The sequence below is a fragment of the Prinia subflava genome, chromosome 7, assembly GCF_021018805.1.
Source record: "Prinia subflava isolate CZ2003 ecotype Zambia chromosome 7, Cam_Psub_1.2, whole genome shotgun sequence".
In the NCBI taxonomy this organism is placed as follows: Eukaryota; Metazoa; Chordata; class Aves; order Passeriformes; family Cisticolidae; genus Prinia; species Prinia subflava.
Genome location: NC_086253.1, coordinates 27572776 through 28726208, shown reverse-complemented (window position 1 = coordinate 28726208; position 1153433 = coordinate 27572776). Strand labels below are relative to the sequence as shown.

Below are 1153433 nucleotides of genomic sequence, written 5' to 3'. Positions count from 1 at the left end.
TCGCTGCTGTCCAGGGGCATTGGCTGCTTCGCCGCTGAGCCGGGCGGGGGGAGGGGCACCTGTTCGCGTGGCTTCTCCCGGTGCTGGGGCCCGCGCGCGCTGCGGCGGGGCTGGGGCCACGTGTTGGCTCGCTCCGGGACTGCCCCGCGCCGCGGTCCCGCTGGGCTGGGGCCGCTCCTCCGCCGGGGCCGTGCCGGGCCGGGGCCACTCCGCCGCCGGTTCGCCGCCCGCGCCGCGGCTGCCGCGGGCCAGAGGGTGCCGCGCCGCTGCCGCGCAGCCCGCGCCGCCGAGGCCGCGCCTCCCGGCGGGGCTGCGCAGCTCGCGCAGCGCCGAGGCGGGCCGGGGCCCCAAGGGGCCGGGACCCGGGCCCGCGCCGGGCTGGTCGGCGGTGGTGGGACGGCCGCGTGGTGGCTCACGAGGTCTCTGCGCGGTGGAGGAGGGGCCGCCCCGGGCCGCGATGGCCCAGAACGGCCGCTCCACCGGAGACGGCACAGAAACGGAGTTACCATGGTCCGTCTTTTCTCAGGGTCGCTGATGCTGTTGCCCGACGTTGGTGCGTCATCTGTTGTTGTTTAAATTTATGGGGGGTCCCCGGGGAGTGCCCCCCGGAGACCCCCGGGGTCTTTTGGGGTCGTGGTGTTCCCGTGCTGGCAGGCAAGGAGACTTCAGACGCCGGTGGAGTGCTGATGAGGTGAGGGTTTATTCACTGAGGGAGTGGGGAAGGGGGGGAGAGGAGAGAGGAGCGTCCGGACGCCTCCAGGGGTAGAGGGGCAAGAGGGGGGGGCAGAGCCTTCTGCCTTAGCATTCTTATCACAGAGGTTCAAAGGGGCGCGGTAACATTCTCCAGCCAATGAGGTTACAGATACAGGATACTGCAGGGAGGGAACAGACTGGGGATAAACCATACATTTTCCAAGGGTGAGCCAGAGCAAACCATTTCCATAAAATGCAATCCCACACATGTTGCCATGTAAAAGAAATGAAAAAGCAGAGAAGCCTTGAGATGTAATAACAGAAACAATTTTGTAGGAGAGTTTGAAGAAGCCAGCAGTTATGGATCCCATTTTTATAAATGTCATGTTCCCCATCAGTTTATCTGTTCACTACAAACAAGAATTGCTGTCAGAATGTGAGTCAAAGGCAGCAGTTAATGAAAAACAAACATCCAGAGAAAGGCAGTCAAGACGGATGAGCAGCAAAGACAGATAAGCAGCTTCACAAGAATCAGTGCAAAAATGGCTGTGTCATTAGTTGGGCAGGCTAGAAAAGCCTTTGTTCTCTCCAAGCTTGAAAGGTTTACTCTTCCCAAAAATGACAGCCTAAATGCTGAAGGTAAGCAAAGTTAAAATACACTATTCTCAGGAAACAGAAGTGGTCAGTTTATCACCAAGTGACCCCAGCTGGAAATATCCCATAGAGAAAATATTCTCAGCAGAAAGGTTTGTGTTTTACCAGTGGATGTGGTGCAAAAGTAAGAGATTGAGCAAAAAGAGCTCTTGGAAAGGCTCCTCTGGATAGACAGGGAACTGAAAGGGCTGTCTTGAGTAGAAACAGGTTTCTGCCCATCTAAAAGAGGTCTTTCTTGAGTGATTTTTAATCAACAGCTCTGTGATAAAGATACTCTCACAAAAAACTCCATTTCAGTAGGGTTTACTGCACACCTTATATCTCTTCTTTTTCCTCACAAGAAGAAGAGAGAATTATGGAGAACAAAACAATGGAAATGAGCTTAAAAATACAAAATTAGTGTTTTATGACCTAGTTATATGCTTCCTCTAGCTCCTCAATACCACCAAACTCCTTCATATTCACTTTCAGTCAAGTGTGGCAGGTAATATCCATGACATTAGTCAGGTAACTACACCACATTTCCAGGCATAATCAGAAATGCAGTGATATCAAGTGATGTTAGGGATCATAACTTACATGTCAATCACATATGTGATGTGGCTATTTTTATCTTTTATGGTTGTATCAAATTGCATGCATTTCTGAGAGAGACAATAGCATGCAAGTTCATCTAGAAGAGAACTCCAGCATTCTTCAGAGTTTTTTCGAAAACTAAATCTAAAATCATAGAATCATAAAGTCATTAAGGCTACAAAAGACGTCCAACATCAATGAACTTTTGACCAAACACCACTGTGTCAACCAAACCTCAGCACTAAGTGCCACATCCAGTCATTTCTTGAACACTTCCAGGCATGGTGACTCCACCACTTCCCTGAGCAGCCCATTCCAATTCCAATTTTTTCAGTGAAAAATTCTTCCTGATATCCAACCTGAAACTCCTCTGGTATAGCTTGAGGCCATTTCCTCTTGTTCTGTCTCTTGTTCCCTGGGAGAAAAGGCCAACCCCCCACCTGGCTATAGCCTATTTCATGTCGTTGAAGAGAGTGATAAGGTCACCCCTGAGCCTTTTTGCCTCTAGCCTAAACAAGAGGCTTTTTTTTTAGTTTTTTTTTCCTTTCCATATGTAGAGTATCTTCTTAAATTTTTTTTTTTGTGAGAAAGAGAAATTGAGTGATTGATTTCATTTGCTTGAGTGATTTTAGTTTGCATTACTGTAGATATTTGTGTATTTGAAGTCTTCTTTTTCTTTCTATTAATATAAGAGTTGTTAATATTTATAAATCTGTTGTAAATATCCAGAAAACTCTTAGGATTCTCTGAGAAAGAGAAAAAGAAGTTTTCTGCAGGAGGCAGAACTGCTGCTGCAAACAACTCACTGGCATTAGTTCCACAGCCTCCTGAATAACAGCCAGTCCCAAGAAAAATCCTATCACCTGATCCAAATAGTTCCAGGATAGTTCCATAGTCCAGGTTGAGCAGATTACTTTTTTTTTTCTTAAAACAATGTAGAAATTCAAAATCCTGAACATACAGTCTAGACTTTAATAGTAATTCTATGACTAACTCAGCTCTATTTTTTTATCCTACAATCTTTCCCAGTAAAATGAAAAGATTTAATACATTGAGGTTTTCATTTTTTTATGTCATCAAATTTTAAATACAGACCTAGTGGCCCCTGTGATTGCAGGCTACATTTGCTGAAACAGTATGTCAGAAGTTAATAAATGTGATTGGCAAGAACAAGAAAGGTCTCCCTAGTGCAGAAATTCACTTTCACATGAAACTGGACAGCTAACACAGGTGATGGTAGAGTTCAGAACAGTAGTGATGATGTAGATGAGGTACAGTGACCTATGTGAGGAGAATGTTAGAGCTCTGAATGTACCTTTGAAGAGAATTGGGAGTTTGTAGGCTCATATAACTCAGATGGGGTGCAGCAGGAGCTTTTTCTGGTTTTGCTCTACACAGCAGGAGGAAAGATAATGCAGTTAGGAAAAAAAGAAGAGTCAGTGCAAAAAGTAGCAGTTTTATTTGTGGCATTTCATGTGGACTAATGGATGTTGATGAACAGTGGAACAGATTAAATGTTTTCCATTATTTTGCTGTACCTACAGGCAGGTGCCTAGGGCTTTTATTTTATTTGTTCTACTGGAACCCTTGGGTTGTGTATAAAATTTTACTAAAGCTGATACTGAGGCAATTAACAATGAAATCATTAGCCAAGGCTAAAAAAAATATAGATAACTATTTAACTTGGCTTGCTACCAAAACCTCACATAATTATTGTACCAATAACGCAATACTAAAATTCAGCAATGAATAGATAAAATATACAAAAATGAGCAAAAAGAATGACCATTCTCTCTCATTTCAGGAAAGATGCAGATGCACTATTTATTAAATTGCCAATGGGAAAACCAACCCTGAAAAGATGTTTGTCTTTTTTTGAAAGTGAGAATAAATATCTCATCTAATGGGTTGAGAACTAGAAAATAACAAGAGATACAAGCAAAACAGAGTGAAAGAAAATATTACAATTCTTTAGAATACAGCAAAACAAAATAAGTGTATATTTATGTTTATATTTGTATATAAAATTCTGCAGTATAAAACAGGCTGTAAAGAAATTGTTACCCCTTAACCAGAGCAAAGAAAACAAATATCAATACTGCAACATGTTTCATGTAAATAACCTGCAATTATTAATTTTAAAGTACCTTTAAAAATATGACTTTATTCTTGGGAAAATGTTCATAATTTGAATTGTTTTTCATATATAAAATTTATATATTATTTCATAAAGTTTTTTATTATTTGCTTGTTTGGGATTTTAATTCATGCTTGTATTTTTGGAAGAAAAATCTATAGAATGCGAACCAGTCTTTTTTTTTTTTTCAACACAGTTAATATTATAACACTGGGGATTTTCCCCCCACCTTATATTTTGAAAAATATTTGGTCCTTAAAACTTTCTGATTTAAGGTTCTCTAATTGTACTGTGAAAATGTTGCAAATATATTCTTAGCACAAAATTTTCCTCTATGCAGGTTGAAAGCTACACAAAAAAATTCATCATAAAGCTTTGGGAAAAGAAGATGTATCCCTGGCCATGGAAGTTAGCCAGACCACAATAACACATAACTAAGGACATCATCGGACATGGAGAGATGCCAGGCCCAATTAAGATGGGGCCCAGCCGTGAGTAGTCACTGACAAAATTATTTGGGAGTAAGCAAAGCTCTGGGTCTCCTTACAGGATGGGAATGCTGAGAAAATTGAGAGTGTTTTTTATTTATGTCTGTTGTTATTAAGAGTAATCTTACAGTGGGTTATAGGAATGGCAATGGTGTTTGTGCTAACAATAAGGTTTTATAGAGAGGGATTTCTGGGCAGGGTCACTGCCTGGATGTAGTTCAGAAAAGCTCTAAAGCCCACGGGGGATGCATTTTGCCTGAAAGAACACCTCTGAATTTGAACGCAAACATGGATTTTTTTCTGTATTAAATACTTGGAAAATTATATAAAAATCTTTTTGAAAGCTCTGAGGAGAATGAAATTGAGTTATCAAACTACGAATCCAAGGCTGAATAGCAGGTGTGAAACTCTAGAGTTTCTACATGTGAAAAAACCACAGCCCTGTAAGTCAGCTATAGCTCAATTGGCTTCAAACAAGGAAAACTACCTGCTGTGGAAGTGCTTGGCTTTCTGCTGCACAGCTTTAGTGAGATGCCCCTTATGGGCAGTTTCTTTCTGCAAATCTAGATGCACTAGGTGTTAAACTTACTGAAACTCATGTGTTGGTTTCCTTAACATTATGAGAATTACATTGAGCTCTGCTGAGACACTCACTCTGTAAATGTGCAGATGGTGAAATAATGAACCAAGCTGTGATCTTGTGCCTTCAGAGAAGTTTGATTGTTTCAGTACATTTTCAATATTTTAAGCAATAAAGACTAGGAGTTCTGCTCTGTGGGTGCTTCCTATCACGGAACCCCTTATTTCTATATTTCTGAGCAATGCTAAGACAGGTCAAGATACAGATGGACTCTTGTCCATGGGTAAGAGCAACCACCTGATTCCACTGCCTGCCAAAGATTATGGAATGCACACTTTTATTCCTGAAAACTATTGAAATTATCAACCAGTAAAGAATTTGAATGACTGTAAGTATCTTACATGGTGAGACTGGGAGGAGAAATACAAATTTAAATTTCCATTGCTTTCATTCTCAAACTGCCACTCAACTGAAGAGTAAGCAGTAAGTACCTGGCTAAAGAGGCACCCAATTTTTGGCAGCTGTGAAGGATATGAAGCCAGAAGAGAAGAGCCTGCTCCTGAAGTGAGAAGCAGCAGCTGATAACATAAATTACTGCCATGATATTTGGATATGAGTAATATGAGTAGATGGAATCAAATCTTGTTGGAAAGCTCTAATCCTGAAAAGAAAGAAGCAATTCACCAAAAATGTGTGACAAGTTCTGAAAGACTAGAAATAAGCTCATGTTATACAATTCTTGTATTCCATGGTGTCTTAGTATTTTTTAGCCTAGTAAAAAGATTATTAAGGCAAAAAAACTAACTACTTACTGGAGATTTTTGTTGGTTTGTTTTTATTTTATTTTACTTGCAAGATCATTCTCTCTAGGTTTTGTGCACAGCATATTGTTCTTTATATAAAGGAATCATTTTTTAAAAAAATATTGCTTTTCTTTAACAGAAGTAAATTAAGGTATTCCATATGTGAAATATACTTCTTTTCCTGCATCACTTTACTAAAAATTAAATTGTGTTTCTCAAAATAGTATCTCACTGCCTGTTGTTTGGGGCTGAATTTTGCTTGAGATTTAAATTTTGCCAGAGCTTTAAATTTTGCCACACTAGAATAGTTCTGAACTGCATAGTTCTGAACTATATCTAGTCCCCTTACACCTCTCTATAATATTTCTGAATGTTATAACAAATAAGGGAAATAACTCCATAAATGCAGTTATAAATAGAGATATCAGTAGCTTTTAAATATTTTAGTGCTACCTGACTATAAAATGTTATCCCTTCCTGAGGGTGAGATATTGATATTTCTATCAGCTTTTTATTGATGATTGCCCATGATACATGTTCTGGTGCTGTATTTTTGAAAGTTGTCCAACGGTGATGCTGGCTTGTGTAAAGCGAAAAACCTGCTTGAGAATATGAGAAAAGTCATGGGAAATCTGTAAGGGGCTGGAAGGTCAAATGTAATTCTGCCTGCTTCCAGCTGGCTTCCCACTGTGGAGGCTGCTGTGAGAAAAGTTCCAAGAAGGATGGAGTTTGGGACAAAGCAGAGCCCTGTATGTGTGGTACACACAAGTCTTGCCACGCATATTCAATGCTTCAGGCTGGAACACAGATAGGAAACATCTGGCCATATGGAGCAACCAACATTTGGTATCTGACTTGCAGAAACTAATGGACCAAAAATATCAGCGTAAAGTCACTGTGTTATCCTGTGATAGGATCAGCATTGTGATGCTGATTTCTTAATTAAAAAATACTCAATTTTTTTATGGTATGTATTTGGGAAATGAATAAATTGTACCTTGTCCTGGTGCATACTTTCAAACCCCAAACACCCTAAGAAGTATATAAAAAACCAAAATGGTTTAGTTTTGTGAACTGTTATCCCTGAAGTGTTATCCTTGTTATTTGAAAAGGTTTCTATAAAAAAGGTTAAAAGGTCTTCAGTGTTATTTTCATCTTGTTTTTTGAAGATATAATTTGTTAAGTATACAAAAGGCTGCTCAAACTTCTTGTATTGGAGCAGATCTGGTTCATTTTAGATTGTAACTTTTTAGAATTGCTAGCTTCTTTAATATTTTAACAGAAATACTATGCAAAACAAAGTTTAACCACTGTTTTGAAAATGCTTACACAAGCATCTAGTGTCCATTTTCAAGCAGACAGTAATTTGAAATCCAAAGGGTTTGTGTGCTAAGTGTATTATTTTGTAAAAGATAAATAACTCTGGAGTTGAGTAACTGTAAATATTCCTTTATCAAGTTCATTTCAGCATAAGTTGTTAAAACACATTTTATTCTTAGAGACTACTAATTTTTAACAAGAGTATTTTCCTTTCTGTGTGTGGTATCTGGGTAGGCAGCTCCCTAGTATGACAAGACGACACAACAAGAAAAAATGAAGTTAGATTGTTTTTCTTGGATTATTCTGACAAGTGTATAGCATCCCATAATGCAATTAATGAAATAACTTTCTACCATGAAGACAAAAATATGCCATATGTCTCCTAATGCTACATTCTCGTTAATCTATTTCAACTCTCACTTTTTCTCCTCTATCCCATTTACTGTTCAGATGGGTAGCAGGGAAGTACTCCCTTTTTTTTTTTCCTTTTGTTCTAGCCTGTTTTTTGCTCTTGCCTTAACATAGCCTCTGTACATACCCTTCAAATTAAATTTTAGGATTTGCAGTTACAATGTGTGGTGATACTGGGGAGAGAATGTATTCCTCACTAGCAAATATGGTTTTGTCAGCACTCAAAATCCAGCTGTGCACATGCTGTGAACTAACCAGAAGACATCATGCCTAGGACCTGTGAACTTAATGAATAATCCTTTCATCTCCTGTGTTGTCAAATGATGAGTCCCGTATGCATTATGAGTCTTTGGGCACAGTATGATGCTGCAGCCCTAGAAAATATAAGCCATTTTTCTTCTGTCACTAACTACCCACCTGGGGATTCTCTGAATATTATGATGACCTAGGAGATTCCAAGTCATAAAAATGGCTCTTGCCACACTGGCTTATATATATCTGACAGATGAATAGCACCAGTTGAATTTTCTAAGGAAAGAAACAACCAAACAAATTAAAAGTACTAAACTTGTGTCTCATTTTATAGATAAAGCTGTTGAAAGAACAATACAGTCTTCGTAAAATAGATCAGTGTGCACATGTGTTTTAAGACCAAACTTACAGATAAACATCATTCAGAAACTTATGAGTTCTATTAATACTGATATGTGTCACTCAAACGTGACTCTTCCAGGACTGAAAGGGAGAGACATTTAATTAGAGTAATTAAAATCCCCCCGACTTCAGTGTAGCGTTAACTTTCTAAGAAAGAAAGAGGATTTAATAGAGGGGCTCACATGCACTATTTTAACTCTGCTCAGGGCTTTTCTGCAACTTTAGAAGTATTATAATGTGTTCAGAGTAGAAGGCTTTATAATTGCTTCAAAACCTGGCTAGGTTCTAGTGTTTGTCGACTTTAAGTTATTGGTTAATTCTGTTCTGGTGTGGATTGTGGTTATGGGGTGGGGTGTTTTTTTATTTTTTCTCTTTTTTCTTTCATCTTTCTTGTAAGAATATTTTCCAAGGAAATGTTGAAAGTTCAAGCCCAAATAAGAAATAAATTAGCGTTTCGACTCTATGCACCCTGCTTTAAATGCTAAAAAGTTAGTGTGAAGGATTAAAAGATTCGCAGACCTTAAACCAAGGCACTAGCAGGGACTTCCAGGAGTGTGTTGCTGGAATCTTGCCACTCGATGGCACTCTCTGTTCTGCTGTTCGATCGAGGCTCAGCTCCCCAAACTCCTCCAAGTCAGCAGCAAAGCACAAGTCGCTTTGAAGTGGTCTGCAACACGCAAGGACCCTGGGGAGAGGAGATGTGCTTGGAAGGGTAGGAAAGGGTTTCCTTTTCGCTTTCCCCCCCGCCATGTGAGGAGTCAGGAGTTGTTACTGATTCATCCCGTGGAAGGAGCCACTCTGCCCCCGCTCCGAGCCAAAGCAAAAGTATAGGTCTTCCTTCTTGAGAGCCAAAATTTTTCATTTGTTTTTGCTTATGACTGATTGACTGCTGCCAGCCAGAGAAGGTGAGACTTGCACATGTTCTGCTGTCTCTTAGGTTTTACAGACTAGTTTAAGTGACTTTCCATCGGAGTACTGCTAGGGCAAATGCTTAAGCATTAAAACAAACATGAAGACAGATCTCAAACATTTCTACTTCTGAAGGAATTTGAGCATCTATTTCTTAAATAACAGTCCCTGTAAACAAATATGCACTTGGATTTTGGCCTACTTCATTAACCCAGTCTCGTCTAGAGAGGAGAGTTGTGCAGGGAAACAGGAGGGGGGCAGGAAGGGGAAGGATGGGGCACAGTGGCATGGGATGGGGCTAATAACTCCCAGGTAGATAGTTTTGGCTTTAGCTTTAGTTTTAGTTTTACTTTACACACTGTAATCTCATACCAAATAATTCAATATAAGCTTGAGCCTTTATTAAGGAATCTTAACCTAGAGCTTTATAACTATTTTCTTTAGAACTGACAGTATTTTTTTTTCTGGTTACCTCTGTTTTTTATGGATTACTATAACCTTGTCAGTCAAGAAATATTGACTCTTCTGATGTGTTTCGTTTTCCCAGGTCTTAGTTGAATAGAATACCATCAGATCAGAATAACGTTTTATATAAGTTGGTGAGACTTGCCAAAGCAAATGTGGTTATGTTACTTTGCCTATGAAGCTTTTTTAAGTTAGTGACCAAATTGCTGTGTTTCAAGTAAATGAGTTTTGTGGCCCTTCTGCAATGAGTCTCAGCTGTAACTTCCATGAATACTAATGTGCAGGGCCATCTTGGAAGTATTTGTTTCCTCCTAATACAGTCGAGTTTGTGTTAGTAACTGCTGAAAGACGAGTCATTAGAAATAAGCCTTTTTATTGATCTTTTGGACTATATATATTTATGTATCTAATTTACAAGCTGCATTGTTCTAGGCTTTTATTTGCGTGTAAACTTCCTAAGAGTAAAGTTAGGACATGCAGATATTTCTTATTGGTAAAAACATGCCTACATGCTTGGTAGATATCATAAAAAGTATAAAAATTGTAAATTTAAGAGTTCCTTAAGGCAGCCTGGATATGGTCCTACGATCTAGCCCACTATGTGACTGCCAGGACTGTAATACCACTGAGATGTGGTAATTCACTCTGGATGTGGCTAAGACCACCCAGCCTGCAAAATGTGACACATTAGCTCAGTGTCCTGCTGCTGTGTTTAACAGTAGGAGGTGGCAAAGAGCATGTAGTAGTTACTGGAGCTTAGAAGGTTACCTCATCACTACCCTTGTTTGTGACACTTGAGCTGAAAGGCCTTCAGTTGTGCACTCAGGTCTGAATCACAGAGAATTCTGTTTCATTCAGTGGTTAAATCCAAGCCTTGAGACTCATGATAACTACAGAAACTGGTTTATTTGAGCCAACAAAAGATTATGAAGTCTGAAGCTTAACTTGAGGACAAGAGGGCAGGAATAACGGTTATTTCTCATCTTGTCAGCATGCTAAGATGACAGTGATGACAGATGATTTCCAGACGTCTTCTGGTACAACTTCACAAGAATACCTTTTCAATACTATCTCTTTTTAACTACAGCTGAGGGAATATGTGTGCAAACATCGCTTAAAATTCAACTGATCTTTGAATGACAGAGCAGTTCTGGAAAAACTTTGGTGTGGCACCGTCCATGCTTTGCCAGAGAAACTTAGTTCTAGAGTTCTTTGTGGAAGAAACAATGTCTGCATTTGATAGATCATTTAACAGCACTCACCTTTAACTTTTTAGAGCAAATCTCAGAAGGATTTTAAAATTTAGGATTTTAATAATCAGATAATACTGGAAGAAACAGTCATGAGCACTGTTGCTGTCAGCTTGTTAAACTCAGGAAACTAAACTTGGCACTGAGAGGAATGGAAGTTTCACATAGGGCTAACCAAAATGTAAGCTAGTACTGGTAAGTTATGAGCTACACTGCATGTTACATAATGTCTTACTTTCACAAAGAAAAAATGTGTTCATATTAACAGCAAAAGTACACATTCAAGCAGTAAACAAACATGATTCTGTTACACTCTTTGGCAGCTGAGACAAAGTGATATCATCAACTCTGCCTTGCATGCCCCAAGTCACATGTTGTTTGTGACTCATTTCATTTCTACAACTGCCTCTATTGTTCTGCAGAGCACAACAGTATGAAGAGATGTCAATGGAAAAGCAAGAAACAACTATTGCATTGTTAGATGGAAAAAATAAATTTATAAGTAATTCATGCTTCTCTCTTTTATCATCTCTCTCTAAAGACTATGAAACTGTTCCTGGTAAGAGATACTTCTCTTGTTTCTCATGAAGACAATAAATAAACCCTACATTTTTTACTTTAGTTATAACTATTCCTATGTTAACTTATTTTCAGTTAGTGGTTACTGCAGGTAAAGCAGTTCATGAGGGAAGGGAGGTGGACTGTGATTACATCTGAATGACTTGCAGCTTGTGTCTTCCCTTGAAAGCACTAGTAATGTGATGAAATGACTATATGAAAGAGGAGTTTCTTGCCTGGTAATTGTGGTACTGTAAAAGAAGAATCACATTACTGCTTTGCTTTCTACTAGGTGGTCTACATTTTTGGCCAAAACCAAGAAGCTTTTGGAAGTGAGGCAGAAGCTGAGGAGAATTCAGTTCAGAATTTATGAAAGATATATATTTTCCTAAAGGATTTGCCAGAATAGTATAAATTGCTTGCATACTTTGTCACTTGCAGAAATACTGATTTTGGTTAAATGTAAATGGTGGTAATTGACACCAAAATATGGTTAGGTTGCAGTTCAAACAGCAAATCTGCCTACTCAATATCTAAAGGAGAACAGTATCAGTATTGTCAATGTTGGCATATGAGAGATGCTTTGCTGTCATACCTTTTGCAATGGTGATTTTTTTGCAATAGCTGTAGGTAAATGCTTTTAAAAGGGAAGTAATTAAAATGACCACTAAGTGATTAAAAGTCACTCATAAAAGACTTACAGCAGCCAGGATATGTTTCTGGGAGCTGGAGTGTCAGGTTCTGTCTAATATTTGCTCCAGTTATTGTTATGTCAGGTGTCAGTAGGTGTCTTAGAAATAGCCTTTGTGTCCTGACACAACAAGCAGTGATTGCAGAGTGCTGGGTGTCATTTTTGCTTTCCATTACACACAGGACTGGAGGATTTAAGCTGTTCTACGGAAATACAGATAAGGAGCCACAGTAGCACTGGCCATAAGGCTCAAGTCATCTTGGTTTAGTTCTTAAACCATGTTGTAACATTTTAAGAGGGCTTTTCAATATCTCAACATATCTGTAGCCTGTCCCAGTAGGTTTGATGCTTTTTGTTAGTGCTTGTATCAATAATTTTTTAATCCAGTTTTCTTAAGTCATTTTCCAAGTGTTTAATCACTTCAGAATAAAGGAGTTAATATTCTTACTACCATCTCATAACTTACAGGTAGATATGTATTTAAAGTTGGAAAAAGGTGCTACTCAACTGGAATTTAACAATTGTGAGTAAAAAAAAATCTATTTCTTATATCTTGCATGATTGACACTTCAGAATGAAGATGATTGAATGAAAGACATACTAACAAAGATGAAGTATAAAGATATTTTGTGTTGGAATATTCTGAAGATCTGGGTCACAATGCTATTGTAAATTGCACAATGATATACATGTTTGGCATATTCAATATCACTATTAATTTATATCCTTCAATTGCCAGTGAAAGTGATGTACAATGGATATTTGGCAGGATGTGTGCAATAAGGTTTAAAACTAATAAAAAACAAGCAAATATCAACAGCAGAATCTTCTCAATAATTATTACTGGACAGGCTTTTTTCATGTATCTTCTGAAGAAGGTCCTTTCCTACTCCAGAGTTTCCTTTTTGCTATAGCTGTAAGAACTCAGAATAACTATCTTAAAATCTATTTGCCTTAAATCTTGCTGGAAAGGAAGCTGAACTCTAAGAATAACATCATTAATTACCATTCTTCTAATCTGTGTTGACTTTTTTAAAGATTTGAAACTACAGGGTCTTTCAGGATAGGTGGCAAGGTGTTAAATCTCAGAGGAAATGTCACATGTTGGATGATCTCTGTGGGATCACAGAGGTTATATCCTGATTAGACTGCAAGATCTTCTTGAGCAAGAGCAGATAGAACACAGTGTCCTGGGATAAAGCATGTAATCAAAGTGAGTTTTTTGTATTTGAAAACCGTGTAAGTAACTTCATATTTCTCCTCTACCTCAGAATCCTGTCACATGAACCTAACTGTATGTGATGATATGTTTCCACTTTGTTTCTGACACTTGAAAACTGTTGTGGAAAAACTACTGCAAATCTAGGCAGGAGGTGGACATGTAAATACTATCTGGTAGGAACAACTCTCTTGGGAATGTGAAGCGCTGTACAGAGTTATGTGAAAATAAATTTGGAATGAAAAGCAGAGCAAGTAACAATACAGCTCAATGGATAAAGTCCAGATGTTCGTTTGGAACACAACTCTCTAAGTTATAATTAGAATATGAAGGCCAAATACATGATGAATAAAACTTATAACAGTCCTTGTCACTAAATAAAAAATATTTCCTTTCTAAACTTCCCCTTATGTTCTTTATCTTGCTTGTTTCATCTATGTTTTGGTCTTGCAAGCTATGAAGTTGCAAGATGTCATGTTACTATGGAGTCCCCCACAGAGCACCTGAAGCTGTACCTTTTAAAAGATAAATAGATAATAATTCTTCTGTGCAGTCTTGTGACTCATTGAATTCTGAGTTCAATAAATAATGAAGGAGGGGAGAGAGAGGGAAAGGGGGAGATGGAGGAAGTGCCAGACCTGCTACTTCTAGGCCCCAACCTGGTTTCTTAGAATATAAAAGCAATCTAAGCTTTCTTTGGTTTTCCTTCTCTGGGTTTCTTTTTCTTCCAATAAGGATAGCTCAGTAAAAATCAGTTTGGCAAAAAACACTAAGACAGCTTTTGAAAATATGATGAAAGTTATGGATACAGCCTCTTTCAGGTAGGGTGTGTACCTAGGAGCAATGTTCAGTAGTACACAACTGTATTTAGGTTGCACTTTGTAGCTATCAAACAGATAATGTCTGCTAATAAATCAAGTGGTAAATCTGATGCTTTTTTTTTTTTCCTAAGTCTTCTACAGTTATATTAGCAACCTGATGCTGGGTGAGGAGGGCACTGTGTGGGAAATATCCACTCCAATGAAACCCTAAGTGTCCTCTTTGGTATGGTTATGAAGCAGTTCTGATGTATAGTCTTGGAATCTTGGGAAAAGTCAGGGTGGAAGTGACTTCTGGAGCTATCAGCTAAAGCTCCTTTTTAAAGAAAGGTTCATTTTCAAGGTAGAAAGGTTTTTTCAGTTGTCTTGCAGCTCTTCAGATATGGAAAATCCAAACTGCTCTGGACCCTTGCTTTGGTGCTTAACTACTTTCATTATTTAGATGATTTTCTTTATATCCAATATAATTGCTCTTGTTGTTACTCACCACTGTCACCTTGACCTTTTGCTCTACTTGTCTGAGCAGTGTTCAATTTCCTTTGTATCTCTCCTCATAGAATGCAATGAGTTTCTCCTTAACCACCTCTTTTCTGGCCTCCACAGGCTCCATTCCCGCAGCCACTCCTCACCAGTGCCAGGTGGAGGGCAGTGACCCATTCCCTTAGAACACTTAGTCACTCCCAGTGAGCACAGTCATTATACTGCTGAACCCAGCTCACTTTCTCTCTTGTGTCTGGAGGTTTTATTCACTGCTTGTTTACACACCACCTCTTAAAGAAAGTCCACTCTGTGTATTTAATTAAAAAACACACACAAAAAAACCCAACAAACAAACAAAGAAAATCCAAAAACAAAACAAAAATCCCCCAAAAAACCCTTAAAACCTGCCAAACAAACCTGAAAGAACCCCCAGCAAAATACACCATCACCTGTTACACGTTTTTCAGTCTTTGCATTGTCTGCATGTTGTGCAAATTTTTATATTTTTTTCTTACTGTTTCTTGGAATACTGTTAAGGTATACTAGAAAATTATTTCTTCATTATTTAAAATTAATTTTAATGTATTAATTACACAGAATATAAAATCTTAAAATCAGTTAGTCTTCAACAGCTTAATTCAGTTAGTTCCCTCAGTCCTAGAATGACTGTGAAATGAATGTGTTAAAGATTATGCATATTTTAAAAATGCACTCAAACCAAAACTTATCACAATAAAAATCAGAGGAATGACAAAGAGAAGAAAAAGAAAAGAGAAGAAAAAGAAAAAGAAAAGAAAAGAATCTGTAAATATTTGGCTTAGTTCTTGTTTTGGCTACATTAATTTTCACAGAAATGAGGAGAGCAAAAAATTTCCCCTTCTCAAAGGTCACTAAAAGATTTGAGATGGAAGTCATGGGAAACAGGAAACTCAGGGAATGTTTCAATATTTTGATATCAGTCTATGAATATCAAAGTGAAAGTATTTATAATCTGTTGAGTTATTCATGAGAAATACAGCATCTTCTGCAGCATCAAGAGTTATGAATACTTTCCAGCGTTTTGAAGCAAGATAGCAAAACTGTAGTCCATTCTTACTTCTGCCACATTGCCATGGGTTTAGATTTATTCCATGGGGTAATTATTAAACTTACTTTTGTCTCAGGGGTATTTTGTTTGAGTTGTTTGTTTGGGTGTTTGTTTGGGGGGTTCTTTTGTGGCTGCAGGTGGTTGGGTATTGCTCATGGGGTTTGGTGGGGGTTTTGTGTTTCTTTAAGAACAAGTACTCCGAAACAGCATGATGGCTGAAAATCTGGACCTTTTCAAATCAGTGACAGAGCCCTCCATATCACAGGGTCATGATTTTATCCAATAATTAGAGTTCTTTATCCTTACTTAAACTGCCTATAAGTATTTGAAAACTGGAGCTTGATTTCAGCAAGATGGCCTCTCTTGAGTTTAATCTCAACCTGTCCATCTTTCCATACAATTTCAAAACTCTCTTCCTCCTCCTGGCTGAGCTTTCACCTCAGCAGATGATTTGGACTGCAGTCTGTACTCTGCAGTATGATGTATGGTTGAAAGCTTTGCCACTCTACACAGCTGTCCAGTGATGGTCAACAGTAGTACTGTGGATGAATGCTCTGCTTGAATTTGAGCTTTTTGTCCAGCAGAGACTTAAAGCTTCAAGGATGGAGACTGCAGTGTCTCTGGGTAATTTGCTCCAATGTTTCCTGAGGGAACAAGATGTTTTTACATTTCAGCTTGAACATGCCCGATAATTTTTAGCTATGGCAGATCATTCTTACTATTCTCAATTTCTCTTGCGTGCAAAAAAGTCTTAATGCCTATGCTGGTCAACACTGATGAGGGAAAAACAAGAAGCTTATATTCTGATACCTGTACAAACCAGATTTTTTTGTGAACTAGAGTCTCCACTGCTAAATGTTTAATATCTAGACACGTAAACATTCTGAAATATCTTTTTTTGTTAATATTTTACTCAGTGTAAAGTGACTACATATTAATTTAATATGTAGAATTTTTTTTCTTCTTTTCTAAGCCTGGCAGTTTTCAGTTGAGTTCTGGTTCATGTCCTAATGAATAAATAACTTGAAAACAAACAAAAAAATTGTCAGTATGAGATTAGGAATTCCCCTATGTTTTTTCCTTTCTAATTTATTTGTCAGCACATGCTCAGCAGAAAAAGGAAGTGAGGATGCTTTCCTGGATGTCACCTTAGCAGCATTTTGAGAATGGTAATTGTCCTCCACAGTGCTATCAGAAGTGAAGCAGTTCTCATCTTGAAATGTTAAGTTATATAATCAAAGGAAACACATCTGGTGAAACACATCTGGTTTAATTAAATGTGACCTTTGTACAAATAATATAGATAACTTAACCAGACAAAGTGAATGCTCTGAGTAAGTAAGTAAAGATGCTTTCACTCTTCTGTATTCTTTCTAATTCATTATTACCCTGTGGTAGTTTAGATATAGCAGTATTTTCCTTATTTCTGTACCAGTCTGGAACCTAACAACCATCCTCTGGCTTGGTAAAAAAGGAAAATTTTTAAAACAAATGATGCTTAAAAGAACAAAAGCTATCCTATTCATTTTAATTATTGTTGAACCATATCATATCTTTTCATAAAGTGTAAGGAAAGGTGGTTTTAATGTCCTGTCATGAGATAGGACGTTCCTCTTGTAGCAAGGAATCTCATTAAAGTGTATTGGGTTGCTCCCATTTCAGTGCCTGGTTTTGAGAAGAGATGAGATAAAAGTATTTTTGTTAACAGTTTTACTAGGATGCAAGGACAATGCCCTTGGTGCTGGTAAGAACTGATGCTGCCATTGAGATATTAGATATGATTCAAAGAGAGGAAGCACTGCCCACACATGGAGGGCAGGAGAGGTTAGATGTAACTATTCAGTAAATGAAAAAACAGGGGAGCCTCTCAAAAATGTATGAAAATTACTTCATCCACAAGCTGTAAACAAACTTATCCTAGCAACAGGAATGTATTAAGAATTGTATTGATATAAACATCGTAATACTTGGGCTTAAGAGCTGTGTTCTTAGTAAAAGTTTGGAAAGAAGTTTGTTCAATGTGGTAAGCAGTACATTAGTGCAGCGATGCATCTCCAGAAAAACTTTAGGAACGTTTTAAGAAAAAATATCTTTTTGTTGAATTCTCTAAGATATTAACTAAACACCACACACCAGGTCAGTCATGAAGTCAACTGAAAACTGCAGAAGTCTTTCCTAGTCTTCTCTGCAGCACCTTATGAGACTTTTCATTGATTCATCATTGATCTTTTATTTCATATACAGTAGCAGAGAAGCACAGTTAAAAAAAATAATTCTGAAGACTGCAACCTCTTAATGGAGCAAATAGGCACAGACATATTTATTAACTGTTTCTCAGTACAATACTGTTTGATGTAGCCCAGACTATTTGTAGCCTTTTGGTCCATCTTGTATTTTTTTCATTATCTTCTTCACTACTGTTATATGACTTTCTAAAATTATTGTTTCTGTGAGAAGTATTTTTATGGTAAATATGTTGGCCTAATCTCCCCAAATGTTATTACTAAGGCTGTATTGCCAAACCTCTGCAGCATACATATTTTTTCAAGGTATTTATATTATGGTAAAGGATGGCATTTTTTAATAGACTTTCTCAAAAACACTTCTGCAAGGTACACTTCTGCAATCTCTAAAGAGTTAGATAACTCTGAAGTTAGATACACCAGGTGACTCTCCAGAGGGCTGCCCCAGGTTGTCTTTTAACAGCCCTTGGTGCAAGGAAATAGGAAGTATGCTCCATTTGAGCATAATGAATAATAGCAGTGGTACTTTTTACTCTGGAGAGGCAACAAGAGCTCTGCTGTTTTCCTAATGATCAGAAGAACTCACTACACACAGAAGCCTTTATATCACCAGAGTAAAAAGCTGACAGACACAACACCTTATCAATATCATACTGAAATACAGAATCCATGTTCGCTCAGTGCCAGTTGTCCATATCAGCTGTGCTTTATATCATGGAAGAGTGAAGAAAACTGTCTGAGATTTTGTGTACTAGAGATGCAAACTGAACTTCTGTCATTGGAAGGGGTAAAGGATAGAAAACACCTCTGTGAGATGCTTTATTCGTGTTAGATGCCACTGAGCCATGATTCTGCTCAGATTTGTTTCTGACAATCGGTGTGTCTCTTCTCAGCTTGCAGGTGAAATGCAGTTTCCACTATCTAAAGTGCTTTGTGTCTTTCCTCCAAAAAAATAATTGGTTTGATGATGTGCAGGTATTGCTAAACACTGGTCACAGATCTACAACACAATATCAGTAAATCCAATCACTGTTTACAGAAAAATGGTATTTTATGGAATTTAATTTCCTGTATCAAGGGACATTTTCTACTTAAAAAACACTGCAGTTTAAGTGATTGAAGAACAACTGTATAGAAGAATTTTATCCAATACTGACTATAACTAACAAATAGAAGAAGTATAGCTCCAAGTCTGAGGATCTAACAGTAGCAAAGGGGACTGCATGTAATTTATTTACTTAAAAGACAATATCTTGGCTATCTGGCATCACTTTTCCATGGAGTAGTCAGTAAAGTAGGTGAAAACAAGTAATTTAATATAAGCAATGCACAGGCCAGAAGTTAAAACAGGCTTTCAACTGCTTATTAGATGAATAAAAGAATATCATAGGTAAAATCAGCCTGTTAGGTCAGAATAATTAAGTTTAAAAAAATAAATAATTATATTTAATAAATAATAGCTCTACTAGGCTGCAATTACTTCTTATAAAGAGCTTAACCACAGCACTTGGAGAAGTCTAGTACATGTGACCCCCCCGTTTTGTTCTGTCAGTATGAAATGCAGTCTTACATGCTCCTAATTTTTGCATCAAATTGAAAAAGGAAAACTTTATTTTAGATAAATAGCCTGCATTCTTTTAGTTGTTTTTGGGTAAGGGTAAAAGCTTTTCAAATAATGCATCAAGCATATGTTTAAAATTTAATTGAAGTGATAAATTAGTGTTATATTACTTTTAAATGTCTTATTAGCAGAATGGCATTCAAACTTCTATTGACATAATTCCTGTCAAAATAATTATTTTGAATATTTTTACAAATTAAAAAATGTATACTTGTGCTTGGATAAATCTATTTCTGACAGCAACATGCTTCATTTCTGACATCAACATGCCTCATTTCTGACTCCTGAATATTCAGAACTTGTACAGAAAAACTTGTGTTCAGATCACCTCACTCAACCAAGGTAAAATTAACTCTTCCCAGATTATTTATACTTTTTTTAACCTATTCTTAAAGGCTTACAGGCCAGTAAGAAGGCTGAGAAGTCTCCCTGTTTACTGGCAGATCAAAGAATTAGGTATTGGAAAGCCTTTTTCCTGCAATTTAAACTTCTTCCTTGTTATGTTGTCTGCTATAAAGATAGAAAACATCTCTGCTCTTGCTTTTGACATAGCTAAATATTATCATTCTTTGCCCTCGCTGTTGTTCCTTCACCTTCTGCCCTTTGAGTTGAGCAACTGTGAATTCTTTTCATTTCTCTGGAAATGAAATCCTCAGAATTCTACTTTAGATAAAGTTGTTATCTGCTATCCAGGTAACATTCACATTTGAACATTCTAGGATGATGTTTATTCTTTTGGTTTGTTGTTTAAGTAACTCAGATTCTTGAGTGTGGCATCCCTGTTGGGACAGTTTCAAAAACAGGTGTGGCAAGCACACAGACCACTTCATGACTTACAGGTAAGGGCAGTTGCATGGAGCTGAGAAATGCAGGTTGTTTTTGAAGGGAAGGGAGTTGAGTTTGTCTTTCACACCCTGAAGGAATGCTGGAATTTATAGAGAAGAAAGCTATGATTGTTTGTACCTCTTGTGAGTTAGCTAACAAGAAGGCTGTAAGAGTGATAGACAAGTGGAGTCACTGGAAGGACTGGCCAACCTGATTGACTTTTATGGTGAAACAGCCACCTTGATGGATGAGTGGAGAGCAGTGGGTATTATCTACCTTCACACTATCTCTCACAACATCCTCATAGGCAAACTCAGGAAGTGTGGGCTGGATGAGTGGACAGTGAAATGGATTGAGGACTGGCTGCATGGCAGATCCCAGAGAGTCATTATCAGTGACACAGGGTCTTCCTGGAAGCCTGCCACAAGTACTGTCCCCAAAGGTTCAACACTAGGCCTAGTACTAATTTATTAATCAGTGGCTGGCTCAGAAGGCAGTCTACTCCTTCATCCAAGTTTGATGCATCAAAACTGGGAGGAGTAGCCAATACCCCAGGGTTCTTTGCTTACCCTTCAGAAAGACCTTGACAGGTTAGAGAGATGGACAGAAAGGAGCCTTCTGAAATTCAGTAAAGGCAAATGCAGGGTCCTGCACCTGGGGTGTAATCCCAGACACCAGCATAGGCTGGGACTGACGTGCTGGAAAGCAGCTCTGAGGAGCTGAAAGTCCATGAGTCAGCTTTGTTTTGCTTTTTATCTGTAAATCAGATCAGGGAAGTGCTGGATGATTTAATAAAGGCTGATAGGCTCACTTAGTCCAGTAATCGGGTCGTATGACCGTCATTCTTACAGCTCCACTGAGGTGACTGGCTGACTACTGGGACCCTTCGCCCTTTGTCATATTCACTGCCATTACCTTGCCAGATACCTCTCTCTTTCATCCGAAGCATCAATTTGTGCTCATATTTGTTGTCTACTATTTCAGCTGACCACACACACTCTCCAAGGATTTTTTTGCTCATACATCATAATAGTAATCACTGTAAACATAACTGTTCTTTGTTGGAGAGCTCGCAGGAAGCTTTTTTTTTTATGTTATTGGGTTAAAATGTTACAGAGCTGCTTCATTATGTCTGAGCTGCCACTCTACACGGGAAATTAGTGATAGGCAGTAGGGTGGGTGTGTATCTGCTTTTTATGCTGCTTATCATTTAGGATTATGATACAAATATCATATGATAAAAATATCCTTTTTAGGTAAGGATTGACATGCTTGACTTGGAGTTTCTCTGATTAAATGGTTAGAATCACTAATAAACCCACATATGCTATTCTGCCACACCCCTACCTATAGACTGAATTAATAATTTCCTCCTAATGACCTTTTCTCTCTCCTTTTAGCATATATAAAGTGTAAATATGTACACACACACACACACACACACACACACACTTTTTTTTCCCTGTACAGCTTGCTGCAGTTTGTGTCCTGTCAAAGCTTTGGCATATAAGAAATATTTGAATCTGCATCACTTCATGTGTGTACATGGACTTACTCTCCACATCTTAACCTAATCATCCAAAAGCTTGTGACAGTAAGCGTAGGGTGGTTTCCTTGTCTGCAGCAGCATTCTTTCAAAGGGAAGATTCCCTGGTGAATTCATTATTACACAGAAGTCCCACCCCCATGAAACTGCTGTAGACACATAACAGGATTACTGTTTAATAGTTTACTAGGATGCAAGTAAAATTGTTCCAGTCAGTCAGCAGCAAGCATCTTTGACTAAGGTAGGAAAATGCTTTCTTTTACATACCTCATGAAAACATAAGGAAGCATTTCTATTTATTTTCTGTACATAAAATTACTTTACATATTATATTACCGGTTCACTTTATATGACAAAAAAAGGTAATGTTTTTAACTTGTCTGAATCTGACTCTATAAAAATAGCTTGTTAAGGTTAGTGCAATCACAGTCAGTCAAACAGTAGATTTGTCAAACAGCTTTACTGTTTGGAGAGGATATATAGTTCAAATATATTTTAAAATACTAAAGGGAAAGGTTCTGTAGTTAATATATCCAATGATTTTGACAGCTAATGTTTGATGGGTTGTTGCTTAACATTATTTCCTTGTTTCTTGTAGTTTCATAGCAGCAATAAAATGAAAAAAATAGTTTCAAAATATTAGCTTTTGTATATTATGTCTTGAAAAAGGATACATTTTTTGTCTCTGAATTGGAGTGTTGATAATGGTAGTTCTCAGTACTTACAGAAAGGATTTGACACGAATCTTCTAACTTCATTAGCTAATGAATGTGTCAAATATATTCATGTAATTCTCAGGAAAGAAATTAGCTGGATCTAATAACCTAATGGGATAGAAGTGCTCTCAAAATGTAGAGCTACCTAATCGATGTGGTGACAAATGAAATGATCTGTGGTCTGCAAGGTTAGGAGTTAATTGAATGAAGAGACAGTATTGACAGTATTTTATTTTTTTAACAGCTGTTCATATATTCCTAATGGAAAGCTTGGTTTTATTTTTCCTTAAAGTAATTGCACATTCATCCTTAATTGAAATTCACGAGTTTTATCTAACAAATTGCTTTTCGGCAGAGCAAGGGTCTTTGACATTTATACATTGGAGATTTAAGTTGTCAATGTGATATATAGAGCACCTAATTGTAACTATAAGTGGCTAAAAATAATTTTAACCTGCACTGAAAATTTTCCTGTAGTCTCAGATTCTAAAAGCTTGTGTGAGTGCTGGGAAATAACTCAATTTATGAAATATATTTAATATTTTAGATACTGTTTGCTCTCCACATTACTGTATGAGGAAATATAACACATTTTTATTTTGCTGAAGCAGGTTTTCATTCGTTTGCATAGACAGGTACATACAGAATAAATTATTTAATTGACAGCTAGATTAAGACTATTTAATGACATCTAGATCCTTACTAGAGTCCTAGCCCAAATCCTAGTAAGTCTCCTTACTAGGAGAGATTTAGACATCAGAAATGTCACAAGAAGTCATGTTTAAGTAATTCTCCAGGTCTCAAAAAAAAAAAAAAAAAAAAGGAAAGCCAGCTGCTTTTCCTGCACTCCCTACTACTGCTCCATCTTTGGGGAATAAAGTCCTTTTTTCTGACCACAAACTCAGCACACCTACTGAACTCAGTGAAAGCCCATATCTGCCAATTGGTTCTGTACTTGAAGTCCATGCTCTTTACAGGGGGTTGGACTAGATGGCTTTTGGACTTCCTTTCCAGCCCAAACTATCCTATGATTTTTGTCCTTTCATCGCACATCCAGCAGCAGCTATCATGAATGTCTCAATTTTAATACCACCCAATACTGAGAAAAGGAGGGGGAAAATAATTCAGGAAAAAAAAAAGTGCTTCAGCTGCAGAAACATAAATGGTGTCATTAACTCATGTTTAAATAAAGACATGGTGAAACAAAATTAAAACAAGCTGGATAGGAGTTTGGCATGAGGTAACAGCATTGGTATCACCCTATGCTTTACCACAGGGGTGGTTGATGAACTGACAGCACAGGTGATGTCATGGTCAGTAATAGGTGTGAAGGCATGCCCAAACCCTGGGATATAATTTTAATATGGAGATATCTGAAGAAATCCAAGCTGTAGAAGGAGAGAATGTCTCAGTGATAACCACAAAAATGACTGCCATTGAAAAGCCTGGCAACCAGAGCCCTGGTTTCACCCTTCAGACCTAGGACCTCTGGAGTGACCTGTACATGCTGTGATTCACTGTGCAGGGGCATGTGGAAGCGTGTCAAGCAGCCTTCCAGGCAGATTAGATTTGCTGCCTGTGGTTTTTGGGAGTCAGTTATGCTAAATCCAGAAAACAGTAGTTAATTCATCACATACAAAAGTTTGTTATACTGTAGATATGTGACAAGCAATTTTCTTCATCACATGAAGCTTTACACAGGGAATAAAGAGTTGATAAGGAACTAGAAACTGTTTCTCAACAACCAAGTTCTTTTTAGGATGTATCTTTGGCACATGAATTTTTAGCATGTTTTTGGAGTGTATGAATTTTAGACAACTTGATTCTACTATTGCAGGGTCCAGCTCTTACCTGCAGGGCTCTTGAGCAGGGGCTTATTAAGTTTCAACTATTTGATTTCAGGGAGATACTGTGCAATGCAGCAATATGAACAGTGTTCTCCACTGATACTAACGAAGCTGTCCTGAACAAGTAGCTCTTTTCTTTCCTGATTCATACAGAGTTTGGACATATTCAATACTAATAGGACTGCCTGCTAGCCTTAGTGGGTTTAATCTATAATCATGCTTTGGCTATTGCTGAAATAATTTTATTTTTACTACAGCTTTTGATTCTGTGTTTTCCCCCAGAAATCTCACTTGTCCTCCAATGCTTAACACATACGAACTGAGCAGGTCCCCTCCATTCCTTTAGCTTGGGAACAAAAAAGCTTTGAGAATGGTATCTCAGAACTATGCGGTGAAAAAAAAAGCCTGCATCCTTTGAAACTTGACCATGAACAATAATCTGTCTTTTTCTTCTCACACTTGAGTGTCAACCATATTAAATAAGTGAAAAGTTTCTACACCGCGTGTTTTATCTTTCTTGGGTTTGTTTCCTACTCTCCCTCTCTGAAACAAAGCATAAAACATCCAAGTGCATGACTTGGACCTGAGGTGGATTTTCAGAGTAAGGTACAAAAAGAGAAAGAAAATGGAGGAGGGGAAGAAAGTGTCTAAAACTTGTATCCACAAATATTTATTGCATATAATTCATGTTTTTTTAGTTACAAAAGTACAAAGAAAAGTAACTCGTTCTGACCAAAGTGCAATCTGACCGTATAGTGAGGATATAAATCCCATATCTTAGAAAATTAGGAGGGATGCAAAACACAAACATCTTGTGTGGGGAGAGAGGGAAGGAGAAATCCTTCATTGCCTGGCAAAGAAAGAACTTATGTTACTACTTTTATTTACTGTAGAATTAACTGCTGTCCTGTCCCTACTACACAAGTCTTACAGTAGGATAAAAGTAAATTGGCCAAAGGGGACTTCATGATGAAATTGCCTTTTGCAATCCCTTTTATTGCATTTTTAACGCTATATAATAACAATTAAAAACCAGAGGGCACTATGAAGTGCACTTTGGAAGGGAGAGCAGGGAGGGGCTTTGGGACAGGCTTTTTTTGTGGTTTGGGGTTTTGTTTGGATTTTTGTTTTTTAATGTGTAGGAGTTTTTTGAGTTTTGGTTTTTGTTTTTTTGTTTAAATCTACAAAAAGCTGCTTCAGTTATGTTGTTAGAAGGTTTGAGAAAAATTAATAGCAAAAATTTTAACACACTGTTGATAATATTATGTTCCTAAGCACCTCAACCACTTTTTCACTAGAGAAGCAGGTTTGAGCTCCTAAAGTTTCTTTCTTCTGAATTTCTGAAATAAGTCCATGCTGACTGTGATAACATTGCCACAGAGGCAAGGCTTGGAGCATAATGGACTGATATTTTTTAACCTCCACTTCTCTCTCTATTGAGAGCTGGTGAAAAGAGGGAATAATATTTACAGGAATAGAGATTTTACTGATACTGTCGTGCAGGGCCTTGAGGACAAACAGTCATCATAGAGTACATTGATAGCATCTTCTTAATAACTCCCCTATACCTGCTCACACTGACCTGGCTAGTAGCTGGTAGCTAATAAGGCTGCTAATCTGCTGGGTCTGATATATGCACCTCTGAATGACAGGGGGACTTTCATGCTAATAGTTGGTCTTATAAATGCTTGTTGCAGATCACCAGAACAAAATCCCTTTGCTGTGCTGAATATTCTGATTTCAGTATATATTTACGAAATTACAATACGATACTTTACCAGGAGTGAATCATACAGAAATTGAGATACATAATAAAAAGAAGCCTTTTTGGAACAACAACATAACAACATAACTGCAGCAGCTTTTTTCTTGCTGTTCATTGGGCTGAGGAAGACATATGGCTATCAGTTAAAAAAAAAATAAGCCATAAAACCAAAAATATACACAAGTCATAAGTTGATTCCAGACTTTGTGTGTAGAAGGGCAACTATATTATTTTAAACTAGGTCATCTAGATCATGTGCAAAATATTGATCAAGATACTGTACTGCTAAATAGTTATTTTCTTAAATGCTATCTCATACTAGCAATCTGAGTCTCTGTCAAGGAGGGAGAAGGATTGTGAGAAGAGTAAGAAGAATTATTTTGATTCTTGAAATAAATGAGGAAGAAAATAATATACTGTTAAGATACTATCTCTTCTTTTTTTGTTTGTTTGGTTGGTTTTTTCCCTGATGTCAAGACACAGATCTGTGACTTTGACACAAAAGAGAGGCATTTTCTTCCTTTCTTATCCAAGAGTCATCAAATAAATCTCTGTCAGGTGAATCTAATGTTTGCAGAAAAGCAGCTCCTGTAAGAAGCATCCAATTAGCCTACTTATGTCACTTAGTACTCTGTGCTTTAGTGTTCTCTGACTATAGATTAGTTTCTGTGCTCTAATTCCTGCTATTAATATTCACCCACCATAATCTTGCTTTGCTGTGCATTATTTATCAAGTTTAAAAGGTGTTATAGCAAGTTTAACTAGGTAACATGAAAAAATTGTTGTCCAAAAAGTGTTTTTAACCTGAACAGTTCACACACTGGAGAAGACATGAAAGATGTTATTTAAAATGAGACAACTTTACAGATACTAGGGACATGTTCTTTGGCTTTTTTCCTGTCTGTATAACCATCTGTTTCTTTAAATGTTAGGAATGAAACTAAATTTCTATATAATTTAATTTTAAAAAATTTAGAAGTTGGAAATTTGAAAAAAAACCCTGTAAGTATACCAAAGGGAATCTTCCCTACCAGATGGGGACTCAAGTTACAAACTATAAAAGTGGTTCCTACAGACACTTCCATAGTCTGTTGGGCAGAAGTGCTCTTGTAGATGCTTCTTTAAGAGCTATTATTTCTTTTAGGGTAGAAAACAGTCAGGATGGCCATGGCCAGAGCGGGGTGGTGAATGTTGCTACGTCCAGCTGGCAGCTGGTCACCAGTGGGGTCCCAGGAGGCTGGATGTTGAGCCCAGCCCTGGTTAATAGCTTTGACAGGATTCTGGGTGAGACAGTTGAGTGACAGTCAGTCAGTTTGCAGATGACACCAAGCTGGGTGGGAGTGTTGATCTGCTGGAGGGCAGGAAGGCTCTGCAGAGGGATCTGCACAGGCTTGATCAATGGGCCAAGGAAACTGTATGAGGTTCAACAAGGCCAAGTGTCAGGTCCTGAGCTTGGGTCCCAACAACCCCCTGCAGTGCCACAGGCTGGGGGCAGAGTGTCTGGAAAGCTGCCCAGCAGAAAAGGACCTGGGGGTGCTGCTGACAGCAGCTGGACTTGAGCCAGCTGTGGCCAGGTGGCCAAGAAGGCCAATGGCATCCTGGCCTGTGTCAGCAATGGTATGGCCAGCAGGAGCAGAGAAGTGACTGTCCCCTGTACCCAGCACTGGTGAGGCTGCACCTCAGATCCTGTGTCCAGTTCTGGGCCTCTCACTGCAACAAAGACATTGAGGTGCTGGAGCATGTCCAGAGAAGCTGGTGAAGGGTCTGGAACAGAAGTCTTGTGAGGAGTGGCTGATGGAGTAATTTACACTGGAGAAAATAGAGTTCAGTGGTGATTTTCTCTCTCTCTACAATTATTTGGAAGAAGGTTGTAGCACGGAGTAGACCAGTCTCTTCTCCCAGTTAACAAGCAATAGGACAAGAAGAAATGGCCTTATATTGTTCTAGGGGAGGCTTTGATTGATTATTGCAAAAATTCTTTACAGAAAGGGCTGTCAAGCCTTGAAATAGGATGGCCAAGGAAGTGGTGGGGTCAGCATCCCAGAATATATTACAAAGCCATGTAGACATGATTTGGTGGTTGTCGTGGTTGCTGGGGGAGGTGAATTTCTCCAGGGAGAGGTAAGCAGGCCAATTAGTAATCAGCTTTCTGCTGGCACCTGGATTGGTCACTCGGAGGTTTGGACACGCCTCTGAGGACACAGTTAAAAGCAGGAGTCTAGGGGGTTCAGTCTCTTTTTAGATCCCGGTTTCAGCAGAGAGACGTCTCAGGCCTCCTTTCCCCTGCCCAGCCACGAGACTGGGTGGGGGAGGGGAAAACATGTGGTTGGGCTCAGGTAAGCCAGAGCCCCAGGGGGAGAGAAGAGAGTGGACAGGACTAGAACTGAGCTGCCCCGTCCAGGATGGAGGGGTGGAAAACTGTAGAAGTGCCTTCTGTGTGTGCTCACCCCCCTTCCCCCCAAACTCCGGGAGAAGGTGCCCAGCCACGTGGGGGTTGCCGAGCCTAGGAGTGCCTGAGCCTGCACCCTGCCAAGAGCTAGAAACTGTTAACCCTTGCTTGGCAGAAAGAAACTTTTCTTAGACATTGATTCTCATGACTGGTGATTTCGGAAAAAAAAAAGGAGAAAGAAGCGGCCTGGGACCGAGGTGATAAAGCACGATTAGAAGGAACCTGATAGGCAAAGAATGAGAGGAGTAGCCTTCTGAGCTGGACTTTTCTTGCATAATGTCAGCCATGGACTGAACTTGAGTCTCTTTTGAACATAAACTGCATTTTGGGTGGATACAGCTGCCTTTGCCTTTGCTACAGTGACTGGCACTTGAAGAGTGGAGCGAGCAGAGAAGAGAGGGGGAGAGGGTGGTGGCGCCCTCTGCCCTCAGGGGAGACCTGCTCTGAGAACCTCGGCCCCTGGGTGAAAAGGGGAGAGCTCGGCACGCAAGTATCCTTAAAAGAGCCCTGTATGCAGTTTTCAGCCTTTAGACAGCGGTGAGAGCGCTAGACATAGGAAAAAGAGAGTGTCACCCTGGCAGACTTCTCCGGGCGGTGCTATGAGTGACATAGGAACACATAAGGAGTAGACCCGTGTTTTCTGGAGAACAGTCTGTGGTGCGAGAGAGACTCCTCTCTCCCTTGCTGAATTGAAGATTAGTTTGTTTTTGAGTGGTGATTGTTTGATCTAAAACCCAAAAGTTGGTCTGTGAAGAGTGATGTGTGGAGAAGTAGAAACTGGGAGAAGAAATGTTCTAAGAAGTTTTTATTTCTGTCTCTGTGTGTGTTTAAGAGTATTTCTGTCCCTGTTCTTATGTAATGTAATAAAGTTTTGGTGGTTTTTTGTTTTCAAGATTTAAGCCTGCTCTGCTCTGTTCCTGATCACATCCCACAGTAGCTGTTAAGAAAAAAAACATATTCATAGGTGCATTAACATCTGGCCAGTGCCAACCCATGACAGTGGTGATTTGGCAGGGTTGCAGGTTGAACTCCATGATCTTAAGGAAGTTTTACAAATCTATTAGTTACTCTATGGTATTTGCTAAATAGCATACATAGTTTTGATAAATAGAATTATTGTCATAACAAAAAAAAAAGTTTGATTTTTAGGAAGGGTATTTGGATTGGGTAAAAGAGTATGCAAAATGCAAAGGGGGATTACAAGCTTTTGCAAGGGCACTGGATTAGGGAGACAGTCCCTGAAAAATGTGCTGAGAGTGTTTTGGTGCACATTTAATCTGAGACCTCAGATAATATTAATTATGAAAAGACAAGGGAACAAGCAGGGGACTTACACTCCTATGAATATCATGCAACTCTCCTGTAGAAAGGGGAACAGCTGCCTTCTGAGAACAGGGTAGAAATATGGGCCAGTCAGATGAGTGAGAGTTTAGGATACATTGCTGTTTTCAGGAATTTATATTTTTTCATGAGTTTCTTCATGAATTATTAACTTTCAAAATTTACCTATTTGAGTATTCAACTAAAAGTAGGCATGATTCCCACTGAAGCTGTTGCATCAGGTATCCATTACATATCAAGTGAAGAGCAAGCTAGCTTTGTAAACGTGTCAAAACTGTTATGTGAAAAAATAATTTGATTTATAACTACTTATTCATATTTAAATGAGTGGTATGGTTCTACATAAGTAGAGAAAAATGTAACCACCAGGTATTATATACATATATATGTATATATACAGACACAGAGAGAAGGGGAGAGAAAGAAATTGTATAGTTTTCTTTCTCAAAGAATAATCTAATCGTTAGAGCAGTAAAGTAAGGAATTGGATACTTTTTTCTGTTCTTTTTCTTATTTCATGCAGAAGAATATGAAATATTTGCAACAGCTATAGATGTAGTACATGTCAGTATCTACATTTTTTCATAAGTTATATGGCTGGTGATTCTATTGATCAGGGACACTACTGAAGGTTTAACCTCTACACATATAAACTAAAAGTTCAATTTCCATCAAAAATGAAGGGGTCTGAGCTGAAGGTACTGTGGGAAGTTGGACACACAGTATCTCTCCTTTTACTATATTTGCATTGACTGGAAAAAAAATTCTAATTCAGAATATCTGACATTTGAGGAAAAGTATGTGATTTGGAGAAAGTGAATAAAGTTTTCTGGTCATTAGTTTAACTTTAAACTCATATAGAAATATCTTGGAGCTGATGTAATGCATGAGTTGAGGGAAATTATAAATTGCTGGAGGATATTGTCATGGACTTATTCAGACTTGTGGTTAAGGAATACATCTAATGTTGACTTTGTAAAGCCAGTTGGCTTCTCTGAGTCACTTTTAAGGCACTTCATATTCATATGACAGTAAATTTGATTTTTACTGATTCCTCTCTTTTCTTCAGCAAATAAGTTATTTATTATAGATTATATAATATTTAGCCCCAAAACATCGGTTTAAAGCTATAAAATTAGAAATGTTGAATTTCTATATATGTGGTAGTCAAGTACTCTCCAAATGAAGCAAAATAGAGTTTTTACACAGTCACACCATTAAACCAGTTAAGGAATTAAAAGGTTTGTGTTACTTCATTTATGAAGATGCAAATATGTTTTGTGCAGAAACATTCCTTATTCTTTTTTCTACTTCTTCCATGAAACATCTGCTTCAACATCATAGTTATGCTTCAGTTGATCAAAATCCAAAGTTTTAAAGATTTAGGTATATAATCATGGGGCACAAATGAAAGCAAATCAGTGATGCCTGGAAATGAAAGGCTTTATGCTTCCTCTGTGACCTGCAGTGCACCCTGTGAATCATTCATTTTCCAAGTATTAACCTAAAATTATTTTTTTATAAAATACATCCTCTTAGTTTCTTTGTGTTTTTTTTAACCTAAAACAGCAAAAACACACTTTATTTTCTCTGAACATGGCCATAAATAATGCTAATGTTAGAACTAAAGTGGGAGGATGTGGAATTGCATTTTATGGAAATGGTTTGCTCTAGCTCACCCCTGGAAAATGTATGGTTTATCCCAAGTCTGTACCCTCCCTGCAGTATCGTGTATCTGTAACCTCATTGGCTGGAGAATGTTACCGCGCCCCTTTGAACCTCTGTGATAAGAATGCTAAGGCAGAAGGCTCTGCCCTCTTTCCCCCTCTACCCCTGGAGGCCTCCGGACGCTCCCCTCTCCTCTCCCCCCTTCCCCCTCCCCCCTTCCCTTCCCCTCTCCCTCAGTGAATAAACCCTCACCTCATCAGCATCCCACCGGCATCTGAGTCTCTTTGCCTGCCAGCACGGGAACACCCACGACCTCAAGGACCCCGGGGGTCTCCTGGGGGACCCTCCCCGGGACCCCCCATAAATTTAAACTACAACAGGAGGAGATTATCTGTGCCTGGACTGAATATATTTTACTTTTGAGGTATATCTATAACCTTACCATAAACTCCAAGCCTGTACTAGTAGATGACTGTGATACATGTGTGATATTATAATGGACAAAACTTTGCTTTTTCTTGTCAGCTCTATAAGACTCATGCAGCAGGATGCTTCTGTCTTTGTTCATAACTGGCAGCCTTGAAACCCTGAAATTCTAAGCTTGTTTTCATGGGACATCATGGTGACCCTGCAGTCCCAGTGATGAGGAGGGTTCATCTGGTTCAACACTGGAGAGAATCCTTTGCTTCTCAAAGGATTACATCCTCATGTGCAATGTTCAGCAATGTTCTGGATACATGCAGGGTAAGCAGCATAAGGAAATGATAAGTGTTGGTTTCAATGCTTTTTCCAATTAGGTTTGATAAAGGATTGTTTACAAAAGCAACCGTCAAGGGCAGTGGGGAGCTGCTTTAGAAGAGAAGAACAGATGCTGAAGACAGATTTATGCTCCAGGTGATTGGTGTAATAAGCTTCAGGAAATAATGCAAGAGACAGCAAAGCATTTTAAACAATTCTGTGCATATTTTTTCTGTGGTTTTTTATGCGTGGGCTTCATCATTCTGTGGAACGTCTGACATGCTGCAGTTCTGAATGTACCTGCACCCATCCTGGGAGAGAAGCTGAACTGAGACACTTAATCATTAGCATATGATGTATACTGAAATAAGGAATGCATTTCTTACCCTATTAGCACTTTTCTATTTGGATGGAACTGGGAGGCCAACTTGAAAATCCAAGGATATCTTTTTAAAAGATATTTTGCATCTTGTATTTTCAATTTCTCTCCTTCTAAATTGCCCTAAAAAAGCATGAAACAAATTATACCAGTGTGATTGTATATGTGTTTCCCAAAGCTTACAAGAACTACTGGTTGAGGGCCTACTTCCCCTTGCCCTTAGTTTTGAGGATCTCTATCTTCTACTCCTGGTGTGCTGGAAGGTGTTCATTCTTGCCATATGCCTCTGCTGTGCTAAAAACCATCCAATAGGGCAGGAGTGGACAGACACAACAGGACAGTGGGGGTGATTTAAGTAATGATGAGCTAAAGGCTTTTTGCTGGACATTGTCTACACCATTATATCTTTTTGCTATATTTTTGTGATTGTGTCCTCATGACATGTCCTCGCTATGACATGACATGTCATTTTTGCTGCTGCAGGACTAGGTCTCTGGTATTGCTGCACTTTGGGATGCATCATAAGAGGACATGGCTGCAGCCCACAGCCTCAGCAGTCACTCTGAAATTTCCAAGGTTCTTCTCTCACCATCCCATCAGTCAATTTTTCCATGAAAGACCTCACACCATTTTCAATGGGGTAAAGAAATGATTTGAATTTAGTGGCTGTAAATACACTGCCTGAGAAGATGTATTTGAGAGTTTACTACAATATGGCGTAAGCCCTCTGAACCAAAACCTTACTGGGGAATTTCACACCACTTTTGTTAGTATTTTGGGCAATCTATCTACCATTGGAGAAAAGACTGATGATATAGACCATTTGCGTAGGGAGAACTCCTTTTTTCATGCTTTAGAGTCCTTTGTTCTGAGGCCATGAGATAAAAAGATGGATGGACAGCTGCTGTGCCACCATGCTGAGGTGACCAGCAGCAAAATATTCAGCATAACAAAATGTTCTCTGGTGAAGGTCTGCACAGAGCTCACCTTGGAACTGCAGAGCAACATGAAATCTTCCCAAGCAGTTCAGAAGCACACATCTCTCAGTGTATGAAAGATCACTCAGTCTGATGGCAAAATGCCAAAACATTTGATACAGCCAGTGCAGTAGGTATGTTATGTGGCTTAATTTCAAGATAGTGGTGCCATCACACTACTTAGCAATCCCCAGTCCAATTTTAGCAACCTGAGCTACTTGTAACAAAGGAAAAAACAAGACATTAAAACTTCTGCAATATAAATAGCACTGTGAGTTCTCCTTGTTTAGGACGGCAGCAGGGAGTCTTCCAGGACAACACACAAAAGAAAAACAAGTAATTTATTCATTACTTCCCATCAGCAAGCAGAGGTTTAGCCACTTCCTGTAAAGCTGAGCTTCAGAAAATATAACAGCTACTTTGGAAGATATATACCATAACCATGCCCCCCTTCCTCCTTCTTCCCCTGAGTTTTAACTTTTGAGCATGATGTTGTATGGTGTGGAATATCCCTTTGGCCAGTGTGAGTCAGCTGTCTCCTCCCAGCCTCTTGTAAGCTTAGCTCTGTTCTCTGAGGGAGGCAGAGTTGGGGGGAAAGAAAATCTCAGTGCTGTGTAAGCACTGTTCAGCCAAAACTTTAATGCCAAAATGCCAAACACTGTATTGGTGTGTTATCTACACGGTTATGGGGCTTTTATTTCCCACTTTAGGAATACAAGAAGCTGTGGCAACATGAGGTAATACTGTTGATACAGCTTGGTTTCATGCTCAGGCTTGCTGAGGGTGTACTCAATTCCACTGTCCATGTCGCTGCAAAGATGTTAAATGGTGTCAGTTCCACCCCTACCCCTGAGAAACAACACTTGCCACTGCTCTCCACTTGGACAACGTGCTGCTAACCACAGCTCTGAGTGCAGCTATCCAGACAGTTCTTTATTTATAGCGTGGTCTGTCCATCCAATCCATAACTTCATTTTAGAGACAAGGGTGACAGGTGGGGCAGTGTAAAATACTTTGCACAAGTACAGGTAGATGTCAGTCACTTCCCCCATCCACTACCTCTGTATCTGTCATAGAAGGCCACCAAATTTTTCAGGCATGATTTGCCTTTAGACAAGCTATGTTTGCTATCTCCCATCAAATCTTTATTTTCCATGTGCTTTACAATAGTTTCCAGGATGATCTGATCCATGATCTTGCCAGGCATAGATGTGAGACTGACTGACTTGTTGTTCTGTGCTTGTGGAGCATATCTTGCTGCCAAAATGTTGCAATTAAAACAAGCAGAGAAAACACTAATTAGACAGATTCTATGACACACCTTTCATGTATTATAAGAATTAATCCACCACCCCACTTCATAAAATTAATTTGAGCTCTGCCCAAAGAGGATATTGTTTCAAGTTTGAGTAGAGGAAACAAAGAGATAGTGCCAAGAAAGTGATCTGCCTGCTGATAAAGACAAAAGGCTGGGTAGGATGTACCATGTGGTAGGAAATAATTGCCATGAAGGTGGTCCGTTTGAGGAAGTAGGAGAGCAGCAAAGACTTTTTATGGAAGGAAAAACAGGAAAGCAGGTAAGAGAAAGAGCTCTTTATGATTATTGCTTAGGTTCAGGCAGAGAACTTCTCTGAGTACAGAAGAAGAATGTGATTCTATATAAATCCTACAATCTAGCTGGTCTTTTGCCACTTATACCGTCTGGAATCTGCTGTGGTACTTTTCAGAGCATAATGCGGAAAAATAAATGAAAGGTATTAACTCAGCATAAGACCACTTACTTATAATAAAATCTATTCTATCAAAAGGTAAATAGCTATCAGCTGACACATCAGGGGAAATGGGCAGTCACGTCCACTTTGAGCTCTATGGTACAGCTTCTTGCATAACGGGGAAGTTTTGGCTCTTAGTCAATATTTCTTTTTCAGAGTCAGCAGCTGTCTTCATCTTTTCTTCCTTTGCCTAAATTGGTCATGTCTGCCCAAACCTCAACCTGTAGTGTGTCTCACAGCAAAGTCTGCTTAATGTGGGTAGATTGTGGGAATATTTTTATGGCTAGATTCTCATTCTTGTTGAAATCAATGCTTTTGATTTGGCAATAAATTATATCCTGGTTATAACCCCGTCCTTTTAGCAGCTCTCTCAAGTCTGTTTTGGTTCTGTTTCATTTCAGGAGCTTACTGAATCTGAATGTTCTTGGAGTCTGTGGAATTTTATCTGCAGTTAAAGTTACAGACTCCAGATTCAGCATAATCCAAAATCTAATATTTACTTTTAGAGCAGGTACCCCTCATAGTCTACTCTTGGCTGTAAATAAACATGAAAAGGGGCAGGTGGCAATCCAATTATGACTTCCAAAGAGGAGACACTACTCTTGATGTAGATTAATCCCCCCTACAGGGATTGAAGAACTATTGAATGACAGCTGGAGGATGCACAAACATAAGAACCTATCAATTTCAAATGCTGTGGTCTTCCTGCACTTTCAAGCACAGAATAGACCTGTACACTGATAATACTATGTGTGATACCTGAACTAAGAGTGATCTGGGTTGCACGTACATGACTATTCATGTCCTCCTGTAAATTTCAAATAACTGAAATATATTCACACTGATTTTCCTGTGGGGTGTAGTGACAGAGCAGCAGAGTACACATGGAGAATCAGTTTCAACTTACCATTGATCTCAAGATAACTTCAAATGCCAACGGCATCATTACAACAGTGTTGAGTGAGACACATCATAGAGGTGGGCAGGACCAGGTTCAGCATGATTTTTCAGTATTTTGTTGGTTTGAGGTTTTATTATATATTTTAGCTGCCTTTCTTTGTATTCCTGGATTCTGTCTCTCTTGAGATCCTCAATCCTCCTTAATAAATTAATGATGCCTTACTAATCATGGAATGGTTTGGGTTGGAAGGAACATTAAAGACAGTCTAGTTCCAAAGTTCTTGCCATAGGTAGGGACAACTTCCACTAGACAAGGTTACTCAATGCCCCATCCAACCTGGCTTTGAACTCTGCCAGGGATGGGGCATCCACAACACATCTGGACAACTTGTTCCATTGCCTCACCACCCTTACAGGTAACACCTTCCCTCATTTTGCTGTTTGACTTTACTACATCTCTGGGATTTTTGCAGTTAGCAGAAAGAACAGATTCACACATGCCACACAGTTTTACAAATCGCTTTACAAGAGATTGGAACAGAAGGTTTATTTACCCTGCAGTTTGATGGAAATAGAGATTTACTGTTTTTACCTAAATCCCCTTTTATTGAGGCTGTGTTATAATTAAATAATTTTGCAATTGTCCCCTCATGTCATGCTTTCTTAGTTTTTGTAGGTAATATTTTTGGAACTCTACATTATTAATATATTTGTCAGCTATCAAAAATACATACTTATCTCAATCCTTCTCTTTTCCATTTCCAGTCTCCTTTGCAACTCTTGACTTTTTTTCTCTGAATTCTGTTGGGGTGCTCACTCAGAGCCGACGGCTCTATCACCGGCCAGCCCAGATGCCGCGACAGACGTTTGCAAGGGTCAGCCTGCACGCAGCGCAGGCAAGGCTGACTCCTGTGGGTTCTTGTCTTATCAGGGGCTCGGGTGAGTGATGGTAATTTGACAGGCAGTGGAACGAAAGGAGGAAACAATTCCAGACGAACAGAGGGTTTATTACAAACACCTCTCCAGCCCGGGACTGTTCGGGGGGAGGAGGGTACAGTGGGTTTTTGTCAGGGGCGAGTCAGGGGAGGGCAAAGGGAGTGGTCAGTCACTGCTGGCCAACCAGGGCAAGTTACTAGGGGACCCGGGGGTAGGAGAACATGACTTGGACCAATCAGGAGAAAATAGGAGGGATTTACAAAGGCGGGAAAAAATAACAGACAGCTAACCATGTGCCGCATAACAGGTGCAGGTGCAGACAGGAGTCATGTGAGTTAAACAAAGGGACCATCAGGGGAGTGGGGTACAGAGAACCAAACGAGTACAAAAATATACAAATCATAACCGATTAAATTAATACACTGCCACAGAATTCCCGTCAATTTGCAAACAATCGTGTGGTGACAACAATGCACCAAAGTAGTTCCTGACTCCACTATTTTGGCTATATGACTTTGAGAGGAAGGGTTATCAAGAATAAACCATGCAGGGACATGCTTAAAATCCAAAGGGATGGGAGATTTTTTACTGGTTTCCACTTTTTCCATACTGACCGCATGGGACTCTGACCAGTCAGACTAAAGTCTGTTTGAAGCAGTTAGAAGTGCCTGTATCTTAGTCATACTGACTGGCCACCCACAAATCCTCAAAAAAATTTTTTAAAATTTCATCCACTGTTTTTATTGTCTTGAGTCCAGCGAATGGAATGATCTGGATATTAGTCACAGATGTCTGTGCTACTTCATACTGAGTGTGGGCATTGCCCAGATGTTGTGTGTACATGAGCTTTTTGGACTTCCATCATCCAAAGGGGGAGGGGGTGAAGGCACACTAACACACATGTACATAAAAGTTCACTTGTGAGTGAGCTCATCCTCCAGTATTTTTTGATGATGGGCTTTGGAGTGATTTTGTGGGGCAGTTATATTTAGGTATGTTTAACTTTTTGTGGGCATGCACACAAATATTTGCTATAGCTCTATTTCACCTTTCACATACTATAGTATATTAAACCACAAAACCACACTGGCATAGTTAAAGGGTAGATATTTAACATTATGCTCTTCTTGGAATAGATGTGTTTGAGGAGGAATGGGGGGGTGGTTTTGTGTGTGCTTTTTTGGTTTGTATGTTTTGGGTTTTTTCCCTGAAACTAGGGAGGCAGGCCTAGTAGAAACTTCAATATTTAAAATTAAAATCTTATCACTGGTGACACTACAACTGAGAGGTTCAATTACATAGGACAAAATTTAAAAATGTCATCCTAATTTTATAGTGGCTCTGAAGATGGCAATGCATTGAGACATTTTCTCATTTAACACTGGAGCTTAATGCAAAAAAATTTTAAAACTTACATTCTGTGTTTATTTGCAAAAAGATCTGATGTGACTATTGTTCATATTGATTTTTTATGAACATTTTGAAAAAAAATTAACTTTAATACCAGTAACTTACATAACAGCCACTCAGTTAATACTAATTGGTACCAATCTTAATCTATATTTGTAGTCAACTCTGAGTTTGTTTCATTGGAGAAACAAGCATGGAAGAAAGTATTTCCTCATTAGGTTGTTGCTGCATTAAAATTTGTGTCTTTGGCTCTTATTTCTTAAGTGTCACTACTTAACAGGGAAATCGAAGAGAGAAGAAATGCTTATATTTAGTAAAAGAGACCTTATTCACCAGCAATGTTTTCTGTAAAATTTTTGCATTCACCTTGGGAACAAACACTGCTAACAACAGCTCACTTAGTTTTACTTTTGCATCACTTACAACTTTCATTCTTGTGACACCTCCTTATGTCATTTCTGCTGCTGTCTTCTGGCAGCCTCACTCTCATCAAATAATTTCCTTGTCAGACTCTCATGACCCTTAAAATACAGGAGTATTCATTGATACTGTCCAAGTGTTCTTTTAGAATCAGTCACAGGCTCCTGCTGATCTCATCAAAACTTATTTTCTTTGCCAGGAAATTCATCAATCAATAAACTCCAATTCAGGAGGAAGCAACAGGGAAATTTATGCTGTACATTATGCTGATTTGCTATATATATTTTTTTTTTTGTGTAATAAAAAACCTAGGTCATGGAGGTTTCTACTTACCTGGACTTAGCTTAAATCTGGAATTTGACAGTGCATGTACTTTTATATTTCCACTAAATAACTATTCTAAAACCCTGAGTGGTCCAGAAACAGTGCCTGCTGATAATTTCAGTTAAATCCTTAAAATATGTAAAACTTTCCTAAAGTATCTTCAGTGTTGTAAAAATTAATAAGTTTCCTTTGAAATTACTTTATTAGAACTGAATCATTGCTAATAGCATAGGAGACTAAAGATTTATTGTTCTTATGTCTCTAAAAGCTCCAGTAATACATATGAAGCTAGATATGACACTGAATACTGTGCTATAACAGAGCTCTCTACACCTTATCTTCCAAACTGAATTGCATTCCTAACCTTATATTTTGAACACTACTTTGTGCAAATGTCTTGAAAGTACATTTTAAGAGATGACACAGGCAAACTATGTGTTACAGTGCATAGTATGTATGACACTTCCATTGTTCATTTGTATTTTTTTGACTAAACAGCTTTTAAAAAATCTGTAGCTTCATTCTACTGAATGTTACCCAGTCACATCAACTGCAGCACCTGACAAACTGGCATGTGATTATCAGAACAATTCATAAACTCATTGCCAATCTCTGATTTATGTCACAGAATCATTCTACATTAGACCTTATTTTGCCATGCACAAGAGATCTTATAAGAAGGATATTTATGAATTAAGAGTGAAAAGAAATTACTTTTTCTTCTAATAATAATAATAGCAGGTAGTAGGTGCTATGTTAGCGAGTAATGTTTATGCTTTAGAAAACTCATGTTCCTCTATACATTCCCTATTTATGTACTTTCTTCTGCATTAACAGTAATTTCTTCAGTAAAACAAAGCTGGCTGTGCTACACCAACTAGGCCTTGACTCATAGCATGATTCATAGCATGGGAATCTAAATGTGTTATTGGGTATAATCCAACATAGCTCAACATGCTCTGTGGCATCTGTGGAGTTTGTTGGGTGCTTGCAGGACCCAGTCCTCAGGATGTGTGTATTGCACACTGTGTACCCATATGCATTTTGGAGCTTAAAATAAATCCATAGTTGAAAAGTGTGGCTGGACTGGATAGGTGAAAAATTATGGTGAGGTGAAGTATGCCTGCTATCTGTTGCTGCTGATTATGATCTGACATGTTTAGACTTAGCTTGTCCTCTCTTTCTGCCATCTAAATTTGAAGAATAAAGTAACTGGCAGAAAACAGAGATTAGATGAAACTATAATCTCAGGTTCATCTGATAGAAGATTGACCCTGTGCCCTATGCTCTAGCAGTTACTTCATAAATCTTTGGAGAGCCTGCAAATAGCAAATATTTTCTCCTTACTCCCTCATCATTAATTAATCCTGAAGATTTGAGAAGCTTCCTTACTGTTCCCATAGTATTCCCTTGTTCTGTTTAATCTGTACACTGACTCAACTTCTGGCTTTTAGTCAGGTGGCAAAAGCCAAGTCACTGATGGAGAATGAAAATCTCCATCTATTCTGGATTCACATGGCTTGGGTATGCACATTGGACAGCTGGTGGATAATACGCAGAGGATCATTTAACCTTTCAAATAGGTGGGAGACCTTAAGGGGTTCTTTGAACTGGATAAATGGAGCAAGATGTGAAGTGTGTAATTAACAAACTTTTTCCACGACAAAGTAGAGACTAAACCTGAACCTGAATTATAAATACTGGTACCTGAGGAAAAAAAAAAAAAAACCAAACAAAAAAAACAAAAACCTTTTTGGTGGGAAAGAAACCTTTCAGGATTGAAGATCTGCCCCCCAAATTCATCGTCTTTCTAAGGATGGTACTGGGAGATCATTTAGTTATATACATCGGGATTAATCTCCAAATCTTCCTGAAGTTTCCTATTATGAATAGGCTTTAAATGTGCTGATTCCAATCTGAACCATGCTGGAATGGGAAAATTTTATTGCAATATGAGCAAAATCTTATGAACTGAGAAACTGGACCTGAACACTGAGCTTGTAACTCAGTTGTTCTCAAGATTTTTCATCTTGCAGACCAGCTCAGTTTTCTAGTTCTCTCAAACCCCATGTGATATATGATTGTTTCCATCTGTTTATGAGGTTAAATTTCTGAACTGCAAGTGTGGAAGGAGAAATTCAGTTATGCATGCTTCTAGCTGAATAAGTCTGCTTAAAAGAGAAAAATGTTTTGGTAAAACTTTATTTTTTTCTTCTCGAATTGTATTCACTGTAAGTCACTGTATTAATTGCTTACTGTGACATAAATTTCAGTATAAATCTACATCCTTCTTTCTATGTTTTAATAATATCTGTCATGTCCTCAGAAATGCCAGTGAAATTACACCTTTCTGAGCAGAGTTATCTAGGCATGACAGTCCTTTATGACAGCTGCTCTGACTCATGACCGTTTCTCTCTTACTGAGGAACATACCTTAAAGTTCTGAGATTCACAAGTCTTAAGATTTGTGTTACTTGGGATGCTTACTTCTCAAAAATATTAGTGTTACACATTTGGCAATTTTCTCTGACTGACCTAACGTAAAAAAATAACCCCTCCATTTATTATGATTATAGAAGGAGTTGAGATTTTGATTATAAAATTTGAGTCAGTGACAAAAATAAATGTAAATCATTATATATGGCAGTATTTAGCTGTAAGGCTGTTAATGAGGTGCTGAAATATTTCAAGTGGCACAGTTGTACTTTAGTTGGAGAAGAACTTGTTTTGCATCACTACAGTTCCTTTTCAGAAGGAACTTGTCTTCCTATGCATTCTTAAGTACTTTTTCTAGTTGATCTCCATTATGAACCCTGCTTCAGTAACTGAACTCTTGTCAGACTTGGCTGTAATAATTTGCAGATCTTCCTTTTAATCCTTTAGTATTAGGATTTTCTTCCCTTGTTCCTTGAAGCTCATCTAGGAAGCACATGAATATGGGAAGCACACCCAAGAAGGCAGTACTGACTAAAGTGAACAGGTCTTTATATTCACCTTTTCAGGTTATCAAATGCATTTTATGTTTTAATCGTAAGGGCCACTGTGTACCAGGAACACCTTCTCTCCAAAAGGGGAAGTTTTGCGAGAAGGCTAGTTCTTTCTAACTGCAAGATGGGAAAAAGATTTTAAAAATCACTTTGATCTTTAGAAATTACACCTAATGGGCTTTATGGGTTACCCAGATATGCAGAACAGTATATTTTAGTGTCTCCATTTGTGCTCTGCTTTGAATCCCCCTTAGATTATCATAATAACTTTGTGCTAGCCCTGTTCTTATCTTTTGCTTTTAGATGTCTTCTAGGTAGTTATGACAGTCAGCATGGAATCAATACTTACTCTCTTGAATTGCAAGGAAGTAAAAAAATGACGTCTCCTTAACACACAGAGGAAACCAAGTAACTGAAAATTTACCATAATATCTTCTTTAAAACTAAGCTGTCACATAATAGAAGGGGTGAGTTCTCTGAAAATAGGATACCTATGAGCCTAGCCAAGACACACTGATCTTGGTTAGACAGATAAGAGTTCATGTCTACTATAAAATACTGCCCGTTTCTATTGCAAAATTTGATATATTAAAGACAAGAGAAACTACAAAAAAAAAATTGTGGAAATCATCGGATATGAAAGTGTTTGATAAACCTTATCTTGATATATATTTGTATGTCTATGTTACTAAACATATGAATAGAGGAAACAGCTTGAAATCAAAACTCCATATCCTTGACATATTTATCACCTTGAACACCTAGAAGTTTTGTTTGAAAAATTTCTGTGATGTCTGGGAAGCATTCCAATGCCTGTCTCTCTCTCAGAAAAGCTGGTTTGAATCTCTCCCTTTTCCGGTATGTAAACTAATTTTACAAATCTAGTGTGTCGTAAAGGACACGGAAGTCGGACTCATATCAAACACTGATAATTTTGTATTTTTCTTCTTTGACTAATCAGAGGACAAAATAAGGTTATCCAAAATTCTTCTCTTGGTTATGTATATCTCTTTTATCTTATGTTACCTTTAAATATCAGTGTGTCATGGGAGGCAGAATAAAACAGATCCTGTTTTTTACTTTGATATGTCATCTGCTGAATCTTCAGGTCTGATTCTGACCAATTTTAGGTCAGCAAAACTGCTGGAGTCCTCAGATCTTGACAGAGCATATACTCCTTTTTTAACTTCCTTTCATTTTTACCTCACTTTTTTTTGAAGATACATAGCTGGTATCTTTTTCCCTTATATGATATCACTCTTTGATCTTCCCCACAAATATTTGCTGTGTATAGTTTGTCACTCTTTGTCAGGTATGTTTTCATTACCATCTTCTCTCAAGTGACTTGAAAAATAATACTTTTTTCATTTTTACCCACTGTTATAACAGGATGAAGTTTCCCTGTTCCTTTGACATTTATAAAAATCTAATTAGTAAATCAGGTAATAATTTTTTAAAAAGAGTTTTACAAGCAATGCTGAGTTGCACTGTATGTTGATGTTAATTTTGGATTGTTTTATAAGCATAAACTTTTGTTCCAAAGACTAAATTCCACAGTTATCTAATTGGTTCAGTGGGGAGGTTCCTTGCAACTTTAAAATTTGTTTATACAGAAACTCTAATTGGAGTTGCTTTTATAAATGATGAAGTATTTATCTTAAGTTTCCATTTCCTTTACTCTCACTCTTACAATGAGAAAAAAGGTACACATAATGCTATTATTTACCCTGATATGTTTTGTTTCTCTTGTCCCTTGTAATGTGAGATTGCTTCTCTCTGAGGAAAAAATTGTTGTTTCTCAAATATTACACACATTCAATGCCTACTGTTGTGCTTATCATGGTTTGCTCAAGTTAACATATGATCTTGAAAAAATATGTGAAAACAGTCCTTATCATTGTCAATTTTGCCACTTCTAGAAGGAGTAGCAGCTGGGAAGCTCAGAACAATCATGGTAGTCAGACTAAGAAAACTAGGGAATGTGAGAGAGAGGGAAAAAATGTCTTACTAAGCTAAATTTGGAGAAATGTTCTCTATTTTAGAATACCATGCAAGAACCAAATACTGCCAATGAAAATATCAAGAATGGAAAGAGGAAGAAAGCATCAGCAAGGGATGAATAGAATATTTATTCTGCAAAAAGGGAAGCAGAAACCCTTCAAGATGAAAGCTGTATGTGATCTTTCTACTCAGAATCAGCAATGCAGTTTTAGTGAAAAATATCATAGGGGTAATTATAATGAATTCAATAAAATCTTTAATGCTATTCTTTAAAGAAAGATTAGCAAAGCCCTCTAATGTCTAATCAAGATCAATAAAGGCTAAGCTTCCAGTCCCCATGACAAAACCAGTAAAACCAACCAAATCTTTCCTTGAGAAGGGCTATTGTAGAACTCCTCCTCCTACTGAGGTCTCCCCTTTTTCTAAATTCCTAATATAACTACATTAGCAGGTTAGTACAAATCCAAAGCATTTTTTGAGGCAAATCTCCTAGTCATCCTATTTACCATGTTTTAATAGCAGGCTCTAGGAGCACATGGATGAAAGTCAACTGCATCACATGCAGCACACCTAATACATCCAGCCCAGGGCACCCCACTAGTTAAAGAAACACAGCCTCTGAAATGCATATAATGTAGATCTCACTTCCTCAGCTGTTTCCCTTTACAGGTTTACTTTCATTGGTCACTACTCACCAATGCAGACATAAGTACTGTGGGCCAAGACCAGACTAAACAGACCACAAGATCATGTAGACACTGGTACAGCGAGTGTTGCATGAAAGGCTCCCTGAATAACTGATAGCCTTGGCTTACAGACATTTTTTAAAAAATGGAACAAGCCTTGCCAGGACATAAAATTTTATAGGAACAGAATCAAAGCATGTCTCTCTCTAGTTTTCTCATGGTATTAGATGTTAAAAACAACTAATAAGGAAGCTTTGAGAAATAAAACCATTGGGGTGAAACAGCTTAAATTTCCATTCTAGAAAAGTGTGGATAAGAGTTGTGGTCTTTGAGTTTTTTATTCCTTTTTTTCCCCTAATAGTCTCAATGCATTTTGGTTGCTTAGTCTTCTTTGTTTTTTGAAACCAAGTTGTTTAGGCCCAGCTCTTTCTTCAAACTCCTTTCTCTTTGAGGTCAGTTTCTCAGATTAGTGAGATATATTCAGAGTTGCATACATCTGTCTTGTCTTTAAATTTTGGCTGGTTGCTGTCAGTTTAGGATTACTTGTCTTGGAGAGTAGAAGGAGAGTGAAAGTTACTGAGAGTATTCTGTGAGTATTCTGTGAGTGCTTTTTAGGCACTGAGAAACTAAGTGTTAAGAGACAATACCATAAGAAATCTCCCTTAATTATCACTGCTCTTTATGAAGAGTGAAATACGGAACTAGCTAAATGATGTGCAGAAATGTTAAATTTAACTCTTAGTCATCAGCAGTTGTACATCCGATATTTCATCTCATGGCGACTTTACTTGCATTTTATTCTCCTTATATGTTCTGTGGTCAGATTAATGTAGAAACCACCAAATCCTTTGGTTTTAATTTAAATGTTGAAGGGTTTCGAGTTTTGTTGGGTTTTGTTGAGTTAAAAAAAGAGAAACTAAGAAATATATAGCTCAGCATAAGCTGAGATGTATGCAATGTAGTTGCACTGGTGCATAACATATGGTTATCTCCCAACCCAATTGGTGCAGATATGTCTCTGTTCATATTTATAAAAGAAATGAGCACATGTCCTTATCCCCTAACAAAATTAAGTACTGCAATCTCCCAATACTGTCCTATCCCATTCCTGGATGGAAGCCACCTTTGAAAAACTTGCTGCCGCAATTGATGCTCTCCTTATTCTCATTACTGCATCCTTCTAATTACCATTGCAGTTTTAATACTTGCTGGGAATAGGGAAAAGAGAGAGAGAAGGAGGAAAAGCCAGGGAATTTTCTCCCAGCATTATCTAGCTGTCTGCTCTGTGGATCAGGTCTCTCCCTTCATACAGGACCAGAGACTGGAGGACATCTTCCTCTGGAAAGCATATTGAATTCCCTAGGGGGGATGAACAATTTTACTTCCCCTGCAGAAAGAGGCATGAGGAGTTACCTTCACCACACATCTGCACAGAGTCAAGATATCTCACTTGGGAGGGAGCAACAGCCATCCTTCTCAGCACCAGCCCAGATGTTGGAGTGACCAAACACATTCCTGCCACTGCAACCTCATCCACAGTTCATTACTCAGTGTGTGCATTTGCCCAATAAAATAAGGAAGCTCATCTCTTCTCTGAGTTCCAGCAGACCCAAACTTTACTGTATTCTATTTTCAGAAAGATCAATTAGGAAAAAAGTTGTTCATAAAAAGTTAAGTGTTCTTGATTTTTAGTAAATTAGGAATCAGGCAAAATAAACACAACTAAAATGCTGACAAATATTGTAGCTTTCAGCTTTTACTGTCTCTCCCAGGGGGAAATAGAAACAGGCATAAGGTTGTCAGAAATTCTGGGTTTTCTTGAATTTGAATTGACTATTCTGTACAAGGACAGTCATAAGAAAACATGACATAAGAATGATGGTACTGTATAGCAAGGTCAGACCCAATATTCTGTGTCTTACAGTGGCCAGGAGCAGATTCCTAGTAGTGGTGAGTCATGAAAGATTATAAGAACAAGACCAGAACACCAGAAGGATTTTCCTGCTAGTTCTTTAGTCTCCCAGTTTCCCTAAAAGTTTAGATGAGGAACTCAAGCCAGTATTTGTATCTTTGTTTAATAGCCCTTAATATGTGTATGTAAAGATGGAGGAGAGGTTGTTCTCACTGTGCTGCCTTAGCTAATACAAACCACAAATTAGGACCTTCCTTAACTCATCAGAATTCTGAATAAACTATAGTAAGATTAAAGACCAACATGCAATCTCATTTATACTTTTTGTACAACACCTAAATTATGTTTAAATGCATATCTTTGCACCCTGGAGGCTTTTAACATCTGTGATATTATCAAAGTATTGATAATATTTCAATATATTGGTAAAATATACTAGTAAAATGTTAGGTAAATAGTAAGTACTTAACGTATTAAGATTATTAAAAATTTACAAATTTTACATCTGTAATATTAGTAAAGTGTTATGCTGGGGATTTTTCTCCCACAAAATCTCATTTATCTTTATGGTGACTATCTTCACTGTTAGAATGTTTAAAGACAAACTTTTTTCTTCTAATGATCATGCAAACTGCTTTAAATCAGCATAGCTAAGGTTAATGGTACTAAAAAAAATGATACCAAGAAGGTCTGAAGTAAGCCAATAATTCCCTATTGTTTGGTAAGTCTGTATTTATTTTATAGTAACTGGTGATTTCTACGAGAAAATGGTATAATTATATTTGTCTCCCAAGTATTTTCTGAGGAAACAGACAAACAGCCTTTCTTGGTTTGTTGTAAGAATAAACACATTGCCATTATAAGTATTTTCTTATTGACTCTGAAGATGAAACAGGTTAGTTTTGGAATGAAAGGTGATACAGAAAGGGGAAATTTTTAGGGTATTTTGCAAAAGAGAAAATAAAAGCAGACTTTTTGCAAACTTTATAGATTCTGTAGAAATATTAAACAGAAAGTGCATATCCAAATAGAAAAAACAGAGCCCTGTGTTTCTCCAGCACCATCTTTCACCAACTACAAATTTACTTGTTATTACAATGAGAAAGAATGATAAGTTCCTAGGTGTTATTGAATGCTCTTATGCGTCCAGCCACTCAGAGAAGGTTAGGAAGTGTATCAACAACTTTTATATTTTTCATTCTTTATGTTCTTTTATATTCTTATATTTTAGATGGGTGGACCAATATAAAATAATTGATAGTAAATATGAATACAGAGATACCACAAAACCAGTATCAGTAGAGGGGGAAACAGCCTCAGGTTCATCCAGGGGAGGTTTAGGTTGAATATTAGGGAAAATTTCTTATCTGAACCATTGGAACTGGCTACTCAGGAAAGTGGTGTAGTCACCATTCCTGGAACTGTTCAAAAGATACGTGAATGTGGCACCTGGGGTATGGTTTAGTGGGGAAACACAGTTGTGCTGGATTAATGGTAGAAATTGATGATATTAAAGGACTTTTACAGCCTTAATGATTCTAAGGTTCTAGGTCTGAAAATTCCGATGTAATTTATGTTGAGCAGACACAACCCTTGAGAGACTGGCACTCCACAGGTCTGAAAGCAATTAGGAATGATGAATCCAAACATCTAGCACGTGTCTGGAACAATGGGATCAGATCTTCAACTACTTTAAATTGGAGTATCTTTCCTGAGGTTAGGGCAACTATTTCAATCCCATCACAAGAACATTAACAGCAATAAAATTTGACTTTTCAAGTAAATGTACGTTAACATCCTTCCAAGAACATTCATTTGTATGAGATTTAAGGAAAGTATTGTCTTCACTGAGAGATGAAGAATGTTGAAGAACCTGGCTGCATATTGTGTACTCATACTCAATATTTAATGGCACAATCCTTAATATTTACCATATGCAAGCATGTATTCTGCTTTATCAGTGCTTGTCAATTCTATGGAAATAAAATGTACCACCTGCACCCATGAGATCATTTTTAATTCATCTTGTAACCACAATACTTTTGTACAGTACTTGAAAACAAAGGGCAGTTAATATATCTTCATACTTTTGCTTGAAATTTGGGTTCTTTAAAATAAAAACTGTCTTCACAGGGGCTCGATTTAAAAACTAATAATTGCTTGAAAGTTATTTCCAAAATAGAAGATACAGTCCTCACAGCAAGAAATGTAAAATATAGTTAAGCAATACACAGCTTTCTGAGTTTCTTGCCAAGTTATGACAGATATACTGATTGATTATGGAAAGGTAGAAGCAAGGTCAAAATCTGGATAGCATATTCCAGTGAGACTAGAACTACTTATTCTTTGATGAGCTCTTGAAAATGTGCTTTAACATGTTTATATCATTGTGTAACGTTGTCAACCAAATAGCTTTACAATGTCTTGGTGAACTTAGTTGTCTAGAAATATGAAATTTTAGATTGTGACAGGTTTTATTTCCACAAGGCCTGCAGTAATTGTAATTTTACAAGTTTTGTCATCAATTTGCCAGCACAAGAGAAGGTGTGTGCATCAACCAGCATGTCCACTAACAGGTACACTTGAGACCTAGTTTGAGGAAAGTTTGAACATTTAATTGCTTCTATGTTTGGCGTTTCTAAAATGTTTCTCTCTACTGAAACAGAGCAGCCTAAAAGGATTTCCTATAACTATTAGTGAAGAAAAGGGTTTTTTAAATACTGACACAGATATTTCTACCAATATTTGAAACTGGAAAACAAATGACATCTATTTGGAACAATGGCTAACAATCCATGTCAGGGAAAATGTAACCAACCCTGACAAACACTCTTAAAATAGCATACTATGTTATAAACAAAATCCTCCTTTTGATCATTCATACCTGAATGTTAATGATCAAAAATCCTAAAATGGGAAATAGAACAAACAGTTCTAAAAATAGGTAGTCTGCCTGACTGTTATCATCTACCCATTTGGGAAGTCACTGTATTCTTTTAATCCATGTTAATCTTCATTTGGCATATTATTTTGATGCTTGGGCCTGCCTCAACAGCAACCTCAGATCTGAGAGTTTATCTTCTGTAAAAAAATAAGAATCTTTGAATAAAAACTAAAAGGGCCTTAACTTTCTTTTTACCTTTTAATGGCTTAATGATAATCTTCATTAACTCATCACTGAGAACAAGAATGTATATAAATACACGCAAGACTAAGGGCTTCTTTAAAATATGGTCTTAATATTTCTGTCTAAATTATTGAGTAAAGTCATTGATAATTAGAGTTCAATGTTCCAAATTGCATAAATGTAATTAGCAAATTGTGTATTTAGAAGGTGTGTTTATTTGGTATGGTTTTTATTAAAAAACCCCAACATTATTTCTCATAGTGATGCACATAGATATTATTGCTTCTCTTAGTGATTTTGATGAGGATTTTTTTAGTTCCAGTTATATCCTGTTCATAAAGTCTTGGCAGTTAATCATTGTTTATATAGACGTAGTTTTAGTATATTCGAATTAATTTCATTTTGCAGAAATGCTCGTTTGTAAATTTATTTCAGCTCAGAAACCATAAAGAGCCTTTTTCAGACTTCCTCTTCCAACATATTTATATTGCAATATACACTGACTGGGACCTAGCAAGGATACAGGAGATATGGTCATGTCCCTGAACAGGGCTAGTACATGAAATCTGTGTTCCTCCCATGCCTGATCCCCAGGCATTCTGTTATTCCAGTCTGTGTGGGCCTGATGGATGCTTCTCTTTCCCTCCACTTGCTCCCTCTTGTGTTTTATAATGATTTCTTCAAATCCAAAACATCTCCTTAAAATGTCTTGGCAAGAACAAAGTCATGCACTTGATACCTATGAAATGTGAAAATATGGAATACCACGTGAAATCAGCTAATTCCACTGTGAAACAAAAGCAAACATTGTAAGTTTGAAAATATTTTTTTTTAATAGAGCTGTTCATCTCTGTCTTACAGTATTTCAGCAGTTGCAGGTGTATTTAGATAAAATAGAGTTTGGGTTTTTTTCCTATTCTTCGGTTTCTAGGGGAAATATATCAGGTTTAAATATGCTCTTTAGGAAAAAAGGAAGATGCTAGCGAAAGCCATCATGGTTTTCCTGTAAGGCATATGGCAACTTCTACTTCTTAAGACAAATAAGAGTAAGACCTCAAGTGCTCTTTTATTTAGCACATTACATTCTCAACAGGATTGCTTTCTAAGCATGAAAACAGGATACATCTGTCCACAAAACCTGACAATACTTTTTCACAAAAGTTACCTGAATTTTGGATTCAGTAAACCATAGCTATATTATGCTAATATATAATTTCCTATAATTCCTATAATAATATAATTTCCTATAGACCAGCTGCAAGATTTGGATAACATCTCATTGTTTTCTGTAGGGATTTGACTGAGCAAGAACTAAAATATGGAAGACCCTATCACCATGTGCAGTTCAAAGTCTAGAAAAGACCATCAGATCTTCAGACAAATAAAGAGTGTCTGAAAATATCCACATCTGGATTATCTTAATGTCTGTGTACTGCTACAACAGAAATTGCTTGACTGCTTTGAATTCTTCTTAGTTTTTAATTATTTTGGTAGTTCATTTTATATAGGATTGGGAAATAACATATTAGTTTCTCTTTCCACACTATGTCATGGAGTGTACTCAGCTTACACTAGTATGACAAAAATATTTTGTGTTTGTGAATAAATAATATATGTGTGATTTTTTTCTAAATTGATTTTATTTTATAATTATTTTCGTTATAAAATATAACCATAATAAGAATAGAATATTATAATTCTTCAACTCACATTACCTAAATGAAAATTTGAGTTATTTAAACAACTGATTTATATAGCCTAGCTTTGAGACTTACGGTTTTCTGAGTTAAGATGTGCCAAGAAAAAAGACCACCTTTGTGTTTGCTTTAAGCTTAGAAATAGCAAGGAGATAAAATTCTATCATTTTAGTATAATCAGTCTGATCACAATGGAAGTGCTGGTCTTATAAGGAAATTACCTTTTTTCTCATTAGTACTTCATTCCTCTATTTATTTTTTCCATTCTGTTTATTGTTCAAGATCAAATAGAATTATCAAGATTTCAGACTTAAATGTTCTGATTTCACATGTTCTTTCTATTCTACCATTGTAAAGTTTTATTAAAGCAGCTTTGAATAAGTATTCAAACCCTGGTTATTCTCCTCCTTTCTGCATATGTGATAGCAGGAAAAAATAATTTAGGAGACAGTCTGCCCTCAGTTTTCTTACGTAGGAAATGCACAGACATTGTCTATGATGGTCTTTTCTCTTTTTCAGCTGTTTATCAAACACTAGAATATTTGAAATAAGTTGGGGTTTTTTTGAAACTGTTTCACATAGCAGATCATGTTCTAATAATCTCATACCTTTTAAATATGTCCCCACTTATAGTTTTTTTCAGTCTGTCCTATTCCTTGTGACTGGCTTCTGAAAAAAATAAGAACACCTTATTTAATTAAAATCAAAAGGTTTATGATAGAATATTAAGCAAAGTTTAGCTAAAGAAAAATATTTCTTAAAAGTAATTAAAATTTTGTCTTGAAATATTTACTTTTTTTGGAATACTGTGTTTCACATTTTCATCATTTTTTGTTGGTATTATAAAGCCAAACAGTTTTAGTAAATTTTAACTGCAAGGAAACTAAAGGCTTTTGGGGTTTTTTTATTCTCATAAACATAAGTTTTAAAATTGTGCAATTTGTGCAATTGCATAATTGCAAATAAATATGCCCCTTCACAGCTTGTAACTTATTCACTAAATTCCAAACCGAAATCTTGCAGGGAAATAGTATAAATCACACTTCACAGTAGAGTAAAAGTTATGGATTCAGAACTGAGAGCAGCCAAATGTAGTTAAAAATAATCCTGAAAAGTTATTTACCTCTGGGGCTGTGCTTCTGGCTGTTCTGAGTTTACCAGCACATGTGCTGTTTCCTTTTATGGGCTTCAAAGACCTCCGTCTTTGAAGATGCAGAGGTTAGGCTGGGAAGTCATTCCACTTAAGGCTGCCTACCTCCACCATCCATGTACATGAAAGCTACTGGGAAAAATTTCAAACCCACTTCCATTTGGGCCTGCATAATTTTGCAACTAACTTTTAAAGCTAATACTGTAATTTTAAGGCTGAAAACTGCATAAATAAAATTACACATGTGACAACAAAGACCACATTCGGCAAATTTAGCAGATTTTAGCCCAAAGTTCCACATGCTCAGGAACTAAAGCTTGACAAATTAGCTCCAGATATGGCCATATTAGTGGAAGCTGGAGACAGCCCTACAGGGCTGGCTTTTCTTTGACTTAAGAAATGCCCTTGAGAAGATTCTATTGCGCTAATGAAGGCATTATATAAACAGTTGAAAGCAGTTCTTAGTAGAAACTCATGTATCAGCAGTTAGTAATTAAGATCTTCTATCTCCTTTCAGAATAAATATCCTGTCCTAGTTGTGGCAGGCCTGCTGAATGCAGACTTCCTGGTCAGTAAATGTATGAAAACATCTGCAATGTCTTACCTCTGTAGCTCCCTCTGAAAGATAGACAAAGTTTCCAATGAATAACCAAATGAATAACTATAACATCATTTACTCAGAGCAAAAACTAATAAAGAGGGTTTACACCAGCTGAAGGGGTCATGAGGGAGTAAGTGATGTATGACTGACCCACCTGGTAAGATGAATAAACTCAGCACTACTTTATGTCTTGAAAGAAAGTGTAAAAAAATATTGGACATGTTGATTACTATTACGAGTCACACTGACTTAAATAAAATAAATACTAAGTTATTTTACCTAAATATGAAACCAGTGGCCTGAGATGGGGATTTGCATGTGTTTATTAGTAGAATTTGTTACGTGAATAGCTAATATTTATTCCTAATAAATACACTAATTAAAGCCATACTAGTAATTTCCATTAGCTTACCCTCAAACTTCCACGGAGCTGTCCGTCTGGTTTTAATCAAAACCAAATGGTAATCCAAGTTCTCAGGCTGGAACAGCTAAGAGGAAGTCGTTCAGAGAAGGCAGAAGAAAGCAGAAAAGATAAACAGACGATATTCACTAAATTTGTACAGAGCAAAGGATGTAGATGCTGTGGGTTACTCTGGAGACATGATTCAGGCACCCTGTCAAACTGGAACGAAGTACTTACAAGTGTTTTATGTCAGCAAAATACTAATATGATCAAGATGGAGTCTGTCCTTTTGCTTTTGCAGAGCTGGATTTGTGTGACTCTGGAGGATTCTCACAAGAGGTAAAGCAACATATTCCACTGTATGCAACATCACTATTTAAGCTGTAGCATTTGTTTTCTCAGATCCAGCTTATTCTCTTGAGTAGGAACGCAATTTTAACATATATCTTTAAATAGAATCTATCTAACTGTGTATATTTGTTCGACAGAATAGTACTAGACCTTTTGTCACGGTGATGTGTTAATTTTAGACCATGTTTTTCACTACCTGATGTCAAAGACCAGGTGTTACAGAAATGTTTTCATATCGTTCTGGATAACTACCTTTGCTTGAGCATTAGAGATGCATAAATTTTTTTTTAAAAGGCAAAATACAGGAGGGAGTGGTTTAAAAACATTTTTTTACATTATGTAGCTGTAGTACAGACATTTTTCTTTGGCAGAAGTAGCCCAGCAGTGTATAAAGCTGACTGCCTTGAAACACTCGGTCTTGACATTTTCTTTTCCCTCCATTTCTGCGCTCTCTCCCTGGCGCAGGCAGGCAGGCTTGCTGTCTCTCTCCCTCTCTCTCTCAAAGGCAGGAAATACTTTTCAGGCAATCTGGGCCTGGTTGTTGAGGCCCCCTCTCACAAAACATCAGTCTGAATTTAGTAGACAGAAGTCACTGGGAAAAGCTTGACAGGCTCGTGCTTAGCTAAGGCTCCCTCCAGCTGCAGAGGGTGTTTTTGTTAGAATCACACATTGAGCAAAACTGCTTAGAATAGAGCAATGATCTCAGTAGCGAAATCTGAACTTTTCTGCTAGCAGGAGCTAACTGGGACTGGGCTCTTTTGTTTGTTTGTTTGCTTGTTTGCTTCTTCTGCTTCTTTGTTTTGTTGTTTGGGCTTTTTTTCATCTTCTGTTGACCAAAGATTTTAGGGAGGTCATGTCTGAATTCCTGATTCTCTTCATCTAGGTAAGGCTGTCTTGAAATCTTTCTGTACTTTAAACTATTAAAAAAAAAAAAAAAAAAAGAAAAAAAAAAGAAAAAAAGGAGGAAAAAAAAAAAGACAGTAAGAAAAACCTCAGAAAAGAAACAAACAGTATCCAGCACTGGAGTGTTCTGCATTCAGGATCTCAGCACTAGAAACAGAGGTAAAAAAAATTATAATCTTTAAAAATATACTTTTACTTGTAAACTGTGACAATTCTGTTTATCAAAATATGCCAGATCTATAAAAAAAATTGATGTGCATTTTTCTTCATCTTTTAAAAATATCCTTGAAATGCTGAACTTTATTTGTATTCTTATATAAATAGGGCTGTAGAGTCTTGCTTGCGTATTTTTTAATGTACATTAAATAGGAAAGCTAGATGTGTGAGTGATTTTTGGTTTTTTCACCTCATTTAACAACAGGGAGGGCATTTAGGGCTATGTTTTTTTTTCTCTCTCCCCACCTTCCCCTCCCTCCACTCCAGCGGTAATGATGGTGAGAAGTGTTTTAGGTAGATATATCAGCTATACCTCTGCTGGGCTAGGTCTCTAGCTTTCCCTCAGTGCTAGATAAAATTTGTTGTAGAAGTGACAATACAGTCTTAAAGATGTACACTCTAAATCTGAAGTTCCAAGGTTTATTTGTTGGCTTTAGCTAAATTGGGTTATTTTTAGTAACATATGATTAGATACAGAGATTGCTGTGTGCTGTGCTAGCATTTAGAAGAGGTAAAGTAAGATTCAGTAAATGTCAGCTGACTATAATTTTTGGATGTATGGATTTTCTCTTTTTTCTTCTTAACCTAGTAAACATGTAACTAACAAAAATAACAAGAATCTGCTGTTAAGGAGTTCAGGGAGAAAAATAGGATAATATGTGAATGCATTTATATTTTATGTAAAGTTGTGATTTAATTATGAATTTGTTCTGGATATGAGAAGCATTTTTTTATGTCAATCTGTATAGTGTTCTTTGTCTTCCTGAAAACTGATGCTTATAAGTGAAAATTTCTTTAAGGCTCCCTGTAGTTATTGGCCAGATTTGGTAACTAAAGAGAAGTCATCTGTTCATATATTTCAAGAAGTTTTTAACTTTGCTTTTACTATTTTTCAAAATTATTGCTGTGTAAGGAAATTACTTTGTGGTGTGAAAGGGTGTGAAGGATATTCCAGAATGGGGTCAAATATCTCCTCTGCAATAGACTGAGAATTGTGCACTTTGCTGCCATTTGGGGAAAGTTGCTCAGGGTGGTCAGAATTTGCTCTGGGTTGTGAAGAGAATGTGTCTGAACTGGACAGGGAACAAGCAATAGGCAGTAAATTGTTCCTGAGAATATTCTGGGATGATTTTAACATCACAGTCACTTATTTGCTCATGGACAAGTCTTCTCAAGTGAGATGTTCTGGTCTGAGACAGCTGTGATACGTAAGTGGTGGGACTGAGAACTTGAGAGGAATTTGACTGGCTGAGTCTTTTTGTCATTCTCGTGAAATTTGTGCTACAACATTGATGTCTCAAAGGATTTAGCTTTAGTGGCTTTTACTGCACTGTGTTCCCATGCTTGCTGCTGCAAGTATATGTGCACGTATTTAGTATTAGTGAGTACTCCAGTGAAACAGAAGAAAATATTCCCTATTAAGCAGTTATCTTCTGCAGCACCACTTCTGGGGTTTAAAGCATATAATGACCTCATCTGACCTCACTTGGAGACAAAAATACTTGACACCTGAGGCAGTTGAACTACAGGGTGGACAACAGAAGAGAACCCAGAAAGTATTTTCTCTCTAAACTCTGAAGTTTCTTCAGACTATAAGAAAATATAGCACTGATATAACCTGCATTTTTTATTTAGAATGTTTACATGGAAGTCCTGGAGACAAATCACTATTCAACTTCTGGTTCTACTTAGCCTAAGTTCTCTGTTATGCTTACCTTGTTTTGGTTTTTTAAGATATGGTTGTTCAAGAAGGATTCACAGAAAAGTTACAGTCTAAAGAACCTCTGAAAAATTATTTTATAGATATAAAACAATAATGAATTTTGAAAATGAACATCTAGAGTTTTTTGACCTTGCTGTGTTCCTTCAGAAATGTTAAAGTTCTTAATTTGAAACAAGAAAATAGCCCAAGTAGTTGGATCAAATTACTCCCTTGAAGGAAGTAATGAATTTATGTCTGCAGCCTTGAGAAAAATTAACACAAATGGCTACATCCATGTAATAGGAATTATTCAAATAGCTTTCCCTCATCATAAATTTATGTGCCTGAAAACATTCTTTCAAATTTGTACCTGCTGATCTTCATGTCAAATTCCATACTCAGAGCACTGGAAAAAAAAGTTTGTATATTGAGGCCTAATTCACAAAGACCTCTTTAACACAAAGAAATCCCTGTTAAAGGAAAATTAGAAGTAAAGACATCAGCTTGGGTGTGCAGTTTTTAAACAGGCAAGGCTTATAGCAATTCTTTTAAAGTGCTGGGCTTAATTTAAAAATTGTTCTTTAGGTGATGGAACAATCTAAGGATTCCCCTTTTGGCTTTTTCGTAATTCTCAAAAGTTACTCTTATTATTCTTGATTGTCAGAAGTATTAAGCCACATATTATATAATAGGTTTCTGTTGTTCTTAATATGCATTTTGTTGCTTGAATGCATCTTCTTTGTTATAAGGCTTCCCTGAGGACAGCAGTAGCAGAGGGAGGAGGAGGATTTACCAATGTTTTTCGCTCTTCTCAAAGAGGAGATATATTTTAGAATATTCTCCTTTTTCTTTCATTCCTCTGGTTCCATTTTCTATTTGTTTGTCTGGAGAAAAAAAAATAAGTACGGGGGGGTTGTTGGTGTTCTTTTTACAAAACAAAAAGCAAAACCACAAAAATAGAGTAACATAAGGGCCAGAGCAATTGAAATATCATATTCAGAAGCTAGATCTTGATTTCCTTCCTGTTAGGAGACAGCCTCTGGAGGTCTCTGATCCAACATGCCACTCAAAATGGGGTCAACAAGAGACAGTTGCTCAGGTCCGTGTCCACTAGGGCTTTAAATATGTCATCCAAAGATGATGATCACTGTGAATTCCCAGTAAGGGCTTTAAGACTGGCTGGATACACAGGTGTATTTCTAATATATGTGTGTATGCATATGTACATATACATGTGTGTGTGTATATATATATATACACACATATGCGTATGTGTATATATGCATAAATTATACCTCAAACCAACATTATCTATACTTTTTACATGTAAATCCTATGTTTATCATATGTGAACATTATTTTATTGTAATAACTGCTGATATTGAACTTCAACATGTTCTATGTTATATTTAAACATTGATATTTGTTGATGCTTTCAGTTACTACTTATTTAAGAACAGTCTGTAGATAGATTATTTAAACTCTACTATTACCATAGTTTCTTGTTTCTCTTTAATGAGAAAAATCACTTATGTTGAGATTAGTAATGCCTGGAGTTTTATCTCTGGTGAATTTTAAATCAGTCACATCCCAAATGCAAAGTTTGCCTTAGGCTGTGTTTATCATTAAAACCAATTTCACTCATAATATGTACACTTTACTTCCAGCCTTTACTTTCATCTAGGCTGTCTTCTTTTTTTCAGTGATTTGTGATACTTCCTGTTGGTTATTCCACTATACCCTGTGTCAAAATCGATTAGCTTTAGATGAAATGCCCTTGAACTTTAGGAAATTTTATAATCAATTTTCTTACCTCTGAATCTCTGTTGGTTCTCCCACCCTCTTTCTCACTCTCTATGAGTTGTAGGGTTTCCAGCTAGATAGGTCTTATTGGTGAGAGTTTCACAATAGGATTAAACCACTTTAAATACTCTTTAATGCTAGAACAAATAAATGTTCCAAGTTGAACATCATAGCGCTTGTGGAGAGTTCACCTTATGATAATGTATATTGGGATGAGAGTTGGTGATGAGTTTGACATAAACATCATTGGACTAAGAAATAAGGAAAATTTGGAGTAGAATGGAGGATTGCTGCAACTTGTTCTGCTAAAGCAGCTAAGAGAAGATGGAAGGGGCAAGAGGAACCAGTGACAAATTTGCCAGGCCAAAGCAATTGGGGTTACATCATTAAAGCTGTATAACTGCACCTTATTTAGGAGTGTTCATAACCTCAATATTGCGTTGCTAGCACCTTTGCTAACACTGTCACAAAATATGAAACTTTTTTAACCTCCTCATGAATTTTCTCATGCATAACACAGACATGTGAAGGAGAACTTGCTTTGGATTCACTTTTTCAGGCTGGAACACTTAACAATCCACTTCTCAGTAGTCCTGAGAGGCTCAACACACTGGAAGTTGTACTTTTAAATTCATTAAAAGTTTTTTTGTCTGCAGCTAAATGGAGATATCCCTTTTCATTTTGTTAGAACTGTTTATCTTCAGAGAAAGTTGATAGCTTTCAATAATAACTAAAATGAGATGTTTATTCTGAAAGGATGGTCTCTAAGAGCTGTATCTTCCATAGCAAAACCTGGGTTTTGAGGATTCCATATACAGAAACAATTTTACACTCTAGTACCATCAAATACCTATGTGCAGATGTCACTGACAACTTCCAAATCTTGAGTCACTCTCAGCTTAATTGGGTATACCATACTGGATATAAAGATTTTTTAAAAGCTTTTGCATGTTGTGAGAGAATTGGTAGCCAGATAAGGAAATGGATCTGAATTAGTTTTAAAATCAAGGGAAGATCTCCATGTGAGCTCATAAGTCATCTGTTTTATTTTTCCTGTAGCTATGTACTCTGAAGCAACAATTTCCAGGGCTGAGCATATCTTTCCAGGCAGGCCACAGATGCCAAGTAGAAGAAATTCATTATAAAATCAGGAGATCAGCTGATGAGTTTGGATTATAGGCACTCTGGAAAATACTGTGGAGAATGTCTATTGACTATAGCATAGATATTCCCGTTATGCCTATGAGAGGTGGAGAGAAAGGGGATACAGAGTGGAGATACATATATTCTGTAAAAGTCCTTTGACAAAAAAAGAACTTTTTGAATTCCAAAATAAGAATAATATAATGAAAAATAATCAATTTCAGGGTTAGGTTCAAATGCAGACTTTTTTCCTACCAATTTCACCAACCTGGAGGATAAATTAAATTTTACATTCCCTTCCTTGGAGGAATTGGATTTAATTACGTTCTCCAGTGCATTTAGAAAGCACTCAGTGTACATTATGTTATTTCTCTCTCTAGTTTCAAAGAAATAGTGGTACAGCTGCCATTTTGAATAATTTTTGCTTTTCACATCTTCAGTTACATTCCAGAAATACTTGCTTAGTTTGGTCTCAGTAATTTTTTGCAGGTGCAAAAAAATGGGATTCCAAATGATTCTGCCAATGGTTCGCTCCCACCAAAAAAGCACAGTCTCTTCAGTAGTCATTCTCTGTAGACTCTTTATATAAAATATTTGTCTTTCTCAACGTGAGAAAATAATTTTCAGCTCTTTATGTACAAAGCATAGGCAAAATAATGTCAAAAATATTTTTTAGTCGTGTCTACACCAGGACTGAAAACAGGGCCCCTGCTATTCAGTAAGGAGGCTGGTTGCCAAAAGTCATTGTCCGTAGTGCTTCATGCTGCAAAGGTTCCATAGCTCATGTCTATAATGAGCACCAGCCACTTTTTTTTTAAATAGAAACACCATATTAGAACCTTAAATCTAAAAGACAACAGGAATACAATCTGTTTAATTTATATTGTTTTCAAAAAGACCTCCTGAAGTTAAAAGATTCCTTTTTCACTAGAGTTGGCTAGAAAATGAAATGTCTTTTAGCTAGGGGAAATATTTGTGGAAAACATTTCCCTAATTCAGGACCAAAAATAGTACCAACAGTTTTCTGTGTTGCCATGTCCCGTGGGATGACCTTTTGTCATTTCATGTCTTTTCAAGATGCTTTCAGTTCAACTAGGGAGTGAAAGAAGATGTAAGGAATCTAAAAATTATTTTATCTTTTCTATTTTCTGGGAAAAGAGAGCCAAAATTATTTGAGGGTGGGAATTGACAGAGCAATGAATTTTCCACATGAACCTCCTATGGAAAAATACTTTAAACCTTTAGATCTAAGAATACTTTTTTACAAAGAAACAAGAAATTTATATTGTGGAATCAAGACAGTATCTATAATAACTTTAGCAGTACTAAATTTTGAAGACCAGCAGACTCATAAACATGAATTGCTAGATGGATCTCATTTTCTTCTTAAAAACTCTATGCTAGAAACTATGTTTTGCCTAAAACTTTTTTTAGTTTTTACTGGGCAGTTATAAATTTGATGGCTGTTGTCACTTTGGAATGATGCTGTGGTGAAAGGGATGGATGTTCATAACTGCTAAAATGACTTTAATGCTGAGTATTAATGTATTAAACAGTATTAACAAAATTACAGTAAAATGGTATCACTGTGCTATAAATTCTTGAGAAAATAATATTTCACAGTTTTATTGACTATTCAAAAAAAGAAAGAAACATAAAGTTGGGTCTTTAAAATGTTGTGTTTAATTGGTTTTGATTTAATAATTAAATTGGGTGTAAGCTATATAGCTCTTTAGTAAGCCTGGATAACAGTGGATCAGTTTGGATCCAGTCATTTCCCCTTTCTCATCCCTGAGGAAGAGCCTTGGCTGATCTGAGGCTCAGCACTGGAAATGAACCAAATACAAATACAACCAAGCTAAAAGCCACTGTAATCACAATGTTGGCTACAAGTAAAAGCTTTTTGTTGTGTGATGATGAGCACTGGTAATGCAGCTGCTTTTTAGGGAAGAGAAAATAAAAGAGCTTCATGATGGTTTATGTTTTCTAGCTATACGTTAAGGCATATTGACAAAGTTTGGACTCACATCTTGAGAGCCAATAACATTTTCACAAAACTTCACAAGCAAGACTTTCGAAGTCTCTGAATGAATAACTTGCCAACTTGAATTTACATTTTGTGTTGTCCAAGTATTGAGATCTTATAGCGCTGCTGGACAACATCAGTTTTTATAACATGTTAAATATCTTCCAAAGGAAGGAAGTTTACACCCTTAAGTGTGTTAGGCATTTCCAGTGGCAGTAAGCTGTAATAAGCTTGTATGACATATATCGAAATCTGAAAAGAAGAAAATAAAACAGTTCGCTAAAGAGATAATGAAACTGATCCCTGAAGGAAAGAGGAAATACTTATCAAGTCAGAAGAATGCTTTCAGGTGCATGGCTTGATTAATTTCTTGTGTGGTATCTCTTATATCAGAAATAACAAACTTTTTGCAGTACGATTTATATTTATTATATATTATAGCTTCTATTTGCTTACATGGACAAACAAAAAAAATATTTTTGTTCTGTTTTAATATTTCTGCTTTCTCTACTTTAGACTTTTGCAAATTCCTGCTGTGTGACGCATGATGAATAAATGTTCTCCTTTTTCACAATACACTTGATTTTTATATGGCTCTAAATTCTCTCTTTTCCAGTCAGGAAACATTCATGTATTTCATGGCTCTTCAGACAGAAGCCATATCATACTTTTAATCCTTTGTGTTGTTTTTTGCTGTATGTTTTCCTACCCTATTTCTCTTTCTGAGATGGAATTACCATCGTTATATGTAGTTTTTAGTTCATTACATAATAAGAATTTAGAAAATATTTTTAATTATGCCACCTTATGCTCAGCTGCTCTTTTGCCTATTGTGCTATGTATGTTCTAATTTTCACTTGAAATTCAGTTACAGGTTAACAGCCACAGCAACTTAGTTTGGGGTTTGTTTTCCAGATTGGTAGACAATATAATAGAGACTTTTAATGTGCATTTATAATTAGAAGTATTTTTAATCACTGCATGCCATTTTATTTAGTACAGAGAGTTTCATATGCAGTTTTATCTCCTAGTTCTTCATTTCCATTTGGTGAAATTAGCAAATTTCATCATTTTACTCCTTTTCTTGTTCTGAGTAATTTAAAAAACACAGGTTTTAATACCTGTTGTCCTGGTTTAGGGCAAATTTGGGAGGAAACAAGCATCATAAAGTCACCCTAGGACACCTGCCTTCACAAAATAGTTAATAATCTGTCTTTATATCAAAATAAATCAATCAAACACATATTCTCACTTCTGACTTTCTTTTAGTTTCTGGTCTCTGTTAATTTTTATTTTTGACATTAGTTAGATTTTTTAGGCAATTAACTGCATATGGAAATCAGATTTGCAAGTATGTAGTTCACAACTAAGTGGTCTTTTTTCATTTGATTCTAAACCAGCTTTTGTTGCATCCAATCATTGCTCACAGCATTCCAAAGCTCAGGGTGCAGAGAAATTCCCCGTTCCTTCCACCTTCTCACTCACTGGAGATACCACTCTTGAGGCCTCGTAGGGAGGTGGGGAAGTGAGGGCCAGAAATCCCTCTGCTTTGTCTTCCTTTTAATGATCAGAGAGAGGAAGACTGAAGAAGTCTCTTATCCTAGGAAGGCTGTACTTCCCACACCTACCCCAGTCCCTGCTCAGGATCCCTTCTGGCTCTGTGGCTCTCTCTCAAGTAAAGCTCATCTCTGACCCCAAAGGCATTTGCAGTTAGCTTGGAAGAATGTCCCTCTTGCAGTTCCCCACATCTGCCCTCTCTACATGTGTCTCCCCTTCCATTCCTTAGTGTAAAGAGGATTATTTGGATACCTCTCAGAGTTACAAGTTCAGTAACATTTCATTTGAGTATTGTTATGCAATTCTAATATTTGGTTCCCGATCACTTTATTTTCTTGGAATCTCTCCTCATGGATGCTTCAACAGGGGTCAGTTCCTCAGGAAGGAACTTATCACGAAGGTGTTAGCAGTTGTGTCCTGTTTGATCTATAGCTGGGCAGCAATTTTAAAATCCTGTATGGTAGGGTATGCTGGAAGGAATGTTTGTATGTTGGTCTTAGTACTATTTGCCTCTATTTCTGTCCACTGATTCATGGCTGGAAGCCAATGGTAAGATCTCATCAAAAAAAAGGACAAGTATCCTGTGAAAAGACCCTATCGGGATGTATTTCTGTTTATCTGTACAAAAAATCAGCAACACCTATATTTAATAGTCTGTGTTCACATTTATAAGTACATCAAATGCATGCACATGAAAACCTGACCATTAAAAGTTATATAAAAGATTTAAATTGTTTTATTAATTCATTCTGAAAACATACTTGTCTTAAAAGTACTATGCTTTTTCTGATTTTTAAAATAAAGTTGTAGATATTTTTAAATAATTATAAGTTCAAACTGGTTTTAGCATCTGATTTTACATATTAAAGAAATTGGAAAAAATGCATCTGGTATTCACTAGATTAATACCCCACAACCAAACAATTCTTATATTTCCACTCTACAACAGCAGGGTTTAGCATGGTCTAAACCTCTGCACTACAAAAGTTGCTTATATAGAAACTGCAGACAAGGTAAGCCTCCACTTGAGTGAAATCCAAAAGGTGGCCTATGTCCAGGATTGCATTTTAAAAGCAGGAGATCTTTTAAAATAAATAGCTGAGAGAAGACCTAGAGGCTTATGTTTTATCTCAAATTATTTGTAAACAACATTCTGTGTCAGAGATTGGTATGGAGTTACTAAATGAGCTGTATGCAAGCCAGACCAGGAGATGTGAGATGAGTTTATAGGAAACAGACCCTGTTCACTTAGACTTCCTTAAACAAAGTTCACTGACTGGGGTCACAGACCAATGGAGATAAAATAATGATAACAAAATAAATATTTCTGCTTGATCTCCACTGCTTACATACTCCTGCTAAGTAAAAAATGTAACAAAAGTCTTTCATCTTTGTTTACATTCATAAGCTAATGCTTTGGGTTTTGGTTTTTTTTGGGGTTTTTTTGGTTTGTTTTTTTTTTGAGAAAAGATTTGCATCTCATGCAAAACATTAGCAAAAATTAAATTCCACTGTCATCATGGTGAGGCTGTACTGCCTGGGTTGCCCTTTCAGAAACTTTCCTGCCACAGACTTTGTAAGCTGTCCTGTGTTCTCTGCAACTTTTCTCCTTCCAAAGCTTTTCTATGTATGGCAAGGTGGAAGTTGGAAGTTGCCCATGGTGCAATGGAGGAATTGGTGGAGGCAGCAGGGATGTCACATCTGTGTCAGTGGCAGTGCTTTGGCCATACAGGGGTGCCACCAAGTGTCCTGCTCAGCAGTGTCTTACTTAGGACTGCTTTTGCCGTAGTCCTTCCCTCCTAATGGCTTGGGGTTCACTGCCTCAGCTTGTGTGGTGGCTGCTACTGCTGCACGGCCCTATGTTGCTCTCCTTATATCCTTTTTGCACTCTGGGAAAAACAGGGATCCACTCCCGTCTCCTGGAAGTCTGAGGGGCAAGATGTAGGACCAGAGAGCCCTGGTTGTGTGCTTCTGCCCTCACATCCTTCTAACTGGGATGTTTATGTGTCCTGTCCTAAGCCCCAGAAGGGAAGCTGCTCTGACAGGTCTGGGTAGCCACAGTTCCGGATAGTGGAGTAAGTGTCCTTCCTTCCCTTTCCATTCTCCCTCTAGCTCCAAGACTTAGTTCTTCCTGCTGCAGGTTTCACAGATGTCAATCCTAGTATTGAGTTTGTGTAAGGATACACTTCTTGTAAGGTGTCATTTTTCCTTGAGGAGGGAAATAAGAGAAGGTAAAATGTATCTTGAGAAATGTGTAGCACAGCCAAATCTGAAAGGAATTTCAAGAGATAAAAAACAATTGTCTGTCTGAATTTTGAAAGCCTGCTGCAAGCAGTTTAATATGAGATTTTTTGTAAAAAACAATCACAGGAAATGAAGGAAAATATTAGACAGTCTAATTAAAAGCAAGACTACCAGTTCATCATCATTTTGTGCTTTATCAGTTGTAAGGTCACTCAGTCACACATAGACACAAAATTTCCAAAAATAAACTAACCTAAAGGTTTGCCCTACTTTTCATTAATGCTATATTTTACAGTAAAAGGAGATAGGCAGTAAATTATTACAAAATCCATCTAAATTCACATCTAGTTTTGTAAACAATGTAAAGCACCATAGAAGGTTCTTGAATGGGTTTCTGCTGCAGTATGGTGACCCACTGCTCAGTTTCACTTTCTGTAGGTCAAGAATTACCTATTGAGTCAATATTGCCAATAGTCCTTTCTTCAAACCCAGGATCAAGAAATTTTGCCTAGAAGTCTTATCCTTTGTATTTTTGTTTCAAACTTTTATTCTTCAGAAAGTTAATAGTACTAAGCAATACCAAACAGTGCTATTGAAAAGTAAAGCAAAATATAAGTCTGAATTATAGTAACAGCTGAGTGGACCATATCATATTGATAAATGTTTTGATCAGAAGAAAAGGTCTTTTCACTCTGCAAAACATTTCAACAGACTGATGATGGTTTATCTGACAGCCTTAAAATTCTGCAGAAATCAGATAAAAAGGTTTCTAGTTTGGCATGGCAAGAATAGGAAGTGAGAAAGGGGAATGCATCTTCCCTTGGGGAGAAGTACAAATGGACTTGAGAGGGGCATTTCTCAGAGAGTAAAAGATAATGCATGTCAAGAAAAAAAAATGAGCAGCAATAGCAGAAAAGCAGTGATGAAGACATGAGTGCTTTCTTCTGCAAAGTGGCAGTGCACTTTGTTCTCTGGCAGAGAATCTCCTTCAGAGGGCTGGAGCAGTGAACCCTCCAAGGCACAGCTTATGTCCTTGCATGTGAGTGGAAGGAGATAGGTTGTCCTAAATAAATAGGTAGAAAAGAAAGAAAGTTTCTTGTCAGCCCTTAAAGTGTCAAGCAATTAAAGCAGGAAAATAATTTCTAAGCTGAATTGTTCAACGCAGTCTTTGAGGAGTGGAGAGGGAGCAGAAGAAAAGTAAGCTGTCACCAAACTGAGCTCCTTCATGCACCATGGGAATGAGGGGATTTCAGGAACTGCTGGTGAAGTTGCCTGGAGAGGTGGCATAAGTACTGTAGATTTTCATATTAAGTGCCAACATACACCCATTTGTTTGAGAACAATAAAAGTGCCCATGTGGTATAGATATTTGTCTTGCACTTCAAACAGAGTATTTTATATTTTCTGTTTAATAATTTTACTGCAGTCTATGAGGCAGCTGAAACTAATGATAATGCAAGTAACACAGAAAGGTTCCTAAAGTAAAATTTGTTTTTCATCCCCTATGAAATATAACTCACCACATTCAAAAAATGAAAAACAGTAACAGATTGTTCCCCCATTTCTGTAACTCCATGTAGCAGCAGCAAGATTAACACACACCCATTAAGTCTCTGAGAGCCTGCCTTCTGCACATTAAGAGCAGCCTAATATTAGGTAGGTGGATGCAGGCATGCCACTAAGAGTTGCAATTTTTTTAGGTTTTGACACTTAACATTTCTAGTATCTTTATTGATTGTTGTCAGAAATGTCCCTATATGGCTCTAGCAACCACGTTTGATTTTTTCTAAAGCAGGTGAGGGTAGTGTTCGAGTAGGGGAAGAAAGGGAAGCTGCCAATGTGTTGCACCCTCGTGCAACTCCAAATATTGCTCATGAAGGACAGTAGAAACCACTGAGCCCTTTCTAAACATGCCTCTTTTCAAAGATCAAAACAAAACACAGTGGTGACTGTAAAATTAATTCAATTGAAGAGCTTTAGTGTCCCTCAGGAAAAGGTGCAGCAGAAGTTAAAAGTATTATCGTTACTGATTTTTCACTCTGGTAATTTTGGACCACACACACTTAGAAATAAAGATTAAATCAGAATAAGAATGTGATGCAAATTTATACAATAATTTGACTTTAGATTTTAATATTTAAGGTTCATCTCATATTTGCCCAGGAAAGAAGAGAGAATTATAAAATTGTATTAACTTTTTAGTACTAAAATTTGCCACTGAAAGCAGATAATTTTTTTGGCCTGGCTCTGTGTGTTATTTTCCATTTTGCTCAGCCTCCCACACGCTAATGACTTGTCCATGGAATTTCATATACTCTATGAATATATGTTCATTTTAAGCAGAGTCTCCACAGAGGTGGAAAATGTGAATGTGAAATGAAGCTTGCCATTCCCAAAAGAAGGTTGAAGATCTAGGACCGTGTACAAGTCTATCCTGAAAGTCAGTTTGTCAAGACATAATTTATGGAGGTTCAGTTGCCCAGGCATAATTCTGCATTTCTTTCAAGATAAATACTATTATATTTTCAGGCATGTGGTTTGTCAAGGCAGCTTTGTGGCCTGGTGGACGATCAGAATTTGCCTTAGTGGACTGAAATGACACAGAACAAACTCACTACTTAATCTTCTTTATTGCTGAAATCAATAACCAGATCCATGCTAAGTGCTGACAGATCTTGTGTAGGGAGTGAAAAATAGAAGTGTCTGCTCCTTGAACTTCTAACATTTTATGAGCCAGAAGTTTTGTTTTCTTCTTTGACAACGAACTTGTTAACTTTATTTTATAATTCATAAATTAATATATTTTCTTTTTACATATGCACATGCTAATATACACATGCAATGACACAAGGTTAATGTACCTCAAGTGCGATCATACAGAATGGCTAATGCAGCAGCCAGTGCAAATTCCCCACATAGAAACCCAAGCAGGGACAGGGGCCTCTGGCAGAGCCAGGCACCCCAGGTGAGCAGCAGAGCTACAGCCAACCACGCTGGCTCACAGTCTACCCCTCTGGAGAGCCCTGTCCTAAATAACAGCTTTCTTCACGCCTTACACTAGATCATGGATATATTCAACAAGGGGAATGCATGGCAGGGTTTTATCATGTATTTGAGTGAGGAAATACACCAAAAACTTGGAGTAGTTTTCCAAGGGTTGTATTTTAGAGGGTACGATTATATGACTTTTAAAGGCCCCTTCAAACCCAAGCTTATCTAGGATTCTATGATTTTTTATTATTACACAACAACTGATTTACTCTGCAATTTCTTGTAACACTTGTAATTACAACTTGGCCTGAAGAGAATGAATAGTAGCAATAAAAATAAGAGTCACTGAATGGGCCAAAGATACTCAGAAGATAAGTAGTTTATACATTGGACATTTGGTAAATTTGGAAAAACCCTACCAAAGAGGTAGTTGTCCTTACCTCTTTGGGAAACAGAATTCTGCACTCCAGAGGTATCTGTGGATGAGGAAGAAATAAAGTTACTCTGTATACAAACCAACTAGAAGATATAATGTAATTTAGACCCATTTAAATTATTATCTTATGAGAGACACAGTTAAGCTTGTTGTAAAATTTTGTCCCTGAAGCTGCTTGCCATCTACCTGTTTATACTATTTTTGTTTACTTGATATTGGAAAGTAATCATAAAAAAATGTTATACTGAATTATAAGTCCTGTCAAGTTTTGTATGAAAAGTATTAAAACTTTAAACAAAATAATCTTTTAAATTCCTGTCCTTCTGGTCCCACAGTCTTATCTTGTTTTACACTTTTGTTTAAACTGTTCCTTCCATTTCTTTTTTTTTTTTTTTTAATTGGGAGTTGATTCGATAACACAGTCTTTTTTTTATTTCTTGCAGATGTTAAAATGATGAAACTTTCTCTCCCTCCAGAGCAGTGCACAGCAGCCATAACATCTCTGGCCCTCTGTGGAAGGTACATTGCAGTCTGCTGCTGATCTGCTATGACATGTCTCTAGCAATCAGAAAGAAAAGCTGGGAAGAGCATGTGACCCAGTGGATGGGATTGGCTTTGGAGCCTGTGGAGTATAATACAGCATGTCGTCACGGACTTGTAGCTGATAACTTGCAGACAGGCATGGAAAAAGATGAGGTTTTGAGCGTGGACCGGAAAGAAAAATGTGCTTCATTTCCAGAATGCTGCTATACTGGAGAGGGGATGGGCTTCCCTGAAAGGCAGCTGGGAAATGTCTCAAAGGAGGTGGATGAAAACGATAACCATGAGGACGAGGAACGTTTTCTGAAGGCCAGCACAGAAACTCTAATCCATGTGTCTGATGACGATGATGACTGTTCTGCACTCAACCTGGATAGTGTTGATTACCACATCACTGCTCTAGGAAGTGAACCCAAAGAGGAAGGGCACAATTTAAATGGAGCAGGCTCCTTATCACAGGTGGTGCCAATAACAGAGGGTAACAAGGCAGCTGAATCATCTGGAAGCAGTGGAGATATAAGTGAGGAACCTGGCTGTGACACAGTTCCTAAAGAGGAGACAAAAAAAGATGTTTGTGGCAGTATTGGCCAAAGCCTGGAGCTTTGTAATTACGAAGTCTTAAATGAAACAGTAGATGTAGAGAAGGAAAATTGTATCGACCCTCCAAATGTGGAAGAAGTTATTATGTCTGGGAAGCAGCTGCTTCATACTGCTGTAATTGCACAACAGCGCTGGAAATCTGATGCTTTCAAAGATGGGCTTGGAAAGTCTGAGTGCAATGTGGTAGAGAGTGGGGTTTCTTCTGAATCATCCACCAGTGGTGATGGACAGCTCTGTTTAGCAGTGCAACCCAGCAACAGCCTTATGCAATCTCCTCCTTGCCCTTGCATCCCAGCAGTGGAAAATGGTCTGGATGGAAGTGGTTTCACAGAACCTCAAGTGGCCCTTGAAAACAAATGCCTTTCAAATGTCAGTTCAGCAGAAGACATTCAGTGTTTACATGTAAGGAATCACTTGACCACACACGAAAATTCAGACAATCAAGTGAAACTGCGCAAAAGAAAGGTAGGATGCTTACAGACTGCAGAGTTTTTTCAAATATTTTCCCGCAATTTCTGATGATGGTGATTGTTTCATTACTTTATCAGGTTCAAACAATTTCATAACAAACATGTCTATATAACAACTAAATTTTAGGAGCTTTTATTAAGGTCTGAAAATGGCTGAGGTATGAATTTGGATGGTACCTTATATTCACTTTATTTATATTATTTTTTATATTTCTTATATGCAGTTCAAGGATAAATGAGTATATGTCGTCTTCTTTGGTTTTATTTTTGGTTTTCTGCTGTTATCATTATCTGATTCCTCATAGGAAAACAGATTGTGTCCAGAGATTTGGAAGCCTTGTTGAAAAAGAGAGTACAAGGAAAAAGTCCAGCAAGATTTTAAAAGAGAAGAAAAGGAGTGGAAATATTTTGCAGTAGTTCTTTGGTCTTTATCTCAGCCCTATGAGCATATGTTCTTGCAAAAACAAGTATTGCTGAGTCTGAAACAATATTTTGTAATTTTAAAGCAACCAGAGAGTTTCACTGCCTTAATCGAGTAAGGAAGGGTATCATTACAAAATTTTTATGGAGAGATTCCTTGGCAACAAAACACCCATTGGCTTTAATGGAAGGAGATGTGCTGATTGTGGCACTATGGAATTCATCTTAAAGTCTGGCTTTCCCAGTCATGCTGCTTATTCTAGCTAATAACCAATTTATAATTGTTTACTTCTCTCTGCCTTTTTTTATTTGGCATCATCCAGCTTCTTTTGTCTGGTTTTTTTGTACATCTGGTTTCTTTTAATTGTGTGGGTTTTGTCTGTCAGCTACAGTGCTTCAGTAGCTGTTTCACTAAAGCACAAATTCACATATCTGAAGCACTCCATGCCCACACTGCATCCTGCTGGCCATTGCTTCCTTGTGCAGACCCTTTGGTAACAGTAGCACCAGATTAACAGGGTGAGAAGATGTAAGCAAGTTTTGCCAAGGGTTTCAGAAGCCCTCAAAGGCAGTCTTCTTTTGGTAGTCCATCCAGTCACAGTTAATGCAGTAACCATTCAAATGTCTCAAAGTTACAAATAAGAAACAGAAATATGACTACTGGTACTAGAAATGCTAATGAAAACAGCTCAAGTTTAAAAAAAGAAAATAAACCAAATTGACGTTGTAGTTGAGAACTGATTGACTATTATAGCCATTTCTCAGCTGCTTTACTTTGACATCAAATTTTCTTTTTAAGTATAATTATTGATATTGATGTGTATATTTCATATCATTAGCAAGATGCAGCATGCTATATTTTTAATAGCTTTGATTTGAGGCTAGTTTCCATGTATCTCCTTGGATCTTGTTTTCAGGTCACACACTGATCTTTTAAATGTGCACTCATAGGAATAATATTTGAGAATGTATGTATGATTTGTGTTTGTTCCATTAACTATTTTAAAAGACAGAGTATAAAAATTCCACTGAGATTAACAGTAAGAAAAACTAAGAAAGATGATGAGCATAAAAGGAGGAAAACAAGGTGTTTTTTCAATTAAGCTTGAGCATTACAAGGCTGCAGCAACTGCAAAATTGTGTGTAATGTAAAAGGGGATGGCATCTGTATTTCTCAAGGAAACCTCATTCTACTTTGGTTAAAGAAATCTTTGCCAACCACTGTAATGTGAATGGCAAAAGAGCAAAGATATGATCCGCTATTGTTTGTGGTTTTATTTATCTCTAAGTTTACAGGACACTTCTACAAACAACATTCCTGCATAAGGGATTTTCTCCCTTATATCAAACCATGCAGTATTTTACAAAAGCCTGTCTGTGGTGGTAATAGTGTGCAATGAAAAATGTGCCTATGTTTACAAACTTCCCCTGAAAGCCACTTTTGTAATTTTAAGAAAACATTAGAAAAGCTGCAGACTTGAAACTGAATCCATCCATAAAAGCCACGTATTTGCTTTGCAGTGACAGGAAGACTTAAGGGATTGGGAATGGTATATAAAACCTTTTCTCTCAAGGTCAGCAGTTCAAACAGTGCAGTTAAGGCCTAAAACACACCACTGTCTGATTAATGTTCAGTGTCAATTATAGTGGCACATAATCATGTGCCCATAAAGGTCAAAATATGGGAAAAGGCACATGGAAATGAACTGCTAAAGGTATTTGGGCACCCAAATCTCGAGGTAGCACCTTGAGTGATCGTAGAAAGGTACTGATCTTCAGGCATTTTCATGACAGTTATAACTTAGGACCTTTGAGTAGACTTCTGTTCTTTCTGGTACTAAATTCTTTTGCAAATCTGTTCCTCATTAACATATTTTAAACAGTTTTTAATTGTGGCAGTACAGCATGACCTTCCCTCTAATCTTTAGATCAGCTGTCTTCAAACTAGAGCTGAGGTGAGAGACAGTGTGGGTCTGATACGCTCGCTCTGCAGACGGACGCAGGTTTGAGGGCTTAAGGGCTCAAAGTTCAGCATCTTTGGCCAGCACTAACTCCATTGCAGTAAATTGCTTTGGTCATGATGGATGAACTGACACTGAAGATGCTTTTTTGCAAACACGTCCAGCTGCTGCAGCATTCTTGGCTCCCTCAAGTCACCAGGGTCCAAATGTTTGAAGCACAGCACCCTCTTTTCCTTTGCTTTCTCAGAAAGACTTCCTATGTCTCAGAAATAGGAAGGACCTGAATTTAATTGTGAGAAGTTAATGATATTAGGTCTAATAGAGAGATACAAAATAATCAAGCTTTCCTGTTTTTCCTGATTTGATAATCAATTCAATTCATCCACAACATTAAGTTTATGGTTACTAATGGCTCAGAGTAGCAGAAACATAAGTGGATTAACTATATGTGGATAAACCAGCTAGACCTTTCTGTATGTCTTCCTGGGTTAAATAAATTTAGATTTCAAAATAGCCACTTCACAGACTTGTACATGGGATCATCTTTGGAACCAAAGAGCAAACTGTGGTGCTTAGGGTATCAAAATAGCTCACATGTATGTTCATATGTAAAAATCTACAGAGCTTTTAGCCAACAGTATTATACAAAACCAGAAGAGCACCAACTATTTAAAGAATACCAACAAAAGGAAACTAATTATTATGCACTGATTTGTGAATGGAAGAAAATGGCCATTATCTCATACAGAAGCTGTCAAATTTTTGTGTGTGCTACATTTTATATTTTCTTCAAGCTGCTCATCTCATCAAGCTTAAGTAAAGACAGGAAAATCCCTGCTGGGTCATATTGAGAAGGTTCGCAAATACAGCAGAGCTATAACAAATTAATTTCAGTTGTTTTTCAACACATAAAAGGAACTATTTTATTCAGCACCAGCATAAAAAGGTAGGTTAAGGCCTATAGTTTGCCAGTAAGTTCTCCCCATTCACTTCCTAAACACAACTGCAGCTGTGCTGTAGCAGCCAGTGATAACCACCATTTTGTAAAAGTAATTTTTAAAACAAGGCTCAGACAGCTCTTTTAAAGGATAAATCAGTAAAGGTAGAAAGGTAGAAAACCAACATTGTAGAATGTGGCTCTAAATAGTTTGAATAAAAATTCATGAAGTTTAAAAAAAAGTGAAACATTAACCAACTCCACTAACAAAACAAGTTTTGGATTGTTCCATATATTTCATTGTCCTTCCACCATCCCCTCCTCTTAGATTTTATTCCTAGAAATTATTCAACATAAATGAGAAGAAAACAGCTACAGAAACAACTGTGACTGTTCTCTCTCCTGTAGGGCAATGTAGTTCCTCATGGCAGTCTGCTTAGAAGCTTTCCAGTTTCAAATAGATGATGTAATCTTGAAGTCATTCCTGCAAGGCCAAAGAATATAAGAGTCAGGGCTATTCCTAACACAAAATATAATAGCTCATTATTATTGCTACTACTTTAATCCAGATTTCTAGATCAAATACTGTGTGACTTGCAAGGGATGCTTAAGGACGCAGCAAACGTCAGCACAACAGCAGCTGCCAGTGTCAATAAGGTGTAAATTAATTTCAGAGTAAGATTAACGGAAGAGTAGCAGTAAATGTCAAATAAAACCTGGGTACAAGGTTACCTGGAATGACACATGTCTGTGGCCGAGTTTCTCAGGTATTGTGGGCATGACATGCTCACAGATACCATTTGAGCTATTCCAAACTAGGCCGAACTAGGCCTCAGGCCTGGGTCTAGTAGGCCGCAGAACGTCCAGCATACGTAGTAGCAGATAAACTTATCTGCTACTAGGAATGTGTTAAGGTATGGACACTCGCAGCATAGAGGTAATGGCACTAAGTCTCCGTAGCTACCTTAACCCTGGATTGTTTGCATGCTTCTGTATGTCCACTGCCTATCACAGTGCACCTGCTAACTGTAAACTATTCAATCTGTATAAAACCCGCCATCTCACGGAATAAAGCGGAGTTCGTGCTGGAAACCATACTGGTTGGTCTCACGTTACTCTAGTCCCCAGCTTTACCAGAGCTTGGCTTCAACTGGCGCCTGAACACAGGGCTGAGCACTGGATGAATACTGAAATATAGGGCTTAAATGCTGGATTATAGGGCTTAAATGCTGGATTATAGGGCTTAAATGCAGAAAAGACCCTGCTTGATTTGATTTAGGACGTGTGTGTACCGCTTGCGGACTCCTATCCTGAATTTGCGGGGCAAGCCGGGGAGCGTCGGCTGATTGGATTGCTTAGAAAGGCTACAGTGCCACCTGCTGTCAGCGGAGAGAAGGTAAGAGCAGCCACGCGGATGGAAACATTAATGGAACGCAATTTCATAGCTGCTACGCAGCTTTTAGCGTCCATTGTCTCGAAATGGGGCGAAAAAATCAGAGACTCTGATATAACTCAGCTGGCCCAATGGGCTAAAAAGAAAGGGAAGTTACATCAGCCCTCGCTTTTGTTTAGCGAGACGGAATGGAAAGAAATCGGAGACTTACTGTGGGATTTGGTAGTTTCACAAGGGAAAGACGCGAAACTCTGCTCGGAGTTAGGCGTAACTTGGAAAAAAATTATAAACACGTTGCAAACCTTTGCCGCGGAGTGCAGAGCTGCCCAAGCCGCAATTTCCGCTTTGGAGAGAATGACTCCTTGCTCTCCTGATCCGGGGGCTGTCCCCCCCCAAGCGAAAGAGCAGAAAAAAGTATCCAGAGTAGCGAGATTTTTCGGGATTAATTCCACACATCCAGTGAAAGGGAATGCGGCCCCTCTCTGCTCGTCCCTCCGCAATGTGGTAGATGTGGCCAGCCATGCGGCCGAGAAAATGAGCGAGAAGCCAGAAATGCCCTTGCCGCGGTTTGGAGAGAATGGCGCGGGGGAGGGGACGAGCCAGTCGCCAGACCCCAGGGGCGTGGCGAAAGAGGAGGAGATAGGCGGAGCCGGCAGCGGCGCGGGGCGGGCACAGGTGACGCAGCAAGGAGGCGGACTTAGAGGCGGTGCCACCGGCGGAGCGGAGTCAAACCCCTCCCCACCGGAACGGGAGCTGACGTCAGCTGCCCACCTGACCAAAACAAAAACAGAAAACATGGCGGCGCCCATGTCCGGATCGGGCACCGGGAGTTCAGCTCAATCTGAGACCCCTGCGTCCTCGCAGCCTGCATCAGCGGGACCCGATACCCATCCACGAGCGTCCTACTGTCCTCTGCCGGAATCTGATTCGGATGAAGAAGTTTTGGAACCTGGCGGCCGTTGTGCGGCACAATCGGCGGAAAAGCCGCAGAGATCAGCGGAGCTACAGCAAATTATAGCCGAGCTTGCTAAGCTCTCAAACCGGCAAAATCAACTAGAGCAAAGGACAATCGAGCTGTCTCAAACATTCCCACAGAAAACTTATAACGTGCAACCCTTGTCATCTATACATAACCAGCAGACACTGCCATCCAATGCCCAGCAGATGGCGCTGCCTGCCAACCAACCTGATCCACTTCTGAACCACTGGGCAGAGGTAAAAAAGAATGCCATCCTAGATAAGGACTTTGAAGAGGCCAATGTTATAGCTTGCCCTGTGGTGATCGAGCAAAACGTTGCTAAATGGCAACCACATGAATGGAAAGTATTGCAATCTGCGAAGCAGACGGTTAGCCAGTATGGAATTCGTGCAGAAGCTTCTAAAAGTATTATTCAATACATTTTTACAGCTGACCTCTTGTGCCCTGCTGACAGTTCCAATATTGCAGCACTTCTGCTCACGCCATCCCAATTTCTCATCTTTGAGAGAGAGTGGAAACGACTAGCAACTGAGGAAGCTAATAGGCATCAAACAGTGGGAGATCCATTTTATGGGATCCAGCCGGATATGCTGACGGGCCAAGGAGCTTACGCTACGACGAATGTACAGCTGACTTTTCCCATTGAGATTCATCAGCTGTCCCAGTCACTAGCCTACAGAGCTTTGCTGCTGGTGCCAGACAAGAAGAAGCCTCCATCCTATGCTAACGTCAAGCAAGGAGCCACAGAATCGTTTGCACAGTTCATTGATCGTCTTTCCACAGCTTTGAAAGATGCTCCAGATTTGCCTGATGAGGTGCAGAACCATTTATTTCGCTCTCTTGCATTTGAGAATGCTAATGCACACATGAAAACCATATTAGCCTCCCTTCCCCAAGGCTGTGGCGTGGACGAAATGCTAGTGAGAGCAGCGAGAGCAGAGCAAACTAACCAAACAGCAGCTTTCACAGCAGCAATGCAAAATGCAATGCAGCAACAGGGACATGTTATCGCAGCTGCATTGACAGGGAAACCCTTTAACCGTTTTACTAACAGCAAAAAACCACCAACGAACTTCCCTTGCCACCGCTGTGGTGAACCAGGTCATTTTAAGCGGACCTGCCGGAAGCCTGTTTGGTGTCACAGATGCAATGTGGACACTCATGCTACAGAGATCTGCAGAAAACAGGGAAACTTCACGGCCAGCGCGTCGAGGCACCGCGCCAAGACACAAGTCGATGCCTCAGCCCACCAGACTCCAAAAACGACTCCTTGAACCAAAACAGACCTGCTGTGTGGAGAAGTGTTGGTATAGACATAACAGCAGCAGAAGAAGTCACTTTGCAAGATAAGGAAGTAACCTTAATCCCCACTGATGTCTCTGAACCCATCTATAATACAATTTCTTCAGCTGGAGGTTTGATATTAGGAGGAGCCTCCACGAGCAAACAGGGTATTATGGTGGTGCCAGGAGTCATCAATGCAGATTACACTGGACAGTTAAAAGTAATGGTTTATGCCCTGCAGCCTCCTGTGACAATCCCAAAGGGGAGCAGGATTGCTCAGATCATCCCCTTTGAGAACATCCTGCCACGTCGTCAGTCCCAAAAGCAGCCTGCGGAAACCGAAGGCGGAGCTAGCAGCTTTGGATCTATGGGACACAATGTTTTCCTTACAGTGGATTTACACGAGCGGCCATGTATTGCAGTGAAACTGCAACGAGGCGACGAAATTATTGACATGGAACCACTTCCAGACACCGGCGCAGGCATATCTTTAATTAATAAACTACATTGGCCTTCTCATTGGCCTCTGAAATCCCCCTATACCCGCGTTGTGGGCGTAGGAGGCCTGACTGTTCCCTCAATAAGTGCAGATCCTATTCGGATCATCTTTGAAGATGGACAAGTGGTTGTGGCTCATCTATATGTTGTGCCAATGCATGAAGAGATTCTGGGACTGCTAGGAAGAGATGTGCTTTCCCAAATAGGGATGGTTTTAACTACTGACCGGCATTTTCCTTAGTGGCCACTGCAGAGCAGCCACCCATTTTAAAAATCACCTGGTTAACTGATACCCCTGTGTGGGTTGAGCAGTGGCCAATGACAGAGAAGAGGCTGCGAATTACCAAGCAATTGGTGCAGGAACAATTACAAGCGGGTCACATTCGACCCTCAGTGAGTCCATGGAATACACCGATTTTTGTCATCCCTAAAAAATCAGGGAAATGGAGACTATTGCATGACCTTCGCAAGGTCAACGAGCAGATGCAAGCAATGGGTGCCCTGCAACCAGGCTTGCCAGCACCGACTATGATTCCTCAAGGGTGGGACATTGTGATCATCGATTTGAAGGACTGTTTTTTCACTATCCCACTCCATCCTCAAGATACTCAGCGCTTTGCCTTTACTGTGCCATCTATTAACAGAGCAGCTCCAGCACAACGGTATGAATGGGTGACTCTTCCTCAGGGAAGTCGTACCTCACCTACCATGTGCCAGATTTTCATCAATTGGGCTTTGCAGCCAATTCGTCAGCGTTTTTCCAATGCAATAATTTATCATTATGTTGATGATATCCTCATTGCTACTAAAGAGCCTCTGCTCACAGAGGAATTAAACTGGCTAGTCACACAGTTAAAACATCGCGGTCTGACTGTGGCCCCGGAAAAAATACAACGATCAGCTCCGTGGAAATACTTAGGATGGTTGATCACGAGTGCACGTATCCGGCCACAGAAAATTACTTTACATACCAACATTTCTACATTATATGATGCTCAGAGACTCTTTGGAGACCTGCAATGGGTTCGCACCATTGTAGGAATTACCAATGATGACTTGCAACTGCTTCTGCGGTGATGATGCCAGTAGCCCTCGACAATGCACCCCTGAGCAACGACGAGCCTTAATAAAGGTGTCAGAAAAGCTACAACGTGGTTGGAGCATTCGCCGTATAGAACACCTCCCACTGTCACTGTTCCTCTCCAACGCAGATGCCTGTCCGTTTGCCATTATCTTTCAATGGCAAAAGAAAAAGGGGGAACACCAGTCTAGGTTACAGTCGACAGCTGGTGTGATTGAATGGGTGTTCTTGTCTGTACAGCCGAAGAGTCATGTTATGACACGAACAGAAGCCCTTGCCTTGCTCATCAGGAAAGGGAGAGATAGGATTTTAGAGATCGATGGGGAAGAACCGGCAGATATCAGTGTTCCGATCAGAAATGAAGATCTGGACTGGAAGCTGAGACATTCTGTGGAGCTGCAAGAAGCATTGTTAGGTTTTACAGGTGTGGTTCACAACCGACAGCCAAAGGGTCCGATGTGGACTCTGATTGTACGCCATCAGTGGCTGGAGAAGCCTCTGTGTTCCATGACACCTGTGGAAGGCAGAACAGTTTATACAGATGCTGGCTGAAAGACACAAAGAGCTGTGTGTGTGTGGAAACAGCAAGGAGAATGGAAGCAGCATTTAATCCACAGTGAAGCCGGAGACAGCTTGCAGACCCTGGAACTGGGAGCAGTGTGTTGGGCTTTGCAAACCTGGAATAAGGAACCTCTTAATGTGGTGTCAGACTCTTTGTATGTGGTTGGAGTGGTACAAAGAATCGAAGATGCACTCATTAAGACCACTCAGAATCAACGCCTCGGAGAACTATTTCTACGACTGAGGAGTATACTCAGACAGCGTCAGCATGCCTTTTGCGTGATGCACATTCGTAGTCATCAGTGCAGCAATGGTTTGGGAGAAGGCAATGCACGGGCAGATGCTGCAGTCAGTTGCGTTGCCCATGTCCCTCCTGAAAGCAAATTTGTAAGAGCTCGCAACAGCCACGAGAATTTCCATCAGAATGCTAGAGCTTTGCGTCGGCAATTTCAAATATCTATGAACGATGCACAAGGGATCGTGCGTGCCTGCCCTCAATGCAGTCATCATGGGCCAGGTCTTGGCCTAGGCACGAATCCTCGAGGCATGAGAGCCCTGGAACTGTGGCAGATGGATGTAACACACATCCCAGAGTTTGGAAGGCTGAAATATGTTCATGTCACTATTGACACCTACTCCAAATTCATTTGGGCTACGGCACAAACTGGGGAAAGAGCTCTGCACGTTGAGAGACATTTGACTGTTTGCTTTTCAGTGATGGGAGTGCCTGCAGAAATCAAGACTGACAATGGTCCAGCCTATGCAGGACAACAAGTTGCTAGGTTTCTGCAGAAGTGGGGAGTCAAACATACTACCGGGATTCCTCACTCTCCTACTGGCCAAGCCATCGTGGAACGGGCTCATCGGATGCTGAAAGAGTATCTCGCAAAGCAAAAACAAAATAATGACCTAGATGTGACCAATCGCTTATCTAAAGTACTGTTCACTGTAAATTACTTATGCCTAGCAGAAGGGCGAGAAGAGCCTGCAGTTGTCATCCACCACCAGGCTGTGAAAGAAGGGAGACCACAAGCAATCCCAGGACTTTACGTATATCATAAGGACATGCGAACAGGTGAATGGCAGGGACCCAGTCCAGTCTTGTTTAATGGTTGCGGTTATATGTGTGTTTCCGCAGGAGAAGCAGGACCTGTCTGGGTGCCGAGTCGCTTTACCCGTGCGTGTCCGCAAGAAAAGATACCAACCGGCGGTGACACTCCTAGAGACACTCACAGAGACAGCGACGACTTACCTGAAGCACCTCAAGAAGACGCGGAGAGTGCTGAAAATTGACTGTTTTAATAATAATATCTCATTGCACTGCAATAGCTTGACACTTAGAGACACGATAAGTTATTGGTTAAGGTTTTAAGTTAATAGCCTGTGTGCTACACTGTTTGCTTTTCACAATGGGTGAAATGTTAAGCTTGAGGGTGTTTGTTTTAATCAGCATGGTAGTAGAAACAAGAGCAGGGATGTTTAACATTGACACGAGGGAGAACATGTGGGTTACTTGGGCCAAACAAACTAAACAGGATTCCTTTTGTTTATCTCTAGCTACGCCATCCAATCCTTTTAGAACTTGCTTGATTGGAGTTCCACTGACCTCCATGGCAGAGTTCAAGTTTTCAACCCCCGTCAGCATTGACCCAAAAGGTGCTTTAGGGCCACAAGCTGCTGCCATAGCGCGAAACCTTAGAACTGCTGGTCCAGAGCCTCAGGAGTTTGATCTTTTAGGTTCTGTGCCAGGAAACTATTGTCTTGTCTTTGGGCACTTTGCAGTAAATTCAAGTCTATTGATCATAAACGAGCAGCAGTTGAAAAGCCATGATATGTGGTTGTCTCCTCATTCACCATTGTATTACAATTACACTGAGTATTGTAATAATTGGGTCAGATCTGTCACACAATTGACAACAGCTGCTAAGAGATTGCCACCAGGAATCTTTCTAGTTTGTGGAGATAGAGCATGGTCCACAGTACCTCCAAACAGTGTAGGAGGACCGTGTTATTTTGGTAAACTAACCCTGTTCGCACCTAGTATTCACCAGGTTCTAGGCTTGCCAAAAAAGGCTCAACGAGTTAAACGCAGTATGTCTCAACTAGGCCCCAACTGCAGAGATCAAGTTAAGTTATGGCAGCCTGCAGCCGTGATCTCAGCATCCGTTTTTGCCCCAGGAGTTGCTTCAGCACAAGCCCTCACACAACTGAAACATTTAGCCTGCTGGATGGGGAAACAGATTAACATAACGACAAAGTTGTTGAGTGAGCTTGCTGAAGATGTTAGTGGCATTCGCCATTCAGTGCTCCAGAACCGAGCCGCGATTGACTTCCTTCTTTTGGCTCAGGGGCATGGATGCGAAGAGTTTGAAGGCATGTGCTGCATGAATTTATCAGACCACTCACGGTCGATACATCAGCAGTTAGCGCAGTTGAGGGACAACATGAAACACCTTGTAGTTGAAAACACTCCGTTTGACAATTGGCTGAAGTCTTGGAATCTCACCGGGTGGATTGTGGATTTAATTCGTTTTGGTATAATGATTTTTATTGCTGTCATAGTGGTTTTAATAATAGTGCCTTGCTTAATACAATGTATGCGCAAATTAGCCAGCCGTGCCTTAACGTCGGTTTGGATATCCCAAAAAGAAAAAGGGGGAACTGTGGCCGAGTTTCTCAGGTATCGTGGGCATGATATGCTCACAGATACCATTTGAGCTATTCCAAACTAGGCCGAACTAGGCCTCAGGCCTGGGTCTAGTAGGCCGCAGAACGTTCAGCATACGTAGTAGCAGATAAACTTATCTGCTACTAGGAATGTGTTAAGGTATGGACGCTCGCAGCATAGAGGTAATGGCACTAAGTCTCCGTAGCTACCTTAACCCTGGATTGTTTGCGTGCTTCTGTATGTCCACTGCCTATCACAGTGCACCTGCTAACTGTAAACTATTCAATCTGTATAAAACCCGCCATCTCGCGGAATAAAGCGGAGTTCGTGCTGGCAACCATACTGGTTGGTCTCACGTTACTCTAGTCCCTGGCTTTACCAGAGCTCGGCTTCACATGTCTTTGGAACAGTGCCTTTTCCCCACAGGAAAGCTGTGAGTTTTTAAAACTTGGTTTTACATTTCCTGTACTGTTCCAGTAAATTTTATTTCTTTATCTCAACAATTATGATTATACTAATGTGAGAAAGCAAAAAAATTACTTGAATTCAGACTTTTCCATCCATATTTGCTTCTTGAGTATTACTCATGTTCATGGGATGTGAAGGCTGACTCTCTTCCATTACAGTCAGAATTACATTTTGTTTCACAACACTAATGATTTTTGGGACAAGTTAGAAAGTTAGGCTCTTCCAGGGGCTTCTGTTTATATCGGTTAATTTCACGGGAAACTTACAGAGCTTTGCTTGCTGGCTCATACTAAGGTATGTGGGAGAGGTTGTAGGAAAGCTTCACAAAAAAGCAGCAAGAGGTACCTGTTTTACTGAAATTGTTTCTTTGAAATGCTTTCTGTCCCATTTCTTCTGTTCTCATTGTGTGATCCTTTTCAACTGAGCACTTAAAGGCAATATGATGTTGTTGTGAACAATATCAAACATTGTAGGTATTTTTCTTAATTTATTGCTGTTTCTATACCGGAATTTCCAGCCCTATCACCAGTATGTCTCTCTAAAGCCTTAATCTCCCTTTAACTCAATTCTGTCTTTTTTGAATGGTGCTGATCTGAACTATTGCTACATAAGTAGTAGGATGTCAGCTTGTTAGGGTTGCATAGCAAAAATAACTTGGACAGATCAACATAGAAAAAAAGGATAGAAGATAAAAGCTATAAAAACAATAGGAACGTGCAGGAAGTCTTAATTAAAAATGGAAATATGCATTTTTTTGTATTCTGATTTTGAAACAGGGAATTAAATTTACCTTTTTCTGAGACCTAGACAGCAAACATGTGTCAGTCAGCTTTAAAAGTAGGTGATTTTCTGAGTCAATTATCTTTAATTATTCCTTTGCAAAATATGATAAATAAATGCAATCATTTCTCACAGTTTGTTTTCCCATTGAGTATTTTGAGAGATAGTCATCATGCAATTATTCTAGTGGAGGAATCCAAAAACCAGGGAAGAAATCTGTCCTCTAAAGTCATAATGATCATTAGAAATTCTGAAGGTGTTGAAGTCATGAATATTGTTTGGATGGTTGTTAGAAGACCAACTCCCTGATGCTTAGATCTAGACATTGAAAAAGCATTAATGCATGTCAGTGGAACTACTGTGTCCTTAGAGTGTGCTTAAGTGCCTTGCTGAACTTGGGTGCTATAATAATTCATAACTTTAGAGACAACAGAAGCTACTTACTATAGAGGTTTTATCATAGTAAAATTATTCTCAAATCATGTGGTTCTCTAACTATATTTCCTGTACAATTCAGACCTGCACTTATGCCAGAGTAACTTCATTCTGATATACAGAGATAATACATTCTTGGCATCTAGGACATTATTTTCTTAGTTTTGTAAAGGACAATGGCAAATGCAAATATTGGAAATATGATAATCTCTTTTTAAAGATGATCTTTCAAACAGTGGAAATCTATTTTATCAGGTGTGAAATTTGGATTTGTTTTTGTTCCGTTTCTGCATCTCTTACAATTTTCAAACTTTATTTAGGTTTTTTAAAGATTCTCAAACTTTCTAAAGGTTTTAGAGAAGAGCATTGATCTGTTTATTCAAATTCATGTGAATATGAGCATCATCAAATATTGGTGAGAGGTCTTAAGCCACAACAGCTTTTTGAAAGTTTAACTCCTACCCGCAACTCAGAGCTACAGTCTGTAGTATTAGTACAGTGGGCAATTATTATTGAAATCCACAATTGCTTCACCACAAGGAATTTGCTGCATTTGCACATTGTTATTAAATAGTCATGGTTTTAAGGCATTGGGAAGAATCTGGCAAGAGATGCAAGTGAAGCAAAACAAATAGTATGATTTCTTTGAAAAAAAAAAATGAAACCTTCTTGGCTGTCATGAATATTTGTTTCTCTTCTCTGCAGTGAAAACTTGCTTTCTAAATTTACCATGTAATAATGAAAATGTGGTTCAAAAATATAAATGGACTGAAACAGTTGAATTTACATTTTTTTAAATTATGGTGTATTTTCTATGGTAATTAGTAGAAAGTGATAGTCATAAAGCACTCCTATTATTGTGGTTACATGACCACAAATATTGTGTATTACTTTCACAAAAATACATATCATAAATATTATCTCCATCTGGGAAGCTAAAGAATGCTTTCCCACAGACTCCCTTTATGTTTGGACTGAAGTATGATGTATTTCAAACAATGTGAAAAGTTTTTAAAACAAATGCAGGACTGGATGGGACAATTGCCAGGCCATTACAGTATAACCTTTATGCAAATTTTACTTTGGCACATTTTTGTGACAGTGTTCAGCAATAAATTTTCAAGGCTGACAGTGTTGTCTAGACTGCAAACCAAGAGACTGTTGCACATCAAATTATGCTTAGAGCTGAGCTACCTAAAATGGTCATGAAAGTATTTGTATTTATATCAGTTTGTAGTCACACACTACTGCTTCACCAAAATCATCTACATGCTTCTAAGGACCAGTCTAGAGAGCTTCAGTTCATGCAGTGTGTACTCAGAAATTTCTAATTTTGTCCACTTCTGCAACACTGATTGGAAGAAAATTTCTAAAACATTTTTTTGTTTTGTTTTTGAAATGAATATTTAAAAACTCCTTACTGCCCAGTTATTTACTCTCTGCACTCTATAAATTGTCAGTGGTAGGTCATGTTAACTGGGCCAATGACCACTTGCTAAAATGACACCGTATTTTTAATTAACACCAAACTTCTGAGGGAAGCGGTTTTGGAAGGCATGAATAGTATGTAAAACCTTTAAGAAATGGGAAGTGGAGTTAAGACACTTGGACAAAACACCCTGGATTATATGACAGCACTGTCCACAACACACTTTTCTGTTGGTTAAATATTTTTTTATATATAAAGGAATTTGCTTCCTAGAGCTGTTCCTCTGGCACTTTCACAAGCATAATGTTCAGTTTGAATTAACCTTCAAGTGAAAACAGAGAGATCCAAGAGGCCCACTGAGCTTCCATCCAAAAACTGTACTTACAGCAGTAACCAGAAAAGACAGTATTAGAGCACTGTTGCCTATATTAAAGAGCCTTTGATGCCATAGCTATGGCAGAACTGCTTTTTTAAGCACAACAGTCTACTACACACATGACCTCTGCTAAAAGTAAAAAGCTTTTGGTGTTGCCGTGTCAAAGAAGGAGACAGAGAAGAGCAGCCTACCCTGGCCAGCTCTGGGAGCTGAGGCTTTACAGCAGTCTAGTCGTTGTTATCAAGCAGTACTTGACCATACATAGAAGTTTGGTGGTGCGTTAGTCACAGGTATCCGACCAATTCCCATGCAACAGGTAAAAACGCACAAACAGAACCACTCTTGTGAGCTGAACTGCAGCAAGTGGGAGCCAGCTGCAAAATTTGTTGTGGGATTTTTTTCTTGGTGTTTTACTTTGGTTGTGGCGTTTGGTTTGGTTTGGTTTGGGTTTTTTGCTTCTGTCGTGGTTGGGGGGGGGAGGTGAATTTTTCCAGGGAGATGTGGGCAGTCCAATCAGTGATCAGCTTTTCTGCTAGCACCTGGATTGGTCACTCGGAGGTTTAGACACGCCTCTGAGGACACAAAGAGTTAAAAGCAGGAGTCTGGGGGGCTCGGCCTCTTTTTCAGATCCCGGTTTCAGCAGAGAGACGTGTCAGGCCTCCTTCCCCTGCCCAGCCACGAGGCTGGGTGGGGGAGGGGAAACACGTGGTCGGCTCAGGTAAGCCAGAGCCCCCCGGGGGGGGGAGAAGAGAAGGGACAGGACTGGAACTGAGCTGCCCCGTCCAGGATGGAGGGGTGGAAAACTGTGGAAGTGCCTTCTGTGTGTGCTCACCCCCCTCCTCCCCCCCAAACTCCGGGAGAAGGTGCCCAGCCACGTGGGGGTTTGCGGAGCCTGGGAGTGCCTCCGCCGGCAGCACCCTGCTGAGAAGAAACTGTTAACCCTTGCTTGGTAGAAAGAAACTTTTCTTAGACATTGATTCTCATGACTGGTGGTTTTCGGAGAGAGGGAAGCGGCCTGGGACCGAGATGATAAAGCATGATTGGAAGGAACTCGATGGAAGAATGAGAGGAGTAGCCTTTTGAGCCGGACTTCTCTTGCATAATGTCAGCCATGGACTGAACTTAAGTCTCTTTTGAACATAAACTGCATTTTGGGTGGATACAGCTGCCCCTGCTTTTGCTACAGTGACTGGCACTTTGAAGAGTAGAGCGAGCAGAGAAAAGAGGGGGAGGGTGAGGTGGCACCCTCTGCCCTCAGGGCAGACCTGCTCCTGGAACCCTGGCCCCTGGGTAAAAAGGGGAGAGCTTGGCATGCAAGTATCCTTAAAAGAGCCCTGTATGCAGTTTTCAGCCTGTGGACAGCGGTGAGAGCGCTGGACATAGGAAAAAGAGAGTGTCACCCTGGCAGACCTCTCTGGGCGGTGCCACGGGTGACATGGGAACACATAAGGGGTGGACCCGTGTTTTCTGAGGAACAGTCTGTGGTGCGAGAGAGACTCCTCTCTCCCTTGCTGAATTGAAGATTAGTTTGTTTTTGATTGGTGATTGTTTGATCTAAAACCCAAGGGTTGGTCTGTGAAGAGTGATGGGTGGGGAGGTAGAAACTGGGAGAAGAAATGTTCTAAGAAGTTTTTATTTCTGTCTCTGTGTGTGTTTAAGAGTATTTCTGTCCCTGTTCTTATGTAATTAATAAAGTTTTGGTGGGGTTTTTTTTTGTTTTCAAGATTTAAGCCTGCTCTGCTCTGTTCCTGATCACATCCCACAGGAGTTGTTAGAGAAAAAACATATATTCATGGGTGCACTAACATCTGGCCAGTGCTAACCCATGACAGCTTCCCATCATAATGGTACATATGATTGAAACACCTGAAATGTGTTGCTCATGCTTATCTCTTTCTACTGCTCTCTCTCAAAGGTGACATGAGAGGTTTGTAAAGGCAAGGAGGTTTATGCCACCGAAAGTACACATGGTGTATTGAATATGGCTTTACAACATGAAACAATACTGCTTCTGCTGCCAAAAGCTATTCCAAGCTCCAGAGGATATGGCCAAAAATGGTTATGAATTCCAATTTAGAGGGATATTCTTCCTTCTTTGAAAAAAATCTAGACAGCAATACATGTGTGAGCATCTGTGTGTGCTGAGGTAAATGTATGGCAATGTACACCAGATCCTCGCTGCTTTCCATAACTCTGTCACAGCCGATGTCTAAAGCTTTTACAACACAAGAACTTGGCTTATGCACACAACATTAATGAGAAATTGCCTCACTGTAACAGGAAATTGTCCTTCAATATTACAGCAATAACTTTCATATCTTAAGTTTCATACTCTTTGCAGTCTCATCTTACATAAGACTTAGAATAGCAAATGCAGTATGTATTTATGTTAAATAGAACCTTTTCTTCACACAGCACATCCAGTTAAACAGAGGTTTCCATTTGAATATCCTGAATATTTTTTTAGTGTATTATCTCATCCACATAGCAAAAAAGATCTTTAAGGAGCTGATTATATTCTTGCACTACATGTTTCAGTCTCTTGCATGGTATCTTCAACCTTCTTTAAAAAAGATGGTTTGCATACACTACTAATCACTGATATGTGATTCATGGCTGTTTGATATGAAGGCATGAAAAAATCCAGCAGTGCTAAAGCTCATGGCTTGTGTTGCGTATAATTATAGTTTCAAAATATTTTAAAAGCCTTTATTACATTGAAAATGAAAAAACATGGCCAAAAGCCAAACCTTGGTAATATAAATTGAACTACTTCCCTACATCCAGAGTCCCTGAAAAACACTTCTGATAAATGCCAAATTGTATTTATCTCACACAGATTTAGTAGTGATTCTATGTGCCTATTTACACTTCAATACATCTACTGAATTTGTTCTGGCATATTAAACTCATCTCTTTACAAATACTCTGCTGCTTGGTAGATGATGACAAGATGATCAAGAGGTAAATGAACACTACTTTTTAGGCTTTCTATAGGAAGCAAATTGCCAGAGATTAAATAAGAGAAGAGATAGTCTCTCAAGACCTGTCTTTTTTCCACTGTCTTAGAGATGGGATGGGACTAGAAAATAACGATGTGAAAACAATTGATTTTCTATGTAAAGTGATAATTCTACTCTTAATTGCACAAAGCTTTCTCAGCTCATGAAAATGTCTCCCAGTTGACCACTCTGTTCCCAGGTCTTTTTCAATATTACTAGTATGAAAGATAATTTGTGGAGAGCATCTTCTACATTAGTACTGTGATTAATATTCTTGTGCATAAATCTTCTGCAGGAGTCATAATTTATCACATTTCACAAACATTTTATTAAGTTTCTAGGAATGTTGTGTTTTTATTTTTACTGTAGCTTCTTTTGCAAGATATGTTTTAAATCAATGGATTGTGCTTTTGCAGACTGAAGCCAATGAATAGTTATGACAATGGGGAAACAGGCTCTAATCAGACTCAGAAGAAATACATGTATTCCTGAATTTTTCTCTCTTGGGAATGGTAACAGTAGCCTTAGATTTCAATGTCCAGGGTTTTTTTTTTCTCTAGGTCATCCATACTCTCTGTCAGACACAAAAAATCCTTTTTCATCTAGAGTTATCTAGTCAGGGTGTTAAGAACACCGATTTTTCCATCTATTTTTGCCTTTTCACAAAGCCTTTGTTTGAGTTTTTTCACCCCACTTCGTGTACAAAGCTGAGTGCAATACTGAGAATTTTAGCCATTTGGATCTTATGTTCATATAAGGTAAATATTGAAAACACATGAAAATAATGTGTATTTTATTCCTTGCAAGTGTCATCATTTCACAGGGCTTGATTTCAAGGCTGCAGCCAAGCAGAGCTCTGTAATCACATGCAGAGATTAGGAAGGGAATGTGAAGTTGTTGGCGAAATGGGTGAGTGACTCCCATGACTCTGCTCCACTTTGTTATGAGGGGAGAGTCGTCCCAAACACTCTCAAATGCTACATCAGCGGTAGTGGTAGTGGTTCCTAGCCCTCTTGTCCAGCATTCATTCAGTTGCCTAAAATGTGTACTCAAGCCTAACTATTATGTGTTTTTTCACAGCTTCTTTACTGGGTAGAGTCTGCAGTGACTCAGTCCCTGATTCTGCTCTCTCTCTTCCTCTCAGTCCTTTCCATTATGCTTAGCTCATGGAGGACAAACTCTTCTGTGTGAAAAGCATTGCCTCATGAAGCATAATAATGGCATTTTAAATGTCAGCACTGTAAGTCACTGATGATTGTCTTAGGGTTTAAATAGAAATTTCTTACCTTTTAGCCACACCGTTCAGAGGGAATGTTTACCAGCAGCAACATAGAGTTGTGAGCTTTGATCTTTGTTTTGAAATGTCTTTTTGAGTGTAAAGAAAACTCATCTATGCTGAGAACAACATTAGAAGCTATTTCTGGATTTAGACCAGGATTCTGAAGGTGAAAGGACACTTCTCCAGCTCTCTCAACAAGTCCTTGGGAAAGTTAAAAATAAGTCTTGCTGAAAAAAATTTGGCACTTGTTATTTGAGAAAATTTCTTTATTCCAGGAACTGCCTCCTGTAGCAGAAATTTATTTACCATCTGTGTAAACTTGAAAAATTTTCCATCTTACCAGATACACAACTGAAATAGCAACAGATTTTCCGTCCCAATGGTTTCTACCAACCTCCATTTTAAGGGAGTGTTGTAAAAACTGTGTTGTGTAGGAAATTTTTGTGCTCTCCGAAGAGGGGCAGCTCAGTTAATAGACCATCTGTCAAACTCTGAGTTCTGATTGTGACCTCTAATAACACCACCTCACTGTTGCTAAAGCATGTCACTTGGGGGAGGGTAAGGAGGAACTCACAGACCTAACAGCTGAAAATTTATTAGGTTTTTAAATTATAGTTCCATTTTTAGTTGATCTTACAGTACTGACTTTAAAAAAGTGGTCACTTGAGAAATTTATTTACTCTGAGTACAGATGTATTTCCTTAATTTCAGAATTCTGCAACAGCAGCAGGAGGAAAAAAAAGTTAGAAAAAAATAATAGGTGCCACTACCAAAAATATCCTCACTGGTTCTTGAAGTAACTCTGGTCCTTTAAAATATGAAGCAACCTGTCTGTAAATCTGAATATCACTTCTGAGTATCCATATGAATACACAGGCTAGAAACCAATGCAAACAATTCCTGGGAGACAGAAAAAGAAAAATGCGTTCAGGAAGAGATGTCAGAATACAGAAGATTAACTTTTGTTTGTTGCTTCTGCATTGATTTCTTTCTCTCACTTATTTGGTGGATATATTTTATTTTGTTTTTAATAAACACCAAGAATCCTCAAGAACTATGGGGGCTGATTCTTAGTTGATGTTTAGATGGATTAATTTTTGATCCCATCTACCAAAATAATATTCATGTGATTTGCAAGCTTGGTGTTCAAGGCACTTGTCAAAAGTTTCCCCTCAATTTAGAGGTCTGATTTGCTGAAAAAATTAAAACCCCCTATCAACCATTCTTATTATAATTGAAGGGCTTTTCTGCCTTATCTATTTTTACCTGCCACTCTGTTCAGGGTGTTTGCTTAATCCTAAACAGACCTATCAAAGATGCTTTTGCTTTCATAATTCTGAGTCTCTGAACTAGAAAAATTGTACGGTATGTGATTTTTTTTTTAACTAAATATTTTCATGAATCCTTTAATCTAGCAATTCACATCTGTATTTTACACTTCTTTTATTTTGGATATCTGTATAACTTTTCTATTTGACTGCATGTGATAAGGTAAGATACTGTTGTTTCAGCAAAATCATATAATTATGAAAATGAATAGGCCTAAGTTTTAAGCCATTCTGTATTCTATATTCTGTCTTGCTGCTGCTAAATCACCTACAATCCCAAAATGAGGAAATTACGGTGTACATTATCAGCATTCCACTGAAAGTTATTCAACAACCTGAACTTTAAAATGCAAGTTGCAGTGTCCAGGGAAACGGAATGGGTTAAGGTACATATGCACAGTCATGTTTATTTTAAGCCAGGAGCATTCTTTTGAAGGGACTTTGCTGAGTGGCATGATATAAAGCCTGAGAGGTGAATCATATCAGATTGTGAGATTAGTGTGCACTCTCTGACTTGATAGCTGCAGGGCAGACTTGATAGATCTAATGCATTGATTCACAAAGAAAAAATGTGTTTTGGAATTATCAATAGTCTGGGAAAATTTTTCAGATATTAGGAAAAAAAATGTACCTTGAGGGTAGTAGATTCATATCTGCACAGTGTAAGAAGTATGAACTCAAAGACAGAGTCATAGGACTTTACATTCACTTGCAATGTAAAAATGGCAAACTCTGTCCTCCACCCCAAGATACAGAATTATTAAATCTTTGAGGACAATGGCTACAAAAAAAAAGTCTTGTGAAAACAGACGTTTAAAAAGGATCAATACATCAGAGTTTCCTTTTAGGTGAATTTATTTGATAAATATTCCCTGCGAGAAGAATGTAGATTTCTATCTATAGAATATAGATTTAGCCCCTAAACAAATTAGGCAGTCTCTTGAGATTTTTATAGGTCTTGCTTTGTCTGTCTGAAGTATATCAGATGCAGTGTAAAACTAGTAAAGAATGTTTTCCTCTTGTGCTTGTGCTTTCTAGTTCTCAGTAATTCCCAGTGGTCTTGTGGTAATGTGTTCATTCTGTTGGCCAGCTGTTCGGCTCTCCATGAATGCATCCTCCTGATGTGCATTTCCCAGCATTTTGCAAGACAATGTCCTGTTCCACTTCAATATAAAACTTTTTTGAAAGCAAAACTGTGTACCATTGGGAATCTATACAGGGAATCTAATGTAAACATAATCAAACTCAGTGAGGAGTGAAGAAATAGATATTACACATTATAAGCACTAAAATGGTTTTAATATGTGTTTGAAATAGAAGTAGTGAGAAGACTGTCTTTTGTACTAGGGTTTTGGGTTGTTTTGTTTTTGTTGGAGTTTTTTAGGATTTTGTTTGTTTGTTTTTTGGTTTTGGTGGGGGTTTTTTGTCTCTGACAAAATTACCTTTATTCTGCTCTTACTGCCTATAGTAGAAAGGAACACTTTGGTTTCTTTCTCTAGGCCCTTGGTAGTAGCACCCAATAGTAAAACAAATAAGATCCCCCACCATTGCCACTGATATTAGCTTCAGATTTTGGTAAGGAGAGTGTTGTGAGCATCAAAGGTAAAGTTTCTCTGTACAGGAGGAATAGAAAGTGTACAAGCACAAAAACAGCGTGAACTGATTTCTTCCCTCTTGAAACATGTTCTTCACCAAAAATAGCTTGTGGGATTATTAAAGACTTAGTATTGAGAGCTGAAAATGGGAATAGTTTTCTCCCTCGTACTGTCCCTGATTCTTCAAGACAAAAGAGAAACTTAGCAGCTAGAAATCATTGTATTCTCTGGTCATCCCAAGGCATTTGGGGGTGGGATGTGTGGGGCTGTGTTAATCAAAAATGCAAATGAAATGTTTGTGTACAATGTATTTTAGGAATCTATATTTGTTTATTGTGGTGAAGCCTAACATTTCATTCATTGGTATACAGCTCTTGGATTCAATTTGAAATTTAATTCTGTACAGACAGGGAAAAAACTGTTGTACGTAGGACTCTGAAATAGCGTAATGTAGTTTATGGAGGGTATTTTGAATTTGGGCCATTTATCTAATTTGAATAGCTCTTTCTTATTTAACATCAGCTGGGATTTACACCCAGGCCAAAGTTTCAGCAGGCAGAGAAAATGTGGAGTGTGACTTAACTCAGTAATGCGTGTGGAGGCTCTGTGTCAAGAGGAATCTATGGGATCTACTTGATAACATTGTTTTCCATTCTCTGCCTGAGTGATTCCCATTACTCCATGACAAATAGTAAGATTTGTCTTCCCTACCATGACCAAAGCATAAAATTTTGCCTTTCTCTGTGAGTCCCCATGTCATATGCACACATATTATGTGGCAGTGTCTTTTTTGAACATTTTTGGCAGTTGTGGAACAGTTGTTTTGTGATTTTATCACTTCACATGTTCTGTAGGGAAATAAGATGACTCATTTGTTCTAGCTTTTTTTGGTCCTGCATAAATGCTCTCCATCTGTGTATTATTTGTGTTTTAAAAGGCAGCATAGGAATTGCAAGAAATAATCTTTGTAGTAGCTTTTTGTTAAAAACAGTATATAATATCACAAAATCTCCAGTAAAAACCCTGAATTTTTTGATTTGTTGTTTAGGGAATATAACCAAAATTTAGCAGTCTGAGAGAAGAGTTCCTGATAACAATATCAGTGCAAGCATGAATAAATGAAACCAGAGGAATTACACATTCTCAGTCAAAGGCAGAGCTGGTGTAAGGACTTGGCAGTTCCTTGAATTCCAATATTCAATAGGCTTTGAGAACATAGCATTCAGATGAAATAATTATTTTATTGTTATGCATATTTTAAATAGCCAGTAGAATAATTTTAAATATGTAACTTATAAAATAATATCTCAGTTGAAATAATATAAAGTACTGAAACTATCAGAAAGACAGTAGAAAGAGAGTTTGAATGTGTCCTGGAGATTTTTTTGCAAGCTTCAACCTATTGATTGGCCTTTTGTTGCCTGAAACTTAGGCCCTGAACCTGGGTCAGGGCAATCACAAGCACAAGTACAGGCTGGGCAGAGAATGGATTGAGACCAGCCCTGAGGACAAGGACTTAGGGGTGCTGGTGGATAAGAAGCTCAACACGAGCCAGCAATGAGCACTTGCAGGCCAGAAAGCCAACTGTATCCTGGGCTGCCTCAAAAGAAGTGTGACCAGCAGGTCAAGGGAGGAGATTCTCCCCTTTTACTCCACTTCCATGAGATATCCACCTGGATCCAGTGAGTTCTGGATGCAACATAAGCACTCTCCAACATAAGAAGGACATGGACCCACTGGAGCATGCCCAGAGGAAGCCAAGGAAATTCTCAGGGGGCTGAAACACCAGCTGTGAAGACAGGCAGAGAGAGCTGGGGTTATTCAGCCTGGAGAAGGCACCATGGAGACCCTGTAGCACCCTTCCAGTACTTGAAGGAAATGTACAGGGAACATGGAGGGAGATATCCTACAAGAACATGTAGTGATAGTATAAGGGCTGGGGATTGAAACTGAAAGAGTGTGGGTTTAGATTGGACATTAGGAAGAAATTCTTTAATATAAGGGTGATGAGGTACTGGAACTGGTTGCCCAGAGACTCCTCATCCCTGGAGGTGTTCAGGGTCAGGTTGGATGTGGCTTTGAGCAGCCTGTTGTAATGAAAGGCGTCCCTGCCCATGGCAAGGGAGCTGGAACTGGATGATCCTTAAGGTTCCTTCAAACCCAAACCATTCTATAATATGATTTTTAGGAGTGCTTTGATTACTTCCACTTTTGCCAGATATTTATAGAGTTGTCTTGGCAATTGCTATAGCCTTCCACATTGCCTCCACAGAGAGTCAGAAAACAGGTTTTCTAGATAGTGATGGAGATATTTAAGATAGGTTGTATCTAATGTCAAATGAACCACCTCACCCAGGACAAAATATGGCTATTTGCTCTAGCAGCACAAAAACTGGGTGTATTGGTGAGGAGGATAGGGATGAAAAATACAAGTCTGGAATGGTGCCCATTTATTGTCTCAGCCTCACCGTACCTTGGGCATTCACATCAGCATAAGTTATACAGAAGAATCCTATTCTTTGTCACGTGCTGGATTCATTTGTATAACAATTGCACTACAATCTTTTTATAAACAGTGCAAGGATTTTGTGACTATGACAATATTTGCTGATAGAAGAACACAGGAAAATTTATTAAGAATGATCTGAGCATTTTATTTAAATGAACTGCCTCATGTGAGCCAGAGTTCCCACAATTAGGCAGTCTTTGCTAAAGTACACTGCAGTGGAATTTACTAACCAGAAAGATAACGCTTGTTTCTTGAAAGAAAAACCCAAAAGATTTGATAATTAACTCTCAGAGGACTCCACTGGTTATTTTACAGCTGTGGAAAAAACAGTAGAGACCTATTTATTGACGTAGCTATCTGACAAATCAGAAAGAGATCAGTGTCATGGAATCTTTTTGAACAGACCACCTCCTGACACTGGGAAAGATGCAGATGAGGTCAAAACCCTCAGCTTCCTGTCTCAGAGAGGAAAAGAAAAAAAATCTGATAAACATAAAGCTAAACAGAGTTGCTTTGGAAATCTCTAGAGATAAAGGGAGCAGGGGAAAACATTAAAAAAAACCCTTCTCTTGTTAAATGTAGCAAGACAATACATACATTCAATAAACACAAAACCCACCCCCACCTGATTTTTTTTTTTCAATTTGATTACAGTGTCAGAACTGAGCCTGAAACAAGACAAGCAGTAATGAAACATCCCCACCAGTCAAAATCATAGCAAACATAGTCATTAGCCCACTGACCAGAGCATTAAACACACTTAGAAATGTTACCACTCCATGGATGGATCAGGGAAACAGGATTCAAAATAGAGGGGTATTCAGCACTGTTACTTAGGTCAAGTTCTTCTTTAGCCTTGGGAAAATACTTACCTTGCCTGTCATTTTCACATCTTTAAAACAGAACTAATATTTTCCTTTGTCATGTTTAATGTGAGTTTAGTTGTATTAAAGATGCACAGAAATGTTGTAATATGAACTTTTCAATTACCTGAGATGCACAGGTAAAAGTGCCCCAGGAGCCTTAAAATCTTTTAGAGCTGCAATGTAACTCCTGCTTGTTGCACTTCCTTCTGTTCTATATTAAACCTCATGGTTTGTTCCCAGTGAGGATAAGTCTCCTGTTTTTACAGTGCCTGTGCTTTAAAATCAGATTTAGATGAAATTAGGCAGTTCCATGTAAAATATCTCATAGGTGTGCCCATACTCGTTTGCATGTGCTTTCTGTGTCTCTGAGGTCTTCATACAGTAACTTGAGGAAACAGCATTTTCCAGTGCCATTTTCTGTCATTCTCTGTATGAGCAGTTCCTTTCAGCTCTCTATTTGTCTCTCTTCTTCTCAGGAATAATATAAATACTCAGCCTCTTTTGAGGTTGTATCAATATAACCATTCAACTTAATTGCACATTTAGAGATATTTATCTTCTTAAGCATAAACACCTGCAGAGCAACTGTGTCCTGGACACGAGAAAGATAAAGTCATAGAATGAAAAGGCTCCTCTTGTTTGCCCGGGGTGAACAACATAGCAGAAGGATGCAAATCAGATTGGTCAAATCCTAATTTTGTTGCTAGCAAAACCTAGGTGATTTCATAGGGCCTCAGATTTGACCAACAGACATCAAGTTGACTAAGCCTGATAATAAGCCTGATAATAAAATCTATTATGTCATATTTTAAACAAATAAGAGACAAATGGTATTTTGTTCCCATTAATAAACTCACTGACTTAGTGAAACAGCCATATTGTCTTTTATGTCTCACATTGTTATGAGTCAGAGGAAGCAGGATTTAGCTAAAGCAGTGATGGAACTGCAGTTTATATTTTATTGGAAATTCTATAACAATTATGCTTTTCCTTTCTCCTCTGTGCAGAAGGATGTGTTTGATAATAGTGATATTCATTTCAACATTAAGTTTCTGTACAGGAAAGAAGAAATACTTTTAGATTACAAATGTCCTATTCTTCAAACTGAGCAATCACCAGTCCAGCACCACTCACCATCAGATGCTTTGAATGCACTTGAAGTCCACAGTGCAGCTCTTCCTTGGGGAGGCCAGCTGCTTGTGACCAGAAATTCACTACAGCTGCTCTCAGCGCTGGCTGTGGGCTGGGTCAGGTCCCTTCTCCAGACACATATTTGTGTTGTGTTTCTGAGACTGGAGTTTCACTCTTTTGGCCTCACTAGTGAACCAGTAGCCAGAGTTTTCATGCGTTCCCTTCTTCCCCTGAGCTGATTTTATCGTGGTGTGTTAAGTCAGTAAAAGTTGGCATATACCACAGATAAATATCAAGCCAAATAACCTGATATTAAAATATATATATATATATATAAAACAGTGTAGGGTTGGTAATTCTTTAATTCCACTGGGATAATGCAGTCATACCTCATGAGATAATGCTTGATTAAATTGGAAAATAAAATACTGGAGTATACTTAAACACTCTCAAGCTGGTTATCTCAAGTTCTCTAATAGAAACATTTTGATTGTATGAGGACATAGGCTAATCTGTGCCAGCTGTTCTGTAGTTAACTACTCCAAAAATCTCATTCTCCCTTCTCAAGCAATTTTTTTTCTCTGCAGACATATTTCATGCAAAAGCTATGCTGACCTTTAAAGATGTTTTATGTTTTTGTCACAAAATATGGTGACAATGCCTATTTATTTCAATATTAGGAAACATCACATCTAAAAATGTTTTTTAAAACTGTAGCAAAAGTTTAGTTATTTCTAGCTTTTTGAAGGGTAAATAACCACAACAGCTGTATGATTATTATATAAAGGGGAATGTAAGGAAAGTGTTGAGATAGTAATGTTAGTGTTTCATCATACAGAAAAGAAGTATTATTTTTAAAGAAGTCAGTAAAGTTGCAGTCAAGAAGGTATCCATTTCTTTGATTCCTCACCACATTTACTGGAGATGATGGCTATTGTTTACCTTATGGATATGTGTAGAAATAATAGATAGAGAAAAATATTGCTCTGCTGACTTAAGTGATTTTCAAAGATCTGACTAGCAGATATTATTTTTTTAAAAATGTACAGTGTTACTTTTGCACTTTTAAGTACAGAGTATGAGATATATGTAGACATAGGTTTGAAAAAAAAAATCTGTTCAAGAAATATCCCATTACCAAGGCTCAATATTTTCTGTGGTTTGCATTATTTGCACTGGGAGTCTTCTAATATTAATTTTTCTGAGGTGTAAATCATAGTAAGATGAGTCATATTTTAACCCAGAAAAATAAGGGATCGAGTCTAAAATCAAGGGCATTTCAGTTTGTTATCCACAAACATTATTTTATGATGAATGAAAAAACTTTAAAAATTATATAACTGCTTCCATTTAGGGCATATTTTTAAACAAATGTGTAGACTCCATTCTATGGTGGGCTTTATAACTTTTGGTGAGGACATGCTATTGTTACTGCATCATGTCTTCTTTTCTGTACATGGAAGCAGACAGTGATATACCCTGGGTTATTGCATAGCTTCCTAAGAGAATGAGTCACCTGGAAAAATCCAGCTGAAATAAAAGTGTGCAAACTTCATTTTTGTTTTGCTTTAAAAAAAGCTTAATAATTAAAATAGCTTGTGCATATTAAGATAATGAAAAACAGAACAACCAGACATTTCCATGGAAATATAATTATATATGCAAAATTTTACTCAGACTTTGACATTTATAGATATATGAGTATAAAAGTTTGCTTAAAATATTTAATATTTGAAATGTACTTTACTGCAATCCACCTAAGATGGAATATGCAGATAGGAAACTATAATGCATACAGGCTGCTTCCTATCGCATGGTAATTCTTCCTTATTCTTCAGTAATTCGCTTTACCAACACTCACTGAATCAGTTCTACAAATAGCTGTTGTATGCATCTGATGGTGATACTGTCTCCATTGTCAGTACCTAGATGCCACCAACCTGCATTTCATTCACCAGATCATATTCAGAGACTAGTCTCACTGATTTCAGTAGCACTACTTGGGAGGAAATGGCAAACAAATTATTTTATTCTGTTAACTCCAAGGGTTGAACTACTGAAAATGCAATTCAAGCAAAATCTGAGGATTTGTGGAAAACAAACCAGGTTAACTGATGGACTTTTAAATCTCACTTCATAGTTACAACAAAAAATGTGATCATTCTTATCTTCTGCAGTTTCTTACGCTTTAATATTGTAAGATTAGGGTATCATTCTCTTGACTTAATTAAGGGCCAGAAGACATAGTCCTTAATATTTCTGCTAAACCCAGAATTACAATAGTTTCACGACTTACTTACCATCCGTCTCTAAATGCATTGAATTTCTATAGTGCCATCATTTTTATTGAATGGTAACACCATATAGGCCCACTAAAGATCCAAAATTGTAACAATATGAATTCTTGGAAGTTATATATTTGGATTTCATAGAGCCGGTAAGGGCTTTCCCATGATGCTAATAAACAATAGAGAAAATATTTCTACATCCTTTACTTCCATCAGTTCTAACATCTACTATAATCTGTTCCATCCTCTTGTAGTTACAGATTACAGTAACGTTTTGCACTGTTTGAAACATAAGTAATACTGCAGAGGCCTAAATTTTTTATTAAATATCCTGGTCACTGAGCTAACTGATCACATACCTTTCTATTGCTTTACTCACTGATTTTCCACCCCGTTTTTAATCAGCTGAGGTTTCAGTCACACACTAACTGCAGAACACAAGAGATATGACTGACTCAGCAGGACCATCTTGCACACTGGACCTGGCAAGGGCTTTCCTGCTGTGCCCACAGTGCCCATGTTTATACCCAGTCCAGCTGACTCATCTATGGACAGTGTTGACCAACCTGTCCTTCTCAGTTTCCCTGAGACCTGGGGTTGCCTTTGAAAACTGGCAGCTCTTCTTAGAACAATCCAATTTTTCTGCTTAAATCTTTCCTGCAATTAAATCATGAAATTATTAATAAACCACAAATGACAGTAATACTCTCAATAACACAATACGGACTTTTCCTAGAGCACATAACTCAAAGAGTCGAGGCAAAGTCAAGATAGACTTATAAAAATGATTTTCCTTTGACACTCTTGAAAAACCATGCTCTTAAAATTTTGAGATTTTGATAGTAGAATGTTTCATGAGAAATGTTTAATTTGCAGAAACTCTTTTATATTCCAAACTGAGGAACTTAAAGGAAAGTTAATTGTGCAATTCTCCTTGTATTTGGTATCTCTTCCTTAAAAAGGAGAACACTGTTGTGGAATTAACTTGAGGGTAGGAAGGCTGAATTAGAAAGCCATGATTTGTGATCATTGCCTATATAGTCTTAGAGCTTTTGCAATCTATGTTACTCCTAGCCCAACTGGCCCTTCAGCCAGACCAGATGGATCATTAAGGACTTGTTTAGTCAGGTGGGCTCATTTCAGTTAGGGATGGATATTTTCTACTGGCCTGAAGCATGGATGAATTATGCCACGGACCAGCTAGAATTTAAGAAAATGCTTGAAGAAAATATGTACTTTTATTTATTTACTTCTCTTTGAGTTGAACTGTTGATATGGCTTTCATGCCATAAAGACATGGCAACCACACCAGGCTGAGTTTCCCAAACAGATACAATTAAATCCAGAAGAATAAATGTCCCCTGCAACATATTCAAACTAAGAGTCTTATTGGATCCCTACTCAAAACAGTAATGTTCACTATTTTTAAAATATTCCTCACAATTTGATGCTCATATCTGAACATTTTAACACTTCATTGATCACAGGAAGTGTCAGGCAACTTGTGAAGAATATCAGAAAGCCCAAAATTAGGAATTTGATATTATTTTTTTCTTCTTGAATGCTACTTTCTATTAGGCCTTATAAAAATGTGTTTGTCCCAATAACTATTTTGGAGAAGAGTTTGGAACTGAATCTAAGTTTGTTGAACATTAGTTAAAATATGTGATTTAATCCTGGCCCAGATATGTTTGTCCTTTTTATCCTATCATTTCTTTGTGAATAAGGAAGGATCTCTTTGTGATAACTCTTGAACACAAACCTCCTATTTGACTTGGTAAATTCACACTTGGAAATAACATTGACTTCTGAATCTATTCTCCCATCCTTTATATGCCCATATAAGTAATGTTTGTATATGTGTGTGTGTATCTCCCGCAGCACTGTGGGTATATTTACAGTATAAATATGTTGGGTGTTAGTCAAAACTAGAACTTGCAACCAACCTCACCTCCCATTCAAATTGCCCAGCTCCTAAGCATGGTCTGCTGTGTGCTTTGTGGACAGACATACGGACACAGACTGACCACTGAACCGATTTGGGCAGCATGACCTTCCTGAGCTTCAGGCACTTCTGCTGCTCTATTCCTGGGAGACAGCAGCTGTGATAGGAAGCTGTCAGTCATCAGCTTCCCAAAACGGAGGAGGGATGTGCAGGCATGTAGAGGTGCTGTAGGCTCAGCCGGGAGGCAAGAGCTCACCCCCCAGCTGGGTCCAGAGCAGGACACAATGCTTTTCCTTCCTCCCGCCTGTCACAGCTGAGCGCTCATTACCTGCAGCAGCCTGGCTGAAACTTTCAGGGCCAAGAAAAAAAAGGAAAATGCTGTGGCCACAATCCAGTCTCAGCTGGACTCTTGTCCAGCTAAGGCATCACCAGTTAGCTTCCCCCAGGGGGTAGGGCCTCAGTTTTCAGCTCAGGCTGTCATTTACTGCTCAGTTACTCCTTATTACCCTCTTGACAGTGATTGACACTTGATTGACAGTGTAAACATATATATTTTTCAGATAAAGGTTAAGAGCTAAGATATGATACACAATAATCTGTCACATCAATATTACTTATGTGTTTTTTCCTTTAATTTTTTTTCCTCACCTCAGTATATTCATCTGTTTTCAGATTTTATAGTAAGGAAATCTGAGTTTTCCTTCTAATACTGATGCATACAATTTGGAGTCATATATTTTGGTTACTCCTGATAGAGAAAGCGAAAGTCATCAAACAGTCCTTGTAAATATCACACAATACTGATCATATCTGAGCTATGCTGTGAAAGAAAATAACAAAGTGGTAACCCCATGAAATGCTATTGGTGCTGAATATTCACTTTAGTTGCAACAAATTGAGTGCTTTTAAAAAGATTATACCATACTATTCAGTTTTGAAGGTATTTTTCTTATCTTCCGAAGAAGATTATTTATCCTACAGTGTAGTATAATTCATTTGCTGGAAGGTGTGGCTCCAGTGTGTGACTGGCACACATCCTGTCTGTGAAGGCCATATGCAAAACAGCAGTACCTATCCAGCAGCAATGCAAACACTAAGTGGAATACAGTAAAGAGGTAGGTCACTGAGCAAAATGCTTAGCTGCATTCAATTATAATACTTCCTACCCAATCTGATTTCACCAGTAATTTTTGTAGATAATAATTAATTTCCATCCAGCAATGGAAAGATTAAAGATAACCCTAGTAACTGGGTTGGAAGGGACTTCAGGAGGAGTCTACTGAAGCAGGAACAGATTTGAGATCAGACTGGATTTCTCAGAACTTCATCCAGTTGGGTCTTGAAAGCCTGCAAGTATGGAGCCTGTAGAACTTCTCTCCAAGTTTGGCTATACCAGAGTAGTTCCTGGCAATCAATCATTCATCTCACCTGTTTGTTGCATGCCTCAGTCGGCTGCCAGCAGTTTTGACCACAAATGCTGGGAGGTGAAACTGACATTTATTTGCTGTCACAACAGAAAAATGCCCTGAAAATTGTGTGTTTTTCCATCCTAAAGATGTGCTTTTTACATCAGCTTCACCTGTAGTGAAGACAAAGGGCTTTGCAAGTTGCTCTTCAGGAGGGGAGTCCAAGAGAGACTAAAGAATTGATGTGAGTGAGAATGTCCAGAGATGAAAGAATGTCCCTGCACTTGCATTGTAGAGGGAAAGAAATGCCTCTGAAGATGGGGATGGAGGGAACACAATATCATTTCCAAGGAGAAAAACCTGTCATGCAGAACAAAAATTGGTAAAAATAAGAATTAACAAGTTCAAGCTAGAGAAAGTTTGTGATTTCATGTTAGAATTAGGTTTTTAGTACTAAGGAAGGTAACACTGGAATAAGAACTTTTTTGCTTAGGGCTGTTTTGGTGGTTTGTAAGTAGAGGTGGAGAACTATACATCGAGTATGACAGCCTTGTCATCGAAAGACAGATGACATGACATTTCAAGATCACTTCCAGTTGTATATTTTATGATTCTATGACTTCCTGTTGTTAGCTCATGAACAGAGTATCTAAACGTGTAATATTTATTATTGTGTTGTATTTCAAGTAGTTAGTGTTGATGATTTCAGATTAAAATAGTCACTAGTCTTAAGAAGCTGAAAAAACAGTGAATGTTAAAAACGATCATACCAAATGTATTCATTTAAATGTCTATGAAAAAATCGCTTAAGTATCAATTATTGATGCAACTTTGGACCTCCTAAGGATTTAGGATAGAAATGAAGAAGAAAAATGAGCACTTAAAGTAAGTGACAGAAACGTATAAGCCACACACTTTAGGGGAAAATGAACTCAAGGTTTCACAAAGGTAGTTGCAGAAGAATGAGGTTTTCAGGCTAGCTTTGTCTTTTGGTTCTGTGTTACATGGGCTCTGTCCTTTGATGTGAATGGAGAGTGAGCCCTAAAGGCTGGTCTACAGGCCAGTGCATGCGTCTGAGCAAGCCCTCAATGCTGGGCACTGTGCACAGATCAGTCCCCTTAAGTAACATTTCATAGCTAGAATAATTCCAGTGTGCATAAACATATTTCAAAGGCATACATGAAATAGCTGAATATATTATAAAGAAAAGCAGAATACCTTGTCTGAACCACAGACTGCTCCAAAATTCCAGTCAACCACTTACCACATGGTTAGACACTTAGCTTTGATGAATTTCAGACAACAATATACAGAAGACAGATGCTATTAAGGGGAGTCTGAGGTAAACAAGGCAGTTTGGGGTTTTTTTTATCAAATTTGGACCATTATCAGCTCCTCAGAATCATCTCTGCAGAGATGGTGCAGTAATTGTTGCAGAGTTATAGAAAAGCTTGCATGACTGCAACATCTTGGTTATTTATTTGGAGAAACATCTTGGATGTAAAATATGGTGTGTGACATATAAAGGGTGATCCAGTTTCCTTTGATTCTGTATTTTCTCAAAACCTCTAATTGCCATTCATTACGATTTGCTAAGAATTCAAAGTGAAAGAACAAACGTGCTTTTCTATGATTTTTTTTTTTGAGCCATCTAGAATCTTTCTAAATGTGTCTGAAAAGGAACTACAATTTCCTTGATCAACATTTTCACTCCCAACATGTTTGATCCCAATCCCAGTTTGGGGGGCTTTTCTTTTGCTTGTGACTAAGCTTCCATGCAGTTAAACCAAGAAGTCTGATATGAACACCTAGTTTTGTAACCCTTTTGTTGAAACCCTTTTATTGAGGCAAGTTCTGAACATTCAAGTTTATTGAGCATTTTCCTGAACATCTTAGTCACAAACAAAAATCTTATCCCCATTCAAGCCCAAGGATTTTGCTACCACTTCCTCAACAGCCAATTACAGCTCTCATAAATACCAGTGTGCAGTGAATTGTGATACAAAAGTAACCTTAGTTTAAATCTCACTGTGCAGAAGTAATTTAGTAAGAAGGTAATTGTCACTGGGACAATCCAATTTTCACATGGGAAAGAGTGAGCTCTTTCCCAAGAAAACAGAGCACTTAAGCTTCTTCCTCTGAATATAAAAAATTAGCGAGGGTTTTTCTCATGCTATCATGTTCTCTTACAAACTACTGACATAAAAATATATATATCTGGCATTTTTTCAGCTGCATAGGTTGCCAAAGCTAAGGAATAAATGGGTGGATTAAGAGACAGAGGACAGCAGTTTGCTGCTGCTTTTTGACAATACACCTCTCTTTCAGACCCTCAGCAAATTACATGTACACACTCCCTGAGTTCTTTGTATTGGTATACTGAAGAAAAACACTTGAGAAGACATCAAGACCCTACAATATCTGTAAAATCAGCTTAATCCCACCAACAAAAAAAGTTACAGTTAAGTGATCACTTTGCACTTTGCAATTAAATTCTAAGCTTTTTCAAGAAAAAATAAAATTCAGTACAGCTTTTTGTCCTGCCTTTTTTTAGTCTTCCTTGGCCAGCACTGACATTTTTAAGGTTGCACAGAAGACCCTGATAGGCACTATACCTTTCCTGGGGATTGTGTTCAGCTGGACCCCCAATGGTTTTCTGGAACTTTCTAGAAACCAGTGCAAGGAGAACTGAGGGGTAGCCAGGACAAATAGATGAGAGAACAGGAACTTGTTAGAACCAGGACTTTGGGGAAAATTAAAATAACCATATAACCATGACCTGTGTCAGATAATGATTTAGATATCTATTTTTTAAAACTAAACTTGGAGTGCAGCTATAAACAGAACAAAGTACAAAGTTACTGAACAATTGTTTTCTGATCACCTCTGATTTTTGAAATACTAAACTGTTATTAATATCATGTGAGGTGAAAGTGTATTTTTCATCATTGTCTACTGTAAGGTTTTATAGAGGATTTACTATACAGTAGCAAACATCCATTAGAGTTTGTCTGGCAACAAGAGTGGATTGATTTTCAGGGTCTTCATAGCAATAATTTATAGCTCTGTAATCTTACACGCAGGGTGCTTATAAGAGTATGAAACTCTGAATATTCTGGTAAGAATGCAGAAAAATATCTTGCTTACCTGAATATGTCTTTGCTAATATTTGGTATCTCAGAGAATCAACTGAGTAGCCTGAAGTAGCTTGTGGGATTCAAGAGACCTCACTTACTTCTCTATGTCTATTTCATGTTGTTTTCTCATCCATCTTAGTTCTAGTGGCACATCTACTTTATGGAGAGAGGAATATTCTTTCTCAGATTATTGTCTTTCTCCTCAATATGCTGTATGCTTACACAGGTACGTGTTTGAGTCACCATCCCTGAGATATTTAAAGGACGTGTAGATGTGACACTTAGGGACATGGTTTAGAGGTGGACTCGAAGGGGCTGGGTTTATAGTTGGACTTATTAATCTTAAAGATCTTTTCCAACCAAAATTATTCTCTGATTCTACCTAAAACAATTGTGTCATGCAATCCATATGCAAGGGTAAGTAGCATTCTGAGAATCTGTGACAGTGATTTTGTTGCAGAAAATATTCTGCCTCTGAAAGAAACAGTGCTATTTTGAAGGTCACTGTTTCTAAAAAATTCAGTCTTATTAGGGAAAAGTTTAAATTCAGAGCATCTCTATTTGTCTTGAAATTTCAAGAGAAAAACACGACTGTGTTATAATTTCTGCAAGTTTCCAACAACCTTTATCATGAATTGCTACATTTGCCATACTAAGAAATTCTTTGAATAATTCTCCCAGAGCCCTTGCATGACTTTATAAAGATCTTCAGTTAGTGCATTGTTTTCTGATGAAATCAACCATATGTAGCACCAAAATATTTAAAGAGATTTCCCAACAGCTCTGCATGTCAAAGATTTTCTGTCTATGCAGGAGTGCAGGAAAGTTTTGCAGCATAACAAAGAACTAAACAAAACCACCAGCCCAAATTACATCTTACATTTTGCCCATCTTGGCAATGGGATCATAATCACATCTTGTCATGTTATATGTAGATCAACCCACCTTTCATCACATAGACTCAACTCTTCTGGTCTCCATTCTTAACTTAATTCTTAATTTAATACATTTAGGCTTTTTAACCATCTAAGACAATAATTTCTGCTTCTCACCTGGCAGGGGGAGAGTGCTTTATGGATTTTGATTTTTATGTGGTGCTCTGATACTTTGCCACTGAAAAAGGCAGGTCTCTTCTTCAGTAGTGTAAACTAACTGGTGACATGTTTAAAGTAGGTCTTATGCACCTGGTTTGATACTTTTTGTGCCTTGATCCTATGTGTCCTTTCAGACACAAGATTGCTTCAACTCCATGAGATTCAATATGATTGGTTTATACCTGTCTATATCCTCTAGTTTTCTATAGGAGAATTATCCCCTTCTCATTCTTTTTACCACGAACTCTGAAGTTCCATTTTTTATTTCTTGCCTCCTTACAGAGATGTTCATAATCTAGTCATGCTTCAGAGTACAGGGAAGAAAAAAATCCCTTGTTGAATGCACCATATCTCAGCTTTCCTTGATTCCTTTTCTCTTCTACTGGCCTCCTCCAGATATGACATGTATTGGAAAATGTTTATGTCTGGCAGAGAATCCTAGTGAATCTCTCATGTAAACTCCTAACCTGAACAAGACTACTAAAACCAGAAAGATAAATGCAGACTGTTCTGTTACTATGTAGATAACTAAATAACTTACCAGTTTCTCAGAAGCCATAAGCACTGGGCTGATTTCAGTAAGTTGCAGGCTATGACAAAGTCTTCCTATCATTTTGTCATTCAAGATATAAAAATTCTCAGTCAGCTCCTGATAATGAGCCAACCAATCTCTCTGGTTAAGTGACCAGCTAAACCCATTCCTCTTGTATGAGGAATTTTTAATTGATTTTTATAGGACAAAGAAAAGTGAATAAAGGAAATTTTCTGTAATGTGTTACCTGGACTTGAAATGCTCAGTGATGAATCTTCACCACCACCTCAGCCCCTCCACACTCCCACACATGAATAACGTGCAAAATTAAGGTATTATTAGCATACCTTAGGGGGGTATTGTGTTATATATTTTTAATAGGCTGTTTTTTCATTTATTGATGTCACAATCATATGAATGAAAAGATAAAGTCTAAAAAGACTGAGTTGACAGTGCAACCTGTATTCTCAGAACCCTTCATTTACTAGGGTAGCATGAAAACCATACAGGACAAGAACTCCTATTTGTCACCCATTTTGAATGTGTAGAAGTTTGTTTGTTTTAATTCTGGTGTCTGTATTGAGCATGAATCAGAGGCCTTTGCAATTGTGGGAAGAATTGCAATACTTTCAGGAGGCTGCTCAATACTACTCCTGCTCTGCCTTCAGGTATTGTGGGGTACAGTGTCAGTAACAGACTTTGAATAGATACCAAGCATTTCCTAGATTGTATGTTTTCACTGGTAAACTGAAGGACAAACTAGGCTTTATGTTCATTCTTCTTCCTCCGTTCCTTTTGCACTGTATTCAGTGCAGTGCAAAACAGAAACTATTCAGTTTGCTTTCCATTTGTAAACAATTCCTCACTTCCATGTTTGAAATGCACTAAATGATAAAGATATATCAAGTTTGTGTTGGAAGGGACCTTTAAGATCCTCTAGTTCCAAAACCCCTGTCATGGGCAGGTATATGGTACAGTATAGCATAAAATTTAGAGAAAGATAAAACCCTTAGGTATTTTCCAAAGTTTGTGAACTCTAAGTCCTATGTAGAAGGATGAAAATACAACTTTATTTGCTTATCTGCTAGTAAAAAATTATCAGACTAATTTAAAAATAGCATATCTTGCATTCTTCATTTGTTTCTTTCTATGAAAACTTTTATAGCATTAAATCAGTGATATATAATAAAATTTTCTTTTTTCAGAAAGGGTATTTTTAGCAAGGAAAGACAAGAATGAGTAACTTAATGCCATCTGAAATATATAGCATTAATATAAGATCTTAACTCAGTCCAGCTGGCTGCAGATCAAGAATACCAGGCAAAACTCAGCCAGCTCTTTCCATAAATGATCTCTTTCTTTTGTGTAAAAATCTTGCCTCTAAAATCCAGGTTTTCCTTTTCAAAGCAATTATGAGCGTCTTGACACAAGAGTGTCAGGAAGGAGGTGGTGCCCTGATGGCCCTGGCAGGGGGATGTTTAGAGTGGGGCATTGTCTCCCCTCCTTAACCACAGGGGACCACACTGGCACTGAGCGGGTCTGCTCACTCTGGAATCAGCAGATGCTTTCCAAGAGAGAACCTACAGGGAAGGGGGGGAGTGACTCCATCCCCCTGAGGGAATTAAGAGAGAGCACAACCTTAGTTTTGAGTACCAATTTTTTCTGTACAAAATTTATGTTATGAAAATTAAAATAGGTTTTACACTTAACAGTCATTTAACCCTTTTCAAAAGGTACCCTTTGATTCAGCTCTACTCAGCCAAAAGAGGTATGTGGGCAAAGGGACTGTGTGTGCCATGTAAAACAGTGGCTAGAGGTGAAAGGCAAAAACACACTTGGACAAATATGAGGTTTAAGAGAGCAAGGAATTGAAATGCATCCAGTTCCATTTTGCCATGCCTGGGTAAAACAGAATGAATGTATTAAATCCAAATTTAGGGTCATACATTTTAATTGGTTTCTTCTGTTTGAGTTCAATTAAGTAATTGTAATGTATTGCTAATATGGGTATGAAATTCTTGAAACCATAAATGAAAAGGAGGGGGTAAGTTCTTTCTAGAGGTATTCTGATTAATGCTGCCTTCATACAAGGATTTTTATTCATCAAGTGTTCAAAATAAAAATTATAAAATTATGTGCAGAGAACATTATATTAAGAAAATGCCAGGTCTTCTCACACGTTGCACAAGGCAACTTGGTAGTAAAAAGACACACAAACACTTGAAGACATGGGAGTACACAGTGGGAAAATGTAATGTTATTCTTGTCAATAATGATACGAGCTCCAAATTCACAAAGGCGACTAAAAAACTGGCTAAATCTCATTTGCAGGCATGTTCTCAAAAATGTTTTCATTCTATTAACATTGTTTACTGATGATAGCAACAGGACTTGTAAACTGTTTTCCTTGTAAAAACATTTGGGGTTTTATAATTTAGGCGTAATTCAAGCATCCTTCATTCTAGGAAGAGTTACAATGTTTTCTGTTCTAAACATATGGATATATTCAAATTTAACTAGCTTCTTTATCACACCAGTGAGGATACAAAGTAAAAGAAATATTGTTTTTTCCAGTTCATGACCTAGACTATTTCCTCCTTATGTGGAGACATGTTAAAAACAAAATTTCCAGACAAATAACATCTCGAGTTTGACCTACACTTTATGTTTGTGATGTATGCCTGAATTGCTCTATGCAAATGCCTCAAGGCAGAAATTAAGGTTGTAAGGGGGTTCTTTGACCAGACACTTCTAATGCCCAAGTTTTGACTTCATAATGGCAAAGGCAGGATTTATGTATAATTATATAAATGTAATTTATATTTTTGCATTCTAATTTGGAAGGTAAATATCTATCAGTGGGAAATAATGTGAAAGACTGGAAGCAAAGGAACTACTGTGTTTTCAAAAGGAAACAAATTAATTGCTAATACCTTGCTGGCTATAGATCATATCGTACTTCAGTAATAAAATCTCAGAATATAAACAAAAGGGAGATACAAAAAAGATAATAGGGTTATAAAGCTCTTGGAAATTCATTGGAGACTATCAAGACTAAAACTGTCTCAACATAAATTAATCTGATAATAATATTTGTTTTGTGTTGTGATGAGTTTCCTACTCAAGATTAGTCTTTTTTATTTTATGTATTTATTTTTTTTTATAATGCTTAGACTTGCATGTATACAAATTGATAGTGCCCCAGAAAAAAAGATATTTAATAAGTTGTAAAAGCAGAAACTATAGTTAAAATATTAAATTTCTTATGTTGATGTGAACAGCAGCCAGAACCACAAAGTTAGGACTTCTAAACAGACTAGCTAAATTCCATAATGATAATATTATTGTTTTCTGAAAGCAGTGTTTCCCTTTAAAGCCAGCATGTTGTGTCAAGCCTGAGTATCACATTGAGCAATATTTTGCCACCTCTTCATTTCAGCATCCTTCTCAAGCATTCTCAATCTGCTCCATGCAAAGCAAATTTATACTAGTATAGCAGGAGGAATCAAACAATTTTCTAGGGGAAAATTCCAATTTTATTTTCCTTTGAGTGAAATGCCTCATATCTTTCTCCCCTGAGGAAAAAAAACAAAAACAAAAACAAAAACAAAAAATAAAAACACAAACCAATCACAAAACAAACAAATTGAAATACCTCACCCAGGCACCACCACTTTCTTTGTTGTGGCAATGAATTTCTGGATTTTAAGTCAAGTGTCAGTTTTAGGTTGATTAGCCTTTACAGTGGTGTATTTCCAAGCAAAAGCAATAGAAGTAAAGCCACAGTGAGGGGACTGTGTAGGCAGATAGTTCAGTACCAGCACTGGCATCCTCTGGATGTGTAAAGTGGTGACAGTCGTGCTCACCATGGCAAACACGGCCCCTGCAACAAAGGAGAGAATTTCTACTCAATTAGCAGAGGCTCAGCTGCACCACTGGGCTTTCTGTACCCATGCAGATTAGATGAAATAACTGTTCTGATATTCATAAATCTCAGGTATCAATTTAACATCATTTAAAATGAAGATCCACGCAGTGGCAATGAGTCATTTGGGACACTGTGTTTTCAATTTGGAAGGAAGTGAAACTTAACCCATTTTGGTGATCTCTAAGGTATTTTGAGGTGATATTCTCTCACAATCACTCTAAGCTCAGTTCAAATTCATCAGAGGATCCTGCAAATTCAGCAGTTTTTTTAGAAACTCAATGCAAAATATCCAGTTGCAATACAAAATGAAATACACAGTTTCCTTGGGTTTGACCTTTACATTATACATTGTTCATTACTCTGCTATGGACTGACAGACTTGTATTTCTACTTTTCTAAAATTTGATTAAGTAACCATCACATCTGTCTTCACCTAAAGATCACGTAGACCATGGTTTATGTGACTATTTTATCCTTTAGTTCTAGCAGGAATCATCTAATTCATGTTTTTCAATGCCTTTAAAGCAGTCTACAGAAATCCTTCTAATGGAATCCTAACAAGAGAAGTCTGTATAGCCTGAAAACCAGTTTAGTTACTATAAACTAAAGAGCTAATTTGGACACTTATATTGCCTAATTCTTGGGCACAATGGTACAATTGTAACATCTTTACATCTGTTTCTTGGGAAGGATTTATAAAAATATTATTTCATGTGAGTTAATGGAACTTCATATTTTCTAAGTTCAAATTATGAAAATCCATGCAGGAGGTAGTAGGGGTTTTCATAGTCCTGAATTTTGAGGGAGGCTAGTTATCTAAATTTTGTGTTAAGTCTCTCTATAAAAGGAAAAGGAAGGACCTCCTCGAGAGCATTATTTAGTGCATCTAATTGAAGATCTTGCTTTGAGTTGTACTTTTGAGGATCTGCTCTGCCTCCTTTTTCTAAGGAGTATAGGGAATTTAGCTGCATAAACTAGGTATTTGGGGCTGTGATGTGAATACCCCCTCATCCTGTTCTCTTTCCAGTGAGAGGATCTATGATGCTGTGTTCATTATTACCCTGATATACCTCATGTTTATCAAGAATTTCCAACCAAGACAGAAATCTCTGCTGCAAATCAACAAAACATAGTTAGACTAATGAGTTCCACAAAGACAAGAAGTTGGGGTTGTTCTCAGCTGGGAAATGGTCTCTTTGAACTTCTCACCTCTTTGCATCATAGATTAACCTCCATCATTTGTACTTCTACAATCAATTTAATTAATTTGGGGTGAATATTTTGAGGATTGTTTAGAATCTGTAGCTGTTTTGAAAGTATGTGTATACAGGTAATGATGCATTTATTCCAAACAATTGTGCTTTTAAAACATTTAATTGCTATAATGGATGTATATTAAATGTTAATATAAAATGTTTTCCCAGCAGTATGTCAATAGTCAGTAAGCTGGTTATGTAAAGCAGTATTTTTTTTAAAAAAATCTGCTTATTTTTAGTGTGCTTTCCTGGCAAATGAAGAAACAGATCTTTCATAATTTCAGGTTATTCTTTCCAAATAATACCATTTCAGATTTATCAGTTGTGTTTTCTGTTCCTTAGGAAATAACAGAAGATCGGGATCGTTCACGGCTGGATTCAATGGTGCTGTTAATTATGAAACTGGACCAGCTTGACCAGGATATTGAAAATGCTCTCAGTGCAGGCTCTTCCCCATCCAGCACCCCAACATACAAACGAAGGCATATACCTGTAAGCCAGTGTGGTCAATTTTTTATTATTATTTTAAATAAAATCTTTTTTTGTTTCACCTTTTTCTTTAAGTCCTCACATTTTCAGCTCCTTGGTTTAGAACTAAAGCTATTTTGTAAAGAATCTGACTCGTATTATTTTTTGTTTGTGTATATATATATATATGTTTTGAAGGCAATAATATTGACATCCATTATTTTCTTTTGGCATCCCTTCATAAATGAGAGCTTCAGAACTCCCAGATAAAACAAAGGAAGATCAACAAGATTCAGAAAATGTCTGGCTCTCTAATTATCACCCACTGTAAATGCAAAGTCAGCACAGCCTCAGGGTCACACCAGATTCAGAACACGAGTGTGTATCATTTGACATTGCATAGAACTGAAAGTACGTCTGAGCTACAGGTCTTGTTTTTCTGCTAGGGGAAGGCAGAAAGTCCGTAGTCATTCAAAGTAAGATTCTGAACAGAATTTGAATTATTTAATATAGGGGGGAGTTATTCACTTAAAAGGATCATTCTTTGGTGAGAGTAATCCAAAAGGAGATGGGACAGCTCACAAACATGACTGATGCATTCTTTTTTTTCTTTAACATGTTTACACATGTAACTCTGAAGAACATGAAAGGGCTGATCCGAGGTATTCTTTTGCAGACTTCCTGTTAATTTCACCCACATGTTCTGCAGATGTTTTTCAATTCAAGAAACTTGAGAAACACTGCCCCAAGATCTCTAGACTAGCATTTGTACAATTTGTTTTTGTTGGTGATATTTTCTTTAAATAACAAGGAGTTTTTCCTTTGAAAACCAGGCTTCATTATTGCTAACTGAGTGGTCTGTAGATGAGAAAAACTGTATTTCACTGGGTTTGACCAGCTGAAAATTATATAATGTGGCATTTTTTAGAGAAAATCACATAATTTTATTTTTCATCATTAAACATTTTCTCACTGAATATCAGTGTTCTCACAATATCTCCTTAAACACTGATGACACAGGAAACATGAAATACACTGTTAACATTTGTTCTCTAAATCTCACCAATCCATGCCAGCACTTTAGCTAATTTCTTGCAGCAATAAAGGGAGTAGAGGCAACATGTATAAGTAACCCTGCCTGATAATCAGACTTGGTACCTGTTCCCATGCTGCAAAGCAGCCCTGCAGAAAGACAGCTTGCATCAAACATGGAATATGTGCTATCTGTGGACAGTGATTTCCTAGGAATTTCCTAGGAACAACCTTTGATTGTTGCGGGCCAGAAGATCAAAAGCTCTGGTTTTCAAGATATGTAAGTGTAGAGTTCAGGCTCATATTTATTCTATAGTAAGAAAACATTCAAATATGATGTAAAAACCTGAGCAATGAAGCAGGGATCATGGTTCTGCACTGTGGCAGCACAGCTCTGCTAACCAGAAACTTGTGAGAGCAGCTGTAGCCAAACTGCTGCAGAGGCTGCTCCGTGGCTCTGCTGCATTTCCCAGAGCTTCACATTGCAGATGACTCACTGGCAGGAAGTACCTGACTCAAATACACGGTCCTACCTAGAGTCCAGCTCTGTCCCGAATTTCTAACCCTTTTCAGAAGACACTCATGTACATGACATAGAGGCATGTGCCCAAATGGCAGCTTTGGCTTGGCAGACCAGAGACTTAAATGGAATTAATTAATCAAAGGGTGTTGTATCTTTTCAGTTCAGCAGCAGAACCCCTGAGATGACTCTGCCCCATATTTCACCTGTTCTAGGAATCTGGCATTAGGAAACTGAGTCTTCGCCCTTTTTCTGAGATGAAGAGTTCAGGAGGGTTTTTTTGCACAGTGTGTAGCTGTATCCATGCAGGCTGCACCTCAGCTAATAATCTTGCAGTGTATGTCTGGTTCTACACATAGCCAGGTCTTTGCCAGACGTGTCACAATTTATCTGCAAACAGTATAATCCCTTGCCCCCACCCTACGCAGTAAATCAAGCACGTGCTAAATTTTTACTTCCTTAACAATAAAACATACTGTATGTCTTCTTTTTATTCTCAGAAAGAGGAATGTAATCAGTGTCATTAAAAGCAAGGGCATTTTAACCAGAAATGGTATTTGGCTGATAAGTGTCTGGTGATTCAAAAAACTAAGGAGCTGTACCTCTGAATTGTATAAACTGCTGGATGGTGAAGTCATTTCATCTGCATAATGGCTTACAGATGTTCACTAGCTAGCAGGGCTGCAGAGACAGAAGGTGGGAGCACACAGGAAATACTGAATATCAGAGAAAAATGTCAAACTTCTGCAGTCCTTAACTGATTTTTCTTATATTGGATCCTACCCTTTAGGGGAATTATAGCTTTGATGTTAGTGGTAGCTAATGCAGATCACCACCTTGAAAAAGACAGCAAGCATGTGTATTTAAGTGAGATTGCCTAAATATTTCCATTATTTAGCAGAAATATGATTTTATTTCACATTCACATTTACTAAAGAGACTTGCAATATTTTTCTACAGGATGTTGAATCTGGTTCTGAAAGTGGAGTGGATGTTGCTTCAGTAAATCACATGCAAACAAACTTGTCTTCTAATATCCATGCTCCTGACCTAGCATCTCCCTCTTCAGTTGCCAGCTCTGGAGCTAAACCAAAGGCTGGGGTGAGTACAAAGGTTATATTTTTTAAGTTTCTCTCATGATTCCAGATTGGAAGTAAAATTAAAAAAATATTATAGGATTCATTACTTGGGTTGTACAACAGAAGGTGTGAGACAGTGAGAACAAAAATGAAATTGGTCTCAAAGGGTCATTTCAGTGGCAAACAACACTAGAAGTTTCACATTTAAAAACACACTATTAACAGCTGATGATTACAATAAGCTGAGTATTTTATATGAGAAAATAATTTAAAGGAGCTATGCTATTTAGGAAGATATGTTTTTCTGAAGTGGTAGCACACAGAACATTTCCTAAATCTCATAACGGATGCTGCCAGAGAAAAATTGTGGCTGATTTATGATGTCCAAATCCAGTCGTCCCAGTCCTCTTGAAGGTATCTACTACCCTACTGATCTGAGAATGTCATTCTAAGGCAAAATTTGGCAAGTGGCTCCAGCTGCTAAGGATCAGAGGGGAACCTCTGAGCAAGCAGACTCTTTTCTGCTAGTCCCAGTGCATGCTAGGGGGTGAGGAAGGGCTGGCCTGAGAGCTCAGATATGGCAAGGAACCTTCTATATTCAGAGATACACAGAACTTCTCAAGCATGGTTCTTTCTTTCACTGTTTTCCATGTTTTGAAGAACTCTTCTTTATAATACTTCAACCATCAACGTGTGCAGAAATGCTCAGATGTCCTAGAAACCCCTGACATACTGTTCCCTCTTGAACTTGCTGTTTCCACTGCCTCAAGAAAAACAGAAATCTAGACTTTTAAAGTCTTAGCATAACTCCTACTCCATCTGTTCACTTATTGAAATGCTTCTGGTTACCAGACCAGCAGAAAATCTGGGGTAAAATATTAAAATAAAAAATGTAATTACCATAAATACATGTTTAGAACAAGTCTATAAAAAGTAAAATAGAGGGCACCTGTCATTTACTGCACTGCAATAATAGCAAGTTAACTAATGCCTTTGATTGTGGCTAACAGAAGTTCTAATAAACATTTACATTTGGGATTGTTCACTTGTACAAAAATAAATTCACTTGTAATTTATCATCAGTGCATAACTATAGCAAATAGAGAGCTCTGCACTCTGTCACTGCATACATAGCAGCACAAATTCTCAAGTAAGTACATATGTGGTGCTGGAAGGTAATATCCCATTTTACCACATCCTGAGAAGCACACAGACACTTCTTCACTTTTTAAGGTTTTATTGAACGTCCCTTTTAAATTTTGTTTTCTCTGCTAGTATTTGGGGAACTCTTAACACCTACCTTTGCAGAAAGGTGGGTCACTTCCTGGGAGTTAGATATTATGTGTTAATTCAGCTTCAGCAAGTTGATTTTTTTTACTTTTGCTGTGATGAATATGTCATGCTGAACATATATGCAAATGTTACTTTATTATATAATTCTATAATTATTTCATAAGGGAAATTAAAGGTTCTCCAAACACAACTCTCTTCTAAAGTTTTGCAGCCTGCAACTCCTCATACTGTGTAGCAATCTGTGTAGTGATCTCCTCTGAAAATCCACAATGTGGTGTTCTGGTGTTCTGTCTATAAAGGAGACTGTAGTTTGGAGGGTTTGAGGAATTCTTTGTTTTGTTTTTCTAGTTTTGATCTGGATTTTTTTTGTTGTTTGTTTTTGGTTTTGGTTTTTTTGTCAGACTAGCTATAGGAATAAAATTATTCTGCACTTGAAACTCAGTGTGCTACTTTTTAATAGCAATGGACCATTTCAAAGATTTTACTCCCTGTTCAGATTTTGTAACTGCAGATCTCCAAGGATTCCAGATGCTTAGTCTCCAAGGACAACTTCTTTTGTTGTATTTATTAATTGTATGTAAACATGAGTGCAAGGGTAATTAGTTATATTATGGAGTGATTTGTGGGACTTTTAAACAAACTATAGCAAATAATTTACTGCATCAAAGTCAAGCTGTAAAGTTAAACACCACATCATATGCAGACCTGGGTAGTGGGAATACCAAGGCAGGGCAGGGAGCCATGAGTTTTGATCTACTTCCTGATAAAGAACTTGTAAAGCATATTAATTACACAGGCTATAGCTCATAGATAGAAAATTTGTGTACACACAGACCATGTCCCTCATGTTCATTCAGCTTTATACGGATTTAAACCAAATAATTTCAAACAGTGTCACAATGTCTTGGGATATCCATAAGCATAATTTGGTTTGATAGTTCTAGTCGAAATTATACACTCCTTGGTTTGCGGAAAGTACGACATTTTAAATTTTCATGAGAAGATTTTATAAAATGTTAAACAAGAATTGTATTTAAAATTCAATGTCAATTAGAATTTTCTCTGCAAATTAATAATAGCTATTATTTTAAATAAAATTAAGGTTATGTGTATATATTTTCATGCACAAGTTATTTAACATTTCATGAAGGTTCACTGCTGGATAGTCAAAGCCATTCTGGTCAGTGTGAATGCCTGTGTACAGCACATACCCCTATGTACAAGCACACACCTGCCTGCTCACACACACACAGAACTCCTTACTGGATACAGGTATCACAAGGAAGAGCAGGATTCTCCACAGAGCACTATGGAAAGGCTTCTTTGTGATTCTGCAGGGTGCAGCATGAAGACCTTTGATATGCAGATGTACTTGGCATTTTGGGCTTACAGGAAGCATACAGCTGAATTATCTCCATCCTAAATTTAGGATGCCACTGTTAGATCTCATGGTCAGGGTGAAATAGCATCCTGTGACCATTTGTGTTTGAGCCACAAACTGTACATGTTTGGAAATGTGCTTATACGGACAATCCTTGCAGAAATAGGGATCCATATGACTGAACAGATACATTTCCTACATAATTTAAGATGGGTTAGTAAGAAATTGTTTTGGCATCCTTATGTTACTTATGTTTGCAGAGTAGAAAAGTATTCATGCTTCCATAATTAGCACATCTTTATGTTCTGGGAATTTATTAATCAGTCTCCAAAACAGACAAAGGTTTTTGTATATTAACACTTGAGGATATATGCTTGGCTAGCATTAATCACATGAGAGTTGAAATCAGGTTAAAAAAATAAGAAATCAACTGTCTTTTGCCCCAGTGGCCATGAGAAACACTGGAGAAAGAGAGTGTCTTGTCTGGATTTGGAGAGAAAGGAATGTAAATATTCTATATGTCATTGTCTTCTACAAACCAGTGCTATACATCTGGACAATTACAATATTCTTAACAGTAAAGACCAGAAAGTATTTATTTTTAAATGTGGTTTTATTATTATAGAAACAATATGTGACTAGAGTACTTAAAATGTGTTTTAATAACTAAAAGGAAGTTATAGTATCCTTCTCCAATACCCAGCTAAAAGCTAACCAGTTAAGGAAAACTTGAATCAATTATCATTGTCCTTTTTTTTTTTTTTTAACTTCCTCTGTACAAAAAATTGGCTAAAGGACAACAGCAACTAACACCTAAAAGCTACAGCCAAAATTTTGTCCTTGAACATCTGCTCTGCAAAGCCTGTTTATTTTCTGCTCAGGTGAAAAAAACCCAGCCATGATTATTTTCTACTCCTTGTCTTGGCAGTCTTATCCCTCCTGCTTCAACAGTGTCCAAGTTAACCTTAATCACTCTGTACAAAGGTAATCAGGCATCTATTATCACCAGAATAGCTGGTACCTAGGAGCAGATTGTTTTTCAGATTAGCTATAATAACTCATTTAAGATGCATTCAAGTCTCAAAGTGATTTAAGACATCAGTTATGCTTGCAAGTATAAAATTACCTGGTCTGACTGAGCACTGGAATGGGCTTCAGGCTTAGCTGCTGGTATCATTGAAGCCTTGGATGAGCTCAGGAGTCCACTTTCACAAACCTTGTTACTGGATTGGGACCAAAACTTGAATTATCTAGATGACAGATTTGCAAACTTTTAATTTATATGTACTAGAATAATTTGACCAAATGCACTTTTGATTCATAATCATATATTTTAAAATTTGAGCCTTTTAAAGCCAAATTATTTTGTGAAAAAATAATTCTGAGATTTGTGGATTAAGGAGTTCAAGTTTCTTGCTACTTAACTACACTATGTTTAATTATGAAAGACGATGAAATGTATTGTTAGTACAAGGAAACTTTTATTTCAGATTAAATATTAATATATGACAGAAAATTATCAAATTATTTCAAGGGTTTGAAATGTTTGAAATTAAATTTCCTACTGCATCAGGTTGTACAGTAAATTCAATGAACTATGAGGTATGCAAATGCATACAGAGTATGTCAGTGCATTTGCGCTGACAAATCTTTAGCAGTGGGTCATGCAGTTGGAAAGATGATAGATTTTGGTCTCTGAAATATCCCTTTATATTATATTTGCCTATTTATCAAAGTCCTCATATAACTTTTCTAAGTTTTGCTGCCATTATAGTATTCCTTGAATTCTTATTTTATTCATTCAGGCAGACTGAAAGTTAATCTGGTAAGCATCAGAGAGAAAGACCCTTAATGTGCAACATTAATTCAAATACTGTTTCTTTAAAAATTTGATAATTTTTATGACTACAAGATGAGAAAATTCTTCTCAGGACGTGATTAAGTTGATTAATTTAGTATTGTCTTTCATATCTATGTTTAAAAGAAAGTGTTTGAGAAAACAAGGTAAGGGAATCAATTATGATATGAACTTTTCACACAATCACAATTTCATTTGAATTCTAACAGCCTGTTATTTTACCCTACAAACAGTAAAATACCATAAAGTTACATTTGTCAATCAAGTATAAGAAAACAGCAAAGGTGATCCTTTTTTTTTCTTGTTTCCTTTTTTTTTCTTGTTTCCTTTTTTTCCTTGTTTTCTTTTTTTTTCTTTTCCCAATGAGCAAGCTACTCCTACAATATGAAGCAAAATCACTGAATCCAGTTACAACATCTTTGAGAAGTGTCACCTCTGCTTTGGTCAGGGACAGTCTCTCCTTCTCCGACTTTTTCTCTCCCTCAATATTAAATCCCAAGTGACCAATATAAATTGACTTCCCAGTGAAAGGTTTGCAATTCTATACAGGTACAGCATGACCCAGGAAATACACATATTAGGCTATCTGAAATACATGTATTAGGCTATCTACTCTCTGTTCCAAGTTCAATCCCAACAAAATATTTGTAATCTAAATAAATACCCAGCTTCTGGAGTGCTAAGCATGAAGGCTTCTGAGGCTTGCCAAGATGTCCAGTTGTACATTTACGTTTCTGTCTCTTCTTGCAACGTGTTTATGGCAGCTGTGCTTATATACTGCTTTTTTTTCTCGTGTTTCCTGCCTTTTGTAGAGTTGCTGACACTGTCTTCAACACTGTCTCCTTCTGGTTGTGTTTGATAATCATTTTTTTATAAACTGAAGAAAAAGTTTATGACTTCAGCTGTAACACCTCTAATTGTGCTGCTAGAAAGGTACATTTTTTTTCACTGTATGCTGCCACCTGGTGTTTTGCTCTTTAGATGAGTGGTACTTTATCAAGCACTTGGGAACATCAAGCACTTGGACATAGGCAGATATGTTTTTACAGAATTAAGGCATTATGCCACAGTTAAAAGATTTAATGATCACAATTAATTACCATAGTCTATTTTTAGTTTATATTTAGAAATGACGTATTGTAACTTTGGTAACAAAATGCTTTGACTGAAGAAAAAACTGTAAGTGAAAATTTCTACGTCACTTACTGACTTAGAAGTTGTTCCCAAAGCAATGTTTATATTGGAAAAATAAAGAAATATGCAGGCATCAATTTGCAAGTGGGGAAAAAAAGGGGGTTTTATCTACTACACATGGATAAAATAACCTGTTTAGTTATTTGCACCCCTTTCAAGCAAATAGATACTTCTCATGATGACACACATATTGCCAGACAGGTGTCCTGGCAGCCTTGTCTCCTTCCAGTGGTTTGTGGATATGACTAAACTGTCTCATTTAGTTGAACCTTCCAGGTAAAAATTATGAGTAAATGACTTCTTCTAAGAGCTATTTCAAACCATTAGGTTAAAGGGTTAACTTTAGTATTAGGGTGATGGTAACACCCTAATAATGGGTGTCCACCCTAATGGGTGGACATTGATGTTCCCTTGGTTTAAGACAAGAGCCTAAAAAAGCTTTTGAAGCACAGTGAATAGCAAATTTTAGATGGGTCTGCATTAATGCTATGTTGAATACTCTGTTTTATCATACACAGTCTGATTTTACCAACTAGCAGTGCTGGGGACAGGGATTCAGCCTACCACATTAGATATAAACCTGGGAAGGAACAAAGCAAAACTATGCTGTGTATAAACTTAGGTGCAGTTGCACTTTAAAAAAAATTAAAGATTATTCTTCATCAGTAAATCTACTCTTGTGAAATCAACAGTAGAAGGCTCAGTTTCTCTAGACATGCTAAGTTTGATAGAATGTCAGGATATCAGCATCTTTGTTAGTTAAACAACTCTGATATGAAGCTGGTCAAGCCCAAATTTTTGAGAGTTTGCTGGGCTTTGCTTTCCATGACAATATGTTCTGACTGCCATATGCTACATGAAATTTTACCATTTGTTGTCCAGTTTTAATGCTGGATAAGTTCAGTTCAAGTCTGTCTTCTGTGCTCTTCCATATGGATTGAGTTGAATCTATCAAGTTTCCCTTTTTCCCTGAAGCTGCTCAAATATGTTTAACTGTATGTCAGTATGAAATTTTAACTCTTTCAACACCTGCCAAGAAAAGCTTGCATGACATTTATATCACTAGGATTTTTTAGAAAAAAACTTTGCAAATTTTCTGTCAGTTATGTAATCTAAATAGTGCACTTCTGCATTGAAGAATTTCAGTTCTGAGATGGAGTGTGGCATTCGTGTTGCCATGAGAAAAATTCTTAAATCATTTTCAGTCAGAAGCCTGTGAGTGCTAAATTGCTGCAACATATGTAAATTGTTTCTTAATGTCAGTGGCATTATGAATTTATTTCTCTGAAGAAAAACAAAATCCACTAAGCACTGAAAAATTTTATTAATAATTTGTTTTTGTTTTAATTGCTACAATGCAGAGCTGTATACATCTGTATGGAATTGCATTATTTTTAGTATCAGCCAACACTTGTAAAATGATAACTTCAGGAGATGGTGATTGGAAAGGTGAGGTTTACAAGGAAAGGTGAGGATTACTTACTGATTACACAGTAAGTAATCACTACTTCTTTAAAACAAGGGATAATCTTCTTTAAGGATTAAATCTATGAAAATTACTGATATTTTGGAATTTAAAAGTAAATTGATCTCAAAATGTGCTTTGGCATTCTTCTGGGAAAAAGTTTATAACCCATCAAAACAACAGATGGTGCACATCGTCATCGCAAGATTACTGTCAGCCATGCAATGAAGTCCTAATGCAGGACCTGCATTTTACTCAAGAACCATAGTTTGTCTTTGGGATTTCCATGTTTTTGTACACATCCTCTAGTCTACTGCAGGTCTGGGGAGAGGAAAGTAGTCTAGATGGATCCCACACAGCTACAGACATGCTCTGAACCACTGGCAGCTGTACATGGAAGCCCCTACTGGGCTATTTCTCTTACACAGAAGCTGTTTCTCTTGCACTGAGTTTTATCTCAACATAAGTTCTCCTAGTTACACATACTTTCTCTGTTTCATGCCTGATAGAGCCTTTCACAGCAAGTAATAAATGCCAAATATTTCTGGGAAACTGTTGAAAAGAAGGAATCTGAAATTTCCTGCTAAATTTGTACTGAGATATACTGCATCAGTTATTACATCTGTACATTTCACTTTTTTTAGAATTCTACCTCTTTGAAAGGAAATAACTTTAGGATATGATGGGGGATTAATAACACCACATGCAGACTAGCATAAGGATTTTAATGATGTAATTCCTTAAATAAGCGTTAAAGATCTGTGCCGAAATGAGAAAAAAATGTTCTGTGTGAAAGCCTTTAACAGACACCATAGAATAAGAAGTATTCGTGCATTTGTGAGTGCTTCCATCCTGTTCAGTAATAACTCAAGACATCTTCAAAATCACCCAGAGTAGACTTGCAGAATGGTTAGGTAGGTCCCCTTGCTGGACAGTATGAGGGGATGGAAAGCAAGAGAACTTGGAGACTTGCTGCAGAAAGCTGGGTTACAGATTTAGTGGGAACTGGGGTAAGGGGCTTTAAGCTATGAAAAAAATTTCAACTTTTTGCTAGCAGACCAATAGGTGACAAAAGGCTGCAGCTTTATACAGTGGGCTGCAGCCCAATAGTGTTGCACAAGACTTTCAGCTGGGACAAAGTGTTGTTAGAAGCAAAATTGCTCGTTAACTAGTAATTTGCCAAGGACACCTTTAGTTTTAGTTTTGGATAGCTCTATGAAAAATCCATTTTACTTCTGTTGGACTCTATGAGTATTTATTACATCTCCAAGGACCTAGATCACTGGGAGACCAGCAGTCGAACTAAATAGCACGGATTGAATACCGTCTTGTGACTGGGAGCCTTCACCTTATCCCTCAGCAGTTCAGGAGAACAGAAAGATGAGAGTGCTTTGAAGATGGAAAAAATAGTGTCATTTCAGAAGTTCATTTGTAAGATAATGCTTAGGTTTAGGGGTGCAGTTGCTTTCTGTCTTCTCCTTTGTGTGATTCAAGGAGAGGGTTCAAACCACCCAGGTGTCCCATGCCATACTGCCATGCATAGCAGGTCAGATACACAATGATTGCAGGCAACTATATCTAGCTGCCAAAAAATTACTGAGGAATCTACTGCTTTGAGTATCTGCTGTGCTAATCTCCAAAGTGATAACAACTATTAGTGACCATTTAAACTAATATTAAAAAAGTTGTCTTGGTAAGATAGGAATTGTTCTATTTATTGTAAAGTAGTGTTACTGAAAGTATTTTTGAGTAATCCTCTATAATTCATATCCAAAGGTTTGGTGCTTGATGGGATTTTGGCCTATGTTGAGATGTTATGAAATTTAAATCCCTTTTGGCATAATTGTGTATATAAAACCAGGAAAGATCAGAATTATTGTAAAATGATTATTTACTTTAGCTTAACTATGCTCCTGAATCATTAAATTGTCTTTTTTCCTGTTTCTTCTTCTTTCTTTTTTATCTCATTTTCCTTGTTGGTTTGGTTTTTTGATCCTTCCTTCCTTCCGCGCCTTCCTTCCGCGCCTTCCTTCCTTCCGCGCCTTCCTTCCTTCCGTCCTTCCCTCCCTCCCTTCTTCCTTCCCTCCCTCCCTTCTTCCTTCCCTCCTCCTGTATTCTTTCTATTTTCTTTGCATTTTCTCACTTTTACTCTGTCTCTGCATCTTGCCTCAAGTCCCTAAGTTACACCAAATTGTACCCACCCTGCCCCAAAGTACAATTTTCCTCCTGCGTACTCCATGGCTGTCTTCTGCCAGATCACTCCCAGTGAGATCACTGGAATGGTTGTGCAGCCACAATCTTGCTCATTTCTATAACCATCTGAATTTCTTCCCTTCTAATATACATCTGGACAAGTATACCTGTGACTTGAACAAGGGAGAATATTTGCACTTAGTGCAGAGATAGATATTTGATGTTTTCCCAGCCTTGGACTGAGGACCAGTGCCCCTGGGGGACAAGTACATCACTGATAATTGTTTATGCTGTCCATCTTGCTAGTATTGAATTCAGACTCCATAAATTCACGTCTCTGCTTGCAGTTGTGGTTAAGTGTGATTTGGGGGGAGGAGAGGGGGAGGGGAATAATGTGTATTTAGCTGAAGAGAGAATATGCAAAACCTCAGGAAAGAAACACTGTATTAAAGGGGAAAGAAACAATGTAATATGTAAATATGTCTTTTGGTGAGAATTTCCTGTGTTTTATCTAAGAAAGAATTTCAGGCATGAGTCCAAGACAAATAAAGGCACACAGAACGAGGGAATGAAGACAGAAACTGAGTTAGAAAGACAGTGACAACAGTTTAATCTTTTTGCCAGTAGATGGAGAGCACAGGAAAGTAGAAGCACACACATAAAGAAGGAAGGAAAAAACCTTGCATCAGCTTCTTTAAGGGGGAGTGAGAAATGAAACAAGAAAAAAGCAAGAAGCAGAGACGGGGGAGGGAACAGATTGTAAACCAGGAGGAAATTGGGGAAAAAAATGGATTCTGAAAAGTAAAGAGGAAATGACAATTGCTGAAGTATTAGCTTAGTCAAATCAGTTTTTTGGCAGCAAAAAAATAATTATCTTCTTTTATGCTTTGTACACAGTATTCTTTACTTCTGGAACATGGTTTGAAAACGTGGCATGAATAGTTTGCATTACTGAAATGAAATAAATCTATGTCTGCCTTTTCAAGTACTATTCCAGACACAGACATGCTATGACTGACATCATGGAAAACCTTTTCTTTTTGTCCTTTACATATACCTCTCTTGTAAGGAATTTTCTTCCTCCTGAGCTCTCCTTCTTCCTGTCTCTCTCACTCTCTTCCACATCTCACTTCTTGCTTTTTCTTTTTTCTTTTTTTCTTTTTTTCTTTTTTCTTTTTTTCTTTTTTCTTTTTTTCTTTTTTTCTTTTTTTCTTTTTTTCTTTTTTTCTTTTTTTCTTTTTTTCTTTTTTCAACTTCAAAGCCAGGATGGAAGCAAGGAATTTGGTTAGCTGTTTAATAGTTGAAAGAGCGTGGTTTGGGGTTTTTTAATGCACAAAATTCCTCTCAGTGAGACATGCCACACATTCTGATCTCTCCCCTTCAGGCAGTTCCACACTATTAAATATGGGGTTGGAAATGACACGCGTCTGGGAATACAGAAATGAAACAACCTTCCACTTTCTGCACTGCACTATACAATGAAGGTGTTGTAAATTGTTAATTGAATGGCATGGGCTTCTAGTTAGTGGAGCTTGCTATAAATAGAAACTGTACATTCCAGTGTGTTGCCAATTTTTTTTTTATTTTCTGCAAACTGACTGAAGAACCTGTGTTACATAGAGATTAGGAAAGTATTTAGTTTGTCTGTTTTTATTCCCTAACACATAGTTTGTGCTCTGAAAGTTTGGTCTATTTACCTTCTGTTACTGAACTGTCTTTATGACATTTTTGTACTATCCCTGTTTTAAAAGAGAAGTAAAATCCAAACAACCTGTAATGGTACTTGATACTCCCTGTATCCTATCACCCAATAAATGGTGAAATATGATTACTGTATTTTAAATAATACTGCACATATTACATAGAAAATAATAGTGAAGTATTGCCATGAAGAATACAGAAAGGCAGGGTACTGCTTGAGATGGAAAGATGGGAGATCCTTTGACCTCCCAAAGTTACTCTGAAGTTTTGGATTCCCACTCTGAGAAGACAATATTGTCTGTATGTGAATGGCACTGGACTGGGAAGCTTATTCTTACACAGTAGTTTGGTAGGTGACAAAAAACTGCACGTGGGAGACATCTAGTGAGGAATTATAGGCTATTGAGTCTGAAGACTGCAATGTAAAACCGAAGTAGTGTTTAATTTCATAGAAGGGAGGGGAGTGGATGGTAGAATTAATCACTCAGTAGTGTGTCATCCTTCAAAATGCACTTTCTTTACAAAGCCATCACTCTTACTTCAGCATATTTTAACCGCAGTGCTGTAGCCCTAGGAGTGTGAACATGGCTTACAAGTATCAATGAGTAAATGCAAGATTATGTGGGATTAAATATACTGTTCCTTTGAAATGGGATGAGTTTCAAAATAGTTCAAAAGATTGACTGAGATGGGTGTCCTTGGAAGCCTGATGGAACTTTCAGATAGCAATATTTTAAACTTAAAATATTTAATATTTAAAGTGTTTAATACTTAAAATTCTGAATTTTTGGCTGTTAAATTCCACAATTCAGTATCTGATTGGAGAATCCACGGGGTGACAGTTTTAAGGCAGATAGCAAAAACATGAGAGAAAGTGATAGAGCCAGTTTCTTATCCAGCTTTCAGACCATTAAACAGAATTGTGTTGGCTCATTGTGGTGGTTTGTTAGAGCCATGTGCAATTTGTCTAATTCTTCTTTTTCTGCTTTGCCAGTACAAAAGCAATTCAAGAAAGATCTAGTTTTGCTGCTGCCAGCACTAAGTGATGTTTCAACATGCTTAGAGATTTCAGGGTATTTTAAAACCTCTGTATTCTTAGGAAACGAAAAATCTTTAACAGGTTTCTCAGTTTAGTGCATCCTGTGGATCATGTCTTGGAGATACAGAAATTACAGGGAAATTTCAGAGCATATGGATCTTATATAAGGAAAAGATAGACCTTTTTTTTTTTTCCCCAAATTCAGAGACTCTATCTACCTGTACTTCAGGAAGACAAGTAATTGTCAAATATTTTGAAATATTGCCAAGAAATAAAGGAGTTTGGGGATTTATATGTTCTCTTCCTTGCACTTTTAATGAAGAAGAATTTATAATTTCTTCCAAGAACCGAAGTTCTGCCTTGAAAGCATAAAAAAATTTTCCGAAGTCTAGCTAACTTGATGTTAAAATTTTTCTTCTGTAAGCTGCCTAAATGTTTGCGAGTCAATGAGATTAGGCTTATAGATACTTCCAATTTATGTTACTCTTTTCTTCTTTTTCTTCTCATGTCCCAGAGATATTTGCACTTTTCTGAAGTAGTTGTTCCCTTCATACGTCTGAACACAACAATAACTACTGAATTCAAAACATAATTTTCTTTATGGGCTGAAATTTATGCATACATAGAATGTAGGGAGTTGTTCCAAATGCTACCACAGAGAATCTCTGATAATATTTCCCAGTCCCACATTATATTTATTCCACTTTTTTTTATATTTTTATACAAAATTTTGATTTTTTTTTCCTTTTGTCCTTTTTTTTTCTGATGGATCCTTTGACACACCTATTTGAAAATGTTTAGCTGATAGATGAGATTATTCATCAAAGGAATTTTGAAGACCAAGAACATTTGAAGAGCAAGACCTTGAGTCACTGAGACAGAACCAATATGTCTTGTAACTTTATTCAGAATTTCACAATCCTTGCTAAACAGCAAGATAAGGGCCAAAGGCAACAAACCAGCAGGAGCCAACCCAGAATGTGCCAAAGTTCATAGAACAGTTGCTTCAGGCTGAAGTTTGTTGACCCTTAATCACTCGGGGTCATCAGTGGTTCTGCTGCAGGGCCCTGCAGAACGTGAGCTGGGTCAGATCTCCCCTGCTCCTGCCCAGGCTGCCCGTGGGGTGGGGTGAAAGCTGGGATGCACGAATTCCAAGGCAGCGTTTCATCATCGGTGCCTGCCTCTAGGAATGCTTTTTTGGGCTACCATCCTTCCTTAACACATGTGTTTTCTAATTCTAAACTTCCTTAATCTCTTGCAAATGGTGTAGGTGGGGTTAATCACAACACAGGCAAAAGATTCCTTCCAGTTAACATACCTTGTGTGCTTTGGGTACTGTGTTTTGTCATTGATTGATACTAATGTAAGCACATACATACACAGTTTAAGTTTTAAATCATTTTTTGTTAAGTCACAGTGATAACATTGTTGAGAAATGCCCTTTTCCTGTTAAGTCTCCTTTGACTATTAGTATCACCTTCAATAACTGCATTATAATGAGTGTGTTACATTGCTGCATAATCCTGTGAAAGACTGGCTTCAAGAGAAGCAACTGGCATTTCACACTCTAATCTTGCAACAAATTCAGCATGCAAGCATGCACTGACAAAAAAACATGCTTCAGTCTTGTGGTCTGTAACAAGATACCCAGTAGTAGCTACTAATGAGTATTGGTTAATGTAGCAATGATGCCATTCATGATATAATTAAATCTTTAATGCATATTTTTATGAGCTGTACTATATATTTGGACAGTTCACATAGAACAGCTGTACTATATATTTGGACAGATAATTTTTGCAAATATATTCTTTATGACAATGATAGGACTTTAGAAAATATTCCTGCAAGATAAAGGCATTTCAGTATAGTCCATGAAGAATATTAATTGCATTAAAAAGTTATTCAAAAGCTCCAGAATTGCCTGTGTTTCTCATAATCATTTATATATGAAAGCAGAAAAAGAGAAAAGAGGCATAAGGGCATATTGAGCAGCAGTTGGCTGATTTTTTTTGAAATGGATGTTCCTCTTTAAAAGGAAAGTGGAAATGGGGAAAAAGGAACAACAGTTCCTGTTTCACTAAAAATAAAAAGATGAAACAGTTAATGAAGAAAAATACCCCAAAATATTCTATATTTTGTAATGTTCAAGATTATGAGAGCCTAGATGCTTCAGAAAAATACTTATAAGGTAAGATTCACAAGTGTGAGAAAAGCCAAAACACAGGAGGCTGGCATCCTTCACACTTTTCCTCATGAGGGTCACACCCACGTACATCAGCAAAGTTGTCTTATTGACTGTTCCAAGAGCTTTCAGTGCTGTACTGTTTTGCTGGGGTCAAGATCCAAGACTGTTTTCCTATCAGGCAAGATCCCAGTGTTCCCAGAATAATTAGAATGTTATTTATATGGTCACAAACGATCATTTTCCTTGTGCTCCCACATCGGTCTGCATGAGGATTGTTGCTTTATGCTGGTTACATTCCTTCTGGTGTGTGGGTAATTCTTCTGCCCTGTTTGCACAGGATCTTTCTCAATGAGGTTGTGGTCCAAGTCTGTGTCTTTTCAGTGCTTCAGTACCACAAATAATGTTGTCACTGCTTAATATAGGTTTGTGAAGTGTAATCATGTCTGATCTTGATGAGAACTAAAGCAAAAATATTAGCAGGCTATCAATATTGCCATTATTTTTATTTTTTCAATTGCTGGAAGTATTGTGTTTAATTTAAATAACAGTCCTATTTCAAGAATATTTCAGTCTAAAGACCAAGGTAAGGCAGTTCACACTAAGAGACAGACAAAAAAAAAATAACAGAATTGTTAATGAGTAAACATTTTAAAAAACATCCTCTCATAATCTTGTCTTAAACTAAGAGTGGGCTAGGGGGCAGCATTTGCCATGGGAAGGTATCACCGTGGAGGCCTAGCCAGAAAACAGACTGGGGACACAGATCTGGGTGCAACAGAGCATGCCAGGCAGAAGACCCAGTTTATTTACAAAAACCTACTTTTATACTTTTTCTATGAGGCCTGTGGATTGGAGGAAGGAATTCCCACCTCCACACCACATTGGTCCAGGAGGCTGTCAATTACCTTTTCTCCTCCCAACTAGAAATATGTATACAATGGGAGACAGTTAGGAAAACATGCCAATGTTTACATTAGCAAGCGGGAGAAACTGCACGTCGGCTAGCCAGGGACAGAGCCTCATGGCAACATCTCACCCTTTTAAGTATATTAAAAAAGAAAATAAAAAAAAAGAAAAATGAACAATTCTATGACAGGAAAAAAGAAAGAAAAAAAAACCTGTATAAAGTTCACCGACCTTCATTTAGGTAACGGTGTGAGGGCTACATGTTGGTCTGATTCTGCCTTTGCTACCCAGGGTTTCACCCTGAATCCCTTGCCATAACCTGCTCAAAATATCTCGAGCATAGTCTAACATAATTTAACCAACACCCTCATATTTCTAAATTTTTATAAGATACAAGGGAATATACGGTGCAAAAGGCAGGAGCATTCCAAGAAAATTTTACTACTCAATTCAAAATTCTGAACCCCAAAAGTTCTGTCCCAAAACCACAACCCCCAAACAACGTGCACTTTCCCCACAGAGGTCACAATGGCTACAGTACATAAAACTGAACCATAGCAAACAATTCCTCTGAGTCCATGATTAACAGTCCGTTGGCTCTCAGCATCACACTGCTTCAGTCTGTCCTTGTCCAGCAGCTCCACAGGATCCAAAGTCTCTATGGAGGCCATATAGGAAAAGAGAGGATGCCAGTCCGTGTCCATGTCAATCAGATCTTGAAGAGGCTTCTGTGATGGGTGGCACTAGGGTGGCACAAGGTTTCAGGATCAAACAGGATCAGTCCAATGCACCTGAGGCAGCTCAGCAGACTTTCAGCGGCCGCCTTCTTAGCATGGATCGCAGAACTTGAGGATAGAGAACTCAGAAAACACAAATTGAGCAATTGACTTTTTCTCAAAGAATGCATGATATATAGGATGTGGACGTAGAAACCCACTGCAAGGTCCAAGGAAAACTGACCATAGCTATGTGGCAACATCAACACTTCCTACACTTGAGATGATGGCTGTAAACCAGCCAGAGAATTTTGCTCTTGTTCTAGAGCTTGGGAAACTGTTTCGTCCCCCTGATGTCTTTGTCTTTTTCTTCTTCGCCTCCGATTTTTCGGGCTTGGCAAGGGCTCGGCATGACCCACTGCTTTGCATGTTTCTGCAGTATGGTCTGGACCCCCACATTGTGCGCAGAAAAACAAGGGAGTCACTTTCTGTGCCTCCTTTTCCTGTTCCCCACTAGCCTGAATATCATGTCCAGCATTCTGCCTCTGTTCAGCCGGCTGTGAAGCAGCCGTTGGGGTAATCACCATAGACTCACAGGTGTTCAGAACTGCACAGGTCTGGATCATTTTCAGGACATTAGAAGTCTCTGGAATGATTTCCAGGAGCCTCTGGCAAGCAGAATTAGCATGGCTCCGTGCTAATTGCTCCAGCAGTATCAATCTTAAGGTACTATCCTGAACTCTCATCTCTAAAAATTTCACCAGACGCACTCTAAATTTATGAAAAGCTTCCTCTGGCTTCTGTGCTATGTCTAAGAAGTCTTGCTTTGGGGAGAAGGATAACTTGGTTTTTATCAATGCAGATATCCCTATGTATCTGCACGAATCTAAGACAGTGCGAGAAAGGCCAGCTTGCACATCAGGGCAAGCATATTGACTCCTCCCCATAAGTAGGTCAGCTCCGACCCCAAACAAGGGATCGTCTCGAGGCAGGTGGCTATTTCTGACAGCCATTTTTCCAGCTAGGATTTTCCAACTTCTCTCAAAGGTAAAAACCTGTTGAGGTTCAAGCATCACTGTTGCAAAACCTCTTATCTCATAAGGAAAGATCAAATTCTCAAATTCTGCACTTATCCATTGAATTGCCTCAGAGAAGCTTGTATTATTTTTTGCCACGTCCCTTAATAAGGGAAACGGGACTGCCCATGATGGGTCATCATGGCTATGATGCTGTAGAACCAAACCCACAGGCCCCTGAACTGGCTCGGGCAAAGCTGCATCTGCAGGCAGCAGCTCTGTTATCTCAGCAGCCTGACTCACCTGGGATGCAGGACTAAAAACCTCATCCGATTTCATAACAGGAAAAGCGTGCACATCAGACAACGCTTTTGCCCCGTTATCATCTCCCACAGCCAACCCGGCCCCGTAGGGGGGGCGAGCGGGGGACAGTGACACGCTCAGACTCCTCTCTGAGCGGGGGAGTGATCGTTGCGCTGGGCAGAGGGGCGTGGCCTATGGGCCACAGCTTTCAGCTCCCGCCCGGCCAGCCGATGGGTCGGTGGCCGGGGCTGGAGTCGGCGGCAGCTCTGCGGTGTCAGCGATCGGCCCCTCCCCCTCTGAACGGAGGGGGCGCGCAGCGGGGCCATGCGGCAGCGCGGGGGGGTCGCACGGCACGGGGGGCCCCGCAGCAGCGGGCAGCGTTGCGCCCAGCCCTCCCCCCCCGGCGCCGGACCGGCACCGGACGCGTGGGGCGGGGCGCGGCGCGGTGGGCGGCGGCGGCGACCCCGCGCGCAGCATTTGGCGCCGCGGGGGGACGGGGCAAGGAGGGGCCGTCCCCGCCGGCCTCGCCTGCCGAATCCTGCGCGGAGCAGGTCGCGGCGGGGCGGGGCGGGCTGGGGAGGCGGCGGCAGGGGGTGGCGCCGGCAGCGCCGGGGGCGGCGCGCACGGCGGCCCCCCCGGCTCCCCGCAGGGGGCCTGAGGCAGCGCGGCTCCGTGCGGCAGCTGCAGGGCGGACCCCGCAGCGGCGGCGGGCAGCGGGGGGGTCACCGCGGCATGCCGGGCCCGTGAGGGCCGGGGAGCAGGGCCGGCGGCCGCGGCGGGAGCGGCGTTGAACCGCTCTGGCTCGGCGCGACACGGGTGGATGCGGCGCGCGCGCGCCAGCGGCACCGCCCTGGCACAGTGGCCCAGCAAAAAGGCTCACAAAGGTCCCAAAGCCCTTCCAAGACCCGCGCTGGCCACGCCCAACCCCCGACGTGGGGGTGGGGGTCTCCTGCATGGGCTCGAACTTTGCATCAGAGCAATCATCGTCATAAGAGACGGAGCTCGCAGGGGAACCAGTCCTGGTTCCTGTCGAAAGCCCAGAATCAGCTTCGAATTCCTCTCCAGCCTCTTTTAAATGCAGGAAAACTGTGGTCCATGCCCGTAAAAGAGTGCCTGCCTTAGAGTTTCCGTCAAGGACGGATGAGAAAAGGCTTTTCCCTAGGGTTCTCCATGGGCCAATATAAAGTGCCTTTTCAGCAGTATGAAAAATTCCAAGCTTTTTTCCCCAGCTAAACAGTTCTCTCACGTGTTTCCTGGTCAGGTCAGCGTCACGGGACATCAGAAGGGTCTGGAACAGTTCCAACAGAAGTTTCTCCTCTGAGAACATCGTGGGTTTCCCGCAGCTTGTGGAAGACAGTTTGTTTTTTTTTTTTTTTCTTTTTTCCTTGTCTGACGAGCTTGCTACTTGACCACGTGGGCGCCAGTTATCACCGTGGAGGCCTAGCCAGAAAACAGACTGGGGACACAGATCTGGGTGCAACAGAGCATGCCAGGCAGAAGACCCGGTTTATTTACAAAAACCTACTTTTATACTTTTTCTATGAGGCCTGTGGATTGGAGGAAGGAATTCCCACCTCCACACCACATTGGTCCAGGAGGCTGTCAATTACCTTTTCTCCTCCCAACTAGAAATATGTAAACAATGGGAGACAGGAAAACATGCCAATGTTTACATTAGCAAGCGGGAGAAACTGCACGTCGGCTAGCCAGGGACAGAGCCTCATGGCAACAGGAAGGGACACTTACAAGTCTTGGGGAAATAATTGCTGGATACAATGACTGACTGTATTTGACAAAATAAGCCAGTGAACATAGCATCTATGAGCATGTTTTTGATCCAGGAAAAGAAGACATACTGGGAGAAAGAAATAAGCATGGTAACAGTCTTTGTAAGAGCTCAGATTAGAAGCAGGGAATAAAGCAATAGCAATGAAGATATGGATTTGGACTGTGCTAGGTGAAATATGAAGATGATGATCGATAATTTTCATCTGAAATTGTGGGTGTTGACTATCTCTACAAGTGAAAATCAAAACAGTTTTAGATAGAAAATATGATTAATAATTTATATAATGCTATGAAAATGGCATAAATATAAGTAAAAGCATCATTTGAGAAACATACATGTTATGTAGCCGTGATGTGAAATTATATATGAAAAATTAAGTAGAAATTTTAAATACAAGACTATTTTTATTGATACAGGATGGACTGAGAAATTTATAAAAAAAGAAAATTGTCTGCACATAATTTTTCCTAGTTTGAAAGGGTTTTTAAAGATTCTCTCCCCAAGCTATTAAAGAGTGGATTTTTTTTCATTAATCCATGTGAATAAATTATACCTTTATCTCCTTCCACACATTATTGTCATCTTCTACCAGGTAGTCTTTAAGATTTACTTGAAAAAAAAGGCACAGATTTGCATTTCCTGCTGTCTGCTGATCTTACTGTACTATTAGCAAATTCTACCCCAAAAATACTACAATATCACCTTTCAAAATGAGAAATTGACTCAGTTCTTCCCACTGATAAATCACCTTCCTATGTGAATCCACATGGAATATGCAACTTCCATAAAACTCATGGAAAATTCTTTCTTAATTCCTGTTGAGGTCTGTGTGGTTATCTGAAGTTCCCACAGAAGCTGTATGAGCTATTAAATCTCTCCTTACTGTTTTCACTGAATTCTAACAGCGAGAATCAAAGCAGTGATCACACTGTTCCTATGGTTCTGTCCCATGGGTTGTGTATGTGTGTGTAAAAGTTCCCACTATGGCAAGCATTGGTGCAGGTCGGCTCAAATATCCAGCACTGGGAGCTCTGGTGTTTACCAGGCATTTCTCTTCCACCTCTTCAACAAACACATCTGCTCTGCCAATTTCTAGATTCTCTGGAACTGACTCACTCTCAGCCAAATAAGATTTTCCCAAATAGTGCAGCTGTCCTTCCACTAAAAGGCAGTACCTGAAGAAAATTTTACCAGTTCTGCCTGTGACTCTTAAGTCTTGGCCCCATCATTAAAACCATGCTGATCCCACTGTGCTAGAGAGCTGTGTTCCTCACCTGCAGGAAGAATTCAACCAAATGAGAGAGACATTTCATTGTAGGATTCCTGCTCCACTGCCTGTTTTATTTTGGGCTAAAGTAATTTTAAAAGATTTTGGTAATTTCATTTATAGGTAAGTTGTTCACACCAAAGTTTGTGTAACACATAAAAAATAATTCCATTTAATAAGATCCTCAATTACTTTGAGAAAATTACTTTCAAGTAGAATAATAGAATCATTAAGATTGATCATCTAAGATTCAACCATGAATCTAACACTGCAAGTTCCCCCACTACACCATGTCCCCAAACACTACGTCTACATGGTTTTTGAACACCCACAGGAGTGGTAACTCCACCACTTTCCTGAGTATCCTGTTCCAATGCTTGACCACACTTTCAGTGTGGAATTTTTTCCTTATAATCAATCTAAACCTCCCTTGGTGCAACTTGAGGTCATTTCCTCCCATCCCATTGTTTGTTATTTGGGAGAAGAGGCTGATCCCCACCTTGCTACAGCCTCCTTTCAGGTAGTTTTAGTATCAGAAGCTGTATTATGTTACTAGGCATTTTAAAAAGAGGTTCAAGATTGCTTTTAATCTGGTTGCTCTAACTAATCACTATAAAGGCTAATTAATTTTGTCATGATTCCTTTCTGTAGTTGGCAGTAGGAAATGGACTTTGTCTTGTTGGGTTTGTGACTTAGGTAACAGAAGTCTTCCTGAGCATGAGGTGGCCCAACTGTTTGCTTCCTTCTCACATGAGGTACAACGTGACACAGGTGTGTCATGACCCTTCTTTGATGGAGTACATTCAATTGGTTCCCAGGCATTAAAATTGGTTCTCAAACTTCATTTCAGTAGCAGCTTGTAAAACTGATAGGGCAAATATAGCATCTGATGAAAATGAGATTAATTTGACGAAACATCAATTTCTTTAATATTTGAAGTCAGAAAAGATATGGGAAGATAGTCTTCAGTGATCTGGGAAATGATTCAGTGCTTGCCAAAGTCAAGAAAGGCTTCCCACTGATTTCTTTTAAGTCTAATTAACAGAATTACTGTGGTGGATGTGTGTTCAGGGTTTTACATGGGGTCATGACCAGTGATAACTCCTGGGAAAGTTCATTTGCCTACTGGTAATTCAAATTAAATAAATACTTACAGATGGAATTGAGGTCGATTTTGTTACTTCAGAAGTAAATGCTTTTATAATATAACATATCTTTCATTCCTGGCAAGCACTTGGTAATCAGCCCAAAGTATAGCAAGTGGTTTGATAACTGTATGTAGGAATGTGGAAAAGATGTCTAAGAGTGACTGGCTTTTAAGTCTTGCCAGGAAAGGCGTAAGAAGATTGAGTCATTTGCTACAGAATGCAATCAAATATTCAACCTTGTATTACATTGACAGCAAAAGAACAGTTAATTGTCACTCCACTTACAAGAGAAAGTTGCAGATTGGAATCATCTCAGGTCTTTAAAACAAATTAGATTACTTCCTAGGAAACAAGATTGGATCCATCTTTCCATGTCTTTGGAAAGATGGGACATGATTTCAGAAGTCTCTCATTCCAACAGTTCCCATCCACAGTCATTTCTTTCTCAGGTTATGAAAAGACTGAGATTTGTTCAGGAATCAGTATGTCAGCAACTTCCTTACTTTAGTTTTTCAGGAAAATAAGAATTAAAATAAAAGCTCATACTTTATTTCTTCACCTCTAGTCATTGGAACAGAATAATTATGCTAGTCAGAGGTTTTCAAAGATCAAAAGGCTGGCTATACTTTTGTCTAAAGCATTCATCACAAATAGAAATAGGATACAGAAGCCTGGGGATGGTATGAGGACTCTCTGCTCTTCTGTTTAGCATCCAATCACATTATTCAGCAAATCTACCAGAGGACTTGCTAGACACAACTGCCTGAAACACTGATTTTTCTTTCCCTTCATCATAATGTCCTACACAAAATTTTCTTTCTTTTTTCTCTCTGGCTTATTTAAATGAATTCAATAAATTAATTTACTGCCAAATATTTTTGACCTGCAACCTGAATCTCTCCTGAATGCTTTAGACTCCTGAAGTCTACTTCCTTAAAATTCATGGTAGATAATTGCCCATAAAATATAGAGATCCAACTACCTGCACTCTTCTACTTTGTTTCATTCCATTTTTGTGAGAGGGAGAGAGAGAAGAGGAGAGGAGAGGAGAGGAGAGGAGAGGAGAGGAGAGGAGAGGAGAGGAGAGGAGAGGAGAGGAGAGGAGAGGAGAGGAGAGGAGAGGAGAGGAGAGGAGAGGAGAGGAGAGGAGAGGAGAGGAGAGGACTAGGAGAGGACTAGGAGAAAAGCTAACTACATTGTTGAAATCCTTTAAATTTTACAATACATGAGTATCTAAATTTGCAAAAGAAATAGGAACAACAGGAAGTAATAATTTTCAGCACTTCCAGTACTTTTTAATCAGTGATGGTCTGAACAGTGTCTGACTGCTTTCAGAACATTTTGATTTTTAATGGAAGCCAGAAATCTGTAGCTGCAGCACCCTTTCTATAGCTTTATAAGAGAGAACAGAGTTATTGAAGATAGAGGCTATCCTGAAGTGCCTCCCTAGTAATGAAATACTAAATCAATCTTTTGTGACATATTTTCCTTAGTCTGAACTTCCTATTAACTTAACTACAGAATTTTCAGCATAAGAGAAAAAAAAAATCAGGAAACTTGCTGCAATGTATTTGTTTGTATGCCAGGATTGTTTCTAGGTAAATACAAACCACTTATGGTTTCTCCAGAACTTGGTGTTTCTAGGATTTCAGGACTGCTCTGTTAGGAACATTCAGGTTTCATAACAATAACAACAACATACCGATCAGGAGAGCAAGCATTAAAAAACATGGTATTTTGTGTGGTGCTACTCTGCGGGAGGTTTGGATTGTTTAGTCCTGTTCAAATCTAACTTTGAATCTACGTACACTGGTAAATACTGTTACATTCTCATAAACATAAATTGAGTTTCCTCAAACTGCTTGGAAATCCATGGAAATTTATTACTACTTATGTCAACACCATCTCCTGCCATTATTTGTTTTCTTGATGTCTGTGGAAAATACTTCAAGTCTGTCACATCTGCAGCAACAGTAAGGGTATACTTTGAGCCACCATCTTTTTCCTGCTTAGATTTCAGGCTTGAATTTATGCATTTCCTTGGTATTTTCACAACAAATTCTTACACTATGTAGGACTCACTGCACATAGCAGGAGATGTATCAGCTTCCAAAGGTTCCCAATCCTTCACATTTTGTGGATCTCCCTGAAATATCACTGATTCCAGTTTTCATAGAATTTAATCTTTTCCTTGGGCTGAGTGCACAACTGCTCTGTGTTCAGTAGTGTTTGGCTGAATTATCTTCTCAGCCATTTTGTCCTAAAAGGGGCATCCAGATTCCACTAGGAACTCAGAAAAAATTCCTTCCACCACATTCTAAAAACTCTAAGACGTAAGCTGGTTTTCAACTAGATACCTTAGCTAAAGATGTTTTAATGGCTTGGCAATTTTGAATTATGTTAATCCAGACAGTTTTCAACCCATTTCACCATCTGCTGCTCCAGCTCATACTTCCAGCTTTTAAATGGGATGGGATTTCCAGTTCCCAAATGCTTTGGGAGACACTGTAGAAAATCTTATGAAAGTTAAGGTATATTAACTGCTCTCTTGTCCATGTAGCCAGTGATTACATCTTGAGAGACAAATCAGGTTGGTCAAGGATGATTTGTTCTTAGTAAAGTGATGTTGATTGCTCCTAATTGCCTTCCTGTGACTCAGGTCTTTGTTAATGGATTCCAAGGTCTGCTCCATGATCTTTCCCTGGTCTAAGATGGACTTACAAACTTAGAGTCATTGCTTCTTTTCCTCCTTTGAATATAGGTGTCTTTCCCAGCCATCAGGAACACCCCACAGCTGTCATGATTTTCCACTGATGTAAGTTGCCCTGCAATCATATCAGTCATCTCTATCAGCATGCCCGGGTAGATTTCCTTCAGTCTCACAGGTTAGAATACATTCAGTTTCTCTGAATAGTTCCTAACCTGTTGGGTTCTCACATCTGGATGTTCCTCTCTTTTCTAAATCATGTTAAGCCCAGAGGTTAGGGGGTAGGATTTGACTATGAAAAGTGATCAAAGTGGTGCAAATTTTGACTAGACTAGAAGTACAAAACAATAGAGAAATAGGCATTAAAAAGGTAAACTGAAATATCTTGATCCAATTTATCTGTGTGTTAGCTTATCACAGTTATCACCACATTACTTTAAAAACAGGCAAATATAAATAAAACTTTCATTTTATACTGGTATTTTGAGAGACACAGCAAGTTTGGCAATTTGCTGCATACACAGCCTGTTCCTTCCTGAACTGAGTTCAGGTCACAAACACTGAGTTTGGAGTCTAAAGTACATGGGTGGTCAAGGGTATTGCACTCTCCCATTCTCTCCAATGAAAAACAGGCACTCATACAAAAATTAGTACAGTGTTGTTGTTTTGTTTGTTGGTTGGATGGTTTATTTTCACTAAGCCATATTCCTGCTTGCTTTGCTGCCAAGACACAAGAAAGAAAAAGGGGTTTTTTTAAGAGTTGTCTACTCTTCCTGCAGCCAGCCTGTAATTGAAATTTACCTGCAGAACTAGGGATTAAGAAGGGTGGATAGAAAATTTTATACTTATCTTACTCATATAAATCTTTCCACAAAATCTTTTTTATATGAAATACAGCTATTTTGTCATAAATCTGCTCCACCAGCCAGCAGACTAACTGCTTTTATAAAAGCACCTCTTCTTTTTTGTGTGATTAAATAAGATTTGCAGCCTTTAAGGGTTTTTTGCATTATTGTAGTGGCCAGGATTTTTAAGTGCTTGTGAAAAATTGGTTCTAGAAGAGTTGAGTGGGAACATAAGATTCAGTCAAAAGTGTATTGGCAGAAAATGCTTCATACTTGTAATAGTCCCTCTTAACTAAAATGCAGAATAATTCAAACTCTCCTCAGGGAATTGGTATTGGTATTAAAGCCAAAAGTGTACTTGGACTCTTGTGTGCTGTTTCCCTCTGGAAAGTTTTGAAAGCTTAGAAACAATATATTTTTGTAATATGCCACACAAAGTTTGGGAAAGTTGGAACAATTCAGGAAGAAACTGTGCTAGTAAGGCATGATCCTGGGGAAGTACAGGAAATGCTCAGCACTTCACAGAATTGGACCCTCTTAGTACTCTCAGGATCTGCAGTGCATCTGTCTGCAAGCCTGAGTGAGGTTTTCATGGGAATAGCGTGGGAACACAGACATTGATGAGATACCTCCTTGCTCAGAAACCAAAAATAAAATTCAGAGCAAAATAAATAAAGCAATCTGGAAAGAAGAACAATTTTAGAACTTCTGGAAAAGAAGGAGTTTAAAAGGGCTCTTTTCATAGTAAATGTAGCAACTAGTAAAAGTTTTGATGGAAATCCTGCATTTTAAGAGTAGATTTTTATTTCCTTTTATGCCTATGCATATGCTTCCATATATGCCTACACAGAACTGTGTTTAAAAAGGAAATGGACACAACACAGACAAGAGGATTATGAGCCAGATTGCCTCAGCTTGAGGCTTCACTTACTACAGTTCTGTATTGTGCTCTGTATCAGTAACAATTTCGTTTTTCCCATGAATTAAAAATGTATCATGTACAGAAAACAAAAATGTTTGGAATTTATGTTAGATAAATGAGTGGCAGTATTGAATCATCTCCAACTTTTAAGTGCCCCATATAAAAATTTATAAAATAAGGATTTTTCAGACAAAGAATATCCTTCACCAGCTCTAGATGGCCATTCTATAAATACAATATTATTACACCTGTTAAATAAGATTAAAATTGCAGTTTCATTTTTTTACATCACAGTGATATATGAAGCTGTGTCCACTAACTCTCACTGATTCTAACAGGCAAAATCTTATAAACAACTGAACTAAAATATAGAACTTCAAAACATTTTGATATCAGAATGCAAGCTACAGAAATACAAAGCACACTAGATCATTTAGAATAGGAAAGCTTAATAATTGTAAGAAAAAAGTGTATATGTTCAAAAATAAGATTAATTAACTTTTTAAATGTGTTAATCTTGCAAAATACTACATTTTATGCTTGAGGCATAGAAAAGTCTATCACAACAATCAGAATATTTCCAGAACTGTTTTTTTAGGCACTTGAAAGCCCCCAAACATTTCTTTTAATGGTAAAGCATTATTATTTGCATTTTAAGGATGAGGAAAAATGAGATGTTTGAAAGATTTGTAAGTGGTAAAAAAGGTTGTCAGACTACTATTAATGTGTTAATAGCAGACCACGACTATCCCCAGTAGTCTTGCTCCAAGAAAAGGAATAGCTACTCTGCCATCTTACCCATGAGGTAAGCTCATCCTAACTTTAACCTGCAGCACGTATAGCTGATTATTAAGGTGTGGAATGGAACCCAGAATCCCCTGCAGTCAGTTCCAAAACTCCTCCCTCCTCCCAGGTTTTTAAAGCATGTCAGCAGCATGAGCAAAACTTCACAGATGTATTTCTCTTGGTTTCTGCATTTTTATGGCATCAGAGATCCCAGCTTGGTACCTGAGAATAAAATGCAGAGATGGAAGAAGTATAACGTGTGTGTTGTCTGTGCTGGTGTCTTCCCATGTCGGTGTGTACTAGGAAGTGTTGGTTCAGACATTACTCAGTTTAACAAGGTGTTAAAAGACCCTGAAGACATGTAACAGGAGTTGATCATATCACAGACCTGGAGCAGTGATCTCACAGTAGTACTTCCAGCTGAGGAAATTATACGGCAGAAGAAACATATATTTCTCTGATTTATTAACTGTACCAGAAGAATCAGGTATTGGGGGCTTTGAGCAGAGGAAATTTGATACTCGGTTTGACAAGAGTTTAGATATTAAAATAGAAATGACTATAATTGTTGGTTTGTTGGGGTTTTTTTGAGTTTTTTTTCCTCAAAGAAAGGAAAGAGAATTAGGTTTTCAGCATACAACAGTTGTGCTGACGAATTTTTTGCTTTCCAAAGAAGTTTTTTCAAGGGCTTGGGGTATTTTTAAGAGCTTTCATTTTTATATCTGGATTAAAAAACTATTTTGCATCCTTTCCACATTCCCTTTTTGAAGTCAAAACTCACCTTTCTTTTCAGAAAAAGAAAGTTCTCATGTTTGCTTGTTACATGATTTTGTTTCTTTTTTTCTGTCTTTGGGTTGTTTTCATACAAGTAATAGCTTTTCAAAGATCATTTTTTGGAACTTAACTATATTGAAAGAAACAGAAATTTTTGAATGAACCTAAATGCCAATTTTCTACTTTTCACCCAAAACCTGTGGTTTTGATTTACTGACTCTGTCACCCAAAACCTTGACAAATGTTTAAAGGTTAATGGACTAGGTATGCAAGAGCAAAAGAACTCATTTCATTTAATCTCTTTTTCTCTGGAATGACCTAGAAATATACTGATTTAGTAAGGTCACAGTATTGGTGTTTGGTTATTTTTTAAGCTCATGCTTGTTACATGTGCATGTTCATGAAGCATGAACAAGCTGAGATTTCAAAAATATGGACAAATAAGCAAATGAGGTCCGGGTAGCATATTTGAATTTTTATTCCCCTCCTTTTTACCTCCACATCCTGCCCAAGACAAAACCACTGTCATCTTGTGTGTTTCTAGTGCTTGTCATTTTTCTTCTCACTATAAAAGAAAATAGCATGGTTTATGTTAATCTATGTTTCTCTATCTTATAGTAAACCAAAAACAAATACGATAATTACCACATTTATCAGGGTTGGTGATAACTTACTGAAACACATTTGTTTGACACTTAGTCTCTTATGCTCAGCCCTGCTACCTTGCAAAGTTAGATGTGATTTTTTTCCTCAAACACCCCCTTGATGCTCTCAAACCTGATTCTCAGTCATGCTCCTCCTCTCCTGTTTCTCTCATCCCATGATTAGCATCACTTTTTTGTGAATGTGCAGCTTTCTGAGCAAAGAACTGTGAGACTCTGCAGAAAGTAAAGGTTTCATCATCATAGAAGAAATGTAAATCTTTTAGGAATTAATTCTTTTATGCCTGAAATAAAGATCAAGAACCTCCTGGAGGATTTGCTTTAGATCTTTTCCCAGCTAGTCTAACAGAAGTAATATCACAGTAACTAAATACCCATGAGACTGTAAGCATCAATACTCATTCCAAAACATACATACCATGTCTTAAAAACTAGCTTCTTGGGGTTTGCTTTTTTATTTAGTTAGTTAGAGAACTCCAAACAGTTGTAATAGCCTGCTGTAGCTAAAAATGGGAAGAGGCTCTGCAGCTGGGATTATCTGCAGAGATTCAAGAGCGCAAACTCACACAGGATCAGTTTCAGTAAATCTCAATAGTTGCTGCTGTCCCAGGAGGTGTCAGGTGCTGCAGTGCTCCAGAACTGATTTTCTTTTGCAGAACATAAAGCTGAACACAGTGAGGTCACTTTGACCATCATAAATACCCACCCTTCATACATTATGTTCCAGAAACTCTTGCAGAGTTATGGCCACTAACCTCAGTGATATCTGAATCCAGGAGAAAAACATCAGTGGAATACAAAAATGTAGGTAGCAATCAACCACTGGATTTGGGCTGAGTACCAGAATGATCATTAAAGTCAGATTGCTCACTTACATAGCTAATGATCTCTGCAGCTAAGCTTTTTCCAATTAGATCATGAAGGTGCAGCATTGGTGTTATGATAGATTCTGGCACTTGCAGCCACAGGGTGAGCTTCCTCATTTTCATATCTGCACCCTCCAAAATTAATAAGAGTGACTTGCTTTTCTTAGGATGAAGGGCAAAGGACTCCTTTGTTTTCTTTGAGGTGGCTAAAGAAAGACAGGAATGGTAGAATTTTGCTGGGTTTAAATTCCATTTTATTCTGCAAGTAGGTGCTCACAATTGATGTGTAACTTAGACTTATAGTGTAACAGATTTTAGTTTCTATTACCACATGATACTACAAATTTTTTGTTTACGTGAAACAAGTTCTAAGGTTGTATTATGTATAAGGGGATGAGTAGAACCTGAAATCACCTGGGATTCATGTCAGCCACATAGAAGCATTCCTCAGGCTCCGGGGCTTTAAGGCAAAATCATATTTGTAGACATTACATGATGTTGAAACTAGTGTGAAACATGAGACTCTAATTATCTTTTACTGTTGCCTCATAGAGCTGCATGCCTTCTGGTTCCCAAATTGTTCAGTTTTGCCAGTGTTGTGGGGTTTATTGATATGTTTGTTATTGTAAAAGGTTTTATAAGATAAATATTAGCCAAAAAAGAAGTTACTTGTGAGCTTGGGAAAAAGCTCTCTGTGTAAATGAATCTTAATAGAACAACTGGTGATTGATGAAAAGCATGAGCACTCTTGGGGCTGCTCCAGTTCTAGACAGAGTGTGTCACATCTCAGCTTTGGTGTTAACATTCAAGTTATGTTTTTTTAGGGAAGAGATACATATGTTTGGGGGAATGGAAGGAAGTGCAGATTTTTGTTGTTACCAATTCCTTAACACTGAATTAAAATTTAACTGATCCCATTTTCAGGTACTGTATGTCCATCCCAGAAAGATGAGGGCAGTTTAAGCAGAAATCAGATTCTTATTTCATGAACTCCTGGGAGATATAAACATAAATTAAACCTTTGCTTTTATTTCAAATTGAGTCCTTATATATAAAGAAGCTGAGGTCTAGCAATTGCTAATTTGTAAAAAAAATTTTTCTTGCAAAATGTGTGACAGTAACTCTTGGGGTATTTCAGAACCCCCAGATGCTGCTGTGAAGTCTTTAGTATCCCTATAAAGAAAGAAATTAATTCTTCATTATGGCCAAACTCTCTTCAATTCTCTGGACAAGCTGGAGACAGGCTTTTGTCTCATCTGTCAAATGAAACAGCTTCATGTGGTCCTGACAGATTTCAGAGCATTGGGAGCTTATCCTGATCCATGGGAAGTCTGTGATAACACCACACAGAGCACAGGGCAGTTATCCTACATCTTTGTTTCGTGCTTCCATTCTGAGAAGAGTCACACTCTGCCAGCTGAGTGATGAGACAGAGGAAATTATCAGACCACCCCAAATGAAGGCTCTTGGCAATTGCCTCATGGAAGAACTGCCAACCATCCAGCACTAAGTAAAGGAGGTCTCTGTGCGTGACCTGAGTGGCATAAAGAGGCTCAAGCGAACAGAAATATCTAGGCAGAAAACGAAGTGTAGAGAGGCATGCAACAGACTGGAGGATGACACATGCAGGCAAGCATGTGTCATCCTCCAGCTTTGTACTTCCACTAGAATTAAATTCATAGTGTTGTCATAACCTTAGCCAGACACATCTGAATGTGACATTAATTTCTTTTTAAAAATTAGATAATTGATGCAGCTTTATTATTGGGTGGATTTTAATTGCCTTCCGCTCTGCTCTTCAGTAAAATTAAAGACCACAAAGAAAGAACTTGCTGAATTCCCCTTTTAAAGCTAGTCTGTCCTGAAAGTTGATGGTTTTATTTTTTCTCTTTCCTTATCCTGACGGAAAAAGAAAAAAATTGTGGGTAACTGAAAACTTAGTTTTAAAAACTGCTGGTTTAAAAAAATGTTTTGTAAATAAGTCTGAAAGATAAACTAATCCTTATTGGGGTTTTTCTATATTATTGCTATGATTTCTGTTCATGAAAATACTAACATATAATGGCTCTTTAAATTAATTAGAATTTTTGCAAGGGTTTTCTATGGGCTTACTCTCTTAATCTGATTCATTAGCATGAAAGGCTTTGCTTTCAAAAGATCAGAATTTACCATTCCAGAATTCCAAACCATTTGAATGATTATGGATTCTTTTCTTTTGTAAAATAGCCTGCTTAATTTTTAATTAACTACTTATCCAAATTAAGAAAATTGGCACATACCTTCTAAATAAAATAAAATTAAAATAAATTAAAAGTCTATTTAAGGACTCCAGATTATACAAAACATACAAACACTGTTTGATGATAAACTGAATAATACTTAAAATTTATTCTTTGTCTGAGCATTTTTTACCTCAATTTTCAGGTACAAATACTTCTTGTTTACTGGAATAGAGTTCTCTATCATTTGGTTCATTATCCATCCTTGATAATTGTACATTGTGTTGATGTTACCTCCTTTCTTTCCTGTTAGGAGCTCAGTACATCATCCATGTTTAGAGGAGTTTAGATTTTTGTTTTGATCAGTTGAGTAGAAAGAAGACTGCAGAGATATATTTCAATCTACGTAGTTGTTTCTGGTCTTAAAAAAGATCCACTATAAAACATAAATATAAAATTTTCTATGATTGTTGTCTTTGGAGGTTGATCTCTTTTCTGTTTCTATTGCAATATAAAGCTTCTAGTTGTATAGATTAGAAAGTGGATATGGCCTTGAAGCAAATTATTTCAGTGAAAACCACTGTTTTTACTATCTCTATTTTTCATAACAGAAGCATCTGCTAGGGTTAGAATTTAGACTATGATTTTTAATTCCAGGAATAATAATTTAATTTAATAATAAAAATTATTCCAAAAGTAGGGTAAGGTATTTATAATATCTTGGGGTCAGCAACTGTGTGTCACTTGTGAAGGCTGTATTTTCTCCTTATAGTCAAATCCCCATATGTTAATCTTTGTGCTGGAGTTTTCCCTTCACCTTGGACACTCCTTATTCAAAATTATAGAGAAATCCTTAAAAATCAAGATTTATTGAATCAATAACAAGGAAATTTCCCAATATTTCTATTCAAATACCTGAAAAAAGCTGAATAGCTGACAGACCTTTACAATGGAAAGATTTCATAGAATATCCATTGTCAGCTGGATGGCAGTAAATAAATGTGATTTGCATAATGCCAAATGCATTTTATCTCCTGTAATAAAAAATATAAATAAATGTGGATTTATTAACTTTTGAATAGAGATGCTATATCTTTTCTGTAATATTGAAATATAGAGACATTCTAATGTGTTTATGAGATAATACAACAATAAACTATATATCCAGATATAACTGGATAGTTATTTCAGAAATAGTATACTATATACTCCTGTGCAATAACTTTCCAGTTTACAGAAATATCTGCCATTTAGTGCAGCCCTTTGCAAACCAGTTAGTCATGATAAAGTTATTTATGTTATGTGAGTGCAAGGAACCAAAACAAAAAGCTGGTTTGATTTTATTCATTGTGGTATTCTCTGCAGGTTTGGAGTCAGTATACAAATAACTCAGCTTTGCATACAACTAAGGGAAAGCCACGCTGTGTTCAGGTCAGACTGGGTGTGCCTCAGCTTTTTACAATGGCAGTCTTGCAGCCCAGCATACCCTCACCACTGCCCCCCAAAATGATCTGTCTTCTTTGCAGGTGGTGCTTCTTGCTTTCACCACCAAGACACTGCACACATTTATCGACTACACTGCTTCTAATCTGGAAAGCTGTGGCTCCAATTTTTTATCCAAGATCAGAGATGAAATATGACAATGCTGACACTATAATGGAAGGAATCTAATTTGGAGTGTGGGGAGGGATTTTTTTCTTGCCTGATTTCATAGCAAAGAACTGCTGATGGTAAAAATGAATGGTTTCTCTATGAAATTGTGAGCTTTTTTCTCTTATTTAATACTCTTTTTTCACGATAAAATATTGTTCAAGGCTCGGAAAAAAATTTTACTTTTGTCAAAAAAAACTTTTAGTTTGTCCAAAATTTTTATTTTATGTTTTGATTTACTAGAATTTTCACCATTTTTTTCTTGCTGGAAGACATCTTTTCCACCAAACATCTAATAAAACTCAAAGGATGTGGCTATTTAACCCAATATTACTAGGTAATAATATCTATATGTTCAAGGTAACAGCAGTTTTAAAGAGAAATGTCCAAAATGTTCAGCACAGGTTCCCCAAGGGCAAATTTTGCCTGACCAACCTAGCTGACTTCTGCAATAGAATGACTACATCAGTGAACAGGGACAGGGCTATAGATGTCATTTATCTGGACTTCTGTAAAGCCTTGGACTTGTGTGTTCCCTCAGTATCCTTCTCTCTACATTGCAGATAGATGGATTTGATGGTTGTACTGTTTGATGGGTAAGGAATTTGTTGGATGGTTGCATCCAGAGAGTAGTGGTCAGTGTCCTGGTGGACATCAGTGATCAGTGGTGTCCCTCAGGGGTTCACATTGGAACCAGCATGGTTTAGTGTCCTCATCAACAGCACAGACAGTAGAATCAGGTGCACCCTCAGCAAGGCTGCAGACAACACCAAGCCAAGTGGTGCTGTTGATACACCTGAGGGATGGCATCCCATCCAGAGGGACCTGGGCAAGCTTGATGACTGGGTCCTTATGAAACTCATGGGGTTCATGAACACAGGCTGGGAATTGGACAGATCAAGAGCAGTCCTGCCAAGAAGGACTTGGGAATGCTGGTGGACGAGAGGCTGGACATGAGCCAGCCGTGTCCGGAGCTGCATCCAAAGCAGCATGGGCAGCAGGGTGAAGAAGGGCATTCTTCCCCAGGTGAGACCCCACCTGGAGCACTGTGTCCAGCTCTGTGGTCCCCAGCACAGGAAGCACATGGACATGCTGGAGCCCAGACTAGAGCCATGATGATGGTGAGAGGGCTGGAGTACCTCTCCTGTGAGGAAAGGTTGAGGAAGGGCCAGGATTGTTCAGCATGGAGAAGAGAAGGCCTCATTGTGGCCTAAAGTACCTAAGGGGTCTTATAAGAAAGATGAGGGCGCACTTTTTGGCAGGGCAATGGTATTGAAAAGAGGGTTATTTTAAATTACAAATAAGGAAGGATTTTTTTAGAATGAGATGGTGAAATACTGGAGCAGGTTGCCCAGAGAGGTGGTAGATGCCCCATCCCTGGAAACATTCAAGGTCAGGTTGGACTGTGCTCTGAGCAACCTGATCTAGTTCAAGATGTCCCTGCTCATTGCAGGGTGGTGACCTCTAAATGTCCCTGCTGGCTCAAACAGTTCCATGATTCTGTAATTCTATAGCTTTTTACATACACTTTACAGTCGTATTTGCACACACAATATATTTTCACATAGTTACAATACAGCAAGGATGCCCACAGATATTTCATATAACATTTCAAATAAGATTTTCATAATTTAAAAATCCTATCCTCTAATTTGGAAGAAAAAGCTGAATATATTTCAGCAGTGGTCTAGGTTTTTCCTTTTTTTCTCTCCTTTTTTGTCTCCTTTTATTTCTTGGTACTGCTAAGAGCACATACTATTAGAAACAGAGAGGAGCCTGACTTTGGGAAATGTTTGTTGAAATCTTTGAAGGGTATGTGTCTGCTTTTTTCTAAAACACATGTGATCTGATCATGCAGAAATGTCAGTCCAGTTCTTCAGTTCTGTGAGGAGAGTAAGAAATAATGTGAAGTTACAGTGAACCCATCTGGTCAAGCAGGAAAATCCGGTTTAATTGCTCTATTGCCAGAAATGTTAAATCACTTCCTGGGAATGCAATTCATTTGGAACATATGGAACTCATTGGAAGGTCTCCAGTGAATTCAAAACTGCACTGAAGATGAGAGCATTTCTCATAAGTAACAATCATGTTTTCCCACTGGGCAGCATGTAAGCAGCATGTGTAGCTGTATTAACAAAAAACTAAACAATAGGAGGACTGTCTGAGATCTTGTTCAACAACATTTACTCGTGGTTTACTTTATTTTAAATTTTCAAGGGATGCCATGTCCATTTAGGCTTCTTTCTTTTAACATTTGAGCTGCTAAAGAATGTTCTGATGAAACTTTTAGCTCATTTTATCTCTTAATTCAAAAGCACTGCACTCTTTAGAAAACAGATATTTGAAAGCACTCTACCTCACTCTACCTTTCAATTTTCTGGAACTTTAAATGCTTCTTCAACCCACTTCATAGAAGCAGAAATTTTGTGACTTACACATCTGCCCTGAGGCCGGATGATTTTATGTATTTCCTGCTACAGATTTTTACCTGGGTTAAACCCACTAAACCCTAAGCAACCTTTAAGACTGCCATCTAACAAACTCACTAAAATATTTCATTGTAAATCACCATGTGTTAATGATCATCAATTAGAAATATTGTATATTTCCAGGAAATAAATTGATGTGACTAGTGGCATTATTAAAAATATCTGATATGCCAATAGGAATAAAAATCTACATGTTGAAGTGAATGATGACAGCTTTTTAGGAAGAGTTCATTCAGGCACTTCCAGCAACTCACAGTGCAATTATAAACATAACCAAAGTCCACTCAAATCTATCATAAAGCCAGCAGAAAATGATCTGCTCTACTCATCATTATCATTTCCCCATGGAGACCTGTAACTGCTTCCCCTGAGCTGTTCATCTTGGCTCTGCATTTTAGACCTTCCAGAGGCTGTTCCCATCAAACTGTTACCCTTTCCTATGACACAGCTTATAATTTGAGTGCAGACACTTATGGTTGCCACCTCTTCAGCCACCTCAGTGTTCCCTAAGCTTTTTTTAGAGCTAGCCTTTCTAGCTAACAAAACTCAACATTAAAGTGTGATGTTAACCTGTTCTCATCTTTCCTTCTTTTGTCCAGACCCTCCCACCAGATTCATACTAAGGTTCTCTCTTTCTTTCTTGTGCCATTAAGTATTTTTTTTTCCCGATTTGCTTGTTTCTCACCTTCTTCTCTATACAAAGTTCTGTCTTTACAAATTTCTTTATTGGGCTAATGTGAATATATAAATATAAATAGTGAATCTGAGCTTTTCTTTCTTATTTTCTTACTTATCTTAGCCAGTGCAAACACTTAAGTCTGGGAAGGAGAAGAAAAATACATACTCATTTTCAAAATTATATCAACTTTTTATAAAAATTCATACATGATACACTTTTTCTTTCTTTGAAACTAAGACCTTGATTCACTCTGTGATTTTGTTGTTTCTTTGTTATGTTAATTTTCCTCAGTCCATGTTTCCTCAGATTTTGTTGCACTACTGGTCCTTCTTTTCAACAAATACGGGTTTGCAAAATGGAAAAAAAAATGGTTTTCTAGCAAGAGGCTATTATTGGTTTGAATAATTTTAATCTGATTGCATAATACTTTTGAATGTCACAGTCAAACAACACACATTTTACCAGACAGAGTACAGGTGAAACAGAAAGAATCACTAAAGGTATATAATAATTTATATCATATAAGACATGTTCTAGTTGAAATTATATCCAGAAAATTCTATGAAACACTATTGTATATAAAAGGACAAATCAAATAAAATTAAATTCTCAGTCTGTTTTGAGAAATTCTATAGCAATTCCGAAACTGTTTTTTTTATTTATCTCTCCCCTTCTTCTTTTTATTTTCTTTTTCTTTTCCTTTCAGTCTGCAGCAGGAAAATCTGATGAATAAAATCTAGACTAACATAAGTGAAAAGCAGGTAAAATTGATACCTTAACTAGTGTGGCAGTTGTGCATACATTGCATGCCCAATCTGATTTCTCATCCAGCCTTTCTTGCCTGTATCCCATATATACATTTTAAAATTCTTTTTATATGTTTGACATATAAATTTCACTTTGCTGTTCATTCAATCTATAATCTCTTTTTTTTAGGGAAAATACACTAAGAAAGTTCTTCTATATTAGTCTGAAAGGAAAGCATAATATGAAAAAGATTTTGGATCCATTGCAAAGAAAAAAAAAAGAAGTCATACTATTTTCCAAGTCCAGAAACAATTACAGCTGATATGAAAACAATTCTATTACTTGTCTCTGAAAATTTTTATAAAAAGTAAAGAACTGGTATATTATACAACAGCACATATTTGAGCCTACAGAAGAAAGGTTTGGCATTTCAGTCTTCAATCTTCAGCCATACAGATTTTGCCTTCCTCCCTCAAAATTATTAAGTAATTTCCCACTGGAATTTTGTGATCATGTGTTCGAGGACGATTATTTCAAAATGTAATCATACGAATATCTCATTAACTCCATCTCCTCCCTTCTCTCCTAGTTCTTTCTAATGGCAATTAGTTGCACAATAGCTTATAAGACACTTAAATGGGAACTGTATGTTTCTCTCCAGAGTGCTTAAAACGGTAAGACCTCAGTTTTTTCCAGATCTTCTAGACACTCACAAAATTTACCAAGATTTCATAATGTTTCCCTAATATTGCTGGTATCCTCAAAATAGTCCCTAATATTTTTTATAATAGTATTTTTTTTCTTCTTTCAGGCTATGCCAGTTATTTCAGAGAAGGAGAAGGCTGGTGAGTAAATACTTACTCATTTTCTCATTTCCTTGTTGTATTTGTTTTTGGAATACCCTGTTACCTAACTAAGTGATAAAAGACAGGCTTCAGCTGTGGCTTTCAAACATATAGGATTACAGACCTGACCAATGTCTATGTAAAGACTATCTGTTGTTCCCTCAACAGGGTAATTTCTCTTTCTAAAAATCAGTCCAGTTTTCTGTGTCATATTAATAAAGATGTTTGAAGCTGTCCTACGAAGTTGAATTGCAGCTGCTCCTTACACATCAGTATTTCTGTAGTTACTCACTTGCTTTATGTTAACGTGTATTATGATTTATTAAATGTCTCAATTAGCAAACATGGATGCAAATGGGTTTTCTCAAGTCAGTGGAATTTGACTTTTGACTTGGTGTAAACTTTACTGTCTATCTTTAAATATGGCAAGAAATTTCAGTTACCTGGAGTATTTCACTGGAGATAATAACATTTGTTTTGGCTAAGTATTTCTAGAATATTGAAAAATTCTTTTTTCTGTTCTCTTCTGTTATATATGTGTCTTCCGAACACTATATGTGCTTTGGTGCTGGTATGTGAAATCTATTACTGATTGCCTGCTAGACACTGTCAAATTGGTGTACTCTTGTGACAAACACTAGGGAACACTCCACTCAGCACTATCACACTCAAGAATCTTTGTTGGTTGCTTGTGTTTTATTTTAATTGATAATTTGCTACTGTACTTTGAATATAGCTTGAAAAATACCTCAAAATATTGAAATGCCACCTGGCATTCAGATTTATGTCTGTTTTTTATTGGTGATGTTTTCTTCCATTACCTGGTTTGGATTGTTTCTTTTCCTTTTCTTATTAAAGGAGAGGAACAGGTTAGAAAAATGTTTCAGAAAAAAAACCAGAGTAACAGTCAGTACCATAAAAGCTAAGGAGTTGTCTGTTCAGGATGTTGCTGCTTTAGCTGTTGAAGTTCAGAAATGATCCCCAAACTCTGACCCATATTTAATAAGATTTTTCTTTATAGATTCCACAGGCAGCATGATTTGGTGTTTCTTTTTCTGAGGTTGTTCATATTTGGCCACACCTAAATTATGTCAAAACATGCAAATTGCTTATAACAGGCTGTACCATTTGCAGCTAATGTCAAATAAAACTCAAAGATCTATGCTTAATTCTTGGTGTCAAAACTACCTATCGTGTCAGTGTTGGTAATGATATAGAATTAATCTAATTTTTATATAAACTTTATAACCTGTACATATGCATATGAACCTCTCTCTCCTCTCTTTTCTGTCTTTCTGGTCAGACTTCTGTGCTATGTTTTTCTGTGGACAGTATTATATTTAATATTACAAATACTAAGTGTAACTTCATGTCACAGGAAGTCAGTTTGCTGACATTTTCATGCACATGAGCAAAAGTGAGACTGAGATTGAATATATGGTTTGCTTTTAATCAGTTTTGTCTTTCATTTGGCTCTGCAGCTCACGAGTTCCTGAGGTTATGATGGGTTGTTTTGCTATATTAAGAATGCATGAGGGAGATGATTATTAAGATCAGCCCTAATCACTTAGTTCTAGGTGCAATAAGTGTTATTTTAGTTAAGTTCAATTTGATCTTGATTCAGACAGTCAGATCCTATGCTTTGCAAGGTAACTTGCCAGTGTTTCATCATTGTTGCTTTCACTTCACCAGACTGATATTACCCATAGTCACGAATGACAAAGACATACCGAAGGTGTGAAAGTCTTCAAAATAATATATTTGCTTGCCTGCAGTAAGAGAACAAAAGAAATACTAATTTTGATATTTGTTTGGAAATACTAACAATCAAAGTTTTCTAGTTTGTATTATCACAAGCAAACTAAAATGTACCACAAAATATTATAGAACAAAAAGAAGTTGTTTATTTTATTGTTGGCAAAGCTAGTAACATCATAGGTAAAGAGACTGAATGGCATTGTATTTCAACTGGATTGAAATGTACTCAAAATTTCTAGTGAAACACCTTTCCTCATTTTGAGAATTTGAACTAACATTCTGTTGTAAGTCCCTCACTTCTACTTAGTACTATTTGATTCCATCTGGGACTTGAAAAAGAAATACAAGAAACTGGAAAGGCTGTTATTCTAAAATTTCTAGTTTAGAAATTTTTTATATACAGAAATAAAACCTTGTTTTAACAAGACTTTCTCTTCTGTAGACTCCAGATACCTTGATATCTTCAAATGTATTTCCTATAGGCAACCAAACATTTAGATCCTTAAATGGACTAAGCTGCCTAAACGGCTTAGAAGTTCGCAAATTACTGATTACGTTTATAGAATTTTTTAATCCTTGAAATTAAATATTTTTTTCAATTTTATATATTTTCCAACATACAGTAAATTTTGGCATCAAACACAAACTCCATAAGACGGAGTACTTATTAAAAAGACCCAAAACACTCACATGCCATTTTTAGATTTGGAGCAAAGCCAAACATCTGAAAACATTGTTGCTTTTGTCAATTAATGACTCAAGAGTTGCATAACAAATTTAATTTTTTTTAATAGTGGAAAGTGCAGTAAAGCATGCAATTGCAAAGTGCCTTTGGCAAAAATCTATAAATTATCAGTATATTGAGCAGAACATTGGTCCTGCCTAAACACGTACACAATTACTTCCACTTGTGTGAATTAGGGCAATGCAAATGATGTACTATGGCATCAGCTATTTCTGAGTAATGCATTTTTATGAAGTCTCGATATTGTTGACATTTCTGGCAATGTTGAAAAAATAAATGTTTCAAAATAATATTTTGAGATAGAAGTTAAGATCAAGCAGTATGCACAGTCAGAGAAAATGGTGACTCAAGCCAAGAGATGACTCAGGACTAGTAATGTTGGCACCTACATTAAGAATGCAAGCCAGAAACCAGATTAAAACCACTGTTTTTTCAGACTCATCTGTTTTTCTTTTGAGTAAATTATATATTTGTATTCCTTTACTTACCTTGCTGACTGTTGTGATTTATATTCTCAAATTCTGTCCAAAAACTATGAAGAAATTTGAAGTCTGGAAAATTTAGCACACCTGTCAATAACGGAGGTGTCTGTGTCAGGGTTTGTAGTGCTGACTCCATTTATAGTCTAAAAATAATCAACTTCTGAACCTTTGGTTCTGATAGCTATATATCATCATCTGTTTTAGTGATGTGAATCACATATGAGACTTCACAAATGGTATTGGTTAACTTGCCACTAACTACAGACTCAAGGTTGGTCCTGACACAGATATCAATATTCAGTACAATGAATCCACTGTGAGCTTCCTAGTTCAGGGCTAACTTGTGTTTCTGGAGCAGTGCTCCCAAAACAAAGGTGAAATTACTTTAAACCAATATTAGAATTATTGTGTAAGACTCTTTGTGTACCTTCTTCATGCTTTCCCAATTTATCCTCAAATATTTGTAGGGAATAGTGAACTCTGTAACTCAGAAGCATTGCTACAAGAGAGCCAGTGGGAGAGGAAGAGCAAATATCTACATCTGGTCACAGACTAGTACAGCTTATTTCTCTTGAGGTGATGGAACTATGTGCTACCAATAAACAAGGAAGAAGGTTTAGTCTAGCCCTAAACAAATTCTAACATCTAAACAAATATTAACATCATTGGTCCATGATGTTCAGCATTATAATAAATACACTTTTCCCATGCATAGAACAACTGCCCCATGGTTGTTTTTTGCTGAGTGTACATTTAGAATAGTTGTTGCTCTAAAAGGAAAAAAAGTTCTTTTAAGTGAGAATAGCAATTGAACATGCTTTTGAGTTTTCATGACTATCAAAATATTCTCTTATGCTTTAAAAATATTCTGTGGGAAAAGTGCACAGCCTCTGGGTAAATCTCAGTATTCTCTCTAACTAGTAGGTTAGAGAGATCTACTTCAGCACAAATAAGTGTCAGACCGTGATGTGTAGGAGAAGAGATCTGGTAGCCCATTTCTTATCTGTATTTTGATTATCAGCTGACGAGAACCTTGGAAAGACTGGGGACTAGAATAACGTGCGTCCACACCAATATGGTTCTAAGCACGTAATTCGCTTTATTCTGTGAGATGGTGGGTTAAATACAGACGGAATAGTTTACAAGAACAGGTGCATTCTGATAGGCAGTGAGAATACAGAAATATGTAAGCTATTGCAGTTTAAGGTAGCCACTGTGTCTTCCCAGTAACTGTTCTATGTTAGTGACACTACTACTTTAAGACATTCCCAGTAGTAGATAAGTTTATCTCTCAGTACGTATACTGAACGTACTGAGGCCTGCTAGACCAGGCCTGAGGCCTGGTCTGAGGCCTAGTTTGAGGCCCAGGTGTGGATAGCTCTACCTTATGATACAAGCTATCCTCCTACACATCCCCCCTTTTTTCTTTAGAGCTATCTAAACTGGGTCTGTGACACGGTTGGCTGCTTTTACATATACTGTTATGAGCAAAGCACTACTTGAGTTACCCAAGAAAAACCTAAAGATCTTAGCTGCTAAAAGTAAAACGATGAGAGCACACTATATTCAGTCTTTGCTCTTCATTCATACGCAGGTTCTAAGTTAAAGTTTCAAATCATCTGCTGTCTCCTCTTCTTCTGCGTTGCCTGATGGTGTTTCACAGCTGAAGACTTCTCTGCTGTCACTGGGCAGCTAGGGTTACTTCTGTCAACGCAGCTGCAATGCTGCATCTGTGTTGCTGTATTCTCATCTGGTTCAGCTTTTGTTAGTATCTAATCGAGTCTACAGTTTGCAGAAAAGAAACTAAAACAGACCTGGTATGCGAATTGGCATTCTCAGAGACAAGGAAATAGAATAGGAATTTTGCTTACTAATGAAAGTGATAAGCGATTATCAAACTATTTCTGCTATCACCCCAGAGACTGCAAACTGCTGAAACGCTTTTCTTTAGTGAACCTTGACATCTCCTCCCGGGTAAAGATGACAATCTTCACTCCAAGCTGATTCAGCTGTCATTCTGATCGGATCAAATTGTCAAGTTAAGATAACTTGCATATTATTTTTTGGAGCAGAAACCTCTGGGCTTCATTAACAAACACTATCTGTCCAAGTTAGAGTTAGAGTTTGGCCAGAACTCAAACTCTAAAATGGAGTGATGTTTTTAGCATATCTTTTAAAGACAATTTCTAACAACAATAAACATAAAATGCTTAAAATACAACAAACTGTCATAATATCATTACATAAAAGAGACATTTAAAAGCTAAGATAAAAGATTGTTCCGATTACTCGGGAACTCGTCTTTTCTGGAACTCTTCTTGAAGACAGTTGAGTACCAATTGGAGCAATCACAGGATCAGCAGCTGATGGAAAAATCATCAGTGATGCTTCAGGTATCTCTCCCCAAGACCTTCTGAAAAACACTTAAGGATTTAACAAACTGAAATGCAATGTCTTGACTCACACAAGAGGTACTAAAACAAGCCTAAAATCTTATTTCAATCGAAATGTGTAACACAGTTAAAAGAATCAAATGAAGCTTCAAAAGGACATGCTAAAACATTGCATAAAACATACAAGATTGATTACAAAAGAGACAAACTATATACTTAACATGACACTTAAGAAAAAATTCTGACTTGCACCTAATAATACAACCATATCTGTTAACAACATTCATGAAATATTTAGATGGCTAAAAAGATAAATAGAATCATTTAAAATGACAAGTACTTGTTAGAAAACTCTATAGACAAATAACACAACATAAAAACTTGAACATCAACTTACTAATGCTACCAATTTATATACTTAACATGTCATCGAATTATATTTTAAAACTCTTATCTTTTACAACTCTCATACACTAAGACACCTCACAACTAACAATACAATCAAGGATCTAACAATTTGCATCATTTTAAACCTTCTTTATCAATGTTCTGTTATTATCATTTCAGTTAAACCTGTTTCTTCTTTCTTTCTCGCTTTTTTTTTTTTTTTTTTTTTTTTTTTTTTTGGTTCTAAGCACAGTTATAACATTAAACTTGTTTTCACTGGGCAAAACTGTTCATTTACTCATTGCCCTAAGACCTTCCTCAAAGAATTCTTGGCTCTACTGCTACTGCTGGCAGGATTATCAGTGAATTTCTGCTGCCCTGGCATCCTCCTGCCCAGGAAGATTGCTGGCTCTCTCAACTGCCTCTTGAATGTCAGGTAGTTCAAAATGCTGTGAATCATGTTTCCAAACGCTCTTATGTGGCTGACAAACGACAAACATGGACTTTACAAGTACAATTTCAGCTTGTAGATTACTTAGCTGTTTTAGGAAACATTATTCTCAACTCATTGGCTGTGGTCGAAGCTGGGAAGATTTGCTATTTGGAGAACCTGGGAGAAGGTCACTCAGCTTGAGAGAATTTGTGCCACATGACTTTGCTCAGCAGAAGGCTGGGCCGTCATGGCTCTGAATTCAAATTACCTCTATTATAACTTATCTTGATCTTCTCAAAATTCACACTGACTGAAAAGTCTCACTGGCTAAAGTCCCTTACCCTTGTCCCATTCTGTCAGGCATGGGGACATCACGGCTCTCAGCTCTCTCACTAGTGCTATCACTGAACAAAACATACTACCACAGTCCTCAGGCTCTGAAACTCATCCCCTGAGGCACACTACTGTGCGTCCCCATCGCTGCAGCACAGGACATGCTCGCCTGGGACTAAGCCAGCACAAACTCCCTGAAAAATGACCTGCTGGTCACCGCCTTAACCCGCCAAGGAGGGGTCATAAAAACAGATTCTCTCAGGCCATTCACTCCCCAGCCTCAGGAGTGACAAAGCACTAAAAGCTAATGTGCAAGACAGCTTTCTCTCATCTCTCTCCCTAGCACAGAAGACCAAATTCAAGAGCAGTAGCACAGCCTCTCTGCCTAAACAGATGTGCCAGAGGCTGGCTTCAGCCAGCTGCACCCACCTCTCTAGGCAGGACAACAACGCTGAGAGTTCTGAGATGAGACTTTGTTCAGCTCTGAGAATCATTCTCAAAAACAACTACTAGAGTACCTAGCAGTGAAGCAGGGGACCACTCCAGCTGGAGATGTCAGCTAGAGCCCTCTCAGCACCACTTACTCAAATGCAGCTAGCATGGCACTAATAACTATTTTCATGTAATTTTAAATCTAGTTTCCTTTTTCTCTTTTTTTTTTTTTTTTTTTTTTTGGTTCTAAACTTTACAACTTAAACAACTATACCTTTTACAAATTATAAAACACTCTTTAAATCAACTAACTCTTAAATCTAACATAAGTAAGTCTCAACAACAATCTACAACCTTCATCAACCTTATAAACTCTATATGTGTGGTAACTCACTGAAAATTTATTACTAATTAAACTCCTTAACATTTAAATATAGACTTAAACTTAACTTAAACTTATCAGGGCCTAAATCCTAAAAACAAGCTTTAAAATTATATGTTTAACAATAATTAACTCAAACTCAAATTAATTCACACAAAAATTAATTTTAACAACATCAAAATGTAGAAACAACTCATCCTTACACAGAGTTAATAACTCTAGCTAAGAACTCATTTCTATTTCATTTTTTGCTTTATCTTTTTCATGATAGGATATATCTTTCTTTTTCATGTTGCATTTCTCACACAGCGATGGATTTTTTCACAACAGAGGAACAGATGACTATTTTCCCTTCTTTTTCTGGTGTTTTTCTTGCAATGTCTACTTGTTGCATGTTTTCACTGTCTCTGTTTAACAATCTTGAAAGCTTCCTGGGTAATAGCACGACACAGGGTTGAGTTACGATGCTTGCTTATCTTCAAAGACGACACTGACATGCCTCTGCACTCAGCGAAGGGGGGGGGTAAGAAGATTTCAGAGCCCAGTCCGTCGGCTAGTGCAGTTGATTGGCAGACTGCAGGGGCATAGGAGCTTCTAATTGAGCTGACGGTGTGCTGGCATTCTCATTAGTAGACATCTTGTTTATTATATTTTTGAGCGGGACAGAGAAAAAAAAAAAAAAAAAAAAAAACACGACTCAGCCAGGAACACTGCCGGTCGCTCCGCTGCTGCTGCTGCCCTGAGATCTGCCTCCTTGCTGCATCACTTGTGCCCTCCTTGTTCCGCTTTCGGCCCCTCCTGCCTTCTCATCTTTCGCACCGCCTCCCGGGTCTGGCAGCTGGGCTACTTCTTGTTTGTTTTCATTCGGCCCGAGAGGTGCAGGGAGCATTTCTTGCCTTCTCCCTGCCAGAGACGAACAAAGGGAGGGGCAAAGCGGAGCTGCATTCTCACTCTCGGAATGCGTGGAATGCATGGAATCTCCACTGAAGCGTCTGGCTACCTTAGATTTTTCCTGTTGTTCTTTTATCTTGGAAAGGGAAGCAGAGGGACAGGGAATCTGTTTTTCTCTGGCTAAAATTACGGTTTTGCTCTTTTCTGCGAATGTTCGCAAGGTATTTATTGCTTTTTCCCAAATTACGCTTAACTCTGAATGTCTCTTTGCTCTTTTTCCGGGTAAAACTACAACGTCCCATAGCAATCTGCCTTTCTCTTTCTGTCCTGCTTCTCTGCAAAGAAATGCTGGCCGCTTTCGCTTTCCTTCTTCCCGAACCCATAGGGTTACCTGATTTCTATCAGAGTCTTTGATATTTTCGCCTCTTTTCGAGACAATGGACGCTACAAGCTGCATGGCAGCCAAAAGGTACCGGTCCATAATTGAATCCCTCTGCGTCTGCCGCTCTTACCTTCTCTCTGCTGACAGTAGGTGGTACTGTCGCCTTTTCTGATCAATCCAATCGACAGACGCTCCCCAGCCTGCCTCGGAAATTCTGGACTGTAGGTCGCAAGCGACACACACATGTCCCAAATCAAGCGAGGTCTTCCAGCATTTAAGCTAATTAATTGACAGCATTGAAGCTAAATAATCCGCAGCATTTAAGCTAAATAATCACACAGCATCGAAGCTTTATATTTCATTAAAATCTAGGGCTCTGTCCCTGTTCGGGCGCCACTGACGAGAACCCTGGAAAGACTGGGGACTAGAATAACGTGCGTCCACACCAATATGGTTCTAAGCACGTAATTCGCTTTATTCTGTGAGATGGTGGGTTAAATACAGACGGAATAGTTTACAAGAACAGGTGCATTCTGATAGGCAGTGAGAATACAGAAATATGTAAGCTATTGCAGTTTAAGGTAGCCACTGTGTCTTCCCAGTAACTGTTCTATGTTAGTGACACTACTACTTTAAGACATTCCCAGTAGTAGATAAGTTTATCTCTCAGTACGTATGCTGAACGTACTGAGGCCTGCTAGACCAGGCCTGAGGCCTGGTCTGAGGCCTAGTTTGAGGCCCAGGTGTGGATAGCTCTACCTTATGATACAAGCTATCCTCCTACAATCAGCAAGCCAAAAAGAGGACAAAACATGAAGTACAGTAAAAAATAGCAGAATCAGTGAATCTCTGGCCAGCATACAGTGTTTGAAAGTTCCCCAGTGCCAGTATTACAATATGGGCCTAATAGTGAACAACTCTTTTTGTTGGTGGTGTTTTTTTTGTTGTGTTGTTGTTGTTGTGGTTTGGTTTGGTTTAGTTATTGTTGTTTGGTTTTTGTGTGGTTGGTTGTTTGTGGGTTATTTTCTGTATCAGATTTAGATTTCTGGCAAAGACACTATTTAATAAGGTACAGGTTCTATTCTCCTTTGGTGTTAATTTTCCTGGTTGTCTTTTGATTCGGAAGGAACACAAATACAGAGATGATTAAAGAGACCTTAATGGCAGGGTTTTCCTCTCACAGGCTCTAATTGTTAGTGTCAGGCAGCAGAGGACACTTGGTGCCCAGCCCCATGGCGAGATGAGCTGCAGGACAGGAGGTGATGGAGCGATGACAAGATGGGTCGGGCTGTCTGTGAGAACTCACAGCAGGAGGACATGGAAAATCCAGTGTGACAGGTTCACTATCATATAACAAGGCACATAAAAGAGCAACTGCTTGGCTCATTAGGTAGAGGTCTTTTCATTCCATTTAATTTAACTGCAGCTCTAATCAAAAGGGGAAAAAAATACAATCTGCACTAGTTTTTTCAAACGTATTCTATATCTAGAGAAAGCAACTCTCTGTGAGCAGTACTCACTAGATGCTCTGTTTTCATAAAGTCATTAAGAGCTCATGCATATATAAGTTGTTTTGAACCTAGAGCAAACATTAAAAAATTCAATTTGTCTCCAAGATATCAATTTCCACATAAACTGGAGAGAAATACAAGGTAATTGGCACAGTTACTAGTTTTCTGGCTGCCTTACAAAAACTCTAGCCAGTATTGTAGAATAAACTGGGCAAAATGAATTATTAATTGTACTATTTAGCAAGTGTTTTATCTGGTTTTAGTAGAACACTCTTACTAGAGTTTTTGTGAGACCTTAGCATGAAGTACTAGTTTCTAGTTAGGTAATCCTTCTTTATTGTCAATATTGCAAGTTATAAAATTTGGTGTTTGTTTTCGAAATAACAGTGTCAGATGAGCACTCATACTTCAATCTGTGTTACTGAAAAACAATTACAATAGCTTGGCCAGAAAATGCATGGATGGCTGCCAGACACTAATAGATGTTAATAGATATATTTTTATTCCACTGCTATTCATTTCATTTCTAGAAAAAATGATGATGCCAGTAGATACTGAAAGCTGACCTTTCATTCTAAGACTCCTAATTATTTTTGGTTGTTGAGTTTTCTTTATTTTTTTCTAAATGCAATAAAATAGCTGATGTCAGGATTTTTGGTATTTGATTTTTAGTGGCTTATTAACCACACACTAGTGTAGTTGTTCTTCTGAATAAATTACTTCACTTTTAAAAGTCACACCATATTCACTGTAGACATAAACATACAAAATTTAAAATGCACATAGCACTGTGTGAAGCCAAAGGTGCTGTTGCCATTTTCTTTACATTTTGGAGGAAACAGGAGATCCTTGGACTGCAAATTTCATTAAAAAGTCCCCTTTAAAGCATGCTAAATGGACTAGGAGCAGGATGACACCTCAAACTCCTCATGGTTGTCTCTAGTATATTACTTTTTCTAGTCTTAGAGAGTGAAGGGTAGGGCCAGGTAGTGAATGTGCTCTGAGGGGAGTCAGTGATAAGAAAGCTGTGTACCATGGGAGGACACAAATGTTCAGGTACCAGCCTGGACAGGAGAACAGGTACTTTGTGGAAGGCTAAAACAATTTCCATTAAAAAGTTTTATAATGATTAAGTACATCTGCAGTATCTGGGAACTAGCAGAACCTGTTGTGCATAAAATTCCTTAGTCAGCTTCTATTTTCTTTCTCCACCTGCTTTGTGGAGAAAGTATGGACCATTAGTATGGACCTGCTTTTACATTTTTTGGAAGAGCTTCTTAAATCAAAATGTGCAGTTTTTAACTTTAAATTTTGTTCTTATCTTTAATATAATCTCATTTATTCACGTTTTCGAATGCTTAGATAAGAAAACCTAACTGAATTATGTCAGGTTAGTAACAAGGATAGGCCATTATCTTTACATTGTATTATACATACATGTACTTTATCATAGACTTTAGGGATTTATTAGTCATATCTTTCCAAACTCCTCAATGATTTTGTTAATTGTGGAAACAACTTTAAATATTTCTTTGATAAATATTCGAATGCTATTTTTCATTTTAGAGGAGACAAGCTGTGCCCAAGTGCCTTATATTCTTGTGGTGAGCATTCAAATTTTGATTTCTCTGCCAGTTTAATGTTTTTTCTTAAGTAATAAAATTACCTTATTCAAATCAAGATAGTTCCCTGATGGGAATAAACCTTTGTACAATACCAGCTGAGTGATTACTGCTCCCGGTCATCATGCTGAATCTTTTAATCCAATGTGTTTCTAAGGCAATATGTGCTTTCCTATTTAAGGCAAGTTGTTCTTTATCACAGAAATTATGTTATTATAAAAAACCCCCAAGCATTAGCATTCAATTATTTTAAAGATATTTAATAATAATAATATTTCATCACATTGATAAATTGTAAGAATGTATCTCATAACAGACTTCATCACCTAGTAGTGAAATACAGTTAAACAAAGAATAACTCTCTTCAAGGAGACCTTTGGAGGTTCTTTCTCCAACTTTCTGTGCAAACAGGACAGCCCTGAGTTCAGACAAGATTGCTCAAGTCTTTGTCCAGTCCAGTTTTGAAAACTTCCAAGACCAGAGCCTGTGGAGCCTCTGTAGGCTATGTGCTCCACTGCTGTCTTGTCTCCACAGAGCAGATATTTTCCTCATGTCCAGCCTGGTCCTTTCTGGTTTCAGCTGATGCCTCTTGTCTCTTCTGCTGTCATCCTCACATGCACAGTATAAAGAGCCCACCTCCATCTGTTTGTTGCCCTGCTGTGCAGTCCTGGGGGGCTGCTGATAGGAGCCCAAAAGCCATCTCTGCAGGCTGAGCAAGTCCTGCAGCCTCAGCTCACAGCCCGAGTGACCCAGACCCCGACCACCTGCTGGCCGTCCCCTGCACGTCCCTTTTATCAATGTCCTTCTTGCACTGGGAGGATCCTGAAACTGGACTCACTGTTGCAGATGTGATCTCACAAGCACTGCCTAGAGAGGGATAATCCCTTCCCATCTACAGGCCATGCTTTTATTGATCCATCCCAGGCTGCTCCCAGCTCATTTTACTGCCAGGGCACGCTGCTGGCTCACGCACATCTCACTGTCTGCCAACACCCCAGGGCCTTTTCCACAGAGCTGCTCTCCAGCTGTCGGTGTGCTCACAGAGAGCCAACGGGCTCTGTCGCCGCTGGCCCAGACACAGCGACAGGCGTCGTAGGGGGGTCAGTCTGCGAGCAACGCAGGCAGTACTGACCCTGTGGGTTCTTTGCCTGGCAGGGGCTTATGCGAGCAATGGAAATTCGACAGGCAGTGGAAAGAAAGGAGGAAACAAATTCCAGACGAACAGAGGGTTTATTGCAAACACCTCCTCAGCCCGAAACTGTTCGGGGGGAGAGGGGTGCGGGGGGTTTTTGTCCGAAGGATTCGGAGGGGGGGCAAAGGGGGTGGCCAGCCACTGCCAGCCAACCGGGGCAGGTTGCCAGGGGATATGGGTGTAATAGAACATCGCTTGGACCAATCAGGGGAAAATAGGAGGGATTTACAAAGGCGGGAAAAATGACAGGCAGCTAACCGTGTGCTGCATAACAGGTGCAGGAGTCATGTGAGTTAAACAAAGGAACAATCGAGGGATGGGGTACAGAGAACCCAACCAGTACAAAAGTATAGAAAGCCTAACCAATTAAATTAACACACTGCCACATCCAGCCACTTCTTATCATTTATTTATCCACCCTTACAGACTGTAAAATCCCAACTTACGAGCAAAAATATTGTGGAAATTGTGCTCTTTGTTGACAAAACAGAAAATAGAGCAGGAGACCCATGAATTTGTTACTTTCAGCCAACTCAATTCTGTATTACATTATAAGTAATTCTAATATGTTCAGATTTTAGAACACCACCAAACAGACTGTAAACTGGTACTCAGTATATTCTACTAGTGTCATATAATTCATTTTAATCAGGTGACTTCTCAGTATAAAGTTAGGTATCAGCTACACAGTGACTCAGTAGCATTTACATTACCCAGGCCACGTTGTAGTCTCTTTTTGCACTGGACATCAGAAACATTCTAAAAGAGGTGTCCCTGACCAAAAATAGCTTTTAAATCAAATCAAACATGATCAAGTTGTTCTTTCTTTCCTTTTTTGGCTATAACAAGAGTAACAGAGAATGGTGATAACCAATTAATCAAGTTATTTCTAGGCTAATTTTCTTCAGACTGAGTTCATGGCAAAGACATGTGTTGATTCAAATGAAATATAAACTAGTTCACTTGGTCCTAATTGATACTGACATGCAGTCATTACGTTGTGGTTTCCAAAGTAATGATGGGACTGTTGATTTGGAAATCAGGTGATGGTCTTTCTTTTTCAGTGTCCAGAAATAGAGGCAGCTTCTGAAAAGCTGAGGTGCCTACAGCCAAATTTTAAAATTACCTTTTGGCTATATTTTAATAGTTATTTGGGTTATTTAAGATGAAAAACAAGCTCTCTGGGACACCTACTAATTTTGAACCAAGTCCCTGTCAAGGTAACTTCTGGGCAGTAAAGTCTGCACATGGCACAAAATTATGATGATACCTTGTCATTTCTGAAAAATTTAAGATGCTCTTCTTTGCTTCTTTGGGTTCCTAAACAACATTCAAAACATCTGGAATATATTACGCTCCTGTGTTCATATTGGAAAACAGGACTTGAACTGCTGAGTTGTTTCAGAGTTGTTCAAGTTGAACCAAAAAAAATACTTGAGCAATTTTAAAACATATTTAATATGAAGAGCCTTGAGTACTTAAAATCAAGTGTGACAAGATAATCTCTTACTGCATCTGTTAAAACAGAAGGGTAAAAAATTATTCCAGTCCCAAATCACTGGAACGTGAGCTTGTGTTTTGTTGCTTATACACTTGAGGAACTTACATATTCACTTCACTAGAATAAAAAGTTTCTATTCAAAAATTTTTAGGGAAAAGAGAGAGGTCTTTGGTGTTTGATGAGAAGACATGATTATTTATCTGTGATTCTGTGACATGATTATTTACATTCCTCTAAGGACATGCTGAAAACTCACATGAGAGACACCCTATCACCGTGGAAGCCTAGCCAGAAAACAGACTGGGGACACAGGTCTGGGTGCAACAGAGCAGCAGGGCAGAAGACCCGGTTTATTTACAAAAGCCTACTTTTATACTTTTTCTATTAGGCCTGTGGATTGGAGGAAGGAATTCCCACCTCCACACCACATTGGTTAAGGGGACTGTCACACAGTCTTTTTTGTCCCAGCAAGGAATGTAAAAACAATGGCTATGTTTATAGAACATAGCTGATGTTTACATTAAAAGAGCGTGAGAAAGTACGGACTTCTCCTTTAATATGAACGCTCAGCCAAACCAGGAAAAACTCATGGCAACATCTCACCCTTTTAAGTATATTAAAAAAGAAAATAAAAAAAAAGAAAAATGAACAATTCTATGACAGGAAAAAGAAAGAAAAAAAAACCTGTATAAAGTTCACCGACCTTCATTTAGGTAACGGTGTGAGGGCTACATGTTGGTCTGATTCTGCCTTTGCTACCCAGGGTTTCACCCTGAATCCCTTGCCATAACCTGCTCAAAATATCTCGAGCATAGTCTAACATAATTTAACCAACACCCTCATATTTCTAAATTTTTATAAGATACAAGGGAATATACGGTGCAAAAGGCAGGAGCATTCCAAGAAAATTTTACTACTCAATTCAAAATTCTGAACCCCAAAAGTTCTGTCCCAAAACCACAACCCCCAAACAACGTGCACTTTCCCCACAGAGGTCACAATGGCTACAGTACATAAAACTGAACCATAGCAAACAATTCCTCTGAGTCCATGATTAACAGTCCGTTGGCTCTCAGCATCACACTGCTTCAGTCTGTCCTTGTCCAGCAGCTCCACAGGATCCAAAGTCTCTATGGAGGCCATATAGGAAAAGAGAGGATGCCAGTCCGTGTCCATGTCAATCAGATCTTGAAGAGGCTTCTGTGATGGGTGGCACTAGGGTGGCACAAGGTTTCAGGATCAAACAGGATCAGTCCAATGCACCTGAGGCAGCTCAGCAGACTTTCAGCGGCCGCCTTCTTAGCATGGATCGCAGAACTTGAGGATAGAGAACTCAGAAAACACAAATTGAGCAATTGACTTTTTCTCAAAGAATGCATGATATATAGGATGTGGACGTAGAAACCCACTGCAAGGTCCAAGGAAAACTGACCATAGCTATGTGGCAACATCAACACTTCCTACACTTGAGATGATGGCTGTAAACCAGCCAGAGAATTTTGCTCTTGTTCTAGAGCTTGGGAAACTGTTTCGTCCCCCTGATGTCTTTGTCTTTTTCTTCTTCGCCTCCGATTTTTCGGGCTTGGCAAGGGCTCGGCATGACCCACTGCTTTGCAAGTTTCTGCAGTATGGTCTGGACCCCCACATTGTGCGCAGAAAAACAAGGGAGTCACTTTCTGTGCCTCCTTTTCCTGTTCTCCACTAGGCTGAATATCTGCTTGTGTCTCATACCCATTATTCTGCCCCATATCAGCCGGCTGTGAAGCAGCCGTTGGGGTAATCACCATAGACTCACAGGTGTTCAGAACTGCACAGGTCTGGATCATTTTCAGGACATTAGAAGTCTCTGGAATGATTTCCAGGAGCCTCTGGCAAGCAGAATTAGCATGGCTCCGTGCTAATTGCTCCAGCAGTATCAATCTTAAGGTACTATCCTGAACTCTCATCTCTAAAAATTTCACCAGACGCACTCTAAATTTATGAAAAGCTTCCTCTGGCTTCTGTGCTATGTCTAAGAAGTCTTGCTTTGGGGAGAAGGATAACTTGGTTTTTATCAATGCAGATATCCCTATGTATCTGCACGAATCTAAGACAGTGCGAGAAAGGCCAGCTTGCACATCAGGGCAAGCATATTGACTCCTCCCCATAAGTAGGTCAGCTCCGACCCCAAACAAGGGATCGTCTCGAGGCAGGTGGCTATTTCTGACAGCCATTTTTCCAGCTAGGATTTTCCAACTTCTCTCAAAGGTAAAAACCTGTTGAGGTTCAAGCATCACTGTTGCAAAACCTCTTATCTCATAAGGAAAGATCAAATTCTCAAATTCTGCACTTATCCATTGAATTGCCTCAGAGAAGCTTGTATTATTTTTTGCCACGACCCTTAATAAGGGAAATGGGACTGCCCATGATGGGTCATCATGGCTATGAGGCTGTGGAACCAAACCCACAGGTCCCTGAACTGGCTCGGGCAAAGCTGCATCTGCAGGCAGCAGCTCTGTTATCTCAGCAGCCTGACTCACCTGGGATGCAGGACTAAAAACCTCATCCGATTTCATAACAGGAAAAGCGTGCACATCAGACAACGCTTTTGCCCCGTTATCATCTCCCACAGCTGACCTGGCTCCGTAGGGGGGGTGGGCGGGGGACAGTGACTCACTCAGCCCCTGCTCTGTGCGGGGGGGGGGTGATAGGCAGGGGGGCGTGGCCAATGGGCCACAGGTGTCAGCTCCTGCTCGGCCAGCCGATGGGTCGGTGGGCGGGGCCAGAGCCGGCAGCAGCTCTGCGGTGTCAGCGCTCGGCCCCGTCCCCTCTGAATGGAGGGGGCGCGCGGCCGCGCCGGGCGGCGGCGCGGGGGGATCGCACAGCACGGGGGTCCCCGCAGCGGCGGGCAGCCTTGCGCCCAGCCCTCCCCCCGCGGCGCCGGACCGGCACCGGACGCGTGGGGCGGGGTCGCGGCGCGGTGGGCGGCAGCGGCGGCTCCGCTGCCGGCGCCACACGGGCCGCCGCCGGCAGCGACCCCGCGCACAGCATTTGGCGCGGCGGCGGGACGAGGCAAGGAGGGGCCGCCCCCGCCGGGCTCGCCTGCCGAATCCTGCGCGGAGCAGGTCGCGGCGGGGCGGGGCGGGCCGGGGAGGCGGCGGCAGGGAGCAGCGCCGGCTGCGCCAGCGGCAGCGCGCACGGCGGCCCCCCCGGCTCCCTGCAGGGGTCCCGAGGTGGCGCGGCTCCGCGCGGCAGCTGCGGGGCGGACCCCGCAGCGGCGGCGGGCAGCGGGGGGGTCACCGCGGCATGCCGGGCCCATGAGGGCCGGGGAGCAGGGCCGGCGGAGCGGCGGCCGCGGCGGGAGCGGCGTTGAACCGCTCTGGCTCGGCGCGACACGGGCGGACACGGCACGCCCGCGCCAGCGGCACCGCCCGGGCACAATGGCCCAGCAAAAAGGCTCACAAAGGTCCCGCAGCCCATCCAAGACCCGCGCTGGTCATGCCCAACCCCCGACATGGGGGTAGGGGTCTCCTGCATGGGCTCGAACTCTGCATCAGAGCAATCATCGTCATAAGAGATGGAGCTCGCAGGGGAACCAGTCCTGGTTCCTGTCGAAAGCCCAGAATCAGCTTCGAATTCCTCTCCAGCCTCTTTTAAATGCAGGAAAACTGTGGTCCATGCCCGTAAAAGAGTGCCTGCCTTAGAGTTTCCGTCAAGGACGGATGAGAAAAGGCTTTTCCCTAGGGTTCTCCATGGGCCAATATAAAGTGCCTTTTCAGCAGTATGAAAAATTCCAAGCTTTTTTCCCCAGCTAAACAGTTCTCTCACGTGTTTCCTGGTCAGGTCAGCGTCACGGGACATCAGAAGGGACTGGAACAGTTCCAACAGAAGTTTCTCCTCTGAGAACATCGTGGGTTTCCCGCAGCTTGTGGAAGACAGTTTTTTTCTTCTTTTTTCCTTGTCTCACGAGCTTGCTACTTGACCACGTGGGCGCCAGTTATCACCGTGGAAGCCTAGCCAGAAAACAGACTGGGGACACAGGTCTGGGTGCAACAGAGCAGCAGGGCAGAAGACCCGGTTTATTTACAAAAACCTACTTTTATACTTTTTCTATGAGGCCTGTGGATTGGAGGAAGGAATTCCCACCTCCACACCACATTGGTTAAGGGGACTGTCACACAGTCTTGTTTGTCCCAGCAGGGAATGTAAAACAATGGCTATGTTTAAAGAACATAGCTGATGTTTACATTAAAAGAGCGTGAGAAGGTACGGACTTCTCCTTTAATATGAACGCTCAGCCAAACCAGGAAAAACTCATGGCAACAACACCCAAAAGCACAGTTTGGATTAGGCACACCTGGAGGCAAAGTGTCTTCCTGATGCAGAACCATCCTTGGCAGGACAATGTCTGTATGTAATTGCAGTGTCATAGGTGGCTCAGCCTGGTATTTTTTTCCCTTGATGGAAATGTCAATCTGTGCTCTGAATGTCTTCTGCTACAGCAAGTCACATTTGAGAGAATTGTGGCTTCTGCCCATAGTGTGTTCAGCCTGAGAAAGACTTTTCATTGTCAATGTACTGAAAGATACCAACACTGACAAAAAGTTTGTCATCATTCTGAAGATTTTATATACCTTGTGGTACCTAGTCATCAAGTTTAACCATTTTTCAAACCTTCTCTCCAAATACTCTTGTAAAATTAGATTGCTTTTGCACATATCAGGAAATGGCAAGTAAATTAACTGCTGATTCTCTAACCTGTGGTAGATGCCCATGGTCTTTAAAATGCACCAATGTACAATTCTTATATGCAAGGTCAGTCACTTGCCTCATGCTTTTTTAACTCTGTCAATCTACCTCTGTGTTAATTTTGACTGGTAATGAATTTCCCCTTCATGACATTTTAGGAAAGCATCAGACTTGAAATTGTTGCTTAATTTATAAGTATTACAAATAAAGAAGTAACTGAAAAAAAAGTTTATTGATAGACAAAACTGCCAAATTATGTCTAAACTATAAATCTGTGAGCAATTATTCCTGCAGAGAATCATTCTAGTAACATGAGTTTGGATGAAGCTTCGTAGCAGAAATTTGCTAAATCCCAGTCAAAAATTATTTATTTTAAAGTTTCTCCATGTGAATATTCCCTTTAATTCATTTGGTATGTCATTAATTTAAATCCCAGTCTGTTCTGGATTGAGTTGCACCTGCTGCTTACATTGGCCTAAAAGAAGAGGAAATATTTGGTAACCAATTTCAGAATGTTAGCCAGGTATACCATGTCTCAGTAGCTGCCTATGAGCAGAATTGAAAGGCAAAGAGGAAAGTAACCATGGATTTTAATACATATCAAAATATACGCTTGAAATTAGAGAAGAGCAGTTGAAATATCTGTTGAAAGGCAAGGAAAATAATTGAATAAACCACAACATCCTCTAGGCAGGTTTCTTTACAGTATTATCCTGCAATGTGTTTTCATATTGCAAGGAAGGAAAAGAAAGACTGAGACTTTAGTCAAGAATTCATGTATCAATTGGTTAACATAGAGTATTGTTTACAGAACAACCTATTCATACACTAGGAAATTTTTTCTCATGTAGTGACCACAGGAGATTCTCAAAACAGGGATGAAACTACAGAATGCTCAGAGAATGCCAAGTCTTTGTTTTGGTGGTATAGCTCACACTAACTCTTTGTGTAGAATAACATTTTTTTGTGTCAGCACAAGTGTGCCTTCAGCAAGTCTGTGCTCCATATTTGTAACTCACATACCTGGTCTGGTACAACTTTAGCATGTGTATGAGGCTGATCAATTTTATCAGGTATAAATTAATCCTTGTCAGTGAATTTGTGACTGGAAAATGAAAACTATATAGTTTTCCTGAAATTTATTTTCCCCCTTTAGAGGATGTCAGACTAGTGTTTTTTATACAGACTGCCCTTAGGACTTAAGTCTGGCCCTGTGTTTCGAACTATGGATCCAGCCTAGCATTTATAGGAAAAATGTTTTTTAGCAGCCATTCAATGAGCTGTTGCAGGATCAGACAATAACAGTGGGTGATACAGAAGACTATTCCTGGCAAACTGGTTAGAGTAGGATTTTCTTCCCCTAGCTTGGAAGTGGTGCTGGCTTTTTCAGTCATGGAATGAATTCCTTTCAACAGTTAGTTTTTGCACCTCATCTATTTTTTGTCTCCCAGTACAATAGCTGTCCATGTTTGATTACTCTATGTTGAAAAACATTTGACTTTTATGTGCAATTGCTTGTCTCTTCCTGTAAAAGAATGAGAGGACATCAAAGAGAGGTAGCAGATTTAAAAGAAACGGGGAGGCAATCGAGAACTGATCTATGGAGCCTCACCTAAGTAGATTGCAGGTGCTAAACTTGTAAACAGCTTTAGAAAAAGACTAGACAAAGTAGTAGCAGAGAAATTAACTAGTATAACCCTTTCTACAATAAAATTAATACAAGTTCTCACCAATTACTTTTGCAGGAATTACCCAAAGCATAACCCTCTATATACCAAATCAAAACTTGCCTAGAATGTCAAATTAGTAATGCGATACATGCTCTAAATATTGAGTTCAATTTTAATGAGTCAAAACTGGTATTGTGTAGTAAAAGTATACTGAATATTCAGTCCCAATATGTACACTGAATATACTTTTATTGCATGGGTGTTTCTTTTCTTCTCGTAAGAGGAATGGTTTACCCCCAGGAAAGAGTACCAGTTATCCATCATCAAATTAAGAATCCTATATAACTTATACAGCAACAGCAAAGTCTTCTATGAAAAGCTAGAGGGATCTTAAAATTTGCAGTGATCAGAAAAAAGTAAATGCAATTCTTCAGCTTAATAAATAGCAGAGAGAGAAAATATGAGTGTATCTCATAAGAATATAAAAACACAAACATAACTAAAGAACATGCTAAAAACTATAAAGAGATAGATGGAGATATATGTATGTGTGTATATATATATACATATATATAACAGTTGTAATCAAAACTTGGCATCATTTTGTCTTTAATGAGGAAATTGACATTGGAAAACTAACCAAGAAAGTTTCCAATCTAAGAAGTTGCTACATGTATTAACTTTTGCAATACATTTCAAAGGCATTTCCAGAGAGTATGGAAACTAAATTAGAGAAACTAAGACAAATAAGAAACAGACTTCTTTTCATAAAGCAAATCCAGATAAAAATCTTCAACAAAGTAAATAGCATTTATTTATATTAAAAGACTGAGAGATAAGAAATGAGCCATGCTTTTCTTTTTTTATTTTTTTCTCAAAATAATCGTTGTAGCTTAAATTAAGCTAAATCTACTGATCCATAGAAAAAAAATCCACATCTGGAAAATCTTTGCTGCATCTGTGTTGGGGTTTCATGCTTTTTGCTGCTTTGTTCACCAGTTCCCATGACTCTAACTTAAACCTCTCCCTTATTTTCTTAAGAGCATTCCAATTCACCAAAAGATATGGTGATGATTTCATTTCCTGAGATATGTTATTTAAGCTTCCTTACCTGTTTCCCTAAACAAAGCAAAACAAATCCAAAACAAACCAAAAAAAATTTAAAAAGAAAGGACAATGTATCTTTGTAGCATGCTGCAGAACAGTCAATTATTTTAATAGATTGACATGATGTCATGGGTTGGCACTGGCCAGATGTTAATGCACCCATGAATATATGTTTTTTTCCCTAACAGCTACTGTGGGATGTGATCAGGAACAGAGCAGAGCAGGCTTAAATCTTGAAAACAAAAAAAAAACCCACCAAAACTTTATTACATTACATAAGAACAGGGACAGAAATACTCTTAAACACACACAGAGACAGAAATAAAAACTTCTTAGAACATTTCTTCTCCCAGTTTCTACTTCCCCACACATCACTCTTCACAGACCAACCTTTGGGTTTTAGATCAAACAATCACCACTCAAAAACAAACTAATCTTCAATTCAGCAAGGGAGAGAGGAGTCTCTCTCGCACCACAGACTGTTCCTAAGAAAACACGGGTCCACCCCTTATGTGTTCCCATGTCACCCGTGGCACTGCCTGGAGAAGTCTGCCAGGGTGACACTCTCTTTTTTTCCTATGTCCAGCGCTCTCACCGCTGTCCAAAGGCTGAAAACTGCATACAGGGCTCTTTTAAGGATACTTGCATGCCGAGCTCTCCCCTTTTTACCCAGGGGCCGGGGTTCCAGGAGCAGGTCTGCCCTGAGGGCAGAGGGCACCACCACCCTCTCCCCCTCTCTTCTCTGCTCGCTCCACTCTTCAAGTGCCAGTCACTGTAGCAAAAGCAAGGGCAGCTGTATCCACCCAAAAATGCAGTTTATGTTCAAAAGAGACTCAAGTTCAGTCCATGGCTGACATTATGCAAGAAAAGTCCAGCTCCGAAGGCTACTCCTCTCATTCTTTGCCCATCGGGTTCCTTCCAATCGTGCTTTATCACCTCGGTCCCAGGCCGCTTCCTTCTCCTTTTTTCCAAAATCACCAGTCATGAGAATCAATGTCTAAGAAAAGTTTCTTTCTGAGCCCGACCACGTGTTTTCCCCTCCCCCACCCAGCCTCGTGGCTGGGCAGGGGAAGGAGACCTGAGACGTCTCTCTGCTGAAACCGGGATCCAAAAAAGAGACCGAACCCCCTAGACTCCTGCTTTTAACTCTTTGTGTCCTCAGAGGCGTGTCCAAACCTCCGAGTGACCAATCCAGGTGCCAGCAGAAAAGCTGATTACTAATTGGCCTGCTTACCTCTCCCTGGAAAAATTCACCTCCCCCAGCAACCACGACACATGAGGTCAAGAATTGTAATTGTCAAACGTAACAGAGAAGTCAGTATTTTGTATGGCAGACTTCTAGCTGTTTTTAGCAAATAGAAGCAAGTTTAGACACACTTCAGCACCAAAATCTCCTATTTGCCATGAACCATTCACAAGCAGCACTGCTTAAAATCTGAATTAAGTATTGGCCAAATGTACACAGTGCAGAGAACCAGAAAATAATTGCCTCCTGTATTCCCTTCTGGTTGTTTCCTATATAGTACTATACAATTGATTACAAGTACTCTTTGCCTCTCTATTTAGAAATCCAGGAAATAGATTTAGAAATATAATTATGAAATATTGAAGAAGATTTGTAATATAATTATAAAAGTAACATAGCCAAAGTACTTTCCAACTGGGATTTTTTTCTCTTAAAGGAGCTGCGGGCTGGGTCACAAAGATTTGTTTCACATGTATTGTCAGAAGAAGGTATGGGATAAATGACAAAATAATTTGGAGTGCACACATCCAGCTGGCAATCAGTCGCCAAAGTTCAAAGGGCTCCTGTTCCAAGAACAGTCACACAGCAGCATCTGAAAAAGTAAATTAAACAAGACAAGGACTCCAGTAGTGGCCTAGAATTATCCCAGTTTTTTAGTTATTATGCTTCCTGCTCTAGTTTTGGCCCATGTCATCTGGTAGTTTTCTGGAAAAGACCATGAATTCTTGGAAGATATGAAGATCCAGGAAGTGTTTGAAACCAGCAGTGGTAGGAGATTCACACGTACTGTCATTGAGCGGTCTTGATCAAAAAGGTCAAAGAGATTAATTCATTCTGACATCCTTTGTCTACCACAGACTTCTCCAGGTTTAGTTTGCTTAGAGAAATCAAATAAGAACTTATGAGCAAATCTTCCTCTCAGTGGAAAGATCTTTAACCTCCTGTAATGCATGGAAAATATACCTCAGTGATATTCTAGCACAAGAATTTGAACCACTGCTTTCACCTACCTCTTCTCTCCACTTTCTCTCCTTCTGACAAACTTCAGGGTTTTTATGTTTGAACTTTTACTGCAATGGAGATATAGGAATTTTTTTTTGTTTGTTTACAGACAACTGGATCTAATAACTGCATTTTTTGCCTTTTAATTTTTTACCTATCATGCAACAGTTACTAGCTCAGGAGGGGAAAAAAGAAAAAACAGAGACAGAAAATTAGCTCTACTGCTGCTCTGTTACAAGTACCTGGAAAGTGGGTCACAAATTACTTTTAGCAGCTTCCCTAAGTGTCAGGGCAAGATAATCCCCGGCATAACTGTAGAGAAAGGTGTGGCTGGCAGGCATTAGCAGCTGTCCCAGATTATACTCCCTGTAGAGCAGCTTTTTGTACCAGTGATTGCTGCTCCAACACTCCCCCTCCTCTGAGGCAAACCTGTGGAATGGGCAGAGTGGTGCTGAGCCTTGCTTAGCACTTGCTACTCTTCCATCACTCCCAAACCATGCTGAGTTATCAGAAGGGGTAAGTGGAAGTCACTGTAGCCATAATTATAGCCTGCATGCAAATTGTTATCTGCATGAATGCTCACCCTAACAGCAACCTAACAACAAATTGATGAAACTAGAGAAAGCCTTACATGTGTCTGACAGAGAATAAAGGAGCTCAAGTACAGAGCTCCACATTAATTCAGTAGAAAACCATCCCACTTTTAACATCATGACCCTATCAACACTGAGTCAGCACTGCCTTACCAATGTCCTCACACAGCAGGAGTCAGGATGGAATTTGCTTTTATTCCTAAAGGACCTTTGAACAGCAGATCTCACTGATAAGAAGCAGAAGATTTCACTGATTCAGTCAAGTGATTGTCAAGTGAACTTAAAAGCATATTATTTTCCTGAGCCTGCAACAATTAGACACTCACCCATTCATAGAAGAGTCCTTAAAGAAACAAGAAAAGTGTGCTGTGTTCTCTGGTTTATCCTATAAATAGTAAAAATTTTGGAGCAAATTACCTTGATCAAGAAAAAGCTAATTCATATTCCCAGACATGAGAAATATCCCTATGTTAACACATAACACGTAACACAGAGCCCATCAGCTGACCCTATATAACTGTAACTGAGGGATAAAATAATTTCAGAGGAGCACTTTTCACTGAACTGAAATTTAAAAGCTGCCAAAATATAAATAAGGTTTATTCCTGAAGAGCATCCAAATAGATTATGGTAAGAAAATCAAAGAGGCATATTTCTGCTCTTCAATGTTGTTAGAAAATAGGTATACCATTATGATTAACTATCCCTTCATTTTTGTAATATCTGGTTATCCTTAACTGACTTTGAAAGTGCAAAACTGTATTTTTTTCTTTCCTACTTTTGCCTGCACTGGATCTGTTGAGAGAAACAGATTTTAACTTGCAGTAAAAAATCAGTAAATTCTTCCACATCTAACTCTGAAAGGATACATACTTCTCTGTAGCTTAGGCTGCAGTGCTTCATGTTGAGAGCAGTATTAATTCATGAAGGTCACTGATTCATTTCTATCGAGACTTGGTTACATTTCCTGTGCTCCCTTCTAATTTATTCTGGGCATTTTGTGACTTTTTGGATTTAACACCTAAATGAATTTCATAAAAAATAGGGGCTTTGTTCTCACCCTCAACAATCAGGATTGAGCTCGACTCCAGTCCACAGACCCTTGAACTCTGTGCTCCTCTCCATGCCACTCTGTCTTCACTGCCTTACCCCAAACATCTCCTGATGGATTTTTACAAGACCTGTGCTGTTTCCAGCCTCCAGTTCCAAAGCTGACCCCAGCTAGCTTGCCAGACCTCTGACTACAAACTCACATCTTCATTCTAAGGGACAGTTAATTCTTCTAGGATAGCTAATTTTTTTGAATGAACCAATCAGTTTTGCATAGTGTGTCAGGTATTTTTTAATAATATTCTTTTTAGTTAGCTCAGATATAAACAAAAATAACAAACCCAGCATTCTTTTTCTTGAATCACTTTCCCTGCTTTTGTGATGTATATTTTTGGCTTAACTCCAGTCACCTTGAATAGCTTGGGATCTTACTGTAGGTCATGTTGTGTCACTTGAATAGGGGAGTCTTTCCAGCTCATTTTCAGAGAATTTTCAGATTCACTAGTGCAATCATCAGCAAGCAATGACTCAGTCTGTGATAAACTACCACACTAGGTTTGTCTCTACCATCTACTGCTAGAGTTTTCTTGACACTTGTACAATTCATTTCATTCATAGTTTCTCTTTGACAAGTTTCCATTCCTTCAAGCCTTTTCCTCACAGCTAAGAAAGAACTCTAGTTCCCCTGGGGCTATTTGTCATAAACTCTCTACCCAGCAAGAGCATATTTAGAGTCTGAACCAGAGCCTAGAATGAAACTTCCTCATTCAGTAGCACCTACAAAGGCTCACAAGCACATTCCTCTGTTAGCACATCAGCCAATAGTCAACTGATTCTCATAAAGTGTATGTCTTGTATCCCTGGTCTACCTTTCCTGTATGCATTTTTTCATGGTTCTTTTAGGGTGTTCATTCAACACGCAACCAGGTGAACACGCTTAATTATCTTGTATTTCATATGGAATAGCTTACCAGCTGGAGAACATGCAGCCCTTCAAGGGGGCTTGAACACTTTTCTCCACATTCTTGCAGTGTCTATACTTCATTTTTCATCTCTTGGTGTTACAGCAATCAGCTGTAGTATGTTCAGTCGCCTCTAGGGAGTCTGTCTACCTGAAATGTTGGCATAGGCATGTGAATCCTTAAAAGTTGTACTGATTGCTGAGCTACATATCTCAATGTGAATTTGTCTTCAAATGCATGCTGTCAGTTTTTAAATGAAATTTATAGTCTGGCTTACAGTCCAAGCAATAATTCCTGGATTTCATTATGCATGAATCTGCTATGTTTGCAAAATATATATATCCCTCTTAATGTATTCTGTGGGCCAGACTGTGATTCACCTTAGCACAAATAGATTGGAAGTCATAACTGCCTGAAAGAGAGCTTTGTTTTGAAGGTGAGTCACAGTGTTGCATCCCCAACATTATTTCACTGCCTTCTAAGTTCAGGAATTCAACCATTTGTTGTAAACTGGATCATTGAAATGATTGATATTAGGTTTATTTTTTACCCTATGTTGTTTTAATGAGCTGACTTTCAGTGAGCTGTGCAAACAGTTGTCCCAGTACCATATGAGAGGAAAGTTTGGTGCAATAAAGGACACAGGCAAAAAGACTGAAAAATTAAATATTTCTTGTAGCAGCCTTCTGTTGCTAGTGTCTTGGGAAATAAATGTCTTAAAGAGGCTGCACAAACTTAGAGAGACATAGAGAATTTGATACAGAAAATGTATTTAAATACTAAAATATTCAGTTCTAACTGACCAAGAATTAGGACTATGTGGCTACACAGCCATTCAGACTCTGTTATTTAATAGAAACTGTGGAATCCCTTCAGAAATCTGAGACTGTTACAGAATGTCTTTTGCAGACTAAACATCTCCCCTCCTACCCTCATATTTGCGGTGCTGGTGTATATAAGCTGCACAGACATCCTCATCTGGACTTTTGGCACATGTGACTTGCCTCTGTTCCACTGCCTTTTGTGACTCTCCAACCTGTACAGTGCCCATTGCATTGGTCTCCTAATCTGTTCCAGCTGAACTGATTTTTCTGTCAATCCTTTAGCATGTCCAAAATTATGTCACACACTCACAATCAAACCATGTCTTTACATAGGCTGTTGATATATTACCATGCTCTTGTCCTTCCTCTTCTTGCTAAGGTCTACCATTCCTAACAGAGGTCCCCATCATTAACATCTTTTATTTCCTTTCAGGCGTATAAAGATCATGTGACCTTGGTGCAGAGAGTGCTTTGCTGGGAACTGCAAAAGCCGTGTGTGTTTACAGTAACACCAGACACTGTTTCAGGAGAAACCAGCAATTTTTGCCCAACAGGGATCCAGCACATTGATTCTCAGGCAAGGAGCAGAGTGGACCTAAGGCCAGCATGTGCTTGCTGTTAATGCACAGTTTCGTTCTTTGTTTCTAGCTTCAGCCCCACACTTACCCAGCCTTTTTTTGAGCTTCCTTGTTTGGTAGATGTTAGGAGTTAACAGCTGGTCTCCCCTTATTTTTCTGAGAGCTCCTTTCATGGGGTTGTCATTGATAAAATAAATATAGTAATTGCAAAGTTTTGCATGACCTTTTCTGAGTTTCACGGATTCATTCATGTCTTTATAAACCATGAACAACAATATGATAAGTCAATTTTTGTCCATAAAGGGGCATGGAAACATCTAACCTTCAACAGATTATAAAGTTTTGTAACTTAGCAAGAAGTTAGATCTGACAGGTGAGCAAGGCATTTATAGAAGAAATTACAATGTTTTAAAAAATTGATACAGTCTAGACTTCCTTGGTCAAATAGAAAAGATTTCTTTTGGATATATTTCCTTTACTTCGTATTGCCTCTTCGAGAGAAAAAACATATCTACTGAGGATCAAAATATGCAGTGGATTCTGATGATTTATACATGTTTAATATGTCATAGATAGCTGTGACACCTACATACTGACCTGGTTTTGGTTGATGATCAGTAGTACTTTTCTGAAAACATTGTACAAAGTGCATGGGCACACATGGGCAACGTACATATGAAGGTCTTCAGTTGAAATTAGAGTAAAAACACTTTTTCTGCAGTCTTCTCATCTCCAAGGCATGGTAAGGTTTAAAAATGGCATCATTCCTCTAGATGAAGACTAATAAAAGTGTTTCAACTTTGCAGGCCAAAATCTAAAATCTAATTTACCTTTGATCTCAAATAATTTTCAGTATCTGCCCAGGATGTATTTAAGAACTTTTTTGAAATGTATTTTATATTACACATTATTAGTAATCCTAGCTGCCAGAATTTATCTTTTAGTAATTTGGTTGTTCAGATGCTGAAATCTTACAGTTCTTACATAGAGGAGGATGTCTTAAGCATCAAATAACTTTTTTATCAGTACACTGACAGGTGATCTCTTCAAATTTCAAACACTCTATAATCAGTTTTTTAAGAAAAGTGCATCAAGGGTAGAAGGGGATACTTGCTTGTTGTACAAGAGTACATTTTCTCCTATAACTTACTGTTGTAGTTTTCATTTAATATAAAGAAAAATTTAATCCCTCCGTACGCAATTTTTCTAGTACTTGACTAAAGGGTAGTAAGTTTGGGTTAAAAAAAATTAGCAACATCTGAGTTTTGACATCTAAACCTGCCATCATTTTGTTGCATCTTCTGAAGAATTTTGATGTTTCTGCTTATTTTGGTTCCTTATGCATAAAGTGTTATAGAGAACCAATGACATTCAAAAAAAAATCTCCTGGATATCTTTCAAACATCTCCTAAAGACACACTTATTCTATATATATTCAGAAAGTTGCCAGTACCAGAAAACAGGGCTGATTTAAACCATAAAAATAATCCAATTATGTTTTAATTAATCTTCAAGTTATGAGTGAAGTTTTGATATGACAAATTTTATGTCAGGTCCTTTTCCACAGGGAAGGAAAGCAGGTTATCAGGGAACTACAAAACTTTCTGGGCAAAGCAAACCTACTTTCAGGAGACATTTTTTCTAAAGAAGTTATGTACTGTGGTACTGATATAGGCTTCCTCTAAAATTATATTCTGCTAATTTGTCACATTAAATCTTTTATTTTCAATTTTGAACTTTCTAACTCCTATGTTTAAATATATTCTACATCGAGGACTTGCACCACAGCTGACAGAGGAATCATTCTGGTTTACATTTGCACAGGGTTTTTTCTTGTATTTTTTTTTTTTTTTGTCTGTATATGCTCCACAGATTATTTAGCCCTAGTTTGGAGGAAAAAAATACACAAACACACAAAAAAATACACAAACACAATACTCTCCCCCATATCAAGTCAGTAATTTGAAACCTTGTACCACCTTAAAACCTGTCCATACTTTCCTTGATGTGCTCATGCTTTAAATACTTGTTGGCTCTTATCATTACTCTTCCCTTGCAACATTATCTGTCATTTAGCTGAGCAAAAGAGATTTTCATCTTTTCTTGTAAATCAAACTCTCTAGCCCATTAATCGTTTTTGTTGCTATTATCTGAATTCCTTCAAAACTTGCTGGTGTCTTTGTGGTACTGGAGAGACTAAAACTACATGCTGCATTTGAGAAGCAATTCATTTGTGCCAAACAGAGTATATCTGATTGTCCTTTATGGAAATACTGAGAAAGTAAATAACAGTTATTTTATATAATACAGATGCACAAAAAAATATGTTGAAAACTTCAGAAATATTAAAGAAGAAATTACATATATTGTACCACACTTCTCAGTCAAATATTTGACATTTTCTTTTCACCATTACTGCAATACCATATTTTTAATAAATATGCCTTTAAAATATTATTTTAACATATCAGTCTCAGGTGTAAGCCTTGTTTTCTAGTCTATTTTTTTCCTCAACCTCTTCGGGAGTGTTTTGTTCCCTCCTTCCAAATACCACATTTTCCTAAGGAATTTTTAAATCATCTACTCATAAATATGAGGTAACTTTTCCTATATTTCACCAGGTCTTTCATTGCTTCCCTCTCTTCTTCTGCTATGAAGCACTTAAAGAAACACTTGTACTTACTTGATTCTAGTGCACGTCAAGATTTATAAGTAGTTTTTCCATGTATGTGTTGCAGCTGCTATTTTAAATGCATTTTTTCAAGGCCTTATTTGGATTCTTTCAGTCATTAATATCTTTCATTGAACCTGAGTACAAGGCTCATTTGTTATTTTATTTAAGAAGTTCATAAATTCACTATTGTGAGGATGTCTAAAAACTGTAAGTTTACAGAAGGTAAATAGAATTTTAGGTTCTGCTATGTAATCCACCTCGTCATCTAGATACCTTTTTAACAAGAAATGACAAAGTTGTGTTCAGACTGAAGAAGAGCAGAGCAGATAATTTTCATCACATGGGGATGCCACCATATATGTTTATTTTCAAAATTACTTGACTATAGAAAAATATTAGGTCAGATACAACAAAATACAGATGGGGCATCCCCAGCCCTAAAAACACAAGGTACACATTTTCACCTTTCTTTGGAGACTGTGAAGTGTACAGTTTGCTTAATATATACTAAAAAAATGACCTAATAAAATAATTCAGGGGAACTTGCCAGCCAGTGTCTAGTCTCAGGACATAAAAGTTAGGCTAAATAATGCTGTATCCTGTCAACCTCCTTTTCCTCAAACTGTCAATTCCAAGCCCACTTTTTTTCCCAATTAGCCTTCAAATACAAGTGTCATAACCTGAACACTAAGTGAAGATTTTCTACACACTGCAGTGGGACTCCAGAGGGCAGATATGTCATGGCTGAAAACAGATGCCAGCAAATTTCACGCAGAAGAATTTTGGATGATTAGCTGTGAAATAAAATAAGTAAAGATATGGAGAAATCCAGTTCCTAGAATAGGAAACCAGGGTGTCTTATTAAAACCTCATTTAATGGTGTTGTTAACTTCATGAAGCAAATACAAAATATTGACATCTAATAATGTCTTTAGCTAGAGTTTTAGATTTCTTTTGTAAGTTTTTACAGTACGCTGTGTACATTCAGTATTCAAAAAGACTTTATTATGGAAAACAGAATGTATGTTTCAGTCAAGATGATGATTAATTTAATCTCCCAGATAATTATATTTGACACAGTCCCTATAAAGCTTCAACGTGCATGTGTAATACATTAAACTTACAAAAGGTAAAGGAAAATATTGGATTCCTTATCTTTGAAAGATTAAGCATTAGATCTTGTATTCAGAAAGATTTCAGTTCAAATAACAAAACCTAGAAGAAAGATATCCTACAAAATTGCATGCAACATTTGGAAAAATCATGAGTTTGCTTTTTTGATTCTTCTTTTTTTAGAAAAATTAATCTAATTGTAGCAAATGTTCTGGGGAAAAAATCTGTTCAGGGCAGAGCAGCCAATTGTTTGAAATTACATTTATTTAGTTCCATCAGAGCAGAACTCAAGGAAAGTTCTCACTAGCTATGTAGTGGCTGAATATTAATCCCAAATGGAAGCATGCAATTAAAGCTACAGTAGGTGAAGTTACATCTGCACTCTCTTCCCCTTGCCTCTTTCTCTGGGTTCTTGTCTCTCCACAAAGCAGAGTGTACCCCTTTCCCTCTTGACCCTAGCACAACTTTCTCATTCTCCATTAACATTTCATGAGGGACCAACCCTTTTCCACCCTTCTGTGAAATGAAGGTGGGGCGAGTGAAAGCCTGGGAGAGACAGGTTCTGTCATTCATCTTGCAGGGCTGGCAGCAGCCCGAAGCTGTGTTTGCAAATACTTCCCAGGCTGTACATAACCCAGGAGAGAAAATGCCTTCTGAGCTGTTGGTCACTAACATCCAAGGCTGCACAACTGCTGTGAAACAGATCTTCTCAGAGGCTTGCCAGTGGCTACAACAAATGAACTTCCAGAAAGATGAAAACTGAATATGTCTACAAAAGAGCAAATTGCCTTACCAAATCACTATCAAGTATTTAGGGATAACTTACTAGAATTTCTCAATACCAGGAAAATAGCATATCATCTCATTCATTTCCCAAAAAAATGGTTTTAATATGAATACACAAATAGAGCACCTCAAAAAAATCATGTCACAAGCAACTCCAGGACAAAGACTTAAAGCATGGCAGATATCTCAAACAGAAACCCAGAGACTGAGGAAGTTAAGTAGCTTTAAAAATAAATTCCCAACTATGTAAATGAACATTTGCACCAAAATGACACAAGGAGGATTTACCATTAACAAATGGTGCAGCAGTGCCTTAAAGAGTGAAATCTTGAAATCTATTGAAGGTTCAGTCCAATACCTATTCAAAAGTTTAGATCCAGTTTGGATTCTACTTTCTATGTCTTTGCTCCCTATGAAAATTACAGTTTTTCTGCTGTTTTCTCTACCAGTGAAGCCAAAACCCAGCAATTCAAGGATGGTTATTACATCCTGCTTGTCTTCATAGTAACAAACTTTCTGTAGAGACTGTGTTTCACAGTGCTGCAGTGGCAGCAGCAGGGATGAGAGGCAGGAAGACAGCTCTGCCTCTTTGCATCACTTAATAAAACACACATTACACAGGGCAATGATAATTGAAGATGACTTACATGAGACCCCTAAATCTCACTAAATCTTCTCAGAAATACACATTTTCCATCTTACCCTGCTAGCGTTGGGACTTTCTCTTTGATTTAGAATTTCTTGCCGCTCTTTGATCTCTCTGTTCAGAATGATCTCTGTACTCTGAATTATCTGCCTGCTCACCCTCTGGCTTCGATGAGTCCAGCTCACATAACACTCCTCACTCTCCCATTCTGCTGCCTGCTCTGCACACAGACACCAGCCTGCCACCATTAGATTATACAGAGCTCATGAATCAAATCTGCTCTATTCGCAATCACTGTTCATGTTGGTCACTGCAGACAAGCTCAAAGGCTTTGTTTTTTTGGTCTCTCATTGTGCCATTTTGTATGAGATGTGTGAAGAGAATGGCCTGTAGCTGGAGGAACTTACCATCTTAATATGACCATGAGGGACAGAGAGAGTGGAAAAGAGGAAAAAAAACCCAGAAGAGAAGGAAGGAAAATTTCCAATTATGAAAGAAGATTGTAGAGAAGATTTTGAATAGGGAAGGACAATAGTGAGTTTGGTTTGTTTGTTTTTGGTTTTTGTTTTTGTTTGTTGTTTGTTTGTTTTTGGTTTTTTGTGTTTTGGTTTTATGTTGTTGTTGTTGGGGTTTTTTGGTGGTTTTTTTTTTTTAAGTGTTGGGCTTTTTGTTTGGCTTTTGAGTTTGGGGTTTTTTTTGTGGATTCTGCACTTTTCTATTACTGCATTTTTACATACAACCTAATTTGCATTTCCACTGGAAAGAAAAAAGTACCTTATGCCGTGCCTTTTATTCTATGAAATTTTATTCATCCTGCCCTAATTCCAGTGATGGGACCAGTGAAGTTGTAATGTGTTACTCAGGTAACAAAAAGCTATGTGTGGGCAGTTTGCCTGTCAGGTCACTGAAGGAAGGGTAAGCAGTGGTGTTTAATACTCTTGCTGTGGTGAAGCATAACACATGGCTAATGCTAAAAACTAATCTCAGCTCACAGCTTATTGCCATCAACTTTTTTATAACCAAGAAAGATCTGTTGCTCAAGTTTAGATACTTGTAAATGTTTGGACACTCTCATAGATTAATACTCCCATAAACTTCTCAAGCAGGTGCCTCACATATGGCTAAAGAGAATGAAGTTTTAACACTTCCTTTCTCATTTGAATTTTAAACTATGGCACCAGCACTAATGTCTCTTTTTTTTTTCTTTTTTCTTCAATATTCAGTATTTCAGAAAGCATTTGGCTACAGGGGTAGAACTTGTGGGTTTGGTTTTTTTTAATAACAAGCATAGTTTATAACCAGTTGCATTAAAAACAGGTTAAAATGGAGCGATGTGCAAATGAAACTGGAAGTATATCTTCTTTCATGTTATTCAGTTAATTATTATTTTGCATTTATGGCTGTGATTAGGAACGCTTTCTGCATTCCTGTGTTGGTGTATTTATTATTCTTGGAGCACACAGTGATAGTGAGACAGCAGTTCAGAAACAGCCAGATAAGCTTACACTTTGAAGTGCACAGAACTCTAATTAAGCTGTGGGGCTGTTTACAAAGCAGGGCCATAATCACACCATGAAGATTGTTAATATTTACTTGAGACAATATTTAATTTGAGGCTCATGGATGTATATTAGAAGGCTACGCTACTCAGTTTATATGCATCCTTTAGTATGTATTTAATTCACAACAAAAGCTAATTAAGGTAGATATTTCGACTAGAGCTTCTCAGTGTTCCACCAGAAGAAGGTTTAGACAGTGAAAAGTTCATGAAAGCAACACGAAAAATTTTATGAAAATAACAGCTGTAGTTTGCATCACATACTGCTGCCGGGGGTGGGGTGGATTTTGAGCATTTTCTTTCTCCACATTATGCACCCTTGTTATTAAAAAATGCAGGTGTGGACCATGGCATGAGGGTAAAAAGCAGGTACATCTTGCAAAAGCAGTATGTGCAGAGGCAATCACGGTGACCTGGAGAGAAAGTGATTGTCCTTGGGGCTTCTCCACACCTCTCCTACCACGGGGAAGGAGAATGCAGATATGCCTGGCAGTGCACTCTTGACAGCATGGAGGAGACTCAGGAGACTTTCTCTGTTGGTCTACTCTCTCCTGGCCTATCTCTTCTCCAGACTGCAGCCATTTAGCCCCCTAGGCTGTTCAAAGGTTAACACCAGGGCGTTGACACAAGTCAAATGGGCACTTTTCTGAATGCACAATACAGTAGGACACATAAGGTTGAGTCCGTGGACTGATAAATTGCCCAGATATTTGCACAGTTAGAAAAGGACACATGTTTGCTAAGTGAAACTTCTGGATATTTTTACTTTACTTAATTGAAAAATGGAGATTTTTTTTTGAAAAAACAAATCCAAATGAATCAAAATGTGGCTTTGTCATATCAAGAAATTTGTTGAGATTTGCCAAGCTTCTATTGAATCTTCTATGTTTAAACAAAATGCACCTTATTTCTCTATCTTTCCATAGGAATTTCTCTAAATCTCTCCAGTCAGGTCTGATTGGTGGCTGCTTCTTAACCTGATACATGTGAGATTTCTCAGATGCTGTAGATACTGCAGAATCAGATTTTCTTTTGGAAAGCATCACATGTAAAATTCAAAGTGCTTCTTTCCCAGCCTGGTCTCTTAGATAGCATTTGGAGACCACTCCTGAGATATGAAACAATAACACATGCCATGTGCCCAGCAGCTTTTTATAATTAGATATGAAATTCTGATTCTGAATAATTTCTTTTGTTTTGTGATACTTTTGGAAAATTATGGCATTGCTTTTTCTGCTTCCGTAACAAGGGGAAAGATGTTTGCATGCATCAGATCAGGCAGGCTGCATAAACCACACAGCAAAGATGCTCTGGATTTGCAACACCATTTGTTACAGCCTGTAGAGAAGTCACAGCAAAGCTCAAACTGTCATCATGTTTAAAAAACTATGTATCTCTGGGTGCCTGTGCATATTTCGGATACATACATCCTTTCAGACCCAAGGGGCCAGAATCACACAGAGACATACGTAAGAATTTGCACATTCATGAAGAGTCAGAGGGGAATCAATGTACTTTAGAGCATGCTTGAAGAGCATGAGGCTTGCACAACTGTTAGTTTATTTCCTGAGAGCTGGACTTATTTGCCAGAACTAAAAACGATACCACTGTTCCTGTCCATCCTAGTACCCAATGCATTCTGTCTGGTCTTTGCCTTGAAGAGCAGAAAGGACCTTTGCTATTATCTTTGCAGACCAGAGTATGGATAGAACCACTAAAGGACAGAAAACAGATAGGTTTGGCAAGTGTAGGTCCTTCAGCTGGAAATGCTGAGCAAGGGTAAGGTAATAGGGAATTAGCCTCTGCCTCCTGCCCTTGGCTGGTTTGAGAACTGTGTGTTAAAGAGCAATGAGCAGCACTTTACAATTAGATTCAGCCTCGAAAGGAAGACTGGAGAAGCACAGCTTTGCTTATGCTAACAAGAGGTTTCTAAAAATATTTCCAAAAAAAGAAGAGGAAAAGTCAGCGGTTGCAGTCCCAAGGCAGGCCAGGCCTGGGGGACACCACCGCCCGTGGACAGTCAGGAGTGGAGCTGGTCTGAACCAGTGAGAGGGTTGGCAGGGCAGGGAAGGTAGGGTCTTGTCTGCTCCTGGCATTACACAGAGACTCTTCCTCAGCATGCATGCTGCTCCTCATGCATGGAGTGGGATGCTGTCTCTCTCTTGAGGATGTACTATCACCTCACTCCCCTAACACCAGCTGCTGCAATCCCATCTTGTCAGAAATAGAGCCCTCTCCTTCAGATTCCCCTCATCTTATTTTTGATTCAGCACACATCTTTGTTGACTCATCCCATTTTTAAGAATTTACTTTTTTGGGGTTTTCATCTCAGCCATTAAACAGAAAACACTGAATAAAATGAAATTATTCTGTAAGATAGCTGGAGTACTGACTGCACTATGATTGTGGTCAACACTAAAATTATTCAAATACAAAAACCTGTGTCTGAGGGTGATCATTCTTAAGTTTCCAGACACAGTGAAGCCAAAAGATAGAGCTGCATCATAAATTTTACTTAGATGCTGGTTGGTGGTTTAAGACTTCCCTTATTTTTGCATGCATTTTGCTGTAACATCTGTATACAGCTAATTGAATTGAAAATGTAAGACAAGGAAGGGTGTGTTTTTCTAGTTACAGAAACGATATTTGTTTTCAGGAGATTTTCCAGTACATTGTCAAATAGAGCAGCAAAGCATTTTGCCATTTTCTTTAAAAATATATTCCTTGCCAACCCATAAGTCTAAACATTAAAACCTTTTGCCCTTAATGTCATTCACAGTGTTCCAGTTTAGCTGTTTGATTTAATAATAGATTAATCTAGTACATTCATGTTGATCAACATCAAAGATTCACCTGGTGAGGTCTGTGCCATGTCCTTGGTACCTGTGGCCCCCTCTCCCAGTCCAGACTGTAAGCACGAGTTTACCAGAGAAATGCAGAAAGTTATTCCACACAAACAATCTGCAAACAACTGCAGGCCTGTGATTCACATAGATGTCTCTGTGAAAAGAGCTTCACCTTCAGGGGGAGAGGGAACAAGCCCGAGCTGAGATGGAAAATATCCCCACATAAGCAGGCATCATTTGGGCAGTAGCAACTGGGGATGTGAAAGGAGCTTTCCTGAGATTCAGGGCAGGGCTCTCAACAAGAGTGTCGAATAATGCACCACGGTGGTGGCAGCTCAGTGGCTTCCCCCTGAGCACATGGGTGTTCTCCAGCACAGAACTCCTTGTCACTGTCACCCTGGCCCTGTTGCCACCAGCTGCCTCTACACTGGGCTTGGGGGTGCCTTTTCAGCATCATGTGGGTAGTGAGAGGTGCAGACCAAAACTGAATGTATTGTTCCACAAGGGGCATTTCATAAATAATGCAATAATGGAGATTTGAGGCACAGCTCTGCCCCGATACCATCTTTTAACATGATTTAAAAATCCTTTAAAAGCATGTGCTTTCATATTGCATGGTAAATTCTTATCTCATTTTGTTACTCCATTGGTTGTCATGAATCTCAGATTTCCTTTGCTGATCATATGTATTTGCTTTTAACTGTTTTCTCCATTATATCTCTGTCTACACACTTCTAAAATTAATGTCTTTTATTTTCTATCCATACTTCTTGCCTATCTATATCTAATTATTTATCTGCCCATGGCCATTAAAAATTTTCTGACATTTAATTCTTTACACAATTTTACTTAAACTACCTATTTATTTGTGTTGTAGCATCACACAAACAAATGCTTTTAGCAGTATTTTTCTTCTTCATTACAGTTTATTCCTCCTTTGCCCTTTGCCATTTTCCAGACCATTTTTTAACTGTTTGTAAGAACTCTTTTAAATATTTAAAGTATATTTATGTTGACATATGTAGTATAACCCGCAGTAATCCTCAAATAATCAAATCCTAATTTTATATTTATATATATATGTTGCTGATTTTATTTTTAAATTCTTAAAAGTTGTTTTAGTTTTTAAAATTAATAATGGTCGGCATGTTTTTATTGACATTGTAGCCTGGACTAGGCACATGATTTTGAAAAAGTTTCCGCAACACCACTCTTTGATTCATATCTCCAAGTATGTGAATTGGATGGCTTTCAAATGAAACTAAGCCAAAAGATGCACCCTGGTAGTGTGCCAGTGATCTCCAACCCATTCATGAAACCCCAAGGATTCATTCAGTTCACAAGATGCAGGTAGACATAGTTCAACGTAACTCTACTTTGAAATGTGTCAAAACTTTGGTACCATTTATTTTGCTGTATAAATCAATCCTCCTGGGCTATGTTGTTGGTAGACACGGTCAGTGGTAGTTAAAACCTTGTTGAGACTTGTTACATCCCCCTGGGGAAATGGTTTCTTCTCCCTCAGGGACCCCTGGAACTCCTGTCATGTAGTCTGACCCTTCCTTCCCCTTCTGACCCCATTGGCTGTGTGCCAGCTGGCCCCTCCCTCAGAAATCCTGAGAAAAAGGGACCCCTGTCCCCCGGGAGCTCTCTCTCGCTCTTGGGACATCATCCTGGAATAAAGACTTGCAGCTAAAAGGGTAAGAGAGCCTCTTTTGAATCCTTTTCCTGTCTTTCTTGATATAAGCCTACTAGGCCTGAGAAAGGCTGAGCTAGCTGAGACACTTTGAAAGATATAAGTTTGTATCAGAGACTGTCTTCATCTTTGTTGCCCTCTAAAATAGAGAAATTAATCTCCTGACTAAGTTACCGCTTACTTTATCTTCTTTTAAAAATGAATAATTCTCTTCTGAGCAGTTCACTAATAACAACAACAGCAGATCTCATCTGAACAGAGTGTATGTGTTTCAAAACAGACACGTTGTGCTCTGGTCATGACATCAGCATTTGCCTTGTAAGCCTATGTCAGTATTTGCCTGTGCAAGCATTGCACTTGCTCTACCAGGAATTTCTGCAAAAACAATAATTAAGAAAAAAACAAAACACAAAAAAGAAAGAAAGGAGAAAAAAAAAAAGGAAAACATAACCATGCAATAGTGTGTTATCATATGGAATTTCTCTAGAGAGTTGGCTGCTTCTTTCTCCATCTGGCCTCAGAAAGAAGGAGGAGTATAATAAGGAAAGCAACTGCAAACTATAGAGATCACTCACTGTTGTTTTGTTCAAAGACATAGACAGGACATTAGTGTTTGCAGATGCTCTATAAAGATAAAAGACTAAAGCCAAATGGGAAGAAATTATGATGTGCATTACATAGAGGGTGAGCCAGTTATTCCCTCAGTTACACCATTGCAAATCCCATAAATTTATTTTCATTGTCAGAATGAGATAATGGTTGGTCTTAAAGGAAATGAGGACTAGTGAAATTGAGGGGAACTGAGAAGACACCAGAAAAAAAATTACATCAAATAAGAAAGTGTGAAATAAATTATGCTATGAAAAGAAAAACTATTTTGTTATAGAAAGAAATTCAAAGGGAGTGAAAATCCCTTTGTTAAGGGTTAAAACTCTCAATTCTGTAATTTGGTCTCAGTATGCAAACCTTGTGAGAAGTTAATCAACCAGTTTTAATGATAATACTTCTAAAGAAAATAATAGTATCTAATCTTAGTAGCTCTAACTGCAGTAAAAAAAAATTTAAAGACTACCTGTAGAATGAACATGAAGACAACTTTGAGTTTTTCCTTTCCTGTATAACAGAGGGCATTAGATTTTTGAACTGACATCTCTCATCTCTTCACACATTACCACATAATAATTAAAAAAGGAAAGAAAGTCTCAGGCATTCTTTAATTCTTCCCTTTCTCCCTCAGAGAAGCCATGGGACACAGTAATCAATTTAAAAGGTCAAAATAAGCAAGGTCAAATGGCTCCATTTATTGTTACTATTAATCTCAGTTACATTTGTAAATAATTTTCATATGGGAACTTATCTTTCTACTCAGCAAAGATGTGGCGGTTTAGTTCCCTCACCTTTTTTATTATCTCCCCTTTTCCTCTCATTTTTTCCATCCTTTCATTAGTGCATTGTCATGAAGTACTAAATATAAGGAACTCAGAATTGGCCCCATTGTCTGCTTTAACTAGGGTAAAATGCAAAAAAAAAAAAAAAAAAAAGTAACAAAATAAAATACCTGATCTCTAAATATTTGAAATTACTTTATCTCTCTTCTATTTTTTACCTTTTTCATGTCTAAATATGAAAGATTACCTGAAATATCAGCTAAGCAGGGAAATATTATCCTAATAAATGAGCATGCAAGTATGTGCCTGGTAAGTTATTTGATTAAACAGGAAGCTAGAATCCTATAGCTATCCACAAATAAAGCCCCAAATCTAAATGACTGTATCGTTAGCTCATTTGTAAACTGTTCCAGATGTAAGATTTTGGCAGCTTTCCAGTAGGCTGGCTGCAGTCTGAGCTTTCCTGCATCCGCAGTGAGAACTGCACTGCCTGACTCTTCAAGGAAAAGCTGCACAAGGCTGATGACAAATTATATAAAGTAACAACCTGCCTGCCTGGCAAAGAGGAATCCAAACAGATCCCCGGGCAGAGAATGCCCTTTTTCCTGGGGCTAAGCCGTGTGACCTGGATGAGTGATCGATCTGCATTATGCATCACCAGGTGAAAGCCCCTCTGAGGAGATCATTAAGTGATCATATCAGAGACTCCACTGCTAGAGCCTTGGATGTTATCTGGAAAAACACGAGGGACAGACGACTGGCAGGTGAGAAGGACATTACACAAATATATTTTAAAATTCATAAGGGATCAAAACCTATAACAGTAATTAGTGGTACCATTTGCATGTGTATCGGTGTAGCCTCTGAGCGTTTCTCCACCCTTTTGTTTGTGTGTCGCGTTACATCTGTGCTGTGCCTAGGGTGGAACTGCATGTGCTCCTCTAACTAAATGAGACAAACTTTGGTTAAAAGAAAAACAACGCTGAATTTTGGTCCAGTGCTATGGCAAAAACTCCTCAGACTGAAGTGTGCTGAAGCATTTTATTTTATTTTGCTGTTGGGTCAGACCCTGTGCTTTACTGCTGTGGTGTGCTTCAGTGAGTGGCATTAAGGAGCGTTTTGTAGCCAAGGACTGTGTCAGTTGGAATATCTGGGCTGTGCACTGAGCAATTACTGGTATTTCCTCTGGCAAGGACTGCGGTGCTGTGAGCTTCGAGTGAGTGTCAGGTATGCCAGAGCTAGGCTTCTGAGATATAAATTACCAGCCATCTATATAGTTTCAGTCCATATTTTTAGTTTGTCTTACAAATATTCAAAAACTCAGGGTAAACCCTAACAGAGGGCTAAAGAAGATAATTTAACTCTATTTTTCTCTTCTATTACTGTCTGCTAGATCAATTCTTCTTATTCATCCTGCTGGGGTTGTTACTTTTATTTTGCAAAAGGTTTCAAAAAAGGCAGCAGAAATGGGTGTGACTGCCAGAGGGATCATTTTGGTTTGTTTGTATACTTACAGTGGGGGTGGTTTGTTCCAGGGGGAGGGAAGGAGGGAGGAGAAATGTGAATAATGATAAGATCAAGGATGGGATGACCAAGAGGCAGACTTTATGGCTTACTAATGTAAACTGAACTTTTACATCACTCTCCTGCATTTATGTTTTGGAGGAATAAGAGTAGCTAAGTGCATAACAGACATTTGGTTGAGTACTGATTCCAAAACTGATTACATCGGGTAATCAGGCAGTGAGTGGCCCTTGTCCGTAAAGAAACACGTGAGCAAAAACCACCTCTGGATTAGATCTACTCATAAAAACCTTGTTCTGCCCACTTGTGTAAGTAACTGGATTGATTCTGTGCCTGTTCCCATAGGTGGCAAAGGAAAGTGAGTTTCCTAGGCAGAGGAACTCAGCCTTACACTGTTTTACAGTTAAAACTCATGGTCACAGGAGATGGGGGCATCATATTTACTTCAGTGCTCTGTAGGTGGTCACAAATATGGAGTGTCATAAAGCACTAGACATTAACCTCTCTTCACAGCAAACAGAACTGGGCAGACAGTCCACTTCACCTCTCAAAAGCGTGTTATAAAACTGGGATCCTTTGGTAGCCTAAACCACTGCAGGATATGGAGCAGCAGTCACAACAAAGGTCTTGATGTTCAGGACATTGCTGAAACTCCACGGGAAGCAGCACTGAGAGGAAAGAAATTCTGAGTGAAAAGGCATGGACGTTACAGAAATCCATAAATGGAAGCCTGTGGGGCCAAGTCAACCACTGTTTAATCTGCATGTTGCCTGGTCAGCTGGACACTTGTTTATCCTGACATTCATTGCCATTCTACCTGCTGGAGATGTTTATATGAATGCTTTGAAGTAAGCTTTTTAATTTATCATCAAGTTCAGAATGGCATTTGCATCAACAGACTCCAAGTACCTCTGGCCTGTATCCACCTATAACAACTGCTACCAAATGTCTTCTGTAAAATTTTTTCCCTCTCATCAGCTGACATGGGAAAGCATTTAATGATATGTAATTTATACCTTCAGAATGTGACCTACATATGAAAGTATGCAGATTTTATCAGGATACAAACAGAACTTGATAAATGTATATATTTAACCTTGCATATGATTATCAAATATTTGGAGGTTAAACAACTGCTAATTATATTTCTGGAGACTCTGTCACATTCCTAGAAACAGGGAGTGAACGTGAACCCTTTAGCCCCTTGAGCTACAGTGATAAGGGTCGGCATGTTTTTATTCTACTTGGCAGCTGGTTATGAGCCATCTCAGTTTTTATCAATACAAGGCTTAGTTTTAGAGAACCCTTGAAAACAGTGACAGTTCCATTTTCCAGGCTGTGCTGGTGATGTAGATTTGTCAGTCCACTAGTATATTAAGGCTGCTGTCAGCCAGAAAATCTAAAAATCATCAGGTTAAACCCCCAGTAAGAAGTACAGTATGTAGTTGGAGTAGATATCAGGGTGTATTCCAGAAAATACTTCATGATTAACAGAGATTCAGGAAGAGAAACAAAACAGTAAGTTGTGTTGCTATTCTGTTTGTTCTCTGAGATATCAGCAGTTTAAACTGCTGACTACCTGAAAATGGTCAAGAAGGGTCATGACACTGAAGGAAGAAATCCTCTTAGATCAGCAATTTGTGTTATCAGGACACGCCTTGACAAAAACACATTATTTGCAAAGGAAAGAAGAAAATCTGAAACATGCATTCTTCATGGCATATTCAAGTAAATGTTTTGCCTTCAAAAAGACTTCCAGCCTGCAAACAGAAATAGTACTTCATGAAATGTAATTTGATATAATCATCATACAGGGAGTACTATCTACTTCCTAAGTAGGAAATACATAATGGAAAACATTTTTTTCCATTAGATAAGAGTGGGTGGAGAAGAGAAGACTTTGGGAAGTTCTTGTAGCAGCCTTCCAGTATCTAAATGGGGTTTACAAGAAAGCTGGAGTGGAACTTTTCACAAGGGCATGTAGGGAAAGGACAAGGGGTAATGGACTTTAGCTGAAAGACAGTAGGTTTACATTAGATGTTAGGAAGAAATTCTGTACCATCAGGGTAGTGAGGCACTGGCACTGGCACTGGAGAGGCTGTGGACTCCCTGTCCCTGGAGGTGCTTGAGACAGGGCTGGATGGGACTCTGAGCAACCTGGTCTAGTGGAAGGTGTCCCTGCCCATGGTAAGGGGCTGGAAGTAGAAAATCTTTAAACTCCTTTCCAACCTAATCCACTCTCATCATTCTAGGATTCTATGACTGTGTAGTCTTACCTACACAAAAGAAAGAGAGCAATAGTCGTGTACAAAAAGCATCAAAAGTACTTGAGATGTTGTTAAAATTGTATGGAATTGAATGACTGTAGCTAAGAACACATTGATTTTGAGTGGGTGCAGTAAGGGAATGCAGACTCTCAGGTCACCTCTGTCTGCTCTCCTACACAGGGCACTGTAGAACAGCATCCTCATGTTATATTCAAACCCCAATACCAGTCTTGAGTTGCTGCCTCTGCCATCTTATCATGTGGCAGAACAGCCTGTGGTTCAGCCAGCTGGGGTGGAGCACACTCATATAAATATGCTATATGTCATACTATATTATGGTACAATGACACAGTTGTATGAATTTGGTATAGTATATCAATATGGAATATATTTATAAAATACCTACCCTGAGGAGCAGTGAGCTGCAGTTCATCATAGCAGCACAGATCATGGTTTTCCACTCTTTTTCCCACCTTGATTTACTTAGGAAAAGAACATCTAGACACATGTATGTAGTCATATCTGGTGATCTTAAAATGTGGGAAATTATTAACTAGGTAAATCATTAAATATTTTCAATTTCTGAGACATCTAAAATGCCCACTAGAGGTGAGGAAAAAATTGGAGTAACAGGTAATGGAGTGAACAGCAAAAAAATAAGAAGACTTAAGTTGACAGAGCCTCTAAATAGGTAATAAGAAAATTGTAACTTTTCCTATTACTGCACTCACAAGAAATAGATGTGTTTCCTCTGGCGTTCTCAGTTAACTGCCCTTACCAATGTCAGACCACATCTTCAGCTGGGAAGAGAAGAACATTCTGGCCTCTTCACTGGACAGACCTCCCAAAGAGACCAGGATTTCATGCACAAGGACAGCAGCTCAGAATGAGCTTTCACAGAACAGAAAGCATAATTCTCAGCTCTCAAACACAGACACCTTCAAAATATTCTAGACAGATTTCTCCTGGTGCCTTCACTGTTGTGTGAATTTACATCACCCAATATAGCATTTATATGCATTATACTAAGAGCCATTATGTGCACCATGCCACATGACTGAAGATCCTGGATTTTTCATTTTCACCAGCATTTTTGATCATTCAAATACAAGCAAAACATTTTTTGAAATTCTTGATCAGACACTGAGTACAACTGACTACTATTGTGCCTCTCTCTTAAACTGAGGGGTTTTTGTTTATGGTGCAAAAGTTATGTTGTCTTCGAAATTCTGATATTATAGACAAGAAGAAAGAATGTGTAAGTTGTCCGAGGTTAGTGAATTACTGACAGTTTTGCTGTAGTACCTTAGTCATTGAAAGTCTGAGGCAAAAAATTTCTTATTTGGTATTTTAAAAATAAACTTTCAGCTATTCTAGTTGAAATTATTTTGCTTATTTACCTACTTACCACTTCTCATATTCAATTGTGGTTTTTCCCTGATCTAAAGGTCACTAAAATTTCTCAGTATTGTATTTAACCCAGGAATAAATTTCATTCATACTTTTTAGTCTACTTACACATGCTTTTGCCACCATTGTTTTTATTAGTTTTGTTTTCTGTTCATTGCTAAAGAAATGCAAAAATACTCAATTTCCAAGATCTGTCACAGACCAATTCTCATTATGCCTACTTTGCTAGTACTTGAATCATCCAGAAAGATTCTATACATCTTTGTAAGTTACTGCTGAAGATATAGTCTGAGAGGGAACTCTGGGGTTGGTGAAAAAGCAATTCCATCAAACAATTCATTTCCATTTAGATTACTTTTAGAACTATCAGTCAGCTTTCATCTAGTTTTTAGGGATTTAGTTTTTCTGAAAAGTTTCTCTGAAGGACTTTTTGGATAGACCTTTTATTCTTTAATTCATGATGATTTGCTGAAATTATACCGTTATTGAAGTTTTTCTTTCTACTGGCCATTATCAATTTGCAGGACTTGGCAAGGAACACTGTGTGCATCTTCTACAAACTCTCTGTTCTTGTTGATGCCTTTGCTCTCCATTATCAACATTCCTGTATTTCCAGTGGATTTATAATTGCTGTTTTCTCTTATACTTTTCTCTTACTCTGATGCCTTAAAATATACCCATATAGTGATTGTGAGTATGTATACTTAATAATCCTTAAACATTTCCCAGATATTGCTTATACTTCAAAGCAATAGTTGTCTATAGCAAGGAAAGGAAGGAAAGAAAGGAATTTTTATCCTTTGAAATTCTTTTTAAGCCCCAAGTTAAGGTGAAGAATTTTGCACTATATTTCAACTGTCCCCAAAATTTATGCTCATGCAGAAGAGAAATTACTTCTTGAAGTGTTTGCTTTGTTCTGAGACTGGAGAAAGATTTTACAGTGTGTGTAGGTGAAATAAGCTCTTAGAAAATGGATATGTTGCAGAACCCATGACCACTTGATATGTAGCTTCAGATATATCACTGTTGGTCTTTATCAGCATTTTTAGGAAATTACTTACCCCCAATCTGGAGACAATATTCTACAGGTTTGGTGCTTTACTCAGGTTATTATACGAATACTAAACATAGCCACCTACCATGATGTAGAGCATGATCAGCTATTGACTCAATACATATAAACCAAATAAACCATAATTTATGGAAAAGAAACAGGAAAACAGTAAACAATTGTCTGATAACTAAAGGAGCTGTGTCTATAATAAAGCAAGTGTAGCATATCCAGTGCAAAATATATAAATAATTTATTTTGGTTGAATGGTTAGATATCATTATCATATATAGTTTCCTCCCTTTAAGAGTGCTCATAAGCTTTGCTGTTATCTGTATAGTTACTAAACAAGCTTATAGTGTAAGCATGTTTTTTGACAAAACATCAGTTACATTCTTGTGGTTTATTACTCTTCACATATTTCAAATTCAGATATCAAATGCAACCAGAAATAATGTATTTCATAAATAGCACACGCTTGTCTAGTTTTTGAAAATATTGCCACACTAACTTCCAATAAGATATCTAGAGCATTGTATGCATTTTTTAGCATTGGTGTTTTTATCATGGAATGACTAATTCATCTAAGGCAAAGTCCTTCAGTCAAAATACTCACTCAAAATTGCATTGGGAATTAAATGCATCATTGGTTTCTTCTTCCATATTCTGTTTCTTAACTTCTTACTGTCTATATGAAAATGTAGAGAAGTGCCAGAAAGGTTGTAGGTGCCTGTAGTGTGAAACTGGTGTTTATTTTCAGCTACTGGAATGTCTTGTTTCCAATTCTCTCACGCTTCTAATTTGAAGTCTAATACCAAGAGGGGTTGGAACACTCAAGGGGAAGAGAATGCATGCATACACTGTCATATTGCCTATTTGTAATAGATATTTTCATACAACAGAGCTAGATTGCACTGTTGGGAGACTGGACAGTGGGAAAGTTCTATATATGACTTTCCCATTTTCCTCCAATAGTGACATTTTAAACATTTATCTCATGGAGATCCACCACCATTTCTGTAATCAGGCAACAAGTTTACAATAAGAAGAACACAGTATACTAAGCATATTGTAAAAGTGGTTGCTACAAAATCCTCCTGCATTCAAATTACAACAGCTGCAGAGGATTATGGAAATAAAACCTTTTTTAAGAGTTCTGTGTTTTTCTGCAGTCATCAGCCAGCAAGCCCATGTCTTGTGCTGCCTGAGATTTTAGGGATGTGCAAAGAACCTAGTCCCCGGACACTCCAACGATTAGCAATATTTAGAAATAACTTCACTGTTTTCTTGGGGACCCCAAACTGATTCCTTGTTAGCACAGGTCGAGGAGGAAGGGAGCACACCAGAGCCATCCACAAATCATGTCCAAGAGGAATTGAGCAATCGTGTCACTCTGCAAATGGAGAATGAGCATCCAAATGAGAAAAATATCACTGTTCCATCAGGCAGCTCGGATAGGAGTGGCAGGAAAAATGCAATACACCTGGCAACCACCTGTTAGGAAACCAGCCTCATCATTTATATTTTTCAGCATACAATGCCTGTATGCAGTACGTGTTGTCAAATGGTGATTAAAAATGAGTGAGAAAGATGAAAATTATGGTCTGCTCTCTCCAGGCTCAATTTTGTAATTCATCATAGTGGATATTGTTAAACTCTAGTCTTAAACACTGGATACCACAAGATAAGCAGCACTGTGTCTCTACTAGAAGTCTATGCTAATGACAGAGAACCAGAGGGCCTCATCTTCTCCTGTTCTTTGAACATTCATGTGCACTTATCAAAAGCAGAGGCTCACAATCCCCAGACCCGGCTCCCCAGACTGTATATTCTTTCACCACTGAGCAGGCTTTTTGCACATCTAAAAGACCACTATATATTTGGAACATTCCTGAAAACTGCTGAAAGTGCTGAACTGCTTTCCATCTGATTGTTTGGAAAGAGTCTTTCTCTCAAAATATTTCAACTGCTGCAGTTCTGCTAACATCTGGACATCTTCCTTACGTCAGAGGTGGATGATGAGATCCAGATGCTGTGACTTACTGATGTTTTCATTAACTTCTTAGCAGTTTTGTCTTTGTTTTGTTTACCAACTCCAACTTCTTAACTCCAACCCACATATGTGAGTGTTACTGGGTAGAGGGGGGAGAAGAGCTGGGAAGGAGGAGGGCAGCTAGAAAAATTAAATTAATCTTTGGCTCAGATCCAAAAGAACTGATTTCTCCTATTACAATACTCTGTTCCAGGATATGCAGACTGTGGGAAGGTCAGCCCCAGATAATAAAAAACATTTTACCAAGATGCTATTTTCAGTAAAAATGAGTTATATGATTTGCTAATTATGTTCTAATTTAAGAATAAACATGTTAAGCTATGAAGACAACAGGAAACGAAGATGTAAGATAATATTAATGGCAACCTTTTGAACTTTGCATTTGCAATCATGCCTAAACCTAATTGCCACATAAAGAATATTTTTTATTGTAAACTACACATTAGGAACTCATTGAAAAATTCTTTGTCAACAAAATGAGGAAAAAAAAAAAAAACCAAAACAGAAAAACTCCCAACATATCCAAGAAGTTGTATAGTGTCTCTTAGGAAAAAAATGCCTTATATTTTCTAATTATAAAAATATTATTCTCTATATATTTTATAGAATTGCTTTTATAAGAATTTAAACCTTTTCCAAAGACTAGTTCCTTCAGCTTTTTATCACTGAAAATAGAACCAGTGCTGGCAGAACAGCTTTCCTTGCAATGTACATCCTTTGTTGAAGTGCATTTTCAAAAACTGACTAAACTTGCATTTGCATTTTATGTATCCATGCACTTATAATTTTTGAGGGTGATGAAAGAGAGAGAAACCTCACAGTACATTGATTGTCTGACTGATCAATACTCTTATTCACTAAATGTTGCAGCACTGTGAAAGAAATTGAGATCAAGAAAATCCTGTTTTGAAGAGATTATAATCTGTTGAACAATCACTGTTAGTGTTCAGTAGGAGAAGGTAAATTGATAATCCATGTAAATATGTATTACATACCCCCAAAAATGCAGCAGCTACTCAGACCAGCACAGGGAGAGAACTTATCAATCCACTGATCTTCCCCCTGCACTGCCATGTTCACCAGCTTGCAGGAATATCGGAAAACAAAAAATGGGCCAAATTATCCCAGTGCAGCAAACATTTCCCTGTACTGGAATTTGGTCATTGATATCAGTATTTCCAGACTGTTAGAAGGTCAATTAGCAATATGGTTTATTTTTTGATTTATGGATGTGTTTGTCTGAGACTGCACATATCTGTGTTAATCTTATACAGAGGCAGCTAATAAAAATAATAGGAGAGAAATGTTTAGGCAGATTCTACTTCCAACTGGTAAATTAAACATACAAAAAGATAATGAACAAAAGAAATTGATAACAGCTAGCAGGTCAGCCAATTAGTTGGGCAGCAGAAAAAACCACAACAGCACAAGTAGGTAATAAGATCTGAGAAGCTTTTTTCAAAGCAATATATTAAAAAGTTGTGACCAGATATGCAAAGATGTTACAGGGTAACATTTTACTTCATCCTACTTCACACCTGTGTCTCTTGTGATTTGACTTCAGATCCATGTTCTCTTATGTGAAAATAGAATAGAGCCCATCCATAACTGTACCTTTTGGATTATACTATGTTAGAAATTAGAGTGGTTTCTGTTTTGCAGATTCTCACAAACAAGGAAGAAAGTTTGGCACATTTTTCTGAGAGACCTGAACTGATAGAAACTGATTGCTAAAAAGGCATAAGGAAAAAGGAGACCTGCATTCTTCTTTTCTTTCACATTTTGAGATCTCTCTTGTGTATAAATACAATTTCATTTGGCAGAGAGATAAGACAGAACCCAGAAAAGGCTGTTCAGCTTCAGATGATCTTTTTGTTGATGCTCCAAAAGGCTCTTAGCCTCTCTCAGTATTCCATTCGAATTTCACAGCATTCTTTTAGAGTTTCTGCAAGAGTTACTTGATGATGAAGTTCTGTTTTTGCAGCCATCCTGCAGCAGCAAAGTATCTGCCATGTGATCTGAAGGAACAGCTTGGCCTGCCCTGATGAGCCATGGGCAAGAAGGGTTTGGTGGGTAATAGCCTGTCACTGCCAGTCACTGCCAGCAGAAAATCTCAAGGCTTTAAGCTGATGCTGGTCCATAAGAATGAGAAAAATAGAAATTTGTGTTGTCTCATGTATGTAATACACTTTATGTATTATTGAATGTATAAGATGGTAATTTTTGCTTTTACTTTGTTTGTTAATCTGGTAGTCTTTCAGGTAGCTATCTGTGAAACACACAAAAGAAAGAATGATTTCAAAAGGCTAAGTAAGCAGTTCACTTCCATCCAAGATTCTTGTATAACATCTTGTGCTTTGAAATATCGTTTTTCCATCCTTGCAGTCAGTATTCAGAGCTGAGGGACAGAGACATGACTGTGAAGTGTTCCCAGAAGACTGGTGCACAAGAAGCCTGACCTCAATCTTATATTTCCTCTCCATATCTTCCACTTATCAAGACATCTCTTTTTCCCTCAGTGAGGTACATAGCTTCTTGGTGTGTTGTGCTTACCTTGACACACTAGCTCTTACTGTGTCTACTTCTCTTCATCCTGAACACGTTCATTTAAAGATGGTAAATTAAATCTTCAAGCATGTGAGATTCATCTGCCGTGATGTTTCCTCTGATCAGTATTTCATCAAATATTCCTGGTTTTTGTTGAACCCTACACAAAGATAAAAAGCATAAAGTTTTTCAATGCAAATGGAAGCAACTTTACTGAGCAGCCTGATTAAGAGAGGGTTTACTTTACTATCAATTAGTTTAAGAGCCCTTAATAATTTGGGGGAGATATAAATTTAAGTGATCTTGCTATAAAACAGTTCAGATTAAACTGAAATTTTGTAGGTTTCAAAATGCTAAGAAACCTTGGATAATAATTTTGAGGCCAACTGCTAAAGTCAAGCAGAACACCGATTCTGTTTCCTTCTGCTTTTAATTGATGACACAGTGAAAGAATTTCATGTAATGGATCTGAAGAAGAAAAACTCTTGTCTTTTTCCTAACACGAGAAGGTGCTGCCTGAAAATCTCTCATTGTGCAGAACCAAGATGAACAGATATTTATGCTGATGAATTTGTTTGTTTTTCTGCCGCAAGAATTTGCTGAATGGACATATTCACAACTCCAACTTCTAATACAGAAGTGCTGACCATATTCTTCTGTGCACCATACATTTTAGAAGCCTTAGAATCTAATGAGACTTAACAGTATTGTGAAAATCCTGACATCCAATCTTTTAGCCAGAATAAGAGCGGGGTTTTTTTACAGTTTTATCAACAAAGAAAAGGAAAATGATGATTTCCATATGATTTTTTCAATCTAGTAGATATTATCACATACAGTGCATACATAAACACACACATGCATACACACATATGTATACATATCTGTATATGTATGCTTTTTGCTATGTTGCTTAATCTTCTGGATTTCTACAATAAAATGAATGTGATTGAAGAATCCTTAAGTAAAAATAATCTCATAGTCAGAATTTTTAAGGTTCTCTAATAAGACTGTTCCTTGGCTTTAAATCTAATGTTGAGGTCAATCCAGAATTCCCTGAGAGTTCTTTGCTAGTTGACTGAGACTTCATCTTTTTGTGCCTCAGATCATATAGAATAGCCACTGTTTCTTTTCTGAGGCCAAAAAGAATACTATGATGAGCAGCTCTGACCTTCTAGATTATAAATCCCATAAAATCTCACGTAGTAACTTGGACAGTTGAGAATCCTATATGTTTCATTTTAATCTTTGAGTTCAGATATCCATTTTCTGAATTTTCATACTCTAGTAGAAATCTCTATAATTTGAATTTGAGTCTTTTGTTCGCTGGAATATGAAATTATCTGTGGTCTATTAGGACCCTCAAGCAAGCACTCAGATACTTCAAGTGAGAGGGAAAATGACTGCACAAATATTTATCACTGGCATCAGCACTAATTTTATAGAAACACAGATTCCTTGGCTTATTTCCCAGCCATGGCAGCTTTTAAGATAACTTGAAGCCACTTTTCAGTTTGAGTCTGTCTTTAGAAAGTACTTGATAAAATCTGTTCCATTTCTTATGGGCTTATATTGGCATCTATAGGCTTTAAGAGTTTGGCCTGCAACCTGACACAGTAAAATATTACATATGTTCACTTTGTATAATTTCAAAAGAAACTTCCTTCTTAAGAGGAAACCTTACAAATGCTGTGATGCAGTAAAGTATATACACGCTATGTTCCACAGTATGTTAATCTTACTGAAGCTGGACTGGTGTACATCTATGTTATAATCCCATGGAGATTTTTTCCCTCAACTGAATATGCAGAACAATAGACACTCAGTGAAAGTGGAAAGAATGAGTTATTAGGTTAGAAATGGAACATCACAAGTTATTGATCAAATAGTAGGCATTACTAATGAATTTAACCTGGGAAATTTCTTAAGGATCTTGTAGTAGGCAATTGGATGTGAAGCAATAAAATTAGATGATCTAAAATGGAAATACTTTCTCATTTCAGAAAATTTAAATAGTTTCTGACTTACTAGGAGTAAGGAATTTTGCTGATGTGAAAGCAACAATAACTTCACTAAGGAAAGAATGTAGTCCAACAGAATATCAGTGTATTGAAGATAGGTATTTTGATGAGATTTCAAAGACCTATAAAAATGTCCACATATCTCAATCTTTCCAACCACCACCAGAAGTAGAAATGATTTAGCAAACCTAAGTAAAAATGCTTCTGACATGTACCCTTAAACTTTACTGCCATTGCAACATTTATGGGTGACAATAAAACCTAATTCCCACTATCCAGCTATCTGAATTCCTATATTGTTCTGTCATGCATCAGATCTGTGTGTTTAAGAAGAGAAACAATGACAATCTCCCTTCTTTATTTTTTTTATTCAGACTGCAGAAAGCTGATTGCTAAGAAACTTGTCTTACTTACTTCACGAGTTCATCCTCTTCTTCCATGTTTTAATTAGTACTATTTATAGCACTTCTTTTGCTCATAAGACATCTTATATTTTAATTTCATGGGGGTTAGCATCCTCACACAGCCTGTTTGAAAGCTGAAACCAGTAGTTTCTGATCCCTGAGAGCCCACCACTTCTTTTAATAAGATCTACTGAAGCTGTTAGGAATTAAAGGTCATTACAGCTTTGTGTATATTTGGGCTATTTGGCAAAATTAGCTTGCCATGGTGGCCTGATGGGTAATGATGAGCACATCTGGTTCCATTTCTTCAGAGCTACCACACCAAGATGTAATTTCAAACATGAGGTTTCAGTATTTACCACCTGGGGAAATCCTCCACAGGGATTTAACTCTTCTCTGCCCACTTTAAGATAATTTTCTTTGGTTCTTCCTTTGTCTTCAGTGCATCAAACCCTTTAATTCCCACCATTTCTGTTTGCTGCCAGGGGTCAGTTCACAATATGAAGCAGAAGATTGTTTGTGACAAGGATAGACAACACCATATGTTCATGCGATTCCTGGAACAGGTGCTGGGCACACTCTAACTTAGATGTCTCTCCATAGAGTGACAGTGCTGTAGGTGAAATTTTGCTTTAGGACAGAGGGTTCACAGCAATAAGCAAGTCTGACTTTTTTATGAATGGCAGAAAGCTTACATACTGTATAATGTGTTGCAAGAAAGAGATAAGAATTAGACCACCAGGAAAATTTGTCTTCAATAAGTAAGCATATTTAAAGAAATAATTTCATTAAAAACATGAGAAACTATGATTTTTTAATATCTATTTCAAAGACAATTCAGTTAAAATGTAAAGTCCAGTACCACAAAAGGCATAGCAAAAAAAACCCCACAGATGACTATGGTAATATTTCATAGTGCTAGAAATACATGCAATTACCTTTATTATAAAAATGGTATCAAAATTAAAATATTACTAAAATCTACTATTCTGTACATCATGTGCTTATTATTATTATTAATAATAATAATTTTGCTGGTCATAACTCATTAAATAAAAAGGAGTGTACACATAAGAGTACACCAGGACTTCCACTAATATTTTCCTATATTCTCAAAGTAGATAAGGTTAGATTACACACATGCCTGTTTTACCATTATTGCTTACTAGAAAGCATGAGAAATAATAAAATATTATTCAGATGTATAAGAGGAATTTATAAAAAACAGGGACAGTTCCATGGGACCAAAATTATTTTATGGTTGTTCTTGAAAAGCAGATTGCATTTTATACCCAGCAAGTGTGGGCTTTTCATCTTTTGTTTCAATTATTTTCATGTTTCTAAATTGTCATGAGAGCTGGGGAGTGGAAACCACTTCTCCTGTACATTTAGCAACATAACTAAAGTCTCCACGTGGATTTGTTCTCGCTATCTTTCTATTTGTGTGAATGCTGGCATATAATAAAATTAAAGGCAAGACCAAAACAGGCACTTGGTCTTGAAGCAGTAAGCAAGTAAGGTCATCATCACTCTTATGGGTAATCCCATAAAACTGGATTTGACTTCAGGTCCTTAATTGCCATCAAATACCTGGTGACTCCTGGAATGTGGCAAGAACCATGGTGCTTTTAGCAGAAAGGTGCCCCAGCTGAGCTTTTATAAGAAAGCTAGAACAACAGAAGACTGATAAATCATTAAAAAAAAAGGAAATGGAAACAAAATTCCTGTACTGAGACTGAATCTTTTCTACCTGAGACTTGCTCTCCCATTTGCCTAACACTTTTCAAAAAGAGTCTCGTGAAACATCTGCAACCTGCCCGAAAAACTAGTCTCAGAGGAATTTGTGTAACCATCCTGAAAACACTTATTGTACTTATGACTAACACAAATCCAGATACCATATATATCACAATACCAGAACTAATTTATAATGAGAAAAAAATCACACTTTCCCCCCTCCTCGGATGTTTGATTTGTTTATTAGATAACATCATTCTATTAAAAAGCCCAATACATTACATAAAAGTACTTATGGGTACAGAATAATTAGCACTTGGAACTGGTCTGTTGGGGTAAGAAGGAAATAAACCTTGCCTTTTCATTAGCAAGGCACCAATTTCAATCATATTTAAATTTTCTTCAGCATTAAGGGATTTTTAATATAATTCACAGCTTAACTGAGGTTGGGAACATCATATGATCCATTATGTTGTGTTGCATATTGCAGGGAAGTACTACTTCAAAGTATTTTACCTTTTCCCACAGATTCAATCTGAAGCATACCATACACCATACCGAGGCTGAACTGGTTTTCTTGTCAGAGAGAACTTCATTAATTTTAATGGAGTTACAACAAATATTCAATAGCCAAGTGATAGTAACACTAGAAGAGACCCACAATACATGAGCAAGTCTTCATTTTCTCTTGTCCAGAATCAATACAGAAAGTCCCTTCGTGTTGGAAGCCCCCTGTGTAGTTCTGCTGCCATTCCAGTACTCCACACACGTACACAGAAATACTCCATCCAACTCTGAAATGCAACTGTCCAAGGAAAGATAAAGAAGAACAATCTTCACATTCAGCTACTTTGACCTTTTAAAGCTAACACAAGCCCACCCTTTGCAGAAGAGTTTTCCTTGCAAATTCCACACTGTTCAGCAGGACCTCCTTTCTTAATGCTTTCCCTGCAACATGCATATGTAGTGACATCATCCCATAAAAATTCTCCTGGTTCAGTCTGCTCCCAGTGTAGGTGTGCAGGATATGAGTATGGCCACAGCTCCAGAGAGCTCATCTTCTCACAGGAGGGTAGAGGAAATTTTGTAATGATTATCTGTAGCTCTGTCCTTTAGTTACTCTCTGTTACACAAATCAATTCAGAAGCAATTTTGTGTGCATAATGGTAAAAGGATTCAAACTTCTCACCCACACTTGAGCCCTTTTAGCAGTTAATACTTTGCTTCTTTGTAGTCCCTTTAAACTCAACAAGTTGATAGAAACCACAGTGAATCTCCATGCAGATTTAGAAACCATCCTTCTCTTTGCTCAAGGTGAGGATGAGCAGTGGTAGCAGTGGCTGGCACTGCATCTTTTTAGTCAGAGTAACTCTTTTTAAGAAGAGAATAAAACTGCTGAATCTTTATAGCCAGTCACAGACATGCTCAGCTGGTACCAGCTATGTCTCAGTCTTACCTTATTCTTCCCCTTGTGGGGACAGAGTAATGAAATTCTGATCTCTTGGCCTACAAGCAGGCAAGGGTGAAGGTGGGTTTTCTTCTTTTTTCCCCACAAACTCAGGGTGAACTGATGGCTTTACCACTGAATTTCTTGTATGCAAATGAATGCATCCATGCTTCACTGGGTATGAGAACTCAAAGATGCAAATAGCCTTGCATAAAAAAATATACAGTAGGGTTCAAAATAAAATTTTATAGTCAAAATATAATTCCACTATGTGGCAACAAAATAGACTTACAGGAGAATCAGAGTCTGTTTTCTGCATTGTAATCGTCTATATGTTTGTCATTTGTACCTTAATTTTAACTCAAAGCACATTTTGAATATTACTGTAGTCTTAAATAATTTGTAATAAATTGGAATGTCACTGTAGGTAACAAACAAACAAACCTCTGCTGAAACATACCTATTAGGCAGTTTTGTTAATTAAGGGTGAAAGAAGAAATTCAAGAGCAAAGTTCAACATGACATACACAAGACACAAACAAAAATCTTCCAGCATTGACATTCACTGTAGGAAAATAAAAGGAGCTCACTATTCAACTTTTTGCTTTCTGTAAAAACTTTTGAAACAGCAATAAAATCAAGAATCCAAATAACCTATCTATTTCAGCAACAGCTAGTAAACTAAACAAACAGCAATGTTGGTAAGTCTCATTTTATCTGTCTTTGGCATGACTGCTCACAATTTCTTAGCAGCTGCTACGTTAAAAAGCACTCTGGAGAGAATGTGCTTTGAGGCTCTGCAAGTGTCTTTAAAATTCTGAACTTTAAAACTGGCCGACTGACTTCAAAATGTATTTTGTATGTATGTCAGGACTGTCATGAATTTGAGACACTGTGTGTGGTCTTACAGGTCTCATTGAGTCCTGTGACTAGATGAGCTAACTACATGCAATGTACTATACTGATAAGTGTAATTAATAGGAGTAAATAGGACGCCTTTGACTTATGCAAATAAGGCATTATTAGTTTATTCAGCTATCTGTTCTGATTTCAGTAGGCATTTCCCTGTATGTCAGAAGTTACATTCACTTTAGTTTTCTGCAAAAACGATTATGAATAATTCTGACTCATTCTGAAGAATGATTTCTTTCTTCTCCCACCTGAGTTCATTCCTTACAGATAAGTAAAGATCAACTCATCTAACAGAGCATTACCTCTGTCCTCACCATTCACACTCTTTAAATATCATCAAGAAATCATAGCAGCTGTTTACAATGCTATCGCACTCAAGGCTGTGAGACATGAGTGCTTTATAGCTCTGCATTTACAAGATATCAAAGTGGTTTCTTAGAGAGTAGTGCAATTTCCCTTCTGCTCTGGGTGCATAAAATCGGTGAACCCAATAAACTAGAAAAGCCTCATTAATGGAATCAACTGTCCTTTGTAAGTGAGCAGAAGAAGCCAGCAGATCAAAGGTGCCCCACTTCCTTCAGTAGTGCCTGCACATCTGTTTTAGTTAGATCAAATATGTGGTTAAGCTTTCTGGTTGACAACAACAAAGCTTTTTGTTATTACTGTTTTTCTAATATATGCTGACTCCAGTTTTCAGCCCATCTTTTTCTATAAATACATAAGCGTTTTAACATGAAGTTATGGGTCTGATTGATATAAGCTGTGTCTAAGTTCAGCTACAGTATTAGAAGAGATGTGATGCCCCTCATCTGGCTCATGTAAATAAAAGGATTAGACAGTACTTTGCTGGAGTTAAGTTTCCTTCAAAATAATGCCAGTTGCTGGTACTTTTGCATCAATATGCAGCTACAAACAAGCCCAGGACTGGATATGCTATTCTATCAGTGGGTGTGCTCTTGCTTTTGAAAAAGAGGTAGAAATCATAAAGAATGGTATAACCTCTCCATAGTTTAAGAAAAAACAAAATAAAATCATCACTTTTTAAGAACATATTTAACTGGGACCAGATTTGAAGAGTTGAGTATTAGTAGACAAAAATCAAATTTGTTAACTTTTTTTTTAATGGGAAAGAACCTGTTTAGATACTGAATACTATATTTCAAAATATAATGGTTTTTAACAGTAAACTCTAAGAAATGTTTTTTTTTCTATTTTTTATCAAACAGAAAAAAACACTAAAATTAAAACACTGCATACCCAACACTGTTCTTACTCTCTTTTGTATATTTTTCTAGAAAAGATTTTGCAGTAGGTCATTCTTTTTGAATAGCACCTATATCCCACAAGCACAGACTACCCCAAGATATTAGACTGGTAATTGGAAAATGTACTAGAATATACTTTGTGAGCAACTGTTTTAGCACTGAAAGTGGTTATGTATATATATGTCGCCAGCAACCCACTGAAATTGTAAAACACTAATCTGATTGTGATGAACTTTAATTATAATGAACAGGGACAAAAAAAAGTGAGGGAAAGGCCAGTCTAGTAATGTCATTTACAAAATTTTCTCTGAGAGGACAGTACCAGGAGTCCTTTAAGTTTTTCCCTCTCCCTCCATCTGGCATGCAGAGTTGAGGAAGCTGATCAAAGAGAACAAAAAATGCCACATATTTTTGTGTGGTACTGCACATGTGTGATTAAAGGCAGTGCTCAGTGCCTGATGCTGGTGTGACCTGATGCCCATTGGAGTGCAGCTGACTCCTTCCTCCTGCTTTAGCAGATAGTTGAAACAGTATTTACAAGAGGGTGAATACTGCAAACCCCTGAGTTAATCCAGTCTTCAGCACAGAACTTCATGATCAAGGTGATTGCATTACCCACAAAAAACAAACAAACAAACAAAAAAACAAAAAGGAAAAAAAACCCCTGTCCTGTTTATTTGTTGCAAGGCAGGAATAATCTGAACAATTAGAAAAAAACAAACTTTGTTATATATGTCAAGAAATCCTTCGCTCTACTCAGGAAGGAAAACAGATAATTTTAATTCCAGTGTTTCTATTTGTAACCTAACATATTTCTTCAGCAAAAGGAGACAAGCAGTGACTTTAAATAGGTCTGCTTGTTTCCTCTTGTTCATATCACTCCACAAAGTGCCTCTACCCTATCCTTTTCTGAGTGATATCTTTATTCATTCTTATTTATGAAAGCTAGGTTATCCAATTCACTTATGAAATCAACAAGGCAACTTAACCAGGGCTTTAGATCAATAGCAATTGTCACATTTCATATGTCCCAAGAACAAACTAGAAATAGCATAAACATTTATAAAAGGGTTCGAGGAAAATGGATGTATGAAGAGCGTTTATTTGTTTGCTTATTTAGGTTTCCTTTGTTCACAGATCCCTTGGTATTTGTTTAAAACTATACAGTGGTTTGATTCTTACCATATAGAGATAGTGCATAGATGTTTATATAAAGCTGAATTATCCTCCCCAAAGATGGAAACTACAGCCAAAGATTATCCTAATGGAAAACTGACCTCTAACAAGATTTATTCTTCACACTACGGATCAAGTATGGAAGATAATGAGCATGCAATCCTAAATTTTGCAACTAGTTTTTCTAACTGCATTTCATTTTGCATCCTTGTCTTTTAGTGAGTCCAGCAGGGTTTGGGCTTTGTGAATCTGTGTATAGAATTTAGAGCAGAATCATAGAATATGTTGAGTTGGAAGCGATTTATCAGAATCATTGAGTCAACCCCTGGCACTGCACAGGACATCCCAAGAATCACACATGCCTGAAGAGCCTTTTCCTGGTATCTACTCTAAATCTTCCCAAACTCAGTTTCCTGCTGTTTCCTTGAGTCCTGTCACCGATCACGAGTGAAGAGATCGGTACCTGCCCCTCCACTTCTCCTCGTGAGGAAGTTGCAAACTTCAGTGAGGTGTTCCCTCAATCTCTTTTTCAGTCTGAACAGAGCAAGTGCCCTCAGCTGCTCCTCATGCAGCTTCCCCTCAAGGCCCTTCACCATCCTTATGGTTTTCTTTTAGCACTCTCTGAGAACTTAATGTCTTTTTTATATTGTGGCACCCAAACATGCCCCCAGCACTCGAGGTGAGGCTGCCCCAGCTCAGAGCAGACGGGACAATCCACTCCCTTGCCTGGCTGGTGATGCTGTGCCTGATGCACCCAGGACAGGGTTGGTCCTCCTGGTTGCCAGGGCACTACTGATTCACATTTAACTTGGCATTTACCAGGACCCCCATGTCCCTTTCCTCAGCTCTGCTCTCCAGTATCTCATCCTTCAGTCTATACACACAACCAGGTTTTCCCTGGTTGCAGAACCCAGCACTTGCCCCTGTTAAATTTCTTACGGTTGGTGATTTCCCGTCTCTCTGATTTGTCAAGATCTCTCTGCAAGGCCACTCTGTCCTTGAGGGAGTCAACAGCTGCTCTCAGTTTAGTGTCATCGACAAAATTACATCATGTTCTTAGTATTCCTCCAAGTTTTGTGTCCAAGTCATTTATGAAGATGTTGAAGAGCACAGGGCTGAGGATGGACTCTGCAGAACCTCACTAGTGGCCAGATGCCAGCCTGATAACACCCCATTCCCTATAACTCTTTGTGCCTGACCCTTGAGCCAGTTGCTCACCCATCACAAGATGTGTTTATCCAGCCAAGTACTGGACATTTTGTCAAGAAGGATCCTATGAGAGGCAGTATCAAAAGCCTTACTGAAGTCTTTCTCTCCTACATCACCTAGGTGGGATACCCTGTTGTAGAAGGAAGGTTCAACAAACAGGACTTTCATCTCATGAAGCTGTACTGGCTGTGACCAATGACTGTGTTGTCCTCCAGCTGTTTTTTGATACTTCCCAGAATAATCCTTTCCATGACTTTACCAGGCACTGAAGTGAGACTGACAGGTCTGTAGTTTTCAGGGTTCTTTATTCTTGCTCTTCTTGGAAACTGGGATGATGTTTGCCAATTTCCAATTAGATGGGACCTCTTTGGTCTCCCAAGACCACTCAGAAAACATCAAGAGAGGTTCGGTGACAACATTAGTTAGCTCACTGAGAATTCTCAGATGAATCCCATAAGACCCCATAGATTTCTAGGGATCCAGCTGGAGAAGCAGATTCTGCAAGCTCGGGGTCTTGAGCATGCCTTACACTTATTGAACTGCTCACAAAGAGTGCATTTAATTCATCAGCAGAATTAGGCCAGAACCTAAAAGTGTAAGTCAGTAACATGATTATTGATGTGTTGAAAGCACACATTTAACAATCTGAATAATCCAGTAAAGAGCATTTCTTTTCAGCTATATCATGAGTGTTAAATAAAATCCATAACATTTCTGTAATCTGCTTTTTCATTTCAGAACTGACCATTTAAATTTACACCCAAGTGATAGTGCTAATTTATAGTTATTCTTATAGCAGACTTAGCAAGATATTACTTTAATGAGGCTTTTTTATGTAGTATTTTTTACCCAGTTTGGGCTAATCCCCATAACAGATTAGCAGTCTGTCCTAGAAAGCAATGTTGGAACATATGAGAAAGAAAACATGAAGATTTTTTGATGTAGCATTGGGGTATTGCTAGAAAGCAGCCTGCATTCCAGTAGTGATACTTAGGACACAACTTGAGTAATCATCTCTTAGAGATTTTCGTTTCTCTTAGGATCTTCAGAGGAAAGACTCCCAGTTTTCAGTCTTTTCCAGGAAATATTATTCCAAAATAGTCTAGTTCAGGATTTATTTTGTATATATCAGTGTGGTTTAGGTGCACCCCTTTCTCAGCAAGGGAATCTCCATATGCCATCTTCTACTTCCACAATGGGCCAGTCTAGGTATTTCCTGACAGCACTGATTTTAGATGCCAAAATTTCTACTCTTTCTCTAATGAAACATTTCATTTTAAACCCTATTGCATTGAAGGGAGGGGAACTTTGCCAGGATTTCATCCTATCTGCTTTCTGAGCTACCCATGAAAATGTACTACATCACGTGACATTCCCAGCACAGCGTTGGGTGGGCTGTATCCTGCAGAATGGCATTTTTGTAAACAAGATTTAGAAATCTTGGAGGGAATTTCCTGTTGCTGGTCAGATTGTTTTGAACACCATTGACCTTGCTGCAGATTTCTATTCTAAGAGCAGCTATTCATCTGTGTCCCATCCAATTGCTTTGATGACAGTAACTGCTGGGGAGGTGGATAAGGAAATCTAGAGACACTCATTCCAGTTGTGAGGCCTGCTGATAACCAGGCCAGGCTGTGCTCTGGCTGGTCTGTACCAATTTAAACAGTTTGGAAGGAAATAACTTCACTGAGGAAGGAAGCAAGGGAATGCGGAAAGCAAACCAAAAAAATTCCAAGTACAGTGCTAACCCAGACCACATCATTTGCCATCACACTACCAACATTCCACACCAAAACACAGGCAACCATGCCTCAGACTGCACAAAAAGTGTATTTCTGAAATGCACTGGCACTCAAGGCATTCTCAGACACTCTTCAGATTGCCAACCCTTATTAAGCAGCTAAATCTTCACCATTTGTTCCTACTTTGCAAAGAATGTTACGCTCGTTAAGAAGAAAAAAAAAATTCATACACTTAAAATTGTAATGACTCATTCATGGATTTTTCTGAATATAAGGAGGATATCAAGGCACAAAAGTCAAACCACAGGGAGCAAAACTGATTTACTTAGTTCATATCTTCTAAGTCAAAACCTCTTCTGGCTTCTTTATCTCTACTCTATAAAAATGAATTTGTGTAAGACTTATATTTCAGTGGACTTAACTTCTGGATAGTATTCTTTTTTTTGGTCTCTTTTGATGGTATGACTTCACAATCATAAAGTGGTTTTCATGTTTCAAATAACTCAGAGGTCTCACCAAGTGAAGCCTCTCCAAAAGCAGTACCTAATCAGATCATAGACATTTAAAGTAAAAAAGAGACAATCAAAAATTGTGTCACAATCACACCACATGAGGAGTATCTACTTAGCAAGTTTCTCTATACAGTCTCAACATTTAATAGGAAATCCCTCCATTTTCTGTCTGTTTTACTATATAATAAACAGCAGATATAGTCTGAAACAACCTGAAGTTATTAGAAATGTTAAAAAACTTCCATAGCCCAATGAGGATCAAAGACTTAGTAAATATTCAATATCATCATTTGATATTGAAACCATCAAGTTTATTACATAATTTTCAATGTTTTAGACTTTTATGGAAAGAATAAAATTATTTCTATTTTATTTTATTTCTAAAATAAAATTATTTTATATTTCTATACAAAATTATTTCTATATTTCTATTATTTCTATATATTTCTTATATAGCCCTAAGAGAACAGAATGGAGACTCAAGGTGTCAGTCTATGTGGGTATCTAGAGCTGGAGTTCTGAGTCATATAAGCTAAACTTCAGTATGTTTTTATTTATTGTGTTTAGTGCATTACAGAATGTAAATGTTTCTTCAGTTCTTCAGAAACCCTCCCATAAGAGTTTTGTAATGACATCCCAGCTTAAATTTAACATCATGTAAGATCTGACTCAAAGACTCACTGAAATCACTGATCATACTTCCACTGACCCACAATTTAAGAGAGTGGCAAAATTATGTTCTAAGTTTGCACATCTAAGTAACCTTGGCTGAAACAGAACAAAAAGTTCTTACAGAACTGCTTATGGTCCCAAATGATGCTGATTTCTGAAGTTAAAAGTAAATAATACAAACAAAACAGCTTAGATATAGCTTGAAACTTGCAGGGTATATAATGCAAAAAGTACGTAAAGAGAAATTATATTTGATATTCATCCTGAAATTAAGTATAGAAGGATAAGGATAAAATATTACCTATAAGTTGAAGGAGACATGTTTCAGAGGACAGCAAGGGTGATGCAGTGATAAAGGACAGCATAAAAGCAAACAGCCTATTCTACTGTCTTCTTAACTTTTCAGCTAAGAGTCAGATACTGAAGCTGTATGTTTCCAGTTTTGATTAAGAGGATAAGAACCAAGTTTAAACCTGTATCACAATTTTCCCAGTTGTTAAACAACAGGTCTGAAGAGTTCCTTGTGGATGCAATAGATATTTTCATCTTAGGTGTGCAGAATAACCAATTTCTAGTGTGACTGAGCTTTCTGTGGCCATGGATCACATGTTTTAAGAAGTGTGCTTAACTTCTCTCTAAACAGGTTCGTGCAACCTAGGCCTGAGTACATGATTTTGGGCATGATTTCGGTCTGCATTTTCTAGAAGGTTTAGATACACAATCAGCTGGGCTCTTTTAAGATCCCTGACAAATAACTGAGCTTTGCCTTTCTTTCTCACAGACTGCACTGTCCTATGGATAAGGACATAAGAGATGATAAGGACATAAGAGATGATTAGTGTATGATTTTTCTAAAATTACTGTTTAGGAAATTTGATTTTCCAGCAGTTTTCATGCATTTTTTGGAATGGAAGCTGAGCCTGATCTAGTCATCTTGGTCATGTGTTTAGCTGTCCTTTTATTAGGGTTTGTATCTCAGATTGAGGTTAATTTAACCTGAAATAACAGTACACTCCTTGGATGTAACTGCATGAAGAGGGACCCCACCACACTCTTGAGCACGTCGAATCCTCCCTGCATCATCATGGCATTTACAAAATATGTTTGATTTTTTTTTTTTTCCAAAAACCCTTATACTAAGAACAAATGGCTTTCTAGACATTTTTGTTTTAAGGAACCTTCTTTATGTCCCCCATGTTAAGGCTACTGAAAGTTTAACCTGTTTTGAAATATCTTGTACTATTAGAACGCTGCACAAGCAGGACAGAAAAAACCCAAGAGGCACTGTCTATACTTTCCTCTGTGATGTTTCCATCCCGATATAAAGCTCTTTGTTAGGCTTACATAACAATCAGCTATCACCTTGCCTTGTTTCTGTGTTTCATCACTCTGTTTCCCTCTGGTCTTGCTGACACTCCTGACACACCTTCCTTGCAGTCACTTGCACATCAGTCAGCAGCTGCTTTCTCACACATCCCAGCCCTGACGATCTGCTTGTGACGTGCTGGCAGATACAGCTGGGGGTGAAATTCAGTAATACAGCCTATCAAAGGTTGATCATACACTGTAATGCTGTAAATGTTAGTGTTGTCAGGTGAAGTAGGAAACTGAGTTAGCTCAAAATAAGTAGAGGGTTACTGGACATGGGGTTGATTTTTTTCTTTGTTTGTTTGTTTGCTGTCAGGTTAGTTTTTAGCCACGATAATTCCTGATCCAAGCCATTGTGTGGCTTTGTGGACTTTTCTGGTAGAACAAAGGCAGGAATGGGAGTGCATAGGTGGGGATGGAAAGCAAAGGAAGGAGGCAACATTTTAATTCCAGCTCTCATTTATTTTAAATTTAAATTACTTTGAAACCACAACCACCTTTACAGAGGTAAAAAAAAAGTCCAGGACATGAGCACCGCTGATGAAATGTTATAACATTTCTCAGAAGTGCAAACCAAATATCATTCCCATCCCTGGCCTCACCACTACCTAAAGATTAGTATCAACATTTGCTACCAGCAGTCAGAATCTCCTCTCCATGTCATCCTCTTCACTCTTCGTATTACCCATATATATGCATAACTTAAAACATCCATTGCACAGGATAAAATCTGTGCTACAAGAGGATCCACACAGTTACTCTGCCTTGCATCTAGATTTTGGTAGTCCTGTCACAAATATCTTTGAAATGGATTTTGTGATGTAATGCAATGTATATGACTTGCCGTGAGCCCCTGCTGTATGAGCCTAGGGTTTGGGTTTTTTGTATGACGTCTGTTTATAATGTTCTTAATCAAATAAAAAGCCCAAATAATTCCTTTTCTTTTGAGATTATTAATAAGCCATTTTTAAGATAATTTGTCAGGCAAAAAGGGTAATACAAGTAGATAGAAAATAAGATAATAATCATTGCAATCCCCACCCTCACAAGTGGTCGTTAATCAGTTTTGTGCCACAGAGACACGTTGTCCTTGCATTAGAGAAAATACTGCCTAATTCCTCCAGTGCGCACCAAAGAGTAGAAGGCTCTCGAGTTTTAATAAACATGCACACACAAACACACTTGATATGCAAGACAGGAGGCCCGGAGTATTTGAGACAAGGCGGCAGCACCAGGCATCAATCATGCAGTTTGTGTTGCTGGCAGCACTGGCATGCCACTGGCCAGGACTTCAAAAGTGTCCAAAAGACCAAAGAAACTGCTGCAAACAGAGAGCAACTTTAAATGCCGATGGAGGACTTTGAAGTGATTATTAACAATGCATCCCATAGCGCGAGGCATGAACAAAGTATGTCTGTACACCAGGCTGTTGAATGGAACAGAATTTGTTTATCAGCCCCTCCACCAAGACCACAGAGGCTCGCTCTGAAACAATTTATTCTCCTCATCTCCTGCAGCTCAATGTGCTTACAGGCATTTTCTCTGGGACAGATTCAGCTAACAAATGACTGGGTCACTGGAAGTGGTAGTGAGTCCTATCTGGAGAAAGCTGTAGCCATACTCCACACCAGAGAGAAAGAAGGTCCAAAGACAGTATTGTGTGCTTGTGTTTGTGTTCCACTTCTGGCAACACTGACTTGAATTTTTGTGGCCAAATGCAATTTCTGTGCAAATGCTGGCTCCCTGGATGTGTTAGGTGAGTACAGAAGTACCAGCAGAAATCTGACCTGTCACAAAGGGAGTAGCAAGGGACTTCCTCTAATTACTGTTAAGATTGGTGCAAACCATTTTCCTTCTGCAGACTTCTGTTTTTCTGCTAAACTTTGGCTGTTTTACTGCTGTCATGCAAGCTCAAATTGTGCCTTCATCATTTGTCTGTGTGTGTTTTCTGTCTTTTCCTGGGACTCATACAAAAGGCTTTCTGGGCATGAATGGCTGCTTTGTTCCCCTGCTCTGAAGAGACCTTAGGCAAATGTAGTCAAACTCCAAGTTTGGTAGAAAAAAAACCAAAATTGACCAGGTTTGTAGACTTCAAAATCATGGCTGAATACTTTGAAGTTAGGATAGAATTTTTCCTCATGTCTTCTGTTCTCTGTGAAGAAATTCCTTCATAGCTATTCTTCACTGTGTGGCTGGAAAGTCATAGCCAGGCATGAAATGAGAAAATTACTATAAAGAGGATGACTTAGGATCTCATTCAAAGTGAATATATCCTTTAAAGCTCAGTGAAGCAAATAATGAAACAAAGAAACAAGATTTATTGCAGAAGTTGAAGTATAAAGACTCAATAATGACAATCTCTGGTTTGGTATGCCTGTCAAATGTGTACTTGTAACCCTGTTGCCCTATGGATAGATACTGTATCAAGATATTTTTGACTAAAACATACAACCAAGCCACAGAGCTGAACTACATATTTCAGGAAAAGGGGAATTGGTCACATTTAGCTTGCAGTGTCCTTTTATTCTTTAAGACTCTTTTAGCTGCCTAAAAACAGAACTAAATTTTTTTATTAGAAAACTAACTTCAGCTTTTGCCCATTTATTTCAACGTATTTCCAAGAGAAGTCAATAATGAATGTTTAAGCTCCATTTTCCTCTAATAGGTGAAGTTTAATTAAACAAATATCCTGTTTTAATATGTGCTGCTACATTGAGGCCTGAGCACCTGAAAATATTAGCTAAAATAAAATGTCAGCATTTGATTTTGTTCACTGGTTACTAGCTAATATTCAGAAGTATAAATTGATTTCAGATGGGAATGTCAGCTGCATGCTCTGGCTAGAAATGAAGCTCTTACTCAGAGGGGTAGAAAAGACATTACAATCCAAATTTCTCAACTTAATTTCTTCCAAGTAGGGGAATGACACCAAGGGGGAATTCATCCTGTATCCATTGAAGTATTTTGTTCTACCCCTAAATAACTGCTAACTCTTTCTAAACAGTGCCATAGGCCATTGTGAAGCCTTTCTCCCCAGACCGCTCTTCTCATGCCTTGCCTAAAATCATCCCCCACCATGTTTTTCAGGGTTTCCCACAATCTTGCAGACTAGTATGGTTTTTAATCATCAAAGCAAACAGCAGGAGGATGGATTTTGAGTAAAACAAAATAACAATTTGGGGAGAAATGTCTGGTTTATGCTAAAACAGAACAGACTTCCTTCACTTTGAATCAGAAAATCATTTGTTTCTAGAAGTTTCATACAAGACATCAGTCACAAGAAGGAAACAGCAAAGAAGGCAGTGGTGACATTAGTCCCAAGTGCTTTTAATCAGCAGCCCAGCAGTTATGGTATTTATCTAAGATAATTAGGACACATGCACAGCTCCTTGCACTGTGTTGTGTGGTTATAGCGGCTCAGGACAGCACAGCTCACACCTCTGCACCTCTCCCCAGCTGCCCTCCACTGAACTCCAAACCTTCCAAGGAGAGCACCCATGGGTGTCAAGTTTTCAGAGCCAACCAGCTCTTAGATGTTTTGTGCAAGTTTCATCCTCACATGAGCTATGCAGTCCCCAGTGGGAAAACCCAAGCTCTCTGGAGTGGTCTGAAAGCTGTGGGTCCCAGTTCTGTCAGGTCAGCAAACCCACACACAGTCAGATCACATTCTTTTTAGTGCTGAGGGGTGTAGGTGAACATTGCTGGGTTAAACTCCTTCTGTGCACCTCTGTAAAAAATTGATCAAATATCTCTCCTGAGATGTGGAGAACTGAAACACAGCTAGATATTCTTTTTCTTGAATCAGTAACATTAAAGGGCCTATGACTTATAACTTGGGTTTGCAGGGAATCTGGAGCAGCTGCAGACATTGTATTTAATTTGGCTGTTTGAGGCTATGTGTACTTCCTCTGGTCTCCAGTGCCCAGAGCAGTGCGCTGTAGTATGGATGTAATACCTGGCATGATAATATTAATACCATTCACTAAACAATAAAATTCCATGTGAGACTGTCTTGACCTTATTTGATGTTGAGGCTGACAATTTTTCCTTTGAAAATGACTATCAGGCAAGTGGCAAGTAACAAACTCTAGGTTCAATTTGCAGCTTGAAAACAGGCAAATATGATATCTGGTTCTGAGCTAAGCTTGGTCATCTACTGACACTTTTCAGAACCTATTTAAAAAAAGTCTCATCCCAAATTTAGCTCCTAACAAACCCCCTGTTCCTTTGAGTGGCATATTTTATTCATGGCTTAAGTGTGGCCTAATTCTGCTAAATGATTAACCACCACAGGATTTAACCATATGAACATAAGTGTGTGGATCCCTTCAAAGGCCTTCTAAGTTTTCTTCATCCTCTGGACAAGCCCTTAAGGGCCAAGTCACCAAAAGATGTTTTTGTCTTTCCTTCCCCACCCTGTGCCTTTTTTTCCAGTTCTAAACAACCATAAAATATGTGCTACACACTTCTGTGATGCAGGGAGGATAATAAGCTGCCCTGGGCCAAGTCACTTACAGAAGCAATAGAAGAGTATTTTAACTGAGCAGGAAGCTATTTATCTCCAAATTACTTATGTTCAGGCGTACTTTAAAAAATCTTCTTCTTTTGACCAAATCAAAACAAACCTCCAAACACAGATGTTCACTAAGTATTCAAACATGAATAAAAAGTATTCAGAGATATTTGTGGGAAAGAACTCTGAACCTAAATCCAAAAGCCCTTACACAGATTTTATTCAGTGTTGGGGGTTAGATTTGGTTTTGTTTTTTTTTTCCCTCTTCTCACAGAATTTTTTCCCATAAGTTTCCAAGAAGCCTTAATGACTACTTAGTCAGGACAAAAAGAGTGCTTGAGGGATATAGCAGCACGAAGCTACACCTATTGTTTTTGAGTCCCTGGGAGTGTCCCTCAGACGGGAGAGATGATGAGCTTTGGGGAAAGGCAAAAAGACAGATCTGGGGGAGGGGGAGGCACTCTTGCTCTCAGCGCCGAGGAGGACGGTCAGGCTGCCCTCTGCCTCTGCCTCGTCCTGGGAAAATCTATCGTCATCTGCTGTGTACCCGGGAATCCTGAACTCGCTTTCTCCAGCCTCTTCCCCCACCGCCGCTGCTTCTTCGGACCTTTGAGGCTCTCCTGCTACTCTGTAGCCCTGCACTGCCCAGCCCTGCCGGGACACCCCTGCTGTTCCAGCGGCCAGCGCAGAGCTCCTCATCTCATCCACCAGCCCGGGACTTTTCCTTCCTTCCAGTTCGGCCTCTCGGAGTCCTGCAGGGGCACCCAGATCAAACTGCTCTGGGCTTTTGTAAAAGAAAGCCCTCAAGGTTCTTGGTTCTGTTTATTATTGATGCTGTAGTTGTTGTTTGTTTGTCGTTTTGTCATATATACTAGTAAAGAACTGTTATTCCTACCCCCATACCTCTGCCTGAAAGCTCCTTTAATTTTCCTTTTAATTGGAATAATTTGGAGGGAGGGGATTTGAATTCTCCATCTCTAGGGAGGTCCTGCCCCTTCCTAGCAGTATCTGTCTTTCAAACCAAGACATTCAGTCAGAAATTGCTCTTAATTAATTGAGGCTAAGCAATGAATAAAGCTTTTGGAATTGAACCATCTCCTTACATAACTGCATTTTTTTTAATTAGGCTTTTTAATCTGATACTTTCATACAGCATTGCACCAGCAAACTCACAAACTATAAACTGTCTCCGAAAAGCCATGAAATTGAAGCCATGGGCTTTTGACTAACTTGAAATTTGCTGCTGCAAGGGATAAACGTGCCAGATCCTCGTATGTGGGTCACTTGTTTTGCCAGACCATTCAGTGTATGAACAGATTTGTATTTCTTATCCTGAAGAGGGCAGAGAATAAGTATTTTCACCATTTTTCAACTTTTTGTGTTTTACAAGTAAATGTGTGGTAATCAAAAACTGGAATATAGAATTAATTATATCCAGATCATAACAGTGAATTTTGTCTTTCTTAATATCTGTGCTGTCATTTCCCATCCTAACACTTCAGTATGCACATTGCAACATCTACCTAGTGCTAGAACAGGCACTAATTGGCTGAAGAGTATGGATCAGAAATTGGATTACTGCCAAAGCACATCAACACAGGGTGAAAGACTATCTGCAGAGCATTTTGAACAAACTTCCAGGGCATTTGGAACAAACTTGTATAGCCACTGTCTCTGCTTTTCCTCTGCTGTCAACAAATGCAGAAATTCAAATAGCAAAGCTCTCAAGAAATTTCGCAACTGATAGAAAAATCTAATAGCCATGGTTTTAGTTACTTTTCTCTCTGTGCATCACAATAACAAAGAGTCCTATCTTTGCAAAAGGAAATATTCTTAGGATCATGAATTAACAATATAATTTCTTACTCATGTAATATGAGAGCCTATCACATAACTACATGCTCTGGAAAATATGAATCTGAATCAAATAATGACTAGGCTAAAATTCTCCATAGCTCAATTACAATAGCTAATCATGCTTTTTATTTCCCATTTTCCTTGATAATTAACTCTGTTGAGCATTAAAGGTGCACTGTATAAAAATCTTTCTACTTTCAGAGCTTAAGAAAGCAAGACAGGAAAAGATGTGGAAGAATCTGGTTAATATAGTGAAACAATATTTTGTGCAAAAAAAGTTGATGAAATTTGGGGTTGTTAAGCATATTTTTGTAGAAGTTTGTTTTGTGGGTTTTTTGGGTTTTGTTGTTGTTTTGTTTTGTTGTTTTGATTTGGTTTTGGTTTTGGTTTTGGTTTTGGTTGGGGGTTTTTTGTGCTTTGTTTGACTGCATTAGTCCTTTATTGCCTATCATGCACAGGGCAGCTGTTCAGATTAATAGCTTTGAGGCTGGGTTATTCAGATATGCAAGGGTTTTGTTTTCAACTGCAATGTTTCTGTGTTTTGGGTTTTGAACATGTAACATGTGATCTTTGTTAAACCCCTGCTGTGGAATGCTGACACACACAGAGGATTATTTTCCCTGCCAGGGGTTCATATAGATTTATATGAAGCTTGAAAAAAAATGCAGACTCAACTTTTATTTTCCATTCAGAAAGAAACACAGCTGTCATGTTGGTGACAAATAGCTTTTAATTTTAAACTTTTGGATGAAAGCAACAGGCATCTTTCCTGACCACACTGTGGCAGGATAAAACTCATTACTATGAGTTACAAACCATGTATGGTATCTGTAGGTAACTGAATATAACATTTTACCAAAAACTTCAGACAAGAGCTATTCGTAAGGTCAGCTTTCCTAAAACTAGGCCATGCACACTGCTTCCTCCTATAGTGGGGATCAACTGCTCTTCCAAACCTATCTGGCATTTCTATCTATAAATACAAATCAAAAAGGAATTAAAATGAAGATTTACACAAATATTGGGAGTAAGGCGTGGGTGTCTTAGTCAGAAGCTAATAAAAGCAAATGTTTTCTTCACAAGAAAACTCCAGGCTAACATACTGTTAGTGGGAACATTTCACAGGATAAAGAGAAGGAATTGTTTCTCAAACCTTGGATTGATGGCAGGGCCAGTCAAGCCTTGCAGAAAATGGTCTCAGTGGCAGTGTATAATCTGAACTAACTGACATAATTTCTGTGATAATCCCCTAAAATCTTGCCCTTGCTGGAGGGTTTGCACCTGTAGAGTGCCAGATTTCCTCCTTTGTTTCTTTTTTTAAACCCCCACCCATTCAATTTGCTGAGACAATGCAGTGGCGAGAAGGCCACAATCCAGCACTGGGGTGTGGAAGAGAAAACCATGTGTGAGCCATCTGTAGGGCACTGGGCTCCAGCATCTGCTACCCACATTCCAAGGTTATAGGGCCACATCATCTCCTGAGGTCCATGAACGGGACGTGCCTTGCAAAAGGAAGGGAATTCTGCTGCTGCTGCTGCTGCTGCTGCTGCTGGGCTTCCTCTAGCTGGGAGGCTGGATGAAATAATTCCACCCTTCCCACCACAGGGAAATATGGTCTCTGTAGCTTTTGTTGTTTTCCGTTTTGAGGCGTAAAGTCCACTTGGATGTGGTTTTAGGGGTAACCACACAGGCAGTGTCCCTGGCTGGGTGGCTCACAGGGGCCCACAGCAAGAGGAGGCATCTGAGCTTCAGCCCTGTGACTCTACAGGGGAGAACCCCTTGCTGGGGTCCTCTTACCCCCAGCAAATCTCTCAGTACTGCTGTAAGGAATATTATTCTATCTGCCTGCCTGTCTACCCTCACCTGTACTTAAGACTCTCCTGCCACTGAAGGAAATCAAAGAGATTTCCTGGCTCAGAAAATCAGTCATTATAAATAAATGTGTTTTCTTTTATGATGCTGGCACTTTGCCACTTCACAGCAGCTAAAATCTGTGCCTACTACTCAAGACAGATAGAAATGTATACATAATCTATTCCCAAGCTAAAATATAAAAAAATAAGTAAAATATAAAATTATATTAATATATTATCAAGCCTGAGCCTGTGCAGGGTATTTCTCTTGTGTTGGCTGGAGAGATTTCTCTGTGACAGTTGTAAATACTATTTTTGCTATGTGGAGCTTGGGAATTTTCCTGCACAATAGATAACTGTAATGCAATTAATGAAAATGAAATTTTATTCCATTGCCACCACACTCACATCAGCGGGACCATCCAAGCACAAGACGCAGAAGTGAAAACAGTTTCTTTGGTCTTTTTAGAAGTGCATTGGCCCCCATCCAATTTAATTTCATGTTCAAAACCAAAGCTTAATTTCTACAATATAATGCAATTTAATTAATTTTTATAAATCATCATAGTAGTTTCCTTACCTCAGAAAAAAAGTACAGTGGGAAAATTATCTACCAAAAACTATTCCAGTCTTCTGTGAAACTAATAAATAAGTTAATAATCTGAATGACTGAATGCGGTAAACAAAGCATACCTAATAGCCCTTTAAAAGCTTTCAAATTTTCTAAAATGCCAGTTGCCTGAAGTTTTATTTTACTCATAAAGTATTCTATCTGTAATGTAATAGGAGCATCAAATCATTATACATTTTATGTAATACATTTTTTATTTGTTCCAGGAACTGAGTAGAGTATCTGTAATGAGAGGAAAATATTTCTCTGAACTTACTCCTTCTCTGGCTATATATTTCTAGGTAAAAAGTCAAAGGAAAGGAGTTTGAGCTTTAACCTATCCAAACTTAGATGCAAAATATACTCAGATGTAGTTTGACAGTCAAAGACAAATAGTGTGTTTAACCTTAGGAGGTGCTTAGGTTTTCCCTAATCTCAACCTGCCACATAGCTCAAAGTGGAAGACTTTGAAATGTTTTTACAAAAATATTTACTTTTTTTTAAAATTAGGAATGGTGAAGATTAACAAGGCTTTTCCTCTCCCTTTCTTTTTAAGCTTGCAAACAGTTTAGTCATGAACCTCTGCAGGCTGGCATGTTCTGTTGTGTTTATTTGATAGTGACAAAACAAACTTCAAATATCTCAAGGGCTCAGTTTAATCCATTGAGTATAGAACAGCCTTTTATCTAAAGATGTCTAATTAATAGACCAGTCATTCAGCAATGAGCCCTGCATCATGTTAATTTCTGTAGGAACTTCTTCATTACAATTATTCATTAAAAAAGAGAAGGGAAGTGCACAAAATGACTCGAAACTGCAGGATTTGACATCCTGGAATAATGTATGCTTAAAGCCTGAATGCTAAATACACTGTGCATCTGCTTCTCTTGCTGATATATTGACTGGCTATGTGGAATATTTGGGTTCATATACTGGGAGGAGGAATCAGCACCCAACACAGCAGTCTTAACCATACAAAACTCTCCTTGATCCCAGTGTTGCTGTTCCAGATACTCGGTCTAGATTTGCTGCCAAGTCAAGTAAGGACAGGAAGAATGAAATCCTCAGGACTGAAAAGGGCAGTTACCTTGGTAAAGAATAAACTGGAGGGAGTATGCAGGCATTGTGCAACTGGGAGAAGGAGTAAGAGTACCAGCACTGGGGCACAACTTAGTAAGAACTGTAGGACTGCTTCTTTATACAAGAAACATCTACAGCTTACTAGTTCTTTGTTGTGAGCATGTTTCTAGCAAAAGCTCAGCTCCTATTTAGTATCTTCAATCATTAGTAAAATCTAAAAGTGCCAGAACTAAAAAAGAAAATGCAGGCTGAGAAAAGGAGGAAAATATCTTTTTTCTTTAAAAGAAGAAAAATCTATTGACAGCAAAATAAAACAGAAATTTAGTACCATTCTCAATGCATCTTCATAAGAAATAACCACACTGCAAATTAATGACACCTTGAATATTTTTGGCTATTTCAGTTCTTTTCAGTAGCCCCATTGATATTTTCATAAGCCTCTTGGCAGCAGAGTCGTCTTCTGCATTCCAGTTTGCCCCAGTTTAAGAGTTCATTTTCCTGTTGCTGATCATCCATAATCTTCCATAACCCTCACTCATTACATCAGTCTCCCAGCTAGCTAAGAAGCTGATGACAGTGCACAATGCCTGGCATCTCCATGGTATTCCTAGATGCAATAGTCATCTTGTGTCTCAGCCAAAACAACAAATACTAAAATGACTCTTTGAGAAACAATTAAGAAAATAGAGGATTTGATGCCTGAGTAGATGGTAGAACTTCAAAGGTGCGTAGGAAAGCTTGAAATTTCCAAACAACCTCAGTTTATTTTATTTAACATTCTTTTCTTTCTGTTTTAACTCCTATTGAACCATGATGATACAGTTCTTTGTGTACCAAAGAAAGTACTATATTTGAGGCTTTCTTTCTCACAGAAAAACTTCATTTTTCTGTTCAGTGATGAACACACAGGTGGCTTGTAGAATGATTCACTTGGAATCAGCATTAAGCTGGCCCACATTTCTCATAGAACCCTTGACCTGAGGACTCCCTGCTCCAGCAACTTGAGAGGAATGGATTTTCTAGTGCTGTTTCCTAGCATTCATTTTGTTGGTGTGGCTGTTGAGCTATGTGAAACACAACTTGAACTGCAAGTCAGCTGTGGAAATACTTGTCTTAAACATGTTAACTCTTTTCCACAGTCATGACAAAAGCCCAAGCCAACTGCTAATACATATTAAATAAAGACAGGTGGTTGAGTTTTATGTTCAATTTATTTCCTAATTTATTATGTGGCTTAAAAACTTGAGATGAAATTTTTACAGGTTTTATCTCAATTACATGGATTTAAATACCAAATAATATCCCTTTCCACTAATAATAGCAATCATGAAATATTCCAAGCTTTTTCTACATGCTACTTTTACAAAATGTACTTAAATGTAACTAGTTAGTCTGGACAGATGCAGAAATGAACATGACTGGTCCAATAGGTCATAGCAGTAACAGTAGCAGTAAGCTTTAATGAACATCACTTGGGCACAAGGCTTTGGTTGCCAATGGAAGTATTAAGCATATATTTTTTCAACACAATTCTCTGAAAAAATCTGGCTTATGGGAGACCATTGGTCTTTCATCCATACATCCACTGGTACCCATTTCTCCAACTGGATACTAATTTCAGAGCTAACATGCAATTTGTATATCCATTATTTTCTGTATTTAAGGGTATAATATTTGAATTATACTCTCAGACACAGCTCCTCCCTTTACATAATCCTTTTCCTCCTTGCTGCCTCCCCAGTGAAAATGATGGCCTATTTTGGTAGGTTATTTACAAACATTAAAAAATTATTCCCATTTCAAAGAGAACTGAAATTCCGGGTTCTCTGTACACTTTCTTTTTTTTTTCTCTCTCAGTCTCTTTCTCCCCCTTCTTCCAATTTTTAGTCTGACAAGACCTTGTTTCAGCCTCCTATCTAGATTTTTCTCCCTTCTTTATTTTCCCTTCCTGTTATGTGATGCCCACCAAGCAAAGAAGGAAAAAACATTTGACTTCCTTCTGAACAGGACTTCTCTTCAGAGATGGTACAACTCCCCTTGGGTGCTACAGTATTACACAGTTCCTAAGGTGCTCATGCCTGAGCTTGCTGGATTAAAGCTCTCTGAAGACTGTCTGCATGAGTCACTGTTACTACAGTGTTAACAGCCATCTATGCTGACATGTTATATATTGAAATATTATTCTAGCTAGAATCACTCCTAGAGTACCCAGGGACTCCATATTCCTCTTAGTATATTGAGCTCAAGTTTTCCTCACTATGACAGTGATGAGGCTCTGGAACAGGTTGCCCAGAGAGGAGTTTAAGGCCAGGCTGGCTTGGGCTTTGAGCAGCCTGGTTTAGTAAAAAGTGTCCCTGCCCATGGCAGAGGGTTTGGAACTAGATTATCTTTAGGTCCCTTCCAACCCAAACCATTCCATGATTCTAACTGATAATATATTTCAGGTCTTTCACAGAGCAAATTTCTGCATTTTGCACACTAACACATCAGATGGGTAGTAATCTTAGGGAATTGGGGATCTCTACCACTTTGGTTGAAATATTTCTTAGGAAGTAGTATGGTCAATACTGCATTTAAGGAAACTCTGTAGAAGCTGTCTTTTGTTTTTCTAAACAATATAAACTAAAGCTGCATTTTCTATTTTCAAAGCAGTAGCATTGAATTATTTTGAATACGTAGGGGATTCCTCTCTGCGCTTGTGATATTGATTGCTCTGCTTTTTAATTAATTCTGATTTGCAACATTAGATGATAAGTAACATTCATGAAGAGCTCAAGATCCTCCACTGGCTTTGAAACATGGAGAACTCCATCAGCATATTGGTCTCATCCCCATTGTCTCAAATTAAATGGGAGGATACAACAGTGGGAAGATATAGAGGTTACTTGAGCGGTTTCCTCCATACATTGAACAGAGCTCATTTGGCATCACCTCCTCCTGCACCAGGAGAAAGTTGCAAAATTTTATTGTCAACCACATGCCAACAAACAAAGAAAATTTTAGTGGCTGCTTCTATTCATGGCTGGCTGTGGAGGAACAGATAGCTCAGCATTTTCAAACCACCCAGAAAATTAAACTGTCTGCTGGTAATAGCTAGATCTGAACTGTGGAATGGACTGTGCTTATTTGCACCACACACATAATGCTACCCACTGCTACACACCCTAACAACAGAGTTTTCAGTGGTTATGCTAACTTGGCTTGTGTTATTGTATCACAATTGTCACCATTGTCCTTCTGTAGAGACTGGCAGACAATATTTTAAGGTCAAATAACCAAACTGATTTGATTCTTCTTTGTTGTGGAGTTAAAATAAATTCCTCAGTTAAAATTCTCTTTCTGCTATCTATATATTCAAGAATTATCCAAAAACATGGATCTAGCCCTGCAAACCATTATTCACATGAGCTAATTCCTTAACTTTATGGAATTACTCATAGGAATGTTCCTTTTGCAGAATGCAATCCTACTATTGCTAAGAAAATACAGCTAATTTAAAAAAGATTAAAATACTGGTTTTTGCCAAAAAACCAAAGAGTTTACTTGTATTTGTAAAAGTAACATTTATTATAGTTTTCACAAGAAACATTTAAGCTAAAATTTTAGCTAAAGCAAGCAGCAGTTTTACTTTGTTATTGAACATCTTTTGGGAAAAAAACTCTTGAGGTCCTGAAAAATTCCAATGGTGTCTTGTATTAAAAACATTAAAACCTGAATTAAAGAACATAATTCAGATGGAGTTCTGGTGACTGTGCCAAAGATTACATCGTTGGCTGCTGACTGCATCCAGATTTTTAGAGCAGGTGTGTTGACTCACTCTCTGAGAAGCTGAGGAGAAATGCTGGCCTCACTCCAACCCCTGGATGCAGGGCTAACCCAGCTCCATCGCTGCTTTGGGACAAACCATGGCTGTCAGCGCAGTCTTCATGGAAATGCAAAATATGGCTTTAACATGATATTCCAGAGAGATTAGCAATGGTCTGTATGAAAGCTGGAGAATGATTTACATCCCGAGTTTAGTCACTCCACTGCTAACAGCTCTTGTGTTTTGGGAGGTTTACTGTGATTGCAAAAGCAGCAGCCCCTCAGATGGCCATTTTTCCTGAGAAAGTTTCTGAATGCTTGGCCTGTGACTCCTAACTGGTTTTGAAAAACACATGCCTTTTCCAACACATTTTGAGCATTGTTGCCATTTCTGTTGGAGGTTATCCATGCTCACTTTGGTATTTAACATGGCCTTTGTTACCCAGTGTATTGTCAAAATCACCATATTTGTCATCTTGCTGGTAGTTCCCTGTTTACCTTTTCTTACCCAAATGATGTGTGTTACAGGGCACACAGAGTTAATAAGGATTTTACCTTACAAGTTATTTTTTTTAATAAAGAGATGCCTTTTTAGCAATCTGAAGAGCATATTCATATGCTGAAAAAGAGTTCAGAGACAATATCTGTCTCCTGTCCCCTTCCCTCTTTATTTGCAACATTTGGAAGAACCCATAGGCCTTACTGAAATACCTCAAAGCAAACAGTAATCAAGGAAAAGGTGCCTTTACAGAAAGGTTTCCCTAAGCTAGCTCCCACGTAATTAAATACAATTGCTATTAGTGTCACTGCCTTAATTATTTCTAAAAGTAGCAGTTGTATCTATCTGAAGTGCTGATGTTTGGGATATCCAGCGTCATTTTTCCATTAAAGCCTCAAGAGCTCAGCAGGTACATCCAGTTGCACAGAGAAGGATGGTGGAAACCAGAGAGCCATGCTCTGGACTAGTTGAAGTTCATGGTATAGCTTTCTACCCATTTGGAAAGAAAGCAGGTAATGAAGTAACAAAACCCTGTATTACAATGTTGTTTACATTTGTGCATAGGCAACAAAAGTATGCATTTGCCGAGTCTGCTGGCATGTGGCAGAATAAAATTGGGACAATAATCAACAGCTCTGTCACCTTTACTGAAAGCCATAGCTGACATTTTTGTTGCCAGTATCACGATATCCAGGGGAGGCTGGGTCTTTTTCTATAGTTTCAGTGCAAACATAGAGCACTTCTATAAAAGTCAGGAGAATGATGGCAGTCAGAACACTAAATTTGCTTCAAATAGGAGAAGCTATTCTAGCAGCCTCATTATAGTAACTGATAAGGACTAGGTTTTCTGGGGAGATTTATACAGCCCTCACAGATCTGTCAGGTGAAGAAACAAGACTGTGCAGAATTTTCAAGCATTCTCCTTTCACCCTGTATAGAAAATACAAGCACTGGAAACAAATCACTGTTATCCCCAGTCATTAATTTTGATAGCTTTAAATTTCAGAGTAGAAACTGCCTTTTGAAACATATTTTTAACCGCTGAATATACAAGATTATTTTATTCAAGGCATCTACTTGCTCAAGTAATACTTACCAACAATGTTTTGTATTTTTGTGAAGACTAGTAAATTAAAAAAACAAAACAAAAAATGTTTAATAGGCTGATGCTACATTAGGCTCACCTTGTATGCTTCTTCTGAGTCTCCTCTCCTTTACACTCTTTTGCTTCTACAATTCATTTTCCAAACTCAACAGGGATATTTGAAATAAGAAATCAAGATATGAGAGAAGATGCTTGGTGTGGTTACTGCATGGCAACCCACATTCCAGCTCACAGCTAATTACAAGCAATGCTGACATCTGAGAGCTGGGGAAAACTGGGAGGTTAGATCTGCTTATTTGTACAGTAAAATCTTTTCTACAAAGTATTATTTCACTCCTTGGAGCTAAGGGCAGTCCACAACATCAATGCTAGCAGAAAATTAACGTTGTGTTAATATGAGATGGTAAAAGGCAATGTAGCTTTAATAACTTAGCACAGAGATAGCCCATGGACCAAAACATTAATCATAAGCATTCTTCTATTGACCTCCTGAAGAGCCAGACTCCTCCAGCTAGGCTTATTAATCCTCATGAGAATAATAATATCCCATTTCAACAGTGAGAACAGAACACTTGTCTTGGTTTCAGTTGACGGATGGCTTAATTTTTTTTTTTTTTTCAAGACAAATAGCATCCCTCTCCTTTTTTTGAGATCAGACAGCATGGTTACAGGCAGAGTCTGAGAATATCTGGTGGATGGGATCATTTGTGATGTACTGAGTACTCCCTCTCATTTACACCAAGTTTTTTTTTCTGCTGGGCACTTTCTTTTCTTGATGCTATTTCCAACATATGGAAAGCTCATTGTATAGTGCAACAAGGCCAATACTTCCCTCTCCTTATGTTGTATCCAAAAGTGATCTAAACATAGTGAAATAATGACCCCACATTTAATAAGATTGTAAGACTATCAGCCAGCTGCAGCAGATTTTCAAGAGGGTATATTGACATCTTGCATATATGGTTGCAAATATACTGTTTTCATCTTCTCCAAATTTTATGCATTCATGACTAAACCTTGTCAGAGAAAATACTTATAGCCTATTTATTTTTACCAACATTTAAAAGTGAGTTCCTGGGTTTTCTGGAAATGTAGGAGAATCAGATTCTGTTTCCTCTAAAGCACTTAAATGATATATCAGCAAGGAAGGGACTGGCACAACTCTTCAATAAGTCATTTTCTCTTCACTTTTTCCAGCTGTCTCTTTCACAAGATAAGGGAAGAAAGCTGAGGAAAAAGGATGCATGCTGAAGTATTTCCCATCTCACACTTGTATTTAAATAGTTTCCTTGTTGCTTTTCCATGATCATTATTCCAGAGAAATAATATTTTTTCATTTGTCTATTTTTGTTAAACATTTCTGTTTGCCCTAACAAAAACACAAAAACTGATCACAAGCTACAGAATAATGTTAAGATCAAGCTTTCCTTAGCAAGTGTAATCAGTTCATTGTTTATGAGATGTGAAATATATAAGTTAGATCCTCTCCCAAGCCAGTGAGACATAATAAAGAGTTTAAATTATTCCTTACTTCTGGACATTATTAGGATTATTACAGTTATTAGTAAGCCCATGTGCACTTTTCTGTAGCCCTCATAAGCTCACATCCCTGTGATTCAGGAACAAAAAAAGAGATTTCTTCTCTTTCCCTGACCAACTACCATTCAGTTTCCAACCTGTGACCATCGCTTGGCCTGTGGCAAAGGTTTAATGAATGTGTCCTTTACCTAAAAAAATCTCACTTTTAATCTAAATGATTTGGGATGTGCAATAGACAGTTCAGGGGTTGAACCCAGCATGTTTCCCTGAACAGCAGAATAATACCCGCATGTATTTTATTTACTCTGCTTTTTCCCCCTCTTTTATGTATATGTCCTATCCTATTACAGCCAATTGGAGAACAGATATTTGCATCAATTTTCATGCATCAGCTGTGCACCAGCCCCAACAGAGACTCTTCATTTTCTTCTCTCCTCATGCAGAAGGTAGTATTTTTAAAAACATCTAGCTAGGTGCCATGAGATGACTTCATGGAAATCGCGTGGCTTCACTATAACCCTGAGCACATACACAGTAAGGGAGAAAGGCATTCCTCTTGCAATCCAAGTTTTGGGAGGGTGGAGAGGGAATGCTGGAGGTACAAATCCAAGGTCCAAGATCAGTAAATCAGTCTGCAGTGCAGTATCCCTCCCTCCTTTCTACGCAAGCCTCCTGGCTGAGACAGTGCCCAGAGCTCCCCGCCAGTTCTGTGGTGAGAGGACCCTGGGCAAAACTTCAGGCTCTCGCAAGGGCTCTGGGGGAATTGCAGGCTGTCAACAAAGTTTGCTTGGAAAAAAAAAGCAGAGTATGAATAAGCCACTTCCCTTCTGACAACAGAGAGATCCAGAAACAGAGAAGATTTTTTCCAGCAATTAGGCTGTGAGAAGACTCTATGCAAGCATGACAGCAAACATGGCTGGGAAGCAGTGTCTGGAGGAGGGCCACTTGAGTTTGGAGCAAATCAAAAGCCAGGTTCTTAACTCCATGGTAGATCATGAGGGCAAAAGACACAGAGCCTGTGGTTCCCTGTGGTTAATAATTCAAAGTAATTATTAACTCCTATGTCTACTCAGTGCATGTGTCCATCTCCCAAAACTATTGTGCATTCAGTGTGTGTGCCTGCTGCCGTGGATGACCCTCATACAGAGTCTCTACAGGCAATGAATTGTGAAAGCCTTTTCCTCTGTTTGTGCTACAGGAAATGCTTTCAGTGTGCTTCCTCATGTCCTTTAAGCTGTCATCTAAAATTCTCTCTGTTGTTTCCATCATTTTGTTACCCCTTCATGCACCCTACAGAGTTTCTGCAGTACTATTTTTTACTTTGTTTTGGTACTGCATCAAACAGCCAATTTCGTCTGTTACCACAGGGTGCCTGATGCTTTTGTTTTGATGCACAAGTTTAGCTCTGAGAAAAACCAATTATTTGCACTTTCATAGAAATTTCTGCAAAACCTTTTGAAAGTCTTCACTCAGTTTTTCACGTAAGATCAGCCCAATCAAATACTGTAACATTAAAGGAAGTAAAAGTGGCTCTATTTGGAAATCTTACAGAGAAGTCAAGTAACACACTGACTCCTTGAACAAAATAACAACTGCAAAAAGGGAATGACACAGACTTTAAATGATATCATTGCATAACCATGAAGAAATTGTAATTTGATTATGTTTAATTAACTTCCATTAGAAGAAAAATATATGTGCTACAGAGCATTTCAAATCTAATTGCCTCAGTAAGACTTCTATTTTTTGTGGAAATGTCAAAATGTCAATTACACATTCATAGGCCTATGATGAAGAACTGATTTATCTATGCTTAATCGTTCAAGACAAAATACTATACTCTGTGTGCAAAGGAGATAAAATCATTCAAGATATATGAAATTGTTTTGCTGTCCTACTCTTGCAAAATGGAGCAATTAACATTTTCCTAATGGTTAATAGCATGGAAGTTGTTACTAAAAAATCTCCTTTTGCAGCTTGTGCTCTTCCCAGTTGACATGGGTGGCTAGTGTGTAACAGGAGGGTTTCCAACACTTGGAAGACTCCTTCTGCCATGCCTCAAATGAAGTTCCTTCTGAGTCTTCCTGAGAAATATTATAATCATAGTAAATTTGAGCACCCCACACAGTCCTTATTTTATTTCAAAACCAGTCCTTGGCACCAGTCTGCATATAGGTATTGAAAAGAGATGCAGCTCATTACATAAGTAGCCTGGTGTTGAGTTTGAGAAAACTTAGCTCTAGGAATCTGAGTTCTGGATATTAAGTTTGAACTAAATGGATGTACAAACCTTTTGGAGATTCAGCCATCTCTGAATGCCAGAAAATATGAAAGTGATCTATCTTAGAGTACTTTGTGTTCCTGACAGGGAGTTCTGGGGACTCACTGTCTTATTGCATAATATTGAACACTAGTAACCAAACATCTGTTAGCAGAGAAAGGAAGCTGCAGATAACTGTGGTATTAAAATGACCAAGAAATAGATATCCTTGTATGCTTAAAGTTATTTTGGTAAACTGGTACAGAATAGCTACACTGGCAAGATTCTGTCTTGCATCAAGGATTCCAAATAACACAGCTTAAACACTAAGGTTATCCCTAGACAAGAAAACTATAAATGTAATTGATAAGGTAGAAAAAACCAAGTGAGATGCATACTTGAACACATATCTTGCACCAGATGCTAGGCCATAAATCAAATTTGTTCTGTATTTTCTCCTTCTCTAAAACAACACAGAACTTGAATTTTTAATGACATCCTATATGAAATCATTATATTTGATTGTACCCTCATGACTCTGACTTGCATTCGAAACAATGTGCAGTCACCCATGTGAGCTCTCCCCACTGAGGTAAAGAAGATGTTCCCTTTCCTGAACTCTGGTAGCCCTGGAAGTGTCAGAAGCAGACTGAGCACAAAAACTTCAAGCAGTTTTGGGTCTAGTACTGGAACCAGTAGATTTTTCCTTCTTGCTACAATGGTGCAAAAGTAAGGCACAAGCCAGTCTTGTCCTGGAGTGTATGGGTTGCTGTGAGTGGTGCCAAAGGGCAAAGCCCAGAAAAGGGGAAAATACTGGCAGATTTTGTTCACAGTTTTCTCAGCCAGTTCAGAGTGCAGCTGTGGAAAATGCCCATATCTTCTAGTGTGCTTCAGTCTCCTTAACTGTAGAGTGAGAGCTTATGCATTAAAGTTACTTTGAGACTAAAACATTGTTTGCAACCTCAGTTGAAAGTGTCATAGTAGTGCAAATGTGTGCTTTTTCATTTAGTATTGTTGGTATCATCATCCAGGAATAACACAGATGTTTGTAAAAACATTATAAACAGTATATAAAAACATGGATGTTTTCATCATCTTCTGCCTTTAAGTTCCTAATGTACAATCAAACACGGAACAACTCAATTTTCTGAACTCAATATTTTTTTGTAAACATTTTTTTTTCTTTTCTTTTCCCTAGGGAAGCTGTAAAATACTTAGGCAATAGCACTTAGGCTGTTAATGATCTCTAAGAAATTATTGTCAGTAATTATGAATTAATGTTTTTCCGTAACATATAATCAGTAATCAGAAACTGCTAGGAAAAACTGTGGCGATATGAAATCAGTCACCATAATGTGTTTTGACAAGTCTTCTAATTAAGAAAATAATTATCCAAACCACTAAATATGTAGGGCAAAATATATCTTGCAATTCTAGCAAAAGATGAGCATGTTCCTTCTAATTTCCACCATTTCTTTCTATGAAATGGAAGAATCTTCTGTAATATCTGTAACTGGAACTAAACCTCCAAAGGGAGGTTATCCAAGATTGTTATTTCTAGTGCCAAAAGAAAACAGATAGTTGGCAGTCAGAGCACACCCGCCTATAAAGTACATTTTGGTCAAAAGGAGGCAATTCCATTTTGCCTCCAAGGCTCGCATCCCATCCTTAGCTCATCACAGATGGGCGCCTCATCAGTCACAGCTGTCTGAAACATCCAGATATCTCAGGCCCAACAGGGAGTGAAGAGATTGCTTTGTGTTTTGGTCAGTATGAACTTGCTTTTTTTTTGATATCTGTTGTCTACCTTCACATAACACTGACCTGATTTCCAGCGTTTTTTGGAATTTTCTCATTTTAAATCTCTGCTTGGGAGATAATCCCTAATTTTCACTGTGAAGTCAGTCTCTAGGCAAGGGAGTCCACATGGTTTAGGATTTTTGTGTCACTCTTTTACCTCTTTCTTCTTCCTCTTCCCATGTGATTTTCTGTAGAAGTCATTTCTCACATTCTTCATATCTTGGCATAAAAAAACAAAACTCAAAGTTATATCAGATTTGGTTAATCCTTGAATTGTCTGAGGGATTGGGAAAGAGTAAAATATACATCTGTGTCATCTAATAAAGCATAATTCAGTATTAACTTGGAGCTGCACATCTTCCAACTGCAGATGCTATCAATCATTCATATCTACCTTTAGCATGTTTCTGAAGATTTTTCACATGCATCTTTCAGATGTGATGTTTCACCAGGTCTGACTCTTCTTGTTTTCTTTTGGCATCACTCAGCTACAAATGCACACAGCAGCCTTCTCTCATGAAGTGTCGCTCTTATATCCCATTCTGGGCAACTTCAGATGTTAGTAAGGAAAAACATACAACCACAAAAACTAAATAGAAGAAAGTAACAAACTGGAAGGCAAGAAAAACTGGTAACAACAAACAAAAAAGAAACCAACCTGGGATCAAACCCTAATTAAAAAAAAAAAAAAAAGCCAGCTGTGGCAAGGTTCTTCCTAAGAGCACAAAAAATTCCCATTCATCAGCTTGTCATTAAGCAGAACTCAGTCTTGGAAGAGTTCAAAAACTGAAAATTTTTGGGCAAAAAAGCTGTTTCTATGAAGATTAAATTTTCATGTGCAAATGTTAAGTAAAAACTTTCCACCTAGGGCAAGGATTGATCATGGGTTGAACACATGCAAGACTCAGGAAATGGGATGCACGTTCCTCTGATATGGATGGCCTCTGGCAGTCCTGTGGATATCCTGCTTGTTGTTCAAAGGGTTATAGCAGTACACACATATTTTTCACACATTTTCCTGCTGGTTTTGCAGAGGGCATGAAGAGAGTTGTAATCACAGCTTGTCACTTGCCTGACTTGCATTTTAGATATTTTCATATTGGCTATATATAAAGGTGTTGACAGGTTACTAGTTTGCACTATTTAGGATTGAGAGGGCCTACTACATTGTCATTTCCATTCCACCAGAAAATGCACAACCATCTCCTTTGCTCATTTCCCAGCAAACTTATCTCATGTCTTGTTCCCAGCAACTTACCTGGTATCTTGTTCAAAGAACTGTTCATTCCACTTTCTTTCTGAGTTTATTTCACACTTGACTGACTACCATTGTCAAGAAGTCAAAGTGAACACAAACTGGACATAAGAAAACCTCTTCTTGAATTTCAAAATAGTTCTTTTTCTTTTCTTCAATATTCATGCATCTCCGACTTGCTGATTATCTCCCAGATGCAGAAGTTCCAAATTTACTTCTGAGAAGACTTTTCCTGACCCCCAAAAGCAGAAGATACAGGGAATTGTATAAAAAGTGTCCATGCAGCTCTCACCATGTTTTCCAGGCTGGAAAATGAGAAGAAATTTTGAGAAAATTGAGTTGTTTCTCTGAAGAGATTTTTCTCAGTCTCATGCATGAAAATGATACTCTAAATAGTTTTACATGTAACTTTTGCAGTTAATGTTACAGAGGAGTACTTTGACATTTTTATGATCTGTTTTAATTAAATGAAGCAAAATCCGCTCTTCTGAGTGATTCATTTATCCTATCAACCTTTCTATTTTTGTAAGCTTAAATCAGGAAGTTCGCATTAAGCTTCCTTTCCTGGAATTCCAGTTGAACATTATTACCCTTTGTTTAGACTGTATCACTTATTCAGCTGATAAGAGTAGACTATTCCACTGGAGAGAAAGAAATTCAGCAATTTAGATCTCTTAAAGAGCATTCTGTATTTTCCAGTAAATTACATGTTTCGGGAAGCTGCTGAAAATTATAGCATTTTTTAAATCTTCAGACATGAAACTGTATGCTAATGTAACCATATGTCTCAGCAAATCACACATGATTTTTTTGTCCTTGACATTAGAAGGGATGTTATAGCTTTGCACCATTTAGTTCTCATTGCAATCCCACAGCTTGATTGTGATCTCCAAGATAATACAAAAGAACCCTGGTGAAACAACAGCTACTGATTCAAAGAGGATAAAAATTTATACTAAGACACACATTTTAAATTCTGAAGTAATTTGTCATGTTTTACACTTTGAAGTTGTCATTTGAAATCTTAAAATCAAGGTGCATTCTTAAGGGAGGCATTTTAAAATGCCAAAGATTCAATTTGAAGCAGGACACCTAAGCAAGTGGTTCAGGTTGTTATAGTGATCTTTAAAATCCATGATCAGTGATATAAAAGTATATACGCACTTTAATTCTGGACTGTTTTCTGAAATTATGCTGCCTACATTCTTTGACTATATTCTTTGGTTTACTCTGTAGTATCTTGAATTCTGGTATACGTGTGAAAACTGCCTAGATTTACAATGTATTTAAGTACTCAGATTGATTTGCTTTACTTTTTTGTGGAGATGGTTTTTGGTTCAGTGGTTTTGGAATTCGTTGGTTTTGTTTACTTGTTTGTGTTGTTTTGGGTTTGGATTGTTGGGGGTTTTTTTGCCTAGGACCAAGTCTAGCTTTGCAAACAAAGAAAAACCCATTTTTTTCTTAAACTAACACCTGAATTTCTTGTTATGTTTGCACCACAAACAGGTAACACTCCAGTTATGTTTCTTAGTCTAGCTGAATCCCGAATTCTTATTTTCCAGTATTTCCTTTGGTGCCTAGATCCAATTTGTCTTTCAGCATGAATTAAAGGCTGCTTCTCTCCACAGCCTGACATATTTACCAGTACTCATAAATGAGAGCACTGATCTATAGCCTTATGCAGAGTACAGATTTTCCAAAACATCTAAACTAGAGGCAAGCACAGTGTGATAAGCATTCCCAAACTGTTAGAAATTACATATAGATAACTATATATGTATTTATACAATAGACACAGACAGACAGAAAATAGGTGTTTACATCTTTTCATGTATTTTATGTTCTAACATTTATAAAATATTAAGTAAAATTAAATCTGCAGAAAAAAATACTTTTCATCTTCCCCAAATCTATCGCTATCTAGTTCCCTTGCATATTAGGCAAAATATCCATAAATTAAAGCAAATAATAAAAACTTAATAAATGTGGTTGTTTGCTGAGGCCAAATAATTCATATTCATATTAACTAAGAGGGGGCTAAACCTGAAAGAGTTCGTAAAATAACTTAGCGTCTAACCCTAATTATTGCAAACAAAGATCAAAAGAAAAGCTTATCAAAAGTGGAGACAGTTTATTTCCATCTTGGAACAAAGGACAAAAGACACAGTGTCTTGTCCTTCCTTTGAGGTTCCTCTGTCAGCTCCTTTCCACTCCCTTTCCTGATAGATTGAAATATCTTGATGGCTGTTCTGTTGACTAAAACACAATAATCAATTCTGGGGAACTTGTCAGCTACTTATTTTTATAACAGGAACAATGGAAATAGCATCACATTGTTAATAGAGGTAAAAGTGATTAAAAATACCCTTTTGAGTTTTCCTTTCTAGTTCCCAGCATCACAATGCACTGGAATTGATCCAGAACAAACTATGAGTGTAGATACACACATTTTTACAGGAATCAGAGAACTTCAATTCATCTTTAGTCTATGAAGGAATGCCTGTTTTTTAAAGCTGCTGCTATATGAACCAAGAATAACTAGTTTGCCTTTTTACTTATATATTAATTTTTTCAGATTACTATTTCAAATCTAAAGCAAATAAGAGGCATTTGTCTCTAAATTAAAGAGCATATTTATTTCTTTACAGTGTATGCATACAGTTGTAGCTGATTGACTGCTGGTCCTTTTTCCTCCTCACCAAAAATTCAATTAAGGCAAACCCAGGACAACAGTCTATGTCAAGCTGCTACAAGGAAAATTGACTAAGAGGCTTCATTTGCCAACACTGCAAATTGCAGAGCCACATTCTGTGACGTCACATAGAGTTTGCATAGTACCATGTACTCAAAATGATACTTAGTAATTAAATATAGAATGAAAAGGACATCATGCTCATTGACAGCATCTTTAAAAGATATATTAAACTTGCATAAACTTCATAATACTTGCTGGCTTAAAAAGATAGCACAAATTCTTCCAAAATTTTAAACAGACACAAAGTTTTGTTCCCTGTCCAACAGAGAAATGCTATTGAGCACATCAATGTACCTATCCCTACTGTGTTTTTATTTCCTTATTAAAAAAATTAATCCCTGTGTTGAAATTGAGGATATCATATCCCGAATAAGCTACTTGATATAAAGATGGCTAAGAAAAAGATCATTCAAATAGATGAAACCTATTTCAGAGTTACAAAGATCAGATAAGCAGTGTTTGATGCACTCTGTTGAGACAAACCACTCATTCAGTGCCAAGAATTATTAAAAATTCATTTTCTTAGCTGACACATGGACTGTTCATGCAGAAAGACCATTATGAAAAGCCTTGCTGTTCTGATAATCTGTACTTCAATTTCTGGCATTATCAGTCAGATCAGAAATAGTAGGTACAAGTGGCCAGAGGATAATGCATAATTTTTTCATTCTTGGGGAGATATGCTAAAAGGAATGAGTTTAAGAGTTTCAGATGAAGAGTGGCTGAGAACATAGAAATGGTGTGTTAAAGATCCCGGAAATCCATCACCAAAAAATTAAACACATGATCCTGCAAGCATTTATGCACTCCAGTTTCAATATACTCTTCAAACCAAATAGGATGGATTTGTACAAATGAGGTTTAAATTCCTTTCCATTGTGAAATAAACAAAAGTCCTTTCTAAGCAAGGAAGGAGATCCTGTAAGCTGACAAATGCTATTTCATGTCAAACAGAGCAACCCATCACAATTATCTGGGCTTTCCATAGTGCTGTGCATTGCATTATAGAGTAGCTATAAAGTGTTAGGTAGCTCTCATATTGGTTTATACTCAGTATACTCACATAACGTTTGTCCTAACAAAGCTAATTGCTATGTAAAGCAATTCTAGCAGAAATTCATCAGCATACTTGAAGACCATTCTCTTTCCTCCTTCATTTAGTACATTTGTTCATATCAAGGGTTCTGAGTAATGCATATCAACTGGCTCCACAGAAGCAATAAAATAATTGCTAGATTTGTGTTACTACAATTGCAGATACTTGGTCACAATTCACTCAGTCTGGCAGTGATCTCATCTCTCAGTCTTCCAATATTTACATTTTGAATTCTAGATTCTCAGTTCCTTCTAGAGAATCCAGAAGCTCACCTCTCAGATCCTCCTTTTGTTCTGTATGTTTTTCCCTCATTGAGGATCACTGTCCAACAGCTTTGGACCTTATGTTCTGCCTGCTCATTACCTGGGTTGGCCAAAAGAGAAGGAAAAGATCTAAGGAAGGCACTTCTGCCTCTTGCAACTGCTATTAGTAGAAGCTATCTATAAAAGGGAAAATAAGACAAAGACAGAAATGGAAGGAAAGGAAATGGGAAAAAGAGGTGGAGAAGCTGGCAGTAGATGAACTAAATACCCAGCAAAGGTGCTACGGACAGGAAGATGAGAAATTCTTATTCAAAGTACAAAGTTTTTATATGGCTTAGTGGGGGAAAGAGTGTTACCATAAGGCAATGCAGGAAGTTACTTTGCCCTTTATAAACAGATGGAGTACCCAAGAATCCTAGGTTAGCTAAAAGATCACCTTGGTGGGCAGTAACTCATTACCGCAGAAATAAATCTAAGGATGAACTGCCCCTGTTCTCATTCTGTATGCTAGCCAGGAAGTTTTCCTCATGGCTCAAATCTCATTATGAAATCAGCTGGCTTTGTGAAGGGCAACAGAAATAGCAAAGGAGATAAGCTAATGAATGTTTCTGTCCAACGTAAAGGTGAACACCAGTTTGAGGATTTGGTTCATTTTTTACATACTTGCAATCACATAATCTTCTAATGTTTTATATAAAACCACATTTAAAACAGTATATGATCTTGGGATATCTGGCTCATAATATTTTCACAAGAGGGATTCTTGCATCCAAGGCCAGGTGGCATGTGGCTTTTATTTCCAAACCTTTCTCAAATACTTCAGTTCACTTCATCAGCTGAGAAATTCCATATTCTGACCTGTTGGCATCTACATTTTCAGGATATTTTTTACAGATTTTTCTTAGTGCTAACACTGATTTACATTAAGGGGCTAAGAGGCAATCATAGTTTCTCAGATCCTAGGTTATTAAGTTTGTAAGGTCAATATGCACAACAGATTACAAAAATCTACTGGTAAATCAGATGAAAAGTTCTGCCTATACACCTTTCAAGTCATTGTTTATACTTCCTGACTAAAAATCTGAGGCCAGAAGGAGTGTTAATCTTGAGATCTGTAGTTGGAAAAATAAAGATTCCTCAGCAAAGAAAATTGAGAATATTTATGTACTCTAGTGCTGCTCATGAGAAATACAATTCTACTGAGTGATGTAAAGGCTCTTGTTTCAAAGGAGGGAAAGTTCTGGTTTGAGCATGAAAGGTTCAGGATATCCTATCACTGTTAATCCCTTGCCCCATTGATCCTAGCACAGGTATGTCCCTGGCTGCCTTGAACTGTCTGAAGCTGTGATCAAACAGAAAGCAGGTTAGCTCAATTAAATTTTTCCCTGCATTACTTTTCTCATAATGGGTCCTTATCATTTTAAAGTGAAAGACCAGAAATTATCCAAACCCTTGTTAGCACTGCATCCTATAAATAATGTTGTTCATAGTTTTAACTTCATTTTCCATGAAGAAATATTCAAGTTCTATATCTACTTATTATTTTCTACCTCCCATCATATGTATTAATGGATCTTCAGTAAAATCAATGGAAACAAAAGACACAGAAAATCCAACATTTTAAAAACATTTTAAAACATCAGATTATTTGTTCCACGTATCTAACTTTTCAGATCCCACAGAGAGCATTATATTACTGGTGCAGCTGGCCACTTGGTGGTCATGGCAAATGACAGGGGTTCTTCAGAACACATTTGCTGCTATACTAAAGGTGGCACACAGAAATGTGAAACATTTGCTGTAGAATAAGATAAATTTTGCCTTTTATTAATTTCTCGTGTCTAACAGTAACTCCAGTAGATGCATAGCTCTTGCAAATTACTGTGCAACCACAGACTTTAAAAAAGACCCACTACAACATGAAAGAATCCATTTCACAGCAAGTTTGATTTAAAATAATAGAAAGCAAGTACAGGGATTACTTTGTTGCTCTAGTGACAGAGCTATTGTAAAATTTAATATAACAGCATGGTAGCCTCAGTTTATCAGGTGTACTAGGAAAAGAGATTTAGGTTAAAGCACTCTCCATTCACTGCTATCTGTATTTACATTTTGAAGTTGAATGCAAAAAAACCAAAAAAGACATTTCAGAATATGACAGAAGCCTGATTTTCTTTTCTTTAACAAAAATAATGATTTTTCATATATTTCCAGTCATAAGAAATAGGAGTTTGAGGGTTTTTAGTTCAGAATGTAGGTATTCAAAAACTGCTCTGGGCTAAGATTAGATATGAGACCTACCTCTCTCAAGAATTAACTAATTTACCATGTCTCTTTGTAAAATGATATGAAGACAAAAGTAAAACCTCAGAAACAAGGAGAGTCAAAAAGGTAGCCCCTCATAATGTGACAGTGTTGAAATATGAAAGCACACTAACCACTTCCCATGTTTCTTTTTCTTGTGGTCATGTAACAGAATGTGAGACTTTGTTTTTAAAACACAAAAGCTCCTATTAATGTGTCAGTCACTTCTGTGCATTGTATCATGTTCACAAATAGCATCATGCAATACTTTCACTCTCTAACATACTGGCATAAAAGGAGAAATATAGCAAGAAGGCAGAGGAAGCATTTTTCAGCTAAACTGGCCATCCATTTAGAATTTATAATCTGATATAAAACCTATTTCCCTCAAAGGGTCTCAGCTAGCTCAGCCCTTCTCAGGCCTAGTAGGATTATATCAAGAAAGACAGGATAAGGATTCAAAAGAGGCTCTCTTACCCTTTTAGCTGCAAGTCCTTTATTCCAGGTTGATGTCCCAGGAGAGAGAGAGCTCCCGGGGGACAGGGGTCCCTTTTTCTCAGGGTCTCTGAGGGAGGGGCTAGCTGGCACACAGCCAATGGGGTCAGAAGGGGAAGGAAGGGTCAGACTACATGACAGGAGTTCCAGGGGTCCCTGAGGGAGAAGAAACCATTTCCCCAGGGGGATGTAACAATAATCCTAAATTTTAAGGTGATGAATGAGCACCCCAACCACTCTGTTACTCCTCCTAATCCTCATCAGGTCCTGAATCTGTTGACAAAGTCCAAACAGCCACTTCTTTCTGCCTGATCCCCTCCCCTTGCTATTGCTGGCTCTCATTCAAGTCAGGATCACATTTATCTGAGCAATATACACCTAATAAATCTTCTCTAAGTCAGTTTGTTCTTGCTGGCATGACAGCTAGCTTCCCCCTCCACTTCTCTTGTCTTTCCTCAGACATCATTATGGGTGCTGACACTCTAGCAGGTTACTTAAGGTGCTCTTAAATAACTGTCTGCATGTACACATCTCCCAGTAAAAGGCAAGGTAATTGCTGCTATAAGCTGGGTTTCAGTTACAATAAGCTGGAGCATGGGCATGGACAATGAAAGAAGCAGCCAAACTAGCAGTCTGCAAGAGGATTTTTATTAGACATAAATAAAAATAATTTCTTACAGTACTTTTCACAGTACTTCTCACACTTTGCAAAAAAAGCGTGTACTATTCTCCCTAATTTATCTAAGGAAAGATGAAATATGAAAAGGGGAATAGATAGACCAAGGCTGCCTGATAAGTTAAAACAAGACTGCAGATAGGTATTTTGGATCTCTTTCTACTGTGCTGTCAAGAACAGGACTAAGGATTATGAATCTATTATGACTTACACCAGACCTCACTTTGCTCACTGGGCTTATTAACTTATGTTTTCCTTCTTCCCTGTCTCTGTACCTTCACATGAGGTTAACAATATCTACTCTCCATGCTATAGTACCGAGCTAGTACCTCCTCCAATGAATGCTGATGTGAAATTAGCCATCGCCATGTATGTATTCTGGTTGCCATAGCTACCATGTTTTACTGAGTCATAGGTTTAAAATTATTTCCTGAGCCCTGGAGATTTCCCCAAGGCTAAAACAGCAACAGTCTCTCTCATAATGGGTCAAGTGGTCCAGGTGGGTGCATGTGCTTATTTCCTCCAGAGGAAATAAGTTTAATGAATATAGAGTTCATTTAGGTAAAAAGCCTTGGATCTCACAAGATGGAAGATGGAAGTAAGAAAAAAATCGTTTTTGAAAAGAAATTTTTCATTGTTCATAATTTTTTTACTAAATATAATTAAAAATACTACAAATCAAGAAAAAAAAAAAAGTCTTTATTTCCTTTCCCCTTACTCCTTTTAGCTCCAGCTGGGCACTGCATGGCTGACACAGTCCCAGGGTCTCATGCTGAAAATTCTAGCATCTCATGTGTACTATAACAACACAGCTACTCCATAAACCAATTTTTAACCACTGTTTTGACATGTTTAAGGCACCGATCTTTCAGTTTTCATCTACTTTAGTGGGCAACTTACATCTTATATCTTGTTTAATGAAAGGTTGCTGTTGTCTCTCTGTAAAAGCTGACCTTTTTTCTTCATCAGACTGGAGGTCATGTGTGAACAGAGAATGAGGTTTAAAGAAATGCATCTTTACATTGGAATTCCTTGGAAAGTGGTGGTTTTAAAGGTGGAAGGTAAAATCTACTTGTTTTGAAAATGAAGAGTGAAGAGCAGGTTGATTCAGTAATGATACAGCTGCTGTCACTAGAACACAGAGTGAAGACAAGAGCATTGTTCTAAAAAAAAAATTAATTTCCCAGGCAACACAAAGTTGAGCTTTATTTCCTGCCACCATTTTACACCATCATCAAGTTGCTCATCTTTTGATCATTTTGTAATATATATTTTGAGTAAAGGCATCCTTTGTGCTGTCTTCCTCTCGCACTTGATTGCACACTGTGATTTGTAATCACAGAGAAAGAGAACTAAGGTGAGACTGGGGCACCAACGTCACTTTTTAAATGACCCACAAAGAAAGGAGAGGGCTCAGGGGTGACTGCTGATGCCATGGAGCTCTGCTGACACACAGCCACCAAGGCCATTACCACCACTACACCTAGGGATGGTGCCTTGGCCGAGACAAAACTTCTTTACAGCTTTGCCTAATGCCATGTAACAGTCAGTCCCCCTTAACCTGCATATCCATTAGGTCTCACTTACATAACCATGTTTACCATTTTTACCATTTTATACACATGCAGAGGTTTTATTCCTGATAATTTCAGGTTCAGATTCCTTTTTGTGAAGCAGTGATCAATTATGGATGCCATCTTTATCAGTAATAGTAGTTATTCTGAATTTTTCTAAATATAAGGAAGAAGGACTTCTACGTGTCACAAACCATACACTTACTCTGGATCATCTCTGTGCTCTCATCACAGGTTGGAAATTCTAACTATGCTTCTCTAAGCACTTCTAGATAAGGTTTAGTTTACCTACTTTCCCTACTTTCTTGAAAAATAAATTCAGTTGGTTATTTTTGCAAAGGTGAATCGACTTTCTAAGATAAAAAATATAGCTTTTAATTGAAGGAAAGGCTGAGAGCAGAAAATTCTTCAGTCTTTAAAAATAAACCTTCACCTGTGACACCATCTTAATGACAATATGGGAAAGTTACCCTACATCTCCACCAATTTCCATAAATCAATGGTATTTCATGTAAGCCAAAGAGCTTATCGTCTCTGTTTAAAATTGAACAAAAATACTGATTTTTCTCTCCTATTTTATTTTCCCATATTTATATTTTATCAATTTGTGTCTTTGTCAATTTAATTCTATTTTTGTTTCTTGTTCTGTTGTGCCTTTATAGAATAGAGTCTTTCTTAAATACAGTGTGAACTTGGTTATTTCATATCCAGCCTGAACTGTTGTACTCACAGTGTTTGATGGCATTCAAAAGTAGGCAGAAGCACAGAGCTCTGATCTCTTGTTTTAAAATAGCTGCTTACATGGACCACAAAGAATAAAGCAAGTGTAATTTTCTTTATTGTTTTTACTGTTTAAAACAAGGGAGGAAACACCCAACTGAATGTTGCCTGGGATCAGCTACAAGAGGGATCAGCTACACATGACTAGATGGTGACATTTCTAATAGTGTTCATTTTCATAGAAAGATTTCTAGAGCAGAGAGCCCATAAGTTACACACTGTAGAGCAGCACCTCTGTTTGTGAAATATAGTGAATTTACTACATATTTTGTTTCAAAGTATTTTGGGTAGATGCTTTCTTTCATTTTGTGATTCTCAAGTAGGTGAAACCATGTCTTTCCTGCTTCGGAAGCAAGGCACTGTTAGTATCACTTATCTCTGCAAAGTGATAGTGCAAACACTCTCTGTCAAGAGGCCTGAACAATTACAGACTTCTTTAAGTAATTACTTTCAGTAAAGTCAAGTGCTAGAAAATTCAGGCTTAGTTATTTCACTGACAATGACTGGAACATGAAAAGCCTTTGGACTGTGGAAATACTTTCATACAAATATACCCCAGTCGAGAAGGAATCCAAGCCCAGAACCAAAGGCCTGGAAACTCAGTTTGAAACTGCTCCATAATCTATCATGCTGTTGCTAAGAGGATATTAATACTAGCATTTAGAATTGCAGTCATGTGGCTGACAATCCTGTGTTTGTACCAGCAGGTCAGTTGACTAATTGTGAATTGGAACTTCTCTGTGTACTGCACTATTTAGAAGAAGAAGGATGACAGGGGTACAGTTAACCATTAAGGCATTTGGGCCTGGGAGGGAAAGCAGAGGACAATCAAGTCCTTATTATTAGATGCCTCCCTGCAAATCACTCCCTTATGCAGTTACAACAGAAGGAGAATTCACCTTTTAAACTGAGTAATTGTGCCTGTCGGGCAACCCTTTACAATTACTTTACCATCCAGCAAGAGCTCATTGATTGCATTAGGGATAACAGTACTCCACAGAAACAATCCTATTAGGCAGGCTTCTTCCAAAATCCTGTGTCTCTGTCAGGCAGCTGCCTGCTCTTTGAATAGCCAGAGAGATAAAGAAATAAAAATATTAAAGGCCAAAGCTCTCCTGATTTCACAACACTCTTTAAAGCCGGATCAGTGATTAGGGTGGTAGTAGCCTGTTAAACACCCATGCCTCAGGTGGAATGCTCCTCTGAGCACGTTTTACAGCAAATGCGAGACTGGTGCCTTGCTTCAGCTCCAAAAATATGCCTGCTTAAGCAGCCCTATAGAATTCCAAGTTAAAATGCAAGCCCCAGTGGCTGTGTTTCTCTGGAAGTTGATAACAAACTACAATCAAAGCCTTTCTCTTGTAGATTACCAGCAAGAATCTAATCCAGGTCAGTGATAATCCTCCAGCATCTATTTAGCAATGATCCCAACAGACAGACTGCTCCATCACAAAAGTCACTGCTTCTGACATGGCTGCAGAGACTGAATGATAATGGAGATTCCTCCTTTACTCTGACAGCTAATTAGATTTGCAAGTAGAACAGGAGTGAACTAAAGCACAAACATAGTGTTCCATTGTCAGCATCATCATTAAATAGCATTCATTTGTTATTTAACAAAGTGGTAAAGGGGAGAATGCTAACCCTTGATTGAATTACTGAGAGTTTCCCATCTTCTGTGTCACAGACACATTTGTCAAGTATTCACCAATCTTATCATTCATGCCTCTCAGAATCCTCAAATGAAACTCTGACTTCCAATTCTTGATTTGATATCACATAACTGTTTCAATTTGGATTTTACTTCACTATTGTACGTGTCTCCTCTCATATTTAGATTTTTTTGAGGTCCCTTTCACAATGCCAAGTTCTCCCAACCTTTCCCATTTTTTTCTGTGAAGTCCATTCTCTCCTCTTTCAAAAACTTCCTGAGGGTCCTATACAAAAGCTTCCTATACAAAATGAGGGCTTGGTCCAGGAAACAGCCTAAGCAGTCTGTGTTTACAGGAACAAACCCTGATTTTTACATGCAGAGGGTATTAACTTGTTGTCTTGGTTTGAAAGACAGATATCTGCTAGGAAGGGGCAGGACCTCCCTAGAGATGGAGAATTCAAATCCCCTCCCTCCAAATTATTCCAATTAAAAGGAAAATTAAAGGAGCTTTCAGGCAGAGGTATGGGGGTAGGAATAACAGTTCTTTACTAGTATATATGACAAAACGACAAACAAACAACAACTACAGCATCAATAATAAACAGAACCAAGAACCTTGAGGGCTTTCTTTTACAAAAGCCCAGAGCAGTTTGATCTGGGTGCCCCTGCAGGACTCCGAGAGGCCGAACTGGAAGGAAGGAAAAGTCCCGGGCTGGTGGATGAGATGAGGAGCTCTGCGCTGGCCGCTGGAACAGCAGGGGTGTCCCGGCAGGGCTGGGCAGTGCAGGGCTACAGAGTAGCAGGAGAGCCTCAAAGGTCCAAAGAAGCAGCGGCGGTGGTGGGAGAGGCTGGAGAAAGCAAGTTCAGGATTCCCGGGTACACAGCAGATGAGATAGATTTCCCAGGACGAGGCAGAGGCAGAGGGCAGCCTGACCGTCCTCCTCGGCGCTAAGAGCAAGAGTGCCTCCCCCTCCCCCTCTGAGGGACACTCCCAGGGACTCAGAAACAATCGGTGTAGCCTCGTGCTGCCATATCCCTCAAGCACTCTTTTTGTTCTGACTAAGTAGTCATTAAGGCTTCTTGGAAACTTATGGGAAAAAATTCTGTGAGAAGAGGAAAAAAAAAACAAAACCAAATCTAACCCCCAACACTTGTCACTTGGTGGTCTCCTGGTTCCAGCATTACTATTGTGATAGAAATGCCTTTGGGCCAGCATGTTTCCCTACATGTTCCTGGTGATTTTTTTTTTCCTTTTTTTCCACCCCTTCCTTTTGAGGATACTTACTGGAGAAATATCTGGGTTTTTTTTTTTTTCCCCTGGAATTCAGACTGAAAAATCACACAGAATATGCAAAGAGTATATTTCATCTCGTCAGAACTAGTCTGACACTTACCAGTCTCTCGACTGCATAAAATGAAAGACAATACACACAGAAAGCCAATTAGATTGGGATTACTTTGGCTGTTCAGCAGCTGAGGCATAGCATATGTCTGTCTTCCCCACGCTAGAGTTAAGAATTAATATTTTATGTGCCTGACCTATCTAATAAACATATATCCTGACCTTACAAGAAACATTCAAAAATGAAGGTAAATATGGCTATGCCAAAAAGTGCACGAGCCAGGATAGATACGAAGAGGTAATTGATCAAGCAGGTAATTTATGTAAAGTTAAGCTCAAAGATATAGTGCATTTCCATCCTCTTCTGGGCTATTAAAGTAAATTAATGACCTAGAGCTGTGTAGGGGTTTCCAGAAACAACACTATAATGGCCAACTGGCTACAGTTTGCAGCCTCTAGAAGGGGGAGATGTTTATTCTTCAGGAAATTGCCAGCTCAAGCCTCTCATTATGTATACTTTATATCTGCATTCACAGTGCAGAAATGACAACTGAACACTAGAATAACACCAGTGACAATAAAATATGATGTTGGCTTGGAAGAAAATGAACCAATCATAATCTTTGACAGGGTCCAGATATTTTCAAATTTTCGCAATACTATTTCCATGCTTAGAGTTTGGCAGCTGCTCAAAAGTACCTGTTTTGTGCCATTTTACAGTCTGGAATCTGTCAACCAAGCAACAAGCATTCAAAAAAACTGCAAAATATAAAGGGGAGTAAGTGCTGTAGGGAGCAACTCCCAGACACAGAGCTATGAAGCCAGGCTTTGCTTCACTATCTCCAGGACATGCCTATCAGTGTGCTGCGGTCTCCATAGGAAAAACGCTTGTTTTTCATCCAGGTTCAGACTGAGACTTTGATGATGCTCAAGAATTCTAAAATTTCATAGCACTCTTCACCACCATGTCTGGAGAGGGAGGGACTGGCATGCCCTGGCCACCCTGGGTGGCTTGCTCCTGGCTGAAGGCTCAGCATCCCCCACGCCTTGGGCTGCTCAGGCCATTCCAAACTTCTCCAATTTATAACACCGAGGAGCCACGATGCCTTTTCAGTCAACACTCTTGTCTGTGCTTCCTGGAAAAAGTATTGAGAGCTTTGCTGATTGCCTTTTATGAACCTGGCCACCGCCAAGAGCTGACAGCCGAAAATGAAGACTCTCAAAAACCAAAGGAACAAAAGGCACAGAAGCCTTTAGGTCGTCTTTGACCGCATCACCTTTGGTTTGTGTTATTCCCCTGGACTCCCCAGACGTGCGGTGGAGGGACAGGGGAGAGGGGTGCGTATGTGTGTGTGCATGTTGATGTGAGTGTGCATGTTCGTGTGTGTATGCACATTTTTGTGTGTGTGCACGTTCATGTGCGTGTGCACATTCTTGTGCATGTTGATGTGTGTGTGCACATTCTTGTGCGTGTGTGTGTGCCCGGGTGTGTGCAGGGCTGGCTGCGCTGTGCCCGCGTGTGTCCCGCTCTCGCCCTCGGGGGCCGTGAGCAGGCGGGGCCGGCCAGCGCTGGTGCCGCTCTCGGGGGGTCTCTGCGGGGCCGGGCCGGGGCGGGGCGGCCCCGGGGGCGGGGGCGGTGGCGGGGCCGGGCGGGCGCTGCGCTCTCCGCGGCCGGTGTCACTTGCGAGCCGCCGCCGCCGCGCAGGCAGGCGGGCAGGCAGGGACGCAGCCAGCCGGCCCCGCAGGCGGTGCCGCGGAGCCTCCGCGGCCGGCAGAGACCATGATCCTCACACGTAAGCCCCGGGATGCCCTCCCGGCCCGTTTCGGGGGGTGGTGGCTCCGCGCATCGCGGTCGGCGTTGCCGGGAAGTGCCGCGGGGCAGCGCCTGGGGCAGACGGGGACGGATCCCGCTCGTGTTGTTCCGCGGCACCGGGGGGCAGCGCTGGCGGGGGGGCTGCCCCGTTCCGCGGTGAGGTGCGCCCCAGGCGCGGCTCTCGGCCCCGCCGCCCGTCCGTGTGCGCGGGTGGGGAGCGCCGTCGGGGCGGCAGCAGCCCCAGGGGAGGCGGGAGTGCTGCCGGAGCCCGGCATTGCGGCTGTGTCTGGGGAGCGCCCGCGGCGGCTGTGCTGGGATGCTCGGCCGAAAGGGTTAACACGGCAGGAGCTGAGGCGCGGGGGAGCCGCGGGCGCGGAGCGCCGCTCGGGATGCGGCCGCTGCCCGCAGATCATCGTGCCGCATCTTTCTTTGTCGGTGGTTTGCTTTTTTGGGTTTTTTCCGTTTCCTTTTTTTCCACCCTAATTTTCGTCTCTCTGTGTTTTGGGTGGTGTTTTCTTTTCTGGGAGCCCTTGCGAGACGGGAACCGTCGAGTTCCTTTTGAAGTTTTCCGTAATTAGCCCGATGGCCTCCAGGAGCCCGGTGGCTCCCCCTGAGCGGCGGTGGCCAGCCCTGATGTCACCCCCGGCGGCTTTGATCCCAGTGGAGGAGCAGCACCTCCTGCCAGACGGGCTCACCCCTACCCCCCTCTTCCTTTTTCCCTTCCCGAGGAAAACTGCAAGCCGATGCCGTTTTCCAGTCGGGCAGTTTTACGTTCCGTGTCACCCTCCCTTTCTTTGCAAACCGTAGCAGCGACTTAGTTCCACCGAAACTTGTGAAGTTGTTGAGAGATGTGTTGCCATTAAGCTAATGAGTTCTGTTGCCAGTCGAGGCACTTACTGTTGGTACAAGAAGTTTCTTTCGGGCTTTTTCTCTTATGTTCTCTTTGGGAAAATTTAAAAAAAGAACTACATTTAAACAACTAAGTCAGAAGGTTCTGCCTGATGTGTCACAGTACTTAACACACCTGATCTGAAAGACTGAGGAATGCAATTTTATCTTAGCCATCAATTATAGATGTTTTTATTGGTGTTTTTTGTTTTTGTTTTTTTTTTTAACAGGAGTAAGTGTGATCTATTTGAATTGCCCTGCCCTGATCAAGGAATTCCTAGCAGCAGTTCAGTAACATTTCTCTGAGTCAGGTTATGTTTTAAGGCTGTTTGTAGTGAACTTAAGGATGATAATAGGCAGATTTCTTATGAGCCTCTGAGTATGAATCTGTCAACAGCTCGGTGCCAGACTGATTCAGCATCTGTCTGGCAAGCAGGCCGTGGCTGGCTGACAGCACATGGAGTTGGTATTAGGTGTGTCTGTTGATTCCACAGCTGTAGCCCAATATCTTGTCTTCCCAGGTATTATTACTGCTGTCCTCCAGGCATCCTGCTTTGCATCTCCAGTAGAAGCAACAAAAACAAAAAGAAAAAGGCTGAGCTGTCCAAAAGTGGGATGAATGTCTCTCAAATGAATGGGTTTGGGTTGCTACTTCAGTTTGCTGATGGGATTGTAATTAGGACTGAGATTCTTTGATTATAGAATACAGTATATGCAAGAGAAGATGTAGATATTGTTTTGACAAGATTCCTTTCACCTACATGTTCATAAAAATCAGAGCATTTAGAGCCACGTTTTGTGGCCTCTGGGACTTCTTGATCCCATCTTCTTTCAAAATAACTTGGGTAGTCAATTGATACTTGTTTTAATCAAAAGGAAATGCTGATACATTGTTTTAAACACCATAAGGCCTAAACTTCCTACATGTCATAAAATGTCATTTCTAAGTGGTAGTTAACAGCAAGAACATGTCTGGTGGTTTTATTTGGTTTTATTTCTCAGTAGTCTAGTAGTTCAGTCTAGTAGACTGAATCACCTAGATTCAGTCTAGGACTTTTAATTCTTGAGTCAGGGTCTTCCCAGCCACTTCTGCAGCTGCCCTTGCTGGGCCAGAGAGGAAGACTGATGCTACTCATGGAAACTCACAAGTGCCCAGTGTATTTTACCTCTGGTAGAAAAAAGGTACTGTAGTTGTACTCATGCACTAATCTCAAATGTTTATATTAAGATTCCTAGAAAAAGGAGATGAGGTGGCTTGGTTTTACTTTTCTGGTTCTTCTGGTTCATTACATTCTAGGCAGTGGTTTGTTTGAGCCATGTGAATTTATGAGTTCCGCAAATATTTAGAGATGCAAATATTTAGAATTTGCACCATAAAGTGTTTTTTTTTCTAGGCAGAATACCACAGTTTGTTATGTTTGGGCTTCTTGAGAGATTGAGACTTCTTTTCCAATTCTCCTCTGATGGGAGTTGTGCTACTGGCTTGAGCATAAACACAATACACCCTCGGCTGGTTAAAAGGAGATAGAGGAAGAGAACTCATGTGCTTAACAGGATGGTCCTGTACTGTAAACAAGCACTTTTAATGCTTAACTATCCTTCCTAGCAACAGGAAGAAGGAAATGAGGCTATGCAAAAGGACCCTGACACATTTCAGACAATGCCAGACCCACCCTAGCATTCATACAGTATAACCAGAAGACTTGAGGAAATAAAAATAACTTCAGATGTTTCCCCTTCTTTCTTGTGCATGTTATAGAACTATAGCAATCAAATGATATGCAGTGCACAGAAAATTTGCTGGTTTGAGCTCTACTAAATAAAGAGATGATTTGTAATCATCTGTATAATTTATATATATTCCTTGGGTATCATTGTTCTGCTTGCAGTTTGAATCTCAGTGTTTCAAGGTGAATTAATTACAGAAGTCTGTATTCTTTACAGTAGTGTAGTAAGTGTGGATATACAGTAATATTGGCAATTTCAGCAATTCCAGGCATATTTCTTGCTTGTACCTAAGCAATCAGTAGTTCTGCATGGTGCAGGGCATCAGGATTGTCTTGCATGTTTTTTGATTTCCAAAGTTTTTTGCCAAGGTTTTTCTTCGTTTTTTGGTGGAGTTTTTTCTTAGGGTTTTTTTTTTTGTGTGTGTTTGTTTGTTTTTAATTTTCTCATCTACTTTCCCTCCTTCTCCTGTTCAAGGGAAAAAACTAATTCTGTCTTCAACGATGAGCAATTCTCATGCAAGGGGCACAGGACTGGGCTGTGATTGGAACTTTCTGGTTCTTTTTACTGGACACTTACTCTGCCATTCTTGCTGATGGTGCTACCCAATCCCACTCAGCATCTTTTAAATCAGTAGATCTGCTAGTACAGTATACCATGGGCAAAACTGGCAGAACCAAAAGAGAGTTGAGAATAGCTTAGCCAGATAGCTGTAATTCACAATTCATTGAGTTTCATTATCTGAAAGTTACATGTAATACTACAGACCACTCTGAACTACTTTCGTGCCTTTAGAAGAGCATGACAAGCATTTTTATCTCTTAGGATGAATATTCTTTCAAATATTGTCTAGTACTTGTTTCCCTTGGGAAGGACTGTGGTAAGTGAGACAAGATCAGGAAAAATTTTATCTGGTCTCTCTCCTAATAAAGACACAATACAATGGCTCACTTATTCCTTATGGGGCATTTTTTTAAAGTCTAAAAGGGTGCAGAGTTCTGTCAATTTGGGTTTAAATATATTTATTTTGCAGTTGTCTAAATCTTTCTATTCAAATGCAGTAGTCTGTACTAAGAATGATTCCTGAGGAGATGCATGAAAGACATTTGCTGAAGCTGGTGGTGGATACAGTTTGACCTTCCCAGACCTGTTCTTATAATTTACTGAAGTTTCAGGAATAACAAAAATATATGCCCCTCCCAATCACAGTTTTGCATTTTGGGGATGTTCTCTCTGTGACCCTGTGGACCCATAGAATTGGATGCTCTGCTGACCACCCTTCCCTCTGTTCTCCATGAGTTCTAAGAACAGATTTCCTGTGCACATAAGATACAAGAAACTTGCCAGTGTAAAGCTTCATGATCTGTTTTAACTTTCCTTCTTCTTCCATCCATACAAAATGTGACCATTGGATCTTGTACTGAGAGAAGCATTTTCAGGTATGCAGTATCACAGACAATACTGTTACTGTATCTAATATTTGAAAACAGGACGGTCATAGTAATATTTGCTTTGGGAAAATCCATGTTTACATCTTTAATTCTGCATCAGGGAAGAAGGCATTTGTCTGTGATGCAACTAGCTTTGTGCAGGGCTGTTCACTGCCACTGGTATTTTGTATCTGGTGTTGTATCATCCACACAAGATGTAGTTTGGGACTGGATCATCGATGGGGTTGGCCATAAATGGTTATCATGTAAAGGTAGTCATTCTTCCATACAGCTCTTCCTACATGTGTGGATAGTTTTGAGGTTGAGGCTTAACAAGCTCAAAGAAGTAACTGTCTAGAAAATCTATTTTCTTTTCTATGAGCCATTGAGGCAGCTCAGATCAGTTCTTACAGCATTGTTATTTCCTAGATCTGAACAGGTAGCCCACATTTTGTGCCTCTTTTAGATGAAGTATCCATCATGCTGGGCCTACTCATTTTTGCCTCCCTCTGGAGCTGAATGAGCCTTTGAGCTGAGCTTTGCACACCACGAGCTTGCAGGCAGGGGCAGCTGGAGGATATTAATGCTGGCCTTGGGAGTAGCAATGGTTAATGTTTGCCCTTCAATATGTTCTCTAAGGTCATGCTAACCAAGTAATTTCTGAGAGAAGAGAAGGTTAAAGTCATCTTCTATTTCCCACTCTTTGGAGGAGGATTTGCTTCTCACTCTGGAATCTGTCAACATGACCTCCATCAGAGGATTTGACTAACTGCTTTCTCTGCCCCAAATAATCCTCCTCCAAGACCACCCTGTGTTAAGCAGGCCAGATAAATAACCCATGTGCCCAATTATTTCTTGAGGGTTTTTTAAGTCACTTGACATCTTGTTCTTCTTCATCTGTGAACCTTCTTAAAAATAAGAAGAGAGAAGACCATCTTTAACTTATAAAAAGTTATTTGACAGGAAAACTGCCACATCAAGCTATAGTTTTCCTATTAAACAAAGTTAGTTTTTATCTTCAGATCACATTGGTTTTTAAATTTCTTTCCTAATTCTCTTGTTTATGCTCAAAATGCAAAAAAAAAAAAAAGGACACAAAACATCAACAAAACAAAACAAAAACCTATTTAGGAATAAATTATTAATTTGCAGTGTAAACCGAGAGTTGTGATGATTCTTCTTTGTCCTAGGACATGCTTTCCCAAAGTCTTCTACAAGTTAAGAAGTAAAGCAGCTAACTTTTGGACCACTAGAAACATATTTAATTTAATTATAATTAATAATAAATATTTAATTTATTAATATTAATATTTAATGGTGTGAAAATAAGCAGTAAATGCAATCTGTTACAGGGTCTATAGGGAAAGGGCTTGACAGACACATGGGGAATGTCCTTTTTTTCAGTAGCCCTTTATTAGGTCCTGAAATTATGTTGATTTGGTGCTTTTTGGAGCTAATCAGATGTTCTTGGTCCTCTTGACAGAGGGAAGAACCTCTTCTTACCAGCCGGGGCAAGCTCTAGAAGTGGTGGTTGTGCCCTCTGACTCCTGCCATTGGTCACTGTCCATCCTTGTGCTCTGATGAAAGCCTGGGTTTCTCCCCACGCTAAAAATAGTGAAACTGACCCCATTTATTCCTGGGAAAGTTTTGATGGGTTTTAGAGACCCACAGATCCACACTGAGAAAGTCCTAGTTAAGTCTTCTGATATTTATGGAAGTTTCCATTGATTTTAACAAGTTGTTGGTTCAATCTCAACACATTTGAAATATTTTCAACAAATGTTGTTTCTCTTTTTATGTTTTGAGCTGAAAAAGTTCTGAAGTGACTTTGATATGCTGAAGACTGTGAAAAAGAGGTCCAAGTTTAATAATTAGATTTTGACCCACAAAAGCAGTATTGTGCTTGCTGTGCTAGCAAGAGTATTAGTGAGCAATTAAAAGTACTATATTCTGTAATTTGGTATCATTGGGAAGGACGGAATGTACATACAGCCAACATACACCTCTGTAGATATTTTGGAAACCAATCACATTCTTTTTTATTAATATTATTTTTTAATTTAGCTTTCATCAATAAAGAAATAAACAAACTTAAATGCTATCAGTGGAAGTAAGCCAAGTAAGCCATTTGCTTTTTTCAAAAGTTCTGCTGACCAAAAAAAAAAAAGGGTGTTCAAGCTTCCTGCTTTTTTTTTCAGAGAAAACGTCAATATATGATCTTAAACATCTGTTTCCTTACTTCTTCATCTGTTCCCACACAAATTCCAAACATACTCTGTTTCTTCTCCCAGTGTCCTGTGGTTTATACATAACATCAACTGCATAGTTACTGTCTTGCTTCAAGGCTCTGTAACTTGAAAAAGCCAGTCAGTCCCTTGTTTAACCCAAAGCCAGCAGGAGACAGAACAAAGAGTGTTTTTTTAGTCGTCATCATATACTTGAGGAATATCTGAGTAACATTCATCACAGTTTCTAGGGGCTTTTATGACTACAAAGCAGTGTATGTATTTGGTGTCATATATGGTTTCCCTCAAGAATTTGTGAATTCCCTTCTCCCCATCCCTCTGAAAGTTTTTAATAAGAGCTATTTTCTTTAAATTGCACATCCATCCATCCTGGCTTAAACTAATGGCTGAGGCAAGCAGCAGTAAGTGGAGGTCGCAGCATGTATGGTTTGACTGTAGAAGTTAAATTGAAGCACAGTGAAACACAGGAGCACATCAAAAAAAAGCTGAAATTGCAAAATGTAACTTGCACTTTGAAGGTGAAAAGAGAAAAGTTACTCTCTTGGGTAGGTTGTTAGCTTTCACTTCAAAACCTGCAAGCTCATAATCAGTTCAAAAGCTGTGCTTTATATTCTCTTGATCTCACTGGTTCTTCTAGAAATGCATCCTTCATGGGCTGAATGTGTTCCTGTTATTCTAGAACAGTTGTATAAGATTAGGTTGTTCTCTTAGAAGTAGAAGAAATTCCAAATGTAGTAGAAATTTGAACACTTATTGATAAACCTCCCAAGTTTGTGTTTGAGAGCATTATCCACGTAAAATGCTGTTCTTCACTAATTATATTTTTGCTTTCTATATTCCTTGCTATGTGCTGCTTTCTTGAAAGGTGTGGAGCACTAAGTTAATGATAGTGCCTAAGGAATATTTAACAATACAAGTTTGAGGAAAAACAGACTTATGAGAAGGAATTTAATTATTTCCAAGCAACAGTCGCATATCTTCAAAGTGAAAACCATCTGAGGCCATGGACACATAAAAGGCTTACTCCTGGGAAGTCAGTCACTCTGTCCCAACTTTAAAGGGCTGCAGGCATATGACATTACACAGAACTGATTTATCATTTTCAGTGCCTAGACGGCTCATTTGTTGACAGCTGCCACAGTGCAGTTATTTCCCCGGTTTGTCTCAGATTTCACATCTGTGTTGATGTATCTGGACTGAGTGGTTGGATAGTGTGATCAGGTCTAATGCTGGGACCACAATTCACACGTCAGGGATGCAATTCAAGCACTAGGAAAAATGATTACGTGTACTTGGGCTGTGGAATTCTATCCAAACAAGAATATTTATCACATATACCACAGCTGGTCTTAAAAAATATGATCCTGAATGATCTCATGTTTCTTAATAGCTCGGGACAGTGTTTTTGAGTAGAACAAAAATTTTGCAAAGCACCAGAAGTTTCAGAGAGACATGACAGAGTCATGTCAGAGGGAGAGGTAATTTCTGACATAGACAGAGAAAGAGCATGTGCAGCCATTAAACTGGACTGTCCATCCTGGATGGGGAAAAATCCTTTGTGGTCTGTGTGCTTCATGTGCTCCTTTGTGCCTTAGCAAACATGCAGATAGTTTATGGAGTTTTAGGCATTAAAGTGAGGAGATAGTGTGTTCATCTCCAGCTTTCATGAAAATCTGGAATCATTCTCTGCACTGTATAGGAGAGCCTCTCCCACAAGCTAATTCAGGAAGATAATTTTGTATTCAATTTCTACAAGTTTATTTTTTTCTGTTCTGAGAGAAAAGTCAAATAGTGAATTTCAACAAGAATAACTTATATAAAAATCAAGATCAAGATGCAATTAAGAAGATCAAAAAAACCCCCAGTTGTTATGTATGACATTGAAGTGAACCTTCAGAAGTGAAGCCCAGTTTTTTCTGAAATTTGATTTTGACAGTGCTGATTTTACCAGTCTCGCTATAGATTTTTACAGGCTGCTCTCTTAACAGAGCCAAAAGGTGAGATGAGTAGAACTGATGTGTGGAGGTGCTAATATGATTGTAAAGGTGTCTGAATTGAGGCAAGAGGAAACCATCTGCTTGGAAAAACTGTTCATAAGATGTTTAGCACTTAGGTGAAAATTGAGTCAATGCATGACTGTACAAAGATACATCTGCTTTGCGCCTTCTCCTGAAGACCATGAAAGAGCTAGTGTTTAAATTGCATGTTATTTGATGGAAGCAAAAAAGAAGAATGAACGTAAATGCTGTTGCTGTCTTAACTGGACTGCTATGATGATTTTTTTCGGAAAGAATGTTATTGCAGCATCACTGTGTGGTTTTTCTTTTCTATGGGAGAGAATGTATCATTAAACCAAAGACTACGGACACCTTACAGTTCTCCCTTCTGCAGCTGCAGTTTCAAACAGGGTGTTATTTGAGATATTTTTACTCTGAAGGTCTATACTTGCAATCTTACAAGGCCAGGAACCAAGATTAACCAAAGTTTAACAAAAAAGGAAATTAGACTTTCCCATTTTCATTTACTACTCTGGGGAATGTCCTGGGGTGACAGGACATTTTCATGCTTTGTATCCCAAATCGTAGTTGTTTTTTTTTTTCTGTTCCCGTGTTCTCTGTTTTGTCTGTGGCTGAGCCCCTTCCCCGGCTGCTTGCTTTTGGCTTGCTTGCTGCTAGCTTTAGGCTGCTTTGCTGGCTTTGCTCCCTTGCTTTCTGCTTTTTGCTTGCTTTTTTGCCATTTTTCTGCTTTTGTGTTTCCCCTTCTTTCCTTCCTCCCTTCCCTGAAGACATCGGACCTGCTTCGGGCCCTGATTTGGGAACATCAAGGGAAAACCCCCTGGAGTCTGCACCTGAAAGAAGCTTTGGCACTCTCCCCAGCAGAGACTGCTCACCCTCTCTTGGACTGGTGAAAACATTTGTTGTCATCTCAGACTGTTTTCCTTGTGTTGGGGAGTGTTTTTTTCGTTGTTTCTCAATAAACAAGTTTTTTCCACTTTTTTTCCTCTGAGGAAATTCCTCCCAAACCCGGTGGTGGGGGAGGGAGTTGTGGGGATTTTTCCCCTAAATTTGTCCTAAACTAGGACAGGAAGAATTGAGTTTTCCTAATCCCTCTGAAAGTGGGTAAATAAGGACTAATGGTTCCCACCCATACACAAAAGGAACTCCTACCCCTGATTTGAGCATGGAGGACTGTTGCTATGGTTTTCGGACGGCACAGAAATAACAACATGACTCTCCATGATGGTAAAGATGAGAGCAAACTTTATTCTTCTAAATTCTACTTTTATAGAGTAGTTCGGTACAAAGAACATGATTGGTTATTCAGCGTCTACACCCTTTAGTAAACATTTCTTTCCAGTAAACACGTTGGAAAAACACCACCTGCGGATGGTTTCTCACTTCCCAAGGTTTGTTTGAATTCCTCCTTTAGATTTCTCAGGCTAACATGAGAAAGTTGCTCGCCTGCCTTTCACACAGACACTAGCAGAGCCTGAAGCCTAAATTCAGACCAATGTCAGGCCCACATCTCCCCCTTTTAGTTTTTGCTGAGGGCGGCGTCTGTGTCTGTGTCCTCTCCTGCAGGGCCCTTGCAAGAGAAAAAAACAAACATGACACCAGAAGTCCCTTTAGTAATCAACCAATCACTAAATAGAACTTTCATTGGGCACCAACTTAAATGGTCAGGGAAGTTCTGTGGCATTTGGTGTTGACCCTTCATAACCATGTCCATGCACCAGTGTCAAGCTTAGCTATTTACTAATTCTAATACAGAAAAAAACAAAACATCATTAGCCTGCTCAAAAATGGCAGTCTAATTTGTCAAGATCTATCACTCTAGGAATCATCCTTTCAGATAACAAGGGCTTTTTCTGCCTTTTAGCAAAAGACAGTGGTCCTTGCATCACACCTGCAACAGCAAACTGATTTTAATTTTCCAATTATTTGGACAACCTGAGTTGACCCTTTTTTTTTTTTTTTTTTTTTTTTTTTTTTTTTTTTTTTTTTTTTTTTTTTTTTTTAAATGCAAAAATGCATGTGATGTTTGAAAGGGCAAAGACCCATTGCAGGATGTGCAGGACTGGTCCACTGGTCACTCAATTGGCCCATGATATCTGTAGGATGTCACCTAGAAAAAAAAAAAAGAATAATAAAATTAATAAAAATATCAATAAAAAGATATCTGACTCCAAAAAAATCTACATGATCCCAAAGACCAGAAAGGCAAAAACCACAAAGTGAAATAACAGCCCTTAATAACTACAAAACATACACCGAAGGCACGTGAAATATTACCTAAAATACAACTACATCTATGTAGGAAACTTAAATGAAACAACATCTACTATAAAATTAAAACACATGAAAAGAAAAAGTCCATTGAGACAAGATGTTGATCCTTAGCATCACTGGATGTCTTCTTGAAGCCTGGAGCAGGGAGTGACTCGAGGATGATCGATGAAAACAGGACCATGCTGCTGACACAGGACTTCTGTTGTCTCCATAACTTCCAACCACATGGTCATCTTTGCAGTCTATGTGACAGCCACTAAGGCTATGCAATGTCCCTTTTCACTCCTCAAAGGTGATGGGTAACACGACTGCTGAACCTGCTAATGATAAAACACAGGCACATCTTCTCCTTAAGTTAACAAACTTGTCAGGCTCCATTGTCTAAATTCAACATCCAGGTTTCATATTTACTCTTTCTTCAGGTTCATAACATAAATGTTACATTGTTGCAAGTTATCTTTTTAATAATAATTTTGATCAGCCCAGGAACTGCAAAAGCTGAAGTGCTTCTTTACCAGTGAGATCCTGTTCATCCTTCCCGGGCAGGAATTCCAGGTTCACCTCAAAGATCAATTCAGCTATTATATTTAAAGGTCAAATTGTTGAGTCAAATAACTCATATGTAATTTTTTGCTAAAACATCTGGGCAAACAGGCAATTCCCATCCAGAGAGAGCCAAGGCATGGCCAGTGCCCAGCTCTAACTGCAGAGGAATCCCTTACACCAATTTTAAAAGCAAACTTCTTAAAAATCTTATAATAAGAAACTAATATGGTAATTGACACCTCCTAAATTTGTCAGGGTAGAGATGCTCTGAGCTCAGCAGGCTCTTGAGATGGTCTGTGACCAGGATTGGAACTGCATCCCAAACCGTCAGGACAGAGGAGGCATTCTTACAAACTCAGATAACCTTGTCTGGAAATCTGAAAATATTTAGAAAATCATGAATGCAAAGCTAGCATAGACAGCTAGAAAACAAGGAAAAATTCTTGGGTGACACGTGTCTTACAGGCAATTATAGACAAATAGCAAAGTACATGAGAAGAAGAAGCAGAAGCAGCAGCCGGCTGTAGAACTGTGATAACTTTATCATATCTGTGAATTCACATCAAATATCTTAAAAACTGAGATAAATCTCATAACTGATGGTTATACTGTAGAATTATTAATAATACTTGTGTTATCTGCGAAAGGCAACAAAGGTTGCTTATTTGTTTTGTATTTCTTGTCATTTTTCTTCTATTATGAACAGGCATCTGTTCACAGAGACGCCTTGAGAAGAAATGTTTTGAGGGAGGGGGGAAGGGATAAACCCAAACAAAAATCAACTGTCCCTCTAAAAGGAAAAGCTTCTGCTCACCTCAAAGGCGACGAAGCTATTTGGCCCTCCCTCTGTGGGGCTTTGGGGGCTCAAGGGCCCCAGGGCCGCCCCGCGGAGCTGGGGGAAATCCAAACAAACGTGGCCCCCATTTTTCTGTAAAGGAAAAAGCTTCTGCTCACCTCAAAGGCGACGAAGCTATTTGGCCCTGCCCTGAGTGGGGCTTTAGGGGCTCAATGGCCCCAGGGCCGCTCCGCAGAGCTGGGGGAAATCCAACAAACGTGGCCCCCATTTCTATGTAAAAAAAAATTCAAGCGAAGCAACTCCCACAGCATTATCCGCTGTCTAGAGGAACGACAAGTTCCTCGTGCCCTATTCGCAGTCAGCCGCTTGGCCCGCAGGGAAGGAGTGGGGGAGCGAACCCCGCCGCTCATGGCAGGGGGAAGGGGGAAAAGGAGCGAGGAGACCGCTCCTCGGTTCCTATGACGACTTGCTGTGCAAATTCACGCGGGAAGGAAATGGAGGGGAAACAGAGAGGGGACAACGGAGCGGTGCTCGGCGGAGCTCAGCCCGCCGCCGCCCTGCCGCCGCCTGCCTCAAGCGGAGAGCCGGTGGCCCCCCTCACCGCCCTGGGGGGAAGGGGGGGGGGGGGCGAAGAGGCAAAGCTGCTCCCAGCCGCCCGTCTCAGCGGCACCGCGCGGGGAAGGGACCTGCGCGCCCGCCCGACCCGCGCGCCTGTGGGGAGGGGGGAAAACCGAGTACGGAAAAACGAGAGAGAGAGAGAGATTTTGCAGCCGCTGCAGCGCCCTGGAGCAGGGCGGGAGAAAAACCGAGCGAGAGAGAGAGAAGGCAGGGAGATCGCATCCGTGCTGCCATGCCTCTGTCTCACCGCACCCCCCCACCCCCGCACAAGGGAAAGAACAAAGTTAAAACACAGAGACACAAAGAAAGACAAGCCCTAAACTCACACAGGCAATCATAAAAACAAGCACAGGTAACGTTAAAAGCATAAAACACTCATAAAGTGAACTTTTCGCCCTGAACACACAGAAGGATACAGAGGGATCAAAGGTTTTCGATCCCGGTCCCGTCCGCAGGCCAGATGCTGGGCCACGCCGAGGAGGAAAGGATCGTTGTGTCACACTCCGGGTCGGAATCTGACCAGCTGTATCTTGGACGGGCTAGCATCTTTTAAAGTCACGGTACAGACTAGTCGCAGTGGATGATAGCGCAGGAACCACTGCCAGCCATCCGTGGTATGAAGAAAGGAGAAGGAAAAGCCAAGGAAGCGCCGTCTCTGCCGGCCGGGAGAGGCTTACAGACGCTCGCTTTGATCTCGGCCAGACAGAACCGAAAAAGGTCGGGGGAGTGCTGGGCAAGCTGTCGGCAGCGAAGAATTCCAGCTGCTCTTGTCAGGAAAGGCACAAGCTGTCCTCTCTCAGGAGAGGGGTTCCCCAGGTTTTTCTGGAACCTCTGCCCGGCTGTCTTTTCTAGAAATTAAAGTCCAGCTGTGCTGGGTGCCGTCCGACCTGCTGTCTTTTGGCAGAATCTTTTTCCATGGTCAGCAGGACCAGCATTCTTTAGAAAAAACGTGGAGATATTTCGCTTACCTCTCTGAGGAGGCAGGTAGAATTTTCAAGCTTTGCTGCATGAATCAGTCCCGGCTGCGCTGAACTTCTTCGAAACGTCAGGTCACCAGATGTTGCTATGGTTTTCGGACGGCACAGAAATAACAACATGACTCTCCATGATGGTAAAGATGAGAGCAAACTTTATTCTTCTAAATTCTACTTTTATAGAGTAGTTCGGTACAAAGAACATGATTGGTTATTCAGCGTCTACACCCTTTAGTAAACATTTCTTTCCAGTAAACACGTTGGAAAAACACCACCTGCGGATGGTTTCTCACTTCCCAAGGTTTGTTTGAATTCCTCCTTTAGATTTCTCAGGCTAACATGAGAAAGTTGCTCGCCTGCCTTTCACACAGACACTAGCAGAGCCTGAAGCCTAAATTCAGACCAATGTCAGGCCCACATCGGACTGCTTTGTAAAACAGACTAACAAATAAAGCTGTTTCCAATAAAATTTCCTGTTTCCTCTTTAACACATTTGCCTGTTGTTTGCTTACACGACACCAAGAATAAAGACTTCATTGTACTTCTTTTTGGGGTTGGGGGGATTTGGGTGGGTTTTTTAAATTTGTTTTGTTTTACTTTCTAAGAGGTTTTTGAGTTTTGGGGTGGGTTTTTTTTTGTATTGGGACATTTAAAAATAATAGCACAACTTCTTTCTTGCCCGTGGTTTTTCATACAAGAACCTCCTGCTGCTGGGGGAGGGCACAGGATGCATGTCTGAAAAGCTGCACATACATTTCTTGCTTGGAATTATACTGAATGGTAGTTTATTGTAAAGGTTTTAACTGGCAAGGATGTTTGATGCAGAAAGGAAGTGGCACTGCAGGGATAGAGAGGGAAGGAGGGAGTGAGACCAATCCTTTGCCTGCAGTAGTTTATCCGTTCAGCTGCCAGGTCTTCATCAGAAATGGCGTTACAAATTGTGGCTGAAGTAGGAGTTTCCTAAAATAGGTTGGAAAGCACTGTAGAGTTCCTCTGCAAGTTTCCTCTCCTCCCTGTGGCTATCAGCTGGCCCCAACCAACCAAATGCTGTGCTTGACAGTGAGTTCCTAGCTCAGATAATTATCTGTAACCTACATCCCCTGGGATACTGAACAGAGGCTATGGAATGCTCTGTCCCTTCTAAATGTTTTTAGAAGTAGTTGGAAAATCTGATTCTGGAAAACCTGTCCTTCTTTCTTTTGTCTCTTATTACCTTGATTGCCACTGATCATGATAACAAGGACTTCCACATAAATATTCTCGTGTCCACTTGGATATGAAACTGGCAGCTAGCAAACCAAGAGTCCCAGGGCTAATGCTGCTGAGCTGGAGGCTGGAGTTTGGAAATTGTGGGAATGAGCTTCTTCCTTTAGGGTAGTTTAAATTATTTGGCCAGAACCTCAGGTTTAACCCATGTGTTTTATTCTCAAACACAGACTCCAGTCAAGCTGTGGTAATGAACTTTTTACCTAGACAAGCTCTCAGTTGTTTAAATTTCTATCTCCTATTGTGAGGAAACTTGTTCAGTGTACTCAGCTTTCTGTGCAGCTTATTCAGTATACCTTGGGCTGGATCTTCCCTCTGACTATATTTTGATCTCCCTGGATTTCACACACATAAACAATTTTGTTCATACTCTGGCTCATCAGTAGACAACAAGGTTGAGATAGGGAAGCCAGGTTAAAAAATTACCTTTCCTTTTGTCTGGTCATACCACATAGGAGAACAGTCTAGGAGGAATCCTGAATTTGGCCAACTGGAGTTGAACAAAAGGAGCTAGTCTTTTAGGTCCTACCTCCACTCTGTCACCAGTCCCATCACGTCCCTCTCTTACCATGCTTTGTGTGGGTGGAGATGACAGGGAGAGAGCCCTAGCCTCAGACAACTCCCTGGCCTCTTGTTTAAGACAATACTCCAAATCCTTTACCCTTCTAAGGGCTTGCAACAGAACTTGCAACCCTTTGCCCTCCCAGGACTTGCAACAGGACTTACAACTTGCCGTATGAAAATGGGGCAAATATGGCTTTTAAACAATTAGCACTGTCTTGTACCCAACCCTAGGCATTTACATAGCCTAATCGATGGATAGGCGCACTTGAGTTTTATTGTTCTCTGCAATTCTTGTGGACAAATAGGAAAAACTCAGGTGTTTCATTCCCTAAATTTCTTGGGGGATTCACAAAGGTATTTTGAAAGCAAATATGCTCTGAAAATCCTGAAGGCACCAGTGACCAGCTGGGTGCCCATAAAATATAACTTCCACATAACTAGCATTATATATTTGCAGAAAAGATATACACAAGGCCTCTGTAGAGAATGGTGAAAAAAATTCAGTGAATTCATATTCACAATTTTCTAGCTCTAGAAATAATTTACAGGTCATACAGCTGGGTTGCTCAGTAAAGGAGGTGTGAACAAATATTTAAGCACATTGAAGAGTGCCTGTAGTAATAAGGAATCTGGCATTTTTTTGAATTCCACTGCAAGCATCTTCTTGCATTTTTTGACAAATGCTTGTTATCAAGGATAATTTTTTCCTGGTTTTAAATCAAGTAAAATTCTCATTCAGTCCAGACAATTCTGCAGAATGTGACATATAAGATACTGTATTTTATTTTAAGTACTCTTAAAAATTAGTTGCCGATTTTTTGTTTGGCTACTTTAATCACTTCCTGAAGTATTAATCTATCATCTTGTTTGTTCTTGCTTTAGCTGTACAAGTTCCAAATTTATTTTAGATTTTTTTCCTTCTTTATTAAATTTCCCTCATATTTCCTTAGCATACTGAAATTGAAATACTACTTAAGCAAAAGTTGGTAATCATTTGCAATTGGAATTGAAGAATGCCTTTTCCTAATCAGTAGCTAAGTCAATATGTCTGTACGTGCTTGTTCTCATGTGGTCCCATAACCCAAAGGTGAAGCAAACACAAGTTGCACAAATGCCTGCTTGTCCTGACTTCAACAGGAGTGGATTTTTAGATGTTTATTTATCTGGAATGTTGTGTTTTGGCTCACCTTAACCCCTTGGTTTGGATGTGTGTCTTTGCAAAGTAGTCTGGCAAAGTACAAATATTTTAACACTATTGTAGCAATTTGGAAAATGAGAGAGGGAATTGCCATCATTTTGGAGATGCTAAAATGCGCCTGCCATTTCATCCAATTTTTTGTACCTATATCTCACTGGGAATATTTCATAGCGTGACAAAATCTTGTGATATTTTATTTACATTGTGTTTGGCTTTTCAATGCCCTGTATGCAGTAACCTGTGTTTGGAGCAATTCTGAGCGGGCCCTTTTGGGCATGATTTCTGCAGCAGGTAGCCATAGTATCCTCTCCAAGTAGGTGGCAAAATTGTGTACTGAGTTGTGCATAATGAAGCTTTTGTTTTCTGGTCCACCAGGAACAGTGAATATAATCAAAGCCAGACAAACTTTAATAGTTTCTGATTTCTCATTGTTTGTTTGATCAGCTCTAAGCAGGGAGCTAAATTCTCAGTAGCACTTTGTTGAATTTTTTGAAGAACATCATTAGCCCAGTCCATATCTTCAATACTTGGAGAATACCCTAAGTACCTTTTATATTCTCCTAGTTTGAGCTAATAGGAAAACATATTCTTTCTCTCTACTTGTATTAAGTAACAAATGCATTTATATGTGATTTATTCACAGACTTACATTCCTTTCTTTCAGTGTAACATATATGTGTGTGAATAATTTCATTCTCTGGCATGCTGTTTTGGGCAGTGTGAGGGAAACCAGCCTGTAATACACCAAGTAACTCATAAATACCTTGTAGACTTCCAGTGAAACCAGGTTCTTGTTGGGTAGAATTATGTGCTTGAGTGAGCTGCAGTACAGTGTATCGGTTGTTCTTGGGCTTGAGTCTGTCAGTACTATCTACAAGGTGTTGAAGTGCACAGTAACGTGAGCTCTGCGAGGAATTTCTGTCAAGAGAAAGCAGCTGTGCCAAGAGGACCACAAGATTTGCTGAACAAACGCTGCTCACGTTGATTGCAGATTGTTTTTTCTAGTGTTAACAAATGCTGTACAGGATAATCCATAATTGCTGTAGTTTTAATATGTGCCAGTTTTTCTTACTGTAGAAATGATGAGCTGTTGATAAATAGTAGCTGAGCTACGTTTTTTTCCAGAATCTATTTTCCAGAATCTAAGATACGTTTGATAGTGAGAAGAAAAGCAAACTGGCGTAAGCAAATGTGTGTGTCATTTCAACGTTTCTGGAAACCTTTGTGCGTATTTTGCAGTGGGGGTACTAGAAGTGGTGGAGACGAAGATTTTTCTCAGCAGATCACTAACCAGAGGTGATTTGTTTCTGTCCTCTTTCAGAAATCGAGGCCAAGGAAGCTTGTGACTGGCTGCGGGCTGCTGGGTTCCCGCAGTATGCACAGCTTTACGAAGGTAGGCACCTGAACTCAATCCTCCCCCAGCAACCTTTGGACAATAAGATGTAATATTCATCAATAAATGAGTTTCGGGGGCACCACAGAAGTTCCAGTACATAAGATGACTTTTAGGGACTGGCTGCTCTCTGCTATGCACCACACACATAGAGGTACCAAACTCAATGACACCCTGAAGCACGCAGGAGTTTTGAATTTGATTCAGGTTTGTGTTTTAGTCTGAACCTTTTAAACATCATCATAGAACAAATGCAAAGGTTAGTAGTGTGGTACATTCTCTCTGGTTAAAACAGAAAGGAACATAGCCGCTGCTAGAAGCCCAGTCTTGGAGAAATACAAAAGCTGTGTACAGCTCTACTGGCCAACTCTCCTCATGGAACAGTAGTAGGAAATTCTGCATATGCATGGGTACATCTGCATGCCTCATGATTCCCATGTCCTGTGTTTGTTTCAGAATGGTTTGCGTTGGAGTTAGACACAGGCTTACTATGAAGGGAGGAAGAACATACAGGCTGTTCTTGCGCTCCTCAGAGGAGTGGCTGCCTCTCAAAGTCACTGCTCCTTCTCTGGGATGAATTCATTTTGTGTGTCTGCTTTTACAATGTTTTGTTCAATTAGAATTGTTGACTTCATTGCCTCTCCAACCCACAAGAAACCTGCGGGTTTGGCATACAGTTCTTACACTCTGATGCAGAGTAGCATATAGAAGTTTGTTTTAAAGTGGGACATGCTTTTTATATATCTATATTATTGTTCAGAATTTGCCCCCACACCACTTAAAATTACTTTCATTGTAGTAAAATTATCATGCACTCTTAACTGGCTCTTCATTTTTGCAAAGCAAACTCCAGCTGCTGCTTGTAAGAGCAAGTATAGAAAGTTCATTATTTACAGCGAATAACTGCAGAAAATTACAGCAAATGCTGAGCTGACCTCTTTGAAAAATGATCTTGTTTAGCTTTGATTTGCAGCTGCATTGGCAATATGATATGATAATAGCAATTTCTAAAGCTGCATTTGGCAAAACTTTTCTTTGCCTGTTCAAAAATTAAATATCCTTTTATTTTTTATTTTTTCTTTCCTTTTTTTTTTTTCTTTGCTAATGGAGATGCCAAGATTTTCTTGGGATATGGAGCTGGAACTGTGCTTCCAGTCTTTGTTACAACTGAGACAAAACTCTCAGCTGAATATGTGGGTTTGTGGGTTTCTTAGATGCTGGGTGGTAAAGCCCCTAATAAATTACTTGCATTCAGAAAACACGTCCTACCTGTGTTCCCATTGCTCTACCTAGATATTCTAAACTTACATGAAGTTTCTATTGTAACAGCATCTCCTGTCTAACATCAAAAGGACCACAGAGGTGAGAGAGAAGCACTGAGAGCAAGGCCAGATGCACCTATTGAAAGGACAGCTGTCCTTACTGAAAAACAATATACCATTGTCCTTTGCAAGTCCCCCTGGCAGCAGCAACAACAAAGCTAGCAGTAGCATAGATTAAGCATTAAAAAAATGGTCTTTTGCAGATTATCAACTTCTTTCAAGTCACCTCTCTCACTTAAGTTCTCACACATTCTCTTGTGGATATTCTAAGACACCCACTGGAAAAACTTGCATCAGCACTGCTGAAAAATACGTGTTGAATGTGCCCACCCTCTTTACTTGCACTTTCTACTTAAAATAGTGAAGGGGAGACCTGTGAATCATTTGGGTATAGTACAAGAATTCTGAGGAGTCGCCTATATGGAGCATTCCCACGCAGTTCACATTTAATATGGGAGATAAATCAGTGAACCTTTGCCAGCTGCTTTGCTAAAACTGCAGTTTTCTGTAGAAAATACAGAATTCCTAGGATTTTGCAGAATATCTCATAATTTGTATTCCTGAGGCAATTGGATAACCTATCCCTGGAAGTGTTCAAGGCCAGCTTAGATAGGTGTTAGAGAAACCTAGTTTAGTAGAAAGTGTCCCTGTCCATAGCAGAGAACTTGGAACTAGATGAACTTTAAGATCCTTCCTACCCAAACCATTCTATGATGATATGAAAATGAGGACATAGAATTCACGTCTGTTGTTACAGGAAATGAATTAATTTCATAGAATTCATGGAGTTCATTTTCTGTTAGTATAGAAAATACCTTTCTAGAAATTCCTATCGGTCCTAATTCTTTTCCTCATTTCAGCTTATTCTTCCCAGTCTATAGGAATTTTAAAAATTCATAGACAATTACTTGGATGAGGAAAATTGTGTGCAACTGCAGCAGTCTGTTCATGGATTGACCTTGTATTTCTGTGTGCCCTGAAGAACCAGCAGATTTGGGTGGGAGTTTCAGCTGTGCAAGGAATGCCAGATCAGGACCTGTATGACAGTCAGGAATCTGTGGAGTACAGTAAATAATATGTATGTGTTTGCTGCTTCAGAACTGTAGCAAATTTTCAGCTCTCTGCCAACATTGTTTCCTCCCCCTCACTCTCCCAGTTGTTTACCTAATTAATCTCCTAAGGAAAGGAGGCAGTATGATCTCCATGCATCTTGGCTTGCTTTTGTTTCAAGCCATATCTCATTAATGAAACAGTGTCAAACTTTTAAATAGCTTAATTAACAGCTAAAGAGATTGGAGGCTTTTTTTCATTCTTTCACAGAGTTTTGGCACTTACTGGCCTTTTTTCTTTAGTGTGAGATATTAGAACTTTGATGGAGATTGCACATTTATTTTAAATAAAACTAGACTGAATTTGTTTACATTTCTGCTGTCTGATAGGGAAGCTTGCATTTGCCTTTTTCCATCTCCCATTGTTTCATCTGTGCTTTAATCATTTCTCCTCTGTTCTGTGTATGAACTTTCAGTTATCAATGCTGCATGTCAAAATTTTAGAGATGAGAAGGAAGCACCTCTGGCATTTGAGGTGATAGCATGTGTTTACCTGAGTACCAATCACTGGCCTCTTGATGAGCTCAACTGCGGGCAGCTGGTTGTTTGAAACAATGCATCACTGGGAATAAGCATCACTTTGATTCCATCTGTTTCTTTTCCTGCAGATCTCCTTTTTCCAATTGACATTGCTCTAGTCAAGCGAGAGCATGACTTTCTGGACAGAGATGCTATTGAGGCATTATGCAGGTAGGTGAATAAAAATCACTCTGCATTTTGTAACAAAACCCTTCCTGTGTAATAGAAAGTACCTGGGAAAAGCACAACAAAAAAAGCACACAAAAGTATGTGGTTTTCATTAAAATACTTTATTGGACTAAGTAATATTTGGGGATCTTACTTAAAGTTGGGAGTTGAGAGGAGTGAAATCCCTGTGAAAGGGATTTCATGGGCATATTTTTTATTATTCTTCTTTGTTTGCTTTCTTTCCTGATTCCCAAATTAGTTAGGCATGTGAAAGCAGAGCTATGCTGGCTGTAGCCGTCTGCACGTACAACTGCAGCACAGGAGTTGGGGTTTTGGGAGCAATATCAGCAGAGCATTGCTGGTGCACTCCATCACGCCCCTTTCTTACCTTGGTGGACAGCTGTGTACACAAACAAAATGCTGTGTGTGTAAATAAAGTGCTCTGTATACAAACCCTCATGCTGGCCTCAGTGCACCGCCCTGTGTAATGTGGGTATGGCTGAAAGGGATAATGTAAGGGAATCTAATAGTTTATCACTACTCCAAAGACAGGTCTGCCCTCAGCCACATGCTCGCATTAACTCAAATTGTTGCTTATGGGCTCCTTCCACAAACCAGTTCAACTGGCTCACCCCACAAAAAGGGTCTTGATAGTCCTTTTCTGGGTTAGTAAATTAAATCAGTGGAAAACCATCATGAAGTTCACAGGTGTGAAGAATGAGGCAGGACCCCACAGCCAGCTGCAGAAGCAGGAGAAGGGAGAGGTAGAGAAAAGGAGGGAGCAAGACTTGCTGGTGTGTGGCAGGATGTTTTTTACAGAACCACAGCCTCAGCATTACCAGTTTGGTCATAAAAGCAATTACAATGGCCCCATCTGACATCATCTAACATGAATCCATCTGTCAGTTACCTCCTCTAGTGCAAGTCCACAATCTTAAATGACAAAAGAAGAAAACACTTTAACTTCTCATATCTCCTCTTACCTAGAAATAAGTGCAGTTTTATGGCTCTGTCCTTCAGTATGGCAGCTTTCCAAACTGCCTGCAAAATGAATGCTTTTGGATACTGCATGCATGGTGTCTGCAACTCTAAATGTCAGTAATTCTAATGAATTACAAAACCCTTTTAAGAGCAGCTTTAGGTTTATAGTGTTTTCATGCCATCACTGCCATACTTGGAAGGGAAAGAGAGGGACTGGAATTTAAAGTTCTTCAGAAGTATTTACAGGGTTTTCAAACTAAGAAAACAGATTTGTTGTCCAGTCATTAGGAGGGGAAAAAATCTCATTAATGTTAAATTCATGCAAGATGTGCCTTGCTCAAGTGTGGAACACCTATTCCATCAATATTTAAATATAATGTGTTGGTCTACTTTTTTGTGTGCCCTGGAACTCGTGAAGTCATTGAACAGAAAGTGCAGCAGTGTGAATAAATGCTGATTCCCAGAAGCATGGTCTTCCCTCACCCAGAAAACAAAATACAGTCAGGCCAGCATATTTTGCTTTTGGTGCACTCCTCCAAGAATACTTTTTAACCTGGGAATAATTAATTATACAGGAGGAAAAAAGGGTAGCAAACTGTTTCTCACTGATGAAAATAGCAATGTGCGCTCCATATCTCTGTGAGACAAAGATTTTAAAGATTGAACTCTATCATTCTGGAGCCTGTGGCTTATACGGCAGAGTTATCTTTTACAAAATAACTTTAAGACTGACACCGAAGTATCTCCAGAAACATTCAATTCCCACCTCAAAATAAAATTGAAGCAATTCAGTTAACCATCTCAGATGTCTGAATTTGGCGTTTTACCATGTGTATTAGACAAAAGTAGTACATTATCACAACATTTCCACCTTTCAATGATTTTTTCCACACCTCTATGTTTAATTTTGCAAAGCTCATTAAAAACTGTGGAGAAGCACATAGTTTGGAATGCTGCCTTTCTGCCTGCAGCCTGGGTTTATTTTGACTCATGCCACAGTCAGTGTGTAAACAGTGAAGGGGTTTACTCAGTAAAGGCTTTGAACAGTTTCACAACTGTAAGTCTATCACTGTTTCTTGACTGAAAATCAGAATACTTTGGGAGTTATTTGCACTTTCAGCACAGAGCTAAGTGAACATTGTACACAGTGGATGTTAACAAAATGGTGAGAGCTCTGTGCTGAGAATCTGCTTTTCTGTGTAAACAGTCAGTGTTACCCAGAAGTTCTAATTACCTTGTTCTGAGAACTGTATGTGAAAGCATTGTTCTAAAAAGACTGTAGAAATCAGTGACAGGGATTTCTTTTTTCAGTTTGAAACATTTTAAATGATAGTTTACATCTGAACAGTATTGTTAATTATTATTCAATAATCTTATTAATGTAAGCAGGAAAATTAACTCACCCCGTTATGTTTTTTAAGGAAAACTTTCAAATAAAAAGTGGGTTGAGACTTGAACTATAGATAGTATATGGCATTCAGTAAGAGATGGTTAAAAAATGTCATTTAGTGATCTTGCCACGAAATGTAGAGTTAAAAATGTAAGAGTGATGACTGTATTTTAATTTTCTTGGATGCTTTCTTTAGTGACTGTGCAAACCAGTGCTGGCCTTGGTTTCATAAAGCTTTATGTAGATTAATGACTGGGAATTTATCTCCACAGGATAACTGGATGCATCATGTGCTGATGAAACTAAGTACTGAAACATGCTTATCCTAGAGGTTGTTGCTAAGTACAAAATACATAGCAAGCCATGATGGAAACCCTTTTAATTCTCCTTGTGCGTGTCTAGGAATCTGTTACGCTGTATATGCAAGAGGTTTCTTAAATCTTTTATCATCAGGACTTCTCATCCAAGAAATTGGTTGTAATGTATTCACTGTTTCTGCTGTTTGGTCTGTGGAGAGCTGACCTCCTTTGCAGAAGAACATGCAGGCAAACCCCAGGAGCCAAATTAGAGGCTGTCCACTGAGACAAAAAGGTCCTTGTATGACAGTTAGTTACACCTATAATGGAGCTGGACTTTGCTCTGTAAGTGGAATTATGAATTTAAGTCCATCAAGAAAATATTTTAAACTTTAAAGTTAGACCACACAGTTCCTCAAATTCAAAATTGTAATTTAAAATGCATAAATCTAGTATTCTGCATTCCTACTACTTTATTTAGTTGCATGGGGTGAGAACTTCTGTTAATGAGAACAAAATTAATTACCTGGTGTTATATCCAACATAGAACAGGCTAGTACCTAGTTTAAAAAAGACTTCACATCATAAATCCACATTTTAATTTAGAAGTTAGCTGTTCACACTACAGTTTTTCATAGTGAATGTCTTGTTCAGGCTGCCTCCCTTAAAAGAAGTTCAGGCTAAACTAGTTTGGCCTTTTCTGAGAAGACTAATAAGAATTTGCTCATTTCTGAGAGAAGCTCCAGTGCCTCGTGTTTTGGATGCAGCAGGTTCAGGCTGTGTAATGGCCACTGAGGGCTGATGTGGGCTGACCTGGGGCCTAGGACAGAGAGGCAGGTCCTGCTGCCTTGGTCTCCCTCAGGAGGAAGGGCTTTGCAGAACTGGGATGAAGGAGAATGAGAGCCAAGGTAGGAGTCCATGGAGAGTGAGGAAAAGTGATGTCTTGGAGATAGAATGCTCCATCGCAGTAAGATAACATCTGGATGTCAAGATGTTCAGAGAGGGCTGACTCTAAGACATTTCTCTAAATGATGGGAAAGAATATTATCTTTTCATCCAGACAGTCATCCAGAGAGTGGCCAGGGTAGGAGGCATGGTCGAGACTGAGACAGGCAGGCGGGGAGAGTGGCTGTGGCTGCTGTCTGCAGCAATCCTGCCCCGTCCCTCTGTCTCCCATCTTCTCAGGAAGGCAAAGGGACAGGTTTGGGCAAGGAGACAGACCTAAAGAATGAGGCAGGTCTGCTGACTGTCAGTAAAGAAATGATAAGTGAACTTATACCTGGGAGTGGAGTTAACAAAGGAGAAGGTCCAGACCCAGAAGAGAAAATTGTGGTTTATTAACTAGATCAATTTGTTGAGAAGATCTGTAGAAAATGAATATGTGCTTATAGGCTTAAAAAAGTATTGCAAAGCATATGTGAAGGTTAATGACAGTTTACAGGTAAATCTCATCCTGACAAACCAAACTGTAAGCTTGGATTTTGAGACACACTAATATGTTTGGAAGGCAGTTTTGCATATTGTACTGTATTTTCAGTGGTAGTATAGTACAATGTAGGTCAATGACCTTGGCACTCCTGAATTTGAGCAGAAGTTGGAGCAAGATGTGTGATGCATGTAATGGAAGTTGCAGACCTGATGCAATTGCTGCAGAGCATTTAGATTATAAAAGGTAATATTTTGGGGTCTTGATGTTAAATATGTGTTAGTATAAATAGAAATATATGTATGTATTTATTTGCCTCACTGCTATTGAATTTAACCTCACTCAATCTCGTAAGGGGGTTACCTTATCTTGCCTTTGTACTAATTTTTGTGAGGTGTGTGCCAGGAGATTTTTTTAAAAAAACCCTCTGTGAAAATAAAGGTCTTTGCTCTACCCTTTTCCACCTAATTCAAGGGTTTTAGTTGAGTAGGAGAGAAGTCTGGGGATGTAATCTTTGTGAAATCAGAGATTGTCTTTATTAGTGGTCAGACAGGCTGGAGCTAGATAAAGCCTGATCCAGGGATTCAGTGGTAACTTCTCTCTGCATAAGTCAAAGGTTGCAACACTGTGAAATCTGTAAATTATTACACAATATAGAACTGAAACCAGTTTAATATTTCCTGGTCTTGAGGTCCAGGACTTTGAGAGGAGAATGTGTTTATAGCAGAGAGGGAGGCAGCTTTCTGATGCTTGCGTGGCCTCTTGAAAAAAAACCAAACAGTTTTGTGTGTAGCATGTCAATGGGACATTCACCCTTCAGCCTCGCCATAAATACAATTCCTCTGAATCCACTGGACTTGTGCATGTACCCACCAGCTGCAGCCAGCAGGACTGAGCCTTTTGCCTTCTAAATTCAGAGCAAAGATGGAATCTGAATAAAAAAGAGAGATCTGGATAACTTTTCTAACCTGCCACTGCCCTGCTGTTTGACCCATGGCAGTTCTTCCTGTTTCTCTTCTCTGATGTGTGGTGGCTGGGTCTAATTATAGATCAAACTGCCTTTTCTTTTTTACTTCATGACTTGCAGCAAAAGCATCAGTAGCAGCTTTCCCATTTTCTTTGATGGCTTCAGGATCAAGCCCTGTGTAAATACCATCTGCAGCCAATCCTGTGCATAAAAGGCAAGGCAAAAGAGAACAAACTAGTAATTATCCCTGTGCACACATTTTCTGCATTCGAGTACAAGTTTCATGCATCTGAGAAAATTCATTTGAAGCAATAGGGCATGTCAGCATTTCTTTTCCTTTTTAGTTTTCCGAAACTGCAGATACAGGCTCTTCTTTGCACTTCACTCAAATGACTTTTTATGTGAAAATTACGTAACTTCCTTTGGAATGAATTAGGCTTTTTAAAGCTCAGCTTTGCTTTGGTTGAATTTGGGCTGTGCCCCAGTTGAAGGAAAGGGGCGGCCCTACTCCTCATGCCTCCTCTCTGCACACACAACACTTCACACAGCTCAGGGTACTGACCCAGGGGAAATTCAACTCCAAGAAAGATTGAAAAATTGGTTTTCAGCTCAGTTAGTCTCCTCATCTAACCCATAGTACAGTCTCATGAGCAGAAGTATTGACATAGGACTAAACTATCACTTCCATGAAGCTGCTGCTTCAGTTTTTCTGCCTTCTGCATCATGCCCAGCCTGTTTCTTCCTTTTGCTTTGCCATAGCACTGGCAGTTCTCTTACCACACTTTATTAATATGGATTTTAGTTGAACCATGTCCTTGAAGCACTTCCTGGGAAGGCAAGGCATGAAAAAGGGCAGGAGACCATGGCAGCCTAACCTGAGCCTAACCTGCCTTGGAGCTGTCTCATGAATAGCACCCATTTTTGCTGTGTTTTAAGTTGCTTGTGCTGAGCCCTGCACACTGAGTGACTGGGGAAGAGAGGAGAAGAAAGATAATTTTTTGGTTGTTTTAGGGATACCTACCAGATGACCAGATCAGCTCACTGAGGAATAGAGGAATACTCATATGTATTCATACAGTACTTCAAGATATGTATCTGGACTGCTGTCACATTTCACAAAGAGGCTGGTTAGCTATTGCTGCTGCAGCAATTTATTTTTGTTTAAATTTTAGTCCTTCAGGAAAATATTTTCTATATGAAAGAAACTTTCAGTTTAGGAAGCAGAAATTGGGTCTGTATTCTGGTTGGGTTTTTTTTAAACTGACAAGTGGTCTTTTCCCACAACTGCATTGAAAATAATCATTGTTCAAAAACAGAATAGGCATCTAGTAAGTGGAAAATCAGTTTTCCTCTGGGAAGTTTCAGCTTATAAAGTACAATTTTAAAGCAATATGCTTTTTTTAATGTAGTCACATGTTTACAGTGTCCAACTGGAAGACTTTTCTGTTATTTTTAGTCTGTCAGGGTTGAGTGTTTCAAGGTTCGGATGTCTGCTATTTAGAATAAATGTAATTATTACAATTTGTAGGATGTGATGTATTTCTCAATTTAGTCCAAGTTTCCATTAACCTCTCTTTACTTTAGTGCAGGCAATTGTGATAAGTAGTCCTCTATCACTCCCTCTGAAGTTAGAGTACGGCCAAATGTAATGGGTTAATAGTTAAGTAAATTAGGGCTCTAATTGAAATTCTGCTTGTGGCTATTTGTATGCAGAGCAGTTTGGGGACAGCCTTCACAAAAGCTTTGAACTGGAATAGCCTGTGTCAAAACACTGGAGTATTCTCTTAATATGGCTTCCTTTGCTCTTTGCAGGCGCTTAAATACTTTAAACAAATGTGCAGTGATGAAGCTAGAAATTAGTCCCCACAGGAAAAGGGTAAGTTCATTTAATTCTTCTGTTACAGCATTATGTGTTAATAAAACTAAAAAAAAAAAAATCTAGCAGATTGTTTAGCTTCAGTTTAGGATTACACCTGAGTAGAACCTGGCAAGGACACAGTAAAAAAATCTGCTTACATTTCTTTTTGTGTTCTCACTGAGTGAAAAGTGCAAGGCTTGGCAGTGGGTAATGGTTGTCTTGCAAGCTTCTCCCTGGGACGCTGCTTCCACTGTGAAAGGCACTGGAGTTCTCTGCCAGTGAGGTTGTTGGTGTTGTAGCCTACTGCCTGCACTCAGGCAGGATTTTATAGAGTAGGCTTGATGGCCACAGTGAGCTGACCTTAATGTTAGACCACTGTCTTTGATGTCATCTTCAGTTTTGGTTCTCTGCCATCACGTTAGAGTCGTATTATTTTATTATGATGTAGACAGGATCAGTTAGACTGTGCTTGGCCTGCAAAGGAAAGGATTAGGCACATTGCTTCCTTTCCAATATATTTTCAGAATAGAACAGCTACCTTTTCAGAAAGTTTACATGTTTCCAGGGAGCTCAGCAGGAATTAAAAGTGTTTCCTGAATCTTCAGGATTCCTGTGGAGCAGGGTGAGAAATAAGAGAGCATCTACTGTAATTTCAGTAAGGTAGTACTGACTGGCTAATAAGGTACCACTCAATAGCTGTCTTAAAACTCTGTGTGTGTCCTAGGAGGGATCAGTAATTGACACCTCCCCTGGGATATGACAACTGCAGATAAAGATGACTGAGTTAAGGCAGTACAATGCTGTCCTACCCCTAACAAGAATGCATACAAATGCTCTGAGGTTGTTTACCAGGAATTAATCCCTTCTTTCCCTATCTGCTTGAGGTATGTTGGAAAGAGCATCCAAGCTCCAGAAGATAACACTCTGAGGCAGCATATGTAGGAACTCCTTGAAAGTAGGGGTAGACAGCTGGATTGTCATTTATGACCACCAGAAGATTTCTCATCCTTTTTCTTGAACCTTGTTAACAGTGGAATGATCAGTGTTGATATTAGAGGTCAGACCAGACCTGACTTTAGGTCCAAACCTCAGATCTTCCAAAGTCTGGATGTTACCTTTTGTTTCAGTCCTTCCTGAATTTCATTTACCACCCATGTTCTGGCAGATGGACTTGGAGCCTATTCCCTTTCATTTTTGATGTCAATAAAATCAATACTTAACTTTTAAAGCTTTTTAACACTAGGGAAAAATTCTGCTGACAGAAACATGTTTCTTTATGTTTTCACTGACTTCTTTGCAAATTAAACTCACTTTACTTCTCCTTTTTGCCTTCCAATCAATCTCAATCACTCTCAAACCATCATTATTATCCACTGGCAGTTTCAGATTACTTTTTTCCTGCCGAAAACTCTAATAAGCAAGCCAGAATTCTTGGGTTTATGTCTGAGTCATGGGCAAAAGTAGCTTGCAGTAGTTGGGAGACAAAGAAAATGATGTCTCATGTGTATTTGGTCATAAGAAATAAATACAGTATTTTACTTATTTTCCTGAGCTGATTAAATGTCTTATAAAAAGCAAAAAGAAAAACTAGCAGATGATCAGGATCTGAAGTATGCATACATAAACTACTTGAAATATGAATAATTTGCTTGTTTTTCAAAGAATAGATATTTGTATTCTTGGCACACAAATAGTTACAGTTTGGGGCATACATATGTGTTTGTTTTTAAATTAAAGCAAATCAAACAAATGAAGTGAAATTCGTGGATCTGGGTGGCAATTAGTGTTTCTTACTCTAAACACCAAAGATTATTTTGTGGTTTCATATTCAAAGATATTATGTGGTGTCATATTAAAATATCTTCATTGGTTTTATTCCTCCCTATCTTATAACATGAAACTTTCCATAAATTTAGAAGACCAAATATGTCAGGATCATTCCCTTTCAGTATTTAGATGAAAAGATTGTAGGCGTAATTGATGTATGTGTAATTGTACTCTAAGCATTACTCATACATCAAACGTTATTTACAATTTACTCTACGTGCTACACTGTCAGTGAGCTCTTGCTACTCACTATCTATGAGTGTTAAAGTTTGCCTGAAGCTAGACCAAAGTAGAGAATTCACAGAAAATTCTTAAAATGTTAGCTGCTAGCCTGTGGGAGGAAGAGTGGACCAGGTAAGAGCCTGGAGCCATCACACCCTAGCAGTGCAAGAGCTTCTTTTGCTGTCTCATTAGTTACAGTGAGGAGGCTGTTCAGAGTTCCCAAATGGGTAAGGAATTAAGCCACTAAAATTCAGAATGTATGAGAAACATCTCATAATTGCAAAGAGGAGTATAAACATATAGCCACTATCAACAAAGTGTAGCTTTGGATGGAGTCCAGAGGGACCCCAACCTCTGACTGACTTCAGTTTAAAATGTTATGCATGCCAGGAATTTCCATTGATGTGAGGGCTATCCACTGTGACCAATTAATTAAAAGTCTATGGATACTAGGGTTTTTAAAATAGAACAATTCAAAGTAGATTGTATTGTTTGTTTCTTTTTATGAATGGTATAACTTTTGTATTTAAAAACAGTTAAAATATATTGCCTGTACCAAGTTATCTTTTCCCATGACAGGCTTTATGGCCTAATCTTCCTCTCCCTGAAGTAAAATACTGTATTCACTTTAAATTCAGTGAGAACAAGGCTGTGCTTAAAGCAGTTTAATGGACATTGGATTTAAATGCAACCGCCTTTGCTGTTTGTGCAGTTTGCAAGCAATACTTTCAGGGTTCTACTTTGCAGAGTGAAGATTCAGATGAAGATGAACCTTGTGCAATAAGTGGCAAATGGACTTTTCAGAGGGACAGCAAGAGGTGGTCGCGGCTTGAAGAGTTTGATGTCTTCCCTCCAAAACCGGACTTTAATATCCCGTCCCCAGAAGCGCCTCACCTGACGAGCGCAGCGAGCCGGGAGAGTGTGCTCACAGACCTCAGCGAACGCCAGGAGGTGGCTTCTATTCTGAGCATCAGCAGCACCAGCAGCCACCAGCCAACCCTGCAGAGCGAGGCCTCTACCACCAGGACAAACTCCATAGTGAGCGTTTGCTCCTCCAGCAATTTTGTAGCCAACGATGACTCATTCAGCAGCCTGCCCTCGCCCAGGGAGCTGAATAGCTTCAGCTTCAACACAAAAGCCAACGAGAAGAACGCCAAGTCCAAAACAAAGAGCCTGCTCAAGAGGATGGAGAGTCTTAAAATCAAGAGTTCTCACCATGGCAAGAGCAAAGCTCCTTCAAAGCTTGGCCTGATTATTAGCGGGCCAATCCTGCAGGAGGGCATGGATGAAGATAAACTGAAACAACTTAACTGCGTGGAGATTTCCACCCTCAACGGCAATCACATCAACTTCCCTATGGTACGAAAGAGGAGCGTCTCCAACTCCACCCAGACCAGCAGCAGCAGTAGTCAGTCTGAGACGAGCAGCGCTGTCAGCACACCCAGTCCTGTCACACGAACACGCAGCCTCAGTGCCTACAATAAAAGAGTGGGCATGTACCTGGAAGGCTTTGACCCCTTCAATCAGTCAACGTTCAGTGATGTGATGGAGCAGAACTTCAAGAACCGGGGCAGTTTTGCGGAAGACACGGTGTTTTTTATTCCTGAGGATCATAAGCCCGGCACTTTCCCCAAAGCACTCTCCAATGGCAACTTCTCCCCTACAGAAAGCAACACCTCTGTGAACTGGAGGACAGGGAGTTTCCATGGACACGGCCACCTCACCCTCCAGAGGGAGAACAGTGGCGACAGTTCCAAAGAGCTAGGCATGGGTAAAAGGCGCAACTCCTCCAGTTCAGTGAGCAGCCGCCTGAGTATTTATGACAATGTGCCAGGTTCAATCCTGTATTCCAGTACAAGTGACCTGGCCGACCTCGAAAACGAAGACATATTCCCAGAACTAGACGACATCCTGTACCATGTCAAAGGGATGCAGAGAATAGTGAACCAGTGGTCAGAGAAGTTCTCAGATGAAGGGGACTCTGACTCAGCACTTGACTCCATCTCCCCATGTCCTTCCTCTCCAAAGCAGATTCACCTTGATGTAGATAATGATCGAAGAACCCCAAGTGACCTTGACAGTACAGGGAATTCGCTGACTGAAACGGAAGAGCCCACAGGGATTCAGGACAGGAGAGACTCTGGGGTTGGTGCATCGCTGACACGTTCCAGCAGGTGAGATCATGAGCATTACGACTTGGGGTGGCCTAGGGATGTCCCCTCCAGCCCCAGCAGCTCTATAGTAGCTGCACCACACTTCGTTAAGGTGTGGTAGAAGCTTGTGGCCGTTCAAGCACACATGTGCTGTTCCATTGCTTCCCAAAACTCTATGGGCAAGACAAGTATTTGGGCAAGACTTTGTGATTCCTACAATTCATAGCTGTATGTTTGTATGTTCAGCCTGAGTCGTCGTTGAAAAAGCAAAGTTGATACAGTTTTGGGGCACAATAATTCTTCAAACTGGTGCATAGGAGGGAAGGGCCATCAAGTAGGATTAATCACTTTTTAAGTTGGCTAGGACAACCAAGAATAAGTATGTTCTGGTTTGTGTCAGTGTGTAGTAAAAGCCTTAACTTTTAGACTGTTTCAAAAACTTGCATTTTTCAGTAGCAGACTGTTTCTAATAGCATGCTAGGGCACTAAATTTGTGGGGGAAATGAGGCTTGATTACATTCTCTTGATCACTGTAGCACAGTGGGAGACTGGGGGAGTTCCAGTGGCCTTCAGATTCTGCTAGGAGTTTTACCATGACTGTATTTTGTATTGGTAGTAGAGCAAGGATGTTAATTCTTTCTAGCTTTGTTTCCCATCTTCCTTTAAATGTGGTGCAAATCATTTAGTCATCTACAGCTGCTTGTATAAATTTAATGGGACTTTTAGAAGTGCAGAGTTCCTATTTGATATGTCTTAAAAATTCATGCCATTTTTTCTTAATGGATTTTTTGGATTCCCACTGCCATAATACTGAAAGGACTTTGGGAGAAGGGCATTGGAGCCCTTGGAGGATATCTGGTAGGGCAGAGTTGTATAGCTAGGACTAAGCTGTGGGTCAGCTCAGAGTGCATGTGTGAAGCACCTGCCCATGGTGCATCACACCAGATGAGGCAGAGGCGCTGCTGGCTGATGCCTGTGAAATCTCAGAAGAATGCAGCTGCCAAGGGCAGGGATCTCAGCAGTACATTTGCAGTAATTCCTGCACGTGTCTTGCACAGACATTTCAGTAATCTGCTCTTTCTCTGCCTCCCATCTTCTCCACAGGCACAAGCTAAGGTGGCACAGCTTCCAGAGTTCCCACCGGCCCAGCCTGAGCTCGGCATCGCTGCAGATCAACTGCCAGTCGGTGGCACAGATGAACCTGCTGCAGAAGTACTCTCTGCTGAAGCTGACTGCTCTCCTGGAGAAGTACACGCCTTCCAACAAGCATGGTTTCAGCTGGTAAGGACACAGCACTGTGTGTAGAGAGCCCAACTATGCGAGCATGACAGTTGTGCTTGTCCCAGGCAATGTTGGGAAAGATGCAATGCATGTGTCCAATCCCTCTTTTTCCATATTTGCACTTCTTCCTGCAGCCTGTGCTGACAGTGATTTGTGGTTTCCTAAGACGGGGCTAAAATTGCTTACCCTTTACGTAAGTGTAATCCTATTAGGCTTCAGAGATGTGTTTATGGAGACATGTGAGGGAACCAAAGAAATGAAGTACAGACCAGCTTTCTGAAGAGGAAGGTGTTCAGTATCTACAGCAAAAGAAGGACCACTTGTTTATTGAGGCAGTTAGCAAGCAGTGGCACAAATTGCAGCCAGTCTTAATAGGCTCACTTTTCTTCAGTTATTCTTAAATACTTGCATTATTTCCTTTACATAATGATGTAATTAAATAATGTAAATTTCTCTTTATTCTAGTATCTCACTAGCTAAAATTCTGTTTTCCCTTTTTAAGGCACTATAAATCAGTTAGCTTGCAAAAGAGATGGAGAGAAGAAGAAAGGTTGGGAGAACCATGGAGTTTTTTGTAGGCAGCAGTTTCTGCTGTGGCCAGGTGTTTGTAACCCAATTGAATATTTTTGGTGAGAAGAATGAAATAGAAAGCTCTTTTATTATCGTATCTGCAGTACAGCCTGTGTAACCCTCAGGATGCAAAGGACGCAAATAAAATTTTTCTTGTCCCTACCACAGGCCAGCGTCCTCCCTTCCCCAGGAGTCACAGAGAGTATTTAGCTTCGGCATCAAAGTACCTCCTGTTCAAAGGCTGTTATTATGTCAGTCTTTCTAAATACAGAAGTTGTTTGTTCTGAAAGACAGAAATAAGTATTGACCAGTTATCCCTGCATGCTTCAGATTCTCAGTGGAGATCGCAATGTGTTTTTTCACATTCCATTGGCATGTTTTTGACAAAGCAAGTATTATTCATACATGTATCAATAATGTCCTAAACTTAACTATACGGCAACACAAATTGGTTCTGTTTTACTGTGTAACAGATTAGTCAGCTGTAAATCCAATGCACTGTTTGTATGGCTGTACTGGATATTGAAATGTTAAATATCTCCCTGTTTTCAGTGCTACTGTGTCCTATTAGTTATTACACTGGACATTAGCTTTCCTCCCTGTTTAGGAAAATGACCTCAATATTTTCACATTTTAGTGTGTTTTTTCCCTTTTATAAAACAAATACTCTGGGGGACACAGGGGTAAATCATTTCTTTGTGTTTAGTAACTTTTTCCTTGGAGTCATAAGCAGATGGAAAGGCCTCTCAATGAAGCTGGAGTGGGAGGTGGGGGTAACAAAAGTCACTGGCTGACAAGGAGGGGGGTCCCTCAAAGGGGTTGTTTATAGAGCTGAAGTTTTTAGCTGACAAACTCAAATGTATTACATCAGTTTCCTGCTGTTCTGCACGCTGGTGGGTGGTGGACCCAGTTTGAGGACTTTGCAGAACAAGTAGTTGACATACAAAAGCTCATTGTTCAAATGCCCATCTTTCCTGAAACCTAAAGAAGCAGTGTTATAAGGGGTCACTGACCGCAAGATTTATTTTGACTCTTTTGCAATTCAATCTGGCCCCTGCAGTTTTACCCTGTGGCTTTCATCCTCCTAATATTGATGGAGTAGCACCACATTAATACTTGGAGGCAGCATACTGCCCCAAATGTCAAGCCTTCCTCTTAGAGAAACTCTTGTTTTCTTTCCTCTCACCCTTTCCAGCCCTGAGTGGATTAGCTAATTTATACTGTCACTATTGTTCATGTTACTAAAAGTGTTTCACTTATTTTCACTTACTTTCCAAATTACTGGAAATACAGAAGATAAATAATCAACAGAGGTTTAATTTCATGTGTCATTCCCTTTGCTTCAATAGGGCAGTACCAAAATTTATGAAAAGAATAAAGGTGCCAGATTATAAAGACCGAAATGTCTTTGGAGTACCCCTGCAAGTGAATGTGCAGCGCACAGGGCAGCCTCTCCCCCAGAGCATTCAGCAAGCCATGAGGTACCTCCGCAACCACTGTCTGGATCAGGTGTGTTTTGGTATTCTGTTATTCCACATGCATGCACCACCCAAAGCCCAGCTTTCCATTAGTTTTTATTGTTCCTGGGCCAGACTGAAAAAACTAGACTCAAACCAGGAAAAAGTAGATAATTAATTTTGTGGAAAGCTTTCCACAAAATCAGAGCCCGTACTTAGGAAGCTAAAGGGCATGCTTCCATTTCATATTTTCTAGATCCATTACAAATCCATTACAACTTTTATGTATATTTAGGTTGGACTGTTCAGGAAATCTGGAGTCAAATCAAGAATCCAGGCTTTGCGTCAAATGAACGAGAGTTCCACAGACAGTGTCAACTATGAGGGCCAGTCTGCCTATGATGTGGCAGACATGCTGAAGCAATTCTTCCGTGACCTCCCTGAGCCTCTCATGACCAACAAGCTCTCTGAGACCTTCCTGCAGATATACCAGTGTAAGTACTGAGATGCTGCAGCCCATAACAAATGGGCATTTGTGTGGCAAGGGTGGAACTTCGTAACGCTGCTGCTCTGGGTGCTGCACGTGTTTATGTTGGCCTTTGCCTTTCTCCAGGAACTGTTACAGTTCGGGCTGCCACTAAGGAATGGATTTTTTTTGTGTGTGTTGTAGTTTTATAACAATTTATAGTACAAGTTCTTTTAATTTCACCTTTCTCTCTAGTTCAGGAACAAATATAAATCCTTCATCACTTGCTCTAAATGTTCTTCTCTTCTTTGAGCATACTTGATATTATGGTTTGAAAATAAGCCACATTAGATGTGGTTAAGTAGACACTATCTGAACAGAGTTTGGGGCTTTTGAGGGGATTGGCAAGCCTACCAAAAATTTTTATTTTCTTATAATTCATTTTCTGCTATCCTTCACCTCAACTGTTTAAAAACAACCTCTAAGTGGTAAGCTTTTCTGTTACTGACTTGCAGTTATTTTACAGATAAGTACCATAAAGTGTTCAGAGTAAATCACATTAAATAAATGGAGTTTATCAATGCTTGTGAAAAGAAATAATTACAAAAATGTTACATGAATTTCCTTCAGAGCTCCATAGGTGGAGATGAAGTTTTAAAATATCGTACAGACAATTTTTTCAGTGCAAGCATTTTTTTGTATGTGTTTGGATTCCCAAGCAGGTTTGTGGAGAAAATTAATCAGGCTCTCCACCTCCATGCATATTAAACAGCAGCTCTGTGGGTTTAGAGACAAAACCAAAGTTTGACAGAGCATTGCAGGAGTTTATGTTCCTTTCCTTTTGCAGGCGGTACGTCTGAGGAATTCCCAGAGGTGGTTGGGAAGTATTATCTCTGTGTAAAGCAAAGAGCCTTAAAACAGCTGTAAATTTTGATTCCCTGCAAAGGGCAAAATTTCTGTTTGCTTTGGTGCTATGCACCAGGCTACACACTGGAATGCACGTGGCTTAAATGTGCTTTGAGCTGAGTGAGAGGAGAGCATAGAAAACAGTGTATTTTTGCTTAAAACTGCTTTGTGAACTCACCTGCTAGCCTTACAAAGTTGCTGAAGCCCAAAGTAAATACCAGTTAAGTACCTGGGTAGCACAATGTGTATTATGAGACGTGCAGTGAGGGTGGTAGGCTGCTAATGATGATATAAATGCTCCAAGACTCAGACTCTGATGTTGTCTTCAGAGATGGCTTATTGGAAATCCCTTTATAAGAAGCAGATCTGGTCTGGGTTATTTCACTTTTTTTTTTCCTTTCAAGTTTGGAGGAGTAGGCTTTATATAAAGACACATCAAATTTTTCCAATGGCTGTTTGTTGTCTGTAACCAAGGAGCTGTTTAGTGGTATGGGGCTTCACAGCGTTGACTTTCTTTTTCCACTGCATGACTTTGAATGATCTGCTCAATAAAGTAACCCTCTCTGCTCAGTAAAGCACTTTCTGGATGTTTTATGACATCACTCTTGAAAAGGTTTGCTAGCTAATTTATTTAATTAATTTACCTATTCTAAAATGCATTCATGTTTTAAATTTCTTTGCAAGGCAAAGAACTGCTAAATTGGCTAGACTATGTTTGCTTGTTCCCTGTCTGAATCCAGGCTTCTGTCCTTTTAATGCATCTGCAGGAGCATGTAGCTGTTGAAGCTAAATCTAAAATTAACTCTGGCCTAGGCACAGCTTCTTGCTTGCATTTCTTGTGAGGCAGGAAATAGCTGAGGGTAGTTAAACTAGTGGGTTAAAAAAAATTCCTTCATGTTTCCTACAAATGGTAGGCATCCTGAAGGAAATCACTTCAAACTCGAGTCAAATATTTGAAGCTGGAGTTTGCTTTGGGAGGTATTCATGCTGTGTGTGTGGAAAATCAATGGGCTGATGAGACTAATGTTAATAACTAATGTTATGCAGATGTGCCAAAGGATCAGCGTCTCCAGGCTATCAAGGCTGCCATTATGCTTTTACCTGATGAGAACAGGGAAGTCCTCCAGATTCTTCTCTATTTCCTGAGTGATGTCACAGCTGCAGTGAAGGAAAACCAGATGACACCAACAAACCTGGCCGTCTGCTTAGCACCTTCCCTCTTCCACTTGAACACTCTCAAAAGAGAGAATTCTTCCCCACGGTAGGTTTTTGGGATCAGGGCTCACTGCTGCTGGTGCCCTAGCACAGCTGGCAGCAATGTGCATGGGCAAGGTCTGGGATTGATCCTGCCAGCTGTGATCACCTCAGACACCTCAGACAGCTGTAGATCAGTTGTGGGATCTTACCTTTTGTTGGAGATTTGTTAAAATGTAAACAAGCTTATAAGGAAAAAAAAATGTGGGTGGAGGAAGGGCTTTCCAAAGAAAAGGCTGAGAAAGAGTAGCAAGAGAAGTTGGCAACACCATGCCAATGTTTGGTACCAGGCCCTCGTACCAGCATTAGCACTGCTCTCAATCACCAGCAGATTTGGGAATCCTACTGTTCTCTTCCCAAACATGTCTCTGCAACAAATAACTGGATTTGTGTATGTGTGTGCTCTTTTCCCCTGTGAAGGGTGATGCAAAGGAAACCAAGCCTGGGCAAACCCGATCAAAAGGACCTAAATGAAAATCTGGCTGCAACCCAAGGGCTAGCTCATATGATTGCTGAATGCAAGAAACTCTTCCAGGTAAAACATCTGTTTACAAAACTGATGGGTGGACTATTGATTCAGATGTCATAGATCTGCTGTATAACAAAAAGCTAGGAATGTGTCTTTATTTTAATGGAGTTTAACACATGATAAATAGTCTTTTTAAAACCTTTGCATCCTGATCTCTCTGCATACATGAATTAGAAGTGGTGCCAAAGGATAAGAGAGTTGTTCTGTTGGCACTGGTGCTCTCAAGTCAGGAGGCAGTTGTGGGGTTTGGCACATTTTCTTTGCATCCAAGCTGCATTTGGAATACATTGTCAAATTTTTATTGTGCAGCCATGAGGGTCTGTCAACCTCAGCTCTAATTACAAAGCAAGAAGCTATTTCCAGGAATTTCAGTGCTCATTTTATACTTAAATTCCTGAGAGTTAGCAAGACAGGCCACAGAAGCATCCTGGAACGTAACACTGTCATACCATAGGTTGAAGGATCTGTAGGAACTACAGCATGCTCCCTCGAGGGCCTGCGAGGGAGAGCCAGACAAGTCGAGTCCTGGTTTTCCTCACTGTCATCAAATCTTCTCAGAGCCCTCAACAGAAGACATGCCTGTCTCTTTTCTTGCAGCTGACAATGTCCCCTTCTTCCTTCAGTCTGCAGGCTAAACTGTGCTGTGGGAATGAATCTAGTTGTGTAATAAAGGGGGATGCTCCACAGAATAAAATAAGACACCCCATAAAAGAGAGAATAATTTGAGTTAAATCAAAGTCACAAACTTATTTTGGTATTCCTTTATATTGAGTGCTCAATCTGACACATACACATCCCATCATTTACAAAACTAACATACACATGTCCCTGTGGCTGTGGAGCTGCTAGACTAATGCAGTAATCTGGGGAAAGAGCTGCAAGAGCATGACTTCACCCTTGTCACCCCTCAGATACCAGAAGAAATGAGCAGGGGTCGGAACTCGTACACGGAGCAGGACCTGCGTCCCCTCAGCCTGGAGGAGCTCCGGGGCAGCAGCAGCAACACTGAGCCCTCCGACTACCACTGCTACCTCCAGGACTGCGTGGAGGACTTGCTCAAGGAGATGAAGGAGAAGTTTAAAGGCTGGGTCAGCTGCTCCACATCAGAGCAAGCAGAGTTGGCATACAAGAAGGTATGCACCCTGTCACTCACACCACAGATCTGGGTTTTAGCTCACTTGTGACATAGGATATTACAGAAGGTTCAGTACACATCTTTACTTTGCAGATAGATATTAGAAAGAAAACTTGATCTTTTGATGCAGTTGCACACAGTATAAAACCACCATGGCTTTCAGCAATAGTATGCCAACACACACTGATTTGTGTTCTTCTGTTTATTCGCCCAGGAGTGTTCACTGTTTTGAATTTACACGCCTTCACTCACACATGCAAAACCTTAACAAGCTGAGTCACTATGCAGGCAGCAGGAAAGAAATTTCTCATCTCTGATCTTGTACAGCTCAGAAGTAGCAGATGGAGAAGTGTTTCAATAAGATTCTTAAAAAATAAGCTTGGGAAAAAAAATGTAAGGAAGAAGAAAATTAAGGACTCTGCTAATTTTCTCCAGGTGTGTGAAGGTCCCCCACTCCGATTATGGAAAACTACAATTGAAATCTCAGCTACACCAGAGGATGTTTTAAATCGTTTACTTAAAGAGCAGCATCTTTGGGATGAAGATCTTATAGAGTCAAAAGTAATTGAGCCTTTGGATAGCCAGACAGATATATACCAGTATGTCCAGAACAGCATGGCACCTCACCCAGCCAGGGACTTTGTAGTCTTAAGGTAAGACATTCATATGCAATGATGTTTATATCCTACACATATGGCAACCTTGCTTATTTCTTTATAATATCAGCTATATTGGCAAATATCTATTTGGGCCTAGTTTGAATTCTTATGAGATGTTTGAATTACTGTCAAATAAAAGATTTTTGGTTTTCTTCTTTTTTCTTAGAACATGGAGGACAAACTTCCCCAAAGGAGCCTGTGTGCTTCTAGCAACCTCAGTGGACCATGACCGGGCTCCTGTGGCAGGTGTCAGAGTCAATGTGCTCCTGTCGAGGTATCTGATTGAGCCCTGCGGGTCAGGAAAATCGAAACTTACCTACATGTGCAGGATTGATTTAAGGTAGGAAATCCCATTTTGTCCTTTGGAGGTGGTAATTTTCCTTGTATGGTTTCAGTATGGTCGGTGGAATACTTAGGTGGTTGAACGGACTTTAGCTTGGCCAGTAGTACATCCTTCCCAAAGGCAAGCACACGTCTCTGAGATGTCACAGAAAGCTGGCTTCAGTGCACACCTGGCAGCAGGGGTAGTTTATTGCATTAGAAGCCTCCAGTATGTGCTCAACAGTCACTGTTGGTGTACAACCCCACCCTTTCCTCTGACAGTCATATGGGTGCAAGGACATGTTAATTTTAATACTAAGCTAGTAAAGGGGACCAGGTTGTCACAAGACATTCCATAATTTTTCCTTACTGGGGCAAACTTGTTTTTGAGCCAATCTATACATTAGTAGGGTTGAGCTGCACAGTAAGCAGTACTAAAGAGATTTCCTAGTCAGGCATTTAACCAGCTAGATATAGATTTGCTTGTGACTAAGAATATATGTACAAAGTCACTGGTACCTACCTCATGATTACTTTTCCCTCCACTCAACAGGGGCCACATGCCAGACTGGTACACCAAGTCTTTTGGACACTTGTGTGCATCAGAAGTTGTTAAGATACGAGACTCTTTCAGTCAGCAGAGTCCTGAGAGCAAGGAGGTAAAATCCAGGTGACTACTGAAGAGGAACAGCCATGTGCTGCCCACCTCAGCAGCACAGACATTACCCAGAACTGAGACGTGCGTGCTGCAGACCAGACCTGAGTTCCACCTGCAAGTTGTGTCATGAAGGGAGGACAGCGTGGCAACCTGACTGTGGCCACACCATACACTTTAAAGCTGCTTCCTGTCTGTGTAAGGTCTCTAATGTAGGCCTCGACTGGAATACATAGGAGAACTGTGCATAAAAATAAAAATTAAAAAAAATACTATTAGATGGTTTGAATTGCTTCTGAGAAGCAAATTTCTTTAAATGCAAATATATTATGAAATATGGTGAAGGCTCATCATTCCCATGTGAGATACTTAGCTTTATGTACATACTCATGTCATTTTATTTGTAGTGCATTGAGGGACTGGTGTATCCACTGGAATAGTTGGTACTCTTCAATGTATTCTCACTGAGATAAGCAGAGAAAGGTTTGCACAGAGATTAAAGTGTGAATGAGTGTGTTAATGGTTGAAAGGATAGAAGAAGTTGAATTTGAAATGTGTCTGGTACACTGATAGGAAACCAGAATGGATTTTAGTATGCTGGATACAGTTCAACCTAGAATGGGACTCCCCTGTGGACCAGGAGTAGCCATCGTTCGAATGTGCTAGTTCTGCCTTTTCCTCAGCTCTAAACTTGTTGAGAACCCTAAACAGATGTTACAAGAGGCTTGCTTCAGCTACTGTCTACTCCTTACCCAGATGATCTTTTAGGAGTGATGAGCAATCCTATAGCAAATATAAGTAAATATACTTTAAAGCAACATAACAGCTTAGAAATGAAATGTCTGCAACGGTGAGGAGAACCAATAACATCAGTTGTTAAAAACAGAAAATGTCCATTGTTTTTATTCCTACCTGCGTTATCTATAGGTGTTTTAATGAGCTTTTATATATCTTATTTTACTCTAATGGCTCAAGAGGAAAAAAGTCAACACTGGAGTTGTGGTGCCAGGAGGTGGCAGGACTCCTGCAGTAGCAGCTGGGGTGACTTGGCTAGGGAAAGTCACACAAACTCTTTCCCTTTCTCACCCCTCTGCCTGTTTTCCTAAAAGCTGCATGTTAACATGAACAGAACCCGCATGTGAGCAGTTTGGAGGGTTATATTTGGGAGCAGAAAGGAAGATGCAGTTTTGTCTTCGGTTTTGTTGTGTTTCAAACCCTTTGGGATATTTTCCCCTTCTTAAGAATCAACTTATAGGAACTGTAGGAAGTCCTGAGGTCCTCTGGAAAGATGTCGTTCTGTAGGTTTTACTGTAAAGGTAAAGATTCACTTTCAAGGTGCAGTATTAAATGATAAATGTATTTTGTGGCTAGAGTATGAATGAGTTGCAAGATGGAATCTTGACTGAGACTTTTTTACCATTGTCAGTATTATTTTAAGCTTTTTGGTGAAGATTTTTTTTATAATGGCAAATAATGTAGTACTTCCAGTAACAATGTTCCTCATGAGTAGGAAAATCTTGTATATTCTACATCAAACACTTTTGAATTTGTAAAATTGTATGTTGTACATACCATTCTATTGTAAACATGTATACTTGCCCACAGCGTACTGTCAAACATAGATTAAGCATGATAAAGATTATTTAAAATATACCTGTATTTATACCTCAGATATTCTTTTCGGGTTTTTGTACCTCAAGTATGTTTTCTATTGTAAATGTGCTTTACATGATGAGTATGATCTACGCGAGAGAAAGGAAAATGTTTAACTTGCTATAGATGTCTGTACAGAATATACTCAATAAGTGCACTATTAAATGTTTAAAATTGGATATTCATAATGAGTTTTATTTTATTCTGCATTCTTCCTTCCACTCTCATACCAAGAAGGGGAGGTGTTTTTCTTACTTCTGGTTCTTTACATACTGCAGCCAACAGCAGAGCCACCCCCGCCCTCTCCCAGGCTGATATTTATAGTACTGTTAAAGGCAGGTACCAAAGCAACTTCAAAGTTTTTGGAAGACAGGATGTCACAACGGCAGATAGCTGGACAGGAATATTCTCTAGTCAATTGCTTCGTACTTTTATAATAGTGAGAAGAAACTTCTGGTTTGCTGTGGTCTTGTAGAAAGGTGTGCTTGAATTTAACAGAGTGGAAAGCAGCAGTATGCAATGCTGAAAAATAATTCATTGCTTTCCTATTTTCTAAAGAGAGAAGGAGTTTTGGAGTCATAGGTTTGCTTCAAAAAATGCAAGTGTAAAAGTAATTGGAGAAAGTGAAAGCACACGCAGCAATTAAATGAAGCCAAAGAGGAGGCCAGAAGATATACAAACAACTGACTAAGGTGAAAAACCAAGCCAGACAGCTGTTAATTCAAGCAACTTTTCAAAGTTTTTAAAGTCTTAGCCAACAGAAATATAATTTAGGCATCTGAAGGAAGGTTTTGATTTGTGAGGCTTGTCTGATACAGCAGCTGTGAGAAGGCCTGCTGCCTTTCAGTCACCAACATCACCCTACTCTTTCTCTGCCTGAGCGTCCCAAAGTCCTGTTGCTGTCACTTCCCACTTCATTCCCCAAGGACCTCTGAGGGATGCTGCTTCAGAGTCTGGCAAAAGCAAACCTCTTGTAGATATGGTATTCTCATGCATCAAAGAGTTTCGGAGAAACTTTCTGATAAGGGACTGTCATTTGTTTGGCTGATATAGAACCTTTTTTCTTCCGAAGTCAATACTTAAAAAATTGAACATTAAAACAACAACAAAAAAAAAACAAACAAACAAACAACCAAACAAAAAAAGCACCCCACAGATTTGTTCAGGTTTGCGTCCTTGGAACAAGCAGAGTTAGACCTAATTTTTTTTCTGTAATGATGGTTCTGTTTGGATCTTTAACTACACTAACTCACAACATTCCTCTGGCAACTTAAGGATTTATACTGCATTCTGTTTAAAATGCATTTAGGTTACTTTCAAATTAGCATTCTACTAAATATTTCTACAATATGAGTTAATTTTGAATCTTCCAAGTAGCCTCAGCCTCCTGAATGTTTTTGTTCTTGGCACCTTCATTTGCAGATAACCATGTTGTTGCAGAACAAGAGAATTCAATCTTTCCTGTCTGGGTTTTTGGGGTTTTTTTTGTCAGCTGTCACTCAGAGCAGCACTGACTCCTCTTGGGACGTTCTCCTGATTTAAGCAGTGATTGTCACAGAGGAAGTGCAGGCTGGGCCTCTGTTCCATTCTGTCCAGGTGCTGGTATGAGTAACTGTGCACATCACATCCCTGGTGCAACACAGGTCCAGTCTGCCCTGTGCTTCAGTAATGCTGAATTTCAGTACTTCTTTCTGACAAATTCAACCAGAAAGAGTCATGTTTCACTGTCATTCCTCAAGTAATACACTCCACAATCAGATATTTATGAAGCTGTAGATAATCAGAAGTCTTCACCTTAAAGGCCAGAGATGTCTCTAACACACATGGACAGGGTGGGAAAAGGAGACTGAAGTGATGCCAAGCTGTACCTCTGCAGCCTGGTGCAAGACCTTGGAAAGAGCAGGACCTGGTATCCACAGGAGGCTGTGCCAGGAGAATGTTAATATGAAAACAGTATCCATGACTCGGGATACATTATAAAAGGTGGATATTTTCACTTAAGGCATATGAAAATTAGCTGTTATACACCAATCTGCTAAGTGCTGGAAGCAATGTCCTACAATCATAAGGAATGAAAACATGATACTGTTTTAACAGCAATGCATTAAGAAACACTAATTCCTTCACCTCTCTTGCACCATAACTTCTCAATACAACCCTGCACTGCATCTCTGAAAACTTACTTTCATCTATTTCTCATCTGTTGACCCAGAATGTTTTATTTCTCTCGCAAGGAAAGGTATCAAATTCTAAACCAATTATTTCATAGCACCAGAGATTAGGGTGAAGATCTGATTGCTATTATGCAATGCAAGGCACCCATGTGCCTTTTGCATTGAGCACTCTCCTAAGCTCTTGAGACTTGCTAAATTTCTCCTCTCCTCTGCACCATCCTACTGTATTTTCCTCTATATTCTGAGGCATCCAGATTGTTTGTAAGAAATGAACTTGCAAGCTGAATCCAAGGACAGCAAAATGCGGTGAAGTGTGGGAAAGAATTCAAAGAAGAAAAAATTCCATCAAAAGAGATTAAGGCACTGAAGGGGCACATTTATAGAGAGAGATTCAAGACAGTCTGGCCCCAAGACAAGAGGGATGTAGTAAATGTCTACTAGCACTGGAAGGTCATAAAAACCCAGAAGAAGAGTTCAAACTAGCTGAGTGGGCGTACAAGACGGGATAAAAATTCGTTAATGGAAAATGTGAGGCAGAAGGAAAGGAAAAGGCATTTTCCACACAGCAAGAAGTCTTTGAGACTGTGGGACAATCTCTCCCTGAGAAGCAGCAAGAGCATAAATAATTTAAAACTGCGCATGCTCAAACCCTGGAATCGTTGCTTCCTGGCTTCCATAAAGCATCACAAAGACACAACAAAGGTTTTCTCTTCATTTTTTTGCCATGAATACAGGACTTACAGGCTACCAGTTTTGACCTTAAAGCACTGTCAGATAGCACTGCCTTGCTGAGCAAGAAAAAAATCTGGTGTCAAAAATAAAATATCTCAATTCTTTTGGAAGTTACTAATAAGTCTTTCTCTAAAAATTGCATTGGAGGTTGTGGAGTGCAATTTGCTTAGATTTTATTGGACTTGCACTTAAATTAGAAGATGCAGTGCCTTCCCACCATGGGCCAAGAGCATGAAGAGCAGCATGGGGAGGTTACCACACAACTGTGAGAACTTGTTGCTTTCCTAAGTTTTACTGAAAATCCAGAAAGATCTATAACAGATTAGCATGATTTGCCCATCATAGAGAGAATCAAATCCATGCTTCCACAGGCTTGGGGGATTTTCCTTATTACAGGAAGAAAAAGACCTACAGCAAGTGTGTTGTGCATGCTTTTCCAGGTACCAGTGTTCTACTTGTCACTTCATTAGCCCAGGTAATAAAAGGGTGATGTGGTCGGTCTGAATATCACAGTTGCTCCTAACCCACACAGACATTTCTTAAGGTTTTATAACACTAAAAATGGAAAAGCTCCTTAGGAAAAGAACTCTTAGTGAATGAAAGAATACTACTATTCAAAAATCAAATATTCAAAAGGTAGAGTGTTAAAAGGGCCAGTACAATAATGTAGGCATTCCAGGGAAGGAAATTAAACAGCTTTTTCCATGATATGATGACATAAGCATGTTATAAGCTGGTAGACAGGGTGATAATAGCCAAGATGGCTCTGATTTTAGAGAACTTATACCTTAATTTATTAGAGACATAGGAAGATGATTTGCAAATGAAAAGGGAATTTCAGGAAAGGGTGGCATCAATTAAAACACGTGAATGTCACTTGAGAGAATTGTCATTTTTTAAAATAAGCCAGCTAGCAGCAGAAGTAGATTACATCCATAAAGCAGCCCAAACTAAGATGATGTGCAAGGTGTGAGTAATAGAGGAATGGTTCTTCTAAAGTTTTGGCTAAACACTTCCAACATGTTTAGTGACAGCAGTCTGACAGGTCTATTCAAAACAAGCAGGTCATCTCGTAAGTATTTGCCTTTTTTTCCAAAAACAACTAAAAGAAAATAAATTTCAGTCAAGGCACTGTTATGAGCTGGTTAAACACGTCACCTTCAGCTAGGCTATAATTCAAGTTCACAGAAACACTGACAGTATGGTTAGTGATGTTTTTAATAGGCTACTTTTTTACCCAAATCTCTGGGGAAAGTTGTACAATAGAGCATTTAAACATATGAAGAAGAATGCAAAGATACTAAAACATTTGTTTTAACTCAATCATATAAACTCTAGCAGTCTGTACTCTTTCCATTTCTCTCTCTCAACAGAATGTCTGAAGAACACACATGGGCTTTTTCACTTCTTATTGAAGCTTTTGTCACCTGCATAATTTATCAACTAGAGCTTCCAAAGCATAAAACGAGTAATAAATCATACAATAATACAAGCAATAATCCAAACTGAATTTGAATATCACATATCACTGATACCTCACCCCACCTATCGCCTACAAAGCCAGAAGAACATTAAAATCAGTACTTCAGTAAAAGGAGGAAAATGGTAAAACCTTGCTGCCTACAAACAATTTCATTCAGCAGATAGCAATGAAAACTGACTTAAGATACATGGAAAAGCAGCTTTGAAAGCCCTCTAGACCTTCTTAAAAAGAAAGGGATATTCATTAAGGTAATGTATCTGGAGAATGGCACCTGCCCTCCCTGCTTAGGTGCTTTTACTCCATTATCTAAGACTGGGAGAAGTACATACAAATTGCTGAAACTGAAAAGCTCTGGTGGAGCCTCCTGTAATCCTCAGCAATGGTGAAGCACCTACATCCCAGTGAGGGGAAAAGCAGATGAGGATGATTCATGTCTTCCCTGGTGAGAACTGATGGTAATTCTCTTCCCCAAAGGGCATCCCATCTCTGTGCTACACTCCTCATGAATCCAAAGTATCCATAGAACCACAGAATCCATTTGGGTGGAAAAGACCACTAAGATGGTTGAGTCCAACCATTGATTCAGCACTGCCAAACCCTCCATTAAACAGTGTGGCCCAAGTGCCTCATCTACAGAGCTTTTAAGGAACTCTGAGGATGATGACTTCACCACTTCCCTGGCCAGCCTGTTCCAATGCTTGACAACCCCTTCCAAAAAGATTTTTTCCTAATATCCAATCCAACCCTCTCCCAGAGCAACTTGAGGGCATTTTCTCTCGTCCTGTCACTTTTTTCCTAGGAGAAAAGACTGACCCTCATTTCACTACAGCCTCCTTTCAGGCAGGTGCAGAGAGCAATAAGGTCCCTTCTGAACTTCCTTTTGTCCAGGTTAACCACCACAGCTCCCTCACCATTCCTCAGAAGAACTCCAGACCCCTCACCAGCTCTGCTGCCCTTCTCTGGGCAATGACTTCCTTGCAGTGACAGGCCCAAAAGTGAGAACAAGATTTGAGGTGCAGCTTCACCAGTGCCAAGTACAGGGGCGTGTACCATAGAAACACACTCCTCATAATGCAAGGCAAGAATTCAATAAAGTAGAAACATTTAGATGGGATCACAACTGCTCATGAATTCCAGAGCTGTAATGGTACCCACAGCAGCACTAACACTACACAGTGCTTAGTCTGCAAGCTCCCTTACTTGGCTTTGGAGACCTCTGAAAACACATTAAATTACATTTGAGGCCTTTTAAGAATGACCTTGAGCAAGTAGAAAAGTCAAGATTTTCTAGCTAGCTTCTGAACCACAGACCAAAAGAAATTACATTCATGTTCACTGTCTCCACCCTTCCAGCCTAAGATAAGAATAAATGACTATGTATAAAATTACCACCTAACTTTTTAGATAAAGCACTGGCCTTTTCATGTTAACTGTAAACAAGATCAGACAGAGTAGCTACTGAACTAGGTTCAATTCAACAGACATATAGGATGGGGAAGGAGGGGGAGCTATGTCCCAAGCATCCTATCAGCAAAATCATTGAGGGAATGAGCGACATGTCAAGAACAGGGATCGAGTTCAGAGGCCCTGCTGCTGAGAAGCACAGAGGTTTAAGCAGGCCAGTCATGGCTAACACACTTTAGGGATGTATTCAATAAAAATCTAAGCAACTAGCAGACCCTGGGAAGCTCTAAAATATCTAAAGTTTTAGGCTTGCATAGAATCATATCCCCAGTTTACTGCTAGAAAAGAGCCTAGAGACACTGATTCAAAATCTCACCAAGTGGTCTGAGGAAAGAAGGCAAAACAAGCTGTTTTCTGGCACCATCCACTCTATGATAAAGTAATCATTTTCATAACTTGGAATTCCATAATTTGAAAATCTGCATTTCGAATTTGCTATTAGTTTTTTGCAGATCTTTGAGAAAAATATAAATACCAAAGTTCCTGTTATTTTTAATTTCTGCACTAGGACTTGGACTTTCTTCTGGATGTATTTTTCACAAGAGCCTGCAGGAAGTTTCTTGTGCTGGTGTGCAAACAGGCTTTCAATGGTCACTATTGGAGAGAGCATTTGTTTAAATTGTTCAGCAGCACAATCTGGGACATGACATGATATTTACTACGCTCTTTTTTTATAACGCACCATGTAACAAGTCAAGCTTGTCATAGTCTTTGTTTTTAATTCCTTGAAAACCACCACACATTTTTTACTGTTCAAACATTCTGTCTTACTGATGTAAAGATTTTCTCTGAGGCTTTATACAATTTTTTTAAGCTTCTTTCCTTTGGCTCCTCTTCCTATCCTGTTAAATGAGTAAAACAGTTTCCAGAGCCAGCCGCTCCGTGCAGTGGTTTGCTGGTTTGCAATGACAGAGTGGCTGCCAAATTTTATAAAGAATGTTCCCTGGGGCACAGAGGGGAGGGAGGTATTCTTCATGGCCTCTGTTTTCTTCCCATATTGTTTAACAAACAAGCAAAGTGCCCTGCAGTCTCTCTGACCCCTATTTAGACATATCCCTTTCAGGCAGCCACACAAATGAACTAGGAAGGAAGTGCCGTCACAGCCCTTAGAAAAGATAGAGAGAAATAAAAGCAAACATTGTGTGTCTAAACAAACAAGCTCACTCTGCTCTGCCCTTCTCTTCTGCCTAATTCTTACAGAAACTGGTCCCACAAGTAGTATTTGGGGCACGAGCATTTTCCATGTTGTGCAGGACTTGGTTACCCACCCACCACGTTCCACTGCCCTGCCAGGTTTTGTCCCAGGCTCAGAGAGGAATGAATAATCCAAAAACCTTTGGTATAACTAGGAGCTCAGCCCAGACTCTTTGAATGACTTAAGCCTGTCCCTCAGTCGGCTTTCCTACATGAACTTCATGTCCTCTGTGCCTTGTCTTCCCCAGTTAGACTTCCCCAGAACACCAAGATGGGAAAAAATTATTTTGCTTCAGTAATCACAAATTGAAAGTGCAAGTTTTGCAAGAAACTCATACAAAAATATCCAAAGGCCAAGCTGAGAACAAGCCTTCCTTAAAGCTGCTTCTTGTCTATACACAACTCCAGAGGATTTCTAACTCAAATTACTTTTGATAGACAAGAGACGAAACATACGTGCCATCAACTACATTTTGTGATGGGGAGCTAGAGTACAAAGGTTTTTGAACTAGAGATGCAAACAGAATATTTGAACCTTAATGCTGCATGCTAATCACAGGAACAAGTTTTGACATATCAGAACTGATAAGCTTCATTAAAAAATGCTTAGGCAAACTCAAGGGTAAAAGGAAAAAAAAAAAGAAAATACTGTCATTTAAAAGATTACAGGTATGATATTTTAAGAATTTCCACATTTCCCTGGTAACATACCTTCACAGTAGGAACCTTAAGGTGGTTACAGAATCTGAAGCCAGCACTGGGTAATAAAAAAAAAAAAATCTCTTGCTGCAGGATCATGACACAGCACAAACACTGCATCACTCCCACACCCCCCTGAGCTGCTGCAGGTGATCTCTGCTCTGCAAGGCTCTTCTCAACACAGCAAACCTTGGGGATGCTTTTGCCCAGACATCAGCTTTAGCCTGGCTGAAAGACAATAAAACCAATTTCAAACAAAATGCTGGGTTGATTGCAAGATTGAAGTCTTATTTGCAGTCTAGTCTCCTGCTAAAACTGACTCTTACATTCTGTTTAAAATTTGCCAGAGAAGTTCACAGGACAGCAAACCCCAACATCAGTGGAGGATTTGCCAAGAGTATTGCTTTGCCCTTGCTCACAGCTCTTTGTGGAGAGCGCCACGCAGAGCAGACAGAAAGCAGAGCTGTATCTGGTCAACATCAGGCACCAGCTGCAATGTGTGTGTATTTGTGCCTGAGGAGCCACTTATCACTGTGATGAATGGCATTGCACTTAGCTATCTCCTAAAAGAGATAAGATGCTGTAAGTTTTTGTTATCAGTTGTGCCCAGATTTGTACCATTAAACAAAAAAATTGGATTAATATTTTTAAACAAATCAGATTAATGTTGTGTGTCCATTACTATGCTCCAGGGGATCATAAACTGCGATAAGAATATATACGTATAGTTTGCAGTTGTTTCAAGCCATGAAACAGAGAATAGCCTAGGAGATGCCCTTTCTAAGGATACATTTCCTAGGGAGCTACTGAAAAATACTGATTTTTTTCTCTACCTTGATTATTAATCAAGTGTACTGTGTGTGATTTAAAAATGCACACTTCACAAAAGCACCAACAACCCCCAAATGCTTCCCAATCACAGATAAAATATTCTGGTTGCTCTCTGTTGAGCACTGCAGGAGAAGTTGAAGCTGAGCAACACCAGCTCCTGAGATCATTCACTGCTGTTGCAGTCCTCCTCTTTTCTCTGTGGACACTTTCTGTTCTGCAAACCTCCTGTTAAGCCCTGCAAGCTCCCTTTCGCAATCAGTTCTACACTGCTTGTGCAGGGTAATTTTGTCTGCCTGTGCCATTTTCTCCATCCTGCCAGATGCTGCACTGCAGTCAGGTCAGGCTCAGATCCTGGTATCTCATTTCCTTCTCCCTTTGCCCTCCCTGATCTGATACAAAACCTCTCACAGGCGTATGCACAGCTCAGACTTGGTGCTTATAGATTGCATCATGTTTAGCAATGCTCCAAGGTAAGGGGCCTGTCACCACCCTCTTGGGGAGCTCAAGTTCTGAACAATCAGCCTTTCTCCAGAACTGCATGTGTTTACGTAAGAGCAGGAACTGTCTAGAAGCTTCCCTGGCTGGGATAAGACAAGAAACTTGATCAGACTTTGATCTGTTTTAAGATATTTGACTATTATTGGCCAAGAGCAAGAAATCTTTATCTTCTCATGAGTCCTACACCACAACCCATCTGCTCCTGGTGAACTGAGACCCTCTGGCATTGAACTGGCTGAACATACTCTTCTGCCAGCCTGGAAAAGCAGCCATGACCAATTGTGGCTAAAGCTGGTGTCTTCAGGGAAGGCGGCTGCCTCACTCTGCCTTGTTTCTGGTGGCAAGTATTGCACCCAAATTGCCCCATCCTGTGCTTTGGGTAGTCACCTATCAATTTCCTCAAAGTCATACAGTGACCTCAGAAGAACAGTGACAATATTGGTGTCCTTATCAGGCTTTTTAAACAGGTACATTTAACATTCTTCTCCTATTGTCTTTAAAATGAGGGAAGAAACATGAGAGAACATTCCATGCCAGCAGCTTTCCTCTGGGAAAATACTCTCCAAGAGCCAACATTTAAATTGTCTCCTTCCGAAACCTTACTCACTGCAATATTTTAAACTTTCTTTATTTGATGGACACCTCAATTCCACAATTTGCTTCATTGCCCTGCTCCCTTCTAATGTAGGAAACTCACCTGCAGGTGGGGCAGATGCCAGGCTCCAGCTAAAAGCACATCTGCCACTAGCAGGTCTCTCCTGCTACCCAGCAACACAGGCAGTAGGGGTGGTTATCATGGGCAGCTTTATTTTGATTTAGCTTCTGAGAAGATTTATTATTTAGCACCAGACACGTACAGTGACAAAGAAGCATAGCTCTTGTGTCATCTTCTGTTTTCCCTGCAGACAAACTCTGCCTCAAGATGCCAACTGTCCCCTAGCTGTTTGCTCTGGGACAGATGGGAGGTTGACATTCAGAATAGTGGTGGAGGAAGTTTTTGTTAAGAGGTATCTCAAACTTTCCCTTGGTCATTATTACCCATCACTGCTCTACAGAGTATAAGAAATATGCTCCCTCAGAGAGGCCAATGAAATACCTATAAATTAGCCCCAGTCCAGATAAACCCACTGAGCAAGCTCAGGGGATATTTATAGCTGATCATAGCTACATAGCTTCCTCAGGGAATTACAGTCTCCAAGTCAGTGCAGTTGTTCCAAAAAAAAAAAAAAAAAAAAGGCTTTTTTTTTTTTGGTCTCCTCAAGTATAGTAAGTTCCTTTCACTACAGAACTGTCAGTATGAAATTCATTCTCAAATGCAACCAACTGGCTGAAACAACTTCTGTGTGTGGTTTTAAAGCCATATCCAGAAACCCTGATCATCACTAACTACACAGCCACATTTACATGACAAAAATATGGTGGCATTCATAACTTGTGTTGGCATGCCTTCCCAATTGTCAGAGCTTTATACAAATATAGAACTAGGCCTATAGATTTGTTTCAGAGCCTTTTCATATCTGATTACGGCTCAGGCAGATCATTATCTGTACAGACACTGCAATTAAGGATCAGTAATTCTGTCCAGTGGCCAATAGTCTCTACAGAGAGAGGCACATGATGGGTTTGCAGCTGCTCAACATTTCAGAGTTGAAGTCAGCTATTGGAAAGCTGTGCTGTGCAAGGACAGAGCACCAGCCTCAAAGGAAAACAGCCAGCAAGTATTTCTATTGCAGCATCTCAGCAGGAGAATGCACTCTCCTGGAGACCTCTGTAGGAAACCATTTAACTCAGGTATCTGCACAGCCACACATGGAAAGGCAGAGCTCCCACGTGTTTAACTGAGGGCAGGCACTGGGAGCCAACACTTCCCTCACGCCTCCACCTCGAACAAATACGCAGTCACACTGTTTCTTGGGAACCAGCTGGATACACACAGAAAAACAAAGGAGGGTTCTTACATTTCTGGAGTATGTGTCATAGAAATAGAAAATAAATAAAGCATCATAAATAAAAACATGTTTCTGTAGTGATTTCACAGAGGTGAGAATTTCAACAGCAAAATAAAAATTGGCTGCAGCAGATCTCAAGTTTTATTCCCACACTTCACAGCCAAGGTTTCTGCCAACTGGGAGGAAAACACAGCTGAGCTAGAAATCATGGATGTTTGTGAATAGCAGGAAGAGAACACAGTCTAATAGCAGCACTGATTCCAGCACCAAAGATATCAGTCTTGAGTAGACATGCAATTTTAACAGAATCAGCTAAAGTTGTTGGGTTTTGATTCCTGTATGTTTGTTGCAGGCCAAAGCACACATGGCAAGGCAGTTGTGAAGTCTTCCATGAGCACCCCTGGCTCATCCTGAGACCACTGGCTCCTTCCTCCAGCCCTGCACTGTCACAAACAAACACCCCTGCATCTATAAGTTCTAACAACCTTTTGGCTGGAAGATTCGTATGAGCTTGATTTGAAATACATCAGACTCAAGGAACAAAAGTAATGAGACTTAAATAAGAAGTATACAAGAGCTAAACAACTTAGTTAAATGTCTGGAGGATGAAGAGAAAGGTAGCAGTAAGCTACAGCCTCCAGCTCATCTGGAAGAGCCTTCCCTAAGACACAGGTGACATTCAGGGCCTAAACCTCCCAAATTCATCATGCCAGGACAAAGTACCTCCTTTTGGCTTGCAGCCAAGCTATTCAGAGGCTCAGAGCTTAGTGGAAGGATTGCAGAAGGCAATTCCAGTGACCTCCAAATCATAGCCTGTATTAGATCTATGAGTTTAAAAATTGTTAGAGTAGGTCTGCTGTTAATAAGAGTACCTGAATATGTTTCTTGGCAAACACCGATATACACCTTCCAAATCCCGTTTCTAGAAAAAGTCTGTCCATGTCTGATCCAATGCAAAAACTTACCCTTTACTTCAATACCATAGGCACTATGAGAAAATTTTAAGGTTCTCTTTCAAGTCCCTGAAGTAACTCTATGAGGCTGTTGGTGCTGGAGCTTGAAAGAACACCGTGAAGATAAGAGCTGATTTTATTCTCATCCTCCAAGCAGGGAAACTGAGCTGCAAGAGGGTTGCTGAAGGGTAGCATGGAGACATTGGACAGCTGGCTCCCAGTTCATCCTGCAAAGCCTTGCTGCTGTTTCTTCCAGGTGGTCACCCAAGAACCTCCAGGGCTCCCAGGCCATGCTGCTTCTGGCTGCTCCACCATCTCCAACACTGACAGGAGGAACATGGACTGGTGTTGGTGTTCTTCTAACCACCTCAGGCACGGTGGATTCACTCCATCTTTTGTTACGTAAAAGATACAGCTCTGCGTATTTCAGAGGGAAGAAGAGCAAACCAGGAAGCCTGAAGGATTTTTGTAGCTGCCATTGAGTCTGCCCATTCTGTGTGTCTTGTAAAATTGCACAAGCAGACCCACAAAAAGATTCAGTTCTCTCTCTGTTGTACCGTAACCAATACTTAAGCCACAAAGAAGAGTTATGCAATAATAAACACAATTAATTAGTTTTTAGATTTTGGGGTGTAACTGTGTTAAAATACATCATAATTCCTCTACCTCTACAGATTATTTCAGTACCATTCCCATGATATTAATGGTCTAATGGCTGGGTGAATGGGATAACTGCACTGCAGTGAAATGAGGCAGTCCAGGACATGAGAGCAGTAACTTGCAAAATGCCACACAGATGACAGGACACTCTGGTGTCAGTGTAGGAAATACAGGCTGGACAGTAAAATCCCACACTGGGAGTTTCTGAACTCCCAGATCACACAACCCAGCAGCCACAGACCCAAAGCAAAACCAACCAGCTCCCTGGGCACACTGGAGAAACAGCCCTGCTCCCCTGCCCTCCCTATGGACATTGCTTACCAATTCCTCCAGTGAGGGCTTCATCTTACATGAGCAAAATCAGCCTTTAACTCTTTCTCTGGTGGACAAGGGATATAAATTGAATTGGCATCAGAAAACTGCTGCTCTCTTTTAACAGATACCTCAGACATTTGTATCACAGCCCCTTGGTCTGATCTCAGACCACTGTTCCCACAGGTATCCTGCCAGTCTTTGTGAGGCTGGGGTAGAGAAGGACCCTTGCAGCTCCGTGAGTAATGATTTTACAGAGCCTTGGGGATTAACAGTCCTGCTTTGCACAGCTTCCCAGGACACAGCAGACAGCCTTGGAAGCCATAGCCCCTGTGAGTGCAGCCTGTTCAGAGCAGGTGTGTACATGAAGCACTGCACTGAAAGCTGTAGCTGGGACACAGGTACACACATGAGATGGGCTCTTTGTGTTTATGAAGCCAGATTGAAGATGCTTGCATTCTGTCTTCTTGTACTTTGAGTAGCAGCATCTGGCTCACTTTGTCCAGCTGGCAGAAGTCCTGCTCTGCACCATCACTTTTCTGACCTTTCATTTCCTGTCTGTTTTTTGGGTGCTGCCTTCCCACAGCAGCTCCAGCCTGGCCAGACCTGGAAAAAGAAGAGGTTGGTAAACCTTCAGTGGCCATGATGACCAGCAACGTGAGCCCAAGGTTACCATTAGCAGAGTTATGTCTGTTTTCCCTTTTCAAATCCATATTGGCACACTCCTCTCCCTGCGTCTATCTTGTCTTCTCTTTTCCTGCACAGATGTTTCTGCACTCTCAAGACCTTTCCCAAGGGCCTTATCATGCCTTGCACTGGGAAAGGTGCCATTTCCTTTTAGTGCAAGGGCAATTCAAAGGCTTGATGCTTTGGAGCCTTCTTGGAAGTTGTTGGATTCTGCTGTCTTGGGCACCCTTCCCTTGAAAGGTTCAAATCCTGCTGCTGCTGGATCAGGACAGACATGAAATAACCAAGCAGAGTCTCCATAGTCAACGCCAGACTGCTCCTTCTCTTCCTTCCTTCTCCCCTGTTTCCCTGGAGCAGTATCAGGGTTGGAGTTCGTGGGAGTTTTCTTGAATGCTGTTAAATTAAAAAATAGAGGCACAATGAAAATTAAAAAAGGTATCCATTTGGTCTCATTCTTTCAAAATACCTCTGTTTGGTATTCACAAAAAAAATGTAACTATTTTTATACCAGCTTGGCATAAGCTTTCTGCTCTCAGATTTCTTCTGCAGAGTCTATTTAACCAAAAGAAATAGATTGACTGACATCTAGTGGAAAATTGAAGATTTTCTTCATTTATTTAGTTGAGTGAAACATTTCAGGCAGCATTCAAATCAACTTTGTACATATTACCATTGCTGTAGAAAACATTATTATAACTGGATCACCTGTATTTTATCTCTATTTCATTAGTGTATTCAAATATTCAATGGAAGCCCAGACAGGACAATCAGCAGGAATTTATTTTAAATATACACATGTTCTTTGGTTAATGAAGGAGCCTGGTTTCATACCAAGTATATCCCTTCCTAACACTGAGAATATCAGTAACACAGCTCTGGAAGCTCATAAATACTAATAAATAAACATAAATTTGTTCTCAAAACTAACAGTCTTCTGGAGCTGTTGCTTCTACCAAAACAGAATAATTGATTCCCTTATTAATAATTCATGTGTAAATATTTAGAAAGTGAAAATGACATTTTTTCCTGAACTTTTATTTCTAATGACCTTAGAGAAGTATATCGTATGGTATCATTAATCTGACTAACAACAAAAATATGAAGACAATTTTGCTTTCTCATTAGAATTCAGATGTTTGAGACTCTTGTCTCAGTGGTCACCTAAAGTTCAGCATCTGGGAAGGGATTTTGCAATGCCAGACAAATGCCAAACTCCTCTGAGCTGACTGCAGAGCCCCCACAGACCGAGGCAGGCACTGTCCCATCCCTGCTGTGACTGACAGATGTGATTGGTGCAATGCTGTGTTTTGCCAGCCCTGCTGAGAAATCACAAGGTCCAGCTGGTGAAGAATGAAATAGAGGGGGTCCTCTTGCAGGCAAAAATCTCTAAATATAATCTCCTGGTGCTACCAGAGGCTTTTGCATTCACTTCCTTAGGACAGCACCTCTGTTCTCCCAGTGTTTCTCTCTGTACTTTTCCAAAGTATGTTATCTAAACAGTCAGATCTATATTCCATATTCTTCTGCCTTGCTCCTCTATCTCAAATGAGTGGCATGTGGGTCCTGAAAGATAATCTGACATATCCGGGTTTTTTTAATGAGAAGTTATATAGTAAGTAGCTTAGAATAAAATTTGGTACTACCAGCAGTGCCATTCACACCCAAATCCCACATATCTGACTTTTAGGTTTGATAATGATTACACAACTTGATCTGAAAGTGACCTTAATATACATCTAGGTCCTGAGAAGTTATTTATAAGCTGAGTCTGTTTAAGACAATGTTACCCAAAAGCTAATTTTCCTACATAAATCCCAGACTAATGATCCCATAAAAGCTGCAGTCCAACTATATGGTGATCAGGTCTTACTTTTAAATTTTTCTATTTCTCAATTAAAAAAATATGTTGAGAAACTTCCTGTCATTTGAATAGACTCTTGGCTGGTTTACATGAGAAAAAACACTGTCTTATATTTCATGTTCACTTTTTTTTTCCCTTTCCTTTAATAATTTTTTTAACGTCTTCATGTAACATTTCTTTCTTAACTGTGGTATTCTCCAGCATTGTTATGAATATTCCTACCTATTGTCTCTCTCCTTCTTCCCTTTCTGAATCTGACTTATTTGTTCAAACATTTGCACTTGTTCTGAGGGTAAGCAGGCATACAAATGCAGGAGACCACTATGACACCGAGAGCAATGATCTCAGCCTTGGCAGAAAAAATGTCACCTCACATTATTCTCTGCATGCAACCAACCAGTCCAGGAACAATCCAGCTTTGGCACACACAAACTGTAGGGATCAAACCAGCTGAAAAGCAGCCCTAGATCTTGCCCTGGTATTCCCTGATTATGTTACTCCCCTTGTATTTAAGAAAGAGCACAGGTCAGTATCTACTAGAGGCTGCAGTGATGATTTTCATACTGTCAGCTCAGTGTAACCAACACGGCCTTCAGTGAAGGGACACTTGGAGAGGCCACCATGACAAATAACCCCTGACAAAGATGCAGCTCAGACATGGACCACAATGGTGTGGGAACACCACTGTCATTCCAAGCCCTCCTCCAGATGGGAGGAAGGGACTGTAAGTGTCACCCAAGAGTGATGTCTCTTCCACAGCGATGTCCAGTGAGTTCAGTGTAGAATTTTGGGAATGTGCACTCATGTCTCCCTTTTTTTGATCTTCTTTCCACTCTGTGGTTTCACATAGGCAACTTATAGCCTGTTACATATAGCTAACAACCTTTTTGACCCAAGTATATGAAAATATAATTTTTCCTTACTTCAGTTTCATTTCCAGTGTTCCATTTTCATGTCACCATTCCTGAAATTGCCATATTTATTATCACCAAATGGCTATCACTGCATGACTTGTTTATTACAAAGTTCAATGTAAGAATGTTGAAAACTCCTTAATTAGTTGCTGTATTAAATCTGTGTTTTTGCATTTATCCACTTGAGCTGTTTGGGCTTTTTGATACTCTGTCTCCAGTTAGTACTCCTCTAAGTTTCTTTGCTCTCAATAAGCCAGAGCCTCATTAATATGTTACCACAGAGACACAATCCAGCACAGATTGAAGAGCTCGTGGGGTTAACCTGCTCGGAGACACAAATGGTTCACTTATTATTTCATAGATGTGTCAATCACAAATTCAGCTCATAGCTGAAAGGCTGCTTTGCACAGTACAACATCACGTCTTCTGTAAGGGCTTTAAGAGAACTGAAAGAGAACTGAGGACACACTCAAGTGCATACAGCAGGCACGCACTCTGTGTGGCAAAACTCCCATTTAAGAGGTTGAACCAAACAGTAGCAAAATCAATGGCTGTAACTCAGGGAAAATTCAGCTACAGAATCACTGGTTTTTCACAGGTAAGTTTAAAAAGTTTCCTTTCACTTCAGAATTTGGAAGACAAGCCTTAGGTATTTTTCATGGCAAATAAAAATTAAGATGCAAAGTTTTGGTGCTTTGAATACACAGCTGAAGGAGCAGGTGAGAGTGTGTCACAGCCCCTGTCTGCCCTTCATGCACAGGTTTTGTTTCTCACTTTTATTTCCTTGTGAATCTCAGGTAGAGGCAGGAGAGGGAAAAAGAACTGGGTGTGCCTGTGGCTGACTCTTCTAGGGACTATGGAAGCACTCCTGTGAAACTGTGGCCAAACATTTGTTCCATTATGAAACTGACTTCTCTACTTTATATTCAAACATAAATTAAACCTCTGAATGACCTTTTTTTTCTCCTCCAAACCACAGAAAGGAAAACCCCAGGGTAAACAGGCATTTCTGAGAACAACCTATACAAAGACCAGGAAAGTCAATGGAATACTTTGAATCAGATTTTGAGGTAATTTTTCCCTGAATTAGGTCAGATTTCATAAGCTTGAGCAACTTTCTGTCATTCTCTTTAATGTGATTCTCCTAGCACCTTCCCCTTCCTTTCTACCACCTCCATCCAAACACACTGCTCAGCTGTACTCATGGCTTAGTCCTTTCTTTCTCACTGTCAAATTGCTTGTTTCCCTTTCTGAAATTGCACCAAGTACTACTTACTATTGTACTTTAATGTAACTAAAAAATTTAACATATGCAGGGGAAAAATTAAAAGGTTGCATTAACAAAATTATATATATAATATATGTATACAGAGATATATTTGTATCTGCTCATTATTTAAAGCTATTGCTCAGGAGTTAGTCAAACATTTTTAATGGTCCAGTGGTCAATGTTAGAACACCAGTATTTGCAGAGTGGAGAGGTTCAGAACCCAAGAAGCAGCGAGCACTCCTGATGGTTATTGATGTTGATGGCTGCTGCTAGTGCTCAGTACAGGCAATGACCTTCATCAGGCTACGCCATGGAATAAAACAAGAACTTAAACCAGCCCAGAAATGCTGTGTGCAACTTGCTCTCTCTTAATTTTTTCACTGTCTCATCTCCTGCATTCTCTTGGTCACACTGGAATACAACTTTGGCGGCCACTGAGCCACAAAACATTTTGCCTTCCCTGTTTTAAGTAGAGAGGTTTAACCTTGTCTGGAGTATCTGTCCTTTCTCTGCACTACAGCATTTGTTCTGCCCAAATGGCCAATTTCTCCTCTCACAAGAAGCACTTTGCTCAGAATTAAACTTGACTATCCTGTCAGTTCTGTGGTAAGAAAGCAGAGATGTGGAGGGTCAATTTATTCTCAGTAATTCTGACATGTAGCATAGTATCTTCTGCAAAGATGCAGAGGAGAGATACAGAGAAGGACATGATGCTGCCCCACCAAATGCCTCTCACAAATGACTGGTTTTTATCCTGTGCCAGAGGAGCATCAGCTTTCAATCTGATTGTGCACACACAGAGACTTTTTCGTTATCATATGTGTAAGAGGAGATATCTTTAGCTATATATTTTGTCTGTTTTACTTGTGATGGTTTCAAAATGACAAGAAACACTTCATTCAGAAAAAAGGATTTGAGATGCTGTACAAAAAAACAACAAACTGAAAATTTTGTAGAATTCAACCTACTTTGTCACAACTGAAGAGGGCAACCTAATACCATCTCACTGTTCCTGCATCCACTGTCCCATCCATAAACCCCTCATCAAAGCAGGGCACAGCACCTTGTCAACAAGGTTAAAGGGGATGGAGAATTCATATCCAGAAATATTTTCAAAGCTAGGAGTGCCACACATATCTTTCTTTTCTTTTTCCTTCTGCCACATTTCTATTTCTGCTTTGATACAATCATAATTGCTGAAGCACCCCCACTAGGGTTTTTTTTTGGTAGTGGTAATAGTGGTTTTGGTAGGGAGTTAGTTGCTTGCTTTTTTAAAAAATAGGGCAATTTGTATTCTTTTTAAGACTTATCTCTGTTGAGCCCCGGGAGAAGAGGCAGCAGAGGCATCTGCTGTCCTCAAGCACCCCAAGCTCTAGGAAGATGAAGAGATAGCTTAAATGTTTAAACGTTCAAAGAGAGATTCCCTGCTCCACAGCAAATCACTGTGCTTTCCTGTTCTGCATTGTGTCCATGTGGTCTAACTTAATGAGAAAACAGCACTAACAAAGTCTTCTCAAATTTAACATTCATTAAGAGCTTTCCAAGATACAGATTTTTCAGGGGCTAATACATTTATTAGCTAATGTGAAGACACACAGATTTTGAAGAATATTGTATTTTAACCAAGTAGAATCTATTTTTACTGAATACTAAAGAATAGATTCCATGTATGGACACAGAATTGACTGCAGAGCAGTACCTAAGCATGGTTTTCACCAGCAGATTGGAAGATAAAATCATGGCTAACTGCCAGAATTCATATTCTGTAAGAAATGCTGAACTCACAAAAGAGAGAAGCACTTGTACATATTTAACACTAACACACTTTATTTTCCTGGAGGACTGAAGTAGTTTCAAACCCTGCAAAAGTGCTGAGAAAGAAAGCAGGTAGTGCAGCAGAACAGCCCAAGAGTGATATGAATGCAGTCTGATGGAGACATGACACAGCAGAGAGGATGCAGGATCAGAGCTATTATTTCTATTCAGAACCTACCCAAGAGTTTCACCAGCAATATTTTGCAGGTGGAACATGCACAACTCTTCACTCAGCATTTTGAACTGTGCTCATAAGTAACCTGTATAAAAAAGAGTACCAGAAAAAACTCCTAGAATGTTTTTTAGCTTTTGTTTCTCCACTCTAATTTTAAAATTCCTACGCAATGAGCTTGGAAGAAGGTAAATTAGTCACTCACTGTTAGTACCAAAAAATGACACACGTTCACTTCTAACAGAAACATTTATCAATGACTACAACTGTATTAGTCCTGCAAAAATAAGTCTGTTCAATGTATTTTTTATTGCAGTTGTGGTGCCAAGCAGTAGGACAAGAAGCAATGGGCAGAAACTGATACACAGGAAGTTGCACCTGAATTAATTTTGTAAGAAACCAGGGCATCTTTCTCATGTCATCAAAACTTCTCCACATGCTACATAAGCACCTTAGGAGCAATCCAAGCCCACTAAAGCCAGAAACAAGTGTTTTATCAGCAGAATTGAAATGAGATTATTGCCCAATTGTCAGACAAGCAATGCAAAAACACATTTGCCTTTTACCTTAATACAGTCAGATCTTTCAGTCTTGACATTGCCAAAAGTTTAAGCATTCAAGGACAGCTGGGTTTTGTTTACTTTTTCATTCATTTACTCTACTTTTTAATGGCACATCCACTTCTCTGAGCACATTAACTTTGTATGCTACTAAAATCTGGGATCTGCTGGAAATTACCTTTTGCTTAAGGTGGGCATTCCCCATGCTCTGAGTGAAGTAATCTGGCTTATGAGATTATAAAGCAGTCTCAGGTCCAGGCAGCCTCCATTAATAGATGGGAGACTGCCTACAAGAATACAAAATTTACAAGAATAAAGGTTTGCTGTATAAAGACTTCACAGTCATGACTTCAGCTGACTGACCCCATTCCATAAAAATTATGTTACATGGTGATGATACATCCTCAGAGGACAACTGAGTATTCAGGGAAAAAAAAAAAGCTGCTTATCAAACCTCCCCTCTCCTTCTCCCAGGAATTTATAAGAAAATCCAAACTCATCATCAACTCAAATCATGAGAAAATTCAATACAGAAGTAAGTATTTGTGAAAAGCATCCCCAGGCAAGAACCACAAACCAAATAATGCATGGAAAGTCTACAAACATAAAAGTGACTCAAAGTACTTCAGCAGCTTTGAGGGGATATACTCTTACTCAAACAGATAGAGCAAGAAGTGTTAACTGAAGCCTGACACAGATTCAGTCTCTTGCAAGGATAGTAAGTCTATATTCTGAAGAGAATGGACACCTTTCCTTTCTCAGTTTACCCCAAATTTCATCAGTCCACTTAACTACACACCAAACATGCCACAGTCAGAATGTAGAAGTTCATATAACAAAATGGTGATGTTCTTCCTCCCAAATAACTAAATCAGTTAAGATGAATAATACTTAATAAATATTTTTATATATGTGTGCAATAAAGTTTCTGCATGCTGGCATTTAGGTTTCAGAATTGGATATAGGATGATAATAATCTACCTCTTTCTTAAATGCAGCCCCAATTCCAGGAGTGCTGAATATCCACTGGCATACTTTATCTGGAAGCAACTGACTTCTCTTCTAAAATTCCCAAGCTCATCCACAAATTCCCAACAAAAGAGGCAGGCCCAATCTGACACAACCACATTGCAAACGAGGTGTGGAGCTCAGCACAGCCCATGCTGGCTCTGCAATGTGGGTACTTTGGCACTGAGTGTTTCAATCTGGAGCCTGAGGGTGCAGCAGGTGCAGCCCCTCAGCCAGGAGCAGCTGGAACAGTGAGGCAGGGAATATTGCCCATTTTCTGAAATATGGCTCGTACACAGCAACTGAAAGCCACAGCCCCAGGCTGTATTGAAAGCAACACTTAGATTAGAGTGGAATAGTATTTCAGGAGTCTCAAATGTATGGTTCTTTGGCCACATTTTTATTTTCAAAGGCCTGTCGGGAGTGCAAGTGGTACAGACCCAGGAAGGATAAAGTATAAGGACCCCAAGCTGTGAGTAAGACAGAAATAATTCCTTGAAGATATTGCTCCAATAAATAAATCTGTAATACATTACCATGGGCAATTAACAGCTGGGAAGCTACATCAAAAAATACTCAACACCATCAAGGTTTTCTACTGAATCTCAAATCCACCTGCTTGTGCAGCAGAGACTGGGAAAGCTTGGCATTTCACTCCTATTGCCTTGTATTCAAAGGTACTTGTTCAATAATAGGGCAGACATGTTAATTATATAATTATATAGCTCTTTAAAACTGCTGTAACAAAAGGGGTTTGGGGGTTCTTTTTTGGGGAGGGTGGGGAAGGAGGGGAAGGGGGAAATCCGTGCAGTTCCATTAAAGGTCACAAAATCACATCAGCTGAAGATGTGTCTGCACTGTAACCACTGATTATGAACTAAGCCTACGAATAGAGTAACTCTGTGCTAATGAGGCAATTAGCCTCTTCTAGCCTTGCTTCTGTTGGCAGTTCCATACTGATCTTCTGAAGCCAGGTGCTTTTATCCCCAGCACTATAAACTGCTACAACCTACTACGAATGGACAGTGATGGTACGTCTTGGAGGGAACAGGAAAGTTGTGTAACAAATCTATTATCACTAAGGTCTCAAAAGATTCATTTAAACTTCACAAGACAAGAATTTGTATTTTATGTGCAAACTGGGCTTATCCTTGTCCTGTCTACATTATTTAATACACTCTTAGTATATATTCTCATGTCTGTGAACAAGAAAAGTAAATATGACAGCTGACCAGATATGCACTGGATTTTTATTAATTTAATCTTAGCTTCCCAGGCTTATCAAAAGATATATGTATTTCAAAAAGATATATGTATTTCAAGGATTTGATATTTTAGAACTTTACAGAATACTCACACTCTCACAAATCCCTCTGACTTTTATATACACATAACCAATGAAAAACTACAGCAGAGGAAATTAAAATAAGATATTTGTGAGAGCTAAGACATAAAACTTCACCTGCACCTGAGAAACAAATTGAACTATTTTTAAAACAAAAGTAAAAAATACTGTCCAAAACCCGTGCTGTCATTTGCTCCCAAATACAAATATCAAATGACAGAATATGCACAGCTTGCTTGGTACGCAGTTTTTTGCCCATTAATAACTCTTCTCCCAACTAAGGAGCACTGGGACCATGCTTGCTCCCAGTTCTGCAGCATGCACTCTACCAGGGTACAGTCAAGTACAATTTTAGACATAGTGGCTATGTCTCATTTACAGGACTTCAAGGATAGGGAGCCATGTGCCAAACTTCTGGCATCTTAAGAACAAAGACTAGACTTTCCACTGAGAGGATATTTCTCATAAAAGATGCCCTGATCCATGTTTTATAAAAAGGTTTATTTCTCAATAGAAAAGTATATTTTAAAACACAATTATTTGCTAACAGCAATATAAAACTCTACAGTTTTAACTTCATAAAAGTTTAACAAAACATAAATATTATCTACCACTCACATTCCTATAGACAGACCTCGCATTAGCTAGTTAAATAGCTGAGGGATAATAAAAATGAATGGCACACAACAACTACAAGATTAAAATTCAGGTCACACTGCACAATCACAGTAACACAAGGAAGAGCTTAAAATCCTCCGTCACTGGATTCTGCTTTGTTCTCTTTATAGCTTTGCTCCTCTCCTCTCTGCAATAATGCACCAGTTTCCATGGTCATAGCAGGAAGAAAGTATCTGAAGCTCAGGCACATTCTCTTCCACCAGAGAACACAGCTCCCCTTCCCGAAAAACATGGTAATAACGCATGAAGGCCTTTGTATCCAACACAGCATCAGTCTGGTCCCCAAGAGACACTGCTGAATCCAAAGCTGAGTCAGTGGAGTCAGTTGTTGAAGTTCTTTTGAAAAACTTGCTGGCATCAGACTTACCAGCACCATCTTTATTACAACCACAGATGCGGTCCCTGTCTTCCACTGGGCCATTTACAAATGAAGCTTCGTCCCCCTTGCTCTGAGCTACGCTTTGGTGTTCTCCATTTAAACTCAAATCCTTCAGTTCATCTGTGGCTGGCGACCACTGTGGTTTTTTGAGAGACAGGCTTTCCATAAACACATCATCATCATCATCTAAACTTTGTTCGTTTAGCAGTGCCCCATGGTGACCTAAATCCAAACTGCAGTGTCGCGAGTGTTGAATGGGTACAGTGCTGTTTGCCCACACTCCTTCATGTTTCAGGTGCTTCAGTTTGTCACTTTGCTTTCTCAGGGCTGACTCATCAAGGGATCTGGAGAAAAACCATGAGCGGAAAGATCTTCCTAGAGCACTGTAAAATCTGTTTTCTTCCTCAGAAATTTTCATGCAGCAGGCTCTGGGTATGCAATGGTCCATATTGCGGGAATGTTTTGAATCAGTTTCTGGCTGCAGATTGTTCTGGTAGCTGCACTCAGAGATGACAAGCTGTGCAGGGTGTATTTCTTGGCCTTTTGCACCATGGACAAACTCACCCTTATCTCCAGATTGATTTGATTCTGAAAAACGGCGTGAACACAAGGCCTTGTTCCATGGAACAAATACATCTTGTTTCTCAAAGCGACGATTTTTTTGTTCCATAGCCCAAACATAAATCATTATTTGGCCTCCAGGTGTCAATATCCTTGCCATTTCCTTTATTGCTTTGATTCGCCTTTGTTTAGTTGAGAAATGATGTATCACTGTGAAAAAAGAAAGGTATTATGTACTGAATATTAGTAAGAACACAGCATTTCCATCTTCAACCTGTTCTACATGTTCAATTATTTCAGTTGCCTCCTTCCAAATTATCACTTGCTGCAAGTCAGCCTGAATGTATAGGTACACCAAAGTGCTGAATTTATAGGTACCACAATGGAAGTTTACCACAGACTGCTCTCTTTTATGATTATGTTCAATGGATAAAAACAGTAAGATCTGGAAGAAGGAAATTAACCTCACCCCAAAACAGGGATTCAAGAAAAGTCAGGCATATAAGCTGGAGGTTTCTGTTTCTCTGCATAATCCATCACACATTATAACATGGGATGCTTTCACTTAAATTCCTGGCCTTTAGGTGAATTAGGTAGTATCAAGTTGACTTCAGTTTTTGGCACAATTTTCAGACTTATCTTACTGAAAATGGAAAATGTTTTCACCATGTAACAAATATAGCAAAATGTAGCATCAGTAAAAAGATACTTTGAACTTCTATATCAGCACACTTGTAAAAGATGTAGTGAGAAAAGTTAGACAAATATTTGCCATTGTTTAAATTTTGTCAAATTTAATTTTTGTAAAAAAGAATGTCTACATTGTGTGCCTCAGCTTTTTTTTTTTTACATTATGTTATGCTGGAAAAAAATAAAGTCAAATTTAAAATAAAATTTTTGATCGCTATATCTGGATTTTCTTTCCAGGACAATTTCCACATTTTCAAATTTCACTCCAATGTGAAATGACACTACATTTCAAGACTTTTACATTATTTCTATCTTCCTATTCACCTGGAGTACAAATAAGCCAATTTTAACAGTTAAAGAATAACTAAGAGAACTATTTTCTCTCTAAACTCCCAGAGGCATTAACTTGTACTGAGCTTGGACACATTGGCCATGTTATTCATGTCATCAGTACTAGATTTGATTTAGTGATGTAAAGAGGACTGATTCCATCATTTGTTTCAAATAGACTTGGAGCCAGTCACTTCTACATGAAAAACATTTAATCTACCCACAGAACAGCAGACAACAGAGTATGTTCTTAGCTGAAGACATTTCTCTATGAATTCAGAAAAATTTGATTATATGTGCTGCTTGACAGCCGCCAATTCTAGTTGTAGAAACAGTGTTAGTTCAACACTGCACTTATGAAAAGTGCATCCAAATAGCCCTGTCTTTATTCAAAACAATGATTAAATTACCAAGGGGAAAAAAACAGAGCTTTATTATCACAAGAAAAGCATTCTTGGCAGTTAATATTAAGGAGGCTCTCACAAGCTGCTGAGAATACAAAATAGACATTTCTGAGAAGAGTTCCCCATCTATGTAGTCAGTGTTTGTTTCCAGGTACTCCTGACACCAAAGAAACTTTTATCAAACTTTGAAAAAAAAATTTAAAAATCAATTTTTTTTGCTCAGGCTAGGGAGAAGGGAACTGATATTTTCTTATACTGGAGTTAGGCCATAAATAACCACAGAACCTCCTGCAAAATTTCATCAAAACTGACAGAGACAGCATACACATACAAGCTTAGTTTACCAGAAAGAAATTGTAATCAACCAACAGAATCTGTGCAAACTGTTTAAAGAGTTAAATATGCCTTCTGGTTAGAATCACTCTGGTGTTTCTGCAGAAAAATCAATCCTATAAACATGCTTATACCAACAAATACAAGAACAGTACTTGACTAAGTACATAAATACTTGTTTTTCTCTGTAATAGGATGAAAACCACTTTATTTAGAATTAGATGGACACAGGCATACCATGTCTCTATTCAAGAGGGATTAAAATCCATTAGTGTCAAATGTACTGAAACAGCATGTGAACTTTTAAACTTGTCAGGCTTATAATTGATATAAACACTGGATAGGTATGCTATTCTTCAGAGTCAGCTCATCTGATAAGCAGTGAAATTATGCTATAAGACCTAAAATGTGGGTAGGGCTCACTGGTTAACTAGCCAACATGAAAGCAAAGTAACCTAATTACTGCTTGTGTATTAGTCACCCTTTCCTTCCACCTGCTTATGTGAAAGATACATTGGAAAATAAATTTCCATCACATTTCAAGTAGTTTGTTGATTGCTATCAAGAATAATAATCATGCTTTGTAATTTTGCTGATGCATTAACAAACCCTGAAAGAAGCTCAATCAAGACTAGAGCTAAAAATGCAGACTGTAACTGGGTACTCTAACTACTTTTTATCTACACTTTGCAAATTGTACTTCTCAAATTGTGAGTACTATTTTCAAAGAGAGGTCAGAAGAGTTAAGATGCTGAGATGCTCTGGTCATTTCAGACAACAAGCACTTGTATGACTCTGAGTTCTTATGAGTAAGAGAAATATGAATTTAAATAAATCTAACACATAATAGCTAACGTGAGTTCCAAGTTCTGCTATAAAGTTTTCATTTCAATGCATTTGCTGATCAAAACAGGTCATATGGAGAAACCAAGAGTTTGTCTTGAGCATCTAATCTGTTTAAGCTTTGAGCAGCCAGGTTTAGATTAGTTTTCACTTGTTTAAAATGCATGCTGGAAGGAAATCTTTTCCCTACCATATATAAACAAACAAGTGATATGCATATTTCCTTGGTACCTCTTGAGTAACGGGAGTTTTGTTTTTTCATGTTGACTACATTCCTTTCAGTTGTATCTCCTGTGATCCTAAGGAACTGTTTCAAAACAATTAACTGCAACAAATCCACATGGAAAGAAAAGAACACTCAGAAATTCTCATTTGCTGGGGCCAGAATGCAGGTATGTTGTCTTACCTCCAATTGAAATGACTGCATTGAAGCACTGATCCCTAAAGGGAAGGTTAAGGTTGTCACACACCAGAACTTCATCACCTTTCTTCCTTGCAATTTCTACCAGTCCTTCACAGTAATCACAGCCCAGATTATACACTTGATTGTTGACACTGAGATACTTTCCAGTTCCACAACCTAAAGAAAAGGATACTAGGTCAGAAGTCATATATTCCAAACATTTTCTCTCCCTCCCAAAGCAGTGAAAATAATATAAGGGCTTTCCTAATCCTAAATTTTCCTGGAAAACACAATGAGGGTTTGTGCTGACCAGCCTAACTGCTGCTGAGCTCATTTGGACTGCTGAAATTTTATGTTCACACTACTAGGATTGTAACAGTACAAACATCACCAACAAAAATACTCATTACAAAGCCCTGTATAATAGCAGGTTATCTGTATTTCTGTGGGGAACAAGGGTAAGTGCAGGTGGGAGGAGAAAAGAATGGTCCTCCATAGGCACTACTGTAAATCTTCAAGAATAAAAACCCAACCATGGTGCTTCATGCTGAGTCTTTATGTAGCCTGGTATCCCATTACCAACAATGAGCATAAATGGGTGCCCAGGAGAGGGTAAGAAAAGGATGAGCATTAAGGCCCCTTTCCCCAAAAGCCTTCCAGCTTCCACCTACTTTCTGTTCAGGGGACTTCCTGAACAGTTCCTTCCAGTTTTCTGTCTTTTCAGTGATCTACAACAGATCTCTTCCCTCTGCTTAACCCCATGCAGTACTTCTCCAGTGCATCCCATTTCTCTCCAAGAAGTCCTAAACCATAAATGCCACTGACACAAGTCAGAGTGGAAAACTTTTACTTTAGATACAGACTCGAAAATAACCATAAATCATAAAAGTTCCTTCTTTTATATTGCAGGCACATCCTCTTTTTGTCTTTGCACCAATGCATTATAATCCATGTAAATGTAATGAACTGTTCCAGAATGTCTTCCACCTAAAATTCTGTCTTCTCAAGGACTGTGCTGTACTAAATTGACATCTTTCAAAGGATCCCTCAATGCCTTATGCATAACAAGCACTTTTCAAAATTATACTGGGAGCTGTTCACTGCAGCTCTGGGTCACTAGTGAGGAATAATTTCTGAAAGCTGACAGCCAAGCAACGGGGTAGCAGCTTGGCAAAGAGAATCATCTCAGTATTGGTAATTCAATTTAAGGGCTTGGAGTTATCTTTAGAAACATCACTGCTTCTTGCGGCGCTGCTGCTCTTGGTGATGTTAATGTGCACCATTATCTAGAGAGACAGCACAGGAACTACTGCAGAACAGAACAACACTTCAGTGGTGAAAAAGAGAATATTCCTCAGCTAAAAGCAAGCACTGTTCTTTGAAATAACACTTGAGAGAAATGGAAAATGCTGATATTGCTAATGCAGTTCAAGGAATATATGCAATAATACATGAAGCTCTGCATGTTAGAAAACTACAAATTTTAAAATTTTGTATAAATTGTGTCATGGGTTGGCACTGGCCAGATGTTAATGCACTCATGAATATATGTTTTTTCTCTAACAACTCCTGTGGGATGTGATCAGGAACAGAGCAGAACAGGCTTAAATCTTGAAAACAAAAAAAACCCCACCAAAACTTTATTAATTACATAAGAACAGGGACAGAAATACTCTTAAACACACACAGAGACAGAAATAAAAACTTCTTAGAACATTTCTTCTCCTAGTTTCTACCTCCTCACCCATCACTCTTCACAGACCAACCTTTGGGTTTTAGATCAAACAATCACCACTCAAAAACAAACTAATCTTCAATTCAGCAAGGGAGAGAGGAGTCTCTCTGGCACTACAGACTGTTCTCCAGAACACACAGGTCTACTCCTTATGTGTTCTCATGTCACCCGTGGCACTGCCCGGAGAAGTCTGCCAGGGTGACTCTCTCTTTTTCCTATGTCCAGCGCTCTCACTGCTGTCTCATAGGCCAAAACTACATACAGGGCTTTTTAAGGATGCTGCATGCCGAGCTCTCCCCTTTTTACCCAGGGGCCAGGGTTCCAGGAGCAGGTCTGCCCTGAGGGCAGAGGGCGCCACCTCACCCTCCCCCTCTTTTCTCTGCTCGCTCCAACTCTTCAAGTGCCAGTCACTGTAGCAAAAGCAAGGGCAGCTGCATCTACCCAAAAATGCAGTTTATGTTCAAAAGAGACTTAAGTTCAGTCCATGGCTGACATTATGCAAGAGAAGTCCAGCTCTAAAGGCTACTCCTCTCATTCTTCCATCGGGTTCCTTCCAATCATGCTTTATCACCTCGGTCCCAGGCCGCTTCCTTTTCTTTTTTCCAAAATCACCAGTCATGAGAATCAATGTCTAAGAAAAGTTTCTTTCTGCCAAGCAAGGGTTAACAGTTTCTAGCTTTCGGCAGGGCTGCAGGCTCAGGCACTCCCAGGCTAGGCAAATCTCACGTGGCTGGGCACCTTCTCCCGGGGGGGGGAGGGGGGTGAGCACACACAGAAGGCACTTCCACAGTTTTCCACCCTTCCATCCTGGACGGGGCAGCTCAGTTCCAGTCCTGTCCATTCTCTTCTCCCCCCAGAGCCCCAGCTTACTTTAGTTCCACCGCGTGGTTGTCCTGAGCCTGGCCACGTGGCTTCCCCCTCCCCCACTCAGCCCAGAGCTGAGCAGGGGAGAGGAGATGTTTCCACTGCTGAAACCGGAACCCAAAGGAGGCCGAACTCCCTAGACTCCTGCTTTTAACTCTTTGTGTCCTCAGAGGCGTGTCCAAACCTCCGAGTGACCAATCCAGGTGCCAGCAGAAAAGCTGATTATTGATTGGACTGCCCACATCCCCCTGGAAAAAATTCACCTCCCCCGCAACCACGACAAATTGTTATTTATTATTGTGTTTGCTGAGGAATATATTTATTCAACCATCATTAATTCCAAAGATTCAGTTGTTTAATCCAGGCTTTTTAATTACTGTGAGTTTTTGGAAGTGTAGGGTCCTCTCTGGAATGAAGCTAAACAGTGTCAATAATCCCAGTATTCTAAAAATCTACATTTGCCAGAGATTCACTTTTAAATGAGTCATCAGGAAGGTGAGTACTTTTATGAAGCTAACAATGGCCAAGCTGTTTTCATGTGTTTTGATCAATGAAAAATAGTGAGGCAAATAGACAAAACAATGTTATAACAAACGGCAGTATTAAACTGAAAAGAAAATTACCAATTAAAATTCTCATTCTGAAAACTCTAGTGCCTCTAAGTGGCTACAAGTGCCACTTCAGTGCAACTCCGCCTTAAATATGTGCCAAAAGTAAGCACAGTAGTCAGATTCCTGTAGATCTTATTAAACCTCATAAAAGAAGATACCTTGTGAGCCTTAATGGGAGTATTCTTATTGGCAAGTATAAGGATTGATCTCTCCAGTTGAGACTGCAACAGGCTGACCTTAAGCTTTCAGCAGTCACTGCTGATAAAGCCTCAAAGAACATCAGATAGAAATGAATTCTATTGAGGTGGCAACAATTTTGGCTGAGAAGTATCAATCTAACTCTCAGTTGAGTGAGTGTATGCCACAGGTTATTTCCTGAGATTATTAGTGACAATGGTGCAGATATATAAAAATAGCTACATGTTCAAAATAACATCAATCAAGTATTTGGGGTGCAGTGCTCAACAGCATCAAGAAAACTACATATTGTCTTCTGAATACAGCTTACAGCATATTCAAATATTTTTCTCTTATAGGATAAAGTAGACGCATAATTTATTGAGCACATCTGTTAAACCTTGCTGTGTAAAAGTGTTTTGTTAAACAGTACAGAAAACACAATGTTGTAAATGAGCCTTTGTTTTGAAATGACGTGCTGTATAGGACTGCAGTCATAATGCAAGCAAAGGAAACATGCCAGCACCTGGAAACCCCTGGAAAACTGTAGGAGCAAGAGAAAATCCAGGTATAAATACTACATGTAGGGAAGACAATGCCATAGCAGGAAAACAAGGTTTTGGTGTCCATATTTAGGATCATAGGGAGATTCTTGGATCTAGTAAAATATTTTTAATAGCAATCACATCAGAAGATTTCTCTTATTAAAAAGCCTTGCTAGGAGGAGCTTTAGGACAAATGAAAACAAATAAATTGCAGACTGGTATTACATAAACCAAGTGATCTAAAGAAACTGAAATATTAAATAATTGGGCTATTAATGTATTTTTTCAAAAGGGCTCCAGGGGAATGACAGACCATTAAGACAGTAGGATGGACTAAGACTGAGCTCAACAAAAACAAGGGAAAAAATTTATTTACTGTCTACACGATATACTGCCAAAGAATTAAAAGAAGTGGTATATGGCATCTAGCATGAAGGCTTAAAAACAATTTTAAAACAAATTTAAACAAGAGAAAAAAACAGTTATCTGAAGGCTAAATGTGAGTAACAGGTAAACCAACAAAGCTTATAAACAAGCTGTCCTGCCACCTCAAAGAATGGCTTACCTATATCAACAACGAGACTGCCAGGCTTTTGTTCCAGCAGAAAGTTCCGAACACGAGGCCACGCTTTGGTCTGCAGATCACTAAAGTAGGCAGCTGTATTTTCATACACACTGTGCACATGCTGCTTTTCTAGCTGGGCAGCCTCATGTTCCATCCTGAAAACATAAGGCAGATAATGTATAACAAAACACTAACTGCTGCAGCATGGACTTCACATTTTATAGCCATGCATAATTCAGGACCTTGTATGCTTATATTCATAAAAATATTACATCCATCTAGCAGCCATATATATACAATAGTCTTTACTCAAATGATCTGATTTTATTTCCTGAAAGAAAAAATGTAAACGTATAACCTTCCCCGTGAAGCATTATGTAACTGCACATGCCTATGCAATAATAGGCACATTCCCAAGTTCACCAGTATAGTAAAAACTTATCTGGTGCAAAAGAGAGCCTGTATTCAGTGAAAGTGCAGAATGGCTATAGAATCATAGACTCATTTAGCTTGGAAAGACCTTTACGATCATCAGTCCAACCAGTTGTGAACAGGATTTTAAGAATGAACTTTCCTGTTGTTGCTAATGTGAATAGGCAAAGTACTGGTACATTACTTGAAATAGAGCCTGGTCTCTAAGGCCCTAAATCATGCATAAGTGACTAGTGGTTTATCAGCCCTCTAGAAGTGATTAGTTTGCTAAAGTTTTTCAGCAACAAAACCTCGATTTCCCTACTTCCACTGCACTATCTCCACATCTTAGCACAGTATTTTACTTTAATGATTTGAGAAGTGCTATCTTAGACTTTAGCTATTACCCCTAAGCTCATGTAGAGCACCAAGCGGATGCAGACACTGAATCCCTTCATACAGAATCTTACATCTTCCTTAACATGTCCTCTCCTCCAAGGACCAACCAGGTCAGGTTTGAGTAACTGATGAAGGCTGATGAGATTACATTTCAAAGTGTTAAGGCATTCTTCAAATTAATTTTAAACTGCCTGTTTATTTGGGAAATATTTCTTCCCATTATTAAAACAAAACTTAATCAATTGTCTAAGAACTCAACAGAGATTAAAGCCTGTTTCCAAACATCCAACAGACTAAGCAATGTATTATAAAGATAAATTATAAAAGTGAGTCCTTTGACCATTTGAAAAGGTCAGAAGCAAAGACTTTAATTTACTTTCCTTGATTTTCAAATAATATACACTTAGGAACCATAATAAAAATTTCTTCTTCCTGTCACTTTTAGTATTGAAATACACTAGTATGAAAAAAAGATGAGAATATACGAGAAATTATGATATCTGTGAGAAAAAACATTTTAATTATTATTTTAAATGTTTGTATAATAATGTGAGCTGTCACCGCAGCTGTTCTACACACACAATCTGTCCCACACCTCTCCTACAAATACAGTCTTCTAAATTTAAAAAATGGGAGTTAACCCCAGTGACCAAAAAAACCAAGGTACTTCAAGTGTGTGAATGTTTACAGAACCGTATGTAAGGCTCAATCCATTTCACTGGTACTGTGTAAGAGGTAGGGACAAACTGTTAACAATTTTCACAATCTATTCTGACTGTAGTATCTATGAATATCTCTCTTCAAAACATTTGTGTTCAATATTTTCACAATCCTTACTTTATCTTTTTTCTACGATCCACAATTTTCTTTAATCCTGCATTAGCTCACCTTTTACTAGGTAAATATACACATATACATAAAAATTAAATTCAAAACAGTATAGTACATTGCTAATAGGCACATTTTCAGTTTCACTGAAGAGTGAAAAGCTATAACAGACTGAACAAGAGAAGCAACATAGACTTGAAATTATATTACAGGTGCCAGAAGCTACTCAATCAGAACGTTTCTCAGAATCCATTTCAAGCTATGTTGTCACAAAGAATGGGTTAGTTGAAGTAATTTCAGGTAAGGATTCCTTAGAGTCAAAAGCCCAATCCATTGTTTTTATTTGACCCTTAAATAAAATAAATTAGGTGTTTCATGTCTCCAGCTGTATTTTTTCTCTGCTTCAAAACATACTCTGTTTGGTTGTTCAACTGCCTAGGAGTCCTCTATTTATAAGCAGCAATTCCAAAGACTAACAATCATTTCTTTTATTTTGTTGCCTGATAAGCTCCTAGCTCCAATTTATATTTCATGTTTAGTTACTATGTGGCTCAGTGTATCCAAGTGCTTTCTTTTATCTTTCCACTTGAAGCTCTTTGTTCAATCTTTGCAGCTCCTAAAACTGAAAAAGCAGAATGTTTTCAACCATTCATACTGAATTCCAAATGCTGCCTTTTTGTTTCTCAGTTTTCCTAAAATGTCTACATTGAATTCCAACGCAGACTGAGATCTGGCTTAGTTTCCTATTCAATCCAAGACCATTAGGTTCTTCCTTTATCATTCACTGGAACTGGTACTGAGTCTTCAGCTACATGGACATGCTGGAGACTTCCATGTATTACAACACAGCATTAGAGGTTGTTATTTTTAGATATTATTAATAAATATTGTCAATAAAATAATTTGGTTATAATAGCATAATGGTAGTATAATAAAAGACAAATTATTTCATGCATCATTTTGTAACAATTTCCATTCCCATTGATTGTTTATATTTGGCAAATAATTAAGGCACATGATGAAATCAAACCTGCCAATCTGACTTGCCAGTCAAGATCCATAATACTATCAGGTTTTACTTTGCAGCACAGCAGGAAATGTCCCAGCAATTAACATCTTCATTTCAGTATTTACAAAACTCAAGGAACCTGTGGAGTCTGCCCAGACCTGCAGCTATACCACTTTCACACAAATATACTGTCACCAAAAAAACCACAGAAACTTAGACCAATTTAACTTTACAAGCCAAATTCAATGCCCCTATTTCTCTTTCTAAACAAAAACAATCATTGCAACTTCTTTGCTTTGAAAGTAACAGTCAGTGCCTCTGTTGGACATAAATTGTAGAAAATGTTCACTTCATCCAACTTCTGGGTTTAACTTCCTGGATAATTGGAAAGTCTGTTTTGCAAAGTAGGTAGTGAAAATCTGCCCAGAAATCCCACTGCTTCAGCATCTGCTCCAGTTCTCATTTAAGCTACCAAGAAGCTGTCTGGTAAGACCAGCAAAGAGAAGAGAAGAGAAGCAGGAGGTGTAATTACAGACACTTTCTCCATGCTCAATTCCTCTTCTCTTGTGTTTATGCTCCTGTTCGAGGGCTCATGCAGAGGCTTGGAACAGAGATGGGAGTGTGCAGTAAATTGGCACTGAGCTGCTCAGTCATTGCCAAGTCCCTGAAATGTGAATGCAGCTCAACAAATGTCCACCTCCTTCAAACAAGCAGCTTGGATAAAAACTGAAAAGCAGGATTCTCTTCCCTTTTAGTGCTTCCTGGGCATCCTCCTGGTGATTTGTTCATGGGGCTACAACAGGCCCTTGTTGCACCTGATCTATTAAATGAGGAAACTGGATGAAAATTGTATTTTCAATTCTGCTGAATTTGCAGGGAAATGGATCACCAGTCCATCACATACAACTGTGATACATGAACAAATTGTTTGAAAGTAAACAGGTTGTAGTCCATTGACTTTTTCCTACACTGATCTTTTCCCTCTGTTAAAAAACCAAACCAACCAAGCAAAAAAAACCAAAAACAAACCCAAACCCTAAAAAGTTACAGCTTCCAAGAAAGTAAAAGGAATTGTACAAACACAATATACATTTTCATAGCTATATATCTCACTAAGAGTTCTCTGACTCTAAGGTAATCTAATTTCTTCCCTTTCCATTAACATTCTGCAACCTTTTAGATAATTAACTTTTCAAGGATACTGCTTTAATAACAGTCATGTTGCTTGGATATTTTTTATCACTGCTGAAGTAAGAAACACATTTCAGTGTGACCTTGAAATGAAAACAACCAAAAGGAATAACCCTCATTTCCAGTATTTTTAAAAAATCGCTTGGGTTTTTTGGTTGGTTTTTTTGGGGAGAGGGAGCATGTTTGAATTTTTGTTGGTTTTGAAAGCATTTAATTTAAAAGGTTGACTAATGGTATTAAATACCCCATCCTCAAGGGGATAAAATACTTGCTGGCTCCCAGATGCCTGGGATGTTCTGAAACTGAAGGACAGGAGGAAGTGTTCAGTCCAAAAACACTGCCTCTACCACAGCTACCAAAAGCTTTTCACACTTACCTGCAGTTCTGAATCACTTTCAGACCTCTTCACCTACCTCAAGTTATCTCCTCCCAGTCACCTACGATTTTAATCTTCCATCTTCTTTTTGTTTATTACAACTTCCTCCATCCCCTTTAGCTTGTGCTATGTCAGCATGACTATTTAATTTGATATAATACTGTATAATACTGTGAAGTCTAAACTGGCTCACGTTCAGCTCCTCCTTGCTTTTATATCCAGGCCCAACACAATACCTGGTATACGTCACAAAGCTTTTGCCAATGGCCACTTGGAACCACCCTGTAATTTTCCTGCATTGCTCCTATTCGTCTTGAAATCAATTGCTCTTGATTAATTTGCACCACAGGCCTTTCTTGTCTTCTCTCTTGCAACTGCCTATTTTCTCTAACTCTTTGATGAGCAGCATGAATTCACTCAATTCAGTGCAAGATTTCAGCCTAATAATGAGAGCCCCTCTTAGACACACTCTTTTTCACATGCTGATGGGAATTCTCAATATCATTTTGGGTAAGAAGAACTGCTTCAGAGATCTAGGAAATTCAGCACAGTTGTGTCTCTCTTTGTTGCCACAGCAACATAAATCGATTACACATGCAACTCCAGTTATGGATGCAATAACCTAATTAATTGCTTAAATGGAACAGGATAAACCAGAAAGGCTAGGTCTACATCCTCAATACCCTGCTCTCCAGCAATAACACGTCCACTTGTAGCTGTTACTAAAACCTAAGTAAAAGATGGGGCAGTCCAATTTGTATTCCTCCCTTCATCTCTAGAAAAGGGAGAATCACCTATTCAGTGAGAAATGTTTCCAGTTTACTTCCAAAACTTATCAGTCTTTTCATTCAAATACAGGTACCCATGGCAAACTAAGTTTACAGCCCTAGCGGACTATAACCCACAGCGTTTTTTCTCATGCAAAGACAAAAATCCAATTCACAGTAAAACATCATTGCAGCCCTTCTCAGAAACAAACCTAAGATTTCCTTATCAGAACTTTGCTCGCCCTTGGATTGAATTTATAAACCATAGAAGCAACTTCCATTCTGACTGATGGCGATTTCTCATTTCAATAACATGGACAAGAGAATGGCTTCCACATATCAATCACTAAGCTAAGCAGCTGTATTAGCAAACAAATGATAATGAACCAAAATAATAGGAATGCTGTCATGAACAGTTAAACTAACTGCAGTGAAAGTTTAGCATGAGATACAATAGGAGATGATTTGCTTACATAAGGCTAACAGCTCCAGTAATTAATTTCAACCATGCATGAACCATCATAATCCCATGAAAATGCACAGCCTGAAATCAGAGCAAGGAGAGCTCCCTGCAGCATTACTAAAACCTTTTTGAGCTGAAATCCTGATTCAAAACCCTTTCTCCAGTAAAAAATTTGGGCAATTCTGAAACTCAAAATAAAGAGCTGGGACACGTTTGACAAGCTGAAACACTGACTGTGAAATGAGCATTTAAAAGTAATTCCATTGATTGAAATGAAGTCAGTATCCTTGTATTTTTTCTTACTAAGATACATAGAACTCTGTCCCAGCAAAACATTAAAAGGACTGTGACTGCTCTTGGACAAAATAAGCTTATAGTTCAAGCTCTAGTAACTCAAAATGACAGCAACTCACTGTCACATTCATTTTGTTAGCTTTATTTTCCAGTTCAGACAAAACCTAGCACTATTCACTGCACGTTCTTGGATCAGTTAATCATTTAATATTCCCCTTGCTGCTTTGCATTTAGGGTCATAGTCTATGTACCTGTGTCGTGGTTGCGGGGGAGGTGAATTTTTCTAGGAGGATGTGGGCAGTCTAATCAGTAATTAGCTTTTCTGCTGGCACTTAGATTAGTCACTCAGAAGTTTAGACATGCCTCTGAGGACACAAAGAGTTAAAAGCAGGACCCCAAGGGGGTTCGGCCTCTTTTTAGATCTTAGTTTCAGCAGAGAGACGTCTCTGGCTTCTTTCCCCTGCCCAGCCACGAGGCTGGGTAGGGGAGGGGAAAACACGTAGTTGGGCTCAGGTAAGCTAGAGCCCCAAGGGAGAGAAGAGAGTAGACTAGACTGGAACTGAGCTGCTCCGTCTAAGATAGAGAGGTAGAAAACTGTAGAAGTGCCTTCTGTGTGTGCTCACTCCCTCTTCCCCCTAAACTCTGGGAGAAGGTGCCTAGCTACGTGGGGGTTTGCGGAGCCTGGGAGTGCTTGAGCCTGCAGCACTCTGCTGAGAAAAAAACTGTTAACTCTTGTGTAGCAGAAAGAAACTTTTCTTAGACATTGATTCTCATGACTAGTAGTTTCAGAGAGAAGGAAGCAGCCTGAGACTGAGATGATAAAGCATGATTAGAAAGAACTCAATAGAAAAATGAGAGGAGTAGCCTTCTGAGCTAGACTTCTCTTGCATAATGTCAGCCATAGACTGAACTTAAGTCTCCTTTGAACATAAACTACATTTTGAGTAGATGCAGCTGCCTTGCTTTTGCTACAGTAACTGGCACTTGAAGAGTAGAGCAAGCAAAAAAAAAAGGGAGAGAGTAAAGTAGCGCCCTCTACCCTCAGGGCAGACCTGCTCCTAAAACCCCAGCCCCTGGGTAAAAAAGAAGAGAGCTCGGCATGCAGCATCCTTAAAAAGCCCTGTATGTAGTTTTGGCCTATGAGACAGCGGTGAGAGCGCTAGACATAGGAAAAAAGAGAGAGTCACCCTAGCAGACTTCTCCGGGCGGTGCCACAAGTGACATAAGAACACATAAAGAGTAGACCTGTGTGTTCTAGAGAACAGTCTGTAGTGCCAGAGAGACTCCTCTCTCCCTTGCTGAATTGAAGATTAGTTTGTTTTTAAGTGGTGATTGTTTAATCTAAAACCCAAAGGTTAGTCTGTAAAGAGTGATGTGTAAAGAGGTAGAAACTGAGAAAAGAAATGTTCTAAGAAGTTTTTATTTCTGTCTCTGTGTGTGTTTAAGAGTATTTCTGTCCCTGTTCTTATGTAATGTAATAAAGTTTTAGTAGTTTTTTTTGTTTTCAAGATTTAAGCCTGCTCTGCTCTGTTCCTAATCACATCCCACAGTAGCTGTTAGAGAAAAAAAACATATTCATGAGTGCATTAATATCTAGCCAGTGCCAACCCATGACAACCTGAAACGTTGCACTGTAAACAGATTTATTTTCACTAAGTACATAAACTCCATTCCGTAGATAAGTAACATTCTGCTAAATGAAAATGCACAAACATGGACCCATGGCCATTAAAAAAACCCTGAGAGGAGAAACATGCTCATGCAGAAGCTTCACAGTCCCTTTATGAGTCTGTTCATCTTTACAATCACATCAAAACTCACAAATCTCCTCCCAGCATAGAGTCCCTTCCTACTGAAGTCCCACACAGTCAAAATCCCGTGATGCTGGATATGCACTGATGTGGGTCTTCAGATTCTGCACAGAAACACTCTGTACAGGCATCAGAGGAGAAGTGAGGACTAGGAGAAATTTGCCCTACTAAGCAGGAAGGAAAGTCTAATAGTAAGTAGTGCTGAGAAGAGCAAACAGTTCTTCTTCACTATTCATACTAATTGTCACCAGGTGTCAATACATCAGTGACAAAGGAATAAGAACTTGGGGAGAGAATAGGTTGGGGCTTTTAATTTCAGGGTTTTCTAAATAACTAGTCTAATAAACAGTACATAGGGAACTGATTGCACTGGTCTCGGACTAGACAGTCTCAGAGCCACAAGAAATTAGTTTTGAGAAAGTGTAGGCAGCATGTACAATCCCTGGTCTCATCCTGTTCTAGTAAAAAAAATAGGGACAGTTGTTCTAGATTTTAGAAATTACAGTAGAACGGTACAGTTGGTACCATTTTGAAGAGGGTATTTGAAGTGTAGTTATCAAAATTCACTGTCACACTGGAAGGATATCTTGAGCAAATCTGTCCAGAAATATGCTTTGGACACTCCTCAATAATTTCTTTGTATGATACTTGCAGACAGACCAAATCATCAGGGTTCAAATGAACTGGATAATGGTATCAGAAATCAAACTTTTAAACAGATCAAAAAAGACAAAAGCAAAGCATTAGTTTTCAATAAGAATAACCAATTGCACAAAGATTGAAGGAGGCAGGATGGGATGAATGGCAGCAGCTCTGCAGAAGTGGATCTGGGCTGTGTAGCATTTCACAGATTTAACACCATACATGCTATGTTGTTATGGTGGTTTTAGCAATATACTGAAAAGATAAGAATAAATGAGACAAGAAAAAAATCAGGATCAGCACACAGAAATAGGGCAGATACCTGCAAATTACATAAAAATTTCCTTCTCCTACATTCAGCACTGCTGGCATAGCAGGTTGAGTATTATGTTCAACTTCATCCAAGAACAAAATAGGAGAGAACAATTATGAGATATCATATATATCTGGGAGATCAGAAATCACATAAATCCTGGGGAAAGAAATTTATTTCAGTTGTTGGTCCAGAATGAGAGAAGACCATCTCATAACAAGAAGGGCTGTTGCAAAGTGGAGGGAAATACCTGTTTACCAAAACTGAAGGATAGACAAAAGACAGTAGCTTAAGCTACAACAAGGAAGATACAGATAGGGTGCTTTAAATAAAAGAAGATCAACAGAAAAGCACTGGAAATGACTGTGGACTGGGTAGGACACAGAGCCTCCACCACTGGGGTCTTAAAAATCTGAGTCAGTTAAGAACCTGTAAGAAAATACTTTGCCCTGCATCAGTATCTCAAAGCCCCCGGCCATGTCATTCTACCCATAAACTTTCAATACAGCTATTTTTTCTCCTTGGTCACTGTATGTCTCAAACATTTGTATACAATTATCATGTCTCCTCATTTTCCAGCAGTTAACAAGCATGAAATATTTAGTACTTTTCATCTTCCCTGATGAATCAGTCAAGGTGGTCTTTTACAAGTACTGCTGTCATTCTAAGTATCCTCTCCAGATCTCTTGATTCTTCAAGCCAAGGGATATTCACAGGAATATTCAATTCCTGAATGTCATTTAACAGTTCGGGAATTACAGTTTTTTAAATTTCTTTTGTTTTCTCACACTCTGGGTTTGCATTTAGAGTATTATTTTCAGTTGGATTAGTTTTAATTTATGTAGTACAATACTCCTTTTTTTCCAGTCATAGAGCTCATCACTGTTGGTATTTACATGATACTTGGTGTAATACACAAAACCTCCCCATTTAAGATGATTTACAAACTGATTTAAGACACTCAATTACTTGAAAACATATCTTCTACTAAAATCTCAGAGAGATAAGTAGCACATTATCAAGTAGGATTTCAAATAGAGGCTGCCACTGGTTACCTTTGATCTCAAGATGAGATATAAAATGTTGTAGAATCAATTACAGTAATTACAGAACTACTAAGTGGTTTCTCTTGATACATTTTATAAACTACTCTTGATTATCATGTTTATTACAAGTGAACACATAATTTCCTATCTTAAAATATTCATATACAAATGTATTCAGTGTTCAGCATACTCGCCAAATACAGTTTTAAAAGAACAGATCTTGTGGTAGACAGTACTAGGTACTAAATCACCTCAGTAGACGACCCCTTGAATGAAAGCAAAGCCAGTATGACTTTTTTTATCTTACAAAACTAAAAAATCATGACTGATACCCCCCCTTTTTTTTGTGAGTTTTAGTTATAGGAAGTCACATATTTCTATTTACTTTCTCAAAAAAGGAAAGATGTCTCATATGTCTTTGACACAAAAATGTCATCAGCTCTCTCTAATAGTAACTGGGTGCTTATGCAGCTGACAAAGGCTCCTGAAGACACACCAGTAATCCTATCAGGGCTCAGATTTAGACCTAGGCACAGAAAAACTGCAGGATGTTGTTACTAAAAGGTTGAGGTGTAACCTTTCATGGTTTCGTGAAGTGTCTGCCACCGACAGCTTCTTCCAGTGGTAACCGTGGAGTGAGCAGTGTGAAGGCCTGGTGGTCCTGCAGTCAAAATCCCTAGAAAAGATCCTTCGTTTTCATAAATCACCAGACCTTCACTCAAAGATTATTTCATTTTAAGTGCATTACAGTATGAGCGATACCTCTTTCCATAACTTGCTATTTCTAAGCTTTCTATTTTAACGACGAGAAAGGCCTCCGAAAAACACCATTTTTCCTCATCAGCATGGAAAGGAAAGGCTCCCTGGGGGAGCTGAAATTTCATATAAACACTACTAAAATTCTCTATTTGGAAAATATTTGAATCCCATGGCCTTTTTTAGGTGTAATTTTTTTTCTTAAAATCAGGAAATTTTTGTATGACAGGGAGAAAAAGTTGATACCTACAAACATCAATATCTGGAGAATGAGAAGAAATACTAGCTTAGAAGAAATTTGGGCTGTAAGTAATTAACTTCTCTGAAATTATTACACGTCAGTATGAATGTCAAGTTTTCTTCAAAATGGAATATTTTTCAACAGCAAAACACAAATCAAGTTATACAGTGTCTTTTGTCCAACTGTGTTCCGCTTGAACTTTTCTGAGGAAAAACAGAATTCTGTGTCACATGAGTTTAAGTCAGTTACATAAAGCCTGGCTATGACCCAAGCATTTATCTTATTTTTCAACAGTTAGACTCTTTTTCTCTCAGTCATTCAGTTGATATTTCTATGTCCATTTATGAGGGTACATACATAATTTTTGAAGTACCAGTGTCTTTACTCTTCATCTTTTCATGTAAAAATTATTTCATAAACATATAGAAGTCTGAAATAGTTTTTCAATCTCTTAATCTTCATAAATTTGAGAGACATGTGGCCCTCAAGCCATGCTTTCTGTCACACAGGAGTATTCTGTCACTATTACTACCTATAAACCTACGTAGATCCTGGTACTGCAAAGACATGGACATCTGCTTAACTTCATGCTGTCAATCATCTTACTGACCTCAGGTAGCCTATGAATAATAACTAAAGGCAGAAATTTGCAAATAGTATTTCTCAAGATTGAGCCTTGCACTGTTTCTACTGTCCCATATTCTGATTCATCCAGAATGGACGGCAGAATACCTGCAGGTCTGAGAGTTTGCATGGGAAGTGTTTATGCCTTGATGTAGGGCTGATTTCAAACTCTGCTCACAGACATGGTCTATAAATAGCATATATTGCTGAAATAAATACATTTATGTACTAGACTGAAAACAAATTACTAAAACGAAGCCAACCCTCTGGGGTCCATTAAGGGGCTCGAAAAAGACCTGAAAGGACCAGTTCTGTTGCTCATGGAGAGCCTGCTGAAGGTTTTTCTTATCTCTTTCTCGAGTTTCATGCACAAAATCATAAACTCCGGCGGCACGCTTCACCTGAGCAGCTGTATCAGCAAGGAATGTCATCCTGTGCACTACGTCAACACAGCAGGGCTGCAGAAATCTGCCAGAAATTCTTTGCAAAAGAAAAGGCACGGGTGAGCTGACTCCCTGAGCTCTGGCTGCTCCCACTGATGCTCAGTGGGAATGAAAATCCCTTTACAAACATTCATTAAGCAGCGAACGTTCTGCAATGCTGAGAGCTCTATGTGGAGGCAATACCTCAGTATTTAGAAATCTCTAGGAAAAGAAGAACATAATTATGAACTAATATGGCTTAGGATTGCTCCAGGTCATTGCTTAGGACTGTCTGCCAATGCACGGCGCATACTTAATTTTTAACTAATCAGGCGACCACGGAGAAACTTACTATTGCTGTGGTAAATTCCCCCCGTTTGGTAAAAACTCCCCTCCCCAGCTGCTACCCCAAACCCAGCTCCAGCATCCACGCCAGCTCTCAGCTCTGCAACCCGCGGCTCCGCTCAACTAAAATGTGACGGGGGGACCGGGGGATGGGGGGACACAGCACGTGTGGAAAAATAGTTAGAGTAATCTCCAGATCCTTCCCTCCCGGGCTGGGTCAGCGCCACAGGGGCGACTCCCGGCTCTGCGGGCAGCGTTTTTAAGACGATCGTCTCAATCTGCAAAAACGTACCGCGACGCTTTTTTTTTTTTTTTTTTTTTTTTTTTTTTTTTTTTTTTCTGATGTGAGGCTGGGGTGGGGTTTTTTGCGCTTTCCCCCCCGCTAGGTTTATTCCTGCCCCCGAGGCCAGCCCGGGGCGGAGCGGGCTGCCCTCCGCATCCCCCCGCGCCGTGCTCACCTGCTCCCGCGGGGCGGCGGCGGCTCCATCCCCGCGGCGGGGGCGGCGCTCGGCCGCCGGGCCGGGCTGAGCCGTGCCGAGCCGTGCCGAGCCGTGCCGAGCCGTGCCGGGCCGGGCCGAGCCGCGGGGCCCCCGGCGGAGCGGCGCGGAGGGGAGCCCTCCCCGCGCCTCTCCGCCGGGGCCACCCCCGCGCAGCGCGTCCGGATCCCTCACTTCCCCGCAAGCGGGAGGAGGCGGGGTAAGACAAAAAAGGGGCCGGGTTATCAATTCCCTGTTAACTCTTCTCTTTGCGGTCTTGCCGCGTCCCTTGGGCGTCTTCTGCGAGGAGGGTGGTGCTGATGGAGACGGTGGTGGCGGTGGGATGCTCAGCCAAGGAAGTGGGGGGCTCCTGGGGGGAGCAGCAGGGCTCCCGAGCTCCTCTAAACCGAGGTTGATGGGAGCCGTGCTGCCTGCTGATGGCAAAAGCGGCCAAGGAAGATTAGCCCTTGCTCATTTAAAGGTTAAGCGCAAAGCTAACCTTTGTGACTGGGTCCTGTCTGCAAGTCTTCCCATCCCGTGACTCTTGAGAGTGAATAATTTTTTCCCCTACTCCCGCACCGATTCCTATTAAAGCAGTCTAAAAATGGCAGATTGTTTCTGTACTTTCATATACTTACAGGTGTTTATTAGACAAGTGCACAAAACCCCAGCCATGCACCAGGACCCCGATACAATTAGCACTATAAACATGAGCTAAAGAGATAGTCCTGTCCCAAGAACCTATAAATTATGTATAAGAGATTACAGATAAAGAAGAATCAATGAAACAATACCAGCCAGTATGACAAGCAGGGAGCTCTGCACGACATTGCACAAAGTACTGAATGTAGTGAACTATTTACTGTTACGGGTAGTCTTCTGCTCAAACCATTTTTAAGGTACCTGAAGACAGGATTATGAGGAACATGACTGTGTATTGATGGGGTTTTCAAGACTGACAAAATTACTCAAGAACATGCATTCCATTTCTTTTGACAATCCCACCTGAATGAAAAGATTCAGGGGAAGAGTGTAAGAATGAGATGAGAATAAGCATACTGATAACACATAAACCTAATATTCTATTAAATGTACCAAAGCCATGGAGTAATGATGAAACTCTTGGTCTCCATTATGAAGGAATTCAACAGCTAGATAATAACTAACCTTCTTAACACCTTCAAAGAGCTTTGACTAATTTCTAAGACACTAATGTCCTTTGCAGGCATTGGGTTGACTTGTCTCTGTTATGCCATACTTCCATGTACATTCTGCTAATTTAATTCTGTAATGTAGTGTCAGGTAAATCGGCACAAACAAGTTAGGGTCTGCCATTCAGACTCTTTCGGATACCTTTTTTTGGAAGATGATGCCATATATGCCTCATTATTCCTTCAGGTAAAATTCCTCAAGTGTGAATACCACCTTATGTTATTTGTTGACATAAATATTCACTTAGTTTAAAAGCTCTTCAGTTTGAAATAACTGCCTCAAATTCAACCTTCTGAGAAAGAGATTCTGATGAAGACTCATAAAACTCTACTGTGGGGAATTCACACAGCCTTTTCCCTTACCACCTAATCTTTCCTGGGTATTTCTTAAAACTACAATTATCTATCAATCCTATAGATTCTCTCCAGACTTCCTGCTTCTATTGCATTTAAAATAGATGTAGACTTAAAATATTAAGTCATGTAGCTTAATACACTTTAGGAAAAAAATAAAAAATTCCTTTTTATTAAGGTTTTTTAAGGTTAGCCCAAACCCCACATTTATTAAGGTCTCATTATGGTCTCATCATACAAATTTAGGCAGAATGAAAATAGAATACCTTTTCCTTTGGAGTAGTATGCATCTACAATTACATAATAAACTTCCATCTGTAGCAACCCCTCCTCCTTAAACAATTAAAAGACCTCATTAAAATCTATTTTTTTTATATTAAAAAGGACTTAAGTCACTAAATTAAGTGACCAAATGTTAAGAAAGCCAGAAGGCTGCCCATGAAACCTTAATTCAGACCTCTTTTGCCTGTGTATTGCAACCCTGTACTTAATTATGAGTTTGTCTGCAGAATAGCAGGCTCCATTTGGAACATTTGAAATTATGTAGTGACAAGCATGTAAGACTGGCTAATTATGTTGCCTCTTGCATTCCCATTCATTTATTCCTTTACTTTCTAGCATCTCTTTTGTGCTCATCCCTTATCATCTCTCATCTGGAGATAGTTCTTTCCCTGGTCTGTCTGAAACCTTTACCCTTAGATAATCTATTGCAGTCAATCAGATAAAGGTTTTTACCATATGGTTACAGCAATTGCTAATTATTCCTTCAAAGGTTATTTGTGACTTTTCTCCAAAGGTGAGGGAAGAAAAAAAAAGAAAATAAAAAGGAATAAAAACCAAGCAGGCGAAAAAAAGAAAAGGAAACCCAAGAAAATTTAAGTTTCCAGGTCGATGCAGTAGGGAAATAAGGAATCAAGGTCATGATATCATAGAGCTTCCTTATGACAAAGGATCAGCTCTCAAATTACAAGCTTCACAAAGAGACAGTTGTACTTGAAAGCAAAAGGAGGCATTAAGTTGTCTGGTGTCTTGGAGGGGAAGGATCATGCTGTATTTATAAAAAAGGATGCAATGTCTCAGTAGACATTCTGGAAAACTGATGATTTTTTTTAAACTTGTGACAAAAACTCTACTTTATGTCTGCTTCCATTGAAAGAAGGCCTCATCAGCCAAAGACTTTGTTTCCCCTCTACAATAAGCATTACAAAGAATCAACACCTTTGAGAGGCTTATTTTCTATGCAGATGCCTGAGAGTTAGTTTGGAGCTAGTGACTTACACCTTTGGTTGGTGAATTTGGTCTTCACATACAATTATAATGTTATTGTCAAACAAAAATGTTGTTTTAAAAAGTTTTCTACCAGAACTAACAAGAGATGGAAGCAGTGGTGTTTGTGATAATGAACTAAAAGCAGTAGTTCCACTTTGTGGGAAATTTTAGATCTGAAAAGATAAAAGAAATAATATTCTTTAGCAGTAACTGTTCGATTTTTTTTTTCTGGAACATGAAAATACAAAGAAAATTTGAGCTAGAAAAACCATGCTATTTCCTAAATGAAATGGGGTCACTAAAGGCTTAAGTTTCCCTGTGAAATCAAGTATAAGCATATTTTGTTTGCCTTGCAATCTCAGTATCACAAAAATCAAATTTTCAAAAGAAGTTGCTAAAAATGGTACTCTCCTGAGTGCTTCAGTCTTTAGAGACTTTCTGACCCTTTCCCATACATGGTCTTTGCAATTGCTGGCAATAGAAACTTGATTTCTTAAATAAAACTCATATCCTCTGCTTCTCATTTGCTTCCAGGAGTTTTAATAATAAAAAAAAATCCTCAAAATTTTGATAATACTGTGTTCTGAGCCATGCTGCAGGGTATGATGGATTTACTTTGAGTGGGATAAGAAAGCAGAACAAATTTACTGAAAGTAAGCCATGTCACAGTCCAGTAAAATTAAACACTCATGGCTTCAGGAATATAACTGTGCAGATACTTTTTCCCATAGGCTTACTGTGCAGTCAGGCTTGTATCATGGGGGATTTTTAATGTGTGACCTTCATAGCCTACCATGCAGAGCTGCTGTGCGGATTAACTAGTTAAGATTTGTAAAGTGCTTTGAAGATTATAAGGCATTAAGTTGCACAAGTGCTAAGCACTATTATTTAATACTTAAGTACAACCAAGCTTTACAGGACAACTCATGTTCACCTCACTAGAAAGAGTCTTTGCGCTTTCTTTGTGATTTCAGTACAGTTGTTACAAGAGGTAAAGCAAGCAGAACTGACCACAAAAGAGGGAAATTTATTTCTTGTTTCACTATCAGAAACTAAACTGAGATACAACTGTAGTGGTATTGCATAAAAATTAGTTGAAAATAATTAGTTGAAAATAATTATTATGAAATGCAGTCATAGAAATCCACATAAAAATGCAGGGCTCCTTAATGTGCCAGTACTGTCATTTTTACTACATCCTATCTTGCCCAAGTAGATCCACAGACTATTCTCCAGGAAGTGGAACTCCAAATCCCAGACCTATAGATGGACCAAATTTATAAGCTGAAAATGCTGCCAAGGGACAGTAGGGATGGATAAAATCTGTACATTGGTGAAGTTATACTTCATACACATTTTAGCTTATTTAAGTCACAATTTTGGAACAAAGATGAACACAGACTGTTGTCTTCATTAATCAGATTGGGAACACCTTGTTCTGATACAATTGCTTTGTTGGGTTTAATTTTGATTTAAACCTTCCTCTTTCTTGTTCTGTAATGTCAGTTTTCAACAGCAGGAAATCATTGGGATTTTTTGTGGTAACAAAGAGACAAGGTACTTGTTAATAAAATAACAATGCAAAACAGGACAATATGACATAATTTTGCACCTAAGTATGCTGGAAATAGAGGAACACAAGTGTTTCAGGACTGCTGAGAGGGACGTACTATAGAGGTTAAGGTGGCATATTGTTGGACCTGAGCTGCATCTCAGCATCCTGAAGTCACAAAGACCTTATTTGGCATGCACAGAAGGAGGGTGGGGTTTATTTACCTTCCAAAGACTAATTATTATTCAATGAAAGTGTCTTTTCAGGACAAAGCACTCAGTACTTGCATTTCTTGCCTCTGCAAAAGTGCTGCGGACATTTCACAAGGACAGACTTTTCAAGTATAGGCATTTCCTCTCCGTGGCTAAAAATAAAGATTACTTTACTATAGTGTTTTGACATTTTGATCTCAATTGAAGCATATAAAAAAAATTCAATTCACTGACAGTCTCCAGTATGACCTGAAATTCAGCTTTAGAGGTAAGTAAAGGTAAAAGAGGATGAATAGTGTACTTGCACAACAGAGATTCTTGTCCGTTCCTGGGTCAAGGAAGCTACAGGCCCCTAATGCTTCTCTTCAGAAATCATAAACTTTGCTTCCTCTATTCAGTTAATAACAGTCATTGTGTCACAGAATATCAAATTACTTGTCCAAAACGAAAAATTAAGTCCATGAATAAGCCAGAGTTCAACTTAGCTTTCTAGACACTGACTCTGTCCCAGACTGCTTTAGTTATTCAGTTTAGAAACAGCTTAAACCAGACTAGAACAGTGTGGTGCACATTGGTCAGAGAAACGATTTGGGTGTGGTGGCAAATTTGACCTGGTGCACTCTGTTAACAGGCTCTTACCAGGCTTTAGACCAGCTGTCCCGGGAGATGTGGGAAACTGGAGGCAGTACTCTTCATTCAGGTTCAGCTCTTTAGGCTCAAAAGCGCTCTTGCAGAGATTCAGGCTTCTTTGTTTTCAACGTGTTTTGGAGCTTTTCCAAGCCTTTATCTGAGGCTCCACTCACCTCCACAGTTGCTCTCCCACCACAGTGTCACTGCAAACGCAAAGAAAGCAACTCAGCTGTAACATTCTTTGCTTTTGTCTTTTCAGGAACCTTTTCCTTTGGTTTTCTTGCTGCCTTATCTTTTGTTTAAAGAATCTTAAATCATACTATGGAGCTACTTATTATTCATTTTAGATTCATTATGGGTTACTTATGGTGTTGCTCATACCAACAATAAACTCCTTGACATGCATTAGTATTCCTAATGCTTATTTCAGCTGAAGTGAAATTGTGTTTCTGAAAGGGCAGATATTTACCAGGTACATTACAAATCTAGTTAGAATTCGAAAAAAAATACAATTGGCTCTTCTGATGCCTGAGTTACTGAGCTTGAAAGATACAATGACTGCTATCACTTTCTCATACTGTGCAGATTGCCACACACAGTTTGGAAAGGGGTGAATGTGATTCAGTTCTCATGTGATTTTGGTGTATTGAGCAAGAAACACTTAAACACTGTAAAAACAGAACCATCAACAAATGTTCTCAAATGTTTTCCACTCTCTATTGTACCAGACAGAAAGAAATACAGTAAGTGAGCATCCCATCAGTCCCTCCACGGAATGGATCACACACCCTTAACTGGCAGTGCCTGTGTGTCATGCTGGCAGTAGCCACATGGGCAGTATTGAAAGATGGCATGTCCACAGTCTCCTCATAGTGACAGTAGACCAAGATCCATTACAGCAAAACCATGTGCAGCTTTCTTATCTTTTCCTTTCTTCAGCTGGAAGATGAGCTTAGAATAGCACTTTAAATATTGTCTTTCTCTGCTGAACTAGCTATTTGAACTACTGTGAATATGTCAGATCTCTGATATTCTGAGCTCTGAGCAGAAACTTTTTCTGGGGCTGTGGAGTCCTCTGACTTTTCTCCATAGTGCCTGGGGCTCCTGTTCTTCCCATGCATACCCATATCCTATAACTCCCAGGACTAAATAGCCCAAAGTGTTCATCTTGACCCAAAGCAAAGAGCTCTGCTCTCTTATCCATCAGCCCATTTCATGGGGGAAAGAGGAGGTGGCAGGGAGATTGGTCTAATTTAATTCTTCTGATCATCAAGAAGCAGAAAACATATGTGATGTGCTTCTTGTCTAACTTGCATCAGAACTAAGAAAATTCTCACTTTAGCTGCATATGTGTAACAGTGAGAATTTCTATCCTAAGTAGAGAAAAATACTTTGTCTTGGCAAGAATAGCTGTTAACATCAAAGAGTCTGAATTTGAGTTCTCAGTATTTCTCAACTTACTCCCATGGTATTCCTCTTGCATACTCAATCCAGTGAAACACTGGAAATGTTTCTTCTATTCCTTTGTATTTAAAAATGGACTGATGGAAAGGAATTTTTTTGGAAGTAGTTCTTAGAGATGGCTCACAGACCCGTTATATTCCAGGACCTTTGCCCATTTTTACGTTAAGTAACAAAGTGAACTGTCTTATGCTTCACTGTAAATTCATTTTCTCTCTCTTAATTTTTAGTTTAGTTTTATGAAAAGATATTTGGAAAAAAAACCCCAAAAAACAAGGAGAACATTACTAAAAATAAATCTAAGCAAAGAACATGTGTTGATGAGTTGCAGAGTCCTCTCAGTCTGGAAGAACAAACTTAGTAAAAAATGTGCCCATTTCTCAACCCCATAACAATTAACTCAATAATAAGTAGGAGCTTCTTAAGATCTGGGAAGAATTCCTATTATTGTTATGGGTCTCCACACAAGGGGATGGGAAAATCTCTATCCATGTTTATCACAGTCTCACTAAAAACTTCTGCCTCGACCACTTCATTCCAGGATCTTTCTGCACCCTCCTATGAGCAAGAGGAAACTCGGGTTCAGAAATGTAAGTGGAAGTGGAAGAGGGTGCTGAAGAAGAATCATGTGGCACTCTGGAGACCACACCTCAAAGATCTTTCTCAAAGGCCATCTCTAACTTCAAATAATAAGTTGTTCAAAAAAGAGGATCTCCAGCCAATGCTGTGATAGATATCTGATGAAAAGATGAGCAAGTCTTCACAATTTGGCTTTGTGGGGCTGAAGAAAAGACTGTATATCATATACTACCCACAATCTACTCTCCTAAATCCCTGTGCCCCCCTCCTCAGGCCACAGAAATTTCAGGTGTGCAGGTGTTGTGAAAGCACCCCTTGGCTATGCTCTGGATAGGAATTAAGTCAATTATTAGGTCCTGGGAATCTTAATCTCTTTCCATATCTAAAACTTTTAAATAACTTTCCTTTTCCTTCTCCAGAAAGGAGAAAAATCTTGGGGAAAATTCTGACAAGGCTGCTGAACTGCTAGTCCAGTCCACTGCAGTTCCAGGCACAAAAGAACACTACCTCACTTGGAAATTTCTCATCCTTGTTCCAGGCATTAGCTCCCTCAGCTTTACTTCTCAAGAAGACCCATGCTGAGCAGGGCGATTCACTGCACTCACAGGAGCAGTAAGTACTGAGTTGTTATCCTGGTTGAATATTATGGAACTGTTTCCAATTTGAAGGGAGTTGCCTGTAATTTCCACCTAGGTCTTTAACAGAGGTTTTCACTTAATTGTTGACAAAGCTTTTTTTCCCTTTTTACAACAAACTGTCTTTCTGAATTTTACTTCTCATCTTGAAAATACCTTCTTTAGTTCACTAAAGCTGCAGGTTCACTTTTCTTTTGCCTCTGAAGGATATTAATACCAGTAAGAACACCCGAAATACACAACAGAACTTCAGCAGACTTTGAAATGGTTAGCTATTTTAGACTTACCCATGGAGCTTACTTTCCAAGAACATTCAGATTTCTCCTTTGGAAGCATACTGTTGTGGCCAGCAGGGAGAAATGAACACGTTCCTCCATTGATCTTACTTGGAGCATTTAGGCCTCAAGAGAATGATCAGTGGCAGGAAAAACACCTGGCACAAGGAGTAAAAAGATGTGGTTGAAATGGAGTACTCCCAAAATCTTACACTGGAAAAGCTGTGTAAAATGTTCTTGAGCACAAGTTGATTTTAGGTTGGCATCTCTGTATTTTGACAGGAATTGCAATGAAGACCTGAAGGGAAATGTCTGGTAAGGGCCAGGATGCTAAATGTTATTGCATTCAGAGGGACAGGGAGCAGGGAACCTCCTTACCTTCTCTGCATATGCTTAACACAATAAGTTGTTTGGCTTCTATGAGTTTAACCACTTCAAATCACACTTGTCACATTGCTGTGCACTAGTTCTGCATCCACAGTAAAGATTTTTGGAGCTTGCTAACTACATATCTGCACTTGGACAACATATACAATTCCCACTAAATCAGACAAATAGATGCTGCTGAGCCATCTGTTCGAAAATATGTTTAGTTATATGTTGTTGTTTAAATTTATGGGGGGTCCCCGGGGAGTGCCCCCCGGAGACCCCCGGGGTCTTTTGGGGTCGTGGTGTTCCCGCGCTGGCAGGCAAGGAGACTCAGATGCCGGTGGGATGCTGATGAGGTGAGGGTTTATTCACTGAGGGAGAGGGGAAGGGAAGGGGGGGGAAGGGAGGAGAGGGAAAAAGGGAGCATCAGGAGGCCTCCAGGGGTAGAGGGGCAAGAGGGGCAGAGCCTTCTGCCTTAACATTCTTATCACAGAGGTTCAAAGGGGCGCGGTAACATTCTCCAGCCAATGAGGTTACAGATACAGGATACTGCAGGGAGGGTACAGACTTGGGATAAACCATACATTTTCCAAGGGTGAGCCAGAGCAAACCATTTCCATAAAATGCAATCCCACAAGTCACCCTTTTTTTCTTTAAAATGTGAGAAGAGAAATATGACATATGACAATTAACAATTTAAAAAATGAAACAGTAATTACAGTTTTGCAGCATGAAACCAAATACAGTTGCAGTAAGGATTATGTTATACGGTGAACAGTTGATCTGACCTTGTAATTGCAGTAGACGGGTTATGTGAGTTTATATTGCAAGATTTGAAACAAGTTAACAAATTTGTTTGAGCCTTTCCAGCGTGACTGGCCTAATAGTGTCTAGTCTTTTCCAACTGGCTTTTCAGACCACCACAGCCCCCAGTTTAGGCTGAGGCGCTGACCTCTGCTCCCACTCTAGGGACAGGAAAACACGTGGAGTTCCCCGGGCTCCACACACGGCCTCAGATTCTCACCCAAGGATCTGAGCCAAATCACTCCTTTCACTTTCCAACTGGTTCAACCAAAAGGACCTACACTCTGCATGCAATTGTTTACATTCGTCCATATGTACCCATCAGGGATTTTTTCGTCCATACTTGCACCAGAAGTGTCAGAGACCTAACAAAAGACCCCCAGTTTTAGGTCATCAAAAGAAAAACAAAAGAAAAAAAACTACAAAAACCGTCAAATACTTTCTCAGACACTCTATCAGGTTATCAATCACCCTCAGAACTAACTGAGGACAGTATAAACCCAAAAAGCATTATCGATTCAGTAGTCTACTACTGATTCGCGCTTTACAAGAAGACAATCTAAAAACTGCTTCCCTTGGATCCACACTTGTGACCTGAAAAGGCCTCTGCTTTCTAAATTAGAAAACAGGGGAATCTGCAATATGAACACACACAAAAGCTAGAAAGGCATGATTGTAAAAACTACTTCATGGGGATGGGAAGGAAATGGAGGGGTTTGGGACACCCTGCTGTTTGGCCAGAACAGCAAGGGACAGGGGCAGAAAAACAGGGAAAGGGAATCAAAGTAGCATTAACAATTATACAAGGCTGCAAAACTGGTATTACAAATTCACTTTAGCTTTGGGGTTTGGTTTCTTAGCGTTTACCTTGTGGGACTTGGAAAGCGGAAGATGGGACTGAGAGCACGTGGCCATGGTGGCCATGCGGTCACAGCGCAGCATGTGGTGTCAGCCATGCCATGCCGGGTTTAGCAGGAAGGGGTTAACTCTCGGGGGTTTGTTAAGGGAAAGGGGGTTAGGGAGAAGGAGCAGCGAGGGGAGGAGGGGGTAAGGGTAAGGAAGGAGGTTACACAATTTACAAAACCGAGTTTTGGAAGGTGTGGGGCTTGGGCACAACTGAAGACTGCTTTTTCCTTCTCTGATGGCTGTCTGGCTGAGTTCCTTTCGCTGCTGTCCAGGGCTGCTTCGCCGCTGTTGCAGGGCAGGGGGAGGGGCACCTGTTCTCCGCGCGGCTTCTCCCGGTGCTGGGGCCCGCGCACGCTGCGGCGGGGCCGGGACCACGTGTCTGCTCACGCCGGGACTGCCCCGCGCCGCGGCCGCACCGGGCCGGGGCCGCTCCGCCGCCAGGGCCGTGCCGGGCCAGGGCCGCTCTGCCACCAGGGCCGGAGGGTGCCGCGCCGCTGCCGCGCAGCCCGCGCCGCCGAGCCGAGGCGGGCCGGGGCCGCGCCGCTGCCACGCGCCGCAGCAGCGGTCCCGCCGCGCTGGGGCTCACGCCGGAGCCTCGCCGTGGCGGAGCCGCGCCGCCCGGGCCGCGCCGCCCGCGCAGCGCCGAGGTGGGCTGGGGCCCCAAGGGGCCGGGACCCGGGCCCGCGCCAGGCTGGTCGGCGGTGGTGGGACAGCCGCGTGGTGGCTCACGAGGTCTCTGTGCGGTGGGGGAGGGGCCGCCCCGGGCCGCGATGGCCCAGAACGGCCGCTCCACCGGAGATGGCACCGAAACGGAGTTACCATGGTCCATCTTGTCTCAGGGTCGCTGGTGCTGTTGCCCGACGTTGGTGCGTCATCTGTTGTTGTTTAAATTTATGGGGGGTCCCCGGGGAGTGCCCCCCGGAGACCCCCGGGGTCTTTTGGGGTCGTGGTGTTCCCGCGCTGGCAGGCAAGGAGACTCAGATGCCGGTGGGATGCTGATGAGGTGAGGGTTTATTCACTGAGGGAGAGGGGAAGGGAAGGGGGGGGGAAGGGAGGAGAGGGAAAGGGAGCATCAGGAGGCCTCCAGGGGTAGAGGGGCAAGAGGGGCAGAGCCTTCTGCCTTAGCATTCTTATCACAGAGGTTCAAAGGGGCGCGGTAACAGTCTCCAGCCAATGAGGTTACAGATACAGGATACTGCAGGGAGGGTACAGACTTGGGATAAACCATACATTTTCCAAGGGTGAGCCAGAGCAAACCATTTCCATAAAATGCAATCCCACAGTTATATAACTGAAGTTACGAGTACTTCCTCACAGATGATGCTATCCTAGCTTAGATGGCTAAAGAGAGAGGGGTCTGTGCATCTGAAATATCCCCATAAGACCATAAAATACAATGTAGGAACTGTACAAAACCTATGCTTTTCTGCACAAATGTGGAAGCCTGGCAGGATTCCTTGGGTCATCACAAATGGCACTGAAATCTACACTTAGACCACTGAACTGAACCTTACAGTCTTCATTTGAGTGAATATCTAGATATTCCTTAAGTCAATATGAGAGCTATTTAGACTGGAGTTCAGAAAGCAGATCAGATGGCAAAATAAGGGGATGTTAGGTTTTATGAGTCTTAACTAAAAAAAAAAAAAAAAAAAAAAAAAAGGTAGGTTTTTTTGGTTGATTCAGAGTAAGAATCACAAGACCACACTTTGTTCCCAAATTTATACTTGCTACTAATTGAAGTTCCCCTTGAGATTCTTGTGCTGCTCTGATAAATACTCACAATCAGACCAACTAGAAATTTGGCTGGCTTTCCTTGGTACTATTTAGACATGAACTAAAAATATTTTTGGAAACACGTAATTTTTTGGAGTTTAATACTACTTTGCAGCATTTGTAGTTCTTGTCTTACTTGTATTACACCACAGTTTGGTTTATATCTATATGTAGGTCATATTTTAATAACAGAAACAAACATTTATCAGAAATTTTCAGGGCTCTCCTCCAAGAGTCATGATATTTTCCCTAGTTTCTGTTTGGTATTGTTACAAATGAAATGTTTTTGCTTTGTACATGTGTCTCATTTGTTCATTTAACTGTATTTTTCTGTTCAACACAGACTCTCAACCCGTACTCATCATCTAAGCATCTGAATCACTCTTCAAGCATATGAGTAGCATGAAGGGTATAGATCAGTCACTAATCCCATGATTCTGCCTTGTCTATTTAGCTCAGCTCTCACATTTCAACCTCTTATCTGAGTCTGGAGATCAGTTTAGTGGACACCCTAGCCCAAAAGGCTCACTACCCCAGGATGCAGGAGCTGAATTCTGCATTATGGCAAAAAGCTAGGTTGTGTCACACCTTCTAAACATATACTCAAGACTCTGAAACCTTTTCAGAAGTATTGATGACCTTACTCAGCAGTCTTGTGAGAAGATGGTGCTCTGGTGGAGGAAGATCATATAAACAAACCCTTTCAGAGCTCATGCTGGTGTGCATTCAGGACATACAGCTGTCAAGATCAAAGGATCACTCAAGGTTGATGCGAACTTTACATTCTGCTCTGCATAGGCCTAACTCAGGAAGGACTGGCTGGCTGGTCCCAGTGCAGGCAGCAGGTATTTCTGAAGTGACTGTACACAGGGAAAAGGAAACCTATTTCTGCGTTATACCTCAAGCCCCACAAGTTTATTATTATTACTCTTTTACTACTGAGACTTTTCAGGGCTCTAAAGAAAAAAAAAATGTATTTCAGCAATGGTTATCTGTTTGTCTACCCTGAGGAGGAGAGGAGGCAAGTTTTGAAAAAAATTGCCTCAATCAGAGAAAACTTATTGGTCTGAAACACAAACCACTTGCTGGTCAGTGGCAGGCAAGTTCTTCATGTAACATTCTCCACTCTCAGTGACCATTATCATGATAGGAGATCCCTGATCTTCAGAGAGCACACTGTACATTCCTAGTCCAAGGCTGCCACTGAAAGATAAGGAGAGACAGGGACAAGATTCTCACCTACAGTGAGGCCCTTCTAATCAACACTGTAACCTATATGATGGCTTCACAAAGGAAGCTACATCCAGCAGGCTGATTCTTGCTGCCAGAAAGGTTGGTGAGTACCTGCCAGTGCCGTGCTGCTTCACTGATTGCCCTTGTTTCCTCAAAGGAGATGTAAGTACACAGGCTCATAGCTGGTTACATTTCCTTGCAGAAATAAGAAGGCTCCATGGAGAAGGAGGCAACATCAAAAATCACAAGATCATCAGCCAAGAGGATGAGAACTGCCAGTTCTGTGACAAGCACAGTATCTTCTCCGAGAACTAAGGTGCGGTATCTGATACCTCCATTTACCTGCAGCTCCCTCTTACAACAGCAGCCCCTTCTTAGCAAGAGATGCCTTAAATGAGCATCAAGCCAAGAGCTATAAATTTATATTACAGAACTGGGTGCATTCCTTTCTACTCTAGGTGCATACCTGTGATTGTCATGCTCACTTCTACAATAAGGAGAAATTCTTTACCATCGGGAATAAGATAAAAAAATAGCTTAAATATCTTTGAATATTTGATATTTTGTAGGAAGTCTGGCAAAACATTTGAAATATAAACATTTACATTATCCATATCAGTTATTGCTTTCTCTCTTTTATGCAAGAAAGCTTTATTTGTAAATAGTTTAATTTTCCTTTATCTCAGCTCTTTCAAAGCTATAATGCCTCTATATTAGAAGACTGTATCCCTAGGATTTCAAGTTTCAGTACAATTAAGACAATATAACTCCTTGAGTTTTCCTCCAGCTCACACAAATTCTCAAACCAAATTCTTAAAGAGCTACTCCTTTTGGCATCACTGGAACTTTTCAGTTTATTAGCTTTCTTGTTCCAGGAATCTCAGAGAAGTTATTTTAGCAAATTGAATCCCATAAGCACATATAAAAAAATTATTTGCCATCTTGGTTAAAGTTTTAAATGATGATTGGATACTTCCATTGTCAATAATTTTATTTTGTTAGGCATTTAAGAAAATATTAGCAGAATCTTTCCTTAGCAGTTTCATTGCCAATATTCTGTTATTGTACAAAAAATAGGATCTTATACGTCCCTGTTTGGTTTCTCAATTAAAATTTAAAAAAAACCCCAACAAAAAAAAAACCCAAAAAACAAAAACAAAACAAAACCCCAAACAAACAAAACACACACACACAAAAAACCCCAAAAAAACCCAAAAAAACCAAGAGGACATCTCTAATGGATTCACCTCTGGTGACTTGGTACCTAAAACTCTCTGTCTGACCAGGTGTATTTACTTACCTAACAGTCCATACTCCCATATGGTTAGCAGGGAGAGAGACAGGCAGCTGCACAAGGCAATTTGCCACACTCTTAAAAAGGTGGGATGATCTGCCTTCCAGTGGTCCCTCATACTGTCTGCCAAAAAGGCAATTCAACAATTTAAACTGGAGCACATATTTAGTGTGCTTCAATAATGTTCTCAGATTACTCTGATCAAGTAAGAGGAATACAGCCCCAACAAAGCAATGAGATTTGAATAAAATAGACAATTAAGTGCAAGGTAATTGTTTTATCACTTTCCCAAAACCAGAAAGATAGCAAAGAGCAGATGCAGGGTCATATTGCACTATCATCACTCACATTTAGTAGTGCTTCCTAGTTAAGTAAGTTGTTACTGTCTACTAATCCAAATATGTCTAAAGAAATTTAGCAAAATCAGGCTGACAGTAAACATAAATTATTGACATATTCTGTATTTGGATGATTAAAGGGAGATACCAAGTTATTCAAGTACTAAATTTAGACTCTTTGTCAATGAGAGTAGGCTACATAATACATCTGATGATCTGGACATAAGTCCCAAGTCTCCCCTACTGTGTATAATGCTATAGGGCCAGTCCTGTTAACATCTTTATTGATGATCAGGCCAAGGGAATTGAGTGCAGCCTCAGTCAGTTCACAGAGGACACTAAGTTGCACAGGAGGGTTGATCTGGTGGAGGGCAGGAAGGCTCGGCAGAGGGATCTGGGTTGACAAGCCATGTCCAGTGGTATGAGGTTCAAAAGGGCCAAGTGCCAGGTCCTGCACTTTGGTCACAACAACCCCTTTGGAGATGTGTGGCTGAAAGCTGCCCTGTGGAAAAGGACCTTGGGGTTGACAGCCAGTTGGGCTCTGTGGGGTTGAACGTGAGCCAGTGTGTGCCTGGTGGCCAAGAAGGCCGACGGCATCCCAGCCTGCATAAGGATTAGTGTGGCCAGCAGGAGCAGGGCAGGGATTGTCCCTTGTTCTCAGCACTGGTGAGGCCATGTCTCGAGTGCCGTGTCCAGTTTGGGCCCCTCACTGCAATAAAGACATTGAGGTGCTGCAGTGAGTCCAGAGAAGGGCAATGGAGCTGGTGAAGGGTCTGGAGCATAAGTCTTATGAGGAATGGCTGAGGGGGCTGTGTGTGTTCAGCCTGAAGAAAAGGAGGTTCAAGGGGAACCTTACCACTCTCTACAACCACTTGAAAGGAGGTTGTAGCAAGGTCAGGGTTGGTCTCTTGTCCCAGGTAACAAGTGAAAAGACAAGGCCTCAAGTTGCTCCAGCAGAGATTAAGACTGAATATTAGGAAAAATTTCCTCACTGAAAGAGTGAGCAAACATTCGAACAGGCTGCCTAGGGAATTGATGGAATTACCATCCCTGGAAATGTCCAAAAGATGAGTGGATATAGCACTTGGGGATATGGTTTAATCATAAACATAGTAGTGTTGGGTTAATGATTGGACCCAGTCATGGAGGTCTTTTCCAACCTTAATGATTCTGTGGTTCAATAAAAAAACAACAGAAACACGTTGAAATGCCACATTCTTTGGTCATTGGTGTTCAAAGGAGTTTAGTCAGAAAGATGTCCCCTTACAAAGCAATCTACAGGTACATGAGTAATTCCACTGTAGACAGCTACCTTCACTAGTCATGAAGCATCAGTGACAGAAAGAAACAAAAGAACGTGAGTTTTCTCCTCTTCTACTAAGTTTTCAACAAAATTTTTGAACAGAGAAGCAACCTCTGTTGTAGCTGCAAATAAAAATCACTCTTTTCAAGATCTGAGACAGTAGTTCTCTTAATAGCTTCCCCTCCCTTTGGTGGGTTCTTGGGGACAACCTCTTGTTCTACAACCTCAGGCTGCTTTTTTCAACCTTGCTTCCTACCACAAATATGTGAGGTTGCATTTTCAGGAATGGCCATTACTCTTGAGATCCAAGTCTTGTTTTAGCCTTATCTGCCTGATGATATGTTTTTAAGTCCCTACTGGCTCTGACATCATTATCTAACCTTTCTGTTCATCATCTTGAGCAGAATTGCAATACAGAGGGTTTAATTTACTTACCAAGGAGAGCCACACTCATGGGTAGCCCACATTCAGCATTAGAACTAGCTCACTTAAATTCTAGTCTAGGAAACTTTGCACTGAACCTCAGGGAGACTCTAGACCTAGGCATAAGCTCTCTGTATCAGACAAGAGCATTGAAAGACAACTTTATTGAATCCCTGAATACAAAGCTAAATTTTTGAAATAATAAGCATTAGACTTTTGCACAAAATTCTTTGTAGATAAAGAGCCAGATACTTCAGATTTGGAAATCTAACTCCTAGGAAAAGGTAGATTTTTTTTTTCTTAAAACCACAAACCCCATCATTCACATTTTCCAGAAGCTAGCTGAGGACAAGAGCCACGTGCTGTCTTCCATGAATGCCATCCTTATGTGGTTAAATTTCACCATATGATGAGCTTTGGCAGATGCCAAATTGTTAGTGTCATGAGACAGACAAATGTCTAAAAGAGCAGAGCTTTCAATGACAAGCACTGTATCTGTCTCAAGGAAGAAACCCATCTGCATTCCTAGCCAAAGTCCCTTTACTAAGGGACATTGCCATCTGTCTTCACACTGTTCTCTGCCTCCTACCTGAGTACTGGTCAAATTTTCCATCTTGCCTCCTACCTAAGCTGCTTCTCAAAGGTCACATTAGCATCTTAGTGAACAATTAATCATTTTATAATTGATATCCAGCAATTAGATTTCCACACTTCAGTTTCATTTTATTATTTCTGTAAAGTTATCTGAAAGAGTTAACAAGGCTTAAATACGTTGAATAAAATCAGCCATTAATTATCTGCCTTTTTTATGATAGAAATTATGTATCCAATTTCAATGGAAAATTATCTGAAAGTGTATCTGAGTCATTCTTCATGATGTTATCAAAGTTAGTAACAGCCTTACTGGGACTGTCCAGGGAATAAGAAATACCAATTATATTGTCTGGCTCTGACTGGCTTCATAGTACTTTACAAAACTAAAAAGCTATTGTATGTAGCCTACTTAAATCTAACACAAGAGAGCCTCATGAACAAAAATTTAGAAAAATCCTAATGTGGGCTTTGCTATTTGAAAGATCTTGGGGACTTATTTAAACAAGAACAATCTTTTAAGAATTCATGTTTGATTTTTTTCAGACCCTTCTGATTGATTTGGCATGCAGGGGAGTAAATAGAATTGTAACAACTGTGATGAAGCTTTCTTGAATAGAAACTGACATTTCTGAGAAATGGTTTTGTTTGGTTTTTTTTCCTTCTTAACGTCCAATCGATTTGAACATAAATATGTAATTCACTGCAGAAGACATGAAAGTCCTTAGACCTTTTTTTTAAACTGGTCTGGAACTGATGGGCTATTGGGATTTATTTTTCCTTAAACAAAAGAAGTAATCATATCTTACACATCATCTACTATGCAAGGCAAAATTTTCTTTGCCCAGTCTCAACTAAAGTAGGCAAAATTCCTAAAATGCCTAATTTTCCTTGATAGCCTACCTGCTGCACACACACCATTTTCCACAGGACAGAAGCACTGAGGAAGTTTTAAATTGCAATATGCTATGGTTTGCCTGTCAACAGTTCATGGAACAGCCTTTTTCTGATGCCCAAAAACTTCTCAGTAAGAATTGTGACAATTACTAATTTGTGAAGCACCTGTTTCTGAATCTGAGGAAAGGGTCTCAACAGGTTATACTCAAAAAACCCTCTAGAATGGAGACAGAGTAAAGAGGTTAGAAAGGTTATAGAAACAGAAGATAATGAGGAAGCTGTAGCTACTCAGGAAAAAATGAACTTTACAGGGAAATATGTCTCAATTTCTAAGCCATACCTCAGGTATGAACTATATGGGGTTTTTTTCTGGGAGACAAGGACCTGCTGGAGTCCTGCTAGTGACAGAGACTACACAGCCACTTGTAAACATACAATAAAGGACCAAATTTACATATTATATTCAATTATTACATGAAAATAGGAAATGTTTTTTCATAGAAAAAATATGTCAGTAGTCTGTATCATCAAGTGGTCTGTATCATAAGGTTCTTGATAGTATTCCAAATATTTTTTACAATATTTCATCCAATCCTCTGCGCAATAATTTTAATTTTAAGAAATCCTAGGGTTCTCCCTCATTGGACATTGTCTGGGAATTACTATTGGGTTCATGTAGAAGTTTTTTATAACATAACCTGGGGATTTATTGAAAGTCCTGAAAGAAACTTTGGCAGTACTCAAGCTAAGCAGCAAGACAAATACATAATAGCTGCATATTCCAGAGCCTCACTGCTCATCTGGTACGTTCTCCAGAATATGTAAGCAAATCAATGACAATTGTGTCTGAAGGCTGTCTAATGCCATTAAATATCAGTGGGTAAATGAAAAGGTCTCCCACACAAGCTCTACACAGAAGCCAACTTGGCTTTCTCAGACAATATACTGTGCTTAAAAAGAACAAAGTTATTTTAAAATATTTTAGTTACTAAAAAACCTCTACTTTCCATTCTTATCCACAACCTACATAACCAGCAAACCCTTTCACTCACTTGCTGTAGAACTCTTGTCTCCTTAAGAATCTTTTACCTTTTAGCTACAAAGGGGATTGCCAGGGCAGCTTCAGAAGTCCAGGACACAGGACAGGTGTGCATGAGTAGCCCACTCAAGCCCAGATATGTCACAGAGTCACATGGACATTATGGCTTTTTATTTCCCAGAACACTGACTGGGGCCACAGTGCTGCCTCAAGCATTAACACATCACTGTTAAGCTAAAAAGCAAAGTGTCCAAAAGGAAACTGTAATCTCCTTTCCCTCAAGGAAACTTTGTTCTTGTCCCTCTTTGAGCTTTAGGTATGTCACTACTGAATGCTCTGTTGGGAGATCTACAAGGGCCAGCCCTGAACTCCAGCTAACACTCTAAGCTGGAGCCTGGCTGAGCTTGTTCAGACATCTGTGTCTCTGCGCTGCACCTCCCAGTATGCCTGACTTTGAGAAGATGTTTGACCAGCAAGAAGCCAGCTAGCATCCAGCTGGGCTCCCAGTGCAGGCTCTGCTCCAGCTCAGAGCATCTGTCTACTCCAGATGAGCTGTCCCTCAAAGCAGAACAGCTGTACTCCCATGGCTGTCATCTCAACGAAAGCCAAATGCAAGCCCAACTAGCAGTGAGTAACAGAGACAACTGTAACACAACATTTCATCTCAGCTCCCTACTGTCACATGTTTCTGACATATACATCCCTAAAATGAACTGGCCTGAGGCTACATTATGGCATTTAAGTCCCATTTCTGATTGTGTCTATACTTACTATACAGAAATAATAGAGTCTCATGGCTTTTCTCAAATATGTGTATGTCACAAAATGTATGTTTCCTCCCACAGATCTAACAGCAACTTCCCAGTCAAAGTGAGGGAATACATAAATAGAAATTAAATACTGTATTGGGCTTCAGAACATCTTCACTGAAGGAGTGGGCAGGAGGCAGCGGCTTCCTTCCTTCTCCAGGATGTCATACTACACTTCTGATTAATGTACTGCAGGCCTACGGAAATGGCACGAGGCCACATGTAATGGCCAGACCAAAATACAATATTCCAACATCAAAACACAACAGGAAATATTTTGCTGAGTTTTGTATTTGAAAGAATTCAGGAGCTGTGGAATTAAGCTTTGAAAGCCTAGATTTATGCTTTGCTCCTCTTCAACCACCCTGAAGTCATAACTACCAACACCAGAGAAATAACCATCAACTTTATAGGACTAAAAAGTTTCAGAGTCATGAAACTAGCTCTGTAACTGTTGAATGATAGTTACTGTTAAATGAAGCAGCTCATGTGCACAAAGATTTTCATATGGGTACATTTTGCAGAATCCAATTTTTTGAGGCCTCCTAGTGAATAAGCATCTCCCTTTAAAATCCTTTTAAGCAGCTGTGTGAATGGATGCTAACATGATTGGAAGACAATTCCTCCATGAATCATCTTCAGCCTTCTGCAAAACAGAAATGCTATTACAAGAAGATAGTGAAAACGAGTAATCAGACCTTGAGCTGCAGGTGGTATGCACTGAGAAACATTTGGATATCTTTCTAGAGGATGCATCATAATCACTGCTGCCTTCCTGGGGAAAAAGGTGATTCCTGAAAAATAATTATAACTACAACAATCTTAGAGTTACTGTTTCTTACGTTACTGTGATTCTCCCACATGAGTTTTGAAAATATCCAATATTCAACTCAGTTATAGAAATTTCCCTTTAGATGGCAATCTTTAAGAGATTCCAAGGGAAGAGAGAGTTTTTGAAGTGTGTAATTACAGACATGAAACACATTTTGCCACACAGCCCTTCCATAGCTGTGTTGCTTAATTTCAAGGCTCAGTGCTGCTATTATCAACTAAATTGCATATTGTACCCATAATAAAACCAAATAGATTCTTCTGGAATGGAGATACTTAAGCACATTAAAATTATCTAGTGTCTTTGCTCTCATTCTACCAACATGGCTCCCTTAGGCGCCCAAGTAACGAGAAGAAATAAGGCATAACATCTGATATTCCTGTGAGTTAATCCTGCTTATACAGCATCTGTATCTCTACCTATCCCACTGTAAACCTGAGAGAACTGCACTGAGAACACTGGGATAAATATATGTGTGTGTGTTTGTGTGACTGACAGGCATTTTGCCCTTGTCATAATACCTAATACAATTTACAATTTACAAATACATTTTGTGCTGTACACAAGTAAGTGTTGCAGTTTCTGACCTCCTGCCCAGAGTTCCATGACAAAAAAAAGAGCTTGTCAAAAGAGCTATCCACTGCACACCAGTTTTGATATACTGCAGTTGACAGCACATTGTCTTCAGTTCTTCTATTAAGCTTAGTCACTTATTTTTGTTTATGTAAATAAGGTTCTTGAATAATTATCATAACTCCTTGTAGCCCTCATGGCTTCTCTGTTTTTATTTTTTATACATTAAAATTTTGGTGATACCCCTAAATAGAAAAATCAAGTAGAACTCAGAGTAAAGTATATTTTTTGCTTAAAGCTTAAAGTATAAGTTCATTTTAGATAGACTTCCAAGGAGATGTCAGGGAAATTTAATAAACAAAATATTTCCATGCTGCAGTCATTGGCAGAAAATTCCAGTATAAATCAAGAGATCACTCATTGCTATTGTAGCTCCTTGGCTGTCATAAAACTAATGGTTCAATAATCAGGCTGGAATCTGGGGATCAGGAATTTCCCTACACCCTACACTAGTCAGGCTCACAAAACTTCTCTGTCAGTTTACACTTGGATCAAAGTACTCTCAGGTTGTACACTGGGGTCAGCAGTATCTCTAAATGTGTCTTGAATAACAACACTGGAAAATGTATACAATTTAAATAAGAACTGTAATTTTTTTTTTTTTGGCTTGGAAGCTTGGCATGATCTAGCAAAAGCAAACTGCTTCTTCAGTACACATGTCCAGCTCTGCATGAGGCAAAATAAACTGTGGAAGCCAAAGGCAAGCTGATTTGCCTCTTAAATTGTCTACCTGCACTTTGAAAAGAATAAATTCTACTATTTGGATAAATTATGATTAGTACAAGATTGAAAATCAGCAGGAGAAATTACTTTAAATACATTAATATGATAAAAAAATTATTTATTATTTTTATTTTTACCTAAAACAATAGCCATCCTAATATACTAACAGGTTCTTATGTATTATCTACCATCCTCTTGTTTAATATGCAATTTTAATGTCAGGTGGATGTAAAAAATAAGCAATGACAATTAATATTATTTCATTCTAGCTGAGGAAGCCTTGATTCACTGTTTAAAGCATTGTAGCTAGTGATATTTACTTTCTTCTGAAAGACCAAGATCCAACTAGCTCTTTATTAATTTAAATATACTAGATAATACTTAAACAAAATTATGTCAAGTGGAAATTTAAATCCAGGCAAGTCAAAGGATGCTCTAAAGTGACTTTAAAGGGAAGATGGAATTATGCCCTATTAGGTTTATTTAGCATCATGAAAATATTCTAAAATATACTAAAAAACGCAGGGAAAATTATCTTTGGCATTACACCTACAAACATGAACCATATGGCCCATAAGAGCCATAACATTTGGAAACATAATGAAGATACAAAGTGGAAAGGAAGGAGATGAAAAATGCAGTGGAGGTTTAGTTAATATCGAAGATCAGAACATCATGAGTACTTTGTTACAGTATTACAAGTCCTGGTTTTTCATTCAAGTGTGAAAGTTGATGATGATGGCTGAGTGAGCCAAGAGACTGCACTGCCAACCTGGGATTAGACTGTTTCAGAAAGAGCAAAATTTGTAGCACCACTCACCATGTGATTTCCCTTTCTCAACTTAAAAGCCCCCCATCTAAATAAGGACAAGTACAATTTCAAAACAAAATCCTTCCCAAGTTGCTTTGAAGTCCACCATCAACTGCTGTTCTAATATAAGAGTTTGATGTAAGCTTAGCCACTTCTGTCAGCTCTCCTAAGTTTTCTCTCTTCTGGTAGAGCAATGACAATAGGTGCTTGTATAGTCAATAATGATTTGTATCTAGGTTTCACAGTGTGGAGATTTCACAGCTGAAGTTAAGGAAACTAGTTTTAGTTTGATAGGGCATGTAAAGGGTATTAGACTCTTTATTCCTCCTAAAAACCTTGTGGGCTTCCAACTCTTGTATAAGTGGTCACACAACATGTACATTCACGATCAAAACAGCATCCAAGCAATGCTTGTGAGCAGGCCCTGTAACATCTGACACAGCAACGCTCTGGTTGGGTGCCTGAGGTAAAAGAATTCATCTGTTTGGGCCCCGAAACAGTTATGCACACACCATAAAGAAATGCAGGAGAGTACTCACATTGCATTTCCTGTAGGCTGCAGTCCACCTTCATAACCAGATCTCACACCTCTCCCCACACCCCAGTTCACAGAGGAAGTAATTCAGGACAGTCCTATCCTGCTTCATCCAGCAGACCAAAGAGCATCATTGCATAACCTCACTGCTATCTATCAAACTCCATCTCTTCTATCAAAGCTGTCAGTTTAGCTGCTGTGGCAATTGTTGTCTTGAACCAGTAATTCCTAGGCCAAAAGCCTAAGAATTTAGCTGGAATAAGGCATTTTAATAACAAGAACCATAGATTTATTCTTGTTCATGTAGGAATAGCCACCATGGTTACACTAGTTCAAGAATCAGAAGTTGAAAACTCTGAAGTCTATTACAAATATAAATTTAATACTTTCTTATTTATTTTAATGTGTTTGAAACACAAGATGTACCTTAGAACAGAAGTTCAAAAAACTACATCATAATTAATGTTGAAAATTGCCACATTATTTGTGAAAATTTTAGTAATATTAAGAATGAAAGTGTAATTGCTAGATTCAGACTCCACAATTTTGAAGTTAAAATAGGTATTTTAGACTATACATTAAAATGGTGATATATAGATACAAATGTACTTTCCCATTTTTAATAAAAGATATTACCTCACTATGAACTTGGCTTTCTTAGTCAGTTCAGCATTCTGTCAGATAGTTTTCAATCTTTCTGGCTGTGTGGACCATTATAAATTTTCAACTGAAGTTCAAACACTTTTAAAAATATTTTATGGTACAGGGTTCAGAGACCACAGGAATCTGATCACACCCCTCTGGACATCACAGGCTAAGCCATTTCATCTATGTCTCTAACAAGCCCTATTACTTCTCTTACAAGCCCTCTTACGTGTGTTTCACAAAATATCATACTTCATAAAGCACTCACTTCATTGCAAAAGTTTATCACCCACAATGATCAAAATCTGATTCTACATCTGATTACAGGTTTGCTTGGTTTTTATTCCCAGATGCTGGGCTTTGTGGTGTAATTATTTTAGACTGAAACAGAATATTACTACCTGATGATATTTTCCTGGAACTTATGTACCATAATCAAATCACCTCACAGTTATCTTATAATCTTTAATTATGCCATTATAAGACATTTTCTCTAATGTTCAAATAACTGTTGCAGTTCTTCTCTGAGGCCTCACTATTTTTTTCCCTACAAATACTGTAATTCCACTGTCGGTTTACAATCATGTTAGCAGTCAGGCAGATTTTATTGACTTCATTTACCTGAACTTTCTCGGGTACTGCATGAGTCACTGATTGCAAAACTCTCCTGAACTATGTCAAAACTGTTCATTGTCAGAGTTCACTATGTGCTGACCATTGCAATCCATTTGCCATTTACCTATTCTCCCAAATAATCAAAAGGTTTTCAGTTCAGACCAATCCCTACGACTATGAATCCCATCTCCACCCAGAAAACCTCAAACAATTTCATGAGTGATTGCTGTCTCAAATATTCATCTCCCATGAGTTTTCCATAACTCTGAAAACCTTGTGCTTGAATATATGAAGATTCAGTTTTGCAGCTAGACTGAAGAGAAATGCCTCTGTACTGCTATAGTTGGCAGCACCATCAGACATACAGCTTCTTGTGTCTCTGCTGCTACTTCTGTTCTGAGGTGTCAGAGTGGTTTTGTGTAAAGACTTTAACAGAACCAGTAAATGTTTAGTGTCCCAAAAGCCTTTAGTCGCCATGTTCCATATGGTGAAATTAATGCCACACAATAATTGTGGACTTGTTTTGGATTTGTCCTTGTAACATTTCATTGGTCTCCCTTGTATTTTAAGATCATGAAAAATAGTTTCAGCAGTCTGTCATTTGACATATGTACCAGCATAGTTAACAGATGGCATAACCTAGATGAGCCTGCTGCAGCATTATTTTTATGTTGATTACCTAACAGCACCCTAAGATTTTACTGTTGAGGATTTTGTTCTGCCAGCAACAGAGAATGCAGCAGCACAGTTTGTTTATTATCAGTAAGGTAGAGAGGTAAATCCTTTTAAAAGGCTATCTTCTGGCTACAGAGCATTAGATTTTACTCTGGTCTAAAAGGTTGGCATTACTCGCTTGGAGGGCATTACCTTCCAAAATTAACTTATTGTCTCCTGGCAACCAAACTGCTCTTGCTAGAATGCCAAAAAACATTCTGCAGTGACCCACAAAGGAGGTGATACTAATTTTCTTTATTTCCATCTTGAACTAAGGCCAGTGGAAATACTGTAACTACTTCTTCATTTTTTTTTTTTTCTTGCAAAGGAAATTGCTGAAAGTGTTACACAGTTTCTACTATATTGTAACACAGAGGAAGATCTCTTCCTCTGGCTCTGTATCAAATGATATAATGTAATATGTTTAATTGTATACACTCCTAACTGTACTAATCTTGCCAACACCTGCTACAACATAGGATAAGCCTTGCTGTTATCCCACTTCTTTCAAAGTGGCATTCAGTGTATGTCCAAGTTTTCTCTATTCAGTACCCATGGATGTTATCATCACCCTACTGACCAGAATCTCCAGTACATTGGCAACAATGCACATTCAAAGTCTAGTAGACCTAGAAGGCCAGATAAAACTGATGATGATGGCAGACAGATGATCCCAGGAGACAAGGAGAAGGGCAGAAAGCAGAAATCATCCTCGTTGATTCTCTTGACAGTGTTTTGGAATGTGTCTCCATTTTTGGTTGGTCATTTTTGATAATCCTGTGTTGTGTTCTCCGAACCAGAAACAGCTGCACAATTAAATAGTCAAATGCTGTTGAAGCTGCTGCTTTTTGTTGCTCTGTAAAGTCTTAGAGAACAAATCAAACTGAGGAATATGTCAGTGGTGTTTACATATAATTTAATTTCATTGCCAAGAATAAGACTTGTGGCTTTTTAATAATCTCACAGTCCTGCACCTTGAATATTTTTCTTCTGCTATCAAAAAGAGAGGAATTGAAATTTTTTTTCTGGAACAAAAAACATTGCTACACTTACACACATGCATAAAAATACACAAAACTGTAAGAAATTAATATATGGACAAAAGCTTGAACTGAGCAAGCAGTTACCCAATTTTCTGAGATCAGCTTGTTGAGCTCATACCCCAAGGCTATGCCATAGATCACAAGGTGCTACAGATCAGAATAAAATTTTCAGTATCAATATTAAACTTCCCTCTGTTTATCTCTCATGTATAAAAATAGCTGTAGCTTCCAGGACTGACTTAATAGCTCTGTCAAAGGACCGTTCACACTTTCCAACAATCCTATTAATATAGCAGACATTAAATTCTATTGCTAAGAAACTGGATGTACATCAGCTGAAAACATAACGCCTCAGTGCTGGAGAAGATAAACATCAAAATACATATCAGAGTGTGATAGAAATAAGTACATGATTTCCACAGAGGAAAATCTACTAGAAGGCCCAGAAGCATATTTGTATAACTTATCACGAGTTCACTATCAAAATCCATTCTCTACTGCTGAACTTCCTTTTCTTTTTCAGTAAACAAATGAATGGACAAAACACATGCACATCCTGAGGATCTTTGAAAGAACAATTCTTTTTCAGGGGTCTACATACTAACTATAAACTTTAGCATATCCAAAAATATTAGTTTGCAATGTAAGTAGAAAATTGTAGTCCTGCTAACCTTGATGAATTTCTTGGGAATCCAATTTGGACCGCTAACAACAGCTTCAAGGATCAGTTTCAAGGATCAGTTTCAAGGATCAGTTTGCACATAGTAAATTTGAAGCTTTAATATTATATTTCCTTTAACAGAGTTGTCAAGAACAATCAAGGTACAGACATTGTTACTTGGTTAGTACATCATATGAGGATCACCCAAAGCCATTATTCAGATCTGAGTGAGGCTGCACTTCCACAGAAGCAGGGTCAGAAACATGCACTGGCTTGTCTTCTAATTGTGGAGCTATGAGCAGGAGCAGGAGGAAGCAGTCAGTTGATAGGGTAGCATGAAATGCCAAAATGGCCTTTCCCAATCCCTTCTGAGGGCTCACCAACCACACCATGCCGACGTAGAATAGTCCATAAAAGACGATTATTGAGAGAGCCACTGCTGAGTACAGTTTAAAACACAATTTACTTCTTGATGCATTGTTCACATGACTATGCTGCAAGAGAGATTTTCTGCTGCTCTGCCACCTGAGGTTGCTTTCTTCCACCAGGAACCCCAGCAGCATGCCAGGGAATGTTGCCACCATGCAGTATGGGGGATGCAGTGGAATACCTGAGCAGGCAGGCATGGACAGAAAGTGTTCACCCCACGGGGAGACACCTCCAAGCTCACCCAGGCCAGGAGCTCAGCAGCCCTGCCTGTGTTTGGTGGCACAGCACAAGGTGAGCCTGCGCTCAGGCACAGCCTGAGGACCTGCACTGAAAATACAGCACAGAAACAGAACGTGCTTTTTTTCCAGAACAGTCTTCCTACTAAGGCAGTCACAAACACCTCACAAATAACTGCTTGTCTTTCCTACGTGTCAGGTTCCCCAAATTCAATCCTGTAGGCCAAACTGCCATTCAGGAACAGATCAATCCAAATCTTGGGAAAGCCACATGCAGCCTTTAAAAAGACAAGCTATTCTAATATTTTATTAGTAGTTAAAAGCAAATCTGGAGAGAAGAACACTGCAACCATCCCTTACCTGCAGTTGTCAAGGTAACAGCTGCTTTAGGATTAATGCCCAAAAGATAGTTTGTCTTTCATCACAAATAGTACAAACATTACATGTATTCATCAGCTGGCTACTCACCAGCCTTTTCTTTACTGTTGCTCTTCCCAGGATACTTATTCTATTAGCTTTTCAAGAGCAATAGCCCCAAATCAGGAGGGGTTTTTTTTAATTGCATGTTTATACATTATTTATTTACTTTTCACCAGGCATACAATTATTGCCAACTCACCTCTCAATTACCTCATCCACAATGGTTCATTTGTCTTCCAAGACAAATAATATTACCCCTCTAATTTAATTCTGTGAAAATATATTGTTTATTTTTATCTTGAGAAATTTTAATGAACTACTCCTGTATTTCCAAAATATCTACCCTTTTTTTTTTTTTTCCTGTATTGTACAGACCTAAAGGAGGGCATTAGCTCTTCTCTTAAAGCAGGACAGATTTCCCCCAAGAAAGAATTTTTCTCACTTATAAATTTTAGCTCTTGGCATTTTCCAAACATCTTACAGGGCATAATCCTAAAGACTGAACAGAGATTTAGAGGAAATTGCCTTGTAAACAATGAAATAATTTCTATATAAATATTAAAAGGACACCTCTGGTTCATAGACTTTGGTGTTCATAAAGGAAAATCATTCCTCAGACATATTGGCAGTTGGTGTGAACTCTGCTGACAAAAAAAACCCCAGCCTCTCGGAACTCCAGTTCAATTGTTACAGGCATGCAAAAGCTTAGTATTTCTCTTTTATTTATTTTATTTCTCTCCTGTATGGATCCTCTGTTAAACTTGAACAGCAATGCCATTTTGTGCCTTAAAAATTGTCAGTGCTATTCAATGATGAAATCCAGCAGCAGCCTTGTGACCTTGCTTCTTGTTACACTGCCTCAAAAGAACTCATTAGACTTGCTCTATGTACAAGATCATCCAAGATCAGTCCCAAAGTAAGGGAACACTTTTTTTTTTTTTCTCCTAAGAATACAGACAGGAGATACACATTACTTCTGTAAGCCGGAACAAAAGGTAGTAAAGGAGTATTTTTGACAAGAAAATTCCAATCATGGGAAATATTAGCTTTAGGACATGTGGCATTTTTTTCCTCATCTAGGTGAGTTTCACCAAGTAATTGCTCTTTCAACACCCAACTGAGAAAAGTAAATGTTCGGGAGATTCTAGCATTAAGTCTTGTTGTCATTGCACTTGGAGCATCCTGTGTAAGCTGAAATCCTGTATTCACCTGGCAACTACTGGATCTCTGTTTCAGAGTAAAAAATTATGTGACTAATGTCAGAGTTCCAGTTTAAAAATTTCCACTGAATGTTTGAAAATATTTCATGTAAACCCATTACATAATCACTGCAAAAGATTGACTTTTACTTATATACTTTATAGACAAATCAGTCCTCTCAAAATTTTTTCTGTTTTCCCTCTCTTTACTCATGAAAACAAAAGCTGAACCTGGAGGAATACTTTTTTTCTTTTTCTTTTTTGTTTTTTTCTTTTTTTTTTTAATCTAATTGCTCAATGAGCTCTAATACTTGGACAGAACTCATTTTACCTCCTGGCTACTCGAGCTTCACAACCATCAGACTGACATGACTTCATGTAAAAAAAGGCAACAGTTACAATGTCCCTAATATGGATAAAATTAATCTCTTTTATAATTTATCTCGTTAATGTGATATCTGAAACATGAACTTGAAAGAATGATACTTATTTGTGAGAATACAAGTGCCTTTTTTGTCAAACAATATTGAGTAATCCTTAGTGATATACTGACACATTTTTGAAAATCATGTCAGATTCTTACGAATTATATCTGAGGATAACACACCAATATTTCTAATGCTTATAGCTATTTCCATAATTAATTATCTCCTCTTTTAATTTGATCTTAAAGAAAAATTGAGGAAGCTAGATGAATTTCAGACTATGAGAGAAAAGACAGAAAACATTTTAGGGTGTCCTAAAGGTAAACCTGCTTGGGAAGCCAACTTTCATAGCCTTGTTCATCATTCTGTGGTAACTCTTCACGTAGACTACCTTGGAGTACACTACAAGAGGCTACCTCATGCAATGGCACTTTTAATGACTTACTCTCTGAATTAACACTTTCAGTTGTTTACTCTCAGGATAAATATTGCTCCAACAGGAACTCAGCCTTTGAATACAATATCCAAGATAACCTGCTGTGCTATGTGCAGGCTTATATTTCTGGGCACTGGTGTTAGCAAGAAACAGCTCATTTACCACTTTGTAAATCATTATAAGAGGACTTTCCATTTTCAAGACAGGTTTCATTGTTAAACAGATATTCAGATACTGCGGTTATGAGTTTTGCATAAACTTCTAGCTAAATAATATTTCATTTCTTTTAAGCTAGCTTATCATGAAGACAAAATTCTTCTTCAATTCCTTTATTAGTAATAACATCCCTGTGCTCCCAGCTGTTTTATCTGGAGCACTGAGGAGAAAAAAGGAGCCAATTCCTCCTCATCAAATTTACATGACTTCTGAATATGCCTCTGGGTGACACATTTAACAAGCCAAGAACAAGATATATGGTATCATTCTCCACAGGACATTCCTCATTAAATAAGTTGAATATATCAAGTACCCAGATGAGCTACATTGCACAAGACAAGGCCCTTTAAAACTGGAAAATAGGTTCCTTCAATAAATGATATAATAAATTCAGCCTTCATCGTATTAGCTTGCTGTCTCTGAACAGGTCTAAATCTGGAAGTTTCTTCCTATCTGCCAGTACTACTCCAACTTCAACAAGCTACAATTAGCACAGAAAAGCAGTTATGATGACAGAGGGCATGGTCAAAAATTACTGAGACCAAAATAGGGAGTAGAGGGGATGAATTCAGGGCTGCAAAATCATGTCACATCAACTAGAAGCTGAACTTTCTCATAAATCCCAGACGGTCTGTAGTGCCAAATATTTACATTGTGCTCTTCAACTAATTACATATTCTCCTTACAGGAAAGAAAAAAAAAAGTCAGGGGTAGGGTAAAAAAAAAAAGATTGCTTTAAAAAATAACCATGATACTAGCTACCAAAAAAGAGAGCTTAAAATGAGTTCTCCCAACGAGGCATGATACTTGGGCAGGTGGTGCTTCAAAGGGGACTTCAGAGAAGAGATGTGAGTAAAACTTGGAAAGGAAGAAAGGAGAAAAACTCTTCTAAGGATCAAAGATGGTATATCAGGAGGTAAAAAACCCAAGAACACTAAAAAAAGTGGATAAAATAAGCCCACTAACTATGAAGAAATTCAGTCCTATGTGATTACCCTGATTAGAGTAGGCATGATGTGTGCATCACAGAGCATCTGAGTTCCAGGATCCTCCCAGCCTGGCAACAGATTCTTCAGTTTAAGTCCCTGCACAGTTGCAACCTCACTGCGTCCACTCTATGGGGACATTAGGTGAGTTAAATCAACAACATGAGAACTTATTTACCTACCTGGAAAAATGATAAAGAAGGCTGTTGGAAGATTTGCAAATTTTTAGATAACGTGAACCTGCTTTCACCTGAGCTAACAATGTGCTGTGTGTAGCCCAGCTGGAGACTTTTAAACAATACCGAGAGCATTTTCATGTAGAGAAGAACTTACAGAAGGGACACAGTTACACAATCAACAGCTTGTGACACTAAGGACACGAAATGATGTATGCATATACAACAGTATTTGATTAACTGTTATTTATAGACAATCATTTTACCATTATTGCTCATTACCTTTGAATTCATTGATATTTGCTTCCTTTTTCTAATCTTTATGTACACTGTATTGTCCATCCTAAATTGAATTCCCCATCACAGTGCCTATGATTTTAGCTATTTCCTGTAACTAAAGAAGAAACAGAGCACACAGGATGAAACTCTAACAACCCAACATTTGTCTGCTCCTTTTGCAGGAAGAACAACGTTTTGCCTTTGTCTGAATGACAGCTCCTAAACCACTAGACACAGCCTTAAAGAGCAGAGAGTGATTCTATATATCAAGAGTTATTTCATTCTGAAATGTGAATCCCCTAAAGGATTCTGTGCTTGGAGTTTGCAGGTCACTGGTGATGGAAAGGATAAACAGAAGTGACATTAGACACCAACACACTTCTACCAAGTTACTACCCAATATATTATCAGATTCTGATTGTAAACTACTAATTGGATGTTATTAAAATCCTAGCCCACAAAAGCAAAGTGAATTTTATAGGAATAATAATATCTTGCTACTGCAATATTAATAGCAGCATCTCTTGTGATACATAAACATTAACTGGCATTAATGGCCTTTGAAATGTCCTTGCTCATATTGCTAACAGTCGTGTAGGCTATTGTTCCCTAATAGCTCAGATTACCATAGAAGCCAAAGGCACCAAATAAGATCAAGAGCCCTTTTGTTCTAGGTACTGAGCAAACATATCCTGCTCTGAAGAATGTATAAGCTGAAAAATGAGAGATGCTTGATGAGGGTTGAAACAGGAAAGGTATAATGCAATGTTTATAAATCATTACTGGTATGTTAAAAGGTTGAAAAATATTCATATTTGCTCCTTTAGCTGCCATCATTCATTAAAGCAGAAATATTTGAAAACCAAACTTGTTTCTTGTCCTATGTAACATTGTTCGATCTGGTTTTCTTCAATTTGATTGAAAAATACAAACAGTTTAATCTCATTTTTGCTTTGGCATAATGCTATCCTGTCTAAAGCATGACAGCAGAAAAATTACTTTCTTTAAGATATTTTCATCAAAAATAAAGACTCCTCTGGGAAGACGTTTATATACATAAAAGTGCAATGACCCTGTATTGAATACTTTGTGACAATGGTGAAAGACGTTTTGTTGAAAAAAAAACCACTTTGCTGAATCAGGATCTTAATTGTATTATGCTAATTAATCCACAAATGCCAGCTAGTTCCATATACTTTTTTTTTTCCATTAGTGCAAACTTAAAGGTGACCCCAGATTGCCCAAATCATGATACTAGACAGTTTTTTTGTGGGCTGAGGTGACAAATCTGATCAATGAACTACTCCAGGTTTGAATATTTTAGGCGTTTTTATTTGTAGGGTTATTTTTTTCTTTGGTCAGCTCCCCTGTTTTATGTAAAATAAGTGTTATGACAAATTACATTCTTCAACAGATTAAAGAATTTGTATTATATACAATATACTGATAGCAGTACATAAACACTTCCTCAGTAATCACTCCTAATGGCTGTAAGATTAAGAATTTACTTCCATAGTAGATTTCCAGTTTCTGTATTATCTAAATATCATTTTCACTTTTTTAGGCACTCAAAAGTCAAAATACAGCTTTTAATAATGTTTCATGAATAAGCAATTCCTCTGAGGAGGCTAGTGTCATTTCTAAACTATTTTTATTCACTGGAATAAGCCAGAAATTTCCATCTTTTTCTTGATTACCAAACCTGCAAATATTTTACTTTAAAATAATAAGACTTTTAAGGTTTCATAATTAAAATAATTAACATGTTGTGTATTTATGTATGTGTGTTGTAATAGTAACTGCAAAAAAGAATGTTTTATAATTACTAAAAATTAGTCACATACTATTAATTGATAAAAAAAAATAAAGTGGTGGTCTTACTGCTACATTAATTTCCTCTGAGTAAAACAAATGAGGCTCCTTTACATGGTGTGGTGGTGGTCTGACTGGAGGTATTGAGCAGCTGCCCCAGCAAGGTTCTGGAGGATGCTCTGGCAGCTGGACTCTCATGTCCATTATGGTCACTGCTGGCTCCAGCCTTGCACAGGCCAAGACCACTCACTCCCTGTCTTGGGTTGAAAATGTAACCAAAAATGTGTATTCTATTTTCATCTGTTGAATCTGGTTGGGAGATATTGTTCCTTATCTCTTGTAACTCTAGGGGTGGAAAGAGGGCAGATGCCTTCTGTTAATAGGACACCTGATAACACCAGATAAGGCAGTGCCTCCTTATCTCTTCCTCCACCCATCCTCCTCCGAGGGACATCACCTGTGAATGGGCCATTTAAGGCCTCTCACATGACTGATAACATCACCTCATTCTATTGTGAGATGCTCCACCCAGTGGGAGGAGCCAAAGCCTTTCCACCGGGATAAAACCAGCAATCCCAAAAACCAAGGGAACCTGTTTCCACTGGATTCTGAGAAGAAGACTGGACCTTTTCTTGAGGATCATCTCTACTCCAACAGAGCCACAGCTGTCACTCCAGGAGGACTTACTTCAGGCTGTTTCCAACACCCTGACCAACAGGGTGTCAGGTTTGCATTCTGACTCTGTCAGTGGTCCTTTGTACTATTGCATTTATCTTATTTTATTTTATTTTAACCTTTCTTGTTGTTTGTTCTTTTTTCTCTATTAAATTGTATTTCTGACTTGTAGTCTCACTGGTTTTGCTTTCAAACCAGTACACTCCCACAGCCATGGAACAGGGGTTCAGATGTCAGATCACCAGCAGTCAGAGCAGAGCTGGTGGAGGGGGAAGGAATTATTATCCACTAGCTGAAGAATAACCACTATTGGGCCATTAACATCTGAATGCAAGGTCACTGCATGGTCCGGAGTGATGAGCTGGCAGTAGCTCTTGTGCCACAGAATACTCGTTTTTACATATCCATCTTGTCCCAGAAAGTGGTCGATTTGATGCCAAGAAAACTTATTATACCTCTCAACTCAATCTGTGGCACAAGCAGCTTTGTGCCAGTAAATTCACTGCCAGAACCATCACAGTGGAGCTGTGTTAAGCAATTTAACATCAGGGTACACCCTGTGTGGGCTCTCAAACTCAGAGCCTTCTGGCCAAATCATATGCCTAAATGAACCAAGGTTGTGAAGAAGACACATTTCCAATCCAGTGTTCCTGCATGGGAGATTCAGAGAGGGCAGTGCTCTGGTTATCTCCCCTGCCCTCAGCAGTCCTCGCAAGTACATACAGTACAGCAGCTCCTTGTCCAAGTGCTCCCAAACGAATCTTCCCAGGATGTGGGAGGGCATGCCCACAGCCCAGCACCCAACACAGGGGTGCTTCTCCAGCAGTCACAGCTGCCATGGTGCAGGTGGCATCCAGCAGCACACCCGTGCTTTTCCAGAGTGCCCGTTACCATCTAGCACTGCAGCTTGGGGCGCTGTCTCAGGGTGCTGCTCTTCCACCACGGAACAGGGGGATATACATTAAAAGGACCCTTGACTCTTCCCTTCTCTTACTTAGGTCTCACACCCTAAAAATGTAGAAAATGGACAAAGGAGAAAAAAGCAAAGCAGCAGAAAGAAAACGAGGAGAGCAGTCAATATGCTGGAAGTTATGGCTGCCTTTTGGCTGCCATCATGAGAGGCTGGAGAAGGGGTCTGGCAGGACATCACAGAGCTCAACAAAGACAAATGGAAAGTTCTTCACCTGCAGAGGAGTATCTCACAGAGTTGTAAACAACAAGTAGGCCTTGGGTACATGTCAGGGAGCTGAGAAAAACCAAGCTGAGCCAGGCTTCTCTGAGCCAAGAAAGGCTTCAGTATAATGCTGCAAATCATCACAGCAAAGTACAAGGAACTGCTAAGTCAAGATTGGCTTGGATGTAACTCCACTAACCCTGCACAAACTTACTTGGCAACATAAGGACTAACCAAACATCTGGTCACAAATGCAAGACCTCAGTATAGGAAATGCTGAAAAACAAAGTAATTAAACATTTCTGATTGAAGGTCATTAATAAAATACAGGAAAATATTGCATAACAGTGCCATTAAGACTGCCATGGCATGAGGACAGAGAAATGGTTTCATGGAATTGTCACTGCTGGAAAACAGCTGCAGGGTGAGGACGTGGTGATCAACGAGGACCAGTTGTCTTTAGATTTGACTCAACAGAAGCAATGAATAATCTCTCTGAGAGATTACAGACGTACTGAGAAGTACAGAAGGTCCTGGGTCACAGCATCTCGAAGGTATAAAAAGACAAAGAATACCAAGGTGTTCTTGGCTCAGCAGAAGAGGATCAGAGTTGAAGATCACAGCATTTAAGAATTGATGGTTACACTGATAAACAGCCACCTAGGGCCTCTCAGTTTATCAGGTTCCAGGAGTGTGGGCCCAGAATGCCAAGAGCAGGGTATTGAGGACTTACTGGATTGGGACAATTCAGGAATTTGCTGCCATAACCATAACACTGTGCAGCTCATGGTTCAAAGACTAATGCTGCTAATGTCTACTATAGCTATACACTGCCATGAATCCACTAAATCATGTTTATTCCATAAATAATTATGCTCATTCAATGTTGCCACCAAAGTTATCTCACAGTTCTCTCATTTGTTCTCCCTTAAATACTGTGTAGTTAAATATTGCTAAGACATAACCACATTTTCTACTGCCATGCTTGAGTTCTCATGCTGACACATTACAGTCTACATAAGCTGTTAAAAATCACTGCATATACAGCACACAGTCACAGTCTCTTTCCTTGCTGGGTGTTGCTGCTGCATGTTCCTGTTCTTTCCCAGTGCTAAAGAAGCATGCAGTGGGTGAGACAGTCTGGGCATTGGTGCCTGTAATAATGTTTTTGGCTCTGCTGTGCAGACCACTGATAGGTGCTGTTCTAGATAGAGTCAATTATGAGGCAGACCATCAGTACCATGGGCCTTGAAAGGTACATTAAGGACAAGATACACTTGAAGGAACACCAGGTGAGTGCTCTCATGGAAAAACTAGAGATGTTCACATGACTAATACCTCTGGAGAGCTGGGAAACTGGGCCTTAAAAGCACTGAAAAGGCTATATCCCTAGAGAACAGGGTATTTGCACATCCCACTTGCCAGAAATAAATTCTATTCTAGTAAGTTTCCAACAAAGGAAATAGTCGTGAAAATTATTTTGCTAAAAAGAAGTTCTATTTTCATATTGTTACTATTTCATGAAGGTCTGTGTGGAAAATAGGATTATTTAATTCATGTTCTATAAATGATTATGAGCTGGAAACTGTAATATATTGTATAAAGGTACGTGTGTATGCTCAACCCGGGTGTTTCACGGACTCCTGTAAAGCACCTCTCCTGATCTCCTTGGTCCAGAAATAGAAGGTGAGAACACGAGGCACTGATGAAACAATGAACACGAACCAAACTACCCCTGCCTACGTGCAGTGAAAATTGCCTCAAAAGCAAGGATTTACACTGATCTGTTTCCTACGTTTCCTACGTGCGAAGAAGTCATCACACACTTCTACGGTGGTTAAATTACTCAAAGCAAGGACTTACTCTGGACATTAGCATTTGAATGGACCAGGGGGCTCTTTTCAGGGTTTAGTGTAAACAATCTTAATTGCCGGTGCTTAGTAGAAACAATGGGAGAAGTGCTGCCGAGGGGGGAAATTAAGGGTATTTAAGTTAAGCTTCTAGGCGGGTGAAGGTGTACCCAGCTAGAGACTCAGACTGCCGGGGTCTTTGTCTCCGGGTCACCCTTGACTTCTTTTTCCCGGGAGAAACTCTGTCAAGTAAGTGTCGCTGTTTGTGGGGGTCTTTTTTTAATTGCTTAAAATTCTGTAATTTGAGTCCAAATTTTGTGATTTGAATTTTTAATAAACCCAATTATTGAATTTGGTAATAAATTGTCCTGGCATTTATAACAGTCTGTCTTCCTTTTTTTTTCATAGATCCCCTTGTCCATGATTCCCATTTTAGTGTCAGTTAATTCCCATTTATTACACTGCCAGTAATCTCAGACATCTGCATTTCCCCACTCTGTGCAGTGTGTGCCAATGCTGATGAAAAGGAAGCACATGCCTGGAGGAAGAAGCAAATGAATCATTAAACGTCTGGGACTGCTAATGAAACTAACAAAAAGCAGAGCTTATGTAGGCAGCTTAGTGGAGAACACCTCTCTAAAACTTTGGATCCAACCTTTGCTAAGAGCAAGTAGAACTAATTGTCACCCAATGGCTCTTTTGTAATCCAGATCCTGAAAGGCTCAGAGTTCAGGTGAGTTATTTCCAAAGTGCAGGGATCCCAATCATGCAGAATGCAGCCACACTGGTCTAACAGGCTGTGGTGGTTTGACCCTGGCTGGGTGCCAGGTGCCCACCAAAACTGCTCTGTCTATTCTATCCTCAGCTGGACAGGGGAGAGAAAATATAATCAAAGGCTTGTGCCTTGACATAAGGATAGGGAGAGACCACTCGTTGGTTATCACTATGGATCAGAAACCCTCCACTTGGGGAAATTACTTGAATATATTACCCACCAAAATCAGAGATGCATAATGAAAGGTAAAACAAAAGCTGAAAAAAATCCCTTCACCTGACCTCCCACTCCTTCTTGGGCCTAACTTTACTCCCAGTTCTCTACCTCCTCCCTTTCAGCTGCACAGGGAGATGAGGAATGGAGGTTATGGTCAGTTCATCACATGTTTCTGCCACTTCATCCTCCTCAGAGAGAGGAGTGTTCCCCCTGCTCCAGAGTGGGGTCCTTCCTGTGGGGGCCAGTCCTCCATGAACTTCTCCAATGGGAGTCCTTCCCATGGCCTCCAGTTCTTCACAAGCTGCTCCAGCGTGGGTCCCTTTTCACAGGGTACAGTACTTTAGGAAGGCGTGGGGCTCCTCCATGGGCTGCGGGTGAATCTCTGCTCCCCTGTGGCCCCCCACGAGCTGCAGGGGCACAGCTGCTTCACCATGGCCTTCACCACAGGCTGCAGGGGGACCACAGCTCTGGCACCTGGAGCAGATCCTTCTCCTCCTTCTTCACTGGTCTTGGTGTCTGCAGGACCTAGCTCACATATTCTCACTCCTCTCTTCTCTGGTCACAATTACTTCTCTGCAAAATTTTTTTTCCCCTCCTTCAATATGTTATCCCAGGGGCATTACTGCCATCACTGGTGGGCTCAGCCTTGGCCAGTGGTGGGTCCATCCTGGAGCCCACTGGCATTGGCTCTGTCAGACATGGGGATGCTTGCCCTTGTAGCCCTGCCCTGCCAACAAAACCTGGCTGTGCAAACCCAACACACTGGCCCTTTTGGATCATCTCTGAAAAGAAATAGGACAAGCAGGAGAAACGTGTTTTAAGGTCTAAGCTGACTCACACAAGAGAGCTAAGACATGAAAAATGGGAAAATTTTTATGGGATTCTGCTTGTGGATTTATCATTCTTTGGGTCATTTCACTGGATTTTACATGAGCCTTAATGACTGTTTTGTTATTTCATTTTTCATGTGAAATACAATTTTCTCTGAAAATGACTGGTACTTCTATTTGTACTGGGCTGACAGAAACTCTATATTCTGCACTGGAAAAGACTGATCATTTCTAGGAAAGTCTTATTAAACTGATAGACAGTAACAGTTGCCAACAGCTCACACCTCAAAGCTCACACCTCAAAGCCTTACTATTTCATGGAGTCTTGCTATTTCCTACATATGTAATAGCTGCTTGTTTCCAGATTTGATTAAAGAAATTTACATGAGTCTCAGGAAGATGGAATGTTAATATAAAACAAACAGGAAATTTTCTTTGGAAAAACTGTCCCATACCAGCATAAGTGACTTGTGTCATTTCAAAGAAATTCTGCTTCAGAAATTAAAGGAATTATTCACATCTTCATTCTGGGTTAAATTTTAAAACATTTGAAGTTTATCTCACTTCACAATAGCAAAATTTTGCAATGTTTCCATAACACATACATTTACATTTTCCATAATACAGAAAATTAAATTCTACCCAGCACCACAAATAAACTTCACTTAATTATTTTTCTCTTTATTTTGCCTTTTTTTTTTAATTTTAAAGTCTTAGTGTTACCAGTTACAGAAAGAGGGAATTGAGGATGAGATTTAATAACAAGCAGATTCTTTTCATCTTTTTCATCTGAATAACTCATATAGCTAGTAAGTCGTCATTTAGAGATAATTTTCAAAGATGCAACTGTAGTATAAAAAAGATGGGCAGTACTGTAGCATTCAGGCAATAACATGGACCCAAGAAGCACAAATTAAGTTCCATTTCTATTGCAGACTTTATTGTGACTGCCTGCATGTTATTTGGATTTCTCAGTACCTAATGTATAAGAAACACCACAAACATTGGGATGAAGAAAATATATTACTCATGGTTGGAAACTGAGGGGAAAAAAAGCCATACAGAAGCTAATGGCTCTGTGGCATATACCTTTCACTAACATCTTCAAAAGCTTCTTTTGAAGATAAAATTTATTATTTATTTATTATTGTGCTTTGAGCACAACAATAATGTGCTACCTTAACGAGTTCAGTTATTAAACCTTACAATATAAAGGAAATATTATCTGCATACAGGCAGTAATAAACTGTGGATTCATACAAGCCTGAATAACTGACATAATATAAAAACGAAGTTTGTGACATTTAAACTGTAGAATGATAAAACCCAAATTGCCAGTGAAGTGACAAAATTAGTTTCCATTCATCTAAAATGATATTATTAGTCTTTCCTTTCTGACCAAATTCATTATGTGAACAGACACAAACAGAATTGTGCAGCTCCTATAACAATGAAACCTGACAAATTCAGCCCCACTACTTCCTTTTGTTTATCCAATCCCTTGTTCACAGAGTCCCTGAGCTCTGAAAAGGTGTGGATTGATTATGGTATCCTGTGTCTAAGGGAAGAATACATCCTCACGCCCCAAACCCTGGGTTCATTTGGGTTCTGTCATAAAAGCTTCTTCTCATTCCCAGGAAATCAGTATTCCTGACACCAGAAATATATTACAAAAATACATATAAACTTACAAGAATTTTATTCAAGATAATTATATAAAAGTATGAAAGGGGACTCCTGTCACTGAATGCAAAAGACAGCTAAGTATAAATGATTGTTTGAAAAGGTGGTCACTTCATAAGTGGTTCTGTAGTTGTTTTAAGCCTGAGGAAACTGGTCTATCCTGCAGCTTTCAGAAACACCAGTGAACACCTACCAATACAAGCATTTAGGTTCATATTAATAAATATGTAAAGGGAATGAGCTGAGCTGAAGAAAATAATGCATTATTCATGCAGCTAACAACACTTACTCATGCCTAGTATAAATTGAAACCTAAAAGTGCAAATCTAGGATGCAGAGATTTTCAATCAATGCTGAGTTATATTTAAATTCAATCTAAGCCAAAAATTCTGAGTTCATTTCATGTTTTCAATTCAGCACAGAAGCATTTCACACTTTCTCTCACTGGCTACATTTTGGGAAACATAAATTATGAATGTAGCAGTTTTTGCAAGTGAATGGTAAAAATTGCTAGGTGGATTTCACTTGAGATGCAGTGGACACGAAATTAAGTGAAATGCATTGCTCTGGTGATTAGTTTAATTCCATCTGATAGCTCCTGAAGAAAAATATTTAAATCAAAAAATACTGAAAAATGAGCAAGTTTTAAAAGTGAGAAAAAAGAAGCTTGATTTTGCAATTCTATTTTCTTCAATGAAACACTCACATAACACCATTTCTTACATGTCCTGTTTACTCAAAACTGTGAAGACAATAATTTTTAGAATATGATACCTGTTTTTTTGGAATCCATGTTGTTCTAATCTCTTGGCAATTCATATTTTCAAAATATGGAAATCATGCTGGACTCCTACACTAAGCCAACTGAAAAAGCTAACTGGCATTTTTTTTCCCAGTGGAAAATTCTTCTTTTCTGTTTTGCATAATCAGGTCTCTGTAATGACACTTTTCCCAAAGATACCTAAAAACTTCATTCCCTGACTTTGCTTAGTCTTAATTACCTCAGGAACATATGGCTGGAAAAAAAAAAAAAAAAAAAAAAAAAGAGAGAGAACAGACATAGCTACTGTCCTGAAAGAAGAGTTTAATTCAATGGGAGAATCTGGACCCAAAATAGTAATTTCACTTCACTATGCCTACTTCCTTCTAACCCTTTCAGATTTTCTTATCTGAATGCTAAGACCATTTGAAGGCAGAGGTGAGCTAATACAAGCCTTAGGAGGGCACAGCTCAGCTTCAGTTGGAGCCTACTGGCACAACTACAAATTAATTTGCGCTAAGTGTGAACAGTTCATCCATTTCCTCTCCTCTCATAAGCCTGTGAAACAACAGAACCATGCAAATAAGAAATCTGAAACAGCAGTTCTTTTTCTTAGTCTAAAGGCAGCACAGTTTGCAGTCAGCCTCACAGGCCTTTGCTTTCTAGCATTCCTGCTGGGGTATGCGTGCACAGCACAGCAAAGCAGAGACACGCAGCGAGTTTAAAAGCAGCACTTCAGCATAACAGTGTACCTGGACTAACTAACTGCTTGCTGTCACACAAACTAATGCTACTCCTGTAAGAAAAGTGAATGAATCCACCGTGAGGTTTTTTCCACGTGCTTTGCTTTTTCTACTGAACAAGTCAATTAAGTTTTATGTAATTGCCATAAGGAAAATGAACTTGGTGATGAAAAAATCTGCAGATAGATACAAAATAACTATTATCAGACTGGAAAATCTTTTTTTTTTTTTTTGAGGTTTTCCAGTCCTTAGAGAGAAAAGCAGCTGAGAAGTTGCTTTAATTTACTTCTACACTGTTCTTCAGAAGACTTAGCAAGAACCCTGAAAGAGCATAAATGAGACCAGTTCTCCTTAGGCTGGAAAGGATTAAAACCCTGCTCCAGAGGACTTTGCTAAGTTTGTCTCCCAAGAAGAGCGTTAGGCAAAAGGTCTTGGTCAGATACCATGTTATAGGTTCAGAAGAGTGAAGAGAAATCTGGCAAGAGCCAGATTTAAACACCTTATAATGGCTTAGTCACTCACAGTGTGAATGATGTAACAGGCAACTTTGAATTTCTGTTGTACAAAAATCTACTATACCACTGAGACCCATTTCTGAGCCTATTTCAGATTTGAAAGGATGTGGTGAAAATATCATGCCAGGTTTTGCTTTTTAAACAACAAATTCAGCCTGGCCAAAGTCTATTTGCAAGAGCAAATAGAATACTAGCTGATCCAACATTTAAGGCTTTACAGCTTCCTCGCCTCCAAAGAGAAGCACATACTGTGGTAATATGATTACAGAATTTCCAGCAGCTAGCACAGCCTTCAGACAGGCATATTATTGGCAGCAGCTGCTCAAACAAGTATTCACCTCACTGTGTTCACAATATCCCAGCAATTGAAGGAGTGAGAAATTATGTCAATGAAATCAGCCTCCTCTGAAACCTTGCAGAGTGTGCTTCCATAGCAATCCAACTACTTGATGAACAATTACAGCTGCCAATTTGACAAACTTTTTTCAAGGTTTTTTAAATCTATCAAGGTTATTTCATCACTGGAAAGAAAGATTTTAATAGTCTGGATATAACAAAGTTAGCACCAAAGCCACTAACCTTCCCAAGTACTAGGCATTTCAGCAAATTACCATCCAACATAAATCAGGAGAAGATTACAAGTAAAAGGCTAAGATAAGGCTAATTTTGTGACAATTAATCTGACACAATTTCACTGTGCATATACTGTGCATCCTACAGTCCAACAAAACGGAAGAGAACAAAGACTACCAAAGCAGAGGCTTAGCAGCTTCTCTCAGGGATTTTTCTCTAAGGCCATTTCTCTTCCTTTTGCTAGATTGGGTACCTTTCACATCTTTCTGCCTTAGAAAACATTTCTCTTGGTGGCCAGCTGTCCTAACATGTAAAAGATTACAATCTAAAGCATCTCACGATTATATAGATAATTTACACAATAAAACTTAAATGTACCTCAATGGATAGAACTTCCAGTAATAATATCAAAATTCATTTGAGAGAGCACCACCTAAAAAAAAAAAAGGAGAAAAAAAAAGAGAGGTCATAAAAATACATCAAATTACCTGAAAGACCAGAGTCAAGTTATTAAGAAAACAGATGGATTGCCACAGATTTTCAAAACAAACAGCTCTATGAAAATACTCATTATAAATACACAGATTATTACATATTGGTGAAATTTGGGTACAGCACATTTGTTTGCTATTACATCAGCTAAGCCTAATTTTAAGCACTTGACTTCTAGTCTGTGCTTTATATATCCCAGCACAAGAGGGAAAATATTAAGTCAATATTTGTGCATATTGTGGCATAGCACATCCATATGGTAGAAAAATGAATGCATGAAAACTCTCATATTTTTGTATGTTTCCATATTCATATTTTGTCATTACAATGCATGTATAGTTATATAATTCTTAATCTTGATTTCCAATTCCACCCATATAAGTATAACTACATCCTCCAGTATAATTTGAAATCCTGATCTCAGTTTTGATCCAGCTTCCTTACTAAACTGACTTTAGGACAGAAGAAAGCTGTTTATCAGGGATTTTAAAATACCATTATCTTCTGAGATCTATATAAGGTGCCAATACAGTGCTGATACAGTTCCAAGTCATCATAGCTGTTTTTTAATATCATCTGAAGATCTGGACCTTGCATCAGTTGTGAAAGTCCAGTAGATCTAAACTTCTGCTTCTTCATTGTTCATGGCTCTCACATGTGCCAGCTGCTATGATTCTATTGGACCAGCACAAGAAGGTTTCATGCAAAACATTCACATATGCCATTCCTCAATCAGCTCACCCCTACATTGATGCAAGAATAATGACCGCAACAGAAAAAAACACAATGATTTCCTTTAGAGTTTTGGTGGTCAGGAAGCTCCACAGATAGAGCTGTCATCGTTTGGAAACCTCAAGCCAGTCCTGAATGTATTTTTGATGTAAAAATGAAATTTCAAACTATGATGGGATGAAAAATCTGAAAGTAAAGGGAAAAAAAAAATTTAGAAATCCCTCCCTCTTTTCTCCTTTTCCAGGTGTCCCAGACAGGTAATTGGATGAGTACAGTCAAAATTTTAAACTGAAAATTTTATCAGATCTTCCGAGTCTCTGCCGTGTCTAATTCTAATGAAACCAAAAATATTATTCAAAGAGCAATATTGTAAAGAAACTGAAAATTAAACAAGTCAAGAAAGCAACTCAGCAAAACCATCCTTTTTCAAGAAAAGCCTTTGGTTCTTATGAATTAATATTATTTGATGACAAGGTATTTCTCACAGAATTTGTTTGATGGGAAACATCTATAGCACTGTTTTGTCATTTCAGATGAAAATCTGGAATGATGAGAATGCAAACAGAAAATCTTCTAAGATACCATGGGAATCCATTTCTTTTTTACTGCCAGGTGATGATATCCTAGATGTTGGGTTTTGCTTAGACATTTGTATATAAAATCCCCTGTTTATCTAGAAGAACTAGCTGCCAGTTGTTGGAGTCTAGAACATCCCTCTGGCCACCCTGGAGGGTTTGGAGACCAGACACGGGGGTCTGGGATCTGTACAGGGGGGTCAGTTAGACCCACACAGATCCCAGGAGGACACTGACTCTGATTCCTGTCCATGGGAGTGAACACTCACATGCAGGAAGAATCACAAATCCTAAGAATTTAAAATAAGTAGTGGATGGTTTATTATAGAATATAAATATAGAAATTAGGATTCTTAGCATATGGGGCTGAAGAGACAAGATGGAGGAATTGGGGAGTGGCCCCTGTCCTCCTTGTTCTTGCTCTCGTCCCCCATCTTGTGCTGAGTTGGGTTTTAGAGATTGGCTTAGAGTAGAACTGACATGTTAGTATAGGTAGTAGGTATTGGTACAATTTTGTAAATAAAAAATACGTCTCGGACAGTGGTTGGGTCAAGGGGACCGTACATAAGGTGCGGGGCTCTCTGATCCGCCCAGTCTGCCGCGTGTCCTGCTCTGCGGAGATGCCTTGCAGAGCTGAGAAAGAACTAAGATAAGGTACCCTGCCAGGGAGGCCTGGCAGAGCTGAGAAAGAACTGAGATAATGAAGAATAAACAACCTTGGAAATGTGCACCGGCGGACTCAGCTTGTCGTCTGTACCTCTGGTGTGTAACACTTAGGGCAAAGAGAAGACTGAAAACCTTATTACCTCTGGGAACAGCAACCCAGAGGAAACTCCCAGGGAACAGCAACCTTGGGGGAACCTTATTACCTTGGGGAACACCAACCCCAAGGAGAATCTCAGGGAAACAATAACCCTGTGAGCCAGTGTTGTATGCTGGCTAGATATACTGAGTGCATTTTCAACAGTCTTCTGCTTCAGCAAATTACTGTATTAAATTTTCCTGGCAAGAGTTTACTCTGTATGAAAAATGGATGTATTTGATGCACTTCCAAATTGTTAAGTGACATGTTCTTTATGATTCTTTAAAAGATTTCAAAGGACAAAGATAGAGTGTGGAACTTCAGGTCAAAAAACTAGCAGATTTTTCACTAGGATGTCTTTGTCGAATAAAACACTTTACCACAGGTTATTTCACAGCCTGAACACATCATTGTTTTGTCAGATAAAGACACAGGGGTGGCCATTATGGCCTGGAGGAAAAGCTATGATTCCTATGTTGGCAACATACAGCAGTTAATGAATCCTCAGTACACTGGCATTTTTTCATTAAAACCTGTGCAAGTATTTTCAAAGTAAAATCCCATTGGCTATATTTCACTCAGAGTCTCTTTGGGGGCTCTTGTTGCTCTTCCAGTGTAACAGCAATAAAAAGATCAGTGGAGACATGCTGATGAAATAATGTAAAAATGCCCACAAGACATGCCTGTACTTCACTAGACTGAGGTGTGTTATTTTCTCATAATATAGGTAAAGATAAATTATAGCTTGAAGTACTAGTTGCAAGTTTTGAGATTTACATTTAATTTAATCAGAATTTGAATGCATGTAAATAAGAATCTCCTAACACATTCTGACGTTGTCTATAATAAGGAAACTGCACAGTAGCAGCTTTAACAATCTTTGCCAATGTAATTATCTAAGCTGAAGCTGAAAGGCCAACCTTGAAAATTGTGTCCAGGCTAATCAGGTAAATAGGTCAGAACAAAAGATTTTAGCAGCATAATTTCAGTTACTCATATAATCATAGACTCATTTAGGATGGAAAAGACCTCTACGTTCATGGAGATAATCACCTTTACTCTTGTACAGGGCATGGACATGTAAAATAACTACAGCCTAATACAGCATTCTGAGCTCTCAGAGAACATGTTTTCCCATAGTTCCTCCTGTACGGATGGTAGATGGAAAAGCAATGATGAAAGCAATGTTTGGTATATCTATTATTGACAATTGGGCAAAAAAGGTAATTAACAAAGAGAAATTTCCAAATGCATACAGATGATTGAGTGAAGACTACATTGACTACAAAGATGTACAAACTGCAACACATATACAGAAAATAATTTTGGGAACTCAAAGTGGCAGTTTCCTCTGGATTTCTGAAAACAAGAACTAGTGATTAGTCTGACATCTAATCAGTTACAAAGTTCTTCTAGAAATAGAACTGGTCAGCACTTCTAATTTCCACTTTACAGTGAACAAAAGCGTTTCAAAATCTGACATCATTTCAATTCAGAATAAATGCAAGTACTCTCAATATTTCCTTTGAAATACAATTCAAATGCTGTGTTAAAACTGATTTTTTTCATGGTTATAATTATTATTTTTTTCTATTGCAGGTACATCCTATATATATGTTACTGGATCTTGTCAATGCACAGCATTGTTTATATTATCAAGTTGTCACACTAAATCACGACATACTAAATAGTCTGGTATTCTGTTTTATATTATTTTTATATTATTTTCTTTTAAAAGCAAAAGAAGTTGCCAGATTTTTTATAATGAAATCCCTTATTCTTCAATCAGGACTGCCTAGCATTTTAAGAACTGTGGCTTGGTACAGGTTTTGGGCCTCCCAGCAATCAAATTTATCATTTCCTGGAGATGGACAGGTTCAGTAGTAGTTTGAGGAACTAGATGCTCAGCATAACTGTATGAAGACTTTACAGACCTGAGACAAATTCCTTCAGCTCATACAGTTCACAGGCCAGCAGTTCAGTAACTTTGCTATAAACTAGATTGGTTTTTATTTGTGCCAGCAATGAGACAGTGTGGTACTTTGATAAAAAATGTATTGTCCTCCTTTCAGTGCCTAGTAGCATAATGAAGAAAACAAGCTTTTGATCTTTCTGAATATTCCCTAGACTCAATTTGCTCTGAATATCCTTGTCTTCATAAAAATATTTGTTACTTTGTCAAATGCTCTTTATTAATCAGTCCTTGCACTCACAGATAAAGAAAAGACTAGGGATGTTTCTCACAGAAGAAATACATGCATAATGGATAATCAGAGGCAGAGGTGTACACAGACTTAATTTTTGTTATCAAATGATGCAAGCTCTCAGCTCTTCCCAAGATTCATCAACTGCACACATCTGAGTTCTGCTTAGGCTCTCATTTGGAAAATGACAAGTTGCCCTAAAAGTGTTCAGGACTGTCTGACCATCCATGAGCCACTCTGGCAGTCTCATTTGGACAGAGGCCACTTCACAGCTACACACCCCACACTCACAAAGCCAGACCAGGTTTCCATAGCAGGGTCTCAGACCTCTGTATCCTTTCAGAAATTTAATCATGGTGCAACACCAGAACAGCAGCTTGAGCTGGTGCCTCCAAGGAGGGACCCCTTTGTACCCTCACAGTCCAAGTGCAGGGAAGTCTGGGGTCTTCCAGCTGAGTCCTCACTCCTGCCATGTCTCTCTCTGAGTGACCAGTCCCCCGGCTGGCACCACAGGTCCCCATGCCCTTTGCTGTGCAAAGGTTGGTTCCAGTTCCCTCCTCTTGTCTGGGGCTCTCACCAGCAGAGCCGAACACAGAGCTGGCACTGCAGCTGCTCACGGAGCTACCAGCACTGAGTGTATTCCTCAACAAACAAAGCTTAGGTGAAGGCCAGAGGTAATTTTTACCAAGGACTTCAACCTAAATTTCCTATGCACAAAATATCACTAGCACTGGCTCCTTCCTCCTTATACAGTCTCCCAACACCATTTCAATAGACCCATTCTAGAAGAGTACTCTCAAACATGTTTAGAACACCCATGGCCGTGATGGGTGGCCCCTATCTGGTTGTCAGGTCCTCACCAAAGCTGCTGTGTCTGCTACGACAACAAGCTTGTGTCAAGATAAGGGAGGGAGAGATCACTCAGCAATTATTGTGACAAGCGAAATAGACTGAACTTGGGAAAATTAGTTTAATTCATCCAATCAAATCAGAGCAGGGTAATGAGAGGGAAAACCAAGTCTTAAAATATCTTCTCCTCCACCCCTCCCTTCTTCCTTGGCTTAATTTCATTTCTGAATTCTCTACTGCCAGGAGCACAAGGAGATGAGGAATGGGGGCTGCAGCCAATTCATCACACTTTGTCTCTGCTACTCCTTTCAGGGGCAGAATTCCCCACATTCTTCCCTTGCTCCAGTGCGGGATCCCTCCTGCTGCAGACATTTCTCTGTGAACTTCTCCAACACGTGTCCTTCCCACAGGCTGCAGGGGAATCTCTCCAGTGCCTGGGGCAGAGACCCTGGTGCCCACAGGGCTGTTTCTTCAAATATGCTGACCCCTTTTTTATCCATGTGCTGTTACACAGGCTCTTTTCCACCCTTTCTTAAAAGTGTTATTCCAGAGGTGCTACCACTGTCGCTGCTGGGCTCAGCCTTGGCCAGCAGTGGCTCCAGCTGGAGCCTGCAGTCATTGCCTCTGTCAGACACATGGGAAGCTTCTGGCACTCCTGTAGGCCCCCCACTACCAAAACCTTGCCATACAAACCCAATATATTCACATAAGCATGCTCCATGCATGCAGTACATAATCCTGTTAACATCTTACAGAAATGTCACTAGCAGCCCTGAGACAAACCTTACCTGACTGCAGATATTTTCAGCAGAAAAAGCACAACTTAAAATTTCTGTCCCCAGAGGGATCAGATGCATTCAGAGAATATTCTGCATAAATGTGGACAGTCCTGTGTCACAGAAATCACCATTAACAACATACTCCACAACTTGGAAGGCCATGGGGTTTCTTCCAGAGATATTAACCCTCACTCACCTGTCATCATGTTATCTGTTCAAAACCTGAGTTTTTCTCCTCTGCTATGAAGAGTTTGATTTTATGGGTACAGTTGAAATGAGCAATGCTCTGTTCTGGAATACCAAGAGGGAACCGTAGCTACTAGAAGGCTGCAGACCCTGCTGAAAAATAGAGCATTGTTAACAAAGGGCAATGGCAATTCTAACATTGACACACAGAAGTGAGTCTTGTATGGAAAAGTACAGGTAGGTTGTGTTAAACACCATTAAAATAATAGGTTTTCTCCTAGATATTGTTTCAATAAGAGGGAGGTAGAAAAACATGAACAAAACTCCAGAAAGGTAACATCAAAATGCAGTTATAAAAGCATTAAGACACTAATTCCAAGCTAAGAGCAATCCTGCTTTGTTTCTGCTGCCCCCAGCTGCTCATTCCTATCTGCATCTTCGTTATATACACTGGCTTTGTTACACAGTGGCTGTGTTTCAAAAACACAGTTTGAAAGGGTAGGCAACTGTACACAAGTGCAGGAAATTTTAAAAGGACTTTCCGACCAATCATCCTGTAATACTGTGATCTCACAGGATTACCATATGAAACTACTTCTATTTAAGTTTTGACTGGAATTCTTGAAATCCTAAGAAATGAATTAATCTTCTTGTGATTAAAAAAGAATTGTGTTTTGGTTCTTTGGGATATTTTTAATTATTTGTCAATAAATGGGGAATTGCCCTTAGGATACACAATTTCATGCTCTTTCTGACAGAGATAACCTGCATGGACCTGAATTTTGCTTCAAAATACAGTAACAGCTGATACTGCTTCATGCCTAAGCCTTTTATTTTCTTGCTTTTGCACACTGGCTTGTAATACAGGAATTTTGTCTCACAGCAAAGTTTTATGAATTATACTCTAGACTGAAATTAACTATAAGAGCTCTCTAAGAGATGACCTTCAACATTTCATTAGTGCAAAAGCAGTTCTGCATCATCTTTAACAAATCATTTACTGATTACAATTTTCAGCACATTCTGTAAAACAACTTCACACAGGGCATAAACAGTAAAGCTATACATTAAAAAATACAAAATCTTCTTTTATGGCTAATTTCAAATAGACTATGATGAGCAACTCTGGTTTTTTCTATTTATGTCCAAATTTTATATATATATATGCTCCTCAGCTGGTTCAGTTCTATGTAAGTGTGCAAAAAATAGAAGCATAGTACAGACATTTGAACTGAAGCTATATTTGCAATACCAGAACTAGAAAAATCATATGATTCTGTTCCAACTACAACGTAGCTATTAATCACAGCCACAGTATATGCATTCATTTTAAATGAATATTCACTTGGCTGTGAGCAGCCAAGTGCCTAACCAGAAGGTAAATTAAAACCAAAAGGTTATTTTCTCTTATTGGGTCCCTTAGCACAGCTTTCTGAAAGAACTACATAAATATAGTAGTATTTTTATTCCAAACAATGCTAGCATTAATAGGCCTTTGTATAAATACCTTACAAAAAACTTCATGGAAATCAACAATGAGGTGTATTAGAAAATGTGTTCAGCTACAAAAGGGATGGCTCCTGTCATTATCAGAAATTGGTTTTAATTGAAACAGGAAATAATCAGTGTTCCTGTCACAAGAAAGTCTCTATTTTAGTGGAAGACCAATACAATCTACAATAAACAAATGTTTTTGCTTCAACATATTCTATTTCCCATTGCATATATTCAATTTGTTGACTAGGTTACAGTCACTGTGCTCTGATCCAACATATAATTCCAAATAACCTTCAAGATAGAGAGCTACCTACTGCCAAATTAGTTTGAGGACAATACAAATAGTGGGTAAACAAATCAACATAATGACTGATAAAATCTCATCTTTAATATGAAATGTGTTTGCAGAAAAACAGACTGTCCTGGGAATGTTTTTGTAGTCGTCCTAAACTAGCAAGGAACACGTTATTTTCTGAAAGACCTCATGACTATTCACATTAATTTTAATCAATGTTAAAAAGTCGCTATTGATGTTCCTTGTGTTTATGTTTCTGAAGGAAAATGATCAGGACATTGCATATCCTTTGAATACCCACATAAAGATGAGCCACTCAGTAATTTTTACATCCTAAAAATGGCCTGCAGCACTGAATTGTTTCAGACATTGAAGCTCTGAAATACTGGCTGGATCCCAAAGCAATTCAAGTGCCAGTAGACCAAGTTCAATTATTATCAGATCATTATTAAACTCACAAAGCGTTTACAATATTTCTACCTTTTGATTGCTAACACAGAGTTTCAACCTGTGAAAGTTCTTATTTTATATCATCATTCCTGAAAACAGTATAAGTGCATGAGCAATGCAATATGTTTAGAAAGGCTGTCTCCTGTCTGCAGGCACAGAAGTAATTTAAATCCTTATCCCATGAAGCTTACAAGACATGACCAACACCACAGAGTGTCCCAAGTGGATGGCAGATTCTGAAAGTGAACAAATGTTTCTGACAGGGAGCAAATTCCTGTGAAGAGCTGTAAGGTTCCTTTGCCAAAATTTGAATGTTCTTGAACTAGAACATCATACTGTTAAAAACAAAAAAAAATTCCCATGTAAGGAATATACAGGAAATATGTAGGGTCATACACAAGGAATAGAAATGTCCTTTTGCCTCCAGTTATCACATAATCAGTCAGCTGCTGAAGTTACCATTATCTCAGTTCTGTTAAATACTAGTATTTGTTTCACCACTCAAACAGACCTGTGATATTATCATAAATTTAAAAACAGAAGAGCAGCATAAGGTACATATGTAGGGTAAAATCGCCATTATAAAAGGGAATTTTTTATTATAAAACTTTATCAGATAGAGCAACCAAGTAAACCACTATTATAGCAGAATAAAAGTCAATGTGACAGTGCCCATCTGAGAGGGACAGGGTCTGTACTTGGATCAGCCACTAGTAAAATAATTTGTAAAGCTACAGTCTCAGACTGACAAACACAAAGCAAGCAAACAAACAACAAAGATTGGTCACTGAAAGGAAGAAAAGAAAATCAGAAAAAAACCCCAGGATTATAAAGTGACAAAACTATCAGAAAGACTCAAGAAAAAGTAACTCTTTTGAGTCTGGAATTACTGACTTACTGCCTATACTGAAGTATATTATTAACAAGATATTAAGATATTGTCACAGAAATGGACATTGAACTGCTCTTATGTCTGAGGGAGACAATGCCTCTGCTCTTGTGAAGCCTGCTCGAGGCTCTGAAACTCAGGGCAGCGCAGGCAGTCCTGGTTCCTGCTGCAGACCCAGAGCTCCCTCCAGCACCACGCCGTGGGAAAAGGCAGCACTGCACCCTTCCACCGGCAGCACAGAGCGTGCACCTGCTCACCCGCACTTCTGTCACTTGTGTGCATCTCCTTACCTCCTCGTGAAAAGCTTCTTCCACGGCTTTTTAAACAACAAAAAATACCGCATTTCTCCAAAATATACTGAGTCAAAACACACTCTTACCAATGTCTGCCTTCCAGTCACAGCCCCTGTTACCTGCACCACGTGAATGAGGAGACCCATCCCAGAAACACACCTAAGCATGCAGGGGCCACCTTGACTATCCTTTTCCCCTCCACTGGCACATCACCCCACGTGCGAGGGCCGGGAGGCTGCCAAGCCCTCCTGTACCACTTCCTATCACCTCTCTCCATCAGCCAGATCCAGACATGCTGTAAAACTATGTAAGAAGTCTCACAGTTGTCAGTACCACTCAGAACAGGTGCAAAAGATAAAATTTTATCCTGAGATGTAACAGGCTACCACACCCAGAATCTGATCTATTTATTTTGGAGAGTAATAAATCAACTTCCACCCCAATTCCACCTTGAACTCTCATACTTACATGCTAAGAAAATTTTTAACTCCCTCTATGTCACACTGAAAGGATGCCAGAGATACCATGTCAGAAGAAATAGAAAATGGTACTCCTATTGAATGAGAAATTCAATTATTTGTCCAATATCCTTCATCCCTGCTTTAGCTAGATTCCAGAAACAGAAATAAAGAAGAGTAACCTCAGTCTTACAGTAAGTCCCTTCACAAATATATATATATACATACATATAAACCAACTCGTATTATAAGAGAGTAATGGTGTCCTGGATGCTTGTAACATAAGCCACTGTCTGGGATAGAGGATAGAACTGCAAGATTTGCGACAGACACTAAGACCAAGAAATTGAGAAAGCTAAAACATTCAATGCAATAAAGGAGAAGATAGCTTAAGGTTGCTAATCAAAATCTGGCAATTAATCATTATGGTATCTAATAACTCACATTTGTGTAATCTCTGTCCTAGCTTAGCAAACCTTGCCTTAAAAAAGTACTACCTTAAAATGGGTTGGATAACAAGCAGTAGAGTCACAAAGCTCATGCACATGCTGAGGTTAAATAGATGTCCATCTTTTATTACACCACAGACATCCTAAAAAACATTTTAAAGAGCATCTAAGGGCTAAAATGTTCATAAGTGACATTGTGCTACAACGAGGCCAGTGCACAGCAAAATCAAACTCAGTCTACAAATAATGAGAGATCCTGGCAGAATGTTCGATAGTGATTTTGCAATACTTTCACTGGAAAGGTTCAAAACATGTTGACCTTCAAAACATCCTTTCAATCTTATGTGTTTGCTCTGGAGTTTAGAGAGATTGAGCCATCTGGGTAAATTGATGGGGAGAGGTCTCTGTTACAGCTGAGATAACTCTCTCAGGTCTCACTGGTATTGTGTTGCTCTGGGGGGGATTTCTTGTTACTGTCTAAACAGGTATTAACTGGGAGTCTTTTTATACAGACAAATGTTATTTTATATTTAGACATTACTAAAAGGGGCAGTTTTCAGTAAGGAGCTTTTTGCAAATGAAATATCACTACCCCTAATATATACTATCCTCACAATTATAGCCATGAGAACAACAAAAGGAACAACACCAAGAAAAACTAAATATTAATCAAAAAACTTATTGGATCGGTATTAACGTGGCAGCTGTCAGACCAGACCGTCGATGTTAAAGAGTCTCAGCGTTCCTCAGACAAATTCCGCCCATTTCCTGCACAGTTCCGGAGGATGTCACTGGCGCCTCAGCCGCTCGGCTGCTCCCCACGCGCGGAGCAGGGCCGCGGGCAGCGCGGCGCCAGCGGGCGGCAGCAGCGACACAGCAGCGACACAGCAGCGACACAGCAGCGACACAGCAGCGACACAGCAGCGACACAGCAGCGACACAGCAGCGACACAGCAGCGACACAGCCACGCTCACTGCAGGCCTCCCTCCTTCCGTTTGCTCTGGTTTGGTTTTGTTTTCCGTTCCGACGGGACATGCACGATATGCGTGAGTGTGCAGGTGGATGAATTGAAAGCTTTCGTAATTTTTTTGTTTAACTGAGAAAACTAACCTTGAAATGGTCAGGCACAACCACAAAGTAGCAGTACTTTGGGTATCACTGAAAAGAACACCTTTTCAATTACACGGCAACATCTTCTGAGACAAGAGACACAGCTCCACAAAAAAGCTGTTAGGACACTACTCATTCTGCAAACAAAATACAGAAGCCAGGACTTCTCCACAAAAGATGTGGTGGGAGGGAAGGCTCCAGCTGAGAGGGAAGCTGGAACCACACACAGATTTGTCAGGAGATTCAGCAGATTCATTAGCTATTATTTCTTAATTCTAAACTACTAACTAAATACATAGCCTATGTCATTTCAGTACAGATACATAAAACTCACAAAATTAAGCATTTTGTTGTTCAAATTCCAGTAAGTACCTATATACATATATATTTGCTTTTAATTTAGACTGATTTTGAAACAGTCATCTGTACACATTTCTACACATTTTTAATCCTTTAATCACTATCAAACTAAACTACTTTACCGGAAAATTCTTTTGCACTGCAAACCTGTCTTGGCCCTTCTTACAAACACCTGCATTTCTGAATCTAAAACTGATTCATTTTTGATATATGATTAAAGCTATTCCTTTATACATGCATTTGAGATTAATTGCAACAAACGAAAAAAAAATGTATATTTACGTAAGAAATCAAATTGTACTTATTTATTTGAATGAATGCTGAAGTTACAGCCAAGACCCCTACTAACAAGCCTGGCAAAACAAAAGAAGTCCAAACGCCAAGCTTTCTCACCCATACTTGGGTACATTCATTCCTCCTCTGTCAGCTATTGATCCTCCTCTCAAATACTGTTTTGACTCATTCTCCTCTTTCTTAACGAAACCTTCCCAGTGAAAAGAGGGTACAGATACCCCAGAAAGGAGTCCTCAAAACAGAAATGGGGCTCACCTACAATACAAAAGCCACAGTCCTCTACTATACACTAGACCCAGGTTTTTGACTTTAAGCATGGGTATGGTCCTTAATTCCAGTGCTGGGAATGGTGGGACACAGGAGAACAGAAAGACTAGATACATCGTTAGATGACAGTGCAGAAATTTGAGACCTAGGTGAATGCAGTGAGACACAATATGTGCAACAAGGATAGAAATGTGGAGAGAATGTTCCTGGGCCTTATGGCACTCATCATTTGGAGGAACAGCCTGAGAAGAAAGGGAGGGTCACCTTGTTTGGCTATCCTTTGGACACTTTGTGTTTGGAGACAAGTGAAGAAATACTCACCTATCCACTTAACTGCTGTGTATGTCCTGTTCACCAGGAGGCCATGCTGGGATTGCATTTTCACCCCACAAATCTGTAATCAGAGGCTGCAAAAAGCCCAGAGATTTGTGGCATAAGGAAAGCTACTGCTCGCAGCAGTGGGATTTCCTGTGGGAGGTCTGCTTCCCCCACCTTCTTCTCAGCTACCAGTTGTGTAGAGATGTTAAATGAGCTTCAGCCTCTAAATCTTGCCTCCTCTATCTCTACTCCAACAAACTGTTTGAGTTACACCATCCTTCTGACCCACTCCTTAGTGCTCACTGAAGACCTGCTTATCCTCCAGCACCATGAACTATCTGAACAAAAGATCAGTTGCTAAAAAGAGCTGATTTATCCTCTTCAAAAGGGTTAGTTTCCCACAGGGTTTCCATGATCATCTTCAGCTGAATGAGGATGACTCATCACAATAATCATATTGTTGACCCTTGCTGCTGCTCAGCAGATGAATCAAATGCTTCCTGATTGTAGAGGTGATCAGCCCTTCTCTGCTGCCTGCAGTAAAGTTGTTCTGCTCAGCCCTAGTGGCAAACTTACTTGGCTGGCAGAAATTCCTAGGGAGAAGGAGCCATTCCACCACAGCACCAGCTGTGAATGAAAAACCTTCAGTAGTCCTACTTCTCCCTCAGCCCTGGGTAGAGCTCAGGCTCATGCTCTTGCTGTTGAGCTGGCAAGGGCTGATTGCACAGAGAGCAATCAGAGGTAGCAGTCATGAGACAGTGGAATCTCTGCTTGAGGCATAGAGCTTTCTCTCCTCCAGAGGGAGGATGCATTCAGTCTGACTTGGACTCCAGCCTGATTCTTATGACTTTGCTAAATAATCACAGTAAGCTGGGAAACACAGAATGACATGGGCAGTGGCTACAGAAGAGCTGCCAGGCACTAGAGTGGAACTTCTGTTTTCTCAGTGATAAGGAAAGGAAAGAAAAAATAACAGTCACAGAAAAGTGAATGGAAGAAGTATTTTGCTCAAGAGTGAGACCAAAATTGTGATGAAGCACCAGAGGATTTCAAGTCTTCATGACCAGCAGATAGAACTGTAAGTTCTTTCTCTTCCATTTCAATTCATTGAACAGTCACCTTTGAACCTGGAATTGCTGGTGGAGAACTCATCCACAGACTTCCAAGAGAACCTATGCAGAGATGGAGGGCATGCAATGAGAGAGAGGCCTAGGTTGCAGGAACATTTCAGTACAGAAAAAGCTCTCTAAAAGAGGAAACTGAAGCCATGATTAATAAGATAATAACCACTGATACAGCTTTTCACTTTGAGAAAAAATAAAGGATTTAAAGTTTCATCACATTCACTGGAGCAATTCAATGAGAAACTAGTTTATTTTTGAAGATGGACCTTTGTATTGCATGCAGTGGAAGGTGTATACACATTGTTATAATAATCATTAAAATAACTTTGAATTTGTAAATATTTAATTGTTAATTGCTATGAAAAGTATAATTACTTTCATGTTGTAACAGCTTAATCTGGCACTGATTAAATTACTTGTTTCCACTGTTTTTCAACCACATACACAACAAGGAGCCATTCTCTGTGATTTCACAAATTTCACCAAATCTTCTGTCGACTATTTCTCCAAATGATAAGTTTGTTTAACATCCACTGTTAATCATGCTATGATTTCACATTGTATTTATTTCATAGAAGTGAAAGTGCCAAATGTTTCTGATATCACAAATTAATGGTTCTGACTTGTGAACAGAGTATCAGCAGTGAAAACAAAACCTGAGACTCATTCACCTATTACACCCTGAAAAGAAATTGTTCCATCTTCTCTGTTCTTGTTGCCATAGTTATAATCTGATGGTAATTCTACAGATTTTTTTGTTAAATAAGATAAACCATAAATATGTGTTAAACTGGAAACAATTCAACTATTTACATTAGAAATGTAATCCACTTGATTTGATCCTTTAGTTGCAGTACACCAAGTCTGCACAGGGACTTACAGGTCTACAAATAGCTAATTAAACAAATAAGAAATGGATAAAAACACTAACAACTGAAAGAGGAGGGGGAAAAAATCAGAAATTCATGACTGATAATAATGAGTCCCTCTAAATGTAGGTGTGATGAAAAGGATTTGGCTGAAAGTCATCCACATCATTCAAGTTTTTGACACACAAAGAAACAAAAATGCAAATGCAGTTAAATGGGCACTGCTGGTCCAAATATTCTGACCTTAAGCAAACCAGAGATGTTGGTGACCATTATTTCACTATTCCTCCACATATGCCTGAAAGATGTGAGAATATATTCAAAATATATCACTGAAGTTCAAATTCATAGTAATCAAAAAGAGTAAAAATTACTCCAGTTTGGGTGAAGTGCAGCCTTACTTTTTCTGAGCAAAGCAGAGAACTGGTAGAAAGTATTTTTGAATATTAATTTCTAGTTCTTATAGTTCTGGCTTCTAAGAATAAAAACGTAACTTCAAAAATGTTAATCCACAAATTCATGTGCATACTGGTACTGTCAGTTGCATTATCTTCTCAAGAACAAACTATCAACAATGTGGGGGAAAAGGACACAGCTATATAATTATATGATATTTAAGGACACAGAGAAAATCCTCACCTTGACCCTTCCTATCTCTCTTGCCACAAGTCTAATAACAACAAGCCCTACAGCAAGTTGAGACTAGATTTTGAAACCCCCATAAGACTGGGCCACTGCTCATTTCCCATACTCATCTAGTCATTTTGTGCCACATTTCCTAGCATTTGCACATTGTAAGACAGGGACAGAAGGATACAGAGGAAGTGCAAGAGCAGAGGTAAATAATTAATTAGGAAACTTCCTTTTCATCAGGGGACAATTTCAATGACTGAGTGTCAAGCAAAGATTGATTGTATTTCTTCAACTAGTTTGATGGTAAACTACTGGGAAACTGGGAAACCTTTCTTCAAAGAAAATAGTTTTAAAATATGTACTATTTAAGAGAAAGAGCACCTTTTCTTAAGATATAACATGACTTACATTTCTATTGTTTTGTATTTGTGGTGTGTAGGACTTTGCTTAAGAGTCAACAAAGAACCTCAAGCAAACTTCTGTCATAAACAAGAAACATTCTTATTCCCACAATTAGGACTTCTGTCTTCTCTTTATAAAGGGCTTTACTTCTCAGTCTCTGAAAAATTTATTGGATGCTAATTTCTTTTTCAGGGCACAAACACTAAACAAAGGAGAGTTCTGTCTCTTTATTTTAACTTCCACCCAAACAAATGTCTGTAAATGATAGAGGTATGATAATCAAAAACCAGAAAGCTCGTTATCCTTTCCTGTACCACAAGACAGCATCACAGAGGTCTCTGCATCATGAACTTGCACACTTACTTTGATTTTTTTGCTGATGATTTTTAATTATTTAAATGGAATATTTAGTATAATGTAATATATTTTTTAAAAATTTCTAGTTAAAATATATTCTTCTCTCCATTCTTGAAAGAATATCTGATAATCTATTCTAATAATCTAATAGATGATAATCTAATAGAAGATCATAACTATGAGAATATGAGAGGATGTGGAACTTTCCAATGAGGCTTGGCAGTCAAAAAAACTTTCTGTCAGTCTTGAGTGGTCTTCACAATGCTTGGCATAATACGGGCTCATAAAATCCATTTTACTTCTTCCCTACGACAAGCATTACAAAAGATGAATGGTTTTGGACCAATCTTGTTTGCAATATATTGTCCAATAGTATCAGAAAAAGCAATGTGTGACCTTAAAGCAGGACTCATGTTTCACTTTTGCACTGCAGGAGAACATTTAACCTTTCAATACTATTGGATATAAATGACTGCATAATGGTGGATCACTGCTAGCAAGCAGTGTTGCTAATATGTTAATATTCAGATTCTAAAGACAGCATTGGACTAACAGTCTACAGAAAACTGAATCTGTCTCTCAAATAACTTCTCCCATGTCTATCAGCAGAACTGAACTCCTAGTCACCAGGAGTTTATTTCTCTCCTAAGCATTCTGCTACAGACATTCTATCACATCCAGAAAGCGGCCTGAACCTTCAGCAGATTTAGGAACTGGGCAAGGAATCAGTGCTGGGAACTGCTAAACAGCGATCAGGTTTGGACACTGCACAGAAAGGCATCCATCACTAGAAATGTTGTACTAGAGACACATTTATATCCCTCTGTAGAGGTTCTGGTGACCCTGGGCAGAGCCCTCCTGCTGGTGCTGTGGGGATGCTCCACTGGTGCTGATTCCCCTTTCTCACACAAGCTGTATTCATGCTGAGCCACAACTGCTTGTCTCCCATGTGAGCTATGGATTGTGCCTGTGCCTGGCCACCAGCCCCACGGACAGACCCGCACACGCAGGCTGCCTGCCTGGCCTGGTCTCAGCCTGCCTCATCTCTATGGACTTGCCTGGTGATTGCACATTACCCTGGCTGCCTGACCAGACCTGCCCTGCCCACCATGCCCAGACTTGCCCAGACACCACAGTCCTGCTCTCTGGCTATCCAGGCACTTCCCTCTGCTGGGCCGTGCTCCCCTCCCCTGTGCTTACACACACCAGCCTGGTTGCTCCCATCTGAGGAATACATCCACCTGAGTCATGGGACAGGGGGTGAGCAACAGCACTAAAGCACAGTCAAAGAAGCACTGTTAAGGTTATCACCATTTTCAGTCACCATCTCATTCTGTGGAAAATAAAGTATCCTGTATTTTGAGATGGAATGGAACCTCTCAGAGGTTTTGGTTTTTGACCAGGTCAGTATAAGGAGACCCCTCAAGAATCAGAGAAGGGCTTGAGTTAGATTAAAGATTATCTAGTGTGGGCCTGACATTGGTCTGAATTTAGGCTTCAGGCTCTGCCACTGTCTGTGTGAAAGGCAAGCGAGCAACTTTCTCATGTTAGCCTGAGAAATCTTAAAGAGGAATTCAAACAAACCTTGGGAAGTGAGAAACTATCTGCAGGTGGTGTTTTTCCAACATGTTTACTGGAAAGAAATATTTACAAAAGAGTGTAGACGCTGAATAACCAATCATGTTCTTTGTACCGAACTACTCTATAAAAGTAGAATTTAGAAGAATAAAGTTTGCTCTCATCTTTACCATCATGGAGAGTCATGTTGTTATTTCTGTGCCGTCCGAAAACCATAGCAACATCTGGTGACCTGACGTTTTCGAAGAAGTTCAGCGCAGCCAGGACTGATTCATGCAGCAAAGCTTGAAAATTCTACCTGCCTCCTCAGAGAGGTAAGCGAAGTATCTCCACGTTTTTTCTAAAGAATGCTGGTCCTGCTGACCATGGAAAAAGATCAATCCTGCCAAAAGACAGCAGGTCGGACGGCACCCAGCACAGCTGGACTTTAATTTCTAGAAAAGACAGCCGGGCAGAGGTTCCAGAAAAACCTGGGGAACCCCTCTCCTGAGAGAGGACAGCTTGTGCCTTTCCTGACAAGAGCAGCTGGAATTCTTCGCTGCCGACAGCTTGCCCAGCGCTCCCCCGACCTCTTTCGGTTCTGTCTGGCCGAGATCAAAGCGAGCGTCTGTAAACCTCTCCCGGCCGGCAGAGACGGCGCTTCCTTGGCTTTTCCTTCTCCTTTCTTCATACCACGGATGGCTGGCAGTGGTTCCTGCGCTATCATCCACTGCGACTAGTCTGTACCGTGACTTTAAAAGATGCTAGCCCGTCCAAGATACAGCTGGTCAGATTCCGACCCAGAGTGTGACACAACGATCCTTTCCTCCTCGGCGTGGCCCAGCATCTGGCCTGCGGACGGGACCGGAATCGAAAACCTTTGATCCCTCTGTATCCTTCTGTGTGTTCAGGGCGAAAAGTTCACTTTATGAGTGTTTTATGCTTTTAACGTTACCTGTGCTTGTTTTATGATTGCCTGTGTGAGTTTAGGGCTTGTCTTTCTTTGTGTCTCTGTGTTTTAACTTTGTTCTTTCCCTTGTGCGGGGTGGGGGGTGCGGTGAGACAGGCATGGCAGCACGGATGCGATCTCCCTGCCTTCTCTCTCTCTCGCTCGGTTTTTCTCCCGCCCTGCTCCAGGGCGCTGCAGCGGCTGCAAAATCTCTCTCTCTCTCGTTTTTCCGTACTCGGATTCCCCCCCTCCCCACAGGCGCGCGGGTCGGGCGGGCGCGCAGGTCCCTTCCCCGCGCGGTGCCGCTGAGACGGGCGGCTTGGAGCAGCTTTGCCTCTTCGTTCCCCCCCTTCCCCCAGGGCGGTGAGGGGGGCCACCGGCTCTCCGCTTGAGACAGGCGGCGGCAGGGCGGCGGCGGGCTGAGCTCCGCCGAGCACCGCTCCGTTGTCCCCTCCCCGTTTTCCCCCCCCGGCGGAGGTTTTCTCCCGCCGTGTGCAGTAGCGATGAGAACAGGGGCCAGCGGCCACTGCCCCGCCGGCACACACTTCATCGCTGTTTTCATTTCCTTCCCGCGTGAATTTGCACAGCAAGTCGTCATAGGAACCGAGGAGCGGTCTCCTCGCTCCTTTTCCCCCTTCCCCCCGCCATGAGCGGCGGGGTTCGCTCCCCCACTCCTTCCCTGCGGGCCGAGCGGCTGACTGCGAATAGGGCACGAGGAACTTGCCATTCCTCTAGACAGCGGATAATGCTGTAGGAGTTGCTTCGCTTGAATTTTTTTTTTTTTTTTTTTACATAGAAATGGGGGCCACGTTTGTTGGATTTCCCCCAGCTCTGCGGAGCGGCCCTGGGGCCATTGAGCCCCCAAAGCCCCACTTAGGGCAGGGCCAAATAGCTTCACCGCCTTTAAGGCAGGCAGAAGCTTTTTCCTTTACAGAAAAATGGGGGCCACGTTTGTTTGGATTTCCCCCAGCTCCGCGGGGTGGCCCTGGGGCGCTTGAGCCCCCAAAGCCCCACTCAGGGCAGGGCCAAATAGCTTCGTCGCCTTTGAGGTGAGCAGAAGCTTTTCCTTTTAGAGGGACAGTTGATTTTTGTTTGGGTTTATCCCTTCCCCCCTCCCTCAAAACATTTCTTCTCAAGGCGTCTCTGTGAACAGAATTGGAGCCTTAAATGCCTGTTCATAATAGAAGAAAAATGACAAGAAATACAAAAAACAAATAAGCAACCTTTGTTGCCTTTTGCAGATAACACAAGTATTATTAATAATTCTACAGTATAACCATCGGTTATGAGTTTTAAGTGTTATCTCAGTTTTTAAGATATTTGATGTGAATTCACTGATATGATAAAGTTATTACAGTTCTACAGCCGGCTGCTGCTACTGCTGCTGCTTCTGCTTCTTCTTCTCATGTACTTTGCTATTTGTCTATAATTGCCTGTAAGACACGTGTCACCCAAGAATTTTTCCTTGTTTTCTAGCTGTCTATGCTAGCTTTGCATTCATGATTTTCTAAATATTTTCAGATTTCCAGACAAGGTTATCTGAGTTTGTAAGAATGCCTCCTCTGTCCTGACGGTTTGGGATGCAGTTCCAATCCTGGTCACAGACCATCTCAAGAGCCTGCTGAGCTCAGAGCATCTCTACCCTGACAAATTTAGGAGGTGTCAATTACCATATTAGTTTCTTATTATAAGATTTTTAAGAAGTTTGTTTTTAAAATTGGTGTAAGGGATTCCTCTGCAGTTAGAGCTGGGCACTGGCCATGCCTTGGCTCTCTCTGGATGGGAATTGCCTGTTTGCCCAGATGTTTTAGCAAAAAATTACATATGAGTTATTTGACTCAACAATTTGGCCTTTAAATATAATAGCTGAATTGATCTTTGAGGTGAACCTGGAATTCCTGTCCGGGAAGGACGAACAGGTTGTCACTGGAAAAGAAGCACTTCAGCTTTTGCAGTTCTTGGGCTGATCAAAATTATTATTAAAAAGATAACTTGCAACAATGTAACATTTATGTTATGAACCTGAAGAAAGAGTAAATATGAAACCTGGATGTTGAATTTAGACAATGGAGCCTGACAAGTTTGTTAACTTAAGGAGAAGATGTGCCTGTGTTTTATCATTAGCAGGTTCAGCAGTCGTGTTACCCATCACCTTTGAGGAGTGAAAAGGGACATTGCATAGCCTTAGTGGCTGTCATATAGACTGCAAAGATGACCATGTGGTTGGAAGTTATGGAGACAACAAAGTCCTGTGTCAGCAGCATGGTCCTGTTTTCATCGATCATCCTCGAGTCACTCCCTGCTCCAGGCTTCAAGAAGACATCCAGTGATGCTAAGGATCAACATCTTGTCTCAATGGACTTTTTCTTTTCATGTGTTTTAATTTTATAGTAGATGTTGTTTCATTTAAGTTTCCTACATAGATGTAGTTGTATTTTAGGTAATATTTCACGTGCCTTCGGTGTATGTTTTGTAGTTATTAAGGGCTGTTATTTCACTTTGTGGTTTTTGCCTTTCTGGTCTTTGGGATCATGTAGATTTTTTTTGGAGTCAGATATCTTTTTATTGATATTTTATTAATTTTATTATTCTTTTTTTCTTTCTAGGTGACATCCTACAGATATCATGGGCCAATTGAGTGAACGATGGTCCAATACTGCACATCCTGCAATGGGTCTCTGCCCTTTCAAACATCGCATGCATTTTTGCATTAAAAAAAAAAAAAAAAAAAAAAAAAAAAAAAAAAAAAAAGGGTCAACTCAGGTTGTCCAAATAATTGGAAAATTAAATCAGTTTGCGGTTGCAGGTGTAATGCAAGGACCACTGTCCTTTGCTAAAAGGCAGAAAAAGCCCTTGTTATCTGAAAGGATGATTCCTAGAGTGATGGATCTTGACAAATTAGACTGCCATTTTTGAGCAGGCTAATGATGTTTTGTTTTTTTCTGTATTAGAATTAGTAAATAGCTAAGCTTGACGCTGGTGCATGGACATGGTTATGAAGGGTCAACACCAAATGCCACAGAACTTCCCTGACCATTTAAGTTGGTGCCCAATGAAAGTTCTGTTTAGTAATTGGTTGATTACTAATGGGACTTCTGGTGTCATGTTTGTCTTTTTTTCTCTTGCAAGGGCCCTGCAGGAGAGGACACAGACACAGACGCCGCCCTCAGCAAAAACTAAAAGGGGGAGATGTGGGCCTGACATTGGTCTGAATTTAGGCTTCAGGCTCTGCTAGTGTCTGTGTGAAAGGCAAGCGAGCAACTTTCTCATGTTAGCCTGAGAAATCTTAAAGAGGAATTCAAACAAACCTTGGGAAGTGAGAAACTATCTGCAGGTGGTGTTTTTCCAACATGTTTACTGGAAAGAAATATTTACAAAAGAGTGTAGACGCTGAATAACCAATCATGTTCTTTGTACCGAACTACTCTATAAAAGTAGAATTTAGAAGAATAAAGTTTGCTCTCATCTTTACCATCATGGAGAGTCATGTTGTTATTTCTGTGCCGTCCGAAAACCATAGCAACAATCTAGGTCCAACCCCTGCCCATGGGCAGGGATGCCATCCACTCAATCAGGTTGCTCAGACCCCCATCCAACCTGACCCTGAACACCTCCAGGGATGGGGCATCCACAACTTCTATGGGCAACCTGCTTCAGTGCCTCACTCCACTCACAGTAAATAATTTTTTCTTAACATCTAATCTAAATTCCTCATCTTATAGTTTATAACTGTTCTCCCTTGCCCTGTCACTATGTGCCCATATAAAAAGTCATTCTCCCTCTTTTTTATAAGTCCTCTTTATGTAGCAGAAGGCTGCAATGAGGTCTCCCAGGAGCCCTCTCTTCTCCAAGGTGTAATTAATTGTTTTTTCTCTGAGACTGTGTGCTTGGGGAGAATCAACACATCCAGCTTATTTGAGAAATGTTTCTGGGACTGTAAGGGCTCAAAGAGGCTCAGAGGAAAAGGCAAACCATAAGACATTTTATTTTTACCAAGTAACAGTCAGAACCAGGTATCCAGCCTGAGAATGCCCAGAAGGTGCAGCTCTTTCAGAGAGTTACACTGGGTATCTTGGAAATCAGTTACATAAATTGCCTGTGTGGAAGATATTGTCCAATGAACAGAGGAGGTTCACTGGCACAGAGCACAGCTTTTGGCAGAATAGAGTGTACCTGGTCATGCTGTAACACGAACATACATATTTACTTTGATCAGGCCATTTTTAAAAATAATTCTACCTATTTTCTGAGCTATTCTCTTGAATTTTAGCAGGAGGTAAAACCATAGGTGAAGTAAAACCATGACCCTGATTTCCTACATCAAGTTTTCCAATTTCAACTTGATGAGATTTTTCAAATTTGAATTATTATTAAAGACTCAAAAGTCATTAGCAAAATTACTTTCTTCTGCATGTAGCAAGGATCTGCTTAAACTCTAGTAGGAGAATTAAGCTTTCAGTTAATATTTGCTCTTAGATTTACTCTTAGACTGATTCTTAAACTAAAAAGCATATTATTAGCTATGTTCATATATAAAAATTTCTAAACATGCATTAGCCATGAGATGAGCAAGCTAGAAGATGTACATTTGGATGAAAAATATCTATAAAACATCTCAGCATCTCAAAAGAAAGTTATGTAGTTTTTAGAAGAGCTTACATTAAATAAAGCAGAACATGAAGTAGATGTTACCGACACCTTTACAAAGCATTCAAGTTTTCCTTAGCATTGAAAGTTTGATCCTTTGAAGGAACAATTTCACACATTTTATTCATGGTAAGACTCTGCACAGATGAGAAGTCAGACAAGAGGCTGAATTAGCAAAATTTAAAGTGGAGCCTCACCATAGTCCTGGTTAACTCTGGAAAAGGTATTGTTGCATTTTTTTCTGATGTCACAAAGACAAGTAAGAAAGGCTGGAGAAGCAGCTGAAGCCTGAAGGTACATATCCCATCTCAGGATGATATCTCTCATCAGACACAGTGCTTTTGCCCTGGGAGGAATCAGACAATAATAAAAGCCCAGCACTGTCTTGGTTATGTCCTGACAATGTTCATAGTTAAAGTTATGAAGAAATTCTTTCAAGGTCCACTAAATATACTATCATGAGCTTAATTATATCTTTCAGTTAAAAGCCCTAAAAGGTCATCTTCTACGCCATAAAATAGGCTATAAGGCATAATTTTTCAAAGACCCTGAACTAACATTGACAGGGTATTTCCAAACATGCTTTTTAAAGAGAGAGTTTTCTTTTACCAGTTTTCTAAGTTTTATAAAATGTACAACTTCCTATTAAAAACTTATAACCAGTAACAACTAAATCCTACTTTTATCATCTAAAAACATTAAAAAGAAAATATGTAGAAAGTTAAAATAATATATATAAAACAAATTAAGTTTGAGAGCTTGACAGCAACTGTATATCTTGAAAACCAAACATTTTTATGCATTAGGTGACTATGACCCTTTTTCTTTTTTATTAAGATTTATCTGTTGACTCAAGCAACCAAAAAGAACTGAAGGAGTAACAAATGGTGCTATTTATAAACAATGGCCCATACAGATTGAGTTTATAGGTATTTCTGTATTTTTTCTCCTCTCTCACTTTATTCTCTGATTCTATTAGCAAATCAACTTTTGCACTTGTTGGTGTGTGGAAAAGATTATATGCATAAACCAATTAGAGGATTGGAAGTGCTTTGCTCCTATAAGCTAGAGAACTAGTTTACTCATGGTGAATGAGCTAATTGAGTACTAGCAAGCTGGCAAGCTTTTTATATACCACCACAGACAACTAGAACAGTCAGGCAGAGAATCTAATCTATTACATAAGCATTACACAAGGACATTAAGTGGCTCTTTCCTGCAGCAATGCCAGATTTAATTCTGATATGCTCTGGGTTTCATTCTATCACATCCTGTGTTTGCAGTGAATATGCAAGATATAACTGGCACAGGTTATGTGTAAGAGCTTATGCCAAAGAAAGCATATTTCTGAAGAAGCTGTCAAGGTAGTAAAAGCTAACATTGTGGTTCCACTGCACGTTTCTTCAGATCAAAAAAATTACTATGAATACAGAACTTCCTCCACTAAATCTTTATCAGATTAAGTATTTGCCTGAACATTTCAAAAAGCAATAAATACTGCTCTAGAAATCAATGAGCCTCAAAAGATCAAGCTATCTAGTTTAGAATGGAGCTTATTGTCAGAGATCAGCTGATGTACCAAGCCCACACTTAGCTCCCGCCCGAAGTGAATCCTTCTGTGAAACGTCACTAATATATTAACAAGTAGCTCTTGTACAGATGTACCCCCTTAACCTCTGATAAATCCTGCTTATCCCTGGAGCATGTCCCTGATGGCAAGGTTGAGCAGCTGGACAAATTATGCCTCTCCATTAAATTGAAAGGGTTTCAAAGAAATAATCAAATAGGAAGGCAAACTTAGTGGGCATGTTTTTCTGAAATCTATGGAATAAAATCTGATTCTGTCAATGTCAAAGGCACCGCTGCCTTGACAAAAAGCAATAGCAATGGGCATGACTGACAGATTCAAAGATAAATTAAGAGGAGAGATGAGAGGAAGCACCCTCTGAACATGGGTATGATATCAATGAAATACATATATTTTCCATCATCTTCACTTTCACTTTGCAAGGTCCTGGTTCCTTAGGAGTTGTACATAAATTGTGTACTCATGCTTTAAGCCAGACAAAAAAATACAGGATGGGAATGTGAATAGCAACAGGGCACTGCATTTGCCTTTCTTCCTTTCTGTCATATTTTTTTAATCTAAGCATTTTTACCAATCAGACTTCTAAAGAAAAATTGAATACATTGATTGTGAAGAATGCATTGTCCAGGGTGAACATCAGAGAGCATTAAAGTGGGGGAAAAGTTCCTGTATTCACTCTAAGTGAGCCTGTAATTTTGAACTTCTGACCTTCATTTGTTAGAAATCGGATTAGATAAGGATCTAATACACAAGACTTTCAAGCAAAAGGAAATGGGAGAAAAATCAGGCAAGCCAGGGCTCTAATTTAGCTAGTAGAGCCCTCAAATTTAAACATCAATAGAAGCACAACAGGCCTAAAAGCACAGAAAGATCAAAGAAAGAGCACTGCAGTGAGTCCAGGATGAAACAAGCAGTGAACATAGGCATATTGTCAAGGCCAGGCTCAGCAACAGGCATCAGTCCAGTTCCTTGAAGAGTGACACCAATTTGGCCGAAGGCAGCAACAATGAAATGGCCACATGTTAGCTATGCTCTCTTTTGACGGATTATCATGCTGAATAAGCATATGTGATCTTAGGGATTACATCTAGTTTAGACCAACAAGAGACAAAGGAATCTCCTGATGTATCTAATGGGCTGTGCATGACAGGACATCTACTCCACAAGTCTTATAGCTGCTTACATAAAATTATTCTATCAAATATACGTTCTATGCCACAGCATGATTTTTGAGAATGCACAATTTCATGCATCAAAATAAAGGTGAATCAGAAAATCATTTCAAAACAGGACTGTATGGTCTAATACTGCACTGTGGATATGGGAGATGAAAAAAGTATTAACAGAAACAAGATAGCATATGGGGCTGAGACATAAGTAATTATTAGAAAAATACCAGATAATCTAGTACATTAGGGACAGCTAGGACCATGGTTCTCAAAGTCCTTATACTAAAAAAAAATCTTCAGAGGATGCTCAGATGCAAGAGGAAAAATATTACAGAATGTCTAGAATCAGTATCTTCCTAAACCAGTACAAAAAAAAGGATCCAGAAAGGACACTGTAGTGTTTAATAAAGAAAAGAAATAAAAGAACAGAAAAAAAACCAACCCCAGTATTACAAACAGTGACAGGTAATGGTTTTGTCCACTGTACCAGAAGTGCCTTCAAAAAACAGAGTACACAGCAGTCTCCTTATGTAAGCATCCCACAGAAGCTACTTTTCAGGAAAAAGTCTTTAAATGTATATTGCATTTTCCTTCAGCCAGGAGGGGTGATCAGCAAGAACTAACTATGCCTCTTGGGAAAACACAAACTAGATGCCAACGCAAAATTGAGTGTAGAACTGTGAGATCAGACTCTTTCCACAGAAAAATAAAAGCACCGAGACAAAGCAGATAATAAAACTGCCAACTCTATCCATTAAGTTTGAAATTACAAATCTGGATGTTCTATAGCTAGAACATGCTATCCCAAGAGATCCATATATACTGTTCTTTATCTGAACACTGAACATTCAAAATGCTAAGCACTATTACAAGTAGAGAATCAGTGGAGATAACTCCACAAGGAGAAAATTTCAAAAATTCCTCTCAGGTCTGCAGAGGAAGAACTAAAGAGGAAGAACCTTTTGTCCTGTCATCACAAAACACTGACTCTCTCTTCTCTCCCTCTTTCCTCTTCTTTCTTCTTCTGCTAGAATGAAAATAGAAATTAGCTACACAAAACAGATACACTAAGTTTATTAAGAGGTAATTTAAATTAGGTATTTGAAGCATGGTAGTGGTCACAACAGCAAATTGTAAGATTCAGAATGGTATTGAATCAAAGGCAGACAGCCTTTCAGAAATATAAAGCAATGCTTGCACATTAAGCTGAGAACTTATTAAAAAATAATCCTCCAGAGCAACTGCAGAGTTTCAGCTGATTCTTTACACTACAAACTTTGTATTATAATCTTCCAGTGTGAGACCACCCAGTAGCATTCCTAAACAGCACTCTTTGAAACAGAACAGCTCTGAGCACAAGCAGAAAAAGGAGTTGAAGTAGCCTTGCACATGTTTCAGGCACTTCCTGGTAAGCACTGGCTTTCATAAAGGGATTGACCTTAAACTACCAGCTACTGTTCCATATTCAAATTATTAACAACATGAGATAAAACATTTTTGTAACAGATAAGCTTTCATGTCCCAGCTGCTTATTGTATCAAATAACCTCATCATGGTGATGAACTCCCCACTTCTGTGCCTGCAGTCACTTTGCAAGAGTTGGAATAGAACAGAATAGTTCATGAAGACATGACAAATGTGTTATATTGCTTGGTACGACAGGAAGAGCAGATGGAATACTGAGCTAAATTGTAAACTACTGCAAAAGAAAGCAGGACAAAGATAATGATCAGAATAGGATGAAAAAGATTCAGAACCTGTTCTGAAAATACATGGCCCAATTCCTTGGCAAAATTCTAAACTTCAAGGAGGGACCTAACAGCTAAAAGCAGTAAGAAAGAATTTGGAGGCTTGGTGATTTTGCTCTCACAAGACTAAGTGTAATGAATTCTTACTACCATTTTCACAAACAAGCCATAGTAATAATTAAAATTTTATTTTCTCTATCTGGCCAGCACAGCTAATTTTCATAACAATTTGTTTTAATTGCCTCAGTAATCAGGCCGTTTAACACTGTTGACAATGTGGCGCTGATATGAAACTCATTTTTTTCTAGCCTTCAATCACAAAAGCAAAAAGCTTCTGACAGTTGTCTTCAATTTTTCTCTTACACCTTTGATTTTACATACATCACATCCAATCACACAACTTCTCTGAGTATATTTAGTATATTCAAAATAGAATTATTTTTAAAGCCTCATAATTTCATTCTGTCTGATTGCCTTTCCACCTAGATTCTTGTCTGATTTACCCACACCTAAAAAGAGAAGAAATATTTATGCTCAAGAGAAAGACTAAAAAAAAATGCCAAATGTCTGAGTAGCAGGAATGACTTTGTTCTCCTTGATTAGCAAGCAAATTAAAATTAATTATCATAATATGCATTGTTTTGAGGCATCTTCTGACGGATTTCAAATTTCTCTCTCTCTCTGCCATGGTTAGTTTGGTAGGTAATATCTCACTTGCCCACACAAACCCACCAGTACATCCTACAGATCCACTTCTGGTAAAGTGATATCCAACTGAATGGAACAAGGGAGTTTGACTCACACATTCCTGTTGGTCTCTCCACAGGCTTGAAAAGCCAATATGGAACTAAATAATCTTGAAGCACAACGTTTTAAGCAATATTCCCAAATCTTTGCAAGGCCACTGGTTTTGAATCACTCTTCATGGTTTCATTTATAAAATAAATACAGGCATTAACTGGGAATATTAGACTTCTTTTTAATCAAGTCAATTGCAATGTAGCATTGCTCTAATAGGAGTAGACTACGAAAACAGGAAAAATACATATTTTTGAACTCATTGCAAACACTATATTTTGTACACACATCCCAAATACTCCTCTTAGTCCCTGAAGCCTCATTGCCTGCAATGCTCTACAGGATTTTTACATGCTCCTTTTCCATGCCTCCTCCCATTCACTAACCACAAGAAAAATTTCAATTTGATCTCCATAAGATAACTGAGAGACATTTTAGAAAATCCAGGATTTAGAAATTTCATCATTTAAGTGTCTCTAAAATAAAATGAATAGGACAGCTTTCCTATCAAATCTATTATCTGGGCTCTGCAACCACAGGCAAATGATATAGCTGCAATTTATATCCATGGAAAGATGATGGAGAAAATCATCCTGGAAACCATTTTCAAACACATGAAGGGAATAAAGGATATTGGGAGCAATCAGTATAAGTTTGCAGAAGGGAAATCATGCTTTAACAATTTGATAACCTTCTACAAGGTGAGCAGCCTGTTGGATGAGGGGAGAGAGCAGCTAAAGCTGTTCACCTCAGCTTGAGTTGAGGCAGATTCCTATAACATCCTCAAAGACAAGCTGACAAATTAAAGGCCAGATACCTACACAGCCCGAAAATTAACTGAATGGCCAGGCTTGGTGTGTGGTGATCAGCAGCACAAAGTCCAGTTGGAGACAAGTCACAAGTGGTGTAATCCAGAGATCATTACTGGGGTTAATACTGTTTAACAGCTTCACTAATGACCTAAAATGATGTGACAGAGTGCGCCTCAGCAAGTTGACAGATGATGCAAAACTGGGAGGAGCAGCTGAAACACCACATAGTTGTGCTACCATGTGGGACCTTCACAAGCTGGAGAGTTGATTCAAGAGGAACTTCATGAATTTTAATAAGGGGATATGCAAAGTTCTGAAGACAACTGTGGGTAAGAATAAACACAGGTACCATATACACTCGGGACCAACCTGCTGGAAAGAAGCTCTGCACACAAGGCCATGGGGTTGTGGTGGACAACAAGCTGATCACAAACCAGCAGTGCACTTTCACAGAAAAGAAGGCCAACACCGTCCTGGCTAATATGAAGTGCAATGACCATAGATCAAAGCAAGTGATCCTTCCCTCCATTCAGCACTTGTGTGACCATAGTTAGGAGCACTGCACAACCAGGAGTGGACTGCCCAGTACAAGAAAGACATGGACTTAATGGAGTAAGTCCAGCACAGAGGTGATAAAGGGGCTGAAGCATCTCTTGTACGAGGAGAGGCAGAGACTCTTCAGCCAGGAGAAGAGAAACCTCTGGCACATCAATGGGTGTAAGGGATTGGGGAAGGGTATAGTTCAGAGCTTCATCCATACTCATCACATGGGGAGTTGGACTAGATGACCTTTAAAGGTCCCTTCCAACCCCATTTATTCTGTCATTCAATGATGCAAGGAAACAAGAATGAGAGACAGAATTTCCAGTAGTGTCCAGCAATAGGTCAAGTGACAGTGGGCACAATGAAAACACAGGCAAGTCCATGTGAACACAAGACAACATTTCTTTACTGGTGAATGGGGCCAAACACTGGCACAGGCTGCCCAGAGAGGCTCTGGAATCTCCACTTGTGGAGGTATTAAAAATTTGACAACCACGGTTATGGGCAACTGGTTCTAGCTGATGTTGCTTGAGCATGGGGATTAGTATAGATGATTCCAACCTTCCTATCTGACATACAGATGTGAATCAATAAACAAAGTCGAACAGTCAAGGATATTCTAAAAGCAGAACTTTTTTCCTCAGATGTATTCAGATAAACCCCAGGGTTATTGTCCCTGCTTACATTCAAAGGAGATTGATAAGGATGTGCTTTGAAGAGTGCTATTATTGAGTGGATGATTATGTAAGTTGTATACTGTACTACTGCATTTTTAATAGGGAACATACTGTCAACACCATCTTTTCAGGCAGCAGACTATAATCCCCAGGCAAGATAAAATCTGCTGTTACCACCAAATATCTGCAGGCATTGTGGAGCAAGCTGACTTGGAAACTGCTGACTTGGAAACTGCTGCCTAGCGCCTGGAGGAAGATAATTCCTACAGCTTGCTTTACAGGTCTGGTAGGAAGTCAGCTGAAACTTGGGAGGAGCCAGAAGCTGATGATTTGCAGATTGGTGTTATTACGTTTCTTTATGCTTAATGCCTTGTCTGAAAGGCAGCAGGTTTTAAAACTCATACCCAACTTCTTTTCCATGCCTTTCTGAACTATAGGTTTGATAGTGTGGGATCTGGCAAGATTGACAAAAAAAGAAAAAAGGAAAATGCCTGATATTTTAACTCCAAAATGTTATCTCTGCATAATCTAGAGTATGAATTTAAAAAAGGTCAGCTGTTATATGTTATGCAACTCCTACACAATAGTTCACTGAAGATAAGGAATTTTGCACCCAGTAAGGGAATATAAACTGAGACCTACCCATACAGGCAGGCTTCACAGCAGAGCAGCCCATACCCTATATTATAATGTATAATTTAATTAAACAAATGATTGCTGCCAGAATGTTGCAATATTTGTCAGATCACTTATGATCTGCTGTTTATCAGCAATGGTATAAAAACGAGCCAACAACCACCATTCCTTGTGGATGTTTAGGAGGAGGTTAATTTCAACCAGCCAAGAGGGATTTCATAATTAAAATATTTAAAGATGTGAAGGAATCCTGACGCCTCAAAAATTCTAAAATTATGTGCATGGGAAAGGTAAGAGATTGTACATACAAATGATGAGGTACTATCTTTGTACATAAAAATTGAGCTGAAAAGCTAAATAGTATGTAAATTAATTAGGAAAGCTGTAGATTCCTCTCCCATCTGCTTTGTTTGCAGATTTTATAGTGCCTTGATGCTACAGCAATAAAGCAGGATGACTGTGCTTAGCCTACTTACCTTCTCTTGCAAGGACAAATCTTTTTCAACCATCTCTGCACAAGGCAGAACAGCAGAGCAAAGTATCAACATAAGGGTTGGATGATTTAATACAAACTGTGTCAGCTGGCAGGAACTTCCAGTATCTGAAGCTGCACTTTTCACTTTTGACATGGCAGAGAACATACTGCCTTATTCTCAAAAACTCATTTCAATTTTCTATGGAATGCCAATATCAGAACAAGCTGCTAACCACAGTTTTAAAACCACATAATTTACCAAGATGTAACATGAATGTCACCTGATTTCAGATTCACAATATACAGGAAGACTTCTTATATTGTCTGCTTTTAAGGCAATAAAATATTTTAGGTTATGATAGTTCTCTACATACACAAGACATCCTAGAAGAAACAATATAAAACTTATATGCACCAAGTTCTGTAACATGCTACTCCATTCTCTGTAATACATTACCTTACTAATAAATAGGCTTTAGTGGTAAAATACCTGTTGTAAAATGGTGACAGAGAGAGGGTGACAAGAAACACAGAGTGAGAGACAGAATTTCTTCATAATTACTTTCACTGGGAAACATGCAAAGACATCAACAAAGTAATATTGACTGCAATATCACTAACTCACTAATATCACAATATATCACAGTATCACTAATTCAATATCACAATATCCCGATTAGTTTGCCCAGAGAAGCTGTGGATGCCTCATTCCTGGAAGTGTTCAAGACTAGACTGGATGTGCCTTTGAGCAACCTGATCTAATGTGGAGTACCCCTGCTCACGGCAGGGAGATTGGAAATAGATAATATATAAGGTCCCTTCCAGCTCAAACCATTCTATGATTCTGTGATTGTAATTACCCCCTGATTTTTATTCCCAAGTCCATTCATGTTTTATCACCACAACCCAAAGGAGATGGTAGTAAAAAAAACATATGAGGAGGAAATCAACAGCTCCTAAGCACACATGGGTGGGTACTAGGGAAGGGTCAGAGTGCCACAAGCCAAGCAGTGGCAGCTTGACAAGTTTTAAAGCATTCTATTTGGAAAAAAAGATGCGATGATTTTGATTTCTGGTTGTTTCTTTACCCTTAGCTGTGCTTCAAAGTAATTTCTTTAGTGAATTATTAAGGAAGTTTGCTCAGTGGGTAATTTCACAATCATAAAACCTCTTACCTTTCACACATAGGTAAGATAAGATGCTGTCATTGAGTAATCCTTCACCACGTGTAACTGCCACTACTATTTGAAATGTGCAAAGGAATGTTTACTACTTGAGTAAAAACAGTTCAGAAGAACTAGGCACCACCGAGAAGATAAGCCATTTAATTATAAGCGATGTTTTGGATAAAACACAAGTTCACCTGCTGATTGCTGAACCACTAACTAAAAGGCATGTCTACCATACAGGGAAGTGAGGGAAGTGATAGGAGCTGAGAGCATTACAGCCCACACAGCCAATGTACTTTACCTGTTCTCTGATCAAGAAAGGTAAATTATAATACCCAAAGGTTTCTCTATACAATTATTTTCGGCAGAGTCGATTAAACTTCATGAGCATCTTTGCTGGCAGAGCTGAAGCACTTCAGATCATGAACTGTTTTATTTCAAGATAATTTATCTTCCACATACTACATTGCCTTCTGGGATAAGCTATAAAGCAGATAATAATAACAGTCACACACCCTCAGCCTATGCACAGCACTCAGTGAAAATGCCAGCAGGTGGTTACTATAGATACACAAAGCAAACCATTTCCACATCTGAAAAGCACTCAAGCCACAGCCCACTGCAGTAAGGCTGTAATGTGGCTCTTCTACAAGAGATACGATAGTGGCATGAGTAAAATGGTGAAAATCTCACTCTGCATTAGCACAGGCTAATCCAACATAAACATATCCTCACTACACTGCAGACACACTGCATTCCATTCCCTTGGAGTCTGATGGATGTTAGTGTTGCATGAACACGAATAACTTATCACAACTATACACATGCCCAACATTCCTTCCCTTTCCTCCCTTGGTGACTGACTCAAACTCAGGCAAACTACTGGAACTGAATGTTACATGATGACAGCACTACCTTGGGTTATTTCTTTGCAAGAGAGGTCTACATCCTTGGCTGCTATACAATGGAGTGCTAGAACAGTGCTCTGTCAGGACTTCTGCTACAGTTCTGTCCACAATGCAGTTTTTACATCATGTCCACTTTGGATCACTCAATGAAGGATTTCACAGACATTATCACAAAATACAAAGCGAATTTTACAGCTCTTTGTCATCTCTTGTAGTTTCATACTCTATTTCTTTAAGCTGTTCTTCTAATGAGGGAAGCATGCATCGTAGAAACTATGCCAAGAAAATTCTCCTTAGGAAGAGCTTGAAGTAATTTACAGTGTGTGCAAACTGTGCTGAATGTTTCTTATGCCCAGGCAAGACAGCTATATTTAAAGAATGTGACAACTGCTTAACTTTGCAAGTATCAGTATAGGCCAACCTTGACTGGAAGGCAAAGACATTCTAGGTTTGTAATATTACCTCTCTAAGTATGAGCTTAGTCAGCAGACCCAGATTTTAACATTTTAAGTTTAAAAAAAAAGGGGGAGGGGTAAAATTTCTCTGCTAAGAAATCAGCAGGTACCACACTTAAACAGAGTATGCAAATAAAAGCTATTATTCCTTACTATTGTTACATTTCTAAACGACTTCAAGATTTTAGTGTAAAAGACATGAATAGTGAATTATGTCAGGTTAAAATGTAATATAAACAGGAGTATATCAGAGTATTTTGTAACTCAAAATTCCTTAACTACACAGTAACTCCTTATTTTTCTTTCATCCTTTCCTCTCTAGATTTTTATAAAGCCTCTTCAGAAACAGTTTTGTGATTGTGTTTATTCTGTTTGTTGAAGAAACTGTCCAGTCATTAACAGCTGGCTTTGTTGAGGTAACACTGACAATATGACATTTGACACTAGAGAATAACTGTAAGTTTGAACCTCACTGTGAAAGAAAAGTGGTTGCAGATACAGGAAGTATGAATAGGACAGATAAATGATTAATAATTAATTAGGATAATAAAATTATCATAAGTAAGCCAGACCATTTAGCAGTCAGTGGAATTCGTTGTATTTATCATAGAGATATCACTCTCAATGAAATTAGACGGTCAATTTTGATTAACCAGACATAGCATCTATGAAATAATACAATAATGTGCAAACAGCTCTTAGAATTTATACTAAAAAGTTTTGCCACACAAAATATATAGGTGCTACACTATTAATCTGTAAATAATTCTTAAAATTTATGTTAAAAAGTTATGCCAGTGCTCTGCCTGCCATAGTGTTCTAAGTCTTCTGTAATAAGCAAGGGAAATCATAGTTTAATTTAATAGTGTAGCATGCCCTGAGGAGAGAAAAAGTATTTTCAAAAAAGAGAAAACATCTGCAAAACACTTATTTATAGAGGCATGTGATAAACAGACTCATGTGCTCATTAAGTTAAAAAAATCCAAACATTCTTTCCTGATGAATTTACAAAGCTACCATGTATCATAACTTAATAAACCTGTATTTCAAGATTTCTTATTTATGTATTTGTTTGGCTTTGCTTTCCTTTTATGTATCAGCCTTCTCAGTGCTGTAACACAATTCACTATTCTGGTTTAAAAAGCAGTCAGACATGTTCTAAATTTCCAGCACATGTAAACTGAGCTTTGTTAACAAGTAGACTTTCTTATGTATAGCACTTATAAATCAAAGATTGCAAATTATCATGAGGATAATCTAGGTTGTCAGGACACAGAGGATCAACAATTTGGTTATATTTTATTTTGTTTTGTTTTATTTTTATTTTGTCAGTATCATGGCTGAGATCCAGTTCTACTACTCTGAAAGCTATTCTGAGTCAACAACACAGTAGACATTTTGGAGAAGTTAAAGCAAACTAAAAATATTAATTCTTATTACTGCATTTTATACCTTATGGAAAGGTTCTGTTTCAAAATTTTTTTCACCAAAACTTATTTCAGAAAATGACTTGCAAAACCAGAGTAACTAATGAAATATGCCCTTTCCTCTGGCTTTTTTGGACATTGAATATGCTGTCACAAGGCAAGTAGCTAAGCATCAGGGTCATACATGTTTGCAGACATAACATTTATAGGCAGTACAAAAATAGAAGACTTCAATAAAAATTCAGGTAGAAAATTCTTAGTCAAAAGAATAGTAAAAAAATTCTCACGTTTGGACTTCTGCTAAGGGACAGTTTCTCATGGAACACAATTGCAACTGTCATCGTAGGATGTTTACAGCTCAAAAACTGAGTTACAGCAGAGCACAGCCCTGTGTGGCAGAGAGGGGACCTGCAGAGCCCCGAGACCCTTTCTGTCTTCCATGACTGTACAGCACAGAGTTACTGGATCTCCCAGGTTTAACAAAGAATAGGAATCATGTGTTGCAGAACCCCTGGTTCTTCAGACACATTCCTCCTTCAGCCACACCACATCCTTGGTGAATGCAGATCGCTCAACAGGGAAGTAAGGCAAGCTTGGTGGGACAAATATTACCTTCCACAAGACCACCTGACATAGCTGGGGGAAAAAAAGGCAAGTTTAGGGTACACCATTATTTGCTCTGGCCTGAAAGGATGAATAAAGATTTGAACAAATGGATCTCAGTTTATTTATTTTTATGAATCACACAAATTGAAAGAAAAATGTGATTCCCCTATGGCAAAGGAGAGCTAATGAGGTAATTAATATGGCAAAGAATAACAAAAAGAAACAGAACCGCTACTGGTAATATTAGAGATTCTTGTGAAAGACAAACAAAGAAATTATGTGGAAATGATTAAAGATGTTTTAAAAAAATTAAACACTTTTAAATAACCAGCCTGGAATTCAAATGCCATGAGACACAAAAAATTATTACTGCTTCCAAGAAAATATCAAGAGAAATAATTTCCTTGGTAATTCCATTCCAGATGAAAGACTGATATATTACCATTGAAGAATTGTACAATAACTGAGCCCTGAAACCACTCAGTAAATCATTTAACAGAGTTTGGCAAATAGCACCAGGAAATACTTTAAAAAAATCTCTCCTCTTCAAGACCCAAAGCACTGCATATGAGTCTGAGGTACTAAAAATTCTTCGTGTTAGCTTTATTTATTATAAAGGAGAACTATTACAAATTTGATTTAGCTTCAATTTCCTAAAACTTTTTTCTAGATTTTAAATTTATATCTTGTAATCTTGTTGTTTTCTTATTTATTTTTCCCAGTGTTAAACAGCTGATCACATACCCAACTTCAGGAGCTGGCATATAAATGCAAGGTGCAGCAGGAAGTGACATAAGTACTTCATTAGGTAATTTCTGATCCTCTACTCTATCAGGGTCAGATATTTCTACTAAAATAATATTTCGGAAACCAGAACTCCTAAGGTGAGATTGACTTCTTGTACAACTTAAGTAAGTCTAATGAGTTCTTTGTAGAGATGTCCATTTCAATGTCAAGAATCTCATGTAAAGGTGCATTTTTCATCTCAAATCTTTGCATTCCATTATCAACTAGGCATTGTGCTTCTTGTTGTAACAAGTCATGTTGCTGACATACAGCAGTTTGTTCTAGGGCAGGGGGGAACCTCAAGTGCATCATAAATCATTTAGTAAACATGTCTTGAAGCAAAAGGTACATACAGAATGCAAGATAATTATACATCTTAAAGGAATAATAAAAAGAGGTGTAACTTTTTGTCAACAGCTTGCAATATGTACTTTCCAATCCAATCCTTGCTGGATCTTCAAAACCTGAGGTCATTGTCACAAGCACAATTCCAGAAAGTTCTTTTGTACTGCTCCTGAATGCTGTGTAATGGAAATATTCTTCACGGTAAATTTTATTTTTATTGCTCTGTAATGGCAGCATTTTGGCAGCATTTTTCAATGTTGCCCTTACCAGTGCTAACATCATTTGATATCTGTGGGCCTGACATTGGTCTGAACTTAGGCTTCAGGCTCTGCTAGTGTCTGTGTGAAAGGCAAGCGAGCAACTTTCTCATGTTAGCCTGAGAAATCTTAAAGAGGAATTCAAACAAACCTTGGGAAGTGAGAAACTATCTGCAGGTGGTGTTTTTCCAACATGTTTACTGGAAAGAAATATTTACAAAAGAGTGTAGACGCTGAATAACCAATCATGTTCTTTGTACCGAACTACTCTATAAAAGTAGAATTTAGAAGAATAAAGTTTGCTCTCATCTTTACCATCATGGAGAGTCATGTTGTTATTTCTGTGCCGTCCGAAAACCATAGCAACATCTGGTGACCTGACGTTTTGAAGAAGTTCAGCGCAGCCGGGACTGATTCATGCAGCAAAGCTTGAAAAATTGCTACCTGCCTCCTCAGAGAGGTAAGCGAAATATCTCCACGTTTTTTCTAAAGAATGCTGGTCCTGCTGACCATGGAAAAAGATCAATCCTGCCAAAAGACAGCAGGTCGGACGGCACCCAGCACAGCTGGACTTTAATTTCTAGAAAAGACAGCCGGGCAGAGGTTCCAGAAAAACCTGGGGAACCCCTCTCCTGAGAGAGGACAGCTTGTGCCTTTCCTGACAAGAGCAGCTGGAATTCTTCGCTGCCGACAGCTTGCCCAGTGCTCCCCCGACCTCTTTCGGTTCTGTCTGGCCGAGATCAAAGCGAGCATCTGTAAGCCTCTCCCGGCCGGCAGAGACGGCGCTTCCTTGGCTTTTCCTTCTCCTTTCTTCATACCACGGATGGCTGGCAGTGGTTCCTGCGCTATCATCCACTGCGACTAGTCTGTACCGTGACTTTAAAAGATGCTAGCCCGTCCAAGATACAGCTGGTCGGATTCCGACCCGGAGTGTGACACAACGATCCTTTCCTCCTCGGCGTGGCCCAGCATCTGGCCTGCGGACGGGACCGGAATCGAAAACCTTTGATCCCTCTGTATCCTTCTGTGTGTTCAGGGCGAAAAGTTCACTTTATGAGTGTTTTATGCTTTTAACGTTACCTGTGCTTGTTTTTATGATTGCCTGTGTGAGTTTAGGGCTTGTCTTTCTCTGTGTCTCTGTGTTTTAACTTTGTTCTTTCCCTTGTGCGGGGTGGGGGTGCGGTGAGACAGAGGCATGGCAGCACGGATGCGATCTCCCTGCCTTCTCTCTCTCTCGCTCGGTTTTTCTCCCGCCCTGCTCCAGGGCGCTGCAGCGGCTGCAAAATCTCTCTCTCTCTCGTTTTTCCGTACTCGGTTTTCCCCCCTCCCCATAGGCGCGCGGGTCGAGGGGGGCACGCAGGTCCCTTCCCCGCGCGGTGCCGCTGAGACGGGCGGCTTGGAGCAGCTTTGCCTCTTCGTCCCCCCCCTTCCCCCCAGGGCGGGGACGGGGGGACGCTGGCTCTCCGCTTGAGACAGGCGGCGGCAGGGCGGCGGCGGGCTGAGCTCCGCCGAGCACCGCTCCGTTGTCCCCTCTCCGTTTCCCCCTATTTCCTTCCTGCGTGAATTTGCACAGCAAGTCGTCATAGGAACCGAGGAGCGGTCTCCTCGCTCCTTTTCCCCCTTCCCCCCGCCATGAGCGGCGGGGTTCGCTCCCCCACTCCTTCCCTGCGGGCCGAGCGGCTGGCTGCGAATAGGGCACGAGGAACTTGCCGTTCCTCTAGACAGCGGATAATGCTGTGGGAGTTGCTTCGCTTGAATTTTTTTTTACATAGAAATGGGGGCCACGTTTGTTGGATTTCCCCCAGCTCTGCGGAGCGGCCCTGGGGCCATTGAGCCCCTAAAGCCCCACTCAGGGCAGGGCCAAATAGCTTCGTCGCCTTTGAGGTGAGCAGAAGCTTTTTCCTTTACATAGAAATGGGGGCCACGTTTGTTTGGATTTCCCCCAGCTCCGCGGGGTGGCCCTGGGGCGCTTGAGCCCCCAAAGCCCCACTCAGGGCAGGGCCAAATAGCTTCGTCGCCTTTGAGGTGAGCAGAAGCTTTTTTCCTTTTAGAGGGACAGTTGAATTTTGTTTGGGTTTTTCCCTCCCCCCCTCCCTCAAAACATTTCTTCTCAAGGCGTCTCTGTGAACAGATGCCTGTTCATAATAGAAGAAAAATGACAAGAAATACAAAAAACAAATAAGCAACCTCTGTTGCCTTTCGCAGATAACATAAGTATTATTAATAATTCTACAGTATAACCATCAGTTATGTTTTAAGTGTTATCTCAGTTTTTAAGATATTTGATGTGAATTCACAGATATGATAAAGTTATCACAGTTCTACAGCCGGCTGCTGCTACTGCTGCTGCTTCTGCTTCTTCTTCTCATGTACTTTGCCATTTGTCTATAATTGCCTGTAGGACACGTGTCACCCAAGAATTTTTCCTTGTTTTCTAGCTGTCTATGCTAGTTTTGCATTCATGATTTTCTAAATATTTTCAGATTTCCAGACAAGGTTATCTGAGTTTGTAAGAATGCCTCCTCTGTCCTGACGGTTTGGGATGCAGTTCCAATCCTGGTCACAGACCATCTCAAGAGCCTGCTGAGCTCAGAGCATCTCTACCCTGACAAATTTAGGAGGTGTCAATTACCATATTAGTTTCTTATTATAAGATTTTTAAGAAGTTTGTTTTTAAAATTGGTGTAAGGGATTCCTCTGCAGTTAGAGCTGGGCACTGGCCATGCCTTGGCTCTCTCTGGATGGGAATTGCCTGTTTGCCCAGATGTTTTAGCAAAAAATTACATATGAGTTATTTGACTCAACAATTTGGCCTTTAAATATAATAGCTGAATTGATCTTTGAGGTGAACCTGGAATTCCTGCCCGGGAAGGATGGACAGGTTGTCACTGGAAAAGAAGCACTTCAGCTTTTGCAGTTCCTGGGCTGATCAAAATTATTATCAAAAAGATAACAAGTAACAATGTAACATTTATGTTATGAACCTGAAGAAAAAGTAATTCTGAAACCTGGATGTTGAATTTAGACAATGGAGCCTGACAAGTTTGTTAATTTAAGGGGAAGATGTGCCTGTGTTTTATCATTAGCAGGTTCAGCAGTCGTTTTACCCATCACCTCTGAGGAGTGAAAAGGGACATTGCATAGCCTTAGTGGCTGTCATATAGACTGCAAAGATGACCATGTGGTTGGAAGTTATGGAGACAACAGAAGTCCTGTGTCAGCAGCATGGTCCTGTTTTCATCGATCATCCTCGAGTCACTCCCTGCTCCAGGCTTCAAGAAGACATCCAGTGATGCTAAGGATCAACATCTTGTCTCAATGGACTTTTTCTTTTCATGTGTTTTAATTTTATAGTAGATGTTGTTTCATTTAAGTTTCCTACATAGATGTAGTTGTATTTTAGGTAATATTTCACGTGCCTTCGGTGTATGTTTTGTAGTTATTAAGGGCTGTTATTTCACTTTGTGGGTTTTGCCTTTCTGGTCTTTGGGATCATGTAGATTTTTTTTGGAGTCAGATATCTTTTTATTGATATTTTTATTAATTTTGTTATTCTTTTTTTCTTTCTAGGTGACATCCTACAGATATCATGGGCCAATTGAGTGAACAGTGGTCCAGTCCTGCACATTTTGCAATGGGTCTTTGCCCTTTCAAACATCGCATGCATTTTTGCATTTAAAAAAAAAAAAAAAAAAAAAAAAAAAAAAAAAAAAAGGGTCAACTCAGGTTGTCCAAATAATTGGAAAATTAAATCAGTTTGCGGTTGCAGGTGTAATGCAGGGACCACTGTCCTTTGCTAAAAGGCAGAAAAAGCCCTTGTTATCTGAAAGGATGATTCCTAGAGTGATGGATCTTGACAAATTAGACTGCCATTTTTGAGCAGGCTAATGATGTTTTGTTCTTTTCTGTATTAGAATTAGTAAATAGCTAAGCTTGACGCTGGTGCATGGACATGGTTATGAAGGGTCAACACCAAATGCCACAGAACTTCCCTGACCATTTAAGTTGGTGCCCAATGAAAGTTCTGTTTAGTAATTGGTTGATTACTAATGGGACTTCTGGTGTCATGTTTGTCTTTTTTTCTCTTGCAAGGGCCCTGCAGGAGAGGACACAGACACAGACGCCACCCTCAGCAAAAACTAAAAGGGGGAGATGTGGGCCTGACATTGGTCTGAACTTAGGCTTCAGGCTCTGCTAGTGTCTGTGTGAAAGGCAAGCGAGCAACTTTCTCATGTTAGCCTGAGAAATCTTAAAGAGGAATTCAAACAAACCTTGGGAAGTGAGAAACTATCTGCAGGTGGTGTTTTTCCAACATGTTTACTGGAAAGAAATATTTACAAAAGAGTGTAGACGCTGAATAACCAATCATGTTCTTTGTACCGAACTACTCTATAAAAGTAGAATTTAGAAGAATAAAGTTTGCTCTCATCTTTACCATCATGGAGAGTCATGTTGTTATTTCTGTGCCGTCCGAAAACCATAGCAACAGATATCCTCTAGGTTTGAAAACATTTAGTACTAAACAGTGCTATATGAGAAACACCAAATAGCAGCAGGACTAGGAAGGACAACTGTGAAACGTGTCACACTGTTGCCCTCATAGACTCATCTTACAAGGTGAATTCTGGTTGTATTTGTATTCTGTTGCTGTAAATTAGTTTTCTCTAATCAATATGAAAAGTTGAAGTTCTTTTTTTGACTTTTCTCTTTCCCCAGAGCTTTGCTCAGGCAGCCATTGGTCCACTACTGACATTATTCCACTGAAAGCACATTATCGTTGAATAAACATCAGCTGCCAGAAATTGTGGATTTCCACAGAGGCTTTGGGAAATCTGTGAGTAGGCTTTATTGTACGTAAGACAGAGTGCACAAAGAAACACCACTCACTGAGCCAAAACTTAAGATCTTAAAAGTCGCTACATTTAAGCTAGCAAATGCTTTTTGAGAATCTAGATCTCTAGGTTTTCTTAATATGAAAACCTTATTTGAGGGATAGTTTGGCTATGATAACTATTTCATTCTGAAAAAAAATGTTTGTTTTAGGAAGGCTGGGTAATGATTAAAAAGAGTTCTTTCTACAAGCATAGAATACATATTTAAGTTATTTAGACAGACAGTAAACCAAAAATGTTACTTTCCTTTCTGAAACCAAGTTAGATGTGCTGGAAGGTTCCTGTGAAACAGTAGAGAACACCATATCTTATTTTGTCTTTTTATTCTTGTTGGGGGTTAGATTTGGTTTTGTTTTTTTTTCCTCTTCTCACAGAATTCTTTCCCATAAGTTTCCAAGAAGCCTTAATGACTACTTAGTCAGAACAAAAAGAGTGCTTGAGGGATATGGCAGCACGAAGCTACACCTATTGTTTTTGAGTCCCTGGGAGTGTCCCTCAGAGGGGAGAGATGATTAGCTTTGGGAAAGGCAAAAAGACAGATCTGGGGGAGGGGGAGGCACTCTTGCTCTCAGCGCCGAGGAGGACGGTCAGGCTGCCCTCTGCCTCTGCCTCGTCCTGGGAAATCTATCCTCATCTGTTGTGTACCTGGGAATCCTGAACTCGCTTTCTCCAGCCTCTCCCCCCACCGCCGCTGCTTCTTCGGACCTTTGAGGCTCTCCTGCTACTCTGTAGCCCTGCACTGCCCAGCCCTGCTGGGACACCCCTGCTGTTCCAGCTGCCAGCGCAGACCTCATCTAATCCACCAGCCCGGGACTTTTCCTTCCTTCCAGTTCGGCCTCTCGGAGTCCTGCAGGGGCACCCAGATCAAACTGCTCTGGGCTTTTGTAAAAGAAAGCCCTCAAGGTTCTTGATTCTGTTTATTATTGATGCTGTAGTTGTTGTTTGTTTGTCGTTTTGTCATATATACTAGTAAAGAACTGTTATTCCTACCCCCATACCTCTGCCTGAAAGCTCCTTTAATTTTCCTTTTAATTGGAATAATTTGGAGGGAGGGGATTTGAATTCTCCATCTCTAGGGAGGTCCTGCCCCTTCCTAGCAGATATCTGTCTTTCAAACCAAGACAGACTATTGGCGCCCACTGTGGGGCTTGAGGGCATTGAGAGGAAAAGGAATAACAGTTCTTAAGTGACCTTGTGCACTGGGTATAGAAACCTCCCTAAATAGCATCATGTGGTCTAGCTTACCTTGGTTTGGGTGGCATGTGGTTGTGGCTGTGTTTCTCCCATTTGCAGGCCCTTATTTAAACATGGGCCCTATAACTAGGGCTACTGTGGCTGTTATCCAGTTTGAAATATGGGTTAATAAGGTGAGGAATTCATGGATTTTTAACTTCCTCTGGAAGGCAGGCACATGGATACATGGCTATCACACTCTAAGTGTTTGTTTGTGGGGTTACTTTAACAATGGTACCTATTGTGAGGAAATGACACCAGGGGAAATTTTTTCCCAACCCTTTACTCAGCTCTTTGGGTCTATTCCACCAGTTTTTGAAGGGTTTAAATCTTCTCTGAATGCTAATGATATCATACAATGGCTAGTATTGCTCACAGGCCTATTCTATTTAATATTCCGAGATAAGGAGAGAAGATCATCCAGATTCTCCTGGAAGCTGGTTTTGCCATCAAAAAGAGCAAAGTCAAGGGACCTGCCAAGGAGATCCAGTTCCTGGGAGTAAAGTGGGAAGATGGGCGGCGTCAGATTCCCATTGAGGTCATCAATAAGATCACTGCGATGTCTCCACCGACCAGCAAGAAGGAAACGCAAGCTTTCCTAGGCGCCATAGGCTTTCGGAGAATGCACATTCCCGAGTACAGCCAGATTGTGAGCCCTCTCTACCGGGTAACCCGCAAGAAGAACGATTTCCACTGGGGCCCTGAACAGCAACAAGCCTTTGCCCAGATCAAGCAGGAGATCGCTCATGCAGTGGCCCTTGGCCCAGTCAGGACAGGACCAGAAGTGAAGAACGTGCTCTACTCTGCAGCCGGGAACCATGTGTCATGGGTTAGCACTGGCCAGATGTTAGTGCACCCATGAATATATGTTTTTTCTCTAACAACTCCTGTGGGATGTGATCAGGAACAGAGCAGAGCAGGCTTAAATCTTGAAAACAAAAAAAAAAACCCACCAAAACTTTATTAATTACATAAGAACAGGGACAGAAATACACTTAAACACAGACAGAGACAGAAATAAAAACTTCTTAGAACATTTCTTCCCTCAGTTTTTACCTCCCCACCCATCACTTTTCACAGACCAACCTCTGGGTTTTAAATCAAACAATCACCACTCAAAAAAAAACTAATCTTCAATTCAGCAAGGGAGAGAGGAGACTCTCTCGCACCACAAACTGTTCTTCAGAAAACAGGGGTTCACCCCTTATGTGTTTCCATGTCACCTATAGCACCGCCCGGAGAAGTCTGCTAAGGTGACACTCTCTTTTTCCTATGTCCAGCGCTCTCACCGCTGTCTCATAGGCCAAAACTACATACAGGGCTTTTTAAGGATGCTGCATGCCAAGCTCTCCCCTTTTCACCCAGGGGCCGGGGTTCCAGGAGCAGGTCTCCCCTGAGGGCAGAGGGCGCCACCTCACCCTCCCCCTCTTTTCTCTGCTCGCTCCAACTCTTCAAGTGCCAGTCACTGTAGCAAAAGCAAGGGGCAGCTGCATCCACCCAAAAATGCAGTTTATGTTCAAAAGAGACTCAAGTTCAGTCCATGGCTGACATTATGCAAGAAACGTCCAGCTCCAAGGCTACTCCTCTCATTCTTCCATCGAGTTCCTTCCAATCATGCTTTATCATCTCGGTCCCAGGCCGCTGCCCTCTCTCCGAAAACCACCAGTCATGAGAATCAATGTCTAAGAAAAGTTTCTTTCTGCCAAGCAAGGGTTAACAGTTCTTCTCGGCAGGGTGCAGGCTCAGGCACTCCCAGGCTCCGCAAACCCCCCACGTGGCTCGGCACTTTCTCCCGGAGTTTGGGGGGGAAGGAGGGGGGTGAGCACACACAGAAGGCACTTCCACAGTTTTCCACCCCTCCATCCTGGACGGGGCAGCTCAGTTCTAGTCCTGTCCCCTCTCTTCTCCCCCCCCGGGGGCTCCGGCTTACCTGAGCCGACCACGTGTTTCCCCTCCCCCACCCAGCCTCGTGGCCAGGCAGGGGAAGGCCTCACACGTCCCTCTGCTGAAACCAGGATCCGAAAAAGAGGCCGAGCTCCCCAGACTCTTGCTTTTAACTCTTTGTGTCCTCAGAGGCGTGTCCAAACCTCCGAGTGACCAATCCAGGTGTTAGCAGAAAAGCTGATCACTGATTGGACTGCCCACATCTCCCTGGAAAAATTCACTTCCCCCCCCAACCACGACACCATGGCCTGTCCTGGAGCCTTTGGCAGAAGGTGCCTGGTGAGACTCGGGGTCGACCACTGGGATTCTGGAGTCGGAGCTACAGAGGGTCTGAAGCCAACTACACCCCAACAGAGAAAGAAATCTTGGCTGCCTATGAAGGAGTCCAGGCTGCCTCAGAAGTGATTGGCACAGAAGCCCAACTCCTCCTGGCACCCCGACTACCTGTGCTGGGGTGGATGTTCAAAGGAAAGGTTCCCTCTACCCACCATGCCACCGATGCCACATGGAGCAAATGGACTGCCCTCATCACTCAGCGCGCCCGTATCGGAAACCCAAATCGCCCTGGGATTTTGGAGATAATCACAAACTGGCCAGAATGTGAAAACTTTGATCTCACAGATGAAGAGGAACAAGAGCAAGTGACACGTGCCGAAGAAGCTCCACCGTATAATCAGCTGCCAGCAGAAGAAACGTGCTACGCTCTTTTCACTGACGGTTCCTGTCGCATCGTAGGGATGAACCGCAAGTGGAAAGCAGCCGTATGGAGCCCCACACGACAAGTTGCACAAGCCACTGAAGGAGAAGGTGGATCAAGTCAACTTGCAGAACTCAAGGCTGTTCAGTTGGCCCTGGACATTGCTGAAAGAGAGAAGTGGCCAAAGCTCTACCTCTACACTGATTCATGGATGGTAGCCAATGCTCTGTGGGGTTGGCTGGAAAGGTGGAAAAAGGCCAACTGGCAGCGTGGGGGAAAACCAATCTGGGCTGCTGATGAGTGGAAAGACATTGCTGCTCGGGTAGTCAAGATACCTGTAAAAGTCTGCCATGTAGACGCCCACGTCCCCAAGAGTCGGGCTAATGAGGAGCACCGAAACAACGAGCAAGTAGATCAAGCCGCCAAGATAGAAGTGTCAAAGATAGACCTAGATTGGCAACACAAGGGAGAGTTGTTCCTAGCTCGATGGGCCCACGACGCCTCAGGTCATCAGGGCAGAGATGCCACCTATAAGTGGGCACGAGACCGAGGGGTGGATCTAACCATGGACAGCATTTCTCAGGTTATCCATGACTGTGAGACATGTGCTGCAATCAAGCAGGCTAAGCGAGTGAAGCCCCTATGGTATGGCGGGCGGTGGTCCAAATACAGGTATGGGGAAGCCTGGCAGATTGACTACATCACCCTTCCCCAAACCCGCCAAGGCAAGCGCTACGTGCTGACCATGGTGGAAGCCACCACTGGATGGCTGGAAACCTACCCTGTGCCTCACGCTACTGCCAGGAACACCATCCTGGGCCTGGAAAAGCAAGTCCTGTGGAGACATGGCACCCCTGAGAGAATCGAGTCAGACAATGGGACCCATTTCAAGAACAGCCTTATAGCAGCCTGGGCTAGGGAACATGGCGTTGAGTGGGTGTACCATATTCCTTATCACGCACCAGCAGCCGGGAAAGTTGAACGGTGCAATGGCCTGCTTAAAACCACCTTGAAGGCATTGGGTGGGGGGACTTTCAAAAACTGGGAGATTAATTTAGCAAAGGCCACATGGTTAGTGAACACTCGAGGTTCCACCAACCGAGCAGGCCCTGCCCAATCTGAGCCCCTGAGAACAACAGATGGAGATAAGGTTCCAGTAGTACACATGAGAGGTATGCTGGGAAAAACTGTTTGGATTAATTCTGCCTCCAGCAAAGACAATCCCACCCGTGGGGTTGTCTTCGCTCAGGGACCAGGATGCACCTGGTGGGTGATGCAAAGGGATGGAGAGACCCGATGCATACCTCAAGGAGACCTTGTTTTAGGATGAACTACCCACATCATGTGTCTGTACCCATATCTGTATGTATAGATGTATATAATTTAGGACATGCATGTGTATATATATATATATTTTGAAGGTTTAAATTCAATGTAATAGGTTGGTATGGAAAAAAATTCGGGGTGGATGATGTTGGGGGTTAGATTTGGTTTTGTTTTTTTTTCCTCTTCTCACAGAATTTTTTCCCATAAGTTTCCAAGAAGCCTTAATGACTACTTAGTCAGAACAAAAAGAGTGCTTGAGGGATATGGCAGCACGAAGCTACACCTATTGTTTTTGAGTCCCTGGGAGTGTCCCTCAGAGGGGAGAGATGATTAGCTTTGGGAAAGGCAAAAAGACAGATCTGGGGGAGGGGGAGGCACTCTTGCTCTCAGCGCCGAGGAGGACGGTCAGGCTGCCCTCTGCCTCTGCCTCGTCCTGGGAAATCTATCGTCATCTGCTGTGTACCCGGGAATCCTGAACTCGCTTTCTCCAGCCTCTCCCCCCACCGCCGCTGCTTCTTCGGACCTTTGAGGCTCTCCTGCTACTCTGTAGCCCTGCACTGCCCAGCCCTGCCGGGACACCCCTGCTGTTCCAGCTGCCAGCGCAGACCTCATCTCATCCACCAGCCCGGGACTTTTCCTTCCTTCCAGTTTGGCCTCTCGGAGTCCTGCAGGGGCACCCAGATCAAACTGCTCTGGGCTTTTGTAAAAGAAAGCCCTCAAGGTTCTTGATTCTGTTTATTATTGATGCTGTAGTTGTTGTTTGTTTGTCGTTTTGTCATATATACTAGTAAAGAACTGTTATTCCTACCCCCATACCTCTGCCTGAAAGCTCCTTTAATTTTCCTTTTAATTGGAATAATTTGGAGGGAGGGGATTTGAATTCTCCATCTCTAGGGAGGTCCTGCCCCTTCCTAGCAGATATCTGTCTTTCAAACCAAGACAATTCTCTTCTAGTTCACTGAAATGCTCCTGCATACAAGTCTCCTATTTGCCATTATTCGTCCCTTTCATATATATTTTCAGCCTGTACATCTCTCTGTAACTGAGTCAGCTGGTTGTAAGTACATCGGTAAGCAATGTGACAGCGATGGACTCAGTTGTGTTTTATAAGCTCCTGGAAAGCTGTGGAGTTTTCATGACCTAACACTCATCACAAACCCACACTTCTTTTTCAGATTACTTTTCTAACCAGAACTTGTTGGATAGGATTTCAACTGGCAGAGTGAATTCACATTGCAGACATCACCCTGAAATTTGTGCTGGTACTTTGCATGTAATATGTGCTGGAATAGACAGTATTTGTGTGGTGAAAACAGTTTACTCATTTGGCACAAAAAGATGTGATAATGCCATTCATCAGGAAAACATACAGATGGCAGTTGGATTGTTCATATTCTATATTCTCTCTCTCTCAAGTAAAGTTGTCTTGTTTGGTTTTCATGATGATTCATCTGATGCTGCCTGGTGGGCAACTCTAGTGCTAAAAGCCCAGTGGGGACAGAGAACACAGCCTGGCAGGCATTACAGGAGTTCTCTGATGTCCAAATTCACACTTCCAGTAAAAGCTAACACATTTCCAAACATATTCTTGCCTATTCTAACTTCTTTTTCTGAGATCTCTCTGACACCTTTCATCCTGTTGTCATATGGAAACACTTTATGCTTCTGTTTGAACATCAGTTCATAAATTTCTTTCAAAAGAAGCATCATTCTGAAGACATTTCTTGAATTCACTGTATACACTCTCTTGCCTTGTATATGTTCAGTATGTGACCAAGAAAATCTGTAAGACTGACAGACTGAAAAAATTCTACCTAATTAGTACTCACCAGATTTAGCCAATCATCTTCAGCCCTTCAAGCAATGTTCTGCCAGTGTAAGGTCCTCCTTCTCTCTTTCTAAATACCTGAAGATTTGCCAGAGTCTGACAGAATTATTCAGTGGTATTATGTCCCTCAACAAGTTTAAAGATAAATCAAACCTGAAGTGGAAAAGTGATGTGAAATAAACTGCACAAAAACTAAGCATGAGATAAAAAAAGAGTAGAGGTGGAAGCAAAACAAAAGTATGGGAAACAATTTGCATTCTGAAAAAAGAAATTTTAAAAGATTATTACATGTTTAAAAAACCTACCAAACCATACAAATAAATGACTCATTTAAGATAGGTTGCCTTCAAAGCAAGTTATTATGACCTGCACTACTAGACTAAATGAGAGTAAAGTTTGTTTTTAAAAAAACACTATTTTCTCCCAGTTAGAACCTTTTTTTTAATTAAACAAAAACAGTAACAGAATTACTTTAATACACTGCCATACAACAACTAGATAATACACCTACCACCACACACTCTCTACTTTTTCAATGTCATATACACAAATATATTTGCTATGGTTATGCCAGAAATCAAGCCACAAAAATGGCTTGCCCATTACAGTACAGGGGATCTACAAGAAAGGCAGGAATAAAATCCAATTACTGGAAGTCCCAGTTTTAACCACACCATCCCCTTTAGGAATCCTCTGTAGTAAAAAAAAAAAAAAAAAAAGTTACAATTTTCTTTTTTAAAAGAAGCTCTAACATAGGAGCAAACACTGCTGAGATTTGGAGTGTTTTCAGATTTATGCTTGCCTAAATGTGAACAGAAGTTACCCTATAAGTTTTAGAAATACTTGGCCAGACACCAACCACTGTACTTACATAAGGCCATATAATCACCTGACACTTGTAGCTGCCTCACTGATTTTCCAAGAATTTTAATCCTCTTTTCCTGAAACTACCCCTTTAGTGAGAAAATATATTTATTCTATTCCTTATATGCTTGCTTTGCAGACAAACAGTTTCATTTATCAAATAAGACAATGATATTTTCCACTTTCAAACATAAGAAATCAGGAGATTTCATTGTACAGCAAAGTACAAAGTGTGTCTTGTCACATACAAGGACCCATTCCTCAACTGTGCACTCTCAAGCTGCTTCTACACATTTAAAAGCCTATCTACAGAATAATGGAGCTTCCCAGCTCTTCCCTTCTGCCAAGCAGCCAAACCATGATGTCAGCAAGTTACACACACACAGTGGGTGCACAGCTATTAGTGCACTGTGCAAAGAGCAGACCAGAGACAGCTGCTCTGTTTGGAGGCAGATGTAGCCTGAACTTCCAATTACCAGAGGTTTTGGTTTTACAGACTGTTTAAATATACCACAGTTAGCTATACAGTTATAAATATATAACTAACCTATTCATTTTGCTTTAGTTTCTGTTTTCTGTTAGATATAAAATGTGATAAATAAAGTTCCTTGTCCCACTGGAAGTTTTAACTGCAGACTTCAAAGAAACCCAAATTTGTCTCTATATTGTTTAAAACATTTCTGACTAGTGACTATAAAACTAGAACTATTCATTAACAATGATTTTGGTGCCTGTTTTTTTTTTTGCATGTGTAATTTGCACTTACATCCTGTGTAATAATTAAAAGTTCTAAAGTGACAACAGAGTGTATTAAGAAGTGTGTGAACCACAAATTGTGGGAAGTCAGAACAATACTCCAGCCAATTACCTTCAATTTTAAAAGGATTATTGCATGTTTTCTTACAACAGAATAACAGATTGGTTGAGATTTGACTGCTGCGGGTCTTTGATCCACCTTCTAATCAAAAGAGACTGAACTAGAGCAAGTTCTTCAGGCTATATCCACTCAGATTTTTTAGTATTTCCAAGGACAAAGACTCCACAAGCTCTCTGGGCAACCTGTTCCAGAGCTTGACCACCCCCATGCTTAAAAATATTATTCCTACATTTTATTTCAGTTTGTGCTCATTGCCACTTGTTCCATTAATTCTTGACAGTGGTGTCACCTTGAAGTTGTGTATGTATTGGTGGAATATTTGGAAATGTCCAGCGTTGCAAAACCACCAGCACAACTCCACTTCTGCTGTACAAAAGGTCACTCAAAACATCATTCACTGTCAACAACTAGTTTGTCAAAGCAAATTTAAATTCCCACCATACTCCTACACAAGCACTTCCTACTATTACTCCTGCAAGCATCTTTTTCCCTAAAAAACATCTCTCATAACACTTCTATACTGCCTGAGGTTCCAGAAACCAGAAAGGGCTTGTCATACAAAAGGGGTGGAGGGTGGGTGATGAAAGAAGCTGCGCCTAGAAAGTCAGAGAAAATTCTTAGAAGATAAGTATTACTTCTGTGGCTGCATGATACATAAAGTAGGAGGAAAAGGAGGAGAGCATGAAATCAATGGTTGGGAAGAGCCACTGACAACTCTGCAGAAACTGCCGTTCTGTGATTTCCAACATTTTCCCCCTTCAACATCAGCAAAGCACCAAAGAGAAGGTACCACAGGATGTACACTGTACTGCAGCTCTAGCACAGATAGAAGCACAAGTGACTACTCCAAGTAGCCATGGGCTCTGCTTCCTTTGTCTACATCTGAAGATGGACCTCTGTGGAAATTTTTCTAGTGCAAAATAAACTGGTAGTTTGTGGCTATACCAGGCCACTCCACCAGTTACTCTCAAGCTGGCACTGAGGTCCCTTTGCAGCTACACATGCCACTCTCCCACAGTCAGACCAGGTTCCCCTATTGGCTCAACTCCAGGTTTCCTATAGCAGAACCTCAGACGTCTGGATCCCTCAAATATTTTAATCACTGTGCAACAACAGAGTAACAGCTCGACCCAGTGCTGCCAAGAAGGGGCTCCAAACAAAGAAAAACTTGGGGGTTTATATCCTCACAGTCAAAGCACAGGCGGATCTGGGGGTCCTCAGCTCTTGCCATGTCTCTCTCTGCGTGTCCAGTCCCCTGGCTGGCACCACAGGTCCCCGTGCCCTTTGCTGTGCAAAGGTTGGTTCCAGTTCCCTCCTCTTGTCTGGGGCTCTCACCAGCAGAGCCGAACACAGAGCTGGCACTGCAGCTGCTCACGGAGCTACCAGCACTGAGTGTATTCCATTCCTCAAGAGCCAGAGTATGCCAGGCCAGGGGTCAGTTCCTGAAAGTCTGCACAAGTGCAGGAATATTCTCTGTGTGAGCATAAGCGAGTCCACATGCTTGCCCAACACCCAAAACATCCATCACCTCTAATACCCTCTCGAAGTTTTGGTGGCCCAGAACTCAGATGCCTTCCATGGGGATTAAGCAGATCAAGAGTGGGAACTGTCTTGTGGGACTCATGAAATTCAAAATCTAATGGCAAATCAAAATAAAGTAAATAAAAAAGTTGCAGTTATTTAGTAAAATTCTTACCTAACTGAAGCAGTTATGCATAACAGAATGAAAATAGTTTAAAAAATAATCCATTGCTCCCTGTTATTAAAAAATTTTCTATTCTTTTTGTTGTGTTCAATAACTGTATTGTTCCACACTGAAAACCTCAATGCAAAATACAGTTTTTAAAGCTTTACAGACAAACTTTTCATACTAAAAAATTACTTGAAAGGTTGGCAGAAATCTCTATTTTTTTATCTTCATTTTCCTGAAGGTGCAGGGTTTTTTGCATTCAAATGTATGTTGCTTCTGGGATACATTATGCATGACAGAAGTAATTAAAAATTGTTTACAAAGTTAGACCATTAGTTTTGTGCAAATAGAGCTGACTTTAGTTTCTTGCTTGAAAGATTTTTTAACAAATAATGTAATTGTTAACTGCCAATTTTCTAGTGGGAAAACTAAACATCATTTCAAACTGTGATTTTTTTTCTCCATCTCATCTGAAACATTGTTCCCAGCTAGTTTATTAAGCTGAATAAATAGATCTCCAGCACAGCATATTTACCAAGTTAAGCAGGAATTCAAAATTCCTTTCTTCTAAGGGACAAGCCTGCAGGAAAATATCTGCCTGGAGATATCTGAATTTTCTTCTTCATCATGAGAAACACATTCTGGCCAGAGAATTGAGCTTGTAAAGCACAACAAGCAGATCAAACCCTTCTAAAATTCCCAGATGGTATCATCCTAAAACAGAAAACACCAAGAGTTGAATTTACATGAAATAAAGCATACTATGTCAGTTGTTCCTAAAGAAATAAAAATAATTCTGAATTTTTAATAATCCAAGATGTGTATTTGTTTGTCTGTCTGTATCTTGACTGAGTGGGCAAAAATTCAAAACATAGCTTTTGTTCTAAGAAAAACAGAAATTGCATGCTGCCTAAGAGAAAGAACTTCTTAATCTTACTCAGCACTAACACCTTCCATGATAACAGTGGAATGTTTAATAATCATCATGATTTTGCTTCACAATTTTTCATTGCCCTAGGGCATCTTCACAGACTTTTTTGGTAAGCCCTGATCCTAACTCCAGGAGCCAAGCAGTGGAACTACAATATCCTATCTCCACCGCAGGAGAAATAGCAGTGCCTTCTCAAAGCATTTAGAGCAGGAATACAGGCGAGCACAGGTATTACTAATGACACTAACACTGGTTGCTTTGGAGGGAGACTCACACACTTTATAGAGTTCAGAAGATCCTTTCCTTTTCTATAACCTCTTATATGCAGTGGTGATCCTGACCAGAAGACCACTGTACACCAAAGAGCAGTGACCCCCACAGCAAGAAAGCAGAGCAGCTCCACCAGCCCTGTGCTGCATGTCCAGCCTTTTGGTGTATGTATTTTATTTTAATAAAGTAATAACATGTGAATTGAAGGAATAAGATATGCAGTAGAAGAAATAGTGGAAGAGAAAGTATGATCCGGTATTCCGAAAACTAAAATGAAAAGAAAAAATCAAGTAACTCAAACTTCTAAGATAACAATGATGTACAAGTCCTTACTTCAAAACAACAATCTAACTATAGGCATTGTTATTTCTTATGTAAATCACCTTAAAATTATAATTTCAAAGCAGGTTTCTTAATATAGTCATTCCATGGAGAAACTGCTATTTGCAGTAAGAATTGATAAAGGCATTATATCTTTCTATTGAGATCTACAGAAAGGAGGTCATCATTGCAAAATGAAGCAGTACCAAGACTGAAGACTTGTTTCAGATTTACTGGTGCATAGTATCACTCATATGCTTCTGTTTGGGTCAGGAAAGGAAGGATCAGAGGTTGCTTACATTTAAAACTGTGCCCCCAAAAAGGCTGCAGATACAGAGAAATCTGAGCTACGGTACAATCTGAACACAACCTGTACTTTTCTTTAAGTGATACCAGAAAGGAGGAAAGCAGCTACATCCATGATTTGCTAATTTTACACCATTGGCAAAGAGGTGATTTCAAGGAAAGGAGGTACAGTTCATTCCCATTAGTGTAAATATACTCAGTCCCATTATGTAAATATACATGTAGGATGTCTTTGAAAAATATACTTTCCTTGCTTCTTCCTTCCCAATAACTACTTATTCTACCCAAACTTCCCTCTACAAATATCTGGCATTTTTCTTAAAATGAGAAACACATCTGGATAAAAAAGACTATAGGCTGACGCCTTCTTTGCTTCTCATTCTTGACAGGCAAGCTCTGCTATGCTGTAATTTATTGAGAAATAGCTTATTCAGAAACCTTTCATTCTGATGTATTACCGTTTCTTTACCAGGACAGTTTACTTAGCTACTATGTCTAAGATATGACTCAGCCCTACAATCTTTATTACCTGCTTTTAAGCCTGAAATCAACCACTGACCTAACTATTATTTTGTTAACGGTGTTGCAGAACTCAGAAATTCTGGGAGATTGCTACCCCCAGGAAGTAGTCCTGTAAACACCAGAGTTTTCTGTTGACCATTTTTTTAAAGGTGATCCAGGTACCAAGAAAAACAGAGAACATTCTCTTTTAATGAATCACAGAATGGTCCAGGTTGGAAAAGACCTCTGAGATCAAGTCCAACCTTTGACTGATCACCACCTTGTCAACTATATCATGGCACCAAGTGCCACATCCAGGTGTTAGTTGAACACTTCCACGAATGGTGATTTCACTGCCTCACTCAGCAGTCCATTCCAATGTTTAAAAAAAATAAAGAAAAACATGTTGCTGTTTCTATTTCTACAATTAATAATAAATATTTATATCTAGGCTACATAGTTAACTTTTGGCTTAAATTTATACCCAGGAATTGAGGTGTTAAGTCAGTACCAGCAGGAGGATGAAATATTACAGGAACTAGGAAACTTGACAGAGTGAGCTATACATCAACTCTCCACAGCTGAGAGCCCCAGGACACAAACCAAGTACTTTGCAACAAGAAGGCTCTACAGTATGTCACAAAGAAAAATGATGGCAACACCTTGTCAGGTTTGTAGCTCTCCAGTGAAGGGCAAGCATGAACTGGGAGTAAGGCAGTGCTCTCAGATCTACCAATACCAGTACAGCCAAACACAAATGTAAAACAGATCCAGCATGCCAGCAAACCCATGAAAAACAGCAGGATAAGCTGTTCACCTAAAAAAATCGTGATTTTTTTTTTTTACTAGAAATAGAAAGATGAAGATAAATACAACATATTATGTGATTTTTAAAATACTCTCACATACAGTCTTTCAGCCCTTGTGAAATCCTTCCTGGACAATCAGAAACTGAGAGATGCAAATCATTGAAAAAGATCCTTAAAATGTAATGGTTATGTATAGTATGACAAGGACAGAACACATCACATTTTTGGGATGGGCTACTTATCACAGAGCCTCCTGTGAGTATGTGTGGTCAGCCTAGACTCAGTATGCCTGAAGTTTGTTACAACTGCATGGATAAATTATAATCAATGTATGCTCGAGTTAAAAAAAAAAAGTTGCATTGCATTTTCAGGAATGGAAAAAAATTAAATGAGGTCTTCTTTTGTCTCTATATAGGGTATTTGTGGAGAACAGCCAAAGACTAGATACTCAATTACCTTCTTGTATAAACATGGAGAAATACAGGAGAAATACAGGTGGGAGAAAGACTGAAACACAGTGTTCTTTACACAATCATGCTGAAATGAAGAATTTGACTGCTCACTTCTCTCCTGTATGACCCCATGCTCCGTTGAAAAACATTGGTCTAATGGAGACTAATGGTCTTCCAATTGAACCCTGCCACCTGGTATCTCTGGCAGAAGTAAAATAAAGGTGCACATTTCCTGTAGCACACTTGTAGGAGAGGTTGAAAAGATGTGGCTGTGATATCTCAGCCTACAGCACACGATGTGCTGCTGGGTGATGCTACCAAGAAGCAAATAGGACATGGGCTACAGTAGAAGTAAGTAAATACAAGCCAAAGTAGAAAAAGAACATTGAATAGTGAGAATAAACTGTAACATTCATTTTGCTGCTGAAAGGTAAGCTATTGCAAATAAGGTGATTTAATTAGATGTCTTCTGCCACTGTGAATAAAGCAACAGCATTTTGATCAGCTCATTTTCTTCACAGAACACTATTTAATAAAGAGTCTTAGTCATAGAGTTTTGAAGAAAACTCATGTATTTCCTGTTCTCTTTAATACAAAATATTTGTCCAATGCTCTAAAACCTCTGAAGGAAGGACACCATTAGACAAGGAAAAAGCGGATATATATGCAAAAACTCTATGGAACTCTATGAATGAGAAATATCTACAACACAAGGAGCAGTTGCTTCTTTGATCCCAAAGAGCTCACCTAAGAAGAATAAGGAAAGACAAATTTTGTAACTTTAACAACTCCTTCAGAATTTTAAAAGATTGATAATGATTTTATCATTATCTAGATTTATATAGATTCAGTGATTTATCTAATACTAGCAGCAGTCCAATCCTGTAAAAACAAATAAGGGGCTTTTCCCTCTAATTATCACTATAAGTGGGCTGCCTAGTATTTTGTGATTTCTACATGCATTTCTTAAAATGTCTTTTAATTGACTGAAATTCTGAATTTAATTCTGCATTTATTACTGACCACCCAGAAATGAAAAGTTTTTTCCAAGAGGCTGGATACTAAGCATAATAAGCTTTTTCTTTTCCTTCTACTTCAGTTAAAGATTTGATTACACAATGCAGGCATACTTTTAATCCAAATATGATGCAATAACTGTAATTTCCCCCCCTTTTTTTTTACTTGTATAAGAATGAAGAGCAATAATTATCAAAAATTCAAAGAGATTGCTCCTATTTGGCAAACTATATTCAACACAAATTTATCTCAATATTATTTATCTCAGAGGACCATCATAAAGAGATGCAAAACATCCAGCTTGATAGTAAGGAATATATTAGAGAATATATATATTTTATCAGGGAATATATTAGAAAATATTAGAGAGTATATAAACAGATACCAAAATAAATTATTTTTAAATACCAAGATAGAATAGAGAACACATGTCCAAAATAATTACCTTTTCTTTTGCTATACATTATTTTTAAAACAATTAGGCTGTATTTTTTCTGTAGAGTGAACACATAAAAACTCAGAAAAAAAATTTTAAGATATTCAACATAATTGTTAGCCAACAACTTCCAGCTGAAGGAAAACATACTGATAAACATTTAAAATGCTGACTTATTTGCTTTTTGCACACTTCCTTAGTGAGCAATTTTTATTTTAAAAAAAGCCTTCTTTAATAGAAGTCTTTTTAGTACTTCTTTTACTATTATTTCATTTTTTGTTCATTATTCAGATACAGTTCTGCACTAAGAGCTCCTGCACCTTATCTCTTTAAATTTAGTACTTCACACTTGTAAGTGCATTGCTCTTTGAATACAATTGATATTAATAGGAGCACATTTTCCAGTGACTATTTAGCTATTTTATAAATCTGTAGGTTATATGCATCTCTCCTACCATGCAAAAATGGCTGAAGGAAAGAGTCTGATCAGGCCAAGGTTTCTCTTCCTGAAGGAAAGACAAATGTGATTCATGTCATATCTGGATTAAAGTTACTTTTTAAAAGTGGAATAATTTAAAATAAGACCTTCTTGATCACATTTTTAAGTTTGTTGCCTTGCACATGTAGAAACATTCAGCTATACTTTAGAATCTACAACCACATATCACATACAAGAAAAAAAAAATACAATGAACATGAAAACAGAGAAATGAGTGACTCCACCTATTAGTGTTTCCAGGATAGTCAGTTCCACAGTTTCAAAGTATAATTAGCAGACTTACCAAACCCGGGAAATGCAGCACCATTATTGCAATTCCTTGGAAACTTAAGTCACGCCACAATATGGAAAACACGGAGTGCTTAAAATTCACACCTTAGAGTCCTCCTAACTGTAGGATCCAGCTACCATTCTGTTAAAAAAAAAAAAAAAAAAAAAAAAAAAAAAAAAGAAGAGGAGGAGCAGGGCTTGCAATACTCTGTTAAATCACAGCCAGAATAACAGAAGGAAATGAGAAAACAAGTGCCTCCTATACAGCAACCCATTGTTGCTGTGTTTCCCCGTTAAACAAAAAAGATGCAAATCAACATAGGGCAGAAGTGATTCTACCCAGCAAGAGACAGAGCTATTGAAAGCAAAAATAATCCTGCCCTGTTCCCACTAAAAGTCATGCCACAATGAAGCAAAGTATTCTGTTGTCTGCAGGAACAGAAATGATGTGCAAGAATTATCCTTGTATCAATGATCTAACAGAGAGATTGTTAATAAAAAGTTATTCCACCTCTCCATCTTTCATGTTAAAAGCAAGCAACTACAACAAACTAAGAATTTCAGAATGCGAATCTGTGCCTGGTGTGGCCTGAGTATACTGACAAAATAGCATTCTTGAACTTTTCAGCTGAGGACTGTAAATGGCTGAATGTGAAACAAGTGCTGAAACTGCTCTAGCTGCTGCACACTGACTGTGCACAACAGTAAAATCTGACACACTCTAAAGATATAGATTACAGTCAAGGAAGAAGAGCCTTGTGATTTTAGGCATTCCTGAGTTAGGCAGCAGCTGTGAGAGCTGTGATTGCATTATTTGAATTGGGCACCTGAATTCTCCATAAACCTTACCTTAGGTATTTAAGTCCCTTATTGGATCAAGCCAATAAACTCTCTGTCTTTACCTAAGTATTTTAGATCCTATTATGTTTTGCCTCCCTTTTTATTTTTAATGAGATCTTTATCTTTCTAACATGTAGTTAACTATTTATCCTATGTGTGGTCATTTTTTCTCATACTAGTGAATACATAATTACTGTGTAATTAAATAACGTACTATGGGGCTGGTTTCTTTCAAAAGTACTGAGAACTGATAGCTCAAATTTTCCCAAAGGGAATTAAGATCCTTTAGAAAATTCACACTGCAGTGTTGTATAGAAATGCTAGACAGTGGTAGCAGTCTAGCTTTGTTCAGCTCAGATTAACTTTTGAGACCAAGCTGCAAATGCAGTTTTGTGGCCACTCATGACTAAAAATTACCCAAAGCAAACTTCTGCTTAACACTGTGCTGCATGAACAAGGTTAGTGTTTGTTTAACTGCAGTGATGCTGAGCATTTTTCCATTTAAAAATCTCTCTGCTGGAACTATCTCACAGAAGTCTACTAAGCAACACAGAACAAACTGAAACAAAACAAAACCAAGTTGGTTTTGAGCATTATTTCTTAGCCAGGGCTGAAGTGACTCAAACATCAAGCATCAATTTTAATGACTTTTAACTACTCTAGGACAAAATAAATACCATAAAGATGAGGCAAAATATTTTTATTCATGGATGAAAAATTAAAAACGTTTTTCTAAACAGATCTGCTTTTAGAAGTTGGAAATTACTGTGGATTCTCAAGAAAAACTTGATTTTCTTTAATATGTATATACCATTATTAATTTTGCATATATGTTTTTATGTGAGGAGGGCTGGAAGCCAGAACTGCAAGGTCTTGGTTGCTGATTCAACAGGAATTTGGAAGTTTTTTAACTGCAGCTACAGACACATGGCAGGAGGCTATTGCTGTGGAGCCAGGAGCTGACCTTTGACAAGAAATGGATTTCCCAAAATCAGTTTCTTGTTCCACAACAGGGATTTTACCAGATTAGAGGATGTGAGGACTAGACCCATGGTAGAGCAACTCAGAAATATACAGAAATCACCAGTGCTATCTTCCTGGATATTTGCAAAATGCTCGTCATGAAAACTTACCTATGTTTTGTTGGATTATCTAAAGAAATACTCTTCTGCAAAGCACTGTCTTCCTGATTGATGGGTAACTCACTTTTTTTAGTTTGAGAAAATGTTTCACTGGAAAATTTCAACTAACAGTAGTAGAAACTGCAAATTCATTTCACATATGCTACCGTGTCACCAACTGGCAACTGGTAAACAAGTAACAATTTATAATGTGAAGCAATCTGAAGCCATTCCCCAGCAGTTAACACCTGGAAGGCATGAATGTGCATGACCCATTTGCAGGTTGTTATGCTGCACACTTTCCTTCTGAAACAATTACAAAAAATATTATTAGAGAGACATCAAATGTCTCGGAGAAGTATTTGGCATGGCCATTTTCACAGGGCTTTTTATACTGGGGTTTTGCTGGTTTCTTTGTATGGATTTTTTAAAAAACAAAAATATGGTACTGAACAAAAATTTTATCAGTAGTAATAAGCTTATTTCCCATGAGAGGATTCAGCTTTAGCTCAATTGGTCTTTTTCCATTTAGAGCCATCACCAAGGTGTAAGCATGGCCTGTTCTGTCCTTCCCTGGATCCACCCGAAGTGGAACATGCCCAATTCAGCTAAAGCAGTGAGAATGGCAGAACAGCCATTTAGGAGTGAAAAGCAAAAGGTAGTGGCTTAAATAGTCACCACCTCTGGGAAGTCCCCAGGGCCATATATGGTTTGCAGAGGCAGTGCAGCAGCCACGAGCACTTCCTCTCTGGAGTGCTACCAGAGGAAGCTCAAGGTGGCTAAACTTGGATTTTGCTGCTTTCTCTCCCCACCCAATTTTGGCAACTGCAGAAGTTGTGGCTAACATGTCTCTCTATGGCAACACAAGGTGAGTATGGATATTCTGCAGCACTGACAGCAGCTACCTTCTCTGTCAGTCCTGCCAGTGTGTTGGGTATCCTAACCTGGGCACAGGGTTAGGTGCATGCCTTATTCCTGTTGTCTTTCAAAGAAAGAGGTTCCCTCTCCTTCTCTCACACTTCTCCAAAGTCTTCCTCCCTGAGTTTCTATTTTTTCAAGGACCTGGGGAACATTTCAATGATGGTTCTCATGACTTTGCAACCATTCCTTCATTGCCTTGCTGAGATGAGATGTTGAAACATTCAGTGGGTAACAATGACTGAGACTAAGGGGTAAACTCAATATTTGAAAAGTTTAGGTAGCAGTTTGTCAATTATTCCTCTATTTACTAACTTGTTTCCTACTGATTAACTGTTTACTGTTCTTCAGACTGAATCCAGACCCTTGCTATAACAGCTTGCGTCAGGTAATCCCTGTCCTGGCATTAACAAGCAGTTTGACAGTGTGTAAATCCTCCCACTGTTTCTCAGAAACCATCCCACAATCTCACTTCAGATTCTCAGAATTATTCTCCTAACCTCTAATCTAAATTTCTTTTAGTCATTTATTTCATCTTTTTTTTCTTATGTGTCACTTGCTATCTGTTCTCATAAATCACTTACATAGAGCAATCATATATCCCTTCTCCATCCTCATTTTGGCAAGACAGTAGGGAATCAAGCATTTCTCCAATTCTTGTTGTACAGCAAATCTGTTCCAAATGATCCTTTTCTTCCTTCAGTTAGTTATGCTTCCTCTTGTTTTACAAATAACCTGATCAGAACTGTCTGTTGTGTGACTCAAGAGTCACGTGCAGCACAATGAATAATTCCTTATCTCAACAGTAGGCTTATATCACTTTTTTTATAGCTTCCCGTTCTTTCTCATCTGCTATCATTTCCCATTAATAAACTCTCAGGATCTAGCAATAATTTTTTTCAATAGATGTACATGGTTTGACACTTGCATGACTACAATTCTTCCATTTCTACTATCCCAGTAGTCACGCAGGTCAGTTTCTTTCTGACATTTTTCTCCTCAGTTTATTGACATCACTTTCTTACTTGCTGCCAAACCAAAAGATCAATTTCCTGCCTTTTTGTGCCAGGGTCACTGATGAAAATATCAAGTAAAATTAATACCAAAGCTGATCCTCAAAAAAATGCATATAAAGAGTGTTTCCAGACAGAAAGCTCTTCCCATCTCATGATCCATTTCCATAGGCTTTTAACAGGATCTTTCGGACCTGACAACTTTTTAGCAATTCCATATTACTCTGTTTCAGTCAAAATTCTCCATGTGGTTCATTATTTAATCTGCTTTACTCAAGTCCAAGGAGATGAGAGCCTGAGCACTGCCTCTCTGCAGAATATAATTTCCACTACAAGAACAAAAGCAGACTTGGTTAGGCTGACTTTAGTCCATGTTAGGTAAACTCAAGGGTTATGGGTTATGGTATTCATATTAGCTTCATGTCTCTCATCAGTTTTTCACTTGAAAATGTGTTTTACATACCTAATGTACTACTGAGGTAGCTTAATTGTCTATACTTGGTGAATGCCTTTTTCTTCCTTCTTGTAAGCAATACTGTGCCTGCTGACCTACAGCCAGTGTCCCAGATTTTTGGACATCTGACGGTCATGGCTGTCAGTTCTGTCACATTTGGAAACTTAGTCAGCTCAGCCTCCCCTAGCTGGGATTTTATCTCTCTAGATAAAATCTTCTCTAAACTTTCATTCCTTTTGTACATTCTACCTTTAACCCCAGAGGTCAACCTTTGCCATTTGTATTTTTAAGACAAGCATTGCTGCCATCATCATCACCATCAAAGTGAGAGTAATCTCATTCAGACAAATCTCAAAAGTGCCATTGGATCTACTGAAAACAAGTACTCTCTGGTTGGAGAAAAAACCCATCAGTCTGTAGCATTGGTATGTTAAGACTGAAACTCCATTTTTAAATGAATTACTGTAAGAAACTATCTTTCCTATCTGTGTTTAAAATATACTATTGGTCCCCACATGCTTCAATTACCACACCACCTTTTTTCTTTGACTTTAACAACCTGAAAGACACTGTAGGGGCAAAGGATGAACCTTAGAGTAGCTGAGGTCAGACAAAACACCGGGATGTACATACAGATGTATCTGGTTATTTCCAATCATGCCATCTTTGCCTACAGCTCCCTTAACAACCTTTAGCATCATCCTGCATTCACGGAATATGGCTAAAGGTAAATACAGCTTTGTTCCCTTTGTAAGGCTATATATTAATTTTCCTGATGTGCAAGCTTTGTTTGGAAGATTTTAGAAGTTTTATATTTATCTGAAATGTCTGGATTTATGACAGCCTTCTAAAGTTAAAAGAAAAACAAACAACCAGAAAAGGCACTGTAACAATTATAAACACACAGCACTTATGAAATAGGCTTCAGGCTTTCACTAGAGGCTGGCGTACACCTGGAAAGCCTAAGCGCTTCCCCAGTGTGCCTGCTTCGGGCAGCTCAGCCCGGGTGCCTCCGCGCACAGCCCGCCCGTTGCGCCCCGGGAGCGCGGCTGGCTGCCCGCCGGGCTGTGCCGGCACCGCGGCGGCACCGAGCGCGTCCGGCCCGTCCTGCGAGGGCTGGGGACACTCGGAAGAGAGGGGGAGGAAACAAACACTAAGGACAAAGAGCTTTTCCCTAACCTTGTAACTTTTATCTTATCGTGTCCTCCATTAAAACACTCATACAGAAGGAAAAGGGGCCGGCCCAAGACGACTGCGAGTAGCAACCGCACGGAGGGCGGCGGGCACTCGCCGGGTGATGCCTCCGGGGCCACGGCAGCTGCGGACCCCCGTTCCCCACTGGAGAGCCCTCTCCCCGCCCCGGCGGCTCTGCCCCTCTGTCCCTGCCTCCCCCACAGCCCTGCTAACGCCCGACCCTCACCACGGCAGCCGCTCCCAGGAGTCAACCCGGAGCCCGCAGGGCTGTCCCTCTTCCCCCGCCAGCCAGCCCGGGGCCGGCCGGGGCGCTCCCCCCTCCCCGGTGCCGGGGGGGCTGAGGGGCTTCTGGCCCGCCGCTCCTGAGCACGGGCGTTCCCGGACGGGCCCGCCCCGTCCCCCACGTGACCCCGCGCCGTTGGCGGCGCGCGCGTGGAGCGGTGTTTTGTAACCTCCCCCCGCCTCCTCCCGCCCCCCGCCCGCGCCCGGCCCGGAGCCCATCCCGGCGTCCGAGCGGGCGCGCCACACCCCCTTCGCCGCAGCCGCGCAGCCGATGGCAGCGTCCTCTCCCGCCGCCACTGTGGGCTCGGAGCTGCCGCCGGAGCCGGGCGGCAGCGGGGGCCCCGGCGAGGGGGCGGACGAAGAGCGGGAGCTGCTGCTGGCGCGGCTGGTGCCCGCGAGCCGCCTGAAGGAGGCGGTGGGCGCGTCCCTGGCATCGCTGTTGCTCGGCCCCCTCGGCGGAGCCCAGCGCCTCGGGACCCTCGTGGACTGCCTGGTGCTGAACTACCGCCTGCGGCAGGGGCCGGGCCGGGAGCGCGGGGCCGAGGGGCCGCTGCGCTGCTGCGGCTGCGGGAGGTTCCTGGGCGAACCGGTGACCGTCCCGTGCGGGCACACCTACTGCCGCCGCTGCCTCCGCAGGGAGCTGCGGGCCCGCTGCCGCCGCTGCCGGGACTGGCTGCTGCCGGCGGGAAGCACCAGCACGGCAGCGGCCCCGCTGCGCACCAGCGTCGTTCTCAACCGGCTGGCGGAGAAGTGGTTCCCGAGCGAGTGCGAGAGGGTGAGGGCTGGGACCCGGCTGGAGGAGCTGCTGGCCCAGGGTCGCTTCCGAGAGGCGCTGGGCGCCGTCAACCAGGCTCTGCGAGCAGGTAAGGCTGGGGGGAGCGCTCCCTTCCTCCGCCCGTGCCGCCCGCCGGAGCCGCGCCGTCCCCGCCGCTGCCGCCCGTGTCCCGGCGGGACCAGGACGGTCTAGCAGCCCGGGACGGCAAGATGGGGGGCTGGGGGTGTGGTGGAGCAGGTAGATGTGCCCTTATCCCCTAGTGCTGGACCGTCAGCGATCGACACGGGCCGGTGAAGAGCGTCCGAAGTTTTCTCGAGTTTGAAGGGATTTGAGGAACCTCTCCACTGAGAGAGCGGAGTGGAGGGGACGTGCAGCTGCCCGGCCCTTGGAGCGCTTAGCCTGGTAGTGGGCTACACCTGCTTCTGCTTGCTCCAGAGGTGGTGGGGCGCGTCCCGCATGGGCTCCGTCGTGTCTCCCCCCCGCAGCCTTCTGTGGGACTTGTTTACAGAGGAGTCTGTGGGCTCTGCTTCGTTTTGTGTTTGATAATCGCTGTGCGCGGGCAAAGAGAAATTCCATTGGTGTATTTAACCTTGTTTCCTGAGAGAGAGACCTATTTTCAGTCTTAAGTGTCACCAAGACAATTCCCAGCAGGCCGGGCCCAGTTGCATAAGCAGACAGGCACGGAGGGGGACAGGTTGTGTAATGGCAGTGACATCATAGGTGGGTGTGGTTGGAGTTTTATATAGTGTTGAAGAGGGTGCAAAGAGGGGAGGTAGAGGCACGCTGTTAGGCTGTCCTGTGTGTCTCACAATATATGTGTCTGGCTGGTGCCATGGGCTCTTAAGATACACTCAATTTTTCCAAGTTTATTCTTTGTAGAGGGAGTCATATTTGTGTGATTGATACACCTAGATGGATCCAGCGAGAGATTCCTTTGTTCTTTTAATTTGATCATGGATTTGAACACCTGGTGACTTGGGAGGTTCTGTTGCGATTTATACCAGGATTTTTTTTTTCTATTCAGTAACTTAGAAATTAATATTTTTACAAATTAAGTGTGTTACGTTTATACAGTTGTCTGCAGTCTGGAGGAAAAAAACCAAAAGGTTGCATAAGTCTAATCCTTCCAATCTGTTCTGGGGAGATACATTAGGTCTAGTTCCAGAATAAACTGCCCTCAACGTAGGTGGAATTAAGTCAAAGATCTATTTTATATGCTTTTTGGCAACCTAATTTTAAGGGGTTCAGTTTTGGCTATCAATTCTACTTTAATTTGCTAGGGTGTTTCCAAAAGGTAGGACACAGGATGAATTTTAAATCTTGAAACTATAAGATGCAGACTTCTTCCTGAGGTACAGCATTAACTCATACAGGTCACGAAGAAATCTCAGTAGTTTTCAGGCTAAAATGATGAGTTCAGTACTGATCACATATGTTTACAGGGCTCGTTTCAAGACTCCCTTGAAGGACTAAAAGAGTAAATTAATTACACAGTTTTTGTTAATCTTTCTTTTATGGATTTAGCAATATTATTTAGATATTTATGGGGAAAGAATTTTGATTCTTTTTATGTGAATCTACCTCTTCCATTTTGGCTTCAAAACTGGTTTAAAAATGGAATATACTTACCAGCTGTGATTCTTATTCAAATTTTTATTATTCAAATTCAGTATTTGAATAATGTTTTATGAATAAATATTTTTAGTGTGCTAGAATTAAGTGCTACAAGCACACTTTAATGTGCATTGTGCAATTCTTTCCCGTGTCTCCAATCCTGAGAATTATCAACATTCCACGTATTCTGGAAAAGATACTGAAAAACTTTGTGAGTCAGAGTGCAGACATACAGTAAATGTGAATTTAGAGCTGTGAATTCATAACTACAAATTGAAGGTGATTCCAGACCAATAGATAAATTCATAGCTACTGGTATACTTTCCATCTTCCTTCAGGCCATGAATTTTGAAGACACTTATCGATGGAAAAGATGTAGCTTAAGAAATGTTTTAATGTTTAAAATCATTCATGTTCCATGTCAGCATTTCCTTACTGCTTCTTCATCTATTTCTTTTTAATGCACATAGTTAAAAAGTTGTGATAAATGTAATGCTGATGTCCTGAATAAGGCATTGGTGTTAAACCTCTGCTCAAATGGCATCTTGTCATAACTTTCTTCCATTTCAGAAACATTTGAAAGAGTTGTATTTGTCATTGTGCAAAAGTGACTTTAAAAAACCATAAGGAATGTTAACATTCATATAGTTAGTATATTCCATGCAGGAGTTGAAATGAAGTAGCTTAGTTAAAGAAGGTCTCTTGAATTGAAATACAAGTGCAGCTTGCCTTTAATCAAGTGTCCTGAAACACACCAGTGATGGGTTGAATTTGATCTGAGTCTCACTCATTCCTGCTGGAGTGAACCTCAGGAGATCTGTTGAGCAATCAGTCTCCTGTTTAAGCAGAACAAATACCATGATCAGAGGCGTTTGCTTAACGTTTTGTACAGCTGGATCATGAAAACCATGCTGATGATTCCACAGCCGCTCTGGGCAACCTGCTCAAAGGTTAATTATCCTCATAGTGAAAAATATCCTTATTTCAAGTCTTAACTGCCATTGTTTTGGTTTATAACCATTGTCTCTTTTTTTTTCACTGCTTACTTCAGTAGAGTCTTCTAGATAACCCACTTTTGGATTCTGAAAAGCTGTTGTGTTCTCCCAATGCCTTCAGGAATTATTTTCTGCTAAACAAGCCCAGTTCTTTTAGCATTTTCTTAAGGATTGTGTGTTCCAACTCTGATTAGTAGGGTGGTCCTGTTTATGTTAACAAATACTGTGTCCTAAAGTATTTCTATGTAGTGTTTTTGATGTGCATGTCTTTTATTTTGAAGCATTTGTCATATTAAGAACCATATAAAAAGCATGCAGAATCAAATCAGAGGCAGTCCATTTATTGATATGTTTATACTTACAGTAAGAACAGATGCTTTGGAAGTAAGATAAAACTCAAGAATGCATATTGAATGTGTTTTTTGTGTCTACACCTGTGTATACTTTCCTATTAATGTAATAATAACAACTAATATGCACAGCTCTACGTTGCAAGTACTTGGTGCATTTTTTTTGTTAAAAACATTTTTCTTTGGGATGCTAGAAGTGAGTGATTTCTGTATTTACAATATATTTGGTCACTGAAATTGAAAGTTCAAGAACTAATGATGTTTCTGCTCTCTTTGATCCAAAGATACAAAATTAGCTTGGATCTTCTCTTTAGCTGAAAAAATACTAAAATATATGCTGAAACATTGCAAAATTGTTTCCTCATTGTAACAAAGCCTAGAAATTGTCGTTTAAAAATTGGATGTATAGATTTAGGTAGAAACAGAGAATTGTTGAGGTTGGAAAAGACCTCTCAGGTCATTAAGTCCAATCGTTAGTCCAGCACTTCTGAGTCAATCACTAGACTGTGTTCCTAAGTGCCGTATCTACATATCTTTCAAATCCCTCCAGGGATGGTGTCTCCACCACTGCTGTGGGCGGTCTGTTCCCATGCTTGACAACCCTTCCAGTGAAAAAATACTCTGATACCCATACTAAATCGCTCTTGACACCATTTCCTCTCATTATGTTGCTTGTTACCTGGGAGAAGAGACAGCCACCCCCTACGTGTCTACAGCCACCTTTCCGGTAGTTGTAAAGAGTGGTAAAGTCCCACCTGAGACCTCTTTGCTCCAGACTAAACTCAGCCTTTCCTCATTAGACTTGTTCTCCAGTCCCTTCACCAGCTCCGTTGCCATCCCTGGACTCCCTCCAGCACCTCAATGTCTTTATTGCAGTGAGGGGCCCAAACTGGACACGGGGTTCAAGGCGTGGCCTCACCAGTGCTGCGTACAAGAGGATGATCACTGTCCTGATCTTGCTGGCCACAATAATCCTTGTACAGGCCAGGATGTCTTTGACTTTCTTGGCCACCTGGGCCCAGATTGGCTCACGTTCAGCTGCTGTCAACCAGCATTCCCAGATCTTTTGCCACTGAGCAGCTTTCCAGCCATTCTTACCCCAGCCTGTAGCACTGCAGGGGGTTGGTGTGACCCAAGTGCAGGACCTGACACTTGGCCTTGCTGAACCTCCTACAATTGGCCTTGGCCCATTGATCAAGCCTGTGCAGATCCCTCTGCAGAGGCCTCCTGCCCTCCAGCAGATCAACACTCCCACCCAACTTGTGTCATTTGTGAACTTTTGGTGCACCTGATCCACTTGTCCAGATAGTGGATGAAGATATTGAAAGGACTGGCCCCCATACTGAGCTTTGAGGAACACTACTAGTAATCATCTGTCTTTGGTCTTCTGAATATTCAGACCCAGTTTGTCATATCTATTGATCATTCAGTGGTAGTGTTTGTTCAGCAGCAGAGTTGGGATCTCAGCTAAACTCTGTTTTGTACTGGTTCAGCTGGATGCATTTCTGCTGGGAAAAAAGTGGATGTCTACCCACTGTAGACTTGAACTCACATTTTTATCTTCAAACTACCCCTCATTTTCCCCCTAGGAAATGAGTTCAGAGTTCCTCAGGTCATGTTCTGCACTTGAAAGTCTGAAACAGATGAGCTTCCTCTGATTCTGTGCAAATAGGCAGCTTATTAGAGAACAAAGATCTGCACTTAACTGCTGCCTCTGAACAAAGGAGTTTGGTTTGCTACTAACTCTGTTGGACACCAAAGAGTCAAATACCAGACCAAAAACTATCTGAAGAGTTTAATCTGAGCTCTCACCTTGCTAGGCTATAGCAGTCACAAAGCACAACCACAGGAAATCAGGCTTCAGAGTTGTTCTGCTTGCAGGATTAGTATTTTACTCAGATAAAGAGAGTTTCCCAGACTTCGGTTAAAACAAACATTTTATTATGTCGAATGTGAAAATGAAACAAACCAGCTTTGGCAATATTTATGTTTGAGGGGGAAACTGTCAACCCGAAAGAGAGACAAATCAGGAAGACACTTAAGCTAAATGTTCACAGCTAAATGAATTCTTACCTGATTTTCTTAACCCTTTCTTTTCCATTAAGAACTTTTTACATGTAGCATTGTGAATCTAAATACAAAGCTGTGTGTTTCAATCTATGGGAACATTGATCAGGATGCCTCCTAACTGTAGAACAGGCTAATGTTGGAAATTTATGAGAATTTATACTAGACATTTAGAATAAACAAAATATTAAATTGAAATTATAGCCTCCAAGAAAACCTTTCTTGAAACAAACTTAAACACCTACTTGATTTTAGTATTGTTTACAGTAGACTAACCTCTGACTAGTTTATGTTATTCAATAAAAGCCAGGTCTATTTACAAAAACAATTGAGATCAAAACAGTGTTCTGGCTTTTTTTCCAAGCAGCAACTGCAATTAGTTGTGTTACAAAACAATAGTTTTAGTGGCAGGGAGATGGGTGTCTTCCCGTTTAGAGGTTGCTGTACTGGAAGTGCAAAATGCTGTGTGTTGGATATGGGATATATGAACACATTTTGCTTTTTTCCCCGCTCTAGAAGTTCCACTACTACAACTCCTTACAACAGGGCTGCCAGCTGGTGCTAAAGGCTTTCTGGAATGGGCTGTCTGTTTTTATCACAGTGATAAAGCCTGGTTCTGGTACCTCCCAGACTGATGCCACTGTGAAAGTGGCATTTCCAGCCATAGCCAGAAGGGGTCAGGTGCTATAAAAACAAATTGGAGTCTGCAGAAAAACTTGGGTATCTGAAAGCAAATTTTGTAATTTTTAGACTTTTAATACAAGTGTGGTAAACTCCCAGGTTTCTGTGGTTTTGATTTGGTGTACTGTAAAGATAAAGTTAACTTTAAGTCTCAATTTTTATTGTCACAGCGGTACTGAGCAGTGCTTTGTGAGCCTCTCTGTAGAATATTTGAAAATAACTTTTCTTGTGGCTACAAGATAGATTAAGATCCAAAATTTGTTCCTTAGCTTACAAGACATGAACCAGGAATTACTGCCACTTTTGTTAATCAAATAGTAGGGTGTGAAGGAGAAGGTACACCACTAATTTTGGAAGTATTGTACAAAAAATTGTAATTATGATATATCACTATGAAAGCAAATCTAATTAAAAATTACAACATTTTGATTTTTCAAAGATTTTATCTTATTTCTATCTGCAGATTCCAGTGACTTGATGCTAAGAATTTACAGAGCTGAGTCCTATGTTGGCCTCCAAGAATATAAAACAGCCATAGAAGATCTAAATTTTGTTATTTCTAAAATGCCAAATTGGCCAGAGGTAAGTTGGTATGAACTCATCATTTTTCAATGTTGTGTTTGTAAAATTAATAAATTCCAATTTATACTTGCATCTATTTAAAAACCTAAGCCAGCTACTTTAAGTGTTGTTTCTTAAGAAGTGTGAAGTGCTGAAAGTCATCTTTAAAATAGTTAACTCACATGAGACAAGCTCCTGATGGGTATGGCAGGTTAGGGCTTGTTGGCAAATGCGCTGAGAGTTGAAATAGTTCATGGTGATGTAACCTGTAACAGCTGGGGTTGGGAGCTTGTTTTGTTTAGTTGTTAATTTTTGTTAGCAGAGGGACACTTTGCTGTTTTAGCTTGGAAAGTTTATCTTCCAAAAGCCCAAATAAACTCAGTGGGAATTGAGCTTTGCAAGTAGTATAGGCAGCTGGGGAGTCTGTGGTCTTCAGAACACGTTGTCACACTGTCTAAACTCTGAACACAGCAGGAGCAGCAAGATCTTGTCACACAAGGGGAGATAGCTGCAGTTGTCTTGGTTTCTCCTGTGTTCAACAATTCCATTGCTACTGCAAGTTCATAAAGCCTCCTGCTTTTCACCTCTCAATGTTGGTAGTACTGTCTGCTTTTTTCTGTATGTTTGGAAAGAAGCATCACTTAACTGAGTTTGGTTTGATGGATGGATTCCTGTAACAATCCTTACCTTAGTAGGGAAATAAAATGTAGGAGGAGGACTAGCAAACTACCCTTCTTCAGAGTTCATCTTAAAGGAAACTGCCCAAATGCATCAAAGAGGATGGGTGTCTTCATCTGACAGTCATTGTTGAACAGATGTTACTGTTCATACTGTCAGTCGTTCTGTAGAAACTGCATTCTGGGGTTTGGTAGAATCTTTTTGGGGTTTGTTTTTGTGGGGTTTTTTTGGGGGGGGTGTGTTTCGGTCTGGGGTTTGTTTGTTTGTTTTGTTATTTTTATTTTTTTTTTTAGTTTAGTTTCTGGCCCATTATCCAAATTCCTATATATAAATAGATACTGTTGTTTTAACTTTTTTTTTGATAACTGTTGGTTTTATCTAACTTTAAGTATTTCCATTACTGTCAGTGCACCTTTTAAAAGTTGAGATAAGTTCTTAGTTCCAATGTCATCTACTTTTGAGTAAGTTCAGTAAAATTCAGTACTTTCCTTCCTCTTTTTTTTTTTCTTTCAGGGAAAACAATTCAGAGATTTTTTTTCCCAGCTGGTGTCCAGTATTCAAACATAAAATACAGTTGGAAGAAGCAATTAATTCTGGGAGTGCATTGTTTTGTTTTAAGAATATAGACTGAGTTGTATGTAAGGGATGAACAGTTGTGTGGATTGTTTTATTTGTATTCACCCTTCTGAAGGCTGGAACCGTAAGGCTTTTAATGAAAGAGAGTTCAAAAAAAGTATCCTGTAAGCTGTTGTGTGAGGTTATGTAGTAATTTGCATTTCTTGTCCCTCTTCTTCCTCTCCAAATGCTCACAGAAGAGGGAAAGTAAAGGCTATGAATTCAGCACTAGTGAGGTTTTTTAACCCTTTATATAAGACAAAACAAGTTAACTGGAAGAAGACTCAAACCAGCCTATCCCGTGACTCTTTTCAAACATTGTGGTGGATGTTAGACAAGAGATATGGATCACACACACTGTGCCCTGTGATCACTGTGCACAGTTCTAAGTTGTTAAAGCTACATCCTTTCTGTTGTGGCAGGTTCTAATTCTAACACTGAGGCAATGCCTGTGAGATCAATACTGTGCTTCTCCCTGTTCTCTACAAATGTCTTTGTGGTATCTGTTTTCTCAGGTCTACTTTCAGAAAGGAAAAGTGCTGCAAGACTCTGGCTTTGTAGGTGATGCCTTACAACTGTTTCTACAGTGCTTAGCCCTTGATGAGGACTTTCTTCCAGCCAAGATAGAAGTAGAAAAGGTAATTTATTTATGATACTGGATTCCCATCTCTGACATGATTCCTTTACGAAACTCCCATTATGATAGACTGTGAGTGTCTAAAATCTTCATTACATACATAGAACGTTCCAGTGGCAGATTCCTTTTAAGATATTTCTGAAATTATGCTACGTTGAAAAGTTAGTCCCAATGTACCCATTTTACATACATGTTGAAAAGTACATGTGTGTTTGAATTTGCTAAATGAATATGTAGAAAACTGGAAAGCAGGCAAGAAGTGAAATCTTCCAAATTGAAACCCTCTGTGCCTAGAGCACAACAGTTTTTTTTGTGGTAATAAAAATTTACATTAAAAAGCTGCATAATACTGAATCAATAATGTCTAACTCTGTTTGACTTGTAGTAGAAAAGATTTCTAGATAAATTTCTTTTTTAGCAATGTAGATATGTAGGTTTCTTCCTATATACACAGGTTTGTTCTCAACTCTGCCTTACTGCTTGAATAAAGATGTGTTCATGAGATTAACTTCATATAGATTACCTTCTTAATTTTTGATATGTAAATTTATAACAAAGGTATGTCTGGATTCTTTTTTGTTGTTACTAACATTGAGCTGTTTTTTCTAGATACTGTGTGATGTTTTGTCACCAGAGAAGTTAGGTGAGAGTCTGAAGGAATCTGCTTGGAATTCACCCCATGTTAGAAATAAACATTTTATACTTGGTTCTGAGGTGACAGCATCTTACTGCAATTTACAGCTTTGTCCTCTGCAGGTAATAAAACCGCTGCAGTAACTTCTGTCTTTGATGTGTATACATCAGATATACTGATACCCTGATTTGTCACACTTTCCAGCATAAATACTGATTTTATGTAATTGGCTAAATTGGAGGAAAAGAAGCGTGGTTTGGGAGTAATTTATTTTCATTAGCAGTGTTAAAGTGTTGGGGGTTAGATTTGGGTTTTTTTTCTTCTCACAGAATTTTTTCCCATAAGTTTCCAAGAAGCCTTGATGACTACTTAGTCAGAACAAAAGGAGTACTTGAGGGATATGGCAGCACGAGGCTACACCTATTGTTTTTGAGTCCCCGGGAGTGTCCCTCAGAGGGGAGAGATGATGAGCTTTGGGAAAGGCAAAAAGACAGATCTGGGGGAGGGGGAGGCACTCTTGCTCTCAGCGCCGAGGAGGACGGTCAGGCTGCCCTCTGCCTCTGTCTCGTCCTGGGAAATCTACAGCCATCTGCTCGTGTACCCGGGAATCCTGAGCTCGTTTTCTCCAGCCTCCCCCCACCGCCGCTGCTTCTTCAGAGCTTTAAGGTTCCCCTGCTACTCTGTAGCCCTGCCCTGCCCAGCCCTGCCGGGACACCCCTACCGCTCCAGCTGCCAGCGCAGAGCTTCTCATCTCTTCCACCGGTCCGGGACTTTCCTCCCTTCCAGTTCGGCCTCTCGGAGCCCTGCAGGGGCACCGAGATCAAACTGCTCTGGGCTTTTGTAAAAGAGAGCCCTCAAGGTTCTTTGTTCTGTTTATTATTGATGCTGTAGTTGTTGTTTGTTTGTCGTTTTGTCCTATATACTAGTAAAGAACTGTTATTCCTACCCCCATACCTCTGCCTGAAAGCTCCTTTAATTTTTTTTAATTGGAATAATTTGGAGGGAGGGGATTTGAATTCTCCATCTCTAGGGAGGTCCTGCCCCTTCCTAGCAGATATCTGTCTTTCAAACCAAGACATAAAGCTCCTCATTTTAGTTCACTAGAACGAGTAATGAATACAGTATTAGAAGGTACTGAAGTTTCATATTAGGGACTTCAAAATAAAGAGAAATAGATTTTTTTTAAGCAGATGAAATACAATTTTTATTTTGTTTGAAGCGGGTGAAGATTTTTGTATTGTTAATGCTAAGCAAATTTGAGTACTGTCTTGACTTAGAAATTTTTCTAGTTAACTAATGGGTACCCACTAACTGTGGTTATCAGTTTGGTTTATGTGTCTTTGCACAGTCTCGTCTCACATACTTAGATTTGTGTTACTCCTAAAATACAGTTCTGTTCATCTTACAGAGTTTAGGAGGATCAGATGTCCTGGAGCCTGTGAGTGGAGGCTTAAACCGTGCACAGTCTGCCCATGCTCTTAACTCAACAAAAGACCTTGCCAAGGAAGATGGCTTAAAGAGAGTGTCCTCTGAACCCCTTCTCTCCAGCCAAGGAAAAGGTGCTTTGCTAAAAAGAAAGCTTTCCTTTTCAGAACAGGATACAGTTGTATGTGAAGATGGAAGAAACAAACACAAAAAGCAAGGAGGTAAACAGTCACTTACTGTGAAATTTAAAGTATTTAAAGTATTTACTACCTTGTGCCTTTGTTTGAAGAAGTATCTTGTCCTCCTTTTCCTCAGAAAGTACAAAAAGGGACATGACGCTGGCTTTTGGAACAATCCCAGGGGATTTGATTGATGTATCAGATTTTGAGTGCTCCCTATGTATGAGGTAGGATTTTGTCCTTGATTCAATATTTGTTACAGATGCTTGTTGGTACAGGCTGCATATCTGTTACATGTATAAACTGAGGTACTTGTAAGTTGTTACGAGTTCTGGTATCAGTCAATAATTTGCAGCTTTTCACTATCCTTGCGCTTACATGTGTATTTAAATGTCATTTGCTAAAATGCTATATACTGTAGCAAATATATTTATATTTTAATCAACCATCAAAGGACAGGATCTTTTGTGATTAAATGTTAGGGGTTTTTCAGTCAATAAAGCTTATTTTGGGAAGGTTGATGCTTAGATGCATAGCTTGTGAACCTTGTATTTGTCTGGGAGACATAGATCCTTCAGAATTTTAGTCTACTTAAATATAGCTGATTATGTATTTGAAAACTCCTACTAACTGATCTTGATTTTCAGAGTAAATACCGTAAAATGTATGGTGTATAGTAAACTATTCGTAGTTATGATACTAGTATGTAATCTTGCTGTTAAAACAACCCAGTTTCTCAAAGAATCACCTGATTTTGTGTATTCTGAATCTCTGTGTAAGGAGACCAAAATCTTTGTATGTTGGGGTAAATGTTTAGTTACCTGGAGTTTTGGAATGTGTCCAGCTTCATCAGAAAGCGAAAGAGTGTTGCAGTAAATGGAAACAAACTGCAGTATAGAGGAAAAAGTGGAATAAGGAGAGTTGGGACTAATTGTTTACTTTGTTATAGTATAACTAGTGTTAAAAATTCAAGAGATTAGTCACTGACATTTTTAGGAAAACACACACTGGCCATGACATCTAACTTCTAAAAATTTTGTTTCAGGCTATTCTTCGAGCCAGTAACAACCCCTTGTGGACATACTTTTTGCAAAGGTTGTTTGGAACGGTGTTTAGATCATGCTCCCCATTGTCCACTCTGTAAGGAGAGCTTGAAAGAGGTATTGTTTCTCAATAAAGTTCACAAATACAAATACTGTATAATTTTAAAGGTTGTTTCACTTGAACCCAACAATCTGGATTTGCTTGGGCTATGGATTGATTACTGCTAGAATGGAAAAGGGTCCCAGGGTCTTAGAGGTTTTATGTTTCTGTGACCGTTTACTTCAGTGGTATAATTCAATCCTGCATATTTGTAAACTTTGGTAACTATTCAGTTAAACCTCTCAGTGATCTCTATACACTTTCCTTATTGGTATGGCTGAATATCCTGGGAAATCAGTTGTGTCTCTGGTAAGACAGAAATACAAACTGAGTTAGACATTCAATTTGTCAGACACTAAGAACTTACACAGAGAATCTAATTTTCAAATATTAGGTTTTTTCAATCATTAGGTTTTAATTAATGAAACAAAAACTTCAGAGCTGTAAGTTGTCATGAGTTTTGTCACATTTCATAGATCATATGTTTATAAAGAAGCTGCATTTTATCAAGCCTTTTGTTAAAATACATGAAAAGATTTTTTTTAATTGTTCACAGTACCTTGCAAGCAGAAAATACAGTATCACAGAACTGCTGGAGGAATTAATAATGAAATATTTGTCTGATGAATTATTTGAGAGAAAAAGAATTCATGCTGAAGAAACTGCAGAACACTCCAAGTAAGCTTCCTGTCTTTAAAAACTTGAGAAATTAGTATGGAAATCCTTTTTAGAAATGTTTTATTATTTTTATAGTCATTAATCGTGGTATATTATGAGTGCAAGAAGGAGTATGAAGTTTGTCTGGGTCCTTCTGGATATCATCCCATCCTTGAGTTGTGTCAACGACACCACTCAGCTTGGGGTCATCAGCAAATTGCTGAGGATGCAGTCGATCCCTTTGTCTGTGTCACTGATGAAGACATTAAACACTGCTGGTCCCAATACCCCTGAGGGACACCACTGGGCTCTGGGAATCCGAGCCATTGACCTCTACCCTCTGGGTGAAACCATCCCACCCTTTATTGTCCATCTAACAGCCATCAAATCCATCTCTCTCCAGTTTGGAGAGGACATTGGCGGGGCAGAACTCTCTACAGAATTCCAGATGAAATGACATCTGTAGCCAGTGCTTCCCTTGTCACTTCATCACAGGTCACTAGGTTGGTCAGGCCAGGTTGGATGAGGCTCTGAGTAACCTGATTTAGTGGGAAGGTGTCCCTGCCCACAGTAGAGGGGTTGGAACTTAGATGATCTTTAAGGTCCCTTCCAACCTAGGCTGTTCTGTGGTTGTATGAAATATGTGTTTCCCCTTCCATTCTTTTTTCTGTGTGCACTGTGAGGGAGCTTTGGTTTTAGCTTTGCTGCTGTTATTGAATTGTCTTCAATTGACTGCAGAGTCTCAGAGACTTGAATTTCTTGCAAAGCAATTCATAAAGACATTAGTCATATACAGATAGATGTGATCAAAAAAATTGTTGAGATTTTTTGCAAACTTGTTGTTTATCTCAAAGAGAGTTCTTCATATACATAAAGCATCATGTATTGTAGATATGAATGTTGGAAAACTGTTTAAAACTACAGCTCATGCAACTTATTTAACAGAATCCATCCAGTAGAATTACGTTTTATAGTCTGAAAGGCATTAAAATTAAATACCTAGTAATGTTTTAATGATAGCTTGATTGTATCTACTATCAACTACACATACTTGATAAAATAGGATGAAAAAAATACTTTGTTTTTAGTTACGCCTGCTGAGGCATATTGCAAGGTGTAAATTATACACTGGGTTGCATCTTGTGATCTTGATCCTTCAAAAGAATCTAAATGCTGACCTAGCTACTGTGTAGTTACTACTACATCTTTTTACTTACAGGAAAAATGTCTCTGAGGACTTAATTCCTTTTATAGCTCAAACTTAAGCAAAAATCAAAAAGTAGCTGACACCCCTATCCCCAAAGCAGAGCCCTTCATTCACTGACTAGATACTTACTACCTAGATAACAGTGAGTCTTACTGTCCAGGATGTATGCAAATCTGTACACAGGTGTTCAGCCACTGTTACCCGTATGTGAGTTCATCATTCATGAAAGTTTCTATAATACATTTTGACTTCAAAAAGAGTGCTTTATGACCTCAAACAAAGCAGTCATACTGGAAAAAAAAAGTATTGTCTTGGCATAGTTCAATGTTCAGGTTTTGAAGGCATATATTTCTTTTTATGTTCTCTTGAAGCTTGACCAAGAATGTTCCAATGTTTGTTTGCACTATGGCATATCCTACTGTGCCTTGCCCTCTACATGTATTTGAGCCAAGATACCGACTCATGATTCGCAGGAGTATGGAAACTGGAACTAAACAGTTTGGGATGTGCATAAGTGATTCTCAAAATGGGTAGGTTTACATCCTAATTCTAATCTACCATCTCTTTTGTCACTTTTAACTACAAAAAGCATCTTTTCAGAAATGTATAATTACATTACTGACAAGGTCTCTTTTTAGTTTTGCAGATTATGGTTGCATGCTGCAAATTAGGAACGTTCATTTTCTACCTGATGGAAGGTCTGTTGTTGATACAATTGGTGGAAAGAGATTTAGAGTTTTACGGAGAGGGATGAAAGATGGTTATTGCACTGCAGACATCGAATATTTGGAAGATGTTAAGGTATCCAGAATGCTGTCTAAATACTTACTAGTATTAATATATCAAGTTTTTTGCTTGATTTGGTCATGAAAGCTCTCTTTCAAAATTTTAGGTCCCTAGAAGCTAGCTTAATTTTTTTATTACTATAAAACAAATAAGAAAACCATAGTTATTGTTTCAACAGTAGTTTGAAGCTGTAACTTTAAAAATATTGCAATACTTCTTTACCATTCAGTTATTACCAGTCAAAGTTACTGAGAACACAAGAAATGTTTCTAAATTCAGCTGAAATTGAGCATTTTTTGATTTTAGCTTAAACCCCTTAATTGTTTATCACTAATCATATTTTCATAACTTTCCTCCTACAGGTGGCTGATGAAGAACTAAAGAAATTGAGAGAGCTTCACAATTTCGTTTACAATCAGGCCTGCAGTTGGTTCCAAAACTTAAGAAACAAATTTCGCTCTCAAATTCTTCAGCACTTTGGACCAATGCCTGACAGGGAGGAAAATATACAGGTGAGACCTGATTTAATATTCATTATTAGATGCTTATTTCTAAAAATAAACCCTATTACCAACTGCTAAGTATTAAAAGAAAAACTCTCACTTTTTTCTCCAGCTTCAAAGACAACAGGGCTTGCACTTTATCTTAAAATGAGCAACAAAAAGCAATTTTGTCACTGGTCAGCAGTTTCTCTGGGAAAGGATGATATGCTGATGTGGAAATAATACTAGTAAACTGAAAATACTTTAACTTCCAGTAACAGTTCAACTGTTAGTTTGTGTAAAGCTGTTAGAATTCAAAGTGAAAAAGCGCTCTATTTTTTCCCTGTGAAAGTAAAGAAACTGAATCTGCCACGTGCAGACAGTTACCTTTGGCAAAGAAGTAATCACAAATAACACTTCTCTCCTTTCTGAGCTAATGCCATAAACTGCTGCAGTTGCTAGCATTTGACAAATGTTTCTTGAGAAACTAGCTGCAGCAATCTATTTTGATGGTTATTATAAACAATTAATGATGGTAGGATCCTGAGGGAGTGGAGGCTGTAGAAAAGTAACATTTAAAAATATGTAAGATTTGGTTTTCAAAGTGGAGTTTTATGTGAATTGAGATCTTAGGGGAGCTTGTGCCTCACCCATCTGCTACATATTTCTATGAAACCATATTAACCTGTCTGGGGGACTGTAGATGTTGTAGAGGCTGGTGCATGATGTCAGAAGTGATTTTAGAACAATATAATAAAAATAGATTTAAAACAACATACTAGGAAAGAGGAATATGTGTGCGAAACCAGAATAATTAGCAGAGTAGTAATACTGTGGGTATGTACCTGAGATTTATAAGAGGTAACAAGTGTGTCAGCTGTGTGGTAACAACTGCAAATGAGCAAATGTTATCCTGGAGTGTATCACTACCGGTAATATTTTTGCAAATCATTTGAGGTACTTAATATTCTCTGCAATGGTAGGACTTCTACTGAAGAGTATTAAGTCCAGTTCAAGGCCTGACATCTAATGGTTGTTGTTGGTAATTAAAGTACAGGAAAAAGTTACAGTTTTAACTGCTTAGAAGAAACTTACTAAGTAGTCCTGCTCTGTCTAGAAGGTAATGAGAAAGGGAGTGGAAGTGGGATGTGACAGAGAAGGCCATCAAATAGCTCTAATTATAATGAAAACATTAGGCTTCAAGAATATTCAAGCCTTAAGAACAGCAAGACAGGTATTAGATTTAATTTTTATCAGGGAAGTTTGTCATTGGGTGACTGTAATGTACTTAGCCATCTTTTCTCAAGAAACCCATGAGCTTCCTATGTTGTCTTAAAAATAATTGCATTATAAAGCTTAGTTAAGTGTGCTTTGACTTCTCAGTTGAGGAGAAGTTATCCTTTCAGCACTCCTCTAATCTCATAGCCCTGGAATTCTCTAGTTAGTATCAAACTTTAAAGTAGTCATTGTAACTTTGTCTTTCAATATCTTCATGGTAGTCAACTACACAGCATTGGTTATTGGTAACCAGCTTATGTTTCATTTCTAGGCAATGCCCAATGGCCCTGCTTGGTGTTGGTGGCTTCTAGCTGTTCTCCCAGTAGACCCCAGATACCAGCTGTCAGTTCTCTCCATGATGTCTTTAAAAGACCGTCTGATAAAAATCCAACATATACTCACCTATTTTTCTAGAGACCAGTCCAAGTGACTAACTGCCTGGGTCTTCCTGAAAAGTTACTCTGTTCTGGTTGTAGTAGCAGCTGGAATTTTTGCTGCCTTTGCACATCTAGCACTGGTTTGAGAAGTGTAATGGAACTGTTTTTTCTCTCCGCCCCCCTGGCTTCCTGAACCACGTAGTTCATTGGACGCACATCTCTTCAACTGTGAGAGAAGACCACTGACAATTGCACAAAGCCAATCCAGCTAGATGTTTTTCACATTATCTACATTAAAATTTGCACTACATAGAAAAGAACCTTCTTGAGACTTGATCGTTTTAGCAATTGACTTTTCTAAGCTGTGGAGGTGCAGGACTTAAGGCTGACAGTCCAAGTTTACAACATTGAGGAGGTAATAAAGGTTTTGCAAATGTTTGCCTCAAACAACTGTTTTTTTGCTGTTTGCACAAATATTTGAAATATAGTATTGAATGTCACAGTTGAATATTACTACTCCTGTTTAACTATCTTGACCATGAATATGGCACAGATTTTTTTAAATTACCTTGTAAATGTATGCATCACAAAACAGGTGACATGAACTGTATACTGAACTGAGAGCCAACTTTAAGGAACAAATGCAGAAAAAAAAGGTACTTCTGTCTAAAAATACTTAAACTGTGAATATGGTTTACATACCTAGGCCTGTACATTTTAAAGAGGAAACTGAAATCTGAATGCTAGTATCAGTTACATTTCTACTGGGCTTTTCAGGCTGTTCTTCCGGAGTCTTCCGGAGCACACACTTAGTTTGTAGAGCTTAGAAGAAGAAATCTTAGAGTGTGCGTGCGTGTGTCTAGCGGGGATTGTGCATCCAGGATTCAAAAGCTTAAAGTTTTATTTGAACTTTTTAAGTTGGTGCAAATGTGAGTTCTATGCCTTATTCATATAAATAGTAGAGCACACTGCAGTGGCAAGGTTAGCATCATGCTGCCAATAGGTACTTTTTGTAATTAAAGGTTTGCATATTTGTGAATATGTCTGATACTAGCTTTCTTGTATGTAAATCATTTGTAAAATATTTCTTAAATCTTGCTTTTGCTAATATATTTAATTTTCAATAAAAGCTAAAAGTTTGTAATATTTTTAACTTTGTCAGAAACTTAAAATCACTTTCTTTTCCATATGCTTCTATTCTGGGATCTTAAGTAAGTCCAGAAGCTGCTGTTTAACCTACATTAAGGTTGTGAGCACTTCATGATGTAACTGGTAAGTTCATAATCTGTTCCTGATTATAGTACCTGTCTCAGATTGATTATTGGTCAGACAAGTTTTTTCCTGGTGTCCTGCTTTTCTTTCCACTTTGTTTAAATCAGGTCTGAAGTTTGCATTTTGCAGAACTTTAAAGTTGTAGGAAACTCTCCTTGCAGAGCAGTGAGGTATTTCACTGACTTCCTAGTCAGATACTCTGGCCTTACTCTCTTCTGGAGTTCAAGGCTGGAGATATTACAGGCAGCCTGAAATCTGCTGGATTGTCTTCCAATATCAGGTTCTATCTAGGGTAAATTTCCCCTTTAGGGTATGACTGAAGTCCTGGGTGAATATTTGGAAAGCTTTATTTGATAATTAAAGAAAAAAGGGAATCCTCTCTTTTCCCACTTCCATATTCTATAACCTTAAAATGTAATCTTTATATCACCATGATCTTTTTAAGAATGCAGGTGGCAGGATTTTTTTTTCCTTGGCAGTGAAAAGTTCCTGTAGCCAGGCTTGAAATACCAAAATAAACTAGTGATGATTTTTTTTTTTTAATTCTTGCCAAGAGCTTGAGTTTGAAATTGAGTATTCCCTAGTCTGCGAAAAGATGTGGCTTTTAAGTGTCTTTATAAACTCCCATGACTTCTTAATACAGTAAATGTGCAAGTGTAAATTCAGTTGCACTGCCCTGTGCATAAAGGAGTTTTATTTCTAGAATTGTATAAACTATGTAAGACAAAACTTAAATGAAGAATAACAATAGCAATATAAAAAGCAAATTTACTGTGTTTAACAAATGCTGCATTCATGCTAATTATAAGTACCACTCTTGAGTAACCATTCCACAGATGTGATTATTATAGGTGCTCTTGGGAATGATAGAAAATTGAGATTGGAGATGAAAGATTTTTAAGTTTTCTCAAATTGGAATTTTTTAGGTGAATATTTTGTGTACCAGATTGTGTCATTTTGTGCAGTTACAGTGGGGTAGAACAACAAACTCAACTGAATGTTTGCAAAGCAAACATTTCAGTAAATAGGTTGGAGAGAGTACCATGCTGTACTTTGTACATTGTATTTTGAATGTGGGGAGTACTTTTTTACAGTTATTTTTTTAATCCATACAACACAGATTCTTTAGCTATGGAACAATAAAACAGCTGGCTAAGGACAAAGCTTGATCACCTTATATTGTTATTGTAAGGTTCAAAAATCAGTGTAATTAAGCCTAAATGGAATGCAAGTGATCGAGACTTGAGCAAAAGGGAAAAGGGGAAAGCTCACTTCCTATGTAGGCAAGGTACAACACCATTAATGATTAGTCTTACCTGATGATGAGCAATAGTCAACAAAAGAGTCAATCTCTCATTTTCTGTCAGACTTAAGGGAGTCTCCTTTGGTGGGCAGCACTCCTGGACCTTCCAATAAGAGCTACCCTGAATTATTTTTGGGGCACATTATTTATGAGATTGTGCCTTCTTTGTTCAGTCATAAGACTGACAAGTTGATGTAGAAATGTTCTTTGTGTTAAGCATGAGAACAAAATTAGATGTGTCTCAAAAGATCGGTGATCCATAAATTGCTATACAGTGAAATGCATGTGCATGTATGTTAACATGAGAGAGCACATAAACTTCAACATGATGGGGTGGAGTTACCATACTCAGAAATATCTTCCTGGAAGTGATGTCTATTTTGGCTAGAATTTCTTCCCAGTTTTGTTAAATTATGGCCAGAGATCTCACTGTCATTCCTAATTTATGGTTAATATATATCTCCAGCCTTTTACCAAACATCATTTCTTGTAACAGCTTGCTGCCCTGGATGAGCACCAATGAACATTAAGTTTAGAAACTTAACTGTTCTTGATATGAAATGGTAACTTCGTATTTCTCCATCTAACTTGATATTTCTTTTGTCAATTGGCAAGTATTTGTCACATTCATTCTAGCAAGTTGTTTCTTTGTGGGCCTTTTACTGGCCCTAAGTTTTTTTGGTACAATGTGCAAAGATGACTGTAAGATATGTTGATGGGAGTGAAACTTGAAGTGATGTTAGAACATTACTACAAAGATGTTTGCTCAGAACCCCATGAAAGATGAGGCCAGGTTCAGACATTGCTAAATGCTTTACAAAACTTGGCCATCTTTTTGGTTTTTAGGTGATCTAACCTGTTCTTGGAGCTCTGCATCAGTATGTGTGGGGTGGGCTAATGTTGGGGGTTAGATTTGGTTTTTTTTCTTCTCACAGAATTTCTTCCCATAAGTTTCGCAGAAGCATTAATGACTACTTAGTCAGAACAAAAAAGGGGTACTTGAGGGATATGGCAGCACCAGGCTACACCTATTGTTTCTGAGTCCCTGGGAGTGTCCCTCAGAGGGGAGAGAGGATGAGCTTTGGGAAAGGCAAAAAGACAGATCTGGGGAAGGGGGAGGCACTCTTGCTCTCAGCGCCGAGGAGGACGGTCAGGCTGCCCTCTGCCTCTGCCTCGTCCTGGGAAATCTATCGTCATCTGCTGTGTACCCGGGAATCCTGAACTCGCTTTCTCCAGCCTCTCCCCCCACCGCCGCTGCTTCTTCAGAGCTTTAAGGTTCCCCTGCTACTCTGTAGCCCTGCACTGCCCAGCCCTGCCGGGACACCCCTGCTGTTCCAGCTGCCAGCGCAGAGCTCCTCATCTCATCCACCAGTCCGGGACTTTTCCTTCCTTCCAGTTCGGCCTCTCGGAGTCCTGCAGGGGCGCCGAGATCAAACTGCTCTGGGCTTTTGTAAAAGAAAGCCCTCAAGGTTCTTGATTCTGTTTATTATTGATGCTGTAGTTGTTGTTTGTTTGTCGTTTTGTCCTATATACTAGTAAAGAACTGTTATTCCTACCCCCATACCTCTGCCTGAAAGCTCCTTTAATTTTCCTTTTAATTGGAATAATTTGGAGGGAGGGGATTTGAATTCTCCATCTCTAGGGAGGTCCTGCCCCTTCCTAGCAGATATCTGTCTTTCAAACCAAGACAGATTATTGGCGCCCACTGTGGGGCTTGAGGGCATTGAGAGGAAAAGGAATAACAGTTCTTAAATGACCTTGTGCACTGGGTATAGAAACCTCCCTAAATAGCATCATGTGGTCTAGCTTACCTTGGTTTGGGTGGCATGTGGTTGTGGCTGTGTTTCTCCCATTTGCAGGCCCTTATTTAAACATGGGCCCTATAACTAAGGCTACTGTGGCTGTTATCCAGTTTGCACTATGGGTTAATAAGGTGAGGAATTCATGGATTTTTAACTTCCTCTGGAAGGCAGGCACATGGATACATGGCTATCACACTCTAAGTGTTTGTTTGTGGGGTTACTTTAACAATGGTACCTATTGTGAGGAAATGACACCAGGGGAAATTTTTTCCCAACCCTTTACTCAGCTCTTTGGGTCTATTCCACCAGTTTTTGAAGGGTTTAAATCTTCTCTGAATGCTAATGATATCATACAATGGCTAGTATTGCTCACAGGCCTATTCTATTTAATATTCCGAGATAAGGGGAGATTGGCCTGGATAACCACCCTGATACCTACCCCAGAGAATAAAGATACTGCCCTAGAGACTGAGAGTGCTGCCATGGAGCCTGACACTGCCCTAGAGACTGGGGATGCTGCCCCACCACCTGACCCTGACATAAAGCCCACCTCAGAAATGAACCACCCAGACTGGGTGGGAGTTCTGGTGAAGGAGATGGGCCAGATGCTGAAGGAGCACACTTCCCTAGTGGTGGCCTCATTAGCCTCATTAGCCCCAGCTGCTGGCAAACCCTCCCCCTGCCCTGAAGAGGGAGAGTCTGAAGGTGCAGCAGTGGAACCCACAGACGTTACAACTGTCCAGGTTCCAGCTGAACCACAGGGGCAGTCACAGCCAGCAGCAGTTGCCCCTGTGGAAAGGAAGAAATATAAGGTGAAATCAGAGCACCCAAGTGATAAGGATAAAAAAGGAAGTCCCTCACAACCCACAGGGGAGCCAGAAGTTGAGATCATCACCGAGTCCCTGTCATATGAAAATCTCCGTACTCTGCAAAAAGATGTTGCACGACGGGGACGTGAGCCTTATACAGCCTGGTTACTTAGGGTCTGGGACCTTATGGGTAGAGGTGTGCAACTAGATGGTGGTGAGGCAAGGAATATGGGACCCTTGACCCAAGACTCATGTGTGAATCAGGTATTTGTAAAAGAGCAAGGACCCCTTCACCTTTGGGACCGGCTTTTAATGAGTGTAAGGGAGAGGTTTGTCCACAGAGACAGAATGCAGGAGCACCACCTTAGCATGCGCTGGAAGACTGTTGAGGAAGGGATCCAACAGCTGAGAGAAGTGGCAATACTGGAGGTGGTTTTTGGGAGGGATGGACAGCATAACAATGACCCCGACAACGTCAGGTGCACAGGGCAAATGTTGTGGAATCTAGCAACTAAAGGGCCATCTGAATATAAAACATTCATGTCAATGATTAATGCTGATACCAGCCGAGTGACTGTAGGTTCTGTAGCCAGCAAGCTTAGAAATTTTGACAGTATGATCAGTGGCCCAATACAGACTCAGGTCTCTGCCGTGGTTAAAGAACTCCAAGAGGAGATAAGGGAGGTGAGGGAGGAGATGAGGAGGAACAGTTCCCATGTGGCACCGGTGCGAGTCACAGGCCCCAGAGTCAGAACCCAACGTCCCTCAGCTAGAGAGAGAGAGTACATCCCAAGAGCTGACTTGTGGTCCTTCCTGCGTGACCATGGGGAAGACATGGGAAGGTGGGATGGGAAACCCACTTCTGCCCTAGCAGCACGGGTGCGTGAGCTCAAAGAGAGAAACACTAACCGAGGGGGTTCCACTAGAATGAAGGTAGCCTCAGCCTCTCATGACCAGGCTGTCAGGTATTACAGAAATGAGGATGCTCTGTCAGACCCCCTTGAAGGAACCTCTACTATGTATACACAGGAAGAGAGTAGTAACCGGTGCTAGAGGGGCCCTGCCTCTAGCCAGGAAGAGACACGGGAAAACCGAGTCTTTTGGACTGTGTGGGTTCTATGGCCTGGCACATCAGAGCCACAGAAATATAAAGCTTTGGTTGACACCGGTTCTCAGTGTACCCTAATGCCGTCAGAACATGAGGGAGCAGAACCTATTTCCATTGCCGGGGTGACGGGGATCACAAGAATTGACTCAGTTAGAAGCCAAGGTGAGCCTGACCGGGAAGGAGTGGCAGAAACATCCAGTTGTGACTGGCCCAGAGGCTCCGAGTATTCTGGGCATGGACTATCTCAGGAATGGCTATTACAAAGACCCTAAGGGGTTCAGATGGGCTTTTGGAATAGCTGCTGTGGAGGCAGAGGGCATTAAGAAATTGAACACCTTGCCTGGATTATCAGAGAACCCATCTGCAGTAGGACTCCTGAAGGTAGAAGAGCAACGAGTACCTGTTGCCACCTCGACAGTGCATCGCCGGCAGTATCGGACGAATCGAGATGCTGTGATCCCCATTCACAAGATGATCCGAGAGCTGGAGAGCCAAGGGGTGGTCAGTAAAACCCACTCACCCTTCAACAGCCCCATTTGGCCTATGCGCAAGTCTGACGGAGAATGGAGACTGACTGTGGACTATCGTGGCTTGAATGAAGTGACTCCACCGCTGAGTGCCGCTGTGCCGGACATGCTGGAACTCCAGTACGAGCTGGAGTCCAAAGCAGCGAAGTGGTACGCCACAATTGACATTGCTAATGCGTTTTTCTCCACTCCTCTGGCTGCAGAATGTAGGCCTCAGTTTGCTTTCACCTGGAGGGGCGTGCAGTACACCTGGAACCGACTGCCCCAGGGGTGGAAGCACAGTCCCACCATCTGCCATGGACTGATCCAGGCTGCACTGGAAAAGGGTGAAGCTCCAGAACACCTACAGTACATTGATGGCATCATTGTGTGGGGGAACACAGCAAGGGAAGTATTTGAGAAAGGAGAGAAGATCATCCAGATTCTCCTGGAAGCTGGTTTTGCCATCAAAAAGAGCAAAGTCAAGGGACCTGCCAAGGAGATCCAGTTCCTGGGAGTAAAGTGGGAAGATGGGCGGCGTCAGATTCCCATTGAGGTCATCAATAAGATCACTGCGATGTCTCCACCGACCAGCAAGAAGGAAACGCAAGCTTTCCTAGGCGCCATAGGCTTTTGGAGAATGCACATTCCCGAGTACAGCCAGATTGTGAGCCCTCTCTACCGGGTTACCCGCAAGAAGAACGATTTCCACTGGGGCCCTGAACAGCAACAAGCCTTTGCCCAGATCAAGCAGGAGATCGCTCATGCAGTAGCCCTTGGCCCAGTCAGGACAGGACCAGAAGTGAAGAACGTGCTCTACTCTGCAGCCGGGAACCATGGCCTGTCCTGGAGCCTTTGGCAGAAGGTGCCTGGTGAGACTCGGGGTCGACCACTGGGATTCTGGAGTCGGAGCTACAGAGGGTCTGAAGCCAACTACACCCCAACAGAGAAAGAAATCCTGGCTGCCTATGAAGGAGTCCAGGCTGCCTCAGAAGTGATTGGCACAGAAGCCCAACTCCTCCTGGCACCCCGACTACCAGTGTTGGGGTGGATGTTCAAAGGAAAGGTTCCCTCTACCCACCATGCCACCGATGCCACATGGAGCAAATGGACTGCCCTCATCACTCAGCGCGCCCGTATCGGAAACCCAAATCGCCCTGGGATTTTGGAGATAATCACAAACTGGCCAGAATGTGAAAACTTTGATCTCACAGATGGAGAGGAACAAGAGCAAGTGACACGTGCCGAAGAAGCTCCACCGTATAATCAGCTGCCAGCAGAAGAAACGTGCTACGCTCTTTTCACTGACGGTTCCTGTCGCATCGTAGGGATGAACCGCAAGTGGAAAGCAGCCGTATGGAGCCCCACACGACAGGTTGCACAAGCCACTGAAGGAGAAGGTGGATCGAGTCAACTTGCAGAACTCAAGGCTGTTCAGTTGGCCCTGGACATTGCTGAAAGAGAGAAGTGGCCAAAGCTCTACCTCTACACTGATTCATGGATGGTAGCCAATGCTCTGTGGGGTTGGCTGGAAAGGTGGAAAAAGGCCAACTGGCAGCGTGGGGGAAAACCAATCTGGGCTGCTGATGAGTGGAAAGACATTGCTGCTCGGGTAGTCAAGATACCTGTAAGAGTCCGCCATGTAGATGCCCACGTCCCCAAGAGTCGGGCTAATGAGGAGCACCGAAACAACGAGCAAGTAGATCAAGCCGCCAAGATAGAAGTGTCAAAAATAGACCTAGATTGGCAACACAAGGGAGAGTTGTTCCTAGCTCGATAGGCCCACGACGCCTCAGGTCATCAGGGCAGAGATGCCACCTATAAGTGGGCACGAGACCGAGGGGTGGATCTAACCATGGACAGCATTTCTCAGGTTATCCATGACTGTGAGACGTGTGCTGCAATCAAGCAGGCTAAACGAGTGAAGCCCCTATGGTATGGCGGGCGGTGGTCCAAATACAGGTATGGGGAAGCCTGGCAGATTGACTACATCACCCTTCCCCAAACCCGCCAAGGCAAGCGCTACGTGCTGACCATGGTGGAAGCCACCACTGGATGGCTGGAAACCTACCCTGTGCCTCACGCTACTGCCAGGAACACCATCCTGGGCCTGGAAAAGCAAGTCCTGTGGAGACATGGCACCCCTGAGAGAATCGAGTCAGACAATGGGACCCATTTCAAGAACAGCCTTATAGCAACCTGGGCTAGGGAACATGGCGTTGAGTGGGTGTACCATATTCCTTATCACGCACCAGCAGCCGGGAAAGTTGAACGGTGCAATGGCCTGCTTAAAACCACCTTGAAGGCACTGGGTGGGGGGACTTTCAAGAACTGGGAGATTAATTTAGCAAAGGCCACATGGTTAGTGAACACTCGAGGTTCCACCAACCGAGCAGGCCCTGCCCAATCTGAGCCCCTGAGAACAACAGATGGAGATAAGGTTCCAGTAGTACACATGAGAGGTATGCTGGGAAAAACTGTTTGGATTAATTCTGCCTCCAGCAAAGACAATCCCATCCGTGGGGTTGTCTTCGCTCAGGGACCAGGATGCACCTGGTGGGTGATGCAAAGGGATGGAGAGACCCGATGCATACCTCAAGGAGACCTTGTTTTAGGATGAACTACCCACATAATGTGTCTGTACCCATATCTGTATGTATAGATGTATATAATTTAGGTCATGCATGTGTGTATATATATATATATATTTTGTTTTTAAAGATTTAAATTCAATGTAATAGGTTGGTATGGGAAAAAATTCGGGGTGGATGATGTTGGGGGTTAGATTTGGTTTTTTTTCTTCTCACAGAATTTCTTCCCATAAGTTTCCAAGAAGCATTAATGACTACTTAGTCAGAACAAAAAGGGGTACTTGAGGGATATGGCAGCACCAGGCTACACCTATTGTTTCTGAGTCCCTGGGAGTGTCCCTCAGAGGGGAGAGAAGATGAGCTTTGGGAAAGGCAAAAAGACAGATCTGGGGAAGGGGGAGGCACTCTTGCTCTCAGCGCCGAGGAGGACGGTCAGGCTGCCCTCTGCCTCTGCCTCGTCCTGGGAAATCTATCGTCATCTGCTGTGTACCCGGGAATCCTGAACTCGCTTTCTCCAGCCTCTCCCCCCACCGCCGCTGCTTCTTCAGAGCTTTAAAGTTCCCCTGCTACTCTGTAGCCCTGCACTGCCCAGCCCTGCCGGGACACCCCTGCTGCTCCAGCTGCCAGCGCAGAGCTCCTCATCTCATCCACCAGTCCGGGACTTTTCCTTCCTTCCAGTTCGGCCTCTCGGAGTCCTGCAGGGGCGCCGAGATCAAACTGCTCTGGGCTTTTGTAAAAGAAAGCCCTCAAGGTTCTTGATTCTGTTTATTATTGATGCTGTAGTTGTTGTTTGGTTGTCGTTTTGTCATATATACTAGTAAAGAACTGTTATTCCTACCCCCATACCTCTGCCTGAAAGCTCCTTTAATTTTCCTTTTAATTGGAATAATTTGGAGGGAGGGGATTTGAATTCTCCATCTCTAGGGAGGTCCTGCCCCTTCCTAGCAGATATCTGTCTTTCAAACCAAGACAGCTAAATATCTGCTAGACACTCAAACTGCCCTTTGATTCACTTGTGTTGATCACAAATGAGACAGGGTGGACTTACCTGCACAGCTGAGTCCTGGAGAGCAGCACGAGGGAGTCCCACAGTACCAGGCTGTGCTCACTTGACGTTGGGGCAGGGACAGTTCCCAGAGAGAACGGTTTGTCTTTGCCTACTGTCAGGAGCAGTAGACAAACCATACCTGCCTGGCCTGCTCCTCACCAAGGCTGAGATGTTGTTTTCCAGTACTGACTTTGACTGTAAAGACCTGGCTATCTACAACTGGAATTATAATAGGAAGGTTTTCCACTTAGATGAAATACCTGTTTAAGGAAGATAGTATCCATGGTATCATGCTGCAATCCATCCATTATCCTTTCATTTATGTGCTCTTCTACAAAAAGCACATAAAAACCTAAAGCTGTAAAATGTTTACTAATAGGATTTAAGATATTCTAATGCCTTTACCTAAACAGAGTGAGTCCATTGAGCCTTGGTTTTTATGAAGTTATGCTTTCCTGTCTGCTCATGCTTTTACAAGCAAAGACAAGAAGCAGGATTTCACCGTGAATTAAAAAAAATCAAATAACCCACTCTTGATTGTAGAAGTGATGTAGTTAAATTGGAGTCAGAAATGCCTATGAGGATGTTTTGAGTGTTAGAGAGAAAGCAGTTGGTAAAGTCTTCACAATTCCAGTTGAGGGGTTTGGTCTTGCTTGATAAGTAAGTTGGAAGGTTGTCCTATATTGAAAATAACTTCTAAAGCATACTGAATACAAACCTATACTAGTTAAGAAACTGGCCATTTAGTAGATGTTTGGTATTAGAAAAGGGAAATGATGTAATGGGAAACCAGAGGCTATGCCATATTAAGACAAATACAGTCACTTTCCAATCCAAAAAAAATCTCTGGAGCTTGGCATCTTCATTATATTATTTATTTGAGTGAGTGTTGGTTCCCTGTGCTCCAAGAGCTTTCTGGTCTGTCAGCTCAGAATGTTTTTATCAGCATAAAGAGCTTTAAGAGGGGCTTGGTAAAGTGGGCTATTAGCTTCTCCCTGACAGTGATGTAAGGAGAGGGGCAATGTTTCTTTTTTTCTTGTTTTCTTCCTTCTTTTTTCCCCCTCTTGCATCAGACGTCACTTGGTTCTGCCTGAGGGTTCCTTGCAGGTGTTATGAACGGAAAAAAAAAAAAAAAAAAAAAAAAAAAAAAAAAAAAAAAAAAAAAAAAAAACCCCACCAAAAAAACCAAAACAACCACCCCACAACTGACCCTCTCCTGGCTAGAGTAACACCCCCCACACCCCAGACAATCTAAGCAGGGAAAGCTGCCCTGAAGGAAAGTTGCCTGGCAACTTTTCCCTACCTAATTGAAATGTGAAAAGAAGCTGCCCACACCTAGATAGCCCTATTGTCCTTTGTAACTACCTCATTTAGCAAGAGTAACTTCGGCTATGACCAGGACAAATGCATATGCATTTGGATATGCAGATAGGGCAGGGCCGCCCCCGTGGATCCTGGGAGGTTTTTTTTGGGGAAACTGCACCCCGGGACAGGAAGCTGGATTCGTCAGAAGAGAATGGGATAGTGCCCTGGCTGAGCGGGGAGTGGGTGCACCTCCTGGCCTGGTTTGAAGATTGGCCATGACCTGTGAGGAGCCTGAATGGAATGGGAACTGGCCAGCTGAGCTGACTGATGTAGAGAATGGGAAACTCTTGAAACTTTTCCCTGAGGGCAGAGAGCTGACTGCCAGTGCTCTGCCTTCTGATGGTTGACCAGAGAGAACTGCCAGCTGTTTCTATGAGAACAAGGACTCAGCATCCACTGGGACAGCACCTGCTCCTTCAGATGGCTGCAGTAGTGTGGAAAACTCCGATCGGACTTTGCAATCCTGCTGATGATTTTAATAATGAGCTGATCACTTTAATAAAGAGCTGAATATTAATAAAGGCATATGCCCTGTTCTTTTCAATTGGGGGCTCGTCCGGGATAGCCACGCCCACAAAGGACCACCCCCGAAGAAGACGATCATCTGCTTCGAGGGATCCTCGGGAATCGCTGGCTACCCCCGGACCTTGGCATCAGCGTGGGACCAAGCAGCACAGAAGAACGCAGGATCGGCCCTGGGATCATCGTGAGACCAAGCAAAGGAGAACGCCAGATGGGTGAGATAAATCCGTGGCGGAAATGGGAGGCGAGTGAATGAGTGCTTGAGTGAGATGGGGGCCGGCAGCTCGGACCCCCAGAGCGAGAGTGGACCCCCTAGTATCGCGTTTCCGGTCTCCCGAGAGGGTGCCGGCCGAGAACGGGCGGGAAGCGAATGGCATAGAAGAGTGACTGAGGCGCCTCCTTGGGGGAGGGCCCCATCGAGCGTGCAAAGGCTCTTGAGGTGTGAGGTAAGATCCTCGGCAGGGCAGGTTAGAGGTCCCTGGCAGGGCTGCTCCAGAAGGGAATTGAAAGAGGATCCCTGGCACGGCAAGATGCCCCATCAGGCAGACGAGGAAAGATCCCCGGCAGAGCAGGTGCAAGGTAATGTCCCCGGCATGGCAAAACAAGATGCCCCAGTAGGCAGGTGAGAAAAAGTCCCTGGCAGGGCAGGTAGAAAGTCTCGGGCAGGGCAGGATGCCCTGACAGGCAGGCAAGGAAGATCCCTAATAGGGCAAGTGGGAAGCCCCTGGCAGGATAGGGCATGATGTCCCAGGAGGCAGGTGGGCTGTCCCCAAGAGAGTTTAAGCATATCTGGGCAAGCAAGTAAGATATCATTAGCAAGCAGGAAAGCAGGCATAAAGGTGAAAAAACAGACAAGAAAGCAGACAGGCAAGCAAGAAGGCAAGCAAGATTTATGAGCAAAAAAAAGGCAAACAAAAAGAGCAGCCAGATAAACAAAAAGGGAGGCGAAAGGGACTCGGCCGGAGTTCGGGTGTGAGGCTCGGCAGGACGTTCGACCTCACCCCGGCAGGGAGTTCGAGTCTCCTAAGCCTAGGGGGCAAGGGGGGCTTGGCCGGAGTTCAGGTGTGAGGCTCGGCAGGACGTTCGACCTCACCCTGGCAGGGAGTTCAAGCCTCCTAAGCCTTGTAGGAAAGGGAGGCGAAGGGGACTCGGCCGGAGTTCGGGTGTGAGGCTCGGCAGGACGTTCGACCTCACCCCGGCAGGGAGTTCGAGTCTCCTAAGCCTAGGGGGCAAGGGGGGCTTGGCCGGAGTTCAGGTGTGAGGCTCGGCAGGAAGTTCGACCTCACCCTGGCAGGGAGTTCAAGCCTCCTAAGCCTTGTAGGAAAGGGAGGCGAAGGGGACTCGGCCGGAGTTCGGGTGTGAGGCTCGGCAGGACGTTCAACCTCACCCCGGCAGGGAGTTCGAGTCTCCTAAGCCTAGGGGGCAAGGGGGGCTTGGCCGGAGTTCAGGTGTGAGGCTCGGCAGGACGTTCGACCTCAGCCTGGCAGGGAGTTCAAGCCTCCTAAGCCTTGTAGGAAAGGGAGGCGAAGGGGACTCGGCCGGAGTTCGGGTGTGAGGCTCGGCAGGACGTTCGACCTCACCCCGGCAGGGAGTTCGAGTCTCCTAAGCCTAGGGGGCAAGGGAGGCTTGGCCGGAGTTCAGGTGTGAGGCTCGGCAGGAAGTTCGACCTCACCCTGGCAGGGAGTTCAAGCCTCCTAAGCCTTGTGAAGTTAGAGAGTTCAAACAAGACTCAGCAGGGGTCCAAGCCTAGAAAGCCTAGAAAAAAGTTCAGACTTAAGTCGAAAAGTTAAGAGATACCCTTAGCAGAAAACAATGGGTGTGATTCATAGTAGTAAGTGTCATAGCCAAGAGAGAGTTTTAAAAAGACAGACGAAAAAGTGTCAAAAGTGGGTTGCCAAGAAATTAGATTCTGACCCTTTAAAGTTAAGCAAAGAGATTCAGAATGTTTAGTTGTGAGAGATCAGACAACCTTTAGTTATCTTAAAGTTTAGATTGCCCATCAGAATATTCCAGTTTAGATTGAAGCACTGTTAAAGTACTTCATTTTTCCTTTTATTTTTTAAGACCTAAAAACTGAGATGTTATAGTAAACAAGCAGACCCTTCCAAAAGGACAGTAAAGAAGATTCTCCCTAACATCCCCCTAGAACAATTGTCAGACCAATAATATCCTTAAAAGACCACAAAGAGTCCAGATAAAGTTAAGATGACATATTATAGTAAAAGAATATAGCTGAGATTAAAATTACAAAGAGAGTAGTCATAGTGTAAGACCTGAATTCAGTAAATGTGTAACCAGTTAAACCAACATCTCTAAGCCCAAGAAGACCCTGATGTAAAACCACTATCTTATGCAGCCTGCTGGCTAGAAAACTATAAGTAATGAAAATGTGAAAATATGCAAACTCTCCCTCCTACCCCAGCTGTACCTCCAGTCTCTTCCTTAACCTCTCCAACAGTTCCCCTTCACCAGTTGTGATACCCTCACTTCCCCACTTGGGAGTGGGAACCACCCCTGCCCAGTGTTTCTCTTGGCCTGTCTCCACTACTGCTCCCTCTACCTGGTGTTTTAGAGGAAGAGACAGATTACAACACCCAATCCAAAGCACCAAGAACAGAGGAGGTCTTTCCCCTTAGAAAAGTTCCTATAGATTAATTAAAAAGATTAAAATTTATAAATGCACCTTTGACAGCCCCTGAAGCCCAAGACTCTAAGAAAGAGAGAGGGTTTAGTAGAAGACCCCATTGGAATGTCTAACCAGCTAGACCAGCTTCTGAGGCCAAATAGTTATTTCCAGAGAGAGTTAAACTCTATTCTAATAGTTCTGTTCACTCCAGAAGAAGCCCGGATAGTCCAGATAGCAAAAAAAAAAAAAAAAAAAAAAAAAAAAAAAAAAAAAATAGACTGTGACACCCAAGAGACCATAAGATGCCCTTAATAGACACCAGCTAAAATTCAGACCAAGAAAAAAAAAAAAAAAAAAAAAAAAAAAAAAAAAAAAAAAAAAAAGCAAAGCATGAGAGACTATAGATCCCTGATAGTGAGAATCAAAGTCTACGGTCTACCTCTCAAAACTACTAGACCCAGTAGTTAAGAGATAACCAACTTGCCTGCAAACAGTTGCAGTAACAGCTACTCTAATAAAAGAAGTCTAAAAGGTTGACCCTGCAAAAGAAAAATTGCTAAGCCAGAAGACTTAACACTAGTTGACTGACTCTAAAATAATGAACACAAGTGACTTAGAATTAATCACCCTATGCAGTTTCTCGCTAGAGAACCCCTAGCCAATCTAGAACATGATTCAAAGTAAGAAGAAAATTAGTAATTGCAGACAAAGAGAAAGCAGAAGTGCTTTATGCTTTGTTTTGCTGCTGTCTTTAGTGAGAAGACAGCTTGTCTTCAAGACAGTGGTCATACTAAGTCAGTAGATATTTTTAAAGAACAGAATAGTCCTCCTGTTATCAAAAACAAAGTAGTCAGAGAAGTAGTAATTTGCTTGAATGCCCACTCACATGAAATCCATCCCAAAGAGATAAGAGAGCTAACTGATAAGTTTGCAAAGCCACTCTATCATCTACCAACAGTCTCAACTCACTAGTGAAGTTCTAGATGACTGAGAGCTAGCCAATGTAATTCCCATTCATAAAGAGTAGAGAAGAGCCTAGTAATTATATGCCAGTTAGCCTGACCAAAGTACCGAGTAAGATGATAAAGCAGTTTATACTGAGAGCTATTGTGCAGCACTGATGAGATAAACAGAGTATCAGACCCAGCCAGCATGAGCTTAAGAGAAGTAAGTAGTGTTCGACCCCACTAGCCTCCTTCTCTGACCAGGTGACCTGCCTGGTAGATACATGAAAAGTTGTTTATGTTGTCTATTCAGACTTCAGCAAAGTCTTTGACACTGTTTCCCACAGCTTATACAAGAACACTCTTTGCTAAGTTAAGAACTGGCTAGATACCCAAGCCCAGAGGGTAGTAACGAATAGTGCTGCATCCAGCAGGCAACCAGCCACCAGTGGTGTCCCTCAAAAGTCTGTGCTGAAGCCAGTTCTATTTATTATATTTATTAATAACACAGATGAAAATATTGAGTCCTTCATTAGTAAATTTACAGATGACACTAAGCTGAGAGCACGTGTCCATCTGTTAGAGAGTAAGAAGACTCTGTAGAGAAACCTAAAATGATTAGATAGATAAGCAAAATCCAAGAAGATAACGTTTAATAAGTCCAAATCCCAGGTGTTGCATTTTAGCCACAATAACCCCCTGCAACCTTACAAGTTGAAGGTAGTGTAGCTAGACAGTACCCAAGCAGAAAAAGACCTGAAAGTGCTAGTTGATAACCAACTAAATATGAGCCAGCAGTATGCCCTGATGGCCAAAGCTAACAATATCGTAGGCTGTATTGAGAATAATGTGGCCAGCAGAAGCAGAAAGGTCATCCTTTCCTTACACATAGCATTGGTGAGGCCACTCCTTGAGTACTGTGCCCAGTTCTGAGCCCCTCAGTTTAAAAAAGACATTAAGATGCTTGAGCGTGTCAAAAGAAAGCAACAAAGCTAGTGAGAAGCTTAGAACACTAGCCCTATAAATACTAGCTGGAAGAGCTGAAGTCACCATTCCTAGATGTGTGTAAGAAGAGAGTAGATGTAGCACTTAGTGACATTGTGTAATTAGAGTTAGACTTAATCCTAGAAGTCTCTTCCAGCCTAGTGATTCTGTAATTCTGTAACTAAGAAGAGGAAAATTATGAAAGTCTCTTCCAGGTGCTGCTCACCACACATACCGCAGTGCGAACTCCAGAGAGAAGTCAAACCCACGTTACCGGAGTCACAGGACCAGTACCGCCCCTGATGCCGAACCAGACCCAACAGGACCACCTGCCACCTCTTCTACGTAGATAACAATTGAGAGACCAAGAGACCTATCCCTAGTTAAATTGTTATCGAGTGTGTCTTAATTCTTGATAAAAAACCCAAGTTTAAAGGCACCCCTCCCACATCTGCTCAGTCTCCCGCTGGGCAATTCCCCTAGAGAACTCCTAAATTTCTTTGAGCAGTGTCTACTGAGAGGATACACAGTAGGAAGCTGCAAGTTGATGCGGGCTACCGCCCGATCAAAGAAATAGACGAGGGATTTGTTATGAACGGAAAAAAAAAAAAAAAAAAAAAAAAAAAAAAAAAAAAAAAAAACCCCACCAAAAAAACCAAAACAACCACCCCACAACTGACCCTCTCCTAGCTAGAGTAACACCCCCCACACCCCAGACAATCTGAGCAGGGAAAGCTGCCCTGAAGGAAAGTTGCCTGGCAACTTTTCCCTACCTAATTGAAATGTGAAAAGAAGCTGCCCACACCTAGATAGCCCTATTGTCCTTTGTAACTACCTCATTTAGCAAGAGTAACTTCGGCTATGACCAGGACAAATGCATATGCATTTGGATATGCAGATAGGGCAGGGCCGCCCCCGTGGATCCTGGGAGGTTTTTTTTGGGGAAACTGCACCCCGGGACAGGAAGCTGGATTCGTCAGAAGAGAATGGGATAGTGCCCTGGCTGAGCGGGGAGTGGGTGCACCTCCTGGCCTGGTTTGAAGATTGGCCATGACCTGTGAGGAGCCTGAATGGAATGGGAACTGGCCAGCTGAGCTGACTGATGTAGAGAATGGGAAACTCTTGAAACTTTTCCCTGAGGGCAGAGAGCTGACTGCCAGTGCTCTGCCTTCTGATGGTTGACCAGAGAGAACTGCCAGCTGTTTCTATGAGAACAAGGACTCAGCATCCACTGGGACAGCACCTGCTCCTTCAGATGGCTGCAGTAGTGTGGAAAACTCCGATCGGACTTTGCAATCCTGCTGATGATTTTAATAATGAGCTGATCACTTTAATAAAGAGCTGAATATTAATAAAGGCATATGCCCTGTTCTTTTCACAGGGGCCACAGCCCATCCTCTTTCCTCTGCCAGCATGCCACCCACCAGATGCTGCAGCTGCCTGCTGGATGAAATCCTGGGGTCTGGGAAGCACCGAGTGAATGACAGCCCGTTCTTTTCTGTGAAAAGCTCTGTCGTTGAAGAAGACTTGAACTTAATGCTTGATATTCACAAGCAACTGATGAGCTTCTGGCAGCTTGTTTGCTGTACTATTTTTCTGTGAAGATATCCTCCTACTGGTGATGACATCCGTCATCAGGAGGTGAGAGAGAGAAAAAAGCCGTACAGTTCATTCTTTTACCAACTTCTGTACAAATGTATCTTCACTCCTTCCTAAAGACGTTTTGAATTTTACCTCCCACAGGGAACAAGGCTGTCCAAGATCACCTTTGCAGTCAGGGAATACCCTTCAGGCAGTAAATCCTGTCCTGCGGAAAGCTCCCCACTGTAGCCAAACTGACATTTCATTGTCATCATACAGAAGGTAACAGGACCTGTCTGAGCCCTGCTACAAGAGTCCCGAGGCAGAAACCCAAAGCTCTAGAGGAAAGCTCACTTGCAGTTACTGAAGGAAACAGACTTAATAGGGGAAAAGGGAAGATCAAATTCTTCCCTTGCCACAGATCTCTGCATGCCTGCGGTGGGTATGCACTCTTCTAAGATTTGAGGGAAAGGTTTTGTCCTTTCCTCCAACAGCAAGGGGATCAAATTGCTTATAACGAGGGGTGGCTGTTCTAACATGTAGAGTGCATGTTAGGTTTTGTGTGGATAGATGTGCTTTGAGGTCCCAACTGGAGCACTAACTTTGTGTATCCTGGTAAGGCTTGTTAGCAAGAAGCTGTTTTGCCCTGTTAAGATCTAAAATGCTTAAGCAAAAGTGCAAGAGGAGATGCTTAAGAGTGGCTTTAGGTCCCTCTCACCCAGGTAGCCATTGCATAGCAACAGTGAGAAGCTTTGAATGCACACATTTAAATCACAAGTGAAACAGGGATTTGGGAACTGGGACTGCAATACAATTCTAGAGGCACTTTAGCTCTGCAGGAAATCGAGTTCGTATTACGGCATTGTTTGGTGGGGTTTTTTTAAATTAACCCTCGATGAAACTTTTACAACTTTCTCCTCTAGCACATACTTTGAAACAAGTCATGAGTTTTCCAACAACATTTACACCTTATTTTTGCCTGAGCCCAAAAGTGATCTTTCTCATGTGTAAGCTTTTGGAAGTTTTGAACAGGTAGTGTCATCTGCAAATGCACAGGCCATGCCAACTGAAACACAATCCAACTACAGTGCAACTCATTTTATTTTAAAATATGACTCAATTTCTGCCACGATTACACAATTAAGTTGCAGTGCTAAAGAAATTACTGAGGCTGTAAGAAAAGGTCCAAATGCCCACTCCAGTGGGGGAACAATCATGATTTTTCTTTGAGTATGAGTTACTTTAAAACAGGGACTGCCTTAATGCCATCCCCAAGAAGTCTAAAGCACATTCTCTCCTAGGCCTTCAACTACTTTTACAGCTCCCCACAGGCAGCAGATGTTAAAAACATACCTTCAGTGTTCTGGATAGATGTTTTAACCTTTGAGCTGTGGATGGAGAACAAACCTGTGGGTGCCATGACTGATTTTTCCCTCCTTTTTACAAAATGGGGGGGTTTTTGGGTGTGGCTTTTTTGTGGAAATGAAATGATGTTATCAAGGCTGAGCACCAGCTGCCACTCACCTGTACCTGAAGCAGTGTAAGATGTAAAAGAAGTTCTGCCCTCAGCACTTCCCTCTGCTAAGTCCAAACAGTTCTTTGCTGATACCTTTCAAGAACATTTACTGTCAAGCAGGTAACTGCTAACTAGGACATGATCTAATTCAGGGTCCTGGGTTCCACAGCAGGTGCTTATAAGATGCTCATTTACAGGTATTCCAACTCAATTTACCAAATACAAATAAACTTCATTAACTGCTCTATGGATTTGTTTCTGTGAAGATAAAAGCACTTTTTTATTCAAGAATTTTTTAGAATTGTTCTTGAAATTGAACCAAAAAAGCACAAGTGTTGCAAGAGCAATTTCTGACTGGAGCAATTTTCAATTTATTCCATCAATGTAATAGTTGGAATGCTGAAGGGGAAGTATTTTCATTTCACAGCAAAGCTTTGTGAAGAAGTTTCAGCTAAACTAAACAGCTGACCTTTAGGGCAGCTACAGAAAATCCTTGCAGATATGACAGACTTTGCAGGTTTTGTCTGCTGATCACAGCAGCACATTGGTAATAACTGCTGTGTCCTTGTGCTTCTTTGCAAGGCAACTGTTCAAGCAAGGATTTGCAACTAGAGAGTTCAATACAGACTGCACAAAACCCCCCCAAACAACCCACCCCATCCAAAAGCTGAAGAATGACCATCTCTATGGCAACTCAAGCACTTAGCATGCTCATGCCTCACGTAAATTGGCACAAATTTTCAAGTGAAGTTAGTATAATCAGGGTGAAAGTAATTTGAGAAAAGTAACTAGAGACCAGAGTATTTCAGGTGTTAACACTCAAATCCCCATCCATTACTGATTTTTATTGCACAGGGGAAGCACAGCACAGCACTATAGGCTGAACAGACACCAGTGGCTGGCTGTAGTTGTGTATCCCAGCATGGTGCTAGGGTTGCTAGTAACCTTGTCAAGTTGATTACCCATCAGAGCCAATACCCAGTACAGTGCTGGGTAGGGCCTGAATAGGAAATGACACCTTCACCTGTTGTGTAACTTTACCCTCAGGTTGTGTATTGCTATGCAGCTGAGTGAGCAGACTGCTGCCACCAGGAGGGAGAAACACCCAATCTCCTTTACAGTTGTTGGCTCTGGTGCTTTTCTCATCACAGGAAAAGATGATCCAATTCACTCACCCAAGCCAACAAAAGAGCAAGGACTCTTCACCCATTAATTCTTCTGCTGGTTGAAGTTAACATCAGTGTCTTGCCAGTAGAGCTGTCAGCATGCTTTGAGATGTGCCTCAGCAAGTCTGCAGGCAAGTACTACCTTGGTAAATAGTTTGCTTGCTAAAAAAATCCCACGGTGCTGATGATCTTTACTTCCAAGTCAGTGCTTCCACAAATTCAGTATAGAATCATAGAATCATCTAGGTTGGAAGAGACCCTTAAGGTCATCTACCAAGCACAACCATTCTCCCAGCACTATCACTGCAACCCCTAAACCTTATGACCCAGTACCAGATCCAGACACCTTTGGTCCACCTCCAGGGATGGTGACTCCACCACCCCAGGCAACCCATCCCAAAGCCTGACAACACTAACAGTAAAAAAGAAATTCTAATATCTAATCTGAATCTGCCCTGTCTCAGCTTTAGGCCATCTCCTCCTGTCCTCTCACTGCAGGCACAGCAGGAGAGACCAAAACCCCTCCCCAGTACAGCCTCCCTTCAGGGGATTGTCGAGGGCAATGAGGTCCCTCCTGAGCCTTCTCCAGGGTACACAAACCCAGCTCCCTCAGCTGTTCCTCACTGGATGTGTTTTCTACACCCTTCATGAGCCTTGGTGCCCCGCGCTGGACATGTTCCAGTATCTCTATGTCCTTTTTAAAGTGAGAGCCCAGAACTGGACACAGCACCATCATTTCCTTCCCAGTCTTACGGGTTACTCCATTGCTGACACAGGCCAGGATGCCACTGGCCTTCCTGGCCATCTGAGCACACACTGGCTCACATTCAGCTGCTGCTTACCAGCACCCCCAGGCCCTTTTCTGACAGCTGCTCCTAGCCTGTAGTGCTGCCTGGGGTTAGTGTGGACAAAGTATCGGACCCACCACTTACTCCTGCTGAACCTCATACCACTGGCCCTAGCCCCTCAATCCAGCCTATCCTGATCCCTCCTGCAATGCCATCCTACCCTCCAGAAGATCAACATGCCAACCCAACTTGATTTTATCTGCAAAGCTGCTAACGATACTAAATGCCCTCATCCAGGTCGTGCCACAAAGGAATTTTGGCCTCTTTGTTCTTCACTAATCCTCACTATTATTGATACTTCATTTAGAGATATATTTGAAAAGCAACTGCTCTAATGCTTAAGGACAAGAGTTATAGTTTTTACTTTAGGGTAAGCTTTAGCCAATTTTAAACCCTTGCATTCAAGACAACACTGCTTAGACCTCTTCTGTACAGATACAGATAGGATGTGGTCAGTGCCTGTGAAGAAGGCCAGCAGCAACATTTAGCCCAGTTACTCATACTACAGGGCAAGCCTGGCCTACCACACCATCACAGAGGAGTACTTCAGGAACAAAGCAACACTCCTGAGACAATCAGGTAGGCACAGTCTCTTCCAGACAGCTGTCACTTAATGGCATTCCATGCAGGTTTTAGTGCACAAGCTTCTTGTAAGATTATTACCTAATTTGAGGTCCTGAAGTTATGGGCCACAGCTGATAGCTACTTTTGAGTGTACTTATTCAATAAATCTCCATGAAACAGATTTGCATTCAATAGTTTATTTATAATTGTAAAAGCATAGGTGTTACATACTTTGAGTAATTGCATATCTGTTAGAACCTTACCTACTCAGAAGACTGGCGTGTGCAAAGACAAGAAAGTCATGCTTAGATTTCCCCCCAGAAGTTTGTTACTTGAGTATTTGTTCCCCTGTTCAATTCAGTAAAGTTTCCACAGAAACAGAGTGAGGAAATATAGACACAGAATAGCTACAGCTATTGAAGTCTATGAAGACAGTCCAACATCATCACATAGGCCCTATAGAACTACTGAAGGTAGATTTGCCTAGTATTTAGAAGGACAAAGCCTGGACTAGGCAAGAGTTAGAGCAAACAGGCAACAAGCCAAGTTACAGGTCACTCAATTTGTAGCTTGCTATGAACAAGCAAATTTGTGTCAACTTCACATAATTCCAAAAGATATCAATGGGGTAAATATACACACACATATTTTTAAGAAAAGATATGTATGTATATACATTTTTAAAATAAGGCATGTATTTATTTCAGGCTCTTAAAACATTTTTCCATACTCTTTTCCTATTAATACAGCCTATGTTGCCATTTTATTGCTAAAGAAAGCATACCATCATTACAAGCAGAACAGCATCAACACTGGCTTTAGTCAGCAGTCCAGTTCAGTTAATAAGGTTCAAGACATAGGTTAATACTATGGAAGAATGTTACTGTTACAGAAATGCAGTAGGACTAGTTGAATTCTATTTAGATTGCACCAAATCATTCTCTTGACATAGTCTGTAGTTAACAGTATAGACTAATAAGCAGAACAGCACCATTCTGGAGCAGCAGAAAGATACCTAAAATACTACTTCCCCATCTCTACTTAGTTGTTATATTAAAAAACAATACACAAGGGGAGGATGACAACACAACAGACTTCTTATTCTGCTCTAACAATGCTTTCTTCTGCAAGAAATGATGCAGGACTTTTGAGCTCATCCAAGGGTAAATCCTAATATGAATGAATATGCACACGCCATTATAACTGTGTAACTAGTAATAGTTACTTGTTAGTATGATTTACAAGGAGCACTCTCTAAGTTTTTTGTCAGCCTGCTTCAAGGAGATCCAAGTGTTTAACATGTTTGATCGCAGTTTGGCCCACACTAAATGGTTGTTTAACCCAAATATCTGGGCAGCAAACTGGGCAGCTCCTTCAGGTGACAGCGTAGTAGGACAGCTAAGACCTGCAGAGAAGAGAATGCCACTTACTAAAGTATAGTTTATAGTCAAACAGAACATTTTCTCTGAAGAACAATTTACAACAAGGCTTGTTTCAGCCTCCAGGAGCCAAATGATCCAGTTTTAAAGCCAGTGAAGTATCATGTGTTTAATTGCTTTTAACATGACTGCTTTGTGGCACTTTACACCAAAAGCCATCATGCAAATGACTCCCTTACACAGAGTTAACAGACTTCTGTGCCTCTACTCAAGTTACTAACCAGGTTAAAAATCATACAGGTAAAAATGCACTGAATTGGTAGTTATGAGTTGAGGTTTACCTACGCTGACCGTTATGACTGATCATAAAGAAAATGCATCAAAATTCAATTACTTAAATTCCCATTAATATTATTTTCAATTTCAAAATGAAATGTTTAGCAAGGACAAGCCAAGGTTTACTTTTTTAAGGATTATTCCTATGTAATGCTTGCTCTGTCTATTGGGCTTTTTGCCATGAAGAAGTCACAGCTTGTATATGACATATTTCCACAGACTGCTTGGTTCTGATCCAGCTGCTTTTTCAATGCTTTGCCCCATGTGTGTACAGCAGAACAACAACACCACAGAGCTAGATCAGAACAAGAGCATGAGCTGAAGATCATCTTACCGCTGGGTAGTCTGAGAGAGGACCACACATCCTGAGTACCCCAGTCAGCTGAGAGGGGAGGGCAGTTGACAACTGGGTAAGCAGTGTTACCAGACATGACTGGCCCCAAACCATTGCTTCTGCCAGCCACTGCAACAAACACTGTTGGGATTCCATCTCCTGGTGGGGAGGAAGACATTCAGAGATAGGCAACCCACCTTGTTCACTACCACCTGCTCTTATAGGAACTTTGTCCAAGTTCACAACTGTGTTTGCAGTTATATTTTCAATTCCATTACATGGCACTAACATTTTGTGTCCAACCTCCTCCTTTAGAGAAATATTTTCTAAGAAATCTTACATCCTTAAATCCCAGCTACTGTTTACCACAGCTAAAATTAGCATTTCTTATCTGCCTCCGAGGGGAAGTCTCAGTATCAGAGGAAGAGGTGCTGCTTAGCTTTGAAGAGAACATACCCATTAAACCTCTGGCTTCTGTAAGTATTCCTCTCCTTAAATCTGAAACAGTTCACCTCAAAGCGAGCATTTTAACATTTGTGATTTTATCAACTAGAATGGTATGCATAAAATGTGTATACTCCCACAGAACTAAATAATTCCTGTATCTACTTTGCTAGGCTATAAACACTTTTGAAGAGATGTTAAGTCTTCCTGGCAAAGAGAGTAATTTAAAGCAAGTATCTTTTTCTCATGGTATTTTCTCATGGTATCTAAAGTAATAGGCAAGAACATTTTTATCAAACAGAAAAACATGGTGGGAGCAACATCTGCCTAATATAACACATAACAATATTCAGTGGGCTAGAGAAACTGTTGTTCTTCTGTGTTTCAGAAATGCAGGCATCACCAGCAAGATGCTACAATAAATCTATTAACATGATCAAGGCTTATCCCAGTTCTGATACTGAGATAAAAGCAGAGGTTAGATTTTGAGTAATGGAAGTCGTGGCAGGGCAGCAGGACAATACTCCAAAATTAGAGCAGTCATGCTACTAGGAAGTGTGAAACACAATTGTAACAGCTTGGTGTTCTGTTTAACAAAAAATGGAAAAACCCCACATAAATCTTTTAAGTTGCCAGGGCCTTCTGAAACATGACGCTGTGTCAATCCACATCAGTATTTCTTGGCATTTACCTTCATATTCTGCTTTGATCCTCAGGGTTTCATCTGGCCCTTTGTGAGCAGAGGTCACTCTTAATTCACAAGGAATTCCAAAGGTTGCACATGCCTTTTTTATTTTTTCACAGTGACTGAGGTCAGAAGAAGATCCCATTAACACCACAACTCTACCCTGGCTCTTTGTTTTTAGAAGCAACTAGAGGAAAGAGTGAGGAGGGAGGAGAGAAATAAAAGCAGTCAACAGGATTGAAGGCACACAGTTACCAAAGTCTACATGTGTTGTTCATAGAAACAGGTACCTCTACTCTTTCTGAAACCCACTCGAAGTTCCTCTTAACCATTTGCAGTGCTTCAGGAGTCACTTCTTTCAGGTCCCGATAGGACTGAAAAAAGGAAAATAAAAGCATTGAAGAGTTGTGGTTTAACCCCAGCCAGCAGCCAAGCCCCACACAGCCTCTCACTCCCCCAACAGAGATCAGGGAGAGAATCTGAAAGGTAGAATTGAGGAAACTTATGGGTTGCAATAAAGACAGTTTAACAGGCAAAGCAAAAGCTGCACACACAAAACAAAACAAGCAATTCATTCACTGCTTCCCATGGGCAGGCAGGTGCTCAGCCATGCCCAGGACAGCAGGGCCACCACACATAACCATGACTTGGAAAGACAAAACGCCATCAACTCCAGATGTCTCCCCACAACTCATTCCTCCTTCCCCAAACTTTATACACTGATCATGATGTCACACGGCCAGGAATGCTCCTTTGGTCAGTTGGGTCACCTGTCCCAGCTGTGTCTCCCCCCAGCCTCCCATGCACCCCCAAGTTCCTCGCCAGTGTGGCAGTACCACAAGCAGAAAATGCCCTGGGGCCTGTGGAAGCCCTGCTCAGCAATAACAAAACATCTTTTTATTATAAACCCTGTGTTCAGCACACATCCAAAACATAGCCCCATCTTAGCCATTGTCAGGAAAAATAACCCTACCCCAGCCAAAACCAGCCAATGAAGTTAATGTGGTTTGGGTACACAAAAGACTAATTTTGCTATCATAATTGATAAGAATTATTATTATTATACCTCAAATGAAATATTTACAGTTTCTAGCACTTCCAGGCATAAACGACCTTCTACATTGCAATTTATGGTCATTTACAACACAAAAGACCTTCAGCCACAAGGGTATTGAGGTTTTGGAAGCTCTTCACAGGGAACATTTAAGGAAAAACATAGAACTTCTTTAAAATTGGATTTGTCATGATGTAGTTCCCTGCAGCAGCACTGTACCATCCTATGTTCTACATGAAGTTATCATGTCCCTTATTTTAGGGAACTGTCAGAGCAATTCACTCAAGCATGCTACTACATAATTCAAGTCAAGTAAACAACAGAGCAATTTCGATTCTGAATTTAAAATTAATACCCTTCCTCCCAGGTACACTTTAAAGGCTCTCACAGGGTCTCTGTTACTAGTCTCAATAACCATGACAAACTCCTGGCAGCAGCATTCCCAAACCAGTTCCTTCATAACTAGTAGTCTGGTAATTCAGAGATATTTCGGAAGTATAAATAGTATACTTTATATAATAAACAGTAACTTTAAATAGAGGACAAGTTCTGTTTCAAACTTGTTTGCAGGCCTCGTATGTGGGCACAGTTTATCTGTAACACTTTTAGAGGCAACATCATTGAATTCATGGTTAACCAAAATAAATAAAGAAAAGCATCCTCACTGCAGTTCCTTCGTAAGTATCACCAGATCTCTACTAGTAGAGGATACCCCTCTAAATAAACTGAGAAACTTAGAGGCAAACCTGGGAACCAAAGCTTCTGCTCTTCCCACCAATCTGTTATCCGACTACTTCATTATTATTTGTGCAAATCAGAAATCCTCATCATTCCTGGAAACCCCACACTTCATCACGGTAGCTCTAGTCAATAGTGCTGTTATAGCTGAATATATACAGAGAGGGGATTTTTTTCAACCATAAACCAGACAAACTATTTAATGAGAACAGGCTTGGACACAAGGTACCATACTAACTACTCTGTAACAAGTTAAGACCATCTAGAAAAAGCCACTCTGAAAGCAGATGTTAAACTGCAGGCTTTACTTTCTTCATTCTTCTCCCCTGTTCACTTAGAAGGTAAAGATGAAAGCACCACCTGTTTGTCCTTCTGCTGGCTTCTGTCTCCTGCTGGCCACAGCCTCCACGAATCATTGTCAATAACATCAGCAAGAACAATTTCTTTTGTCAGCACATTAACACCAAATTCAATCTAAAAGGACAGTAAGAATACTATTTTAGTAATTACACAGTGATATTTTTCCTGTCAAAAGCAGGATCATAAGAAATTAGATTCTTATACCTTCAGGTCTACAAGAGTGCAGTTTTGGGGCTGCCATGCTTTTTCCAGGATCTCAAAAATGGCTTGAGTAGAACGAGACATAATATCCACTTCAGTCTGGCCAATAGTAAGTCCAGCAAAACAGAATTTGGCTTCAATTATTTGCTCTTCAGACCACTGTGGATCATTATTAGCATCATCCTGTGAAGAAAAGCAGAACAAATACATGACGTAATTTAAGCTTGCTATAAGAGGAAAATAGCCATTAAAAGAGACAGAGCTTTGTGGGGTTTTTTTTCCAAGTTACAAATACAGGCTTCCAACTAGTATTTTATGATTAGCATTAAAAAAATGACAGCAACATGGAAAACACTTGCTGTAAAACCTGACCATCTTTAAGAGTAACAGGGTACACCATGAACACTTTAGATTTCAGTTCACCAGAGATATCTTTCACCACACATTCCCAAAGGATTTCAGAATCCTAAATGATTAGCTAGCTACTTACCCTCACCATGCAAGCAGTGTTTATTTTAATTTCTTCAAATACATCAACACATCTGTTTTAAGTGATGCACTAAGCTTATGCCTAACACACCTTTATACCTACATTTTTCTAATTTTAAGAACAGTTTGTCTTGTTATTCTTTGATTGCTCTGTAAGCCACTATTGTATAGACTTTGGACAAAACAGCTATTGGACAAGAATGCAAGAAAACATTAGAATGGCAGAACTACTGTTAGTGAGAGGATTGGTTAGCCACTAGCACTACTTGCTTTATCTGTCAGCATTTTAAAGGAGATAATACAGAATTCTAACTCTGCTTAAGTTTGATTAACATCACAGGAAAGGAAACTTACTTTGTAAAACATCTCAATTTTGGGTGGGTAAAACTTATATCCTTCTTTGACACCAGGGTTTCTCTTGAGGAAGGAGCCAGTAGCAATTCTTCTGCACACCCATTCAATTGGGATCATTTCACAGTGAGCTGCTATGAACGCTGTGTCACTCTGTTTCCTGACAAAAGCTGTTTTGATTCCTAAATAAAAAGGTGGCAGCTTAGTTCCATCAGTAGGCACACTCCACAGATAAAACAGCAGTCAGAAACATCTTTAATTTTAAGTACATCTGAATCTTGTTCTTCCCTGGACTTAAGGGACACACTCAATCTCTTCAGGGTATTTTAAACCCATTCCAGCTTTGCAAAAGACAAGTATATCCCACAAGTCATTAGTTTTGCCAATTTTATCATACAACACTCACTTGTAACTCAGAAATCCTATTCTTGAAAATAATTTTGTTCACAGAGCCTTAAAAATTAAACCTATCCTTCACAAAGTTTAAAAAAAATAAATTAGCAGTAACCAAGTGCCCAATCATGTTCTCTGGTGAAAGATTCATCGTCGGTCGAACAGTAACTGGAGCCTTCAATAATAGAACACAGCAGTCTTTACTACTTTGCTTAATAAAAGCAGATGGGCCAGAGAGAATGGCTTTGTCCTCCCTTTCATCGAAAACTAAGTTATTTAGGACACTAGATCTTGGTGATTTATTAAGCAAAAGACCGATTCAGAGGCATGTGCACTCAAACCTGCTGCAACAAGTCAACCTTCTTAAATAATTGTAAGATGATGGACCCCATATTAAACAGGGACAGCCAACATGCAGATCAGCACTCTACATGCAAAATGGCTCTTCTTTCAATTTCATTCTTGAGGAAAGTCCCACCTTTCTCCCCGACTGTTGCATATATGTAAAAACATTACAAAGGGAAGGCCTTGTAAAAATCATGGCTCAAGCTTGTTACTTTGGCTAAGTAGAAAACGACTGTGGGAAACTGACTCAGCTGAATTAAAGGCAGAAAAATAAGTTATATAACCATTGTGTGTTCACATCGTGGTGTATGGTGGTTGGTTGAATGAGGTTTGTTATGATTTAAAACTATGTGACTGATAAAGGGCTAATTGCTTAAAAAGGCCTGGTTTTTGCAATAAAGCAGCTCTCCTTTGCACCTGCCTGGGGACTCCGCTTTGCTTCACAAACTTGACCAGGGCAAGACAACTGCCAAGCCCAATCAGCATCTGCCAGAAACAGAAGGCAAAGGAGCTGCACTCAGTCAAACCAAGTAGTTCCATTCCATTCCACTTCCAGAACCATCAAGGAAGAAACAAAAATGTGAACACTTAAAATATGAACATTGACTCTTCAAAGTGCATTTCCTTCAAAGGCAGAACGATTTAAATAATCAAATGCACATTAAGACCCCTATCTGGTTCACTACTTCATTTTCATCAGTGCAGATGTGTGCTTTTGCTAGGCTGACATTAGCTCTATTATAAAAGGGAGAGAAACTTTAACAGAACTCAGTAAATCATCACCTCTGAAAAGAGTAGGTAAAGAAGAGTTGCGCAAGGCAAACAAGCAAACGCCCTCTACAATAAGGCATTCCCACTATCTGCATTTACACCACTCAAATATGGAAACTGTAGAAGAACCCTAAAAGTTCTTTTGTTGCTTTAAAATGCCGCTGCAGTTTACTCTGCACATTTTTCCATGGCACCTGGGAGTTATGTGTACAAGCCACTCATGGATTTTTTGAGCAGTCAACAGAACGGCTTCTTCACATTAAAAATGCACATCTGTAGGATATGAAGTAGTTTGATTGTTGTTTTAACTATTGCCATTCAAGGATTAGGCAAAACATCTCACTAATTGCTCCTAAATGAAAATGGAAGTTTTAATCAACTGCAAATACCTAGGAGGCTTCTTAGTAGTAGTGCCACTAGCTAGAAGTGCATCCTATGCATGCAGATGTAGTAAAGCAAGGCAGATGCATCCAGCCCAGAGTTCCAGGTAAGGAAGTGTAGGGTATGGAAGAACTGACAAAAGCAGGGGGAACAGGATTAGGGGCTTGTGCAAACAAGCAGGAGAAACTATTGTTATCTGCAACACCAGATTACTAGAGATACTCTCATGTTCCAAATGAACAAGTCACTCACACAGCTCTAAAGTACCAGAGAGAAAAGCAAAATTAAAAGCTAACAGAAAAGAGACTAAAAACGAGAGCCTCAGGGCAGGTTAAACTCTTCTATAAAGCAATACTGTTTTGTAATAATGGCTGTAACATACAAGCACACACACTCTTTAAAATACCAGCTTCCTGAAGCAGCTGAAACACACAGCTTGTCGTTGTGTTGGAAATGGCAGCCTTCCCTTCCATTCGGTCCTTCCTGGCTGCATTTCCCGCCGTGATTTGGTCTTTTGACTGCATGAGAACACATCCCGGGATATCTGGCAGCTCGTACACTTCTTTCGTTTTACCTTCGTTAACTTTTTTGCCAAGTTTCAGGTCTAGAGGAACAAAAAAACAAACCAAACCAAAACAGGTCATTTTAGCATCGCAAAGACTTGTTTACTTCCGCACGCAGAGCCATCACCTTCGAGCCCATGGGGATCCGGCAGGGCCTCGCGCTGCTGTCCCTGACCACGAGGAGCTCCCCGAGCCCCGGCCCACGGGGCGATGTGGCCACGTTCCCCCTCAGAGCGAGGCCAAAAGCCCCGCTCAAGGCTCCGCCCGCGCTCCCGGCGCCGCGGGGGCCGCGCCAGCCGCAGCCGCGCGGCTCCGGCGGTGCCCCAGCCGCCCCCACGGCCCCGGGCAGCCCGGAGCTGCCGCCCGAGCGGGGCTGCAAGAGCCCCGCCAGTTTTCTAGTTTGTTCTTCGAACTTCGGGGCAATCCCGGAGCTCCGCGGTACGAGCGGCGCGGGGCCGCTGCCGCCCCAGCATCCTGCGCCTGGAGCTGCCCCCGCCACCTCTGCTGCAGCCGTGCCCACCCCCGTGTACGAGCGACTACCCACGGGAAAGGTTAAAAAAAAACAAACTAGCAAAACAAAAACCCCAACAACAACAAACAGAAAAATAAACTTAAGCCAGGAAAAAGTTGGTTCCCAAGCTCCTAAATCCCAAGCTGCTAAGCTGGGTCCCCCGAGAGCGGCACCTCCGACCGACCCGCGACGGCGGCGCGGTTACCTGATGCTGCGGGGGCCATGGCTGCGGCGGGAGCGGGCGCGGGCACCTAGGGCACAGGAGAGAGCCTGAGCGCACGCCGCAGGGCTCCGCCGCCGGGGTAAGAAGGGGCCGGCGGAAGGGGCGGGCAGCCCGGGCAGCGGGCAGCGACGCCGCCCGCCAATCGCCGCCCTACGCCGCGGGGCGGCCCCGCCGAGCCCCCTGAGCGAACCCCGGACGGCAGCATCACCCCTCCCCGTCCCGTGCAAACAGCCCCGGCCCTCTGCCCGGCCAATGCCGGCGCCACGCCGCGCCCGGCCCCCGGCCCCCCGCGCCCCGCGCCCTCACCCCGCGGGCAAACATCCCCTCGGCCTGGTGCGCCCCGCGGGGTCGCGGGCACAGCGGAATCTAGGGGAGGCGGGGCCGGGCCAGGCGGCGGAGCGGGTCGGGGGTGCGGTGTCGCCCCCCCGTATGTAAATGAGGGCGGGAGGCGCCCGGCGGGCCACCGGGATCCCCGGGCGGAGCGGCGCTGTGGGCTGAGCGCGCCGCCGGGAGCAGAGCGCGGGAGCCGCCGGAGCGGGGCCGGGACTGCGAGCGGGGCCGCCGCGCCACCACGTGCTGCCCGCGCCATGGAGCTGGAGGAGCTGGGCATCCGGGAGGAGTGCGGCGTGTTCGGCTGCATCGCCTCCGGCGCCTGGCCCACGGAGCTGGACGTGCCCCATGTGATCACGCTGGGGCTGGTGGGGCTGCAGCACAGGTAAGAGGGGCGCGGGGGGCGAGGTGTGCCCGGACGGGGCCGCCCGGACGCGGCTCGGGCTCGGGCCGGGCCGCGGCGGCTGCTCGGGGTCCTGCGGCCGCACGTGCTGCCCGGAGGGCCTCGGGTCTCCGGCGGCGGGAGCGCTCTGGGCGGGGAGGAGAGGGGAGCGTCCGACCGGTCCTTCCGCTCCGCCCCGGCGGAGAGCCCGGCAGCATCCCGGAGGCGAAGTGCAAGGAACTCCTAACTCCCGAGCCGGTCCCGCCGGAGGAAAGCTGTGGAACGCCTTTGGACCTCGGCTGCATCTCGCCTGAGTCGCATCCCCTCTCGCTGCCGGGGCCTCGCCACCGGCCCGGGCGTTCGCACGTCTCTGCGCGGAGCCGGCGGCGTGGCCATGTCCCGGGCGGGGGGATGAGCCCCGGGCGGCGGCGGGGATGAGCCCCGGGCGGCGGCGGGGGGTGTACGCCCCACGCCGCGGGATGCGCCCGCCGCCCCGTCCCAGCCGCGGCGAGGCCCGGCCGTCATTCTCGAGATGCTCACCTCAAAGTGTAAGTCACACAATCCGAGGCTACCGAAACGGAGCACTTCTTAAACGTTTTTAGGTTCCTACTAGCGGTAGTGGTTTAGAGCCATCATCATGATACAATAAAACTTCTACCTGACGTGTCTACGGCAATGTACAACGACCTGATTCACTGTCATCCATGTGGATGCAAAGCTACAGAATGAAGTTTGGGTTCTGCTCCCATTTGGTTGGTATTCAAAATAACAATGTTAAGGACCGACATACACCAGTCATTTTTTCAGTGGTGCCGGAAAGGGATATCCTCCCTGCGGGAACACATGCCCAGCCAGCTCCGCTCCAGCTCACTTAGTACGTGCTGAGCCTCTTTACTGTGCTTGACTGCACAGCTGCAAAAAGTGTGCAAAGTAAACACATTCCTGACAGTCTGGGTAGGTGGGCTACCTGGGTAACCTGGGCATAGGTAAGTACACATGCACGGAATAGATAAAATCTATTCTTTGTATTTTTGAGGTCACAGACATGGAAATCTTGCTCTGAAATTTTGGACCAACAATAGGAAATCGTTTACATGGAGATTTTCTGTTTACTACAGTAGAGTTTCATGTACTTTTCCTGGTAAAATGCTGCATCCCTACTGACTCTCATATGCTAATAATTCTCTTTCAGCTGCAGGTATATATATTTGCCAGTGTCCACCAAAAATTGTTTTCACTGTGAGTGATAGAACTAAAATCCCAGGAACAAAGCCATGGTTTTCATGTAAAATGGAACAATAGTCTCATTTTTGCTTTCATTTTTCTCTGAAGAGTCTGGGAAAAATCTTACCTTGTTTGTGCTTACAGTTACACTGGTGGATCTGGAGTATCTTAGGTGGAATTAAAATGATTGATGTATTTTCATTAATTTGCATCTTATTATCTCAATTTTCATTGCAACCTTATTTCAACTTTTCAATATGCTTTCTTTTTTTTCTTTGATGGGCACTTGACAAATATAATTAATTTGCCATGTCAGCTATCCCCTGTGGAGGACACAACTGTACACAGCAATATTACACTATGATTGAAATTCATCATTCATTCACAAATTCTACAGGAAGCTACACACCTAGAGGCATATATGCACAACCTCTGATTCTGATCTAACTCAGTAATCATCAAAATTTTTAAGGGATGCTTTTCTAAAGGCATAAACATTGCACCTGTAAAAGTGAAACAGTCTGTTCCATTAGCTATACCTTTGCAAGCGGTCAATAAAATTCTGTTAAATAGCTGAGATGTTAATGTTCCTATTTTCTTTGCTAATGTTTCTCTCTTTGCATTTTTCCTATTACAATGGGTAGAAGAGCTGGCATCCGGATCAGGAAGTAACTGGATAACAGTTATTTTTCTTTCTATGTTTTGGAATGTCTCTTGAAAACCAGAGTTAAAGTTTAGCATTAACTGAATCAGTAAATTGCATTAGGCCCATGGTTTTAAAGGTAAAAACTAAGACATGTCTCTTAACCATAGGTCTTTAAAAATAAGTAAATATATAAGAAGATTATAGTAAATATTAATGGGCCATCCAAGTCTGGCCTGAGTGACTAACAGAAATTTGACTGGCCACTAGAAAATACAGTCCTTAGACATCACCTTCAAATTAGTAAGGATATTTATGTAATGATTATTGGCCTTTAATATGAGTATGTTCTTCTATATGCAAATTAGTCCTGTGCAATAAATCAAATTACAGAATTTGGCCCTTGTCTTAGATTTTAAAATTCAGAATATTAAAGCATGGCATTGTATCAGGCTGCATTTCTGAGACGCCTGAGCCACAAAGAGGAGAACATATTATAATTTCTAATCTTGAAAATCTTACCTGTATGCCTGAAAATCCAGAGTAATTGTTAGATGCCACAAAAACATGCATTATAAGTTATTTGTGCTTCGTTTTCTGATACAGCTGGTTGCAGCAAGGTGAAGGACTTTGCTGTTTCTGATAAATTGCCAAGAATGAGTTCATCGTTTGTATTGCTGTGGCACTGAAGAGATTTTCTTCAGTGGTGATGCTTGCAGCTGAAAACTTAAAACTGTTAACTGAATCATGCCACCAAAATTAAGACATTTAAGCATGTGTTCAGTGGTGTGTATGAACGGTGCTTGCTACTTCACTCACTGAAACTGTTCTGCTTGAAAAATTGAGTATGTGAATTAAGTGAAGTTCGGGAGCCCACAAGTAGGCTCATCGTCAAAGACAAAAGATAAACTTATAATTTCACTATTGTGGTATTAGCTGAAACAACTTTAAAAGTTGTTTGGGGTTGCATTTTGTTTTTAACAATTAAAAAGCAGCTGCTAGTAGTTAAATTCTCCTTTCTTGCAGAAGTTAGAACACAGCTTTTTATTGGCTTTAACTTTAAAATGGTGAACTGTGAATTAAAATGAAAACCAGTATATTCCTACTCACAGTCTAATCAAGGCCTTCCGCACACTTAAGAACATTTTATCATTTTAACTTGACACCATGGTAACATTTTACAGCTGTGTTAGCAGTGAATGCTCATTATGTTTAAAACTTTTAATTCTGCTCAAGCAAATCATGCTACTCTGGCATCAACATTAACAGGGCTTAGAAGTGGATGGTCTAAATCATCTCTGCATTTTGTAAGCAAGGGAACAAAGTCACTGCAAAATCCACTGATAGCATGCCAAAATAAAATCAGAGGGCATTTGTAAGGAGAGGATTTTCTTGGGGGCAGTGGGGGAGGGAGGAGGAGTTACTCTAAATTTCAAATCTATTAGACGTCATTTGAGTCCTTGACCAGGACAAATTTGCAAAGTTAATCTTCAAGGAAGTGTGGTTTCTGTTAACTTTTTGCAAAATTCTCTGGAAAATATTTTTGGCAGTAATACTGTGTACTGAAACCTGAGTGTACCAGCTTTGTAGTAATTTTTAGGAAGTCTTTAAAAGCCCTCTTCTATGAAGGTGGAAGTGCCATTAAGTCAGGGAATATTCTTTGTCTCAGCTGGGTCTATGTATGGAACTCATTAACAGTGGAGGCTAGTGTGCTTTTTGATACCTTTCCTTTTGCTGTCCATTATTAAAACCCATATTCCAGAACCCAGATCATCAACAATGTAAGACACTTGTCTTTCAATAGAATAAAGTCACTTGGCTGCTTGCCATTAGCCATCCCTCCAAATACCTGCATTCAATATAGCATGATCAAAGTGTTTATTTATGTTTTATATACAACATCTTGGCTACAAGATAGGGGTTTTTTAAAGGCTATTTAGCAAGCCATTGGTATTGTGACTTAGACTGTGAATCTTTCATTCAAAAAAGCTTAAAACTGCAGTAGTATTTGAATGGGCCTTTTCTGAGGAATTCAGATATACTACAGGTAATGATCCTGATAATTTGGTATGTTAGGTATCTTTTCGTTTCATCTCAAGAACACATGATGAGTTCAACATATCCCTCATTCCCAGGTGCAAGAGTGCAGTGTTAAATGTCTTAATAGTCTAAATACCAAATTTTGTAACTACTCATATTTCTATGTAATTTACCTATGGAATATACAGGGTAAGATGTTTGCTTAACTAGTTACTGAGTCTATATGCTATTTTACAAGAACATTTGTGCTCTATGTGCTGGTAAAACACTCCTGGGTACTTTCAGACACAGAATGTAGATTAAAAACCCTTCTTTTAGTTCTATCTTGGTTCAAGTTTTAGGTCATTGTGTGCTGCAGGTGATGACAGCCTGGCTTAATTACATTCAGCAAAGCTTGCTCCTGCAAGAAGAGAGGAGGAGCAAGGCCTTTATTGCTGTGGTGATGAACTCTTCCATCTGCTAGGTTGTTTTACATAACATCTGCAGGGCTCAGATTCCTGCACACTCATTTTTGGGAAAGTGAAGAGAAGCCACATTTCATTCTAACCAAGCTGAGGTCTCTTCAATATACATGTCACAAAATGTAGTTTGGTCTAAGCTCTTATCTCTGAATGTGGAGCTGGAATGACATCATGTAAGAACTTGGAGTGGAAAAAACAGGAGGGAAATGGTGCCAAACAAGAGATACAAGAGGACATTGCTGAGGCAGCTGTTATGTTTATTGTGGGTGACAGACTTCCCATTACATTAACCTAGCTAGAGAGATGGTGTGAGACTGTTCATTCTTCTTCACTTTGACTGTAGATAAGTCATCCATGTAGGCATTCTACAGCTCTCCAGTAATTTTCACAGGATTGCTCGTTGGTTTGTCTGCCCATACCTTAAATTTGAGCCTCATGCAGGAGGGAGGGTTGTATGCAGCAACCTGTGTTATCACTGGGTAGTTCAGTTCACATAAACTCTCCTGGCTTCACTATCTGCCGTGTCTTACATTACCATTCCCACAAAAAAAAAAAAAAACCCAAAAAAACCAACCAGGGTTGTTTGGAGGGGCTTTTTTATTAGGTTAGTTTTAATTTAAATCAGTTCTGTCAGTTGGGTAGCTACTTGGCCATATGGACGCTTGTGCCAACACAAAGGAGACCTAGCTGCATAAGAAACAAAGGATGACTCTGAAGGCAGAGTCTTTAAAGCCAATGATGCAGATTGAGCTTGTGGATCCACCATTAGTGCAAGCATTTCTGCTTCCTGAAGCTCATTCTCCAAGCCTTTGGCCCAGACAGTTTCTGGAATAGTCTAAAAGGGCATTCAGAGGACTTCAAAGATGTGTAAAGTGACCCATTCATCTTAGTGAATGAGTGCTTTAGAGAAGAATGAAGCTTTTTAATGTAGGTCACAATGGTAATAGTTCCATTTATCTGCTACAACTCAAAAATCTCAGTATTGCCATTTGTAAACTGGGGAGGAGACAGATTGGCCCTCACACTAATCTTAATGGCCCTCTGGCAATAATGCAGATGTTTGAGGAGGGAGAAGACTAAAAATCTCTGTTATTTATACGATTGATGCTTTTGCCATCATTAGTTGGTTTTGATTACTAAGCTGGAACGTTTTCATGAGATAATTTACATTAAGATTCCCAGGACCAATTACATGGACATGATGACTTGGTCTGGCCTTTCTTTTGAGGATCTCCTCCCAAACCACTGCAGTCCTGTGGTAGTTCCCTTCACATAACCATTTAGCATGTGTCAGATGGTGTCCCACGTTCCATGTTACTGGCCTGTATGTGTGTTGGACTAAATATTGTGTGGCTGTAATAAAAGTAAAGCTGTGATCACAGACAGCAGAGCCACAGCAAAACCTTAAGTGGATATAAAAATACACTGGAAGGATGAGTTAGGTTAACTAATACTATTTCTGAAGGGACTGTTTTGAGAAATTCTTTGGCCTAGCAACATTTTATTTAGCCCCCTGTCACTACCCCTGGGGATGCTGTCCGAAGGAGACAGATCATAGCTCCAGACAACCAGAATTCTAAACGTGCAACATTCCTGGTACTTTTGTCTCTAAGCAAAAAGTTCTGTGGAATAGTAACTACAACCACAGTGAAGAAAGGTTGTCTTGATACCACTTTATCTGTCTCAATAAATTAATTGTTATCTGTATAAATGGGAGTAGCGCACAAATACAAGATGATGCCATATGCCCCATCTTGCACTTGACAACTCTTACCATCTTTGATTGAAAATAAATGATCAGCAGGGCAGAAGACAGCTTTCTGACAAAACATTTACAAAAAGCAAGCTATGCTTTGCAGTCACTAAGCAGAATAGAAGAGGAATCCCATGCCAAGGGAAGTCCACCTTCTTTGGACATTTGTTTGTCAGATAAGTCCTGCTGTCTGAAAAGTTTTCTGAGGAAAAAACCCTTTACTTGGAAAGTAAACACACTTTTGTTCTTTTTTTTTTTCTGTCAGTTCTTGCTTCATGTCTACCACCTAGTGTTGACATGAACAATTTCCTAGTAAAGACTGCAAGTGTGCTCTGCAGTTCTCTGTTCTGACCTGCTAAGAATTCAGCAAGTCCTTTGCCTCGGTGCTTTTGTGTTGTTCTCACCTGAATATCAGCATTTAAAACCAGATACATATTCTTCAAAGGTCTGCTGATTTTAATGAATTAAAAGTCTTTATTTTTTATTTTCTGGAAGGAGATTAAGGGGTTTTTTGGGGCCATTGTACTTAATGACAGCAAGGTTTGGAAAGATTTGGGTCCTTGTGCATCATCAAGAGTTTAAAGTGAAGTTTGTCATCTCTGCAGTGCTAGCTGCTTCCCTCGGGTTAGTATTTCTTCTAAAAGGACAGGCACACTGCAACAAAAATAACTTCTCGGCTCTTCAGAGTTAGACCTGGCACATCTGGGAACTTGCTGAGCTATTTCAACTCACACAGAAAAACCATTTACGGTTTTTTCTTACTAGATATGCTAGTCTTGTGTGAGGTTAGTGAGATGAACTGGTTTATAGGGCATCCAGCAAGAACTTTCTTGCTGGATGCCCCATAAGTAAACATGCTGGATTACTCAGAATAGCATGGAGAAAAGGGGAATCCTGTTAAAATGAGTTATCAAGTCAATTTCAGCCTTGCACTCATGAAACAGAGAAGGTAGAGCAAAACATGTAAGTAACCCATATTATTTTGGACACAGTTACTTCAAATAATTTAAATCATAATTGAACTAAACTTTTAAATGTACTGAATGTGAATTAGGGTTGGGTCACACGTTTTTCTGGTTCACATTGGAAGGAGTAACCTGTGATTTTAGTAGTGTGGGAAAGGTCAGGTGCTCAGCTGACCTGAGTGCTGTGATGGCAGAGGCAAACCTTGTCCTGCTTCCAAAGACAACACTTCTGTATGCAAGTAATACAATGCAAGTTCAAGGATGTACCTTTGAACCAACTAAAGAGAGAGAGAAGAAAGATTTTTAAACCAATGATGATACCAGTACTGTTGGAAATAATAGTTTCAGTGACGGTATTACAAACCAAAGAAGGTTTATACTGAGAAATCAGTGTAAAATGTGAAAAGTGATAGATAAATGTACACTGAAAAAACTGTGTATCCATGTCACTGTATAAATTAACATGATCAAAAAAACTATTTGTTTCTAGGGATCTCTCTCCTAACTTCTCAGAATTGTTTTAAAAATGTTAGTCAAATGGCAGATTAAATGCACCTTGGTGGAAAGTATTTGCCCTAAAGAAATTGACAAGGAAGTAATTAGGCATAGAGCAGGAAATAATGCATTATATCCAGTAATATTTTTATGTACAGTTTTATGAAGAGGGCCTTGGATGGAATTTAGGGCTCTGTATGTGTATAAACCTGCTGGCTGTTGCTGCTGCAATAAGGACTGGAGCTGTGCCCAAAACTGGCCTGGCTTTGGCTGGGCTGTGTAGGTCTGTGCTCAAATATGACTGAGATCCAGAAAGTTGTTTTGCTGGAATACACTGAAAGAAAAACCCTGCAAATGTAATACAGACCATAAAGTACTTATACAACCATGAGATGAAGTAGTGGCTCATAGAATTTTGCAGAATAACAGTTATGATATGTTATTTGTCTCTTAGCATGTCATTGTTCCCTGCACTGTTTCTGTTTTCTGTGGGTTACTGGACATAACAGCTCAGTATGGAACAGAGACCATAACTCATGCCTGTCCCATGTACCTCGGCATCAATTCTGTGTGCTTTCTTTCTGGCTCACTGAATTCTCCAGTGCTGCACATCACTGCAAGCCTTCAGCAGGCAGAGGGGGCATTTCCCCACACCAGCATAAGTAGGGGGAGAAGCTAGGAGGAGGTTAAAGGCTGGTTAAGGAGTTAAGAGTTGTGTTTTCCCCACCAGCCCTGCCTAACCAAAAAATTCTCCTATGGCTTCAGCTGTTTGGTTAATTGCAGAGGACTAACTTGTTAGGAAGACTGTGGAGATGGTAATTGTAAATGATGGGATGAAATTTTAACTTTACAGGTTTTCTTTGATCAGTTAAAGTATTATTTTCTTTCAATTAAGGCTGTTAATTATGGCATGTAGGTGAACCAAGATATATAGGCAGAGATCATATTTTTTATTCGACTAACTGACATCACTGCTAAAAGCTTACAGTTAAGGATTATGATAGAAACTCACACCTTGTTTTAGTTTAAATGACTGAAGGTGACTATATTAAAGGGAAGCAAGCATGTACTCATGTGGGTAACCTACACTCTTAAGTATTTCATTTCATACTACAGACAGAATCTATTTGCATGTTAATTTCATAAAAAGTTCATGAAACCAACCTGTTGTATGGCTGATGGATCAGCATACAGCTGTGTTCTGTTGAGGTCTTGCATTTCTTCCTGCTTACAAAGCCTTTCAAACAGTAACTTTTTGCCTTCTGTTACTGTGTGCACTCTCTCTGTTAATAGTTTTTGGAAGTGGAGTATGGTATTTTCAGAAGCACTTTTCTTAAGTGGAACAGGTGACACCTCTGTGGACAAAAGCAGAGTACATGGTTAGAGTGCACAAGTCAATGAACTGCTGACACTGAAGTGTAGCACATGCTGGATTTTCCTAAAGCTATTCTTCTGATCTGTTCTTTTGGCACGCATTGCCTGGTGTTGTTTAAGGGAACATTGTATAATGGAGAGTGAGAATGCAGCAGACCCTGTAAAAATCACTTATATCTCAAAGTTTCAGTTTTGCCTAGCTACAGCCCTCTCCAAGAGGTACTTACATAATAGGCAATAAATGAAAGTCTATTTAATCACACAGAGTGATTAAATACAGTGTTAGTACAGTTTGTGGTGGTGAACTAAACTGGTTGAATTCAAAAATGTAATGTTCAGATCATTTATCTTCATCTGTCTGTGGATATCATTGTAGTTGGTGTTAAGTTCTAGGATTATGGGTTTTTTAACTGTTAAAATACTGGATATAAGAATCTGGCATCCAATTCAACAGCAGTATATAGATGCTTTTAAAAGTCAGGGGCTCTTACCATCATTCCATGTTTTTCTCTTGATACTCAAAGATCCTGTGTTTGCTGTAGCATCTCCCACTGAAACTTAGAAGAGAAAAACAAGGTGATTAAGTGTTTTGTTGAGGTTCTCAAGGCACAGTCAGTCACACACCAAGAAGTTTTATACTACAAAAGCAAATACCCTCGGACAAGACACATTTATTTGGCAGATGCCTCAAAAAGATGAATAACTGAAGCTTCTTTTCTGAAAGGTTATTGTTTTAGAGGCCACTGCATCAGCATTCACAGATTACACAGTCCTTTCCCAGCATGCTAAAATGTAAAACAGCCAGGGTGGTTGTTGGTGTTGACAACATTCTTGGTGTTGACATATCCCATTTTATGAAGAGTAGAAACGAGCAGTAATATATTCAGTTTCTGTATTTGGAAGAAAATACATATCTTGAGAATGTGATCGAGCACAAGGCTGAGGCAGGGGAGAGCTGTCATCCCACAGCTCTACGGATGTCATTCCAGCTGCCACTAATGCACTACTGGATGGTGCCCTTGGACACCACATCAGGGCTCTGATTCATGATGGAGGACAGCTGCCTTAAGGCTGGTTCCAGCAGTTTCTGCTCAAGTTGTCCATCTGGCCTTTGCTGCAAAAATGGTTCAAGTCCTCAACCAACATTTGTGCTGTTGCAAACTATTATCTCACATATTGAGAACAATCACAATTAATTCTGCTTTACCTTAAGTCACTGAACCCTAAGTTGCAGAGGTTCAGTTACTTCTACAAGAGCACCTAATCTGCCTGGAGCAGGGGCAGGTGTCCCTGAGGTCTGAAGCAGTTGGCCACTCACAAAAACCTTTACAGCAGACACAAAATGAGCTGTGTGGTTCCTAGATCAGAGGGGTTTTGATACTAAGATAGAGGCAAACTCTGTTTTGAAAACTGAATCTGCTTTAGCGAAATAAATACAATTATTACAAGTGCTCAAATAAACATTACTGCCATGGATTTTTCTCTCTTGACTGCAGTGTGTATTGTATTAATATAGTTTCAGGTTTTTGGAGTCCTTACACTTGGCTTGATTGCTGCTGATTTCTGCAGTTCCAAATGGTATGAGCTGGCAGCTCTCAGATTTTACATGCCTGCTGTATGACCTCTGAAACCTGCCATGTGTTCTTGCACCATTTCACTGTATGTCACTTGGGCTTTCAAAGACGAAGATTCTCCAATAAAATAACGCTTCACTGCTTTCACTTTTTGCTAATATTCTTACTTGTACATGTCTCCATAGACCATTTGAGTTCCCCAAGTATTCCCTTTGTGACCATGCAGATATAGCTTCCCCGGTTATTTTCCCTCCCCATTTCTGGCCACACATTTCACACCTACAGCATGGCTCAAACAGGCAACTTTAGAAAGTTCACTTGAAGCACTTAATCTCATCACTGAAGTTTTTATTACCTGATAGGAGACTTGAGCTTTCACATCCCCAGCCTGAGGTTCCAAGAGGCTGTCTTCTTAAGATACAGTCAACTTCATCATAAAACCTCATTTTTCTCCTGGGATTTCCAAGATGCTCATTTTCTTTCTGCAGTGCACGGTATTCGTATTTTAGGTTCTTGTACTTCGTGCGACATTGTTTCCAGTCTCTGTCTATACCACGTTTCATTAACCTTCTGGCAATTTCCTCAAATATTTCTTTATTTCTTGTGGCTCCTTCAAGCATTTGTTGTATCTTTTCATCTGACCATATGTTTATCAGAGCCCTAACTTCATTATCACTCCAGTGTTTTCCTGCTCCAGTATCATTAACTGTAATTACTTTAAAGTGATTTTGTGCTTCTTCCAAGGGAATGTGATTGTCTGAAAATATAAATAAAAAAGCAACTAACTTTTAAGCTATAAATACATGCTAAATATAAATATATGAAAGTATAATTGCACCTACTGATTAATCATTTAACTTTATAATTTTAGTATCCATACACAACTGTTTTAAATATGCAAAATACGTAGCAAGTGGGATCTCTTGTTTCTCCAAGGCATCTAAAATTCAACATTTTGGCACTATAATTGTGCCACTGTTGTTGTGAAATTAAAGACAGATGTATCCAAGTATTACATGTAGGAAAGCAGTAATCCTTAAGTTTTAAAGATCTCAGCATTGGTGAGAAGTGTGGTTTCAAATTAAAATGGCAACGTGCAAATGAAAAGGCTACTCAGGATTCAACAGAAGAAAAAAAATCTTCAGACTCAAAAATAGTCAGAAGTAGGCAGATGCTGCTCATTAGATATATACAGAAGGCAAAGTTGAACTACAGTATTAACACAAGTTATCCTCATAAAAGGAAAAGAGCTATGAAACTAATTTTTAAGTTTACTAACAAAGCTAGAATGGAATCAGGAGTAGAAAAGTAGAGCTGTGTTTACAGTAGAGATCGGATTGCTCCAGCTTTGGTACTGAAATTACAATGTGATTTATTTCATAATAAATGCATGGAAATTAATACTCACCTGTCCCAACCATCCATTTTGCTACTGGCGTACAAGATCTGTCTTCTGAGGTAGTGCTTATAGAATCATCATCTATAGAAACACACAGTTTTAAATAGACTTGGATTTAGACAAATAAATTGCTAGTATTATTGTCATCCTCTGTAGGAAACACCTATTTCCACCTAAAAGTGTCCTAAGCCCTCAGTCTAACCCCATTAGTTATAGACTTGAAGAATCACAGAATCATGGAATCATTGAGGATGGAAGCACTAATCATTTAGAATGGACTTAGCATTGCCAAGTCCTCCAGTAAACCACGTCCCTAAGTGCCACATCTACATGTCATTTAAATCCCTCCAGGGACAGTGACTCCACCACTGCCCAAGTCCAAGGTGACAGTTCTGCTGACCTCTCTTCTTACTTCACCAACAACGGAAAACGCCACCATTTTGTGACTGTTGTCGCCAAGAGGCTCCAGCCACCCCCAGTCCTCTGTTCACAAACACCACGTCAGTGGGCACCTTCCCTAGCGGGCTCCTGCACCAGCTGTGTCAGGCAGCTGTCAGCCACACACTCCAGGAGCCTCCTGGGCTGTGTCCTCTGCTCTCTTTCCAGCAGACAGCTGGTACGTGCAAGCCCCCTCCAAGGGCCAGAGAGTGTCAGACTTCTCCCAGCTGCTTCTTTGCCCTGGCTGGGTGGTGTGTAACAGACTCCCACCAGGATACCTGCCTTGTTGCCTTCTGATTCTTACCCATACATCCTCAACCCTACTGTCACCATCACAAGCTCTAGACAATCAAAACACTCTCTAATATACAGAGTCCTCCACAGTCTCTCCTTCCTTGCCTGTCCCTTCTGCAAAGTTTGTAGCCATCCATTGCAGCACTCCAGCCCTGCAAGTCATCCCTCTGTGTCTTCAAGATGGAAACTATGATATAGTTTTCCTGCTACACAATAGCTTCCAGCTCCTCCTGTTTATTGCCCATGCTGTCTGCACTGGTGTAAATGCACCACAGCTGAGTGCTTTTTGGGGTGAGAAGCTCAAATTTCTGCATGGTCATTCTCCAGTTCTTCTGCGGTTTCTAACGCATCAATAACCCTTGTATGTCTTTGCTGATCTCCATCCCCTGACTACTGAGACAGCAGATTGAAAGACCTCTAGAACACTGTCCCTCAAATATTGTTGCCTCCAGGCTCTCTAGTAAGTCTGATTTTATCTCTTCTCACCTGCAAATTTAGATTAAAGCTCTTTCAATGACTTCTTCTAATTCCTGTGCTAAGATCCTTTTCCTCCCTTTGACATAGGTGTCAGCAAGTCTGGTGTCATGGAACCATGATTAAAAAACCCAGTATTTTCCAGTGACACCAAGCTTGGAGCCAGATAGTGATCTGACGGCTCTTCCTGTTTTTTTCCTACATCATTCCTTGCAACTGGAAGAAGAGGAGACTACTTGTACTTTTGATCCGTTAACGAGTTGTTCCAAGGCCCTGACATCTCTCTTGATTGCTCTCAGGCTTTTATTTGCAACTTCATCGCTGCCTACTGAGAAATTCTTGAAATCGTCTATGAACATCAAAACCCAGCTTTGCTTGTTCTGGGTTCATTTGCTCATGCTTGGACTACTCTGAGACTGAAAGTTCACTTTTGCGTGGACTTACTTTTTGGGTTGGGAAGAAGAGAAAGATTAGTTCTCATTGTTTCCTACGGGATGTCATAGACTAATTATGTTCAATACTGGTTTTGGTAAAGGGTAGAAGTAAATATTCCTTTTATGTTTTGAAAAACTGAGTGCTTACTTAGGCTCTGATAGAAATAGAGATTCTTTGTAAATAAGCATGTTCATTTGATGTGCTTTCTATAATGGTAATTGCCAGTATATGCACAAACTAGTACTTGGAATTTGTATTTGCTCTATAACTTGTTTTCTCTTCAGTCATTTGGCAAACACTTGTTTTTCATAAGATGTGTGTAAGAATATGTGTGTAAGAATATGTGGAAAACTTGGAAATCATACTCTCATCAGCATGTGTGTGTGGTTTACTTGAGGTAGTAGAAAAAAACTGGGTTTTCTCATAAACAGGCACCCTATAACTCTTGAGAAAATTATTGCATCTTCCTTAACACTTGCAGCTGTTGGAAATGGGCCGGAACAGAGCAGTAGCTCTACTCCTAGGCTCCTAAGATATTCCTTTTATTTTTTAAACTGTTACCAACCTCCACACATCTTCCATTTCTGTGCTCATTCTGTCAACCATACTGGCTCTCTGAACTCTTCTTGTCCTTGGCAGTGGCACTTGTATAGTGCTGACTTGCATGATTACTGTGTTCAGTTGGATATTACATGATAGGGAGTTTGTGTGTATGAGGCAGTCAGTTGAGCTGCATGACATTTTATTCTTCACTTTGCATTCGTGTGACCTCACTATGTCTCAACTTTCAGGGTCACAGATTTACTTTATCCTCAGTGTCACCTGTGCTTCTGTGTGTCATTGTTGTGGTGGCATTCCTCTGATGTTGTCCTCAGTGTCACAGTCATTGCAGTTGTCTTTCATAATCAAGATCAGCCAGTGCAAACAGTTGTAAAGGGTGTGTTGCATAGGGTGTCTCAACATCCAAACTACAGATAACATAATTGCTGAAGAGGAACCTCTTGCCTGGAATATTCCTGATGCATACAATAGAAATATTCTTATGGTGGAAACTTTCAGTGTAAAAGGCCAAAGAATTGCTCTTCACAGAATCACTAAAATTGATTTTTTTTCGTATTAACTTCTGCATACAAACGGCATTACTGTAAAAAATATTTTGATCCAGGGTGTCAGGTCACTATATTTCAATGCTATCTTTATTTCCTCTGATGTCTTTTTTTCATGATCTTCTATGGTTTTATTTATTCCAGAACATTAATATCCCTACTGTGTTCTAATGTTAATTTTTCACATTTTAAACAAAACAGATCTTCTCCTAATCACTTATCATTGAATATATGACTTCTACATACTGCTGAGGTGCTGACTTCAGTTTTATATTTCAAATAGTTCAGAATATATATATGGAAATTGCTTGATAGTAAATCATCTGATGTTAAATGCAGTCATGAAGTAGTTTGAAAATACAAACATGGTATAAAATATTCTGAGTTTCTGAAATAGCCATTTACCTTTCCATTTTATCCTCTCCAGCAACTGTGTAAGAAAAACCATAGTTGTGTCAGAATAAAATGCAGACTAATCATATTCATTCATAAAATGAGCATGTTGTCTGGGAAAATAATATTTTGTTATAATTATGGGAAGGAGAAATAAGTGTTCATACATTTCTGCACTATGAAATCAAACAAAAACCATAATTTATCATAACGTAGAAGTAGAACAAGTGTAATTTGTTGGAATAATATATGAAGCTTTGGAATTTGCAATGCCCAGTAAAGTAGAATGTCCTGTTAAAACTATCATGACAAAGTCTTGACCTACCTATGTCAATTGTCTCCTTCTTTATTTGTGTAGCTTCCAGAGCTGCTGGGGTGGAATTGGCAAAGTCCCCCTCATCTTCAAGTATTTCTGTAAAAAATAATAATTTACAGAGTTCTTACTAACTAACCACTTTTTCAGTGATGTCTTGAGAATCACCTGTTTCAGAATGCCACTGATAATAACTACTGTTAAAGATTTCCTCTCTTAATACATTAAAGCTGCCATTTATCTGCAGTAATTGGCTTAAGAGCAAAGTGTACCCACTTATAAAGTAAATCCAGAACATCTCATAACAGCTCCAGTACATAAGTTTATGGACTATGTGTGCAAACTCTTAAGTTATTTTAACCTGGATCAGAATTTGTAGAATGGTCCAGTGATGGTGGGTGTAAGATTTCTAGTTAATGGCAAACCTTCGTGCAGCAGAACTGGCAAGACACCTGACTTGAATAAAGAGTGCAATATATACTGAAATTATTGAAAGACTCCCAAGTGACTGATGCCAAGAATGTATAAATTAGCCCCAAAAGGAGCAAGGGACCCTGACACATCAGATGCTGTGCTTAGACTATTGATCTGTAAGGCTGCTTTTCTGATGGAGACAATGTACTAAAGCCTGCCTTGAGAGCATCTCTGCTGCTGCAGCTTGCAGGGGTTTGCATCAGACAGCTGGGTGACAGAGGTGTCCCTGGGCTCCCCTCCATGGGGAGGAGATCTCCACTCCTCTGCCATTGGCCCGCTGGTGTTAAGGGAGAGTTCCACCCCTCTACCCTGGGACAGAGGTATGGGCAGGTGGATGATGCAAGTGGTCTTGCTGATCCTCACTTCTCAGTGAGGACACTGCTCTACAGAGATTAAATAGTGAAGGCCACATCATGGATCAATGACAGCAGTTTTCTGGCTGCCAGCCTGTTCTCAGTCCATTCAAGAATATTGCCCCTAAACATTGAGCAATAAAGTTTAATCTAGAGCCATTTTATTAAAAATTACCCCCAGATCAATACAGCTTTGTTTGCATCAGATGTTCTTTATGATGTGACTAGCATCATGTGCTGGGTTTTTTTTCTTTTTCTCTCTTTCTCTCTTTTTTTTTTTTTTTTTTTTTTTTTTGGCAAGCCAAGAATGTGGGTAGGGAGGCTGGCTTTTTTTCTAAGGCACCTTTCAGAGTTTTGGAGGGAGGGCACAAGAAGAGTAAGACAGAGCCAAACAGAACAAGCCATCGACAGTTTTTGGCAAGGCTAAAACGCAGTGGCTCCATCTGCATTGTTAGTGGAGCCATAGACAGTTGTCAGCAAATATGCTTAATCTCTACTTTGTGTTTGAAGCACTGTTCACAAGGCCACCCGAGCAATGCTGTCACAGTCTTTCCTTTCACCCACTCAGACTGATACAAGCTCTGTTCTCTTTTGGCACTCTGTCACCATCACTAATTATCTTGTTTTCTGGCTCATGAGGCAAGATTAGTAATTTGTCTCCTAATCCTTACTCTCATGTGTGTCTTGTATAGTATAAAAGGGAAGTGGGATATGTTAAAACTAGGGAATATTTTCAGTGTGCGGCTTATGTTTATGCTCCAACAACTTGCAAAGTTGCTGCCATCTCTGTCATACAGATCTATGAGAGTAGATACAGAAAACTGCGGATGCAGTTAAAAGTTTATGTCTGCAGCCGAAATATGGCTAGGCTAAGGCAGTAAATAATCAAGAACTTCAGGGTTTGCACTTCTCTGAACCACTGCTTAACACTAGCCTAGGGCATATGTATGAAAACATCATCTTTTGACTTCATATCTGTACATTTTAAAATTCCATGCACACACCAGCAAGTGTTCAAGCCAATGTTAAGTGCCTGAGTATGTACCAACTTGAGATCTTAACTTTAAACAACAGATTTTTAAAAAGCCCTCGCTTAGGAATGTATCTTGGAAGTGTCACTACTTATTCCAAATTTATTCTGAGAGGGACATAGGGTAAACTGTATGGGCTACCAAAATCCTAAGAAAATAATGACAAGGAAAGGAATTTGAAGTAAAATACTTGCTCTAGGTATTTTTAAGAACACCAGGCTACTGGTATTTCTTAGAAATCTGTTTTCATCTCCACTGTTGTTCCCTGGCACTTCAAATTTAACCAAACACCTATACATACACTCTGTGGTCTTATGCTAAGTCTAACACATATGGAATGTATATGGGGTTTGGACTGACAGACTGTATAGACTGGAGTAATTGGCTCTTCTGAATAGATTTCTGTAACAACTAAAATTGATCCCATGAAATTGAAAACCTCAGTGAAAATGACTAAAGAAGGTTTTATCTGCAGATCGATTCAATGTGGGGTATGTTGTGCCAAAAGGGAGAGCAATGCGCAGTGTCCCCAGCCTATCACAGGACGCTTTAGCTGAAAACCCACGGCTTGGGGACTCTCCTGGTGCTTCTGCTCCCCCAGCTGGGCAGCGCTGACAGCAGCGTGTCAGGAACTAGGACGGGCTGTGCAAGGAGCTGAGAGGGTTTATTTTACCTTTGTCTTCTCCTTCTCAGATGGGCTTTTGCTGCTCTTTGAGTAGCAAATTCATATGGGCAGAGGAGAAAAACAATACCATGGCACGTCAAATAACCAGGTGTTCCCCTGAAACTGGTCTATTTGTCTTTTGACTAACACTATCTTAGTATTTTTCTTACTAGAGTATGGCAAGCCCAAATGGGCTGTTTATAAATTAGAGACTGGCAGTAGTGACTGTCACTGTGGCTTGTAACTTGGATTCAGGTGTGAGATCATGAGAAGCACATGCACTCTGAAGCAGCTCGTGCATCTTCTGTGCATTTGTGCAGCTGCAGTTGCCAGAAGGCAATGCCTGCCCAGGCTAACTCATATATATGTATATAGAAATGAGCAAGTGCATATACAGAGTACACTAACTGCATATACCAGTAAGGAAGATACCCAGATATGAGTTTAACAGAATTTCAAAATGCTCCTTTATGTCAAATTGGGGTTTTTTACAACTTTTTTTCAAGGCACACATGTACCTGTAAATTGAATAATTCCATCCCTGTTGAGAAACACTTCTACAAAAGTTCTGTTGAATATGCACGAGCTTTTAAAAAAAGTCACATCCTAAATGCCAGTGATTGTGAGACATTACTCATATCAAACAGCCAATGTTATGTATCACTGCCTGTTTGCCTTTTTCACTATTTATCATCATGTATATTTATGAGTACAGAGGTACATGCAATCTCTTTACTTACCAGTTTCTCACTTGAAAATTATTTGGACTGTCTAGGAAAGGCATGTACCACAATTAGAGAACAAAGGGTCTCCATTATACTGTAACATAAAAAGTGTGCATCTTTTCTCTGTTTTATGCAATACCTAATTATGTCACCATTAATAAAATTAAAGACTTAGGTGTCTTTTACCACCTGCAAATATTTATTTGAGTGTGTATTGTTTGTTTTGGAATGAGGGAAAGAATTTTGCAAATGGAACTTGTTTGTTGGTTTTGCCTTGGAGTGTAGTTTTGCCTTGTTCCTCCACAGAAGTTTGGAAAATAATCTTAAGAGGAGATAGGCTGAGCCACAGACACTTTCGAACCACTCGCTATTTAAATTTTTCCCCACAAAATCATATTGCATTTACAACTACCCAGAAACAAAGTATGCAGTTAAAATACACATATTTGAAAAGGGAGATGGTAACCAAGGTAAACTACAGCTACCTTTACACCTACGCTTATCTTAAATGACAGAAATGTGTACTCAGAACTTTACTAGAAATATTCATTTAACTTCATCTTAAACAGCTTGTTTGGAAGAGTGCAGTCCAAGAAGTTACAATACTATGTAGCACCAGGTGGTTGAAAATTGTCAGATGACAGTTAAGGAGCACTGCTCAATCTTCGTATTATCACAGTGTCTTACTACTGTCCATGTATATAGTAATTTTCTTTGTTGATGGGCAGAAATGGAATTCAATACATTTTTAAAGCATTCTTAACTGGATCCCACAAAACGCTGTTTATTTCTTTCATTTTCGTCTCTCTGAAAATGAGGTCCTTCTAGGCAATGCACTTTTCCTGACAACGTCTCCATGAAATGCGTCAAGTGCCCATGGTGAGCTGGTAAAAGGTCGTGCTTTTTCACTTGTTAGCAAATTTAAATTTATTAATGTAATTGCTATTAAATGAAAAAAACCAAAAATGTTACTGTCTGGTAAACCTTAAATTACCTCCTTTTATCAACCATCTCTTTACTTACTTGTCATAGCTGTTTCTTTCGTATGCAGAGCTGCCCGATTCTCTGGAGTAGTATTTACAGTAACATCATCTGTCAGAAGATTTTTAATTTGATATTAAAATCTTTTAAGTTTACATTAGACCATTTTAAATTCTGTAAGACTACTCCTTAATGCTTAATTTAGACTATGTTCTGCCTCACACTACTGAAAGAGAACATGAGGTGCTCTGTTGTGGACAATAAAACCTGTCAGCCTGAGAGACTTTCATGTGTCTCTAGCTGAATGATAAATTCCCATGCCCCCTGAAATTTATGTTTTTAGATGTAAAGCATAATCTTTCTTCGTAAAGAGCAGAGCATATGATTTTCATATTCAGTGAGACTCTTAAATGAAGCTTTCATCCCCTGACATGAGCACTTACACAATTATATCCTGATCACATATTGTGAAATAGACATGCTCTATTAGTTCATGCACAGGAGACTGAACAATTCTAATCCTTGACAATACATCGTTTAAGTAAATGTAAATGCAGTAGGACATTGCACTCAACTTGATTAAATCAGTAGTTTCTTTTCTACATTCTGCATCACAAGTCTTTGAAATGATTACTTACTGGGCTGATTTTTATCAAAATTAGCAGGACATTGTAAATGTGTACATAAGTACATGATGGTTATCTCTATGACAGTATCTCATGCTTTTAAGTTTTCTAGGTCTCTGACTTTTCTACCCATAATTACCATTTGTGTTTATTTTAGAAATTATTTTAATTTACTAAATTTAGGATATTTATATAAAATAAAAATACTTTTCAGATTACCTGAATCAGAAACTTTCTTTATATCTGCAACCTGTAGGTCTTCTGACATGTTACTAACAGAGTCCTCTTCACCAGTGTCTCCAGGCATTTCTGTGTAAATAATGCTAAATTAATTAGGGCACCAAATTTTTATACCTTAAAAGAAGTCCATCCAGCTTCAGATGCTCTTTATGCCAGAAGGCAAAGTAGATGCATTAGCAAAATGCCCAGAAATAGCAACTGAAGAGTGAATCTTCCCCCAAAATATTCTCAAAGTTTTCAGCCAGGCTTTGTGTAATATTTTTCTTGACTTCTCCCATTACTTTACTAACTTCTAACCTTACATTTGGCCAACATAGTATCAGCCTCTCACCTCAACTAAAAGTTTAGTGTTTATTTCTGTTCTTAACCATAAGCATGTTTCTGGTTGTACATATCAATAAAAATGTTTCAACTCTTGGGTAGTGTAGGTTCATCAGTCTACTCTAATTCTGCATTCATGATCTATTTAATTAATTAATTAACCATTAATTGTCAATAACCACCCAAACCCAAAGGCAAGCTCTGCCAGCGTTCTTAGTGCTGTTCCTTTTGCTATTTTCATCGTTGTCTCTACCAGTTTGGGAGTCTTGCTCCAAAGGCCAATCAAACTGAGCTATTTTGGACCTCAAGAGAAAGACAATTTAGATGTTAATTTTTTTAACCAATGTTGGTTACTACAGATTTCTTTTGCTCAGTGTCTTAATTTTTCCAGTAACATGATCTGACTATCTCTGTGATCCATTTCTGTTATCTAAACTGGAAACAGTCTCCTCTGACATGATTTTGACTGGAATTGTCTTTCTGTATCATTTTATCCTATGGCTTCATCTTTTCTTCCTCCTTTTGCTTCTCAATTCTTTAAAACATGTACAAGGCAATCACTCTGAAATATTACCTTATAACAAAACACAAAACTACTTGTAATGGAAATAGTAAGTTTCCATTCAGTGTTTTTCCACCCCAGCCAATCAGTTAATCTCTCTGTTTGTGCTTTTTGTGGGTTTTTTAAGGTCTCTAGTGCTGGAAAACTAAAAATTTTAAATGATATGTGGGTAGTTGAAGTACTTACCTACAGAATCCTTTTCTGATTTTGCTTCTGTCCATTCTGGAGGCCTCTCACTTTCATCATTATCTGATTTACTTGCTTGTTCCATGGTGCAGTGCCCCAGAATAGCATCCAGTTCATTAAAAAATTTCATACTTTTACTCGTATTCCCTGAGTCTTGGGCACTTTTTACACTCTTGTATTCATGTTTCAGATTTTTGTATTTTGTCCTGCACTGCTTCCAGTCCCTGTCAATTCCAAACTTTTGCAGTCTAGCAGCAACCTGTTCAAATATTCTTTTGTTTCTCACTGTCCCCTCCAGCTGCTGCTGGATACTTTTGTCTGACCATATGCGTATCAAAGCTCTGACTTCATTAACAGTCCAATGTTTTCCTCCTTCATTTGCTACCATGGGAATAAAAGCTGGTGGTTTGGAAGCCTCTACTGCTGACGATGGATTACCTGCATAGTGTGGAGTAGGGGAGAGACACAGATATTTGTTACCTGCATTGGGTGATTGGGGTGGGGAAAGGACAGAGAAAATGGGAATGAGGGGTGCTGTTTCTCCATAGAAAGATGGAGCAGAGGTGACATTCAAATCAAACTATTGGTTATTAATTTGTCAGTATTTTTGTTAATGCTGATATAATTTTTGCTTTCACTTGAAGACAGATATTAAGATAGCACATGTACATTCAATTAATCTAAGAGGAACATTTCTTTCTTCTGTGTCCTAGTACACTAATTTTTTACCTGTAAGACCTTTGGGAACAACTGATGAGCTGCTGTGTCAGACATTAGAGAGGAGTACTGTTGGGAAGATGTGCTGCATGAGCACAATAATAAATTGACCCCAAGTCACTGACACTTGCATCGAGACTTAACTTCCTGCATTCATGCCATACTTTAGTTTTTACACACATGGAGAGATTTAACTTGGGTAAGGATTTAAAGAATCTGGTCCTTCTTTCTTAACAAAGCACCTCAGTTATGGGGAGCAGAGGAATGGAGACTTTTGCTTAAGTCAAACATTTGTGTGCTAGAACCCAATTCTCATGGCACAGAACCTGCACCTTTCTCAGGGCAGATCACTCAAAAATATTTGGGGTTTTTTAGTGAAAATCAGGGTGAGTTCTCTTACTCTGCAAAACTAAGATAGTTTTTCATTTTCTGCAGTCTACAACTTTATTTTTTAACATTATAAGGTAAAGGTTGCCACCCATGCAATAACTTAAAACACTGAAATATTATATACTTTAGTTTCTTAAAAGCTATATTATTATTTTAGTTATTTTAGTTTCCTTGTTTCTATTTATGAATTTGCTTTAAGACTTTGTTTTGGTTATCAGATTAGTTTGGAAAGTGATTTCTTATGCATTTTCTAAAGCTTTGCAAAAATTTCTAAAAAACCCAAATAAATAAATCCAAAACCATCTCCAGACCATGATTAAATAAAGCAGCAGGAAAATGCACAGTAACTGATGGGTTTTTACAGTCATACTGCAGTGACAAATGCGTTTATCAGTGTCTTTTTCTGGAATAGCAAACCAGATTATGGGGGTTTGATACTTGATAGCCACTGAGATGTGTGTGATGGCAATAGTATTGGACCCTTGATTGTGCACAGAGCTTCAGTGCAGCATTTTTATAATAACCTGTCTGGGGACAAACTTGTCCTAGATAAAGCCATTCTTTGCTAGTGTCCATAATTCATTCTAGTTGTCAATAAGTTGTTCTAACAGATATCTTTTTTTCTTCCTTATAGTCCTGGGTTAATCAGGACTCTGCAGCAGCCAACTCATAGGCAGCGTAGTTGAGAAGGGTAATTTCCAGGTGGCACATCAGTGATGCTTTCTCCATTTCTTTCTGAGGGAGTGGAAGAAAATGCTGATTTACTGGTGAATCAAACCATAGGAACTGCCACAGATGATAACTGCCAGGCCAGAGAGGAAAGGCCTAGGGAAGATGACAAGAAGAGAGGAAGAAGAATGCAAGGAGATGTTCTCTACAGTTCCCAGTCAAAGTCATAGAGCATGGGGGTATCTGGGAGGAATAAAGTTTCTTTATTCTTTGTATAGACCAGTATTTCTCACTAGTCAGTTCATTTCCAACTGAGCTCCCTTTTGGTTGTGGATATTAGTTCAAGTGAGTGCTGGTGAGTTGGTATATTGCTGACTTACTCTGCTGTGTGCAGAGTGGAAAATGGTGGGTTTCTCTGTTCCTCGTTCCCTTTAAAAAGCATGCTGATTCAAAATATCCTGCCTACAAGTACTGCTTTGAAACAAAGTTGTTATGGTCAGTGCAAAAATTTTCCTTATATCTTAAAAGCATTTTAATCCTAATTTGTTTTAAAAAAGTTTAGGCAGATATGCATTATTTTTTTATCTGAAAGACGCATTTATGCTGCATTTAATATTTTTTTAAACTTCCTCAAACCTGAGAAATCTGCTGAAATAAAACCAAAATATTAGGAGTTATAGATAAAAGGGCTGAAATTTTTTTCAGTGGTTTCTGAGACAGTGCCTGAAACTTACAGACTAGAAGAGGTACTAGGGGAGGGCATTTTAGTACTAGTATGTACTTGAGAGCCCGTGCAACTGAAATTATTTTGCTGACTTTGCAGAAAGCAGCTTCCTCAGAATTGAAGACTTTTCTGCTCGGCAGTGTGTTGAGCACTGAGAAATAAAAACATTTTCCTGTGAAATTTGATTCAGATACTTTCTGCATGTTTTGTTGATGTGCATGAAGTATTTTATATGTGCATAAATTCCATGTGACATTCTGGTCTCGTCCTTAATTTTTTAGAGTGGTGTAATGTGTAACATAATAGCCATAAGCTTAGCCTGTGCCTTGTTTTCTTCCTGCATATGGCACCTTGCAGATTTTGTAATGAAAGTTGGACTGGAATGTATACTAAGGCACAGAGAGTATATAAAAAATAGAAAGAGCATGTAGGAAATTCAGGACAGCTGCTGTTCGTCTAGGCAACAAATCAGCACATTAGTTGCTTAAATCTGCCTAAAATGTGTTTATATTTCTCCATGTCTTGTAGCTGCCCCTTGCAGGGGCTCACACCTAGGATGCTCTTTCTCTTTCTGTCTTGCCAGATTTATGCCTTTACTTTGTAACTTTGCTGAGCAAAGTTTTCCAAGCAAGTTCTATGGTTGGTTGGTTGGACTAAAGCATTGCTGACCCCTCCTTGCTTGGAGAGGTTACTTTGAAGTTATGCTTCAGGGGAGAAGACCACTGCAAGTCTGGATTGCTCTGCATCTCTCTCCTGGCTCAGGCCACTCACTCATGCTGCCTTAAGCATCCATGATTTAAGAAAATGAGCTAGGGAAAAGGCACAAGCTGACATGGGTATCCCTGCTAGCATTTGGCATACTTTCCACCGGCATTTAACAAAATTATTATGGTTGATGCAGTTAACATGATTAAGCTACAGCATGGGATGTGTTTTGCATGCGAATGGGGGTCATGCAGGTTTTACATCATATACAGTGGTCAGTGTCTAGTGATGCATGACAGCACTGAGTGCTAACATGGGCAAGGAGATGGTGCAAGAGTGTGGCTGTAAGAAAGCCACGCTGATCAGAAACAGAATGAGTGTTTTCAAGATGTTGGGAAGTGCTCTGACACCCATGCTGGTTTTGATCTCTGTATCATCATACTATACCTAGTTGAACTGTTCTGGCATGAGATATAAAAAGTAGTGGATCTCCTGGATCATCCTCATCATCTTCTAAAGGAACTGGTATTTCACCTGGGAAGGAAAGAGTTTTTAGATGAAAAATAGGTATGGACTAAATTAGCTTAAATTAGTTTAAATTAAAGTGTCCATACACCATGAGAAGATCTTTAACTTGGAAATCTCGACACTTAATTTGTAATTAAATTAAATTTTAAATTAATTTAGCCTGTCCCCATAAGGGAGACATGAGTTATAGGAGGCAAATTGTTTTATGTCTTCTATATGAAGCCTGTTTGAAATGCTTTTTAAAATTCTAGTTGAAACTGACTTGATTCTAGTAACATGTATGCTCTTCTGACTCAGTTTTCAGGTTAAAGTAGATAATGTAAAGTAAGAGACATACAAATAAAGGCAGACTTTGCACACAGATTCATGAAATAACAAATCTGTTTATGTAACAAAAATAAATTCCTAGAAGAGTATGAAGAAAACAAGGATGTTCTGCAGAGCTCTGGAAATCAATGGAATTCATTAACGGTATGGGGAGGGAACCGAAATATTCGTTGTGACTTGACAACAGACGTATTTGTAGCTGACAGGATTAAGTCTAGCTTTTTCCAGCATAGCTTTCCTACATTTGTTTAAAAAGGAGCATTGGAGCAATTGCTGTGTAAGTTTGAAAAGCAGCATATGTACATCAGGTTCAGAACCAGCTAGATTTTCCCATAGTACAGACCTGTAAGCTGTCCTGTGGTAGTGTGCTGTTTTTAACGTGTTGGCAGGAGGTTTGAAATGTTGATTCCTTGTACGGGAGCTCGCGGATCAAAGCTCGCAGCTCTGCGGTACTTCGTCACGGGGAGCAGGAATGAAGTGCGGTTAGGATGCAACCTCCTAGCCCTGACGTCGGTGAAACTGAAAACTGCGTTTGAAAACATTTTCCTAAATGCTCCTGACTTTCAGCAAGGCTCACGACTCACAGATGCAGTGGCCCGATCTCTGACTGCTCCCAGCTGTCTGCCTGGCTCCCCTGGCAGGAGCTGCTGCTCATGCCTCCACCTCCAGCAACACGACTGGCATTTCAGCTGCTTAAAAGCAGCAAAGCCAGCCAGGGAGAGGAGATTAAATTCTCTGCTGGAAGCCTTCTGAGTGTGCCACAGGCACTAGCATGAGCAAGGTTAACTACATTGTTATATCAAAAGAGAAACTTTTTTTTAATAAGAACGGTCATCACTAAAAGATATTATTATACCAGAAAAGCTGCTTAATAAAAGTATTGCACACTTGTTTAAAAAAAACTGTATAAAATACTGTCAATGACATGTTGAAAGTGCGGACGTGGAAAACCATGTGTAAGGGGCATTTTTATGTCAGCATTTCTGAAGGATCTTCCTGCATTTTAGTAGCTGAGTTTTCTGCCAGTCCTTGCTGATGCATTTCTGCTCAGCGATAATCTTTCTGCATTTGCTGAGGTACAGTGAAGGTCAAGCAAGGTGACCAGTGCCTGAATACTTAAACGTAAAAAAAGAAATATAAAAAGTGTAAATAACTTGAATTACTAGGCAAGTATTTTGTAAATAATATATTTAGCTTATTAATACTTCATTTAACTTGATTAACAAAATGGGAAGGTCATTCATTTTAACTCTAATGAAAGATGCCATTTTTCATAGCGCTCACCATCACTTTACACAGATTTTCTTGGTTGTTGATTAGTGTGATAATACACAAACTATACTTGAAGAGAAGTGAACATGTTGACTTGTATCTTTTTTAATATTTATTTAAGCTACATCTGTGCCTCTAAAATGTGTTTTGGGAGGATTGCATGAACCTCTCCGCTTACATTTCTGCGTGTGCTTATGCATAAAGTGTTATCTTTTCATGAACAAGCTGGGAACTGGTATGTGTTGCTACCAGGTTTGTCCTGAGACACCCCTCTCAGATTTGATTGAGATTTTCAGTAATAATTTCTTCAAATACACTTTCAAAAGAAAACCAATTCTACTACGTATGAAAAATCCTCAGGGGAACGCTATTAAAATACTATTCAGTCCTGTAAAAAAAGTAGTCTCTTTTCCTCTCTTCCTGCTGCTCCCCCTCCCCAGCAATCTCCCAGTAGCTGAGATAATGTAAAGACATGCTTTGCATCTTAAAATTAAGCATGCATAGGAATATTGAGACTGAGGCTAAGCAGAATGGTAAATATACGGTGAATTATTTGGGAACATGCCCTGTCCCCTGTCATGCTTTTTAAGAAGACAAATCAGTATAGCTACCAATTTCTTCTAATAAAATAAGATGTTCATGGTGGACATGTATTATTAGTCACAGGTTTTAGTTTGCTGATAGATTTTGTGCTTGCTACTCAAGTCGTAAGCCTAGACATCCTTGATTCCTCCAGCCCCCTCAAAATGAGATGTCTCTGCCTCTTTTAAAAGAGGAGAGGGACCATTTTTCTCTCGTGTCCTCTCCTGTAACAAACTGTGATTGCAAGGGAGAAGCCCAGAAGAGGGCCTGCAGTCACTGCTGGGGCAGGAGTAGGGGGCTACCTTTGCCTGTGCTGGGAATGGCCTTTCCCTCTGTGGGAGCGACACCGGCAGCTCTATCCCTGCAAGAGCATCAGCTGCAGAGCCACTGATGCCAGTTCTGCCTCCTCACAAGTGCTCTTCAAAGTACTGGGCTGGGCAGGCATCGTACCCTGACTGCAGGTGGAACAGGACTGGGCCTCTAGTACAGTGTTAGTTGCTTGACTTGCATTCTTAAGTAGGGAAGTTGATGATGTCACGGCTGTTCCCTCAGCCCCTTGTTGTGGATGTATGCATGCATTCTGCATAGCTGCAGGACACATTTCTAGCTTAGTGTGCTTTCGTTGCGGCTCAGTTGTGGTTGTTGTGAAAACCTTTGCATTTCAATTCTTGCTTTAGTGTTGCATTATTACAGTTAGCTGCATTGAATTTTTCTTTATCCATAAAACCTGTTTGCTTTTATTTTTCTGGAGGGAGTAACAGAAGTGCTTGTGCAATCAAGAGATATATTTAATTATATCACATTTAAAACCAGACTGTCCTAGTGCTTCAAAACAAGGCATGTCTCACCCAGGGGTAATTATTTTTATAGCTACTATAGTTTGGGATTCACAACTGAAATTAACTTTTCTGATTTAAATTTGCTAGAGATCTAAAGCAGATGACAATTAGAATTACCAGGTGCAAACTACGTTAAAACACAGAGAATAATCTAACGGCAGATCCTCAGATGTAGGACACTATCTTAATTTCACACAGTCTTCAAAGGGTATCAGCTTGTATTAGCCTCAGTTCTGCAAGTTTAAATATAAAAATGGATTGCAATTCTCAGTGCAGAGAGCACATTACAGTATTATAAAATTGCCAGTTTAATTTGAAGTGACTTTGATAGATTAGAAGCTTTCTGATAGTGATGACAAATTAAGGTCAAGCTTTTTGTTAAGGTAAACAATGACAATGAAAAATGAAAATTTCTTTTCCTCAAATCTGTAAAACAGAATTGTAGAGGGAGACGTAGAATGGCACAAGGACAAGCTCAATGTCCAGCTCCTTTCTCTGTCTTTGACAATATCCCTTGGCAATAATGTTGAGTTTCTTGTTTTCTTTAAAAAGATTCACAATCTTAATTAATGTAAATGTCTATATACCATGGGAACAAATTAAGCTTTTAATTTCTCTTTTTAGTCATCTTATTTTGGTACTTATAACTATCACTGGGGCTTATGCTTCAGTGACATTTAGGATGTGACAAGGAGATTTGAGTGATGTCAAACAGCAGATTGACCCCAATGAAATGTTAAGCAGAGCTTAAATGCACATGTAGAGAAGGTTGAATAAAACACGAGATGCAAATAATTTAGTAAAACTCACTTCAGAACAAAGGCAGCTGTATTCACTTGGTCTGCTGCAAAATAGTCTGATAAATACGATAATTTTTACTTTCACTGCTAAACTAGAGTTTTTAATGAGAGATTATTAAGCATCTGTTTCTTGAATATTTAGGTAAAACTGCTTATAAAATAATTTACCTTAAGTCATCCCACCTAAATATCAAGCTGCTAGATATATGAGAAGTAAGAATAAATATCCTAAATTTCACTTATATTGCAACAAATAACAATTTTTGCAACACCCTGATAGTTTCAACCTTTTCTTTTTCTTTACGTTTGCATCTGAATTGGAGCCCTACAAAATCTGCTTCTAAAGTACTGTGAATGAAAAGCAAAGGGAAAGAAAGCAGCTTATTTTAATTTCGCATTTGCACTCAGTGCAGGAGCCTGGACACTAGCAAGTACTCACCGAGGCTGCAGTACGGGCAGTTAGCATAATTTTGCCGGAATTACGCTGTATTTACAGACTTCGACACTGGTGGGTGCCAACATTTTATTCCCCTGCGTGAGGCGTGCATCCAGTCACTTCTAACAGCGCTGCTGGGGCTGAGCAGCCTCCGCTCCAGCGCCAGCCAAGTCAGGCTTCGGTTTTGTTCCCTTTGGGTTTTAAGCAAAGAGAGAAAAATAGAAGCAAAAATATTGTTTTTACCTTGTGTGCTGTCTGTTGTGGGGCTTGTGTTCAGCTGCGTCTCAGTCGCAGGACACCTGCCGTTTTCTTCTGCTGCTAATTGTATGACAGGCTCATATCGCAATATGGCATCCAGATCATGGAAAAACTTCATGGTTTTAGTGACATCCCCAGAGTTGTGGGCATATTTAACCGTTCTGTATTCATACTTCAGGTTTTTGTACTTTGCACGGCACTGTTTCCAGTCCCTGCACACTCCCAACTCCTGTAACCTCTTAGCAATGTAGATAAATATTCCTTTATTCCTCAGGGTGCCGTGCAGTTGCTTTCTGATATTTTTTTCTGACCAGACGCTTAACAAGGCTTTAACCTCCTCCTCAGTCCAATGCTTCCCTGCTCCACTCTCCATGTTGAAAGTGACCTGGAAATGATTCACTATTTCTAGCCAAGATTTTGTTTCCTAGGAAACCAGACGGCTGGTTGTCAGTAAGCTCAGCCGAGATGAAAGGATCTAGTTTTACTGGCTCAAGCTGCCTGAGGGGAGTAACTTGAGACACTGCCAAATAAGCAGGCTCGGCGCTGGAGCCCGACGGGGGAAGCGGCTCCGCCGGCGGGGAGGGGACACCTCGGCCGGGCCGGGCCGGGCCGGGGCTGCTGCGACTCTTATTCGGGACTCACTGCGGGCACCAGGGTGGGAGAAGAGAGGCAAAAAGAGTCTGTTTCGTTTCTTTAAAAACCAAATCCAACAAAGCAACATCACACACACATACAGCACCCCTCCTTGTGGCCTGGCCTCTGCCGGGAGGCCCCGGGCAGCCCCCGCGGCACCAAGCCTTCCGCACAAGGGTCACGTTTAGGATCGTCCTGCCCTACACCTTCACATCTCTGCGCTGTTTGCCTCTGAACTGCGGGCCGTAGAGACACGTTTTATATATTAGTGGTGTTTTAATAAAAGCTGGCATCCTTAAAGTCTGACTCAGCTGGTAAAGTGGTGCAAGCGTTGTGGTAATGAAACTGAGATCCCGTGTCTTTGTCAGTGCTAAGTGAAAGATGTAATCCAACGCCGTGGCCAGGGCCTTCCTTGGGGTGTCTGCTTCTCTCTTCCTAGTGATTTAGTTACTATTTAAAGAGACCATGACTGTAGTAAAACGGAAATTTCCTGTAATAGTAGCATTGCAGTCAGGAGTTGCTGAATGTAGTGCATCAACCCTTAAGTCTTACTACCAGTCTTTGTGTTTATAGATGGAACATCTTCCTGAGTTGAAGTAAATGGCTTTAATAATATCCTCATCTCTGATTATTTTCTTTGAAGAACTATGTCACTTGGGTAAATTTGTTCAGATACGTGGGAAGTCTGGTTTGTTTTGCTTTCTGTAAGCAAGCGTTTGTTAAAATTTTTGTTTTGCATCCAGCTGGGACTACTAACAAATAAAGGAATTTTATGAACTGGAGAAAATTGGTTATGAGCATGTCAGTTGTAGATTAGCATCCATTCTATTGATTTTTGTGCCCAATTTTATTGTTGCTTATAATAAATAATTCCAGTGACTTCAACTGAGTTAAACCAGTCCAATGCACAAATAGGACACTAGTTGTCATTCCATTTTTAAGAAAAACATCTTTCCTGTTCAGACACTATGAGCATGGACAGGAGCTCACCCATCCACCAAAGTCCTGATGAGTATTGCAGGCACATAGCAGCAATTTTGTTATAGGCAACACTGCCTTATTTCAGGAAATCTTTTAAAGGGAGATGGAGCAGCCTGCACTGTTACCCACACACACACACACACAAAAATCCAGCCTGCAAAGCAAACCTTTTCAGTGGATAAGGACTGGATTACAAATGGTGGGCAGGTGCCTGCCTTGGGCAGGGTAGCACCAGGGGATCTGGGGTACACCCAGGGGAACCAGCAGGGGGAAGGGCTGGGGAGGACAGGCAGCAGGACAGGGAAAACACACTTATTTCAGCTGAATCAGCTCTTCTGCTCAACAAAGCACAACTGCCAGCCTGAGGCTGATGTGCTGTAAGATAAGTATTTCCATTTGCAGTGACACTTGTACATGAGACTTGTTTTGCCTGAGTTCAGAAGCTGAGATGCCCAACATAAGGTGTATGCACTCATATGCTTTCATCAGAGGGTCCGTGTAGCTGTTAGAGGTGTAAATGCTAGCTTGTCTGCCTAAGTGCAAGAATGCAAAAGCTTCTGCATGGGTTATCAGCGGAAAAGACAATCCATTCCCCTAAGCAACACCATCAGTTTTTAGTAACATGTCAAATCCAAAGCAGAAATGGAATAGCACTATAGAACGTAGTACTATTGCCTAGACTGTTATGCCTCTAAAAATGGCTTTTCCCATTAAGCATCTGTTTTTATGTTATGCCCATACTGAAATTGAAGTCCAGCAAGACCCTGAGCCAGGGCTTGTTAGTGGAAAGATTCCCACTGAATTTAGTGGACTTGGGCACAAACCTTATGTGACTGTCTTGAATGAAAGCATACCACAGGCAAGAAACCTCCAATTAACACAGCAATTATAAGTCTGTAAAATGAAACAACAAATAAGCCTACATTAAAATTCCATTTAAAAAACACCTATCCGTTGTATGTTAAACTGTTTCATAATTATGTCAGTGCTTCATGTTGATTTTATTTTGTCCATAGGGGCCAGGAGAGCGCTGGAATTGTGACAAGTGATGGAGAATCATCCCAGGCATTCAAAGTGCACAAGGTAAAACGCAAATAAAGGTTTTGCATTTTTAAGCAAGATTTATGTAAGTTAGTTTCTGCTAAGAAACAGTGTAGCTAGAGAAAAAGTAACATGTTTCATGGGCTGTTTTGATTTTGTCAGTGACAGTATCTCCTTTTGTTGCCTGTCTTGGGTGTATGCTTAAAACAAACCTGCCAACATTGTCCTGATAGGTGTTTCTGTGCATACAGTGGCAGACAAACAGAAGTTACCCAGAGCATGCTAATGATGTCACAAAAACTCTTTACCAAAGTCACCCTGCACCTCAGGTGTTAACTCTGTGGATTTGGAAGAGCATTGATGCTCTTCTTGATCTCAAAAAGAAAAAAAATACTGTTACAGACTAGGCACAAGAAAATGGATGGCTAAATCTTACATTAGCGAGACTCAAGGAAGTGGCCACTACTTCACCTATATGCAGCAATAATGAGAATCTAAGATGGAATGGAGGCCTGAGAAGGTCACATGGACTTTGTCAAGCTGAGACAATCACGGGGAATTGTTGCAAGACATGTAATGACCACAGCCTTAAAAATACCTATTTTTAGTCAGGGAATAGATTGTTCCATGAAAATCCTCAGCACAAAAATGTGGATTGCTTTATTTAAAAACAGGACTAAAGGGATCTGATATACCACTGTGACACCTACTCAGCTTCTTTCTTTCCCATGGCTTTCAAGTTATTTGCCTTTTTCTTAAAGTTCCATTAATACTATATCAGCATTTAAGCAGAAGAAGAACTTAGAAAGTCACCAGGAAAATAAAACCAAACGGAACTTTTTTTTTCTTTTTCTCCCAAAGGGAATGGGTCTTATAAATCACGTCTTCAGTGCAGACAGCCTGAAGAAGCTCTACCCTTCAAACCTTGGTATTGGGCACACGAGGTACTCCACCTCAGGAATTTCTGAGCTGCAAAACTGTCAGCCTTTTGTTGTAGAAACTCTTCATGGGAAGATTGCTGTGGCACACAATGGGGAGCTAACAAATGCTGCACGACTCAGAAGGAAGGTCAGTACCTCCTTTGGGGACTCTGGCATCTTTTCTTTCTGAGTGTGAGACAGAAATGAGCAATATGGTTGCTGTGACTTTTCCTTAATACCAACCTGTTTGGGGTCATGGAAGAGCTCCCTAATCAATATATATATAATTTTTTGGGGAAAAAATCCTGTGACTGGGGATTCTGCCTTCATATCTCTTTCTGGATCTGTTATAGACAATCTCATATTTTCTCTTCTGTATTTTAACTCTTTTCCCAGGCATGCACAACACTAATTAAATGGCCCAAACATGAATTTATGCCCTGAATATTGATGACATTAATTTTGGTTGCATGCAAAGCAAAGGAATGAGATGAAAAAGGAAAAATGTAGTACTAGTGTAGAAGATTGTCCGACCTCATTTTACACAGTTGATTTGTTGGAAGAAACTTGGCATTATTATGCTGTGCTCATCTGAAACACTGTAAAGCATGTGTTCATTGCACCAAGGTGTGGTTAGGTTCAAATCTGAGCAGTGTGATGTGACATTGTTTTTTTAATGCCAGTAACATTTTGGTTTGTGTGTTAAAAGCTTATGCGGCACGGTGTGGGGCTGTCGACCAGTTCTGACAGTGAACTGATCACGCAGCTGCTGGCTTTCACACCTCCGCTGGAGAACGACGATACGGCCGACTGGGTGGCAAGGTGAGGAGCGTGGGCTTCACAGCCAGCACCAGCCACTAAACCTCAGCATGATGTGCAGCTGTAAATGCACACTGCTGTTCGTGTGACTCAAAGTTACGTTCACCCATGTCTCGTTCCAGAATAAAGAACTTAATGAAGGAAACGCCAACTTCGTATTCATTGCTAATTATGCATAAAGACATAATCTATGCAGTACGTGATCCATATGGGAATCGCCCGCTCTGCATTGGTCGCCTTATTCCAGTAGGGGACATGAATGGAAAAGGTAAACTATATATGTGTATGAATCTCCATATGCATATGCATTGTGCGTGTGTGAAATTACTGATATAAGTCATTAAAGCTACACTTACTGAGGTGTAAGTTGGAATATGTGCGGCAAAAATTGGTTTTGAAAAAACCAAAAAGTCGGTATGGAAAAAATCATCTGTAGGAAGTGTGCAAAATTCCATTCCCAGATACAGGGAATCTTAATGGCCTAATGATAGCCACAATTAGGCAGCCCAACTATAATACAATTTAAATAATTCTCATTACTTAAACACAAAAGCAAGGATGAATAGAATCACAGAGGGGTTGAGGTTGGAAGGGAGCTCTGAAGGTCATTGGTCCAAATCCTCTGCTCAAGCTGGGCCACTTAAAACCAGTTGCTCAGGACAGTGTCTAGAAACAAGTCTGGTTTCTTCCTTTTTTCTCCTATAGTAAGGTGAGCAAAAAGTGCTGGATTACTTGCAATGTATCTCTGAATTCCAAGCAATCCAGTCACATGTAGTGACTGGACCATTACATAGCCAGTTTATGTTCAGCCTGCAAATCAACAATTTTCCATTAAGTGAGATTAAAATCTCTTCCCTTCTTTAAAATAATTCTAAGGCAAAGCAGTAAATGCTTCCATATCTTCAGAAAACTGAGTAATTTTAACCACAACAAAGATTACCAAGATTTTTTAAAGCATATAGACATTCCTACCCTATGTGACACAATTAGAACTTTCCTGTGGTTAACTCTCAAAACTCTCATTGGAATTCAATCCAGCATCCATTGTAATCAAAAGCATCTATCTATCAACCTATTTAAGGTTGGAAAGGAAAAGTAAGGAGTTCCTTGTGTGAACAAAAGTAATTATGACTATCTAAAGTCACTGAACTAGAATGTGAAAAGTTTGAAATAGTGCAGGGATAACAAAGGTAGTTAGCTGAACTGTCTCTCCTCATGAGCTGTGAATACAATGCTGTTAGTTCCGCTTCTGCCTAGAACAGGTTTATAATGTTTATTTTGTGGATTTATTTGGGATTTTTTTAAGTAATAGAAAGGTGGAAGCAGTGAAATGCCTTTTAGTTACAAATTACAAGTTAGTCTTTAATTGCACACTTGGCAACCATAGCAAGCCAGATACTGCAGCAAAAATGCGATTGTGGGGGGTCATGGTAGCAAAAATTGGGGACTCTAACTGAAATCTTTTATTTCAGGAAAAGATAACACTGAAACAGAAGGATGGGTTGTCTCTTCTGAATCCTGTAGCTTTTTGTCTATTGGTGCAGAGTAAGTGGCCTGATTCTCACTTTATCTGAAAGCTCTTCCTTAGGCAGTGATTAAACATTAAATCCCAAATTGCCAAATATCGTAATTACAACATGAAAGACACCAAGGTTTAGTTTGCTGTGGAGGATTTTTTTGCTAGTCCTGGTTTTTGACAGTTTATTTTCTTGAACTGATGACTGTAAGGAAGGAATTATGTGTGCAGAAAGTAACAGTAAAGACAACTACTGTCACAAACTAAATGCCTCTTACTTGTTGCATTATACCTGATTACCCATATAACTTATTCATTTTGCCCTCATTTTCAGCAGCATAGTTGTATTACAAAATAATTCTTCGCCTGCAGAAAAGTTACACTGGTAGCTCACAGGCCGAAATAACCCAAGCTGTAGCATACGCTGTCTAGTAAGCTGGCCTCCTTGTTAGAAAAAAATTAACTGTTTTCTAAAACTACTTTGAAATTTCTACCAAGAAAAGCTCACTATGTAGGACAATCAGCTGAATCCTATGTGTTTTCAATAAAGCAATTTTGTCTAAATTTCTGCTGTAGCTGCCTCCGACTCCTAGGATCTGACCAGTGAATAAACACAGATTTGCTTACCTCTGATTTGTATCTCCAGAATATTTCAATATTTTGGGATAGATTTAGATGTTAGAATATACACCAGAGGACTCACTAATGGATCTAGAGAAATGGTTAATAAGGTTAAACACTTTAACATAACATACCTAAATTATTCCATACTTAAACCTAACTATTCCATACTTCTACAGGTTTGAGAAATAGAAGGTACATTTCAAGTCAGCTTTATGTCATTTGAGGGTATCTATCTGTCATCTCCAGACAGGTATTTCTCCATATTTGGCTTGTGAGGCAGGATTATTTTGGCTTATATTTCTATTGATTATATTTCTTGTATAGCACTGTAAGGTTTATTAGCTTTCATAGAAAAGATCTCTAGTATTGATACAGGACTATATTAAAATATATTCAATCTCAATTAAGCCTGCACAGTATGCCTCACACATAGGACAAATACCATAATTCTCTGTACAAAGTTTAGTATTTTCACTTAGTTTATTGCTTATGGATGTTAATTCAGACTGTTTTAGTTAGGGTCAGTTGTCTTAGCATGTTGGTCTTAAAATGCTTCAGGTCAAATCCTAAAGTGGAAGCAAGCTGTCATGTTAGGATGTTCAAAAACATTTTTTCCTTTCAGTTGACTCTTGTTTGTACTTCAAAATTATCATCTAGCTTCAGGACATTTCTAACTTCTCTGTATTTCTTTTTCAAGGTATTATCGGGAGGTCCTTCCTGGAGAGATTGTGAAAATATCCAGACATGATGTCCAGACACTGGATGTTGTACGAAGACTTGAGGGAGATCCATCAGCATTCTGCATCTTTGAATACGTTTATTTTGCAAGACCAGACAGTATTTTTGAAGGTACAGAAATGTTACATACAGAGCTCTTCCCAAAACAGTGCAAGATGTTATCCTGAAGCACAATAACTCTGGGGTCATACTAGAGTACCACTGAATATAAGCTTACAGAGCACAGCTGGGACAGAATGGGCTGCAAAGCTTTTGAGATAAAATTCGTGAGGAGGAGCACGTAGCATCACCTTCCTGTTTCTGGATGTGGATACAGCCTCAGATAGGCTGCCTGCATACTCCTGCAGGAGGGATGAAAAGGGCCACAAACATGGTTAAGGTAGATGAAATATCTTTTAAAAGTGATAGACTGAAGAAAGGAACTTTACTGGTTCTTGGGAAACATTTTAAAAATTAGACTTATGAAATAGATTTACAAAATAACTTCATATTTTTCTTTGCAATAAGTGTCATTTCAGGAAAATGCTTGTAATTTGACTTGTAAATCTATGCATTATCTAAGTACTTGGCATTGTCAGTGTAATGCTTTTATTATTATTTCAAGAGAAGCTCTCAAAATACTAGCCAGGACTCTCATATCTGGCAAACAACCTCTTCATTGCTTTCTAGGGACAAGCTATCCATTGATCCAGTACAATTCCCCACCCTTACAAAGCCAGTTTCAACCCAAATTCCTTTTCTTCCATGATGACCTTACCCTTCAGTATCCTCACTTCCCACATTCCTTGGTACTGCTGCTGTAGCTTTTGCTGTGCCTCATCTACTTCCAGCTCCTTCCCATGTTGCAAATTTTTTTTGGACCTTAAAAGCTTCTGAGTCCCCTTATCCCCTTACTAAATTCAGGGTGAATTTTGCCAACTGATTCAAAGTCAGTAAGTGGACAGAAGCAGACAGAAGCATTGCATAAATTTTGTCTGTTGGAAAAAGGTAATCTGAAAATAGAATATGCACATTATGAACAGGCAGGCATATTTCTATTTCTTTCTTCCTGCAGATAGATTTTGTAACATCCACAGGACCTTTAGTTAGTTACCCAGTTAGGGCAAACTGGATTTTGATTCTCCATATAGTGATAAAAATGTGAATGTTAGAATGTGACATTATAGAAGGAAATAAAAAAAGACCTTATGCAAGTGACTGCTTATTAGTTCTGGAACTTCTCTCATTGACTTCTATGCCTACAACTTGACACAGAAATTCATACAGAAAACTGAGAGGAAGTCTGATTCATGCACATCAAGAAAACCACTTCTTGCTATTCTTAGGTCAGATGGTGTATTCAGTCCGCAGAAGATGTGGGCAGCAGCTTGCTATTGAAGCACCTGTGGAAGCAGACCTAGTCAGCACTGTTCCAGAGTCTGCAACTCCAGCAGCTCTTGGTTATGCTGAAAAGGTATATGTTACCCTCCTCTTTTTTTCCCCCCAAGCATATTTATACACATCTTTTTGTAATGGGCTATAATGATGAGGGCTGTTAGAACTGCACATTGATAAAGCTCTATATCTTCAGTACACAGGCTACTCCTATTAAGTCCCCTGCCTTGTTTTTTCTGTCATTATTCCTCTATATTAAGGTATTTAAACATGTTTTGATTACTGTGAAGTCACACTAAGTCCTAAGGTCATTTCAAAAAACAGTAACTGAGACTAACAAGTTCTTCTATATTAATTCTGTTTAACTGTCTCCTGTTTGCAGTGTGGACTACCATATGTTGAAGTACTCTGTAAAAATCGATACGTAGGGAGAACATTTATCCAGCCAAATATGAGGTTACGGCAACTTGGTGTTGCAAAGAAGTTTGGTGTTCTGTCTGATAATTTTAAAGGCAAACGAGTTGTTATCATTGATGATTCAATTGTGAGAGGCAATACCATTTCACCCATCATAAAACTACTGAGAGAATCTGGAGCCAAAGAGGTAAGTTCATTTTAAGTCAGTACAATACAGATGTAAGCAGAAGTTGATGGGAACTTAAAGCACAGGGGCTTGTCTTCATTTGTACTGTACATTGTTCTCTTATTTCAAATGGCAAATGTGGAAAAAACCAATGGCCAGTGTGTGTTTATTGTGAAGATAGGTTGAGAAGGTTCTTTTGTTATGACTGTGACTTTTGGGTGATTGAGGTGACAGGAACAGGTCTCCACTTCCAAAACACTATCTGGCAAATAAAAAAAGAATGGAATAGAAATTAGTTAAGATCAGAAAACAAAGTATTCCTGATGTGTGACTTGTAGGAGTGCAAAACATAAAACTGCTGTAAATACCACATATCTCAAGTCATCAAAGCACCATTTTTTTAATTGACGAAGATTCTTTTAGCAAAACAGTGTGCAAGTCAGTCACTGGAGCAGAAATTTCCTGTATAATGTTTGATTTTGTAAGCTGAAACTTATTTATCAAGAACTGAACACCGTAGAAGAGAAGTAAAATCAAGAAGGAACCTTCTAAGAACATTAGGAAATATTGTAAAAAAGAAGTTCTAAAACTGTCTTACCTTATCCTGCTGTGCTGGCATCTGAAAAAAACTTTATCTTACTTTTAACCCTTGAATGATTTCTGTGAAGTGCTGTGTTCTGTTCATTATCACCGTGCAGAATTGAGTTTTTTTGAGTATTTGCTATTATGTTATGATCTGGTGACCGTCAACTTATATCAGCCTGTTTTGAAACTATTTTTATTTAGGTGCACATCCGTGTAGCTTCACCTCCCATAAGATTTCCTTGCTATATGGGAATAAACATTCCAACTAAAGAAGAACTCATTGCCAACAGACCTGAATTTCATGATCTTGCAAACTATATAGGTAAATGGTACTTTTTTTTTCTTGCAAGAGTTGTCAACTGTATTTTATAATCTGCTTTAAAATAAAGTAGAACATATCAAGGCACCAGTGGCAAAACTGATTAAAGAACTGTAAGGTTAGTAAGCTGGGTTTCTGCATAGTGAGTACTCTGTGGGTCAAACCAATTCAGCTACATACTTTTTTTTTTAAACAGAGTTAGGGAGCTGTATTTGTCAAAGCAATAGAAAGTATTAGAATAATTGCATAAGCATCAGTTGCAAATAAAGTATAACAACAAAGCTTTCTAATACTTAAAGCCCCTTCTGAGAAACTTGACAAAAAGGAGCTACTGCAGTCAAAATACCAGGAATAAAATAAGCAGTGAAAATCTGTCCTATAATGAAAAGTGGATGTAGTTTTACTTTCTTGAGATATTCATTAAAATATATTCAGAATTTGTGAACACCCACTGAATTTTCTACAAATTGACATTTATGTAAATAATTTTAACTGCATTATATATTGACTTTGAAGGAAATTACATTTGAAATCAATCAAAGAATGTTTAAAACCTGAAATTTCGAGTCGTGTTTGCAGCAGAACACAAGAAACAGTTTATGAGAACATCAACAGTTTATGGTCCACTGTGAACTCTGATTTCCTGTGTTAAATACTTACTTTCACTGTCTAATACTGCAAGGAAATCTTTTTCCCAAAATTATTGTGAAAGTGTATGAAAATATTTCAAGTTTGTAGGATCTCATTTTTAAGTGTCATTTCACCACATGAGTACAAAGGATAGAAAACTAATTCTATGAAAAGGCCATCAAACATTCCTACTGCTAGAAAATTTGCAGGAATTGCATAATGATTTTTTTTAACATGATGGTCTTCCCCTCCTCCAAGTCCAGAGAGGCTTGGTAGTCCTTAGTGCTAAGATTTGGGAAGCACTAACCACACACACGTCTACTTCCAGACCTGAACTAAGGTTAACTTTGGGAGACTACAGGGAGTTCAAGGAGTCTTAGTACACACTCTGGACTTTGCTTCTGTTTTTGCAGTTATGTGTCACATATTTGTTCTCAATAGAACCTTCTGTCTAGATTTCAGTGAGTCTGCTCCCTTCAGAAAGCATTTGAGAAGGGCAAGATGTATTACAACCTTAAAATTTTTCAGTCGTTCTCTTTCATAATCCATATGATAATTTGACTGCATTTCCAAAGAGCATTGTGGTTGGTGCAGTATTGCAGCCTTAACTGATGATCCTTTATTTCCTCTAGGAGCAGACAGTGTTGTCTATCTTTCTGTGGAAGGGTTGGTATCATCTGTGCAAGAAAGCATCAAAGCAAGACAAGACAACAGTCCTAAAACCCACAAGTCATTTGTTGGAAAGCTTGGTCATTGCACAGCATGTCTCACTGGAGACTACCCCGTTGAGCTAGAATGGTGAACTTTTAGTGGATGGACATCAGTTCATAAGTTGTTGAATGTACCTTTTTCAATGATGCCTTCTTGATAAATAGCCTTCTTGCATTTAGGTCAAACAGAAGCCTTATGACAGCTAACTAATTACTGTTACTAAAACACTTCTTTAAGTAAAGACTTACAAGAAAGTCTGATGTGCTGATGAAAACAATGTAAGCAGATTAAAATACAAAATCATGTAGTTTTGATGCACCATTGTGCCTTCTATTTTCTCACAAAATGCTATAAAAACCAAAGTTTTTTTAACTATGTAGAAGTCTCAGAGTTTGTTGTTTTGGTCTTGCCCTAAAAGCTTCCTTATTAGACTTGTTCACAAAGCACAAATCATGTGATGATGTAATTTCAAATTATCAAAGTCTTAATGCAAAAGTACCTGAAGTTTGCTTTTCTCCTTAGGAAAAATACCACATTCTGAAGAATGAAATTGCTTCCTCAGCAGTTGTTGCTTAGGCTTTTTAAGAACAGAAGTATCTAACTTTTGCAAACAGCCTTTTTTAATTGAGGCCTTTGTAACAGATTCTATGCACATGATGTCTAACGTGATTTTTAAAAATGAAGACTCAGGGAAATGCTCAGCCAAAAGCTCTGTAGTTTTGTAACTTTAAAATTCTGGTTTAGAAGTTGTGTAATTACATTATCTTTGTGTGCTTCTATCAATTGCCAATACAATGTAGAAGAAGAAAAAAATACTTGGCACTGCCGTTCTTTTTTCTGTTTTACGCCTTTTTTCTCTGGGATACGTCTGACAATTTCTGAAGTGTACTTTCCATTTGTCAAAATCCAGAGTAAACTAAAAAAACCCCAACTTCCCATACTTAACAGTAAAAATGATATATCAAATGAAGATCGTGAGTTGTTTTGGATATAGTCTTATTTTACTACATTACTGCTGTTAGGATGATTGTAATGTTTAAAAAAACTCAAGTGTTCTGAAGAATGATTAGCTGTTAAATGCATTATGTTCAGTTGGTCACAATTACAGTTACTGGTATACAGGAAGATCACTTGGACAATGAACCACTTGCTGAAAATGGAAAAGCACCTTTTCAAAACTATTGCAAATTTCCGCACAATTTAAAAAAATATTTTGTATACCTCAGTCTTTCTCACTGAATACCAGCAACTTAATTTTAGATTTTCTATTTAATAGTGTGTATTTTGGCCTTATAATTGTTTGTGACACTGTTAAAAAAATAAATCGCAAAGTTTAAGAGCTTCTTTGCTTCCCTATCATCTTCCATATAGTTGAGAATTACAGAATTGCTAATTAAATTCAAGAGGGAGTTTTATGTGGGATTTGTGGCAATTGTGCCTGGTTGACAATCACAACACGAAAGTTCTAGTTTTAAAAAGCATGTAAATACCTATGCTTTAATGAAGTCCAGACTGTGACTTGTGCAGTGGAATCAGAACCTACTTGCATCTAAAACTTTGGGAGAACCTAGATGTGCTGAGCATGGGGCTCTTACTGTGCTGCTTCACCAGCGCCCAGATCTGCATTTTCGGGGACGTGGATCTCTTCTAATTAGCAAGTTTGGGTTTTTAACAGAACCATAACAGTTTGTCTGGACAGTAAAAGGAACAAAACCAGAACAGGGTGGACACTGACCACACTCTCTTCCAGGTTAACCAGGAAGGAGTATGAAAAAACCTGAGAAACTGTTGTGAACATTTTTCACTGTTCTTCTTAGCCACCCTCAAAAGAAAATGTAGAAGGGCTAAGATGAGCTCTTAGATTACAAATACATGTGAGGTGTCCTTTAATATGTGAATAAACATTTAGATGCACAGTGTAACAAGTCTGTCTGAAATTGTCCACAAGACTGGAAATGAAATATGTGCAAATTCTCTTTTAATATGCTTTCAAAAAATGCTACTTTTGAATTCTACTAATAATTGCTTTATCACTAATTAATGCGATTTGAGCATTGGGTGGCATAATTTTACTATTAAAAAAAATTAGTCCCATTGCATTTTCCCCCCCTTGGCATTATGCAAGTGAAATTCTTTCAGCTACTGTGAGCACTGTAATTTTTGGATGCACTGTGATACTGAATCCTTATAATGTGTTTTTCAATATCTTATGTTAAAGAGGAGATACTTTTCAAGTGTCATTTTATTCTGACAGCTGGATTTATGCTTCGGGTTACTAGACTCTCTTTATCACATACAGCCAACACAGACATCATTGAGTGTGCTGAAGGAGGAAACTCTGGCTTTAGGTGTCGCTATTTGCATTATTGTTTTACTGTGAAGCCGTCTCTGCTATATTACCAATGCGCAACTGTGCCAAACTATCACTTGGAGAATGTGACAAACAGTAGAAAGCTGATGTCTAACTTATCCCATGCAAACATTAAAAATGGTTGTGAAGTGGTCTTCTCGTTCGACACCGTGAATGCGCCTCGGAGCCAAAGCCAACCATTTACTGCGAGGGTGGTGAGGCACTGGCACAGGTTGCCCAGAGAAGCTGTGGATGCCCCATCCCTGGGAAGTGCTGAGTCAGGCTGGATGGCCCATTGAGCAACCTCATCTAGTGAAAGGTGTCCCTGCTCACAGCAGGGTGTGGGAACTAGAGAATTTTTAAGGTCCCTTCCAATCCTTAACTAAATTGCATGGTTCTGTGACTTTATGTCATTAAGTCACGCACGCTGCAGTAGGGCCGGTGCCCCCTTCCCAGCACGGTTCCCACCACCGTCACCCTCACTCCTCGCTGGCGGCCCCAAATCGTATCCGGGGATGGGGGAAGCCCAGCTCTGGCCGCCGCCGGGAGCCGGGCGTGGGCTGGCCGCAGGGGCCACTCCAGAGGATAGTCCAGGCATTGGTGCAGGGCCCGCTCCTGGGATGGCCCAGGGACCTCCCACTGCCAGCACAGGGACAGGCGGAACTCCCGCCCCACAGCCCGGACGTGCATCCCCGACCGCCCACGGCGCCACCACCGGCAGGAAGGCGCGTACCACTGCTGGACCGGGGGGGAGCGGACACATTGAGACGGAAAGGAGTGCACTGTAAGCGTGAGGGGGGAACCCTGCCCTTCACCCGAGCCATCTGCATTTGTTTTAGCCCCTTTCCCCTGTCTATCGGGGACAGCGGGGAAGGCTTTGGCCCACTCGCTGTTCCTCTCTCCCTGCCTCTTTCCCTCCGGAAGCAATGGCGCAGGGCTCTGGCGGAGCAGGCGCTGCTTGTGGATACCCAAACGGGGCGGCGGCCGCTGGCCAATGACAACGCGGCATGGCCGCGCCCCGCCAATCAGAGGTGCCGCCGCCGCCGGGCTGGGGCGGGGCCAGAGGGCGCCGGGAGGTGCCGCAGGCGGGGATCCCGGGAGCGCCGGCAGCCGCCGGGCCGTGCCCGTCCCGTGTGGAAACGGGGTAACCTGACAGAGGAGAGCGGGGCCATAGCCCGGATCCGTCCGGTCACCGGTCCGGGCCGTGCCCGTCCCGTGTGGAAACGGGGTAACCTGACAGAGGAGAGCGGGGCATAGCCCGGATCCGTCCGGTCACCGGTCCGGGCTTGGCGGGAGGGCTCGCGGGGTAGAAACGGGCACCAGCGCGAGCAAGTGTCCTGAAAGTTCACGTGTTGGGGGTTTCTCCTTGTGAAGGAAGGATTCTTATTTCACAATTCCATCGAAAGAGTTACTAATTAATTAAGCTGTGTTAATGAAGTTATTAATTCAGCGGTGCCCAGCTTTGAAATTAAAAATGTAACGGTGAGGAACAGACTACCTCTGTACAAGTCAAGAATCCAGCTTTGCACCTTTTGCATTCTGATGCGTGGTGGAGCTGTGTATTCTGGGCTATGGATGTTGGGGTTTATGGGGTTTGGGTGGGTTTTTTTTCCCCTTCCTGGTAATGTTTTGCGCCTTTGTGGTCCGGCTGAAGAGTTCGAAGTGGGGTCTGGTGTGTGGTTCTTCCAGGGGCTGGAGCGGTGCGATGACGCTGCAGGAGCTGGTGGCGCGGGCGGCCGGCCTGCACCGGGACAGAGCCGCGGTTCGCTTCGATGAGTGCAGCGGGAGAGCCCCGGCCTGCTGCACCTACCGCACCATGGCCGGGCTCGCCGGGCAGCTGACAGCGTTCCTCCGAGAGCGCTGCGGCCGCCAGGGCGAATGGGAAATAGGCCTGTACTGCTATCCAGGGATAAACCTGCCGTCGTGGATCTTGGGGTAACGGTTTGAATGCTTGCAGTCTGCGTTGGTTTTTTAAGGGTCATCTCTGTTAAAGCAAGTTTTACATTTTGTTTATATTTTTAATAACGACAAAAATGTACTAATAGCACATTAATTCAGTCAAGGTGCTGGAGTCTTGCATCATTTGGGGATAAAGATGGCAACATGACAATGTTTTGAAAAGCCATTGCTAAAGTATCTCTGAGTCTTAAGTCTTAAAGCCATAAACTGTCTGCAATTGGATCCCTTCATTAAAAGTAATTTAGTATGTTTATAGAAATACCAAAAATTTAATGACTAGTATCTTTGTTCTGCTTGTTTAAAACTGGAACTTATCTGATAGAAAACATCTATTAAGAAAAGGACTGTGCATGTTTTTTTAATGTATCGTCTTGCTGGCAAAAAAAATGCTTCGAATGTAAATTCCACGTTTTAAGCTAAATGAACATACATTTAATGTTCCATTACAAATATTATGGAAAGAAGTAATGAACAATGTTACACTAAAGTGGTATTGATTATCTAATAGCTAGGAAGTTGAAATGCTTGTGATCTCAACGCTCTTGTTAATCTAGCAATTTTTAAAATTTGGCTTCTACTGATGAATTCTAATGTTTGTGTCCTTTATATAGCTATCTTTTGTATTCCTAGCATTTATGATGGAATAGACAATCACAGGATCACAAGCATATTTTTTTCAGCTGATGAATACAGCAGCAGTTGTGCTTCCTGGGGGCATGGCCTGTGTCATTATTTTCCTGTTGTTCACACCTCATGTAAAATACACCGTAGCACCAGAAGTACCACAGTGGTGTATGAGGATTTCAGTGGAGTGAGCAAGCACTGTAATCATAAACCTCCCACAAGCGTTGAGGAACTTTCTCACCACTCAGGAAATGCTTTTACCTCAGTGCAGCGGGTTGCTCTGAGATGTTGTGCAGGCACCGTCCCTGGAGGTGTTCAGAGCCTGACTGGACAAGGAGCTGAACAACCTGCTCTGGTGTCACAGGTGGCTCTCCCTGAGCAGGAGGTCGAACTCAGCATACTGAGACCTTGGCGCCTGATTTGCCCTGTACCCCAATGAACTGAGTGCTAACAGTTCTCTTTTGCTGTGTGAGGGGGATCTGCGGGGGCTCTTTGGTTCTTTCAGCTGTCACTGCAGGTAGCTGGTGGCTGTGTGAGGCAGGGCAGGTTTAAGTGCTGCTTACTGGCACAAGTGGCTGCAGGAGCGTGTGGGATGCCACAGTTCCCACATCTCCGGGCCTTGGCGTTACTGCAGCGACAGACCGCTTGCACAGAGAGGAAGTATATAAATAAATGAAGTGTATGTACAGTACAGGACATACATATAGCACAGAACCCAACAGCAGAGCAAATGTGAGGATTTCTGGGGACGGTTCATACTTCGGTCACCACTTACTCACTTTGGTTTTGGGGTGGTGGGGAGTTCCAGCGCTTGTGGCTATCCGGGAGCTCAGAGACTTGGAGCTCCTCTACCTGCCTTGGGGGAAACTCATCCCAGGGCAGGCTGAGATTTTCCTACCCTGCCTTCTCTGCACTTGTAGGAAAGCGTGCAGGCTTCTGGTGCTTTTCAGAATACATTTATACGTCTTGTCTGTGAGTAAATGGAAGGGTTATATTTCTGTTTCTGGTCAATACCAGAAGGTTTTAAAATGTGATGCTGTTGATGTCAGTGATACCTTCTGTCATTACTGACTTGCTTGGCCAGAAGTAATATTGAATATTTTCATCTAGCTTTAATCTTTTCCCTTGCTGTAAAAGACCAAAAGACAACACTGATTTTTATCCTACTTTATTACCAACAGGATCTTTAAAAGTCATGTTATGACTACATTTTCTAGCTCAGGCAACTATAAAAGTATAAAAGAAATTCTAGCAAAATCTGAGAGGATTTTCTTATGGTGTTTTTTTTTTAATTGTTTAAAACATTTGTGTTTTATTAGAATCCTTCAAGTTCCAGCTGCCTATTCACCTATTGATCCAGATGCACCACCAGCTATATCCACTTACTTCATGAAGAAAAGCAATCTTCAGTATATTCTTGTTGAGAATGATAAAATACATGTAAGTATTCAGGCTTTGATAGGAAGCATTAAAGGATAGTTTAGACATGTGTAGATATGCAGATTGAATTCTGTTTTAATAAGCATAGATGGAGTGCTTTTGTTTTTTCGTGGCAAAAGGTTGTCTTTCTTATTCAGAAAAGAACATCTTTAAAATCAGAAGTACAAAATGTTTCACTCTTCTTCAGAATAATTGCTTTCTTTCCTGTTATACTGTTGTTCAGGCAGCCTTGTTGGGCGGATATTGGAAGACATTGCCAGTCTTGTTGACAATGCTAAGAGTTGGAAATCTGCAGTAGTTAAAAAAGCTCCTGCATTTAATACTTGGGTTTCTCTTTGTCTAACTCATCCCAAGTCTTATACCCTCACTCATTGTAAAAGGAATAGACAAGTTACAGTTCAGATTCCTTGGTCTTCTGCAGCATTCCTTTGTATATTTTCCCTTTTTCCTTTTTTCATTTGCTCAGATAACTGTTTATTTTGCATTTATGAAGTCTGCGTTCACTCATACTTGATTTATAGAAATACATGAGCTTTTAACTGTCTGATGTGTGTCCTCCAAAAGCAGAGGTATGAAAAATCATACAGCTTGTTTGTATGAAATGCTGTTTTCTATTTCATTCAATGCAGTAGAACAACAGCAGTGCCTCCTGAGTTCCACTGTTTGACTTGTTCGTTTTCTCTTGCAGAAATTCCAGATGTCCCATGCTGGCTGTTTTTGCCACAATTCCTCCGCCATAGAACATATTGGTTTAACTCTCTTCCAAATGAGCTCAAGCAACACTGATTTCAGTTCAAAAGTAGGCAATATGAAGAGTAAATGTGAACCTTTCAAAGCTGTGGAGAACTCGCAGCCAGGATTTACCGTTTGCCCAGATCGAACCAAAGTAAAAACATCAGCAGCAGGATACATGGACGCTGGCCAGAAAGGCACTTTAGCATATGTCTTGCATACATCAGGAACTACAGGGATGCCCAAAATAGTCAGAGTGCCTCATAAATGTATAGTGCCTAATATTCAGCATCTTAAGTAAGTGTGGTTTTCAGTTTTCCTTTCAAATACTTTTACAAATTTGATGCTTTTGGTATTTTATTTTAATACTTCAGAGGAGTGCATGTAGGGTTTTTGATGACACAGCTTCACTTCTTCCTCCTTATCTACCTTTGTGGGTTTTTTTGCTTTTATTTCCAAGTAGAATCATAACAGTTTTTTTCTCTATCAGTATTATACTTAAATGATGCTTTGCCTTAATTTTTGAGGGCTGTGCTTCAAATAGTACACTGTTGCTCTAAGTTTTGTACCATCATCTGGCTTGTGGCTTAAAAGAAATAGACATCAAAATTAATCATTTGTTTACAGTTATATTTACTGTGTTCTGTAGTTCTTAAGTCATAATTCCTTTTTAGGCTACCCAGGTTTCTTTCTTTTTCATGTCATATTATGGAAAATACAATATTTTTTCTTTCTTGTCTTTTCTTCTTTGCTTTTTCTTTCTTTATATTTATCCTTCTTGAGTGAGCATCTGTTAGCTGAAATATGCCTTTCAGTGAACTCTGTTGGTGTGTATCTTCATAACATATATGTTATGAAGATACACAAGATATGTGTATGTATTATGAAGATATGGTGGGTATCTTCATAAAACAATTAGTGAAATCAACATTTACAGTCCAGGAGCTCTTGCTTCAGAGCCCTTAAGATCCGAGGTTTGCTAATGCATTTCTTTCATGCTTTCATTCTTTTAGTTGGGAAGGTTTTTTTGACCGCGTGCATCAGATTTGTATCTCCTGGCTTTCTTATTTTAGGTCCATATTTGAGATCACACAGGATGACGTGCTATTCCTGGCTTCTCCTCTCACATTTGACCCGTCTGTGGTTGAGTTGTTCATGGCTCTGACCAGTGGAGCCTCTATTCTTGTCGTACCAAACACCGTTAAAATGATGCCCGTGGAGCTCTCGGTCGCTCTGTTTCACCACCACCACGTGACAGTGTTGCAGGTAGGCAAAATCTAAGTGTCCCCAGTGGCTTGCTTCTCACTTTTGCTACTGTGTACAACTTTTTCATCAGCCTAGGATCTAATGTTAATAGGACAGGAGTGTTCTTGCTCAAAGGCAATAGCTATCCTTTTTGTTGTAGACTGTTAGCTGTCTAGAGAATCACCATTTGATCTAAAACTCAAACATTTTGTGATAGAAAACACTGAGCTAAAGATTATTTTAAGAAACCTTCACTTGTTAAGAATTAAATGAATTATTCTGTTAATTAAGCTTTTTGTTCTGAAGAATCTGGTAATAGAGTAAACTGTTACAGACATTTTAAGCACTTTTAATGGGCTTGATTTTGGAGTCTTTCATCATAGACAACTTTTAAGTTTTAATGTTAGTTTTTATGCTAACAATATAACTAAACCAGTGCTATATATAGGGTGGTAAAATGTTTCTCATTTTTACAATATTGAGAAAAGGTAATAATTGATTTCAGAGCAATACTTACTGTTTTCATGTCACCAGCTTATATGAGGCTTCATGTGTCTCTTATGTCTTAAAATAGGTTATCTCCTATATGATTTCAATTTTAATAGTTCTAAAGTTTGCAAAATTTACTTGAAGCATCCAACATGGCTGAACAAGCCTAGCCTGTACCTGTAGTCCTGTCCTGTTTCTCTTTTCCTGTCACTTGCTACTTGGGAGAAGAGACCAACTCCCACCTTGCTACACCCTCCTTTCAGGCAGTTGTAGAGAGCAAAAAGGCCACTCCTGGGCCTCCTTTTCTCCAGGCTAAGCACCCCCAGCTCCCTCAGCTGCTTCTTGTAAGATTTGTGTTTCAGACCCCATTCCATTCCCCCTTTTTTTTTTTTTTTTTTTTTTTTTTGGTAGAAATGAGAAATTATGATAGTTGAGATTATAGGGTGTAAATTTAAGATTAGTGAGTAGCTGGCTGAAGATTCCACAGCAGAAAAATATCCACTAGTTACAAATCTTTTGTAACTATTCTGCTCTTATTTTTATTTGTTAGGATTGCTATAAATGATGTAGATTATCCTATGATATACAAGTTTCATTATTAGTTTACCTCAGTTGCTTTTAGAAAAAAAATTTCTGACATATTGCTCTCTTTGAGCAAGATTTTTTAAGTGTCTTTTAAGACTTTTAAAGATATATTTGTTAAGTGTGTTAAGCAGTAGTAGAGAAAGGCAGAATTTCATGAATGAAGATTTTTGAAAAGTCTTTCTAAGAAGTTTGATTTGGTTTGTTTTTGGGTTTTTTTTGATTGTTGTCCTAATCAGTGAAGGAAGGGCTTCTCAGCTGAATAGCTGACAAAAATGTTCTCCTTATCGCTTAACTGGTGGATCAGTAATTTTAAGATGTTTCTTAAAGAGTAGAAAGACATTACCTCTCCCTCTTGAATTTTTTGAGCAGACTTGAGAAATCCAGAAATAATTATGAGGGAGGGAAGAGTATATTTTTTTCCCTTTTTTGTTTTGTTTGGTTGCTATAATTTCACTAAAGTTAAAATTATCAGTTGAAAAAAGATGGTCTTCATCTATTATTAGAAAAAAAGAACCTGGTAAGAAATAATCCCATTAATTTTCCAGTTCTTTTACTAGAAAAGTCGGCAAAAATGAGAGTGAAATTTGCCTGGTAAAATGATTTACTAGTATTTTTCTTTCAGTGAAAGGGCTGTACATCACCAGTTGTTTATAGAAATAGTTATTTAAGGAAACTGGTTTGGATTTGAGTTTTATATCTTTTCCCTCTACTTATTTTAGTGAAAGTTTTGAGAAAAACTAATTCTTGTAAACTGTTCTATTTATGTAAATCAAGGGCAACCCAGAATCTGACATCCTAGGAATTTTTAGTGTTATGTAAGGTCTTTAAATGTTCTATATGCAGATCTATATTCTATAATCAGATGTGTAAGTTATACTTTTTACTGTAACATTCTGGAATTAAGGGATAAAAGACTCAAACAATAACATGAAGAGAATACTATGTTGCTTTCTGCTTCCAAGTAATTAACATGAGAACTAATGTGCATACATTTGAGGTAACAGCTGAGACACAAAAGGGAACCCATAACACAACTGGGTAAAAAAGAAGCTTTGCAGAAGAACACAGATTGATGCTGATAGTACTCATTAAAGACCTTATAAGAAACAAAATCTCACAAAACGCCATTGTGATGGTTGATATGTAGATGTTTTAAAGTACATCCATAATACAGCTATGCAGCAGACAGAACAAAGCAGGAGGAGAGGTTCACATACCCTGATAACCTGTAATGGGTCTTTCTCTTTTTTTTGAATATGTATCATTCAGGCAACACCAACGCTTCTCAGGACATTTGGAGCTCACATTATTAAATCAAGAGTGTTGTCTGCAAATACTTCACTTCGTGTCTTAGCCCTTGGTGGTGAAGCATTTCCTGTACTGAGTCTCTTGAAAAGTTGGAAGCACAAGGAGAACAAAACAAGTATTTTTAATCTCTATGGTATTACTGAAGTGTCAAGCTGGGCCACTTGCTACAAGATTCCTGAGGAGGTTTTTAGTGCTGATTTTAGGTAGGATAATTCACTGTTCTCAATGGCTTGGCCAATCATGTGAATGATGAAAATCACAGAAATAGAACCTCAGTCTCCTGTTACCAGGGCTACTGAGTCCTCATGAGTGTTTATACTGGTAGAAGTTACATTGAGGTTTTATGTAGGAACAGGCTAATCCATTATCTCATGAGCCAGTACAGCCCCCCCTCCCCTGTTTTAGTAGTGTGGATGACAGAAATTTGTCCAAAGCAGCTCACCCAAGGCTTCATTGTAATTTCACTTGAACTTCAAGAAGTACTTAATTTTTATCACTCTCTCTTATTTCACTCAGTTTCTGTCTTGTTTGGTTGTTTGGCATTTTTTCTTCATATTATTTTATAGAGTCATGAAAGTTACTTCCCATTATTTCTCTGTTTCATTTCATTCTCAAAATGTGTGATTATTCCATGGCATAATAATTATACATGCAGTTCGAGTTAAATGTGTCCTCCAAAATGGGATGGTTTACACAAATGATGTGATATATTAACCTGGTGCTGAAACCCTTGAAGACTAAAAATGGTGGATTGTCATGAAGTGTTATTAAACTCACATGTAAAACTAATTTTCTCTGAGTTCAAACATAAAATGTAATACTTTAAAATAGAAATGGAACTGGAATCAATGCCGAAGTTATTTAAAGTTGCTTTAAGTTTTGCTTTACTGAAGAAAATATATTATTCTATACTCCTGCTCAGAAATAGCTGCAATATTCAATAAGTGAGGTCCTCCAACTGCTTGAAGAGGCCGGAGAATGAAGGGAAAGCAAGGAGTTGGTCAGCAGTTCAAGAGAAGTCTGTAATAGATACATGATATTGAAATGACAGTTTCCTATAGTCTTTTTTGAACTGAACATTATCTAAATCTTTTTCTGAACTTTTCTTAGCTGTACTTATTAAAATAGAGTAAAAGCTCAAATTAGGGAAAAATTAGTTAGAAAGCAGTTACATATGCTTAAATTGGTTGACTTGATGGATGTTTCAATCTGGGAGAATTAAAAGTTAACTGAAATGCTTGGGGTTCTCTCGGTATTTCAGAGTCTATTCAGGCTTTATTTTTTGTAATTCTGTGGAGTTTTTTGGTATATATTAGCGACACCCATGCACACTGATGAGGTTTTTAATTTTTAATTAATTGATATGTTTTTAAAGAAGATGCATTTGTAGAAAGAAGTCCCAATGCCAGTCCTTTAAAAAACTACATAATACCTAGTTTCTGGGACAGTTGTTTTGTGTCCAGAAGAGAAAGAGTGCTACTGTTTTGTTTCATATATTTAGAACAGATTTTCCTATACCTCTGGGATCACCTCTCCTTGGAACAAAACTTGAGGTCAGAGATGCCAATGGATCTGCAGTTCTTGAAGGCGAGGGACAAATATTTATAGGTTATTTTATGTTTCTAATTCTTCTAAAATACTGTTTTTAATTGACTGAGTTTTAATAATACATTGATTATTTTATTTGATATTTGCCTGAGATATACAGATTAATACAGCATTTTAAGTTCTGATTGGGCTGGGAACCTTCTGATAGTATACTAGGTTGTTGGAATGATGAACACGAAATTGCTATCATTTTATCTGCAGACTATGCCTTCATTATATTGATTTCTTTTTCAATCTTGCATTTGGACATTGTCAGCTGAAGTAATTTCTGTGTATTAACTGAATGAATTGCATAGCCAAAATTGTACATTGCAGAAGTTTAGGCGTTGATAATATTTCAATATTTCTTATAATACTTGGTAAAGTTTAAGAGAATTTGATAAAATAAAATAATTTTATAATTTTCATTTACAGTTAGCTATTTAATATATATGACCACAATCTTTTTTTGTATAGGTAGTGAAGAACGAATCTGCTTTCTTGATGATGAAGTAACTGTGCCACTGGGTACAATGAGAGGAACAGGGGATTTTGTAAGAGTGAGGAATGCAGAGTTGTTCTTCTTGGGTCGGAAAGACAATCAGATTAAACGTCACGGCAAACGTTTCAATATTGAATATCTGCAGCAGGTAAGTGCTCACATCCACAAAGTAGAGGATGCCACTATGAAAAGGCAGATATAAGGAACACATTGTTCTCATCAGAAATGGGTGTTTGCCTGTTTTCAGATGACTTTTAGGAGTCTGAAGGAATTTGGAGGGTGTATCATAAAGAATCTACTTACATAATTTAGGGAGGTGTTAATTCAGAGTTCTTGGGAATCTGTTTTATTGTATGGTTTCTTCCAGGAGAATTGAGAATTGTATAAACATCTGAAAATTACTGAGTATAGTGATTGTTCTACAAGATTGAGTGTCAGACTGCTGGATTTTATACCTGTATCTATGAGTTCCTTTTTATGTGAAGTACAAGCTTCAGCTACAAAAGAAGATATTTCATAGGATGTTATGTAGGGATATGAGAAAAATACAGTTGTTAAAGGTGTGCACTTTCTTCATTGTTTTTTGCTTTTTACTCTATTGATGAACTGCATTTCAAAGCAAGACTAATGTTTTCTGATTACAGGTTGCTGAAAATGTTTGCCAGGTGGAAGCTTGTGCAGTTACCTGGTATCAACAGGAAAAACTTATCCTGTTTGTTCTACCTAAAGATGATTTTGAAGAGAGAGAAACACTTAAAGAACTCCAGAATCATCTACCAGCTTATGCAGTCCCTGATGAGATTGTAGTGATTAAAGCTTTGCCTTTAACATCACATGGTAAATGAAGCCATTTAGAACCCTTGTCACTTGTTTATCCATTACCTTTTTAACTTATTTTTTTAACTGACCAAAATCCAGTATCTGATTCATGCTTTTAGAATATGTACATTAGATTTGTAATGTCTAATAGGAAATAATAGCCATGTATTATTACCTGTTCTAGATGATGTTTCATTTGAGAGCCAAAGAGCAGTGGAAAAATCAATTTAGTTTTAGCGCTGCACATTTCTTACTTCAGCTGCTCCTGTTGCAGTCTGCAACAGAACCCTCACTTCTGCTGAGGAAAAGCCAGGCCTTGAAGGTGGGATTATGTGGGAGGGATAAATTGTCAGAGACTTCACTGTGTTTCATGTAGTCGATCAACTGTGTAAAAAACGCAGATACAGTAGAGTATGAATAAGGAGATACATACAAGAATATAGTGACTACTTGGGCAGAGTAACTTTTGAAAGTGCTGGTACTAAAAGAGCAATGAAAAAAAATCGTCCTTTATTTTCTACAAAGGCAAAGTTGATATATCTGAGCTGGACAAGATTTACCAGAACCATCTAAACTCCAGAAGGTGTGACAGTAAGCTGAGTGACGCAGAGGAATTGTGGGAAAGATTGCAGTATTTATGGAAGGTAGTATTTTGAGCTGCCTTTTTATCTTTGCAAGTGGATCATTATACATGTGTCAGGAATTAAACAGTTTTAAGAAGTATGACTAATGCAACCAGAACATTCTAGCTGCCTATAGATTTAAGCAGTACAGCTCTTTTCTGTTCAGTTAATACTTAGATATAGCTGCTCTGCAGTGGTCAAGAGGGAGTCATTTATATTTCTCTATCAGATAAAACTGCAGGCTATGAGGTGTAAACAATTAGCATAGAAAGAATGTAATCTGTCAGTAGCTTTTTGAATGGTGCTTCACATGCCAAAAGAAGGAATCACTAAAGAAAACAAGGAACTGGGACATGGAAACGTCATTAAAAAATAACTGTTAGTAGAGTTTCTTATTTCTTGACATAATTATACATTGAAGAGTCCTTTTTTAAATAGATGACATAGTTGCACAATTGTCTCTCAGACGGCCTGCGTGGATTGTTTCTAAATTTCTGTGCTAAAGACTTGTTTTTCTAGGTATTGAAATATGATCCCAAACAGGATTACTTTGTTTTTCAAAGGTGGACTTACAAGTTTCACCTGAAAGTAGGATTAGCTGTGGCCTAGGACTTGAACAAGTAAATGTAGTGTATTTGTCTGTGCTGATCCTTTTCACGTTGGAGGCTATGAAGTGATAACCCAGGGGATTGGATGTGCTCTAGACCCATTATGAGCAAGAGAAGGTGGCTTCCAACACCAAAAGGTTTGGACTTGACACAGACCTAATAACAAGGGAGTGCAGTGAGAGGCAATGTGGTTATTGCTGTTTGTTGTAGTAGCAATGCCAAATGCAAAATCTTTCATGAGCTGAAGGGCTTATAACTTCAAAAGTAGGTAGGTAAGTAGGTTACTTTAATAATTCAGAAGTAAAAAAAGAACAATTTATATAAGCTTTATTATTAAAATAAAACACCTGAAGTGATTTTGCCAAAATGCATCTATGTTTTATCTGCAAAGTTGTCATTGATAAATGGTATTGAAAATAGCCAATCAATATATAGTGCATACCTTTAATTCCTTAGACCGCAGAATTGGATTTGAGCAAGACATTTTGTAGTACACAATTAGTATCTCCCTATTTCCTCGTTCTGCCCCAAGTTCTTGTTCTATCAGTTTCTGTTGGCTCTAACATTTTTCAATTATTTTTTGCAGAGTAGTGAAATTTCTGTTGTTGATTTTTAGCACAACTTCCAGGTGTTGGGTGGATTCTACCCCACCTGAGGTTTTGTGTGTGACATGGTGTAACACCTATGGACTGGTACCTCTCTCTTTCTGTTTTTTCTCTAGTCTGTCCTCAGTCTTCCATGTGATTCCACTGGAATTCCTAAAGATGCAGTATTTCTGTACAGTGGTGGAGACTCCCTAAAGGCAGTACGGTTTTATGAAGAAATTGAGATGTTAGTAGGCAAAGCTGTGCCTGGACTCCTTGAAGTTATTCTCAGCCGCTCAGTTGAAGAGGTTTACAGACATATTCTTAAAATACTGTTTCCAGATGAAAAACAATTAATGAATCCTGACAATGTTGCAAAAAGAAAATTAAGAGGGAACAGTGGAGAGGAATTCCATGGAAAATATATTAAACTGATATCTGAAAGAGATCTTGAGCTTACTTCAGGATTAATTCCATTTATTGCACTGAACAGAGGAAATCATTTTTTCCCTATGAATTTCACCAAGTCTTCTATGCAGCCCAAAAATACAGTACGAGTAGGAGTGGAACAGCAGCCATTCTTTCTGCATTCCAAGACTCCAGGTGTAATGAAAAGACATGTGCAAGGGGCTGAAGTGGAGAATAGAGTTTTAACACTTGAAAACAAGGCAAATAAAAATGACCATTTCTCTGCTCAGCAAATCCATGCAGAGTGTAGTCATTCATCAGTGGCAGAGTTGGCATTGTGCATGAGGTGGAAGTCAAACACGAGAAAATGTGTTGATGCATCACCACTGGTTATAATACCAGCTAAAGAAGAGGTATCTGCATCTGTATATGTTGGCTCTCACTCCCATGCAATGCAGGCAATTGATCTAGATTTGGGAGAAATAAAATGGGAGAAGACCCTTGGAGATCGTATTGAGTCTTCTGCCTGTGCATCCAAGTGTGGAAATTTCATTGTTGTTGGTACGTCTTTTGTTTCAGCCTTCATTTTAAATTCTGTTTTTCTGCTAAATATGAGATGAATGACAGAGAGTCATATTTCTCATCTCTGGTTGTCCTCCATCCATCAATTTCCATATCTGCCTCAGAACTAACTTATTGTAAAATAGAAACAGAAGGAAGAAGTAATTTAAGTTTCATGATAACTAGTGTTGGAGCTTATCTAACATAAACATTTGTGGTTTATTAAATCCCAGTTTATTAATAAGGAATAATCAATGGCTACAGTTTATTTTTCAGTGATAGATTAAAGTGTGACATTTAAACTTGGTTTTGGATTTTTCTTAAGTATGGAAAGGTAATGCAATCTTAAAATGTCTTTGTAAATTGATAGGGTTAGAAATTAGTACATGTACAAAATAGTACAAAATAGTACTATTTTTCACAGAGTTTATCTTATTTGACTCTTCTTTTTGGAAATGTAAAGAACATGTTTGGATAATTTTTTGGTTTTGTCATATCTTTTGTCAGTGGAGTTGCCATTATTTATCTTAGTGTCATCGTTTTAACTAATACATCTACATCACTGGTTAGCACAGATGTCCAAGTGGTGAGGTTTTTTAATGAAAATCTAATGTTGCCATCTTTTTGTTTGTATTTTGGTTGCTGTTCACTCTTGATAATAAAATTGAATATTTCATTAACATGAAGGAGTTTCTATGATGACAGTTCATCTGATAGAAAGGTAGTGAAATAAGTATATTCTAAATGTAACTTAAAAAAGAAAGAACAATCATCTTTGACTGTATCAGAAAAAACTTTCAGCTAAAAACATAGGAAGAGCTTCGAAAATATTTTTAAACTCTATCTTATGAATAATCTTATTTCTTTACAGCAGTGATGCAACTAGCAACATAAGTCACACCATAAATGCAAATAATCATTGGGTTTTTTTCTCCCATCATGTTTTATTCCACATAGGTTGTTACGATGGCTTGGTGTATGTGCTTCAAAGCAGTGATGGAGAAATACACTGGACTTTTGCCACAGAGGACACTGTGAAAAGCTCTGCAGTTGTAGACCCTTCCAGTGGACTGGTCTACATTGGATCACATGACCAACATGTGTATGCTTTGGATATTTATGTAAGAACACTGACTAACTTTTACATGTAGAACAGTAAATATCCAATATAGACTCTATTTATAGTGCACCAGAGGAAGTTCCACTGGTGTTAGTATTCTTAGGAGTCTGCAATCTGAAAGTTAGGCCTGCTGTATGTGGGGTTAGGATTATGTGACAGTTAACAGTTTTAGTAGTGTTCAGTTGTGGTTCTTGTGTTAACAGTCCTGGTTGGAACCAAATCTTAAGTTTCTCACTTATTAAATTCTTCATGGGTGTTTCAGAATAGGCTGCCTAGCTAGAAATAGAACTGTGTTTTTTCTGATAGGGAAAGAATCTTACATTCTAAACAAGAAGATGGAGGGAGATGGAAAATAAAAGGAGCAGATACTGCCTTGCATTAGCTGAATTTATTTTATTTACTGGAAGAAAAAGCCAGTGGCACGTGTTGCTGTCATATCATGTAGATTGTCTTCACTTCTGAACTAGTATTTGCTGAGTAAACACAGTACTTGATAATGTTTGACATTATAAGGTCTTTGTAAACATGAGGAGCTCCAACTCCAATTGAAAAATTGTTTATGATTCTTTTTTCTTGTATTTACAGAAAAAGGTGTGTAAATGGAAGTTGCATTGTGAAGGTGGAGCTGTGTTTTCATCCCCTTGTCTAAGTTCTTTTCCACATCATCTCTATGTTGCTACGCTAGGAGGACTATTATTGGCTGTTAACCCAGTATGTACCTTTGCTTACAAGTCTTTCATCCTGATCTCAAGTTTAAATCAAACCAAATGTATTTATGGATTTACGATTGCTATTCTAATGAAAGGGAAGATGGTCATATGTTACCATGAAATATTTTTCACTTGGGGGCATTATAATGGTATACAAGGTTACCATAATACTTCAGAAATCTATCTGGTGATAAGGAAAACTGAAGTGACTTGCTTGAATTCACATCCTGACCATAGGCCAAAGTTGCAGTCAGTTTCTTGTCATTCCCATATGAGTAAAACCAGTGAGTGAGAGCAAGTCTGTGGATTTATTTCCTACCCCCTCCTCCTTTGACAGCAGGACTGGGAAAAAATATACAGAAATCAGAACAGAATGCAGAAAGAAGCCCCTTCATTCCTCTTACTGTTTCCCTCCACATATTTAAGAGCTGTCCTTTTAATCTCACTGTGCAGTTGTGTTCTTTGCACTGGGGAAATGGCATTCTTGATAGATGTGGAGCAATTTCAGGGTTTTCTGAGGCATTGTTGGCTTACAGCTGGTCCTGCTTGATAAAAGGAACAGGGACTTGAAGCAGCTGTCAATGCTTTTGTACTCACACAACACAGAGCATCAATCCTGATCACCTCTACCTTCCACCCACTACAACTGTCCTCAGTAATTACCAGTCTACCATTAGAAAATCAGTGTGTGGTTTTGCAGCAAGAGTGGGCTGTGCTCAAGAAAAGATTTTTTTCTTTAATTCTGTAATCCACAGGTAGTTGAGAAACCCACTTACAAGTGAGTCTGCACCTTCCTATTTTTATGAATAATCCTAATTCCTGGGGAATGTGCAGGTGTCATGGGTTAGCACTGGCCAGATGTTAGTGCACCCATGAATATATGTTTTTTCTCTAACAACTCCTATGGGATGTGATCAGGAACAGAGCAGAGCAGGCTTAAATCTTGAAAACAAAAAAAAAACCCACCAAAACTTTATTAATTACATAAGAACAGGGACAGAGATACTCTTAAACACACACAGAGACAGAAATAAAAACTTCTTAGAACATTTCTTCTCCCAGTTTCTACCTCCCCACCCATCACTTTTCACAGACCAACCTTTGGGTTTTAAATCAAACAATCACCACTCAAAAAAACTAATCTTCAATTCAGCAAGGGAGAGAGGAGTCTCTCTCGCACCACAAACTGTTCTTCAGAAAACACGGGTTCACCCCTTATGTGTTTCCATGTCACCTATAGCACCGCCTGGAGAAGTCTGCTAAGGTGACACTCTCTTTTTCCTATGTCCAGCGCTCTCACCGCTGTCCACAGGCTGAAAACTGCATACAGGGCTCTTTTAAGGATACTTGCATGCCAAGCTCTCCCCTTTTTACCCAGGGGCCGGGGTTCCAGGAGCAGGTCTGCCCTGAGGGCAGAGGGTGCCACCTCACCCTCCCCCTCTTTTCTCTGCTCGCTCTACTCTTCAAAGTGCCAGTCACTGTAGCAAAAGCAGGGGCAGCTGTATCCACCCAAAATGCAGTTTATGTTCAAAAGAGACTTAAGTTCAGTCCATGGCTGACATTATGCAAGAGAATTCCAGCTCGGAAGGCTACTCCTCTCATTCTTCCATCGGGTTCCTTCCAATCATGCTTTATCACCTCGGTCCCAGGCCGCTTCCCTCTCTCCGAAAACCACCAGTCATGAGAATCAGTGTCTAAGAAAAGTTTCTTTCTACCAAGCAAGGGTTAACAGTTTCTTCTCAGCAGGGTGCTGCAGACGGAGGCACTCCCAGGCTCCGCAAACCCCCACGTGGCTGAGCACCTTCTCCCGGAGTTTGGGGGGGAGGAGGGGGGTGAGCACACACAGCAGGCACTTCCACAGTTTTTCTACCCCTCCATCCTGGACGGGGCAGCTCAGTTCCAGTCCTGTCCCTTCTCTTCTTCCCCCCGGGGGCTCCGGCTTACCTGAGCCGACCACGTGTTTCCCCTCCCCCACCCAGCCTCGTGGCCGGGCAGGGGAAGGAGGCCTCACACATCCCTCTGCTGAAACCAGGATCCGAAAAAAGGCCGAGCCCCCCAGACTCTTGCTTTTAACTCTTTGTGTCCTCAGAGGCGTGTCCAAACCTCCGAGTGACCAATCCAGGTGTTAGCAGAAAAGCTGATCACTGATTGGACTGCCCACATCCCCCTGGAAAAATTCACCTCCCCCCCAACCACGACAGCAGGATACACTAGGAATGCATTCTGACAGTCACAGTGAGTTGCAACATGTCCTAGAGTATTAATATAACTTGATTCCAAGGTATCTCTGCTTCATTGGTCCTTGTCACATACTGAGCAGCTGGGAATGAAATAAAAAACTGAAACTGGCGTTTGTTAGAACTACTGCTAATACACTATTAATTATTAGTATTACTTTGCCTAGGGTAAGGAAGAAAATTAGGTTTTGATTATATTTTTGTTTTGGTTGGGGGGTTTGGCTTTTTCTTCCACACTACATAAGGGCTGGATCAGGCACTGATGGAGGAATTGTTTTGTGCTGGGGGAAGGGTTGTTTCTTGTAGTTGTGTTAAGCATCAGATATTCCATGCTGCCACTTACAGGTGACAGGGAGTAAGATTTGGAAAAGCAACGTTGGAAAACCACTCTTCTCCTCTCCTCACTGCAATGAGAACTACGTCTTTGTTGGGTGTGTGGATGGAAACTTATATTGTTAGTCATTCTGGAGAAAAGGTAAAAGTATTTTTGGGTTTTTGATGTCCATCACAAAACCCTGAATAAGATACTTAATTAGGACTGTTTTCTGAGGCTTAATGATTGGCATAGACCTTTCTGTGAACCAAATAGAACTGCCTGTTGTTAGAGAGGAGAAAGTAGAAAAACTGTTTGCCTAGGGTAGTCAGTGCAGTTCATGGCAAAATCACAAACTCAAATTGCTTGATGCAGTAAGAGAATTTCTGGTTCAGACCTTATACCCAAACTAAATTGTCAATTATAGTGCCAGCAAATGAAATTATTTTATTTGGAGCTTTTCAAGCATGTTTAAGATATCTCTTCTGTAATATGGTGGTTATTCAGAAGTAAAGGTTTCTTAGAATTTTTATGCATTTATCAAAAAACTGCCAAATCATAACTCTGGTAAAACATGTCAGCCTTCACATTGAATTAAATGAGAGTATTTTTTTTAGTTCCTCTGAGATAAATGTAATTTGTATCTGGTGTTAAAACAATTGACATCATTCATTTGTTGGCTCTGAGATGCAGTATACATGGCAATTCCTAAGCCTTTTCTGATTATAAAACACGTGTTAGTCCATCCGTGCACTGCTCTCTGCTTGCAGCAGTGTTGCTGAACTGACACTCTCTTGAGGAGGGATCTACACATTGTTAGCATAAGCAGAGGAAATCTGTATTACAAAAGGAATATCTGCCTTTCTGGCAAAGAATGGCATATTAACAGGATTCTTGATATTCATTACTAATTGTACAGCAGCCCAAGAATATTCTTAGCCCAAACTGCTCCTTTTTACATGGGCCTCACCAAAGCTCTTTCCACTTCCACCTCTAGTTTATGAGACATTTATTGCTTACTCTCTGTGTAAAACCTAACTTATAATTTGACAAGGATTTACCAGCCCTCACTGAAATCTATGATACTTTTGAAATGAAATGCTCTCCTATCAACAACAAGTCTATTAAAAAATTACAGTTGCTGTAAAACTGATAATGTAAAAACCTTTGATAATGGGTGCTTATGTTCCTTCTGTAGGTTTGGCAGTTTTCCACTAATGGGCCAGTGTTTTCATCTCCGTGCCTCTCAATTTTAACTAAGCAAGAAATATATTTTGGCTCTCATGACTGCTTTATCTACTGCTGTAACGTGGAGGGTAATTTAGTGTGGAAATTTGAAGCCACTTCAAGTGTATATGGAACACCATTCGTTTTCCAAAGTGATGACTTAAATAACAAAATTCTCTTGGCAGCAGTATCTACAGATGGCGGAGTGTGGATCCTGAATGCCAAGAGCGGAGCAGCAGAAGGAGTAGATAAGCTTCCAGGCGAGGTTTTCTCTTCGCCCGTGGTATGGGGAACAAAGCTTGTTGTTGGCTGTAGAAATGATTATGTTTATTGTCTAGATCTGTACATAGCAGGAAAAGATAGCAGCTAAGATGTTAGGCTCCTTCATTTTTATTGTTTACATTTGTAAACTAGGAGCTCACAGGTGCTCTCTACCCCTCTGCCTGTTTTGCTGCAGGCAAGAGATGCTCCTTGCAGGCTTATCAGGTAGGACTTTGCATCAGGCAATGTCCAGTGATGGGGGGAGGATGGCTGCTCAGTACCTTGCAGAGAGGGGACAGAGTGTGTAAGGTGCCATATTCCACAGCTTGGATAGCAGGCTCGCCTCTGAGAGAGGAGTGTATTGCTTTCTCTGAGTCCATCCTCGCCTGTGCCTGGCTCTTCCTTGCACCAGACTAGTGTTTGTCTGTCAGGATGTCTGTGCCAGGCAAGCTAACCCAAGTCCTTTTTTGAATCTAACTTTTAACTTCATTTCTGGAGACATGGCCTGAATTTCATACACCTAGAAGGAGCGACCTGTTTACTACACTGTGTACAAACAGAATAGTTCATCTTTTGTGGACTTAGGCCATTAGTATATGCCAGATTAATTAAACCATCATGGCTTAATTAATCTAGCATATACTTAGACTCCATTGAAGTCAGTAGGAGTTGCCTCTTGTATTCTAAAGTGGAAGTAACACCATAAATATTTATTAAATTTCAATGCCAGGAGCGGTATGTGTTCCAAGATGAAGTGTGCACTGCTGAAATCAACCACTGTCAAATATTTTTTTAAGATATTTGAATAAATGCTGTTTACATTGTCTTCACAAAAACTGTTAATAAAAGGTTTTGTGAGTTGGGTTTTGTGTTCTTTAACGTCTTGGAAAAAATACCAGGGGTCTTGGTACTGCAACTCAAGTACTTACAGTGGCAAAAGTACACTTCACTGAGAGCATTTCCTAAGTGTCTTCTAAAAGAAATATAGAAACTCTTATCTTACTTTCTCTCATGAGCCATCTCCTTTGAATCCTGTGTGGTATGTAGTACAGTTGTAGCCCTGTAAAAAGTTCTATTTGTAAGAAAAACCTGAACTACATGATGAGCAGAACGAGACACAGAGGACATATATCAATGATTAAATAATTTTGACCAGGTTATAGTTTAATAAGAATTAAAATGACAGTATAATAAACAATTGCACTTTAAAACATTTGAAAAATTAAAAAAGTACACAACAAATACCCCACAATTATACATCTTGTAGTTTTTTATACATTACTATATGAACATAGAGGTTAATCATATATAACCTTGTCAAAAGAAATTGTGTTTTGTGTCTGTATAAGTTACAAAAAATTGAGACAATATACTACATAGTGGTTTATTAGGTTCTTAAAACATTTTTGCTGTTTTAAACTGGGTAGTAGTCTTTTGGATTTATTTTTACAGATTTTCAGTACTTTATCAGAAATGGTTGCAACAAAGCTAAAGCAAAGCACCACTTCACTTGGTTGGTATTTAGTGCAAATCTTTGTTAATTTAACATGACATGTCACTGTTGCACATATATACTTTAGAAATGTTTCCATCAAGTACTGTACAAAATAGTTTCCATTGTTACACTAGATACCTTTATAGTTGGAAACAAACCTCTGCTTTGAAGCTTTAGCTTAGGACCATCCTTAATGAAAGCTTTATTTTATGTGCTATAAATGGATTGTATTGGGAAATTGCATCCTTATGTCATGCACAATAGCACCTAATTTTGCTATGCTTTTCAAAATACCTGTATCTTTAATCCTGATTTACTTCACCTCTATATTTCTATCTGGCTCCCCCTCCCAAGAAATAATTGTAAAAATGGATTTCAGGCAGTTACTACATAGCCATACTGCAGGCCAACAATCTTGGAAAAAATGTAAATTTAACTTTAGGATGCACTAATTCCTGGTGCTAGCAGAGCAAAAGTAATTACAGGGCCAATTCTTTCTTCATATATTGAAAGCGTTAAGTTGGGTTTTTTTCCCAAGCCTTTGAGAGCAGCATTGTCTCATTTCTGCTTAAAACACATGAATTACTTATATTCATGGTAAAGGTTACTTTAGAGATTCTGGTTTTAAATATGAAACTGAGCAAAACTGATGGCTTAAGACACCCAAGAAAGCCCGTCTTACTGCCGCACTCAGTCTAAAACATCCATTGTGTTTGTGCTACTGTAACCACGATACTGTGCCCCTGTTTTCTGTTTGGTGGGAGAGGCTGTAATTAACAATGACTTCTGCTGAAACTTGATTCTGGGAACAGAGTGTGCAACAGGTCTCCTGTTTCCTTTTGCAGTTTGAAATGCCGTTTCTCATGCTGCTTACAGCAGTTTGGCTAAAACACATAAAGCGTATTTTGTATCATTCTATAATAGTGTAATTTCTTTTCATGAAAATGTCTCCCTTTATGATGTTGTAGGCTTAAAGATTCCTTTGAGCCTTATGGTTGTAAGAAGGAGACTTTCAAATTTTCCTTTTAGATCTTCCTTGTTAAACAAACTCAGCTGATTTATTTATAGGGTGACATTATAAAATGCAGACCTAGAGATTTCTATGAGATGTTGAAGAAAGTGATGTTTTTATTACATTTATGGACTTTATAATTTTTTTGTAAGAGGGAGGGGGTGGACATTTCTGGTTTAGTTATGTGAAGTAATAAAGTGTTCAATTGCCACACCAGATACCTGAGATGGGGTAAGTAAACTTCTTATTGAAGTGTTCTGGCTATATTGGTCAAAGTACAGGAAGTTACCTGAACTGCCTGAAGTTGCATGTGGAATAAAGTCAGGAAGAATGCAGAGTTAAAACTCCTAAAGCTCTCACTGACTTAGCTTTCAGTTCTCAGTTGACTTCAGTTCTGCCAGTCCTACTCCTGTGGGAACTTACTGAGACAAATTCTACAGGAATTTGCATTCGCACAGGAACAGTTTAATTCCAGTCAATTGATTTAAAGTTGTAATCCACAATCACTGTCTCTATGCAGCATAAATATGGCCAAGCACAAACAGTGATGCACTTAAATGACTAGAAGAAACAGTGAATCCCTGACTTCTTTCTGAGAATTTAATGATATTTGTTTAAAAAATTGTGGCTTTTTAAATAGGATTAATTGTTTTCTTCTTAGAAGTCAGGGTATATAGATGTAGTTGTATTAATCCTATGATGAAAGAAATTACCTCAGCATTTGGATGGTACCATCACCTTATCATTTGCATGTGGAACAGTGTATCCTGAAGCTCTTCCTCAGGGAAAAAGCTTTCAAATAGCAGGCAGAACTGGCAGTTCATACAGTTAAACATGTTTAAATAAATTATGACTTAAGAGAAGGAAACATGCATCTTTCCTTAATTTCAACAACAAAGTTCTGAAAAAAAATCTGAGATCTCAGACACAGAGATCTAAAATTCCAGAACTGAATTCCAACAGAATTTAAGCAGCTTCTGAACCCTTATTCTTTTCTGGCCCTTATTATGATACCTGCTAAAATTTACATCCAGTATCTGAGCACTCTTAAGTTTTTGAGAGAGTCTGGCTGTGAGATTTTTGCCGTGACCCCCTTGAGCTATTTGTCGAAGCAATGGAATATGACTTGAGTAGACTTTACAGTGAGCTAGAGCAAAATGGTAATCAGTTTTCAGTCCTTCCAATACATGCATTTTCAGTTCTGTCATGTGTAAAAAGCAGAATAAATAAAAGAAAGCAATTAATATCAACAGAGATGTAACTTCACAGTTTACTTTATGATCTGTGGACAGTCACTCCAGGCTTTTGCTTTCCTCTTGGCTAATGCAAGCCAGGCTGGTTCTGTTGACACTGGGTTAGCATCAGGCGTAGAGAATCTCTTGGCCACCTCCTTTGTCACTGGGGTTGATGGAACAGAATCTGAAATTTCCACTTTTTTTATAGGGGTAGGGAAAAAAACCCCACATTAGTTGATTCCTGTGCTTTGTTGTAGGATTCTAGATATTTCACTTTTATGTGAAAATATTCTAGCACTAGATGTTTATTTCCAACACTTTCAGTTAAGTCTTACTGTATTTGAAAAATAATAAAACTAGGAGGAGCTGAGTTTCCTTTTCTCAGAGGTAACTCCAAGTAATCTAACTCACAAAAATAGGGACAAAATTTGTGACATCCAAAGAAAACATTTCAATTTGCTAGTCTTCCTCTTTAAAGAAACTATTTTAATTACATTTGCACATAGCAAACAATGGGGAATAAAGCTAGGGGTTTTTTTTTCTCTCTTTGGTAATACAGCTGCTGCACACATGTAAACCCAATGTATTCAGGAGTATTTAGGTTCCCTCTTCAGAGAAGAAGGTGGTCCTATAGTTTCCTACCTCAATTAACCCTGCCCAAGAGACTGTCCTGAAAATGAAAGGAACCTGCTTTCCCCACTAGCTGTTAGCCACATTTTCTTCTAAGTAGTGTACGACAAACAGCTGTCTCCATGAGAAAATGTGTTTAATAAAAAAATGATTTCTAAGAAGCAACTTCACAGAGCAGAACCATGGAAGTATTGTAGCAGTCAAATACAAAAATAAATTCTGAGACAGTGAAAGCCCTCAAAGGGAACCTGAATAGAAATGAGTCTCATCTGAAAAAATATGGAGTAACTCTAAAAAACTTAGTTCCAAAATAACTCCTCACTCATCACCCTCTTGTCCCTTCTCCCCGCCACTTACACATTTTCTTTTTTAGGAGTCAATTTTTTTTTGTTAAATGTCCAGATTCCCAATTACTTTTAGTAGCATTTCATTTTGAGGTTTTGAATCTGTGTAAAAGCTTTAAAGTTGTGTAGAAGCTTTAAAATTGCATGGATGACAAAAACGTTCTATTTTTTTTTTTTAGTGCATCTTTCATAATATATTTTTATCTGCAAGTAAATAAACAGTAGCAGCAATTTCTGTAGATGGACACTTTGAAAAGCTAATTATTTTAAGTACTGTGGTAATTTATGCTATTTTAAAGGTCCCACACTCTTATCAGTTCCTGATGTACAAGACACAAGTGCAATTTTGAAATACACCACCTTCAGGTTGTGGGTGTTTTGTAATGTCTTTAGAGAAGGACTCAGCAGACTTCCATTTTAAACATGTCCTAGGCTGGTCCTCTGTCTTACGTGCTCTTCTAACCGTGGGAAGCTCAAATCATCTTATTACCCACAAACACTTATATATATGTGTAGTTGCTAAAGGCTGCTTGGCTCCAAATATAGTCAGTAATCACAGGGAAATCCAGTCACTGTTTCTTAAAGGGCCAATGGAGTTCTGTGCTTTCACTTCAGATATTTGAAAACTGGCAATTCCTCCTCATTTTCCTTCTGAACTGTCACTCTAGTGCAGACAGAATGACCTTGGGTAATTGGGTTTTGGCCCTTTGATCTAATTTGGCATCATCTATTGTGATGGAGTTTGATTTCTGCTAGAACTGACCATGTACAGCATAACAACACCATGCTGAGTCTGGGGGTAGGGCTGCAATAGAGCCCCTTTGGAGTTTGACAGGAATGCTGTAAAGTATGAATGATTTGGGCAAATTATGTAAGACCTTAGAATAGTTTGGGTTGGAAAGGACCTTTAAAGATCATTTGGCCAAGCCAAGATGTTCCAAGTGGAGTTCTCAGGGACATCTGCTGTGGTGTGCAGCTGCAGTGTGAAGATCCAGCTGCTGAATCACCTGAATATAGGCAGGTGTAGGGGTTTTTCAGTTTGGGACAGTCTGCAGTGCAGGAGTAGCACTGCTTTAGCCTTTAACAAATCAGTTGAGTCACCTCATTACTTTCAATAGTTGCATTTCACCATTCTTGGTGTAGAGTGGTACTGAATAGATGCAGCTGGTACATGTATTTACTTTCAAAAATGCTATTTACTTGCACAACTTTTAAAAAGGTTTCTTCAAAACCTATCTACTCCAAGACCTGTTCCCTAGGACTACTTTTAGCTAGAGAAATATAAGCAAGTCTGTATTTCAACAGTCACCTCATGCCACACCAAATATTATGCCCTTTGGGCATAATATAGTATTTAAATTATTATTATTTATAATATTAAAATAAATAGTATTTATTTTAATTTGCCAACCTTTTGAATATGGGATAGTTTTAGCTTAACCGAAGTGAAGATAAAGCAGTAGGTTCTGGCTCCAACCTACCATGTTAAATATTTGACTGGGAGGGAGAAGTCCTAGATTCAAAGTAACAGACTGCTTTCAACTGAATTGATTATCTTCTGCATTTTTCAGGTGAGAATACTTATTTCCAATATTGAAGGGTGAGTATTTCTCCTTGACAAATTGGGAGGTGTGAGAATGCAACATGCTGCATTTCCTGTGCCATAAATATACTTTGTAGAATTAAATATCATTCCCTGTCTGTGCTAACTCCCAACGCAAAGGCAAAACAGTACTGCAATTGCAATTTACGGTAAATCAGATCCCTCTAATGTGCATTAGTCATGTTCCAAAAATACTGTTGAATATGGCTTGGGGAGACAGCCTGATTTCATTAACTTGAACTGGGGCAATTCTAAGGAATTGCAGCAGTGTAGCCTTAATAACCTGGGTAGACTGGTAAAAGTCTGTTAAAATTATGTATTTCCATCATAATGGCCAGCACATGAGATGGGGATAAGTTGTGTTATTCTATGGAATGCATTTGTAATTCTGGCAGTAGTATATGAGGGAAAGGAAACCCCCTCATTCACTTTCTCAAAAACATGCAATACCGTTTCTGAAGTGCATTATTCCTAGAGTGAATCTGAATCTCCCAACTGTACCTGTCACAGAAGTTGGAAGGGTGTTCGACTTCTTTAGATGCTCCCTTCTTTCTAGCCTTGACACAGCAGTCTCAGTTTTCTTCTCTCCTTCTTGAGTTGTAGATTTCTGCAGTGTGCTTGTTTTGCTGCTGCTGCTTTTATTATCTGACTGATTACTTACAGCAGCCTAGAACACAGAAGGAAAACTGCTAAATGAGAAAGTCTGTCATGCAATGGCTACAAGTTAGAGATGACATGCTTGATGCTTTCATTCACCACTTTTTTGGCAAAGGAAGTGTATCACAACACTGATACTTCTAAAACCAACAGTTATCAATGACTGTAAAAAAAACCTCTCCAAAGTTTAATTTGTCATGTTGTTATTTCAGTGAAAATACTGAAGAGTTTAAGCCAGCCCTCCCTGTTAAATACAGCACTGAAACATCGTGTGCATCTGTGGGCAACTTCACACCCACTACTGTTTTCTTCCATCAGTTGTCTATGTCTCAGGTTAGGCACGTATCCGTCAGAAATTTAGTTTCTCATAACAAACAGCAAATATATTTAGTTATCCACATACCCTCCCTTTTTACCGTCTGTGATATCTATATACAACATCACTGTGCAGCATCACTTGGGTACTGTAGGTAGAAGTGCTTCCCTTACTAATAGAAAGTCATGGAGAGTAAAAAGCTATTTTACTAAAAAAAGCTAATCAAGCAGTGATTGAATTCAGTGCCTGGTTTAGGCATTTGGATGTCTCACGATTGTTCATTTCTTTTGTTCATCTGTATTTTACCCACATGCTGCAATAAAAATAAATTCAGACTTACTAATATTCACCAACAATTGCATATTCCAGCTGCTATTCGCAAAGCATTAAAGGTTAACATCTCACGTAAGCTCTGAAAGAACCACATTGCACACAATTTTTCTGCTCCATCCCCTGTACAGTAGTTCTGCTTATGACTGTCATTAACTACCATCTGGTATCATCAGTTTACACCAAAATTGCTGAACTATTGCACTGTATTTTCTCCTGGAGGTCTCAGTTTTGCAAGAGGGAACTCCAGACTTTCAGAATACTTTTTTACTTGCTGTCATTTTAGTTTTTTTGAAGTCTTACCAAACATTAAAAAAAAATATTCCCATATAACAAAATCAGCTAACAGTTATAATTATGGTGTCAGTATTTCTAATGGGCAGGTTTCTAAAGATTGCTTACATTTTCTTTAGCCAGTTTCTCTGCTTGCTTTGCCTCTCTGGCTTGTCTTCTCTCTTCCCTCGTAGCTTGCTGCTCACGAAATCCCTTCTGCTTTTGCAGTGCTAATGTAATCCAAAGTGGTTGTGAAGTTTCCACTTTTTCCAACAATTTAGAGCCATCTAAAGAGTGCCTGCTCTGAAGGACAGACTTTTCTGAAAGAAAACATGACAAGAATTGATTGAGTAATGCACATCTCTTGTCTTGAGAAAACCCTTACAACTTCTCTACCTTGTGAAAATGCTGGAGCTAAGCCCGTTGAATGCCATGTCAGTCACAGACCTTTGCAGACTGCACGACAAATCCTGAAACAGATTTTATGCCTCGGGAATGAGACCTAATTCGACACACTCACCCAGCTGTCCAAATTTATCCTTTTTTTTTAATGTGTGTGGAAAAAAAAGGAATAAAAAATCAGCAGTTCCACTGAAATACTTTTTTAGAAGTGTTCTGATGTTTGAAAATTTCAGGAATGAAAAAAATTGGGATTTCCCAACAAAATGCTAAATTCTTGCCTCGGTCTTTGGAGTGTCCTTACTCTGAAAGGGTAATTTTCCCTCTTGTACAGAGTACCATTTCAGGACACCATTTCAGGGCTTTCAACTCTCCTCTGAAGAGACATTATGGCTAGTCTAATTGTTTTCATCACTAAAGACTGCCTCTGAAGCACAGACTGCTATGCCCAGCTGTATTACTTGAATAAAGAATTTGCCCAGGATAAGGGGACCTAGATCTTCATATTTTTTAAGGTAGATAACATTTCCTTAAAAAGATAACATCTCTGCCAAGGAAACACACACACACACACATACACACACACACACACACACACACTTGTTACCTCCTTGAAATTAACTTTCTTTAGTAGGTTGCATTGGTCACACTGAATTTACGGGCTTCTGAATCAAATTATGGGCATGGGAATTCACACTCATTCAGACAACCCTAAGCACAGTAACAGTCCTCTACTAGTAACATGTCAGGTAAAAATTACAGCTTAAGAGCAAGTGTCTTCCTCTAGACCTCCGGTATCTCATTTTGGAAATGCGGACAATAACTAAATTGCTTTGAAAGATTCATACCTTCCTTCAACGGCTCGGGCTTTTTGTCATTTTTTTCTCTCCATGGAATACTTAGAGATGGGAAAAATGACTTCTTTTCTTTGACTTCTTCCTCTTCATTTTTGTAGTCATTGGATGGCATGGATTGGGCTGCATTAGCTCTGTCTTCTTTTCTCCAGCCACCATCTGATTCAGCTTTAACCACCCTTTGTCCCAGCATTTCAGATAGGTTTGATCTGTTCATTTTAGAGAGAGGAGATGATGGTGGGGTCTGGCTGGTGGGCTTTGGAGCTAAAGCAGGTTTCTGTGGGACCAGTGACTTGCATGCTGGTTTCTCATGAGCAGGTAGAGCACTCTGGCCAGTGGCTGGTGGGACCACTGGTGTGCCCACGGGTGGTGAATACTCCACCACAGTAACTGAAGAGTCTTTTAAACGACCAGGGATGTTTGCTCTCCCAGTGCCAGGAGAGGTACTTTCTTGTGGAGTGAAAACAGCGGATTCTTTCTCACCTTCTGTTGAGCTGAGTGGGTCAGGCACACCATCAAAACTGTCTCCTGCACTGTATCTTTTCTTTTTCTTTTGCTCTGCCTGTTGATCGTAATGAAAACGTAAGGAGTAGTTTGTCCTTCGTAACTTTATCCCAAAAGGAGAAACATTTTCTTCTCCATTTGGTGGTGGTTTATCTGCTTTTTTGGTGCTGCTATTCTGCTGATTTTCCAGAGCATTGGGAAGTTCTGGCTGGGGTAATTCCTTCCCCATAGAATGTGGAGAACTTGGAACAAGGAATGATGGAAGATCTTTCGCAAATTTACAGCCTTCAGTGTTGTCTGTTGCTTCCCTATGGGTTTCCATTTTCTCCTTAGGCTTCTCAGCTAAGTTATCCTTAGAAGTGGAAACCACATCCTCCTTTGAATCAGCAGATGAGCCGGTGGTTCTCCCCACAGCTACTGTTTCATTGCCTTTGGCCACATTTACACTCTCAGCATCTGAACTGGTTTTTGAAATGTCTGAAAATTTCTGCCATGCTGGTGTTATCGAGAACTTTGCATTTGCAGAGAGGGTTTTCCTCAAGTTGCCGTGAGGAGCACCGCGTCCCCTGGGTGTCCAGTCATCGCTGTGCCTGCAGACAGTGACTCGGTCTCTCTCATGGTATTTGTTGTTTTCTGCATTCTTTAGGATTCTGGAGCGGATAGAGGCCCACTCAGCCAGTACGGCCTGGTTGTTCATTGCCTCTTGAGCATGTTTCATTTTACTGCTGCTGGGCTTGGGATCCTGTTTTTTCCTCTCGGACTTCTCTGGAGAGGGAATATCCACATTTTTTTTCTCTTCTGTTAAGCCAAGTAATGATTTGCAAGCCGTGTCCTTAATCTGGTTCAAGTTCACTGCTGTGCCACACAGCTGTGCTCCAGTAACCAAAATAGCTGTGTGGGGTACACACACAGATGATGGGAGGGAATGAGAGCCCTTACTGGTAGTGTGCACCCTGCAGTCTTTGACAGATGGAGAAGAGAGTCCTGCTCCTTTGATGGGCATAACAGGACTGAGATTTACTTTCTGAAATATGATCTGTTTATCTCCAGAAGACACTTGAAATGTGAAGGGTCTGGATGCTGTTTGTCTTTCATCTACTTCTTGCCACCGAAGTTCTTCCCCTATGCGTTTTTGCTCCTGAGCCTCAACTTCTCTCTTCCTTTTCTGGGCCAGCATTTCTTCTGCTGTTTTAGTCCCTTTTTCAGGCTGTTTGACTTTTTGGGAATTTGATCCCTCTTGGAGCTTCTCCTCTGCTGGATGCCTATCAGCCCCTCCAGCAGAACACAATTGATCGTTTTCCTGTGGCTGTTCCAAGGATTTTTCCTGTTTTGGCTGAAGCTTTTGTCCTTCTGTGTCTACCTTCTGCTCTTTCAGCTTGTTCCATTCACATCCATTTTGTTCCTTTTGCTGCTTCAGTTCATCTTGTAGAACAAAGTCTGAACTTTCCATGTGCATTTGTTTTGTGAGTTTGTGTTTCCTCTGCTCTTCTTTTTTTTTCTTATCCATCACTTGCTGGGGTTGTTCCTTCTCTGTCTTTTCTTTCTCCTTCAAATGCTGTCTTTGTTCCTCCTGTTTCTTCTCTTGTTTGAGGCTCTCAGGCTCTTTATCCTGCTTCAATTTTATTTCAGCTTCAAGCTCTTTCTCTTCTAGTTCTTGTTGCTGTATTTCTTCCTTATTTTGTTTCTTGGGCTCTTTTTGTTCCTCTTGCCAGTTTCTTTTCTCTTCCTTTTGACTGTCCTTTTCAGTCCTGTGTTGCCTTAATTCTTCCAGTGCTAGCCTCTTCTGCTCCTCCAGTTCTTGTGTCTGTTTCTCCTCCAGACCCTTGTGCTTCTGCTCTTCCCTTTCCTGATCCTTCCCCTCCAGTTCCTGACATCTGTGCTCCTCCTGTTCCTGGTGTTTCTGCTCCTCCAACTCTTGTCTCTGTTTCCCTTCCTGTTCTTGATGCTTCTCTTCCTCCTTCTTTAGTCTGTGCTGTTCCTCCCATTGTTGGTGCCACTGCTCATCCATCTCCTGTCTCTGTTGCTCCTCCTGTTCCTTGAGCTTTTGTACCTTCAGTTCTTGTCTCTGTTGCTCCTCCTGTTCCTTGAGCTTTTGTACCTTCAGTTCTTGTCTCTGTTGCTCCTCCTGTTCCTTGAGCTTTTGTACCTTCAGTTCTCGTCTCTGTTGCTCCTCCTGTTCCTTGAGCTTTTGTACCTCCACCTCTCGTCTCTGTTGCTCTTCTTGTTCCTTGAGCTTTTGTACCTCCACCTCTCGTCTCTGTTGCTCTTCTTGTTCCTTGAGCTTTTGTACCTCCAGCTCCTGTCTCTGTTGTTCCTCCTGTTCCTTGAGCTTTTGTACCTCCAGCTCATGTCTCTGCTGTTCCTGCTGTTCCTTGAGCTTCTTCTCCAACTCTCTTCTCTGTTGTTCCTCCTGTTCCTTGAGCTTCCTCTCCTCCAACTCTCTTCTCTGTTGTTCCTCCTGTTCCTTAAGCTTCTGCTCCTCCAACTCTTGTCTCTGCTGTTCCTCCACTTCCCTGTGCCTCTTCTCCTCCAGGTCTTGTCTTTGTTGTTCCTCCAACTCCTTCTGGATCTGCTCCTCCAACTCCTTCTGCATCTGCTCCTCCAGTTCTTGCCTTTTTTCAGCCTTCATCAGTCTTTCCTCTTTACGGCATGTTTTCTCTTCTATTTTCAAAGATGTCTCTCCTTCAAGGAGATGTTGCCTCCTCTCCTCTTCATAGTGTCGTTTTTCCTGTTCTTTCCGTATCTCCTCAAGTTCTTGGCACCTTTTCTCTTCCATTTCCCTTTGTTCTTCCATTTCTACAATCTGTCTTATCCTTTCAGCTTCAAGGATACCCCAGTGATCTTCAATTCTTTTTTCCTCTGCCAGCTGAAGCTGCTTCTGCTCATCTCTGTCCTGGATTAGCTTGTCTGCTGTGAAGTGTCTATTATAACCTGGGTATATGTCCTCATACAGCTGAGTTTCTAGGTCCTCTGGCTCAAATTCTGTTATTGTTAAACTCTGTGATCCCTAAAATTGGAGACAAGTTTGGAGTTACTGAACAATGCCTGTTGCCTTGTTATCCTTTATAGTGAACAAAGAGTTGCAAATGCAAAAAAGAATTTTTGAACAGTGATATAGATGAGCCAATACACAGTACCCCAATTTATGGATTACATCATCATAGATCCCATGTCTCTCACCTATTCAGATGACAGCCTTTAAAAGAAAGAAAACATCCCAAGAGTGACAGCAGTATAATGCCAAATGTTCAGTCACCATTTGGTGTACATTGAGACCTGCCATTTCACATTTGCAGAAGCCCAAGGAGGAGAGCATAAGTTTCATATGTCCATTCTTCTTCTACTACTTAGAACTCCATCCTTTAAGCCTGAAATAATTAACACCTGCTTAGGGGCTGTCATGGGTTAGCACTGGCCAGATGTTAGTGTACTTATGAATATATGTTTTTTCTTTAACAACTCTTGTGGGATGTGATTAGGAACAGAGCAGAGCAGGCTTAAACCTTGAAAACAAAAAAACTTACCAAAACTTTATTAATTACATAAGAACAGGGACAGAGATACTCTTAAACACACACAGAGACAGAAATAAAAACTTCTTAGAACATTTTTTCTCCCAGTTTCTACTTCCTCACCTATCACTCTTCACAGACTAACTTTTGGGTTTTAGATCAAACAATCACTACTCAAAAACAAACTAATCTTTAATTCAGCAAGGGAGAGAGGAGTCTCTCTTGCACCACAGACTGTTCTTCAGAAAACACGGGTCTACCTCTTATGTGTTCTCATGTCACTTGTGGCACTGCCTAGAGAGGTTTGCCAGGGTGACTCTCTCTTTTTCCTGTGTCTAGCGCTCTCACCGCTGTCTACAGGCTGAAAACTGCATACAGGGCTCTTTTAAGGATACTTGCATGCCGAGCTCTCCCCTTTTTACTTAGGGGCCAGGGTTCTAGGAGCAGGTCTGCCCTGAGGGCAGAGGGTGCCACTTTACCCTCTCTCTCTTTTCTCTGCTTGCTCTACTCTTCTAAGTGCCAGTCACTGTAGCAAAAGCAAGGGCAGCTGTATCTACTTAAAAATGCAGTTTATGTTCAAAAGAGACTTAAGTTCAGTCTATGGCTGACATTATGCAAGAGAAGTCTGGCTCAAAAGGCTACTCTTCTCATTTTTCCATCGAGTTCTTTCTAATCATGCTTTATCATCTCGGTCTTAGGCTGCTTCCCTTTTTCTGAAAACTACCAGTCATGAGAATTAATGTTTAAGAAAAGTTTCTTTCTGCTAAGCAAGGGTTAACAGTTTCTTCTCGGCAGGGTGCAGGCTCAGGCACTCTCAGGATCCGCAAATCTCCACGTGGCTGGGCACCTTCTCCTGGAGTTTGGGGGGGGGAGGAGAGGGGTGAGCACACACAGAAGGCACTTCTACAGTTTTCCACCCCTCCATCTTGGACGGGGCAGCTCAGTTCTAGTCCTGTCTCCTCTCTTCTTCCCCCCCCCCCCCCGGGGGCTCCAGCTTACCTGAGCCGACCACGTGTTTCCCCTCCCCCACCCAGCCTCGTGGCCGGGCAGGGGAAGGAGGCCTGAGACGTCTCTCTGCTGAAACCAGGATCTGAAAAGAGGCCGAGCCCCCCAGACTCCTGCTTTTAACTCTTTGTGTCCTCAGAGGCGTGTCCAAACTTCCGAGTGACCAATCCAGGTGCTAGCAGAAAAGCTGATCACTGATTGGACTGCTCACATCCCCCTGGAAAAATTCACTTCCCCCCCAACCACGACAGTCTCCACCCCTCGCCTCTGAGGACACACTGTCTTAAAATAACAACTAACATTACATCTATAAATTTACATCATCACTTAATTTATGCTTTGCTCTTGTTCTTTTTTGATCCTATCTCACAGTTTTCATTCTATCATTCTTATTACTCACTTAAAAATTTGGGTTCGATTTCCCGGTCAGGGAACCATGAATGTCATGGGTTAGCACTGGCCAGATGTTAGTGTACTTATGAATATATGTTTTTTCTTTAACAACTCTTGTGGGATGTGATTAGGAACAGAGCAGAGCAGGCTTAAACCTTGAAAACAAAAAAACTTACCAAAACTTTATTAATTACATAAGAACAGGGACAGAGATACTCTTAAACACACAGAGAAAGAAATAAAAACTTCTTAGAACGTTTTTTCTCCCAGTTTCTACTTCCTCACCTATCACTCTTCACAGACTAACTTTTGGGTTTTAGATCAAACAATCACTACTCAAAAACAAACTAATCTTTAATTCAGCAAGGGAGAGAGGAGTCTCTCTTGCACCACAGACTGTTCTTCAGAAAACACGGGTCTACCTCTTATGTGTTCTCATGTCACTTGTGGCACTGCCTAGAGAGGTTTGCCAGGGTGACTCTCTCTTTTTCCTATGTCCAGCGCTCTCACCGCTGTCTACAGGCTGAAAACTGCATACAGGGCTCTTTTAAAGATACTTGCATGCCAAGCTCTCCCCTTTTTACTTAGGGGCCAGGGTTCTAGGAGCAGGTCTGCCCTGAGGGCAGAGGGTGCCACTTTACCCTCTCTCTCTTTTCTCTGCTTGCTCTACTCTTCTAAGTGCCAGTCACTGTAGCAAAAGCAAAGGCAGCTGTATCTACTTAAAAATGCAGTTTATGTTCAAAAGAGACTTAAGTTCAGTCTATGGCTGACATTATGCAAGAGAAGTCTGGCTCAAAAGGCTACTCTTCTCATTTTTCCATCGAGTTCTTTCTAATCATGCTTTATCATCTCGGTCTTAGGCTGCTTCCCTTTTTCTAAAAACTACCAGTCATGAGAATTAATGTTTAAGAAAAGTTTCTTTCTGCTAAGCAAGAGTTAACAGTTTCTTCTCGGCAGAGTGCAGGCTCAGGCACTCCCAAGATCCGCAAACCTCCACGTGGCTAGGCACCTTCTCCTAGAGTTTGGGGGGGGAGGAGAGGGGTGAGCACACACAGAAGGCACTTCTACAGTTTTCCACCCCTCCATCTTGGACGGGACAGCTCAGTTCTAGTCCTGTCTCCTCTCTTCTTCCCCCCCCCCCCCCCGGGGGCTCCAGCTTACCTGAGCTGACCACGTGTTTCCCCTCCCCCACCCAGCCTCGTGGCCGGGCAGGGGAAGGAAGCTGGAGACGTCTCTCTGCTGAAACCAAGATCTGAAAAGAGGCCGAGCCCCCCAGACTCCTGCTTTTAACTCTTTGTGTCCTCAGAGGCGTGTCCAAACTTCCGAGTGACCAATCCAAGTGCTAGCAGAAAAGCTGATCACTGATTGGACTGCCCACATCCCCCTAGAAAAATTCACCTCCCCCCCAACCACAACAGGGGCAATTTTTGCCAGTTCCTTCATGGCAAATCTGGTACTTGCAGAGACGGAGATGTTGCCTGCAGAAAAAAAGCTCTGCAATGCTAACCAGGAGAGAACACTCCTCAGGGAAACACAATTTGTTTTCTTTTCACAAATCCTGAGCCAGGATATCTTCCTCCTTAGCTGTGCTGAGACTCCACTGCTATTGTAGGAACCGTGGGAACATGTATGGACAGCACAGCCAGAGCTTCCCAGGAGTACTGCTCTGTTCTGTACCTGAAGAGTGCTTCTCTTTAGGAAAACAGCTCAGCTAATGTGCTGCCCAGCTATCATTGCTGAGCCATCATTTGGCTCCAGCTAACCATTGTACGAAGAAGAGGTTTAAATTTAATTTCTTCATTGCAAGAGTGATAAATGCAAGTACAGCGATGCAGAAGAAAGGGCAGTGGCCTCTCCTGAGCTCTGTGTAGTTGAATAGTCTTGTCCCATTTATGAGAACTAATAAGGTGTCAGGATAAAAACCAAACCAGATGTGCATTAAGTGCACAAAGCTACAACTTTATATTTCTCTCTATAGCAGTTGCAAGAGCTATATTACTTAAAGGCAAGTGATCCTTCTTATCAGGCAAAGATATTACCCCTGTTAGAACCCATGCCCAATTTAGAGAATCTGATTTTTCCCATCAAATTTTGCACCATCTCATTGCCTATATCAGAGCACCATTAACAGCAGCACATATCTCCAGGCTTTTATGACCTAAAGTTTTTACTAGAAAAATTAGGATCAGATGACTCTCCCAATGTAAAATCCTAGTGGAAGTACTTCAGGTTTAGGTAGTATTTGTCTCAACTGGCAATATTAAAACTTCTTTGCATCTTCTCTCCAGCTAGGGTTACAGATAAATAACAGTGTTAATCAGATCTTAAGTCCTCTGTTTGTAGATTCTAGTACTCTCATTTATGGTTATTCTGTACCTGGTTTCAGAAGCAATTGCCCTCCTCTCACTGTTTGGCCAGTCATTAAATACCTTTGTCAATCTCTTGTGCTGTCTTGACATCCTCTGCTTTTTTGGCTTCACAGACAGTTTGTGCTTAGCTGCACTGTTGTCTAGATGAGCAAGAGCCTGGGGAACTGAATCCAAATTGATTGTTTCAATTGTGCCAGAACAGGAATATTGTCTTTTTGGCCGAGCTGATTTAAGTGGAGTGACCTGTTTGTATCACAAACACAAGAAACCATTATTAAGTTATTTGTTCCATTAAATAAATACATACATAAATACATACATAAATAAATACATACATAAATACATAAATAAATTACATACACACACATCTTTGCAGGTTTGAATTCAAAGGAATTGTTAGCAGAAAAGATTTGAAACCCTGGCTTTCCATTTTACAAATCATAAATTTTGGATGTGAAAGTTTCAGCTCTAACATTTTCCCATTTTCAGTACTACATATTTTTATCTTTTCACATAAAAATTATTTAGACCCTTCTGTTGGAAGTTTTTTCACAGTTTAGCTCCACTCTGGGCTTGTTGGGAATGGGAAAGGCATAGGCAGGGTTTTAAGCAACATCAAACACTAGGACACTTTAAAGTTTGCTTACCATGAAAAAAGATCTACATCTTTAAATAATTTAGATTATACACTTTAGGCAGAAGCAAATCAGATTGACTTATCTAAGCATCATAATAGAACAGCTACAGAGCTGTTCTCTCGGCATGGGAGATGACTGCAGCATTGGATCTCAGACTGGCACAGTGCCTGTGGAAAACTCCCTCCAGAGTCATGTGGAGTTGTCCAAGACAGAGCCAAACAGCAAAAAACAAAAGACAACACTGGCTTTGATGGGTGCTTTATTTCTCGTGTCCTTCAAATACTTGGGTTCAGAAAGTGCAAATATAAGCAAAGTGATTCAGTAAGACTCTTTTCATGAATAAATAGTGGAACTGTATGTCTAGGCATGTAAGAATGAGCCTGTCATCTGTCTCTTCCATAAGACATCAAGATATCATCCCAAGACTTGCATTTAGCACAACACAAATGGAAAAAGAAGACAGAGGGGGGAGGAAAAAAAGAGAAGAAAACATCTTCTGTAAGGAAAGAAATCACATACATTGTTTTCAAGACAGCTCTGTAATCTTCTGAGGTTAAACATATGCTAATCAGGGAACCAATTACTTAAAAGCTGAGGGAACATTTTGCATATGCTTATTGAATTACATGCAGGCATAACAAAGTAGTAGAAGTATTTATGAAAATTATGACTGTGTGATTAATACATCAAATAGAGGAATGCTGCAAGACTGGCAGAAACTGGGTTCTGCTGTTTCCTGCAATCAGCTCTTAAGATTTCTCAATCTTAGTTATTGCTTATTAACTAGCTCCAAAACTGCACAGCTTTTGCAAAATATTGGATGATCAATCAAACAATGTATGAAAACAAAAACTGTCAGGCTTCTAATATTTAAAATTAGAATGCAACTCAGTGGAAACCAAGTGTAAAAGTTTTTTACCTTTTCTTCCATTTCATGTCTTGTTCCAAGAAAATTCATTTTTCTCAAGAAATCTGGAGTGTCAGTGGACTAGAAAAAATTACCACAGACAAGTATTAAAATATAAAGGATCTAGTAAATTTGATTTAAAGGACTTGTGAAATCATGTGTGTTAGGACTGTATTTTCCCCTCTTTTCTATCACTTCAGGACTGATGGATAAACAAATATTATTCCTACGTGCTCTGAGTTTGTCTTCACTGCTCCTTGAATCACTACTGTCTATACAGCTCTACAAAAGGCAAAACGCTCAGGCTTCCTTAACACAAGAATCAGGTTCCAAAACAAAAGAAAGAGCACAGCTTTGTAGGATTTTGATCAAGTCTTAAGGATTTTATTTTCTCCTGACCGACACATAAGGAAATAGATACTAACCTGTTCAGGCATTACTTCTGCTGCAAGGAGCTTCAATTCCATGTTCTTTTTACAGAGCTAACAGTTCCTCTAGAGTGATGGAAGCTTGGATAATTAGGACTCTTTAGCTAATGTCCCTCTCCAAGCCGTCACGGTGAGGAATTTTCAAGGCACAGGTCTTGAAGCAGCATTCATCACACCCAGAAACACTGGTTTTAATCATTCTATCACAGTATTATTTGGTAACCTAATGTGTGTTGGGATCCCATTACACCACATGATTGTTAATATCAAGACTAAAAGCTCAGCTTCACAACTACAAGTTAAATAAACCCAGAACTCTTGCCACCAATCTGAGTTACTCAGTTGGGAAAATCAGAAGTCACAAAGCATCACAGGAAACCTGTTCAAACTAGAGCAGATCTATCCGGTCCTGGCCACCCGTTGTTGACAGAAGCCACCCCATCCCCCAGACCTATGCAGACAGACATGCCAAAGAGTTACAAGGCCAGCAGATGAGACAAGAGCAGAAACCAGGGAAGCTGCCACACACCAGAAATCTCTGATAACACAGATAATTAGTAGTGTGCAGAGACAAACGAAAGTACCAAGTACTCTGGCTGACACTATCCATGTAAAATTGCTTTGTTTGTGTCTACAACTGCCTCTGAGTAGGAGTGGTTGCTCCTTCAGTATCTGGAAAAAGAATTATGCAAAGGGGTGCTCATTTTGTTTTCAAAACCTAGTATTTTAAAGAGTAGGTGGTCAGAACTGAATTTTCCCCTCCATAATACAGGAAAACACTCCAGCAGGTTTATAGTGCTTGACCAATTGTGTCCTCTGAGCTGGTGACACCAGGTGACATTAGGGTCTCCTGCAGGACCCCAGAAAAATGCTGTCTGCAGAGAATATATGCTTATCTCAAACAGGGACTCACCTAGCACCAGGGTAGGGACTGTGCAGAGCCAAAACCTGTCCACAGTCCACACGTTGTGCTCTGAGGCACGCTGGATGCTCTTGATTCACCTTACCTGATCCCACTAGAAGGAGCACTTGTTAGACAAAAAGATATACCTTAATTTGGTTTAATTTTTATCTTTCCAGAACACCAAGGGAGAAGTGTGAGTGTGCAGGTCCTACCCAAATGACTGGCTCCCTGGCAGATCAAACCACAACCATGAAGGAAGTGGTCACAGAGGAGCTGTGTTGTCCCTTAAAGACTGATGAAGAATTTGGGCCAACTCAGCCATATATCTCCCTTCTGTGTGTTTGGCTGAACACAGGCATGAGTTGCACAGAACCCTTGCTGCCTTTGTGTTAGTGAACATGAGCAGAGACTCATGCCCCGGAGTCCCAGGATCCTAAGGGCTATGTGTACATGCTGGCTTGAAGGATGACCTCCCCAAGAGTTCCCAGGCACAAAGTCAGCCTCCTCCAGGCATGGACGGTTGTCACTGTACTCCTTTCTGCCCTTACAGCAGCACATTGAACCAATCTTGCCTTAGAGATTTCCAGAGATCTTTCCTCACTCATGTTTCTTCACTGTCTAAACAAGACCCTTCTGGACACCTAAATGCCCACAGCATCAAAATCTCTGTGAATAATTTGAATAATTGTCGTGGTTGCGGGGGGAGGTCAATTTTTCCAGGGGGAGGTGAGTAGGCCAATCAGTGATCAGCTTTTCTGCTGGCACCTGGATTGGTCACTCGGAGGTTTAGACACGCCTCTGAGGACACAAAGAGTTAAAAGCAGGACTCCAGGGGTGTTCGGCCTCTTTTAGATTCCGGTTTCAGCAGAGAGACGTCTCAGGCCTCCTTCCCCTGCCCAGCCACGAGGCTGGGTGGGGAGGGGAAACACGTGGTCGGGCTCAGGTAAGCCGGAGCCCCGGGGGAGAGAAGAGAGTGGACAGGACTGGAACTGAGCCGCCCCGTCCAGGATGGAGGGGTGGAAAACTGTAGAAGTGCCTTCTGTGTGTGCTCACCCCCCTCCCCCCCCAAACTCCGGGAGAAGGTGCCCAGCCACCTGCCGAGAGACAGAAACTGTTAACCCTTGCTTAGCAGAAAGAAACTTTTCTTAGACATTGATTCTCATGACTGGTGGTTTCGGAGGAGAGAGGGAAGCGGCCTGGGACCGAGATGATTAAGCACGATTGGAAGGAACCCGATGGGCAAAGAATGAGAGGAGTAGCTTTCTGAGCTGGACTTTTCTTGCATAATGTCAGCCATGGACTGAACTTAAGTCTCTTTTGAACATAAACTGCATTTTGGGTGGATACAGCTGCCCTTGCTTTTGCTACAGTGACTGGCACTTGAAGAGTGGAGCGAGCAGAGAAGAGAGGGGGAGGGTGAGGTGGTGCCCTCTGCCCTCAGGGGAGACCTGCTCTTGGAACCTCGGCCCCTGGGTAAAAAGGGGGAGAGCTCGGCATGCAAGTATCCTTAAAAGAGCCCTGTATGCAGCTTTAGACTATAGACAGCGGTGAGAGCGCTGGACATAGGAGAAAAGAGTGTCACCCTGGCAGACTTCTCCGGGCGGTGCCAGGAGTGACATGGAAACACATAAGGGGTGGACCCGTGTTTTCTGAGGAACAGTCTGTGGTGCGAGAGAGACTCCTCTCTCCCTTGCTGAATTGAAGATTGGTTTGGTTTTTTTTTTTTGAGTGGTGATTGTTTGATCTAAAACCCAAAGGTTTGGTCTGTGAAGAGTAATGTGGGGGGGGTGGAAACTGGGAGAAGAAATGTTCTGAGAAGTTTTTATTTCTGTCTCTGTGTGTGTTTAAGAGTTTTTCTGTCTCTGTTCTTATGTAATGTAATAAAGTTTTGGTGTTTTTTTTTTTTTGTTTTCAAGATTTAAGCCTGCTCTGCTCTGTTCCTGATCACATCCCACAGTAGTTGTTAGGGAAAAAACATATATTCATGGGTGCATTAACATCTGGCCAGTGCCAACCCATGACAATAATTATTTTAATTATACTGGAAATTTTATTTTAGGTAGCATTCAAAATGCTTCTCCCACTTCTTCACCTTTGGTTCCTGTCCATAGCCATACTTAGCTAGACCTTAGCCTAAGACCTAGGATTTTACAGGTTTAGGCTTCACACACCTCTCATTTTGAAATTATTTTCCTTTTTGGTATTTGATGCTGTGAACAACTTTCCCTGCTGGGAAGTCCATATTTTAAAATATTTTCTGTATTAGAAAAATTTCCTGTATTCTAGCAATGTCTGCAGAGCTGGAAGCTCAGACCAAACCAGTAATTCTGTGTGACCTGGCTCAGGATGCCAAGAACACGCTTCCCACCAGGTCAAGAAGCACAAGCCGAGAGATCCTTCCCACATAAAACAGCCCACTGAGCTCTGCTACGCCTCACTGGAAACATCTGCTACACCTCAGTGAACTTTGCTGCTCCAGTGCTGCTCTGGCGCCATGGCCATGCCAGTTTCTAGTGCTTACTTTATTACCACAGTCTGGGATCGCCGTGTCCTGCTGGGTCTCAGTCTCCATGGGGCTGCTGAGCAACGTGTCCTCTTCTGAACTGGTGTTTGCTTCCCCCATTGTCCTCGCAAAAACTGTCATTTGTGGAGGCTGCCCAAACTTTATATTTTTGGCCAACTGTTGCTGAAAACCAAGAAAAATAAAACAAAGAAACAAAACAGGTATTTATGTTACAAGCAAAACAAACCAAGTCCAGCAAGTGCCGCTTCTCTGCCTGAAAGTTGCACAGAAATATTCTGGGCAGCTTCTGACTTTGAACTGGAAAAAAAACCAAACAAAACATCCTGAGGCTCACATGGTTGCAATATGGTGGGCACTCTCTCTTCTTTCTCCCTACAAGGTAACTAAAGTGAGAAATTTACTACATGATTGCTGATTTTGGATAATCTATTCAAGTTCTTGATAGTGTTGCCAGCTTCTGAAAATTTATTTTGAGTTTTGAAAATGTCTCAATCTTTTTTAAATCTATGTTCTAGGTTAAGAATTTGTTTATAAAAGCTAATTATGAAGCCTTATTGCTGTGAAGAAATAAGCTTATGAGAAAAGTGTACGCTGAGAAACTAAAACTACCCCAACAGGAAGCCTTTTTCTTTTTTAGCCTCTAAACCCTGCATCTCATGCATTTGTATTTCTAAGAGGTATCCTTATTGTAATGTTTAATCAGAGGTTTTAAATGTTAAGGGTTTGGCACAACCCTGCCTTAGAGAGACAAATTCTCAAAGCAGGGGAAACCCAGCTCTTTCAAATGCTTGATCTCATAGAAAGAATAGACAAACTCATGTCTGCTCCTGCTCACGAGCACTGCTACTCACTGCTGTTGCACAAAGAAAGTTAGGCACGGGACATGCAAGAGATGAATGGACAAAAAAAGCTTTCCCACCATTTGTTTTCCATATTGAAGCAATCTTCTCTCACAGGTTACAAGGAAGTACTTTTGAATTACATCAAGCATAAGATGAATAAACATAAAAAAGAAGCATATACTATGTGTCCTCTAGCAGGGTGAGTTAAAGAAATTGCAGCCCTGGCTACTGCCAGGGACATGTACCATATCAACTTTGAATGTGAACTTTTTGCAAAAGAGAGAAGACATTCTCTAGAAGGAGCAAATGCAGCAAGGAACATTTATGAATATGTTATTTTCCTGGAATATTTCAGGGAATCATTCTCAATTAGGAAGGAAGGAATCGTGGAGTCATTTTCCTGCTTTGCTGTTTTTCAAGGGCAGAAAATTTTCCAAAGGGGATCTCCCATTTTTGTCTTGTGATACAGTGGACAAATAATTCAACTGTGCAGCTTCTATTCAGTGGAAATGTCAGGTATTTACACAGTACTCTGACAGAAGTTTGCTGCTGAGAGCTGTGGAAGATTGGAGTAGATAGTAGGTAAAACAAAGTTGTTGGTTTTTTCTATATCATAGAATCAGTAACATGGTGCACATGTGAGGAGTTGTTAAGGAAAGGTATCCTCTAAAGGAATTCAGGTCAGATTAGTCTTACTTGCCCACTTAGTTCCCAGTGGGCTAGACTCTTATATCAAGTTTATGCATATTATCCCCAAAACAATACCAGATTTCTGTATCAAACCATTAAAACAAAAATTACATGCAGAAACTCCTCATAACCAGGTTATTAAACTAGAACAGCTTCTCTCAGTCTCTTCACTGAGTTACAGTTAGTTATTTATGCCCATTTGAATTTTGGCAGAAAATAGTGAAATTCGTATCGTAAAGCATTTTGGCATAGGGGGTAGTTCCAAATGGCAAACTTTTATTCCCACCTGGATTAATGGCACAGTCTAAAGACAAGGGTTTCACTGAGTCCTTTCAGGGTTTTATATTAGCCATGTAACTCTCTGACTTGAAATCTCACATGCTTCCAATGTGTACATAGGAGCTGGCGTGGGCAAAATGGTCTTTGTGAGATTGTGTGAGGCCTTTAATTCTGCTCTATTCCTGCCAGCCTTCTGATGCCAGAATAAATTTATTTCAGAAAAAAATTCTTAATTTGATAATGTGTTTTCTAAATTGAGATTGCTCCTTTCTTCTTCCTAAAGTTGTATTCCTAGACAAATAATTCTCCCAGGCAGAAAACTGGAACTATCAGCATTACTTAGCAACCACCTAGGAAATGAAGTATGTGAGCATCTGTTCCATGGTGAGAACATGCACACATTAACATATTGCTTGCAGTTTGTTTTGGGGGAAGGAATGGTGTGTTACCCTTTTGATCTTCTGACAAGTTCTTGATGTAAGTGTGTGTGCAGTGCCATGTGGGAGCTCGGTGATGGTGCTGTTGGGGAGAAAGGTCTATGCTTGAAAAAGAATGGCCTTTTTAATTATCATCAAGGGTGCTTGAGGGCTCTGCAGTAACAATGTAGTTTTCTGTGTATAAAAGTTTAAAGTGTTATTTTCCGTATATTTCCAAGAAATATACTATCCTCAATATTTATGGACTGTACACAGTCATGACTGGTTTTTTGTTTGGGGTTTTTTTAATTGTTTCAAAGCTTTAAAAGTTTGTTTGCTCAGAATGGCATAAATTAGTTTGAAGATTGAGGAATAAACTCTAGTAACCCCCACCCTTCCAGAAGGTGCTTCTCTGTATTATTTATTTATTGGCCTTTTTTGAACAAATTTGTCTTAAAACCAAAAAACTCCACTAGCAGTTCTCCACTGGCCAGTTTCTTTTGGTGCATTCTAATCTCTAAAGCTGACACTAAATACCAAATGACCAAACGTCAAAATCTCAAACAGCTCATTACAACTACTGAGCAAATTTATTCTTATTGCTTTTAAAGAGTAATACTAAACCTGCTTCTTGGTCTTGTTTAGAATGTGCTTATAATGTAGCTACAATGCAATTACCTTCTCAGAAAAATTCCACACTGATGCATTTTCTACCTGGTCAATCATAAAAATTCTAAAAATTAAACATCCACGAAAGAAAATAAAAAACCCACAAATTTTACTTGTGAGAACACTCAGATAGTCTAGCCCAGAGATGGAGAGATACATCAGTTTAAGATGCAAGACCTTTGATAAGAGGTCATAATCCCTGAAAAGGAGAATCTGCTTTAAATTTCTCAAAAGTTTCAGCTAGACTTATGTTTCTGAACACATAACTATAAATCCTCTGTAGTTAAGAACTCCCTGTGCTGACAGTTTGTGGATGATTGTTGCCTAAGAAGATTATTTACAATGCCAGTTATTAGAAGTTGCAGGCATGGCATTTTGTTCTGCCATTGCACAGTCGTGTCTAAATAGCCTTTTGAAAATCTCCACAGATGCATACTGGGCTCAGCCAAAGGATGTTGGTCTCCTTTGTTTTGTTCAAGAAGACTTGTAATTTAGCAGCCAGAAACCACCATCTTGCTCTGAAATCGGTCAACTAGAAGCAGAAGATATAAACCTTTTGTGCCTGCACCTCCCACTCCCAGCCTTATCAACTCCAGTGGGCATTCCTGGTCCCTCAGTTTGCAGCCAGTGCATAATCACTTCCACAGGACTTACAGACCCTTCTCAGCACCAAAACAGCCCAACTACCACACAATACCCATCCCACGAAACAGGGGCTGGAGACACCACACACAGGGGAGCTTTAGGATGAGATCCAGGCCAGGTTTAGTTCATCCACTTTTTTTTTTTCCTGTAAGATTCTTGAAGTTTCTGTAAGATTCCTGATGGTTTTTCTATTCCCACACAAGCCAGGTGGCTGTCAGTTTGACAGTGAGGTAAGGGACAGCTCTGCACACCTAACACAGGCAAATAAATACTAGGAATTTAGAAAAAAAATGTAAGTTTGCACTCATCCAATTTTTAAAATCTTCCTTGGTAATTGGACCATGACATAGGCCCACTTCTATTTAATGCAAAATAATTTGCTAGAATGTGATACGGACACCAGCTTCCCATTAATAACTTAAGGAATAAAGCTCCTAAGTAAAACTGTTCTTTGTTGTCTGGCACCTGCAGCTAATAAAAAATCCCAGACTTTCAAAGCACACTTTGCATTTGCATAGGAAATGCCACAGAACAAGTTCTCCATATTAATTGGCAAAGAGCCCAGATCAGGCTGTACATCTCCTCTCTCACTCCGTTTGGCTCCTCTTCTGTGTACATGCCTACTTGCATGTGTGTTGGATTCAGGCCCCTGAAACTGCAGCACTCTTAGGGCTTCCTGCCTGGAGTGAATCCAAAACTGGATCCGCTGAGCTGCTCTCAGTTAAAAGTCATTAAAACAGAGTGTACTATTTCAGCTAATTCCATTCAAACAAGGCTTGCAAGAAATGCTGGTCATATTTTCCCTTCAACTCAAATATCTACCCTTCATATCTGTTTGCAATGTCTAAATAAAACAAAACTTAATTGTAATCAAGTTTTCTAGTTTTATATATATGGAAAATAATTACTTAATTAATACTTGTCCTAAAAAGGCACACTGTTGAAATTCCACTTGGTCCTGTACACTCTCAGAATCACCCAAAAATCAAATGCCTTGGGAATACATAAGAACAGGGTGAGCCCATACTGAGATGTTACTTTTAAATGCTCCAATGATTTTTGGCATCTGAGGAATTTTTATACAGTCCAACTTTGCTTAATGAAATATTTGTTTTAATTTGGAAGTGTTACCCATTTCAACTGTTGCTCATGTGTTCTCACGCTGTGAAAGACTGAATAATCATCCTCCATTAATTGTATCAATTCCACTCATTATTTCAGGCATCTCTATCATATTCTCTTATAATTTCTTTTCTAGGCTCAGAAGAGAGTTCACCTAATTCACAACGAACTATGGAAATGAGTCCACTTCTTAATCCAAACTGGAAAATCTGCAGCATGCCTAAATGAATTAAATACCCCATATAAGCTTGCTTCCTTTTTTTTTTTTTTTTAATCAAAGAGAGAATAAACTGAATATCATCATGTGAAGAGTTATATTGGTAACTTGAATTGAATTGAATTGAATTGAAGGTTAAGAAAATAATCCAGGTATAAAATTAACATGGAAACCTATAGAAAATTAGGAAAATATCAAGTATTAGCACAGATGTTTTGGATACAAGATGCAGTGAGGAAACTATTCCACTCTCCATTGCTGGAGCAGCATGTAACCACAGTGGCATTACACTTAAAGAAACTTTTTGGAAGAGTCCAAAACAGAAGAACGGTGAAGGCGCAGGCTGTAAATGGACCTCTAGAGATGTGTATTTGCAACAAATCCAAACATGAGTGAAGACTTTGGGGCACAGTGGTGATGGATCACTTACACGTGCTAATGTGTAAAGAGAATATTTTGTGGAGAGGCTTGAAGATAAAGCATCTGTGGCATTTGTCACATCAATCTCTCCTAAAGCAAAGCAGATGAAAGGAAGGAAAATTTTCCTTCCTTGGAAAGGAAGCTTAGTTTCAGCGATTACAATGATCGTAGGAAAAACACAGTCTGCCCAAGAAATGCTAGAATGATTTAAAAATAAAATTATAAATTCAGTTGGTAAAGCAAAAAGAATTTTCAAATATGAGGAAAACAGGCTGCAGTGGCACTAGAAAATATTGACAACAAAGAAATTAATTGTAAGAAATACAAAGCTAGGTAATCATGAAGTGAAAATTCACTCCCAATTCTGAAAAAATTCAGAGCATCATGGTAAAAGATAATAGCTTTTGAGCTTTGAAAATGGCTTTGTAGCTTTGTTGAGATCTGGGCAATAAGAAATAGAAGATACTTTGGGAGTGGTTAGTAGAATACAGATGTGCAATGCACATGAGGGAAGCACTGGCTTTGTCATTAGCTAAGATGTGCTAATGACTAAAAGAAATGTAATCCAAAACTGAACAGTCATAGGGTCTGACAAGAAGAAATTTATAAGGATCATTCATCATTATAAAATCAGTGAAACATGAATTTTAAAAGTGGTCCTTTTGCATTTGACCGAGAAGTTTGGATTCACAAAAATGTTTTATCTTAACTAATATCTGTATAATAAATAGGTGCTTTACAGCTTTGCAGAGCAGAGGGTTTGTTTTAAACTAGATGGCCACATGAAACAAAAAGGGTGTAACCCAGTAGTTCCTAAAGGCCATAAGCCATATGTTCACAGTCCATCTTTAATATTTCTTGCAGCTGACTGCTGCAGCTGCACAGATAGATGTCAGATGGCCCAAGATGATTTCAGTGAAGGCAAGCAGTGGAGAACAGAAGCAGTGCCACACAATGGCATCACCACAGCAAGTGGGAGAGAATAGTGTAGACGCTGCAGGAAACCAATCCTTTAAACAAGCTTCCATTTTGCTTGCTGCAGTTCTTATGTGTCTGATATAGAAATTCTCTTCTGTTCATTTGCTGACCGTTTCTGGCAAATATCAGAGGTAGGAAGAAGAGTCACAGCTACAAAATGTCAGGAAATAGTTCTAGGACACTTTGATTGGAGAAGAAAACCAACCCTTCCCTCTGGAAGGGAAGGATGTAAAATGAAGCTCCAAGAGTCGGGTTGTGGGGGTTTTTTTCTGACACACTGCTGGATTTACATTTTAAACATTCCTCGTGTCTCATTCACAGCCTTGTATGACAAATAAAGCAACAGATCCCCAGAAACTGAGTTCAACATTAAGAGTACCAGCACCTGTGTACCACCTCTTGCTGGAAACAGATTCAGTCTGGCTGTCTACACTGGATCTTAAAAATTAGGTAATGATAAATCTCAGCAGCTCCAAAAGACAAGGAAAAGACTGTTTTTATAACACCAGATGGCTTGGGCCAACACAAAACAACTTCAGGATACAAAAGGGTTACTGGAGAGTTATGAGAGGACAGGCTTTTCTCAGCCTGACTTCTAGCACAGAGTAAAACCTTTGAACGTGACCAAATCCATTTACAGAAAGCATGATAAGATGAATACTGCCAATCTGAGAACCAATAAAAACAGATGAGAGCAATTCCAGGAAGAACTAATTTACCTTTCACGCATAATTAGAAAGAGAGAATTCCCACAATAAGCAGCTGAACCAGTGCACAGGCTGGCCCACTGCCCAGACTACTATGGAGTTTGCACCATTACACAACATTTTTTGTGGGTTCATCAACAAAGTCAGCAGATATGCAAGGCAAGAAGGGACACTTTGGTGGTCCCCAGAATGAGATCTGGCACCATCAGTATTAAATGGCTTGCACTGCTATTCTGACTTCCAAACACTTTTCACCATGCTGTCTCTTAGGTTTGTAAGCATGAGGACTTTTCAAAAAAAAAAGATTTAAGTTTTCCAGGAACACTTGCTGTACCACCTCCAAACAAAATCCTGAAAAGGGTTAAAATCTGCAGAGCTTTTGATCTCCATTTGGAACGCAGCAAGCTTAGAGTCAGCATGGGGCATGGAATTCTGGCAACAATTCTTTACTGAAGAGTACCTTGCCAGGCAAATGGAAACTGGAAATGCTGTGCTTCCACCCTGAGATACAAGCCTGGCAAACCACAGTAGTGCTGGTGGCACAGCGATGACTTGGGACCCAGGGATGGCCACAGAATTGCCTTTAAGAAGTGAAGTGCTCTTCATAAAAGAGGACTGTCTCCTCTTAATCCACCTCTTTTAGAAATACAGATGTTCCCAGTTGGACTTAGCTTGCAGAAAGAGATTTCAAAGTAGAGATAAGCTTCTGGTATCAGGAGACAGAGGATCAACGTTTTCTGTGACTGCAAAATCACAAAGCAAACCCTGGCTCATAGAATAGCAGGGAAAATAGGATGGGGTGTGGAGTGCACAAAATCTTCAAACAGGAACGATAGTCCAAATAACTCATCAGACCTGGGACTCCAGTCTGAGGTCAGTTTAAAATGTACAATGGGATTTAGGCATGACTTTGTCCTAAAACTCGGGGAACAGTTGCATGGCTAGAGAAATGGGAAAAGTTAATGGTGGGCAGCAATTTTTGAAGCTACAAGAAGTGTCCCTTGGGCTTATTATAGGGGGGTTTTCCATGGGTTTAGAAAAAAATCCATGGACATTTAGATGAATGTAAAATTTATGTGTAAACATGTAAATACTTAAAAGTGTCATTTGCAATCTATTATGCATTTCTTTCCTGAATGAATAAGTGGCTCTCACCATCATCATCAGAATTGAAAAATGAATCTGGTATATTACAGGCTGGGTTCCAGCTACACTAAAATGATAAAAATTAACTACCATCCTTCAATTTTAAATAAAAAAGCAAGCACATTTTTTACATCAAGCAGCTGAAACAATATCGTCCCTTTAAATACATGCAATTAACCACACTAAAAAAAGGCTTATGCAAAGTTCATATGAGCAAGAGAGTACCAGTGGCTATTTATTTCGTGAGTTTCAAGGTTGACATTTTGCTCTAATTTTTCTTGATTTAGTATTTGCTTAGTGAGCATTGTTGTTACCAACTGCATTAACTATACTTTTTCTCAGGTTTTCTTAGTTTACCAAAGGCAGTAATTTCCATTGGGAATTTCAAGCCGGGTTCTGAAATGAGAGAAAACACCTCTGAAAGTGAAAAGTTTTTCAGAGAAAAGCTAGTATACAGAAGCCAAAAAAACAAATCCAACAGACAGGTAGGGCACAGCTCCCTGAAAGAGTTGGTGGGCTTTGTAGGACAGACCCACATACCTCAGGTCTTTACCCAGAGTCAGCAGTCATTCTAAATATAATGGTTTCCAGCCTGGAAAACAGCATGCACTGAATCTACCTGACCCAGGGAAATTTAAGCTGAAAAACCAGCACAGAGGAATTGGAGATGTTCTAGCATGGTTTCTACTTCAGAGTTCATCCTCAGTCAGCACAGCCAGCGCTGTGCAGATGCTCTGTCTGCTGACAGCACCAGGCAGGAGGCAGGAACAGTTCCACCCTCAAGGTCTGAGCTGCCTAATGTGCATGATCTCTCACTCACCAGAAAAGATGGATCGTGGGTAGACTTCAGAGGTAAAAGAAATCAATGGTATTTCACTAGTCATCTTCAGGGTAACAGCACTTGCACAACATTAAAAATTTATCAGCATTTTGACAGGATATGTCAGCATCCTGAACAATAAAGTGCAAAGTGTTTCTGAGGAACAGCTCTCTCAAGGTCTAGAAAGGTGTAATGCTGGCAATCTTACAGACATACATGGAGTAAAGCAAAAAATTAGTTTGAGCACTAATGGGAGAGAGTTCTGGAAAAGAACGGAAAGGGGATCATATAAAGCTGTTTAGAAGCAAATACCCAAAAATGTTGTTTATGCTTTGGAGAGATAAATAAATCCACCTTCCATGGATGCCATTGAAATTGCAGTGAGAAAAAGGAGAAAAAAAAGTAATACATATAAAAGTATCATTAAATTGGCTTTGCAAAGAAGTTTTACTCTGCATGCCATTCCCTGCCCTCAATACAGCCTTGATTTATTTCTCTTATTACCACATCTGTGGTATTTAGGCATACAGATCAGGACACACCAAAACCATGAGTTCAATTCAGACGGGTTCCACAGGCACAGACATTTCTGTAGATATGTTCACAGCATCACCGCCGTACCTTTCGAGACCAAAACCTGGAACCTCTGCAGACTGTCTGAATTACTTGCAATGGCTTTTGGCCAGAGAACTTAACATGGCTGAGAAACTGTCCCAAGGTTATTGGAAAAGTAACCCATCTTTATGCACATTTAACATGTTCTGGAGACCATTTGCCACCATATTTTAAGTATTTTTCCCAATTACAATTTCTTACCTGAAGAATTTTGACTTTTCCTAAAACGTTCTCCTGTGACATTGCTTGAATGGCCTGTTCACTCTCTGTTCTCCCATAAAGTATGAAAATACTGTCATGGGAAAAAGCTCGATTGCCCATAGAATAATAGGAGGATCTGTTAAAAAAACAGTCAACAAGTAAGTAAGTACTGCAATTAATTTATGAGAGTCACTCTTCATATCACAGTTGTCCTGCATGGATTTCCCCCCCTCTTTCCATCTACATAAAACCTTTGTACATTGTCAGAGGAGAGGTATCCAAACACTTTTGGTTTCCAAAAGTTTAATGGAGGTGCACAATTCCTTTATACACAGTCTTCCTCCTTGGAAGGACCTAGACTTGGGTGTTTTTAATAAGCATGAAGTTCAACTGATTTTGCTTGTAAGTCTCAAATCTAAACGTTTCTTTCAGGGTGCAGACTAGATGGTGATGATGCACACATTGCCAGACTGCATATCTAAGAAAGTGCCTTCATGCTCAGTGCCACTGCTTGGGACACACTGTCACTCCTGGTCCAAGAAAACAGCAGGTGCCAAGCAAAGGGAGCTCTGTAACACAAAAAGAGGTATTGCAGTGCCATAAGCCCCTTCCATAGAGCTCCCTCCTCCAGCTGGTTACTCAACACTTCCTATGGCCATGAGCACGATCACACTGACAGTAAAAGGTTATCACCAAACCCCCAGGCTGCTAAGAAGCTTATTGCACCAAGCTGCACGACCTTGATTAGCCACAGAGAGCGAGAAATGCCCGTGTGCTGCTGCTGTTAAACTGAACACCGATGCCAAGGAGGAGGGCGTGTCATGAATGAACCAGATATACGGCTCTGACTGAAGTCCACAGGCAAAGGCATGAAACAAAAAGGGGTTTCATTTAGCAGAGATTGTTCTAATAAATTTAATGATAAGAAAACTTATAATAAAAAAAAAAAAAGGTCTGTGGTTTTGGGGGCACACTGAGGGAAAAATGCATCAGTTTGAAAGTCGTGTTTTGTCTCACCTAGAATATTCAGAGGTAAGTGAAAAGCCAATAACCTACAATCATGATAAAAGCCACAAAAAAAAAAAACAAAAAACCCAGAACAACTCAGAGGTTCTAAATCTCTCCTTTTAATAACCTGTTGGCAAGCCTATAGAACCCATTTATAGTTTCAGAAAACAATCTGGAGGAAAAAAAAGATAGTTTTGACACAGATCTATCCAATGTAACCTTCTACATATGATAAAAGCATTATAAATAAATATTTCAGCAAAAGCAAGGGAGATGATACTTGCAGAGAGAGATGTAAGTAAAAGGACAAGAAAAATTAGGTTTCACATATTTAAGAAGATCAGTATATTTTTTTCTGCCTTTTAAAATGTGCTAATTGTTCATGAAGTGTTCAAGATATCTCTATTCATACTTTGGAAACAAATAAGTTGGGAATGTATTTATTACATTTTCATCTGATTTTTCCATGAGGAAAAGTAAAAACATAAAGCATTTTTACATAAAGTAAAAACAACAATCTTTTCTCACCAAGGAAGAGTGACATAGGGGGTTACATAACCCTATTGAAACTGATTAGATGATGATAGATTATTCTTGACTTTTAAAACAAAATTTCTTAGAGGTAACCTGAAAATAACAGGATAAAAAGTCCCCCAAACCCTCTCCCGCTCTCTCGTTTATATATAAAATACTTTTGCACTCACAAAAGAATCAATCCAATTTTGGGGGGAGAGCACACAGTTCTCTGAATCATTTCATCTTCCATCACAGACTAACTGAAAAATTAGTTTTCATTTAGATTAATATTTCAGCAACATGCTTAATTAGAACTAAACCAACACACAATCAGGTAATGAGTTGGCCAATATTCCACAACCTTTTTAGCCATGGAAGAAGAGGAACATTAACTGATGCTATATTCTACGCTAGATTTTTTTTTTATAAAACTCACAACTCAATTGCCTCTGGCTGTTAAAGGTAGTACACCTTTCAAGTTTCTTTTAGAAACCTTTTATTAGAGAAACCATAAAATTGTATTTTTAAACCCTCCTCCAAAAAGGTTTCTATACTGAATAACCATGACTCAGTCTGCACACAGAGCTGTGGGAAAAATGCATGGCACTGAAATTCCTCTACCTTGCGTGGCCAGCCAGGAGTCAACCAGTGAACCACAACTTGAGAAGTGTCCCTTACAGAGAGACAAATTCCTAGCAGGCCTGGAAATTAATGGTTTGATGTGAAACTGAGTGAAAGCTGGCTTTTCTCATATAATTGTGTAGGTCTGTTTGAACTGAAAGCTCCAGCGTTGCATTCAACCAGGTGGGAAGGACAGGTGCAAAATTTGACAAACCAGCCCATGGCAACCCCTCCTGCATTTGCACTGCTCAGTGTGTGAGCCTGCTGCAGGTGCAGGAGGCAAGGCAGAGTGGGAACTGATTGTTTGCTCTTTACCTTTGAGCTGGGAGATATGCTGAGAATGCACAGTCCAGAGAGGAGTCTTCTCCAGAGAGAATCCTTTCTCAAATGTTTTTCCAGCTATGCTGGGGTTCAGATACTTGTGCTCTGTCTCACAGCTACTCACTGTGCATAGAACACCACTCACACCTTTTGCTGTCCAGTGGATTGTACTTCTCACATTTAAAATCAGACACCTCATGTATATTTGTACGGTTTGTCACAACTAATAAGTAGGCAAGGGTTGCAATTCAGGCACCAAAGAGTTCAGTGACTTGTTTGGAAGTTGTTCTTGACCTTACTAATGGATTGTTAATATTGAAGCTGGGAGCAGCCAACCTGCAGCTTTAAAACTGAAGTTAAAATCCCAAAACTGCAGTTGACCCAGAGCAAGAATACTCTGACTGTAGAAATTGCTTGATAAAACCTGAATCTCTGCAATGGAAGGAAAGAGCAACTGCTGAGGTCAGTTCTGGTGGACTGCTCGGGACATGGCTATGAACGAAAATCTTCCCCATCCTGCTGCAGAGCTGAGGACACTTTTAGGAATCTAGTCTCTCCTCCTGCCTGCAAACTTGCCAAAACTTCATTTAAAGCTTCCTTAGGGGACACCAGGTCACATGAAGCAGCTTGGCAGCTCCATGTGACCAGCAACCTTAAGTACATCACCACTGAAAATCCAACCCTGTCTTTGACAAGTGCCCACAATGGTACCACTGGCAGGCTGGGACCATGCTAAGCATTTACAGCATCTCCAACATTCTCCCAGACAACTGCTCTCTCTTTCCCCTCGTTACAAGACACCACACATTTCTGTTTCATAGAGCTGATGGCAAGCATATCTGAAAGGTTTTGTTGCCATTTTTGTTTTCTTGTTGACTTGATAATAAAACATACTCCAAATTGTCAGAATACATGAAAGAGTCACAAGAAACCCCACAGTGACTTAATGCCAGACTGCTTTCTACTCTGTCCCTTCAAAATGCTTTGCAAATATGCTGAATATTTCAGAAGTGGGTGAATGAGCAATTCCGCTAGCCACATGTCCAACAACTGGTAAAAATAGTTTAAGAATTTTGTTTAAATATCTATGTAGGCTAAAGAACATTGGAAAAAAGATATTCACACATTATAGTAACCTAGTTTCTTTCACAGGCAAGTTTAAATAGCAGTTAAGGTGATTTCCAAGCTACTTGTACTTTCTGAAAGGTCTTTTATTTTACTCCCTTGGAGCCCACAATCCTTTCACATTTTCCCAGTTGTGAATTTGACAGATTATATCACAAAGGTTCTTTTTCTACCACTTTTTTTCACTTTGCTCATGTTCTACTTTTGGAAAGACTGAATTTCTTTTAAGTCATAATACAGTATGAATAATTGAGTTTCCTTTGCTGCTACCCTTCTCTGAAGTTTTTCTCAGAAGTCTTTATACAATAACATCCTCACAGTCCACATTTACAGACTGTTCTCCCTTCAGTTAAAAGGCATGGCAGTATCAGGAGTGGATTTCAACAAATTCACAGCATGACAGAGATATGGGCTAAGTCATAGCCATGGCTGAAGGTATTACAGTTTCAAACTTCCATATCACTTCCTAGAGACGTGGGAAAACGGGCATCAGTTTATGAGCACTTCTGTTGATAACTCCACTGATGACACTTCAGAGGCTGTTTGTGCTGAAAATAGTTGAATCATCATCTGACTCACTTTCAGAAACCTGACTAAATTACATGAATTATGGATGTGCTGTATCAAAATACAAAGCACTTTTAACAAATCTTTAAACATGTTCTCTCTGAAGATGTGTTGCAACCCAAATATCATGTTTCAGATTCAATTGCAATACACAAATTTTCAAAACTATTTTTTTTATACTGAGAGCAAAGTTGAGTTCTATTTGCTCTTTATCCATTACTCATTCTTGCTGAGGTGTCTGTGCTAAGAAACTAGGAAATGTGAAACAAATTTCTCACAGTAGAATGGGACCACCCTGAGCCTACAGGAAGAGTCTTACTCCTCTCCCAAGAAATGCAGCAAACAGAGACCCTCTTTGGACCCTCCCTCAGTGATCCACTGCTACAAATCTATTTAGGATGGGATTTTCTATCAGTTCTAGGTACCTTAAGCCAGGATTGGGTGAGGCATCACACTATCCTCCTCTCCATGTGTTCCCATAACCTCTTTTGTGCCTTATTAGTGGTCATTGTTCACATGAAACAATTCAGAGAAATGTTCTTGTAAATAGAAAAATCAAGAACCAAGTACAAAAAAAAAACAAAAAACAAAAAACAACAAAAAAAAAAACCCCAAAAAAAAAAAAACCAAACCAAACAAAACCAAAAAAAAAAAGCCCCCCCCCAAAACATCAGAACTCAGAAATCCACCCAAATTCCTGGTTCAGCTGAGCAAATCTTACACAAGTTTCCCTGCTAGCTGCATATCTAGAGAGCTGTTAGAAAGAGTCAGACATCAATCAACATTTTCTGCCGTGGGACTGCACCCTTAACTACATCAGAGCATGTGCAGGGACACTTTTACACAGAATATAATGTTATTGTATTGACACTGGGGGCTATGATGGTTTTAGACCCCATTTTTCTCCAGAGCTATTTCTCCTCTTAAAGACAAATGTGTGATCCTTTAAAAAGGGGGAGCTTTTCCAGAAAGGAATACTGAGACCTCAGCTCTTATATAATCCCATGCTGGTGCATTACTGAAGTACAGAAATCTCACACCACCAGTTGCCTCTTTGGTGTGTCATAAATGTTCCTCCCACTCTGATATTGAAGAGTTAGAAATAGAAACTGGAAAATAAAGGGAAAGAACGAGTTGTTCTGTTCTTTTATGTTTGTGGAGACAGACTCCAAAAAACCTAGAGTCTCATGACTTTTACTCTTTTAGATTTCCATTAGAAACCAATTCTGTAATCGTTAAAGATCAAAGTCAACTTTTAACATAGTCATTTTTAAACAATAAAAAATTCAAAAAGCATGAAAAGGAAGAGTGAATTTGGTTTAGCCAAGTATTGACCCTTCATATAATCTCTTCAAAGGAAACTGAGAACCACTTCCCAGAATATTGCCTGAGGGGAATGACAAGTGTAGTGATAGGTTGCCTCTAGTTGATGTTTTGTTTTAAAAAATTTGATTCAACATTTTGCAACTCCCATGAATGTCTCCAGGGCAGCTAGAGATGAAAAACATAAATTGAATTTTCTAGTCATTCCAGAATGCATTAATACTGTAATAGAGGAAAATGGATTGTAATTCTGAGCTATATTTTTAGTGTCCTCTCTTTCATCTGCTGGAAGGAGAGTTTTGGTTCTAACTCACGTCTGGATGGGAAATATTGTCCATGCTGCAACATGATGCTGAGTTAGAGCTGTGCTCAGACAGCACATGACTTCATTGCATTAACAAACTCACAAACGTGGGCCTCACAACCTGAACAGACAAAAGAAAGAGTTTTTCAACAGGGAATCTTTTTTATAAAATTAGAGATAATTTCTGCATTAATTCTAAATTTATAATCATATCACCTTCAGGAACCGCTGAATTTCAGGGCACTAACTCTGGGAAAACTGCACAGCCCTCCTGTCATGACCCATCTGAGTCTCACTGATGCCAACAATCAGTTCTGCAGCCACGCTCAGAGTAGCCCTGCTCTTTTCAAAGGTATCACTCAGCATTCTCTCACTACAAAGCTCCAGCCTGGTGTCATCAAGAGACCTGGAACCCATGAGCTTACTTCTCTTAGAAGTAGAGATCAAGCCTAGCTTTAAGTAGCTGATGCATCATGGTAATACTATTACTAAAATTATTATAATTAGGGGCATAAAAATTAACCATGGGAAGTATCAAGGCTCTGAGTGTACTAACAAGTTCTAATGTCCCTGATGAGCCTCATCTGGAACCTCCACTGCACACATGGGTCCAGCAGTTCTATTTAAGATCACACTTGAGGCTGTGGTCCCTGCCTGAGCCATGCTGGAGAAGTGCTGGTCTCCAGCTCAGACAAAACTGTGCCTGGCCATGAAGACCTTTGATCCAGACCTCATTTTGCAGACCATTTTCCTGGCTTGCCCTCGGCCCTGCCTTCTCAGCTATGGGCCTGTAGCACGATCATGGACCCCTCCTGCAGTGGGATCCCCTTGGTGTCCTGCTTGCCTTCCCTGAGGGAAATTCTCAACACACGAATTTTATGTAATTATTCACTAAATTGTCTAATCCCAGAAAGTGTCACCATGGGCAAAGAAAAGCAAAGCAAGAAAAACAATTACTGTAAACACTGGTTTACACTAATTCTGCAAGTGACTCCTAATGCAGCTTGAGGACGTGAATAATTCACCAGTTAGCATAAAAATATGTAGACTAGTAAAAGGAACAGGGCTCTTAATGGTCCAGCTTTCACATTTGACCTGACAATCCACTGTATATGACACTATTTGGTCAAATAGCTGCATATTTTTACACAAAATTTGCCCTGAAATATGGCAAAATGTACAGGAAAGAAGGTGAAAAATGTACGTGAGCTTTGGCAGGAGTAAGTGTTATACAGAAACTGCATTTAGCTGATAAGGAATGAAAGGAAGAGGAAATAAGACAGTACATTATATTACAGGTAACAAATCTGTTTTGTTCAGAGCCTAGCCCTAGACCACACCAGCTGCTGAAAATTACAGATGTCATGCAGAATCTGGAAGGAAATGAAGTACACTATTAGAAGGGGGAGTGGAACAAAAACATCCAAAAGGGAGGCAAGAGAGAGGACAAGTGGACAGTGAGACAGCCTAACCTTCCAGGGAGAATACAGCAAGACAGCCTACGTGATAGAAGAGAAGACCAGAGTGAAAACAGTTCTGGGATTACTGAGGTGAAAATGAAGCTGCTCATAGTCAGGGCTGAGGACAAAAAAAAAAGTTAAAAAGGAGAAACAGACCAGATGTGCAATGTCAGGACTTACAGAAATACGCTCTACTGAAGGGCTCTCAGGATCATATACCAAATACAGGTGTCTTTGCACCCAAATAGCAGATGGAAAAACAACAGGCAAGCTAATGGCATTTACTGCAAATTTCTACTAAGAGATAAAATTGGAGCAAGTAATAAAAAGTCCTAGATCACACACCTGAGAAGAAAACTTCTTCAGCACAAAGACTTCCGCAAGCTCGTAATAGAGGGGAGGAAGTCAAGAGTTGAGGTGTCAAGAAAAGCTAAGGTCAGCAGAAATATTGAGTGTGATGTTGGCTTTGCATTCTCTCAAGACACCAGGAACCAGTTCAGGAAGGTTTTCCCTACTCCTGTGCTCTGGCCACGTTCTACTGAGTACACGTGAGAAATGGCCATTATAGGGTGATTGTGGCTCCTATTTCTGTGCTACTCGGCTGCAATATAAACTACTAAAAGGGAGAAACAACTCTAATTTCATCAAAACCTGCAATAAAATTTATTTTTAAAAATCCATGCAAATGGAAAACTGCAGCCATAACCTTTTCTGTCCTGGAACATCCTCAACACACCTCCTAACCTGGAAATAAGAAACTTTTTCCAGGTGTATGCATGTCAGCTGATATATATAAGGAAAATCCAAGCTTGTTTTTTGTCTAAAATGAAATTTCTTATAGTGTCCCTATGTGGCTTAGCTCTGCTTGGGCTTGAAGAGATACTTGCTTAAATCAGAGCTCTGATAGGATGAAGTCTTCAGGAGAAGGGGGACACCAGATACCACAGCAGCAAGGCACTTGAACTGGAGTCAAGAAGGCACTCAAAATGAGGCACTCAGAAAGGAAATTAGGACTGACCAACACAAATTGCAGAAAAAAACCAGAAACAGAAACAAAAATACAGTTAATACACAGAAAAAAAATGCCCTGTGTATGAAAACTGGATGTGATAGAAAAAAGGCTTCTTGGGAGCTCTTTGAAACTCCAGGTGGGTAGACAGATCAGTTTTTACTTTGGTCTAGATTGCCTCACACAGAACTGCCCAATGCTGCAAGTAAAGGGCTCCCACTTTGTGGGAGGCACTGTCAAGACACTGAAGTTTGCTCAGAGACTTTTTCCTGGAAGGTCAATGCTGTCACACTTGAGTCCTAAACACTGGACAGGTCTAATTCCAGGCCCTTTGAAATATTGCATTCAGCCTAAGGGAAAGTACTGCAGCCCAAATAAGAGAAATTTAATTCCCCACTCCCTCTGCACACCAAGCCAGAATGCCAAACTTTAGTAGGGCACTGTGCAGGTACCCATCAGGTCTGTCCTCACAACACTTGCTCAGAAGCTGAGTATTTGTCAACTGTGATAAAAAGGCAAATATAAAATCTTTTAATGTGCCAAATCATAGCCTCAGAACAGAAGCTTCTAGAGACTTCAGTAAAGCTCCATAAACTTGCAGAGCTTTCTTGTAGTCAGTACTTCTATCTCCCAGCCCTTCTGGCTAGGACAGAAAGTTAATGAATACAGTTTTAACTTTGCAAACTTAAGAAGGGCAATATAGACATGGGAAAAGGAATTCCAGTCCTTCACAAGGCAGAGCAAGACAAACTGCAGCAGGAAACTCCCACCTGGGTATTGCAAAACAACACAGATGAATAAAGAAGTTGAAGTGTGCATACATCAGGATACCAAGCAAGTTATTTGCATCTGATGAATACAGGATGTAAGAGAGGATGGACAGGCAGATCTCTCAGGCTGCTTCCAACTCAGCTAGTCAATCTACACCACATGTAGATCACCTAAATAGCTCCAGGCACATCTGCATCACCCAGTCAGCACAGTCTCCATTAGGGATTCAAGTGTTAGCTGTGAGCAAGCTTGTAAGCCAATACTCTGTGAAATACTAGCCTAGGTCTTGGAAGCAATATAGATGTCTTCTTTAGCCTACACTCATTTATTTGCTTGTCCCTACCTTCCTGAAGCAGCTTCCTCCCTTAATATATTTTCAAAACAACCATCTCCTCTCCCCCCAAAAAACCCTAAATGTCCACAGGACACACCTGTAGATAACACATTCATGTACGCTGCAGGCCGAGGAAGAAATATAGCTCATTAGAGGAATGGGAACATCCCTGAGCTTTTATTGTAAAACTGGAACTTTTATTAAGCTTCTTTTAATATACAGTTGTTGTACATTCTTAAAGAATTTGAAGCAGTTTTACAAAACTTATCAGGATTTTGCTTATGTAAATATACTAGTAGTTATTTGTATTTACTCTAGTCTATTTCTGTATGAATAGTGAAAAATATGGCAATGCATTTACTGTTAGACAACTTGTGCATTATTTTAGCCATTATTTTAGACAACTAAATATTTTAGACAATTATGTGCATTATTTTAGTTAGACAGCCTATCTCTGCATTCAATTCATAAATGTTTGAAATTACAGTAAAGGCTAAAAATTATAATGGATGGAAGACATGTTGAAAACAGACTGGAGTGGCAAAACTAAGCTCCCAAAGCAATTGAGTGCACTGGACTGAACACTTGGGCTTATTGTAAAATGAGTAACATGGCAAATACTACCTGCAAACTGAACATTGTCATCAAATCTGACCCACATTTGTACCATGAAGCCTGACAGGAAAAAACAGAGCTTTAGTTGAGTTTTTCTGCCATGCTAAAACCTCTCAGGAATCACAGAAATAAATGTTCCACCTGAGATGAGACATAGGACCTTTCACATGTATTCATCCCCTCTGATTTAAATTGTACCATTTGATTTTTTTCCACCAGATGCTAACTTTTAATGCTTTTGTTAATTAGAAAAATTAATAGGTTTAAAAATGCAAATATTTAACAGTCTCCAGCAAGGTCTGCCACACCTTCATGTCACAGCTGAGGAACAGGACAAGTTCCCATATCACTGTTTGTTTCTGGGTGCAGCACTGCATTTTCAGTCATGCCAAATGGGAAATCCCTGATAGTGAGACGATGGTGTTTAGTTTGCTTGTGAGGAGAAAGGCACTGAAACCTCCTACAGAGCCTTGGCATCGGGCACTCAGGTAATGCACAGCAGCAGTGCTCACTCACACCTCCAGCTACAGTGTGGCTGTGCTCAGAACTGATTTTCTGAAAAGGCTGGGACCAGCAGAAGAGGTGTACAGTATTACACCACAAAAACCAAAAGGAAACCTAGTACTCAAGGAATTTCACAGAATGGAATAAAAACCCAGAAGGTAAAAAATCCTCCAAATAAATAATTTTTAAAATCATATTTTCATAGGCAACATTAGAAATACTGTTCAGGATGATGTTTCTGATACACATTTCACTCGAGCAGAGGAATTTGGAATTTTTTACCATTTCAGAGTTTTTTGTTACATTTTCAGATATACTCCCCAGTGCAAACAGCTCCTTTTCTTCCACAACATTAGGCTTTGATCAGGAGTCAGCTAACCTCTCTGAGGAGCAATTGGAAAGTGAAATAAGTATTATTGACTCTAGCAGTGTGTGCATCTGGTCTTGGGGCTTTGTTGCTATTAGGGTAAGGGTTTTTTTTTCTTTGAGTTTTGTTTGTTTGTTTGGGTTTGTTTGGTTTGGGTTTTTTTTTTCCTGTTCCTGTTCCTAGTTAGAGATTGCTTACTTGTTTACTCTGTACAGTTTCTTACTCCCACTATGCCCACAGAAAATTCTCATGCTGTTCTTCTGTCATCCTCTGTTGTCATTGGAATATGATCTGATTTTCAGGTGTGTCTCTCCCCTCTTTTCCTTCTACTACTCTATATTCAAATTGGTTCAAAATAAAAGCAGCCTGTTTCTTGACCCCAATTACAATGCAAAAATTATTTGGGATAGAGTGAAAAAGAATGTGCCTGTCTCAACCCAAAAATTGCAGGGCAATGTATGCAATAAAGTATCTATAACAGCCAGTTCAAGTTTGTCTTTTCCCAGTTTTAAAAACAGGGATGCCATTAATACCTCTGCTCACGTGTTCACCTGTTAAATCACAGAGCTGGATTCAAATTAATTTCTGCTTCCCCCTGGGATTTCTTATTTGCAGAGCAGCACACTTGGCCCTTAGTGAGATTTTTGAGGTCTAGAGCAGCAGGTGTCACGTTCGGAGGAAAGAGAGGTGCACACGCTTCGTAACAAGCAACGTGCACATTGCTGCCACTTGGCAGAGGGAGAATTTGAACCCAGTTCCAGGAGAGGCAGGGGGAGCAGGGGCTGTGTGTGCAGGGGCTGTGTGTGCAGGGGAACAGGCGCTGTGTGTGCAGGGGGAACAGGGGCTGTGTGTGCAGGGGAACAGGGGCTGTGTGTGCAGGGGCTGTGTGTGCAGGGGAACAGGGGCTGTGTGTGCAGGGGACAGGGGCTGTGTGTGCAGGGGAGCAGGGGCTGTGTGTGCAGGGGAACAGGGGCTGTGTGTGCAGGGGAACAGGGGCTGTGTGTGCAGGGGACAGGCGCTGTGTGTGCAGGGGAACAGGGGCTGTGTGTGCAGGGGAACAGGGGCTGTGTGTGCAGGGGACAGGCGCTGTGTGTGCAGGGGAGCAGGGGCTGTGTGTGCAGGGGAACAGGGGCTGTGTGTGCAGGGGAACAGGGGCTGTGTGTGCAGGGGACAGGCGCTGTGTGTGCAGGGGACAGGCGCTGTGTGTGCAGGGGACAGGCGCTGTGTGTGCCGGGGACAGGCGCTGTGTGTGCAGGGGACAGGCGCTGTGTGTGCAGGGGACAGGCGCTGTGTGTGCCGGGGACAGGCGCTGTGTGTGCAGGGGCTGGCAGCAGGTGTGGGCGCACTCACCTCAGCGCGCTGTTGGGCTCCTCATCCGAGGAGCTCCCGTTGCAGATGTTGCCGAAGGAGTGGCTGGGCTTCAGTTTGGGCTGCTCACACTCCGAGGCGGGCTCTCTTTTCTTCCTCCTGCCGAAGAGCTTCTTGAAAGGCTGGAACTTGCCTGCCTTTTTCTTGTCTGCAGACGACAAGACAGAGCGGCGCGGGGCTGAGGACACGGGAGGAGCGGGGTCAAAGAGCAGGCGGCAGCCGGAGCAGCCCGGGGAAATGCCGGGGAACGCCGGGCTGCAGCCTGCTGGGGACGCGTCACACCGACACAGCAAAGGCAGGAGCGCTCAGACCTCTGCTCCTGCCTTTAACGATCCACAGCCAAACATTTGGATGACAGAAAGGATAATTTTGCAAAGCCAGAGCGTAACACTGCTTTAGTGTTTTTAGGGTTTATACCGCAGTTTTGACCGTTTTACCGAAAGAAAAACACTGCTTTGGTCACCCCACTTTGGAAGGGGCTGGATCCTCTGCCTTGAGTTGAAAGCAGCTGAAAACAAACAGCTGTGTTTTAGCGATGTGGCCTCATAACTAGACAAGCCAATTTACAAATGAATGAAAAGGATACATTTCTTTCGGTTTGTACTGGGATCCTTCAATAAACATCCAGCTTTATATCAGCAAAGTCAATACATTTCTCTTTTTTTCCCCCCCAAGTAACTGAGGATAGAATTTGACCAAGCATTTCTTCCTTCAGACACTGAAATTTTCAACGCTACACCATAAAAAGCACAGCAAAACCACAAAACATACATGAAGACAGAGACAAGAAATAAAAAAGTTAACCAGGGAAAAAAGTCACCTTTTTCCTTCCACCAATGACTGGAAAAAATAAAGGCAGCTTCAAACTACTATCCCCCATCTATTAAAAAGAAATATCATGACTTTCTTGTTAACCACTGTCAAGAACGGGTTAATTTCTCAGGGCTGGGATGAATCAAAGAATACATAAAACATAATAACTGTTAAAGCTCTTTATTCCTCTTGGGCTTTACCTTAGTTTTGCATTAAATCTACTTAAAGCAAGCTAGTTGGGTTTTTTCCTTTGTTTGTTTTATTTTAAAACTCCAATATTCAGCCTCCTACCGTAATCCAGTTGGAGAAGCATTGTGTTTTACTGGTGACAGATATTTTCATGAGCTAATTACGATCCTGTACGAGCTTTTCTCGCAGGCTGTGTGCACACACTGCCTCAGCATGCTCTCCTCTTCCTGCGGGCTGAGGCTCAGCACTAAGCCCCAGGTTGGTGGCAAAGTACACGCAGGCCCCGTAGGAACTTTTGACCAGGAATCTTGGAATACCTTCTGTAGTGCAATAGCATTCTTTAGTTCCACCTTGGGTTTTGCTCTCTGCTATACACTCTACCCTTATCAGGGTAAAGCCACATCTGGGTAACACGCCTTTGTAGTCACTGGAGGAATAGCTTCAGGGTTTTCAGAGGGAAAAAATGTGCCCAAGCATATTTTGACCTGGCTAATTCCAGTGGTCAGTGGTTTCCAAACTATCATAGTGCCAAAGAGCCCGAGTCAAACCCAGCATGGCATCAAACTTACACACAGTTCATCTATCTGTATCTGATTAAGGATGAAGTAAGAAATCTGCATTGAAACTACAAAGTGAAAGACACAAGAGAGAGTAATTCTGCACTTCCTTTACAGATCCATAAGAAGTTCACACAAATGTAATTCTTCTTCTTGGGCAGTCAGGATATACAGCATTTGTGCAACTTCATTAACACTTCAGAGCATCCAAGCAGCAGCATAAAAATAAAAAGCTGAATTATGAACTTCCAATTCAGGCCCAGCATCAGAATTTTCCAGTTTAGAATCACTGACTGACAATAGGCAGAGGACAAAAACAACAACTGGAACAGCAGTTTTACCAGTGTAGAAGAAAACAGGATATGGAAGATTACCTGTCTCCCAGCCCTGCTTTCCATTGGCAGATAATTCTCATCTCCAGCCAGACTCGTTGCTTGCTGCTCAATTCTGACTTTAGATATATGTAGAATGTATTTATATATAATAGAATGTATTCCTATATGAAACCCTTAAAAGACAGGCAGGCAATCATGCAGAGAAAGAGAGAAATTATTGCTGTTGGCCACAGCTGCTCTGACCCCTTACACGCTTCTGAAAGTGACTGCAAAACACCATCAATCAAATGGTGGAGCACACAGGAGAGAAGGCACCAGTAACAGACACAAGACTGGGTTAGAAGAGCTATTTGTTCAGAGTTCTCACCTTGCTTGTTTCCTCAGCTTTCTTCAAAAGGAAAAGCTGCATGATGCCAATTTTGCTGGTTAATGTAATTTACAGCATAAATCAATTCAACTACAGCATTTTTTAAAAAGGGTTCCCACCATGTCATTCATCCACATTACTCTTGTTCCCTCCTCCTTTCAAGATCTTCATATATAACTGTGAATTGCCTCACTGACTCTAAATCTGCAATACTGATTCACCAACTATGAGACTAGTGTTGAACAAATGTAACAGGTCAACACAGTTTTCATTTCATCAAAATGGGTGAAAACCAACACACTTATCTGCAGCCAAGATCTGCTTTTCCCCGTGTGATTTAACATGTCCCTTAGCTGTTTCCTTGCTGCACACCCATCATCACAGCTGTCACATTACTAAACACAAATTCTTTAAATCAGGCTTTGTGACCCATTCCAAAGCCAAAGAACATCCTGCCCTGCACGGGCTGCTCGTGCTGTTCTCCATCCTGCCAAGTTTCTAAGGAGGGAATGCCTCTGTTAATGTAAATTTTTCACAAGATCTTATGGAGGAAGATGTGGGATGATATTGCAGGGTGAAATGTTTCCTGTAACAGTAAAACAAGCACAAAAAGTATTCCAAACATCAGCAATGCAGCAGACAATTCTCTGCACAAAAGCCTTTTGAGTCTGTAATTCTCAAACACAACTCATCCCTTCTGTCCATCTGAGCTGCTGAGAGAAAATAATGGGATAGGAAAGGATGAAAGCTGGGACACTCAATGGTGTCAACTTGCAACAAGGACAATTTTTGGGAGAGCCAGGAAACAAGTCAGCCTATATGTGTCATTTGCTTCTCTCCTTAATCACTTTAATGGAATCCTACAGATCTAGTCCCAGGAGACCAGGGGCAATAAGCAATTAAACCTTTTTTCCTGTCTGTTTAACAAGTTCATTCTGTTCAAATCACTGTAAACAGTTAACAGTAAACCAGTTTTGAATCACAGAATAACATAAGGTGTGAAGGTGACAGATAAACAAGGCTGGATACACCAGCTAGGATAACACAGCACATATGGTAGGCGCTCCCTTCTCAGCTACCAGAAGAGTAGCAGAGCAGATTAGAATAATCTGTAACGTGTCATATCATTTTTTGGATGCACAAAGACATGCAGCGGGTAACACAGAGCCGGTTAAAGCAGAGAGCATTGGCATCACACAGGCAGCACATGGTGCCTCCACTCCTCATGAGAGAGGGGAGCAGCTTCTCCTCTCACAGTCTCTCTTTCATGTTCTCCAAGAAAAATGAAGGCAGGTGCAATGCCCTTTGTTGCCAGGAAATCAGGAGCAGCCTTTGGACTCCAGCTGGCAAAGTCTTACCAACATGCCAGCTGAAAATTCCCCATAAAATAGCTTGCAGATAAATTGCTCAATTCCATTGGGATTCCCAGGCTGTGACACCTTTCATAAACAGCACAGAATCCTCACCACAAGCACAGGCCAAACAAGGACTTAACTACCATGATTATAGAGGGAAGAGATTTAACTTATTTGAAAGGGAGTGAGCAGTGTATCCCAGACAAAAGCCAGGGGTGAGGTTATGCTACTGGATAGGATAGAGAAGTTGATGCCCCTGGAAATATCTAAAAAACAGTTTTCAAGCAAAGCAAACTTAACATGAGAAACAGAAAGACTCACATAATCATAGAAGAGACACCTAAATATTTAACAAGGTGTTGATTCCTTGCAGCTTTTCCTATTTGCTGCAGTCCTGGGGCACTCACAGCAGTGTGGGTGAGGAAACCTGGGGGGCAGGTCATCATCTTGGTCAGAGCTGACCAAGCACAGGCATCAGCTGGTGGGTAGAAAATGGATTGTTGTGGGAAAACATAAAAGCAGGATTCATAGTGTCGATTTGAGTTTTAAGTTACTATGACCAAGATTTTTCAAGCCCCAGTTTTGAAATGGAATTTACAAATATTTCACAGAATTTTTCTGCTCATTATATGAAATTCAGCACCTGTCTATGGCACTTCTTATAGTATGAGATATTGCACAGGAGCTGTCTCTAAAATTATGTGTTTCTTTGTTAGTGAATTTAATGGCTATAAAATGTGGTGCAATGAACTAGATTAATGAGAACATGGATTATTTAATTGAATAGATATTTCTATAATGAATTTAGGGAATGGAGATCCATATGAATGTAACATTAAGAACTGTGTGGCAGAGAGAGGACAAGTGGATTACTGGGCTGCAGGCACAATACAGCAGCCAAGGTGGAAAAGGGGACTAAAAGATATTGTTAAGAGGATAAGTTGACTGACATTTCTCATTGCATCTCTACAACAGAAAAAAAGCGGCTATGGTTCGCATTGCCAGTATCACTATTGATAAAACCACCTTAATTTCAAACTAATGGTATGTTTATAGATCCTCTTTTTAAAATAACTCAAGATGTATCCACTATAATAAAGCCCTGCCCTGCTGAGCCCGGATTAGCCAGGCATCTGCAAAAACTTCTTTGCTTTTCAGGTCCCCACCAAAAAAGCTGCCTTCCTTCCCCCTGTCCCAGTTCTAACAGCATAGAGCTTCTCTGGGGAAACCAGGATTGGCACTTGCTTCCAGCTTTCCTACCCACTCCACATCTCAGTACATACATTTCTGTGAGATGCCAGAGATGCTCGTTTTTGCTGATAAACTTGGAGTGCTCCCTGGAGAGCTGCTTCCACTCCTTCAGAAAAGGAAAATCAATTGTTTGGAATCAAGGAGGAAGAGAGCAGGCTTTGCTCTGCTTAACCATGATCCCATGCTTTAAAATAGGTGTGATCTTCAGTACCTGTGGTAGCTCATCTGATTTCACAAGGAAAACTGGTTTCTGGACATTTTCTGCTTTCATGACCTGCCCTCAGTCCATTGCCCTCTCTTCCACTGGTGGCTGGGGTTGACAGATGGACACAGTCCAGATACAAAGCAGGCACAAACACCAAAGAATCATTTAAGAGAACAAACAAAAACACCAAAGAAACATTTAAAAGAACACATAGGGAATAAAGATTGACATTAAAAAAACCAAACACTGAAGCTCAGATTCAATAATGTAACTTCCCAGAAATGGGTTCACCTCTGTGAGACATTTAGTGATAGCACATAACAGTCATAAAGCTGACAGTGTGCAATAGTCCCATGCTGACAGAGATAATATCACCTGACATAACATCAGTACCTGAGACACATTAAATGAAAACAAGATTGAGAGGTATCAAAAGTGTCAAATTGGTCTAGCCACAATGGTCTAATGAAACACCTTGGCAAAGCAAAGGAAAAATAGTGGGCCTTTACTTGCCTGTTTTTCCAGGAGTATCAGGTGATCTTACAAGAGATACTATTTCCTGCAAACCTTGTCCCAGAGAGGATGAGGTATTCTTGGATTACATGATATAAACCAGTAATACTACCTAAAGCATCCATAGCACAGCAAGAACGAATCTTACTTTCCAGAAACATCTATTTTCCCTTACCATCTGCAGAAGCAAAAACATTTCCACAAAACCCAGCCCATTTTGTGATTTTCCTTCCTCCCAAAGACTGTTTTCCACAGAAACCTTATGTGGCTGAGACAGTCAGCTGTTAGAAGACACATACAAATCGTCATAATGGAGTATTAATGTTCAAGCACCATATAATGTGTTTTATCACCCAGAGCAAGGAAACAGCTATTTTGACACTTCTCTTGATACAAGAAGGAAATACCTTCTTGAAGATAAAAGGACTTAATCTCCACTTAATCTCCACAGTGCTCTTTAAAAGCAACAAAGAAATATGAATGAAGAGGAGGAGTAAATAATTTTTTTTAAAATGTTTGGATGACATTAAGAACTACAGCTAAGTAAATATCCACTTCTTCAGTCTCATTTACTATGGCAAAAGTCTCCTTTCATTTCTGAGCTCCTGTTCTCCTCCTATCACTGTCTTTTAATTAAACTCTTCCCAGCCAGTCTTTGTATTTCTGTGCCTTCTGTTTTCATCAAGCATTACAATGAGTGGTCCTAGAGGTCGGAGAGCCTCATTCATCCAACCCTTTGTTTTAACACTGACATTCTGCCTTCTTAATCCATCCCACTGCCATCCTTGGGCAGCACCTTTGGGACAGAGAAGATAATGCCCTCCAAAAAGCACAACCAGACTTGGAGCAGGTAGCTCATTTGGGGAATGTGTGAGGTAGGCTCGGGATAGCAGAGACTCCCAGCAGGGAAGACATAGGAGAAAACTAGTATAAACTTCAGGGGCAAACCCTGCTATGCCAAGGAGTATTCTTCTTCCAGGGGAAAGCCCCAGTTACAGGCTACACAGTGAGTAGCCAGACGATGTAAAAAAAGTTGGAATTCACATCTTGAAGACAGTAAGAATGGATAGTGGAGTTCATACCTCTGAGGACATTTAAGAACGGGTTAACTAAATCCCATAGATGTTACTGAGATGCTGGGCTGCATTGCAGAACATACCTGATAAGATTAAACCTGCTTATTATGGCTCTGGGCACAGTGATGCATGTGAGGCTTTTAGAAAGGAAGAGACTGCAATAGCTTCTGATTCACCAACAAAATATTATGTAACAGAAGGGAGAAAGCTTTGCTTTACTAGTTCAAGGCTTACTAAGTCAAGTTATTAATGATGGGAGACCCTTTTGTTGTGCTGGGTTTTACCTGAGGTTTCCAGAGCTGCTTTAAACACTTGATGTCAATCAATAAAGAGATGTTGGATCATTATTTCCTTCTCAGAGAAAAAAAGGTAAAAGGTGGGATTCCCTCAGCAGGTTAATTTCTTACGTGGGAAAATTTGTGATTGAAAGAAGTCCTGGCCATGCTGAATGTGAAAAGATAAACCTCCCTAAGGCAAAGCTAGTTCCCTGAGGCCCCATGTCAGAGCAGTCCAAAGTCCAAGGAGTACCACGTGCACTGGACAAACAGCTCCCACTGCCCCTCCCCAGCTGCCAGAGGGGAGCTCCTCAAGACTGGCCCAGGCTGCTGACAGGCCAGGATCCTACACTCAAATCACGATTTCTAAGATCATTCTTACAAGGGGTCGTGTTACATGAACACTTTTTCATGCCCCTCTGGCTCTAAATAAATCCTGTATTGCACTGGTCAACATTTTTAGATCCATACCACCTGCAGTTTTCCACTGGTGAGAGGAGGAGCATTTCACTGTCACAGAAATTACTGTCTTACCATAAAAAATGTTAATTTTCATGAAGAGAGCATGAAACTCATAGACCAAACCTCTTCAGTGGTAAGGCAGAAATGCTACTAGCATGTTCTAGCAATAAGAAAAAGCTGAGAAGCACCCTGACCTCAAGGACAGTCAAAGTGCTATGCCAGAAAGTCTGGATGGCTGGAGGACTGGGATAACTGGGATAGAAATGAGTTGAAGTATTATGTACACAGTCATTCCTTTAGAGCCTATTGTTGAGATGTCCCAGATCAGCTAGAAATGGGTGAGAAGACAGATGTGACCATTCCAGCTGATCACAGGATAATTATAAGCCAGCCCTGCTGCAAAAGTTAAATGTCCTCCTTTGGAAAGGGAGTGGCAGGGGTTACTGCCCAAGCAAGGGGCTGGAAACCCCACTGACTAATAAATCACTTGGGGCAAATAAATCAAGGCTCTAAGAAAGCAGGTACATGCAGTATATTTTAGTTTGGGATTTGGAATTTTTTCCTTTTTTTTTTTAAGGGAAACAATAAACTAATACATTACTGAGTCATTATGACACAAAACAAATTCTCACTTCAGTGTCACGTAAAGGCAATGTTATTGGATAAAAAATTCATGTCATGGTGTAAAACCAGATGCATTATTTCTGCTTTTAATGTCTAACACAAACTGAGACCAATAAAGACATAGGTACTCAGAGTGATTTCTTCCATTTTTGCACAGTTTTAGTATAAAGTATTTTACAATGACAAACATATATGAATTTTAAATTTGCAATTCAGATGAACTGCTAGAATATTTTATATAGGTCAAATTAAATGGAGAGAGTCAAGTTTTCATTTTATTAATTTACCTACTCTTCAGTCATAGGAGATAGTAGTGGGTTTTCTAGAAACTAGCAATATAGCTTTTGAGTTAGGGCAGCTCCACGTTGAAGTAAAAATGCATTTTAAAAAGTTCCAACATAGTTCTAGGTGTAGCTCTAAATGAGGCGGAGGGACATTAGGAGAAGGGGAAACCCCAACAATTACTTTATGCCTGTGTGTTTGCTTTCAAAGTTCTGAGAATTATGAAGTGATATAGAAAACACAGGAGTAAAAGGGGTCTTATTATAAGCAAATTATTAACTACTCCAGTGAACATATTAATTTAATAAGTTCTTCTTTAATAAATTTTATAAAGGTAAAGCTGAACAGAGGACAGTAAATCCACCTCCTTTCCCCAGATTTAAGGAATTAAAATGTCAGGATGAATCACAAGACCCCCTTATTTCAGCAACCTGAAAGCCAAGCTAAATCTGACCTCAGGCTGAATGTGTCTAAAAGAACTAAAACAACTTGTGCTGATCTGTGGTTTCACAGAATTAAATCACACTGTTGTGGTTTACAGCTGCATAGCAAAATAAAGAAAATAAACTATATCTTAAAAAAAGAGCTGTATAAGCCACAGTGATCACAAATTCTCCAGCAAGCTGTGGTAAAAGCAAAGGCCAAAGTCAATGTTTGCATGGTGAAAACCACAGTGAAGAGAGGCATGGAGCTGGGAACAGTTGTGTGATAAATGCCAATCACTCGCTTTTTGAAATTTATGAAAATTTAATAAAGAATAAAAATTGGTTACAAAAAAAATTAATACAATAATAAAAGTTTAAAAAGTTTTCAGAGTCAGGACAAATAATGAGGCAATAAGAGCAAAGAAAGGTAGCCCAGGTCTACCGTCCCCTCTCCTCTCAGACAAAAGCTGCGAGAAAGAAGGGCCCCGTTAGAGAGAAGCATCTCTATTTTTGAGGACAAACTTTAATGATTATGCATACTTTATCTAAGAAAAGCCCGTTTGCCAAGAGCCTTTTGCAAAACCCCTGGCGTCCTGGAGTCTGGCTTAACCAGGTAGCTTTGTGGATTCAAGGAGATATGCATGGTCTGGCTTGACCAGGGTGGTTTCTGTGGATTCGAGGAGATATGCATCTTTCCCTCTGAAACATCCAAGAGGGGTTTTAGTCTGGCTTGTTGTAATTGTTCTCTCTGTGTAGAAACCTCCGGGTTATCTTCTCTTTGCTCTTGAGCTAAGGACAATACCTTACACACAATTCTTACTTAGATTCAATGTTAAAAACTACATTTACTATATTATTTAAAATGTTAATATTGCATAACTTTTCTACCTAGCATATTACATATAGTAAATATCTGCGTAGAGCCACACACACAATATACCTTTTTCACAGTTGTGTTAAGTGTTTGAGGTTTTTTTAACTTCTGGAGGAAGCCAACCTCAGCTTCCTTATTCTGTTGGGCAAGGTAGTCAGAAGGAATCGTGGCACTCATTCCCCAGACTGGCACATTTCCAAAATATCACAGGAAATAACTTCAGTCAGCAGCTCAGGGGCTGAAGAACCTGCTCTCTGCTCCACTCCAAAGTGTGGAAGCACTCTGCTCTCACATGGAGCCATCTCTGCTCCAGGAGCTGTGCAAAGCTGTGGCAGGAGGACACCTTTGGCTCCTCACTGCTGCCCCTGCACCTTCCTGCTGCACGCTTCCCTTTCCCAACCACCCCGCCAGGCTCACTTGCTCCTTCTGACAAACAAATCCACTGATACTGACACCAATTGTGGCCAGATTAAGATTTAGGGCATCTCTCTTGAGTCTGGGATATTGCCTACTCAACAAATACTTGGATTTTCATTGTCTGAGCAACTTTCACTGCATACACAGGCCCAGATTATCAGCCTCCTCAGGAAGGGCGGGCACTACACTGAGATGTTCTCCCACGTTGTTCAGGGACAAGATTTGCCTTCTGGGCATGTCAGCAAGAGAGGATAGTCAGCCACTTGTATGAAGCCTGCAACTCCTCCTGCCCCTCTCACATCTGCAGCATCACAGCCTCACCTTGGCCCTGCACAGAGAACACCAGCATGCTGCACTTCCACCTCTCCTGCTGACCTGGATCACCCTTTGGAGCACCAGGGTGAGATGGCCATTTCCAGTTTTTTCAAGAATTGCCAGTTTTTGTGATGTAGATCACTATCAGCTAAGGCATGAAATTGGTGTCTTAATATTGACAGGGATGCTACAAAAAAAAAGCTGCACCTGAGCCAGCACTTAACCAACACTGTTACCAACAATTTCAGAGACAAGATTTGGAGCAGTTAAACAGACCATGGAGATAAAACTGATCACCAGTATTAATCACTAATTATACTAGCATTGCACAGATCTAACCTAGCTGCTCCTTATCCATCACCTGTTCCCATATAGTGAGCAGGCAACAGGCTGAGGCACAAAGGCAAATCTCAAACGCCTTTTACACAGAAAGAGCAAATTAAAGACAGGACCAGGAACATGTAGCTGCTTTCCCACATCCTCACCAGAGCCCCCAGCCTGAGTTGTCTTCACTACCCCGGCCAAGCACAGACAAGAGAAGCAAGTAAGATATTTTTGTGATAGGAAGAGGACTGTAAATCTTCAGATTGAAGTTCTGGCAACCTTCTCAAACACTAGACCTGCTTTAGAAAAGAAGCTTGTAATTGACTCAATTCCTCATCTTGTCATTAATGTACCAAAATATACAGAATAACAAGATTGAGGATGAAATTTTACATTTTAGAGTGACCTATAAATATCTAAGAGTCTTGAAAAAAAGTCTTGAATAGTTTTCTTCTGATATTTGCAAAACTTACAATATTCACTTCATAGGACACTCAGATGTATTTTGCCATCATAGTTATTTGGCTAACATTGAGGATATCAACATACAACACTAGTAAATAAAGCAGTGTTATTTTAAATGTCAACTAAGTAAGATTTCTACTCCAAACAGAAATATCAAGAAAGGAATCTCTGTAAATTCTGTAACATCAAAATAGAAAAGAAATCCATCATACTACTGTGATGCAAAATGAAATATCTGCCTCTGTTCTATTTTATGAGGCTGGAATAAAATTAATTACTCATGAAGAAGCAAAATTAAAGAGGAGAAGGGAAGCAGCCACAAAGAGATGATACTCAAGCATTTAAAAATCATCTAAAATAATTCAAATCCAAAATGGCCTTTGCCCAAAAGCACATCTCTCTCTATTCCTGAACTAAGACAACCAGATATTTCCTTTTAAAACATCTTGCCTTTAGCTAGCAGGAGCAGAGAAAAAACTACTTCCTATTTTCGTGCCATTTTGGTTCCAGGCCAGGATTTGCCAGACCAGGTTGTGACTGATCACACTAATCTTCTCACTGTGCTGAGAATACAAAGCATTATCATCACTACACTGCTGAAATACATCAAATTTAGCCACACAAGGTGAACATGATTAAACTTCACTGAGAAAAGAGACAGCGCTTTCTCTGAAACATCACTTACCCACTTTGGAATTTATTTACCATTTACTATGTGCCAGAACAAAGAATGGAGGGGACTCAGGTGGCCAGGCAGATCACAAGGTCCCATGTGCTAGTGAGGATGGCTAAACATAACTATAGCCAAGGGAATTTAATGCATTGTAGATTGCAGGATATAACATCAAGATGGTCCCTTGAGTGAAAACTATTCCAGTGTGTGGTTTGTAAGCCTTGGGAAGACACTGGGAGTGCAGGTTGTGTCTGTCATAATCTGAGGGGCTGCAGCAACTGTGACAGCCCCAGGGACCAGCCAAGTGCTGTGTCTCATGATGCAACATCATTCCAGAACATGTTACTTGTACAGGGTATCTTTTGGCAGATCAGATACCTTCCAGCTGCTCCAGTCCAATGGCAAGACCAAGGAACAGAAATCCTGTGACATATTTTGACACAGATAATGCAAAGCATCTCAAAGTAAATCCAAGTTCTAGTTTTTGAAACCTTGCTCATATGAAAGTTTCTGAAAGATTTGTCAAATATGCATCTGGAAACAACCATAGCTGTTGCTTTGTCCTGTGGGCTTAGAGCAAAGGAAAAGTGACACATCTAAAAGTCCTGGGTGAAGAGAACATTCATTCCAGTGCTCTGTGTTGGCCCTCTGTTAGATCCCCCGATCCTCATACCAAGTTTTCTATGGCATTTTCAGAAAAATCCTGATGCTCTAAATGACTGTGCTAATCTTTATCATTCTTTTAAAGAGCAGAGCTAAAGCCCAAAAGCCATATGTGCAGTAACACCCACCCAGGACAGTCAGAGGAAAGAACCATTTAATTTAGATATATGAAATGACAGCACCGTCAACAATTGGAGGGTGACTTTACACAGTGTACAACTTAGGCTTAGGCTTCTCCCACCCCTTCACCCCTCTTTTTGACTTTTTCAGACTAAGTCCTACATATTATATAGAAGAAAGAAAAATGCCAGTTGCGGGGCAGAAATACATTGTAATGCCAATGCAGAATATCATCTCCTCCAGGGTTTTTCCACCAGAGGATGTGTGTCAATTGCAAGAAAAAACACATTACCTCCTTTTCTTTTTCCTGCTCTTACAGTGTAGATTGTTTGAAGACAAACATCAAAATTAATGAACATATCACATCAGAAAAAATAGGACACTCCAAATATTCTGTGTTTTAATTTGGCTTGATTTATCAGGTATGTCTCTATCTGATGGTGGAGAGATGACATATATCACAGGATATGGATTGTTCATAATGTGTTTGCAAAAAATATTACTCTGGACCAATGAAATTTGTCAATTTGTTCTGCTTTAGTCACAGTTAATACTGCACATATCTGCTCTCTGGTTGATGAACTTGCACAATCAGTTTGAGTTTAAGTGTTTCAGACTGTAAACTGAAAATTAGCTAATGGCAACTGATCGGCTGCATCACCTGAGAAATCACTGGTTTATTGACGTTCAAACAAATGCTGAAATAAAGGAGTGCAGTCACATGTACGTAAAACTTGTCATGTAGTTGCATACAGTGGATCACTGATGAATTTGGAAAAAACTCCTGGAAGAATGCATACCTGGAATTATATATATATATATATATATATATATATATTCATTAGCAGGAGGGCAGCTGCTCCTTACTTTTAAGGTGCCACTTTGGAAATCACAGTCAAACACGTGACTAAAAATGTTAAAATATCTGTACTTGGGTTGGTAAACAGATTCCTGTAAGGGCATCACCCACATTGTATCCTAAAACTTCACTGACGGTAAAGCAATCCAGATATTATCTGGATAGCCACTTAATCAAACAAGAGAAAATAAGAGAGCAGTGAGATTTTGCAGAATCACAGAATCATTTAGGTTGGAGAGAACCTTTGAGATGATCAAGTCCAACCTATGACCTAACACCACCTTGTCAACCAGACCATGGCACTGAGTGCCACATTCAGCCTTTTCCTTAGCACCTCCAGGGACAGTGAGTCCATCACCTCCACAAACTGCCCATTCCAATGCCCAATCAACCCTTCTGTGGAGAACTTTTTCCTAATGTCCAGCTTAAACCCCCCTGGTGCAGATTAAGACTGTTCTCTTGTCCTGTCACTGGTTTCCTGGGAGAAGAGACTCACCCCTACCTGGCTATAGCCTCCACTACTTTGCAATAAAGAGCTACTTGAATGGATTTTAAAAACGCTGTAATGTTTTTACTAAGTGCTTCTAAAAGCAGAGGGAAATGTTTTCACCAGTTTTGTATAAATAAAACATTCAGAACAAAGTGCAAGGGCACACTAGATAGAAGCTGAAACAGGCCATCTACCTATATTTGCTCCTCTTCAAGGTGCCTTGGTACATCCATGCAGCTGTTAGCCATCTGCAAGCCTTTGCCAGCTGGCCAGTGTTTCAGCCTGGCAGCACTCAAGGCAGTCCACTGCTGCATGGACACCACACTCACTGCACATCACTGTAAAGGAGGCCAAAAGCCCCTGAACCAAAGGATGTAAAATTAGCAGGGACTGATAAAGAGGGAAGAAAGGATGGCTGTTAAAATGCATACAAGGTCCCAGGAAGGATCAGAAGATGTAGCATTCTGTGTTGCTTCCTTGTAATAGCAAAAGTTTACTTAAATTGTCTGCCACAAAACTACCTGTAGAAAAGTCCCCAGAGCCCCCAAGAAACAAACTCTCTGAAAGACATCACCCTTTGCAGCCATGGAGGAAACACAGTGCTTATAGCACAGCAGGACCCCAAGGAGCAGCTCTGAAGACCTCTGTCCTGGGAAACACACACAGCGGCATCACCAGCATTACTTGGCTTCTACCAGAACCAGTCCAGACTGAAGGGGTAAGGGGCCTTACTTTGCTCTGTTTCTTTTACTGAGAACAGTTTTTGTTCCAAGATCCACAGCAGGGAAACACAATACGGCTGTAAGCCCCTCAGGGTCTTGACAGGCAAAGGCACAGCCTCCAAGCAGGACTTTGCTCTCCTCTGCCGGAAAGGGCTCCGTGCCACAGCTTGTAAGTGTTGAGGACATGACCTCCCTGTGAACAGCTGTGTCTCCCTGCCCTGCCCTCCTGGACCATGCCACCAGACTGGTAAGGTTTGTTTGTACCTGCTCTTCAGGATACCCCAAGCACCCTCTGCAGTGTCAGCCTCTTATTATCCTCCAGCACCCATCAGCAGAGTCATCAGCTGGGGCAAGTGCAGCCACAGAGCAGCTGGTCATCCCTGCTTTAGGCTGTGCTGTGACATGGGACAGGCACTCTGCTCTGCAGGATAAAGAGGACACCTCACTTAGGGAAACAGCATTCCAGAATAAGAATTAAATGCAGTCTGGCATGGGGGAAGAACATGAAGAGATTGCATCTTTGGAGTAAGATGACAAGATTTTAATCTATCTAGTAAGAAACAACTAAACAAGAAGACAAAAGTCAGCTGGGTTGAGATGTCTAATTAGTTCATGAAGCATTTTACTAGAAGTATAATTTTACTGGTATAGCAAAGCAGGAGGTACTAATTAGTTGCAACTCATTAAGGGTAAGTTGTTTAGTAATTTTGGAAAAATGAATGCAGACAGGGCAAGGCTGGTACAGACAAGTATTCCACGTAGCTGAGTGTCACATTTCCAACAGCAGCCAGTCTGCTCAAGCAGCAGAGGAGTAATTTGCAATTCAGTCCTGACCCATGGGGACAGGCAGGCAGATCATGCATTCCAGCTCTTCTGAAAGAAATATTAAAAGACAAAAATAATGAACGCCTTCACTACAAATGACTAGGTGAGACAATAGGTGTCTGTCTCCACCCATGAGCTATTAAGACTTCATGTTCAATCCACAGAAAGCATTATTATCTTAAATAGAGAGCTTTTGGATATATAAATCAGCTGTGTTCACATTCTCATCTTTTAGATTTCTGCTAATAATTATGCAGGAGTAAGTAATACTTACCTCTTTGTAAAATGCATCCTTCTTAGGGAAACAGAAACAAACATCCCAGCTAAGATATTACCAACAAGATTTTAATTCCATAATATTTTCAAAACTTGCACTTTACCCTGGACAAGTTTCTTGAGTGGGAGTTCAAAAACCATTGCACATACCAGAATAGAAAAGGGACTTAAAACAAAGACAAAAAAAAAAAAAAACAAACCCTAGCAGGGAAGAAGGTTCAGTGAACAAGACCACCAAAGCATGCAGAAATGTCATCACTCACTTCAGCTGAAAGGCTGGCAAACTGTAGATACTCTCTACCTTTCTGCTTTTAATCCCATCCATGAAACACAAGTACCCTCAGAGAAACCATATGTAATTTAGCTAATCCTTTTTCAATTGCACAAGGCGGTGGTTGTGGGCAAAGGTTTCCTAGAACAGCAGCTTTCAGAGAAGTGTCACAATGACATTGTGTCAGACTCATCCCCTACAACTGTCTGCCAGGGCTTTTTAAGCCCCTATGGTAGTATTATATAGAGATGTACCACGAACCCAGTATAAGGCAAGGCAGCAATGCACCATTTTAATTTGGTGGTAACTGTAAAGCAAATGATTCCCTGAAAAACTAAATTCTAGGAAAGTCTGGGCCTGGAATTTGCAGCTCAGTTATGGCTTAACTAATAATACCTAACACAAGTGTAAAAGCCACATGGGAAAAAGTTTCCTTCCCACAGTCCTCTGGTGAAGCAGCCTACAAAAAGAAAACTAAAACAGTCTGAAAACTTCACAAAAATAATTCTTTTCTTTGTACTGAATGGACACGCTGTACTCCCACTCCTTTAGAAAGGAAGTTAAGAGCTGCTTTGTGTCAAGCTCTTTTTCTCAACAAAATAGAAATGAAAGAGCCATGTGAATAATTAACAGATGACAACAGAGAGCTAGCCAGGTATTTCAAACACTTGTGTCTCTTCTTCCTACATGAATTCCTCAATAGTACATGCAAAGTCAGTCTTCTTACTACTTCCATCATTTAAATCTGGAATTGGAGCTGATTAAATAACTTGTTGAGAAGTAAGGGCTCTTTTTTACATTCCTTTCTTTCTCCTTTCTTTCCCTGGGAGAACATTTGACCTGGCTGTCAGTGACAAGGGGAGCTTCATGCCTTGCTCTGAAGGGCACTTGGTGATCAAGGGCACTTGGAAATCACCAATTTAAGATCTAGACAAAATTATGCTTTTCTCCTCTTAGTGCCTGCTGAGTACCACAAGCTCATGCAGAACACCATGCAGTCCAGTGGAAACAGAGACACTATTTACTTCTGAACTGGAATAGACATATAATGGGGAAATCTGAAAACAGACTGAAGCTTTAGTCATATTACAGTGTTAACCATCATCTCACAGTAAAAGCAAGTCTTGTTTATTATAAACACTTTGGATGGCCCTTTGTCCCCAGGGTCCCCCCTCCCCAACTCCCCCAAACAAAGAGGCAAACAGGACACCACTACATGAATCCAACACCATTCCTTGACAGCATGCTTGCTATTTACACATGAGTGCAAACTTAACACTGCTTCAGTCCATTCACATTTAACTCTAATAAATTCTGAATTTGTTGGAGAAACCCTGAAAATCTAATGCAAAAAATAAAAATGAACAACTGAAAAATATTTGAGGACTGACACAGGAAAACCTATCAAAATTAAAATTACAGTAGTAAGCTTTAAAATAACAAACTTTTTGACAACTTTCAAAAATAATCCAGATGATCATAAAAAAGCATGTATTTTTCTATTTAATGAAAAATTTAAATCCATAAATTCTAAACTTTCATCAGTTAAAAGGACCATATCAAAAGGTATGGTAAAGCACAGAATCTGACAACACAAATGGAGGAGTAGTTTCCCACAGTGGAGCAGAAACCCCCAAGTGATGCCTCAGGGAATCACCTGCAAGAACATTAACCAGAATAATCTCTCTGGTTTGAAACTTGACTGTGCTTCACACAAACACTGGTTATTCTACCTGCCATAAAAATGGACAAAAGCAGCACATACATTAGCAGCAGCTGCTACTCAAAAACAAGAAGCACAGCACATTCCCCCCTCAGCAGCTCCCAGCTGAAAGTGTTCCAGACTAAGCCACAAAAACTTAACAGTGAGCTTTTGAATGACAGGACATCATGTGCTCCATCAGTCAAGTACTTACAAGGTTTCTTAAACAAATTGATCATGCCTACAATTTCAGACGAAGTCAGAGAAACTTCAGACTTGATCTTCTCTGAGGAAGAAACAGAAGCCGTGAAATCACCAGAGAGAAGGACTTGTTTGGCTATTTTTGTTGCAATTTTAAAGAGAACTCTGAAGAGCATATTGTAACATGATAGGAAGCTTGTAGGAACAGCCTTACAAATTAAGCTGGGCATGTATCTCAGCACTCTGATCTTATTTAGCACTTTCCCTGTGGAAAATGCCAAGGGAAGTTTCAACTATCAACAGCCAAGATGGTTTCAGATTGATAGATAAGACCTCCCAGCAGACCTCTCATTTGGTACATTAGTTTATACAACTGCTGTTTTGCTCAGTCTTCCTCAACCACAAAGCCAAAAGTAGCCTTACCTTTCCCACGAGGGCAATGTGGTATATTGAGACTACTAGGCAACTCTTTATAGATGTTATGAATAACAGGAGTGGTTTTTTAAAAAGTAGGGAAAATCCTGATAATATATTATCCATGTTTTTATCTTTACAAGAGCAAGTTAATGTCAATAACTACCATGACATCTGGAGGCTGCATTTTCCAAGAAAATTTATGCTAGACACCAGTATTTCCTGAAGCATCCTATAGTACCATGAAAGGGAGACAAGCATAAGCAGTCTGTATCATTTGTCATGAAAGAAGCAACAATGATGCAAATTCCTCTTAGAAAGCAATAAAGTTTTGAATAAATCCTAAAAGGGCTTCATTGTGCACTTCTCAGTCAACACTGGCTGAGCCAAATCCTTCTGCAGTACTTCTCTGTGCCCTGGATAGAACTTCCCATGGCTCCAGGAGCTCCTTTCGCAGAGGTGCCAGTCTTCCACAAACAGATCTCAGCAACCAGGACTTAAGGGAAAATATACTCAGCTAGGCTCCTAGATCTGTACTTTGGCAGAGGACTGGGAGACCTAATTTTCAAATCTCCTGGGAACCAGGTAGCTTATCGTGCAGTAAAATCCTCTACAGGAAATTAATGTTTTAGCGATGCCTTTTCGACTCTTGCTTGGTGGTTGTTCAAAATCACGTCTTACAAGTTTTACTCAAAGACCAGCAACAAATTGCTAAGCTTAGGCCTTCATATCCCAAAGGTGTTTAGACCAAAAGGTTTCTCATAAAATTTAAGATCTAGACAAAATAATGCTTTCTCAATGTGAAACCAAAGTTTATGGTTGTCATCTAGTGTCAACAGAGGTCCTTGGCATTTTCATATCAATTGCAGAGGCTCTTGAAGTAAGATAAAGCCTTCAACAGAGAGGAATTTTAATTAATCTATTGTACACAGTGCATTTAATAGTATCTGATTTCTCAAATCTCCCTGTGTCAATTAAAAACAGTGTATGCAGAGAGACGCTGAAGGATCCCAGGCTGCTTAGCAGTCCCTTTTCTCTAAGCACTCTAAATACAGACATATAGAATAATTCCCCTAAACACAGACAAATGGGATTGAAGTGTGTTGGGGGTTAGATTTGGTTTTGTTTTTTTTTTTTTTTCCTCTTCTCACAGAATTTTTTCCCATAAGTTTCCAAGAAGCCTTAATAACTACTTAGTCAAGACAAAAAGAGTGCTTGAGGGATATAGCAGCACGAAGCTACACCTATTGTTTTTGAGTCCCTAGGAGTGTCCCTCAGACGGGAGAGATGATGAGCTTTGGGAAAAGGCAAAAAGACAGATCTGGGGGAGGGGGAAGCACTCTTGCTCTCAGCGCCGAGGAGGACGGTCAGGCTGCCCTCTGCCTCTGTCTCGTCCTGGGAAATCTATCGTCATCTGCTGTGTACCCGGGAATCCTGAACTCGCTTTCTCCAGCCTCTCCCCCCACCGCCGCTGCTTCTTCGGACCTTTGAGGCTCTCCTGCTACTCTGTAGCCCTGCACTGCCCAGCCCTGCCGAGACACCCCTGCTGTTCCAGCTGCCAGCGCAGACCTCATCTCATCCACCAGCCCGAGACTTTTTCTTCCTTCCAGTTCGGCCTCTCGGAGTCCTGCAGGGGCACCCAGATCAAACTGCTCTGGGCTTTTGTAAAAGAAAGCCCTCAAGGTTCTTGGTTCTGTTTATTATTGATGCTGTAGTTGTTGTTTGGTTGTCGTTTTGTCATATATACTAGTAAAGAACTGTTATTCCTACCCCCATACCTCTGCCTGAAAGCTCCTTTAATTTTCCTTTTAATTGGAATAATTTGGAGGGAGGAGATTTGAATTCTCCATCTCTAAAGAGGTCCTGCCCCTTCCTAGCAGATATCTGTCTTTCAAACCAAGACAAAGTGGAAATGAGAGAAGATAAAATAAAGAGCTTGAGAGTAACATCCCCCTGTTACTTTCTCCTCTGGGATATCTCATACAGATTTGTTTTGGCAGATATACCAAGATTTATGTGCAATAATGACTTCAGCAACTTCTTTCTTTAGGGGTGCATTTTATTTCACTAATGATACATTCTGAGGAGCCAAGAGGATGACTTTCACTCAATTTTATTTTTAATTAAAAAGAGCTTAAAAAAGAAAAGGACAATGGAAAGATGAAATTGCTCTGGTCTGACAAAATACATGGCTTTTTGACCTATATATGAGGGCTACTTTCTTATCTCCAGCAACTGACAGACCATGATTCTCTTCAGCAAATAAATCACTTCACCTAGCCCCCTCAAGCCTTCCTCCAACAGCACAACACTGGATCTAGCACCCCTCCAAATAGCCAGCAAGCCAGGATTAATTAAGACCATGAGAGCTTACAATAGGGCTCAGGACCATCAGAAAGGCTACACAGGTACCTGAGCAAACACTCTCTGGACTCAGGTGTGGTCACTGCCCTGAGCACATTCTGAAACTATTCAGGTCCTTTGCACTTCAAACCCCATGACTAAGATTCACCTTGGAGACCAACAGATGAATATTACAATAGTGAAAAGCACAGGTATTGAGAGGTACCTCTCTTAGAGGGACTACCTAATCTAGCATCAAAGTTGGAGGTGCAGGAATGACCACAAAACAGCCTCCTAGCTGAGGACAATTAGTAGTGTTTAATCATCACACAAGGTTACCAAAGGACTTTTTGTACCAGCAGCAGAGAAGCAGCGTCACTCAGACCACAGGCATGAAGATAAGTGGTGGACAATCTGGTAATGAAGAGGCAGAAACCACTCTCCCTATAACTTCCTAATATCAGGTTTATCTCAGTCACACCCAAACTCCCTGCTCTGTGTCTGCTTAAGCAGGGATGAAAATTGAAACTTAAGCTTTTGTTAGACATCCAAACATTAAAGACGATTAAAAGGTGAAGTGACAAAATCAAACAATGCAAAGTTTAAAGAGAAAAAGTATTTTCCTTCAATTTTCTTACATGAAAATAGTTTTTCATAGCTGAAAAATGTAATGCAATAGACATTTAAAAGGTCTTCATTTTTCCTCAGACAACTCCAGTTCATGTAAATCCCCTAAAAAGATTAGGGACATAGTGTGTTTTGCTTTCACATCATCTTATGCAGACTGCAATTAAATTATTTACATCACTGAATTGGTAGCAATGCCATGCACAACACCAAACTGAATTTTTTGCCTCCTCTTGCCGGCTTAGTTTACTTAAAATTTCATTTTGATTTATTTTCAATACATCAGGAAATGGAGGCATTGGGACTTATAAAAGCTTGTTATATATAATTGTAGATATGGAGGTTATTAATGCAAGCATAGATTTGGCATAGGCACTAAACCTTTAACTCAGGGAGCACATTGTCAGAAAACTTACCTGTTTGTTAAAAACCTCACAGATCACCAACTCACTCAAGTGCTCCAAAGCTACGTGAAGTCAGCGGAGAATATTGAAGCTAGTAAAGGAAATCAAGAGAGAATGGCAGAGAATGAAACCAGGCCCACTGGAGCCAGGAAGTTTCTGATGAGTGGTTAATGGTACAAAAGATGGGATGCATTATTTAGAGGAACATGTCCCACAGGAACTGCTCAGGAGGTGACAGAGAGTTCTCAAGCAATGTAGTTGGAATCTTGTTTCTCATGTGGCCCTTAAATGCTGGAGGTCCAAATAGAAAAACTTTCAAGTTAGCATAAAAAACCTGTCAATACATGGCATTTGCAAAGTAGTCATCTAATCTCCTTCTTCAAACAAACTCTACTAAGTACAACCAGCAAGGCTGCCTGAAGCCCACTGAGTGAGCTTTGAGAAAGACTTCTTGTGTTTCCTTGAGAGGGGACAGGTGCCTCACTTTCAGATGAACAGCCCCAACAGCACATTCCTCAGCAAAAGCAAAAGCATAAAGGGTTGAAGGGAGCAGTATCTCCCTGCACCTCTGCCCTGGGGGAAGCACAGATGGCAGAGTGCATATTAACACTCCCCATGACACACCCTTCTAAAGGCAGACAAGGAATACCACTTGTCAGAGTTTTCAACACAATACTTCTCTGAATTGCTGACTTGGTGCAAGCAAAGGCAAAATGATTTTTTAAATGTCTTCACCAGAAGTCTCAGTTGGAATGAAGCATGTCTTGCATTAATCAACACCTTCCATCAAAGTAAAACCTGATAAGTATTGCTTCTTATCTTACTAAGTCACAAACCCTATTTAATATTGCTCTATTATTGTCTTATCTATGAGCAGCTAAATTCTGCCAGGTTGTTTCATCTAACTGACTTACATTGCCATGATTCTGACATTTCAAAAAAAAAATCTGTTACACAACCAGAGCAGAAATAAAAACACTTGAGCAGCTGAAAGAGTAGAGCTGAATAAGGAGTGCCACAAAACAGGAACAGATTTAGGAATAATGAGGTCACCTCACACCTCAACACACATGAAGTTATTCCCTTCACTCAAATAACTTCACGTTTGGTAGTAGTCACAGCACAAAATACCACACCATTTTAAAGAGACAGATGCATTTTCAATGCTTTGGCCAATTAGGAAATAATTAACACAGAACAATGCCATCATGTGTTCCCCTTCCAAGTTTCTCCTGGCTTACAGATGAAGAAAGAATTTAGAGGGGTGAAAAATGTTCCTTCCCTCCTTCCCCACGTCCTCCAAGTGATACACCCCTAATCTGAACATGTGGTTGCAGCTCCAGAGCATCAAGCAATCTTGGCATTTAGGGTGCTTCAGAAACATCTTGTGCTCGAGCACTCAGGTGTTGCCATGGTGGCAGCATGAAAGGTCTGTTTCTCAGCGGGTGTATTGGCTTTTTGGCCTTTCTTATTCCAGATGTCTGCAGTTTGTTCTTTATTTAGTGAGGGAGAGACAGACTATTAGCTTCCCTCCAAACTGTCAAGTCACACACGTTAAACTTCAGAGCCACAAGGTCTGGAAGTGGCAGTGTTGGGGGTTTCCTGGCTGTGCAGAGGAGGTGAGGATGAGGGAGAAGCAGGAAGGCAAGGAGACCCATGTTCAAGTGACCAAAGATGAATGAACAACCAGAAAAGTAGACAAGAAAGTGAGGGATCCACACAAGCTTAAACCAGCTTGACTACTCATTGGATTAATGATATCTGCATAGCCAAGAACTGGGTTATTTGTGGTTTGTATCTTTTTAAAAAGCAGACCCAAAGATCATGCTATTTTTTTGATATAGGGAGGAGTGCAGCAGTCTACATCTAATAAAAGAAAGTTCTAGGTGTCAAAATTGTTCAAAAAGCATGACTAGCTACTGAGATAAAGCATGATAGTGCTATCTCTAAAAGGAAGTTGGTATCTAAGCAAACACAGATTGGAGTCACTGACTCATCCACCCTGGGCCTTTAAGGCAAGTGGATGAAGAGCTGATAGAAGGAAAAGAGCGGGGAGGAAAATAAGGAGGCATAGAGAATTTAAACAATATTAGCTACAAGTGAATCCTAAATAAATATTAAAATCAGTGCCTAGTGGATTTTGGGACTTCTGAAGTCACAGTCATGAAATTACCAGAAAACTGGCAGTTCATGATGCATGATGACTTTTATGAAGAAAACTTTCAGCAGTATTTTAAGAGCTACCATTGCACAGTTCTTCCAAGCTTCTTAAAACATAAGGAGAAATTGGCATAGTATTTCCAAGCTTCTTAAAAACATAAGGAGAAACTGGCATTTCGTGGAAGCAGCTAAAAATCACCACTCCCATTTCATAATTAACCCAACTGTCTAATTTAATATAAACAAAAAATTCTTTGCCATATTTCTACTGTTTGTACATCCTGCTGACTCCAACACAGTCAAGCACTCCTAAGAAAGTCCAGGTGTTTTCTGTTGCACATAATAAATATCATTGGTGGAACAATCTGGGACAATCACACTCATCTAGCTTTTAGTTAGTTGATATAAATTGCAAATCTTTAAAGCCAGAGAAGGCAGTATTACCTTCTGCTTCTGTAGCTAGTTCTCAACACAGGTCAGATTTCTTTACAGATTAAGAGGCACTTCAGTCTTCTTAGGAAATGTTTTATGCTTTTCATCATTAAGGTTTCCATAAGAAAGTTCAGTATCTCTTCATTCATACATATCCTTACAGTCCCTCAATGGACTGAATTGTAGGCTTTTTAATTTACAACTTCATATAGACCTCAGAAAGGCTATATAAATTTCCCCTATGTATTTAATATGAATTAAAAGTACTTAAGCTATTGAGGATGAGGATTGCCTTTTATTTTCATGTAACAGTCTTTCAAAAGGTATTATCAGGCCTGGAAACTCTAAAGGTGCTGGGCCAGTTCCCTTGGAAAAGTCCAAGTATCCATGAGGGCAGCCTACTTAATCACGTCAGCAGAAGTAAAATACATAGTTGGTATTATTTTGACTAACAATTTCTGAAACTAAGACACCAAAATCCCAGCAGAAGGATTCGGTATAATTTACCCTCAAGCAGCTTTATGAACCGAAATCTAAAACTGTTATTTTGTTCAAGATCTAGTTTTCCATAATTCCTTTCTATATTTCTATCACTGGAGATTTCCTTGTTGCAACTTTGTTTTCATACCTTAGCAGAGGAATTCCAATGAGTTTGGGACTAGAAAAGATTACATACGGAATCCTTAAAGATAGTTTTGTCTTTCAGTACTAAACTTTAACTTTTGAAGTGAGGCTATAGAAGAATGAAATGAGTAGGGTTGATTAGGAGTCTCTGAGTGTTTTCTGCAACAAAGTGTTGCCAGACAAAGTTTAGATTCAGTATCAGGATGAGTCTCTAAACAGACTATATTAGACAACTGGACACATACAGGAAGTGCAGATACATTCACCTTAGCAAGGCATTCAGAAATACAATGGAATTAACAGTTCTACACTTAAAAGAGGAAGATAAATTGAATACCATGTTGCTTCTTAGACACAATTTCTAGGAGTCTCTTGTTTAAATACTAGAATTAAGCTGATCATTGTTACAGTTTGAAATAAAGGGAAAGAAAATAAAAAAAAGTAGGGGAAGTAAGGAAGAAGACCTAAATCAATCCCTGCTGTAAAAGCCCATAACTTGGAATTCCTATACAAATACTTGCTCTTGCTATCCCAAGTGTTCAGATATGCTCCAGATGATGCAAGGCACTGCATGACCCACTTGCAGTAAGAAAGAACTGCAAGACCAGCCTGGTCAGATCTACATTTTTTAGGCACAAGCAGATTAAGACACAAGCAGATCCCTTGCAGTAATTTATGAGGAAGGAAGAGGTCTCCTCTGTAAATAAACTGAAAATGTGTTCTGTCTCTTTAATTTACAACTAAAGTTTGTTTTCACCTGAATCATCAGCACCCAGTATCTCATTTGGTTAGTATCTCTTTCAGCTGCAGCCATGTTTTTTTGTGGGTGTTTTTTGGTTTGGGTTTGTTTTTTGGTTTGTTAGGGTTTTTTTAAGTGTTACTGAAACAAAAAGTGTAGCACAATACATTTACAGCACCACTGAGATTTTGAAATCAAACACGAGGTAAGTTCTCCCTTGTGGGATTGCATTTTATGGAAATGGTTTGTTCTAGCTCACCCCTGGAAAATGTATGGTTTATCCCAAGTCTGTAACCTCCCTGCAGTTTCAAGTTATCTGTAACCTCATTGGCTGGAGAATGTTACCGCGCCCCTTTGAACCTCTGTGATAAGAATGCTAAGGCAAGGGGTCTCGCTCTCTTTGCCCCTCTCCCCCTGGAGGCCTCCGGATGCTTCCCTTCCCTCTTTCCCCTTTCCCCCTCTCCCCTTCCTCTCTCCCTCAGTGAATAAACCCTCATCTCATCAGCACCCCACCGGCGTCTGAGTCTCTTTGCCTGCCAGCACGGGAACACCACGACCCCAAGGACTTGGGGGTCTCCCAGGGGACCACACCCGGGAGCTCCCCAAAATTTAAACAACAACACTACCTTATCTTTAAATCGTGCACTAAAGTGTCTTACATTTTAGTCTGTTTTGGAACAATGCAGAAGCAGCATTGTAAAGGTACAACAGTCATTACATTATATTAGAGGTCTTTAACATGTGAAAATTACAGCTGCACTTCATAACAAGGACCAGTAAACCAAACCTCCAAGGAATTGCAGAACTCTGAAATAAGAAATTCAAGTTGTACAGGACATGTTTTTCTTCTCATTGTCTGAATTCCTTCCTCTGATCACTAATGGAAACTAATAACGTTAAATGTTTATTTAATAAATAATTTCATTATAAATAGCATTTCTATTTAACACAATAAACAAATAGTGCCATACATGAAGACTGTATTAGATAATAGATATTAGTAGTATTAAACAGTATTACAGTATAAGCACTGTATTAGCTACCTGAATGCTGCAGAAGCACAAGGATTTCCAAGGGCTCATTTCCTTCAGATTACGTTATCTAGTTGCATATTTTCCATACTCTAAATTTCACCAAAGAATAAACAACGACATTAATAGGCCCAATTAAATATACTTTTACTACTGCCTATGTTACACTGTTATTAGGAGCATTATAATGTCACATTGTATCTTCTAGATCTGAAAACATGACAGCCATTAATAATTACAGCATTTGCCCTCTGTAAAACACAGTCAGATTAAAATAACAGTTTAAAAGTCCTTGAAGAGCTTTTTGAGGGAAATCTGCCTATGGATTATATGTCTTTTGTACTCCTGCTTCCTCTACAGAACCAACCTTTGGTTTTGGGAAGAAGTCTCACTTTTAGACAACAATATATGCAATATAGAAACCATGTAAGACACAAACCAGCACTATGTGATACTGTTTTAGCCTGAGTTTTATCAATAAAAATCAATCATCTCAGTAGGATCCTGTAGGAGGGTGAATTATCCAACAATGACAGGAGGGTTCAGCTCCCCTTCTGACCTAAGGATAAGGACAATGGAGCTGAAGAAGGACCTTGGCTTGGAGACACCTCAGTTCACAACATTACAGATCTCCCAGAAGCTTTTAAAAAGCTGCCTAAGTCTATGAGCTGCATTTCAGCTAAGAGATTTGTTTGGATGTAGTGGAGGAAGGTCACAGGGAATTTTAAGTCCTTGAATACAGACCAGATAGTCCGGCCCCTGCCGCAACAGCATTTAACGTGACATTTCATAATTAGCTCTGGTAAACACTTGTGTTTCTTTTCTGTTTAGAATTTCCTGAAGAATTACTCTCCATCCTTGTCAGTCACTGAAGCCCAAGGTTATAGTGAGCCTTTAGCTCAAGAAAGCACTAAATTATATTAAAATTAAGCATGTGAGTGTCTTTTCCTGACTTTTGTAAGATTATTTAACCACTGTCAGATGCCTAAGGCAGAACGTTACACATATCCCATTAGCAAAGTCAAATCAGGATTTGTGTCAATTTTTCCTGTCCTAATCCTATGAAGCTGAATTCCTAAGTATTCTTAAGATGCAAGTTTGAACTTTGAAACTGTAATGTAGGAGCAGCAATGAAAAAAAGTATAACCATAGGGAATCCTTTAATTGACCCAGTTCTAAAAGTAGTAGAGGAAGCATAAACCAACTTTTGCCCTCATGTGGGAAATATGGTTATTTAATTCATGTTTTATAAATAATTATAGATTGGGAACTGTGATATATATATTGTATGAAGGTATGTGTGTGTCTGCTCAACCTGCACGTTTCACGAATTTCTGTAAAGCACCTCCCTGATCTTCCGGGTTCCAAAAATAGAAGGTGAGAACACGAGGTGCTGAGGACTTACCCCTGCCTACGTGCAGAAAAACTCATCGGGATTTGCAACGGTCAAACGCTACGTGCCAGCAAAGACGTGCCAGCAAGGACTCACACCGGTCATCACACACCTACTCAAAGCAAGGACTAACTCTGGACATTAGCATTTGAATATGCCTGGGGACCCTTTCGGGATTTAATGTAAATAAAGTTAATGGCCGATGATTAAAGAAACAATGGGAGGAAGATTGCCGAAGGGAAAGTTAAGGGTATTTAAGTTGGGCCTTTAGGTGGGCAAATTTGTGAACCCAGCTAGAGGCACTGGCTGCCAGGTCCTGTGTCCCTGGGGTCACCCTTGACTCTGCTTTTCCCGGGAGAACTTCGGTCAAGTAAGTTTGCTGTTCGTGGGGTTCGTATTGTTTTGTTTTTATTGTTTGAAATTGTTATAATTTGATTCTAAATTTTGTGATTTGGATGTTAATAAACCAAACTATTGAATTTGGCAATAAATTTGTCCTGGCGTTTATAACAATTTTGGCGCCCAACGTGGGGCCAGTTTTGAATATTCTACGGATCCCTGCTTCTGACCGGGGGGCGCCCCGCCGTAAAAAGCGGCCTGGCAGAGCGGGTAAGTCCGGAAGAACGAACTGGCTTTACGAACCCAGAACCCACAACAGCAAAGGGATTAGGCATTAGGACAAGCTAGCTTGGGGGGGCTCGGGAACTCAGCAGGGGTTTTCCCCTGGAACCGCGGTATTGTTTCACTCGTAAAAATCTAAGTGCACGAAGAATCCACGCAGGAAAAGGACCGTAAGTATAGCGTGGTTGAGTGGGGGTGACCAAGTGCTTGAGAACGTGTATGTGCGTGTGAGTGTGTGTGTGAATGAGACGTGATTTATCACGAAGCGAGAGCGGACCTTAAGGTCGCGTTTCCGCTGCTCCCGCGAGGGACACGGCCGACCGACGGGGAAGCGATTGGAACGTGTGATATTTCGCTTCGTGTGTGAGTGTTACCCGACGGGGTGGGGGAGGTCACCAGGGGGTCCTGAAGGAAAGAGGACGTCCCTTTTTGAGTTCGGGGACGAGTAAGCCTTCTTGACCGCGACCAGGGGGGTCGCTTAATTTTTTCGGTGGCGGTTACAGAGCCCCGCCGTTAACCGAACATCCACGGAACGGTCATCCGTGGGATCATTAAGTTAACGGCATCGAGTTCGGAAACTCGGGATTTAATTTTTGGTATCCCATAACTTCTGTGCCACGGGGAGTATGGGATCAGATCTCAGCAGAGATCGGGAGGATTCCTTAAGGGAAACCTCAGCGAGGGCTGCTCTTGAAATTCCTCGGAAAAGTCCATTAGGAAAGTTGTTGCAAGGTTGGCAAGAATGCCCAATTAGGAGAGGAGCATCTAAAGATCGGATGATTTATTTGTGTATGAATGTTTGGGGAGGAAAGGAGATAGGACTAAATATTATATGGCCTGTGTTTGGTACTTTTGACGAATGGGCGTGGGAAGCTCTGTGGGAACATGTAGCGAAGAAGAAAAGGAGAGAATTTGAGGAATTGGCATATGTTCTGTTATGGTATGAGGTACGAGTAAAGCTGTGTTCTGAGGAAAGGGAAACACGGAATGAACTGGACTACGGGATAAACTTCTCTCACGGCTCGGTGGCCCCCGTCCTGCCAGCCCCTACCCCTACCACTTCCTCCTCCCCGGCCTTCTCAGGGGCAGAGTTAGCACTGCCATCCGAGACCCATGCGGAGCCCCGAGCTCAGCGGCCACTCCAGAAACCTCCCTCCCGTTCAAGGAGATTCCCGAGAGGGAATCCTGCCCCCGTTTCTGGTCCTGACCCCGCACCTCGGCCACCGACGCTAAAATATGGAGAAAAAGAGAAGAAGGGTAAGGAAAACGAAGGGTGGAAGAATAAACCAGACAGGTATACACCAGTTAGAGCCCTGGCTAAAACCAGGACCCCCGAAGGAGATCTTGAAGAGCCCGGGAGGGATTCGGGGTGGGACAGTTGGTGTGAGAGCAAGAATGGCCCGGGAGGAAAAAAGGGGGAAAAGAAGCATTCCCGTAAGAAATTTGACAGTAGAGCAAAACAGAAATTACCAAAGGTGAACTGGAATGCATTAGAGAATAACTAGTGGTGTTGGGAAGCGTGCAAATTAGAAATGCGAGAATTCACGTGAGTCTGCAAAAGGAGAAAAAGATAGAAAAGAGATTAAAAGGAATCTTGCCTACTCTTTTCCTTGGTGGTGGTAGATCTTTTACTTCAGGCTGAATACATTTTGGAGGCTCCCTAGAGTTGTGTATTTTGCTTTAAGAGTTTTTTTTTCTCCTGGACGAGATCGGCAGAGTTGTTTTTTTTTCTTTTTTTCTTCTTTTCACTAACGTGGGAATGGAACGAAACCCGCCCCCTTCCCGCAAGCGGCAGGGCGAGTCAGTCCATGGTTGCCGGGAGACGAAGGAAAGCGGCAGCTTTAAAGTGATTAGACGAGGCTGCCCGGGACAGAAAACCGCCCTGTAAGGCGAAATAGGAAGCAAAAATGGATAAAAGTATTGAGAGAAGAGACCAAGAATGAGAGCTATACTTATGCGTAGGAAATACCTAGGTGTTTGTTCTTGAAAAGCTGAAAATATATCTTCCTTTTAGTTGTCTGTCTGCTGCATGTGAGGATTTTGTGCAGATCAAAAGGTTGATAGTATGGTGGATGTAGCTCATCTATGTTTAAAACAATTGCTACATTTTGAATTCGGATTGTTAGCTTGAGCAGGAATATGGCATTTGTGTTGGCAGACAGTGTACTGCAAGGGTTTTGTGTGTTTCAGTTTTTCTTTCAAAAGGTTGAAGCATGTGGCCGGTGAAGCCAAAATTAAAGTGGCTGTTGAGAGGCAGGAAACTAAATCTTTCTGTCGAGATAGTGTTGGAATGGTAATTGGAGTCAGGATTCTAGTATTAAGTTGGGAAAGTGGTATAATTCTCTGTGTTGGTAGTTACAGGATTTTTCTTTATTCTTTGCAGTTCCTATTCTGTATGTATTTTATCTAGTCGGGAACCGGGATTCTTAATTTTAATTATTGACTCCTTAGAAGGAGATGGTTTGTGTTGTCCCTTTGATATTATGTCTTCTTACTTGCTCCTCAATTTGGAGGATGTGAACCTTGAGGTTGCCCTGGTGCCTGTGTTTTCAGGGGTGGAGAGTAAGTGATGTATGAGAGGCAGCATTTTGTCACCGGTGTTAAGTTTGGTTGGTGTTTGCTTGTGTATTTAAGTTTAATAATACGCAAGAATGGATAGCAAATACAGGAGCTTTACTTTGGGAATTAGGCACAAGTTATCTCGAGTTTGTTTGTTAAGAAAGGCTAAGTTTGTGAAGTTTTTTTGGACTGAAGTAAAAAGCAGTAGTGTTAATGTTCTGATAATTGTACTAGATAAAGCTGTCTGATTACCGGGGCCTGATGTTTACAGTGACTCCTGGCGTTGGAAAACTTTTCTGGGTTTTAAGTTCCGAATTTAAGTAATGTATGGTTTATTACAGAGTAAGTTCTGCTCTTTGTAATAGTTTCTTCTATTTGGTGTGCTTTGTTTTTTTCTGTCTTGTTAAAATACTCCCCCAGGATTATGGGTGAGGTCTTAAGTTTTTCTCTTAATTTGTACAAATTTTGCTTACTGCTCACTGATTGTTTGAATTGGCTCTCTGATGAAGTGAAGAAGTCACTTCAGCTACTGCTGCAGGATTGTATCTTGCCACGCTGAAATAGGGGTCTGCAGCTGATCCTGTCTGTGAGAAATGGTTTGTAGACGGATCTGCATGAGTAGTTGACGGGAACTGCCCCGGTATATTAACCGGGAGTTCCAGCTTTTCGTGGATGTTAGCAATCACACGGTGTATGGAGTTCTTACACAGGAGTGGGCGGGAGCCAGGAAACCGGTGGGGTATGTTTTAAATGGCTTACTGAATCCCGGCTATTGAAATATGAGGCAATTCTGGTAAATTCCCCGGAGTTAGAACTCCGTACTGCTGCTGCTCGAAACCCCACCCAGTTTCGGTCCTGGGGAGGATCTGAGGAGTGTAGTCACAATTGCTATGAGGCAGTGGAATTACAAACCAAAATAAGAAGTGTCGCCATCAAGCTAACAGCAGAGCTGAAAGGTCCGATAGTGCTTCTGGAATTGTGTTAATTTTGCTGATCATTAGGGGTGGCTGAAGCAAGGGTGAGAAGCAGTTGTGAAGGCAGATGCTTCTTGGGGGCTGAGTGAGAATGGCCATGGCAGGGTGCACATCGAAAATAGGGACAAGGTGGTCCCATTGTCTCACTCAAGTTGCGTCCTTCTTTTGGCTGTGTGTATCTGAGAATGTGCTGAGTAGGGGTCTGGAATATAAATTTGTAGTTCAGACTCATTACACTGAGACTGTAGAAACTGAGTGAGGATGTGTGTAACCTTAACAGCTGATTGTCCTGGAAACTGCTGTTGTCACCGAGCATTGTAGGATACTGGGTTTTATGAATGTTTGTCTGTATGCCAAATCACTCTGAATGTGCTGAGTTTGATTCTTGAAATAAGCCCAAATTGTTTGTGCTCATCTATGATTTTTTTAAACTGAATTTTTCTTTAAAAAGCTAAAACCTGTGTTAATACTATGGGATTTGGAGCAGTCTTAGTGTTTATTGTTTGCTCGCTATATATCCAGTGGACATTGTCAGAAGTATTGGTAGGATGTAAAAAGAATTGTTTGTATGTTTCAGTATAAACCTCGTTTAATAAGAAGTAAAATTTTCTTTCTGATTTTTCCTGTAACAGTACAAAAAAGGGGAAAAATTCTGGATTGTATGGTACATTGGGTGAATAGTGAGGTGAGAATCATAGTGATCCAGGGACAAAATTGTTTTTATGGTAAAGGTGTGAATGTACTATTAGATAACTTGTTCTAATATTCAGATTTTCTGAATGGTAGACATGACAGGGATTCTCTCTATACAATATTCTTGTAGTATTGGGCTGGTTTGGAATTTTGTATTAGGTAAATTCAATCTGAGGAAGTTGCAGGATTTCGATGTATATTCATGAGATACAACCAGGAGATAAAGTACTGATCAGAGCTTGGAAAGCGGTGTCATTAACCCCTCATTGGGAGGGACCCTTTCTTGTCCTTTTAACTACAGATACAGCCATCCGAACAGCTGAAAGAGGCTGGACACACGCCTCCAGGGTTAAGAAACTAACAGCCCCGAGGGAAAACCCCGAATGGAAGGTCATCTCTTCCCCCGGAGATCTGAGGGTCCGGCTGCACCGAGGATGCCAACACCCTGGAAACATTAAGCTGCAGCCTAGAGGAGCCTCAAAGGAAACTTAATAACCACCCGACAAGGAGGACTGAGAGAGGGAAGGGTAACCAGAAGGAAGGTGTTAGAACATCAGGAAGGGTGAATCCGGAGCTCCAGAAATTTAAAGAGAAAGAACTCCAACCCCAGGATATCAGAAACAAATGGCAGAAGAAATATCCATGCGCTGCTCTGAACCAGGATGCCCCTGCAATCCATATATCCATTTCAAATACAATTATTGTCTTGAAATTTGGGTGGTGCACTGCAAGTGGGGGTGGGGGGGCCGCTGGGGTTATGCCCCAGGTGTTCTGAGGAAAAACAGACTCTGACTATGCGATTCTTAAACTGTGCCACACGTTTGGGATTGATAGAACCAAATTATCCCGGGTGGTATTCAATATACGAAAAGGGGTTAAAGGGAAAATTGGATCTAAAGGCCCAAGTGTTAGCCACGGAGTGCCGTCGAACTAATGTAGTGCCGTGGGTGGCAGAGCAAGTAAAGTAATCTCGGTGGGGAATTTTAAAAAGAAAAGGAGGTGTGCCGTCCGAACCACCCCGAGGGTCCGAGCAGAGAGCCCCTGCTGTCGCGAAGAAACTTCCCCGTTGTTCGGTTGCAACCCGACAGACGCTGGGCCAGACAGAGGGAAGCCTCTGCGGATCACTCTAGGGGGTGTGAACCAGGCTGTGCGCTCGGTGAAGGGCTAGCCCTGTGACATAAGGCTCCTCCAAAAAGTTACCCCTGTTAAGACACAAGTAACTAGCTGGCACTCAAAGGCAGTCAGGGACATGGGAATTGGAAAGATAGAAGAAAAGCAGAAAAGGCAAACATGGTTCAGGAATCGCTGGTCAGGTGTTTCTCCAAGGAACGGGAAACTCGAGAGAGGAAAACAATTAAGTTAAATACAAAACATGAATTAAAATTATTGACAAAAGAAAAGAAATGGGGGAGTTGTGGGAAATATGGTTATTTAATTCATGTTTTATAAATAATTATAGATTGGGAACTGTGATATATATATTGTATGAAGGTATGTGTGTGTCTGCTCAACCTGCACGTTTCACGAATTTCTGTAAAGCACCTCCCTGATCTTCCGGGTTCCAAAAATAGAAGGTGAGAACACGAGGTGCTGAGGACTTACCCCTGCCTACGTGCAGAAAAACTCATCGGGATTTGCAACGGTCAAACGCTACGTGCCAGCAAAGACGTGCCAGCAAGGACTCACACCGGTCATCACACACCTACTCAAAGCAAGGACTAACTCTGGACATTAGCATTTGAATATGCCTGGGGACCCTTTCGGGATTTAATGTAAATAAAGTTAATGGCCGATGATTAAAGAAACAATGGGAGGAAGATTGCCGAAGGGAAAGTTAAGGGTATTTAAGTTGGGCCTTTAGGTGGGCAAATTTGTGAACCCAGCTAGAGGCACTGGCTGCCAGGTCCTGTGTCCCTGGGGTCACCCTTGACTCTGCTTTTCCCGGGAGAACTTCGGTCAAGTAAGTTTGCTGTTCGTGGGGTTCGTATTGTTTTGTTTTTATTGTTTGAAATTGTTATAATTTGATTCTAAATTTTGTGATTTGGATGTTAATAAACCAAACTATTGAATTTGGCAATAAATTTGTCCTGGCGTTTATAACACCTCAGATAATTTTTCCTCCAGTACTCTTCATTGATATTCTCTCAGAATTCAGTATAGAAGAAATTAAAACAATGTCATCTACACTGTCTACAGAATTACTAAACCTGAATCAGTTGTTGTTGGCAAGATCACAAAAATAACAACCAAAACAGAAACTAATCCTAATTTTGCAAACATGGTTCCTGGGCTTGTGAAAATATTGGATTGTCCAGAGAAATTCTGAAAACATTGAAAAAACTCAAGAATCATCAAGTTTCACAGCTGAATCTCATTTTAGGATATAAGCTGCTCCAAAATACTTCTGGTGAGCATGGAAATCTTGCTTAGAACTAGTCAATCTAATTAGGAAAAAAATAATTTCAATTCCAATTGTAACTTGGTGACCAAAAGAAAGAAACAGATTTAATTAGAATGAAGCTATACTATTGCATTCACACCACAAGCATTAGCTCTGCCTTAGAACGTTATATTCATTTTCCTAAAGCTCTTATTCTGTATTAAGCACAAAAACTCAAAAGCATACAGGCATTTAGAGGCTGAATATAAATATTCCTCTGATTTTAACAAAAATATACCATCCATCTTATCCAAAGGAAGTAAAAGCAGAAAAAACTATCACAAAATTAACCAGACAAATTCTTGTATACTGGGCAGCTTCCTCGAGAAACAAAGCAGACACAAAAGGTAACCAGTTCTGTTATGTACTGGGAAGATAAAGGAACATGAAAAATGTGACATGACAACTTCTTTTGTTTGTTGTTGTTTATTGAGAGTTGTCATACCATTATTTCAAAAGGAGTTGATCAACTGTAACCCTGCTCTTCAGTATGACAGTATTAGCTTTCAGAGGAAATTTCTGCAGAAGGAGCTTGAGCCTTTTACTTCACTCTCTCCAGGCTCTCTGGAAAATCCCAAAACAGTCAGGTGTAGCTTCCATATAATAACATCTACTCACTGCCCTCCCACTTTCCTGCCAGTAATAGTTTGAAAAAAGCCAAATCTCTCAACCTCCAAAACCTTACTGGTTGTCAGCTATGTTGAGATATATATTTCACAACTCTTACCAAGAGAAGGACTAGGTGCCTAGACTCAGAAGCTGGTAACCTCCAATGCCCTGTGTGATGGCCACAGAGAGAAATGCACCCAACCAGGAGATTCTCCAAATGGTATATGAAACAATTACTGGATATTTACAGTATGGGTTTGAGATCAACAAAATCTTGAACATTTTTATGTAATTATTACCCTACCACAATCAGCAGATGGATGTAACCACCCCAGTTTCCATCTCCTGCTGTGATGTTCTGCAGATGGTGTGATGCACTGAACTTCCTAATTAATTGCATATCTGAAAATACTTTCCATGGAACTGTGAACATCATTTCAGATTGCTGCAACTCTCAGGCCATCTTCGTGGTTGTTCTTCCCAGGTCGTGGAGGCAACAAAGGCATTGATTCTTTCTAAGTACAACACAGGGGAGGGCCACAAGGCAGACAGGTGTGGCTAGGGTAGGCACGGGTGAGCTTTTTAGAGGAGTTTTCCACATAGTGTAAGGATGATGACATCCAGCTGAGCTCCACTGCCCCTGGTCCCAGTCCTGCATGGCCAGAGGCACCAGGTGAACAAATGGACTGAATAAGCAAATTCCTCAGGTGTGTGTGGTCACTCCCTTACTGGGCCAGGACCTGACACCGTTCTGCACAAAAACAAGCGAAGGCTGAATTGCAGAAGAGCATGAAGTCAGAGTCCATTTACAGTGAAAGACTTCCTGGCTGGTTTTGTGATTTTAAATTTGAGAAGACAACCAATTTGTTCACATTAATATGCAGAGGGTTCACAAATCAGGGGACTTTTCATGTCGAGGCTTATCACTAAAACTTTTTGCAAGAATAACACAAGAGAAGTCTAAAAATCTAGAAAATTAATCATGAACACATGCTGCAACATAACATTTACTAAACCAAGGTCTCTGTCTTCTTGGCAGGACCCCTTCTTCATTAAAATAGGAAATATATCATTTGCATAGCTAGTTACTGAACAGTGACTCATTTAAGAAAACCTTTCTTATTTTTACTTCCTTCTGAAGTGACTGAAAGGACACAACCAAATGTATCCATAGCCATCAGGTGTTGTAAGAAGGAAATCTGAACTGGGCAAACATAAAGAACAGGAGGAGCAAAATCAGGAGAACAAGAAATTGCAAAATAAAGGGGGAAAAACTTTGGAGGATACAAATGAAATTAAAAAAAAATTAATAGAATATAAAAGAAGAAGGATTTCCTGTTCTTTCTCTTTTTTAAGAATGAAAAAGAAAAGGCTTGAATGGAAAATACCTTAAAGGAAAACCTAAGTCTCTGGAGAAGCTGGGTAGGATCACCAGTAAATGTGAGTCTAAAGCCAAAAGCATTTTAGCTTAGAAAATATGAAATAGTGGAATGAACTAGAAAAAAATAGTCTGCATTATGAAGCAAACCAAAATATTAGACTTCAATAAACTTCTTCAAAAATTGACTAACACTCAATTCACAAATGATTTACAGAGAATTTCATGGATTAAGCAAAATCTCTACTAACTGCAAAATATTTTCTAAAAAAGGATAAGACTTTTTCTGCAGTAAAAAGCAGAATATTCTAGCAACAGGATATGTGGGCGGGTTATGAAAGAACACTGGTACACTGTCAGAAAAAAAAATGTAGCTTTAATCCTGTTGGAAGAAGTATTATGTGCAAATTCTATACAGAAACATGTATCTTGCATATTTTAGTTATGAAATTTGTATTAGTCAATCTGGACATGATATTGTACCTGACCACCCTCACAGACTGTTCTTTGAACATCTGTATTTTAAGCCAATGGGTATTGTATCTTTCTGGGCAAAAAATAAAACATGCTGTTTGAAAAAGGCTGTATTGCTTCCAAAAATAAGGTCTATTCAAAGGAAACAGAAGTTAGAAGTTCAGAATCTGTAATCCTTACATACAAATGACAGGTAGGAAGCATCTTAAACTCACAGAACATTTTCCATTGGTGGTGCCACACTTCTTACCTTTCTGCTTTGAAGAAATAAGAACATGCCCTACCCATGATACATTAACAGACCTCATCTCACAAACAGGTATGTCACAAACGTGTTTATACCCTCAGCTGAGGTGAAGAAGGTTTTTATGGTAGGAAAATGTCAAAATTACTATAATTCTCTCGAGAAAACAGAACTTTTGTTTCTCAGCAGCAAGCCATTGTACATCAGCTGATCATTTCAGAAGAGTTGTCAGAGAGATCTGCTTGTCATTTATTCTCTTGCCACATAAAACATCAGCCAAACACACATTTTGGCAGGAAGTCACAAGTCAGGACTTTTAGGTAACCAACAGCCTTTTGAATTAACAAGGTGATAGAGGTTAGTGCAGATTCTCTAAAACCACAACAACAGCTTCAGACATCAGAATCATACTGCTTTGTGCAAAGGCAAAGACAGCATTTCTACATTAGATAGCCTCCAAATCAAAATTCATAGATAACCTCCACTGTTGTCACTCCACTTCCAGAGGAAATGTGCAAGGTACAGTATGTTTTAGCTGTTTTCAGCTTCTTCCAATATTCTTAGAACTGAAGCATCTAAGGAAGGAGAGCTGTAACTATTTTACAAATAACCAGTCAATCCGAAACCCAACAGAAAGGGAAATACTGCAGATTTGTTCTGATAGAAAAGCACAATTGGCAGAACTACTCCTTAGCAGTAATTCCTAGCAGCAGCATTCTACAAACACTCTGTGCATGTCTTGGCAAAAGGAGAGTTGCATGGTACACTAGGAAACACTTTGCATGGCTTCTGTGAAAAACACTTTGAAAAACTTCTGTGCTTGACATGAAGGATAACATTTTCTGGTTTTCACAGTACTTTTTTTTCCACAATACACACAAAAGCTGCAAAACAAATAATTTTAAGCTCAGAAACACAAGAATTAGATTCTTCCTTTTAAACAAAAAGAATCCTTTTTTCTAAGTTAGAATATGCAGGTTAAATAAATATTTTAGTGTTCAATTATCTAAATTTTTACTTCTGCCTTTAACATAATGAATTTTTAAATGAAGACACCACTTCCATTGTTAAAGGAACAAGAGATAAATCTTTCTTACCTTTTTTGAATTGGAGTGTGATATTTTCTACTTTCACGCAGTCTTGCACTCTCTCTCTGAAATGGATGTTTTTCTTTAATGTAAGTGATCAGAAGTCAGGATATGCTGCTAGGGACCAGTGGTTAACATTCTCCTCCCAGACTGCCTAGGCATAAGTGGATAAAAAAGAACTTTAGTTCAACGTTTTTAGGCAAACCTAAGAGTGAGGTTTTTGTGTTTTCACTCTTTTGAAGGGTGCTTATAAACTGAGCAATTCCTGCCTGTCACATCTCTTGTAAATGGTTTGAGATGTCTGCAGTCTAAAAAAAAAACAAAAGAGAAAGAAAGAAAAGATATTGCAACCTGAGAAATTTTTCATTAGCTTCAGATTTCCCTCTGAGACTTTCATACAAAATGGTCTTTCTGTCCTCTTTCTAACTAGTGAAAGAGCAGCACTTTTTTATTTTTCCTTCCAGTCACATCCAGTGGTTCTAAATCAATTATATCTCAAGAAAAATGTCGCTGGTTTTACCATACTTTGCCTGAAATAAAAATGCTGTGTATGACTCTGCTTTCTTAAAAGAAAAAACAGATAACTTCTAAAAACAAAAATGTGAGCTTATAGTATCTTTGGTTTTTCCTCTACTAAAGTATGGAGAAATAAGTTTTAGCTATTTTTATGGCAAAAATAACTAAATGCCTTTTTTAAATTAAAAACATATGTACTGCAAAATCTATTAATCTATTTGAATACACTACAAAACAGAAAAAAATTTAAACAGGTGAAAACAACCTGCAAAGCTTAACAAAGCAGCTACTTTTTTAATGGGTCTTTTTCTTCTGGTTTCACTAGTTTCAAGTTTTACTTAGAAAAATTTAACTGTAATTTTGTGATTTTGGCCTTGTATTATTCAAAACTATCCTTAAAACTTTTTGACTCTTTTCAGGGATTTTATGCTTCCTTTTACATATAACTAGAAGGATCAGACAGGGATTTTGTAGCAACTATCCTATTCCTAGACTCTACCAGTCATTGAATAGTATTTGCTATATTCATTTATCCTTATATCCTAGGCAGCCACAAATAAGAGTATTTTATAGTAACGATATAATTAGTGTATAAGGTAAATCATGCCCCATTTGACAAGACAAGGATAAGTGTGCATTTGGTTCTTGGTAATCAAATTGAACTGCTTGCAAGCATTAAATTATTACTGCCGAAGTTCAAGGACTAAATGTTGGTGGGTGCTCTCAGGCTGCCAGGAGAGATGATCTAGAACTGTACTTTTTCTAGCTCAGGCACCTGAACAAAGCAGTCTGATTAAGCCGAGAAATGAGGAATTAGCACTCAGTTGACTCTGCACCACTCATAATATTCAGAATGTCTTGAAGGTGTGAATGAGAGATTAAAAAGCAATATGAAAACACCCTGAGCTTGTCAGGGCAATTCTAAAAAAAAAACCAAGAAAGGCACTCCTAATGCATATGACAAAATATGAGGGTCTCAAACTGGAGCTTGTGTGTAACTGGGAACTTCAGATGTTAAAATCTCATATATGCACATCAGCCTCTAATCTAATTTTCACATGCAGACTCAGCACTACCCTCTTGTTTCTGGGCACAAGACTGTCAATAGCAGGAGCAATGGTCTGAGCATGGAAAGTTTGTGGCCAGCATCAGGTCAATGTGGTTCTGGCAAAACAAGTAGGAATGTATTTCCTTTGTCACCAGAAAGCACCCCCAGTAATCAACTGCCAGTGCAAACATCTCTGTTAGTTCACAGCTTTAAATCCTGCATGCATCCAAAATGCCTGCCACAGCCTCTCTGGCGTCCCTGCCCAGCAGATATCGTGCTGTTAACTGGCAGAGCAGAGAGCATCTCTCAGTGTGCTGATTTCACATGTTTCCCTGCCCTTCCTGCAGCTCATGGTGCACTTATGGCAATGGCTATGGCATCGCAGAAACCAGGGGTTCAGTGCACCTGCAGCCAGGAGCCTGCTGTAACTGAGAGACTGCAGGTCTGTCGCCTTGCCTGCATCCCAAGGGAACCAGCAAAGCCACCAGCTCCCTATAGAGAGTCGGTTTTCATCCGTCTGGGTCAGGTTTGGAAGGATGGGAACAAGGAGACAGCTTCTGAATCAGTTTATTGTTCTCAAAAATCACAATTCAAAGCACTTTGGGTGTAAAACAGATCTTCATTGTTCATGTTGCAAGAAAAAGAAATTTAAAGCACAGTTGGTGTAAACCACTAAGCTCAAGATGCATACAAGGGGATGCCCTGGCTGTAACAGACAAACAGAAAAGGTCTTCCTTCTATTTACTAACACTCTTTTAATTCTCTGGGGAAAACATGAAGACAGATGGATTGGGAAACATTTCAATGAAAAGGAAATTCCTGAAGACAGGCCAGCATGGAATATCTGGATCTGGAGAGATTAATTCAGGAAACTACTCTATACTGTCCTTTCCCAATGAAGCCATAAAATGGAATGCAGAATTAGAAATACATATTTACAGCATAGAAAGCTAAGAAAATGCACATTCTGCACGCACTTAGGGAAAATTACTATATCCCACAGTAATAAGTAGCTGGTAGAAGCAATGATGCCAGACCCATGCAATTCTGAGCAGAATAGAAATCAGGAAATAAAAAGTAGCCTCAGATTTTGTTTGAGAACACAGACCTCTCCATTGTGCACTTTATCTTTTCACAATCTATCCTTTACCTCAACACATAATAATAGTACAAAACTTTAGAACAGAGAAAGGCCATTATAAAGCAAGTCCCTGAAAATACCTACTGTAAGGCTAGAGTTACAGGTGGTAAATGATCAACTGGTCTATTTTCAGCATCTCAGACAATAGTTGTTCTTGTACCTAGTCCACATGGTTGTTATTTTGCCACACAAGACAAGACTAGCAGGCAATTAAGCATGGCAAACCATCAATTATTTGTCCACTAAAGGACCCCACTATATTTTTTCTCCCTGTTTAATAAGTCCCGATTCTTCTAAAAATATGTTTCAACTTCTTAGAATAATTGAGTAACAGTCCAAAAGGAAATATGTTCAGTATATCACAGGTAAATATAATCAACATTACTCACAGAATATTTTTTTAATGCAAAGAAAACTTCTGATTTAAAGAATAAAAATTATCATCAGACAGAGAAAACCAACTCCTGAAAACAGCAGCAGAGTTTAGATACCTGCCCATCGAAGTATTGAAAACTAGGACTCAGTGTTTCATATCATGAATAAGAAGGCCCCTCTATGACTTAAATGGTTTCTTTAGAACATGGTAGATCACTCTGCACTAGAAACAGGGTTAGCACATTTTAAAATTTGATCCACAAATTAATTTTAATAACACCTAAAATTTTAATAACACATACAATAAATGCATTTAGTACACAGTTAAAAATATGTGGAGTATCAGTTAAAATATACATCTTTTCTAGACTACTTACTGATAAAAACTTACAGTGAGCAGTTAGCTATGAATCCTAAAACCATATGGTTTATGGTTTGGATTGGAAGAGACCTAAAGATCGAGTTCCAACCCCCTGCCACAGGCAGGGACACCCTCCACTAGGCCAGGTTGCTCAGAGCCCCATCCAACCTGGATGTGAACTCCGCCAGGGATGAGGCATCCACAACTTCTCTGGGAAACTTCTTTCTGTGCCTCACCACCTTCACAGTGAAGGCTTTCTTTCTAATATCCAATCTAAACTTCCCCGCCTTCATCTTAAAGCCGTTACCCCTCGTCCTGTCACTACAAGCCCTTGCAAAAAGTCCCTCTCCAGCTCTCTTGCAGGCCCCCTTTAGGTACTGGAAGGTGCTCTAAAGTCTCCCTGGAGCCTTCTCTTTTCCAGACTGAGCAGCCCCAACTCCCTCAGCCTGTCCTCATAGGAGAGGTGCTCCTATGAACTAGGAAAGGTAGTACAATTCAGTAAAACACTTTCAGCATGGTCAGACTTAGGAAAGAAGTTAGTACTACAGGCTGCTTTACTAGCAAGTTATAGCATCCTTTGATGTCAAGGTTTAGCTTTAAATTAAACCCACAACCAAAAGAACACTCATGCACTTCTTTGGTGGCCACCAAAACCTTGATTTCTCTGTACCAGATACTGAGCTTGTTCTGTGTTACACATGGTGCAAATCCATTACTTTGGGTTGTCGTCTTTGATAATGCATCACTAGTATCCACAACTGCTAAAGGAGAAAATAAACGAACTCCAGGGATCATATAAGATCAGATTAACATTTTCTCGTGGTGCCAAACTTGGGTTTGACTCTCCAGCCCCTGCAGTAGCACAGTTCCCAAACACGCGTGTGTACACACACAGAGATTTAGAATGGCAGAGTAAGTTTATTACTTACATTATTACTTCCTTCTCAAAATCAGAGGTTTAGACTGTTCAAGGGGAATGAATCCCCTCACTGCAAATGCCAAAAATCCTTAAAGGAAAAAAAAAACCAAACATGCCAGCAGTTATGATTTGGCCTGCCCTTTCCTAGGTTTCTGCAAGTTACATATTTCTTAACTAAAACAGGGGCTACCAGAACACCATCAAGTGTACCTTTCCTATCCATCCCTCCAATATAGTAGCAAATTATGCTTTTACTCTATATGCAGAAAAAGCTCCCAAACATGTGGGCAAAATGTGTGTTCATTTCTCAGCCAAAATTCAACTCACATGTTTTCATGAGAGATAAGTAAGAAGCTAAACATTCAGAACTAGTAATTAAAGGACTGCACATATCAGAAAATATAAAATCCATGTTTAATAAATAATATCTCAAAAAGGAGAACATGAATTCTGGGATAAAAAGAGCTTTGGTAACTTAGCACGCCTATTATGATTGACATATATGGTATCCTGGAACTTCAGGGTATCACCAAATGTCATTTAATTCATAGAGCTACTTGATGAAAAAACAAGCAGTAAAAATGTTCTGCTCCCAGTTTTCAATAGAGGTAGGAGTGGCAGAGGTGAGACAAGAGGTGGCAGGAAGAATTCTGCCAGATCTCCTTACACCATTATTTCCAGCCATGCATTGCAAGGAATCCTCTTCTGAGCTGCAGACCCAAGAAAGAAAATTAGGAAGAAAAAAAAATTGACCAAAAACCTCTGAAAAATGTTTGAGCTGACTATCAGCAGTATTCTGCAAACCTGTGTGTCTGAACAATACATGCAAGGGCAACAAGGTAGAAAGATGTAAAGGATGCAAGGAAGACCTTGCTCTTCCTGGTGATATCCCGTGACAGCACAAGGGGCAATGGGCAGAAACTGAAACACAGGAGGGCTCTGAACACCAGGAAACACTTTTTAACTGTCAGAGTGACCCAGCACTGACACAGTTTGCCCAGAGAGGTTGTGCAATCTCCATCCTTTGGAGATTTGAAACCCATAGGGACAGAGTCCTGGACAACAAGCTCTAGCTGGCCCTGCTTGAGCAGGAGGGTTGGAGCAGATGGCTTCCAGAGGTGCCTCACAAACTCAGACAATCTGTGATTCTGTGAAAGTAGAAGGGAAGAAACCAGGAAAGTAATTCCCATGATTAGGAAACAAATAATTGAAAATTTTCTATTTTTTTAAGTACAACCCTATTTATCACAAGCCAAACAACAACATGAGTAAATAGGATGAAACTGGATAAACAGACCTGCAGAACAATTGCTGTTGACACTGTAATTTCCCTGGGTCATGCTGACACCATTAAAAACTCATCTATCCAGTCAAGGTTATAGAGATAAAATCCAAATGCAAGCAAAAGACTGAGCAAAAAGGAAGCTTTGATCTCCCAAATTACAGGGTGGGAATAGTCTTGTCAGAAAAACCTGTCAGATCTTAATGTGAAAAATGCAGATTTTGTGGGGCTGACCACCCTCTGTGTGCCCTGTTCACCTCTGTGCTCCCTCTCTTCTCTCCAGTACAGCTAGGGGCAGGAAAGGTTAATTATATTTGCACAGGTCAGCCTCAAAGCTGCATCAAAGACACTGGGAGATATCCAGATGGGTAAATTAGTCTGTCTGACTCCCATGATATTACTGCTGACAAGGCATGGAAGAGGGAAAACTCTCCTGGGCTTAGGGGAGATCCATGGCACTGCAGTAGGAGGGTGGGTGCATCTCTGCAATCAATAATGCACCAGTCCTGCAGCACAGCCAGGGCACGCTGTGTGTTACCTTCACTGATGCTGAAAAACAACTGAACCAAATTAAAACTGTAGCTTTGCCTGTGTTGTAGGGTGTTAGAGAGAACTTCTGTATCAGACTATCCCATCCTGCTCTCTGATCATGCTTGGCTAACCTCAACCTGTCCCTAGCCATGAGGAGCTTGCACAAGTGTGAATCGAAGCACACTTTATTGCAGTGTTAGTTATACTTACACTGGCAGAATTTGAGTGTAAATTTCCAAGGAATAAATGGAAACCCAGCCTCTCCCTGTGTCTCAGTTTCTTTTCTGCAGACTTTATAAGAAACACTGCCTTAAGAAGACGTAGACACTACCTTTTTTCTTTTTAAAAACTATAAACACAATAGATCATGTTCTTTTATATATATATCACATTCTTTCTCAAATACCACAAACATCTTCAATTAGAAATGATCCTTATCCGCTCTGAAAGACAAAATCATCAAATATGACCATGTCTTTATTTCACTAACAAGATCTATGATTTTCTTTGTCTGTTTATTATGCCAAGCATAACCTCTAATGCTTAGGGAAAAAAACATTGCCTCTTTCTTTTCAGTATCCTCAATGATAATACAGGTCACCAAACACTGCAAGATTAATTTTTGATGGCAAAATCCTTTGGCTACTTTTTGTCCACTAAATGCGTAATTCAAAACACTGTTCTATGGTTCTATGTCATTCCTGACTATATAACCACATTATTTCCAGAAATGGCTAGAAAAATTATTTGCAATATTATGTGACCAATTTCCACTCCCTTTATTTGATATAAATTGAATTCTGTGCTACAGGCTGAATTAAATGACACTCTAAACTTGTTTGTGGAATAGGATCCTGCTCTACCACAGTAAAAGTTTTACAAAGTAAAAAAACAAAAACAAAAACCAAAAAACAAAAAACCAAAACCAAACCAACCCCCACCCTCCCAAAAAAAAAAAAACCACAAAAAACCAAACACACCACAAACAAACAAAACCGCCAGAACTCAGTCAAAATGAACTTGAAAGAAAAAGGAAAAGAAAAAGAAAAAGAGAATGAAAAATCTAAGAAAGTCCTGTTTGATGAATGTCATATCACAAAGTGCACAGGCAGCAAATGATGCTCCGTGGGGTGATGACTCCTAACCCTAGCGCGTATCCAAAAATACAGAGAAAAGGGTATTGTCTTGTACCAGGTCCTCAGTCTGTGGAGAAATCACTAACAGTTTGTTTCAGGCACTCACTCATGCAGATATAAACTTGCCGGCTGCCTTGGAAGCTCTCAGAAGAAGGGCACTACATAAGCATAAATCATTAATGAACAAGTGACCTCATCTTTGGGTAACTAGAGAAGCTTAAACCCAACAGGCTGTACAGGTAGAAAGTCCTCTAGTCAGCAGTGCCACGCACCAGTGGGCAGTCAACACAAGAGTATCCAGCCTGATGTCATTGCAGATTCCTCTTGACAGGCTTTGTGTTTTTATCTCAACCACTACAGGTCATGGGTGGCAAAAAGCAGAAGCTTCTGAGGACAAATGAGGTCACACTTCAATAATTAAGAGCGGGAACCCTGCCTGATCTCTTTGCTTCATTCAAGGATTCCCTGAAGTGAAGCATTTAACAGATGTAAAAAACATCTTGCTAACTTTAGGAACACAAAAATAGAATAGTGTCTAAGCTGATAAATGATGCAAAGCTGTTAATACAGACCACCAAGGCCCAACCTGTGGTGTGCAGTACCATCCTGGGGAAGATGGGGGCCAAACACACAAACAAAAACTCTGATTCAGTAACACCCAGCTCTGCCAGCCCCACCGAGGGATGGACACTACCCCTCACACAGTGCCATGGGAGGAGTCCAGCTTTTGGGGCTCTGTCTTTTCAGCCTGGATCCCTCACCTTTCAACACCTATGACTGCAGCTGCTCTGGCCAAACACACTCCCTGGCCCATTCACATGGAAGATACAGGAGGCATAGGCTGCCAGCAAAAGCCAGGAAAAAAGGGCAGCTGCTGGCATGAAGTCAGACAAGGAAAATGCCCCTTGCACAGGGGAAATGCCCCTTGCACAGGGGTAAAGCCGCTGCTACATGAAATAAGGATTGCAGATCCAAAGTAAGTACCAGATCCAAGTCCTGTGGGATCAAGGTTATGGCATTTGACAGAGACTTCTGCAGTGCCTAGAACAAAAAATTCAGTTACTCCAAATTTTTCCAGTAACTAGAGGAATCTTAATGTCCTCATGAGGACAGCAATCCTTTAAAGAGAATTTAAATGAGACAGGATGGTGACTGCAAGATCTCCCAGGTTGTTCAACATATAAACATCACCTCTGAGGGAAAAAAGACCAAAGGCAAAGATTTCTGTGGGGGGGGAAAAAAATGAGGTTTGTCCTCTGGCAGAGCAGAAGAGATGTTGTGTCTGGTAAAGGTAGCCAAATGAACCCATGCTGGACGATTCTTTGGGACCAGCAGCTCTGTGACTGATATGCTACACTTTTTCCTCTCTGTAGGGAGAAATTTCAGAAGGAGCATTTCACTGGCATCTTCATCATGCTAACAAAGCAAAAGAACTCAGCTGAGTGTCGTTCCAGCTGCCTGCAATGATTTCACCTGACAAATGGCCTAAGTACCTTTACTGTACACATAATAACTTGTTTTCCAGCTAGCTATACAAACAACTGAAGATTTGTATTTTTCCAGCTTGTTCCAGTTAGTTTTTCAGTCTGTCCTAATTTGACAATTTCCCTCTGACACTGTGGTTGATGGTTACTGACAGCCCAGCATCTCATCCTGACAGGTGTTTCAGTTGTTGTCACATAAAGTTCACATCTACTTCTCTCATACTGATGTATCATTGCTTAGGCACAGAAGGGTCTGTGCTTCTCTGCTCTCTGCAGCCCTGTTATCAGGAAATCAAGAAGTGAGATTGCACAGACACTTGTCACTCTTTCCCTACAAGGAATTTATATTCAAAAACTATGTTGTCTGGATGAGATTAATATCACTTAGTGATAAATCAATAGTTCCATTTCTGAAAAGCTTGTAACCTGCTATATTTTCTCCCTCACATATAAAAAGAAAGAAAGTAGAAAATTAAGTGCTGAGGACTAATAGCTTCTCTAATTGTTTCTGGTTATCCTAAGGATATAAAATGAGATGTGCTAATTTCAAGAGATGGGAAGGAATAAGGAAAGGAAATAATTTGCTCTACTAAAGTTTGACAGTCTTCTATGAAATACAAGGATATATAATTTTCTACTTAGGACTTTCAATGTTTGTTCTGTTGTTTAATAAAACAAAAAGAGAAATTGTGTGGGTGTTTGTGAAAAAACAGTCCTGTAAAACTATAACAAGATCAAGAGACTCAGAGGAAGTAAAAAAAGATCAATTAGATCATTATTTGCTAGGTTACCCTCCTCTTGAAATGACCCACACTAAATACCATGGAACAATATTTCTTTCAGTTCATGACACTTACATGAATAAAATATATAACTTTTCCAGAAAGCACATTAACATCTCTCCACTTGACAATGAGAACTGCCCCTTAGCAGCAGCAAAGTTCCTAAACCTTTTACTACTGATTATAAGTAACACCCACCATAAAACATATTTGCATGCAAAAATACATCTCTTCACCCCCACATGTATATACACACAATCAGTCTTCAGGTTTTACAACACATTAAAGAAAGCTTCAAACGTCAAGGAATTTTTTTACTTACATTTAACAATGTGATCTTACCAGAATACAAAGAAAAACTCCCCAGCTTTAGTCAGCAGAATTAAATGAAAGAGTTTATAGGGCAAGAGACCTTTTACTCAGCATAAAACTAATTAATATCTGTTTAAATAGCAAATATTGACTTGAAAGAAATGACAAGTCTGCTAGAAATACTGTCTTTTTTTCCTACGCCATCTATTCAGGGACATATCTTGGAACACATCTGAAAAAAGCCAGTTTGATATTTGTGGTTTTGTTGAATTAAAAAATGGAATAAATAAGAAATCATTTTAAAAGCTTCCTCCTCCTCCCCATAGTGTAAGGCCTTCCTGCTACATCTTTTTTAATCTCAAGAAAATGCATGTAGAATTTTATATAGTCATTCAAAAAGTCATATTTTGATAATTGTAGTGGGCTACAGCTTCAGCTCCTAGAAAAGATGAATGTGTGCTGCTTATTATTCTGTGTCATGTTGTTCCTTCACTGAAATGGTTCTGTCTCCCAGCAAAGTAAAGCAAGAGATGAATATCTTTACCCCGTTTATTTTCAAATTGGAAAATGCATTTTTGCAGAAGCTATTCTTACACAAAGAAATAGATATTGTATGTAAAAGCCCTTTTAAAAAGCAACCAATTGTAAAATGAATTCTTGATTTCAACACGAACTTACTAACAGGACCTATATCACAGCATTTAAAGGATTCTTACTGAATGTGTTTTCTAATCACAAATTATCGGAAAAATCTCCTGGATTAAGTTTGCTGTGAACACCACACATTCTATCGAGTCAGTGGTACTTTAAAGCAGTTCAGATATCCCTTTCCAGGTTAGGGTGGTTGTACCATCAACACCTCCAGTGTGACAGACAGAAAATGTACGAAGTAGAAGAAAGCTAGCTGTGAAAGTACTGCACAACAACAGCAGTGCACATTTGCCTTTGCCTTTTGCATTTTTGGGACACTGAATAAGGGTTCACTCCTGCAGATATTTTCACTCACCTGGGAACCTCCTCTCTCCATATGAAAAGATGTATGTATTAGGAAGTTTTCCTATGCTTTTAATTTCCTAGGCTGTTGTTGCTCTGATGATATGGTTTGCATACTCTTCTGGATAAGCACTAAGTCTTTTTCTGAGTTTGAGAAGCATCCAACATGTTTTTAGAACCAGCAGTAAGAAGTTGTGACAAGCCTGTGGATCAGTGTTATGTTTCTCCTCCTTTTCATCAGCATCCTTAAAAGGGCACCTCTACCAATGAGATGGTAGAAGATGAGTATGTCAACTGCCAGTAGCAGAGACACTTAAATCTGCTCACTTTCTCTTCATGAGAAAGCATTGAGAGTAGGAAAATGGGCAGAAATTTGAAAGAAAACCCATTCAAGTAGCATGCCCTGAAGGGAGAGGAAAGGAGATGGAAACAAGCACTGCTGTGGTATTTCCATGGACACGTGTGCTCTACCAGGCACTTCCAGCAACACAACAAACCAAAACCACAGCTTCTCTGGAGGAGCAGGTTCTTCTGGTAACTTGGGAACCTGGAAAAGCCCTTGCAGGCTCCACCATAGTTGGGGCACATCCTGCAGAGCATTCTGTGCAACAAACGTTTATTTCATTGTTATATCAGTATGATTTTTGTGTAATTAGGTACCAAGACAAAAAATCTTGAGTGTTTTGAAATGTGTATTTGATGTCTGTGTATGAGATGAGCCTGGGAAGTAGGGATTGGGTTGGGAAGTGGTATTTTCTTCCCTCTGTCTCATTGAGAGGGAGTGAGAGAGTAGCTGGGTGGGCAGCTGGCCAAAGTCGATCCACCACAGTTTTCTATTGACAGGCAAAAGGTTCTTCGCCACCAAGGAATTATTCCGAGTGTAGATTCACTTTTAGTTGTGCCCTTCTAAACCCAGAGATCTCAGCTCTCATAAGACTTTCAGTACACTGACCTTGGTTTTTTTTCTCTTCATTTCTCCCCTTTTCTGAGAGCTAGGTAAATATGGCCAAATGAAAGTGATATTGAGCACCAGGACCCAGTTACAAACCATTCTTCTGGATGTTTAGAAAGTTTGGTATTTGTGGTAGTGGTATGTTGTGACATCAAAAAACAAAAACTGTTTCAATTACTTCCTGCATTCTTTCACTTCAGTATTTCAGATGCTGCCCAGTGATAAATAATTTCTCAGTGGTGCTGGAATGACCATGACACTCACTAGGAATTGAGAAATCCAGCTGATGTGAGTAGTTAGATTGGAGAGAACTCTATAGGAAGTACAAACAAGTGACCTGGGAGGGAAAACTAAAGTGACCTGAATGCCAGCTACAAAAGCTGCATGTATATGCCAACAGCAGGGAACATGGGGATCTGCTATGGCAACCAAAGCAGGTGAGCAGATAGAACACCAGTGCTGATACCCCACTGCCAGCAGATGAATCATTTGGCTATAATTGGGAATGCTTTTTTCAACAGCTATTTTTAAATAAAATGTCTAAGAAGCTTTCACAAGATTTTGCATGCTCTATTTCAGTTTCCAAGAAGTACCAAAATACTACCAGAAATTTTGGTCCCAAAATACTGCTGCTAGGATCTCAGAATAGAATGAAAATTTACATAAAAGCATGGACTGAACATTTCTATCTTTGGTCTAGGTTCAATGAGCCTAAATAACCAGTCTAGCATGCATGCCTAAGGCAAACACAACTTCAAATCTTTGGTAAGTCCATCTACCCTTGATATTAAAGAAATTATTCCCTATGCTAGAAGGAGAGAATGTTGGAAAATACTGAAAATGTTACCAAAATATAGCTTGAGACAAACAAAAGTTCATTTGTTTGAAAAATTCTAAGTTTCAGTAGCAACAGAGGCAGTTTAAAGAACAGATTTTATCACAATGAACAAAAATATGTTTTTCCCCATCAGTCAGTGTGTCCATTTACCACTTAGAAGTAATAGCCTAAGAATTGGTCCACAGTTTACTGTACAGTAAACCAGATAATACTGTTTAAAACAGAAAAAACGGGGGAAAATAAAGGAAATAAAGCAGGAAAAGAAGTCAAATAGTTTATATAAAAAGGTTTATACATTCCTACTAACAAATGCTACAGCCTAGATCAAGTCAAGACTAAAGATTACAGAATTGTATTCTTCCAACATATTCTACTGCATTAATTTTCTTTGGAGTCTAAAATACTTCACACTAAATTGCGCTACGTTCTGTAAAATTGTAAAAATATTTCTCTGTTTTGGTTTGATGGAACCAGTGGGTTTGCTTCAGTGTGATGGTCATGGGCAGGAAAGGCACTCCTGGCTTGCTCAGTTGAAGCAAAATCATCACAATTCCCTCTACTCTACTTGACAGTACTAACCTTCCTCATAATATAAAAAAAAATACACACCTAGAAGGCTTGAAGGATCTTTTTTTCACAAAATGAGCATGACACAGGTAATGACAGCAGGATCTGCCCTACACTGAAGACATCTGGGATTCTCCGGGATTCTCCATTTACTATAGCAATTTGTTTCACAATTCTTATGCGACCTTCCTCCTGGACATCCTTGTGAGTACTCCACAAGCTGTGATATGTCAACACTTGTCTTCCAAGACCCGAACATAAGCAACAAATCATGGCACAGTGACTGAACACATTATTTTATCAAAAATACTGGGATGGAACTCTTCCAGGTAAGTTCCAGTGTATTCCTTGTTGATTTAGACTTTTCTGTTGCACTTTAATAGGTAAATATCTAGAATACAAGGAATGCGAAGAGGGTTCCAAACTTATTTAAATTTAACAGATCTTGGAGTAACTGGTACAGAAGCTTAGTACATTTCTATAGATATCTATTTCATGCTACTAAATTAATAGATTTCTTTTCCTAGAAAAAAGACGACACTTCACTGAATTGCATTTTGATCAAGAAAACAACAGATTTTTCAATTATATTACAAAGAGAAAACTTTCTTGCCAGCTAATCAGTCGCACAGGATCTAGCTGAAGGCCTATCACTGGTAGTGTTCCCCAACCTACTCATCAATGTCTTGGATGAAGAGGCAGAGACATCCTCAGCAAGTTTGCTGATGACACAAAGCTGGGAGGAGCAGCCAATACCCCAGAGTGCTGTGCAGCCCTGCAAAAGGGCCTTGACAGGCTGGAGAGATGGGCAGAAAGGAAATTCAATGAAGGCAAGTGCAGGGTCCTGCACCTGAGGAGGAGTAACCGCATGAGTAACCAGCACAGGCTGGGGATTGAGCTGCTGGAAAGCAGCTGCACAGGGAAGGACCTCGGGGTCCTGGTGGACAACAAGCTGTCCATGGCCAGCAGTGTGCCCGTGTGGATGAGAAGGGCAATGGTGTCCTGGGCTGCACCAGGAAGAGCATTGCCAGCAGGCTGAGGGAGTGATCCTGCCCCTCTGCTCAGCCCTGGTGAGGCACATCAGCAGTGCTGTGTCAGCTCTGGGCTCCTCAGGACAAGAGAGACATGGAGCTCCTGGAGCAGGTCCAGTGGAGGGCAACAAAGATGAGTAAGGGATTGGAGCATCTCTGTTGTGAGGAAAGGCTGAGGGAGCTGGGCATGTTCAGACTGGAGAAGAGATGACTGAGAAGGGAGCTCATCAATGTCTGAAGGGAGAGGATCAGAGGATGGATCCAGGCTCTTCTCAGCAATGCCAAGCAATAGTAAAGAGCCAATGGGCAGAAACTGATGCACAGGAAGTTCCACCAGAAGGAGAAGGATTTCTTTCCAGTGTGGGTGACCAAGCACTGGAACAGCCTGTCCAGAGTCTGTGGAGTCTCCCTCACTGGGGATACTCAGGAACCAACTGGAATTAATCCTGTGCCCTGTGCTCTAGGATGACCCTGCTGGAGCAGAGGGGTTGGATCTCATGATGCATTGTGGTGGTTCCTTCCAACCTGACCCATTCTGTGATTTTATGAGTGAAGTTTCTTCCTACAGAGATCAAGTGTTTTATTTCAGTCAAAGCAAATCATCACTGAATGACCACATTGCTCTAAATTCATCTTCAGTACTTGATAAAGGTTTTAAATTCCTCACAGGGAGAGAGCCTGCCATGGTTTAAGTATAGCTGTGAAAAGAGGGATTTATTGATAGCATACAAAGGTAAAATGTCACAAATGTATGTTGAACCTGGAGCCTATTAGGATTTCTGATTTGAAGAAAAGTGGTGAAATAGCTTGAGTTCTAGGGACAGGCAGATCCTCAGGTGACAAATCCTACCCTCCACTCTGCAGCCCTGTAAAGCTAGACCTTGCTAATTATAACAGCACAAAAAAATCCCTCTCTGCTATGCTCAGGGTCTATACACAAATTACAAGGTTTTCCACTAATAACTCAATCTGTATCAAAAAAAAGAGGAAGGAATGCAAAGAAGAAATGCAAAGATGTATGCACTGGTGTTAATGTACTCACACAGTCCAGGTAGGGCTGGGTTGAGCAAGTCCATTGCAGCAGTTAATTTGTGAGAGCTATATTTATGCCTTAACAGCATGAGTGATTAGTTTAAGCCTTTTGTTGGTTAGAAAAAACTAAAAAACAATCTCTCAAATGCTTCCAGAAATTGTTACAAAAGAGAACTCAATCAACATGTTCACATAAGCAAGGTTCTCATTTGTAGCTTTTAACTGAATGAGAAACTGTTCCCTTAGGTGTCTTTAATTTATAAATTGTACTTTCCTGGTTTTATGGAATATCTTCTCTAGGCATAAAGTTATTAATGGAGACAGAACTTTGAAGAAGTGCTTTAGAAAGCTTTCTTGCCCCTGGAGACTTGTCCCAAGGGATTAAACCAACCAAATGCATTAAAGAAGCAGTCAAGTACTCTCCAAATACAACCTCCATATTTCCAAAGAATTCAGTTGAAGCCAGATTACTTTAGCTCAAGTTTGTTGTGCCAGAAAAGCTTTGTCTCCTTGCCAGAATTAGCCACCTAATTTTGGAAAGTTCACCACACAAACAAAGGAAACCTGTGAAACTGCAAAGGAGGAATTATCACCTCTATTCAACAATAACAGGCTGTGATAGAGCCTTTCTCATCAAATTACTTTAGCTTTGTACAGAGATTTAATTTGGAAGCAGCTATTTAGATCCTATGGGCAAGTAGGATTTAGAATTGTAAATCTATGAAACCCTAAACAAATCTCAGATGTCAGCAACCTACAAGGAAATGGCTTCTCTTGTCTAAGACTAGCCTTTTTAGACATTTTTTATTATTTTACCTTGCTGAAATACAAATTACAGATGCCTTCTGGAGTGCACTGAAATAACTGCGATCGAGGGTAATAAAACACAAACAAATTGTTGTGATTCCTAAACCTAAGTCATTATGATGTAAGCCAATTATTGCCTATTTTGACAAATGGTGATTGTTCAATCTTCCTTCCCTCACTGACTGAGTCCATTCTCTTCTCCCTCGCCACCTGCTCACTTGAGACCTAGCAGACTCAATGCCTCCCCTTGACTGGAGTATGATCCAAAGGGCAGGCAACCTTCAGCACAGAGATGGCAACAAGCCATGGGACAAGAAGGATGAGGCCCAGAGAGGAAATCAAGAATATTCTACTTTTTAAAAAGTTTTCCTGCCTTGCCTCCAAATCAACACAAGGCAAATCAAAAATCCCTTACTTAATCATGATCTTGTGCTGCTATTTCTTAACAGAAGAGTGAGGCAAAGAAATGAGCTGTTCTGTGGACACAGTGAAGGGAACACAACAAGGATGTGCAGGTCAGGAGTTGGGTTTGAAAAGAACAGAAAGGAGCCTTACATCTAGACAGTGAAAACCTCTGTAGAAGAACAGTACTGTCCAGAACTATATCACACAAATCTCTAGTGATCTGAGTAAAGTAAGGCTCTAGCATCAAGAGTACTTGTTTTAAAAGTGTTAATTTTTTCCTCATTATTCAGCATGCTACTTGTGTATCACTGGCTACACAGAAGCCATTCTGGAAAGAATTACATTTTCCAGACCTGCTTGTTCTGAATGTTTGTTTGTCTGCAGAGATGTCCTTACAAAAGTCATTATTCTTGAACAACTATATAAGAATAGTATTTTAACAATGGTCTTGGTAGCAAAACACCATTAAAATATTTTGCATATTAACTACAGTCTGAGAAAGGTCTGCAAGGCGTAGGGAGCACATCTGAGTGCCAGATCATAAAGCAATATTGGGAGAAAACTGCTGAGACCTCTCTGCTCCGGTGTAGCCTATGCACAGATCCACTTACACATTAAGAGAGGTTTGAGGAGGCAACAGTTGATGTTCTCTCTAGAGAATATCACAAGCAGTATCTAGTAAATACTAAATGAATGTTCACAAACTGTGTTCTCCAGATATGGAAAGGGAATGAGGTTTTAGCTATTTCTTTTGTGAAGGCAGTAGAAAGAGCCATGACATCATGTCATGCCTCTTAAAACATCTGAAATATAGATTCTAGAGCATGCAGACTTCTCATTTCTCCAGCATTTAAAAAAAGGAGAAACCTCCTCCCTGTTGCCCAGATTTAATTCCCCATGAGTGAGAAGCCAGTTTCTTCTGAAACAGTTCAAAATAACCCTCAGGACAAAACAGGTTGGGTGAAAAGGTCAACCAGGAGAAGCAAAGTTGTACAAAATGCTCTTGTCAAGACAGTTTTTGCAAAATTAAGCACAGACCTATCAGGACAGAAATGACCAGACTTCCAGGAAGAAACAAAACCTGTTTGAGGCTTGCACCCAGTGTTCAGACACAGTTCAGTTACAATAATCAAGTTCTGCACTGGCCCTTCTTTATTCTGAGATTAAGAAGAGCTAATGTTCAAATAGGTTCTAATTTTGTATGTGGGGGGGTTGTTTGTTTTTAAACACTCCAACTTGGATCTCTATTTCATTCTGAAAATGGACTCCTGAAAAGTGGTGGGAAAGGAAGGTCAAGGGCAAGAAACATGACATTAGAGGTAAAAGTTTCTTTATCTGACCATAATACATAAACCCTTCTCTGCTTTTTGAGCTGAATCTTTCCCAAAACACTGTTGTGGAAATACCTACCATTCAACTATTTTCATAAGTGCTTTAATTTTGACTTATTTTCAGTTTTAAGAAAGAGTAATTAAATTTTTCATTCAAAACCTTTCCCAAGAGTTTCTGTTGCCTTCATCTCCAGAGATTACAAATTCATCTTGGCAGGCAGGAGATATTATCAGTGTTCCTTATTTAGGCCAGTAGCAAGATACTTCTGTCGCTTCATCCTGAATTAATATTAGCCATCATGACAGGGGTACCTGGAAACAGCTCTTCAGGCAGAAATCTCCAAATGTATTTACAATGGAAAGGATTTAGCACAAGCACGTTCATCTTCTTTACTGGAAACAAAATAGGAATAGCAGCACTTAAAGACAATATGTAAGGGTATTTAAACAAGAATAGCTCCTGAGTGCAATAAATACTTCATGCTCCCATGAGCTACAAATCAGTTGCAGCCCACTGAACCATCTGCTCTCACCACAGCTTCCAGCCTGCCTCTCTCACTGCAGTGCAGTGTGGGTTGTGCTGCTCCCAGAAAGGATTTGGATTGAGCTAGATCAGATAGGAAGAGCCCTAAGTGGCTGGTACATTTAAAACTGTTTTAAATTGTATGTCATATACTTGTCAAATTACCATGTCCTGTAATTGGAATTACCGAAGTGGAAAAGATAGCAGGTAAATGGTTAAGAGAGTGTTTGTGAGTTCCTCTAAATCTTACTTTTGGTAAAGTCAGTTCTCCCTGCTAGTGAAATAAACTGGCTGTCTTCATTCCTGATGTGATCTTGCACAGCTTGGGCAAGAACAGGGTTCTTATTCCATCACATCTGAGATAAAACTTCAGGAAATGTGATACAAAAACATCTTTGTGCCAAGCTGGCTTGTGTGCTGTGCCAGATGTGGGGAGGATGCAGCTGCTCTCAGCTTCCACGGAGCCTAGCAGAGGGCTAACCAAGCTCTGTGACACTACAAGGCACTGGCATGCTTTTCCTTGCATGCTTTTCCTAAGAAGGTCCTGGCCAAGAATTGCCCCCAGGTCCTGCCTGAGGTGTGACATTGGCAACGGCTGCAAAATGCTGTTTAATAGGTGATAAAATCCCCTGGAAAGCTGCCTGTGAGAGCAGGGACCAACCTTATGCACCTCTGTGTGGCTCCTCTGGATGAGAAGTTCATTGCTGTGGCATGACACTGCTAGTGTGAGATGCTGCATGGTAAGGGCAGGATATGGCAGGAGCTGGGGGATCAGGGTGTGTAACATGACAGAGGCAGGAAGGCAGGACAGCAGTGAAGGCAGCACAAAAAGCAAAGCATGGGGATAAAATTCTTTTGGTCCTCAATATCCAGCTCAGTGTAAAAGGAACTCGGGTACTGTCCCAAAACTTTCTTGAAGTCAGAAAAGTTGAGGAAATTTGTTTCAGATTAGCTTGTGTAAACGACTAAAACATCTCAACAATAGCTAAAACACCACCAAAAAATGCTCAAACTTGTTACAACTTAGATATGATTACAAGACAGATACAGGCCTCCACTAGATGCTTTGCTGTCTCACAGCGAAGCTGCTAGGCTTCTGATGGGTACAGACTTCAGGTTTTCTCTCCTCTGTTCTTCAGATACCCTCTGATCTTTTGGTGTCTGAAGGATCCATTAACAAGACAGAATTAGACCAACAAACTTGACCTTTTAACATTAAATATTAAAAGGGTACTAGAATCCACCTTAGATGCCATCAATGCTATAAATAGATTACTTTGCACAAGAAAACCTGGACATTTCAATAATAAACCATTTCTAGGGGCATCTGTGTTTTCCTCTGACATAATAACTATCACCAAATACTCAGGACTTCCTCCTAGGTCAAATCAAATATTTTTTATGAGTCAGAAAGCTGCAATTCTAGCAGAGCATCATGCAAATAAAACCGACACAGGTACCATTAATGGCTCCATTTCAGTGCTATAACAAAGAAAATAATATTTCTCATTAAGGTGCCGAATTTTTGATTATCTCTACACTAAGACGTTTTCCAGTTCTAAGAAAAAATAATAACACCGTTCTCTAAGCTGTAAAATCATACAGCTAAAGCCTAGTCTCATGGCAGTATTAATTTTAGAGCAAGAGTGGGACAAAGACTGTATTTCCCAAGAGGTTCACCCAATATTTTCAGTCATCTACTTATAGTTTGATATTAGGAAAATAAATGCAATTATCTGTCACTCTTTAGGAGGCCTTTTAACTACCCTGATGACTAACACCAGAAAACAAACAATTTGAAGATCAGGAAAATGAAATTCCAAAACAGCAAGGTCTTTTAGGAATATTGAACAGTTTCTTAACTGTTTGACCAGAGGATACCAGAAGAAACTACACCTTGATCATCACACCTTAGAATGATAATAGGGATTTTTGCTTTTTGGTAAACTACTAGTTTGGCTGACTCATTAAAATTGAAATCTAGCACACCACTTTCTGCAGATAGTAAGGAGAAGAATATGTTTCGGGTGTCTTTTTTATACATTTTTCTGTTTCTATACCAACACTTAGCAAATGTCACCCCACTATCTTCATCCTGAGTCACTTAATAATATCTCCCTTTTCAAGACGAAACAGTGTTCCCAAATAGTGGTCCCTGGGCAATAGGCGCAGATGGTATCTGTGGCCAAGGAAAATTGATGACAGCAAGCAGAGGAATGTAAAGCATGTTTAGAAATACTGAGCTGCTTTGCTCATGAGCCAGTGAACCACAGCACTTTTTTATGTCTGTGTCAGCATTTCAGACTTGTCAATGAAACAGTTGTTGTTTCACAATATTACCAATCTTCCCCTGTACAAACAATTTGAAAAATGAAATGCCCATTACTCTCCTGATTATCTGCCTCATCACAGCCTGCTGAACACAAGGACATATTACTTAGCATTAACAGTACCTTAAAATACTCTATTGCAGCTCTGTCACCTTCTAAAACTCTTTAAAAAGTACTTCCATTAATAACTCTTCATATAACAGCATGTTATTCTGATGTGACAGATTTGTGCTTTTCTACATAAAGCAATTTACTGTGCTGCAGAGAAAAAAAACAGTCAGCCCTTTCTGGGGTACTCAAGCCTTTTGAGGTCTGAGAGGTTGCTACACCACAGCTGGGCAAATAGCAGTAACAAAACTCCACATTAAAATTCAGATAAAATCCTGTGCAATTTTTCAAGCAGTGAGCTGGTTATGCAGGTCTGTTTGTTTTTCATGCATCCAATTTCATTCTCGTTTGCACTCTTGAGCAAGTACACTTTGCACATTACCTGTGATATCTGTAAAGTTTCTGAGCAAACCAAGCTGAACCCATGTCTGGTACAATGAACAACCCTTTAAAAGAACAATGCATTTCCATTTAATCTCGGGATTCTAAATATTGTGAGCATATTTGATATATTTCTGCTGTCTCTATGACAATGTGGCTGGAAATTTTCAGCTGTTCAGCTACATCTACTGTGGACAGAGGCTGAACGCCCCAAGGAGACGGGGGGAAACTGAAAAACTGGGATCCAGAAATTGGGGATGAACCAAAACCCTGGATCAAACTTCAGCTCTCATTTAAGCAGGTCCTTTTAGTTGAGAGAGTTTTATTTGTTAATCTGTGTTGAAGCAGCCATTAACAGGACACCTTCCCAAGTGACAGACACTATATTTTGAAAGAGAAAGAAATAAAAACCAAATGCCAGAGGAACAGATTCCTTGTTGAGTGGGTGACAGCACACAAGCGGCACAAGCCACTGCTTTGGAAGGGAACAGAGCGATCTTGTGGTAGCTAAAGATGTTCTGCTTACATATGTTGTCATGAGCAGTGAGAACATACAGGATTTATCTTCAGATTTCGGTGGCATTTCAACTGCCATGTTCTCCCAGCTCTAAACACATCTGCTGAGCATGGCATCCAGGATAGTGGCAGTCCGGAGTCAGTTACGAAACTGCAACCTGGCCACACCACTAATCCTTAATTGCTGGAAAGGATTACTAACCATGATGTATCTAAGCATATAAAAGGTGAGGCAGCAAGAAAGGAAGCAAATCTAATCCTCACATTAGCAGCCTAATTGTTTTTAGGAGAACACATCCTTCTGCTGCTGCTGTGTCTCTTACACGGAGACACCCTCTCCCAATCCTGCAAGGAGATACATTAGCATGGCCATATGTTTTGAGGAAGGCTTGTCAGCTGAGGCACAGAGCTGCTGCTTTGGCTTCTGGAACAGGATACCTCCCTACCAGCCAAAATCTTTGTGTGTGTGTCTGTTCTGCACCACACAGTGGGACAACGGCACAGAAACCCCAGATTCTGTAAAGTGGTAAAACTAAAGCAAACAGGGAATGGCAGGGAGGCTCTAGAAACACATCAGAGAGACAGAAGCTGTAAAAGAAGAGTTAATTTAAGATAATGGGCAGCTTGAATGACAACTAGTATGTGTCCACTGGACATGGAGAAAAAGTCAGATCCACAAAACTTCCTGCCCTCCACCCACACCCCCCTCCCCAAGATATAAAACTATAAGAATATGGGAAAAACACACAACATATGGAAGCAAAATATTTGTAACCAGTTTCAAAACTGGAGTGAGATGAGTTCATGAAAGAAATGCATGTCATAGTTGCCCATCACAGGAGTGCACTGCAACTCTAAGGCTAAGGAAGGTAAAATGCCAAATTACTTCTACATAGCACTCTCAAGGTTGCTGTTTCCTTGAGATTCTCCTTGGGGTTGCTGACCCCCAAGGTAATAAGGGTTCTCCCAAGGTTGCTGTTCCCTGGGAGTTTCCTCTGGGTTGCTGTTCCCAGAGGTAATAAAGTTTTCAGTCTTCTCTTTGCCCTAAGTGTTTCACACCAGAGGTAGAGACGACAAGCTGAGTCCGCCGGTGCACATTTCCAAGGTTGTTTATTCTTCATTATCTCAGTCCTTTTTCAGCTCTGCCAGGCCTCCCTGGCAGGGTACCTTATCTTAGTTCTTTCTCAGCTCTGCAAGGCATCTCCGCAGAGCAGGACACGCAGCAGACTGGGCGGATCAGAGAGCCCCGCACCCTATGTATAGTACCCCTGACCCAACCACTGTCCGAGACGTATTTTTTATTTACAAAATTGTACCAATACCTACTACCTATACTAACATGTCAGTTCTACTCTAAGCCAATCTCTAAAACCCAACTCAGCACAAGATGGGGGACGAGAGCAAGAACAAGGAGGACAGGGGCCACTCCCCAATTCCTCCATCTTGTCTCTTCAGCCCCATATGCTAAGAATCCTAATTTCTATATTTATATTCTATAATAAACCATCCACTACTTATTTTAAATTCTTAGGATTTGTGATTCTTCCTGCATGTGAGTGTTCACTCCCATGGACAGGAATCAGAGTCAGTGTCCTCCTGGGATCTGTGTGGGTCTAACTGACCCCCCTGTACAGATCCCAGATCCCCCTGTCTGGTCTCCAAACCCTCCAGGGTGGCCAGAGGGATGTTCTAGACTCCAACATAGCACCATGAAAGTTGTGTATTGAAAACATGAAAATTGAAAAAGAAACCCCAATGAAACAGTCAGAAAATACAAGTATAAACATTCTTTAGCAAAGCTGGAATTTGAGCAACACTCTAAATCAACCACTGGTAATCCCAACTACATTGAATAAACACGCTATTTTCTTGGCAAAAACTCCAAGAGTGGCAAAGCAATGGCTCATGATGACAGAATTAGAGTAAGGCAAAAGGCTGAAACTTCTCTGTATACAGCAACCAAACACCTTTCTGAGCAGGAAGAGAAACCCTTCTGTAGTTGGGCTTTCTGTCTTTATTCTTTTACCATTTACTGCTTAAAACTAAAGCAATTAATATTCTGCAGGTACTTGCTGCACTGTGGAACATTTAAGGCTTAGTCTTGTTCTGACACTTATTTTGAGACTTGAAGTAATTTATTCAGACAGTTTTTCTGTTCTTCCATTACCATCTAGGCTAAGAAACAGAATTCTTAGCTCCTCCTGCAGAACTGGCTCCTGGGGCTCTATGTCAAGGCAGTATATCATTCCCTATAACACTGTTATTTGCTGAAATAATATAAAAGAGAGCAAATGCATGCAGAGGAAAGAATTTAACAGGGTACAGTCATCACATGCAAATTCTATATTCTTCTCTATTTGTTCGAAGGCTAGAAAGGCAAGCTATTTTAAAGTGATAATTGACTTCTATTTCAGCCCTGTAAAGAAAAGAAATGTCATCCACTCTGGGTAATTAATTGCATTACATATTCCCATACACCCACATACATTTGGAGCAGGAAAACACAACTCTCTGACAGCTACACTGGCCTAAAAAATCCAACAGAAACATTTAGAGATTTCAGATCATCCAAATGAAACCAGACCCTGGCTTATATGGGGAGGTAATAACCTTTAACTAATACTTTCCTTTCTAGAAATTTGTTGATGGGCACAAACCAGTTTTTGCATCCTCACTTCATAGAGCTCAGCTCTTCAATGCCATTGAGGTCCCTACGCTTCAGTTAAGAAGAATATCAGGTGTTCTCTGATTTGAGGCATTGCTGTCTCCAGTTCACTTGAAAGTGCTGCTCAGGAGCAAACGAAACAGAGTTTTTCACATCCAGTGTGAAGGAGATCCTGACATTTCTTATGGTTGGAAAACAAGGATTGGAAATAGAAATATCAGTTAAAACATATGCAAATAAACTATGATGTCAGCTGTTACAAAGCTGAACTGTTGTCTCATGTCTCTTCATCTTCCTTAATTTTTTTGGAAGTGGATAAAATTTGAATACCAAGCAAATTTTAGTAGGTGTAGGTGTCGCTTAGGAGTAGATGTTACCACCATTTTCCTTTTCTCTGGGTGAAAGATCAACCATCTTTTCTCAGGCCCTAATTTACCAAGTCCGACTCCCTACTTCCTTTTGAACCATGACACATTTAGAAGGACACTCTGGCCAAATATAATTTTAAAAGACAGTTAATTTATCACATTGAACTATAAGTAAAAATGTGGTTCTTGAGGCAGTCTATGGAAAATACATGATCCTGCCCAGTTGTTGGTATCCTGCCTTCACACAGTGATGCTATCCAGTGGAGTCAAAGGGGAGGGCTTGGAAAGGCCACAGCCCTGGAAGCACGCACACATGGCAGTCTTTGTCCTCCCACTCATTGCTTCCCACTGCCTCCAAGAGCCCTAGATTCCTGCAAGTGCAAGAAGCAGCTCATCTGGCTGTTGAGTAGCAGAAGAGCCAAAGGGCATTAAATCCTCCAGCCTGTTCTTTTCCACTTTGTGCACAGACCCAGTCCATGTGTTCTTTTCTTCCTGCAGGTTCTCCCTGGGCACAGCTGCAAGCACCCAAAACATGCTGTAAGACTTATATGGACAAGCAGTAGCATCCAAGCTTAGTTCTAACACTCTCTCTTCATAATTCTTTCCTTTTATAAATCAAGAAAACCTGGGGCCTGTTATTTGAATGAAAATATTAAAGCCAAAAAGCATGCTAAACTTTCATAGAGCAAATTAATCTTTCCTTCAAGAAAAGATATCCAGTCTCTAATCTCATCACTTTTGCAGCCAGATCTAAGAGGATATCATGGATACAGGTGGAGTTCTTCAGTGTGGCAGAGTTGGACCACATTCTAGGCAATACCAACACAGCACATCAGTGCTGCTGTCCAGCCTCTCTTTCCCTGAATCTCTGTGCTGTGTTTCCCAAGTCAGCTGTGGCACAGATCACACTTTGTTTGCCTGCCTAAAGAAATCTCTCATGCTAGCTAACATATATAGACAGCCCTGCCTCTAATTTTTAGAAGTCTGTACCACATTTGATCAGAATGAAATCAAACATTAGGAACAAGAAACATCAAAATCCTGTGTCCCAATAAGAGGATGAGGCCCACAGAGTTACATTCCCAAATAAGAGATACAGATATCTGTTGCTGCTCAGAGACATCAGCGCTTTGGGGAAAATTATAACACACAAAAGATGCTCACTGCTCAACACAAAGGATACAGCACAGTTTAAAACAAGTACCCCAAGAAGCTGGAAAGGAACCTGTCACCAAGACAGATACATTTATGAGATGCATTTAGAAAATACATCTCAGGAGACAGATTTATGTAGATTGAGAGTATCCAATTTGAATCAAAACTCTCAGATCTGAACAGAAGCCCAAGACTTGAAGTGATACTTGTTCACTCATCTATGTATTATTTTATATTTGCTGCTGCTGAAACAAATTGCCAAGCCTCCACCAGAGCAGAGCTGGATGAAAGCTCTAAGGCATTCTAGGACATAATAACAAGGATCAAAGCATCACATTTAGAGCTGTAATGATTGTCACTTGTCTAAAATCATCTGTGAGTGTAGCCTTGTGAGCAAAAAAGTGTAGACCAGGAAAACAAAACAGTAATGTTTATGATTCATTTAGTTGCTGGCCATGATTGGTTTATGATGCCTTTTATATAACCCCACAAATTGTAAGGGCAGTTACATGAAGGCATAATCTTTATTTGTCTATATCTATTTAAGAAAAAGACACCTGTATTTCGTATCTATTTAAGTACCCAGTTAATTATTGCTATTGAATGTCCCTAGTCAAATGCACCCTCATTTTGATGGAATTTTTGTTGTTCTTGCTCATGATGTTCCTTTTAAGCAGCAGTCATTTCCATTCTGTCTTAGCCTAAACAGCTTCTCTGGAAGACAGCCCAATTAAGCAGATTTTCTTATTAAGCATGCCCCAGTTAAGTGATGTACATCACTATCAGCTCAGTTCCTTTATGATTTTTACATATTGAGCAGAGCACAGGGCACATTTTACATTGTTTTCAAGCTAGTCCTTGCACGAAGAAAGGTTACACATTTACATTCATTTTATCAAAACAACATCAAAGGTATGAAATCTAACCTCAATAGGAAGACTTCTACTTAGTCCTGTGGAGTTTTTTTTAATGAAACTACCCAATTTCCCTTTAAAGTATTTTACTGAAGTGAGTCTCTGAAGAGAAATTGACTCCTGACACTCCAGCACTCTCAGCAGCACATCTCTGTGGAAGTGGGAAGGGGCTCTCTTTCCCTGGGCATCTGCAAATCACCTTTATAACTCACTCTGTGCTCCAGCACTACATAAAACGTTTTAATATTTAATTTAATTAAGTTTAATTGCATTAAATTAATTACTTCTTTTTTTCCTGTGGGAAAGAGCAATTCAATGACGGCCTCACAGTCATTTCCTAAGGTTATATTTCTGGCACTTGGCAGTGAATCTGAAAAAAGGGTTGGACACATGTTTTATTTTCTCAAGAAGATTACCGTTAAAATCAACAACCCTTGTTCATTATATTAGATTAGAATGCCAGTCCTTCTGCAGCAATGAAATTAAAAATAAATGCTGAAAAGGTAATCTAATTAAAAGCTATCACTTGCTTTAAAGAGGTTTTAGGTGTGTTATGAGCATTCCACATACTGACCTGAAGTCCTTATATGTTGTTTCAGTACCAAATGTGATTTTCTAAATCAACTGCAATCAAACACCTGGGATCATTTTGCTATCCACATATTTTTAATTTTTTTTAATGAGTGTTAGAAATAAGATATGCCATAAAACAATTTTCTGATTTGATTTTTCCATCAATTGCAAATAAAATGGTACTAGGGAAGAAAACCTGACTGTCACTATGAATTGTTGTTGTTTTCTGAAGTGTGCAATAATTTCCAATTATTGGAAATCCATCATTATGTTGATATATGAGTCCAGTTCTCTCATTTTATCACAATAGTTCAAATTTTAATTACAAACATTATTTTTGAGTTTGAAAAGATGAAGCCTTTGTGCCAAAAAGATAAATGAATTACTTTTGTACCATCAGAGGTTGAAACACAACCATCTGGTCCACCAAAATTGGTCCGAATTCTTCAGTATTTTTTAAATGGCACATGCTGAGAAAAAGTCTGCTCCAACTGAAGTAAGTGGCACAACGCCCACTAATTTATATAAAGCCAGGATTTCTTCCAACGTGTCCTAGTGAGAACACTTTGATTTTCTGGACTATGCACAGATTCTGTACTGGCTACAACTGTGTTGGTTGGATGAGGTGGGTTTTGGTTTGTTTTTATTTTTCTTTCAGTTGTGGAGGGTTTTTTCTCTCCACAGAAACAATAAAATCAATTTGTAAAGAAATATTCAAGGTGGACGGAAACAAACACTGGCAAAGCAGCACGTTTTCTTGCTGCTGTTCGAATAGCAGGAGATGGAGGATTATTCCCCTGAAGGTACAGGGAAAAGAACACACATTTCTCAGTTTTTATCAAGTCCAAAGTATTGACAAAACACTGAGAAATATATTTGCCTGGTGTAATACAGTGTCTCATTAACTGTCAGCAATGTGTGGATTTCAGGTTTCCTGAACTGGACAGCTACTGTACCACACTTCTGGTAATATACTTCTTTTAAAATGGACACGGAGAGACCCACATCACACCAAAAGATCACAGTCTATGAAGGAAAATTCTATATTCTAGAGTAAGGCAGTGATATTTTCACAAGAAACATTCTGCTAAGGAGTAATACCTGCAGTTGTTTCACATAATTTAATTCTGGCTTTACTTTATTTACAGAGAAAATGTTGCAACTAGATAGCAAAAGGTTAAGTGAGCAGTGGTTTTATGTGCAGTGCACCATTTCCAGAGACTTTATCCCATGTTTCACAGCAGTGGGACAAAGTCAGACAGCCATGCTAACACAAAAATATTTTGTGGAAGCACAATAAATAGACAAAGATAGTAATCTGTGATTTCCATGTCCAGTTGTGGTTCATTTCCCAAATATGTAAACTATTTAAAGGTTATTTCTTTTACTGCTTATACTGGAAATAAGGTAGCAGCTGCTTAGATGTACATAAGCAGGCACACACACACATTTAGAAGTATACCTACACAAGTTGGATTGCTTTGTAAATAAGGTTACTCTGAATATTTTTAGATGCAAATCAATTCTATTTTCCACTCTACCAGTAGGATTAAATTTCTGACATTGATGAAATCCAAAGACTCTAAATTTAACTTGGTGATTCGAGAATGATTCATAATGAAACTCTTCTTTTTCATAGCAGTGGGATGCCACCTATTTTATTCTGCTGTACTCTGGAGATAGACATTAGAGTGTACCCATGGTGAGTGGTAATAGCAGTCAGATTTTAGTAAGCCTACCAGATAATGATACTTCAGCCATATTCTGGGGGAAGTGGAGAGGCTAAAACTTTTAGCCAGAGGATTCCACACCTATTGCAGAAGTATGATGTGAAAGAGATTATTTGTACAAGCATACCTTTTTGACATTGACAGATCTGGGCAGTTTTCAGAAAAGAGAAAAATAAATATCAGGCCCTTACAAGCTAAAGAACTACTGAATTTCCCTTAAAGATTGAAAAGGAAAAACCTGCCACCACCCCTCCTCCCAAAAACAAAACAAAACAAAACAAAAACAAAAAACAAAAGCTGAGTCTTGAGGAGCAATCTGACCTTTCTTTACGCTACTTTTCTTTTTTTTTTTTTTTTTAATAAATATTTCTATTCCTATTATAGGTCCAAAATCCCAAGTGCATTTACCACAGTGTCATGAGTCTCTAAGCATTAATGGAGTGTCTCATAATGGATATGCCTACAGCTGCCTACCAAGTACATATGTGGAACATCTGTATGACATCAACAAACAAATTAATTATATTAGTTTTATGTTATAACATTTTATATCTTTGAATTCACGGCTTTTACGCACTACGATTAAATATTTATTGTAATTTTTACTTCATTGCTAAAGATTAAAATCAAGTGAATTTTCCCCAACAAGAAAGAAAGTGTTACTCAAGCTGTTTTCCTCAAGGAAAAAAATTTGAGCAGAGTTAAACAAAGATGCTTCCTTAAACTCTTTTTAATTGAAATAGACAACAGTTATTTCTGCTGCTAATTTTACCCTTGAACAGCATCCTATTTCTCTGCAGACAGTTGTCATACAGAATCAGAGAATATGCTGATTTGGAAGGGATCAGGGTCCAGCTCCTGGCCCAGTTCACATACCTTAGCTGATGTTTATGACACTAGAAAACTCAGCCTGTAATCAATCATGAAAACTAATGGTTTCCAGTCCCCTTCTCAATTAATTACATCATATAAATAAAATGTATATTCTTTTATAACCTATATAAATGTGTGTGTATATATATATATATACACACACTCTCCTTTCTTAGGATCTGGAATTCTACAAATGAACACATACTGTATTAGGCCAGTTTCCTGTGCTTAATCAAGACATACAAGAATATCTTCTCATGTAAAATATATGGCAGTCCTGAATAATTTAAAAAGGCCCAAATGCTTCACTCTCTTTGATATCTAAATATTGCCTGCCAGAGGAAAATAAAAAGAATATCTCTCCCCCCTTTGAAATTAAAGAAGTATCTTTAGTGGAACCTGAATTTTATTTAGACCACATACAAGCGATTGGAGGGAGACAGGAGATGGGGAACTGCTCAGGCATTTTTTGATTATTCCCAGAGAAAACATTATGCTCCCAGAGTTTTAAAGTAAGAGAGACCTTTAGTAATGGTCCAGTAATGTTAATGGAAAGATACTGAGAACTCTAGCCTGAAATGACATCGTTGCAGGAAAATTAGGACATATTTAAATTAGTGTTTTTCTTATTACAGTATTGCACAGTATTCCATTCATCTCAAGTTTTTCACTTAAATTTCAGTTTCTAGGTTTTCTTCCATCTACTGTCACTATTTTTCATAACTGAAGATCATTAGTATGTTAAATGTTAACCATTTGGGATTGTATTACACTTTTAATAGTAATTTGTGAAATAATATATGGTGAATAATAATTTATTAAAAGTAATTTATTGAAAGTCAATAACCCATCATCATCTCACCCAGAAAGGTTCAGACCCTAAAGAGACAAGAGTGATTTTAAAGGAAGGTATTTAAGTAATTTTGAAATGCTGTCATTTTTTCCTCTGGGCAGAGACACCTCCCTCTAGACCAAGTTGTTCAAAACTTTGTTCAACCTGGCCTTGAACAGGGATGAGGCACCCACAACTTCTCTGAACAACCTGTCCCGGTGCCTCACCACCCTCACAGTAAAGATTTATCCTCTGTATCCAATCTAAGTCATTCCTCCTTGTTCTAACACCACATGCAGAACCATCACTACATAAAGAATCATCTGTGTTATTTATTTTTCTAATAAGGATTTGTTTAAAAATAATTCTGTGTTTCTATCACTCTCTTGCCCTTCATAGGCTGATATAGATCATTCAAAAATGTTAGATAATAAACTAGAATAATAATGAATAAATGGCTGTTAAGTGAAACATTTAATTACCGCCTTCAAAGGCAAAAGAAAAAAATTGTCACTGGCTTTAAAAAAAAAAAGACAAATTTATTCCCAGAAGTGCTGACAGAGTACTCTGAATTATGAATGGTTTGTTTTGAAAGATGAAGTCTTAGAAGAGTAAGAATTTGAGACTGAAGGAACATTGAAGTTCAAGCTAAGGATGAGAAACCGGCCAAGTATCGTGGCAAGGCAAGGTTCAGACAACCTTCAGAACTAATTACATTGCAATCTGCATAAGCCTTTACATCACTGAATCATCACATTTCTTGTAGAAAAAAGGCAACAAACTCCTTCATACACGTCTGTTGACAGTCAACAGAGACATCTTAAAGAAACATCCAGAAAAGGAGAAATGTACAGAAAGGAAAAATGAAACAGGCCACATCAGTCTGAATCTTCCTGCATCACATTCTTGTGTTCTCTATATCCATTACGCTTTTAGGATGGGAGGGTATCCAAAACCAGGAGCAGGTTCTGGTTCATTGCTCCTGCCAAGGCACTTGGAGCAATGCAAGTTCAGAGCAGTGCCCTGCATCGCCAGCCCCTGCACGCAACGGGAACCTGACAGCAACACCTCACTTCCATTCAGGCACTGACAGCCCCAGTCAAAGGCAGAGGTACTGCTCCAAAAGCAGGTCCAGAACTATGAGAAAAAGTCTCATGTACAACCAGAAGCAGAGGTCTCTTGTAACTATTTTCAGACTAAATATTTTTTAAGCATTTCAGCACTAAATATTCCCAAACACCCATAGCCTGGACCACCACTCCAGTTAAATGGTGTCTCTGAGTCCTAAGCTCCCTGCTCATCTCCTAGGCTGCTGTCCCACCTCAGAGAGCAGAGAGCAGACAGTCGGCTGGGCCATGTCCCAGGGGTGCTCCTATGCTTCCAGCTCTGCAGGCACTGATCCCATTGACCTCAAGGCAAAAAGAAGTCAATATTTCCCAAGAATGGGCTCTTGCATCAACTGCTGGGAGAATAATCCAAGGGGAGCCCTAAGAGGGGGTATCTCCTAAACTAGTCTGCTCCAGGTGGGTTGGCTCTCAACAGGTTCCCACAGGCTATTGGAAAATTGTCCTTTCTCACAGGAGAAAGCATCAGTGTACTAGTTCTTGAAAACCTGACAGGATGCTGCCCCACCTCGTGGGAGCACCACTGCCTTCCCCTCTGTTTGCCAGGCAGACCAGGAGAGCTTCGTATAATGACACATTGTATATTTCTAATAGGTTGTAAAATTGTTAAAAATATCCTGACAAACAGATGTGGGAAGGATTCCACAAGTGGTTTAAATTAAAACATATTGAGATCCTAAAAGCTTAGGAAAGCCTTTAATGGAAGGGAAGTATTAAATAAATGCTTCCCACATCTTAAATGTTTTCATGTGCAAATACTAACTTGTTGTCTATTAAATTGTGTTAAGCAAATGTAACTGGAGAACCTGCACCATAAAAAGATAAACCTTCTATCTTTAATGCAGTAATTACTCCATGCTTACTGGCTAGAAATCAGATGCATTCTCATGTTTACTACAAATTACAGGTAAAAATATCTTTTTTAGCTGTTTGAGTTGATACCATTTGCAGGTTCCAAGCTTTCATAAATTTTATCAGTGCTGCTGAAAATACAAGACCAAATCTCTGTCAGTTCTATGCAAGTAATGGAGAGCTGACTCGAGTCTTTCATTTTCACCTCCCAGCTGTATCTAATGCCAAATCTATTACCTGCATGGCTGCCCTCTCAAAGAGTGTGAACTGGGTATTTTTTTCCCACATTTCATCTGACTTTTTCTTTCCAAAAGACAGAAAACCTCCACATGTTTTTTCTGTCTGAAAGACAAAACCAATAGCTGTTTCTAAGTCAACATTTTACTAACTATTCTACCTGGCACAGCAGAGCTGGTACCTCATTTCTTCAACTACTAATGTTCTAACTAGCGCTTCACGCAGAGCCTGAACAGAAATCAATTCCATGTCCAGGTGTGACTTTTTTGACACTTAAAATTTAACTTCTGTATTCCTCAAAACATGCACAGGCTTTTATTTAAAGAGTCAGTCTTAGGAACACCCCAAAAACTAATACATTTTGGAATTTCACAAATCAAGTCCTTAATGATCTGCTTTACCCTCATAGAATGACAGCATGGCAGATGGAGAGGGGCACTCCTCCAAGATGCTCAAAGGAACAACAGGTCTTGGATGCAGTCTTCCAGCATAAGAAACCTTCCCCAAGAAGAAGAGAACCCAGCCTTTTGACTCCAGCCTTTCAGTTCTAAAAGTCCCCCAATCAAAAAGCTACATTAAAGAACACCAAGCTTACTAATGTTTACCTGAACAGCTAAATGCAATTAATTACTTAACTCTCAGGACTGCCTAACAGCTTAACTGAAACAACATAATTAACAGCAACAACTTAGAAGAAGCTGCTATGAAAGCTCAAGCATTTCCTATCCAAACTAAAAAAGTAGTACTTCTCAAGAGGAGATTGTTCTCTGCCTAGTGTTTTGGTCAGCTCAGTGCCTATCTAGCCCCAGCAGTGGCCTCCCAGCTCATGGCTGGCATGGCACACCAGGCTCTCCTGCACTCCCCAGCCATGGTGGTACCCAGCTGACCCACACTGACTCAAGGGACATTCCACACCACATGAGGTCTGCTCAGGTGTAAAAGCTAAGGGATTGGAGGCATTTTATTTACAAAGAGTTTGTCTTTTGAAGCAACCACTACACATGCTGAAGCCCTGTTTCCTGGAAAGTGGCTGAACATCTCCTGTTGATGGGAAGTAGGGAATAAATCTCTTGTTTTCCTTTGCTTCCACACGTGGCTTTTGCTTTGTTAAACTGCCCAGGAGATTTTTTTTTCTATCCTACTTTCTCTTTTCCCTTGTCCTGCTGAGGAAGGGACTGATAGAGCCATTTTGTGGGCACATGGCATGCAGCCAAGGTCAACCCACCACAGTTCTTTTTGACACCCAGTATGTGTCATGAGGAATTTGCAATGAGGAGTGTGAAGGGTCCTATTCCTGAAGACAAAGGAGTGGCAGAGTTAACAAGTGATGAACTGGCTTGAGCCCCCACTCCATGTCCCCCTGTGCCTCTGGAGGGAAGGAGGTAGAGAATGGAGGGGTGAGGGGAAGGTGTTTTAACATTTAGTTTCTATTTTCTCACTATCCTACCCAGATCTGATGGGTAATAAATTAGATGAATTTTCACAAATTTGAGGTTTGATTTGCCCATGACAGTCATTGGTGAGTGCCCTTGTCTTGACCCACAAGCCTTATATTTTCTCTTCCCTGTCCATATGAGGAGGGGAGTTACAGAGCAGCTTTTCTGGGCACCAAGTGTCCAGTGTCCAGCCAGAGTCAACCACCACAGGAGAAGCAATGGAGGCACCTGAACACAGAATATCCTCTTGCACTTGAATGGAAAAATCTGTTTCAGTTTGTAGGACAAGTTTGGATGATCTCCATAGCTTTTTTGTGAGGAGCTATACTCTCAGCATGCTGCTCCCAACACAGTGTCCCAGAACTCGAGAGGCAGTGCACCAAGCTGAGAAACTGTGAACAAGGACAGCATGGTGTGCCCTGGAAATGCAGGGATTTGGAAGGGGCACCTGCAGATATCTGGGGTACATTTGGTAGGCTACCTCTTAGCAATGTCCAGCTGCAGGTCAAAATCAACAAAGATGAACATTTGACAGTACACTTCATCCAGAGCCAAGGGCAAGTGCAGAGTGAATCCATCCCTTTGGCCTGTATTCCAGTAGCTGAATGGCTGACAGGAAAGAGGAGGCCTTCACATATTAAGTATGACAGACAGCCACCAGCAAAAGACAGTCATATTAAGCCTGACATTATGATCCCAAGGTGTGGGATTTGTCTCAGTGACAGAACCCCCCACCAGGCACAGCTTTCTCATGGCAGAGCATGTAAAGACCTTGCACTGCTTCCAACAGGAGAATGCTTTCTAGAAGTGACAGCTATTCAAACTATAATAAATAAAAAATAATAGCCTTTATTAAAAATAAAGGCTAGTCTAGTAGATAGGAGGGAAGGCATTGATAAAATAATAAAAATTGATCAAAGTGAACTCCAAATGAGCCAGACAAACTCATTAAAGTGTCTGTGTGGAATGCCAGGTCTAAAGAAAAGTTCAGAGTGGGTTTACTGGCCCCTGACACCTGAGAGCATGCAACCACACCAGACCATTCTGTTCCACAAAGGATTTGCTTTCCTAATCAGAGAAACACTAAGGCAAGTATTGTTTTTTCCTGTGTGTTTTCAAGGTACTGAGATCTTAAGACTTTTTCCTTCCACAAAGCATTTCAAACTGACAGATTTCTAAAACCAGAGCCTGTTCACCTGACCTACAAAGAGACTGTAAAATATTATCACCAGACCACAGACTTTTCCTAGACTGGGCTGTCAGTAGACAGAATCCACAGAAGCTCTCCAATCTCCAAAGTACACCCTGGCAGCTCTAAGGATCTCTGTGTCCCAGAGCTGTATTTGTGAAGGACTTTATGGGTTACAGTTGCTGTGTCCTGGTCCTCCCTAGTGGGAGAGAGAGAAGCTGGACCTGTTCCTCTCTGCTATCAGTGAGAGCCAGCAGCAGGTGGGGGTTCCTCCTGCTCTGGGGTGGAAAAGGAAAGGAGAGGAACATAGGAAGAATGGTACACCAGGCATGACTTTCCAGAGAAGTGCATAACTTGGATGCTGCAAGCAGTACTATGATATCATCTAAGGACTGTTACCAAGCAGGATTTGCAGATGAACTTTTCTAGGGTCTTCAGTTGGTGTCCCAACAACATATCATAGTTAGATTAGAGAAGACATTTGGATAGCCCAACTGCATCACTCAGTCTGCTGCACGAACTGCATCTCCCCTTTCAGTCCTCATGCTTTAACCAAAGGCAGACATTTGAAAAAGAAAAAGCAATGTTAACTGTGAACATGCAAACAACTTTCAAATCTGGACTTTCTATTAGGGTCCAATAGGTTGTTTTAGCCATATCCTCCATTATCTAAAAATAAAAAATAATTTCTTTAAGCTGAATAGATTTCTGGACAGTTAACTTATCTTCATATAATCATTACTTTTCCAAGAATCTGCCTTTAGGAAAGGGAAACAACACTGCAACTCCAAAGCATTTCGAGGTAGAAATGGATTCCCATGCATCCAGTCTGAGAGCACCTCTGGATCACTTAACCCATGAGCTTCTAGATCTGTTCTCTGTCCTACACAGTGAGGACAGAAATGATGACTGATTTTCCATTTGCTGCTGTTAATTGAAACTAGCAGCCTGATACCATGACAGAGCATGACATCCTGTATATATTTATTATTTTGGTGTGGAATCATCACTCTAGTAAAGACATTTCACATCTGGGTGGAAAATCAGATATGATTTTTTATGAGATGATAATAACTTCATAGTTCTTACAAAGACAATTTTCCTTAATGAACAGAAAATAATCTTCTTTTTTCTAATCCTAAAAAACAAAAGTACAAGACAGCTTTTGTTTAAATAAAGGATGTCCTATTTGGGACTGTTTGTGTGTGCAAGAACACAATGCAATAATCAAAGGCAAAGGATAGTCAAGAAGAATGATTAGCACAGAATAAGATCCAATACTTCTGCTGCATGTTTGTTTTCTTTAAGCTGGTTTTAAAGCTTTTATAAATTTTCAGTAGTTTACTACTGGAACAACATCATTCTGACACTTTGATTTGCAAGATAAAAACCCCCAAAATACTCCTTTAAGGATTTGTTGAGGTTGTTCTATCATGCATTCAAGTATACGCACAGATGGTGTTAACCAGAGTTAGTACATCCTAGCAGCCTGCAAGCATAAGGAAAAGCAAGAAGTTGTTTCAAGAACAGTTCCAGATTTGGAAATACACACAATCTAATTGCAGATATTGCCTCTTAATAATTAAACTTACTGAACATTTTATTGAAAATTCTTCCACAGCAGAGATGTGAACTCTGGTGAAAACAGTACCGCTTACGGAAAGGGAGGCACAGCAATGTGCAGCAATATTTAGCAAGGGGATGTGAAAGCACATGAAACTTGTGGTCTGGAAAAGGACTGTCATAGCCTGGTTGAACCACTGGCTGCCTAATGACATTGTGTGACTCTTATTTTTATGCTATTCCCCCCTATTTTCACTGATAGTTATACAGATAAAAGTATTCGTGATGAAATTTTCCCACCCATGACAATATATTAAGGACACATCACTTATCACTTATATAACACCAGGATTATTTTTTCAAAAGAGGATTGTGTAATACAAAGGATTATCATTCTTCAAAACAAAGTATATGAAGAGCAACAGCAGACTGATCAAATGCTTCTTCTGCCTAAAGTGCCATTATATGTCAATTTAACACAGCATTGAGTTAAATGGGGCTAAAGGAAAATATGCAAGGCAACCGCTCTGAAAGGCTGAAAATCTACTTCTGCTAATAAGTGTTTAAATTATATCAATAATAATAAATCAATGAAACATTTAAATTGTTAGGGTCTTTTGAACTGCCATTGATGGCACTAAATATTCTGCTGTGGAAATGCAGTTTGGTTAATAAAACAATATAAATTTACCTCTCCCATCAAGTTGTGGGTGGTTATTTCAATATCCTTGCTCTCTGCTGGGGCAGTGGCAGCTCTGTGCTCGTGGCTTGCTGGAATTTCAGCAATTTTAGCTGACAGAGAGCCTTACAGTGAACAAGGCTTTATAACCTCTCTGAATTCTTCCACTTTCTAGCAAAAGCTTTGCACTCACCCACCTTTATTTTTGTCACAGTTGCTAGGATGCCTTGGCGACAGACACCAGAAATATCTACAATTTAGAGACGAAGCTGGAGGCAGGTGTAATCCACACCAGACCAAAAGGAGGGCAGGAGGCTCCTGCCAACAATCACTTCACCAGCAGAGATTCCTTGCAGCAGCAAAAGCACTACCTGGGATAGAGCAAATCCACTTGCTGCCATCCCAGCCTCTGCATCTCACCTGCCTCAACAGGAACAGATCCAGCCTCCCACCACTGGAGGGGAAGGAAAAGTGCCTCTCAATTTGGACACCCACCTCAGCCCATAGCACCAGATACACCCTGCAGGGTTTCTCCCTCCTTGCTGTAGGTCATCCTACTGAAGCAGCAAAAATAGATCCTGGACCTTATTGCTCAGGGCTGTGCTAGCTCCAACTGCAGGATCTGCCTCCTGCATGGGGTGTTACAAGCAGACAGCACAAGTCTTTACAGAGGATCAGAGCTGGCCAGAATAGCTGCCAAAGACCCCAGCGATGCTTCCTTGGTGAAGCTCACACAGATGCTGGCAGAGACTGTGCTAGAAACAAAGCACAAATGATGTATGCACTTGTTTAAAAAGCTCGCACAAAGAGGGATTTTTCTTTTAAATGTTGCTCATGGACTTCTGCATTTTAAAAGTCAATCACAATCAGGCAATTATTTAGAATAAAATATAATTTTTCTGTGTGATAAATGAAAATAATTTCATTAAATGTTAAACATCTGTTTTGAAGGAACTGCCCCTTATTTACATAAAATCTGTGTGTCACTCTACAAAATGAATGCTTTCTCTGCTAACAGTATTGTGGAGGAAGGGGTTTGTTGCATTAGATTCATACAAACAACCTTATTTTCTTCACTTTCTCATTGAAAGAAGTTTTATTGCCAGACTGATTGTAGTAGGAAAATTACAATGTAATGCTACACCATAGTTAAAAATCCTTTTGGCCTCTAATGTTAGATGGAAAAATTGTTCTGAGAATAAAAGAACAGATGCTGACAGCCATAGCAATTCTCAATGCTCATGCCAGGAAGCCATATTTTTTTGAAAAGGCTATTCATAATGTGAATAGTGCTTCATGTGAAGAGAACTCTATTATACAAGACAGTATATATTTGTAGCTAAAGGGACACCCCCCAACACACCTATTGATTTTTTCCCCTTTATCCAGATTTACTTGTTTTACAACCTCTTTTTGTTCTATGAGCTGCTTCAGTGCTCTGAACACTTCTTGTTTACACATGTCACCTTAAACAACAAACACTAAGCAATTCTTAATATAAATGGAGAAATGTATTTTCAGACTGGTGTAAGAATCCTCAAAATGTAAACTTTTAGAACACAAAATTCAAATAAATCTGACCTATATATTCTTTTGTTAACTAGTTTTCCCCCTAAAGGCATCCACTGTTGCTGACCCTCTCAAAAACAGAAAACAGAAGCATCATTTGTAGCTCTAGTGTAGATAAACCACTGGAGCCTTGACAGTGTTTTCAATCATGATGTCCAGACTAGATAACAATGACAAAAATATCAGATTTTCACAACCTACAAAGAAAACAAACATTGCCAGGTGCCTTCTCATTAGGAGTATCCTGCACTCTGCAAAATAGGACCTTACTCTATTACCAAGCTATGCCAGCTGTACCTCAGACACAGAGAGCATTCCTCCTGCCCACGTCTGTGCTGTCTATGCTCCTGGCAGCAGAAGCAACCTTTCCAGCTTCTGGCACCATCCAGACCTTGACAACAGGCTGGTGCAGGTCAGAGAGCACAGACGTGGCAGCCCAGTGAAGTTCCCTGCCCAGACTGCAGAAGGAGGTTCATCACCTTGGTGAAAAGAAGAGGGAACATCCTCATTACACTGTCTGAAAATGTCCTGCCACCCTGTATCACCATCAGCTGCAAATCTGCATAGGCAGCCGTGGAGCAAACCAGCTGGGCTTGGCCATCGCTGCCATGCACACACTGCTTTTATAAGTTTCAGAGGTTTGGGAGGGTACCTCCAAGTTTTGCTGCTCCAGCATCTCTTCCCCAGTCAAAGCTGGAGACAAACCTCCTTGTTTCCCACAGTCAAACCACAGCAAAATGTTCTTTTTTCCTGCACAGCCCTTGCAGCTGCATCTGCAAGATTCCACTCCTGAGTGAGAGTGCTGTAGGAGAGTCATGGCTAAAATAATCACTGAAAGAGTTCCAATGTGTAAGGAACAAACAACTTCATAAGGGCTGAATAATGGCAGCTGACACAGGATTAAAATACATATTTAGAAGAAAGTACTGTCATGTTAAAATGACATTTTCAAAAACCTCACATACAGGAACTGAGCTGAACTGTATAGGATATTAAAAATTTACACACAAAGTCTTTCTCTCTCTCACCTTCTCCAGTAACACTACATTTCCTTCTTTACTTCCACACATCACTTCTCTTTAGCAGTTACTACAAGTCTTTTGACAGATACAATGTAAATTATAGAATTCAATTTTTACATCACAGTAGGCAGAAAACAAAAATTTCACTTTTAAAGTTAAAGTTTAGAACTTAATGTTCTAAATAACTATCAGTGAACAGGCTCCCAATTTAACCAAAAGTGTATGCACACACTGGATTCATATCTTCTGCTTTCTGAGTTTAAAAAATCACTAGAAAATCTGATATGCACAGAAAAACCTAGCTGAATATTTGTTCCTCTCAACCTGCTGAAGATTTCTATCCTACTTCTTTAAGTACACAGAAAGACCTATTAGAAGGGTTTTCCCTGATAGAAGAGAAGCTGTCTTCATAAACACTTACCATGCTAAAATCAAGGCAGCAAAAAGCCCAGAAACACATATCTGGTTCATGATACTTCTGTTTCATACACGGTGACAATTATGCGAAGTGGACAGGACGATATTCCCTATTCTCTGTCACATGAGGATGCATTTTTTGCTGAATTCTGAATTGCCATGTTTACTGCAAAACAGATGGCATGCTTTCTTTTAGAAAAGTTCTTTTGTGAAAAAGCAGCCTATTCTGTACTTGAAATGTAGCATTTTACAAAAGAAAAACACTAAAAATCATCTTTCATTTATCTGGATAGAAAACTGACAATGCTGGTAAATTGTTGAGTAAGGCTGATAACCTTTTAGAAAGCTCAGGTAAACAAAACAAGGTTGTTTGAACAACCTAGTTGCCCACCAAGAACAAAAAAGATCACTTTTATATGGAACATTTTTGATGCCTGTACTGATATGCTACCCAAGCCTGCAGCCCATACAAGCGGCATTGTCACTTTGTCCTTGGGGTGACAGAATGCATTTATTTAGATTCTAGCTTGTCATACAGAACAGTCTCGTGCCCCAGAATGGCTTGATTTAGTCTGTTTTCTAGCACAGCACAATAGCTGCTTTCAACAACAGAACTGCTTTCTGACATTATATTTTGTTAACTCCATTTGCAACAAGCCAACTTGAAATGATTGCTGTGGATGGAAGGCGCGCGGGGCAAACTGGGCCTGCTTGACAGCAAGCCTTCCTTTGGGAGCACTCAAAATTCAGCAGTGTGCCACTTTTAATCTGTAATGTGCATAGTAAATCACCTAAGCACACAAAATGTCATATAAAACCAGTCATGGCTTATGATGCAAGTTACAAAGTCTGCTGGTTATCTCCACGGCTTTGAAAGGTCTTCGCTTGCAATGGGCAGCTTCTGTGACTCATTTGTCATCTTGCACCATTTTCTTTTCCTACCTTTACATTATTCATTGCGTACATTAGATGGTTGTCTCAGGCATTAAAAAGTAAAACCAGAGTGTTTCAGTAGTCCAGTAATGCCAGATACATAGTATGTGTGAAAACACACTCTTTATAGGAGGCAGCATCACTAATCCATTGAAGTCCTGGGGACCATTCCAAACCTTTTCAGAGCAGAAAGAGATCCTCAGAAATCAAGCTACAGCACAGATGTTTGAATGAATCTTTCAATACCAGGAAATCTTTGAGTGAAAAATAAATAAATCACTGTTATTTCCAATAAGAATCCAGTGCAAAGACTCACTGACCCTTAACATACGTCAGGATACTGTATTGGCAGGAAAATATACAAGGCTTATTATAAAGACAGGAAGAGGGGATGCCAGTTTCTGCACAGAAATTACTAGGAGGGCTAGGAATTAATTTCAAAAATTCGGATCCTCTTCTGAGTTAAAGGCTTAAAGCAGATGCTCCAGATTTTCTGCCTTAATCTACATTTGCTTAGTCAACTCATAAATCCTTCAGCAAGACAAAAGAACAGTTTCTAGGAAGATGGTTTCTTTTTTGCTTCCTCTTCTGACAGAGACCAAGTCAGCTTGAGGTCAGCATAGCTCAGATGACTTCTTGCTCCCAGGCATATCACCGAGACCTCTTTTTTTGTTTTAGACAATAAATTTAACATCTGGCTTGGACTGTCATAGCTAAGTCCTCACTTCTTGTAAGGCCTAGCAAGGAGCAGGTCCCTCTTCATCTACAAACCCAGGATTCCTGTGTGAGTCAAGCCTTGTTATCTCCTGCACTGGCCAGAGAAGGCTGTTGTTTCACTGGTCTGGCCCAGTGCAGTTCCAGCCTCACTGCGATCGGTGGCCGTGCTGGCAGACTGGACACTACCAGAAGAAATATGTCATGCATATTAAACATGGGCATGCACAAGCACATACAAACCTATAGCCTAAGGTGCAAGAACATCTCCAGAATCCTCTCTGCCTTTATGTATGTCTTCAAGATAAATTTAACTCCAGTTATACACCACCAACAAATCACTTTGAGAAGCTGAGATGCACAAAGGCATTAAACAATGTAATCAAATTGTTGAGTTACCAGAGGAAGCAGTACAGATGATGCTGCACATATTTTCCCAGATAATCAAGCAGAAGAACAATTGTTAACTGCTTGGTCTAAAACTACAAGTGCATAAAAGCCAAAATTCCAAAACGTCTTTCGACTCTAACCTGGCTCTGCATTTGTCAATGTTTGGTCACGACCTGCCTGATATTCCTCATCTGTTGACTTAATGTCATGAGTCATTTGCTGAAGGAGTATCTCCGTGACGGTAGAATCGGCGACAAAGTATCTCTATAAGCAATGAGCAAGGGTAACACGTGGTTTATTGGGAAGGCCTTGCTTGCAGCTGCTAGGCACAGCTAAAGCAGGCCAGGAGAGCAGGAACAGCGAACCGAGCCGAGAGAGGGCAGAGCCCCGAATCCCGTACATTAAATATCTTTCTAAGTTGAAGAGTATGAGTTGGACTAACCAATCTAATACAAGATGACAACATATACAGCCAATAGAAATGTCCCACCACCCAAGGCAAGCAGAAGGGGATTGTTTAATCAATCAATCTGGCCTTTAGCTTAGCAGGAGTATATTGTTTAATCAAGGGGGCTGGCCCTCAGCTTAGCAGGTCGTTGTTCACAAGCTGATGGCCCTGCACCCCACACCCTAAATCTCAAAGCTTGCTTTCATTTCTATCTCGCTTGTGGAACTCAGACTCCCAGAATTTAAACCACTATATTTGTAAGGTCTTTCTACTTCATCCTTCCCAACAATTTGCCATCCCCCACTGGGCATTACATCACTTGTATTGCTTTTCTTGAATGTACACATAGATAAGCTTTGTCTGCAAGAAAAGGAAAAACAGGATAAACTATACGTACTTTAAATTTTATGCAACCTAGATCAGTTACAAAACAACTTCAATTATAAAAGAAAACAGAAGTAAAAAAATATTCATGATACCTTTCAATTTAATCAGCTTTAAAATATCTTCTCAGATCAAACTGTCACCCACTTTTCTGAAAGCTTTTTTCTAAAGCGGGAGAAGATAGATCTGGGTGAGCATTATTCTTCAGCAATTAGTAGGTCCAGAAAAAAACCATGCACCACTCGCCTGAAAGAGCAGACCTTTTTCATATGATAACCATTTCACTTTTCCTTTTTTTTAAGTAAGAGTTTGGCTTCTCCAAGAAGCCCACCTCTACCCCACTAATGGAAAAAAAAAATCAAAATAGTCTTCCTGGTTACATTAATAATGAGGAAAAAAAAGTGTAATGTTTAGAAAACAGCTCTTTACATAAGCACAGGAGACTCCAGCACTTCTCTATATGGTACATCTATATGGTTCTATATTATTCTGTATTTTCAAATGCATTGGAAAGCTCTTCTCTCAATTGCAAATGTCAGCAACCTCCACAATTACTCTTCCTTACTCCAGTACCTTAATCCCAGGCTCTTGTCAATGGGAGATCTGCCAGCTGAGAGGAAGCAGAGGACTGCCTTACAAAAGTAAGCAAGAAGAGGAGCATGCTTTCCAGTAATTGGGCACACAGTATGACCAGATCCCAAGATCAATGAGAAGTCCATGGCTTGCAGTCCAGTCAAGGCTGGGCCAAAAAGGACATACACACTTATGCTCCTAAAAGTAAATGGCTGGGTTAAACTTTCCACACAAGAGGAAAGGCTGCCATTTTGCAATGAATATAAACCGGCACACAAACATCAAAGCCAACTCCAATAAATCAGAGAGGACCAGCAAATGAGAAGAGATTGAGACCAGGAAGTTGGAGGGCCTGGCTACAGGACACAAAGCATTCCTCACACTGCCTCAGCTGCTCAGTCCAGGCATCAGAGGAGCAGAGAAGGATTCTCTTTTTTCGGATAGACCAGGACAGCTCATTGTGTTTGCTGTGTTTCCTCTGAAGAATAAAGATCTTCAATCAGAAGTGTTTTAATTGGACAGTGTGAATGACAGGTCCACATTCCTTCACCAGTAGTTTCTCAATGGATCCAACACTTGTGATGATTTGCAGAGTGCTACCCTAAAATGTCTGCATAGCCTGTGAGATAAGTCACTCATAATTGGGAACAGCTCAGCACCAGCCAGCTGAACCCAGAAGTCCATGCCCCCTCCTTAGCACAGTGCCCACAGCCTGAGGCTGTAAAAATCACAGAATCATTAAGACAACAAAAGACCTCTGAGATCATCCAGTCCAGCCTTGGACTAGCCACCCAACTAGACCGTGGCACTGAGTGCCACATCCAGTTGTTCCTTGAACACCTCCACGGATGGTGACTCACTGTGTGCAGTCTGTTCCAATGCTTAAGAACCCTTTCTGTAAAGAAAGTCTTCGTGATGTCCAACCTGACCCTCCCCTGGTGAAGCTCATTTCCTCTTGTCCTGTTGGACTCATCCTCTAGTCACTTGGGAGAAGAGGCCAACCCCACTTTGCTACACCCTCCTTTCAGGCACTTGTACAGAGAAAAAATGTTTCCTCTGACCCTCTTTTACTCCAAGATGAGCAACTCCAGCTCCCTCAGTTGCCCCCTGCCAACCTGGAGGCCAGCTAGAATTCACTTTTAATTACAAGAAACTGCAAATAACCTGAAAGTTTTAATTATCATGTTCCCTTTGCTAGCACTTGAAACATAGTTTATATTGTGGGGGAAAATGTTTCTATATTGTTTCTTATTTTTCATTATGACAATAACTGGCATGACATTATTGCTATATTCAACTGTTCATAATTAAAAACAGACACAGATGTAGGAAAAAGATGCACAGAGCAAAAAAAACATCTGTTACTTTTGGGAAAAAGGGGATAAAATCTGATTAAGTACAGTCTACTTGATTTTTTAATGAAGTTTATGAACCTTGTCAGAAAAGATTTTTATATATTACAAAATAAAAAGAGCTTTGAGCGACAGATGCACCTAAACAGATGTGTATATATGTTTTTAAATATACACATTCGTGTCTTTTACAAGATAGAGTAATTATGTAGGCGATCAGGAATTTGCAGTAAGCAATGCTCACTAGTACCCTTGGTGGACAGGTCTATTATATCTTATCTTGACAATTATCTAAGACAACTAAAGCCAAGCCTGTGTCCTAAATAGTCTGTGTGACCCAAGAATGCTCTTTATGACCTTCAGATATGAAAACAATCTGTAAAGAACTCGTTGTAAGTGGCTTTATGAATGGATCTGTATTTCACAGCATGTGAAATATTGAGATGTGAATTTAGTAGTTCTTTAAAATACATTAGAATTTGTAAAGAAAAACATTATTCTCCACATTCTGTTATTTTCTACATATATTGTACACATTGAATTTTCTCTATTCTTTATGTCTCCCTAGCAGACATTACAATTATATAGAGAAAATTATAGAGAATTATATAGAGAGAATTATAGAGAAAAATTCTTCTTCCTTAAGCAAAATATTATTCTCTACCAATCTGCTATCTAATAGTCATATGATATAATAATACCTGATATAATAGTTATCAAGGCTGGGTTGGATAGGACTATGAGCCACCTGGTACAGTGGAAGTTTTCCCTGCCTATGGCAGGACAGATGGAACTGGATGATCCTCAAGGTCTCTTTCAACACAAACCATTCTATAATTTTGTGATCACAATGTGCTAGAGTTAGAAGTGTCAAATCATTGTAGTATGTATTGATCTATATTTTGTTAAAATATTAAAAAGCCAGTGTATTAAGTATGGTATTAATGCATTAAAGAATAGTTGAGCAAAAATACAGGCAGTAGAGAGACAATCAATTAGATTTGCCTCAGGCACTATTTTATCACACCTTCTTTCAAAGTGTTTTCACGTGAAGCAAAAGAACAAATAACTTACATAGTGAAAACTTTTCATATCGTGAACCAGTTTTGCATTCCTCTTCCTTTGTATGCAGATGTGCTGCGTACAAAACAGAGAAAATATTCTTGTTGTAAACAGATATGTATTTCTATTAGCCTTGCTATTTACTGTGAAGTCTGCTGTGAGGCACAGTGTTTATTTACACACTAAAGCATTGGGAAGAACCTGAGTTTCACTGTCAGTCCCAGGGTTTCCTCCATCAGACTATAATTTGGGTTTAGACCAACCCATCTCCCCAGGCATAGAACAGATGTACACATTGAAAATAGAAAATGCTAATAAATAAGTTTATATGGCAGAATTAATGACCGATGATGAACATTAGTTCCTTAAATGTTTATAAAATAAGGAATATTTTTCAAGGCAAATGAGGGATATTTACTTGTCTCTTCCTAAATAAAAAGTAATAAAAAAGTTGAATATTATGACGCTGGAATCCCAGGGGAATGCAAAGTCTTAGTGCAGTTTGTAGAAGATAAAAGAGAAACAAGAAAACCAATTATTTTTTGATGAAAGTCCATGTCAAATAAGACTAAATAGTATGAAAACTAGAAGAATGAGGCAGTATGTATAGCATATTGGCAAGATCTTAGGGATTCCCTCGTCAGAAAAAGGGAAAAGAGTAAAGTATGCACAGGTTGTAAGAATAACAGCAGCTCAGAAAGACCAAAAGTACCACAGTCAGTCAGGTGGAAACAACATATTTGGCTGACAAGAAAGCAAATCTGTGTGCAGCACAGTGCTGCTTCTCCTTTTAATCTTTTACAAACTTACTAGAGCATTTTGTGGTGAGGATAAAAGCCACTGACCAGAGGAGCCATCCCAGCAGAGGCATTCCCTCACGCTCGGCAGCACTTCACTGCCTTCTCATCAGCTGGGGACCGGGGCCAGCAGCTGCCAGAGCCACCACTGCGGGGTCTGTGCAAGGACAGAAAGGTGCCCCATACTTTACATCTATATCAGATTTGTTGCCATTTAAGGAAGAAAGCTGTCATGCCCTTTATTGTTCACTTATGCATTTTCCCCATATGTAAAATAAATATACCATTTATCAGGGGATTCAGATTCAGCAGCACAGACCGAGAGATTACCTCAGGAATTACCTGAAATGCCAAACTGCTGTTCTAAAGCCCAGTCTCTGTGCTTTCATGCTGCTTTCTCCCCAGTCTGACCACACACACCAGATTACACGGCTATCAACTGAACAAAAAGCCAGAGTTCTTCTTTACCTGTGTGAATGATGAAGGACCAAACAGACCACACAAAATTTATTGCCTCTTTCTGGTACATCACCTTGTGCAAGTGAGGTTGTCCTCCCTATTTTTTAAACCTACTAAGCAGCAGCAAGTTAATTTATTTACTTCTGACATTATTTTTATATCACTGATCAAGCAGCCTTCCAGATCTTGGCAAAGGTTGAAAAAGCCCCAAAAAAATACCTAGGAGCCAGACCTCTGTCCAAGCATGAAACATCCCTCTAACCAGTTCGTGAGGCTCTCGACAAGGAGTAAAATGAAAGGACTAAGTTCCTGCCACCTCACCCATGTCTAGGGGCCACAAATAAAAGCTGTTGTACTTCACACCAGTAACAGCTCTGGTAAAAGATCTATGCAAAAGTAACAAAGAATAAAACACTGCACTTGCCTAAAGCTTGAAGCCGTAAGATATTCATTCTTCTACTAAATCCAAAAACTCACAAAATGCAGTCACTGAAACCTATAGTTTCACCATGTAAGTATTTTGGTGACATTTCATTCCTGTTCTAAGAACCTTCATCAGAAGTCAAGAGCTGACTACCAGACACCTGCAGGTTTTTGCAGCCATCTGTATCTGCCTCCTGCTTCATAGGGATCTCTGGTAGTGTTTAAAAGAAATATCAAAGGTAAGCATAGCTGGAATATTTTTGAGGGCAATCTTTGAACAGTAAAAGAAGAAAATAACTCACTTTCTTCAGTTACCAGTTCCAGAAGATTACAAAGTCCCAACACACGGCATAACCAATATTTTCCTGTATTTTCCTGATTTAAATCAACCAATGAAAACTTTGGAAACAGCTATTGAGGTTTTAATTCCTCTCCTTTTTTACTAAAAGAGAAGACTATGTCCCATCCCCATATACCAAGAGGTTAAAAAAAAAAAAGGAAGTTTCTCGAAGAAACTTCTTACCTCTCTAGGAAAAGTCTGACATCAGTTATCTTCTAACCCATATCATAGTAACCACTACATGATTCTGATCAATGTAGCTTATTACTTACCATGCAGTACCATTAAGGGGTTTTGGTCTATTTTTAATATTATAAATGATATCAAGTTTACAGCTTACTTATTGACATTTTATAGGTTACTTTTTGACATTTTATTGGTTGCTTACTGGAATTTGATAACTCATTATAAAAATGAGTTTTTTCTGCAATTTTATGAGATAGTTTAGGAAAAAAGACCAAGCTGTCTTTTTTCTGCTGACTGAGAGCAAGAATGCAAGGTCCTACAAATGTAACTAATGGGGCTTAAAAAAAAAAAAATCACAGTTGCACTCAGCAAAGGGCAACCAAATGTCCTCTTTGTTTGCACACTGATAGGTTAGCAAAAACTTCTGAGCTTAAAATCACAGGAGAGAGTTGAATCTTTTAAGTGACAAGAGAACAACGAGTAATTGCAATTAACAGCGAGAAGAGCAAAGCCGGCACTGCGGTCCCCGCAGGCATGAGGAGCAGAGGCAGGATTTAGCAGGAGCTCCAGCCGTGGAGCACAGAGACCAAAGCAAACACACAAAGCAGACACGTGAAGGTCACCAGATAACAGTCTGAATGATTAAACACAGCTAGAACCCTTCCCAGCACCAGTCCCCAAGCAGCCGTGTCTTCCCACCGTTTGTAGGTTTACTTGTGATGGCACAGCTATCTATTCCTTCAGATTTTGACACCAGCCACCTTCCCCGCTGGATCAGATCTCTCAGATGTGAAACCACTGGTGCTCTTCAAGACACAACAATAAACATGTACCTAGAGGAGTAACTCATGTTCCCCAGGGGCCAAGCTGACTCCTCACAGACCTCACTTTTGAAGTGTGTAATGGAAACACACACTCCTTTTGCCGCTTTCCTCAAGCAAATCTGGCACGGCTCCAACGAACATGTAGTGAAACCTTGCATGAGCTGCTTCTGCTCCCGTGCCAGCATGTATTCTCCCTGCTGAAATCCCTTCTCCCAGCGCTGGCACTTTGGGATGGCAGTGCAGTGAGGTTGCTCTTTAAGCAGGTGCTGTAAGGCTGATATTTACTCAAGGACTGCAGAAATGAGATTAGGCAGGCTAGTGCTGGTCGATAAAATTATGATGTGTGAAGTGGTTTCCCTAATTTGTTATTTGGGATAAAAATTAATTCCATTATGCATTACATTATATTCAACAACATACTTGTGAATTTATATACATACACCTTTACTGTGCAATATTTTAATAAATACATTATCCTATAATTCATTGTCTCCTAATAATTGGAACTGCAGATGTAGAACCAACTGTAGAACAAAACTACTATTAGTGCCAGAATTCTTTCTGCACTTGTATGTTTTTTGAAGGTTAAAACCAAAACAAAACAAAACAGGATTCTTGGGGAGTGGGAGTTAAATGTTCATTTGGAAGAGAGGATTGAAGGGAAATAAGATGATTCAAAAATGACAAAAAATACAGCCAAGCCAAAGCATTTCCTAAGGTGTTTCCCATATTATGCCCATTTTCCTTCTGTTTCATAGTAAATCAAGCAACTTCATTGTCTGAGAATGCTGAATTTACAATATCTAAAGCTTTAAATTATGAACTCAATATTTTATCCTAAGCCATACAGCACTGCAAAGGTGAAATGAATATTAATAAAAAGACTTGTCGATAGTTTTTCGGTTTGAGCCTTTCAACAGGACAAGAGGACACAACCTCAAATCATGCCAGACTGGACATCAGGAAGAATGTTTTCTCTCAAACAGTCATCAAGGGTTAGAATGGGCTACCCAGGGGGGTAGTGGGGTCACTGTCCCCAGAAGCATTCAAGAAACACCTGGGTGTGACACTTGGTGGTATGACCTAGGTGACAAGCCAGTCAACTAGCCGTGGTGTTCAAAGACTGGACTCCAGGTCCTTTCCAACTTCAATAATTCTATGATTCTATGGCCCAAATAAAGCAAACACATTAGAGGAAGAGTAAAGTGAATTATAGACAGCAGCTATAAAGAATTTAAGACATCTTCTTGGAGTGCTCTGCCAAAAAAAAGCAAAACATTGCACAAATTTATCCAGTGGCATACAAATATACACAATATTGCACTCAAAATGTTACTTAAATTATTATAATTATTATTCATGAGATAAGAATTAACAGGTTGGAGAACTGAAAATTTGAAACTGACTTAATGGGCAGTTGGGCAACATTATTTCTTCTTGTTAGAAACAAAGGCTTGATTTACGACACAGCAGCCATGCTCTGCTCTGCAGACCAAATGATTAATTTCTTCACAAACCTTTCTGCTGCAGTCAGTATTGTGTCATCAGAATGCCACATGCAGGCTCTAGCCATGCAGGTCTAGTCACAGTTCTACAGTATAAAAATACATAGAATTTATGGAACATATCTTTCTCCCCTATAGAAAACAAATAATAAATTATGTTAATATAGCTCTCCAACTAAAGCTGGGTCAAACTTAAGAATAACACCTTCTAACAGCTACATAACATGAAAAGGCAACAGTGCTACTAATGTGGGGAACTTGCATTAGTTGTTTACATGTGGTAAAAGCAATGAATGAAAATTTGTAAAAGCTACACAATAATCACAATCATAATCAACAGTGGAGTTCATAGTACTATGTGTAAAGAAATGATTGCATATACATAACAGGGAGTTGTTGCTTGGGCTTTTGTGGATTTGCTCCTGGACACCAGGGTCTCTGTCGCATTAAAGAGTACTGCTTTTCTTGCCATGGGCAATAAAGTTTTGCATTAAAAAATGCATGTGACAAATTTGCTATGCTTTTTAGTTGTGTGCCTGGGCAAGACTGAGTCTGGTCCCTGGGAGAAATGGGATTGGACACCTGTGGTCAGTTGTACCCATGCCACAAATGAGTAGCAACACAAGAAAGTGTAAATCTCAGAGAGTCAAAGGTTCCCAAAGCTCAGAAGTGGTGGTGAGACAGACTGGACATGGGGCCAAAAAACCTCAAAGGAAAGGATTAACACTGCAGAGCACACTGAGGCAAGGAGGATATTTTGACCCACCTGACAGAAGAAAAGCCACATATGAGATTATAGCAAAAACGTAGTCACTAATATTTAGTGTGCAATTTAAAATATCTATGCTTGCTTTTTTGAGACTACTTAATTCTGTGTAGTTATTGACACATTTAAAATGCAACAGTTAACTGCAGTCAGTTATGATGTTCAGCAATTCTATTACTGGATTTGATTAAAATTAGCTACAGCTTCTAACTGAGGCACATACAAAGTGAAGGACATGGAATTTAGGACCATGTGAACAGGTTAGATCAGATGCAGAGGTACACAGAAAATCTGTGGAGGTGGAAAGTCACTCCAGCAACAACTGGAGTTTCTTCAAGGTGTACATCCTTACATGCACATTCATGTACTCCATGTACATATCAGAGACTCATAGAATGGCCTGACTTGAAAAGGACCTTAAAGTTCAACCTAGTTCCAACCCCTCTGCCATGGGTAGGAGCACCTTCCACTAGACCAGGTTGCTCAGAGTCCCATGCAAACTGACCTTGAACACTTCCAGGGATGGAGCATCCACAACTTCTCTGGGCAACCTGTTCCAGTGCCTCACCACCCCCACAGTAAAGAATTTTTTTCTGGAGTCTAACTTAAACCTACTCTCAGTTTAAAGCCATTCCCCTTTTTCCTATCACTACATGCTCTTGTAAGAAGTCTCTCTCCACCTTTCTTGTAGACTTCCTTCAGGTGCTGGGAAGCCACAATTAAGCCTCCCAAAGCCACCTCTTCTCCAGGGTGAACAGTCCCAATTCTCCCAGTCTTTGTATGAGAGGTGCTCCCTCCCTCTACTCATCTTGGTGGCCCTCCTCTAACAGGTTCATGTCCTTCCTGTGTTGGGGACCACAGAGTTGGATGCAGTGTTCCGGGTGGGTCTCACTAAAACAGAGCAGAGGGGCAGAATCCCCTCCCTCCCCTGCTGCCCACACTGCTTTGGATGCAGCCCAGGACACATTTAGCTCTCTGAGCTGTGAATGCCCATGGCTGGGTCGTGTCCAGCATCTCCTCCACCAAAACACCCCTAAGTTCCTCTCAGCAGGGCTGCTTTTGGTCTGTTCATCCCCAGCCTGTGTTGATACCCAGGGGTTGTGCTGACCCAGGTGCAGCACCTTGCACTTGGGCTTGTTAAATTGCATGAAATCCCCATAGCCCCCCTTGGAATATCCTGGCCCCTCGGGATGTCATTCTGTCCTCCAGGTGTGTCAACAGCACCACCAAGCTTGGTGTCATCTGCAAATCCGCTGAGACTGCATTCAATCCTGTAGTTTATATCATTCATGAAGACAATAAATAGCACTGGTTCCAATATGGAGGGTCACCACTGGTCACGGATGTCCGTCAGGATTCTGGATGAAATGGTCTATCACCGTGGAGGCCCAACCAGGAACACAGACTGGGGACAGAGATCTGGGTGCAACAACAGCAGCAGGGCAGAAGACCCTGCCCTTAGTTTATTTTTCCATTATATATCTGTGGCAAGGTGACCATGGATTGGAGAAGGGTATCGCCACCTCTCCTGTCACATTGGTCCAGGAGGCTGTCATTCAACCTCCCCTTGTCTTGGAGAAAGTATTCATAACATTGCCAATATTTACAAAACATGGTCCTGTGTTTACAATTCACCAGCGTGAGAAACTGCACGTTTCTCCTTTAATATGAACGCTTAGCAAACCAGGAAAATTCATGGCAACATCTCACCCTTTTAAGTATATTAAAAAGAAAACAAAAAAAGAAAAATGAACAATTCTATGACAGGAAAAAAGAAAGAAAAAAAAACCTGTATAAAGTTCACCGACCTTCATTTAGGTGACGGTGTGAGGGCTACATGTTGGTCTGATTCTGCCTTTGCTACCCAGGGTTTCACCCTGAACCCCTTGCAATAATCTGCTCAAAATATCTCGAGCATAGTCTAACATAATTCAACCAACACCCTCATATATTTAAATTTTTATAAGATACAAGGGAATATACGGTGCAAAAGGCAGGAGCATTCCAAGAAAAATTTTTCCACTCAATTGAAAATTCTGAACCTCAAAAGTTCTGTCCCAAAACCACAACCCCCAAACAACGTGCACTTTCCCCACAGAGGTCACAATGGCTACCATACATAAAACTGAGCCGTAGCAAACAATTCCTCTGAGTCCATGATTAACAGTCCGCTGGCTCACAGCATCACACTGCTTCAGTCAATCCTTGTCCAGCAGCTCCACAGGATCCAAAGTCTCTATGGAGGCCATATAGGAAAAGAGAGGATGCCAGTCCATGTCCATGTTAATCAGATCTCGAAGAGGCTTCTGTGATGGGTGGCACTAGGGTGGCACAGGATGCACAAGGTTTCAGGATCAAACAGGATCAGTCCAATGCACCTGAGGCAGCTCAGCAGAGTGTTTCAGCGGCCACCTTCTTAGCATGGATCGCAGAACCTGAGGATAGAGAACTTAGAAAACACAAATTGAGCAATTGACTTTTTCTCAAAGAATGCATGCAACATAGGATGTGGACGTAGAAACCCACTGCAAGGTCCAAGGAAAACTGACCATAGCTATGTGGCAACATCAACACTTCCTACACTTGAGATGATGGCTGTACACCAGCCAGAGAATTTTGCTCTTGTTCTAGAGCTTGGGAAACTGTTTCGTCCCCCTGACGTCTTCGTCTTTTTCTTCGCCTCCGAGTTTTCGGGCTTGGCGTGGGCTCGGCATGACCCACTGCTTTGCATGTTTCTGCAGTATGGTCTGGACCCACACCTTGTGCGCAGAAAAACAAGGGAGTCACTTTCTGTGCCTCCTTTTCCTGTTCTCCACTAGGCTGAATATCTGCCTGTGTCTCATGTCCATCATTCTGCCTCTGTTCAGCCGGCTGTGAAGCAGCTGTTGGGGTAATCACCATAGAATCACAGGTGTTTAGAACTGCACAGGTCTGGACCATCTCCAGGACATTAGAAGTCTCTGGAATGGTTTCCAGGAGCCTCTGGCAAGCAGAATTAGCATGGCTTCTTGCTAATTGCTCCAAAATTATCATTGTCAAAGTTATATCCTCGACTCTCGTCTTTAAAAAATGCATCAGACGCGATATAAATTCATTAAAAGCTTCCCCTGGCTTCTGTGCTATGTCTAAGAAGTCTTCCTTTGGGGAGAAGGATAACTTGGTTTTTATCAATGCAGATATCCCTATGTATCTGCACGAACCTAAAACAGTGAAAGAAAGGCCAGCTTGCACATCAGGGCAATCATATTGACTCCTCCCCATAAGTAGGTCAACTCCGACCCCAAACAAGGGATCATCTCGAGGCAGGTGGCTATTTTTGACAGCCATTTGTCCAGCTAGGAATTTCCAATTTCTTTCAAAGGTAGAAACCTGTTGAGGTTCAAGCATCATTGTTGCAAGACCTCTTATTACATAAGGAAAGATCAGATCCTCAAATTCTGCACTGATCCATTGAATTGCCTCAGTGAAGCTTATATTATCTTCTGCCACGTCCCTTGATAAGGGAAGCGGGACTGCCCATGATGGGTCATCATGGATATGATGCTGTGGAACCACGTCCACAGCTCCCTGAACCGGCTTGGGCAAAGCTGCATCTTCAGGCAGCAGCTCTCTTAGGTCAGCAGCCTGGTTCACCTGCGGACTAAAAGCCTCATCCGATTTCATGACAGGGAAAGCGTGCACCTCAGACAACGCTTTTTCCCCGTTATCATCTCCCACAGCCGACCCGGCCCCGTAGGGGGGGTGGGCGGGGGACAGTGACTCGCTCAGACTCCTCTCTGAGCGGGGGGGCGATTGTCGCGCTGGGCAGGGAGGCGTGGCCGATCGGCCACAGCCTTCAGCTCCTGCCCGGCCAGCCGATGGGTCGGTGGCCAGGTCGGCGGCAGCAGCGGCAGCCGAGAGCCCCTCCCGCTCGGTGCGGGGGGGCATTCCCCGAGCGGCAGGGAGGGGACGCGCGGCGGTGCCGCGCGGCGGTGCGGGGGGGCTGTCCATCGCGGGTGGCCCCGCAGCAGCGGGCAGCGTTGCGCCCAGCCCTCCCCCCGCGGCGCCGGACCGGCACCGGACGCGTGGGGCGGGGCGCGGCGCGGTGGGCGGCGGCGGCGGCTCCGCTGCGGGCACCGCACGGACCGCCGGCGGCGGCGACCCCGCGCACAGCATTTGGCGCGGCGGGGGGACGGGGCAAGGAGGGGCCGTCCCCGCCGCTCTCGCCTGCCGAATCCTGCGCGGAGCAGGTCGCGGCAGGGCGGGGCGGGCCGGGGAGGCGGCGGCAGGGGGCAGCGCCGGGGGCGGCGCGCACGGCGGCCCCCCCGGCTCCCCGCAGGGGGCCCGAGGCGGCGCGGCTCTGCGCGGCAGCTGCAGGGCGGACCCCGCAGCGGTGGCGGGCAGCGGGGGGGTCGCCGCGGCACGGCGGCCCGGGGCGGCGCGGGCGATCCCCCGCGCTCGGCGTGGGACCCGAGGCCGAGCGCTCCGCCCCCTCGGCACCCCAGCTCCCCGCCCGGCCAACCGCGCGGGGAGCGGACCGAAAAAAGCTTTCCCGCCCTTCCAAAAACCCCGCTGGGCGCGCCCAACCCCCGACATGGGGGTGGGGGTCTCCTGCATCGGCTCCAACCCTGCAGAGCAATCCTCGTCAGAAGCGACGGAGCTCGCAGGGGAGCTTCTGCTCTGTGTCGAAAACCCAGAATCAACTTCAAAGTCCTCTCCAGCCTCTTTTAGAAGTGGGAAGACTGTTGTCCATGCCCGTAAAAGAGTGCCTGCCTTAGAGTTTCCGTCAAGGACGGCAGAGAAAAGGCTTTTTCCCAGGGTTCTCCATGGGCCAATATAAAGTGCCTTTTCAGCAGTATAAAAAATTCCAAGTTTCTTTCCCCAGCTAAATAGTTCTCTCACGTGTTTCCTGGTTAAGTCAGCGTCACAGGACAACAAAAAGGAGTGGAGCAGTTCCATCATCAATCGTTCCTCTGAGAACATCGTGGGTTTCTTCTTCTTGCAGCTGTAGAAGGCAGATTTTTTTTTTTTTTTCTTCTTTTTTCTTTCCTCACTAGCTTGCAACTTGACCACGTTGGGCGCCAGTTATCACCGTGGAGGCCCAACCAGGAACACAGACTGGGGACAGAGATCTGGGTGCAACAACAGCAGCAGGGCAGAAGACCCTGCCCTTAGTTTATTTTTCCATTTTATATCTGTGTCAAGGTGACCATGGATTGGAGAAGGGTATCGCCACCTCTCCTGTCACATTGGTCCAGGAGGCTGTCATTCAACCTCCCCTTGTCTTGGAGAAAGTATTCATAACATTGCCAATATTTACAAAACATGGTCCTGTGTTTACAATTCACCAGCGTGAGAAACTGCACGTTTCTCCTTTAATATGAACGCTTAGCAAACCAGGAAAATTCATGGCAACAATGGTCCAACATATTCCTTATTCATCTAGCACTCTCCCCATCAAATACATCTCTCCCAGTCTAGATGTTGTGATGTCAAAGGCTTTACAGAAGTCCAGATACATTAAAAAAAACCTTTCAGAAAAAAAAATGCCCTTTGACTGCAGTAGTAGTGAGGGTTGTAGGAGACTGGAAATGACTGACTGGCTCAAAACGACTGGGAAGTGGGAAGTGTTGGGGGGACAGGGCAAGTTCTGTGTGTGTGGAACGATGCATTGCTCCACACCCTGACCCCACTGAACCTTAGCCAGCCTCTGGTCTGCTCCAAAATTATGGCCTGACCTCATGGCCTGTGGTGAGCCCTAAAGTGATGCCAGCCACATCTGGGAAACACCAAAGCACTGGGGGAGAGAGCCCAGCAACCAGAGCAGAAAAAAGGACAGCAACAGTGAGCTGAGTGTGCTGAGCTGGCATGCTCCATTGGATCCTAGAGGGGTGATTATATACCTTCCTTTCTTTCTTTCTTCTCAAAATATATTGGAAGCCAGACAAAAAAATTCCAGTGAATGCCTTAGTAAGTACCTTGTTGTGTCTGGGTAAGTTATAGTTCACCAAGTTAAAGTTTCCTAAGTGTGTGAAGTGCCTTACTTTGTCTGGAGGTTGTTTTAAAATTTGCCAAGTACATTGTTTTACCTGAAAGTTCAAAAAGTTGCAAGTAAAAATTTGTTGTCAAATTCCCTTAGAATTTTGTTCCTTCTCCCATACATTACCCAGAGTGAATCAAACTACCTTCCACTAAACCTGCTGAGTGGGGCAGGGCATTACAAGGGTGATTTCTCAAACCAGACAAGCTGCAATTTGTAAATAAGCACACTGCAAATAAAATGAGGCAAAATTCAGTCTAGCAGCTAATGCCACTGTCACAGCTCTGCTTGACAAACAAAAGCATTCGACATCTTGTCAGAGTCACAAACGGGTCTTCAGCGTCTCTTTTACAATGTAGAACAGTCCCACAAAAACACCCAGTCTGAGAAAGAATTACTTCAGTGACCCTTCTGGCTTACAGCCCATCTGCCTCTTACTGATGCAGCCTCTGTCTGGAAAGGCTCCCGAAGAGTGCCAGGAATGGGGAACTCTGAGGAATTGGGAATCGATCCTTTAACTGCTGGAAAGGGTGTTCCAGCAGGCAGGTGCATGAGGGGGTGGCACCTTGGGCCAAAAGGAGCCTTCGCTTCACATCTGCAGTAACAGTTGTGTGCTCCAAAGCTTACCTACATTGGGATTTTTCCGGCCTCCTATCCAAGGAAACACAATAACCCGAAGCGCTCAGTTTGTCAGATATCAGGTGTTGGTATCAGGCTACCAGATCCCAGAAACTTGTGACAGTGTTCAGCAGGCTGTGTGGGTGGCTGAAAGATTAATCTACTTGCCAGAAAAAACACAGCAGGGCTCTTTAGTGCATCCCACCCTTGTGCTGTCAACAGGGGATGTTGGAACACGGTGTTTGGGAAGAACATCAAAACCCACATGTATGAGCCGAGGGTGTCAGTCCTTCCTCCCAACATGAGCAGCGGATGAAGCAATGACTGCCAAAGCTTCAGGGCTGAGAGCAGTAGGGCTCTGTTCATCATCATAGCCCCCAGATGGGCCAGCGTAGGCTACTGCAAAATATCTACCAAGCCTGGAACAGGAGCCGGAAAGGACAAAAAAAAAATCAGCTTGCTTTTTTCTTTTTTTCTTAGCAACTTACAACTCTGACAGCTCTGTGAAGTCCCAGCATTTCCCTTCTTTCACTTGCAAAAAACAAACAAAAAAATCCAAGAAAACCAAAATAAATTGAAAAATGCTTCTTTTACATCTTTGATTTTGTTCACCCACCTAAGACCAGTATGGTACAGAATAGTCTCTACATTCCCAGCACTGATCTCTGGAGTAACAGGTGGTCATTCTCCATTTGAAAAGACCAAGGAATCATTCATGACGGGTCTCCTAAAACACAAATGCTAAGATAGAATTGTAGGCTCTCAGCTAAAATTTAGAAGACAAAGTAATCTTAAGAATGACTCTGCAATTTTCTTCCAGCTTTTAATTACTTCTGTCTCATAGTCTCCAAGATAACTTTCCCAGTCATTAATTTCATTTCCTTTGGCTCTTTGTTGTCTTTTTACTTCGTCAATCCCACTCTGCAATTGTCAAGGCTTCTGGTATACTGGAGTCTCTGCCAGTAACCCAACTTCCCACCTCCTAGTTCACTCTGTATCCTACTCTTTCTCTAGTCCCAGTCACCTGTCCCTAGGTCTTAGCTCCCCTTCACATTCATCATGTCCCATGTTTTTGTACTGTCCCACTAGCCCAATTCCCTGTGAAATCTGTACCCGTGCTCTCCAAACCTGCTCTTCCCTATGTCAGCTGGATCTCAGGCTCCTCCCAGGATCCCATGGTAATTTCCTCACTCACACTTTCTGCCCAAGCACCAGCAGAGGAATCGCTATGAAAGGAGAGGGGAGTGGATGTCAGAGTTGATCTGAATCAAGAGATGACAGCAAAAGCTCTGAACTGCTCTGCTCACATACCCTGTTCACTTTGGAGACACAACACAACAGGTAATTCTGCCACACGCAGAACTGATGAGGGAACAAGGTACAATCTGATCAACACCAGGGTGCATAGACGTTGAAGATTAGGAGACTAGAAGAGACCTCAAAGAGTAATCCATTCCACCACACTGCTCCAGCAAGAATTCAACTATATTTATGTCATTCCTGATTAATACTCAAACAAAATTTAATGATGCTAAAATCATGGAAATCCAAAGTCAGTAATCCATTCCATTGCTTCAACCTCATTATTTCTGAGCCCACCAAATATCATCTGGTTGGGCACAGACATGGCCAACATTGCTTCACAACAGCTTTGTGATGTTAGAAAGTTACCATGTCTTGTTAACCATGACACTCCTCATTCTTTGAGCTGAAACAACTCTGGATATTTCAGCATTCATTCATAAGCCATATATTCTAAATCTTGTAATTATTTTCATTCCTCTTCTCTGGATACTGTCCATGCATACACACATTTGTTGAAGTGTGTAGCCTACCTGGACATGGTGTTACAGTTGAGGAATTCGCATGTCTTCATGCTGATGTCCTGTCTTTTGTATCACCATAAAATGTTTGTTTTTATTGCAGCAGTAACTTGAGTAATCTACCACAAACCACAAGCTCTTCCAAAGAATCATTGCTCAATCCATTCCTTATATAGTTTATATCTAAAACATCTTTGTCCTGTTGAAAACTTTAATTTTAATTCTATCTCCAGCATAGTCACAGTCCCACTCCAATTGCTATTGCAGATATAGAAAGTACCACTGAGGTCACTGTTAAAAATAATCTGTAGCACTGGGAGTTGAATAAACATGTAATCTCTCATTTTAGTTGCTAAAATTTTCACAGGTATGTGAAAACTACAGTGTTGAAAGTGTGTGAAAACTACAATAGCTTGCAGACTTTGTATTTTAACTTTATTTGTAGACTAGCATTTCGTAGACTTAGGACAGAAAATTTGGGCAGACTTTCATGAAAACAGTAAAAATGAAGATCAGATAAAAGGACACTGCCTTAGCAGGATCTGGAGCCTAGCTAAAAATCAGAACAGTACCATGTTTCTGAACTATCTTAGGATTTTTTAGCAAGGCTAAACAACTAGTCTAATTTTCAGGTAATTAATAATTTAGAATATAAATTAACATGAGTCACAAATAAGTGGGATGAACTACAGACCACATGGCTAAAATTTGCCAAAGTTATAAGCAACAAAAAGAGCTTCTACAACATTGAAGGCAGTTCGGTTTTGTTGGCAGATGAATCCACTCAACCCAACTATCTCACAAAGGTGCCAAGAGATACCCGAAGATAATACAGATTCACAGGGCTTTCTATCACTGTTTTTCTCATCTGGCCCAAACTGTTCCACAGATCACTGTAATTGTACGTTTTTCTGTGCTGAAGTTTCAAATGCAGCTTTCTTAAAAGCCACAGAGAAAGACAGTATGCTACTTTGAAGAAAAGCAACTTTCTTTGAAGAGCAACATGAAAGTCAGGATTTTGTATGGTTCATTTCACTTCAATTCTTCTCATCACACTCCCCCCACATTTCAGCTTAACAGCAAACATAATCTTTAATGTGAGGCATCCCCCTGCAGAAGCCTTACCACAAATCCCTAGACTGAAGCTGCCCAAGTCTGACAGCTGACTTTCAAAACATGCTGAGTAATGAAAGAGATGGTCAAGCATGCCAGCAAAATGCACAGCAGTTTGCACTCCCAAACACTAAAGTGTGAGGCAAGTTTTTACTTATTTCGACCATTTTCCTAGTGGTTTGCTTAAGGCAATAATGGATAGGAAAATAAAGCTTTCACATGTGTTAGCATTAAAACAATAAGCCATTTCAAAGCAACTTTGGGACGCGAATTAAATGAACTAAAATCAACTGCATATGACAATATTTTCTTAAATGGCCTTGTTAGAGGCATGAAACTTCTACTCCCATAATTTGGTACACAGCATACATATACATGTACATATACAAAGAAGAAACTGAACTGTATTTCAAAATGTATTGATTTACTTTACACGTTTGTAGTGGCATCTGAATCAGCTTCCCTCAATGTGTGGCAAAACAGCACTGTAAGCCACTTACCCAGGATAACATGCAGCAAGATCTCTACATTTTTCTTCCCACCAAACTTAATTACCAAATCAGTGTGATTTGGCTCGTGTGATGCACTGGTCTTGAACAGCATTAATTAAAAATATTTGTTACAAGTTGTTTTTATTTCTTTGTAAGGCTTCACTAATGTAAGTGAAAATGCTGAATGGGAAGCAAGGGTAAATGCTGTATGCTTCTGACAAAATATATTTTAGCTCTTAAAGAGAGAAGTTATGTGATGCAGAGAATCAAAAGAAGTGAAAGCTCCATCAGGAAATGATGGGAAACAATAAGTGTAAGATCTACAAAACAACTGATTGTTCCCTAAAGGCAGATCTCATGGAGTCTCCACGGAAACAAACAATTTTTATCCATCACTAACTAATTTAAATAACAGATAAAAAAATTTTGACCCCCTCCAGTAGAAGCAGTAACGTAATTAAAGTTGACCATATAACTTTAGGTTTCCTTCTATCACAATACTTAACACCAATTATTTCTATTTTACAGTGTACTTTATACAACTTTATTATTTCTTGTTCAAATACATTGGCTCAATGACAACATGCAGGTGTTTAGAGCATCTCAACATTCACATCATGTTGATGGCAGCTATTATGCAACTTCAGTGCCCTGAGTCTGTTGATTCCAAAGAAATTGACTGTACCTTTCCAACATGCCAATAGTAGGCTTATCCATTTTTGCCATGATTCTCCTACTTGGGCCTTTATGAAATAGACTGTATTGATTTTAAGGGAGAGAAAAAAATCCCTCTGAGCAATCAGAGTCAGCAATTTTCAAATATGAATAATTCAGAATATGAAAAAAATGTATTGTCTCTTGGCTTGTGAGGACAAAAAGTGGAAACATAGTCATTCAAGCTTACACTGTCTATAAAAATGTTTGTGTCAGATTTCATTCTAAAACAGCAACCAAATATATTCATATTCATAAATTCATCATCACATTTCATTCAACCCTTATTATGCCATGTATTCCTTATTTAAAAAGAGCTTACCTGACACATCTATAATAGGAATATTGGTATAACTCTAAACTACATTAGTCACAGAGAAATCCATTTTCAGTAACTGAGATACCTGGCAGAACAGTCTTCAGAGTGACTAAGAGCCAAAGCAGAAGAAACAGCAAAAGTTTTCTTTATTGCTGCAATCGGAGGTGTGAAACCAAAACAGCTACTTTTTAAAATCTGTATTTAAAGTGAAATATTATTGCCAAACGATGTTTTTAATGGATTTATTTATTGGATTAATTACGCCATTTCACAAATTGTATTACCTGTGTAACCTCACAAAACAGACCAAAATAAGACCTATTAGGAGCAAACTTTGGGGGGGAGGGGAAAAAAGAAGAAAAAACTCAGTGCCTTAGCAGAGGACTCAGCAAGCCATTCATACTTCAGACCAACTGTGTTTGCTACCAGTGCACTTCTAAAAATTCTGTTACACAGTATATAAATAAAAATTACATAAAATAAATAAAATTTGCTTGGAAGTGTGAAGCAATTTTCTCTAAAATGCAGGGTGCCCAAGTGAGTATTTGAAAATGGCTCTTAATTTTTGAACAGGCTGCACTAAGAGAAATTTTCCTATTGGAGAATAAGAGACCCAATTCCAACCAGCAGCAACCTCTTTGCTACATACCATATTTACCAATAAACATTTCTAAGGTAATTCTTGCAATTATCCAACTGGAGCACAAATAAATATACAAAACACTTTGATATAAAATTTCAATAGACTTCATAGTGTTCAATTCAAGCTAATTCTTGCAATGAAATATTCAACCTCAAACACAACCTATAATCTGATAAACTGATAACAACCAAGGAAGAGTTGAATTTGTCTATTTGACGAATTCCTGACCTGGATTCAAACCACCCAAGGTACATAATACACAGAACTGCTAACTACTGCGCTATCAATGGCTTCATTAAAGAAACTCATGATAACATTTACACCCATTGATTAATGTTTTGGTATAGTTACAAGACTTAATTGTCTATGCAAGGTGCAATTAGATTTATTTCAGTGATGGGAGTTTACTGAGCATGCATTACTAAATACCAAATAAAAGTCAGTTCTGGCTCTAATTTATCATCTTTAATCTGTTAAAATATGTTACTGCTATCAGCTATCTTAAATAACCCGGAGTCTAAGAAAAGAGCTCTTTTCAAACAATACCGTTTAAGGTATGTACAGAAAATCTGTTTGGCAGTGTAACAAATTATATTATCTATGTATCTATAATCGACAGAATACCTATTATTAGGCCTGTGGTTGCAAATTAATCTTCCCTTTCCCCACGGCCCCATCCCCCCAACAGCAGATCATTTTCAGTGCCATTATCGTCAGGCATATTAAATTTTCACGATGGACAGTTGTGGTTTCCAGGTCTCTATTTACCCCTTGAACTGTGTTTTAACTGGACATTTTCACACTTAAAAGACAGAGCAGACACACAATAACGTTTTATATACTACAGCTGCAGAGAATCGGATTTGTACCTGACTACCGGCAATACCAGCAATATTAATTAAAACCCCCCAAGCCGTCATTCAGTAAAGATCACTCCGTGACACAGAAAAGACGCGCGTTACACACGGTTCTGTGGCTGAAACAGGCGTTTTCTGTCTGAGGAGATGGCGAGCTGAGGCGATGTGCAGTGGTATTGCCTGTGGCTCACCTGCTCCAGCTGCTGGGGATGGGTGAGGAGAGGGACGCGGCCCCGGCAGCGCGGAGCGCAGCCCGCTCCTCACGGGACTCGTGTGACAAATGGCTTACGGGAGCCTGAACAAAGCCATGCTGCTCGAGAGAACAAAGTCATCTCTTTGACAGCTCCTGCTTTTTTCAGTGAAGCCGAAACAATACAAGACTCCCCGGGAGAACGCTAACAAAGGGGAGGCAGAAGGAATCGGAGAAAACCAGCCCAGCCATTGAATTCCGCGGCGGCGGCGAAGTGACACCTTCTGAAAATTACCCGCACCCCTTCCGCCGAACAAAGGCAGCCCGACAGCGGCAGGGAGCTACTTACGGGGGGTGTTTCTGGCCGTCCTCCCGGCGCAGCCTCCTGCCCCTGGGCTGCTGGCCGCTGGCGCTGCCGAGCCGAAGGGCACATGTAGCACGGAGCGGGCGGCACGAAGCGGCAGGGACAGCCCGGCGCGGCCCCGCGCAACCGCGGGTGGCTCCGCACGGACAAGGAGCGGCGAGGCCGGGATGCGGACCCCCGCGGGAGGCTGCGGAGCTCCGGGCTGCGGCGAGGCTCCCTCCCGCTGCCGGCACCGCAGCGGCCCTTGGCGGGGGAGCGCTGGGGCGCAGGGTGCTACCTGCGCTCCGTCTCGCCGCTGCCGGAGGGAAGCGCCGTGGCTGCCGCGGGCGCGGTGCCGCCCAGCCCGTCGGATGCCGCCCCCGCCGCGGCCGCCCCACGGCAGCGCCGCCGCCGCTCACGGGCGCCGCGCCCCGGCCGCGCCCGCCTCCCGCGGCCAGCGGCGCTCGGCCCTGCTCTGCGAGGAAGGGTAAAGCCGGCTTTATCCGCATTCACCGGGACCCAGCACCGCTGCCCTGCCCGAGGAGGAGAGGTCCGCAGCACCGCGCTCTGAACCCCCGTTTGTTCTCTTCCCGCAGCAAGACCGAAGTCTGAACCCAGCGCCTAGCCCGTGCTGTAGCTAGGCAAACACTTATCCCCTTAATTTACTGAAAAATAGGAGGAACTGCAAGAAACAAAAACAAAACCAACTGTTCCCCCACACTTTATTAGTGTTGAAGCACAGAAATCAGCCTCCCTTCTTCCTCTTGGCCTTAAATCCAGTATTTGTATCAGCTCTTCTGGGGCCCCACTCTTCCAAATCAGCTCTCTGCTGCAAGACTTTACCAGTGCTGGGCACCTGTTCCCTGAGTTTCCCAGGGAGAACATGGTAAAAGGATATGCTGCGCTTAGTCCTGTCCAGACTCTTCCACTTCTGGAACCAAAATTGATCCCGTGATTTGTGGTCCTCCACCACTGACAAGGATGTGTTCTGTCAGCCAGCTCTCCAGATTCGGGTGGTCCCTGGAGAAAAAGGCCTTGCAGCTTTGATTTTGTCTGCTCCTTAATTTTTGGTCCAGTCAGAAGTGCTTCTTCTGATATTCTTAAAAGGAAATGGGTCTGTAAAGCCCATGCTGGGCTGGACCGAAGGACTATCTTACCTTTTTTTTTTTTTTTTTTTTTTTGTCTCTGACTGTGCCTGATACCAGAGATTTTAAAGGAAGAATATAAACTTAGGTGGACATTACCTGATATTCTCCCACTCCTTAGAGAGCTGTTGCTCAGTGAATTCCCACGTTAAAGTGATATTTGTATATTTGTGTACAAAACTAATCTATGGCTCTGAAATAAACACTAATTGCTAGAAATCACTTTTTCACCTGCAGTCTTCTAGAGATGGCTAGTCATACAAGCCCTGGGAGGCGCAGTCTGTTCCCTGTTCAGTCCCACCACAGCCTACCAGGCACTGATAATTTATAGGTTTAGGCTCATGCACCATGTGTATTTAGATGGTTGTTAAGTATATTGACTGCTACATCTACCATTATGTAATTCATATATGTATCTATACATATGGATTTATATCCAAAATATACAGATACAAAGCCCCTTGATTACCAGAACTGATTTTTACACCAATCTCCAAAAGATTCAGGGGGTTTGCTCTGTTTGCTTTACTGCTCTCCACAGCACTTACACATTTTTAGGAGGTAGGATTGGGTGGTAGAGACAGAAAACTTCAAAAGTAGTCACCAGGAAAGAGGTGAATCCAGCTTTTGCCAGTTCCTTCAGATCGGTCAAATTGCTCAATTATGTCACACTTTTGTTGGCAAAGGTCAAACTTTTCACTTTCCTGGAGCAGGAAATAAGTAAAATTTATTGGTTTTCTTTTTCCTTAAGAACTGACAATTATTGGAAAGCGATGCAATCAAAGATCTCAGCAGCAAAGTGATGAATGGGCTCTGGCATGAACAGCTTTATTAGCAAGTTTTTTTTTTATTTTGTATAGTAAAGTTTAGTATCTCTTATTACAGAAATATTAAAAATTTAGAATTTCTGTGGAGAAACCCGAACCTTTCCAGGATGTGCCATGATCGCTGGAAAAGACGCAGGTCCACTAGGTGGCACAAAGACGCCACATAAAAGCCAGCAGCAAGCCGGCAGTGCCTTCCCTCCCATTCCGCATCTTTATGTATTTATGCAAAGCAAATGGTACAGATAAAGACTGCAGACACAGCTATAGTCCAGCAACCCACACGTGTCAAATAAAAACAAGTTCAGATGTCAGTGTGTTCCTTTGGACTAGAAGCTCGGGCTTCTATCTGCTCCTGCAGACCTTGACTGACTCACAGCTGAGTAACCATGCTGAAACTTGCTGTGTTTGTACTCATGAAAATACAGCCATCCCTGCTCAGGAGTATTTAAACCGAGAAGAAGCTACCAATAATCTCATTTTCCCCCTTTCCTCCATTTGCCATCATGCCATTCTACTTAGTTTAATTCCTGCGCCATCCCCTTGAAATGGAGGAGGACAGACCACTGGCAGCACTGGTGGGGCAGCTCTGCTTGGATGATGTCCAGCACACACAAGTGGGAGAGGCAACCCCCATGATAAATTCCAAAACTCACTCAAGCTCTAACACAGATATAACTAATATTGAGAAGAAACAATGGCCACTATTTTTATACTTGAAATTTTTAAAATGTCAAAGATCGTAATATAGATAAAGGTCAATTTTACCACAGCTGGATAAGCTCTTACCTGAACACACCATGGGGAACTGCAGGAAAGCTTCCCGCAGCCCCAGGATTTTTACCCCTTTGAAGACTCCCTTGTTCAAAACAGGGTCACCTACAGCAGGCTGTCCAGAACTGTTCCCAAGTGGGTTTTGAACATACCTGTGGAGGAGACTCCAAACTTCTCTTGGCAGCCTGTTGCACTATTTGATCACTCTCATGGGAAAAAAAATTCTTATGTTTCAATTGAATTCCCTGTATTTCAATTTGTGCTCATTGTCTTGTACCTCCCCTGGATACAACCAAGAGGAGACTGTCTCAGACATTTTATTTCCACCCACAGTTATACATGGGGATGCTCCCTCCCTCGAGCCTTCTCTCCTCAAGGCTCAACACCCCCAGCTTGCTCAGACTCTCCTCATGTGAGAGATGCTCCAATCCCTCAATCGTCCTTGGGCTCTTTGCTGCACTTTCCAAGGACATCCATGTCCGTGCCGTCTTGGGAGCCTTATGGAAGGCACTGTGTGCTTGGGAGCTGGTCACCTCGGGCAAGCCGTGTCTGCAGCCCTATGTGGGCAGGGCTGCCCCCGTGCAGGGAATCCGCTGGAGCCTGTGTCAGCTCTGCTGCTGCTCTGAGGCACAGATAACCCTGCAGCCTGACAGGAGATGGATGGGCTCACTCTTTGCCTCTGTGGTAAAGCCCTGCGGTAGCACCGCAGCCACTGGCACCATTCAGCCACTGCTGATCAGTGCTTGCACAGCATCAAGGCTTTCTCTCTCCCACACCATTTATACTGCAGCATGAATGGTAAGGCTTTAGGTCAAGGAATTAAGATTGCTGCAGCCGCTACGATCTTTGTGTGGCCTATGAAGGATCAGAGGATGAAATGAAACAGGAAAATCTTTTTATATAAAGTTGCAAGACTAGGGTTCCAAAACCACACACGCCTGGTTTCTTACTGCTAGCAAAGAAATATAAAGTTCTTCCCCAAGGAATGATTTAACTCCCAGCAAAACCTGCAGGTTTCATTAAGGAGTAACAGCATTTGCCAAGGTCAGGCTGCCATATACACATAATTTCTGTATAAAGTATTTTCAGTTGGAAGACTGAATCTCACAACTTTTTTTTAATTAGCATCACACAGGAATGTCAGTGTTTCTCAGACTGAGGATGACAAAAAAGAGAACAAATTGGGCTTTCCAACTGAACCCTAGAATTACTTATTTATCTTTAGGTTAATTACCTAAATTTTAGGGACATAATGTAAGACACAAATCCCCCCCAAACCAACTAATTCTAAGAATTTCTCAAAATCATACTATGTTTAATTCTAGTAATTAACATACTATATTAATTAATGAGATATTCAGGTTTTAATAAACTGAAAACATCTTTTTGTTATCTCTAAATTGCCCTGCTTCTGATGCTAGACTTTGTTTTGTAGAAAAATGGCCCCAATGATTATTGCTTCTCCTTTATTATTTCTCTAAAACTATTTTCCTCCCTCCCCAGTTGCAGACAATACGACAGACAACTTGAGTATATGGAGTTTTATGGAATTTCATGTCTGCCACACTCCCCCTGCAACTCACCCCAGCTGAGGACTACACACAAGAGCCAAGGGTGCTTTTGATCTTCCAGAAGGCAAGGACAGCATGGAAGTCTCTTGGAGCAGAGTCCAGGTGAGCCACAGTAACATCTTGCCCACATACAAGCATGGCATGGCATATGCAGTAGTCCAGGGATTTGAATCTTTAACCAATTTGTGCTTGTTTTCTACTTCAATAATTGAAATACTTGATCGAACAGCAGTTGTTTAAAAATTACTTTTGTTTCACTCAAGGTGCTTATAAAATGCATATAAAATAATAGCAACAAGAAAGCAAATTGACAGCTATACTACAGTCTGAATATTAGTACTCTTTTAATACTAGAAATCTGCACAGGCTTTGACCACTGAAAAGATACCAATTTTGTTATAACACCTGTGTTCAATGAGGCCCTAATTCTTTGTAATTGACAGATCCATGTAGGAATTACTACTAATTGAAGTGTCATGGTTTTAACTGTAATGCCAAAAGATGCATTTTTCATTTTCAGTAAAATGAAATACAGTTTTCAATAAAGTGAAACACTAGCTTTTAAAAATAATTCCAATTTAAAAGGGTTTATTTACAAAATAGGATGTTTAAAAGTCACCAATGAAGACATCAAGAGCAGGACATGAGTTTTCTCCTTCTTACTAAATCAAACTGAATAATTAACACCAATTAGCATCAGTGGAAACTACTGACTTAATTACAAACAGTATTAAAAGGTAAGTAACAGTTAGAGACAACAACCTCCTCAGTCTTGTAACTGGCGAATGAAAGACCTAGAAAATAAAATGTATAACATGCACCCATCATGAACACACAGTTCTCTACAGGGCAGAGAAACCTAAAGTGATACAATTATTTTCAGGTATTTCTGAATTGGTGTTCTAAGCTGGTTTTAATCAGTAAAATTTAATATATAATATAGGATACAATATTTCCAGTTAACACAATATTCTTCATAACTTTTAAGTGGAACAATCTTGTTGCAAACTAGATAAAATCTAAGAGCAAAAAGAAAGATCTTTTCCTCCCATGTTATTTAATATGTTATCTGCACCTTAGAGATGCTTGCAATGTTAGCTGGTAATCACAGCTTTTTACTGGATGTTAGGCAAGCAGAACAGAACCTTTTGGCCAGTGCAAGGATATGCAGCAATGCATCTCCCATTTCTGGTGCTCTGTGTAATTCTTAAGAATACACATCATGTCACCCTGCTGGCATCTAATTATTAGAAAATTGTATGTTCCTAACTGCATGTTACTTCAAAGCTGAAGTTTGAAATGCTCCTCTGCTAAACACAGCAGACACTTTCAAGATGAGTTTTCACTTCATTTATCTAATATGTACATCACAACATGAAGTCCTGTGTCACCTCTCCAACAGCTTGAATTTAACTGTGTGAATGATTCTAGGTGTTGTTCTAAGCTTTTAAAACCAAAATTTGAAAAACATCTTTGGATATAATTCAAAAATTTGAATATAAAATACTTTGAGTTTTTTTAATATTTAAAGTATTTCTAGACATCTTTAAAAATTTTTCTCTTCACTTTTTATTAAATATGGGATTTTTAAAATGCAATTTCACACAAAAGGAGATTGACAGAAACAGTAACAAAGAATAACTGATATATATTTTTATTAAGAAAAGGTACAGTAAACAAAAGACATTCACAAAATAGATAATCAATACTTTTAAATACCATAAAGAAAAACTTGAAAACAGAAAAGACTTGTTAGAAGCACAAACATAGGAAATCATCATGACTAGAAAACATACACTGGCTCAGCATTTTTAACACAGTTGGGGATGTTATTCTATGTTAGCTCACATTAAGATGAATAAACTTCTGCAATCATATGAGATAAGCAAACAAATAAAATAGTAAAATAAAACCAAGAGATTGTCAAATCAAGTACTCATTTCCTTCTTATAATTACTATGTTTCCAAAATTGTAACAAAACTTAGCCAGGCTTGACATAAAGTCTGTCAAACAGCCAGCAAAAAGTCAGTCACTCCTGCGAGTTGGGAAAGCAGAATTTTGCAAAGTTGATTACTTCACCCATTCTCAGAGGTTTAAAGGTCATCACTGATTTGAAGATAACTGAGGTAAAATACAAGACAGTATTCATAATTTATAAAAAAAAAGTTCTTGTAACAAGGTAATGCTTCAGTTACTCAAGTACTGGTTATCCCTTGAAGGTCATATCTCTGTGGAGACAGAAAAGACGTCAAAATATAGGTAACTATTATATTTTACAAATTAACATTAGGATAAAAAGCAGTAATTAGCTTTAGCCTCCTCAGATGCTCTTCTGTTATTCCCAAATATCAGCTATTAGCATATTACTTAAAACCCTAGGCTACTGACCCACTGCTAAAATGATTTACAAAAGTAAAAGTGAGAAGAGGAGGAAGAGAAAACTTCTTGAAAAGATTAAATCAGGTTAGACAGAGACAGCAGTAACACTACGGAACAGTAATTAGAATACACTTTACTCTGGTAAACTCCCAAGAAGAAATAAACAAGAAGGAGGAAAGATGGTAACAGTACTCCTGAGATCACTCTACTGTAATTGATACGTTTAAAAGGCAAGATATGCATAACAACTGCATGTGAATTTAGCTGTTAAAAACCACCATCTTTAAAATACCAATTCATGAAAATGGGGTATTTTCTGGTAAGATATTTTACAGAGCTGACATTGTGAAAATTAGGGATACAAATATTAGATAAAAATAGTGCACTACATGGCATCCTCCAAGCACAGAAACTGGACTTTCTATTGTTCTCAGGACTCACTGAGAAGCAAGGAAGACTAAAGACAATTCTCTACTGATGATACTCATTCTCACAAATATATAATCTGTCATCATCCCACTCAAAACGTTGTTTTGCAACATAACAGGGTATGCCTAGGGGCTCACCAGTAAAGCAAAAGGCATATCTGCTGTTTCATCCCCACTGTCAGTATCTCATTTGCTAGTTTCCACTTATTGCTTTGCCCAAAAATTCGCAGAAGAGAAAAACTGCTGACAAAATGGGTTCATGCCAGGCTGAGCTCAGTTCTCAAGAAACCTGTGTTTCTGTTAACAAAAGTAAGCTTAGAACAAGCCACATGTATTTACCAACAAAAAGAGACTTTAAAATCTGTTTGTTAGATTCATGTTTGTCACAGCACACATATTTCCTACAACAATCACTCTTTATCTCTCTTTGCCCTTCCTCTTTTCACTACAATTTATGATTCAGTATAGGACGGGTGGGATATACAGTCTATAATCAGGCCTTTAACACATAACTGGCATCATCTAAAACAATGATCGCTAAAAAACCAAAATTGACAGTGAAAAAGAACAGGTAAGAGGCTGATTTTGATTTCTTTTTTATGGACTATAGTGATCATGATCTTAGACATTCACAGATTCAAGCACTAACAATGAAAAACATATTAATTATTTTTATGCGCTTGTTTTGGAGATAGCTTCATCTAACGTGTAGGGTTCAAATGCATCTTAGTTGGACTCTTCTGTGGAGTGTCTCCTTCATTGCTGTACTTGGGAGAATTTCATGGCACTCCTCTTAATATGAACCATTCATTATTTGGAAACAACTATTAACAATAATAAACTGGTAAAATATATTTGGATATAACTATTGGTAGTAATATGCAGGCAACATATATTTGAAAGTTGTCAGGTGGTGCAAGACCATTAAGAAAAAGAGGAATGGGAATCCAATATATTATATGGTCTTTGGAGAGCACTTTGCATTTATTGGTTGCAATCAATATTTTATAGTAGGAGAGACAGCAAAAGCAGAACTTAGAAACATCTGAAGCGTGTAACAATTTCATATAATCACAAAGGCATTGTTTAGAAACTGTTTAAACCTGACTGTGAAACAGAAACGAGCTGCTAAAATCAAATCTCTTACTTTTCAGCTGCTGCTTGATCAGTAGTTCCTCCGGCGCTGCGCTCTGGAGAACAGGAGGGAGATCTCAGCGTGGAGCTGAGGGGAGGCGACGCCCGGAGGGAGGATGTGGAGAGCCCGTGGCGACGCATCTCCTGAATCGCTCGCTCTCTGCCAACAAACAGCAACCCCAGTCACAAAACACCTGGCTACTGCACAAAGTCAAAGGAAGGAAATGCAACTCGGCAAAAAGTCTCACTTACTTGTAAAGTCACTCAATTCTATTTCTATTTTCACAAAAAGGGATTTTTTTATTTTGAGAGGCAGTGGTAAACTCACAAAACTTACAAAGAAATTCAGAAACTGTAAGATTTTTTATTTTTTAATTAAGCAGTTTTCAAGATGAAAATATTCTATTCTAGAAAATATTAGATGACAAGAGGAAGAGAGTTTTCCATAAAAGTTCCCAGCTATTGAAAAAACCAACAGTTTAAAAGTGAGAAAGAAGAAATAAGGAGGGAGAGTCAACTCGCTGAAAACCCGGCATCTTACCGCTCAAATTGCTCAGTGGTCAGTTTCCTTTTTAAAACATCACAGTCAGTCTGCATCTGTGCAACTTTACTTTGAAGCATGGAAACCTCTCTATTGTTGCTGCTTCTAAAAAAAATCATGAGAAGCAACAAAGTTTTCTTTGAACAATGTCAGCTGGGAGCTCAGAGAAGTTAGAGCAAGATCAAACAAAACCAGATACTGAACATGTTGTTTCACAGACTAAATCAAAGACAAATTAGAAGCAGCAAGAACCAAATGAATGCAACAGGACGTTTCTGGAAGAACCTAAGGTGAGAATGAAGCAAGAAGCTGGCAAGCCTCTCACTACATCCTGACTACATCATGCTCTTTTTCAGACAAAGGTATACACAAACATGTTTGATAAAAAAAGACAAAACAATTAAAACATTAGTTTATTACTTTACTGTCCTCTGTTGCAATTTGAGATGGTCTTTATGTAAAAAAAAAAAGAAAAAAGCAGTAAATATCCACAAAAAATTACAAACTTAACAGATATGGCTTCAGTAAAAAATTTATCAAGTAGGCTGGAAATATCTGGCTAGCCATTAATACAACTGAATCAAATCTATGTAAAAATTGTATTAAAGCAAATACCAGACCAGCAAAACCCAGAGTTTGATAGCTTGTTAGCTACACCCTTGGTATTTGAGCCCAACTGTTTCCATTTCAAGAATCAAAATTAAAAGGAGCCTTGAAAATCTTAAGAAACATGATTAATGAACTTTATAGCAAATCATCAGCTTGGCTTATTCAATGCTTGGTTGAAAAATATCATCAATTACATTATAAAGGAAGAAAAATAAATTGTTGCATGTAAAATAAGTTGTCTAAACACAAATCTAGGCAGCTGTGTCATTCCATAGAGTCTTCAAAGCCACTGTGAGGTGGAGTGCTCAAAAATCACTTCTGGAGAAGCAAAGTTGTACTGGTTTACTGCTAAAGCACTAGACTGGAATTCTGAAAAATGAGTTCCATTCCTAGCTCAGTCACAGACTTCCTGTCTGGCACCCGTTGGTCTTTGACTCCAGGAAGACGAAAACTACTCAAGAGATTTGTTCCAAATAGAACTGCAGAATACTTTTTCTCGTGTTCCCTGTTCATCAGTAAAATTCCTAGAATGGTATCTTGATCCAGTATGTTGAGAACAGATGCAGAAGACAAGATATCTTGATGACATTTTATAAGTCCTTCAAAGACAGGCATATGCTTTCAGGATGGAGGTAATAATTCAGGGCCCAATATCATTATTGTAAAATAAGGAAAGAAAGCAAACAGTTTGTGAGTTCTGAGGTTATTCCATGTCAATAACATTTAAACAAAATTAAGAGCATTAAGTAAATCACTCCAAAGTTTAGAAATATTTTGAAACCCTTTATGCACTGTAATCATCATATAAGTTTACATGATGATACGCAATTTTCAGAGGACATCTGTCTCTCTCACAGTACATACACATAGCTCTCAACATATTCTATTCCCTGTTCTCTGTTTATTTAATTCTTTAATCACTCTAGAACATCAAGATCTCATTTACTGTACTATCACCCATGTAGCACTCAAAGTTACACAACCACTTACTCTTTACACAACTCATAATTACAGCACTGGAGATCTTCACAAGTTAAACTTAATTCTGAGAATCCTGCTAAAGTCAGAGTCAGTGTCATTTTCTAAATAAAGTAGAAGGACAGGTACTATAAAGCCAAAACTTTAAATAATGTTCAAAAAGTTTGGCACATGATTTTTGTCAGAGCTGAAACTCTGCTAAGCCAAATGAATTTCTGTGTTTTGCAAGACACAAATGTAATTGTCACATACTTCAGTCAAAGCTGTGAGCATTTAAAGTTCCTGCTCTTTAGACTGCAACTAGCACAAACCAAATAGTAGAAAATAAGGCATATACAACTAGCTCTCACACCTGAACACTTGCCTAGTAACATGCAGAGCCCTTGAGATAAACAGTGGAAAGCAATTCAACAGGATGGACACTCTTCCTCCAAGAGAACATACTCCTTCTTCCTGTAACATCCCACCCTATTAACATTTCAAGTATCGACATTTACAAAAAACAAATGAACAGTACAAGGTGTGCAAAAGAAAAATAGTGAAAAAGTTACTATGTACATAGTTAAACAGAGTTTTATAATGTTTGTACACAAAGTAACTGAATTCAATTTAATTAAAAAAATTCAATTTCATTTTAAAATCTCCTTCTTTCCTTTTTTTGGTTTGTTTGTTTTTTGGATTTTGTTGGTTTGTGTTTTTTCTAACTTTCACATTGAACTTCATAATCAGGACACTCTATTAGCTCATGTTTGTTGTATGCAATTAACATTTTTACCCCAAGTAAACAAAAATCAATGATACTAAAACATAAAGCAATTAGCTGTGTAGAGGTAATTAATAATGGAATCATCTCCACATTCACTGAGATCACTGCTGCTTGAGGTGGACCATCATAAGCCACAAGTTGTAGCCTCTACATAAATCAACCAAAAGCATATTTCTTGCACACATGTGTCACCAAGTTCCAGACAGTTTAGGTGGACTATATTCTGTATCTCATACAGAGTGTTACCTGTTCCATTAACTTCCATCTGTTTCCTTTCTCTCCCTACGTTGGTGTTTACTAAACAGGTGTATCTCTACATCTGAAATTCTGCTTTGACTTCACTCTTCACCACCATCTGCATTCAGCTGCTACTCCCCCTTCTTGCTATTTAATGCAGAGCTACCACTATACCCTGCTGATGGATCCTTAGGAAAATTATCATGTCATGATACTTGCAGGTTTCGTTAACAGCTTGATTTGATGTTCTTAAGGGTCTTTTTCAACCCAAATAATTCTAAGATGACACATCATGGAAACTTCAGATTCTGTGCTCCATAACATGAAGAGAAATTTTTAAATCTCCCAATTCTCTTCTACATGAATTTCACACACAAACACTTCCCCTCTTAACTTCATTGTTTCAAACAGATTAGTCTTATGCAAGTGTTGGTAAGTTATTGCTTCTTTAGGCAGATGCACAGCAGAAGTTGCTAGCCACATTTAGTGTAGGTGTCAGGTTTAGTTGTGTTCATATTTCAAAGGAATAATAAGCAATACAGGACATTTTCCTTAATAGTTAATATCAACAGCAGCAAAAGTTTTGCTTTTTTTAAAGCCCTATGACCTCACTATTTGTAATGTGATTCTTTAATCAAAGCAAGGACAATGGGCATCCTCAGTAGATAAGCCATTCACATTCACCATGAATTTAATATACTTGGGGTTTTTTTTGTAAGCAGTAAACACATGTTAAAATTTTATGTAGCAGATGTTTCCTTTGGAACTCCTGTTTAATTTTACTGCTTGCACTAAACTGATGTCCACCAATGTGCTGATTAATTGAAACCACTGTAAAGACAGGAAAGACCTGTAAAGAAACTTTAAATAAATGATGCCATGAAAGGCCAAAATACATTCCTGCAAAAATCTGCTCACCCATCCCAAACACCCAGATTTCGTGAATAAGTACTGTCACACAGAAATAGTTCTTTTGCAAACCACATAACACGCACACATTTGTTAAAACTTACAGTTTGCTCTCAGCCAGTGTTAGCTTGTCTTTCAGTAACTGAATCTCCGTATCTTTCTCTTGGGACGTTAATTGATTCTGAAATTCTTTGTCTCTACTAGTAGCCAATAAGGTTTCAAGATTCTGAACTGTAAGTCTCTCACTGGATAGCTGCTTTTTCAGCAACTCTATTTCTGATTTTGTATCTTCTAATTCTCCTAGAACCTAAGGCACAAATTTTATGTTATTAATACACTAATTTACAAACACAGAGAATTTTATTTTGTGAAGAGCTGTTACAAAAACTGAAATGATGGGAAGTTTCCTAAAAAAGAATAGGAAACTGAGCTCACAAAATAATGTAAAGCCTACTATTATTTTAAACTATACTTAATTTATACTATTCAAGCTGTACATCTATGAAATGTTTTACTGGGAGCTGCATTACTGAGTGCTGGAAATGTTTAGGTAAGTACCTGAACACGAACCGGCTTTTAACAGTAGAACTTTGCAAGTGTACAAAACCAGAATATACTATATGATACAATCCTGTATCCCTCCAAGGGTCTCAGCTAGCTCAGCCCTTCTTAGGCCTAATAGGATTATATCAAGAAAGACAGGAAAAGGATTCAAAAGAGGCTCTCTTACCCTTTTAGCTGCAAGTCCTTTATTCCAGGTTGATGTCCCGGGAGAGAGGGCGAGCTCCCGGGGGACAGGCTTTTTCTTAGGGTCTCTGAGGGAGGGGCTAGCTGGCACACAGCCAATGGGGTCAGAAGGGGAAGGAAGGGTCAGACTACATGACAGGAGTTCCAGGGGTCCCTGAGGGAGAAGAAACCATTTCCCCAGGGGGATGTAACATCTCCTCCTTTTTTTGTTTAAAAAGACACAGAGAGAAGTTCTCACATTCTGTTTAACACGGAGTGTGGGTTTCCCACCACTTATGGTTGGTAGGGAGACCGGTCCGCTTTAGGTTTGCCAACTCTATATGGTTGACTTCTGAGGTAGAAGATATGAGGCCATTAATAGCCTTGAAAATCAAACAGCGTAGGATTCCGAATGCTATGGTTACAAGGAAAAGGATAACAAAAAGTAACAAAATTGTTTTGACTACAGAAGTCCACCACCCAGTGAATCCCCAGCCCTTGAACAGTTCCTTGATCCAATCTTCTGATTCTTGCTTCACTTGTCCAATCATGTTGTTCATGCTTCGGAGGGCAGCATGGATGTTTGGAGCCTTTGAGGACAAATTCATGCAACAGAGTCCTTCAAATTCCTGGCATTCATGTCCATGTAATAGCAAGAGATAATCGATAGCGGCACGGTTCTGGATGGTGGCCTGTCTGGTAATCTCCTCGTCTTCTAGGAGGGAGCTGATGGCGATAGATGTTAAATTAGCCTGCTTGACCACCCAGCACTCTAGGTGGCCCAATTCACCTAGAGCTTTGGCTGCTGCTACCCACGGAAGAAACAGGGATACAGCAACTCTTTTTGACTTTGCCCAATGAAAAATGTCTGAATTACAATTTGGGTCCAAATTGTCAGCACTCCTTTTTTGAATTTTGTCAGCCGATTTGTTTTTGTGTGTCCATTCACGAATTAAAGTTTGGTTGGGTGTCAACACGGACAATCGCCCTATGGTACATGGCCCTCCGAAAAGCCGGGATGGAATTCCTGCCCATGCCCGATCCCCACAAACCAAGAACAATCCTCTAGGGAGGCTTCTGGGTTTGGAGTGGGATGGGTTGTCTGATGCAATGTGGCTTATATTATGACACCACCTCTTTGCAGTAAATTCTCCCCGGAACTGCTTTATAAGGTGGTACTCGTCAGTGCTAGAGGGTTTTGGGATGACAGAGAAATGGATGCAGTATGTGGCAGGGGAGGAACCCAATAGTTCTAACTCCTGGGGTTCATGAGCTACCCTGGGCAAACCCTGCACCCATTCCGCTAAGGGGTTCATGGTGAACACACCTTGCTTTTGCTGATCTTGGTGTGGTTGTGGGGTGTGTGCCTCTGGAATTTCGTTGGACTTGTATTTGTCCAAGCCTGCTGGAAATTCTCCAGCCTGCAAAGGAATTCCTACCAGACAGGTAGACATAGGATTCTTAGCTGCTGCAGTGGACAAACATATGTTTTCTTGCTGAAGTGTCTGTGCCAGGGTTACCCAGACGTTCTGACGTGGCTGAGGGATGATCCATGCAGCTGCCAGACTGTTCAGCATTAGCAGGATGACAACTTGGATGGGGTTCATCATAGGGTTGAGTGGGAGGTAGGTTTTCTCTGGAAGGGAAAAATAAACATTTTTTAAAACATGTTAAAAAGTTCCTGTTTCTGCCAGAAGGAATCCACCTCTAAGGAGGATCTTTCTCTTCCATCCGGCGGCGTCTTCTCTTCGAAGCATCAGTCACTTGCTTCTCGTCCCCTTCTGCTGGAGCTGGATTTTTGGGGACAAAAGGTTTCACCCACTTCTGGGGAATCCACCGAGGGCCTGAGGGAGTAGCCACACATGCATAGCCACGACCCCAGGTCACAAGCTCATAGGGACCTCTGGTTTCCCAAGTTTCAGGATCCCTAATCAAAACCGGTGGACGCTGAGACAATTTAAACTGATCACCACTATTAAAATGACGTACCACAGGTGGACTCATGTTTTCAAATGAACAGTTCAGAAAATTGATGGTGAACATGGCTTTGCAGAGCTTCTGCTGTGGTGTCATCCACGAAGCCGAGCAGTTCTGCCTAGCCAGAACCTGTTTGAGCGTTTGGTGTGCGCGCTCGATCACAGCTTGACCTGTGGGGGAGTGAGGGATGCCAGTTTTATGCTCCACTCCCCACTGCTGGACAAATTCCAGGAACTCCTTGGACACATACCCTGGGCCGTTATCAGTTTTGATTGTTTTTGGAATTCCCAACACTGCAAAGGCTTGCACTAGGTGTTGCTTGGCATGTATGGATTTTTCTCCTGCGTGGGCAGAGGCATACACTGCACCTGAATATGTGTCAATGCTCACATGAACATATTTGAGGCGACCAAAACTAGGAATGTGTGTGATGTCTGTTTGCCATACCTCACAGCTGCCCAGGCCTCTGGGGTTCACCCCCATGCCCATCGATGGCATGACCTGGAGCTGGCAGTTCGGACAGGTACCTACAATGGCTCGAGCCTGGCTCCGTGTTAGTTGGAATTGTCGGATCAGGGCTGGCACATTTTGATGGTAATGTTGGTGACTCAGTTTTGCCTGCTGGAAGACATCAGGGAGATGTGCCTTTTCAACTGGGGCAGCAAGGCAGTCTGCCTGGCGATTCCCCTCTGCGATCTCACCTGGCAAATCAGTGTGTGACCTCACATGCATCACGTAAAACGGGTGCTGTCGATGAGAAACCAAATAGATTAGCTTTGAAAGCAACCTGAAGAGATGTTCATTCTCTATTTCTTTGAGCACAGCCTGCTCCGCTCTGGACACTACTCCCGCCACATAGGCAGAGTCAGTTACCAAATTGATTGGTTCTGAGAACTTCTCAAAAGCTCTTACCACTGCGGCCAGTTCAGCCACTTGGGGGGATCCCTCCACAAACTCAACATCAGCTTCCCAATGCTGAGTCCGTGGGTTCCTCCAAGTCACGACGGACTTGTTGGAAGTACCCGATGCGTCTGTGAAGACTGTGAGAGCTTTGAGTGGTCTCCGACTCCTTTTCTCATGAGGAATAAGGTGGAATTCCTCATTGAACAACTTGTGGGACGGGGCATGGACTGATATTTGTCCCCTGTAGCTGTCCAGAGATAATTGGAGACTGGCATTGCTCTGCAGCAAATGCTCAAACATCTCTTTGGTCAATCTCTCAGGAGAGTTCTTTCCCTCCTCTGAAAGTCTGACCGGGAGGTGAATGCATGCAAAGTCACAACCTGCCAATTCACACAATCTTACCCTGGCCTTCCGAATCAGCTGTGCTATCAGCTCCTGTGGCTCTGTGATGGTCTTGGATCTTTGGTGGGAGAGGAAAACCCACTCTATTATCAACAGTGAATCTCTCTCTTCCTCGATCCACTGAAAGATCAAGCCATGCAGGTGTGGCAGTTTTCCTAGAACAATAAACTGGAAAGGCACCTTTGGCTCACACCGGTGAGCCTGTCTCTCTGACAAGGCTTTTTGTACCTTTTCGATTGCTGTCTTCGCCTCTGGGGTCAGCTCCCTGGGAGACGTCAGCTCCTTCTCCCCCTTCAATAAATTGAAGAGGGGTTCTAGATCTTGATTTGTGAGGCCTAGCCAGGGTCTTACCCAATTCAAGGACCCACACAGGGAGTGGAGATCTGCTAGAGTTTTTGGATTGCAGCCAATTTCTAAGCTCTGTGGAACTACAGTCCTTGCACTGATTTGCAAGCCCAGGTATTTCCAAGGTGGCATCCTTTGAACCTTGTCCTCCTGTAATTGAAATCCAGCAGAGGTTAAAACTTTAACCACTAGGTCAAGCGTGTGTTGGAGTATAGAGTCATTGGGGCCACACACTAGCACATCATCCATGTAGTGAAGGATGATGGCTTCTTTCCTCTGTGCGCGTATTGGAGACAGTAATGAGGCTACATATTGTTGGCATATAAAAGGACTCGATTTGAGACCCTGGGGAAGGACCCTCCAGTGATAACGCTTCATTGGGGCCTGTCTATTGACAGTGGGAACTGAGAAGGCAAACCTAGGGGCATCTTCAGGGTGCAATGGGATTTGGAAAAAACAGTCCTTGATGTCTAAGACAGCCAATTTCCAATCTCGGGGGAGCATAGTAGGAGTGGGCATCCCTGGTTGGAGGGGTCCCATGTCTTCTACTATTTTATTAATTTCTCTTAGATCATGGAGCAACCTCCACTTGTCCTTTCCCGGTTTCTTTATCACAAAGATCGGGAAATTCCAGGGGCTAGTTGTCTCCACAATGTGTCCCTGAGCCAATTGCTCTTCCACGAGTTTTTCCAGCGCCTTGAGCTTTTCTTTACTCAAAGGCCACTGTGCTACCCATCTGGGGGTGTTTTCCAACCACTTTAACTTCTGGGTAGGGCGCTCCACAGTGGCTGCTTGCAAAAATCCTGGGGTGTTTTAGGAATGACCAATCGGACTCCCCACTGAGACATGGTGTCTCTCCCCCACAGTGGGGCGTTATAATCTGCTACGAAAGGACGGACATTCGCCACCTTTCCATCAGGTCCCTCAATTTGCACCACGTTTTTCGAAATCCTTGCCATTGAGATTCCTCCTATGCCCTGAAGTTTGCCTGCCACCGGCTCTAATTCCCAGTTTGAAGGCCACATGCTTTGTGGCAATACGGTGACCTGAGCTCCCGTGTCGAGTACTCCCGCCACTTGGAGGCGCTCTGATCCACAAGTAATGTTGCACATCATAGAGGGTTTAGGTTCCCCCACCACCTCTGTCCAGTAGACCTCTGGTGATTTACCGTCTGCTGTGATCTCTGCTGGAACCGGAATGGCTTGGGCAAGAATTTGCCCCGCTATCAGATAAAAGGGTGGGTGCAAACAACGAGCCAACAACATGAGGCCTATTATTTTTCCCTTTATGGTCATGGGAGCTATCTCAATTTCCAAGGGTGTGTGTGCTGTGTCCCCAATAACAAAATACTCACTGTCCAATCCCATGTGGTAAACCGTCAGGTCCTGTGAGATGTTAGACAGGTCAACTGTTATAACCATCCACTCAGTAGATCTGAAATGGAAACCTTTGGTAGTTACAAGTCTAAAACGGCCAAGTGGCTGCCAAACCTTGTTAGTTGAGCATTTAACATTTACATTTTTCTGCACCCCCACACCCCGTGACCTGCCCTCCCCCCCCTTTTTCTTTAAGAGAGAAGCTTTTGCCAATGTGAGTCCCGCTACATTTATATCTTTGCGCGTTGTAGTATTAACCGCGGGCACGCGCTGTAAATTCAGTTTTTTTGTTTGTTGGATTTCTTCTGCTTCTGCGTCTGAGGGCAGGATCTGGCGAAGTGTCCCGGTTTCTTGCAGCGGAGGCAGATGATGCGCTGCAGCTGGTCTGGTGGCATCTGTTGCCTGCTGGGGTGTGGTCTAGCAGGGGCTGTATGCTGTGGGTGTGTTGTTCCAGGGTGTCTTTCAGAAGTGCAGAACAGTTCTGCCCGTCTGGAACAAGCTTCTATCATCTGGGACAGAGTAGGTGGTGGGTCCAAGGGGAGAGTGAGGATAATTCTACGACAGGTCTCATTAGCATTTCTTTGAGCCATCTCTTTGATCAGCTCTGCCTGCACCACGGGATCTGGTATTTGGTGTTCCACCTGTGTCCTCAGACGATCAACAAACTGTAAGAAATTCTCCGTAGGAAATTGTTTAACATTAACATAACTTCCTTTCCCTTCCCTTGATGGTAGCTGATAAAACATTTTCTCTGCAACATTGCTAATCCTAAGTAAAATTTGTTTGGATAATACTCGGGTTTGTTTTTCGGGGCAAGCCCAGACACCTTCACCACAAAGATGTTCAAATGTAATATCATTATTCTCAGTGTCTTTAGCCATATTAGGGTTTTGCTGAATCTCCTGTAAAAGTGTTCTTAAAGCTCTTTTCCACATATTGTCCCACAGATCATACTCTGAGGGAGATAACAGACATCTGAATAAGTCCTTAATATCATTAGGGACCATTTCATTAGAATCAAATGTAGCTCTAAACATCCCTTTAAAGATGGGGGTGTCCCTGCCAAACTCACGTTGTACTTTGCATAGTTCTTTCTTGTCTTGGTAGGAGAGTGGCTGGTACTGCCGAGAACCCTGCCTTCTGCCTACATATGCTACTGGAGCTACAGAGAAAATGGGTTCATCTGCATTTGCCAAGGGTCTGGAAGCTGCTGCCGGACCCCCCGTGTCTGGGGATACCGGGGTTACAGTGTTATCAGTCCCTTGTGGGTGGGGAAGGAAAAGCGTGCTCTGTCCGTGCTGGCTGGGCAGCCCAGGCTGTCCCCCTCCCCCCGCCGTGTGGCAATCATACCCCCCGCTGTGGCCGTGCAGGGTGGGGGGGGCGGCCCTCTCCCTGCTGCCGGGGAGGCAGGAGGAGGAGCCGGCCCCCCCTGAGCCACCGCAGCAGCCGGGAGGGAGGCATGGGGAGGAGGGGTGGGGTGGGGCTGCCGGAGGCCAGCAGGGGTTGGCACAGGGGTATGGGGTGGGGGCGGGGGCAGAGGGAGGGGGTTGGGAGGGGAAGGGGTCGTGGGGGGAGGGTCGGGGCACATGGCAGCCGCCATTGTTATCAGCCACGTGGAGGGGGTCTCTAAGGGACCCTGCCGCCTCGCAGAAGTCCCGGGCCGCCCCTGCCCCCCCGCCGTGATCCTGAGGAGAGAAACTGGCTTTGTTAAAAGGATCCCGGGACAAAGGTAAACCCGGGTATAAAGGTGGATCAGAGGGAGGATTACATGGGGTAAGTTTTTGCTCCTGGCTGGGTTTGTTTAACTCTAACAGATGTCTACGAGCTTGCAAAAATATTGGGATAAATACAGAAGCGGCGTGATCATTATTTTGGACTTTATCTGTGATCACCGTACCCACGTAATCCCAAAAGGAAACAGAATCTATCTGCAGCAATTCAGCTTCAGTAAATTCATGTTCTAACCAGCGAACAAAACGTTTTTGCAGCCTTTTGGAAATTTTAACATTAATTAAAAGGTCCTGGAGTTGTTTTAATATACTCTTTTGAGGAGCTGATAGCTGCATGCCCATGATTCGATATTACTGAAAGCTATTAGCTCAAAATCCAGCCTCCAGCTGCTACAGTCAGCTGTATGTAACTCCTGTGTCTCCTATAACCAGAGAGAACAGGCGGGGAAAACTCGGGGGCTGCGGTCACGCGTCCGCGCCGTTTCTCCAGCCCCGGTGGCACCGGGGGGGTCCCCGCAGCCTTGCTTGGCCGATGGGATACGTGCCCGGGCCGGGGTTTCCCCAAAAAACAGGGCTCCTTGTGCGGAGCCGCCCCACGGGCCCGCGGGCTGCGGCAATCAGAAACGAAAGAAAAAAAAAGAAAAAAAAATCGCCGCAGCAGGGTCCTAAAACCCACCCGCTGCTACTAGCAAAGGTAAAATTCCGCCCTCCCAGTTTGCGGTACCGATCAAACGGAGGACTTTACCTGGTCCGTGGTATCATATGCTGAGTCAGAAGCAACTGAAGGTCCTGTCTTTAGCTCACTCGTGACTGGGCAACCACAAGCTACGAGCTTATCCCTACCCACCTATAGCAACAACATGTGGCCAAAGTGCCTAGGGTAATTGAACTTCCCAAAGAGCTTTCAAGACTATGAAAGGTCTCCAGCTCCGCATGGGTTTCTAGAATTAAACCCACTTTGGGGGCCAACTGATACAATCCTGTATCCCTCCAAGGGTCTCAGCTAGCTCAGCCCTTCTCAGGCCTAATAGGATTATATCAAGAAAGACAGGAAAAGGATTCAAAAGAGGCTCTCTTACCCTTTTAGCTGCAAGTCCTTTATTCCAGGTTGATGTCCCGGGAGAGAGGGCGAGCTCCCGGGGGACAGGCTTTTTCTTAGGGTCTCTGAGGGAGGGGCTAGCTGGCACACAGCCAATGGGGTCAGAAGGGGAAGGAAGGGTCAGACTACATGACAGGAGTTCCAGGGGTCCCTGAGGGAGAAGAAACCATTTCCCCAGGGGGATGTAACAACTATACTTCATTCTATTTGACTAGGTGAGCTCACAATTAGCCTCTTGGCTTTTACTGAAAATGGAATACTTATTTTCCTCTTCAGTTCTGTGAATATAAACAAATTTTACAGTTCTCAAGGTTTTGAATATTACGGACCCAGAAAGGCTGACCAAGTCACTAAATGAAGACAAAATCATCTGTAAAGAAAAAGGTTCAGAAAATATGAATATTTAGAACTGTTTAAACTATTTCAAAATATTTAATGAACTCAAGCTGTAATCTAAATTTCTTAATTGAAAAGAAGTCATTAGGATAAGGTCTTTACTATCTAAATAAGAAGTGCACTATTTGCTTTTTATAAAGTTTGAGTAAATTAAAAACCAAATATATTGTCGTGGTTTGAAGGGAAGTGAGTTTTTTTGGAAGTAGTGGTCGAACCAATCAGTCTTTAGATCTGAGTATTGGCACCTTTGTTGGCCACTAAGAGGGTGGACACGCCTCTGAGGACACGAGGGGTTAAAAGCCGGATTTCCCAGCAGGACTCTCTCTTTCCCTGCTCTGCTTTCGGAGAGGGAGCGTCTTCTCCTCTTCCCCTGCCCAGGCCTGGCTAGGCCGGGTGGGGGAGGGGAGCAAGGTGGGCCTCGGGGTGGGGAACAGAGGGAGCTGGAGTGGAGCTGGTCCAGCTTCCATCTAGAATGGAGGGGTGGAGGGAGAACTTTGGAGGTGCCTTCCGTCCCCCTCCCTGTCCCATCCCGTTCCCCCCCCCCCCCCTTCCCCCCCCCCGGTCCCGTCTCTCTCCTCCCCCCACAGAGAGAAGGTGCCGAGTTGGAGCTGCTTGTGAGAACTGCAGTGTCTGCGATCGCCTGTGCCTGACCTTGGTGGTGGGAGATAAAGCTTTTAACTCTTTCTAAGGCAGAAGAGAGTTATCCCTGGACGCTGTATTCTCATAGTTGGTGGTTTTAGAAGAGAGAGGACAGCCTGGGACCGAGAGGGTAATGTGAGATGAAAAGAAGCCCCTTCGATTGCCGGAATGAAGAGGAGTGGCTTATGAGGCTGGACTTTTCTTGCATAATGATAGCCATAGACAGACCCTGGACCCTCCTGACTATAAATAAGACTGTGTTTGGGTGGATGTTTTTGGCTCAAACCCAGAGACGTTCTGGCCTGCTTCTTGGAGCCCCCGGCCCCAGGGGTAAATGGGGGGGACCTGAGTCCCAAAATGAGAAGATGGCTGGTTTTTGGTACTTGGCCAAAACATCCTTAAAAAGAGCCCTGTTGCAGTGCAGGTCCATGGACGGCAGTGAGAGTGCTGGACATGGAAAGGAGGGTGTCACCCTGGCAGACTCTTCGAGGCAGTGCCATGGGTGACGTGGGAACACGGGATGGTGGACTTGTGTTTCCTGTGGGGGGGGTCTGTGGTGCGAGAGAGACTCCTCTCGTCCTGGATGGAATGTGGATTGTCTGAATTTTAAAGGATGATGATTTGGATTAGGAACCCAGGGTTGTTGAGGGATTAAGCAAGTAGATGAAGGTAATGTGCTGGAGTCAACTGAGTGAGCATGTATGGAATGGAAATTGGGGGGAGGAGAAGCAGTGTTTTGGGAGGTTTTCTCTTCTGCTTTTGGGTGGTTGGGTTTTTCTTTCCTTTTCTATTGTCCATTGTTATGTAATATAATAAATTGTCTGTCTGTTTCAAGAATTAGGCCTGCTCTGCTCTGTTCTTGACCACATCTCACAGGAGTTCATTAGGTAAAATATATCCTCATGGGTGCATTGGCATTTTGTCAAATGTCAACCCATGACATATATATATATATATTCTGTCTGTGGTACAGCTAAAACTACACCTGCAACATTTTGCCGTGATAATGAATCAAAGAAACTCCCTCTTCTTGTACAAAACCCACAGCTACAGATCTGTATATTGTAAAATTTATAATTTATATAAAACTCCAAAACTAGTGATGTAAATTAACTTACCTTGCTCTCAGAAATAATTCTTTTCTCCAAAAACTATTAAAAGCAAAGGGGGTTACTTTATTATAGCAAATTAAATTTGCCTCTGCTGCTTACCCTTTCATAATCCATGCTTTTGGACGTCAGCTGTCGAGCTATAAGTTCCTTGCTAGCCTCAAGTTTCACACAGAGTTCTCTCACAGAAGTGAGGTCTGCCAACACAGAAGTCTTATCCTGATTTTCACATTTAACATCTTCTTCCAATCTGGACATATTTTTAGTTATGGAGGAGATCTGAGATTCATATACTTGATGTGCAACAATATGCTAAACAAAACCAAATATGGATACAACTTCAGTGTTAAATTTAAGAGTTTCCTGTTGAATAACCTGAGTTTTTTAATACTTTATCCTTCATTCAAAGTTAATTTTCCCTACAAAATTAACTTAATATTCCTTCCCTCTCCCTAAAATATAGCTAAAGGGCAATTAATAAACCATATTTGCAATTTTTAGTCACCAACTTGAATAATTATACAACTACTATAAAAGCATGGAACAAGAATTAAAAAGCTTAAATCCCAAACATACAACCTAGTTTTAACTCAGCTTACAATATAGTCACTAACTCTTTCTGGCTAATTAAAAGCATGGGACAAAATGTAGTCAATCCACAACAATTATGGTCTAGAACTTCTCTGATCTCTATGAAGTTACTGCTTTTAAAATATAAACCTCCTTATGTTCCATGATACTGGTCCAGGATTCAGTATTACGGAATCCTGATTCTGAATTTGAATGTCTACCAGACTTTTACCTTGACTCCAGCCACCAATGCTTCAAATGCTTCAGAAACGAAAGAACTAAGCTTGCAAAATACTCATAAAGCTATATGCAAACATTCTGAAGCAACTAAACAGAAATTTCTTACAATGTCATAGTAAGAGTGATAACCTAACAGGAGATCTAAAACTATGAAAATATATGCCATGACTCTAATTTTGGGCAAGCAGGGGTGAAGGAAAGCACATCTAAACAAAATCAGTTACTGTTTCAGAAACTCCAGTGTTCATATTTGAAATATTCACATATAGAAATTATTTTCCATTCAGGAGTTAAAAATCATACATTGACTTTATTAAAAAGCACTTGGATGTATCCCACTTTCCTGGTGGAATTCTATTGCACAAGTTATTACCCCTTGAATCTCTTTTTCCAGAAATGCTACTCTCTCTCGAAGATGTCTCCGATCTGTATCTACTGAAAGGAGCTCCAGTCGTATTGAGCTGCTTTCTCCTTCAGCTTGATGAGCCTTCATTTCCCAGTCTTCAGCTTGTGTATGGAGCATCCGGAACTTCTCTAACAACTCTTGGTTTTCTTTTTCCTAATGAAACAGTAAATCACTCTGCAATGATCAACTCACATAAACTCGAATTGTTTGATCTTATTTCAAGCCTACTCGTTACAATAGCTCTTCTTTTTTTTTTTTCCCTAGAAAGTAGAACTTCTTTCATTTTTTTAATTCCTACTACTAAAGGGCACCACCCCTCTTCCAAGTCCAAATAGCAAATAAATACAATGATGGCATTCAGTTTTATTAAAATGGAAGTTCTTACACTTAGAAGTTGTTAATGAGTTTTAAGGCTCCCAGGAGAGGGGTTATTTTGGATCTCTCTGCATTGTCAAGTGTCACGTTACTGCTGGCTGCCCTTTCCAAGAAATTCCATTTTCAGCTCTTTTACTTACTGTGCCCTCATAAATATTTTTATTACAGCAGTGCCTGAAACACTGGTAATCTACTGAAGCATATATGCCTAAGCAGTCTATCATAGAGGTATGAAAATGCAAGCTCTGGTGCTCATCATTTGTGCAGTGATAGAACAAATATTGCTCATGAATTTTAGTTTGGCCAAGTGCATATTATAATGCAGTTAAATTTTTCTTATTTACCTCCATTCCCTGCTTACATAATGTGCAGTGGGATAGGCAGGTTGGTAGTATAAATCAGATTTATCTAATGAGAAAGGCTACTGTTTCTGAAATTCCTTCTGTGTATCCTGCAGAAATTGGAAAGTGCAGACAGTATCAGGTTTCGCATTAAGAAATAGGAACTTGTGATTTAACAAGTGAACACTGTGCAGAAAAGTAAATCCTTGTCTCCACAGGAATCATCCAGATACAACACTAGAAAAATCCCTGAAATTAAACACTCGTAATTGGTTGCCGGCTGAGTATTCTGTAGCTTCCTGGTACCCAACCAGGAATAATTTGAACTGGGTTATCATTTGCCAAAGATGTAGCCATGTCTGTAGCTGAAGTACTTTGGACACATGATATATTGTGAAATTCTTAAAAGAGAAGCTTTGAAGTATTTTAGATTGATAATTCTAAGCTAACCTACTGCTGACCTTAATTTTTTCTCAATGCTTCAGTTTGTACTTGTAAAAGGAACTGACATGCATTCATCTAGACATGCGAGTTGAAGTCAGATCAAAACCTCCCAATTCAAAGTCACATAATAAATTTTCCAGTTCATGTTGTCTTGGCACAAATCCTATTTGTTTTAAATGATTTTAAGTTTTAACACATGTATATCACAGTTTTGAATGCAAGTATCAGGATAAAGGACATTTAACCAGAGCACTATTTTAACAATACTATTTTTACATTTTCATGCAGAACAACAGATAAAATTTTTTCTTTTCCAAAAGGGTAAAATAATCAAAATCATTGTATAAGCTCCTTGCTGCCTACAACAATGAAACAGTACCCGTTATTTTACTGATTGCCTGGTCAAAACCCAAAAAGCAAAATAACATTCAAACATGACATGTTTGTCATTCTCAGCATTATGGCCAACTGAAGCATAATAGATGAAACTGTGATGTGCTAGAATTAATCAGTGCTTCAGATATAACAAGATGTTCTATGAATCCCCCACTAGTAGCTTCATACAATGCAGAGAAAAGAAGGAAAAATAAAAGAAGGAAATGGGACAGGCAAGGAGAACAGCACCCAAGCCATGCAATTCTTTGTTTTACTGAATGCAGTAATGACTGCCTACAGATTCTATTTTTACCTTTGAATCTATCAAGGTCTCAAATCTGGAGACTTCAGTTATATAATTATGAACCCTGGTTTTCATTTCTTCTTTTTCACGTATTGCATCTTCAAGCTCAATACTGATAGCCTAAAGAGATTACATACAGGCAAAATTGTGCTTTGCAGTAAAATAATCACTATATAATACTCTATCAGATTAAATCAAAGTAATTGCATATGCCTTTGATTTTTTTCTATTCTACTTACAAAGTGCTTTGGGATTTTTATGGTTCAGAAATATCCCCTATTATTTTAGATGCACCAAAGAATTTTCAGGCAAGAATAATCACAAAAAACAATGACTATCCCACCATCTTATAAAACATGCAGCTTCCCTGATGGCACATCCTACTGAACTTTGGAAAGCTTGACATACTGATGTTTGGGAGCTGCAATTTTTATAGCCTTAACATTCACTATCCCTGAGTAAAGGAAAGTTTTAGATCAATAGAAAGCCAACTTTATAACAAAATAACATTTATTTTAAAGCAGAATTGCAAGATAAAATAACTAATTGCACTACTAAGTTCATACTTAAACATCAAAAATGCACCACGAAATTTGTTTGAGATATTTTAACTGCTAGTTCTGTCCTTCTCAGGTTCAGCTTTCATCTCCCTCTGAGTCCTCTAGCCTAGAGAGCCAAAACTGCAAGTATCTTTTGCTATCTTCATGATCAAATGTGGGGAAAGGAAAGGATGCTGCCTTATTTTTTTCCCTTCTTCTTTTTGCGGTGTATTACTACTCATTAGCCTTTTTACTGTATGCCTTATTTAATATATGCTAAAATCAGCCTGCTTGTCTCTTGTGGTAGCTTTCCAAACTTTTCCAAAACTTTCATCATCACATTACGATAATATTCAATATTTCTTCTTATTAGACACCTCTGAAGAGCAGGTCTCATTTCAATAATACATCCAAATATTTATATATTGCACTATAGGTTTTGCAGGAACTGTTCAAGGTCCTACATCACTTCCTTCAAACGTGTTGCTGTATTATACTTTCTGGCATCAGACGCAGCTAGATTGACTGAGGTGAATTGAAATAAATGGTTTAGTTAACAATGCCCTGATGGTTTTTAGTGTTGGCACTTACAGTAAACTCAAACAAACATTTGTATCTCAGGAGCAAAATTGTAAAAGGCATTTGAGTCTCATGAGGAGCTGCAACAGTTGTATCTGCTATATAAACTGAATGTAATGAGTTGCAACAAAATTCCAGGTTCACTCTGAAGATAACTCTCACGTACCCTCTACACAGATTTTCTAAGGCTCAGCTCAATAAAAGATGCTACTTACCCTATAAAACACTGGACATTTTTGTTATATATTGTCCATACAGACATTCTATACTGCAGGGACATCCATGTCATGCACTTGGAGCTGGGAGGCTTTTGGTCAGCAATAACCAGCTGGTGCAAAACCACCTCATTATTCCTCCAACACTCTAACCTCCAAAACACCTTAATCTCAAATATGGCATACCTCACTCAATAAATCCAGTGTTTCATGGAAACTAGATGGATGAAATTAATGAATCACTGCACCAGAACAAATTCAGATGTGCTACCAATCCCCTTCCTCTCCCTCTCACTTTCACCTGACAATCTGATTTTGGAGTTTCTTTCTCCCTCTCAAGAATCATTTCCCAATAAAACCCAATCTTTATCAATTAAATACCAATTGCCAAGTGATATACCCAATTAACACAATTTCATTCTATTATCAACAATGAAGTCTTAAATTTATTTTATTTAGATTTCTTTTTTAATCTGAGAAAGGGCTGAAAACTGAAAGCTTGTCTATTTCTCCCTCACTGCATTGACTACACTTAAGTGTCTGAAGTATTGCTTTTCCAATTTTTGCCCAGTGATTTTCAATATCCCAGTGCAAGAAATACCAATAATTAAACATATTAATCAAAATTGAGGATGCAGCAGTTTTGATGCAAGCAATAAATAGTTTAATACATCAGTATCACCTACTGTCTTCATACCTGGTTTTCTCTGGCCATTGTAGCCAGGTCATCCTGCAGTCGTCTGTTTTCTTTCAGAGCCATTTCCTTTACTCTTCCCATTTCTGCAAGCTCTAACTGGGTTGTATCAAGCTGGAGATGTAAGCTGGATATCTCATGGTCTCTGTTGCTCAGCATGTCCTTCATCTGGCTATCAAGTAAAAACATTATTAAAGTTGTCCCTTCTTGTACTTTACCACATACTGTTGAAAACAATCAGGTAAAATTCTTCTCTCTGAATGATGATAAACTGAGTCCAAATATAATGTAAAGTAAGTATGTAAAATGTCAATATGCAAAAATAAGATGGATTCAATCTTCAGTCTTGAAGATGTATCTGGTAAGATGTATTATATTAGATAAAGAGCAATTACAGATATGTATGTTTATCTGTTTTTGGTAGTGATTGAAGTAATCACATATTTTATAAGCCATAAAGGAAGAAGACAAATAATTTACACTTGAAGGACAATTATCAAAAGAGTAATGAAAAGACTAAACCAAAAATGAGAAATATAAATATCTGTAAATGTAAGTAAATTTTTGCATGATTTTTTTGTCACATATAGTTCATGCATCAATGTAGCAAATATTCAGTTACATTGGTCTTCAAATATTTAAATACTGGTGTTCAAATTTTTGCTTCTAAGATGCTATAGTTTAAAAAGTCATGCTTAAAAGGAGGAAAGAATGAAAGATCACAGGAAGCCCAGCTAAAAATTACCTAAATTCATTTTAATCAAGACTGTACTGGTATCTTAAGGTAGAATAATTAGATTGCCAATCATTAAGAATTCAGCTCTGAATTTTACCCAGGTCAGTCTAATATCTAGTGGAGGCTAGAAAACTATTTCTTGACCAAGAGTTAGGAAATGTTACCAGTTCAGGGAAATGAATGCAGACAAGCAATCGTTAATGATCATTGTAACAGTTTCTTGGCAGCCTGCAATATAACTGCAGAGGAAGTGTCTTTGAAGTTGTGTACATCCTTCTCAACACAGTACACTCCTCTACTTGACTCAAACGGAATTAACTTGAATCAAAATAACTAAAATAGCCATCTGCTTTCACTTTGAAACTACTACATAAAACAAAACCACCAAAGAAGGCATCCTACTCTTTACTTACTTTGTTGAGGACTCCAGCTCAGAGAGAGTTAAACGTAAGTGAGCAATTGTTTTTTCCTATTAAAAAAATCAAAAGTTTTATTAGGTATTATTATATTGCTACATAAGAGGATACTTCAAGTTAAAGAACTTTTCATGTAAACCATTATTGTAATTCTTTACCAATAAGTAATTTCCAAGTTTCTTTACTGAGAAAGGATTGTCTTGTCATGGAGACAGATGGAAGGCAGCTATAGATTTTGTCACCTCAGGCTAGTACTTTATACTCAATAAATACCTCCACATGCAAACCACAAATAAACGCCTCTTTATTTTCTTGGCGTATTTAGGGAATACAGCAGCACTCATAATTAAAGTTCTATTGAGTTGGCAAATGACTCTGCATTGGGTCCAAGCAGAGTGTTTATGTGCTCTGCACAGGCTTTGGCTTCAGGGCAAAATGTCTCCCTAAAACGTAACTGCTTTAAAAATCCCCAAGTGGAATGCAAAGTAGTACTTTTAGTGGACATACCCTGTTAGCTAAGTTGTCATCTAAGCATGCAATTCTTTCTGTTTTTTCATCTACGGTTTCTTGAAGACTGTCCTTTTCTTTGTCCAAGACACTAATCGTACTTCTCAATACACTGACTGCTTCATCCTGTGAAGTGCTCCTCTGGTTTAACCTATCTAAAAACAAAAGAGTAAGTGTTTTTTCTATTTTAAAAACAGGAAATAAGCACGAAAATAGTTACAGATTACCTATTATCTCCTTCAGCTTTATAATTTCTTCATGAGCTTTCTGCAGTTCATCCTTTTTGAGGGACAATCTTTCCTGTAAATCTTCAACAGACTTCTGGAGTTGGTCATTTAAGAGCCTGGAAAATCAGTATACAGTTGGAAGAAGTTTGGGACCTATTCTGGGTCTTCAACTTTTGCTCTTAAGCTGCTTCACGTGCTGGAACAGTTCCAGCATAGCTTCCTGACAGGGTGGTATCACCAACCAGCAGCAGGGAGTTGTGCCATACTAACTACCCCCTCCCTTGGGGAGAGGGAGGACTTAAGGATTGCTGAGGCCAACACCACTTGGCTCCTCTGGACTCTTGCTGCAAGTCCACCTCAACATCAATGCAAAATGTAGTATGGAACCTTGGTGGAGCAACCATGTTAACCTGAAACATTCACCTCCTCTGATTTCTGTTACTCCTCATAATGTTACTTGTATCTTTTAACTCTTCTTTATAAAGCTTTTGATATGTAGCTCATAGCAGTGATTATCAGCCACACCACATTTTAAGAAGTGACCAAATTGACAGCTACAGTTTTGATCCTACTTTTAAAAAATAAAGAGCCTTAAAGATATTTGAAATTATCTACCTTCATCGTTGTTTTTCTTGGAAAGAAATATCTAAGTGACGTAGGAAAAACAAAACAAAACAAAACAAAATTCCAAAGTAACTAAGTGGATTGTTTATGAAACAGGTCAAGAAAAAATCCCTCCCTAGTGAGATCCCACAAAAGCTAGAGAAGCTTTTCATTCTTAAAAAACCTCACCAGTGCAGAATGCAACATGTCTCTCAATAAAGATTGCTTTCATCTAGTCCAAAGTAAAATTTTAGAGGGAAAAAAAAAAAAAAGGAAGGGGGGCAAACACAGCATTTCCACCATGCAGAAAATAAAACCAAAAGCTAAAATTGTAGTCCTACTCTGCATCTTCTTCTTTTTGCAACATCAATGCTATACACTGAAATTATAGGAACCTAGCAAGATTTTTAATTTTGTCACAATTTTACCAACAAATACCCTAATTGTTTTACCCAGAGTCCTCTTTGTGCAATTGGGAGCAGAAGATGAACTGCAAGACCTGCTGCTCAGCTTCAGTTCTTGCTAGTAATCCCCCAGGTGCTGTGCTGTTCCAGAGTGCAGTGTGGTACTGCTCAGGTGGGGAATGGGGGATACCACCAGACCCTGGTTTCCCTTGTAAAACATCCAGCAGATGTCACCTACACATTACCTATCCTGTTACATCCTGTTACATCAACAGCTCTCATGTCCACCTTGGTTTTCAAATTTCTGCCTGAATTTATTCAATACTGTTTTCACTTTCTTGTTCTTTGACATTTAGACAGCTGACTAAAACAAGCTTAAAAAAGCACAATGATCCTGCAAGTTTAAACAGGCCTTACAAATACATGAGGATACTTGAATCCTCCAGTTCTAAGCAAGCTGGTCAAATCCCACAGACTGATATCATAAGATATCAGTTCTCAAAACTGTAGTTCCTACTGCTGCAGTTGCCAAAGGCACCTGTCTTTCTTTTTAACAAACAGCATTTGGGAATCCTTTTAAATTTTTTCACTTCTGCTATATTTATGAGCAGAAAATATGGTTATTGGAGGAAACAAGTCTAGAATGAGCCATAAAAATTATCAGTATATCTGGTCATCAAGTAAGTCCAGGAAAGCTTGCTGTGAAAAGCTGCCAGAGCAATTTCCTTACTTACACCTATTTTTCCTTAACATACAAGCTTATTTTTTAAATATTTATAATTATAGTCCTTCTCAGGAACTCAACTCCCCTATACAGTCAGAGAATCAACAAAATTATCCTAGCACCTGTAAAAGATCGCCACACATTGTATCTGACTTACTGAAGTGAGCAAATCTCAGGTTTAAATTGAGAAGAATCATGAGAAGTCTGGGCAAGTTTACTTGACTTCAGTTTTAATTCATTTTCCAAACAGTTTATTCTTTCTTTCAGGATAGAGACAGTAGTCCTTAGTTCACACTTTTCAATCTGAAGCTGCAATTTAAAATAAATAACCAAATGTTATTATTGCACAAAGCTACCACAACTTGGCTTTTAAATAAATTTTAAGTTGAAAACAGATATGAAAATGAATTTCTGGAACAGTCTATCCTATTTTAGAAATAATAAAAGCTTACTCCCTAAAAAGCACTTACTCCTTGAATACTATTCTCCAATTCTGAAATATCATGCCGCAGCTTTGATTTTTCATGGTTGGCTGCTTCTTGATGCATCTGAGAAATACAAAATTACATGTAAAAAGAAAGACATTTTTAGATTTAATCAGAGAAATTTAAGCTTCCTGTTTCAGAAAATACTGCATTACATTCTTAGATGAATGACCAAATGCAAAGCTCTCTCTGTAAAACCATAGAACATTAGCTGAAAATACATTACTGTAATTTAATATAACATCACTGATTTTGGTTTTGCTTCTTGGTTTAGATTTTTTTAAATAGTATATTTATATTTGATCCCAACTAAACCAATATTTGTGAGTTGTTGTAGAGTTTACTAAGCTACATGAGGTTGTGTGCATGTATAACTTAGCGCCCTAAGACATTTTAAATACATTTATTCAAATATTATTAATTACAACATGTAAGGCACACTATAAAGCTAACAGACCTTTCCCTAAATCTACGAAGAAACTTTTAAAGATTACTTATCTGATCCCTGACTTCTGTGCATAACTGCAGTGAAACGAACTCCCAAACTTCCTAGAAATATCCTACATTAGTTGTTTGCAAAGATAATTCAAAGTGGCACACACATATAAAACAATGGTAGTCACCTACAAAGACAAATGATGGTGCTGGAAACACATCTCTACTACTGCAGGCCCATGTTTTAAGCAAAGAGGCCAGATTTACTGCCACTGCATTCAGATACACAACAAGTCTTTATTTTTGTGGTACTAAAATCAAAGTATGGTTATGAATTACCAAGTTTTCCTGAAAAGAGCTTGGGATTCTGTTTACAGGAAAACTTGGTAATTCATAACAATAACAGTAACAATAACAATAGATATTTGATAATAATATAAATTCATTGAGTTCTCAAGTGAGTTTGTAATCAAAAGTTATTGAAAAGGGAAACTGAGAGCCAAACACAAACACACCATTATTGTATCAGCCTTCCCTATATGCCACCTCAACGTAAGCAATGAAGCTATAAAAGCTCACCTTTAATTTCTCTGCAAGACTTTCTTTTTCTGCCATCAGTATTCTAAAGTCACTCAGTGCACTGTCTCTTTCTTCCTCTATGTAACTTTGAGAAACTAAATTGTGTTTTGCTTCTCTTCTCAGTCTGTTCAATTCACTCTGAGACTTTAAAAGATTATTGTTAGTTAGAATACATGGACTGCAATATAGTGTACACACTAACAAAATGCTGTAATTACAATATAAGTCCTATTATAGTCTTATTTTTCCATAGGTAACTAAAATGTATTCCCTAAATCACTTAGTGGTATGACAACTTACACTGTCAAAATAATAATCATTCTGTTACTGTCCCAAGTAAAGCCTAACTTCACTGTTCTCTTATCACTTAACCACTCCTTTCTCGCTTCCTTGCTGTATCTTTACACATCTTTCTCATGCGTTCTATTAATTTTTTCCTGATGTTTATCATTTCCAAATGCCAGTACAATAACTCCTAATAGCTTTAAAGTTAATAAACTAGCTAGCATACATAATTTCATTAACAAGTATTAAATATATTTATGTACTTTATTAGTCTTGGTTGTACTTTGCTAGGTTTTTCATTTTAAATAATCAACAGTACAACAAGTGTTAATTGGTTATTTCAATGTTAACTATAAATTTCTTCTTACCTGCTCATAAAGAACACTTAATCTATCTCGTTCTGCAGTCAATAATTTGACATTGGACTGAATTTCTATCATGTGTTTTTCAAATCTGTCTAACACAGACGGTAGCTCATCTCTTTCTCTGGTGATCGATTTAAGCTCTTCGCTCTGAAAAGTGATCAATAAATTTATGTTAAAATTTGCTAATTTAAACATCTGAAAAATTAATTCCAGAAAAGAACACCTGCTATACACATAAAAAATATAAGCAAAATAATTTTAATCACAAGAAAAAGCCTGGAACTGGTGGTGTAATCTAAACAACAAGAACCAGCTGTTAAAAAGAATAAGCAAAGGAGCTAGCAATAAGATTTCAGCCTTCTGATTATTATCCAGTTCTATTTATTTAAAATAAACTGATCAATAAGTAATCAATGTTACTATAAAATGTGACAAGGAAAGAAAAAGGCAAATTCATTGGAGTTTCTCTCAGTTGATTTTTTGCATCTAGAATGTAATTTAGAAAACTGCTACAGTCCTTTAATGCCACTGAATTTGAGAATATATTTGATGGCTTCTTAAATGTTTCTACAGTATTTTTTTCACTTATCTTGCTAGCAAGAACTTTACCTTCTCTGCAGTCCTGTGGCTTGGGCTAGACCTTAGTTTTATCATTTTTTGAAGATAGTCTAATTCTCGCTTATAGTAGTCTCTGTCATCTTCTAAGGTCTTTACAAATGCATCCAACCGAGATGGAGATTTGTCTCCTTGGGCAATACCACACTCTAATCTCATTCTTTCGATTTCTAGAACAAATTCTCGTTCTGGAAGGAAAAAAAAAAGAAGAAAAACAACTCTATAGGTAAGTCATGAATTTCCTCCAAGACACTTGCATTTGGGATGGATTAACTCCCACCAACCATCCAGGCAGCAATCCTGCTGAAAATGATGTAAGAGTTCTAAAGGCTAAAGTAGGCAAAACACCAGTGAGTAGCAGAAGACCAACAGAAGCCTCACAGCACCCTGGGCTGTATCGACAGAGGGATGGGATTATTCCCCTTTGTTTAGCACACATGAGATTGCCCTTAAAATACTGTTTTAAGGTTTGCCCCTCCTACAAGAAAGAAGTGGATAAATTAAATCCAAGGCAAGCCCTGCAAGCTGGTCAGGGAGCAGAACACTTGCTCTGTGGGGGAACTGGATTCATTAAGCCTGGAGAAAAGCTGGAGAGCCAAGAGCAGACTGAGTACCATGAGGGACTTGGATAATGTGGAGCTGGTTTCTCCACAGGTGCATAGTAGGTAAATAAGGAACAGTGACAATTAATTGCTATAAGCAATTACAAACAATACGGGAGAAAATATTCTCTGAGAACTGAAGAACATTAGAGATGTTGTGGAATCTTCTCCCCTGGAGGTTTTCAAAATCTAAATAGATAAATCTTTCAAGAAACAGAGTCTGAAGAGTTTTGGAAAGTATTTCGTATGAAACTGCCACAGAATTAGGATAAGAATGTCCTGTGTGATCACAGGAAAAAGCTGAACTTTCAGTTCCCACATAAAGAGCGAAAATATCTTTCTATGACAAGAGTTTTCACTTCAGCTATGACTGGAGACCTACAGTCTTCTTTTACTTTACATACATTAAAAGTCTTTTAGTACTTCTAACTGTATGTTAACTAGGTAACTATTCTATTTCAAAAATTACAGAAACCTAGTTTCCAAGAGTCTATGTTTGATTTACCTTTTCTTTCTAAGTTCTCTGTTTTTTCTGTCAGCCTTTGCTTCTCTTGTTGAAGCTGGTTTAACAACAGCTTAAGATTCCCTCTTTCATCTGTTTTCCCAAGGAGTTCTTCATTCAGTTTCTCATTCTCCTTACGACATGAACCCAACTCCTGAAGTAGTAAGTATTATTATAAAAATTGGAAAGGCCAATAGAGACAGTTGGGAAAAAAAATTAACATTTTGTTCAACTTTTAATATACAACACTGTTTACTTCTTCTTGACCTGGATGCTTTATGCTTTAACATTTGTTGCAGGCCATCATTTATACTACATTTTATTAAATCCAAGTAAGCATTGCTTTTTACATGGTTTGCAATCAGTAACAGGAAAAGCAAACCAACCAGTAGTATAGTGGGACACAAACATGAGAAAAAAATTAATGACTAAAGCAAGAAATAATTCTAACAGCACTTGGTAAGAGTGCTGGTGTTAAAGTACATTACAATACAGCATTTCAGTCAATGCAACTCTGAAGACATTCAAATGCTATTTGGCACACCTTTCCTATATAATCTGATGTCCTGAAAATTAAGTATTTTTGTATTTGCAAGCTCCCTAGATAGAGTAAAACAAAACACTGTACTCAGCACTATATAGCAACACAAGTTGCTATATATCCTAGAAAGAGTTTGGTCTTCAAAGAATTGATAATAGTGATTTTTTCATCTGGGCCCTATGCTTTGTTTCCAAATGAGCCAAGTACTGGATAATTTTTCACATCCCAATTAAGAGACAAAGTAGTTTCCAAACAATGAAAATCCTGTAGGATGTTATAACTAATTTGTGGTAAAAATGATTATGTCACATGGAAATTATAATTTCAGATAGCAGAAATAAGGAAATGCAATATAAGGACATAGTCAACCATACTATCTACAGAGATTTCATTCAGCCTATTTTTGCAACAATACGATGTAGCTTCTCTAGCTCTTTCATTTATTAGTTAGAAATTTTTACATCAGCTGTTCAGGGTACTAAAGAAGTTCTCTGCTAATTGTTTTTTTTTTTTTTTTAATAAATGAAACAATCTCATGGATGACAGCATGATAAAAACAGTACAAACAAGAACTGAAAATATTTTTACTTACTGATTTAAGCCTTGTTACTGTCTCTTGTAGATCCCGTATTTCACTGACTTTTCTTTCAATTTCTTTCTATCAACCAAAATTAACCTATATGTTAAGAATTACATATTCAAATGACAAAAATCCCTTTGTTACACACACACAAAAAGGAAGCAGACTATTTTGGTTAAGGAATGAAGCATAGTTAGTTCCTTGTAATAAAGTAGTGAAGCTCCTGTGAAGTGAAAGCACAAAAAATTTGTGGTATAAACACCCATGTTCTTTTGGAGCAGAATGGTTAAATGAATCACCAAATGACTCTTCATAGAAAAAACCCCTCCAAATATATGCACTGCTGTTGCAAATATGCATTACCTAGCAATAGCTTTAAGTACCTCAGCATTTTATTTCATACTAAGCTGAAAGAAGAAAAAAGACAAGATTGCCCCTTAGCTAAAATCATGTCCACCTAATACAGTAGAGACAAAACTGTTGTGGTTACTCCACTTCAAGTGAGAAATTCTGTGTAATATTAAGAAAACTGGAAAAAAATCTTTTAAATCTTCCTTTCACAAGCCAATGTCTTTCACTGCAATTAGAAGATACAAAGCCAAGTAAAATGGAGCAGCTCCTTCACTGTGACATATTAGTGATTACCTTTGCTTCTCCTATTTCCTTATCTGCAGTCTCAAGCACTATTTCTTTGTGCCTTTCCAATTGCTGAGCCAAGTGATCTATTTCATTCAGTTCTTGACACAGTTCTTTGTTTTTATTGCTTAAATCCACTACCTCACTAGTCACATTCTGTTTAGTGTCCAAGAGATCTTGAATGCGATTTTCAAGTTGCTTGTTTTTTTGCTGAAGATACTCAACCTGAAAGACATTTTTCATTAAAATATTAATATGCATTGTTAAATTAGGTAGCAAAAGCTCCTCCCAATCTTCTGAAATACAGTATCTCTATATCCAAAGTAAAAAAGTGATATCCCATCAAAAATGGCAAGATTTTCTGGTTTTAGAACTTAATGCTTATCAACTTGAAAAAGAAATACAATGTTATGAGCTCTCTCACAGTCATGAATACTGCTATATAAAGACAACCATACATTTCTCAAGCCTGAGAAAATAGTCTTGATGGTGCCAAACAGCTTCGTGCAGCTCTGGGCTCACTCCCTGTACAATCAATTTGTATTCACCATGACTTACTAATTCAGGATCACTAATTCAGGAGCACAGCTGGCCTGCTTCCAAGACATAGTTCATTCTCTATTTTTGCAGCACTGAACCTAAGCTAATACACTCTTCAAGGTGGCTCCCATGCCACTGTACATCATGCACAATCAGTACACAAAACATCTAACTCATGTGAGAAAAACCTGAGAATTGATGGTATAAATGCAGAGATGGGCTTTACTTGTTTTGCACTCCAGCTCATCTTTAAATTCTATTTGTAGACCAGTACTGAATGCATGCTAATACACACAGTAAACACAAACACCTTTACCCTAAGCTTATCCTTTCCTCACAAGTTTGCATTGGAGTGAAGGTGGGGACCATTTGAAATCCATGAGGAAGATTCTCCACTCTCTCTTAAGAATATCTACAGGGTTACTCCTTATTATATGTACATATGCCATTGTTACTTTCTAGAGTATAAATGGCATGTATACAATAACTTTCTAACAAAATAAAAGGATTTTCAAACCTGCTGAAAACAGTGTGTCATACAAAAATTTGCTGAATACTTTCAGATTAACATACTATGTATAGATGCAAGCTCATTGAATTCTTTACCAAAACCTTTCTGACAGACTTTTAAAACAGAAAATGAAGTTTCCTTAGACAAGAAACACTGGCACCTAAAGATAAAGGCAAGTTCCATCGATTGTTTTAATTATCTGTAGTAATTTTTTGAAGAGCTAGAAGTTTTGTGGGTTTTTTTAAATTGCTATATTTTTAGGTTTGACTAAACAACTGTAATAAATGAATTACCTGTAAATTCAAGTGGGCAATAAGCTTTTCATTACTTTTAGTTCTTGATTCCAGACAGAGAACCTCATGAGAACGCCCACCATCCAACGCCAGCGTTAAGCGTTCGATTTCTTTGTCTCTTATCTCAACCTTTGAGGGACAGAAAAAAATGGTCTGGTATCCTTATGCACCATTAATGGACCCTTCATTTACACACACACATAACAGTCAGGAAAAAGATATGCAACCAAAAATGCAATTTCTATCTTGTATTTTTTTTAAATTTTCTGTTCTTCTGAAAAACATTGTATCTTTGAAAGATAAATAAATTAATCAAACAAGATTTGTACGGAAAAACTGAAACAGTTCCTACTAGATTACATTCTTGAAGAAAACTGAACAATCTTAATTTAAAGTGAAGTTAATGAATGCTACAACTTAACTGAGATAGCACTTGAAGTTAAGGAAAAAACTTGTAAGTAAGCTAACTCAGTGACTATTCCAGTCCCTGGAAAAAAGGAAATATTGGAAAAATTATCCTAAGATACATGTAGTTCAAAGTGCTATTTTGGACAAGATAACACTTATGCATTAAAAAATGCAGACAAATTCTACTTTGTCATGATTGTCAAGTTTAGCTTATTTAATGTAATTTCAATAGACAAAATGTATCAGCAAAACCACCGGGCAAGTATTTTGTCATTTCTGCTGTCTCCAAAAGCAGAGGAAGAAAACTGCTTGACATAGGCAAGTAAGAATAATTATATTTCACATGCCCTACAATGCACTCTCAAGAAAGTTTTTAAGACACCAAGGCCATTGCCATGGGTATGACACCCAAATAATGACAATAATATTAATATTAATAATAAAACAACAATATCACTACTACTGATGATATACCTGCTTGCTGTAATTTTTTATTTCACTTTCAGACGTCTCCAGTTTTTCCTGTAGCTCTATTACATCTGACTGCAGTTCTTGAATTCTGAAATAAAGTGCTATATTTTTAATGTGAATTCATGGAAGTATTGTATGTACACAATTCAATACTATAATTTTCTCTTTGCTCCTGAACCCAAGTATTTCACAGAGAAATAGTTTTGCTCATGCAAAATATTAATGCAGAAGCTGTTAGAGATACTGTAGCAGGTTGACCTTGTCTGGCTGCCAGCCCCCACCCAGATGCTCTCTTACTTCCCTTCCTCAACAGGATGGGGGAGAAAAAAAGAAAAAGCTCACGGTCAAGATAAAGACAGGAAGACCATCCACCAACGGCTGTCACTAGTGACAGACTCAAGTGGGGGAAGATTAATGTAACTTATCAATCAAAAGGAGTAGGACAGTGAGAATCAAAGACACAGGCACACTTCAGAGTTGAGAAGCTCTTTGGCTCACCGATTATCAGCCACCTGGAGAAGGTCTGCGATGTAGGGGTCCTCTGGCTGAGGCACTGGGTAGGCACTGACACGCGATGGGGGCACAAGCTGGTCTATCTGCATGCGCTGACGCCTGAAGGGAATGCTTTTCTTCTTGCCACCTAAAAGCACAGACCCAGAGACATATTACTTGGAGTTAAAGCAAGGCAGTCATCTTCTTTAATACAAAGTTAATTTTTCTATTTATTCCACTGCTTCTGAATGAGCACATTTCACCATTTTAATCCTTCTGCAATAAGCTGACAAAATTCACAAATTCTAGACAATGCCACTCTTGCACGTTAGTACCAATTCTGCTGAAGTTCAATATTACAATAAAGAAACACCCAAAGTTTAGTGTAAGTAATTTTCCTCAGTGTTTAAGATCCCAAATATTCTATAGTTCAAACTTGTTGAAACTGGTAGTGATTTAGCTTACTAAAACAGCTAAATCAAAACATCACAAAAGGCATTTGGTTTTTGCATTTAAGAACTATTTTATGACTGAATTAACCTTTGCATTGTATAGTAATATTTTTATTCCTTTTACATTATGTTCATTTCAGTGAATATCATATGCTACTGCTTATCAAGCAGAATATGCTATTATTTAGAAAAAAGAAGAAAACACAGTATTCCTTCCAGACTGAACATTTCCTCTTCATCATATAATTAAATAAGACCATGCAATACTGGATGATGTAGTATAGAAAAATCCCAGAAACTGGTGACCAAGGGGCAAGTATGCAGAAAGGCAGACAAAAGCCTAAAATGTCATCTTTGAAGCAAAGGACATGAAGTGCGGAAAGGTATGGGAAAATCAAAAGGAAATTTAATTTTTCCTAGCTATCTAGGAAAAATTAAATTAGCTATCTAGCTATTTATTTTGCTCAAATACCAAAAATGCATATATAAGTCAATGACTTGGGGAAAAAAGACAGTTTCAAAATTTCACAAAATAATTTTATATCCCTTAGCTTCAAAAAAAAATGAAGAAAAAGGAAGCCCTGGAGAAAGAAATTAACCTGAAAGTAACATCTAGCACATTTTAAGTTATCAAAAGACCATTTAAATATTGTAAATCTCCAATAGAGAATTGGCATACTCGTAAACATATTTTGCATCTTGCTATGTTTAGATCTTGGTTCCAAAAATCTGAATTTATCACTTATACATCAATTACCTGCCAAAAATATGCAAGTGTTAAACAATCTGCCTCTTAATTAGGTGCAGCAATAAAAGAAATAGCTGTTGATTAATAATGCTTTCTAGTCACATTTTAACAGTCTTCTGTTGAATGTAAGTTTGCATTCAAATTTGTCCCTAACACAAGTGATGACCTGTTGCCCTGGTTTTTCTGAGATTTTTTAAAGCCTTCTACTTGCTTATAAGATGGAGTCAGTTCTTTAGCTACTGTTGCGATATTAAGGGTCAGTTTTTCACTTTCTCACGCTTTGGAACATAAACAACCTTTCTTGTTTTTGTTCACTGTCCTTTGCTTACATATTTCCAGTGTGGCCGAGTTTCTCAGGTATCGTGGGCATGATATGCTCACAGATACCATTTGAGCTATTCCAAACTAGGCCAAACTAGGCCTCAGGCCTGGGTCTAGTAGGCCGCAAAACGTTCAGCATACGTAGTAGCAGATAAACTTATCTGCTACTAGGAATGTGTTAAGGTATGGACACTCGCAGCATAGAGGTAATGGCACTAAATCTCCGTAGCTACCTTAACCCTAAATTGCTTACATACTTCTGTATGTCCACTGCCTATCACAGTGCACCTGCTAACTGTAAACTATTCGTTCTGTATTTAACCGGCCATCTCGTGGAATAAAGCAGAGTTCGTGCTGGAAACCATACTGGTTGGTCTCACGTTACTCTAGTCCCCGGTCTTACCAGAGCTCGGCTACACCTGGCGCCCGAATATCAGAGACTGAGCACTGGATGAATAGTGAAATATAAGGCTTAAATGCTTTGAAATATAAGGCTTAAATGCTGTGGAATACAAGGCTTAAATGCTGGATTATAAGGCTTAAATGCGGAAAAGACCCTGCTTGATTTGATTTAGAACGTGTGTGTGCCGCTTGCGGACTACTGTTCTGAATTCGCGGGGCAGACTGGGGAGCGTCGGCTGATTGGATTGATCAGAAGGCGACAGTGCCACCTGCTGTCAGCGGAAAGAAGGTAAGAGCAGCCACGCGGATGGATTTATCAATTGAACGCGATTTCATGGCTGCTACGCAGCTTTTAGCGTCCATTGTCTCGAAACGGGGCGAAAAAATTAGAGACTCTGATATAACTCAGCTGGCCCAATGGGCTAAAAAGAAAGGGAAATTACATCAGCCCTCGCTTTTGTTTAGCGAGACAGAGTGGAAAGAAATTGGAGACTTACTGTGGGATTCGGTGGCCTCACAAGGGAAAGACGCGAAACTCTGCTCGGAGTTAGGCGTAACGTGGAAAAAAATTATAACCACGTTGCAAACCTTTGCCACGGAGCGCAGAGCTGCCCAAGCCGCGATTTCCGCTTTGGAAAGAACGACTCCTTGCTCTCCTGATCCGGGAGCCGCCCCCTCCCCAAGCGAAGGAGCAAAGAAAAGTATCCAGAGTAGCGAGATTTTTCGGGATCAATTCCACGCAGCCGGTGAAAGGGAACGCGGCCCCTCTCTGCTCGTCCCTCCACAATGTGGTAAATGTGGCCAGCCATGCAGTTGAGAGACCGGGCGAAAAGCCGGAAATGCCCTTGCCGCGGTTCGGAGAGAGTGGCGTGGGGGAGGGGACGAGCCAGCCGCCAGACCCCAGGGGCAGGGCGAAAGAGGAGGAGATAGGCGGAGCCGGCAGCGGCGCAGGGCGGGCACAGGTGACGCAGCAAGGAGGCGGACTTAGAGGCGGTGCCACCGGCGGAGCGGAACCAAACCCCCCCCTGCCGGAACGGGAGCTGACGTCAGCTGCCCACCTGACCAAAACAAAAACAGAAAACATGGCGGCGCCCTTGTCCGGATCGGACACCGCAAGTTCAATTCAGTCCGAGACCCCTGCGGTCTCGCAGCCTGCATCGTCGGGACCCGCCACCCACCCACAGGCGTCCCGATGTCCTCTGCCAGAATCTGATTCAGATGAGGAAGTTTTGGAACCGGACGGCCGTTGTGCGGCACAATCGGCGGAAAAGCCGCAGAGATCGACGGAGCTACAGCAAATTATAGCCGAGCTTGCTAAGCTCTCCAACCGGCAAAATCAATTAGAACAAAGGACAATTGAGCTGTCTCAAGCATTCCCACAGAAAACATATAACGTGCAACCTTTGTCAACTATACATAGCAAGCAGACACTGCCATCCAATGCCCAGCAGATGGCGCTGCCTGTCAACCAACCTGATCCACTTCTTAACCGCTGGGCAGACGTAAAAAAGAATGCCATCCTAGATAAGGACTTTGAAGCGGCCAATGTTATAGCTTGCCCTGTGGTGATTGAGCAGAACGTTGCCAGATGGCAACCACATGAATGGAAAGTATTGCAATCTGCAAAGCAGACAGTTAGCCAGTATGGAATTCGTGCAGAAGCTTCTAAAAGTATTATCCAATACATCTTCACCGCTGACCTCTTGTGCCCTGCTGACAGTTCTAATATTGCAGCACTTCTGCTCACGCCATCCCAATTTCTCATCTTCGAAAGAGAGTGGAGATGGCTGGCAACTGAGGAAGCTAATAGACATCAAACAGTGGGAGATCCGCTTTACGGGATCCAGCCAGATATGCTCACGGGCCAAGGAGCTTACGCTACGACAAATGTACAGCTGACTTTTCCTATTGAAATTCATCAGCTGTCCCAGTCACTGGCCTACAGAGCTTTGCTGTTGGTGCCAGACAAAAAGAAGCCTCCATCCTATGCTAACGTCAAGCAAGGAGCCACAGAATCGTTTGCACAGTTCATTGATCGTCTTTCCACAGCTTTGAGAGATGCTCCAGATTTGCCTGATGAGGTGCGAGACCATATGTTCCGCTCCCTTGCGTTTGAGAATGCTAATGCACGCATGAAGACCATATTAGCCTCCCTTCCCCAAGGCTGTGGCGTGGATGAAATGCTGGTTAGAGCAGCGAGAGCAGAGCAGACTAACCAGACAGCAGCTTTCACAGCAGCAATGCAGAATGCAATGCAGCAACAGGGGCACGTTATCGCAGCTGCATTGACAGGGAAGCCCTTTAATCGTTCTACTAACGGCAAAAAACCACCAACGAACTTCCCTTGCAACCGATGCGGGGAACCAGGTCATTTTAAGCAGACCTGCCGGAAGCCTGTTTGGTGTCACAGATGCAATGTGGACACTCATGCTACAGAGGTCTGCAGAAAACAGGGAAACTTCACGGCCAGCGCGTCGAGGCACTGCGCCAAGACACAAGTCGATGCCTCAGCCCACCAGACTCCAAAAACGACTCTTTGAACCAAAACAGACCTGCTGTGTGGAGAAGTGTTGGTATAGACATAACAGCAGCAGAAGAAGTCACTTTGCAAGATAAGGAAGTAACCTTAATCCCCACTGATGTCTCTGAACCCATCTATAATACAATTTCTTCAGCTGGAGGTTTGATATTAGGAGGAGCCTCCACGAGCAAACAGGGTATTATGGTGGTGCCAGGAGTCATCAATGCAGATTACACTGGACAGTTAAAAATAATGGTTTATGCCCTGCAGCCTCCTGTGACAATCCAAAAGGGGAGCAGGATTGCTCAGATCATCCCCTTTGAGAACATCCTGCCACGTCGTCAGTCCCAAAAGCAGCCTGCGGAAACCGAAGGCGGAGCTAGGAGCTTTGGATCTATGGGACACAATGTTTTCCTTACAGTGGATTTACACGAGCGGCCACGGATTGCAGTGAAACTGCAACGAGGCGATGAAATTATTGGCATGGAACCACTTCCAGACACCGGCGCAGACATATCTTTAATTAATAAATTACATTGGCCTTCTCATTGGCCTTTGAAATCCCCCTATACCCGCGTTGTGGGCGTAGGAGGCCTGACTGTTCCCTCAATAAGTGCAGATCCTATTCGGATCATCTTTGAAGATGGACAAGTGGTTGTGGCTCATCTATATGTTGTGCCAATGCATGAAGAGATTCTGGGGCTGCTAGGAAGAGATGTGCTTTCCCAAATAGGGATGGTTTTGACTACTGACCAGCATTTTCCTTAGTGGCCACTGCAGAGCAGCCACCCATTTTAAAAATCACCTGGTTAACTGATACCCCTGTGTGGGTTGAGCAGTGGCCAATGACAGAGAAGAGGCTGCGAATTACCAAGCAATTGGTGCAGTAACAACTAGAAGCAGGTCACATTCGACCCTCAGTGAGTCCATGGAATACACCAATTTTTGTCATCCCTAAAACATCAGGGAAATGGAGACTATTGCATGACCTTCGCAGGGTCAACGAGCAGATGCAAGCAATGGGTGCTCTGCAACCAGGCTTGCCAGCATCGACTATGATTCCTCAAGGGTGGGACATTGTGATCGTCGATTTGAAGGACTGTTTTTTCACGATCCCACTCCATCCTCAAGATACTCAGCGCTTTGCCTTCACTGTGCCATCTATTAACAGAGCAGCTCCGGCACAACGGTATGAATGGGTGACTCTTCCTCAGGGAAGTCATACCTCACCTACCATGTGCCAGATTTTCGTCAATTGGGCTTTGCAGCCAATTCGTCAGCGTTTTTCCAATGCAATAATTTATCATTATGTTGATGATATCCTCATTGCTACTAAAGAGCCTCTGCTCACAGAGGAATTAACCTGGCTAGTCACACAATTAAAACACCGTGGTCTGACTGTGGCCCCGGAAAAAATACAGCGATCAGCTCCGTGGAAATACTTAGGATGGTTGATCACAAGCGCACAGATCCGGCCACAGAAAATTACTTTACATACCAACATTTCTACATTATATGATGCTCAGAGACTTTTTGGAGACCTGCAATGGGTTCGCACCATTGTAGGAATCACCAATGATGACTTGCAACCGCTTCTGCCATGGCTACACGGTAATGATGCCAGTAGCCCTCGACAATGCACCCCTGAACAACGACGAGCCTTAATAAAGGTGTCAGAAAAGCTACAACGTGGTTGGAGCATTCGCCGTATAGAACACCTCCCACTGTCACTGTTCCTTTCCAATGCAGATGCCTGTCCGTTTGCCATTATCTTTCAATGGCAAAAGAAAAAGGGGGAACACCAGTCTAGGTTACAGTCGACAGCTGGTGTGATTGAATGGGTGTTCTTGCCTGTACAGCCGAAGAGTCGTGTTATGACATGAACAGAAGCCCTTGCCGTGCTCATTAGAAAGGGGAGAGATAGGATTTTAGAGATCGATGGGGAAGAACCGGCAGATATCAGTGTTCCTATCAGAAATGAAGATCTGGACTGGAAGCTGAGACATTCTGTGGAGCTGCAAGAAGCATTGTTAGGTTTTACAGGTGTGGTTCACAACCGACAGCCAAAGGGTCCGATGTGGACTCTGATTGTACGCCATCAGTGGCTGGAGAAGCCTCTGTGTTCCATGACACCTGTGGAAGGCAGAACAGTTTATACAGATGCTGGCCGAAAGATACAAAGAGCTGTGTGTGTGTGGAAACAGCAAGGAGAATGGAAGCAGCATTTAATCCACAGTGAAGCCGGAGACAGCTTGCAGACCCTGGAACTGGGAGCAGTGTGTTGGGCTTTGCAAACCTGGAATAAGGAACCTCTTAATGTGGTGTCAGATTCTTTGTATGTGGTTGGAGTGGTACAAAGAATCGAAGATGCACTCATTAAGACCACTCAGAATCAACGCCTCGGAGAACTATTTCTACGACTGAGGAGTATACTCAGACAGCGTCAGCATGCCTTTTGCATGATGCACATTCGTAGTCATCAGTGCAGCAATGGTTTGGGAGAAGGCAATGCACGGGCAGATGCTGCAGTCAGTTGCGTTGCCCATGTCCCTCCTGAAAGCAAATTTGTAAGAGCTCGCAACAGCCACGAGAATTTCCATCAGAATGCTAGAGCTTTGCGTCATCAATTTCAAATATCTATGAACGATGCACAGGGGATTGTGCGTGCCTGCCCTCAATGCAGTCATCACGGGCCAGGTCTTGGCCTAGGCACGAATCCTCGAGGAATGAAAGCCCTGGAACTGTGGCAGATGGATGTAACACACATCCCAGAGTTTGGAAGGTTGAAATATGTTCATGTCACTATTGACACCTACTCCAAATTCATTTGGGCCACAGCACAAACTGGGGAAAGAGCTCTGCACGTTGAGAGACATTTGACTGTTTGCTTTTCAGTGATGGGAGTGCCTGCAGAAATCAAAACTGACAATGGTCCAGCTTATGCGGGACAACGAGTTGCTAGGTTTCTGCAGAAGTGGGGAGTCAAACATACTACCGGGATTCCTCACTCTCCTACTGGCTAAGCCATTGTGGAACGGGCTCATCGGACGCTGAAAGAGTATCTCGCAAAACAGAAGCAAAACAATGACCTAGATGTGACCAATCGTTTATCTAAAGTACTGTTCACTTTAAATTACTTATGCCTAGCAGAAGGGCGAGAAGAGCCTGCAGTTGTCATCCACCACCAGGCTGTGAAAGAAGGGAGACCACAAGCAATTCCAGGACTTTACATATATCATAGGGACATGCGAACGGGTGAATGGCAGGGACCCAGTCCAGTCTTGTTTAATGGTCGCGGTTATATGTGTGTTTCTGCAGGAGAAGCAGGACCTGTCTGGGTGCCGAGTCGCTTTACCCGTGCGTGTCCGCAAGAAAAGATACCAACCGGCGGTGACACTCTTAGAGACACTCACAGAGACAGCGACGACTTACCTGAAGCACCTCAAGAAGACGCGGAGAGTGCTGAAAATTGACTGTTTTAATAATAATCTATCATTGCACTAGCTTGACACTTAGAGACACGATAAGTTATTGGTTAAGGTTAATAGCCTGTGTGCTACACTGTGTGCTTTTCACAATGGGTGAAATGTTAAGCATGAGGGTGTTGGTTTTGATCAGTGTGGTAGTAGAAACAAGAGCAGGGATGTTTAACATTGACACAAGGGAGAACATGTGGGTTACTTGGGCCAAACAAACTAAACAGGATTCCTTTTGTTTATCTCTAGCGACGCCATCCAATCCTTTTAGAACCTGCTTGATTGGAGTTCCACTGACCTCCATGGCAGAGTTCAAGTCTTTAACCCCTGTCAGCATTGACCCAAAAGGTGCTTTAGGGCCACAAGCTGCTGCCATAGCGCGAAACCTTAGAACTGCTGGTCCAGAGCCTCAGGAGCTTGATCTTTTAGGTTCTGTGCCAGGAAACTATTGTCTTGTCTTTGGGCGCTTTGCAGTGAATTCAAGTCTATTAATCATAGATGAGCAGCAATTGAAAGGCCACGCTACGTGGCTATCCCCTCATTCACCATTGTATTACAATTACACTGAGTATTGTAATAGTTGGGTCAGATCTGTCACACAATTGACAACAGCTGCTAAGAGATTGCCACCAGGAATCTTTTTAGTTTGTGGAGATAGAGCGTGGTCCACAGTACCTCCAAACAGTGTCGGAGGACCGTGTTATTTTGGTAAACTAACCCTGTTCGCACCTACTATTCACCAGGTTCTAGGCTTGCCACAAAAGGCCCGACGAGTCAAACGCAGTATGTCTCAACTAGGTCCCAACTGCAGAGATCAAGTTAAGTTATGGCAGCCTGCAGCCGTGATCTCAGCATCCGTTTTTGCCCCAGGAGTTGCTTCAGCACAAGCCCTCACACAACTGAAACATTTAGCCTGCTGGACAGGGAAACAGATTAACATAACGACGAAGTTGTTGAGTGAGCTTGCTGAAGATGTTAGTGGCATTCGCCAGTGCTCCAGAACCGAGCCGCGATTGACTTCCTTCTTTTGGCTCAGGGGCATGGATGCGAAGAGTTTGAAGGCATGTGCTGCATGAATTTATCAGACCACTCACGGTCGATACATCAGCAGTTAGCGCAGTTGAGGGACAACATGAAACACCTTGTAGTTGAAAACACTCCGTTTGACAATTGGCTGAAGTCTTGGAATCTCACCGGGTGGATTGTGGATTTAATTTGTTTTGGTATAATGATCTTTATTGCTGTCATAGTAGTTTTGACAATAGTGCCTTGCTTGATACAATGCATGCGCAAATTAGCCGACCGTGCCTTAACGTCAGTTTGGATAGCCCAAAAAGAAAAAGGGGGAACTGTGGCCGAGTTTCTCAGGTATCGTGGGCATGATATGCTCACAGATACCATTTGAGCTATTCCAAACTAGGCCAAACTAGGCCTCAGGCCTGGGTCTAGTAGGCCGCAAAACGTTCAGCATACGTAGTAGCAGATAAACTTATCTGCTACTAGGAATGTGTTAAGGTATGGACGCTCGCAGCATAGAGGTAATGGCACTAAATCTCCGTAGCTACCTTAACCCTAGATTGCTTACATACTTCTGTATGTTCACCGCCTATCACAGTGCACCTGCTAACTGTAAACTATTCGTTCTGTATTTAACCGGCCATCTCGCGGAATAAAGCGGAGTTCGTGCTGGAAACCATACTGGTTGGTCTCACGTTACTCTAGTCCCCGGTCTTACCAGAGCTCGGCTACATTCCAGCCTGAAAACAATGTTGGTTGACATCTGGTCTGGCCAGTGGGGTGAAGGGGTAGTAACCCCAGGAGCCAATGTGCTTCCAGACCCACAAAATTATAAAAGGAAAGAAATAAACAGGCTGGTCTTTTTTTTTTTTGGTGGAGAGCAGCTTTCACTGAAGACCTTTGCCTCTGTGTCGTTGATTATTGCGTTCCGAGCAACAATGACCTAATGAAACTTCATATAGAGAAATGACAGAATTCAGAGCCCAAACGTCAAAGGGTAATGTTGCCCTACTGGATATTTTACTACAGTAACTTCTCTTACTAGAGGAAAAGATATTATGTTCTGAAGATCCAAAAAAGCCCAGAAAATGCTGAAATATCTGTGATTATTTACACTCACCAGGTGTTTGCACCACTGCCTGCAGATTCTTCTCCTGAAGCTGCTGAATCTTTTCAGTCTTGGCTTTGGTCTCTTTTTCCAGCGCTTTAATTTTATGTATATACTGGTTATTCAAAAATTTCAAGTCAGATGTTTCATGTTCAACCCTCCTTAAGGAAGCTTTCAAATCTTCAAGGGAAAGAAAAGCAGTATTATTGCTCTTATTCACTATTCTTTTTCCTAGTAGCATCAAAATAAGCATAAAGAAAATGCTACATTCTTTTTCCATAGCATAAAATTATCAAATACATATACATATGTGCATACTTTTACAAACAAACACAAAAAAATATATCTTTATACATGCTTTACAAATAAACACTCACTGTGAAACAAAGGCACATTTAACAGCAGTATTTAATTTTCAATTAAAAAATACCATTTCAAGGTACAAAAGTATACGTTAAGATTTCTAACATTCTCATATCTTATTAAAACAATAATTTGCAGAATTTCCAAAGTTTTTTGACTGCAAAAGAAATGTCTGAGTATGAATCTTAATTCATTAAAGGCACCAAACTCCATGACCACTCACACTCACTGGAAAGTACAGATAAAAGAATCTGCAGATCAAGGATTTAGCCACAATTCTATTTTGGCATGGAAGGACTAAAAAAAAATATCATCATTTGGATATTACCTTTAACATGACGATCAGACTGCTCTTTCAGTTTTAGTATTTCTAAATGTAGATCATTATTTTCCCTGGTAAGTCTAGTATTCTCTGTTTTATAAGGTTCCAAGGTAATATCATAATTACTGCATTCTTTCTCAGTTTTTCCAGAAGATAACTTTGCTCTGCGCAAGCTCTCAGTTGTGTGAACTAAATCACTGGGATAGAAGAGCATCAGATATGTTAGCAATGTTATCAGCCTTCACACTGCACATGCAAATGTTTATTATGACCTGAGAAACAAAACCATTTCCCCAAGAGAGAGAACAAATGAGTTCAAACAAAGGCAACAAAACATTCATGTCATGTAAGAAAAACTGAAAGACAGGAACCATTGTTTAAAAAAACACTAAATAGGAAAGAACAGGGAAAAAAAAAGAAAACAAAATAGTTACAAAGCGTATCAGGAGTTTACATCTGATAAGCATCAAAGTTAGTGATGGAGAGAGTAAACCTACATGGTTTACACATGTCTACAGTAGACACATGGATGAGACTTAATGTTGAAGACAGATTGCTCCATATCTGCCTACCTGTGGTTCTTCCATGTGTATTACACACTAGAGAGCGACAGAACCAGAACAGCTACATTTGCATGTCTAGTCAAATATAACGGGATTACTATGGAAATTACTATGTTCTTAATGATATCAATGCCAGAAAATGGCAGATGTGAAGATTTTGGTGTTTTTTTCTGTTATATGTCTTGTAAAAAGGGCATAGACAACAAATTTAAAATTCTCTGCATGAGGCCATAATAAGTGGAGATGTGAATGTTTTAATTCACAGAACAGTGAATAGGGATTATTTTTTAAACAACCAGTTATAAGAGTATGTCCTTTTAAGCACATATCAAGAGTTACTATTCTTGCTCTCTTATGAGGTTGGAAAAGTTGAATTTTCCTATGCCATAGATCCTTAGAAGCAATCCTACTGAATAAAATAAAATTTTAAGACGTTCACTTAAGCAAACCCATTTGACTTCATTAGACACTGGAATTTAATGTTAGCTCTGAAATAACACTGCTAGAAAATCATCTTCAGATTACACCTTCCTCTTTTACATGTCAAAAATCAAACAATACCTACTCTACAATTACTATTTTTTAAATGAATCTCCTTTTGAATACCTGAAAAGCTTTTCCACCAAAGGTAAACTCTCCACTCCCAGTGGGTGCCGATAGCCCAGCTGATCCAGACGTTTCCTGAGATTCACGAACCTTCGCTCTGCATTTGCACTCATTGTAAATAACCTCCAAAGCTGCTTTTGTCACAGTCAAGAAAAACAGGACACCTCCAAAAGATTGTTGGTTACAGCATCTGTCCTTAGAGAACGAAAAATATAGAAAAAACGTAATGCAAAAAACCTTTTTATGCTGTAGGATACACAGTGGATAAACATGTCCTTAAAATTTAAATCAAAACGGGATCACTGCAACTGAAAAGTTTTAAACATATTTAGATATTCCTTTAAAAATAAATGTTTGCCTTGGCAGTCAGTTTTCTCATTATATTCTGAGTTTTTTGAACCATGGTCATCATTGTATCTTACACAATAAATTGAAAGATTACTGTGAAAAATTCATACTTTTTCCTTTCATATATATATATATAAATTTCAAAGTTTACAAGACAGTACTTAATATCACTTATGCCAACCACTTCTAAAATGGCATAAAATATGTAAAATGTTAAAGACAGATTAAGTTTCAACATCTATATTCTATGATAGAAAATAGGAAAGCTAAAATAGAAAATAGGAAAGCTAAAATTACTGATGTACTGTGGTCATAGCTGCATTGTTTTCTGGAAAATACAAATTCAAGGATCAGAGAGTTGGGTTTTTTTCAATTGACTGATTAGTTATCTTTTATTACTATGCTGATCTAAAGGCGACTGGATCAACATTACTGTGTCTGAGTCCAAATGATAATTTTGGTTTTTTCCAGTACATTTGAGGGAATGCACATCATTATGTCCTTCTGAATTTAGACATAGAATGAGAAGACGAATCAACTACTAAACTTTATGTTTCTTAATCTGTGAAAACATCTGTTCAATAGTTAGAAATATTTTTGAAAAGTAGTTGTTTTTGTAAAACATCTTCCCTCACATTTCTTCAGAAGTTTCAGTATTAACCTAATGGCTGCAAAGACCTCAGCAGCCAAACATCAATTCAAGGAGATGATGTTTGCTTCTCATACAAAAGGAACAGAATATAGAGATCACCCAAACCATCATCACAATCCTCCAGATTTTAAAAAGATATTAAATAAATACATGCAGGTATTTGAAAATAAAATGAATTATTAATAATAAAGTGAGGAAAATGTGCATGTTTCTCTCATAACTAATGCTGGAAAGTTAAGATTTCATCTTATTTTATTAAAATGCTACAAAGAAGTCTAGTAACAGACCTGTGGTTGCCAAGTACCGCTCTGTAGATGAGAATCACCAGTCTTATAAGCTCAGCATCTGTTCTGGGTACTACCAAAAATATTTGCTTGAAGAGGTTCGGGTTGTTGGGATATTAACTACGCAGTGGCCAACAATCCCTTACATACGGTTCTGGGACGGCTGAAGGAGGCGGCGGCGCACTTTCTTTCCACCAGGGTGCTAAGTGGAAGTCAATGTCCTGATGTGTAGTAAATGCTCTTCAAACTCCTCTGACAGACAAAGATTAAAGTGACAAGTTCGTGGTATTTCTGCGTTAAAGTTGAAGATTCTGTGTTGAATTCAGGAAAAGTTTGATTGTGTTACTGTGTGATGGTTTAAATTTGAAACTGGGCAGAAACACTAAACAGTCTACATTAAGTCTCAGGAATGCATCTTATATCACTACAGAAGAAAACTGGTAACTCCTGAGCCCATCTTCTCCTTAAGAAGACTTGTATCAGTTAAAAACATTAAATTACCTTAAAATAGTTCATCAGATTTGCTTCAAAGCTTGTGTTTTAGAAAGAGCATAGATTTTTTTTACTAATCAAATTGAGGAGGTTTTCCAGAAGAAATACCATGAACAAAACTCTGTCACAGATGGTACAGGAAGAGAGTTTTTCTTCAGTAACTGCAAAGAAAAATAAATGGACATATGTTAGCACTACAGTAACTGTGCCTAGGAAGTACATGTACAATCTTACTAAATCCCTGCAATGGGCATTTAAGGTACAGTAACCTAAACATATTCCAATATTGGGAAGTACTGACAAATTACTGGTTGAATCACTCTCCTTCCTAAAAACTGAAATTTTTAATTTAACTCGTTAATACCACTGGAATCAATCCAGAAAGGGCATTATCTTATATCCTCTAGACCCACATCTGATCCACAATAAGCCCAGGAAATGAATAGCTGTAGTATAGGTCCAAAAGGCACTCTGGAATGAATATAAGAATTGGAGTTGTTATTTCAGAGAGCTTAACATACATATTAAAGTCGTTAAAGACAATAATTGTCATATACCCTTTGCTGAAAAGAAATTATGTGTCAGTAATTCCAGACCTCTGCCATTACAGACTACCATAATTTAAATCTTACATTCTAAATTTAGTCTATCACTAGTCTTACCATGACATGAAAAAGTATCTTGTAACTTCTACATGAGGAAAATTTGTTTTTCTGGAAATATAAAATCAATATATTAAATGCACTGATTCACTTGAATCCAAGACCTGTCTGACACAAACTCCTGTGTCTCCTGACAGTTGCCACAGCAACAGTATAAAAATCTAAAAAACACAAGTCAAATCTTACTCCTACGTACGTTTTCTTCATATAAGCCTATAGTGTAGACCCTTGAAGGGCCTAAAGTTGAAATAATTATAATGGTATCTGATAGACCTTTCTCTGAGCAGCCATAGAGATATTTGGCTGTAGCCTTCACTATTCATATCGAATCCTAACTTACCATTTGCCTTTTTGATTGCTCTGAAGCACTGATAAGATGCATTCACAGTGAGACATCTCACTGAGTGGTTGCTACCACTTTAGAGACCACAGCATGTATCATTTTGCCTTTACTAACACTGCACTGCTTCTTAACTCTACCATCATTATTCAGTCCAGTGAATTTCTTCTGATACCCTTGGACTGCACTTAACATGTCCACATAATGAGCAAATTTTGTCCCCTGCTGTTTAATCCATCTTTCACATTACTGATCAGTGTTTGTCATGGCTTAACCCCAGCTTGCAACCAAGCACCACACAGCTGGCTTGCTTACTCCCCCCACTCCATAGGGATGGAGAGCAGAATCAAGGGGAAAAAAGGCAAAACTTGTGGATTGCCATAGAAATTTGAAACAAAATGATAATAATAATGATAATAATAGGAATAAAAAGAGGAGCAAGAGAGATAGGTAAAACCCAAGAGATGCACAATGCAATTGCTCACCGCCTGACGACGGATGCCCAGCCTGTCCCCAAACCACAATCAGCCCTGCTCTGGGTAACTCCCCCAGTTCATATACTGGGCATGAAGTTCTAGGGTGGGGAATACCCCTTTGGGCTGCTCAGATCATCTGTCCTGGCTATGTTCCCTCACGGCTTTCCGTGCAGCTCCTCGCTAGCACTGAGACGTCCTTTGCTGAGAGCAAGCACTACTTAGCAACAACCAAAACACCAGAGTGTTATCAACATTATTCTCATGCTGAATCCAAAACACAACATTGCACCGGCTACTAGGAAGGAAACTAACTGTATCCCAGCTGAAACCAGGGCACTTGGTCTTTGTTTGCTCTAAAGCATAGATTACACACATTCACAGTGACACATCTCTCTGAGCAGTTACTGCCATTTTAGAGACCACAGCATGTATGACTTTGCCCTTATTAAGGCTATTCTTTAATTCTCCCTTTATTACTCAGGCCAGTTGAAACTCTTCTTCAATCCTTGAGATTGCACTTAACATGTCTATAAAATGAGCAAATTTTGTCCCTTGATGTTTAACCCATTCTTTCAGATCACTAGTTGGTCTTTAACAGCAGACAATCTTCTGCACATTCACTATAAGGTAAGTACTTTCTACTCTCTCTTTTAACCACTAGCTTCTTTTCTCCATTTCTGACAGAGACCTGCTCTCTAAAAGCGTTTGGTAAAGAACCTTCTCAAAAAGCTTTTTAGAAATCTAAGTTTCCTACATTATTTGCACCCAGTCAATTCAATCCAGAATATGCTTTTCTTCAAAGAAGCTTAATAGCCTTGTAAATCACAACTGAGTCCTGATGAAAGTTATGTCACACCTATGAGATGCCTGTAAGTTTGCAAAGTACTGGAAAGCACTCTTAACAGCTTTGGTATTTCCCATGAGATAGGCTACATTAGCTGCAAAAATAGTTCACCTCATTTATCATCTAAATATTTCCTGCAATTTAGTGCTGCTGTGAAAAAAATATCAAATTTCCATTTTTGATGAAAAATAGAAACGAGAAAATTGAACAGTACTTTAAATTAGCCATTTCCTAAACAGGATTTATTAATAGGACTAAATGATTACATCTCTCAGTTGGTTGCTGAAGAGGACTCAGAGCCAATAGCCTCGTTTTTTGTTCCCTCTTTGCTCATGAAGACTGCTGAAGGTGACAACATTCACATGCTTAATTTTATGACATTTCTGGATGGCTATGAGCAGTCCTTTGAAGATATAAATGTTTATGTAATAGATATATGTAGGACCTAAGAACTGTTTCCTACTGTTTTAAGTCACCAATGTCTAAAACTGAACCTTGATGTGAAAGATGGGCAATAGTGGAACCTTATAACCAGCTGCTCTAGGCTTTAGATAGAGAATCAACTGGCATAAAATTGTGTAAAAGAAGCTATGTTTATAGGTATTAGATTAGCAGACTGAAGTCCTCCTTCTATTTGGAGAACAACACAGCAAAACTGATAGTGAGTACAGGCTAAGAACTGTTGCAGACACAGTACTTGCATTATCAATAAGAAAATGTAATAATAAAAAAGCAGAGCAAAGGTGGATCTTGGCCATGGAGGAATTAATGCAGCCGTTGAGCCATGTGGCCAACAGTTGAGCACAAAGAAATTCTTATAGACAAACATATGTGCTATGAAACTTTTTCTTTTTATTGAGTCTCTAACATTAACACCAAGGAAAATTGTGAACTCTAGTTTCAGTCTCAGTTTTGGGAAATACCAAAACGCATTTTTCATTCAACAGAACTTCCATGTTAAAGGTTTTTTCCTTTTTGTTCCTGTCCTGTTCGCCCAGGTACCAAAGGCACTCGGTGGACCTGACATTTGACCACTGCAGTGCTTTAGGGCTCTCCCGTGACACGCAGCTACTGCAGCATCACGTTCCAGACACACCCAAAGAGCCAGCACTTGCTTTAGGAAAGTCTGCTTCCAAGTGGATCTGCTGGGAGTTCCTTTCTGACTAAGATATTCACACAACACGCTTGCTGTGAAGTCTCAGCACTTTGCCAATGGAAAGACAACACTTGCTGTCAGAACACAGATTTCTTCGCTAAAGTGTCATGGAATGCCAGTGGTTAGGCTTGGAAGGCAGCTCTGGAGATCATCCAGAACCAAGGCAGGGTCACCAGGAGCAGGTGACAGGAACGCGTCCGGGACGGTCTGGAATGTCTCCAGAGAGGAAGACTGCACGACCTCCCTGGGCAGCCTGTCACCACATCCTCTGAGTTCCCACTACAGCACAAGAAAACTCTTTCGATTATGAGCCTGCTCATCACCCGCGCTCCCTAAACTGGAAGCTTTGCAGACCTTCCCGCAACCGCAGTCTGTACCTACAGAAGGGTGTCGGTCCCCTTCCAAACAGGTTTACGCCACCTTTACCCCTCACTTACCGCTAAAAGCAGGCGCCGGCCACCGGGGCTGCTGCGGAGCGGCCGCGATGTCCCAGCGTTTAGAACCTTTGAAAATGGCGCGCGGAGCAGCGGCCGCTTCCGGCCCGTCACCGCAGCAACGGCGGGGATGCGCCCGCCCCACCGGGCGCCGCCTTGGCCCGGCCCGGCCCGGCCCTTCCGTTCCTTCGCTTCCCCTCCCGGCAGCCCTCGCGGCGGCGGAACGCTCCGGCGGGCGCCGCGCCCCGTGCGCGCCCGGGGCCGGGCCGAGCGGCTTCGGCTGTGCGCGGAGGGAGCCCCGAGAGCCGGCGAGAAGGACGAAGAGAGACGTGTTCCATGGGCATGAAGTGACAGAAGGAGCAAAGGATTCAGAGTGAAAGAGGTTTAGAGCGGCTAGGAGGAGGAAGCTCTTTACTGTAAGGGTGGTGAGACGCTGAACAGGTTGCCCAAAGAAGTTCTGGATGGCCCAACTCCTGAAAGTGTTCAAGTGCTTTGCGCAACCTGTTGTGTTGGAAGGTGTCCCTGCACATGGAAGGCGGTCGGAACTGGAGGAATTTTAAGGTCCCCTCTGTGAAAAAGGCATATTGTGTGTGTGGCTCTACGCAGATATTTACTATATGTAATATGCTAGGTAGAAAAGTTATGCAATATTAACATTTAAATAATATAGTAAATGTAGTTTTTAACATTGAATCTAAGTAAGAATTGTGTGTAAGGTATTGTCCTTAGCTCAAGAGCAAAGAGAAGATAACCCGGAGGTTTCTACACAGAGAGAACAATTACAACAAGCCAGACTAAAACCCCTCTTGGATGTTTCAGAGGGAAAGATGCATATCTCCTCAAAACCACCCTGGTCAAGCCAGACCATGCATATCTCCTTGAATCCACAAAGCTACCTGGTTAAGCCAGACTCCAGGACGCCAGGGGTTTTGCAAAAGGCTCTTAGCAAACGGGATTTTCTTAGATAAAGTATGCATAATCATTAAAGTTGGTCCTCAAAAATAGAGAGGCATCTCCCTAACGGGGCCCTTCTCCTTCACAGCCTTTGTCTGGGAGGGAGGGGAGACGTAGTCCCGGGCTGCCTTTCTTTGCTCTTATTGTCTCATTATTTGTCCTGTCTCTGAAAACTTTTTAAACTTTTATTATTGTATTAATTTTTTTTGTAACCAATTTTTATTCTTTATTAAATTTTCATAAATTTCAAAAAGCGAGTGATTGGCATTTATCACACCTCCAACACAAGCAATTCTATGAATCTCTGAAATCCAGGTATCTCAATGTTCCTGAGTTCCATCTTGCAGGTTTGTTACAAAACTCAGAAGAAAAAACTCACATTCATAGTGGGGTTTTAAATTATTATTATTATTATTATCATCATTATTATTATTATTGCATCTGCATCTCAAAAAACATTTTAACTCTGTCTGCATGTTTATTTTACCTGTTTTTATCCTATATACACCCCACCTCTAGCCAACAGCTTGGCAATTTCACACGAGCTGTACAGAAAACCTAGGTCCTGAATCTCTGGCAGCTGAAGCTCCAGGAGAAAAGGTTTACATGAGGTTAGAGTACACCGATACTAGATCATATTTACCAAAAGGAAGAAAAACAAAATGGGTGCAGAAATGGAACAACTCTTCAATAGCCAGCGGCAAAACAATGGAATTAAGTCCTTCAGGTATTTCACCTTTTGAAATAACTCCACAGAAATAAACAATATGATGAACATAGTTTAATTAAGAATTATAGCCATAGTCACATTACAGAACATGAATTCAGTCTTCCCACTGCATAAAGTTCTACATCCATACTTCCGAGAACAAGGAAGGGAAAATATCTGGTCGTCTTCAATGCTTACATAATTTCTGAGATGGAAAATATTCATGAAAACAGTAGTATTCTCTTGGCATACTATGAAGGTAGTGCTTACTGCTTTTGGCAAGAGAAGGGATTATAAATAAAAATATTTGAATATTAGGGAAGGGGGAAAAACTGTATCCAAAGTTCACAGAATTAATGCTTTCAAACAGGACTTCAGCCCAGTAGATGCACAACAAATCCCCGAAGGTTTTATTTTGCCCTGAAAGGCATTTGAAGCAGGAGTGTTACTCAACATATATGGCAGTTAGTTACACACACATGGAAATCCATCCATTTATAGAGTTTGATTCCCTTATCCACAGGCACACACTTCGCTAGCTTCTCTTTCCCTTTCTAGAACTTAATGAGACTGTGCAATACTGGAGCAGTAGTCTAAAATATCCTGTATAGTGAATTCCATAGTAATTCCTGATCCAGGGTAGCAGCGAGCTATCAGCCCTTCAAAGTGCTTGTACTGTCGTATGAATTCATCTTGCATGGAATGCCACACAACCTGCCAGAAAAAGCAAAAAGAAAGCAAACTTTAGGAAAAGTCAACTGGCACAATACAAGTACATAGGTGAACAACAAAACATTGGCTCATTAATCAATTCTCAATTCAGGTGTCATTTTACAGTTAAAGATTACTAATAGAGTTCAGTAGATGGGGTTACTGCATTAAAAAGATGGTTGATTTTTTTCTACCCATTAAGGTCTGTAATGCTGACATGACTTGTAATGAATGTGCAAAGCAGAAAACAGTAAAGAAGATGGGAAAGTTTTCCTAATAGAGGTATTGCTTTTGTCTTTCAGGAAAACACCCTGAACCAGACGAGTGCTATAATTGACGTTTCAGACTTTAAAAAGCTGTTTAAACAAGTTTAACTCAAGTCTACTTATCATTTACTCCAGCGAAAAAGTTTAGACAGTGTAAGAAAAACATTACATAGTACAACTATCAGAAAATATATAACTGAGAGTATTCTGCTATAGTGCACCAGCTAAGTTTCACATCAGGTTACCCATTCATTTAAATCCACTCTCTATTTGCAATATATTTTGCAGAACAGATGTCACCCATTAACAGTCAGCTAGGGAACCACAAAGGAAGAGTCCTTCTGAACTATTTTCCTACCACTCTGGTCCAAATCAGTATTAAACAAATAGAAACAGAGCAGGATTATAAAAAAAACCAAAAGCTGTACTCAAAATTTGTTTTTAGAGTTATGCTGAATGTTCTCAGAGAATACATAAGCAAAAGCAATAATAGAAAGCCTCTGTGTAACATCATAGGGTTTTTAAGACATGATTTAGAGTTTACCTGAAGTAAGTTTTCTTCTTCACAGAGATGTTTATCTACCTTCTTGTAGAGATTATCCAATCCTTTCTTCACTTCTTTACCCGGATATTCTTTTATAACTTTACGAAGCTCTTGTTTATTAAAAGCCAGCTGATAGCTTACTTCCTCTTCTCGTATACCTTGTGCCACACGAGCTTCCACACCTTCAAAAAAATGCTAACAAGTAATAGCATTAGTCACTATCACAAGTCTGAGCTAATTAACTTAATTTGACAAGGATATGTGTGGTTAAATCTTGATTCTGCTTTATGACTGTTGTGTTCTTCCAATTTTTGTTTTTTAATTGGGCATGAAGTACTGCTTAGCCATTAATATTAAAACACAGCCTAACAACACAGTAGTCCAAGTACTAGCATAAAAACTGAAACCAATCATTTCTAGAAGCAGTCGAGCTTTTCTTTGCAACCTTGTAACTAATAACCAATCAGCCTTAAAATCCTCAATTCATGAGCTCATAACCAGGGATCCAAATACTGGATCTTTTGAATGAACTCCCTAAGCACCTGAGCATCTTTTAAACCATAATTGCACAAGAGCATATTTGTTTAAAACTCCCCTTCCCTCCTCACTGCCATTGACTAGTTTTCTTAACATAGTAAATATAGAAGTTTCAGTAAATTTCTATTTTTCTGTCAGTAAATTTTTAATTTATACGTATTTCTATGAACATGCTGGTTGAGCTCAACAGTGCATCAGGTCTGGCTAGGACAGAGGTACTCTAGTTAACTTTCTTCATACAGCTGTATGGTGCTGTGTTTTGGATTTGTGGCTAAAACTGGGCTGATAACACAAAGTTTTGGTTACTGCCGAACAAGTCAAACCTGATCAATCACAGCACATAACTCCACCCTCAGTGAGAAAAATTAGGGTTGGAGGACACAGGATTGGTGTTCGGCTTCAACGTGGCTGTTGCTCAGAAACTGCCTGGGCATCGGTCTGCTTGTGAGAGGTAGTCAATGCCTGCTTTTGCATCGCTTACTTTATTTTTTTTCCCTCTCCCCTTCTTTGATTAAGCTGTCTTTATCTTTGCCTCGAAGTTTTTTCACTTTTGCTCTTCCTATTGTCTCCCCTGGAGAGGGGGGACTAAGCAGCAGTTAACTACGTGGCAGCGTAGTTATTGGTCTGATTCAATCCAAAAGTGGGAAAGAGCAATAAAGCAATTTAATTTTCAAAAAGGAATACATCTTAAATGTCTCTGAAAATGGATGCCTGAAATCCTGCTTACAGAAAAAGCCATGAGACATTCAGGTGTACAAAACTGAGTCTGAACCTAAATCACCACTCAGTTTAATATTTAGTTCAACTTCAGACATACTGAATTTTCCTGTAACTTTATTTCTTGTTGAACAGCTCAGAAACTACAGCAATTTTCTCTGCAGTTGAGGTGAGGAAGATTATCCCAAAAGTCCTGATGACTTTTCCCCTCACTTTCTTTTTCGTCAAAACCATTTGTGAAAGACACTGATGTTTAGTCAGTGCTATTAATTGCCATGAAAAACTTGGTTATTTTCATCCAAGACTGTTCATGAGTACTCTTGCCAGATATGCTCCAGCCCAAAATAATAAAATAAGAGATTATGATAGATGCAGTGCTAAAGAGATGAAATAGTGGGAATAATAAATTCAAAAACTATCCTGTACCATTTAAACAAACACCCAAATATACTCACATTTAATTTCTCAAGAGGCTGTCCAAGTGAGTAGATTACATAAGACTGAAGATGATCAGTGTATTTCTGTTTGGCTTCTTTTTTCTCAGCCTCCAGACAAGAAATTTTCAAGCGAGAAAGTGTTGCAAAAATATGATGGAAGTTCTCCATCATGACGACATCCCTGGGTGTCTTCTGGCTTTCATTAGCTACTTTCTCAACTGAAAGAAAAGAGAAACAAAATACTTAGAATACCAAAAGGACAGCCAAATTCAGAAAAGCATAACCAATAACCATAAAATACTATCAAAAAAGGAATTCTGAATTTCATGTAACTGATTACCATTTATATGAGTAATTGTCAGAATTACCACTAAACAAAACGCTACCTGAGAGCCTTCAAAAGAAGCAACAGATACATACAAGCTCTAAGATGATGAAATTTTATGGCAAAAAAGTCACATTTAAAAAGATACAAAATAATGAGTATGTATGGCCTCATTTACAAGTGTGAGGAACAGGTCACATTCTGGGGAGACTTACAGGCATGCTGTCAGTATCCCTAATAAATTGCACATGATAGAATTATTAAAGAGAAGGCACAGCAAAATCAATTCCCATCTTCACTAGGGCAAAAATCTTCAATAAGGTAGTGGGGTTTTTTTTAAATGCATTTCTTAAGTTCAGTTTTTGCTTATTAGCTTTATAGTCAAAATTACCATCAGTCCCTAAATTTAATAATAAAAATGGATAATCCTGTACACAGATCTTTTATTTCCCTTGCCAAAAAAAAAAAAACCCAAACCCAACAAAAACAAGAAGCAGGCAAAAAATATTCTACCTATCCCTCCCTTACTGCACCTAAAAGCAGGCTGAAAGAGGATGGCTTCAACGAAGAGCAGTTAAGTCTCTATGCCTGTTCATCTATTAATCATTTTGCTGACTATGGGCATGCCCATCACAAAAGTGATCCAGGGCACCAGAGTATCAGTAATGAGCACAGATTCATTCCAGTCAAATCACTGAGCTGCTAACTAGGAAAAATCTGCTACTGCCAATTTTTGTTCTTCCTATATGATTTTTTTACAGGGGAAAAAAAAAAGACAAGAAACTGCTTCAGACTGAGCATGCCAGGTTGCTTGCATCTCCCTTCCCTCTTCAGAGTCTTAACCTCTCCCCTTCTGTCACAACTCAAAGTTCTTTTATGGGTAGTACAAAGGGAAGTATCTAAAAGAATATTACAATGAAAAGGATTACACTTGCTCACAGTAACAGAGACAACCAAAATTTCAGCACAATCTTAAAAAAATCACCTGTTGATTGGGGCAAAATTATATATGAACAGGTGGAAACAATTATTTTAGTAACTATGACAGCCTCAGAAAACTTACCACTGTCAAAGACAGCTCTAATAAGTTTTATGTAGGCTTTATCTAGATCTCCTCGTCGTTCTGCATTTTTGAAAATTGATTCAGCAAGGGCTGCAAACTCTTCAAATTCGGCAACAAATGGAAGGATCCCAACTTTACTCTTCTTTGAGATTTTTACTTCATCCATCTGCTTCATCTGATGACTCTTTAATTTAAAACAAGAACAAGTGTTAGGCTCCAGATCATGTAACAACTATTAAAAGAAAAATGCAGACATACTGAAAAACTGACTTTTATCCACCAACGACAGAAATAATTCTTTCAATTAATACATATATTTAGTCTTTCACCCTTTTTACCCTTAATTTTTAAAGTAAAATAATTGGAAAGAAAAAGGAAAGATGGTCTTTTATTCCCCTTTATTTACTTAGTATTACAAAAACAAACACCCAATGAAAAAATCCCCAAATGTATGCACCAGAAGCAATTAACAATTTTCATTTTATAGTCTAACAAGGCACTTCACTTTTCTAATTCAGCCAAGCTAACGATTCCTTTTGCTGCAGCAAGTTTCTTTAGTCTTCTTTTGAAGAAATTTTATTTCTGAGTGTAATAAAAAAATCAATTTCCAAGTATTTTAAGTATTAAACTGATCAAGAATGGTCAGTTTTATGATGTCTGCCTAGAGTCAAAATACATTTATGAGAACAAAAAAAGTTATACCAAGAACCCTGTTTTCAGTAAGCCTGCCATATTTAATATAATGGTTGTAACTGCATTAGCAAAAAGCAAGTTTCAGACAGTACAGACTGCCTCTGCTACTGCTGAAAAGAACTCACACCCTCATAAGTCCACAAGGTTCGGCTTTGGCAAGTAAAAAAGGCAGCTGTATTTCACTCAATGGACATCAGTAATCTCAGCAGGAGTACAAGTTTAAACAAACAACTAAGAATGTCAGCTAGCTCAGAACTGTGAATGTGTGCTCTTATTTGTTACGAAAAGCTACTTATTGAGGAAAACTGAAATGGAGAGGAAAAAAGAAACACAACCACCATTTATTTGAAGGCTTGGCCAGTAGAAAAGCAATAAATTACTGATTTTCACTTCAAATTTAAAGCAAGAATTTAACTACACAGAACTGTAAAATCAAACTCGGTACGAGTGGGCTTCCTATAAGATTAGTTAGCTTAATCAGAATAACTAAAGAACTTACAATGCACTTATCAAAGTTCCTTTTGACAGTCACCAAAACATTTCCAAGTGTTGTGCTGAGAAAGGATGCAGGGTCCACATTTTGTGCTGTCCATACATGATGGCTCATCTTAACCAACATATAAAGGGAATTAAAGCTATCAATCTTGTCTCCCAGTGCTATAAGGTTATTCAGTTCAGGTTCAATACAACGAAATATTTTTGTCATCATTTGTCGGATCATGTCCTTCCTATTAAAAATACATAAGAGGAAAATATTACTCTGACAGTTTACTAGGCTGTTTTACATGGTTTTTGATATATTTATTTCATATGCTACTCATTCACATTCAACAAGTCTCATGACTTTCAGAAAGTCAGTACCACACAGTAAAAATCAACAGTCAAAGGATAAAATATTCCAGAAAGTATTTTCTCTGTGGAAGCTGCTACACACTCTCAGAACTTTTCTGTATTATAGTGCCTAATTTCAATTTGCAAACTATTAAGAGAACTAAATAACTATATACAGAAACACCCATCCTATATACAAAAAATATTCCTTTTACTGACATACTCAGTGTCTAGGTAAAAATTAAAGGTTCACTATTCACTCTTACTGAAAGGGAATAATTTCTGATTTTAGAGAAAAAAGTTTTATATGCCAAATGAACTCAAACATAGGTTTAAGAATCAGTAATAAAAAATAGCAGCACATACTCAGATGATACTGTTTGTGGAACACCAGATGTGTATGAACGAGACAAAGCTACTCCATCCATTTCCTCCACTTCGTTCTGTGAGAACAAGGAACGTATTGTAAAGATAAGGTTTGTCTCCAAGTCTGTATCAAAGCAGTTACTACATCTGACAAAATCAATGTAAGTACCAGATCCATACCCCCAGCACCCCCTGCCTCCAGAGTAGAAAACAGAGCAGTTTGCAAGTTTCTGGTAATTTTCCAGTCACATTCCATGGAATTCAATATTATCCACAATTACTCCCCACTGGCTTCCTACATAGCATGATGGAATGTTTGTGATGAAGAAAAACTAATTACTTATCACCTGGATCACATAATCACCAATAAATTCCAAACTTCTCTTTTTAACAGGTCTCTTTGAGGCCTGATCAGTACTTTTTTTAAAAAAGAGAATGTAAGTCATACCGTTGTTCCAGAGGTGCTCTGATGTTGCTGTAGTTTGAAAAATTTACTAATGAAGTCCTGTTCTGCCAGACACAGAGGCTCTAGTTCACTTAATACTTGCTCAAAAATCTAAAGAAAGTTAAAATATTTTATCAACACACCGAATACTATGGATGGTTAGCAATATTAATTTTGTTTGTTGCATATACTTTCTATCTTCACTAAGCTTCAGAAGGCTTACTACTACTTAACAGAAATGGAAACAGCTTGTACTTAGATCTCTAAAAGTAATAGCTCCATCTTCAACATAGTCCTTTCTTATCCATGTAATATCGTGAAGAAAAGAACAATTTCTGTTTTTCCACAACTAGAAGTTTGCTAGTTGCAGCCTGAGGAAGCACTTTTGTGTTATAATGGAAACACACACATTTTAATAGTAAGTCTTGGGTTCTCCCACCATCTTTTCTGCCTGGGTTACTGAGCGGAAGACAAAATTAAAAGCCTTAGGGAAGAAAAACAGGTCAGTTGTGTATGTCAAAGTTAACTGCTCTGTAGGAAAAGCAGAAAAAGTTTCTACATAGTTGCTACAGAAACAAAGAAGTAGGTTTTGTACTGAAGCATGCAACACAATTTTTAGATTTAAACTAAAGTGAAACTATTTTGGCAGTAACTAATTACAATAATTTAATTTTATTAATACAAAAAAAGGAATTTCTAAGTGAGATGTTAAACACATTTCTCTTAGAATTTTCTCTGCAAGTATTTAAAAATTGGGCTTGCATTAATTTACATAAGTCAAACCAATCTAGCCACATAGGAAATACACGCTGATGAAAGTTCCCTAGTTCCCAGCAACCTAGTAGGTCAGCTCAATAGCTTACAGTTCTGTGTATATTAAATCATATTCACATCTCCCCAATGGGTGTGAGATACAAGTGAGAAATTGAAAATAATAGCACAATAATTGTATAAACCCGTTTTAACAAGCTAGCTTTTTAATTCTAGACAAGTTGCTGCTACAAGTTTGTAACAACTTAACAGTTAATATTGTTTCAGGCATATATGTGCTCCCAGAAAAAGACAGCAATGATTTGAAGAGGTCAGAAGAAAAACATTCATCTCCATCAAATAATTCAATAGAGAACAACCAAATTATTTTTCTCTCTGACTGATAACTGCTCATTTTCCTTCCACAGCACTGAGGAGTTAATTCTGCAGGAAATGATGAGCACTGTCACTTTTAATGGTTCAGGGAAAAAAGTCAACAGATGCTGAGGACAGCAGGTTTTAAAACAGGATGAGGCCATTCCAATATTAACTTAGTGCTATTGGTTAAAGTTGAAAACTGATGATAACTAATGTGAAAGCAGTATAAATAATATTTTAGGGTCACACCCAAGTCCTGGCTAAAATTCTTATCTTCCCTATCTTTCACTTTTGCTTATATACTGGCAAAATGTCATCGAACACTGAATGAGTTGAAAAAAATAAAACCATTGGAGAATTCATCAGTTCCATTCCTATTTGCTTAAAAACACATATCTGGCTTAAATTTAAAAGACCTTTTTTTTATGCTTGATATTCTTTAAAGACCACACATAGCATATAAAGGATTAAATAGAATCTTATAATCTGTGAATAATACTGTGATCTACATATTTCTTAGGAACTGCCTTTATTAGATGTATGGTAATAAAAGCTTTGAAATTGGCATGTTTTAGGATTTAAACTATACAAGATTTTTGAACTATACAAGAAGGATACATAAGATATTTCTAATACAAAACTAAGTGGGAATCCTATGCGATCTTTTGGCTTTACCTTATCAAATTTTGTTCTGTCAGCCACATCCAGGTCAGAGGCAGACATGTTTCCCATGTCTAACAGTGAGGATGACTGAGATCTACGGTTTCCTGAACTCTGAACAGACAGTTTATTTAGACTAGAAGTAGACCCAGTTAATTTTCCAGAACTTCCATGAAGACCTGTGAAACAAAGATACTATGAAGGAGGAAAGTGAAGGCAAAATAAAGTACTGAAGAATAGGTTTGTTACAGAATATATGCAATCAAGAGTTGCTACTAGTCCTATATTAAAATCAAACAATTTTTGTCTAAGCTATAAATGCTTTTGCTGTAAACATATTTTTTCCTCATTATAAGGTAACTGAGATTCTTCAGCAATTTTCAAAGTACAATGTAGCTATTTAAATTCTCATTGTAAAGTATGGCAAAAAGATATAAAAGGAACAAAACTCTAAAATACAGTAACACGGGGATTGAATACTTTAAAGCTAAGACCAGTTATTATATTTGTGGATGTATTTTAGGCAAAGGCTGCCACAAGCAGAAGAACTGAACCACAGGAAGGAAAAAAATTACAAAGTTTTATATACACTCAGGAACTTTTTCATCTTGAACTTGATCTTTCTGCTGTTAATACACTTTTATCTAAAGTTTGTTCCAGCTATTTTGCTGGATCTACAACCCCATGGTAACTCTGCTGCTAATGCTCTCCCCTCCTTTTGATCATAATTAACATTGTCATTTCTTCACGATATTGCTGGGCCTCCTCCTAGGAGCATGTATTTTCTTTTTTATTTCTTTTTCCCCAAAATTTTTCAGAAATGTTGGACCAGGACAGAGAAAGCTAATAACAAAAAAGACCAAACAATTATCATTATTTGATCTCCAAGTAAATGTCTCACATCTGAGCCACACAGAGACTCGAAAGCAATCCTGCAAGCTTCACTTAACTGCTGTGTTGGTTAGTGTAGGGACACAAGACAGTCTATAGATCAAATCTAAATTGTCACTGCAACCTACTGGAGGAGTGGAAAACTATGACAAGCTCTCAGGCACAAACATATTTTTACTATCAACTAGCAGCATGGAAAAACCAAAAGATACTGCTTTTATGTGCAAATCTTCACAAATTCTATCTTGGGACTTAGAGCTGTGCTTCTTTTTTTGCCTTGCAAGCCCAATGGTTCTGCTAAAGTTTATTTCATTCTGAACAGAGTGCTTCAGTGTTAGGTAGATTCTCCCTGCTGCAGCACTACATCGTAACATCGACACACATGCATTGACAACACCAACTAATGCAACTAGTTATACTCACTCTCAGTTTCCTGTTTGACAGCACTTTCTTTTCGAGGCAGTGTAGCTGGGATGGATTAGGTTGCAAGCATCAAAGACAAAGACAAGTTAAAATGCAGTTTGCACAAACCATGCACAAGATGCAAGTTAAGCTCTAACTGGAAAGAAACATGCAGAGAACTATAAGCAGCAAGTAACTACATTGCAAACACATTTAGTTGGAGAGGTACTATTCTAGAAATTCAGTATCTAAACTACATGGAAAATGGAGTAAGTTTCTGGGTATTAAAATTTGGTTCTTATATAGTATATTTGAAGAACACTTTTTTTAACATGTATTTAAGTTCTCCCAAACTGAGAAGTCCAATAAATTATTTGTCAGACTCAGTTTCCATGATAAATCATATCAAAAATTGACATGAAGAAATTAAAATGTACTTACGGAATATTTTTACTGAGTCAGAGATACTGTCTACCTTTTCAATTTAAAATACACACGCAATTAACTGCAAAATAATTCATATCAACAGTAAGATTGGCTAACCTTTTCTTAGTTGTTGCAAATCATGATGTTTACATAGAGAATACATCTTTTGCATTCATGCTGCACAAAAACAGATGACTGCAAATTTGGAGAGGATAAAAATAAGAAACATACAGTAAAAAAATTTACAAAGAGGTTTTTATGGTTTTTCTGAGAATTGAAGTTTCCTTAAGTGGACTTCGGTACGAAATTTGAAGTAAATGAGCATTTGTAGAAAATATAGAATCCCTAGAGTGAAAGGCATTTGCATACATACACTAAAAGCAATATGTGGTTTTAAAAAGATCTTGATGAGGATGGATGCTACAAGTCCCCCAAAATGGAGCAGGCAAGCAGAACCTACTGTAATAGAATGAGTAGATAGTTCTAAATGCCACAAACATGTCTTAAATACCAGATGTTCTCAAGTAGGCAACACTACTGATAATTGTGACATCAAATTAAAATTTAATTCCAGCCTAGTTTTTAGATCTTGGGAGTTTTGGCAGATTTTTAATAAAAAAGGTCTAAGCATGATATATTTGACATATGCAACTGTCATGCATTGGTCCCACTTCTACATCATCCTCAATTTCTAAACACATGGGACTTATTACAGAATGTGAAGAGCTACAAAGTTCATGCCCTGGACAATCAGGGGAGCCTTAGTGGCTTTTGACAAGCTACATCATATAAACATATGACAGCAGTAGCACTCTTTCCAACACTGACTTTATGGTATTTAAGGACCAAAGTCTTGGCTTCATCAGAAAAGAAAAACAAAAAAAAAGAAAAAAAAAATACTACTTAAGACGAGTGTGAATGCTCATGACCCAGGCTGGTTTTTTTGGCCATAAAAATGCAGACAAAGAACCTTGCACTAGCACAGAATGCCAGAATTCTCCCAGCATCCCCTCTGCGTTTGAGGCATTCAAATAGCAGTTCCCAAAGCACAAAAAAAGGCAAGAACACACACCAACACAACTTGGAAACAGGTCATCTTTTGTATTTGAGTACAACTGGAGCATTATGCACCTACTCTAGACCTTAACAAGTTTACTATTAAGAAGAGATATATTTTGAGTAAATGTGCAATTAGTAATAGTACAATCACTACAATGAGCACAGAAACGTCTGAAATTACACACCCTTATGAGGTGTTGCAACATAAACAAATTTGCACAAATACATGACAGAAGTCTTCTCAAGGTGCAGCTTTAACTCTGGTGAACTGAGGGACCTCTTTCTCCAAAATGCCTGATTGTTCCATAACATTTACACAAGTTAGGGAACTGCTACAAAAGCTGTCTCTTCACAAATACAAATCACAAAACAAGTGTCAAGACAAAGTGTTTAGAATGTTTCAGAAATCAATTTCTATTAGACTAAAGGTATTTTTTTCCTTGCAGTAAGATTGCTTTTCAAGATTTAAGCATTAAAATGTTCTGACAATGACATCTTATGGCGCCTCTTGCTTTCCATGTCCAACAGCTCGCCAAGACTCATCTTTCCAGTATTCCCTCTCTCAAACAAGCCTTAACACCTTCCTGCTTTCTTCCTTTCATTACATTTTTCTGGTTTCTACCATCAAACTTCAAAGCATAAATTCAGGACCCAAAAGAGGCTGACAGAACTCACTACTTACAGCTGCACATAATTTTGGAATTCATAATTTGCAAACTGGCAAATCGGGGCAAATATAAATATTTCAAACAAACCTGGAAACATTGCACCTAAAAATACAGAACTGACAATACATAAATACACCACTGTTGCTTTTTAAGTATCCAGGTTATTTTTTTAAGCTTTACTTCCTATTCACACTAGACTAATCCAAGCAGGAATATTCCCTTAAATATAAATACCTACACGTTAACAAATTATGATTTCTAGTCTCAGGCTACATAGGTAAATCCCCCTGAAAAAACACATTAAAATATCTAAGTTTTACTAGGCAGAATTAGCATTAAAACTAGCTTCTTAAAAATCCACCCAAGAATTATTAAAAGCAGAAATAACAGCAGAAGGAACACAAAACAATGCTGCCCAAACTCCCTTTAATTACAAGAGTTAACTTTTCAAATTTGTTCAGGTAATAAAGTGGGATAATTCAAGTAATAAAAAGTGAGTGTAGATTTGAAAACAGAGAAAAATACTGTACTTTATACTTTTACTTTCACCAATTTCACAAGATTTCTATTGTGCTACTTTGGCCTTGTGGAAGTCAGAAGTTTTACCAATCATATTTTTAATCCAACTTCTTCCATCTTGCCAAAAGTAAAGAATTTTACACCATTAAAAAACAGTGTCGTGGTGAGTGTTTTATATGCAAATAGTAAGATTCAAAGCAAGGTATGTGCCTTCTGGAAGCTTACCAAACTTTTTTCCTTCTCTGGTTGTGCCTGTCATCTTGATCTTGGCAACTTCAAAGAAATCTTTTATTTCCCTTTCATAAAGTCGTGATAAATAATCCATATAATTCTTAAAAGAAAAATGTAAATTTAGTTAACAGGTATTCATACCAATTTTCTTCTGTTATAGGTAAATAACTCTTAAAACCTGCACATTTTCAAGTCCTCCTAAATAACAAACTGGTTTGGTCTACATAAGTATATATATTTATGCAGCATGCACAAAAATAGTAATGATATTTAAACAGCTTATATTCATTTTCATAGTGAGTTCACTGAGCATTAATCAGAAACTTCTACTTTTCCTTCATAAGGAAAAATAGGCATTGCAGTACATACAGATAGGATTACTAGTGGTAGAGCATCACAGAATTCAAGGGTAGAACAGACAGAATTCAGCACCATTCTCCCTCTTCTATCAGACTCTTACTGTGCCCCCAAAAGTACACATGAATATGTAGTTCTCACTTTTTCTTTATTAGAAGATCACAATGATGCCAACTATTCACTATCTGCTTTACGCTGAAGGCAAAGGAATAACTATTCCAAAGCCATTTTCAAAGTCTAATTTAAATCTTCCATTTAAGAATGACAGTACTGGAATTTAAAAAAGACTTGTTTTGTAAGGACTAACTTTTCCTTGACTTCTACCTGAACATTTTGTATACTTCTGTAGTAATTTTTTTTACTACATGTTAATTTTAAACAAAGTAGCTAAAGTTTCATACATACAAGTAAAAAACATTTCCATTTAATCAACTGTACAAGAGACCTCTGAAGTCTTTGACACTACCAAGTGAAATGAAGGTCTGTTGAAATAGAGATGTTACATAGGCAATAAGCACACCAATTCGAAATTAGCTTAATCATTTTTCTTACTGGGCTGTATAACAGCAAACTTGTTTTACATAAATATTAAGATAAATATCTTATAAACTTCAGCATAGAATGCTTGAGGAAAAAAACTAACAAACAGAGCAGGAAACCACACATACTAAAAAATGAAGCTTCCTATTTTAAAAAGGGATAAAAAAAGAGGAGCAGTGACACTTAATATATAGCAGCATTAAAATGACATGTACATACACACGGGCAATTCTTTTGACTCTCAAGCCCAGTCTATTGTGTACATTCTCTAGCATCATTTGATCACTTCACATACCTTTGTTAGCCCTTCATATTTTCCATAATCTGTGTTCTTGAGCCACTCCATCAGTTTAGCATATCGAAGTAAATCTCTGTGAAATGGATGATGATTGGGTAATGTCAATTCAGCAGAGTGCTGGGCAAGAGTGGAACTCTGATCGTGACCCTTGATAAGAAAAAGTATTGAAGTAAATCTGGAAGCATTACACAGATGAACTAGAAGTTTCCTGCAAAATTTAATATGAAGACAGCATCTCATTCAGACAAACACGAAAGGCCTCAAAAATACTTTGCATAGAAGCAAGGTCTAGAGATGCAGACTGAAAAAGACACCTAACATAATACAGACACTGAGTTATTACAGACATGGCAGGTAGTGCATCTTGAGAAGCTTGTTCTTTTTAAGACTGTTTGCCTTCAGGGTGAGTCATTCTGCCACTTTTTGTAAAATAATGCAATGTACACCTGAATGAAAATTTAATGACAAGCGTTCAGTTGTTCCTGAAAAATTTTAAGAGATTATCATGTTATTCATCTTAAAAAAAAAAAAAAAAAAAAGCAGCAAGCTGCTTCTATTTAAAGGTGTTTTTTCCATATACAATCTTAAAGTCCTCAGTTGATGGGTGGCCTGGGTGTTAATGATGAGCTTTACACATTCCTTCTGAAAGCCTGCTCCAATTCAACATACTTTAGTCCACTTTGGCCAAGCCTTCCTTGATCAAATCTTAAAAGCATCAGTGCACATACATTCTCTCTCCCTACACAGACAGACACACACAACACACTGTCAGTGAATGTTTACTAAACAGTTTACAATGCACAGCATAAACCAATCCATTTTATACAAGCCACTAATTTCATGCTTCTCCTTTACACAAAGATTCCATCATATTGCTAGAACAACATATGATTTAGCTTTTTAAGCTTTCACTTGCTTGAACTCGCAAGCTTCCTGAGCAATTCTGGAAGAGCAAGAAAAGTAACACCTCTGTGCAGCCACACAGCAGAACATACAACCACTATCCCTGGGTTAAAAGAATGGAGGATAAGATCTTATTTCCAAAGAGCTTTAGTATTTTCTGTAAAGTCTTTTCTTACTGGGCTTGCTCTAAATACAGCAACAGAACTTATAGTTTGTGCCACAGCAGCACACAAAGATTGTACTAATTGGTCTCCAATTCCTGCATCACATGCAGGTGGTTTATGCAGGTCAGCCAATGTCCATCCCTGAAAGCGTTCCTAACAATTCCATCTTGGATATCACAAGTCAGCAGAATAAGCTATACCATTTAAAAACTGCCTTTGCCTGTTTCTAAGTTGGAACAGAAGCCAGTTTGGATCAAAACTAAAGCCTTTTGGATCAAAACTTTGCCCTACTCTTTTTCTGTTGCACTGGATACTAATCAGTTCAAGCCTTTTGTTACAGAAAGGTCTTCCACAATACATCCACAGACTTGATGTTTAAAAAAAAAAAATCTAAGTTTTAATTTGTAAAATACTACCTTTTACTAAATAACACAAGACAAACACTGCCAGCTTCTGGATAAAGCTTAACTACCACATAACAATCATAGAATGGTTTGAGTTGGAAGGGATCTTAAAGACCGTCTAGTTCCAGCTCCCCTGCAATGGGCAGGGACACCTTCACTGGACCAGGTTGCCCAAAGCCCTATCCTTGAACTGAGCTTGAACACTTCCAGTGATGGGACACCACAAGTTCTTTGGCAACCTGTTTCAGTACTTTTTTGTATCCAACTTGAGCATGAACTTCCTCTGAGCCCTGCTCTTTTAACTACATAAACTCACATACAAATAGATCCCAAGAGACAAGTCCTGGCCAATTTCATTAATTTATGGTCACAGAAAATGGGGAAGGATAACACTATAAATTTTGCTTATAAAAACAATCCTGTAGTCTGACTTCATCAAAAAAGCTAACATAGTGTAATTACTGGAACATATACTTTGGAACTGGAATCCAGCCAGCATTAGCAACACAGCTGCTGTTGTGATTACTGAGGTCATACTGGATACTGTGGGCATACATACAGGAAATCTTTTCAACAAATCTTTGATATGCCTCTGTGAAGAAGAGATTGGAGAAACTCCCCCTAACCCCTCGTTTGTTACATTCCTACACCATGCATTTTTAATGTTCAAGTTCATTATAGTTTAACATAATTTACCCAGTGGCTTTCATCAACTACACCAGTCCAAATGCTCATTCATATTACTGCTAGGAAATACTCAGTTATCCAAATTTTTATTTCCTCTTTCATGTAACCATTTTATTCATGTCCCTTTATTACACACAACTTTTCTAGTTAGTAGTTGCATTCTTCATAAAGCTAGATGACAAACGCCCTGACAAGGTAAATTTCTCTCTCCAGGCCAACTCTTCCACAAGACTAATCATTCTGGTTATAGTAAATTATGTCCTGTTCAAGTCTGCTCTAAAACATTACAGAGCTTCAAGAGGTACCTCATCTCATTAACAGGCTTTCTCTCATTACACATGAATTTATACTGTTACCAAATGATATCCCAAATTTGTTACTCAACTATTTCATAGTTTCAAAGCTTCAACCTACTCCTTATTTCAAAGGCAGAAAGCATGGAATTGCCTTTAAATTGAGTGCTGAACCTGGTTGTTAAAAAATCTTTAAAGTAATAGGTTAATTAATTATTAGTATTACACAATAAGGACAACTACATTAACCGTTAGTAAACAGTTTTTAACACTGCAGCAAATGGCAATCTGAAATTGAAATTCTGTTTAAAATTTTTAATATTTATTCTCCTTTTAATGCAAAGGAGGTGAAGCACTTTATTATCTTACAACAGTAGTTTGAATCAAGCATTGATTTATTTTGCTTTTCAAAAAATAAAGAGTTATGTCATACTTTCAAGGAAATATATTTAGGCCCAAATATATCTATGTTTTTCCATCTAATGACTTCCAAATCAGAATATCTTGTTTATATTAACAGCTGCCTAGACATCATTGTGTTTTCATTTCTCTTTTCAATTTAAAATTCTTTACCTTTATCTTAGTTTTATCCTAAGTGCTTTAAATTACTTTTTTAAGAAACAGTCTAAACAAATAATGCAACTCTTCAGATGGTAAAGGTAACAAAGTATCGGAGTTGAGGTTTTCAATACCCTCAGACTAAGAAATTGCTATATTCCTCAAACTAACAAAACAAGCTCATTTTAGTAAGATTATATAAAAATCTGTTATACCTCCAGCACTTGAATCTATCTCAAAATGAAGTACAAACCCTTTTTTTTCCTCTTTTACAACAATGAAAAAGCTTTGCAGAGTCATCTCTTGCAGTTAATGAATTCTTCCTGCTTCAATTTAACAGCAAAGTCATAATTTTTATCTGTTCATTAATACCTCACAGCTAATAGCAAGTCAAAACTTTTCAGAGGGCAAGTTTGTATCAAAAACAATGTGAGGCCATTCCTAGTATCAGAATTTAAAGAAAAGTAAACTGCCAATTGGTAATAGCATTCTCAGCAGCACCAAAAGGTGTCTTAATGATAATTTCATGTAATACACATAATATTAACAGTAATAATAATCTCCCACCATTTTCTTTAAAAATAAAATCTTCAGAAGAGAACATCAGAAAGACATTCTGTTAAACAGTCATTTCCAAACACAAGTCCAATATTCAAACTTTGTGGATGCATTTACACAGGACTTACACAACATAGCTTCTGCTTGCTCATTTAAGGGCTGAGACACATAGTCTATACCCAGGTTTTCAAAATATATAAAGTAACAGAGGAAAAATACCTTCTTAAGAACAGAAGCTAAAGGCAAAAAAATTAATATGCTGTGGAGCTGGAATTCTTCTGCAAAGTGAATAAAATGTGGAAAGCAGTTATCTATGCCATAAAAAGCCAGGCTCTAAATGCAATTTTCTATACAATTATCCAGTGCTACTCTACTCCATTTCCTGTACTCAGAATGCATAATTTCTAATACATAAAATTTAGAACTGTAAAACTTTTGTTGTGCTAATATGTATACACCCAGAATTACTGTTTTTTATTTACAAATATTGCAATTTCACACAATTGCAATGCCTGTACTGTTCTACATTTACTACTATTTCTTGAAAATATTTTTCCTCTGTGCATGTCAATCTGTGTTTCAGCAAATTTTGGGGATGAGATCAGAGGAATGTTAGCTCATAAACATATAAACAAAGCTTAAGGGCTGACAAAAATAGTAGAAGTCAAAAGCGACGTAAGTCTGATGCTCTGTAATCAGTAAGGACAAATTTCTTTTTGCAAAGTCAAAAATGCAGCTGCTAGTTAGATAATTCAAGCTCAGAAAAAAAACCAGAAAATCTTGTATCACACTCAATGTACTCACTGGAACTGAATGATAGGAGGACCTGTTATAAAGTTGAAGGAAGGTCTGAGTAAACTAATTGAAGATAAAAAACACATAAATTAAGAAGCTGAGGCTAAAAAAATCCACCCAGACTTTAGGAAACAAGTGTCAGGACAGTGTTTTATGAATAAATTCAAGTTAAGAAACAAAACCAAAGATGTTTTATTTTGTATGTTTAGCTTTGTTTGGGTTGTTTTCTTTTATGGTCTTTGAGGTTCAGACAGCAAGACCTTCTGTATTTTCAGCCATTAACATCCTTAAAATAGGTCAATGCTTTTTCTCCTCAAAAATCAAGCTCTACAATTAAAATAAGTCCTTATATATCACATTATGCATTTAATTTGGATAGCAAGCCCATTAAAAAGAGATGCTTGGGGTTTTTTTTAAAATGTAAGAGACTTCTGCAAGGAATAATAGCTTGGTATGCTTAGCAATATCTCTCCTGAAGACCTGCTAGCATTTACTGATTACAGCCCAGAATATGTCCAATTTTAGACAGATTGTTTTTCTTCTCCAGAAAAGTTTGTGACCAAAAACTTCATATTCAATAGAAAGAAATAATACCTGCTGAACAAATACACTGTTCAAATGACTAGCAAGTCTCCGTGCAAACTGCTCACGCAGGTCACTAAACCGCTGCTGCTGCTGCTTCACTGCATGAAGCATATCATGTCCTACAAACAGAAAGGACTTCAGAGTGTACAAAACACAGAGTAATATATTTATTATTATATTATTATTAGTGCATTTATTTATTATTATTATTATTATTAGGGAACCAAAAGGACCAGAGGTCACAGTTCCTTCAACGGACAGAACAAAATCTGAGACCAGTTGGCAAAGCACTACAATAATAAATTCTGTTTGTTATTCTGTTTGTAGTCAACAAAAACTTTACCTGGACGAAGAGCTACATTCATACACTGCAGAACAGCATCTGCTGCATTAGTGCAGGCCTCAATGCCTCGAGAAGATGTCAGATCTCCCTCCTGAAGGGCCTTTATATGGCCCTTAGCCAGATCCATGTGATTCTACAAAATAATGGATAGTATTGTCCATAAGCTGGAAGCAAATCAATTTGCTATGCTAGTGAATCAAGAAGGATAAATACAATTTTGTCATTATAACTTACTGAAAACAGTGCAACAATGAAATAGAAAAATAAGCTCATTATTTTAAAGGAACCTCATGCTAAAGAGGACAGTAACCTAAAGGAATTTTGTAACTGACGTGAACAACCATACTACACATAACAAAAATGCTTACCACTAAGAACTCTATCTCTGACAGTAGCTTAACATTATTTGTGTTGCTGAGATGAATTAGGTGGTTGCTTTCTGAAATTTGATCCATTTGCTCCTTCACGCTCTGAAGCATTTCTTCATAACTGCTCAGCTTTAGCTCAATTTGGTCAACTTCCTTTAGAGCTTCATCCAACAGCTTCATCAAGATATTCACCTGTTTCTCTGAGGCCATAATGGACTGAATATTTGCCTGTATGGAAAATAAACTCACATTTCAGAAGACATGTTTTATATCTCAAAAGCATTCTGATATCTCCTCCCTCTATTACTGTCAAATAGTTTCCAAAACTCTTGATGAAATCAACAAAACAAAATAATATAAGCCATATAAGAACACAGAAATTCCTCAATCTATGACACTTCCTTGTTTCAAAAATGTAAGATATAAAACCAACTTTGCTCAAGGTCTTGGAGGTGAAGTATTGATCTGCAGAAAAACAGAAAGCCAAACAGTAATCCCTACTATATCACAACATTTTTAATTCCAAAAAAAAAAAAAGAGCATAGGTGATAAGGTCAGATTTTCTGTTGCAAGATCAGCCATTGCCATGACAGCAGCAACTTTCAAACTATACAAGAAACACACAGCTTGACAGTTTGAAGAGGTTGCTGATGGTTCCCTCAAGTCTGTACCCCCTCCATCTCCTAAGTTTTCCAAGTGATCTCTAGAATGCTGGGTTATCTAAAAAACATTTACATTTAAGTATGTGACAGGTCACTTCAACTACGTTTTCAGAGAATGCTGTGTTGTCAGCATCAAAGAGAACAGTTTAACATGCTGGCACACTGTACATTAGAGGGAATGCTTACCCCATCTAGCACTTGCAGCTCTCTTGACAACTTCTCTGCAAAGGCTTCAGCATTAGCAATAGCATATTCACACCCCTCCATCATTATTTCAATATCCTGCTCCTCTCTTGCATTTAGCTCCTGGTATTCATCCACAGCTTCTTCATCAGCTCCTGCTACACTTTGGTTCTCTCCACTTGGAACAGATTCTTAGGCAGAGAAGGAACATAAAACACGTTAGCAAGTCCAGAAAGTCACAAGCATTTTAAAAGTACTTTGAAGTATGCTTAATTGTAAGTAAATGAATCCCTTAACCAACTCTCCTAAAAAAGCACCTGCTGCCTATGAACACATTTTTCAAGTCTCAGTCTTCCACACACTTCATTACAATTTCCAGAACTGAGTCCCAACAGCAATGTGTTCCAAATTATGTAACATAAGTGAAATACAAACATCCACCTTCCTTTATTTCAAGAACAAACCTAGTCTCAGCTTATTCACCTTGTACACTGGTAATCAGCATCAGAATATACTACAGTATTACACTCAATTTGTTAGTGGAAAATCAGTACAAGTTAGATTCTCTTCTTTGGTTGACAGAGCATAAGGGAAACATACTGAAGTTGATTAAGATATATACCACTGAATAAATAAAAGTTATCTTGACGCTTGAGATGAGTTTCACAGCAAGAAAATTAGTACTAAGTTAAGTGAAAATCAAATAAACAGTGGTTTCATTAACTATGATTTCTCACAGCAGTGCTTAATTAATTTAACAAGCCATTCAAAGGCTGACAAATTAATATTAACACAGTCCAGCCAGAAAGTGTTTAGGACATTTGAAACATTTCTCTTATCTCTAGCAACTTGATAAGCTAACCAATACACTAATAACAAACAAACAGCATATTATAAAAGAAAATTGCTTACAAGGCAAAATAAGGAAAAAGGTGTTACGCACCTTCTGCAACTTTAGGAAGTTCTGAAGAATTAAAAGGTATGGAAAAGCAGAGGAAAGGAAGCAGAGAATGTTAGCTAGACAAAGCACAAACAGTGTGTATACATTTAAGTGGTAGTAAGATGGAATGTTTAATTATTGCACAAACATGAAATGTTAGATGTTGATTTAAAACAAATTCTGGTCAACACCAAAATACAGAAATATTATCCTTCCTGTTTTACATTTCTAACTGAAATTTTTCTGTGCATGCCAGTCTAGTATTTAATACCAGTACTTTCAACACTTCTGACAGACTCCATGTGATATACTCTTACTTGCTAAGCTTTACTATAAAATATTAACTATTAAAAAATTATGTGACCATAAAAATATTTACTACAGGATAAGCAAACAAGATACAAAGCCTTCCCAGCAACCAATCACTCACATAAATTGTAAGAGAGTCCAGTAGAATTTAGCACACGCCCCACAGTCAATGAACTAGAAATCTCATATAAAACCCCATTACCTTCTAGAATGCTACAGATGCTCACTTTTTAAAGCATTTTCCTAATTCAGGGGAAATTAAATGAGAACAAAAGCAGATTTGTTACACATTTAGACCTACCAGTTCTTGGAGGTAGATTTTATTTTGTTCAAGAAACAGAATGTCTTAGAAATACAGTAAGTTTATCAATATTTATAATTTCATTCATTAAGTATTTTGTCTTGGTTCTCTGTTATATAGTCATATTGCTTATCTGAAGACTTAGAAAATATAAAGTTGAAAAGAATTAGGAATAAGAAAACCCACCAGGATTAAGAGTATTTTTTCAGTATATCTGTTTTACATCAGTAATTACTAAACTTTATACTTCAAATACAGTTGTAGCAATTTACCTTCCAACAGCTGTGAACTAACATTAATAAAGTCAATTTTCTTTCTAAGGTATCTCTGATTGAGTTTCCAGATACATGAAATGAAGGTGTTCTTTTCCACCGTGCTGCTTGCAACCCATTTGTACACTTTGTCAAAATGCAAATCAAATTCAGGACTCTCCTGCAAAAGACAAAATATGTTACAGGCTCCACAGTCAAATGATTCTCCAAGTAGCAGAGATTGTCCACACATTTAATTATTGAGATGACAGGATAAAATTAAATTACACAGATGCCTACCTTAAGCTCATATAGCAACTTTAGGGCCCTCATGCACCTTAATAAAGGTGCTAAAATAGTGATAGTGAAAAACCAGAATCCATGCTATGATAGCAGTATTTTGGCAAGGCAGGCAAGACAAAAATAACACAATAGAAAGAGATGTAAAATTTTCAATAAAGTTTATGACAACAAATGAATTTAAGTGGTCAAAAATAGGTTGCTCCTGTTGTTCTGTGGAAAAGTCCACCATATCAGGACTGTACGCTTCCAGCTCACCCTCAAGCTTATATACTGCCCATTAAGAATGTTTTAAGTGTCCCAGCAGACAAAAACATTACATGTAGCAGAACATTTTGGACATTTTGACAAATTTATGACTGTCATTAGTAGAACAGTCATAAATTTTCTTACTGGAAATTAAGCTTGGGTGAAAAAATTTACATAAGACTTAAAACAATACTACTGGTCCTTAGCAGATGCTCTCTACAGTCACTGAGAGATTACTACAACTAACAAGGCAGATATTGTGACTACTGCTGTTCAAGCATATCTAGACTACTCTTACTCAATTTACCAGGGTTATATTCTTGCAAAAGTTGAAAGAAAATGCAGGTACAAGCAGCATGGGAATGTGCCATATTAATTAACCTGTTAGCAATCTAATTTTCAAAGCAGCCAGTATCAAAAAAGCAGCCAGTATTAAGGAGGTTAAGTCTAACTTGGAAGGAAGAGGATGTTGTGAGCAGAGGACTAAATAAAAGAGTGACACATACTTTAACAGCATCTTTGGCATCAACAACAGCAAGGTCTCGAAGTGCCCATGCAGTCTGCCTTTTGTAAAAATCTCCCTTGTCAGATTTTTTCACTTTCACCACGTTTACTTGGACTGGTCGTTCCGTTGTCACTATTAAATGAAGTAAGAGAGTAATTTCAAAACACACATACTACTTTCACATCTGTTGCTCTTGTACTTCAACTCCTCAAATGAATTATCTGTGGGGGAGATTTCTTAGTATTTATTTGACGAAAAGAGAGCCTTTGAACCATTTTCATCCACAGTAACCACAGCTCAGTTTAAGTCTCAAACAAACAGGTATGCATCTCTGCACAGCTTGTGAGGAGGTAATGAAACCAGTTTACAGCTATTCCTTTGATACAGCAGATCTTGGACCATGACCATGTAACTGACAAAGTACACACACAACTGGAGAGTACAGGCAGAATAAAAACATTTTTTTGACAGACCTTTTTCTGTCAAAAAATATTCTAGCAAGCCAATTTATCAACAGATCAACCCAAAGCACCCAATTTTTTAAAGAGATATAATTTAATAAGCATACACTTAAAGGAACATAAGAACTCAATTCAGTTGCTGTGACTTTCCTTGGACTCCAATTAATATTCTTTAAAGCATTTTATTTAGGCTTATCAGCTTAGATGACTACTAAACCCTGTTTTAAGCACTACATAAAGTCTGCTTCAAACGCCCACCAGCCCAAAAGAATAATTTTTGATTCTTTCCTTTCAAATTACAATGAGGTCTGTGAATAAAAGTAGTTGGCTTTGTTCCTTTTATAAGTAGAAGCAATAATGAAAGTACAAGCTATAACTGATTTTCTCCATTAGGAATGGAAAGCACCTGTTTTACACAAGTCAAGAATGAGGATTGGACATAAAGCTAAAACAAATGCAACCAAGTAAAAAACAAAGGTGAAGACAAGAAATACAGTGTGGTATTCCTATGTACCTGTGGCACACAAAAAGCAGTTCCTCTTCTTTTTGCCTGCTTTGCATACGTTCACAATGCTCAATAAACGTTCGTCATTGGGAGTAAAAATATCCCTCTGCAAAGCATGCTTGATCGCAGTCATTTTCTCTCAGCTGAAAGATTTTAGGAGGTAAAAATAAACTCGAGCACATTCAACAGACCCACACAAAAAAAGAACCAGTCATGTACTTACAGTAACTACAGGACTTTAAAATTCAATTTTATAGGTAACTTAATGACTTGTAATCTAGACAGGCATGACTTGGGCAGAAGACCCAACCAGTTCAGGAAAAAAAAATCAAAAAGAAGCTTACTCACTCATTTCCATTAGAAAACTGTAATTTATTAACACCTTGGATGATCCTTTAGCTTAATTTAATGGAGTACAAAACATTTCTTTGTAGTAGAGGGAAATACAAGGCATCAACATAAAAAAGTTGAAACCGGAATCAAGAAAAAAAGACCATCCAATTCTCAAGCTTAAAGAATTCAATTACATAAGCAAGCATAAAAAACAACAAACAAAAACAAACCAAAACCCCCACCAAGCTCCAGAAAATTAAGGAATTAGCAATATTCACTTGATTCAGAACAGTTCCTCACACTACATAGAGATTTTATCTGGACTGAACAGAGAAACACATTAGACATCACATTCCAGTGTTTTTATTTAAAAACAGAAGTTTCAGTATTATCTGTGCCCTAAAATTCTGCAGTGCACTAAAAGCACGATTAGTACCCATGACATGCTACACTGCTTGATGCTGAGACAATATATGGAGCTAAATTTCAGGTTGGCATGTTCTCTTAAAGACGCCTGAGCTGCTTTCTCTGATAAACTCACAGAAAAGACAAAATCTTGGGCACTACAGCAATTTGGAAGATTAGAAGCTCAAGAAGTTTATGAAAACAAGGGCCACCATGCCAAAGTGGAAGCAGTACTGTCAAGTGCACAGAGCCCAGGGCACACTGTTTATATGACACCCTATGGCAATGCACTACTTCACTGCTGCTAATAATTTTCCTTCTCTTCCTGCTGGGCCCACCTTTTGTTTCCCAAATTGTACCAGGTTACCATTCCTGTTAATCCTCAAAAGATGCATAAGATGAACACACAAAACATCGATAATGTGCTGCATTTCAGATTCAGATGCCTCTTTCCTTCCTTGTTTAGAATATTATTTTCTGCTCTAAGTCACAATCAAACTGCTACAAATTGCTAACTCTCCCATTTCAATGCTAACACAAGTTGTCCAGGTTAGGCATACACCTTTCCCATAAAGTATTGCATGATAAATCCAAGATCCAAGACTAGCTCTCACACACAGGTCAACTTCTGAGTTACAAACTCAGTTCCTTTAGTCACAGCCACCAAAACCTTCTCAGTGTGCCAGGACCAAGCACAAAACTAAGCTTTTCACACTTGAATCCTCCTGTCCCAAAGGAACACAGAATTTAGCCTAAGGAGCTGAAAATAAGGCTCCTTCCTCAGAAAAAGCGCTTCAAGAAAGCAGAGACCACACCAGACTCAGATAAATCCCTTTAGACATAGCTGCGTTTTTCCCTGTAATGTTCCAGACAAAGGCTACGTGAAATCTGTCAGAAACATCACATCACAGACGCGGCCTGCCAGGAAACACCCGCAGGTGCGGCACAGCAATGCGGTAAGGCTGCTCAGGGTGCAAACAGGAAAAGACGCTGCTCCTGCATCCTACTGCCTCACAGCGTAACGCAAGGGCGCAGCCCAACCACAGCACGCCCGGCAATCAACCAAAAGATCAATAATGTAACACAAAAACTCAGAAGAGCTACCTAGAGCAGCGGCGGCCTCCCGAGGGCCCGTCTGACAGCGCTTCACCGCCTCCCACCTGCGAGTCCCGCATAAGCGGCCCCGGACCCGCGCCTGCCGCCGCCCCGCCCCGGACCTGGCGGCACGGCCACAGCAGAGCCGGCCCGCGGAGCACCGCGGCAGCCGCCCCGCCCGGCCGGGGGAAGGAGCGGAGGATGGCGGGGCCGCCTCGCTCTCACCGCGGCGCCGGGACAGGGCCGGGAAGCGCCGGGCGGGGAAGAGCCGATCCGGGAAGCGCCGGGACAGGGACGCGGCTCCTCCCGCCGCGGCTTCCGCGCACGTGACGGCGGCGCGCGGCTCAGGCAGGCCTGCCGGCGCAGCGCCCCCTGGCGGGGAGGAGTGAGGCGCGGCGCGGTCGAACCGAAAGTGACGTCAGCATTTTCGAGTGACGTCACGGCAGAGGCACTGGGGAGGTTATGTCTTTTAGGGGGCAAATGAGTCCACAAAAGAAATGCAGGTAAACCGGTTCTTGAAAGATGCATACAGTGTCACACAATCTCAATTTTGAATTGCAATGTCCAGCTCTGACTGCATGCTGTAATTCCATTTGGCCACAGCATCAGAACTAACGTCGCTTTATCAAATCAGCAAGGTTGGAAGAGACCTTGAAGATCATCAAGTCCAACCATCCACCCAGCACTATCACTGCAACCCCTAAACCCCTAAACCTTATCACCCAGTACCAGATCCAGACACCTTTGGTCCACCTCCAGGGATGGTGACTCCACCACCCCAGGCAACCCATCCCAAAGCCTGACAACACTAACAGTGAAAAAGAAATTCTAATATCTAATCTAAATCTGCCCTGTCTCAGCTTTAGGCCGTCTCCTCCTGTCCTCTCACTGCAGGCACAGCAGGAGAGACCAAACCCCTCCCCAGTACAGCCTCCCTTCAGGGGATTGTCGAGGGCAATGAGGTCCCTCCTGAGCCTTCTCCAGGGTACACAAACCCAGCTCCCTCAGCTGTTCCTCACTGGATGTGTTTTCTACACCTTTCATGAGCCTTGTTGCCCTTCACTGGACTCACTCCAGCACCTCAATTTCCCTTTGAAAGTGAGGGGCCCAGAACTGAACGCAGTACTGGAGGTGAGGCCTCACCAGTGCCCAGTACTGGGGACAATCCCTGCCCTGCTCCTGCTGGCCACACCATTGCTGACACAGGCAGGATGCCATCGGCCTTCTTGGCCACCTGGGCACACACTGGCTCGTGTTCAGCTCATATTTATAATCTGTGAACAGCATTCAGATTTTTGCTTTGCTCCTAGGTAGAAGAATCTGGAGTAATTGACAGTCTTTGATGTCAGTGATAATCCAGATGGGAAAATTATGCTGGGACTAGATTTAGGATTTGGCATCTAACCATGAGAATTGATGTTTAAATTGGCTATAGCTACTTGTAGCCACTGATGAATTCTGTGAAAACTGGAACTACCTTTGTTGTGACAGAGGTTCTGCACATGATCAATCAACTTACCTAATTTTTAGCATTGTTAATGTAGTGGAATGCAGAGTTAAGGATAGACTGAAATCATTCCAGATTATTTGAATTGTATATGATTTATTCACTTGAGTGTGTAGCTGATAAAATGTATTTGTGAGGCCATAACCAATAAAGAGCAATAGAAAACATCCTTTCCAAGGGGATTGTTTGTGGGAATACATAGGACAGAGAGTAAAACAGACCTAATTAGCATAGCTGGTTTGATGACCAAGATACCATGGCAGGAACAAACAGATCTTTGAAGATTACAGAAAATGGGATTAAACCTATTTATGGAAAGAGATTTAATCAAACTTCTGCAAGCAGAAGATGTAAAATGTATGAATTGTCTGTATGATCTTTAACCTGATTATTGTAGTGGAAAGTTATTAACCTTCCTGAAATATAAGCTATATAAATATAATGTATATTATGTATAAATATAATGTATTTATATTATGTATAAATATAATGTATATAAGCTTTTGGGAAAACTGAGTAAAATCGAATTCTGATCAGTCTTCCTGTCTCTCTATCAATAGTCAATAATTGTTCTAAATTGCCAGTTTGTGGATTTTCAACATGTGATCCTGTAATTCCTGTATCATATTTCCACTTGATCAAAAGTATTAATTGGGATGAGCTCAGTTGATTACAGCATGGTGCTTACATCACCAACACTGTGGTTTTGAGCCCCATATGGTCAATCCACTTAAGAGCTGGATATGATAATTCTTGCATGTCCCTTCTCAGAATATTCTGTAATTAAATATGACTGACCAATTAAGTCTTACTGAATGTACTTTTATTTTCTGACTTACAAAACAACATGCTGTATAATTCTATAATATATCATTCATGAGGGCCATGGTTAAAATAGAAGTTATAGTTTGGTAATTTCTCAATTCAGCCACAAAATGTAACTGTCTCTGTCTAGATCTATAAAGACTGGACAAGGCAGCCATAAAATACTGGACAAGATTTCATAAAGCTGTTGTCATTAGGCAGAACCCTCTAGTCTTTTAGTTTTAATTATGGTAAAAGAAAAAAACCCCACACCAAAATGCACATTTTACTGCTAAAATGTGTTTACACATTTAGACTGACACAAGATCATCTGCCAAGATGCACAGTGCCATCCTCTCCCCTCCACCTTCAGCTTTCCACAGATGCTCTTTAGAAAGGGTGTTTGATCTTCCAATACTGACTTTAAGCCATGACAAAATATTCTTAAATTACATATTAAAATTGCATAATACAATCACTCACTTTACTAGAAAAGGATTTATGTGCTGAGAGTGACTGAAAGTATTGGGAAATAAGTAGATGACAGCGAAAGCAATATAGGCTTGTGTTGGAAAGAGGTACGTTAGTATATGTATAACTCCAAAACACAAAGGAGAAGTAGTATGAGAAATAACCTAGAAGGCACAGTCCAGAACAGGCTCCCTACTCTGTTTCACTTCCAAAACTTTAAAAAAAAATCTGCACTGATCTGTATTTGCTTAATTTAGGATGCAAGAAAAGATTAGTTATCCATGAAAAATAAACTTACAGGAGAGGAGTATTTCCACTCTAAATAAGTAAAATTTAAATAAATTACATTGTCATAGGTTTCCCTGTATTCTTAATTCTGATGTTTGTTTAAGTCTTTAAAAAATATGTATATAAAAAAATCACCTGTCTTTTATGATATCCTTTGTTCCCTTTCTGCCTGTTATGTGAGCATGAATTTCTGTTTGCTTACGATCACTCTTCTCCATTTTCAGGCTGCCATGTATTTTCCTCTCTCTGGAACAGACTCGGCTATTAGCTATTGCTGTCTTCTGAAGAAAAACTGCATTCCATCATGTAGTTGAAACCTTTTATAGGAATGCTACAGATGCATTCGTGTTCATCCTTTACTCCCATAAGTTTCTTCCTATTCAAATTTTGTAGAATTCTTCCAGGAGAATTAGACAAATCCCCAGATACTTTATTTCAAACTACATTCCATTTATCTAAGGTCAGGAAATGTGATGTAGGAAATAATTCCACATTAACTGAAAGATGGGCTATTTAGCCTGTTGGGTCTTTCCCATTCATAATTTAGCATATTCTCTGTGTCCTGTAGTGCAGCTGTGCTATGCTCACCACAAAGTGACAGTGTCCCTCAGACTTCCCATAGCACAATCAAGCAATTACAGTGTCTGGGTAGTTGACATCTTACAGAGAACTATGTGAAAATAAGGAGTCCCTAGATTAGGTCCACAAAGATCTTTTAAAGTACTCTTTCTTTTGATGGTAACTGAAATAATTGACATGCACAATGTCCCTGGTTTTTCCATTCTTTTTACACAGTCTGACTGCTCAGTTAAGAATGTCTGAAATACTACATTATCAGACAGAAGAAATGCCAGAGAGATTTTAATTGCATATTCTTCCACATAAAATGCACGTTTGTGTCTTCCAATATAGTTCATTACATGTTTATATAATACAAGAATAAAAACGTATAAACTACCGATAAAAGGCAATTAAATACAGTTGAATGTTATAGTGACTTTTTAGCTATCATCAGTTTCTAAAATGATACAGAATTATTGGGCAAGAATTCAGTATACATGTACTTTATTTCAAAATAATGCTCAAAGTGCTTTTTTAGGGTTCTATGTTTATTACAATTACACCATGAATTATGAAAGCTTTTCCACCCAGAAAACATTTCCTTGTGCCTATTAAGCAAAGAATTTGTAAATATTGTGGACAACATTGTGACCTCAACAATCAATGCAGAATTCAAACAAGACAATTTATCATAGCTAGCAGTAGCATGAATTATACTTTCTATATAAAATGGTTTTGTGGAACCTGGATGTTGGGTAAATACGTTTTGCAGCTAATAATCAAATGTCACAAGACATCAACTTGCACTGGATTATCCCAAAGGCATTCTCAAAAGAACAACTGTATTGTGCAAACAATCAGCAAAATTACAATCCTTCTCTCTATCAGTATTTAGGTGGCAAATTTAAGACCTACGTCCTTACAAATGCCAATGGATTTGTGTTACCCACAAAAACTGCCCTCACAGCTGTCTTACAATAATAATTACTAAGATCTGTGTTAGAACCAATGTAATTTGCAATATATGCCTGGAATAAATATCTAGCTTCCAAATATTAACTAATCAAACGTGTGGGCTTTCCTGTATACACGCAACAGGACAACACTTAAAAAGTAGAAAGCTGTACATTTTACAGGTTTTCAAATATATTCTCATTTACTTGATGTTATTTTAATTTTGAATCCAAAGTACATTTACACAAATGTTTTCAAAGGTGGGAGTTCACATGAAAGACAAAAGCAAAGTACAGGCACAGTAGAGCACAGTACCCTTGCACAGCTATCCCATTTGGAGATGGCAGGTGCTGAGAGAGGACATGAACGAGCCTCTGATCTACAGGGAGCTGACATTGCTCAGCTCCTGGTCCTTACCCGGTTTAGTCCACAGCCTGCCTTCCTGAACTCTCTTGGCTGCCAAAGGAGAAAGCTAATTTTCTCCTGCAGAACATTCTGACCAGAAGCTTCTCTGCATGGAGCTTCTTTTGGCTGGCTTTTTTTTTTATTTACTATGGGATGAACAGCCAGCTAGCTCAGCTGACTGGCACTGGGCAGGAACAACATGCTTCTTATGACTAACATTATTCCTCTTCAGCTTCTGTTCAACACAGCTGCCACTTATCCTCTGTTTCTACCATAGTATACTGCTGTAACAAGTCCAGCTGTTATGTTCTGTGAGCTGTTCCAAGCCCCCTCAAGTACACTCCACCCCAATGTGATAAGGCAATGTGGCAAGGGCAATGTGACTGTATGTACTAATGTGCCTTTAAGTAGTGCACTGAATATGTTTACACTTAGCTAGAAACTGGTGAAAATAATTATGGGGGGGGTCCCCGGGGAGTGCCCCCCGGAGACCCCCGGGGTCTTTGAGGGGTCGTGGGTGTTCCCGTGCTGGCAGGCAAAGAGACTCAGATGCCGGTGGGATGCTGATGAGGTGAGGGTTTATTCACTGAGGGAGGGGGGAAGGGAAGGGGGGGAAGGGAGGAGAGGGAAAGGGAGCATCAGGAGGCCTCCAGGGGGAGAGGGGCAAAGAGGGCAGAGCCTTCTGCCTTAGCATTCTTATCACAGAGGTTCAAAGGGGCGCGGTAACATTCTCCAGCCAATGAGGTTACAGATACAGGATACTGCAGGGAGGGTACAGACTTGGGATAAACCATACATTTTCCCAGGGGTGAGCCAGAGCAAACCATTTCCATAAAATGCAATCCCACAAGTCACCCTTTTTTTCTTTAAAATGTGAGAAGAGAAATATGACATATGACAATTAACAATTTAAAAAATGAAACAGTAATTACACAGTTTTGCAGCATAAAACCAAATACAATTGCAGTAAGGATTATGTTATACTGTGAACAGTTGATCTGACCTTGTAATTGCAGTAGACGGGTTATGTGAGTTTATATTGCAAGATTTGAAACAAGTTAACAAATTTGTTTGAGCCTTTCCAGCGTGACTGGCCTAATAGTGTCTAGTCTTTTCCAACTGGCTTTTCAGACCACCACAGCCCCCAGTTTAGGCTGAGGCGCTGACCTCTGCTCCCACTCTAGGGACAGGAAAACACGTGGAGTTCCCCGGGCTCCACACACGGCCTCAGATTCTCACCCACGGATCTGAGCCAAATCATTCCTTTCACTTTCCAACTGGTTCAACCGAAAGGACCTACACTCTGCATGCAATTGTTTACATTCGTCCATATGTACCCACTGGGGATTTCTTTCGTCCATACTTGCACCAGAAGTGTCAGAGACCTAACAAAAGACCCCCAGTTTTAGGTCATCAAAAGAAAAACAAAAGAAAAAAACTACAAAAACCGTCAAATACTTTCTCAGACACCAATTTAGGTTATCAATCACCCTCAGAACTAACTGAGGACAGTATAAACCCAAAAAGCGTTACCGATTCAATAGTCTACTACTGATTCGCGCTTTACAAGAAGACAATCTAAAAACTGCTTCCCCTGGATCTAAACTTGTGACCTGAAAAGGCCTCTGCTTTCTAAAACAGAAAACAGGGGAATCTGCAATATGAACACACACAAAAGCTAGAAAGGCATAATTGTAAAACTACTTCATGGGGATGGGAAGGAAATGGAGGGGTTTGGGACACCCTGCTGTTTGGCCAGAACAGCAAGGGACAGGGGCAGAAAAACAGGGAAAGGGAATCAAAGTAACATTAACAATTATACAAGACTGTAAAACTGGTATTACAAATTCACTTTAGCTTTGGGTTTGGTTTCTTAGCGTTTACCTTGTGGGACTTGGAAAGCGGAAGATGGGACTGAGGGCACGTGGCCATGGTGGCCATGCGGTCACAGCACACATGGCACTAGCCATGCCGTGCCGGGTTTAGCAGAAAGGGGTTAACTCTCGGGGGTTTGTTAAGGGAAATAGGGTTAGGGAGAAGGAGCAGCGAGGGGAGGAGGGGGTAAGGGTAAGGAAGGAGGTTACACAATTTACAAAACCGAGTTTTGGAAGGTGCGGGGCTTGGGCACAACTGAAGACTGCTTTTTCCTTCTCTGATGGCCGTCTGGCTGAGTTCCTTTCGCTGCTGTCCAGGGACATTGGCTGCTTCGCCGCTGTTGCCGGGCGGGGGGAGGGCCGCTTGTCTGCGTGGCTTCTCCTGGTGCTGGGGCCCGCGCACGCTGCGGCGGGGCCGGGACCACGTGTCTGCTCGCGCCGGGACCGGCCCACGCCGCGGCGGGGCTGCGCCGGCCGGGGCCGCTCTGTCGCTGGGGCTGCTCCGGGCCGGGGCCGCTCCGTCGCCGGAGCCGCTGTGCTCCCGCTGCGCCGCCGCTTCGCCGCCCGCGCCGCGGCCGCCGCGGGGCCGCTCCGCTCACGCCGGAGCCTGGCTGCGGCAGATCCGCGCCGCCCGGGCCGCGCCGTCCGGCGGGGCTGTGCAGCCCGCGCAGCGCCGAGGCGGACCGGGGCCCCAAGGAGCCGGGACCCGGGCCCGCGCCGGGCTGGTCAGCTGTGGTGGAACAGCTGCGTGGTGGCTCACGAGGTCTCTGTGCGGTGGGAGAGGGGCCGCCCCAGGCCGCGATGGCCCAGAACGGCCGCTCCACCGGAGACGGCACCGAAACGGAGTTACCATGGTCCATCTTGTCTCAGGGTCGTTGGTGCTGTTGCCCAACGTTGGTGCGTCATCTGTTGTTGTTTAAATTTATGGGCGGTCCCCGGGGAGTGCCCCCCGGAGACCCCCGGGGTCTTTGAGGGGTCGTGGGTGTTCCCATGCTGGCAGGCAAAGAGACTCAGATGCCGGTGGGATGCTGATGAGGTGAGGGTTTATTCACTGAGGGAAGGGGGAAGGGAAGGGGGGGGAAGGGAAGGGGGGGGAAGGGAAGGGGGGGGGAAGGGAAGGGGGGGAAGGGAGGGGGGGGAAGGGAAGGGGGGGGAAGGGAAGGGGGGGGAAGGGAAGGGGGGGAAGGGAAGGGGGGGGAAGGGAAGGGGGGGAAGGGAAGGGGGGGGAAGGGAAGGGGGGGAAGGGAAGGGGGGGGAAGGGAAGGGGGGAGAAGGGAAGGGGGGGAAGGGAAGGGGGGAAGGGAAGGGGGGGGAAGGGAAGGGGGGGAAGGGAAGGGGGGGGAAGGGAAGGGGGGGAAGGGAAGGGGGGGGAGGGAAGGGGGGAGAAGGGAAGGGGGGGGAAGGGAAGGGGGGAAGGGAAGGGGGGGGAAGGGAAGGGGGGGGAAGGGAAGGGGGGGGAAGGGAGCATCAGGAGGCCTCCAGGGGGAGAGGGGCAAAGAGGGCAGAGCCTTCTGCCTTAGCATTCTTATCACAGAGGTTCAAAGGGGCGCGGTAACATTCTCCAGCCAATGAGGTTACAGATACAGGATACTGCAGGGAGGGTACAGACTTGGGATAAACCATACATTTTCCCAGGGGTGAGCTAGAGCAAACCATTTCCATAAAATGCAATCCCACAAATAATTCTCATAATTCTCTGAGTTTTGAACTCTATCACTTGTCTACAAAGTATCTGTAGTAGCCAACAACTACTGTTTACATAGTATTTTCTTATATTTTGGTTCAGAGATAATTTCCATTCCCTAACCACACCTGTTCATAAGCAATAAAGGGCAAGAAAGGAGAACATCAATGATACAGAAGTTCTGAAAGGTCTGACAAATGAAGCAATGCTGCTTAAGAACATTTGTTTTCTAAGACAGTATCACAAATAACATGAAGGCCAAGGGAGTACTAAATGTTCTGTGGGAAAAATAATATATCTGCATAGGTGAAAAATTGGTCCCATGGTACTTGAATGCCGTACTCCTATTCATCAGGATGAGAACTGGATCCTTGTGAGGATGTAGGTATAATCTCTTTAATGGAGTTCTGTGTTTCAGCACAGTTGGAAATGGAAATGTGCATCATTCTCATACAGAATTCAACTGATTACTTTTTTTTCCACTTCCAAGGTATAAACTAACTGTTAATGCTCTTAATGCTGCAAAAGTATTTCAAGCTATTAATGAAAGATTATTTATACCTCCATGAACATATAAGCAAATTCTGAGCTCTGCTTAAATAAGCAATCACCACTCACCATGATAATTACTGGCTCTAGGTTTCCAGTCTCTTGTATGTATAAGTATTTGCTAGAGTGAGGACTTCTTAATAGACATAAACAAATTATCAATTATTTATGTAAAAAGTCTGCTCCACTTTTTGCTTACACGTAAAATTAAAAAGGAGACAGTCCATATCACTTACTAACTTTTTGAACAGATGGTTTATGAAATGCTGGCCAGTGAAAGTCAACCAGTCACCTTAATATTAGAAAATACATCTTCAGGAGAAACGACAGAGGGAAAGACATAAAAGGTTGGAAGCATAGAAGCAAACCCTCATAAGTACTAAGAAATCTCTATTGCTGGATGACCAGATCGAATCATCATTTAGATAGGTCTCATCAAAGTTCACAACCTTGAAGTCCTTCTTAAGGTACATCGCATTCAGTTTGTTTAGTGTTCGAGCAAAGGTATATTTAGATGCACAACTATATGCTTCCATATTGTAGACTTTGTGGAAATGCATATCAAAATATGGATTATCCTGAAAAAAAAATTGAGAGAGAATTAAATTACTACACGCATTACAGTGTTAGAATTGCAATCTGTTTTTCTCAGTATGATGGGCTCTAAAGGACTTAACATACTTTTTCTATTCATCCTAAACAGTCTTTTAAAACTTTAAAAAGTAGCAGCTGTAATTCTTTGTCATTGGGATTTTTTCTGAGAAAACTTTCTAAATTTGCTCAAGCAATACACTGTACTTTATTGGGATTGTACAGTCTTGTTTTGAACTGAATCAATTTGTTATGTTGCCTAAAAAAAAGTATATGAAAAGCACTTGCCTTGGACTATAACTGCCTATGTCTGTGGGAGAAGAAGAATATCGATTACCCTTCCTGCCTCAGTTGTACTTCTTTATGCTTTCTGGCTCTTTGACACAACTAATCCTAGCAGCAGATAAATTCTTTTAAATCCCATGGATATGAACACCTATTATGAATATTTATAGCAGTGGTAATTACCCCATGAGTTTGAGGTTCATTTAGGCTTTACTTTGATCAAAAATGAGACAGATCTTGATCATCCCAGTTGTGAAAGGCTGAATAATTTCTAAAGAATATTTCAGCACAACACTTCAGAAGAAAGTCTCCATATTTTTTTAAATGAAATTTTGTTTTCAAATGCACTCTAAAATCTCTTACATTAACTCCAGTTTACACTGGAAGCTGCAGATGGAAAATTTTTATTACCAGTTATGATGACCAAACACCCAGCTTGTGCCTCAGGTCTCAACCAGAGAGATGAGGACTATTATAATAAACTAACAAAAAAATCTCACCTTCCTCTTACCCTCCAACAGCGCAAATGTGATGTGGAGCCTCTCACATGCAATAAAGCCAAAATTCCTTAGTAACATCACTTTATTTTTCAGATAAAGCATTTTAATACCCATATCCCAAACTGCAAAACAAGAAAATTATTCTCTATGTACATAATGCATAATGTAACACTTACTGTATCTGCTTCTTTTCCATCAATCATCTCCAGATCTTTCAAAAACCACTTTTCAACTATTTCATATTTCTCCTCTCGGTCTACTTGCCAGTGTTTAACCATAGATATTTCTACTTCTTTACTTTTAGTAACTGCAAGAAAAAATTATTTAGATATGCAACCAGGTACTTCCCAAAGTTTAAGTAATTAAACCATGACAGGTAGGGCTGCATAGGGTTATACTAGACTTGTAGTTTTATTTTGCCCAGGTAGGAGGAATAGTGCCATGTTGTCAGTCTATGAAATCTGTCAGATTTTAGTAGATTTAGGATTTACCTTACCCACCCTGTGAAGAAAGAGTCTTGTCTGTTCAAAAAGCCTTTCATGTGAATTCACTAGCACTGCAATGAAATCCTCATTCTGGCACTATGTCTGCATTATCCTGTTTACTTCAAGAGGAAGGCTTTTTAGGGTGCTGCAGTTAGAAAATTGCAGAATCTCTACCAAGGTTCTGTGTTTACATGACTTGTGCTATACTTTCCATTTGACAAAGGAAGTTCTCTTTTGAAGCCATTATTTTTTAAAGCAAAACTATTATTTCCCTATATAGTATGTAAATTAAAATGGCATTATTTTTTTTCTTAAAGCTTCCAGTTGTCCAGTACTAAATTTACAGAAATTATTATTTTTCAACTTAGGCAGGAAATGAGATGAAAAAGAGCATGAAGATGCTCTTTGCAAAAACTACCATTATTAATTGATTACCTTGAGTGCTGAGTAGGAGTCTGGATTTCTGTAACAGACCAATATGAGTGTGAAAAGTACCAGAGCCTGAACAATCTCCTGCACATCCTCCTGCTGATGGCTGCAGGGCAGGCCACATTCCCAAGCTATCCGGTAGCCCAAGTTATGGTCAAGTAGTCACCTACATCTGGCAGGAGCCAGATGTGGCATTCACAGCACAAGGCTAAGAACACAGGAGCAAAATGCTTTTATTTCTAAATACTACCTGAATTTTTGAAACCTCATTTTGAAACTTCGTTAGTTTTACCTTCCTCCTGTTAAAACATCTCTTATTCTCACCTGCTTATAAGAAAATGGTTATCAAATAACAACAAAGTGTATATGTTGGATATACTCCTTTCCACTGTAAAGAAAAACAGTGGCAAATATATAAATTGATCATGACTTCTCAGCATATAGCTGCCCTGCCTGGGAAATACAAATAATTTTTTCCCTGGTCCTATGAATCATAGTTACTCAATCATTTTTAACCAAAAGACCACCGCTGTGTTATCTTCTGTGACAAAATTACAGTGGTTTTCATTTGCAAGCAAATCTAGCAGATTAATCCTAGGAAGTTCTCTTCATACTTTCACCCATTTGGTTTGTTGGTTTGCTAGCTTGTAAGGGAATATGTTGTCTCCCTCAGAGTAAAAACTAAAGAAAGCAAGTCCAAACCCCAAGTCCTCTCAAAAATACAAAGGGATGTCCTAGGGACCCCCAGACCCCACACTGCCACTGCTCCACCCCTCTGACAACAGAAATCCTATGACATAAGGTCAGAGCACAGATGTTACGCATGATGAACCCAGTGGTGAAACTTGGGTGTACTATTTTCAGTCAAGAAAAAAAAAACAAACATAATTTTCCTGCATTTTACATACTGGTTGATCTTGCACTCAGTTCAAAGAGTCAAAGAATTTATTTTTTTTTTAGAGAGAGCATGAGCTCAGACCTACCACGTCATTCTATTAAGCTCTAAAAGCTTTGCTTGAGGCAGGCGCAGCTATGGAAATATCTTCATAGAGGACAAAGTATTTCTTAAAGCCTTTCATGGACTAAGACATTTTTTCCAGTGTGGCTGTAGGACAATAAAATGTTATCCCCACCATTCTTTCTTGGATATACCAACACAGGGCTGTGACAATCCCTGAGCAGGGTTGCATTTCACCTCTATGTTCTTCCAGAGTTCATAAACTCTTTTGTGAAAAGATACTGTCACCTTCATGCAAGAACTAGGACTTGCTACTGTGAAAAGGAAAGAAAATAGTGTTGGCCATATTGCACAGAAAAAGATTGTTCAGTTACCCACAGTAGGATTTTGTTGGAACACGCATTTCAAAAGGCATAGACCTCTGAAGTTTTGCCTATAGTTTGACTGATTTTTTTCTTATGGTAATTTGAAATCAACAGAAACACACACAGGTTGCATTGCAGAGATAAGATTTTAGATAATGTGTTTTGCTCCTACAGAATCACAGTAGAACACAGGAGTTGCTGGCAGCTGGATGCAACCCATCCTTTTAGAGTCAGATTTCCACTCTACTCACCACTTACTTGACTGTGCCTGAATATATTAAGAGAATTTAATAACGGATAGTGGAGAGATCTTACTCTTAACACTCTGCATGAATTTTCCCTTATGTCTTTAAAGACTTCCAGTCAGTAAAACTGATTAGAGGCTTGCTTTAATGGTTTGTTCTCCTCTACCTGGAAAACAAACTTTTAGTAAAGATTTTAAAGGTGCCTAATGTTATTGCTCCTTTTTGGATGTTTCACAACAGTGAACTGCTTATAGACCTCCAACATGAAACTAATGATATTTCTACTGATAGTTTCATAAACTATGAATGAGATTGGTATTTCTGTATGTTTAAAAACCCTATGATATTCGGGAATTAATTCCATAAAAAGCCTGTTCTACCAAAATTAAGGGAGTACAGAGAATTTAGTTGGCTCACGATTTCAAATAATTAGTGAAACAGCTCATGTGTTCTAAGGATTTAATGTGTTTAGAATGATAATCAACATAAATTACTGGATACCAACCCCATCTATGTCTCAAGTACACAGATTATTTCTACCTAATATATGTATTTGGAATATGAAGAGGAAACAGACTGAAACAATCATTCACGTCAACCTAACTACTTACAGATGACATTTCTCTTTTTAGTATTTCTCAGTGGTTTGAAATAATAATTTAAAAAGCCCACACAAAAAACCCCACAAACCAGCTTTTCTGAAACCTCTATGAAACAGACGATTCATTTGAAAAGAAATTTAGAAAGCAGACAGATAACTACCTGTACTGGTTTCAGTTCACCAAGATTTTCTTCTCTGTGGGAGTGTGGTTGGCTTCTTAAAGCAATCTTGTTTTACTCGAAGTTTGTGCTAATCACTAGCTCCAGTTATTTATTTAAACCACAAGTCTAATTTGTTGTTCAAAGTGTAACAGGGACAATGTGCGCAATATTAGACCAAGAAGAGGGATAGTGCAAAAAATTTACTGTTTCCTGCAATGTTATCGCATTGTTACACTTTTCTGTAGAAAACCTGATTAGAACTATTGTAAGGGTTTGCTCTTTACAGGCAGTTCAGGCGCTCACAGCACTGTCCCGGCCAGAGCGCTGCCCGCAGTTGCGGGGCTGTGATAAATGCCAATCACTCGTTTTTGAAATTTATGAAAATTTAATAAAGAATAAAAATTGGTTACAAAAATTAATACAATAATAAAAGTTTAAAAAGTTTTCAGAGACAGGACAAATAATGAGGCAAATAAGAGCAAAGTAGGTAGCCCGGGTCTACCGTCCCCCCTCCCTCCCAGACAAAGGCTGTGAAGGAGAAGGGCCCCGTTAGAGAGAAGCCTCTCTATTTTTGAGGACCAACTTTAATGAATATGCATACTTTATCTAAGAAAAGCCCGTTTGCCACGAGCCTTTTGCAAAACCCCTGGCGTCCTGGAGTCTGGCTTAACCAGATAGCTTTGTGGATTCAAGGAGATATGCATGGTCTGGCTTGACCAGGGTGGTTTCGAGGAGATATGTATCTTTCCCTCTGAAACATCCAAGAGGGGTTTTTAGTCTGGCTTGTTGTAATTGTTCTCTCTGTGTAGAAACCTCTGGGTTATCTTCTCTTTGCTCTTGAGTTAAGGACAATACCTTACACACACTTCTTACTTAGATTCAATGTTAAAAACTACATTTACTATATTATTTAAAATGTTAATATTGTATAACTTTTCTACCTAGCATATTACATATAGTAAATATCTGCGTAGAGCCACACACACAATATGCCTTTTTCACAATCCCTCCTCTTTCTTTTTATAATAAAATTGGCTCGAGCGGATATTTACTGCTCTCTTGCATCTCTTTTTAGATCCTCATAAACTGGTATCCCTAAGTGATCTCTTTCAGGTCTGGGCAAAAGAAAAAATCCTGGTTGTATGACACTCAGAGTACAGCTCCCTTTCCACTTGGGAGGGAGTTTTGGATACGCCCTTTTCTTACATATCTAGAACAAACTGTCTGGAGCTTTCTAATAGTCTAATTTTTGCTCATCTATATTCTCCCAAAATTTAGAAATCTCTGGGATGCTAACATAAGGATTCTTTCCTGTATCATTACATTGAAAAAGCCTGATTTTATTATTATATTCACAATTTCTGTTTTTTTCTTTTTTCTGGGTCCAGTACATGGTAGGTTCTTCTGGGATCCACTATACAGAGGTTCTATTACTAACCTTGTATCTTTTACAGGGAGTTTTTCTTACTTTATGGAGGAACTTTTTTCCTTCACGCCAAAGACATTCCTCTCTTATGACTACTGAACTTAAAATCCATCCCCCTGGCCGATTTTCTCCCCTTATACTTGTTTGGTTCTACTTAAGGAGCTCGATTGGGCCTAAGCTGCTGCCTTTCTATGGCCATTCTTCTGACATCAAAGCCCCTCCACAGACCCAACAATTGGTTACGTTAAGTTCTTTACTTATTCTTTCTCCCAATTCTACAAACAGATTTTTACTCATCCGTGAAATATCTATTTCTTTCTCTAATTGTTGTTCCAATTTCTTATACAAACCGTTAAGTGAAATTGGTACAGGTTTAGGTGGTGGTGTTGGCCTAATTTTTTTTTTTTTTTTTTTTTTTTTTTTTTTTGTCTATCAATTGTTCTTTTACTAAAACATTTGCTTTACTCTCAGTAATGTGGGTGAAACACATCTATTTCTCCTCTTTTGCATATTCACTTCCCCCTAAATTCTCTGCAATCTAATACTTTTCCAATTGTACATGCAGTTTCTTAATCTGGAAGGGTTATAACAGTGACTGTTGATATGAGTGTGAGAAATAAAGAAGGAGCCTCGGTGTCTTTCTATACACAGTTTTAGGTAACACCTGTAGCATGGCCTGGTCGGCATCTCAAAAGGGAAGAGCCAGAAAATGAGTGACAGAACCAGGAGAGGTCCAGTATGGCTTATAGTCTCACCTCCCATGCCTATGGGGTTGCAGCCCACAGCAGGTGTATGTGATCTTCTCGGTGGCGATTATAGAGGCCAATCTGGTCTTGCCCTCTCCTCTATTGTCACTTTCTCTTAGCTAATTTCCAGGCAAATCGTTCTTGACACTCCTTAACCGTGGTCTCCCACTTTTCTTCAGCCACCTCTCGTTCAACAGGCACTAATAATTCCTATCCACACAACAAAGTTATTATTTTAGTTGTTTCAAATTCTTCTTGGATAGGGGGCTCAGGTGACACTCTACACTTCATGCAACGAGAGCGTCGTTTGTGTGAACTACAGTACCAATTTTTCCCACAGCTCAAACACTTACATTTACACCAACCAGCATGTCCAGTATTTGGGGGAATAAAACAGGGTATTTGGCTTGGCAATGTATGAGGTTGTAATTCCCCCTCTTCTTTATATAAATCACAGGCTAAGGCAAAAACACAGGGGTTTTCTCTCTGAAACAATCTTGATCTTCCTGTTTGTGGTGGAAGTATTCCTCCTTTTTAATTTTCTTTTTATCCTCCTGTTCTAATTTCAATATTTTAGCTGTCATCTTCCCATTTTCTGGTATAACTCTTATTCCTAATTTTATTTGGAAGTCTCGTCTCAATAAATTACTCTTTGTTCCTGGGACTAACAAAACATCTCTTATCTAAATTCTGGTATCTCTCTATATCACCGCATCCCTGATGACAGGCAAAACTCTTTTCTTGCTCCCACCACTCTACTGCATCTTTACTTACACCATGCCTTCCTGAAATATCTACCAAACAAATTCTTCTTGCTATTGTACTTTCCACAAATTCCAACTCTTCCTCCTGTCTGCATCTTCCAAAATATTTTCTACACATCTAATTTTATAACATAGACTAAGCAAATAATCTAGTGAACACTAATACTTCCTTTTCTTCACTCCTCCTCCTTCTACATCTATTCATCAGCTGTAGAAGAGACACTTAAAAGGCACTAAACACTGATTTCACATGGCCAAGCTCTCTCTCATCAAGTGAAAAACGCTTGAAAAATGTTAGCACATCAAGCAGCAGCCATTTATTTAAAAAGCACAGCTTCAGACACTGTCTCCTTTCCTCTCAAAGAAACCACAAGTCCTTCTTAAAATATCTTAGAACACGTGTGCACACTGTCTGAGTTTACAGGCTACCGATTTGAGAGAAACTGAAGGCCAGCGCATGAGAAACACTGAAAAAATCTTTAAAACTTCTATGACCCGAGTCACTTGGTCATAAGGAAAAGGGCAGCTGTGGGCGCTGATAAGCGAGCTGGAGGAGGTGCAGGCAGAGAGCAGCGCGTCCCACGCGCGGCTCGGCGCCGCCGCCTTCACCGGGCAGCCCAGCTGCCATGGCACGGCTGTGCAGGAATGCGGCGGCCGCTCCTCTCCGCCACCGCCACCGGGGACGAGAGCCTCGCTCGTCCTCCTACTCCCGGCAGGAGAGGCGCTCGGCCCACCGTCCCTCTCTGCCCACTCCCTTTCTTCCTGAGAAGATCTGCATTGACTGCCGTTTCCAAGGGAACGGCTTCTCCAACAGGAAGTGAGAAGCCCTGGAGGACTGACCACTGACCCCTGGTCCTCCAAGGACGGGGCATGGGCGGGGTCTGCCACCGGAATTCCCGAAGGGGAAGCAATCTCCGGTCTCTTCTATGCGGCCGCGCTCTCCTGCATGGCCCACGCTGGCGGCCCCAGCCGCCTCCGGCAGTCGCCCAGCACCTGGAGCTGGAATCGCTACTGAGGCAGCTAGGGACCGGACCAGCCCGCCACACGCCGACAGCGGAGGAACCGCCGCCGGGAAGGGGGGAAGGGGGGGAGGGGGAGCCAGCTGCCCCGCCGCCGCCGCGAACGGGAGGGGGGTGAGGGGGTACCCGCTGCCGCCGCTGGGAGGAAGGGTGAGGGAACCAGCTGCCCCCACCCCCGCTCTGCAAGCGGAGGGGGACTCGCCACCACGGCTGGGGAGGGGAGGGTGAAGGAACCAGCCGCCCCCACCCCCGCTCTGCAAGCGGAGGGGGACTCGCCACCACGGCTGGGGAGGGGAGGGAAACCGGCCACCTTGCCGCTGCTGCTGCTGCTGCGGGGGGGCTTTTCCAGGGTCGGCTAAGCCACCACGCTGTCACCTCCTACGTGGCTCATGGCGACTGTACTCGCCGATTCCAACAAAAGCAAGGCAGTGGCGGCAACGCTCAGCGCTGCTAAGACAAATTAACAAACAAATACTGGGAATGAGGCCGAAAAAGCTATTGCGGGAAAATAGCGAGAGGGACCGGGGTGGGGGCCGGGTACCGACTGAGCCGCCGCTGCGAACAGCGATGGGGGGGGAGGGGAGAAACCGGCTGGGCTGCCGCTGCGAACAGCGGACTCTTGCCTGGGATGGAAACTGGGGCAGAAACAAGCGACAAGCTAGAACCCGGGGCAAGCACAGGGACTGAGACAGGCACCAACACCGGAGCCGGCAATGCAACTCCTAAGGGACGATCTTAGGGTGGTATCTCTGTCGATGGTCTCTCCCCACTGGACTTCCATCCCTTTTCTTTCAAAATTTTCTCTTTTCTACCCATCCCTGTCTCTGTTTACCTTCCCTTTACCCCCACAAAAACTACTTTTCTCCTTTCTCCCACACTATTTCTTAATACAATTTACTTTCTCTGAGGAACTATAATAAAGCTTAAAAAATAAAAATCTACACTTTCTATACTTTCATTCATCCACATTCACTCTACTCTATTTTTCACTTACTCTCACACACAACAAAACAATCACAACTACAAGGTACCTTTTACTTTCCACACACTTTTACACTCTTTAAGAGTACCTGGCCAGAAAAATGCCCTTCATAAACTCTCAATCTGGCAGTGTTGGGGGTTCTCCCCAACCCCAGGTGCTCTTGGGTTTATTTCATAGATTCTGCAGAATTTAACATAACCCTGGATGTCTCGGAATTGCTTCCTCCAATCCAGCTGGTTTCAACCCTGGGTGCTCTCAGAATTTTCCTCAACTCAGCTAAATTCTGGGTGTTCTTGGAATATTTTTTCAACCCAGCCGATTATTAAAATAACCCGGGTGTTCTTGGAATAATTTTCTTCAACCCAGCAAAAGCTTTTAGGGTCCCCTTTTCACACACTTCTTCTGGGGGGTTCTTTCACTCTTTTTTACCATTCACTTTCGTCCCGGTGCTGGCCGCCTCCCTCGCGGGACAACGGAACCGCAGCGTAGGGGACTCCGCACTCGCTTGGAAGGTCCGGGTGTTACCCCAGCCCGCCTCTCAGACACACACACTTTCAGCCCCCGTTCTGCGCTAAACGCTGCCACCCCCAATCCCAGCAATTCTTACTACTCCGTTGTTCTTGGGTCTTTATTCTTCGTGTACACTTTGATGTTAGGAGCTGGTTACCGCGGTTTTTAGGGAATTCTTTCCCTTCTCTTTGCCTTATTGCCTCCTTTTTGTCCTTGGATCTTACCCCTTTCTGGGTACTCTGCGAGGAACAGAGCCGAGGCCGCCTAATGCAGGCGGGACGCGTCTCCCTGGTCTCTAATCCTCTCACAGCACTCACAGTGGGGGTATTTTAAACCATCCTCTGCTACCAAATTGTGATAAATGCCAATCACTCGTTTTTGAAATTTATGAAAATTTAATAAAGAATAAAAATTGGTTACAAAAATTAATACAATAATAAAAGTTTAAAAAGTTTTCAGAGACAGGACAAATAATGAGGCAAATAAGAGCAAAGTAGGTAGCCCGGGTCTACCGTCCCCCCTCCCTCCCAGACAAAGGCTGTGAAGGAGAAGGGCCCCGTTAGAGAGAAGCCTCTCTATTTTTGAGGACCAACTTTAATGAATATGCATACTTTATCTAAGAAAAGCCCGTTTGCCACGAGCCTTTTGCAAAACCCCTGGCGTCCTGGAGTCTGGCTTAACCAGATAGCTTTGTGGATTCAAGGAGATATGCATGGTCTGGCTTGACCAGGGTGGTTTCGAGGAGATATGTATCTTTCCCTCTGAAACATCCAAGAGGGGTTTTTAGTCTGGCTTGTTGTAATTGTTCTCTCTGTGTAGAAACCTCTGGGTTATCTTCTCTTTGCTCTTGAGTTAAGGACAATACCTTACACACACTTCTTACTTAGATTCAATGTTAAAAACTACATTTACTATATTATTTAAAATGTTAATATTGTATAACTTTTCTACCTAGCATATTACATATAGTAAATATCTGCGTAGAGCCACACACACAATATGCCTTTTTCACAGGGGCAGATGCCGGGTTTCTCCGTCGGTGTCAAAGCTGGAGCGGGCGCGAATCACGAACCGGAGGGAACGAGCGCCCTTTCGGGACTGCCGGCGGTGCGAGAGCGCCGAGCCGGGCTCCGTGCTCTGCCGGGGAGCCGCAGCCGCCCCGCTCCGGCCCGGGGGCGCCGAGCCCCGGCCCCGCTCCCTCGCGTCCCCCGCTCCCAGCCGCGCCCGCCTCCCCGCAGAGCCGCTGGAGCCCCGCGGCCGCCCCGTACCTGCGGCGCACAGGTAGTAGCGCTGGGCGCCCTCGCCCTCCACCTCGATGAACTCGTGCAGCCTCCGCCGCCGGGGGCCGAACAGCCTCTTCATCAGGTCCTCCTTCACCAGCGAGGACATGGCACCCGCGGAGCCGCTCAGCGCCGGGCCCCCCGCGCCCCGCAGCCCCCACGGGGCACCACGGCGGAGGCCGCGCTCCGGCCGCGCGGGGCCGCGGGCCGCGGGGCAGGCATGGCCGGCACCGGCACCATCACCCAACCCGCTCCCTCCCGGCCGCTTCCCCGCCGGCCCCGGGCAGCCGCCGTGAAAACTTCGACCGCCGGCGCCGGGGGAGACCGGGCCGCGGATCTCCCCGCCCTCCGAGCGGCAGCGGGGCGCTCCCCGCGCAGCGCCCGGTACCGCCCGTCCGGGAGGTGCCGTCGGGCCCCCGCCCCAGCTGTGCCCCGGCCGGAGGAGCGAGACAACGGGCGGGCAAGGACGCAAAGCAATCACACTAGAGGCGATTTACCAAAAAAAAAAAAAAAAAAAAAAAAAAAAAAAAAAAAAAAAAAAAAAAAAAGCTGTGAGCTGTCCATGCAATTCTTTTTATCAGTAGATGAAAGCGCTGAGAATTTATAAAGGAATTAGATAGCATTATGGCTGTCATCGATGTTCCTCCAGTAATAGCTTTTTTGGCTGTTAATAGCGTTAGGGAGAAAATTCCCTCATTCCACTCCTTAAAAACAGAACGTGAACTCACGTCCAAAGGAGTTGTCAGAGGGCAGGTGCAGCCTGGGCTCCATCCCCAGAATGTTTGCACATGTGAGAGGTCTTTCATATCAGACATAAATGAATTTGCAGAAATTGTGGTTGTTTCTGCCATTCTGCAGGTATGTGGGTGAAGTTCTTGGAGTTGGGTGCTCTTCTGATTCCAGTATCCATGGTAGCCTGGGCTAGAGTTTTGCCCTTTGGACTAGTTTCTGGCCTCTTATAAAAATTTGGATATTCTCTTCAAATTCTTATCTTCAAGCTTAGTATATCTGAATATTTTACTGAGTTTTTCATTCTTGTGGTCTCAATACAAAATAGAAATTGGATTGAAACTGAGTGCTAAAATGAAGGCAAGATTTAGAATCTGTGGATTTTTTAAAAGTTGGCAATGTTAGAATTATTTAGTGACATAGGTCTACATAATGGTTTGATGATGTGAAGCAAAATGGAATCAGGTTAAAACCATGTAAACTTAGGGAGAATCATCCTCTGCTGTAGATACTAAGCACATTGGGTTGACAAGTGGGAAAGGAATGAAAAGAAACTGGGTTTTGATTTATAATGCTTTCTTTTGGTCCCAAACTGTGTTTGGAAATGCAGTTGTGATTTTTAGATATATAGATTGATTTCTATCTCTGATTTGGGAGGATAAAGTTACTCTAAGCTTCAGGTTTTATAAGTATGAGGCTTAGGGATAAATTTAATCTCTTAGCTTTAAAGACTTATTTTGGAAAACTTCCAAATCAAGACATCTGCGTATCAGGAAAATGCCTTCTTATGGAGACTTTCCAGAGGATATCTGAGGCACAAGGATGCCCAGGTCCCTCTCTGTCACCCAGACATTGGCAGAACTGTCAAGGTTGGTACCTCAGGCTTCAGTTCATCACCACCAGTGTTAATAGTGCCATGGCTGGAGGTTTCAGCCCTCAAACTCAGTGCCAGACTCCTCATTAGGATGCTAATTTTGGCTCCGCCGGTCTGCAGCTCATGTTGCATCTCAGATTCTTCCAATTTTTTTTCCTGTTCTGAAGCAACAAAAGTACAGACAAAAATACCTTCTGAACAATACTTGCAGCTCTGGAATAATTTTCAATTAGTTTTTCCCTTGTTAAAGATTTGACTGGTATTAGAGAAACAACGTAGAGGGCAAGTGAGGCGTCGCTGGCATCTTGGACATGATGGAGCTAAGACAAAAGTGGTGCATAGATCTAATCTCCCTTAAATCAGATTTTCGTTTTTCACAGTTTGATCATACTGTGGGTTTCCACAAGCGTGTTTTAAGGTTTGACATATTAATATTCTTCTGCAATATCCTTTATTGTATTCTCAAATGCTGTATTAAACAACCCCTCTGAGTATATAGGTAGAAAGGTGCAATGATGATTTTAATGAGTAATGTTTTAATAGGAAACAAAAATTTGTGATTCACTATTGCTCTTGATTAATTTGATTCTTTATTCACCCACCCTCTGTTACAAGGTAGCAGATTTCAGATCCACCTTAGCTGCGATAAGCCCAAATCCTAACAGTCTGAAAGGCAACAGTTGAGCTGTAACTCACACAGCCAGCAAGGATACACTAACTATGGACTGGGAACAACTTACCTGACACCCAAAATCCCAGCCAGCCATCCCTACCTCAGATAATACCACCCCTGAATGTGGGTCATATAGACATAAATCGGAACAAATGAAACTAATTGTTACAATGACCACAAAGAAATTTACATCCAAATTTAACTGGGATTTACATGTAACTGCCCAAATAGATGAATTACAGATGATTGTGAAAGTCACACAACCCCTAATCCAGGCTCACAGTTGCATACAAAGGGAGAAGTAGTCACTGGGGAAGTGTCTTAGTCCCTTCTGCTAAATATTAATTACTTCTGTACCTTTTTACCCCATTTTTCCCTTGCAAATTTTTCCCATGACCAAATGCAGTTTTCATTACTGTACCCAGGATATTAACTTTAACAGATGTAACAGCAGATCCTAAAAGAATAAATCTCTTTGATCTTCATTGTTTCTCAGTCACACTGTTGTGGCAAAAATCTATTCACCAGCTTTAGAAACAATATTTGTGATGGGTGCTTCTATTTCCTTGGGTCTACCATTGAGCATTAGTATATGCATGTAGCGTAATTATTTGAGGCTTGATCCAAAATGCATTAAGTCAATAGCAAAATTGTCTTTGATTCTGGTTGTCTTCAGAGTAGTCATTACAGGCCCAGTAGAATAACTCCTGTGTTTAGGTGGGACTTCACTGTGGTCTGCATGTTGAAGCCCTCCAGAAGATGTACCTTTGATTTTTCTCTCAGTTCCTGACACACCTTAAGAGGTAGTGTAATTATGGATGACATTCTACAGTGACCTAGTTGTACAGAGCAGTTTCCAAAGCTGACTTCAGAAAACTATTTCTGGACAATCATCATTTTTTCTCTGTGATTTACTAATGATTTATTCTCAGGTCTCTTTCCCCACTGGCATTTATAGAGGATCTGGCTCCTAATTATGGCTAGTTATTCCCATGTTTTTGTGGCTATGCCAATAAACTTAGATCTCTGTGCAGTGAAGCATGAACCTAGCTGTGTTGTCCTGAACACTCTTTGAAGCAGCAGGGATATCAGGGTTTCATGCAGAAATGCTATTCAGTAGGGCAACAGCTTGAGACACTCAGTTTTAAAATAGAAGCATAAAAATATGTGAAGTAGAAGACATCAGTTGGTTAAAATGTTCTTGCAGAGCTGCTTTTCTCCTGAACGTTTTGGGGAGCCCAATAAAAGAGTCTCATACCAATACCAAGATATTTGAGTGCTCAAGCAGACAATGACTCAAGATTTCATCAGTTATGGTAAAGAACATTAAACCCCAAATATGGCTGGTGTCTCTAATGCTATCATGCAATTACTTGTTTTTAAAAAGCAGTGCTGTACTCTTTTCTTGGAAGAAAGGAGGTAAAAGAGTTTGTTCTTGATTTTATTTAACTGATGCTCAGATTCCTCAAGTTTATATTGACTATATTGGTTTATCATTTTCAAAATGTAATCATTGAGTTATTGAGATAAATGGTCCCACACCATGTCAACATCCCATCCAAAATTTTCCTTTCAATGGAAAATAGACATGTCTTTCATAGAATAGTAACCAGATGCTGTTTTACAGATGGAATTTGAAAGTGTATTTTGAAACATAACACAAAAGCATGAAGTATGCAGCTCTTCTATGAAGAATTTACACATGTTGAATTTTATACATATACGAACTAAAAATTAGGGCTGTAAGTACATTAACTCAAATAATAAGACTTTCAGTTCCTATTCAGCAGAGCACCTAATAACACTTTGATGAATTGCAGCCACATTTAATTAACAGTGGGAAATCCTGGCATGATGGATTCAGCACTCTGTTATTCAAATATAACTCATTCAATATCACAGTTTTCTTTGTGGAGATAAAACCATAAAGATAAGAATAAAGAAAAAAAAAGGAAAAAAAAAAAGGAAAAAAAAGTTTAATCCCATGAGTTTTTAGGCATACAAATGACCATTCATCTTCTGACAGCTGAAAGCTTTTGAAATTTTAGCTAAGGATTTTGACAGCTGTGGCACGTTTTATAAAAATACAGAGGAGAACACATAGTAGAGTTACATTGATCAAGAAGTTAAGAAGTATCTTGATAATACATTAGAAGTAAATTAGGTTGTGATGCCAATCAAAGTGCCCTTTTATGTTCTCATTTCCTTGTAAATTTTTTAATAAATGGATTTTTTTCTTGCAGAGTTACCCAGAGCAACTTTAACAGATATTCTGTCAAAAGCCTCTTTATACTTTTTAATAATGATTTTCATCTCTACTTCTGTAGTTGCAAGTAATAAATTTCATTTGTCTTGGCACAAGAGCCATTCTCTTCCCTCATAAAAATTGAACATTATTATTAATGTAGATAGTCAATTACTTCAGGTTAATGTGGATTTATATTTTAAATCAATACATCAACGTGATACAAAGCACTCCTAAAACACTATAAACTTCTGATGGATATCCAATCCATTTTTTAAAAATTCATAGAGTCGGGAATCTATACCACTGCATAATTTGTATGGCTATTGTATTTAGGCTGTGAGTGCATATCTGACAGTTGTGTGACTTAAAATATGTTTTATTCTATATAGATCTTTATAAGTTCTTATCCGGTCAGTTACTCAAAAATGTTAACGTCAAATACATTAAGAGAAGAAATAAAATACAAAAATGTTGAGAGTAAATTTAATTCGTCATGGCAAAATACTGATAAAAGACTGGTGGACAGAACTCCAAATGCTTTCAGAGGTGGCTGCCGTTGTCAAAGAGGTCAGTTGGTCAATTATAAAATACGGAGTTCTGTACAAAGATAATTAATGCAGATGTAATGACATTAATGCAAATAAATGAGCATTTGCAAATTCTGTGATCTGACTTTAAACAAGTTTCTAGCTTCCTCTTCCTGGAGTGTTTAAATGAACACAAATGGCCATTCTGCATCATCCAGTTTAGTGGAGTCCTGCACATGGAAGAAACTACTCAAAGATGAAACTATTCACAGGACTAGTAGCTCATTTACCTTTCTCAGGCAAGATCAATTTGATCTAGCTCGTTCAGCTGGTCTGCTCCTAATCAGAGCCACAAATTCTGCAGTAGCCATGAAGTCTAATTTCTTGCATACCAAACTGCAGCACTTAAAGATTTCTAACCCTCTGTTTGCTTTACCCAGTGGATATTCTTAGAACTTTCTGGGCGCATAAACTGAGGAAGGTTTGATGCAGGGTATTTGAAAAACACAGTAGGTGTCCAGGCCAAACTTCTGGGTTTTATAACCTGAGAACTCCGTAAAATTTGATGTTGAAAACTTGGATTCATTATCTCTTTTTTTTCTTGGTCTTCATTCAATTCTTTTATTTCACTCCAGAATTGAAAATAAAAAACTGAAATTACATATTGGTGTAAGATCAGTAAAATAAAACTGTGGATGGTTTTGTAACTTTTTCTTTTCTGAAATTTGAGTTAGAACTAGAGAATAATGAGAAGAGTCATTCAATTCCACTGTTTAGTGGATCCAAGCTAAAGACTGTTGATTTTGTTTTCATATTTTGGTAAACCTTTCCAATAGCCTGGAAACAATACTGAATAAAAGTATCAAATATATCTGTCCTCCCACACCAACGATTCAAGCATGTTGCAACAGGTTAATGAACTTTCATTATGTCTGCCAAGCATAACATTTCAGAATCAAGCCCTTTCACTGAACTAATTAAATAATTTGTTCTGCAACTAATTAAACCTGATTTCCAAAGAATTTCTTCCTATTGGGTGGTTGATTTTTTAGCAGAGTTGTGTTATGGCTGTGGGGGACCTACTCCCTGCTTGGATATCACACAAAACTGGGGAGGGCTGCTATGAGGAAGTTTTGGTTGTAATTAATGTCTTATTGGACACCAGATAAAGCACATCACCCCAGTTTCAGTTTCTCCTGGAGTGAGTGCCCTGACAGAGCATGGGCTCCTGCTGAAGCACGTGCTGGTCTGGGTGTGCTCTCTCCTGGGTGGCTTTTGGAATGTCTATCAATAACATTAACCAAGAGGTGGGTTAATTACGATTGCATGCACTTGCATGTCTGCCTTCTGTGCAGCTGCCTTTTGTAAAAATGATTTCTAGGCTAGAATGTTGCAGATGATTATGGCGGTTTAAATTATAAATGTACATTTTAAATAATGTACACATAGCAACACGTATGCCACTGTTTTCCTTGATGCATCTTTTTTCATTGCTTTGCTTTGCTCCTCTTTTCTCCAGCTGTTTACCCTTGAAGTGAATAAATAATCCCATTGGATTAGCTGTTCTCGTTTAAAACAAAGAGCATTCATAAATATGTTTTGAAGTGTTTTTCTTTCATTCAAGTAATAACTTTTTGTACTGCTTTTCTTTTTACTAGACACACTGACAGGAGTGCCCTGGGCAAAGTTCAGTTTGGGCTGTCTCATGTTGGAAGGGCTCTGTTACTCAAAGCTAGTGGTTATTTTACAGATAACCTGGTTAACCTTGTTGTCTTTTTATTCTTCACCGTAAAAGTACACAGGAAGAGTAGCTCTGATACCAAGAAGATAAAACAGTCATATTAAGCCAAAAGGGAGAGTTTTCCCTGCTTCTCAATATCCTGCCTTGACTCTGCAGTAATGGTAAAGAAAGTGTTTTAAGAAGTGGTTTTCTGTTTTCAAATGGTTTGTGATTTTGTAGCTTATACTAGATCCTTGCCCTTAGTTATTTTATTTGCAAACTGAAAGACGGTAACCTTTTTACAGTCTCCTTATATCTCTGATCAATTTTTCTACATTTGCCTCAAGCTTTTTCTTGTTGTATTGTTGAAGGGTATTTCTCAGCTGAATGTAGCAGCCCATCAAGATGCCAGCTGTTTGTTACTCGCTCTCAGCTCTAGATTTCGCCAACCTGGAGAAGTTAGTATTCTCAATAAAATGTGTTACCTAATAATTTAGTACCTTTTCTTCCAATTTGCTTGTCTATATATTGGACAGTTTAGGTTCCAGTGGCCCCTGAAAGACCTGAAGTAAGTTTTTTTCAGTGAAAGCTAACCATTTATTTCTGCCTTTTGTTTCCTCTATCTTCATGGGTTCATGGGAGGAATTTCCTTTTTACCTCATGCCAGCCTTACCTATGTCTCCTTGTTTCTAGTTCTCTTCAGAGAAATGTCTCAGAAGCCTGGGTATACTCCTTCAACTGCACAATGTGACCATAGGATTGTCTGCTTTTCTGGACAGTTTAAAACTTATCTCTGCAAAGCATGTGGTTTCCTCTGTTATAAGTTGTTTCACAAGTTACTTTTTATCCTGTGAAATAATATAGTTTCTACCCATTTTTGTGGTATGCAACGTCAGACACAAAATATTGTCAAATCTTGTCTACTCAAGGAAACTTATTCCTCATTTTACCCATCCAGTCCCCAATTTTGCTGTAGTCTGCCCATGTGGTTGACCCTGCATATATGCAAAGTCTCATTCATTTACAGGAGACTTGGCCAGGTGCAGCAGTCTGCCTATGACAGATCACAACAAATTCTTTATACTTTTTCCTATTTATTGAAGTGGTAGTAAGAAAATAAATCCCACCAGGAAGTTCAACAGGTTTCAGACACCGACTCTGTAGTGGACAGAGCAGGTAAAAAATCAGCTACTGTATAAAAGCTGAAACTCAGAAGGCTGTAGCTGTTGGTTGAGTTTTTGTTTGCGTAGTAGAAAGCATTCAAATATCAAGTACTTCACAACCTGTATATTATTGTATTTTGTAAAGAATGTGTTTTATAGATTAGGATGTACCTCAGAACTTTCTGAAGAAACCAAAAATTTGTTTCTCAGATACTTCCCTATCACTACTGTAGAAACTTTTATAATTAAAATATGTTAAGTGTCTAGGGAAAGTGGGATGCAACCCATGTATTTGCAGGATCCAAGGTTTGCATATTCCCCTTGTTTCAGAGCATAGATTTTGAAAAGCTTAAGTATTTACTGAATAGTTGCTCCAAGCAAAGAAGCCAGCAAGACTGCAGGCAGATAAGGAAAATAGATTTCTGCTGATAAATAATTAATCCAGTAATGCTGCTGCCCCATATACATAACCATTGTATTTATGCAAATATAATTTAGAAGGAGAAAGAGCATTTGCTTGGAGTGTGCAATATTATTGACAGTTCTGAGTTTTAGACTATTTCTCTTGGAGCTGTCATTCCTGCCTTGAGTTTGAGCGTGCTGATCTAGCTGGGATCAGTTCCCCAGGCTTGAGGGAGCTGCACTTGGCAGCCTTTGCTGTGGTGTGAAAGAAGAGCAGATGACAGTATTGACCACTGGCAGTGTGCATACTCCGGGGAAACTTGGCCCTTCAGTATATATTATTAAACATAAATACTAGAGTACTAACATATGCCAGTACATTCAGAGAGCTGTGGCTATTTCTTACTTATATTGAAGCAGCAATTTGGTTCGAGCCTTTCCTGTTACTTTACATTCTGCAGAGGATAAGGAGAGAGAACAAGGGTGAAATGAGCTAATTAAGGATGAATGAAAACAGTTCTTTGATAGCAGGGCAATGAATATTCAAAATGAGAGATTTATTTCTGATTGTGGGAGGGTGTTTTTAGACTTTCAAACTAGTTCATAGACATTCTTTATAGGGTTATCAAGTGTTTTTCTCACAATTAAGCAGGACAAGAAAGACATAGAGGGACAAGATGTTTTTCTGCACTCTACGTTTTAATATGTTTATGTAAATAGAGTAATCCTCTTTTATTAAAATAAAGAGCAAAGAAATTTTGATTCCATTTTTTTAGTGGATACAAAATAAACAGGCTTTTTAGAGTTAATTGGTTTTTGTTTATTTACATTAATAGGATAAACCTTTTCTGCAAGCATGAGACTTGGTCTATAGCATTTGGTAAATATTGACAAATGTTGCCTCCTTTAAGAGGTTGCAACATCAGCTGTCTGACTTATTATGAAGGTGACTGTTAAACCAGATATCACTAGATATATTCTAACATGTGCAGTTAAAGGTGGTGTTTCTTTTTGGTCAGTTCACAGAATTGGCAGTATAATCAGTGTTCTGTTCTGCCAAATATTTCTTAAAATTTCCTAAGTTTCAAAGAGCCCTTTTGAATAAATATATGGATTTTTTTTACAAATAATTCCAAAGAGGAGTAGAACATCTCCGTATGTATCTAGCAAAATGGACCTCCAAACTATAATTTATTGAAAGTTAAAGGAAAGAAAATTGCACCTTTCTCCAAGCAGTATTTTCAAATAAAACCATACCCGAAGTCTCATCAAAAAATGTTTATTACACTTCAGGCTCTTGACTTTGTGAAGTAAAATATTGACAAGTATCTTTCTGATATTTTGCAAATTAATCCACAGCCCCATCAAACTGTGTCCAAAGTAGTTAAGAAATAAATGTCCACTGTGGCAAAATCAATGCTATGCTGCATAGCAAAACCATTGTGACATTTAGAACACTCTTTAAAATGTTGAAGATGATTATTTAGATTTTAAATCCTTCAAACCATTTAAGAGATTTCTTAGCTTCCTATCCTATCCTATCCTATCCTATCCTATCCTATCCTATCCTATCCTATCCTATCCTATCCTATCCTATCCTATCCTATCCTATCCTATCCTATCCTATCCTATCCTACCCTATCCTATCCTATCCTATCCTATCCTATCCTATCCTATCCTATCCTATCCTATCCTATCCTATCCTATCCTATCCTATATCCTCTCCTCTCCTCTCCGGTTTGGGGGACCCACTACACTGGAAAATTTCTTCCTTTGTAAACATTTCTGAAAGGATGGCTTGCATGTGTGATGTGTCTCAAGACAGCATAAGTGATTTTTTCCAATTACTTTGCTATTTCCTTTATTTAGGTCTTTGAAAGACCTTGAAGATCAGTACCTCCACAAAAAGAATGAAAAATCAGTCTTTTAGAATGCTGTGTGCCAAGGCTTTATGTGAAAATTGGTATTTATGTGTTTAATACATAAAAGTGTGATTGGTATGTTGGAGGATAGCTGAAGTCAATGTGACTGCAGGTTACTCATCAAGTGTTTCAGTGTTGTTTTGTTTGACAGTAATTGTACAGGAGAGGAGCATGTATCAGTGACTTCCTGGACTGTTCTGACCCTGGTGTGACATGGTCTTGCTCGCCATATGACCCTTAATAAAGTCTCAGTGAGGGAATCTTATGCTTGGTTTTCTAAGGGAAGTTCCAAGGTCTGCATTTTGCTGCCAATATTTTGTACTTATTTATGGATAAGTTGGAACCATTGTTATAAGATAAGGCCATGCCCCAGGTGAATGCTATTTAATACTGTTCAGAAAATTCTGAAACAGTTAAAATTTTAAAGCTCAGACTTTTGCCTCTGAAAGCTGAAGAGGGAGATTTTATGTATGTACTTTCAAATTTAAAAACAAATAATTTTAAAGCCCTTAAAATACTTAAAGTTTTATTTTCGAAGGCAAAGAAGGTAGGTCAGTGCTTTAACAATACTTGCAGTCCTTTTTATTAATAATCAAATAATATAAATAGTGAAATATAAAATAGTAAAAAAAAATAAAAAATATAAAATAAAATAGTGAAATCTGCACTTTTGCACACATGAATGTATATTGATTAATTGCATCTGAGAATTTTGGTGTGCACAGCTTCATCTATATTGGTGAATGGGAAAACTGAAGTGGAAGGCCTTACAGCCCCTTGGACAGTAATATTTGTTCTACATCTACAGAAAGAACATCTGTACAGGAAGAAATGGCAAGCTGGGGAAAACTTTGTTCTACAATTTAATATAGAAGTCATTTTAGATGTAAGGCTGAAGATTTCTTTTTCTTTTAAAGATTGCAAATAACCAAAAGTTTTTGTTGGCTGCTGCAGGATTCTTTTTGTATTTCTAATCTATTTACCAAAGGCATTTTCAAGTGTCCTAGTTGTTATTCAAATGATGAGTCCCTGAGGTTAGAATCCTCTCTGAGTAGTTTTCTAATGCTATTTATCCAGTGTATTCCTGCTCTAATGAAAGCAGTAGGTTTTATATCAAGACATGCCAGGTACTGGAGTTAATTGATTATGTTCTCTGTTGGAAACTTTGAAGTAAGAAACCTGATTTATCTCCATTGAGAATGGAGAAATGGGGGAACTTCCTGACCCTATTAGAACACTGCATTGTATCTGTAGGATACTTTGTGGTCTCCAGTGATAGCCCAAAAGTGCTCTTGGTTATTGGTGTGTTTAATGATATGCACAGGAAAGCAAGGAGAGACTTCATAGAGTTATTTAATGGAATCAAATAATGGTTCTAGATGGGTATAAAAGGTTGAGTATTTTTAATCAGGCTCTTTTGTCAATGCTAAACAAATAAAAGTCAATATTTAACATTCTCAAAGATAAATCATGCTTTGAATAATGCTCAAACTACTCTACAATAATGTAACTCAGTTTGAGAATGTCAATGGCAATATTGTTTGTTGTAAATTTTAGCAAAGTGTATTGGTTCGTGATGGTCTTGGTTTTGAGGATTTTAAAAAATAATAATTTAACCATAATATCTAAAACAATTTTCTTGTTCTTAAAAAAACCTGTGAAAGTAGTACATGATTTATAATCATCTCCTGTGCTGCAGAATATGCTGTTGAAGGAATTATATTGTTCCATATGTAAATACTGTAGAGAGGAATGGAGGAAGAATCATAGAATATCCTGAGTTGGAAGGGACCCATCAGGATCATCAAGTCCAACTCCTGGCCTTGCACAGGACACCCCAGGAGTCACACCATGTGCCTGAAAGCATTGTCCAAACACTTCTTGAACTCTATAAGGCTTGGTGATGTGACCACTTCCCCGGAGAGCCTGAAGAGCAAGCTGCATCCAGGAATTGGAAGAGCTTGAGGACAAGCCAAAAGAGATAAGTGGAGCCCTTGAGGCACAGAACAAGAAAAATATCTTTTTCCTTCCCCCTCTTATTGTTTTTTTAACCAAAACTATGTTAATTTTAACTTTGGAGAGTATCATACTTACTAAACCAGATGAAATTTTTTGGTATTTTGGTCTAGGATTCAAAGTTTTTGGATTGATTTTAGATTTGAAAGTGCTGTTTGAGACAGAGGTGCTCAAAGGAGCAGAGGAAGAGAATCATCCCATTTCATCATGAGATAGGAATGAGTGTGGGAGACCATCCTGTGTCCTGAGACAATAAGATCATACTTTTATAATTCACTCCCTTAATGTTAACTGTTTCCAAGACAGATAACTTTTCTATGAGCTGAATGCCAATATCTTTGTGTACTGGAAGAAACATCTCATACACCTTGGAAAACTGGGTAGTAAAGGAGAAGCTAATCCTGAAGACACTACTTGCACAGCTTTCCTTTGCAGATGAAATAGGTCTAGTCTCAATTGATGCACCACAGTCAAGGCTGGAAATGCCTCGTGGCTCCTCTTCTCCAGGCAACTCAGTCTTTCACCAGTCTTGTAATACCTTGTAATCCCTTCCAGAGGGAAGCTGGTTGCTTTGAAAGCCTCATAATAGCTCAAAAGCCAGCTATTGACCCACACAGTCGTGTAAATCACTTTCCACAAAGGACAAACTAAGTCTTTGTATGTGGAAGACAGGTATGATTTCATGTCTGCAGATCTCTCTTGATATATGCAGGAGGAAAACCCATCTCTTCCCTCTGCTACCACCCAGCCACTAAAAGGCATCTGTGTTTTGAGTCAGACCTACAGAGACAGTGACCATCTTCAGAACTGCTAAACCCGCTAGCTTCTTTGAGATTCTTTTTACGATGACAGATACATTTTAAAAGTTTAAGTGGCCTTGGGGGAAAATGTAACTTTTAACAATAACTTTTTTGTTGCATTTACAGGTATTGAATATATCTACAGCTCAAGAAGGGTAGTCTAGCCATTTAAAAGAAATGTTTCCTTTGTTTTCCTTTGCTCCTTATGAATTTCATTATGCATATTTTGATGGGGAAATGCCCTCTAAAGCTAAGAGAATGTCTTCCACTCATACGGTAGATGTCCATCTACATCTTTATGCATTATTAATGTCATAGACTCAGCAAGGGCTTGTGGTTCTTTGTTTTATAGGGAAAGAAAATGAAGTTTAAGGACTTGTCTACTTAAGGTGAACTAGGTAATGGAATAAAGAAAAAGAGTTTAAAAGCTTGCTCAGCTCTTGGGATTTGGAGGCACAGTATGGAGGATTTCACCTCTTGCATGAATAAACTGATGTGGAAGAAATTTAAAGCATGGACAAATTTCTTCAGCACTTTAGCAATGGCAGTTACAGTCAGCAGATATATTGAAGAGATCTCAAAGCAGCAGCATCTGCTGTAAACTCCCCCATTTGCAATATTGCTACATAGCAGTCAGCACTGTCCAGTAACAGCTGATACAAATTGCAATGAAAATTCTGTCATATTCAGGTAAAGATCAAATTTGGTTTCTTTTATAGTAAGTCCCATGAAGCATATCAAGGCTGTTATCACAGAATCACAGAACTGTTGAGGATAGGGGAACCCTTCTTGTCCAACCCCCCTGCTCAACTGCAGCCATGGAGAGCCAGCTACCCCGGCCATGCCCAGACAGACCCTGAACAGCTACAGAGATGGAAACTCCACAGCACCTCTGGGAAACCCATTCCAGTGCTTTACAGATGAGATTAAAAATGGGTCACCCTCACAATAAAGACCTGTCTTCTGGTGTTCAGAGGGGTATTCCTGCATTTCAGTTTGTGCCCACTGCCTCTGGTCCTGTCACTGGGCACACCTGACAGGAGCCTGGCTCTGTTGTCTCTGCAGCTTCCTTTCAGACACACATTCTGATGAGATGCCCCTGAGCTTTCTCTTTGCTAGCTAAATAGTCCTTTTCTAATAGAAGAAATGCTTCAGTCTCTCAATCATCTTCATGGCCCTTCATTGGACTCTCTCCAGTATGTTCATATGTATTTTGTCCTGAGCATCCCAGTACTGGACACAGTATGCAGGCAGCCTCCCCCGTGCTCAGTAAGCACCCTCAGTAAGAGGGTAAGGAATCACCCACCTTGATCTGGTGCTTTCTCTAGCACAGCCTAGGATGCCCCTTACCTTCTCTGCAGCAAGGACACATTGCTGGCTCATTTTCTACCATAAGCACTGCAGGAACATCCTTTCCACCGTTGTGGTATTCAAATCCTGAAGACATTCCTAGAGATTACTGGTGCCTGAAGCACACTACCTATTTTGAGATCCACAGGAAAGAGAAATACCAAGAGTCCACAAAACTGTCATCAGAGATTTAGAAAATTAAATTGTTGAGGAGAAAATTTGCTTCACTTTCTCATAATTTTTCCTCTACAGACCAAATAAAACTATCAGTGTGTATAGAAGCTTTCTGTGAAGGTTAGGGTGATGAAATTGTCATGTCATACCTATAATGATCAAAACAAGAAGATTTCCATTAGTACTTCAAAACTCTTTATAAAGACAGTGGAGCATAGGAACTTGATCATAGGAAGGTTTTTGGAAACACTTTAATTGGATATTTTTTCATAACAGATAAAACAGACAGGATGGACAGCTAATTTGCTCTTGGAGTTGTGATACTGACCACATTATGATAATGTGATAATTTTCTGATCTCTGGGCCAGAACCTAGAAATGCTGTATCTTTGATTATTCTAGGTACCAAAGTACTAGTCCCTAAATCCGGACAGACCCACCTGCTCCCAAAGGCAACCCTTTTAATCCTGTACAAAGCTGTCACTAAAAGTCGATTAAAGGGATTTCAAACCATGTACAAAATGTGTTTGAAGTCAAAATAGGATATATCTTAATCCATTTTCAACTCCAAAGATTCTTTAAAGAAATTATGTGCCTGGTATAGGCTTTTTCCTATAGTTAGTCGTGTGAAGGTCAGACAGTGTCTGTTTTTAATGCTAAATGCCAATCCTCTGTAATTTTACTTGGCTTATATTTTTATTGCTTTTAAACAAATAATGTGTGCAGAATAATTAGATTTAATAAACAGTTAATTACTGCAGCAAATGTTTGAAGAGTTTATTATTCAGACGTGTAGATTGCTGATGTGAATTCTTCAGGAATTCAGTGAAAAAAATTCAGATGTCTTATGAGACCCAGTAAAGCAAAATTATCATACTGAGTTAAAATGTAATTCTGTTTTGCAAAAGTACTACAAGCATTGAATTTGTAATTCTCATATTTTTAATCTCATCTCTAAAGACATTTCTAGACCCATCCAAATCCCTTTCGAATTCTGGATTATTTTTAGATTACTTTTGAAAAAGAATGATATATAGCTTGCAACTTCTGGATATTTGGCTGCAGACCTAGAAACAGAAAGGTTCAAATTCTCTTTTTTTGAAACTTTTGACTCCTCTTTCATCTGGAAAATGCTACTGACTCCTCTTGCCCTGAAAATAAAAATTCAAGTGCAGAAAGAAGTGGAAAACACTCTGTGACTTCATGAATTTAGAAACTTCAGCCAAGCCCTACCAGGGATGAAAAAAATTAGCCAAAATTAACCCATCAATGAGGAATCTTGAAATACCACCCTGAAAGAAACTTAATCTAAACAGCAAAGGAATGCCATCTAGAAACTTTAACCTAAAAACTGCAAAACAAAAAGTTTTTACTCTACCATATCAGAAATGCCCAAATTTCCATGAAGTTTTTTTTATTTGTTATTGCTATTGGTTTAATGTGGAAGACACAGAGGTGGTGCTACCACCTCTGACCAAAAGTTTTACTGTGGCAACTCTGTCTACTGCTTTACCTTGGTGAGTTTTAGAAATACAAAATAGGGATCTCTTCTGTAGTATTTAGCTTGTTTTTACTTAATTTTGCCAAGCCCAGAAGGGTATTTAGCAAATGGCATTATCTAGCTCAAAAGACTTAAATTTAAGATTATAAATTTTGCTGTGAAATCTAACATTTTATAATGAGTTGGAGGAGAGGATGCCAGAGACCATTTGCTATTTCTTACTAAGTAGGATTCTTCAGTAATACTCTTTAAAGAGAGTAATTTGTTTAATCCTGAGAGACAGCTACAATAATCTAAGGTCATTTAAGAGAAAAGAAGCTGCAGAAAAAGTCAGAGCAGCTACAATAATCTAAGGTCATTTAAGAGAAAAGAAGCTGCAGAAAAAGTCAGAGCAGCGCCACCTGGGTCAGAGCAAACATTTAAAGAAGTAGCATGTTAATACTTAAAGAATTTATTCATGCATATTTTATAACTTCTAGCTTTTGTAGTTGTACGTAATGAATGGATCTCCAAGAGCTTGAGTCATCATGCCCGTAGCTGATGCCAGTTTCCAGGCATTAACTTTAATTATTGATGCTTTCCCTAATAGACCTGATGGCACATTTTTAAAGTAAAGGTTCTGTCTTACTGAAGGCATGCCCTGCTGCTGGGCACGCTGGCAGAGGGAAACGTGGAGCTTCCACATGCTCTTTAAATTAAAGCTTTGTTTCTCAGGTTTTGTTCTTTAATTACTCGGTGCATGACTGTCACCTCTAGGCTAGATTGTCTTTGTAGAAGTTTGTAATTGCAAGAAGTTTGTAATTGGAGGAGCAAACCAAGCATGAAGGGCTTGAGGGGTCTTTCCAAGCCCATGAAGCTCCTTGAGAAGGCAGCACGAAGCTCTGTTATGGCTTCTCAGTGTTACTGAGCAGCAGCTTCCAGACTGATGTATGCCCCAAGAATTTTCAGTGACAGTGTTTTGTGCTTCATATTTTAAAAACAGTATCTTTTTAGGAAGGTAGCTCGGTGTTCCTTTCACCAGATTTAAAAAAAAAAAAAGGTGGTGAAAGGTGCACTCAGGTGCACCTGATTTAGAGGTATATTTGAGTTAAAGAATTCCTGGCAAAAGCTGGAACTGAAATAATATGTTAATTTATAATTCTACCTAAATAAGTGCAAACTCATATTTAAATCTATTGCTCACCAGCGACACAGTTCGTGAGGTGAGAAAGAGATGGAGCAGTGCTCTTTCTAAAGAAATGGCTAATAACAAATGACTTAAGAAAATAGCTCTTTAATAAGATATCATAAAAAAGGGATTATGGATGGTGAGTAAATGCCCTTCAGGTTCTGAGCACACAGAGAGATCCCAGATGATATTCTCTTGGCAGTCTGTACCCCTCATGGATAGAGGCTCCTTCTTTCTATACATACAAGCTATTATATGCATTTTTTACAAGAAAGTAAGACATGAAGGATATTCAGGTGAGCACTTCCTCCTGTACTTTTCAATACAGGTGAGGTCGTGCAGGTGATGTAGTTCTGGTACTGAATGGGTGCTGCCCACAGGCTCTGGTGCTGCAGTGTGGTGGCTGAAGTTGTTCTGCAGACAAGGGATGTGGCTCAGCACAGCCCAGCCCTGTGGCCATGCTGGGTGTGCAGCACCTTGGCTGCCAGCTCAGGTTAATGAGTTAGTGTGGGTCACTAACTCCTCGATGCAGGGTGCATCCTCCTGGTCAGGATGGATACACCCTCCTATCTGGAATAAATTCTCTTTTATGTTGAGAATGAACGACCACACATGAGCCTTCACCAGCAAGGTTCAAACTGACTGCTGTGGTTTGAGTATCCTCACGAACAAAACCTAAATCACGTTGTGTAAGATGCCTCTCTCATTTTTGTTAATAAAAGCTATGAAAGGAAATGGAGTTACAGGTGTAATTTATTGCATGAGATCAGCCAGATGGCAGTGTAATTTTTTTAAAGTTAAAGCATTAAAAGAACAATAATCATGAACTAAATAAGGCAGAAGATCAGCAAAATAGATTGAAAAGGGGCTTGACATTCAAGATCTTCCAAAATTTAATCCTGGTATTATACTCTCATCTTTAAAAAGCCTTTTCATACTGTACATTTCTCTCATGTTCTATAAAATGGAGTAAATTTTTCTTCTTCTTCTTAAAATTGTTGATGTTCAAACCCTCCATGGGTACATCTGTTCTGCTGGTGGTGGCTGGTCCCCGTGATACAGCATCTCCTGGAGTGGCCGCGTTGTTCCCAGAGGTGTGTTTAGAGAAGTTTGAACAGGAGGAACGTGGTTTATGGCATGGGTGACTGCCCAAACTGATCCCAACCTTTCTCATTCTTCTTATCTGGTGTGGATATGGGCCTCACACAATTTAACTCTGTCATGTTACATTCATGTTTATAACATAACACTGACACTAACATGTCAGTGTTATATTGTTTCTTATAATCCTCTTTGGAGACCCACCATTAAAGCTAATTAACACATCCCAGGAACCTGATGCCAGCTGTTCTAGCATGAAATTTACTGATATTTTGTTTCTTACTCTTCACATATGGCTTTGATTTTTTTCTCGCAGGTTCACAACTTGCACAGAATATTCTGAGCTGGAAGAGACACAAGGGTCATTGAGTTCAACTCTTGGATAAATGGCCTGTATGGGGGTTGAACCCACAATTTTGGTGTTATTAGCACCATGCTCTCGCCAGCTGAGCTAATCTCAGCACACTGAGCTAATCTTAGTATTCTCTCTGCTGTATAAAAAACACTGCACAGTATATAACTTCCCAAGGTAAAAATTTCTTTAAAAAGCTGATTTCAGTCAGACAGCCAGACCTGGCTATAATACTTTATGGTGTTATAGATAAGATGATCTATTTGTCTTTCTTAATTTTCTTTGGATTTTATTAAGCTTCATTGACAATCAGGTCTAAATCCACTGAAAATAACTGGAATCTTCTAGTTGACTGCTGGTGTTTGAATCAGGTCATAATGAATAGGCAACTGCAGAGTGCTGATAACTATTCCTGTCTAGTGAGCCAAATCCATCTCTAGTTTAACCATGTCCCTTCCACAGAGATGCTGCTAATAAATTCACTTGTGGTATTAAAACCAGCATTGATTTCATGAGAGGTGTCTGATTTGGAAACTGAAGATAAAAGGCAAGGTAGTGGAACATGCATCAGTTGAAAGAGCAACATAATAGAAACATGAAAGAAAAGCATAACAGCATAAAGGGAAAACAATAGATATTTCTGAAGCATCTTAATTTAGTGTTATGCTTGGTTTATGCCTATTTCTTGTATCAATCAGGGGTTTAAAAATTTTTATTGTGTTAATATCACCATAGTTACATCTCAAATATAAATAAAAGCACACAATAGTCATGATGAGGAGCTTAGTGCATGTCATCGAGGCACATTTCCTTAGTAATTTATAATTATAAAATCTTTATAATAATAAACTGCACTGCACTGCTGACTGGTTGCAAATAAATGAAAATGGGTATGTTACACCAAATTTACAAATATCAGTCACAGCAAACAATTAAAATTTGGTTTAATTGCACGGTGATTAAACTGTCACAAACTGTTGGAAGATAAACTTTTATTGGTTTTAAAATGTTCTTATGCTTCTTAAGTTACCAAAAGAGAAGCAGCCAGATTTAAACTGAGTGAAGGTTGTCAAGACAACACTTTTCATATTGTTAGATAAAAATCCCAATTTTAGTTCTCCTTACAGCACAAAATGACAGCAGTCTGTTCTGCACTGATCTGCACTCAGAGGTCTTTAAAACTGGCTGTATTAATATTAAGCCTGCCATTTTCTGATTTCTGGCTTCTTCCACCACATAAGTCTCTGGTATCTTTTACCGATTTTGTGAGGGACCCTCTGTTAATAACAGCACAGCTTATTTCTGTAATAATTTTATGGAAATAACATTTTTTCACTGCTTTCTGGATATAGTCCACCACATGTCTCCATTTGTCTTACTGGGTCAGCACGGTCTTTTTTCTATAACATCTCAAACACTTCAAAACAACATACACAGAGCACTATTTAGGACCTCCCACTCTTTTTGTCTTTGAGTGCATAAGGGATGATGCCATTACCCAGATATGCCCACAAAAATTTGCTACCAAAGAGTTTGGGTTTTTAACTGCAAAAAATAAATGGACCCTAAATTTATACAGAAAAAACAATGTGTCTCAAAATGAGATAGCATGGCTACTCTAATTATTAATAATTATACTTTCAATTTGCCAATATATTTCATTATATACCTCTAAATTTTTTCCATCTCTTCAATTTTTTCATTCTGTATTCACATAGGCTTCCCTGGTTTGTATACCAGCTGCCAGACGTTGCAAAGGGTCTGGACAGAAACCAGGTTTTTCCCTTTGTAAAACATTGAGTGTGATGATGAGATCTCTAAAGCTCGATCAGAAACAAGAAACTAAGTTAATGAAGCTGGAGGGAAAGCATTTCCTGAACAACTTCCATAGTCCAAATTCTTGCTCCATCCTTCAGGTTACACAGGTGGTTGCTGTTCCTGTTTGGTCCCCAAGCATCTCCTTTCACCTATGGGGCTGTACTATGAGGAACTTTGGATGTTTCCATCTCCTGGAACATAGGTTGTAAATGGAACAAAAGGAGTCTAATTTCAGAAGCTGTGAGACCATTCAAAACATTGTTCTGGAACTAGTTTCTGACAACGCTATTTTTTTTCTGTATCTACCATCTCTTTTTTATATGACCTTCTTTCACCCCTCTTTAAGTCCAGAATATGTTCTGGGGTTATTTTTGGCAGCCTCAGATAGAAACACATCTGGTAAGCAGCATAAATCATGTCCATCCCTAATGCTTAATGTTCCATTACCACATTTGCTGTTTAGTTTTGCTTTTAGATGTGAGCACATTACTGATGTATACTTGTAGTTTGAATCCCAGTGTGATGTGGCCTTATTTTTTACAGTAACTCAGCAAACATGGCTGAGGGGAGAGGATTTTTTCCCAGTATTATTTTTAGAAATTCTATGTGTTTAAACCTGGCTATAGAATTTTTCTACTTTATTTTGCTTAAATATTTCACTCTTCCATAAGAAGACTGGAATATGTCAGGCATTTTTGGTAACAGTTTGTGACTGGACTTGTTCACATAACTTTTGTAAAGACAGAAGATTTAATCAAATAATATTTTTTTCTCCATGCATATGATGAAATAAAAATGCACATCTTGTACTAGAAGTACTATTTTGAAGTAAGAGCTTTAAACTCTTATTCTTGGAATAGATGTGGGGTTTTTTGGTGTAACTGATGAAGGAGATTAGGAGGGACCAGAGAGAGGGAGATGCTCCATTGCTGCTGTTACTGATATCTGTCATCCTGTCCAAATTTCTCATGTTGATTTGTGTGTTACCAGCATATCATCCATGTGCAGAGATTTGCTTGTCTCCCTTGTGAGAGCACAGGTTTGTTTTGGCTGTGCAGGAAACTGAACTGAGGGCTTAATCCAAGCTGAAAACAATCCAACAGTAGCAGGAAGCAATAATGTCCCCAGACCAGTTTGGCCTCACAATTGCTTTTGCCAGCAGGAGAGGTTGATGTAGATGTGGGAGGAGCAGCAGCAGGAGGTGAAATAACTTCTGGCTAATTTGATCTTAAATTAAACCTCTGGTGAGCAACCAAGCCCCTAGAAATGTGTATTTGTGGACAAAATCTCCCTTGTTGATTTGCATAATACCTCAAACAGAAACACTTTTAGGTCCTTCTCATGAATGCAAACAGATTACATGTTTTGCTGGCTCAGTATTTTTAACCATTTTTCCAATATATGCCCATGTGTCCCGTGCTATTCCCTTCTAGACTACATTAGGCCTATTCTCCTTAACACTGATGAAAGATTTAAATGACTGTAAAGGGAGTAGATGCCCACCAAACATATTTCTTTGTAAGCAGCAAAACCACATTTGGTGGAGGCCAGGCTCTTTACCACTAAATATGTGTGGAGTTCCCAGCAGAAGAGTGCTTTCTTGCCACACAGTTGCAATTTTTAATTATGCAGCTGCTGACATCTGGTGCCAAGATTACAGACAGGATTCCCTGTGACAGATGGAAGCTGGTGCTGCTTTCGTAACAAGGAGATGGTGGAAAAAGGTTTGTGTCTGGGATTAGGCTCACATGGTACAAAACACATGCTGAAAAGACTGCTATTTTTTATTTACTTCCTATAAATGGCTAGCTTTGAGATGCACTATCTTGTAACCTATAGAAGGCAATGTCTGATTTTTCTCCCATCTGTAATAGCAATAAACTTTTAAATACCTCTCTGTGTGATTGTACATCTTTGTAGAAAGCAGGGCAAATCCTCTTATTTTAGGTCACCCCAGTTATTTTGAAATAATGCTGTGAAATTGAACAAATATTTGCTTTTAGTTAATAAACTTTAAAAGCACTAATTGACACAAAGAAATTATTATCCAAGAGACACAGGGGGAACAGATTAGAACCCATGAGAACGCTTGATTTTGCACAGACCTCAGCCGATCTGCTCTGCCTTCACCTTCGCCAATTTATTTCAGAGAAAAGGAGATTGGATGTCATGGGGAGGAAAAATGCCCAGCAGATGGTGCTGCCTGATCGCTCATCGACCCAATCCGGGCTGGGAGAAGCAAAAAAAACCCACTGCTTGATGTCTCCTAAAAGAAGTGGTGGTGAGACAGTAACCGTGTCATTGGAGCAGGAACTGAAACAATCGCTGACATGACTTTTTTTTAACTTAGAACTGATGTGGTATTTTATAAGCAAATATTTCAGTTCTCTCTTTTTTTTCCCTCTATTGTCCTAAGTCTATTGAAAGTAGATGTAAACAAAAATGGCAATTCAGAATAAAGTATTTTAAACAAAATTTGCAACTCTATTGAATGATGTATTTTAAAGATATTTACACATTATATAAGCACACAAAAATCTGCATTCATGATTACATCTCTCATCTAAGAACTGTAATTACTCATTCTTCAGTAGACAACATTTCTTTCAAAAAAATTTTTCTTATACATGATCATATAAATTTCTCACAGGATTCAGCAGTTAACCACTTCATCACCTCAGTATGATTATTAGGACTTGTCAAATTCTGTCGATTTTGTAATTAAATACAGATATTTATGTCAACAGCAGAAACCACTGCTGTTCCTGAAGGAAATCTGGTGTAATTTACAACCTCAGCATGAAACTTTTAATGTTGCATTTTGTGCCTGCCTCAGCTCTCAATAGGTAAACGATGCTGACTCATGTAGCGTGTGCTACAATAAACTTATGAGGATATTAATCAAAAAAGAAAGGCCCATATTGTGAAAAACGTGAGATGATTAATTCATGTTCTTATGGTAAATTGGAAAATTATAAAGCTGTATAAATTTATATCAGGTAAAAGTCTATGTTTTAGGAGGTTTCTCCATTCAGAAGGGAACAAAAGACTTTGCAGCTTTCTCAAGTATTGGGAGGGGACCTGTTGAGATGAGCCAGTATCAGCAACTCACACCTCGGGAGCCACTTTCACAGACCATCAAACAATATCACCCATATCTCGAACATTCATCAACTATAAGGATCCATAGAAACTGAACATTAACACATGGACTTGGGAGGGGAGCTCTTTTCAATCCGACCGGAGATGGATTTGGGTTTGAATAGCTAACCAAGAAACAAAGGGAAATATGGGGAAATATTGCCAGAGGCAGAATAAAGAGTATAAAAACCAAGCCTCGAACATGGCAAATTCGTGTACCCAGCTAGAGACACAGACGGCCAGGGTCTGTGTCTATGGGTCACCCTTGGCTCTCTTTTTCCCGGGAGAAACTCTGTCAAGTAAGTGTCGCTGTTTGTAGGGGTTTTTTTTTTATTGCTTAAAATTCTGTAATTTGAGTCCAAATTTTGTGATTTGAATTTTTAATAAACCAAATTATTGAATTTGGTAATAAATTGTCCTGGCATTTATAACACATATCTTCATAGTTCAATGAAAATAAAAGGTTGCTGTCCACACTGTCATTGGGAATTAGCCATTTGGCAATAACTCAGCTGCTGTACAATCTGCCCCCAGAGTTTTAAGTGCAGATAACTTCAAATGCCCATTAAGACACGTGTCCAATCTCATCTTCTGCTTGTGCTTCCTCACCCACCAGGCTTCCTTGTGTTGGACAGGTTTTCTCGTGGGTTCCTGGAGGACTTTACTTGCAGAGCTCTGACTGACCTGTGTGTCACTCAGACCACTTCTGGTACCTCCCGCCCTGTCACCTGCCCAAGAGCTGAGCACCCTCTGGAGGGCACTGACAGCTCCAGCTCTGCTCCTCCTGCAGCAATGCTGGAGGGGGTAGGAAGCACCTTCCCAGGGTGACTTCTGTCTGTGGACATGGTTTAATTTTGAACAGCATTCACATTTCTCCTGAAGCAAGTGAGAAGAAAATTGTCTGAGAGCATTTTCTATGCATTCATCCCTTTCAGATTTCAACTCATGGGTTATCCATGTCCGAGTGCTTCAAGCAGACAGTGGTTTAATGATTCTGCAAAGGTTCCATTTGAAAAGCTGGGCTGAGGTAGCCTCATGCATCCCACTGAAAGCCACGTCTTGAGTTTTTTTTCATTGTTTGTACATAAAACTCTCATAAAAGAACCGTAAAATCTTATGATCTCTTGGAACTAACAAGATGAGAAATTCGTAGGCTCATGCATTCTGTTTTGTTGTTGTTTCAAAGAAGCTGGATGCCAATGCTCTTGTCAGTCTGAGATTTGGACAGGTAAAAATTGATTTTTCAAAATGTTTTCCTTTTTTTCAATAAAATCCACCATTTTGTGGTTAAATTTCTTCTTCTTTTTTTTTTTTTTTTTTTTTTTTTTTTTGCGTTCCCAAGAAGTTCCTCTTGCCTAAAGTCATATATCTATATGTGTGTGATTTTTCAATTCATCAGCTTGTCACTAGAGTTTGTAATGAGGAAAGATGTCTTCAATTTTGGATAACAATCTTGGCCTTTTCTCAAATCCCATTGTTCGACAGTCAGACTTTTTTGTATCTTTTGTCTACTGTCACCAGCAATTCTCTTCCAGTTGAGATTTTCCATTTTCTTTCAACATACACACACATGCACACACACACAGATTAAAAGGAGGATTTGGATAATAATAGCCTTTGTCCTGATTAATTCACCAATTACCTCCTTCCTACCCTGCCAAATAAAAGGACAGCATGGCTTTGCAGTGTACTTGGCAGGTTTTGGGACAATGGTTGGATGCAATGATCTCTGCTATCTTTTCCAACCTTAATAATTATAAAATTCTGTGGCTGTATTTCATTCTTCACCACCAGACATCAACATTGCTTGTTCTCTTTTTCTAATATTTCCTAGCAAAGAAATTATGCTGTTTGACTTCAGTCCAGCAAGGAAATTATTAGCTAGTGTACTCTAAGTCTTCAGTCTGCTTTCCTGTAGCAAATGGTCTTGAATATTCTTAGGACAAAATTATAAAGAAAGATCAAGGTGCATAATTATCTGGTGTCTACTATATGTATGTTATATGAATGTGGTCTGTGTAATGAGCATTCTAAAGAAAGTTGTACTTGGTGGTTTACAAGGAATGGTTTCTAAAAGCTCATAAATAAATGTTAGGAAAATCAAGTGGAGAGAAGATTTGAACAGAACAATGAAAATAACAATTAACAGTCACTCAAGTGCATTTTACAAGATGCTGAACCTACAATCCAGATGTTTTATCAAAAATTAATACTTCTTCTAGAAGTATTGTTTAAGATCATAAAGCAAGAATTAAGGAACAGTCAGGAAAAAATAGAGAACATTTTTTGAAACGCAAAAGTAAAAGTGAACAAATCTGGGAAGACCAACAGGAATTCTACTTATCTGAATTGTCTGGTGATGATACTGGAGCCCTTTAGGTGCAATTGCTTGAATTCTTAATTTTAGTTTTCCAAAGGAAGAATTGCTTATTACATATTTCTGTTCTCTTCTGGGGAAAACTTCATATAAGGGAGATAATATTTTCTGTGATAATGCAGAAATAGTTTTAATTCTTGGAGCAATGAGGAGTAATTTTAATAACAATATGGTATTGTATCCTCACTTCAGAGGTCTTAGGACAACTAGTATTGTCTGAGCAAAAGTCAGGATACCAACCAAATCTAAAGATGTTGGAAAACAACACTGAGTAACTGAATACATTTTTTTGGTATTTTTTATAGAGTTACACAAATAGATATGAGAGTAGGCAGGGCATCTTTATAGGCTGTTGCATAGCATCCTACAAAATAGGGAACTTGGAAATGCTGCAGCTTTGTGGTAGAAAGCCAACTGACCATGAAATCCCATTGCAAACTTGCAAAAGGCATCCAGGTCACAGCTAATCTGCACCTGGGCAAAGCAGTGACTGACAGATGTGAAACATCACAGGGGCCAGAAACTGCAACCAGACAAAGTCAAGTGAAAATAAGATGAGTGTCTGAGAAGTGAGTGAAACTGAGCATGAAAACTGTCTCCAAGAGCTCTCTTCTCTGCCAGTGGAAATACTTGTAGTCCATTTTTCTACTTAAGATAAGCCTTACTTGAGGCAGGAGCTAATTTTGTCTGGTTTCTCTGTGTAGGTGTTCTTCTATTGTAACATTTGTTCATTTTGAAAACAATAAAAGCACTTCAAGTGATTATTTGAACATTTAAAATATTTGCTCTGTAATAAGTTTCTAAATGAAAGGTTTTGCTTTCAAAAAAGTCAGTAAGACAATTATTTTTCTAGATACAACCAATAAGAACAAAAAAGTAGGCAATTTTATTCTCAACATTTGTTTGTCATTAAATTTATTCTACTGTGTTTTTGCAACAATATAAATAAAAACATACAAAAAGAGGATGATTTACAGACAAAAATTGCTCACAGAGAGGGACAATGAACATGGGATGGGCAGACCATCCTGTTGGGATCAGTGTTACCCCACTGCTCCATTTGTTGCTTGCTCCTCTGGAAAAGGGACCTGGGAAGAGAGAGTCCCTTTTGCCCACTGCCCAGCCATGACATAGGATGCTACGGAATAGCACAACATCTTGGACATGCCCACACAGCTCCAGACTCTGCCCCTCATGGCTACTGCAGAAACCTAGCCCTGTCCTTGCAGGAAACCAGGACAGAATCTAAATTCTTTTATGCACTGCAGAGCGCTTTGAACTGTTTGTGATAGCCATATTTATGAAAAGTCATGTCTTGGGGCACAATTAGCCTTTAGCAATTAATGAGCTTTTCTTCAGAAACTGGTGTAAGAACTTGAACTTTCTTGAGCCAGTGCACCATCTCCACTGCTCTGATGTGCCCTGGCTCCAGAGGACAGGAGCTGCTGGTGGCAGCCCATCCTGGCTTGGGAGCTTCTGTCCTCCCCAGGCACAGGCAGTGCATGGGATCCTCTGTCCCCCAGGCACAGGCAGTGCTTGGAACCTCTGTCTCCTCCACGAACAGGCAGTGCTTGGAGCCTCTGTCCCCTCCAGGAACAGGCAGTGCTTGGAACCTCTGTCTCCTCCACGAACAGGCAGTGCTTGGAGCCTCTGTCCCCTCCAGGAACAGGCAGTATTTGGATCCTCTGTCCCCTCCAGGAACAGGCAGTGCTTGGAACCTCTGTCCCCTCCAGGAACAGGCAGTGTTTGGATCCTCTGTCCCCCAGGCACAGGCAGTGCTTGGATCCTCTGTCCCCTCCAGGAACAGGCAGTGCTTGGAGCCTCTGTCCCCCAGGCACAGGCAGTGCTGATGCAGTTACATGGCTCCTGGCCCATGGCTGGCAGGCAGCTGGCTGGAAGCATGGGCAGAGCACACACCCAGCTGGGTCCATCTGGATGGCACTGAGGAGGGAGGTGACAGAGCTGCCTTCTGGTAGCAGCAGGTGTTGCCAAGCCAGCCCCAATATGACTTTGCTCTAATTCATATGGAACTTGTTTAGCTGATGCCTGAAATTCTATGATATTGCTTCCTGATTTCAGCAATGGAAGACGTCACCTATCTTTTGTCTACAGAATTTGCTCCTGTGACTTAGACCAAGTCAGTGGGTTCAAATACAGCAAGGAAAAAGCCTTGATATTTTCAATGGCACCAATATACATCTGTTCTGGCTATGGCTAGAATAGAGTTAATTTTCTTCCTAAGACATATAACATCACAGATTCCCTGCTGCATGATCAAGCACAGCTTTGGGCATGCTGTTGTCTTGTTGGTGGTTAGGAAGCTCTTGGATGGTAACCTCGTGGCTGGATTACTGAGGATGTGCAAAATAGATGCAATTATACACCTAACTGAATAAAATGGGTCCTATTTAATTCCTGTATTAGAGAAGAAACTGTGGGTAAGTGCGTGTGAGAAACAAAATCAATTTTGCAGCGAACGTATGCCTTGAGCTATTCTTTCACAGCAGATGCTTCAAATTCACCTGGTCCTCTGACTACCAAGCTGGCCACAAAAGTCAAAACACAAAATTACTTCAGTTAAGAAGATGCCACTTCTCTAGTTGCCACTGCTACCCCCAGAGTGTCCCTTTACACCTTATACAAGGGACAAGAATTGCCTCGACAGCAATCTTTGCTGATCCCTTTCTGCTTTAAAGACCCCTAATATACTGCCCCAATAATGGAGTCATTTATGACTATAAATTTATGACAATAAAGAATGACACCAAAATCAGATTGAGCCATCACTTTGCAGTGCAATGCAGTTTTAGTTAAGCAGCAGATGTATCATGAAATTAGATGTCATAAAGTCTTTAGCAGGTCATTTCTAATGTTATTTCATATTTGGCTAATCTTTACAGGGAGATTTTCTTCCTTTGTCTGGGTCCAATTTAATTTAGAACAAAACTAGTCTGGATTTTGCAGGACAGAAGCCCTAAAAAATTAAATTTTTTTGTGGCTTCTGGATAATAAAAAGAATTGAATCAAGCACCTTATGAGTTCATTGGTCCTTCCTTTGCAGATCTCCTTAAATTTGCCATATGACAGCATAATTTCCAGATACTGCTGCTCGGTTGGAAAAGGGTAGATCACAGGGAAAACTGGCATAGATAAAATCATAAAATCATTGAGAATTTTATTGTGGCACCCCTATGAATCTTTAATTATACTGAACTAGATAGGTTTAGCAAATGCAGTCACGTATGCCTTGTACCACACACTACTACAAAGCTAAGCAAAACGTAAAACAGAGTAAGCCAGAGTCCAGACAAGGCTGAGGGCTCTGGAGTTTTTTGCAAACACCTCTCACAATGCTGAGCAAAAGGCAACCAAAGGTGTGGGCAGAGGCACTGCCTCTGCACTTCAGGCTCACTTTCCATTGTTATTTGCCTTATGTATTACAGAAAGATCTGAAGATCCTTATTAAAAAGTGTAATTCACTTCAGTTTCAGTAAAAATAAGATCTCATCCCAATGCTTTGGAGCTTTATTAACAAGCATTAAACTGTGTTTCATTTTTAACAGATTTGCAGTGCCTTTTCCAGAAAAATAGAGTCTCACCAGTACACTGCTCCCTGTAGAGATATTACAGATCTTGCTACTGAAATGTAACATAATCAAATATTTAAAAAAGAATACTTTTTCTTGAAACAGTGGGGAGAATTTTTTAATAACTAGATGCAAATGTACCCAGTGTTAATAGCTCATAAAACAATTGCTTTGCTGCATTATTAGTGTATTTATCTGCCTTGATATGCCACCATTATATGCCAGACTTTTCCTGGATTTGTGTTGCTGGTCCTGGCTTTACTGGCATTGTAAATTTGCTCCTGATTTGCATTGTTCCAAGTACACTGAAGAACACACTGTTAAAAACTTGTCCTATAACTAAAATGTGTACCATATGGCTTGTAACAAGCTACATAAAACTATGTTTCTACTCACAAGGCTTCAAATTTCACCATGAACTGAAAAATATGTTAAAAGATTTGCTTTCAAGTCAGCTTTTTGCAGCTTGGAAAGCACAAATTTCTTTCACTTCTCTGGTGTGATATTGCCTTTAAGTAATTTTGGAGATTGCTTTGCTCCCATGAATTCCTGGGGTTTTTTTCTTTCTCTAGGAGAGGAACAAGCATTATCTCAGGAAGCTCAAATGGCCACTGTCATATCAGTGAGTATATTAAATACACTACTTTCCAGAAGGTGCATTTAAAGCCACTATAAGGCACAGTACTGAGGGCTGCTGTGACAGTGCTAATGCAAAGTCTGACAGCCATGAAAGTCTGACAGGTTTAAAGTTTCTTAGACTGACAGGGCCTCCCCCATTTCCATGTTAGGGTTTTCCTATCAAGCAGGCTCTGCACAGTTTTGTGCAGTCAGGATGCAGGATTTTGCTCATCTGTCAAAAAACAAAATGCAGAGAAGTGTCACATGGCTTCATCTCTTTACTGACTCTCTACTTGGAACAGCCACTGCAAGCTGGAAGTAGCTCTAACATCTCAGTAATCAGTCATTAGAAATTTTTCAGCTATAAAGACTTTCTCAAGGATGGGAAGATGTTACCTCAAGGGCCATCTGGGAAGCACTGCAAATTTCTAGAGCCAAGACTTATGGCTAAGGTTTTATGTTTTTATGAAAGGCTGATTGAGGGCCCCACAGCATTTGAAATGGAGGGCATCTTTTGCAAGCATGAATTTTCTAGGTAATCAGAGCAGCCTTAGTACATAGGGCTGGTATTTGCTTGTTAATACCATAATTAATGCTCTACCTTCATTTTTTTCTTCATATAATCTGATAAGGTAAAAATCTGTATTGCTTAAAGCAAAACTGTATGGGTTCCTGCAGTTCCTACACCTCACAGACCAGACTGTCTTATGCAATTTCTCAGGCTGGAGATTTCAAAACAGAAAGTCTTGTGTTTTAAAAATTACTAGAAGACTGCTAGCCTGACCTTCTTGCATGTTTCTGCATAAATACTGATAAAATGCATAATCATAATAAATATGTTTTACTAAGCTCTAGCCTGGTACTAATGTGGGCAGTTTGATTAATTTGGACAGGAAGATGGTCTAGCCAGGTAATGATGAAATAATGGCTCTTTATTATGATTAGTGCTTCTTTTTTCTTTGCAAAGTGCTGGTGTTGAGCATATGTAAAAAGTCTAAGAAATAATATTAATCAAATGATACTTAAGCATATTTTAGGTTGGTATGGAAGAACTGTAAGTACAGTAAATGTACTGTAATTGATAAATCTTTATCCAAAATGGAACAATTTTTTTTTTTTGTAAAATAAAAACTTGACTCCAGAGATCACACAATTATTTGGAATTAATCACTTTTTTTTTTTTTGCTTGAATGTATTCATCCTATCCTGGTGTTCAAGCTGCAGCATTACAGCATGTGAAATAAGGACATCATGCCTAATTGAAAAACTCATGCCAGAATTTATTTTATTAGAAGGGAATTTAAAAAGTCAGAGAAAATTAATAATTTCCTAAATTAATGAATGCATCACTCGCTAACTGTCATTAAAACCTTGTTAATTTGATCCAGTGACAAAGCTAATTAAGAAGATATATGTGCTTCTAAAAACTAATGAATATTTCAAACACTTTATTCTTTTAACATCTTACTCAATTGGTTTAATAGACAATGGCAGCACCGTGTCACTCTCTGCTGGCCAGAGGTGCCTTTGGAGACCTGGCAGGGAGAGGAAACGAGGCACTGCAGGCAGATCAAACAGCAGGCAGCATTTCTGGGAACTGGCAGCTCTGTTGGAAAGCCAAAGGGTGAAGGCAGAACTTCTGACTGAGGGCAGCTCTTCCTCATCAGCAGCAGATGGTTGAAGCCAGAGATTCGTCATACCTCTACTAACTCAAAATGCAATCACGAAGTTAAGGGAATAGTGAAAGCTTTGTCTACCCCCTTAAATACTTAAAATGTTCTTGCTAGAGGATTTGTTGCATTGCCAGCAACAGTATCAAAAGCCACATTTTCAAATAAGTTCCTCTCCTGTGCCCAGCCTTGTGCTCTTCAATTGATTTATAAAATATTTCTTTTACCTGTGAAACTGCACCACATCTCTTGAGTGTAGATGAAGATTTTAACCTGGGGGTTTCTCTTGGTCATTATTTTCACAAGAATTTATACTCTTAAATAAGCACAAAAATGTCTAGCAAGTTGTCAGATCCATTTGTTTTCCTGTAGCCTTTTAGAAATAGAGCAGTGACTAAACCAGGCAAGCTTCCCTTTCACTGCATTTGTACAATAGTTTAAAAGCATATGCCACTGCTTTTCCTTCTCCTCCTTCTTTTCTCAATATTCCCCCCACCAAAAAAAAATTAGAATAAATCATGCAACCCCTCTCTCCTCACCCTTACACGCATTGTCTATTACTTTCTGAACCATTTAAAAATAAGTCTTGAATAATAATTTGACTCCAATGGCCAATTTGTAGATATTCCTTACAGTGTTTTATGTTCCTAGAATAGCTGAGATTACAGATTATTTATATTCCTTATGCCTTTCATTTTGCTGACATATCTAGGTTTTCAGTCTCAGTATCTTCAACAAAAACACTGGCTGTAATACTTTTTAGCTGGTGGAGATCTCATTGTAAAGTTTTGTACACATGTGTGAAGGTCTAGTGAAGTGGATGTTTAAGAGAATGGCTTCATACTAAAGAGAGGAACATATTCTGGTCATTATCAAGAAAATAATTTTTAAAATAGTATAACTGTTACAGGCTGAAACCCAGAAAATTTGGCCATTACCTTATAAAGAAAGCATTGGAGGAAGCAGGGTGATGGTACAACAGGGGAGGTGTATTCTCATGATCACAACATACAACAGCAAATGGGATCTAAAGCCACTTCAGTTTTTGTGCCATGTGGCTGAGGCATGGAAATATCTGGCAAATCAAAGTAAGCTAGAATTTAGAGTCAGAGATGTAGTTGCCTTCTAATGCTCTGAATAAAGAAGTCAGGAAAATGTCTTACAAAGCCAACAGTAACCCCCAGCCAGGCTTTGACCTGACAGTGACCCTACTCCTGTGCTCTCCTGAGAGCCTTCCAGCTCTCAGCACACAGGCAGAGGTATCTCATCAGTACCCTTGGAGAACCAGGGCTTCAACTGCAGCACTTGAGCTCTGCTGCTGCTGCTGCTGCCGCTGTGGCAATGTGAGCTACAAAGTGGATCACAGGGCGCTGTTTCTGCACCGGGTTGTTGGTCCCTGAAAGCAGTGGCCTCTATTCTACTGCATTTTGTAAGCCTCAAGAATGTTACCAAGATTCCTGTCAGCCAGATTTGTGGGGATTTTTAAGTTGAATGCAATTTTGTTTTATTGAGGAGTAAAATAATAAAAAGCTTTCCCTTGTGAAGCTTGTCAACATGCATTTAGGAAAATTAGTTTGGAAACTTCTTTGCTCCTTATTGGAATGAGAAAATTGTTTTAAAGCATTCAGCATTTCATTAATCTGGGTAATGTTTTGTTTTCATGTCATCCTGACTTCTTCCACAAAAACAAAGGGTTGATGAACAGGATTTTTAGAGATACTGTTTATGTACAGTGGCTTTAAATGGAAATCTGTCTCTTGGGTAAAGCTGATGCTGTGGCTACTACATCCTGCATCAGAGACTAATGCTTCTGTGGGGAAGGAGGAAAAGAGACTGGGATCTTACTGTTTGTTAGAGAAAATAGCTAGGCTCTTCACAGTGTTTGTGCACACACACACACACAAGCACACACACAATATGCTCAATGAACACAGACTGACATAAAAGTTAATAATATATTCCTTCTTTTAATAAGTGCAGAATAATAGAGGGCTGCAATAAAAATAATATTCATTAGATTATTAACATTGCATGTATACAAGTCTAAAAACCAGCTTAGTGCCAGGCTTATATTAATTATATGATTGCCACATTCACCAGTATCCTCTCCTAGTTTTCTTGTTCTCCCTGAGTCTTGGTTTGGCTTGGTTTGGGTTTTTTTTCAAAAAATTTTTTAACTTTCAAAGTGCAAGTGTTTTGCTCGCAACAAATCAGCTCTTTCCAACCAAAATAATTATTCCAGACAAAAAAATCCCCAAACTATTGGTGTCTTTCTGATTGCATATATTTGAACCCTGGCCCTTGTTTGTTTGCTGCATGTACTAGGTCTTGGGTGACTGATGCCTCATTGATAAAAATTACTGCAGGATTGAAATAACAACATAATAACTTTCCTAGTCCTCCTGCATAGGCTGTGATTCCTTCCATCACCCACCATGGCTTTTTCTACCAGCATTTTCAGTAGATGATGCTTCATGTTGTATGGCTCAAGATGTGAATTAGTATTCAACATTCCCACGATTCAAAAGGAGGCAGGCATTAGCAAATTAGCATATTATGATTTTAAAATACAAGTTAATAGAGGTTGAAATACAGATTTTTTCTGAGAAAGTTAGCTGTTAAATTAGCAACAAATTATTTCTCAGTAAAATTAATAGTGAATTAATTCATATTAATATATAAAGACCTTATGTGCAATAAAACAAAGAAGAAAGGTGATTGACCATACATGTTTCTCAGGGGTGATAGCCAGTAGCTGTGCATATGTGTCACAAGGCAAAAGCAGACCATCTCAGACAGAGCTTGTGTTTCTCTGAGATTACAGCGTGGCTGAGGGTAGGGAGGAACAGCAGGTTTTTTTCTTGAAAAGTCACTTTATTTTTTTTTCCATTAAGAACCACTGCATTTGCTTGCCTCAGCAGCTCACCCAGGTTGGAAGGTTGTGCAGTTCACCTCTGGGCCCAAACCCTGGTGCCTGTGTCCCTGGTGCAGGTTGTAAGATGTGATGTGTGTGCTGAGCAGTGCTGACATCTGCATGGTTAATGTGTAGAGTCACAAATAAATGACATAGTGCCAGACACAGAGCGAGCAGCAGAGGGCAAAGGAGTTAATTATTTGGCTGCTGTCATTGTCCAAAACACCAGGTCAGCATGTGCTAGGGACTCTAGGGATTCACAGCTGAAACAAGCAGAAAAACAAGCAGATTTCTAAAACCAGTAATTCCTAGCACAATACTACTATTTTAGTAGTATTTACATTGCAGGTGGAAGAGTTTGTTGGGTGGGCTAAGATGTGGCTGGAGGGCTGCCCTGGCCTCCTGCTCTTAGTCCATAAGTACCCAAGGGATCATGTCTGGAGCTTTGCACAGCCCAGCAACCACAACCTGAATCACGACTTCTGGACTGCTTTATACCAGTCTATGTATCTTTATGCACCTTCAAGGCTCATTTTTCCTCCTCTTCACTGTGGCAGTGTTGCATGCTCAATTACTATGGAAAGGGAAATTAGGAATCATCCTAAATTGCTTCAAAGCAATACTTTCTTTGTTTCCACTCTATCTAGCATTACCTTAACCTGTTTCTGTAGGAAATCATAATGCTTTCCTAACCAAAACACTTACTTAAAGTACCTTGCAGTCCTGGTTGAACATCTCAGATGTTCCACATGGAGTTTGAGATTTCATGTTTTTGACACATGCTGGAGTTCTGATTTATTTGCTGCTTGGTACCTACCAATGAGTTTGCAATTATATCCTGTTTGCTATCATGTGCTGTCAGAGATAAAACAGTAAATTAGGTTTAATAAGTTTTATAGTGTATTTTAGCCTCGGTCTTCACTGACCCTCCTCAGACTGTGTCCTTAGGTTCAGTCTCTGCATGGTATGATTATTTCAAAGCAGTACTGTGGGAATCTGCTTCAGGCACTCACAGGGACTACCACCCTCCCAGAGCAAATTGTCACTGGAATTGGGGATGGCTTGGGAGCTCATCTAGCGGGACCGTGGGTACCGGAGCTACGAGGTTCGGCTGGAAGGCGGTGGGCGTGTCCTGCTGCAAACTCGCGGTGGGAACGGCGTTCTTCAAAGCAGCTACCGCGGGTCGCTCCTTCGCAGCAAGGATTTCTACAAGCGCCCTGCAGGCTGGGACGAGCTCCGCGGCCGCGAAATCACGGCGGGAAATGTTATTAAAGAGCTTATTTCCGACTGTGTCCCAAAATTCTTTGGTAAATACAGCTGACCGGTCAACATTTGGGAAGCTAATCAAAGTCCATTGTAAGAGGTTTTTTAGCTCTTCTTTCGGTAACTTACTTTGACTAGAGTACAATAAATGCTTTAGTTGCTTATAAAGATATTTATCACCGGTAGAGTGTGATTGCCCCATTATTAGACTGATTTTTTCTTTCTCACCTGTGTGTCGCCAAAGCAGGGTCCTTAGCTCAAACGGCGTGGAGTGTTGGCCGGGCACTCCCGTCGGCGTGGACGCTGCTTCACGTCCCTACTCAGAGCACTGGCTTCGGCTTGCCGTGCTTGGGACGTCCTACTCAGAGCTGTAGTGCGGGCAGTGCTTTCAGCAACACTCGCGTGTGCTCTGACACGTAGCAGATTCCCTCAGCAGAGCTCCGGCACGCCGCTGCCAGCAACGGCGAGACAGGGCTCGAGGGTAGCTACGCAAATCCTCAGGAAAGCTCCAAGGAGCCGCTGCTCAGCGGCGGCCCCGTGCTCGAGGACTGCCAGGTAGATTCCCCTGAGAGCTCGAGGAGGCTGCTACGGCAGTAACAGCTTCCCGTGCTCCAGGTGTACCTCAGCAGATTTTAAGAGCTCCAGCTATGGCGCTGCGCTGCAGCCGTAAGCTGTGCTCGCGACACTTTCAGGTGGCTAAAACTGGTTATTTAGTTACAGTCCATGGAGAAATCTCCTACGGGTGGAAAAGGCTGGATCCGTCGTTCATCCACGGCTGGGCGCCAATTGAAGGAGTATCTCCGTGACGGTAGAACCGGCGACAAAGTATCTCTATAAGCAATGAGCAAGGGTAACACGTGGTTTATTGTGAAGGCCTTGCTTGTAGCTGCTAGGCACAGCTAAAGCAGGCCAGGAGAGCAGGAACAGCGAACCGAGCCGAGAGAGAGACAGAGCCCTGAATCCCGTACATTAAATATCTTTCTAAGTTGAAGAGTATGAGTTGGACTAACCAATCTAATACAAGATGACAACATATACAGCCAATAGAAATGTCCCACCACCCAAGGCAAGCAGAAGGGGATTGTTTAATCAATCAATCTGGCCTTTAGCTTAGCAGGAGTATATTGTTTAATCAAGGGGGCTGGCCCTCAGCTTAGCAGGTCGTTGTTCACAAGCTGATGGCCCTGCACCCCACACCCTAAATCTCAAAGCTTGCTTTCATTTCTATCTCGCTTGTGGAACTCAGACTCCCAGAATTTAAACCACTATATTTGTAAGGTCTTTCTACTTCATCCTTCCCAACAGAGCTGGATCAGCACTTGATTGGAAGTAGTTTGCAAAGTTACTGTAAATGCAGCTGTGTAAGTGTAGAATTTGTAAACTGAGATATTTATGTATGAACTACAGGGAAAACAGTGGATTTTTCACCAGAATATCTGTGTTATGTGAAAATAGTCATAAAATACCAGTAACTGGAAACAGAAGCAATTTCTTCCAATGTCAGAAGAAAGTCTTTTTAAACCATACGGATTTATGTCATCTTTTAAGAGAACACAAAGAAAATCAGAGAGGCTTGGAGAAGAATTTAATGTCACTAATATTAGCAGTCCCAATAATAGTACAATGGAAAAGGAAAGCTTGCCATTTGTAAGCAAACAGGTTCAGAGCTGGCAGGCTCTACCACACCATCCTATGTCTTGCAGGTCAGGTAGGAGCTCTCGCAATATATAAACCAAAATCTTTCTGCACTTGTGCATGGGAACCAAGGCAGAACAGGAATGTTCCCACTGGTGTTTGCACACTGGACTGGACTACTGTGGAGCAACCAAGTGGGTCATGGAGTGTTGTGGGGACTTGTGAAGGCCTTGTAATAAACAAATACCAGTTTCAGGGGAGAGTTGCCTTTGAGGTGCATGCTGTAGCCATCTGTTTTACTTGGGTACAGATGCTGACTTTTTTTTCTAGGTGGAAAATTGTTTTGTTTTGTTTTGTTTTGTTTTGTTTTGTTTTGTTTTGTTTTGTTTTGTTTTGTTTTTTTGGTACACCTTGGCTGCATTAAGCACTAGAAATACACATCGAAAGGGATGAGAGCTAACCAAGAAGTTAATGCACCACTCTGCAGAGGTGCCTGTTTTAATTTTGAGCCTATGGCCATAGGCTCCTCTAAGGCCAGAGATACACATTTTAAATGCATTATATCTGGGAAGGATATAGTGAAATAGGTTAAACTTGCTATAAGAGAAATGAACCAAAGTTAAATGCATGTTCCAGTTGTAAATTTGAAGGACTTGCAAAGAACTATTTAGCCTCAGGTAGAGATTTTCAGGATGTTAATTTTATTTTAGTTACGCTTCAAAGAACAAACTGGGCTTTTTTTTAGATTTTAAGGACTTGAGAAATGTAGAAATGCAATGAATAAAAGGTATCACTTCTTTTTCCAAAACAAGAAATAAAATATTTTAATTAAATATTGTTTTCCTACAAATGAAGTAGTACTGTAATTTGAATGTGTTTTATAATGTAGATACTCTAGAAATTTGTGTGTACTCCTATTTCATTGTCTGTTTCTATGGGCTCTATATGTTGGTGTGTGTTCTTCTGTTTGCTTTCTGTCTTCTTTGAGCAAACCAGCTGCAGTTGTTTTACTTTTCATCAGCAGTTTGAACTGGACTATAAAAATCCCATACTTGGCAGTAGTCTATACATAAATACTCAATGTAATATGTTGATTATATTTATAGTAAGGTGAAAATATAGTCTCATGAATCTTCAGAAAAGAAGATGTGTTGTTCTTCTAAGTTTTGCATAATCCTTTATTGTCTAAAACTTGTATGTATGCCCTCCAGACACTACCCAAATACCATATGCCTTTTTGAAAATCTTCATTTTGCAGATCTAATGAACTCCTGTAAGCCCATGTTTATGAAACACAATTTATTATAAACAAAGACCATCATATTTATCTTAAAATATAGCACACTTAACTCTGAACAGCCTCTTTTCAGAGCTAAAGACAATAGAAGTTTCCCCCCAGTTACTAATTTTAGGCCATCATATGATTTGCATGCATGTGCTGACATAATGTTTGTAGGCTGTATGCACAATTACACTCAGTAAAAAATGGCCTCAAGTGCTATGGCTTCACCCTGAAAGGTATGCACATAAAGATCCTGCCTGTGCTTGGAAGATACCCACAACTTCCTGTTTTCCAGTATCCTCATAAAAAGTGAGATAAATTGCTTTCCCAGAGATAGAAATTGAGTAAATTCAAAGGTTTTTATGAGAGGCAGGACAGATCTTGGAAAATAAAATTTTTATTTTCCACGTGAGTCTATAAAAATTATTGTGCCTTGAGGAAGGTGAGCGAACCTCTTAACAATGTGTTGCCATTGACAGTTACTTTATTGTCTTATTTTATATCATGAAATGAGGGCTACTGATGTTGGAAATGCACGCCTTTGCCTCATGATTCTCCCTCAAAAAATACTGAGTTGAAATTTCAGGGCTTTTTAGGCAAATCCACTATCAGAATCTGGGCAAGAGGAAAGTTACGATCAAGATCCATTAAAGTGCCTGCAAAGATACCAGTACCACTGAAAGAGAGAGAGCTAAATATGAAGTCAAATACTGTTCTTTCCTGATGAGACCTTTAAAGAGTCTCTTGAAGGAACAGCCTTAAGGAGTCTTCCTTTTACAGTGTGCCTCTAGAAATAGAAGATGCCTCTTGAGACATTTGTGTAATTTAAAAAGTCATTCTTACTATTAATGCATCCCTCAGGATCATGTCTGGAATAACAATTAGGAGAGACAGAGTGATCAGTGCTACAGTTTCTGCACTTGCTGTGTATGTGTAAGGTCTGCAGATGTCCATAGAGAAGATGACCCTGGAGAAAACAACACCAACATATCCAGCCTGCCTGGTGGTTCTGGGGTGTGTTTGTGCCTCGTGTGGATGTGTGCTTTGGGATGATAGGAGCTGTCTCTTGTGTAGTTTTGCTGCATCTGTTGCACTGCATCCTCCTGTAGTCCTAGTCCATGTCAACCTTTGTCCTCTCTTCAGCTGGGGACTTATACTGCCAAGCTGTGGATTTCCACAAGTATTATAACTATTTAAGGATTTTAAGTTCATGATTTTAGTCCTTCCTGGCTCCTACCTCAGCTGTGTCTTGAATACACAAGGAAAGTTAAACCTGCACTGATTCTTCATTTCTTCTGCCTGAAAGGTGTGACTTAAGTGAAACCAGGCCAGGGACACTATCACAGAGTCAGGCTCCCACAGCCAGAACAGGAACTTTCAGTGCTCCATGGGATAAACACAGGCGTAAACAGTTTGGATGTCAAAATTCAAAGATGTACTTGGAGAAACTCTCCCAACAGCTACCTGTACCCCTTTACTCAGACAATGTTAATAAGAGCTCCAGGATTTGACTTCAGGATAGTGATTACATAGCAGTTCATTTAAAAAGAATATTAAAAACCCCTGCTGAATAAAGATAACAGCTCCATGGCTGTGCTTGAATGCATTCATTGTGAGAAACCAATTTTACCCTGGGCCAGAAAGACACTGAGCAGGCAGATAGGGGAATTATCATGATAAGGCCTTCTGAGCTCCAGGGCAAAGCTGGGAAAGTGGGGAGGTATTACAGCAACTGCAATTATTTTTCATGTAATGCTGTAATTAATATTCATGTAATGAGTAGGCACTTGTGCCCCAAGAGCTCTTAAGTGTGAGGTGTGATGAGGAGTGAGCAGAGACAGGAGTGACAGCCATTCCCATGTGAAGGCTTTGTGGGCAGCTGCTGGGGCAGCTGCTCCCCTCTCTGGGTTCCTGCCACAAAGGGCTCCATGGGTTGTCCTTCTTGTAGAGCTGCTCCCAGCTGGCAAGACATTTCCAGTCCCCAGTGTGTCCCCCAGTGTGGGCACAGCATAAGGGAAAGTAAGGAGGCAACTCTCCCAGGCTGGGCAGAAGGAAAGGCAGCAGTAAAACAGGTCCTCTGGGGCCTCTGAACAACAAGCAGGCAGCTGGGTGATGCAGATTTTGGGAGAAAGCTTTCTGAGCTCGAACATTTTACTGCCAGTTCCACACAATATAGATCTTTGATGTTTTACTTGTTTACTGTAGGTAAATTTTTTGGAAGTGTCACAGTGTGAACATGGGAGTGCAGCAACAACTGTGAAGGAAAGGCTGCAGGGCAAATAATTCAGGACAACTTTCCTACTCTGGTATGAACCAAACTTCTTTGTTCTTGTCATCTTCCTTATTTTTTTTACTCATCAGGCTGGGGGCCATATTCTGCTCTGAGCTGTAGCAGGAAGAAAAAAGAATAAACTACCAAACCAAACGTGGGCTAAACTGAAGACATATGATTTGCTCTGCATTCTTCATGCTGTGGTTAGGCTCAAGGTTCAGGTGTAACTCAGCAGGAACTGGCTTTTGGTATTTTGTTATCCAAGACACTTTGTTTCCCAGGCAAAGCACTCTTTCAGAGAGAACTGTCACACATTAAATGTAGGGGGAATGTGTGGGGACAGCCTTAGCCCAAAAATCCTAGGACACTTCAGGATTATCCTCCAAGTGGCATCCCTGGTCAGGTCCTTATGTCCTGATTGCTATCCTTATTGTACTACAGCCTCTGCTGAATTCTCCAAAGCCAGCCGCTTTTCCAGGGATCCTGGCCTAGGGCCTTTGGGCCCTGAGCCAAGAGCTCTTTAAGAGACATCAGCCCTGCAGAAGTATTTAGCTTTGCACCATGAGAGACAATCTCCCCAGATCACAGGGCTCTCCTGCCCCTAACAGCACACAGGCTGTAGCCCAGGTCCAGCTGGAGCCCCAGGAGAGCCCTCTGCTCTCTGCCCCCACGGTCACTCCCAAAGGGTTTTTTTTCCCAGGCTGTCTGCTAAGTTATAGGGGCAGTTTCAGGATTCACTATTACAGGTTCAGGATTACTTTTACAGCCTGACAATGGCCAAAAGCCTGAAATTTTAGTGGGAATTATATATCTATTGCAGACTTCCACTGGTGAAGTATTAAATATAGAATTGATGAGGTCTTATAAAGCATCTTAGGATGTTCAATGGACAGTTTTACCCTGAAACACCTTCTCACAGTATATCAAATTCTCCCAGGGTCTTTAGGGGAATGAATGAGACTTTATTACACTTTTCTCTCTGTAAATCTGTAGCTGATTTCATCATCTATAATTTAGAGTACTCTTGTCATTGTAGAAAACGTTTGAATATGATAGGATTCATTTACAGCTTTCAGTGTGGGATTATATTTGACAGATGGAAAATTCCTTATGTTCCTCTCGTAAATTAGATGGTGCTCAATTTCTATTCCTTTTTTAACTGCTCCAGGGCAAAGGGGAGTAGGTGTGAGAGAGAAGCCTGTCATAATCAGTTCAGGAGCGTCATGCCTCCTGCTGTCTCAGAGTTCCTTATCACCTTAGGATCAAATGTTTTGTTGCTGTACACTCCTGTGTTACCTTTGCATAATTTGTGGGTGAGTGCATTAACTTCCCCTATTACTTGGAAAGAGGAGTGTGAAGTTAAATGACACATGCTAGATGATAAGCCACAGCAGAGCTAGTCCAAAAGGACTATTGTTCCTAAAAGGGATGCTTAAGGTATCGGGCATCACTTGTAGAGTCACCACTTCACATGTATCATATTTAGGCTGCTTGAAGTAATACATTAGTACATTCAACCATTGGCACCAGTGAGGGAGGCAAAATTTAAAAACCTGTGTGAGAAGTTTGTGGTGCAGCGAGTTGCAGGGAGTTTGTTCACAATAGTTATTTTCAAATTGTATTGGTCTAGTAAGGAGAAAAACCCTGTAACTAGCTAGGAAAAAAAATCACCACAAAGAAAATTAAGAAAATAACAGTTCTTAAGTCAACCTGACATTTGTTCTTCACTTGAGGAAAATATCTGAAAGAAACTTGGCCTTTAGAGCTGTAGGAAAATGGGCTGTTGGAGCAGAGTGCAGATGAACTTGTTATCTGCCGTTCTGGTTAATGATACACGACTGCTAATGCCACATGCACAGGATCACAAAAGAGCCATCTCAGCCAAGGAAAGAGAGATTAAATTGGCCCATTCTACACTACTACTCATTGCACCATTAAATATTTAGCACTTTGGTTGGGTGTCATAAAAGGGTAGAACATGAGTCTGAGGATTCATAATTGTTTTGAGCTGTTCTTTAGTGTTGTGCAGTTCCAGCACCAAGAATTTAAATCGTTAAAAATGTAAATGGCTTATTACTACAATTTCAATGTGTGTTGTTGATACCATGAAATAAACAAATTCAAAGCAGGCTGGAAATTGTTATTATTTCTATTAAGATCCAATATTACTACTGCTAAATCCTACAGACAGGCATATTGACAATCACTTCAGTGCTTGTGCTGCATACCTGCTGTATAAATCTGCTCCTTTTCCTGAGGAAAAGTACATGTGCCTTACTAATGAAGGTAAGGCACATGTACCTTTCCTTTCCTTGGAAGTTAACTGAATGCCAGCATGAAGCCTTGTAATGGATAATTCTTGCTTGCAGGATATAATTTCTGACACTTGGTCAGAAAGGAGACAAAAAGCAAGGCTTGCTGGAGATCAAGAAAAGCTGTCCAGGCAACACAGAGTTATTCACCTTTAAAGGATCTTCTCTCAGCATGACACAGCAGAGGAGGTTGATGCCCTCCGGTGTCCCTCATTTACACAGTGATGAACATGAAGTGTCTCCTGAAGTACCAAGGCACCAGGAGAACAGTCTGGTGACCTAATCCCTGCAGCACGGTCGAAGCTGGTACATGTTGGTCTTGTCCTGGTGACCAGAAAAAGCAGATAATTTCTTAGTAGTGAGAAGGAGGGGGACTTACTCTGCAACTTCGTCTGCCACTGTTTTCTTAAGCAGAAAACAGTTGCTGATTTTGGACTCCACTGGTTATTTAGCAGCAAATTTAGTCCTTTAATCAAAATGCTTCATCTCTCATTATGTTTGATTTCTACTGTTGGTGGAGGGTTAAAAAATATAATTTCTGGGTTAAGTTGAGGTATGTGTGGGGGGAGGAAAGTAGAGAACGTACAACTGGAACATGACGCAGCTCAGCTCGGAACAAGCGTCAGCTTCGGCAAACAGCTCCATGCTATTGTAATGACCGAATCAAGTGTGACTGCAACTCAGGGGATGATTGAGAAGCATTGTTTTAACCAAATCAAGTGTAGATCAGGGTAGAAGCGTAGGTATGATTTAAGATAGTAACTAAGGAATAGGATAATCAGTATCTAGGGGTGGGGGTTAGTTAACATGTGTATAATTTAAACTATAAAAATCACGAATCGACTCTGTATTCTTTGGACATCAGATTTGGGTGTATCATCACCCCTGTGTCCCGCGCGCTTGAATAAAGAACCGCATATGATCGCCTTCGTGTGGTTATATGTTTTCCTACGCTAACATTTTTGGCGACCCAGGACGGGACCTTGTGGGCGCAGCCAGGACCCCGCGACCCGATCACGCTCCAGCCGGCACCGGGTGATTTCTCGGGGAGCCCATCGGAGCCGCGACCCTCGCCGCTCACAACGACCCCTGGTGAGAGGTAAGGTTCTTTATTCTCTGGTCTGGGGGCCTGCCATTAAGACGCAGCGAAAGCTACGCTTGGTTGGGCAAAAGGAATTCCTGGTGGTATTGCCTAGGCAGCCGTCCGTCAGACATCGCGAAAGCGTTGCAGGTTCGGCATCTGTGGTTTTTATGTATCTGTAATATGGAGAAACTAAAAGGGTTAAAAGAGGTTTTGGGCAGCAATAATGCCTCTATACCAAGTTCTTCTCCGTTGGGTTGTTTGTTGGCACATTGGAAAGAGGGGAACTTCGGTCAGGAATTACGAAAAGATAAGTTGATTGAATATTGTAATGTTCACTGGCCAAAATACGCTTTGCCTGAAAATCAGAGGTGGCCGAAAAACGGGTCTTTTGATGTGAAGGTTATTATGCAACTTAGATCGCTTTGTACACAAGATGGAAGGGTAGAACAATTACCATATATTGACTTATTTCTGTGCTTGCTTGAGAAACCGGTTTTGTGGCTTGACAAAATGAAAGCAATGAAGCTTGAGAATAATAAGTGTCTGGCTTGCGTCCAAAATAAGCATTGTATGGAACATGCAGTTTTTAGTGAAATTTTAGGGGAAAAAAGAGATGAACTGGAATCGGAATTATTGGTATCTCCCATGGCTCCCGGAACCACCACGGCCCCCTCAGCACCAAGTTCTACCCCGCTCACCCTGACCCCACCTGATTCTCTTACACCCCCCTCGCTCGCGCCAGCACAATATGTTTCACCCCCATCTTTGTCTGCTGAAGGTAATTATCCTCCTCTGCCTGTGCCAGCCGCTCCTCCGCCTGCTCGGGTGCTTGCCCCTCCTCTGCCTGCCCAGGTGCCTGTCCCTCCTCCACCTGCTCAGAGAACCCCCCCTTCTCCACATACACCTGCTCAAAGCTATCCTGCTCCCCCGCCCACACCCGCTGAAAGATTTATCCCCCCTCTAACACCAGCTCAAGGGTACCCTCCGCTCCCACCTACACCTCCTTCACCAGCTCCTGTCCCGTCTGCCCCCCTGTACCCCCCCCTTCCAGATTCCCCTATCCAGGATGTGATTGTGAGGCAGAAGCAAAGGGGAAATGTGAAGAAGACAGATAGAATGTAAAGTAGTGACAGTGAAGCAGATGAACTAGACGCCCCAGTAGCTCACCGAACACGAGGAAAACTGGCCCTGGAGTGGCCTCAGGCAGGAAAGGGTATATTAAAATCAGGCAAACAAAAGAGAACGATTATTGCACCACTAAGGCAAGGGGTGGGAACTAATGGACCCGTCTTTGTAAAGGTACCCTTTTCACCTGCTGATTTAGTTATATGGAAACAATCAGCCGGAACGTATAGAGAAAACCCAGATAAGGTAGCTCGTGTGGTTAAGATGATAATGAAAACTCAGAACCCTGATTGGGAAGATATTCATGTCATATTAGACACTCTGATGGATGAGACAGAGAGAGATATGGTTCTTCGAGCAGCAAGAGAAAGAGCTAGAGAAGACATACAAAATGGTTTGGTGACAGGGACACTGGATTATAATTTTCCCACTGCAGACCCAGATTGGGATGCTAATGACCCCTCTGGAGTGGATATGTTAAGGCTAAAGAGATATCAGGAGTGGATTTCAGTTGGTGTTCAACAGGCAATACCTAAGAGTATGAACTGGTCTAAGTTGTATGAAATTCAACAGGAAAAGAAAGAATCTCCCACTGCCTTTCTAGAAAGACTTAAGGAAGCAGCTAGAAGATATACTGATCTTCAAGTAGACAGTGAGCAAGGAAGAACTCAGCTTGCCTTTATTTTTCTGGGTCAGGCACAGGAAGATATTAGGAAAAAGCTACAGAAACTGGAAGGTGAAGAGTTAAGAAACTTAGATAAACTCCTAGAGGTTGCCTGGAAAGTTTATAATAACGGGGACAGAGAAATTGTCAAGAAACAGGGGCAAAGCCTTTTGGCAGTTTTACAGAGACAGGGGCGGGGAAGTGATAGAGGTGGTCGTGGCGTTAATAGAGGTGGCTTTGGCAGAGGTTCTGGTCATGGTAGATTAGGTCTGAATCAGTGTGCATATTGTCGGATGGAGGGACACTGGAAAAGGGAGTGTCCAAACCGGTTTAGCCAGAATGGTCAGCCTCAGTTAGACAGTGTGTTTAATCAAAGTAGTGAGCATCAGCTGGATGGTGTAGCCAGGGTCATGGTTTTACATGAGAGAGAGCCAGGATCAAGGGAGCCCATGGTGACTTTGCATTTAGAAGGAAAAGACGTAGATTTTCTCATTGACACGGGGGCCACACATTCTGTACTAAATTATCTTGAGGGGAAAATCGGGAACAAGTCAGCAGCAGTCATTGGAGCCACAGGGAAGGAGGAGGTACGGCCATTCTTGCAACCCCTAGAATTGAGCTTTGAAGATAAGATCTTGACCCATGAATTCCTATACATGCCAGACTGCCCAACTCCGCTCTTAGGGCGCGATCTACTGGCAGCACTGGAGGCAGTAATTACTTTTGAGAATGGTGAACTCGTAATGAAAATTCCGGAGTCTAAGACAGGAAAGATTTTGATGATAAAAGAAAAACCAATTTCTAATATTCCTAAAGAAGTAGAAGATGCAGTAATTCCCTCTGTCTGGGAAACAGATGTACCTGGAAAATCTAAATTGGCACAACCGGTACATGTAGAGTTAAAAGAAGGAGCAAAGGCTGTAAGAATCAAACAATACCCTATAAAACCAGAAGCACGACAGGGAATAGCAAAGACCATTGATAAATTTTTAAAATATCGAATTCTAGAGGAATGTAAATCGGAATACAACACCCCAATTTTCCCAGTGAAGAAACCCAATGGTGAGTATAGACTTGTACAGGATTTAAGAGGTATAAATGAAATAACAAAAGACATTCATCCAGTGGTTGCCAATCCCTATACATTGTTAGCATCCGTAAAAGAGATATATAAATGGTTTACTGTAATTGACTTAAAAGATGCTTTCTTCTGTATACCCCTTGACCAAGAAAGTAGGAAACTATTTGCCTTTGAGTGGGAACATCCAGAAAGTAGAAGGAAAACTCAGCTCACCTGGACTCGATTACCGATGGGGTACAAGGGGTCCCCCACTCTCTTTGGAAGTCAACTGGCAAAAGAACTGGAAATCTGGACCAGAGAAGGGCAAGTACCAAGAGACCAGTATTTATTACTCCAGTATGTAGATGACATTTTGATTGCAACAGAAGAAGAAATGACCTGCATAAAGGTAACCATTGAGATCTTAAATTCATTAGGAATGGGAGGGTATAAGGTATCCAGAGAAAAAGCACAAATTGCCCAACAGACTGTGATTTACCTGGGATGTGAAATCTCACAAGGGCAGAGAAAACTGGGTACTAATCGTATTCAAGCTATCTGTGCTATTCCAGAGCCCCAGAATCTACACGAGCTGCTGATCTTCCTCGGAATGACAGGGTGGTGTCGCCTGTGGATCATGGACTATGGACTGATTGTAAAACCCTTGTACGAGGCTCAGAAGACGCAGCCGTTCACCTGGGGCAAACCACAGAAAGAGGCCTTCCAGAAGTTAAAGGAAGCATTGACAACTGCTCCTGCTTTGGGGTTACCTGATCTGTCTAAAGGCTTTCAGCTGTACGTGCATGAAAGGCAGCGACTGGCACTGGGAGTCCTGACCCAACGACTGGGAAGCTGGAAAAGGCCGGTGGGTTACTTTTCCAAACAACTCGACAACGTAAGTGCCGGATGGCCTTCATGTCTGCGGGCAGTGGCAGCTACCGTGCTGCTGATACAAGAAGCCAGGAAGCTCACAATGGGAAGACACATAGATGTCTATGTGCCACACATGGTAACTACAGTCCTGGAACAAAAGGGGGGCCATTGGCTCTCTCCAAGCCGGATGATGAAATTTCAGGTAACCCTGACTGAGCAGGATGACGTTGCACTAAAAACAACTAACCTCTTGAATCCAGCTCTATTTCTAGGTGCCACAGCTGAGGAAGGTCCATTAGAGCATGACTGTCTAGAAGTCATCGAGCACACTTATTCAGCAAGAACAGATCTGAAGGATGTCCCCCTGGAGCAACCAGAGTGGGAACTCTTTACAGATGGAAGCAGCTTCATGGAGAACGGAGCCAGATACGCGGGATATGCGGTAACTACAATTGATGTAGTAATAGAGGCAAAATCACTACCACCTAACACGTCTGCTCAAAGGGCAGAACTAATCGCATTAACCAGAGCACTCGAGCTGAGTGAAGGGAAGACAGTGAATATTTGGACTGACTCCAAATATGCCTTCGGAGTAGTGCATGTACACGGAGCTTTATGGAAAGAAAGAGGACTGCTGTCCTCCCAAGGGACAAATATTAAACATCAAGATGCAGTCCTACAATTGATAGATGCAGTACAAAAACCTGAACAAGTAGCAATCATGCACTGCAAGGCACATCAATCAGGCAACTCCAAAATTTGTGAAGGAAATCGAAAAGCAGATTAGGCAGCCCATCAGGTAGCGCGAGAGGTGCAGAAAACAATGGCGTTGATACCATCAAGACTTAATATCTCTCAATTTAATTTGCCTCCAAAGCCAAACTATACAATCGAAGATGACAGACTAGCACAACTGCTGAAGGCACAGAAGAACGCAGAAGGGTGGTATGTAACCGCACAAGGGCAAATAGTGGTACCTCCTTTGGTAATGAGAGAAATTTTACAGGTAAAACATAATGAGTGTCACTGGGGTGCAGAGGCGTTGGTAAAGTGGTTAAGACAATACCTAATCTCAGTACGGATGCAAACAGTGGCCAAGTCAGTAATGTCTAAATGTGAAATCTGTCTGAAAAACAATCCCGTAGCTAGACGACAGGCACAGTTAGGCAGAATTCGAATAGGAATAGAACCAGGAGACTATTGGCAAGTGGATTTTGCAGAACTGCCAAAAACTCGGAGATACAAATACCTGTTAGTAGGGGTTGACACGTTTTCTGGATGGCCAGAAGCCCTTCCCTGTCGCACAAACCAAGCAAAGGAAACAGTTAAGTGGTTATTACAGGAGATCATTCCCAGGTTTGGGGTGCCCCTAGGGATATCATCAGACAGAGGCCCACACTTCATAGCCACGGTGGTACAAGGGGTAAGCAAGTTATTGGGAATATCTTGGGACCTCCACACACCATGGAGACCCCAGTCAAGTGGGCAAGTAGAAAGAATGAACCAGACACTGAAGAGGCAGATCAGTAAAATATGCCAGGAAGCCAAACTGCAGTGGCCACAGGCTTTGCCGATCGCATTGCTGAGGGTTCAGATAAAGCCTAGGAGTGGGATGTCAGTTAGTCCTTATGAAATATTGTATGGGAAACCATATGAATCTCCTAACCCCAATCCAAATGTTCATGTCACAGAGAAACAAGATGTATATAATTATGTTCTGTCCCTCGGAAAAACTCTAGCTCAGCTTCGAAGTGTTCTCGTGTAGAACAGACCACTGGCCCTGGAGAATCCAGTCCACAATATCAAACCAGGAGATGAGGTATACATCAAAACCTAGAATGAAGAACCACTAAAAGAGAAGTGGACTGGTCCCCATCAGGTACTGCTAACCACCTTTACAGCAGTCAAAGTGGCTGGAGTAGAACCCTGGACACACTACACGCGTGTGAAGAAAGTCCCTCGTGGAGTCCAGTCGTGGGCTGTAGGAACTTTTGGACCAACAAAGCTGAGGCTGAAACGTCTGTAACTGTTCAAATGGTATTGGTAACTGTGCTCATGCTCTTCCTGTGGGTAATGTTAATTTCATGGATACTAATGTCACCAGTAGGGATTGCTGTTACTTTGGGATATGGGATACAGAAGGGTCAACTAACAACTCTTCATTCTAGAATGAAGAGAGAGATACAGGCAAAAACACAAGTAATAGAAATTTCTAATGAAATTCAAGCTGAGAATGTAATGATTAGATTGGTCAGAGACTTTGCCAAAATGCATAATACCAGCAGAATAACGGCCTGTCTGCCAATACCAAAGGCAGCAGGGGACCCAGTAAGCTGGGGAATAATAACGTCAAAATTACCTGAAATAGGAGGGAACAAAACAATTAACTGTAAACAAGTACCAGAGTCAAGGGTGGTAGTCAGAGAATACTAGAAGATAACAGAGAATTCCTATATGCAACCCATGAGAAAGTCAGAGTGCATTCTTAGTAATGGCAAATTGAGACAAATCATAGAGTGGTGGGTTAAAGACCAAGACCTTGCAAAATGGCAATGTTGGTTTCTACACTATCAAAAGATCAGGGACAACGCTACAGAAAGTGTTGTAGTGTAGAAATGTGAAGAGAAGGATTGGAAAGGACTGGAACCTTGGGACAGTGCATAGTCTGTGAGCATCCTCCAGAAATTCCAATATATGGAAAGCACACCTGTTGTTGTTTAAATTTATGGGGGGTTCCCGGGGAGTGCCCCCCGGAGACCCCCGGGGTCTTTTGGGGTCGTGGTGTTCCCGTGCTGGCAGGCAAGGAGACTTCAGACGCCGGTGGAATGCTGATGAGGTGAGGGTTTATTCACTGAGGGAGAGGGGAAGGGGGGAGGGGGAAGGGGGGGAGAGGAGAGAGGAGCGTCCGGACGCCTCCAGGGGTAGAGGGGCAAGAGGGGCAGAGCCTTCTGCCTTAGCATTCTTATCACAGAGGTTCAAAGGGGCGCGGTAACATTCTCCAGCCAATGAGGTTACAGATACAGGATACTGCAGGGAGGGTACGGACTGGGGATAAACCATACATTTTCCAAGGGTGAGCCAGAGCAAACCATTTCCATAAAATGCAATCCCACACACACCCTGGTGCATTAAATGGAAAAGCTCTGAAAATGAGACAGATCCCACAGTGACGAATACTGATACTAGCAGTCAGAAAGAGGCAAATAAGGTAAGTTGGTGGGTATGTAAGAAAATTTATGATTGCACCTCTGATAATCTGGAAATGAAACAGTAGTCACCATTGGCAATAGCCTTACGAATTGGTTGTGCCTGCAGGAAAATTAAACACAAACAAGGCAAAATAGATTCTAAGATTATAGTAAGATGTAGCAGGAGTACAATTCGAAGTCCAGGACCATTTGTATGGGCAATGAGTGATGGCACATGGACAACACACTTGCCTATGGACAGGGAGGTAAGAGAAATCACCCTGGGCCTTCCCACTTTATGTCCAATTTAGAAGAAATCCCCATTTAACAGGAGCAGTGAACCCTTGCAAATAAAAGCAAAACGAAACGTCTCAGAAGACAAGAACCCAGATGACACTTGGAAGGAACCCTCTAGTGGAGTAAAGATTGGGTGGGCCCTAGAATCCTTGTTTGGTCCCATTGCAAATTATCGAAATAGAGAAATGCTATATAGACTCACAGGTCAGGTAGACAGATTAGCAAGAATCACACGAGAGGGATTTAGGGAACTCAATGTGCAATTACAGGCCACCACCAAAATGACCCTGCAAAATCGTTTGGCTTTAGATATGTTACTTTTGAAAGAACACGGAGTGTGTGGATATTTAAAGGGACAAATCGACCATTGCTGCATCCACATCCCAAATGTAACTGCAGATGTAGAACATGACATCAGTCAGTTAAAACAAATAGAGCATGAGGCACAAAAGGAACAAAAGGATTTAGCTACTAGCTAGTTGAGTAAAATCTTTGAAGGATTAAGATAGAATGTGAGTTCATAGATAAAGTCTATCCTTGAAAATCTGATAATTTTACTGATTCTATTTTTAGTAATTTGGTTAATTTACAGAATCCTGAAGAGAGAGATACAAAAAAAGGCATCTTGGAACAGGACCATAATGAAGGCATTGGCACGGAACCCAGCACCTTCAATCCACAACAACATCCCGGACAAAGCCTATGACAACAGAGGATTTGAAGATAAACATCCAGTATGAACTCTGAAGCCTAATGGACTGTATTAAGTGAAAGCATTTACACTTAGTATATTAGAGTGAAAATACTTTCAAAGGGGAATGTTGGTGGAGGGTTAAAAAATATAATTTCTGGGTTAAGTTGAGGTATGTGTGGGGGGAGGAAAGTAGAGAACGTACAACTGGAACATGACGCAGCTCAGCTCGGAACAAGCGTCAGCTTCGGCAAACAGCTCCATGCTATTGTAATGACCGAATCAAGTGTGACTGCAACTCGGGATGATTGAGAAGCATTGTTTTAACCAAATCAAGTGTAGATCAGGGTAGAAGCGTAGGTATGATTTAAGATAGTAACTAAGGAATAGGATAATCAGTATCTAGGGGTGGGGGTTAGTTAACATGTGTATAATTTAAACTATAAATATCACGAATCGACTCTGTATTCTTTGGACATCAGATTTGGGTGTATCATCACCCCTGTGTCCCGCGCGCTTGAATAAAGAACCGCATATGATCGCCTTCGTGTGGTTATATGTTTTCCTACGCTAACACTACTGCCAGCATTCCATGTACCTATGTAATTCAGTTCCATTTTTTAAAATCAATTTTCTGCAGTCCAGAGCATTGTCGCATGTAGCTGGCATCACATCAGCTGACGTGATGAAAAAACCTTTGACTTTGAAAATGATCTGGTGTGAAAGTGCAAGGTTATTTGGCAGCATTTAGATAAATGCCACTTTTGCTTTGACACTGGACTACATTTGGATCTGGTATAAAGATGGAAAAACAGGTATTGGGATATCCACACTTACTCCATGCATAAATTTAGACTAACAGCTAAAGTTTTTTCTTATTATAATCTTTTTCTTTTCAAAAACAATACAGCCTCCTTGAAGTCAGAGATTTTCACACCCTGGTGTTCTAAATATTCTTACCTAAAACCTGTTTTCTTTCTTTTCTTAACATTTACCAGTTACTTCACTAGTAAAGATGAACAATTTGCTGAGGTTTTCTTACATCCACCTGATTGGATGAGGTGATTGGAGGGAGCAGCAAGGAAATGTGTCAAATTAATTCAAAGTCACAAGTTTGGCAAAAAAACCAAGAATATTTTTCCCCTTCCCAAAAGTGATTTACCTTCCTTAAAATTCATTTGGTTTTAGTAAAATAATAATAATAATTTTTTTAAAAGTCTTTGCTTAAGGTATTAGCAATAAAAAGTCATCAGACATATTATTTTTAAAAGCTCACTGACTTGCTTCCTTAGGAGTATCTTGAGAATGTAAACGAAAAGAACAGGCCTGTAACAGGTGTGTGTGGTTATTCTCTAGGTTGAAATGAGAGAGCTCACATATCTTTAAAAGTATTTGAATGCATATTGTTATAACCCAAATTTCCAGTCATTATTCCCCACAGGTATTACATATATGAAAACACAACAGAAGTATAAAAGCTCATTTTAAACTCCTACATCACAAACCTACTGCTTTTTAAATGGCTGGAACACAGCATTGTGTTTGAATTCCTTGGGTTTGGACTGTAATCATCCCACTGTCTCCTTGACAACGTGAGGAACATCAAGTAATTCAGAAAAGGAGAGCCACAGTGACAAAGGTTGCAGCCCTTAAAAAGACATTTCAAAGACTTAGATCTGCCCAGAGAAGAGATTTCAACTCCTGCTTGACTTTTAGAATCAGCTGACTTCAGGGACATAATTTTTCAGCTATTTTTTTGTGGGGTGGAGATGAGGTAACCTGATCAACCCATACGCCTGCAGCAACAAAAGAAGAAAGATGTGCTTTTACATTGTTACTGCAAGATTAAGAAATACTTATGAGTAATTAGAGGTAGTGAGAAATTAATAGATTTGTTAGAGACTTTAACATAATCTTTTGTGCTTCCTGAGTATACTTATTTCTAAGCCTGTTCTTTTTCTAAGCAAAGTTTGTACGTAGTGAAAATCTTTATGCAATGTCCAGTGGGGAGGTTTAGATGGAATATTAGGGAGAGTTTCTTCACTGAAAGGCTTTCTGAGCACTGGAACAGGCTGCCCAGGGAAGTGGTGGAGTCACAGTCCCCAGAGGTATTTAAAAGCCATGTAGATGTGGCACTTAGGGACATAGTTTAGTGCTGGGTTAGCAATCAGCCTCAGTCTTAAAGATCTTCTCCTAAACAGTTGTGTATTGTAATTCAGGATGAATCAGGACTGGTAAACTGAAAGAGATACAGAGGCTGCAAAAATGTCTTAAATCTTCTGTCTACCATGTAAGTGAAATGGTTTGCAGGAACAGGAGGCTGTAGTAGTGGACATGTCAAAGAATCATCCATAGCTGGAGACATATCAAGGAATCCCAAAGAGAAGACATGTATGTTTGGGGCTGCAGAATGGCATACTGCCAAAATAGGGGAAAAGGTGAGAAAAAATAAAAATCAAAGTTAAGAACCTTTATTTTCAAACAATAAATGTATCATAAAAGGTTATTCTTAGGTTTATGTACTCTACCCATTGCACAGGCATAATGTATATATTACAGCTGCTTTCTGACAGCTATCAACTCAGATTTTTAAAAGAAGGAAAGAATGAGTCACCCACTGTATATGGAATTAAGCCTATATGAGTATTAAGACTGTGTTCTTCAGCTAAGAAAGATTTTAAGTCTGTCTAATGCAGAGGAATTTACATTTTTTCAGATCTTTAATCTGTAAATTATGCAGTGTGATTTGAATCAATTCAAAATACCTGGAGTGTGTTAATTTTTGTGGAAGATATCTCAACTCCCACTTCTGAATCAAACTTTAAGAAGACAGAAAAATTACCACTTTGGTCCCAAAGCAGGCCAGAAGATTAACACAGAAAGTCATGGAATCATGCCATCTGAAAGGGAGAAATTGCAAATACTGGTGATTAGCCATTCTGCAACCAGGGCATCTATTACAGGGAGCTCGACCTCAGTGCACTTGCCCTTCAAACCTTCTTGGATAGAGCAAAAGGAGGAGACTGTTCCCCTTTCCCAGGTAGGAGCCTCCTGAATGTGTACAGAGCCTTGCCCCAGTGGAAGGAAGGAGTTTTTGATCCCTTGTTTCTTTTTTATCCTGCCTGTTAAAGCTAAGTAATGCAGAGTGTGTGTGGTGGTTTGTGATCTTCTCTTTTAGCTGACTAGGGGAAGGGTATTTGTTTCCATGTTTTGAAACCAAGACTAGGAATTCAAACTTTACTGGCTGTGCTTGTTGGCCTTTCATTAATAATTTCTAGTTCTGTTCTCTGATTTTGAGAAAAGTAGGTAACACACACTCTGTTTTACCTTCCTTCTTGGGGGACACCAGGAGTGGTTGATCTCTTTAGGTATCTGTTCCTGTAGAAGTTCTATCCCGCACAAATATTTTTTGTCCATGGCACTGGAAAATGCACACAGACTTTCAGAAAAGCGTAGCCAGAAAAGGAAGCAGGGCATGGCATTGTGTTCTTCAATGACAACAGAACTCATCTGGGCAATTAGCCTGGGAAATATTTCCATGTAACTTCTATGGGATTCCACTTTCATCAGCTAAAAATACTACTTTTTATTGGAGCTTCACGAGTTTGGGTTATCATGTTGCATGATTCTGCACATGGTGATGAAAAGCTGATTTCATAATGCAGGGCAGTTCACCCTGTAGCTGCCCTCGCCCTCACATACCTGCCCAGGACTTTATTCAGCTTTGAGTCACATGCTGTAAATTCCAGTTTAAGATGTCAGAGCTGATGCTGGCCGCTAAGGAAAGCCAATGCTGGTGCTTCATTCCCTTGCTGCATCAGCTCCAAAATTTCTGCTGCTATTTGGAAGATGGAGAAAAACCTCTATATGCAGCATGGAATATTGTATATGCAATATTCTATGAACAAAATTCTACAAAACATCTATTCTACAAAAAAAAAAAGTACAAAAATTCTATATGCAACATAAAATATAAATATAAATAAAATATTGTATATAAATATAGAGAAGAACTCCCCATAGATTATTGTATATTGAGCTTATCCCTAAGAAACCAGGCAGTAAGATTATCTGGAGCTAAACTTCAGCTAGTGTAAGCTCATGTAAGTCCCCTGATACCTGTCCTTAGCATAACCACGTGGTTCATGCCAACAGAGCACATGAATTTTGTTTTCTTTCAGTACTTTTGAAAATCAGAAGCTGTCTCTACTTTCAGAGCATTTGTAACAAGGAACTAGCACCAGGAGCTGTTGCAGAATGACTGATCACCAGTATTTGCAATGTCCCCCTTCCAGATCATGTATGTCTTGCAAAATGTTTAGCGAAATGTTAGCTCTCCGACCCTGACATACACTGCAGCTGTAGCTTTAGAATAAAAATTTCCAGAAGAGAATATGTTAATGATTGGCTCAGTCTCAGTTTAAAGTCAATGTGGCTCCATTAGTTCTCTGCTTCACCTGTGGCAAACCAGAGTAACAGAGCAGCAGATGCTCTTTCACAGGGGACTGAGGGACTGATAAACCACTGCATGTATTCTATACCTGCCATTCAAGTGGAAATTGTATTTCCATTTAGAGGTCTGTTATTTTATTAGAGTGCAATAAATGTGTTTTCCTTAGTTGTGATCCTCAGCCTCTGTCTTTCACTTCTAATGTGTTTTCTTTGGTGACATTTTTTCTTGTCAGGGAAAGGTCGTGACATTTCAAGGTGTTCACTTCCTGAAGCTTGACTCCTTGAAGTAATGAGGTTCAGCTGATCTGTCAGCAAAAATCTGCCACGGTGAAAACAAGCCTGGCAAAAGCAGAGCTCAGGAACATCAACGCATGGTCACTCCTGATGGAGCTGATGGCTGCCCGTGTTCTCTGTGTCATTACAAGACTGCCCAGAAGGGACAAAACCCCCAGGATTATGTGTCACTGAGTGCTGCTATTATTTGAACTCTGTTTTCAAGCATCCCATTAATTTGCACGGTGATTCAAGCTCAGGCAAACTTTGTTTTGTTTAAACCTTAAACGATGTTAACCTCAAATGTCAAAAATCGTTGTAAAGCAATTTTGGTTCCTTAATGAGTATAACCAGATTTCAGACTGCATATGTTAGTTTGAAGTTTCCTGACTGAAATTCTTAGGCCTTTTTATAGTGGTTGTTACTCAGGAGCACAACACTGAGGACCTTAATCTCAAAGGGAAGTCCCTTTAATGTTGGCATCTACAGAATGTAAATCAAAAGTAGATTTGGACCTGACTGAAAAAGTTGGTTGTTTTCTACCCCAATTTCCTTATTGCAGAAAAGTTGCATATAGTTTTCATTTTGATTTAACAGTGCTTTGATTCTCTTTTCACCTGGGAAAGGCTACATTACATTATTCTACAAAAACTTGCTCAGCCCAGGGCGAGTCTGAAAATAACCTTTACATGTCCCCTTTGTGCCAATGCATGCAGAAATGATAAACTGTCTTCTGGAGTGTGCTCTAGACCTTTTAACCCCTACAGAACTCTCTTTCTAGTAATATTTGTTAAATAACCCTTTCTGATAATTTTATCACATCTGCTCAAGAAAAGACACAATTTGACAGATTATATATTTTTGCCTATTATGCAGTAATATGTGTTTCAGCCTTCTTCCATTTTAGGGGCTGTGCTTTAGGCTGATAATTAATTTTTCTTTTCATAAGTTGCTGTCAGTTTTCAGTTTGTTTAAAAAACAATCTGTATTTTTAAGGATTAACTTCTTGAATTGATGTATTATTTTTTATTGGATTTCCTAACTTCATATTTTTATTGGAGTTGTTCTGTCATACTTGATGTCTTCAGTGTTGATTGATCACATTCACCAACAGAAACAAATAATCACTTTTTAAAAATCTCATGTCATCAGTAAAACTGGAGGTTTTTCATAGATGATGTGTATATTTGAGGAGTTCTTTTGTCTGGGAAGACAGCAATATGAAATCCAAATTAAAACAATTTAGGAATGAAAATCTCATTAGTGTAGACTTATTTTTCCCTGAAGAATATGATAGTGTCATGCTCCTCCTTAAAGACAATTAAAACTAGCTTGTCCTAAACACTAATTTCTAAGTGTATTTAAAAAACCTCCAAAACCAAAACTATGTCTTTCTCCTGACATTAATCCATTTTCACCTATTACAATATGTTAAAATATTAGGTTACTGTACTTTTTATAGCTCTTGTGGGCTCCCTTCCATAACAAGAATAAGAAATAATCATCCTCCTCACTCCAGGGCTGTCATTTGAGATGGAGAGTGCAAGAGTGGTGCTGACAGTTGGGTTTTATTTGCAGTTATGGGGAGAGCTGCCACTCATAACAGTAGTAAGAATCTGTATTATTCATCATTTGCAAACATTTCTTCCTGCTAAGCAGCATTTTTATAAGGAAAGTCACCTTCCGTTTTTCCTGGAAGTAACTGTGTGACCCCATCTGGAGCAGCCAGATTTGTTTTCAACAAAGTCTGGAAGGAGTGGGCAAGGCTGATGAACTGATCATCAGTGATAGATTTGATCAATCTGTACAGAAAACTATTCCATTTTATAATAATAAAGAATGTGGTGTGAATAAAAGGTTTTAGTTATCCCTAAGTTGCACTCTATTATTTGCAGTAAAGTTGCAGTTGAAGAGTGTCTGATCATGGTGTCTCACATTAGACAGGTAAGACACCTTACAAAACCCTCCTTATGATAGACTCCAAAAAAACCTAAAACTAAGGAAAGGGAAATTTCTTGAGCTGTGAGGGCAAAGACTCTACTGATGGATTTGGCATTCTTCTGCATTCAGTGGTTGGTAGAATAAAAAAAAAATAGTTGCAGGCTCTGTACAGAAATAATATCCTGCACAGTAAGGTGCCTTGCTGATTAACCCACAGTCAGAGCAGCTTTGTGGTGTTGGGATAAGAACAAAGGGATTGGTAAAATTGAGGTTTTGTTTACAATTATTTTGACGTAACAAAATCTATGAATTATTCTTCAGTTTTCTGCTGTCTTAATAAATACAATTTCTAAATAAATCTGACATGAGCCAAGTGCTCTGGTCTTAGGAAGACAGTGAGCAGATAAACAGGACAAACAACAGACCACTGGGACCCCATTGCTTCACAGTTTGGGCAGAGAATCTCTGAACGATTCAAACTAGAAAACACTCAGGGAATTTTAATCCATTCTTCCAAATTATTTCCTTATGGTCTTTTCCTTCAGACTTTCAAGCAAGTTCTTACCTGTTGCATCCATGCAAAGAAATCTCCTGCAGTTGGCATTAGTTGTACATCACTAGGAAGCTGGGAGGAAACTTTTGGTGAAATACTAGTTTAGACAGTGTACCAAATTCAGCCCTGGGTTGCATATTTTTTTTTCTGAAGCCAATGACAATTCAAAACTTTTGGCAAAATATGAACTTTATAAACCAAATATCGAGAATTCCTTCCTTTCTGCTGGATTTATGTGAATATTGTGGAAAAATTACACAAAACCATTGTGAGGTGAGGATATGAGTTTGTCTCTCATTATAAGAGAAATGATCCCATTGTAAAACCAACTCATTTCACAGGGGTGTAGAAGAGAAAATGACATTTTCTAAGTGTCATTACTCTTCTGCCTTCACTCCTCTATTTTCTTGCTTAAGGTCTTTTCAGTTAATAAAACCTGTAGATTCTGAAAGCAATATTGAGGAGACGAAAGTGAGATGAGAGTATCTTGAAGATTAGCCTTTATCAAAAAAATTATGCAGCTATACTTCTTACATAGTAATTATAGTAGATAATTATCTCTTTCATTTGAAGAGAAATTTATAATTTTTTTACCATCATCAGGACTCCATAAAACAATCATCTCTTCTGTTTCCAGTCCCATGTTTGTATAGAATAAATGATGAGTGCTGGTGGAAAACATGGAAAATGGTGTGAGTTTGGTGGAGAAAGGTTTATCATCTGTGACCTATTCCACTTCTAAAACAAACTCAAGTCCATAAAAATTACACATTTCTTCTGGGTATTCACAGGTAGCCACCATTTAAGAAAGGTTATCATGTTTTTCCTGAATTTAGTTACTGTCAGCAAATTTTCTTCAGGTGTTAAAGGGTTCAGTCATCTCTCTTTTACACAAGGAATTTTTTACGCAAAACATTCTGTGAAGTTTGAAGAGAGCCCTGAACACTTGCTGCAATCAGTCCCATCACTGTTCTCCAGTGGAGTCTCTCTTAGCAGAGGGGCTGGGTTTTCTGTCCTCATTTCCAGTAGTTCAGGCAAGGTCTAATTCATTAGGGGGTCATTTATGTTTTACTTATTTATAAAGGGAGAGCTGAGGCATCATCTTAGATAAAATAAAAAAGGATTTTTTTTTTAGAAAATACAGGGTCTATTATGCCCAATATGATTTGGGTTTTGTTGTTTGCTTTCTAGGGAGACATCCCTAAAGACTACTACTGAGTGATTATCTCTTTTTGTTAGGTCAACACTGTAATAAAAGCCCATTTAGAGATGTTTTCTCTTGAATTGAGACTCCAGTGACCTTCCTTTATGATCTTTTTTTCTGTTCTCACACAAACTTTCTATTCATTATTAGGAACAAAAGGAGAGAATACCTTGAAGGAGCACAGTATCCAAGCAGCCATTAATTAATATTTGAGACTTGCCTACACAAAATTTAATTCCATAGAGCATAAACAAGTAAGAACAAAATCTGTATATATAACTTGCCCATTGCACAGAAGGACTGACAAGTTATTAATGGACCCATGTGAAAGTGTGAGGAACATCCATTTCAAGCACTCTCCAGTGAGTTTGGAATACATTGGTGAAAGAAATGCAGTATGGATGAAAGCACTCCTAGTGCTTGCGTTCAGATGTAGGAGGAGTGATTTCTCATAATTTTAATTGAATTAAAGTCATAGAAAAACCAGAATGCATTGACCCCTTCACAGGCTGCGTGTGCGTGTATGCAGTGAGTGGATTCAGTGACGTGCCTCCTGACCCTGCCTTTGCAGAGACAAAGATGATGATGTTTTCACATACTCAGCTCTTTGATTTCCTTTCCACTAGTCATAATTAACATTTATTCAAGCAACATTAGGAAGAACATAAATATTTCAAAGAGGCTAATTACAGCATCCAAAACATCCTCCAAGCTATTCGTTTAATGAGGATGTGTTTTGTTCCTGCAATAGTGTAACATTAATTTCATCAAGCAATTAAACAAAAGAAGACAAAACCAGATACAATAGAAAAAGACATATTTTTTTCTCCTGTTTACAAGAATGCTTACTTGAATTTCAGTGAGTTCCTTGAATAAAGATGACTGTCATAAACCATACAAGCTTCCTATAAACTCAGATTCAAGGTTGATGAACTTGCTCTGTCAAAATTTGTACCAATTTCATTAGAGATATTATCTTGGTATAATATATAGTCTGAGTTTAGTGCAAATGTACACTTTTTTTGGAAGTTATATTGTTTTTTTCTAATATATTTTGGGAAGTATTATAACTATGCCCAAATCAGTTTACCTTACCCACGTATCAGGAAATGCAGAACTACACAATGTTTTTAAGGCATAGTCTAAAATGAAATGGAGCTCATACTGGGTTGGAAGTACTGGAAGAGTGTAGCCTGTTAGGATTCAGACACTGCAACTCATGGCACAAACAGGATTGAATATGTAATGGCTACTGCTTTTGTCCATTAGCAGGAATCTGCTGTAAAATCACATTTCAGATGAAGGATTATCAAGCAATACAAATCCAAGCAAAAGAGAATTATTACAGGTTTTTTTAATGATAAATGGAAGACCAGAAATTTTCTACCTTTGAAGATGATGGGAATTTTTTTCCCATCATCTTCAAAATCTCCTGATATGTTTTTGTGCAAGTGGGCTCAGCAAAATTTTTCAGTTTTCAGTGCTAAAACACTGTGCAAAATGCAACTTCTGGCCTAATCAGAACCCTTTCACCTGAAACCAAAGTTTACTTCAAGATGTATCTTTCTTTCAGTATTCTTAAAACACTCTGCAGTATTCAACAGGTGTAGCATATTTACAGGTATCCTGTGCTCAAATTATAATAGACTGTAATTTATTTCACAATCTATTAAATATTTAACAAGACTCTAATAATTAAAATGCATAACAAATTAAATCTTTCCTTAGGCTAAAGCTTGGGACACTGATTCATGCAGCTGAATCAAGATGGATTAGGGAGATACCTTTCAGCACTGATGACTCCCCATTTATGGTAATTTCTTCAAATAAATATTTTCTGCTTTTATTAACAAAAAAACAGAAGTAAATGCAATCCCTCAATTAAGACTGTTTTTAAAAACCTCTTTTAATTAGGTAGATATAAATGCAATCATCCATAAAAAATACAGGCTTCTTCAATTTATGTACTGGTGTGATAACTGGCTCTCCATTGACATGAGGATTAGCTCTGTCCCCAGACATATAAAGGAAAGCTTTGCTACTGAGTCTGATAGAGAAGATGCTTCTATTACTAAAAGAATTTTATAGTATCTTAGCATGTTGCTTGGCAAAGCTTTTGCAATTTTGATGGTCTATCAAAGTGCCCAGGGTGGCAGAGCCCACTTTGTTTCACACACAACTGATAAAGGTGGAGGCAAAGAGCAGATACCAACACCATGGCTATAAATCAAAGTTTTGCTTTGTTCCACAACAACAGCCACTGCTCTTGTCAGGCAGATTTACTCCACCACATACTATTTAGCCCCCAGTCAAAACCCACTGAAACGGTAAAAATGAACTGCAAGTTGTTTTGGAAAATGACAATCTCTACTATTGCACTATTGTCCTGTTGCTGAACTGTGACGTACTAATTTCCTTTGACAGAAAAAGGCAACCAAGCAAAAAAAATATGGGTGAATTGAAAAGAAGGGAAAACAAACCACAAAGATGGACTCTAAACTAGGATCTCCTGTCCTGAAACCATCTCTGTAGCACTGGAGCAGCATCTCAGCCATGCAGGATCTTCCTGGAGCAAATGGTGAGAAAGCAGAGACATTCAGACATTCCTCATACTTCAGAGTCAGACCTTGCTGATGGGCTTGGTGTGAGGAACAGGTCAGCACCAGCCTGAGCATCTTGCTGACTCTTGGCAGTGGCAATCATCATGTGTTGGGTCTGATAGCAGGAGGAAGGGCAGACTTCCTCTGGGTAAGTGGGTAGCCACTCTGCTAAGCCAGACCTTGCTGTGCTTCAGGGATGCTGGGCTGAGCTGAACTGCCCAAGTGCCATAACAGGTTTGGAGTGTGTGTACTTTTGACTGTCGTATAATGTAGCGGCTTTCATTATCTACAGGCGTAAATAACAACTGAGACCAAGGTCTGCAGCTGTATTATAAGTAAAATACCTTGCTAAGCCCACAGTATTAGGATTTTAATCACTGAATATTACCGTATCGCTGAGTTCTGTTGCGTGGTGCGGCACTGAGTGGTATTTAAGGCATAGGAAAAGTCGGGAGGAGTAGGAGAAGTCGGAAGGCTGTCACACCCCTGCAGCCGGGGAGCCTGCAGAAAGTTCCGTGCGCAGTCGGTGGTGCCGAGGCAGGGGGGGGCCCATCCCCAGAGCCCCGCACCCCCAGAGCCACCGGCGCTTCCTGCCACATGCAAGCTGCACGAGATTTATTCCCAAGTTCAGCTAGCTGGGGGCAAACCAGCCAGTGGGTCCGATTTACCCCCGGGAAATCAGGCCTCTTGTTCCCCGTACAGCGGGCTGGGACGGTGTCTGAACACCCCCTCAGCCGCCTCATTCCGTCACTCCGAACATCCACGGCAGTGAAGGAGCAGCACCTCCCGCGCCAGCCACCGCCGCTCCTGCGGGGCTCCGGGGGATTAAAACACGGAATTTTTATGGTTTTTTAAGGAGGGGGTTTAATAGAGGGCCTGGAGCCCGGCCAGCGCCTCGCCCCTGTGCCAAGCAGGGGCACCGCCGCTCCAGCACGGCTCGCTGCGGCGGGGCGGAGCGGGCTGAGTCACCAACCCGGCCCCCGGGCCGGCGGGGCAGCCCTCCCGAGCCGGGCTGGGGGCCGTCCACGTGTCGGGAGGATTTAAAGAGTTGGGGCAGGGAGCTAGGACATGCCCAGAAGAGCGGCTGGCGGAGCGGCGGAGCTCGGCGGACATGGGATACCTCTGGCACCATCAGCCGCCCGCGGCCGCCCCCGAGCGCAGCCCCAGGAAGGGAGCAGACGGCGCGGCGCTGCCCGCGTCCCCGCTACTCCTCCTCTTCGTCCTCCTCGCTTCCTCGGTTTCTGCTTGCAAAGGTGAGGATCACCCCGCTGGCAGTGCCTTCCTGCGCCGCCAGCTGTGCACGTCAGCGGGAGCAGGGCGCCCGCAGCCCGCCAGCCTGGGGCAGCTGCTGGGCTCCGGGGCTGGGCAGCTGCTGGGCTCCGGGGCTGGGCAGCTGCTGGGCTCCGGGGCTGGGCAGCTGCTGGGCTCCGGGGATGGCTCTGGGCGGCTTCTTCCCCAGTCCCGGCAGGATTACTCTGTCCTGGCAAAACACTCCAGCAGCTTGGCCAACATGCTTTTGTTAAAAGAGATTTAAGTATCTTTTACTCTGATTTTGAAAAGGTAAGAAAAGACGTGTATCACAAAATTGCAGGACGAATTAGGACCCTCTGGCATTCATTCCAACCTCTAGCATTATTTTATCAGGTAAGGAATCCTGAAAGTTGCTACTTTTGTAGCAGGAGGTTCTTGTGAAACATCTAGCGGACTGTTTAACAAACCATACTCTTTTCTACCCTATTTTCCCACCTTAGATAGATTAGCTACTTACACCTTGTAAAGTAAAATTACAAAATGCTATGCAAGAACTATTTCTATTTTGTTTGTGTTATATTTATGTGATTCACTTTAGTTGTGAGTTCTGTTCTGCTTTGTTGTGCTTTTTTTTTTTTTTTTTTAATATCAATAACCAAAGAAATCTAATTGCAGCATACTTAATATTATGTTAAAAATAAGTTCTGAAGATGTGGAAGAAGGCAGGGAAGGAACAGGAGTGCAATGAAGGGCAGTGGCACACAGTATTTCATCCCTGTTCTTACACAAATGATTGCCAGGAGCTTGTTTAGGGGCGCAGTGGAGGGAAGAGATGTAAGAAGTGAGTCCCAGGCTGTGTATCTGGCATTCTACTACCTTGAAAGATACCAAATTTCTTGAAGATGGCAGAATTGAAAGATAGGAGAGCACGTGTGCTGTGGACAATTGATTTTGTAGAAGCATTTCCTCCTCTATGTTCCCTTTAAATAAGACTCTTTCTTCAGTAGCACATACTTTCTTTCTTTTCTCTCTCTCCTCTTCCTTCTCTCTCTCTTCTCTCTCTCCTCTTTCTTGCCTTCTTTCTTCTTTTTTTTTTTCCCCCTATGGTTATTTTGTGTATGTTACAAAAAACCTTAATTTTCACTGTGTGTTTTGTTGTGTAAATGAGTGAAGTCCTGTAGCTACTGCAGCCCTGTTCTGGGTGGGGTGATGGAGGAATGCTGCTCAGTCTTTGGAGGAACACAGTCCTAGGTGCACATGAAATAAGAAATTCTGAATATGTAGAGGAGGGTAAAGGAACCTGAGGAATGGACAAAATAATTTATCTTCTCTGTCGAGAAGTTTATGCTACTGGCCATTAAAAAAAAAAAAAAAAAAAAAAGAGTTATAATATTCAGGCTTTCCTGCTTGTTGCCCTAAGGTTTACTAATTCATGCTAATGAATTTCTTTAGCTCTCCTTGAAAAGCCTTGGGAACCAGTCAATGGCAGAAGCAGTGTTCAGAGATAGGCAGGCAATGCTTCAATGGGGAAGGTGTGTGCTAATTTGAAGTGCTGCCCTGTTCCACTTTTAACTAGGATAATAATCCCAGGTAGTACTCCAGTTTGAATACACTAATTTAAGAGCTGAAGACAATATAAGACAACGGTAGCACCTTCAATTTATTTGGCTTTTTTTTTTTTTTTAAATGAAACAAATTATTGGAAGTCAGTTTCCTTTTTATGTGAACAACTCAGAGATTTTTTTAAAAAACCCACTTCTATATAGTGTAAAATTAAGAGCCCCTCTAATTCTATTTTGGGGCAAAGCAATCATCCATACTAATTAGTCACCTTAAGTCTGTGCCAGTACAAAAACATGGTTTTGAAATCCATCCCTTTTTTGCTCACTGGACATTCTAGCTGGATCTAGAGATCTAGCACCAGTTTCTCTCCCATGGGAGTTACAGCACATGCCCTCACTGTGGGGATGCCATTGCGTGGTGTCTGACATACTCACAGGGCAGTGATGCTCATTTCTGTTATTTGCAGAGACTCTAACAAACACTACTATCAGAAATACACTTCCAGGTAAAGCTACAATGTGGTAAAAGGGATATTCTGGACATTGAGCTGGAAGGGATCCTGGGACAGTAACTTTCATGCAGCCTGGGTGAGTAGAGATAGAGAAAGGAGCTGCTCCAAGTTAAGCACAACTTCACTGCATCATTATGCAACCAAGAACACATTTAATCTACTGAGGGACAAGCTTTTCCATATTACATATGCAAAACAGAGGGAAAAATTCAGTTAGACTTGTATTGTCTATCAGCTTCTCAAAACAACTTGATCGTATCATGGGCACTATTTCCATGCAATCATACTTTACATAGTGCATGTTCAATTCTGCAGCTGTAGCATACAAGAGGGCAAGAAGTAGAGTCCAGATACTCAACTCAGTGTGTGCACTGGAGGTGAGCAGAGTTCTCAGAAAGCTCGAGGTTATAGGAACTGGAATGTGATTTTCTGAACAGGTCTCAGTGAGAACTTCCACACTGTTTATTGCTCAGACATGTGAACGCCCATATCTGCTGTAAACTTGTGGAAAAGCATCCTCTGTATTGCTGAAACAGAGCAGGCAAAAAATACCAAACAAACCAGGAAGCCCCCAGGGTCACAGACTCCCTTGGCCCAGCAGCTCCCAGACTTTGCAGCTAATGGTTGTGCTAAGTATGTCTGACATGGGGAACTTATACAAATGACCTTTGCTGTACAGCATTGCTAAGCCTGGTTTGTGCTTCCAGGTGCACCAATGCCATCCCAAGCACTTGAATCAGATGAGGATTTGCAGCTGTTGAAAGAGGTAAGCATCATCTGCCATGTGGTATCCTCCCATTTCTTCTGCGCCTGTCCTTGCTGCAGTCCCACCTCACCATCCAGTATTTCTCTTGCACAGAGCTCAGCTGTGTTTTCTTCCAGTATGTCTTCCTGTATGCCTCCTATCCTGGCATCAGCAAAGAGGTGGAATATTTAATTTTCCAGATGTTCCCAACAGTTGCTTCAGGAGGATGTTGGGACTGTGAGTTGAGATGTCATTCTGAATGATGTCATTCTATATTTGATAACTGTCCATGACCAGGCAGACACTGTCCCTGGAAGCATCACAATGTCCCTCCCATCTGGTAGTTTTATAGTCTGTACATGAAATTCAGAAATGATTTCAACTCACCCAGTCTTGTATCTTGCATCCTCTGTTCTGCACACAAGGCTGGGGCACTGTTCAGTCCTATCCCAGCCTCTCAATTTACTAGGCAAAGGACAATGTACTGTGTCAATTAGCCCCTCTAACATTTGGCCACTGATTGATACCGTAACTTCCACTCTCATCTCTGAAATGAACGTTTGTTTTGGCTCTGGAGTGTGACACACGTGTTAACACAGACTCTTCCCTGCCCTTTTGGAACAGATGGAGTGGCAGGGCATAACATGTGGAGAGGGTTTATCCTGCAACTTCCATGCCCTGGTGTTGCTGCAACTGAAAACTGTTGTGTTGACATTTAATTTAGCAGCTTTTGATAACATTGGGAAATAAATGACTCATCAGGGGGCCAGATGCAGAGAGCAAATTTCTTCTGATTGAGACCATTACTGGAGACATTCTGCTTACTGTCATCTCCCCACAGTCCATATTGGACATAGCGACTCAAAACCTAGCCTATTCCAGAGGGCACTTGAATGAGCCCTAGAGATGTTCATCACCTGGGTAAAATGGTCTCTTGCGAAGTAAGATCTGGATAACTGTAAGGAGTTTTTGAAAATTAGTTATTTACATTCTGGATTTTAAAAGCTGCTTTATACATTTCTGTACGTCTTGATCAGATTTGCTAGCTGTAAGTTTTGTCCTGTTGACTTCAATGAAGAAAACAGTATGCATAAGATATGAAATTTTGTAAAATTTTGTAATAGAAACAATATAAAACTTACCATTAGAACTACAATTATGCTGGACTGGAAAGAATCTAAAGAAAGAGAATTAGATATATAGTTATATACCCTATATCAACCTAATTACTCATTCATACTAGTTCACCAGGCTTTCACAAAGTGGAAATAATAATTCTTCCCTCTTTGCTACTTTACTAGTGGATCATTCAGGAGAAACCCTGTCTCTAAATAAACCTAGTATGTTCTAGGAATGGCTCTGAGTTTATAAATTTGAGAACTTTGTAATTAAGTATTTGTTTCTTTACTTGTCTCTTATTTCCTTATGTTTCTTTATGTTATTTAACCACACCCAAGCAACTTGCAATCTTCTACCCTCAGGCCACATTTCTGAGACAGGAGAGAAAATTTTGGAGAAGATGCATAAAGGATAGAAACTATTACTTTTTAAAAAGTAATTAACAGAAATTGTGGCTTTTCCTCAGCCCTACTTTGTCTGTGAAGGTTTCAGCTAAAAGATACCACTGTGTTGAACACAAAGCAGTCTCTGGCTTATTTTGCTACTGAATTATGGTAGTTCTCTGTGTCAAGTAAATAAACAAATAAAACCCAAACTCAAACAGTCCCCAAGAGGAAACAACCCTTTTTAACATAAGCTTCCAAAATGACTTCAGCTTGATTTTATCTCATTCATTGCTGACTTCTTCCTCTATACTTTCTCACTCTGGAAGGAGTGAAGCTGAACTGATACACTCAAACACATGCAGGATGAAGGACAAAGAGAATGGAGAGGATGTGTTACCAACAATACCTGTTTGAAAAGGGAATCCTGTGAGCTATTAGTTTTCCCACTGTGTCTGCTAATGCTTTCTCATAGATTGTCTCTGGAGAAATGAATCATCTCCTGTTGTGAAGTGATCAGATAAGCATTATTTTTTTGAAATTTATTTTTTCCTTTAATGTTTTCAGTGCTAATGTGTCACTTAGGGATTTTTATCTATAAAACATTGCAAGAACAATTGCATTGCCTGCTCTATCAAAAAGAAAAAAACAACAAAACAACGAAAAACCACTATGTTTTTATGCAGCCTGTGAACAACATAAATGGCAAAGGTTTTTTTTTCATCTAACACTACCAAATATTACATGGAAAAAATAGCAAATACTGATGGAGGTTACTATTGATACAACTCTGAAGTTATTTAATAAAATTGTAAGTTGTTTTTTGTCATCATTATTAAAGTGTGCAACTTCAGTTGTAGTGCTGGAGACTTTTCCTTACAGAATACTCAGAGCTTTCAGCACTGGTAATATTATGTCTCTGAACTCTGAACCTTTTATTCCATTTCTTATTCCCCCTCTATTAACGACTCCACTAAAAATTAGTCCGTATTTCATTGTTCTTTCATCTTGGAAAAGAGACAGAAGGAGGTTGTAATTAATACAAGGTTGTGAACTGCAGGGAGAGGATGGGTAGGAATGACTTGTTCAGTCACACTTTTTCCAAGACCAGATCATGGCAGCACTGAATGAAGACAGCTTTGAAAAGTCTGGTGAAGACAAACAGGAGTGGAGTTTCACACAATGTTTAGGAAACTTCTGGCATGAATTGACTGGTGTGCATAGGATGTACGAGCACATATCATAATCACTCAATGGACACACGTGTCATACGCCTGTAGGGATGCCGTAATCCAATTGACAGAGTTGTGTTTGAGGATTTATCCTGGAATCCATTGCCTTAGTTTTGTTGTTTTCTTCACAGTTTTGTATAATTCAAAAATATTACAGAAGAGATTCAAGTTCATAGCTCATCTCCCAGATGCTTACAATCATAACTTAAAACACGACTTAATTTGAGAAGTTTGCAGTTAAGAGGGGTATGTGGTGGGTAGGGAATAAAGGTCATGGATGTATGTTATGTTATGTTTTATGTTATGTTATGTACAGATGTTGTGTTGTGTTATGTTGTATTGTGTTATGTTGTGTTGTGTACAGATGTTATGTTTGTTCAAGTCAAGCAAGCATAAGTTCATTGTTATTATTATTTTCTTTTTTATGTAGTTAAGGCCCTTTCCTCCTTTGAATGCAAAGTATTTAATGAATGGACCTGTAAGGATGCAAGCTTGCCATGCCGTTAGCTGCATTTACCTTTTTCTGAAAATATGCATATTTCACTTGTTTTTATTACTTTGACTTCCTAAAAGGACTGTGTGAACTCTTACAGATAGATGATGTGTGTTCTGCTTACCTGTCCACTGATTCTCAGCCTCAGGTGAGTCAGACAGAGGTAACTCTACTATTGTTATACTGTTTGTTATATGCAGTAGAATTGGAAGTGTGATACCTGGGTTCCTGTTTTCTTTGCACTAGGTGTCCAGTACAGTGGAAGAACTTTGTTTTTTGGTCTTGGGATTTCTCCAGAAACCACAGGTACCACACACAAAAGACTGCTTAGCATTTTTGAAGCCTGGTCTCTCACTGTGCGTTGTCTACAATGATTTCTGAGGACCCAGTATGCAAAATGTCATTCAGCATGGAAAGTACTTCTATCAGTTTTTACTCTGAAATGCCACGTGCCAACGCCTTGTAAAGACAACCGGGATACATCAGTGTTTGGAAAATTATCTCCAGGTTGGGGACAAGGTGTTAGGTGTTTTTATTGCTCCAGATTAGAAAAACTATGAATCCTCAACAGACAAAGAGATTTACTTAGGAGAGTCTGGGGATGAACAAGGCAATATCTGCTAAACACATCTAACTCATCTAGGGCAGAGTAACCAATGCTCTCTACAGAGTCCGAAGTGATTAGTTAGTTTGATAAGCAAAGACATAAAATACATCTGCCAAGGAAGAAGGATATTTCAACTCAGTGCTGAAAAGATTATGTATGTAATCAAAATTATCCATTGTTCTTTTTATTTAATGAATAAAAGCCTTTCTACCAACTATTATTCCCACAGGGTTTAGATGAGAAAGACAACACCAAAAGGGTAAGATGTCTATATATCCTACAATCACACTAAAAAAAGGCAAGAAAATCATAAAACTCTTGCCCTGTTTTGTAGTAAAACCCCACCTTTAATTTTTTCAAACAGTTCTTATTTCATTATTCTAAGACTCATGACTCGGGCAACTCAGACATCATGGTAAGTGACATAGCACCTCCTTATGAGTGAGTACGTGTGCTTGTATATAAAACCAAGGCAATATTCCTTTTTGCAGTAGGCTCTCCCACTGTGAGCAAGTTCAAGACTGGGAGTTGTATGTTTACAGTACAGACGGTGTGTTAATAATAGGGGAGAGGATGATCAGTACTGTAGAAGTGTGGAAAAAAAGATCTAACAAACTCAACCAAGCATTTGTGGAATCCCAACTGAATCTAAATCTTGCAGTTTCAAATTTTAAGAATGAGATCAAATACTTTCTTTGGGTATTGGAACACAGCACATGCAGTGAAACAATGTGGACTTACAGGACCTGAGAACATGACCATAACAATTAGATACTCTTGAAGCATTTTTATTAAGTATTAATTAAACTGTATTAATTCGTTTGCATGTCATAAATATGTAGCAGGCAAAATAGTTTTTAAGTCTCACTTGGACTTTGGATTATATTTTGAATGAAAAATATAATTTAAATCAAAGCCCAGAATTGTTGCCTTAAAAGTATTCTCATAAACCAGCAAGCCAAGTACGTGATCCATTCTTTCTTTTGAAGTGCAAACATACTCTGTTATCCATGTGCATCTATGCACCATCAAATTTGGAGAGAGTTAAACATATTCATATATCCTTGTTTCTTAACAATCACTCTTACATGCCATTGTCCATTTTTGCCTTGTTCTTTACATTTCTCCAGAAATACGTGGTGTATTCCCTAGAAAGTGATATTGCTCATATTGGCATCAATGTTTTCATGCTACAGCTGCTTTGGAGGCTTTAATGGTAATTAAGGCACGGTGAAATGAGTTATTTCTGCTGCTGCTCCTGCTTAAAAGGTTACTGCATCCCACTGCACCCCCGTCCTGAATACCTTTGCCACTGCCCCCAGAGATTACTGCTTTCTCACTCCTTCTGGTTTAGCTTTTCAGACGATTATGTTCCAGCCAATTTCAGAGATACTAACTTAGGTGAGATCCATCATTCCTCGGCTTTATAAGCTCTCTCCACTAGCTGCAAGACAGAGCCCGAGTGGACAGCTGGGATGTCCATTAACTACTTCAATCACATCAGACTCCTATTTTTTTTAGGTATTATAATCCCATATTGCCTGCCTTAGGCAGATAGCAAAAAATTGGCTACAAATAAGCAAGTTCTTTTTACCTATTAAGTACAATAACATTTTGGTAACCCTGGTTACTCCATATATTACAATTCTCTTAATTCCATTACTTTTCTAAGAAGTATTGTAGCAAAAAATGCATTGTTTTACGTTGAAGGTTTAAATTGGTAAATGGAACACGTTTTTTTATACTTTATTTCTTCCTGTGGACCTCTCTCCAAAATCCCACATAGTTGTGTTTTTCCAGGGTGAGCACTAAGGCTGCACACAATGCCACTGTGCACAATTAGGCTGTCTGGAAGCTTAAAGTCCTGTTGAACACAAGGAATTTCATGACTGGATCTTATACAGAGTGACCAGTGCCACGGTTACAAATGTCCCTTAAGAATGGATTTCTACTGTACACTGTTCTTTAGCAAAAAATCAGATTTTTTTTGTTGCCATTTATTTTGAACTAAAATGAACTTTTCAGTACAACAGAGGTTGAAGCTGCTAACTTCCATAGTAGAAAATCGTAGTAGTGTTAGTAGGAAAACTGTGTGGAAATATTCTCAGTACCACTCATAGAGACTCATCTAAGTTTGAAGAATTCCAGGAGTCTGTAACTGGACTTTCAGTTAGAAAAGGTGAGGATACATAGCTTTCCCCTCCATCACTCTGTGTAAAGTAAATATAAATGCTGATGCCTCTTTGCTGTCAAGTCAAAATGTTAAAAAAGTAAGTTTTTCAATTAATAAGTTTCTCAGTCTTCAGTCCTTTTTTTGGTGTGTATTTGGTCCATGAGCCAATACTGCAGAAAGAGACTTTTTTGCATCATAAGGGCCAAATGTCACTGTTGCTCATGTGTGTGTTCGTGTCCTCTCAGTTGTCTGTCCTGCATCCTTTACTGCAACTCGTTCCTCAGCTTAATGAGAGAAGACTGAAGAGATACAAACTGGACGTATGTAAACTTAAACTCTGCATGCTTATGTTCTCACACTTTGTGACTCTTTAGCTTTCCTAAAAATGCCCTTGTAGACCTTTCTGCTTATATATTTTGGTTGGACTACCCAAATCTCAGTGTCACAGAACGTGCTTCAGGAGGCGTTATCTTGCTGCTGATCTTTTTTCTTCCTCATATTGGGAAGAAAAACAGAACCTGCTGTACATAAACACATCTACCTCTCTCCCTGATTAGATAAGGAATTGAAAATATGAGTGGGTGAAGGAGGAAACATGCTCTATTAAATTAATTCTTTCTCCTCACTTTAAACAACACCAGATATTTTCATGGCTTTGATTACTCTTGAGCTACAGACTGCCTGATAGGATATGATCTAAAAAAGAAGACTCAAGGATTTTCTTGGTTAGTCAATATAAAAGCCTGCGCAAAATACCTTCTAGAGGGCAGGCATTAAAATAAACTCTAAGTAATCATACATCTTCATGAATACATATTTTTCTGTGTACATATATACATGCATGTTTGTGAATAAACTTGCATATTTATTATGGCAGGCATATTTTTTTTACATCTCCAAACCCTTAGAAGAGTGTTACAAAAATGACAGATTCTTAGCTTCAGCTGTTTTCTAATACCAAACTTCTGACATGAACTCAAACAAGAATATGTAATCTTTAAGAAGTCTCACGTCTGGTTGTAAGAGGAAAATGACATTAATATAAATCACAGTTTCTCACTAGTAATTGTACTCTTGATTATTTTTCTGTTCTGGATAAATTTAATAATCTTGTAGCACCTATTTTGCTCCTGTTTTCAGTTTTGTTCACATATTGAGTAGAAAAAGTAGAAAAAAATTACATACAAATAAGACTCAAATGGCAATGTACATAACATTTTTTACCCTTTCGAAATAAAAAAAGGATAGTAGTTATCAGATTATAAATACAAAATGTGTGTTTCAAATGCAGACTATGCTAGAACGAGAAAACAGTAGAAATAAAAGTACAGATGGTTTATGTACAGCAAGAAACTGAATATAATGCTCTATGTGATAAACTAAAATCAGAATTAAAATCAAGAAATTATGTGTAGTTTAAACTCTACTTCCTCTGAAAGCTCCCCTGGACTGCATTTACTTCTGTAGTTTGAAAATGATGGGAATCATCCAGTTTTACACAATTCTCACAGCATTAGAGTAGAGCATGGTAAGATTCCTTTCTTTGACACTTCACCTTATGGTATTTACCCAAGAGATCACAGCACCCCAGATTTTAGTTAAGAAGTACCCTCATTGCTAAATAAAAGCCATCTTCATTTTATGTTCTGGTAAGCATAATACTGAGTCTATTTTGTTTCTCTAATTTACTGTGTCCCCACCTGCAGGACAGACACATCACTCTGACACCAACTGAAGGGAATAAAACACTGTGATTAAGCTTATGTGTTCTTTAATCATTAAGGTCTCATTAAAGCAACTGGATGCTTCATGCTTTGTACTTGTTACATTTAAATGGAATTTCTGTTTTCATCATTTGTTACCTTCCTTGCTGTATGGATCTCTAGGCAGGTGTTTCATCCTGTGTGCAGCATGGACAGGATAGACTCTCGTGAGCACTGCTTTTTGGGAGTTAATGTGAGGGCAGTGGGTATGGTACATCTTTGGGAACACTCTGGGGTCTCATTCCTGGGAGCAGCCCAAGTACTTCTGATATTTAAACTTTATATTTTTGTCCTCTTATTTGGCAAGAAGCAACTCTATCTGTAGAGACTCTGCTACCATGAACACACTTTTGTTGTGCCTGGGTAATGAACCCTGGAAAAAAAGAGGCAAAGGCTGTTAATCATTTCTAGTACCATTCAAAAGCAATCTGAGCTGATCTAAAACTTCAGGTGGAATTTGGCTCCATTCATATGTTATCTGCTATTTCTACATAACAACATAAACTTTGTGTTACTAACATGGAGAAATACAAAACATTTAAAGGATTAAGACTGTATGTAGTACTGAAGAAATATTTTTTATATACACATAAACAACCACTCTGTATGAATTAATTTACAGCTGCAGATATAATTTGAAATACCTTTTTTTTTTTTCAGGAAGAACTTCAAGGACCTGGAGTGATTCAAAGCAGAGGCTACTTTTTCTACAGGGTATGGTTGGTTTGATTTTTTTTTTCCTTTTGTTTTGTGATGAGAGTTACAAAAAAAGCCCACAAAACAAAACAAAGTAGATAACTGAATTACAGAAAGAATTACTGTGATTGAGGATACTTTTCTCAGTTAGAGCATTCCACCCCACAGGACATCTCCAGGTCTGTCCCTGACATTTCCTTGTATTAAAATAAAGGCATTGTAAGGATTTTTTTAAAATCATACTCCTAGGTTTGCGTATACATGATGCCATTCTATGCCTTAAGAAGTCATTGGTTATTTTGTATCTATTTGTCAGAGAACATGCTAGGAAATACAGCACCTTGGAAAATCTTTGTAAAGCATTGTTCAGCAGGGTATGTTTGCACATGATATAAATATGATTCCATGCTTACACACTGTGCTGGGTCTGACCTTGCCATTTCCCTCCTGTTTTGACCAGTAAGGTAAGAAACTAGATACAGAAATTCTCATGAGACTGAATCTACTGTGTTCAGCTTTTACACCATAGAGCCTTTTAACTTCACTTTAGCAAAATTGAGAAGGTGAAAAGTCAGACATTTGAATAGTTCTCTTGATTTTCATTAGTATTTCTACTTAAATTAGAAAGTGGCTAATGGCTTTAAATAAAAATGTGGCTAGGGTTGTACTCGATGATCTTAAAGGTCTTTTTGCAATCTAAATTATTCTGTAATTCTAATGAAAAAATCACAGATTTTTACAGTTACATTTCTTATGTATCAGGCTTGGATCCTTAGAGTTGTTATGAAAGGCCAAAGTAATGGGTAATAGTAACATTGGTGCATTCATGCTTCTAGAGTAAAAGACAAATCCTTATTAAGCCCAGGAAGAAATTTTTTATCAGCTTTAGTGGAAGTTGTATCAAGTCCCTCATTGGTGCAAAATATTTCTGAAAAACACCATGGTGGAAAGGGAGAAAGGCCTCGCCTATTAAAAGAATACAGTCTAAAAAGAAGATCATTGAGAATGACATGGATTTGTTTATTAATAGCGACAATCACTTATAATGCAATTATGACAGCAATCAGAAAGCACATTTTAAGAAAATGCAAAAAGAATAAGCATTAACTATCTCTTGAAGTGACTTCTTACGGCTTTCTCCTCCTTATAAAATCATACAAGATAGACAATTCATTTTTCAATTGATACGCAGTAAATTTTAGTGTATAATTTTCCTCCAGAGGTAGCTATAGATTAAACAATAACTTATCTTAGTCTATCTTTGATAATAATCACAATGACACTACTGAGAAATTCACCGATTTCTATACACACCAAGTTGTTTGGGGCTTTGTTACTAAATTCTGTTCATTTTATAGAATATATATGTTACTAAATATTTGTCTTTCAGCCACGTAATGGAAGGAGATCAGTGGGTTTTCGCTAAGGAGGTATTTATTTAATGCTTTTAATCATCATCTACATGTAAATTATTTCATTTTTAGACAAAGAGACCATGTTATTTTTGTTGAGAAGTTGTCTAAAAAACCCTTTAACTGTGTAATTGGCTTAGATTCCCACTCACAAACTTCTTCCAGATGTGTCAAATACACGTAGATGTATTAGATACACTTATCTTCAGATGAAATGAACAGAAGCTGTAGGTATTCAGGGTTTCATTTCAGTGCCTGCAACTATTTGGAGAGATGTAAAAATGTAGACCAAAAGTATAATGCTCTCTTATCTAATGTATTTTATACTGCCATCATTTTTAAATGTTGTATCCAGCTTAGTGGTATATCAACAGCTAATGCTCTATCTTATTTTTCAGGATTGTAGATTCCTGACTTAGAACTAAAACTGCAGGAATGCCGAGTACACGGACATACTGTTTTCCTTACAATAATTATTCATTATTAATGTACAATTAGAAATCACTCGAATGTAAATATTCTTAAATCAGATTCTGTTAAGAAGGTCTTTACTATCTTGATTATATTAAAAGCATATTAAAATTATTTGTTTCCTAGTGTTATGATGTTTACAACCACATGTAATTCAACTGTAAGAGTCAGTGTTTGCATGCAACAGACATTGCCTCCAACAACCCTGTTAAGCAAATTTTCCCCTCCAAAGGCCCTCAGCCAGAGAGTAGATTTAATGAGAATGTTTGCAATCCAGACTACTGTGTTTTTTCCAGAATACATTGTGATTTGTATTTCATCTTCTGAAAAAAAAAAAAAAAAAAAAAAGAGAATCCCTTTTCCCTTAATAAAAGGAACCTGAACAAGTTTTGAAGAAATATCATGACTTTGATTCAACTAAAATATAATGGCATCCTTTTTTAGCAATTAAGAACACAGATGCACTATGGTTCTCATTTAGAAGACTTAATTGCAACTGGGATCACAAGTCACTTGAAAACTCAAGTGCTTTTGATGGAGACTGAACTCAGAAGCACAAGTTAGCCTTAAAATCTTCCCAGCTTCTCTCTCCCAGTTTATTTTCACACCAAAATTGTGTTATATCATGTTGTTGAGGTTGTAATTATATTGAAAGTAACTAATCACTCAGAACTAGATGATCTTTAAGTCCCTTCCAACCCAAACCATTCTGCACTTCTGTGATTCTGTTTAGAAGTGAGCTGAAGTTTTTAACATTGTATTGGCTGGTCATGGTTTAAATTGGCCTCAGCATTACTACTCCTGCTTCTGCACTTTTGGATGAGCAATGAAACTTCAGAAGGTAGCTGGAAAAATTATACCCCCAGAGGAGGCCAAATTGAGAAGACCTTTTTCTCTTCTACCCCACTTGTTTTTGCTCTGCATTTAAATAATTAACACTTCTTGTAACAAAATTTGTTCAATATTTATGGTTTAATTTTAATTATTTTCTTTTGTTTATTTTAAAAAAGATTCTGAATTAAACATACAATGCAGATAGTGACAAGCAGTATGACATCTAACATGCACAGATAACTAACTTACATAATTTCATAAAGGAGCCAGTCAGTGTAAAGATTACCATTCTGAATTATTGGTAGCAATCCACTCCTGTATTTCTGTATTTTCCTATGTAGTTATAATTAAATAAAGTCCTTATTTTTCCCCCTCTCTCTTACCCCGACTTATGGCAAAATTAACTAATTTCTGAAATATATACATATTTTTCTTTCATTAGTTTCACATCTGCTTATTACTTTTCATACATTTAAAATGTTTGGCGACTCTGGAGAACAAAAGGTGGACTTCTTTTGTTTGTTGGTTTGGTTTGGGTTGGGTTGGGTTTTTGTGTTTCTAGTGAAACCATGTGAAAGAATGAATCTTGAAGAACTAAAGGAAGCTGAAGGTGGCTCTGATGAGACTGATAGGATAGCTATTGATATGTACAGGTGTAGTGAGAGATATCTATCCAGATTAGCAGGGCACATGTGATTATTGTATATGTAAAACTCCTAAAATATAAACTCGGAATCTTTTGAATAGTAATGTCTGCTGACTGACACCACTGCCTTTTTCTACTTTCTACTCTTTTGACATCAGATAGCACCCACATTACTGTCCTACTTCTTCCTCATTGCCAGTGGCACAGAGAAACAGTTTACATTACATTTTGCTTTGATGTTCTGTTAGAACAAAATTATTTACTCTGAAACCTGGATATTTAAAAGAAAGTGCTGAACAGGCCACAGTGGAAACCACTGTTATGCATCCTCAGCTGAACTGAAGATATATTGGGCCACAGTGTGTTGGGAGGTGTTCTATGTTTGAAGTGATATAGTGTCAACATTTCTCCAAGTTACACAAGTAGGGCTCATTCTCTGTCTGCCTGATTAAAAACTACTCACTCTTGCCACACCAAAGACAGCTCTTCCACACTAATGATACATTCTGCTAGTCTTTAGAACTTTGTGCAAGAATGATAAATTCTCAAAGAAGGAAGTTCTGAATTCCATTTTCTCTCTTCTGTTTTGGATAGAGTTTTCTGTGCATTTCAAGCCAGAAAGAATGGACAATCGGTTCTGGGTATTCCTTTACTCTCATGTGCACAAGAAAAATAGGAAAAACAAGATCTCATCATACATGGCTCCAGTTTTGTGATGGATAATGTTTTGTGTATGGTACCATCTGTATGAGGATGGCATGCCATTAAAGGAGAAAACTGTATTTTAGTGCAGGAATCAAACTGTTAAGAATTTTCAATTGATTAAGTAATTAATTTGACTATTATGAACAAAATATATTTCTTACTCTAGGATAGCACTCATTTCTGGTACAAAATGGTTTCTAAATGTATTACTTTAATAAAAATGCAATTTATTATGAATTTCTATAGTAATTACTATAGTTTCACTATATCATACATTAAAATTTCTGTGCTGTAATGGTGGTAGCTGCAGAATCACAGAATCACAGAACGGGTCAGGCTGAGAGGGACCATGGTGGGTCATCAGGTCCAACACCCCTGCTCCAGCAGGGTCACTCCAGAGTACATGGCACAGGACTGCATCCAGACAGTTCTTGACTATATCCAGTGAGGAAGACTCCAGAACCTCTCTGGAGAACCTGTTCCAGTGCATGGCCACCCACCCAGTAAGGAGCTTCTTGCTCATATTCAAGTAGAACTTCCGTGCATCAGTTTCTGCCCATTGTCTCTGCTGCTATTGCTTGGCGCCCCTGAGAACTTGACCTGGCTCCATCCTCTGACACTCTCCCTGCAGATACTTGTAGACATTGATGAGGTTCTGTCAACAGGTCCCCTGTTGGTTTTCTCCTCTTTAGGCTGAACAGGCCCATTCCCTCAGCCTTTCCTCACAAGAGAGATGCTCCAGTCAACAAATTTGTGTGGTTTTATAAGCCAGCTGTGGATTCCTAATAAACAGGTACTGTGTTTGGTTTGCCTCTTATTCAAGGTAGATTTTAATGGTTTTTCTATTTCTTACTTCAGGAAAATGTTCATTTGAAGTTTATATTGAAGGAAGACTCGGGATAGACCAAAACAATGTCTATAAATGGAGGGTATAAAGCTAACAGCTAGGGTGTTTCCAGTGGTGCCCCGTGACAGGACCAGAGGACGTGGGCACAAACTGAAACACTGGAGGTTCCCTCTGAATATCAGGAAACACTCTTTTTACTGTGAGCTGAAATGTTGCATAGTCTTCTTCCTTGGTGATGTTCAGAAGCTGTCTGGACATGGCTCTGGACAGCCTGCCCAAGGTCGATGCTCTTTGAGCTGGAGGATGGAATCAGGTGGCCTCCCTTCCAAGCCCAGCCATGCTGCATTTCTGGAATTCTGTAATACACAGCGCACATTTCTTAGGCTTAACTGTGACAGAATCAACCTTATTCAACTATTTAATAGGACTACACCAATCATTTTACATACAGTACCAAACAGAGTCAGTGTGGTTATGAATTTGGGTTCAGAAAACCTTGGCACCTTGTACCGACTGCAGCAATTGTTGCTATACCAGACATTCACACGTATATTATTGCACATATTTTACTAGGTACTCTTTCAAGTTCTGCCCAGCACTGTATTGTAACTAAGGAAAATGAGGCATTCAGTTTACACAAAATAAAAAAGCTTATGTGATCAAAACATTTCCTCTGTCTAGATTCTACCTGTACTTACTGCTGTTGAATTGTTAAAATGACTAAAATAATTCTAGGACTAACATAGTGTATCTAAGAATGTACTATCAGAGAAAGAAAATAATTCACTTAAATATGTGGAAGTTGTGAACCACAACTATATTGTATAGTTGCTAGAGTATAAAAATATTGTACATTTCTTAGTTCTTTTTTTGTATGTGTGAAAAGCAATTCCACAGTGGCTTTCAGTTAGTGTAATTAATAGCTGCTTTTAGTTCAATAAATTTCAGTAAAACATTTTCCTTTTCTACCTTGCAAGTATTTTTATAGACAAAGACTGCCATCTACTGATTTTGCATTTCAGTTTTCATTAATTATTTTAAAACTGTCTGGTAAATATTAGTATAAATACTGTAATTCTTCCTTAAACTAATTTCATATTCATAATCACACAAATATTTACTACCTGCTCTAATGTTTTCTTGAATCTTGTAAATGCTTGTACAATTTGTTTGTTTGTTACTAAAGTTTCCCAAATCTGATACTGATGAATGAAGAAAATTAATTTTAATGTTATACTATTGAATAAAGATTGGCATAGAAGCCTTTCTAGCTCTAAAATTTTAAGACCACAAGCTCAAGAGTTACTCAAATAATGTAAGTAATTGAGATGCACTACATATTATTTTTAAATGCATGTAAAATGTTCCAAATATGCTTATTATTTTTTTTTACTTTCTAATCAGGCAGTAACACCTGTACTGAAGACATATAAATGTCTTCATAGGAGGCAAAAGCATGTGAAGCTAGGAGAAAGTTGTGGAAAGCAGTATGCAGAAGTAGTTTACAAATTCTCCAGAGGATGTTTGGGTTATAATTCATCTTTATTGGTCAAGGTAATTACATTCTTGTGTAAGAAGTACAATACTTCAATACAAAGAATTGAACTGGTAATTAAATACAAGAGGCTAATGGAATAGCAATCTTTTGGAAGCAATGGAATCATAGACCATCTGACCTACTCAATTTGTTAATTCACTTTGTGAGAGTTAATCGTTCACTTTTGCTCAAATACATGAAAGATTTATTTTGCTATTCATGCTTATCACCACGTATGCAACCTTAGTGAGATCTCTGAGTTTCACTAAGAAACTGGTGTCCACTGTTTGCAGTTTCTTTTCTCAGTGGGAGTGGTCTAACAGGATTATTCTAGCTTTATTTCCCCTTTGACTTGAACAAATCAAAAGCCCATCAGGAAAAGTCTCAGTTATGCAAACTGAGGAAAGCTGGGGGACTTGTTAGTTTATCAATTGCCCTGTAAATTCTCTAATGGTAGCAGAACTTGTGACAGGCTGCAGCAGAAATGTCAAACTACTCCCATGAGTAGTTCTGTGTATATTAGCAACTCCATTAGATGTTTTTGAAAAGAACTGAGAATTAGTACAGCATGTTTAACAATTTTTAAAGATTCAGATCAGTTTTCTTTTTTCCTTCTTTTAAGTTTTTTTGGGAGGGAGTTTCTTCTCAATTGTCGGGAATCAAGTATTTTTTTTTTCCAGGAGCAAAAGAAATAGGAAAAGCAAATGAAATTGTTAGAATTACAGCAATTTAAATTTCAAGGTCTGAAGAAAGCAAATAGTGGCCTTTCTTGATTTTCATTTGATTTGTACAATGGAGAACCAATACTGCAATTTTCCATTGTATACATAAGAACATCTGAGGAAACTTGTAATCCCTCAGGAGTGAGTACGAGTATCCCCAAAGTCTCTCATAGCTATTAACAATTCTTATAACAAATTAAAGTAGAAGCAGACTATAGGAAAAGGTGCATGTATTCTTCAAATGCTTTAATAACTTCAGTTATTTTACAAATCATTTACACCAAAAGTGTCATTATATTTCCTTATTCATTTCTAGTATCCCAATGTGTTTAGAGGTTAATGATCACCTCAACCTGCTGACCTGAAAGTTTCCAGCAGGCAAGTTTCTCAAAGCCATTGTAAACTGTTACATTCAGGATTACCAGGACAGGTGTTTACCCACAATGCTTGTATATAAACTGGTGAAATACAAGGCAGGTTCATTGGAATAGCTAAACATGGGGGAATATATCTGAAAGCAGAAGGTACTAGAAATATTTCTAAATAATTCACATTATAGAAATTTTTAATGTTGTTTGTAATCATTAGGCCACTTCTTCAAAAAGGTATTTGAAAGGTATTTGAAAAGGTATTTGATCATTTTTGAAGGGAAAAAAAGATCTCAAAAAAGCAAACAAATCGCATAGAATTTCTGTAATTTTGTGGTAAGGATATTGCCTAAGCACGGGTATTTTGCAATTTCACGGTTAGATACCTTACGGAGATAAAGTTGGGTTGGCTCTAATTTTTGTTGTTGAGATGTGTCTTGATCTTCATTAAAAGTCAGTTCATTTTTTTCTTGTGAGAATTCATTGCAATATCAGAATAAATTGTTACTTGTTATTACAGCAGAAGTTGGACAATACAAAAAGCAGTGATGTGATAAAAACGAATTGCTTGAAAAATTTTTAATTAAGATCATGTGTTCTGACATAAGTTCGTTCAAATATGTTTTTTTACTCCTTTGGTAAGCCTGGTGGTAGATACCTACTGGCAGATACCACTGCTGGAAGGTTTTATTTTGCAGATTCAAAGAGAGAACTAGTAGATGGATTTCAGAGACAATGCCTTATCTGCCACTTCAAACTAGAACACCAGCTAGTAGTTTTACATGTAAATAGGTCATCAGAGACTTTAGATACGATTGCACAGCCCCTTCAAGCATCAAAGCTGGCTGCTATAAAAGTAGCATTGCCTCCTCTCAGCAGCGAGCCTCCTTCCCACTACTGAGGCTGCTACAAGGGACACAGGCAGTGTGTGACAGTGGAAGCAGATGCGACAGGAGAAGAGCCAAAGCTCCCCTTCGGTGACCCTGTCTTTGTCCAAGCAAAGCGACCACATGGTTGTAATTAGAGATGTGACGTCAGATGTGACAAAGCAGCAGCAAAATCCAAAGTAATCTGCAGGTTAAAACCAGATGTTTCTGGTGCTGAGTCAGTTACACTGTTCAGAAGAAAAGGCTCCAGGAAGGTTAGCCAACCTTGCTTTACAAGGATTATGTGGATTGTGACAGGCTTTCAAGTCAACATCCACTCATTTTAATGTTCTGGAGTGATGTGAAGTTTAGTTTCAAAACCAGTTTCCTCAAACAGATCCTCTTTTGAGCAGGCCAGCATGGATCAAAAAGGAACATCCTAAGGAGGTGGTCGTTCTGTGGCTCTGAAGTGCATCATGCAGGATGGTGATGGCCTTTCTCTAGGAAACATTTATAGTTACTGGAAATGCACAGGAAATTTCTGCATTTCCAGCCCAATGCAGTCCCATCATTCACCAATTCACAAAAGATCTGCTGCTCCTAATCCAGCATTGTTTAAAAGTTATGCCGGTTCTCACACAGCCCGTGTGAGTGAATCAGAGCAATCATTACCCAGCAAAGTCACACTGATGACAAGAGCAGAGCAATAGTATTTCTAGAATAGTTTCATAAAACCACACCATCTCTAAGCTGTCCTGTTTCTTCAGGATACTACAGAATACTGCCAAAGGAGAAGTAGCATTAAAAAAATGACCTTAGACCACAGCTTTGGCAGAAAATGCAAATGTGTATTGTGAAAAATGTGAGATGATTAATTCATGTTCTTATGATAAACTGGAAATTATAAAGCTGTATAAATTTATATCAGGTAAAAGTCTATGCTTCAGGAGGTTTCTGCAGCAGATGGTGAAACTGAGCACCCTGAAAATCAGGCGTCTCCATTCAGAAGGGAACAAAAGACTTTGCAGCCTTCTCAAGTATTGGGAGGGGACCTGTTGAGATGAGCCAGTATCAGCAACTCACACCTCGGGAGCCACTTTCACAGACCATCAAACAATATCACCCATATCTCGAACATTCATCAACTATAAGGATCCATAAAAACTGAATATTAACACATGGACTTGGGAGGGGAGCTCTTTTTCAATCCGACCGGAGACGAATTTGGGTTTGAATAGCTAACCAAGAAACAAAGGGAAGTATGGGGAAATATTGCCAGAGGCAGAATAAAGAGTATAAAAACCAAGCCTCGAACATGGCAAATTTGTGAACCCAGCTAGAGACACTGGCTGCCAGGTCCTGTGTCTCTGGGGTCACCCTTGGCTCAACTTTTCCCGGGAGAACTTCTGTCAAGTAAGTTTCGCTGTTCGTGGGGTTCGTATTGTTTTGTTTTTATTGTTTGAAATTGTTATAATTTGATTCTAAATTTTGTAATTTGGATGTTAATAAACCAAACTATTGAATTTGGCAATAAATTTGTCCTGGCGTTTATAACAATTTTGACGCCCAACAGCGGGGCCAGTTTTGAATATTCTATGGATCCCTGCTTCTGACCGGGGGGCGCCCCGCCGTAAAAAGCGGCCTGGCAGAGCGGGTAAGTCCAAAAGAAGGAACTGGCTTTACGAACCCAGAACCCACAACAGCGAAGTAATTAGGCATTAGGACAAGCTAGCTTGGGGGGGGCTCGGGAACTCAGCAGGGCTTTTCCCCTGGAACCGCGGTATTGTTTCACTCGTAAAAATCTAAGTGCACGAAGAATCCACGCAGGAAAAGGACCGTAAGTATAGCGTGGTTGAGTGGGGGTGACCAAGTGCTTGAGAACGTGTATGTGCGTGTGAGTGTGTGTGAATGAGACGTGATTTATCACGAAGCGAGAGCGGACCTTAAGGTCGCGTTTCCACTGCTCCCGCGAGGGACACGGCCGACCGACGGGGAAGCGATTGGAACGCGTGATATTTTCGCTTCGTGTGTGAGTGTTACCCGACGGGGTGGGGGAGGTCACCAGGGGGTCCTGAAGGAAAGAGGACGTCCCTTTTTGAGTTCGGGGATGAGTAAGCCTTCTTGACCGCGACCAAGTGGGGTCGGTCAATTTTTTCGGTGGCGGTTACAGAGCCCCGCGGTTAACCGAACATCCACGGAACGGTCATCCGTTGGATCATTAAGTTAACGGCATCGAGTTCGGAAACTCGGGATTTAATTTTTTAGTATCTCATAACTTCTGTGCCACGGGGAGTATGGGATCAGATCTCAGCAGAGATCGGGAGGATTCCTTAAGGGAAACCTCAGCGAGGGCTGCTCTTCAAATCCCTCGGAAAAGTCCATTAGGAAAGTTGTTGCAAGGTTGGCAAGAATGCCCAATTAGGAGAGGAGCATCTATGGCCTGTGTTTGGTAATGGGCGTGGGAAGCTCTGTGGGAACATGTAGCGAAGAAGAAAAGGAGAGAATTTGAGGAATTGGCATATGTTCTGTTATGGTATGGGGTACGAGTAAAGCTGTATTCTGAGGAAAGGGAAACACGGAATGAACTGGACTACGGGATAAACTTCTCTCACGGCTCGGTGGCCCCCGTCCTGCCAGCCCCTACCCCTACCCCTTCCTCCTCCCCGGCCTTCTCAGAAGCAGCGTTAGCACTGCCATCCGAGACCCATGTGGAGCCCCGAGCTCAGCGGCCACTCCAGAAACCTCCCTCCCGTTCAAGGAGATTCCCGAGAGGGAATCCTGCCCCCGTTTCTGGTCCTGACCCCGCACCTCGGCCACCGACGCTAAACTATGGAGAAAAAGAGAAGAAGGGTAAGGAAAACGAAGGGTGGAAGAATAAACCAGACAGGTATACACCAGTTAGAGCCCTGGCTAAAACCAGGACCCCCGAAGGAGATCTTGAAGAGCCCAGGAGGGATTCAGGGTGGGACAGTTGGTGTGAGAGCAAGAACGGCCCGGGAGGAAAAATGGGGAAAAAGAAGCATTCCCGTAAGAAATTTGACAGTAGAGCAAAACAGAAATTACCAAAGGTGAATTGGAATGTATTAGAGGATAACTAGTGGTGTTGGGAAGCGTGCAAATTAGAAACGCGAGAATTCACGTGAGTCTGCAAAGGGAGAAAAAGATAGAAAAGGGATTAAAAGGAATCTTGCTTACTCTTTTCCTTGGTGGTGGTAGATCTTTTACTTCAGGCTGAATACATTTTGGAGACTCCCTAGAGTTGTGTATTTTGCTTTAAGAGGTTTTGTTTTGTTTTTTTTTTTTTTCCTGGACGAGATCGGCGGAGTTTTTTTTTTCTTCTCTTTTCACTAACGTGGGAATGGAACGAAACCCGCCCCTTCCCACAAGCGGCAGGGCGAGTCAGTCTATGGTTGCCGGGAGACGAAGGAAAGCGGCAGTTTTAAAGTGACTAGACGAGGCTGCCCGGGGCAGAAAACCGCCCTGTAAGGCGAAATAGGAAGCAAAAATGGATAAAAGTATTGAGAGAAGAGACCAAGAATGAGAGCTATACTTATGCGTGGGAAATACTTAGGTGTTTGTTCTTGAAAAGCTGAAAATATATCTTCTTTTTGGTTACCTGTCCACTGCATGTGAGGATTTTGTGCAAATCAAAATGTTGATAGTATTGTTGGTGGAGGGTTAAAAAATGTAATTTCTGGATTGAGTAATGTGTAGGGGGAGGAAAGTAGAGAACGTACAACTGGAACTTGACGCAGCTAGCTGGGAACAAGCGTCAGCTTCTGTAAACAGCTCCATGCTATTGTTTTAACCAAATCAAGTGTGGATCAGGGTAGAAGCGTAGGTATGATTTAAGATAGTAACTAACGAATAGGATAATCAGTATCTAGGGGTGGGGGTTAGTTAACATGTGTATAATTTAAACTATAAAAATCACGAATCGACTCTGTATCCTTTGGACATCAGATTTGGGTGTATTATCACCCCGGTGTCCCGCGCGCTGGAATAAAGAACCGCATATGATCGCCTTCGTGTGGTTATATGTTTTCCTACGCTAACATTTTTGGCGACCCAGGACGGGACCTTGTGGGCGCAGCCAGGACCCCGCGACCCGATCACGCTCCAGCCGGCACCGGGTGATTTCTCGGGGAGCCCATCGGAGCCGCGACCCTCGCCGCTCACAACGACCCCTGGTGAGAGGTAAGGTTCTTTATTCTCTGGTCTGGGGGCCTGCCATTAAGACGCAGCGAAAGCTACGCTTGGTTGGGCAAAAGGAATTCCTGGTGGTATTGCCTAGGCAGCCGTCCGTCAGACATCGCGAAAGCGTTGCAGGTTCGGCATCTGTGGTTTTTATGTATCTGTAATATGGAGAAACTAAAAGGGTTAAAAGAGGTTTTGGGCAGCAATAATGCCTCTATACCAAGTTCTTCTCCGTTGGGTTGTTTGTTGGCACATTGGAAAGAGGGGAACTTCGGTCAGGAATTACGAAAAGATAAGTTGATTGAATATTGTAATGTTCACTGGCCAAAATACGCTTTGCCTGAAAATCAGAGGTGGCCGAAAAACGGGTCTTTTGATGTGAAGGTTATTATGCAACTTAGATCGCTTTGTACACAAGATGGAAGGGTAGAACAATTACCATATATTGACTTATTTCTGTGCTTGCTTGAGAAACCGGTTTTGTGGCTTGACAAAATGAAAGCAATGAAGCTTGAGAATAATAAGTGTCTGGCTTGCGTCCAAAATAAGCATTGTATGGAACATGCAGTTTTTAGTGAAATTTTAGGGGAAAAAAGAGATGAACTGGAATCGGAATTATTGGTATCTCCCATGGCTCCCGGAACCACCACGGCCCCCTCAACACCAAGTTCTACCCCGCTCACCCTGACCCCACCTGATTCTCTTACACCCCCCTCGCTCGCGCAAGCACAATATGTTTCACCCCCACCTTTGTCTGCTGAAGGTAATTATCCTCCTCTGCCTGTGCCAGCCGCTCCTCCGCTTGCCCCTCCTCCGCCTGCCCAGGTGCCTGCCCCTCCTCCGCCTGCTCAGAGAACCCCCCCTTCTCCACATACACCTGCTCAAAGCTATCCTGCTCCCCCGCCCACACCCGCTGAAAGATTTATCCCCCCTCTAACACCAGCTCAAGGGTACCCTCCGCTCCCACCTACACCTCCTTCACCAGCTCCTGTCCCGTCTGCCCCCCTGTACCCCCCCCTTCCAGATTCCCCTATCCAGGATGTGATTGTGAGGCAGAAGCAAAGGGGAAATGTGAAGAAGACAGATAGAATGTAAAGTAGTGACAGTGAAGCAAATGAACTAGACGCCCCAGTAGCTCACCGAACACGAGGAAAACTGGCCCTGGAGTGGCCTCAGGCAGGAAAGGGTATATTAAAATCAGGCAAACAAAAGAGAACGATTATTGCACCACTAAGGCAAGGGGTGGGAACTAATGGACCTGTCTTTGTAAAGGTACCCTTTTCACCTGCTGATTTAGTTATATGGAAACAATCAGCCGGAACGTATAGAGAAAACCCAGATAAGGTAGCTCGTGTGGTTAAGATGATAATGAAAACTCAGAACCCTGATTGGGAAGATATTCATGTCATATTAGACACTCTGATGGATGAGACAGAGAGAGATATGGTTCTTCGAGCAGCAAGAGAAAGAGCTAGAGAAGACATACGAAATGGTTTGGTGACAGGGACACTGGATTATAATTTTCCCACTGCAGACCCAGAGTGGGATGCTAATGACCCCTCTGGAGTGGATATGTTAAGGCTAAAGAGATATCAGGAGTGGATTTCAGTTGGTGTTCAACAGGCAATACCTAAGAGTATGAACTGGTCTAAGTTGTATGAAATTCGACAGGAAAAGAAAGAATCTCCCACTGCCTTTCTAGAAAGACTTAAGGAAGCAGCTAGAAGATATACTGATCTTCAAGTAGACAGTGAGCAAGGAAGGACTCAGCTTGCCTTTATTTTTCTGGGTCAGGCACAGGAAGATATTAGGAAAAAGCTACAGAAACTGGAAGGTGAAGAGTTAAGAAACTTGGATAAACTCTTAGAGGTTGCCTGGAAAGTTTATAATAACGGGGACAGAGAAATTGTCAAGAAACAGGGGCAAAGCCTTTTGGCAGTCTTACAGAGACAGGGGCGGGGAAGTGATAGAGGTGGTCGTGGCGTTAATAGAGGTGGCTTTGGCAGAGGTTCTGGTCATGGTAGATTAGGTCTGAATCAGTGTGCATATTGTCGGATGGAGGGACACTGGAAAAGGGAGTGTCCAAACCGGTTTAGCCAGAATGGTCAGCCTCAGTTAGACAGTATGTTTAATCAAAGTAGTGAGCATCAGCTGGATGGTGTAGCCAGGGTCATGGTTTTACATGAGAGGGAGCCAGGATCAAGAGAGCCCATGGTGACTTTGCATTTAGAAGGAAAAGACGTAGATTTTCTCATTGACACGGGGGCCACACATTCTGTACTAAATTATCTTGAGGGGCAAATCGGGAACAAGTCAGCAGCAGTCATTGGAGCCACAGGGAAGGAGGAGGTACGGCCATTCTTGCAACCCCTAGAATTGAGCTTTGAAGATAAGATCTTGACCCATGAATTCCTATACATGCCAGACTGCCCAACTCCGCTCTTAGGGCGCGATCTACTGGCAGCACTGGAGGCAGTAATTACTTTTGAGAATGGTGAACTCGTAATGAAAATTCCGGAGTCTAAGACAGGAAAGATTTTGATGATAAAAGAAAAACCAATTTCTAATATTCCTAAAGAAGTAGAAGATGCAGTAATTCCCTCTGTCTGGGAAACAGATGTACCTGGAAAATCTAAATTGGCACAACCGGTACATGTAGAGTTAAAAGAAGGAGCAAAGGCTGTAAGAATCAAACAATACCCTATAAAACCAGAAGCACGACAGGGAATAGCAAAGACCATTGATAAATTTTTAAAATATCGAATTCTAGAGGAATGTAAATCGGAATACAACACCCCAATTTTCCCAGTGAAGAAACCCAATGGTGAGTATAGACTTGTACAGGATTTAAGAGGTATAAATGAAATAACAAAAGACATTCATCCAGTGGTTGCCAATCCCTATACATTGTTAGCATCCGTAAAAGAGATATATAAATGGTTTACTGTAATTGACTTAAAAGATGCTTTCTTCTGTATACCCCTTGACCAAGAAAGTAGGAAACTATTTGCCTTTGAGTGGGAACATCCAGAAAGTAGAAGGAAAACTCAGCTCACCTGGACTCGATTACCGATGGGGTACAAGGGGTCCCCCACTCTCTTTGGAAGTCAACTGGCAAAAGAACTGGAAATCTGGACCAGAGAAGGGCAAGTACCAAGAGACCAGTATTTATTACTCCAGTATGTAGATGACATTTTGATTGCAACAGAAGAAGAAATGACCTGCATAAAGGTAACCATTGAGATCTTAAATTCATTAGGAATGGGAGGGTATAAGGTATCCAGAGAAAAAGCACAAATTGCCCAACAGACTGTGATTTACCTGGGATGTGAAATCTCACAAGGGCAGAGAAAACTGGGTACTAATCGTATTCAAGCTATCTGTGCTATTCCAGAGCCCCAGAATCTACACGAGCTGCTGATCTTCCTCGGAATGACAGGGTGGTGTCGCCTGTGGATCATGGACTATGGACTGATTGTAAAACCCTTGTACGAGGCTCAGAAGACGCAGCCGTTCACCTGGGGCAAACCACAGAAAGAGGCCTTCCAGAAGTTAAAGGAAGCATTGACAACTGCTCCTGCTTTGGGGTTACCTGATCTGTCTAAAGGCTTTCAGCTGTACGTGCATGAAAGGCAGCGACTGGCACTGGGAGTCCTGACCCAACGACTGGGAAGCTGGAAAAGGCCGGTGGGTTACTTTTCCAAACAACTCGACAACGTAAGTGCCGGATGGCCTTCATGTCTGCGGGCAGTGGCAGCTACCGTGCTGCTGATACAAGAAGCCAGGAAGCTCACAATGGGAAGACACATAGATGTCTATGTGCCACACATGGTAACTACAGTCCTGGAACAAAAGGGGGGCCATTGGCTCTCTCCAAGCCGGATGATGAAATTTCAGGTAACCCTGACTGAGCAGGATGACGTTGCACTAAAAACAACTAACCTCTTGAATCCAGCTCTATTTCTAGGTGCCACAGCTGAGGAAGGTCCATTAGAGCATGACTGTCTAGAAGTCATCGAGCACACTTATTCAGCAAGAACAGATCTGAAGGATGTCCCCCTGGAGCAACCAGAGTGGGAACTCTTTACAGATGGAAGCAGCTTCATGGAGAACGGAGCCAGATACGCGGGATATGCGGTAACTACAATTGATGTAGTAATAGAGGCAAAATCACTACCACCTAACACGTCTGCTCAAAGGGCAGAACTAATCGCATTAACCAGAGCACTCGAGCTGAGTGAAGGGAAGACAGTGAATATTTGGACTGACTCCAAATATGCCTTCGGAGTAGTGCATGTACACGGAGCTTTATGGAAAGAAAGAGGACTGCTGTCCTCCCAAGGGACAAATATTAAACATCAAGATGCAGTCCTACAATTGATAGATGCAGTACAAAAACCTGAACAAGTAGCAATCATGCACTGCAAGGCACATCAATCAGGCAACTCCAAAATTTGTGAAGGAAATCGAAAAGCAGATTGGGCAGCCCGTCAGGTAGCGCGAGAGGTGCAGAAAACAATGGCGTTGATACCATCAAGACTTAATATCTCTCAATTTAATTTGCCTCCGAAGCCAAACTATACAATCGAAGATGACAGACTAGCACAACTGCTGAAGGCACAGAAGAACGCAGAAGGGTGGTATGTAACCGCACAAGGGCAAATAGTGGTACCTCCTTTGGTAATGAGAGAAATTTTACAGGTAAAACATAATGAGTGTCACTGGGGTGCAGAGGCGTTGGTAAAGTGGCTAAGACAATACCTAATCTCAGTACGGATGCAAACAATGGCCAAGTCAGTAATGTCTAAATGTGAAATCTGTCTGAAAAACAATCCCGTAGCTAGACGACAGGCACAGTTAGGCAGAATTCGGATAGGAATAGAACCAGGAGACTATTGGCAAGTGGATTTTGCAGAACTGCCAAAAACTCGGGGATACAAATACCTGTTAGTAGGGGTTGACACGTTTTCTGGATGGCCAGAAGCCCTTCCCTGTCGCACAAACCAAGCAAAGGAAACAGTTAAGTGGTTATTACAGGAGATCATTCCCAGGTTTGGGGTGCCCCTAGGGATATCATCAGACAGAGGCCCACACTTCATAGCCACGGTGGTACAAGAGGTAAGCAAGTTACTGGGATTATCTTGGGACCTCCACACACCATGGAGACCCCAGTCAAGTGGGCAAGTAGAAAGAATGAACCAGACACTGAAGAGGCAGATCAGTAAAATATGCCAGGAAGCCAAACTGCAGTGGCCACAGGCTTTACCGATCGCATTGCTGAGGGTTCGGATAAAGCCTAGGAGTGGGATGTCAGTTAGTCCTTATGAAATATTGTATGGGAAACCATATGAATCTCCTAATCCCAATCCAAATGTTCATGTCACAGGGAAACAAGATGTGTATAATTATGTTCTGTCCCTCGGGAGAACTCTAGCTCGACTTCGAAGTGTTCTCGTGTGGAACAGACCACTGGCCCTGGAGAATCCAGTCCACAATATCGAACCAGGAGATGAGCAGTCAAAGTGGCTGGAGTGGAACCCTAGATACACTACACGCGTGTGAAGAAGGTCCCTCGTGGAGTCCAGACGCGGGCTGTAGAAACTTTTGGACCAACAAAGCTGAGGCTGAAACGTCTGTAACTGTTCAAATGGTATTGGTAACTGTGCTCATGCTCTTCCTGTGGGTAGTGTTAATTTCATGGATACTAATGTCACCAGTAGGGATTGCTGTTACTTTGGGATATGGGATACAGAAGGGTCAACTAACAACTCTTCATTTTAGAATGAAGAGAGAGATACAGGCAAAAACACAAGTAATAGAAATTTCTAATGAAATTCGGGCTGAGAATGTAATGATTGGATTGGTCAGAGACTTTGCCAAAATGCATAATACCAGCAGAATAACGGCCTGTCTGCCAATACCAAAGGCAGCAGGGGACCCAGTAAGCTGGGGAATAATAACATCAAAATTACCTGAAATAGGAGGGAACAAAACAATTAACTGTAAACAAGTACCAGAGTCAAGGGTGGTGGTCAGAGAATACTGGAAGATAACAGAGGATTCCTATATGCAACCCATGAGAAAGTCAGAGTGCATTCTTAGTAATGGCAAATTGGGACAAATCATAGAGTGGTGGGTTAAGGACCAAGACCTTGCAAAATGACAATGTTGGTTTCTACGCTATCAAAAGATCAGGGACAACGCTACAGAAAGTGTTGTGGTGTGGAAATGTGAAGAGAAGGATTGGAAAGGACTGGAACCTTGGGACAGTGCATGGTCTGTGAGCATCCTCCAGAAATTCCAATATATGGAAAGCACACCCTGGTGCATTAAATGGAAAGGCTCTGAAAATGAGACAGATCCCACAGTGACGAATACTGATACTAGCAGTCAGAAAGAGGCAAATAAGGTAAGTTGGTGAGTATGTAAGAAAATTTATGATTGCACTTCTGATAATCTGGAAATGAAACAGTGGTCACCATTGGCAATAGCCTTACGAATTGGTTGTGCCTGCAGGAAAATTAAACACAAACAAGGCAAAATAGATTCTAAGATTATAGTAGGATGTAGCAGGAGTACAATTCGAAGTCCAGGACCATTTGTATGGGCAATGAGTGATGGCACATGGACAACACACTTGCCTATGGACGGGGAGGTAAGAGAAATCACCCTAGGCCTTCCCACTTTATGTCCAATTTGGAAGAAATCCCCATTTAACAGGAGCAATGAAGCCTTGCAAATAAAAGCAAAGCGAGACATCTCAGAAGACAAGAACCCAGATGACACCTGGAAGGAACCCTCTAGTGGAGTAAAGATTGGGTGGGCCCTAGAATCCTTGTTTGGTCCCATTGCAAATTATCGAAATAGAGAAATGCTATATAGACTCACAGGTCAGGTAGACAGATTAGCAAGAATCACACGAGAGGGATTTAGGGAACTCAATGTGCAATTACAGGCCACCACCAAAATGACCCTGCAAAATCGTTTGGCTTTAGATATGTTACTTTTGAAAGAACACGGAGTGTGTGGATATTTAAAGGGACAAATCGACCATTGCTGCATCCACATCCCAAATGTAACTGCAGATGTAGAACATGACATCAGTCAGTTAAAACAAATAGAGCATGAGGCACAAAGGGAACAAAAGGATTTAGCTACTAGCTGGTTGGGTAAAATCTTTGAAGGATTAGGATGGAATGTGAGTTCATGGATAAAGTCTATCCTTGAAAATCTGATAATTTTACTGATTATATTTTTAGTAATTTGGTTAGTTTACAGAATCCTGAAGAGAGAGATACAGAAAAAGGCATCTTGGAACAGGACCATAATGAAGGCATTGGCACGGAACCCAGCACCTTCAATCCGCAACAACATCCCGGACAAAGCCTATGACAACAGAGGATTTGAAGATGAACATCCAATATGAACTCTGAAGCCTAATGGACTGTATTAAGTGAAAGCATTTACACTTAGTATATTAGAGTGAAAATACTTTCAAAGGGGGGAATGTTGGTGGAGGGTTAAAAAATGTAATTTCTGGATTGAGTAATGTGTAGGGGGAGGAAAGTAGAGAATGTACAACTGGAACTTGACGCAGCTAGCTGGGAACAAGCGTCAGCTTCTGTAAACAGCTCCATGCTATTGTTTTAACCAGATCAAGTGTGGATCAGGGTAGAAGCGTAGGTATGATTTAAGATAGTAACTAAGGAATAGGATAATCAGTATCTAGGGGTGGGGGTTAGTTAACATGTGTATAATTTAAACTATAAAATTCACGAATCGACTCTGTATCCTTCGGACATCAGATTTGGGTGTATTATCACCCCGGTGTCCCGCGCGCTGGAATAAAGAACCGCATATGATCGCCTTCGTGTGGTTATATGTTTTCCTACACTAACAGTATGGTGTATGTAGCTTGTCTATGTTTGAAACAATTGCTACATTTTGAATTCGGATTGTTAGCTTGAGCAGGAATATGGCATTTGTGTGGGCAGACAGTGTATTGCAAGGGTTTTGTGTGTTTCAGTTTTTCTTTCAAAAGGTTGAAGCATGTGGCCAGTGAAGCCAAAATTAAAGTAGCTGTTGAGAGGCAAGAAACTAAATCTTTCTGTCGAGATAGTGTTAGAATAGTAATTAGAGTCAAGATTCTAGTATTAAGTTGGGAAAGTAGTATAATTCTCTGTGTTGGTAGTTACAAGATTTTTCTTTATTCTTTGCAGTTCCTATTCTGTATGTATTTTATCTAGTTAGGAACCGAGATTCTTAATTTTAATTATTGACTCCTTAGAAGGAGATAGTTTGTGTTGTCCCTTTGATATTATGTCTTCTTACTTGCTCCTCAATTTGGAGGATGTGAACCTTGAGGTTGCCCTGGTGCCTGTGTTTTCAGGGGTGGAGAGTAAGTGATGTATGAGAGGCAGCATTTTGTCACCGGTGTTAAGTTTGGTCGGTGTTTGCTTGTGGTCCTTCGAGCCATGTATTTAGGTTTAATAATACGCAAGAATGGATAGCAAATACAGGAGCTTTGCTTTGGGAATTAGGCATAAGTTATCTCGAGTTGCTTGCTAAAAGAGGCTAAGTTTGTGAAGTTTTTTTGGACTGAGGTAAAAAGCAGTAGTGTTAATGTTCTGACAATTGCGCTAGATAAAGCTATCTGATTACCGGGGCCTGAAGTTTACAGTGACTCCTGGCTTTAGAAAACTTTTCTGAGTCTTAAGTTCCGAATTTAAGTAATGCATGGTTTATTACAGAGTATTTTGATGCATTTTAACCATAGCTTTTGATGCCCTCCATCTAAAACAGATGAATTAGTCCTGTTGTTTTATCCACTTCCTATGATAAAAGCTAAAGGAGATCAGACCCTCAACAAAGTTACCACTCTGATGCCCCTTGTCTAATATATATATATATATATCCTGAGAATATTCTATAAGTGGTGAAGGAATAAGTTCTGCTCTTTGTAATATTTTCTTCTATTTGGTGTACCTTTTTTTTTTTTTCTGTCTTGTTAAAATACTCCCCCAGAATTATGGGTGAGGTCTTAAGTTTCTCTCTTAATTTGTATTAGGTACAAATTTTGCTTAAAGTTATCCTTTATTAAGTTGTACTGCTCACTGATTGTTTGAATTGGCTCCCTGATGAAGTGAAGAAGTCACTTCAGCTACTGCTGCAGGATTGTATCTTGCCACGCTGAAATAGGGGTCTGCAGCTGATCCTGTCTGTGAGAAATGGTTTGTAGACGGATCTGCACGAGTAGTTGACGGGAACTGCCCCGGTATATTAACCGGGAGTTCCAGCTTTTCGTGGATGTTAGCAATCACACGGCGTATGGAGTTCTTACACAGGAGTGGGCGGGAGCCAGGAAACCGGTGGGGTATGTTTCAAATTTATTAGTTAGAACTCCGTACTCCTGCGGCTCGAAACCCCGCCCAGTTTCTGTCCTGGGGAGGATCTGAGGAGTGTAGTCACAATTGCTACGAGGCAGTGGAATTACAAACCAAAATAAGAAGTGTCGCCATCAAGTTAACAGCAGAGCTGAAAGGTCCGATAGTACTTCTGGAATTGTGTTAATTTTGCTGATCATTAGGGGTGGCTGAAGCAAGGGTGAGAAGCAGTTGTGAAGGCAGATGCTTCTTGGAGGCTGAGTGAGAATGGCCATGGCAGGGTGCACATCGAAAATAGGGACAGAAGGTGGTCCCATTGTCTCACTCAAGTTGCTTCCTTCTTTTGGCTGTGTGTATCTGAGAATGTGCTGAGTAGGGGTCTGGAATATAAATTTGTAGTTCAGTTAATTAGCAGAAGTGCAGACTCATTGCACTGAGACTGTAGAAACTGAGTGAGGATGTGTGTAACCTTAACAGCTGATTGTCCTGGAAACTGCTGTTGTCACAGAGCATTGTAGGATACTGGGTTTTATGAATGTTTGTCTGTATACCAAATCACTCTGAATGTGCTGAGTTTGGTTCTTGAAATAAGCCCAAATTGTTTGTGCTTGTCTATGATTTTTTAACTGAATTTTTCTTTAAAAAGCTAAAACCTGTGTTAATGCTATGGGATTTGGAGTAGTCTTAGTGTTTATTGTTTACTCGCTATATATCCAGTGGACATTGTCAGAAGTATTGGTAGAATGTAAAAAGAATTGTTTGTATGTTTCAGTATAAACCTCGTTTAATAAGAAGTAAAATTCTCTTTCTGTTAATTTTAATTTTTCCTGTAACAGTACAAGAAGATTTTTTTTTTTGAATTTTGTATTGAGTTCTTTAAATTCTAGATAAGGAATTAAATCATTCTTGGGTGAAAAGAAGATTTTGAGTCGTATGAAAAATTGTAAATTATTCTGTATAAAGGGGATGAGTGAATTATGAGCTAGAAAACTATTTCAAATATTCAGATTGTCTGAATAATAGTCGTAGCATGTTTTCTTCCTGTAAGGTATTTCCGGAGATTTTTCAAAAAGTATGGTTAAAAATTAAACTTGCATTATACTTAGATCTGAATTGATAAATTTAATTTGAAGCCAGCTGTGAGAGAGCTTCAAGATGTTAATTTATAAAATCAGGTAGATTCTGGAAAAAGAGGGGTTTTTTTTGTTCATGTGACAAAGGTGTAGTCTGTGCTAACCCCTCAGTTTTGGAGGGTTCCCCTGTTTTGTTTTTAACAGGTGTTAGTACGGAAGAACATCAGGAAGGGTGAATCCGGAGCTCCAGAAATTTAAAGAGAAGGAACTCCACCCCCAGGATATCAGAAACAAATGGCAGAAGAAATATCCATGTGCTGCTCTGAACCTGGATGCCCCTGCAATCCATATATCCATTTCAAATGCAATTATTGTCTTGAAATTTGGGTGGTGCACTGCAAGTGGGGGTGGAGGTCGCTGGGGCTATGCCACAGGTGTTCTGAGGAAGAACAGACTCTGACTATGCGATTCTTAGACTGTGCCACACGTTTGGGATTGATAGAACCAGATTATCCCGGGTGGTATTCAATATACGAAAAAAGGGGTTAAAGGGAAAATTGGATCTAAAGGCCCAAGTGTTAGCCACTGAGTGCCGTAGAACTAAGGTAGTGCCGTGTGTGGCAGAGCAAGTAAAGTAATCTCGGTGGGGAGCTTTTAAAGGAGGTATGCCGCCCGAACCACCCCAAGGGTCCGAGCAGAGAGCCCCTGCTGTCGCGAAGAGAAAAACTTCCCCGTTGTTCGGTTGCCACCCGACAGACGCTGGGCCAGACAGAGGGAAGCTTCTGCGGATCACTCTAGGGAGTGTGAACCAGGCTGTACGCTCGGTGAAGGGCCAGCCCTGTGACATATGGCTCCTGCAAAAAGGTTACCCCTGTTAAGACACAAGTAACTGGCTGGCACTCAAAGGCAGTCAGGGACATGGGAATTGGAAAGATAGAAGAAAAGCAGAAAAGGCAAACATGGTTCAAGAATCGCTGGTGAGGTGTTTCTTCAAGGAACGAGAAACTCAAGAGAGGAATTTTAAGTAGATTTAAAGAAAAATCTAAAATGATGACGATGCGAACATGAATTAAATGGTTAACAAAAGAAAAGAAATGGGGGAATTGTGAAAAATGTGAGATGATTAATTCATGTTCTTATGATAAACTGGAAATTATAAAGCTGTATAAATTTATATCAGGTAAAAGTCTATGCTTCAGGAGGTTTCTGCAGCAGATGGTGAAACTGAGCACCCTGAAAATCAGGCGTCTCCATTCAGAAGGGAACAAAAGACTTTGCAGCCTTCTCAAGTATTGGGAGGGGACCTGTTGAGATGAGCCAGTATCAGCAACTCACACCTCGGGAGCCACTTTCACCGACCATCAAACAATATCACCCATATCTCGAACATTCATCAACTATAAGGATCCATAAAAACTGAATATTAACACATGGACTTGGGAGGGGAGCTCTTTTTCAATCCGACCGGAGACGAATTTGGGTTTGAATAGCTAACCAAGAAACAAAGGGAAGTATGGGGAAATATTGCCAGAGGCAGAATAAAGAGTATAAAAACCAAGCCTCGAACATGGCAAATTTGTGAACCCAGCTAGAGACACCGGCTGCCAGGTCCTGTGTCTCTGGGGTCACCCTTGGCTCAACTTTTCCCGGGAGAACTTCTGTCAAGTAAGTTTCGCTGTTCGTGGAGTTCGTATTGTTTTGTTTTTATTGTTTGAAATTGTTATAATTTGATTCTAAATTTTGTAATTTGGATGTTAATAAACCAAACTATTGAATTTGGCAATAAATTTGTCCTGGCGTTTATAACATGTATCATCTCCACAGCTGTGTTGCCTGTTTTGATCTTGTCAAAGAATAATTTGTTACTGCAACACTGCAGTAAGTAGGTTTTATGCTTCCATTCGTGCATGATGCACTGATGAAAGTGTGAAGAAACAGTGCAGCACCCCCACTTTTTCTGAAGAATTATCACTGGTTACTAAACATCTACTAGCAAATTCGATAGATAAGAGCCTGATGTTATTTGTAGCCTCTGGTTTCTCTGCCATATTCTAGTTCTGATAATTATGCATTTTTGTTGAAAATATTCCCACATTTTCTCCATTCCTGATGTAACCTATTAACTCTACTACATTTCATCGTAAGAGTTTTCTTTGTGTGAGTGATAACATTATTAGTTTTCCTTATGTCACATTTTCCTCAACTGAAAGTTAGAATTAAGAGTATTATAAATTAGTAAGAAAAGTAGGTGTTTTTACTAACGCTTTTCAGAATTCTTCCAGTGGAAAAGCTATGGTTAGCTCTTCGGGAGCATTATTGCTAAAGAAGCTCCTGTCCCTACAGTATCTTTACATAAGATTTTGGACATAATTGTGAACCAAACGGGGAAACTGAACTACCTGACAAGTAACCCAGGAAGGAAATCCATGGCAATTTGTAGTCAAGTTCTTTATTTCGTTCTAGACACAAACACGAATTAAATTCCTATAGATACTTTTAGATACATTGTTATTCAAGTATCAACTGAAACATAAAATCCTTTTAACTGAGAGAAAAGATTGGGATTACTTACACAATATTACTCCTAAGCGTTTTATTTTACAGAAAATGGTTTAGCGCAATGTTCTGCTGCACGCATAACAGGTTTACATTTAAATAGTCGTCGCATATTTATCGAATGGTATTAAAAGCCTTGTGCACACAAAAGGGTTGAGGCAAACGCGTCTGGTCTCTGCCGCTCTGGGAATTTCACAGGAAAGAAGAAATCACGGACTTCGCCGGGACGGGTTCGTTGAAGCCCTGAACACCTCGAGACTCATTTCCCGGAGAGGACTCGGGATGTCGCCTGTTCCGCTTTGGGAACGCGCGTGTGACCGCGTTCTGTGCCGGGTTCACCGTGCCGGTGGGGAAGCGCCTCCGTTCAGCGGAGCCCCTTCCGCGGGCTCGGCCGGAGGCTCTGCGCCTGCAGCACGGTGCCCCCGGTGCCCGGTGCCTGCTGCCCGCGCTCCCGGCCGCAGCCCGGCTGCCCGCCCGGCGGCCCCGCGCCGCCGCCATTTGCTGCGGCCGCGGGGTGAGCTGAGGCGAGGTGAGCCGAGGTCAGGGAGGCGCGCGCCCGCCGCGCCGGCGCAGCACGCGCACTCCTCCCCCGCCCCTCTGCGCACGCGTGGGGAGGCGCGCGCAGCGCGGGGATCACCTCCCCGGTGTGCCGTTCCTGCGCACGCGCGGCGGCGGCGGCGGCCCCGGGGTGCCGCGGCTTGCAGTGCGCGCCGGCGCACGCGCGGTGGCGCGAGGCCGCGAGGCGCCGCGGCGGCCGGCGGCGGTGGGGGCTCGGCGGCGCAGGCGTGGTGGTGTCGGGGGGACTCCCGGGCCCGGGTGCTGCTGTGCCGCCGCCGGAGCAGCAGGAGCAGGAGAAGGCTCAGTCAGGCACTGCCGGCGGGCGCGGGGCTGCGCGCGGGGAGCGACGCTCGCCGGGGCACCGCAGGCGGGCAGCGGCAGCGCGGGGCCAGGTGAGCAGCGAGCGCGGCGCGGGGCGGGCGGACCCGCCGGGCCCCGCTGTGCGGCGGCGAGGGGAAGGCGGGAGCACGGCGCGGAGGGGACCGGTGGAAGTTTGACAGCGCCGGCGTGTCTCCCGCCGCGAACCGAGGGGCGGGAGTGCAGCGGCTGCCCTTGGGCGGGCACGGCCGCGGCCGGGGGCGGGGGGCGCTCGCGGGGCACCCGCTAGGCCCGGTGACCCACTTTGCTCCTGTCACAACTCCCGGGCGCGTCGGGAGCGCTGCCCGCCTGGCCCCGCGCCCGCGAACCGGGCAGGGCGGGCGCGGGACTCCCCGGCATCCCCCGGGCCGCGCCGCGCCGGACCGAGCAGCGCTGCGGGCGGCCGCTCCCTCCGCCGCCGCTCCGCAAGGCGGCTCGTCCCGCGGGCGCCGTGGGGACGCGCCCGGCCCCGCCGCCCCACGCGCGGGGGAGGTTTCCGCGGCGGTCCTGCGGAGCGCGGGTGTTTACACGGCGGGCGGGCGGCGGTCCGTGCCCGCTTGGGCCCTCCCCGCGGCGGGACAGCTCTGCGGGGCCTCGGGCTCCGGGCGGCGGCGAGAGCGCGCCCCGCGCTGTCCCTGCGGCAGATGGGCTGGAGCCGTGGGGTTGCGTATGCACTTCGTAGGCTTTTTTTTCCTTCCCCCTTTTTTTTTTTTTTTTTTTTTTTTTTTTTAGTTCCGATAACTTTATTGCGATAACTGCAGCGTGTTCATGCTCGTAAAACCTGAGGGATTCTCAGCAGCCTCCGGTCCTTTTTTGAGTTATTGCGGCCTTAAACTCAGTGTGGTAAATACTCCGTGCATGCAGGTGTGAAATATGACCAGCGAGGGACTGGAAATCCGTGGTACTTCAATTTTGTGTTTGGGTTAAGGTGGATCAGGATTTCTGGTTGGTTTCACTTTCAAATTCTAGCTACTTTAGGCCTCGATATGAGTTGGAAATGTTTTGGGGTTTTTTTGCCATGAGGAGGAGTGCTTTGAACTAATCAGATATAATAGCAGTGAGATTTTTGTCAGGCCGTTATTTTCATGTGCTGTTAAGAGTTAACCTACCGAGAGCTACAGGGAAAGTCAGGTATGGTTTTGGCTGGATTATGAAACTGCATGTAGAGGCCAATCATAGAACCTGATCCTCTAAATCCTTAAAGTAGGTATTTTTTCTTAGATGACTTCCTAAATGACTGGTTGACAAGGGGTGCTTTTGGTGGCAGTATTGACTTGACCTGGCCTGCCTCTTCCTTGCTCCAGCTGCAGCAGCACAACAGTTCATGGAATTGTGTCCTGTAACTAGATTGAGGAAATGATCCAGGTTAAAATTAACTGCCTTGGTTTTGTGTTTTTGTTTTTTCTTTTTAATGGGGTTATATTTAACCTATATAATTTCTTTGGATAACAGGTGTGTCAGGAAGCAAGAAGATTGTTTAAGCAAATACCCTAGTGAAAGAAGTACTTGAGAAATACACCTCTACTGTAATAGTCCTGGCAAACTTCAGTATGAACAGTTGCAGTTGTTTCACAATGTTCAGTTTTACAGAAATAATATTGATTTTGTTTATAAATATCTGTTGGATTTGGGCCTGTTATTTAAAATTGGACAGCATTGTTGTAATAGAGGACTTCTATTTGAAAGTAACTCTGCGTTTTAATTTTTAAAATTAAACTGTTAATTTTCACATGTATCCACTTAAGACACTTCCCCAAACTCATTACAGATACTGCCTTCAGATTACCTGACATAATGTATTTGGTTTAGTTTCCTTTTGTAGAATATGGCAACTTTGTCTGAGAATTTTGTTGGTAAGGCAAGGGTTACTGCTTCTTAACAAACAATTCAAACAGGGAAAAACCCCCAAACTTCCGGGTTGATATTTAATAGTTTAAGGTGCCATTCAGCCATGTCTTGTTTTTTTTATTTCTTCCGCTTCATGTTCTTACATGGAAAAGTTTAACACATTTAGGCAAAACAAAAGAATGTGAGGAAAGCAGAGTGTTTTCACTACTAATGCTCTTCTAAGGACCCCAAAACCTCTGCTGTAGGTAACTTTACTCTCTTTGTACTAAGCAATTTAAAAACTGAGTGGTAATTACCTTAAATTTAATTTGTAGTGTTGGTTAATTAACTTCTTAGTTTAGAATTTCACAGAAGTCATGAATCTTCATGGTTGTATTGGTTTTGCAAAAGAAATAGATGCTTTTAAGAACTTTGAGCTTTTGCTTTTTTTCCCCCTCTATTTTAACTTTCTGCAAAAAGTTGAAGATACAAAATAATAGTAGAGCTATTGCCTCCCCCCCTTCTCCACATGTTCTTTATACGAAATGTTTTTATCAACTTGGAAAGTTGTGAATTTTTAATTAAAAACTAATAAACTCGTGTTGAAAATAGTTGTGAATCAAAAATGCAGTTTCTTCACTAGGTAATTTCCTCATTTGAAAGCAGCTTCTTTTTTATCTAAGCTTTCCTTCAAGAGATACATATAATTTGTTGTCAGTCCCTCATGGTTTCAGCTTAGTTTTATAGATGAAGAGTGTGGATAGTTTTCGTCTTAGAGCAGAAAATTAATATCCTAATACAGTTTTTAATACAAGATACAATTCAGAAGAAGTGGAATTACAGCTGAAAGGTGCTTTTTTATCACATTGTAGTGAGTTAGTTTTTCTTGAGGCAAAGACTTTGGTAGGCCTCTGAAGTAAAGAAAAGTTCATTTTAGTGTTTCAGCCTTTTTAACGTGCTAGCTTCCCCATGAGCACTGCAAACTGTGAAGGCTGAATGAGAAACGAGATGTAGAACTGTTTCTGACGATTGGTGATATTAGTAGGTAGTGGCATAGCAAAGACATTAGTGATTGTTCCTGCTATTCTTACTTTCTGTTTGTTTACTTTGCAAAGTATTTTTAACCTCTCAGTGTTAATGAACTGATTCACCACTGAAGAAGGGGCACAAGACCACCAGAGTCACCTCTGGACAGCCACAAGGCTGTTGGGAGAACAGTAGCTGTTTTACAGTAGCTTTATCTCTAGAGGAGAAAAAATGTGAGACTACAGATAGTGACCAAACCACTCAACTGTTTCTCTCATCTTAAACTAATTCTGATTTATTGTTAGTAGCATTGGTGTTATTAGTTTGGATTCAGCAGTCTTTTAGAATAAAAAGACGTGTTGGAAGCACACCTTCAGACCCTTAGCAGAATCTGAAATGAAAAATCTCAGCATCTCTCTGTAACTCTGGCGCAAGTAGATTTGCTTATATCTGTATTATACCTCATTCACTTCTGTGGGTGGTCCACCTGGGGAAAGAAACTTACTAATATAGTTAGTTATTTTGTTAACTCATTGGAAATAGGTAATAATCTAAAACTCTGACACACGTTACATTGTTTATTTGTTGCAGGACTTACAAGATGTGAAGTGCAAAATCATGGAAGAGAAAGGAGACTCAGGGTTAATTCAGCTGCCCTGAAGGATTGAATTTTCTATCCCTAGTGCTGCCACAAAATTCCTTTGTCATGTAAAAGCCACTTTAATTTTGGCATACCTCACCCCTGAGTGTTTAAATTTATAGTCTAGGTGTTCTCTTACCATACTTTTTGTGTATATTATAAATTCTTTATTATGGCCACTTTTAGAATATATAATCATGTACATAAAACGTTTTGGTCCTCTGTGGTTGTCATATATCTAATATTATGTGGAAATAATAAGGCTTCACAGATTCTTTCAACAGTTTAGAGCTGCACACTTTGGACTCTTCAGGTGTTACATTTTGTCATTAAAATCAGTGAAGAAATTTCCTTATTCTATACTGATGTTCTGAGTATAATTTGGAATCATAATTAGTAGTATAAATACTTTATTAAATATAAATCCTTAAATATTAGTATATATACGAGATTCAAGACTGATCATGATGTATTTAGAGAGTGGTGCTTTTGAAGCTTAGTAGATACTGTGGGTATTCCTCATATTCATGACAAAAATGTAGCCAAATAAGGCATAAATATAGCTGCTTCAATGCTTTGTTCCTATAACTGTGTTTTTGATAATCTCAGAGTATGTGAGAAGGCTTCAGTTTTGAAGCTCATGTCATTTTACTGATAATGACAGCCTAGTACCACAAGATAAATGGCATTAAACTTTTATCCTTTTCTTAAAACAGAAGAAAACACTTCTTAGAGTAAGACAGATCCAATTAAAGTGGATTTTTAAAATAAATATATGTGACATCATTCTTCTATAGAGCTCCTTCTAGAGTTCCACTAAAAAGGTTATTTGCAGGTGCCTTTGAGGTGGTTTTTGATGTTATTTTGGTATATGGCCAGATCCATGAGATAATATGGAGGAGTCAGAATTGATTTAGGTGGATTTTGTGTGTCCAGGCCCAAATAAAAGTTGTATCCATGTTAGAAGTTTCCTGGTTTTCACTAGTAAAGTTTTCCAAAGTTGAATACTGAAGTTTTGTTCTCATTCACATCTTCCAGGATCTTATCACAGCTGAGCATCTTGGCATCTAAATCTGTTTGCTATTCATAAATTAGGCAATCTGTAAATTAGGCCTTCACTTGTTCCAAGGCATGTTCAAACCACACCTCAGGCACACCTATGGAATTGGACTTGGACCAAAACCTTGTGGTGACTCTCCCTTTTGTTCAGAAGCACAAAGGAGTGAGGAGGAAGAGATTTTGCTCATGTCTCCTTTAAAAAAAAGAAACGCCGAAAATAAACAACAAACCAACAAAACTCCAAAGCCTATAACCTCGCTTTTCCTTGAGACAAAATGATAAAAGTCTAACTGGGCTAAAGAGATGCTCTAGGTCTGTTGTTTTCTTGCAGGAAAAGGAGTTGGTATATACCTGTATTCTGGCCTGTGTTACATTTAAAATTTTGAATGCCATTAGGAACTGGAACCCATGGCTGATGTCTCTTGTTTGCTGCCCTTCTGCCTAGAGAGGCACGCATACTCCTGGTGCTCCTCTGTCCAGTAAAGCTTTACTTTTTATTTTTGCTTCCATATTCTGCAAATTGCCGCTGAAATGGAAAGTTAGGAGTTGATGCATCTTCCCGTTGTGATGCAGAGCCTGCTGAGAGATTATGTCTGTTTGGCAGACTAGAGATTGGCTTGCCAGTTTGTGTTCCAGGTTACTGCACCGTAACCCTGTGCTGCTGGACAAAATGAGAGCACATTTTTTCCCCTGCTGGTGTTATAAACGCCAGGACAAATTTATTGCCAAATTCAATAGTTTGGTTTATTAACATCTAAATTACAAAATTTAGAATCAAATTATAACAATTTCAAACAATAAAAACAAAACAATACGAACCCTACGAACAGCAAACTTACTTGACTGAAGTTCTCCCGGGAAAAGTAGAGCTAAGGGTGACCCCAGAGACACAGGACCTGGCAGCCTTGTCTCTAGCTGGGTTCACAAACTTGCTCACCTAAAGACCCAACTTCAATACACTTAGTTTCCTTCTCGGCAACTTTCCTCTCATTGTTTCTCTAATCATCGACCATTAACTTTATTTACATTAAATCTCGAAAGGGTCCCTGGGCACATTCAAATGCTAATGTCCAGAGTTAGTCCTTGCTTTGAGTAACTGCCATAGAGGTGTGTGATGACCGGTGTAAGTCCTTGCTGGCACGTCTTTGCTGGCACGTAGCGTTTGACCGTTGCGAGTCCCGATGAGTTGAGCTGCACGTAGGCAGAGGCAAGTCGTTCTCACCTTCCATTTTTGGAACCCAGAAGATCAGGGAGGTGCTTTCCAGAAGTTCGTGAAACGTGCGGGTTTGAGCAGACACACACATACCTTTATATAATATATATATCACATCACAGTTCCCAATCTATAATTATTTATAGAACATGAATTAAACAACTACATTTCTCACAACTCCCCCATTTCTTTTCTTTTGTCAATAATTTTAATTCATGTTTTGTATTTTACTTAATTGTTTTCTTCCCTCGAGTTTCTTGTTCTTTGGAGAAACACCTGATTAGCGATTCTTGAACTATGTTTGCCTTTTCTGCTTTTCTTCTATCTTTCTAATTCCCATGTCCCTGACTGCCTCTGAGTGCCAGCTAATTACTTGTGCTTTAACAGGGGTAACTTTTTGGAGGAGCCTTAGGTCACAGGGCTAGTTCTTCACCGAGCGCACAGCTTGGTTCACACTCTCTAGAGTGATCCGCAGAAGCTTCCCTCTGTCTGGCCTAGCGTCTGTCGGGTTGCAACTGAACAACGGGGAAGTTTCTTCGCGACAGCAGGGGCTCTCTGCTCGGACCCTCGGGGTGGTTCGGACGGCATACTTCTTTTTCAAAAATTCCCCACCGAGATTACTTTACTTGTTCTGGCACTACATTAGTTCGACGGCACTCCGTGGCTAACACTTGGGCCTTTAGATCTAATTTTCTCTTTAACTCCTTTTTGTATATTGAATACTACCCGGGATAATTTGGTTCTATCAATCCCAAACGTGTGGCACAGTTTAAGAATCGCATAGTCAGAGTCTGTTTTTTTTTAGAACACTTGGGGCATAACCCCAGCGGCCCCCCTCCTACTCTCACTTGCAGTGCACTACCCAAATTTTTAAGACAATAATTGTATTTGAAATGGATATATGGACTGCAGGGGCATCTAGGTTCAGAGCAGCGCATGGATATTTCTTCTGCCATTTGCTTCTGATATCCTGGGGTTGGAGTTCTTTCTCCTTAAATTTCTGGAGCTCTGGATTCACTCTTCTTGATGTTTTAACACTTTCTTTCTGGTTACTCTTCCCTCTCTCAGTCCTCCTTGTCGGGTGGTTATTAAGTTTCCTTTGAGGCTCCTTTAGGCTGCAGCTTAATATTTCTAGGGTGTTGGCATCTTCGGTGTAGCCGGACCCTCAGATCTCTGGGGGAAGAGATGACTTTCCATTCGGGGTTTTCTCTCGGGGCTGTTAGTTTCTTAACTCTGGAGGCGTGTGTCCAGCCTCTTTCAGCTGTTCGGATGGCTGTATCTGTAGTTAAAAGGACAAGAAAGGGTCCCTCCCAATGAGGGGTTAATGACACCGCTTTCTAAGCTTTGATCAGTACTTTATCTCTTGGTTGTATCTCATGATTATACATCGAAATCTTGCAACTTCTTCAGATTGAATTTACCTGATATAAAATTCTAAACTAGCCCAATCCCTGGATCACTATGATTTTCACTTCACTATTCACTCAATGTACTATACAATCTAGAATTTTTCTTCTTTTTTGTACTGTTACAGGAAAAATCAGAAAGAAAATTTTACTTTTTATTAAACGAGGTTTATACTGAAACATACAAACAATTTTTTTTATATCTTACTAATACTTCTGATAATGTCTACTGGATATATAGCGAGCAAACAATAAACACTAAGACTACTCTAAATCTTATAGTATTAACACAGGTTTTAGCTTTTTAAAGAAAAATTCAGTTTAAAAAAAATCATAGATGAGCACAAACAATTTGGGCTTATTTCAAGAACCAAACTCAGCACATTCAGAGTGATTTGGCATACAGACAAACATTCATAAAACTCAGTATCTTACAATGTTCGGTGACAACAGCAGTTTCTAGGACAATCAGCTGTTAAGGTTACACACATCCTCACTCAGTTTCTACAGTTTCAGTGTAATGAGTCTGCACTACTGCTAATTAACTGAACTACAAATTTATATTCTAGACCTCTACTCAGCACATTCTTCAGATACACACAGCTAAAAGAAGGACGCAACTTGAGTGAGACAGTGGGACCACCTTGTCCTTATTTTTGATGTGCACCCTGCTATGGCCATTCTCACTCAGCCTCTAAGAAGCATCTGCCTTCACAACTGCTTCTCACTTTTGCTTCAGCTACTTCTAATGATCAGCAAAATTAACACAATTCTAGAAGCACTATCGGACCTTTCAGCTCTGCTGTTAGCTTGATGGCGACACTTCTTATTTTGGTTTGTAATTCTACTGCTTCGTAGCAATTGTGACTACACTCCTCAGATCTTCCCCAGGACCGAAACGGAGTTCTAACTCCGGGGAATTTACCAGAATTGCCTCATATTTCAATAGCCGGGATTCAGTAAGCTATTTAAAACATACTCCACCGGTTTCCTGGCTCTCGCTCACTCTTGTGTAAGAACTCTATACGCCGTGTGATTGCTAACATCTACGAAAAGCTGGAACTCCCGGTTAATATACCGGGGCAGTTCCCGTCAGCTACTCGTGCAGATCTGTCTACAAACCATTTCTCACAGACAGGATTAGCTGCAGACCCCTATTTCAGCGTGGCAAGATACAATCTTGCAGCAGTAGCTGAAGTGACTTTTTCACTTCATCAGAGAGCCAATTCAAACAATCAGTGAGCAGTACAACTTAATAAAGGATAATTTTAAGCAAAATTTGTACAAATTAAGAGAAAAACTTAAGACTTCACCCATAATCCCGGGGGAGTATTTTAACAAGACAGAAAAAAACAAAGCACACTAAATAGAAGAAACTATTACAAAGAGCAGAACTTACTCTGTAATAAACTATACATTACTTAAATTTGGAACTTAAAACCCAGAAAAGTTTTTTAAAGCCAGGAGTCACTGTAAACATCAGGCCCCGGTAATCAGACAGCTTTATCTAGTACAATTATCAGAACATTAACACTACTGCTTTTTACTTCAGTCTAAAAAAAACTTCACAAACTTAGCCTTTCTTAACAAGCAAACTCGAGATAACTTGTGCTTAATTCTCAAAGTAAAGCTCTTGTATTTGCTATTTATTCTTGCGTATTATTAAACTTGAATACACAAGCAAACACTGACTAAACTTAACACCGGTGACAAAATGCTGCTTCTCTTACATTACTTACTCTCTACTCTTGAAAACACAGGCACTAGGGCAACCTCAAGGTTCACATCTTCTAAATTGAGGAGCAAGTAAGAAGACATAATATCAAAGGGACAACACAAACTATCTCCTTCTAAGGAGTCAATAATTAAAATTAAGAATCTCGGTTCCTAACTAGATAAAATACATACAGAATAGGAACTGCAAAGAATAAAGAAAAATCTTGTAACTACCAACACAGAGAATTATACTACTTTCCCAACTTAATACTAGAATCTTGACTCTAATTACTATTCTAACACTATCTCGACAGAAAGATTTAGTTTCTTGCCTCTCAACAGCTACTTTAATTTTGGCTTCACTGGCCACATGCTTCAACCTTTTGAAAGAAAAACTGAAACACACAAAACCTTTGCAGTACACTGTCTGCTAACACAAATGCTATATTCTTGCTCAAGCTAACAAGCCGAATTCAAAATGTAGCAATAGACGAGCTACATCTACTATACTATCAACTTTTTGATTTGCACAAAATCTTCACATGCAGCAGACAGACAACTAAAAGGAAGATATATTTTCAGCTTTTTAAGAACAAACACCTAGGTATTTCTTACGCATAAGTATAGCTCTCATTCTTGGTCTCTTCTCTCAATACTTTTATCTATTTTTGCTTCCTATTTCGCCTTACAGGGCGGTTTTCTGCCCCGGGCAGCCTCGTCTAATTACTTTAAACTGCCGCTTTCCTTCGTCTCCCGGTAACTATGGACTGACTTGCCCTGCCGCTTGCGGGAAGGGGCGGGTTTCGTTTTATTCTCACGTTAGTGAAAAAAAAAAAAAAACAACTCAGCTGATCTCGTCTAGGAGAAAAAAACTCTTAAAGCAAAATACACAACTCTAGGGAGTCTCCAAAATGTATTCAGCTTGAAGTAAAAGATCTACTACTACTAAGGAAAAGAGTAGGCAAGATTCTTTTTAATCCTTTTTCTATCTTTTTCTCCTTTTGCAGACTCACGTGAATTCTCGCATTTCTAATTTGCACGCTTCCCAACACTACTAGTTATTCTCTAATGCATTCTAATTCACCTTTGGTAATTTCTGTTTTGCTCTACTGTCAAATTTCTTACGGGAATGCTTCTTTTCTCTCATTTTTCTTCCCGGGCCATTTTTGCTCTCACACCAACTGTCTCACTCCGAATCCTTCCCGGGCTCTTCAAGATCTCTTTCGGGGGTCCTGGTTTTAGCTAGGGCTCTAACTGGTGTATACCTGTCTGGTTTATTTTTCCACCCTTCGTTTTCCTTACCCTTCTTCTCTTTCTCTCTATATTTTAGCGTCGGTGGCCGAGGTGCGGGGTCAGGACCAGAAACGGGGGCAGGATTCCCTCTCGGGAATCTCCTTGAACGGGAGGGAGGTTTCTGGAGTGGCCGCTGAGCTCGGGGCTCCGCATGGGTCTCGGATGGCAGTGCTAACTCTGCCCCTGAGAAGGCCGGGGAGGAGGAAGTGGTAGGGGTAGGGGCTGGCAGGACGGGGGCCACTGAGCCGTGAGAGAAGTTTATCCTGTAGTCTAGTTCATTCTGTGTTTCCCTTTCTTCAGAACACAGCTTTACTCGTACCTTATACCATAACAGAACGTATGCTAATTCTTCAAATTTTCTCCTTTTCTTCTTCGCTACATGTTCTCACAGAGCTTCCCATGCCCATTCGTCAAAAGTACCAAACACAGGCTATATAATATTAGGTCTTATCTCCTTTCCTCCCTAAACATTCATACACAAATAAATCATCTGATCTTTAGATGCTCTTCTCTTAATTGGGCATTCTTGCCAACTTTGCAATAACTTTCTTAATGGACTTTTCCGAGGAATTTCAAGAGCAGCTCTTGCTGAGGTTTCCCTTAAGGAATCTTCCCGATCTCTGCTGAGATCTGATCCCATACTCTCCGTGGCACAGAAGTTATGGGATACCAAAAATTAAATCTCGAGTTTCCGAACTCGATGCTGTTAACTTAATGATCTAACGGATGACCGTTCCGTGGATGTTCGGTTAACGGCGGGGCTCTGTAACCGCTACTGAAAAAATTAAGCGACCCCCCTGGTCGTGGTCAAGAAGGCTTACTCGTCTCCGAACTCAAAAAGGGACGTCTTCTTTCCTTCAGGACCCCCTGGTGACCTCCCCCACCCCGTCGGGTAACACTCACACACGAAGCGAAATATCACACGTTTTAATCGCTTCCCTGTCGGTCGGCTGTGTCCCTTGCGGGAGCAGCGGAAACGCGACCTTAAGGTCTGCTCTCGCTTCGTGATAAATCACGTCTCATTCACACACACACTCACACGCACATACACGTTTTCAAGCACTTGGTCACCCTTACTCAACCACGCTATACTTACGGTTCTTTTCCTGCGTGGATTCTTCGTGCACTTAGATTTTTACGAGTGAAACAATACCACGGTTCTAGGGGAAAACCCCTGCTGAGTTCTCGAGTCTCCCCAAGCTAGCTTGTCTTAATGCCTAATCTCTTTGCTGTTGTGGGTTCTGGGTTCGTAAAGCCAGTTCGTTCTTCCGGACTTACCCGCTCTGCCAGGCCGCTTTTTACGGCGGGACGCCTCCCGGTCAGAAGCAGGGATCTGTAGAATATTTAAAACTGGCCCCACGTTGGGCGCCAAAATTGTTATAAACGCCAGGACAAATTTATTGCCAAATTCAATAGTTTGGTTTATTAACATCTAAATTACAAAATTTAGAATCAAATTATAACAATTTCAAACAATAAAAACAAAACAATACGAACCCCACGAACAGCAAACTTACTTGACTGAAGTTCTCCCGGGAAAAGTAGAGCCAAGGGTGACCCCAGAGACACAGGACCTGGCAGCCTTGTCTCTAGCTGGGTTCACAAACTTGCCCACCTAAAGACCCAACTTAAATACACTTAGTTTCCCTCTCGGCAACTTTCCTCCCATTGTTTCTCTAATCATCGACCATTAACTTTATTTACATTAAATCTCGAAAGGGTCCCTGGGCACATTCAAATGCTAATGTCCAGAGTTAGTCCTTGCTTTGAGTAACTGCCGTAGAGGTGTGTGATGACCGGTGTAAGTCCTTGCTGGCACGTCTTTGCTGGCACGTAGCGTTTGACCGTTGCGAGTCCCGATGAGTTGAGCTGCACGTAGGCAGAGGCAAGTCGTTCTCACCTTCCATTTTTGGAACCCAGAAGATCAGGGAGGTGCTTTCCAGAAGTTCGTGAAACGTGCGGGTTTGAGCAGACACACACATACCTTTATATAATATATATATCACAGTTCCCAATCTATAATTATTTATAGAACATGAATTAAACAACTACATTTCCCACAGCTGGCATGTTAGAAGAATATATTACTCCTGCTTTGATGGGAGCAGCTTAGCAATGTGTATGACAAGGACAGGGACCAGGACTGTGAGTACTAACCTTACCTATGTCCTAGGCCTTCAGAAACAGGTGAAGGCAAAATACTGTGTTCACTGGTTACTTACACAGTTTACATCTCTTATTGACTTTGAAAAAGTCTTGCATAATTCATGCAACTCTCCCTGGCTTTGGTACTTAAGAATTGTAGATCCTTTTGTATGGAATCTCCTGTTTTAGTGCAGGCTGTGCTGCTTTGGGATTGTGCTGCCTGTTACAGCCAGAGCAGGCCACAGAACTTCCTAACCATGTAGCATTGTAGTGGTTAGGAAGTTAGGAAGTGGTTAGGAAGTGGTCTTGCTGTGGGACACTTAGAAAAGGAGGAATACCTGGGAATGGGCTGATCATCCAGCATGCTGTCATTATTTTAAGTGCTTTGTAGTAAGGAGTAGTATTGCTAACGATCTCATCTGTAAGTTTTGAGCTTGCAGCACCACAAGTGAGTGTATCTCCAGTGCTTGTAGAATGATCCCAGACCCCATAAGCATGTCATTATTTGCTGAACTGGTAGATCTCCAGAAAGTTGCAGCACTTTATTCAAGTATTTGTGAACATAGAGGAGCCAGGCTGGCCTGTAAGAAGTGGCTCTTGTGGGAGGTTAGTGTGTGAGTTTCCTAATGTACATTAGAAACGCTGAGGAAATACGTATTTTTTCATCTTAAATTATGATCTTAATGAGAGTAAAAGATAATAAGCTGCTTAATAAAAAAAGATACTTCAAAACACAGTAATACAGCTAATTTAATATTTCAAATTCTGAGAATCTTGTTGCTGTTATAAATAGAACATAAGTCTCCATTTTTGTGCTTGAGTAAAGTTTTTAATGAAATAGTTAATAACAGTTTCTGGCATTTAAGGGCATTTGAAGTGTTTGGTGGTTATTTCGTTGCATGTTAATTGCAATGTCAGGGAGTGCCTGTTGAGTTTTGGCTATCCTTGGCATGCACCCTGGCAGAACAGTGTTCCAGCAGTTGGGAGGTTGCTGTTGAGAAGATGGCTGTGAATACAGAGAAGGTGTACTCCAGCTGGTGTGCTAAGGTAGATGGGATGTAATTTTTCAGATTACTCTCGCTAGAGAAATGTTAAATGCTTGGATATTTATCAGCCATCCAAAAGCCTCAAGATACATTAGGAGAAAAAACCTGTCTTGTTTCATGTGGTAACTTTCCCAGACCTTAGTTCCCCAAAGCTTAATTCGAAACCTACATGTGAAGTTGTAAAAGGATAAAAAAATATTTTGCCAAAATCTGCTTATTTCCTTGGCTCAGTTAATAACTAGGAAATTTTCCTTGATTGGAAGCTGTAGGGTGTTGCCTTTTTTTCAGCCTGATTTCCTAAGAAAATGTGATTTATGCTTTTTCCTTGTTTTCTCTCATTCTTTCCTTACATATTCACCAGCAGCTTTTGAAATAGTTAATCAATTGTAGCCATGTTTGTAGGAGGGATGGAAATCACAGACTGTGATGTAACCACAGGTTTTGGGAAAATGGGCAAGCTGGGTAGAGAGAAATGTGTCACTGCCCTCTCTTGAGAGAGAGATAATGCAATGGGAATTTGGTACTGACCTGTTTTTTTCAGCATGCACTGGGTCTGTCTTGGATAGGAGAACAGGGGTTGTGTGCGTCATCAGGGCTTGAGGAGACAGGAAGAATATTGGGCTGGAAAGGAATGGGGACCAACAATATAGCAGTGTGACAGTATAGCAAAATAATAATAAAATAATGTTTTTCTGTCAGCATAAGAAAAAAAGACAGTATTTCCCAAATTGGATTTCCAGTAAACCCACTCCTCTGTCTTGTAACAGAGTGAGTTGTTGAAAAGCAGGAGCTGAATTTATGTCTGGAATGGCATTTCTCAGCTTCTTTACTGTCGGTATTTGCATTACCTATTTGTCATAATAAACAGCAGACTGAAATCTGCCTCATTATGATCAACTTGAAGATTTTTATCTCAACAGAGAAATGTAGAGTGTCCTACTGCTTGGTTTAGAAAAACTGAAAAGCTTAGTAATGGTAAAAGTGAAGAAAACTTTATTAGCTTGTGCTGCTTTCATTTCTGGAGAATTCGCTGCTGTATAATATGAAATATACTTGTCAAGCCTTTAGTAACTGACATAATCTTCACAAATTTTAATTTATTGATTTCGAGTATTAAAATAGTTCATTTTTAAAATATCATAGTGGACTGCAAAATAGGTGGTTTTGACTTGTGCTTATTTTAAATTAGTTTTCATAGTAACAACAAATACTCTAAAGGAAAAAAGGGTTTTCCTCTATTGTGAGTAGAAAAGCAAGTAGCAGCATGAATCACAGCTTCCAAGAACTGTCAGAATAGGAATGCAGATTCTCTCTCTCTCTCATGCACACACACACACACACACACACACACACACTTTCCTGTCAGTTTTAATGTAGTAATGGGATTTAATGAAGTTTTCTTGCCATCCACAGCAGCAACATCCATTATGTGTAATCAAGCTACTGCTAGCAGTTGTGTATTAGAGAACAACAGTTCAGAGCTAGTTTGGTAGTTCCACTGATAATTCCTTAACCTCTCAGCAAGTTTACATATAATATATTTTTCTGGAAGTGTTTTTGTTGTTAAATAGTTCTACTTCATTTTTAGATAGTTTTTTTTTCTCAGCTCAGAAGCTTTAGCTACACATTTTGTGCTGTCCTAGAGCTTTTCATGATGTTTCATAGATAATAAGGTAGTCTGAGCCTTGAGAAGCTTGTGATCAGAATTTCACTGACATAGAAAATGATAACAGTGACCTCAGAAAGGGGGACAAGGATTCAAATTAATAAGCAAGTCATAGTGAGTGAATTAAACAAGTTCTCATTTCTAAGAACATAAGATAGATCAACAACAAGTAATATGAGAATATAGAAGTAAAAGACAAGAATAAAGCAAGTCCAAATAATATGCAGACTTGGAGGAAAAGAAGCAAAATATTTTGCAGGATCTGGAAAGCATAATGAAATCAGAAAAGTAGTCTGAATCAAGAGGAAGAGTAACTAGAAGGTTTTATGAAATAAGACAGGAAAAAGATCTATAGAAACTTTAAAATTATGTTGATGGGTTTAGCTCTTCTAAAGAGAAAAAAATGAGATGAGAAGGATTTGAGAATATGCTGTTTTTATCCATTTGGCAGGGAATTTAGGACACAAATTCTAGTACTAAGATATGGTTTTTTAATCCTTTAAGCAATTTAGCTGTCACTTGAACTTATTTTTAAAGTGAGTGGCAAAACAACAGGCAGCTGTGCCTGAAAATTTCATCTCAGCCATTCCTGTTGCTCTGTCACTACCTTCTATTACACACAATTTTTCTACAAGCTGGAGGACTTCATATGAATTTCAGTACAATTCAGGGTGGGACTGCAGAAGTTTTTAATATCAGTGGTGATTGACATACATTTTATCTGTGTCAAAAGGATCACAAACCCTTTTCACTAAAATAACTGAAGTCACTTTTCCAAATTATTTTAGTTAAATTTGTACTGCCTTTATATAGACAATTAGATTTGTGATTGATTTAGATTGAGTTACATTAAACTTTGTTGCCAACATTAGAAATGAAAAATAATCTTTCATAAACTGGCATAGATTTTTTTTTAAAAAATACACCTAAACTTCCTGCCCTATAGAATATAGCTTGCCATTTCTTGTCTACATACTGGTATTTGATTCAAATCATTGATTTCTAACATTAGAATATTTCCTTTGACATTACAAGAACAGATATGTAGGTGATAACAGTCTGCATTTCTTATCCCATTAGACTTGGCAGTAGATCTTCCTTGAACGTGGGCATTCTTCTTCTCCAAGCTGACAGCTTCTTTCTGTGTTAGATGTATTGGGGGACAAGGTGGTAAAGAACAGGGGTTTAGAAGTTACTTTGTTTTGGTTATTTTATGTCAAAGGAAATCTGCCTATCCTTGCATACAATGGAAGGGAATAGATTTATCTATGCCATAAAGGGTATACTTTGCCACATGGGAGTACTGAATAGAAAATATCGGCAGTGGGTAACTAGGAGTAGATTTTTCCAGCAGGTTTATCATCAGTTAGATGTTATTACCAAGTTGGTGCATGTGTATTTAAAACACAGCATGGTGTGTAGGAATATAGAATTTATGGTCTGTAGCAGGTGGGGAGTTATTTCTTGAACCAGTAGAGTATTTGTGCATAGAAATCTGTTTTATAGTTAACTTTTGCTCAGCACATCTTACTGAAATTGGTTTTTTATTAGTGAGGGGTGTTTGATTAGTGACGGGAGTCTTGCGCTGCTGCATGCCATGTTCTCTGAGAGTTTCAGCTTGTATTCTTAGGTACTTCATGTATACTGTTTGAACCCTAGCACACACAGTTAAGATTTTATTTATGGCATTTTCTTTCCAGAAGTTTGCATAGTACATTATTGCTGTTCTGCAAGGTCATAATACAATCCAAAGCAATTGTAATGCAATAATTGTAATATTAATATTCTGTAGACATCATTACATCTGTAAAGTTCATGCTGCCATTGGGCTATTGCATTTGTCTTGCAGGTTTGGATTTCAAACAGTGCCAGAGCTACATAAAAGCTGATGTGTAGTGTTGAAGTTCTCCTTCATGAGTATTTACATCATTCTATTGAAAAGAAAAATTGGAAAATGAAATTGTGGGCAATTTAAGGATGTAAAATGACTGAAATGGCACGAGAGAAAACAGAAATAATCAAGGGCTCATCCCCAAAAGTTTTTTCGAACAGATAAATTTTCATTAAACCAGGGTTTTTTTTGTTGTTTTTCAGAAGACTGTGCCAAAGAAGACTTTTACTCAGATGACATCACATTTGGACTACTAATGCTACCTACCCACTCTACAAGGCACAATGCATTTCTAGGTAATTTAAGTAAGTATGTAGATTTTATTGCTACTAGAACAGTAGTGTTTTAAACAGAAATATCTCTTTTTCAACCTCAGGCAAGGTAGACATTCCACTTCAATTTGAGATTCAAATTAATGGTGTGTGTGGGCAAGAATAAACTTCAAATAAGCTTTTTATAAGCTTTTATCCTGTACACTGGAGCATGGAATGAAACAACTGAGCTGTACCTGAGCTGCCTTGGAAACTAGAAGGAAGAAAAGACCCAGACCTTATGAAGGCACTGTCCTCTGCAGTCCAGCATGCTGATGTGGCCCTGTGGTTTCTGGAGACTAAACTAGTATCTCTCCCGGGGATGTGTTGCGGTGAATGAGCCATGCTCACTGCTTTTCTGAGTGCTTTTTTCCTCTTTGTTTGGGTTTTTTGTGTGGTGTGGGTTTTGTTTTTTTTCGGGGGGGAAGGGTGTGGTTTTTGCAGATGCTCTTGTTGAGATGGCTTAATACCCCATTCATGTAAGGATATTGCAGAAGAATGCATTTTAATGAGTTCAAGTACCACTACCTCTGTTCACATGTCACCTTGTTTATGAAGGAGTTGCCTCTCCTTGCTTCCTTGATTAGGCACTGTGTACTGTCCAGCTGAGGATAGGCCAGGAGATGCAGATTTTCATCTTTGCAAGATTTGTCTATGTTGTATCTTGCAGTAAGGTTGCTGATTGCTGTGTGCATCACACAGAGGAAGCACAGAACAACCGGTTAGTTTGTTTATGGTCCATCTTTTGAGCAACAAAGGGATTTTGATTCAATGTATCATGAGGATCATGGCCATGGCCCTCTGTAGACTTCATGTATGTGTTTTATGTTTTATCTTTCTAAGTAGGTGTGGTTTTTTTGACTTGGTCAAAACATACACTTTTATACTGGGTCAAAAAAAAACCCCAAGAAATGGATCTATTTATGTAGAACAGACATTGTGCCAATCTTGCTGAAATGAGATTTTGTCTTGCTGACAGAAAGCCTTCTTGTATTCCTAGTGGTTTATAATGCATTGGAGATGCTTGGTCATGCATGAAGTTTGGTCATGAATGGAATTACAGGTAGCAGTGCTTGTGGTTAATGATGCTTGACGTTTTCTGTTCCAGAACCCTGGTTTTAGTTGCTTATAATTTACTAAGACTCTGTTACATGTCTCCTTCACCTAAAATTGGACCAAACATCAGCTTGTGCCTGAGAATGAGTTGAGAGGGAAGAACATACTGTTTTCTAGATGCAAAATGCAATGAAAATCTTGCCACTGGAAAAATAAGGCACCTGCATATGCTGGAGGAAGCACTCAAGGTTTTAGGAGAAACCAATTGTTATGCTGCAGTATTTTTTTCTGCTATCCCACTTACATTAGGCAGCATGATAGATTTCTGAAAATATGTTTTGTACCAGTTCAATGAATTTCCTAAATCCATTTCATCTGTTCAAATCAAATGAGATAGATATATTCCAAATCCTTTTAGTCATAAGCAGACAGAGCTACTGAGCATGTTCTAGCTGGACTGTGAGAAGTAAACAGGTCTAATCTCCACGACTCCATTGTAGTGTCAGGTACAAACACCGAGTAAGATTTTCTTCTGTACTCTTTGTGCTTTTCCTTAACTTTATTACCCATCTGCTGTTGATTTGTCCTTCAAATTCTGCTTCAGCAGTATATTTCCATAACTGTTGTCCATTTTTTCATTCAATTTTTCTCTGTTCTTTGCTTTTTTTCCTTATTGCTACTCTAATCTTCACAAGAGATCAGAATAAAATTGATCTTTTTGGACAGTGCAGGCTGTGTGTGGTTTAAAGTTATGAAAAATTATTTTTGAGCATCCTGAAAACCTCTGTTTGTTGTGCATCTTTGATGTTGCATTTCAGCTAATATTTTTAGAACATGAAGACCATATTTCTTCTGAAATGGCAAAGCAATATACTTAAAATTTTCAGATGATGTACATGTAAAATTTTGTATAGTGTTGTTTTTCTTAAAAGACAATTTTTCTTTAGGAATTGCTCTAAAGAGGTCTGATTTTTTTTGTTTTCAACTAAATTTAGCAAATGCAGAGAGAAGCCCATTCTTTCATTTGCAAAATCTTCTGGAAATTTATTTGGATGTTGTATACTGAGTGTCAGTGAAACTAGGTGAGTCTGAATAGTTTGGTTATTCTAAGCAACTAATGAATTAATTGTATGTAGAAAAAAAAGACTAAAAAATCCTGTTTGTAACTTACAGTTCTTGGAGAAACTCTGGCATCTAATCTAAAATCTAGAAGATTAAATTGTTACATAAATTACATAGCCTAGAAAAAAAAAGGGCAGCGATTAAGCAATATATTCCTGGCTTTACATCTAAGGTAAAAAGGTGTGTATACACCAAATATATTTTATCTAGTGTTTCTTTAATGACGTTCTTGCATTACATAAATTGCTTGATTAGCTTCCCTTACTATTTCTTTGTTCCTGTGGCTATTCTCTGAGATGATGTTTATAACCAGGCTAATTTCAGTATTACTGTAGACTAACGTTCCTGTGTCATTAGCTGATTTTTATCAGTTCCCATAGTTGGTTAGCATGGGATTTAGAGACTGATTTGAGTCATTGCAGTAAATGCATGATCATTTTTACCCCTTTTAAATTTTGTTTGAGTTAGGGCAAGTTAAATCACAGTTGCAATGCTTATAAACCTGTCTCAGACTATACTATCTGAATTTCCAGGGAAAAAACAATACTGACACCTCTGTCTGAAAGTTCAGAGATGCAAGAATATTTACTTTTCCCTTACTGTATTTAATAGCACAGGTATTAGGAGGAAATGAATAAATAAATGAGAGAAAAGCTGAAAGAAATAAGGTAGAAACAAGAAGAGAAGTAAAATATTTGAAGTGAGAAAACAGGACATAAAAGATGAAGTAAGTAAGCAAAGAGAAGAGAAATGAAGCCTAAGGAGTAGAGATATCTTAATTTATGGCTTCTGCTGAATTCTGGCACAGAGGAAATAAATTTTTTGTGGAAGCCAGTAGATGGTCTTTTATAATTATTTCATTTTTCAATTGTGGGGCATTATGAGGAATGCTTACAGAGTTTTTCTGGAGTCTTTTAGTGCAATCAAGTATTCTGTTTGTGACATGACATCTCTGTTGATTAGTCTGGTTTGAAAAGGTAGGGTATAACTCTCATGTACGCATTACAATTGTGATTTGGATGATTAAAATGGCTTTGGAGAAAATCTCACTGTTGTCTCCCCTTACCACTTGCTTGGCTCAGTGTGTTTGAACTACATTCCTTTCTCAGAAAAATAGTCTGTGAGTTCTGCTGCAGGTGCAGAGTGCTCTTCTGTCTCTACTGGGGACATAGAGTTCTGCATCAATCATGAAATTCCTGGAGAAATTTGAATGGTCCATGTGATAGTGATGTTTGCTTCTGGAGACCAGATGAAATCTAATCCAAAATAAGCCCTCGTGAACAGCTAGCATAGGAGTGTCAGCACCAGCTGCTTTGATCTACTGGTCCATTTCTGTGGTCTCAGGTTACTTTCTAATGGGGACAGGGCCATAGTTGTTCACTTTGGTTATAGGTCAGTAGATGAGGGCAGTGAACACTAAGATATGTATCTGTGCTACAAGTCCAGCCATAAGCTTGGGTGCTGATTTTGAAAAATTTTAAAGTGCCAAGAATACTCTTTTTCAATTTTGGTAATATAAACCATCGATGAAGCACATAAATACTGTAAATGCCGGTGGTTCAAACAACTAAGTTATAACTGCCTTTTGTAATTCTGATGGATTAGTTTGGGTTTTTTCCATGCTTATAGTTTTAACAGTTAAACAGAGGAGTCTTCTGATGTATTTGATTTTATAATTTTTGTATAGAATTTGAAAATATGTATGCTTCCTGCCCCAAATAGTTTGCTTGAGCTGCTCATCTGCATCGATAAAATCCCAAGGCCAGTGTTTTATGGCAGTCATTAAGTAAGAACAAGACACAAAATGAAAAAGAGATGGTCTTTGCAGTTTTTTGCAGTTTATTACCCTTTTTTGTGCCTTAGCTGTCATGAATAATGACAGACTTTTTTTTTTTGCCTGGAATGAATTCCTCAGTTGTTAAGGTGTTGAAAATCTAAGTAATATTTAGGGACTGGTGTTAAATCATTTTGTCTTGAAATAGCAGTTGAAAGAGTACTCTCCATCTGCCCTGTTTAATTTTAAGTTCAGAGTTTCCCAAGAATTTTGCATGCTTAACTGTAGTATTATATCCCACATATCTAAGCCAATAATTAGGACTAAATTCACTAAATTCATAGCTACTCCTAATTAGGACTAGCTATGTTTCCTGTTTATGAGATTTTTGCAGAATCTCAACCTTGGCTTTCAGCTTTTTTCAAAAAAATTTCCAACATTCAATTAAGATTTCTGTTGACAGGGATGTTTAAACCTACAGTCTTTTAATATAATCATTAAAATCCACCCAAAACTATTAAGCTTGTAACAGCATAAGTAGCAGCAGCATTTTGAAACTGTTTGAAAAAAGTCACCGGCTTTAAGAAAAACAATAAAATTATTTGCAGTATTATTTAATTTGTTCAAAATTGAGATATAAGCCTCAATTTAAAATGAAGAAAAATGTTGAGAGTCAAAATGTGAGTTGTAAGCCAGTAAGTTCTGAAGACTCCTCATTATTTTAAGTAATCTTGCCTTAAGAATATTTCACTGTTATATTGAAATATTGAATTGTGTATTTTTTAATGTGTTTGCTGTGAGTAAACTGTTTCAAGCTTTAATGTGTGCTTGAATACAATACACCTGGTTTTTTATTACCGTGTTAGCATATGGCCTGAACATAAAATTCATGTTAGTTTCAGGATTTCCTGTGAATATTGATAACTTTTGGTGTCCCATTTCTCAGTACCAGTGTTTCATACGCCACTAGCAAGATCCTAGGTCTTTGAAACCATTATCTCAGTGTGGTGAGCAAAAGGGAATTAAATAAAACCTGATAGTAATTTTGGTTTTTGATAACTGATATATTAATTGTAAAATGAAATAGCTATAATACTTTTATAAATATTTCTTAGTGTTGCTTTTAGGGACTTAAGTGCTGGATGACGTAAGTCAGGTTTGTTAGTTAAGTGGGAAAAGAGCCCTCTGAGGGATAAAACCACCCACTGTGAAGGGGCCTTGGTCCCAGCAGTGAAAGTCTCTGATGGTGGGAGTCACTGCCAGAGTGGCTCCTGGATGGTCAGACAGGGAACTTTGCTTGACATTGGGATCTCAAGAGTGCTGGGAAGACTTTGAGAGGCAGGAAATAAGCACTCAGAAAAATGTGCCTTGGTACATAGAAATAATGTGGTCTGATGGTTCTATGAAAGAAAAATGTGAGAATTGTAGAAGATAAAAATTTTAAAAACTGAGGAAGGACTTTTAAAGTTACACAAATGTAGCAAGTGTGATCCTAAATAGTTGATACGATTTTTTTATTAAGTATTGTAGATGGTAAAAAGGACTAATAATTCTCACAGAAATAATTCGGAGGACTCATTTGAAACTTTGTAGCATTTATATGGCATGTCAGGATAGAATCTGAATTTCCAAAATACAAAAATACAAAAAGGAGGTGAATTTGTGATCTGTTCCCCACCCTTAATCTAATCTTGAAAGTTCTTATCTTAAATGTTGTAGCTGCAAAGTTTATAAGTGCTTGGAGTAGAATTTCCTGATACATTTTGTCTTTCAGTCAATATTGTGATCCTAAAATATTTTTGAAAGAATAGGAGACACATGACAGAATTATGCTATGAGCATAGAATTAGTCTGCTAGGTATTGAAAGTCTTCCTTATAAAAATTCCCAGTGCCTGAAAAGTAATATTCTCATCATAATTAATCAACTTAATTTATAATTAAATTGATTTGAGCCAATATTTTGAAGATAATACTGATATATGAGAAGAAGGAATTTGTTGTTTGTCTTTTGCTGTTTCTCTGGTGACCCTCAGAAGGTGAATTCATTAGGTTTTCTGGACTTAGCTTAGCACAAGCTCTGAAAGTTTCAGAGGGAGTGCATGCTTCTACTGCTCAGGAGAATACAGAAAAAGTGAGAAAATTTGTTATCTACATAAATAGATAATACTTCAGAAGCAAAGAATGTTCAAAAATGTTAAATGTTACAGTGTTACTTTGAACTATAATTTTTCTTTAACCTTCATTTCCTGAATATTCATAAATTCAGTTTTGTTCAGTGCTCTAATGTTTGAATTAAGTAGATATTCTTCCTTTATTTCCACGTAAGAATATATGCAAAGTGATTACAGTAAAGTTAAATTAAAATTGAAGTTGTTTTTATATACTTTTCCCTGTTGTTGCAGTGCTGTTTCTGTTTAATTCATGCACAAATATCTTTTTTATTGCAATAATGTAGCATCTTTTCTACCTGAACAAGTCCAATGACTGACTAAATGCTGGCTGATTGCATTTCCTTTGGATCCTTGCTTGTAGCAGGGTGGCAAAAGGATACCTAGCATCTATACTGGAAGTGGTTACTGAGTGTTTTGCCAAAAGTTTCTACAGACAATAAAACCAAACTTGTTTTTTCTTAGTTTTATTCATTCTTTAGCCAAAACAAGAGTTTACTTCCTCTCTGTATCAATTGCAAAACTCTTCTGTTTTGTTGCTTTTTTGGCAGTTGTGTTTCTGTTTTGGATTGGTTGGTTGGTTGGGTTTGTTTGTTTAATTGTTTTTCTTTTTGGGAGGAGGGCTATCCCCTTGTTAAGGCACTTCTTGCCTTTGTAATATGAAGTACTTGTACTTTATCTCAAATCTTGCAATCACTGTAATTTCAGTTGAGCCCAGATTCTTCTGTTCAGAGTTCTGACAAAAGAGTAATTCCAGTGTTTTCTTTAGTGAAATTAAAGTCTGGAATTCTGTAAGTATAGTGTTGAATTTTATTTACAGTGTAAGCTTGTTTTTTCTATAACAGGTAGTTGTATTGAGGGATAAACTGAAGAATCTGGCAGACACTAGAATTCTAGAAAACTAAGTCCTTTACTTCTGTTAAAGCTTATTAACCATAGGCATATAATAGTAAGCATGCTAATACAGAAGTGTGTTTTGCCACAAATTTTTTGGATAGAATCATAGGCTTGGTTTGAAAAAGACCTTAAAGATCATCTAGTTCCAATCCCCCTCCCCCAAGAGTAGGGAATGCCATTCACTAGATCATATTGCTCAGAGTCACATCCAACGTGGCTTCAAACACTTCCAGGGATGGATCATCCACAGCTTCTCTGGAAACCTGTCCCAGTGCCTCAGCACCCTCTGAATAAAGTATTTCTTTCTAATATCTAATCTAAATCTTTGCTCTTTTAGTTTTAAACAGTTCCTCCTTGTTCTGTAATTATCTGCTTGTGTAAAAAATTGTTCTCCCTTTTATTTAAAGCCCCCTTCAAGTACCGGAAGGCTGCAGTGAGGTTTCTGTGGCGCCTTCTCTCCTTCAGGCTGGAGAACCTCAGCTCTCTCAGCTTGTCTTCAATAGGAGAGGTGCTCCAGTCTTCTGATCATCTTTGTGGCCTCCTCTGCTCCTGCTCTAACAGGCCCACATCTTTCTTGTGTTGAGGCTCCAAGAGCTGGATGCAGTCACCCCTTGTCACTGGCTTTCATCTGGACATAGAGTCATTTGACCACAACTTTCTGGCTGTGTCCATCCATCCAGTTAGTTTTCCCTCCAACAGTCCACTATTTAAAACTATGTCTTTCCAATTTGGCAAAAAGGATGTTGTGTGAGACCATGTCAAAGGCCTTACCTCTAAGTACAGTCTAGTTAGATGATATTGCTTGGTCTTAACCTTGTCAGCTGTTGCTCCATCATAGGAGGCCACCAGATTGGTCAGGCATGATTTGCCCTTAGTGAAGCTGTGCTGGCTCTCTCTAATAACCTCCTTGTGTTGTATGTGCCTTAAAATTGCTTCCATGATCTTCCCAGACACAGAGGTGAGGCTCATTGTTCTGTGATTCCCTGGATCTTCATTGCTCCCTTTTTTGAAAAATAGGACTGATGTTTATGTTTTTCCAGTCAGCAGAGTTTTCGTCTGACTGCCATGGCTTTTCAAATACAATGGGGAGTGGCATGGCAACATCATTTCATCAGGTCCCATAGATTGGTGGCTATTCAGTTTCATCAAGTGGTCCCAAACCTGCTCTTCTCTTACAGTGAAAATACACTGAAATGACCATCCCCTAGTGCTTCCCGTGTTTTGTTTTGTTCTTTTTTCAGCTACTTCATTCATCTTCCTTTTGTTAGCACTTTGTGGTCTCCAAAATGATGTGCAGGACTTCTGTGGAAAGTGGTGGGTGGAGGTAGGGAGGAGGAGCTGCTTATTTAGTAATTTTTGCCTTGGACTGCGCTTCAGTGTTGTAGCTTAAAATTTTCCAACTGTCTCATTTTATGGAAATTTGAACTCTCACATCTTTGTTTTTGAAGATGCTTTCCAGTGAAGTATACTGCCTACTCCATTTTTCAGGCAGGCAAAAAGTCCAGTCTTCACAAAAGCTTTACAGAATAATTTAGCTGTGCATGAGTCACCCATGCGGGGAAATTCAGGTACCAGAAGCACTTCCACAGCTGCACAAGTCATGGATTGTGCAATCAACTTGTAAAAAAAAAAATGGTGACTATCACTAAATATTTTTAGAAGTGTTTTACTTACATGTATGCATTTCTTTGTGATATAGATAATTAAGTTTCAGATAAAATATTAGCTTTCTGAAACACCTGTCATATGTTCTTGGATGGTGCTGTTGTAATTTTTTTAAAATTATGTCCATTTGGTATACCTCTACAATTGTATTACAAATAGCTGCCGTTGGTATAAAATATTCATCAGATTTTCTTAGTCTCAAATTATTAATTTAGAGGAATATCCTTGTAAAAGTGTCTGTACTGAGGATCATCCTAAAACCATCCAAGTGGGTGCCAATTAACATGCTGTTTGATAAATAGGTAGACAACTAAGCAACACATCAGGTATATATATTTACATTTTGCTTGAGATTCACATTTACTCTAAGGCTGAGTTCTGAGTTTGTTTTCATATCTAGAAGCTGATCCATGAGTCTGGATGAGTAAGAGTAAGTCGCATTCTGCCCAGAAGTTTAATTTGTCATGGATTGTCATGTGAGAGGCAACAGCGTATGGGAAAGTAAAGATGTTTCATTTAAATATGATGCAGGCTTCTCAAGTAGTAACTACAATGCTCATTTCTTTGAGCACGAATTTGAATCTTTTTTTTTCCTAATTTTGCTCTCTGGTTGTGATTTAACACATGGTGTAGGTCAGCATGAAATGCCACTGTTGCCAAAAGATGTCTAACTTGGTGATTTGCTGCTTCCCCTTCCCCTGTGCCAACATAGTTTTTGAGCAGTCTGAGCAATCAACAAATACAGTTGATTTAGCTGAATGAAACATTTGGATTAGTTTGGGGCTCGATCAGTTTTAGGCTCTGTTGACTGATCACATATTTATGCTAGGTGAAGAGAGGGAGCTTAATGTGGCCGTGGAAATGAGGGGTCAGAGTAATGACCAAAGGTTAACATTACGCAAACTTTTGGCTTGATCAAGGAGATTGTTAAATGAGCTTACAAATGTAAGTAGCTGTTAGGGCGTGAAGTGCCTGGTCTCTGTAGCCATGGAGTTACTGGTGTGGTTGGTGTGTATTGCTCTTGCTATCTTTCATGTGGTAATTCTTCATCTGTGGACAGATTCAGAGGAAGTACTTAGTCTCACTTCTCCTGCATTCTAGGTGAATACCCTGACCACAAGTTAGGAATAAGTCTTTGTCTCCTAGTTAGAGAAAACCAACAAAAGAAAAAAGGGCAAAACAAAAAAAAAAAAAGCTAAAATCTCCCAACAGAACAAAACCACCTACAAAAATCTCTTGAGTTCATTTTGTTTAGTTGTCTGGCATGGCGTGCCAGTTCTCTTCCGACCCCTCCATTGCTTTTTCTTGTGGGCATAACTGAGAATCAGTAAGATGCTTCTGGATGTGCTAGATAATTGCATCTTAAAGCAGTAAGTTGATGATATAAAATAATTTGATGTCGCTTAAAACTGATTTAAGACTCATAAGCTATATCCTTTATGGACTGTAAAAGGTGAGGATGAAGCAGGGCAGGAAGTAAGATTACAGCCATGGACTTCAGGAGAGCTAACTTTTGCCTCTTCAGGGATCTTCTTGAAAGAATCCTGTGGGAACAGGAGTCCAAGAGAGCTGGTTGATACTCAAGCATGACTCCTTTAAGGCTCAAGAACAGTGAGCAAGAAATTGGACAGAGGCAGGAGACCTGCATGAATGAATAACAAAATTCTATTGTTTTTCAAGTGTAATCAGGAAATACACAGGAGATGGAAGCAGGGGCAGATTGCTTGGAATCAGTATAGAGTGCTTGCCAAAGTAGAAACAAGACAGGAAGGGCCAAGACCCACCTGGAATTAAATCTGGTTGAGGATGTCAAGGACAACAAGAAGGGCTTCTTCAAATACATAAATAACAAAAGGAAAACCTAAGATAATGAGGACCTCTTACTTAGTGGAAGGGGACACTGATGATAGAGGATGCAGAGAAGGTGGAGATGCTGAACGCCTTCTTTGCATTGGTCCAGCTTTCTGGAATATCTGACTCAGGAGAGGAGGGTAAAGGAATGTTGGAAGGAGGACTTTCCTTCAAGGAGGTCAAGGAGGATTGGGTTAGAGAGTACTCAGGTAAACTGAACATTCACAAGTCCATAGGCTCTGATGGATTGCATCAACAAGTGCTGAGAGTGTTGGTGGACAGCATAATGAGGCTGCACATGAGAGGTCAGGGCAATCAGGAGAAGAACTGGAGGACTAGAAGAAAGCAAATGTCACACTGGTCTTCAGAAATGGCAAAAAGGAGAACCCAGAGAACTACTGGCCAGTCAACCTCATCCCAATCCCTGTAAAGGTGATGGAATGTTTTATTCTGGAGGCCATCTCTATCCATGTGGGTGACCAAAAGTTAATCAGGAGCATGGATTCACCAAGGGCAAATCATGCTTGGCCAACCTGATTGCCTTTTATGATGAAACAACTACCTGGAGGGATGAGGGGAGAGCAGTGGATATTGTCTATCTCCACTTCAGCAAGGCTTTTGACACTGATCTCTCACAACATCCTTGTAGGCAAACTCAGGAAACATGGTCTAGATGAGTGGATGGTGGGATGGATTGAGAACTGGCTGACCCCAGAGAGTCGCTGTCAGTGACATGGGATCTGTTTGGAGGCCTGACACTGGTGGTGTCCCCCACAATTCAATATTGGGAATTGTTTAATTTATTCATTAATGACTTGGATGAAGAGGCAGAGACATCCTCAGCAAGTTTGCTGATGACACAAAGCTGGGAGGAGCAGCCAATACCCCAGAGTGCTGTGCAGCCCTGCAGAAGGGCCTTGACAGGCTGGAGAGATGAGCAGAAAGGAAATTCAATGAAGGCAAGTGCAGGGTCCTGCACCTGGGGAGGAGTAACCGCGTGAGTAACCAGCACAGGCTGGGGATTGAGCTGCTGGAAAGCAGTTGCACAGGGAAGGACCTCGGGGTCCTGGTGGACAACAAGCTGTCCATGGCCAGCAGTGTGCCCGTGTGGATGAGAAGGGCAATGGTGTCCTGGGCTGCACCAGGAAGAGCATTGCCAGCAGGCTGAGGGAGTGATCCTGCCCCTCTGCTCAGCCCTGGTGAGGCACATCAGCAGTGCTGTGTCAGCTCTGGGCTCCTCAGGACAAGAGAGACATGGAGCTCCTGGAGCAGGTCCAGTGGAGGGCAACAAAGATGAGTAAGGGATTGGAGCATCTCTGTTGTGAGGAAAGGCTGAGGGAGCTGGGCATGTTCAGACTGGTGAAGAGACAGTTAAGAGGGGACCTTACGAATATGTAATTATCAGCAGGGAGGGTGCCAAGTGAATGGATCCAGACTCTTCTTGGTGTTGCCAAGTGATAGCACAAGAGGCAGTGGGCAGAAACTGATGCACAGGAAATTCCACCTGAACAGGAAGAACTTCTTTACTGTGCAGGTGAACGAGCACAGGATCAGATTGTCCAGAGCGTCTGTGGAGTCTCCCTCACTGGAAGTACTCAGGAACTGTCTAACACAACCCTGTGCCCTCTGCTTTGGGATGGACCCTGCTGGAGCAGAGGGGGTGGATGGGATGACCCAGTGTGGTCCCTCCCAGCCTGACCCATTCTGTGATAAAGGCACTGGGTGCAGAAATAATTTGCATAACTTCTCACAGACCCTCTTGGCCAACTGATGGCTTTCTTGATTTCTGGAAGTTTTAGAATGGCATAATGAGAACAGAGCAGGAAATTTTGACTGAAGTTTTCTCTTGATTAGTCAGAATTTTTTAAGTAAAAAGTGTAAGTGTTCATTTGAATGTAAAAGCTAATAAATCTTTATTGGGTATTTTTTTTCTGGTCTAAGATAGGATTTTAGAAAGACTCATTTGTGTGAATTTCATCATCTCTCTTCAGCTTCCTTTCCTACCTTTTAAGACATATCTGCGTGCTAAAAGTCTGGCAGTTGAAGTGCTCACATAATGTGTAGGCTCATGTATTTCAGGAAGAATAATTGAGGTGGATAGCTGAGCGTTGTTGCAGTAATAATAACAACGGTAAAGTCTGATTTTCTAAACTTAAGCCTCTATTTATATCAACACCAAACAGAAATTTTGCGTGGAATAGAAGAAGAGTTTTCTTGGTGTTATCTTGCTTTGAATGTGTAATAACTAGTCTGCTGAAATTGATAATTAATTTTCTCCAGGACAGTTTTCAAAAAGTACTTCCATTTTATTATTAGGGTAGAGGAAAACCAATATTTGACTCTTTGATCTGTCTCATTTCTTGTTGAATTTTCATGTTTATTTTCAGTGTAGGAATTAAATGCTTAATAGATTTTTCTTCTTTGGTTTGATTTATTAAGATTCTTTGCAGTATTTTTGCTTTGAGGAAAATGTGACAAGCTCTTTTAGAAAAATTGATTGTTAAACTGTTGTTTGTGTCTGGTACAAAACATCTAAAATTCATAATGCTCAATTTCATAAATATGCACATTTTTAATTGGATTAATTATTTCAAAGTATTTTTAACTCCAGGATAGGTATCTTGGTACTGTATTTTAAAATTTTCTCTTTAAATTTTCTGTTGATATTGAGAAATCATCAAGTGAAGATTTTTTTATTGTCTGGTAACTTAATTCTGTAGAAAAAAATGATTTGTGTGTAGTAAATAGTTTTATGGGATAGTTATAATATTCAGTAGGAATTATGAACTTTGGAATGTGTGTGTAGAATTTTTTCACCATTTGAAATTCTGAAAAAAACCTGTCAATTATCTACCTTCTCAGTTCCATCTAAGATGCTGGAAGAAGGAAGCTTGTTTTTATTTGTTCATTGTGAAATGTACCAAGTTTGGATGGGTCCTGTTAGAGAATAGCAGACTGCAGATTTTATACCATCTATAGCACTATTTTCCTCAGCACAGTGAGCTTTAATTTAGGATCTGTTCTTCAGCTGGCTAGCTGACTGCAGGTTTTATCTTCCCAGAATTCCATTAAAGGAAATGGAGATTTATGCAGGGATGTGAAAGTTTTCAGTTTTGAATTGTAACACTAACAGGTTAGTAATTAGCTTCTCTCGACCTAAACGCCTGTAGTGAAATACTGGGTTTGTGTTAAGCACCATTTAAAGAGAGACAGTAGGTGTACTTTTAAGCCAGACTTGATTATGAAATATATATTGTATTTTAGATGTGCAAACACAACACATACTCAAGTCGAACTCAGGGTATCCTGTTATAGAACTAGGAGTGGGAGATGTAGCTAAGAGCTTCCTGCTCTTTGTAGAGGAGTACTGTTCTTAGCTGTGCCAATTTTCAAAGGTAGATGGAGCCACACTTTTAAAATACAATCTTTATTATTTTGTTCTTATTAAAACTGTGTGATATATGCATTCTTTTAAACAGATATTTTCACAAATCTGCTTCAGTATGTGGCCAAAGGGGTGCACATGTCCGGTGAGAATCAAGGATGGATCCTTAAAAGAATGGGAGCAAGAAGGGATCATAACATGTAGCCACTGTCTGTTTTTGTACAGACTAGTTGCACATGATTTGCAAACATTATTTCTGCCACTCACTCTTACAGCTTTGTTATTGAAGAAAAGGAATCTCTCGTAAGGAACTGTGTGTACAAATGACTGAGAAAATATTTTAAGTGAGACTATAGAAGAATAGCAGCTGTTTCTCATGGCTAGGTTATTAAATGCTGCCTTTCAAATTTATCTTATAAACTTAGGTTTGTACTATTTTTAATTGTCCTTTTTGTTATTCTGGTTTGGGGAGCTTGTTCACTGATGACTCCAAAAATTTGTATTGTATAATTTTCTTTTAGTATCTTTGTTAGTAATTTGATGGAGGCACATAAACAGCACCTCAGGTGTCTATAAGTGTAGTTAGTTGGAATTTTGGAAGGCTAAGATAATACAGGCAGCCTGGAAAGGGATGGTGTGGGATATAAGTGTGGTAAGTGCTTCAGCATCCCACAGCCAAGGACCAATTTTTAGACACCTGGCAACCTGCTGAGTGCTTTCCTGGTCACTCCCGGGGAGCTGGAGGGAAGCCAGGCTCAGGCAAAGAGCCCAGATTGCTAGCAAATTCCTGGTGGGATGGCATGTCTCAGGATGTTTTGAGAAGTCAGTTTGGTGAATCAGAGACCAGATCTGTGGGGAAGATGGACAAGTGTGGGCCAGGTTCAAATGTATCATAAAATAGTTTAGGTTGAAAGGCACCATAAAGGTCATCTGGTTTCAATGTTTCCTTTTGTCCAGTCACCTGGAATTTAGCTTGATTGCCATGACTTTTCAAGAGAGTGGCTGTGCAAATACATCAACCAACTCCCTCTGGACTCTTGGATGCGTCTTATCAGGTGTCATGGACTTACATACAATCACGTTCCTCAGGTAATGGTGAATCTGATCTTCCCTTACAGTGGAAGGGACTTGGTTCCTCTAGTTTCTGTCTTGCAGTCCATCCATCCAAGAAGTGTAGGAAGAGAGCAAAGACTGCAGCAAAAAAGTTGTTTTGTACCTTAGCCTTCTCCTCATCTTTTGTTACCAGTCTACCAGCCTTGTTTATTGGGTGTGTACACCTTCTTTGACCTTCCTTTTCTGGTTAATATACTTTGGCTGTTGTTATTATTCTTTGCATCCCTTGTCAAGTTCAACTTCAGTTTCTCCATGGCCTTCCTCATCCCATTCCTTCAGAACTGGACTGCATCCCTCTACTCTTCCTAGGATACCTGTCCTGGGACAGAGTAGAGGGATGCCTTTGTGTCTTCCCTTTAGTTTGACAAGCAGTCCCTTCTCATCCTTGCTAGACTCTTGCCTTCTTTGCCTGATTTCTTGTGCCTGGAGATCATTAGCTCTTGTGTTTTCTATGGAGGACATCTGTACAGATCTGCCAGCTCTGTTTCTCTCTCTTGTCCCTGAGGGCATTTTCCCTGGGGTTCATATTGGCCAGCTCCAGAGGCCTAACATTACAGCTCACCTGATTCACATCCCTCGGGGCTGCAAACTCCAGTGTGTAATCACTGTAGCCCAGGTAAAGCCCTGAGGCTTATTAGAGCTTTCTTCACTGCAGTCTGGTCCAAGATTAGGGAACTGCACTGTATCAGGGAGGGAGCTATGGGGCCATCTCTGTGTTGAGTAAGGGCAAAAAGATACAGACTGCAGAGAAGGGTAGAAGTGTGGCCACAGAACAGCTGGTCAAGCAGTGATCCAGAAATAATCTAGAGCAGAGGAGTGATGGGCAGGGGTGTTTTCTTTTTCTGTGAGCTAGAGAAGTAAATTGCAAACTGTAACAGGCCTTCTAACAGGCATTTAATCTCTCCCGTAGACTGCTTGGAGTTACCCTCTTCCCAAAAGTCCTTCAGTAGCGGACATGAGACTGCCATTCAGGTAATGGCAACCCACACCACCAGTCTTCTGTTCTGCTGCGCTTTCTCCGTTATATATCCTTGAGTACTCCCTGAAAAGGTGATGGACCTAAGGAAGCTGCTCATCCACAGCAGACTACTCATGGCCACTCACAAATTTTCCTATTGAAAGCCATCTGGGGTCCATCCATGCTAGAAGTAGCCCTCTCATCAGTTGTCCTGTGAAGCTGTGGAAGATGAACACCTGCTGCTATAGCATGTTTTATCTCAGAAAATGACATCTCTAGGATGTGCCATCTCTTTTGCACAAGCACAGACCAAAAACTGATCTGTTGATGTGGTAGAGGAAAGCATGCAATATGTGACTATTCCCAGCTGCTGGAATAACCTGTTCAGCTGCAGTTTGAGCAATGTTCCTTGAAGCCCTATATTTGGATTTTTTTTTCAATTGTCTTTTTTTTTTTTTTTTGAGGTAAAAAAGGAAACATATCCCTTTTAAAAACATAGTGTTTTCACAGACAGCCTTTGATTAGCAAGAAAAAATTAATCAGTCATTACCCTAATTTGCTTTCTGTTGGTGTATATGCCATTGCAAGCAAAGGAGCAACTATCTTGAAACCTGCTTGCTTGTTCTATTAGATCAAAATATATATGATTAGAGAGCAAGTGATTATGGTTTACCTGTCTAAAAATCTCTTGCTCTACAAAATACTATGGTTCTTGGAGAGAAACTAAACCGGAGCAAATTCTTCCTCTTCCTCTCCTACCCCACCTCCAAAAAAGAGAAAGGTAAAGACATAAATGGCTGAGCTGGAGGTAATCCAATGAAGCAAAAAGCAAAATGGAAAATATAAGTGATAGTATCACTTATAAGTGATGTGCTTTTCTGGGCAGGAGATAATGGCTGGATCTCTGCTTGCCCTAATTATGTTATAATGTCCTAGTAGAGTAAAAACCCCTGAAATTCGTAATCCAAATCATCAGAAGCTCATGGAAAGGAGTATCAAGAAGGTTTATAATTATCTTCAGAATCTCAATAATGAACAGGGCTTCTGACACTGTGCTTACATTGGGAGTCAGGTTCTGCTCTGCTCTTTCTCGGTGTGATGTTTCTGCTCTTGGTCTTTCTTACCTTGGTGGGTGACTAGTGTTAGAGATCTGCAGGGCACTAGGTGCTGTGGCTTTGATTCTTTAAACAAGATCTTCTCTACAGCTAATCCCCAATGATTTTAATAACTAGTTTGCTCCCTTGGCAAAATTGGATTATAGCACAGAAATCAGGTTGTATTAAAAAGTTTAGTCTATTTCTGTTTGAAGAAACTGTAGGGTTGGAAAACTGTATTGCTTGATATGTTTTTCCTGTTACATTCCTGGTATGAAATTGTTTGTCTTAAGAATACAAGCCACCTCACATTTCTTCTGAGGGCTGTAATCTGCAAAATCATGTAAGAATTACTTGTATGGCATGACATAAATTGTACATAAATCAAGGCTTTTATATAAAAATGTTTTTACAGAATATGGACAATACTCTTTCTTCCTCAAAAATATTCATTGGTGTTACCATTATGGTAGAGTGCTGGAGACATAGGGATTTCAGTTCCTGGCTCTATACAAAATTAAATACAGGCAATGCATTCACCATTTTCCCACTAATTTTTCAGTCCAGTCCTGACACAACATCTATCATTAGCAAGACTGTACTGTAATTTCATAGTTTGTTCAATCTTTGAATTTGTTTCCGATATTTAATATTACCAATGTGCATTCCAATATTGATAATAAAATTGAACTGAAGGCACTGAAATTCTTTCAGTCTAAAAAAATGGTGTTTTTTATCAGATGGTGTGAACTTTATTGCCTTAGGTTACATTATGACTTTTTACCCTATAACTTATTCAGAACCTTTTTTATTTGGCCAAGCAATGACTTGGGACCGAGTAACTTATTGCCTCTTCGTGAGTGATAAGTCAGCATAGTGCAGAATCTGTAGTATTGCTAGTTTTTGTAATTTTTCTACAGATTGAGCAATTCTGTGTAGTAATGGTTTGCACATCCACGGCAGCAGCTAACATTTTTGATTGAGGACCTCAGCTTCCTTTAAGATAGCAAGTTTCTAGCTGCCTTGGTTACAGAAATGTTGGAAAACATGCCTGAGTGTGTTCAAAACACGTAGTATCAAGCGACAGACAGACATAATTTATTTTTGTTAAAAAACTAATGAGTTGTGGAGACAGAACAATGACCTTTGAACACTTGTGGCTGCCAGTGCTGGCATGTAGGCGTTTTAACCTTTCTGCTGGCTTCCACAGACATGCCATTTCGACTGAGTTAGAGATCTGTGTGGTTTTGGCAACAAAAGCTTTTCCACTGTGATTAGCCTCTCGTTTGGTCTGATTTAAGCTTGCTTGTGTTTATTTATGATACAAGCATATTCCTTTCCTTCTTTTCTTAAAATCTTTTTTTGAAATATGTGTAAGAGCTCCATTTTTTGACATTATAAAAGATAGTTCTGTGATTAAGACCTGTAATGTTTATCTTAAGTGTGTAATTGTGATTCAAAAGAAATGTACCTCTATATACTGCAGAGAGATCTAAAATTTTCATCATTAGAACTCTGTTAGGCACTAGGTGAGAGTTGGCAGAGTTGTTCCACTCCAAGCAGTTTAAAAACACTGGTTTCATGTTGCAGACTTCCACGGGACTCTTCGTCACTATTAATGTTTGCACTTGTCAAATGGAGCAAAACAGAATAGGAAAGGAGGCTGTAAGCACCTAAAAAAGTAGGTCAATGGGCCAGCAGGTTATTTGGCCAGACAAGAACGAGTGGCTTCACTGAATCATACTGTAATTGTTTTTCTCCTGTTGGCAGATTGTTCTGCTATGCTTTAACTTCCTATGTTAATATTTGCATCTGTATTTTAACCACTTGAGAACTTCTTTTAGGTGCAGGAGAAGGCGCTTAACTTTTCAAATCAAATAAGTGATAATTCTGGTGTTTTCCATAAAAGTCATCGACAAATTTACAAGTAGCGTGGCCGTAGTTTAGAGATTCCAGCATCCTTTTTAGAATTTATTACATTTTAAAATAAAGTCTTTCAGAAATGAAGAAGTACATGTTATAATGGGTTTGTTTTATGTTAAGACCTGTAAGGCAGGCAGATGGAAACAGGGATGAGTGAAAAAACCTGATTTCATGTAGCATAAAAATGTGGAAAGCAACATGGTTCAAGGGAAGTAACTATAAATGAAATGTAGTGGTATAAAGAAACTGGAAGTAGGCGATCACTTACGTCCGTGCTGAGTTCTTGTTTGGAAGAAGTGCAGTTGTGAAGCAAGTTTGTGATACATTCCAGGAATTGATTTTGAGGTGGGTTTTGAAACAAAGAGTTAATGGCTGTGTTTGAGGGAGAAGCAATAATGCAACTGGGCAACTTTGCTAGTTGTCAGCAGCTGCAGCATTCTGCACATGCTCGAGTCCTGAGAATAACAATTTTGGAGACTTGGAGAGGAGAAGATGTAGCAGAAAGCCAGAAGAGACCCTAGTAAGAACTTCAGTGAAAAGATGTTTAAATAATGGTGTATAATACACTTAGAAGGCAGTAAGTGGATGTGAAGATCTAGATAGTACAAGTGATACCAAATTTGAAAGTAAAAAGGACATCAAGACTACAGATAGGCATAAAGTGATAGCTTAAAGCCAAGATAAAACTGTGTCAGAATATCCTGCTTATCAAGAAGAACTTTAAAGAAATGTCAATTCAGATAGTAAAATACTTGAGATATATTTGATAAGCAGAATATTGCATTTGGAAATTACTCTCGTTAAAACAATTGCTTGTCTTTATTAAAAAATTAAGTAGATAATTTTTAAACTCACTGATTTTAAAGCTCTCCATTGTTATTTTTTGACAGTTCGGAATTTATTTTCTGTGGAAGAGGGTACATCTAACTCCATATTGTTCTTCACAGGAACCAGGTTTCATCCCTAAACCTCATACTTTAACAAGTCCCAAAGTGTAAAAGGTAAGACTGTGTTTTTATAATTAGTAAGGTTCCCATGGCTTTCAGTTATCAACACTGACGGGCGGAGTAGCAGTGTTAAGAAATGTCTTGTGTTCTCCAGAACATGACTGAACTTGAATTTTAGAAATAGACATAGACATTTATTTACCTAGTGTTTACTTTCAACTTGACTGGTTTTGGTGGCATTCTCTCTGCAGTCTTATCCATAGGCACTGAGAGTGTTTGGTGTCTTGCAAATTTGGATGAAAAGTCCAGACCTTGAAAGATGAGAAACCAGTGTGCTACAGGTGCATTTCCTGTACTTTTCAGTACTTTAAATTATTTGTCTTGGATACCAGATCTAGGTTGACAGTTCTGACATAGGATCTGTATATTGTAATGAATGATTTTGTTGAATTCTGGGAATTGAGTACTCTGTTAAAGTGAAAAATACTGACTCTTAAATTTTGATTCTGCATAATGAATATGTCACTTATGTCACAAGAAAATTTTCTGTATTTAGCTGTACAGGTGTTTTTCTTTTGCAGATTAGGGAAAGTGTATAATTAGTCTTACGGAATTTCATATTGCTCTTGATCCCTATAATTTTAGATACCATTTTTGTATAAAAATTAGCACAGGGCTATAAGTGTAATTAGTGCATAGCTGTATTAGAGCTTACCATGCTAGCTAAATGAAAACAAGTTTATAGCTTTTGTCTTGATCGTAAACTTAGTTCCATGCCAGTCATGATAGTTAGCTTTTGCTGCTGAGCAACCTGTCTATTGTTGTGCATTTTTGACAAAAATTCGAACAGACACTTCTTCATAAGTTACTTTTTGTGTGCCATTTGTGGCTGGCTTTCAAGTGGCACAACTCTGTTACTTGGCTAACTAATTTGGGGAATTTAATTTCTCAGTCTGGAGAGTGCAATTGTTACTTTGATGAGTTGGAGGAAAGAAGTGGTTTGCTCCTGGTGTGTCTTCATAGCACCAGATTTTGGAGGGTGAAGGCAAGAGAAAGGTGGCCCGTACTTATTGAAGAAGTGAGGTGTTTGGGAGGAAACACCACCACGCCCTGTGATGTGCCTTGAAAGAGATTCTGCTGCAGCACAGCTCTCCATTTACTTTCCTGCTGCACTCAAGTTATGAAACTTTGTGGTGAAAAATGCTATTCTTGTAAAGGAAACCCACGCAGTGTGTGGCTGTTGCAGATGTAGAGACGGTTTGGTTGAATCACAAGCTTTCTTCCTCAGTTCCTTCATGCATTTGCTGCCATGTTTCTTGTGGTATTGACACTGCAAGTTCCACTGGTTTTAGTACTCTCAGAAACAAACAAATCTTTCTCAGAAAATATTGAGTCACTAAATGGACTAAGATCATTTTCTTTGAAATAAATTGCCTTTTTACTATTAAGTTTGTAGTCTACTAAAAATTCCTGAACATTGGCAAGTTCAGCTCATGTAAAAACTGCTGCATGCAATTCGCTAATCACTGCCAATGTTACAATCTTGCTTCTCCATTTGAGCAGCCTCTGACAACTAGCTTTTCCATATGAAAGAAACAGGTTTAATTTTATAGTTTTATATTTGAATTTTCATAACCTGCATTATATTCCCTCTCTCACTATTAATATTTTGTTCACATTCTTAACTCAAAGTCAGATGCATATCTGGAAAACCAAAAACTTCCTGTCACGAGTAAGTGACAGCTTTAAGAAATGGTCAGATTAGATTTCTCACAGTACAGAGATCACATTCTAATCGCTTTCTTGTTATCTTTTCACGTGTCTGTGATAACAATGTGCTCAAGAAAAAGTACAGTAAGAATAAATTATAGTTGTAATATATCCCAAATGCTTTCTGTTTGCACTGTTTCTAAATAGAATGTACTGTAACCGTGTTTAGCATCCGCTCGGTCTTCAAACTTATGAGGGTTCTTTAGGAAAAAGTTAAAATAAAAATTAAAAGCTATCTCTGAATTCAGAGTCATAACAAGGTTTGTATTAATTTATTTCAGACATATTTACTCTAGCCTTTAATGATGTTCTCTTGAACTCTGTCATGTAAAATGAAATATTAAGGCCCAGGTTATACTGGTGATGGAGATTGCTTTAGAGAAGGTAGGAGGGCAGAGCAGAAGGTTGGAAGAGAGGGGAGGATTAGGAGCAAATGAAAATGTCAGTATGCTCTAACAAAGAACTAATTTTTTCCCTCAGTCACATTTTGATATTTTTTTCTTCTCTTATAGGCAAACGTACAAATGTCTACCACAAGACTAAAGTGTGATATGTTATGTTTTTTACCATAAGCACCCATAAAATGAGCTCCATTGCAGACAGGTATGTTAATAGATATGGAGAGTTTTGGGAGAATTACTGTACAGTTCTTTCTTTAATAGTCTTTTTTGTATAGTTAATAGATTTAGATGTTAACCTATGCAAAAATTAGAGTGAGGTTTTGGTTATTTTTAACGAAGTTTATTTGGTAGTCGTTAGATGTGTCATTCTGTAGTCACTGGAAATAGTGATTTCACTTGCTTGAGGTTAATCTTAAAATGCATTACTTGTTTTCAGCCATGGAATAACATCTGTGCAAGTTGAGCTGATTTTTAATGTTTACTTGAACTTTTAATTTTTTTAGTACTTCAGTTTTTGATTAATAAAAGCAAATACATTTAAATAATTAGTGTTGCTGTAGATGATAGTAAAGTGACCTGCTAACCTATTTCAAGGGAAAAGTAATGGCTGAGGTATGTTTTCGACTTGATGCCTTGAGCTGCACTCTTCTTAGCAGCTTAGGTGAACATCCTAATATCCTGTATACTTAATATCCTGTATATTGCCATTTTTGAGACTTTGGGAAATGAAACTTGCATCTAATCTACGTCAAGTTAAACACAATTGAAAAAAATAAACATAAAAGCAAAGGGTAAAACTTCTATAATGCTTGTCTAACTTGTCAGTTCTAGTGAAATTTTGTGGCATCTCACTGAAACTTCAGCCTTTGAAATATAGGAATTGCTTCTAAAAGCTTGATGTTTATGTAGTAGCATACAAAATAGTAACTTCCTAAATCACTATTTATCATGATGTACAGTACAATTGCCTGATAGTTTGTAAATCAGAGGTGAGGTAAGCATTTTAGAAAGGTTACTTGGCTTAAGGTAAGGAATCTAGGATAAGACATTTCAGGATAGACACACAGAGGTCAGCATGGACAGCACTAAACAGACTTAAAGCAGGGAGAAGTTAGAGAAATAACATATGAAAGTCCATTATACAGCAGTTTTGGAAAACAGAAGGACAGTTTTCACTTCACTTTGAAAGCAAAAGGAAGTGAAACAAAGTAATTGTATGAAGGATACTGAGGCATCTTAGAAGGAAAACTCATGCTCATTTTGGTATTTTAACACCTCTTTAGAAGTAGATGGACAGTTGTCAAGCTAAGAAAGTTATGTGATGCTACTGTTAAACATTGATATTAATTCTGTATTTATGAAATTACATATGTGGATGAAGTATAGCACATTCCTTAGGTCTCTTGCATTAATAATATTTCAGAATTTCTGAAAAATACATTTTCAGTAATTGGAATAGAAATTGGCAGTAAGTAAAAATAAATTACATATGTCCTCACCCATGTTTTCAAAAGGGTAAGGTGTAATGCAAGTAATCAAGAGGACAGAAAACCAAATTTAAGCATTGTTCAGTTAAGTGTTTGTATAGGGGTGTAAGTTCTTTTGAGAAACAGTCCAAGAATCCTTTGAGTTGTGTCAGAAATACAAGGTTTTTTCTTTTTCTTTAGTAAATGCAAGCAGAACATAAAAGACTTAGCTGTGAGTTACTGATGATGGTCCTTATGAGAGATCACAGTAAAAGTTCCTTGCTTTCTTGATGTAACAGAGATGATGATGATGATGAATAGTCAGCTCTTTCCCCTTCTTTCTTCTTTGTGATTAGACTTCAAAGGAGAGGAATTTCCATTCCAACATTTATTTCTTTTTGTTTCTTTTAGAAATGACGGAAGCATTTTTGATGGGCTGGTGGAAGAAGATGACAAAGATAAAGCAAAAAGGTAAATTTCAGAGTTATTTAAAGCTAAGAATTTGTCCTGTACTTGTATGCTTTAACTTACCTGTGTGATTTCTAAACAACAAAAGGTTACTCTTCAAATAAATGTATTACTCAATAGCATTCCTTCTATTGTGATTTTTCAGATCTATTGTATATTTATAATCGTGGTTCAGTTATTTGTGTTTTGTGAAAGGGTACTTCATTCCAAAGTCTTTGCTGCACTGTTCCTTGAGGAGGAAGCCATTCTTCAAAAATAGTGTCTGAGATATGGAGTAGGTGTTCTTGTGACAGTTATCACAGCAGAAATTCTTAAGGGGCTGTTTGCATCAGGAGCCTGGCACTAGTATGCAGTTTATAAGAAAGTCTCAGTTTTTATAAAACATTTTCTGATTTCCTTTTCAGAGTGTCTAGAAACAAGTCCGAGAAGAAACGTCGAGATCAGTTTAATGTACTTATCAAAGAGTTGGGTTCCATGCTTCCAGGTAATGCTCGGAAGATGGATAAATCCACTGTGCTGCAGAAGAGCATTGACTTTTTACGGAAGCACAAAGGTAACAAGAAATGTTATTTATAAGTTCTTAAAATGTGAAGCGCTCCTGGAGAAAGATATTCTTAAAATCATTTAGGTAGCAGAGATGTAGCTATGCTTCTGCTAATACTTAATAAAAGCCAGTAGTATTTGTTTTGCCCATAGTCAGTGAAATCTGTTTCACAAAAAGAAGATTTATTTTTGAAATAACCTGAAAGTTTTTTTGTTCTGGACAAACATTGGTCCAAAGTGTTAAAGTTTTGCTTCACAAGAAAACTGCTGATCTGTTTCAGTGGAAGTACTTGGTGGAAATGCTTATTTGATTATTTAGATAAGCCTGGATTGAACAGTTGGTTCATCTCTCCAGGTTCTACATGAAGCAAGATAAATCACTGAAAAGCTAGTCCAAGAGAACTTAGTGCTCCTTCTTGTCATGTCAAGTGCCTACACAACGGGCTGCTTAAACAAATGTGATAAGGCAATAGGGTATTTGTGGTTTCCTGCAATGTTTCTGGATTGGTTGCTTAATAAGAGAAAGTGAAATACAGGGGCATAGACACCAGAAGTACGGGCATTTTGGCTTTTTTGTTTTCCTTTTAGCTAGGAAAAAATGCCAGAAAAATCTAGAAATACTTTTAGCTAAACTGCTAAAGTTTTAAAATGTACCCATGGATGTATAAGCTGACGAGTGTATGTGTGTGTTGTTCTTTAAAGGTCATGTGAAATGTCAAAAAGATCAATATCCTTGAACATCCTTGCTATGCTTTGTTCCTCTGGATGTTTGCATCAGCTGATGGTGGGATATACCCAGATATTTTGTACTGAAGTTTGTTACGGGTTGTTATTTCTGTCATGAAAAGAATTCTTCCACCAAGTGTATGCTTGTTTGTGGCTGTTAGATATATGAAATATATGTAAAAAGTCCCTGTTCCTGCTCCTACACTTGTTCTTAATATAGCACCTTGTGGTTCACACTACCAAAAATAAGATGAAAACTGAAGAAAGTGGACTCTTTTGCTAATTGAGTAATTTCTTGGAATACATACTAACTAGAGAGCAATAGGGTCAAAAGAAGTAACTATCAGGTTATAAAATAAATAAAGCTGTTAAGTGGATGAATAGTTATGTAATTATCAACTGTATGTGTGTCAGTTTAAGGTATGAGAAATGTTTTTCCATGCTCAGCACATCTCTTCCATTAGTGTTATGTTTCCAGTAACACGAAATGTATACTGAATATTGCTATTAGAATTGTAAACATAACTTAAATGAAAAAGGAAGGGGTTATAATTCGTATGAGAATTCATAGCTTTGGGGTTTTTTTTTCTAATCAAATATTGATTTTGCTGTTTTAATTTTCTGAGATATGTGTGTCTCATAACAAAAAGAAAAGCAGTATGAAGGCCCTCTTCAGTAAAATTCAGTTCTTTAGATTATAAGATAAGGCCATTGTGAAAATCAGTTCTGTTTCAAAATTATTTTGTCTTGTATTTTTAATTCCTGACAAAAAATATAGAATGCAGAACAAATGTGTGTTAGCCAGTAGCACCAGTCATATTTTTTTCTTCAAAGTGCTTTCTGAGATTATTTCTTTTTTTTTTTTTAATAAAGATGCAAAAAGCAGCTCTGAAGATGGTTGCCTTTTAGGGCATGGCACTTTTGTCCTTCACTTGGTGTGACAGAATGCAGCTCTGTGTGACTGCACATATCATATTAAGTTCCCCAAAGCTCTGGCTGCCAGTGCTTACTAGCCTTGCTGTGTAGTGTTTTACATTAAAAAGGTTTTGGACAAAGTGTTGGCAAAGTTCAGAAGAATGTTTTATCTCCTGAAGTGCTTGGGTATGTTACGATAAAGCCAAATGACGTAGCAATAAATGGATTGTTCAGCACTGAGTTGGTTGAAATCCTACTGTGTTCAGCCACCAAGATTTAACTGCATTGCTTCTGGTTCTTTCTGGACTATTTCCACATTATCCAATCTTGGTACTCTGGCACCAGCTCCAGATGAACTGTGTGAGATGTGAATTCCGTTTCTCACTGGGAAAATACAGGAGGCTAAACACTCTGAAATTGTATCATGGGGAGCTTCTCCTTGACTAATACTGCCTGTCATCTTTCTTTGAATTTGTAAACAGTAATTTTTTTAAAATTAGTAAATACTGAGGAATTTAACTGCAGATAGAATAATTGCAGGTACTAGACTGATACTCCTATGGCCCACAGAGAAATGGTACAGATCTTGGCTTTTTCTGTTGATTTCTGTTGAGAAATCTCAGTGCTGGTGCAGAGTTACTTCAGATACAGAACTTGAAGACTGAAGTTTAATTTACAGGTTTAGTTATGCTCCTCTTTCTGTTACCTAGCTCAGGAATGTGGCCTTAGTGCCATTTATCATCTATGAGTGCAACCTTCTGACAGAACTAGGCATTTCTCTGAAGGTACCAAGTGAAACAGGTTCTTTCGGTTACTTTGGCTCTGTTTGCCAGTATCATACCTGCTCTAATGATGGAAAATGTAAAGGAACACCTGCGCTTGTGGTATTTCAGAATGGTTTGTTAAAGGCACCAACTTCAGCTTTCATTTAGCATAAATCCGTGTAATGGATTCTAACGTAGAAGACAGTCTTTTTAATTCTGAAGTAGGATTGTTATAAGGGCCAGAATGAGCCAATGAATCAGACTTTTCCAGTTGAAAGTGAAGATTATCTGTGTTCTGTGGAATGAATGCACTAAGTTCCTGGAATTGTGCCTCAACTTTGGTGGCAGAGCTTTTCATTTTTGTGTCCTTTGACTTGCTCCTCAGTGTTCAGTATCTTTGTACTGATTGAAAAGCTACATTTGGGGTTATGCTTAGGTTTTCTTTATTCTTCAGCCCACTCTTTCTTCTTTGTGCTACCATTTCAAAACAGATTGGAAGAGCCTGATGAATTTATATGTTTTGTGAGATATGGTAATTGGAAGGTCTTATTTGTTGATTTTTTTCACTCTTCTTGCAGCTTTCCACTTTTGGCCAGTTCCTTGCATGACGTTGCTGTTGTTTGCTGTTCTTTTAGTTAAGTCTAAAGCTCTTTTGTAAAGTTTTCCCCCTTCACTGTGGTAAACAAAATTAGAAACTGCTCCAGCCCTTTGCATAATTAACTCAATTCTAGGTTTTCTGGCTCTTTAAGCCATCTGAACTAAGACTCTAGCTTATGATCTTTGTACAGATTTGTCCTTTAAAAATCAAAAACCTTAAAGAGTTGGTTTGATTCTTTTGATTTGCCTAAATACTTGATTGCTTGTCCAGGATTGTTCTTAAAACCAGCACTTGATGCCCTTGTTATTCATCAAAACTGAAGCACCATGAAGTCTCGCTTCTTGTTGTTTCATCAACAAGTTTATACGGAAGCATCACTTTCAGAACCCAGGGTCAGGCTTTGCTGAGCAGTTGTTGATTCTCTCACCTGTATATGAAGTTAACCTATGTATTTCTCAACTCCTGCAGGAATCTCTGCTTAAGATTCATTTGCATCCGAATTCAACTGTGTGTTTGTAACAGGCAGGAATTCTAGAGTGGAGTCTGACATAGAGCACTTAACAGTCTCTGTTGAAAAACTACTCTTTTTGAAGTGTAACCAGGAAAGAGCAGGAAGAGGAAAAAGGACAGTGACAATTTTTTGTACAAGGGTTAGAATGACAAGGATTTGCCAGGATACTTGAACATTAGCCATTTTAATGACATAAACAGATCAGGAATTTTGGCTTTCTAAATCTTTATAAACAACACTCTTAATAAAACATTTTATTATAGTCTCAGAGGAAAGAATAGTATTTTTTCATTATCAAAGTCTATTACTTCAGTATTACCTTGAAGTCTGACAGGACTGTAGCACAAACGGGCTGAAGGAAAGAGAAGACAAATTTAATTATTACACAGAAGAAGACATTTATTTTCTTTCTAAGGAGCAATATCTTTATGTAATGAATGAACAACAGAGAACTTTCTGCTGTTTAACTGTGTACATGTAGCTTAGGGGGAAAAATGGCTTTTGGAAGTATTAATCCTTATACTGTGTATGTGTTTGATTGCAGAAATTACTGCACAATCAGATGCCAGTGAAATTCGACAGGACTGGAAACCAACATTCCTTAGTAATGAAGAGTTCACACAGTTGATGTTAGAGGTATATTATTTCTGTTTTTATGGGAGTAGAATAATTCCTCACCAGGAGTCATTCCATTATGAAATTTTTCAGTTTGATGACATACTTTTTTATTCTCATATTTGAGTTGTAACTATATGTTTTCATGAAGATAAATCATCAAAATACCTATGTATTCAGTTTCAGAATTTTGTTTCAAAAAAGCAGATTTTCTTTGAACTACATTTTCAATTAAATAAAGCTAGTAACAGAGCAAGTCAGTAAATGAACATGTTTACTGTCCAAGTGGATATTTTAAATTATCAACTTAAGGAAGGTACTAGAGAAAGAACTATTATGCATACATTAAAATCCTAATTATGAAAAAGGCATAACACATCTGTGTAACTTGTGAGCAATAAGTAAGTGTTTAATTTCTTTACTTGTTATGCTTTCCAAAACTGGTGAGAGCATTATTTTGCTGAAGATTACATGAATAGCTACAAAACTACCAGAAAGAAACTTCAAGTATAAGCTAGTATTTAATTGAAAATGAACATAAGTTATTTATATCTTGTTAGTGAAACAAATTTTAATTACAGTTCAATGAAAAATATTACAAATTAAGAAACACTTTTTTATTTTCATTCCATAGTTAAACCTTTGCTTTGATGCACAGATACAAAAAAAGTTCTAGGTTTTGGTATTTAAATTTTTTTTTAAAAATCCCGATATAAGAGTTTTTTTCAAAGTCGTGAGCTTTAAAATTTTTTGTTTAGAAATACATTTCTGTCATGCTTTTGTTGGTAGCTTTCAACTGAAATGTTGTGTTGTATTCAGAGGAAAGAAATTTGAGTTCAGTAGAAGATAAGGCAGTCAGAACTGTTTCACAGGTTTCAAGTCTTAAATCTCACTGCAAGCTTCTTTCTTTGAGATTGGAAATATTGAGATTTTTAAATACTAAATTCATTGATTTAGCTGGGTCTTTTACTTGTTTTTCTCATAGTTTTCCCACATCATCTTGCTTTTGTCTCTAGCTTATTTTTATGAGCTTTCTGAGGTCTAAAATGGTGACAATTAAAAATAACAGGCAGGCAGAGTGGGAGTTGGGGAAAACAGTGTCTGTCTATATATGTACTTGCTTCTGAAACCACAGATTATTTAACACCAGAACAGTATGGAAATTGTAATGCTTTTGGTGAAAACGAGATTAGGGATTTTTTAGTAGGGAAAGACATTCCCATTTCTGTAATAAGCTAAACTAAAATTGGTCTGCATTATTTTCTGTATTGAATATAGTGTAAAATTTTTAATATTCTCTGTTTCTTTTTTATTTAACTGCCTGTTATGTTTAATTTCAGGCTCTTGATGGTTTTTTTTTAGCAATTATGACAGATGGAAATATAATATATGTATCTGAAAGTGTAACTCCCTTACTTGAACATTTGCCAGTAAGTAACAAATTGCTTTCAGTGACATATCGGTTTGTCTGTGGTTGACTGGTGTTCTAATAGGAGTACTAATTAATTGTTGGCCTTTTTGGCATTGTAGGACACAGGTATGCTTTGTTTTAATGTTTCTGGTTTTTGTTCAGCACAACTGCTTTGTACTGGTCTGTTTTCTATCTTAAACATTTCCTTTGGAAATGCAGAATGCAGTCAGCACTGTTAGAAAGGATTATGAAGTGCCTACCATCAGTTTCAGTGTAACTGAAGTAACACAGTTGATTGCAGGAGACCCTTTAGAGTTCACAGCCTCTACATGAGTCAAAAGAGTGTTATGAAAGATCTAAAAAATTGAATTTTTTAAAACTAGTTTTTTACTTCTTTCTTGACAAAGCACTCTGATAAATACATTGCTTGCTGGTTCTGCTTTTTAAGTTCTATGTATACTTTTGGTTTTATCATACCTTTAATCTGGGTGGTATTGCTCACTGGTACATGTAACATTCTAGTTTTTAAAGTTACCTTTGAATAATGTTATTCTGAAGTGAGGTAAATTAATTAGTGCAAATAATTGATGAGTAAAATTGAGTGCTTTTCTAGAAGAGAAGGACAAATTCTCTTTGAAGCCTAGTTGTCTTACTGTAGTAAGAGACAAAATAAATTCTCTTAAGGTATGCATGATAACAGTCTGAGAATTTTTAAAATTGTGCAGGTGATTTTTATTTTTTCTTTTAGTAGAATTTGCCAGGTTCTCAGAAGCACATTTGTTCTTGGCTTTTAGGTGTGATTTATGAATTCTAAACATACTTTTTATGATTCCTCTATTTTGAATACTTAGCCAAATGTATTTATGCATATGATGAGTTGTTCAGTTTCGCTGCACCCATCTCAGATGTTCGCAGTTCTGTGGACATAGCTGTAGAACTGATTATAAAATTAACTGGCAACTCATCCTCACCCAGCAGCACGCTCATCACCCCTCAGCAGGAGGCAGCTGGAAGGGTAGAAGTGAGAAAACTCATAGGTTGAGATTAAGACAGTTTAATAGGTAAAGTAAAAGCCACGTATGCAAACAAGTCAAAGCAAGGAATTCATTTACCACTCCCCATGGGGCTGGCATATCAGTGTGAGGTTTTTTCCTTGCAAAATATTAGTATATATTCCAGCAGGTGGCTTTGTTGAGTCAGTAATGAACCGTGGAATTGTTTTGCATTAAAATAGTAGGCTCTGTGACATTGTGCCCCTTGAATTAATGCTTATTAAATCTTTTTCTTTCAGTCCGATCTTGTGGATCAGAGTGTATTTAATTTTATCCCAGAGGGGGAACATTCAGAAATTTATAAAATATTGTCTTCTCATCTGCTGGAAAGTGATTCCTTGACACCGGAATACTTAAAATGTAAGTAGTCATTTTGGGCTAACCCCTGTAGGCAGCTCAGCCCCACACAGCCACTCACTCACTCTTCTCAGTTGGATGGGCAAAGAATCAGAGGAGTAAAAGTGAGCAAATTTGTGGGTTGTGATAAAGACAGATTAACAAGTGAAGGCAAAAGCTGTCTGCACAAGCAAAGCAAAACAAGGAATTAGTTTGCCCTGTCTGGTTAGTAGGCAGTTATTCAGCCATCTCTAGGAAAGCACGGCTATCGTGTATGATTACTTGGGAAGACAAGTGCCATAAACCCGGATGTCTCCCCCTTCTTCCTTTTCTCAGCTTTTATTCCTGAGCACAATGCCATACAGGGATATTTATTCCCTAGTTCAGCTCTCCCTGCTGTGTCCCCTCCCAGCTGCTTGTGCACCCCCAGCCTCCCCACAAGCAGAGCAGAGTGAGATAAAGAGAAGGCCTTTGCCCTGTGTAAAGTGCTACTGAGCAATAATGGACACATCCTTGTGTTAGCAGCACTGTTCTAGTCAAAATCCAAAACAGAGCACCATGTGAGCTGCTGTGGAGAAAATTAACCCTATCCCAGATAAAACCAGTACAGTAGTTGTGTTAAAACTGTCTACTTGGAATTCTACATGATCAGTTTTTCCAGTGTTATTTAAGCAGAGATGTGTACTTCAGTCCTGAAGAACAGAAGTGTTACTTTGTGTCACTCCTGCTCTAGAGTAGAATTTTCAAAGTTACATTGCCTTTCAGACTATAACTTTCCTGTGTATTAGAGGTGTTCATATTGTTTGTAGAGCTTCTATTTAGACAGTTTTAGCAGTTGTTGACAAATATAAATACATAGCAGCCTAATGGAGTTAAGGAGCATGTGCTTTAGTGAGCTTAAGTTCAGGGCATTTTCTTTAATACAGCTCTAGTTCTCAGAGGTTTTCATGTCACTAATATGTAAACCCTTCGTGCACAAAATTTAAGGAGTTCTTTGGGTTAGTTACTGTCATGCTGGTTAAAAGCAGACACTGCTGATGCTTTAGAATTTTAGCCTTCATGTTTTTCAAATCCTGTACTGCATTAGTGGATAACTCTAAACTCCACATAAAGTTAACTGTCTTCACATTTTAATCAGACAAAAAAATCCCTCTAGGTCTGAGATTCAAGGAGGCCGTACAGCCTCCGGCCCCAAAAAGTATAAACAAAAGTGAATTGAGGGGGAGAGCAAACTGGGGATATATGACTTCATTACCTGAAGCTGTAATTGGAGAATTAACCCCTGATATGTAAATGGACCAAACTTATATCTGTCTGAAAAACTTGTGAATATCATCCGTCTTGGGTGTATCCTCTGGAAGGCTTCTGACTGCCCAAGGTGTGCCTGTTTGAAGGCCTTTAATAAATACCCACCTTATTCTCCTCATCTTGTCTAGCCTCTGTTCTAGGTAGCCACTCCAAGGTATCACTGTGGCCAGCTGTAATCACTACACTTACAGTATTTCAATATGTATTCAGCTTAATTATTCCTGCTTCCCATTTCATGTTGCCTTTGTGCTTCATCAAGCATACAGCCTATTACTTTGGTTTTTTTCTTTTCTAGCAAAAAATCAGCTAGAGTTCTGTTGCCATATGCGGCGAGGAACAATAGATCCAAAAGAGCAACCTACATATGAATACGTAAAATTTATAGGAAATTTCAAGTGTTTGAATCATGGTAAGTAATTTCAGCAATGTTGGAATGGAATATGTAGGCAGCTCCACAGCTAAACTGTCTTGGGATCATGGTGCAAAATGTAAGTGAACTAAAATCAGGCTTTCAAAAGATGATCTTGAAGCAGTTTTATAACTTCCATCTTAGTATAATGGAAAAGAAGAAAAACTGCCTATCAGGTATTACAGATCTGTGTATTTGAGTGCAAAATGTAGTAATTATGCTCAGTGCTTTCAATTAAAGAAGTGTTTTGTAAAACATTGTTTAAAAGAATGTAAGAGACATTTAGGCAGGTGACTACTTGAAGATTAGAGGTACTGAGTACATGCAGTTCTCATTACACAGGCAACTGGGAAGGAAAATGTAGGTTTTCCCCTCATTTCAGTTCTGTGCTTTCACTTGACAGGAGTTACCATTCAGATAAGTGGGTGAGCTGTACAGTTTTCTGCACTGAGTTCCTACTCCTTTCCATTGAAATTAGTTTTATTAGCTATGTATAGTATTCTTTCTCTGTACTGCATCTCAAATCTGTCTGGCCAGACTGTGCTGACTATTTACTTGAAAGCCTGTTTATTTGTCCAAGTGGGTTCTGCAGTGTGATCACTAAGTAGATTCTTAGAATGCTCACTCAAAAATATTATGTAAAAGACAATATGTTGTAAATAAATCTGGGGGGAGGTTATCTGATACCAGTATTTCTCTCACAAAATGGGAAGAGATTGAGTCCTAATGCAAATGCAGTTATGTAATATTATACGAAAGGCAAGAGAAAATTCTGAAAAGGCCAAGTATAATGCTAGTCTTGGAATGAGGAGTTGGGAAACTGCAGATCTATTGGTTGCAATTCAATATTTGGAAATACTCTGGAACAAATAATTAAACTATGTATGAGTTTCAGGAAGCTAGCAGGGAATTGAATGGCAACCATTGGGGATTTTTCAGGTAGAAGTAGCATCAAATCAGTTCAGCTTCCTCTACCAAAAAATAACAGACTATGTGGTTAAGAGGATGAAGCACAAATAAATAATGGACTTTTAATGGTTTTGTTAGCATATTCTGTTCTCACAAATATGTAAGGGAAGCACATGTTAATAGAAATTTTCAATATAAATATTGAAAGAGTAGCTGGAGAGTAGCTGCAGAAACTGGTTGTAAAGGTTACCAGTGTTCACCATCAAAGTGCAATTTTAATTGGCAACTTCTGGATTTGATCAGTATTTTCATTAATGTTATGAACAATGGAACGTAGTTTGCAGTTATGAAATAATCCTTTATAAACCAGAGTAGAATTCATCCCCAAATTTAGAAAATAATTTTTTTTTTTGCTAAAACCCCAGAAAAATTGACTAAGAAAAAATGCAAGTTACTACATTTAAGAGTATCAAACTATATGAACAGGGATGGTTACAGCCAGCTACATAGCAGTCCTTTAAGACAAAAAGTTACTGTGGAATGTAAACTGAACAAGACCAAATCACCTTGACCAGCCACCAAGCTGGGAAAATGTAAAAGCTTTTCTAAAATATAGTCTAAATCCCATGTAATAATCCCACTGCACTTGTCAGCACTTGCATGTCTTCATCCAGTTTTTGATACTTATTTGTCAGAAGTAAAGAAGTTGGAGAGTTTAGAGTAGAGCAGCAAGAGCACAAAATAGTTTATAAATCTAACTTACAGATTCTTCTGTCCCTCGGTGTGTCTTCAGCATGTGTTGCTTAAATGTGATGGAAGTCTAGAAAATAAATACTTACCTCAGAGTTCAAAAGAGAAGGTTAACAAAAACTGATACAAAAGATAAAATTTAAAGATATTTCTGAAGAAAGTGTAATCCAGTAATTTTTACCAGTTAGTAAGGATTAGAACTTTTACTGGTTCCTTAAAAATGCTTTGTCAGTAATAATATCATATTAATTGTAGTTCTAGTTGTTTGAGAAAGTTCCTTGATGGCCGTGTTCCCATTACTACTGTGACTACTATGGTACTATTCCTGTGCATATGAGAGTAGATATGTAGCATTTTTCTTAATGCCTGTTAAGTTACAAGCAAACCACAGATAAATATTGGGCCACTTGTTTTCTGATATTACTGCCATTTTCCTCCAAATTTAAATTGTCAACTGTGTTGTCATCTCCTCTGTCTGCCTTCAGTTCCCAACTCAGCGCACAATGGTTTTGAAGGAACTATTCAGAGATCACACCGGCCTTCATATGAAGAGAAAGTTTGCTTTGTAGCCACAGTTAGATTAGCTACACCTCAATTTATCAAGGTATGTACAAATGAAATCATTTTTTTATTATTCTTAAATGGACTCTGAATGGGGAATTCAGAGAGAATGCACACAACATTAAAAATATTAATGAAAACCATAAGGAATTCTGTGATATGAAACTGGAAGTGTCTGTTTCTTACTTCAAATAAGTTTTATGCAAAGTATCAAAGTTATGGTGAACACTAATTTTCAATAGTAATATAAAAGAGAAATATGCTAGAAATAAATTTCAAAGAAGTCTACAGGAATATAATTTAGCAAGATGAACTTAAACAATATGAAAGATTGCATTGAGATTCTACTTTCACTGGACAAGTGATTGATTTTAGTTGAAACTTGGATGTGAATTTTTTGTTGCTGGTGGTCTTTCTGCAGTTTGACACAGAAGTAAATATTGGAGGGCTTAATGAAAGCTTACGTTACTTGTCAGTAATGAAGAGTTGGGTTTGAATCTTTTGTTTCAATGTAGTTATCCAGTGATTCAGTGGTTTAAACCTAACATTTTGCTTAGCTGCTTATGTACAACACAAAGGTGCCTTTCCAAGTTCAGAATGGAGTCCATATGATACTTGTAGTTCAGTAAGTGTAGTTCTGTTTCTCTCCAAAACCAATCAAAATAAATACTCAAGATACAGTACAGTATAATCTGTGATTGTGATTTCGATTATATGTTTCATACAAATATGTGAATCAAGGTTCAGGATAGTCTGCCATCTCATGTTTGTTATTGCAATTCAGCTGTAAGGTAATGCCATGAAATGTATGTGGCCCAATGTTAAGCTATTGTCCGAACATTTAAACATTCTGCCTCTTAAGTGTAAAGCACTGATGTCTTAAGCTGAAGACTGTTGGTGGTAGCTTCTGAAGACTTGGTTTATACACTTTGCACTTCAAAAGCATAGTAGGGAGCCTTTGGAGAAATCATATAAACTTCTTCAGTCTGTCAGGCTGAATAGGAATTTTGTCTCTCCAGACTTCATATCAGAGAAAGTTTTTTTTTTTTTTCTGAAGGTATGGAAATCTTTCATCTGACACTTTTTCTCCCATGCAGGTCTAAAAAATATTCTTCCTGTTATGCCTACAGTTGGTAAAGATGTTATATGTGGGATTTTTGCTTCATGAAATAGCTGTGGAAAAAAGACCAATGTGACATTTGCAATTGCTTTTGTCTTTTAAAGTCTGACAGTTCATAGTAAAACTTCTGAGTTTTGTACTTCTGGAAGCTGAGGAATATCCATTTATGACCTTCAAGTGTCTCAGTCCTCCTGCAGGCTAAAGTCTTACAGATTATACTCTGGCCAAAGTTTCATTCCTGTACCTGAACCTCTGAGCCCCTAGTGCCAAAGGAAGCTTCCATGTTACAAAAGTTCTAAGATCTTCCTGAGACTTTCAACTGATGCTGTTTATTTGGGAAGTCTTTTGAAGAAGACTTACATTAAAGACTTACTCTGGCAATACATGTTTATACTTGTGATACCTTCTGTTATTATTGAGGCTGGCATTGGCTAGACTTTAGCAAATGAGTGTATGTCAGGAATTCTACTATCCCAGTAACTTCACTAACAAATGCGTGATGCAGCCAGTAAGGAGATGTGTGTTTCAGTACTTGCCTTATTTAAGGTAGAACCTTCCTGCTCATCTGTCACTTATTCTCTTTCTTTCAGTTGATATATGGTTCTGGATTTTTTTCCCCCTCAAATGTAAATTCTCAAGATATGCAATGCTTTTTGTACCTTTATCAGACTTTTATTTTATGCATATGACCATACCACTTTTGCAACAAAGCATGTCACAGATTTTGCTCCCTACTGAAGGCATTTGGTTGTACACATTCGTTAAAACGTTCCTTTTGCATTTTGGCTAGTTGATGATTGCATCCTATCAAGAGGGCAGGATTAATCCAGCCAAAAGGATTCTACAGAATACTTTTTGTTACAAATGAAAGTCCTTTCTTTTCTAGATGCCTTGTTGACAACTTCAACAAGACGCCTTGTTGAACAAGCTGGCTTCTGCCCAGGGGTATTTTACAGTGGAATATATGCAAATCATTAATATAAATGCATTGAGTAATTGGATACTAACCTGCTGCCATTTCCTCTCTAACCATGATGTTTTTACTATGGTTTTACTGCCTGCACTCCACTGATTTTTACTTTTGTTTTGACTTATGCCAAAATAATTAGATCAAAAGAGACAACAAATCAAAAGTATATCTCGAGGATATGCTCTTGCTCTGTCATTTCTCTTACTTTGAGTGGTGCTTTATTAAATGCTGTAATTTTAGAAAGGTAGATGAGCTTTGGGTTCTGGGGGTAGTTTCAGGTTTGAAGCTTAAGTCTTGCTGACTGGAGTTCCCATCAAGAGTAATAAATTTGTGCCCAGAGTTGTTTAGTTCATTGACTCCATCTAATTCATTCATCATTCCATCATTTTCTAAGTCATTGTCTTTAGATTTTACAGTGGTGAAGATGAGAAAAAAGATTGCCTAGGTATGGTCACTTTTTTCTTTCACAGAAAGAAAACTTAGATCTGTTTAAAAAACGGCAAAGTATCCAGTGAAACTCTTTTGATTATAACCTGAAAGAATGAAAAGATAGGTGGTCACTCTGTTGGCCTTCTACTGTATTTTTCTGCAGGACTGCTTTAGTTACAGATGTTTGCAGGGCAGCAGTGTGCTTGTCTGTCCACACTTGTGAGAATTCTGCCAGTGTAGCAGCAGCTTCCACATTGCAGTCATTAGGAAACTCTTGTACCTGATCATCAATAGATTCCAGTGTGTTCCTGGCACTGGGAATACCATTGCAAACTCCTACAAATGGCAAATGTGTGCCGCTGTCCAAAAAAGAAAAGATTTACTTATCTCTAATTTTAATGTAATTCTTTGAGGGATGTATTTGTATGCATGTATTCCATCATCCGTCTTCCGTCTTGTAAGTACTAGAGGAGTTTGCAAAAGAATTAGCTGGCCTGGGGTGCATGGTGTTGTGACTGTCCCTGCATATGAGGCACGATAAATACTCAGTGAGGCATCTTTACCTTTCTCAAAGAGAAGAAGTTTACTGACATGCTCTGAATACACTGGAGTGGAATACATTTAGAATTATGTGCAGAATACCTTAAGGTTTTGTTGTAACAGAAATACAGCCATTCTCTTGCTTTTCATGAGTTCTAAACATAAGAATAGTGTGTTATTTGCAGTACATGTCTGTGCACTCAAAGAGATGTAGAGTACTTTACTTTGTGTTCACTAAAGGGAAGAATTGTATTCCTAAACTCAGAGTAATGTGACCATCTTACTAATGTTGGGTTTTACCCCTTATAAACACAGACTATAATCAGACTGTCTGGTGGGGAATGTTTCATCTCTTCTTTTGCGTGTTACAGTTTAAAAGCATAGCTGCAGGAACTGTGGATTTCTGCTTGTACTACTGTGTTTGTAGATACTGAGTTTATCTCATGACTTGGTTAGTCCATTTAAATCAACTGAGTATCAGCTTGGCACAGTGTAGATTAGATTCTACCTCAGTACTGTGCATCTAAACAAGCAAAACCAATGAAGCTGTGTAAAAATAACATTATAACTATTGTGGAATTATCTACTAACTTTAGCTATGTCTGAATTTTGAAAGAGCTTAGGTGCAAGAATAGAGCAGTTTTAAGGGATTTTTTTTCCTTTTTAGGAAATGTGCACTGTTGAAGAACCCAACGAAGAGTTCACATCTAGACACAGCTTAGAATGGAAGTTCCTATTCTTGGATCACAGGTGCATTCACTTCTGTGTAGTAGCAATAGCAGCTGAATCAGTGGTGGCTGTAGTGTTTGAAGTTCACTAATCTGCATTAACTAGTTAGGGCTTGTGTTGAGTTTAATTTTTTCTTTTTTTTTTTTTTTTTGGAGCACATACTGTAAACAAGAAAGTTTATATTATTAATTCTGGTTTCTTTAAGATTGTTTCATGTGTGTGAATATAAAATGACATTGATTTTTTTATTAATTAGGGCACCTCCGATAATAGGTTATCTTCCATTTGAAGTTTTGGGAACATCAGGCTATGATTATTATCATGTGGATGATCTAGATAATCTGGCAAAATGTCATGAGCATTGTGAGTATAACTAAGTCACTAAAATGAGCAAGTTTGTTAAATTGTACGACTGTTCTGGTGAAACTGTGATATTTTGAGTGAATTGGCTGTACTCCCATTCGTTTGACATTATTGTGCTGCTGTTCTGTGTCTTTTTTCTTTTAATACGGAACTACGAAACAGATTTAACTTTATCTTACAGTTCTGGGGTTTTCATTGTGGTAAATTGGAGTGCACAGCTCTATGACTAATACTTTTCCAATTTTTCCAATAGCATTTAAAAGTCTTTATAATGTTTAATAAGTGCAAAAACTGGTGAAAAATTTTCAAACTTGTTCTGAGTCAGTGTCTTAATACTGGATTTAGACATGAATTTGGGCTATATGAACCTGGGAGGTAATGTTCTTTTTTATGTAATTGGAGTATTTACAACCTGGCAAGACAGTAAACTTTATTCTTCATCTTTATAGTAATGCAATATGGGAAAGGGAAGTCATGTTACTACAGATTCCTCACAAAGGGACAACAGTGGATTTGGCTGCAAACTCATTACTATATCACGTATCACCAGTGGAATTCCAGGCCAGAGTTTATTGTCTGTACGCACACTGTTGTAAGGTAGGTTACTTTCTGAAGTAATCCTATTGGCATGGGGGCTACCTTGATGGTATTTGGGAGGTAGAGAAATTATAGCAGTGTGAAGAATCACTAGAAGGGTTCCTGGGAAGCTTTAAAAGCAAGCTGGGTTTGGGAGTTTGGTCTTTTTACATCATCCTGTGATATAGTAGTCATCCCTGGTTTATTCTTCTAGTTATGCAGAAGTCAGAGCAGAAAGACGACGAGAACTTGGTATTGAGGAATCTCTTCCAGAGATAACAGCAGATAAAGTGAGTGTTTTATATGACTTTATTTTACATCTGCAAAAATAATACACCAGCAAATATACAGCAGCAAAAAGTGTTTAGTCCCATTTGTCCTGAAATAATCATTTGATCTCTAAATAATATGACTATTGAAAATTATCAAAGAAGTCTAGAAAGAGTGTTTAACTGTACTCTGCCTATAACACCCTTCTCTTTTTAGGAGTTAATGTACATGTAGTTATAACATGGTAGCACCCCTAAGTTTTCATTAAGATCTGATTTCTGCAGTGCTAGATTCCTAAATAAATGGTCTCCTTTACTGGAAGTACCCATAATCTGAAAAACCAAGGTCAACACACCAAGAAGGAATTCACAATAGGAAAATAGCAGCTGTTTAATTGTGTGACTCTTCTTAATTGTGTCCCACTTCTTAAAAGTATAAAAAATTCATTTTGAATTAATGTGCTTGGAAGCTCAATGAGTCTTACCAGCTTGTGGAGATGATCTGACATGTTTTAGTCTGATAGTTCAGAAACGTTTTCCTTTTGCAGTTTCACAAGTTTCATCTATCAGTGCTCCTAATGGAACAAACTCATCCGTTCTCAAAAGAATAAGCAGTTCACTCTGTTGTTCAGAGTGAATTGAGTGGCTACAGAAAGAGGTCAGCTCAGTAGTCAGTTTGTGGCCTAAGACTGCATAAATTTTGATTTCTAAGCTTATATAGCTTTGGTTTCCAAGGATAAAAGCCTCAAATGGAAACAGAGCTTACAGCCATCAAACAGGCCAACACTTCTACATTAGAAACAAAAAGGTCTGAGATAGTTTCTAACAGAAATATATATTGTGTGCTGGGTTAGATAAATGATTGTTTCTTATGTGTATCTCTTCAGAGTCAGGACTCTGGGTCTGACAATCACATAAATACAGTGAGTCTCAAAGAAGCACTGGAGAGGTTTGATACCAGCCCCACACCTTCTGCTTCCTCCAGGAGTTCAAGAAAATCTTCACATACTGCAGTATCGGATCATTCATGTAAGCACCAACTGTTGAAAACATAATTGCCTTCCTAATGAAGGCTTTCTCTACCTAATTTAATTAAATGCATAACTGGCAGTTCACAATCATTTTATGAGAAGTGAGCAAGTGAGAATACCCTTTTTGATGGTTCAGAGATCTGCAGTCTTTTTCTACTCTGAAAAAGACTTTTAGTTCTAGGAGTACAATATAAGACACTAGTACACCCTATTTCAGTCCGTCAGATTGCACTATTGGTGGATAGTCAGGGGGAAAAAAGAGTCCAAGCCTTAAGAGTTTTTTTGTTGCTTTCTGTAATTAGATTACTGCATTAAAGAATTGAGATAACAATTAACATGTTTCTTTCTGTTCTTACTCTCAACATTGTCAGCAACACCAACTAAAATGACAGTGGACACTAGCACTCCTCCAAGGCAAGGCTTATCTGGTCATGAAAAGACTGCGCAAAGAAGATCCTCTCTAAGCAGTCAGGTAACTTCAGAGGAAAATGTTGTACTTAAACAGTGGAGTTCACCTTTAAAAGCTATTATTAAGTCCATATAAGCTTTGTTTTATTTCTTCTAAAAACACAATTTAAACTGTAAGAGCTTCTCTTGGAATACGTCTCTTAGAATTGGATAATCAGTATGCAACTTTGGTATACTAGATTTTAAAGGAATACAATAATTAAGAATATATGTATGTACGTTTTGTCCTTAGGATTTGCAAGAATGTGAATGAATCTCTGCTTTCACTCGCACAGAACTTCTTTCTGTGATTCTGGATCACACACACATATATATATATATATAAAATTGCCAGTGTAATGCTGTGTGTGTCCCTGTGAAAAAGTCATACAAATTCATGGCTAAGAATATTAGTGAATACTTCCATATCCTTTCTGAAATCTTTGTGGTTTGAGAAGTTGTCATGCTTCATGTACTTGGTGCTTGTTTTCCTGTTGAACTAATACATTCACTTCATAAACAGAATCCTTATTAAAATATGGTAAAAATCATTAGTTTAAGAATAAATCAAAGGTGTCAACTTCCAAACTTGTTGAAAAAATCTTTAATACAATTAAGACTTCTAAAATAGTTATAGTTGTAATTTCTGTTTTATACCTACTGCTTATATATATTTTTAGCAGTGGAAAAACTCATGTATATATTATGTAGCTAATCAGTTGGTCTTGTTTTCTTAATTCTCTAATAATTAAGATTAGATATTTCAGGAAACAATTTACTGGTTTCTATTATTTGTTCATATGATGCTGTTTTGGATTTGACGCTTAAAAGAAATACTTCATGCCAAGTATAAAGTTCATTCTCTTATGATTATGGAACATTTTTTTTATCCCCAGTCTTTGAGCTCACAATCTCTTGGACAGCCAGTAACACAGCCAGCAATATCTCAGCCTGCAACTTTACAGCTCCAGTCTGGAATGACTCAGGTATGGATTTACTCAATTTATTGTTTATTATTTTTTAAACAGTCTTGTTCTCCTAGAGAACAGCATTCTCCTGGAGTAATGGGCTGCCTGTGGCTTGGGTGGATGCATTGTTCACTGAGTGGAAAACACTTTGGATGGCCAGGCCCAGAGGGTGGTGGTGAATGGAGTTACATCCAGCTGGCAGGCAGTCACTAGTGGGTTTCCACAGTCCTCAGTACTGGGGCCAGTCCTGTTTAATATATTTATTGATGATCTAGACAAAGTGATTGAGATCACCAGTGAGTTTACAGATTTCACCCAGTTGGGCGAGAGTGTTGATCTGCTGGAGGGCAGGAAGGCTCTGCAGAGGGATGGATTGATGGGCTGAGATTCAGCAAGACCAAGTGTCAGGTCCTGAGCTTGGGTCCCAACAACCCAGGCAGTGCCACAGGCTGGGGTAAGAGTGTCTGGAAAGCTGCTCAGCTGAGAAGGACCTGGGGGTGCTGCTGACAGCAGCTGGACATGAGCCAGCTGTGCCCAGGTGGCCAAGAGGGCCAATGGCATCCTGGCCTGTGTCAGCAATGGTGTGGCCAGCAGGAGCAGGGCAGTGACTGTCCCTCTGTACTCAGCACTGGTGAGGCCATGTCTCGAGTGCTGTGTTCAGTTTTAAGCCCCTCACTGCAAGAAAGGCATTGAGGTGCTGAAGCAAGTCCAGAGAAGGGCAGTGGAGTTGGTGAAGGGTCTGGAATGTGAATCAGACAAGGAATGGCTGTGGGAGCTGGGCTGGAGAAAAGGCTCGAGGGAGACATCCTGAAGGGAGCTTGTAGCAACATGAGTGTTGGCCTCTTCTCTCAGGTGACAGGGACGGAGTGACAGAAATGTCTTGCACCTATGGAGTTGCACCAGGAAAGGTTTAGATTGTATATTAGGAAAGATTTCTTTACAGAAAGGCTTGCCATTCATTGGAACAGGCTTCAAGTCATGGGCTCAGGCTGACCAGGGAATTGGTGGAATCACCATCCTTGAGGGTATTTAAAAGCCATGTAGATGTGGCATTTAGGGACATGGTTTAGTTTTGGACTTGGCAGTGCTAGATTAGTGGTTATTCTGGATGATTTTAAAGGTCTTTTCCATCTTAAACAATTCTCTGCTTCTATATTCTGAATATAAGTTAATTTCTCTGTTAGAAATTGAGTCCTTTGGTGCCAGTTATTCTCTTGAAATGAGCAAATTCTGTAATTTGACGCTTCCTTTATTTTTCCTGTTATTTTTGTAGATATAATCTTCAGCCTTGTGCATTAGCAACATAGATATAGAAAAACAGTTAAAGCTAAAACATTTTAGGGCATGAACTTAAAAATCCATTAACTCTGCTGGCAGCTTTCAGGCATGTGCTTATAAGGCTGCTTGGTCTATAAAATGCTTCTGTGTAATAAGAACAGGATATAAGTATCAAAAGGTCATACTGTCTTGAGGCCTGCAGCAGATGTCTGAGGAGGAACAAAAGTGGCAAATAGTCTCTGTATGGGCTCAGCCTTTAGCTTTTTGTGGCTGAGAGTATTCCAGAGTTACTTGTGTGTTTTAGCTCTGGGTGAATCTTTATTTCTAAACTGGCACAATTCTAATTTTTAACATGAGAGAGCTTTAACATCCACACTACCATGTAAATTACTCAGGCTACACACACACACATATGTATATATGTGATTTGCACACCAGTCAGTTTCCTGTGCTGTGGATTTTTTAGTTCACAAATTCTCATGCATTGATTAAATGTTGATTCTGTGATGTTTTCATACTCATGAATTGATCCTCAGATTATGGTTTGTTAGTAATTTAAAGAGCAGTGCTTGATTTCTTTGCTTGTGTGAAGGACTGTACTTATCTCTCATAATAAAATGTCATTTTTGCTCACCTTTTAATTTATTCATTGCACTACAGCCTGTATTTCAGTTTTCAGCTCAATTAGGAGCTATGCAACATCTAAAGGACCAGCTAGAGCAAAGAACACGCATGATAGAGGCAAATATTCATCGGCAGCAGGAAGAGCTGCGAAAGATACAAGAGCAGCTTCAGATTGTTCATGGCCAAGGACTCCAGGTGAGTTAGTGTATTCACTTGCAGGTTTCATCTGTAGAGAATTTAGGCATGTGAAATGTGTCTTGGGCACCTAATTCCACAACGTGATCCTCCATATTCGCTGTCAGTTGCCACCTGGGCCTAATATGTCTAAAATCCACAGAATCTGAAGCTGCTGTTGCACAGGTGCCTGATGTTTTGCTGCCAAATGTATCTGGAAATGCCCCAGTGTTGAGCAGGTCAAGCCTAGCTTATGACTTCACCTAACTAAATGTAAAAGGATGGAATGGTTATTAATTCTTGCAAAGTTTGCAGCCATTAGACTATTAATCCAAAATCTGCAAGATGAGCATCTGGGGTTTTTTCCTTTTAGCTCTGAGGATGTTAAATCCATGTTTCTTTGTTTCTTAAACTGTCCTATCAGGCTGAATGGTTCTACTTTGCATGGTAAACTTGAAGGAGTTACTGAGCCAGAAAGACAAGAAGTCTAGAGGGTGCATTACTCAGTCTAGCAGCTGACTACCTGATTACTGATTTTTTTTAATCAGTATGTATTTTTTCTGTATTTGTCGTTGTCTTTTCAGCAGCTATATTTGGAAGAGAAGAATCGCCCTATTGGGTTTTTCTAGTTAAAAGACCCAAACAAAAAAAAGCTGATTACCTCAAACTAAGATATGTTTTAAGGAAATAATTTAATATTTTCAGTCAGGATTGTGACTAAAGAGTAGAAAAAATACATCCTGGAAATATTGAGTATGTAGTGTAAATTTTGTTGGAAGAGTAGGAGTTTCTGCTGCGTGCCATTTTCAGTGTTGTGTGATGTCTGGTGTAAACATGCTAACAGCAGACTTGCCTTATCCATGTCTCAAAAGGAGAGATTCACAGCTCTCCTTCCCATGCAATGTGGAGGGACCTTGTTCAGGAATATGAAAAGTAGAGAAAATACTTGAGTACTGCACATTCTGCCTTGTTGTAGGCTTGGGCCCAACTTTTTGTAAAGAACCTAATATTTTGGTGCTGAAATCTGTTTATTACAACAATGTTGGAAAGTTCAGTATAATTATTATGATTTCCTGATTGTCAGGGAAGATTACATTCTTGGTGCTATGCCTGGATCTACTAATTCAGAGATTCTCTTCATCTCATTTAGTGTTACTGTGGAAGGTCCTAAAAATAGAAATGTCATCTCAAATATGTTTTGTCTTTAGATAGTTGTAGACTGCATTACTGCTTATTCTCTAAATGGTGCTTTTTCTTTAAGAACAAATATCGAACGTTTATGTTTAGAACTCTAGAAATCAGGATTCTGATTCTTACTAGTTAGAGTCGAGTCTCTGCATACTGACCCTATAACTTGTGGATTTTTTTAAGATGTTCTTGCAGCAGTCAGCTTCTGGACTCAACTTTGGTTCCGTGCAGCTTCCTTCTGGAAATTCTTCAACCGTTCAGCAGCTTACGCCAATAAACATGCAAGGTCAAGTTGTTCAGAGTAATCAGACTCAAAGTGGGATGAACACAGGCCATATAAGTACTCCACACATGATACAGCAGCAGCCTTTGCAGAGTACTGCAACACAGGTAAAATTCTATTACTGACTATTACTACTTGCTGGGTAGAATATTTGCTCAAAACCACAGCTGAAACACAACAGCTTCCCTGACATTCTCCTGTTGTGAACAAGTGTTTGAGATCACTTAAAAAATCATCTGCAAGGGTATCAGCAAAAGGCTGATTTAAGTGGCAGCACAACAAAGTTCATTGGCAAGATTCACTCTACTACTTACAGAACAGTTAAGGCACGACAAGGATAAAACAAGCAGCAACAAAACGAAACAAAATCCAGACAATCAAAACCGAAGTGAACCAAGAACTGTCTAGGGGAGGGTGTGTGGTGTGTGTGTGTGTTTCCATGCACGTGACAAAAGGACAGCAAGGGCAAAGATAAAAAGGAACATGGCCTAAAAGCTTAACAGAACTCAAACTGAACTTATACATTAAACCTAATAATGTAACAAAGAAACAGCTCTTAATTTATACTTAAATTTAACTGTAACAATTTAGCAGAGGAATAACACTGAACACCATGTATCCCCACAGAGGCTGGTTCTTCATGCTTCTAATTTGTTTGACCATTACGTGTATGGAGACTTACATACACATCTGATCTTTGTGGTCACCCTCCTCTGTACCCTTTTCCACATTCTGTGTTTTCTTTCTGAGATTTGTGAAGAGGCAGACTAGTGATGCATTTTACTCTCTCAGCAGTAGGCTAGTTCCAAACTTTCAAGTAAGAAATTCTTGACATTATGTGCACATTTTAGTCTAAGTTGGGCACAGAGATGCTGAAGGAGTCAAAAGATAATTTTGAATAAACAGTATGCAAGTAGCTGAAAAATTCAGGGGAAAAAATAACCTGAACAGGAAAACAAGTTAATGTAAGAATCTCGGATGTCCAGTCCCACCTCTAAATCCTCAGTCAGTAGAAATACCAGTGTACCTTGAATTAAGAATTTTTTTGAATAGATAAAAAACACTGGTAGTTTTGAACTGTGGGCAGTAACAGTGAGAACAGCTGTAGCACTTGACTATTTTCAACTTACTATCTCATATTTTCTTTTCAGCATAATCAACAAAATGTACTTAGTGGACACAATCAACAGTCTTCTCTTGCCAGTCAGTCACCTAACACAGTCTCGGCACCTCTGTACAACACTATGGTGATTTCTCAGCCAACAGCAGGAAACGTGGTGCAGGTTCCCTCTAGCTTACCACAGAACAGCAACCAGAATGCTGCTGCAGTAACCACTTTTACACAGGACAGACAAATCAGGTAAATCTTCCAGATATTTAAGATTACTTCTTATAATGGTATGCTTATGCAGCTGCACCATATACAAAAAGAAGTAAAGAAGCATTAAAAAGATAGTGTGAATTGTGTTTCAACTGTATGGATACAACCCTTGAAATGAAACTGCCCAAAGTAACATGTTTGCAGGCTTATCAAAACCTGTTATAGCAAAATAGGATTTTGAGAAATCTGCCTATCTTAACTGTTTGTGATGCTTCATTTTTTTTCCTAAAGGGACTCCAAGTGTCTTTTTCTATTAACAGATTTTCTCAAGGTCAGCAACTTGTAACAAAACTCGTCACGGCCCCAGTAGCATGTGGAGCAGTAATGGTACCAAGTACTATGTTTATGGGACAGGTGGTGACAGCTTATCCCACTTTTGCTGCCCAACAGCAGCAGGCACAGACTTTGTCTATAACACAGCAGCAGCAACAGCAGCAGCAAAGTCAGCAGGACCATCAGCAGCAGCTCACCACAGTGCAACAACCAGCTCAGTCACAGCTGACCCAGCATCCCCAACAGTTCCTACAGGTAATGAATGTAGAGCTGGTTGGTCTACAAATTTTTCCAAGTCCTGGCACTTTCAGCATTACTGGGTTATTCAGGGATGCTTTACCTGAAAACAAAGCACTTAAAGTAGTAACCTGTGAAAAAACCCGATGCATGAGGTACGTTTATTCTGTAGCTGTTCTCTAAAATCCCATTACTTAAAGCAGAGGTGGTCTTTCCATGCATTGTCCTGTCTTACATCTTTTTCCCTTTGAATTGCTACTCTTAATTGACTGTGGGATGAAAAAATAGGTGTTTCCTTTAAAACCATTTACATTTTCTTTTATTAGCTTTAATGCAGTAAGGTATGAGAGATGATGGTTGGTCTGGAAAGCAGCACACAGCCCAAAGCAAGACATGTCCCTATAACATGAGGCATGAAATTCTGCCTAGGCTACAGGGGAGGCTGAGCAGCAGGTAGCTTTGTAAGCAGAGAGTAGGGAAGAACCTTGTTTTAGTGGAGAGAGAGGAGAGATTGGGTCAAAAGAGAAGGAAGACAAAACCCAAGGAGTGTAGAAATAGGAAATCTGTAAAAGAAACAGAAGGTAGAGGGAATCGATGGGGAAATCTCTTTCCATTTTTTGATTCCAGTTAATTACTGGCACATGGGTCACCCAGCATCTGGAGCTGAGTGACCCATGGGTGAAGGAGATGTGGTGGCTGGAATGCTAGAGAGGCTGTTTAGCAGGTTGGTAGTGTTTGTGTCTCTGTTTCTAAATTTAAATGTTTATACAATTTTGACCTAATTCTGGCGAAACAGATATGTGAAATAGGAAGAACTCAAAAGCTCTGTTCCTACTCTAGAATTTTGTTCTAGGAAAAAGTCTAGTATTTTTAATACGAACTATTAAAGTGCAAAAATTTTGAAGTGAAGCAAATGCTCTTTAAAAAGGACAAAAGTGCCTTTTCTGCTTCTGTTCTCTGGGGTGTCTTACGGTCTGATTCTGTAGGTGGAGCAGTTGATGTACTTTCTGCTGCGGAACATTTCAGAATTGAGATATCCTAGTGCGTTTGTACTCATCCTTGTTTTTCTTCAGTAATCAATTTTTTTTTGTTCTAAGAGTACTGTTAAAACTAAGTACCATTTCCAGTAGTAATAAGTCTCCTTCAAAGGGGATGTTTGGGTCTGCAGATGCACCATTTTCCTTGACTGAACATTTTGTCTGTGGGGAATAAATGTGATGTGTGCCAAATCTTGCACTATTTTTTCATTTGACTGCAGTGACAGCTACCTACACTTACTCAAATAGATTCCTTATGCCCTGCTATGCTTTCGTGGTTTGAAATGAAGACAAATTGCCATGTGTTCCTACCTATCAATGCCACAGAAATTCCAAAGACCAATTACAACTGCTTTATTAATTGGTCAGATGCACTGCTTAAATGCATTAGTATGAACAAATCTTTGCATTGCTCAGTTTAACTGGCTAAATCCAAAGTTTATTTTGATTGAACCCTTACAAAAAGTTAAAAAGCAGCTAGGCCCATGTTTCTCAGCGCAACAGGAAAAATAATTTTCTTTTATTTTCATGTTTTAGACATCCAGGTTACTTCATGGAAATCAGTCGGCTCAGCTTATTCTCTCTGCTGCTTTCCCACTACAACAAAGCACTTTCACTCAGTCCCACCACCAGCAGCATCAGTCTCAGCAGCAGCAGCTGTCACGACATAGAACTGACAAGATGACTGATCCTTCCAAAGTTCAGCCACAGTAGTGTGGGTGCTGCCTCTTTTTGAAGCAAACTGCAGGAGGGGCTGCCCCACAAACAGTTGCACTGAAGCCACAGAGGTAACAGTACGAAGGCTTTCTAGCACCGTGGTGTTGAGACCTGCTTCTAACTTCTGGAATCTGTTAAGAAAAGCCACAAGATGACGGTGGGGACACGGCCAACTTTGAGAGTTGCCCCAGTTTCTGTGTTCTAAAGGATTTGCTGCCATGTTGTAATTTGTCCAGGTGAAATCTCCAAATGTGACTGAAATGAGAGTGATGCTGAAAATATTGGTATTTTTATCAATCTTGTACATTTTTAAAGTATTAAAATGGACATGGAGCAATTGTTTTGAATTAGCAGGAAAAAATGCCAGAAATATAGTCCAAAAACCATCTAATTTTTTTTCAGGTGATTACAGGACAGTAAATATTTTGAAAATGTTGTGTGAAATCCAGTTCTCTGTTGTACAGATCCTGTAAAATATTGTGTATATGTCTGCATAAAAGGAGAAAGAGCAAAATATTTTATATGATGCATGAAAATGTAATCTGTTATTTGTAGGTTTGAATATGTTTCCCTAAATTCTCACGCCATACTCAGACTAATGTTTTCCTCTGTTCTACCCTTTTGTTTACAACATGATGCATCATTATTTTCACCCTTAATGTGGGCACAAGTCTCTTGTTTGTGCTTTGTCCGTGATGTCAGGGTTTGTTCGGTGAGGTATAGTATGTTGGTTAGTTGACTGCTTGAAGTTAAATTATTGATGAAGCTGTTTGAACTGGTGATCATGCATCAGGGTTCAGGACATTCAGATTCATAAGTATCATCCATCATTTCATAATGAATTCATCATTTTATTTGAAAAATAGGAATTTGCACTGCTTTCTTGTGGATGGTTTGGAATTTTATTCCCCAAAGCTATCTTTTGATATAGTTCATAGTTGGAAATATTTATGTAAAAGGTTTAAAAAAAATGACAGTAATTTTCGAGAATGTTTCAGTTATAGGAGTAATTTGCACAAAAATATATTTACATTTAATAACCTTTTGGGCACTTTTTAACCACTTTCTCTGTGGTGAGAATTGTAACTTGTTAAACCATGTTGGAATCTTTTTATTCTCCTTCAAAAATTAGTCAGAACTAATTCAGGGTCATTTTAACAACAACAACAAAACCCATAGTGCCTTGATTTTAATTCAGGTGATAATGTTGAACATCTTGAATTACAATGTCTTCAATCTGTAACCATTTTCAATTTTGAAGTCTTAGCACATTGTCAACCAAACTTGTGTATCTACTTCATAGATATTTCTGTATTGTGTTAATTTTAACAGTGGTCTGAGTTGAGACCATGAATATTTTTGACTGGTACTCCCCCTCAGACAGCAGCCAGAAATATAGGAGTCTCAAAAATCTCAGATCTTTAAGGTAATACTCTTAGAAAAAAAAAAAAAGGCAAAAAAGCAAACCTTCAAATACAAGACTCCTTTTGCAGAAGGAAGAATAATAAGCTGATTTTTTAAAATCATTTTTGGAAGCATTTAAAGTGTGTTGTGGGGGAGATCATGATTGCATTTAACACTGCCAGGTATTGATTTAAGAGCTATCACTGAACTAAGACTTCAGAAGGCAACTTTACTTTATAAAGAAAATAAAAAGTTCCAACAGATATGTGCTATTTAAGTAAATGTTGGTAGGTTTTTATGGTACTAGTTTGTGGAAACCAGAACTTCAGAGGAAAATTAATGAATGCTGATAGATCTGATAATTAATTAAAAACAAAAACCAGTAAAATCATTTAAAACTAGTGCTAGGGAGAGAAAGCTGGATTAATCTTGAATACTAAGGAGGAGTTGAATGAATGTAACCAAATGGTGATGGTTCTATTTTGTACTGTGGAACAGTTTGATTGTATTACTGGATGACCCAAACCTGCAGGAGGTAACACCAGTTCAGCCAAGCCTTTGATGCCGTTGGTTACGTTTTTGGGGCAAGCCTTTGCCTCTGCACGTGTCCCAGCATTAGATCTTTGTTATTCCCCAGTCATAAAGCAAATGTTTGGCACCAAAAAGCCAAGCAGTGAACAAGGAAGGAGAGTGTGAAAAACAAAGTACCAAAGAGAAATCAGATTGCTCTCTGCTCCACGAGACTTACTGCAACCTGGAGCAAGGAACCGATGCCAATACCAAACATAGCAAGAAACTCTTTCCCTTCTTTAAAGGGATTTCTGGCATTCTTGAGTCTGGGATAATTGTCAGAGACCTGTTTCAGTAAAGTTCTATATAAAGAAATCCTGCCTTGCTCTGCTATCCCTACCACTCCATTCCACCTGTTTCCATACAAAGCTGCATTGACTAGAGGTCTGTGCTATCACTTCTTTGCCTAATGGAAAATAGGTTAGATACAAATTTCTTTAACCAAGTACAATAAAAATATTGCACTAAAAAACAAAACTGGGAGAGCTTTAATAGTGCTGTTAGAACTACTGAATAGTGGTAAAATAGGTGTATTAAGCTGTTATACTGAGAATTACAGAAATTAGAGATACCAGCCAGACACTTAATGATGCAGCTTTTTATATAAAGCTTCATTTCAACTTCTCTTCCCATTCTGCCCTCCCCAAATACTCTGGTGTGCTGCTGTAGGTCTGTCAGTAAAAAGGCTAAACTAGGAGAGAGAAATTAGATGGTGGGATAGTGTGGCTGCTGAAAGAATATAGAAATGTATGCTTTGATCAAGCAGCTTTTTGTAGCCTCAAAGAGAGATCATTCAATTACAGAACTGCCAGGTAGTAGAGAAAGGATAGAAGATGGGGAAATTCTAAGGAACTGCAAAACTACAGCACACATTTGAAGAATTCCTGATGTGAATCAGGCAAACTTTACAAAGGCAAGTGTGTAGAACTTGGTCCAGATTGTGCACAAGTATGGAGATGCTTTGTTCACAAGTAGTGACTAGAAAGTGTGTATTTAACAGGTCTGCAGCTTCCCCAGTTGCTCAATCAGTTGCTGAACTGTCCTTGAGTTCTAGTGAGAAGAGGACCAGGCTGTTGCCTCTTTCTTAATCAGCCTTTTGCTTCTGCCTGACTCATTTGTTACAGACTCACTTGTAACATCCTGATAAACAGCATGACAATGAATGCTGTGATGGTGCAGAAGCATTATCTGGAGCAGAAATATTGCAGAACAGCTCTGACAGAAGGGAAGGAGTCTGATAAGGGGATGATCAGATTTGTGAAGAAATGGGCTGGTGATACATAATGGAGTGAAAAGGATGGCATTTGCATGGCGTGTAGGAGACAGACATTGTCTGCAATGGGTGAGGCTTTGAAGAAAAGTGTCTGGGATAACTTCAGAGAGAAAAAAGAATATAGCTATTTTTATATTATATTTAATATATATTATATTTGTATATAAATATGAAATGATTCTAGTAGGAGCTCTCCATATGCCTTCCACTTCATCTAGAAGGTTTACCTTCTGCACTATGGTTCCAGTGTGTCACCACCTTCTGTGGGCATCTTGCCTACTGCCAAACACCGAAATTAGTAACCCAGCATCCTTACGAGAAATAGGTTTCATTTCAGCTTTATGTAAAAATGAATAAAGTAAAGATATATCAGGCAGTTTTTCACAGGAAAAAGAAATTATGTTAAGACTTAAATAGCACTTTCTCTTTTTGGGGTTTTTTTTTTTGGGTTTTTTTGAGTAATAACAAGCACTTTACTGAAAAGACTATTTGAAAAACAGTTTATTTCTTTAGTCAGTGAAACTGTTAAAAAGGGGGCACATTGAGGAATAACAGAGAAAACTGTCAAGAGAGACATTTCTGGAAAATGTTTCTTTATTATGGTGATCCTTTGAGGTTTAAAGTGCAGGATTGAAAAGGCTTCTAAAACTGGTTGCCTTTGTGTTTTATATGGCCAGGGGAAGGGATTAGGGATGACAGCTTCCTTGGAAGGAGGCTTTTTAAGTTGCACAGTTGCCTATGAGAGAGAATCATCTGGAGGCTCATTCGCCTACTCAATAATTCTAAGTGTCCCTTAGGATTATAAATTGTGTGAAAATGTTCTGTAGGTTTAAAGATGTGGCCTTTTTCAAATGTTAAAGTGAATTCAAGAATCATTTATATTTTCAGAGATTTAACCCAAGTATTGTTATGAGTGTTTTAAATGTCACGGCATCAGGAGATGTCAAACATGTCAGATTCATAAGCTTCTCTATTTGAAATTATTATTAAAATTAGATGTACAGTCAGAGGGCTGGAAAATGGTTATTTTGATTAAAAGGGAAAAGAGACTAGTTTTAATAATTAACCTTTTATTTTTTTACTTATCCCTGGTGGAAAAAAAATGAAGAGAATGACATGAATTTGGATTTAAAAAGACATACTTAAATCATAGCAGATGAGACAACTGTGAGAGAAGATTTGAAATTGTCTTGGTTGTCCATGAGACGGGGTAGTTGCTTTTTCACTACCATGATTTTTAACACTACATTCCTTGTCTTTTTTTGTCTTTTTTAAACAGGTGATTTTAAACTCTGCGATACTTCATGCTATGCCATCTGCATGAATTTTGCCAGCATGATATGCTATATTCAAAGAAAGTATACCTAAATAAAAAGGAAGGGGGGGGGGAACAAAACACTGTGTCTGAAAAACATACTTTATGGCCTAATAACAGAGACCCCAGCTATGACTGAGAGATGCTGCATTAATAGACAATCAATCAATGGGTAATTATTTATGAAACACTTTTGGGAATGGTCTTAAAGATGTAACTGCTTTGAAAGCAGTTAGCGAGTTGTCTTTTTCTAACAAGAAAGGTAAAAAATATTTATTTTCAAATATATCAGATTGAATTTTGAGTTTTTAAGCAGTGTTGATTTCACAGTGTCTTGGGTTTCAGTTTTGTTTTGTATTTTTTTAACTGGCATTAGATTTATATACATAAAAGAAAACAAACAGAAAAACCCTAGTGCCGTTCATATTGACGTCAGGAAATGTAGATGCAGTTCCCTGGTGTTCATGTGACCATTACTAACTGTCAATTTTTGAATAAATGTAACTCATTTAAAATTTTGCTTTCTGTAGCTTCTAAGGTTCTAGAAGTTTTTTTCTGAGTTGCTTGATGTCAGTTTTATCCAAGTTTCACAGTGAAGCGCTCTTACCCTTCCCACGACTGTACCAAAGGCACTCTCTCTCCCCCACCCACAGAACTGACTTGTGAGAAGTTGCTTGATGTCACTTTTATCTTCTCTCCCCTACCCAGACAAATGACTTGTGAGATTTCAGTAAAAATGCATACTGTATTTTTTCCTTGTCTTCTCTCTGTATCTCTTTATAAACTGATGCCCCACTCTAAAGGCTAGAGACCTCTGATTTGTGTATTTACATTACTACCTTGCAATTTACTCACACAGTACTTGACCGAGTGTGCACAACATAGAACTGCTTTCATACCTTCGTGTCTGCAGTCCCTGTTCTTCCCAAAGGACAGAGCAGCACTGCAGCGGGTTTGGATGGGCAGAGCCCTTCCCTCACTTTGGCATGGGCAAAACCCCTCTCTTTAAACTGGTGCCACTCCCCTCACTGCATATTTCTTCTGCTGCTGAAATGTCAAAGAATCGTATTTTTAAAGGGGTAGAGGTCTGAAGTGTTGGGTGTGCCACTGAGCACAGAAACAGAGACTTGCATTTAGCTGCAAGCACAACTTGTTGAGAGCATGTAGCTCCCGTCTGGAAGAGCTGTGATAATATGTAACCTGTCACGATGGTGTGACCCTCTTTTCAATGATCAAAGTGTAAACATTAATAATTGATGATAACAACTGATTAATAACAAATGGATTAAATGTTCAGGGAAAGGAGGGTGGGAAGAAAATTGGGTAATTGAAGCTGAATACCCGGAGAAAATGATAAATACACTAGCTATTTTTACAGTCTGCAGTACTTTTTTTTGTGTAATATCACACCAGATACCCAGAGGAAGATACTGATCTTTTGCTTTTGAGAATTAAATACTTGTGCAAGCTGCATATTACTCCTATATGCCATGAGGCCCCTGTGCCCCTGGAGTGAAACAAAATCAGCTGCAGAAGTGCTGTAGCTGTAGTTAAGAACTGTCACCACCCATCAGTGATAAGACTGAGAGCATGTAGCAAGCAAGACTGTCAGTTTTCCTAAAATTGAACTTTGGAAATAGTTTATTTTTCATAAACTTATCAAGAAGAAGAGTGGTAATTACAACTGCTGCCACACCTGAAGCAATTCTGTTAAATGGCATTTTGCTGTCATGCAAGCTTCAAACAAACCTCATGTTTATATGAGAATGAAGCTGTTAAGTACTTGTAAAGGTTAGCAATCCAAAGGTTAGTTGCACTTCTGACTCTCAGGCATTAGTGATACGAATTCCAGATTTCAGCTGTTCGAGGGTAACGTACAATGGCAAGTGCCTTACTGGCATTCTTTGTAGCACTGTCTCCATCACTGTCAGGCCCTTTGGGAAGGCAATGGAAGTAATCCCAAAGAAAGGCACAGCTATTGTACATGCCCACATCAAAGGGAAATGCTGTGGAAAGGAACCCTGCATCTCCACCAGCAGAAGCCTGTAGCTGTAACTTGCCAAGGGTGCTGACTTCAGGGGCCATAAAAGGTCATCTCTGGAAAAATGCCACGTCAGTACAGCAAAGTGCCATTGCATCATTATTTCCATGGCTCTGGAAATTAAGGATAACTTGGATTATATTAGGATGAAACAGTCTGATCCTCTCAATTCAAGATCTGATTATGGTTTTTAAATACACAGCATCTGGGACAAACATGGAAGTACACTGAACTACCCACTCTTCCTAGAAACAAAACTGCTCATGTGAATCTGGCTGGCAGTGTTCCAGAGCCAGCCTGAGCTGGAGGAGCAGCTGAGGTGAAGGACAGCCTGTACGGCAGCAGCTGCCTCTTGCAGTGGGGTCAGGGAACACTGCCCCTCTCTCACTTCCAACTCACTTCCCAGTTTTCCCACTTGGTGTCTGACTCACAGATCTCAAAACAGCAAGCCCAGCACACGCACACCTGCTGCCATTACCCTAGGGAGAGCAGGCTTGCTGGTGATCTGGTCCTGTACTTTGGTTCAACAGGTTTCCTCTGAAAAACTTTATCCTGGCAGGATGGAAGATTACTTTACCTTAGTCTTGGCTACTTGCACTTTGCCATATACAGACTAATGAGACAGGCTTTACCTAAGGATTGGGAACAAGGCACCTTTGAAAATACCACAGGCTTTTCTCATTGTAAACATCTCCAAATTTTCCATCCCAGTAGAACTGACCATCATCCCCATTTTACTTCTACTGCCTGGAAGTGAGGAACTGCTGGCAGTGTGCACTTACAAACCTCTGCTGTGTGCAATGTGCAGTCAGAGTTGTAAATTCCTGCTTTAGATGCTGCTTTCGAGGTTCCTTTGGCAGCAGCTGAAATCAGCCGCATCTCACCCCAGCAGGGAGAGCTGCAGGATGGATGGAAACCTGTGGTGAACAGTGGCCTGTTTCCCATGTTGCAGACACAAGGGTTTGCAGAGCCTTCCCTTTAACAGCTGAGCTCTCACTCACTGCATTTCATTCTGCAGCTAGAAAAGAACAAGAAAGCGCACAGGATTGTGGCAATCACGGCTTCAGCTGCTTCCCTTGTATATAAATGCCCATACAACTCCATATTGCCTGTATCTCAAGTTTCCAGGTACTTTGACAGAACAGCAGCACGCCCCTCTCCACTGGCAGTGTGCTACAAGTCTGATAAAAACTGCTAAAATCCGGCTGCCAAATCAGCCAACAGGTGAGAGCTAGCCAGGGTGCAAGTCCTTGAGACACTGTGGAGGGACAAGGCCAAGTCTGCTGGAAACTGCACAGCAGACACAGCACTAAGAATATGTCACTGGATCCCGCTATCACCTTCAGCAGTCTTTCCTTACATCCCAACTTGATTCTTTAAACTGAAAAATTCCAACAGGCACTCGACAATGTTAAATCACTGTAACTAGCAGCAACTACTAAAGCACCTCAAAGTTTTTACTAAAATTTCACAAGCCATCTAATCTCATGCTAGACTTCCAACAAGTCAATGTTTGTGCTTTAAGAAATAAAAACCAAAACAAAAAAAAACCCATCAGAAAGCTACTCTATTCAAACTAACCTGCCAGCTGGTCTTTGAAAGCAGCCAAATACATTGCTTTGACTGGGCAAAAGCAGTACTTGGCATCTGTGTAATAGTAAAATATTGATGTGATATAACACTCACCTCTACAAACCTCTGGAAGAGCTTCATTCTTCTGCTGATCCAATGATCCTAAATTTTCATATCAAAAATAGCATTAAGCAGCACCCACAAACTTTGGGAAGCTTCAACCCATGGTGAACCGGGTTGGCTTTTTGGATTTTGAGAAAAAAATGTCTGTGTCTTTTCTATATTACATTTCTGATCCTAAAAAGCAGAGTTAGGTGGCACCACAGTTACCCTGCCTGGATGGATCTGTATGAATGTCCAGCAGCAGCACCACTTCTGATTGAAAGAAACAGTTGTCCCACGAATTGTCCGAAGTTGTGGCTCTTCCCTGCAAATCCCTGTTCCTGCCCTGTTTTAACACGACCTCTGCTGAGAAATGCACTCCCTACAGGAGCTGAAACTTGTCATTGACAGAGTGGGTCCTCAGACTGTGGGAAAGAACAGGCTATAGGTTTTAGCTATAAAGTTTGTTTCAAAAGAAAACAAAAACAAAACAACAACAACAACACCCCCCCAAAAACCAAACAAAACCCCTTAAAACAACACAAAAATCCTCCAAACCACCAAACCATACAGTTCCTTTGGGCCCAGACATGAACACGTAGACCTGCAGCCTGAAATGGCAGCCTGTTTTCATACCACTGTTTGTGCCTGGCATTGCACTGCTATGGCCTTAAGAGTTTTAGAAATGTGGCTTTAAGGTTTTCTGGAAAGAGAAACCTAAGAGAAGGATGAGGAGCTGCACTGTTTCTGATCTACAAATGCAATGGTCAAATCTGTAACGCTCCATAGTACTTCAGCTTCAAAAAAAGGCAGATACATAGTATTTGAAACCATGTCTTCTATCTTCCAAGACTGCTGAAGATCTTAGTGGGTTATACAGGCTCAGAATCTAAATCACCATTGGAGAAGAGACATAAACATGTATTTCTGCAACCTATGTATCTTCAGTGCTCAACATTTTCAAAGGCTTTAAAACACTGGCATTTATCAATAACCAAAATAAATATAGTAAACTTTCCTCACCTGAAGTACATAATTACTAGGTAAACCTTTGTGGCAGAAATTGTGGCAGCCATCAAAAACTGAAAATAACACAAATGGAGACACTGTTTTATTAATACTCCTCCAGATTACATTTCTATTCCTAAAAAGAAAAATCAGGAATGCATCTAAACCTAAGAATTCCATTACTGCTCAGTCCTGGGAAGAGAACATGGTTAAGCTGGACCACTTCATTACTTTCTGTATACCTTAATATTAAAAAAAAAAGAAAAAAAAGAAAAAAAGTCAAATAATACTAGCTCCAGCCAGATTGCATATTGAACACAGTAGGTTGTTAATCACCCCACATCAATTTCCTGATAAAAATCCCTGATTAAGAAGTTTTCCCTCTAAATTAAGTTTATAACATTCTCTGTTGGTTGGCTCAGCCACTGGATGGTATAGGAACTGCTCCCAGGTTTCTTGTTGCTTAGATTATCCAGCCTCAGGTGCACCATGGAACCACCACCTTTGGAGGTGGGAGCCGGCAGTTTTCTCCTGAACACAGTCTGCTTCAAGAGGCCTCAAGAATCAGCTCTTGAATAAACAGGAAAAGTGGTTGTGTGTATCGGAGGAAGAAAAGAGGAATTCTCAATACTTCAGAGTAGATCCTTAAACTCAGCCAAGCCAGGTCCAGAAAGTGAGAAAACCACTCAAATCCCACCATGGGAGCAGGCACCACAGCACAGACAAACCAGACAATAAGCAGATCTCCACTGCAGAAGCTGTCCATAAATGCATCACTCCCATGAATCATCCGTTATAAAAAGTTCAGTGTCTCATCTTCAGCACTTGTTTAACTAGAATTCTGTACATTATATACAAAAATGCACAAGGACAACTGCTTGATGCTTCCAATCCTTGTTCTTTTACAGCAATGAAAAATTTTAAAAACCAGAGTCTGGACTTATAAATAGTGCAGAAAATGCAAATGCTAAGAAGACAATGCCTCCTATGATTGTCACTGAAAAGAAAACAAAACAAGAAGAAATTAGATATCAAAAAGTAATTATCTCCATGACACATTACAGACTTCATTTTTTTAAATGTCTGATTCCCAAATAACCTTACTTAAAAATTCATGCTAAGTATTGGGATGTCCATTTGCCAACCCACTGTCTAACTGCATCTCCAAGAATATATCCTGGCCCACAGAAGGAAGCTTTGTTTTACTCATTACTTGAGCCAGTATAAAACTAGGTTAACACCTGCTGTTGAGTATTTGGCTGTATGGCACAAAACAGGATAGAATATTCTCACGCCAGAGCAAGCCATCAATTGGGACTGACATATAATCAGCATTTTTTGCACCTTTTAGGCAACTGTATTGAAAAAAAAGTATTAAAAACATGAACTGCTTGCAATGGCCACAGTCTGCTAGAGGCTGGGACAGAATTCTGGGAAAGCAGCACTGTATATGTTCCCCAACTCTCTAAATAAACTAACATGCTAGAAGGATCTTTGGTTTAATCTAAGGCTATTCCTGTGGCTCCAGATCCACACTGTGCTTGGAGCATATGAAACCATTGTTAATTAGCATTTTGTCACCAATTTCCTTGGCAGACAAACACAACGGAGTGCATGTTTCACTTCTAGCAGTGAAGTTGGTTTTTTACCACCTCTGCAACTACAAAACCAATATTCTGAATGAACATATATAAGAAACAGCTTCACAGGATTATTCTTGGGAGCAAGAAATCTCACCACATCATTGGACTGACAGTGGAAGAAAGCTGCAACCTAATTTAAGGAAAAAATAAACAACCCAATGTAGCCTTACTGGTCCTGCCTGTGGCAGTTAGCAGGTCTGATGAAAAAACACTTATGCCACACAGAGTAGCTTTTATGGCTTTTAAATGCCTGATGTAAATCATTAGGATGCAGTTTTCTTGCTCACCTGATGGTCTAGACTCAGAATTGCAACAGAATTTCTATTACCCACTGTCAAACAAAAAATACTGACCATTTAAAATAGTGTATTTCCTTTCTCTGGTCTCCTAAAAGGAGTAGCTAATAGTGAAGCAAAACGAGGTGGGAGGTAAAACAGACTCAAAAAAAATCCCCAAATAATCCAAAACAAACCACCAGTTTTCATGCGTTTTCCAGAAGTTCCCAAGCATGCAGCTCTTTACACCACAAACATTACCAGCGTTACGTTTTTTTGGTTGGAGTGAGTCTTTACTTACCAGTCCTAACAGAAATTTTTTGTGCTATCATTCTGCCTCCAATAACTGCTAAACCAGTGCATAGGCAATGTCCCACTGTTCCTCCTACTGCCACACCATAGGGGTCCTAAGGGGGAAAAAGAAAAGCACAAAGGGATAAATTGGCACTGCTGAAAACCCACCAGTCCTACAACAACCTCGGAGCAGTGCTTTGATTCCCTGGTTGCAGATTGCCAGGCATGGAGGATACAGTCTAGTGATTCCTTGCTCTGCTGTTCAGCACTGTCTTAAAGACTGGTAATAGTGAACATCAGCTGGTGAGACAGACTTAAATCCAGCCTGAGATAGGAGCATATAGCACGTTTCAGCCAAGCAGCATCTTTAGGTTGTTTATTATAGATCCAGAAATCGCTCTGCTGTAGTTAAACCAATAAGCAACCTCTAGAGGGAAGGTGGCAGCTCTTGAGAAACACAATATGTATCAGCTGGAGGAACATCAACCTATCTATACAGAGAGAAATAAATCCTTGAACTGCAAATGAAAGCTTTCAGCAGCTACAACATTTCAAGTTCTTTGCCCTGCTTCACCCACTTGTGCTCTACACTCTGCTCCACTCCATCAACCGAAAAGGGAAGCATAAAGACTTGAAGTTCAGAGAATAATAAATTATTTTATAATTTACTGTCAACAACAGCTTTTCACATCACTGAGTAACAAGCAGCCCCTTCATGTGTGAACAACTGTACTACATAAAGAGGTTTCTCAGATCTCCTTAGAAATTACACAGTTAAGGACAGCATATGTCCTCTGCTCATCTCTATGTGACACTTTTAGTTCCAAGAGGAAAAAAAAAAAAAAGCTGCTGCCATCACCTGAGGAATCTCAAAGAGGCAAACAGTAAAACTGTTAAAGAAATTCTGTGGTTTGAAAACAACACCCACTGGCTCAAAAGAACCAAAACCACGAGCCAGTAAGAAAAGGTGGCAAGCACCAAGCAGTTGACAGGTTGGAAAGCACCAAGAAGTGCAGGAAGAAGCAGGGCTGGGCCAGCAGAACAAACAGGCCCCCAAGATCAGGACCTAGAGTCCCTGGATATCCCTACAGCCAGCCCTCACTGGCAGAACGTGGATCTCATCCCCCCATTCCATCACAATTACTCACTGATTTTGAGAGCCAGTGTCAAGATAACCTTCAGTTCATTTCTTGTTTGGTAGCGCTCTTACGAACATTCCATATTCTACAGGTACAGCCCCCAGGCTTTAACTACAACAGTCAGCACATCACAAACCAGACTAAGGAGTCTGGCAGACACTTCCTAAGGGGACACTTAGGAAATGCAAACCAGAAGTCAACAATCCCCTGAAAAAAGAAGGGCTTAAGCAACTTGCCTAGCAAATTGGGCAGAGGCTGTAGTGCTTCCTTTTTTTCCAAGAACAATGAGATTATCCTCTCCTGCTGTTAGCTCTAAACATCTTCCCTACACTGTAACAGAGACAGGAGGTCCCTGCAGGTTACACTCTCCTTCATTACACAGCCCTTATTTATCCCTAGGGGATGTCTGAAAGTGCACCTGAAAGAAGCAAGAGTCCTAGGGAAAAAAACGTAAATTATCTCAATGCATGAAAGAGCACAGGCAAGTTACTTATGTTTATTAAAAGCTTGACTATAAGCCTTCATCTTCCCTTAATAATACAGTTATATACACACTAACCATCACAATGAATATAATTTAATTTACAGCATCACTTAGTGCCCAGCAGTTTAATGTCCTTCTATACACTGTATCATATTAACTCATATTTTAATAAGAGGTATCTGAGGAGGTATTTTCCTAACAGTTTAAAGCTTGTTGAAATGGAAGTATCTTTTAAAGTTACCCAGTTAAAAATGAATGACCACAAAGAGCAAAGAAACATCTCTTCTGTAACATCTCTCAACACTGTAACAAAACCCAACTGATTTCAGCTGCACAACATGAAGCAGCTGTTTCCAGAAATGCCAGTGCAGTCCCAATCATGTAACAGTAGTTTTAATACTACACAGAGCCTCAGTGCATTTACTACCAGGTCTTGACACAAACCACGTAAGGCACATCAAGGCAGCAGGTGCGAATCCAGTACCTCCTGCAAGAGTATTTGGTCTCTAACCTCTCCATGGGCAACCCAAGGAAGGCAAAAGAGCAGCAGGGGTTCTGCAACACTCACCTCTCTGGCAGCCAAGACTATGGTTGTTAATTGGGAACGATCGCCCCATTCTGCTAAAAATGTTAAAGTAAAAGCTTGAACAAAGATTGGTGAAATAAAGTGTAGCCACTTCTTCTGAGGTACAGTGGTGCCTGGCCCAGATTCCACATCTCCTGGCCCATTTAAGAGTTTAGTTCTCTGAAGCTGTAGAGGTCAAGAGAGAAAAATCATGAAATAACCATAAAATTAAAAATGTAATCTAAACAACACAAATGAAATACTTAACAATAAAACTAGACATTCAGTTTCTAGAATGTTATTAGCCACTCCCTGCTGCATTATCAACATATTTATACAGTCACCATTACAAAAAACCAGCTAAGTATATGCACACATGTATGTGTGTGGAAATATACACACATATATAATTGCAATCAGCTCTAACCTCTGATTATTGTTCATCTTGTATTCCTTACAAATAAAGTGTCTGACCATAAAAAGAAATAAAAGTAGAGCCAAGAATAAACTGTTGGTGTCCTCTCTGCTAGTAATGCATTAAAAACACCCACACTAAGCAGAAGGTGCCTTCTCTCCTCAGAAGCCAGGCTTGCCACAGGACTGGAATCACCTGCTGAAAGAGCCTCCAGGGGCCACTTCCATCCCATCTACCACACAATTGCTGTGTTAGTTTATCAGTCACAGACACAGCTGAACACTCCAAACATGACAAGTGTTGCTCTGCAGCTTCACAAGCTGTAATTATTCCACCAGCAGTAACTAACACAACTTTATTACTTACTTCCTCATCCTTTTTTTTAATTTCTGCTTGAACTTCTTCCAGCTCTTCCTGACCCTCATCTGGACTCATTTTCAAGCCTTCCCGAAGCATTCGGATGCCAAAGATTGCAAACAGTGCTGTTGACACATAGTATGTGTACACACGAGGAATAACTGTGGTGGCATAGCCAAACAAAACTGAAAAGAAAACAAATGTGTCATTTAAAAAATAAGCATGAGGATCATAACTGTTGTTCCCACATCTAAGAAATGCTTGCTAGCAAAGTCTGCAATCCAAATACCCACTGATAAATAAATATTGTATCTTTTGTAAGTTTTGTATAATTTTCTATGTTTTTGGAAGATAACATGCTCAAAACTCCAACCATTACTGGTCATACCAGAGACTGAAGTCCACTAAGACACAGACAGTGCACTCCAGCCAAAGTTGAGGTGCTGCTGTTCCTGAGAGCCAGTCCAAACAACATTATCTTTCCCATCAAGGACAATGCAAGTCCTGCCTTTCTCCGTGCACATCATGAAACAACCATCTGTAATCGTGTTACATTAGTCATAGTGCACCCCAGTTAATTCCATTTGCATGCTGGATAGCATCTCTTTCCAATTGTTTCATTTATCAGATAAAGTTAGAATAATATTTTCAACAAGGTAAATCTACCAGGCATATCTACAAATTATCCAGCTGGGTGAATCCCTGTCTGTCTTCCTTTGCCAAGTGCACATTACTATTCCCTTGTCCCTCATATTCCCCACATACACACAATGTGACCAACTTTGATCTTTCTTTATTTCAAAGGCAGATCCCACCTACAGACTGAAAATCAACCTGCACAGTGCATCTTTTAGAGGTATTGAGGGTGATCAAACTAAACCAAAACTATTTCTTAAATAAGAAGCATGTATCCGGAACAAAGTACTTAGTTTTTAAGTAAGACCAGTTAGCATTTTTTTGACAGAAAAAGACCTATATAAATGGGAAAAATAAAAAAGTTCACACCCTGTACTCAAAGTTACTTGGACCATGCACTCACAAGCGTTTCTGCTACTTTATTCCACGTGCACTTAGCTAAAAAGAAGCATATTACCATGTGTGCTTTTTTGTACACACCTTTTTAGTTGAAAAATACACTCGGAAATTGCTACACGATCTAGAAATAATTCTGTATTGCCACTGCTAGAATTAAGAATGAAACCAGAATTAATCAGCCTTATTACTCTTAAACACAGCACATACACAAATAGCAGTACTATTTGCAAAGCTAAATAAACCAAGAGTTGAACTAAACTTCTTTAAAAAGACTGAAAATACGGCAGTAAAACAATGCAAGAAAGCTAGATAAAAAAGCTATCTTTTTCTTAGCATTTCTTACATATATAAGCATGGGCACAGTGAAATAATCAGAACTGTAAGACAGCTTATTTTATCCAGCACAGCTTGAAAAATATCCCAAGTAGATTACTTAGAACTAATGGGTTTAAATGAGCATGTCTTCCTAAAATCAAGGTGGGCAAACCCCCCAAGAATTCCCAAACTCAGCTTGTATAAAACAAGGGCAAGAGATAGAAGGAAATGGTGTGGGGGAGGAAGAACCCAACAAGAAAGCAAGTTCCTTTCTGAAAAGGGAAGAAATAATTGGGAACCTCTAAACTGGGGGATAAAAGCAGAAAAGGAAGCGTTTTATGAGAAAGTATTAAGAAAGATTTGAAGAAAGAATTCGAATAGAAAAAGAGAGCCATAATGGGCAAGAGAAATTACACACAATGCAAGTGGAAACTGCTCTAACTAAAACTGCAATAATCCCAGCAGTCCACACAGCAACACACCCAAAAATCATTCACAGAAACGTTTGCCAAGCACCCTGTGCCAGTGAACTGGCTGTCTCCAGCATGTAGAAACCAATCACCACTATTTCCAGTATTTCTGAAATGGGCATGGTTAGAAATGAGCACACAGACAAACTCTGTGATGTACCTGAAGGCTGCTACATTTTACAATCAAAGTTACATAAGTGCCCGTGGCTACAGGTTCCTCAAGTGCCACCTGATACCTTACTTCCTGCTGCCTCCATCCTCCACTTATGCAGCTCCCAGCACAAATCCAAACAGCTACGTGTGCAGGAACACAAGTCAGATGAGGAAAACGTGTCATCATCTAAAGAATCACTTGCCTTAGGAGGAAAAACAGAAGCCACTCCCACACTCCCTTTACGCACACTAATTTAATAGCGGGGAAAAAAATAAAGTAAAAGAGTAAAAAAAAGTCCAGAAATCAAAGTGCTTAGGCTCTCCATGTCATTCCCCTTCCTTAAACTCCAGTTGAAGCCTAGGGAACACAAAGACTTCATTAGAGGAAAGAGCCTAAATACTTGACCTGAAACTCCATGCTCTGTAGGAAAAGCTTCACACTCTCCTCAAAACAGCAAACTGCATATATGTATTACCTGCATTCCAATTAAGGTTTATTGATAAATACATACCTGTCACCTCTTAAGAGATCAAACAAAATGCAAACCAGAGTGCTAACCTGACAAACAGGTCATGAGTCCCAGGGCAAGCATGGCACCGGCCAGCACGGTCAGGCGGTTGTAGCGCATGGCCATGATGGCCGCGATGAAGAAGGTCTTGTCCCCCAGCTCCGACACGATGATGACCGAAATGGCAGCCACAAAGGCGTGGATAAAGCCCAGGTTAGTCTTGTCAGCTGACTCTTCACTGACAACGTGGACTGGGGCAACTAGGGAGGAGCCTTTCTGTAAGAAGGGGGGCAAGAGAAAAATACAAAACAAATCCTCAACACTCGTCAATGAGGCTTGAATGCTTAGTACACAGAAATACAAAGCCTTGCATTTCTCTTGTCATACCACCCTGCGTAGAGTGACATTTTAAGTAGATACATCTCTCATGCTCATTAATGATTATTAACTAGTTCCTGGCTGCCACCCACCTCAAATTGCCAGTTGGGACCTTGGCAAGAGGATCACGTCTTGCTGATTATCGAAACATCACTTCACCATGCATGCTATTACCAAACATGAGAACCACCATCACAACAAAACGTGGTCAGCTCAGGTCCAATATTGCCAATTTTAAAATCCTTACCTATTTCATGACCTTAATCTTGAACAGTTTTCTGATATAAATATTAATGAGTGCTTCAAAATAAAACTGAGTGACTATGATACATTAGGAAAAAAAGAAGCCCATTCAAAATCAGTCAGGATCATTTTCCTCCCTTGCAAGATCTTTGCATCTCAGATGCATTTAAATTTTATAGATTCATAGAATGTGTTGGGCTGGATGGCACCTTAGCAATCGTCTAGTTTTAAGACCTCTGCAATGGGCAGGAACATTTTTCACTAGACCAGGTTGCTGAGAGCTCCATCCAACCTGGCCTTGAACACTTCCAGGGATGGGGCACCCACAATTTCTCTGGGCAACCTGTTCCAGTGTGTAACCCCTCTCACGTGAAAGAATTTCTTCCTAATACCTAGCCTATATTTCTCATCTTTCCATTTGAGCCCAAGCCAAATTTTGTGCCAATTTTCAACAGTTTCCTCTGTCCTTGCTCTATGTTTGCTGAAAACAAACTTTAAGACTCTACAGTGGTGAAACCAGACCAGCACACTTCAGTTCCCACTCACTCACTGAAGTGTTTACTTCTACACACAGTAAGGTATCTGTGATCAAAAGCAAGGCCCAAGATCTCTACACCGACGTTCGCATCCCTGCCCAGGGATGGCTGAGAAAGCTTGTTCCAGCACATCCACAGCACAGCCAGCCCGCATCGTGTTTTGACATGACGGCTTCCCGGCATTCCTCTCTCAGCAGTGCTCCAAGTTTTCTGGTGTTGCTGTTTGGCTCCCACGCTCTGTGTGACACTGTGGCTGCCCAGAGCTCCTTCACCTTTCGCAGCATTCTCTGTCTGCTGGGTTGGGTATATCACACCTGGTGCGCTCGGTGTGCTACACCAAGCCACATGTCAGTAATTTTTCCATCCCTCTGTGTCTTTAGTGGAAATAGAGTCCCCTCATCGAGAACACTGTTTAATAAATTTTAACGCAAAGGAATTGATATTAATGCTTGAGAGAAAAAAAAACTGGCAGCTTTGGAGTAGCAACAAAACCTCCTTTCAGCTGCTTCTGCGGGGGAAAGAGAGCACTGACTCCTCTCCTACGTCGGACATAGATGTCCCTCTTTTAGCAGCAAAAGGGGAGGATGCGGTGGCCCTGCAGCTCTCCTTTTTTCCACTAAAAGCGGGGAATTTGGGAGCCCGGTGGTGTCCGGAAGGCGTAGCGCGGGCAGCCGGCGCGGCCCGTCCCCGCCTCACCTCAGCCCGCGGCTCCGCTCCCTGCGCCGCCGGCGGTGGCGGCGGCTCCTTCTTCCTGCCGGGCTCTTCCTCGGGCGCGGCGCGGAGCCGCGCCGGGCCCGCCAGCAGCAGCGCGGCCGCCAGCAGCAGCGCGGCGGTCCGCGGCAGCAGCGGCGGCAGCGGGGACCCCATGGCGGCCGAGCGCGGAGCTGGGGGGCGGCGCCAGCCCTGGCTCAGGGCGCCGCGTCACCGCCCGCGTCGCGGCCCCGCCCCGCCCGCGCGCCGTCCTGCCGCGCGCCGCGCCCCGCCCCGCCGCTCTCTGCCGGGGGCGCACGGCGGGGCCCGGCCGGGGCTGCCAGCCCCGCCCCCGGCTCCCGGCTCCCGGCGTCGTGAGGGGATGGGCCGAGCTGGCTGTGCGGCGCCCGGGGCGCGGGCGAGTTCAAGCGCGTCCCTTCCCCGTTCGGAGTAGCTTACGGGCAGGGAAAGGGCGCAGCGGGAAGGGCGGGGAGCGGCTGCGTAAGGCAGCAAAAGAATCCGCGTAGGAACGGCCCGGACACGTCTCGGTTCTGTTAGTGGCCAAGTGCACGGCAGAGCTTGGTGTATGCGTGACCCCAGCAGGGAATTCCGAGCACGGAATGGCAGGACGGGTCGGGCTGGGAGCGGCCATCCCGTCCAGCCTCCCTGCGCCAGCAGGGCCATGGCACATGGCACAGCCTTGTGTCCGGCAGTGCCTGAATATCTCCAGTGAGGGACACTCCACAGCCTCTCTGGGAAATCTGTTCCAGTGCTCAGCCAACTGCACAGTAAAGAAGTTCTTCCTCAGGTGAAACTTCTTGTGCATCAATTTCTGCCCATTGCCTCTTGTCCCATCGGTTCGCACCACCAAGAAGAGCCTGGATCCATCCTCTTCACACCAGCCGTCCCCTTAAATACTTGTAGACTTTGAGGAGTTCCCCTGTCAATCTCTTCTTGAGACTGAGCGGGCCCAGCTTCCTCCACCTTTCCTTGTGTAAGAGAGATGCTCCAATCCCTTAATCATGTCTGTTGCCCTTGCTGGACCTGCTCCAGGAGCTCCACGTCTCTGCTGTACTGAGGAGCCCAGAACCTGACACAGCACTGCTGATGATGCTCTCCCTGGGATCCCAGGATAGCCATGTGCCCTGATGCTCTCCCCCAGGCAAGGCAGGAATGTGTTTCCTGAGGGGCAATTTAGGAAACAGGACAGGAACACCATTTAAACAGAAGATGTTTGGACATACACTCAAGGAGCCTCTCGAGAACCACTTTAAAAAGTTATAGAGGTAGGTACAGTTCCAAGACATGGCTGCTGGCGTTCCATGGTGAGCTGAAACTACAGGAGCGTTCATGGAGAGAGGGATGCGGCAGCCAAGAGAGGCGCAAGATTTTGTGTAAAGTGATTGCCCATGTTTTTCAAATACGTAAGGTCAATTTTGAAAAACCGCACAAAATGGAAACAGAGTGTAATAAGCTTTTAATTAGGCAATTCATAAGATATACTTCAGTGTATAAAAATACTTCTTATATACAAAATAATGCAAGCATGTAAGTAGACAACATGCTGAAACACCAGCACCCATATAACCTCATCACACAAACTGATCATTCACACCAGTATCACGAGAAGGACCAAAATACTCAATCGTTAAGTGCAAAAAAAGTCCCTGTGATGGGTGATATCATCTCCCCAGTAAAGATTTTCTTTGCAATGCTTGTCAGGTACTGCTTCCTGTGTGTGCTCTGCCTTTAAAAAATGGTTATTTAAATAACAATGTAGTCGTGGTCATGGTCATTTTGCACAGCGGTCCCCTCTAACACATGAGGGACTCCAATAACCTATCATAAAGACAACAGAACCACAACAAAGAACATTAATTTTCTGCAAATTCTCTTCTACTGTATTTTTAGTCAGAGAACCTTCCACTGTTTTCACAGTTTAGGGATAAAGCAGTCTTCATCAATGAACAAAAGCACTTTGGTGCAGAAGAGATAATGCAGCAAATGGGTCTGTCTCCACTGCTGAGCATGAGTCACTCCTCCACCCAGCTTTCCCCATTGCTTTTTGTGCTTACAGTTGTAAAGCAGTGGCTGGTTTCATTGTCACCAGGGGAGCACAGAAAGATACTCAATTTGCCTCCCTCTGAAGTGATTCAAAGAAAAGAGACTTGGAAAGAAATGTGCTTAAATATTAGTCAACACATGAAATACAGTAGCTCAAATGATTCCCTTGTTTCAATAGTTTTCACATATATGAATTTGGACTTGCTGCACAACAGCAAGTGTTTTCTGCATAAGACATAATAATAACAGAGAAAAGACACATTACTATCTCTCCACTTTGAATTAAGGTCTTCAGTAAACCTTTTTTAGCTTGCATGATATGCAGAGACATTACATTTCCTCACAAATTGGTTACATGGATGAGATTATCATTAAAATGATGAACTTTTGAGGTAGAATTAGAGAAAGTGTGCAACTTTACCTTGGCTTTAATAAACCATTAATCTCTTATATTCCCCGTTTGCATGAAGATACTTTAGAAAAAATTCTCTAAAAAACAAGTGGTATAAATGCTTTTCGATGTTTTGGGTAGGAGCTGAAGTTTTTCTGATAAAACTCATGACACAAAACAGCAGCCAGTGCCTGGTTAAAAAAAACATACATCACTACACACCACCACGTCACATTGTGAATTCCAAGTGTGATGGCCATAGAAACATATATGAGGAGCTCTGCAAAATAATGAGGGCAAGAAACGCTCTCAAACCAGTCTCCAAAAGGTACACTGTGGCTTAGACTTACAACCTTTCCTGCAAGCAAACAGAAAGAAATTAATTGGGAAGATGAATTAAACTCTTCTTCTCACAATTACAGAACAATATGCTTATTAATCGTCATCATCCACCTCCATCTGATCTGGCATCTTTCCACTTAATGAAATAAGATGCCACCTCTGACTGTGCAAACACAGTACAGAAATCATGTCTATCCTTAAGATGTTAGAAGATAGAGCTTCATGCTAAGTTTTACAGAACCATATATACAGATATACCACACCCTCTCCCCAGTTCAGTCATCCAAACAGCCTCATTTAATCTACACATTACAGGAACTGAGAAACAGTTGTGTTTAAGGTATTAGAAGCTATAGAAGCCTACAGAAACAACCAGAAAAAATACTTCAGTAAGCAGCTGACAGAAATGAAACATCTTACCTGATCTGCTTTTTCTAAGATTAGCTAGAATTGCAAGGCATCTGTGTTGGTGAAGAGAGGCCCAAATGTACATCATAACTCCTATAACGTGATACCAGCAGATCTGAACAGAAAGCTTTTTTCCTGAATGAAACATGTTTTATTAATATATGGCCAGGAAGTAACTTACCAAACATCATCCCAAAACACTATATACATTTTTTCAAATGTTACTCTCTTACAAAATTCTAGTAGTGAGCCTCTAATTCCTTGAAAGATGTTTTTGAATCCTGTATCATTTAAGTGCTAGTAGCTCATTTCCCTTGACTGCTCTATACTAAAATACCTAGTTATTAATCCAGCAGCTTGAAATACAGTGTGATATACAATGATACATAACTGTTAGTCTAAGACTTCAATAATCAACACTGTAACTGTTATTATCCTAATTAAACATGTTGTCATGGCTCAGGTCAACATGCAAGCACACAGTTGTCTTCCTCACAGTGATACACATGCATACACACACCTACATACCCACGGACATCATTCAAGGTGATTAAAAACTTTACCATCTTGGTAATGACTGCCTCACAAAAATTAATCACAGGAAGAGTGCTACAGCCAGCTGATGTTTTTTCTGTGCAGGGGATTTAGCAGCTCAGTTGTGAGACCCAATGGAATGTGTTGGCAGAAACAAGTCATATAATACAAATTTCTTGTGTATTAAATGAAACATTACAGTACCAAGGGAAAGCAGACACTGCCTGAGTCAAGGCAGAGCAGTGGCAAGTTCTCCATGGAAGAAAAAGGAGGTGGCCAAGACAGCCTTGCAGACTCAGCTTCCAGAGAAGTCTTCAACAAAAAAACTCCTCTTCAGTTTGAGAACTGGTACCTATTATTGTCCTTCACAAAGCATATGATCTACATCCCTTCAGCAAATAACTGTGATGGTTAACATGAAAGTGTGCCCCTGTCTGTGTTTGCATAGAATGCTGGCTGACTGTATGATATACTGAAATGTAATTACTTTGAAGTCTGCCAGGAAGTACTTATATGTCTCATCAGTTAACACACTTCTCAAACAAGCAGCCCTCTATGAAACCATTTGTCACAATGGAAACAAATGAGAGCAAAACTGCATCTTTGATGATAACTAAGCGGGCACTTACCATTCCTGACATTTGTAGGCACTTGACACAGCACAGTCAAGCCAACAGCAATGTAGTAACCAAGTCCAAAGCAATACTGCACGATGTGAATGACACCACTGGAAAACACACTGGTCCACAGGCACTCTGCAAGTCTGCGACAGCTATGCAGCCAAAGGAGCAAGAGGACCAGGAGCGCAGAGAAGTACTCACTGTCTGCTTGCAGATAAAAACCAGCAACTTTGAAACAGACAGGAACAATTTAACCCTGACAGTGCTTCAAAAAGACTGTTGTTCCCTCTTCCCACAGCAGAATTTTACCCTCATTTTAAATTAACTGAGAAAAATATTTGTACAGGTGAGGCACTGCTGACCAGAGCAAGATTTCTTCCAGAAGGTGCTAATGGCCCTTTCTGTTAAAAGGACTGCTGAAAGCCATCATATCCATATATTAGAAATATTTGTATCTTCAATAATGACAAAGGTACTTGGTGCACCAGGAAGGTCATTTGGACCGTAAGTTGAATAACAACCAACGAAGTAGTGCTTGGATACAAACTCAGCACAGTGTTGGTAATAACAGCTTTTTAATATTTATATAGCCACATTATAATATCTGGAATACTTGCCCATGTCCTTGCTCTGAGAATCTCTGCCAAGAGCATGGTGCATGTCCTGAATCCATGATGGGAGTGACTCTCCAAGGAACTCAGCTCGGAAAAGACAGATCAGCAGAAAACCATTCCAGAGCACAGAAACCACATACAAGTGAGTAAACCACCTGTGGGAACAAAAAAGGGTTTTCATTAATGTTCTCATAATTCCTTGGAAATGTAGCTGCAGGACATGCTTGTCTGATGGTGACTACATTCCATTTGGGTGCCCACATCAAATGTCCAAGTAGAGAACTCAGGACTTCAGTGGTACCAAGCAGGAATAACCTCAACACATTTTACCCCGGTGAAATGCTTCTTGGAATAAAGTCTAATTTAGCTTACCTTACTAACCATAGCTGCACTAAAGAGGAGACAGTGTAATCCACACATTGCAAAAGTATTCCTCAAGGCTTACAACTAATCGTGATGTACATAACATTTTCTTTATAATTTACACAACTCAAAGCACATCCAGATTGGTTTTCTGTGTATTTCCAAGCTGCTGCATCTCACACCACTCCCACTTTTCTCAGTTCCAGTGTGTCTTGGTTTGAAAGACAGATATCTGCTAGGAAGGGGCAGGACCTCCCTAGAGATGGAGAATTCAAATCCCCTCCCTCCAAATTATTCCGATTAAAAAAAATTTAAAGGAGCTTTCAGGCAGAGGTATGGGGGTAGGAATAACAGTTCTTTACTAGTATATATGACAAAACGACAAACAAACAACAACTACAGCATCAATAATAAACAGAACCAAGAACCTTGAGGGCTTTCTTTTACAAAAGCCCAGAGCAGTTTGATCTCGGTGCCCCTGCAGGGCTCCGAGAGGCCGAACTGGAAGGAAGGAAAAGTCCCGGGCTGGTGGATGAGATGAGGAGCTCTGCGCTGGCAGCTGGAGCGGCAGAGGTGTCCCGGCAGGGCTGGGCAGTGCAGGGCTACAGAGTAGCAGTGGAACCTCAAAGCTCCGAAGAAGCAGCGGCGGTGGGGGGAGGCTGGAGAAAGCGAGCTCAGGATTCCCGGGTACACAGCAGATGACGATAGATTTCCCAGGACGAGACAGAGGCAGAGGGCAGCCTGACCGTCCTCCTCGGCGCTGAGAGCAAGAGTGCCTCCCCCTTCCCCAGATCTGTCTTTTTGCCTTTCCCAAAGCTCATCATCTCTCCCCTCTGAGGGACACTCCCAGGGACTCAGAAACAATAGGTGTAGCCTCGTGCTGCCATATCCCTCAAGTACTCCTTTTGTTCTGACTAAGTAGTCATTAAGGCTTCTTGGAAACTTATGGGAAAAAATTCTGTGAGAAGGAAAAAAAACCAAATCTAACCCCCAACATCATCCACCCCGAATTTTTTCCCATACCAACCTATTACATTAAATTTAAACCTTTAAAAACAAAATATATATATATATACACACATGCATGACCTAAATAATATACATCTATACATACAGATATGGGTACAGACACATGATGTGGGTAGTTCATCCTAAAACAAGGTCTCCTTGAGGTATGCATCGGGTCTCTCCATCCCTTTGCATCACCCACCAGATGCATCCTGGTCCCTGAGCGAAGACAACCCCACGGATGGGATTGTCTTTGCTGGAGGCAGAATTAATCCAAACAGTTTTTCCCAGCATACCTCTCATGTGTACTACTGGAACTTTATCTCCATCTGTTGTTCTCAGGGGCTCAGATTGGGCAGGGCCTGCTCGGTTGGTGGAACCTCGAGTGTTCACTAACCATGTGGCCTTTGCTAAATTAATCTCCCAGTTCTTGAAAGTCCCCCCACCCAGTGCCTTCAAGGTGGTTTTAAGCAGGCCATTGCACCGTTCAACTTTCCCGGCTGCTGGTGCGTGATAAGGAATATGGTACACCCACTCAACGCCATGTTCCCTAGCCCAGGTTGCTATAAGGCTGTTCTTGAAATGGGTCCCATTGTCTGACTCGATTCTCTCAGGGGTGCCATGTCTCCACAGGACTTGCTTTTCCAGGCCCAGAATGGTGTTCCTGGCAGTAGCGTGAGGCACAGGGTAGGTTTCCAGCCATCCAGTGGTGGCTTCCACCATGGTCAGCACGTAGCGCTTGCCTTGGCGGGTTTGGGGAAGGGTGATGTAGTCAATCTGCCAGGCTTCCCCATACCTGTATTTGGACCACCGCCCGCCATACCATAGGGGCTTCACTCGCTTAGCCTGCTTGATTGCAGCACATGTCTCACAGTCATGGATAACCTGAGAAATGCTGTCCATGGTTAGATCCACCCCTCGGACTCGTGCCCACTTATAGGTGGCATCTCTGCCCTGATGACCTGAGGCGTCGTGGGCCCATTGAGCTAGGAACAACTCTCCCTTGTGTTGCCAATCTAGGTCTATCTTTGACACTTCTATCTTGGCGGCTTGATCTACTTGCTCGTTGTTTCGGTGCTCCTCATTAGCCCGACTCTTGGGGACATGGGCATCTACATGGCGGACTTTTACAGGTAGCTTGACTACCCGAGCAGCAATGTCTTTCCACTCATCAGCAGCCCAGATTGGTTTCCCCCCACGCTGCCAGTTGGCCTTTTTCCACCTTTCCAGCCAACCCCATAGAGCATTGGCTACCATCCATGAATCAGTGTAGAGGTAGAGCTTTGGCCACTTCTCTCTTTCAGCAATGTCCAGGGCCAATTGAACAGCCTTGAGTTCTGCAAGTTGACTCGATCCACCTTCTCCTTCAGTGGCTTGTGCAACCTGTCGTGTGGGGCTCCATACAGCTGCTTTCCACTTGCGGTTCATCCCTACAATGCGACAGGAACCGTCAGTGAAAAGAGCGTAGCACGTTTCTTCTGCTGGCAGCTGATTATACGGCGGAGCTTCTTCGGCACGTGTCACTTGCTCTTGTTCCTCTTCATCTGTGAGATCAAAGTTTTCACTTTCTGGCCAGTTTGTGATTATCTCCAAAATCCCAGGGCAATTTGGGTTTCCGATACGGGCACGCTGAGTGATGAGGGCAGTCCATTTGCTCCATGTGGCATCGGTGGCATGGTGGGTAGAGGGAACCTTTCCTTTGAACATCCACCCCAGCACAGGCAGTCGGGGTGCCAGGAGGAGTTGGGCTTCTGTGCCAATCACTTCTGAGGCAGCCTGGACTCCTTTATAGGCAGCCAAGATTTCTCTCTCTGTTGGGGTGTAGTTGGCTTCAGACCCTCTGTAGCTCCGACTCCGGAATCCCAGTGGTCGACCCCGAGTCTCATCAGGCACCTTCTGCCAAAGGCTCCAGGACAGGCCATGGTTCCCGGCTGCAGAGTAGAGCACGTTCTTCACTTCTGGTCCTGTCCTGACTGGGCCAAGGGCCACTGCATGAGCGATCTCCTGCTTGATCTGGGCAAAGGCTTGTTGCTGTTCAGGGCCCCAGTGGAAATCGTTCTTCTTGCGGGTAACCCGGTAGAGAGGGCTCACAATCTGGCTGTACTCAGGAATGTGCATTCTCCAAAAGCCTATGGCGCCTAGGAAAGCTTGCGTTTCCTTCTTGCTGGTCGGTGGAGACATCGCAGTGATCTTATTGATGACCTCAATGGGAATCTGACGCCGCCCATCTTCCCACTTTACTCCCAGGAACTGGATCTCCTTAGCAGGTCCCTTGACTTTGCTCTTTTTGATGGCAAAACCAGCTTCCAGGAGAATCTGGATGATCTTCTCTCCTTTTTCGAATACTTCCCTTGCTGTGTTCCCCCACACAATGATGTCATCAATGTACTGTAGGTGTTCTGGAGCTTCACCCTTTTCCAGTGCAGCCTGGATCAGTCCATGGCAGATGGTGGGACTGTGCTTCCACCCCTGGGGCAGTCGGTTCCAGGTGTACTGCACGCCCCTCCAGGTGAAAGCAAACTGAGGCCTGCATTCTGCAGCCAGAGGAATGGAGAAAAACGCATTAGCGATGTCGATTGTGGCATACCACTTTGCTGCCTTGGACTCCAGCTCGTACTGGAGTTCCAGCATGTCTGGCACAGCAGCACTCAGCAGTGGAGTCACTTCATTCAAGCCACGATAGTCCACAGTCAGTCTCCATTCTCCGTCAGACTTGCGTACAGGCCAAATGGGGCTGTTGAAGGGTGAGTGGGTTTTGCTGACCACCCCTTGGCTCTCCAGCTCTCGGATCATCTTGTGGATGGGGATCACAGCATCTCGATTCGTCCGATACTGCCGGCGATGCACCATCGAGGTGGCAACAGGTACTTGTTGCTCTTCTACCTTCAGGAGTCCTACTGCAGATGGGTTCTCTGATAATCCAGGCAAGGTGTTCAATTTCTTAATGCCCTCTGCCTCCACAGCAGCTATTCCAAAAGCCCATCTGAACCCCTTAGGGTCTTTGTAATAGCCATTCCTGAGATAGTCCATGCCCAGAATACACGGAGCCTCTGGGCCAGTCACAACTGGATGTTTCTGCCACTCCTTCCCGGTCAGGCTCACCTTGGCTTCTAACTGAGTCAATTCTTGTGATCCCCCCATCACACCAGCAATGGAAATAGGTTCTGCTCCCTCATGTTCTGACGGCATTAGGGTACACTGAGAACCGGTATCAACCAAAGCTTTATATTTCTGTGGCTCTGATGTGCCAGGCCATAGAACCCACACAGTCCAAAAGACTCGGTTTTCCCGTGCCTCTTCCTGGCTAGAGGCAGGGCCCCTCTAGCACCGGTTACTACTCTCCTCCTGTGCATACATAGTAGAGGTTCCTTCAAGGGGGTCTGACAGAGCATCCTCATTTCTGTAATACCTGACAGCCTGGTCATGGGAGGCTGAGGCTACCTTCATTCTAGTGGAACCCCCTCGGTTAGTGTTTCTCTCTTTGAGCTCACGCACCCGTGCTGCTAGGGCAGAAGTGGGTTTCCCATCCCACCTTCCCATGTCTTCCCCATGGTCACGCAGGAAGGACCACAGGTCAGCTCGTGGGATGTACCCTCTCTCTCTAGCTGAGGGACGTTGGGTTCTGACTCTGGGGCCTGTGACTCGCACCGGTGCCACATGGGAACTGTTCCTCCTCATCTCCTCCCTCACCTCCCTTATCTCCTCTTGGAGTTCTTTAACCACGGCAGAGACCTGAGTCTGCATTGGGCCACTGATCATACTGTCAAAATTTCTAAGCTTGCTGGCTACAGAACCTACAGTCACTCGGTTGGTATCAGCATTAATCATTGACATGAATGTTTTATATTCAGATGGCCCTTTAGTTGCTAGATTCCACAACATTTGCCCTGTGCACCTGACGTTGTCGGGGTCATTGTTATGCTGTCCCTCCCTCCCAAAAACTATCTCCAGTATTGCCACTTCTCTCAGCTGTTGGATCCCTTCTTCAACAGTCTTCCAGCGCATGCTAAGGTGGTGCTCCTGCATTCTGTCTCTGTGGACAAACCTCTCCCTTACACTCATTAAAAGCCGGTCCCAAAGGTGAAGGGGTCCTTGCTCCCTTACAAATACCTGATTCACACCTGAGTCTTGGGTCAAGGGTCCTATATTCCTTGCCTCACCCCCATCCAGTTGCACACCTCTACCCATAAGGTCCCAGACCCTAAGTAACCAGGCTGTATAAGGCTCACGTCCCCGTCGTGCAACATCTTTTTGCAGAGTACGGAGATTTTCATATGACAGGGACTCAGTGATGATCTCAACTTCTGGCTCCCCTGTGGGTTGTGAGGGCCTTCCTTTTTTATCCTTATCACTTGGGTGCTCTGATTTCACCTTATATTTCTTTCTTTCCACAGGGGCAACTGCTGCTGGCTGTGACTGCCCCTGTGGTTCAGCTGGAACCTGGACAGTTGTAATGTCTGTGGGTTCCACTGCTGCACCTTCAGACTCTCCCTTTTCAGGGTAGGGGGAGGGTTTGCCACCAGCTGGGGAAAGGTGCTCCTTCAGCACCTGGCTTATCTCTTTCACTAGAACTCCCACCCAATCTGGGTGGTTCATTTCTGAGATGGGCTTTATGTCAGGGTCAGGTGGTGGGGCAGCATCCTTAGTCTGTGGGGCAGTGTCAGGCTCCATGGCAGCACCCTCAGTCTCTAGGGCAGTATCCTTATTCTCTGGGGTAGGTATCAGGGTGGTTATCCAGGCCAATCTCCCCTTATCTCGGAATATTAAATAGGATAGGCCCGTGAGCAATACTAGCCATTGTATGATATCATTAACATTCAGGGAAGATTTAAACCCTTCAAAAACTGGTGGAATAGACCCAAACAGCTGAGTAAAGGGTTGGGAAAAAATTTCCCCTGGTGTCATTTCCTCACAATAGGTACCATTGTTAAAGTAACCCCACAAACAAACACTTAGAGTATGATAGCCATGTATCCATGTGCCTGCCTTCCAGAGGAAGTTAAAAATCCATGAATTCCTCACCTTATTAACCCATAGTGCAAACTGGATAACAGCCACAGTAGCCTTAGTTATAGGGCCCATGTTTAAATAAGGGCCTGCAAATGGGAGAAACACAGCCACAACCACATGCCACCCAAACCAAGGTAAGCTAGACCACATGATGCTATTTAGGGAGGTTTCTATACCCAGTGCACAAGGTCACTTAAGAACTGTTATTCCTTTTCCTCTCAATGCCCTCAAGCCCCACAGTGGGCACCAATAAATCTGTCTTGGTTTGAAAGACAGATATCTGCTAGGAAGGGGCAGGACCTCCCTAGAGATGGAGAATTCAAATCCCCTCCCTCCAAATTATTCCGATTAAAAAAAATTTAAAGGAGCTTTCAGGCAGAGGTATGGGGGTAGGAATAACAGTTCTTTACTAGTATATATGACAAAACGACAAACAAACAACAACTACAGCATCAATAATAAACAGAACCAAGAACCTTGAGGGCTCTCTTTTACAAAAGCCCAGAGCAGTTTGATCTCGGTGCCCCTGCAGGGCTCCGAGAGGCCGAGCTGGAAGGAAGGAAAGTCCCAGACCCGTGGATGAGATGAGGAGCTCTGCGCTGGCCGCTGGAACAGCAGGGGTGTCCTGGCAGGGCTGGGCAGTGCAGGGCTACAGAGTAGCAGGGGAACCTCAAAGCTCTGAAGAAGCAGCGGCGGTGGGGGGAGGCTGGAGAAAGCGAGCTCAGGATTCCCGGGTACATAGCAGATGACGATAGATTTCCCAGGACGAGACAGAGGCAGAGGGCAGCCTGACCGTCCTCCTCGGCGCTGAGAGCAAGAGTGCCTCCCCCTTCCCCAGATCTGTCTTTTGGCCTTTCCCAAAGCTCATCATCTCTCCCCTCTGAGGGACACTCCCAGGGACTCAGAAACAATAGGTGTAGCCTCGTGCTGCCATATCCCTCAAGTACCCCTTTTTGTTCTGACTAAGTAGTCATTAAGGCTTCTTGGAAACTTATGGGAAAAAATTCTGTGAGAAGGAAAAAAAACCAAATCTAACCCCCAACACAGTGGGTGCATTATGTAACATGTTAAAGTTCATCAAAGGAACCCAGAAGTAATTACTCTACATTAAAATGTCTTGTCCTTCGGCAAATTCAAGGTCTGCAACAATCATACAGGAAAAAAAGCAATGACCATCAACACTGCTGGGTGATTACAAGGCAAGACCACAGGTGTGTTTTTTTTAAGAAAACAATCTCCCAACCCTGTAATGCACTTATAAAAGCATACTGTGCATTATCAAAATGCATGACAGTCAAGGCAGGTAACTGGATTGAGTTAAATAGCCTACAGCTGTGTACAATATCCAGCTCAAACTAGGTGATCCAGTGTTTCCTTTTGCCTTGAAAATTAAAAGTCCTTCTGGCAGTGAAGAAAAATCAGGACTTCTGGAAACATCTGCAAAGAGATAAAATATGTCCCATGGGATGACACCGATGGCCTTGACCTCACAATGTAACTATAGGTACAAAACTAGGATATAACTGTATAGTCAAGGGAAGACCATAATTCTGTTGAACATGCAAACTCTTCCCTTGGGGCAGTGAAGGGGTAAAACACCCTTGCTTAGTGAAACCAATGAAAGTGACCCCTTCCCAGAGCAGCTCAGGTATCTCTCAAGAGCACAAAGGAGATCAAGTCAGAATCACAGCAGCAGTGAGCATCCCTGCATGCTCCAGAGCACCTTGCCAATTTAGCAGCTGGCCTTCCCTATAGATTATGACTTCTCCTTAGTTCCTTCTGCTACCAAGCAGAAACTGCAATATTCTGTCTGCTGATTCACAGCAGAACTAAAATCTAACCCCTCTCCCTCACTTTCTGTTTATAAGACAAACAGAATTTTTATATTGATAAGTTTTTATCAATACCAAGTTATTATCACCATCACCTCCAAGTTTCAATCTCTTTCCCTGCAGTCCTGTTACTCAGTTGACTCATATGTTGTCACTTGCCAGGGAACTTTCTCCACACATTGATTTTTGCTACCAGCACACAAACAAGCCCCGGCAACTTAAAAAAGGCACACCCTTTGAGCTTTTAGCAATCCTAATTACACTGGGGATATATCTGACCTACAGATCAGCATTGCAGCAGGTACGTGTGCCATCCCTCCTGAACAAGACAAATTTTCACTGTTTGCCAATCTAACCTGTAATGCAACACAATATTTTACAAGACAGAATGGCAAAATTAAAAACAAGCCCAGGCTAGTGAAAACACAATGCTTCTCTGGAAGCAAGACACTGATGAAAAGAATAGAAAACACCTCGATGACTACCTTCAAGATCTTCTCTATTCCTTCAGACAGATGTGTTATGGATTCACCAGTTAAGTAACAGAATTGCTTTGTAGATATTGAGACCTTGAGACCAATTTCCTGAAAACGCACATTCTCCAGACACCAATCTCCCTAAGAAGGGGTATTGGGAAACTTCTGTTGGAGAAAGGTCAACTCAAGACAAGAACCTACAGTACAGAGTGATTAAGAAAAAGCCTTTATGAATCCTTATTTTCACTCAGGGTACTGCACATTTTAAACACATCCCTGGGTATTTTCTGTATCACAACCAAGATACTACATTACAACATTTCCATGAATAACAGGCTGTGTCACAAAACTCTTTAACATTTGGTTTAAAAACTTTGTGTACAAAATATGTCAGAGATTGTTACAATAGGGGAGATCAGAGCTTCAGGCTAAGTAGCCTCCCAGTCCTGTCCTGCCGGCCTTTCAAGATCCTGTCTGGCCTACGCTCAAGTCAGAGACTAGTTCTCGTCATGAATCTCAGCTGATTAAAAAATAAGAAATCCCATAATATAAAACCAGAAGCATGTAAGAAGCTGTAATGGAGGGGAGGGAGGGCCTCATTTCATGATTTCACTAAACATTTATTTAATTTCATTATTTCATTTCATTAAACATCTATATGTATACATATATTTAATTTCGTTTCATCCAACATCTGTTAAGATGGGTTTGGATAACGCAGTCGTTCTTTTGCCTTATCAGAGTCTGTTCATGCGAGGTCTAGATTGCTGTGTTCCTATGCTGTTATTGGGCACCTTTCAGAAAGAAGCCTTGAAGGGAGAAGGTAGCCACTGAGAATTGGTGTAAGACAGTCAACCTGCAGCATATTTGCACAGTCAAAGTTACTCAGGATTCCACGTTCCCAGGTGCCTGACCTGAGCCTTGCAGGGAGGTTTGTTTTGGAAACCTCGCATGCGACTGGGATTCACTTAGGCTTTTATCCCGATTTGGAACACACGGATTCTGTATCGGAGTCCTCTACGCTCCTCGGTTCCCCGTCTGAAGAACCAAAGTGACACCTTGCAACAAAGCTGAGCCCAACTCTATAATGAACTGTGCCGTGCTCTCTGCGGGTGCTGTTCCCTGCCGCCGCCTCCGGCTGCGGTGACCGAGACGCGCACGGCCATCGCTGCCTCACCTCTTGGGCACCTGCAGGAGCCGCAGCCAGCCCGGCGGCTGCGCGCACCCGCGCTTCGTCTTCCCGTAGCGAATGAGGTCCTGGAAGAGGCCGGCGATCACCAGCCCAGCGCCACCGGGCCGCGGCGCCGGGGCCCACCGGAGCAGCAGCAGCGCCGCCAGGAAGGCGGCGGCCAGCAGGGACCAGGCGGCCGCCAGCATCGCCCCGGGCCCGCTCCCTGCCCCGGCCCCGGCCCCGGCCCCGGCCCCGGCCCCGGGCCCGCTCCCTGCCCCGGCCCCGGCCCCGGCCCCGGCCCCGGCCCCGGCCCCGGCCCCGGCCCCGGCCCCGGCCCCGGCCCCGGCCCCGGCCCCGCTCCGCTCTGCTCCCCGCCCCGGTCCCTGGCGGCCCCGCCCCGGCGGCGCTGTCCCTTCCGCTTCCCGTGCTCGGGAGCAGCGCGGCCCCGGGCCCGAGCGGCGCTGCGGGAGCCGCGGCCGCTGCGCGCTGTCCCTGCGGCTGCGCCCAGAGCGGCGCCGGGCCGTGCTGTGAGCCCGGCCGTCAGCAAAGCCTTTGGCGCCGTTCCCCGCGGTAGTCGCCGGGAACAGCCAAAGCCGGCAGCCCTCGGCTTGGACAGGTGTGCCCTTGGCTGGGTTAAGAACTGGCTGGTGACCGGGCCAGAGAGTGGTGGTGAACGGTGCTGCATACACCTGGCAGCTGGTCTCCGGTGGTGTTCCCCAAGGCCCCGTGTTGAGCACAATCCTGTTTAATATCATTATTGTTGGTCTGTATGAGCAAGTCGAGTGTATCCTCAGTAAATTCATGGATAACGCCAAGTGGGTGATAGAGTTATCTGATGGAAGGCAGGAAGGCTCTACAGAGGGACCTGGACAGGCTGGATGGATGAGCTAAGACCAAAAGTGTGAGGTTCAACAAGGCCAAGTGCTGCGTTCAGCACTTGGGTCCAACAACCCACTGCAGTGCCATAGGCTGGGGGCAGAGTGTCTGGAAAGCTGCCCAGCAGAAAAGGACCTGGGGGTGCTGCTGACAGCAGCTGAACGTGAGCCAGCTGTGCCCAGGTGGCCAAGAGGGCCAATGGCATCCTGGCCTGTGTCAGCAATGGTCAGCTGGGCCAGGGCAGTGACTGTCCCCTGTACTGAGCTCTGGTGAGGCCACACCTCAAGTGCTGTGTCCAGTTCTGGGCCGTTCACTACAAGAAGGACATTGAGGTGCAAATTTTATGTTTTACCAATGTACTTTACTAAGCAGAGGTATAAACCCTGCCTAGATTATTTTAAGATATGACCGCATTAATCAATCCTATCAGCAAATCCTTCAAAGCAGCATATGCACTGCTGAAGCACTCATGACATCAGTAATATTGCTTTGGGAAAAGATCATTGAAGTTCGTATTTCCTGCTAAAATGTGTCAGTAGTTACACTCTCTGGTTCTGTCTGCATGACAGGTTATAATAAATATGTTTAATTCAATATCATTTATGTCAATGCTTGGTGCTCAGTCTAATTCTCTTGTCAATTCTGTATAACTGAAACCTAAATCTGGTTCAAGGATTTTGTGGCCAAATGGTTTTGGTAATTAGCAGGAGATAAATATATCAGGCAGGTGGGTGTAAATCTTTGGGTACTGGGAGGAAGGAGCTGGCTGTGTGTGGGCAATCCTCCAGCTGGTGAGAGCAGAGGAAAGGAGAGCATGTCCAGGCTGTGCTGGGCAGGAGGTAGGGGTGTCACCATCCCTGCTTCCCAGCCCTGCAGCTGGGGAGCTCAGTCAGCTGCTGAATTGCTGTGCCACACGGACACATTTCCAAAGTGCTGCTGTGGTGACTGGCCCTGGCAGAGCAGGGCATGTGTAAGCAGGGCATGTGTAAGCCATGCCTGCTTTGCAGGCAGTGATGGCACAGGGGCTGTCTGTGACAGCCTGCAGGTCACAGCTGCAGTGTGCTCGTGCAGGTCCTGACTTGAGGCACCCTGTCTTCTTGTGCTGCACATTCCCCTCAGCTGGACATTGTCCACTCCTGCAGTGTGTCTCCCTGAAACACACCAGATGTGCCTCTTTTCAGCCTCATCTCCTTTCTGAAACAAAAAGGAGACACGTTGCTGCCTTGTCATGTTGCTGCAGTCTGCTCCTTTTATGGCTTCCACAAGACAGGTAAGACAAGGGGCAGCAATGGTCTGTCCTGTAAAATAAGTCCTTTGTCTGAGCAGCAACCTTCTAAAACTTGAAATAACTTTGCCCAGCAATTTTGGTGGCCAGTGCAGTTGCCATTTTCATGAAGTCATGGTCTAAACATTCCTGGCTGTGTGTATGGCATGGCTTTGCAACAGTTCAAGTGGATCCTTGGCTTCCACAACACTCAAGATACATTTTTCTGTGGAGTTTTGTCTCTGGGCATTTTTGTAAAGTGAAGGATAAGGAATGTGGCTGTTAGAGTGCCCATGAGACAGTGGAGGCCAGAGTGCCCACTGCTGGGGAATAGATGTGGTATATGGCAGCAGGACTCCAGCAGGACAGTCCCACATACCCAAAGACATGCAGTGCATCTCACCATGTTCCTGTTTAGGGTGACAGGTACTCAGCACTTCAATAATCTTCCAAATCTATCCAGCCCAGTGCCTTGGAGGTACAGGTCTCATGAAGGTCAGTGAACTACCAAATATTTAATACCAAATAACTTTTTCATGAACTAAGTTTTAAGGAATGAAGATCAGGAATCCTCTATGTGTGAGTATGAGTGTGTGAGGCACTAACTCTACATGGCAAGCTGTGTTGCCAGCCTGGTATATTGACTGCAGTGTTACTAGAAGTAAAGCCTGCCGAAAAGGGATTTAGTAGGCATGGCCTGACACTTGTTCTGCACAGGACACAAGGTCTGAAGAGAGAGAATTAGTGTTGAGAAAACTGCAGCCATAATAGGTAGAACAGGTCTCTTTTAATATCTTAACAATCAGCTTCAGCACGGTTGATATGTGGGATTGCCTAGGGGGCAAATAAGAGCCACAGCATGAATGCTGTGCCTATGGACCAACCCATGGCAGTGATCATGAGCAGAAGCTCAAAGGAAAGTGTTGTGGTGCACAATGTTTTGGTCAACACTTACTCAGAAATTACTTTAACCTGCAATGAAAGGGTCGCAGAGTCCACCTGTCAGCAACAATTCCCCAAGCCCCACAGTGTCCCTGCAAGTCATTGTCACTGCTGTAATCATGGTAAAACATACAGGTTGTAGGTGGCAGATTTAATGATGAAAGAATTAAAATGGTTTATGTTTGTGCTTGAATCCTTCTTTTGCTTGTGGATGCTGGCCCTTTTCCTGCTATAATGCAGAGCAGATTTAAGTTACACAGGAAGATGCTAGGCTCCAGATCGATCATTTGGAAAAGCTGGTGGTCTGCAGAGGGCTGTGGAGTTGTATCCCCAAAGCTTTCTTGACCACATAGTCAGTGCTTCCTGGATGCCCACGGCACCCTCCATGCCAGCTGGCTCCAGCCATGGCTGATGCTACAGGAAAGCAGGATCCAACCTCCAGTGTGGTCGGCTTGTTAGCTATTTCCTCAGAGTTCAGATAATTGGAGGAAGAAGGGAAGGAGTACAGCTGTGTGACTGCGAAATTGTTTGAAAGGAAGAGGAATCAGTAGTTGGTTGTCTTAAATACACTGTCTGCATTTATAATTTCAAGCTAAACTGAGATGAAGATGTAAGTTTTACACTGCTGCTGCTCATTGTGTAAATGGTTTGTACAGCAGTAAGAGAGAGCCCTTCTTTCTAGGTTTTTTCCTCCGGTGCTGTACAATCGTGGCAAATTGTGAGACACCATGTGCAGTGACCATTTCCCCACTTTTTAGGCGAGTAATTCCCTCTAGGTGGCACCAGCACCCTTCAGTTTCCCGAAGCCCGGCCGCCCTGCGCTGGGCTCCGGCTGCTGCTGCCCCGGAGTGCTCCGGGAATTCCTCCAGCATCCTCCCGGCAGCAGCGCTGCGGGGCTCCCACCTCGCAGCCTCTCCTCCCCTTAGCTGTCTGGAACAGCTGATTTTTGCGTTTGTAGGCTTTGAACTTCGACAATTTGCAGACGTTTGTGGTTGCTTGTTGGCTTTCTGCGGCTAATACTAGTTCTCAGCTCCGTGACGCTTATTCCATCTGGAGGGGGTGGAGTTCAACTTACCTAACTTTATCCATCTGAAAATTAGATAAAGAGATGAAACTATTTTGGTGGGTTCCTGATATAACTGATAGAGACAAGTATCTCCAGAGTCCAAATTTTTTTTTTCCTGAGCATGGATGTCTCAGCTGTTGAGCTGCATTGTCCTGCCTGCTGAAGATCTGCTTGAAGGAAAAAGAATCTTAGAGGATCCAGAATAAAAGTGGGTATAAATTATTTATGCTCCTGGATATAGGGTTGGTTTGATAAGTGTCATGCAAAGAGGTTTTCACAAAGTTAGAAAAGAAAAACTTTTTCACAAAAAGCCTGGCTCATGCAAGAGGGTTATCTGTAAATGTCACTGCTTCGTGTTTCCTGCCTGTTAAAGGAGACCTACCCAGACAGATTATAGGCTTCTGTGAGACATCACTTATAACAAAACTTATTAAGTTTTAGTATACAGAGAATGGAGGGAGAGCCTGGAAAGGTGGTGTGTAAAAGCAGAGGAGGATCATGGCTTGGCTGAACCATATAGGGAAAGCTGAGAGGTCAAACAAGAGCTCAGATTTCTGTGTCACAGAGCTGGACTTGAGTGGGCCCCTGTGGACCATAATGTCTGATTGAGCTTCATGAAATGCTTGTAGGGTGTGGGACAGGAAAGCTCTCTACTGGAGATTTTCAACTCAGGCCATCACATTATTCAAAGGAATTTGTCTGCATGAGGGACAAAAATCAGTGTCATTTACTGGCCAGCCCACAGCAGATTTCACTGCAACTCCAGACTAAATAGACTTACCCACCTACATTATATAGTGATTTTGGTTTTATTTTTTTGTGTGATGTTTTTGGTGTTTTTTTTTTTTGTTTGTTTGTTTGTTGTTGTTGTTGTTGGCTTTTTTCCATTTGTAAGGGAGAATAGGGAAATGATTCAGTTACTCAGATACTTTTTGCTGGTTGCTTTGTTCAGACTTTTCTTTCCAACAAATATTTTTATTTGCTAATGAAGCCCAAAAACTTTGTGAGCAAAACAGCTACAGTTAGGTTTCTTGTTCATCTCTGAGACAGGATTCAATGTGAATCTTTAGCACAAAGACAACCCTGACAGTAGAACTAGAAGCCACAGTCTTTCAGACTTATATCAAAATGCTTAAAGCCAGTATAGGTAAGGATTTTAAAATCTATACACTTGTTTATAGGATGTAATGGTGTGTGTTTAGTTGGTTGGTACTAGTGGATCTAGAAACCTTAGTTGTCAAAACATTCTTTGATTCTACTAATTAACACAATGGGGTAAAGTCATACATTTCTGTCATTTGTGGACAAGTAAACCAAGAAAGCCATCAGATTGCTGCATTTTGAAGTTTAAAATGCTAGCCTGTGCTCTCCTGGTTTTGATCAGTGGCAGAATCCACTGAGATACTGTGGCCAAGAAAAAATAAATTGCAGAGCACAAAAAAACACACTTAGGGATGTGAGAAACACTGAAACACACTTCCCACCATTCAAAGGATGACTATGTGCCCTTGGCTTTCAAATTATAAAATGTGAGTGTTTCCACTTGCTGACAGAAAGCAGGAATCAGTCTCTGATGAGAGCTCCTGCTCAGGACTGGTGCCGTGCTCCTGGGATAAACACTGTTATATTTGCATAGATCTTCATTCATAATTCATGCACAGGAATCCATAGACTTCAACGTGTGACTTCTACATGTCTTAGAGCCATGATACTAAGATACATGATTTATTCATCATTCAGCTAAATGATTTGCTGATTTTTCACCAAACACAGCTAGCCAGTATCTTACTAACACAGTCAACTTGGAGTCTGAGACAGTTTGGAGTTTTGCTTTGAGAATACAAGCAGCTTTATTCAGCTTGTATGATGTGGTATTGATCTCAGATTGGTAATGTGCTGTGAAGGCTAAGTCTGGACAAGCTGTTGTTTGCTGTACGAACTGGCATTTGGATTTTTGAGAAACTATCATTACCTAAGGAATTTTTTAAAGGAGAAAACTACCTAAAGCTCATAATTATTACTTCAATTATTTTGATTTTCAATCTAGCCTAATGAGAAGTAAATACACCTTTACTTAAGATTATAAGTAAGTTATGGTTAAAATGAGAGCTGGGAAGATAATTTAAAATTCTCAGGAATGAGTTGTTAATAGTTTCTTTGTCAAAGGGCACTGGTCCATGTTACAGCCACAGGGCTTGGCAGGGACAGAATACAGGGCCCAAGAGTTGCAAATAATTGTCTGACTGTACAAAAATCCTCAAAGGACATACCTATCTCTGTCTTCTGTATATTTTTTTTTCTTTTTAGAAATCTGCCAGGACATATCTGCTTGCAAAATGATTGTGATTTTCCTGAAATAGATGCATTCAGGCATGGGTTCAAAAGTTAAAGTTCCTCCCTGAGATTCCTTTGGAAACTTTCACACTCAAATACAAGATTTGAGAGTTCAGGGGCACTAGCTGCCTGCCAAAGGAGAAAGACCAAGGCTGATAAAAGGGGATAATGGAGGGCAGTTGGCTTTCTCAGGGATATCAGCTGAAGAAGGAAAGCTCTAAATAAACTTGGCAGGCAATGAGAAAGGTAATAACAACATATGTCGCTCACAACTGGGGAGAATCAAAATTCCCTCAAGGAAACACAGACCACTTCTATGCTGTTTTAAACATTCCGTGGAAATGGATGACATAAGTGGGCTTTTCCTACACCCTCTGGGACTGTGAATATTAAGTATTTTAATCCTGGTACCAATTTAATGTCAGAAACAGAAGGAATAGGTCCTGTTCTGTGTGGTGGCAGATGTTCTAGTCTATACATGAAATCATAAACAGGAGCAGAACTCACATTTGTCATGGACTATGAGAATGATGTTACTGAGTAGCAGAAGCACCTTCTCAACTGGGCATTATCTGGAGTGGGTACCTCTCCCTTTGTATGGGAGCTAAAGAAAATTCCTGTGTCCCAGGGATACCATCTGCTGTAAAAAGACAAACATTAGGTTTGAAAATTCGAGGCTACTGCCCTGTTCCAGAATGCAGATGTGTAATTTTTCCCTATGTTATCAGTGGTCTGCCATAACATGAAGTCATAGGCTAAATTCACAGATCTGCTCATACTGGTGATCTGCCTTGGGAAAGATGCAGAGACTCAATGAACCCTTACTGTCTGTGACCTGTGACTAGAAAGAAATTCAGGTTTTCAACTACTAAGTACAGTTAACAGCTGTAAAAACAGCTGTAGAAAATAATTTGTGTTGCTAAAGGTAAACATGTCACAAGGGAAATGAAAGCTGTTGATGAATATTCAAATTTTTTTCATTTGTCTTTATTGTATAAATATAATCTGGGCAAATTAACTCTTCCTGATTAACTAATTTAGTGTGATATTGGAAAGACAATTTAACATCTTCACTTTCTTATTAATGCCACATTGCTACAAAGGGCAAAAAATCTGCAAGGTCTGTGCTAAGAGTATATGGTTTGTACTTCAAACTGCTAAGTTACCTTGGCAGGACTTGATCCAAAATATATCTGAGCTCAACCTTTCAGTCTGATGTGGTAAATGAGACAAACTAGTGCTGGCTTTGCAGTATTTTCAAGTAAAGATGCAAGAGAATGGGATTTTATTCAAAGGAAATCAATTTTATCTGTAGCTTTTGTTATAAATCCCAGCCTAGTTCTGAATGAAATCTGGAGTGAGAAGGGAATCAGTTCCACTTAAGCTCACACATTTTCTTTTATTCTCTCAAACCCTTTGCTGTGTACTTCTTACATAGCTGGCATGTGCTTGAGTTTTCTATTCCTTTTTGCCAGCTGTTTGAATAATTTTTATCTTGTCTTGCTTTTCCAATTAATTTTTTGCAGTGGCAGATTTTTAAAGGATTTTTTTCCTTGGTGTCCTTCCTGACTGAAAATCTCTGGTAAATATTCATCCAGAAGGTGTTATATTAGTAATTTTCTCAATAAATATTTATTAGAGACTTAACACTACAAATGCCAGTAGAATTATGATAAATACTGGCTTCAGCTGAGAGAGAAACTGTGCCTGAAGAGCACTGCATGCTGCAGGCATGTTCAGATGCAGCCAGCCAGTGACAAATATCTGGTGATTTTTAGGTAGGAGAGCTGAGATTTCCTTACCTACCAGGTCTGTCATACACATGATGGCACAGGATTAGTTTCTGAGTTGGGGGCACAGAATTAAGAGGCAAGTCATTTAAAATGGCAGCAGCAAACCAGAGGAGCTGGAAGCTGGCCCTGGTTTTAAAGTACTTTTGGAAATACGCTGCATCTTCTCCCAGTGGAAACATTCATCTGGATTTGATAGACATGTGGGAAGCCAGAAGGGTTTCTTGTGATACAGCTAGACAAGCATGTTGGTGTCCACTTCCTTGGCATCTGTGTGTATGGCTGGAAAAAAACAATTTAAAAGAGCCCTGGAAGTGTTAAAGCAAATGAAAGGTCATCCACAAGTTAATTACTTGTAGTGCCTTACCTGTGTATTTGCACTGACACATGCTGCTCTGCTGCTCTCTGAACTGAGGGCTAGGAAAATAAAGTTATGAGCGGGTAGATATGATTGAGGCATGGGGGGTCTCTGGTGATAAATAATCCCAGCCCCTGTGTTCAGACACTGCAAGCAGCTTTGGCTAACGTCACGACTTGCTTGCCAGAGTCATTGTGTGATTCATCTCGGTTCAGCAGCCGAGACAGCAGTTAATAAACATTCTTATTGTCCACACTCAAAACAAAGCTGAGGTCACATGGGGCTGGCACTGTTACCTAGGAGGAGGTGCAGGCTGTGCTCTCCAGACTGCTGTTTTCTTGGCTGTTTTAATGAAATCTTATCCTGACAGGTTTCAAACCCCTTGGGCTGAGAGCAACAAGATGACTGTCAGAGCAACAGGGATGTTTTATTTGCATGTGCTTCTGGTCTTTGTGCCAGGAGCACAGCAGCGTGCCAGGAACTCAGAGCAATGTGCTTTACCCGTAGCTCTGCTGAGCTTTACATAAAGAATACTATTCCTGCTGAAATCACTCCTGAAGCAGTTAGAGAGGGAAGAGAGAGAGAGGTGAAAACCGCAGCAATTTGTACCACTATGTAAACAATTTAGGTTTTCCTTTCCAACTGTGCAGCCCATGGGTGTGAGGAGAAATACAGCCAAATCTTTAAACCTTCTAGGCTAGCTTGTCTGAGCCAGTGCTCGGCGCGGACAGGGCACAGGACAGTAAGTGATACACACCTCTCCTTAAGTGCCACTCGTTTACACCAGGTCAGAGGGGTGCAAGTGGCCCTGTCTCCACTGTCATTGGCAGGGATGTAGGGATGTAAGCCCTGGGCATCCTGCATGGGTCTGGGCTTGATGGGCTGGCCTGAGAAGGTGTGCAGATGCTGCTGGCCAAGAGGACAGACCGTGGCCTGTCAGAGCTCTAACTGGGCAAGAGAGGCTCTCTCTGATTCCTTTAAATTCAGTCATCTTGCAGCTGACTTTGATCTTATTTCAGGAGTCCCTATTCCCTCCCTATTCAGCAAGGGATTAAACACAAGTTTCAGTGGCTTTGCTGAACTGGGATACAGTTAAGCTCAGGACCTTTCTGATATTTATAAGCACAATAGTCAGAGGTCTGACTGTCATGAACAGTGTATGAAAGAACTGTGAATGCTCACTGAATGGCCAGCCTGCTGCCTGTCACTCCTGCATTTTGTTGGGACCACCAGTGCAACAGTCATGCAGAGTCCTTCTGCTTGCCCTCAGTGCCTGCCTGACCAGGTGTCTGGGGATGGCAGCATTTGCTTCCTCCCCACCTCTGCAAAAATCAGTTTTAGCAGTATTTTGTCTGCCTCCCAGATCTTAGTGATCTGAGGGTCTCTTGGAAACTTTTGGACTCAGCACTTACTATCAAGGTTGCCTGTGGTTGAATTCAACTCCTGATCTGCTCTTAAGTTCCCCAAAAGTTCATCCTGGCTGACAAACCATATTTTTTCATTTCACCTCAATACAGACAGTTTTAGCCTGCTAAATTCCCTAGTTCACCTCCAAATTGAATCAACAGCTTCCGTCTGGCTTGGGAACTTCAGGAAAAGCATAGATTAATTCCCAGTGACCCCTGCTGGAGTGATGTACTGGAGAGGCAGTGTCATTGTTTGTCACACCTAAAAATGCAGTGAAAGTGGAGGGTTTTCTCTGGTCAGTTCCTTTCTTTTGCATGCAGCATTTGTTTCCACTTAGCTCTGAAGAGACTTGGAAAGTGATCTGATGAATTAGAAGACACTACTTAGGAGGAAATGAAAATAAATCTGTGCAGCTCTCTGTTGCTTCCTCAAGCCTTTCTGTGACTAGTACTAAGCTGTTATTGTACAGGATTTTTGAGATGCCAGGGAAGGAAAAACAAAGGGATTTCTGTGCAGCACGAAGTTTTCCACCCTGGGGTTTTGGATTCCTGTTTGTGAGGCTGACACGGAGCTATCCTGCTGCTGTCCACCAGCAGCCTGGAGCCCCTGCCCATGGTGGGGGCTGGCTCTCACCTTGCAGGAGCTCCAGTCTGGCCTGTCCCAAAACTCCTGTGGGCTCCCAGAAAAACAGAAGAGGATTCTTTCTTCATTTGGCGATGGAAATGAAGAACGTGCTCCCAGGCTGGCCTGCATGGGAGCACATTGCACTAGTCTGAACATGCCATGCTACTGCTGTGGAGCTAATAAAGTCTACTGCTATAGCTTTTTTATGTGTGCCCTTCCAGAAATCTCCCTCTTGGTCTTTCTCTCTCCCTGTCTCTTTCTTATTGTTTTTTTTTTCTCCCAACTATACAGGAAATGTTTTGGAAGGGAGAGTCAAGAGACTTAAGTCTGGAATTTTTATGTACACCAGAAACTTAAATGTGTGGTTCAAGCTGATAAACTCACCACACCTCTTTCTGTTTTCTTTATAGACATATTACAAATATCTGGCTTGGAACCTTGATTTATGGTCTGAACAAAAGGAATATGGACAGTAGAGACATGAAAAGGTAAATCCTTGGAGGAGACATAAAAGAGTTTGTTCAACTTTTAGAACTCTTTTAGAACTCTTAATGAAACAGAATAACAGAAAAGATCAGAACACTAATTTTTAAAATGTTTGTGTTTAAGGAAACTATTGAACACTACTGATGCCACATATAAGATATGACCTCTCTTGTTTTATGCCTGAGTTGAAATTTTCTATAGAGTGCAGCGCTGAGTTTCTCCCAGCACCACAGTTTGTATTGCTCTCAACTGGAGGTTTTTAAAGAAAAAGCACCAGCAAGCACAGAGAGCTCATGGGGTATTTTTAAACAAGAGCTGGCCAAAATGTCCCAATGATGCATTTAGGAGAACTTTTTTGATTCATTTCAGATGGAATGTTTTGTGAAAATATGTATATTGACATGATATTTAATTGAGAAAAGAATAAATTGATCATTTCTGTTTATCTTTTATTTTTCCTGCATATGGTATTTTAAATAATTCTAATGAAAATTAATCTTTTTGACTTGAGTTTTGACAGTGACATAAACTCCAAAGCCTCTGTGGGCATACAGGATGCCTTCCTCTCCAGCAGAGATGTGAGGCTTCCATGAAAGTTTGACCTAGAACAACTTTTAGGAAAAAAACAAAACAAAACAAAAACAAACAACAACAACAACAACAACAAAAAAAACCAACCACAAAACATTTACTCTTGACTTACTAATTTTCAGTGGTGGAGAATTCCCACAAATTCTGGTAAGTTTTTCCAGTGATTAGTTATCCTTACAGCCAAAGAGCTTGCACTTTATTTCTAAACTGAATTTGTGTGGCTTCAACTTCTCACTCTATGGACTTATACCTTGGTCTCCTACAGACTAAAATATCCAGCTTGTAGGCTCAACACAAGTGCTTGCAACTGTGATTAAATAATCTCTGTTCTGATTTGTTAATAAGAATTTCCACTGGTATCTGTCCATGAAAGACATATGTCCTTTATGGCTGTTCTTTGAATCTCTTTCAATTGAACAGGATTAGTCCTTGATTGCAAGCACCAGAATGAATCCCCCTGCTCTGGCAGGAATTCAATCCATGACACATAAAGAAGAAATTTAACCTTCCTACTCAGCATTTATTATATGACCAAGAATTGCACAGGGCATCCTACTGGAGTTCAATCAGTACTTCATAAATACCTGAATACAGTTTAGTTTCAATGACAGTGTGTTCATTTGGCCCACCTAATTGTCTGTTTTGAAACCACAAATATTTTGCATGTCAAAATCATATAGCATTGAAAATGCATGAGGATAATTTTGTGAAGTCAGCAGGTTTCTACTGTGTTCACATATAACCATATGATGTTCTAGGTCTACTTTGAGGATTATTTTACCTAGAGTGGAGCTCTTTGCCTTTGGAAAAGGGGATTTTAGGAATAAAGATTCATATAATACACAGACTCAAGCTAATCTTATGAAAAAATGGGTGGTCTAAGTATATGCATCTAATTGCCCAGATAAACAAATTAAGATTTACCTTCCATTGTGAAGCCAGAAGATCTGGGATGAGGAACTTACTTTTAGGTTTAGTCTGTCCTCATGTCACTGGTAAGTGAGAGTTACTGGCCTTTAATGCTTACTGGGTGTCCCATGTGAAAGGAACTATTGAGTCCTATAACTGCAAGTATCCACACCACTGTACTGCCATCATGGCTGTTCTTAGCAGTCATTTTTCCCAAGGACTGAGTAAATGTTCCAGGGCCAAAATGGCTGTAGAGACAGACCTACCCATTCATCCCCATCAGGATGTCTATCAGAAAAAGACATGAGGCAGCTCACCAGGAACAGGTGAGGAATTTACGCTGCTCCTAGCTGAGATGTCATTCCTCTGTGGCTCAATAAGATATTTGCTCCCAGCTCTTTCAAGAACACTAAATTAACTTAGAAAAAAAATCAGGTCTGTATCCAAATGTAAACAGATTATCTCTGGGCCCTAACAAATGAGATTGCAGCAAAGAATTATGTAATTCTCAAATTTGACCTCCGGTCAATGCAAACCTTCAAGAGCGGCCTCGTCTTTATGGGGATCTACTCCAAGCTTTAAAGCATCCATGGCTCTGGTTTTGTCATGAACACATAGTAAATGTGTCTAAACATAGCTACTGTGAATGTCTGGAAGTTACCAGCGGAGGCAGAAGCAGCTAATTGAATACAGCACCAGCAGGCATAATGAATGTGCCTTGATTTTAATGTTATGTGAAAGATTTAATATTCAAGTGACTACATTACTGTTAATTGCATTGCTTATTCTGAAAATGAAAAAGGTAAAGAATTACTAAAATTACTATGTTAATTCGACTCAAATGAAGGGATTAAAGGTAGAGGGAAAAATGAAAACAAAGCATTACCAAATCCTTTTACTCACTATTTTTGGTAAACAAGATATTTCTGCTCAACTAAAAAGAAATATTGATAATTTTAATGTATTATGTGCCAAGCGAGTATCTTCCATTGCAACAATTATTTTCACTTAGCACGTTAATGTTGACAGAAAAAGACCAAAGGCACCCTTGTGACTTTAGCAGCATGTCATAACAAAATGAAGGCTTAACCTGTTTCTGAAGGATTGACTTTCAAGCAGGAAACTGGGCTATTTTGGAAACTTAGCTAATGACACTGTTATTTTTTCTCCTGAGTGATAAGGTTGATGGATACATACCATTTGTATTTTGCTTAATCCTTTTTCTCCCATGCTCAGGACTATCACTTACACCATAGTGTTGATCAATCAATGTATATTAGTATCTAGCTCTACAGACAAATGCTCTTGCTGTGTCGTTTGCAGCTGTAAATTTATTTTGACAGAATTATCTGATACACGGTATCCTTTTTCTCCTTTCGAGAACTGTAAAGAACAAAATTTTCAGAGGAACCTAGTATAATTTGGTTTCCATCTCTTAGTGAAATCCTAGGGGTACCAAGTGCCTCTGTGCCCCAGTAGTCCTGGACAAAGCAACCAAAGGCTCGTAGGATCTTCCCTATGCTCCAGAATAATGTCACAGCACAACTAATGGGATAGATAAAGTTTCTATGACATGTGGAGATGTATAGAGCAATAAATACACAGATTTATGAGATTTAGAAAGGGTGCTAATAACAGTAGCTACCACAGGTGTTCAAACATTCAATTTTTTTCCCTAAGGTGAACATTTTCAAGCTAACTCACCAAAATAAACTCTTTCAGCAAGCACACCATAAAGGATATATTTGGATTACAGACCTCTGCAGTATCAGTGCTTGGCTTCCTTATAGAATTTAAAATACATTTTAACTGATGGTGAAGAATTTCCAGTTGAAGAGATGCTCAATAAAAACATGATTTTACCATCACCCGACAGTTCTGCAAGGTCACGAGGGCAGATAAACAACTTCCTGCAGCTGTGGCTACATCTGGCACACGACTGAGGCAGAGAGCGTGCTTCACAAAGATAAACATATCAGGTTGTATCTCCACAGTCTCCTACACTTCTGGATAAAGCCTGGGGAACTGAACTTGGCCCTGCAGTGCCAGTGGTAATTAATATCTGAAACGGCTTTGCCACTTATTAAGCCAAACAGCCCTGCAGTGAGTTTAACCCCCCAATAACTCCAGTAATGCGTGGTGATTGTGGGTAGCTTGGGGCCATTGTGCTGCCCCTGAAACCCCACTGGTTTTTCTCTCCTGGAGACTGCAGCTTCAGGGGCAGAGAGCTGAAGGAGAAGAACTGACCTGTGGATCTGTGCATGGTCTGTGGGTGGGTGGTGTGTGAGAGCCTGGTAGCAGATCTGCTCCCAAAATTGACACATAAGCAATTCTTGGGCTGGGGAATGAGTTCCTCATGGCCTTAGGTTTGGGGATGCCGCTGTGTTCCCAAGACACATTTTATTATTTTTAGAAGCTAGTATCTCTATGGATTGCTTAAATTCAGCAGGCTTGACTGAAGAGGATTTCTAACATATTGTGACTGAAGTGGTTGCCTTTTTCCTTAGATGCTGTCATGGTACTTTTGGCTATAGGGTGGGGTATTTTTCATTTGCTATCTGACCAAACTGAAATTAATAAATGATTATCAACTGATCCCAGGTTGAAACTTTTTGCTATATTCAATGACACAAGCTAACTTTAATCTAAATAGTAGGTTAAAGGAATTAATTAAATTTTGAATGGTTTTTGTATTTGGATAGTGGAATAATGTTGCACAGCTGGAGTGGATTTCCCTTGTAGCTCCTTGGGCAAATTCTAAGTGGGTGCCTCTGCTTGTTTCTGGAGGGAAATCCAGTCCTGAAAAGGTGCCTTCCTCTCTCCCTGGACTATCCCAGGAACCCAATTGTCCACAGAGGGCAATCCAGACCCTCCTCTGAGGCAGGAGAGGAGTAGACCGTTGTCCTCTCTGCTGAGGTTGGGCACTTGTGGAATAGGGAAATGTTGCCATGAGTTTTTCTTGGTTTGCTGAGCGTTCATATTAAAGGAGAAATGTGCAGTTTCTCACGCTGGTGAATTGTAAACACAGGACTATGTTTTGTAAATATTGGCAATGTTATGAATTCTTTCTCTAAGAGAAGGGGAGGTTGAATGACAGCCTCCTGGACCAATGTGACAGGAGAGGTGGCGATACCCTTCTCCAATCCATGGTCACCTTGCCACAGATATATAATGGAAAAATAAACTAAGGGCAGGTCTTCTGCCCTGCTGCTGTTGTTGCACCCAGATCTGTGTCTCCAGCCTGTTTTTCCTGGTTAGGCCTCCATGGTGATAGGGAAAGGCATCTGAAAGGGAAGGGTAGGCAGTACCCAGCATTTTTATTACCTTATATATTATATATTACATTTTGGTTATTGGTTAAATGGGGTTACATTGATATGGTCAGGTGGTGGCTTTGCCCATGTCTGGGAGCTGCAGCCCTGTGAAGAAGCCCCTGAGAAGTACCCCACAAGCTCTGTACAAGAAGTCCTTGGAGAGCTGCATCCCAGGTAGTGCCTGGACAAGTCTGCCCATAACCCACCACAGAGGTGGCCCTTGGTGGATGTAACACAGCGGAGGTGCTGGGCAGACACAGAGTTCTCTAGGCAGCCTCTGCCCCCCTCTGATTCCAGAACCACTCAGCCAGCAGCTGGCAATGGGAGGATCACATATACCTTGTACCAGCCAGATCCCTCAAAGAAGAAAAGCAGAATTCCTCTTTTGTCCTTTAGCATGGCAGTACCAAGGAATAGTGGTTTGGTGGCATAGCTGCCATCTTACTTATGTGTTGGGAGACACTTCAATGCTTGCTGATGTGTTAGGAGATTGTTGGCCTGTAGATGTTCATGACATATTTCATTAGAAAACTAAAGTTGCGAGAAACTTGGCCTCAAGTTTATCTGGAACAGCATAGGGTTTTTTTGTTTGTTTTTTTGTTTGTTTGAATTTAATTCAGTTTAGCAAATAAAGAAACAAAATAATTGAGTTATAAAACATCTATTTTCTTCACAAAAGCCCAAGTTCTGTAACAAGCCGTGTCAGGTAAAGTATTTGTCCACAATTCAACACATCAGAGGGTGAACTGCAGGAGCTGACAATATACAAACCATTTGATGTTGTGTTTCTACCCTGCTTCCTGGCAGACACCTCTGAGAGATGACAGGGGAGTATCATTTTTACATGATGGTGTTTCTACCAAACTGCTGATAGAGCCCCTCACAAGATCACAGAGGGGTCTGTATCATCTGATTAGCATTTAGAGAAGCTGGTCATCTGGGAGGGAGCCGCAGGAGACCACAGACTGCACCCTCAAGGGCTGAGAGAGGAAAGACTCAATCAGTGGTTGATAAGGCTTAGCAATGATAAATCACAAACAAAACTCCAGGCTTAGGAATTCGCAGCACAATCTGTCATGAATTTCCTTCCCTTTCCTCCCTCCCTCCCTCCCCAGTATCTGATGAGAATTTGACGTCTAGAATGATCTCTGGCAGTACAAGAAACCGATTCAGTGAGAATTGCTGAGATATTCCTGGCTTTGGTTACTTTTCTTAGTGTTCTATTTTATTTTACTTTTTTCTATATCTATTTCTTTGTATGTACGTATGTATCTGGGTATATTTATGCAATATTGTAATGTTAAAATGCAAAATCCCTATGTGAAGAATGCTTGGTAGCAGATTATAAACACTTCAAAAGAGGGGCATTTGAAATCTGTCTAGGAGTCCCAGTTCCTCACTGAAGCAGACTGCAAAAAAAATAAAAAAAAAGGATTCAAAAATCACTTCAGAATTGACTGCAAACACAAAGACCTTTTTAACAGGATGTGCTTCTGCTGGGAAGAGTGCTCTCTGCATCAGGTTTTCCAGCAGCTCTGGGAGGCTGTCACACTCCACCCTGCTAGCTGCACACAAACACAGTGTCCAGGGATGGAGGTGGAGGTGGGGCGTGCTGGAGATCCACCTGCTCCTCTGTGGCTGTGGAGGACGAGGAGCACTGCGGAGCGAGGCATGGGACAACATGTGTGACTGAAGGAACTCTCTTTGGAATGGCTGCACTGCTGTGGGTCTGCCCAGGACACTTCTGCTTCGAACCTCTTTGCCTTGCTAATTGATGAAAAGGAAGGTTGCCAAGATCTTCAGGTCCCCTTTTGCCTAAGAATGGTATAAACAGGACTCAACAGAGTATTCCTTCCTCATTATAGCACTTCTAGTGTGGAACTGCAACTCGTGTACAGCCTCTCACTTTCAGGGTGCAGTGAGCAGGGTAGAAGCAGGCCCTTGTTTTGCCTCTGTCTTCTCTGTCTCTGGGCACAGGAGCCTCCCATACACTGTGAATCCCCTTCCCAGCACCTTTTCCATGCTGCACCTCACATGGAGGTTGGAGGTAAATGAGTGCTGTTAGGTGTCCTTCTTACAAACCAGTTTCCTGCCTCTCTTTGGAGAGATGCTGGATGAGCAATGCCCACGTGGACAGTGTCCCTGCCAACTGCACCTCTGCTGCCCCTCACTTCTCTGACAGGAGCATGGGGGGGTGCAGAAGCGGGGTCAAATAATCATGTCTATCCTGTTAAGCTAAAAACAAGGAAGAAAAACACTGTTAGAAAGGACTGTGGAGGGAAAAAATGGATTTGAGGGAGAATCTTTTGCAAAAAGCAGACAAAAAGAAAACAATTCTCTTGGAGAAAAATCATTTGGAAATTGCACATTCACCGCTGCCTAGTTTGAGGGATGGATGGTAAGAACTGCACTGAGCTTCTCACAGAACTGCCTTTTAAAAAACATTAACATGTTGGCCAGTGGACTTGTGATGAAATCTGTGGGTTTTAACTCAAACCTGTAATTCTAGGATATTTTGGGGCACTGTTGCACTGCTTTACTATGGTAGCTGATAGGATGAATTGAAAAAAACCTTTGAAAATGTCCTTTTCAAACTGATGTGAGAAAGAAAACTGTTTCCAGAGGGGAACACCAAGGATTTATTTTTGTTTTTTACCTTATCAAAAATCACTGTATGACTGCTATGGTCTGCTTTTTACATCTGTAACAATTTCTGCTCCATAGGAGCAGAGGTAGGATTCCTCCAAGGGATGCCCAAGTATGCAGAGATGCTGACACCAGCCTGATGCTGGTGCTAACAGTGTGCACTGCTTGCTCTTATTAGACAATAACATGTACCCTGGGGTGTCTTCAGGCTTTTGATTAAGCTCCCTGGGATTCCAGCTTTGTAGATGGGCCATTGTAAATGCAGAGGCAGAGGAAAGATGTGATCCCCCCTGCTCCAAGGGTGGTACAACCACCTCTCCCAGTAGGAAGTGTTCAGATGCCCTTGATGACAATGGGCAAACAGACAGTGTTTTTGTTTATCTTCTCATAAAGTGCAGATGAACAAATGAGGCAGAGGCATTAAGAAACTCATGCTGTGAGAAGAGATTTGAGTTTATCAACTGCTTCTTGGCAGGCTAAATTTTACATAGAGTGAGAATATAAAGCAATGCTTTCCTGAGGTGTGAGACTCTGGAATTTTATATCATAAATAAGAGGGGAGGAGTGCTTTCCTGACAGATTTGCTCTTTTCTGAAGTCAGATTTTAATAACATAATTTATTTTCTCTGATTTTCTTTGGCCTAGCACAATCATGAGACACATCACAACTAGCTAGTCTATAGTTGATAGATAGTAGAGGATGACAAGCAGCACCTATAGATAAAGCACAGCCTGGAAATACTGAGGAAGATCTCTGACTAACAGGCAAAACTTTTCTATTAAACTTTATTTATGTGACAGTCTAAGTTTTCTGTTGAAAGGCTGTGTTCAAAACTCAGGCTGGGATCTGCTCTCCCTGAAGGCATCAGAAATGGATCAGAATATAGAATCACAGAGTATTCTGAGTTGTAAGGGACCACAAGGGTCATGGAGTCCAGCTCTTAAATGAATGGCCCATGGGGGGGGTCATACAGAATCATGCCTAACAAAAATAGGCAATAGTGACCCTGAGCGATCACATAATTCATTGATCTCTGACCTGCCAAGTGGTGAGGGCTGAAGATACCAAACCTCACACACAAGCCTCATTTTTCCTGGTACCATTACCCAGCATATCTTTATACATTTCAGCAGAGAACTCATAGTACGTGGCAGATTTGGAAAACATTCTGGAAATTGTTGTGTGAAGCGAAGTGGGATTTTCCCTCCTCTATCGGCCAGTGGCAATGCCCTCATGATCTCTTGTAAAAAGGTGATGCCATATGGCAGGAAGCCATTTATCTGGCTTCATTGCTGTAGGGAGTGAAAATTGACAGGACAATGCTATCTGCAGAGCTCATGGAGCTGGGTCAAATCCTTCTTACCTTACTTATGTAAATAGTTCCCTGCATCTCAATAGCTCTGTGTTGTTACAAACTGTCCTGATTTGCACTTTGCAAACTGAGAGCAGAAATTGCTTCTAAACCTTCCTAATGGAGCTTTTCCCTAAAAAAAAAAAAAAAAAAAAAAAAAAAAAAGCTTTGTCCTACCCAACCAAGTCATCCACGTGACAGCAGAAACCCAGTTGTATTTAACAGGGAGTTTTCTTTTGAAGTTTAGTTGTGTAAGACAGGAGGAAAGCCTTCCCTCCCAAGCATAATCCTGTAGTGTAAAATCAGCTTTATATTTATTTATTTTGACATTCAAACCATTCTTTTTAATCCATATGTATAAGGTCTTAAGGATTTAGGTCCTCATCTCTTGGTGATTTGCCTGGTATTTGTCACAGTCCCGTACTCAAGGGAAGTATTTTTAAGAAATTCTGCAGTTTAGGCTTTGCTAGTCCTTTATAATCATTGGAAAGAGAAGGCTGGTGTGGGCAACAGATGTTTAAACAAAATGTTCTGGGGTGGTTTTATAGACTACACAATCCAGAACTCAAACCTCTTGAATTGTTGCCAAGTCTTCTCAGATCTGAAATATTTTAGAGCTGGTGCAGGTCAGGTCTGAACTTCAGCAAGAGTTGTCCTGTGTTACCCCTAGGGAGACATACTCCCTGCCATTCTGCACCTGTCTTTGCAAATACAACATCTGCATGCTGAAGAAGCACCAAGAACAGTAAAGGAGGCTACAGTGGTTAGGAAATTATCCTTGAGCACAGGCTCTACATGTGCAATAAGCTTTCCTGCTGCAGTCCTGTGCAGCTGTGGCCAAGCCCCTGGGACTTCAGTTTGTAAATGACAGGGCATGCCATGATTTGATGGGATGACCAGCCCCAGCACTCAGGAGTGTGGTGCTCAGCACCCCAGCTTTCACCACTGCACTTCCAGCAGTTCCCACAGCTGGAAACTGGCTCCCACAGCTGGAAGTGTCTGAACAGATCCCAGTCCCGATGTTGCCATGATGCCTGTGTCTCACCCACGAGGGGCCTGCAGTTGCTCTCTTTCACTGTTTGACACTGCTGGAGCCCAATTCCTTAATTCTCCCTTGCACCAGACAACACTGACTGGGAAGTCAGAAGACTCATGCATAGTCTTGGACTCAGGAACAGAGATGTGAGCTAAAAGTTGATTTTTGAAGTGTCTTGCTCAGTTGTTTAAGTATGCCAGCATTTCTTCTGAGTAAAATGCAAAATATTATCATAAGATGGGGAAATTCAGATGTGCTCATCTGGAATTAAATGCAATCTTGATTTGTTAATTTTGGCATTTGTAAGCCTGTGTGAAGCTGGAAGAAGAGGGATTCCTGCAGATCTGTGTATTGGCCTGGCAGAAGACTAAAGAAATTGAAATAGCCTAAAACCTGGGATAGGAATTAGTCTGCTTAAACCCCACACTGATCCTACTTTCTTGGACTGGCTAATCTCTACTCATGCCAGAAATTATAAGCATAGTGTTAGCAACCCAGACTTTTAGGCAATAATCAAATTGCTAGAGATCCCCCCAAAACAGAGTCCCTGTCTGCCCCTGAAGGAGCCCTCTACATTCACTCAACTGGATAAGCATCCATTCACCCACTTGCTGAACAGCCGTGGCGAACGCAGCCTGCAGCAGCCTTTCAAGGCTGGATGTCCTTCCTCGAGGCAGGAGTATCCCCTGGGTCATTCTTCCCATCTTAGGGGCACCCAGGAGGGGCATGAACACCAAACCTGGCCTGAGCAGTCACCCCTTGAGCAGGCATGCTCTCCCCGTGCGGGTGAGAAGTCCAGTTCGCTGCACGGAATCTGCTCCTGCGGGTTGTCAGAGACTGCTTCCTCCTGCCAGGGCCTCTGGAGTATTTAGAGCTTACTTTCAGAGGACTAACTCATCCCCTACTTCTGCTTATGTACAATTGAAGTAACTATCCACATTTGGAGAACTTAACTCTGCCAGCATGGAGGTATATTAGGCATCTAGACTGGGCAGTCAATGAGCTAAAACATGAAATGACCCCGTCTTTTCCACCAGGTGAAGATGTTCCACACAGAGTCCCTTGATCTCTGTAGGTGACCCCTTTCTCCTGGACTTCCATTCTCATCCCTGACAGCATGGCTTTGAGGGAACACTGGAAACAGGCTCAAGCAACTACACTTCTCCAGCTCCTATGTACCTGTATGAAGAAAGGCAACACAAGTTTGTTCAGCACACTGATTTAGCTGCATGAACGAGGCTCAGGATTTCTTTTTTTGGAGGTCAAATTGTTATTGACATACATTTCCATGTATCCATAAATCCAAATCTATCTAAATGCAATAGATACGCACGGCTGAGTCAAGACTGCATCAAGTCTGTGTCCCCTCTGCTATGGTTTTAATTGGCTGCTGTAAATATTTGGAAAACTTTGGGTCCTGAGTTCCCCAGCTCTCTAGTTGCTTGCTTTATAAAAAGCATTCTAAATAAATACAGAAATACAGAATGGTAATAATTGAGGGAGTCCACTCCTTCTGCTAATGTTCTGGCTTAATTAAGTTACTCTGCGGAAAGTTTCATCATGGTTTGTTTTTCTAGAAAAAATGCTCTGAATAATGAAAGAAAAATGTATTCAAAGGGATGAAATTTCTAAATTATAATTTATGTCATTTTCATTGCGCTTTGTAACTCTGAAAAAGCTTCCATTGTTTGGTGTTATCAGGAATTTCAGTGGGAACTCCCTAGAGAAAGGTGCAGTTGGCTCACTAAAAGGTTTTTCATTTAAAACATTACTGTAGATGGGCCTGTACATGAGATAAGAAGGAGGGGGCAGTAAAGAGGAAACAATAAAATATGCCAAAATTCTCTGAAATTATGGTGCTGAGTTGATTTTTTTTTTCATTTCCCTTTCCCGCCCCCTGCATTGTCATATGAAGAACATGACTTCATATTTTCATCAAATGGACAATACAAATTCGACGCTCTGGGAGGAAGGGAAGCCTTTCTTCCAAACTTTTCAAAACCTGTGATCCGTCTGTAAAAGCAAATATGTTTATAGTAGAGTAATTAGTTGAAATTTTATTTACTGTAGAGGCATGGACTTTGGTAATTCTTTCTTTCAGGTCCATATCCTGTGGAGCAACAAGAGGTTTAAGATTGGTAGAGCATGTTCATTATTTCAGGGGAAAAAATGATATATAATTAAGGATACTTCTCCTGACTCTGTGTTGTGTCTTCAGTCTGTCTCTCCTTTCCATCACTTTTTAAAATTACCATTTAACCATAACAGCTCATCACTACTGTCCCAAACAAAACAGAATAAAAACCTTTCAGCATTTTCTGCTCCCTTTTCAGCTCCCAGTCCTACTCTGTAACCATACAAGCCCAGTCCTTAGTGGTAACTCCTATTTTAAGAGCTGATTTCTAATTTTAACCCATCCTGTTTCTTCAAGACCCTAAATGTTTTATGCATTTACTCTGTGCAAAGGAGAAAGCATGTTGTGCCACCCATATTTAGTTTTATTTCACCCAAGACTCAGCATATCTGTGTGTTACAGAGCTGAAGGAATAAAAAGTGCTTGTATTATAAATTCCCTATTTAATATGTTCTTCATTGTATTCATATTTTGCACTGAATTTTTCAGTTCTTGCTTTCTGTTCAAGATACTCCCACTCCTCCCTCTTGCTGCCTGAAAATTGAAGCTTATGTGAATTGATATTGAGGTCAATGTCACTTATGCTGATAACACAAAGAAAAAAATCCTGTGGATTTTTCAAATTAATGACAGGCTTTGCATAGTTTTCTATGTCTCATAGTTTCATAGTTTCTATTTCTATGGTGAGAGAAGCATTTCATGATTCTCTGCCTTACTTGCTCCTCAACTTCCAAAAGTAAGAAGAATACAGTTTTATTTGCTTCCTAGTAGTGGCTATTATTAATGCTACATGTTATTACTTGTTGCAAGTGTCAGCCCTTTGAATTGAAATTGGCCATGCTGATGGTGTGCTTCAGTAATAGTAATCATCATCATCATCATCATCTGCTTTCGAGTCTTAAATTGTTGGGGTTCATTTGGAAAACTATCACTTTTAACATAAAGAAATTTAAGATATGTATTGGTCCTTAAAAAATCTACATTTTTTTTTCAAATTACAAATCTTTTGAAAAGTAGCCATGATCTGCAAATTGGATCTAGGTGTTATTGCCAAGACCTCAGAAGAGTCTTATCTTGCTGAACTACCTCTGCCTCAGCTCTTGCCATAGACCACCTCCACTCAGCACTGGTGTTAGCTGACAGCAGCCAGCCAGGGCAGATTGTGCCCAGTATATTGACTGTCAGTCCCCAGGTTTTAGGGAGTAAGACAGCAGCCAGGAGAAGTGGAAAACCTCATTAAGGCCAAGATTGTTTCCCCTTGTCCATGGACTCCATCTTTCAGAATAAGAGATGGAATTTAACACTGACTTGATATCTCACTCCCACGGATTAAGTAGTGCTTAGGGGTGTCTCTAGAGCAGACAGAGGAATTAACATTTGTTCATCCCAAAATCCTCTGGTAGAAAAGAGAATTTCATTCCTCGACTTGGCATTAAGATGAGTGATCAATGTACAGGTTATGCTATTTCTGATAAGGCAAGTCTTCTCTCCCCAACAGTTACTGTTCTTGGGGCTTTACTTTTTCATACTGGTATCACTGCTTCCTTCTTGAACTGAAGAACATAAATGTGAATGGGAAGGTCAAAGATAATTGGAACATGAAAATTGAAAAAGCATGCTTTTCTTTCTGAAATTGCTGCTTTTGGTCTATTTCTCAGAGTTTATTTTTCCCCGCTGTATTTTGTAACAGCTTTCTGGATCAGTGACAACTTCCTTGGTGTTGCTCCCAAGAAAAGTGTAGGTACTTATTTTGCAATTTGTTTGAGTTAAAATCAGTGAGAGAGATAGAAAAGGTTGAACGGGAGGAAGAAAACTGTCATTCAACCAGCATACAAGCCACACTCTAATAATGGTCAAATAGTAAGGATAAGTCAGAAAAACAGGAAGAGAAACAAATTCATTAAGAGAACTGAAGGATTTCACCTGTAATACTATCTTCTTTCCTTGTGTTTGTGTAACTAACAGGCTCCATGTGAGCAAACAGCCCAGCTGATACCTCTTGTCGGGTGTTCACAACAATGCTCATTCCCCCAAGCACACATCTCACATGCTAATTGATTCCACCTTCCCAGAAGGGCAGGATTTCACGACGCGGGCCCTCGGCGCGTGTCCGCGGCACGCTGTGGGGACCAGCAAAGAGCAGGGAGGAATTTTTAGAGTGCATCTAATGGCCTTTGCTTGCCATTAAGCTGATAAGTGTAAAAATCACTCTCCAGATGACTTGTGACACTTAATGGTTTTCACACAGTACTTTTGTAACTTAATCATCCCCACATCACCTCCCCGCAGACACAACCTTCGTGTCTGAGCTACAGAGCAGAGCCCCTGCTCGATGGACCTCAGTGGCTCTGAAGGGTTTAGCTGAAGGGGTTTGTGGTGCTAGAGGATAATGCTCTGCCTCTATTTTGTGTGGTTGCACACCAGGAGATATTTTGTAAAATGTTAAATAACGAGAGAAGAGTCAATGTGATGTAGGACTACAGGAATGACCAAATCTGCTGTTTAGGATAACGATGCATCTCAAATGCCTTGATTTCATGGGGCTTATATTATTTACCAGGATTAAGAGAGAGATCCCTCACATCCTTTTTCCGATTGAACTTAAGTGCCAGTACTGCAGCTCACCTTTACTGGAATCTGCTTTATGACTTAATTGCAGTGCTGCTAAGACATCTGGCAGCAAATACCATACTGAGTATGGAGCATGGAGCTGGGTGTTCAGCGGCCAGGACAGCCCTCTGTGGTGGGACTGCTGGGGATCCAAGCAACACAAGTCACGAGTCCAAAGGAAAAGCTACTTTAGGGGCTGGCAGCACTGACTTTGGGATCTCTCTAGTTACCTCTTTAAAGTGAGGAAGAGAAGATGGAGAAAAAGGTCTGGACAGGGGTAACAGGATGACAGGAGAACAAAGAAAATGCATTACCTTTTACTTGATGTTTAATTCTCTAGCTTTATTCTAGCCCCTCTGCAGCTTTTCGCTCAAGGCATGGCATTGCCTATGACACAGTGGAGCAGTACTGGCCATAGTTGCAGTGACTTTTCTCTAGGGGATGCCCCAGCAGCTCTAGTTCAGGCAAAGGGAGCTGCCAGTTTGGGGCCATGTCCTGAGGAAAAGGGGGAGACCTGTGGTGCATGGGGAGTCAGCAGGGTGAGGAGCAAGTCGGGATGAGCAAGAAGAAAGCTCCTGCCATGCTGGGAGGACTGGGTGCTACTTGACTCCTTTCTTTCCTCTCCCTTGGCACAGGCAGGTGTCTCTTGAAAAAAACTTTTTTATTTTTCCTCCTCTTGTCACACCTTTCTGCAGTAGTATTTAAGGTTTTAATGGAAGAAAAAACCAATTATACTGTCTTTGTTCTGAAAGAAACACCGTGTCTCCAGTCTTTTTTTGGATTACATAAATGCCACACTGTGTTTCACTCCATGATTATTTTTGCATTACTTGTTCTCCCTGGACTATCTGTTCGTCATACAATAAACTACATGATTTTTTTGGTCCCTTTGTGATGGCTGGATTTTAAATTATGTTTCTTTACATTTTGCTTGGCAGTACTTCTCTCTTAAGTGCTATATTCCAGATTTCTCACAGAATCAATCTAAAACCAAATACTTCTTCCCTGCTCATTAACTCAGAAAATGTGGCCAAGTCTCAGCTGTAAGTGATACTGCTATTGGCAACGCACTGCTTAGGGTGGTGAACTCGGTTGGGGGATTCTCTTTCTGCTGTTTGTTTGTACAGTATCTAGCTGAAGGAGGATTTAATCCCTGCTTGGACCCTTTATACACTATCACATACTAGAAGCAGTGGTTCAACTGCTTGCTCATCCTGAGTTTGTTCTTATTGTGCAAATTGTCAGACAATGTTGAGCGTTTTAAACTACAGCTATTAAGTGTGTGTTTAGTTAACATGTGGACTTTCTGACAAAACTGTGGGAACGTCAAGGTCAACTACTCTTCCCCCTAGCAGTGTATACCTCGCTGGGCACAAAGCCCAGGGCTGGGTGTCCACCACTGACAGCTGTAGGCACATGTGTAGTGTCCCCTACACCCCATACAGCTGAGTGCCCACCAGGTGTTTGCTTGAAATCCTGAGCTTTAGGAACAAATCAAACCTCCTTTTGTGTGAACCACAGTGCTAGAGGTCCACCAAGAGCCTTCAAGGTGTCTCTACTATGTGATTTTTCTTTCCTCAACAATTAATGATCAATTGGTTTTCATGACACTTTTCCTTCATAAAGCATTGTTTTTCTATTTGTGAATTGGTGGGCCAAGCTTACAGAAGAGCTTATTTTCTTTGCAGCTAGTAATGACTGTTTATTTTGTCATAACAATGGAGATAAGATTCTGTGATCCTGTTCAGCTGTACCATGATCCACATCTTCTTGGAAAGGAAACAGCTAGTTCATTTCTACAAGTCTCCAAAAACTGTAAGCAGCTTGAGGGTCAAACTTGTGCTGTGATATATGAAAACCAGAGTGTTATGCAACTGCAAATCAAAATAACTCCAAAATAGTGATAGAGCACTGGTTCAATTATAAAATTGTGTGAAAGATGATTTTAACCTCTCAGTGAGGTCACTTTGAAGTGGATATGACCTCATGTTTTACATCACCTCCACTGTAAGATTGAGTTTCTAAATGAGGCTACCTATGACCTATATAAATACAGTGTGTGATTATGTTTTTACCTCCAAATTTCACATTTTCATACCTTTTTTGACTATCTTTCTCTATGCTTGAAGATTTTGAAAGGCTTTGAAAGTTTGAAAGAAGTATGTCTAAAGATTCCATTTATTCTCCTGTCTTTTGTTGTACATACAAATATAGTTTGTATTATTCAACACAATACTGATAAATATTGTACAACAAATACAAGGAAAATCCATCTAAAAACTATAACCACAAAAACTAGAATGAAAATCAGAAATTAAAGCCAAACTAATTTCAGTTTAGCAAGAAACCAACTGGTTTTAGTTTGAGTTTTTTCTGGAATATCACATCCTAAAGCTCTCTTCTGTTTAAGAGAGGGAGATATTGAAGTTAATGTGTGTGATTTTGGCCATTAAACTATTACTAAAATATTACAAAAATTACTAAAATGTTACTACTGGAAACTGTAAATTTTGTTCTCTAGAAGTATTTGACTGGATCAAAAGAAAGGCCAGTAAGTAGGAACAGAAAAATAAGTATGTGCTGAATTAACTTTAATTTATAAAAGTTATAATTCTATGCTGCTGCCAATGCTAAATTAGCTATTTGAGACCTTTGGCATTGATACATTCTTGAGGAGTTAAAGCCTCTTGGTATTCACAAAGGATCAAGTGGTTTATTCATATTTAAATCAGTCCTTCTTTGTTAGACATTGTTCAAGAAATTTTTCAAATTTTCACTATGTGGATAACCAGGTACTTGAATTAGTTGTCCAGAAAGGCCATATTAAAGATATTAAAAACTAGGCTAGACAAGGCCATGAGAATCTGATCTAATTTTTATGTTGGGTCTAATCCAGGAGCTGGTCTGAGTGGGGAACAAGATGATCTCCAGAGATCCTTTCTAATTTAAATTATTCAATGGTTTTGTGCTTTTATGTGTGGGTTTTAACACTTATGACAAATTTTGAAAGTAATTCAACAATGGTGCTGTCAAACAAGGTAAATTTGTGTTCCGAGGATGGAAGAGATTTCTTCTTAAGTTTTGTGATCACTGCAGCCAGTTACTCTTTGCTTGTCTTCCTTCTGCCTTTGGAATGACTTTCAAGGGTGGAATATGTTTTGTAGTTGTCCACAGCATGATGGACACTCAAGGGATCTGGAAATACACTCAGCTGTACACAAAAGGAAAATAATCTAAATATAGACTCTTCCATAGTTAAGCTCTTCCTGCTGGACTTAAATTAGTTTTGTTTTAAAAACAGAAGGATCCTGTACACTTCCCATCACCAGATCCAAGCATAAGTGCAGTTTACATAAAATGCAAAAGAGCAGAAATCCCAAAGGAGATTGAAACATTTTCTTGGGATAACATTGTCGGTTTCTAATTCAAATTGAGTATCACGCAGATTAAACTGTATTGTTAATCAGCCAACATCACTTAAGAGCAGCTTTCCTGGTTGCCAATACAAGCACCTGAGTAGAAAAAATAGGCATTTCTGAATGCCTATTTGGAATCAAATAGGATTCCATTGGATTTGACATCAAACTATATATTGCAAGCTGCAAAATGCTGGCAGGCAAACACTTCATAGAGCCTCATGAGGTAGCAGCCACCATGTGGAGATGTGGAAGGAAGATGATGGGTTGCAGTTCCAGGTACTAGGGGAAACAAGTTTTGTCCTTACTTTTTGACTCTCCTCTTTTTTTGGGAGGGGTTGGGGCTTTTTGTTTGTTTGGGGTTTTTGAGTGGGTTGGTTGTTTTTTTGTTATTCATCATATAGCACTCTCTGAAACTTGAAGCTTCTAGTCCCTGTGCTGAGGTGTGGAGTCTGGCACAGCCTCAGTTCCTGCAGTGGGCTCAGTGCCCTCATGGGATACTCCCCCATCACTGGGCTCTGGCACCAAGTGGTCACAAAACAAAAAAATATGTTCTTTTGATCTCTACAGTAAGCATTGAAGCAATTAGTTATGTCTGCAAGTTGTTCCCCAAAGAAAAATAGCATAAAAGCCTTCATTTCAGGATGTAACTATCCACAAGAACTTATCACAGTGAATGCTGCCCTTTTTCACGTGCCAAATATAAACTGACTTATCTCCTATGGACTCTTCATTTTACCAAATCCATAGCGAATGAATCTAACTGAACAAAGCTTCCTACTTCTGTCTTCTCCCCCCCAATGCTATGCTATGACTTAAATGCTTAAATCTAAGGTACAGTTAAGACAGAGAGGCTTTGTGAATTGAAAGAACTCTTTCTAGCTTTGCTGACACCCCATTTCAGTTTAGGAGGAGCTAGGTAAGAAAAGTCTTATCATCAGTTGTCTTTTTGCAGTCCCTGATAATTTGCAAATGAAGGTATTTATCAAGTATAACTTGAAATAAATACCTCTCTTCTACTCACTGGGTTGGAGAGGGATCTGATTCTGTATTACACAGCTGAAAAAAATCACACATTTAGCATACATATGTGTATTTTCTATGAAGAAGGGGATGTACTTAGGGATGTACTTACTGTTCTTAGGGATGTATCCCAAAGAACAGTAAATCCCTGATCCTTTACTGGCCATGTGCAGAACAAGGAGGCAATAATGAACTTTATGACTGGGCAGGAACCAACTGAATAGGGGGTTGCTAAAAATGGTTTCTTGGGATCACATCCTGATGGCTTCAGACAAGCTTTTGTCCACATGCTTTTTCCTAGTCCTGTACTGTAGGAAGTGCAGGATTGATGAGTGATAAAGGTTTTCTTCATTTTCTGAAAGTCTCCATTGCACTGTCAGTCAAATCACCAATACCTTCTTCAGTCCATTAGAAAAAAAAGGAACAACAGATGCAGTTTCAGTTCATATATTCAGTTTGCAAATGAAATTCTGTTGTAAAACTGATGTTTCTAATTTTAACTTCTTTCCTGTTCTGTTTCATATGTGAGAGAGGGTAAAAAAGTGATGTTTTCCCTTTTCTACTCATTGGGATTCTTGAGTCTTTTGTTGGGCTGGATTTGTTCTGCACCTTGTGATCCTCACACATGTTCCCTTCTCTATGGTTCCTTCTTCCCCCTCCGCCCTGATGGATTTGGGCTTTTATCCTCTCCTGAGCTGACACCTTTTAAGTATTCTTTGGAGTGCTTTTTGTGCTGCCACCAACCTTTCCTGTGCCAAGTGTATCATTCAGCTCTCATTTCAGCTGCATTGAAGGGATCTTTGTGATTTCACTTATCAGCCTCTGTACTTGCTCAGCAGTTATTTTTTTAAAAAATCCCATCACATATTGGAGTAAGAAAAGTTAACATTATTAAATAGCTCACAGCACTTCTGCTGTCATTCAGGTGTGTAGATCTGAAGGTCCTTTTTCACAGAGCTGGGTGTGCACCATGGCTTCTGTTATGCAGCCAGGGAATGTGAGGCTGTGATTGTGTGTCCAAGCATGGATGGAGGTGAGATCCCTGGGCTGCAGTCCTGTGCCCTGACTGCTCATGGTGCCTCATCCTGCTAGCAGCTAGCTTGTCCTGCTTCAGGAAAATGAAAAGACAAAAAAAAAAAAAGGGGGATTTACTGTTCTCCTTGTACCTGCTCTCTCTGGTTTAAGATGAGTGAGGGCCAACCATGGGTAGGTTATCCCAATGGCAGCAGCATGCTGGCTGCTCTGCAGGAGCTGCTGATGCTCATGCTGTGCCTCTGAAGGGTGATTGGAGTTGGCACAGGAGAGAACACAATCCTCTGGTAAGATAGGTCAATACCCTATTTTGGCAGACTTTTAAAGTTAAATTTGTTTTCTTTGTATCACACCTTGATTGGGAGAGTGCAAATCCCCTCAGTGTGGTTCTTACAATAGTCTGATGTCTAGAGAATTTTCTGTATTGGGAAAATCTACTGGTGAAAATTATATGCTTAAAAAAATACTTGTTCTTTGTGAAAAATACTAATGGCAATTTAAGACTGGTGCCAAATGACATGAAGGTAATGCCAAGTCCAGCTGCCTGCCAGGGCCGCAATATCTGCAACAGTTCTTGTGAAACAAGCCTGGAACAGTTGGTCTAGGAGAGCTTCTCTTCCTCACAACAGCTGATTGTCCAGTCTATAATTCTTTTCTGGATGTGCAAAAGGTTTGCATGCCTGACTAGCTCAAGTTCAATGGGTGTTAAGGCTCCTTGAGAGGGTGAGGGAGAAGGTTTGTGCAGTTTTATCTTTCTCATTATCTTTCTGCTATTTTTTCATTTATCTCCCAGGGAGCTGAGAGATCAGGGTCTGCGCCCAAGCTATCTCCTTGATGATCCTGGTAGCCCACTGGATTTACCTGGATAGTGGGAGTTATGTTAACTCACCTTCATCTGGGAAACCAAAGCAGTTTATTTTTGTGGCAATCTCAACAAAGATGAGACAGAAATATTTGAAGTAAATCTGATTTGCACAAGGCACAGAGTTAATGCACACAGTATCATTACCATGGTTTTCCGAGGTTATCCCATTTACCTGGAATAAATATTTACATCTAATCAAATAAACTGCATAATGTTGCTAATAACAAATAAATAAAGGACAGCAGGGTTCTGGGCTCTTCAAATTCTATTACAAAGGCTCATTTGAAGTGTATCTCCAAATCAAGATCAATGCACCTAACCAAATCACATCTGGGATCTAAAAGCTGATTATCTCTCTGGTTCCAGTGAAGAGAAACTCCTCCTGCTAACCCTGCAGTGCAGCTGCCTCCACAGAGCTCATTTGAGTGGGCTGTGCTTTGGCTCAGGCAAAGAGATGTGCTACAAGCCCCTAGTTTGCCTTCAAGTCACCTTCTTCCAGTGCTAAGACACCTCCAGAAAGCCTTTTAGGAATAATGCCACTTTCTTGCTTATCATTTGTGTCAGGTCTTCTGTTACAGTGCTTATGGACTCCATACAGTCATACACTCTGACAGCAAATACTACTTCCAAGTCTTTCAAAGGTTTTTAGTGACTAAACCCAAAGGATCCTGATGACTTTCCAGCTTTGTCCTGCTTTGCAGAATACAATAAAGCATTAGCAGTTTGGAGGTGTAAGAAATTTACTGTCATATCACTACTTTGCCACACAAATTAGACATCTAAGGAGCAATTGGTTCTTCCTGTTGTAACAAATACATTTATCTGGTTGTATCTACACAATCAGCCATTTTTAACAGGCATCTCTAACTGAATAATAAGATTATGCAAGGAAATCCTTTACAAATTCAACATGGCATAATCACCTTTCAAGAATATAAAATATAAAGAGCTATTATTTTTTTTAGTGTAGCAGAAACTCTTTCAAACTGCATTGATTCTGGATCTTTTCAAATCTGAAGGCCATGGCTCTACAGAACTCCAGCACTGTCCTACAAACTTGTCTGGCATTACTACCAACCTGCTCCAAGAGTGTCTTTTTCCAAAGCCAGATGGTTCTCTCTTTCCTGATTCACCATTGTTCTGGGTTCAGAGTCAGCAGTGACTTCTGGGGTTGATGTAGGCTGTTTTGTGCTTGCATGCTTGTTTGTATGTGCATGTCATATAATATCCATGAATAATGGGTTAAATATGTAGTGACATACAGAATAGAGAACAAAAACTAGGGCTGGTGCTTAAATCTCATCCCTGAATTTCTCCTTCCCCTCCTGTGCTCTGGTCCTTGCAGGCAGTTTACTGCAGGAAGCTATACACTAATCAGCCTGTAAAATACTGCTCTGGGCAGACAGGCTTGGGCAGATAATAGACTTGCCTCACTTGACAAAAAGATAAAAGAGTGCATTTTGTTCCTCATTATTTCACTGGTTTGGGGAGGTGGGTTCTTTCCCTCTCTTGTTTAAACCACATAAACCATGCCAAGTGTCATGACAGGAGTGGGAGCTTGTCGATGTAGCCTATAATTACAAAATTTCCATGCATGAGGCTAAAGAGGTGTTTTCAGGCCACTTCCTGACTCACTCATCCATAGATCAAAAGCCCAAGTAAGATAAAGAAAAGAAGATGCCCAGGAATTTTTTAATTATTATTATTATTATTATAATTTTTTTTTTTTTTTTTGGTCATGGTCAGGGGCTGCCTCACGTGGCACTTCTGCCTTGCCACATCATTGAAACATCAGTATTATAAAGGTTAGCAAGACAAAAGTCTGCTGTCCTCTTGGGGCCAAGCATTTTGTCTTCCTTCCTTTTAGTCTTCTTTTTTAACCAGAGCATCCTCGCCAGATTATTCTGCCCAAACTAGCAGCAGAAGAAAAGTCTGCCAAGCAACCAAATGAAATATTACTCCAGTATAATTTTTCTACTAATCTGCTTGCTTGCTGGCATAATCCCACCACATAAACACCTTGCTTTTTGTGAATGCCTCAGCTGAGCTCCCTAATTTGTCTCTGTACAAACACAGAACATGTGAACACAAATAGCAGTCAGGAATATCAGTCTCTGAGCATTTCCTTTCTTGGTTAATACTTTTCAGTATCAAAGTCAAATTAATACCAAACTGTTTCAAAGTGTCACTGCTTGGGGCTGGGGCATGGCAGACTGGTTCACCACAGATATTTGCAGATACCCAGGGAGGATAGGGCAGGAGGGTTTTACTGACATCAGATCTGGTCAGACTGATGATCCTGGTACCTTAATTGTCAGGAAAAGCACCATGGGCTTTTCAGCAAGAATGTGAGGCCAAGGCCTTGGTCCTGCAGCTCTGCTGAGAGCATGTACAAACTTCCCACAAGTGAGAGAGTTAAGATCATCTGTCAACAGTTGTGTCCCATAATATGCTGAGAAGTCTGGCCCTGCTCCAGGGCTATTTCTACGCCTCCTTCACACCAGTGAGAGCAGCAGAGTGAGCTGCTGGCTCTGTGAGAAGGATGCTTAGGCACTCGTGCAGCTGGACCCCGAGGAGGCAGAGGCAGTACCACCCCAAGGTATGAGCTCATGGGTTGGCAACCCAGGTTTCACCACTGCCTTCCCCACATGCGAGCTCCCAAGGCATGTTAGGCAGTGCCAGGGTTGCTGCACTGCTCAGATTGCATAGGATTTCCTGCACTGCCTGGCCAGTTCCCATGCACCATGACAAGCATCCGGGATGTGTCTTTTCCTGTATTTTTGCAGTCCCGCTGTTCCAGAGGCTTCGGAGTGCTGGCTGGAAGCTGTTAGGAAAAATGTTTATTGCACACCTACAGATAAACCACACTGCATGTGCCAGCCTTACTGTGCCCATGCTGTGCTACTCATCTGGGTGTGCACAGGGCTGCACAGCTGCAATTGTCTGTCTGAGAGGAAAACGCAGTCAGAACCATGACTTGAGTCTATAAAAGCCTTAATTTCTAACCTTTACTAATGCAAACACTCAAAGCAATGTCAAAATATTTTACAATATTACTGCTTTTTTTCCCACTTAGTATGAGTGACACTAGTCTGTAATTTTATGTAGATGTTGTGTAGATCAGAGTTTTAGCAGCCAAAGAGTTTAACAGCTTTCAGCTGCTGTTGTTGCACTTATCTACGGAAATGTTCCTGGACATGTACAATTACTAAAATGCTAATTTAGTTTCAGTTTTCAGAATTTCCTAGTGAAGATTACATCTTCAAAGTTAATACAGTATGCCCATCTTTTATCTAAATCACTCGTTATCTCAGTGAAGGCCATGTCTATTACAGAGCAGCACTTACATGAAAAACTCTTATTATCTAAGCATATTTAACTAGGTAAATTCCGTATCTCCCTACAATGTTGGCTAGATAAAGAAGGCTACTGCATATTCAGGACACAGCCTACAGAAAAAGCAATGTACCCATATGGGTCTCTGCTTTATTAAAAAAGTCTCATTCTCACCCAATTTTTTCAGATTCCCATCCCTCATAGTGATTTTTTAGATAAATTGATGCTTCCCCTGCTTTCTATTTTCTATGGTTTGTTTCTCTTCTTCCCAATTTCCAGAAGATGTAATTTCTTTCCCTTCCTAGCTGAACAGCAATACTAACATTATATACTAGTCAAATGTACCAGTTGGGTACTGGAAAATGACTGAATAATTTGTGTCCCTTATTATGTTGAACCAGGTACCTACTATGCTTATCAACTCAATTAATTAAAATTATTTATTTTTGCCCATGCTCCTTGCCTGTGATCTAACCTGATAAATGTGTTGGCTACATTGAAAGTACCCCCTGAGGAGCACCTTGCTTTCCTCTTCCAAACAGCAGTGCAAGGCTGAGCAGCTTTCAAAACTCAAGGACCATCCAGGCAGTCACACAACATGTTTGCTGGTTGCTATTGTTTTGGCATTTCAATTCTTGTGAGCTGCACCATGTTTGTTTACATTCCCCTTGCTGCTTCAGAGGCTATGAATTAAAAAATCAGACCAATTCATGAAGATTATATTCAGAAAATGTTGACATTATAAATCAGAACCAAGGCTTTCTTCAGGGGTGTTTTCTTTAACTTACAAGCAGAAATTCAGGAACTTGTGCTATTGACGAGGAAGCCCAGGAACAATGGCTCTTTCCTGTAGGGATCAGCAAAGTGATGACTAAACAGGCCCTCAACAGCCAGACAGCAAGCAAGGCTATCTCCAGTGGGCATGCACTGGAATTGGGATGGCTTCTGAGAAAGATGGTGAAATTAGACCCTCTTCATTAACACTTCTTGCCATCTTCCAAGAAGGGAAAAGTGACTAAGCCAACACCAGACCATAACTGCCAGTAAAGTGTGTCAAGGTTATTTGGTAATAAGGTGTACCTCCATATGGTCCCAGCCTCTCGTGCAGCTGCCTCACACCTGCATTTCAAATTATGCTCAGGAAAAACAACTATTGCCTTCTGCTGGGCTGTGTGGATTGCTGGAGAAGAGGCTTTTCTGGCTCACCCAGACCCTTCCTTGGCCATCAGTTCACCTCCTCAGTTCATCCTCTCAGCCCTACCCTCATCCCAGGCTTCAGGGACCCAGGGACGGTGCCCTACCAGAGATGAGCTGCAGCAGGGCCGCGAAAGCAGCGGTTCCTTTCACCAGTAAAATGAGTACAAGTTTCTCTAGGACTACAAGCAGAGAATAAAAATGCCTAATGGGCCCCAGCTTACTCTTGAGGACCTCTGCAGGTAGGAGCAGATATGGGCTGTTACCGTGGGATGGACAGCAGCATCCTGTCTGTAGTGCATAGAGCATAGAGTCTGAAGGCCACAGGAGGTTCTCAGTGAGGATCCAGCTGACACAAGAAGGAAAGGACCTTGTGGGCTCTGCGGTGTGACTGTGGTTTCTCAAGGGCAACCAGAGGTGAATCTGGGCAAAGCTGTGTTTCTGCACTGCTGGGGAGGATATTAGTAGAATATGCATTAGAGTAAGAGCCTAATTAGAATAAATACAGTTACATCAGTCAAGATCGATTAAATAAAAGATATTTTGGTACCACAAAGGATGGGTAGTTAAAATAAGAAAACCCAAATTTATTTCAGCCATCCAAATCTTGCCTTCTCATTATGACTTTTCTCATTTCTTGATGATTTAAATTATGATTAAATCTTTCCTCACATTCTGATGATCTCCTTTGGGCCCAGCCCATGCTTCTGCTTATAGTCCTGCTTGCACACCTGGTTTGGGCATTGCTCTGACATTCTCAGCATGACAGCAAGCACCTTTGTTTAGAAATAAAGTTAGACAAAATAATTTGAAAGACTTGTTGAACTTGGCCCATTATTTCCCAGTGAAATGACTGGCAAACAGATTTATTTGTCATAATTTTTTAGCTGTGTCATTTCTGCTCATGAGTTTTGGCTGCAGACCATTTGCAAATAGTTTGCAATTAATATTGGACATTTGAGATGATTTTCTTTAGGCTCCATGAGAAATTTCTGCACTCTTAGCTAAATGAATATAACTCCTGGAATCAGGTTTCTTGTAGAAATTCTTGTGTGCATAAAAGGCATATTTACTTTCTGCAGATTCTTGAGTGTATAAAGGATTCTGCAGATTCTTTGTAGTGTGTGGTTGATCCTGCCAGGGGCATTGTACACTGTGTCTGTTCCAGAAAAAACACTTATACCTGTGCTTAACTTTAAGGACAAGATTAGTTCCCCAGAAGCCAAGTCAAAGTTAATTTGAGCATGTGTAAAAGAAAAAGCAATAAAAGTTGTTTTAAAATTATATGATCAAGAAAAAAATGGGTGTCCCTTCTTGGTCCTTAAAATGATGCCAGTGCTGGTCTTGCTTCTGACCTGCCCCCGTGTTTGTGGCACCTCTGCCCCTGCTCAGCCAGCCCCTGCCCCAGTTTCCCACTCAGCAGCAAAACGCCAGTGGCTCTGGGAGGGGGCTGTGATCCCAGAGCCCTGAGGTCCTTTCACCTTCTCCATCACTCCTAAAATACTGCACCCCATCTCCACCCCCAGTCAGTATGGGACAAGCACCCTCCTGGTTGGTTCTAGGCAGAACAGCTCTAAGATGTTTGAGATACAATTTCATCCTTATACCAAGTTAAAGGAAAGCACACACCATGGTGATACAATTTTTGTAAAAACATTTTCCAGGGATTTTTCTTCTCTGCAGGTCCAGGATCATGCCACACAGCAGCTATTTCTTCATAGAATGAAATACAACTTTCTTTTCTGGAGCTGGCATAAAAAATTACCGGAGTAACAACCTGTTCTGAAGGAGGCTGTGGTTTATCTTAAGAACAATAGCATTATGAAAAGCCTAAGGTACAAGGCATGTAAAGGGCCAGGGTCATCGATATCAAATAGTTACAAAAGCTCACTGAGAGCTTCTGCAAGTCTAGAATGAACAAGCCATATCTTTCATAAATGCTTCTTGCTTTACAAAAGTCCTGAAGCATCACAAACACTGCCTTTGCTTCTGCTCTCTGCATTACAGCGTAACTAGGACCAAGGATAACGCTTGCCAACACTGTCACCTCATGATGTGTTTCTCATTAATGTCTGAGAACTGTTGGAAGAATTTCATAAAGGCCATCCCATAAACAGCTTTGTACTCTGCCTTCCACTTGTCAGTTCTTCTAACTGAGCTGTCCACTGGCTAAATTCTTCTCTCATACCTCGAAGGCCAAATCAGTTGGTATAAGTGGAGATGGTTTCAGTGACTTTGAATAAATAACACTAGTTTATACCAGTTCCACCTTTATCCCATGACACTTCTTTTCCACCATTATAAGTGAAAACTTGTCCCTTTGGAAATCTTATTATCTCAGGAAGGCACCTGTCTTGATTTTTTTATGATAGACATAAAATCTTATTGGAGCATGCTGTGCTCTGGAGCCCAGTACAGAAATACCCAGGCTAGGCATGACCAACCTGGGAATGAGAATGCCTCAAGTCGTGCTAGAAGCCCTCTCCAGTGGCAATGCATGCAGACCTGCTCCTCTAGAGGCAATATAGATCATTTTGCATCCTACTTTAATCATACAGCCTCAGGATGCTGAGTCCTTCCTCACTGCCACTGTGGCTCCTAATTCCAGAGCTCTAGGCTAAACACTTGCACAATTTTCTAGCAATTTAAATTTCTACTCCTGGGCAAAATTCATTGCTCCAGTGGTTCATTCTCCAGCCACTCTCATGGTCACTCATGGTGATGCCATGTGTTCATGGATCTGCTTTCTGTTACAGCAGCATGGATGGCCACAAATCCTGCTATGGTTACTGGTGTAGTAAGAGACCATGCTGGCCCATTTTGTCTAAGTCTGGCACACCAGATGTCCTGTGTTGGTGTAGACGGTCCTGATGTACAGGAACTTTCCCAGCCCTTCAGCAAAAGGCTTTGCTCTCCTATCTTGTCTTCACGATTCACAGGGATGCAGGATTTTCCTGGTCTCTGCCTTTTGAGCTGCAGCCTTGAGACCCCATAATCCATCATGCTGCCACAGGGAGGTGGGGAATGGGGGCTGCCCTGCTCCTGCCTGGTGCAGTGGGGTGGAACAGCTCAGCAGGAGCACAGCTTCGTGCAGGAGAGATCACTGTTTCCTGTTTGTCCCCTTTTCTAAAGAAACCTAATCCAACAACAAACAAAAAACCTATTGCTAAAACGTTTAGGCTTAGGACTGACTTAAAACTGTAGCAAAACTTAATCTTCCCTTTCCAAATGTGTTCACCTGGATGATGGCAGAAAATGCTAGTGTTGCAATGGAGAAAGAGGGAATTCGTTGTCCCATCCTTCCACCTCAGCATGCAATAACAGTTGTCGGTAAGCCCCATGTGAGAAATAAGTCCTCACAGCTGCCATCCTGTTAACTTCAGCTATTTTGTTATTTTGGCCAAGTTGTCAAAACGTTCATTTCCTGATGTCTGGGAAACTGGCTGAACAGCATATACAGCACTGGGCTCTGCTGCTTGCTCCTGAGATAGAGGGAGGCTGGGTATGAGAGGCTGGCCTTTGGCAAATGGTAATGCAAAGAAAGGACTGCTCTTAGTTCCTCAGCAGCAATTTTATCTTATCTGTGCACATTGCTCTTTCCAAATCAAGACCAGCCTTTTCATTATTATAAACACCAGAGAGTGGGAAAATATTCCCTGAGGCAAGAAGCAGCACTTGAAGCAAAGCACTGTGGTGGAAACTGCAGCACACAGCAAAATTACTCACTCCTTAAGACATATTCCTGCTCTCACTGCAAACGTCGTTTTTCTCCAAATGACACACGGCCTAGGGTCAGCTCCTCGAGTCCAGTGAGACCATATTAAAGGAGAACATGTTGAGTGACAGCTTTAATGGTGCAAGGCTTGATCTCACGACGTTCTGCAGATGAGTGTCCAAGCTGCAGTCCCATAGAGCATGTCAACATAGTGTATGTCAGCCCCAAAACACTCTTCCTGTTTGTGAAAGCCATGGGAGATACACATATGCCTCAAAACGAGGACACAAGCTGAAACCTCTTCAGGAATAGCTAGGGCAGGACCTTGCAAGACTGAACTAAAACAAACTGTAAGCAATTGGACCTATGTGAAGTCAAATCACAAGTGTTGTTAGAGGTGATGTCCAAATCAAATTACCTTCTTCAGCAAAGAAAGTTGCATGTTGAAAAATAGGGTTTTGTCAATGAACCTTTTTAAAATTTATGACCCCTCCCACCTCTTCTCCTGAGCTGTGATGCCGTTGCTTTTATTAATTATGAGCATCCTCATTGTTATTACTTTTACTGTGGATCTGCTTGTTGCTCACTGCTATATGTCTTGCAGTGCTGGTGTATCATTTCAGCCCACATTTTCTCCAGGAAAGTGACTGAACCAGCCTGTAATTGGAAGATGGTTTTTGTGAGAGTGTGGTCAAAGTGCACCGCACAGCACAGGATGACAGCCTCAAAGTCAGCCCTGCAGCTGTTGTGCTCCTTTGAAAAAGCCTCAGTCAGCTCTTACAAATTTGCTGATGTTTTTTCATTTCATCAAACAGGCCAGAGCCCCAGAGCTGTTTCTTTCCCCATCTGCTCTTGCCATTCCTGCACACCTCGCTGAGAGCTTGCTGGCAAGGTTTCCTCTCTGAAAGCCTGCTGGCATTCTGAACAAGGTCACTGCACCAGAGTGCTCACAAGTGGTCAAAACTGGACATGGTCTTGAAATGTGATTCTATCACATCAGGACTTTGCTTTTTCGTAGGTCTGAGCTTTTTTGAATCACCAACTTCCAAAAGGGAGAAAGAAAAGTATTTGTATGAAATTTGTATGAAGTTAAGGTTGGTGAAAACTGCAGACTCTGTGCCCTCAGAAAGGAACAGGAGAATACAAAGAGGGAATCATGAATGTGATTCAGTCTGCAAAGGCAAGTGACATTGCTGCTTATGCCAGTTCTGAAGATGATTTTTTGGAAAACAGGAAGCTTTGCAGAGAACACGATCCACTAGACTCAGCTGAGGCAGCAGCATTCTAGTGCAATTTCACAATTTACCAAATCAGACCTGACTGCTCACTGCCAACAAGGAGTTGATCTATGCTTCTCAGCTTTTATCATAAGTTCCCTACTCTCTAATAATTGCATGGTTATGGGTTGTGTTAGTCTGTTGATCTGAGCTGATGGAAAGCTGTTTCTTGGAACTGGGTCTGTCTTCTGCCAGATTAACTCAATTGACCAACTCACTGTAACTGTATGATTATGCCAATAAAGAGAAGTGACAATTTATGCCTGGAGGTGTAGCATGGGATCCCTTCCAGTGCCCCTGGATCAGGCTGGAAAAAGTGAAGTATTCAGCTTCATTTTCAGATGCCATGTCTGCTGTCCAGCTATACTCAGATTAGCCCTAAAACCAATACTCTGTTGAGGGTGGGAAGGATCTGTGTTTCCTCTAGGACTGTAGCACTAATGGTGTCCCTAAGAAAGTCACAGGGATGTCTGGGGAAGAGGCTGGGACCATCTTCCTCAGAAGTAGTCTCAGCTCAGCCCACATATGAAGCACAACCTCAGGACCTGAACCTGCTGTGTTTATGGGCAATGTAGGTTAAATTTTCTGTCTCTGGTTGAGATGGATACTACTAATAAAACACAAGTCCCAAACCAAAGTTTTTCACTAATATCAGTTCATGTGTGATGTCATGGTGAATGGTTCAAGCTCAAGATTTTGAAAGCTGACCATCCAGCAGTCTTGGCTATTGCTACAATTTATGTGGTCAAAAATCTGTTTAGCTGCCAGCAGAGAGAATTTCCTACTCCTGCAGTTTCATTTACCATGGCAGGGAGCACGGTGTCACTCACCACATGAAAGGAAGATGAAGGATCAAGCCATGGCATCAACAGCACACCTCTGAGTGACCACAGAGGTCTTGTGCTCATGTTGGCAGTGACGGATTGCTGAGTATTTTTTTGTTAGCAAAAGGTAGGCATGGTTTGGTAAGAAAGAGGAAGGGGGAGCTCCAAAGCCACTTCTGTGTTCAGTGATGCTCCATCATCACCTTCATTCAGAGGAGTCTGGATACAGGTATCACAGGACTGGCTAAGTATTACATGACCAGCTACGTCCCTGTTGTGAAAGACCTCAGAGGCAGGATACATACCTAGGCAGATGTGATGGATTTATGTGTCCAGGTCCCTCTCTCTTCAGTCTTCTTCTTTCCTAAAGGATATTGCCCTTATTGAGCCATTGCAGTTTACAATCTTTTCACAAAATAGGCACTCATTCTGAGATTTTGCTGGATTGTAAACCTCATGGATTCGCAGAGGGCAATGAGATGTCCTACAGCAAAAGTAGCAGCTTCTGAGAAATGGGTGACAGAAATCACCACTAGTTTTTCCAGCTGATAAATCAGACCTTTTTCAAAGAAAACCCACAATTTCTGTTTTCTTAACCATTTACATTTCTTTTAAAATAAGCAACCATGCATAAAATTTTGGGTCTGTGAACTTACTTCCCCCAGATAAAGTTACTGATTCTTGGTAAAAGGGAATTAGATGTTTAGACACACACAGCTTCCTCTACTCTTTTGTTGTTTGGGTTTTTTTCTCAGAGAATGAGTACTTGGGCGAGAAACAAAATGAAGGAAGCAATACCTTCAAAATGTGTGAAAAAACACCAAAGATGGCATGATTTCTGCCCAGACTCAGCATTGGGAGCTTGTCAGAACCATTGGAATGAAATGCCTTATGCCTTACTAATTAATTACTCTCTGATGACTAGAAATGGAATAGACTGGCAACTCTTACTTAAAAACCAGCTGAGGGAAAACTATATGAGCCTTCTGGTATTTTTTCTTGTTTTACTTTTTTTTAAACTCGGATTAGATAAGGAGAGAAATTTCACCATGTATTATGTTTTCAATTTCCCCATACTTAATCTTTAGCCTTAAAAGCACAGTGTGCTTTAGATGACAACGGAAAAATGTATAGTAAACTTCAATTGGGCTGGGATATAGAACAGCCCCTGCTTTAAAATGCTTTATAGGAAGTGGGGTGGGCACACAAAAAGAGTGTTCTGCTTCCTGACAGTTAATTTTCCATCGTTTTATCTAGGTCTGGGTGTACTTGCCACTTTCACTGGAAATCCATATTTGTCTCTGAGTTATAAGATTCAGGAAGTAAAAATCAGATGGAAATATCCACCATAATGAAGGGGGCTATTAGAGCCTTTTGCTACAAGGTTCCTTTTATGTGTGAAATATTTATTAGTCCTTGCCTGTTCATTATTTGAAGGGATATCTGAAGTAGTGCATCCTTAGGGAATTATCAGGGGAGCAGAGAGAATGTTTACAATGAAAATGGTGCTTAATCTCCATGAATGACAGGAAAAGATTAAACAAACAACAGATAAACCATCTTATCATTCAGAAGTATACATTCTGAATGCGTTGTAAAATAAATACACTGCTGGTCTTTAAATCCTTTGTGCATCAAAGGACCAGGAGCACAAAAAGGACTTATTCACCTCAAACAGGTTTTACATGGACTCTCCATCCAAAGATTTAAAAGTACTCCCATTGATCAACCACTTCAGTCTAGCCTCTGAGCTGGTCTGGGTGTCCCTGTTGGGCTCGGAAATTGTATCTGCTTGCTGTGCTCCCTGCATGGCCAGAGTGACGCTGGCTGCAGCAGCTCCCTCTCCTCCACTGTGATTCAGAAACTAGGCAGAGTGTCTCTGTTCCTATGCTGGCTTCACTGGGCTATGATATGACTGTAGGGCCTTTATCTTAGGAAAGCCCACTATGGCAGCCCATTTGTTATACAACACAGCAGTCAATTTACATAGCCAAGAAAGTGTGGCTTGGGTTTTATGCCCCTTATGGTTAATGGTAACTCAGAACTGTAGTTGCTAACACTGGATTAAGACCGTCAGGCTCTAACAAAACCTAAGAAAAACCTAAATATTTACAGACTGTGACCCTTAGATTGACAACGATCATTTTGAAAAGTATTTCATAGAAGGAAAAATTTCTGTGCCTGTAAGACCTTTTTCAACTGGGTGAGAGTTCTTGAGACACTTTTCTCCCTTAAATGTTCAGAAGATTATCTCTTCAGATACTGTGTTATTTTCCCACTATAACATCCTCTCTCAGAACAAGAGCATTTTTCTACCACCAAACATACCAAACCCAGATGTTTCCAGCCTTCATTAAAAATTATTTTGCAGAGCCTTTCCTGGAGTTTGACATCAAATGGAAGTTCTTCTTTATCCAGTCCATTACAAGTCCTCCAGTGTATAAAGTCTGCAATTCCAAAGTGCTATACAGCTATTATTACAGTTGATCCAAAGATAAGGGGTAGTTTCATTCACCTCTGGAAGCGGACAATGTACAAACCCTTCAGTGTGATGGATAAAGTGTGGAGATTTGTTGTTGTGTCTTCTCCCAAAGTAAATATCATCCAGGCTAAGGCAGTCTCCAAATATCACCTCCAAAATCTGACACAAATTTTTCCCTGCATTGGAATTCGGTGTCTATCAAAGTTGATGACTTTGAAGAAAATGATGTCTCTGTTCCTACTGCATAAAAAGCCCCATCACACTCACAGTAGAGGATTATATATTTCTCTATTATAATTTTAAAAGTAAGGACTTCAGGTAGATAATTGGTAAAATCCAACAATTAAGAATTACATCTAAGCTGTTCATACTGAAGAAATCTAGATTAACTTTACTGGTGAAAATAGCCTTACCATTTATTCAAACCAGTTGTAGCTGAATTCCAAAGATGTGTTCCTGCCCCGAGTATATAACTTTTGCAGTTGTGGGTTTTTTATAAAACCAACAGATTTCTATAGGCTGTGAAAACACTTCCTGATGAATGAAAGTTGGTGTTCTTCTTTGTGTAGGTTCTTTCTCACATGGAACACTGACCATTGTTTTCAGAAAATAGATCTGATATCAGCTCATGGGTAAAATTATTTTTTACTCACTGGTGGAAGTTATGGTCCTGTGTGAGGACTCTTTACACTGCAATCAGAAGATCATATTTCTTATGAAGGACTGCTTGTCATTTATTCTTTCATCACATTGAGCCAAAGTCATTATCAACTTCAGAGAAATTAGGGGTTATTGAATTTGTGTTACTGTCAAAAGGATTAATAAATTAAATAATCCTATCAAAAATGTTGGGGAATTTTTTCTGTCTTTTGGCACTCTCAGGGTGAGTTAGTTTTAAGTGGCATTTTAGATACCTTTAAGGAGTGAAGGATGTTCATGCAGAGTTTTCCAGTCTGCATCAGTGCACAGGAGGTCAGAACTGGACTTCCTTTGGAAACACTGTGGTTTCTTTTTGGAAGGCACTGGGTTTTTATTTTTCTATGATTTGCAATTAATAAATCCAAGGCACTTTGGCATTTGGCACCTGGAGTACATATGAACATTAGCACACTGGATTTTGTTGTAGCCCTCCTTAGCATGTTCTGGAGTTCCATGGCTTTCCAAAGTCACCACACAGCCAGAGAGTGTTGTGCTACTCCTTGGCCTGCCTTGTCCTCTTGGGGAACACAGCACTGGGTACTCGTGTGGAGGACCTGTTTCCACTGCTCAGTCACTGTCCTTCAATGATACGGCCTGATAACTGCAAGTGGGCAGTAATTTAATTTGCTGTAGTATCAGAGCAGCAGCCATCTGGGGAGGTGGATCAATAAGGGTAAGAAAAAGTCCATGCTGAACTCTAACTGGAATGAGGAGACTTCTTATCTTCCATGCCTGAACATATGGAGACAGATATGTTTCTCCTCCTGGCACTGCCTTTTTAGGCTTGTTTTTTTCTCAATCAAGTTACCTCCTTGATGATGTCTCCTGTTCACCCTCCAGATGTGGCTGTTCTCTTGTTTCCTCAGAAACAGCATCTCACACGGAGAGATTCTTATCCTGACAAAATTACCAGAGAAAAAAAAGGAGGGTGTGGGCCAGAAATGGGATTGGGAATGTAGGAGAAAGTGCAAATGACTTTTATCCCTGTCACTCATAGCAGTGTCTCCTTTGGAAGAAGAGGACAGACATATCTGGAGAAACAGAGCTCAGTTTTTTCACACGCACTGTAACCTCTGTATGCCATTTTGCAAAGGCCCAGGTCCCCATCCCCATGAGGCAGGTATCATCCTACCCAAAGAGGCAACCAGCCTGATGCTGTACAGTCTTTGGTTCCTTTTTTACTGCTCAGCTCTCCCTGCTGCACCCTGCCGTGGAAACACTGGCTTGTTTTCATTCACAGGGGTACTTTGAGCCCAAGTACATTCCCATCACACAGCAGCCACCCTATGGGCCCTTGGAAACGCTGAACCCTGGCCACGAGAAGGCACAGGATGTGGTTGTGCGAGCAGGGCCGGCGTGCAGGTGGCAAGCCCTCGCAGCAGAGGAGCCAAGGGTCAGGAAACATGTGGAGCTAAAGGGGCGGAAGAGAAAGTAGGGAGCCTGGACTGGGTTTTCCTGATGACACGCATATCCAAGAGGAAGGCTGGAGGCTACGGAAAGTGTCTTTCTCTGGCTGCACCAGGCTAGTGTGGTAAAGCTGCCTACTTCTGTGTGTTCTCCTGGACAGCTGGGGCCGTGCTTTGTAGGCCAAATGGATTAAGGAGGGCAAGCAGTATTCAAAGTCATTTAACAACTTTTAATCTGCATCTTTTTCTTTTTTTCCTACTACCTAGAAACCATATACCAATATTTTCCCACTTGCTTCCTTTAATAACTGGATAATGTTATTATATACCAGTAGGTGTGTTATTCTCCTAGTGTGTTTTGACGTCCATACCTTGGATTTGCCTGAAATATTTTTGCACCGGTTCAATCAAAATATTTTCATAGGTTTACACACAAAAATCTAGTGACTGAAATGGTAACAAGAGGATAAAAAATTCACAGTTAAACTGTGTGAATACAGTAGATAACCTTATAAGTGAAACAGAGAGAAACAAATGAAGAGACAGGCTTATTCTACATAGTGACTGTTCATGCATCTCTGGACATGAGACAGATTTGTTTTTTGCTGACACCTGTTGCTGTATGTTTTGGGTTAAAATAATAGGGATTTTAAAGAATTAAAAATTATAATTTTATGCTTAGATTCTCACCCTTTATAAATCAAATATTGCTAAATCAATTATTTCTAAGTCTGAAATAAAATAAATCTTCTCGGCAATATCAGTGACCCTGATCTCAATGTCTTCCTTCCTTGAACTGCTCAGTTACCTTTTTCTTGGCACATGACAGTCTGCAGATGTCAAAAAATAAGGAAGTATGTCGTGTGTGATGCCAACATTTCAATGTTGGCATAATATTTCTTGCAATAAAGGTCTAATTTCAGGCTTATGGAGAATTCCTGTTGACTCACATCCTGTGGCATTTTATGGACAAAAGTCCAAACCCAGATAAACTGAGGTCCGTGTCACTTTCATAAGGTTTTCACCCTTTTCACCCAAAGGGTTTCACCACCCTTTTCTAACACTGACAGAAAGTCCTTCCTACCAATTTAAGCCTGGAGATTTGGCATCACTTTCTACATCTGCACCTGTGTCGTTTGCACCATGTAATTCTTGGACTCACAATTCCCATCTCACCTCTTCTCCATTGCCCAGCATTTCACTGCTGGTCTCAGCTGGAAATGCCACCACTGAATTACAACCTCTGCAGAGAAAGCAATGCACCAGAGGACAGTCTGCAAGCCTCCACCATGCAGTCTCACTGGATCAGTTCTCCCAGTCTGTAGTGTTCTGTATCCAGGGCTTGCTGGAAAATGTGATACTGACTGTGGAAAGGAACACAGCTGGGCTCCTTCCCTGACTGCTCTCTCAGCTGCAGGATGGTTCTCTAGGAAGCCCCTCTCAAGGTTCTGTGCTTTCCTTATTGTTTCTTGGCATTGTTAGCCTTAATCAGCTCCTTCTGAGTCTGGGTAGGAGGAAAAAAGTGTCCTCATTGCTGGCTATGAGTGTTACAAGTAAGGGTCACCTTGGTTACTCCCACAACTGAAAGGGTGGGAATGGTAATGTATTACAAACACTGAATCAGCAAGTCAGTGAAATTAAATAATTTCAAAATGCTCATCAGCGATGTTTACTGTGTAGTTAATAAATGTTATACTTGTAGAATTCTGGCAATATTCCTGACCTCTCAGAAAGTACAGATATATACATATATAAATATAAATGTATATATTATAGCCCCCATATATATGATTATACCGTTTGTCTTTTTAGAATAATCTCATCACAGTGCTAAGGTTGCTATTATATATGATCCCAAAATCCACCTGAATAATGTGCAGGCTCTGAGCCCTTCATCTGCTATTAATTGTCTGGCTCTAGCTTCAGCCAGGCTCAAGCTTCTAGTAAATATTCCTCTTCTCTTTGAGTAGAATTTGTACTTCAATAATGAAGCATTGTGTCCCAGTGGGCTCCCTTTGCTGCCTGTGGTTTTCAAAGGTCAAACTACATGTCCTGATATTTCCTTTTGTCCTTAATGATTATTCTATGAATTTTGTGCATGGCTTGTTTGGATGTCCACCTCCAGAAAACAATGTGGAATGTATTTTTTAACCTTTGGTTGGTGACAACCTTTGGTGAGACAAACCCAGTGAAGAATACAGTCAGTGCCTGGTCACTTCCTTTCCTTTCCTGTTGATGCTTTTCTTCTGGTCCCACATTGCCTCACATCAGCTACTAAATGTTCAGAGGATTCATTTAGCTCCAGCCAAAGTAGGAAACAATGAGAAGGTGGTAAAATATTTGCTATGATTTTTCTTCTTGGGCGAGAGATGTGAGAAAATAATCAGATGATTAAAAATAGTGTAATCAATCAGGTAAAATACATAGAAAACAGAGCTTTGGGTTAGGGTTTCTGGCTCTGGGGTAAAGAATTAGATTGTGAAAATTAGGTAGTCTGCTTCCTCAGACTGTTGAAACATTATTTGTACCCCTGTAAAGAGAGTACTTTGAACAGCAAAGAAGCTGTGATATTCTTCCTGTTCCTTTTCAAATCTTAGTAATTTGTGTTGTGGGAGGGAAGCCTGAACAGAAGCTGAACTTGCCCTTGGTGGAACAGTTCTTTTCTTTGGAACAAATAATAGCCATTATCTGATGAATATGGGTATGAAGTAAAACAAAGAAAAATACTAACATGAAAAGACACAATTACTCATGATGACCTTTTACACTTTGTAAGAAAAGGCTTTTGAGACACGGGTGTTAAAAATCAACTCCCGTATTACAGCTTCAAAGGGTTTAGTCACATTTTAAGTACCTGCTGTGCAAGTAAATTTTGACTGTAAAACATGGGTTCCTCACTGCTGAGATAAAAATAATTCTTCAGAAGGACTGTGAAAACCAGGTGTCCTAGTACCCGAAAAAGTCTTTAGAAGAATGGTAGAGTGATGGAGATCCTTCCTATAACTGTAGGAGCCCTTGCTGTGCCTTTTGTGGATCTCAAAGTTCTTTGTGTTCCAAAGTGCCTACATTATGTCCCATAACACAGTTACTATTTAGTTATCCTGGCTGTGAAAATATTTGGGAAGAAAAATAATTCCCTGGAATGGACCAATTTGGAAGTTTTCTCAAATGCAGTTTAAGCACGCATTAGTTAGGAAAGAGATGTCACTCTCTGTGCCATTGGCTCTGGTTTGGGAAAGTTGTTTGATGTAATTTTGAACCATCACTATACAAATCTGCTTGAACTTTGGCAACTGTTGACACATTTCAGAGGTCCTTACCAATTTTTGCCCTCAGGCATCTCCCAGGCGTTCCTAGCTGGAAGTAGGAGGATGTGAATAATGATTTGGAGGTTGGGTTGTTTTAAATTTTTTTTGGGTTATGTTGCCAAACACACAAAAAATGACAGGAAATACAGTCTCTTCAAGATACCTTCCAAGAAAAAGGTATAGAAGAGGTATCAACTCAAACATTTGTTCTTCTAGCTGAAAAGGAATGCTGAAATGTTGTTGTAGGTTGAATGAAACATTACACTTGACCCAATAAAGAAGTACTTAATTTTCATCTGTTTTGGTGAAGAATGGGAAACCACAAATTGTATTCCTATTAATTATGAATACATTTGACTTGAATAAACCTGAGAAGATTCTCTAATACTGACTTCTATTGTAAATCAGAATTAAATTTCATCCCTTACAAAGATCTGACAGACCTCGTCTGAAATACCTCAACTGATGTCAGTTCCAGACTCTCCAGACAACTTTATTCAGTGCTTAAGTACCCTGAAAATCAGACAATGTACCCCATTATCTGAGATAAACCTCCTGTCCAGAAAATTAGACTGATTATTTCCGCTTTTACCTTTGGTGAATATAAGGATAATTGATCAGGGACCTCCAGCCTGTCCCCACTGGAAGGTTGTTATCATGCCTGTCTGTCTGGTCTCCTCTTCTTCAAGACTGAACAGTCTCGGACCTGTCAGCCTTTGCTTGCAGGCTAAGTTTTCACAATTCCTGACAGCCTTTTGCTCTCCTTTGGGTTTCCTCCAGTTTCAGCTCTTAATGCTGTTCCATGAAGTGCTGGCAGTTTTTTCCAGTTGTTGTGACCATTAAATTTTAAGCTAGTTCCCTAGGGAAATAGGACTTATTAATCACATTTTATATCTGTCTGTTTACTTCTCTATCTACTTGACTCACAATTTTTAATTCTTTTGCCAGTTTCAAGCAAATGTGACAGTGGTTAAAGGTCTCCAAGATATTAGGCCCATATTTATTTCATTTAAAAAGTGGTTAGGTGTAGGAGAGACATCTGATTAGAGTGCTCATCGGTGATAGGGTGCAACATGACAAAATCCTTAGCAGACACTGAGGCACCTCCATAGCAGAGAAGTGCTACAAACAGCACAAACCTCTTCAGATTTTCCTTATGCAGTATGGAACACACAAACACCCTGGGAGCTGAGGTGCATTGCTTGTATGCCTAATGCAAAGATGACTTGTAAGAATATGTTGGATTGGCTGGCTCCCTCTCAGATACATTCACAGTTTTTCTCTATTTCATAAAAAAATAGTAACATATATCTGTGGCAGACTGTTTCCCAAAGTTAGACTTCTACTTTCTACCATGGAAATTCAGCTGTGGTAGGCCTGGCTTTGTGTCACTAGGAAGCCAGACACCATGCCATAACAGGTGGTCATTTCAGGTTTCCTGATGGTGCTGTTCCACATCAAACTAACTCCTTCCATATTTGCAGGTACATGGTCCAGAATCCAGGTCTCTACTCCAGGACCTTCTCTGTGAGTAGTGTGAGACTTGCTCCCTTGTTTTCCTTCAGTGAATATTAAGGGAATTCGTGTAAAAATGCAGCCATTTGGACAAAGTGCCTAAGGATGCTGCTTTCTATTCCTACAGCATGGAGGTGAGGATATCCTTGTGAATGCAAATCTCTTCACAGGAGAGGATGCAGTGAAAACATGCTGCATCAGGCAACTTAGAGAAAAAAGGATTTTGTCCTTCTCCAATAGTTTTTTCAGCCTAGGCTTTGAGACTTTTTTCAGAGACTTTCAACTTTGGGGCCCAAAAAGGAAAAAGAAAATTCAAGGGAAAAAAAAAAAGAATGAAGAAAAAAAAAAAAAGAAGGGGAAAAGTTGCATGCCACTTCTGTGTAAGAATCTGTAGCTTGTCCCTGTCACCAGTTGCCCATCCATTAGCCAGACTGACCAGGGGCCCCAACACCCTCTGCTTCCTGCTCAGAAAGTGATGCTTCAGATCTGCTTCCTGCCGCAAGCAACAGAGAATCCATAGACTTCAGCCACATAAACAACAAGGGCATTTGTCCCTTCTCCCCAAAGCCCTTGCCTTGCAAAGATTTTGGTGGGAAAAAACAACTACCTAGGGTAAAAAAAAGGAACAACTCCTTGAATGAAAGGTGTGTAGGACCGTGTTGTCCTGGCAGGAGTAATTATGCAGAGTTTTAGGACACAATAAGGACAAGTAAATAAACAATGAAATAAAATGAGTTTTTCAAAGATGTTTCCCTAAGAGTCCACATGCCTCAAACCATAATTACATGCCTAGAAGTAGAGAGACATATCCAATTCACTTTAGACTAGTCTGGGGCTTGACAGCAATAAACCTGCTCCTCCAATTTTGTTACTATCAGCATCCAGCCAAACTAGAATAAAGCTGCTTTGGGGATGTCCATGCACACAGAACTCATACCTCCTATTGATAGATGGGCAAAGCCAAATACAAAGCACATATCCCCAGATTCTGGCAAAGGTGTCAATGTTTTTGGCATACTCTGAAAATAGAAGCATTCAAACCTCTACCTTTAGGCAACTCTGTCTGAAAATTAGTGGGTTTATGCCATCTCATTCCTACTTCTACTTCTGTTCTCACCTGAGACAATTATTTCATTTCTAGCTGGAAGGTCAGAATTTGTCCTTTGCAATGCCCCTTGCAAACCAACATGTTTTGCGGGGTCTACACACAAAGTATATGTTGTGGTAAGTGTACTTCTGATCTTGCATGCCATTTACATCAATGCCATCTCATTTTCTCGAAATGGCATCTTGCATGTACTTCCATGTCTGCCTCATCAAAGTTTATCAGTGTGCTGGGGATGCATGCCTGATGAGAGGCACCCTAGGGCCAGGGCTGCAGGCTGCTGCAGTGGTGCAGCCTGCAATGTGGACAGAGCTGAAGGGAACATCCACTGCTGCATTAGAGCTGAGGTGCTGGCAGCCGCGGCTGCGGCACAGAGGTGTGACCGGGAGGCGGTGCAGCTGCTGGCTGCCGCATTCCAGATGTGTTCTGCGTGGGATGCTGACCCCTTGCAAACTTGTTGAGCTGCAGGAGCAGGAAAGCACATAATCAGTGTTGCCAGGGCCAGCCCTTATCTCCCCCAGGTTGTTTGAATAATTAAGCCAACAAAGGGCCGCTGGGCTGTGCTGCTCTGGTCTCCGGTCCGACTCCTCTACAGGGCTGCCCGGGAAGCCCTGACAGAGCCAGGGAGCCTGGGGGAGTCGTGACAGCTCGGGGAGGAGACGGGAGGGGGCTTGTCCGGTTCCTCTGCTGCCTCTTTGTGTCTTGTTTTTAATGAGCTTTTGGCGATCGCAGGAGCAGATGCACAAACAAAGGCTCGCTGCCCTGTTTGGCCAAGGCAAGGCTTGCTGCCCCCTCCCATTGCACAGACCATTCCCGGGAATGGACACGGAGCTTGCCCTGCGTGCAGGCTGCGGCAGAAAGAGGCTGCAGGGAAGGAGGAAGATGAGCCCAGGGACTGGGAACACGCTGATTTCACAATGGAAGCTGCTCTCCCAGGGGCTCTGGGAGGTGCTGTGTGAACTGGGAGTTAATTTGATGAAGCATGGTATCGAGATTTCTCCCGATAACTCCGAGGGTCCAGCCAGCGGAGAAATGGCTTAATAAAATAGCGAGACGGCTTCCCAGGATATGCTTTGTAAAATAAAGTTTTAATAACAGGAAAAATAATAAACGTTACAAAATGAAAAGAGATAAGCCGAGCACCGTGTACCAAGCAAAGCTACACAGGCTAAGGCACTCCCAAAAAGCCTCGTGTACCCTTATGCAGGCCCTTTAGTACTCGATGGTCTAGGTGGGCTTTTTTGGCTCTTGGCCCAATGAGATGGACACTAGGCTTTGAGGTGTAGTTCTAAAGTCCTATCACTGTGTCTGTGCTGGTACTGAGCCAATTACAGCGAGCAGGCTATAGAAAATTCTAGCTTCACTTCCTTATATGGAAACACCTGCTCGGGTACAGAAATGCACGACTACATCTCACCCTGTAAAATCATATTAAAAAAAGAAAAAAAAAAGAGAAATAGTTACTTTGAAAAAATTCTCACTTTTGTTCATAATTGTGATTGTGTCAATAACTTATTGTTATTTAACAATTTGGTTAGTTAAGCTGTAGTTTTATGGATTACAAAATTTTAAATTTAGTACTTTCTTTTTATTAGCCAATTTTTTAAATTTAATATTTAGTCTCAAATTACATATGAATTTTATTTTACTTTTTGTTTGGGGAGATTTTTTCAAGTGAACTATATTTTCTTTTTCTTTTGCATAAAGATTTGACAATAACTTTTAACATACAACAACGAACAATTTTGACATGACAATAATAACTTCAGAAATTTTAACAGTGCAACTTTTATAAAACTTAAGTCTCTGCTTCAAATGTATTTCAGTGTCTATAGTGCTGGGTTGTGTCAAAATGCAGAAGTCTTTTTGAAGACACAGTCTGTGGTCACTCTGGGTCTTTTTGCATGTTCTTCTTCAGGTGTGCTCTGCTGCTCTTTTCTTCTTTTGTAGTTGTGACTCAACTTCTTTTGCAGGAACTTTCTTAGAGTCTGTACCTGTGGAGACAAACAAAACCTCTCTCCCTGCCATAAAGGACAGGCTCTAAAATTTGTCTTGTTTTCAGAATTTTTATGAATATGAGAGATTAAAAAACATATATATAACTTTGTTCAACCTTTCTATAATAGAAAGCACTACACCCTTTCCCATTTTTATCTTTTAAAGAGCATTTTTAGCTTTTTGTGTGCTTTTTAACAATAGATTGGCTTTTGAATGAATTAGTTATAATATGTGGTAAATTTGATATGTTGAAAAACTTCTGTAATTTTAAGAACTGTACATTTAGGAATGAGAAATGTTTACAAGAGATGTTTTAATTGTCTTTTTTGGTCTTTTTCTCCTTTATGTGTTGAGGTAGAACATACTTTAAAAAGTGTGTGGTTAGACAAGTGAATTTGTTTGAATTGTTTAAATGGTTGATATTGCATGATACTTGTTTTTAATTTTGAGGGTTAACTTTTGCTGCTATTGATGGTGTAGTTAGTGTTTGGTAGTTTGGGCATGGTTGCACAATTGTCTTAATTTGATTTTGAGATATATGCGACACTTTTTACAAGAGCTGATGTATTTTGATGTATGGTTAAAAGTTTGCTGTTACCTTGCTATTTGCTATAAAACTTAGGAGTTTAGTGTTTGCTTTAACATGTGACACAATACAGTTGCTGTTGAGAAAAAAGGAAAAAGATTAGTATTTTTTACAATTGATTAGAACTTTTTCTTGAGAGGTCTCTGCTCCCTCTACTAAACTTGCAACATAAAAATTTGTAAACATAAAATATGAACTTTGAAAAACATGTAGACAGTTGTTCTTTTTTGGTTTTGAGATATAGTTTTTAGACTTTCTTAAAATCTGATTTTTATTTTTTGGTGTTAGGATTTTACTACATGGTTATGAGATTTTAGATTTTCTTGACTTATTTATAAAACGAATTGTTTTTAGAGGAGTATGAATTTTGAAAGGTTTTCAATTTAATTATAGAGATGAATTTAATAATTTTTTTTGTAATATTTATACGGGCTATTTTTAAAAACTTTTGAATTTTGAATTAACTATTTCAATTAAAGATATGAGCAAGCAAAATATTTTTGCAGAATCTTTTCCTGTAAAGGAAAAATTATTTAGAAATTCGCTTTTATAATTAGTTTGGAATATAAATTTTTGGGCAAGTTATTACAATCTTCTTGCTTAATTGACAAAACAGAAAAGAAAAACCTTTTGTTTTGGAATTACTTGGTAGTCTTTGTGAGATCTTAATGAAAAAATTAACTTACAAAGTTCTGGGTTTCTTGTTAAAACTGCAAAATAAAAGAATAGGTCAGGGTTTTAAGGTATTTTGAGCTTGCTGCTTTGGTGGATTCTTGTGGTGGTTTTCATGACAGTCTTCTTTTGGACAAAGTCTACTTTGTATCTTGGCTGCTGGAATTGAACTGTTAGCTGTCTCTGTTCTGTTTTCTTGGAGGGTTTTAGACGATGATAAACTTTCACTGCTTCAGTCTTGCTCTGTCCTTGTTTTTGTTTTGTTTTGGTCTCTTGTCGCCAGAGCCGGGCTGGCTCTGGGGTGCTGGTTTCTTTCCTTATCTTGTGCCAGGGGTCTATGCTGGCTGATGAATCCTCTGAATCATCAGAGAAACTGCAGGACGTGTGGGAAACTTTCTGATTTTTCATCGGAGTTTGTTTACATTTCTCCGGCATGGGCGCCGCCATCTTGGGGAGGGCAAGTTCCGGGATGTCACATCCGGTTCCCACGCTCGTCACAGCCAGGGCGTGTCTGTCCAGGCTGTGGGTGGCAACCCGGGGCGGTGCCCGAGGCTTGGGACCGCCCATGGAGGGGGAGCCTCCCGTGCTGGAGTGGGAGGAGCTGAGCGACACATCAGATGGAGCATGCCGCAGCGTCGGGCTGTACTGAGCCCGCCCACGTGGAGCTGCAGCCTCTGCCTCAGAGATGGGGAGAATTCCACGTTTTTCTTTGTTCTGTGAGCCCGCGTTTTCAGGGCTTTGTTCAAAACTCGCGCGCTCAAAATTAACGGACCGGGATCGCCCGAATCTCGTACTGGGTGACTGAGGGGGTGGGGAGGGCGGTTGGAATGGAACCCTTGCCTGCTTGGCCACGGCTGGCACAGGTCCCACTCCGGGAGTCTGAGGACGGCTCGGGGGAGGGCTTTGAGCCCTTCCCTGCCTGCTTCTCGGGAGTAAATCAAACCGGTTTTTTCTGGGACTTGGGGCATCAGAACTTGGATTTTTATCTTCATGTCTAAGGTGAGCAGGAGCCTTTTTGCATTTTACTTTCTGGGCTCCTTTTTTATGGTTGCTTTTAGAGGCTTTTCTCAAGGTTTCTCTTTCTGCAGTTTCAAGTGTTTTTTCACTGCTGAGCCTTTCGCCTTCTTCTGTTACAAAGTCTAACACAGTTTTAAAGATGGGTCTTAATTTTAACACAGATTTTTTCTTTGAATTATACAACTTTAATCCTATTTTGTCCCAAAATTCCACTGTTACTGTTTCAGCTGTATTAGTGTCCGGATACTTCTTATAGACCCATTTCACAAGTTTTTTAAGTTCTTTCTTCTCAAACTTATAGTCTTGAATAGTCAGTTTATAATTAAAATAACAAAAGGTGTCTCGCTGTTCTACGGATTGCCGGGTCCCCATTGTCACTCACCAGAATGGCTCTTGTGATCTCCCGGCTGCTCTTGGTTGTCTCCGACTCTCTCAGGTCACTCGGTGATTAGCTGTTCTGTCTCCAGCTCTGCTAGACTGTAGCTTCTCTCTTCTAAAGAGTAATCCACCTTGTACCAGAATCGGTGTCCGGCAAAGACCCCCTCTCACCGGTATAGGGGTTCAGTCAAAAGGCTCCCTCTCAGCCTTTTTGACCCAAAAATGTGGTTTTATTTTCACGACCAAAAAAACCACCACGAGCTCGCTTTTAAAAAAACGAAACCAAGAGCAAAATGGCCTAGCTGAACGTGAGGGCTCTGTCAGCAAACTTCGATTCAGTTACCCTAATGTAGGGTCCCTGTTCGGGCGCCATTTATCGAGATTTCTCCCGATAACTCCGAGGGTCCAGCCAGCGGAGAAATGGCTTAATAAAATAGCGAGACGGCTTCCCAGGATATGCTTTGTAAAATAAAGTTTTAATAACAGGAAAAATAATAAACGTTACAAAATGAAAAGAGATAAGCCGAGCACCGTGTACCAAGCAAAGCTACACAGGCTAAGGCACTCCCAAAAAGCCTCGTGTACCCTTATGCAGGCCCTTTAGTACTCGATGGTCTAGGTGGGCTTTTTTGGCTCTTGGCCCAATGAGATGGACACTAGGCTTTGAGGTGTAGTTCTAAAGTCCTATCACTGTGTCTGTGCTGGTACTGAGCCAATTACAGCGAGCAGGCTATAGAAAATTCTAGCTTCACTTCCTTATATGGAAACACCTGCTCGGGTACAGAAATGCACGACTACAGCATGGAGTGATGCACAGGATTTGATTGCATTCTGTCTGTCAGTTCTTCCACAACTCCCCAGGTCTGGTCTCATGCTGAGATGAGATCTGCTCAGTGTGCCAGGATGGCTGAAGTTTCATGGAGCTCCTTCTAGCCCCACATTTCTTCACTGTTACTTTCTGGCCAAGGCAGAGGCCCTTTTCAGAAGTAAGACATTTAAAAAGTCTTGATGGGTTTTCTTGTTATTCAAGGCTGGTGAGAGTGCTGAGACAGAGGGCAGAGTACCTTTAGAAGCCATTGCAGGCTGGGTGTAGATCCCAGGAAGTTTTTCACATTCACACTATCCCTGGAGAGGGAGGCAATCCCATCCTGTACTCACTGAACTACATTAATATGTTTGGCTTCTCTCACTAGATCCCTGTGGTTCAGCACTGATAGTCTCTGGGGCAATCTGGACTACCCTAGATAATCTACAAGTCTGAAGGATGACACAAAAGCTATGCTGAGCTCACAGCCTAAAAGGCTGGATGAGAAAACTGCCATCCCTTAAACCACTGGGGTTTTGATTTTGTAGCCAAACATCTGTGTCCCATAGCTATGACAGCAGCAATATATTTACATGAATCTTTCACTTGGATTTTAGGTGACAGTCTTTCTTCTGTGCTCTGCTTGATTTTTCTCTCAGAGATTTCCCATGGCATCTTCCAATGAAAATCCACTTGCAAAAGCCCCACTGAAGCTCAAAGTAGAAAAATCAGTTTGGCAAAGTACATATGACATCATACATCATGTATTGATAAAGTCGCCTCATATCTTTTCCAATTCTCACTCGTCCAAAACATCTACCATTTTCAGTGATGCTTGGATCTAGTTTTTATTTGCTCTTCCTAAATGTTTAGTCTCACCAACACCATATAAGTAATTTGAATCAGATGAGAGGTCCTGCATCTGACTGACTCTTGAATGACTCTTCAGAATAAAGTTACTTTTGTGCTTAAATGTTTACAGGGTTAGGGCCCTATTCACAGAAGTCACCCTCTTGTTCTCATTGGTACCACAAATGTCCCTGGTATTACAGAGATGGCAGTTCATGCACTGAAGCAACAATTCCTGCAGAATTATTCTAGTTACCAAGATTATACTGACAGCCAGGCAAAGTGCTGAAGGATTGTGTCCCATTTAGGAAGCACAGTGTAAAAACTGAGATCTCACTGGGATCACACAGGGAGATAAAAACCAACTTGTGCTTTTGAAATGTAGAGTTCCCTGTGGTTGAGCTACAGTCACAACGTGCAAGCTCCTTTCCGCCAGCTGCTCATTTCGATGTGTGCACTCACCAGGCTTGTGTGTTTAAAGGGTCAGCCCCTCTTTCCTTCCCTTCCTCAGGACGCTGCAGGGGAGAAGGAGGCAGGGGACATGGCAAATGCCAAAGGGCCTGTAGAGGGCTAGCATTTATTTATCTTGGCTTGGATGTGCTTAGGGCAAACAGTAGGTATTTGTTTCCATAAAGCTCAGGCACCACAATAATTTTCGACAATGAAAGCAGCCTTCCAAACCGCTCACTTAATAGCGATGACTGTTCATGAAAACAGAGTCCAAGTGATACTGCACTAAGCTGTAGTTGCACATCATCTGACTAAATTTTAGAAAAGCTACTTGTTAAAATCAATATAGGGGCATATTTTCTACAGCTGCATTTTGGAAGCTTACACAGGAATGCAGAAATCATTAAAGTGAGCTGCCAGTGATTTTACTGTTTTCTATGAATCCTGTAACAATTTCATGTAAATAGTTTTTAACTTACGCCTATAATTTAATTTTCTTTGTTGACTACATAAACTGCTTTTGAGGCAGGTTTTGAGGCTTCTTGCAGGTCATCCAAACCTTATCAAATTTTCTTCTCTTTGTAGTCAAACCCAACAAAACCAGCATCACCACAAATAAAGTTACCAAAACTGGCTTTTTTTAACATTAGGTACTTTTGGTTTTCATGAAATATGTCACTAGCACAGAAACCTTACATGCAGCCTAGTTTCAGCAAGGTCAGTAGTTGAACTCACTGCCAGAGTTCCCCAAATCACTCAGCAATACCAATGACCTGACCTGCAGTATAATGGAGGTGGGAATATTAATGAGGGCTGCCAATATTCATAAGAATAGCAAGTGCAGGTTTTATTTGCATGGTGCTGACTTGCTACCACTTGAATCATATGAGTCTTATTTGACTTTTCATGGATTTTATTTGATCTCTAGGAAAACTTTGGCTTCTCCCATTCCCTGTATCTTTCTGTGAGTAACAAGGGTGTAATTTCAAAGAAAATTTGTACAGTACAACAGCTGGAATTGCATTGCATGCAAAATAAAATCATTGCTTCATTAACTTAGTCCTTTGTGGACAAACTCCCATGCAGATTTGCAGGGAAAAAGGAAAAGGTAGCATGTAGAGGCACACATATGTATATGCATGCACAGTCACACACAGGGCTGTGTGTTTCTGTCTACCTGATTATCTACCTGCTTATCTACATACCTCTCTTTACTGATCTATCTCCCCCAGAGGCTTTATATTGTATATATGGATAACACATTATTGACCACTGTCTGTTTATTTTTCCCAAAGGACTACCTCACAAACGTCTCTTAAACAGTCACTAGTTAATAATTTTGATTAAAAGGTATATTAATATGTGTATATTAAAAAGTCCGATTGGGCTGTTCATTTTTGTTTAAAAAACCTCAACACCTGGTGTGAGAGGGCAATGTCTCCTGCCATGGGGAGCATCTCCCAGAGAGCAGGATGTGGGTGCTGGCGGGTGGGCAGGGCGGCTGTGGCAGGCACTTGTCGGGTCCCATTCGCCAGGATGTGGCCAGTGAGGGTGACTGGGTACATTGGGTACATGCTACATGGTCAGGGGACTCCACGTTGTGATCCCAGCGCTGATGCTGCCAGACACTTCAAACAGGGGGTACAGTCGCTGCCAGCAGGAACATGGCTCTGTCTCACTGACAGGACCTCATATGGCTGGCCTTTGGATCTTTTTTTTTTTTGGAGAGATTTTAAGAAACCCCCCAAAATCACGATGAAGCCCCAAACGATGCTGAATTTTACTGCTGAGATCCTCCAGCCGCCGAACAGAGAAGAGGGAGAGCTGCCCCTCCGAAGGGGAGCATTCCGGCGGGGTGCTGAGGGGGCCCTGGGGCCGGGCCGGGGCGGGGCGGGATCGCTCTGGGAGGGCGGGGGCTCGGCCCCGGGCCCCGCCCCGGGCACAAGAGGGGCGGTGCCGCTCGCCGGGGTCCCGCATCCCCGCCGGGCGGTGCGGGGCGTGCGGAGCGGCTCGGCTCGGCTCGGCTCGGCTCGGCTCGGCTCGGCTCGGCTCGGCTCGGCTCGGCTCGGCTCGGCTCGGCCCGGCCCGGCTCGGCTCGGCTCCGCTCGGCTGGACGAGGCGCGGCTGCCGTCGGGCAGAGGGTTCTCTCCGCAGCCCCGGCGGCCGCGGGATGGAGCTCGGCGCGGCGCGGCTGCTGGCGGTCCTGCTGTGCCTGGATCCCGGTAAGCCCTCGGGGGGACCCGACTCCGGTCCGTCGGGGAGCAGCGGGGTCCGGCCGCCCCGCGGAGCCCCGAGGAGGGCGGGCGGGGGATGCGCGGTGCCGCGCAGGGCGCGGGTGCGGCGTTCCCGTGGGCTGGTCGGGGATGCTCGAGCGGATGAGGCAGTGCCAGTCCCCGGGTGGGACGGGACGCCCGTGGCTGCGGGCTGGCTGACCCCTCCTGTGCCGTCCTCTTGGCCTCCCCTGTCCGGCCGGCTGGTGCTGGCGCGTCGGAGAGGGCTGCCTGCCATGGCACTGTCCTGCTCGCTTGGCTCCAGCATCAGCTGTCGTTTCCGAGAGCAAAATGTCCCTGGAGCCAAACGCGGGAAACCTGTCATCAGCGAAGAACCTGCTCGGAATGCGAGTGATTAAAGCGCCGGGAAATGTTGGGGAAACAGGGAATGTCCCGGTCTGGCCGCGCTTTCCCGTTGCCTTTGGGGCCGGCGGAGCTGTCACGGCCGGGGCTGCGGCTCGGCCCGGTGGGGCGGGATTCGTGAAGGGGATGGCAGCAGCTGAGGCGGACTGGAAATCTCTCCCTGTGGTACTCCCAAATGTTGCACAAGCTGGGCTGGTGCCTCAGAGCAAGCACTGGCACCCAGATCACAGCCCTCACAAGTGCCGGTGGCTCCAGGTGGGTGCGATGGGAGCCGCTGGGACGATAGTCTGTAGTGATACCTAACTGCCCAGGAGGAAAGAGATAAACTTAGAAAATCATGGCACAAAATAAGTTCATGGGATCTCAAATTTGTGCAAATTGTAAAATAGTTTCTTTGCATAATTCATTGATCAGTAGTCTCAAAGAAGTATACTCAATTTATTAAAAGAAAAGTTTGTAATTCCCAAGGGAGTGAGATCATCAGATGAAGGTTGACCTAATTTCAATGCCCCACATCCTCTTGTTAGACCTTGAAGTTGGCAATGCAAGAAAACAGGAACTCCACCCTGGCTGGCTGAATTGTCGTGCTCTGCAGCTAGCTCCTGACCATCTGCCTTTGCTTCCTGTTATGACAGAATTTTTGAACTTTTTGGGATGTGTGAAAAATCATGATTTACCCTTCACTGCTAAAGAGGTGATGTGAAAGTGTCCACTTAAAGCCTGCTGCATATTTTTGTATATAATACTTTTCAGATTGAGTGGTGTTTGCTTTGTTTATTGAGTTTGTTTGAGGGGTTTCATACATGTTTTTGCAGGTTTATTTCTTTCTCTGGATCAGCCAACCCTTAGCATCCAAAAAGATGTCCTCACAATAATGGCAAACAACACACTAAATATTATTTGCAGGTAAGGAGAAGCCTGTTCAGCATGATTTTGATGATTGGTAAATTATGTAGTGGACTTTTGTACAGAATCACATATGATGTGATCTCTCTCCTGTCATACCTCCTGTTCTCTCTCCACTCCCTTTGTCCCTTCTGCTTCACTTTTCCCTGACAAGTTTTAGAAATTATGTGGGAGGGTCGGAGCAAGAGAGAGCTGGGGAGTGGTAGGTGGCTGGGGGAGGAAGCATCGGCTGTGTCCTTGTGGATCCTGCTGGTGAGCCATGCTCTCAATGCTCTCTTTTGGGTGCTTTGTCACTTGGATTCAGCAGAATTAAATCTCAGGTAGCTTCCTTGTAGCTGTTACCAGTAGGCTGTGTGTGCGGATTTGTCCTGCATGGTTTGATGCTCTCTCTCTGTGACGGGGTGAAGCCCACCCCTGTCCATAGCCACAGAGCCTGCTGGGGCTGGGGTTCATGTCACAGGTGTCTGCTCCTCTAACCTTTGCTGTCCCAGCGGTCAGAGACCTCTGGAGTGGTCGTGGCCAAGCAAGCAGAGCAATGCTGAGAGGCGAATCTCTGTGACAGACTGCAGTGATGGCCCCTACTGCAAGACACTTACTCTGAGCAAAGTCATTGGCAATGACACAGGGGACTACAAGTGCCTTTACAGGGACAACCAGGCAGCTACAACCATTTATGTTTATGTTCAAGGTGAGTGCTTACACAGCTGTCAGGTGTCTCTTTCCCTAGCATCAAGAGAAAAAAGGAGTATCAAGTGTCTCAAAACAGTTTGGATGCTAAAATTTAATAATCCTAGAATTTTTGATCCTATGAAACATTTTTCTTGTTTTCATGTTGGGTAATTAAATTCAGGTATGCTAGTTGCCATCAACACAAAAGTCTTTGTACCTATAATTCTGAACTGACCTGCCATATGCAGTACATGGTCTGCTGTTCTCCACCCAGCATTTAGCATACATATCTCTGCTGAGCTCTGAGCCTGTTCTCATGAATGCAGAGCTATTACTGACCTCAGCAGGAGTTTCATATGAGAGAGGATTACAGAGATTTTATATTTATTAAAAATTACAGATCCGATCCCATGTACGATTTGTACTGATACCATTAAAAAAAACCCCAAACCACCCAAACCTCAAAGCATAAACTTCCATACGTTTGCTGACCCTGGTGGTAAAATTTCTGTAGGCTGTAAGAGCTCAGTTTTCAAACTTGGGCTGTCAGTTGTGTTGGCAGCAGTGCAGCTGACTGTCACAGACACTGCAAAGCCTCCAGTTATGCACTCAGCTTCAATAAGTGCATTCATTGAGGCATCTGCCTTTTTGCACTGATGGCTTCACCCTCGTTTCCATATGCATCCTGTTTCCTCTTTATTGTTAACTTGTAGTTACCATTTTGAGAAATGAGATGTAATGAAGTACATAACTTAGCTTGTCTTAGAATGTCATGGACCTATTTTTTTATATTTTCGTCTGACTTTGAAAAGGATGCTGCCATCAGGGAAGTTGGTGTAACATGTCACAACTTTTAACTGATACTTCCTGTAATACTTATGCAAGGAAAGTCACACTAGGGTAAATCAGTTTTTGTCGGCAAAAGGACTGCTATAGCAGGAAGCCATTCTCCAGAGTGCACTCTGCTACTGCTAACTGTTTTGAGAATAATGATATTCTGAATCTGGGGGGTTCGGGTGTCTATAAAAACATGTCTATTTAGTCTCATTATTTCAGTGCTTTATGACAGGGAAAATAATAACACTGGCTTGTGAAAAAATAGGGAAAGAAGAAAACTGGAAAAGTTTTTCTTCACAGTCATGTGATGAATAATACCTCACTTATCAATTGAATATTATTCTAGATTACAGATCACCATTTGTGACCTCAGTTAGTGATCAGCTTGGTATTGTGTACATCACAAAGAATAAAACTGTGGTAGTGCCGTGCCTTGGAACCGTATCAAACCTCAATGTATCTCTACATGCGGTAAGGAAAAAGCCTGTTATTTTTCGAGAGTTAGTTGAAATCACTGGGGCATAAATATGTTGTTTGAAGTATAAATACATTTCTTAAAAACTTTTTCCATCGTTGTGAGTTTTATAGGCTGTGATTACAAGATGAGTGCTAGACCTGTACTCACCTATGGCATTGCACTCTCAAAGCATGTACTAATTCCCTAAGCTAGGCTGTTAAAATGGGGGCCCTGCAGTTGTGGAAAATGCTGGAGGTGACAGTTCAGGTTTGTTTGATTTTTGAGATCTGACTATGTGTTTTATCAATATTCCAAACAGAAATATCCAGAAAAGATATTTGTTCCTGATGGTAAATCCATTTCGTGGAATAATAAAAAAGGCTTCACTATACCCAGTCATTTAATCAACTATGCAGGCATGGTCTTCTGTGAAGCTAAAATAGATGATGAAAGCTACCAGTCTATGATATACATAGTTGCAGTTGTAGGTAAGCCAAAGGTTTTTATTTCTCTATAACCAATGTTCTTTTGCTTTCTACAGCATACTGAACCAATTACATTTGGTTGGACACTAGGTTATTCAATACTGACAATACAGCTAATACAAAATGGATGTTGCGATTTATATCACTTTTCTTTTAAATGCAATGTATTGTGTTCTTTCTGGTTGATCGCTGGGATAAGTGCTTCTATTTTTAGTGTTTTGCACTGATGCCAGGGATTTTAATTTTTTTTCTGACAATGCAAACTTTTTTCCTAAAATCACTTATCCACAATGTCAGTTACAGTTGAAGGAAATGAGAGGCAAGCATCTATCAGCAGCAGATGAAAAGAAATTGCTCTGAGGGGGTACCAAGGGAAGGGTGGATCTGAAGGTCTCACTACCAGCTGGGTTGTCCTGTCTCCCTAAAGACCTGTATCTTGACTCTCACAGGGTTTTATGCTTTCCTGGTATATTTTTGTTAGATGTTCATCAAAGCCCAGAAATAATGGGATAATTCTGTGGAGGCTTAACCCTGAGCTAAAATACAGCAATTTCTCTTTCAGCTGAGGACACAGTGACCATTTCAAGTATCCAAATGACATCAAGGCAGTCTCTCCTGGCTTGTCAGGAAGGCATAGCAGCTCTTCTCTCTTTACTCTGTGCAGAAGACTTTTACTTCTCCACCAAATTCCCAAGTCCTCACTCTGATTTGGAGTAATTTCAACATATCTGTAGAATTTCTGCATTCAGAATATTCTGTTTTGAAATATTTTACTGCACAAAGTAAACTTTGGATAATTTTGCTAATGCCCCACTGTTATTCTCTATAAAGTTCCTGCTTACTGCTGGGAATGGGTATATATCTCCCTTAGTTTTAAGTCTTGCTCCCACCGCTGGATCACCACTCTGATCAAGTGCACACATCCTGCTGTGTCACTATCTGACATGGGTCTCAGCTGGGAAGTGCTCAGGGTAGGCAGATCCCTTCTCTCCAGGCTCCTTTGTACATCCATTATCATGCTGCACTGGGGCATCAAGGGGCATTTTCATAGCTGGGGTTTTGGTGGGAGTTTTAGTGAATTCACCTGGGAAATTTGGTGCTGAGTACTGTAAAAAAACCTCTTCTTACCCCCATGTTTCATGTGTGCCTTTATTTTTCTCTAGGATACCGAATTTATGACCTGACAATGAACCCACATGACCAAGTAGAGCTGGCAGTGGGAGAGAAACTTATTCTCAATTGCACTGTAAGGACAGAGCTGAATGTGGGAATTGATTTTAAATGGGACTACCCTTCCATCAAGGTAAAGTCGTACAAACTTACAGGTGCCTTCAGCACGAAGCAGTTTGATTTATTTGGGTATAATGTCACCTCCTTTTAAAACATTGAGAAAGAAGATGTTAATACACAATGAAATTTCTGGTATATACAAGTGTGCAAAGGGTGACAGAAGGAATAACAATGTTTTTTCCAAACATCTCTGTCTTTTGTCTGTTACAGGAAAAACGAGCCACTATTAGGGACGTAAAAACCACTGCAGGAGAGATAAAGAAGTTTGTGAGCACCCTTACCATTGACAGTGTGTCCTTAAGCGACAAAGGCCGATATACTTGTGCAGCATCCAGTGGTCGTATGAACATGAAAAACAGCAGTTACTTCGTTATCCATGGTGTGACATTTTCCACTTCAGTTTTGTTGTTTTTTTCAGATTTGGGATTAATTACTGGGATGTAGAAGGCATCTCCATGATGAGTCAAATGAGAGAAATGAACCAAACTGAGGCTAAAGTATTTCTCTTATTATTTTTATACCACAGCCTTAGTTAATAATAGGATTTTAAAGGATGCTGTATTTTACTGAAAGCTGTAGAATCCCAGTGGAAAGTGGGCAGTAAAATAAACTGATGTAAGCCTCCGACCCTCTTCTGCATTGACCTCCTAAAGGTCCTGTAAAGCTCAATTTGTGTAGGTGGCTTTGTACAACAGCTGCCTGTTCTCACTCTTGGTGAACTTAAGCTAGATCTTGGTGGCTCTGTGACACAAGAGTCTGGGGTCAGCATGAATGAAGCTAAGAAAATAAGACTTACAGCTTTCTCATTATGAATAGATGAATCAAATGGAGTTTTGGTCATACGGAAATTATGCAAGGGAAACAGCTTTGGCTAAGTGAATAGACAAGTACAAGGCCACATCCTACAGCCTTTTCTCAGCCCCCTATTGGGCACAGCCCCAGCTCCACTAACTTACTTATAGAAAAAAAATTACCAGCATGAGAATAGCTCATTTTTAATCACCAAGTCAGACAAAGAGGTTTATATTTTGAAGGAGACTGGTTTTCCTGAGGTCTGATTTCAGGGGCCAGAATATTAATGGCACTTTTAAAATGAAACAAAAATCTTTCAAACTCATTGTGGGCATAGTGATTCAAGATATACTGAATTTTGTCCTGTGTTCTTTCTGTTCTGCTGTTCAGGAGCCAAAATTAAATCATGTGTTATGCTGAGTATAACAGATACTAAGTCTAAACCATTGTAAATCTCAGTCAAAAGGCTAATTTAGTCAAAAGGCTAATCATGGTCTTATGTCTCAATGCAAGTTTATAACTTATAACAAGTAATGTAAATAATTCCAAAGTACTCTGTGACTGCAGTGGTTCAAATACATACTTGAGAGTAGTCTGAGAGTATTTAACTTTATCACGGTGTAGTTTTGAATAGTCTAATTTCCTGGAATGAGTATATTGAGAGAGTTTTATGATATGTATATGTATATGTGTATATACAGGTCTGACAGTTGGCACACTATCCTGAGAGCTGAGTCTTGTCTCTGCTTTCCAGAGCTCCTCCATGAGGGAACTGGTCTGTACCTCTCTGTGAAGGAAAGGACTAGGTTTTCATGGTGGCATCTCTCCAGGCCCAGTTAAGAGCCATCTGTGCTTTACCAATGACCCATAGTCCTGTCACTAAGTTCTATTTGTCATCTTGTTAGGTGCCAACCCAAATGGAAATCACTTTTGCTTAGGTCCATGAGAAAAGACCATTTAGTTTACTTCCTTTTTTTTCCCCCTCAGAAAGTCCTTTTATTCACCTGGAGAAAATGGAGAATGTAGTTGAGACAAGGCTAGGTGACACAGTCAAAATTCCTGTCAAGTTTAAAGGATATCCTCCACCAGAGGCTAAATGGTAAGAACTAGGATATAATGTGTTTGAAAAAATGAGCTATTCTTAATTAAAGCAAATCAGTGAATATTCAAAGTGCTCTGTATTTTATTCAGGTATAAGAATGGAAAAGCCATCAACACAAATCATACAGTTAAACTTGGCTATGCATTAGTGATCACTGAAGCAACTGAAAAGGACGCAGGGAATTACACAGTTGTCCTTACAAATCCCATTAACAAGATGCAGAAAAGACATACATTTTCCCTGCTGGTAAATGGTAAGTGGGGTAAAAGGGGTGCCTTTCTTTCATGTGTGGATGTGGTGGATTACCTTCCTTAGGCTTAATTCACCCCATACCTATGAAGATCTAGGTACTGAAGAAGATCAGCCCTTGAACCTCAGCCCTGGGAGGGCAGAGGTGACTAGTCTCTCCTGGCTCTGGGATGTGTCAGTCAAGAGGCTGCAGAATCTGGGTGTTGGTGTTGTGATGATACTTTGTGTGGGGTGGGGTTTTTTGTTTGGTTTTGGGTTTTTTCTGTATATTATTCTTTGCATCTGCATCCTGCTCTTTTCCTGCCCTTCTTGCTGGCTGTGCTGCTGGAGTCCTCCTCCACCCCGCTCCATCCTGGCCCTGTCCCGCCTCACCCATCCTTCCTGCCCCACACAGGCTATCCCTTCTCTTCTGCCCTGCCCTCTATAACCCTCCTCCTCCTCCCCTACCTCCTCCTTTCTGCTCCCCAGGAAACAGCCTATGCTTTGAAGACAGCAGGTCTTGGAAAGGGCAGCAAGGCTACGTGCAGTGGGGTCAGGCCTGGGTAACAACGTGCAGTTAATGGCTAGGAATGGTGGTGAGAGTCCAGGAACTGCATTTTAAACCATGGAGTATCGAAGGGAGATTTTGCAGGAGATCCTAAGTATCCTGATCCTCAAAGTGTTGGGAGGTTCACTGCTTCCCCACGTGTCCTTGGAGTTGCTCTGTGTTGCACTCATGTTGGGGCATGGTGTGAGTTGGCCACCGTGGGTCTAACGCATGCAGAGGAGCTGTGACCTGCTGCTCTCTCCTGCAGTGCCCCCCCAGATCGGTGAGAACGCGCTGATGGCCCCCGTGGACTCCTACAAGTACGGCTCCACACAGGCGCTCACCTGCACCGTCTACGCCGTGCCGCCGCCCAGCACCGTGCTCTGGCACTGGCAGCTGGAGGAGGAGTGCACTTTCAGCCCCCAGTGAGTGCCAAGTCCTTCTTATCTTCTGCAGCTTTTGTAGGTCTTGAGGGATGTTTGTGTTGGGTTGGGGTTCGTTTGCTGCCCCCCTCACCCAGGCTCGTTACTGAGTGCAAACCCAGTGGCCAGTGAAGAAAAAGGTTGTTGTACTTAATTTGCAGATTGCTGCAGGCAGGCTCTGCCAAGGTCGTTGTTGTTGGCAGAGGCGAGGGCCACCCGCCGAGAGGATCTAGCAGTGCTGGCATGTTGTTGTCATGCATCATGCCAGGGCATCTCGACTTGTGCAGGGTCCCAAATGCAGCTGTTTGTGTGCCTTTCCCTCAGATCCCCCTGTGGGCTGCAGGCCCAAAACTCCATCCCAAACAGAGGAAATTTGCTGTTTATGCTAATTATGCGTCCTTGTGGTTGTTTTTTTCTTGTGCTCAAGTGCTGAGTGTGATGGTGCTCTTTATCTGTGTGAAAGTGTATCTCGGAGGAAGTGCACTGATTGATGTTGGGGAGTGATAGAGAGAGTGCCTGACTGAGATTCACTCAGCTTCCCTTATCTGGGCCTGCCATAAGCCCAGATTTCCTTAAAAAAAAAAGGCCAGGATAAAAAAAAAAAAGCATTCTTCTTTCCTGTTGTTGTTTTTAAAATGATTCCACTAGTTTCTTCCTTTCGTGCCTGGTTGCTTCCTACACAATGGCTACTGTCTTCAAGAAGTTCTTGTAGGGAGTTCAGTGATTTTTATGTCTCTGTCTTCCTTTGAACTAAATCAACTTGAATCATCCATTTATGAATGGAGGTTTGTTCCCAGAATAGCTGCATTGCTCCAACCATCCCAACTGAGCTGACACAGGCAGATTAATTAGGAAATTCACCTTTAGGCTTGGAGGTCCTTTACTTTGAAGAGCATGAAGGTCTCAGGAGGTTATAGGGTGAAAGTTAATAGAAATATTTCCAAAAGCATATGCTTCCCTCACAGATGCAAGCTGTGGCCAGTGATGCATCTGACTTACAAATATCTGCATATTATAACTCAAAATACCTCTCTTGAAGGGCAAAAATTCCTCTTATCTAATGCGCATGTCTCTACTTACATTTCAGGAAAGTTCGCTCAGGAGCCAATCCATATGCATGCAAGAAATGGAAAGTGATCTCGGAGAGAAAGGGTGGGAATCAGGTTGAAATCAAGCACCGAGTCATTACGATTGCTGGGAAAACAAAGGTGAGCACATTTTCTTTTCTCTTGACTGGGGATGACTCAGCAGTCCATGTCTGGAAATACATCACTAGAGATGAGACTCTTTTCACCTATTGTTAAACTTGGGGTTCTACTCTCAGCTCAGCCGGCAAGCTCCTGCTGAAGCCAAGAGGCAGAGATACACCCTTTCAGGTCCTTTGAACACTGGTCCAGAGTGAATCTCCACTGAGGAATATAACTGACTTAGATTTCAATAACTACCTTTTAGTGGTCTAAGGTCAGATGAGATAATCTTGTCAATTAACTATAATAGAAGCTGGAGAGACTGAAAAGCAGAAAAAATTGTGGGTGCAGCATTTTTTAACACGGATACCAAAGTCCACCTTCTGCTTCTTCCTGTTTCCTTTTACCTGATTTTTACACTCTTAAGGACTAAAATGTAAACTTCAGAAGGGGACCGTGCTTCTGCCATGCCATGGGTTTGTGCTTTGGAGGGATTTTTGGTTGTACAGATATCTACAGAGCCCTTTGCTGAGCTATTGAGGTGGTTGGGAGTTACTTTAGCACTGATGTGGTATGAAATTGCTTGATTGTTTTTTTTCTAGACTGTGAGCACCCTCGTGATTCAAGCAGCAAATGTATCTGCTTTGTACAGATGTATGGCCACGAACAGGGCTGGGTCAAGTGAAAGAGTGATCTCCTTCCATGTGACCAGTAAGTGCAGCCTGCCAAGGATAGCCATGCTAAATTAATGTTAATTTGTCTGTTTGCTAAGGAAAGGCACTTCAGTGATGTTACCTGATTCCTGTTTGTTATGAAATCCTTTCATTCTTTTGGATTTTAGGTTTCCTTAAGGTTTTCTTTAGGCACCCTTTAAAGTTGCCACTAATTTCAGCCAAGTGATTAGTTCTACTAGCATCAGTGGAGTGGCGGGCCAGTGAAAGTGATGGAAGATGGGCACTTTTGTCCCAAAAGTGACTACTTTTGAGCTTTTGCCGTCGCTTAAAAGAGTAACAGAGAAATTATGGTAGTGTCACAAAATGAGTAAAGACCTACTGTAAGAGCTAAGGCTAAAATTTTCCAAACCAGTGGCTAAGAATTTCTGTCTCCTTAACAATCAGTCCCCATATTCACATGCCAAAATTTTCTTTTAATCCAAATCTAGAAGTGAACCATAAGATAATGCTGAGAATCATCTTAGGTTGCTGTAAGTTTCTACAGGAAAAGTAATTTATTCGTTACACAGTCCTTAATTTGATCCATTTGAAATGGATTGCTTTTAATGGGATTGTAATCCTTAGATAATTGATTAGTTGACTGACTGATTGATTTGATTGATCTTTTTCAGTGCTTCTTTTCCTTATTTTCAACCAGATAGGATGACAAAAACTGTATTTCCAAAATGACTTTTTCAAGTTAATGTTAGCCACAAAATGCACAATCAAATAGGAATTTATTTTGTTTTTTTAACTTGCAGGGGGTCTTGAAATTAATGTCCAGCCTCAGAATCAAGTGACAGAGAAGGATAACATGTCCATGCGATGCACAGCAGACAAGTTCACCTTTGAGAAGCTATCATGGTACAAACTGAGTGCTCAAGTTTCACAGACCCCCTTTGGAGGGCTGCCCATGCCTGTTTGCAAGAACCTCAATGCTCTCCAAAAGCTGAATGAGACAGTTTCAAACACCAATGGTGAAAACGTCACCTTGGAGCTCATCCTTCGTAACATCTCCCTCCAAGATGGAGGGGACTATGTTTGCATTGCTCAGGACAAAAAGGCTAAAACACAGCACTGCCTGGTGAAGCACCTCACTGTTCAAGGTACAGGTCTCTTACTCTGAAGCAAAATGAGTGGTTGTGTATGAAAACAATTGCAGTAGCAGCAGTTTTTGGTACGTTAGGCTTTGCATGTGTTTGGTTAATGGTGTGCTCAGTTTGTTAAATAGATTTAAACCAGTTGTTGTGACACACACTTCTGGGGCCTGTCCAGGCAGCAGGGGCTACTTCATTAATACCAGTGAGGAAACACTGAGTGAGCACTGTACTGTGCAAGGAGATGTGTTTGACTTCTGCTGAAGTAATGTGTTTAGCTCAGTAACTTCTCAACTTTACTTTTCAGAACACATTTTTCTCTGTAGCTGTATATGAACGTGTGTGTTCATAGCATTAATTCTGTTGCTTTGTGTGACTGACTCTCGAGTTTGGAGTAGTGCCTAAATTTTACCACCCACTGCTATGAGTGGTACTGGTATTCAGGCAAAAGCAGTGCAAGCTGATTATCAGTCAGCTTTTCACACATCACAAATAGTGATGACTTTGCTTTGGGACCTAGATGTCTAAGCTGATTAGGTAGATTCAGGAAAATACTTACACGTGTTCACTACCCATCCTGAATGGACATTTAATGGACCAAGAGTGTCAAGCCTCTCCTAAGGACCCTGGACACAGAAATGTGAGGGAAGCAACTACTCCCTCTTCCCTCAGCAGCCTGAGGAGTCACAAATTAAATCAGCTAAAGCAGGTTATGTCAATACTGTTGAAATTTTCTTGACTATTATAGTTTTTTCATCATGTGGAAGTTGAACTATGATCTTAGCATGAACACTGTGGCTCTTGGTGTAATAAAAGGATTTGAGACTTTGTTACTGGGACATACACTGCTACTACTGAAAAAAAATGGATCTTTTTCTTAATAATCAGCAATTTTACTGTATTTGCAAACTAACAGAGCGCATGGCACCCACACTTGTTGGAAATCTGGAAAATCAAACAACAAACGTTGGTGAAACTATAGAAGTGTCATGTGCAGTGAATGGTATTCCTCCTCCAAGCATCATGTGGTTTAAAAACAACGAGACCCTTGTGGAAGACTCAGGTGAGGATTGCTCCCTTGCTATTGTCATTAAAAGGCTTTCTTTCATGGGACTGACTATTAATTTTCATCATGAAAAGTTTCATTTTGAATTCTTAACAACAAGAGTCATTAAAAAACAAAATTAAGAATCATGTTTTTTTCAGGTATTGTTTTGAAAGATGGGAACAAAACACTAACCATCCGTCGGGTGAGGAAAGAAGATGGAGGGCTGTACACCTGCCTTGCATGCAATGTCCTCGGATGCAGTAAAGCCATGGCTTTTTTTTCAGTGGAAGGTTGGTGTTAGCTTCTTTCCAGATTGTGTATAAAATCTTTAGAGTAACTAGAGGAAAACCTACTGGCTATCCCAATGGGAGTTCGAAATATACTATGAAATTTATGGAAAATCCTGACCATTCCTATCAAGCTCAAATTGGGTGCTGTTATAGCTGTCATACCCCAGTTGTTGAGGTTGATGCTTTCTTCTCCACTATGCTGCTTAGAGCTTTTCAACAAAAACTGGATCTATCTCACTTGTGGTTGCAAAGAAAACTCTGCCAATCTATATTACATGCAAACCCATACAACAGAGCTACGTAAACATGCAGATATCCTGGGGCATCTCTGTTGTGTAGGTAACATAATGGTCATACAATGTTTTTTAGCATAGTGCATTGTACCTTTTTAAATTATATCATTGCTTTCACAGCATCTAAAGAAAACATAGTGATGACTTTTTGCAGTTTGTTGTGATTGCTGTCCTTTTTCAGTGAAACAGGTAGTGACTTTGAGTTAGGGGACTCCAGCCTTGGTCCACTGCACTCTGAAAGCAGCATTTGTGAGACTCATCTCTCACTTGATCCAGTCCTATTGTGGCACACCAAAATGCAACTTCCAACGACAAACAGTAAATGGTAGCAAGAGGTTAGTCTGCAGTGTGGGTAGCTGGGACCATGATGGACTTTCCAGTAAGAGTTGCAACAAGAAGCTTCCAAGTAGAAGCTCCTTGCTCTTGATATTAGTACAAAAAGTATTTGCATACTTTTGTCACTGAACCCTTCACAAACGTCTGTCTTTAAAGTCAGGGTGATTGTCTGATCCATACCATTAAGGAAATTAAAGCAATATTATGTTATTATCATAGGTCCCTTTAGGATATTTAGATGTTGGGCACAAGGTTTACATGGGGTGGAAATTATCTGCAGATGACATCAATGTAGATTTCAGCTGATGTGGTAAATATGGCTGGGGCACATCTGTAGAAGTTTGAAATCTGTGTAGGACATACAGTTTCACTCCAAGAAATTCATAGCATAACTCATGGGGGTCATGCAATGGAGTGTGCTGCTGTGTAGGAAAATCTCTGTGGTGCAGGGGATGAAATACAGGAGCATGATGTGGCAAATGAGCTGAAGAAGGGTGCTGTGTCTGTGCACTGAAAGGTGTACAAATGGTATCTGCTGGCCACTGTTTTATGGGAAAAGGAACATTGGAAATAAGACCTTATTATCATGTGTTCTGGTAGAACCACATTTTTCATGCCCCAGATGAATGATGTCAGGAGACAAGAGAGAGATTGTTCTCTAGGTCATTCTCACAGCTCTTTATTTTCTATATGATGGGGGTAGTTTTTTGGTTTCTAAAGAAAGAGTAATTAGGTTTTGGTATTCTAAAACAATTATTTCTTTCCAAAATGTGGATTTTACTTTTTTATATTTGCCAAAGGTCCAGACACTGTCCTTGGAACAAAGTTGATGCTGAGAAACGGGATGGTGTGTAAAACCGCATGAAACTGTAATATTCCAACATAAATCCCCAAGCTTTTTGTTTTGTTTTGCTTTTGTTTCCTTGCTCCATGTTGCAGTTTTAAAACGAACCTTCAGAACAAGGACGTCCATTCTTTACTTTAATGAATGAACAAAACAAATATGCTTTCAACTATCATTCAAATATTCATTTATTTCTTCCCAGGCGCTGAAGAGAAAACAAATCTGGAGCTCGTTATCCTCGTTGGCACTGCAGTGATTGCCATGTTCTTCTGGTTGCTTCTTGTAATCATCCTCCGGACCGTTAAGCGGGTAATGAAAAAATTCTCATACTGTCCTATCAGCACTGGTCTTGCATGACAAATGAGAGCTGACTTGAGGCCTTTTGTGTTGCTTCTTTCCATTGTTCTTAAATCAACAGACACATTTTTTCTCTCCATGCCATAACATTCTTGCCTGGAGCCGGGGGTGCAGAAATTTGTTTTTAATTGAACAGGCTCTTGCAAGAGAAAAATGTTTCATCTGGTTCTGTTTATTTAAAAAAAAAAAAAAAAAGAGGGAGAGACAGAAAAGTGCAAGTAATTAACAATGGTCACACTCATGATGACATGGTGTAGTGAAGTGGTAGCCTGGCATTTCTGGGAACTAATGAAATACTCTAAAGTGAGAAAATGGCATTTTGCCTGCACATTGCCAGCAAAAGCTGTGCAACTGCAACTAATACTATTTTCCAGGCCAATGGAGGGGACATGAAGACTGGCTACTTGTCAATCATCATGGATCCTGATGAAGTCCCAATAGACGAGCACTGTGAGCAGCTCCCATATGATGCCAGCAAGTGGGAGTTTCCCAGAGACCGGCTAAAGCTAGGTGAGTTTTCATTGCATGAGCCATTCAGTGGTACTGCAGCCAGCACTGTGCTGGAGGGTGTTTCATGTCCTGGCTCTCCATGGGACTGCTCTGCTGTGTGATCCCTGGGTGGGCTCTGTGTTCCCATAGGATATGATGCATCCTATCTACATTTTAAGTCCTCTGTTAATTTCTGCTTCATGAACTCATTTTGGAGCAGCTTTTTTTATTCTACAACTTTTTCCTGCTGTGCCAAGCGAATATGTTTGTGTTCTCACTTCCAGGTAAACCTCTTGGACATGGAGCTTTTGGCCAGGTCATAGAAGCAGATGCGTTTGGGATTGACAAAACTGCTACCTGCAAAACAGTGGCAGTCAAAATGCTTAAAGGTAAAAATAATGGCTAGAACTTCAACTTGAATATACAATATAGGGATATTTGTCAACACTACAACCATTGTACCCATCGCTGTAAAAGTTTACCTTAATGGCTGTTATAATGAAGCAATAATTAAAGAAAGTACATGCCTTTCCTTCATTGACAACTGGAGCAACACAGCTCCACTAAAACAGCTGTGGTTTCCCAGCCACTGCTTTATAATTCTACTTAGGTTCAGCAATGTAAAGTTTCTCCTGCAATCAATTTGCACGTGTCCATGTTTTGCCTTATGCATCCTCGTTGGAAGCTTTCTGCAAGTCTCAGAACAATGGCTTAGGCACGCTCCAAACTGAGCTGTAGTTTGGAATAGCTTTCTCCTCACTTTAAATCATATTATACAGCCTCACATTTGCCACAGAAGAGTTGAAATGTGTGGTTCCCAGACACATTGTCCCTAAAGAAGACATAATGGGGCAGCAAAATGGGGCTGCCAGCAGCTGGGGGCTGTATTCCACAGCATGCTGTACTGGCATAGCTGGCACAGCCTACAAGCCAATCAGGCTCCTCACTTGATGGGCTGAATAAATAACAGAAGAGAATGGGGAGGAGGGCAAAACCTTTCTGTCTGTGATGCTCCTGACCTGCATTGCTTTACCTCTGCAGAGGGAGCAACCCATAGTGAGCACAGAGCACTCATGTCAGAGCTGAAGATACTCATTCATATCGGCCATCATCTCAATGTTGTCAATTTACTTGGAGCCTGCACAAAGCCAGGAGGTGAGTAACTTCTCAGTGGGTGAGAAGGTGCTAATGACAACCCCATTTCTTCAATTTCTGCTGCATAGAAAATCGAAATTCAAAATCAAGGATTGGAAAGAGTAGTTCTTTCTAACAACAACAAAATCTGGTAAGAGTGGGCAGGTTCAGAGGTGGAATAAAGGCAGAATAAGGGTGGAATAAGGGCCATGCATCTCCACCCCTCAGTTGTTCTATCACTTTGCTTTTCTGTACTTAAGATCCACCTTTATAGTGGACAGCCCATGTGCAAGAGACTTCAGAGCTGAATCTAATGCCAGATTTAACAAGTTACTCTTACTCTTATCACCAGCTACAGGGTGGCAGCAAGTTGGGACTTCCCTCTCTGTCTTTGGATGGGCTGTTGGGGCCTCTGTGTGTGTGTAGGAGGGGAGATTGCAATTTGGAGTCCAGCTCTGGGTGGATGAACCTATTTCATTTTATAATCAGAGACAGATGTTTTGTTTAGCAAATCCAGTACTACAAACTAATTTGGAAGAAATTCAATGTAAAGTAACTCAATAATAATTTTTCAAGGAAGCTGATTTGTTGGCTTACTGTGGGATGAAAATTGAATTTTTAAAGTTCCATGACAGAAGTCAGTAGTTGAAGGAAACATAATCCATAAATATTTATTTCCTTGTTTATTCCATAATAAAATAGAGATGGCCACTATGTGGAACCTACTGTGGAACATGAAATTACCTATTTAGATTGTACATTAAGGAATCTATATCTGAAACTGAGATTTCTATTTTAAATTTTTAGTACTTTAACCACCTGTAGAAAAATGTATGGGTAATCCACGTGTATTTTATTGCAGAGGTTAATTGCACTGAAGTGCATTCAAATATTTATGTTGCATCCTTACAATGTCAATTAACTTGTGTTGTTAGTGGCACTTCAAGTATAAGCAACCACTATTTTTTGACATATGAAATTAAGCCCATGATTTTCAAATATATGTGCTTTGTTTTTTCCCTTTAAACCGCAGAAAAATGAATAATTTTGGTGCTTTGATTAGTTGTTTTTATTTTTAACTGATATTTTAATACTGATAACCTTCGGCTATTGGAATGCTCTTTGAACTGTATGTATTTCTAGCTAGAATTTGTGCTGTGAGATAAGGTGGGATATAAATAGTCTAATGAATTGCTTTATGTGTTTTACAGGCCCACTCATGGTGATTGTGGAATATTGCAAGTTTGGAAATCTGTCAGCTTACCTACGGAGCAAGAGGAGTGAATTTGTCCCGTACAAGGTAAGGAGTCAAAGTTAACAGTGACTGTTTGGTCTGGTGGGTTTTTTCCACACAAAATGTTTCTTTTTCTAGTGCAGACTGAAGCAGCAATCTCTGGAGACACTGAATGTCTTAGTACTTCTCATGGGAATGAGAGATGGCAAAGACATCAGAGGTCATTTAGTCTTTCCCCTGGCCCCTGCAATGTAGCTGTTTTGTTATTGTTAGCTTAAAATGTGCAAAGGAACTGGGCTTCCACTGTTTCCTTTGGCAGACTATTCTACACTTGGCTGTATCTTTCAGGAAGTTTTTTCTGATAATCAGCCTGAATGTTTTCCTTTCTTAGTTAAGCTCCAGACCACCTTAAATAACTGCACTCCTTGCTTAGTGTATGTATCTATCAGATATCCACAGGTATCTGTCACATGATTATCTGTTCTGCTGTCCCCTTGGCTCATTGCTGAATGAGGCTATACATTTCTTCTGCTTTAATAGTTTTGTATAATAGATGTAGCTCATGAGTTTGAATCTGGCTCTTCACCTTGTGAGTCCTTTGCAAAAAGGAGCTCCATCACAGCACCCCTTCTGCACCCTGATTTGAAAGAAGTGGGAAGATGGAGACTGTCATTTTCAAACTCATTTCTGGGCACCTCTGAGAGGGATCTTATTTCTGGAGAGCATCATCTGGAGGATCCATGCCCTCTGAGGGTCAGATTGCTGTATGAAGAACTTGGCTGTGTGTAGCCAGCACTCAGGGTCACCCTGGGGACCCTACCCTTTTCCATCCACAGCCAAGAGGGAGGCCCCTGGGCTGTACTCTCCCTTGGTAGACTTGAGTTTTCCTGCAGCTGCTGTGTTTAGATCAGAGCTTCTTCCCACTGCTTGTTGGTTCTCCAGGGGTTTATTTTTCTTTATCCTTGGAGACATTGTTTACTATTTTATATTGGCAAAGGCAACTCGCTGCATCTTCTTGTGAGGTAAAAAGATAAACAGACATCTGAGAGGCCTTGAAGGAAGAGACAGGGTTTCATGAGAGTGCTGACCCTTGCTTACACAAGCAGTGGGAATGGGATTTGGCAGTGTCAAAAACAGCCCTGCCAGGGAAAAAAAATCACCAAACCAAAGCAGGAGAAAATGAAAATGTTTTGGATGACACCTGTGGGGCTGGATTCCTCCCTGGAGGCATGCAGTGGCTATGGGGAAGAAGGAAATAAGTCAGATTTTGATGGCTGTTAGGGTTTTGGCCAAGATAGAGGTTTAGCAGAGGGACCTTTGCAGCAGCAGGAGGTAAAGCCATAGCAGTGCAGAGAGGCTGGAGTGTATGAGAGGGTTTGGCAGCATCCATCCTCGTGTGTTTCACATGTGGGGGGCACCGGGAGCTGAGCACACCAGCTCCTCAGTGTGCATTTAGCCCCTGGCATGTGGGGATGTTGCTAGGGTTTGGCTGGGAGGTTGTGAAAGCAGGAGAAAGTTGCACTGTGGAGTGGCAGAAGGGCTCCAGCTGGTGAACCTGCATGGCCATGGCTTGGATTTTGCTGGTACTGTCAGTGCACCAGCCCGGTGCCCCAGGCAGAGCTGGCTTGGTGCGGAGCAGCTGATCATGCCTTCACTGGGTTGCTCTCCCTGCCTTCCCTGGTGACCTTGGTGCAGACCATGGGGAGCATCACTGCCTCTCCAGCATACGCTTCTGGCATGCTTTCAACTTCTGATTTTTCTCACCCTCCCCTCACATTTCCAGACCAAATGTGCCAGATTTCGGCAGGGGAAAGAGAACTACGTTGGTGATGTCTCTTCTGACCTGAAGCAACGGTTGGACAGCATCGCGAGCAGCCAGAGCTCAGCAAGCTCTGGCTTTGTGGAGGAGCGGTCCCTGAGTGATGTGGAAGAGGAGGATGGTAGGATACATCATTTTCTGGTGTTGAGCACATGACATTGGTGGGACTGATGTCCTTACACTGTGATTTATGAAGCTCTCTCAAAACTGTGTATGGGGTATTCTCTGGATGACCAAAGTTCCTGAGCTATGGAACTGATTAGATAGATCAGTATCTAGATCAGCATCCCAAACCCTTCGCACAATGCCAGACAATGTCCTGTATGAAAAGAGTCTGTTTTTAGTGTGAACCCTTTTGGAGATATGCCCCAATATTTTCAGGGAAAACTGCAGAGTACAAACTCTGAAAGAAGTGCAGAGAAGGATGCACCAGCATGCTAACTGAATTTCTGTAATGTTTACCCAGAAGTTAAATACTGTGAAATGCTATTTGATTCACTGCTTATTAGCAGAGAGCTTGCTTTGCCTTCCCTCTGCCCAGGTGTTCTGTCAGGAACAGGAAGCCTGAATTATCCACTCATTCAAAGCCTCCCCAGGATGCACATATCCTCTGCAGTGGTTTCACTGATGCATTTGCCATGTTCTCCTTTGGCAGATGTAGCACAGAATACTCAGTGCTGCCATTCCAGAGACTGCTAATTTCACCTAGGGGTGGGATCAGACTAGTTGGGAGAAAAGCCATAGTTTTACTGCCTGTACCTCCACTGCTACTAAAAATCATTTGGTGCAAAGAAAACATCAGTATGTGAACAGGGAGAATGATCTTCAAGTTTCAATGCAATCTAATAGGTAATGTCTGGCATGCACTTCATGCATTTCCACACCATCTTGATCCCTCTCCAGTACTCCCTGGTGTAAACATTGACCCTCTGACCAGGGATTTTACAAGAAGTGTGTAGACCTGAAGCAGCCCTTAGAGTGAAGGTTTTAGCCACCAGTGTTGTAGTTCTTGGTAGATGTCTGCTTAAAATCAAAAGCTGAACAAAGTCACAGAGTTGTTTATTTCATAAGGAACTAAATCCCTAGGTATCTTTGGATATTTGAGTATATTATTCCTCCAGGTCACTAGATGATGAGGTTAGGGTTCTTCCACACTAAATTAGCATGGCTTTTTGCCAAATCAAAGTCTTTCTCCCTATCGCATATTCTTGCTGTAAAGGGACTAGGTTGGGGCCTCCCTCTCCTTGGTTTCTAAATTCATCTGCTGAAATCACAAAAAGCTTTACTGTCCTAGGAACTCGCAAGCTGAGTTTCAGTTGTTTTTCTTTTGGGATTGTCTCGCAAATCTTTCCTCTGGAAATAAGCAAGGAGGCCTGGGGTATAACCCGTCATCTCAAAGTTTATTTTGCACAAGACGAGTCTGATGTAAAACATGTTGTTAGTGATAATTGTATAGCTAAAAAAAGTGCCTGATTTGCCTTTGCAGTCAGTGTGGCATAAGGCTTGGATGGACTTTTACCTACCAAGCAGTTATTGGTGAAATCAGTGACAAAGGGCATGTTTGACTGTCATCTGATTCTTTGCAGCTGGTCCTGAAGACCTTTGCAAGAACCCTTTGACCATGGAGGACCTCATCTGTTATAGCTTCCAGGTGGCGAGGGGAATGGAGTTCTTGGCTTCACGCAAAGTAAGGAACTTCTCAGGAAGAGTGGCATGTTATTTGTTTGACTGCAGGAAGTAATGCTGTAGGTCTATAGAAGGAAACAGCATGTTCATCTTTGGACTGGCAATCATCCGCAACATTTTCTTTTTGCTCTAAGACATACCCAAATCATTAATACTGCAGAGCCCATGCATTTATTGACACAAATGTTAGTGCTCTGTGTAAGGTTTATGGGCCACCACTTCATAGAAGAATGGTTAGGTGGTTGGAGGAGGGGAACTTACTTATAAGGACAATTAAAGGAATTAGGGACAAATACCTAGTAACAGGAGCTAAACAAGAGTAAAGGATTTTGCTCTGAGGATGTTGCTTGTATTTTGTGCACTGGGATTGGAAGAGCAATGTGAGGAGAGACAATACTCAGCCATGAAACTTGGTGGATTACTCCTGGGAGAATCTCTTGCTGAGGACACCCTGGCAGTCCACAGCACCTCACCTGCATTTTGGCCTTCTAGAAGTATTTTTCTGTGGTTTGAGCCTAAATATCTAGAGCACATATTTAAAAGGATGACAATCCCAGCAAGAATGAGGAATTGGCTGCAGCTGTATAGAAACAAAAAGTACTTTGAAATGGGAAAATAGAAGCAGGAAATACAACTGCTCTAGAATACAGACTAGGTGTTCAAGAGCAGACTTGAGAGTCTTTTTCTAAAAGATGTGCTTTTGCCTGCCTTTCATATACATCCTGACTGATGTGTGAATGTAAAAATATCTGCTTACAGAATCTGCAGTTTCAATCCATAGTAGAAACGAATCTGTAGACACTTTCAGAGCCTGTTTTTTTTACTTAAGGCTATTGACGCTTGAATTTTGAAGTGTTTGGGTTGTTAACTAAGCTGTTGTTCTGCATAGGTAGAGATGTGGACTTCTTTCTCTGTGGTAAAGATTAGTTTGTGTTGGAATCAAGTCAGCATTTTACTGTGGTGTTTTTCAGAGAAATAGTGGAGTACACAGATTTGAGTGAACCTAAGTAAATCTAAAGGTAATCAGATCTGAACCTGTTTTGTGTCAGCTTCTTAGGATAATTAATTAGCTAACTTCAAAGGCCCTCTCTGCACAGTGGATAAACAGATGTATGTTTGGACTTGGGAACACAAGTCTCCCTGAGCCAAATCAGTTGTGACCATCAAAAAAGCACTTAAAATCAGCAACTGTTGATGCTGAGGTTTCTTTTTCTTAAAAGGTTTTAAGAATTATCTGGCCTCTGAGAGTAGGAGAGCACATATGTGAAAGAGATCAGCCCTGTGGACAGAGCTGTGACGACAGGCAGTATATGAAGTTGTTTACTTCTCTTTGCAGTGCATCCACAGGGACCTGGCTGCTCGTAATATCCTCCTGTCAGACAATAATGTGGTCAAAATCTGTGATTTTGGCTTGGCTCGAGACATCTACAAAGACCCAGATTACATCAGGAAAGGAGATGTAAGTTTCAGATTATCTGTTTGATAGAGAATTAATACAAAATCAGGAATTCTTTTTTCTTTTTTTCCTTAAAGAGATTTTTGGAAACTCAGTGTTTTGCTAAACTGTGATACCATTTTGTTTATGAAAATGCTTTTAGGCCAGACTACCCCTAAAATGGATGGCACCGGAAACCATTTTTGATAGAGTATATACCATTCAGAGTGATGTATGGTCCTTTGGAGTTCTGCTGTGGGAAATATTTTCATTAGGTGAGTCACTTGAATTTTACTGAGCCATCTCTAAGCAAAAGAGTCTGCAGAAAAGAGTCAAAGTGTTCTTGGATCCTCTGTGGCATTTTCTTTTTACTTCTTGAAAAATTCTTCTATATTTTCTCCATCAAAATAAAATACTCAGCTTTTCTTTAAAATGCAAATGCAGGAACATATGCTTGAAAAGCTTCTTCATACAATTTCAGTATGTGATGATGAGCCTCATTTACTCAGTCAGTTGCTGTTTCTATCGTACATATAAATTGTTTACACATCCAAATATACCAAATTGTCTTATTAACACAAACCATAGCAAGTTATTTGCTTGAAAATTAATGCCAAAATGTAAGAGTAATGCATTAAAATAACTGTTGCTTTCATTTTAGGCGCATCACCATACCCTGGAGTGAAAATTGATGAGGAATTTTGCAGAAGACTGAAAGAAGGAACGAGAATGAGAGCACCAGACTACACAACACCAGAAATGTGAGAAACTGTTCTTCCATCCACCCACGTTTACCCCACACTACTAGCAGGTGCAGGAGCAAGCAATAGGTGCTGTTTTCTTTACGCTGGTATCTTAATTGGTTTTGTCATTCCAGGTACCAAACAATGTTGGATTGCTGGCATGGAGATCCTAAGCAGAGACCAACCTTTTCAGAGTTGGTGGAGCACCTGGGGAATTTACTGCAAGCCAACGTCCGTCAGGTACGTGAACTGTATTCCCTGGTTGCTAAAATCACTGTCTGAATCTGTCCTATCTGCCAGCTGTCACAGCATTCCATAGCTGGGTGCTGTCTGCTGGAGCTGTCAGGGAGCTTGGGCTTCTTCTACTGCTCCCACTACTGACCAGCAGCTGGGTCTCTGGCTGGCAGAGAGCAACTTGAGGTGTAAAGATCCTAGAGGTTGTGCTGCGGTGACCAAAAGCCCCTCTGCCCTGCCAGCAAAGCTTCCCATGATGCTACTGCTGTCTTTGCTGGGGAGTTGTTGGCACGGGCTCCGTTCCCTGCTGATTCCTCTGCACGCTGCTGACACACTCCAGCAGGTAGCTCCTGTTGATCCTACTGTGCCAAGATGGTTATCTTAGTGTGTGTGAAGGTGTGGGCTGCAATGCTTTTAATGGCTATCCTGGAAAACGAGGATATGAGAACTTCAGTGCCTGTGAGCAGCTCCATGCAAATTAATGCATTAAGGCATGACCTGTGTGCAGGTGATGCAGGCAATGCATTTAAGAGAGCCCACTGCAGCCAGGACGGGACATGGGCCTCCCTTCCAAGCTCTCCATCTTGTGGCTTCCTCTTCAGTTACTACGGAAGTGGACAAGGCCAGGGCCATAGATGTGAGCCCACTGAATGAAGGAGGATGGATTTGGCTGTGTGCTCCCTGTTAGACAGACTCTCCCTTTCTAACTTCTTGGTGATGATGGGAATTACACTGCCCTTCTAAACTATCAGGTTTATTTTCTTTGTGGCATTGTGATTCAAATATTACCAAAATCTACTTTCATTTTTTCAAATATATCAATAAAAGTCCAGTTTATACATTATGTTACAGTATATCATAGAAAAAATGATTTTTTAAAAAATGTAAAACTAGTTGGAATTTTTTTTATTAATCTTCCTTCTTTTAATGTAGCCGCTCCTGCAAAGGTGGTATACTGTTCATGGTTTAACAAAACACCCACACTGTTGGGCTTGTATTCTCCACGTACGTGCATGTATCTGTTTATGTCTGTGTGTCTCTGTAGCCTATTTAATTTTTGTGTTTTTTCACTGCATTCTACAGGATGGTAAAGACTACATTGTCCTTCCTTTGTCAGTATCATTGAATATGGAAGAGGATTCGGGTCTCTCTCTCCCAACTTCACCTGCTTCCTGTAGGGAGGAAGAGGAAGTCTGTGATCCTAAATTCCATTATGACAACACAGCAGGAATTAGGTATATTATATGGTGGACATCCTACTGGGGCCTATGGGAAGGTTTTGTTCATGCTGGGGGAAGGGAAAATGAAAGGAAGAGACTTCAGCTGCCTGGTCCATATTTAACCTTCTCTATAGGGATAAGAAGGAATTTTAAAGCTTTTGTAGCCAAAAGCTTGTTTCTTACCTTCCCAGTTAGTGATTTTTAAATTTATTTTTAATGTTGCTACCCTTTCAAGACTTGGTAGTCTCATTCAAAAACAAACAAAAAAGCAAACCCCATGAAAATAACTGTTATTTGTTTTTAAGAACCAGAATATATAGAAGGTTTCACTGGTCCAGTTCACTTGCGTTTGCAGTGTTCTTGTGTTGCAGCTGCCAGGAATATTAATGAAGATAGATCTATCATTAATAACCTCTCTGTCATTTCTCCTCCTAAAGTGAAACATTGGAAAATAGCTCATGAATTGATAGCCAAGAGGAACATGATTTAAACAGTGTTGTCACTGTTTTTTGTCCACTGCTTGCTTCTGGTGGGCTCCTAGGGCATCCACAATGGTAGATGCTGTTGGATAACATGGCAAGGGGGACTTTCCAGTAAGGAGCTTGTACTAATGCACTTCAGGAGCTTATGTTGGACCCTTTGAGGACCTCTGGCATGGGATGTAAGGCAGAAAGGCATTTTCTCATTTTCCCATCCAGTGCAGCCACTGAGATGCTGGGAGCCCTGCATTGTTCAATGCAGTCTCAGAAGAAGGAGGGTAGAAAGATGGATGTGACCATTAGGGAGGAGACGGACTCTGTTGGCAGGTTTCATGTGATTTCCATGAAGGAGAACCCTCTGCCTCACTGCTTGTATCATGCCCACACAGACAGAGCTCCCAGTGATTTGGGGCACAACAGGATAACATTTTTATGTGGTCCTAGAAAAGACTACATAGGCACAATGCCTTTCACACTCCAGTTTAACTTATGATCCTGCAGTCCAGCTCTCAACTCCATGTTTTAGTAGTGGGGCAGTTCAGTACATGTTTAAAAGACAAAAAAGCATGATCTAACTCTTATTTTTCCACTTTTAATGCTTCCTAAATGGCTTTTCTTGGTCCCCATTTCCTGTTATGACAGAAGCACTCAGTTCACATTTTAAGACTTTGAACCTCTTTTCTCTCGTCTTACATTACAACAGGATTGTGAAAGCACTTGTGGCAACCATGCTAGGAGAGGCAAAGCGGGGAGGTTAAGTCATGCTTAGGGGCTTCATTCTTATGTTCTGGTAGCTGAAAATGATTTTGTAGGCATGGATCTTGCTATACAGATAGTGGAAAATATTGATCTGTTCAAAGATGTCTTTCAACCTTCACAAATGTACTAACTATGAAAAAATATAATCTCTAAATCAAAGCTGAAGGAGGATAGCAAGCACAGGGAAAACATGAAGAATATTAGAGAATGTTTAGATTGCTGACGTAAATTAAAATCAGTGGGACTTCCTAACATCTGCCATATTTGGCTTAGGAAATAGATATGCAATTTCTGAACCTTGAAAGATTGTCATTAAAAACAGTCAGGTGGGGTACAGAAGAGTTAGTGTAAAGTGTAAAGATAATACCTACTCTTAGACAGAACAGAAAAAGTGTAATTCTTCAATCACTTTAATTTGAATTCTAGGAACAATGTGGAATAAATGGTCAGATAAATAATGGTAAATGCCTACAGGAAAACAAATTAACTACAAATGGCCAGCATGGATTTGTCAAGAACAAATCAAGTCAAAATAATCTAAGTTTCATTTTTAGGGAGAATAATTGTCCTGGATGATAGCAGAGAAGATGCATTTTTTTGTCTGGGCTGAGCAGAGGCAGGTCTCTCACACTTGGGAGGTCATTCAGATCAAGAGGCTGGGCTTCTCAGCCCTCACCACCCTGGAAAACTGTAGTCCTGGCCATGCAGTTCTATGCCTGTGTGGATGTTTAATGCAGGCACACAGGGAGCTTCCAAACTTAGGAGGCAAGCTGTGGAATGAAGTTCTAGTTTTACAAGATCAGGCTGTCCAGGAGGGTGCATGGACTAGATTGTCCATTTGATGGTTTTGGTCCTGGAAGTGCTTGATGAGAAATAAATTAGATACCACTGCAGAGGAGCAGAAGACATGGCCAGTGCAGAGAACTTGAAAGAACTGGGTTTTTTAAGTTTAGGAAGAGAAAATGGAGAGGGAACATAGCAACAGTTTTCAGTATGAAAATTTGCTCCAAAGAGGATGTTAAATAATTGTTCTGTGTCCCTTGCACTAGGACAAATTTGATTTGAGCAAATACTTAATTTAATATTTGAAAAACATTCTAAATTGTGATTGAGCACCTGAACAGGCTACTCAAGGAACTTGTAAAATCCCCACCAATTTAAATAAAAGTCTATTGGAAATAAGCAGGATTCAGCATAGCTAGACGCAAAGCTGGGAAAAGGTGTGAACGCTCTTAATAGTCTCCAGCTTTGCACTTCAAGTGGATGCAGGTTACTCTTCTAACTTCATGGCTTTTCCTTCACTGGCTGTTAAGAACATAAATTTGCCTTGTTTAACTGGGACACCATCCATTTCATTCCATATTCACTCAGGCAGAAAGCTGAGGGTGCCGTTTTGTTTGCTGTGCTAGTATCTCCATGAAAGTCAATTTTATTTTTTTGTCCAATATTTTTTATGGATGTCATCCTGAACCAGAGGGCTTCTTTTGGAGAAGAGCCTTCTAGAAATATTTAGCACTCTCTGTCCTGATCCCCACAGCTTAAGGGCAGCAGTATGCTGACTCTGCTGTTGTTGTCCTAGGTCCAGCCAGGGGTCTCAGAAGTGCAGTCCAAAGGAAGAGACACATGTCTGTGCTCCAGGCTTCTCTGTTTGTTATAGTTCTAAGCAAAGCTTGCAGGAAACGAAGCCCTCCAGTGTAACTGAGGAAAAAAGCTGTTTTCTCAAAGCCATTTCTTAGAATTTGCTCAGAGATCAATATTGTCAGGAGCAAAAGGTCAAGAAATATGCCACTTTCTAGGCTGTTCATCCCTTTTAATAAATAGATATTTTGGAGTTTGCATAATATGTTTTGACAAAAGGATTAACTTCTCTGAAGAGAGATAAAAGGATTCTGATATCATTGTGCTGTTTGCAGCCAAGTTGTGGATAGTGGACACAATTTTTTTAAAAATTTTGTTTTCTTTGCAGTCAGTACCGACAAGGTAGCAAGAGAAAAAGTCGCCCTGCAAGCGTGAAAACATTTGAAGATGTCCCATTGGTAACCACTGTAAAAGTTGTTCAGGAGGTGAGTTTGTCTGTTTATACATACTTTCCTTCTATTGATAATTCTTTTATGTGTGTTTTTAATCTTTTTCCATTTAATGAATTTCCAACACTTTTGCAGGAGAACCAGACAGATAGTGGGATGGTTCTTGCATCTGAAGAGCTGAAGGCATTGGAAGAGAGTGAAAAACAAGTGAAAATACCCTTTAGGTAAGGCTCGGGCTGCACATAGGATTGAATATGACCTTTCACTGCAGTGTGTCAGAAGACTGATTGGTTTGTAAAATTGTTTGGAAGACAAAATCTTTTTTTAAAGTATTTTCAAAAACAGAAAGCAAAATTGTGCCCTGTGTGCCTGGTCATCTGCATTTGTTATTAGGAGAGGGGAGGTAATGCAGCTTTTGAAAGCCTCAGTCAGCACCCAGAAATTTATTATGGTATTTATCAGCTGCAATAGCATCAACTACCCCTCAAAGGCACTGAGCTGGTGCACAAAATCGAGCACATGGGGACCTGTCTGAACCAATGAACAGCTCTTGGTTTTTTGCTTGTTTTTTTTTTTTTTTTTAATAGCTGACACTCAAGTTTGCAGGATGTACTTGGGTGTATTTTCAGAGCATTGTACAGGGGTTTCATTGTGCAGTTCACAGGAAGCACAGTGGCATTCATGGAGCTGAAACTTCACATATGCTCTCTGAGAGCTTCTCAGGAATTTTTTTTTCCAGGACAACTTCAGTGCAGATGAAGGTATACTGCAGTTACAATTGCACCACAGCTGAAGCAAAGCCTCCAAAAGCTCTCTCTATTTCATCTGCGGTCACAATCTAACTCCTTGTATCGTCATAAAGTTAAACATCTTTTTCATGCATTGGTGAAGTTAGGGCTTATGAAAAGGTCTCTCCTTATAATCAAATGCATGTTTAAAAAGGCTTGTAGCCAGGTTTGAGTACGGCCTTTTGCTTTGGTTGCTGCTGTGATGGAAAGCAGCTGCCATCCAGAGTCACCCACCTGCCCTCCAGAGCACAGTCTCCACAGCTCTCTCAGCCCTGTCTCTGATTGTTTCTTGCAGCACGCTGGTGCCCAGCAAGAGTAATGAATCCGTCATGTCCGAAGCCTCTAACCAGACCAGCGGGTACCAGTCAGGGTACCACTCGGATGACATGGACACCACCGTCTACTCCAGCGAGGAAACCGAACTCTTGTGTGCGCAGGAGGCTCCGCCCGCGCTCTGCCGCGCCCACGGGCTCCCCTACGAGAGCCCCGCGCCGCTCTAGGGCCAAGCTGGCAGCTCCAGCTCCCCCTGGGATGTGCCTTCATTGCGTGGGCTGGTGGCGTTCAGGTGTGATGTATCCGTGGGACTAAGGAAAAACGTGTGTTTGTCCTGAAGATGATACAGAAGAACTGTGCTGTGCCAGGCTGGGCTTCTTTCCTCAAGAGGCACTGGTGGCTGAGGGTGCAAAGCCCCGGCCATGGTGTGTGGGCTGTGCCAACCCCATGGCAGAGGCTGAGCCTGGTGATGTCGAGCATCTGCCTGATGCAGGCAGCATCATGGCATTCGACTTCACTGTTCCTACTTGTACGAAATAATGGCACATCCCTGCTCTTGTGGGATTTTCTTTTGTTTGTTTGTTTTCCCCTTGTGGCTGGACTCCAGGAAGGAAACAGCACAGCACTGGCTTCTTGTTTCTCAGAGTACCTTGCTTGTACCTTCACAAACAAAAAAAGGAACCTCCAGCTCAAGGCTCTGGCACTCTGACTGCCTGCAACTAAACATAGGCTGGACTAAATATAGGCGGGGGTGATGGTCTCTGTCCTTGGCAGAGGAAAAAGGCTGCTGTTCAAGCCCTCGTGAGCTGCATTTTCTCAGTGAATCTGGTTAGTAGGGAGAAGGCAGAGCATTGAGCCAAGTGATGGGACTCAAATAGCAGGGCCATGCCTGACCTCTGTGGATGGCTCTGCTCCGCTCTCATCCCCAGCACCTTCACTCATGCCAGATGCTTGCCTGCCTCTGAGCTGCCTGAAGCTGCTGCAGAGAATGCTCCCCTCCCCGCAGATCACCACCTGGGCAGCCTCTGCAACGGGTAGAAAAGGCAATGTCATTTACCCTCGGACCACAGGAAGAACTGTGGTTCTGGTGGGGCATCCTAAGTGCTCCCTGCCTTCTCATCTCATTCCCCTTCCCTCAGATGTAGGTCTGACTCTTTCACTTTGAAGACTCAAAGTGTGTTGCAGTGGCAGAGATCTCAGTTAATGTAGCCTTGGGAATCTGTGACTGGTTTCATGGCAGCTCCGATCTTCTCCGAGTGATGAAATTGTGTCTAACTGTTGGACAACTTCTTACCTGTGCTCTTGTAGTCCCAGACTCTACTGATAGACACAATGAGGACTACAAGATTTTAAAACATAAAGCTATTTCTACTGAGTTCTTTTTGTATTTTTATAAGTATTTTTTGTTTGTACTTACTATAATGTCAAATGCTGGGAACCATGAATATAAGGCATATACAGTATTTATAGCCTCTTTATGTAGAAATAAATGTAATATATTAAAATATAAATATATATTATATAACAGATATTGTACTATTCACATTTTGTATCAGTGTTCTGTAGCATTGCAAAGTTCACAGAATTTTTAATAGCTAAAACTTTTCACTTTATTAAAAGGGGCTGGTAATTTAGAGCTGGGGGCTACAAGTAGGTTTGTTTTCTTTTGTTATATCCTCTATGGACTGGGAAGATTCTAAAGTACTGCTTATTTCAAGTCTACAAACGTGCAGTAGGCATATGTAGTAAGAAACTTCAGCGATTTTTAGCAACTGGCAATAAATACCTTTAGAGAAATAGCCAGAGGAAGAGACTGCTTGTACAGGCTGAATCTCCCCTGAGAGTTTATGTTCATTTGGGGATGGTTGATCTAATTGTATTGTGGCTTTTGCCTGGGGAGTGGCATTTTCCCTTAAAGCCTGGTTAATCTTTTCCCACTTTTGTTTCTCCTAGCTCACTTCTCACAGACTTAATGTTGCCCCTGCTCTTGTGCAATGAAGCCTTCCTTTATTTTAAATCTGTACTTAAAGCTCCTACCTTTTCACTTTGTCCAGTTTTTGACTTTCTCTGCTGCACTGCATAGGCCTTCGTTCTCAGGGCAAGGCTGCCCACTGCTAGGGACATAACAGCTTATGCTAAAAAACAGGGCAAGGGACATAAAGCCACAAACTGCAGACTTTAATTCAGCTTCTCTTTATTGCATTTTGAAATGAGACAGGCTACTGCATATTGAGAACATTTGTCCAGGAAGTGAGAGGTCTCACTGCTAAATTCTTCTCAGGCGGAACATGGTACTAATGCCTTCTGCACATTACGTTCATTACCCATACACAAGGCTATGGGATGTCAAGCTGGAAATGTTTCTCCATTGCTCCCTCTAAATCTAAAGCATTTTACAGCGAGGAAATCAAGAGCAGGGAGGTCAGACAGAAAAAAAGGGAGAGACTTCCTAGATCATGCACAAGAGCATCTAGGAAGGACTTGTATTTTCACATATATATTTTACATTTGTCTTGCTTCTCAGGCAAGAGTCTAGCCAGCAGAGTATGCTCAACAGACAGTGTTACATCCTTTAATATCCTTCCTCTGCAATATTTTTCCATATCTTTAATGAAAGTGCTTTTCTATATATTATTACACAATGGACATAAAATACTAACGCTGACAGGACCTTGATGAGCCATATGTTGGAGATTCCTGACACTGAGGTGGAGGTGGAGGTGGAGATGTGTCAGTGATATCCATCTGCCCTAGACCTGCATTCCTCAAGGCTTGGGATGTTCAACTTAGACATCTCATTTTGAAGTTTTTTTCCCTCTCCAGCTTGGTGTAACACACTATATGTGCCACATACACAGTCAGATGCTTCCCTGTGTGTTCATGGTACCTCTAAAACAGCCTCCCACCACAATGCAGACTAATGAAATTTCATAGACATGTCAGTTACTAAGTTCACACTTACAATCCTTGTAAGCTAATTAAACTCTCTTCTGGGTCCAAATAGTTTTAAATATGCCTGGAAAATGTGGCAACTAGTACACACCTGCTTTAGGAAAGGAAATTAGTTTCTAAAAAAAATCAATCCAAACCATATATTCACTGTCAGCAGCAAGCAAAGGTTCCATAAATGTGTTCATATATTTGGCATCCAGTAACACAATTCTTTTCTTCATGGCTATGACATCCTTTAAAACACCTGGACTTTTTGTTGTATTCTGTATACAGCACATTCAGCTAAACCCTAGTCATGCCACATCTGTCTTTGAGATGCTTCAAACTCCAAAAAGGACATTTTCAATGAAAAAGCAGACATATAATGCACAGATTTGCAAATGCCTTGCAAACCAGTCCCAGCTTTATCTCTATCCTGCAGCCATGCAGCAAAGTGTCAGCATTTGGTTCAGCATCCTTATCCATGAAATTCAGCCTGGATCTGAGCCCAATGAGCTACAATAAATAGAAGGAACACGTATGAAATTATGAATCCAAACGTATCACTGTGAGCAGCTGGGTTGGAATGGGGAGAAGCAGTGATGGGATGGACTCATCCTGTTCAGAGGAACTGGCAGAGTGAACTGTATTTGCTGGAAGGTTAGGATGTAGGGAATCAAGCACAGCCATGACAGAAATAGGCAGTTTCAGAGCTTGGAGATGGCTCATGTCAGCTCTTATCAATGTAAACACAGCTCACCTGGAGAATGCAGGGGTGTTCAAGCATGGAAGGTAGGTCTGTCTCCCTGCAAAAGATACTGTGAATGTATCTCATCATTTGCATGGAAATGTCTTGGTGAACCCAGTCCTTGCCTAAGCTTTTCTTATTAAAGCATCTCCAATCTCAAACAAGTGCATTTCACATGAGAATAAAAATGTTAAGATGATACTCCATGTTTCTTAATGTGGTCGTCCTGAAAGACCATGCCTGGAGACTTTTGGGATAGAGTGCTAATTATTGCTAAAAGCAGTGTGTGACTAAAATCACTAAAATCACAGAGCTGCTGACATTGGGGAGAAATATTTCCTCTTTATGGCATCTCTTTTTATGGTTCCAAGGCTGGAAAACATAACTGGGCAGAGTGGATAGCCTCCAGATGTAAAGATGGAATTTGCTATTTTTATGCAAAACATTCCCAAACCATGAATCATCTGAGGTTTCCCCTCATTACTGATACTTGAGTACACACCCTGTGTTACCTTGCAGTATGGGGTCTCTCAAAGCAACAGCAAGGGCAAGGAAAACAAAGTTAGCATTTGTTCTTTCTAATTGGCAAATTTATTAGGGACAGAAGTCAACCAGCAAAGACCTTTTCTTTGGACTTCAGCCCTGCATTTTTATTCTGCCTGGCTGAGTGTTGCATTCTGTGTTGTAATATATGTCCTCAGCTCCTCCACCCCTGACATTCAGGCTGATTAAGTCCCAGAAGGTCACTGGGAAACATAGCAGGAGCTTGTAACATGGTGCTGATAAACATCTTGGCATCAGAGATAAGGAGCTGCTCAATGTAATCTTAGGAAGCTCAGGTTTTGTTGTCATAAAACTGTACAATGTAAAGCCTAATCCCTACACAGGTTTAATTAGGTGTTAAACATATCAGATTCATGATGGTGTTCTGATTACCTAGACATTGTTCACTGGCTGCCACTGGTTGGTTCAAATGTGAGGTATCTCTGCCCTGCAGCTTGTTAGGATGACTTGTTATGGTGAATGATTACTGCTCTGTAAGTTTTGGGGCAGAGTGGGAGGGAAATGAATTCAATTTCCAGACTCATCTGTAATGTCAGACACAGCCTCTGGTGCCAGGTAAAATAGCAGTGCTATGGGGTTTCCTAAGTCCTGATTAAAAAAAAAGACTTTCTCAAAAGGTAGAACATATGAAATGAAATGATCTTTTCCAAGGAGAGCTGAATTTGTTCACCATCCTGCAAAGCTGTTTTCTTGGGCTCCATACTCTTTCATATAGTCATGCTAAGTGGTGTGATTAGCAATGGTTTCACGAAGAGAGCTTAGTTTTATTTCTCTTGGTCTGTTTTCACACTCCAGTCAGAAGCACGATTGTCACTCATTGTGAAGAGATGAGGTAGTTTTCATCCTGCCCAGCTAAGCAGCAGTACCAGTGAGGGTTTGGCAGCCTGGACTTGTGCTAGGCCCAGCATCACCCATTATAGTGATGGCCCCATGACAGCGGGGCACACAGCAAAGTCTGTGCTGCTGGCACGAAGCTCACTGGCAGGAAGTCAGCCACAGGGTAACCTCTGTATGTGCTGAAGTCACATCTTCAGCTGCAGCATCTCCCCATTTGGGAATAACCAGAGGAGTGCAAGTCTTGTCTGGCTGCTGCAGTTTCTTGCACTTCTTGGTGTATTCCACTCCCCCGTCGTGTCATGTACTCCAGCAGCAATGGTTATCTGTTGTGTTTCACCTCTATCAGACCCATTTGAGGCTGAAGACGGCAGGGTTTTTTCCACCACTTATTCGCAATGTGCCAGACTCTGATTAATTCTGCAGCTGATGGGGACCAGAAGACAGCAGTGGCCTTGGTTTTGGGACTGACACTCTGCCTAGGCTTGGCACTGCTGCATTGCATGGAGCAGAGGAGATGAGCCAAAGACTGAAAGTAAATTTTAATAATTGTGTATATCCTTTTCAAATATGCATAGGCTGTGCTTTAGCACCAGGAACCGAGGAAGAACAAAGGGGGGTTGCTTGTTAGAGACCTTTAGGCTGAACTGTCTGATTGGATGATCAGCACTGCTTGATGCTAGTTGTGTAGAGGCTGCTTTATAGTACATATTTCAGAAGTAGGGCCCCTTTACTTCTGGGATGGATAATTCCTGAAGTTTTCTAGGGTTTCACTTGTACAATTGATCCATTTATTTCTCTGTTCACCATGTTCAGGCCATGATTTAAGAGCTGATCATTTGGGCAAAGCATCTGAACCAGCAATGGACCCTTATGTTTAATATCCTTTAATGGATTTTCCACTTTTTGAACTCATGTGTAACCCTTAACAGCTGCAGGGTGCTGCAAACAGCACCCTGCAGCAAGAGCTGTTTGCATGCAGATTTTCACTTGATGGCCCAAGCTATTTTCCAGTATACTGACCAAGTTTTCCCTACTCCCTTTCATTGTGTTACTCAGGATTTTATGGACAGCTATCCCTCCGTCTTTCCCTTTCAAGTCAGAGTACTCCTGTAGAATCCGTTTGCATCTCCCCAAACCTGTAGGTAGTGGGAAGGTGGGAAGGTGCCATCTGCCTGGCATGATTCCCAGGCGGGTCTCCAGAAGACCCCGGTGCCCGTGGGGAGGAAGGAGGGTGTGGGACGGCCAGCAGAGCACCGCGTTTTGCCGAGCGGCCGGCGTGGCGGATGTACCGCGGCGTTGGCCAGCGTCAGTCAATGCCAGACTCTGCCGGCATCTTCTCAGCGCTGCTGTTTTGGGCTGGTGAAAGGTTTCCAGGGGCTGGGCTGGACTCGTCTCCCGTGTGCAGCGTCGCCCTGCTCCCAGGCTGTTTGTGCTGGCTCCTGGCTGGCTGCGGGGAGGGATAAGAGGCAGAAGGCAGGGCTGGATGACTGAAATGCAGCATAAACAGGAGCACCATTTACCACCATGAACGGGCTGAACAGAGGGACAGCCAGGCCTATCTTATCAGTTACTTACTGAGCTAAGACTCGGGGGTATAAAAGCTCTCTTTAAACTCTGGGTAATACCCATGAACTGAGCTCTTAGGAGATAACTTCACCAGCAGAACTTTTTTGGTGCACTTATGTGTAGTTTTGTATTACAATCACAAAGACACCTTTATATTGTCCGATAAACTTCTTAAACTGGCAACAACTATTTAGCATTTCAGTATAGTTAAGTACTAAAACAGCAGGGAGCATGCAGCTAAAGCAATACAATTATTAAAGTCTGTTTGGTAATGCTATCACAACAATGGCTTTAGTCATTTCAAGCATGCTCCCAAGGCTAATGTAGCTAATTTTTCAGGAGGATTATTGAGTTTTATTAGCAATTTGTTTCTCAGTATAATTATATAGCTATTAGGGAAATCAATATTGTATCATGTAGAGTCCCTTAATAGCTATAGTTTGTTGAGTCTGTTATGGGGCCAGCTTAAAATCAAATAAGGAGGAATCTTTATAATTCTGCTGAAACTGGGCTTTGCATGATGAGATAGATGTCTTAGACATTGAAGAAAGTCTTGCAAAATATGTCTGCAGTATTAAATCTTTGCATTCAATTAACAGTTTTACAAGTAGACTGTGGAAAATCATTGCTGTATGTTTAAAACTTTCTCCCCCCTTCTGACACCTAAACATCATTAAAATTCCTGACCACTACATAGCTTTCAAGCAAATCAATACATTTGTATAAATATGTATACTCAAATCACCATGCCATAAACATGTTAGTCAGTTACTCCAAAAATTCCCTAACCTAAGGTGAAGAACTCTTTGCCACAGAAGTGTCTGTGACAGATTTCTCATCTGAATTGATGAAGTGCTATTTATTTTTCATTATATGATGATTCTTTTTTTAAGACCACGTTTCTAGGTTTAGGCATATCACAATTCATCAGAGCTTAAATATCATGGTAAAAAAAATGCAAGGTACATCTCAGGTAGCTCTTGTTTCACAGGCTGTACTTGCAGAATATATACTTTCAGTATAGCTCAGCCCAGCATTTCTGACACTCTAACATCAATTGTCGGAGTTGGGCAGTTTCTTCACCAGAAGAAACTCCTTAACTTTGGCTTAGGACTCTTGGGCTTAACCCTTACCCCATATTCTGTGGGTTTTTTTGTGCCAGCAAAGGACAGAGCTGACTGAAAACAAATTTTGATGGGGTTATTTGGTTGGTTGATCGGTTTTCTCAGGCTGAGCTCAGCTCCCAGGACATGGTTTACTGACATCACAGCTATAAAAAGGGACATGGCAGCTACAGGAGGGAAAGCTGTGAATGCTGGCAGTGGTGGAGAGGCACAGCTTCAGTCCTTCCTCCGGCTAACGCTGAGTGTGAAACTAAAACCACTGCAACCTTCTTCAGATACAGCACAGTGTGTCTATGTGGCTGTGAGCTGTAAATGGGGGAGAGTCACCCACTGCTCCCGTCTGGGGCATTTTCTGAAGTGGTAAGAAAGACATGTTCCTCTGTCCACGATGTTCTTGTTTTGTCTTCAGTAGCTGAAGGAACTTCAATGAAACTTAGAGATATTCCTTCAGATGTGTAAAAGTATTCATCAAAAGAGTTCTCTGCATTCCTTTTACTTGTATTACAGAGAATAAAATAATACAGAGAACAGATAATACTTTACTCTTTTCCCACTTAGGTTGTATCTTACAGAAACAGTTGTAGGGAAAAGCTCTTTTTCTGTTGCTTCCAGCATAAGAACTATTGAGCATCAGCTGCAAATACATTAATATAGCTTTCATCCGTGCTCAGTAAACTTGTGAAATTCTTTTCCACAGGTTGTAAAAATTTACATCAGTTGAGCAAACTGTTGAGCAAATCAATGGAAGAAAAAAACCATTCAGAGCTACTAAATGTATAAAACATATCACAAGTTCAAGAAATCTCTGAGCTGCAAATCATGAGAAACTGAGACAGGGTGTTGAGGAAGAAGTTTTCTGTGTGCTTATCCTGCTGATTTACTGTTACTTCGGCTTCCACCATCAACTGCTAGAGCTCCTAGAAGGGTGCTTTGGTGTACTGAGACCCCCCTGAAGCTTTTATAAGTGAACATGTAAGCTCTTATTGTTAACTAAAACATTGTCTTGACACTAATTCTCTAGAAGAGTTACACTTTTGGGGCTGCATGTAAAAGATATAAATGTGTATTTTCCAACACATGCTTAAATTGCTCTACAAAGAGCATCATATACATTGGTAAAACAAATTCTGCTAAAATTGCTCTAAGTGGTTTCAAGCCCCTGGAAAATGAGTGTGTCTCCAAAGAGAGGGTGAAGGGCAGTGGACCAGACACTGTCACAGACACCTCACATTGTGGTTGCAGCCTGCAGTTTGATTTCAGTGATGCTTCCTTGCCACCAAGTACCAGCTGCACAGCTTATATCTCTCTCTGCAGCTTGTTGAAGAGTCATGTAACCTCTGGGTGACAGACTTTAGGCCCTGATTTTCAGCTTTTTTGCTGCAAATAAACACTGCATTCCTGACATTTCAAGTACACAGGCAATACATCCTCAGCTCCATCAGGCTGCTGACATGTTGTGCAGAGGAAATCTATTACAGCCTCAGGAACTGATGGGTTTCCTACTCATTCTCAACAGATTGACTGGTGCTAAATATATATATCCTGTATTTCCACACAGTCTTGGTGAAGAAGTCAACCTGTTTACAATTATTTTAAGATGGAAAAAAACAAAAGGTGAATGTAAATTGGTAATTCATAAAGCAAAAACTAAATCACATTTTTCTTATCACTCCATGCTTCTAGCTCAAAGTTCACTGAACACAACATGAGGCCATGCTCAGCAATGCACAGAGAGGGAAAGCTCTTCGACACCATTGGGATGCTTGTCTAGTCAGTAATTTTACAAGGAAAAATTTTCCTCGAGGCCAAAGTGTGGAAATTCTAAACAAATGCTGAAAGCCCATGACGTGTAAAGGCTGTTTACTTTGGTGTCTTTGGATGTTGCCCTGTGGCATCAGCCTTTAAGAGACAGTGAGTATTCTGGCCTTGGGAATATCCCCAGTGACAAAACATAGCTAGATACCCTGAGCTCAGTCCTACAGCTAGTGGGACTTGTGCACCCACAGCCTCTCTGCAAACAAATTAATAAGTGCCCTGAATATGACCCCGAGCAGAAACACCCTGTCAGATTTGCAGCTTGCAGTGCTGCACCAGCTCTGTCAGCCCATGCACAGCAGGTATGTGAGAGATCTGGACCAGGGGTTGTACAAACCATGTGTGATGCAGTACAGGGAGGAGGCCTTCACAAGACTGCAACACAGCAGTTAACCTGTCTGACTTCTCCCAGGCCTTTCCCACAAGGCTGAAGAAAGAAAAGACAGCCTGATAAAGCTGCCCTCTGGGAAACCCAGCTCCCTGTTTCAGCTGACACCTCACTGCTATCTGTCTCCTTTTCCAACAATTCACTGGCTCACTTAATTCTTCTCCCATGAGAAAAGTATGATATGAGCTTGTACTCAAGTTTCTTCTGCAAATATCACTGTAGATCTGGGGTGGAGCCCCAGGAAATTTCAGACACAACTTACTTTACTCTCCCTTAAAAATACTCTACCTTAAAATTTTAAGATTAGACTGTAGGTGTTAACTGTTCAAATATGTTTTTTCTTCCTTTGCCTTGTTTCACATATACTTAGACACTTAAACATTTCAGTCATCCTCCCAGCTATCTTTAGAGCAAGACTCTAGAAACCTGGTGTAGCTTTCCTTAGTTATTTCTGGGAATAGATGGAGATGGAAGCAAGGCTGTGATTGGCATTGTCCAAGCAGGAACTAATCAGCCCCTGGGAAAAAGCATTTGCTGTTCTGCTAGGAAAGCAGAAGGGAAAACTCAAGTTATATCTGGTTTTCTCTCAACTCAGCTCTCTGCAGACAAGGGCATGTTAAAATCAAACTCATTAGAGGAAGAATATGCTAATGTTACCTGAGACTGAAATAAAAGGGGAAAGCAGACAGGTCTGCCCTCTAAGCCTAGAATCAGTGAAGCTGAACTAGCTGTGCTCCTGCTCTTGCAGTCAGATTTCCTAGTGCCTAATAAGTCACAAACTCCATCTGAATTCTTTCCCCAGCACTAGACTGCATAAAAAATAATAAAATGGAAAATGAATACATTCAAGTAGTTAATTGACTAAAACGTTACTGCAGGGGGCAGGAAGGGAGGACAGGCAGTCAGTGTGATCATAATAGAGTGATTTCCTGCCCAGAGTCTACAAGAACCTTCAGAGTGATGTGATGCAAAAAAGTTAAATACCGTACATATTATACCACAATGACCAAATACATTTTTAGAAAGTCCAGGGAACCAGTTTTCTCTGAAGTTCACAGGATTTTTGCCCTCCAATAAACTCTTTCCCTGTGAGGAACATCATCCTGCAGAAAGAACTGTGTGAAACTTTGTCCTCATTGAAACCCAAGAATGTTTCACCTTTGATTTTAAACCAGACATTATTTTAAGTGTTGCTTTCTCGGCAAGAACAGTGCATAGAAAAATCACCTTTCACTGGCCTCACAGTTTCTGAAGCCCATGGGACAGTATCTGTGGAAAAAAACAACAAGGCCAATTAGACAACAATAACCCAGGCTTCTCCCTGCAAAACAGCAGTCCCCTCCCAATGCAGCTAAAGGAAGCAACAAGCCAGATGAGGAAGGCAAGCTTGGGATCTGAAAGGAAGGAGTCTCTGGTATTTATAAAAGTCAGAGGTTCACACGGAAACTCGGTTCCAGCACTGATCCCCTCCAATCTATTTCAGGCCACACAGCCCTTTTTCAGCTACAGTATTTGACTCATTAGTGCTGGAATATTGCTTCTCTTTTTAACTCTTTAAGTGGAAAACCTTGTGCTGATTTGAAACCATAGTGACAGCTAGAATATATGAAGTGAGAGCCGAGACCTGAAATTCATTGCATAAGTAAAAACAGAGAGAAAACCAAATCAAAGCTTTAGCATGTGAACTGTAAGCAACAAAGCCATTTGACCCATCATGGTCTTCTGTGATGGACATGCCCATGACATAGAAAAACAGAAAGGGAAATTGCCTGCAGCAGGCACTGTGATGAAGTGCAAAGAATGCTGATGCATGCTACATTTCAAACATTAATATTCTCTGAAAGGACAGCATGGATTGCATTTAATGTCTTCTCACAGGATCTTGGGATAACTGAGGTTGGAAGGGACTACAGTTTAGATGAAAGTGGACTTCACCACCCACTTTGAAACATTGATAAAGATGTTAAACACAAGAGTTTACAAGAAGGACACCCGTGGTACTTGACTTTTTATCATCTTCTAGGTAGAGGATGACCCATTAACCCTCAAAGCCCGATTATCCAACCAATTTTTCAGCCCTCTAGTTATCTGCTCATCCAGACTGTAGAGCTCTAATGTGGGGTACACGATCATTGTGAGGGGCAGCCTCAAAAGTCTCACCAAAGGCACCTGCAAAGCCAGTTATTTTATCACAGGAGACAATCAGGTTAATCAGGCATGACTTGCCACTCTTAAGTCCATGCTGACTCTTCAGTCATGCTGATACCAATCACCTTCATTCCTTTATATGCCATTAAATACCTCTCAAGAGTACTTTTTTCAAATTTTTCCCAGGGATCAAAGTGACACTGACTGTCTGCAGTGCCCTGGGTTGTCCTTTTTGGTCTTTTTTGACCATGTATAGCATTTGCTCTTCTCCAGTCACTAGAGAGAGGTATCTCCCAGTTTCACCGACTTTCGAAAGATCATAAAGAGGGGACCTTGCATCTCAGTGGACCGTAGCTACAGCTTCTGGAGGGACCAGAGTCACTTCAATCCTTAAACCCCAGAAAGCCAAGAAACTGTTTTAAGGTAGTTGGTCCTCAGCCCTGTGAGATCTTGTAGGAGCTACCACAGGGGTCTAATCTCTTACATTTTCTATTCAATGTGTCTATATGATACTAGATGAGAAATAAAGGCTCTAGATATGATGATTAATAGGTGTCAAACAGCAAGCTTAAAGGATCAAACTATAGATGACACCTGACCCTTAAGTTTCTGTTGCTCCTGTCCAGGTGATATGTTGACTCAAATGAGATGACCCTTTCATTTAGAGAGGATTCAATACTAAAACCTAAAAAAGAGCTAGATGCCACACAACAGGAAATATGCTCACATATGCCTAAATATCTACAGCAGGAATAACTGAGAAACAAGTGTGATCTCCTAAGGAAGGAGCTGTATATCTATTCACAACTCAAGTGTAAAATGTCTCCATCGCAGAATCACAGCATATGTTGAGTTGGAAGGGACCCACAAGGATCATAGAGTCCAAATTCTGGCCATGTGCAGGACCATCCCAAAGAGTCACACCATGTGACTGGAGGTAAACTGCTCTTTCCATCCATAGATGACTGTAACACTTTAGCAATTAATGCTGGATTATTCATCACTCTCTTGTACTAACGATGCTTCATTCTTGGATTTTCTGCCTGGCGAGTTTGGACTCTGCACTGACCTTTGTGACCTTTCTGCTGCAGTCAATGTAGAAAGCAGCAGCCAGCCCAGCCAGAGCCACAGTTACATCCTTACATACATTATCCCACTGCACAGACCCTATTGCCTTTCAGATGCTGGGAAGATGTCAGCACATGTAATTTCATATGGAGCTCCTTGGAAAGCTCAGAAAAAAAAGTGCCTGGATCCTCAGAAGTGCCAGGGCTTCCACAGGCAGTTGTGATCCATACAAAAGTCATGCCCAGTTTTATTTGACTCAAGATTTTTCTGAGAGCCTTTTTCCAGTCAAGTGAGACATTATCCTAGGAAGGACAGGCATGTTAGCAAAAATTCTGCTTTGTGGGGAATATCCTCCTTTACAAATGCTGGTGAAGCATAAAAAAAGTGCAGGCTCAGATTTAATCTATTAGAAGGTGAATAAGTCTTTTGTCATCCTGGAGGATATCTCTTGGTTTTTTGCCATTGTACCTGGGTGTTCTCTTGTAAATAAGTACTCTTGGATTTGACAACCAACAGGAATTGTCTATAAAACTACATCAGCATTAGCACCAATGTAATTGTAGCATGATTCCTGAGCTGGTGCCAAGGATTCAGTGACCAAACTGTATATGGGGAGAGGAGGCTGCTTAGAACCACTTCTGATCTGACTTGGAGCCCAAATGCCTTTAAGTGGCTGGGGCATGTCACTTGTGTTTCTTGATCTCACTATTTTGTCTGCTGTTATCTGAAGGGATCCTGGTTCACACATGCTATAATGGCATCAAAGAATTCAGCCATGGGCAGGAGTGGAAGATTTGCTTCCAAAATGTTCCTTTAAACAGGAACAAACTACTAAGGTCAGTACACCCTGATTACTGGTCTTAATTATAGGAGTTTCTGTATCACTCTTAGTCCAGGTTCCTTTCCCTGTCCAGACCTTTCCTACAACTTGTTAATATAAGCCTTTAGCTTTTCTCAACAAATTGGTTTGAACTTTCTAACCTCAAAGGTTAAGCCTGCTGCTCAGAGAGTATCTCATATTATCTGCCTTTATAAACTGGAAGAATGCCTATGTCATCCCAGCTGTAGATGTTTGCTCCACTCCTGGCAGGATTCAGGATTTTAAAATTGCAGGTTACACCTGTTTATCATCTGGAATGAGAAAAGCAATGTGACTCTCTCTGTAGCAGTACTGTGTTTATCTGACAGCTCAAGCTCAGGATCATGAGATCCTCAGGAGACCACGTTTCAACTTGGTATCCTGATTTGTGGCCTCTAATTGTTTGTTTTGAAAACAGAACTGTCACCAACATCCCTTGAAAACAGAGCTCTGAGTTTTAACTCTGTTGTAGCAGTCACTTGATATTACTGCTAAAATGAGAGAGCATGTTGGTGTTAATTGAGGTCAGCATCAGAGGTGTTTTATTGGCTTCTGATTGCTACCATTACAACCATTATTCCTACTGCTTACTTTTCTATAACCTCCTGCTCATCCATTAGGTAGTGTATCAGTTAAGCAGGTTTCTTCCCATCATAATGGATAGCAAACAAGGATAATAAGAAAGTCAGCTTCTGCTCCTTGAAGTTAATGGAAATGTTGTCATTTCACCAGCTTGAAATCAAGCTAATTGTGCTGAAAGACATATTATTGCATTTCCCTTCTTTAAAAAGAAAAAAAAGAAAGAAAGGAAAAGTTAGGATTATGCACTTAAATCAGTCTTAAAACTTAAAAGCTACCATTCAAAACAGGAATAAGAGAAAGGGGGCAGTTGTCAGCACCATCACCTTGAATAATGATGGTCTCTGTTCTAATGATAAATGTTTTTCTCTGCTTTGATTTTGGGAAGACATCCTGGTTTCTGGATGCCTGAAAATAATCAGAGGGCACATCATTCACAAGTACATTCAAACGTAGTTGTGTCACAGGGAATTTAATGTATAATAGAGGGATATGTTGGACAGAAGTGCTGGTGAAGGTCACACCATTCCAGGCCATCTCAATCAAGATCCTAAGATGGTGGAGGAAAGAGCTGGCAGAAAGTTTCCACAAAGACCTACAAAGAACTGAGGTGTCCTGAGTCTTTTCCTGTTTCATGGTTTAGAGGCTACGCTACAGCCCTTTTTCAAAGCATTTGGTGAGTTTCTCCAAAGAAATAGGATTTTTTTTTTTTTTTTGTATCAGCTGTTGTTGTTCCATGAATTCATTCTTAAAGGGTATGGTGTGCTTTGGAAGGAGTTTAAGGTATTTCCAAACATTGCATTTCTCACTAGGTAAAACACAGTTTCTTCTCCTTCTGCTCCCATTAGCTTGCATTTATCTGATCATCTGTTTTTTTTTCCATTTTTCTAAGTCAAGTTCCTCTAGTGTTTTTACTCTTGGGAGTAATTTTTATTTATTTTGATTAAGATTTCAAGATTTTACAAGGGAGCATAAGAGGAGAGAAGTTTTGCAATAACCCAACTCACATTTGCAGGGAGAAAATGGAGTTTGAATTCATGCTTCAACATTCCCTTTTCTCTCCCTTGGAGTAAGGGGAGAAGTCATCAATTGTGGGCTCAGGGATGAAGACAACTGGCCTGTGAAAATGATGCCCTTCATCTCCTGAATGAAGTGAGAACAGGTAAAGATGACTAGGAAGGGTAGCAGACATGTTTCTGCCCAACTGGCCCTGCTACCCAGAGACACTGGAGGAATGCAGTAAAAAGGCATGAAAAATAAGTGATGTGAAGGATGACTTATGGAGTTGGCCAAGCTGCATGTTACAGTCAGATGTTGGGAAGGGATCAGGCTTGGGAAAAAGAGTATAAGAGAGTGTCTTCTCACTCTCTGTCATCCAGTGAGTTTGTGTAGTTGGAAGCCTTGATTTCTTTTGCCTTTATTATCTATTTCCACACAGCACTTGTAGCAAATTACCTGAGAAGTGTGACCAGGATGGAGCTCACTCTGGCTGGTCAGGGCTTTACATCCTAACCAGCAGGGACAAGCCCCAGGGGCCAACAGAGCTGAAGTGAGATTTACTTGCAGGGACAAGGTTTTAACGCCAAGCCATCTCCAAGCACTTATAGGATAAGGGTCACACATGGATAAACTAATTTTACTGTCATTGTTTGGATGTCATCAACACTCATCTGCCCTGGAATTAAGGTGCATGCTTTTAAAATAAGGCATTGTATTTATCTGATTAACAAGATGACTGGCAATGACCTAATCTTGAGGTGCAATATTTACACAGTAAAAGTAAGGATCCTTGACAAATAAAAAATTACAATTAATGGTAAGAAACCAGGGATTCATTTATAGTAAACCTGAGCCTGACTGAAAAAGGCACCTTAAACAAGGGTTGAAAGAGCCTTGGAAGAAGAAAATCATCATTCATCTTTGCACGTCTTTGACTGAAGTTGTTTTAGGAATCACCTTTCATAAGGAAAACAACCATAGCATATAAACCACTTTGGCCATTGTTTATCCAAGGCAAAACATGGGGACACAACTTAAGTGTGTATAAGCAGTTAATTTCATGGGGAATTAGTCTGTATTTCAGCGATCAACAGGGCAGCAAGGTGCAATGTGCTTCAAGTTGCCACTGAAACTTAGAATGCCTATGACAAGGGTTTTAGTAGAATTTTTAATGTTATTCAGAATATTTATCTTTGTAACAATTTTTCTGCTCTGGTATTTAGTTTTTATCCACAACAATACCTACCAAAACTGAGGTAACCATACAGAATATTTATCCTACTTATTTATGACATTTAAGGTTAAGATGCTTCTCTGGGTGCTCTGAAGTCAGTCCTTAACATCAAGGCCTATAATAAGATATTTTAAAGAAAAAAGTATTGCATTAAAATAAATATAAATAAATCAAAACAAAGTTTAAAATTTACCATATGAATTTTGTGTTTCAGGCAAATTTTCAACAAAAGCAGGAGCTGACTGGTTCTGCTTCTATATGTGGCATTTAAGATGAAAAAAAAGTCAACCAGAACATCGTGGTTGTTACTTCCAGGAAGCAATCTATTTTTAATATTACAAATGATTTCCTGTTTTCTTCTATCCAAGATTTCTTCAGAGCGTATGAAATTCAAGGGCTTAAACTTTTTTTTCCCCTTTTGCCGTGGTATGCAATCGCAGAGAGATATCAACATTTGTTATTTATTTTGAGAAAGCCTCTGCACTATATCAACTGGGCAGGGTAACATTGATAAGCTTTATGGTTCACAAATGTCACCCTTGTCCTAGGTGAAAAGCTACTGCTGCTAGAAAGCTCGTGCACTGTGTGTGCATCCAGTGTACGTGGGATACATGTTCTGAGACTGAGAGCAGCCAGGATATCTACTGATCTGCAATTAGATTATCCATGTCATTATTTTTAGTTTTTATTGAATTGGAAGCAAAGTGAGCTCAAAAAGAAACCATCAAATGGCTCCAGCTGAGATCAGTGATAAACAATATTTTTTTCACACAGCAAAAATCAGAATAAACACAGCCCAGGTTTGCTCTGGTGGTGAAACTTGTAATACAGCAAGAACATCCTTTTCAAATTCTTGTCCAGACTGCTTCAACAGGCGGAGAGTGAGGTGTGTTAGAGAGACTTCTGCAGACTTTACACAATCTCTGTGGCACCTGCAGCAGTCTGGAGGTGCCAGGGGAGCAAAGAGAAGTATGTATATACACAGCTGCATGTACAGCATGTACATGGTTCTCATATAGATGGTCAGACAACATGTGGGGTCCTGCAAATTAGGAGGAAAATCCAGTTATACAGCTGATTGCCTTTGCTGGACAGTGAATATCTATGAGAAAATCACATTTCTTGGTTTAATTTGACAAGAACTTCAGTCAGTAAAGCCAGTCAAGACACTGGTTTCAGGATGCAGCTTGATATTTCTCTGATTTTTCTTTGCAAAGTATCTTTCTCAGTGAGAGGATCCTGTAACTTTCTGAAAGCTGTTAATTGCCTTTGCTGAAAAATACCCAAACTTTGTGCAAACCATTTTTAAAAATAATCATGTTTGGATTTGTCTGTGTGTTATATATTCCAATTCTTTACTGCAAATTCAGAAGCTGTAATGATGTCCAAATGGATGTTTGAGTTTACCTCTTCACTGAAGAATGAGATGTCTGGTTTTCAGCTCCAGTCAAAATCCCTCAGTCTCCAGAAAATTGTTGAAGTTTTGTCTTGTTGCTTGCTAATCTCAAGCAATATGTACTCAATATTGAAAAACATACAATTGTTATTTATGCACCCAGACAACCATAAAGCTGATTTTTATCTATCCAGATGCTTCCTCAGTGTCCACTTCAGAGACTGATCTGTATTTGTGTTGCTCCACCCTCTTCTGTCTGACCATCTCAAAATTTTGAAGCAGAATTGTTGCCATTGCAAAGTGAGTTAAATTGTTTTCTGGTGCTTCATGCTTTGTCATGAGTTGCACCAGAACTGCTGACTTTCAGCAAGACACAGAGCTGGAGTCATTAGGCTCATAATGATCTGCAGCCATCTTCCTTGCTAGCACCTGCTTCCTTTTCTGATGCAATACAACAACAAAAAATGTAAGTTATATGGCAAATTCCAGAGCCATTCACAGTCATCTGGCATCCCTCCACTGACCTTGGTCCACAAACTGAAGACCAGCTGAAAGACCTCTGAGTTGGTTCATAGCCAGTTTATCCTGGAAATCCTTGGTAGCTTTCTTATCCGCTTTGAATACGTGACTTTGGTGGTCCTCCAGCAGCTCAGGGGGAGTCAATCCATTTCCCTCCCAGCCCCAAGCCCCCATGCCTTTGTCTTCACTCAGCTGTTTCCCTGGGCTGTTCACACTGCTGCTGTCTCCAAGCCACTCACTGATGGTCTGTCCACAATCCAGGTGGCTCAGACTGCTCTGTGGCACCCTGAGGGAAGCACCGCTCATCCAAGGGCATTGACAGGCACTCCTGCTTCTGTTTATCTCCCAAAAACAACAATGACTAGAGAACAGCAGGTTTAACAGCTTCAGTAATAACCTAGATAATGGGACAGAGTGCACACTCAGCGAGTTTGAAGACAGTACTAATCAGGAGGAGTGGCTGATATACCAGATCATTGTGCTGCCACGCAGTGGGACCTGGACAGGTCAGAAGAGTGGACTGGCAGGATCTTCCTAAAGTCCAACAAGGGCAAATGCAGAGTCCTTCACTTTGTGAAGAGTAACCCCAGACACCAGAACAGGCTGGGGACTTAAGCTCTGGAAATCAGGCAGAGGTGGCCTTGAGGGTCCTGGTGGACACCAAGTTGAACATGAGACAGGCATGAGCTCTTGAAGTTCAACAACCTCCTGAACTGTACTAGGAAGACTATCTCCAGCAACTTGAAGAGGGAATCTTACCCCTCTACTCATCATCGGTGAGACAGATCTGGAGGTCCAGTTCTAGGCTCACCAGTTCAAAGAGCACATGGACATACTGGAGTGAATCTGCCAAAGGGCTACAAAGACAATTAAGGAACGGGAACATGTCTCAAATGAGGAAAGGCTGAGAGAGCTGAGACTCTTCATTCAGTCTGGAGAAGCATGGGGGTGATCTTAGCTATGTGTGTACATACCTGAGAGGAAGGAGTAAAGAGGGAGCCAGACATTTCTCAGTGGTACTCAGTGGGGGGAGAACACAAACTGAAACACTGGAAACACTTTTTTATTGTGAGGGTGATTTTTTCACACTTGTACAGGTTGCCTACAAAAGCTGTGGGCTCTCCATCTTTGGAGATATTCAAAACCTGACTGGGCATGACTGTGAACAAAATAGCCTGAGCAGAAGAGTTAGACTAGGTGACCTCCAGAGGTTCCTGCCAGTCTTGCCCATCTTGTGATTCTCTGATCTTTGCAGTATCTGAAGCTGGATGATTCAGTCTCTTCTCTTTCTATGGTTAGAAACAGATTAAAATCCAGTCACAATGATAAAAAATGTGATCTGACCCTTTATTGTTGTGGATGACTTCTACAATATCCTGCAAAGTGTCTGGCTTCTTTTGGGAAATATTTGTGTTTGTTTCTTGAGTCCTTGTAGGAGCTCCTTTCTGCTAGCAAGAGCCAAGTTGGGTGGAGGCTTCCTAGTGCCTTCATACTTCTGGTCCATGTCAGGCAGGCTGCTGTCCTTGTTTTTGCAAGCTTTGCAAGGTGGACTTCCCATTTCTCTAGGAGTTGGTTTTTTTATTCATGCTTTAAAAATACATCCCAGGCAAAATATATTTCATATACCATTTTTGTGAAGCCTTAAAATTCTGTTTGAATCTGTGCTAAATAGATTCTTGAAATTCATACACCATGGACCAACTTAAGGGATGTGAGAACTTCTACTGTCTGTTAGTTCATGTTTCATGAGGACCACAAAGTTCTCTTTCCACATTAAACCAGTCACAGTACTTGACACTAGCTCATGCTATTCGAAGTTCAGATCTTCCCAGGAAGATAGATAAAATCAGCGGATAGAATCAGGGATTGGATATAATCTTGGATTCTCTCGGAGATACATTGCCTCTTTTTCCTGGATTTTCCTGAATTCAAATAGAAAAGAGGTCAGACTTCATACCCAGATGTCCTTCTGCAAGTATATGACTCTTCCAGTCAACTCCTTCTGAGGGCAGTGACACTTCACTGTCTATCGCTAGTGTAGCTTTAGTATTAATTAGTACTCTTGCTTTTCTGCTCCTTTTCTCCCAACAACTCTTGGCATTGCCAGGTCACTTCCTAGGAAAAACATAGGATGTGAGCCATAGAAATACATGAATGCTTTGGTTAAAGCCTTCTCTGGACTCCTGTTTTGCCAGCAACTGCTTTGACCTGACTAACTAGGGGAGTTCAATGGCTTCTTTATGTTTTCCTTCAGTAAAAATAGACCAATTTTAGGGAGGTAATCCAACATATAATAAGGTTTACTTCACTATCAAGGACCTGCTTTTGGTAAACTCCAGACTTGGTGATCCAAGAAAGATGTCACAAGTAAAGCTCTATTCTTCAGACCTCACCTACTTGAATAGTACCTGACAATCTCTAGAGAGATGCACCTTCAAAGAAAAATTACAGATGACTAGAGATGCAAAGCATTTGATTAATTAATCAAATTAATTCTTGATTAATTCTTGATTAATTCTTGATTAATGAATCAAGAATCAGAGAATATTCTGAGTTGGAAGGGACTCACAGGGATCACCAAGTCCAACTCCTAAGTGAATGGCCTGTACCAAGATCAAACCTATGACTTCAGTGTTATTAGCACCATGCTCTGACCAGCTGAGCTACTCTCAGGGTCATGATTAACACAGATCCACTCCAAAAAAAAAAAATACACTGAAATGTCAATTATTAAGCAATAAAATGGACTTGGGTTTTTTCTTTTCACCACTCAGGAACTTATACTGTAGAAGTAACCCAAGGCTCTAGCAGATTTCAAACAACTGACTCTCTAACTGCAAACATGTAGGCACTTACCACAGCTATTTAATACAAAATACTGGTCTGCACTGGAATTTGCAAACAAATTTCTGTGGCTGACATTGTCTGCTGTATGTCTTAATTTTTAATTCCTTCACTTTCATTATCTGCAAGTAGTGATTTTTCCATTATATTTGTAAAGATACAGCCAAAAAAAAAAAAAAAAAGAAGAAGCGTGAAACAACAAGTAGCCACTGGGCAGGAAATGAATCATTGTGATCTGAGTGTGCTAGCTACAGATATTGCAAATATACAGAACCACTTTGAAAACTTTCCAAGGACAATGTTCTGTTAAAACTATAACATGTATTCTGAGGATATGAATGTATTATTACGCAACTCTTTGAAAACAATGAACCAAATGAAGTGCTCAGTGAAAAATCACTGGGATGTGTTTGGATGTGAACATTTGTTTCAAATGGACTGACATCTGCTACTCTCAAACTGTTCTCTATAGCCAGGTCTCTGTTCTCCTTTTTGTGAAGGACTCAGCAGACTATTGACAGAGTTACATTAATTCTTGCCAGATAATTTGTATTTTTTTCCTGCACATCAGTATCAACCCCAAAGGATATTGCCATAACCTGTTGACATATTTTGTTAGAGAATATATGATTTTTTTTTTCAAAAGGAAAAGTGTTTTTTTCCATGCCCTGCTGTGACATTTGGCATTTTTCAGATGTCCTTGGCCATTTGCCAACATATTAACATTTTACATAATATTTCCACTTTGATTTGCTTTACTAGATCCCATTTGCTCAAGAGGGCCGAAGATAAACAGTTAAGATTTAAGGTTTCTCAGAAACTTTTCAATGTCCTCTACTCCTGTGTTGTGATCAGAGCAGAATATTTAAAGAAAAGCTGCAAGCTGTAGGCAAAATTTAATCCTAACTCATCCTTGTTGATTCAATTTAAATGATGGGAAATACCAGCAGTTTGAATAGGATCCATTGCTTCCCAACATTTTACACCATGTCATTAGTAGAAATTATGTTTATTTCATTATGTTTTTAGGTATGTGAAGAGGATTATCTAAAAATCAAATTAAATATTGACTTTCTCTCTGAGACTTCTTTGTTGAGACTCCTGTTTGAGCTGCCCAGATGTGGCCTGGATAATAGGTGACTCAACCAGGGATAAAAAAACCCAACAAAGTAAAACATCTGTGGTTCATTTTGAAAAACATCATAACAAATAGTATAAAGTGTGAAAGTTCATGCTGCTTTATTTGAACAGCCTGACTCGGAACAAAACTGCTGCATTTCTTTTTCCTCAGCTCTCAGCACAGAATGAGGTTTGTCCCGGCTGTTTGGCCTTCAGCTGGACCTGCAGCTGGCTCAGTTCTCAAATGCAGAGTTGCTAGACAGTTTTTATTCAAAAAAAGCCCAAGAGGAGAAAAAAACCCCCAATTAGCAACAGCTGCTACATACTCAAAAGAAAATTTAAAGTGGCTAGTCCAGGCTGTGGGAGAGGCTCCTTTCCCATCAGCCTGCAGGCTCCTTCCCCACACGGAGTGAGGAGCGCTGTGCACTGTGCCAGCAGCACAGTGGAAATGGCCAGCCCACCACCACACAGCCCAGCTCAGGTTCTTGGGCAGACATGTAACCTCCATCCAGCTGGCTCGCCTGCCTGCTGAGTGGGAGGCAGTGGCTACGATACCCCAAGGACCTTCCACAACTCTTTTGTAAACTGCCTGGCTTTACTACCCAGCCAGAGAGGGTCATTATTTCTCTATAAAGATCTGATACATGTATGAGAACCTCAGATTTCACTGGGTGGTGTTTGGATGGAGTCCGGGGATGACCAGTGTGAGGACATATGCACTCCTGCAGGTGGTATATGATGTGCCATCTGCCTCTGGGGGCTGCTGGGGTTCTCCCTCTCACCCACAGCATCCCTTGGCAGAGCTCAGACAAACATGGATCTGTCACGAAGCATGTTCACCTCTGTTCTTTCTGCATTACTATTTCTTCTCCTGAGAGTGCTCCTGCCTCAGCAGTTTCTGGAAGAGGTCCAGCACCCATATGAAGTCAACAGGAGATGGAGACTTCACCTGAGAATTGCTCTTGATCAAGCCCTGAGATCAAACGTGTATGGCATTGGCTTCCAGCCGCCAGCTCTTGCTCTGTCTCTGGATCTTAAATTTTTTACCTTGTCAATGTAAATTCAGGGTAATCAAACTACCTTTCATTTTTCTATTCTCCCTCTTTTACTGCTTCCCTCTTCTGCACCTTTCTCATGAACTGCAATATCTCTCATAAAATGTGAACAGAGACCTGTACATTACCCATATCTCTGCCTGCACAGGAAAAAATGGTCTCTGCTGCTTCTCCCTCACATATGCCTTCAGACTTTGCACTAAACCTCTGGGGTTGCCACAGACCAGGATTATTTTTCGTGCACAATAATTACTATGGTATTCCAGGATACTGAGCCATTTGAACTCAAGGCAGTAAAGCAGAGCCTTTCCTTCATCTTGTCTGTTAGGTTGTGTCCAGTCCATGGAAAAGAGGGACTCAAGGACTCGCTTCAGTCCTTGAGTTTGTGTACTCAAATGTACATATTCAGATGTGTGAAGGAGACCCTGGAGAAGTCATAACAGTCTCATACCACCGCAAACACTCATCTCCTGCCTTGCCTACAGTGCCTCTGCCCTCTCAGAAACACCTTCTTCACAGAGATTCCTCCTGGACTTTTATTTCACATTTCTTCACTCTGATACACAGCATCAAAAGGTTTTTTAATTAAGTCATCACTAATAGATATTGCAGAATGTGACAGGTAATAGGAATAAAACTAAGATAAACTCCACTTGGATATGGTTATCATAGAAATTACATAGAAATTACCTCACAGTCTGAAGAAATGTTTCTCTCTCAACCAGAGGTCTAAGGAGTGCAATGAATCAACTTTGATTTGTAAATCACAATGTAAAAAAACAAATCAAGTGCCATTCATGCATGTAATTCATGTTATTATCAAATATTTGCATTATGAGCTTTAATAAGCTTCTAAAAAATAAGCCATTTATGCAAGGTTGTGTAATTTCTCTTCATAACTTGGATGCATAGAGAAAACAGTAGATAAACCCCTAAAAATTAGAAAATGAAGAATTTATATGATGTACCAATTGACAGGAAGCTAGTGACAGTTTTCAGAGTGAAGGGATAAAGGAAGAATAGAAGAAAAGGAAGGTGACCTTCCCTAGCAACGGTGGTTTGGATGGATTGATAAAGATGTCATTCCTACTAGGAGACTAACAAAAACATGGAAAGATAACTGCAAAGTGAAAAAATCTAAGGAATCTTTTTAGGAGCTTAATACAGCATGCTAAAATAAGAACAGACTCTGTGCCAAGTGAAACCAAATCCTCATAAACTAAATTACCTTCCTGCTAATGCTTTTTATGGGTACTAATGCTTCATAACATATTATAGAAAACTCTGGTGGATCATTTTCTACAGCTCTAATATAAGTAAAAAGCATACTAAGAAAAAACCATATAATTCTTGTAATTAATATGTTTATTTTGTAATTAACATGCTTATTTTCCATTGTTTGTTGTTTAAAAATTTTGTATCAAAGATAGGTTATTAAGTTCCCTAAATCCAAGCTGCATTCAGATCTCCTGGTGTTCTTGTAATACTCACTGCTTGCTCACTGTCCTTCTGTAAAATTTGCCATACCTGATATTAAATTACTGATTCTTACTAGAATGTTTCATTGTGCCAGTACTATAATGAACCATGCTATAAGAGCCACATGGTCATAAAATCATAGAATCACAGAATGGTTTGGATGTAAAAATCATCTGGTTCCAAACCCTTTGGCATGAGAAGGGACATTTGCCACTACACCAGGCTGCTCTGCCCTTGAGCACTTCCATGGATGGGACATCCACATCTCTGGGCAACCTATGCCAGTGAATCACCACCCTCACAGTGAATTTCTTTCTAATACCAAATCTAAGCTTACTCTCTACTTGAAGCCACTGCCCCTTATCTTATTCCTACATGTTCTTGTCAAATACCCCTCTCCATTTTTCTTGTAGGCTCTCTTTCAGTACTGTAGGGCTGCTGCAGGGTCTTTTTGGAGTCTTCTCCTCTCGAGAATGAATAACCACAGCTCTCTCAGCCTGCCTTAATAGGGAGGTGCTCCAGTTCTCTGTTCATCTTTGTGGCCTCCTCTGGGATTGCTCCAGCAGGTCCATAGCCTTATGTTAGGAGCCCAAGCAGTTAAACTGTTTTCTCACATATTTTAGGTAATCCAAGTTTATACTGCTTGGGTAGCAATGCAATATATATTTTTACACACAGCGTCCAATAACTGTAAATAAAGTGTTTTAAAGGCTGTTGTGAAGCACAAAGCATATACAATCAAAATAGATTGGCATAACTGAACATCTAACCTAGAAGATCTGCAGTTGCCATGTTGCTCCTCTTTATTAAGACAGACTGGCAGCATTCTCACCATCATTTCTTCCATGTGCTGCCTTTACTTTCCGAAGTGAAAGGAAGGCTATCTTGCTAGGCACGCTTTCTTCGGGGTTGCAGAGCCATCTAGTGTCCGAAGACCAAGGTTCTCGCATCCATAGTTTCTTTCAATTTCCTCTTAATTCCTTGAATATGTTGTCATTCCATATCTTAACGATTTTATCCCTGTTTCTCGGGCCTCTTTTTGTTCTCTGCATCACCTTATTTCCTTTTCATTTTCTTTTCAGTCTTTAGAAATTTGGCATGAAAGGACTGCAATACACATGTACACAAATTATGGCACATCCAACTGTCTGTATTTGCTTCTTCCCTAGAATAGAAAAGATGAAGGAACACGAACCAAGGGAATAAAGGGCAAGATACAGCCAAGATTTTTTTATTGAAACCTCTGCAATACCTAAGAGTCAATTATGCCTCAGCTAGCCCTAGCAGATGTCCATCTGTCCCATCCCTAAAAACATCCAGAACATCCCTACTCCAAAGGGAGGAATTTAATATTCTCTCTGGCCAGCCTTTTCCCTGTGGTTGCTCTTTTTCACCAGGGAAGTTTGCTCTCAAGTATAGGTTCAGTCTGTTTCTTGCAAGTTTAGGTGGCTTCTTTTTGTCCTTTGTTGGAAAAAAAGGAGGCACTTGACCAGTGCTTTGTTGTATCATTTGCTTGTTGGTGGATTTTCTTCTGCCGCTACTTTTTCTCTGTGCAAAGCAAGTGTCTTTCTCACAGTCCTTCCTGTCTGGGGGTGTCTGTGGGAGCTCTCTGACATGCTTTCTTGCTCTCTATATCTTACCTCTTACTCCCAGAAATGTGGCAGCACTGGATCCTGCTTCAGCCCAGGCTTTGTTAGTGCAGCATTAGGGCAGCACTAGTGATGCCTGTGCCTTCTGCCCTCAGGTGGGGCAGAAACTGAAGGGCTGCAGATAACCCAGAGCACAGCAGGCAGAGGAACGTCTGAGTGCAGGTTGCTCAGGAAAAGAGGACTACAGGATTTCATGGGAAATATTATCTACAGTTCCAGCTGGCTTATGAACGCTGGTGGCCCTCTGGGACAGGAGAGGTATATGTAAATTGTGTATAAACATGCACGTTTTCTACTAAAAGTTTCAGGTTACTGGATACAAGATAACAACAATTTTAGAGGTGAAATAAAACTGTGTAATTTGCCAGATTAGTTGAAGAACAGGTCAGCTACATGTAGGTGCAATTTTACTTTGTGACCAAAATACTTCTCTAAGTCAACAGAAAGTGTTTATGTAAATGTCTGTTCTGGGTCCATTAATCAACAATTAAAAAAAGAAATAAAACTTTGGGGCCAGACAGTTTTCTTATTTCAAAACTAGATTTGACTCTATGGGATTTGTCTACTGATGCTGTGTTTCATTTGTATTTGTGATGGTATGTTATCCTATATGACTCCCAAAAGATAGGCTGCTCTATCCCACACTAGACAGGACCTCAAAGGGATGCCCTTTATACTTGACTCCAGCTAGAGCAGACTTTGGTGATCTGCTTTGGAAGTGATGAAGAAATAAATGACAGACAAGCTGCTATCCAAGAACAGAGGCAAATGTAAATGACAACCTGAAAGGGACTGATGATAGGAGGGATTGCTACCCAAACATGTGAATATCCACGTTAGATAAAGAGGGGCATTTATCGCCCATGCTTCTGTTTAGGATCTGAAAATAACAAGCCCAACAAAATTTCGAAAACACCCCACAAGAAGATGGGCAACCTTGGATTTCCACCAAGATGGTTTATTTTTAGGCTGGTTTGCTAAGGAAGACAGTGTGTGTGATCACACTGTCTGTCCCCCATTAGTAATTTCTGAACCTGCTAGGCAGGTTGGATGGAAGGCTAACAGTCTCAAGGATATGAAATTTCTGTATGTTCCATGAAAATCAGTTGTTGGGAGATGGAAAGAGACCCAAATAAGTATCTCTGTAGACAGACAAAGCGTGTAACGAAGTCAGCTGCTCTTGGTACAGTTTGGTCTACCGGTAAATAGATACTGAGCAGACTGTAAATAAATACGTGCACACACACTGCAGACCCAGGCAGAGCTGAGCATTGCCTGCTGTCTTTTGGGGCTCTATTGTGTCCAGCTGCAAGGACAAAATGGGGTGTCCCAGGGGAATAGGGGAAATATGAAACAGATGGTGACACTGAGAAGGGGAGCTCTTACTCACAGAATATGAGCTACACTTGTTATTGCTGGTGAGTGGAAGACGCTAGATCCTCTGCAGTATAAAAAACATATATTTCTTTCTCTGGTATTCTACAAAAAACCATAATTTGTTTAAATAAAACATTTGTCTATCTTTTGTTTGTGTTAGCTATCTAGAAACCAACAATTATATTAACTGGAGATTATTTTAAGAAGAAAAAACCCACTAATTTGCCTCACAACCAATGTGTTTTTTTAATTCTTACTGTTTCCTATCCTTAGTGCTGTGACATACATGAGGAGAAACGCAATTTATCAGTGTAAAATCTCCATTTCTGCACATTGTATACAGCATACACACATGTAAACCCCTTGGGCCTTCTTTGGTTCTCTGTATTTATAATATGACCACGTAATGCCCTAGGTGATCAGCTGAGCATTCCCAGCTTTCAAAGAAGAAGACAGTAGGTCCTTCTCCATCTTCCATGACACACCTGTTGGGCAAGCCAGGGGCTGGGAGGCCTCTGCAGCCAGCAGCACTGTCAGCTCTTGGCTCATTGGTATGCTCCCATGCTGATGAAGGTGGAAGCATTTATGGTATCCAAAGTGGAAAAGGTATTTGGATCAACATATGGAGTGTCTGCAGTGGTCTGAAAGTGTGGGTTGTGTTCACTGAATGCTCTGCCCAGCACAGGTGGTGCAGGAGCTGGTGGCACAGCAGATGCCTTTGTGCACACATCCTTGGTCAGTTCCAAATCCTTGTCTACCTCCCACCTTAACAAATCTCAGTCTGGAGTTCTTGATGGCACTGGCAGTGGCCTTCCCACACTGCTGGGATGTGCAACCACTAATTAAAGACCAATCCTTAATGAGGCTTTCTAGTGACTGCTGTGTGGTCTTGTGCTTCCCCCCTCTCAGTAGCCAGTGTCTCATTCCCCTGTAGCTTTGGCACATCACTATAGCTCTGCTATAGCTCCTCTCTTAATTGATGCTTCTTGTATGGCACCATGGGAGATGCTTATTGAAACCATAACAGAGCAAATTTGCTGGGAATATCATCAGTCTTGTCAAAGGAAGATGCTGGATCAGTGTTGCACTGCCTGCCTTTCAATGAACCTGTGCTTCCTTTTCCCTGTTCGTAGCTTACCTTCATGCCTTGAGTTACAGCTTCCTCCTACGAAGTGGCAGATCTTAGGAGGGTAAAATGCCTCTACTCAGACCAGGCAAGCACCAGCCATCAGCCCTCTTGTAAACAATAGGGTTTTCATCTGGGATATTCCTCAGTAATTACTAGCACCTTGGGTCATAAACAGGAACTGATTCATCACAAAAAATCTACACCAGTATCATAGCCTGATGTGAGGACAGGATTTGTCTATAGAACAGAGGCAGGTAGCACTAAAGAGTCTTACTGCCATTGCTGGTTAGACTAACCCTTTAATTCATGTGCAGCAAAGAGGTGTGTAGAACATTTTTCTTTTCAGCAACAGTGGTTAGATGAAGAGATGAATGAAATTTATTCAAGAATTAATAGTGAAGATACCTGTCAAAACATAAGCAGTATCTGGAAGAAGACACTGAGATTGTAGTGGTATTATAACCACCATTCACTCTATCTGGGGCCAGGTTCCTGCCTCTGCAAAAGGTCAGGCTGTGTTTGATCTGTCTGCTTTTACTACCAGGCACTAAGAGCCTAGTCTCACCATGACGGGTGCCAGAGTTTCCTGGGAATCACATTTGGTTTGGAAGCAAAAACTGTTTAGTCCATTTGATGTCCTTAGAGAGCCACCAGTGGCAGTGAGTGATCTCTCTTCATCTCTTGTCATTGAGGCATATTTTCATTCCAGAGTCTTTGTCATGGGTTGGCACTGGCCAGATGTTAATGTACCCATGAATATATGTTTTTTCTTTAACAACTACTGTGGGATGTGATCAGGAACAGAGCAGAGCAGGCTTAAATCTTGAAAACAAAAAAAACCCACTAAAACTTTATTACATTACATAAGAACAGAGACAGAAAAACTCTTAAACACACACAGAGACAGAAATAAAAACTTCTCAGAACATCTCTCAGTTTCTACCCCCCACACATTACTCTTTACAGACCAAACCTTTGGGTTTTAGATCAAACAATCACTACTCAAAAAAACAAACTAATCTTCAATTCAGCAAGGGAGAGAGGAGTCTCTCTCACACCACAGACTGTTCTTCAGAAAACACGGGTTCAACCCTTATGTGTTTCCATGTCACCCGTGGCACCGCCTGGAGAAGTCTGCCAGGGGGACACTCTCTTTTTCTTATGTCCAGCGCTCTCACCGCTGTCCATAGTCTGAAGCTACATATAGGGCTCTTTTAAGGATACTTGCATGCTGAGTTCTCTCCCTTTTTACCCAGGGGCCAAGGTTCCGAGAGCAGGTCTCCCCTGAGGGCAGAAGGCGCCACCACACCCTCTCCCTCTCTTCTCTGCTTGCTCCACTCTTAAAGTGCCAGTCACTGTAGCAAAAGCAGGGGCAGCTGTATCTACTCAAAATGCAGTTTATGTTCAAAAGAGACTTAAGTTCAGTCTATGGTTGACATTATGCAAGAAAAGTCTAGCTCAGAAAGCTACTCCTCTCATTCTTTGCCCATCGGGTTCCTTCCAATAGTGCTTTATCATCTTGGTCTCAGGCTGCTTCTCTCTCTCCTCCGAAACCACCAGTCATGAGAATCAATGTCTAAGAAAAAGTTTCTTTCTGCCAAGCAAGGGTTAACAGTTTCTAGCTCTCGGCAGGGCTGCAGGCTCAGGCACTCCCAGGCTCGGCAACTCCCACGTGGCTGGGCACCTTCTCCCGGAGGGGGGGGGGGGGGGGGGGGGGTGAGCACACACAGATGACACTTCCACAGTTTTCCACCCCTCCATCCTGGCTGGGGCAGCTCAGTTTCAGAGTCCTGTCTACTCTCTTCTCTCCCCCGGGGCTCCGGCTTACCTGAGCCTGACCACGTGTTTCCCCTCCCCCACCCAGCCTCGTGGCTGGGCAGGGGAAGGAGGCCTGAGACGTCTCTCTGCTTAAACTAGAATCTAAAAGAGGCCGAACCCCCCTGGACTCCTGCTTTTAACTCCTTGTGTCCTCAGAGGCGTGTCCAAACCTCCGAGTGACCAATCTAGGTGCTAGCAGAAAAGCCGATCACTGACTGGCCTGCCCATCACTGATTAACCTGCCTACATCCCCCTAGAAAAATTCACCTCCCCCCGCAACAACGACAGTCTTTCAACTCTGCAGAGACCTGAGCTGGTGTAACAAGGATGGCAATTTGCTCCTCTGGATGTGTTCCTGAGGTATGGATTGCTCTCTTTATTCTGCACCTCAAGGTTGGATCACAGCCACATGACGCAAGGAAGTCTGATTAGGTCATGTGAGATGTTCAAATGCTGTTTGGCTGATGGAAGAATCCTGTTTCCCACAAAAAGGAAACAATGACAGGACTATAGTCTTGTGCCCTTGTTCTCTGTGGGTTTCAGGGTTGATAGCAAGAGAAGGGGCATGGTGGCAGATCATTGCTCATTTTTAGTAAAAAGCCCAGCACATGAGAAACACCATCTTTTGTCTTTCAAGCAGTGTCAACAGTCCCACACAGTGGGAGTTCCCTTCTACTGAGACACTGAATTATTGTTTCTGAATAAGCACGGGTAACCAGAGCCCCGAGCCTCTCTGAACAAATAAAGAATTATTGGAAGTGTGTTTCACTGCCATTCTTCTGGAGCTTTTCAGCTGCCACTCTGCAGCAAGGTGATAAACACAAGTCCTAGGAGACTCTCACAACCTTTCTCCATGCTGTAGCACATTTTAAGATATAAAATAGTACTATTGAAACTGGCAGTGAGGCACTCTGCCTCCACTCTGCACACCACTGCCTCTCCTACATTGCAATATTGAGCTGTTTGGTGAATTTTGTACTGTCCTTCAGCATTTTTTAAGCAAACAAACAATACGCAAGCATTTAAATGAGCTTCAGTAAATAGAGCAGATGAGAGGTTCAGATTTTAAAATGCTTGGGTCAGCAGTCAGGTGATTGTTGTATACAATGACGTAGTAAGAGAGAGATGACTCTTATCCTGACTTTAGGTGCCTCTGAGGCACATCTACATTCCAGCTTGGCAGCTAAGCACCCTTTAGAGTAATCAGAGTTAATGAAATGTGGAAAGCAATTACTCTTGCCTAAAGGAGTTGACTAGATTTGCCCAGATGGATTACAACATCTCAGCTGACAAGATCTCTGGCAGGATGGGCACCTCAACATGAAGTGCAGATGCAGGCAGCTACTGCTGTGGTGGGTGGCTAATGTTGGGCAAGATGAACGTGGTCCAGATATCTAATCCTTCCTCAAGATGCCTAGATACAACTGCTACAAGGGTAATTAAGAGGATGCCATTAGAAGTAACCAAAACAGTGCCAAAGCGAAAGACTTTCAGGAAGAGATTATTTCTTCACTGCTTACTGACAGGATTAGGAATCTTAGTTTCTTACTAATTGAACTTTGCCCTTCTTTGCATCTTCCTTTCACAGGGCTTTCAGATGTAAGCAGGAATCCTTGCTGCTCTTTCTCAAGAGTCCCCTTCTTTTTCTTTCTACTGCTGCTGATTGCAGGACCTGTACAAAACCTGACATAGAGATATTCCATGGCCACAGGCTAATAAAAAAGCTTCTTTTTTGCATTTTTTCTTAGATATAGGGAATTTGTACCCTGTTTTAAAACAAACTAACTAACTAACAAACTCATGCAAAGAGAAATATACCTAAAACAATATTCAGCTCTGGATGAATCCTATTTTAAATAAACAAGTAGAATCAGACAGACAGCATTAACATAAGCTGTTGTTCTAAAGAGTAGCAAGAAAATTAATTAAGGAAAATCACCCCATATTGTGAGCAACACTGTGTGACTGTAGCATGGACAAACCTAAGCAATTCTTTGATGAATACTGCCTCATAAGACACTCATGTCAGATGTATAAATAATGCTATCCTGTGCTCCTGAAGCCTTGTTTCTCAGCAAGGAGCCTCCCAAAGGGAAATGCTAAAGAGAACAGTTCAAAGATTTACATAGGTCAGGATGTAAATCTTGAGGGAAGTAACAGATTTCCCCAAGCAAAGAAACAGGAAAAGGAAAAACAGCAGCTTTCCTTCTTCTGAAAGGGGAAAACAGATAAAGGGCCCTGGTGGCTCCTGCCAAGTTCTTGCATCTGCTGTGTTGCAGACAGCCCTCCTTCTTGTGGGCCACAGAGCAGTGACCACTTATTTTTAGAAGAGAATCAACTAATTTTCCCACTTATTTTTTCCTTTTAAAATTGTAAGAACTGGCTTGTGGGAAAAGCAAATCCTTTAGGTTGCTGTAGCATGTCTATAATGGTCAACCAGCAGTGTTAAAAAGCAGCAGCAGAAATACAATTTTCTTGTCTGAGCCTTCTCCCTCACACCCCCGATAATAATCAGTGTCTGTAGTTTGATAATTAGTGTTCTAGAGACAGGAGTGCATGGCCTGGTCTGGAGCCAGGGGTCATGGTACCCTGCTCTCCCCAGGAGCTCCTGAGGCCAGTGGTCAAGAAGTGGTGTGACATTGACAGAGCAAGATGAGGCAGAAGCCCTTCCATCTTGATGTCTGGGTACTTTCCCATGCAAGACACTTCAGTGGAAAGTTGATTCATATCTGCTTATAGCCAAATTCAATCCTTTGAGGCAGACATATGTTAAAAGCCAAAAATGCTTTGGTTGGAGGAGAGGATTTCTCTTGCAGTAACAAAATGTTGACTCTTGAATGGTCTACTTCTTCTGAAATTTTCTGCTACTGAAATGAGCAGCTGTGGGTGAAGAAGGGAGGCCCCAACCCTACCTAGAGCACAAATGTGTTTTGTGATCTCAGGCAGCCAAAAAACATTTTTAGCAGTTTTATATTCCCCATGGTATGGGGGTTGGAACTACGTGATCTTTAAGGTCCCTTCCAAGCCACTATTTTCTCTGATTCCTCTGATTTCTCTGATTTCTACGACACTGCAGGGCAATCCAGTTAATGACCAGGAAATGTGCAAGCCCGCAGCTGAAAAGCACCATGAGGAGTTTCCTAGACGCTTTTCAGTGTTTTGTTGGGAGCTCCTGAACACTGTCCCAAGAGTGCACCGATGCCTTTTCACAAGCTACAGCCAGGGGGACTTTACAGAACCACCTTCCATGCAAGCTCTTGCCACAGAGAGGCAGCCTCCACCAGTAAGACAGAAAGAGAAAAAAAAAAAATTAAAAACCAAAGCTGTGAATGTGAAAGAGGAGCTTTGCAGGAAGCATCAATAAATGGAAAATAGGGAGTGCATGGGCGGTATGTGGGGCTGAGCCTGACCTCCCGAGACACCCCTGCGCCTCGTAGTGCGGGTGGAGGCAGCGCTGGGGCGAGGTGCTTGGCGCACAGTGACAAGGCTAAGCGTTCCCGACCTGTGCGGGCAGAAAGTTTTATCTGGTGTGAAATGACAGCGCTGTCTTTGCAGCTGCTGTTTGTCCGGACCGGGGCAGCAGAGACAGCTATCCTGATGCATTCTGTGCCCTCCCCGAACGGCTCGGGCCATTCCTGAGCCCACCTTCTGCAACCAAGGGACCTTGCTGTCCACTCTGTCCCAGCACAAGGGACTGGCAAATCTGAGCAGGAATGATTTACAGCAAATAGGGATTTACTAAAACCATGAAAACCGTACATAATTTCTGACGATTATATTAAAAGACCAAGATGAGGACTTCCCAGGGTTTTTTCCTAACTGAATGCATGGACCTTTGTGGGGTGGGGTTTTGTGGGTTTTTTGTTTTGTTGGTTTTTTTTGTTGTTTTTTTTTTTTGTTTGTTTGTTTTTTTTACTGGCAACACTGTGATATCAACACTTCTGGAGACAAAGTCCTTAGCTTTCCACCTGCATGTCAAGGATGTTTTTCTATTAAATTCCTATTTGTATCAATGAGGTTTAGGCATTGTTTCAAAGCTACTAGTAACAATTAGCGTGCTGATGATCACTGATTAAGAAAAGAAGGGGGGGGGGAAAGGCTAAGGTAAATAAATCAACTTAAAAATTATCCCTTTCTGCAAACAACAGCTGCACAGGAAAAGGAAGACTGTTAGCCATCTTTCACTGATGCACTAGGCTGATCCAGTAGATGCGTTTCAAGTACTCTGCGGCTGCAAGTTAATATATCCTACAATCCTCAGGAAACAACCATGCAGGAAAACAAAAAAAAGAAGCAGAACAATTGTGTGAACCAAGTGCCCCATCTTATTCTGACAACATCTGTGCCTCTGACCCTTTCATTCATTAGTTTGGTTTATTTGGTGCAAAAGCTGGGCAAGCATTAGCAGCCTGTCTTGGATAATAATAGAAAAAGCAAATGGTGTAGAGGTCTTTTGCCTTTTATTTAGTAGGAAATGGACTTGGAAAACAGAAACCACTCAGTGGCTGAGGCTGTATAGTGTATGGTGACATTTGGCATGGGAGAGGATGGCTGTGTGTGTAATGCTACGACTAGGGAATGGATAAGGAATGCCAGGAGTTTTGCAAATACTGGATTATGGAGAGTCTCAGTTCAGTAAAAAGTACAGGAATGTTGGAGGAAAAGACTGCAGGGGTGAAAGAAATTAATAAAATGCAGACTCTCAAAGTTTGGGGCAATTGTGGTATAAAGCTTCCAAAAAATCAGGATTTTACCAGTCTACATACCACAGTTTCCAAATTCTGATATACTCAGCACAAGACTCTGCTTTGGTGCTGAGGAGTATTCTGTAAAGAGTTAATGGGGAAAGAGCAATTGCTTCATTTTATGTAGATAACACAACAAAGCCTGGAAATGCAAATGCATTCAGAAAAAGTCTTTGACCAGGATTTTTTTTCCTCTGAAAGTTGTTATGTTATGGAGATTTAGGAAAAGTCCTCACTGTTTATTGTCAAGTGTTTATTACAGGAGATGTCAGGAATGGCTGACAAGTTTATATAAAAAATTCCGGATCTTAACATTTTCCCAGTTTTTACTTTTCCTTTCCTACAGGATTAAAGTGATGTATTTTGTCGCACTCTTTCCTGCAGTGAATTAACCCTTGGTCAACAATGACAATGAAGACAGTACAGCTATATGGAAATTAACTTGACAACCCATAAACATTGGAGGCTGTTGTTCACTGGATTTCATTTTAATAGGCATTAACAAGGTTTTTAGGATAAGTAAGCAAATGGAACTAGCCCTGGAACTATCATTTCATTTCATAGCCCTTTTCACAGGGATTAGCTATCTGTCTGAAAAGCCTGTGAGGCTTCATCTAGCTTTTTAATTCAAATTGTACTGAATCCATCACAATTCCCTATTGCTCCTAAACTGCTACAAACAAGTAAACAACATCCTTTGTGGATGCTTAAATTTCTCAGTGTGTGTCAGATTTTTAATGAGAAATTTGATGTTGGAATGGTGCAGATTTGCACTGCTCTGCCAAAAGTAAATGCTGCCTTTTCACAGATCTTAAGTTACAGAGAGTCTCTTCTGCGATGGTAACTTTACTTTAGAAACTGTCAAAGGTACATACACAAGTTTAAGGAACAGCTAAGCTTGTTTCCCCTTCCCTCAAATTTTAAGCATGGTTTGTGTCTGGGCTAAACTTGAATTAGCTACAAGCTCTCTGGGTCAGGGCACAAGCTTGTGTTGTTCTGCAAGTTAATCGAAACTAAAAGGGCATCTCACTACCGACCTTGATGCTATTGTTCAGCTCATCCTCCTTCTCAACTATCTTACCATCCCAGAAGTAATACAAGAACTAACAGCTGGGTATGAACACAAGCACACTGTGCACATCTCATTCGGGGGTCAAAAAGGGCAAAGTAACCACAGTGACAAAGAATCAACCCAAGTGGTTTTAATAATCATTTCTGACTGAGACCAGTGTATGGGAAATTGAAATAATGGGGTTTATATGTGCTCAGACTGAACAAGTCTTCTAGTCTAGAGAAAACATAGAGCTTCCTAACAGGACAGTCAGGACCTCCCTGTAGGAGTTCCCATTGGGCCCACAGCTAGTTATGTTTGCACCATGCCGAATGGATGGCTCCAGTTCTGCACAG

General features: G+C 40.1%; 17 protein-coding genes across 62 annotated transcripts; 9 read left to right on the top strand and 8 right to left on the bottom strand.

Annotated features, from left to right (window-relative positions):
• The first annotated feature begins 53952 nt into the window (after positions 1-53952).
• DLC1 (DLC1 Rho GTPase activating protein) lies at positions 53953-300920 on the top strand. 10 transcript variants are annotated; one of them, XM_063401999.1, is made up of 19 exons: positions 54310-54573; positions 55469-55647; positions 70050-71211; positions 114125-114274; positions 116763-116903; positions 154496-154529; positions 275546-275617; positions 278657-278738; positions 285608-285671; positions 288450-289876; positions 290960-291136; positions 293056-293215; positions 293459-293657; positions 295583-295796; positions 296210-296324; positions 297230-297451; positions 297889-298106; positions 298279-298452; positions 298987-300920. In XM_063401999.1, exons 3-19 carry the CDS (start codon positions 70159-70161, stop codon positions 299105-299107), a joined length of 4623 nt encoding a protein of 1540 aa, XP_063258069.1. In that variant the 5' UTR covers positions 54310-54573; positions 55469-55647; positions 70050-70158; the 3' UTR covers positions 299108-300920. The 10 variants fall into 10 exon arrangements, with proteins under 10 accessions (XP_063258075.1, XP_063258076.1, XP_063258077.1 ...); XM_063401997.1 differs by lacking the exon at positions 55469-55647 and having other exon boundaries at positions 70083-71211; XM_063402000.1 differs by lacking the exon at positions 55469-55647.
• A 19156-nt stretch (positions 300921-320076) lies between these two features.
• TRMT9B (tRNA methyltransferase 9B (putative)) lies at positions 320077-453784 on the bottom strand. 12 transcript variants are annotated; one of them, XM_063401994.1, is made up of 10 exons: positions 453601-453784; positions 447848-447976; positions 447521-447571; positions 395064-395206; positions 388813-388867; positions 353045-353190; positions 350092-350285; positions 332441-332595; positions 327947-328120; positions 320078-325150 (listed from the first exon to the last, which is right to left on the bottom strand). In XM_063401994.1, exons 8-10 carry the CDS (start codon positions 332592-332594, stop codon positions 324105-324107), a joined length of 1374 nt encoding a protein of 457 aa, XP_063258064.1. In that variant the 5' UTR covers position 332595; positions 350092-350285; positions 353045-353190; positions 388813-388867; positions 395064-395206; positions 447521-447571; positions 447848-447976; positions 453601-453784; the 3' UTR covers positions 320078-324104. The 12 variants fall into 12 exon arrangements, with proteins under 12 accessions (XP_063258065.1, XP_063258066.1, XP_063258064.1 ...); XM_063401986.1 differs by lacking the exon at positions 350092-350285; XM_063401988.1 differs by lacking the exon at positions 350092-350285 and having other exon boundaries at positions 395064-395203.
• Positions 453785-453861: 77 nt separating this feature from the next.
• LONRF1 (LON peptidase N-terminal domain and ring finger 1) lies at positions 453862-471941 on the top strand. Its single transcript, XM_063401983.1, has 12 exons — positions 453862-454519; positions 460602-460720; positions 462508-462630; positions 463239-463385; positions 464672-464909; positions 465004-465094; positions 465913-466027; positions 466567-466688; positions 468246-468404; positions 468513-468675; positions 469023-469172; positions 470692-471941. The coding sequence occupies exons 1-12, from the start codon at positions 453928-453930 to the stop codon at positions 470848-470850; spliced, it is 2178 nt and encodes a 725-aa protein (XP_063258053.1). The 5' UTR covers positions 453862-453927; the 3' UTR covers positions 470851-471941.
• A 21592-nt stretch (positions 471942-493533) lies between these two features.
• Positions 493534-533801, bottom strand: PAICS (phosphoribosylaminoimidazole carboxylase and phosphoribosylaminoimidazolesuccinocarboxamide synthase). 4 transcript variants are annotated; one of them, XM_063401977.1, is made up of 19 exons: positions 533399-533801; positions 528819-528905; positions 525167-525604; positions 524077-524166; positions 523274-523342; positions 519016-519102; positions 515560-515631; positions 514507-514908; positions 513069-513134; positions 512368-512558; positions 502893-502938; positions 502008-502217; positions 499727-499905; positions 498887-499066; positions 498683-498796; positions 496821-496904; positions 496537-496717; positions 495402-495560; positions 493534-494757 (listed from the first exon to the last, which is right to left on the bottom strand). In XM_063401977.1, the coding sequence occupies exons 1-19, from the start codon at positions 533784-533786 to the stop codon at positions 494591-494593; spliced, it is 3210 nt and encodes a 1069-aa protein (XP_063258047.1). In that variant the 5' UTR covers positions 533787-533801; the 3' UTR covers positions 493534-494590. The 4 variants fall into 4 exon arrangements, with proteins under 4 accessions (XP_063258047.1, XP_063258048.1, XP_063258049.1 ...); XM_063401978.1 differs by having other exon boundaries at positions 502020-502217; XM_063401979.1 differs by lacking the exons at positions 512368-512558; positions 513069-513134; positions 514507-514908; ... (5 more) ...; positions 528819-528905; positions 533399-533801 and adding an exon at positions 503217-503310.
• Positions 503483-546924, top strand: PPAT (phosphoribosyl pyrophosphate amidotransferase). 2 transcript variants are annotated; one of them, XM_063401981.1, is made up of 11 exons: positions 503483-503625; positions 536044-536110; positions 536930-537136; positions 537698-537810; positions 537930-538075; positions 539280-539352; positions 540645-540796; positions 542011-542138; positions 542442-542663; positions 543429-543549; positions 544809-546924. In XM_063401981.1, exons 1-11 carry the CDS (start codon positions 503498-503500, stop codon positions 544976-544978), a joined length of 1527 nt encoding a protein of 508 aa, XP_063258051.1. In that variant the 5' UTR covers positions 503483-503497; the 3' UTR covers positions 544979-546924. The 2 variants fall into 2 exon arrangements, with proteins under 2 accessions (XP_063258051.1, XP_063258052.1); XM_063401982.1 differs by lacking the exon at positions 503483-503625 and adding an exon at positions 504032-504170.
• A 1369-nt stretch (positions 546925-548293) lies between these two features.
• AASDH (aminoadipate-semialdehyde dehydrogenase) lies at positions 548294-568039 on the top strand. The gene is given in 16 exon segments (XM_063401960.1): positions 548294-548381; positions 548927-549172; positions 551140-551260; positions 551949-552289; positions 553066-553258; positions 555581-555822; positions 557121-557227; positions 557684-557856; positions 558353-558545; positions 559053-559171; positions 560480-561311; positions 562269-562432; positions 563017-563142; positions 565724-565833; positions 565835-565853; positions 566890-568039. Coding segments are annotated over 15 exon segments (3369 nt in total). The 5' UTR covers positions 548294-548381; positions 548927-548942; the 3' UTR covers positions 567289-568039.
• Positions 568040-568312: 273 nt separating this feature from the next.
• On the bottom strand, positions 568313-716217 carry CRACD (capping protein inhibiting regulator of actin dynamics). 5 transcript variants are annotated; one of them, XM_063401956.1, is made up of 12 exons: positions 715856-716217; positions 697432-697494; positions 650674-650818; positions 611474-611639; positions 599279-599414; positions 589509-589673; positions 585668-585736; positions 584171-584353; positions 576322-579838; positions 575204-575394; positions 574000-574165; positions 568313-571117 (listed from the first exon to the last, which is right to left on the bottom strand). In XM_063401956.1, the coding sequence occupies exons 5-12, from the start codon at positions 599396-599398 to the stop codon at positions 570957-570959; spliced, it is 4572 nt and encodes a 1523-aa protein (XP_063258026.1). In that variant the 5' UTR covers positions 599399-599414; positions 611474-611639; positions 650674-650818; positions 697432-697494; positions 715856-716217; the 3' UTR covers positions 568313-570956. The 5 variants fall into 5 exon arrangements, with proteins under 5 accessions (XP_063258026.1, XP_063258024.1, XP_063258028.1 ...); XM_063401954.1 differs by lacking the exon at positions 697432-697494; XM_063401958.1 differs by lacking the exon at positions 697432-697494 and having other exon boundaries at positions 650674-650814.
• LOC134552878 (uncharacterized) lies at positions 640889-920761 on the top strand. Its single transcript, XM_063401973.1, has 2 exons — positions 640889-643867; positions 920297-920761. The coding sequence occupies exon 1, from the start codon at positions 640982-640984 to the stop codon at positions 641708-641710; it is 729 nt and encodes a 242-aa protein (XP_063258043.1). The 5' UTR covers positions 640889-640981; the 3' UTR covers positions 641711-643867; positions 920297-920761.
• CEP135 (centrosomal protein 135) lies at positions 721751-773619 on the bottom strand. Of its 7 annotated transcripts, none has more exons than XR_010080969.1 (29): positions 771049-771237; positions 769571-769722; positions 769073-769380; positions 767786-767975; positions 766623-766813; positions 765944-766111; positions 755893-756034; positions 755398-755482; positions 754516-754644; positions 753181-753396; positions 752548-752613; positions 751418-751568; positions 750305-750498; positions 749699-749842; positions 749046-749189; positions 748017-748094; positions 747704-747855; positions 745816-745931; positions 745589-745743; positions 745079-745134; positions 743933-744101; positions 741912-742022; positions 740031-740216; positions 738950-739159; positions 728250-728452; positions 724647-724751; positions 724119-724265; positions 723110-723268; positions 721752-722392 (listed from the first exon to the last, which is right to left on the bottom strand). XR_010080969.1 is itself a non-coding variant. In XM_063401951.1 (27 exons), the coding sequence occupies exons 3-27, from the start codon at positions 767896-767898 to the stop codon at positions 722371-722373; spliced, it is 3453 nt and encodes a 1150-aa protein (XP_063258021.1). In that variant the 5' UTR covers positions 767899-767975; positions 769073-769722; positions 771049-771237; the 3' UTR covers positions 721755-722370. The 7 variants fall into 7 exon arrangements, 2 of the variants coding, with proteins under 2 accessions (XP_063258021.1, XP_063258022.1); XR_010080970.1 differs by having other exon boundaries at positions 769073-769321; XR_010080968.1 differs by having other exon boundaries at positions 721751-722392; positions 767786-767980; positions 769073-769722.
• LOC134552873 (uncharacterized) lies at positions 750476-765260 on the top strand. Its single transcript, XM_063401953.1, has 2 exons — positions 750476-750536; positions 763649-765260. The coding sequence occupies exon 2, from the start codon at positions 763908-763910 to the stop codon at positions 764880-764882; it is 975 nt and encodes a 324-aa protein (XP_063258023.1). The 5' UTR covers positions 750476-750536; positions 763649-763907; the 3' UTR covers positions 764883-765260.
• Positions 775194-801699, bottom strand: EXOC1 (exocyst complex component 1). Of its 2 annotated transcripts, XM_063401948.1 has the most exons (19): positions 801417-801699; positions 799584-799717; positions 798610-798740; positions 797576-797735; positions 795757-795944; positions 794909-795136; positions 794541-794673; positions 794207-794316; positions 789248-789397; positions 788050-788155; positions 785174-785218; positions 783875-784038; positions 782075-782182; positions 781627-781703; positions 780929-781157; positions 779737-779920; positions 778367-778566; positions 776658-776852; positions 775194-775850 (listed from the first exon to the last, which is right to left on the bottom strand). In XM_063401948.1, the coding sequence occupies exons 2-19, from the start codon at positions 799705-799707 to the stop codon at positions 775698-775700; spliced, it is 2685 nt and encodes an 894-aa protein (XP_063258018.1). In that variant the 5' UTR covers positions 799708-799717; positions 801417-801699; the 3' UTR covers positions 775194-775697. The 2 variants fall into 2 exon arrangements, with proteins under 2 accessions (XP_063258018.1, XP_063258019.1); XM_063401949.1 differs by lacking the exon at positions 785174-785218.
• On the bottom strand, positions 810033-823251 carry EXOC1L (exocyst complex component 1 like). The gene is made up of 3 exons (XM_063401211.1): positions 821840-823251; positions 812057-812187; positions 810033-811082 (listed from the first exon to the last, which is right to left on the bottom strand). Exons 1-3 carry the CDS (start codon positions 821958-821960, stop codon positions 810819-810821), a joined length of 516 nt encoding a protein of 171 aa, XP_063257281.1. The 5' UTR covers positions 821961-823251; the 3' UTR covers positions 810033-810818.
• Positions 885960-899998, top strand: NMU (neuromedin U). 2 transcript variants are annotated; one of them, XM_063401974.1, is made up of 10 exons: positions 885967-886718; positions 889498-889556; positions 892863-892910; positions 893009-893068; positions 893599-893628; positions 893734-893784; positions 895788-895862; positions 897966-898019; positions 899392-899431; positions 899812-899998. In XM_063401974.1, exons 1-9 carry the CDS (start codon positions 886577-886579, stop codon positions 899425-899427), a joined length of 555 nt encoding a protein of 184 aa, XP_063258044.1. In that variant the 5' UTR covers positions 885967-886576; the 3' UTR covers positions 899428-899431; positions 899812-899998. The 2 variants fall into 2 exon arrangements, with proteins under 2 accessions (XP_063258045.1, XP_063258044.1); XM_063401975.1 differs by lacking the exons at positions 893599-893628; positions 893734-893784 and having other exon boundaries at positions 885960-886718.
• Positions 920762-924428: 3667 nt separating the features above from the next.
• Positions 924429-996506, top strand: CLOCK (clock circadian regulator). 10 transcript variants are annotated; one of them, XM_063401968.1, is made up of 24 exons: positions 924429-924568; positions 941665-941766; positions 943824-943910; positions 961727-961780; positions 964009-964099; positions 965775-965834; positions 966236-966384; positions 970433-970524; positions 971844-971933; positions 973206-973326; positions 974906-975019; positions 977164-977282; positions 980966-981048; positions 981284-981390; positions 981840-981987; positions 982181-982256; positions 983123-983264; positions 983638-983738; positions 984610-984699; positions 986620-986778; positions 988129-988335; positions 989380-989588; positions 989870-990137; positions 991694-996506. In XM_063401968.1, the coding sequence occupies exons 5-24, from the start codon at positions 964053-964055 to the stop codon at positions 991868-991870; spliced, it is 2559 nt and encodes an 852-aa protein (XP_063258038.1). In that variant the 5' UTR covers positions 924429-924568; positions 941665-941766; positions 943824-943910; positions 961727-961780; positions 964009-964052; the 3' UTR covers positions 991871-996506. The 10 variants fall into 10 exon arrangements, with proteins under 10 accessions (XP_063258038.1, XP_063258035.1, XP_063258041.1 ...); XM_063401964.1 differs by lacking the exon at positions 943824-943910 and adding an exon at positions 925295-925434 and having other exon boundaries at positions 924430-924568; XM_063401962.1 differs by lacking the exon at positions 943824-943910 and adding an exon at positions 925266-925434 and having other exon boundaries at positions 924430-924568.
• Positions 996507-1001248: 4742 nt separating this feature from the next.
• TMEM165 (transmembrane protein 165) lies at positions 1001249-1010889 on the bottom strand. The gene is made up of 6 exons (XM_063401972.1): positions 1010666-1010889; positions 1008863-1009088; positions 1006340-1006515; positions 1005562-1005744; positions 1003378-1003483; positions 1001249-1002155 (listed from the first exon to the last, which is right to left on the bottom strand). The coding sequence occupies exons 1-6, from the start codon at positions 1010834-1010836 to the stop codon at positions 1002079-1002081; spliced, it is 939 nt and encodes a 312-aa protein (XP_063258042.1). The 5' UTR covers positions 1010837-1010889; the 3' UTR covers positions 1001249-1002078.
• A 1230-nt stretch (positions 1010890-1012119) lies between these two features.
• On the bottom strand, positions 1012120-1025781 carry SRD5A3 (steroid 5 alpha-reductase 3). The gene is made up of 5 exons (XM_063401947.1): positions 1025499-1025781; positions 1015632-1015787; positions 1015028-1015218; positions 1013877-1013999; positions 1012120-1013472 (listed from the first exon to the last, which is right to left on the bottom strand). The coding sequence occupies exons 1-5, from the start codon at positions 1025696-1025698 to the stop codon at positions 1013213-1013215; spliced, it is 930 nt and encodes a 309-aa protein (XP_063258017.1). The 5' UTR covers positions 1025699-1025781; the 3' UTR covers positions 1012120-1013212.
• A 61341-nt stretch (positions 1025782-1087122) lies between these two features.
• Positions 1087123-1117565, top strand: KDR (kinase insert domain receptor). Its single transcript, XM_063401946.1, has 30 exons — positions 1087123-1087405; positions 1088632-1088722; positions 1089214-1089410; positions 1090575-1090699; positions 1091005-1091173; positions 1092334-1092473; positions 1092671-1092839; positions 1094240-1094351; positions 1094444-1094607; positions 1095398-1095554; positions 1096639-1096759; positions 1097341-1097449; positions 1098213-1098557; positions 1099465-1099611; positions 1099755-1099886; positions 1101562-1101668; positions 1102091-1102226; positions 1102490-1102594; positions 1103247-1103360; positions 1104551-1104639; positions 1106357-1106513; positions 1107979-1108079; positions 1109415-1109537; positions 1109677-1109788; positions 1110175-1110274; positions 1110391-1110496; positions 1111574-1111725; positions 1114915-1115011; positions 1115111-1115199; positions 1116059-1117565. Exons 1-30 carry the CDS (start codon positions 1087354-1087356, stop codon positions 1116261-1116263), a joined length of 4023 nt encoding a protein of 1340 aa, XP_063258016.1. The 5' UTR covers positions 1087123-1087353; the 3' UTR covers positions 1116264-1117565.
• The last annotated feature ends 35868 nt before the right edge of the window (positions 1117566-1153433 follow it).

Bases quoted from the DNA above. Each gene is read 5' to 3' on its own strand.
- DLC1 (XM_063401997.1), top strand. From the start codon at position 54,500: ATGATCAAGATGGAGTCTGTCCTTTTGCTTTTGCAGAGCTGGATTTGT. The intron at 289,877-290,959 runs GTGAGATCATGA...TCTTCTCCACAG, and splicing joins TCGCTGACACGTTCCAGCAG to GCACAAGCTAAGGTGGCACA. The intron at 298,453-298,986 runs GTAGGAAATCCC...TCCACTCAACAG, and splicing joins ATGTGCAGGATTGATTTAAG to GGGCCACATGCCAGACTGGT.
- TRMT9B (XM_063401984.1), bottom strand. From the start codon at position 344,865: ATGGAGCCGCCGCCGCCCCGCGGGAGCAG. The intron at 332,596-344,836 runs GTGAGCACGGCG...TTATGTTTTCAG, and splicing joins CCGCCGCCCCGCGGGAGCAG to GATGGAACATGAGGCTGCCC. The intron at 325,151-327,946 runs GTAAGACAACAT...CTTTTTTCACAG, and splicing joins TGCAGTCATTTCAATTGGAG to TGATACATCATTTCTCAACT.
- LONRF1 (XM_063401983.1), top strand. From the start codon at position 453,928: ATGGCAGCGTCCTCTCCCGCCGCCACTGTGGGCTCGGAGCTGCCGCCG. The intron at 460,721-462,507 runs GTAAGTTGGTAT...CTGTTTTCTCAG, and splicing joins AAATGCCAAATTGGCCAGAG to GTCTACTTTCAGAAAGGAAA. The intron at 465,095-465,912 runs GTAGGATTTTGT...ATTTTGTTTCAG, and splicing joins GAGTGCTCCCTATGTATGAG to GCTATTCTTCGAGCCAGTAA.
- PPAT (XM_063401981.1), top strand. From the start codon at position 503,498: ATGGAGCTGGAGGAGCTGGGCATCCGGGAGGAGTGCGGCGTGTTCGGC. The intron at 542,664-543,428 runs GTAAGTTCATTT...ATTTTTATTTAG, and splicing joins GAGAATCTGGAGCCAAAGAG to GTGCACATCCGTGTAGCTTC. The intron at 543,550-544,808 runs GTAAATGGTACT...TATTTCCTCTAG, and splicing joins TGATCTTGCAAACTATATAG to GAGCAGACAGTGTTGTCTAT.
- PAICS (XM_063401977.1), bottom strand. From the start codon at position 533,786: ATGGAGAGTGGAGCAGGGAAGCATTGGACTGAGGAGGAGGTTAAAGCC. The intron at 524,167-525,166 runs GTAAGTACTTCA...TTATTTACACAG, and splicing joins ATCAGAAAAGGATTCTGTAG to AAATGCCTGGAGACACTGGT. The intron at 513,135-514,506 runs GTAATAAAAACT...TTCTCTTCTAAG, and splicing joins AAGCTCAAGTCTCCTATCAG to TTTCAGTGGGAGATGCTACA.
- CRACD (XM_063401956.1), bottom strand. From the start codon at position 599,398: ATGGGCAATCGAGCTTTTTCCCATGACAGTATTTTCATACTTTATGGG. The intron at 584,354-585,667 runs GTAAAAAACTTT...TGATACAAACAG, and splicing joins GACATGAAATGGAAGAAAAG to GTCACTCCACTTAAATCAGC. The intron at 571,118-573,999 runs GTACAGTTGGGA...CTATAAAAAAAG, and splicing joins CCTTCCAACTTCTGTGACAG to TGGAAATTTCAGATTCTGTT.
- LOC134552878 (XM_063401973.1), top strand. From the start codon at position 640,982: ATGATTTATTTGTGTATGAATGTTTGGGGAGGAAAGGAGATAGGACTA.
- LOC134552873 (XM_063401953.1), top strand. From the start codon at position 763,908: ATGGGTGAAATGTTAAGCATGAGGGTGTTGGTTTTGATCAGTGTGGTA.
- CEP135 (XM_063401951.1), bottom strand. From the start codon at position 767,898: ATGAGTGCAAATGCAGAGCGAAGGTTCGTGAATCTCAGGAAACGTCTG. The intron at 742,023-743,932 runs GTATGAAGACAG...TAATCTCTTTAG, and splicing joins CAATGGCCAGAGAAAACCAG to GCTATCAGTATTGAGCTTGA. The intron at 728,453-738,949 runs GTAAGCAGCAGA...TTTGTGCCTTAG, and splicing joins AAAGCATGGATTATGAAAGG to GTTCTAGGAGAATTAGAAGA.
- EXOC1 (XM_063401948.1), bottom strand. From the start codon at position 799,707: ATGACTGCGATCAAGCATGCTTTGCAGAGGGATATTTTTACTCCCAAT. The intron at 795,945-797,575 runs GTAAATTGCTAC...TCTCTGCCTAAG, and splicing joins TAGTTCACAGCTGTTGGAAG to AATCTGTTCCAAGTGGAGAG. The intron at 776,853-778,366 runs GTGAGTATATTT...ATTACTTGTTAG, and splicing joins AGCCTCTTGAGAAATTAAAT to CATTTTTTTGAAGGTGTGGA.
- EXOC1L (XM_063401211.1), bottom strand. From the start codon at position 821,960: ATGTCCTCGCTGGTGAAGGAGGACCTGATGAAGAGGCTGTTCGGCCCC. The intron at 812,188-821,839 runs GTACGGGGCGGC...TTTTTCTTGCAG, and splicing joins CTACTACCTGTGCGCCGCAG to TTACTAAAAGTAAAGAAGTA. The intron at 811,083-812,056 runs GTAAGTGTTACA...TTTTTTTTTCAG, and splicing joins ATGGAAAAGAAGCAGATACA to GATAATCCATATTTTGATAT.
- NMU (XM_063401974.1), top strand. From the start codon at position 886,577: ATGGGATACCTCTGGCACCATCAGCCGCCCGCGGCCGCCCCCGAGCGC. The intron at 893,069-893,598 runs GTACCACACACA...TTATTCCCACAG, and splicing joins GATTTCTCCAGAAACCACAG to GGTTTAGATGAGAAAGACAA. The intron at 898,020-899,391 runs GTATGGTTGGTT...TTTGTCTTTCAG, and splicing joins GAGGCTACTTTTTCTACAGG to CCACGTAATGGAAGGAGATC.
- CLOCK (XM_063401965.1), top strand. From the start codon at position 964,053: ATGTTTTTTACCATAAGCACCCATAAAATGAGCTCCATTGCAGACAG. The intron at 966,385-970,432 runs GTAACAAGAAAT...GTTTGATTGCAG, and splicing joins CTTTTTACGGAAGCACAAAG to AAATTACTGCACAATCAGAT. The intron at 977,283-980,965 runs GTATGTACAAAT...TTTCCTTTTTAG, and splicing joins CTACACCTCAATTTATCAAG to GAAATGTGCACTGTTGAAGA.
- TMEM165 (XM_063401972.1), bottom strand. From the start codon at position 1,010,836: ATGGGGTCCCCGCTGCCGCCGCTGCTGCCGCGGACCGCCGCGCTGCTG. The intron at 1,009,089-1,010,665 runs GTGAGGCGGGGA...CCCTTCTTACAG, and splicing joins GAGCGGAGCCGCGGGCTGAG to AAAGGCTCCTCCCTAGTTGC. The intron at 1,006,516-1,008,862 runs GTTAGCACTCTG...TTTTCTTTTCAG, and splicing joins ACTCATGACCTGTTTGTCAG to TTTTGTTTGGCTATGCCACC.
- SRD5A3 (XM_063401947.1), bottom strand. From the start codon at position 1,025,698: ATGCTGGCGGCCGCCTGGTCCCTGCTGGCCGCCGCCTTCCTGGCGGCG. The intron at 1,015,788-1,025,498 runs GTGAGGCAGCGA...TTGTTCCCACAG, and splicing joins CTCCTGCAGGTGCCCAAGAG to GTGGTTTACTCACTTGTATG. The intron at 1,014,000-1,015,027 runs GTAAGTGCCCGC...TGTTTCATTCAG, and splicing joins GCCTACAAATGTCAGGAATG to GAAAAAAGCTTTCTGTTCAG.
- KDR (XM_063401946.1), top strand. From the start codon at position 1,087,354: ATGGAGCTCGGCGCGGCGCGGCTGCTGGCGGTCCTGCTGTGCCTGGAT. The intron at 1,094,352-1,094,443 runs GTAAGAACTAGG...TATTTTATTCAG, and splicing joins CCTCCACCAGAGGCTAAATG to GTATAAGAATGGAAAAGCCA. The intron at 1,097,450-1,098,212 runs GTAAGTGCAGCC...TTTAACTTGCAG, and splicing joins GATCTCCTTCCATGTGACCA to GGGGTCTTGAAATTAATGTC.